We start from the raw sequence: 1,153,433 nt of genomic DNA, 5'->3' as shown, positions 1-1,153,433 counted from the left end.
ATTTGAAATTCAACCATATTGTGATCACTCATCCCAAAAGGATCCCTCACAAGAAGATCTTTAATTCTACCTGTCTCATTACACAGGACCAGATCCAAGATAACTCGCTCCCTCGTAGGTTCAGTAACATACTGTTCGAGGAAAGTATCCCAACAGCATTCTAAGAACTCTTCCTCAAGTCCATCGTGTCCGACTTGAGTCAGTCAATCAATATGCAGGTTAAAATCCCCATGATTATTGCCATTCCGTTTTTGCACGCATCCCTTATTTGCTTATTTATAGCCTGCCCCACCTCAAAGTTATTATTTGGGGGCCTATAGACCACCCCCACCAGTGACTTTATCCCCTTACTATTCCTTATCTCCACCCATAATGATTCCACATTTTGCTCCTTAGAGCCTATATCGTCTCTCACTACTGCCCTGATGTTTTTTTATTAACAGAGCTACCCTGCATCTTTTTCCTTCCTGTCTATCCTTCCCAAATGTCTGATACCCCTGAATATTCAGTTCCCAGTCCTGGTCACCCTGCAACCACGTTTCTGTAATGGCCACTAGATCAAACCCATTTGTGCTGATTTGTGTCATCAACTCATTCACTTTGTTTCGAATGCTTCATGCATTCAGGTAAAGTGTCTTTATGCCAGCCTGTATCTAGACCCGATTTGTTGAAACGCTACTAATCTCTCCTGAGCCCTCTACTCCTTTAACTAGTTGAATATCTTCAACATTAACCTGCACTCGTTCCCTCTCCTTTACCTTTGATTTTGTAATTCCCCACACCCTTGAACCCTCCCCCCCTCCATTATTTAGTTTAAAGCCCTATCTACAGCCCTAGTTATACAATTCGCCAGGACTCTGGTCCCAGCACGATTCAGACGAAGACCATCTCATCTGAACAGGTCCCATCTGCCCCAATACTGGTGCCAATGTCCCATGAATTAAAACCTATTCCTCCCACACCAATCTTTGAGCTACGCATTCACCTCCTTACTCTTACTGACCCTGTGCCAATTTGCTCATGGCTCAGGTAGTAATCCAGAGATTACCACCTTGTTGGTTCTATTTTTTAATTTGGTTCCTAGAGTTCTATGAGGATGTGTCTAGGGCAGTGGATAGAGGAGAGCCGGTGGATGCGGTCTTTCTGGATTTTCAGAAGGCGTTTGACAAGGTACCTCACAAGAGGTTATTGCAGAAGGTCAGGGGACATGGAGTTGGGGGTAGGGTGTTAGCGTGGATAGAGGATTGGTTGTCAAATAGGAGGCAGAGAGTGGGGGTCAATGGGTGCTATTCGGATTGGCGGTTGGTGACTAGTGGGGTGCCCCAGGGGTCGGTGCTGGGGCCTCAGCTATTTACCATTTATATAGATGATCTGGAGGAGGGAACCGAGTGCAGGGTGTCGAAATTTGCTGATGACACCAAGATTGGGGGAAAGGCAAATTGTGCGGAGGGTGTGGAGAGTCTGCAGAAGGATCTAGATAGGCTGGGCGAATGGGCCAGGAAATGGCAAATGGAATTTAATGTTGGCAAGTGTGAGGTGATCCACTTTGGTAGGAAGAATGGTAGGAAGGACTATTACTTACGTGGCGAAAAACTGCAACAGGCGACGGTGCAGAGGGACCTCGGGGTCCTTGTGCATGAGTCGCAAAAACCCAGCTTGCAGGTGCAGCAGGTGGTCAGGAAGGCGAATGGGATGCTGGCCTTCATAGCGAGGGGGATTGAATATAAAAGTAGGGAGGTCTTGCTGCAGCTGTATAGGGCATTGGTGAGGCCGCAGCTGGAGTACTGTGTGCAGTTTTGGGCGCCGCACCTGCGCAAGGATATTTTGGCCCTGGAGGAGTGCAGAGGAGGCTTACTAGGCTGATACCGGAGTTGAGGGGGTTGAGCTATGAGGAGAGGCTGAATAAACTAGGCTTGTACTCGCTAGAGTTTAGAAGAATGAGGGGAGATCTCATTGAGACATATAAGATGATGAATGGGATGGATAGGATAGAGGTGGAGAGACTCTTCCCGCTCAAAAAAGACAGTAGGACTAGGGGGCACAGCCTCAAGATATAGGGGAGGCGATTTAGAACGGAGTTGAGGAGGAACTTCTTCACTCAAAGGGTGGTGAATCTCTGGAATTCTCTGCCCGTTGAAGTGGTGGAGGCTGCCTCGCTAAATATTTTTAAGAAGCGGGTTGATGGGTTCTTGATAAGAGAGGGGATTAAGGGTTATGGGGAGAGGGCGGGAAAGTGGAACTGAGCCACAACAGATCAGCCATGATCTTATTGAATGGCGGGGCAGGCTCAAAGGGCTAGATGGCCTACTCCTGCTCCTATTTCTTATGTTCTTATGTTCTTTTCATACTCCCTCTGCAGATCCTTTATTCCTGTTTTGCCTATGTTGTTGGCACCTACATGGACCACGACAACTGGATTCTTGCCCTCCCACTCCAAGTTCCTTGGAGAATGTAGAATGTTCTTCAAATCTACCCAAAGCAACAGTGTACTCTGATGACATCCTGGTCCCAGGGGCTTCAGAGCAGGAACCACTGGCAAACTTATAAGAGGTCTTGCGAACTTTTCAAGAGTGGGAGTGTGCCTGAAGACGGAGAAATGCATTATCCCAAGCGGCTGAAATAACCTGTTTAGGCTACCAAGAAGATGACAAAGGGTTACATCCAGTAGATGATGAGGTGTAAAAGCCATCAAGGAATGCCAACCCCAAGGAACATGGAATAAAAATCCTTCCTGGGATTAATCAATTATTATGGAAAAATTTTCCCAAATTTGGCTTCCATGCTGGCCCCCTTCCATGCCTTACTATGAAAATACTAGAGATGGTCCTGGGAAGCTCTGCAGGCAGAAGTGTTTAACCAAAGTCAAACGTCAGCTACTGTTATCTAACTTATTGGCTCACTTTGATCCCAAAAAAAACCTTATGCTGGTGTGCAACATTTCCCCATATGGGGTTGGGGTAGTGCTTTCACATTGCTAGAACGACGGGACTGAAGTGTCTATCATGTATGTATCAAAGACCCCTTCAGTTGCAGAAGGAAGGGATTCCCAAATTGAGAACGAAGGGTTGGCTGTGATACTTAATGTGGAAAATGCTCTATCAACGTGTCTATGGCCGATGTTTTATAAAGTTACTGACCATAAACCCTTATTGGGCCTTTTCAAGGAGGACAAGTTAATCCATGCCCGCCCCCCCAATCACCTCTGCTTGGAAACAGTGCTGTGGCCTACAAATATCATTTAGATCACCACCCTGGAACCAGGTGGTCAGTGCTGATGCACTCCATAGCCTCCCATTAACCAGAAGTCTGGCTTCTTTAGCGGCATTAGAAGAGGTTATGATGCTTTAAATTTTTTGGGGGGCTTTACAAGTGTCCACAAGGCAGAATTAGGCCTGCACGCAAAAAGATCCAATCTCATCTAAAATAAGCCATACATAGTGGATTCCAACCCTCAGAAGAAATAAAATGTTACCTAGCTAAAAAGGATGAACTCAGTGTTGAGAATAGGATCATTGTTTGGGGGCCTTGAGTCCAGTATTAACAGAACTACATAATGGCCGCACTGGAGTATCAAAAATTAAAATACTGCCCAAGTGCTATGTCTAGCAGCCCAGCCTCGACTCAGACATCATGGACTTGACTGAAGCGGTGCGCTTGTGCCAAGAAATTCAACAACTCCCTTCCTCGGCCTCCCTGTGCCCATGGCAATGGCCTAGCAGACCATGGGTGCATGTATATGTGGACTTGGTGGGGCTGTTTATAGGTTTCATGTCTTTGATCATGGTGGATGCACACTCCAAGTGATTGAAGTATAGCGCCTAGGTTCCACAACTTCTCAGATTACGATTGAGAAATTACAACAAAGCTTTGTATGCGCAGAATACAGAACTCCTGGTTTTTGATAATGGCATGGCCTTTACCAGCAGTGATTTCCAGACCTTTGTGCTCTCTAATGGTATCCAACACATCCAAACAGCATCTTATCATATCATCAAATGGACTCGCAGAACAGGTGGTACAAACCTTCACAAATGGCATGAAGAAGTAACCTGCAGCATCCATGGAGACCAGATTAGTATGGTATGATTACAGAATCACGCTGCACACAGCAATAAGAATTGTTACATAAGAACATACTGCGGAGTTGTTAATGGGACAGCAACTTTGTACCAGACTAAGCCTGCTGTTCCCAAACTTGGTGAGGAGAGGGGAGTCCCAACAAGAAAGTCAGAAAGTAAATCACGATTCTGCAAGGACAGAAAGAACATAAGGAACTTCAAAGATAGTCCCAGTTGGTTCCAGGGATCATAAAGGAGAAAATGGCCAGTATCTTACAAGGCTATTCTTCTTGTTAAAACCTTAAAGAAGCACTTAGGCCATTTCAGATGTAGGGAGTCTCTGCCTGAGCAGGCCTCACTACTGGCCATGAAGTCAGTCACTTCCAGTGTTAGCTTTCAGCTCAAAGCTAACTCCATGTTGGCCCTTGTGGATGAAGATATGGACTCAGAGTTGGAGGCTGAAGAAGCAGGCCTCCAGGCTGAAGCAGAGCCTGTGGAGGAACCTAATCAGTGACCTTGCGATGCTCCCTCCAGAAACGAAGGTCTCCTGTTGTTTGGCTTGACTCAAATCAACTGCTGAGTGAAATTTATTGCAAGACATAGGGGGCAATTTTACCATTTTGCTTCTAAGTGCTAAATCTGGGAGCAATTCAGATCCGTCTTGGAAAACTGTTCTCAACGAGGGTCTGAATCACGCTGTAGTTGGGGCTTATTGCGCCCAAAACGCTGCTGCTCCAGTCGGAGCCTTTAACTGCGCATGTGCAGTACAAAAAATGGAAAAACGCTCCCCTGCCACCCTGCTCCCAGACCGCAAAAATGGATAAAGCGGCCTGGGAGTTATGGCTCCCTCAGACATTGCCCCATCTCCACAACATAACTGTCCTCCATGTCTCCCCCCTCCCCCACCAAGAACCATTTGGCCTCCAACCCCCTCCCCTCACCAGAGAACGATGAGGCTCTCTCCTTCCCACCCCCCCATCAGAGAATGATAGGACCTCCCTTCCTCCTCCTTCCTCCACACCGCCCCCCCAACACCAGATAATGATCGGGCCTCCTCCGCACCCCCCAAAAACCCAAGAATGATCGGGCCTCCCTTCCCCCCCTCGATCAGAGAATGATGTAGGCTCTCCCCCCACCCCCCGGAACCAGAGAACGATCGGGCCTTCCTCCTCCCCACCCCCCACCACAGAATGATCTGGCCCTCCCTCTCCCTCCACCTTAGAAGCATCTGACCTGCCTCCTCCTCCTCCCCCCACGCCCCTACCAGAGAACAATCTGGCCCTTCCTCCTCCCTTCCCCGACCAGAGAATGATCAGACCCGCTCCTTCTCTCCCCCACCACTGATCTGAGTCAGAGAGCTGTTGGAAGCTCTGAACTTACCTCCTCAGAAGCCGGAGCACCGGAAACAGACCTTGCAGAGTGTGATGGTAAAGGGGGAAATGCAGGTAAGATCGGGCATCTATTTCATTAAGTCAATTTAAATGCATGCAAATGCATTTCTGGACCTTAATAAAGTGGGCATCTGTGCGGGCGTGGATCATGCTAATCACCTCACACCTGACTTTACCAACTGGACATGACACAATAGTAAAATCAGGCCTGTACACAAACGTAGTAGAATACCTAGATGACGTTTTAATAACAGGAATTTTCCTAGAAGAGCATTTGGCAAACCTTGAAGAGGTGTTCAAAAGACTCAAAGAGGCGGGGTGCAACTTAAAAGAGAAAAGTGTACCTTTTCAGAGTGTTGCTCTGCACGGTGAGTCCTGTCTGACTGGGAGGAGTGCTTTTGGAGTTGGATGAACACAGAGTTATAAGGAGGTATGTAGTCAATGAACTTGCTTTCAGGGTGAGCTCAATTAGTTCTTATTTGGAAATTTAAAAGCTGAACTTATTCCTGCAACAGCAATCAGCTGAGTCAACTGTCAACTGAACTTGGCTAGTTATTTGTACAACTAGTTAAAACCAGTTCCAGGGCCTTGCAAGTTCTGCCTATAAAACAGAAACCTCAGAGTGCTACTCTGCCTGCGTGGTGAATACTGTCTGACTGAGAGGAGTGCTTTTGGAGTTGGATGAACACATGGAGTTAGATGAAACCGACAGCAGAGACTACGAGAGAGTGCTGATTGGTGAGTGTTTTTTTCTTTTTGCTCTTGGCATTATAGTTGTTGTACACTATTGTAGTGTTTCTGTGCAGTTTCTGTGGTTTATAGTTTGAAAAGGCTATACTCAGTAGAACAAGGAGCAGAAAGAAGGGTCCTAGAAAATTGTATATATCTGAAACAAAACACCTTTCAAAAGTTTAAAGAGGTAAGACATGACAGGAGAGCTCCAAGCCGTGGTTTTTTCCTCTTGCTGCATTTGGCAAGCTGGAACAGTTCCAGTCCCCTGGGTCAGCATGTGTGCGGGAAGTGTCTCCAGCTACAGTTCCTAGAAGCTTGAGATTCAGACTGTAGCAGCGGCTGGAGACACTGTGGAGCATCTACGAGTAAGAGAGTATCGAGGATAGCATGTATAGAGAGTTGATCACACCACAGGCTCAGACTCCACGGGTAGGAAGGGAATGGGTGACCACCAGACAGCAACAGAGATAGGCAGGTAATGCAGGAATCTCCTGTGACCATTCCCCTGGAGAACAGATATACAACTTTGGTTACTATTGAAGGGGAATAACCTCTCTAGGGAAAGCAGCAGCAGCCGAACTCATTGCACCATGGTTGGTTCTGCTGCAGAGGGGAGGGATAAAATGTATGCAATAGTTATAGGGGATTCAATTGTAAGGGAAATAGGCGTTTCTGTGGCCGCAAACTAGACTCCAGGATGTTATGTTGCCTTCCTGGGGCCAGGGTCAAGGATGTCTCGGAGCGACTGCAAGACATTCTGAAGGGAGAGGGCGAACAGCCAGTGGTCATTGTACATGTTTGGTACAAATGACATAGGTAAAAAAAAGGATGACGTCCTAAAAGCAGAATACAGGGAGCTAGGAAGTTGAGCAATCAGACCTCGAAGATAGTGATCTCAGGATTACTACTGGTGCCACGTGCTAGTCAGAATAGAAATGAGAGGCTATATCGGATATATACATGGCTGAAGAGATGGTGTCAGGGGGAGGGTTTCAGATTCTTGAAGCATTGGGATCAGTTCTGGGGGAGGTGGAACCTGTACAAATTGGACGGGTTACACCTGGGCAGGACTGGGACTGATGTCCAAGGGTGACTGTTTGCTAGAGCAGTTGGGGAGGGTTTAAACTAATGCCAGGGGGATGGGAACCTATGTAAGGAGTCAGAGAAGGAGGGAGCAAGGACAAAATATGGGGAGGAGGTACATCAAAAATCAGGAGAAAAGTTAAAAGGAAGGAGAACTCGGGAGATTTTATTAATGCAAGTGTTAGAATTCAAAATGAAGGTAGAAAAATTACCATAGGGTACTTTATCTGAATGCTCGTAGCATTCAAAACAAGGTAAATGAGTTGACAGCACAAATGATTGCGAACAAGTATGATTTGGTGGCCATTACAGAAACACGGTTACAAGATATTCATGACTGGGAGTTGAATATCCAGGGGTATCAAATTATTCAGAGGGACTGACAGGAAGGTAAGGGAGGTGGTGTAGCTCTGATATTTAGGGCTGATGTCAAGGTGGCAGTGAAAGATGATGTAGGTTCTATGGAGAGAAAAAGGGTTGAATCCATTTGGGTGGAAATTAGAAATAGAAGAAGTCACTGACAGGCAGTCTATAGGCCACCAAATAATGACATTATGGTGGGGTAAGAAATAACTGATGCATGTAAAAATGGTTCAGCAATTATCATGGGGGATTTTAATCTACATATCAATTGGTCAAACCAGGTCGTTCAAGGCAGTCTTGAGGAGGAGTTTATAAAATGTATCCGCGATAGCTTCCTTGAATGTAATGAAACTGACAAAGCAGCAAGCTATCCTAGATCTGGTCCTATGTAATGAGATAGGAATAGTTAATGATCTTGCAGTTAGGGATCCTCTTGGAAGAAGTGATCACAGTACGGTTGAATTTAAAATACAGATGGAGCATGAAAAGGTAAAATCCAATACCAGTATCTTGTGCTTAAACAAAGGAGACTACAAAGGGATGAGAGAGGAGTTAACTAAGGTTGACTGGGAGCAAAAACTTTATGGTGAGATATTTGAGGAACAGTGGAGAACTTTCAAAGCGCTCTTTTACAGTGCTCAGCAAAAGTATATACCAGTGATAAGGAAGGACTATGGAAAAAGAGATGATCAGCCATAGATATCTAAGGAACTGAAGGAGGATATCAAATTGAAAGAAAATGCATATAAAGTGGCAAAGATCAGTGGGAACCTAGAGGATTGGAAATCTTTAAAGGTCAGCAGAAAGCCATGCAAAAAGCTTTAAAGAAAGGTAAGATGGATTATGAGAGTAATCTAGTTCAGAATATAAAAACAGATAGCAAAAGTTTCTACAAATATATAAAACAAAAAAAATGGCAAAAGGATGAGAAGGGGAATGTAATAACTGGAAATGAAAAAAATGGCTGAGGCATTGAATAGGTATTTTGTGTCAGTCTTCACGTGGAAGACACAAATAACGTCAAAAATTGATGACAGGAAGGCTATGGCAGGTGAGAACCTAGAAACTATCATTATAACAAAAGAGTTAGTGTTCGACAAGTTAATAGGATGGGGCTAAAGGCAGACAAATCTCCTGGTCCTGATGGAATGCATCCCAGAGTACTAAAAGAGACGGTGGGAGAAGTAGTAAATGCACTAGTGGTAATTTACCAAAATTCGCTGGACTTTGGGTTGGTTCTCGCAGTTTGGAAAACAGCAAATCTGATGCCACTGTTTACAAAAGGCAGGTAACTATAGGCCTGTTGGCTTAATTTCTGTAGTAGAGAAAGTGTTTGAATCTATCATCAAGGAAGAAATAGTAAGATATTTGGATATAAGTTGTCCCATTGGTAAGATGCAGCATGGGTTCATGAAGGCTAGGTCATGTTTCACTAATTTGGTGGAATTCATTGAGAACATTACATGTGCCATGGACAGTGGAGACCTAAGGATGTGGTGTATCTGGATTTCCAGAAGGCATTTGACAAGGTGCTGTACCAACAACTGCTACATAAGATAAAGGTGCACAGGCAATGTATCAGCATGGATAGAGGATTGGTTAACTAACAGAAAGCAAAGAGTGGGGGTAAATGGGTGTTTTTCTGGTTGGCAATCAGTGACTAGTGGTGTGCCTCGGGATTATTGTTGAAACCACAATTGTTTATGATTTACATTGATGATTTGGAGTTTGGGACCAAGTGTAATGTATCAAAATTTGCAGATGACACCAAGCTGGAAGGAAGAGCAAAGTGTGCAGAGGATGCTGAAAGTCTGCAAAAAAAATAGATAATCTGAGTGGACAAGGGTCTGGCAGATGGAGTACAATGTTGGTAAATGTGAGATCATCCATTTTGGTAGGAATAACAGCAAAATGGCCTGTTATTTAAATGGTAAAAAATTGCAGCATGATACTGTGCAGAGGGACCAAGGTGTCCTTGTGCAGGAATTTCAAGGAGTTGGTTTGCAGGTGCAGCAGATAATTAAGGAGGCAAACGGGATTTTGTCCTCATTGCTAGAGGAATGGAGTTTAAAAACAGTGAGTTTATTTTGCAGCTGTATAAGGTGCTGGTGAGTCCATATCTGGAGTACTGTGTACAGCTTTGGTCTCCTTGAGAAAGGATATACTGGCACTGGAGAGAGTGCGGAGGAGATTCGCTAGGTTGGTTCTTGAGTTGAGAGGGTTGGCTTATGAGGAGAGACTGAGTAGACTGGGGCTGTACTCAATGGAATTCAGAAGAATGAGGAGAGATCTTATAGAGACATTTAAGATTATGAAAGGAATAGATAAGATAGAAGCAGGGATGTTGTTTCCACCACGGATGAAATTAAAACTAGGGGGCATAGCCTCAAAATAAGGGGAAGCAGATTTAGGACTGAGTTGAAGAGAAACTTCTTCACACTAAGGGTTGTGAATCAGTAGAATTCCCTGCCTAGTGATGCAGCTGAGGCTACTTCATTGAATGTTTTTAAGGCAAGGATAGATAAATTTTTGAATAGTAAAGGAATTAAGGGTTACGGTGAGCGGGCGGGTAAGTGGAGCTGAGTCCACAAAAAGATCAGCCATGATCTTATTGAATGACGGAGCAGGCTGAAGGGGCCAGAAGGCCTGCTCCTACTCTTATGTTCTTCCAGGCCCATGAGGTCACTCACCAAGGGGCTACTCACTTTCGGGGGGAAAAAAAGGTAAACGCTATAAAGAGGAACCACCAGCACCAAGGAACGTGTCAGAACTGAAATCTTTTTTGCGCATGATTAATTATTATTGCCGGTATATACCAAATCTATCAACATATTGGCACCATTACATTTGCTTTTAAAATAAATGTTGGTATTGGAGTGATTCACAAAATAAAGCTTTGGAGAAAGTTAGATTTGTTTTACAATCTTCAGATTTGCTATTCCATTTTGACTCAAAGGGAGAGATCATCCTAATGTGCGATGCTGCACCAATTGATATGCGAGCAGTTTCATTTCATAGAATGGAAGATGGCCGAGAACAGCCCATTGCTTTTGCATCAAGAACCTTAACTGATTTGGTGAAAATGCTTCCAAATTTAGAAAGAAGGGCTAGCCATCATTTATGGAGTTTAAAAATTCCACCAGTGTGTTTACGGAAGTCACTTCATGATCATCACCGATCACAAGCCTCTAATAGGATTATTTTGTGGAGACGAACCTATTCCTTCTGTTGCATCAGCCAGAATCCAATGGTGAGCTTTGCTTATAGCAGCATACAATTATGTGCTCCAGTATAAACCAGGTACCCCCAAAATATCAAACCTTGAGTTGCCTTCCATTGCCTCGCGCAATACCACCACCCCTTAGTACTACAAGAAATCGTATTAGCCCTTAACTTCTTAGATACTCTGCTGGTAGTGGCAAAGCAAATCCCGAATTGGATTCAAAGAGACCCAGTCCATCCCAGAGTAAAATTGATGGTTTTCCATGGGTGGAACTTCGACTTGTCGGACCAATTCAAACCTTTCCAGCTTCACAAAGACAAACTGAGCTATGAAGGTGGAATGTTCTGTGGGGGTATAGAGTAGTGATTCCAGGCCCAGCAAGAGGGATGTCACTGCAGGAATTACAAATGCTCACTCAAGTCGGATTAAAATGAAGATGCGCACAAGAAATTACATTTGATGGCCAGGCATTGATAAAGATATTGAGAAACTAGTAAAATGTTGTAATCAAGCTAATCACAACGAACGCCACTTTCTTCAGCTCACTTGCAGCCATGGGAGTGGCCTGGCTGACCTTAGGCTGATATATAAATTTTGTTTCGTCCTTTTTTGGGTGCTTTGTTCCTAATTATCATGCCAAGAGCCTTGATATTCATGTACTGAAAACATCATCCACAATGATTGCAAAACTATGATAAACCTTTGCTACATATCGCCTGCCTTGATGATGGCACTGCCTTCTGAGGAGCGGAATTTCAGCACTTAAAATAATGGAATAAAACATGTGCACAAGGCACCCTATCACCCAGTTCAAATGGCTTAGCATAAAAAGCTGTCCAGACTTTCAAGTAAGCGATGAAGAAACAGCCAGGCTCAAGTTTATGATTGAAGCTTCCTAGATTCCTCTCCACTTACAGGACAACACCATGTCCCAGGTGGTCGATAGTGTAAAGGATAACTAAGCTACAAAATAATATCGATGGGTTTGTGTAGTGAATGGTAAAGTGGCAGATGATTTTAACTTGAAGAAGTGTGAGGTAATCCATTTAGAGAGGTCAACACAATAGGTGGAATGTACTAAGGTAAATGAAGTGAGAGATCTTGGAGTACAAGTACACAGGTCCCTAAAAGTAGAAGTTCAAGTAGAGAAGGTTGTCTAAAAGCGGTTCAAGTAGACAAGGTTGTAAAGGCTCTCCTTCATTGGGAGAGGTTTAGAATGTAAAAGTAAGGTTATAATATTGGAATTGTATAAAACATTGGTGAGGTCGCAACTGGAGAACTGTGTGCAATTCTGGTCACCATATTATAGGAAGGACGCAATTGCTCTGGAAAGAATGCAGAGGAGGTTTTCAAGAATGTTGCTAGGGTTAGGAAAGTGTAGCTATAAGGAGAGATTGGGTAAATTGGGGTTATTTTCCTGCAACAAAGAAGGCTGAGGAAACATGTATTTCACATAAGAAAAGAGAAACTAACATAATACAAATGGAAGGATAATCCAGAAGCAGCTATCAACATTCCTTCAATAGTGCCAATTTCATTTGAACCATGCAGGTGGGACTATTCAGACGTCTGCACCAACACCTCCTGAAACTGCAAACAACTGACTACTATCAAGACAGTGCTACTTCAACTGAGGCAAAGCCAGCCAGAGAGCTGAGACATTTTCAGAGAATTTGGAAAATTCCTGGTTGACTGAAATTATTGTAACTGCATTGTATTACCCAATTTCATTCTTCAATAATTTTGTGTCATAAAATTTGTTTGCAAAGAACTTAAAGGGGAAGGAGAAGTGGTGGTGTGGCGGAGCATGGTGCATGGCAATTTGCTCGTGGGTTCAGGGGCACAGGGCAGCGTTGGCAGGGCCGGAAGCGTGGAGTGGTGGTCGAATGCAAGTCCAAACTTGCATTTTTTTTTGGAGCTGAAGCGTGAGTCCAAGCTTGCATTGCAATGGTTAAACTGTGGCAGTTGGAGATCAGCAGTTGAGCTCTGACGGTTGAACTTCAGGAGTTGAAGAGTGTGGAAGTCTTTGTTGTCCTTCTTTGTATATAGCTTCCTTCAAATAAATTGTTCAGTTACTTTCACATGCCAAATAATTCTGGAGCCTCACAATTATTACACTTATTTCTAGAAATTTAATGAGTGATTGAGATGTTTAAGATTTTGAAAGCACTTGATACAGTGAACAAGACTTTCTCTGCTGGTGGGGGAGAAATGGACAAGGCTACATTAATTCAAGATCAAAGGCAAGATATTCACGAAACAACTTAGGAAACACTTTCTCATGGAAAGGATGGTTAACGTGTGCGACTGTCTCCCATAAAAAGCAGTAGATGTTCAATTGATAATTTTAAAATGGGTTTGATCGATTTTTAACTTGGCAAGGGTATTAGTGGATATGGGTGGGGGGGAGCTGGCTGGTCAGTAAATGAAGTTCGAGTACAGATCCATAACCTAATTGAATGCCAGTAAAGGTTCATGATCCTGACAGACATATTTCTTTCTCAATGTTCCTGTCTCCCTCCCATCCACATATTCTTGTTGTAATAATCTAACCTCAGTACAAAGCAGGACAGACCCACTGGAGTTGGTGGAATCAAGGTATACAATTTGAGAAGAAGTGGCCCTGAGAATCCTCAATGCTAATTCTGGACCCCATGATACTTACCTAGTAGGGGTGAAACCATGATCAGACATGGGAGTGAGGCTAGTTTGCCCAGGCTCGGATCGAGTAAATGATCAGGGTGGCCAATGAAGTTAAACTGAGGTTTTACCTGATGCAATTTTTGAAAGCCATCTCGGCCTTTTGGCTAAGATGAAGCATTTGATCAAGCCCAGGAAGCCCCCCACTCCACCGCCCACACCCATATCCACTAATACCCTTGCCAAGTTAAAAATCAATCAATCCCCCCACCGCCCACACCCATATCCACTAATACCCTTGCCAAGTTAAAAATCGATCAATCCCATTTTAAAATTATTAATTGAACATCTACTGCTTTTTATGGGAGATAGTCGCACACGTTAATCATCCTTTCCATGAGAAAGTGTTTCATGAATACCTTGCCTTTGATTTTGAACTAACATAGCCTTGCCCATTTCTGCCCCACCAGCAGAGAAAGCCTTGTTCTCTGTATCAAGTGCTTTCAAAATCTTAAAAATCTCAATCACTCATTAAATTTCTAGAAATAAGCATAATAATTGTGAGGCTCCAGAATTATTTGGCATATGAAAGTAACTGAAGTAATATAAGAAATACGTCTGTCAATTAGGCTCATCCTGTCAGCTTGGATCTTGCTTGGTAGAGCCCAAGATGGGATGCAATGTCTTGTCAGCTTGGATCTGGATTGCCCTTCATGTGGGGACCATGATTGGACTTGATTTGAATTGTCTTTCTTAATTAGAATTAAAATACCGAAAGTTAAAAAAAATGTCGCTTCAGGGCAAGCATGAGCAAGGAAACCTTGTTGATTACCCCACATGTCATGAAGGCCATCTTGGGGAACGCTTACCTGAAGATCAGAGGCTGAATGCCAGTGACTGCTGAAGTGTTCCCCAACAGGGAACTCTTTCCTAGTGGTTGTCGAGCGGTGTTCATTCATCCATTGTCATAGCGTCTGATGGTCTCCCCAGTGTACCATGCCTTGGGACATCCTTTTCCTGCAGTGTATCAGGTAGACAACGTTGGTCGAGTTGCAGGAGTATGTACTGTGTACCTGGTGGATGGTGTTCTCACATTAGACCATGGCATCCGTGTCGATGATTCGGCATGTCTTGCAGAGGTTGCTGTGGCAAGTTGTGTGGTGTTGTGGTCACTGTTCTCCTGAAGGCTGGATGGTTTGTTGCGAACAGTGGTCTATTTGAAGTTGTGCAGTTGTTTTGAAGGCAAGAAGTGGGGTGTGGGGATGGTGAGATGTTCGTCTTCAATGACATGTTGAAGAGTCTGGAGAAGATGTCATATGCTGTCTGCTTCGGGGGAGCCCTGGATGTCGAAGGGTACTCTGTCCACCGTGTCTTGTATTTTGTCTTCTGAGGAGATCGGCGCGGTTTTTCGCAGTGGCGCATCCCTCTCTCTCTCTCTCTCTCTCTCTCTCTCTCTCTCTCTCCCCCCCCCCCCCCCCCCACGGGGTGCGGTTTTTCACAGTGGTGCATCGGAACTATTGATCGATGAACGAGCACCATATCTTGTTCTTATGAGGGCATCTTTCAGCATCTGAAGGTGTCTGTAGCGATCCTCCTCATCTGAGCAGATCATGTGTCTGTGGAGGGTTTGTCCATAGATGATAGCTTCTTTAACATGTTTAGGGTGGAAGCTGGAGAAGTGGAGCATCGTAAGGTTAACCGTGAGCTTGCGGTATGGTGAAGTGCTGAGGTGACCGTCCTGGATGGAGATCTATGTGTCCAAGAATGCAACCAATTCCAGAGAGTAGTCCATGATGAGTCTGGTAGTGGGTTGGAACTTGTTGATGTCATCATATAGTTGTTTCAATGATTATTCACCATAAGTCTACAAGAAGAAAATGTCATTGGTGTATCTAGTGTATAGCATCGGTTGAAGGTCCTTGGACACGCACATCTCCAACAAGGACGGTCACCTCGCCACTTCACTGTACCGCAAGCCCTCGGATAACCTCATGATGCTCCAGTTCTCCAGCTTCCACCCTACACACATTTAAAGAAGCCATCCCCTATGGACAAGCGCTCCACATACACGGGATCTGCTCAGATGAGGAGGATCACAACTGACACCTCCCAGGTGCTGAAAGATGTCTCAAGAACAGGATATGGCACTCAACTCATCGATCAACAGTTCTGATGCACCATAGCAAAAATCCGCACCGACCTTCTTAAAAGACAAACAAGGGACACGGTGGACAGAGCACCCTTTGTCGTCCAGGACTTCCCCAGAGCGGAGAAGCTATGACATCTTCTCCAGAGCCTTCAACATGCCATTGAAGATGAACATCTTGCCAAGGCCATCCCCACACTAGCACTTCTTGCCTTCAAACAACCGCACAACCTCAAGCAGACTGTTGTCCACAGAAAACTACCCAGCCTTCAGGAGAACAGTGACCACAACACCACACAACCCTGCCACAGCAATCTCTGCAAGACGTGCCGGTTCATCGACATGGATGCCATGATTTCACGTGAGAACACCATCCACCAGGTAGACAGTACATACTCTTGTAATTCGGCCAATGTTGTCTACCTGAATCGCTGCAGGAAAAGATATCCCAAGGCATGGTACGTTGGGGATACCTTGCAGACGCTACAAAAACCACTCGATAATCACCAGGCAAGAGTGTTCTCTTCCTGTTGGAGAACACTTCAGCGGTCATGGGCATTCGGCCTCTGATCTTCAGGTAAGCATTCTCCAAGGCGGCCTTCACAACACGCTACAATGCAGGGTCGCTGAACAGAGATGATAGCCAACTTCCACACACATTAGGACAGCCTCAAACAGAATCTTGGGTTCATGTCACACTACCTGTTATCCCCACAACTTGCCTGGGCTTGCAAAATCTCACTAACTGTCCTGTCTGGAGACAATACACATCTCTTTAACCTGCACTTAATGCCCTCTTCACTCATTGTCTATACCTTTAAGATTTGATTATCTGTAAAGACTTGCATTCCAACCATTATTTTCTAAATTGAGTTTGTGTTTTTGTATGTCCTGTGTGAACAGAACTGCCACTCACCTGATGAAGGAGCAGCGAGTGCTACGAAAGCTAGTGGCTTTTGCTACCAAATAAACCTGCTGGACTTTAACCTGGTGTTGTGAGACTTCTTACTACGTTATCTACTAGGCATAATCTGAAGTGTGATTTTAAAAAAAAAAATTATGGGATGTGGGCATCATTGACTAGGCCAGCATTTATTGCCCAACCCAAATTGCTCTTCAGAAGATGGTGGTGACTTGTTTCTTGAACTGCTGCGGTCCATGTGGTTTGGTATACCTACAGTGCTGTTAAGGAGTTCCAGGATTTTGAACCAGCAATATTGAAAAAGCAATGATAACTCATTTCAGGAAGATGAATCGTTTGTGGAGGGAACTTGCAAGTGGTGGTGTTCTCATGCTACTGCTGCCTTTGCCCTAAATGTGGTGGAATGCTCTGCACTTGTGTGAATAAGTGCAGCTCCAACAATACTCAAGATTTGGAAGTATTGCAATGCTTGTGAAACTGCAAAGCAAGTAACAGAGTAGAAGAGTGCAAAAACGACTGCTGGAACTGATTATGCAGTTAGTGGGAATGTTTCCCATAATGGAATATAGAAAGCATTACCAGGGCAAAATCTGCTTCACCCCAGATAGGACTTGAACCCACAATCCCTGGCTTAGGAGGCTAGTCCCTTATCTGTTAGGCCACTGGGGCTGTCACATTTGGGTTTGCAGCTTGCCCCATATCTGTATTCACTGCTAATTTGAATCTCTATGTGGGCTAACCGTTTTTTTACCCCACATAGTCTCGTGGCTAGGATATTTGGAATTAATACAATGGCCTGACAGATGACTTCTTGTCTATTTGTGGTTGATACAATTCATTACTGGGATAAATGTTTACTGAATGTGAAAAGCAAGTGGCTTTATGGAAATTTCTTTGCTGATCTGGCTCAGACTTTCAGTCATTTACAAGAACCTGATTAAAACTGCTTGACTTGTGTGTTTCATAATGAGGACAAAGATTAAATATTCACAGGATGCAGATTAGTCTCATCTCAAATGGGACTTAACCTCACAGACATCTCTCTCTTGAAGTCAGTGCTTTATCCATTAGACTACATGAACACATCCTGCATGCATGTGATGCTTGCTCTAGATTCCTTCAAAATTCTACTTGTTTCTGCAATTGCTCACATTATTTTCAGCAGCACATTTGTCAATTCTAAATACTTTAACAATGATTTGTAGCGGTTGTTTCCTGAAGTAGTGATAAATTTTATCTTTTTGTGCATGTCACTGTCTCTCATTAGGAAATAATTTACGAAGTTTCTGAATCAGGTTGTCCTTGCTCCACATTGATCAGTTTGATATGTGCTGTCACTATAATGGACTGAAATATTTGGTAACAATTTTTGTTGCATCCAGGACTGCATCAGAGATTTGCAAGCAGTCGAAAAAAATAGCACAGGACAATGAGGTTAATCATGATCAAAAATATCCATTTTGTCACTTCCTTATCCTGAAGGTCAAGCTGAAAGGAATTATCAAGATTGATTGAGAAAGACATCATTGAGAGGGTAGAGAATATTTAGTGGACATTAGGGTCGAGATGGAAATCTATAACGAAGCGAGAAGTGTTGAGCTACTGCAACCAGAGATTCAGAAGCTTGGGAGATAGTAAAGAGCATGATCTCAGATGTAGTCGATTCTGGACTACTTCCAGTGTTGGACAAGACATGTTAACATGTAGTACGCAAAAGAGAGGACTTCAAATTCTCAGACATTGGAACCAATTCTGGGGCAGGAGGGATCTGTTCAGGATGGACTCAACAAAGCTGGGAGCCATGTCTTCACAGGAAGTTTAATAGTATCATTGGTGAAGTTTACACCAATTTGGCTGGTGGTGTTGGCTGAACACTAAACATCAGAGAATGGAAACAAGCTCCAAAGTTTATTAGACAAGAGAATTTGCTCCAGAATAAAGAATATTTCTGAAATGGGAGAATCATAGTGGAAGAAAAAGATAGGTTTGAAGTGAATGTATATAAATAAACTGCGTTAAATAAACTTGGTGATCTACAGTTACAAGTCATAATGGCACTAGGATATAATTCCAATAATAGACCTGGCTCTAAAGAAGAGGACGATTTGGATTATTAATATTCCAGGCTACAAAATATTCTGGAATTATGGGAAGAGGAAAAAGGGAATAATCATTGATCAATTACACACTTGTAGCATTGGAGAGGAATGATATAGTTGAGAAGTCAAAGACAATCTATTTCAGTAGAACTGAGGAATATTAGAGGAGTTATTCTTGCCATTGAGTGTATGCTATAGCCTACCAACTCATGGAAAGAGAGGGGAGTAAATGTGCAGGCAAATAGTTTCCAGGTTAGCAATCCTCAAAGCAGAAATGTTACCTGGTCCTGATGATGATTAGGTTACTGAGGGAAGTAAGGATGAAAACTGTGGAGGATCTGGCCACAACGTTACAATCTTCCTTGGATATGGGACTGATCCTGTGAGAACAGAGGGATCAGGCTATGAGTGAGTTTTGAATAAAATAATTCTGGTCAAAATCAGTTGACCTTTGGGAAAGTATAGGCAAATAGATGAAAAGAGTTTCAATGGGGAAGAACCTGTCAATCAGCATCATCAGGCTGGTGAATGAATTTCGTTCGAATGAAACTATTTTGGGATAAGGAATATAAGTACAATTTAGAGTTCTACGGTTGGTCTCAGGGGTATAATGGTTGAGATGAATCATTTAAATGATTGATAGATGCATATCATTGTGTTGTCTGACGGCTTCTACCATCTTTTGATTTCATTATTCAAAAAGTTACTTCATTGAGCAGAATCTTACCAAAACTTTTAAAAATGTCCAGCTCAGATTGAAAATTGGTGTAAAACTCTCCAGCTACACAGACTATCATCACCAGCATTTCTCTTGATAACCATCTCCAGAATTCCCCCCAACGACCATCACCAGCATTCCCATCCCTACCACAACAATCATTGCCAAGTCTAGTGTGCAGTGATCGCACTGATGTAGCCATCAAAATTCCAGTAAGTAAGCCGGGAGCTTTCATTAGCAGAAAGGTTTCACTCATTGAATCCTCAGATTGTGACCATCAGACACAAATTCTCTAAGTTTGTGCCTGTTACCCTGGAAGCTCGCATGCTTCCTACAGTTTGCAGCATTCACAAGTTCTAAGGATGTTCATGGTTTGTGTACTTTCGGATAAATGACTCTTGGGTGACAAAGAACATCCCTTCAAGAGGTGTCTGTTGTCCCCACTCTGTCACCCAAGAACTGAGGTGAGGAGAGATACAACAGAAACCATGTCTCCACATGAGCAGTGGTAGAAAAGACTATCGGGCTGCTGAAGATGCTTCAAATGCCTGGGCTGTTTGGAGGATATTGCAAAACTCCCCCGTCGTGTGTCTCCTTCATTGTCATTGCATGCTGTGCACTGCACAACCTAGTCTGGCAATGGGTAACTCAGTAGAGGCTGAGTAAAGAAGGATGACTCCAGTGATGGGTTGGAGAAGGAGACTGGGGTTGCACAGGGTGGGAATCTGAGGTGGACAATAGGAAAATGTAGGGACACCAAGGATGCTCTGATCATGCAAACCTTCAGGTAGACATTCAAGACTTTGCAACCAGCTTCAACCAATAGCAAGGTCTCCTTGACAAGACTTCATTAGCCCAACCAGAATGCCAGCATTACACAACACCATGTATTTACAAGCCTGAGTGGTTTCAGGGCTGCAGGCACCCAACTCCACCCATGAATGGAACACAAACCTTGAATACTGTTAACAAGCAAAACAAATCACAACTATAAAACCCTCACAATAAGATCAAAATAAAAGACACAAATGTCACTGTGTCATGCCCCTGTTATGTTTAAGTTGCTGTGTCTTGGTGCTGCCCCCTCATTGGCAGCAGCATTGAAGGCAGCCTGCTGATTTGTCTGTCCTGGTAGCCTTGATCTTGGCAGTTGTCTTCTGGCTGGTAGAGCCCGAGTGTGCTCCATATGGGAGGTTGGCACCAGCCCTATGGCTGGCACTCCTTAGTCGTCATTGGCAACATTAGATGGAGAGACCACTAGCAGAGGAGAGGAGGAGCTGCCATCCTCATCTGGAGCACCCGGGAGGAGCCTGCAGAGATAATAGGCAGCTTGTCCACCAGCATGAGGCACGGTTAGATCTCCCAGTTTACCATTGGCTCGGCACCTAGCAATGAGGCGAGTGGTCTTCAGAGGTCACAGCCAGTATGCTGGCTACAGGTCCAAGAGCAGCCTGAGAAACCTCTGAGGATGTTCCTGAACTTGCTGCTCCGTGGGATTTGCCTTTTTCTCAATGGAGGAGGCTGGGCGCTCAGTGTTAAAGGTCAATGCCCCACATAGACTCTGTGCACTGCATCTGACCTTCCGCTATGAGCCCTGTTCTGCACTGCACTCTTGACTTCAGCTGTGACCCTCACTTCAACCACAACCAGTGGAGTGAGTTAAGCTGTGGAAATCTAGTCACGTACCTTGCTGAAGATGCTTAGATTTGACCCCTCTCCTTCCATCCTTCCCTGCTCTGCTGTTCTGGTTTCTCTTCAAGTGAGAAGCAGATTGCATCATTAGTGTGCCCTCACCCTGAAGATCCATTCATGATGGCAAGCGTCCCACCCCATGCCCCCATTATCCTCCAAAGCACAGAGTTTAAGTGGTCAGATGTCTCAGCCTTGGCTTCAGTTCCAAATGTTGCACACCACCTTACAATTTTACCTGATCTGGGAACCGGCACCCGCAACATGGTTCTGTGGCACCTCTGCACTTATCCTTGCCAACCACAGCAATTTATTGAACCTCTTGTGACACTCCAACCAGATGTGGTGGACCAACCACATCACACCAACTGACCTGGGCAGCAAACATGCTGCAAACCTTCTTGGTCAGGTGGGGCAGCTTTCTCCTGCCATCCCTGGGCATCAGGATGTCCTGCCTGGTTGTCACTTCCTGGACAAGGACACACAGGTTCTAATCCAGTAAGTGGGGCACCGTACGCTCAGTGAACCTCTCCTGCTAACTCTCGTGGCCACATACAAATACCAGTCGATTGTAAAAGCTGCCTCAGCCTCCCAGACATCTGTAGGCAACACTCGTGGAGTTGCCCCTGCACTTTCTAACCATCCTTGCCCCACCACATTGCTGGATCCATTGGACCCAGCACCCAAGTCTTGTCGACCCCCATTCACACAGAGATCCAACAAGGCCTATGTTTAATGCTGGGTGAGCCTTAATTGGACATCCAGCATAATATCCCATTGCAAACATGATGACGGGTGGGAGAGGGTTTCACCTCTGCTTATGGCAGCACCAGAAGTTGTGAACACTGCTTTTTGTGGGTCTTGAATGTGTAAAAATAAACTAACCCTCTAAATTAATCCTAATTCAAATTTGTTACATGATTATCAGTCAGATTAGATCACACATAAACAGAGGGGTTTAGAAGAATTCACCTTCCTGCATTTACAGTATGAGCTTTTATAGAGAACAGAATAAAATAACTTGTATTAATAAAGCACCCAAGGAAGTGTTGTTGAAGCCTCGTTGCTGCTTTAATTGAAAACACCTGATAATAGACAAGGCTGTTTAAACTGATCATCCCCCACTCCTGGCCATAACAAAACATGAAATTGTTGGCAAGATGGATGCCGAAAGGTTTTTTTCTTATGGGAGAGACTATAACTAGGGGCTCTCAATTCAAAAAACAAAGGGATGAGAAAAAATTTCCTCACTGGCCCAGTGAAGGTGGGTCAATGAATATTTTTCAAGCAGAAGTAAACAGATTTTTGACTGACATGGGAAGCTGTGCAAGATAGTGGAGTTGGGACCACAATCAGATCAGCCATGATCTTATTGAATGGCGGGTGGAACAAGCTCAAGGGGCTGACTGGTCTACTGGTGCTCCAAACTCATGTTCATATGTGTTCTGCTTCACCTGGAAAGGATGTGTGTGGCCCTGGAAGGTTTGTAAAAAGCACTGAAATGGATAAAAAAAATCACTGACTCCTAAAGGATTTTTCTACAAGAACTGTCCACTTTCCTCTGATCGCAAACTGCCGTTTCTTTCCAGCCACCAGATGGCAGTGTTCCCCCAGTTTACCAGTTCAATAATTCAGGTACCTTCAATCATAGCAGAAAATTAAACCTCGCACCCTGAAGAGTGAATTCACCTTTTAATACGGGGATTTATTGTTTTGAGATTTTGTTTTGTTCAGCCTTAACCCTGTGCTTTTTCACCCTCCTGCATTTACAGTGCCAGCTTTGATAAAGAGTAAAATAACTTGTGTTTATAAAGCACCTTTAAATTCCTCGGAACATCTTAAAACCTTTATTTTCAACAAGAAGTATCCTTGAAGCCAAGCTGCTGCTTTAAAGTTCGTCAAAGTTGCAATCAACACTTGCACAGCAAGGTGTTCAAACTGCAGGCAAGATTGACAGAGCTGCCTTTGGTGGTGATGGATTAGGGTTGGTCAGGGCACTTGCAGAACTCTCTGTGCAGCTAAATGGGATTTTGAACATGCTCAATGACTGACCCTCCACAGCCATATAAAGTCGAGAATTCCAAAGATTCACCACCCTCAGTGAAGAAATTCCTTCTTATCTCCATCCTAAATGTTTACTTCTTACTCTGAGACAGTCTCTCCTTGTTCCAGACACCCTCCCATGCAGGGGAAACATCTACATATCTTGGGAAACTTAAGGGGCAATTTAGCATAGCCAATCCACCTAACCTGTAAATCTTTAGAATGTGGGAGGAAACTGGAGCACCCAGAGGAAATCCGCTCAAAACCCACGCAAACCCTCCTTAATAGATGGGGAGAGTTACTTAAAGGGATGAAATGGATAGGCAATGGCAAGTATTCAAGTAACGCATGGGGGAATTGCAGCAATTGTTTATTCCTGTCCGGCACAAAAGCAAAATGGGTAAGAGGGCCAATCAATGGCTTATTAAGGAAAGTAGAGTATCCAATCTAAGGAAGAAGTATACAGTTTGGCCAAATCTGAGGATTGGGAACAGTTTAGAATCAGCAAAGAAGGACCAAGGAATTGATTTAAGAAGGGGAAAATACAGTAAGAAAATAAGCTTTCAGGGAACATAAAGACTGACACATAAAGATACATGAAGAAAAAGAGATTGGTGAAGACAAATGTAGGTCCCCTACAGACAGAAACAGGGGAATATATAATAGGAAACAAAGAAATGGGTGAGCAACTGAATACATAGTTTTGGTTTTGTCTTCACAAAAGAGAACACAAATCAAATGCCAGAAATGTTGGAGATTTAGAGAGAGGGAAGAACTCAGGGAGATCAATATTGGTAGAGAAGTGATACTGGGGAAGTTGATGGGATTGAAGGCGGATAAATCCACCAGGCCTGATATTCATTATCCCAGAATACTTAAGGAAGTGGCTCTAGAAATAGTGGATGCATTGTTGGTCATCTTACACCGGTTATAGACTGGAATAATCCCTGCAAATTGGAGGGTAGCGAATGTCACTCCAATATACAAAAAGGGAGCTAGACAGAAAATAAGGAATTGTAGACCAGTAAGCTAAACACTGGTTGTGGGGAAAATTCTCGAATCCATTATCAAGGACTTTATAGCGGAGCATTTAGAAAGCAGTGACAGGATCAGACCGAATCAGCATGGATTTATGACAGGGAAATCATTCTTGATAAATCTGTTGGAATTCTTTGAAGATATAACTAGATGAGTTGACAAGGGGGAACCAGTTGATGTGGTATATTTGGACTTTCAGAAAGCTTTTGACAAAGTCCTGCGTAAGAGATTATCGTGCAAGATTAAAACACGTGGGATTAGGGGAAATGTATTGAGATGGATAGAAAACTGGTTGGCAGAGAGGAATCAAAGAGTAACTATTAATGTGTGCTTTTCAAATTGGCAGACAGTAACTAGTGGGGTGCCACAGGGATCAGTACTGGGACCCCAGCTATTCACAATATATATTAATGATTTGGAAGAGGGAACAAAATGTAACATTTCAAAGTTTGCAAATGATACCAAGTTGGGTGGTAGGCTCAACTGTGACGATGATGCAGAAATCCTTCAGAATGATCTGGGTGCATGGGCAAATAAATGGCAGATGCAGTATAATTTGGATAAGTGTGAGGTTATTCACTTTGGAAGTGAAAACAAGAAGGTAGCTTACTACCTGAATGACTGTAAATTGGGAGAGGGGAGTGTGCAGCAGGTATCCTTGTGCACCAGTCACTGAAGATAAGCATGCAGGTGCAGCAAGCAGTAAAGAAGGCAAATGATATGTTGGCCTTCATTGTGAGAGGTTTCGAGTACAGGAGCAAGGATGTGTTGTTGCAATTATATAGGACCTTGGTGAGGCCACACTTAGAGTATTGTGTGCAGTTTTGGTCTCCTTTTCTGAGGAAGAATGTTCTTGCTCTCAAGGGAGTACAGCGAAGGTTTACCTGGCTGATTCTGGGGATGGCAAGACTGATGTATGAGGAGAGATTGATTAGGTTTGGATTGTTTTCATTAGAGTTCAGACAAGTAAGGGAGGATCTCATAGAGACTTATAAAATTCTAAAAGGGTCGTAAAGAGTGCTTTTGGTACATTGGCCTTTATAAATCGGAGTATCGAGAATAAAAGTTGGAGTGTTATGGTAATGTTGTATTGGTGAGGCCGAATTTAGAGTATTGTGTACAGTTTTGGTCACCTAGTTACAGGAATGATGTAAATAAGGTTAAGAGTGCAGAGAAGGTTCACAAAGATGTTGCTGGGACTTGAGAAGCTGAGTCACAGAGAGACATTGAATAAGTTAGGACTTTATTCCCTGGAGTGTAGAAGAATGAGGGGAGATTTGATAGAAGTGTATAAGATTTTGATGAGTATAGATAGAGTGAATGCAAGCAGGCTTTTTCCACTGAGGCTCAGGGAGAAAAAAAAACCAGAGGGCATGGGTTAAGGGTGAAGGGAGAAAAGTTTAAAGGGAATATTAGGGGGGGGCTTCTTCACGCAGAGAGTGGTGGGAATGTGGAATGAGCTGCCGGATAAAGTGGTAAATGCGGGGTCACTTTTAACATTTAAGAAAAACTTGGATGGGCTTATGGATGAGAGGGGTGTGGAGGGATATGGCCCAAGTGCAGGTCAGTGGGACTAGGCAAAAAATGGTTCGGCACAGACAAGAAGGGCCAAAAGGCCTGTTTCTGAGCTGTAATCTTCGATGGTTTCTATGGACTAGACAGGGTAGATGCAGGGAGGATATTCCCGATGATAGGGGAGTCCAGAACCAGGGGTCCTGTAAGAATTTTATAGGTTTCAGTGAGATCTATCTCACCACCAGCTCTATCAATCTTTCACTGTCTCTGATTTGTCATGCTACTTGTCCCATATCTAGTACTGAATGAACCGAAATTTCGTCCAGAATAAAATATTGGGAAGACCGAAGTCATTGTCTTCAGGCTCTGCTACAAACTGTTCCTTGGTGACTGACAGCATACCTCAGTGTCTGGCTGACCAGACTGTTTGCAGCCTGTGAGAACTAGAGATGAGCTTCTGAATCTGTGTCATTTTTGATATCGTATTGCACTGAGTGATCTTTCTTCAATTACATCTCAGAATTTGTATTGTCTCCTCCCAGTTTGACATGTTGGCGGTCTACGCTGGTATAAAAGTACCATCAAAACCACAGTCACAAAAAACAATACTAGAAACACATAACGTATTCAAAAGTGCAGTTTATTATATTTTATAACAAGCCTTTTGATTATCTCAAATTAAAAATATTAAGATATATTCTGAAAACAACCCCAAATATACAACAGATATTGCTAGGTAACATTGAAAACTCTTCTCAAACAACTTTATACAATGATGAGAATGACATTACACATACTCATTTTCAATAATATTGATGAGGACAAATCTCATAGTAAAAAGATTTTTATGTATAGCAAGTCTGAACAACAGTTGTGTTGCCATCCCTCTCTTTTCCTATTTTAGTCGGGAGCTGCATTTTCCTCGGCTGACCTTCCATCTCAGGCCGGGTGAGAAATGTGCAGTGTAGCGAATTCCGTCGAGGGCTCAGTCAGACGAAAGAAAGCCACGCTCCCTTTCTATGGCACAGGCTACCATAAAGCTGTTAAGTGTACAGGTCTCATTTTGAGAAGCCAGGGAAAAGGCAGGTGTAGAAGGTAAATGTCTGTGATGGATTTGGTGAGGGTGGCTTGGGGTGCTGTGAGAGATCAGTCAAGCAAGCTGGGTGGTGAATGGGGGGAGTTGAGAGGATTGTCAAGGGAGACTAGGGCTTAGAAGGTGGGTGTAGTTAAGGAGTGGGGGACAGATGGGATCTGGGGGGTTGTTGGGGAAATGGGGATGCTACTCGGGGGTTTCCCATTGTGGAGAAGTATCAAAACTGTCGTTATTTAGTAGTTAGAAGTGGCCTTAGTTCTTCCAGGTTTTTCTTGGGTAACTATTCCTGTATGATATTCGGATCCATCTGCACACTGCAGTTCAAATCAGAATATCAGATTGTTCCTAGTGCAGGGTAATTGGCCAACAGAAGTTTGAATTTCCCAGGCAATTGCATTCAGGCCTTGCATGGGGATTTCCAGGGAACCACCCCCCACCCCGTGAATGGAAATTATGGGCCAATATTAATAAAAATACTTTTTGAGTATTGCTGAAAAAAGATATCACGTTGAAGCTTTTCGTCTTGCACTCATCAGGACAGACACAAGAATGCTAAATTTCAAAGGGCGCAACAATATTCACTTCATATAAAAAGGGGTGCAAGTGGGTTGGCAAATCATAGAATCCCTACAGTGCAGAAGGAGGTAATTCAGCCCCTCGAGTCTGCACCGACTCTCCAACAGAGCAGCTCACCCAAGCCCTGTCCCTGTAACCTCACATATCCACTCTGCTAATCCCCTTAACCTGCACATCTTGGGACACCAAAGGGCAATTTAGCATGGCCAATCCACCTAACCTGCACATCTTTGGACTATGGGAGAAAACAGAGCACCTGGAGGAAACCTTCCCTCCTCACCCCCATAAATACACACACACACACATACACAGAATGTGCAAACCTGGGTAAGATATGTCAATGCAGACTTAACAGGTGATTGGTCTTCTTCTGCACTGTAGGGATTCTATGATATTTTGGCTCAGTCAGTGCTGTCTTCATCTTTCAATGATTTCAGGGATAGATCCTTCAAGGAATTATGGAATTAAATTTTTTAGATTGGTTATTAGAACGCTCTCCATCTTCATCCATTGGAGGTGGGAGCTCTACTAAGAATCAGGGACGCCCAGTATACAAGGGAGGAGACCAGGATTAAATCCTGAACCAGAAGCAACTGGAGTTAGGCCAGTTTCAGATTGGAATGCGGTCAGTTTCAGGTATTGGATGTATCTGTTACTTTAAAAGACATACAGAGGCACATGTTAAAGTGCCTGAAACACAATCCATTTCAGTCGATGATTGTGCTTCACAGTCACGCAATTTGTCTTTTGCTCCAAGGGGAAAGGAGTGTTTTGTCTTGTTGCCTAAATCTGCATCTATCACGAGTAAGCTTGTGTTACAACTTCAGTTTAGCTTTGATCCCTAACCTCTTCATCATTTGCAGGACTAGAATTTAAATTTAAAAGCCTCCATTTTTAGGTTGGCTAATTGCCCAGAGCCACAAACCAGTAAGATTGGTAGCAGGGGAAAACCAGCTTAATGTGGATTTTGGTCATCAATTTCAACTGATATCAGAGCTCTCAAAGCCACAACACTGGTAATGTATGGTTTCCCACCCAGTTAAGACTAGTATATGCAAGTAGAGATGGGCTTTAAATCATGGCTTTGGGCGGCACAGTAGCACAGTGGTTAGCACTGCTGCTCCGCAGCTCCAGTGACTGGGGTTCAGTTCCTGGCTTGGGTCACAGTCTGTGTGTGGAGTTTGCACGTTCTCCTCGTGTCTGCGTGGGTTTCCTCCGGGTGCTCCGGTTTCCTCCCACAGTCCAAAGATGTGCAGGTTAGGTTGATTGGTCATGCTAAAATTGCTCCTTAGTGTCCTGAGATGTGTCGGTTTGAGGGATTAGCAGGTAAATGTGCAGCGATATGGGGGTAGGGCCTGGGTGGGATTGTGGTCGATGCAGACTTGATGAACCAGATGGCCTGTTTCTACACTGTAGAATTTCTGTGATTTCTATGAATGCTGTCCTCACTGCTTCATTATGCTGGTCATAAGCGCCTCCTTTTTTTGTTTTTACTTTTTTTTTCTTATTATTTTGTTTCGATTTATTTTGTGTTACATCATTATTTATGATTAGTCAGATTTTAATAGCATGATAATGCTGTTATCAGTGAGTTGAGATTGTCCTGGTTCTGGGGTGCAGGTATTGAGGCAGAGGAGTGCTTTAGGTTTGAAGCATTATCTTTATTAATGAAACAGTGATAGAAGATTCTCAATCATCAGTCTTAACTGACACACATCCATTATTTTCTTATCCTATTTAAGCAATGGAATGATTGAACTCAGAGCCTTGATGGTGTCAGGATTAAGTTGTTCCCTGCTCACTTTCGAGTATTCGGAGTGGGGAAGTGTTAAACCTCAACAATGCACAAGTGACACTTAATTCAATCCATTTTGAATGCTCCCAAGTAACTGGATGCCTCATCAACATCTACTAAAGAGACGTTTGACACACTCACAAAGATTTTATCGCCGCTGAGCAGATTGAAGACCCCCCCTTGATAGACTGAATACAAGTTATGGTTACCTGAGCACCAAGTGCTGGCACCCCTCAGGATCAAAGTTGGCTTTGGGTATTTGGCCATCTTCCTGTAGACGTACTGAATCAGCTGATACTCTCTTGTGCTCATGGGGTGGTCTGCATGATATCGGAATAAAATCTGGGCATAAATATAGTACAGGCCTTGGTGCTTGATTCTCAAGGATCCTTGGTTGTAGCGCATCTCTCTGAGATGTGCCAGTCCCACCTTCTCTTCCCAAGATGTTATCATTGTCCCTTTCAACCCAGGAAAGCTGGTCTGGAGACCTGAATGATAAGACAAGGCAGAAGATTTGAAAGAGACCATTTAACAGGATGGCATGGCCTTATCTGCTTCATTCCCTCCCCAGTCCATTCCACCACCACTTATATTAATCTATTGTTCAAGCAAATTAGAAAGTTTTGTAACAAAACATGATGTGACACTCTCAGTGAGTAAGTGGAGAGAGAATTTATATGAATGTTATTGAGGAAGGGATTGATTGAAAAGGGCATTCCACATTGTGGTTTTATTCTTTAATATGGAAATGTGTGAGAAAGTGAAATTTTAGCAGCAACTTGGTGCTGACTTTGTGATAATTGTAGAACAGAGTGATAGTGAGAATTCAAATAGTGTGTGGCTAGTTATGGAAGTGCTTCTACCAAGCTGGAGATGGAAAAGGTAAGGAGGAATTCAGATGGAGTGTTGTTTCAGATATGGAGAGTGAAGATCCCGGAGGAGAAGTTAATGATGGTTGAGAGGGTTTAGAATAGAGGAAAAAGCAAAGCCTCATTCAGGGCAGGAATTGTCAACTTTACTTCCAATTATTGATACGAAAAGTTTTCCAGCAAATGAGAGATGGCTGAGAGGGGTAGGGGGAGCTATACCAGGAATGCATAAAGTATACAGAAGTGGAAGGCAGCAGTGGCCTGGTGACCAAGGTTTGTGGGGTGGGGTTGTGGGGAAGTCAAAGATTTATAAGGCTTAAACCTTGGGGAGGATAAAGGGTAGCATTAAGAAATAAATGAGTGTCATCTATAGAGAAAGGTGGCCAAGAGGAGGAAATAGCTGCAGTTGATGTTTCCACACCTGTGGAGAACCAGGCTGAATAAAGCAGGTTTGGAGGGGAAGTAAAAAAACAAAGGGCAGGAATTTCTGGGAACCACCTGATGTCAATGCATGTTTGGCTTTACCATCATATTAACTGTCTCACCCACGACGATTTCCACAGTGGGCAGGACCAGAAGATTTAGGCCAGAGTGTGAAATGAGACTAGCAATTTACTAAAAGAGAGTCCCAAAATGTTCTATAGACATATAAATAATAAGTGATAAAAGGAGGGCTGATTAGGGAAAAGGGGGGAATTGTGCACAGAGCTGGGTAAATCTGTCTTCATTAAGGAAGAAGATGCTGCACAGATCATGGTGAAATTCAGACATTTGGAAGATTTAAAATTGATAAGGGGAAAGAATTGGGTAGGCTGTCTATACTTAAGAGTTGATAAGGCACCAGGATCAGATGAGACGCAACCAAGGATATTGAGGGAAGTGAAAGTGGAAATTGCAGAGTAATTGGCTATCATTATCCAGTCTTACTTAGACTCAGGAGGTGATGATGCCAGAGGATTGGAGAATTATACATGTTACACCCATATTCAAAAAGTTGTACAGACAGTCCTTGACTCAACATTTGAGTTGTGACAAACAGCATGGCTCCTTTAAGGGATGAGCCATCGTGGGCCACATGTTCCGGTGGGCCTATTGCAGCAGAGCATGTGCGTGGATTAGGCTGTCCCCCATTTGGAACCTGATGTACTCTATGCCCCATTAATACAGCTTAGGATATTGTGTGCTTTTATCAGCCACTGTCCTGTTCAATGATTTATGCACATATGCACCCAGGTTCTTTTGTCATTTAGAATTGTACCTCCTATTATGTATTGTCTCTGTGTTCTTCCTACCAATATGAATCACTTCACATTTCTCTATGTAAATACCATCTGTCACTTATCCACCCATTCCACTTAATTGTCTATGTCCTTTTGGAGTTCTACATTATCCTTATATATAGTTCACATATTTCTGTGTTTATCTACACATGTTAAAACTGTTCCCTGTACATCAAGGTCTAGATCATTAATATATATCATGAAGAGCAAAGGTCTCAAAGTTAACCACTGGGAAATTCCACTTGAAACTTTCAACGGAGAAGGTATCCATTAATCGTTACTCTGTTTCCTGTCACTCAACCAATGACCTAGACTTTGGCGTCAGAGTCCACTTGGCGTAAAGTTTAAAATGCCTTTATGTAGAGGGACCTCCTGGTTGCTGAATGTAGTTTGAGTTGTGTGAAATTAAGTGATGGTGTTCACTCAAGTGTTGTGGGAAATGATAAATTGATAATGCAATGTGCAGAGAGTTGTATAATCTCACCTAGATAATAACAATGATGTCAATTGGGTTATTTTTCAGTACGATAGACACCTTATTAAAGAACAAAAGATCAAAAGCAGCCCAGGAAACAGGCCCTTCGGCCCAACGAGCCCGTGCCGCCATTTTAACACTACCAGTCCCCCCCTCCACCTGTGACCCTTATCTATTGTTTTGTGGTCATCCACATTGAGGGAAACTAATTTAGGGATAATTTATTACTGTCAATCAGCCTAATAGCACATCTTTGGGGTGTGGGAGGAAACCGGAGAAAACCCACACAAGCACGGGGAGAATGCGCAAACTCCCACAAACACTGGCCCAAATCCATGTGTCTGCACAGCAAACAGTGATAGTCACTGAGCTGTTGTCTTGCCCAGTATTTGGTCCAGTTTAAGCACACACTAACGACATGAAGCACTAGGCCAATCTCAAACAACCAAGAGCAGCCCAAGTACGACCCATCGCGTGTATGCCCCTCGTTGGACAACAAGGCAGACTGACTTAAAACCTGTGAATGAAAAGAGAAAAACATTATTAAATTACCATATCCATTTACCTTACCAGGGACGCCCCAATGCTAATGAGCCTTATTTAAAACAATCTCCTATATCCACCCAACTCCAACCCACTCATGTGCCTGCCTAAGTTACTCTTAAACAACTCTAGCGTGCTTGCCTCCACCACCTTACTTGGCAGAGCATTCCATACCCCCACTACCCTCTGTGTGAAAAACCTCCCTCTAATATCTGTGTTATACCTCTCCCCCCCTCACCTTAAGCCCATGGCCCCTCATACTGTGTGTCTCTAGCATAGGAAATAGCTTACCTCCGTTTACTCTATCTATACCCTTCATAATCCTATATACCTCTATGAGATCCCCCCTCAGTCGCCGTCTTTCAAGGGAAAAGACCCCCAATTTGTTCAATCTTTCCTCATAACCCAGTCCTTCCATACCAGGCAACATCCTGGTAAACCTCCTCTGCACTCTTAATCTGAGGATTATGAGGATTTTAGATCTGAATGCACAAATGACTATCACATCAAAGTTACACATATACTGGCAGATAGGAAGGAAATTTTTTCCCTTGGAGAGACCAGTAACCTGGAGTAAGGTAAGGTAAGGGACAGAAGCATTAGAGGGGATTTGAGGAAAAGCTTTTACACCCAGAGGAGGGTAGGAATCTGGAGTGCACTGTCGGAAAGTGTGGTAGAGGCAGGAACCCTCACGACATTTAAGAGGCGGTTAGATGAGCACTAACAAGACCAAAGACCAAGTGCTGGAAAATGGGATTAAAATAGATAGGTACTTGATGGCTGACACAGACATTGATGGGCCAAAGGGCCTCTTTTTGTGTTGTAAGCCTCTGTAACTCTGTGACCATCTGCCTCATTTGCACACATATGGTGCTCTTCCTAACAGGTCCTCATCAAAAAGGCATTAGATACCATCCATATCAGAACTGTACATGTATGGTGCAGATGACATTTTACATCAAAAACAGCATCTGCAGCATTGAAAAGAGACAACTATAAAGCTAAATTCTGCAACTACAAACTCCACTTGGTACCTCCATGTTATGTGAAGCTCAGATCAGGAAGTGGGCGGAGGGGCAGATGATGGAGGAGGAGACGGCAGAGGAGGTGGGGGTGCCAATCTTCTAAGATTGTCCTGGAGTCTCCAGAAATTAACACTTATGAGTAATCCCTGGAAAATGATTCTCCTAATATTGGAAAGATCTGTCCTTTGAACACTTTGATCCACTCGTTGTAACAATATTGCAGATGAAACAAAATAGACTGTCAGTGACCATGTCTAAATAGGATTGATGAACTCCTGTTCCAGATACCATTGAATGGAAGGACACACAACAAGTTGAATATGTTGGAAGATGTTTCAAGGGAAAATGAAATAGCCCTAGTTTGCACGTAAAAGGGAGGTGGGTTAAATTCCCACTTCAGTTGTAGTGGTAAGGATTGAACAGGATTCTACTTTATTAACACTAAATGGAACTTACCAGAGGGATTTTTAGTTGGTTTCTTTACAGTGAGATGAGCACAGGGAGTCTTCCCTGAATTCTTCCTCATGCGGTTGGACGCTTCCGACAAATCTGAAAAGCAAATGTGCTGCAAGTGAAAACTGCTGACAATAATCTGCTCGCCTGTAGGATCTGAACATGCCAACACTCTCGGTCTAAATTCAGGATTTGATATACAGCAGGAAGGTCCAACTCTATAGCCTTGGGAGGAGACAAATGAGAGGAAATCTTCCAGAGATATCCAAGGTACTGAGGGCAACTGAACAGTCAATCCAGAGCAATGTGCATGAACTCAAGGCAGGAGAACTAGGAGGCCAAGGGCACACAGGTAGAGCTGACTAAAAGGGTTGATATCAGGAAGTTCTTCACACTGGAAGTGTAAAGTATGAAGTGGTCACAAGATACGAATGGAAATGGAAAGTCTGGAGTCTTCTGATAGGTTGTGGAGAATTTGATCTCTTAATTGGGAGAGCCCTTATTTCTCATCTCCACTCCCTGGTTCTAGATTCCCCCATAAGGGGAAACATCTTATTATCTATCCTGTCAAGCCCTCTCTGAATCGATAAGATCATCTCCACTGTATATAAGCCCAATCTGTTCAACCTTTCCACAGAAGACCCCCTTCTCAGTGTAGTGAACATTCTCTGAACTGCCACCAATGCGAAATAAGGTTCACAGGACTCCAGGTGCAATGTCACCAATGTCCTGTGCAGCTCTACCAACATTTCCATCCCCTTTGCCTTCCTAATTAGTTGCTGTAGCTGAATGCAAACTTTTTGAGATTCATGTACAAGGACACTCACATCCCATATACCACAGCATTCCGCAGCCTCTCTCCTCTTAACAGACTCTGCTTTTCCATTCTGCCTGTTATCTATATTTAACCTATCAATATCCCTTTGCAAAGTTTTAGTGTTCTTCTTGCAACTTTTTCTCCTCCTACCTTTGTAATATCAGCAAATTTGCCTACGATACATTCTGATTCTTCATACAAGTCATCACAGAAACCTGCAGTACAGAAGGAGACCATTCAGCCCATCGATTCTAACTACAACAATCCCACCCAGGCCCTATCCCTGCAACCCCCCATATTTACCTCGCTGTTCTTTCTAACCTACACATCTGGATACTATGGGACAATTTAACATGGCCAGTCAACCTAATTAATAGAAACAGTGAATAGTTGAGGCCTCAGCACTGATAACTTGCGGCACTCCATTAGTTACAGGTTACCAACCTGAAAATGACCTATTTATCTGGACTCTCTGTTAGCTAGCTAATCCTCTGTCTCAACGTCAATATATCATTCCCCTATACCATGAGCTCCATGTGTTCTAAAGAAAAATGATATTGGACTTGAATTGTTAACTCTGTTTCTCTCTCCACAGATGCTGCCATACCTGCTAAGATTTTCTCCATCACTTTTTAATTTCAGATACCCAGTATCTGTAGATATTTTGCTTTTATTAACCTGAGCATTTAACTTGGCTGGCATCTTACCAAATGCCTTTTGGAAATCCAAATACACTACCATTGAAATCTTGCTACTGTTCACGCCAGAGGGATCTTACAGTCCTATCAAAACACACCCCCACCCCAGGCGGCAAGGGGTATGTTCAACAGGAAACCCCATTGAGGACAGCGAGTACCATAAGATCCCACTGCTAGTGAGCTGTGTGCACTTCCAATAGTCATGAAACACGGCACAGAGGGGGAAGAAAATCCTGCTCTACATCTACTGATTCCCCTTTATCCAGCCTGGGTTTGTTATTTCCTTAAATAACACTAATAAATTTCTCTTACACAAAACCATATTCACTCTGCCTGATTGAAATATGATTTTCTAACAGTCCTGCTACTACCTCCTTAATAATGTATTCTAACATTTACCCAGTGACAGATGTTGGACTCACTGGCCTATAGTTTACTGCTTTCTGTCTCCCTCCTTTTTTGAAATGTGATATATGAAAAATATGTGGAGTGGACCAGGACTCCTGATATCATTCTAACTTCCAGAATTTTCAGAGAGTTTGAGAGGGAAAGAAAGCAAACAATGGGGAGAAAGAGGGTGTGAGTCTGAGAGTATTGGGGGTGGGGGTTGGATTATAGGAGCAAGAGACAATGAGAGAAAAGTGAGTCAGAGAGTGAGATTGCGTGTAAAGGCAGGTGAGTGTCTAGTTGCAGGGGAGCAAGAGCAACAGGGAGCAAGAAGAGAAAATGAGCTGAAGGCATGGAAGAGATCCAGATCGTGGATAAAGGGTGAAAGAAGTGAAGTGGAACCAATGAGCGTTAGAATGAAAACGGGACCAGGTTTGATTCCTTCAATTACCAATTTACTGGATAATGCTCAATATGCTGACTACATATGGAATGGCCACCTCCAAGCTACTGATCCATTGGAATTATCCCTGAGAGAAGTTCAGATTCTGTGGAGAAACAAACGTCTCACTGAATTAACAAACATTCTTATTCCTAGACCAAAATATGGATACAAAGTCTTACCTCTGTGTTGTTGTTTGCCTGCAGCATTGTGAACTACCTAGAGAAAGAGAAAAAACAGTTGATCTTTCTGTTTGCTTCAAACACAGTCACCTGTTCCAGTGGAATCTGATTCGCTCAGTACACAGACAAAAAGCTGATGCTGTCTGGCGCTTTGTGTCAATCAGAAAAATTAATGCGGATTAAGGGATCATGGGAAATTCTTGCTAAGACTGAGAGTAATTCCCTACCCCATATTTTCTCTAGTGAAAACATCAATGAAAGACTTACAGACTGGAATAGTGAGCATCACAAAACACCTGACACACACTGTTGGAAATGGACTGGCTGGGTATATTCCAAAGTAAGTATAGTGGGGTCACAGTACCAGTACACAGATTACTGAGGCAGAGTGCCACTCGCTTTAAGGTGACAACATTGCAGTGTTAACTTCCCACACAGCAGGAGCCTGATGATGAGCCTTATCAAAATTGTTTGGCACATGCTGTCTCTAACTTGGAGAAACTGGCCTCACAGATATTGTTTATGAAAAGCTTTGGTTGGCTTAGAAAAAGCCGATTTTTGCTTGCATTATACCCTTCAAAAATGCAATCAATTTTCTAGCTAACTCAGCATGCCTTCTGAGTTTTAAAATGTCGTCAAGTTAAAACTAAGTTAGTTAATATTTTAAGCTTAGCAGAGGCAGAAATCTCTTAAAATGAAGTCTTTGCATAAATGATGCAAACCATACACAGGCTCAATACCTTCCGACGGACAAAAAGGGGCGGGAGGCTGTCTCTTCTGAAAATCGACCCCTCAGAGTGTGCAGCACTGCCCCAGAGGGGTCATGAACATTTGAACTCTTGAGTGGTGAGCGCTGCCCAGTGAGCCAGGGCTGACAGAGAGACAATAATCACAAAAACAGGAGCAGATCAAAAAAAAGGGGGCAATTTTCCAGTTCCTCCTGCCAGCAGGATCTTCTGCTGGGTAGGCAAGCCACCCAAAATGCTGTCAACTTTGGCAGGACCAGAAGATTCCATCAGCAGACAATGGCGAACCATCTCCACAGCCAGAAGACCTGCCATGGGGGTGGGGGTTGAAAAATGCTGATCAAAGATTAAACATTAAGGATCAATGAAAGGAATCAATAAACAGTGGGTCAGATTGGAAAGAAGTAAAACATTAAGAAAGTGAATGACAAATATTAAAAATGAATCAGATACGGTGAAGAGAAAACAAGATAGTTACAGATTGAAAAACGAGAATAAGTTCACAGACTGCTGAAATTTCACTCTGAAATTTCATTTCCTGGCTGTGGATGCTCCATTACTGAATATATTTAAGCCTGAGATAGACTGATTTTGGGGCCACATTCTCTGACTTTGTCTGTGGCTGGGATTCTCCAGTCCCACTGCTGTGAACAGAGATTTGCCAAATTCTCCATTCTGGCTGGCAGTGGAGATGTGTGAAACTGGAGAATTCTGGCCTTGCACTCTCAGGGAATTAAGGGGTATGGGGAACAGGTGGAAAAATGGAGTTAAAGCCCAGGATTTGTCATCATATTGAATGGTGGAGCAGGTTCAATGGGCCTTGTGGTCTACTCCTGCATTTATTTCTTATGTTTTGTGCAACACGCAATGAAACTCATTTCTATTTTTGACATGTTTGATGGGACGACAATCACCATCCATTAATGGGTTGGGTAAGCTCATTATAATAAGGAGCGCAAACTTGCTGACTCTCACATTGGTGATCTGTGGTTATCACAGTAGGTGTTCAAGCATGAAATTCTAACCAGAGTGTGAGCAGAAAAGTGACCGTTTGCTGTAAAGTTTGCTGTTAACTTCACTGCCTAATCCACAGCTGTGTGGGTTGGTGCATTCTCATTCTATTGGGCATGTTTAAGTTTTATGTATTAGCTGTACTGAATGGTAGTGAGGTGTAGCAAGTGACCAAGAAGTTAAAACCACACGGTTTAAACTCAGTACAGGCACCATTTAACTCTTTTCACCATCAACCCATATAGAAAGTTCAAATCAGATACTACAGCTGGTTGGATCATAATTGTATAGTTGATTCCTAAGTTTGGCTAGGATTATCCTCAATAAACAATATTTATTAATATTATTTATGTCATTTAATATTATGCTATTCAAATAGAGATGGCACAACTTTTAAGTACAGAGGGATCTTGGAGTCCTGGTACTTAGAATCATAGAGTCCCTACAGTTGATATTGAAAATATCGTGGACTTTAGCAAGGCCTTTGACAATATACCACATGTTAGGTTGTTGCATAAGATTAAATCTCACAGGATCCAGGGTGATCTTTTCCTAAAAGTACAGGAGTCTAAAACTAGAGGGCATAGGTTTAAGATGAGATGGGACAGATACAAAAGTATCCAGAAGAGCAATTTTTTCACACAGAGGATGGTGAGTGTCTGGAACAAGCTGCCAGAGGTAGTAGTAGAGGGGGGTACAATGTTAACTTCTAAAAAGCATTTAGGTAGTTACATGGATAAGATGGGTATAGAGGGATGTGGGCCAAATACGGGCAATTGGGATTAGCTTAGGGGTTTAAAAAAAGCGCAGCATGGACAAGTTGGATCGAAGGACCTGTTTCCATGCTGTAAATCTCTATGACATTTAAGAGGATATTTCAGAATACACAGTATAGATATATTCCAATAAGTAAAGAAACATCCAAAGGACATACAAACCATCAGTGGTTAACTAGAAAGCCTTGAAGATGGTATCAAACTTACAAAGTTCATAATTGTGCAAAGCTGGAAGATCAGCTTTTAATTAAAATATATTTTAAATAGCATTAGCAGGCCCAGGACTGAAATCTGTAGGCCTGCTAGCCTCTTCCCCTCCCCCTGCTTGGTTCACTCCAGCAGTGTTTACTCCAACAGCTCTCCACATGCTGGGAACTGCCAGCCTGACCCTGCTGGAGTGAAGGGGAGGAGGATGCAATCGAGGCCCTTCAGAGGGTTGGCTGCTGATGCAGTTTGGCAATGCCAGCCTGGGCCTCCCTGGCACTGTTGAAGGAGCAAAGTCCCAATACCTGGGGGATCTTGCCACAGCCCATCTGGCATGGGGCAGTGCCAAGGGGAGCAGGCTGTATTGGGGTAATTGGTGGGGGGTCCTGCTGCCACTCTGCACTCAGACTAAGTGACAGGGAGAGAGGCCACCATCAGCGTGGGGGTCGGGGCTGCGGGGGGGGTGGGGGTGGGGGTGGTTGGTGGTGAAGGCTGACCCGGGCTAGTTTGGGGTCCATTGATCAGGCCATGGGGAGGGCAGCGATAGGGAGTCGTGGGATTGACCAGCATTTGTGAGGCCGGTGGAAAGGGGCCTCTGCGCATGGCCAATCTCAGCACTGACAGTTCAGCACATGCGCAGTGGCCTGCTCAGCTTTGTGCTGCCGGCCTCTCCAGCATTTTAACATGATTCATGCTAGGGCACTCTGCAGTGCACAGGGTGTGGGAAATTCATTTTTAAATTCAAAGAACACCACAGCACAAGAAACAGGCCCTTCGGCCCAACAAGCCTGCGCCGCCATTTTAACATTCAGTGAGTGCCTCATTCCAATCCTTCTTCTACCTATGGCTTTTGCCTACGCCTCTTGGACTCCACAATAAAGCTGTGCAAATTTAGAGAATTATATGTGTGCCAGATTAAGGAAGGTCTAATTTAGGGACAATTTGTTAACGCCAATTAGCCTAAAAGCACATTTTTCGGGTGTGGAAGGAAACCAGAGCACCCAGAGAAAACCCACGCAAGCACGGGGGAATGTGCAAACTCCCACAGACACCGACCCAAGTAGGAGATCCTACCCAGGTCCATGTATCTGCACAGCAAACAGTGATAGTCACTGAGCTGTCGTGTTGCCCGTCAGTTGGTCCAGTTTAAGTGTACACTAACGACCTGAAGCACTAGGCAACTCTCGAAGCAACATCCAAGAGCAGCCCACGCACGACCACCGCATGAATGCCCAACAGGATTTACTCCACTTTTTACAGAAATTCAATACTTAGAAATTTTTTGGGAGAATCACCCCTGATATTTTTATCTTGTGTTATACTGCACTTGTTGGATAAATGAATATAAAGTGATGGCACGTGAGGTTGGGTGAAAACAACAACACAGCTTTATTGATAAGTTGTTTACTGAAGCTTGATCTTGACAAGGCAAAAACCCACGAAGCAGTCAATGACATCACAAACTCATACATGTGACAGCACAACAACCTAACAACAGCCCCAACTATACAACAAATGAGAGGCAATCTCATTAAAACCTACAAAATTCTGAAGGGGCTTGGCAGACGCACTCAGAGATTGTTTCTGTTGGTATGAACACGCGAACATATGTTTTACTTCTTTCCAATCTGTTGGTCGGGGAACCTAAAATACAGGGACACAGTCTCAGATAACGGGGTCAATCATTTAGGACTGAGATGAGAAATTACTTCACCTTAAGGATTATGAATGTTTGGAACTCTCTACCCCAGAAGGTCCATTGTCAAATATACTTAAGGCTGAGAAAGACAGATCTTTGGTTTCTCAGGGAACTAAGGGATTTGGGAAGTGGCAGGAAAACGGTGGGTATCAACCACTATTGTTTTGATTGGTGAAGCAGGCTTGATGCACCATGTGGTCTACTCCTGCTCCTATTTCTTGTGTTCTCTCAAAGGACTCAAGGCAGCCAGCCGTTTCTTCATTAGAAGATAAGCTCCAGCCCAACTATTGGACTGCAGTCTGTGAAATATGTCACAGAACAACAACAGAACAAAATATAAGTTGCAGCACTCCTAAACCATTTAAGATTGACCAAGTAGATTGGGAGAATAGTTCAGTTACTTCCAAATCACTTTGGGATTTGGGGATAAATTTCATAGAAATGTTCCTCAGGAAATTGAACAGGGCCACATTTGGGTCAGAACTAGTGATGACTAATAAAAAGCAGAAGTTTCCTCAAAGCTGTTAATGATCCTAGTCAGTGGAAGTACCCCACATGGAGGAGAGATTGTCAGTAGCCACAATGACCTTCTAGCTGCGGAAGGTGAACACCCAGGAACATCCAGTCTGAGTGTCCTGGGTGTTAGTTACAGGTATTGTTAACTATGCAGGATTGATCTGAAATTTCCAGGCATGAAATACGCAAGACACCACTGTGATCATGCCTAGGAAACAACTCCATGGGGGAAATCTAACAAACTGTACCTTGGCTTTGAGCACTTGCAGTTCCTGCTTATATAAATATTGGAGATGAAAAAATGGCTTGTGTGACTGATAACCAACAGTTATCCAGCCAAGTAACAAAGGCTTTGATCTTGACTGAGGTTTTTTTTGTGAGCGGTAGTGAGTGAGAGAACTTAATTTGGGTTTTGACTCCACACAGTATGAGTTTTATTTCGGAACTGGATTCCTGCCCAGAAGTTTGGCTAGCAGATTGACACGTTTGGTTCCGTGCCAGGCACTAGGCAGATTGCCAGCCAGTAAGATAGTGAATGGAATTGGGGGAGGGTGTAGAGTCTCTGTAGGGAGTAGGGCGGTGATCTGATTGCTGATGAAGGGTTAACATTGCTGATTTGGGTGATGGTGTTCCATCCTCCATCTCAATGGGAGTGGGGAAGGAATATGATTCCCATTTCCCTGGAGTTATTTACATTTCAGTAAATGGATAACTGAGGGCAGGGAAGCAGGTTAGTTTGTGGGGGAGGGCTGGAAGGGAAATATTCCTGCTTCTCTTGGCCTGGCAGCAGTGCTGGAAAGGCATTGAGCTCTCCTAGAAAGCAGTCCCCTCCTTCCTTCATCTGCCTGGTTTCCTGAGGGCCAGAAAATGCAACCCGTGTACGATTCAAATGAGACACCCCGCCTTCTGGGAGCAAGTTAGTTTACCAGCTCCCACATCACCCCCATCACGTCTCCTTTCTAAAACTGAAAGTCAGTAGATTAGACGAAGACTTAACATTTTATAAACTATTAACATCCTACTCAATGCCGACCAGGCTTTCTTTGAGGTTAGAACAACCTCCAAAGAGTTTGTTCTCTTTCTAACCTCATTTGGGAAGATGCTGTGTCCTAAAAACATGCTGTGTTGGGGCCAGGTTGGGTGGGGGGAGGTAGCGAGGGGTGTGGAGTTGGGCAATCATGTGATAAATTCCTGAGCTCTAGATACATTTCGCTGTCAGAGCATGAGACATTGTACTAAGAGAGTGAAAAGACAACACACCCATGCTTTATTGTGATTCTCAAAATACTGTTAAACCTCAACTGTGAACCTATGTTTAGTGGAATTTACCCAGGCTATATTGAAGCTGATGGTCAAAGTTTAGCATCAGAGGCATTTGTTAGTCTAAGTGTAAAGCGGATGCTGAGCAGAGATCTGCTGGGAAGATTTGAAGCTTGAACCAAGGTGGTGGAAACCATATTCCATCACGTATGGGTATGAACCATTGCAATCAGTTGTGAAACCATTCAAATTGACCACAATGCTGTTTTCTTTCTTCATTAATCTATCCTTGCTTTTGTTTCAAGCGTCTTTCATTCCCTACTGAAACTAATTTCTTTTTGTGATAGGCACTTAACATTGCTTAGTGGTTATCTCAGTGACCACTGGATGTATGGAGTCACATGCTGTTTCTTTGAATAATTCTATTTTTAAGGCAGAAAGTTTGCAATCAAAATGTTTAACATATTCTTTTTACTGCATAGCTACTTAAGCAGAGAGGTTGATGTCCTGTTTGCACATCAGTATAAATGGTGTAGCACATTAACCAGTTGGTAAAGGAAGAATTCAAAGCCAGCTTTTTATCTGCAATTGATTTATTAATCGAGTGAAGCATTACTGATTAATCTCCTGACTTCACTCTACTCTTAATGTGTGCTCAAGTAGCCATCCAATCAACGCCTGCCATTTGTATGTACTTAATTTCAACTGATAAAATTAATAGATCCCGTCTTCCTCTTATCAAGCGCAGATCAAGCCCAAGATGCCTTATCCTGTCAGCTTGGATCTCTTGCGGGAACCATGAATTGGATTCTATTGGAATCTGAACTTATTTTTTGGAGCAAGGAAGGAATGGATTTGGGTTTGCCTTTCCAAAAAAAATAAACAGTTAACGTACTAAAACAATATTTCAAAATCAAGTCGACCACTGTCCATAGTCCACAAAGGACCACAGGCATGTTTCTCTATTAGAGAGACAAGTAAATTACAGCTCGGGATACACTTGGCATCACCACCAGTATCAAACAAGCCTCTCCCAATACTTCTTACTGTGCGTACCCCCATCCAGCATCGGCAGCTCCACATCATGTCTACCACCGACAGCGCAAACTGCCAGCTCAAAGTGGAGAGGATCTCCAAGAAGATTGCGCATATTAACACAGACATCACGTTTCTACAAAGATACGAGAAAGCAGACAAGATACCAAAAGGGCTACAGATCATGAACCCACTCAGGTCAACTATAACACAGACTACGCTGAGAGACTTTGCCGTCACACATCTCGTACACTTCTCAACCACCTCATACACCAGCTCTGCAGCAGATGCTGCAACCTGGAAACCAAGATAAAATCCATACTCTCAACTTGCGCTCAGGACGCAGACCAGCTGCGAAACACTGCCAAACAGACGAGACAACAGAACTATGCCACCTACATGCACAGCAAGAACAGGAAACTTGACAAACTCAGCATCACCATCAGCATCAACCAAGCCTCCCCCAGTAATTCTTACTGTGCATTTCATATCAAGCAAGGGACATGAGCGACCATAGCAATATGGTTATTGAACTCATGCTGTTGGTGTCTGTACCACAGACTAGCCGTCTGAGCTAACGGATCCCAAATCGTAAAGAAGATTTTTTTTCATATTCTCAGACACCCAACAATTTCTTAATACAAGAGCCTTGTTTCGTGAAAATTGGATAATTGATGACTTGCATCACCTCATTCAATGTTGCAGATTTCCTTTCTCTTCAGCACCATTTTTTTCACTCACTTTTTGCCAACTATTGGGTTTCCCATAAAGAACAATTATCAACACAACTTTCAATAGGAAAATTATCTTCAGTAAAGTCTTTGTGTATTTTACAAATAGAATCACAGATCCATTGCTTTTTGCAGCTAAAGTACATTTAACAACCCTTTTTACTTTCTTAGCTTCCCAAGTTTAATTTCCCATTTCCATTCATTTAAAATACTACGAAATCAGCTTCACTTCGTGGAAATTAACATACGAAGCCTCACTGAAAGCAATTCATGTTCTTTGGGTCACCCAAGGACTGAAACTTAAGTATGTATGTCTCCATATTTTCTTTCAATGTTTTATTTGTCCTTAATACATCCTCAACTTTAAGGTTTCATTGTTGTACTTAATTCTAACACATCAAAGTGAAAATCTGATCTTGTCTGAGCTCAGGACCAATTTAACTGACCAAAAAGTTTTTTGGAATTGCCCTAGGCTGGGATTCTCTGACCTCATCTCTGGCTGGGATTCTGCAGTCCCACTGCTGTGAATGTAGATCTGGCTGAGTGCCAAATTCTCCATTCTCACTAGCAGCGGTGGCAGAGCATACGGCATCAGAGAATGCTAGCCTTAATATTTCAACCAATATATTTAAAAGCCCCTAAATCCTGGCTCCCAATCTGAAATTCCTCTTTAATCCTATTAATAACACATTTCTCAAATTCTGCAAATGATTAGGAATCATCAACATGCATCATAAACCCATAATTTTCTCTATTAATAAAACATTGCAGGATCTGCATTTAGTTGAACACACCATTGAAAAGCATCACACCCTTGAGCCATCATTCAGATCATAAGTGCATTTGTTTAGTTTTCATAATTCCCCATCTACATTGCTTGCCTCTTTAGCTGTTTTAGCAACATTTCTCTGAAATTTTTCAACATGCAGAAATCTAGTTTTCATGTCAATTGACATACACTCCCATAAATATGTGGCCAAAAGAACAAAGGAGATTCTCCCTTTATGTAAACGATTCAAATGTGCAGAAAAAGTGGAACTAAGTGTAGAACTTTCTGGAACAGGAGGATCATCACAGCAATCTGGATTTCTTCCAGTGACCATTTAATAGGAACCACATGCTCCAACCATCTGAAGCAAATTGTGTGTGTGTACTGTCCATGCCAGAGCAGTTGCCACCTTGCAGATTGGTTGCTCTTCTAGGATGTTATGCTGCATTTCATTCATCACCTCATGATTCCTGTCAGAGTTCTGTGCTGAAACGACTTTCAGATGTGATATTCATGACCATAAAGTTCAAGTCTTCCCATGTCTCTAAACTCATCATTAGCAAATTCCCATTCATTATCTTTCAGAATTTTACTCGATGCCCAAAGCCAATTCCATAGCCACAATCACCCCTTTGTCCTTTAATGCCCTGGAAATCTTTCTCAGAGACTCACCTGTCCATGGAATTCTCTTCCCCATTCTCTGGCTCATTGAATACATTCAAGGCTGAATTGGACTAATTTTTAATTGAGAAGAGAGTTAAGGGGACAGACAAGAAGTGGGGTTGAGGCCCCAGTCAGACCAGTCATGACTCTATTGAAAAGTGAAGCAGACTCAAGGGACTGAATGGCCTATGCCTGTTCCTGGTTCTTAGGTATTAACTGTAGAAAAACGAAATCTGGTGTCCATATCTAAAGCATAAAGTCTAAATATTCCTACCTTTATTGCAAATCTTTAGATCTATGGCAATACCATTAAAGCCATGTAGTAATGGAATGTTTACAAGTGGATATGGTGTCCAATACTTTGTACATATTTCACACTTTGCACTAACTTCCTCTCTGAGCCTCATCAATCACACATGCAAGTTGTAGCAGAAATTTTAATCTTTGACAAGAAGGATGAGCTAATGATAACTTTGAAATAATTTGGTTTTTTTTCAGAATCTTGTTACCTTATGTCACTAATGCTTCTCTTACAATCATATTAATAGAACCTTTAGGGGAATGAAATAAACCCCTGATTAAACTGCAGATCTACTGACATTTCAGAATCACAGAATTGCTACGCACAGAAGGAGGCAGTTTGACCTATTGTGTCTGCACTGGCTCTCCAAATGAGCATCATGATTTAGTGCCATTTCCCTGCCTGTTCCCCATACCCCGGAACATTGTTTCTATTTAAATAATCATTTAATCCCCTCATGAATGGCTCAATTGAATCTGCCTCCACCACACTTCCAGACAGTGAATTCCAGACCCAAACAACTTGTGTGAAAAGCATTGTTTCTCACATCACATTTGTTTCTTTTGCAAATCACTTTAAATCTGTGCCCTCTCGTTCGCAACCCTTTTACGAGCAGGAACAGTTTCTCTCTATACTCTGTCCAGCCCCTCCCTGATGATTCTGAACGTTTCTGTCAAATCTCTTCCTAGCTTTCTTCCCTCCAAGGAGAACAGTCCCAACTTCTCCAAATTATCCCCATAACTGAAGTTTCTCATCCCTAGAACCATTCTTGTAAATGACCTTTGCACTCCCTCCAATTTATTCACATCCTTCCCATAATGTGGCACCCAGAACTGTACACATACTTCAGCTAAGGTCTAACTTGTGTCTTGCATAAGTTCAGCATAACTTTCTTGCTCTTGAACTCAATGCCCCTATTAAGGCCATAGAATATAATGAAATAGAGATTACCAAAGGCAAATCTCAGCAAGACTGTGACTAGGCTCTTCAAGACCTGGAAAGGTCCTTAAAAGAATCCTTCTAAACCAGCTCATGTTACAACTTATGCAGGGTCTACTTCGGAGAGCTAGTGTGATTTCAGAAAGGGTAGGGGGACCATCGACATAGTATTTGCTATGCACAAACTGCAGGAGAAGTTGGAGAACAAAATGGTGACCTATACACAACCTTTGTCAATCTAACTAAAGCCTTCAACACTGTCAGCTGTGAAGGGCTCTGGAAGATTATGAGAAAGTTTGGGTGCCCAGATAAATTCATTCAGAAGGTTCAATAGTTCCATAATGACATGCAGGATCGCATCCTAGACAACAACAAGACTTCAGCCCCCACCAATGGAATCAAACAAGCCTGCGTACTGGCACCAATCCTCTTCAGCACCATGTTCTCAGACATGTTCACTGACATCTTCCAGGATGAGGATTCAGACGTTGAATAGATAGCAACCTCTTCAACCTGCAAGTCTTCCAGGCCAAGACCAAGGTCCTCGTTGACAGACTGCGTGACTTTCTATTTGCTGATGACACTGGAAGTGAGGTAAATATGGACCTATTTTCCACAACCTGTGAGAACTTCAGTCTCACCAAAGAAGACAAGTCACGCTCCAACCTGCTCCAGAAAGACTCTGTCAAGAGCTTACAAAGTAAATCACTAAAAAGTTGAACGCTGTGGATAAATGCACACATTCAGGCAGGACACTCTTACTGTGTTCATATTAATGAAGACACCAGTGCCAGAATTGCCAAAGCCATTGTAGGAATGTAGAGGGCGAGCCTAAAAACCAAGCTCAAGGTTTACCAGACAGGCATCTGTCCACTCTTCTCTATGTGAGTGAGACCTGAACTGTCTACCAGTAACACACAGAGGAAACCAATGGTTTCCACTTTTGCTGCCTCTGCAAACTCCTCAACATCAAGTGTTAAGACAAAGTTCCAGACACAGAGGTCTTCAGGAGAGCTGACAAGGTCAGCATCATCACTGTGTTATGATAAAAATTGTTCCAGTGGTCTAGACATGTCACCAGAATGCCTGACAACTGACTCCCTAACAGAATCTTCTATGGAAAACTGCAGAAAGATCCCATGGCTGCCGGAAGAAACACTTCAAGTATATCCTGAAAACCTCCCTCAAAGACTTTTAAATTGACACAGCATCATGGGAGACCCTTGTCCAGGATCACTCAGCTTGGAGGAGTGCAATTGCCAAAGACGGATCAACAAACGAGAAACAATTGATAGTGTCAGCTCAAACCAAAAGACAGGAATGTAAAAACCATGAGAACAGTGCCTCCAGTTACCCACCAGTCTCACTGTTCTGTCCTCACTGCACTAGAACTTTTTTGTGCTAAGATATCACTCATCAGCCACCTTCGCACCCACACAGCCCAACGATGGGATGACAAACGAAGATGATTTTCTTCAATATTGAAGAACAAACAACCATCACCAACCACAACCTTTCCACCATGCAGTGAAGCAGAGTTTCAGCAGAAACATTTAATACAGGGCAATTATTACACTCCTGTGCTTTGAAGTCCAAAAACTGGAGCAAAGTGTGGTTTCTCAGTGAAATCATAGTGACAAATCAAAGAGGCTGACAACAGGTTTTCTGATTTGGTGTTTACCACAATACATCCAAAAAACTTCCTTCAGTTAGAATCAATAAATTTAGCAATGACCTTTTCTGCCAGTCAGTCATTACAGTAGCTAAAAGGAATATTTTAAACTTGTCTCAAGCTGCAAACGCCCACAATAAAACACATCAAAATATCCAAAATGTTGACATTAGAAAGAAATCAAACAGTACAACCTGAGGTGAGTGCCAATCTTCCCAACCCCTGCACCTTTCACTGTCCACGTTCTCTTTAAGTTTGGGAATAACTCACCCACCCATATATGAATAGGCATATTACAATGCCACGCAAATGAAGGAATGCATTTCCTAGCATGTCCAGGACAGGAGGTGGGAATGGGGAGTGGTGGAAGATTAGTCATGATCATATTAAATGATGAAGCAGACGCAAGAGACCAATAGCATACAGCTATGTCTTATGTGCTTGTGTCATCTCTCATGACATAAATAATTTTCCCGAGGAGTTTTCGGTTCTTTCTGTCAGAGTAAAAATTAGTAAAATTACAAACAAATTTCGTTGTTAAACTGAGACTTGAGCACATAATCTAGGTTGATTCATCAGTGGAGTACTGAGTGAGTGCTGCACTCTCAGAGGTGCCAGCTTTCATTTTCAGATGTTAAACCTTAGTCCTATCCAACCTAGAACATAAGAAATAGGAGCAGGAGTAGGCCATCCAGCCCTTTGAGCCTGCCCCGCCATTCAACAAGATCATGGCTGATCTGAAGTGGATCAGCTCCACTTACCCGCCTGTTTCCCATAACCCTTAATTCCCTTATTGATCAGAAATCTATCTACCCATGACTTAAACATATTCAACAAGGTAGCCTCCACCACTTCAATGGGCAGAGAATTCCAGAGATTCACCACCCTCTGAGAGAAGAAGTTCCTCCTCAACTCTGTTCTAAATTGCACTCCCCCCCTTATTTAGAGGCTGTGCCCTCTAGTTCTGGTTTCCTTTCTAAGTGGAAGGAATCTCTCTACCTCTACCCTATCTAGCCCCTTCATTAGAGGGCACAGCCTTTGGGCCGTCCTGAGGTTGTGAAAGGCACTATATAAATACAAGCTCATTCTTTCTAAACAATAACTGGGAAAATGGTGTTTTTTTCCAAAAGGAATAGGTGGAGCCATTGAGCATTGATTAGTATTTCAAAGGAGAAACTTGGGGCATCATCCCCCAATCATCCTCTCCTCAGACTAGATCAGAGGAGGTAGACTGATCATAAAAATGGAATTCTGCTGGTAAAACTTGAGCAAGTATGATATCTTTTAAAAATGCAATCACAAGATTGTAAATGACTCTCAAACTTGAAAAGGTGAGGGTAATCCTCCAGGTATTGATTGATAAACCAGGAGAGATAGGGGATATTTCCCCCAAATGAATTTTCTAATGAGATACGGAAAGAATACAGTTGTAAATAGTTAATGAATGTTTGGAAGTTACTGGATGCCCCATTTTCAATTGTCTCTGGGTCCAGTTCTGACATTGCTTCAAGGTGGTTTCCTATGTCCATCAGAGAATCCCCCTGCAGCTATCTGTGAACATCTCCATATTCACAGGGAACGCCTGGAAGTGGCAAGGATCTTATGCACAGTGTTTTTTGTAGATAACAGTGAGCACTCTCTCAAACATCAACTGTTTCAAATGTGAAGGAGATTTTCTCATTTATACTACAAGCTGGAGATTATATTTAGTGACTTAGGGGAGTTATTCTGTCAAGCTTGCAGGCCAGATGTGTACACGGTGTGGCCAGTGGGGAGGAAATTTCTGCTGTGTTGGGATCACTTTGTTGAACTATCCCTGCAATGACCAAACTCAGATACAGACCAAAACATCACCCTTCACCACCTTTGAATGTTCAGAGCAAGGATCTCAAATTTGGCAGAACAGGTTGGACCCTTAAAAGCATCCCTAACATTGAATCTGTACCTAAACTAGTAAATAGAACACAGTGCAAACAGTTCTTTTTGTCAACCAAATGTCTGGAAAAACTTTGATGTTCAAGAGTTTCGGAAACATGCTATCGAACTTGGTTCTGTGCAGCTTAAGAATTTCTGCTGGAAAAGTATGAATGTCACATTCTACCCAAGTCCAAACTTTTAGCTCCAGTTTAGGTATAGGTGCTGAACCAACAATTCTCATCCTAAGCCAAGCCAACCCACCCACAAATCTCATTCCCACCATCTCACTGTACAAAGGGCTAGCATCAAAGGTTAACTTGGTAAAACCACATCATGTTGAGCATACCGCTGACATTCCCACTGCAGATCCACCTAGAATTCCCCAGACAACACGGTTGCCAAGTGGGGTAGAATCCCAGGTCTCACAACCTAACTGATCTACCCAGTTCCTGCTGGTGTGGCAGGATACTGTCAAAAATACTCATGCAGGGAAGGGCCCTGTCTAACTCAGCTGATTATTGAAGCTGACACAGAGAGTTGAGTTCATAGGTATGTCACTTGAAAGATGTAAAAGAATGAAGTGAACATAATGAGTGCCATGGTCAGATCACTTTTCATTTTCCTATCAGTCGTACAGGATTATATAGAATTTACAGGACAGAAATAGGCCATCCAGCAGAACAGATCTATAGCTCCATATGAACTTCCTGCAAACTTTCTTCATTTAATTTCTTTACTGTAAATTTCCAACTAATAAAACACAATAGTTAATCTTAGCAGGACACAACTCCTATATGTGTCTTCACTCCCTTCTCAACTCTAATCCTTGATGTATGTACACAAAGAACTGAAAAATTTCACATTTTATGGGCTGGATTTTCCCCAAAAAATTCTAAATTCCCAACCTGCTGGAAAATGGGAGTAAATCCCACTGTTTTTTCTTCATGCGTACTTACCAGAGTGAATCTCCAACACTTTGTGCATCACAGAGTGCCCTAGCATGATTCACTCTGGATATGTGAGGACGAGGCTATTCCTGCCCGTGAGGCCAGCAGCATAGCACTGACCAGGCCATTGCACATGCACCAATCTGTCAGCACGATCTCAGGCCTTCCAGATTGCTGGTCAGTCCAGCAACTCCTCATTGCTGGCCTTCTGACTCCACCACCCCACCATGCCCGCCCCCCAAATTGCTGGCCTCTCAGATCTCCCCAGTTCCGCAGGCCAGCCCCCAACCCACCCCCACCGACAATGCAGGCCCAACCTCCCTCCCCCACCAATCACCTGCCTAGGCCACGCCCCCTCTGGCACCACCCCTTAGCAGTGCCCAGTGGGTAGTGCCAATGTGCCCCTTGATCATTTCCAGTTTGCCCCTTGGGCAGTGGCAGGGTGCAGGCTGGCATTGCCCAAAAGACACCTCCCCCTTAACCCTGACCTCCCAGAGGGTTCACAGGCCTTGTCCCCACCAGTGTGGTCAGGACGCTTGTTCCCCAATTAGTGAGGAGCAATAGTAAATGCCCCTGGAGGGGGGAGATGCTAGTGGACCAGGATAATCAATTTGAATAACGTTTCCATATGATAATCAGCTCTGTTCTGATTTCCGGTGCAGAGCTGATGACATCAAGAACGTATGTTTGGAGACGCGTAGAGGCCGTGATATCCAACGCCAATCCCACGGCTGATGTCTCCCAGCCTGCTGCAGTACCCATGATGAAGTGATGCCAGCGTTGGACTGGGGTAAACACAGTAAAAGTCTCACAACACCAAAGTGTTGTGAGTGTAAAGTCCAACAGGTTTATTTGGTAGCAAAAGCCACTCATTTGGTGCTACGCCAGCAGCAGAGTGGGTTGGGAGAATCACCTCCATGGTGTTTCTCATGATCCAAAGCATTTCACAGCCAGTGAAAAACACCATTGGTCACTGCTGTAATGTAGGAAACACAGCAGTCAATTTGTGCATAGCAAGTTCCCACAAACAGCAATTATTAATAGATAACTTGTTTTAGCAATGTTAATTAAGGGATAAATATTGACCCAGGATTTATTTGCTCTCTTACAGCAGCTTTTGCATCAACTTGAGAATACCTCAGCACTTGATGTGTCAGAATGGATGCCTGTGAAGTTATTAAGCTAAAAATACAAAGAGAATCCAGATATGAATCTGAAATCAGAAGATCTCTGATGAAGTAGGGATTAAAAATTAAAAGCAGAGTTCATCTGCTAGACAAAGTTTTAGAAATAACCCTGGGCATATTTATATAGATTAGGATGTGCCCCACATATTCTGATTTTGGGGGGCATGGTGGCACAGTGATTAACACTGCTGCCTCACAGTGCCAGGGACCTGGGTTTAATTCTGGCCTCAGGTGACTGTCTACGTATAGTTTGCACATTCTCCCCGTGTGGGTTTCCTCCGGGCACTCTGGTTTCTGTCCACAGTCCAAAGGTGTGCAGGTTAGGTGGATTGACCATGCTAAATTGCCCTTCAGTGTCCCAAGGTATGTAGGTTAGGGAGATTCACAGTAAGAAGTCTCACAACACCAGGTTAAAGTCCAACCAGTTTATTTGATAGTAAACCCACAAGCTTTCGGAATCACTGTTCCTTTGTCAGGTGTGTGGAAGGTTCTCAGAACTCTTCCTCCCAATCCAAAACAGTGAAGAGATCAGTGGCCCTGCTGCCGGCAGTCTGCAAATGTGATTTTTCACTGAGGCAAATGAACCATTAATCCAGCTATACATGCATGAAGGAGCTCAAACCTGGAGAACCGGTAGAGTTTTTTTTAAGAACATAAGAAATAGGAGCAGGAGTAGGCCATCTAGCCCTTCGAGCCTGCCCCGCCATTCAATAAGATCATGGCTGATCTGTCGTGGCTCAGTTCCACTTTCCCGCCCTCTCCCCATAACCCTTAATCCCCTCTGTTATCAAGAACCCATCAACCCGCTTCTTAAAAATATTTAGCGAGGCAGCCTCCACCACTTCAACGGGCAGAGAATTCCAGAGATTCACCACCCTTTGAGTGAAGAAGTTCCTCCTCAACTCCGTTCTAAACCGCCTCCCCTTTATCTTGAGGCTGTGCCCCCTAGTCCTACTGTCTTTTTTGAGCGGGAAGAGTCTCTCCACCTCTATCCTATCCATCCCACTCATCATCTTATACGTCTCAATGAGATCTCCCCTCATTCTTCTAAACTCTAACGAGTACAAGCCCAGTTTATTCAGCCTCTCCTCATAGCTCAACCCCCTCAACTCCGGTATCAGCCTAGTAAACCTCCTCTGCACTCCCTCCAAGGCCAAAATATCCTTGCGCAGGTGCAGCGCCCAAAACTGCACACAGTACTCCAGCTGCGGCCTCACCAATGCCCTATACAGCTGCAGCAAGACCTCCCTACTTTTATATTCAATCCCCCTCGCGATGAAGGCCAGCATCCCATTCGCCTTCCTGACCACCTGCTGCACCTGCAAGCTGGGTTTTTGCGACTCATGCACAAGGACCCCGAGGTCCCTCTGCACCGTCGCCTGCTGCAGTTTTTCGCCACGTAAGTAATAGTCCTTCCTACCATTCTTCCTACCAAAGTGGACCACCTCACACTTGCCAACATTAAATTCCATTTGCCATTTCCTGGCCCATTCGCCCAGCCTATCTAGATCCTTCTGCAGACTCTCCACACCCTCCGCACAATTTGCCTTTCCCCCAATCTTGGTGTCATCAGCAAATTTCGACACCCTACACTCGGTTCCTTCCTCCAGATCATCTATATAAATGGTAAATAGCTGAGGCCCCAGCACCGACCCCTGGGGCACCCCACTAGTCACCAACCGCCAATCCGAATAGCACCCATTGACCCCCACTCTCTGCCTCCTATTTGACAGCCAATCCTCTATCCACGCTAACACCCTACCCCCAACTCCATGTCCCCTGACCTTCTGCAATAACCTCTTGTGAGGTACCTTGTCAAACGCCTTCTGAAAATCCAGAAAGACCACATCCACCGGCTCTCCTCTATCCACTTTTGATAGGTGAATCTATACTTCACATGGGCAACAACATCTTGAAGCATAGCATATGGTATGTCATTGAACATAAGGCAGTTCTGACAAAACAGGAACTGGCCTCTAACCACCTCAGCAAATTATTGGCAAATTGTACTTACTTTTTCTAAAACTATCAATGTTGCAATTACAATCAAAAGTGAAGAGCATTGTCAGTCCTTTAATTTTTTTGATGTAATTTGGACAATATATTGTCTCATATAACCTTCTGTATCCAAAGTCAAAAAACAATCTCTGTACACTCTGTAGTAGAGAACTACATTGGTGAGGAGAGATGCCTAGATTGTTATTATCTTGCTAAAACTGGTTAGAAAGGCTATCAGGTGGATGGTGATAGTCTCTGTTGGTTTCTTTCCATTAAAAGAGTTGGATCAGTTCTTCAGACCCATTTAAAGGTCTGTGAAGCTTATCTTTCTCAACCTTAAGTGAGAATGATATCTGACGAGAATGCTTGTTGTGGTTTAGTCTCAGAGAAGCTAGGATTATAATCTACTTCATTATCTCCTCCTATATCTGGAACTGGAGAATGTTCCCCACAATATTGTGCCCACAGAGCAACAACTGACACAGCCAGATAAAGAACAAACAATACTCTATTAACTATGTACATATATTCAGTATAGGGTCATTCTCCCATTCCAAAACAATGAGACGATCAATGGCCCTGTTGCCAGCAGTCTACAATTGCATTTTTTTACTGAGGCAAATGAAGCATTAAACCAGCTATACAAGAAGGAGCTCAGAAACTGGGAGCACTGGTAGAATGATAGGCGATCCTACACTTCTCACCTGGTTAAGAGGTTGCTTCAGTCCTATCAGTGGCGGTAAACAAGACTCTGAGATTTTCTGGATTTTCAGCTCTGAACATTCAGGCTTACTAATGTTATCATTGCACAACAGCCTGAGGCACTCCAAGAACTCAGAGATCCCTCCAACATCCTTCTGTAAAGAGGACAGAGAGTGTTAAGCAGTGGTGCGTTACAGATGGAAAACTCAATTCAAACACAGCTTTCAAAGTCAATACCAAACAAATTGACAGATTTTAACAGTGAGAAAGATACACCAGTAGAATGCACAGATCTTCCATGATATTACTTGTAACAAGTTAAAGAAAGCTCCACCTTGATAGTGAAGATATCACAAAAGACAGAAGTTCCAGACAGAAGGATCAACAGAGAAAGCCCAGAATATTCTGGAAGACCTGGTCTTAATTGACCAGGTTATAACCTGGTTATAATTCAGAGTGACAAAAATTCTAAGTTTTGTTAATAAGTTAATTATCAAACATATTCCATCAGATTCGTGTTTTATTGGTTTGTTAATAGTTTAGTTAACTTGTTCACTGTTAGATAAATAAATTGTTACTTGTTGATTTTGGAGAAAGTGTTGAGGAGTTATTTTGATTTAACCACTAAAAGTTGCTGAAACCCAAATTGTACTATTTCACACTCCCTTTAACAGATTATGAGGTGAGGTGTTAGTTCTCGGAGGGTGGGGGCCACCTCCACTTCATAACAAAAGGAACACATGACCCTCGTCTAGAGGGCAATCTGGAACCGGGCAGAGATGTGTGTGGAGGCAAGCATGGAGACAGCACCTAGCTTAGACCCTATACTATGTATATGTACATAGTTACTAGCGGTTAATAAACACTTACAGTCAAACTTTGTGGGACCTAGCCAACTACAACATCTTACAAAATGATGGCAGCTATTGACAGAACCTGGAGAAAGGCAGAAGCTGGAACAGAAATTTAAAGCCTGGAATATTGAAAAGACCGGGATTATAACCTCACAACAAGCACCAGAAACAAAGGAGCAGAAGGCAATCATCAGAGAAAAACTCAAGAACAGAACTGAAAGCTGAAGGCAGGAATAAAATCCCACATTGCAGCAGAAAACTCAATGTATCTGTGGACGTTCAGTTTCAATACTAAGAGAGCACAGAGTTGGAAGATTGAACACCTGTGAACCAAAGGTTCTTAGCCAGAAGGAATTTTTACAAGTTTTAAATTAGCAGCAGACAAAGTTCCCATTTTAATATGCACCACAATCAACCCAAGTTGGCACATAACAGCCAAGCTCTTTCTAATCTAGAAGAAGAATTTATATATAAATTTTAAAAACAATCAACAATTGAAAAACCCAGCAAAAGCCAGGAATTGATTGTTTCATGATCCAAAAATACTTAGTACAGGGAAGAGTCAAAAAAGGTCGATCCAGAGAGTTGGTGCTGAAAATGTTATAACACCCTAGAACAAAGGCTTATGGAGAGGGTGCTCAATGATCACATTGTACAGTCAATGTCTTGCTCATTTTCCACATTCCAGCCAAGAATTTATCAAATGAATACTGATGCTGCCTCATCACATCGGCCTGATATTTTTCTAAGAAATCTCCCTCCATCATCACTGAGCAATCTCATCCTTTCTTTAATATGTTTATAAAGACACATTATGGCAATTGATAATATCACAGAGTTTTTGGTTATTTTCCACTTAGGTCCATCTTACCTTCCTGAATTGCAAGGTAAAAATGGCCTTTTCGATGAGGTGTTAAACTGAGGGCCTGTTTGCTCGCTGAGCTCCCATGACACTATTGTGAAGGTGAGCAATTCTGACCAATATTTATCTCTCAATCTCCATCACATAAATAGATTGGCTGGTCGTATAACGTTGCTGTTTGGGGGAATTTACTCTGCGCGACTCTTACAGCAGGGATTACAATTCAAACGTACTCCACTACACTCTGAGACATACTGAGGTCGTTAAAGGTGCTATATAAATTTGCACCTTTTTTCTCTTCCTCCCCACGGAACTTTCTATGTTCACCATGATCATCTCTAGTATTGTTAACCCTACTTTCCCATATTTCTCCCTTATAAATTCCAATTTAGCTTCAATCTCTTTATTTACCTATTCCACAGAACTCCATCCTTTGACCTTTCCCTGGGTGATATATGTATCTGTCTATCTTGTGTTTTTAAAAATTCCCATTGCTAATCTGTTACTTTCTTTTGCCCCATTAAATTAGGCCAGGTCCCTTCTCCTATACAAACCTTGACCACAGATGGCTACTGTCACCAGCAATCCCCTTAGCAGCAATACCATGTCCACATCAGGAGTCTCTGCTAATCCCCGCCCAAAATTTACATTGCAAATTAGAATAATCCAACAAAACTCCTGGGATGTATCACTTCCGATGTGAATGCTTGAAAAACCCAGCAACAGCCAGGAATTGATTGTTTCATGATCCAAAAATGCTTAGATAGTACAGGGAAGAGTCAAAAAAGGTCGATCCAGGGAGTTGGTGCTGAAAATGTTAGAACACCCAGTTCCACTTCTGTCTGGAGTATCCTATACATTCACATACTGGCCACTCAGTCCAGACTGTGTTTTTTAGTGGGAGGGGGGTTAAATTTGACCCTTTCTCCTTTGCAGGCTTGCTGTATTCGTTTTAGATGTGACTTGATGGATTGCATTTTTCACCTCTGCCAGTAGGTCCATAGAAGACATGTGCACAAAAATCTACAGTGTGTTACTCAGGGAATAATGTAGTACTGATGGTATTGTACATGAAAGAGTAATTCCTCAGTCCAGACGCACTGTTGTTATCATGGCTATAATAATTAATTCATTCTATCTTTATCGACCTTTACAGCTGTCTAGAGCTGTATGATCCTCTTAGTACCAGTCTAGAGTATCATTGATGAAGGTGTCTAGCTGTGGCCCTTCCCAATGGAATTTTGCATTGTTCACTACTGGCTTTCCAATAGGATTGAGTTGTGAACTGTCCCGAACCAGTCCAGATAGATCTCTTTTTGCGTGGGTATTCTATTGCAAAGAGAACCTTTGAGAACCTTTTATCCCTGGGTCTAATGGTACATCACATGCTGCACCAAAGGAAGCAGTTTCCATTCACTAAGTTCACTTGTAAACAAGAAAGCATTCCTTTCCAGAACTCTTCCCAATTCCTTTCATTTCTTTAGGAAAGATCTGAAGGCACTAGAGAGAGTACAGAAAAAAAAATCACAAGAAAGTTTACGGGGATGAGCAACTTCAGATACGAAAATTGGAGAAGTTGGGACTGTTTTGCTTTGAGGAAGACATGGTTGAGGGGAGATTTGATAGAGTAGTTCAAAATCATGAGTGTTCTGGACAAAAGAAAGAGGGAGAAACTTTTCCCATTGGTGGAAGGATCAAGAAGTAGGGAGCACAGATTTAAGCTAACAGCAACATGAGGTAAAACATTTTCACGCAGTGAGTCATTAGGATTGGGAATGTCTGATATATTTTGTTAGCCACTCTCAATATATCCTGCTACCTTCATGTCCTGGCAGATTCTTTAGAAATGTGTCACTATGTTTATTTTGACTCCCTCTATCACGTCTGCCGCAATGTATTGTCTCACACTTCTCTGTATTAAAATAAGCTGATGCTCTTGGAGCACGCAAGATGGAATACTGGCTAGGAACACACAGTTGATACTCAGACTGAAAATGTAGCATTGCCTGAGAGTGTGGTGGAGGCAGGGTTCAATCAAGGCTTTCAAAAGGGAATTGGATCATTATCTAAAAAGGCAGGGTTATTGGGAGAAGATGGGGAGCGGTGCTAGATAAATTGCTCCTTCAGAGGGACAGCACAGATAGGATGGATCAAATAGCTTCCATCTGTACTGTAACTGTTCTGTGACTGATCCTAATCATTAAGCTGACCATGTCCGATGACTTCAAGATTCTTGGGTTTCCTTCTACTGTTTGCATGGAATGGCATGGTGATTGATGAAATCCCTAGTGGTTTTTATATAGTTTCGCTCTGATGCAAGGACAGAATGTCGCGGTTTTCTCATTTCATAGTAAGTACACCCACCTATTTACTCTGCAATATAAGGTGTCAGTTTAACCCACGCCTCATTTCAAACTGACTGCATCAAGTAGAACAGTGCACAAATCCATCAATGTGCAGTTCTGCTTGCAAACCTATCTGCTTCTGAATGTTTTTACAAATAACGTAGCAACCATCATCTAGCTCTTAGAAATAGGACATTGCATGTTCAATGCAAGATTAGTCATTTCTTTAAATTTTGTCCATTCAGACTTCTCTTCCTGCCTTCGCTGAGTGTTCCTGTACACACAGTTTGCAAATAAGCCTCCAATTATCTTTGATCAAGCTGCACTCATCTATATTGCTTTGTGGATACTGAGCACTCTGCTTTCTCTGCTACATTTTCAGGTTGAGTATCGTCTGTGCATTCCTAACCAGTATTCCATCTTGCATCCTCCAAGAACATCAGCTCAGTTTAATACAGAGAAGTGCGAGGCAATATACTTCAGCAGAATAGATAGGGAGAGGCAAAATAGACGTAGTGACATATTTCTAAAGAATGTGCAGGGACAGAGGTGTGGTGTATTCATTAGTCCATGAAGATAGCATGTCGTCATTGGCTACAGGTATAGTGCCGGAAGACTGGAGGATAGCAAATGTTGTCCCCTTGTTCAAGAAGGGGAGTAGAGACCATCCTGGGAATTATAGACCGGTGAGCCTTACTTCTGTTGTGGGCGAAGTTTTGGAAAGAATTATAAGGGATAGGATTTATAATCATCTAGAGAGAAATAAATTGATTAGGGATAATCAACACAGTTTTGTGAAGGGTAGGTCGTACCTCACAAACCTTATCGAGTTTTTTGAAAAGATGACCAGAGAGGTGGATAAGGGCAAGGCAGTTGACGTGGTGTATATGGATTTTAGCAAAGTGTTTGATAAGGTTCCCCATGGTAGGCTACTGCAGAAAATGCAGATGCATGGGATTGAGGGTGATTTAGCAGTTTGGATCAGGAATTGGCTAGCTGATAGAAGACAGAGGGTGGTGGTTGATGGGAAATATTCAACCTGAATTTCAGTTACAAGTGGTGCACCTCAAGGATCTGTTTTGGGGCCACTGCTGTTTGTCATTTTTATAATTGACCTAGATGAGGGTGTAGAAGGATGGATTAGTAAATTTGCTGACGACAGCAAAGTCAGAGGAGTTGTAGACAGTGAGGATGGATGTTACAGTTTGCAGAGGGACATAGATAAGCTGCAGACCTGGGCCAAGAGGTGGCAAATGGAGTTTAATACGGAAAGTGTGAGGTGATTCACTTTGGTAAGAGTAACAGGAGTATAGAATATAGGGCTAATGGAAGGACTCTTAGTAGTGTTGACAAGCAGAGAGATCTTGGAGTACATGTGCATAGCTCCCTGAAAGTTGGCACCCAGGTTGATAAGGTTGTTAAGAAGGCGTACGGTGTGTTAGCTTTTATCGGTAGAGGGAATGAATTTCGGAGCCGTGGGGTCATGTTACAACTGTACAAAACTCTGGTGTCGCCGCACTTGGAGTGTTGCGTACAGTTCTGGTCGCTGCATTATAAGAAAGATGTAGAGGCATTGGAAAGGAGAGGTTTACCAGGATGTTGCCTGGTATGGTGGGAAGGTCTTATGAGGAAAGGCTGAGGGAATTGAGGTTATTTTCATTAGGGAGAAGAAGGTGAAGAGGTAACCTAATTGAGGCATACAAGATGATCAGAGGATTGAATAGGGTGGACAGTGAGAGCCTTTTTCCTCTGATGGTGATGGCTAACACGAGGGGACATAGCTTTAAATTAAGGGGTGGTAATTATAGGACGGATGTCAGAGGTAGGTTCTTTACTCAGAGGGTAGTAAGGTCGTGGAATGCCCTGCCTGCAGCAGTTGTGGACTCGCCAACTTTAAGGGCATTCAAATGGTCAGTGATAGGCATATGGAGAACATTGGATTAGTTTAGGTTAGAGGGTTATTAGATTGGTTCCACTCGTCGGCGCAACATCGAGGGCCGAAGGGCTTGTACTGCGCTATAATGTTCAATGTTCTATAGCAGGATATATTGAGGGAGTGGCTAACAAAGCATATCAGACTTTAAGCTTCATAAATAGAGACATTGGCTGAGATTTTATGACCTCACTCAGGCGAGGCTAGCATAATCCTGCCATGGCCAATAGAGAATTTCATTCTGCAAGCCTCATCTGCCCCAAGTCCAGGATGGACATGGCGATAATATTCCAGCCATTGAGTACAAAAGCAGGGGGAGTTATGCTAAACCTTCATAAAATCCTGGTTAGGTCATGACTAAAATATTGTGTTCAATTCTGGTCAACTCACTTTAGGAAGGATGTGAGGGTCCATGAGAGGGTGTAGAGGAGATTTACCAGAATGGTTCCAGGGTTGAGGGATTTTAACTAAAAGGTTGGGCTGGAGAAGTTGGGATTGTTCTCTTTGAAGCAAAGGAGATCGAGGGGAGATTTAACAGAGGTACAAGATAAGGTAGACAAAGAAAAGCTGTTCCCATTGGCTGACAGCAGGTGGCACAGTGATTTGATTCCTGTCACTGTCTGTGCGGAGTCTGCATGTTCTTCCCATGCCTGCATGGGTTTCCACCGGGTGCTCCAGTTCCTCCCACAGTCTGAAAGATATGCTGGTATATCATAGAATCTTGGAACCTTACAGTACAGAACGAGGCCCTTCAGCCCATCGAGTCTGCACTGACCCCACCCAGGCCCTACCCCCTTTTCCCTACATATTTTACCCACTAATCCCACTAACTTACGCATCTCAGGACACTAAGGACAATTTTAGCATGGCCAATCAATCTAACCCGCATGTCTTTGGACTGTTGAAGGAAACCGGAGCACCTGGAGGAAACCCACGCAGACACGAGGAGAATGTGCAAACTCCACACAGACAGCGACCCAAGCCAGGAATCGAACACAGGTCCCTGGAGCTGTGAAGCAGCAGTGCTACCGTGCCGTCCATGGTACTGCTCACCAGTAGGTGCATTGGTCATGCTAAATTCTCCCTTAGTGTACCCAAACAAGCACCAGAGTGTGGCGACTGGGGGATTTTCACAGTAGCTTCATTGCAGTGTTAATGTAATGACACTAATAAATAAACTTTAAACTTGGAAGGATTGGGGGACATAGATTTAAGATTTTGGATAAGAGATATAGGGGAAAAGTGAGGAAGAACATTTTTATGCAGCAAGTGGTAATGAGTTGGAACTCTGCCCATGAGGATGACAAAAGTGGAAACACTCGAGATTTCAAAGGAAATTGGTTGGCCTCGTGAAAGAGATAAACCTGGAGGGCTATGAGGATGGAGTGTGGAGCATTGGCATTGTCACAAAAAGCTGAATAGCGTCCTTCTGTGTTGTGAATTACTAATTAACTCGATGGTTTATCCAAAACTCTGCCATCCTAATCCTTACCTGTACAAGTCCCATTCATCCGGTTAATCACAGCTTAATTTTAAAATGTTCATCTTTGTTCCCTTCCAATTCAACTTTCAAGTCTGCTGATGACACCACCATTGTGGGTCAAATCTCAAATAATGATGAGACACAGTACAGGAATGAGATAAAGAATGTGGTGGACTGGTGTAGCAATAATAATCTCTCCCTCAATATCAACAAAAGAGATTGTCATCGACTTCAGGAGGTGTAAAGGAGAACATGCCCCTGTCTACATCAACCATAAGCAACCTGTCCTGGTGCCCCATGCCGACACTATAGTTAAGAAAGCCCACAATGCCTCTACTTTCTCAGAAGACTGAGGAAATTTGGCATGTCAGTTACAACTCTCACCAACTTTTAGTGATACACCATAGAAAGCATTCTTTCTGGTTGTATCACAACTTGGTATGGCTCTTGCTTTGCCCAAGACTGAAAGGAATTACAAAAGGTCGTGAATGTAGCCCAATTCATCACTCAAACCAGCCTCCCATCCATTGACTCTGTCTACGCTTCCCTCTGCCTCAGCAAAACAGCCAGCATAATTAGGGACACCACACACCCAGACGTTCTCTCTTCCACCTTCTTCTGTCAGGAAAAAAATAAGGAAGTCTGAGGTCACATACCAACTGACACAAGAACAGCTTCTTCCCTGCTGCTTTCAGATATTTAAATGGATTACCCTGTATTAAGTTGATCTTTCTCTACACCCTAGCTATGACTGTAACACTACATTCTGCACTCTCTTGTTTCCTTCTCCATGAAAGATATGCTTTGCCTGTATAGCGCGCAAGAAACAATACTTTTCACTGTTTGTTAATATATGTGACAATAATAAATCAAATCAAAAATCAAGTTTCTCCATTGCTTCATCCCCTCCCCAACCCCTGAAACCCCCACTCCCACCACTGTATGTCACTAGCCTCCTCTACAACCTTGTTCTCCAATCTGGTTTTCCCCATTCTGGAATGGGCCCTAAACTTAGGTGTTCCATTGCTACACCTCTCCACCTTAAAACATAACTTCTTCACCAAGTCTAATTTGTAACTCAGCATCAGATTCTGCTTGATTTTTGTTTTGTTTGTTCATAGGATGTGGGTGTTGTTGACTGGGCCAACAATTATTGCCCATCCCTAAGGACAGTTAAGAGTCAACCACATTGTTGTGAGTCTGGAGTCACATGGAGGCCAGAGCAGGTAAGGATGACAGGATGATCTAGGATATAGATCAGTTGGAGACTTGGGCGAAGAGATGGCAGATGGAGTTTAATCTGGACAAGTGTGAGGTAATGCATTTTGGAAGGTCTAATACAGATAGGAAATATACAGTAAATGGCAGAACCCTTAGGAGTATTGATAGGCAAAGGGATCTGGGTGTACAGGTACACAGGTCATTGAAAGTGGCAATGCAGGTGCAGAGGTCAGTCATGAAGTCATACGGCATGCTTGTCTTCATTGGCCAGGGTATTAAGTTTAAAAATTGGCAAGTCATGTTGACACTTTATAGAACCTTTGTGAGGCCACACTTGGAATATAGTGCTCAATTCTGTTTGCCACACTACCAAAAGGCTGTAGAGGCTTTGAAGAAGGTACAGAAAATAATTATCAGAATGTGGGTGTACCTACACCACAAAGACTGAAGTGATTCGGGAAAGTAGCTCACCACCACCTTCTCAAGGGCAGGGACCCTTAGGGACAGGCATCCCATTCTGGCCTTGCTTATAACACCCACATTTCATAAAGAATTTAAAAATCCAGATGATGTAGTCATTTTTACATTGCTGTTTGGGGCACCTTGCTATAAGCAAATTCGTTATTGTCTTCCGTTATAACAGCGATTGCATCTCACAATTAAGTGATTGCATCTCATTGTGTTTGGAGGTCATAGAAAGTGCTTGTAAAATGCCACGTCCTTTCTTTATTTTCTTTATTGGTGTTACTGGGGCACAAGTGACAAGAAATCTGTAATGTGCTGCATTTCCCACATTAGTGATTCCTGGCTGATATCTCAGTTGTGAGCCAGTGCTGAAAATTACAAGTTAAACCAAGATCCCATCTGCCTCTTTCAGGTAAAGGCAAATGATCCCATGCTATTATATCAAGAGAAGAGAATCTCCCCTGATGTTCTGACCAAATATCCCAAAAACAGCACCAGCAAAATAAACAAAATCCCTTAATAGATTATAACTTCACAAACTAGGATTATATTCTTAGAAGTGTAGACAGTTAAGAGATGATTGATTCAAAGTTTCCAATATTGTTAAGGGAAACAGATAGACAGAAATAAATTATTTTCCCTAGTTGGGAAGTCTAGGTAGAGGGAGCCTAACCCTAATCTTATCACAGTGAAATTTGGAAACAATCCTGCATACCAAGAGTGGTAGAAATTTGGACCTCTCTTGCAAAAAGCACCTGATGCTAGATTATTTGTTTTGATGATTTGTTAACTTCAAGTTTGAGATTGACAGATTTTTGTTTACCAAAGATGTGAAAGGAAATGGAGCAAAGTTGAAGTTAGGTCAGAAATCAGCAAGAATTTCATTGAATAATGGAACTGGTTTGGAGGGTTGAATGGTTCCTCTGTTCGTGTCAAATAGACTTGAGGGGCTGAACGGCCTCCTCTTGTCCCTCTTTCCCTGTTTCATTGCTGACTGTGGAATTCTTCTGTGCACAATTTGGCCATGCTCTTTTACTATAACAAACAGTGACTACAATTCAAGATAATTCATTAGTAACGAAGGACATTCTGAGGTAACAAATGAATGCAAGTTCTTTCTTGTTTGTGTAATTGCTGTAGTGACATTACATAATTACACAAGATCAGTGTTTGCTGGAGCAGAGATATACACTTAGTTAGATTTCACTTTCTCACCCCTCAGCACATCCTCTCTTATACACCGAGCTGCAACCAATTGAGGAAAGTATTCCATATGTCTTGACTACCTGTCCTGATGTCCTTTAGGGTTCTCAGCAAATATACTCCAAGGTCCGTCTGCTCCTCAGTATCTCACCATTTATTATGTATTCCCTTGACTTGTTTGCCCTTTTCTATCGACCTGACCAATCCATCAATATCTTCCTGTAAACAACAGCTTTCTTCCACATCATTAACCGTGGACAAGTTTTGCATCATCTGTAAAGTTCTTATTCATTTCACTACATTTAAATCCAAGTCATTGATACGAAGGACAAACAGCAGGGAAGTTCTGTGGAACCCTACTAGGAAACAGTCTTCCAGTCACAGAAACACCTGTTGACCAAGACATTCTACTTCCTGTGACTGAGCCACGTTTGAATATAATTTACCACTTTTGACAAGTCTGCCTGCCTGGCAAAAATCCAGGTAGACAACAAATATCCTCATCAACTCTCTTCACCATCTCCTCAATAAATTCAATCAAGGTTATTAGGCATAATTTTCATTTAAAAAATCCATGTTGACAGTCCCTGATTAATCCAATTAATTTTTTAAAAAGCCCAATATCCTTCCTCCACAGGGCCATCTGTTCCTTGTTCTTATGCTCTGCTTTCATAGAGTCTGATCCTTTTCCACTGTTAAAATATTCTGCTATCTGACCTTAATGCCACTATTAGTTCCTCCTTTAGTCTTTAACATTGTAATTAATGCTCCTTCTGCCTTGTGACCATGACATCTTTGCCTAATCCCTCATGAGCTTCCAACAGTAGCACAGTGGTTAGCACTGCTGCTTCACAGCTCCAGGGACCTGGGTTCGATTCCTGGCTCAGGTCACTGGCTGTGTGGAGTTTGCACATCCTCCTCGTGTCTGTGTGTGTTTCCTCTGGGTTCTCCGGTTTCCTCCCACAGTCCAAAGATTGCGAGTTAGGTTGATTGGCCATGCTAAAATTGCCCCTTCGTGTCCTGGGATGCATGGGTTAGTGGGTAAATGTGTAGGGATATGGGGGTAGAGCTGGGGTGGGATTGTAGTCAGTGCGGACTCAATGGGCTGAAGGGCCTCTTTCTGCACTGTAGGGTTCTATGATCTATGCACAACAACTGAACTTCAATTTGCACCACCTATTCCATCCCCTCTCCATTACATTTCTCCAAAGCCTTCCAGCTCCTACCAAGTTCTTCAGTTTTTATTCCCAATTGATCGCCTTTCTAAATGACAATTGACGCTGTAGCTTAGAATTTTTCCAATAATTTGCCCACCACCATGTTCAGGTTGGGTTACTCTTCCTCCTTTTGGGAATAACGTTTTCACACTGCCAATTCTCCAGTCCTCTGGCACCAGCTTTAGATTAGGAAATGATGTCTCACAACATTTAAGGAACACGAGCTTGAAATGCCTTACCATAAAATGCTCTGACTAAATGCTGGAAAATGAAATTAGAATAAATAGATGGCTGGTACAGATGGGCCGAAGGGCCTCTCAACTGTTAAACGCTATGACTTTGAAAAGTTGACTGCACACAGCTACTTGAAGGTAGTTCCATGTCAGGGCAGTTAAGAGGCAGTCAAGGAGGAGATAGAAAGGATTACATTTTTCCCAATCCCTTAATACATTCACAAATATTGTCCCAAAGCAAAAAAATGTGGCTCGCCCAAATTGACTCGCCCTTCCCCCGCTACTGCTGTCTGACAGCGCAAGGAGCAGGAAAGGCAAATGTTCTACAAAAGCAAAATACAGCCAAAGATCTGAAATAAAGCCAGAAGCGCTGGAAAACCTCTGTAAAGAGAGAATTGGAGTTCGGGTTCCCTCTCCAGCTCTGATGGAGGGTCATGTTGGACAGAAATACCATCTCTCTCTCTGTCTCACTACCGGAACGGCTGAGGTTTTTACTTCTCCAGCACTTTCAATTTAGGTAAAACTTCTGTCAAATATTGAGAGCTCAATCTGGCAGAGTCCAGACTGATGAGCAAGACTGTGCAAATTCAAGAGGCAATTAAAGAAATCAAAGAAAGGTCAAGGGAACAACTGTAGCCCCTGCTGCTGTTTGATGTGCCCAAACTATTCCTCTCCACACTACACCGGTGTGCTGGCAAATTGCAGCCAAATTCCTGATATGGGAAACTGTCAGATGTTGGGAAACTCAACTCTCTATGCTGGATCAGACACTTACTTGCAGCCATTGGTTCTGGGCGTAACAGATGAAGCCGATGGTGAGAGCCAGTTGCAGGAAGCTGACACACAGCACAGGAGCCAGCAGGGCGCAGATACGGGGAGCCGGGGAGCCGCGGCTGGCCAGTTCCGGCTCTCTGTCGGGCATTGCTGGACAAGGTATGTGAGTGAGTGTGGGCACAGCCCAAGAGGCAGAGATGACAGGTTGAGCCCTCGCTCCCTCCCTGCAGCTCCGGGGAGGAAAGCGCCTCCCTGTGGCTCTGTGGTGATGCACTGAGCCTCTCGTCTAGCCAGCTCCAGAACTCAGCTTCTGCCTCCCCTGCCCCTCAGCTCTATCGGACCACAGCTGGAAAGATGGGCTGAGAGGTTGAAAACAACAATTTCAGCAGCCAGGGATCTCAGCATCCTGATTCCCCATCAGCCTGCTGACCCCAACAACATCAGAGCCCAGTGCCAAAAAAAACTCTGCAGCTCCAGATCATATTCAAATAAATATAGCTGTGTGGGGGGAGGGAGGGGGGGAATTGTCATAAAGCCATTACAATACAGAATGAGGCTGCCTCTCTGGAAAAATCAGTCAGTGCCTTTCAGCCCCTCTATTCCCAGAGCCCTGCAGCTCCGTTCCCTCCCAAGTGCCTTTTGAAATTAGTGACTATCTCCTCTGTCAGCACCCTGCTGGGCAGTGAGTTCCAGGTTATCACTACTGTGTACAACAACTTCTTCTTCACCTTCCCTCGCATGTCTGAGGTAAAATCTTAACTCTTTGACAATACCTTCCAAACCCACAACCTCTACTACCTAGAAGGACAGGGGCAGCAGATACATGGGAAGACCTTTAAGTTCCATTCCAGACCACACACCATCCTGACTTGGAAATATATCTCCATTCCTTCACTGTCACTAGGTCAAAATCCTTGAACTCTCACCTTAACAGCACTTTGGGTGTATCTGCACCTCATGAATTGCAGCGAAACAAGAAGGCAGTTCATCACACCTTCTGAAGGGCAATTAGGGATGGGCAATAAATGCTGAACTAGCCAGTGGTGTCCATATTCCATAGAAACATAAAAAGGCCTGGTTACCCCCATTCCCTGTGTCCTGACAACACCCAACACTACACCCTGAGGCTCAACCTCACCACCCCACTTCTCTTCCCTACCCTACAGGCCTAATCCAATATCCCCCCACCCCCAAGGCCCAACTGCTCCCTGACACCTCCCACTGCCAAGGCTTACGAGGTCTAAAGTTAAGGAGAGGGTACAGGTAAGGGAAGAGGCCGAGGATGTCCCAATAATAGAGGGAGTAGGGGGCGTGAGTATAGTTGGTGGCGTTACGGCAAATAGGGTCCAGGTGAAGGCTGGGATGAAAGCGCTTTATCTGAATGCACGAAGCATTCGGAATAAAGTGGATGAGCTGGTGGCGCAGATCGACACAAATGGATACGATCTGGTGGCCATTACAGAGACGTGGCTGCAGGGTGACAGGGACTGGGAGCTGAATGTACAGGGCTATCAAGTGTTTAGGAAGGATAGGCAGGAGGGAAAAGTGGGGGGGGGGCAGCTCTGCTGATTAAGGATAGCATCACGGTGGTAGCAAGGGACGATATTGGAGCCAAGGAGCAGAGGGTGGAATCGTTGTGGGTGGAGATTAGGAACAGCAAAGGGAGGAAGACGCTGGTGGGTGTCGTCTATAGGCCCCCGAATAATGATCTGGAGGTGGGGCGGGCTGTTAACACGCAAATAAGTGCGGCGTGCAGGAATGGGACGGCCGTAGTTATGGGGGATTTCAATCTGCATATTGATTGGTCGACCCATGTTGGATGCGGGGGGCTCGAGGAAGAGTTCTTGGAATGCTGCCGGGATAGTTTCCTCGAACAGTGTGTGTTGGAGCCGACGAGGGAGCGAGCTATCTTGGATCTGGTGCTATGTAATGAGGCGGGTAGAATTAGGGACCTTGTGGTGAAGGATCCTCTTGGGGAGAGTGATCATTGTATGGTGGAGTTTCTGGTGCAGATGGAGGAGGAGAAAGTGGGTTCCCGGACACGCGTCCTTTGTTTGAATAGAGGGGAGTACGGTAGGATGAGAGAAGAATTGGCAAATGTGGACTGGGGGAGCGCGTTGGAGGGAGGGTCTGTTGAGGAGCAGTGGAGGATCTTTAAGGAGATCTTTCTTGGTGCTCAGCGGAAATTTATTCCGATGGTCAAAAAGGATAGTAGGAGGAGAGGTAGGTAATAAGCCGTGGATAACGAAGGAGGTGAAGGAAAGTGTTAAACTAAAAGCGGAGGAATTTAGAGTAGCTAAGAGTAGTGGGCGAGAAGAGGATTGGGAGAGGTTTAAATGTCAACAAAGATTGACAAAGAAGTTGATAAAGAAGGGTAGGAGAAACTATGAAGCTGGGCTAGCGCTTAATATAAAAAAGGATAGCAAGAGTTTTTATAAATATATAAAAAGGAAGAGGCTGGCTAGGGTGAATGTTGGTCCTTTAGAGGATGAGAAAGGGGACCTAGTGGTAGGGGATGGGGATATGGCTAAGGTATTGAATAACTTTTTTGTTTCTGTCTTCACGGAGGAGGACATGAATAATTTGCCTGGTGTTAGCGATGGAAAGGTGGTAGGACTGGAGGGTCTTAATGACATTACTGTTACTAGAGAGGCGGTGCTCGACAGACTGGAGGGGCTGATTGTGGACAAGTCCCCAGGACCGGATGGAATGCATCCAAGGGTTCTGAAAGAAATGGCAGAGGTGATAGTGGATGCCTTGGTGGTTATTTTCCAGACGTCGCTGGATTCCGGGGAAGTGCCGGATGATTGGAAAACGGCTAATGTTACGCCGTTGTTTAAGAAGGGTGCCAGGCAAAAGGCGGGGAATTATAGGCCGGTTAGTTTAACGTCTGTGGTAGGTAAAATGTTAGAATCTGTCATTAAGGAGGAAATTGCGAGGCATCTTGAAGGGAATTGCTTGATAGAGCAGGCGCAGCACGGTTTCATTAAAGGGAAGTCGTGTCTGACAAATTTACTGGAGTTCTATGAGGATGTGTCTAGGGCGGTGGATAGAGGAGAGCCGGTGGATGTGGTCTTTCTAGATTTTCAGAAGGCGTTTGACAAAGTACCTCACAAGAGGTTATTGCAGAAGGTCGAGGGACATGGAGTTGGGGGTAGGGTGTTAGCGTGGATAGAGGATTGGTTGTCAAATAGGAGGCAGAGAGTGGGGGTCAACGGGTGCTATTCGGATTGGCGGATGGTGACTAGTGGAGTGTCCCAGGGGTCGGTGCTGGGGCCTCAGCTTTTTACCATTTATATAGATGATCTGGAGGAGGGAACCGAGTGTAGGGTGTCGAAATTTGCTGATGACACCAAGATTGGGGGAACGGCAAATTGTGCAGAGGGTGTGGAGAGTCTACAGAAGGATCTAGATAGGCTGGGCGAATGGGCCAGGAAATGGCAAATGGAATTTAATGTTGGCAAGTGTGAGGTGGTCCACTTTGGTAGGAAGAATGGTAGGAAGGACTATTACTTACGGGGCGAAAAACTGCAGCAGGCGACGGTGCAGAGGGACCTCGGGGTCCTTGTGCATGAGTCGCAAAAACCCCAGCTTGCAGGTGCAGCAGGTGGTCAGGAAGGCGAATGGGATGCTGGCCTTCATAGCGAGGGGGATTGAATATAAAAGTTGGGAGGTCTTGCTGCAGCTGTATAGGGCATTGGTGAGGCCGCAGCTGGAGTACTGTGTGCAGTTTTGGGCGCCGCACCTGCGCAAAGATATTTTGGCCTTGGAGGGAGTGCAGAGGAGGTTTACTAGGCTGATACCGGAGTTGAGGGGGTTGAGCTATGAGGAGAGGCTGAATAAACTGGGCTTGTACTCATTAGAGTTTAGAAGAATGAGGGGAGATCTCATTGAGACGTATAAGATGATGAATGGGATGGATCGGATAGAGGTGGAAAGACTCTTCCCGCTCAAAAAAGACAGTAGGACTAGGGGGCACAGCCTCAAGATAAAAGGGGGGCGGTTTAGAACGGAGTTGAGGAGGAACTTCTTCACTGAAAGGGTGGTGAATCTCTGGAATTCTCTGCCCGCTGAAGTGGTGGAGGCTGCCTCGCTAAATATTTTTAAGACGCGGGTTGATGGGTTTTTGATAAGAGAGGGGATTAAGTGTTATGGGGAGAGGGCGGGAAAGTGGAACTGAGCAGCGACAGATCAGCCATGATCTTATTGAATGGCGGGGCAGGCTCGAAGGGCTAGATGGCCTACTCCTGCTCCTATTTCTTATGTTCTTATGTTCTTGACTTAGCCCGACAACCTCCCAAAATGCCCCACCCAATCCAATCTGTATGGAAACCACAAGTATTTTACCCAGTGTTACGGAACTCAACGCTGTGACCACACGAGATCACCAATGCATCAATCATGGAAAGAGTAAAAAAAACCCAATGAATCAATTCATGTCCCACTGCAGGTATACCTGGAGATTCAATGTGATAGGACATTTCAAAGGTGATGCTTTACTACACCTTGTAGAAGATGCAATTCCACTCATCGACCCTGCTAGAAAGTGCAGTGTACACATACAGAAAAAGTTAAAGAGTGATTCGGATGACATGATACTTAACAACTGTAATGGGCATCAGCACAATGACTGGTACAACTTTCTCAGCCTATACTGAATAATGGATCCAAGTGTGTTTGGACCCAAGACATCCAATCTTGGTCTAAAGAGACGCCCACACAAATTCCCAACATTAGAGGAATTGAATCCTTAAATTAACTTTTATCCAATTGGAAATTGATCCTCCTATTCAATGAGTCTCAATTTTGTTAACTTTTATGTGCTATCTTGTTAAATACTTTCTTAAAATCCATCTAGATAGCATCAACCACATTCTCTTCATCAACCTTCTCTGTTACTTCAACAAAAAAATTGATTAGTCAAGCATGATCTTCCTTTTACAACTTCATGCTGCTTCTCTTTAATTAACTTAACCCTCTCCAAGTGATGGCTATTTATTTCCCTGATTATTAATTTTAAAACTTTAACCCATGACTGATGTAAACCTAATTGTCCTATAGTTACAAGAAATATTCTTTCTTGAACAAGGGTGTCACTTTCCGATTCTCTGGCATACCCTCAACACCACCACCCTCTACTTCCACCAATTCTAGGGAAGATTGAAAGATTATGACAAGCTCATAAAGACCCGGGGTAATGCTCTGGGATCCGGGTTCAACTCCCATCACGGATTTCAAAATAGCTTTCTGGGTTCTCACTGAAGCCTCATTACGTATTCCTGGCTCAGAGCCCAACTATCCCACAGAGCTCTAAAACACCAAAGCCCCAGGGAAACATTGTTTGTTTGACAGCTCTGGCTCTTTGATCTCTGCTGTCAATTTCACAATGTTTATTATACACAATTAAGAGGTTTCAGGTGGCTGCAGATATGATTATTGATACTTTAAAGCATCTGGACGATTGATACTTTTATGTCTGTCTAGTAAATAAGCCCGCTATCACGTGCTGTGTTTGACATCGACAGAAGTCATTGTTGAAAGAACAATGCCTTTAAATATGATAGGCTTTCATCAAGACGCTGCAGACTACTTGAAATATTCTAAAAATATTGTCTGTGGATTGTGAAATTGAATTCAGTACAAATCTGGGATTAAAAAGTCTAATGATGATCATGAAAGCATTGCTGATTGTTGTAAATACCCATCTGGTTTACTAATGTCCATAGGGGAAGGAAATCTGCTGTTCTTATCTGGTCTAGCCAATATATGACTCCAGTCTGGCAACATTGTGGTTTACTCTTAAATGTCCTTTGAACGAGGGCAATCGGGGATGGACAATAAATGCTGCCCTAGCCAATGACACCACATCCTATGAATGAATTTTTAAAAATCAGAATGTCTAAAAAGTGCTTTAAATAAATGGTCATTCATTGTTAATTTTCCATTTTCTGAAAATAAATCTGTTTTACTAGAGAACATTCTTACAGTACAGAAGGAGGCCATTTGACCCATAGAACCATAGAAAATTACAGCTCAGAAACAGGTCTTTTGGCTCTTCTTGTCTGTGCCGAACCTTTTTTTGCCTAATCTCACTGACTTGCAATTGAACCATAACCCTCCACACCCCTCTCCTCCATGAACCTGTCCAAGTTTTTCTTAAATGTTAAAAGTGACCCCGCATTTACCACTTTATCTGGCAGTTCATTCCACATTTCCACCACTCTCTGCGCAAAGAAGCCCCCCCCCAGTATTCCCTTTAAACTTTTCTCCTTTCACCCCTAACCCATGCCCTCTGGTTTTTTTCTCCCCTAGCCTCAGTGGAAAAAGCTTGCTTGCATTCACTCTATACCCATCAAAATCTTATACACTTCTATCAAATCTCCCCTCATTCTTCTACACTCCAGGGAATAAAGTCCTAACCCTATTCAATGTGTCTCTGTAACTCAACTTCTCAAGTCCCGGCAACATCCCCATGAACCTTCTCTGCACTCTTTCAACCTTATTTACATCCTTCCTGTAACTAGGTGACCAAAACTGTACACAGTACTCTAAATTTGGCCTCACCAATGCCTTATATAACCTTACCATAACACTCCAACTTTTATACTCTTTACTCCGATTTATAAAGGCCAATGTACTAAAAGCACTCTTTACGACCCTATCCACCTGTGACGTCACTTTTAGAGAATTCTGTGCGTGTATTCCCAGATCCCTCTGTTCAACTGCACTCTTCAGAGTCCTACCATTTACCCTGTACGTTCTACTTTGGTTTGTCCTTCCAAAGATATGCATGTTATTGACGTTTTTCTCTTTTAATCCACAGGTGCTTCGGTCCGCCTTGTTGTCCAGCAAGGGGCATACATGCGGTGGGTTGTGCGAGGGCTGATCTTGGATGTTTCGAGAGTAGCCTAGTGCTTCACATCATTAGTGAACGCTTAAACTGGACCAGATGCTGGGCAACACGACAGCTCAATGACTATCACTGTTTGCTGTGCAGATACATGGATTTGGGCCAGTCTCTGTGCGCATTCTCCCTGTGCTTGCGTGGGTTTTCTCTGGGTGCTCCGGTTTCCTCCCACACCCCAAAGATGAGCTCTTAGGTTGACTGGTGTAACAAATTGTCCCTAAATTAGTCTCCCCTTAATCTGGTTTCCAATGTGAAGTGCCATAAGCATAGACAAGGGTCATGGGTGGAGAGGGGACTCACAATGTTGAAATGGCGACACGGGCTCATTGGGCCAAAGGGCCTGTTTCCCATGCTGTGTTGTTCTTTGTTCAAAGTGCAATACCCCACACTTGTCTGCGTTAAATTGCATTTGCCATTTTTCAGCCCATTTTTCTAGTTGGTCCAAGTCCCTCTGCAAGCTTTGAAAACCTTCCTCACTGTCCACTACACCTCCAATCTTTGTATCATCAGCAAATTTGCTGATCCAATTTACCACATTATCATCCAGATCATTGATATAGGTGACAAACAATGGACTCAACACCGATCCCTGTGGCACTCCACTAGTCACAGGCCGCCACTCAGAGAAGCAATCCTCCACAACCACTCTCTGGCTTCTTCCTTTGAGCCAGTGACTAATCCAATTTACAGCCTCCCCATGTATACCTAGCGACTGAACCTTCCTAACTAACCTCCCATGAGGTTAGTTGTATGAAATGTACAGACAGCAAGGAACAGATCAGATGCGCCAGGAGTATAAAAAATGCAAGAAGCTACTTAAGAGGGAAATCAGGAGGGCTAAAAGAAGACATGAGGTTGCTTTGGCAGACAGAGTGAAGGAAAATCCAAGAGCTTCTATAGGTATGTAAGGAGCAAAAGAATAGTGAGGGATAAAATTGGTCCTCTTGAAGACCAGAGTGGTAGACTGTGTATGGAACCAGAAGAGATGGGGGAGATACTAAATGGGTTTTTGCATCCGTATTTACTGAGGAAACGGGCATGGAGTCTACGGAAATAGGGCAAACAAGTAGGGAGGTCATGGAACCTTTACAGATTAACGAGGAGGAGGTGCTGGCTGTCTTGAGGCAAATAAGAGTGGATAAATGCCCAGGACCGGACAGGGTATTCCCACAGACCTTGAGGGAGGCCTTGTCAAAGGCCTTGCTGAAATCCAGGTAGACAACAACCACCGCCTTCCCTTCATCCACTTTCCTGGTGACCTCCTCGAAAAACTCTAATAGATTGCTCAAACATGACCTACCACACACGAAGCCATGTTGACTCTCCTTAATAAGTCCCTGCCTATCCAAATATTTGTAGATCCTATCCCTTATCACACCTTCCAATAACTTGCCAACCACCGACATCAAACTTACTGGCCTATAATTTCCCGGATTTCTTTTGGAGCCTTTTTTAAACAACAGAACAATATGAGCCACCCTCCAATCATCCGGCACCTCCTCCGTGAATATTGACATTTTAAATATGTCTGCCAGAGCCCCTGCAAGTTCAACATTAGCCTGGTCTTCAAGGTCCGTGGGAATACCTGTCCGGTCCTGGGCATTTATCCACTCTTATTTGCCTCAAGACAGCCAGCACCTCCTCCTCTTTAATCTGTAAAGGTTCCATGACCTCCCTACTTGTTTGCCCTATTTCCGTAGACTCCATGCCCGTTTCCTCAGTAAATACAGATGCAAAAACCCATTTAATATCTCCCCCATCTCTTTTCGTTCCATACACAGTCTACCACTCTGGTCTTCAAGAGGACCAATTTTATCCCTCACTATTCTTTTGCTCCTTACATACCTATAGAAGCTCTTGGATTTTCCTTCACTCTGTCTGCCAAAGCAACCTCATGTCTTCTTTTAGCCCTCCTGATTTCCCTCTTAAGTAGCTTCTTGCATTTTTTATACTCTTCAAGCATCTGATCTGTTCCTTGCTGCCTGTACATTTCATACAACTCTCTCTTCCTCTTAATCAGTGTTACAATCTCCCTCGAGAACCAAGGTTCCTTATTCCTATTTACTTTGCCTTTAATCCTGACAGGAACATACAAACTCTGCATTCTCAAAATTTCTCCTTTGAAGGTCTCCCATTTTCCATTTACATCCTTACCAGAGAACAATCTGTGCCAATCCACACTTCCCAGATCCTTTCTCATTTCATCAAATTTGGCCTTTTTCCAGTTCAGAACTTCAAGCCCAAGACCAGATCTATCCTTATCCATGATCAGGTTGAAACAAGTGGCATTATGATCACTGTATCCAAAGTGTTCCCTCACACTCACATCCATCACCTGCCCTAACTCATTTCCCTATAAGAGATCCAGTATCGCATCCTCTCTCGTCGGTGCCTCAATATACTGATGTAGAAAATTCTCCTGAACACATTTAAGAAACCCTGTCTAAACCTTTAACAGTATGCGAGTCCTTATCTATATGTGGAAAATTAAAATCCCCTACTATAACAACTTTCTGTTTCTTGCAGTTGTCAGCTATCTCTCTGCTGATTTGCTTGCTGACTATTGGGTGGTCTATAATACAACCCCATTAATGTGGTCATACCTTTCCTGTTTCTCAGCTCCACCCATAGGGCCTCTGTAGACAAGCTCCCCAATCTATCCTGCCTGAGTACCACTGTAACATTTTCCCTGACCAACAATGCCACCTTCCTTCCACCCCCACCCCCCCACCTTTTGTCCCTCCGCCTCTATCACACCTGAAACGTTGGAACCTGGAACAGTGAGCTGCCAGTCCTGCCCATCCTGTAGCCAAGTTTCACTAATGGCTATAATGTCATATTTCCATGTGTCAATCCACGCCTTCAGCTCATCTGCCTTTCCCACAATACTCCTAGCATTGAAGTAGACACACCTCAAAATATTGTTTCCACCACACTCAACCCTTCCATTTGTGATTTTACTTGAACTAACCGGTCTTTTTACCCCCCCGCCACTATCTGTTCTGGCACTCTGGTTCCCATCCCCCTGCAAATCTAGTTTAAACGCTCCCCAACAACAATAGCAAACCTCCCTGCAAGTATATTGGTCCCCTTGCAGTTTAGGTGTAACCTGTCACTCTTGTACAGGTCCCACCTGCCCCAGAAGAGGTCCCAATGATCCAAGAATCGGAAACCCTATCCCTACACCAGTTCCTCAGCCATGTGTTCATCCGCCAAAGCATCCTACTCTTACCCTCACTGACACATGGTAAACGTAGCAATCCTGAGATTATTACCCTCGGAGTCCTGCTTTTTAACTTCCTTCCAAGGTCTCTATACTCTCTCTTTCGGATCTCCTCACTTTTCCTACCTATGTCGTTGGTACCGGTGTATACCACGACATCTGGCTGATCACCTTCCCACTTTAGAACGCTGTGCACACGATCAGAGACATCCCTGACCTTGGCACCCGGGAGGCTACAAACCATGCAGGAGCCTCTGTCCCGACCACAGAACCTCTGGCCGTGCCTCTGACCATTGAGTCCTCTATCACTACCGCTCTCCTCTTCTTCCTCCCACCCTTTTGCACTGCAGAACCAGACTCAGTATCAGAGTTCTGGCTGTCACAGCTTGTCCCAAGTAAAGCATCCCCCACAACAGTATCCAATTCAGTATACCTGTTGTGGAGGGGTAGGGCCACAGGGGAACCCTTCTCTGCCTGTCCTTTCACTTTTCCATTTCCTCTCCTTACAGTGACCCAATTTCCTACGTTCTGCTGCTTAGGTGTAACTGCCTTTCTAAAGCTACTGTCTATATACTTCTCATTCTCCCAAATTAGATGGAGGTCATCAAGCTCCTTCTCCAGTTCCCTAACATGCTTTGTTAGCAGCTGCAGCTAGATGCATCTTTTGCAGGTGTTGTCATCAGGGATGCTGGCGGTCTCCCTGATCTCCCACATCGTGCAAGAGGAGCATTCCAACATCTTGCCTGGCATTTCTTTCTGGGGAAAATCAAGAATAAACTTTCTGAAAAAAAACTAGTCTCACCTCTGCTTGTTCCCACTGAAGCCCGTTTTGAGCCAAAGCCCTTCAGCCTTCACTCTGCTCCCTCTCACTCCGCTGCCTGCTCTTTATACCTCCTGCTCACCGTTGGCTGATGTCAGTCGCCTGCACAGTCTCAAAAGAAAAAAAAAATTAAAGTTTACCTGCTCTCACTCGAAGCCTTTTTTTTAGGTTAGAGGAGGGGTGAGGGGGGGAGACTGTAGAAGTCTAGCGTCTTGGGTTTAAAAGAACAACACAGCACGGGAAACAGGCCCTTCAGCCCAACGAGCCCGTGCCGCCATTTCAACATTGTGAGTCCCCTCTTCCACCCATGACCCTTGTCTACGCGTATGGCACTCCACATTGGAAACCAGATTGAGGGGAGACTAATTTCGGGACAATTTGTTACACCAATCAGCCTAAGAGCACATCTTTGGGGTGTGGGAGGAAACCGGAGCACCCAGAGAAAACCCACGCATGCATACGAAGAATGCACAAACTCCCACAGACACTGGCCCAAATCCATATATCTGCACAGAAAACAGTGATAGTCACTGAGCTGTCATGTTGCCCATCAGCTGGTCCAGTTTAAGCATACACTAACGACGTGAAGCACTAGGCTACTCTCGAAACATCCAAGAGCAGCCCTCGCATGACCAACCACGTGTATGCCCCTTGTTGGACAACAAAGCGGACCAAAGCACCTGTGGATTAAAAGAGAAAAACATCAATAACATGCACATCTTATGCAAACATTCAAGGGAATCCCCAGAAACTCAAAAGTAAAACAAGTGAGCCAGAAAATATGTTGGAAGGTCTGTAGGAATCAGTTGATTCCCAGGGATGTCCCAAGGCTCTTGATCCTTATTTAAAACAATCTCCTATATCCCTCCATCTCCATCCCGCTCATGTGCCTATCTAAGTATCCCTTAAACAACTCCAGTGTGCCTGCCTCCACCACCTTACTTGGCAGTGCATTCCATACCCCCACAACCCTCTGTGTGAAAAACCTCCCTCTAACATCCGAATTATACCTCGCTCCCCTCACCCTAAGCCTGTGGCCCCTCATAATATTTGTTTCCAATCTAGGAAAAAGCTTACCACTGTTTACTCTGTCTATACCCTTCAAAATCTTATTCACCTCTATTAGATCTCCCCTCATTCTCTGTCTTTCTAAGGAAAACAGCCCCAATTTGCCCAATCTTTCCTCATAACCCAGTCCTTCCATACCAGGCAGCATCCTGGTAAACCTCCTCTGCACTCTCTCCAGGGTCTCCACGTCCTTCCGGTAGTAAGGCGACCAGAACTGGACGCAGTACTCCAAATGCGGCCTAACCAACATGCTATACAACTGCAACATTAGATGCCAGTTCTTGTACTCTATACCCCTTCCTATAAATGCTAACATACCATAAGCTTTCTTCACAACCTTCTCCACCTGTACTGCCACCTTCAAAGACTTGTGCACTTGCACTCCCAGGTCCCTCTTAATAGGGCTACCCTTTATCATACAACTCCCCCCTATGTTATTGCTTCCAAAATGCATCACCTCACATTTATCAGGATTAAATTCCATCTGCCATTTATCTGCCCAATATACCAGCTTATCTATATCCTGCTGTGTCACCTGACACTCCTCCTCACTATCCGCCAATCCTGCCATCTTTGTGTCATCTGCAAACTTGCTGATCACACCACGTACTCCCTCTTCTAAGTCATTTATGTACATTACAAATAGGAGGTCCCAGTACTGAGCCCTGCAGCACACCACTAGTGACAGACCTGCAGCTAGAAAAAGACCCTTCCACTACTACTCTCTGTCTCCTATTACCAAGCCAGTTATCAAGCCATTTAGATACCTGTCCTTGTACTCCATGAGCCTTAACCTTTTCAACCAACCTACCATGAGGGACTTCGTCAAACGCCTTACTGAAATCCATATAGACGACAACAACAGCTCGTCCTTCGTCGACCGTTTTTGTCACCTCCTCAAAAAATTCTACCAGATTCGTAAGGCACGACTTCCCCTTAACAAAGCCATGCTGCGTATCCCTAATCAGATCGCAACGCGCTAAATGCGTATACATCCTAAGAATACTCTCCAACAACTTCTCTACCACTGACGTCAAACTCACCGGCCTATAATTACCAGGGTTATTCCTACTACCCTTTTTAAACAACGGTACCATGTTTGCTATCCTCCAGTCCTCTGGGACCTCACCTGTGTCCAAAGAAGAGACAAAGATTTGCGTCAGAGGCCCAGCAATTTCATCTCTCGCCTCCCTAAGCAGCCTAGGATAAATGCCATCCGCGCCCGGAGATTTATCAGTTTTAATGCTACCTAAAAACCCTAACACTTCCTCCCTCGTAATGGATATTTCCTTCAACTGGTTTACAGCTCCCTCCAAGACAGTACCGGACATCAAGCCCCTCTCCTTCGTGAATACTGACGCAAAGCATTCATTCAGGATCTCCCCCATTCCCTCGGACTCTAAGCACAGTTCCCCTCCTCTGTCCCTAAGAGGACTGATTTTTCCTCTAACCACCCTTTTGTTCCTAACATAGGAGTAAAATGTCCTTGGATCTTCCTTAATCCTGTCTGCCAAAGCCATTTCATGCCCCATTCCTCTCCATTCAAATTTATTGGAGAAAAAAAACCCTTCCCGGGGTCACTGGGGCCTACTTCCTGTTGTTACACTCCCAGTTTTAAAGTAAGGTAAAATTCCCTTTTACCTTCAAGCTTTTTGTAATGAGTCTCCACTCCAACTTCTCCTTTGGAAACAATGAGGTCGAACCCTCTAAGGTAAGATCCTTTTAAAGTGAAAAAAAACTTCCCAGGGGTCACTGGGGCCTAATTCCTGTTTTTACACTCCCAGTTTTAAAAAACCTCCAAAAAAAAAAGGTAAAAATCCCTCCACTTCAACTTCTCTGGAAACAACCCATTGAATCTGCACTGACTCTCCAACAGAGGATTTCACTCAGGCTCTTTCCTGTAACTACATGTATTTACCCCACTAATTGCCCTTTCCAACATATCGTGGGACACTCAGAGGAAATTTACCATAGCCGACCCACCTAACCTGCACATCTTTGGACTGTGGGAGGAAACTGGAACACCCAGAGGAAACCCTCACAGGTACAGGGAGAGCATGCAAATTCCAGTCACCCAAGGCTGGAATTGAACCTGGGACCCTAGCACTGTAAGGCAGCAGCGCTAACCACTCTGCCATAAAAAGTATCATCTAGATACTTCAAAGTATCAATAGCTGAAACTGCAGCCACTTGAAATCTCTATTGTGTGTATGCAATCATTGTGAAACTGACAGTAGAGATCAAAGAGCCAGAGCTGTAAATCAAGCAATGTTTTCCCTAAGGTTTTGGTCTTAGAATTCTGAAGGGTGACTGGTCTCTGAGCTAGAAATAGACAGTGTGGCTTGGCTGGGAACCCAGAAATCCAGTACTTTTTGAAACAGTTGGTAATCCAGATTACTTCTCCATGCCACCCGCCACTAAAATTAATTCACCCCCACTGAAATTAGCGCTCCCCAAATTAATTACTTTCATTCTGGGCTGCTGCTTGTCCCTTTGCATTACTATCATCACTGTCACATTAATGTTGCCCTCCTGACACTTGGCCTACCTCATTCCCCAAAATAAGATCCAGCTGAGCCTCCTATGCATTGAAATTTATTGATCTAGAAAATTCTTCCAAACACATTTCAGAACCACTCCTCTCTTCATGTCCCGAACTTTATTAGGATGATTAAAGCCCCCTATCCTGTGCTGTGTTTGGCACTAATGGAAATCATTGTTGAAAGAAAAGTGAATGCTTCAAAAAAAGAGAATCATGCCTTTAAACACGATAGGGTTTCACTGAGAGGTTGCAAGTTTACATGAAATATTCTGAAAGTACTGTCAATAGATGGAAACAGCACTGTTTCCTTCTGAATTGTCTTTTCCTGAGTTGGACATCATGACCTACTTACAAAGGCTGCAAAGGCTGATGAGAACTATCTCTTTTCATAGGGACTGATTATATCTGAACTTGCAACAGGAAACCAACTGATGACCAGAAATGATTGCGCTAGCAATGTATCACAAACTGATCATGCTCTGATGATCCTAACCTATTTATTCCAGATCTTTCCCTCTTAACCGTCATAAGTTTTGCTGTTCAAATGGTCACTTCCATTTGACCTTTGCTCAACTGACAAATTAGTATTTACCACCATATGTAGTAGCTGCCCTGATTCAACATCTTTTAGTTCAAAAGACACATTAGCCCAAGTAAAGCTAGCCAGCTTCTTTCAGCGATAGACATCAGTTTCAATCTACCACTATGGTTAAAAAATGCCCAACATCTCTACTTTCTCAGAAGACTAAGGAAATCTGGCATGTTGCTACAACGGTCACCAATGCACCATAGAAAGCATTCTTTCTGGTTGCATCATAGCTTGGTATGGCTCTCGTTCTGTCCAAGACTGCAAGAAACTGCAAAGGCTTGTGAATGAAGCAAAATCCATCACACAAACCAGCCTCCCATCCATTGACTCTGTCTACACTTCACGCTGCCTCGGAAAAGCAGTCAGCATAATTAAGGGCCCCACACACCCTGGACGTACTTCCATCAAGAAAAAGACACAAAAGTCGGAAATCATGTACCAACTGACACAAGAACAGCTTCTTCCCTGTTGCCATCAGACTTTTGAATGGACCTACCTCATATCAAGTTGATCTTTCTCTACACACTAGCTATGACTGTGACACTATATTCTGCACTCTCTCCTTCTCTATGAACAGTATGCTTTTTCCATATAGTGCACAAGAAGCAATACTTTTCACGATATACTAATACATGTGACAATGATAAACAAAACAAAACGGCAACTTTTGTAATTCAAGCAGAAAAATTTGAAAAAACTCAGCTGGCCTGGCAGCAGTTGTAGAGAGAGAGACAGAGTTAACATTTAAAATTCAATATAACTCCATCAAAAGAGCTTTTTGAGTTCTTTTTTGGGTACCTGTCTACGGGCAACTAGATTTATTGAATTCGTTTCACAAATGGCTTGACGCTGTATGTTGTGAAATTTGTTCTCTGTTTGGACTTGAATTTTCAACTTTCAGATTGCCTGTCCAGGCTCTGTACTGAGCTTTCTTGTGGGAATTGTGGGATCCTCAGTCACACACATTGACAAAAGACTTCTTCAACTGCTGTCTTGCTCCTTGTCCAGCTCAAAGAGGAGCAAAAATCTGTCAGTAATTCTTCAGATAAGTAATACGCAAGACCTCTCTTTCAACATGTATCAGTCATGGGGTCAGTTAGGATATTCAGAAAAGTCTGAAGTGATGCCATTTCTGAAGGCTGAGAGATTCTCTTATTAGTGTTCCTCACGAACTTGATAACTGTTTATCAAGATGCTCACTTAGTGGGGTAGAGCTCCATAGAAACTAACTATTCTCTGAGACCCTATCCAAAGGGCCACTGTCCATGGAGAACCTCAACAAGACAAATATATTCCTGCCAGACAAATGGTTACATACATAAACCAGGATATCTGTTTGAATCATAGCTGTTTGTGGGACCTCATCATGCCATGGTAGTCAACAACTGTTATAAAATCTGCTTAAGTGCTATTCTGAAGCCGTAATAAATAAGGTGCCCTCAAGTAGAGCAACTTGTCGAAGATACAAAACATGGCAAGAAGCTAGCCATCAAGTACCTCCTGCTCTGAGCTCCATCGTAGTGTTGATGATGACCGTAAGTGTGCTTTATTGGAAGAATCAAGATTCACAAGCTGGTCTATCTGTGGACACTGATTCTGGCAAAAACATTCATTGGTCAAGGAACTCACCATGGAAAATGAGGTGGAATTCTAATTGGTTGCTTTGATATTGAAGGAAAGAAGATAGTGCCATTTGTCCACATTGCAACTGTAGCTACAGTTTAAAAGTATTTTGGAAAGTTCTAAAGATTCAGGACGTGTTAAACAATTTATGGGATGTAGACAGAAGCAGTGCTGTCTGACTAAATGCCTTTCTGAGACGAAAGGAACAGCTTTGATCTCAGCCTATAATATGAAACCAGGATATCTGTCTGAATCATAGCTATTCATGGAACCTTGTCATGCCACGGTAGTCAACAGCAGAGCTATAAATTCTGCTTAAATACTATTCTGAAGCAGTACCAAATAAGGTGCCCTCAAGTAAAACTTGTTCAAGATACAAAACATGACAAGAAGCTATTGTTTCCAAAGTTTAACAACTTAGTGCAATAGTTTATTCATTCACTGTGAGCAAATTCCTGATTGAATTCCATTTGACCATCTTGCCCACTCAACCAAACCACTGATATTGTTCTGGAGTTGAAAGCTATCTTTTTCGCTATCAACTACATGGACAATTTTTATGTCATCTACAAATTTCTACAGTGTCTAATAGCTTTTATTCTGATGAGAAATCTCCTACAGATTTTACATTGATTATGAGGGGAAAATTTGATTTGTTTAAAGTTTTTCATTCAAAGTTGCATTTTTCAGGAACATAATTACAACATTAAACAAGGAATTACTATATATAAATACAAACACATTACAAATTGCTAACTTCTTGAATTCAGTGGTGTTGGTCATTCCTGCAAATGGCCAGAGCAACTTTCATGCATTTAACAAATCTAGCTGTACAATAGCAACAACCTGCAACCGGCACAGTGGAAACTCCTGGTGACCTATCTAGCCAGCCGTGTCCTCTACACATATATTTTATGTCATCTACAAATTTCTCATATTTATCTTATTGATATGGAGAAGTGTGATATGTTCTTTATTTTGTATCGTTACATGATTATTAGTTAGATTGCTCAAACTGATTGCCTAGCATATTTCATCTAAATGTGGGATAAAATAATTTATCACTTTAAACCAAGGGTCAGCTTATCGGGTGCTATCTATATGTGCCTTACAACAAAGAAATATATGCACCCTATATATTCAGAAAACATTACTTCTACGTCTCTGAATTTCATAGTGAAAACACTAGCACATGTCCCCCAGGAGTTTAATCCCAATATACAAAACACACATGTAGACACAGTAGATGATCTACAGTTTATTTTTTTTAGTCATTGCTGGAGAAATAAACCAAGACATCAACATAGTGCAACTTGCAGTTTATAATCTGAGAACAGAATGTACACTTGGATTAATAGCTGACACACAAAACTGCTATAAGTTAAATGAACTTAATTGCTCTATTTTTGGCATAATTCATAGAGAGATTACAACCAGACATCACACACTTCATATTTACCCCTAGCATGTGAATTACAATGGAATTAACACTGCACAGTAACAAAATAAGTACTATCAGAATCAAGTTCAATTTTAATGCTTCACATTGTCATCAAAATGGCATCACTAAGTACAACTGAGAATACAGCACAAATAAAGGAACACACACAAAAAATATAAAGTGACTAAGTAAACCAGGAATAAACATTCCACTCAGTTGCATGGTGGTGCAGATATCACTTAGTTAAAAGGTGCTATGTTGAATCAAAGTAGTTGGGGAAAACACATTCCATACTCCTTATCCATATTTTATCCACTACCAGATGGAAAAATAATCAAAGGCAGGAGCTGGGGATTCCAATGTGTATATAATAGGATCTCTGAAGTAGGAAATCTCAGGCAGTATCTTGTGAATTTTATATAAGCAAAGGATTAAATTTAATCTGCAATGAATTTCGTTACTGCTTGCAATAGTGTGATATTCTGGCACCTCATAAGGTTACATGCACGCATGTGTTCACGGGAGTATGAACACTAACAGAACTCACAATGGCTTTCAACATTTTAGCACATGGCAAAAATAAGTCAGCTGGTAAATTACTAAGTAGATGGTGTAGGGAGTTGGTAAAATGATGCAACTAATCCAAACATTAAACGCTGGAAATATAACAAATCAGTGCTGGGGAGCTTTGAAGTGTTGGCAGAAAAACACAAATTATTGTCACAATGGGATCGAGGGTGTTTGCTTTTGTATATCAGACTGACTCAAGTGTAGGAATGTCCATTAAAATTTTCTTGAAAGACTATGCTTTTGTAAGTCACAACTTGAGTCTCACTGTGCAGTTGCTAAACATTACCCCATTCTCACTAGGGGTCTTTGGAATTGGTATTATCCTGACACCTAAATCCTTTTATTCTAAACAGAGCAAAATTTTCAGCTCAGCATATAACATGCAGGCCATTATTTCAAAGCTGTACAGAATCATCCACTCCCTCTAAGAGGTCAGCTTGTGGGAATTTAACCCCTACGTAACACAACTGGCAGTATATAGCGGTAAATATCACCTTCTTAAAGGTCCATCTGCTCCCAGCATAAACCTAATAGTTAAAAAACCAGAGTTATCTGATCTGTGGGCCCATATTAAAATGGTCTGCTACCATTTCCAAATGCATCTTTTTGTAATTTTCTGTTTGTGATCACAATACAAATATATAGCCTCATCTTCCAGAATTTTCTATAGGAGAGATTTGTGTCCCACACTAACAAAAGGCAGTGATCTTCAGAAAAACAAAGTTTCAAAGTTTGTTCATTAGTGAACAAATAAGCTTACATTAACAATGCAGTGAAGTTACTGTGGAAATCCCCTAATCACCATACTCTGGCACCTGTTTGTGTACACTGAGGGAGAATTTTGCATGCACCTAACCAGCATGTCTTTTGGACTGTGGGAGGAAATCGGAGCACCCAGAGGAAACCCACGGAGACACGGGGAAAACACGACGACACCGCACAGACAGTGACCCTAGTCGGGAAATGAATCCAGGTCCCTGGCGCTGTGAGGCAGCAGTGCTAACCACTGTGCCACCATGCCAGCCATTCTGATGGATTGCATGCTGGCCAGTAAAGGAACCCACCTTACTTACTGATATTTGCTAGAATAGACTACAGAAAGTCTGTGCTGTATTTCTCATGGCACTAAATATCAAATTCGTCATGTTAAAATGTTTTAAGCACTAGATCTAGAAGTGGGCAGCTGCACACTGACCATAGAAACAAAGCAGGACTGAGGAAACAGAATACCAAGTTGCAAACCTTGTCCATTTGTGCAAAATTCCACTTTAGTAAATAGGGAGTGTTGTGAATTAGACATGTCGATAGCCGAAGGTGAATATCCCATCCTCTCTCCCGTTACCTTGATGGAATATTGCATAGAATGGAGTGGTAAACTAATGGCAATTATGAGACAGCGGCTAGAGGGGATCTTGCTTGTGACTCATCAGGTCAGTCAGTGGACTGGGATCAGCAGCTGGGGCATTAATAAATCTGCAGAGGCAGCCACATTTGGATAGATACTGGCAAAATGCTTTTTTGTATCCAATTACCACAAGCTGCGCTACACAATAGCAAAGCTAGTTTCCTCTTGGTTCGTAAAGAGTGACAGGTTTCACCACAAAAGTAAGTGTAAGTTAGGAAACACTAACAAAAATAGATAGCAAAGATAGCACTGGTTTATCTTAAGTGATCAGCAAGTCCAGTAAAGTCTCAGGTTTACCTTAGAATGAGCTGTGGTTGTAAAGTGTAGGACCCAAAAGCCACCCAGAGAGCGAAGGATTTCACAAGTTCAGTTCCTCAGCCACAGCTAATGTCACAGTGTTAACATCCAGAACTGAAAAGATGTCAGAACTTCTGGGATTAGACAATAGTACAATGCACCCTGCTATCAACTGAATGATTAGGTGTGGCTTCAAAATGGCAAGTCTTTAGGAAGCTGCAAGAACAACCTTTGAACTGATATGGCTCTAATTAATTCTCATGGGAGGGATCACAAATTCCTTATACTTGAAAACCGAGCAAGGAGGAAATCGGCAGGAATATCCTTGGAACTGCACTGTTAGCCACACTACAGGTACAGTAACAGTGGTTAAGCAAGAGCAGCTTCAAGGAACTTTCCAGCCTAGTACTGTGTTTAATTTGGATCTCAATTTGTCCTCACAACAAAATCTTTTCTAACTTTACAGTACAAGAGAATTTACCATGTTATGCTTTTTGTCATAAAGAACACAAACATTCTGGTTCAGCTCCTTGTTCAGTAGGCTGCACACATAGCAATACTTGTCTGGTGGGTACCTGACAACCCTCTACAAATGGAGTTTCACTGCTCTTTGTAGGTAGTTACACGTTCTATGTATCCTCCAGCAGCCAGTCAAAGAGGGGAATGCGAGTGCAGTGAGCTCCAGCTGAGTCTTGTTCCCTGGTCTCACAGTATTGCAGAACTGCTCGCAGCAGGTCACAGATCTTCCAGCCCCTCGCTTCTGCTCTTTTCACTACTGCAGAAAACTAGAGAGATAACGGCACATCAGCATTAGGGGAGGCAATGGCATAGTGGCATTGTCACTGGAGTGGTAATCCAGAGATCTAGGGCAGGATTTTATGGCTCTGCGTGCCCTGAAACCAGAACATCCTGCCCAAGGTCAACAAACTTTTCCATGTTTCGCCCGTCACCCACTCCAATTCCCATGGCAGGTGGAACCCCCTAGAGTTTCAATACCACTACAGCAGATGGTGAAATTTGAATTCACTAAAAATCTGGAATTAAAAGTCTAATGATGACCATGAAATCATTGTCAATTGTTGATGAATATCCTTCAGGGAAGGATATCTGTTCTTACCCGGTCTGGCCTATATGTTAATACAGACCCACAGCAACGTGATTGACTCTTAAATGCCTTCTGAAATTGCCTTAGGTCAAGGGCATTTAGGGATGGGCCCAGCCAGTAACGGCTGCATCCCATGAATGAATTAAAGCTATGAATTAAAGAATGAGTGAATGCCCAGTTGAGTTCTTTGAAAATGTGACTGAACACATTGACGAAGGAAGAGCGGTGGACGTGGTTTACATGGACTTCAGCAAGGCGTTTGATAAGGTCCCCCATGCAAGACTTCTTGAGAAGGTGAGAGGGCATGGGATCCAAGGGGCTTTGGCCTTGTGGATCCAGAACTGGCTTGCCTGCAGAAGGCAGAGAGTGGTTGTGGATGGGTCTTTTTCTGCATGGAGGTCGGTCACCAGTGGAGTGCCCCAGGGATCTGTTCTAGGACCTTTGCTGTTTGTCATCTTCATAAGTGACCCGGATGAGGAAGTGGAGGGATGGGTTAGTAAGTTCGCCAATGATACGAAGGTTGGTGGTGTTGTGGATAGTCTGGAGGGATGTCAGAAGTTGCAGTGTGACATAGATAGGATGCAAGACTGGGCGGAGAAGTGGCAGGTGGGCTTCAACGCGGATAAATGTGTAGTGGTTCATTTTGGCAGGACCAACGGGATGCAGGAGTACAATATCAAGGGTAGGAGTCTTAGCTGGGTTGAAGAGCAGAAGCATCTTGGGGTCCGGGTCCATAGGACTCTTAAATCAGCCTCGCAGGTGGAGGATGTGGTCAAGAAGGTGTATGGTGTACTGGCCTTCATTAGTCGAGGGATTGAGTTTAGGAGTCGGGAGGTAATGCTGCAACTTTATAAGACCCTTTTCAGACCCCACAGAGTACTGTGCGCAGTTCTGGTCGCCTCACTACAGGGAGGATGTGGAAGCTATTGAGAGGGTGCAGAGGAGATTTACAAGGATGTTGCCTGGATTGGGAGGCATGCCTTATGAAGATAGGTTGAGGGAGCTGGGACTCTTCTCCCTGGAGAGACGAAGGTTGAGAGGCGACCTGATAGAGGTTTATAAGATGTTGAGAGGAATAGATAGGGTGGATTCTCGGAGGCTATTTCCCAGGGCTGAAATGGTCGTTACGAGATGACACGGGTTTAAGGTGCTGGGAAGCAAGTACAGAGGAGATGTTAGGGGAAACTTTTTCACTCAGAGGGTGGTGAGTGGGTAGAATCGGCTGCCGTCAGTGGTGGTAGAGGCGAACTCGCTGGGGTCTTTTAAAAGACTTCTGGATGAGTATATGGGATCTAATGGCATTGGGAGTTACAGATAGTTCCATGGCTTGGTAGGTATTGATGTGATCGGCGCAACTTGTGGGCCGAAGGGCCTGTTTGTGCTGTAGTGTTCTATGTTCTTAAAAAGATAGTGAAACCACAGATTCAAAGCAACACTCTGATGTAAAGTGCTATCAAAAAGTGAAGTGCTTTGTCACGATGTTGCATTTAAGTGCTGAATAATTACTGAACAAATATAATGAGGGTGCACAGACAGAGTTGAAAGGTAGGATTGAGGTTACTAAGCCTCCAAGATTGTTCTGCAGTATCCAAAGAAGAAAATAAATAACTGGAGCATAAAATCAGGGTGTCCTTTTCCCATTTTCTTTATTAATGATAATAATCTAGGAGCTGGGGACAAAAGGTTATGTCGACTGGATGGACTGATTGGTGGCAGACTGTCTATGGTGGAATCTCCAGCACAAATGTCCAACCAGGAAAACTGAAACCTGTGCAGGCCAAAATAGCCCTCCACCTGTACAAAATATCTTCATACTTTTATCAGAATTATATGTGCAAATTAGCATTACAGCAGGCAGCATGGTGGCACAGTGGTTAACACTGCTGTCTCACAGCGCCAGGGATCTGGGTTTAATTCTCGACTTGTGTCACTATCTGTATGGAGTTTGCAAACTCTCCCCATTTCTGCATGGGTTTCCTCTGGGTGCTCCGGTTTCCTCCCACAGTCCAAAGATGTGCAGGTTAGGTGGATTGGCCATGATAAATTCTCTTTCATTGTATCCAAACGGGCACCGGAGTGTAGTGACTAGGGAATTTTCACAGTAACTTCACTGCAGTATGAACGTAAGCCTATTTGTGACTAATAAATAAACTTATTCAGTCAGGAATAAATCCTGAATTCCTCCTCCACTAATCAACACCCCGAGGGGTATTGTTGACCAAAAGCTGAACTGGACTAGCCAGGTAAATACTATGGATAAAAGAGTTGGTCAGAGGCTGGAAATTTTAAGGCGAGTAACTCACCTCCTGATTCCCAAAGCCGATTCACCATCTACAGGCACAAGTTAATAGTGTAATGAGATACTAATCGAAAAACACAATACTGTGGCTGCTGGCAATCTGAAATGAGAGAAAATGCTGGAAATCTCTGCAGGTCAGGCAGCAAGTGGGGAAAGAAACAGGATTGACATTTCAGGTCAATAACCTTTCATCACAGAATTGTTAAGGCACAGCAAGAGGCCATTCAACCCATCTTACCTGTGACTCCTCCCTTTTCAGAGGCAAATGGTGATGACAGAAGGTTGATTTAGTGACTGGAAACACAGTAAAAAGTCTGACAACACCAGGTTTAAGTCCAACCGATTTATTTGATAGTACACTCACTAGCTTTCGGGGTTAGTCCCTTTGTCAGGTGAATGGAGAGTTCTGGCCTCAGACAGAGCATATAAAGCACAGACAGTTTACAGATTACTGATTAGAATGTGAATCTTTACACCTAACCTGCTGTTCAACAGGTTTATCCACATTAGTGACTGGAAGCCAGTGTCCAGCTGCATATCACAGAGATCTGTGCTGGGTCCCCTATGATTCGTTATTTATATAAACGACAAAGATAACTATGTAGGGGGAGGGTTAGTAAACTTGCAGTTGACACAAAGATTGGCCGGGTGCTTAATAGTGAGGTTGAGTATCTTGGTCAATAGAAAAACAGACAGGGGATGGTCAAATAGGCAGGTAAGTAGCAGATGGAATTTAACCCTAAAAAGCGCGAGGTGATACATTTTGGAAGGAGTAATTTGACAAGGAGGTAAAGAGAAAATTAAAACAATATTGAATTCTGCATAAAGCAATTGAACACCTTGTAAGCAAGCAACATTTAAACTCATACTCACAGCTGACAGCTCATCTTCAAAAGTTTCCTTGAAGCAGAGCAAAGACACCTGGAACTGAGAGGCAGCTATCCACTGCAACGCCATTCTCATCTGAGGATCGAGATTACTGGGTTTGAGGTCAACATTTAAAATTAATAATGCTTCTTTCACCTGTATCAGACCTATAAACAGATTAAAAAAAGGAGCAAATGGATGAGTTGATTGTTGAGAGACGAGCACTATTTTAATCAAAAGAAAATGGTGGTTACAATTATGAAAAATCTAAATTACAACTGCTGCTAAGGTTATGAAGAGGAAAAACAGAGTTGAATGTTTCACGCTGTGGTTCCTGCATATTTACAATATTCGCTCATTTATTTCAGATCCCTGCCCCTGTACCATTGTGAGCAGCAATGAAGACTGCAAACATCCTGAAGGTGAATCCTTCCACTGCCAAATAGCCTCATGGGGGTTGGGGAAAGGATGCAGGATGAAGCAACCTGACATAACTGCTACATTGCACCAGCTGGTGAGTTGTGGCATTGCCCCTACTGGAGTTTGCTAAGTCTATCCAGCTCATTTCACTGGAGTACATTGTGGGCAAACTACATGTGCCCAACTGTGGGTTACTGGCATCCCACTAGGAAGACAATACAGCATCATCCTCAATGGACAATTTACATGGCTCCATCTGGTAACCTGATATATCTGGTTTCTTTTTTACTATATCTGGTTTCACCAGCTGATAAGATCCTAAAATCAACAGAAATAGGAATAGGTCATTCAGCCTCTCAAGCCTGTTCCACCATTCAGTAAGATCATGGCAGTGATAGTGGGTTGAACTCCATTTCCTTGCCTGGTCCTGTAGCCCTAGGCTCCCTTATCTACAAAATTCATCCTACTGAATGACCTCACTGGGAAAGAGAATGCCAAAGACTAACGATGTTCAGAGACAAGTAAGTCCTCCTATTTGCCATCTTAAATAGAACAGCCTTTATTTTGAAACTGTGTCCCCAGTTTAAGATTTCATGAGGGGAAATATCCCGTCAGCATCCACCCTATGAAACCCCGAGGATCTTTCAGTAAGATGGGGAGGTAGAGTGGTATTGCCACTGGACTAGTAATCTGGAGACTCAGTGAAAAACTCTGAGGACCCATGTTCAAAATTTGAATTCAATATAAATAGGGACTTAATGCTGGCTGTGAAACCATTGTCGATTGTCATAAAAACCCATCTGGGTTGCTAATGTCCTTTAGCGAAGGAAATCTGCCACCCTTACCTACTCTGACCTACTTGTAGCTCCAGATCCACAGCAATGTGGTTGTCTTTTAAATGCCCTTCGAAATGGTCTAGCAAGCCACTCAACTGGGCAATTAGAGATGGGTAATAAATGCTGGCCCGGCCTGCAATACCCATTTCCCATGAAAGAAGAATTAAAAAAAACACTTCTCATTCTAAACTCCAGTAAGTACAGGCCCCAAACTGCTCAACATTTCCTCATAAGATCCCAGGAATCAGCCTAGTGAACCAGCTATGAACTACTTTCAATGCAACTATGTCCCTCCTTAAATAAGGAGGCCAAAACTGTACTCAGTTTTCTAGGTGTAGTCTTACCAATGCCTTTACAGTTGTAACAAGATTTCCCTATTTTAAATTCCAACCCCTTTGCAATGAAGGCTAACATTTCATTTGTCTTCTTAATTATTTGCTATACCTTCATGTTACACTTTTGTTATTTGTGTAAAAGATGTATGTAAAATCGCTGGCTCTAACTCAAGCCTCCCTGATGAGCTCAATGCATTTTATGCCTGTTTTGAGCAAGAAGTCAGTGAGAGCATGCTGTCCTGGAAGCCCTGGATGAACATGTATTTGGGGTCACCATTGCAGATGTCAGAGCAGTTCTCAAAAGTCAATCCACGGAAAGCAACTGGCCCAAATGGGGTACCGGACGAACGCTCAGATCCTGTGCCCGATCATCTGGTGGTTGATACCAGCCACCAATTCGCAGACATCTTCAACTTCTCTTTACAACAATCTGAGGTCCCTATCTGCTTCAAGAAAACGACCATCATTCCAGTACCTAAGAAAAACCAAGCAGCGTGCCTTAATGCTATTGGCCGGTGACTCTGACATCCATCGTTATGAAGTGCTTCAAAAGGCTAGTCATGGCACATGTTCGGTACAGGCTTGGAAGGCCGAAGGGCCTGTTCCTGTGCTGTAATTTTCTTCGTTCTTTGAATCAATTCCAGCCTCCCGGATCACCACTACAATTTGCCTATCGCCGCAACAGGTCCATAGCAGTAGCCATTTCTCTGACCTGGCACTCAACCCTGGAACACCTAAACAACAAGGCCACCTATGTCAGACTCCTATTTATTGACTACAGCTCAGCCTTCAACATCATTATTCCCACAAAACTCATCTCCAAACTCCATGGCCTGGACCTCGGCACCTCCCTCTGCGACTGGATCTTGAACTTCCTAACTCATAGATCACAATCAGTAGGGAACGGCAACAACATCTCCTCCACGATTATAAGAACATAAGAAATAGGAGCAGGAGTAGGCCATCTAGCCCTTCGAGCCTGCCCCGCCATTCAATAAGATCATGGCTGATCTGTTGTGGCTGAGTTCCACTTTCCCGCCCTCTCCCCATAACCCTTAATCCCCTCTCTTATCAAGAACCCATCAACCCGCTTCTTAAAAATATTTAGCGAGGCAGCCTCCACCACTTCAACGGGCAGAGAATTCCAGAGATTCACCACCCTTTGAGTGAAGAAGTTCCTCCTCAACTCCGTTCTAAACCGCCTCAACACCGGTGCCCCACAAGGTTATGTTCTCAGTCCCCTACTACATTCCTTATAAACCTATGATTGTGTGGCCAAATCCCCCTCCAATTCGATTTTTACATTTGCTGACGACACAACTGTAGTGGGTTGGATCTCAACAATGATGAGACAGAGTACAGGAATGAGATAGAGAATCTGGTGAACTGGTGCAGCAATCAATAATAATCTCTTTCTCAATGTCAATAAAACGAAGGAGATTAAAATCAACTTCAGGAAGCATAAAGGGGAACATGCCCCTGTCTACATCAATGGGAATGAAGTGGAAAGGGTCAAGAGCTTCTGGTTTTTAGGTGTCCACATCACCAATAATGTGTCCTGATCCCCCAAGCCGATCCTTTCGTTCAGAAAGCGCACCAGTACCTCTACTTTCTCAGAAGATTAAGGAAATTTAGCATGTCAGCTACAACTCAACAACTTCTACAGATGCATCATCAAAAGCATTCTTTCTGGTTGTATCACAGCTTGGTATGGTTCCTGCTCTGCCCAAGACTGCAAGGAACTACAGAAAGTTGTGAATGTAGCCCAATCCATCACACAAACCAGCCTCCCATCCGTTGGCTTTGTCTATATTTCCCGCTGCCTCGGCAAAGCAGCCAGCATAATTAAGGATCCCATACCACCCCGGACATTCTCTCTGAGGCTCTCTGAGGTCATATACCAAGAAGAACAGCTTCTTCCCTGCTGCTGTCAGACTTTTGAATGGACTTACCTTGCATTAAGTTGATCTTTCTCTACACCTTAGCTATGACTGCAACACCACATTCTGCACTGTCGAGTTTCCTTCTCTATGTACGGTATGCTTTATATAGCAAGAAATAATACTTTTCACTGTACGCTAATACATGTGACGATAATAAATCAAAGGGCACTCACACCCCTCTATACTGCAGTATTCAGCAATCTCTATTTAAATCATATTCCGCTTTTCTACTCTTCCTATCAAAATGGACAATTTGCATTTTCTCACATTATAATCCATCTGCTAACTTAACCTGTCTATAACCCTTTGCAGACTTTATATCCACCTAACACCTTGCTTTCCTACCTATCTTCATATCATCTTCAAATTTAACTACAATATTGCCAATCCCTTCAACCAAGTCATCAAAAAGATCAGGCTTCAGCACTGATCCCTGTGACATTTTACTAGTTGCAGTTTGCCATATCCCAGCCAGTTACTGAAACCAGCAAGGAACATATATCACCCCAAAAGCACAAGTTCTTATCTTGTGTAGTAAACTTTTATGTGGCACCTTATCGAATGCTTTCTAGAAATACAAATACTGTTTATCCATTCTGCTTGTCACATCCTCAAAGAGTTCTCATAACTTGGTCAAACCTTATTTCCCATTCAGCAAAAACCATGTTATTTCTGCCTGATTGCAATCTTATTTTCAGAATGTCTTGCTACTTTGTCTTTAATAAAGGATTCTAGTATTTCTCCATTGGCACATGTTAGACTAACTGGCCTGTAGTTTCCTACTTTCTGTCTCCCTCCTTTCTTGAACAGAGATGTCATATTTGCTGTTTTCCAATTCTCTGGGATGTTCCTAGAATTCAACGAATTTTAATATGTTCACATCTCAGCAGTCACTGCCTCTAAAATCCTAATATGAAGATTTTTCAGTCTTGCATTCAATTAGTTTGCCCAGTGAAATGTTTCTCTTGCAATAATGATTGTTTTAACTTCTTACTTCCCTTATGTTTCTTGATTTACTACTATTCTTGGGATGTTTATGTCATCTACTATAAAGACAAGATCCAAAGTAATCGTTCAAAATATCATTTCCTCATTTTCCGTTCTCTAGTCTCTCTCTAAGGAACGAATTTCATTTTTGCTATTTTTTTTCTTTATACATACGTGTAAAGCTTTATTTATTTCTTGCTAGTTTCTCTCATACTCCAATTTCTCTATTATTTTTCAGTCATCCCTTGCTGTTTTCTAAAATATTCCCATTGTCTGGCCTACTATTAATCTTCGCAACATTGCACACTCTTTCTTTAAATCTGATACCATCAAAACTTCCTCGTTAGCCACAGATGGCACATTCTTCGCAGAGTCTTTCTTTCTCATGGAATATATCTTTGTTGAGATATGAAATATCCCCTTATGGGCAGCACGGTAGCACAATGGTTAGCACTGCTGCTTCACAACTCCAGGGACCTGGGCTCGATTCCCGGCTTGGGTCACTGTCTGTGTGGAGTTTGCACATTCTCCTCATGTCTGCATGGGTTTCCTCAGGGTGCTCTGGTTTCCTCCCACAGTCCAAAGATGTATGGGTTAGGTTGATTGGCGATGCTAAAAATTGCCTTTAGTGTCCTCAGATGCGTAGGTTAGAGTTATTAGTGAGTAAAATATGTAGGGACATGGGGGTTGGGCCTGGGTGGGATTGTGGTCAGTGTCTCTGAATGGCGTCTTTCTGTACTGTAGGGTTTCTACGATTCTATAATTCTTAAATTTCCCCCACTGATTCTCTGCCATCTGACCTTTTAACCTATCTAGCCAATGCTATTTTCATAATGACACTAGTTATGGACCCATATATCTCACTCTGAAACGGAATGTGAAATTCTATCATGTTATGCTTTTTCTTGCCCATGAGGTATTTGATTAATTCTGTCTCATTGAACGTTAACAGGTTCAAAATAGCTTGGTCTCTGGTAGATTTCAGAACGTACTGTTCTAAGTACGCATCCCTAATAAATTCTATGAACTCATCAACTAGGCTACTTTTGAAAATTTGAATTGTTCAATCAATATGAAGATTACACTCACCCAGGATTATTGCAGTATCTTCCTTGCAAGCCCCAAATATTTTTCCATGACTTACCTGTCCTACTGTGTAGCTACTGTTAGGGAGCCCATGAACAACTCACACAAATGAATCTTATTCTTTGCTATTCCTCATCTCTAACAAATTGATTTTATAAATCATTTCTCACTATTGATTTCATCTATTTTTCCCTTCTGTCCTGAAGTGGCAAATACCCTTAAATATTCAGGTCCTAGCACTGGTCACCTTGCAACCACGCCTTGGTAACGGCTATTATATTCAGTTATTTGTATCTGTGCTATCAATTCATCCATTTTGTCACAAATGCTGTAAGCATTCAGATAAAGTGCCTTTAACTCTTTTAACAGTATTTTTAAAAATTCTGACCTTATTTGCTGCTGCATTCTTATGCTTTGTCACACAGCTGTTATCATTACTCATATCCTGCACCTTGTCCTTTCACTTAAACTTTTCAAATCTCCCCTCGCATGAACCTTCCCCCTCCTCCCTGACCCACTATTTAGCTTAAAGCCAACTCCACAGTCTAAGTTATACAATTTGCCAGGACACACGTGCCAGCACAGTTCAAGTGAAGGCTAGGAATTCTGGGCAAGTAACTCACCTCCTGACTTCCCAAAACTAGTCCACCATCTACATGGCAGAAGTCACAGAAAGGACATAATTGCATTGGAGAGACTGCAAAGGAGAGTTCCAAAAATGTTGCCAAGGCTTGAAAATTGCAGCGAAGAGGAAAGATTGGATAGGCTAGGGTTGTTTTCCTCAGAAGAGGCTAAGGGGTGACCTAATAGAGATGTACAAAATTATGAGGCCTGGATAGGGTAGACATGAAAGACTTGTTTCCCCTAGCTGAAGGGTCAATTACCAGAGAGCAGAGATTTGAGGTAATTGGTAAAAAGATTAAACAGGGCATGAGGAAAAATTTGTTCACCCAGAAGGTGATAGGCAGCTAGAATTCACTGCCTCAGTTGGTGGTTGAGGTTTAAATATCAACTAATTTAAAAGGTACCTGGATCCGCATCAAGTGCTGGAACCTGCAAGACTACAGACTAGGTGTTGAAAAGCGGGATTAAAATAAGTGGCAAGTTTTTTTTTGGCTAGTGCAGATAAGATGGGCTGAATGGCCCTTTCTGCACTGGAGCATTTCTATGATTCTAAGTCTCCCCAAAATCTGTCTACAAATTGCAAGGCACAAGTCAGGGGTATGATGGAATACTCTCCACTTGCCTAGACAAGTGCAGCTCCAGCAATACTCAAGAAGCCTGACATCATCCAGGATAAAGCAGCCCTGCTTGATTGGTGCTTTATCCACCAACTGCAACATACATTTCCTCCACTACTGACAGAGTGGCAGCAGTGTGTACCATCTACAGGATGCACTGCTGCAACTCACCAAGGCCCCTTTGACAGCACTTTCCAAACCTGCAATCTCTACCATCTAGAAGGACAAGAGCAGTAGATACCTGGGAACACCACCACCTGCAGGTTCCTCTCCAAGTCACTCATCCTCCTGACATAGAAATAAATCACCATTCCTTCACAGTTACTGGGTCAAAACCCTGGAGCTCCCTCCCTAACAGCACTGTGGATGTACCTACACAGTAAAAAGTCTGACAACACCAGGTTTAAGTCCAACCGATTTATTTGATAGTAAACTATTTACTATCAAATAAATCGGTTGGACTTAAACCTGGTGTTGTCAGACTTTTTACTGTGTTTACCCCAGTCCAACGCCGGCATACCCACATCACGATGTACCGACACGTCAGGGTGGCAGCAGTTCAAGAAGTCCGCTCAATACCACCACTTAGCCAGCAATGCCCACATTCTATGAAAGAATGTGAATATCCCTCCAAGCTGCACACCAGCCTGGTTTGAAAATATATCACAGTTCTCACAGCTCCCTACCCAAAAGTACTGTGGCAGCAGCTTCACCAAATTGTTCAAAAAGGGAGCTCATGATCGCTTTCTCAAGGACAATTAAAGATGAGTAATACATGCTGGCCTTGCCCATACTTCCAAGGAAAATAGATATGAATTGTCCAGTGAAGATATCCATCTGTACATTGAGATATTATTTCCATTCTATAATCTCTTCACTATTAACAGATTCAAACTCAGAGGGCTGTGGCCTGTGGAGATATGTCCTTGGCTACAACAACAGGAACTAAATGACAATCCATCAATTGGAGTAATCACTGGCCACAAAAGCAAGACAGGCACATCCAATATACTAATCAGAGTGTCAGTGCCAAAGTAGCTACAATTCTTTGGAGATGTACAACCCAGAAAAGAAAACTGAAACAGACAAGTCAGATGGAACTAGGGCAAACTGGGAAAAGGACGGATAAACCTAGTAGAGCTACCTCATACAGGAGAGGCAAATGGACAGATCAGAGAACTGTTTCACACAGAGAGGGGAAAGAATGGACAAATTAGATGTAATTACTAGATGCTGGGTGGTTAAGTGAAAAGACCAGGCTAGGTGACAGATCAGCCACTGAATAAAGCACAATAGCTTTCTTTCTCTTCTTGTGTTTCCAGAACTGTTAAGGGCAGATCAGAAAATTGCTGCATAGAAGGTTGGTAAATGGAGATATCACTTATAACTGCTGTACAGTGTTGGAATGGACTCCCCAGTAGATCATTTGCCCCTCGCAGTGGCCAGTTAATGAAATGAGTATCACGAAGGCTGAGGGATAAGGCAATTGTTTAATTTGTAGGAGGCCTCTCACTAAGCCTGAAATATCTGATGGCCCAGTCGGCAGTTCCATCAGCCCCCCATTCTCTCTCTCTCTTTCCCCCTACCATCTTGAAAGAAAGATAGCTAAGGGGTGACCTAATAAAGGTGTTTAAAATTAAGTAAGCATTTGATAGAGTGGATACAGAGAGAATGTTCCCTCTTCTAGGGAACAGCATAATGAGAAGCCATCAATATAAGATAGTCACTGAGAAATCCATTAGGGAATTCAGAAGAAACTTCTTTACCTTGAGTGTGGTGAGAATGAGGAGTTTGTTACCACAGGTGGGTGGTTGAAGAGAATTGTACAGAAGTATTCAAAGGAAATCCAGACAGGCATGTGAGGGAGAAGGGAAAAGAGGGAACAATGCTGGATTTAGTAGAAAAAAGATGGGAAGAAGCTCGAGTGGAGTGTAAACACTGACATGGAGTGGAGAGTCCAAATGGCCTGTTCCTGTGCTGTCCATCCTATATAAATGCTATGAAACAAGGGCACTGTGTCACGGTGCATGCTTAAATTTGAAAGCCATAACTTTAAAGGGTGTCTGACAGGATGAGGTGTGGCTAGATCAACAGTAAGTAACAAAATATCTGCAAAGAGTCAATCAGTGCATTGTTGAATGGCAACTGAAATTTAAAAATGAAACTAAATATGCAATTGAATGGGTCGCCATAGAGCTAATATTGAGTGCTGGGTAAGAGAACGTTAGTTTCATCTGACAACATGCACTGGCATCAGAGATGTCCCCGAAGAGACACCAATCTTCATGTGGCTTCCTTAGACTGTTATCCACACCTGGTTAAACAGCATTCTGGGATGGACACCAAATCAGGAAGGAAAGATCTGATTAACCAATTCCATCATCTGGGAATTCTGAGTTACTTTTTGAAATCATGACTTTGTTAGTTGTGTTAATAAATCTGGTATTGTCCAATTTGGTAACTGGCTTGCAGCATGCACCTTACTTATGTGAAAAGAATAAATATTTGCAAAGCTATGGAGAAAGAGTGAGATCAATTAGGTAGTTTTTTCAAAGCTGCAGGATGGGCCAAATGACTTCCTTCTGTGCCTGGAGATTGTGTAATAAATAAGTTGCATGCGGTTTACATTGAAGAACTGCTAATGCTAGTTATTTAATCTGTGCCTTCAATCTAGATGAGTGGGCGCCGCAAGGTTTGCACACATCTCAGTCTTGTTAACATTTTCTCTGATGCTTGGCTGATAGCAATACTTTGGGATAAAAACGTAACTTCATACTGTACCTTCAGAATCTTCTTGCACCTCTTCCTCTTTGTCTTCACTATTATCGCTACATTCACAGAGAAGAAATAGGCCATTTAGTGCTCACTCCAATTTAGTGGCTGCTTTGATATAGTTCAAAGTGTTCAGAATTAAAATTAAATGAGAGGTAAAACTAATTGTTTAATATAAAAAAGCAGTGAAAAAGCTAGACACATACATGCATTTCCAACTAGCAAGCAATTAGAATCTGAATACTTCTCACGCTATTCCACAATTAATGGTACCTCATATCTGCAGTTTTTTTTTGTGATCTGTACTTGCTTCTAAGCAAGATAGGTGCCAGGTACAAAGCCTCCCACAATTGCTTTGCAACACTGTGCACGCACAAAGATTCAGTTAAACCCTTCTGGAGCAATTATGTGACTATGCAGTTCTAGAATTACTGTTCATTTCCTCCAACTTGCAAATACTCACTTCTCAAGACTTAATTTTTGTTAAAATGTCTCAAAATATATATATCCAAATAAAAATAAAATTCCAAAGGTCACCAATCTTACCAAGAACATGTTGTCTCTCAGTTAATTCCTTTCTGATGTTATGCTAATCGAGGTGATGGGGAATACCACAGGGATCAGTGCTGAGGCCTCGACTATTTACAATTTATATCAATTACATGGATGAAGGGTCCAAGTATAATCGGTGCTAAATTTGCTGATGACACAAAGATAGCTGGGAAAGTAACTTGCAAAGCGGACATAAGGAGCCTGCAAAGGGATATTGATAGGTTAATATATTAATATATTAAGCAGTCTGTACTGCTGCTGATGAGGTCTACCTACAAAGGTGTGATGATGTGTTCATAAGCTGCACATTCCCTAATTATCAGTGCTCATCCACTGGTTGAACTGTGTCAATTCTCACCAACAGACTCAGCACTGAAATGACTGCAACAATGCCAACTTGCTGCGTTTGCCCACTACTTGCCCACAAAAAACAATGGGTAAAGTTAAAGCTGGCGTATACAGAAATAAATACGCTATTCAGTGTGGTGATTACTGCTGAACATCCTAGGATGTTGTAAGCGCTGAATCCATTTCTTTGGAAGAAACTTACTGTGGGTGATTTGAAAATCTTTTGAAAACTCTGTCTCTGTTATCTCAGACTAAATCCAATTTAGATTTCTTGCTTGAACTCTGCATGGCTCAGTTGAGATTGTTCAATCTGATTGGTTGAACCATCTCATTGTTCCTTGCCCAATTTACAGTCAACACAGATTAGCAACTGAGGCTGTCATACTAAGACAACTTTGAATTAGAGTAAATGTGCTCAGCAAAGCCCAGAGAAACTGTGAGCAGCTGTCAGTGAGGTGAAAGGAATCTGTTGGAATTTCACAGTTAACAGCAAATCATTGCCAACTCTGTGCTAAATTTTGAGTTTTCATGCATTAGATTATATGAATTCACGTAACAGAGCTAGCTGAAAACTTTCAATCAGTTTGACTCGGGCTGCATTCAAAGTATATTCCACAGATACAAGAAACAGTGCTCAAATCCAAAGGGAAACCACCATGTGATTTCCAACTTGGGAATTTTAATAAGTCAATGTTCAGGAAACTGCTGAGGGAGAAAGTGAGATGGGAAATATTCAACTGAGTCAGATAAAACAATGCAGCCACTGTGGATTACAAAGTGCCACCTTGTTTTGAATATGTGGGGCAGCACAGTGGTTAGCATTGCTGCCTCACAGCTCCAGGGACCCGAGTTCGATTCCCAGCTTGGATCACTGTCTGTGTGGGGTTTGCACATTCTCCCTGCGTCTGCATGGGTTTCCTTTGGGAGCTCAAGTTTCCTCCCACAGATGTACGGGTTAAGTTGAGTGCCCATAGTGTCCCAGGATGCATTGCTTAGAAGTATTAGCTGGGTAATTGTATGAGGTTAAAGATAGGGCCTGGGGTGGGATTGTTGTTGGTGCAGACTTGATGGGCTGAATGGCTTCCTTCTGCACTGTAGGGTTTCTATGATTTAGCCTGAAGACATCACAGAAATGAACCATTACTTTTGTAACAAATATTATTGGCTGGATTTCTTAATCAGGGTTGTGCAAAAACCCTGCGCAACTCATGTAAGGAATGACACAAGAACACCTGGGTAAATTCATCTGCCTTGGGCTCTCTATAGGGTCAGAGAGTGGGTTATAATCTAGTCTTAAGTCTCCTGCCCTGGATTCCAAGTCAGAGTACAGGTTTGTTGAATAAGCCCAATGAATATAGTCGTTATTCAAGTAATTATTTGGTAGTATAAATATTAAATATTGCTGAAGAAAGAGACATGCTACCTAAGCTTTTCTTTCTGCACTCTCATCAGGATAGCTCACAAGAACTAGAGGATAGCCATTGCCTAAGCTGGTGTTTTGTTGAAAAGGGTGCAAAATATGGATATGTTCCTTCTATCTGCAAAAGACTGTGCTCTGTGTGTGAATACATGTTGCTTCTAACATGTGTAGGCGAAGCAGATTGTGAGCTCGACTAATAATCTTAAAATGGGTTTTCAGTAGAATTCTTAGCACAAACACAATTGTTAAGGAGGTGTTGAACAATCACAGAATCAAATCTAATATTGGAGACTTGGTTCTGAGTCCATGGCCATGCCTTCATCAATCAGCACTCTCTCCTCCAGTACTTTGGTAATTTCTTGTGAGCTACCCTGGTGAGCGTAAGTTGAAAAGCTTGGATAACATTTCTTTTTCAGCAATATGCAATTATTATTCATGCCTGTCTTATATCATACTGTGCTAATGAAAGGCTGAGCCATTAAATACGAAATACCATGAGAAGTAAGCTAAATGAGAAATCAGATTGTGCAAAACACCACAAGTCTCTTGAAGAATTAAGTAAGCAGAAGCATTGAGAAAGAAAGTAATGATTTATTTGAAGGTGATATCAAAAAATAGTTTTAAGTTTTACCACATTTAGAATTTTATAGACCTGTCTAAAGGCCTTTATTATGTGCACATGCTACTTAAGCGCTTCATGTCCAAAGCCATGCTCTCATGCATCAATTAAACTTCCTAACTCTAACCAATTTTCATAAATCCTAGACTAGACCAACCTGTCTGATGGTGGAAAGGATATATTCTCCTCATATATATCTCCTTCTAACCCCAGACTGCTCCAGCTACTGCTGTTGCCATTACTGCCAGAAAGGGGAAAAAAAGGCAGTGGACATTCAGTAACTGACAATTTCTCATTCCCTCTCCCACCACCATTGCTTGGTCAAACTATGCACATGTAGCAACTCAAGAACAGATATGGCCCTTTTCAGGTTGTTGACCCTGTACTCACATGCAGTTCAGCAGGTTTCTTCCATGTCAAGTATTCAAAGAACAGATACTTGGAATATTTTGTAAGGGCAGACAGGCAGCTCTGGCTATGTTTGCCATCTCAGGGCTAATGAGGAAGAAAATTAAGTTATAACACCCTGGTCCCGATTCACCATCTGCTGATCCTCCTGTGTCAATGGGCCTGGATGCTAAATTTGGTAAACTCCGGATTACCATTTTTTGTATCAATTTTAACTCTTTTCTTTCGATGACCTATTTCTTGCACTACCCCTCGAGTTCCAAAAATAGTATAAGCAATTGGAGCAGAACTGACACGTGTTACTATGTTCAGTCAAAAATAGTAACCACAGATGTAACACTATGCCATTTAGATAAGAAATACTGGCTACTTCTTTTCTTTAGAGGGTGTAAAGATATCAAAACAAAATGAATTTTCCATTCCATTTTAGCACATTGAAAACTTGTACTTGTTACAGTGAAGGCAAGAGACATACACCTTTAACTATGTTGTTTAGAAAATTAATTCCATGAATGCTTTTCAAAATTATTTAGTGAACACATTTTATATATCTAATCCCTTTCATTCTCGGCAATAATATAAAATTAAGTCATAAAATGAAACTGCTTCACAACTTCATGAATAAAAAAAGCAATCTATTTATTCTAGCACAGAAAAAGCCATAATCATGTACAGATATTTCTCTGCACTCTTGGGATTGCCTATCAGTCCTAGCGATCAATGGCAGGCATTCACTTTGTGATTGGGACATTGCCTTACAGCGTCACAAGGTGAATCAGACCTCAAGCATCTACTCCCTGGTCAGGGTTCAACACGTGAACCAAGTTAGGGCTGATAAACACAAGCAGGTTTACAATATCGCTGACTGTCTTAAAACTTTTCGTTAAGAGAAAGTGAGGAACCTTGCAAACTGTGAAAAGTGAACTGCCAGTGAAAGTGAAAATAGAAAATTAAGGGGCGAGGTGTTACGACGATTAAGAAACTGCTGGTTTCTCTCCATCTTCCCTATTTCCTCTGGTGAAAGAGTGTAGGACATGTGACCACAACCTAAAAGTGAGAGCTGGGCCATTCAGAGGTGATGTCAGGAATGCATCCCTTTAGACAAAGGGGAATGAAAATCTGGAACTTGTTCCCAACAAGCTGTCACGGTTCGGGCAACTGAAAATTCCAAACTGAAATTTAAGAGTTTTTAAAACTTAAGAGCATTAAGGGTTATGGAACAAGGTGGATAGATGTGGTTAAGCTGCAGATCAGCTATGGTCTAACCAAATGGCAGAACAGGTGTGAGGGGGCTACATGACCTATTTCTAACGTTCCTACTATCTAAAAATAGTCATCCTCACGCCTACCTCTCTATCCTCAATGTGCATGAATTGTGAAATAAAAAGGTTTTGTTTGAAACCTTTAAATATTTAACCCACATACAGCATGTTAAAACAGATAACTATTCAGTTCATGTGGGAACAAAATGCTGCCCCAAAACACATCAATGACTGTTACAGAGCTCCATCACTCTATGAAAAGAAAAACCATAAAAGTGCTTTGAAAATGATGAAACGAAAGTGCAGTTAACAACTGTTTTACCTGCCCCAGTTTGTATAACATGGGCAAACTGTGACAGATGCAAGGATGTGAAATCAGCTGGTTTTGTTCATCTCCATTTACGTAAATGGACCTGAACAAAGGGTGTTAAAAAGCTCAGCAAGAATGAAACAAAATGGGTTTGAAAGTTGATCAAGGCCTTTTGGATTTCAAATTTCTAAAGTTTTGCCATTTTAATTGTTGCAAACTTTCCAAATCCCACTGAACAAAACTCTTCCTTTGCACAGGTTGCTAAATAAACTGGAAAATGGGAACCGGATTAGGTTGTTTACATATCTGTAACAACACAGTAGGAATCAATGTAGCAATTTTGAACATGTCACCCACATTAACTCTCACAGGATGAATTCAGCAGGTAGGCTACATACTCTCTATGTGCTCTTTATATGAAGCTATACCAATGTCAAATGGTGTCTGTATAAAAACCTTCAAAACACAGAACTTTATAATAAGATTCTCCAATATTGAAGAGCTTGAAATTATGGATAATATGTTAAATTCATCTGGTTTCATGAACCAGATGAACAGCAAACTGTTCAAGCCCCAACTGTTTCAAAATTCCAGACAGCTTGTTAATTACAGGGAAGACAAACAGTATAACATCATTTAAAATGATTTAACTATAATGAAAACCCGAGCTGACATTTACCTGTCACTGAGGTGCAGAAAGCTACTGGTCTCATCTGGATGGTCGTCTTCAAAACTCAGGTTGGACCAGCTGCCAGTACTGTCATCACCTACGCTGAGACTAAGCTGTTGACTTGTGGTAGAATCAGTAGACCGTAACCCATCCTTGAGACTGCCACTACACGCAGAGTGCAAAAGCCTTAGTTTTTGTTTGGAAATAACAATATGAAACACATTGCTGGAACAAACACTTGTACCTACTTTTCAAAGAATCGATTATTTGAATATTTCATTTTGCTGCCAATGCAGGTCTTGACTATTTAGGTTTTACAAAGGCAAAATTAAAAGTTTGCATAAGTATACACTAACTCCTAAAACTAACAGTTTGCTCTTGGCACAATGTCTTTAACCCAATGAGCATCATAAGACACTTTGTAAAGCAGAGTTCAAACGCTGAATTATCAGAGGTAGTCAAGAATATAGAAGATGGCTTTTCAACAGTGCTTATCATCACCTATTCAAGGGCAAGTAGGGATGAGCAACAAATGCTGGCTTCATCACTGAATAAAAAGAAGTGGTTTAATCTAAATTTGAATTGACAGTTCCTCAAAATTAAGAGCTTTCCCTTTTTTAAGAATAAGGATACAAAGTTGCCCATGGCATCCCAACTAACAAATTGTGTATTTAAATATTATTTCCTCCCACTATTAGAAAACCAAACATGAAACAATAAACTTAAGATATCACTAAAAATTCCAAAATTATCACAGTTGAAAAAAAGCAAAAAGCATAACAAAAACTTTTCATTTTATAAAGATGTAAATTGCATCAATAATAGATAGCCAACAGAAGATGGGCTCTCCACGGCATCCAGTGGAAGGTGGGATTAGAACAGGCAATTGGTTTTTCATTTTTTTCAATGTCACAGGCACAATGGGCTGAATGGCCCCTTCCTGTGCCATAATCTTTCTATGGTTCTACATCTGGTAAGAGTCATAGAGTCACAGAGGTTTACAGCATGGAAACAGGCCCTTCGGCCCAACATGTTCATGCTGCCCTTTTTTTTAAACCCCTAAACTAATCCCAATTGCCTGCATTTGGCCTATATCCCTCTATACCCATTGTACCCATGTAACTATCTAAATGCTTTTTAAAAAATAAAATTGTACCTGGCTCTACTACTACCTCTGACAGCTTGTTCCAGACACTCACCACCCTCCGTGTGAAAAAATTGTCCCTCTGGGCACTTTTGTATCTCTCCCCTAGGTATAAGCATGCTGGGTACTTCAAGGTTATTTGCACAGTGAGCTATAATGAATATACTACATTGCAAATTATGTTGGTTTTCTCAGCTGATTATGTTCAGTCATTCTCACCAATGATTGCTCGTCTTCCAGTTTCTTCTGGATGACCCATGCGAGGTGTTCTAAACCCTCTCTGTATTGGGTTGCAGTTTGTGTTTCATTCCATCATTGGGAGATGGCGTTTCTGTTGTTTCTCTCTTTCCTCAGCCTCCCACTCATGACCTGTTGCTTCCCATGAACTCACATTCCCATTGGTGTTGTCATCAAGGGAGGTTTCCTCCTACTCCTTTAGTTCCTTCAGATGCTGTTTTTCCTTTGGTTACATATGCTCAGTGCCCACTTCTGTCTCCACTTTAGGCCAAACTCCCACCTGAAGTGTACTAAATGATTTTCAAACCCTCCTTCTTCTCTGTTGAATATAAGTTTTCCTTGCACTAGCTGGCTTTCCGCTGTGGTGCTCCATGGGTCAGCTTTTTATTTTGTTGGCCAACTTGTAAGCACCCCATCAGATGTGGCTGGAATCAGCCAGCTAACTGAAATCAATTCATATGGTCAGCATTTCATTTCAAAATATCATCTCTTCCTTTCAAAGGTCTCTCAGCCATTCCCAAAAGGGGAATGTAATCCTTACTTCCACGGCAAGCATTTATCAGCACACTCCTTTGAGAAAGTGATAGCTAACTTTCTTCTCAACAACTGAGTGGCTCTCCTTTCAGAGCAGTGTAAACCAACCACACTATGGGTTTGAGATCACATGTAGTACATATCAGTTAAAGATGGTAGATTTCCTTTCCTATAAAACATTAGCAAACCTGTTGGGCTTTTACAACAATCTGACAGCTCCATTGTCGTCATTAATATAACTTTATTTCAGATTCATCAAATTTAAATTCTTCATATGCTGTGGTGGGGTTTAAACTAACATCGCCAGGTTAATGGTCCAATGGATTATCAATCCAGCAGTATGAACCTATCGTATGTTCCAGCTTATATGATCCACTTTTGCAGAATGAGACACTCTGGATTATTGGAGTAAACTGGATACTGGAAATTCTGTGGCCTTTATTCTCAGTAACCTTGACACACGAAGTATGAAAACACAGCTCAGAGTTCTGCATTTCTTGAAATTTTCCATCAACTGGAGTTCAGCAGCCAAACGATCACTTCATTTGAAAATAATTCTGACTTTTTTTGGCGTCAGACTTTGGCGACATCAACATTTTAAAAATATGAATGAAGAGATTGGACAATTGGCCAAAACTCAACAACCCAATTCAAGTAATCGAGAAAACGCAATCACCACCAGTCAGCTCTCCCTCTCTCAAAGAGAAGAGCAGCCTATGATCATCTGGGACTACGGTTTACCTTGACCTTTGACACATATTCTGAACCATATATAACCACACAGATGTTAGCTGTAACAAAAGGATTACAGACATAAAATAATTCTTCCCACTCCATTCTACACAATAACTGTTCGACATTTTAATTTAACATTTGCAGATCTCACAAAGTTACTCGCGAGGGCGTCAGATACGCACAAGGGCTGGTACCTAAAGGATAAGAGGAAGGGTAGTACTTGCACTAAAATTTGAACACACTATGGATCTGATTAGCACTGTCCTCCTAACTACAGCAAGAGGGGCATTAGCACTGTGATGCCATTCACAAATTGCTCAAACCTATTAGTGCACTGGATGAAGACGACAGTGCCCAGGTTGACTTTGAATACATCAGACGTTAGAAGTACAGATGCATCTTAGCTTCACGATCTCCATTTACCAACACTCTCCTCTCTCCATTACACAACCGAACATATTCAATGGGCTGAAAGGATGGTCAAATGACATCCAAGTGGCCTAGAATGCATTGCATTCTCTAAATCAGAATGCCAGTATCACCCATGCAGTGGGATTGCTCAAAGCATGGAGAAAATCAGGAGACTGCAATTGCTGAGGAACCTTCATGAACACCAGCCCTGGCCAGTAAAGCACTGAAAACATTAGCAGCAATTAAATTTATCAAATAATTTAGCAACAGAATTAACTCATCGCTTCAATTTCATTTCAAACTCCAGTTACTGCCATATGCTAAAACTGCTTTATAGCAATGATTGCTTCATGTCACCGATACTGAGATCATTTAATGCTAGCTCATCTTTAAATAAAGAACACAGTGGTCCAAAAGGATGACTGCACATTATATAAATAAACAGGTGGTGTCTTGAAAGGATGCTCAATCTTCAGTTATAAATAGGACACTTTCATCAAGCTATGGGAGAACACCTCTCGGTAAAAATGTTCAACTTCGAAAGTTCAAGCAGTTTGTGATAAGCGCTTACTGTGGTCGTGACCCCCAAATTAGTGAGGGGAAAAGAGCTGGAAGATTTGCCTAATTGGGGGTTAAAGTGAGAAATCTACAGTAACCCTCAGTGAAAGGCAGTTAACCTGGAAACAGACTGGGGCCGAAAGGCCATTAGGAACCAAGGGTATTTCTGGTTTTTAAATCTTGCATCATCATCCCATACATACCCATATCCTAATCACTGTTCACTTAGTTCCCTTTCATTCAATCACCTGTTAAACCTATTCTGGAATGTTGATATGCTCTATTTTCAGTCATTTACTTCAGTACATTATAAGAACATAAGAAATAGGAGCAGGAGTAGGCCATCTAGCTCTTTGAGCCTGCCCCGCCATTCAATAAGATCATGGCTGATCTGAAGTGGATCAGTTCCACTTTCCTGCTTTCTTCCCATAACCCTTAATTCCCGTCTACCAGAAATCTATCTACCCGTGACTTAAATATATTCAACGAGGTGGCCTCCACCGCTCCAATGGCAGAGAAATCCAGAGATTCACCACCCTTTGAGTGAAGAAGTTCCTCCTCAACCCTGTTCTAAACTGCCCCCCCCGCCCTTATTTTGAGGCTGTGCCCTCTAGATCTGTTTTCCTTTCTAAGCAGAAAGAATCTCTCTACCTCTACCCTATCTAGCCCCTTCATTATCTTGTAACTCTCTATAAGATCCCCCCTCAGCCTTCTAAACTCCAACGAGTACAGGCCCAGTCTATTTAATCTCTCCTCATAAGCTAACCCCCTCATCTCCAGTATCAGCCTGGTGAACCTTCTCTATGCTCCCTCCAAGGCCAATATATCCTTACGCAAATAAGGAGATTTTACAGATCTGTAAGTCTGTATAAACATGTGCCTCGCATTCTTTGCTTTAAATCCTGTATCCTCCGGGTCCCTCAACTGCTGGAGATAGCCTGTTTATATCTACCATCCCCTCCTGTTGTTAAACACCTCAATACTTATATTTTAGGCATGGGGGTTAGGTGGCCCAATGGTTAGCACTGCTGCCTCACAGTGCCAGGGACCCGGGTTCAATTCCGGTCTCGGGTGACCATCTATGTGGAGTTTGCGTGTTCTCCCAGTGTCTGTGTGGGTTTCCTCTGGGTGCTCCAGTTTCCTCCCAGTCCAAAGATGTGTGGGTTAGGTTGATTGGCCATGATAAATTGCCCCTTAGTGTAAGGGGAATTAGCAGGGTAAATATGTGGGGTTGGGGGAATAGGGCCTGGGTGGATCGTGGTCGGGCAGACTCAATAGGCCAAATGGCCTCCTTCTGCACTGTAGGGAATCTATGAACATGTCTCTTGGGCCCACAGTTAATGAATTCAAGTTATTTGCCAAATGTCTCTCTGATCAGCAATATAGTACCAGATGTGTTCAACAAAAACTAGCATTTACGTAGCATCTTAACATAGTACATCAGCTCATGTTCCTTCACAGAAACATTTATCAACAAGATTTAACAGAGCCACATACGAAGTATTAAAGCAGCTGATCAAAAGCTTGACAAAGGGAGGTACGGAGGAAAGAAATTCCAGTGTTTACGTCCCAGCAACTCAAGGTACAGACCCTAATGGTGGGGTCCCAAATTGAGATTGTGCAAGCCAGAATTATCATAGATCATAGAAACCCTACAGTACAGAAAGAGGCCATTCGGCCCATCGAGTCTGCACTGACCACAATCCCACCCAGGCCCTACCCTCCATATCCGTACACATTTTACCCACTAATCCTCTAACCTATGCATTTACGATCAATTTAGCATGGCCAATCAACCTAACCTGCACACCTTTGGACTGTGGGAGGAAACCCACACAGACACGAGGAGAATGCGCAAACTCCACACAGTGACCCAAGCCGGAAATTGAACCCAGGTCCCCGGAGCTGTGAGCTGTGAAGCAGCAGTGCTAACCACTGTGTTACCGTGCCGCCCTTGTAGGAGCACACATATTTTGGGAAGGTTGTAGGTTGAGAGAATAAAGAGATAGAGTAAGGTGAGTCCCACAAAGAGATTTCAAAACAAAACTGAGGATCTTAAGTCACAAAAATTGCCAAACTATAAGCTAATATAAGCCAGTGAGCCAAGCTGTAATGGCTGAACCAAGCTTGGCATGAGTTAGGATACTGCAACGTAGTTTTGGACAAGCTTCAAATTTACAGAGGGTACAACAAGGAGAGCATTGGAATTGTAGATTCTGGGGGTAGTAAAATACTGATGTTTTCAGCAGAATGAGCTGAGAACTCAGAACAAACTCAGGGAACACACAATGAGCAGGTAGATTCACCCCAAAAGCTTTGCTGCTGGAGCAAATGATGATTAAAGATACAACGGGGCTAGTGGAAGAATACTTCTTGCATTCTCTCTTTCCTCTGTCCAACCTTCATCAAATGCCTTCTTATCATTCAAGTTTCAGTTCTCATCCAAATTTGACACTCAAACCGAGCATAATGTGCCTTTTTTTCTCCAGTCTTACAACCCTTTACAGACTAATAACATTTAAAAAGAGATGGATTTCCCAGTGACCAATGGAAGACTCATGGGACAAGATTCCATGTTTTTACAACTTTTACTGTATCAAACTAAAAGCAACATAGTCGAAACATTACTTAACTGACAACAAACACAAACCTAAAGATGAGTTACTTCCCTATTAACTAACACGGCCAAAATACTTTACGATCTATTTGTATGACACATTTTCCCAGTAGATATGGAGCCTTCTAAAGTAATTTCCAAACTCCTGGTTTTACTCTTTTCCCTGCTAAGCAATGAGTCTTACAGCGTCCTTTGAAAGTCATTCCACTTAGTCTTCTGAGTATCCCCACACCAGGTTCCAGCAGCAAAGTGCCTTGCTTGGTCTTTAAGTCTCTACAAGTTCCATCTCTTTGATCGGAGAACCCATTCACATTGGCATTCTGCTTGGTGGCTAACACAAAACAGTATTTTCCTCTACTTTTCACAGCAGCAGGTGTTTGTCTCTTTCTCCAGGTCAAAGGATCTCTGTCCAGAAAATCAACTGTCCCTCTTTTATGTCAAAGTGTGAAAATTCACGTCATTTTCTATTACTTCCGGCTTGAGCTCCTTTCCCCACATCAATCAGTTTACATGGATCTGTCCCCAAGCAGCATTTAATACGATCTCAGCAATCTCAGCATCCCCTATTCATGTCATTCTCTCATTTTAAATTCAAGGAAACATTTTAAATCATAACTGTGTTAGAAATGCTCACATTTGCATCACGTGATGGATGCTGACTAACCTGAAATCAGCTGACTGCTATTATTTTTAAGTCCTGGTGTTCCCAGTTAATTTCATCCCAGCAATTGCTCCACCAAAGTTGGCATTTTGAGGGAGCAATGAAAAATCTTCCATTTGAATTAAGGGAAAATATAGGAGACCAACTTTCACTTACCTTACAATTGACTGGCTGGCGCTGATCATAGCTGAAGTCATTATTTCTGCAGCGAGGCTTTCAGTGAAGCTTGTGCCATCCTGTCCAATGCCACTATCTGCTGCCAGGCTGGTATTACTGAGATCGCGCTTAGCTTTCTCAATGGCCACTGACATCAAATCCTCTGGAAAATGTCCCCTCTGTTCCAATTCAATATGTATCCTTGGCACATCTAGCTGACAAGTTCCAAGTGTTCTATGCACACAGCGTTCTGGCTTGGCAAGCGATTTACTGTTATGCCATTGTGCTCTTGTAGTACTTTTGTTGCAAAAACCAGCAGTCTGGGAGCTTAATCTGTTAATGCAACTTCTTGATTCTTTTTCTATTAAAGAGCATTTTAAAACCATTTCTGTCAATTTTTCAGCGTACTCTAAACATTCTTTTTGCTTCCTGTCTTCTGGACAGCAAACACCATCCTCAGTCATGTTCAGCTGGACAGCTTCATCGCTACTTTTCCTGAAGTATTGTTCAAGTGCTAGATTTGTGCTCTCGAGATTATATCTGTGATCATTTAAACTTCCTGTACTGTGGTAGCGTTTGCTCCTCTGAACAACAGGTTGGATTGAACAAGTCCATGTCTTCTTGATGAGCTCCTCCGCCATCTGTTCCAGCTGAGACCTTTCATAAAGACATGAGTCTGTGAGGGATTTGGGTAAGCCATGTGTGCCAGATGCTGTCCTCAATTTCTGTGTCACTTCGTAAGTGATGGTTTGTGCAACCGATTCCGCGAACCTTGTCAAATCTCTGGAATCCTTTCTGATCATTCTTTGATCGTAGCCCCTCCGGCAAGAATCCCCATCTTGGTTGTCTTCCCTAGTCAGAAACCTAAAAAGATCTTTCGCCCCATTGTCACCTCTTGACTGCTGTGAAGAGAGTAGTCTTCTCTTATATTTCTGTTTGATCCTCCTGGCTGCTTGTTCCAGGCCTACTTTCACAGTTCTGAAGGCAAGCTTACTGGCATAATGATCCACAATCACCTCACCATTTCCACCTTCTCTACCAATCATTCTCATAATATATTCTGCATATTCATCAGTCACACTCTCACAACTTGAATGTTTAGATATGAGCCCAGGAGCATTACCTTGTGGTGAATGGAGCACAGAATCTACCAGCTCCCGGGACCACTGATCAGCCACCATATTTAATCCGTCGATTCCAACATTTTCTTGCTCTCCAAAGCTGGATTCGCTGCTTTCAACTTCCTTCTTGAATTTTCTGACCTTGTGCTTCTTTGAGCTGAGAATCTTTTTGGCATCCCGAATGACCTCTCCTGCCACCTTGCCTGCATAGTTCCATAAGGAGCCTACACCTTCTTCTGGAAGTTTCCTTTCAGCAGCAGTAGTCCTAGTGTGCAGTTCACTTCGGCCTGCTGATTTCCACAGGTTGCTGGGGAGCACCTTATAGCATTTCATTTCCCCACTGTCGCACCTATCAGCATCTTCGACACATATTGCTGCAATTTCAGTTGCCATGGAAATGATGCTGGCTGCCAGTTGATTCGCGTAGTGAAGGGCATGCTTCTTAATATCCGTCTTTAACTCTTCTTTTTCCAAAACCTTTGCTTCTCGTCTCAAAATGGGACTGGGCTGCTCCCTCATCTCTGTCTGTCTCTCAGCAAAATCAAAGTTTTCATCATCCTCGTTGTCCAGAACTTCTTCAGACAGTGACCTCATTAGCTTCAGCACAAACTCAGCCTTTTCTTCAGTGTCCTGGGTCATCCCAGCCAGGTTCGGGACAGAGTGATTATGGGGGGTGGACGGTGGGGTTACTGGCATGAACTCTTTAGCCAGCTCTCCTTTAAGCTTCCTATTAAAACTCTTCAGACTCTTTTCATGGAATGATTGCTGTGGCGTTGGGGGTGGTGTCCCAGGAGACCTATTTCCTTCAACGGGGTGAAGATGCTCCTCTGAAAATAACCCATCTTTGTTTAGTCCAATCCTTGACTTCCCAAGCAGCCCGACACGTGGCTCTTGGTTTAGTTCATTTACTTCTGCTGAGGGAGTCTGGAAAGTTGGCGCTAAGACTTGACCTTGAAGATGTTCAGTTAATGACTTAAGGGTATCTGCGAGTTCAGGGCCACCTACACCCTCTGTACTTATGACATCTGAATTTTTGAGACCAACAGTAGGACTAGGTGGTGGAGTACATGGAGGAAACTCTTCAGCTAAGTGACCCTTCAGCTCCTGTGCAAAGTGCTGAGGGATGGTCAAACTTTTGCCAGGAATATATTCAGTGGGCGACACGGGTGGTGTTCGCAGCAGGTCTGGTGACTGAGAGTACACATCTTGATGTTGCCCACCTGAAAAAATGTTCCCAACCGTTAACTGCTCCTGTATCTGGCTCTCTGCAATCTCCGTGAGTCTCTCAGGAGTTTCTTTACTGGTTTCAACAACGCCTGCCTGCAAACCATTGTCAAGTGCCTCTGCGACTTTTATTTTCACTTCATCCACTGAATTCTTCACAATTGTTTCTGCTAACCGTGCAGCAAAGTGGTTCTCGGGAACTTGCTGGCTCTCAGATGCAGGGTCAGAAAGTATTTTTTTACTTAGCTGACAAGCATAATCCTCTACCTTGTACTCAGTCACCAAATCAAAAGCATTATTTACCACAATATCAATCAGTGCTACTGGTGTTTGCCAACTTTTGGCAGCAGCATCATCATTACTGGCCAAGTCTTCACTTTTCTTTAATGTTTCACATTCATCAGTGTCAGTGACCTGAGTACATAGGGGCATGTTGTCACAGGAAACATAACCACTACAGATCACATGACTTACAGGGTCCACTGGATGATTCACACAGCTGGCAGGCATCACCTCATCCGTTGTTCTGCTTCTTGAAGACGATTCAGCAAGACCATTCTTTGCAACTTGCTCTTGTTTTATTTCTGAAGACATAGGATAGTGGCGTGAGTTCAAAGATAAATCCAAAGAATGGCAAGAAAGTGTCCTGACAGCATTAGGAACTGACACACAACTCGCAACACCTGAAACACAAAGTAAAGCTTGTCCTATTGTGTACTTCTCCTCTGTCAAGTACAAATCATCAAGTGCACTGTTTGCCACAGAATTTATAAAGCACCCTTCAGCATCTTGAAGCAGCGTTTTCTCTTTAACATCAGCAGGGATATTAGCAATTTTTAGTGCCTGGGTTACTTCATCACCACCAAAATCTTTTATATTATCCAGGGAAATACTAATTGCTGCTTGTGCTGTGAAAGTCACATCCACTTGAGACAATTCAATAAAGGCTTCCTGGAGGACTGACTCGGACAAATCTCTCGCGTAGGAGCTCACAACCTTCTCTTCATCATCCAGCGACCAGCCTGTGATCGATGTAGGTGTCGGTGGGTGGGAGAATTGACAAACTTCCATGATACCCTCAAAAATGAGTTCCTCAGCAAGGTCAGTTGCAAATCGGCCAACAGCATTGTTAAAAATTTGTTTCTTCACAAACTTCAGCTCTCGCAGGGCTCCAGAGATTGCATCACCAACCAGATAGTCTGCTAAATTATTAATGGCACTCCGCCTCCGTGCAAATGCTTGTTTTGCCCCAATCTCCTGCAGAGCTGTGTGAATCACAGAGGACGTCAGTTTCGCAGCTAGATGGTACAGGGTACTAGTGCATGAAGAAACACCCTTCTGCAAGTCCTTAAAAGCACCACCGAGACTTCTTTCCACTAACTCTGTAGCAATTCGCTGAATGCCATCTTTGAATATGTTTGAACATTTGTGCTGGGCAGGAGTATATGCTGCGGTCTGTTTCACGTTACGGTTTTCAGTGGAATTTGGTTCTTCCAAATGTTTGACTCCATCTGACCAGTGTACATCCTGAGGCTCAAATTCAACAGTCTGCGGGTAGCTGAAAACAGAACCAATAATGCGGTGCGAAATATTGTCTGCATAATTTGAGTAAGTGTTTGAAAGCCCGCTGAGATTTGCTGCATTAATGATTTCAGAGCTGGTGGCCTCTGTTCTCCCAAGACACTCAGAATTACCACAAATCCCAAGGGGGCTGAATGCAGAGGAGTGGACGGGGCTGAAGAGTGAACCGTTCTCTTCACCAGAGGCATTCACTGGTCGTGGTGAATCTGGGACGTCAGTTAGGCTGTTATACGAAGATTCCGCCTTGCGAGCGGTTGGCTTTTTCACATCAGCAGGAAGGACTGGCTGGTCAAACCTCTGCAGATTCATAGCAGCAGCTGCGGTGGTGTGTTGTCCCAGCGAGAAATCTGAAGTCAGCTTTACTGCAGACTTTTTGTTCAGAGATGGACTTTGAGAACTGGCACCGGCCTTCACACTGGCAGCCATGCCCACCAACATTTCATCCAACTCATCAAACTGATCAAAACTGTCAAAGAATTCACTCACTTCAGAGTCTGAGTCCTCAATGTCATCTTTGAGTATTGGGATCTTGGGTATTTCCAGCTTGGCTTTCAAACTCTTCTGGTAGCCTTCTTCATCCAAGAAGATGACTGGGCTTGGGCTTGACCCTTCTGAATCTTCAGACTCAGATGGGGAAACAGAGGGCGCAGACTTCTGCCCAATGTTGGATCTTGACACAGCAACAGTGCATGGTCTGTAAAAACTTCTCTGCTTCCCAGGATCTGCGTTTAATGTGATAACTGAGCTTTTCACAGATGGCCCTTTATACAGCCAATTGCTGAGCAATGATGGAACTGAGTGGCTGGAGCCACTCTGGGAGGAATCAATGGGAATTGGCATCTCAGCGAAGTCAAGTGGAGCTGCTTCTCGCTGACGTTCAGCAGTACCGGGATTATGGCCTATAGTTGACAGATAAAAAAAAATTTGTTTTGTATGACAGAAAACAGTGTGTTTAAAATTGACTGTAACTACTGACAGAAGGTTGGTGCGTTTTGCATCAAAACCACACCATACACAGACAGATGGATGTGGGGGAGAAATCACATCAATCAAAGAAATTTACAGCACAGAAGGAGGCCATGCAACCCAGCAGGTCAAGGAGCCATTCACCCTAATCCCACTTTCCAGCTCTTATACTTTCTAAATATTCTGAGTGTTTTTGCTTCTCCCACTCTTTCAAGCAGCGAGTTCCAGACCCTCAGCGCCTCTGGGTATCATTTCCCCTTCAACTCCCTCTAAACCTCCTCCCTCTTATTCAAAATCAATACCCTCTGGTTATGGGCCATTAGCCAGGGGCAGTCAGGCCTTCCTATCCACCCTATCTGGGCTTCTTATCATTTTACACACTTCACTGAAGTCTCGCCTTAACTTCCTCTGTTCCAAAGAAAACAACCCTCGACTATCCAAACCAAAACAGAAAATTCTGGAAAATCTGACAGAGTGGATAGAGAATAGAGCAAATGTTGAGATCTGGATGACCTTTCTCTTCCTCGTTTATCCAGTCTTTGCTTAGGATTAAAATACAGTCCAGACACCATCCTAGGCAATCTCCTCTGTACTCCCTTTCGTATCATCATATCTTCCCTATACTGCATGAACATTCATTTCAAATTGTCAGTGATTGAAGCTTTAGTGTTTTGCTGAAACAACTTGCCCATTGGTGAATACAGTGAATGCGAGAACAGACAAGTATTAAATACTCAATTTCCCGTTGCATAATCTCTTAATTGTTGCGGGCTTAAGAATTTGTAAACCTACTGTGGTTAAAATAAAACTGCAGGTCAGAATGTAGCTGCCTGCAGTTTAAACACTGCTACATGATGGAAGGATCACTTCTGGTCACAGAATTGTTACGGTGCAGGAGACCACACAGCCTATCGAATCTGCATCTGTTCTCCAAATGCAATTGTAATTCATCTCATGCCATCCCCTGCCTTCACCCAGTAACCCTGCACATTCTTCCTTTCAGATACTAACCCAATTGCCTCTTGAATGCCTCGATCGAATCTGCCTCCACCACGCACTCAGGCAGTGCATTCCAAACCCTGACAACTCGCTGCTCAAGAAGTTTTCTCCTAATATCAATAAATCTGCGCCCTTGCGTTCTCTCCCTTTCCAGAAATGGGAACAGTTTCTCCCTCAACTTTCCCGTATAACCAACACATCACTATACCCACATCAGGACTGTACTGGCACAGTTAGAGCTAATCTTCTCTGAAGATACGAGCATCATCTGTCGTAAGTCAGTCTCATTAGCAATACTTTAACGGGCTGCACTGTTGAAGCTCAAAACACATTTTCTTAAAAAGAGTTAATTGCTTTTAAGTTCAAATTCCAATCTTCTGCCGATCCAAAACTAGAACAAATAATTTCAATAGATCATATAAACTGACTGAGAAACACTGAATTGCCATCATTGTGGAGAAGACAGGAGGGCCAGTAGTGACCTAAACAAACAGTTTCTTTACGAAGTATGTTATTGCTATCATCTGGAATAAACCACCTGAAAAGGGTGGTGGAAGTAGATTCAACACTCAGAAGAGAATTGGATAAATAGTTGAAGGGGAAATATATTAGGTGAAAGCAGGGAACTTGGGATTACTTAGATTACTTTGGCATAGAGCTGAAGAGACCTTCTATGCTGCTTACTTCGTAAATTGCATGGCATGAGATAGCATAAAATTGATAAACTTTATAACACAATTCAACCGAACATAAAGTTTAAAATATCTTGATGATAAAAATTAATGCTGAATTGGCAGAAAAAAATTAACATTTGATAATTTACAAACTGAAAACAAATTGCACTGCAAAAGGAGGAGAGCAGGCATCAGCGAGGGACAAGAGGGCGCCAGCGAGGAGAAGGTGAATGGATGCCAGCAGGGGTGGGGGATGAGCGGAAGCCAGCGAGAGGAGTGGAGAGTGAGCAGGTACCAGCGGGGTGGTAGGGTGTTAGCAATAGGGTTTGCCAATGGGGGATGGCCCACAAAAACAGGGAGCATGCAAAAGAGAGGGGGTGCAATCTTACCTGCCGTTCACACCATGTTCCCGCTGCAGTGAGGTCAGAGAATAAGGCAGGCAGCAGAATCTCCATTCACTGCAGTGGGATGGGGAAAACGCCACCTGCATGAACGGTGATAACATTCAAATGAGAGCGCAGAAGAGAGCGAGCGAGCGGGAGCGCAGAAGAGAGCGAGCGAGCGGGAGCGCAGAAGAGAGCGAGCGAGCCGGAGCGCAGAAGAGAGCGAGCGAGCCGGAGCGCAGAAGAGAGCGAGCGAGCCGGAGCGCAGAAGAGAGCGAGCGAGCCGGAGCGCAGAAGAGAGCGAGCGAGCCGGAGCGCAGAAGAGAGCGAGCGAGCGGGAGCGCAGAAGAGAGCGAGCGAGCCGGAGCGCAAAAGAGAGCGAGCGAGCGGGAGCGCAGAAGAGAGCGAGCGAGCCGGAGCGCAGAAGAGAGCGAGCGAGCCGGAGCGCAGAAGAGAGCAAGCGAGCCGGAGCGCAGAAGAGAGCGAGCGAGCGGGAGCGCAGAAGAGAGCGAGCGAGCGGGAGCGCAAAAGAGAGCGAGCGAGCGGGAGCGCAGAAGAGAGCGAGCGAGCGGGAGCGCAAAAGAGAGCGAGCGAGCGAGAGCGCAAAAGAGAGCGAGCGGGAGCGCAAAAGAGAGCGAGCGAGCGGGAGCGCAGAAGAGAGCGAGCGAGCGGGAGCGCAAAAGAGAGCGAGCGAGAGCGCAAAAGAGAGCGAGCGAGAGCGCAAAAGAGAGCGAGCGAGCGGGAGCGCAAAAGAGAGCGAGCGGGAGCGCAAAAGAGAGCGAGCGGGAGCGCAAAAGAGAGCGAGCGGGAGCGCAAAAGAGAGCGAGCGGGAGCGCAAAAGAGAGCGAGCGGGAGCGCAAAAGAGAGCGAGCGGGAGCGCAAAAGAGAGCGAGCGGGAGCGCAAAAGAGAGCGAGCGGGAGCGCAAAAGAGAGCGAGCGGGAGCGCAAAAGAGAGCGAGCGGGAGCGCAAAAGAGAGCGAGCGGGAGCGCAAAAGAGAGCGAGCGGGAGCGCAAAAGAGAGCGAGCGGGAGCGCAAAAGAGAGCGAGCGGGAGCGCAAAAGAGAGCGAGCGGGAGCGCAAAAGAGAGCGAGCGGGAGCGCAAAAGAGAGCGAGCGGGAGCGCAAAAGAGAGCGAGCGGGAGCGCAAAAGAGAGCGAGCGGGAGCGCAAAAGAGAGCGAGCGGGAGCGCAAAAGAGAGCGAGCGGGAGCGCAAAAGAGAGCGAGCGGGAGCGCAAAAGAGAGCGAGCGGGAGCGCAAAAGAGAGCGAGCGAGCGGGAGCGCAAAAGAGAGCGAGCGAGCGGGAGCGCAAAAGAGAGCGAGCGAGCGGGAGCGCAAAAGAGAGCGAGCGAGCGGGAGCGCAAAAGAGAGCGAGCGAGCGGGAGCGCAAAAGAGAGCGAGCGGGAGCGCAAAAGAGAGCGAGCGAGCGGGAGCGCAAAAGAGAGCGAGCGAGCGAGCGGGAGCGCAAAAGAGAGCGAGCGAGCGAGCGGGAGCGCAAAAGAGAGCGAGCGAGCGAGCGGGAGCGCAAAAGAGAGCGAGCGAGTGGGAGCGCAAAAGAGAGCGAGCGAGCGGGAGCGCAAAAGAGAGCGAGCAAGTGTAAAGGAGGGGGTTCGGGAGCATGCAAGCATGGGTGAATGCAAAAGGGAGGAATCAGGAGTGAGAGCCAGTGAGCACAAAAGGAGAGGGTTGGGAGCGAGCAAGCAACCACGGGTGCAAGCGCGAGAGGATGTTGGGGGAAAGTGAGTGCGGGGGGTGGGGGGGTGTCGGGAGTGAGCAAGCGAGCACAAAAAGGGGAAGGGGTCAGAGTGAGTGAGTGCAAAAAGGGGGAGGTTCAAGAGCGAGCGAGCGCAAAAGGGAGGTGGAAGGGGTTCGCCAGAGACGGAGGGGTCAGCACAGGTGGGGGCAAGAGATGGAGTCGCCAGAGACGAAGGGGGGGGCCACCAGAGGCAGAGGGAGGGGGGTCGCCAGAGGTTGGGGGGGGTGTCCACAAGCGAGAGCGGGAACGCAAAAAGAGTGCAAAAGTGAGACCATGTGAAAGATAGCACAAAAGAGCACATGAAAGACAAAGAGTGTTTTCCATTTTTCACATTCCCACTGCTGCTTGTTGAACACTCTGGGTTTCTGATGTGGCACCATGACCAGCACATTACATTTAACATCAGATACTGTGATATTAATACATAGGTGAACTGGTCCACTGTCTGAGAATTCAGCAAGAATGAGACAGCTCAACCACTCAAATGGGTGTTTAATTATCTTTTTCAATTAAGTTAATGATGGAGCACATATTTACCCGTGGCCTCATGTGCAGTTACTGCTTCTTCTTCTTCCAAGTGTTCAAAAGCAGTCACAAAGTCATCCTCGATGGATGATACAGACTGATTAGTGTCATCCTCCTCCGTGTGGTGTGTGTCAGTTTGATGATTTGGTGCTGATTGGCCATCCAGGGTAAACTGAATTGCTCTTGTATATTTGCTAAGCATGGAGAATACAGAGCTGTCACTGTATTGGAGGGACGCTGGTGGGTGTCTCATCACACAGACCACTGCAGACAAGGAACACTGCAAACAGGTACAAACAAAATGACTTTTTTGAAACTAAGACAAATAAGGAAGACTATCAAGATAAAAGAAATAAAGGATTGTATTTTTTATGCAATCCTGATCTTAATAACATTGCAACAGCATTAAAACCGCTCCTAAAACATGTGCCTAAATAAGCTAACAATATTATAGAATCCCAACAGTGCAGGAGTTCATCATGTGGCCCATTGAGTCTGCAATGACTCTCCAACAGAGCATCTTACCAAGGCTCATCGCCGTCTACTCTGTAATCCCAAACATTTAGCACGGCTAATCCACCTGACCAGTATACCTTTGGACTGTAGGAGGAAACTGGAACCCCCAGAGGAAACACATGCAGACACAGCGAAATTGTGCAAACTCCACACAATCACCCTATTTAAGAAGCTGGCTGCCTGATGCTGTGAAGCTATGGTGTCCCCTGTACTCCATAGTTGATTGTTTTTTATCTTTGAGCAGTCTCTCCAAGCCACACCACTTAGTTAGATTCGAAAATATTTATTACTCTGATTTTAGCAAACATGGCACTGTAATGACCTCAACACTGGCACTAGTAAGGCCACATTTATTATCCATCCCTTGTGGCCTCAAGTAGATTTTTCTCTGAGCCAGTACAATCTGCATTGTAACTTGGAATGGCAGTCCAAGCAATTACTCCACAGGACTGCAGAGGGCCCAGGTGCTGCTTTCTCGCCCACTGAGTATGATACTTGTTTTGGAATCCCTAAAAATTCTTGAGAGAAAGTTTACAATGAGCGTCAATGTCCTTGGAAAGGTTTACTGGCCACATTGCTGAAATTAAGGCCTGCCTTAGTGTCATTCCCACCAGGAAAAGCCACAAGGAAGGGATCCCTTTACAGTGATTCAAGGCCATGATCTCGTAACCTTCTGACCTTTCTTTTTCATTCCCCTATAAAAGGTTTTGTAAACAATTCAAAATCACAAATACAAACGTAATGAAACAAGAATTTTCAGCTGGTTAAGTTAAATGGGACGAATATGCAACACAGGTTCCTAAACTTTTAAATGCTAAACTGTAAAAAATAATTTCAACAGCAACTTTCCTTAAAGATGCTCGAGACAGAAATTCAACATCCCTTGACTCAGTTCACAGGTCAAAGTGGATGGTTGCAGTAGCAGATGGGCTCCCAGTCACTGCAGAGTTTATTATTTTGCCAAATATCAGGCTGATCATAAAAGCTAAAGATCCAACAGATTACATCACAGGGCCAGAAATTCCTATCTCAATTTTTCATCTTGAAGTGCCAAATGTCCAAATTGAGAGCATGTCACAAAGTAACAGCACTGTCGAAAAGATGGGGGAGGAACTGGTTTGCAGCAAACTCCCCTTTTCTGTTTGATTCCTGAACCATTAGCAAAATCTCACAATGTGTGTTATTCCATGTGGGGAAGTATACAAAGGAAGCTGCAATTTCCAGAGGCGGACAGTGGCAAGTGCTGCTGCCTCAGCGCCAGGGACCCGGGTTCGATTCCAGCCTTGGAGTGATAGTCTGTGTGAAGTTTGCATGTTCTCCCCGTGTCTGCATGGGTTTTCTCCAGGTGCGCTGGTTTCCTTCCACACTCCAAAGATGTGCAGGTTAAGGGGTTTAGCCATGACAAACATCATGCTGGAGAGAATCTAGCTGGGATGCTCTTTCAGAGAGTCAGTGCAGACTTGATGGACCGAATGATCTCCTTCTGCACTGTAGGGATTCTATGGTTTTATACTAACTCCTCTTCTGTTAAAACTGTTACAGCTGTTGGCGTTCCTATTAAGACATTTACTTCAAAAATAATGATATCAAACCATTAAATTTAAGATTTGGATGAACAAATGTACTCCATCAGCAAATGTTAGAGGTGGGCTATGAAAGAGATAAACTCTTTCCATAAAAACACGCTACTTTAAACCCCACCACAGTATTCTGTGAAATAAAAGGTTAATCCTTGAGTTGTGTTTTGAAATTGTACAGGCAAAGAACCTGCTGTTTTTGAAACTGATGCTTTTAGGTTTTTTAAAATTTATTTATTAGTGTCACAAATGGGCTTACATTAACATTGCAATGAAGTTACTGTGAAAATCCCCTAGTCGCCACACTCTGGTGCCTGTTTGGGTATACTGGGGGAGAATTTGTCAAGCCACCTAACCTGTACATTTTTGGACTGTGGGAGGAAACCAGAGCACCCAGAGGAAACCCACACAGATACAGGGAGAATGTGCAGAAGAAAATGACCCAAGCCAGGAATTGAACCCAGGTCCCTGCCACAGTGAGGCAGCAGTGCTAACCTACTGTGCCACATCATCACATTAGAAACACCTGAACTCCCACCTAATCCCATCTGACAGCAGTTGGCCCACAGTCCTGAATGTTATGACATGCCAAGTGCTCATCTAAGTACTTTTTAAAGGATGCAAGTAACCTGCCTCCATCACCCTCCCTGTCAGGACTCTCCAGACCACCACCACCCTCTGGGTAAAAAAGATTTCTCTCACATCCCCCTAAACCTCCTGCCCCTCATTTTGAACCTATGTCCCCTCATGACTTACCCTTCAACTAAAGGGAACAGCTGCTCCTTATCCACTCTGTCCCTGTCTCTCATAATCTTGCACACCTTGATCAAGTCGCCCCTCAGTTCTCTCTGCCCAAAGAAATCAACTCAAGACTATGCAACCACTCTTCCTAACTTAGAAGTTCCACCCCAGGCAGCATCCTGGCGAATCTCATCTGCAGCCCTTCCAGTGTTCATCACATCCTTCCAATAATGTGATGGCCAGAACTACACACAGTACTCTAGCTGTGACCTCGCCAAAGTTCTGTACAACTCCAACATGAGATCTGAAGTTATCTGGTTAGGGAAGTGAGCCACTGAGTGCTGAGAATAATTTGAAGTTGATTCCAGGAGGGTAAAAGGGCCCACTTAAAGGTCAGTGTAACTTACACTGGGAGATTTTCAGCTGTGTGAGATGTTAAATAGTTTGTTCAGTAGTTTAAGGCACAAGTTGTTTGAGAAAATAAAATAATGTTTAGTTAAATGCATTTTTAGTCATTTGTTAAAAGTTTTAAAGCTTGAAATCTTAACATATTTTAGCTGCTACCTGGAAAAAGTCTCTTTAAAAAAAGTTATTGGTTTCAATGGAGATTGTAACATTCTGAACTGAGGGACTGAATGGTTGGGTGATGGGTCTTCATAATGTGTACACAACAGAGGCTTGGAAAGCATGGTCAGAGTAACAGCAGTAAGGAGTGTAACCCAATTGAGAAAGTGCACTTCATCAAGCGAAACAGCATCTGGCAGTCATCATCACCGATGCATGATGCTACAGTGAAAATAGTAGAATTGACAGAAGCAAGCCTCTTCCATCAGTCATTAAACACTACCATCCAGAAATGAAAATCTAAGAAGATTACAAGTGGAATCATGGAAGATTTTGAGAAAGGACAGAGGCTCAAAGAAGTTGTAAAACAAAATTATAAAAATCAGAAATGACCTAACTGAAACATGACAATGTTTAACACAATGGCAACAAAACAAGTGTATCAGTTATTAGGTAAACGTTTAAGGCACTGAACAGCATGTAGTAACCGTATGATAGAGTTAAGATATATGCAAGATTAGCTAGTGTAGAGCTAAATGACAACCAATGAATGGTTCACTAAAGGTGAAGACTTGCTGAGGGAGGATGGAGGAAAGTGGAGAAGAAGTGGGAATCAAAAATTCTAGACAGAAGCACAAGGGCCTAATGCTACAATCTACAACTCGGATATGGTTGTCAGTTTGCATCACTCAACAGCTACAGATTTGTATAGTACCAGGTGTTAGTGCTAAGGAGGAACTGAAAAACTAAAAGAATGGGCAGATTTCCAAATGCAACGAAAGTGATCATGCAAAAATTTTATTTGATTTGGCAGGGGGTGACTTCAATTACAAACATCATCACTTATTTCACTAATAGCTTCTAGCGAACCTTGCTCTTCCCCATGAGAATTTAAGTAAGTAGGCTGGACTCCTGACCTCCTAGAGGAAAACAAGTAAGACTAGAGCCAATTATCCCAATGTTGTCACCAGAACAGTGTACTTACTTTTGGAAACCCAGAAACAGGGTGATGCTGAAGCTAGGGAACCGTGATTTAAAATGGAAACTAAAGTCTGCTGGAAAGCATTTTAGTCAAGACATTTCTCCCTTGCTTGGTTTGAAGCCTTCCCTCTTCCCCCAGCCCCACTACCTGGGCCCTGGTTACATCAGGAGGAAGTCAAAACAAATGCTTCTGTATTTACTGTTGGATCCTTGGAAGTGGGCTTTCATCAAATGCTGTGGTTAGTTCTTGGTGCCATGGCAATTAACCTAAAGTGTTAACCTCTGTGTTCTGCCAGCATATTTTACAAATCTCCAGTAGGTAGCCAGCCAAACTGCAGATCAGTTCCTAAGTCTGAAAGGCTAATTCAGAAATCTTAGCTCGAAATCTGAAAAAATGAACAGCAGCCAGCCTATGTACAATGACAAAGCTCAGAAGTATAACACACAAACATCAAAGTAGTCCAAAGAAAAGGAATACTAAGCAAGAATGCAAGGCTAATAGAAGCCCTTTTCACATCCAGGATCTGGTTCACATTCCAGGGAGCAAGCCTGACCAGGGGATCTGATGACAGGATTTCCACATTCAGTCAATGCGCTGCGCAAAGACTCGCCAGGAATTTAGCCATTTTCTCTAACAAAAGATGGTGACGTTGGGGTAATCTCACTGAATTATCCCAATGGCATGGTGGCATGGTAATAGGCACACAGCGAGCTTCTACAAACAGTAATGTGATTATGGCTGATTATCTATGTTCTTGATATTGGCTGAGGGACAAATATTGGCTGGGACACAGGGAAACCCCATTCTTCTTCAAATTAGCATCATGGAATCTTTTATTTCCACCTTACAGGGCAGACGAGGCCTCAAGTTCGCATTTCATCCAAAGGAGAGGACTTCAGACAGTGCAGCATTCCCTCAGCGCTGCATTGGAGGGTCAGCCTAGATTTTTGTGCTCAGGTTTCTGCAGCAGGACTTGAATCCAAAACCTTCCCACTCAGGGTGAAGGTGCTACCGGCTGAACCACTTCTTTATATATAAAGATCAGGAAGGCTGAATCCTTCAAGAATCTACTGATGACCACGAAACCATTGTCAATTGTTGTAAAAACCCATCTAATTCACTAACGCCCTTTAGGGAAGGAAACCTGCTGTCCTTATCTGGTCTGGCCTACACATGACTCTTGAGCTACAGCAATGTGTTTGACTCTCAACTGCCCTCCGAAACAGCCTAGCAAGCCACCCAGTTTCGAAGGCAACACTCAAGGTGTGCAAAGCATATGGGCGGCCATGTTGCTGTTGAACATCAAATAATAAATTCAAAGCATTTGAATAAAGTTTGGAAAGGAGCAGAATCTTCCAATTTCCAATACAGTTATAAGCTAAATGTCATCAATCCAGGGTCAGTGTGCATTCTTATCATAAAGAGCATAACTCTGTGAGCTTATCCTAGCCTCAACTCTGAGGGGATAGCGTATTCCTTATAGAGAGAGCGGTGAATGGGGCCTTTGCATATGGGGAGGTGGTAAGAGGTAAAAGATTGTCTCTAAAGTTCAAAGTAGAAATGTATTACCACATGACAGGTACAGAACAGAAATAATGATTATATATACAGAACTTCTGCAGGAAGATGAACCACAACTAATTCGTACTTGTGAGGCAATTTAATCAGGTTCTTTGTGAAATGCATTCAGAAATAGGATGCAATAAATATAACAAATAGTAAACTCCTAAAAAATATACCACTTCACTTCTGCAGCAAGTCTCAGTATTTTGTTGGCAGTGCAAGTAAATTGCCTGATTATTCACGTGTTTACATAAGGCAGATGATGTAACGACAAATTTCATCACATTGAAAAACATGAAATTGGAAAAATTGAAGCTAATACCATCTTAATGCACCACTTACGACAATGAGCTTAATTGGAGTGGTTCTGAAATTGCAATTATTAGGATCCATCTTCCTCTATAAACACAGCATTATATTTAATTGGTGATTAATCAGATGATTAATCTGTGGGACATGGGCATCACTGGCTGGGCCAGCATTTATAGACCATCCCATGTTGCCTTCGAAACTGGGTGGCTTGCTAGGCTATTTCTGAGGGCAGTTAAGAGTCAAACACATTGCTGTAGCTCAAGAGTCATGTGTAGGCCAGACCAGATAAGGACAGCAGATTTCCTTCCCTAAAGGGCATTAGTGAATTAGATGGGTTTTTACAACAATTGACAATGGTTTCATGGTCATCAGTAGCTTCTTAATTCCAGATATTTTTATTGAATTCAAATTCTACCATTTGCTGTGATGGGATTTGAACCCATCACACCCAACATTAGCTGAGTTTCTGGATTAATTGTCTAGCAATAATACCACTAGGCCATCACCTCCCCTTAGGTAACTGAAGTCTCAGTTTCTTCCCAGTAGGTGTGGTGTTATTACCTGGCTATGGGTGTTCTCCTTTGCCCTGGAGGGTTTTTTCAAATCTGTTAAAAGAGCAATTTCAGTGTTCTTTAGGTTGTAGAGATGTAGTGAATTCAGCAAACCAGGAAGCTCCGGGTCTATAGCAGACAGGGCCTGTAGAAGGGAATCAAAGGGTTCAGAGTGAGTCACACCATCAAAAGGTTTTAAGTAGGTCAGGACAATCAAAAAGCAAAGCACACACTCTCAAGAATGACGAGCACGACTGTTCAGTTGGTAGATCCGCTTTCTTTTATGTATTTTGCTTAACATGTGGATGGCACACAAAAAACCTTGGAGAGATAGAATCATAGAGGTTTACAGCATGGAAACCCCAGGTCCTTCGGCCCAACTTGTCCATGCCATCTTTTTTTTATTTAAACTCCTAAGCTAGTCCCAATTGCCTGCATTTGGCCCATATCCCTCTATACCCCTCTTATCCATCTGTCTAAATACGCGTTAAAAGACAAAATTGTACCCACCTCTACTACTCCTCTGGCAGGTTATTCCAGACGCTCATCACCCTCTGTGTGAAAAAAATTGTCCCTCTTATTACGTTTGTATCTCTTCCCTCTCATCTTAAACCTATGCCCTCTAGTTTTAGATTCCCCTATCTTTGGGAAAAGATATTGACTACCTAACTGATCTACGCCTCTCATTATTTATAGACCTCCATAAGATCACCCCTCAGCCTCCTACACTCCAGGGAAAACAGTCCCAGTCTATCCAGTCTCTCCTTACACCTCAAACCATCAAGTCCCAGAAGCATCCTAGTAATCTTTTCTGCACTCTTTCTAGTTTAATAATATCCTTTCTATAATAGGGTGACCAGAACTGTACAGAATTGTATTCCAAATGTGGCCTTACCAATGTCTTGTACAACTTCAACAAGACGTCCCAACTCCTGTATTCAATGTTCTGACCAATGGAACCAAGCATACTGAATGTCTTCTTCACCACACTGTCCACCTGAGACTCCACTTTCAAGCAACTATGATCCTGTGCCCTGAGATCTCTTTGTTCTGTAACTCTCCCCAACGCCCTACCATTAACTGAGTAAATCCTGCCCCGGATTCAACCTACCAAAATGCATCACCTCGCATTTATCTAAATTAAACTCCATCTGCCATTCGTCAGCCCACTGGCCCAATTGATCAAGATCTCGTTGCAATCACAGATAACCTTCTTCACTGTCCACTAGGCCACCAATCTTGGTGTCATCTATGAACTTATTAACCATGCCTTCTAGATTCTCATCCAAATCACGATCATAAATGGCAAATAACAGTAGTCCTAGCACCAAGCCGAGGCACAGCGCTGGTCACAGGTCTCCAGTTTGAAAAACAACCCTCTAAAACCACCCTCTGGCTTCTGTCATCAAGCCAATTTTGTATCCATTTAGCTACCTTACCCTGGATTCTGTGAGATTTAACCTTATGCATCAACCTTACCATGCAGTACCTTGTCAAAGGCCTTGCTAAAGTCCATGTAGACAACATCAACTGCACTGCCTTCATCTACATTCTTGGTTACCCCTTCAAAAAACTCAATCAAATTTGTGAGAGATGATTTTCCACTCAAAGCCATGCTGACTGTCCCTAATCGGTCCTTGCGTCTCTAAATGCCTGTAGATCCTGTCTCTCAAAATATCTTCCAACAACTTATCCACCACAGATGTGAGGCTCACTGGCCTGTAGTTCCAAGGTTTTTCCCTTCAGCCCCTTTTAAACAAAGGCACAACATTTACCACTCTCCAATCTTCAGGCACCTTACCTGTGACTACTGATGATTCAAATATCTCTGCTAGGGGACCCGCAATTTCCTCCCTAGCCTCTAACAATGTTATGGGATACACTTCATCAGATCCCGGGGATTTATCTACCTTGATGCGTTTTAAGATTTCCAGCACCACTTTCTCTGTACTATGTACACTCCTCAAGGCATCACTTCTTATTTCCCCAAGTTCCCTAACATCCATGCTTTTCTCAACAATAAATACTGATGAGAAATATTCACTTAGGATGTCATTTTGGGCAACACCAGCTTCATGTGCCACAACTCCCTCTCCTCTCACCACCTGTGTCAGAAAAATACCAGAAACACTATTTTAGTGGGACTCTGCAACTTACCAACACAGGTTAATAATGCTCAAAAGCAGAGTACAGATTCACAGAACATAACAGCGCAGTACAGGCCCTTCGGCCCTCGATGTTGCGCCGACCAGTGGAACCAATCTAATGACCCTCTAACCTAAACTATTCCAATGTTATCCGTATGCCTATCCACAGACCATTTGAACGCCCTTAAAGTTGGCAAGTCCACAACTGCTGCAGGCAGGGCATTCCACGACCTTACTACCCTCTGAGTAAAGAACCTACCTCTGACATCCGTCCTATAATTACCACCCCTCAATTTAAAGCTATGTCCCCTTGTGTTAGCCATCACCATCCGAGGTAAAAGGCTCTCACTGTCCACCCTATCCATTCCTTTGATCATCTTGTACGCCTCAATCAGGTCACCTCGTAATCTTCTCTCTGATGAAAATAACCTCAAGTCCCTCAGTCTTTCCTCATAAGACCTTCCCACCATACCAGGCAACATCCTGGTAAACCTCCTCTGCACCCTTTCCAATGCCTCCACATCTTTCTTATAATGCGGCGACCAGAACTGTACACAATACTCCAAGTGCGGCCGCACCAGAGTTTTGTACAATTGTAACATGACCTCACGGTTCCGAAATTCAATCCCTCTACCAATAAAAGCTAACACACCAAACACCTTCTTAACAACCTTATCAACCTGGGTGCCAACTTCCAGGGATCAATGCACATGTACCCCGTGATCTCTCTGTTCATCAACACTACTACGAGTCCTTCCATTAGCCTATATTCTGTACTCCTGTTACTCTTACCAAAGTGAATCACCTCACATTTTTCCGTATTAAACTCCATCTGCCACCTCTCAGCCCAGCTCTGCAGCTTATTTATGTCCCTCTGCAAACTGTAACATCCATCCTCACTGTCTACAACTCCTCCGACTTTGGTGTCGTCAGCAAATTTACTAATCCATCCTTCTACACCCTCATCTAGGTCATTTATAAAAATGACAAACAGCAGTGGCCCCAAAACAGATCCTTGAGGTACACCACTTGTAACTGAACTCCAGGTTGAATATTTCCCATCAACCACCACCCTCTGTCTTCTATCAGCTAGCCAATTCCTGATCCAAACTGCTAAATCACCCTCAATCCCACGCATCTGTGTTTTCTGCGATAGCCTACCATGGGGTACCTTATCAAACACCTTGCTAAAATCCATATACACCACGTCAACTGCCTTACCCTTATCCACCTCTTTGGTCACCTTTTCAAAAAACTCAATGAGGTTTGTGAGGCATGACCTACCCTTCATAAAACCGTGTTGACTATCCCTAATCAATTTATTTCCCTCTAGATGATTATAAATCCTATCCTTTATAATTCTTTCCAAAACTTTGCCCACAACAGAAGTGAGGCTCACCGGTCTATAATTCCCAGGATGGTCTCTACTCCGCTTCTTGGACAATATTTGCTATCCTCCAGTCTTCCGGCACTATACCTGAAGCCAATGATGACATGAAGATCAAAGCCAAAGGCTCTCCAATCTCCTCCCTAGCCTCCCAGAGAATCCTAGGGTAAATCCCATCCAGCCCAGGGGACTTATCTATTTTCACAGTCTCAAGAATTGCCAACACCTCCTCCTTATGTACCTCAATCCCATCTAGTCTACTACCTGGTATCGCAGTATTCTCCTTGACTACACTGACTTTTTCCTGTGTGAATACTGTCAAAAAATACTCATTCAGTGCCTCTCCTATCTCTTCAGGCTCCACGCACAACTTCCCACTGCTGTCTCTGACTGGCCCTAATCTTGCCCTAACCAATCTTTTATTCTTGACATACCTGGAGAAAGCTTTAAGATTTTCCTTGATCCTATCCGCCAAAGTCTTCTCATGTCCTCTTCTAGCTCTTCTTAACTCTCTCTTTTGCTCCTTCCTGGCTAATTTATAACTCTCCAGTGCCCTAACTGAGCCTTCACGTCTCATCCTTACATAAGCCTCTTTCCTCTTCACCAGAGATTCAACTTCCTTAGTACAGCACGGTTCCCTCGTTCGACCACTTCTTCCCTGCCTAACAGGTACATATTTATCAAGGACTTGCAGTAGCTACTCTTTGAATAAGCTCCACATTTCAGATGTTCCCAGCCCCTGCAATTTCCTACTCCACCCTATGTATCCTAAATCTCACCTAATAGCCTCATAATTACCTTTCCCCCAACTATAACTTCTGCCCTTCGGTATATGCCTATCCCTTTCCATCACTAAGGTAAATGTAACCGAATTGTGGTCACTATCACCAAAGTGCTCACCTACCTTCAAGTCTAACACCTGGTCTGGTTCATTACCCAGTACCAAATCCAATGTAGCCTCACCTCTTGTTGGCCTATCTACATATTGTGTCATGAAACCTTCCTGCACACATTGGACAAAAACTGACTCCTCTAACATGCTTGAACTATCGCTTTTCCAATCGATATTTGTAAAGTTAAAGTCCCCCATAACAACTACCCTGTTACTTTCGCACCTATCCAGGATCATCTTTGCAATCCTTTCCTCTACATCTCTGGAACTTCTTGGGAGGCCTATAAAAAACTCCCAACAGTATGATCTCTCCTTTCCTGTTTCTAATCTCAGCCCATGCTACCTCAATAGACAGGTCCACATCAAACGTCCTTTCTGCCACCGTAATACTGTCCTTGACTAACAATGCCACGCCTCCCCCTCTTCTACCATCTTCTCTGCTCTGACTGAAACATCTGAACCCCAGAACCTACAACAACCATTCCTGTCCCTGCTCTATCCATGTCTCTGTAATGGCCACAACATTGAAGTCCCAGGCATCAATCCAGGCTGCAAGTTTGTCCACCTTATTGCGTATGCTCCTTGCATTAAAGTATATGCACTTCAAACCACCCTCCCGCCTGCCAATACACTGCTGTGACCTAGAAACCTTATCCATGACGTCCCTATTCTCATCCTCCTGTACATTGGAGCTACAGTTCAGGTTCCCACCACCCCCCCTCAGAATCAGTTTAAACCCCCCTGAATACCATTGGCAAATTTTCCCCCCAAGATATTAGTTCCCCTCTGGTTCAGGTGCAGACCATCCCTCTTGTAGAGGTCCCACCTATCCCAGAATGAGCCCCAATTGTCCAAGTATCTGAACCCTTCCCTCCTGCACCATCCCCTTAGCCACGAGTTCAAATGTTCTCTCTCTCTATTCTTCTCCATGCTATCCCGCGGGACAAGTAACAAACCAGAGATAACCACTGTTTGTTTTAGCCCTAAGCTTCCACCCTAACTCTCTGAATTTCTGTTTTATATCCCTGTCCCTTTTCCTACCTATGTCATGGGTGCCTACATGAACCACAACTTGGGGCTGGTTCCCCTCCCCCTTAAGGATCTCAAACACTTGCTCAGAGATATCATGGACCCTGGCACCTGGGAGGCAACATACCAACCGCAATTCTCGCTCTTTCCCACAAACTCTCCTATCTATCCCCTTGACTATGGAATCCCCAATCACTAATCCTGTTCTTTTCTTCCCCCTTCCCACCTGAGCATCAGGGACAGGCTCTATCGGGTACTCCATGGCTTACCCCAGTTGAGTCTTCCTCCCCAACAACATCCAAAACAGAGTACTTATTTTGGAGAGGAACAGCCTCGGGGGATCGCTGCTCTGACTGCTTCTTACCCCTTCTAGCAGTCATCCATGCATCACTTTTAGGAGTAACTATCTCCCTGTAACTTTTGTCGATAGCTGCCTCTGCTTCCCGAATAATTCTTAGTTCCTCCAGTTCCAGCTCCAGGTCCCTAACACGGTCCTCAAGGAGCTGCAAATGGATGCACCTCCTGCAGGAGTAATCAGCTGGGACACTACCAGTGTCCCTCACCTCAAACATCCCACAGAAGGAACATCGCACTGCCTGCACTGCCATCCCTATTACTTTCCTCACCAAGAAACAAAAATAAACTTAAACTGACCTGCTCTCACTCCAAGTCACTCTCTTTTTTTTAGGTTAGAGGAGGCGGTAGGATGGGATACTCTACACGTGTAGAGTATCGGGTTTCTTCACCTTTCCAATTTATGGGGGTCCAGAGGAAAAAAAAACTACTTCCTTGACCTCCCTATGACCACTTCCTGTATCCGGTTTAAATTTTAAAAAAAAGCTAGAGACATTAGAGATGGTGTGACGGGCTTCAAGAAAAGCAAAGCACTACATCAGAGGTAATAAATGCCCAATGCTTTAGCCGCTGCGTACAGCAGATTTGCCACAATAATTCACAAAATATGACCCAATTACCTCGATACAACCATAATGAAAAGCATCGACTCCTGCAGAGACTGATCAGCAGCACTTGACAACAGTTGACTGGAGTCCAATGTATTTCTCTCAGCATGAGCCTAAGTGATTAATGTTTGGGCTGAATATCTCAGCCTTCTACTGTTGGCCTTCCAAATGACGAAGGGAAATATAGTCACTAGCCCTATTTACTGAGACACTGTCTGACCCTAGTTTGAGCCTGACCTTTTATTACAAGCATCAACCAAGATCACTTTCTGCTACATGAAGTTAGTAAAAAAAACTTGCATTTTAACAGCACATTCTATAACCTAAGGTTGGCCTACAGCATTTTACAGGCAGTGAAGTGCTTTCAAAGCACAGTGAGTGGTATAATGCAAGAAATATGGCAGCCAACGTGTGTGAAAGTTACAAGGAGTGGAATGTATACACAGTCTGACAATGCCACTTCTGACATACTGGATACTAGATGTAAAACTAAAATTGTAGAGATGTGAACTTCTAACACTGGCTCTGTGAACGTCTACAGAGAAACTGTTATATATTTAAATGGTTTCTTTAAAAGCTGACCGCATGATTTGATAGTGATGTCATTAGTGTGTTTGCAAAGGCTGCTACAGGCCAGAGCTCTTAGAATAAACCTGTTGTTGTTAGTTTGAATCTACGTGTGCACAGTGGAAAACATGGTATCACAGTGGTTAGCACTGCTGCTTCACAGCTTAGAAACCTGGGTTCAATTCCAGCCTTAGGTGACTGTGTGGGAGGTTGCACGTTCTTTGTGCCTGCGTGCTCCAGTTTCTTCCCACAGTTCCAAGGTGTGCAAGTTAGATGGATTAGTCATGGTAAGTGTGTGGGGTAGGGGGACTGGGAAGATGTTTTTTCAGAGAGTGGATGCAGACTTGATGGACCGAATGGCCCATTCTGCACTGTAGCGATTTAGCCACTTTTTTGTGTAAAACCCCCAACTAACACAGTTACAGAAACCTCATCCTTATCCTAGGTAGGTTTTCCTAGGAGGCCTGGAAAATCATAGCTCGTAGCATAACTGTTCCACAAGAAACTGTTGGTTCTGGATGACCTAGTGCAACAGAATCAGCCTGCAAGAATGCAGCAGTATCAAACTCAAACCCTTTTTAAATATGAAGGTGCTACCAAAAAGCTGGCCGCTTATTCGTATCAGGTTTGTGTCTGAACATAACATGAAGGGAAAGCAATTCACAGAGTAGCATTTCTTTTAGGGGAAAGCAGACACTCTGGAAATTACAGCTTTGCAGTTTGAAATGATGAAACAGAAAGAATCCTTTATCCTGATTAGAAGCATGATCAACAAACCAACCTTTGGACAACTCCTATTATGTCGAAGGTATCACACTGGTGGACAGATTAAATGGTTATGTAGCATCAGTGCTCACGGCATTGGCCAGAACACTTGATACTTTAGCAAGGAAGAGGGTGGAATGTGTATACTGGTACTGAAAAAACCCAAGACATATTAACCAATCTTGGTTTTAGAATACACAAGAAAAACATATATTCCACCTTCTATAATACGCTTTGATATTATAGGAAATAGCAGGTTTCCAGTTAGGGCAATCAACCATCTTCACAAAACTTCACTTATAAAAATAATTCTCTGTCCTGACAGTAGCCATCATAATTAAATCCCAAAACCTTTCCAACAGACTCAGAAATACAGAAGTTTGTATATTTAATGCATTCACTTAGGAAGATCTTGGTGTTAATTATTCAACAAATAGAAAGGTTTTGTCTCCACTGAGTTAGTTAGAAGGGCTGGGTATGCAGCTGTGAGCTCATCTTACCGAGTCAAGATGGTGGGTTACTTGGAGGCGAACCACCAGGTGGTGGTGTTCCCATATCTGGAACTATGAAAAATTGCCTAGGTATCTTCTGTTCACAAAAAAGACAAATCCAACCCAGCCACCTAGCAACCAGTCAACTCTTGACCATAAGTTATTCAGCTGATGTACAGAATCCGTCCTGGACATCATTAGCAATACCTCTCCAGGATCTTGAGGTGGCGTCAGTGTGCTGTAACTTTATATTAAGTACAAGCTGGCAACTGTAATGACTCTATTTTCCTGCACCGTCTTCTTGTCCACTTTCAATATACCTTGAATTTTGAAATGATTAACTTTCTCATTTCTGCTAGCTTTTCCCAAACACAAATGTGTGTCCCTAGCTATTTAGGACCGAATAATCCAATGTATGTGGAGAAGTTTGAATCTGGTGCACATTGCCTAAATGGAGGTGGCACTTACCCAAAAACAAGAAACAGCAAAAACAGTTTCACTTGTTGAAGAGACTGACAACACCACACGGTTTTAGTTACAGTGCATGAGTGTTCTTGTTTTTATACACTCTGAGGTGACAATACCTGCTTCTCAATAGAATTGGCATCTTCAGTTGAACTGGAAAACCCCACGAAAACGACCTGTGGAACCACAGAAAGGATTATTTAGGGGGGTTTTCACAGTAACTTCATTGCAGTGTTAATGTAAGCTTACTTCTAACGCTAATAAATAAACTTAAAAACACTATTAATCAGGCTTCAACATAAAATCCAGGCAGTACTGAGTGAGTGCTGCACCACCAGAAGTGCCACCTTTCTTAAACTAAGTATGTCACTTGAAATAAAAGCAAAAAAGAAAGCAGTCAGATTCTCCCAGGGTCCTGACTAACATTTACCCTTCACCCTTTACTATTAACATAGATTATCTTTTCACTTATCCTGATGTTGTTTGGCTGCATGCAAGTTGGCTGTTGTGATTCTTTATCTCACAATTACTTTAAAAGTAGTTCAATAGCTGAAACATCCTGCGACCATAGTATACAGTCACAAACACATTATTTCGTAGGGAAGTCTTGTGGCACTGTGGCTATCAACTCTGCTTCTGAGCCAGAAAGTCTGTGTTTCGAGTCGCAACCCAGGACCTGATGGCCAAAGGAGGTTTGTTTATAATGCGGCCAAATAGGTGGAGTATCAACCTATAAAATTGCTCTAATACATGCCAATGGCAGGCAGTAAGAGTGAGACTCCTGGTTAGCCAAGATTGATGTGGAGTACTATAAGCTTCTGCTGACAGGCTAGCAATCTGTCCCATGAAAACAACTCACTTCAGGAACAGATGAAAGTATGCCTTGTGCACCACTGGGTGTGGGAAGAGAAACAACAACAACAAAATTATTTCCTCATAACTTCAGGCGAACTGGTTCATACAGAACCAATAGGCGTACCTCAAGAAATGCAACATTGACATCAACATCTGGGTAGATTCCCAGCTTGGATCACAGTCTGTTTAGAGTCTACATGTTCACCCGGTCTCTGCATGGGTTTTTTTCAGGTGCTCCGGTTTCCTCCCACAGTCTGAAGGACATGTAGGTTAGGTGCACTGGCCATGCTAAATTCTCCCTCAGTGTACCTGAACAGGTGCCAACGTGTGGCAACTAGGGGAATTTTACAGCAAGTTCATTGCAATGTTAATGGAAGCCTACTTGTGACACTAATAAACTAAAGTGTGATCTTTAGCAGCCTCTGCTGGTGATCCTCTGTCACTGCAAATAAGTGAGATTCAATTGTTCCCTTCATTTTATTAGCAGCCTGGTGGTGACCTCCGTTCTCTCCAATTGTGATTTTTAACAGTAATACCCCAAAGGATTATAACTAGCTAAGAATAAAATTCCTTTGTATAATTAAATATTTTATATAACAACATTCTTTGGCCTTCATTTCTCAATCTTCAATATATCTTCCTGCCTAATAAATCAGTAAGTGTTATAAATCTAATCAATGATCTTCATCTTTTCAAATTCAATCATTCCAGCTGCAAACAAAGTGCACGAGGTCAGGGGTCAAAACAATTCACTTCCAAGGAATTAATTTCAACAATGCACAAGAACATTTGATTTTACAAGTCAGTATTATTCGATTGAATAAAAGCAAAATACTGTGGGTTAGAAAATGCTGGAAAATCTCAGCAAGTCTGACAGTATCTGTGGGGAGACAATAGAGCCAACATTTCAATTCTGGATGACCCTTTGACAAAGATTTGATTGAATTTGTTCCATAGCACAGCTGAGGACAATATATCTTCCCTGAGTTTCGGTGACCAGTAGTGGCTACAGTTCTCCAGAGAGGATCTGATCAAGACTTTCTCTGTACAAAACTTTCTTTCTTCTGAATACGAATAAATGATTTAGCAAAACAAAATGGCCCAAGGCACTTCACAGCAGCATTCTAAAACAAAGTCGAACACTGAGAATCACAAGGAAATTACATTAGACGACAAAAAGCTTAGTTTAAAAGTAGGTGTTGGGAAGCATCTCGAGTAGTGTGCTTTGATCTTATTTAAGGAATTATATAATTGTTTTGGAAGCAGTTCAGAGAAGGTTCACTCGACAGATACTTGGGATGGGGGATAGGAATTATCTTCCAAGGAAAGGTTGGATATGCCAGACCTGCATCCATTGGAGTTTAGAAGATTGAGAGATGATCTTAGTGAAACATACAAGATGTTTTCCCTGTGGGAACTAGGGACTGAGTTTAAAAATAAGAGGTAACCCATTTAAGATAGGGATGCAGATAGTCGGCACTCTTGCTATTGCTGAATAAGCTTCCCACAACGCTGAACTACTGATCAGATTCGGGACATATTTTTTTCCTTAACCCAAGTTAATGCACCACCATATGATACTGTTAGTTCATCGTGTGGATTTAATATTTTTGTTGCTTACAAATTCTCAAAGAATAATCAATTCTTATTTAGTAAATTATTGTCCTGTTCCCTCCCACACTCCAAAGATGTGTAGGTTAGGTGGATTGGCCGTGCTAAATTTACCCTTAGTGTCAGGGGGATTATCAAGGCAAATATGTGGATCATCAGGGTAAATACATGGAGTTATGGGGATAGGGCCTGGGTGGGATTGTTGTCAGTGCAGAATCAATGGGCCAAATGGCCTCCTCCTGCAGTGGAGGAATTCTATGATTCTATGATCTGAGAAGTAAATGGGTTTACACAGTGAGTATGCATTACTTCCTCCATTTATAAAGCATAAACACTCTGCACAAAGTAACACACAATATACTGCAGTTTGTGTGCTTCTAGGTATAACCCCAAAATACACAGACCTGTAAAGCTCAACATACTTGGCACATACCTCCATTGGATTGTCATCTCCATTCCAATGCTGGCTGAGTGTAACATTACACAATTGTCTTGTGCTCTGCAATAAGGTCCTCATTGAAAATTGTTGTTGGCAGCTCAGCATCTAGACAAACAGCAAAGTAACAATCCTCAGTTTCTCTCGAAAATACTAAGAAAAAACGGCATTCAAAGAAATGATTCAGAGATTGCTGCTTCAGAGGAAGGGGAAGAAAACAGAATTAGGAAAGTACTTGAATTTTGCGGGAAGTATTGGTTCCCTTTTTGGGTCACAAGGTTCAGATTGTTCAACACATTTATGACAACAGTTTAACTGCAGATGGGAAAAAGAAACATTGAAAAGGACTGTACAAAGCTGAATTACCTAATGAAATTTTGACTGGTGCTTTTTGACCATCTAATTGAATAGATGCAGCCTATACATTGTGCCAGAAACAAGACCAGGTAACAAGAACCAATCATTAGATTGGTTCCACTGGTCGGCGCAACATCGAGGGCCGAAGGGCCTGTACTGCACTGTAATGTTCTATGTTCTAAGCGTGATTAATGAAATTACATCAAAATTCCTGGCTGAAGCCATGTGATGCTCCTTAAATTGTAACAATTACAAGTCCCCAAGTGCCTTTATTTCTTATCCAAAACAGAGAGAGCAGCAGAGCAGCTCAGCTTGGATCATTTACCAATTTTAAGTAGTATCACATAAGAGCTAAAGGACCTATCTCCCATCTAGGCAGAGAAATCGCTTTTAGCAAACTAAGGAAATTAACACAAGAAGGCTATGGCAGGTGAGGACCTAGAAACTATTATCAATAAAAAAGATAGTGTTGGGCAAGCCAATAGAGCTAAAGGTATATAAGTCTCCTGGCCATGATGGAATGTATCCTAGGATACTAAAAGAGATGGCAGGGGAAAATAGCAAATGCACTAGTGGTAATTTACCAAAATTCGCTGGACTCTGGTGTGGTTCCTGCAGATTGGAAAACAACAAATGTGACGCCACTGTTTAAAAAAAAGGTGGACAAAAGGCAGGTAACTATAGGCCAGTTAGCTTAACTTCTGTAGTAGGGAAAATGCTTGAATCTATCAAAGAAAAAATAGCAAGACATCTGGGTATAATTTGTCCCATTGGGAAGATGCAGCATGGGTTCATGAAGGCAAGGTCACGTTTGACTAATTTGGTGGAATTTTGGAGAACATTATATGCACAGTGGACAATGGGGAACTTGTGGATGTGATGTATCTGGATTTCTAGAAGGCATTTGACAAGGTGCCGGACGAAAGGCTGCTGCATAAGATAAAGGTACACAATGTTACTGGTAATGTATTATCATGGATAGAGGATTGGTTAACAGAAAGCAAAGAGTGGGGGTAAATGGGTGTTTTTCTGGTTGGCGATCAGTAACTAGTGTTGTGCCTCAGGGAAGTGTGGGGACAGCAACTGTTTCCTATTTACATAGATGATTTGGAGTTGGCAACCAAGTGTCATGTGTCAAAATTCACTAAGATGAGTGGTAGAGCAAAGTGTACAGAGGATACCGAAAGTCTGCAAAGGGATATAGATAGTCTAAGTGAGTGGGCAAGGGTCTAGCAGATGGGGTACAATGTTGTTAAATGTGAGGTCATACATTTGGTAGGAATAACAGCAAAATGGTCTATTATTTAAATGGTAAAAAAATTACAACATGCTGTTTTGCAGAGGGACCTGGGTGACCTTGTGCATGAATCACAAAAAATTGGTTTGCAGGTGCAGCAGATAATTAAGAAGGCAAATGGAATGTTGCCCTACATTGTTAGAGGGATGGAGTTTAAATATAGCGAGGTTATGTTACAGCTGTGTAACGTGCTGGTGAGGCCATACCTGGAGTACTGTGTACAGTTTTGGTTTCCTTACTTGAGAAAGATTATATTGACACTAGAGGGGATGCAGGAGAGGTTCACTGGGTTGATGCCAGAGTTGAGAGGGTTGGCTTATGAAGAGAGACTGAGTAGACTGGGACCATGCTCATTGGAATTCAGAAGAATGAAGGGAAATTTTCTAGAAACGTAGAAGATTATGAAGGAAATAGATAAGATAGAAGCAGGGAAGTTGTTTTCACTGGCAGGTGAAACTAGAACGAAGGGGCATGACCTCAAAATAAGGGGGAGCAGATTTAGTTCTGAGTTGAGGAGGAACTTCTTCACCCAAAGGGTTGTGAATCTGTGGAATTCCCTGCCCTGTAAAGCAATTGAACCTATCACAATGCTTTTAAGGCAAGGATAGATAATTCCTTTACTACTCAAAGTTTAAGTGTTATGATGAGCAGGCGGGTAAGTGGAGCTGATTCCACGAGAAGATCAGCCATGATTTTACTGAATGGTGGAGCAGGTTGGAGGGGCCAGAGGCTACTCCTGCTCCTAGTTCTTATGTTCTTAAATCACTGTTCAAAGACGGATTCCAGCTGGAATTCTCAGGCCATTCATACCCCGTCACCACTGCCAGTGAGAACAGAGAATCTGATGCTCAGCCAAAACTCCATTCACTGCAGGAGGACTGGAAAATCCCAGCTGCAGGCAAGGTCAGAGAATCCGGCCCTCCACGTCTCGAAAAATTGAAGTGTGCCGATGTGCTGTTTTTAATATTTATTTTTATTCATTCAAGCGATGCGGCTATCACTGGCTATGCCAACATTTATTGCCCATCTTGCCCTCAAGAAGGTGGTGAGCTGCCTTCCTGAACCACTGCCATCCCTGTAGCGTAGGTACACCCACAGTGCTGCTAGAGAGGGAGCACCAGAATTTTGACCCAGCGACAGTGAAGGGATGGCGATATAATTCCAAGTCAGGATGGTGAGTGACTTGGAGGGGAACCTCAGGTATCTGCTGTTCTTGTCCTTCTAAAAGATTCTAAAAGATGGAGAAAGCTAGCACGAGGGGACATAGCTTTAAATTAAGGGGTGGTAGTTATAGGACGGATGTCAGAGGTAGGTTCTTTACCCAGAGGGTGGTGGGGGAATGGAATGCCCTGCCTGCTGCAGTTGTAGATGCGCCTAGTTTGGGGGCGTTTAAGAGGTCCATGGATAGGTTTATGGATGGAAAGGAATTGGTTTAGGTTAGAGGGTCATTGCTTTTCTCTCAATTGGTCGGTGCAACATCATGGGCCGAAGGGCCTGCTCTATGTTCTAGATTTAGTGGTCATGAGCTTGGAAGATGCTGCTTAAGGACCCATGGTGAGTTCCTGCAGTGCATCTTATAAACAGTACACATGGCTGGCAATGTCTGTTGATGGTGGAGGGAGTGAATGTTTGTGGATGTGGTGCTGATCAAGCAGACTGCTTTGTTCTGGATGGTATTGAGCTTTGAGAGTGTTGGAGCTGCACTCATCCAGGGAAGTGGAGAGTATTTAATCACATTTCTGACTTGTGCCTTGTAGATTGTGAACAGGCTTTGTGGAGTCATTAGGTGATTACTTGTCGCAAGATTCAGAGCCTCTGACCTGCTCTTGCAATTCAGTTTCTGGTCAATGGTAACTCCCAAGATGTTGATAGATTAACAGATCCCCTCTCACTGCCCAGCTATTTGTTAATTAGTGTTTCACTTATGAAATACAATGTATTACAGAAACCACTGATTTTATGTGGCTTCATTTCTATTACTTAGTGCTTTGGATTACAGTCCTTTTTGTGACTTAGATTCTGAAATTCCACTTGTGAAAACTGACACAGATTATTAAAATTTATTTATTGGAGGGTCACATGGTGTAAGTGCGAGGGTGGCTGTGCTTTTGCAAGCTCTGGTATTAATCATCTTTTAATCCTCTTTATACTGATACATAACCCATAATTATTTGATCCTGATGTGTATAATCTGTGCTATCCTTGTTAAAACTTTAGCACTGGGGAGCCGAGTTAAATCAAGAAAATCTTTGTTTGATTGAGGTGCTGGAGATGGCTGGGGTGAAGCCCAGTTCTCAATGGCAGTTTCAATGTTGTGTGGGCCTACACTGTGCAATGCTGCAGATATTAAAATGATGGTTGCCATAATGAGTGAAGTTGTGGATGATGGTCTCAGCTCCCCATATTGGTGCTCACATTGATGAACTGTGAGATCCTAAAGAGAATAAATGGAGCAAAGAAGAGAATCCTGTCCACTGACAGGGCTCAATGGAGGCTCACCTTGAGAACTTGGAACATCCTGGTTGGCTCAGGGAGACAGGTCAGAGAAGGACTATCCATGCATTTGGTCTCCTGAAGGGAGATGGGGATAATTCACAGTGAATTTGAGAACTGGCGGCTATGCTTGCACGATCTCGATTTGAAGGCTGGGTGTCGAGTTTGACGAAGTACATTCTTTGAGGCTAGGGTGTTGGTTGAAGACTCCGACCACTGGTCTTACGCTGTCTTGACTTTGGTGTTTGTTGAGAAGGGATGGAGGCCACCATACACCATGGGTCTTCACTACACACCAGGGCTGATGTTTCTCTTTACCAGGGCTTTGGGGTGACGAGATGGTGCAGATGCTTCAGTGAGACCCTGGATGGACTCTGTTGCTCAATGATCTTGTCATAGCCTTTGTCTTTTCAAACTCCCTGGATATTATTCTGCAGTTCATTACTACTCCTGAACTTTATCCCGTGATCACGCATCTGATTTTGTGTTACTACCATTTATCTTGACGAGGGTATATGATATGTGAGCACAGAGGCATTGGCGGCCTGTTATTCTGTGAAGATCAGGATTGTTCATTTTTCTTTGTGATGGTATTCATCCACTGATGTGCTCTGACAGTGGAATGAAGGAGACCTCAGCTTAATTTTGTGCATTTCCTTCTTTCAATTGGGGAACATGCTGAGTTGGTCATGTGGTATTTATCTGGTGTTAATGAGCGGGACAGCCCCAGTGGTGACAGGCAGGACAGGGGTAATGTTAACAGGTGGAGAAAAGAACCGTGGTCCAGTAAGAATAAAAGAGGATGCAACAATGGAATATGGTCTGATATTCCCCCCACCTTCATATGATAACATGGAAACTACCTTTTCACTTCCTCTGGTTTAGTGGTTAACAAACAATTTCCATTGGTAAAATAGGAACAAAAACACAGACCACAGAAGACGAAGCAAGAACCAAGAGGTATAAAATCTCCAAACTCTATAGTAGGCAAAAACCTGCCCCACAATCCATCCGGTTGCACAGGAGTCTTATTTTGCACATTCCACATCACTGGGGAAGGAAAGGATTACTTCAAGTACTGTACCTTTAAGAAATGTATTGAATGTTATGTTTCAGGTGAAGGTTGTGGTGTTTAGACTTGAGAAGTGTTTAAACAATGCTGAATTGTCTAAAGCTGACAGCCCACCTGCTGATACTGCGGAAGGATAATTGCTCCTAATTATTGGAGTATTTATTTTAATCTGTGCTAATGCATTTTTGTTATTAAGAATTGTCCCTTGGGATTTCAGAGTATGGTTTAATTACATATTCCTATCGCTGTGTTTGCAGGGAGAAAAAGCAGGCAGCTGCTGTTTTAATTTGAAATTTCTTTCCCCCTCTCCCTCTCTCTGGAAATTGAAGTCTGGGGACTTGCTATAAAATAGGTGTCTCTCTCCACAGGTCTACAAAAGACAAGAGATATTTTCCTCCTCTCTCTCACTGGAGTTCTGCTGTGTGAAGACAAATATTCTTCGGGAGGCTGCTGTCTGAGAGTCAGAAAATGGGTCTCTCTCTCTCTCTCTCTGTACCTCTGTCTAGATGGATTAAAAGGCTGGAGGACTGGGAGTACATGTAAGCCTGTGTATCTTGCTAACTAATTCTGAAAAGTAGTTTACGTCTATGTGGATTTTGCTTAAATTGGAACAAATAGAAATAGCTAGCAGTTAAGAACTTTGTCATGTTTAAGTACTTCAATGGATAAAAGTTACACACTACTTAACCGTGTTGTAAAATAAAGTTTGTTTTAATAAAAACTTCCGAGTGGTTCAATAGAATCACAGCAGGAGTGAAACACCTTATGCTCACACTAACGTCCAAATCAAAAATAGTTGAAGTCTAGGCTAATTTCATAAGATATCTTGGAGTTTTTGAACTGAGTTTCCACCCCTTTCAATGTACACCATTCAAGTAATAATCTGCCTTCCTACTATTGCTAATGAAGTAGATAACTTCACATTGATTCACATTATACTGCATATACCCTCCCACTCAGTCTGTCCAAAGCATGCTGAAACATCTCTGCATCCTCCCCACAGCTCACCCTCCCACTCAACTTTGTAACATTGGCAAATTTGGAGATTATATATTTAGTTCCCTCTTCCAAATCATTAATATATAACGTGCACAACTGGGGTCTGAGCACAGATCCTTGTGGTACCCCATTAGTCACTGCCTGTCGATTGGAAAATGATCCATTTATGCCAACTCTTTGTTTCTTATCTGCTAACCAACTTTCTATCCATCTCAAGATGCTACCTGCAATCCCATGCACTTTAACTTTACATAGTAGTCTGCTATTGTGAGACCTTGTTGAAAGGCTTCTCAAAGTCTAAATAAACCACATTCACCACTTCTCCTTGGTCAACTCTACTAGTTACATCCTTAAAGAATTCCAATAGTTTCATTAAGCATGATTTCCCCATTGTAAATCCATGTTGCCTTTGTCTGATTATACCACTGCTTTCCAAATGCTGTGCTATGAAATCCTTGACAATGGACTCTGAAACTTCCCCAGTATTGTGGAGATTTAAAATGGGGCAGCAGCTATAAAAGGTAAATCAATCATCTGACACTATTTTAATATAGTCTGGGAATTGAGGGTTAAAGCTATTGTGAGCAGTGCTAAGCAAACAGTCAAGACAAAGAAATCCTAAAGGGGTCGGTGTAAAATACTGGACAGGGTTCATCACGAAAAGTAGAACGGAAGCTTTGTTTAACAGTGTCATTTGGAAAACCTGGTCTGGATTTTGGAATGCACACTGCCAAAGGGAAGCTTCATTATAGAATCATAGAATCTTACAGTGCACAAGGAGGCCATTCAGCCTATCGAGTCTGCACCAACAACAATCCCAAATTGAACCAAAATCCCATTCTGAAATCTTCCCATCCAGTTCTAACATCAACTGGGCTCATAACACCATTCCTTCACTCTCATTGGATCAAAACACTGGAATTGCCTTCCTAACAGCACTGTTTGGGTACCTACATCACTGGGACTGCAGCAGTTCAAGGCCACGGCTCACCATCACTTTCTCAAGAGTAAGGTGGAATGGGTAATAAATGCTGGCCTGGCCAGTGACACCCACATCCTGTAAATGAGTTTTAAAAACCAAATAAACCCAAAGTAAGATGCTAATACTTGAGAATCAGAAATGACCCACTAGAGTGTGAAATGTTATTGACAGAAAAACACACAGCTCAATGAAAAAAAATTGCATAGTTAACTCTAAACCGCACATGACGCTTGACATTTAATAAACTGCAAATAAGATCCCCATTGCAGCAACAAGGAAAATAACATATCCTTCGGAAGTGTTTACACAGAGGAGGAGGAAAGAGTAATGCTGGCAGCACCACAGTCAAATATTTCTTGAGATTGTCTAAATCAGCACTGTCGGTTATCTAGGACAATCTGAAGGTCACTTTAAGTTTATCACCAATGAGTAACTAATTCCTTGATATTTGTTTGCTTCCAACACCATCACTCAAAAATTCTTTTTTCTGCATTCAGGGATTTGAAGAATATATCAAATCATTCCACCTTTGCCCAGTTGATGTCTGATCTTGCATGTCACCATTATACACAAGGGGGTATGCTGAGGTTTTGCAATAAAGAGATGTGACAAAATAAAATGCAGTCCAAATCTTAAATGGTGCAAACAACCCATCACTTGATACATTATAGTTAAAGCCAATTCTAAAATCAGCAATTGTGTCACCCATATTGTAATTATTGAGTTGGCGTATAATAGTCACCTCTTTCTTCAAAGACAGTCTGGACTTGGAACCGCTACTTCCCAACCTGTTATCCATCATCAGATGACTGATGCGGACCTGACATCAATAATCATAGCAGAGACCACTGCAAACGAAGAACATAAACAAAGGAAAGGGTCATTTTTGGAAGGATGCAGATGTAGAAGAACTGGCAGAAAACAAAAAGGTGAAGTTCATCCCAAAAATGTCCAAGCTGAAAAAGGAACCAACTTTCAGCTGTTTTATTGATTTGGAGTGAGGAGCTGTCTCCATCACATTACACAGGTCTTCCTGGCACCTTTTTTAAGGGACGGTGAAAAAATGATACAAGCTGGGACAAGTCTAAAAATTTACACTTGTGACATATAGATGGCATTTAAAATTCTGAAGCTGTAAACTAGCTTTGGACTATCTTTGCTGCAACAAAAAAGCTAGACATTGATATACCCATTAATTAGAACCTTTAGTTAACCGAGAAGGTTAACTTCTTGCTGCAACTGTACAGGGCACTGGTGAGGCCGCAGCTGGAGTACTGTGTGCAGTTTTGGTCGCCGCACTTGCGCAAGGATATTTTGGCCTTGGAGGGAGTGCAGAGGAGGTTCACTAGGCTGATACCGGAGATAAGGGGGTTGAGCTATGAAGAGAGGCTGAATAGACTGGGCTTGTACTCATTAAGAGTTTAGAAGGATGAGGGGGGGATCTTATTGAGACGTTTAAGATGATGAAAGGGATGGATAGGGTAGAGGTGGAGAGGTTCTTCCCGCTCAGAAAGGACAGCAGGATTAGAGGGCACAGCCTCAAGATAAGGGGGGTCAGTTTAGAACAGAGTTGAGGAGGAACTTCTTCACTCAAAGGGTGGTGAATCTCTGGAATTCTCTGCCCGTTGAAGTGGTGGAGGCTACCTCGCTAAATATATTTAAGACGCAGGTAGATAGGTTTTTGGTAGGCAAGGGGATTAAGGGTTATGGGGAGAAAGCGGGAAAGTGGAACTGAGCCACTTCAGATCAGCCATGATCTTTTTGAATGGCGGGGCAGGTTCGAAGGGCTAGATGGCCTACTCCTGCTCCTATTTCTTATGTTCAGAAATTAAACACTACCGAAATGTAATGAAGATGTTTTATTTTTGGCTTAAGTTTTAAGAAAACTATTTTAAAGAATTGTCTTAAAATATAAACCACACGAAATATACAAGTGCAAGGATCCTTAAACCTCTGGAGCCTGGGTTTGAATCCAACCCAAAACAGTCAAGAACAGTCAAGAGAGGGAGAATGTAAATAAACTTAAGTAATCCCAACCCAGCCCCTCAGTGGTACACTTTCATAGAAGTACCACCTGCAACCTAAAGGGGAATCTCATTCAGTGAGACCTGGGTTGCTTTGGGTAACAGAAATGTTCTGTTATTCATTCATTTTCTGAAGAATTCACGAATGAACACCACTGTTGCAACTGTCCCTACTCTGGATCAGATTAATACAGCCTTGGTGTGTGCTTTTCTGAGCTTAATCCTTCCTTACCAAACTATCTGGGTTCTACACCAGAATAAATCCAACAGATGAAAAAATGTCCTTAATCGCAAGAATTTTTCAAAGTTAAATTGAATATCAGTGGAGCATAAAGAGCACAATACTTTGGATAGAACCTTGAACTGCAACCATTTTATGACTGATGCGCACATGTACAGAAACTACGGAACTGAGAGTGAGAAAAGCAGCTGGGATTCACCTAGCTGAATTTCCACCCACAATAGCCACATGCCAAATAAGGAAATTGTTGACAAATCATAACCAATGTCTGTAAATTAGTCTATAATTCATACGAGGCAAAGAAAATCCCTGTAGTGGACAGCTTTGGAAACTTAATTTCTGAAATCACCTGTTCCTCCTAAGCATGCCAAATTTACCATTATGTTTCAAATTACTTACATACTGTATCCCAGCATTTATGTAATGCCTTTTGGACATTTACATAAAGTTTCCTCAGACACGTTATCAAACAAAATTTGATGCCTAACCACACAAGAACATATAAACAAACAGTTGATCACAAAGGGAGAATTTAAGGAACATATTAATGGGCTTGGATTACGTAAGCTTATTTACATTCTCCCTCTCTTGACTGTTTTGGGTTGGATTCAAACCCAGGATCCAGAGGTTTAAGGATCCTTGCACTTGTATATTTCATGTGGTTCATATTTTAAGACAATTTTTTAAAATAGTTTTCTTAAAACTTAAGCCAAAAATAAAACATCTTCATTACAGTTCGATAGTGTTTAATTTCTGAAGTTAACCTTCTCGGTTAACTAAACATTCTAATTAATGGGTGTATCAGTGTCTAGCTTTTTTGCTGCAGTAAGAAGGTCCAATGTTAGTTTACAGCTTCAGAATTGAAATGCCAATGCTTAGGGCCTTCTGAAAGCACAGTCACCAATAGTGAAACGAGGAAGGTTAGCGAGACACAAGAGACCGGAATTGGAGGAGCAGAGGGGTTGCAGAACTAGCAAAGGTTGGAGATAGGAAAGGTTGACACCACAAAGGATTTGGAAAACAAAAACGAGAATTTCAAAAATTGAAGCATTCCAAATGCTAGTTCGCAGAAAGAGGGACGGATGGGACTTGGTGTGAGTGACGTTAAAGGAAACCGTTTTGGATGAGGAGAAAGTGGAAAGAATTCCAAAATATCTTTTTGTAGGAAACTTAATTTGCATTTGAATGACCCAATACTATAGGGAGCCTCGTTAATAGATTGACCATTCTCTCACTGATATGATTCCACAGATTAGTTTTAGATTTACTGAGGTACTGGGGCCCTTGGAATCCATTGTAATAGACAAAATGAAATAACTTGGCATGTTGCATACTCTAGACCCTTTGAAATCCTGAAAAATATCATATCACCTCAACCTTCTCTTTTCGTAATTCAATCCCACCACCCCCTCAATCATTTGGATAGCTGTCTTTTCATTTCAATAGCTGCAGTATCCTTTTTTTAAACTGTGGGGACCCAAAGGTGTACACAGTGACTTACGAGGTAGCATTATTACCTCGCTATTTCAGCTCCATTTTGACCTGTTAATACATTCCATCAACTGACTTGATCTATTCACTGCCACTGAGCATTGTTGCAATCATTTCAATTTATTGTTTGTCAGAACCATCAAATTTGCCTTTTTTTTAAATGGTTATTGCTGCCATGGACAGATTCTTGTTGAATGGCAGGGCAGGCTCGAAGGGCTAGATGACCTACTCCTGCTCCTATTTCTTGTGTTCTTATGACAGCATTTATTGTCCATTCAATTATAAAACTGAGTGGCTTGCTGTGGATCTGGAGTACATTATAGCCCAGACCAGGTGAACACAGAAGATTTCCTTTCTTTCGTGAAAATAAGGAGTGTAAAAGGATGCAGGAAAATGGGATGACATTTTATCTAAAGAACTGACACAAGCACAGATTTAATGGGCCAAGTATCATCATCTTCTGCAATTTCAGTGAAGCTATCCGGGCACAAGTGAACTAGATGAGTTTTTACAACCTGATCGCCATGATTTATACCAGATTGATCTCATTTATTGAATTTAAATTCCCCAATTTCCACAGTGGGGTTTGGACTTTGGTGTCTAGATCTTTTATTTAGGGTTACTAGTCCAGTAACATCCACAATACTGCTCGTTCTCATAGAATCCCTACAGTGCAGAAGGAGGCCACTCAGTCCATCCAGTCTGTACTAACCATAATGCCACCTAGGCCCTATTCCCATAATCCCACATGTTTACTCCACTAATCCCCCTGATGCTAAGGAGCAACTTAGCATGGCCAATCAACCTAACCCGCACATCTTTGGATTGTGGGAGGAAACTGGAGCACCCGAAGGAAACCCACGCAGACATGAGGAGAATGTGCAAACTCCACACAGACAGTGACTCGAGATCGGAATTGAATCCAGGTCTCCGGCACGGTGAGGCAGCAGTGCTAACAACTGTCCACTGTGCAGTTCTCTCTGTGCCAGCCCAGACTAACACATGAATGATTTGATATTGTTCCAAACTGAACTTCATCAGCTCAATTTATAAGTCTATTTAAATATATGCACACATTTCTCATTGTGAGTTCCCAGCTTATCAATACAGTACTGCAATATTACATGGGGTATCTATCAGGATCTGTAAGAAATAAGATGTGTCTTCAGAATGGGAGCAGAATGGTGAGGTGGTCACAGGTTAAGTCAGTATTTCAATGTATCAGCAACTCTAGTCACAAGTTCTGTATCTTTTCAACGTGGTTACCTGGATAGATCAGGGAGCTTGTTTTGTACTGCCATCACCCCAAGAAACTTCAGGGCAGTTAGTCCAAGAGAGTGGTCACAATTACAGTCGCTGATGCTCAGTGTTGCTGATAGTGAACAAATAGCAATTTATTTTAAAACTAGGAATTAAATCCCATCAAATTTATACCTTGCATTTCCCATTCATTGAGGATATATCATGTACTGAGATCTGTTTGAGATATTTGACATGCCCCTATTGAAAAACTTTATTTCTCTGTGCATTCCTTCTTTACAAAGCTATGTTTCCTACTGCCTTTTGTATCAGTTTTGGAGCAACTTTTTACACAGCATTGTAATTACACTTTTCTGCTGTAATCTTAGTGTCTCAGAACTCTGCAGTAGAGGATTTCCTACGCTCCTACCAATACTCTTTTTCCCTACCCCTTTTTTTTCCCCACGTAGCTCCGCTTTATATGGGTGTTTGCTAACCACATCAAATATTCCATGTTGCAAGTCTATATTCTCACCACATTCTGGATGAAAATGATTCTTTTGAATTTTCTGTTGGATTTATTTGCAATTATCTTATCACTATGGACCCCTTCCTGACTCCCCCTCTCCTCCCCTCTCTCATTATTCGGCCCCTACCCTATCAAACCCCTTCATTGTTCAAATAACTGTATCAGGTCACATCCCAGCCATGATATTTCTAGAGTCTTCTCTTAGACTAGCCCATAAGTTGTTTCACTAAGTTGTTACTTAACTATAAATGAGAATATCATTTTGAAGTATCATAAAAATGGCATAATACACAGAGACTGAGTTCTGGTCTAAATTAGCTACGACGATGAATATCTGTAACATCTGTCATAATACATTACTTAACAGAATTTAGTCCTCAGGCTCAATGAGGACACACAGCTAAAACAACAGGCTCCTTTCATCTCCTCCAAATCCTCAGGAGGATTGTTTTGTTTCAAACAAGGACAGCCCTTCATATCCAAGTACATTATCTTTGGGAGAAAGGAAAAAATTACACCCAACAGGGTCAAGGAAGCAACACCACAATCTGTTTTCAATCGTACTGATTTCTTCACTTTGCCACTACAGTTGCAAACAGCATACAATTATTTCTACAAAGTCCCAACACAAAAGGGATCATTAGAATTACTTCAACCACATGCAATGTGAGATGAGTGAGGGATGCCGACTATGGGAATCAACGGAAGCTCATCTGGATTTGGAGTTTACAGAGAAAAGCTGGACAGATAATGAAACAAAATTTGACAGTGGGTCACATTAGAGCAGATGAAGAAAGCTTGATCAAAGCTGCAGGTTTTAAGAAATGCCTCACTGGAGGAAAGAGGGGGAAGAGGGGTGCAGGGAGGGCATTCCAGAAGTTAGGGCCCAGGCAGCTGGAAGCAAAGACAACATTATAGAGCAACTAAGATCAAAAACGTGAAAGGACCAAATTTGGAGAAGCGTAAATAACTTGTTGGATTGTAGTGTTGCATAACGTTCCAGAGGTAAAGAGGGAGGAAACTATGGAGGGATTTGAAAACAAAAATGAGACTTTAAAAGTTGAGGCTTTATTTAATTAATGCAAGTTTCAGAAAAGAGGATCCATACATTAGGCAATGTGCAACTCAGTTTGCACATTTCATGAAATGGTTTATTTTAGTATCTGAAAAACACACAAGTGTTTCTGCCCCGCAAAATATGACATTCAACTTGAATCATAGAATGGTAACAGCACAAGAAGTCATTCACCTGACATGTCAGTGCTAGCTCTCCAAAAGAGAAATTAATACAGTGCTAAATCCCTCGGCCTTCTCCCCATAACCCTGCACGTTCTTCCTGAAATGTGAAGAAAATCCAATTCCCTGTTAAAATGCTTCAACTGAATCCACCCCCAGCACACACTCAGGCTGTGCATTCGGTGTTATACTCAGAACAATTAAATAATTACAGCTATAATATCAATCAGATGTACAAATTTGATGATGCACCGCTCCATGTCAAATTCACATGGTGGGAGTCACAGTTAATGCCAAAACGAAATGTCTGAACTTTTCTTTCAATCATTTGATTGAACGTCTCTGGCAATAAAACGTCACCCTGAAGCCACAGCTGGAGTTATTTTCCTCTGCACAGTCACACTGTGGACACTGGGCAAAGACCCAAGCCTTCAAATTACAGAAATGTTAGCAAACGGAAATAGAGATGGTCTAATTTGAAATACTAGAGTATTAAATCCAATGAAATTTCCATACAAGGGGTCACTTAGGGTCACACTCAACAACCAATTGAACAATCATTCTCCTTAATACAGCTGCCATTTTATTCTCACAACAGGAACTGAGTCAGTGCCGCACACATTCATGACACGATGAGATTTACTGAACATCATTCTCAGCAAACAAATCATCATTTGCAAAGGATGCAACTTAGATAGTACTGACAGGGTGGAGTGAAGTGGGAGGAGGGAGAGGGGTGCGGGGCTACTCACCAGTTGTAAATAATGTGACGACATGGCTTTAGTTGTGGCTCTCGTCGTAGCACTCTCGTTTCTGAGGAGGTTGTGGGCTCAAGTCCCACTCCTGGGAGCTGAGTATAATTCTCGGCTCTCACTCCCAGTGAGGGAGCTCTGCACTGTCAAAGTCACTGCCTTTCAGGTGAGACATTAAACTGAGACCATGTCCAACCAAGTAAATTATCCTGTGACACTATTCAAAGAGCAGCAGGAGTGATCTCCTCAGTGTCCTGGCCAATATTTCTCTCCCACGTATGACTAAAACAGATTCACGACCAAGCTGTGTGGAGCAGCTTGTTGTAAGGAAACTGACTGCTGTCTTTCCTACATTATAGTGCCTTCAAAAGTACTTCATTGGCTGTAAAGAATACCGAGGTCATGGAAAGACACTGTAAGCCTCTTCTGAAAAGCAAAGTGAAATTGAAGTCTGAATGTAGTTAAAGATTTAATCTGTTCCAACCACGCTCAAACTCTACAGCGTTACTTTTTAAAATTAGATACATTATGATTGAAAAATACTTTTTCTTTCAAAGTAGTAAGTAGCAAATGACCAAGAAAATTTTGAAATCTCAAATCTATATAGAATCATAAAATGTCTACAGCACAGAAAGAGGCCCATTATATCTTTGCTGACTGAAAAACGGGCCACTCAGCCTAATCTCACTTCCCAGCATCTGGTCCATAACTCTGGAGGTTACAGTGCTTGAGGTGAATATCCAGACACCTGAGGTGAGGGTGTCTGCCTTGACTACCCTTTCAGGCAGCGAGTTCCAGATCCTCACAACCCTCTGGCTGAAAAAGAAAAATCCTCATCTCCCCTCTAAACATTCTGCCAATCATTTTAAACCTTTACCCTCGCGTCACTGGCCTTGTGCTGAAGAAAACAGGACCTTTCCTTCCACTCACAATTTTGTGCATCTCAATCAAATCTCCCCTCAGCCTTCTCCTATCCAAGAACAACTCCAGCTTATCCAATCTTGCTTTCCTCATAGCTGCAATTTTTAGTCCCGGCAACATCCACATACATCTTTTGAAAATACATTAAATTTAGATAAATGACTTGGATGAAGGGGTTGATAGCGTCCCTGACGATTGCCAAATTTGCTGATGACATAAAGATAGGTAAGAAAGTAAATTGTGGACAGGACATAAGAACCATAGAAAACAAATCTGGCCTATCAAATCTGCACCGACTCCCCAAAACAGCAATCCATCCAGATCTTCTCCACCGTCCTATCCCTATAACCCCACACATTTATCATGGAAATTCACCTACCTGCGTATCTTTGGACACTAAGGGGCAATTTAGCACAGCCAATCCACCTAACCTGCACATCTTTAGACATGGGAGGAAACCAGAACACCCAGAGACACCCTATGCAGACACAGGGAGAACGTGCAAACTCCGCACAGTCACCCAAGACCACAGTCAAACTCTGTGTCCCTGGCGCTGTGAGGCAGCAGTGCTAATCACTGCACCATCCCATAAGAAGCTACAAAAGGATACCGGTAAATTAGGTAAGTAGGCAAAGATCTAAATGCAGACGTCTGTCACAAAACCTGTATAGAAAACAATGAAAATGACAAATAACTCCATGTCATTGCATTAAAACCCAAAACAACTGACATACATGATAAACTTTAACCAGTAGTTGTGACTGATCCAATGCTTGCAAATATTAAGCAGCAGCAACCATTATTACTATTTTATCAACTATCTCATGGTGCTCTCAACCTGAAATCAGAGACTGGATCATCTATGAATCTGAGCTTCTTACTGGTGTTAATTACAATCCATACGTAGCTGAAAATTTAAATGCCCCTCAGTGGGTTTTACAATGAGACACTGAGGGAAGCAGGATGACAAATACATAGGAGATGGAATCTTCAAGGAGGTAAGTGGGGGGAGAAATGATTATAACCATATTGAATTCATCATAGATATTTTTGAAACACATCCCATTGACACTGCTATCTGGAAAGGAAGAATATGCAGTTATGGAGAGAAGGTGGCAGAATTGTACTAGGTGAGTTGCTCATTCGGAGGGCTGGTGCAGTTACAATGGGTTGAATGGTTTCCTTCTGCAATGTAATAAATCTGCATCTGTGTAGTTTTCAATACTTCCTAAAGAACGAAACAGAAGTGAGGATAACCTCATTTGAAAACTCAGAACAGCTCTCACTGGGATCAGTTTGTATCATCTCATTCCATGTATTTAAATCAACAGTGTCTACATAAGGATCTAGCTGTGAACAATGATGGAGTTCTTCAAAGAACATACAAATTCTAGTTCCAGCTTTCAGTCGTGGCTGATGTGTCAGGTACAAAAGGCCAGAATTGAAAAACTTGTCCTAGACATCCACTTAGCTACCTCACAAACTGATGGCTGGGAAGGTGCTAAAGCAGCACTCACTAATGGTGCAAGCATTACAGACCGATCATCATAAACCATGCAATCTGCTACGTTCCCACTTCATCAGTTCCTCTGATCTTCAATATTCCTATAATCAAGCTCAGGAATAGTATCTCATCTCCTTCCTGAACACACAATTACAGACCCTCAGCTGTCTAATACACCACCCTTTCCATCCATTTAACCTCTAACAACTCCATTTTCTACATAATTTTAACACAGAAGAACATCACACAAACTTTGCAGTGGCGTCATCAGAAATAAATGAATAATAGATACATGGTGAGATGAAGGTAGGAGAAGACTTACATGGAACATAAACACAGGTACAGAGCCTGTTTATATGCGGAATAGGTACACTTAACACTAAGGAAAAGCAATCTGAAATTGTATAAACACTAAAATGCAAGCCATAGAATGCTTACAGTGCAGAGAGGCACCATTCGGCCCATCGAGTCTGCACCAACAACAACCCCACCCAGACCCTATCCCCGTATTTACCCGCTAATCCGTCTAACCAACACATCCCAGGACACTAAGAGACAATTTAGCTTGGCCAATCCACCTAACCCGCACATCTTTGGACTGTGGGAGGAAACCAGAGCACCCAGAGGAAACCCACACAGACACAGGGAGAATGTGCAAATTCTGCACAGACAGTGACCTGAGCCAGGGATTGAACCTGGGTCCCTGGAGCTGTGAAGCAACAGTGCTAACCACTATGCTACCGCGCCACCCAGTCTGACAGACCTTGCAAAGACAGACCTCCATTTCATATGAATATATGAAGTAGGAGAAGGCAGTCACTTGGCCCTTTAATCCAGCCCCACTATTAATCATGGCTATGTTTGTATTTCAAATTCCACATTCATGTCCCTAAATTCTTCCTATTTCAGCATAATCTTGTCCAATGTGGATATCTAATTTCCATTTTGAAGTCATTATTCCCTTATTGTCTCTCAAAGTTTAATTGAGACAATCTTTATGCAGTCATCAGTTTTTGTCTCTTGCCAGCTTGCTAAACTCTCTAAATTGCTATGGAACATATCATCAGAGGGTTTCTGGAAGTCTGTACATATAACGTCCACTAATCCGTCCTCAGGAAGACATGGTCTTACTCGCACCATACGAGCTCTGACACATTGTCGCCATCCAAACCATTCAGCGGTTGACACTGATGGGTCTGCTGAGGAATGCCGACACTCACATTCTCACTTCCCATTTCTAAGCATTTGCACTTGTTGTTTCTATCCCAACTCGAGTCTCTTCTTCACATATTACACAAGCTGCCCAGGTCCAAGCCACATCCTTAAATCAAACTATCTCACAGCAAGCAAAATCTGCGTAAGCACGTCATCTTGGTTTTCTCAGAGTCATCAGCTTACTGCCTGACACTCTGCCCAAGATGAAACACTTTATCTCACAGCAGTTCCACTATTGATCAGTATTTAATAGGCTGGCAGGTGTTAACCAATCAGGATACTTTATACTGATACACTGCAGGAAGCATGTGACGTGTGAGCGTACAATTCATAAAGTACAATTAGCCTCTGATAAAATTTGTCAGAGGCTGATCATAAGAACATAAGAACATAAGAAATAGGAGCAGGAGTAGGCCATCTAGCCCTTCGAGCCTGCCCCGCCATTCAATAAGATCATGGCTGATCTGTCGTGGCTCAGTTCCACTTTCCCGCCCTCTCCCCATAACCCTTAATCCCCTCTCTTATCAAGAACCCATCAACCCGCTTCTTAAAAATATTTAGCGAGGCAGCCTCCACCACTTCAACGGGCAGAGAATTCCAGAGATTCACCACCCTTTGAGTGAAGAAGTTCCTCCTCAACTCCGTTCTAAACCGCCTCCCCTTTATCTTGAGGCTGTGCCCCCTAGTCCTACTGTCTTTTTTGAGCGGGAAGAGTCTCTCCACCTCTATCCTATCCATCCCATTCATCATCTTATACGTCTCAATGAGATCTCCCCTCATTCTTCTAAACTCTAACGAGTACAAGCCTAGTTTATTCAGCCTCTCCTCATAGCTCAACCCCCTCAACTCCGGTATCAGACTAGTAAACCTCCTCTGCACTCCCTCCAAGGCCAAAATATCCTTGCGCAGGTGCGGCGCCCAAAACTGCACACAGTACTCCAGCTGCGGCCTCACCAATGCCCTATACAGCTGCAGCAAGACCTCCCTACTTTTATATTCAATCCCCCTCGCTATGAAGGCCAGCATCCCATTCGCCTTCCTGACCACCTGCTGCACCTGCAAGCTGGGTTTTTGCGACTCATGCACAAGGACCCCGAGGTCCCTCTGCACCGTTGCCTGCTGCAGTTTTTCGCCACGTAAGTAATAGTCCTTCCTACCATTATTCCTACCAAAGTGGACCACCTCACACTTGCCAACATTAAATTCCATTTGCCATTTCCTGGCCCATTCGCCCAGCCTATCTAGATCCTTCTGCAGACTCTCCACACCCCCCGCACAATTTGCCTTTCCCCCAATCTTTTTGTCATCAGCAAATTTCGACACCCTGCACTCAGTTCCCTCCTCCAGATCATCTATATAAATGGTAAATAGCTGAGGCCCCAGCACCGACCCCTGGGGCACCCCACTAGTCACCAACCGCCAATCCGAATAGCACCCATTGACCCCCACTCTCTGCCTCCTATTTGACAACCAATCCTCTATCCACGCTAACACCCTACCCCCAACTCCATGTCCCCTGACCTTCTGCAATAACCTCTTGTGAGGTACCTTGTCAAACGCCTTCTGAAAATCCAGAAAGACCACATCCACCGGCTCTCCTCTATCCACTGCCCTAGACACATCCTCATAGAACTCCAGTAAATTTGTCAGACACGACTTCCCTTTAATGAAACCGTGATGCGTCTGCCCTATCAAGCAATTCCCTTCAAGATGCCTCGCAATTTCCTCCTTAATGACGGATTCTAACATTTTACCTACCACAGACGTTAAACTAACCGGCCTATAATTCCCTGCCTTTTGCCTGGCACCCTTCTTAAACAACGGCGTAACATTAGCCGTTTTCCAATCTTCCGGCACTTCCCCGGAATCCAGCGACGTCTGGAAAATAACCACCAAGGCATCCACTATAACCTCCGCCATTTCTTTCACAACCCTCGGATGCATTCCATCCGGTCCTGGGGACTTGTCCACAATCAGCCCCTCCAGTCTGTCGAGCACCACCTCTCTAGTAACAGTAATGTCATTAAGACCCTCCAGTCCTACCACCTTTCCATCGCTAACACCCAGCAAATTATTCACGTCCTCCTCCGTGAAGACAGAAACAAAAAAGTTATTCAAGACCTTAGCCATATCCCCATCCCCTACCACTAGCTCCCCTTTCTCATCCTCTAAAGGACCAACGTTCACCCTAGCCAGCCTCTTCCTTTTTATATATTTATAAAAACTCTTGCTATCCTTTTTTATATTAAGTGCTAGCCCAGCTTCATAGCTTCTCCTACCCTCCTTTATCAACTTCTTTGTCAATCTTTGTTGACATTTAAACCTTTCCCAATCCTCTTCTCGCCCACTGCTCTTAGCTACTCTAAATTCCTCCGCTTTTAATTTAACACTTTCCTTCACCTCCTTCGTTATCCACGGCTTATTACCTCTCCTCCTACGGTCCTTTGAAGAGTATTTCTGCTGTCACCATTGTTTTTCCATTTTAATTAGTTCCCATTCAGCAACATGCAGCAGCTATTTCTGTCATCACCAAATTTAGCAACCATACATTTGGTCCTTTCATTCATCTCATTGGTACAAATTGCAAATAGTTGAAGCCCCAGCACTGAGCTGTGTGGCACTTCAGTTATCACTTCTTGCAAACCAAAAATGACCCATTTATGCATACTCTGTATTCTGTTAGCTAACCAATCCACCATCTGTGCTAATGTGAGCTTTCATTTTTTGTAGTAACCTTTGATGTGGCACCTTGTGAGATGCCTCTTGAAAATCTTAAGTACACCACATCTGCAGGTTCCCCTTAACCACATGAATAATACTTGCGCAAAGAACACCAATAAATTAGTCAAACATGATTCCCCTTTCACAATTCCATGTAGACTCTGCATAATTGCACTGAGACTTTCTAAGTATCCTGCTATAACCCCAACTTAGCCTGATTTGAGCAAATGAGATATTAAGCTAGCTGGTTTTCTGTCTGCCTCCTTTATAGAATAGAAGAGACACATTTGCTATTTTCCAATCTGATGGGACCTTTCCAGAATGTAGGGAATGTTGGAAAAGTTAAACCAATGCATCTATTATCTCAGCAGCCTTTTCTTTTCAGATCCGAGGACCTGGGGACTTGCTAGCCATGAGTTCTAATAAATTTTTAAGTACCATTTCCCTGATGATTGTAATCTCCCTTTTCACCTCCTGACTCACAATTATTGCTGGAATGTTACTTCTGCCTCTAAGGTGAAGACAAAATATCTGTTAAATTCATCCCCCCTTTCCTTATTTTCATTTCTCCATTCTTACTCTCTCGCGAACCAATGCTCACTTGAGTTACACTTTTCCCTTGTAAATACCTGTAGAAACTTTGGTTTTTATATTTCTGCATATTTTCTCTCTGACTCCCACATTATTCATGGCTTAGTCATTCTTTGCTGCTCATTATTTTAGAAACATAGGAACTAAAAGCAGGAGTAGGCCATTTGGCCCTTTGAGCCTGTTCCGTCATTCATTTTGATCATGGATGATCATCAAGTTCAGCATCCTGGTCCTCCCTTGCCCCCCATGTCCCTTGATACCTTTAGCCCCAAGAGCTATATATAATTTCTTCTTGAAATCAGACAACATTTTGGCCTCAACTGAATTCCACACATCCACCATGGTGAAGACATTTCTCCTCACCTCAGTTCTAAAAAGTTTACCCCCTTATCCTCAAACTATGACCCTGGTTCTGGACACCCCCGCCACTGGGAACATTCTTTCTGAATCTACCCTGTCTAACCCTGTCAGAATTTTATAAGTTTCTATGTTATAAGTTTTGACTTCTAACCAACTTAGTTTCTCCTCATATGATAGACCTGCCACCTCAGGAATCAGCCTGGTAAACCTTCGCTGTACTTCCTCTATAGCAAGGGCATCTTTCCTCATATAAGGAATATGGGCGGCACGATAGCACAATGGTTAGCACTGCTGCTTCACAGTTCCAGAGACCTGGGTTCAATTCCCAGCTTGGGTCACTGTCTGTGTGGAGTTTGCACATTCTCCTCGTGTCTGCATGGGTTTCCTCCAGGTGCTCTGGTTTCCTCCCACAGTCCAAAGATGTGCGGGTTAAGTTGATTAGCCATGCTAAAATTGCCCCTTAGTGTCCTGAGATGCGTAGGTTAGAGGGATTAGCAGGTAAACGTGTAGGGATATGGGGGTAGGGCCTGGGTGAGATTGTGGTCGGTGAAGACTCAATGGGCCGAAGGGCCTCTTTCTGCACTGTACAGTTTCTATGATTCTATGATAAGAACAGCAAAACTGCACACAATATTCCAGGTGTAGCCTCATCAATGCCCTATACAATTGCAGTAAAACATCCCTATCCTTATACTCAAACCCTCTCGCCACGAAGGCCAATGTAACATTTGCAGCCTTTATTGTTTGCTGTACCTGCGCACTTACTTTCAGCGACTGATACATGAGGATTCCAAGGTCTCGTTGAGTATCCATTTCTCTCAATTTCATAAGAGCATAAGAAATAGGAGCAGGAGTAGACCATCTAGCCCTGCGAGCCTGCCCCACCATTCAATAAGATCACGGCTGATCTGAAGTGCATCAGTTCCACTTACCCGCCTGCTCCCCATAACCCTTAATTCCCTTATCAATCAGAAATCTATCTATCCGTGACTTAAACATTTTCAACAAGGTAGCCTCCACCACTTCAATGGGCAGAGAATTCCAGGGATTCACTACCCTCTGACAAAAGAAGTTCCTCCTCAACTCTGTTCTAAACTGCCCTCCCCTTATTTTGAGGCTGTGCCCTCTAGTTCTGGTTTCCTTTCTAAGTGGAAGGAATGTCTCTACTTCTACTCTATCTAGCCCCTTCATTATCTTGTAAGTCTCTTTAAGATCTCCCCCCCTCCCCCCCCTGCAGCCTTCTAAATTCTAATGAGTACAGGCCCCATCTACTCAATCTCTCCTCATAAGCTAACCCCTTCATCTCTGGTATCAGCCTGTACTCCCTCCAAGGCCAATATATCCTTACGCAAAAAAGGGGACGAAAACTGCATACAGTACTCCATATGCAGCCTCACGACTGCCTTGTACAGTTGCAGCAAGACCTCCCTGTTTTCATATTCTACCCCCCTCGCTATGAAGGCCAGCATCCCATTCGCCTTCTTGATCACCTGCTGCACCTGCAGACTGAGTTTTTGTGATTTGTACACAAGGACCCCCAGGTCCCTCTGCACCGTAGCATGCTGCAATTTTTCACAATTTAAATAATATTTCATCCTACTATTATTTCTTCCAAAGCGGATAACCTCACATTTGCCAACGTTATACTCCATCTGCCAGATGCTCACCCACTCACTCAGCCTATCCAAATCTCTGTGCAGACTTTCCGCGTCCTCCACGCAATTCACTTTTCCACTCATCTTCGTGTCATCAGCAAACTTTGTCACCCTACACTCAGCCCTCTCCTCCAGATCGTCTATGTATATGGTAAACAGTTGAGGCCCCAGCACCGATCCCTGCGGCACGCCACTAGTCACCGATTGCCAACCAGGAAAGCACCCATTTATTCCAACACTCTGCTTCCTGTTAGATAGCCAATTCTCAATCCACGCTAACTTACCCCCAACTCTGTGTACCCTAATCTTCTGCAGCAATCTTTTCTGAGGCACCTTATCAAACGCCTTCTGGAAATCTAAAAACACCACATCCACCGGTTCCCCTCTGTCTATCGCACTAGTCACAGCTTCATAAAAATCCAGTAAATTCGTCAAACACGACTTCCCCTTCATGAATCCATGCTGCGCCTGCTTGATTGAACTGTTCTTTTCTAGGTGTCCTGCTATTTCTTCTTTGATGATGGATTCTAGCATTCTCCCAACTACGGACGTTAAGCTAACCAGCCTGTAGTTACCCACCTTTTGTCTGCTACCTTTTTTAAACAGCAGCGTAACAGTAGCTGTTTTCCAATCCGCCGGCACTTCCCCAGAGTCCAGCGAATTTTGATAACTAACTACTAACGCATCTGCTGTTACTTCTGCCATTTCTTTCAGTACCCTGGGATGCATTCCATCCGGTCCCGGGGACTTGTCTACCTTCAGTCCCATTAGTCTACCAAGCACTACCTCTTTAGTAACAGAATTGTATTAAGGACCTCATCTCCTACCAACCCTCTATTTTTAATATTCGGTAAGCTATTTGTGTCCTCCATCGTGAAGACCGACACAAAAAAACTTAGTTAAAGTCTCAGCCATTTCCTCGTTTCTCACCATTAAATCCCCCCTCTCGTCCTCCAAGAGTCCAACATTCACTCTAGCCACTCTCTTCTTCTTTATATATTTGTAAAAACTTCTACTATCATTTCTTATATTTAGAGCTAGTTTAGTTTCATACTCTATCTATCTTTCCTTTCTTTATCGCTTTCTTAGTTGTTCTTTGTTGTTTCTTAAATCTTTCCCAATCTTCTAATTTCCCACTATTTTTAGCTGCTCTGTACGCATTGGTTTTTAATTTAATACTCTCTTTTATTTCCTTCGATATCCACGGCTGGTTATCCCTTTTCTTACAGTCCTTCTTTATCACCGGAATATATTTTTGCTGAGTACTGAAAAAGATCTCCTTAAAAATCCTCCACAGTTCCTCAGCTGTCCTACCAACCAGTCTGCACCCCCAGTTTACATTAGCCAATTCTGCCCTCATCTTATCATACTCCCCTCTGTTCAAGCAGAGGACACTGGTTTGGGACCCTACTTTCTCATCCTCCATCTGTATCAGAAATTCAAATATTGTGATCACATCAGAAATTCAACCATATTGTGATCACCATATTTCCACCCATTCAAGTAATTATCATTGTATTATTGCTACCAAAATAGATAACCTCACATTTATCCACATTATACCGCATCTGCGATGCACATGCCCACACTCTCAGCCTGTCCAAATTATGCTGAAACATCTCGGCATCCTTCTCACAGCTCACCCTCCCATCCAACTTTGTGTCATCTGCAAATCTGGAGATAATACATTCAGTTCCCTCTTCCAAATCATTAATATATAATGTGAACAATTGGAGTCCTAGCACAGATCCCTGCGGAACCCCACTCATTACTGCCAATCAGAAAAAAGACTCATTTATGCCATATTCTGTCTAATACTCTGACCTACCATTCACCTTTGCAGAATTATACACCAAGTTTAAAACACCATTCTTAGGTCCATTCCTGAAACTAAATGTGAAGTTCAATTATATGATGATCACTGTTATCTAGAGGCACCTTCAGTCGGAGGTCATTAATTAATCCTGTCTTATTGCACATTATCAAATCTAGTATAAATATCACAAGTAGGTTTCCATTCACGCTAAAGTTACTGTGAAAATCCCCTAGTCTCCACACTCTGGTGCCTGTTTGGGTACACTGAGGGAAGAATTCAGCATGGTCAATGCACCTGACTAGCATGTCTTTCGGATTGTACAAGGAAATCCACACGGGAAGAACGTGCTGACTCAGACAGACAATGACCCAAGCTGGGAATTGAACCCGGGCCTGGGCACTGTAAAGCAGCAGTGCTAACCACTGTATCTGCTCTCTGTTTGGTTCTGCAATTTGCTGCTCTAATAAACTGTCACAAAAATATTCTACAAACTCATCATCCAGCTACCTTTGTCAAACTGATTCTCCCAATCTATCTGTAGAAATAACCCATGATATCACCATATCTTTCTCACAATCCCACTTTAAGCCTTCTTGTATACTCCATTCCAGAGTGTGGTTATTGTTTAATAAGACCATAAGGAACAGGTGTAGACTATTCAGCTCTTCAAGCCTGTTCCATTACTCAACAGGATGATGGCTGATCCGACATTCTTCATGTCCACTTTCCTGCCCTTTCCCTATAACTCTTGGTTCCCTTACTGATCAAAAATCGATCTATCTCAGCTTTTAAATATACACAAAGACTCTGCTCCCACAGCTCTCTGTGACAAGAAGTTCCGAAGACTCTCAACACTTAGAGAAGAAAATTTGCACTCTTTTATACTGAGACCATGCCCTCTTGTCCTAGATTCTCCCATGAGGGGAAAACATTCTCTCAACATTCACCCTGTCAAGCCCCTTAAAAATCCTATGTTTCAATGAGACTATTACTCATCCTTCTAAATTCCAATGAGTAGAGTCCCAACCTGTTTAACCTTTATTCAGAAGACAATCCCGCTGTGGGGATCATCCTAGTGAACCCTCTCTGAATTGCTACTGGTGAAATAATATCTTTACTTAAACAAGGAGACCAAAAGTGCTCACAGTACACAGGCCTATAAACCATTCCCCACAAGTGATTTTGGTTTACTAGTTCTCATTTCCATCAAAACTGATTCTATGTCTTGCACTCCAGAGCTAAGGTAGGCTCTCAATTATATCAATGTCATCCTTAATTAACAGAGCTACCCCTCTGCCTTTTACTAGTCTCCTGTCCTTCCTAAATGTCATGTACCCTTCAATATTCAGGAGAAAGTCCTTGTCATCTTTCAGTGGCAGAATCACTGGTATGAACACTATCAAAGTTAAAGCAAACTTTACCCCACCCCGAAGCTTCAACACAAGTAAAATTTATTCCCAACAGTGAATCTATGTAAACAGTATAAAAGAATGAAACCAGAGGTCATAGTTAACAATTATTCTGCATCGCTGTCAGCAACGACACTGCCACTGAATAACATGCATTTAAAAAAGCACTGGCAGCACATTATTAAAGTACTGTGATGAAAATGGAGGACTTGTGACATTAGTGTACCTTTAAGTAAGGTTTTTTTAAAATCATAATCTCTGGAACTCTCACAGCTTCAGTGTTTCTCATTGCTGCTGGGCTGTCTATGAGATGTCCTTTTATTACTCCTTAAGTGGCTCAAATGGGGGCCTCAGGTACTTTCTGAGATTAGTTTTATGACCCTGCATTGTTAGGAGGAAAACTGGTTGGCAGGTTAGGTGACAGGAACTCTTTCATTTTCAGTTCTGAGCTGCAGGTTAATTTTTAGAAGGGACAGCAAGAAGTGTTTTTTACTCTCCCCCTGTTTATTTGGAAATTCTGTTGGCTATCTGAAATCAAGGTCTTGAATCTGCTGTTGGTGGCTTGACCTGGGGTTCTGGGAAGCTGTTCTGAGTATATCAAGAAAGTTGCAGCTTTCTTCCAAAGGATTCAATTCCAGTATCACGTGAGCATTAGACTTTGCTATGTTGAACTTTTTTAAAGGGTTTTGTCTATGGAAGGTTTTGGTTTGATTGGAACATCTTAGATATATTTGTTAAAGGTGGTTTTTCGTGGTTGTTTTGTTTTTGTTTGTAATTTGATGAAAGTTATTGCTAATTTTCTTTCCATGCGTTAACAATATTCTTAAGTTTCTTTTGACAAAAGCTCCCCAGTGGGTCATTTGAATCATACCTGAAATGAAACAGTTCATGCTTATCCTAGCTAAATTCAAGATGCAAAACTTATGACCCAGACAGGCTCCATAAAACACTTTGGAGTTTTTGACCTGAACCATAGCAGGCTGAAAACTCAGTGAAAAACCTAGAATAACAGTCAGTCCCATTCTTCCCCTCTATAATCTGCAAATTTATTTCCTTTGCATGCTGGTCCAATCTTCTTTTCAAATTATTGACCTTCTCCACTTGCACCAGCTTCATTGGCAGTCAGTTCCAGATGATAACCACTCATTGCGTTAAAAAAAAGCTCTCCTTTACAGTTCCCAGTCTCTCTCTCACAAAAACTTCAATCTGTGTCTTCCTGTCCTTATTAGAACAGCTAATGGGAACAGATTTTTCTTTGTCTATCTTAACGATACCTGTTATCATTTTGCACTCTATCAAATTTCCCCTCAAACTCTTTTGCTCGAAGGAGAACAACTTCAGCTTCTCCAATCAGTCTTTCCATATGCTTTGCTAACACCCTCAATTCATTCTGCCCCCTTGCACTTGAAACCCTAGAGCCTCCAATCCTACACAGGCTTTACAGCTACAATATGGTCTCCCCTCCCACTTTTGTCAAAATGCATCACCTCACACTCCTCGGTATTAAATTCTGCCACTTGTACAACCTATTACAGTAATTCTACATTTTAAGTTGCCACATTTTTAACATCAGGCAGTTAATGGGGCTGATATTCGATATTGGGAGTTTCATTTTAACATTGTTTCACACAGGGTCCAATGTCAGGCTGTGTGGCCAGATTGGCACCGTTTTGGAGCAGCCTCTCCCTTTTGTTGATCCTCCCATTTGTGGCTTACCTTGACAACTCAATGCTGCTCTAGCTCCAAAGTAATTCTTCTTGCCGCTCGCTCTTCTTCTCCCAACCCTCACTCACAGCAAGGGTCCAAGAGAAGAAAGCAGCATGTGGGAGAGACAGAAGGCTCTATGGCAGGTGGGAGGCTCATAGAAAGAGTCAACGTATTTATTATATAGTTTTTAATTAATTTTAAAAGTTACTTCATTTATTAATATAGGGACTTAGCAATGCAAAGTATTTCTAAGTATACAGTTTAACAATTTGTTCATTTTTCTGATGAAAACGGCTATAATGGGAAAATCTGATTCACTTAAAGTTGCATTCTTTAGGACTGCTACAACAACATTAGCAATTGTATAATTGTATGGTATCGCCTCACTGCTTGTCACACCTTCATTTTTGATATCATCAATAAATTTTGATGTTCCAAACATGATCCTTGGGGAACACCACTGTCCACCATCCTTCTGTCTGAAGAATAACCATCTATCAGAACTTGTTGTTTTGTACCCTTGATCTATTTTTAAATATCCAAACTGACATTAATCTTCCTATTCCACGGCCCTCAATTTTGTTAACCAGTCTTGTATATTATACTCTGTCAAAAGCTTTCTTAAAACCCCTACAGACAACATCCATTGCATTCTCCTCATTAACTTTAGCAGAAAAAATTCAATTTGAATAGTCAAACACAATCTGCCTTTTACAAATCTCTGCTGTCTCACAGCAATTAAAACAAACCTTTCCAAATCTCTGTTGATCCTTCGTCCTGATTGTTTTTAAACCTTTGTCCACCATTGATGTTAAAGTGACAATCCTGTTGTTATTAAGATTGTCCTGACATTCTTTTCTTGATTGAGAGTGTCATGTTTATCATTCTCCAATCCTCTGACACCTCCCCTGAATCTGGGGAAGATTGGAATCCTGCCTCTCAATTTTCATCTCATCTATTACCCCTACCATCTCTGCTTTCAAGAATATTTTGTCAGCATCCTGTTCCTTTGTAAACACCAATACAACATTCTCATTAAGTACTGCAGCCTAGGCCTGTGCTCGTAAGCATATATCACTCTCTGTGTTCCTAATAGAAGCCACTGCACTTCTAACTACCAACTTGTTTTCCCATGCCAGTAGGTGGTTTCTGGGTTCCCATTTTTGTTCACTGCCATTCCGTTCTCACTTTCACTCTTTGCCCACTTTATTTTCCTCTTCACCTCACCCCTCTTGCTGTATCAAAACTGATTTGTCCAGGAATAATTCACCTGATGTGCATCAAAACCCTCTTTTTCAGTTTCATCATGCTCTCTATCATCATCATCTAAGGAGCCCTGGCTTTGGTTCCTTTACCTTTCCCTTTTGTTGAAATGTACCTAGTCTGTACCAAAAACATCTTCTCCTTAAACATCACCCATATTTTCCTTTGTTGCATTTTACTCTGATTGATCCCCTTTCATCCTCTTTCAATTTAAACTTTAGATTGTTCCTGGCTCTCCTCCGTTACTAATCTAAACTTTATATGATGATCACTCTTATCCAAATCCTCCCCCACAGGCCCTCAGTCTACTTGGTCTACCTCATTTCTCAGCATCAGATTCAGCAATGCTTCTTTGTTAATTGGACTGAGGACAAACTGATCAAAGGCGTTCTCTTCATCAGATTTCAGAAATTCTTCCCTTCCCTCTAATATCCTCACAACCAACTTGGGAGTAATTAAAGTTCCTCAGTATCACCACTCAATATTTGTTGCACAGTTCTGTGATTGCCCTGAAAATGTGTTCCTCTATCTCTCACTACTCGGACAACCACCCCTTAGTATTGTGGTTTTACCCTTTTTGCTTTGTAACTCTAACCAAGTGGAACCTGTCCTTGGTCCCTCAAGGGCATCATCTTTTCCCAACATCACAATGTCTTCCCTAATCAGTACTACATCCCCATCTCTCTTGAATCCTTCCACATATTTTCTGAACATTTTATATCTTTCTCTTAAATACCCAATCCTCACCATTTTTCAGCCACATTTCCACTACTGAAATTACATCATATTCCCACACAGTTACTTATAGCCCACCAACCTTATTAACTCACACATTGTGTATTTACACATGCACAATGGATGAGCAATAAATGCTGGTCTGGCTAGTGACGCCTGCATCCTGTGAAATAAATTTAAAAAACATGCTTTCCAAACCCATCTTTTGTACTCCTCATGGTCCTTCTTAGACTGATTCTACTCACATTACTGTCCAACACACTCACTTTATGCACCTTTTTCTTCTCTACTTCTTAATGACCATTCCCCTTTCCCAACCGCGCTAGTTAACTTCCCAGTTCTACTGAGGTGCAACACTCCCTCTTAAATAGGTGACTCCTGCCCCAGCACTAGTCCCAGTGTCCAAGAACTTCTAGTTCCACCTCCAGCACCAAGCTACAAACCACACACTAACACACACCATCTTCCTATTCCTACTTGTTAGAGTATGGCATTGAAAACAATAAAAAAAAGCTACCTTCAGCATCTGACATACCCTTTACCTCTGATTGTGTTGCCTATCCAATAAAGTCTTCACCCTTACAGAAATGTATGTTCATTGATAGTTATGAATTATTCATTTAAATGCTTTTCATTGCTGATCCATCATACCTTTTTTGCTTCATTTCCCAATCCAATTTAGCCAATCTCTTACTGGGGTTGTTTAAAGTTGGGAAAGTGGTTTCAGATTTAACCACATCAATCTCAAACGCAATGTAAAACATTCACTTATGTTATTGCATCTCCCCAAGGACACTTTACAACATTAATAACCTTGTATCATTACACAATCACCAAAATTGCCTAGTCGCTCCCTCAGCATTGATTTCTACAAAACTCTCAAATATCTTGCCATAAATTTGGTTTGCTCAGTCCATATGAAGATGTCCCATAATTATCACATTACCCCCTGTTGCATACTTCATAAGAACATAAGAAATAGGAGCAGGAGTAGGCCATCTAGCCCTTCGAGCCTGCCCCGCCATTCAATAAGATCATGGCTGATCTGTCGTGGCTCAGTTCCACTTTCCCGCCCTCTCCCCATAACCCTTAATCCCCTCTCTTATCAAAAACCCATCAACCCGCTTCTTAAAAATATTTAGCGAGGCAGCCTCCACCACTTCAACGGGCAGAGAATTCCAGAGATTCACCACCCTTTGAGTGAAGAAGTTCCTCCTCAACTCCGTTCTAAACCGCCTCCCCTTTATCTTGAGGCTGTGCCCCCTAGTCCTACTGTCCTTTTTTGAGCGGGAAGAGTCTCTCCACCTCTATCCTATCCATCCCATTCATCATCTTATACGTCTCAATGAGATCTCCCCTCATTCTTCTAAACTCTAACGAGTACAAGCCTAGTTTATTCAGCCTCTCCTCATAGCTCAATCCCCTCAACTCCGGTATCAGCCTAGTAAACCTCCTCTGCACTCCCTCCAGGGCCAAAATATCCTTGCGCAGGTGCGGCGCCCAAAACTGCACACAGTACTCCAGCTGCGGCCTCACCAATGCCCTATACAGCTGCAGCAAGACCTCCCTACTTTTATATTCAATCCCCCTCGCGATGAAGGCCAGCATCCCATTCGCCTTCCTGACCACCTGCTGCACCTGCAAGCTGGGTTTTTGCGACTCATGCACAAGGACCCCGAGGTCCCTCTGCACCGTCGCCTGCTGCAGTTTTTCGCCCCGTAAGTAATAGTCCTTCCTACCATTCTTCCTACCAAAGTGGACCACCTCACACTTGCCAACATTAAATTCCATTTGCCATTTCCTGGCCCATTCGCCCAGCCTATCTAGATCCTTCTGCAGACTCTCCACACCCTCCGCACAATTTGCCTTTCCCCCAATCTTTTTGTCATCAGCAAATTTCGACACCCTGCACTCGGTTCCCTCCTCCAGATCATCTATATAAATGGTAAATAGCTGAGGCCCCAGCACCGACCCCTGGGGCACCCCACTAGTCACCAACCGCCAATCCGAATAGCACCCATTGACCCCCACTCTCTGTCTCCTATTTGACAACCAATCCTCTATCCACGCTAACACCCTACCCCCAACTCCATGTCCCCTGACCTTCTGTAATAACCTCTTGTGAGGTACCTTGTCAAACGCCTTCTGAAAATCCAGAAAGACCACATCCACCGGCTCTCCTCTATCCACTGCCCTAGACACATCCTCATAGAACTCCAGTAAATTTGTCAGACACGACTTCCCTTTAATGAAACCGTGATGCGTCTGCCCTATCAAGCAATTCCCTTCAAGATGCCTCGCAATTTCCTCCTTAATGACGGATTCTAACATTTTACCTACCACAGACGTTAAACTAACCGGCCTATAATTCCCCGCCTTTTGCCTGGCACCCTTCTTAAACAACGGCGTAACATTAGCCGTTTTCCAATCTTCCGGCACTTCCCCGGAATCCAGCGACGTCTGGAAAATAACCACCAAGGCATCCACTATAACCTCCGCCATTTCTTTCACAACCCTCGGATGCATTCCATCCGGTCCTGGGGACTTGTCCACAATCAGCCCCTCCAGTCTGTCGAGCACCACCTCTCTAGTAACAGTAATGTCATTAAGACCCTCCAGTCCTACCACCTTTCCATCGCTAACACCCAGCAAATTATTCACGTCCTCCTCCGTGAAGACAGAAACAAAAAAGTTATTCAAGACCTTAGCCATATCCCCATCCCCTACCACTAGCTCCCCTTTCTCATCCTCTAAAGGACCAACGTTCACCCTAGCCAGCCTCTTCCTTTTTATATATTTATAAAAACTCTTGCTATCCTTTTTTATATTAAGTGCTAGCCCAGCTTCATAGCTTCTCCTACCCTCCTTTATCAACTTCTTTGTCAATCTTTGTTGACACTTAAACCTTTCCCAATCCTCTTCTCGCCCACTGCTCTTAGCTACTCTAAATTCCTCCGCTTTTAATTTAACACTTTCCTTCATTCAACTTTATGATTACATTTATGGGCCCTAGAAATTCTCTCCCAGTATTTTCTGTTCTGTATTGTGGTGTTGCTCCATCCATACTGATTCTATAGATTCTCAGTACTGCCCTGATATCAGAGCTGACCACCCTCCTTTTTCTCTTTGCCTACCTTTTCTAAAACTCAAGCACCTGGGAATATTTACTTCACAACCTCAGTAACCCAACAAACACATCCCTGGAATTAGCCAGATCAAATCCATTTAACTCCATTTCATTGACAAATCATAGAATCCCTACAGTGCAGCAGGAGGCCATTTAGCCCATCCAGCTTGCACTGACAACAATCCCACCCAGACGCTATCCCTGTAACCCCACATATCTACCCTGCTAGTCCCTTGACACTAAGAGGCAATTTATGCCACTGTTTCTGCTAAAATGATCCAAATGTTATCACAGACTTGTTACTTTTTTACTACTTTTCTCTGAGATGCCCTCAGTCACTACTGGCCTGCTACCCTGCCTCTCACTCAACCTCACCCCTATTGTCTGACCTGTCATACCTTTTCACAATATACATTAACGATTTGGAGGAAGGAACTGAAGGCACTATTGCTAAGTTTGCAGATGATACAAAGGTATGTAGAGGGACGGGTAGTATTGAGGAAGCAGAGGGGGCTGCAGAAGGATTTGAACAGGTTAGGGGAGTGGCAAAGAGGTGGCAGATGGAATACAATGTCGAAAAGTGTGAGGTTATGCACTTTGGAAGGAGGAATGGAGGCACAGACTATTTTCTAAATGGGAAAATGCTCAGGGAATCAGATACACAAAGGGACTTGGGAATCATTGTTCAGGATTCTCTTAAGTTAGCTTTCAGGTTCAGGCAGTTAGGAAGGCAAATGCAACTGTTTGCATTCATGTCCAGAGGGCTAGAATACAAGAAAAGCCTGTGTAAGGCTCTCGTCAGATCCCGTTTGGAGAATTGTGAACAGTGTTGGGCCCCATATCTAAGGAGAGATATGCTGGCCTTGGAGTAAGTCAGAGGAGGTTCACAAGAATGATCCTTGGAATGAAGAGCTTGTCATATGAGGAACGGTTGAGGACTCTGGGTCTGTACTCAGAGTTTAGAATGATGAGGGGGGATCTTATTGAAACTTACAGGATACTGCAAGGCCTGGATGGCACGGACGTGGAGAGGATGTTTCCACTAGTAGGAAAAATTAAAACCAGAGGGCACAACCTCAGACTAAAGGGATGATTCTTTAAAACAGAGATGAGGGGGAATTTCTTCAGCCAGAGTGTGGTGAATCTGTGGTGCTCTTTGCTGTAGAAGGCTGTGGAGGCCAGATCATTGAGTGTCTTTAAGACAAAGATAGGTTCTTGATTAATGAGGGGATTGGGGTTATGGGGAAAAGGCAGGGGAATAGGGATGAGAAAAATATCAGTCAAGATTGAATGGCAGAGCGGACTCGATGGGTCAAATGGCCTAATTCTGCCCTTATGTCCTATGGTCTGTCTGCCAGCACCGTCTCCCCAATCCCCACCACCAATGTCACAGTCTCCAGACTCCCCCATATCTGTTTTCCATTCACACTCAACGCCAACTGTCTATCAGTCTGATCCTCATCTCCATGGGGACGTCACCCCCACTCCATCCACTTCAGTCTCCATGTCCGTCTGCCTCTACCCCTCCTTCCCCCCGTAATTCCCCAGGACTCTTCTCCCCCTACCCTTCACTGTCCCCCCACCGACCCCCTCCTCCTCCTCCTCCTCCTACCCCACCAACCCCCTCCTCCCCCCACCCCCTCGCCCCTCCTCCTCTTAACCCCGGCCTCCTCCCTCACTCCCCTCAACAACCCTCCCCCCTTCCCTACCCGCTCCCCCTCCTCCTCCTCCCACCCCCACTGTTATCTTCCCTGCTCCCGAGCCCCCACTCAGGTTCCCGCATTCCCGATCCCGATCCCATTCCCGGTTCCTCACCATTCCCATTCCCGATCCCGATCCCATTCCCGGTGCCGCTCGCTCTCGGTCGGGACTGGATCCGCAGCCAGCACAATCGAGCGCCGAGTCACGATGGCAACCAGGCCGCGGTAATCGAGCGCCGAGCGGCGGCTGTGTTCTCAATCAGCCAGAGGGGGCGCTCTGAGGCAGAGCGAAGGTCACAGGCAAGCAACAAACTCCTGGAGAGACCAACCAGAATGAAGCTGCACCGGCCAATCGAAATGAGGTTTTGGCAGTGGTGGCCAATTAGAGAGGGGCTGAATCAGCCAATCAGGATGAGTCAGTGATTGCATTGACCAATCAGTGCCAGGTTGTATTGGCCAGGTTGAAACTGCATTGGCCAATCAGGGTGAAAATACCAATTCAGTGACCAATCAAGGTGAGGTAGTGTCAGCCCCAGGAAGAAACATCTTCAGAATAATTTAAACATCGATTAAGGAAAAGTAAACTGATTTCTAGGGATAACCATGTCTGTCATTTCTCAACCATGCAGTGGAGATGCTGGCGTTGGACTGGGGTAAAACAGTAAGAAGTCTCACAACACCAGGTTAAAGTCCAACAGGTTTATTTGGTAGCAAAAGCCACTAGCTTTCAGAGCGCTGCCCCTTCGTCAGGTAAGTGGGAGGTCTGTTCACAAGCAGGGCATATAAAGACACAAACTCAATTTACAAAATAATAGTTGGAATGCGAGTCTTTCTAGGTAATCAAGTCTTAAAGGTACAGACAATGTGACGTTGGCAGGTAGGATTAAGGAAAACCCTAAAGCTTTCTATAGGTATGTCAGGAATAAAAGAATGACTAGGGTAAGATTAGGGCCAGTAAGAAGTCTGACAACACCAGGTTTAAGTCCAAGCAATTTATTTGATCTTGCTGCAGCTGTATAGGGCACTGGTGAGGCCGCAGCTGGAGTACTGTGTGCAGTTTTGGTCGCCGCACTTACGCAAGGATATTTTGGCCTTGGAGGGAGTGCAGAGGAGGTTTACTAGGCTGATACCGGAGTTGAGGGGGTTGAGCTATGAGGAGAGGCTGAATAAACTAGGCTTGTACTCGTTAGAGTTTAGAAGAATGAGGGGAGATCTCATTGAGACATATAAGATGATGAATGGGCTGGATAGGATAGAGGTGGAGAGACTCTTCCCGCTCAAAAAAGACAGTAGGACTAGGGGGGCACAGCCTCAAGATAAAGGGGGGGCGGTTTAGAACGGAGTTGAGGAGGAACTTCTTCACTCAAAGGGTGGTGAATCTCTGGAATTCTCTGCCCGTTGAAGTGGTGGAGGCTGCCTCGCTAAATATTTTTAAGACACGGGTTGATGGGTTTTTGATAAGCGAGGGGATTAAGGGTTATGGGGAGAGGGCGGGAAAGTGGAACTGAGCCACGACAGATCAGCCATGATCTTATTGAATGGCGGGGCAGGCTCGAAGGGCTAGATGGCCTACTCCTGCTCCTATTTCTTATGTTCTTATTTCTTATGTTCTTATGATAATAAACCACAAGCTTTCAGGGTTTGCCCTTTGTCAGGTGAATGGAGAGTTCTCAGGTGAATGGAGAGTGAATGAGAACTCTCCATTCACCTGACGAAGGGCAAACCCCGAAAGCTTGCGAGTTTACTATCAAATAAATTGGTTGGACTTAAACCTGGTGTTGTCAGACTTCTTACTGTGTTTACCCCAGTCCAACACCAGCATCTCCACATCAAGATTAGGGCCAATCAAGGTCAGTAGTGGGAAGTTGTGCATGGAGTCCAAAGAGATAAAAGAGCACGAAATGAATATTTTTCATCAGTAGTCACACAGGAAAAAGACAATGTTATCTAGGAGAATACTGAGATACAGGCTATTAGACTAGGCGGAATTGAGGTTCATAAGGGGGGGGGGGTGTTAGTAATTCTGGAAAGTGTGAAAATAGACAAGTCGCCTGGGCCGGATGAGATTTATCCTAGGATTCCCTGGAAAGCTAGGGAGGAGATTGCAGAACCTTTCACTTTGATCTTTATGTCGTCATTGTCCACCAGAATAGTCAGAAGACTGGAGGATAGCAAATGTTGTGAAGGGGAGTAGAGACCACCCTGGTAATTATAGACCAGTGAGCCTTATTTCTTTGTGGGCAAAGTTTTGGAAAGAATTATAACAGATACGATTTATAATCATCTAGCAAGGACCAATTTGATTAGGGATAGTCAATATGGTTTTGTGAAGAGTAGGTCGTGCCTCACAAATCTTATTGAGTTCTTTGAGAAGGTGACCAAAGAGATGGATGACGGTAAAACAGTTGATGTGGTGTATATAGATTTCAGTAAAGTGTTTGATAAGGTTCTCCACGGTAGGCTATTGCAGAAAATACGGAGGCATGGGATTGAGCGTGATTTTGTGGTTTGGATCAAAGATTGGTTAGCTGAAAGAAGACAGAGGGTGGTGATTGATGGGAAATGCTCATCCTGCAGTTCAGTTACTAGTGGTGTACCGCAAGGATCTGTTTTGGGGGCCACTGCTGTTTGTCATTTTTATAAATGATCTGGATGAGGGCATAGAAGGATGGGTTAGTAAATTTGCTGATGACACTAAAGTCGGTGGAATTGTGGATAGTGTGGAAGAATGTTGCAGGTTACAGAGAGACATAGATAAGCTGCAGAGTTGGGCTGAGAAGTGGCAAATGGAGTTTAATGCAGAAAAGTGTGAAGTGATTCACTTTGGAAGGAGTAACAAGAATACGGAGTACTGGGCTAATGGTAAGATACTTGGTAATGTAGATGAGCAGAAAGATCTCGGTGTCCATGCGCATAGATCCCTGAAAGTTGGCACCCAGGTTAATAGGTTGTTGAGAAGGCTACAGTGTGTTAGCTTTTATTGGTAGAGGGATTGAGTTTCAGAGCCATGATATCATGTTGCAGCTGTACAAAACTCTGGTGTGGCCACACTTGGAGTATTGCGTACAATTCTGGTCGCTGCATTACAGGAAGGATATGGAAGCATTGGAAAGGGTGCAGAGGAGGTTTACCAGAATGTTGCCTGGTATGGTGGAAAGGTCTTATGAGGAAAGGCTGAGTGACTTGACGATGTTTTCATTAGAGAGAAGGTTAAGAGGTGACTTAATAGAGGAATACAAGATGACCAGAGGATTAGATAGGATAGACAGTGTGAATCCTTTTCCTCGGATGGTGATGGCTAGTACGAGGGGACATAGCTTTAAATTGAGGGGTGATAGATATAGGACAGATGTCAGAGATAGGTTCTTTACTCAGAGAGGAGTAAGGGCGTGGAATGTCCTTCCTGCAATTGTAGTACGCTCGTCAACATTAAGGGCAATTAAAGAGTCACTGGATAAGCATATGGATGATATTGGAATAGTATAGGTTAGATGGGCTTTAGATTCATTTCACAGGTCGGCGCAACATCGAGGGCCAAAGGACCTAGACTGCGCTGTAATGTTCTATTTTTATTCCAGGCTCATGGAGCAATGAAAATATAACCCCAGCTTCTTCCCCTACAGGTTGTCATCTTAACCCTGTCTCCCCATCCCCACCACTCTTACCTCCAGTAAGTGCAAGAAACTCATGGATTTCTTTGTAATTAAGATAAACACCATTCAATCAGCTGCCTCAGCCCTCACATTCACCCATTGAGCCAAACTGCCCAAGTCTCCGCTGCCCCTGATTTTGTACCTTTTATGTCTTTCTCCAATCTCCCTTCATGCTCTTTCTGGGCCTGCAAGAATGTAAGAATTAGGAGCAGGAGTAGCCTATTCAGTCCCCTGAGCATGCTCCAACATTTAATAAGGTCATGGTTGATCTGATTGTGGCCTCAACACCACATTTCAACTACCTCTATAATCCTTGAACTCCCTTTTTAATCAAAAATCTGTCTAATTCAGCCTTGAATATATTGTTGTTATATTTCCTTGAATATATTGTTATTGTTAATGATCCAGCCCACACATCCATTATCCACATAATGGGTTGGCGCTGAGGAGATTGACATATGGTGGGGAGGTGATATCCATCAAAATACCAATTAGTTCATTGAATTACTTTATTTGAAATCCCATCTTCAAGGGGCTGACAAGTCTGGTAACCATTATCCTTCAAATCTCTCCCATTGAAATGCTGAGGGGAGTCACTTTTTAAAAAATTAACTTAGGAAATGTGGGTGTGGCTGGTCAGGCCAAAATTTATTGCCCATCCCTAGTTTCCCTTTAGAGGGTGGTGGTGAGCTGCCATCTTGAACCACTGCTGCCTCTGAGGTGTAGGTACACCTACAGTGCTGTTAGGGAGTTGGAAATTTGACCCAGCAACAATGAAGCAATGAAGAGGCAGCTCTTCCAATTTTCTTTTCTTGGATGATGTTGAGCTTCTTGTGTGTTGTTGGAGTTGTAGTCATCCAGGGTGTGGTGGACAGTATTCCATCACACTCCTGATTTGTGCTTTGTAGATGTCAGACAGGCTGTGGGGAGTCTGGAGATGAATTATCCCCCACAGGACTCCCAGCATCTGACCTGCTATTCTAGCCACAGTACTTATATGGTTGAATGTGTAGACTCCACACAGACAGTGACCCAAGCCAGGAATCGAATCTGGGTCCTTATGAGGCAGCAGTGCTAACCACTGTGCCATCTAGTTTGATTGCATTGTTGATAACCCCTTCCATTTCCTTTATGGATGATCGAGATTAGACTGATTGGGCAATAATTGGCTGGGTTGGATTTGTCCTGTTTTTTACATACAGGACATACCTGGGCAATTTTCCATGCTGCCGGGTAGATGCCAGTGTTGTAGCTATACAGGAACAGCTTAGCGAAGGGCACGGCAAGTTATGGAGTACAAGTTAGTATTAGTTCTGGAATATTGCCAAGGCCTTTGCAATATCCAGTGCTTTCAGCCATTTCTTGATATCACATGGAGTGAATTGAATTGGCTGAAGACTAGCACTGGTGATGCTGGAGATCTCTGGAGGAGGCCAAGATTACTCATCTATTCAGCCCTGGTCAAAGATTGTTGTGAATGCTTCAGCTTTATCTTTTGCACTGATGCGCTGGACTCCTCCATCATTGAAGATAGGGGTATTTATGGGGTCTCCTTCTCCAGGGCATTGCTTAAATGTCCACCACCATTCACGATGGATGTGGCAGGATTGCAGAGCTTAGAGCTGATCTGTTGGTTGTGAAATGGCATTAGCTCTATTACTTGCTGCTTATGCGGGTTGGCATAGTCTTATTTCATAGCTTCATGAGGTTGCACCTAATTTTTAGGTATGCCTGGTGCTTCTCCTGACATGTCCTCCAGGAATGGTAATGGTGATAAAAGCAAATTACTCTGGATGCTGGAATCTGAAACCAATAGAGAAAATGCTGGAAAATCTCAGCAAGTCTGGCAGCATCTGTAAGGAGAGAAAAGAGCCAATGTTTTGAGTCCAGATGTCCCTTTGTCAAAGCTCAAAGGTAATGCTGACATCTGGGTCATTAGCTGTAAGATATGATTCTGTGAATATGATAATGTCAGGCTGTTGCTTCACTAGTCTGTGAGGCAGCTCTTCCAATTTTGGCAGAAGACCCCATTTGTTAATGAGGAAGACTTCGCAGGGTCGATAGGGCTGGGTTTGCCACTGTCGTTTCCGACACCTGGACAGGTGGTCCGTCCAGTTCCATTCTTTTTTGTTTGTAACAGTTGGCTATGACTGAGTGGCTTGCTAGACCACTTAACAGTCAACCATTTTGCACCTGAAAAACCCACAGTGGCAGAGTGGTTAGTGCTGCTGCCTTACAGTGCCCAGGAACTGGGTTCAATTCCTGGCTTGGGTCACTTTCTGTGCAGGGTCTGCTCGTGTCTGCATGGATTTCAGTTTATGGTTTCTGGGCTGTGAAAGAAAAATTGTCTGGGAAATTTCAAAAGACGCTGGTGGGTGTCGTCTATAGGCCCCCAAATAATGATCTGGAGGTGGGGCGGGCTGTTAACGCGCAAATAAGTGCGGCGTGCAGGAATGGGACGGCAGTAGTTATGGGAGATTTCAATCTGCATATTGATTGGTCGACCCATGTTGGACGAGGTGGGCTCGAGGAGGAGTTCTTGGAATGCTGCCAGGATAATTTCCTTGAACAGTGTGTGTTGGAGCCGACGAGGGAGCGAGCTATCTTGGATCTGGTGCTATGTAATGAGGCGGGTAGAATTAGGGACCTTGCGGTGAAGGATCCTCTTGGAGAGAGTGATCATTGCATGGTGGAGTTTCTGTTGCAGATGGAGAAGGAGAAAGTGGGTTCCCGGACACGCGTCCTTTGTTTGAATAGAGGGGAGTATGGTAGGATGAGAGAAGAATTGGCGAATGTGGACTGGGGGAGTGCGTTGGAAGGTAGGTCTGCTGAGGAGCAGTGGAGGATCTTTAAGGAGATCTTTCTTGGTGCTCAGCAGAAATTTATTCCGATGGTCAAAAAGGACAGTAGGAGGAGAGGTAATAAGCCGTGGATAACAAAGGAGGTGAAGGAAAGTGTTAAATTAAAAGCGGAGGAATTTAGAGTAGCTAAGAGCAGTGGGCGAGAAGAGGATTGGGAAAGGTTTAAATGTCAACAAAGATTGACAAAGAAGTTGATAAAGGAGGGTAGGAGAAGCTATGAAGCTGGGCTAGCGCTTAATATAAAAAAGGATAGCAAGAGTTTTTATAAATATATAAAAAGGAAGAGGCTGGCTAGGGTGAACGTTGGTCCTTTAGAGGATGAGAAAGGGGAGCTAGTGGTAGGGGATGGGGATATGGCTAAGGTATTGAATAACTTTTTTGTTTCTGTCTTCACGGAGGAGGACGTGAATAATTTGCCGGGTGTTAGCGATGGAAAGGTGGTAGGACTGGAGGGTCTTAATGACATTACTGTTACTAGAGAGGTGGTGCTCGACAGACTGGAGGGGCTGATTGTGGACAAGTCCCCAGGACCGGATGGAATGCATCCGAGGGTTCTGAAAGAAATGGCGGAGGTTATAGTGGATGCCTTGGTGGTTATTTTCCAGACGTCGCTGGATTCCGGGGAAGTGCCGGAAGATTGGAAAACGGCTAATGTTACGCCGTTGTTTAAGAAGGGTGCCAGGCAAAAGGCAGGGAATTATAGGCCGGTTAGTTTAACGTCTGTGGTAGGTAAAATGTTGGAATCCGTCATTAAGGAGGAAATTGCGAGGCATCTTGAAGGGAATTGCTTGATAGGGCAGACGCAACACGGTTTCATTAAAGGGAAGTCGTGTCTGACAAATTTACTGGAGTTCTATGAGGATGTGTCTAGGGCAGTGGATAGAGGAGAGCCGGTGGATGTGGTCTTTCTGGATTTTCAGAAGGCGTTTGACAAGGTACCTCACAAGAGGTTATTGCAGAAGGTCAGGGGACATGGAGTTGGGGGTAGGGTGTTAGCGTGGATAGAGGATTGGTTGTCAAATAGGAGGCAGAGAGTGGGGGTCAATGGGTGCTATTCGGATTGGCGGTTGGTGACTAGTGGGGTGCCCCAGGGGTCGGTGCTGGGGCCTCAGCTATTTACCATTTATATAGATGATCTGGAGGAGGGAACCGAGTGCAGGGTGTCGAAATTTGCTGATGACACCAAGATTGGGGGAAAGGCAAATTGTGCGGAGGGTGTGGAGAGTCTGCAGAAGGATCTAGATAGGCTGGGCGAATGGGCCAGGAAATGGCAAATGGAATTTAATGTTGGCAAGTGTGAGGTGGTCCACTTTGGTAGGAAGAATGGTAGGAAGGACTATTACTTACGTGGCGAAAAACTGCAGCAGGCGACGGTGCAGAGGGACCTCGGGGTCCTTGTGCATCAGTCGCAAAAACCCAGCTTGCAGGTGCAGCAGGTGGTCAGGAAGGCGAATGGGATGCTGGCCTTCATAGCGAGGGGGATTGAATATAAAAGTAGGGAGGTCTTGCTGCAGCTGTATAGGGCATTGGTGAGGCCGCAGCTGGAGTACTGTGTGCAGTTTTGGGCACCGCACCTGCGCAAGGATATTTTGGCCTTGGAGGGAGTGCAGAGGAGGTTTACTAGGCTGATACCGGAGTTGAGGGGATTGAGCTATGAGGAGAGGCTGAATAAACTAGGCTTGTACTCGTTAGAGTTTAGAAGAATGAGGGGAGATCTCATTGAGACGTATAAGATGATGAATGGGATGGATAGGATAGAGGTGGAGAGACTCTTCCCACTCAAAAAAGACAGTAGGACTAGGGGGCACAGCCTCAAGATAAAGGGGAGGCGGTTTAGAACGGAGTTGAGGAGGAACTTCTTCACTCAAAGGGTGGTGAATCTCTGGAATTCTCTGCCCGTTGAAGTGGTGGAGGCTGCCTCGCTAAATATTTTTAAGAAGCAGGTTGATGGGTTCTTGATAAGAGAGGGGATTAAGGGTTATGGGGAGAGGGCGGGAAAGTGGAACTGAGCCACGACAGATCAGCCATGATCTTATTGAATGGCGGGGCAGGCTCGAAGGGCTAGATGGCCTACTCCTGCTCCTATTTCTTATGTTCTTATATATTATGTTTATTTATGAGGGTCACAAGTAGGCTTACATTAACATGGCAATGAATTTGGTGTGAAAATCTCCTGGTCGCTACACTCTGGTGCCTGTTTAGGTACACTGAGAATTTAGCGTGGCCAGTGGACCTGACCACCACATCTTTGGATGATGCACATCTCTGCCCTATTCTGTGAGGAAATCAGAGCACCCAGAGGAAACCTACACTGACCCAGGAAGAATATGCAAACTCTAACAGTCACCCAAGCTGGGAATCAAACCTGGGTCCCTGGTGCTGTGAGGCAGCAGTGCTAACCACTATGCCATAGCGTAGCACATAGGATCTTGGGATTCATAGAGATATTTGGGGGAATTTTCCTGACCCACCTGCCACAGGAATCACGGGGGGGGGGCGGGGGGAGGGGATGCGAACCATGCAAAGGCCCATTGATCTTGGGGGGGTGTTTTCACATTTTGGGGTGAGCGGCCCTGGGGTGAATACAAAAGCTGAATCTTTATAAAGCTTGAGCTGGGCCTTGGAACAAAGGCGATTGGGAAGAGGTTTCACTGAGGAATACAAAATTATGATCAATTTAATAAAGTAGACAAAAAAAAATGTTTTCAGTATCTGATGGTGTAAGAATGAAGGGATGCAGGATTAAGGTTTTGGGCAAAACATGCATGGGGGAATGTGAGGTCTAAGGGTGGTGGTTGTAGAGAGGATCAATATTTTCAAAGGGAAATTGGATGGTCACTTAGGAGAAATACATTTATAAGGCTACGTAGATAGAATGGGTAATAGGACTGATTAGATTGCTTTTCAGAGATGGCTTGCACTAAATGGACTGAATGGCCTCCTTCTGTGTTATAATGATACAAAGAGCAAAGGAAGATACAGCACAGGAACAGGCCCTTTGACCTTCCAAGTCCATGCCAATCATGATGCCCTAACTAAACTAAAAAACCTGCCCTCATTCAGTCCATACCCCTATATTCTTCCCTGCCCATCTAGATGACTCTTACATGTTGCTAATGTGTCTGCTTCCACCAATCTTTTGGCAGCGCATTCCAGACACCCACCACTCTCTGCATGAAAAACATCCCCTGCACAGCTCCCTTAAACTTTTCCCCTCTCACCTTGAACCTGTGCCCCCTTGTAATTGACACTTCCAGCCTGGGGAAAAGTCTCTGACTAGCTACCCTGTCTATGTCTCTAATAATTTTGTAGACCTCTATATGGTCTCCCCTCAGTCTCCGTCTTTCTAGTGAAAACAATCCTAGTTTATTCAACCTCTCCTCATAATCAACACTCTCAAAACCAGACAACATCCTGGTGAACCTTCTTTGCACTCTCTCCAAAGCTTCCAAGTTATCTATCTTTCTGAATTTGGTGTCATCTGCCAGTTTACAAATTGTGTTTGATTTGATTCCAAATTCTACATCATGCATGAACTGTGAGCAACAATGGTCTCAGCACTGATCCTTGTGAGACTCTACTTTCCATCTTCAGAACATCCTTAATTCTCTGCCCTATTTTGCCATTTATCTTTGACTTCACATGATCTGCCCATAGTCATTAGTTTATTTTGTGTTTTCTTATTGAAGGCCCTTTGGAAATTTAGATGTACCTTGCCGCTCTCTGTTGCCTCTTCAAAAAATTCAGAGTTTGGTCAAATAAGATTTCCTTTATTGCCCATTCATTTTTATAATTTTATTTCTAAATGTTTTTGATTTTCTCCTTTTGTACAAGTTCTATTATCCTTTTGATTATCGATCTTAAGCTGACTGGTCTATAGTTCCCATAGAATCACAGAATTCCTACAGTGTAAAAGAAGGCATCAACTCTCTGAGAGCAGCCCACCCACATCCTATCCCTGCTAATCCCCTAACTGACATATCCTGGGACACAAAGGGGCAATTTAGTATGGCCAATCCACCTAACTTGCATGTCTTTGGACTGTGAATTATAAAATTCACAGAATGCAAACAGTGCAAAAGGAGGCCATTCAGCTCATCAAGCCTGCACCGACAACAATCCCACCCAGGCCCAAGTCCCTCAACCCTACTTTTTACCCTGCTACCTCCCCTGACACTAAGGGGCAATTTTGCATGGCCAATCAACCTAACCTGCATACCTTTGGACTGTGGGAGGAAACCTATGCAGATACAGGGAGAACATGCACACTCCACAAAATCACCCAAGGCTGAAATTGAACTTGGGTTCCAAGTGCTGTGAGGCAGCAGTGCTAACTTGTGCCACCACACTGTCCTGGACATGTGCCATTTTTGTGCCTGTAGAACATTTTACTGTTTTATTTTTACTCCTTTACTTAATTTCAGAGGACATCTTTACTTCCCTGATTATCTTTTGACTTCTCTCCCAATCTTTTCATATCTTTTGTCATGCTGTCTCTGCAGTCCATGTAATTAGTAATTTTTCTTTTCCTTAACCTCGCTCCTTACTTTGTCTGTATTCACCCATGGTATCTCATTAGTGTTTTGTCTATTTTTGTTTTTTTAATGGGCTCTATCCTCCTGTATTCTGTTTCTTTTCTACATCAATGCCCATTTCATTTTCTCAAGTTGTATTCACAGCTCTCAAAATCAACTGTTCTCCAACATATTATCTGGTCATTGTCATGCTTGTCCCTCTTAATTATTATTTAAATTGTATGCCATCCTCTTGCTAATCCCCATTATTAGATGCTGTAGCAAACCCTCCCTTATTAAGAATTTTACATAGTGAACAACTAAAGAACAAAGTTCTTTATACATAGTAGGGATTTCCCACATTCCATTTTTATAGACCATAGAACACTACAGCACAAACAGGCCCTTCGGCCCACTAGTTGCGCCGATCACATCCATACCTACCAAGCCATAGAACTATCTGTAACTTCCAATCCCATTAAATCCCATATACTCGTCCAGGAGTCATTTAAAAGACCCCAGTGAGTTCGCCTCTACCACCACTGACGGCAGCCGATTCCATTCACTCACCACCCTCTGAGTGAAAAACTTACCCCTAACATCTTCTCTGTACTTGCTTCCCAGCACCTTAAACCTGTGTCCTCTCGTAGTGACCATTTCAGCCCTGGGAAATAGCCTCTGAGAATCCACCCTATCTATTCCTCTCAACATTTTATAAACCTCTATCAGGTCACCTTTCAACCTTTGTCTCTCCAGGGAGGAGACCTAGCTCCCTCAACCTATCTTCATAAGGCATGCCTCCCAATCTAGGCAACATCCTTGTAAATCTCCTCTGCACCCTCTCAATAGCCTCCACATCCTTCCTGTAATGAGGCGACCAGAATTGCACACAGTACTCACAGTTTTATTTATCTCTTGTAGCTAATCAATTTTGAGATAGTTGAAATTCACCATCATTATTAGTCTATGTTTTTTACTCACCTCCCTAATTTGTTTGTATATTTTTCCTTCCTGTCTCTTTCACTATTAGGTGGTCTTGTAAACGACCCCAGTCAGCATCTGCTCTATAGACTTTCTCCTTTTCTCGCTATTATGGGTGGAATTTTCGGGCCACACGTGCCCAAGATGAGAAACTCCTGCCCAAGGTCAACAAACTTTTAAACGATCTGCTGAGTTTTCTGTTCTAGCCACAATGATTCATGTGGTGGAACAGAAAAATTCTGCGCTTATTTGTTGAATAGGATCAGTGTCTGTATGATCTTCTCAACCCTCTCTAAGTTCCTTTTTGGGTTGTGACAATCTCACTTCCACTCGCATTTATTTATTAATGTCACAAGTAGGCTTACATTAACACTGCAATCAAGTTACTGTGAAAATCCCCTAATCCCCATATTCCGGCGCTTGTTCGGGTACATTGAGGGAGAATTTAGCATGGCCAATGCACCTAACCTGCACATATTTCAGACTGTGGGAAGAAACTGGAGCACCTGGAGGAAACTCATGCAAACTCCACAAAGACAGTGACCTAAGCCAGGAATCAAACCTGAGTCCCTGGTGCTGACAGGCACAGTGCTAACCACTGTGCTGCCCACCCATATGTTTTTATTGATAGTCTGAATTAAAATGAGATGAACAGCTTTTGTATTTTTTTAAATAAATTATTTCACATGTACCTACATGATTTACTCATCCAGAGCTTTTTTCTCCTTTCTCATCATGATGTAGATTTTCAATAACTGAGCATCTACAGCTCTCTACCGTAAAGAATTCAAAGATTCACAATCTTTTGTGTGAAGAAATTTCTCTTCATCTCAGTCCTAAATGGCCAACCTCTTATCGTAAGGCTCTGTTTCCTAAATTTCAAATCTCTAGCCAAGTGTTACAACCAGGTGGAATTATATCCTCAAGAAGAACACACTTCAAAGAGGACTATTTTTCAAATTTTACAGAACTGCATTTTCTGTTCATTCCGTATTTTACTGTGACTATTTGCAAAGCGTTGGGTCCGTTCTGACCATTGAGATATGGTGGCACGATAGCACACTGATTAGCACTGCAGCGTTGGGTGAGTACTCGTGTGAAGTTTGCACACTCTTCCTGTGTCTGTGTGGATTTCCTCCGGGTGCTCTGGTTTCCTCCCTCAGCCCAAAAATGAAATGGGTAGGTTAGATGGATTGACCATAGTAAATGTGTGGGTTACGGGAATAGGGCAGGGGGATTGGGCCTGGGTAAGATGTTCTTTCTGAGTCAGCACAAATCCAATGGGTCAAATGGTCTCCTTCTGCACTGTAGAGATTCTGTGGTTCTACTGCAGCATTGAGCCACCAAGAAAATGAACTATTTCTGGGATAAAACTTCCTTGGAGCCTGTGTGTTATGATGACCTTCAGTTTTGCCATAATTTCCCCTGTCAGGAAATGAGGATAACAGGAAAGAAGCAATGATATAAAGTTTCTTCAAACTCAAGTCTTTTACAAATGTAACAAAGAGTATTTGTGGGCACTGTTTGGGTGGCGGGGGAACAGCAGGGTGTGTGCAGTGGTAAACACAAAGAAATAAAAGATCCAGAAAAGAGGGCAGAAAGACAGGGGTGACTCATAGCCTTTGATCAATAGTAGATGAAGGTGTGGCAGGGAGGCCGCCTGGACATCATTGTGGGTTGCAGGTGTAGACATCATGGAGGCAGTGGAGGGGTAAACTAGATTATTGAGAGTGGCCTAAACATTACTGGGTAGGAGATCTAGACATTGGGGGAGGGATTCACTGAGCTCTCACTGGAAAAAAAATCTTGATTGTCCTGGGAGGTACGTTTAAACAGATCCTTTGCAGTAAAACACACACTGCCGTAAAATAGATTTTGTTTTTCCCCACCTCTGACTCATTGATAAATATTGTGTGTCAATACTCTGTAAACTTAGATCAAAAATATCGAGAAGTGAATTGTAAACAAAAGGAAGAGGTGTGTTTGTTTAAGCAAGGCTCCCATGAGAATAAAGAACCTGATGGGCGTGAGAGATTAACATAAATAAATATGCCATCGAACAGTGAATGCATTTGTATTTATTGAGTATTTCAGCATGTTAGGAAGATCTTAACAGTCTGCCTCTCTCTAAGGCAGCTGATAATGTACAACAAAAAGGAGCCACCAAATCCAGCAATATACAAAAATACACATCTGAGTAACTTCCTAAACAATAAATATTCAACCATGCGTTTAAACAGAAAAGGCACAGAAAAACAAATTCCATTCTAGTAGTCATAAAATTACCAACTACATAAATAAATCACCCAAATATCTATAAGTAAATGTAACATTATATTCAAAGGGTGAAAACACATAAAACATCTTTTTTCCCAAACAGTATGCAATAAATACTCCATATCTTGTTTATTAAAAATAAAACTGTGCTGTTGTAAACATTATGTAAACAAACACGTTTCACTTTTGCCTTATCTTTATCAGAGTACATAAAGATAAATCTGTTGCTATGGGTTGATTTTTAAATGACACTGGAAGGGTATGGGCAGTTTAAAGCTATACTCATTTCTGAAGCAAAATTAGTCCTCAAATTTGGTATCACAGACTGATTTTGATATGTAAGGAGGAAACCATCGAGGAAAATCAGAATATCAAAGAGCGGCAAGAAGCTAAGTGTGGCGATCTGGATGTAGATGGTATAACAATTTGTTTCTTGTATCTTGGTCACCCAGGCTTCTGATTCATGTGGAATCCCAACAAAAGGCTTGCAAAGCAGGCTACAAAGCAATTCACACAGGTAGCCTTCTGTTTGTTCAGATATGGTATGTACACTTTCCCCTGGACATTGTAAGGGGCATTGCCAGGTCTGATAGTTGGTGCAGGAAGGTAGCACCAAGGCAAATATGTCACTAAACAAAGCAAAGTAAGGAAATGTTTCATAAATATGATAAAGTGGGAATTATATAAAATTTGCATAAATTTCCCATCAGGTAGTAAACTCAAATGCTCAGGACAATAGGCAGGAATAAAAAGTGCAGGCTAGTCATATTAAGATTACTTTACAACATGTCCAGATTGCTTTTTACATGTTTATTTTCATGTTTCGTGTCAACCTCACGGCCTCACTCTGCTTTGCCTTTTGACATTTAGGATTGTAGAAGTGCCGTTTTAAAAATTCTATTGCCACCATTTCACGCCCGACAAGATAAAAAAACACTTTAGTAATGTACAAAACAGCCTTCTCACAAGGTGAGGCTTGGAAGTGTAGGGCTGCTTTTGCTGCAGAAGTAAGCAATGATTTAGCAAGTAAACACCAAGATAGCTTATAAACTTGATTAAAGGACAACCATAAATAGAACTAGAAAAGTGTTTGTCTTAGAAAATAGCTAAGTCACAATTTGTTACTTTAACTACCACAAATACTAGCACAACTTCAATACATTTACAAATATCAAAGGGAACTGCACAATGGATAATCCAAACTGTATAAAATACATCCCAGGCAGGAGAATAATACTCGAGGTACAATTACAGATATGTGTAGTCATTACAGTGTTAAACTGTATTAGTGCAACGTAGCCCATTAAAGATCATAAGCAAAACTTTGACTTACATGCGCATTTTGCTTGTAAACGCACTGTGAAAAGAAGCTGTGTCAATTATTTGCCACTCAATGTTGCACTTAAGACACAACTCACTGACCACTAGGGAGAAAAAATTATCAAGCTCTTCTGAATATCTACAAACATGTTTATCCCCAGTGAATTATCAACTCCTTATGATAAAGCCTCGTCAGTCATTATTCATACAGCGCAGCATTCTGTTTAGTGTTCCCAGTTCCCAATATTTGCAGCAGTGGTTTGACACCTTACAAAGGGAGTGTGGTTTCTGATTAGTGTAAAAATATTTAAAGGATCACCTGATTGTTGCTGTTTATTTCTCTCTGAAGAAGCAAAAATGTTGCTATTGCGTCCCTTAAGAACCAGGTTAAAAATGGTTTTAGTTATAAGGCTTTATTTTTCAAAGTGACTGCATAGAAGAGTTAAAAAACAATTGCAGTTCATTGGCATGGATAAGTGCAACTTTGACTCAATTTTGATTTAGATACAGTTTCACCACTTGCTGTTCAGTATCAAGATTTAGTGGAGACGTCTGATTCTGCCAAAGTTAAGCTAGGTAGAAAAGCTATTTGTCCTGTTTGCTCTAGGGAACTGGTCTGGAAGGCTCTGGTATCCAGACATTCAAATGCTGTGAAGTCACAATTAGCAACTTAGGATTTGGAGTGAAATTCATTCACCCAGCTCCCATTTTATGATATCGGTGAAGAATGCTGTGTGGGCTACCTAGCTATTGGCCCATGCACTGCCAACCCCTGGTAATGGCATAAGCAGTGCTTTGCAAATTACTCTCTACAGACTTCAACACAATCTCTCAGTGCAGGACTGAGTTAGTACTGTACTGGTTCAAGTGTTGTCTTTCAGATCAGATATTAAATAAAGGTCCTGACTTCTCTCCAGTAGATGCTAAAGATCCCATGGCATTAACAAGCAGGGGACATCTTACCAGTGGCCTGGTGAATATTTAACATTTAAACAACATTACTAAGACAGATTGGCCCCGACCTTCCAGTCTCTGGATAGAAAGAGACTTGACACACTTCAGGAACTCACAGAAGTGCCGATACATTGATAATCCATGGGAATTGCTTGGGAAGCCTGAACTTCCAATGAGCAATTCCCCTGCTTCCAAAGACCCTCTGAAGACTCATTTTTGACAGTTCTGATCTACTTACTGAAATGCTTCCCAAGGAAATGTTCGACAGAAAAATCCTAGTTTAACTCCTAGGTAACAGCACAGTAGTTAGCATTGCTGCCTCACAGTGCCAGGGACCTGGGTTCAATTCCGCCCTCAGGTAATTGTCCGTGTGGAGTATGCACATTCTCCCTGTATCTGTATGGGTTTCCTCTGAGTCCTCTGGTTTCCTCCCATTCTCCAAAAATGTGTAGGATAGGTTGATTGGCCATGCTAAATTGACCCTGAGCATCAGCGGGACTAGCAGAGTAAATACGTGGGGTTACAGGGATAGGGCCTGGGTGGGATTGTTGTTGGCGTGGATGGGTCAAATGGCCTCTTTCTGCATTGCTGAGAGTCTATTCTATTATATTCTAACTACACATCCAATTCCCAACTCACCCTTTGACACTCCCTCGATGACCCCTGATGCAACCTGATTAGCCCATAACACTCAACTCCCACAACTGTCCCCCAACTCAACTTGACTAGCCCACTCCCTGACAACCTCTCCTGACTCAACCCTGACTACTTCCAGATTCACCTACCCACCTGATTCACACACCTTATCCACTCTAGCAACTTACATACATATTTATTCATTTATTCACTTACCCCAACACTCATTGAGTAACACACTGAAAGCTGTTTAAATGTCGCAAAGCTTTTCAGCATGTTGGTGAACACTCACCAAAAACGGCCACTACCACTGTTAAAAGGGGTATGGACTGAAGAAGCAGCATTAAGAGGAAGCATTCAATGGAAGACCATTCTGCATTCCATAAGAAGCCGGGATAAGTAGACCAGGCCAGAAATGTGGTACAGAATTCTGCTGCAGCAAAATAGGAGCGTAATAGAAATCTAATGATGATTACGGCTCCTCTGAAGATTCAGGCCATTATTTGGATATTTTCATATTGCTGTTTGTGAGAGCTTCCTGTGCATAGACTGTCACATTTTCTACATTACAACAGTGACTCCACTTCAAAAACCTCAGATGAAAAGTGACACTAACCCATAACATTAATTTTGTTTTGCTCTTCATAGATGCTGCCAGATTGCTGAGTTTTTCCAGCATTTTCTGTTTTTGTTTCAGATTCCAGCATTCGCAGTGAAGCGCTTTGCAGCTTCCTGGAATCATGAAAAATGCTCTTTTTTTAATAGTTCTTGTACACTCCAAGGTAGAAACCTATGGGCAGGCTTAACTTACAACACTTAACATTCTCATACCAAGTTCCTCCCTGTTGTTGAATAGAGGCATTAACGCATGTCCTTAAGTTGGATGAATAAATCTGTTACAAAAGCAGAGGGCAGTTGGAAGTGAATGTGTAGCATTCACAGGAACTTTCCCACCCTATCTCACGACATCATCCTCCACAACAGTGTAAAAAACTGGAATAACATAAAATACACACGCACATATATACACACAGACACACACATGCACATCTACAAACACATATACATACACACAAGCACACATATAAACACTTACATATACACAGACATGTGTACATTTACACACAGACACACACACAACACACACATGGGGAAAAGCAAAGACCAGCTATTCAGAATCATACAGCACATTCCATTCCTTGTTCTTCCCCACAGTCCTGCAAACAATTCCTTTTCAATGTTTCTACTGAATTGGTTTCCAGCTTTTAATACATTTCAAATCAGAACTACACACCCATTGGAAAAAAAACTAATTTCTCTGCTAGACTTTTTTTCAAATATCTTAAACCTGTGTGCACTGGCTACTGATCCTCCTCTCAGTGGACAGTTTCCTCCAGGTTACTCTCATTTCATTTGTTAAACCTCTTGTAAATCTTTGCTCAAACTAGATTAATATCAGTTTTGCCAATTTCTTTCAGAAATTGAAATCCATCATCCCAGGTACCATCCTAATAAATCTCCTCCCCACTCACTCCTAGGCCTTCTTACCCCCCAAGTGTGTGCTGCACAGACTTGGGCACAATACCCCAGTTAGCGACTAACCATAGATTTATACAGGTTACCTCTTTGCTTTTGTACTCTTAAGGTCCACAATCCTATATGTTTTTTAAAGACTTCTCAACTTGTCCTGTTAACTTCAAAGATTTGTGTACATGAACCTATGTTTCTGCACTCCCTTTAAAATTCTACCATCTAATTTATAATCTTTTCCTCACCTCACACTTTTCTGTATTGAATATCATCTGCCAATTTCATCTATTTATTTGTGTCCTCCTCCAGTCTATTGCTATCATCTCCATTGTTTACTATGGACAGAACCTTGAGAGAGCAATGGGGGAGCGGGGTCTTGGCTGTCGATTAAAGAGCCAATGGGAGTTCTATGTCATTTCTTTTTGGCCACAATGTGGAGATGCCGATGTTAGACTGGGGTGGACAAGATGAGAGGTCACACAACACCAGGTTATAGTCCAACAGGTTTATATGAAATCACAAGCTTTCGGAATGTGTCTAATGAAGGAGCAATGCTCCAAAAGCTTATGATTTCAAATATACTTGTTGGTCCATAACCTGGTATCGTGGGACCTCATTTCTCTTTGTGAAATTCTGCTGCATCATGTGTCAATTAGGCACTTGCTTCCCCTAGGATCACAGTCAATCAGAGGCTGGCATCGCTATTGATTGGGAGGTGCTGCCAGTATACCAGCCTGAGATCGAGGATTGTGACTGGAGCCGAGGCCACAGGTGGTGTCGGGTGGGCATTTGCAAAGGGGGAGGGGGGGGTCAACAGTGAGGAAAAGCGGGAGGGTGGGGTGGCTCTCAGTAGGCCCTCTTCCTTCCCGATGCCAGGTCCCTCTATCGGACACTGAGTGCCTTTGAACAAGAGCCCACTATGCCCCCATCACTTTGTAAACAATCCCACATAGGATTGCCAGTTATGATCTCACATTGTAAGCCGCTCCACCAACTGTTGGGTTAATACTGGCAGTGGCAGATGAGGCTCTTAAATTAGCATTAATTGGCCACTGAAGGGCCTTGACTGGCGGTGGGGCAGAAAGACAGTCCACGGGCCTTCCCTTCCCATCACAGACTTAATTGGGGGACATGACTTGTCATCCTCCCAACTGATCTGATTATCCCCACCACAAAACTCACCATGGGGAAGGGCACAATATTTCACCCTATGTTTCCAACCTTTGAGTCATTTGTAACCTGTGAAGAGTCCAACTCATTAATGAAGAGACTAAACCCAAAACCGATCTCTGAGGGACAAAGCTGTGACCTCTGCTACAGTTTGAAAACCAACACTCACCCTCTACCCTTTGCACTTTATAGCTAATTTGGTGTCTACACTGCCACTACTACATCAATCATATGGGTTTCAATTTCAATAATAAATCCATGTCCTGAATTTTCTGGCTGTGTTCGATGGCAGGATCTTCCAGTTCTGCCAAAGTCAGATTTGGCTGGATGGTCATATTTTCTGGCTCCAGATTCTGCACTATGATGTGGCAATTATTAAAGTCCACTTACACAACAGGAAATGCATGGCCCTCATTAACTCTTTCTGTTTTTTCATTGTTAGGCACTGTTTATCTTTAATAGATCCATTTTAACTGTCACTTACTAACACTTTATTTTCCACTAGCAATGACAATAGGCCTGTAGTTCCTAGTGTTTGAACATTTACAACTCTCCAGTCCTTTGGCACTGCTTCCATATCCAAGGAGGATTGGAATATTGTGGACAAAGCCTCTTTTATTACTATGTTCAATAACCTGGGATGCATCACATCTGTACTTGTGAACTTTTCCACTTCTGAGCTGTTTAAATATCATCTTTAGTGTTTGGGTGTTTAAATATCATCTTTAGTGTCTGGAGCAGGAATTACCATGTTTTCAATTAGTATGGGGAGATATAGAAATTTCCTGAAACCTGGACACAGCCTGAATGATAATTGAACAGTCTTGTTGCTGTCATTGCTTGAACTGTTTTATCTGAATGATCAGGAATCCCTGATTTCTTGATGATTATAAACTAACTGCTTCAATATAATGAAACCTACATAATGGTACGGCACTGTCCTTTGACCACAGAGATTTCATCCTTGGCAGCATTCCCTAGAGCAAAAACATATGGTGTCATGTGAGCTCATTAGCTCTAAAAGTCTGAGTGGCTGATAAAGGGGACATTATACCCCACTGACTGCTCAGTACGATTCTCTTTTCACTTTCATACTTTGGAAGAGTAACCTGTCAGCTCGGAAGCTTTCATAAGACCTTCAGTTGCCAAGTCTCTATCTCTGCAAATCTGCTGTACACTTGTTGCAATTATTGTGCAAGCCAGGAATAGGACTCTTTGAACTGGGCAATTACTGAGGAGAGGGGAGTGAATAGTGCCACTGTATTTTCTATGACAGTTTTACAACCATTTCTTTAGTCACTGAAATTGTCACCAGTGTCTGGTATCAGAGTACCTGGTGCTGTGTATCCCTGCATTCCCCATATTATAAATGGCTGATGAGATTCATTATACGCGTTGGAACTGATCACGGTGCCTATGAAAGGTGAGTCAAAATCTGTCTGATGCCTTTACTTTGGAAGAAATGGCTTTCTTCCAGGAAGCCCCATTTGGTCCAGATATATTCCAGTCTTCACCCTACCCTCCTCACAAAGCTCCTAACGTTCCTTCTCATGAGGATCTCTACAGAAATTTAAATACTTGCAGTTGATTTAGGTAGTTCTGAACTAACTGTATGGTATTAGGTACAGGGTAATAAGTTTAGGTATTCGACCTTATTTCAGAAATACCTTTTTGTAAGTACAGATTGTTGATCTCACAACAGAGATAATTTCACAGATATGTTTGTTGCATTATGTTTTCCCTCTTATCCCTTCTCTCCTGAAGGTAGCAACTCAAACTTGAAAACCTGCTCCAGAAGTGGCTGTGTGGGCCTCCAGAAACTTACACAAGTGGCCATGCGTTTAATGCAATCCAGACTGTTGATGTTGGTAGAGCTTTGAGAACACACATCTACAGCAGCTGACTCCCATCCAACATGGTTTTCACCCCACTCAGGGGCACTGAGGCTTTTTGTAAAAACGGAACCATTCCCCACCCACTTGCCTCTCCAGCTGCACTGAAAAGGGTTGGAACATAGAGTCTCTCCCTGCCTGTAAACTTCTGTACCACACCAACTACAGCTATAACTATTTCATTAGCTATGTGGGAGCAGCTTGGGTTGGATAACCTGACATTATCTTGGCACCTGAATGGACCTGTTAGTGGAAACTAGAATGCAAGGCCCAAGTGGTTCTTTAAGTGGATAGGGGAATTGAAAGGGAGACAGACACATGCCTTCTCAGAACACATTTTAAGAACTGAAAAATAAATCTGGCCGCCTTGTGAAGGAGACCTTACTATAGGATCCAACAGGCAGAGATTTTGCACATGACCTTTAAATGGGGATAAATGACTCAATATTTAGACCAACATTCATCCAGATTCCATTTCTTAATGTTCTTTGTATATAAATTTTCTATCAGTACAACACCAATCCAAAAAAGCAGCACATATATATCATTAAATATAGTGATGCAGGTCAACTGCATATTTTAAAAGTTATAACACAATGCAATCGAGCTTTGTGAAAACATCAGCAAATATCATCACAAGCATTTGTCATTCTTGTTGCAAAGAAGTGTCCACTCTACAGGCAGCTTCACATTGAAGACTCAAAGACAGAAACTGGAACTTGCTCTCATGGCCCATGCAGCGTCTCTGAAAGGCCCAGAACCACGAGACTCAGCTCAAAATGCTGCCCTTATTGAAATTCAATGAAATTTCAAAGCCAGTATTGCAAGATGACCTTACAACAGTGCACATTTGCCAAAATGTGAAAAGCAGTAGCAATAACACTGGTACTATTAACAAAAAAACCAAAGTGCTTTGGAAAGGTGCAAAACAAAAAGCCTAAAGGAGGAAATTTTCAGAGGCATGGCCAATTAACTTGGTCACAGACTTGGATTTTATGGAGAGACTTACAAGAAAACAAATGGAGGCATTTACGGAGGGAAGGTAGGTTGAAGGAACAAATGGAGAGAGGTGATAAGCAAAAGACTGGAATCAGTAGATGTGTGGTGAAGACTGAGGTGGTGATGCTAAAGTGGTGATGAAGAGGAGATGAGGTCAGAAGTGCAGCTCAGGGTCAAACAGAATGCTAAGGTTACAAATTGTCTGATTCTGCCGGAGACAGGGAACGTGGCAGAGAGTTGGAGTTAATGATAAGGGCATGGCAATGGAGACAATGGTTTCAACTGTCCTGACATCTGTCAAAATGCTTGTTCTACACTGAACATTGGACAGATGGAGGGAGTGCAGGCATTGTGAAAGACAATGGTAGCGCTGGATGGCATCAGCACTCTACAGCTGTGTTCAAGGCAGATTTTGGCAAACAGGGTGGCATGGTGCCACAGCAGTTGGCACTGCTGCCTCACAGTGCCAAGGCTTGGGATTGATTTGGTCTTGGGTGAAACTGGCACGTTCTCCGTGTCTACGCGTGTTTCCTCCAGGTGCTGTGGTTTCCTCCTATCATTCCAAGGTGTGCAGCTTGGGTGGATTAGCCATGCTAAGTTGCCCCTTAGTGTCCAAAGATATGCAAGTTAGGTGGATTAGCCAAGGGATATTCCCCAATTGCAAGGAGAGCATAAGGGGTTTGTTGGGCCTGTGTAAGATGTTTTTTCAGAGTATCAGTGCAGACTTGATGGACGGATGGACTCTTTCTGCACTGTAGAGATTCTTTGTGGGTGAAGTTACAAAGATAAAGTAGCTGACAAACACAGTAATAAATTATGAATAATTAATAATCTTTGGAAATAGGTATTTCCAGTGGAATAATCTAACACACAATATTTAAAATAAAAATATTTACAATAATTGGCAAAAAATAATCAAGGGAGTAGTGATGAGATTTTTTTTACACAAAATAGTTGCATTGAAGGTTAAGTGGTGGAAGCAATATAACAGCAACCTTCAAAAGGGAATGCAAGAGATACATAAAAAATAAACTCTTACAGGGCAATGGGAAAGAGCGTAAACTAATTGGATAGCTTTTTCAGTGGGGGCAGGGTGTGGTAGTCCATTTGAACCTAATGCAGAAATCTGCACAGGGAGAATCAGTTTGTTAATTGTATTAATTGAGGTTAAGTAGATAGGGGAGAAGGACACTGATTTGGATGGTTACTTGAGCACATATAAACAGACACTTACTGATGCAGGGTGTGAATCAAATTAGGAGGTGCATATCTGTAATGTTGCACTCTGAATACATCCATTCCAGGTAGTTTCTTCCTTCACCAACCAGCTATCAGGACGAAAACACTCCTTTTTTCTGAAGAACTTATGATTATATTGATTTTTTTTGTGATAATGGCATGTATCAGCTGCTGTGGTCAAACATGCAATAATTGCTTTTCCTGCCCATTAAATTCCAAAATCATGTATTGCCAGCAACTTTGTGTGCATGTGCAACACACACAGAAATGCACAATATGTATTACATAAAAATACATCCATCATGGAGATCTTCATGATGACTGCTGTCCTGTCGTGACCCCCTCCTGTTTCTAAATAACCTAACAGCTATTAAATTGCCCTCAATCGAGCTGGATAGGCTGTACCTCTCTGGACTGGGTGGCACAAATCACTGTCTCCCCTGAATCAGTCCTTGTCAAATAAATGTGCTCATGCAAAATATAACACAGAGGAGCAGAAACAATGTTTCATGAACAAACGCTTCAGCAGTAATAAGTTACCCTCTATTAAACAGATATAAAACTTGTTCAAGTGTTTTTCATTTTTTAAAAAAAGCATTAGGCATAAGTCATGCAATCCTAGAAAGAGTTCAAGCAGGCACACCATGCGGTATAATCTGCATGCATGCTACTCTGCATGTGCTTCCTACATCAGTCTGAATTAGGTTCCTTGGTCACTGAGTGATATGCTCTGCTGACCGTATTCACAGGTCAAGAAACACTGATAAAGGGTCCACTCCCGATATTGTATAGAATACAAATCAATTCCACCTTCTAAAGCATTAAAGGCAATTATCTGCATTAAATTGATATGTAATTGCGATAAAACAAGCCGTTTGTGGATCCACGGCCCTCGCTGAAGAAAGTCCTGAAATATTTTGCACCTGTATTTACCATTTTGCAGCATCCTTGTTTCCAGGAGGGTTACGCAGTTCAATGTAAACCCATGTTTACCGATGCATATTAGGACTTGTCACAAACACAATCTAAAATGGCTGTTGAGGGTTAACTGTGGTTGGCACAAAACCCTCAGTAAAACTCAAGATAGTTTAAGGTTAGAAAAAGAACATTTTAACTGAAGCAAACACCTGAACATTGAACCCTGTGACGGCAGCGAGGTCACAAATCCTACCGAGCGGAAAGCCTGCAGAATGACACCAGACTCCTTGAGGAAGTCTAAACAACGTTCCGCTATTTTCTGAGATAGCACCAGTACAACTACACTTCTGGCATGGAAGTGTTCTTGCCGAGGTCCTTAATTCCCTGGAGAATTCGCTTCATGTGGCCCACTTTCGTTATCCCCAGATCCTGGAGGAAGCAGAGAGAAATAAAGCACAGTTTTGCATCACAGCTTTATTGAAATAGACTCTCCCATCAGAAAGCCAAGAAGTACATTGATGCCATGCAATAACGAGGAAACAGGTCAAAATGTCAGAATTATAAATAACAACAAGGGGCTTTCAGCTGAGGAACAGCATTGACATGACCTGCTATTCTTCAACTCTGTCTCAGCCATGTTCACCTTTGACATGCAAATGGACTGGTCTCCTTCTAAGACTTTTAAATCCTAGATGGTTCAGAATTTTTTTGGAGCCTACAAAATCTTGCTCCTGGAGCCTTTAGTTTCCTGGGTTGGCAGTACTTATTGCATGTTTAGTCCCAGTTCTTTGGCCTGTTAGAAGTTGGAATCTTGAGAGGGTATGAAAGAAAAAAATATCTACAGTCACAACATCTAGCTAGTCCAAAGTGCTTTTGAACAATCAAAGAACACTTTGTCACTACTGTTGCAATTTAGGAAATGCAGTAGTCACTTTGCATACAGCTAAATCCTACAAATAACTTGTTTTTGTGATGTTAATTAAAGGATAAATATTGTTCAGGACATGTTTTTTGTACCGGTGTGTCAGCCTAGTAATATGTACTAAATTGTCAGCAGTGGGACTGGAATGCATTATCTTTGGGTGGCACAGTGGCTACCACTGCTGCCTCACAGCACCAGGGAGCTGAGTTCAACTCCAACCTCAGGTGACTATGTGGAGTTTGCACATTCCCCCATGTGTGTGGGTTTCCTCTGGGTGCTCTGGTTTCCTCTCCGTCAAAAATGCACAGGTTAGGTTGATTGGCCATGTTAAATTAATCCTTAGGATCAAAGGGATTAGCAGAGTAAATGTGTGTGGTTACAGGGACAGGGCCTGGATAGAATTGATGTCAGTGCAGGCTCGATGGGCCAAATGGCCTTCTTCTGCACTGTAGGGATTCTATGATTCTGACTTAGAAGTGAGAATTTGTCACTCAGCAACAATTAACACTGTCATCCAGTCGCTTCACAAGCTAAATACCAAGGTTTTAGCCAAGTCCACATTAGCAGCAGGCAGCCTTGATGAAAGGAGTGTGGCTGGAGAATTGATGCTCATTTGTTGAACCTACCCTGTGCCCCCTTTCGAGTGAAGTTCTTAGTTAGAGTGCAAGATTGGTCTGTTTGTCTGAAAACCATTGGATGGGATCTTCCAAATTAAAAGGCAGTGATGGTGAACGAATGTTGAAGATTCAAGCTGATATCTCTAGAACATTGCTAACCTTCCTTGCCCAGATGTGTTAACAGATTCTTGGGATCCTTTGAGAGGCAATGTATATATCTAAAAGCTCAAATGGGTGCAGTATTTTGAAGCCAAACATCTAGAGAATGTTTTGAAAAATTCCCAGACCCTATTTAACATGTAGCTTCCGAGCAAGTTCAAAGCAGGCAACCCAATCAGGAATTCTGTGCAGTTGTGTGGGAGCTGTGAGTGGGTAGAGGTGCCATCTTCCAAATTAAACCAAAGGTGAGAAGCTTGTTGAGTTGGGTATCAAAGATTCAATGATATAATTTTGAAAAAAGGGCATGGAGTTCCCTAGTGGCTTGGTCAGCTAAAAAACGATTAACTGGTCATTTATCTGATAGTGATTTATAGGCTTTTTGTGCACAAATGGAATTTCTATTCCCGCATTACATATTTTACTCCAATTGTTGTTATAGAAATCTTTATGATGGACACATGAGTATATTGGTTTAAATCTTGCTAGTGGGACACCTTATGGTGTGTTCCATTAACTTCTTCATCTCACCTTTCAGCTTAAAACCTTTTTGTTCTGTTACATGCTGTGCGTGTCAGCTGTTAAGGGCACCATGAGGGAAATGAGGCACCTGGGATTTCAGTGAATAACAGGGCCAATATTGGATCTACACAACCAGGGAGATTTAAGGATTAAGAAATAAACAGGGGAACAGCTGAGGAGGGTGAAATAGAATGAAATTGGGGCAGAAAGAGAAATAAAGAGAGGGAAAAAGAGGTAGACAGGAAAAGTAAGAAAAAAATTGTGGTCATGCCCTGCCATTACTGCAAGTGAGGATAGAGAATTTGGTGCTCAGCCAAACCTCTGTTCACTGTTGTAGGATCAGAAAATCCTGCTGGTGTGAATGGCCAGAAAATTCCATCCTGTGAAGTTGACATTTTTAAAATATCCAAAAGTAATTCAGTCCCTGAAGAAATGAAAATCTAATTGCTCATTTTCTGGACAGGGAACATCTATGAGCAGTTATCACAATGTTAAAAAACCACATATATGTTGTTAATTACAAGACTTACCTTTCTGCGGCAAGCTTAATGGGCAACTAATGTGTGAATGCAGGAACATTATGAAAATCACAGGCAGGTTTCAGGAGGAATTAGATGTCATTTTCACAAAGCTAATGACGAAGCAGCATAAATTGATCAGTAACGTGTCACAGTTTAATTCACTTCCTTGCCACAAGTTGCTAGACAATTTGTGGATAATCAACAGTGCACATTGTTTACTCATAGCAAATTCCAGTTCCATGTCTTTTTTTAATCACTGGCAAGTTTTTCTGCAATTACAATACAAAACCCAATATCCACAGCCAGGTATGTCTCCAATACAAAGATCTTCAATGCACAGGTCTGCAATGCGGTCACAGTCAATTAATTTTTGGCCACTTTCCAAAGTTTCCCATCCTGCCTGTGATGATGCCCGCCGTTGGTAGGACTGGAAAATGCTGCCCCACATTATTTCAAATTGATGGTTTGGCATGAGGTTATACCTCTTCCCTGGGTGAAAAAGCCAGCGTCATTTATAGGATGTGTTACAGAGTATTAATCCCAGCCTGGAGTCTGTGTGAAACAGAGCCAACTTGGAAGTCCATATGAAGTTTTGAGAATCAGGGAGTGTCTGAACAACTGATATACCTACCGAATATAGAACTCTACTCAAATTATGATTTTCATTGATTTAAACTAATCTGTGTGAGGGTAGTCAGAAATACAACTATTTACAAAAATGCCAACTGGGCTTTTGGCTGAGTTTCATTCTCATCTTTTTCCTTGAAGGAGCACTCCTACACTTCCTTCATTTCCTATTCCAAGAAATATGGGACTTATTGGGTCTCGACTTCTTTGGGATGACTTGTCCAGTAAGAAGGGCCAATATTGTCCACAGTACAAATGGAGATTTTGGCTGGCAAACTGGCTTCAGGAAGATGAACACCAGCAGGGACTGTATGGCCTGTTTCCATGTTGTCACCTCTGTGTAATTCTGCATAACCTTGCTATCCAATCAGAATTTAGTAGCTCAAATGCAAAAAGGAATCGATCATTGAATAAAGAACATCGAACATTACAGCGCAGTACAGGCTCTTCGGCCCTCGATGTTGCACTGACCTTGAAACCAATCTAAAGCCCATCTAACCTACCCTATTCCAATATCATCCATATGTTTATCCAATGACCATTTAAATGCCCTTAATGTTGGCAAGTCCACTACTGATGCAGGCAGGGCATTCCACACCCTTACTACTCTGAGTAAAGAACCTACCTCTGACATCTGTTCTATATCTATTACCCTTCAATTTAAAGCTACGTCCCCTTGTGCTAGCCATCACTATCCGAGTAAAAAGGCTCTCACTGTCCTCCCTGTCTAATCTTCTGATCATCTTGTATGCCTCTTTTAAGTCACCTCTTAACCTTCTTATCTCTAATGAAAATAGCCTCAAGTCACTCAGCCTTTCCTCATAAAACCTTCCCACCATATCAGGCAACATCCTGGTAAATCTCCTCTGCACCCTTTCCAATGCTTCCACATCCTTCCTATAAATGTGGCAACCAGAACTATACGCAATACTCCAAGTGTGGCCGCACCAGAATTTTGTACAGCAGCAACATGACCTCATGGCTCCGAAACTCAATCCCTCTACCAAAAGAAGCTAACAGACCATACTGCTTCTTAACAACCCTATCAACCTGGGTGCCAACTTTCAGGGATCTATGCACATGGATACCGAGATCTCTCTACTCATCCACACTGCCAAGTATTTTACCATTAGCCCAGTACGCTGTATTCCTGTTACTCCTTCCAAAGTGAATCATCTCACACTTTTCTGCATTAAACTCCATTTGCCACTTCTCAGCCCAGCTCTGCAGCTTATCTATGTCCCTCTGTAACCTGCAGCATCCTTCTGCACTGAACACCGGCTTTAGTGTCATCCGCAAATTTACTAACCCATCCTTCTACTCCCTCATCCAGGTCATTTATAAAAATGACAAACAGCAGTGGTCCCAAAACAGATCCTTGCAGTACACCACTAGTAACTGAACTGCAGGATGAACATTTCCCATCAACCACCACCCTCTGTCTTCTTACAGCTAGCCAATTTCTGATCCAAACCGCTAAATCACCCTCAATCCCATGCTTCTGTATCTTCTGCAATAGCTTACCATGGGGAACCTCATCAAACGCTTTACTGAAATCCATATACATCACATCAACTGCTTTATCCTCATCTACCTCTTTGGTCACCTTCTCAAAGAATTCAATAAGGTTTGTGAGGCACAACCTACCCTTCACAAAACCGTGTTGACTATCCCTAATCAAATTATTCTTTTCTAGATGATTATAAATCCTCTTATAATCCTTTCCAAAACTTTGCCCACAACAGAAGTAAGGCTCACTGGTCTATAATTACCAGGGCTGTCTCTACTCCCCTTTTTGAACAAGGGGCAACATTTGCTATCCTCCAGTCTTCTGGCACTATTCCTGTAGATAATGATGACCTAAAGATCAAAGCCAAAGGCTCTGCAATCTCCTCCCTAGCCTCCCAGACAATCCTAGGATATATCCCATCTGGCCCAGGGGACTTATCTATTTTCATACTTTCCAGAATCGCAAAAATCTCCTCCTCATGAACCTCAATCCTGTCTAGTCTAATAGCCTATATCTCAGTATTCTCCTTGACAACACTGTCTTTTTCCTGTGTGAATACTGATGAAAAATATTCATTTAGCGCCTCTCCTATCTCTTTGGCCTCCATGCACAACTTCCCACTACTGTCCTTGACTGGCCCTAATCTTACCGTACTCATTCTTTTATTCCTGACATACCTATAGAAAGCTTTAGGGTTTTCCTTGATCCTACCTGCCAAAGACCTCTCACGTCCTCTCCTGACTCTTCTTAGTTCTCTTTTTGGGTCCTTCCTGGCTTACTTTAACTCTCAACCGCCCTAACTGAGCCTTCACGTCTCATCTTGACATAAGACTCCTTCTTCCTCCTCACAAGAGATTCAACTCCTTCAGTAAACCACAGTTCCCTCGCTCGACCACTTCCTCCCTGCCTGACAGGCACATACTTATCAAGTACATGCAGTAGCTGTTCCTTGAATAAGCTCCACATTTCAATTGTGCCCATCCCCTGCAGTTTCCTTCCACATCCTATGCATCCTAAATCTCACCTAATCGCACCAAAATGTCCTTTTCCCCAGCTATATTCTGAGGGTTGAGGTAAAAGGCTAAAGTCAAAGCCTTCCAAGTTACACCTTACCATACACTCTTACAATACTAAGTCCTCACATCAGTGAATCAAGACCAGAATTAAATGACAAACTTCAACAGACTGTGCAGAGTTTACCTGGTAATTACAAAAACAATTGATATCTCCACCAATAACTGTAAGAAGATGAACCTAGGAATATAGGAACAGGAATAGACTTTCATTCCAATGTAAGGTGTACCATCATTAACAAAGCTGTTCCTGTTCTGTTGGAGACTAGATAACATCCATTTTGCCCTGCAGAGAAAGTCAGGGAATTTGTTCCATTTGATTGGAGTTGAGGGTTTCTGAATATTCAGGAAGGTAACACAGAGATCCACGATGCTCTTGAAAATACACCTGGAGTTTATAAGGTGCATCAGAAAACACTTTCCCTTGGGTGCCTGGCAAGGTGCCACAGAGCTCTTTCTGTCTGTAGGACCCTTCAGGAGATGAAGGGAGGGGAGAAGATGAGTTCAGATAATGATTGTTGAGGGACCAATGATTATGCAATACAAAATAGAGGTAGTTCCTCTGTCTTTGTACAAAACAAATCAGCACCAGCTAATATAAACTTTCTACAGAATAGAATCTATAGAGTTGCAGAAGGAGGCCATCGAGTCTGCACCAACTCTCCAAAAAGAGCATCTTACACTGTACCATGCCCCCACGTGAATCCTGTGCATTTACCATCATTAGGTACATAAGGTTAATCCACCTAACCTACACATTCCTGCACACGAAGGGGCAATTTAGCTTGGCCAGTCCACCGAACCTGCACATCTTGGGACTTTACATTTGCTAAGGTGCTAAAAGTGTGAAGCACAATAAATTTCCTGTCATCTCAAACCAATGACAACCACACTCTATTCTGTTATCTGACCTGCTGAGCAGTGTGTTTCGGATTCACAGAGAACATTCCTCACATGTCATCTTGATTACTGTCAGATAGGAAAGGTCATATAATTAATCTGTTTGACCATGGATCACATTTTGAATGTATTAGATAGTTGGTGTTGAAAGGAAATAGTTTTTGTTCATCTTGAGCAACATCTTCCAAGCTCATGGCCACCTAGACGAACAAGGGAAGCAGATAACTGGGACCACCACCTGGAGACGCCTCTCCAATTCACTCACGATCCTGGCTTGGAAATATATTTCTGTTCCTTCAATGTCGCTGAATCAAAATCCTGGAATTCCCTCTTTATCAGCACAGTGGGTATACCGACATTACATGGACTGCAGTGGTTCAATAAGGCAGCCAGTTCACTGTCACCTTCTGCAGGGCAACTGGGGATGGGCAATAAATGCTGGCCTATCTGGTGACATCCAAATTTTGTGAAGGAATGTTAAAAAATGCAAGTGTCGGATCTTAGCAGAGTTTACCTCAACTACAGTCCACAGTATCTGACAAAATAAGAATGCTATAATTATCTACAATCTGAAGTTCTGTAGCAGTAACTGGACATTAATTTGGATGCACTGTTCTGCCTTCCATTACTTTTTCATGTCCCTGTAATCTGGCTTTCACCCATGCTCAGCACCAAGGCTGAACTAATCAAAGTTAAAAATTACATTATTTCTGTTTGTGGGCTTGGCTTCCTGGCTTTACTCAACTTTTTCAACCCCTTTGCTATTTTCACACCATCAGCCACTTCACCCTCCTGCAAAATCTCTGGACGTGGTCGTAAGTGCTGAACAAGTGAGAAAACGAGAGATAATGGCACCGTTTTTTTGGCGGACCATGAGCTCCAATCCTATGGCACTTAATACAAAGAAGAGCCTGGATGCGATCCTCACCAATGAGGGGATGGGGGAAGGGGAGGGGGAGCAGATCCTAAGCTCGCCAGTGAAGCCAGCTGAAGAGTCACTAGGAGCTTTACTGTTAACCTCCCCTCCCCCCACTGCCAATCACTCCTTGTGCCAGTCTGCCGAGTTACCCACCCCATTCCAACACCCCCCCAACTGCAAAGCTTCCCCACTGATCACCACCTCTACAGAAATCCCTCCTCTGCACCCCATCTGCAGAGATCCCCCATCCCGATCACCCCCATCTGCAGAGAAACACCCCCACCCCGATCGCCATCCCTGCAGAACTCCCTCCACCGCTGATCACCACTTCCATCTGCAGAGTTCCCTCCCTGCAGCGTTCTCCCCCGCAAACTGATCACTCCCCCATCTGCAGAGATCTCCCTGTTGATCAACCCCCCTTCCCCCCATTGTCTGCAGAGATCTCCCTACCAATCACTGCTTCGGAGCTCCCCTCCGTCATTGCCCCACCCACACTCAGGCCCCATCCCCTTGGCACTGCCCCAACACAGATACAGTGCCTGATGGGTAGTGCCAGGGTGACGATGCCCCATGGGCACTGTTCAAACATGCCCCAACCACTCGTGGTGGCTTCAATGGCCTTTGATTTCAGACAAGTTCATTACGTCTGGTCTCTGCTGTTGGAGACCAGCTGTGATTCTTGCCGGTATGAAGCTCAACCAGCAAGATGGATAAGGTAAATGGGCCCAGACGATAGTATCCATGATTCACTAATTTAAATCAGCTTCCTGTCTAGATTTCACTTGCAAAACAGGGCAGGCAAGGTTGTGAGAGGTGAGAAAAAAGGCACAAATCTGATTTTTCACCTCATGCAATCTTACCATCTTGCTTCGCTGAACAACGGGCAGGATGAGGTTATAAGATCATGCCCTCTGCCTGTTACCCACTGGATAACAGTTCTCTTTTCACTTGAGGCAGGCATCATGCTGTGGCCAGTGTGACCTCTCCTCCACTTGGGTAGACTGCTCTGGTGGATGCACAGATTCATCTTTGATCCACTTGTCTTTACGATCTATTTGCTATCTTTCAGAGGTCTTCTCTGGCAAAATGTGATCAGTATTCACGTGGGTGTTGATGTAATCTCTGTGCTTTATTTGGTTATTTCCTCCAGGTTATTGCCAAAGTCTCAAAATGTCCGTCAGATATCTGAACCAGAGTCACAAAATTGTTACAGCACAGAAGTGTCTGCACTAGCTCTCTGAGCATTATGACATAGTGCCATTCCCCTGCCTTTTCCCTATACCTCTGCAATTGTTTCTATTCAAATAATCAGATAATGCCCTCAATTGAACCCACCTCCACCACACTTCTAGGCAGTACATTTGAGACCCGAACAACTCATGTGAAAAGCATTGTCTCTCACAACACATTTGTTTCTTTTACAAATCACTTTAAATAAATTTATGCCCTTTCATTCTTGATCCTTTTACAAAGCAAGAAACTTTTACAAAGTTTCTCTTCATCTACTCTGGCTTGACCCCTCATGTTTTTGAACATCTCTGTTCATACTCCAAGGGGAACAATCCCAACCTCTCCAAACTATTCCCATAACCGAAGTTTCTCATTCCTGGAACCAATCTTACAAATCTTCTCTGCATTCTCTCCAATGTGTTTACATCCTTCCTGTAGTGCAGCGCCCAGAACTGTACACAATATTTCAGCTGAGGTCTAACTAGTGTCTTGTATAAGTTCAGCATAACTTATACGCAATGCCCCTATTAATAAATCCATAGAGTATAATGAAATAGAGATTACCCAAGGTAAATCTCAGCGAGGGCTCTTCAAGCTCCGGAAAAGATCAAGCCCTTCAACACCTGGAAGACAGATGCTGCAACACCTCTGGCCTCAATCACATCAACCTCCTTAATTGCCATCTGAAACTTAAGAAGAACCTTGTCACTTTACTCAGCCTTCTCTCCCACATTCAGTTCCTTAACACAACAGCTTTCTTCCACCTCTGCACTATTGCTCACTTTCACACATACCAATCTCCTGTTTATTTGTCAAATTCCAACACCACCTCTTCATGACCTCAAAGCTTGACTTTGCTAATTGCCATCATCACACCACTGCTACACCACCACCCACCCCCTCGCCGCAACTCATGTCCCCATGCTTGCATCACCCTCCCCCTCTTCAAATGCTCCGTGCATGAACAGCTGTAAGACACTGCTAGTTTTCAAATCCCTCCACAGCTTCTCCTTCTTCTTTAGATTAAGGAGTATTCTCTAATTGAGGTGAATAAGATGATTAAATGAGTGACTGGGGGGTAAAGAGAGAAACCTTTTCCTGTGTTGGAAGTTGAGGACAAAGGGACATCATCAGAAAAAACCATTAGGACTGAGAACAAGTTGTATTTCTTCTTAGAGGAAATCTGGGCTCTCTCCTGGGGTCAACTGAAAATCTCAAAACTGAGATTAATTGGTTCTTTGATCATTACGAACAAAAACCTAAGAGGGTGAATTAAATTGGTATTTAAATCAACCATGATCTAATCGAATTTCTGGAACAGCTTGTGGAACGAGTAGCCTCCTCCTGCCCCAGAGGGTAGTGAATCTTTGGAATTCTCTGCCCAATGAAGCAGTGGAGGTTACCTCGTTAAATGTGTTTAAGTCACAGATAGATACATTTTTAACCATAAGGGAATTAAGGGTTATGGGGAGCAGGCGGATAAGTGGAACTGAACCCACTATCAGATCAGCCATGATCTTATTGAATGGCGGAGCAGGCTTGAGAGGCTAGATGGCCTACTCCTGCTCCTATTTCTTGTGTTCTTATATATATATATCATCCGTTCATGACATCCTGCTGTTTGATCCTGACACACCTACTTCTCATTGACTGGACTATTCCTTTCACTTCCTCCAGCCTGCATCTAGTGGCTGCCAGATACTCCTGCCTTCGTGAATGTTTCTTTTTCCAGTTCTTCCTTCTGTTTTGCCATCCTAATGCCTCTTTAAGACTCCTCTTTGGCTTTTCATTCTTCCTCCGAGCCTCTCAAATTCCTCCCTCTTCTCTGTGGTGATGGTATTATTATACTTTGAGACAGTTTCCCATGTACAAGGGGGATTTACTATCATTGTGATAAGTTTGAGCCTGTACCCAACATACCCATGCTTAGCCTGTTCAGCAGAGCCAGATATCACAATCGCATCGTGCTGTTGGAAAGGTGTGATCTCAGTGGAAACGATGGAGACAAAAGACACAGACTGTGTTTGGAGGTAATTGGCTCCTGCGAAGAAAGCTGGGAGCTGGGACTCATACAGGAAGGAACAATTCTAGGAATAAACAGCAAAGGGTATGGTAGGTGCTGTGAAGTGGTGAATTTCTATTTCACCCTTGGAATCTGGAGATTTATACTCTGTCTGCTGGCTGTAAGGAGCCAATATTCAAGCCATTTAGGTGGTGCCAGCCAAGTTTCTATCAGACATCACAGTGTTACCTATTTATTTCAAGCTTTTAATGTGGCGAATGAGGAGAAACAGAGCAGAAACTAAAGGGAGGTGACAAAGTACATAACTAAAAGCTTTCGAGGTTCAGAAAAGTGGGAACAAAGTGAAGACATTTAAAAAAGACTTCCAGAGCATGGAATCAAACTCTTTGGTTCTTAAAAACTCCGATCATAACTCTACAGGGCTATCGCCTCTCCCTTGCCTGCAGTTCACTCATGTTCAAGTGCACAGTGAGCTGCTGTGTGCCCTGTTCAATCCTGAGTTTAGTTTCAAGCCCCAACTCTTGCCCATTGTCACAGTCAATTATTTCTACTTTTTTCCAATCCTCTCCAAAAAGGCAAATGGTAGTACTAAAGACTAGGTAATATTTGTCTGATATGGGAGAGTTGGATAACAGTGACAACTATTCAGCTGTAAGCTGTGGGCAACACTAAGAATCCTTGAAATTTAAACTCAAAAATGTAAAACACTTAAAATGCATTTGTTACGCACAGACAGCCCACACAGATTGGTTAAAAGCAAATCATGTTTGAAGAATGTAAGAGTTCTTTCTGGAGATAAACTTACTGAAATAACTATGCTGATTAATTTTCAGCAGGCATTTGATAAACAAATAGGATGGCTAGAAAGCTTCAGACAAATGACAGAATTGGGAATTTAGCAGTTCAGACAGAAAGTTAGCGATGGACAGGAAATCAAACAGGGCAATTTTTTCCTTGGACAGTGTGAAAGTCCAGGGTTAGATGGTATCAATGGCATCACACTGATTTTGTAAGTTTTGATTTTAACGTCTCCCCCTTAGAGAAGCATGACATACAGTCACTGGTGGGGTCTTTCGATAAATATATCCAAGCTCTGTTGACTTTATTAGGGCCCCATCGCTTTTTTGATCATACTGGAGAAACTGTTGTTTTTTCACCAAGTCAACCTCATGGGAAGAAGAATTGGGACCAAAGGAAATCCAGATGTAAATCATTTATACTTTTACCCACTGCCTTCGCTGTGGGGCCCAGCAGGAACAGGAGCAGTTCCCACTGAGCAAGTTTAAGCCTCCTCAGCCCTGGGATTCTTTCACTTCTAAGTCACAAGGCCCTCCTGAACCTGCAACTTAGCTTTGCACTGGAAACCATTCCTTCAGTCTCATTTGGCCACACTGAGTGCTGCGTAGAGCTCTGGTTTTAACATTACAAAAAGGATATAACAGTTCTGGCAAGAATCTGAAAATATTTACAAGGAAAGCTCTAGAATTGAGAGGCTGTAACTATCAGGAAACCATGATGCCAATGTTGGACTGGGGTAAACACAATAAGAAGTCTCACAATACCAGGTTAAGGTCCAACTGATTTATTTGGTAGCACAAGGTACTAGCTTTTGGAGCGCTGCTCCTTCATCAAATAATTAAGTCTTAATTAAGACTTGATTATCTGTAAAGACTCGCATTCCAACCATTATTTTGTAAATTGAGTTTGTGTCTTTATATGCCCTGTTTGTGAACAGAACTCCCATTTACCTGATGAAGGAGCAGCACTCCAAAAGCTAGTGGCTTGTACTACCAAATAAACCTGTTGGACTTTAACCTGTTGTTGTGAGACTTCTTACTATCAAGAAAGACTGATAGGCTGGGGCTTTTACTCTAGAAAAGGATTCAACATGGATCACTAAAAAGAGAAAGAGATGTAAATGTAGGGAAGATGTTTTTAGACAAATGCAACAACTGGTGATCATAAATGTAAATCGTCACTAATAAATCCAGAAAGAGATTCAAGAGAAACCTATTTACTTAGAGAATGGTGGGAATACGGAACTTGTTGCATGTGGAATGTTGGAATGAATAGTTGACCTATCAAAGAGAAGCTTGAATAACCCTGTGAAGGAGAGAGGAATATAAGGATATGTTAATAGGATGAGATGAAGTGGGGTGGGAAGAGCTTTGTGTGGAGAAATAAATGGCAACATAAACCTAAATGGTCTGTATCTGTGCTGTAAATTCAAAGCAATTTAAATTTACTGGACTTATGAGGGTTGTCAGATAATTCAAGTTAAAGAGCAGTGACCGTAAATCTTTGACCAACAGCAGGAGTAGTAGGCAATAGCATGAGAGGCAATAATAGTTATACTATCTATTCTCACTGTGGGAAATTGTATCCTGATAGCTCAGACCTGGAACTGCACCAACGGCTCCTGACCATTCGTCCAGACACAGCAAGCACCGTGGAGACAGTCAGGAATGGGAAACTATAAGACACGAGGAGAGTAAAAGGTGGGAAAAGTACAGACAACATATAAAACAGAAAGCAGAAATAGATGCACAAATGGAGACATCTTCTCTGAAATCCAGTACTGCCCAATAGCACCACATGGTATTTTGTGCATCTCCTTATACATAGAATGGAGGAGAAAGAAAAACATTTTCAGATATAATATACAAAATGCCTTGTGGAGAGACCATTTTCAACTGCTAAACATGCACACATCCAACAACAATGATGTTTTGACAGATATTAATTAAGCTTCATCACACAATCACATATAGCAAGCCAAGCCAAAGCACAGCGGAAAACAGGATGGGGGAGGAGGTTGTGGGTTAGGGCACAAATGCAAGGAAAAAAAGGTCTTTAAAGGAAGTACCTTAAGATCACGCCTTTCCAGGTGCAATAGCTCAGAGCCTCGGATGTCATGACGGATGAAGCGTTCTTTGTATTCTCCCAAGCTGAGCAGCTCCAGCCAAGAAGCAACTTCATCTGTGCCCCATTTTTGAACTACCAAAGTCAAGAGCAAAAGCCCCTTAATTCCTTCATGCTTCATAAGCAAAGGGTAAGCAAGAGTGGGGAAGAGCAGAGGAGCTAGCAGTGCTGGCAAAGAGGGTGAGGACAATAACAGTTACATTCATCTAGCCCATTACCAGGTAGTTTTTCCATGCAGACAATTGTTATTGTATTAACCCTTTGAGCACTGGACATCCTTGCGCCTCTCAAGGCCTGAAAACGTTTGCTATAACTCACGCCTGTAAAGCTGTGATGTGAAGCTTGTTCTCAGTAGCTCCTCTTGTGCAATGTAGAAGCCAGTTCAATGGGGCACTCACCATGAGAAACAACTTTTAATAGATATTTAGTTAAGTAGGCCTCACTAGATGGTCACAGAGCTAGCCCTGGAATGACGTTAGAATCCAGATCCCTGAACTCTGTTCCTGTGTAACAAGGGTTCCTTGTAGGAGTCTTTTCTTGTAAATTTACTCCACAACAAAGTTGCAGCATGTTAAAAGATTATGGAGGATCTGAAATTGCACCGGTAGTGAAAAACTGTGGATTAGTAAGTGCAGTGACATGTGTGCAGCTGACTCAAACATACTGTGAACGTGAAAGGGTACCTAGGAAAACTGAATTTAAAATAAAATCCAATCGCAGGAAGTGTTAAATGGGCTGTGAGGTGCTTGAAAGTGAAATTCAAAGTTTAAAAACTGAATTAACCCAAACGTCCTGCAGCCTAACAGCCTCAGGAAAATGTCACAAGAGATTGAAACAGAGGAATCATTCATTGACATGACACTGGAGAAGTTGCAAAAATATAAAAAGGAGGCCAGCATCACTGTTAGAGTGAGAAGCTACTGCCTTATTTACAGCTACTATGAGAGAGAAATGGCTGATTGAGGAGATCAGATTTTGGCCCTTTTGTGCAAAACAAATCCTGTTGTTGAGCAGAGAAACCAAAAAGGAACATGATTTGAAAGTTGCAAAAGCACTTTTCTAACTTTGCATGCAGGGAAAGGATGGAAGGTCTGAACCCAGCTCAATGTTACTGCGCAGCTATTGAGTGACTTTTCACTACATCCATCATTTGGATTAAGAAATAACGGGTGGGATTTTCCGTACCACCTGCCTTGACTGTCCTGAATTCAATTCAGACTACATAATAAAGTCTTCAGAAAAATTGGTGGCTATACACTGTTCTGAGCAAAGGCATTTGTAGTGAGGTTTTGCTCAGGAAATTATTACAAAAATAGGAATGCACAAAATTGAGGTAACTTTGGGAAATTGGTCATTATGCTTGGGAGGTAGAAAGCTTAGAGTAGCGATTCAATCTCTGATTGGTAGGTTCTGACAATGGTGCCCCCAGGGACCTATACTGGGGTCTCAACTTTTACTACATTCATCATTTGGATTAATAAATAATGGATAGGATTTTTAACAGATGGGATTTTCCATGCAACCTACTGCCTTTTTCAAGGCAGCCATCGTTGTCAACAGGGTTTCCAGTTGAGTGCATTCCTTGTCGCTGGGAAACCCATGGGTGGGGGTGAGCTGTATGTGGGACCCGAAGATCTTGCTGGCGTGGACAGTGGAAAAATTCTGGTCAGAGATTGTATCTCCAAGTTTTCAGGTGACATTAGATAAGGAGCTGCAGTAAACTATGTAGACGGAGCAGAAAGATAAAAAGGGACAAAGAAGGGCAATTTTAATGGTAAGAAGACAGAGCTGGCTAAAGTGAACCAGATAAATAGTTTATAGGTAAGATGGTGGAGAAGCAGTAGCAGGTATTTAAGGAGATAATTCGTAACTCTCAACAAAGAGAAAGAAAAGCTCTGCGAGAAGGTTGCACCATCTGTGACGAATTAAGGAAGTTAAAGCTGTGATCAAATTGAAAGAAAAAACATCCAGTGCTATGAAGATTAGTGGTAGGCCAAGAGGTTGGGAAGATTTCAGAAAGTTTTAGCAAAAGATAACAAAAAAAAGAGAGAGAAATTGGAATGAGAGAAAACAACAAAAAGTATAAAACAGGAAGTAAAAGATAGGAAAAAGGAAAAGAGTACCTAAAGTGAGCATCAGTCCCCTAGAAGGTGAGACTGGGGAAACGGCAACAACATCATTTTTGTCTTCATAGTAGATGACACAAAAAGCATCCAGGAATAGTGGAAAATTGGGTGCAAAATGAAACTTAAACTAAATGGTATCACTAGAGAGAAAGTAATGAGAATACTAATAGAACTTAAGTCTGACAAGTTCCCTGGACCTGATGGCCTGCATCCTAGTGTCTTAAAAGAAGTGGCTACAGAAAGAGTGGATGCATTAGCTGTTATCTTCAAAGTGTAATCTGGGAATTTGGACTGGAAACTTGCAAATATAATGCCACCATTCAAGACAGAGAGGCAGAAAGCACAAAATTAAAGTAGTTATCCTAACATCTATGTTATGTTTTTAAAGAGTTGTGTCTCTGGAACAAGAACCATCTCCTAAATAAACCTGCATCTTGTTTGATTTAAACCCACAAGTGTGGCCCCTATCACTTTTCACTTTGCTGTAATTCCTGGTCAGTATGTAACCAACTGTCAGTGGGTAATGCTCCAATGTATGACAGAGACGCAGGTGCATGTGCGTGTGTCTCACAATCCGATCTGCCATGATCCTATCGAATGACAGAGCAGGTTTAAGGGGCTGAACGGCCTACTTCTACTCCTGTTTCTTATGATCTTATGAAAATTACTCAGTAACAGAATGCTTTAAATAATACTTAACTCATCAAAGCTACTGCCATCTTTCTTTAATTTGGACGTCATAACTAATATGCCTGGCATTCTGTACCTGTGCTAGCAATCCATGTTGTATGCAGAAGTAAACTCATGATCTATTTCCAATCTTTGTAAACCTGGGAACCCAATGTTGGACTGCACAGCTGCAATTTCCACCATGATGGAGCATAATTTAGATCATGTACTGCCTCCACTGAAGTCAGATTTTAGTTGCCCAGGAGTGAGAAGTTTGCACATTAGACGAGGCAAGAGCAGGTCTGAATTTGTTTCAATTTCTTGATAAGTCAGAGTGCCTTTGGAGAGGTAAGGTGCCCCTTTGTATCTGGTCCCGGGCATACCTTTGAGGGAGGTACATGCTCTTCGGAATTGTTAAAAATCAACATACATGTGTGTAAAAAGCGCATAAACTCATTAACTTATTTGAACTGTCAACAGACCTGTCAATATCAACTGTCAAAAGTGTCAAGAGGAACTATCAAAAGCACTTGCTAAAGGGAGCTGTCAAGCTGTTAAAGCATTTAAAATTCCTATCCTTTAAATCAATGAAAAAATGTCTGGAGTATTAGCAACAATCATTGTTTGCTATTTCACTGTTGATATAAGCGTGAATTACTGCTACATATCTGATTTTACAACCATCTATTAGCACTATAGTGTGTCTTCTATTTCACAATTTGATTGGCAGCTACAAGTGGTCATAGACTCACTGAAGGGAGACTATGAATTCCAACGCTTTTTAAAAGAGATTGTGCTCATAAATGAAATGCTTATTATTATAAGGCTTTATATAGTTGAAGGCATGTAAATGTAGCAATTTTCAATGTAGGGAAATCTGCAATTGGCACTTTGACTTTATATTATAGAACTTTATTTTAACTTATCTCTGCATGGGTCCAGAGGTCTTTGCCTGGTGAATACTGGGCGAGTTGACATCGTAGGTCTAGGGGCAAAGACTGCTGCTTGGGGGCATGTGTTGGCCTGAGTTGACAATCAGTTGGCATAGGGTCTAAAAAGGGCCATGGATGGTGCATACAAGGACATAGGTTGGCATATAGGGTATGAGGTGCCTTGGAGGTGCTTGAGGGGCATAGATTGGCGTGAGTGGTTATGGGATGGGTACAAGGCATGAGGTGGCATAGGTTGGCAGTGATGGAACGTATGTACATGGTGGAGAGGGATTATGTGGGCTTGAAGGATGTTTCATGTCTTATTTTTTTCTCAAAACATATTTGGATGCAGGGCTGAAGACCTGAAGTCTTGAGACAGGCCTCATGATCAGCCTACCTCTGTATCCAGTATCTTCCTTAGTACTTCCAAAGTCACCTTCTCTGATTTCTAACACAGCACCTCCTCCCCCCCAACTGAAAATCCAATATCCAGGGTAGCCATTTTTGAAAGTTGAGTTCACGGACTCAGACAAATGTCCAGGAACAGATCTGAAACAATGCAGGCACCAATGGTGTTAAATTGGGACAAAAACATGACACAAAACAGCATCCATTCACACACTCAACTTCACACTGACACACATGAACGCTCACTGGTACACACACTCGCACACATGCACAGTCACTGATATACACACACTCGCACACATACATGCTCATTGGTACACACATTCACACACATGCATGCTCACTGGTACACACACTTGCACACATGCACGCTCCCCGGTATGCATGCACGCACACACACACACATGCGCACATATGCACACACGCCCCTTCCGGCTCTCCCCTCTCCCCTTCCCCCCCTGCAACAGGTCATTCAGCACTTTGGGTTTCCTCCTCCACTCAATTAGATCATGACCGATTGTAAGAGCTCCATTTACTGTGCCCTGGTTCCACAGGCCATAATACCCTGCTGAACAAAATCTATTAATCTCAGTGTCATTTAAACCACAGGGGCACGATTTTCCTGGCCCATTGTGCTGCTTGAGTAGTGCAGTGGGCCAGGAAATGTCAGTGGGGCACCTGTAGAAGGATTCATGACTAGTGTCCAGCTAATCATGACTTTCGCAGACCCTTTTTTTCAACGTACTCAGCCTCATGCCAGAAATCAGTGGTGGAGGGAATCCCACTGCACCATTTGCATTAGGGATTGGTGGGAGAGGAAATGAGGAAAGTGATTGGGGCTGGCTATGGAGGGTTGGCAATCTCCCATTTTCCCTGTTGGGCACTTAAATTTTTTTTGGAAAATCGCTCCCAGGGAGAATCTATTTTGTGCTTTTTGATATCATCCCCAAATGGTCCATTCTGATTTTAAGGCTATGCTCCTTCATCATGATTCTTCCATCACAGGAAATAGTTTCTATACATTTGTCAATCAATCTATCTATCAGCTCCTTTTACAAAATTCCAACACATTGTGGGTGCTGGAAATCTGAAATGTAAACAGAAAATTCTGGAAACATTGGCTCTCAATTTTTAGCATTTTCTGCATTTGTCAAATACTTTGACCATTTAAATCTCTTCAGGTTACATCTTACTCTTCCACATTAAAGGAAATATGAGTCTAGTCTTTGTATACCATCCTCACAACTGAAATACGTTAGCTCCAATATCATTCTGGTGAATGTGTGCTGCACCCACTTCCAAGGCTAATTCCTGAGGTATAGTACTCAGAACTGAAATCAGTACCTCAGTCTAACCAAGGATCCATATAGCTGGAACATCCTTTCCACCACTTTGAGTCAAAGGTCAATATTCCATTACCTTTTTCATCATTTTGTTCCTATCTATTGGTTTTCGTTGATTTCTGCAAATGGACTTCCAAGTCTCTCTGCTCCTCAATATTCAATGGTTTTTCATTATTTAGAAAATGCTCTGATCTAGTGGTTTTCGGTTCAAAATGGATGACGTCCCTCTCTCCCCAAATTGAACTACATCTCAGAGAAATATGGAACTCACTCCCCCAAAAAACTCTGGGGATGGAGGGAATCGACTGAACATTTTCCTGACTGTCAGGTATTTGTAAGATCAGCTAGGTTATCAGGCACTGTGGAGCAAAGGCGAATAGATAGTTATGATAGAGATATACCATGACTTAACTGAATAGCAGAGCAGATTCATGGGCCTCGACAACCTAAACATGTTCCTATGTTTCTAACACAAGTCATTTTAAGAGGGAGTTACACATATTTAGCAAGAAAATCGACAAGGAAATAGCGACAGTATACTGGCCATTCCTTTTAAAATTTGGCCCAGCTCAGTGAGTTGAAATGGGTTTCTCCATTAATTACATAAGAACATAAGAAATAGGAGCAGGAGTAGGCCATCTAGACCTTCGAGCCTGCCCCGCCATTCAAAAAGATCATGGCTGATCTAAAGTGGATCAGTTCCACTTTCCTGCTTTCTCCCCATAACCCTTAATTCCCTTGTCTATCAGAAATCTATCTACCCATGACTTAAATATATTCAACGAGGTAGCCTCCACCACTTCAATGGGCAGAGAATTCCAGAGACTCACCACCCTTTGAGTGAAGAAGTTCCTCCTCAGCTCTGATCTAAACTGCACCCCCCCCCCCTTATTTTGAGGTTGTGCCCTCTAGTTTTGCTATCCTTTCTAAGTGGGAAGAATCTCTCTACCTCTACCCTATCTTGCCCCTTCATTATCTTGTTAGTCTTTCTTGTAAGTCTTCAATAATGCCCCCTCCCAGCTTTAATGTATAAAAGTAAGTAAGAGTTCTAAATAATTATTCAGTTTATAAAGGTGTCATACATCTGAGTTTAGGATTTGCTCATAAAGAGATGGTGCATTCAGCCTGTCAAAGGTGTTTGTTACCTGAACTCAGAAATGCCGAACCAGGCCTCGGATATAAGTGAAAGCTCTGGAGAAAATAATATGTGCAAGAAATGAGCTCATTCACTTATTAAAAACACGCCTTTTGGGAATTTCTTCTGGCTTTCTGACTTTTTAAAATTAACTTATGGGACATGGGTACCACTGGCAAGGCCAGCATTTAATGCCCAGTCTTAATTGCCTTTAATACAGTGAGCCACCTTCTGAACTGCTGATGTCCACAGTGCTGTTAGGGAGGGAGTTCAAAGATTTTGACCCAGCGACACTGAAGAAACAGCAATATACTTCCAATTCTGTGGGCAAATTGGAGGGGAATGTGCAGGTCGTGGTGCTTTGGATGAGAGGAGGCAGAGGGGAGATTTAATTGAAGAGTATAAAATTATGAGAGGATGAGTTAGGAAAGTTTCATTTCCCCTCAGCAAACAGATCAATAACCAGTGGGTGTAAATTTAAAGTAATTGGATTGGAGAAAGATTAAGGAGAAATTCTTTGGTAGGGATCGCTATCTAAAAGTATGGTAGTGGCAGAAAATCTCAACACGTTAAAAAAAATACTTGGATACAGACTTGAAGATAGGATTATGAGTTGGGAGCTGAAAATGGGAATAAGTCTCTTTTTCAGCATGCACAACCACAAGAAGCAAAATGACTGCCTTCTCCACTGTAAATTTCCTATGTTTCTATGTTAGATTCTTTCTTGCTGGAAATGGTCATTGCTTGATACTTGTGTGGCATATATTTTACATACCACTTATCAGGCCATGCCTGAATGTTGTCCAGGTCTTGCTGCATGTGGACACAGACTATTGCAGTATCTGAAGAGTTGCAAATGGAAATGAGTCCTGTACGATCATCAGCGAATCACCAGCAGAGACTAACATGATGATCTCCCGGAGTGGGGGAGTGCGCGATTGGAGGCCGTTGAAGCTCCTGGGTGGTTGGGGGTAGGGCCAGGCAGTGTCCACCAGGTTGGGACCTGAGTGGGGGCAGAGTCTGTGGAGTGGGACAATTACAGTGGGCGCAAGGAAGGGGAGCTCTGCTGAGGTGGGAGGGAAGGGGGAACTCCTCTGTGGTAGGAGATTGGGATGGGAGAGAGGAAATGCTGCTGGGGAGAGCATTCAACAGGGTGGGGGTTCGAGATCGGGGTGGGAGGGAGGGAACTATGCAGAAGGGGTGACACTTAGTTGGATGGGTGGGAAGGAAACCATGACGATCAGTGGGTTGGGATAGATCTCAATGTGCGTGGGCAGGCCCTGATGTTTGTGGGGGCAGATAGTGGGGAGTTCTGATTTTTTTGGGGAGGGGTGGCGGGGGGACAGGAGGCAGGAAATCTCTCAGGGAAATTGGGCTCTGCATAATAATGCCCCTAGAGCTCAGCAGCTGACTTATCTGGTGAGCTCAGGCGCCACCCCACACCCCCACCTTCTCCACATCTAAGTTGATCCATTGATAGTGTAACAGAAATGTCATTTTTGCAAGCCATTAAACCAGTCCATGGTAACTTGTTCAGGTGGATGTATAAGATCCCAGGGTCTTAAAAGTAGGTAGTTTTCCCAGTGGCCTGGTCAGAATTCCTCCATCAACTAATATAAGTTAACTGGGATCTTACAGTGCAGTCATTAGCTACCAAGGCTGGAAATACAGTACCTCTACTGGAGCACTGTGTGTGTACCTAGATTAAATGGACTGCAGCAGTTCAAGAAGGCAGCATGGACAAGTTAGGCCAAAGGGCCTGTTTCCATGCTGTAAACCTCTATGACTCTAAGGAGGCTCACCACTATGGAATGGCCTTGCCAGCAACACTTACATCCCATAAATAAATGAAAAAAAAGGTTGCCTATAAAGTAACAGCAACTGGACTTCAAAGTAATGTGGAGCATCTGGGACATTATGTGCCTGCAAATGCTGCCATATAAGTTCAAGCTCTTTCTTGTATTCCTCAGGTGTGGATTTAGGAATTGCAAAAAAAAAAGATAGCTTTTCTAAGGCTTAATTGATCCAGAGTCAGGAGCGTTTTGAAGATAAAAAACATGGGATGCGGTTTGAAAAGAAAAACTTGTCTTTATATAGCACATCAAATCTTAAGGATGCCTCAAAGCATTTCACAGATGATGTATTATTGTGGGAGGTGCAGCTAGTGTCACAGAATATTTCATGATTTCCAATTAGCGTGCTCCTACAAACAGCAAAGAAAACTGCATAACCAGTTAAAATTTACTGCTCCTTAAATAGTGTCAGGAGACCTTTAACATTCATTTGAACAAGCAGACTGAATCTGGCTTTAATATGTCACTCAGAGTACCAGATGGAATGTAATGTTGGTGACAGGGGGGAGGAGAAGCACCCACCGGCCTGAAAGCTGATCGGAATCCCTGCATCACTTCTCCCGAGGAGGGCTGGACAGCAGAGGTCTCCCGTGAAATTGAACCCTGAGCAACACGTAATTATTTTTTAATCTTTCATGGAATGTGGGCATTGCTGGCAAGGCTAGCATTTATTGCATCCCTAATTATCCTTGAACTGAGTGGCTTGGTAGGACACTTCCGAAGGGCCATTAAGAATCAACCACATTGCTATGGACTTGAAGTCACATGTAGGTCAGATAAGGACGGCAGATTTCCTTCCCTAAGGAACAGTAGTGACCCAGATGGGTTTTTAATGACAATCGATGACAGTTTCATGGTCAATGTGACTGAGACTAACTTTAGATAATTTAAATTCCATCAGTTGTCATTTGTGGGTTTGCACCCAATCCATTGTTGGCCTCTACAGGACCAGCAGCATCACCTGAGGTTTCCAGACTAGGAAAAGAAAACAACCAATAGTAAAGTCTTGGAGCTAAGAATAAATTTGGATTGATTATGGGAGAATTGAATGTCTAGATAAACCTTGCTAAAAGACACAGGTATATTTAATCAGAATGTGAGGCTAATCTAAGAGATTAGTGAGAACTGCGAAATTTGTACAAAATAATGGTAGACACCACCACCTCCTGTTATAAGCCTTCCATTGGTAAATAACTGTCACAAGGTAGTTACCATGCATCTGACGTGGAAATAATTTGGCATTCCTTCACTGTCGCTGGGTCAAAATCCTGAAATTCCCTCCATAACTACGCCACATAGACTGCAGTGGTTAAATAAGGCAGCTCACCGCCAGCTTCTCAAGGGCAACTAGGGATGGACAATAAATGTTGGCCTGGCCAGCAACACATCCCGTGAAATAATATAACAAGTTTAAAGCTATGTGACCAAAATAAATATTTTCATCCTGTATTTTCTTTTATTGGAATGGGTACTTGGGTGACATTCTAGAAGGGCCAAGTGAATGGAGAAATGTGATGATTGTGTGGCATGTAGAAAAAGTACTGAATGTTCAGGAGTTCAGGATGATGGTCAAGAAATTAACTCTATGGGCTTGCAGAATAGGGGTGAAAGAGTAGAGAGTCAGGAAATGCAGTGCAAGCATTATCGTAGATCCAGAAGTCACTCATGCATCAGAAAATGATCAGGAACTGGAGAAGGAACATCCAACAATGCAAGAGGATGATCTCGTAGCAGTGGTTCGTACAGACATAAAACTTTTAAATACAGCTGTAGCTTGAACAGATTGAACAATAAAATAAATGCCTTGGAGCAGTCTCAGATCTAGGAAAAGTCCTCATGCCTGTGAAGCTTGGCAGCTGTTGATAAACTATTAATAGGCATAAAACAAAAGAAATTAGATAGAGTTTGGAGTTTATTCTGAGGCAACAGAAAGAGGAAAGTAGCTTTGTCACAGAAGACTTGTACTGAAAGAGGACTTGAAGACAAGAGTTAAAAGGTTAAAGCGAGGCTAGCTGCTAGAGGTTTAGTGGAATGACTGGGGACACAGATATTAGAGTGGACTCTCCCATAGCTGAAAAAACAAAATAATCCTGTAAACCATTTCACCATATATTCGTGGAGTGTAGATTATCAACTTTTCTGCAGGGCATCAACATAAAAGTGATATTTCTGCAAGGCAATACTTTTCAGAGGAAAATATTTCTGAACCTGCCCAAAGGGACAGCAGATGCAGAAGAAAATCGATGGCCTGGATGATGCTTTCAAGGTGGAGTATTTTTTTGGTGAAATCTGTCTTGTTCAAAATACATCATGTTCAACTAAAACAGATTCTACAATGTTTCATAAAAGGAAAACATCAGGCAACTTCATGATGAATGTTGATGATCTTGTATGGGTGGTACTGTACAATTTAGGAAATGTATTATTCGTATGATTAGAGCAGAGTTTAAAATTGGGAGTTAGGTTTGTGATGCTTAATTTTTAGAAGTAAATGGCCTGGAATAACTTTAAATCAACAATCCTATTCAAAGAGTGTTACTCCATCCATCCAGGTTAATTGTACAAAAGGTCTTCACAGAAAGTTAATGTTATACCTAAAGAAGAGACAGGATAACTGTGAAGCTTGGTTAGTTAGTTGAACTGTTGTGCAGTCAGACTATAACAGATGATAATTTAGATGTGTTAAAGACTTAAATATTATATAAAGTAGAAAATGATTAAAGGGCAAATAAAACATTAAGAAAACTAAATCTGGGTAAATGCATTACTTAAGTTCTCATGTGATCTGAAGAACATAAAGATGCTTGTTTATAGGGATGTTTTCATATATTAATCTTCCCGATAGGTATTTTAGTACAACTCATTTTTTCTTACGGGTCAGAAAGTGAAATGTTGTCCTGTAGCTTGGAAAAGCTAGGAACATAAAAATGTTTGTTAAAAATATTCTGGCTGTTGAAACACTGGTTCACACGGAGGCAGAGGATATTGGATTCTTTTTGTCAAAATATTTCATGTGCTATTCCATTCAAATGATGTACTAAAAAAAGTATGTAGATAACCACTCATTGTGGGATAACATACTCTCCAAGAAAAGTGTAAGTGAGAAAAGTTTACCAATTGACCTTATTGGCTTGAAACAGATGTTGGAGAAAAACGGAAGTAGTTAAAATTAAATGAGTGGATTCAAGGCATCAACTGCCTGATTGTTTCATAAAAAGAGAAAGTATGATGGAATTGTTATCTGGCCTTGAATAGGGAGGTTTTAAAATGTAATACTTTGTATTAAATTCTTGAGTGAACTGTGGTTGTACACATAAAGCCTAATTTTTATGGAAAAGCAGAGAAGGGAATTGGCTATTTGTATGTTAATTGAGTATTTAACTCTACCAGGCTTGGCAAGGTGGCCATTAACAGGTCCAGACAGCAGCAGCTGAAAGGGTCATTCGGCCTAACTGTTAGCTGCTCTTCCACAGCTAGGGAACATGTGGTGTCGACTGATACACTTGCAGCCTTCTGTGGGTATATCATCAGCCCGGGAAAAAATACATTTTCTTTGAAAGATTTGTTTCTTGGTTAGTGCCCATTTAAGAGGCAGTCAATTTAATTAGTTATGTATATGCAAATTAATTATGTGCTTACTTTACATATAGGAGCATATAGGAGCAGATTGAAGCTTAGTTATTTGCTTTGGAGATGCAAGTTTGTAAAGGGTGTCTCTGTAATAAAGTATGCAAAGATTAGGCTTCGGTTATATTCTTCATCACCAGGCTATCTAAAGCAGAACATTCTGAAGTTAGTTCATATTCCAGAGAAAGTAACAAGTTTGGCAGTTGTGAGAGGTAACTCAATATTTGGCAGCACTATGGAGGAAGAAACTTGGATCTGTCAGAATAATGAGCAATTTTATGGGACCCATGTGGGTAAATTTGCAGGCACTGGGGCCTGTAAATTTTCCTCAGGACCCTTCCTGCCCACTATTGTGCCTGCCACCAACCTGTTTGCAATTTTACGGGACTAGCATATGCTAAGGCAGCGCACTCAACCTTATCCCAAAGTCTCTGAAGTGCAAATTCTGAATTTGCCTCCCACCTCCCCCCAGCACTTAGTGCCACTGCTCCTAATGCTGGAACTGCTAAACTGAAAGCTCTCCAAAGAGGGGCAGAAGTCAGAATGCCAGTCAATGTAGGAATAATAAATGGCTGTGGGGCAGCTGGCATACCAGCATGCTTCTCCACTCTGCCATGGGAAGAATTCTGCCTAATATGTCTTGCAACATGTTTGCAGATAACATCGGGGTGCTGGTCTATGAGAACTTCAGTGAGGCAGATGATTCTAAGCGATCTTTAACTGTTTTAACAAACTTAAGTCACCTAAACAAAAATTATACATATATGCGAAAACCAATACATACGTTCTAAGTCAAAATTATGTTAAATGTTCAAAAGTTCATGCTTTTAATTATTTCCCCGTGAACAGTGGGGCATGGTAGTGGAAGAATTTGAGAAGATGTGCTTATGATCTCTCCCCCAAGGCAGGATGAAGTGCTTTTTTAACAGGCTCTGGGAAAATAAATTCTTAAGTCTATTCACATCCATAATAGATGTATCTTATAAAAACAATTATTCCTTTTGAATTCTCAGCATGAACAAAATAAATCCATATTCTGATCATCAGCCTGTCTCCTCTTAAGTCTGCATTGCTTCTCTGGAATAAAAAAATAAGCATCTGGTGGCAGTTTTCTTTGAAACATCTCACCTAAGATTATTCTAGTTGAAGGGAAAACAGAGTCTGATACTGGACTGGATGATTTTTGTGATTATGTGGTACCTGACAATCTTGCTTGTCTTTAGGCAATGGTTTGCACTGTAGCAGTCAGTTCTGTGTTAAGCATCATCTGGACTTGACAGAGTAGATACTGAAAGGATGTTCCCCTTGGCTGGGAAATCTAAATCTCGGGGACACAGATTCAGGATCAGGGGCCAATTATTTAGGACTGAAATGAGGATAAATTTCTTTAAAGAGTGGTGAATCTTTGAAATTCTCATGGTCATTGAAATGGTCATTGTTGACCATATTTAAGTTTGGGGTAGACAAAGTCTTGGTCTCTCAGGGAATCAAAAGATATGAAAAATGGGTGGAAAAGTGGAGCTGTAGCCAAGATCAGCTACGATCATATAGCATGGCGGAGCAGGCTTCATAGGTTATATGGTATAATACTGTTCCTATTTTTTTGTCTCTCGGGGTCCCATTCTGGTATGGCAGTCTCTGCTGCCTTTGCTGAAGATGAGGATGGGATTGATGATTCTTGACATTGGTCAAACAGCTTCCCATTTCCAATTTATTTTTAAATTTCTGATTTCTTTAAATGCTACCATCTCACAAGTTTTCTCCCTGGGTTGCTGGCTGCAGTTCCTGGAGATTGATCTTCAATTTTGAAAGTTTCTAAGAGAATCCTGGAGGACTGGCAATCTTGTCCAAAACCAAAATTCATGCTGGAACAATTAACAAGACCGATTTATGGGATATTTTAGGGGATATATACTTAAATGATAGTAGTGAAATAATAGAATACAATGTTATTTGAATTGGACAATAGCTTCAAATGGAAGCAATAAATGAATTTCCTCCATAACATCTGCTTGGAAGGTAATAAGTCACGTTAATTGTCTTTGTTACATTGTGAGGTGGCTGTGAAAAACTATTACCTCATTGCCAAAATGGATGGAAGCGATCAATTAGACAGGCTTTTCAAAGGAGGCAAATTCTCTCTTGCAACAGTGTCCTCTACTTCTCTTCAAGTTCAACAAAGATGTTTCATTGACAAGAATTCAAAAGGGTTAGACAATTTTCATGTCACTGTGACAAGTTCAACTCATCCTCTTGTTTCCCAGTGGGATTGCTCAACATTGCTGAGATCTGCCATCCACCTAGAGAGAGTAACTCTTTACCATTCTTGACCCTTACTGACTGAACATCGGGCCCATTTGCAAAGGACTCAAATTTAAAATTCTCACCTTTGTGTTTTAAATCCCCACTACCTCTGTAACCAACTGTGACTCTAGAATCCTCAAGATGTTCTGTCCTCTTGATTAAGGCATCCCCACCCACCCCCTTCACCCCACCATGAAAGATCCTGCTTTCAAGCACTTAGGCTTCACACTTGGGATTTCCTTCGCCAAACTCCTCTGGCTCTCCACCTCCCTCTTGTCCTTTAAGATCTTTTTTTAAAACCAATCACCCTGATTCCACCCCCTTCGATAACCTTTACACAGTAAGGGGTATTCTTCTGTGTAAATGGCACTTCATAAATCCAAGATTTTAGCCTCCCAAGGAGGAATGGCCATTGTTTCTGTTACAAATCATACTCAAACACACAGCCACATAAATCATCACAAAGTTTGGACCTGAGTTTCTGTAACTGCAAACCTACTGGATATGACAACTAATCACTGGACAGATTTCTAAACAAGCTGAAGCTGGAGCCCAGTACTTGTTCACTCACTACTCAAAAAAAGATAGTGAGATCTATTTGGCAAAAACAGAGGGAGTTTAAAGTGGTATGGAGTACTGGAAAACTACTGAAAAGGTAGGACTTAATGAAGTGAACCACATCCTTAGGGAACTGAAGCCAACAAGCTTAAATCATTTAAATGATCTTAAATCATTTTTACATGAACTAATGTCTGCTTTTGAAGAGAGTGCTACTATTGGGTGCGTGAACTGTGCGTTATGCAGTTGACAATGGGTTTGTGTCACTTATCTCTCTTGTTGTATGGTCTTAACTCAATCATGGTTGAAAAGGTTCTGCTAGGCTAGTGCCAATAATTGTCATCTGGTTCTTTTAACAAAGCTCCCTGAGCATTATCTTGGTGTTTGGAGACATCATTATGTCAAATTGCCATTTGACCCAATATGAACAATCTGCATGGAGATTGAAAAAATTGGCAGTGTGTGTGGAGCAGATGGAAGGCCTGAGCGAACCTTTTTGTTGGAAATATGTGGTGTCTGAGCTGCAATGCCTGGATAATGGGGCATTGTGATATAGTGAACAGTAATTGACACAGAAGAAGCTGAAATGATCACCAGAATTACTGAACAACAATCTGTAACCTCCTGTCCTGGAATATTCCTCACTCTATCATTATCATCAAGCTGAAGGATCAACCCTGGTTCAGTGAAGAGTACAGGAAAGCATGCCAAGAACATCACCGGACACATCTAAAAAGATGTCAACTTGGTGAAGCTACCACATAGGACTATTTACGTACCAAAACGCAGAAACAGCACGTGATAGGCAGAGCCAAGTGATCCCACAACCAACGGATCAGATCTAAGCTGTGCAGTTCTGCCATAGCCAGTCTTGAATGGTGTGGACAATTAAACAATCAACTGGAGGAGGAGGCTCTACAAATATCCTCATTCTTTGTGATAGGGGAACCCAGCACATCAGTGCAAAAGATAAGGCTGAAGCATTTGCAGCAATCTTCAGCCAGAAGTGCTGAGTGGATGGTCCATCTCGGCCTCCTCCTGAGCTCCCAGCATATAGATATCAATCTTCAGTCAATTAGATTCATTCCATGTGATATCAAGAAACAGCTTGAGGCACTGGATACTGAAAAGGTGATAGGGGCCTGACAATATTTAATAATACACCATTTATCTACAAGGGACAAGTCAGGAGCGTGCTGGAATATCTTCCAATTTCCTGGATGAGTGCAGCTTCAACAACATTCAAGAAGCTTGACATCATCCAAGACAAAGTAGTCTGCTTTAATCAAACATGGATGAAAGAACTGAATTCCAGAGGTAAGATAAGAATGATAGCCTTTGACATCAAGGTTGTATGCGACTGAGTGTAGCATCAAAGATCCCTTGCAAAACTGGAATCAATAGGTATCAGGGGGTATCTGTGCTGGTTGGAGTCATACCTGGCACATAAAAAGATGGTTCGGGTTGTGCACGGTCAGTCATCTCAGGTCCAGGACACCTCTGCAGGAGTTCTTCAGGATACTGTCCTAGGCCCAACGATCTTCAGCTGCTTCATCATTGACTTTCCCTCCATCATAAAGTCCAAAGTGGGGATGTTTGCTGATGATTGCACAACGTTCAGCACCATTCACGACTCCTCAGATACTGAAGCAGTCTATGTTCAAATGTAACAAAATATGTACAATATCCAGGCTTGGGCTGACAACCGACAAGTTACTTTTGTGCCACACAAATGCCAGACAATGACCATCACCAAAAAGAGACAATCTAACCACCATTCCTTGACATTCAATGCTGTTACCATCACTGAATCCCCTACTGTCAACATCCTTGGGGTTACCATTGACCAGAAACTCAACCGGACTTACTATATAAACATAGTGGCTACATGAGCAGGTCAGAGGCTAGGAATACTGCGGCAAGTAACTCACCTCCTGATTCATAAAATCTGTCCACCATCTACAAATCAGGAGTGTGATGGAATACTCCCCACTTGCCTGGATGTGTGCAGCTCCAACAATACTTCAAAAACTTGATGCCATCCAGGACAAAGCAGCCCACTTGATTGGCACCACATCCATAAACATTCATTCCCTCCACCACTGACGCTGAGTAGCAACAGTGTGTACTATCAACAAGATACACTGCAGAAATTCACCAAAAATCCTTAAAAAGCACCTTCCAAATCCATGACCACTTCCATCTAGAAGGACAATGGTAGCACATGGGAATACCATTGCCTGTAAACTCCCCACCAAGCACTCACCATTCTTACTTGGTATTATGTCACCATCCCTTCAAAATCGCTGGATCAAAAACCTGGAATTCCTTTCCCAACAGCACGTGGACTGCAATGTTTTAAGAAGGCAGCTCACCGCCACCTTCTCAACAGCAACCAGGGATGGGCAGTCAATGCTGGCCAGCCAGTGATGTCCATGTCCCACAAATGAATAAAAAAACACTCCGTTCATCACCTTAAACATGCCCTCTCTCCAAGCTCAATGCACAGTGGCAGCAGTTTGTACAATCTATAAGATGCACTGCAGCAACTTATCAAAATCCTTTAACAGCACCTTCCAAGACTTGCGACCTCTACCACCTGCAGCAAGAATAGCAGATGCATGAGAACACCATGACCTGCAAGTTCAACTCCAAACCACGCACCTTCCTGACTTGGGGCTATATCGCAATATAACTATAATCTCAAGGTAATTGGAAAAAGTCAGCATGGTTTGGTGAAAGGAAAATCATGTTTGATCAATTTATTGGAACTCTTTAAAGGAGTAACATGCTGTATGCAGAGAGAGGAACTTGTAGACATACTGTACTTGGATTTCCAGAATGCATTTGATAAGGTACCACATAAAATGTTAAAGTAATTGCAAATAGAAGCTCATGGTTCAGCGGGGGTGACATATTAGCACCAATAGAAGATTGGCTGGATGCAGGAAACAGAGCATATGCATAAATAGTTGTTTTTCTGATTGGCAGAATGTGACAAGTGGAATCCCACAGAGCTCTGTGCTGGGACCTCAACTTTTCACAATTTATGTCAATGACTTAGATGAGGGAAACAAACGCATGGTAACTAGATTTGTAAATGACACAGATAGGTAGGGATGTGTGTTGTGAAGAGGACAGAAGGAAGTTGCAGACAGATACAGATAGGTTGAGTGAGTGGGCAAAAATCTGGCAGATGGGAGTATAATGTGGGCAAACGTGAAGTTGCTCACTTTAGCCCAAAGAATAAAAAGCAGACTATTACTTAAATGGAGAACGATTGCAGAATTCTGAGGTGCAGAGGGATCGAGATGTTTTGGTACATGAGTCACAAAAAGTTACTATACAGCTAAGCAACTAAGAAGGTTAATGAAATGCTGTCCTTTATTACAAGAGGAATTGAACATTAAAGTAAGGATATTATGCATGGTATTGGTGAGATCAAATCTCGAATACTGTGTGCAGTTTCGGTCTCCTCATTTAAGGAAGGATGTAAGTGCATTGGAGGCGGTTCAGAGGAGGTTTACTAGTTTGATACCTGGAAATGAGGAAAGGTTGGACAGACTGGGCCTGTTTTTACTGGAGTTTAGAAGAGTGATGGGTGATTTGATTGAAATATATAAGATCCTAAACAGTCTTGACTTGGTGGATGCGGAGAGGATGTTTCTCCTACGGGTGAGTCCAGAACTAGTGGGACACTGTGTCTTAAAAGGGCGACCTCTAATTTTAAAGATGAGGAGAAATCTTTTCTTTCTGAGAGTTGTGCAACTTTGGAACTCTCTGTCTCAGAAGGCACTGGAGGCAGGATCATTAAATATTTTTAATGTGGAAGTAGATAGATTCTTGTTAAGCAAGGGAATCAGAAGTGCTCAGGGGTAGATGGGAATGTGGAATTTGAATGGCTTACTTCTGCTCCTATTTTGTTTGTACCCTCTTTCAGTGTCACTGAAATCCTGGAACTCCTTTCCTAACAGCACTCTGGGTACACCTGCACCACATTGTCTGCAAACAGTTCGAGAAGGCAACTCGCCACTACCTTCTTAAGAGCAATTAAAGATGGGCAATAAATGCTGGCCTGGCCAACGACACCCAAATTCTGTGAAAGAATGAAGACAAATCGGAGACTCCTAGTTATTATCTCTCCTAAAAGAGGACCTGGGCCAAGACTACGACTGCCACCCATCCAGTTCAATGCTGCTTAATAAATTGTTTGATTCCATCGTACAGCGCTGTATGGGGTGTGTGCTGCAGGCATTTCTAAAAAGGTTGTGGCACCCATATATTTCGGAAGACTTGTTTGGACCGCACTCAAACAGTATCAGTAGTAAGCTAACCAGTGGAATATGCTGGTTGGTGTGGCCTAACTGCAATATTGCAGGTTTACATCCAAGATCCAGAACCAAGCGAGAAAAGAGATTTTCAGTAAAAGAAACAAGGATCTAAGAAGAGATGGATCCTGCAAATACCAAGCTGCTGTTTAGCAACCTGAAAGGAAAGGCAGCCTTAGAACAAACATACTTCTTTGGCAAAGATCCTTAGCCAAGGTCTAGGTCAAGCAGTTGATGATAAATAAGTCTGATGTATTGCAATAGATCAGGATATTGGAAATCAAGCTGGGTGGCACATTGTGTAGGGCTTTTTGCCACAGTGAGGGCAGGTTGTCAAATATTTGACAAGACAATTCAGATATAAGGTGACAGGTTCCAGCAAGGCAGTACCTGAGAGAAGAATATGTAAACAAGCCCAGAATCTTTCTTCTCTAATTGGAACACATGTGCTGCTGAAACTGTACCAGTAATCAGGCACATTCCTGTATTGGTGAAGAGAATCAGAGCAATGTATTTACATATTTTATAGGTTGGTCTCTGGGAAGAATTGCTGTTGTCTCGGTCATGCCCATGCTTTCAATTGTCCAATGATTAACTGGTGATTATTTTCCATGTTTATGTGTGTGAGGCAATGGAGGAAGGGACAAGTGTAGAGTTGGGACAGAGTTTCTACTTTCCTGTGGAGGATTTGGTAATCCAATGCCTGAACAAGGTCCATTTTACTCCATGGCACTGTTGAACACGTGATAGTCAGTCTTAAGTCATTCATGATATCAAGAGAGTAGATCAATAATTGAAGACTGTAATTCTTACCATTTCACTCCAAGTAACCAGCAAGCCAAATGCTCTGAAATATAGAATGATCTGGTTGTATAAAGCATTGCAAAAGCTTATTAATGCTGAATACTAAGGAGCTGTCAACTTTTAGTTGGTTAAAGGGCAGCAGCACTTTTATACAAAATTAAGGGATCAATGCATCCCTGGTCAGCATGAACTTAAATGAGCTTCAGAAACCGGAGTCTGCTGCTGAGGGGGAAGATCAGCTCTGCTCATGTGGTTATTCTCTGTAGCTTGGAGTCTGTTCCTCATGACATGAGTTCCTCTGTTTCCATCAAAATGTTTCCAGAATCCTTTGGAATTTCTTTTTCCTGTTAATCAGTGTTGATTCAAGATACAAAACTCTCATGTAAATTGCCATGACATGAGAGATCACTCCAAGTCCAATGCAAGCATTCCTTGGTGCTGGTTTATCGTATTCACTGAGAAGGACTTAACTGCAATAACAGTAATTGCAAGTTTATTCAACAGCTTGATTTCACATTCAGATTTCATAAAATCTCAAGCTCCAAACATTTTCTTGCTTGGGGACTCCAGGAGTATATATTCCAAAGTTACTCTTGGTGCAAACCTCATGTGGCAGTAGCATGTACTGAGAATTCTTAATGAATGGAAAGTTATGTGCAAAACACTGACCTTTTGTGTCCAAGTTCAGGAGGTGGCTAATGTTCTGTGCCAGGAACTCTTGATTGGTTAAATATCTATTTTCCCAGTTTAGTCCTTGATTTTCTAACACCTGGAAATGTTCTCCTTCCCAATTACATTCTCCCCTGACTCTAGATAATTCTGGGAAGAGTAGAAATTCCCCTCAGAGAGATCCTGTGACTGCGAAAACACCACCTGTAGTTGAAGAAGCGAGAGGCAATCAGCTTCAATGGACAAGAAAAGCAATGCCTTACCTGGCTGTGGAGCTGCCTTATGCCTTTGGATTTTCTCTTTCTTAAACTTTGGCACAATTCGGAACATAGCACTTCGGCTGTTTCGTTTGGCAAATTCCAATGAATGGTCCTGTTGAAAATTAGGTTGATTTCTTGTCATTTGAATGCTCCATAAGGAGTAAAACTACCTCACCAATCAATCCAGTTTGGTTCATTAAAACCGTTTTTCTACGAATGGTCTCACACTAGCCAGCAGATAGTGTGCAGGAGTCAGTGTACATCACCAAGCACTGACATGTACTCTGTAAACCTAGCAGATGCAGCAGCTGGACATCACAACCACATTCTGAGCAGCTTTCACTCTTCTCAACCCAACATGCTCATGAAAATCGAGGATGGGAAAACACCATTATGGGCAGCATACATTTGCTTCTAAACATTTACACACTCATATCTATAACATAGGGCGCACACTAAATTCACTACTGTGTTCTGGACATTTATACTGTGACATGGATACAACAGTACTAATCTTCTTCTGTATTTTGCCTCGAATTCCACAGGAAAAGGAGGGGGAAAGCCAATCTCCCATTCCTGCGCATTGCCCAGAGATTTCCTGGCAATCCCAGGGAAATTGTAGATGTTGTGGTTATGCCCACAGGAATTACAAACATGGAAAAGCCTTGCAAGTGATATGGATGAGAATGAGGCAGGATACAGCCTGTTCTATGTTGCATACTGGACTCTGAGGCAGATGCATCCTCATTTGGACATTTGCTTGTTGATGGTGGCCTTGTTGTCTTGCACCTTCCCCAGTCAAATTGGAAAATAGACCAGGCCTAAGTGACAGTTGTTGGAACGAGGCAGAGAGCAAGTTCTTTTCTGCTGGAGGTAGCAGCTGCAAGGCTTCAGCCAGTGGTCTCTCTGGACAGGAGCCTGGCCACTATTCAGGACTGCAATAACTCTCCAAACTTTCTCCCAGGCCCAGAGAAACATCTGGGCACCTCAACAACCTATATGTACAGCAATGTTCAAGTCACACAGAGCGTCCAGATGGAGGCAAAGGCGGGGGAGTGTGGTGAATATGGCCCAAACCTATATGTACAGCAATGTTCAAGTCACACAGAGTGTCCAGATGGAGGCAGGGGTGGGGGGGGGGTTGTGTAGTGTGGTGAATATGACCCCAAGATACCAGTTTGTACATGACGTGCTCCAGAACCTTCTCAGGAGCAATTAAAGTTGTTCTTGGATTCTTATTCTCCAATGTAAAATGATCAATACTCTCCTTACAATGCACTGCACTCATACCAGCTTGATGTGGAGATGCCGGCGTTGGACTGCGGTAAACACAGTAAGAAGTCTCACAACACCAGGTTAAAGTGCAACAGATTTATTTGGTAGCAAAAGCCATTAACTATTGGAGCGCTTGCTGCTCCTTCAAGACTTGCATTCCAACCATTATCTTGCAAATTGAGTTTGTGTCTTTATATGCTCTGTTTGTGAACAGAACTCCCACTCACCTGATGAAGGAGCAGCAAGTGCTCCGAAAGATAGTGGCTTTTGCTACCAAATAAACCTGTTGGACTTTAACCTGGTGTTGTGAGACTTTTTACTGTGTCATACCAGCTTGCCAGACAGGTAACCTGCTCCAAGAATTCTATCAAAACTACAGCCTAGGCCCCAAGCTCTGGAATTCCTTCCCTAAATAAATAAATAAATAAAAAATAAATAAATCTGGATAGGTTTATGGACGAAAAGGGATTGTATATAAAATTGTATATAAAATATATTGGTATATATTGGTATAGGCTAGTTCTATGTTCTATGTTTCTATATTTAAACCTTCCATCTCTCCCTTATTTCTCCTCCTTTAAGATGCTCCTTAAAACTTACCTCTTTTACCAAACTTATAGTGACCTGTCCAAATATCTTCAATGTAAAAGTTTGCCTGGTAAAACTTCTGTGAAATGTCTTGGGACGTTTTACATTAAAGGTGTTATATAAATGCAAGTTGTTGTACATTCTGTCAAAGGGGTAGAGATTGGCACCAGAGTGTTGTAGCCCTTTCTTCATCTTTCTTCTTAAGCATGACTCTACGCTAAGAATGTTGGATCGGTGAAGTGACTCCTGGAAGCAGCTGGTGGGAACCTATATGAGACAGCTCTTCCATCCTTTTCCTTGAGGAGAACCAAGTGTCCTGTGCAGTGTAGCAGCCATAACGATTCAAGAAGGGAAGGCTCAAATTTTTAAGTGACATGCTTTAATCAGATTTGTACCTGCCACATCAAGAAAAATAATTTTGAACAACCTCATCTACCACATGCTTACCAGTTTTGTGTACAAACGCAGAGGCATCCTATGTCCATCAGTGACCAACCTACTGTCTCATGACACAAGGCCATGGCAATTAACTCAGCATCATACCTGTTAGATCTGAAGGAAGTGGGACCAGTGGGATTAGCTGTACATTGCAGCAATGCCAAATACATTATAAATGCATATACACCTCTAAAAGGGCATGTGTAATGCGCACACCAGGGTGCTCTGTAGGTTTGGAATTAGACACATTGAAAGTACCAGTCAGCTGCAGCAAACTGAGCCCTTGCCTGTCTTGGAAGTGAATAATGCTAATCAGTCATGTTAAATGATTCCCTTTCCCTATCAGTGTCACCTGAACAAACAGAAAATTTAACAAACCGAAGCCTTGAAATTCATGGGTTGGGTGAGGATGGATGCCTGATTCTTGAATTGGGAGATTGTGTTCAGGGTTACAGTTGGATGAAGATGGGAAAGATATGGAAGACTGGAATTTATATAGAGCCTTTCATAACCCGAGGACATCCCAAATTACTTCACAGCCAATTAACTGCTTTTGAAGTGACCACCAACGTGTGTCCAGCAATCTCCCACAAACACCTAAGTGACTATGGCCAGAAAATCTGATCTTTTTGGTGATATCACTTGAGAGGTAAACATTAGTGCAGGATACAGGGGAGAACACCCTTGCTCTTCTTTGTATAGTGTCATGGGATCTTTTACACCCACCTGAGAAGGTAAATGGGGCTTTGGCTTAATATCTCACCCAAAAGGTGGATATGGTAGTGACTTTTAAGGGCCGTCTTGACAAGTGCATGAATGAGATGGGAATAGAGGGATATGGTCCCCGGAAGTGTAGGTGGTTTTAGTTAAGTTGGGCAGCATGGTCGGTGCAGGCTTGGAGGGCCAGGGCCTGTTCCTGTATTGTAATTTTCTTTGTTCTCTATCTGACAGTGCCATACTCCCTCAGTACTGATGAAAACTGCAGGGCTTGCAACAATGATGTGGAGATGCCGGCGTTGGACTGGGGTAAACACAGTAAGAAATCTGACAACACCAGGTTTAAGTCCAACCAATTTATTTATCAAATTGGTGTTGTCAGCCTTCTTACTGGGCTTGCAACAACCCAGATCTCCCTGTGCAAGTCATGCAGAAATTGGCTCTATTCAGTTGCCACATGTAAAAAGAAAACTAAAGGGGCTGCAGGCTTAAATAAATCATTGACACATTCCAGAAAAAGAGAGGGAATGTTTTTCAGTAAATACATTAGAGTGTTAGCCTGGATTTTATACTCAAGTCTCTCAAAGATGATGTTAACTCATAACTTTCTGATTCAAAGGTGAAGGGGCTTTGCCTGCCACAGGTTGGCCATTTAGGACTGAGTGAAGAGACATTCTTCATTCAGAGGGTTGGGAATCCTTGGAATTGTAGCTGTAAATGTTCAGTCAATGAGTAATTTCAAGAGTGAGGTCAATCGATTCCTGGGCACCAAGGGAATTAAGGGATAAAGGTTATTGACCTGAAACAGTAATTTGGTATTTCCCTCCATCAGTTCTGCTCTGTGATTTCCAGCATCCATTCTATTTTGCTTTTGTAAGGGAATCAAGGAATCTGGGATAGGGTGGGAATTTTCTAAAAAAATTTGTTAATGGGATGTGGGAGTCATTGGCTGGGCCAGCATTTATTGCCCACCCTAAGTGTCCTTGAACTGAGTGGCTTGTTAGGCCATTTCAGAGGGCATTTAAGAGTCAATCACATTGTTGTGTAGAGTCACATGTGGGTCAGACTGGGTAAAGATGGCAGATTTTTTTCCTTAACGGACATTAGTGAAACAAATGGTTTTACAACAATTAACAATGGTTTTATAGTCATTGTTAGACTTTTAATGCCAGATTTTTATTGTAATCTAATTTCATTATCTGTCATGGTGAAATTCGAACCCAGGTACCCAGAACTTTCCCTGGGTCTCTGGATTACTAGTCTAGTGATCATATCACTGCCACATATAGAAATTCAGCCATGATTTTATTGAATAATGGTGCAGAATGCAGAGACTTAGGAACACTCATTTTTATAAAAATGACAGATTATAACCTTGCTGCTCCATACCTCTTCAGCTGTTGGCTGTAGCACATGATAAAGCCATGGGATTTCCGCAAGCTTTCCCAGCTCAACATCCACAAGGTGTAATGCTGTTGACAGCTGCTCTTCCTGAGGCGAGTCTAGTTGCTGTCAGAAATGGAACAAGGTTACTCACTGGATTCACAACAGACACTCTCGGCACAATTCAATTTCCAATTAAATAAACAGATCTACATCTCCATACATTACAGGAGCCTCATGTACCAAGCAGGCAATTGGCACACATTGGGCTTGAGTGGGACAGAGTGGGGAACACACCGGACAGCTTCACTGCACCGGTATGCACCCAGAGATTAAAGCAGATCTATTGGCAATTGTTTTGTCCAAATACTGGTGATGTCACCCAAATCAGTTAATTGCCCAGTCTCTGTATCTCTCCCTGGGCCTCTACCTGACATAGTTGCTCCTTGGTCCCTGACATGCTTTGCACTTGCTTTTTTGTTTTCCTTTCCCTCACCCACCAAAGGTGCTATTAAGATGGTCGTGCCCTTCATTATTGGGCACGATGTTGTGATGCCTACTCCAGCTCAATTGCCTCAGTGCTTCCTACCACAAGCTAGACAAGCTTGCAAGAAGCTTGTCCAGTGATAATAAATCTTGTGCACGTCATTTGAACTGATGGGCTGTTGACAACATATGCTGAGGGGAAGGGCCCTTCGAATGGAAGAACACTTGTTTCTGAAAAATCTGCCCCTTGCTGCAGGGTCACCTTTCTTTGCTGGCCTTCCTTTTGCTTGCAATGGCTGACTATTACAATTTCATTTAACATCAAATAAAAGTTAAGCAAATAGCCTATATTTTCTGCTACAACCAGTCAACCTGTAAAACCATTTGTGAAATGGGAGCTTGGAGAAGTACTATGCATAGCGCCTATGCACATGGCTCTTCATCCCACATGTCCCTTTCACAACCCATTGTTGCACTAGTGGTGCAACAAAACTATTTAAATCAATTAATGTGGTGTTATCTTGCAAGCCAGAGCAATCTACAAATTGTTCTTTACCTGATGAGAAATGGTCTTCAGTTTTGTTATCCGTGTTTGGATGCTGCAAATTTCCAACACTTCTGATCTCAGAATCTTTCTTTCAAGTATAGTTGTGATCAGCTGCCTTAACTATCTGCTTCTTAATCTGTAAGAATTCTCTAGGCCCAATAGCATCTCCCAACCTGCCAGGAGTAATTTACCCTGGCGGGGTTCAGAGTAGCTCCCCACTTTCAGGGAACTAGCGGGACACCCTGCTGGAGTGAGGGGAGCAATCGGAGTCCCCCAGAGGTTTGGGCAGCAGGAGTGGTGCCTCCTGGGCATAGGCGCCCTGGTAGTGCCAGCCTGTGCCCCCGGCACTGCCCAAGGGGCAGAGTGCCCATGCTTAGGGGGCACTTTGGCACTGCCCACTAGACATTAGGCAGTACCAAAGGGGCAGTGCCAAGGGGCAGTGAGAGGGGCAGGGCATATTGTGGGCAGGGTCTAGGGGTGATCGGTGGGGATGGAAAGGGGTCAGCTGTCACTTTGCATTGGGATCAGTCAGTGTTGGAGGGAGGCCAGCGATCAAGGTGAGGAGGGGGAAAGAGGGGGGGGGGGGGTGGGGGTGGGGGAAGGGGTTGTCCCGGGAATGCTTGTGCGGGCAACGACCGGGCTGTGGGCGTGTTGTGAGGGATCCTGGTCTGGCCAGCAATCAGGAGGCTGACAGTTCGGGGCCACTGCACTGTCAGAGTCTGATATGATTAAGCCCTGCCCCCAAGCTTTTAATGACATTCACGACTGTGGCCTCTGCAGTGCACAGAGTGTGGGAGATTCGAGTGTGAACTCCCACTGCAAAAACAATCGTGAATTACACCATTTTTCCCACCAATTCAGCACTTTTTTGGGAGAATCGCCCCCAGTGTGTGTAACTATTTCCCTACATTATTAACAGATGACACCATCTTACCAGAGGAACTCTTCCAACAAGCAAGGATTCCGTTTCATTATGCAGGGCTTTCACATTACTGGCAATCTCAATTGCTGTGTTCCTGGTAAGACTCTAGATAGAGGAAACAAAATATGAGACTAGCCAGCTGAGTGGATATAATTAAAGAGGAGCTTATTCATTTGTACATGTGTTGACAGGAATTAACTGGAGATGATATAACTTGCTACTAACAACCCTGTTTATAAATTCTCCAGTTCCATTAGGAGCCCCTAAATCAAAGGCCACTGGATAATAAGGAATCCAGTAGATCCCCAGGGTAGATTTACCAGAGTCGGACTTGTACGTGCAGCATTGGCTACAATCCTATCATCTATGCACCCAAGGTTTTTTCATGCTTGCTAATTGTAATGTATTAACTGTGCTACAAACCATAGAAAGCATCAATCAATGACCTATCACTGATTCGTGCTCCTCTGAGCATATCTTTCACTCAAAATAATGAGTATAAAAGGCTTGCAACAAGGGAGATACAATGCTGATTAAACACAGCATTGCACAGCTGCCTGTAGTGAATATCTTACCTCAATTCCAATCTACCATGCAAACCAGCCTCCCACCCATTGACTCTGTCTACACTTCCTGCTGCCTCGGCAAAGCAGCCAGCATAATTAAGGACCCCACGCACCCCGGACATTCTCTCTTCTACCTTCTTTCATTGGAAAAAAAGATACAAAAGTCTGAGGTCACGTACCAACCGACTCAAGAACAGCTTCTTCCCTGCTGCTCAGACTTTTGAATGGACATATCTTGCATTAAGTTGATCTTTCTCTATACCCTAGCTGTGACTGTAACACTACATTCTGCACTTTCTCATTTCCTTCTCTATAAACGGTATGCTTTGTCTGTATAGCAAGCAAGAAACAATACTTTTCACTGTATGTCAATACATGTGACAATAATAAATCAAATCAGATCAAAAAGGAACATGGAATAAAAGAGACAGCAGCAACATATAAATTGCTGAGTGACAGGAAACAGAGAGCAATTGGTAAAAATGGCTGGGCAGCACAGTTAATGGTGTTCGTGCAACAAGTTAGAGATAGCTTTGATTTAACAAAGTAGGTTCTGGAGTCAGTTTCAGTAGAGGGGAGGAATAGTATGTGAACTAAATCACTAGTGGTCCCCCTAACAGTAACCATAATATAGGATAAAGTATACAAGAAGAAAAATTGGGGGGTTTGTGATAAAGGGACAGCAAAAATTAGATTGGCAGTGATAGTCTGGATGAGGAATTCTTAGAATGGTTTTGCGATCATTTCTTAGAGCAGCATGTTCTGGAACCATGGATCTTGGAGTAAACGTACCCTTAGGTAGCGGCAAAGATAATATAATTGAATTCTACATCCTGTTTCTAAGTGAGAAGAGTGGGTCCAAGACTAGTATTTTAAACTTAAATAAAGGCAATTATGTGAGCATGAAAGCTGAACTAGATGAATTGAACTGGGATTCTAGGCTAGGGGATGGATCGATAGAGAAACAATGGTAGACATGTAAGGGGATATTCAGAATACTTAGAATAAGAATATTACTAATGTAAAGAAAATTTCTAAAGGGGCAAGACCCAATCCATGGTTAACTGAAGTAGTTAAGGAAAGCATGAAATTTACTCACTATGGAGGATACAAGATATATTCTAGTAATAGCTAAAAGCTGTAAATTAGCAAATCGAGGCAAGAGGGGAACCTGGAGCTAGGGAACCTGTGAGCTGACAAGTCTCTGAGTCTGATGGACTTCATCCTAGGGTCTAAAACGAGGTGGCTAATAAGGTAGTAGAAGTGTCAGTGTTAATGTTCCAAAATTCATTAGACTGGAAAGCAACAAATATAATCCATCTATTCAAAAGTACCTCACTGTCTGTAAAGTGCTTTGAGGTGTTCGTGGTTGTGAAAAGTGCTCTATAAATGCAAACATTTCATTTCTAATTGCAGTACTTCCCAACAAAAGACCACATTTCTTTCAGAACAACCTTTATCAAATCTTGCAGGGTCTCAGAAGTCATCTGACAATTTTGAGGCAGCTATTGAGAAGCATTTAAACAAGTCGAACAACAGCTTATATTTACACTTGGAGTTAGAATAGAAAATTGTTTCTGACTGGTCTAGTGTAGTTCACTTTAAGAAAATATGCAGCCATTCTATAGCCAAGGAACAAAGATATGAAAGGAAACTAGCCATACTTTCACTAACAAACAGATCCTTAACATGTCTTTGAATGTCCATTGTATCACTGATGAAAATAAACACCATAGATACGTCATAGCCTGTCATAGGTTTTTGAAGCAGAATGTTATTGAAGGTTATAAGAGTTTTTATAGACATAAAAGACAGAAGGCTTATCTTCTGTCCAACTATCTTTATTCTTTCATGGGTTGTGGGCATCACTGGCTTGGCCAGGGTTTGTTGCCCATCCATAATTGCCCTTGAACTGAGTGATTTGCTTGGCCATTGCAGAGGGCAGTTAAAAGTTAACAACATTGCTGCGGGTCCTGAGTCCAGGTAAGGACGACAAAATCCCTTACCTAAAGGAAATTAGTGAATTGGATGGATTTTTACAACAACTGATGTTAGCTTCATGGTTACCAATACTGAGAGTAGGCTTTACACTCCAGGTTTTATTCACTGAATTTACTCCAGGTTTTATTCACTGAATTTTCCATCAGCTACCCAGGTGAGATTTGAACCAATGTCCCCAGAGCATTAGTTTGAGCCTCTGGATTACCAGTTCAGTGCCGTTACCACTACAAAACTGGGCAGAAGTGAGATTGTGAAGAAGATGCAAGAAGATGACAAGTTGAGTGACTGAGCAAACACATGGTAGATGCAGTACAATGCAGGTAAGTGTAAAGTTATACACTTTGGTGTGAAAAACAGAACGGAAGGATATTACTTAAATGGTGATACATTGGAAAATGCGGATATACAATGAGATCTGGCTGTCCTTGTGCACCAGTCAGTGAAAGCGGAGAGGTGATGTAGCAAGCAATTAGGAAGGCAGATAGTATGTTGGCCCTCATTGCAAGAGGATTTGAGCTAATAAGTAGAGATGTCTTACAGAAATTATGAAGGGACTTGGTGGGACTACATCTGGAGCATTGCATGCAGCTTTGGTCTCCATACTAAAGAAAGAATATACTTGCCATAGAGGGAGTACAGCCGAGGTTAACTAGGCTGATATCAGGATTGGTGGGACTGTCCTAAGAGCAGAGATTGGTTTGACTGTGCCTGTATTCACCAGACTTTAGAAGGCCGAGAGTGATTGAAATGTATAAAATTCTAACAGGGATGGACAAATTAAATGCAGGGAGGATGTTTATCCTTGCTGGGGAATCTAGAACCAAGGGACACAGGGTATGGGGTACATCATTTGCACCAAGATGAGGAAAAGTTTCTTCACTCAAAGGGTGGTAAACCTGTGGAATTCTCTACCATAGAAGGCTGTGGAGGCCAAGTCATTTAATGTATTTAAGGAAGAGATAAATACATTTTTATATTTTAATACTATCAAGGGGTATGGGGAGAAAGCAGGAATATGGTATTTAGATTGAGGATCAGCCCTGATCATATTTAATGGCGGAGCAGGATTGAAGGGCTGCATGACCTGCTCCTGTTCCGAGTTTCTATGTTTCATCAACTGCTCCCATGAAAACTGAGGAAAAAATCAGACTTTTTATGTGTAGAAAGTTGGTGAAATATATGTGACTCAGATAGGTAGAATAAGAAATGCAAGAGAAAATCAAGGAAAGAGAAATAAGCAATAGAACAAGAGGAAGAGAGGTACAAAATTATTTTTACTTTTATCTCTGAGCATTGTTACTTTTGAAATCTTCTAAATAAAATTAGTTAGCTAGTCCATGATATTTATCAGTCTAATTATGGGAGTCACGAGTTCAGATTTAAGCCATTCAGGTTTTCCAAAGGGTGGGACAATCGCTAATCCAGGTTCAAAAGCATACTACCAAATCACTAAACTGTTTGCGTGGATGAATTCACTGATGCACAATGACAACTGACTGAACCCAACATAACATGATTGTTATTCTGTCATACTCCTTACCTCTGGGAACTTTGGATGGGTTTTGTTTAGTGCATGTGAGCTTGCATTGACAGCGTGAGCCAGTTCCTGCTCCAAAAGGCCATGGGTTTTGGCTGCTTCGCAGATTCTGAAAATCATTACAGAAAAAAGACCTCAATACAGTTACAGTTCATGGAATAATAAAATATGTGCTCATGGAATAATAAAATATGCACTCATCTCCCAGACAGAAATCAAATCCCTGTGACTTTACTGAGCTTTTTATTATTAAAACTTACCTTTCACAGATGCAACATTAAGATTCACAAAGTAGAAGTAGAAGTGGAGACTATTGCTGACTTGTACTGTTTCATTATTTTCCCTCTATTGTAACATGTTAAAAGAACTAACTTTGCAAATCAAGAAAGATGATATTTCCCTGTGTTTAAGATCATGGTTGTTAAGGCCGACTCCAGCTACTTCAGCACATAATCCAGAGGCTGTCACTTCAGTGCAGTACTGAGGGAGTGCTGCATTGTTGACTGTACAATTGTTTGGATGAGACATTAAACTGAAGTTTGATGTGTTTAGATGAATGTATTCAAAGAACAACAGGGATGTCTGCTAGTGCCACTACTCTTTACGCCACGAGAGAGACAACCACATTGCTGAAGGTCTGGAATCAGTTAAAAATGGCAGATTTTCTTGCCTAAGTGAAGTGTTTGGGTCTTTACAACAATTTGATAATTTCGTGGACATTATTGCTGATACCAATTTTTCCTTCCAGGTTAACTTAGTTGACTAAATTCAAATTCCCCAACTGCTATGGAGAGATTTGAGCGCCACTGATAAAACCCAGCATTTGTTGTCCACCTTTGATTGCCTTGAGGGAATGCGCATTTCCTCAAGTATCATTGGCACATTTATCCTTGGACTTGAAATGAAGAATTTATCATTTAGGATGCCAAAGCCCACCCTCCCATTTCACCAGACTTGCCCCTGGGCTTCTTTTAATGGTCCCCTCACACAACCCACACATGACTGCACATACACTGCCACATACAGACATACACAGATGCTCATATACGCACATAGGTCCTGGTGCATACACACCACACACATGCACGCCCATGTGCGTACACACATACATGCATGCACACAGACAGTCATTGGGGTTGTTAGGGTTGAAGACTTCTATAAAAGTCTCTGTTGTATACTGTCTCCCAACATCCCATGTGGACCTACCAATATGAGAAAGTGTGACCCACCTTGTGATTAATTCTTCAGCTGCTTGGGCACAGAGCTGAAGTTGGGTGGCTTCTTCCTCTGTAGCCAGGTCTACTGACTGCTGTGGGTACAAGTGAGGCCGAAGAGCTGGCCTGCAGGAGTCGTATCGGAGTTTGTCTTCCCAGGATTTCAGAGTACTCTCAAATGCCTGTACAAAGAGGTCAGTAATGAAAACTGTAGAACTGATTGTATAAGCCACAATTTTCTGGAGAGGACTTGCTCCATGAGCCAGAATTTCTTCTGTAATTCTTCATAGAACATATAGAACATAGAACATTACAGCGCAGAACAGGCCCTTCGGCCCACGATGTTGCGCCGACCAGTTAAAAAGCAATGACCCTCTAACCTAAACCAAACCCTTTCCATCCATAAACCCATCCACGGATCTCTTAAACGCCCCCAAACTAGTCGCATTTACAACTGCAGCAGGCAGGGCATTCCAATCCCTCACCACCCTCTGGGTAAAGAACCTACCCCTGATATCCGTCCTATAACTACCACCCCTTAATTTAAAGCTATGCCCCCTCGTGCTAGTTTTCTCCATCCAAGGAAAAAGGCTATCAATGTACACCCTATCTAAACCTCTAATCATCTTATATGTTTCAATAAGGTCCCCTCTTAGCCGCCTTCTTTCTAACGAAAACAACCTCAAATCCCTCAGTCTCTCCTCATAGGACCTCCCCTCCATACCAGGCAACATCCTGGTAAACTTCCTCTGCACACTCTCCAAAGCCTTTTGTAAACCTTTCGCCCTGTTGGTTGCTGGGAGTGTTATGAGCCAATTAGATAGGCTGGGCGAATGGGCCAGGAAATGGCAAATGGAATTTAATGTTGGCAAGTGCGAGGTGGTCCACTTTGGGAGGAATAACGGTAGGAAGGATTATTACTTACGTGGAGAAAAACTGCAGCAGGCGACGGTGCAGAGGGACCTCGGGGTCCTTGTGCATGAGTCGCAAAAACCCAGCTTGCAGGTGCAGCAGGTGGTCAGGAAGGCGAATGGGATGCTGGCCTTCATAGCGAGGGGGATTGAATATAAAAGTAGGGAGGTCTTGCTGCGGCTGTATAGGGCATTGGTGAGGCCGCAGCTGGAGTACTGTGTGCAGTTTTGGGCGCGTACTTACGCAAGGATATTTTGGCCTTGGAGGGATTGCAGAGGAGGTTTACTAGGCTGATACCGGAGTTGAGGGGGTTGAGCTATGAGGAGAGGCTGAATAAACTAGGCTTGTACTCGTTAGAGTTTAGAAGAATGAGGGGAGATCTCATTGAGACGTATAAGATGATGAATGGGATGGATAGGATAGAGGTGGAGAGACTCTTCCCGCTCAGAAAGGATAGTAGGACTAGGGGGCACAGCCTCAAGATAAAGGGGGGGTGCGGTTTAGAACGGAGTTGAGGAGGAACTTCTTCACTCAAAGGGTGGTGAATCTCTGGAATTCTCTGCCCGTTGAAGTGGTGGAGGCTGCCTCGCTAAATATTTTTAAGACGCGGGTTGATGGGTTTTTGATAAGAGAGGGGATTAAGGGTTATGGGGAGAGGGCGGGAAAGTGGAACTGAGCCACGACAGATCAGCCATGATCTTATTGAATGGCGGGGCAGGCTCAAAGGGCTAGATGGCCTACTCCTGCTCCTATTTCTTATGTTCTTATGTTCAATTCTTCCCTTTCTGTGCTGCACAGGATGAGTGCTGTTGCAGGAACATAAATCTCTTCATTCAAAAGCATGTGTTTACTGTTCAGTACCAGCCCCAACTTTCTATAGTGGTTTAATGATATACAAATGCAGCAATTTGATAGAATTCATGTGGAGATTGAAGGCGAGTTCCTTTTACTTTAGGTTAATGGTGGAGTGATGTAAACCATCAGCAATTTGCGATAATTTGTAATTCAGGAGGTAACTAGTCTTCCTGACAAATTTCTACACGATTTCTATATTAAAAATAGTGAACCACATGAAACTCAATGATATTTAGGCAGCACACACTGGGCCAACGTCTTTTTAAAGTCAGAGTTTTAAGTTTATTATTTAAGTTTATTTATTTACTAGTCACAAGCAGTCTCACATTAACGTTGCAATGAAGTTACTGTGAAAATCCCCTAGTCGTCACACTCCAGCGCCTGTTCAAGTACACTGGGGGAGAATTTAGCATGGCCATTTCCACCTAACATGCATATCTTTGGACTGTGGGAGAAAACCAGAGCACTCAGAGGAAACCCACACAGACACGGGGAGAATGTGCAGACTCCACACAGACAGTGACCCAAGCCGGGAATTGAACCCAGGTCCTTGGTGCTGTAAGGCACCATTGCTAACCACTGTGTCACCATAAATTTGTATTTTCTTCCTCTTCAGTCTCCCTGCACCATAGCCTTCAACCTTGCAGTCAACCAACATTTCACATCTCGCTTCTAATTTCCTTCCCAACAGCTCGAACAGGACTGTCCTGACTGATCTTTCATTTTAACCTGTTCCTGCCCCATGGACTTGTGTCCTCCCATATAAACTCTATTTTTCTCCCTGGTCCAGTCCCTTCCCACCAACATTCATTATTCTTCTGATGCCCTCTGTCAGTTTAACTTTCCAGTTTCACCACCAATATCTATTAAAAGCCTACTGACTCCCACAGGTACTTTGATTACTCTTTTTAACATCCCACTTCCTGGGGTGTTAAGATTCCCACTTTCTTGGTGTCCTTGCACCAGCTCAGACATTGCAACCTTTCCACATTAATGTTTCTGATATACCTTCTTTTCTCCTCAAATATTTGCTTCCATCATCGTTAACCATATCAGTCCCATTTCTGCTCTCACTTCTTTCTCCCCCTCACATAACCATGGCAGTATTCCCCTTATTCTCATTTTCCACCCCAACCTCCACATTCAACAGATCATATTCCACTATATTTGCCACCTCCAGTGCGATATCACCACCAAAAACATCTTCCCCTCCCCTTCCCGCTCAGTTTTCCGAAGGGACTGTTCCATTCACAACACTCTGGTCCAATCTTCTATCACTTTGAAAACCACCCTTCCCTTCCTAAGGCACCTTTCCACGCAAGTGCAGGAGATGCAACACCAGCCGTTTTATCTCCTCCCTTCCCACTGTCCAGGGCACCAAACTCTTCTTTCATGTGAAGAAGCAGTGATTTACTTATACTTCTTTCAATTTAGTATACTGTTGTCACATGTCAGGTGATCATTTTGGTGAACAGCTCCATTTAGTATCCAAGCATGGCTGTGAGCCCCTTTAATTCTCCATTCTGTTCTTACTCTGGCCTCTCTGTCCTCGGTTGCTACAAGTTCAGACAAAGCTCAAAGAAGGGATGGCGGAGTTGTACTACTGGTTAAGGAGAATATCATAGCTGTACCATGGGAGGACACCTCTGTGGGCTCATACGGTGAGGCAATATGGGTAGAGCTCAGGAATAGGAAAGGTGTAGTCACAATGTTGGGAGTTTACTATAGGCCACTCAACAGCCAGCAAGAGATTGAGGAACAGATATGTAGGCAGAATTTGGCAAGGTGTAAAAGTAACAGGGTTGTTTTGGTGGGAGATTTTAATTTCCCCTATGTTGACTGGTACTCACTTAGTGCTAAGGGTGTGGATGGGGCAAAGCTTGCAAGGAACATCCAGGAGAGCTTCCTGAAACAGTATGTAGATAGTCCAACTCGGGAAGGGGCCATACAGGACCTGGTACTGGGGAATGAACCCAGACAGGTGGTCGATGTCTCAGTAGGGGAGCAGTTTGGGAACAGTGACCACAATTCAGTAAGTTTTAAGGTACTGATAGATAAAGATAAGCATAGTTCTCAAATGAAGATCTAAATTGGGGGAAGGCTAATTACAACAATATCAGGCAGGAGCTTAAGAATGTAGATGTTTGAGGGCAAATCAACATCTGGCATGTGGGAGGCTGTCAACTTGATAGGGATTCAGGACCAGCACATTCCTGTAAGGGTGAAGGATATTTGTCAAGTTTTGGGAACTTTGGATAATGAGAGATATTGTGAGCCCAGTCAATGAGAAAAAGGAAGCATTTGTCAAAGCTAGGAGGCTGGGAACATATGAAGCAAGTGTGGAATATAAGGAAAGTAGAAAGAAACTTAAACAAGGAGTAAGAAGGGCTAAAAGAGGTCACGGAAAAGCACTGGTCAGCAGGATACAGGGAAAATCCCAAGACTTTTTATGCAATATAAAGAGTAAGAGGGTAGTCAGGAAGAGAGTTGGCCCACTCAAGGACAAGGGAGGGAACCTATGCATGGAGCCAAAGGAAATGGGTGGGGTATTAAATGAGTTCTTTGCATCAGTATTCACCAAAGAGAAGGATGTGATGGATGAAGAATCTGGGAAAGGATGTGTAGATAGTTTGAGTCATGTTGAGATCAAAAAGGTGGTGGTATTGGGATTCTTGAGAAACATTAAGGTAGACAAGTCCCCAGGGCCTGATGGGATATATTCCAGAATACTGAGAAAGGCAAGGGAGGAAATTGCCAGGGCCTTGAGAGAAATCTTTGTATCCTCACTGGCTACAGGGGAGGTCCCAGAGGATTGGAGAATAACCAATGTTGTTTCTTTGTTTAAGAAGGGTAGCAAGAATAATCCAGGTAATTACAGGCCGGTCAGCCTTACATCAGTGGTAGAGAAATTATTGGAGACGATTCTTCGAGAGAGGATTTAGTCCCTCGTGGAAATAAGTTCCCGGAGCCAGATGGGATCTATCCCAGGTTGCTGTGGGAAGCAAGGGGAAAAATAGTCGGGGCTTTATCTTCACATCCTCTTTGACCAGAGGCAAGGTTCCAAAGGATTGGAGAATCCTTGGCACTTCCAGCAATTCCACCAGTCTTCTTGTCATCAGTAAACTTACTGATCAGACCAACATTTTCCTCCAGATCAGAAATGTCAGATGAGTTTAATCCAGACAAATGCAAGCTGATGCATTTTGAAGGATCAACTTTAGGTGTGAATTATACTGTAAATGACGATAAATTAGGAATATTAGCTTCAGAGGGTTTTGGGTCTGCAGGTCCACGGTTCCCTAAAAGTGGCAACTCAGGTGGCCAAGGTGATTAAGAAGGCATTTGGCATGCTTGCCTTCATCAGCCAAGGCACTAGGTACAGGAGTTAGGAAACCATGTTGCAGCTATGTAAACTTTGGTTTGGACGCATTTGGAGTATTGCGTGCAATTCTGGTCACCACATTATCAGAAGGACATGGAAGCTTCACAGAGAGTGCAAAGGAAGTTCACCAGGATGTTGCCTGGTATTGATGGCGTTGACATTGAGGAGAGGTTAAATAAACTAAGATTGCTTTCGCTGAAAAGATGGAGACAGGGTGGATCTTCAGAGGCTTTTTCCAAGGGTGGAAGTGTCAATTATAAGGGAACACAGGTTCAAGGTGAGAGGGGGAAAGTTTAAGGGAGATGTATGGGGAAGTTTTTCATCCAGAGAGTAGTGGTTGCCTGGCTGCTGTGAAAGGATGTGGTGGAAGCAGTCACATCAGCAACATTTAAGAGGCATCTGGATGGGGACATGAATAGGGAGGAAATAGAGTGATATGTAAGGGCAGGAGGTTTTTTTTTGGTTAGGCCATCTAAGCACAGGCTTGGAGGGCTGAGAGGCCTATTCCTTTGCTGTACTGTTCTACGTTCTATCCCTGTATCTTCTCTAAGGTCTTTGTGCTCTTCTAATTCGGGTCTCTTGTGCATTTCCCATTTTAATTGCTCTACTATTGGGAAGCACACCTTTATTTCTCCAGGCACCAAGCTCTGCAATACCCTCCCTACATCTGTTTGCCTCACTATTTTCCTTCAGGACACTCCTTAAAACCAACGGAAAGCTTTTGGTCTAATCAGAAGTAATGATCACCCACTGTAACTCAGTATACTACTTTGGCCAGGATTTACTCTACTTGTTCTTGGACGCTATGCCTCTATTGTTAAGCCTAAAATACTGTCAGCTTTATTAACTGCTCTTTCAATCTAATCGTCACCTCCAATGATTTGTGCACAGATACACCCAAGTTCTTCAATTCCTACACCCACTTTAGAATTGTGCCCTATATTTTATATTGTCTCTCATTCTTCCTATTAAAATGAAACACTGCACACATATCTGCACTAAATTTGTGAACTGTGAAGAGGATAGAGTAGAAATTCAAAAGGACATTGACTGGTTGGTAGAATGGACACACAAGTGACAGATGAAATTTAATGCAGAGAAGTGTGAAGTGATTCATACACATATACTAACTGTCTACAAATTCTTATTTCCTCTCATCAGTCTAGAATCGAATTGTATAACGCAAAGGGAAGCTACTAGACCTACTTTTCTGAGGCACCTCTTTGAAAGAACTACCCAGTTTGCCTCACCCGCCTCTCTTTCCCCATAGCCCTGCAAATTTTAAATTATCAATTAGTTATCAAATTCCCTTTCAAAAGGTACAATGCATCTGTTTCTGCTTACCTTTCGTGCCATGCATTCCAGGTTGTAACAACCTGTGGCATAAAAACAATTCTCAAGCCCCTTCTGTTTTTTCTTCAATCTGTTTTTTCTTAAATCTGCGCCCTTCAATTAGAGACTGTTCTGTCAGTGAAATATGTTTCTCCTCATGTATCGCAAAGCACTCCCTAACATTGGATATCTCTATTGAATCTCCCCTTAACCATTTAAGCCCTAATGATAACAACTCCAACTTCTCCAGTCTGTCCAGATAACTGAAGTTCCTCACCCCTGTGATGATTAATGGGTTAATGATACTCAGTATACTTTCGTGTACGCTGCTCATTTATAAACTCAAATGTCCAAATTAAATTGCAAACTACCTGTGTAAACTTGTCATGCTTAATTACACCCTCCTGCCATTGGTGGATGCTGCAAAGCCTCAATTTTGTACTTTGCAGTTTTCCAGCCTATCCTGCAGACTAACTCAGTGCACATCCAAATCTGTTCCTTTGCTTCTGTAAATTTCTGTACATTGTATTTCTACTTACTCTTAATTATGCAAAATCAAATTTTATTTGAAGGTGGGGGCAGAATGTATGACTTAAAATGGGAATAAAATTATCTTTGTGCGCCCTGTCCATCATCTCTAAACCCTCTTCGCCCCCAAAATTGGATATTGGACTTTATTCTCCATGCAATATTACAATGACTCAAGTTGTAAACTTGTAAAAAAGTTCTTCAATGTTGTACGCTGGCAATATTATTAGAAAATATACAATGCCTTCAGAAGAAATATATTCCCTCCACATACTTACACGATCTCTGGTCAGCATTTGTGCTCTGTTTTTGTGCACAATTTTGATAACTCCAGGTGGTTGGATCCATGCCTCTCCATCGACCTGTATTGGGACGCCCTCATCTCCCAAAATGGTGATTTTCACAGACCGACACTGCAGAATATCAGGTCATTTTAATCTTGGTTTTTACACATAATCAGACTGTGAAAATTGAGTAATCAGTATTAAGGATTTTAATCAAAAGTTCTTGTAACTGTATCCTTTTCGATGTTTGGTTAACAAAAATATAATACACTTAAAACTAGTTTATCTTTTTTAAAATTCATTTATAGGATGTGGGAGTCACTGGTTATGCCAGCATTTAATATGCATCTCAAATTGCCCCTGAAAACGTATTGGTGAACTGTCTTCTTGAGCTGCTGTAGTCCATGTGGAGTAGTTACATCCACGATACTGTTAATGAGATCTAGGATTTTAACCCAGAGACAGTGAAGGAACAGTGACATATTTCCAAATCAGGATGGCGGGTGGCTTGGAGGCGAACTTTTAGATGATAATGGTCATGAATTTGGAAGGTGCTGTCCAAGGAGAATGGATAAGTTCCTTCAGTGCATCTTGTAGATGGTACACGCTACTGTTACTGTGGGTCAATGGTGGAGCTCAATCCACTAGTGCAAATGAAGTGCCGAGTGGATGATCTATCCCAGCCTTCTCTGGAGGTCCCCAGCATCAGAGATGCCAGTCTTCAGCCAATTTAGTTCCCTCCACGCGGGATCAAGGAATGGCTGAAGGCACTGGATATTGCATAGACAATGGGCCCTGACAATATTCCAGCAACAGTCCTGACGACATGTGCTCCAGAACTTGCCATGCCTCTAGCCAAGTTGCTCCAGTACAACAACAACACTAGCATTTAGCAGGCATTGTGAAAAATTGCTTAGGTATGTCCTCTACCCAGAAAACAGGATAAGTCCAACCCAGTCAATTACCACCCCAACGTATACTCTCGATCATCAGTAAAGGGGAAAGGGTTATCAATGCTATCAAATGGCATTCGCTCAGCAATAGCCTGATCACTGACGCTCATCTTGGGTTCCATCAGAGTCACTCTGCATTTGACCTCATTATAGCCTTCCTTCAAACATGAACAAAAGAGCTGAACTCCAGAGGTGAGGCAAGAGTATCTCTGTTGACATCAAGGGAGCATTTGATCAAATGTGGCATCAAGGAGCCATAGCAAAACTGGAGTCAATAGGAATTAGGGGAAACGTTCCATTAGTTGGAAGTCAATCACCTCACTTTCAGGACAGGACTATCAGTGCAGGAGTTCCTCAGGGTAGTGTCTTAGGCCCAACCTTCAGCTACTTCATCAATGACCCTCCTTCCATCTTAAGATCAGACGTGGAGATTTTTGCTGATGATTGCACAACGATCAGCACCATTCGTGACATTCAAATACTAAAGCAGTCCACATTCAAATACAGCAAACCTGGACAATATCCAGGCTTAGGGATACAAGTGGCATGTCACATTCATGCCACACAAATACCAGGCAATGACCATCGCCAATAGGAGAGAATCTAACCATCACTCTTCACATTGCTATTGCTGAATCCACCTCCCCCCCCTACTCCCACAATGACATCCTAGGGCTTACCATTGACAAGAAACTGATTTAAACTAATTGTACAAATACCATGGCTACAAGAGCAGAGCAGAGACTAGAAATCCTGTGGACAGTAACTACCTCCTACCTGAGACCCACCACAATCTACGAAACACAAGTCAGGAGTGTGATGGAATAGTCTTCTGGATGAATGTAATTCCAACCTACCACCAATTATCATTATCAGAAGAGAGTTCTAAACTTCTGCCACCCTTTGCATGTAGAAAAATGTCCCAATTTCAATACTTAATGGTTGGCTCTAATTTTTAGACAGTATCCCCTCTCCTTAGAAGACCCTACCAGGAAAGATGGAATAGATAAACTGTCTAATCCCGTTAGCAGATTGAAAACTTTGATTACATCATCCCTTAACTGTCTAAATTCCAGGGAATACAGTCAATATATCCTTCCGAAGGTGTGATGTCCAGAACTGCTCACAGTAACATCAGGTGTGGTCTAACCACATAACTGAAACTTGATTTTTATTTGCTTGTGCTCCAGAACTCTGGATACAAGGGCCAGCATTCCATTGGGTTTTGGTTATTTTCTGTATTGTTCATGGTATTTTAATGATCTGTATTTCTAGCAATAGCCTGTTCTATTCTTTTTAAGTCCAAGGTCGATAGCCTTGTATTTACATACATTGAAATCCATTTGCCAGTTTTGCCTATTTGTTTAATCTATTAATATAGTTGTAATTTTATGCTTCTATCTATACTGCTTACAGTGCCGTCTATCTTTATGTCAGCAGCAAATCTGGCTATGTGGCTTTCTATCTCATTATCTAAACATTTACTAAACATGGTGATTTTTGTTGAGGCCCTGACACAGATTCTTGCAGAACACTGCTCACAGTCCATTATCTCATCTTGCTGTCTCTTACCAATCAAAAATTTCCCACAAAATCCACAGTTCACCAGAGTTGGTTGGTATTAAAATTCCCAAATCATTACAAACAGATGGCAATAAAAATCCTTGTCTGCTTCTCAATACCTAACTGGGGATTTTTTAAAAAAAGACAGAAATAGACAAAATGCACTAGATTCCTGAAACTTGTTAAAGGCAGACTCTAATACCCAAAGAAATTCCATTACACTGTATCTCATTCAAAGGATAATGAGAAACTTAGAAACTTGCCATATTTTTTCGAAGTGTCAGGCTCAGACTGAAAACTACCATGTAGCTTTCCAGCTGCATAAAGCAGTTTTACTTCAAATCTTGAGCCTGTGACACCCAATGAATTAAAAAAAGGATTTTAGCTTAAGGAGCCAAGTACGTCAGAAGACACAGTGTTGGAGAGGAACGTTAGGTACGCTGGTCCCACAATCCTTATTGCTCCTGTTATGCACATGGTTTTGTTGTGTGAGAAGTGCAGAAACATACTTTGGGGGAGGGGGGAGGGGGAGTGCGGATTCTGCACTGAATAATGGACTGCAAGCCCAGTGTTTCTTATTGCCTGCATGTTGGCTGTATTGATTGAACTGGCCACTCTGCTGATTGAGTTGCTTCTTGTCTTTATACTCAGTGAATTCTTAGAATCATAGAATCCCTACAGTGCAGGAGGCCATTTGGCCCATCAAACCCACATCGACGACAATCCCACCCAGACCTTAACCCTGCACCCCTTGTATTTATCCTGTTTAACCCCCGACACTAAGGGGCAATTTAGCATGGTCAATCCACCTAAGCTGGACATCTGAGTAAAGGTGTTCCTTGCAAGTCAATGTAATATTCTGATGCAAAGCTTTGGATGATATCCATTCAACAAGATGCAGAGCTGTTGTTGTGTTTTGTGTTTTAACCAACAGGATACTGCCATTTTAGCACTTGGTTTAAGTTTCTACCTTTTGCAATAATGGGTCATCTGTCTGGTGAGATGTGGTAATCTGGGCCCTTTTGTCCTTAAAGGGACAATCACCACATTCTCCCACATCAGCAGTCAGCATTACTGCCAGCTGGAATCCTGGCAGCAGCTACAATATTATAAGAAGTGGAATGTCTGGGAATTGCTACAAACAATGGGGATAACTGATTAATGTTTGCCACAATGCTGTAAATGTGCCCAAGGGTAATGTATTGACAACTTCATTGTATATAAGTGACCAAAGCAATTCAACTTAAATTGAAGATCAATTTATTAACCACATTTACAACGCTCCAATAAAAATCAGACAAAGCAGAGAAAAATGTTCTAAAATAACCTAACAGGAATATATTGCTTAAGATGCCTCAGTTTAGGGAAAATCAAAGAAAAGTGAGGGTAAATTGAATAAGCAGTTTCCAAAATAAATAAACAAGTCAATTTATTTGGGAATTAAATAAAAAAAAAATCAAATGATAAAAACCCCGGAGCGACAAGGAGGTGAGAAGTCTGGGAACCACAGAGACATTTGTTAGAATAGCTTTAAAGAGATATTGACAGTGATGTTAAATGTCAGAGATGATCTCCAATTATATCAAAAAAGTGAGAAAGGATCCATTACACTGAGGACAGCTTTCAGAAAAGAGCGCAAAGAAAAATATGTATTTGGAATATTTGTCAATCAGTAATATGTGTGGAGATGTCGGCGTTGGACTGGGTGAGCACAATAAGTCTCACAACACCAGGTTAAAGTCCAACAGATTTATTGGAATTATGAGCTTTTGGAGCACTGCTCCTTCATCAGGTAAGTGTCGGAGTAGCTGATGAAGGAATAGCACTCCAAAGCTCATGATTTTAAATAACCTGTTGGACTTTAACCTGGTGTTGTGAGACTTGTTACTGCAATCAATAATAGAATGATAAGAATTTCCACAGACTTAGATCATAGCACAGCCCATGTTTTTTAATGGGCAAAATGGCCATTTCCAAATCCTGATACTCTCATGATCAATTGCTCTAAACAGCAGATATGCAAATCAGCCAGACCCTTTTTTAAAATTCATTTACGCGATGTGCACTTCATTTCAAAGAATCAACCACATTGCTGTGGATCTGGAGTCACATGTGGGCAGATTTCCTTCCTTAAAAGGGACGACAATAGTTTTGTGGTCTTCTTTAGACCTTCTTTAATTGATCTGCCCTGAGATTTGAACACAGGTCCTCGGTCTCTGGATTAATAGTCCATTGGCAATACCAGTGCACCACTGCCTTTCTTGTGCTGCATGTTCTTTAGTTTAAAACTATGATCAGAGAATAATATAAAGGCAGACAGAAATAACTATATGACACTTTTTTAAAAATATGAATTAATTTTATAGAATAGCAGATAAGGATAGCATTTATTGCCAGTTTTATTGGCTCTTGTATGACTTTAGTTTAGGTCAGAGGAGACAGAAATAGGGAAGGTTGAAGGCTTGATGTTGATATTCACCTCTGGCTCTGTATGAAATCAGCTTCAGTTACTGTCACACTGATCACTGTATGTTCATCAACGGTCAAGGTGTCTGAACCTGACATTAACATTATGATGACCCATTCGCTGGGAAAAAGCCAGTAATATCCTTTGTGAGACATTTCTTTTAAAGACCAAAGTGGACTGGGATATATTCTAAAAAAGGGTTAATTGGCTTCCTGGTTGTGACATCATAAGGTTCCAAGAAATGACCATGTGACAAATGAAAGAGAGAGACTATAATTCCAAAGGAGGTACAGGAGCAGAGGGACCTGGATGTAAAAGTGTTATCAGTCTCTACAGGGATCATATGCTCATTTAATACAATATGCTCATCTAACCAAACACCATTAAAGCAGTGTGGTGTCCAGAGCTGGATGCAATCATAGAATCCCTACAGTGCAGGAGGTCATTCAGCCCATCAAGCCCACAGTGACAACAATCTATCCCTGTAACCCTATGTATTTACCTCACTAATCCCTCTTGTCACTAAGGGGCAATTTGGCATGGCCAATCCACCTAACTTGCACATCTTTGAACTGTGGGAGGAAACCGGAGCTCCCAGAGGAAACCCACGCAGACATGGGGAGAATGTGCAAACTCCACACAGACAGTTACCCAAGGCTAGAATTGAACCCAGGTCCCTGGTGCTGTGAGGCAGCAGTGCTAACCACTGTGCTGCTCCTTATTTGAGTTTAGCGTGAACCAATGCCTTATAAAAGTTCAACAGTGATTTACCAAGCATTGGAAGCCCACTAGATAGGTATGTACATGCTGTGGCCTTTATGATGTTATATAATGTTCAGAAGCAAAGCAGGTTCTGGTCAGACACTCCACTGTTGGCAGGATGTACAGGTCTTTTCTGTCCTAATAATGACTGTGGCTGATAATGAATCATTTCAGCAGACATAGTTACTAACACAGAATGGAACGCAAAACAAAAATGCAATCCCAATTCGTCAATGCAACTTATTATTTTGGGCAATAAAACAAAAACAAAACTTGTATAAAACTTTGAACAGAATTAACTTAGAAAAACACTGATGTTGACTATGGGATAACAAGAATGGAGATGCGAATTGCAGAAAAATATTGAGAAGTCACAAAGAAGTCTACAAAGCTATGTGCAAAAACACAAAACTTTGGAACAGTCTCCACCTAGTAGAACAGCAGTGAAAGCATTTCATCTGGAGATTATCATCTGGATATAATAATCATTTCAAATATCAAAGCAGTTTAGGAACAACATACCCACCTGGGCTATTCTGTGATGTTGCAGCTTGATGACTCTTGATACTGCCATCTGCATGCTTCCAAATACAGCCACCACTTCCAAGATCTTATCATCAAATGAGGGTGCACCAAAGATCTAAAAGTACACAAAATGCACAATTCTGGAAAGAACAGAATAGCTGCATGGCAAAACACATTGGCACTTGCAGTTTAAATCCTTTCCTAGTCTGATGGAGCAGGCATTTTCTTGGAAAAGCATTGTCAGAGATAACTTTACAAATTTGCTCTCCTATTGTAGCAGCACATTCAGGGATGCGATCTTGCCAGGTTTCAGCTTAAACCATTTCTCATTCATTTAAATTAAGCTCTGAAAGGAAGAGCAAAGTCATAAAACTACCCCTTACAAACAAATATTAATGGGTATACATTACTGGGTGGAATTGATGGAAACGCTATTTTTCCACTTCCCATTTATTTTGTTCAGCTGCTTAGAATCACACCAGAAACTTAAAATCTTAAAGCTTTCCTACTAACTGACTAAGATTTCAAACCGTGGGCAATAAACTTAAAAGAAATCTCAACAGTTTTGAAAATCATGTATCATAATTTTACAAGCACAATAAGTGTGTGGGTGAGGAATAACTAAAGCTGATTTTATAGGACTATATCCGTCATGGGTAGTCTGATGCCTGATGTGAAGTTTCTTATTTACACAGTGGTTCTGATATAAGTAATAGTTTGTCGGACTTGGGTTAGGGGAGGAAAAAAGTTGAGACGAATGGTGCAAAGACTGACTGGCTCCTTTATTGAAGTCTAATCTCTCTCAAACCATCTGGTTCTGCTCAGCCTTCAGAAGCAATACCGGGGAAGCTCCAGAACATACAACCAAATGTAGAAGGTGCGAAGAATGTAGGGGGTGATCCCCCCAGCTTGCTGCGTTGCTTGAAAATTGGCACAGAGCTGATTTGAGTATTAAAATTCTGATTTTAGTATCATTAGTAGGTCTGGGACTGAAGTCTCCTGGTCTGCTAGCCTCTCACCACTGCCAGGAGGGTTCATTCCAGCGGGGTTTACAACAACTCCCCATTAACAGGGAGCTGGCAGCCCGACCCGACTGGAGTGAAGGGAGGCCATGGAGGCATCCAGCAGGTTGACAGGAAGCAGGAGGGGGGTGGGGGGGTGGTGTCTCTGGACATTGCCAGCCTGGTAATGCTACCTTGGCCCCCTGGCACTGCTGAAGGGGCAAAGTGGAAATGCCAAGGGGGAACCTTAACACTGCCCAGCAGGCATCAGGCAGTGCCAAAGGTGCAGGGAATCAGTGGGGTGGGGGGGTGTCCCGCTGCCACTCTGCACTTGGGATCAGTGTCAAAAGGAAGGTGGACAACGAACGGGCCTGGCCAGCGGGGGTGGGTGGTCAGCTTGCCGTGGGAGTTGGGGGGTGCAGATTGGACTGCCAGGATTGAGGGGAGGTCAGGGCTGGCCCTGAGATGTCCGGAAGGCCAGCGATCAGGGGTGGGGTGAATCGGAGGGGCAGCCTTGGGGGTCATGGGACTGAGCAGCAATCAAGCTGGCCAGCGATCAAGAAGATGGCAGGGTGGGGTTACTGCGCCTACACTGATATTCACTATGACAGATCAGCGCACGAGCAGAGGCTCACTCAGCATTATACTGCTGGCCTCTCCAGTGGGAATAGGCCCCACCCACTGATTTTTATCATGATTCACACAAGGGCACTCTGATGCACAAAGTGTGGGGGATTCATTTTGAAAATCCTGCCGAAAAGAAAACAAGCGGGAGTTGCTCCAGTTTTTAACGCAAATTTGGCATTGAGAATTTTTTGGGAGAATCCCAGCTGTAGTTTCATTGAAGTTGACTTGTGATGTTCAAGGTAGACAACAGCAGCAGTCAAGAAGCAAATGAAATTGGTGGTGAGGAAACAGAGGCCAGCAAGATTTGGGGAGGCCAACATCAAGTGTGGGGGAGAAGAAATGAGGTAAATCCAACTTTTTCCACTATAAAGAATGTCAGAAACCTGGATAGCGGACTTTTTAAACCTTCATACTTCTCAAAGGAATGTTAAATGAAAGCATATCTAGTTGGCTGGAGTTGTTTTGTTGGAGGTGCAGTTGGGTAGCTATTATTTTAGTGATTATGAAAAAAACAGAAATATGCTAGATATGATTGACAGATAATTATGATACAGAGGGAAATAGTACTTGAGCCAGACATTTAAATGGTCATCTGTTTCCGGTGTTTTGGCTTCTCTCTAAAAGTTGTTGTTCCAATACCTTTTAAAATAATTTATATTATCCTGCATAAGAATATTTATTAACATAGAACTTGGCAATAGCAAAAGTATGGCATGCAAGTGAAGTTCAGTATATATCTCTAAGTGTTCATGCAAGTACTGTACGCTACTTTGGAAACCTGATGGGCTATGACATTGTTTAGATTGTGCTTGCACTTGTGTAATATTCCAGGCTCAATACGGACTACAATATCATCCCAAGTATTTAATAGAAGGGCTTACAACGGTGGCAGCAGATCCTGAAGAATATTATAGCATTGAATGCCTGAATTCTGCTGTTGCTGAAGCATTTTGGTAATTTTCCAACCAATGATGTATGTGGCTATTTTAAATGGAGGGTAGGAATGCTTCAAGATCAACAATCAATTGTTTTATGATTGACAAAAGAGTCTATAATCTTCCACATGCAACTTACATCATCTTCTTTCGTACCGCCCCAAAAGTTAGTTCCTCCGGCATAGCTGGGAATGTTTAGTACAGCAATGCCTTGGAGACTTGGAAGGGGAATGTATTGCCCATCGCACTGGAACACACAAAATGAATGTGGTGAGAAAAGCAAATCTTTATTTCAGTGATTAAATAACGCACATCCATTCATTGTTGATGCCTTTCCGAAACACATGCAAACATATTAAACAATATGGAGGGCAGTCATGGAGCTCAAGAGGAAAGAATCAAATTGATGAATTGGTCAGGCACATATCGGTTGAAATTTATTACAGAGAAATAGGAAACTATACATTTTGGGGAAAGAAGAAAGAGGAGAGATAATATAAACAAAATGGAACATTGTTGAAAGGGTGTTGAAACAGAGAGATCTGGAGCTGTGCAAACACAAGCTTGTAAAGGTGGCGAAACAAATTGAAAGGTGTGCTAGAAAAGCATAAAGGATGTTTGACTTTATTAATAGAGAGTTAGAGAACAAAAGTGAGGAAGTCATGATAAATTTTTATAGAACAGTCTTAGACCTCAGCTAGAGTACTGCTTTCAATTCTGGGAATCAGACTTTAGAAAGAATTTCAAGACTTTAGAGAGGAGAGGTAGTGGAAGCAGATACGGTAGTGACTCTAAGGAATGTCTTGACAAGTACACGAGTGAGAAGGGAATAGAGGCATATGGTCCCCGGAAGCGTAGGGGGTTTTAGTTACGTTGGGCAGCATGGTCGTGCAGGCTTGGAGGGCCGAAGGGCCTGTTCCTGTGCTGTAATTTTCTTTGTTCTTTGTCATGTGGGCAAAGTAGAGAAGCTGGGCTTATTCTCCTTAGAGCACATAAGATAAATAGGGGGCTAGAATTTCACAATGATAGAAGCTGTGTCATAAAGGACTTAATGAAAATGGCATTGGAGCCCCAGTTTCGGAAGTCCCATCCCTGAAGCTGCATCCACCATTTTAATTGGGGCAAGGGGGCGAGAGTGGGGGTAGGTGGTAGTTTGCAAATCCGAAGTTTGTGCAGGCAGCTTCACACATAAAAGCTGCTTTCAAACAAATATCACTTTCATTAGTGGGATGTCCAAAACATGACCCATTTGCTTTAGACATTTGAGCAAAATGTTTAAAACTGCCAAAGTTATTTACAGAGATAGGGTACACCTTTGGAAAGCTTCAGGTATCCTGTTAGATTGTTAAAGATGGACATGAATGTGCGTAAAAGTGGACCCAAAAGAACTGTTGAGCTGTTAAGGCATTTAAATCCCCAAACTCTTTAAATTTTGAGTAGCAAATACTCTGAAATTGAAAATGATCAGTGTTGCAATTTCACTTGCTATTCATTGATGTAAGCATGAGGGCTAACATATAGGATTAGTGCCGCATCACTGATTTCACATCCTATCACGAGCACACTGGAGAGCTTATAATTCCACAGCTTTTTGACAGTTCCAAGTCTGATGTGGGGCTATGAATACAAAATGTGTGTTTTCATAAGTAATTGAATGAAATGTTTTGCTTGCTTGTACGATTGCACTTGAAGGCATTTGAATGGGCTTTTATCAGTAGGAGTGTGTTTTTTTAATAAAGGCTGCAATAAATACTTAGAACATTGTTTTATATTATTAGGGGCCTGGATCAGAAGAATCCCAAATTACATAAGGGAGTCAGACTAGACCCCAACAATTTTTCAATTTTGGCATAGATGTGAGGCTAGCATGCTTCACATTCTAGGAATTTTTTTCCTCAACAGAGAGTGATGGAGGCAAGGTCAATTTTTAAGACAGAGGTAGATAGGTTCTTGAATAACAAAGATACTGGAATGTGGAGATCAGGCCACAAACAGATTAACCATGATCTTACTGAAAGGCTGAGCAGGTGCGAAGGGCTGAATGGCCTGGTCCTAATCTGTACGTTCATATGAATCCACAACCTTCGACACTGGTGATAATGCTGCCAGAGCCAGGGATATACCAGTAATTCCATTGACAAGATGTCAGTCCAAACTAAACCTGTTAAGTTGTAAAACTTTTAACCAATTGGTAAAACCTCAGTTAAGCCCTTTTCAGATCATTAACACAATTTCCCTGTTTCCTCACCCCAACTCTTAATCATGAATACCTTCGTCTTTTCATCACAAGTATATTGTTTGTTTTACAGATATTTCGCACACATTCCACACATCTCAGATTATTGGTGAAAAACCTTAACCCAACCTTCGTTCTTGCTCCACATCCACAACTAACTGAACCTTCACCTAACTGAATCAGGTGTTTTGGTCTCATTTTTCAGTATTCTTTATAACTTTGCAATCTTCAATTAAACCACAACAAAGTGTCTCATTTCCAAAAACGTCTAAAACTCAAGTTCCTCTTGAGGACAATAAGATCCTTCATATGAATAAGTGACTTGAATTGCACACTCTACATATGTCAGCCTAATGTAACGCCCAATACATCCATTTGTTTTCTCTGCCGATGCTGTATTTACAACTCTTGTAATAGCTCCATACTGTGCAGACTATTTCACAGATATTCAGCGAGCACTTGGTGTCCTCATGCGTCAGTCGCTGAAATTAAGGCACGTGTACAACAGGCAGTGAAGACGACAAACGGCATGTTGGCTTTCATAGCGAGAGGATTTGAGTATAGGGATAGGGATGTTTTACTGCAATTGTATAGGGTGTTGGTGAGGCCACACCCAGAATTTTGTGTGCCACTTTGGTGTCCTTATCTGAGGAAGGATGTCCTTGCTATGGAGCGATGAAGCAAACATTTATCATGCTGATTCCTGGGATGGCAGGTCAGTCATATAAGGAGAGACCAAGTCAGGAGGATTATATTCATTGGAGTTTGGAAAAGTGAGAGGGGATCTCATAGAATCTAATAAATTCCAATGGGATTAGAAAGAATGTTCCCAATGGTGGGGGGAGTCCAGAACGCAGGGTCATTGTCTGAGGATAAATCTTCTAGGACTGAGGTGAGGAGAAATTTCTTCACCCAGAGAGTGGGGAATGTGTGGAATTCACTACCACAGCAAGGAGCTGAGGCCAAAACATTATGTGATTTCAAGAAAAAATTAGATATAGCTCTTGGGCCTAAAGGAATCAAGGGATCTGGGGGAAGGCAGGATCAGGATATTGAATTTGATGATGAGTCACAATCAAACTGAATGGTGGAGCAGGCTCAAAGGGCCAAATGACCTACTCCTGCTTCTATTTTCTACGTTTCTATTTTCTATTTCACCTGACGATGGGATCAGGGCTCCTAATCAAAAACTTTAGCTCTACATATTTTGAAGAGAGTTGTATCTATTCAACATTGCCCCAAATATGGCAGGGGATTTTATTCAGATCATTCATTTCATATCCTAGAACAGAAGGTAGGTGGAGGCGCTCAGTGAGTAACTCAATCCTTTCAGAAAGCAGGTTCAAATTCCTGGTCTGTTCCAAGTCAGTAGCTGTGACATTTATATCCATTACTCTGAGAAACCAAATAGCAGGATGGATGAAAAACTGATTCTACTCTGAGGATTTTATTCCTCAATCCCATCCATCCACCTGTGTTAGAAATATATCTGAGGGGATGCTGGGTGAGAACAGGAAGGTGTTTCATTCTAGTGATTTTCAGTGGTCAAAGTGCCTGCCATCAATCTGCCTCTTGACTCGTACATTAAAAATGAACATTTCAAGATCACTGAACTGTAACCCAGCAACTCGAAATGGGCAATAAATTCAACCTTACCAATGTTGACTGTGTCCTGAGATCACTTTTTTTAAAAGCCTCAAAGACAGCAACCAGCTGGTCAGCGAAGATAAAATTGAAGGACGAAGGGAGGATGGATGCTCATGAAATAATTAGATATGTCTAATTAACCTCTGTGGAAGGAATTATTGTAGCTGGTACAAATCTTGTTGGAATCAACCTGTATTTACATAGCATCTTATCACACTTCACAGAAACATGTTAAATCACATCCTGCACTATCTCTTACTTTACAGCGTTGTCAATTTTCACACAGAAAGATTCCAAAAACAGCAATTATACGGCATGGCTTTTGCCAGTGGAGAAAGGAAAGAAATGTTGGCTCAGACACCAGGAAACTTGAGCATTTGGGAAGAAGGGTGGGGTGGGAGGGTGGCATTGGTAAGGAACGGTTTAATCATGATATTTCACCAAGGGTGGCATGATGGCACAGTGGTTAGATTTGTTGCCTCACAGCGCCAGGGACCCCGGGTTTAATTCCAGCCTCGGGTGACTTATGCTTTTCCTCTGGATGCTACGGTTTCCTTCCATACTCCAAAGATGTGCAGGCTAGGTGGATTGGCCATGCAAAATTGCCCCTTAGTGTCACAGAGATCCACAGGGTAAATACATGGGGTTATAGGGATAGGGTCTGGGAGGGATTGTTGTCAGTGCAGGCTTGGTGGGCCAAGTGGTCCATCCAGATTCAATGGGCCGAAGGGTCATCCAGACTCAAAACGTTGGCTCTATTCTCGCTCCACAGGTGCTGTCAGACCTGCTGAGATTTTCCAGGATTTTCTGTTTTTGTTTCAGATTCTAGCATCCGCGGTATTTTGCTTTTATCTTGTTGTGGTTTGACTGGTTTAACACAGTGGGAGAATCAAAGCATTACCTCAAGTTGCACCTTTTGTTCTAAGTTCTTATAAGTTCGTTGAAGTAACTCTTTGGTGCCCAACACACCATACCACATCATATTCTTGGTCCGGCTTCTAAACAAAAAAAGTTGAGAGGAAATTCAGAAAGACACAAGCGTGCTTCACTTACTATTTTATACTTTATTTTTCTGGCCACATATGAAACAAAATGGGATTTTATCATTGACTGACAATTAATTTCACAACAAAAGCACTACTGATTTCTCTGCATCAATACAAAATTTGGTTAAGGTTAGTATTTTGGCTATTTTGAGTTCTGCCGTTGGTACTTCTTTTGGTGAGTGTGTTAGACATTATTCGTAGTTTGGAAAAGGTCTGGTGGTTTTGTAATTTTTCCTCACTGTGTAAAGACTCTCTTCATTTTGAACACATTGCTGAAAGCTTTTCATTGAGACACTCTGGTATTGAGATCTATTTGTAGAGTATTTTTGCGAGACTCTGCTCCCTAAGACTACACCTCCCCAAATGTGAGAATGGCAGCAAAGATCAGGCTATAGAATTCTAGCCCCAGTTACATGACGCACATGCACAACTAGCAAGGTTCTGGGCATGCAGTGGAGTCAGAACCCTCACCTTAAATAGCAATAGACCTATCCTTCGTAAGCCAATAGTCATGAGGCTAGGTCAGTTGAAAATGTAAAAGATGGGTTGACTGATATTTGGTAGATGAGAGTATCAACAGATACAGAATCAAAGTAGGTAACTGGAGATAAGATAAAGATTAACCTGATGTAGAAACACAGAAACATAGAAAAACTGCAGCACAAACAGGCCCTTTGGCCCACAAGTTGTGCCGAACATGTCCCTACCTACTAGGCTTACCTATAACCCTCTAAGTCCCATCTACTTATCCAAAAGTCTCTTAAAAGACCCTATCGAGTCCACCTCCACCACCACTGCCATCAGCCGATTCCACACGCCCATCACCCTCTGAGTGAAAAACCTACCCCTGACATCTCCTCTGTACCAACTTCCCAGCACCCTAAACCTATGTCCTCTTGTGGCAACCATTTCAGCCCTGGGAAAAAGCCTCTGAGAATCCACTCAATCAATACCTCTCATCATCTTATACACCTCTATCAGGTCACCCCTCATCCTTTGTCTCTCCAAGGAGCAAAGACCAAGCTGTCTCAACCTATCCTCATAAGGCATGCCACCCAATTCAGGCAACATCCTTGTAAATCTCCTCTGCACCCTTTCTATGGCTTCCACATCCTTTGTGGCACGGTAGCACAGTGGTTAGCACTGCTGCTTCCCATCGCCAGGGTCCTGGGTTCGATTCCCGACTCGGATCACTGTCTGTGTGGAGTTTGCACATTCTCCTCATGTCTGCGTGGGTTTCCTCCAGGTACTCCGGTTTCCTCCCACAGTCCAAAGATGTGTGGGTTAGGTTGATTGGACATGCTAAGAAATTGCCCCTTAATATCCAGGGATGTGTAGGTTACAGGGATTAGTGGGTATAATATGTAGGAATGTGGGGGTACGGCCTGGGTGGGATTGTGTTCGGTGCAGACTCGATGGGCCGAAGGGCCTCTTTCTGCACTGTAGGGTTCTATGATTCTTTCTGTAATGAGGCGACCAGAACTGAGCACAATAGTCCAACTGGGGTCTGACCAGGGTCTTATACAGCTGCAGTATTATCTCCCGACTCCTAAACTTAATTTCTCGATTGATGAATGCCAGTACACCATACGCCTTCTTAACCACAGCCTCTACCTGCGAAGCTGTTTTGGGCATCCTATGAACCCAGACCCCAAGGTCCTTCTGATCTTCCACACTGCCAAGTGTCTTACCCTTAATATTATATTCTGTCATCCTATTTGACCTGCCAAAATGAATCACCACGCATTTATCTGGGTTGAAGTTCATCTGCCACTTCTCCGCCCAGTCTTGCAGCCTATCAATGTCTCGTTGAAACTTCTGACATCCCTCCACACTATCCACAACACCTCCAACCTTTGTGTCATCAGCAAACTTACCAACCCATCCCTCCACTTCCTCATCCAGGTCATTTATTGAAATCACAAAGCGCAACAGTCCCAGGACAGATCCCTGGGGCACTCCACTGGTGACCGACCTCCATGTGGAAAAAGACCCATCTACAACCACGCTTTGCCTTCTGTGGGCAAGCCAGTTCTGAATCCACAAAGCAATGTCCCCTTGGATCCCATGCCCCCTCACTTTCTCAATAAGCCTTGCATGGGGCACTTTATCAAATGCCTTGCTGAAGTCCAGATAAACTATATCTACTGCTCTTCCTTTGTTCAAACCACTCCTGATCTGTTGGATTATAAGAATATCACTTAGCATGGAAATCAGGTGACTTCACTGTTCGTTTTGGTTTGCTGCTGTTGAAAGGTATGTTTTGATGCCTTGCTCAATGGAATCATAGATTGGTGAATTTGGTGCGAAGTTCAACACTGGGCTTGCAGTGTTTATTTGAATCCTCTTTCCATCCTCTTCTATCACTTTTCAATAATCTCTAACTGAGAAGCTAAAGATACACTGGCTCACTTCCTTCTTGGACTTTGATTTTGATAGTCTTGGTAACAAGCTTCCCTCCCCTACTGCGTCATTTGCTTTTGACCGCTACGACTATTCTCATCCATATTGGCAAATCCTCTAATCTCTAGGTTTCACAACATTTGCCTCCTATTGTCCCCCATAGGTGCCTTTGAACCGACATCATCTTTTCAACCTCTGAAACACAGTCAATTTTTCCCTCTCCTAAATCTCTCTGAGAATTCTCTCCTTTTAAATCACTGCCTCTAATCTGATATTTATTTCAAATATTGTCCTTACATTGCTGTTTCCTATTGTTTAATTTTCTTCTTGCTTTTTCAATAAAGTTATTTCAGAACTGGCTCCTTGGTCCTGGCTGCTCATGCCTATCGTTTTATGGTGTGGGCAGTGGAAATAGAGGCCAACTAACTTGATAACAAGCTAAATTGCCTGTTAATTATTTATTTAAAAATAAGGGTGGGCTTCTGATTTCAGTTCCCAATGTAGGGCGGGTAGGAAGGTGATGGGTTTGCCATTCCTCTAATTTTAAGTGCCTGCCCTGGTCAGAAGCACACATGATGGGGGAGAGGGAGACAAAATGCAGCGTTGATCTTGAAATCCTTATTTCCCCTATCTCAGGGTGGAAGGACCGCTGCAGTCTCGGAAACAAAATCTTTAGTAGATCCTCAAAACTCTGGAACTCCTTTGGTCATTTAGTTTTTCCATCCTCCAGCAGTCCAGCTGACATCTGAGCACAATAACCTGATTCTGCTCTGTGGTATAGTCTGCTGCATTTCAAACCACAACTTTCCACCTCGATTTCTCAGTGTAAAAAAAATTGAAAGCTATGTGGATACCTGCATTTCTCAGGATGCTCCTCACGCTTGTTGTTGAATTCCAAAGAGATTTTTGCATCTAATCCAATTCCAAAATAATTGTTCATAACACACTTTTCAGTATAACCTTCTCTGTAATTCAAAAATATGTTTGTTATTCTTATGATATGCTACCATATACTCAGTCATATCAATACCCTTCTAAGAGATTTGAAAGCAATAATCTAATCAGTTGGTGGAGAAAAATTAGTAACTGTTAAGACTGGTATAACAGAGAACATTTCTTACAGTGAGTCTGGGTCAGGATCAATGAATGGGGTTGCTCCGAAAGGATCGATGTTCGCTAATAACATTTTGCTGATGATTGAACTTCCAGCAATCGAGGCAGCAAGTCCAGCTCGTAAACCTGCATTAATACACAATTATATCATTGCATACAAGCAAGAAACTTACACCAGCAAATCAGGTTCCTGACACAGAACCTAGCACAGATCAAAGAACTGGATGCAGAAGTCAACAAGCCTAATGTGCTTTAAAATTGGGCTGCATGAGGTGTCCTGGCATAATTGACAGGAAAACACCCAATCATCTCCCTTCTAGCTGGGAAAAGCAACATGTAGCCACTCATGATGCACGTTTGAGGTTTAGCTTCCGATTAAAAAGACCATAAACCACAGAATCTGAACTTCTGCACCATGGGAGCCAATCACTTAACCACCCAATACAGGAAGATATCCCTCATTCTGATACCACCAGTTTAATAAATTTACAGAACCATTCTTTCCAGTTTATGAAATCTCTGTCTTGTGCCAGGTTGCTGGGTACCTGGGCAGATGATTCTAGTGTTCAGAACTGGGAGATTTTCTTTGCTAGTGGTCAGCGGTGAGGTTGTGAACGGACCAGTATAGGAAGTGGTGGTGCGATGCATTCGTCTCTCTGGAGGGGATCTTTGACCAGGTCGAAGAGCTGAAACAATCAAAAAGAATACTGGATCTTTAGGTATTATTCATAGGCATAGCCAAATATTACAAACTAATAAAAACAACAAAATAAATCAAAAGGCAGTAACTGATTCAATCATACTCTTCATAATTATTGTTCTTTATTATTGTTAATTAATAAGTACCAGCAAGTGTTCATGATCTCTGTATCCTGCTTTCAGCCAATTTTGGTGTTTCCAGGAAAATTATCTCTAGCGCAAAGCATTTTTTGTGCATGCTGAGTAAGTGAATGTCTCAAATCCAAGACTTAATTGGAATGTGCTCAATAAGATCCAGCTATAATCTAATGCATCAGTAAAAACATTCAACATATTTCAATAACACTCAGGGGTCTGTTAAAAAGAGTGAAATAGTGCTTCCCAACAACAGGCAGTCAGTGCAAAGGGAGCCAATTCACATGTTTAACATGAACACCAGGGGAAGGAAGTACAAAATATTTTTTGAAAACTTTGCAGAAATAGAATGAAAAGCAGAGCAAGTTATGTTAAACTTATACAGAACCTTGTTTGGTTAGACCACACTTAGAACTGTACATAGTTCTGGTCTCAATATTATAAAATTGATCCAAAGGCTGACGAGGGCCATGAACCCCAAATAAAGGAGTCGGAGAAGCCCTTCCCTAGCCAGCTGAGTATAAATGGATAAGGAAAATAACTCTAGCCTATTCAATCTTTCCTCATAGCTTCAATTTTCAAGCCCTGGCACCATTCTTGTAAATCTCCTGCGTTCTCTCCCCAAAGCATTAATGTCCTTCCTGTAATGTAGTAACTACAACTGTACATAAAACTCCAGCTGTGGCCTAACCAGAGTTTTATACAGTTCCATCACTAAATCCCCGCTTTTGTATTCAATACCTCATCTAATAAAGGAAAATATTCCATATGCTTTCTTTGCCACCTTATCCACCTGTCAGTCCTGCCAACTTTAGGACCTGCAGATATGCACTTGAAGGATTCTCACTTCCTCAGCCCCTCTCAGTACATTCCCATTTATTGAGTATTCCATTGCTTTGCTTTCCCTCTCCAAATGCATTACTTCACACTTTTGGGGATTGAATTCCATTTGCCACTTTTCTGCCCACTTAACCAAACTATTGATAAAATTCTGGAGACAACAGGTATACTCCTCACTATCAAGCACATGGCTCATTCTTGGTCATTTGAAAATTTCTCAATCATGTCATCCATATTTAAATCTAAATCTTTAATATATACAACAAACAGCAAGGACCCTAACACGAGCCCTGTGGACCACCACTGGAAACCGCTTTCCATTTGTAAAAACATCCATTTATCATTTCCCTATGTTTCCTGTTGCTGAGAAAGATGACAACCAATAAGGTGGCATCAGTACTTTTCATGATTACAGTACAATTAATAATGCACAGTAATGAGGCAGTAAGGACAAAAGATGAATACTACCCAAACCTTTAGGGAACAAGTGATTGACTGTGTGTTGAAAATGTGAGCCTTTGCTTCTGTTCTGACCTTACCATTTCAATTGGCTCTTTCTACACCCATAGTCCCATGCAGTGTCCACATGAGCATGACATTCATTCTCAGCCAGTGACATTGTAGCCCCTTTGTAATGTACACATTTCCATTTGTTTCTCCTGGACTCTTTGCGGCCATTTTTCAGCAGACAGTTTAGGGTTGCAGCTGTCAAATGTCAGGCTGCGATAGTTTTTCATTAAAGTCAATACCTCCACACAGGGAAACACTATCAGAAGCCAGTGCGTTCTTCTGTTAAGATGTGTCTGTGTGAAAGTGATTAATAGAATAATAGGAAGCGGCAACACCAACTCATTTCATTTGGCGTAACTTTGGCTGTAAAAGTTTTGGTTTGATCAGTGTTCACCCATCATAGACAGCAAACTGTCACTGTACTTACAAAGATATTACATAAACTTTGTGGAGATATAATGAATAATTTTAAATCTGTGAGATTTTGCCTGCAATTAGCCTGCAAGACAAAAAGAAAGCTCGGAACACCTGTGATAATAAACTCAAAGCAGGTGGACTCACTCCTCATTTTCGGAAGAGTCTGGAAAATAATGAACAAATCATATTTTGGGAAAAAGCAGGGGAATGGCATTGAGAAACTCACTGGCTATGAGTGAATGGTGGAGCAAACTCAATGGATTAAATGGTCTGATTCTGTTTCTATATCTTATGGTCTTACTTGGCTGGATATCAGATTCCTTTATTTCATCCTCCTCCTTCTCATCCTCCTCCTTCTCTTCCTCTTCTTCCTCCTTCAAGTGCTCCTCAATGTCCTTTTTCAGTTCCACTTCAGCCTGTTCTTGAGTGTGTGCATTTTGTTCATCCACAACTAGAGAAAAAAATCATAAAAATAGGAGGGGAGTACTGACAGAAAGTTGCTAATGTGAACATCAGATCAGAGTGGAGCAACAAACTACATGTCCAAGGATGCTTTCTATTTTCATAGAGTCGACAGCACAGAAACAGGCTTTTGTTGGAATTTATGTTCCATATGAGGAGCTTCCCATGTTGCTTCATCTCGTCTTAACATCCTAAATCTTTCTATTCCTTTTCTTCCATTGTACTTCTCCACCTTCAGCTTGACAACATATATGCTCTTTGCCTCACCCACTCCTGAAGATATCAAGTACTTCATTCTAATGTAAAGTTCTTCCTGAACATCCTACTGCATTTATCAGCAACCTTATGTTTATGGACCCTAGTTTTGCACTTTTTCCACAAATGGAAGCATCTTCTCCAAGACTACTTTATCAAACTCTTTTAATAATTTTAAAAGCCTCTATCTATTAAAGAACAAAGAACAAAGAAAATTACAACACAGGAACAGGCCCTTCGGCCCTCCAAGCCTGCAACGACCATGCTGTCTGACTTAACTAAAACCCCCGATCCTTTCGAGGACCATATGCCTTTATTCCCATCCTATTCATGAATAATAGATAGGCTGTATTCTATTTTCAGTCATTATAATGTGGTTATACCTCCAGGTTCTAACGAACAGAGAGCTTGAGAATGGAGTAAAATCTACAGAATGGTAACAGGTGAGTAATAAATCAGACTTGCAATTATCACAGCTCAATATAACAAACTGGCAAATCAGGAGTCTCCTCACGGAAGTCCGTGCCTCTGCCTGCATGAGTCTGTGGCCTGACACGCACAGGGAACAATTCGTGTTATCATTTACAATAGGACAAAATGTGGTTATGAACAGCCCAACAATTCAGGGACCATGGCAGGTATTATTTCAAATAAAAAACCCTTGTACCTATGTAACTCACAAAATCTTTCAAAAGACTGCAATTATCAAAGAATGTGAAATAAATGCATCATTTAGAAACAACAGTTATATTTCAATGACTGGTAATTATAAAGTCAAAATATGGGGGGTGGTAATTCTCATTAAAAAAAATTAATGGTTTGGTACAGTGCGCTCTCAGAATGATCTTGGTGTTGTGTGGGAAGGAAGGAAAAGAATGGAGAGTCTCAAAGCTCCATCACAAGATAAATCTAGATAAGAAAGGCAACTTGGCAAACATCAGTTTAGCACCCTCTTTAAACCCACAAGCTTTACTGCTGTATTTGGTTCGACATGAAAAATGTATATATAGGGCAAAACCTAATACAGATTGAAGCAGAGAAAATTACTCTGCCTGTTTTGTGCCCCATGCGATTTTCTACCAGCAGTTCACTCTGGTGCCTATCATTTCATAATTTCAAAATGTATTGATGTCCTTCACCCAGCTTCCCAATCGAGTTATCCCTATAATTAATTTCCTTACTGATAATTTCCTTACCGTACATTAGTTTCCTTACTGATTAAACATCTGTCCATCTAAGCATTAAACATATTTAATAATCCAGTCTCCACAGCCCTGTGTGGTAGGGAATTCCACAGATTCACTACTCTCTGAGAGGTGAAATTCCTCCTCATCTCTGTTTTAAATGAGCAACCCCTTACTCTGAAATTAAGCCCTCTGATCCTTATCTCTCCTACAAGGGGAAACAACCTCGTAGCATAGACCCTCTCAAGATCCCTGAGAATCCTGTTGTCGGAGTTTTACTGCCTTGCCCACCTGAGACTTGTAAGATCCTGCCTGAGGCCAATGGAGAAAGCTGTTCTGTGAGCCTCGGTAAAAAACTGTGAGACAGTAAAATTCCGGCCAACATGCCTCAGTAAGGTCATCTGTTATTCTTTAAACTCCAATGAGTACAGACCCAACCTATTAAACTAAGAAAATCTCTCCACTCCCGGAGTCAACTGAGTGGACCTTCTCTCGTCAGCCTCCAATGCTGGTATAACTTTCCTTAGATAAAGGGACCAAAACTGTTCATAGTATTCCATGTGTAGTTTAACTAGTGCCTTGTATAGTTCTAGGAAGACTTTCCTATTTTCATATTCCATTCCCTTCGTTATCACCTACTGAAGTTGCATGCTAGTTTTTGATGATTTGTGCACAAAGATCCCCACCTCCCTCTATGCTGCAGCTTTCTGCACTCTTTTTCCATGTAACTAATATTCAGCTCATTTCTACCTGCGTGCATAATTTCACATTTTCCAACATTATATTCCATCTGCTAAGTTTTGGTCCATCCACTCAACCTGTCCATGTCATTTTGTAGACTCTTTGGTCATCCTCATCACTTGACTTCCCACCTATTTTTGTGTCACCTGCAAACTTAATAATAGTACATTCATTTCCCTCATCCAAGTCATTAATATATGTTGTAAAATGGGCAAGATACGCTTTTGCACAGATCCAATGGGCTGAATGGCCTCCTTTTGCACTCCTTTTGACATAGGGATCCTCAGTTATTTTAAGGAGTCCATTAACTCAATATTTATCATGTTGTTCAGTTTAACAGCTCCTGGATGGTGACAACACACAAACACACACACCCACATTCACTCCCCACATAGACAGACAGACAGACACATAGACAGACAGACAGACACACACACACACACACACACACACACACACACACACACATATCCAGAGTGAGGAAGCTAAATGGATACAAAATTGGCTTGATGACAGAAGACAGAGTGGTTATAGAGGGTTGTTTTTCAAATTGGAGCCCTGTGACCAGCGGAGTGCCTCAGGGATCGGTGCTGGGTCCACTATTATTTATCATTTATATTAATGATTTGGATGAGAATATAGGACGCATGGTTAGTAAGTTTGCAGATGACACCAAGATTGGTGGCATAATGGATAGTGAAGCAAGTTATCTCCAATTGCAACGGGGCCAGTGGGCTGACGAATGGCAAATGAGTTTAATTTAGGTAAATGCGAGGTGATGCATTTTGGTAGATCAAACCAGGGCAGGACATACTCAGTTAACATTAGGGTGTTGGGAAGTGATACAGAACAAAGAGGTCTAGGGATACAGGTTCATAGTTCCTTGAAAGTGGAGTTATAGGTGGACAGAGTGGTGAAGAACGCATTCAGCATGCTTAGTTTCATTGGTCAGAACACTGAATACAGGAGTTGGGATAACTTGTTGAAGTTGTATAAGACATTGGTAAGGCCACACTTGGAATCTTGTGTACATTTCTGGTCACCCTTCTAAAAAAAGGGTATTATTAAACTAGAAAGAGTGCAGAAAAGATTTACTATGATGCTACCGGGACTTGATGGTTTGAGTTATAAGGAGAGGCTGGATAAACTGGGACTTTTTTCTCTGGCGCATAGAATGCTGAGGGGTGATATTATAGAAGTCAATAAAATAATGAGGGGCACAGGTCAGCTAGGTAGTCAATATCTTTTCCCAAAGATAGGGGAGTCTAAAACTAGATAGCATAGGTTTAAGGTGAGAGGGAGATACACAAAAGGGTCCAGAGGGGCAATTGTTTCACACAGAGCGTGGTGAATGTCTGGAACAAGCTGCCAGAGTAGTAGAAGAGGCAGGTACAATTTTGTCTTTTAAAAAAGGGCGGCACGGTGCCACAGTGTTTAGTACTGTTGCCTCACAGTGCCATGGTCCCAGGTTCAATTCTGGCCTCGGGTTAATGTCTGTGTGGAGTTTGAATTTTCTCCCTGTGTCTGCGTGGGTTTCCTCCAGGTGCTCTGATTTCCTCCCACCATCCAAAGATGTGTGGGTTAGGTTGATTGGCCACGCTAAATTGACCTAGTGTCAGAGGGATTAGCAGGGTAAATACGTGGGGCTACAGGAATAAGGCCTAGGTAGGATTATGGTCGGTACAGACTTGACAGGCCAAATGGCCTCCTTCTGTACTGTAGGGATTCTACAGATTCTATAATAGTTACATGGATAACATGGGTATAGAGGGCTATGGACCAGATCCGGGCAATTGGGACTAGCTTAGGGGTTTAAAAAAAAAAGGGTGGCATGGACAAGTTGGGCTGAAAGGCCTGTTTCCATGCTGTAAACCTCTATGAGTAAGTGGATAACAATTACTCCAGATACAGTTACACTCTTTTGTTTCTTTCCTTCTTAGAAGCTCCTCCTCCTACTCCAAACCTGGGCCTGCCAAAGAATGGCCTGAGGTATTCTTAAACTAAATAATTGAAATGACAGCTGGAAATAAATTGTTATGGGAAAAGGATCGGGACAAAACAATGTTTACAAAGAACTTACAGCACAAAAATTGGCAACTAGCCCTTCTGGTCTATGCCCATTGTTTATACAAGAACACACAAGGTTTAGGATCTAGAGTGGCCACTCTTGCATTCAAACACATCTCGCCATTCAGTAATTCAATTGTGGTCTCAACTCCAATTTCCTGTCCGCTCTCCCATAACCCTTAATTTTTTTGTCAATCAAAAGTTGTCTAACTCAGCCTTGGATATGTTCAATGACCCTGGTTTCACTCCTCTCTGGGGAAGAACATTTCATAGACCCGCAGAGAAAATAATTCTCCTCATCCGTGCCTTAAATGAGAGACCCTTCATTTTTTTTGCACCACTAGTGAACTCATTGTGGAGAATCACCTTCGGTGAGACTGGAAGATCCTATTGGCAGGAAAGGCTAGAAAATCGCAATCCTCATCTCAGCATCCCCTCAAGATCTTACATGTTTTAATCAGATCTCCTTTCATTCTTATGAACTCCAGTGGATGTGGGTCTGACTTGCCAAATCTTTCTTTGTCAGCTGACCCCTTCATCACAGGAATTAGTTAAGCAAACCTTCAGCTTCTAAAGTAATATTACCCTTTCTTGAAGGTAGAAAATTTGTATTACATGCAGCTTTTAAAAATCCGTTGTTGGGGGTCGATGGACAATAAACAAGTAACTGGAAAATACGCTGGGGTTTCAATGAGCTGTACCTTTCTCTGCTTGTTCAATGATTTGCCTCACTGCTTTTTTCAGACTATTTGCCCGAAGCATAAGTTGTTCCCTTGGTTTGAAGAATTTTTGGGTGGAAGACCTAGCTGGGATCATTTCCAGTGCCTGTTCTTTGCCCTCAGATAAGGACTCCTCAATAAACTCTTCTTCTTCTCCTTCCTCCTCCACAATGGGTGGTGTTGAGCAGTGATGGCCTGTCACAGCCTGCGATTCATCATTTAGAGCCTGCAGTAGTGAGTCGAGTTTCTCATTCAGCGCCGAACACTGACAAGGGAATACAATAAATGGCATCAGACCATAATGAGAAATATAACAGTTCAGGTGACTTTTATAACAGTTAATTTCATTTTTAAAGGCAGTAGCTACAAACAACAACAACAATTTGAATTCGTACAGTACTTTTAATGCAGTGAAGCATCCCAAGGTATTTCAATGTAGCACCCCACCAGTACTGCAGTGAAACATCAGCCTAGTACTGAAATCCTGGGACTTCAAGATACTAATTTTTCCAATTGATCCTGGTTTTTATGGCTGTTTCCAGGAGATTAGAACAAAGAACGATGTACAAAGAAAAGTACAGCACAGGAATAGACCCTTCAGCCTTCCAAATCCATGCTGATCATGATGCCCTAACTAAATTAAAAAAAAACTTCTGCCCTTAATCGGTCTGTATCCCTCTATTCCCTCCCTATTCATGTACCCATCCAGATGCCTCTTAAACGTTGCTAATGTGCCTGCTTCCACCAGCTCCTCTGGCAGTGCGTTTCAGGCACTCGCCACTCTCTGAGTGAAAACTCCCCCCACACATCCCTCTTAAACTTTCCCTATCTCACCTTGAACCTGTGCCCCCTTGCAATTGACACTTATACCTTGAGAAAAAGCATCTGACTATCCACTCCGTCTAATAATAATAATTTTCTCATAATTTTGAAGCCCTCCATCAGGTTTTCCTCAGCCTCCATCTTTCCAGTGAAAACAATCCTAGTTTATTGAATCTCTCTTCATAATCAACACCCTCGAGACCAGGCAACATCCTGGTGAACCTTCTTTGCACTTTCTGCAAAGCTTTCACATCCTTCTAATAGTGTGGTGATCAGAATGCACACAAGACTCCAAATGCGGCCAAGCTAAAGGTTTTATATAGCTATGACATGATTTCCCAATTCTTGTACTCAATGCCTTGGCTGATGAAGGCAAGCACGCCATATGACTTCTTAGTCACCTTGGTCACCTGTGTTGCTACTTTTGGGGAACTGTGGACCTGCACGCTAGATCTTTCTGTATATTAATGTTCCGAAGGGTTCTGCTATTTACAGTATAATTTACACCTAAATTTGAACTGCCAAAATGCATCCCGATTAAACTCCATCTGCCATTTCTATGCCCAAGTCTCCAATCTATCTATATATATATATATATATATATATACAGAGGAGATGTCAGGGGTAAGTTTTTCACTCAGAGGATGGTGAGTGAGTAGAATTGGCTGCCGTTGATGGTGGTAGAGGTGAACTCGCTGGGGTCTTTTAAGAGACTTCTGGATGAGTACATGGGATTTAATGGGATTGAGAGTTATAGATAGGCCTGGTAGGTATGAATATGATCGGTGCAACTTGTGGGCCGAAGGGCCTGTTTGTGCTGTAGTGTTCTATGTTCTATATCCTGTTGTTTGCTCTGATGATATCAGCAATTCCACCAATCTTTGTGGTATCCGCAAACTTACTAATGAGACCACATTTGCCTCCAGATCATTTATATACATTATAAACAGAGGTCCCAACACTGATCCCTGCGGAACACCACAAACTAAGGATCTCCGTTCTGTAAAACATCCTTCCAACCACTACTTTCTGGCTTCTATGACCAAGTCAGTTCTATATCCACCAAGCCAGCCCACCCCAAATCCCATGGATTTTAGTTTTTATACCAGTTTGCCATGTGGGACCTTGTCAAACGCCTTGCTAAAATCCACACAGAGTGCATACACAGCCCTTCTCTCAACAATTTTCTTTGTCACCTTTCAAAAATCTCAATCAGTTTGGTGAGACATGACTTCCCCATACAAAACCATACTGCCTGTCACTAACTAGTCCATTTTCTTCCAAACATATCCTGTCTCTCAGTATCTTTACCAAAAGCTTCCCCACCACTGACATCAGACACACCGGCCTATAATTTTATGGATTATCCCTGCTTCCTTTCTTAAACAAGGGAACAACATTGGTATTCTCCAGTCCTCTGGAACCTTGCCTGTGGTAAAGAGGATGTGAAGATATCCGTTAAGGACCTAGCTGTTTTTTCCCTTGTCTCTCACAGTAACCTGGGATAGATCTCATCTGGCCTAAGGTCTACCTTAATGCAATTTAGGATATCCAAAACTTCCTCCTTCAATATATTGACATTCTCTAGACCATTCACACACCTATCCCTGATCTCAATATCTGTCATGTCCTTCTCTTTGGTGAATACCACCACAAAGTACTGGATGGGGCAGAGTTTGTCAGGAGCATCCAGGAGGGCTTCTTGAAACAGTATGCAGATAGTTCAACTCGGGAAGGAACCAGACTGGGCCTGGTATTGGGGAATGAGCCTGGCTAGGTCAACGTTTCAGTCAGGGAGCAGTTCAGGAACAGTGACCACAATTCAGTAAGACTATGAGAGACACGGCCTGGCTGGATAACCAGAAGCTTTTTCCAAGGGCAGAACAGTCGATTACTAGGGGGCATAGGTTTAAAGTGCGAGGGGCAAGGTTTAAAGGAAATGTACGATGCAAGTTTTTTTACACAGAGGGTGGTGGGTGCCTGGACCTCACTGTCGGGGAACATAGTGGAAGCGGATAGGATGGTGAGGTTTAAGCGGCGTCTGGACAAATAATGAGTAGGACTGGAATAGAGGGATATGGTCCCCAGAAGGGTAGAGGCTTTTAGTTCAGTTGGCAGCATGGTCACTGCAGGGTTGGAGGGCTGAAGGGCCTGTTTCTGTGCTGTAATGTTCTTTGTTCTACTCGTTAAGGATCTCATCCACTTCCAGTGGCTTCATGCAGAACTTCTCTCCATTGTCCTTGAGTGGGTCTATTCTTTCTCTTGCTACCCTCTCGCTCCGAATATATGCATAAAAAGCCTGGGGATTCTCCTTGTTTGCTAGAGACATGGCCCTTTTTAGCCCTCTTAATTCCACGTTTAAGTTCCTTCCTACTTTCTCTATACTCCTCAAGGGCTTTGTCAGTTTTTAGTTGCCTAGACTTATCGTATGCTTCCGTCCTATTATATGGGAGGAAGAATGGAGGAAATGTTTAGTTGTGATGCGTGTATGAAGAAGTAGCTGGTCTTTTCCTACCCTTTCAGCTGCACTGGACTCAGCTACTCCACAGGGACAGGAAATCAAGTAAAGGATGCTGACAATGGAGCCCAAACCCCAGCCGGGGGGCCATCCGGAAACTCGGGCTGAAGGGGTCCCGAGTCGGTGAATTATAGAATCCTACAATGCAGAAGGAGGCAATTCAGCCCATCGAGTCTGCACTGATCCCATCCAGGCCCTATCCCCATAACCCCGTGCATTTATTCTGCTAATCCCCCTGACACTAAGAGGCAATTTAGCATGGCCAATTAACCTAACCCATACATCTTTGGACTGTGGAAGGAAACTGGCGCATTTGGAGGAAACCTATGCAGACATGGTGGGGAATGTGCAAACTCCACGCAGACAGCGACCTAAGGTGGGAATCAAACCCAGGTCCCTGACGCTGAGAGGCCACAGTGCTAACCACTGTGCCATTCAACAGGATCAGCTGGGAGACCTTGATTGATTGGATTACAGTGGCTCATTAACAAGGCAGTAGACAAACTCCCTGCCCAAAACACAAGAGGCTTCCTGGCTTAGACAGCGGTTTGCGTGGTAGAAACAGCAGTGAGAAAATAGCCTTTTCGACCCCTGGATTCATGTCCATTAAATTTATGTCATTCTACCCTGTTGTGGGGAAGTGGGGGGAATGGGGCCCTCTATTAGCATTGCAGTTGGGGTTTAATGGTGCCAGTAGAATCCAATCTGCCAATTTAAAGAAGCATTTAAAGAATGGCTTCCAGCTTTGGTGGCTGACCTCAGGGCCTGCAATGTAAATTTTGTTTTCCTCACTTTTTAAGTAATACCAGGATGCAGAACAAGCAAGGGCTTGCCAATGATCCCACTGATACATCAGAGAGGGCTGAGGGCTAAGATGACTTGATAACCATGAACATGTGTTTCACAAAACATGACAGATAACATAAATGAGACTGACTGGGTCAGAATTCTTCTGGCTCTTTTCTCTCTTCCCTTACCATTAGAAGGTTTTGACGTTCCTCAGGAAGACACTTTATTTAGAGACTTACAGAGACTGATCAACGGTATAAAAGCAGAGGGACGTGCATCTGGCTTTTTCTTCAAAAAATGGTAAAGTAGTATTTTAGCTGCATTTATGTACTAAATAATTAATTGCTGAAACAAAAATCAAATTCTCATGCTGTGGGTCCCAGCTGTTTGTACCGAAGTCTGAGCCTTCAAACTGCATCACACTTCAAACTGATTAACCTGCCTTGTGCCTTGCTCTGGGCTATGACAATACATTTAACCCATTGCTACCAAACCTGAATCAAATGCTTTCTGTCACTAACGCTTATAGGGTGAGTTTTGGAGATCTCGAAATGCACAGTGGGCAAGACAGAAACTGAAAGTGTTCATGGAGTCCAATCTGCCAATTTAAATAAACGTTAAACAATGGCCTACTCAGCTTTGGGTGGCTGCCCTCTTACTCGCACACCCAATTCTCCGATTTACCTTCCTATCAAGTGACACCCTGCTTCAGTCACCTGTGGCTCAAGGTAAGTTGCATTCTTGCCTCAAGAGTCAGAAAAAGTAATGGGTTCAATCCCCTACCACTCCCCTTTCAGGATTCAACAACACAATCTGAGCTATCCCTTCAGTGAAGTACTGATAAAATGCTACAGTGGTGGAGGTGCTTGCTTTACAACAATATACTAAACTAAGTCCTAATCTGTTCATTTGACGGGAAGGTCTAAAGGGACTATTAAAAGCAAGATTTTTTTCCTGGTGTCCTGCTACTTCTGAACCAACAAAACAGATTCTTTCTCTCACTTAGCTCTGAAGAAGAGTCGTACAGACTCAAAATGTTTACTCTGTTTCTCTCCACCAATACAGCCAGACCCACTGAAGTTTCCAGCATTTGCTATTGCAGTATTTTCCTTTGTCTCACTATTTGTGAGACATTGCTGTGTGCAAATTTACTGCCAATTCTGGGACCAAAAATAACACTGACTGGGAAGTGCTTTTGGTCAACCTTTTCAAAGACAAGTTGTGCTCTGGATGTGGCTAGTGTTGGCCAAGTTTATTTCTATTCCTAAGTGATGGTGGTCTTTAATTAGTGTTGTTTTCATGAATGTGGTGCACCCACAATGGGGTAAAATAGTCTGACTGACCCAATGATGAAGGAACTTTGGTATGTAAATGCAACTTCTTCCTTCTATGAAATGTGTCTTTGAGTTTCTTTCACCATTATTTAAGATGGCAAATCCCAATTTGTCTAGGCTGAAGATTAACAGGAAAATGAGAGTTAAAGCCAGCTATCTTTTCGAGCTTCAATCTCTTGCAATATCTCACAGTTGAGCAGCAACAGGTTGCTAAAATAACTGCAGGCTAATTCAGTCTCTCAGTCTGTCTGGAATTACACCATTTGGTCCTTCAAGCTTGTTCTGACATTCAATAAGATCATGGATGATCAGTGGCTTAACTCCATGTACCCATCTTTGTCTCATATCCCTTAATACTTCTGAGTTTTTGTTTACTCCTCACAGGACTCAGACATTATTACTAAGACCAGCACTAATCGCCCATCCCTAACTGCCCTTGAAGGGGTGGTGAGCCATCTTTTTGAACAGCTGTAGTCTATATGATACATCCATGGTACTGTTAGGGAGGGAGTTCCAGGATTCTGATCTAGTGACAGTAAAGGAATTATGATATAGTGGCTTGGGGAGGAACTTGCAAGTGGTGGTGTTCCTATGCCCTTGCTCTTCTAAGTGGCAGAGGTCATGAGTTTGGAAGATGATGTCAAAGGAACCTTGTTGAGCTGCTGCAGTGTTTTTTGTAAATGGTATACACTACTGCCACTGTGCATTGGTCATGGAGGAAGTAAATGTTGAAGATAATGGATGGGGTGAAAATCAAGTGGGCTGCTTTGCTCTGGATATTGACAAGCTTCTTGAGTGCTGTTGGAGCTGCACTCATCTAGGCAAGTAGAGTGCATTCCATCACACTCCTGACTTGTGCCTTGTAGATGATGGACAGCCTTTGGAGAGTCAGGTGGTGAGTTGTTCACTGCATAATTCTTAGCCTTTGACCTGTTCTTTAGCTACAGCATTTATATCGTTGATCAAGGTCAGTTAGGGGCGGCACAGCATCACAGTGGTTAGCACTGCTGCCTTGCAGTGCTAGAGACCTGGATTTGATTCTGCCCTTGGTGACTATGTGGAGTTTGCACATTCTCCCTGTGTCAGTGTGAATTTTCTCTGGGTGCTCTGGTTTCCTCCCACAATCCAAAAGGTGTGCAAGTTAGGTGGATTGGCGATTGGCCATGATCAATGCACAGGGTTATGGCAATAGGGCGGACAGGAGGGCCAGGGTGGGATGTTCTTTTGGAGAGTCGGTGCAGACTCAATGGGTCAAATGGCCTCTTTCTGCACTGTAGGGATTCTATGGTTCAATTACCCATTGACTGGCTGCAGTGATTAATACTTCTGTTAAACAGTACGAGTGCAGCCAGTGGAGGAAAACAGATCCTCTACTCTATAGCCAAGCCTGGCTTCTTTATCCCCCAGCGTTATCACAGGACCATGAAAATTGTTAAGATATGGAAGTCAGTTTTCACAGCATGGCTACAGGGAATTCAGTCCTAAGAATGCGCAGACAAAGCAATCAATTCCAAAATTCTCATCTTTGTTTTCAAATCCCTCCATGGCCTTTCGACCTCTGCAACCTCCTCTAGCTCTAGCTCTCTTTTAGGCTTTTAGTAAGCAGTGAAAGGAGGGCAGAAGTACTAAATTGTGAATTGCACAAATAGATGCGCATAAATTTAGAATTATATAGAAATCGCAGCTGTGAAATAAGCTTTTTGGTCTATGTTGGCGTTTATTCTCCACGTGAATCATATCCTCAATCTATATCATCTGAATACTGTGAGCAGTTTTGGTCCCCTTATTTACAGAAAGATATTGGGTGGGATTCTCCAGCCGTTCACGTCAACAGAATCCTCTACTTCCGCTGCAGTGAACGGAGATTTGGCCGAGTGCCAAATTCTCTGTCTTGACTGGCAGTGGCCTTAGGGTGTGAATGGCCAGAGAATTCAAGCCATTATTTCATAGGAGACAGTTCATAGAAGGTTCACTAGGATGATATCCAGTATGGGGGGATTATCTTATCAGGAAAAGCTAAACAGATTGAGACTCTACTCATGGGAATTTAGACGAATGAGAGGTGATTTCATTGAAACATATTTGATACTTAAGGGGCTTGACAGGGTAAATGCTGAGAGGATGTTTCCCCCTCATGGGAGGGTGTAGGATCAGAGGACATAGTCTCAGAATAAAGGGGTGCCATTTAAGACTGGGATGAGGAGGAATTTCTTCTCTTGGAGAGTTGCGAGTCTTAGGAACTCTTGGACACAGAGAGTTATGGGAGAAGAGTCCTTTAAGGCTGAGATAGATAGATTTTTGATCAGTAAGAGAATCAGGGGTTAGGAGAAAGGGCAGGAAAGTGGACATGAGGAATGTTGGATCAGGCATGATCCTATTGAATGGTGCAGCAAGCTCAAAGGGCCAAATGGCCTACTCCTGTTCCTATTTCTTATGGTCTTATCCTTATATCAGCCTTTCTCATTGAGCTACCCAAACTATTCTTAAGCATTAACATGCTCTCTGCTTCAAACACTAAGCTAGCTGTTCATTGAACCCCGTGTATGAAGTTTATGTTGTTATTGTTCCTACACCTCATAAATAGTATAATGTTCATGTCACTTCAATAAGGCTCATGCCCAAAATATTAACATTTCTTGGCATTTGAGCTGATGATTGACTCAATATCATCACTGCCTTTTCCACTTTGACCAGTTAGGATTAAATATTGTCTTCAATGTGTAGCTCTTGATTTTAACATAGGAATAGAAGTAGGCCATTCAGTTCTTCAAGCCTGTTCTGCCATTCAATAAGATTGTGGCTGATCTGTCCTCAACTCCAATTTGCTGTCTGCCCCTAAAACTGCCTAACTCTGCAGAATAACAATGATTTGGAGATGCTGGCATTGGACTGGGGTGGGCACAGTAAGACTCACCTGATGAAGGAGCAGCGCTTCAAAAACTCATGATTCCACGAAACCTGTTGGACTTTAACCTGGTGTTATAAGACTTCTTACTCTGCTGGATAAATTCAATGACCCAGTCTTCACTGCTTCCTGATGATCATAATTCCACATATTAATAATCCTTTGAGAGAAACAATTTCTCATCTTCTTATTCTTAAACTGTGTCCCCTATGCCTAGTTTCTCCTACAAATGGAAACATCCTCCTCAGTATCTGCCGTATCATATATCCTCAGGACATCGTATGTTCAATAAGGTCATGTCTCATTTTTCTGAATTCCACCTGCTCACTCTTTCATAAGCAACTCATCCCAAGAATGAGTCAAATTAATGACTTCCGACGCAGTTATGTAGTTTTTTTTCAAATAAGGAGACCAAAATTATGCAGAGTATTCTGGATGTGGTCTTGTCGAGGCCTTGCACAGCTGCAGTAAAACTTCTCTGCTTTTATATTCCATTTCTCTTGCAGTAAATACCAACATACCATTTGCTTTCCTAATCACTTACTCCATCTGCTTACAAACTTTTTGAATTCACCTAATTCCTTCAACAGCACCTTCCAAACCCACAAGCTCCACAACTAGAAGGACAAGGGAAACAGATGCATGGGAACACCACCACCTGCAAGTTTTCCCTCAGACCACACACCATCCTGACTTGGAAATATAATTGCCGTTCATTAACCTGTAAAGTGAATGGGTTAATAGCTACCACACTGAGGGATACAGTATGACTGAGTTAAGCATTCAAACCGAAAGTACAATTATAAGGGAGCCCTTATAGCCTCAAGATGTTCCAAAGTACTTTACAAACAACAAAACATTTCTGAAGTGTAGTCACCAATATAATGTAGGGATTAAAGCAGCCAATTTGTGCTCAGCACAATCCCACAAATAGCAATGTGATAAATGACCAGGTCATTGCTTTTTAACTGGTCGGCGCAACATCGTGGGCCGAAGGGCCTGTTCTGCGCTGTAATGTTCTATGTTCTATAATCTGTTTGTGGGTTGGGGGATAAATGTTGACCAGGGCAAACTCTGTTAGTCTTCTTTGAAATAATGATCTTTGAACAGCCAGTTCACGCAGTGGATGGAACCTCATTTTAACATCACATATAAAAGACAATACTCTCTCACTACTGCACTATGGTTTCAAGTCTTCCTGCACAATCTTCTGACACAGTGCTGAAGTCTGTCGATCAGGGTTATACTTGTGCTGATTTAGAATGTGCTCTAGCAATGCAAATTAACCACCGTGCCTCAAAATAATACATGTCGAGACTCTTACTTTGTTGGCCAGTGTTTCACTCTCTTCTGTATTTTCGTTGGTCTTTTCGTATGATTTGCCAACTTTGGCAACAAAGTCCTTCACAGTCTCACACAGGATTCTAGTAGACAAAAACGTGAAAATTACTCTGGTTTCCAAATCTGGTTGAAAATATGTCTGGAGGTGTCACCAATTGACTTCTCGCCCCCAACTATTCTCCCATATCCCTGCCCCTAGTCATCCAACACACCCATCGTTATAGTATACCACCTTCCAAAGGTCAATTAGAATGTGAATAGACTTTTCATTATCCAACTGACAGTTCTTTACCCCATGTCCAACATTTCTGTAACTAATAAACAATATGAGCCAAAATAAATTATTTACAATAACACTTCTGAATATTGCCCAATTGATTTTCCTACCAGGTTTCCTGGCAGCAGTGTCCTGGAAATTAGTCCTTAATTCCAAAATGCCCCATCACAATCACGAAGCATTCAGCAACACTATTCCAGAAATTTGGTTTGCACTGTGCCAATGATCAAGAATCACAGCAAAGGACTACAGTACCAAAAGATGCTTCATACTGCACACAGTTCACTCAGCCATTTACTGCACCTTGATAGCTGTTGTACTGATTTGGGAACCAGGGTCTTTTGTTTGATAATTGATAATAAATACAACACTCATCACCTGCACCTTGGAACAACACATCATTTAAAATTCATTATGCAAATCCAAGAACATTAAATGGAGCTTAATTGAGATACACCAGCATGAAATGGCCCAGCAATTTGTTCCTGATCTTCTCACTACAGCAGTGCCCTAGACCTAGTCACATTAATTATGTTGAACTCTCGCCAATGTGCTTAAGTGGATCATTAGCTTCATTCATTCAGCAAAAGCATGAATTGCTTCATATTTTCATGCCAATGTATTATTGTTTGAAGTAACTTTCTGAATGCACACAGTTAACTTCTTCACTCGAGGAGTGACAAAAATGTTTTACAACAGCATAAATCTTCCTATTACAGGTCTGCGGGGGTCGCTTAACTTCTCTGATCAGTGACTTGCTTTTGGACCATGTCCATTGCGTCTTTGTATCTCTGAGGCCTTCCAGTGCCTTCATTGTTGAAGGAAATTATATATTGCTTTAGTTAAATTATTTTGTTCAAGCCAGAGAAGCAAGCTCAGCAGAACTGAAGAAAGTGTGGAATTTTGCCAGTTTATTTCCCATTATTGGATGTATTGACTGAAACCTTGCAATGTCAGATCACAGCGCACAAGTTATGAAATCTCTGTTTGTGTAAATATACTTTGGTGACACAATGTTTTCATTTGCAAGCAGGTGCTCAAATGTATTTGGCTTGACTTTTTTAAAGCCTGTTTTCAGACCCCTGCCAATTATGTCTTTGTTTGCCGAACTCACCAGAATGACATCATAGTTAAAAGAACTAAATTATGAGGACAGATTGCATAGACTTGGCTTGTATTCACTTGCATATAGAAGATTGAAGGATGATATAATTGAGGTGTTTAGGGTGATCAAAGAATTTGAAAGGGTAGAGAGAAAGATATTTCCTCTTCTGGGAGAGTCAGGGCAAGGGAACCTTAAAATTAGAGCTAGGAAATTCAAATGTGAATCATAGAATTCCTATACTGCAGAAGGAGGCCATTCAGCCTATCGAGCTTGCACCAACAACAATCCCACCTCGGCCCTTATCCCCGGAACCCCAGGTATTTATCCTGCCAATCCCCTGACACTAAAGGTCAATTTAGCATGGCCAATCCACCTAGTCTGCACATCTTTGGAGAGTGGGAGGAAATTGGAGCATTCGGAGGAAACCCATGCAGACACGGAGAGAATGTGCAAACTCCACACAGTCAATCACCCAAGGCCGGAATTGGACCCAGGTTCCTGGCACTGTGAAGCAGCAGTGCTAACTACTGTGCCACTGTGCCGCCCGTGTAATGTCAGGAAACATATCTTTTCACACAAACGGTAGCTGAGATTTCAAATTCTTCACCACAAAGGCTTGGAGGCATCTACTGGAATTTTCAAAATTGAGATTAATAAATTAGGAACGATAACAAGAATTATGGAACCAATGCAAATAAACAAATGAAGCCAAAATCAAGGCCAATATGATCTAACGCAGGGTTTTCCAAACTTCAAGCTGAAATCCCAAGCATTCTCAAAATGTCAATGCCCCTTTCTTTGACACAAAATAGGTGCGAACACAGAAATCAGATGTAAACAAGTCTTTTCTAGCTATACCTATGCATACCTTAGTAATTAGGAAGAGACACACAGTCACAAATACATTCACAGATATATGGTGCCCTCATATTAAGCTCTGACCAAGCCACCTTCCCATGGCATCTTAACATTAACTCCTGGAAGTAGTACCCACTTAAGGAGAGGGTACTCTGGTATTCATTAAAATGTAATAATTTAAAATACATAGGTTTTAACTTTTGTCATTTTTAATAGGAGAAATTATGCTGGAAAGCTGATTTTCATATCAGACACACGCACCTTTCTCTCCCTCACACACATATACCCACCCTCCACATACACACGCACTCACCCCCCTCACACTCACACCCCACTCTACACGTTTCTCACCACCTGTTTTTTCTGCTGCCTTCATTCTCAGAATCGCTGTTGGCCTTGAGCTTTTCAGCAACAGCAAGGTTAACAAAATAAAATCGGCAATCAGAAAAAAGCTTTTCAGATCATTGGGTCCAGTGCTCCAAGAGGCCTTGCCCTGAATGGCCTATTTCAAGGTGTAATTACTTTTAAAATTGGTCAGTTGCTCCTTTCGAATTTGTCACATGGTGGCCACCAGCACTTTAGACCCGCCCAAGTCAAACTGTTCCAGTACAGCTACAACACTGGTATCTATTCGGCAATGTGGAAAATTGACCAGTTACGTCCTTTATGGACCTCTTGGAATCCATGGATCCCAGTTTGGAAACCCCTCATCTAACAGATAAACAGAATCAATCTGAGGGACCAAACTGCCCTTTCCTGCTCCTGTGCTTTCCTTCTCTTCTGTACACTGTTGAAATTAGAGACTTGCCAACCAACCATTGACCTAACTGAACACACGAACCTTAACTTGTTCACATGTGGAATGAAGGACCCAAAGGGCAGGATTTTCAGGCGACACTCGCCCCAAGGTCAGAAAACCCCACCCAAGGTCAACGGACCTTTCATATCCATGTCCCACCCGCTACGATTCCTGTGGCGGGCAGGACAGGGAAATTCTGCCCTAAGAGTCCCAGGGAGTTAAGATAAACAACAGAAACACAAAAGATGAATGTTGTGACTGTCTGTCCCACTCCCACTTCAAACAAAGAAGCATCACGTAGTAATAGTATTGCATCACTTCCTTCAGATCCAATATGCAGATCATTTTTGAACCTTTCCCTAGAATTATCTATAAAGTTTGGTCATAATTAAAATGTAATAATTTAAAATACATAAATCTCTACTTTTGTCATTTTTATTGAGAGAAATTATGCTGGAAAGCTGATATTCATATCGGATACACGCACCTTTCTGTTCCTCACACACATACACCCACCCCCCACACACACATGTACTCACCCCCCTCACACTCACACACACACTCACACACATTCACTCCCCTCTCATACAGAGACCCACACCCACTCTCTCTCTCTCTCACCCCCACTCACTTGCACACACGCACCATATGCACAGATATTTCATGCATCAATTGACTCACTTGGCAGAAGATATTACAACAGAGTGTTGGTCAGAGTTGAGGATCTTGGTGAGGTGAGCAGCAACCGAATCCTCATAGGCTGATATCTGAAACTGAGGAGGAAAGGTTAGACATCTAAGGCGCAGTGGATCGCTTAAAGATCTAGGACACCCAATGGCATTTACCTTTAATTACATTGCATTATTATTAAATAAAAACACAACTGATGTCTCCTATCTCTTCTCACATCCACAATACTTTGTAGGCAATGACTCAATCATCTACTGTGCTCAGAACTTATATAAAAACAGAAAATGCTGGAAATACTCAGCAGGTCAGGCAGTATCTGTGGAGAGAGAGTTAACATTTCGGTCAAGAGTCTTTTTCAGAACTGAAGGGAGATAGAAACAAAATGAATTTTTAGCCAATGGGAGGGGGCAGTGGAAGAACAACAGAGAAAGTCTGTGATATGGTAGACAGCAAGAGAGATTAAACAACAAAAGATTTCATGGTACAAGCATCAGAGTGATAATGGGACAGGTACAGAAACAAAAGAGGTGTCCAGGTGAGATGTGAATGGCAAGATGGGTGAAGTGTGACGTCAAGTGTGAAGTCTTCTGTGGCACTACCATTATGCTAAATGGGATAGATTTCAAACAGACCCATCAACAAATGACTGGGCATCCATGAGGCTCAATAAGGCATCAGCAGTAGCAGAACTGTACTCAACCACAATCTGTAACCTCACGGCCCTGCATATTCCCCACTCTATCATTACCACCAAGCTAGAGGATCAACCCTGGTTCAATGAATAGTGCAGGGGTGAACACCAGGAGCAACACCAAGCACACCTGAAAATGAAGCGTCAATCTGTGTGCCAAACATCACAAGCAAGTAAAAGACAGAACTAAGCAATTCCACAACCAACAGATCAGATCTAACCTCTGCAGTCCTGCCATACCCACTTGTGAATGGTGATGGATAATTAAACTATTCACTGGAGGCTCCACAAATATCCCTATCCTCAATGATGGAGGAACCCACTCCATTAGTGCATAAAGCAAAGCTGAAATATTTGCAACAATCTTCAGCCGGAAGTGCCAAGTGGATGATTCATCTCTGCCTCCTCCAGAGGTCCCAGCTTTACAGATATCGGTCTTCAGCCAATTTGGTTCCTTCCATCCGATATCAAAAAAAGCTTGAATGCACTAGATACTGAAAAGGCTAAGGGCCCTGACAGCATTCTGGCAAAAGTACTGAAGACGTGTGCTCCAGAACTTACTCCTGCCCCAAGTCAAACTGTTCCAGTACAGCTACAACAATGGTATCTATTCGGTAATGTGGAAAATTGCCCAGTTATGTCCTGTACGCAAAAAAAAGGACAAATCCAATCTGGTCAAATACTACCACTAACAAGCAGCTGAAGACGATTGAGGCTAGGATACTACCTTGAGGAATTCCTGCAGTGATGTCCTGGAACTTCCTTTATGCTGGGTATGATTTCAACCAGCAGAGAGGTTTCCTCTTGATTCATAAGAAATAGGAGCAAGAGTAGGCCATCTAGCCCTTTGAGCCCGCCCCGCCATTCAATAAGATCATGGCTGATCTAAAGTGGATCAGTTCCACTTACCCGCATGCTCCCCATAACCCTTAATTCCCTTATTGATCAGAAATCTATCTACCTGTAACTTAAACATATTCAACAAGGTAGCCTCCGTCACTTCAATGGGAAGAGAATTCTCGAGATTCACCACCCTCTGAGAGAAGAAGTTCCTCCTCAACTCTGTTCTAAACTGCTCCCTCCCCCCTTATTTTGAGGCTGTGGCCTCTCGTTCCCATTGACTCCAATTTTGCTAGAGCTCCTTGATGCCACACTGAATCAAATATGGGCTTGATGTCAAGGGCAGGCACCTCCAGTTCACCTCTAGAATTCAGCTCTTCAGTCCATTTTTGGACAAAAGCTGTAATGAGATCAGGAGCTGAGTACTCTCGGCACAACCCAACTAGGTGTCAGTAAGCATGTTATTGCCAAGCAAGTGCTGCTTGGTAGCACTATTGATGACCACTTCCATCACTTTATGGATGACCGAGAGTAGACTGAACAATTATGTCCTTCCTGTAATATGGTGACCAGAACTGTACACAGGATTCCATCAGTTCCAGCATTACGTCCCTGCTTTTGTATTCAGTACCTCGTTCAATAAAGGAAAATATTCCACATGCTTTTTTTTTCACCTGTCCTGACACGTTCAGGGATCTATGGACATGGATAATATTCTGCATTTCTATTTTTCCTGCCAAAGTGGACACATTCACATTTTCCCTCATTACGCTCCATTTGCCTAATTTTTGCTCACTCTCTTAACCTATCCAGATTCCATGAACAATTCTTTGTATTCTTCTTATCATAAGTTGCTTTCCTATATATCTTTGTATCATTACCAATTCTGAATACACTATAGTCTGAGTTCATCCAATAATTAATGTAGATTATAAATTGTGGAGGCCACAGCGTGAATTCCTGCAGCACTGCACTTTTTACAGTTTGCCTAAACAGAAAATGACCTCTCCTGTTTCCTGTTAATAAACCAATCCTCTATTCATGCTAATATATCACACCAAATACCATGAACTCTTTCCGAGAATTGTAATATTTTATGTGTTATCTTATCAAATACCGTTTGGAAATCCAAAAACGCTACATCTACTGGTTCCCCTTTATCAATCCTACTTGTTACATCCTCAAAGAATTTCATTAAATTTGTCAAACATAATTCCACTTTCACATGACCATTTTGACTCGGATTGCATTATGATTTTCTAACTGTGCTGCTACTACCTCCTTCATAATGGATTCCAGTATGTTTCAAGTAACAGGCTTTAGACTAACTGACTTTCAATTTCCTGCTTCCTGACTCCCTCTTTTCTTTAACAGAGGTATTATACTTGAGTTTTCCAATTTGCTGGGACCTTTCTACCAGCTAAGGATTTTTGCAATATTACAACCAATATATGCACCATCTCTGCAAATCAATTCTTTTAAGACTCTTGGATGCAGACAGCAGGTCTTGGGCACTTGTAAATCTTCAGTCACATCAGTTTTCAAATATTTTTTCCTCTAGTGATCAGAATTATTTTAAGCTGATTTTCAACTATTCTCAGGATGTTTTTGTGTCTTTTACTGTGAAGAAACAAATACTTGAGTCCCTGCCATTTTCTTGTTTCCCATTATTAGCTTTGCAGTCTCACCGTATATGGGACCACTGCTCAATTTTGCTACTCTTTTCTTTTTTACATACTTAGAGAAGCTTTTACTGTCTATTTTTATATTTGATGCCAGTTTTCTCTCATACTCCAATATCTAGAACATAGAACATTACAGCGCAGTACAGGCCCTTCGGCCCTCGATGTTGCGCCGACCAGTGGAACCAATCTAATGGCCCTCTAGACTAAACTATTCCAATGTTATCCATATGCCTATTCACTGACCATTTGAACACCCTTAAAGTTGGCGAGTCCACAACTGCTGCAGGCAGGGCATTCCACATCTTTACTACCCTCTGAGTAAAGGACCTACCTCTGACATCCGTCCTATAACTACCACCCCTTAATTTAAAGCTATGTCCCGTCATGTTAGCCATCACCATCCGAGGGAAAAGGCTCTCACTGTCCACCCTATCCAATCCTTTGATCATCCTGTATGCCTCAATTAGGTCACCTCGTAACTTTCTTCTCTCTAATGAAAATAACCTCAAGTCCCTCAGCCTTTCCTCATAAGACCTTCCCACCATACCAGGCAACATCCTGGTAAACCTCCTCTGCACCCTTTCCAATGCCTCCACATCTTTCTTATAATGCGGCGACCAGAACTGTACGCAATACTCCAAGTGCGGCCGCACTAGAGTTTCGTACAGTTGTAACATGGATCTCTCTACTCTTTTCAATCATCCTTGGCTGTTTTCTAAATTTTTCTACTAATCTTGGCACATTTGTACATCTTTTCGTTCAATTTGACACCATCATTAACTTCCTTGATTAGCAATGGGATGGTGCATCCTTTTTGTAGTGTGTTTCTTTCTCAATTAAATGTATCTTTGTTGAGAATTAAGAATGATATTAAACATCTGCCACTACTTCTCTCCTATCTTATCTTTATCTTATTTTTCCATCTCACTTTTCCAATTCTGCCTCTTGCTTTTGTAATTACCTTCATTTAAGTTGAAAACTCTAGTTTAAGACACACATTTCTCAGCTTCAAACTGAATGTGAACTTCCATTATGTTATGATCATTCTTAGCTAAACCATTACTTACTATCAATTAATCCTGTCTCACTATAAATTACCAGGTGCAAAGTAGCCTGTTCTTATTTGGTTCCAGACCTTATTGTTTTATGAAACTATCCCAAATATATTATGAATTCATCCACCAGGTACCTTTACCAATTGTATCCTTGCAATGTAGATGACGATTAAAATATATTTTGATTATTTCTTTCTCACAATTGCCCATTATTTCTTTATTAATACTTTGTCCTGCAATGTAGCTGTAGTTCGGGGGCCTGTAGCCTACTCTTAACAGTAACTCCTTTCCTTGGCTATTTTTTAATCCACCCAAACAGATTCTACATATTGATCCTTGGAACCAAGATCATTCCTCACCACTATACTGATTTCATCTTTTATTAAAGAGTTATCCCAATTCCTTTTTCATTCTTCTTGTCTTTCAGCGTAGGCCATCCCAATGGTTTGGTTCCCTCTTTCCCCAATCCTGGTTTCAGTGCCTTGTTAACTGGAATTCATTTTTCCCACATCAATCTTTGGGCCATGCATTCAACTTTTTGATCTTATTTATCCTATGCCAATTTGCCCATGGCTCGAGTAATAATCCATAAATTATTACCTTTGTGGTTTCTGTTTTTCAGTTAGTTCCAATCTGCTCAGCTTCCCACAGTACAACCTCTTTCTTAGTCCTGACTATGTCATTGCTAACTACTTGGACAATGACAGTTGGATCCTTTCCCTCCTACCCAAGTTCCTCTCCTGCCCACAGGAGATGTTCTTAACACCGGCACTGAGCAGGCAGTAGACTTTGGGACTCTCAGTCTTAGTTGTAGATAACAGAACCTATTCCCCCCCCCACCTATGCTGGCCCCACCACAAATGCACTCCTTTTCGTTTTACCCACTTGAATGGTTCCCTGCACGAAGATGCTGTAGTCAGTTTGCTCATTCCGCTGCAGTCCCTACTCTTGTCCACCAGGCTGCAGGAACATCAAATATACTGAACAACTGCAAGACTGAGGACTCTCCATGCTGCCTTCTGGATCTCAATACCTGCCTCTCTTACAGTCACACCCTTCTGTTCCTGATCACAGACCAAATCTGAAGTAACTAGCCTAGGCTGTGACTGCCTGCTGGAACAAAGTGTCCAAGTAACTTTGCCACTCCTCCTGACAGATTGCAGAGTCCAAAGTTTGGACTCCAGCTCATTAATTTCAAGCCAAACTTCCTGGAGCTGCAGCACTTACTGCAGATGTGGTTGCTGTGGAGCAAAGAGGGGCTCACAATGTGCTACAGCTGCAACACATCATCTGCCCTGCTAATTTTTTTGTGTTTTATTCACTATCTAGTTTTCAAGTTTTGAAATATTAGTCAATGGTTAGCCGTAGTTGTGTTGTGGAGTTTAACTAGTTACAATATAATATTTATATTTCCTTAATATCAGATTAAAACAGCTCCAGTTTAGAAAGAGAGAAAAAATTCACTAGTCGTCTCTAGTTTCTTTCTCATCTCTTTATTCCTTGACGTCGAATTTGGATGGTTGCTATTCAGTCAATCATACCTTGTCTGAGACATTTTTTGTTTCTTTACTATAACATTCCCTTTGGCTATTTAACCTCTCTGATCTCACAACCTAACAATGCATGGCCTACAGGGTGGTCCTCACCTATTGGGTATACCCATTTTTCTCCACCCTTTGTCATATTTCAAAGCTTCCATCCCACAATTATGCTGTGATCCTTTACAGCTCCCACCTTTTGATTTTAATTATCTCATTACCATTCACTCATCCCTTCCATTGCATGATCCACTTTGTCACTTTGATCCACTTATACTCCACCATGTCACAGGCCTCGCCTTTTATTCTTTCCTTTGCGCCCCTTTCCATCTTTCATATTTACTTAAAAGCTGTTAAACCCTCTGGCTAAACTTCCTCCATTTCTGACGAAAAGTCCAACATACCAACTTTGTTTTTCTCTCCATATTTTGATTTGAGTTTTCTAAAATTTATAGTATGTAGTTTTAGTCATGAATGTATTAAACATAGTCCCCTTGCAATCTAACCTCCACACATGAAGGTAACTTCATCTGGGGACAAAAGAATAACCAATGTGGTTGATTGTAACAACTATTTGCAGAAGCTGACAAGTGGGTTAAATGACCCTCCTGTCCCTCCAGGAAATAGCACCTCAATATAAGTAACCTTCTGTATCCATGCACTGACCATTCTATTACGGTCAGTGAAATAGGGAGGGCATTGCTTTTAAAACATATTGATTACTAGAAAATGCACAAGATCAGCTGAAGTTTATGGTCAGACAGTGCTGCAATGCTCTGCAAATTCATCAGCAATGTTTAACCAGAAGTAATCACTACAGGACAGTCCGTCAGATTAATACTTGCACATCATACAGCACCAAGCTAGTGTCCAAAATGTCTGTAATAGAATGCACATACCAAATGCATCAACATTATTATTCTTCACTAGAAAATATATCTGCACTTTGCAATGCTATCCATAAAAATTTTAAACGTTTTAAAAAAAATACTTAGGCCACATTTTCCTAAGCTACATTCCCCTTGTGGGTCTGTATGATTCATAGTGCTCCTGATTTTTGTAACAGTGAGTTATAGTGGCTGACTTCCTGGTCTCCCTTTCCATGGAGTGAGGCTTGAGGATGGAAATCCAGCCTCAGCAGATTCACTCTTTCACATTCTGGCTGGGAACAAAATGATGTTCTGTAACTCCGAGTTTGTGTGCACTTCACAATGCTAAACACTCACTTGGGATTCCTCAGCATCCTCCTCTGGAGTCACTGCCAGGGCATGTTTTGGTGGTATTTTTATTTCATACGTCATAATGCTCCATCTGTGCAAAAACAAAAGCAGTTTTTATTTAATAACCATCTGCCGACCAATATAACAGAACAGGCACAATAATATACAAACCATCAGCTGGTCGAACATTCAGTTCTGCAATCTTTACTTGCCAAGGAACAGTATAAACAAATTACATTTTGACTTAAGCAGCTTCAAATATTGTACAACATATATTAACCATTACTAAGCAAGAATATGTTTGTAGCAGTCATCTTCCATGCCATTTCTCCCACTGAGTTTGACAATTGGCAGGTCTATGGAGTGCTATGCCATATAGAAATACTTAGAATTTACAATAAGGAAACATGCCACATTCATTACATGCCCATCCTTTCCCCATTATCCCTTCATCCACCTATCCAATCCCATCTTGAATTTTGAGATAATGTGCTTCGCAACTCTACGTGAGAAGATATTTCTCTAGTCTCTGTTGTAAATCTTACTCTTCTCTCTATGATTCCTGATGCTCGATTCTTAGCTACTTCAAACTGTCCGCTGCAGTTTACTCTGCCCCATCTTTCGTTAACACTTTTAGGACATTGCCATCATTTAAATTGTCCTAACAAGAACCTCTCAATTCTTTATTCTGCATTCCTGTTTCCTCATACCAAGTAGCTTCCCAATGAATCTGCACTGTAACCTCTCTACAGCCTCAATATTTTTCGTATAATGTGGTACCCAACACAGCAGACAGAATTCCTATTAAGGCTATAGAGATTCAGTATTACTTATTGACTTTCATATTTTGTACTTAGCGATTAATTTTTGCTATTGAGGGTATCCAGCAAAGGTTCACCAAACTGATTCCCAGACTGATACATGAAGAGACACTGGATTGACTGGGCTTGTACTCATTGGAATTTAAAGGAATGAGAGGGGATCTCACTGAAATATATAAAATCCTGATGGGACTGGACAGGCTAGATGCGGGAAGAATGTTCCCGATGTTGGAGAAGTTCAGAATTGGGGATCACAGTCTAAGAATAAGGGGTAAGCCATTCAGGACTGAGATAAGGAAGAACTTCTTCACTCAGAGTTGTGAACCTATGGAATTCTCTACCATAGAGAGCTGTTGAGGCTAGTTTGTTATATGTTCAAGAGGGAGATGGGCATGCCCCTTTTGGCTAAAGGGATCAAGGGATATGGGGAGAAAGCAGGAATGGGACACTCAAAGTGCATGATCAGCCATGATCATACTGAATGATGGTGCAGGCTCAAAGGGCCGAATGATCCACTCCTGCACCTATTTTCTATGTTTCTAAATCTACAACTCGATTTGATGCCCCCATGCACAGAAACTGCTGCCTAATCAGGCCCTTGCCTTATAGGAAATAAAGACCAGCTGATTTTAATAAACACAGCCTGAGGTCACTCACAGTTCAACTGCCATCTGTTGCAGGAACCTTGAAGATTGAAAGATGGTTTATATTTTTAAAAACGTGTCAAAACACAATATCACTTTGTTGTTGTGACACTAAAGTGCACCAGACATCAAGTGAAATGCAAAACTTTGATACAGTCCTGATCTTCTGGCCAGCATTGGAAACTCTATTTCAAACTCTGATCAGATAAAGACACCGCTTGGATGAATGTGTAGGTGTGTAAGGGGGTAGGGTGGGTGAGGTAAATGGCAAAAAGATGTAAGAGAAGGGGTCAGGATGGCAGTTGAGTCAGGTGTGAGATGGGGGGAAGTTAGGGATTAAGTCGTGTGGTGTGGTCTAGTCAGGTCAGATGAGGGGGGCGGGGTCGATGACTTGAGGAATTGGGAAATCAGGTGATTGGGCAGGTTGGGTCAGAAAAAAGGTCAGGGTGGAGGGGTAGTGTGGTCAGGGAGAGGGGATTCAATTCTGTAGTTACCCCTGGAATTAAGTTTATTTATTAGTGTTGCAAGTAGGCTTACTTGACTAGAAAAGAATAATTCTGTCCAACAGTTCCTGGGTAACTATTCAGGCAAATTGGAACTGTCTGAACTCTTACACTCAAATGGAGAGTTGGAGACTTATTCAGAGGGTCACAGTAGGCAGGGAATTGCCCACTGGAAGTTCAAACTTCCTGGGCAATTCCTACAGAGTCAGTGTGTTGGGATCTCTGAGGAATCCCATAGCACAGCTTCTGGGGTAAGTCATGTCTCTTACGATCTAGAAACCAGAGGATCTGGACCAGTATATCTAGGTTTATATCTTTTACATACTCCCATGACTAGAGATATTCCAATTCTATCATGACTGTGGAATTATTGAAGAATTAAAAATAGATATGCATTTAAAAAGCACCTTTCACAACTTCAGTACATTCCAACAAGCTTTATTTCCACAGAAGTATTCTGGAAGTGAGGTAATGTAGAAACATGGCAAGCAATTTGCTCACAGCAAGCTCCCACAAATAGCAACAAGAACATTTGTTTCAGCGATTTTGGCTGAGGGATAGATACTTGCCAGAACATCCTTGCTTGACAAATATTCCAAGTCCATGTTCCCAAACATTGCCATTTTGTACCTTTTGATTTTCTGATCAGATACTTGCAAGGAGCACAGCGTACATGTGAAAACCGACACTATGCTTCTGGGTGATGTTGCCAAGGACAGCATGCAGATGAGAAATAGGAGGGGGGCCATGGATAGATCCTTGGGGACTCCAAAGATAATGGTGTGAGAATGGGAAAATAAGCCATTGCAGATGATTGCCTGGTTACAATTTGACAGAACCTGGTGACAGCAGTCCCACCCAGCTGGACAACAGTGGACAGGTGCAAGAAAAGGATTGTGTGGTCAACTGTGTGAAAGGCTAGACAGCTCAAGAAAGCCTGTACCTTTGATACAGTCACATAGGAAGTCAAATGTGAGTTTGATAAAAGCCATAACTTCAGGAGTAATTTCTTCACCTTAAGTGTGGTAGGAATATAAAACTCACTACCACATGGAGTGGTTGAGGACTATAGAACAGATGGATGTTAGGGGAGAAAGCAATAGAAGGTTATGCTGAGAGGTTTTGATGATGTTTAATGTAAAGAGGTTCATCTGGAGCATAAACAACTGGCAAAGGATCTAAAATCTGCTGTAAGTTCTATGTATTTCAGTGTAAGCTGCCTTCCCGTTAAAGCCAGTTTAGATGGAATCCATCTCTTATATTAACCAAGTTTACCCCAAGATATTGGGCAGAATTCTCCCAAAGAAATTCTAACCATTGAATTCGCAGGAAAACTGGAGTAATTCACACTTTTTTTTCAGTGGGAGTTCACACTAGAATCTCCCACACTCTGTGCAGTGCAGAGGCCACCAGAGTGAATATCATTAGATTTCAGGTGGCAAGGTGTATTCCCACCTTGGAGAAACCAGAAGTCTCTGTCAGAGACCACGAACCGTCAGCCTCCCATTTGTGACCAGCACAATCGCTGGCAAGCCTAGGAACCCCCCGCAGTGAGCAAACTCAACACACAGAGTGACCCAAGCCTGGAATCAAATCTGGGTCCCTGGCACTGTGAGGCAGCAGTGCTAACCATTATGCCACCGTGCTGCCTACCATATTTAACCTGACATAATCTTATACACCTCTTTCAAATCTCCTTTCTTTCCAGGAGAATAATCCCAGCTTCTCCAGCCTAAATTTGCAACTGAAATCCCTCATCCCTGGAACCATTCTGGTAAATTTACTTCTCCCTCATCCTTCCTGAAGTAGGATGACCACCGTTGTTGGTACAAAAGATTGACAACACAATAGATTTTGTAATTAAATGATCTGAACTGAAAAAGCAACCCTTGTGCACTTATTGTTAAAATAAACCTCCTGCTGTGCACCACTGCGAGCTGCTGTCACTTTCAGATAGCAAAAGAGAACACCACAACATTTGAATTGAGCTGATTTATTGTCACATGTATTGGTATACAGTGAAAAGAATTATTTCTTGCGCTTACAGATAAAGCATACCGTTCATAGAAAAGGAAAGGAGAGAGTGCAGAATGTAGTGTTACAGTCATAGCTAGGGTATAGAGAAAAATCAACTTAATGTAAAGTAGGTCCATTCAAAAGTCTGATGGCAGCAGGGAAGAAGCTGTTCTTGAGTCAGTTGGCACGTGGCCTCAGAATTTGTGTCTTTTTCCTGAAGGAAGAAGGTGGAAGAGAGAATGTCCAGGGTGCACGGGGTCCTTAATTATGCTGGCTGATTTATTAAGGCAGCGGGAAGTGTAGACAGAGTCAATGGATGGGATGCTGATTTGTGTGATGGATTAGGCGACATTCATGACCTTTTGTAGATTCTTGCGGTCTTGGGCAGAGCAAGCCATGCCAAGCTGCAATACAATCAGAAAAAATGGTTTCTATGGTGCACCTGTAAAAGTTGGTGAGAGTCGTAGCTGACATGCCAAATTTCCTTAGTCTTCTGAGAAAATAAAGGCGTTGGTGGGCTTTTTTAACAATAGTGTTGGCATGGGGGAGACCAGGACAAGTTGTTGGTGAGCTGAGCACCTAAAAACTTGAAGAACTCAGCCCTTTCTACTTCATCCCATTGATGTAGACAGAGGTATGTTCTCCTTTACGCTTCCTGAAGTTGATGACAATCTCCTTTGTTTTAATGACATTGAGGGAGAGATTATTGTCGCTGCATCAGTTCACCAAATTCTCTCTCTTATTCTTGTACTCTGTCTCGTCATTGTTCGAGATCTGTCCCACTATGGTGGTGTTGTCAGCCAACTTGAAAATCAAATTGGAGGGTATTTGGCCACACAATTATGGGTGTGTAAGGAGTATATTAGGGGGCTGAGAACACAACCTTGTGGGGCACCGGTGTTGAAGATGGCCGTGGAGGAGGTATTGTTGCCTATTTTACTCATTGTGGTCTGTGTGTTAGGAACTTCAGAATCCAGTCACAGACAGAAGAGTTGAGACCCAGGCTGCAGATTTGGAGATGAGTTTCATAGGAATAGTGGTGTTGAAGGCTGAGCTGTAGTCAATAAATAGGAGTCTGACATGATGTCTTTGTTATCTAGGTGTTCCAGGGTTGAGTGCAAGGCCAGGGAGATGGTGTCTGCTGTGAATCTGTTGTAGCAGTAGGCAAACTGTAATGAATGTAGGTAGTCCGGGAGGCTGGAATTGATTCATGCCATGACGAGCCTTTCAAAGCACTTTGAAATGATGGATGTCAGAGCCACCAAATGATAGTCATTGTGGCACGTTGCTTGGTTTTTCTTAGGTACCGGAATAATGGTCTTCTTTTTAAAGCAGATAGGGACCTCAGTTTGTTGTAAAGTGAGGTTGAAGATGTCTGCGAATATCCACGCCAGGCTGATCCGCGCAGGATCTGAGAGCTCATCCGGGTACCCCATCTGGGCCAGTTGCTTTCTGTGGGTTGACCCTTGAGAAAGATGCTCTGACATCTGCAGTGGTGACCCTAGATACAGGTTCGTCCAGGGTTTCCAGGGTGGAGGGCATGCTCTCACTGACCTCTTGCTCAAAATGGACAAATTGAGCTCATCAAGGAGTGGTGTGTTGGAGCCAGCCATTTTACATGCCTTCATCTTATAGCCTGGTATGTCTTGCAGACCTTGCCATAGTTAGTGGGGGTCTGTGTGGCTAGCCTGGGACTCTAGCTTTGTCTGGTACTGTCTTTTGGCATCTTTGATGGATCTCCTTAGATCATATCTGATCTTCTTGTATAGGTCTGACTTGAACACGTCAGACCTGGACTTCAGCAAGAAGTGGGTATCCCTGTTCATCCATGGTTTCCATTGGGGAACATGCGGATTTGCTTCTGTCGGTTCCCCCTAACATGTGCGGACGGTTGTTGAAGATGAACAAAGAACAAAAACAGCCCGGGAAACAGGCCCTTCAGCCCAACGAGCCCGCGCCGCCATTTTAACATTACCAGTCCCTCCCTCCACCCATGACCCTTATCTATTGTTTTATGGCAATCTACATTGAGGGAAACTAATTTAGGGACAATTTATTACTTCCAATCAGCCGAATAGCACACCTTTGGGATGTGGGAGGAAACCGGAGCACCCGGAGAAAACCCACACAAACACAGGGAGAATGCGCAAACTCCCACAGACACTGGCCCAAATCCATGTGTCTGCACAGCAAACAGTGATAGTCACTGAGCTGTCGTGTTGCCCAGCATCTGGTCCAGTTTAAGAGCACACTAACGACATGAAGCACTAGGCCACTCTTGAACATTCAAGAGCAGCCCAAGCACAACCCATCGCGTGTATGCCCCTTGTTGGACAAGGCGGACCGACTTAAAACCTGTGAATTAAAAGAGAAAAAACATTATTATCATACCACATCCTTTTACATTACCAGGGACGTCCCAATGCTAATGAACCTTATTTAAAACAATCTCCTATATCCTCCCATGTCCAACCCACTCATGTGCCTGACAAAGTTACTCTTAAACAACTCCAGCGTGCCTGCCTTCACCACCTTACTTGGCAGAGCATTCCATACCCCCACTACCCTCTGTGTGAAAACCCTGCCTCTAATGTCTGTGTTATACCTCTCCCCCCTCACCCTCGTACTGTGTGTCTCTAACATAGGAAATAGCTTACCTCAGTTTACTCTATATATACCCTTCATAATCTTATATACCTCTATTAGATCCCCCCTCAGTCGCCGTCTTTCAAGGGGAAACAGCCCCAATTTGCTCAATCTTTCCTCATAACCCAGCCCTTCCATACCAGGCAACATCCTGGTAAACCTCCTCTGCACTCTCTCCAGAGTCTCCATGTCCTTCCGGTAGTAAAAAGTGAGCCATAAAATCTCAATACTTGCCTTCTCTCAATGCCATTGGTACCAATGTGTCCATAACTTCTATCTCATTTCCACCCTTCTGCTGAATGTTTTGCATATTTTCTGTTTTGTGTTTGACACTTAGAGTGGGAATACACTATGCAGGATTCATGGTGATGTTTTTAGAAATGTCTGTCTGTTCTTCCTAACTATGGATTCTCCTATCATTTCTTCTTGTTGCTGTTCTCTCCTGTGCTATCTCTTGCCGATTAGCACCAGGAAATGCACTCCTTCAAGGTGTCATCCTTCTCAGCAGTCTCCAGTTTTAAAGTGCTTCACACACTGAAAACTCCGATGTTTCCTGCCTCTTACTACTTCTGCAAAAGAAAGTGGGAAGATTTCCCCTTGGCACTCAGAGAAGCCAAAAACCCAGTCTTTATAAACATGTTTACAATTTCACTGCATCTCATGTGAACCAAAACTATCTGGCTTTTCCTTAAATTAAATGAGGCTAGATAGAGGTTCATTGCACACATGTATATCAGTGTGCGGCTTTTCGTGTGATACTCAAAACATCAACCTCACTCCACAGACGCTGTCAGACATGCCGGAGTATTTCTAGTGTTGTTTCAGTATATCAGCATCATTCAACCAAGTGACTGTGTCCATCATTACAATGAATCGATTTACATCAGTACAGTGGCATCTTGCCTTTGTCATGAATTTTCTTCTGAAAACTGGGTAAATTGATTCAGAATAACACTTTGTACAAAATAGCTGCTGGGAATCAACTCTACAGAGATGCTCATCAGCGCCAGACATCAAACAGAGCTCTCAGCAATTCAAACTTTCATGTTAAAATGAGTTTGCAAACTTGCCATTATTAATTTATCAAAAGTTATAGATTTTAATTAGATATGAGGCAATACATTTTTCTGAGAAGTAACAGAATTGCATCATGGGAAATGCAGGTTTAAAACACTCATCTTTCCAATTTCAATTTATTTTAACTTATTTCAAATTTGCAAAATGACTACCATATTTTAGTCTGGTGTCTGTAAATTTAAATAACCAATAGGAGAGACAGTGGTATAATGGTAATACCACGAGATGAGTAATCAAATTGCCCAAGCTATTCCTCTGTGGGGCATGGATTCAAATCCCACCATGGCAGCTGGTGGAATTTAAGTTCATAGAAGCATAGAACCCTTACAGCGCAGTAGGAGCCATTCGGCTCATCGAGTCTGCACTGATTCTCCTGACAAAGCATTTTACCCAGCTCCCCCCCCACCCATTTACCTCATTAACCCCCCTAACCTACACAAGTTGGGGCAATTTAGCATGGCCAATTCATCTAACCTGCACATCTTGACACTGTGGGAGGAAACTGGAACACCCGGAGAAAACTCAAACAGATATGCGGAAAATGTGCAAACTCCACACAGACAGTCACCCAAGACTGGAATTGAACCGAGGTCCTTGGTGCTGTGAGACAGCAGTGCTAACCACTGTTCAAATTCAAATAATTAAGAAATCAGGAATATAAAGTTAGCCTCAGTAATGGTGACCATGTACTGCTGATAGTCATTAAACCCATCTGGTTCACTAATGTCCTTTAGGGAAGGAAATCTGCCATCTGTAACTGATCTGGCCTGTATGTGACTCCAGACCCACAGCAATGTGGTTGACACTAACCGCCCTGTAAAACAGTCTCGCAAGCCACTCAGTTTAAGAACCTCTCTGGCTATAAGAACATAAGAACATAAGAAATAGGAGCAGGAGTAGGCCATCTAGCCCTTCGAGCCTGCCCCGCCATTCAATAAGATCATGGCTGATCTGTCGTGGCTCAGTTCCACTTTCCCGCCCTCTCCCCATAACCCTTAATCCCCTCTCTTATCAAAAACCCATCAACCCGCGTCTTAAAAATATTTAGCGAGGCAGCCTCCACCACTTCAACGGGCAGAGAATTCCAGAGATTCACCACCCTTTGAGTGAAGAAGTTCCTCCTCAACTCCGAGGGCATTGTATAAAAAACCCCTAGCTTCTGTCGCGACGCTATGGACTTCTTACAGAAACACAGCACTCATGGAGAGTTGAACCAAGAACACTCCTTGTCACAATGGATCTCTTGGCACTCTACACCAGCATCCCCCACAACAATGGCATTGCTGCAACTGCCTCAGTACCCAACACTGACAACTGCCAATCTCCAGATGCAATTCTGCAACTCATCCACGTCATCCTGGATGACAATGTCTGCACCTTCAGCAACCAGTTCTTCACCCAGACACGTGGAACAAACATGGGGACCAAATTCACACCTCAATATGCCAACATCTTCGTGCACAGGTTCGAATAAGACTTCTTCACCTTACAGAACCTTGAACCGATGCAAAACACTAGATATGTTGATGACATTTTCTTCCTTTGGACTCAAGGCGAACCACTGAAACAACATGATGGCATGATGACATCAATATGTTCCATCCCATCAGACTCACCTCAGACTACTCTCTGGAATCGGTTACATTCTTGGACACATGCATCTCCAAGGACAGTCACCTCAGCCCTTCACTGTACCGCAAGCCCGTGGATAACCTCACGATGCTCCACTTCTCCAGCTTTCACTCTAAACACATTACGTAGGGAATGGCTTCTTTATACACAGGATCTGCTCATAGGAGAATCGCAACAGATTCCTACAGATGCTGAAAGACAGCTTGCAAGATGTTGGCACTCAACCCATCGATTGACAGTTCTCTCACGCCACGGTGAAAAACTGCACGGACCTCCTCAAAGACAAACAATGGACATGGCATCCTTCGTCGTTCAGTACTTCCCCAGAGCAAAGAAGCTATGACATCTTCTCTAGAGGCTTCAACATGTCACCACTGAAGACGAACATCTCACCAAGACCATCCACGCACCCTCACTACTTGCTTTCAAACAACTGTGCAACCCCAAACAGACCATTGTACGCAACAAACTACCCAGCCTCAGGAGAATAGTGACCACGATACCACACAACCCTGCCACAACAACCTCTTCAAGACATGCCATCATCTCACATGAGAACACCATCTACCAGGTCCACGGTACATACTTTTGCGACTTGGCCAACATTGTCTACCTGATACGCTACAGGAAAGGATGTCCCGAGGCATGGTACATTGGGGAGACCACGCAGACACGACAATGGATGAATGGACACCGCTCCACAATCACCAGGCAGGAGTGTTCCCTTCCTGTTGGGGAACACTTCAGCAGTCAAGGCATTCAGCCTCTGATTTTCCGATAAGTACTCTCCTTTACAACACATGACAACACAGAATCGCTGAGCAGAAACTGATAGCCAAGTTCCAAATACATGAGGGTGGCCTCAACCGGGATCTTGGGTTCATGTCACACTATCTGTAACATCCACGTCTTGCCTGGGCTTGCAAAATCTCACTAACTGTCCTGGCTAGAGACAATTCACAACTTTTACCTGTGCTTAACCCTCTCTCCACTCACATTGTCTGCACCTGTAAGGACTTGATTGCTTGTTAAGACTCACATTCCACCCATTATCTTGTAATTGAGTTTATGTCTATATATGCCCTGTTTGTGAAACAAATCTTGTACTCACCTGATGAAGGGTCAGCGCTCCAAAAGCTCGTGCCACCAAATAAACCTGTTAGACTTTAACCTGGTGTTGTAAGACTACTTACAGTTTAAGAGTAGTTAGGGATGAGCAATAAACATGCATGGAAAAGTTGACCCTAAGATGTTGAGCCTAAAAAACTGAACTTTTGATGCACAATGTGTGAAAATAAACTCCAAGTTTCCAGTGTTAAACTACATTGTGATTATTTATTACATAATGGCAATTACTATGGTTCATTAATTTAAATGTACAAATAAGGAACCTTTAGATTTTCCCTCTGCCAAATAGCAAGACCAATGCAGACCACATGATCTACCAAGGTGCCTTCACGAAAGAATAACATGTATGTAACTCAATTTAAACAGAAAGTTACAACATTTACTGAGAAGTTCAAGAGTTTAGTGTCTCCCAAAAATAAATAGACTGGGACTTGGCACAAGATCATTTCTAAAATGTGGAATATCCAACACAGTATCCAACAATACCAAAGATGATTATTTGTGCAAGAATGATGATGAAGATACCTACCAAAGAATAATGAAGATGAGGAAGATCCAGATGATGATATTATACAACCAGGCTATCGGGATGAATTGTTTGATAGTCAAAGTCATTTCAAGAATTTCAATGTGAAATGTTGTAGTTAATTCATTATAGTCTATAGGTTTAATGTATTGGATGAAATATACATTGTTTTTAATGTCAAAAATAAATATTTCTGAAAAGAGAGACATGTTTCTGAAGCTTTTCACTTTAGGATCATCAGGACAAGCTCAAAAACTAAATAGGGGAGAGGGGATTCACATGGGAGAAGATCTAGAAAATTAAAGGAAAAGTACAAGGCAATAATGCAGGTAATAATGATCAAATTAGGATGAATTTTCCTCCTGTTCCTGCCAGAGGAATCTTCTGGTCCCACTTATGGCGACGGGTTCCTCAGCAGCAGGGGTGCAAACAACAAGAACCCTGTTGATAGCGATGGGACCTACCACTGGCCAATGGTGACCACGTCTGCCACTGCTAAACACACCAGCTTGACTATTCCAAAACAGTAACAGCAGGTTAATAATAGCTCTTTCACTTCCCATTCCCTGCTCATTTGTTGCTAGAGTGCTTGAGAGGAACATAGAATCTATTTAGCTCAGCAGACCTATTTCACCACTAGATAATTTATTATGAATTGATAACCCTTCACCACTAATTCTCAAACCAGAGGAAATTTCTTCACTCAATGGCTAATGAACTTGTGGAAATCTCTATCACAGAAGACTGTGAAGGCTAAGTCACTGAATATATTCAATAAAAAGATAGTTTTTTAGATTTTAATGGCATCAACGGGTATAGGGAGCAAGCAGGAATATGGCAGATCGAGGATCAGCCATATTGAATGATAGAACAGGCTCAAATAGCCTATTCCTGCTTCTAGTTTCTATATTTATCCACCTTCATCCCATAATACTGCACAAAACTCCATCAGTACCAGTTCTGAAATTTGCAAACATTTCTCAGTCTCAACAATTCTATGGAGAGAGGGTTTAAGATTTCCACTCCCCTTTGAGTGGCAAAGTGCTTCCTGACATCATCGCCAAGCTGAAAGCATGCAGGCAAAGCGGTGGAGGTTTTAAATGTAGCAATACATTTGACAGTTTGAATGGGGAACAGACAATTTCCTCCGGTTTGAGAATTAGTAGTGAAGGGTTATCAATTCGTAATAGATTATCTAGTCATGATTTCATTGCTGGAAATGGGACCTTATTGTGTGGAAATTTGTTGCAGCATTTCCTGGACAGCACAACATTAACACATACTTTAGAAGTACTTCGCTGATTGTAAAGTGCTTTGAGACATCTCAAGGTTATGAAACTATCCAGATGGAAGTCTTTTTTTGCCTTTCTAATGGATTGCTAGAAATAACAAAAAGAGCTTGATAGATCTGACTTGAAGCCACATATTACAAAGATTGCACCTGACAAGTTTGAACTGTCATCTTAAATAAATCAATAAAAGACCCACTTCCTACTTGTGAACTCCGTCATTTGTGCTCAGTTCCTCAGATGCACTCTTGCCAGAAAATACAGAGCACTCAGTTGTCAAGTTTATCCTATTTTCATCTGATTATTTGGCAACCTCAGCATTATGTGCTCACTGTAAAAATCAGCACCTCTCATTGCACTCAAGTCTTCTTCAATGTCCTACTCAAAAGTATATATTTAACTTGTGACACAAACTCTGGTTCTGAGGAGTTCATTATGTTTGATTCTGTAATTATCACTCTACGCAGAAAAATGCTGAACTCGAACATGAAGTGCACCCAAAACACAGATAATAAAGATGAGGCAGTTATTATAGACTGAGAGGTTCAAACACAATCATAAACAACAGGCTCAAAGGCCAAGATTAACTTGAAGATAGTTCCATTTAAAAATACCAAGTTTCAATTTACCCTCTGGATTTGGTGAGCAATAGATACTGCATTTATAAACACATGCATCTCTAAATCTTGCCATTTAGCAGCATCGCAATCAAATACTGCCATCTGCTCATTAGATACCACCCCTACATACCCTGATAGATTCCCACCACTAATCTCTTTTCAGATCCTGAGCACCACATCTTGCACTGAGATCCTAGCACCACACCCTTTCTTGCTTTGTTCTTGAGGTCCTTATCACCAATCACACCTGAACTTACCTGTCCAACATTTTGGTACTGGCCCGTTCCAATTTTTCCAGAATCTGCGGAAGTTGCGTATCATCATCACATGAGCCACCCCAGCCGAGGACGCGTGCCAGGTCATTTCCTGTTCCCAGTGGCAGGACTCCAAGCTGGCACTGTAAAGTAGCATGATCTGGACATTAGCAGCTATGACAACTAATTCCCTGAACAACTGCATACATTTTCTTTTAAAAAATCTCTTTTCAATTTGCTCTTCTTTTGCAGACAAAACCTTGGTTATATATTTTCTTCTCTATCTTTCTTGGATTGTCCCATGCATATCGTATCTAGCCAAGAAAACGTCCTCTCAAGCACTCACCAACGTTACTCTGAAAATGATTGCTAAACTGCAACGCTTGCAGCAGTGTGCAAAAAGTACAGCAAGATGAAATGCTGGATTTTAAAAGACCAACAATGAGGAAGAATTCAATTGCTTTCAAATAGATTAACTGGAGTACTAGCATTATGAAAAATAATGGACATTAAGGAATTATGGCTGAGGCTGCAATCAAAATTAATTTATTCAAGTCATTTAACAGGTCTAAAGAGGTTAAGATTATTAAGTAGGGACATAAAGATGGATGTTAGGAAGAGGCAGTAGAAGGAATTCAATAAATAGGAGGATTAGGTCACATATAAAGTCAAGCCTTTGAAATCAAAAACAAAGCCAAGTAAAACATTGGAGTTAAGGCTGCTCATAGCACAGAAGGTTTGTCAAAGCTTTGTGCAGAAAAAGGATAGAGATATTTTACGTTCATTTTCAGATGAAAAGCTGGAATTATTAAGTGCTCATTTATGTCTACATTATCCCAGGAAGAGGAAAATAACAAACAAGTAAAATAACATTTCTATCAATGGTGGCAGAAGAGCTGAAGAATACAAGTAAGCAAATAACAAAGGATGGTATGGTTATAAACAGCTCTTAAATTTGGCTAAGTGCCTCCTCTGAGAGCTTGCATTTTAAACTAAATGAAGACCAAAGCAGGTTCAAGTGACATTCCTGTAAATTTACGAAATTCAAATGAGATTGGACGTGGCCAATATAAACACACAATTTAACAAAATGATCGAGAGATATATCTGCAGTCTTTGATCAGTTAAATATTTCTTGGGAAATATTTCAGATTACTTTTGTGAAATCTAATAGATGAAGATTTGGTGAGGCTACCTTGATAAAACATAGTATAATTTCAGGAAAGATAACTCGCATTTAACCAACCTTGAGTGAATTTTTTTGAATGAGTTTTAAAATTTCTCAAATCGAGTGAGTAACCATATTGCATATTTTATCTTTTTGGCAGGTCCAATGGCATGAAGGAGTACAATATCAAGGGTAGGACTCTTAGCAGTGTTGAGGAGCAGAAGGACCTTGGGGTCTGGATCCATAGGACTCTTAAATCGGCCTCGCAGGTGGAGGATGTGGTCAAGAAGGGGTATGGTGTACTAGCCTTCATTAATCGAGGGATTGAGTTTCTGAGTCAGGAGGTAATGCTGCAACTTTATAAGACCCTTGTCAGACTCCACTTGGAGTACTGTGCGCAGATCTGGTCGCCTCACTACAAGAAGGATGTGGAAGCTATTGAGAGGGTGCAGAGGAGATTTACAAGGATGTAGAGATAGTCAGCATGGTTTTGTAGCGGGAAGGTCGTGCCTTACTAACCTTATTGAGTTCTTTGAGAAGGTGACCAAAGAGGTGGATAGGGGTAAGGCAGTAGATGTGGTATATATGGATTTTAGTAAGGCGTTTGATAAGGTTCACCATGGTATGCTTCTGCAGAAAATGCAGATGTATGGGATTGGTGGTAATTTAGGTACTTGGATCAGGAATTGGTTAGCAGATAGGAGACAGAGGGTGGTGGTTGATGGTAATTATTCATCATGGAGTTCGGTTACGAGTGGTGTGCCTCAGGGATCTGTTTTGGGGCCACTGCTGTTTGTAATCTTTATTAATGATCTGGATGAGGGTATAGTTGGGTGGATTAGTAAGTTTGCTGATGACACCAAAGTCGGAGGTGTGGTAGATTGTGAGGAAGGGTGTCGAAGTTTGCAGGGTGACTTGGACAGGTTGCAGAGCTGGGCCGCGAGGTGGCGGATGGAGTTTAATGCGGAGAAGTGTGAGGTAATCCATTTCGGTAGGAATAACAGATGTGTTGAGTATAGGGCTAACGGGAGGACTTTGAATAGAGTGGAGGAGCAGAGGGATCTAGGTGTATGTGTACATAGATCCCTGAAAGTTGGGAATCAAGTAGATAAGGTTGTTAAGAAGGCGTACGGTGTCTTGGCGTTTATTGGTAGGGGGATTGAATTTAGGAGTCGCAGCGTCATGTTGCAACTGTACACAACTCTGGTGCGGCCGCACTTGGAGTACTGTGTGCAGTTCTGGTCCCCACATTACAGGAAGGATGTGGAGGCTTTGGAGAGGGTGCAGAGGAGGTTTACCAGGATGTTGCCTGGTATGCAGGGGAGGTCCTATGAGGAGAGACTGAGGGATTTGGGGTTGTTTTCACTGGAAAGAAGGCAGCTAAGAGGGGATCTTATAGAAACATATAAGATGATTAGAGGTTTAGATAGGGTGGATGGTGATAGCCTGTTTCCTCGGATGGAGAAATCTAGCACGAGGGGGCATGGCTTTAAATTAAGGGGGGGTAGTTATAGGACGGATGTCAGGGGCAGGTTCTTTACCCAGAGGGTGGTGAGGGACTGGAATGCCCTGCCTGCTGCAGTTGTAAATGCGCCTAGTTTGGGGGCGTTTAAGGGATTGGTGGATGGGTTTATGGACGAAAAGGGATTGGTTTAGATTAGTGGGTCAATGTTTTTTTTTAAAAATAAGACTGGTCGGCGCAACATTGTGGGCCGAAGGGCCTGTTCCACGCTGTAATGTTCTATGTTCATCCCTAGAACTATTCTCAAATCTTTCTGTTTCCTGGATTGGGTGGCATGTCTTATGAGGATAGGTTGAGGGAGCTAGGTCTTTTCTCCCTGGAAAGACGAAGGTTGAGAGGCGACCTGATAGAGGTTTATAAAATGTTGAGAGGAATAGATAGGGTGGATTCTCAAAGGCTATTTCCCAGGGCTGAAATGGTCGCTATGAGAGAACACAGGTTTAAGGTGCTGGGGAGCAGGTACAGAGGGGATGTCAGGGGTAAGTTTTTCACTCAGAGGGTGGTGAGTGAGTGGAATCGGCTGCCATCGGTGGTGGTAGAGGCGAACTCGTTGGGGTCTTTTAAGAGACTTCTGGATGAGTACGTGGGATTTAATGGGATTGAGAATTATAGATAGGCCTGGTAGGCATGGATATGATCGGCGCAACTTGTGGGCCAAAGGGCCTGTTTGTGCTGTAGTGTTCTATGTTCTATGACATTGTTGATACTGGAACAGGAGAAATACAATTAATGTATATTTTAATTTTTTGTATGATTCCACATTGGCTAAAATATGAAATCCCAGGATCAGAGCTAAGGTATTTAATTGAATCGAAAACTGCCTTAAAGAGAGTTCTCAGAGATTCGGGATCAATGGAATATTTTTTGGAACTGGAAGGAGGCTATACCTGTATACACATAGATATATGTGTGGATCTATTTATTTGTTTATTTAATTTATTTGTTCATAGGATGTAGCACTCACTGGCAAGGCCAGCATTTGCTGTCCATTCCTGATTACCTTTGAGAAGGTGGTAATGTGCTGTAGTCCAACGACAGTGAAGGAACAGTGACATAGTTGCAAGTCAGGATGGTACACGTAAGGGGAGCTTGCAGATGGTGGTACTCCTGGGAGTCTGCTGCCTTTCTTCTTATAGCTGGTAAAGATTGTGGGTTTGGAAGGTGCTGTTATTTGCTTCCTCGTATTCTTTGGCAAGAAGCTTTGCCAAATTGCTGCAGTGCATTTCATGTATAGTATACACTAAACATGGTGCATTAGTGGTGGAGAGAGTAAACTTTAAGATGGTGGATGAGGTTTCAATCAAGCGGGCTGCTTTGTCCAGGATGGCACTAAATTTCTTGAGTGTTGACGGAGCTGCACTCATCCAGGCAAGTGGGGAGTATTTGATCACACTCCTGACTTGTGCCTGCAGATGGTGGACAAATATTGGGGAGACAGGAGGCGAGTTACTCTCCACAGAATTCCCGGCTTCTGACCTGCTCTTGTAGCCACAATATTTATGTGGTAGGTGCAGTTCAATTTCTGGTAACCCTAAGGGTGTTGATGGAAGATTTAGTGACAAAATGCCATTGAATATCAAGTGGAGGTGGTTGGACTCTCTTTAGTTCATTGCGTGCATTTGAGTTGAGAGGAGATGCAGAGAACACATTCTGAACCATTTGTTGGGGCTCTAGTATCAAAAGTAGCAAGTTCCTTACAGCGAAGCCTGTTTACCACCATACCATGATGTGTCCATCAGATTGATTTGATATGTCTATTGTATGGGTGAAGAGAGTTAGCACGCTTTCTGCTTTTGTGTGCTCGTTTGCTTTTCATTTTCAGCCCACACTGCTGGCTTGCAGCAATGCGAAAAAGAGAGGTAAATGTGGAGGTTTCTCCCTGTCAGTATACAGCCTCTCCATTGGCAACCTCAACTGTGTTGCCTTCTGCTGACACATGAAAACTGTATCCCTCAAAGCCCAGGATAAAGCCTCAGAGGAATGTGGAACAGGTTTGGCTCCCAGACATGCAATGTGCCCCCAGTGGCATGTGGACACACCCTGACAGTCAAGAATCAAACTCCCAGCAATGAGTGAATAGCTCCACTGCCTTGTGGATATCTCACGAGAGTTGAAGGCTAAAGGAGTAAACCCTAACAAAAATCTGGAGTGCAGCCCAAAAGCAGACTGAAGTCTAAATGTGTCATCTTTCTGGCAAATCTTGGAATGCTAATGCATTTCTTTGGACTCAACTGGTGTTGGGGGGGTGGGGGTGTTGAGAGGGAGACCCCGATGTTGGGCAGCTCAGGATCTTCTTAAGTCTTGCCCATGTCTGTGCCTTGGAGAAGACACTACAGTTTTGCTTCAGAACATTAACACAACATGGGAATCAGCAGTTACTCATGATAAACATTACACTTTCATCTGGCAGGGTAAGAGTTCAGAGTATACATGTGAGCAATATTCAGGCTTTGCAGAATATTGCTACTTTTGATGCTGGAGCCCCAAATGGTTCAGAATGTGTTCTCTGCATCGCCTTTCAATTTAAACAGGACCAATTAAGCTGATGAGTATCTCTACTCCGATGATGTGTTCCACTACAAAGATGAAAGGCCAGTTCAATGAGGGGATTGGTACTTTCAGTAGCAGAAGACTTAACATCTTTGTCTACTGCGGGATTTCAAAGTGGGATTGGGCACAGTCCAGGAGGCATAGTCCTGTTGCCTTGGGTATCATGATCTGGGAAAAATAAATGAGACTGGATGGAGATGAGACTTGAACTTTGCTGCTAACACGGGGTTTGTGTAACTCACATCTTACAGACAAAGCCATGCCACAGGGTGCCCTGGGGACATCCAAGATAAGATCAGATCAGATAGATCTGATCACCACCAGACACTTCTCCCTGAACAGCATTCTCAACACATGCAATGCTCACTGTGATACAAATTGCTACCTGGAGTCCACCTCGATTGGGATGTAAACCTGTTATTCTTTTCATTCAAAGCATAAGGCTTTTAAAAAAGTATCTGCTAGCTGCGATTCAAATGACCAATTCAGAAGAGTCCAAGAAAAATATACACAATAAATGTTATCAAACAGTATTCAGGCCAAGCTTTCTGGAACAGTTTGTGTACTCAGTTTGCCTGACAGCTCCTCACCTGCTTGTGTAGGTTTAGTTTATCAATCTCAGATAAAACCCATCCAACACTTCCATCTCCTCCACAAACCAGAATGCGGAAATTGTCAAATTTTTGAAATAATCGTAAACTGAAAGAAGAAGAAAAACAACTGATCATAAAAGACCAAAACAGAAAATGACAGAAATACTCAGCAGGTCTGGCAACATCAATGGAGAGAGGAACAGAGTCAACAGGCACAAATCTCCCATTTTGAGATGAAGTGCAGTGGCGAGCAGCTCCAGCTGACCAGAATGGTGGAATCCCATGTCAGATTCAGAGCTTGGTACCTCATTAATTATGCACAGATGAGTTCCTCTCCGCCTCTCCAAGTGGGCAGGCACCTGATTCGAATACCTGCCCTCAGCTGGTGGGTTTCAAGGTCCCAACGCCATATTTAAACACCACTGCAGCACACTCATACCATTCTATTCAGCCCACCTGTCTTCACCAGCCCATGTAGGATGCCTAGAACCCAGAGGAAAATTCAAGAAGGCAGCAGCACCAGTGCTCTTGAGACCCTTATTCAGTGAGTGGGAACTTCTTTACTTCAGAGTCTGTCAAAGAAGCACACTAACCTCACCTCTCCAGCCTGCAAAGCCACTGCCCAAGAGGTCAATGTGGCTGCCACCCACCAGCGAAGGATCGTGTTTCCTCTGTGATTTTCTCCTCTGTGTACTTGGGCTGTCTGCATCTGCATCTCTCACATTTCGTTACACTTGAAATTGGCATCTCCCCACCTTCATTGATTTGATTTTATTCGGTCGTGGGACATGGTCTTCACTGGTTGGCCAGCATTTATTGCCCATCCCTAGTTGCCCTTGAGAAGGTGATGGTGAGTTGCCTTCTTGAAACACTGCAGGCCATGTGTTGTTTGGCAGAGAAATCCAGGATTTTGACCCAGCGACTACAAAGGAAAGATGACATATTTCCAAGTCAAGATGATGAATGACTTGGCGGGGAACTTGCAGACGGTGGTGCTCCAATGTGCCTGCTGCCCTTGTCCTGATTGTGGACAAATCCCCAGGACCGGATGGAATGCATCCGAGGGTTCTGAAAGAAATGGCGGAGGTGATAGTGGATGCCTTGGTGGTTATTTTCCAGACGTCGCTGGATTCCGGGGAAGTGCCGGAAGATTGGAAAATGGCTAATGTTACGCCGTTGTTTAAGAAGGGTGCCAGGCAGAAGGCGGGGAATTATAGGCCGGTTAGTTTAACGTCTGCTGTGGGTAAGATGTTAGAATCCATCATCAAGGAGGAAATAGCGAGGCATCTTCAGGGGAATTGCTTGATAGAGCGGACACAGCACGGTTTCGTTAAGGGGAAGTCGTGTCTGACGAATTTACTGGAGTTCTATGAGGATGTGTCTAGGGCGGTGGATAGAGGAGAGCCGGTGGATGTGGTCTTTCTTGATTTTCAGAAGGCGTTTGACAAGGTGCCTCACAAGAGGTTATTGCAGAAGGTCAGGGGGCATGGAATTGGGGGTAGGGTGTTAGCATGAATAGAGGATTGGTTGTCAAATAGGAGGCAGAGAGTGGGGGGTCAATGGGTGCTATTCGGATTGGCGGTTGGTGACCAGTGGAGTGCCCCAGGGGTCGGTGCTGGGGCCTCAGCTATTTACCATTTATATAGATGATCTGGAGGAGGGAACCGAGTGTATGGTGTCAAAATTTGCTGATGACACCAAGATTGGTGGAACGGCAACTTGCGCGGAGGGTGTGGAGAGTCTGCAGAAGGATCTAGATAGGCTGGGCGAATGGGCCAGGAAATGGCAGATGGAATTTAATGTTGGCAAGTGCGAGGTGGTCCACTTTGGTAGGAATAATGGTAGGAAGGATTATTACTTACGTGGAGAAAAACTGCAGCAGGCGACGGTGCAGAGGGACCTCGGGGTCCTTGTGCATGAGTCGCAAAAACCCAGCTTGCAGGTGCAGCAGGTGGTCAGGAAGGCGAATGGGATGCTGGCCTTCATAGCGAGGGGGATTGAATATAAAAGTAGGGAGGTTTTGCTGCGGCTGTATAGGGCATTGGTGAGGCTGCAGCTGGAGTACTATGTGCAGTTTTGGGCGCCGTACTTACGCAAGGATATTTTGGCCTTGGAGGGAGTGCAGAGGAGGTTTACTAGGCTGATGCCGGAGTTGAGGGGGTTGAGCTATGAGGAGAGGCTGAATAAATTAGGCTTGTACTCGTTAGAGTTTAGAAGAATGAGGGGAGATCTCATTGAGACGTATAAGATGATGAATGGGATGGATAGGATAGAGGTGGAGAGACTCTTCCTGCTCAGAAAGGATAGTAGGACTAGGGGGCACAGCCTCAAGATAAAGGGGGGGCGGTTTAGAACGGAGTTGAGGAGGAACTTCTCACTCAAAGGGTGGTGAATCTCTGGAATTCTCTGCCCATTGAAGTGGTGGAGGCTACCTCGCTAAATATTTTTAAGACGCGGGTTGATGGGTTTTTGATAAGGGAGGGGATTAAGGATTATGGGGAGAGGGCGGGAATGTGGAACTGAGCCAAGATAGATCAGCCATGATCTTATTGAATGGCGGGGCAGGCTCGAGGGGCTGGTTGGCCTGCTCCTGCTCCTATTTCTTATGTTCTTATGTTTTGTTCTTATGCTTGTTCTCCCTTATCTGTGCGGGTTTCCTCTGGGTGATCCATTTCCTTCCATACTGTAAAGATATGTAAAGTTAGGTGGAATAGTTATGGTAAATGCACTGTGTTACAGGGATAGGGCAGAGGGGAGGGCCTGAATGGGATCCTCTTTTGGGGAGTTGATGCAGACTCAATGGGCCGATTCACCTTTTTCAGCATAGTAGGGATTCCTCTATGAATGCTTGCAATTGCTGTCACTAAACAGATCCATGGCAGCATGGCATCATGTACTCAAACCACTACTCCCTTCATGGATCTCACACATTCAGTTGAGGGAAACACATAGCAACATTTACTCTTGCAACAAAACTTTGACAACACCATCATCCCATCTGTCTTGTTGCTCGAACTCCAATCTCTATCTCTTCTGAGAAGGGTTCACACACACAGGGGATATGCACTTTGCATTACCTCTGCTCCATTCCCTCTGATCACATCTCTTTTTTTTGTCTCCATATCGGCCAAACTTGTGGACAACAAGCCTGAATGAGCCCAGACATATGGAGAGACAACAAAGATATCAGCCACACTGAGTTTGAAGGGGCTGCTGTAGAATTCAATGGTGAGGACTGGGATTGCTCCTGCGGCAATGCCGAACTTGGCACCCCACAACAACCTAATATGGACCTCAGCTCCATCACTTCACAGAATCCAGCGATTCACAGTGAGTGCCACTAAAACAGCTTCAGCTCATCCACTAAAATTGTCTAATGCGGGTACAAACTGGCCGGCTAACCAGGCCAGCAGCGCTCCGAGCCCTGAGGCACGTGTCAGGATGAGAGGGCTCAGGAATAACCATCACAGTGTTCACCACAGCTGCAGAGAACACCTCACAGACATCTTCGCAATAATCAGGGGTCAGGACATCCTGGATCTCTGGCACTCAGAGTGCTGCCAGAGAACAGTCACCTGCTCAGTTCCAGTCAGATGTTTAGCCTCTGGAAGCAGCTGTCAGGTCACTGACGGATATGCAAAGGGACGCACTGGACAGAGCTTTGATAGTCATTAATCAAACTAGAGCGTATGATGGAAGGGTCCATCTGCATTCTGCCTAAAGTCATGTCAGTGCCTTGAGGCCACAATGGGAAGGTTGGTGATACCATGGTGACCTTGGTCCAGTACGTCCTGCCTGATTTGTGCTCAGCCTTGCACTCACTACATAGCCAAACAGTGCCGGGGGGCTCCCATTCAGGCCACTTCAGCTGTTCAGGCTATGTGCCTACACTAACTTCAGCAGCACAAGTCACCAACGTGCTTCTGTCCCTGAGCAAGAAACCCTCAAGAGGCTGGTCTTTCAGGGCTCAAGCCACCAGAGGACATCCTTCAAGGTCATCACAGGCATCTGGGCGTAGCAATCAGTAGGCTGCCTCCATCCCCGCTGCGAATTATGTTGGGACTGCACAAAGGCGTAGTGATAGAATTAGGAAACTTAAAACATTCTGATGTTGTCTCGGGATCACAGGTACTCTATTACTGTGAATAAATTGCACCTTTTGTAAATCATTTTATGGGTATTTGAATATAATGGTCAGATGAAATCATTTTGGTTTAGATCTTTGCAATCCTCTTAAATAGAGCCATTTTTTATTCAGAGTGTATGATGGGTGAGTTCTATCGTTAGTCCTCAAGGGGTAGCAATAGCTGATGTTAGCTCTTCAGAATTTTCTAACCGATAAGTTTCTCAAATCAAGGCATGCACTTTCTGACGTGAACCCCTCACTGGTCTGCATTTCCTACAAGGCAGCGTTTGTATTCTTACATGGCAGGGGAAGCATCCAACCTCAACTCACCCCTTTGTTCTCCTTGCTAGACTTTAAGTTAACAGAGTGAGCATATCAGGCAGCATGGTAGCACAGTGGTTAGCACTGATGCCTCACAGTGCCAGGGACCCAGGTTCAATTCCTGGCTTGGGTCACTATGCGGAGTCTGCACGTTCTCCCCTAGTCTGCGCAGATTTCCTCCGGGTGCTCCAATTTCCTCCCACAGTCTGAAAGACTGTTTGTTAGCTGTATTGGCCATGCCAAATTCTCCTCAGTATGCCTGAATAGGTGCTGGAGTGTGGTAACTTTCACAGTAACTTCATTATACTGATAATGTAAACCTACTTGTGACACTAATAAACTTTAAAACTTTTAAAAAAATTATCCGTACACTGATAAACACAGCTAAGATCTAACCCTAGTGAGTCATCAATACTTAAGGCCCAAGCGCGAATGTAGGACCTGTCCTCTCAGTGATAGTTCCTATTCCTTCAGAAGTTAAAAAATGGCATGAAGGGCGAGATGAGATGTTGCCTAATGATCTGACCTATTATTACTCTTGGAACCTATCAGCTATGATGGTAACATGGTCATGCCTCCCAACTCTCCTCTCTTCCATGATATCAGGGTTGTCATGTTGTCCCTCAGCAACTCCCTTGATGTTCTGCCTCTCCTCATCTTCAGCTACCAAGAAGGACTCCTCCTCCAGTTCGCCCTCTGGCAGGGCCTCTCCTCTTTTCTACATAGCCAGGTTGTGAGGGACAGAGCAAACTGTCATCACGCAGCAAACTCTCTCCAGTGCATATTGCAGAGAGCCACTCAAGCAGTCCAGGCATTTGAATCACATTTTCATAGTTTCTATTTTCTGCTCTGTGAGGGAGCGTATGGTGGCGTGAGCAGCTTTGTACTTTTCTTTGACTGGAATCTGAGGATGACACCTCAGGGTCATGAGCCACTGTTTCCCTTATCCCCCAACAATCTCTGCAGACTTTCTGGCCCCACAAAGATCCCAGTCACCTGGAAGTGACTGAGGATACAGGAGACATGGCAACTCCCAGGGAATGTGCAGGATGTACTTTCAGTTGGTGGCACACCAACTGCACATTGACGGAATGGAATCTCTTGCAATTGATGAACATCAAGGGCTGTTGCCAAGGAGCCAGTGTAGCCACATGGGTGCAATCTATTGCTCCATGCACTCTTAGGAATGACTTCAATGAATTGAAACAATGATTCTGATTTCCATTCATGACATAACTATGAGCATTCATTCGCTCAGGGTGAATGAAATCTTTTTGGCCACTGATGAGTGACATTAATTGTTAAGCCGTGACTACTCTTTGTGGGACAGCACAATTGATGTAGCTGTGCCACCTTCACTATAGCCTTCGCTCTGCAAGGCTACATTCCTGTCTTACTTGGTGTAGCTTTGCCAATTTTGCCATGAGGCTATTTAGTTCTGCCTTTCCCTTTAAAAGTACAAATTTAGAAAGGTGGCTTGTTGTTGCTTCCTGGGCAATGGGCTCTGAATTCTGTTTAATTGACCTGGACCCTGTCCACTGTAGCAGCACCAACGAGTGAGTGTGCATTCCAAGGAGCCCCAGAACCTAGCTTGGTGGTCCCCCATGCTTCTGACTGTGAGGTTCACATAATCTCTGAACTTGCCAGCACCTATGACTCCTTTCCATTTCACACCAGAAATGTCTGCACTCTGTAACTTTTGTCTGCCAGCCTCTGAACTTAAACAGGAATCTTGACATAGTTCCAATTTACAAAGACTATGGTTAAAAGTAAGCTTCACAATGCACTGCAGCCCTGTTGTTTGTGCAAACCTACCTTAATGTGCCACACCAACAAGTCCCCAATCCATAATCTACAGTCTGTGTATATCCCCTTCAAATTGTACATGTACTTTCCCTTAAACCACCTGTTTGACTACACTTCATGAACCTTGTCAGGGCCCAGCCTCTCTCCCATAGTCTTCCCTTTGTCTTCCACTGTCCGACCTCTTGATCCACCTTCTTGCCTCTCTGCCTGCTATTGTGAGCTCTCACCCTTTCCCCCACATCCCTTCCTTCCAACTTACCCTTAATCTTCATCATGCCAAAATCTCCCCCACCTTGCACTACAGCCCTAGTCAAGCTTCAGTGCTTTGTTGTGGGGGCTACATGAGACCCATAGTTCAGTGCTGTCCAGTTAGACACTGGTGTGTGGCACCAAGGAGAAAGAGACCTCTGTACTCCCCAACCTCAAGCACAGTACTGATTCAAGTTGGTGACACAGGAGAATCCATGGGTCCAGCAGCATGGTGCTGTCCATAAGGACTAGCTCATCAATGAGATGGAGAGCGGGGACCAGTCTGCCTGGCAGGGTGGAGCAGCACAGCACTATGGTAGATAAGCTTCAATGCACTCACCTTGAAGTCTCTGACGAACTGAGGCCGCCTTGCATGCACCACTCTATTATTAATGGGGTTTGAGGTTGACGTGATTTCTTACTGGTGTGACGCAAGATTGAAAGGCCTGTTTGCGATGCCATTGGATATCTGTTTTAATGAGCATTCATGAGATGCAAATTGCATTTACTCCACCTGCCAGCAGGAACTGTAACCCACCATTATCCCGCCATTGGGAGACTTGCAACAGGATTTTATGCGGTGGGTTTCCAACTTTATGGCTCCAGCCAGATTCTCCACGCCCATCCACACCAAACTCTCCATGGGCAGGATGGGAGAATTTCAGCCAACGTTTCAGATCAATGATGAACGGTCATCTGATATGACCTGAAACAGTAAGTCTCTCCACAGACGCTGCCAGACCTTGGTGAGTATTTGCTGCATTTCTTTTTATTCCCAGCAGCACAGTATTTTGCTTAATGAAGGAACAACACTTACCATCCTACACCATTGCAAAGATTCAATTAAAACCTGCTCAAAGTGAAGTAAAGGTTTTCACAATTAATGCTATTCTGAGAATTAAGGCTCTTCAGGAAGCACCTGGGGCTTGCTTAGTGTAAGCTTATTCCGAAACACATCATGGAAGTAATCATTGTGTACAGGATAGTTCCAGTGACTGGAGCAGCCCAGCCTCAGAGAAAATCCCAAACAGCACATGACTGAAACCCTTTGTTCAAAATCTATATTCAACTAATGTTGCCAATTTCACAAGTCAGTGACCTTGTAAGGTATAGACCTACACATATAAAGACTCATTTAATCCTTTTGAACACTTTCTCAGAATCCTTTCTGACACTGTCACTAAAGCTGGGGTCCTGCAGAAATTCTGCCTGGATATGGAAGAATATATCCTGCTTTTAAGTACCTTTATAATAAATCAAATATCCCAGGGGAAATCCCGAACTGTCAGACAGACAGATAAACAGCTGTGCAACAGGTTTTACATTAGTTCATCTGAAAATATTTTTTAACTCATGCTTACCCAAGATGAGGTCCTCCATTCATGAGATCGAAGACTTGAGCTGGATTTAATAACTGCTTGAACCGTCGGAGGAACTTGACTCCCTGATTGTCTCCACTCTTAGAATTGACAAAGACTAAAAGTGGGCTGGCGCAAGATGGTGGGCAACTGGCTTTCCAGAAACCTGCACAGAAAAGAGTCAGCAACACATCAAGTTCAATCTGTCCTACATCCAACAGATCAGCACTGTACCATGAAACAGGAAGACCAGCAACAAATCTGTATATTTGGATGAGCTTTTTACTACAAGAGCGTAGCGTCTATTATTTCACCATGTTGGCCAATTTACAGAAATATTTATCTGTCATTCTTATGATGCCTTACCACATCTGCTTTCCAACCAAATTAGTACTTAGAAGTGTAGACACTTACTATTTAGGCAAATAGAGCAGCCAATTTGTGTAAAATAAGGTTTGCAATGAATAAACTACATAGATGACCAGCTAATCTATATTTGGAGATGTTGGCTGAAGGAGGAAACATAACACTGATCTTTTTCTTGTTTGTAGGTTTATTCACAGGATGCAGCAAAACAGATCTCTGCCTCCAAAGACCATCCCAGTAACTGACTCTCTTTATACTCATTAAGGTACAGTATCCCTTCAACGGCTTGTTTATTTGTTTAATTCTTAATTCGGTTAGTTTATTGGGTTCATAAAAGATTATAAAGACAAAACTTAAAATGTCGTTTCCAAGGCTTATGATGCACTGCAGCCCCCTGCAACGCCCAAAATCACAGAACACCCCACGCTCCTTCTCTGGCACACCTGAATGTGATCATAGCTATAGAATAGAGGCAGGTAGTCGGGACTAACAAGCCCCTCCACAGCATGCGAATAGGACCGGTTAATGGCCAACTTAGCCAGGATGTGGAGATGCCGGCGTTGGACTGAGGTAAGCACAGTAAGAAGTCTCAACACCAAGTTAAAGTCCAACAGATTTATGTGGCAGCACAAGCTTTTGGAGTCTTGCTCCTTCATCAGGTGAGTGAGGACTTGTGTTCACAAACAGGCTTGCATTCCAACCATTATCTTGTAAATTGAGTTTGTATCTGTATATGTCCTGTTTGTGAACACAAGTTCTCATTCACCTGATGAAGGGGTGAGACTCCGACAGCTTGACTACCAGATAAACCTGTTGGACTTTAATCTGGTGTTGAGAGACTTCTTACCCAACTTAGCCAGGCCCAGGAATAGACCCATGAGGAAGTCTTCTGATCTGCCCACACACCCTCTTCCCCCTCCCCCCACACTGTATGGACCAACAGTTCGATGCATGTGGCTGAAGTGCAGTCAAAGTTCGAGTAGTAGCCACTTCAAATAGCCAAAAAGGGGCTGCAACCTCACACAATCTATATAAACATAAAACACATTCTCTCCAAAGCTGCAGAAAATACAAGCGGCCTGGCAGTTCATGAATGATCTTAACCTATAGTCGTATGGGATTGCTGCATGTGACAAACTCCATGCCAAAGACAAAAGGATGAGGACTCCCACATAGACAGCCTGCCATTAGGGGGCCCACAACATCTCCAGATGCCATGGTGTGTCTGGAAGTCGCCACCGGGAGAAGTAGTGGAAGCAGATACGATAGTGACTTTTAAGGGGCATTTAGACAAATACATGAATAGGATGGGAATAAAGAGATATGGCCCCCAGAAGGATAGAGGATTCTAGTTGAGTCGAGCAGCATGGTCAGTGCAGGCTTGGAGGGCCAAAGGGCCTGTTTCTGTACTGTAAATTTCTTTGTTCTTTTTGTTTGTGGTACTAGAGAGATTGGAATCCCCTATAAACAAAGGGAACACTCAGCACTCGGCCTTTGTTCAATGATGATCAGTAGCTCAAAACTCCCCGAGTGAAGACTGAGAAATGCCTTTTAGATGTGTTAGTCCAGGCCATTGTAAAGAGTAGAATCATGCCCCAGAAGGTAGTCACAAATCCTCAAACTGGCCTCAAAAATCCTCAATAGAAATCATTCACTTAATTTGCAAAGCTTCATTGTGTGTTGTTTCCCATTGCTTAATTTGAACTGAAAAGGCTGCAAGGATATCTAGACATATTTCACCAGAATCTGACACACAGCCACACTGTGCAACTGTTTACATCTGGAAGCTCACTTCAGCCTCTTGACTTTGAAAGAATGTTTGAGTGCAATGGGACTTGACTGTTAAAAATAAAACAGCACACAATGGGGTCATTACAAATAGGAAAACTGTATCGTTCACATTGAAGTACATTGAAACATGTTACAAAGGGAAACAATCATTTAAAATTTGACAACAACATAAGGAGATAGATGACCAAAGAGGTGACAAAAAGGTAGCTTTTGATGACCATCATAAAAGGAGGAGCAAGAGGTGGTCAGTTCTGTGCTTCACCCAGCTCAAAATTTACTGAAACTTTCATTCCTGCCTTTGTAACCTTTAGATTTGACTATTCCTTCAAACTCCTATGCCGTCTCCCATGTTCTATCCTCCGCATACATGAAGTCAGTGTTTGGCAGTAAAGAAATTGAGAATTGCTGAAAAAAGACCTTTGGTTGAAGCTTTTTGTGTTGCTTTAGGGCAATCACAAGAATATCAATGTCAAGGGAAACAACAGCTTTATACTGCACGAGAGGAGAGTGATGATTGGTTGGCAAGTGGGCTATGATTGGTAGAGGTGCAAAATCACTTGTTGAGGTGATTGCAAGGTGTTACCAAGGAAAATACACCAGTTAATGGTAACTAACAGCGAATTGCCAAGCGTTGTTTGAAAATTTAAACCAGGCATTTTGACTCTGATTAATCAAGCGTTGCTCCGATGACATGTAAAAACATTACACCTCTTTCAACTAAACAAAAAAATGTGATAGCCATTCGCTGGTTCATTCCACAGGACAATACATTCACCAATCAGAGCCAAGCTACCTTGTTTAAATTTTCAAATAATATTTGGCAATTAACCATCGGTGATCACTAACTGGTGCACTCTCCTGGACAACAACTCCACCAATCATAATCCACATGCCAACCGATCTGCACTCTTTTATAGTATAAAGTTGTTCCTCCTGACATTGATAGTCTTGCAATTGTCTAAGAATGGTTCTAGGGATGAGAAACTTCAGTTTCGAGGATAGGTTGGAGAGGTTGGAACTCCTTGGAGAGGAGACAGCTCAGAGGAGATTTGCAAAATATGATGGCCCTCTTCTGCATCATAATAATTCTGATAGGGAGTATCTGATCCTGATTTTGAAAGGATTGAGAACAAGAGCGTGCAAAGCTACAGTGTTTTTCAAAAAAAGCTAATGTGAGGCAAGAAAAACTTTTCTCCACTGGTGATTTGGGAATGGAATGCACTGCCCAGAAGTGTGGTGGGGAAGTGTTCAATCAAGGCATTCATGAGGGCATTAAATTATTATTTGAATAGAAACAATGTGCAGGGGTATGGGGAAAAGGCAGGGGAACAGCTCTAATGGGGATGGGACAGCATGGTGGCACAGCGGTTTGCACTACTGCCTCACAGCGCCAGGGATCCAGGTTCAATTCCTGGCTTGGGTCACCGTCTGTGTAGAGTTCTTCCCGTGTCTGCATGGGTTTCCCCTGGGTGTTCCGGTTTCCTCCCACAGTCCAAAGATGTGCCGGTTAGGTGAACTGGCCATGATAAATTGCCCTTTAGTGTCGGGGGACTAGCTAGGGTAAATGCATGGCCTGCTTTCTGAACAAAGAACAAAGAAAATTACAGCAAGGGACAGGCCCTTCGGCCCTCAAAGCTTGCACTGATCATCTTGCTTGTCTGAACTAAAATCCCCTACCCTTCCGAGGACCATATCCCTCAATTCCCATCCTAATCATGTATTTATCCAGACACCCCTTAAAAGTCACTGTCATATTTGCTTCCACTACCTCCCCCAGCAGCAAGTTCTCGGCACTCACCACCCTCTGTGTAAAAAATTTGCCTCATACGTTTCCTTTAAATCTTGCCCCACGCACCTTAAACCTATGCGCCCTAGTAATGATCCTTCCACCCTGGGAAAAAACTTCTAACTATCCACTCTGTCCATGCCTCTCATAACCTTGGAGACTTCTATCAGGTTGCCCCATGACCTTTGTCATTCCAGTGAGAACAAACCAAGTTTCTCCAACTTCTCCTCATAGCTATTACCCTCCATACCAAGCAACATCCTGGTAAATCTTTTCTGTACACTCTCCAAAACCTCCACATCCTTCTGGTAGTGCGGTGACCAGAATTGAACACTATATTCCAAGTGTGGCTTAAGGTTCTATAAAGCTGCAACATGATTTGCCAATTTTTAAACTCAATACCCTGGCCAAAGGAGGTAAGCATGCCATATGCCTTCTTGACTACCTTCTCCACCTGCGTTGCCTCTGCCTATCAATACTCTTAAGGGTTCTGTCATTTACTGTATATTTCTCATCTCTATTAGATCTTCCAAAATGCATTACCTCACATTTGTCTGGATTAAACTCCATCAGCTATCTCTCCCCCAAGCCTCCAACTGATCTATATCCTGCTGTATTCTGACAGTCCTCATCATTTTCGGCAATTCCATCAACATTTCTGTCGTTTGCAAACTTACTAATCAAACCAGTTACATTTACAAACAGCAAAGGTCCCAGCACTGATCTCTGAGGAATGCCACTTGTCACAGCCTGCCATTCAGAAATGCACTCTTCCGCTGCTACCCTCTGTCTTCTATGACCGAGCCAATTCTGTACCCATCTTGCCAGCTGATCTTTGGTCCTTTACAACTTCATCTTCTGTACCAATCTGCCATGAGAGACCTTGTCAAAGGCCTGACTGAAGTCCATGTAGACAACATCTACTGCCCTACCCTTATCAATCACCTTCATCACTTCCTCGAAAAGCTCCATCAAGTTAATGAAACACAATCTCCCCTTCACAAAACCATGTTGCCTCTCGGTAATATGTCCACTTACTTCCAAGTAGGAGTAAATCCTGTCTCAAAGAATCCTCTCCAATAATTTCCCTATCACTGATATAAGGCTTTCCGGTCTGTAATTACCTGGATTATCCTTGCTACCCTTCTCAAACAAAGGAACAATATTGTCTATTCTCCAGTCTTTGGGGACCTCCTCTGTAGCCAGTAAGATACAAAGATTTCTCTCAAGGCCCCAGCAATTTCTTCCCTTGCCTCTCTCTGTATTCAGGGGTATATCCCATCAGGTGCTGGGGACTTGTCTACCTTAATATTTTTCAAGACCCCCAACACCTCCTCCTTATTGATCTCAACATGACTCAAACCATCTACACACCACTTCCCAGACTCATCATCCACCAAGTCCTTCTCTTTGGTGAATACTGGCGCAACATACTCATCTAATGCCTCGCCCATTTCCTCTGGCTCCAAGCATAAGATTTTCTCCCTTGTCCTTGAGTGGGCCAACCTTCTCCCTGGCTACTCTCTTGGTCTTCATATATGTATAAAAAGCTTAGGGCCTGACTAGATAACATTCAGAGGTGGACAATAGGCTTGAATGAGGGATTTTGGAGCAGGTGCAGGACTGGAGAAAGCTACAGAGATAAGGAAGGATGAAAGCAGGGGAAATAAAGATGAAAATGTAAAGTCAATGAATTTATTCTATGAATACAATCACTGAAATATCTCTGTATTCACCAAGGAATGGGCTAAATCTAATTTCACATTATGCCTCTCTTTAGGACTTGCACAAACTAGTTTTTATCTAGCCCATTAAATCTTTTCTTCATCTTTAACTGACGAGACAGAGAACAGAAAAGACATAGAGAATCTGGTGAACTGGTGCAACAATAATAATATCTCCCTCAATGTCAACAAAACTAAGGAAATAGTCATCGACTTCAGGAAGCACAGTGGGGGACATCCCCTGTATACATCAATGGGGATGAAGTCAAAATGGTCGAGAGCATCAAGTTTTCAGGTGTCCAGATCACCAACGACCTGTCCTGGTCCCTCCATGCCGATGCTTAAGAAAGCTTACCAATGCCTCTACTTTCTCAGAAGATGAAGGAAATGTGGCATGTCCACTACGACTTTCACAGATGCACCACAAAAAGCATTCTTTCAGCTTGGTATGGCTCCTGCTCTGTCCAAGACCACAGGAAACTACAATGGGTCGTGAAGGAAGCCCAATCCATCATGCAAACTAGCCTCTCATCCACTGACACTGTCTACACTTCCTGCTGCCTCGGCAAAGCTGCCAACATATTAAGGACCCCATGCACCACAGACATACTCTCTCCCATCACCTTCTGTCAGGAAAAAGACACAAAAGTCTGAGGACACATACCAGCCGACTCAAGAACAGCTTCTTCCCTGCTGCCATTAGACTTTTGAATGGACCTCCCTCGACTTAGGTTGATCTTTCTCTACACCTTAGCTATGACTCTAATACTACATTTTGCACTGCCTACTTTCCTTCTCTATGAACAGTATGCTTTGTCTGTATAGCATGCAAGAAATAATACTTTTCACGATAATATTATATGTGACAGTAATAAATCAAATCAATTGCAGTATTATTAAACCAAATCCTTGGAGATGTGATTCAAATTCACAGGTTTTAAACATAAATCTCAGTAAAATAAGAACATAAGAACATAAGAAATAGGAGCAGGAGTAGGCCATCTAGCCCTTTGAGCCTGCCCCGCCATTCAATAAGATCATGGCTGATCTGTTGTGGCTCAGTTCCACTTTCCCGCCCTCTCCCCATAACCCTTAATCCCCTCTCTTATCAAAAACCCATCAACCCGCTTCTTAAAAATATTTAGCGAGGCAGCCTCCACCACTTCAACGGGCAGAGAATTCCAGAGATTCGCCACCCTTTGAGTGAAGAAGTTCCTCCTCAACTCCGTTCTAAACCGCCTCCCCTTTATCTTGAGGCTGTGCCCCCTAGTCCTACTGTCTTTTTTGAGCGGGAAGAGTCTCTCCACCTCTATCCTATCCATCCCATTCATCATCTTATACGTCTCAATGAGATCTCCCCTCATTCTTCTAAACTCCAACGAGTACAAGCCTAGTTTATTCAGCCTCTCCTCATAGCTCAACCCCCTCAACTCCGGTATCAGCCTAGTAAACCTCCTCTGCACTCCCTCCAGGGCCAAAATATCCTTGCGCAGGTGCGGCGCCCAAAACTGCACACAGTACTCCAGCTGCGGCCTCACCAATGCCCTATACAGCTGCAGCAAGACCTCCCTACTTTTATATTCAATCCCCCTCGCTATGAAGGCCAGCATCCCATTCGCCTTCCTGACCACCTGCTGCACCTGCAAGCTGGGTTTTTGCGACTCATGCACAAGGACCCCGAGGTCCCTCTGCACCGTCGCCTGCTGCAGTTTTTCGCCACGTAAGTAATAGTCCTTCCTACCATTCTTCCTACCAAAGTGGACCACCTCACACTTGCCAACATTAAATTCCATTTGCCATTTCCTGGCCCATTCGCCCAGCCTATCTAGATCCTTCTGCAGACTCTCCACACCCTCCGCACAATTTGCCTTTCCCCCAATCTTGGTGTCATCAGCAAATTTCGACACCCTGCACTCGGTTCCCTCCTCCAGATCATCTATATAAATGGTAAATAGCTGAGGCCCCAGCACCGACCCCTGGGGCACCCCACTAGTCACCAACCGCCAATCCGAATAGCACCCATTGACCCCCACTCTCTGCCTCCTATTTGACAACCAATCCTCTATCCACGCTAACACCCTACCCCCAACTCCATGTCCCCTGACCTTCTGCAATAACCTCTTGTGAGGTACCTTGTCAAACGCCTTCTGAAAATCCAGAAAGACCACATCCACCGGCTCTCCTCTATCCACTGCCCTAGACACATCCTCATAGAACTCCAGTAAATTTGTCAGACACGACTTCCCTTTAATGAAACCGTGTTGCGTCCGCCCTATCAAGCAATTCCCTTCAAGATGCCTCGCAATTTCCTGCTTAATGACGGATTCTAACATTTTACCTACCACAGACGTTAAACTAACCGGCCTATAATTCCCCGCCTTTTGCCTGGCACCCTTCTTAAACAACGGCATAACATTAGCCGTTTTCCAATCTTCCGGCACTTCCCCGGAATCCAGCGACGTCTGGAAAATAACCACCAAGGCATCCACTATAACCTCCGCCATTTCTTTCAGAACCCTCGGATGCATTCCATCCGGTCCTGGGGACTTGTCCACAATCAGCCCCTCCAGTCTGTCGAGCACCACCTCTCTAGTAACAGTAATGTCATTAAGACCCTCCATTCCTACCACCTTTCCATCGCTAACACCCGGCAAATTATTCACGTCCTCTTCCGTGAAGACAGAAACAAAAAAGTTATTCAAGACCTTAGCCATATCCCCATCCCCTACCACTAGCTCCCCTTTCTCATTCTCTAAAGGACCAACGTTCACCCTAGCCAGCCTCTTCCTTTTTATATATTTATAAAAACTCTTGCTATCCTTTTTTATATTAAGTGCTAGCCCAGCCTCATAGCTTCTCCTACCCTCCTTTATCAACTTCTTTGTCAATCTTTGTTGACATTTAAACCTTTCCCAATCCTCTTCTCGCCCACTGCTCTTAGCTACTCTAAATTCCTCCGCTTTTAATTTAACACTTTCCTTCACCTCCTTCGTTATCCACGGCTTATTACCTCTCTTCCTACTGTCCTTTTTAACCATCGGAATAAATTTCTGCTGAGCACCAAGAAAGATCTCCTTAAAGATCCTCCACTGCTCCTCAGCAGACCTACCTTCCAACGCACTCCCCCAGTCCACATTCGCCAATTCTTCTCTCATCCTACCATACTCCCCTCTATTCAAACAAAGGACGCGTGTCCGGGAACCCACTTTCTCCTCCTCCATCTGCAACAGAAACTCCACCATACAATGATCACTCTCTCCAAGAGGATCCTTCACCGCAAGGTCCCTAATTCTACCCGCCTCATTACATAGCACCAGATCCAAGATAGCTCGCTCCCTCGTCGGCTCCAACACACACTGTTCAAGGAAATTATCCCGGCAGCATTCCAAGAACTCCTCCTCGAGCCCACCTCGTCCAACATGGGTCGACCAATCAATATGCAGATTGAAATCTCCCATAACTACTGCCGTCCCATTCCTGCACGCCGCACTTATTTGCGCGTTAACAGCCCGCCCCACCTCCAGATCATTATTCGGGGGCCTATAGACGACACCCACCAGCGTCTTCCTCCCTTTGCTGTTCCTAATCTCCACCCACAACGATTCCACGTTCTGCTCCTTGGCTCCGATATCATCCCTTGCTACCACCTTGATACTATCCTTAATCAGCAGAGCTACGCCACCCCCTCTTTCCTCCTGCCTATCCTTCCTAAACACTTGATAGCCCTGTACATTCATCTCCCAGTCCCTGTCACCTTGTAGCCACGTCTCTGTAATGGCCACCAGATCGTATCCATTTGTGTCGATCTGCGCCACCAGCTCATCCACTTTATTCCGAATGCTTCGTGCATTCAGATAAAGCGCTTTCATCCCAGCCTTCACCTGGACCCTATTTGCCGTAACGCCACCAATTGGGACATCCTTGGCCTCTTCCCTTACCTGTACCCTATCCTTAACTTTAGACCTCGTAGCGTCACCTACCCTCGCACCCTCCCCCCCCCTAATTAGTTTAAAGCCCTGTCTACAGTCCTCTTTACTCGATTCGCCAACACTCTGGTCCCAGCACGATTCAGACCAACCCCATCCCTCACAACACCAGGTTAAAGTCCAACAGATTTATTTGGAATCACAAGCTTTCGGAGCACTTCCTCAGGTAAAATGGTGCGACGGATCAACACTGAGTGAGGAACAAAATCAAGAAGTGAGAGCTGGAGAGCATCCCCTTAACAAGGTTCATCCCATGTTATGATGCTAATTGACAGAAGCTTAGTAATGGTTCTTTGTTAGTATCATTACTTACCATCAGAATCAATGCTATTCAGTGCAGTGGGAGGAATGATGGACACCTTGCACTGGCCCAGAGGACATTTTCGGGGATACATTTCCTTGCAAGCAGTGTGTACCTAACAGAGTGAGAGAATGCGTCCATGAGTTACAAGAGTTGACAAGCATGCACTAATTTTTTCATCTGGCATTAGACAGCCTGAAGAATATTTCAGAAATGCATTAATAACATATCAAGAGCTTTAAAATGCTTGAACAGGAGATTTTAAATGGGTTAAAATATTGATAATGATAAAGAATATTAATGTAACTGTAATGTCACAAATTAGAATTTACATAGAGTTGTAATGTTGCTGGAAACATCCAAACCTGTGACAAACTGTAATGAGCTGTGTTTCTCTACTATGGTGTAAGATGTCAATGCTTGGGAATGGAATTTGTCCACTATCTGGGACCCAGAAAATATCAAACACTCCCATGTCAGGTGCGGCACAGCCAGATGCCAAGAAGCATCTTTTACTGTGCCCCCAACATGGTACCTCAGACAAAACCCAGGGGAGCACTTGACCACTGCATCAATATCAGCTTGTCTGAGTAAATTTCTGTTTCATTTAGTGCAGGTTTTAGCTTTTAGATTGCTAATTTTCCAGCTCCCAGGTTAATCTGCAAGACATTGCTGTGAGAAACACAGAGCAAAACATGGCATGCTAAAACATCTGAATTATTGTTTATTTCTTTATTTATAAAAATATTGGTTGTGAGATTAAAAAGAGTGTTTGATGGACATCTGAGCATCATCCAATTGGATGATTAAGAGAGAATTAGGAGACACTGGTGGGGAGAGACCCTGCACTCCAGTGGATGTCAGACAACCGATGACAGGAGATGCCTGACATCACCCTTTAGGGTCTAGCCGGAATTTTAATGTTCCAGCCTATTGTTCTGGATTTTTCCTTTAGAGGAAACAGTTTCTTTTTATCTATTTCATAAAGCATCTTAAACACCTCAATTGCATCACATTTGTACTCAAGAGACATGTCACATTACTGCTCAGTCACATCAGTTCAATTGCATTATCCTCGCTGGGGATTACCATTGACCAGAAACTGAACTGGACTGGCCATATAAATGTTGTGGGAATTCTGCAAAGAATAACTCACCTCCTGTCTCCCCAAAACCTGCCCACCATCTACAAGGCACAAATCAGGAATGTGATGGAATACTTTCCATTTGCCTGGATGAGTGAAGCTGCAACTACACTTAAGAAGTTTGACACCATCCAAGATAAAGTAGCTACTTGATTGGTACCCCATCCACAAACATTCACTCCCTGCACTACTAATGCACAGTGCCAACAGTATGTGCTATTTACAAGATGCGCTGCAGGAACTCACGAAAACTCCTCAGACACCACCTTCCAAACACGTAAGCTCTGAAAGGATAAGTGCAACAGATACATGGGAACGCAAACATCTGAAAATTCCCCTCCAAGTCACAAACCATCCTGACTTTGAAATATCACCATTCTTTCACCATTGTTGGTCAAAGCGCTGGAGCTCCCTTCCCAATAGCACAATGGGTGTGGACTTTGGTAATTCACAAAGGCAGCTCATCCTAACCTGTTCCCCTAAAATTTCCCATTTTCCCCAGAAATCCATCTAGGCATTTTAGCCTCTCCTTAAGCTCACTAATCAGTTGATTGCCCTTTTCCACACTCCCACTAATGCCTAAATCATCTTGCTGTTGGACAGTGAGGAGATCTGAACACAGCACTCCAGATATCGCTGTACCAGGGCCAGATTCATTCCCATCTCCTGGAATTTATATTCCATCCCACATCCCAAGATATAGTTAGCTTCCTTATACTGCTTCTTTACAAAGCGTAGTTAGTTATTTCCAGTCACCAAGCCCCCATCTACTGAAAAGATGACCATTAAATAAAATTTACAGTGCACTGAACATGCAGCGGTTCTTTTCTTCCTGAATGTGTTCTTTAAAATTAAGAAATAATTCAACAGAGTAGAAATGGAAAAGATGCTTCTACCTGTGCAGAAACCCAATACTAGGAGGCCATCAACAAAAAAATCATCGTTAATAAATCCAATAGGGAGCTCAAGAGAAATGTCTTTACTCAGAGAATGGTGAGAATGTGAAATGCACTACCAGATAGGTTCACTGAGACAAATAGCAAAGATACTTCAACAGGGAACTAGGCACATGATCAGGGCATACTGATAAGGTGAGATAAAGAGGACTGGGAAGAGGTTCATGTCCAGCACAAGGACCAGCTGGCTTAACCTACTAGCTTGAATGATCTGTTGAATGTACTGTGACTTCTACATAATTCAAGATATATCTAGCAGAACAATTGAAGAATGTGCTTTTGAATGGTTTCCCTTCATTATTAAATCTTACCTGCCATATTTGGAGTAGCAAGAATTCATACCACTTACCATGGCTTTGCACCAGAGACATCTCCAGTCTTGCAGGCGGAGAACACTCCCGCATGTCTTGTCACACACAGCACATTTGGCACTAACGGGCAGATTACCTTCGAGCCACTGATGAGGCATTGCAATCTAAACACATGAAACAAAGCATCACTCACTATTGTATATATTGTTCTGAACCCCCAAAAAATATACTTTTAGCACAAAACCTTAACCCCTTCTTGCTTTCATATGATTTAGGCCCTATTGAGAAGGTTCCATTTTTTCTACTCTCTCCCACAACTGGCCTCCACCCCACTTATCCCTAAGCTGCAATGGCATGAGCCTGACCTTATGTTCTTCTTCACTGGTGGATTCTCATCACTTCACTGGCTGCAAGTGACAGCTGAATTTACAGATTTACATAAATGTTCACTGCCACATGGCTGACCACATCTAAAGCAACTGAAGCCCTTAGTGCATTAACAAATTTATTCAAAGATTGTAGTAGGGTACATTATGCAGGGGGCTCAATGCAAGTAAGACTATTTCCACCGTGTTGCAGCCCCGTTTTTACCTTCCGCTTGTGTCGAGCAAGGGATTGAAGGGGGCACCAGGTTCATAATAAAGTACACAACAAATCTTTATTCTTTTGTTCACAAGCTCACAACACATTCACAGAACTGACATTGAAAAGTGTTACTGTGTGATCTGCTACTACACATGATATTTCAGCCAGTGCTACAGTTACATTCAACCCAGCACTGAGAGGTTCTCGTAGTAAGTGACAAGCCACAGCCAAACAATGATTCTTTCTGTTTCTTAAAAGACAGAGCTTGTTAAAGCAATGTTTTTTGATATATTATAGGAAAGCGGTGGAGGTAATACTCAATTCTGAAATGGATTACCTAATTGGGTGCTGTGCGTATGAATTGACCAAAGTTCTTCAAAAACATGAAGCTAGTTAGAAAATCAATATCTAATCACTTGAGTGAGTCATGGAAATTTGCGTTACCACCTTATTCAAACAAATTACTCAATAAAGTTACATTAAATAAATTGCACACTTAAAAACATATATTTGAACAGTTACTTTTCCTGACTCCGCTGCTTGATGGTGATATGGGGACAATCAATGACCCCTTGCACCCTGGGCAAACCAGTCATGGATGCAGTCTCAGGCTCTTTCCAGTTGATGAGTGTTGTTGAATTGTTGGGCACGGCAGAACATGATACCTGTGAAAACCATTATGCAGTGATGTGCTGCAGACTGGTTGATCCCACTCAAGTCTTTACAGGCGGCCTGAAATGACCCCGAGGTGAAAGTTTAGCGCCACTATGACTTTTCATGCCACAGGCATCATACAGCCACCCATGCATTTGGATCCTACCGCAGGCCCAAGCATGTCAGATCTGGATGTGACAGTGACTCACAGAAGCCAAAGTCTACATAGTCACTGACAGCCTGTCATTTGCAGATATATCATAAGTACCCTATAAACACAATTGGCCTCTGCCTGCAGCTGTGTGCCTGCTACAGTTCCTTGCTGCTCAGCAGTCTAGCCTCTTCCTTCAAACCCTGCACTCCTGCCTCTTTAGTCAGCTGGCATGCTCCTTCTCCTCACTGGAGGAAGGATTGCCCAAAGAATGTACTCTATCCAAAGGGACATCGTTTCTCAGCACTAATGGCGCAACAATGAAAGACTACAGTTATCAATAAGTTTGCAGGTAGTGTAAGAAGGTTCAGCCCTAATTATGTTCAGAAATTCATGCACAGCAAAGATTTCCGAATGAAGTGCATGTCAGCAGCTATTAAAAATCTGGCACGCACCCATCTCCACTCTTTCAGGAGATTCAGAAAAACAAACGTGCTTCCCTCTAGGTGTGATTCACATACACACAACATTTTATCACTTTGAAGACATATTGTTGCAGTCAATGGACTTCTAAAAAACTAAAATTGGGCAGCAATTAGATATTTTACATGGGAAGCTGGCTGTCTATTTTAGAGTCCATATTATTCAGTGCTGGTATAATGATGCAGGTTCATGACCCAGCATCATCACACCAGATATTACACTTCAGTGTGACTGATGCAATCCCATTTCAGCATGTAAAATTCACTCTGTATTTCTGTTTCTGTCTCTAACACTTCCAGCAGCACAACCTTGCAATATGAACCCCATTGCCATTTCCTTCCAGTGGAAGAATTTCTGGAGAAGCAATTCAATGTGCGTGCATTGTGCTACACCATTATAAGGGAACATCTGAAGAACTGCTAATCTCCCAGCTCCAGTTCCATATGCTTTATTTCTACACATTTGGTCTCTACAACATTTTGACAGATATCTAAATCAGTCACCTACATTGCGACAATCTCATGGTGCTGAGCTGAGGTAAGACAGAGTTGTGTCTCTTCCACTTCTGGGGAAAGGGAAGGTGGTTATTCAAGGCAAAATGCTCTGTGAGGAGGAAGGAGAAAGGGAGAGGCAGGTGGTGCACATGGAAGTTACAACACAAAAGTGGGCTGTTCAGCCTATCCTGTCCATGTTGGATTTCACCCTTCATGCGGGCAGATAATTTTAATCACATTTATTTAGCATCTTGCCTTCATTCAGTTAGCTAATCTAATCTTAAATGTTGACATTGTTACTGTCTCAACCTTGGAACCCACAACCTCAACTTCTGTTGAAGAAATTTTTCCTGCCATGCATTCTTGATCTTGCATTTATGGTCTCTCAACTACTGGAAATTCCCAGGATTGGTCATATATTCAGACCGTAAGAAATAGGAGCAGGAGTGGGCCATTCAATCTTTCAAATCTGTTCCGCCATTTAATAAGATCCTGGCTCATCTAACACTCACCAAGTCCACTTTCCTGCCTTTTCTCCATAACCCTCTGTTCCCCTCCTGATTAAAAATCTACTGATCTCAGCTTGAAAATGTTCAAGAAGTCAGCCTTCACAGCCTCCTCGGGTAAAGAATTCTAAAGGTTCACCACTCTTTGAGAGAAAAAATTCTTCCTCAAATCCATCTTAAATAAGCACCTCCTTATTCTACAACTATGCCTTTTGGTCCTACACTCTCCCATGAGTGAAAACATCCTCCCAATATTTACCCTGTGTAATCCCCCCCCCACTAAGAATGTTAGATGCATTCTTCTGAACTCCAAGGAGTACAGAGCCAACCTGTTTACGCTTCCCACACCCCTTCTCCAGTACCACAATCAAAATGGCATTAGTTTTCTCCCCAACACTACTGTACCCCTGACCCATTTCTACCTCAAAAGCAAGGTGCAACAAGTACACATAAAAATGTTTGAGGTTTTGTTTGACTATAAAGTGATGAATATTTGTTATCAGCTGATAATGTGAGTCACCACAATATGATGTTTTACTGTTTATTTCAGCAGTAGGACTATGAAAAGCTACTGGGATGAAGGCAAAATCAACATGGTGCAAACAAATTATATTAAGGAATTTTCCCTTCTGCTTTTCCAACGAAATAGGGCCAAATATTCATGGAGTCAGGCCAAATTGGAAGACTTTCAAAAATGGCAAGTGGAACCCAATTCTGGCATTTCCACACCCCCATTCTCATTTCCACCACTCTTCATCAGTGTGGTAGGCAAGCCTGCACACTCACGCCCCTGACAGTACATTACAGAGGTAGACATCTCAGACCCTGCCAGGATTTTGATGGGAGTCAGGCCAATTTTGTTAGAAGATGTGGTTCACAGCTTCTGAGAGTCCTTGTGGACAACAGGGGAAACGTTTTTCCTCTTACATTCACATAACGCTTTAAATCACCCACAGCTATTCATGGGATCAATGACAAAAATCTATTATTGACTTCATACCTCTTAATCATGTGAATGAACACACAAGCATTGAAAAATTGTGAAGAGAAAATAACTTATTAGAAAGCAGTGAAAAATGGCAATCAACAAAAGCTTGCACTTCCCTCTGCAAGTTGTGTCAATGTTGCACGCTGAATAACTGGGTTAGTTACTCTTAGAACTTAGCTAAACATGTACAATGAAGCCAATTGAATCCACAAAAGCAGTTAGAACATATGACCATGTTTCCCCAGATTGCAGAGGGGAGTGCGTGCTTTGTTTGACTGACATCATTACTACCTTTTAATAAGTTATTCCTTCTTTGATGCAGCTGTTAATGCTTATCTAATTATGCAAGATTAAGAAGTGGGTAATATTATGGCTGTGGTTGATTGAAACAGTTTGAAACTGCAGGATGAGCAGCTTTTTCACAGTCAAAGCCCCTTTGCTTTTAAATTTATTTTATGAGCATTACAAAGACATTGCAAACTTGCCAGTGGCTCACTGGTTCTGTGCATAGTGGAATGGAGGGTACAGGGGAGATGCAATGGGATGGAAGGAGCAGGAGAGCATGGGATATATGAGAGAGTATGGAAGGTATCTTGTGGGAGCATGGGTTTGCACGCAGGAATGAGGCCTTGAGGGTGTAACAACATTGAATTAGAGACAAGCGTTCTAGCCTGACAGTTTCACTATCAGCCTGCCTCCACTGTCATCTCAAGGCTGTCACCAGAAGCAGCTAGCCTAATGCCATCCTGCATCCACTTCCCTGGATTGAAAGCATGGCAGGTTTGCCTTTACAAAAAAGAAGATAAAGTTAACATTGTAGTAGAGGCAGATGGGGAGTAGAGAAATTGTATAGGAGAAAATATATAGAGAGAAAAATGGTGCTAAATAGGTTAGTATCACTCAAAGTGAACAAGTCATCCAGTCTAGCTGGACTGCTTCTTTGGTTCTTAAAGGAAGTAACACAATCTCTAATCATAATCTTCATTCCTCCTTGGATAAAGCAGTGGTGCCAGAGGATGGGAGAGTTGCAAATGTTACGCATCTATTCAAAGCAGAGGACAGAAATACACCTGGTAACAGATCAAATCAGCCTAGCATCAGTAATGGGAAAATTACTGGAGACCATTGTTAAGGACAAAACTAAATCCTACTTGGAGAAATATAAGGTATAAAGATCAATAACAGGCATAACCAGGATTTATTAAAGACAAGTCATGTGTGACTAACCTGATTGAGATCTTTGATGAAGCGACAGAGAGTGCTGATGAAGGTAGTGCAGAAGATATATGGACTTTCAGAAGGCATTTGATAATGTAACTCAAAATTATGAAAATGTTAAAAGGATGGTAGTAACTTGGTTACAGAATTGGTTTATGGATTAGAGGCAGAGGGGTGGCAAACAGATGTTTTCTGAATGAAGATGTATACCACAGTGGTTAACATTAGGACCATCATTTTTCCTGTAACAAATTTATAGGGAATACAATTTTGAAGTTTGTAGATAATAAAAAAAATTGGAATCACAGAATCCCAACAGTGCAGAAGAGGTCATTCATCCCATCAAATCTGCACTGACTCTCTGACAGAACATCTTACCCAGGCTCTTTTCCGCCACCCTATCCCAATAACCCAAAACATTTCTTAAGGCAACATCTTGGGACACTAAAGGGCAAATTAGCCTAACCTGCACATTTTTGAACTGTGGAAGGAAACCCACGCACACACAGTGAGAATGTTCAAAAGCCACACACACTCACCAAAGGCCAAAATCGAACCTGGATCCATGGAGCTATGGAGGCAGCAGCGCTAACCACTATGCTGCAAATATAACGCAGTAAAATAATGAACATGATAAAAGACTTCATGACGACATAGAGAGTGGTGGAATAGGCAAATGCAATTTAATGCAGAAAGTTATGAAGTGATTCACTTTGGAGAGGTGGTATAAAATTACCTTCAGGGGACACAAGAACAGGGCAGCGTGGTGGCACAGTGGTTAGCACTGCTGCCTCACAGCGCCAGGGATCCGGGTTCGATTCCCGGCTTGGGTCACTGGCTGTGTGGAGTTTGCATGTTCTACCTGTGTCTGCGTGGGTTTCCTCCAGGTTCTCCAGTTTCCTCCCGCAGTCCAAAGATGTGCAGGTTAGGTAGATTGGCCATGATAAATTGTCCATTAGCGTTAGGAGATTAGCATAGTAAATATATGGAGTTACAGGGATAGGGCCTGGCTGGGATCGTTGTCAGTGCAGGTTCGATGGGCCAAATGGCCTCCTTCTGCACTGTAGGGATTCCATGATTCTATGAAGAAGAGGGACCTGAAGGTGCATAATTCCCAGGTCATGATAGCTGCAAAAACAGATTATGATTTTCAGAAATTGCCTACAATCAGGATCAATCCAAGTGCATTGCAAGTTAGCAAATGTAAGATCACTCTTTGAGAAAGGAAGGAGAGAGAAAACAGGAAACTACATACCAGTTAACCTGACATCATTCATCAGGAAAATGCTGGAATCTATCATTAAGAATGCACTTCGAAAATCATAGTACTATCAGGCAAACTGAACATGATTTTATGAAAACGAAATCACGTTTGACAAATTTATTGAGTTTTTTGAGGATGTAATAGGAGGGTAAATAAACGGGAACCAATAGATGTTGCATATTTAGATTTCTAAAAAACAAACAGAGATTTTCTGATTGAAGATGTGTACCACAGTAGCTGGCATTAGGACCATTGTTTTTCCTGTAAAAAATTCATAGGGAATATAATTTTGTAGTCTGTGGATAATAAAAAAAAATTGATAAGGTGCCATACAGAAGAGTAATACACAAGATAAGAGCTCATGCAATTGGGACTGGTGTATTAGCCTGAATAGAGGAATGGTTAGTGGACAGGAGACAGACTGCAAGGATAAACAAGGCATTTTCAAGTTGACAGGCAGTGAATAGTGGAATGTTGCAAGTGTAAGTGCAGGGGCCTCATCAATTCATCATCAAAATTAATGACTTAGACAAAAAGTCTAAGGACAGGATTTTCCTGTTGCGCTCACCCCAAGGCCAGAATTCCTGCCCTAGGTCAATGGACCTTTGCATGGTCCACCCCACCCGCTACAATTCCCATGGTGGACAGGATGGGAAAATTCCATCCTAAGAGTATTGTATCAACGTTTTTTGATAAAAGCCAAAAGAGAAATGTGACCAATGAGAAGAGCACTTTCCAGCCCTTCTGGCTGGCTGGATCTTCTGGTGTCATGAGGTTGACCCCTCCTCCCGCCCCCGAAAGATCCCGCCGGTGGCCAATGGTGAGTCGCCTGTGCTGTGAAAAACTCACTGTGCAGGGGCTGGAAAATTCTGGCCAAAGAAATTACAGTGACATTGACAGGTTAAATAAATGGGCAAGTTGGTAGATAGAATATGTGGAAACATGTGAAATAATTCACTTTGGATCAAGAACAGTAAAGCAGAATATTTTTTAAAGGCGTAACATTTCTAAATGTTGAAGTTCAACGACAACATAAGCATTAGGGCAGGAGTAGGCTCTGCCATTCAATAAGATCTTGACTGATCTGAATGTAGCCTTATTTCCACTTTGAGCAAGACACGACCAGACAAAGTCCCCCGAAAAGCAACAAAGTAATCTGTTTATAAGTGATGTTGGTTGAGGGCTACATTTGTCTGAGGGGTCTGGAAGAACTCTGCTTTCTATCAAAAGATTCAAAGAGTCTTTCTTGGCTACCTAAGGGGTGAGCCAATCTCCCCCTTAAGATTTCTGGTGAATGAGTTAGATTCAAATAACATTCCCAATTTCTCATGATTACCTTATTTATTTTGTGTTGCCTGCTCAATTTATTTTATTTCCTCTTTTTTTTAAACCGCTCCTTTTTCTACCTTCCTTCGGTTGATTTAGCTTCTGTTTCTAATATTTGAGCACAGGAAATATATATAACCCTCTTAAGGCCTAGTATGAATCACACATTGCATTTTTAAGGACATACAGTAAATGTCACCTGTTTATGACAAATAGCCAATTTTTGAAAATCAAGGGATCCCTTCATTTACAAATATGTCTGTGGTCAGAACTGTCAGCCTTTCATTAGGAATTCTTGGGTCAATGGGTGGGGAGACAAAGATTAAATCCTGGACTTCCAGCAAATACCTGGGCTGGAGAATCAATGGTACAGTATTGTAAAGAAAGAAAAAGAAACCATTGCACTTTCAGAGCCTCAGGATGTTTCAAAGAACTTCAACAATCAAAGAAGTACTTTTGAAGCATAGTCATGGTTGGAATGTAGGAAATGTGGCAGCCAATTTATGTACAGCAAGCTCCCTGAACAATAATGTAATGACAGCCAGATAACCTGCTTCATGGGTTAGTTGAACATTTGTCAGGACTTCTCCTTTTGTTGAGAATGTACCACAAGAGGCACTGAATTCATCCTCCAAGCTCTAACCAAAAGTACCTCTGCGTACAAGACAGTGAAAGCAGGATTATCCACAGAAATAGATATTCTTAAACTCTTCATACCTACCCCATCCTCATCCTCGATGATATCTTTTCCTATTGATGCCAGGGTTGTCCATTTGCAGTTATTGATTGCCCTCACAGCACACCTCTTATGGGCTTTGAACTTACAAACTGCAAAAGAAATGAAGACGCACACCTGAGTTCTGAAAATGGCATTGCAGAACATTTCACCAATTAATCCATGCAAAAATGTGATAAGGTTAATAGCAAGTAAAACAAAAAATATTTACATTGATTATAAACAAGACCCTAGAATGGTTACAGTACAGAGGCCAAACAGCCTGTCTCCTTTGTGCTGGGTTTCCAAAAGAGCAAACTAATTTTGTGTCAATTCCCCCATCTTCCCATAGCTTTGCCACATTCATCCTTTTCTTGAATGCCTCAATTGAATCTAACTCCACCATATTCCCAGGCAGTGCATTCCAGATCCTAACCACTCACTGTTTAAAAAAGCTTGTCATATCTCTATTGCTTCTTCTGCCAATTACCTTAAATCTGTGCCCTCTAGCTCTCAATCCTTCCACCGTTGGGAAAAGTTCCTCCCTATCTGCTCTATCCAGACATACATAATTTTGAACACTCATATCAAATCTCCTTTCAATCTTCTTTTCTCCAAGGAAAACAGTCCAAATTTTCCAATCTATCTCCATAAATGAAGTTCCTCAGCCCTGGAACCATCCTTGCATATCTTTTCTGCATCCTTTCCAATGCTTTCACATCCTTCCTAAAGTGTGGTGCCCAGAATTTGGTGTACTACTCCAGCTGAGAACGAGCTACACTGTTTCCTGCAAGTTTAATGTAACTGCTTTGTTCTTGTGTTCTATGTGCCTATTAATAAATCCTAGGATGCTGTAGGTTTTATTAACCATTTCCTCAATCCATCCATCACCTATACACCTAGGTCCTTCTGCCCCTGCACCCATTATAGAATTGTATCCATTATTTTATGTTCTCTCACCATGTTCTTCCTATTAAAATGAATCACTTCACATTAAATTTCATCTGCCATGAGTCCACCTGTTTTTCAAATTTGTCTGAATCCTTTGGTAGTTCTGCACTATTCTCTTCACAAGGTTCTCAGTATTTCCAAGTTCTCTACTGGCTACAAAGTTTGAAACTAATTGTGTCTTGTACACCAGGACTAGGTCATTAATGGGGGTCTTTAACGCCAATCCTTGGGGAATTTCACTCCCTAATAGCCCTGGGGCGGCATGGTGGCACAGCAGCTAGCACTGCTGCCTCACAGTGCCAGGGACCCAGGTTCAATCCAGCCTCAGGTCACTACCTGTGCGGAATTTGCACATAATGCCTACAGTGCAGAAGGAGGTCATTCAGCCAATTGAGTCTGCACCGACCACAACCCCACCCAGGCCTTATTCCCATAACTCCACATATTTATCGTGCTAAACCTCCGACGCTAGAGTCAATTAACATGGCCAATCAACCTAACCTGTACATCCTTGGACAATGGGAGGAAATCACAGCACCTGGAGGAAACCCACAGAGAAACAGGAGAATGAGATAACCCCACACAGTCAGTGACCCAAGACAGGAATTGAACCCAGGTTCCTGGCGCTGTGAGGCAGCTGTGATAAGCACTCTGCCACCGTCCACCTCAATTCTCCCCACCTGCATGGGTTTTCTCCAATGCTCCAGTTTCCTCCCAATCCAAAGATACGCAGGTTAGGTGGATTGGCCATGCAAAGTTGCCCTTCAGTGTCAGGGGGTAGCAGGGTAAATATGTGGGGTTATGTGGATAGGGCTCATGTAGGATTGTGGTCGGTGCAGGCTCAATGGACCTAATGGCCTCCTTCTGCACTGCAGGGATTCTATGAGTCAGACACTCCCTCAGTTCGAAAAACACCCATTAACCACTACTCCCAGTTTTGTGTCACTCTGCTAATTTCATATCCATGTTGCTATTTTCTCTTTAATTCCATGAGCTACATTTGCTCACATGTCCATTGCACAGCACTATATCAAATGCTTTTTGGATATCCATGTACATCACATCAACAGAATTACCCTCATCAACCTTCTCTGTTATTTCATTCGAACACTTCAGCAAGTTAGTTAAAATTGATTTTCCCTTGACAAATCCATGCTGGCTTTTCTTAATTGGGCATTTGTCCAAGTGACTATTAATTTTGTCACAAATATTTGTTCTAGAAGCTTCCCCACTACCAAAGTTAAACTTATGGTTACTGGGCTTTCTGAATAAGGGTGTACCATGTGCAATTCTCCAGTACTCTGGCACTATTCTCAAGTATAAGGATAATTGGAAAGTTATAACCAGTGCCTCTGCAATTTTCACTCTCACTTCCTTCAGTATCCTTGCATACAGCCCACCCTGTCCTGGTGCCTTATCAACTCCAGTAACAGTCTATGCAATTCCTCCTCGTCATCATCTTTAAAGCCTCCAAGTGTCTGAATTATACCCATGACCTGAATAGCATCTTCTTCCTTGGTAAAGACAGATGCAATGTATTAATTTAATACCTCAGCCATGTTCCTTGCCTTCATGTATAAATCTCCTTTTTGGTCCAAATAGAGTCAACTCATCCTCTTATCAACTTTTTACTCTTTATATGCTTATAATTTCTTTTTTGGATTTCCTTTTATGTTAACTGCCAGTCTCTTTTCCTACCACCTTCTTGCATCTCTTACTTGACTTTTCAATTCCACTCCAAACTTTCTCCACTCAGCCTAATTCTCGATTGTGTTTCCCATCTGTCATTAGCACACTTTATCTTAATTTCTATCTCGTCATCCATGAAACTCGGAATTTGTTTCCTTAGCTTTCCTTTTTGTAGGAATATACCTCGACTGTATCTGAACTATCTGGTCTTTAAAGTACATTACAATTTTGCCTGCCAGACTTCTTTCCAATTTATCTGGATCAGATCCATATACCCATGGACGGTGCAAACGTTCATTTAGGGCAGGAGCAAATTATTTCCATCAGTCAAAATATTGATAATTTAACAAGTAGAAAGAGTTTTGCTTTTATCTTTGTACAACATGTTTTTGCCCATTTCTCTTTCATGCAATATGGGTGATGCTGGCTAGACAGCATCTGTTGCTCATCCTTAATTATCCTTAAAGTGGTGGTGAGCTGCTTCCTTGAACTGCTATGTGGTGTAGATATACCAATAGTGCTGTTTGGAAGGGAGTTTATGATTTTGACCTGGCAACAGTGAAAGAATGACGATATAGTCCCAAGTTGTGTAGTCTGTGGCTTGGAGGGGAACTTAGTAGTGTTACCATGTGTCTGCTGCCCTTGTCCTTCTAGGTGGTAGTAGTTGCAGATTTGGAAGGCACTGGTGAAGAAGCCTTGGTGAGTCGCTGTAGTGCATCTTGTAAATGGTAGACACTACAACCACAGTGCATGTTGAAGGTGGTGGGAGCGGATGTTGAAGGTGGTGGGAGCGGATGTTGAAGGTGGTGGGAGCGGATGTTGAAGGTGGTGGGAGCGGATGTTGAAGGTGGTGAATGGAGTGACATTCAATTTGGTCTGCTTTGTCCTGGATCTTCAGGTGTTGTTGGAGCTGAGCTCATTCAGGGAAGTGGAGAGTATTCCATCTCACTCCTGACTTATTTGTTGTAGAGGGTGAACAGGCTTTGGGGAGTCAGGTGATGAGTTACACTTAATCATGTGCAATGGACATTGAAGGTACTGACAAAATATGGTGTATATGAGTGACATTTGTGAAATGCATAGCTCATTTATGCCAGTGCTATTTATAGATTTTGTTATTTTTGACGCTTGTTATTTTATATTTACATAGAGCCTTATACGCAGTAAAATATGCCATGGTGCTTCATCAAAACCTCAGACAAGAGACGATACCAAACCGCAAGAGATATTTGACCAGTTAACCAAAAGCTTGATCAAACTGGTAGACTTTGAAGAGCTTCTTAAACGAAGAGAGCAGTAGAGAAGTTTAGGGAGGGAATTAACAGGGCTGAAATAATGACTTGCTATGGTGAAATGATTAAAATTAAGGATGTGCAACAGGCCATAATTGGAGAGTACAGCAATTTTGTCTATTTGTTGGGTTTGAGGAGGTCACGGAGATAGGGAGGAGTAAAATTGTGGAGGAATTTGAAAACTAGGATGAGAATTTTAAAACTGTGATGTTATCAGACTGGGGGCCAATGTACATCAAGTGGTGATATGTGAATGATATGTGAATGAATCTTGGTGTAAGTCAGGATATAGGAATTCCATAGACATATTGCAACCTTTATAAGGAACATACAAACCTTCAAGTAGTCCAGTCTTTTAAGACAAATTTAAATTTATACCAGTTTAAAAGTTATGATAACAGCTTTCTGCAGTAATACAAAATGTTCACATCTGTTTCTTAAACATACAAACTGACTCAATTACAGGAGCGAATAATGAGAAATTATGCCTAACTGATGGTGAATCATGATCTAGAGGGTATATGTTTCAGACTAGCACTAGAACCACAGGATGAGATTTTCTGGCTCCCTGCAGTGAGTTATCCAGTGGTGAAGGTGGCTCACCAGCGGTTGCTAGCAAGATCTTTTGGTCCTGCCAGACTCAATGGCAATTCTGTTGCTTACCGACCGTGCCACTAGGGAACCAGGACACGGGGTGGGGGTGTCACTTTCAGCAGGACCAGCATGGGAAGGGTTGGTAAACTCTGCCCTAGAGAAAATGAGGAAAATTGAAAAACTATATCCTCATCAGCCTCCTAATCCGTTCACCACTCACTTCAAATCTACACCCTCTAATCACTGATTTTTCTGCTCAGGTAAATATGCTTTTCTTACCCATTCTATCCAATCCCCTCACAATGATGTACATCTCAATCAGATCTCCCCTCAGCCTCTGTTCTTCCAAGGAGAACAACCCCAGCCAGTCCAATCTTTCCTCATAGCTGCAATTTTCCAGTCCTGGCAACATCCTCATAATTGTCTGTACCATTTTGAATGATGAGGTAAACCGATCTGAACTCAAAACTCAGCTGTGGTGTAACTGATGTTTTATGTAGTTCCAGTATAAACATTCCACTGTTCTCTTAATCTACCTCCTCTGGTTACTGAGCCTCCTGCCTGAAAAAACAGATTCGCCCTAAATCCTCATTCAAAATCCTTCATAATTTGAACACTTCTGTGAGATGTTCTCTTTGCTTCTGCTCTAAAGCTTCTCAAGTCATCACACAACTGATATCACTCATTCCTGGTAAATCCTCTCAAAGCACTGACATCCTTCCTGAAGTGTGATGCTCAGAACTAGGCACAATACTCGAGCCAAGGCCTAATCAGTGATTGTTTGAAGGTTTATCATAACTTGTGAGCTTTTTCACTCTATGCCTCAGCCTATAAACCCACATCAATGATACTCTTTCAACAATTTTATCAATTGTTCTGCCACCTTCAAAGATTTGTGTATTTGATCCTCCACATCTCTCCATTTCTTCACCTTGTCCAATGTCTTCTCACATTCATTTTTTTAAAAGTCAGAAAACAACTTACCTCAAAACTATCTCAATACTTTGCAAGATGTCAATGCACCCACTAGATGGGGCACTTGGCAACGCAGCAGTGTAGTTCTGACAAGACATGCAGACTTTAAAAGTCAACTTTGCTCTTTACATACCCTGACTAACCCTACTGTGTGTTGCTCGCATTTTCTAACTATTTTCAGCGTCAAATTGCACCTGGCAAATCTCTGGCTTAAAAATAATTGGTGTGATGCTAGTGATGGATTATAAAACTATAGGTTTAAAAGGACAAATTGAAAATATGATACAACATGATTCGAAAGTACGAAGCCTTAACTACTGGCGGCCTACACCAGCAGATGGAGGGTTGTTTGCTAGGCATTTCAATGAATGGATATAAAATAACAGTAACCGCATTCAATCCAGATCTGTGTCAAAACACAGTGGGATTGGTATTGGAAATTGAATAAAGCTCCATGAAAAAGATTCTCAGCCAAAGCTTACTGAATCAGTGTCTTTTACTGTCTGGTTTTCCAGGGGCGTTTCCACAATGTTACCCTCACGATCCAGCTGACAGCTTTCTCTACTTACTTATAGGAGCCATTCTTTCTGGATGGACCATGTCTTTGATGATGAGCAGCAGCACCAGGAGTGACCATACATCTGCAGCTTCATCTTTCAGTTGGTCATAAGAATTTTCTCCTGAGCACCACTGTGCATGTACCTACACCACAAGTGGTTCAAGAAGGCAGCTTACCACCACCAACTTCTCCAAGGCAATTGGGGCTGGGCAATAAATGTTGGCCTAGCCAGTGAAACTTTCATCCCATGAATGAGTATAAAATAAAGCAGGATCTACAGGACAGGACTGAATTTCTCTGATCTCTTTGTGGAGCAATGCAGGAGGAAGCTGTGCAGCCTGTCAAGGAATCTGCAGCTTGGCTGAATAGGACTTGTTGGACCAGAGAGATCCATGTCTGCCCGTGGTCATCAAGGTCACAAAACTCTCAGTTTCCTCAGCACCATATCGAAAACATTAGCCACATCTTACAGTGCAGGACACAGCTATGTTACAGTTGACTGATTCCCTCTTCACCAGTCAGGGAAATAACTTTGCCAATTGATCTCAACAACCAACAAGACACAGCTCAGGCTTTGCACTAATACTTGACTTCCCTCCTGTGTAGGGATTGATTGTTGTGGACGTCAGGGCACTGGGACACCAGTTAGGAAATTCGTCAGTAGGAAATAGCATCACTAAAGTTCATGTCCAGATAGTGGTTAATCACAGGAACACTATTCTTAAGCTGTTTTTCTACGTACAACTGTTGACTGAGCTGCTGTATTTCTAGGACTTCGTTCTTTAGAAAAATACTATTTGTGACTTCAGTCTTTCAACATTTTAACTTCTAACTGCACTTCAAAGTGATGATGTGGATATGCCGGCGTTGGACTGGGATAAACACAGTAAAAAGTCTGACAACACCAGGTTTTAGTCCAACCGATTTATTTGATAGTAAACTCACTAGCTTTCGAGGGGATTCCCTCTTCTTCAGGTGAATGGAGAGTTCTGGCCTTGGACAGAGCATATAAAGCACAGATAGTTTAGAGATTACTGAAGAGGGAATCCCCTCGAAAGCTAGTGAGTTTACTATCAAATAAATCGGTTGGACTAAAACCTGGTGTTGTCAGACTTTTTACCATACTTCAAAGTGGCTATACTTACATTAAGCCACTCAAATTATTAATTCCTTCGTCCAAATCATTCATGTATATTATGAATACCTGGGGTCTCATCACTGAACACTGTGATATCCCACTAGTCACTGCCTGCCACTCTGGAAAGGAGCAATTTATTCCCACTCTGCTTTCTGTCTGCCAACCAGTTCTCTTTCCACATCAATTCTTTACCCCGAGTACCATGACCTTTACTTTTGCTCACTAATCTCTTGTGTAGGATCTTGTCAAAAGCCTTTTGAAAGTCCAAATATACAACACCCACTGGTTCATCCCTTGTCCACTCTACTGGTCACATCCTCAAAAAATCCCAGAAGATTTGTCTAGAAATGAAGCTCACTCCCAGATGGTAGTTATTGTGCCAAAATAGCCAAGGCCAATTAGATGCCAAGATTGTCCAAAATTCCTCAGGTTAAATTATAAAGGCACAGACTAGAAACTGTTGGAAAAACTCAGCAGATCTGGTAATATCTGTGAGGGAGAGAAACAGAGTTAACATTTCAAGTCTGTGTATGAATCTTCTTCAGAGATTAGACTTGTATTCCTTGAATATCGAAGTTGAAGAGGTGATAGAGTTGTAGTTGTTAAGATGATTACAGGAGTAGACAGTATAGTGAGAAATAAACTATTTCCTCCAGTGTTGGAACAATGTACATAATATGAAAAGTAGAGTTTGGTTAGTTAGTAATGATGGCAGGAAGGATTTCTTCTTGCAAAGAGTAATGCAAATATGTTGAGGCCAGGGGTCAATAGGGACAAGAGGTTTAAAAGACACAATAGTTAGTTTTACAGGGGTAATGGAAATGGTGAAGGGGCCGGAATAGAAACAAAAGATGTACCTGGAGCAGTTGTGCTGCTGTCTGAAAGTTAGAATAAAGAAAGGGAAAAGCCAAAGCATGCAAAATAAAATGGGAGACAGAGAAAGCGGTCTGAAATTGTTGAATTCAGGAGGTTGTGAAAGCACTATTCCTCAAGTTTACATTGAGCTTCACTGGAATAGTGCAGCAGGCCAAGGACAGAGATGTCAATGTGGGAGCAAAGTGGATAATTTGAAGCTCAGGGACATGCTTGAGGACTGAATGGAAGCTCAGGGACATGCTTGAGGACTGAATGGAAATGATCCAGATAGTCAACAAATCTGAGTTTAGTCCCTCCAATATAGAGCAGACCACCACAAAGAGCAGTGAACAAAGTACACAAACTTGAAAGAAGTACCATTAAATTGCAACTTGTTCTGGAAGGGGCGTTTGTGGCCTTGGACGGTGAGGAGGGAGAAGGCAAAAGAGCAGATGTTACATTTACCAGTTCTGAGGAAAGGTCATTGGTATGAAATGTTAACTCTAGTTCTCTGTCCTCAGATGCTCCCAGACCTGCTGAGTACTTCCAGGATTTTCTGTTTTTATTTCAGATTTCCATTAGTTGGAATATTCTGCTTTTTGATCATTTCAGAAATTTAGTTTCAAATACAATATGCTATGACAGCCATTTGAGACTATAAATGACTGAGATATCAAATGGAAAGAACAGAGAGATTTTGATTTCCAGAATTAAAACATACACAAGGTTAAAATGTTTAAACATAAAATATCACATTCTGAATTGCAAAGTGGTGATACAATTCTTAACGTATGTGACAAGAACACCAAGTTCCCTTCCAAGCCACAGACAATACTGACTGGAACGATATTGCTATTCCTTCACTATCTGTGGATCAAAATTCTGAACTCCCTTCCTAACAGCGCTATGAGGTGTACTTACACCACATGAGCTGCAGCAATTCAAAAATGCAGTTCATCACCAACTTCTTAAGAGGCAATTAGGGTGGGCAATAAATTCAGCCTAACCAGCAATGCCCATGCCCATGAAAGAATGAATTTTAAAAATTGGATGCATCAATTCTTTAAAAGAATATAATGAGACCAGTGTATTCAAAGTAATGAGTTGGAATGTATCAGATCAGCAGCAACTCCCCATTAGCACATCAATTGCCGTAAGGTTTTTAAAAAATTGTTCTGAGCTAATGCTATGAATTTTCATCTTACCTTCAATGCATATGTTGTCATATCTGTCAGCCAAGACCATACAGAAATTAGGCGTTTTGACATTTAATTATCTCTATCCAATCCTCCTTCCAGTTTAGGGAATAAAATGGTCAACTTCCTGTCACACTAAGTCTTGTCACTGTGTGTAGAGAGCTGACTATATAATACAGGTCTTTCATAATCACAGTATAGATGACTGGGTCAATTAAAATTTAAACTCTGGTTTTGAAAACAAATTAAATGCTTCAATATAATTGAAGTGAAAAAAAAAATTCCATCAGAGTGCGATGGAATAATTCTGATGGACCTGTCTGAGCAAACTTCTGAATATACATAGCATGTTAGAAGGTAGCGCAATACCAAGCCTTTTGTGGGATAGATTGGAAGTGTCTCAAGTATAGCAGAACTCATATGTAAATAGTCATTTGGTAACATAAAACTTTAGTACTGTTGAAATTAAAATACATGTCAAAGCTTTTTATCCGGCATTCATCAGGACACACTGTAAGTAAACCAATAAAAGGGGAAAACAACAATTTATGCTCTATGAGAGGAGAGTACTGATTGATTGGTAAGAGACATTGTCATGGTGAATACACCAGTTGAGGGAGATTGACAGTTACCTGCCAAGTATTAAGCTTAAACTAGGCATTGCCCAGCAGGAATAAGTCAACAGATGGCTGTCACTTATTTTGTTTAAATAAAACAGGCACAATGCATTGCTACGAAACCAAAGGTAGTTTTAAGCAATTTATATTTGGATGGATAAATGTTAGAGATAAGGTATAGTTTTAGGTTGAAAGTAATGTTTCCGTGTCAGGAAAGAATCCCATAGTTCATGCTGAACAAAAGTGTTTGCCTATGTGGGGGTTAGTTTCAGTTCCAGGTGAGATCCTATTGTGATAGAGAGAGCTTTGGTGTGAAAGGCAAATATTGTTGCTTGGCAACTAAAGAGGTTTTCTGGGGTGGTAAGCAGCTTTATTTTTATTTTCAACTGAAAACAATTTTAAGCAGTTGATACAGATCATACCTTTCAGCTCTGCTAAGAGAAGCTAAACTACACTTTTAGCTTTGCCATAAGAAAGAAAACCTATAATAGAGTAATGGTTCAGATAGCCAATGCCAAAAATCTAAAGAGCAACTAGTTTCCAGGGAACAAAGAAGAAACTGGGAAATAGAATAGAATAATTTTCAGGGACACCAGGCAAGGCTGAGCAGAGATTGATTGGTGAGGATACTAGAGAAATATTTTCTAAAAGTAATCCTGAAATTTTAAATGTCTATCATCTACAAATAAAATACAAAGTATTGATTGTATATCAGAATTAGTGTAACTGTGAAAACCTGAAAGGGTAATTCTGAAATCTTGGCATGGACTTACTGCTAAAAGTGGAGTGGAAGACATGATCTGGATTTTGCAATGTGGATCGCTAAGTAAACGTATTAGCATTCGAGAAGATTTTAAAGTGCATTTTGGGAGTGGCATTTAGACCGTCCGAATCGTTTGACATTGTGCAGCTTCAAGGAAGGGACGGACACTCACATATATAAAATTTATATATATGGGTTCAACCTGTGTGGGCGTGAATTCCCATATTCTCCAGATCACTAACACCAACATAATATGGTCTCCATATTATAAAGAGGATCTGGAGACAAATGGAGAAAATGTAAAACTGATTCCCAAGGATGATATCAGCACCAAGAGGTTGCTGTTATCGGCAAAGTCAGAATTAGATTGGGACTCTTCCCTCCAGAAAGGAAAAACTAATAAAGGTCTTTAAAATGATGAAGGAGTTAATAGGGGTCAACTTGGAAAAGCTTGATTCACTCGTGGGGAGCTCAAGTTCAGATTAATAAGAGTAATACATTTAATAAGGAATTGAGGAGAAAATTCTTTACCCAGAGATTGGTGAGAATGAGTGTTTGAGATGAGTTGCACAGATGCACTTAAGGGGAAGTTAGCTAAACACAAGGGAGAAAGGAGTATGCATTGACAAGGTGTGAAGGATGTGAGGAGTCTTGTATCTTGCAGTAACACAGATATAAGCTGTTAAACCATATATTTTTTAAAATACGGAAGGACTGTGTATTGCCGGAAGCTGAACTGGGTTTTTCCCTTTAAAAAGGATCTGAAGTTCACCTTTAGAATGGTAGCAAGGAAATTACGTGAGCAGCATGGTACTTGATGGGGGACAGCAGTTTGCTTTGCACAGCAATTATTTCAAATGATGCGGGAAAAAAATGGTTTAAAAGGCAAAGGTACACTCCTCCCATCCCAGTCCTAACAATGCCTGATGGGCTAAATGATGGGTTTCCTTTCTGTAATTTATATATCACAAACCTTGAAATTCAGATTTATGCACAAATAAAGCATCAGCCCAATAATAGCCCAAACCAGGATACTGAAAAAGGACAGAGCAGTTAAATGCTTAGATTGAATTGGCCTAGGTTCTGGCCTGAATTGGTCAGGGGCACAGAATGAACAGCTACAAATCGTCAGTAACAAGCTACAAATTGTACTTTTCACTGAAGTCCTGTTAGGTATGAGGTCTTTACCTTCACAGGATAGTCCATGAGAGGTAACACCAGAAAGACTTTCACGGCAGACATTGCAGAATGTAGGTCGGGCGTGGGAGCAGGCGTACCAGTTATGCATCCCTGAGAAATGCTCCACGTTAAACTGTGCGGTCTGGCAAAGGAGAAAGCAGATAAAAGCAAATTACTGCAGACGCTGGAATTGGAAACAAAAACAGGAAATGCTGGAAAATCTCAGCGAGTCTGACAGCTATTGTGAGAAGAGAGCAGAGATAACGTTTCAAGTCTGGATGATCCTTTGTCAGGGGAAAGTTTATCATGCAAAGTTCACAAAACGTACAAAATGCTGATTCAGCTCTTTTAGTTCATTTGTTTAATGAACACAGTATCACTTAGCCCTTCCATCTTCGTCAACAGAAACCCATGAGTTCCAAATGGATCAGTACGATATTCTTACCTCTTCCTACAACGCAATGAAAACTTCATCTCACACAGCTAACATTACAATTTTATGCTCTGCTGCAGAGTTTTCTGTTGACACAAACATGTACAAGAAATTCTGGGTGGCTGGATAAGAACATAAGTAGTCAATTTTTAAAAAAACCTTCTATGAGATCACCATCCACAGCTCTCTGAGCCACCATGCCACCCTTTCAGTTCTCAATCAATCAAATCAGTCTCAATTAGTAGACTAGGAGATGTTTGGAGATTTCCTGCAAGGAGGCTGACCTGCAATTCCTTCAATGTTCTACCTGTGAAGTTGTTTGCTCTCAATTTGCACTTATTATGGGAGAGAATATCACAGAACGTATGAAGAGTTCATTGTAGGTGGAAGCTTACTTCATAGTGCTCTCGACTCTGGACAGATTTTAATGAAGAGATCCAGTCCTCCATTTCCTTTCTGTTCTCTGCACAAAGTATTAGTCTTCTGAATGGTGTAATTACCTGAAACACAAATTTCCAAATGAGTAAACTAATTATATAAAAATAAAACATGTTTGAAAGGTAAACAGTTCTACCAAGTTATTTATAAAATATAGCTGCATTGTGCTTTGAAGTAAGAAGTCTTGTCCTTTGAAGTGAGGATTGTTACCTAAAATAAATTCTTTGTTCTTTTTGACGAGGCAGTCTTCCCAGCTTCTGCAGCAGTACATGAGATGAAGCAGGCAATGTGCATAACAGCTGAGAAAACGCAACAACTGTCCAATAAAAAAGATAAGTCGCCATAGTCCCAGACGACCATAGGTTTCTCTCCCCTTTGAGCTGGAGAGTTGACTCGTAATTTATCCTGAGGATCACTGCGCCTCAAGCTGGGGGGGGGGGGGGGGGGGGGGGGCAAGGTTGAGAAGGCGGGCCTTTATGAATAACCTCAGACTTTACAGGAACTGAACCTGCGCTGTTAGCATCACTCTACATTACTAACCAGCTGTCTAGCCGACTGAGTTAAATAGCACACCAACCCAGCTCCAATATGACTCTTCTTTGGAACTCCAGGCAGTTCTAGTAGCTGCCAGACCAGCTGAGTTTTCCCAGCACTTTCAGTTTTTATTTCAGATCTCCAGTATCCACGATATTTTGCTTCAATTTAACTGATATTTTTTGCTGATTTTCTCATTCATTTCCAACAAAGTTTTACTTTGAAATGAATGGTGATCATACCAAGGCATTGTGGATTATATGAATCACAGCATAACAAAGAATAAGGGGCTATGAGACTAACACTTGAATCAAATACAGCTTGGGGCACCAATAGTCAGCTTTATACCAAGATTGGAAGCAATCTCCACATCAGAAAACTAACTACTGCCATCACTTCCAGAAGTCAATTCTCTTATTGGGTGAAACCTTTAATTAAGCTGCAGAGAATATTTAGGTTATTCTGATTTTGTTTTCAAGAGGGAGTCATATTCAGCCTCATGAATTGTTTTGGTTAAAATACTTCAGTGACATTTTAGAAGAAAAATATCATTCTATTAAATGCACTAAATGATCTACTGCATTGTTACGCATGATGGGGCAGATGACAAGTCCCTTGTTTTATGGCAGTGTGCAAGTAATGTGGCATTAATGAATATGTTACAGGATGCAAATGTGATGCTAATAGGAGGGGTGTATAACATGCTTGATTTTTCATCCATCACTAGGAGATCACCTATGCCATTGCTCAGAGTTCGACAATACACCAAAGTGAACAGTGAGATTTTAACTCATTCAACCGACTGGCTGAGAGTTAAAATTGAACTGAAAAATATCTAATGTGTGACATTTGGAGTGTGACAGTTCGAGTGCAACAGGTAGTAAATGTGATACAGAGAGAAAATGCAGGATTATGTACAAGTCTGCCGTGGTGCTCATGGTGAATTGAAGGGTTTTTAAGAACATAGGTGGCAGAAAGAAAGACTTCTGTTCACTGTCAGTAAATCTCTGTGTTTTGCAGCCTAATCAAGTGCTTTAGAAATGCAATCCCTGTTGTAATGTACGAAATGTCGTAAGCAATTTGTACTCAGCAAGCTCTCAAAAACAGCAACACAATAATGGTCAGATTATGTTTTAGTGATGTTGGTTGAAAGGTAAGTACTAGCCAGGCTATTGGGTTAGTACTTCTGTATTCATCTGAAACACTGGGATTTTTTTGTCTACCTGAGTGTGGACAATTTAAAGTCTCACACAGAAGGTGATATCTCTGGCTGTGCAGCGCAACTTCGGTACTGTAATGGAATGTCAGCCTGAATTCAGTGATGGAGTCTCTGGAATGCGACTTCAACCCCACAACCTTCTGACGGAAAGGCAAGAGTGCTATCCACTCCCACTGTTGATACCATGTAGTATTAAAATGGGCACTGCTTTATCAGCAATGAGGGTGGGCTGAGACCTGACAGCATTGAGAAAGGAACAGGATTTTGCTGTAGTTTGGTGTTTCCTGGGCTTGGAAGGCCAAAGTGAGGATGTCAGGATTTATGAAATACTTGACAAGATGGTCACAAAAGCAAGTGCAGGGATCTGGGAGTCTGGATCTGGGGTCAAGGGGAACAGGAAATATGGTCCAGTGATTTGTGAGCACATTGAGGGGCCCTGGAAATTTGACTGGGAGCTAGAATGTTCTAGGGTACAGCAGACCTGAGAATGGGTTTTTGGAGCAATGTTGGTGAGGTGAAGGGGGTTGGGTGTTGATCTCAAGTGTTGAGAGTTTCTGGGCTCTGTCAAACCCGAATCTAACATCCTTCAGAGAGTAAATGAACCAAGAGAATGAGATCCTTTTGAACCAAAGGTGCCAACTACTAACATACCCAACCTGAAAGCTTCCTTAACCATCCCAGCTACAGCCTCTTTTAAACTCGCAGGTAACTCTCATTGTCAGCTAGTTTGCCTTTATATTCCTACCGTAAAGCATTCAGATGTGAATTATCTGATGCTTAAAAGTCAGAAGGCAGAAATACACCTTTGGCATGTGCCAGGAATGGAAAATGCCACTTTTGTACATTCAGAGATTAAAAAAAAGAAGTGATAACTCAATCCATAAACTTAAACAGTGACTTTCAACATCTTGGGTTGTACCTCCTGGTTCCCCAAAGCCTGTCCACCATCTACAAGTCACAAGTTGGGAGTATGATAGAATACTCCACTTGTCCAAGTGAATGCAGCTCCAACAACACTCAAGAAGCTCAACACCATCCAGGACAAAGCATCCCCTTTGATTGGCACCCTGCCCACCACTTTTTACATTCACTCGCAAGACTTCTGAGATAGCATCTTCCAAACCCACGACCTCTATCACCTTGAAAGATAAGGACAGCAGAAACAAGGAAAGACCACCCCTACAAGTTGCCCTCCAAGTCACACACCATTCTGACTTGGAAAGAGTTCAACATTTTAAGTTTAAGAATAATGGTGGAGAGATATTGGGAGAGAGTGATGAGATCAACAATGTCAAAGGCAACAGACAGACTCAGAAGGAAGGACAGTTGACCATGGTCACACCTCACATCATCCACAAGTTTAGACATTCCATTTCATATAATTTATTTGTACTGATTAATAATTACTAGGGATAGCAGAGACAGAATCCTGGAATGAGCTGATCTGTGTTGGCGATAGTAATTATTAATGGTCTTTATAAAGTGGAACGTTGTTTAGCAAATGCTCCTAATGAGAACTGTGACCACAAGTATCCGCATTTCCCCTGATTAGCCAATTAAATATCTAATGTGACTTTCTTTTGGATCCAATGAAGTTTTGCTTCAAATCTCCCATGGGCCATTTTAGCAAATTTGTGCGACAAATTTGAGCTATTCACAAATGCATCCCCAACAAACTGTTGTTAAGTTTGTGAGGCATAACCTTAACTTTATCAAGTCATGTTATCCTCCATTTATAGCATTGAATTGCTGTTGTTACATTTTGCACTTGTACTTTTCCTACCACGTGTCAATCTAACAGAACTGATGGGACCTCTTCTAGTTTTTTAGTCACATAGTATTTCCTGGAGAGCAGCTGCATTCTCTACTTGCTCCTGCTTCTCAGTTCAATATTACATACATTTTTAATCTCTAAGAATATGTAACCTACATATTTTTGATTATAACTTCCACTTCCTGAAATAAGAAGTGAATATACTTCATTTGCACAATGAGAAATTATGTGGATGGAACCCTATCCCCAAGAAAATTCTTCCAATTTGGATTCATCGTGAACATTACCACCTCATAGGGGAGAATGAAGAACCAATTTGTATTTCCCAATCTGAAAGACCCTCCATTGTGTTGATTGTCAGAGGATCAGATGTTAATCCGGAGCCCTGTCGGCTCTCTTAGAACAATCCTACAGTTTTATTTCAAAGGGCAACTGGGAACTTCTTCCTGGTATCCTGATCAACACTTATTTCTCAACATAACTAAAACAGGCAGTCTGGTGATTATCATCTTGCTGTTTCTGGGGCCCTGGCTTGTGCAAATTGGCTGCCACGTTTTTCACATCACGACAACGACTGCACTTTCAAAAGTACTCAACCAGGTTGTGTAGTATATTGGAACACTGAAGTTCCAATATACTACACATATCAATGTAAGATCTTTCTTAAGTTCTTTTCACAACCAATGGTGTAGCCCTGTGGCATTGTTTTGAAATGAGCGAATACAACATTCAATTAGCACATGGAAAGATTCTACAAGCAGCAATGATCTGTACTAATGAAAAATTCTGTGTTAAGGGAGAGCTTAGAGAGATCTGGTTTGCATCCATCTGTTGGAGCTTTCATTAATGGTTGCAATCTTTGAGTACCACATTGAACTGCCAACCTAGACCATGAATTAAAATCCTCGCAATGATGCTTAAACGCACATCCTTCCAATTTGGAGACAGGAATACTTAACCAAAATGACAGCTGACACTTCTGAAAGTCAAAAGCTAAAATATTGCAGATACTGGAATTCTGAGTATCTTCCAAACTCACAACCACTACTGCCTAGAAGGACAAGGGCAGCAGGTACCTGGAAAACCACCACTTGCAATTTCCCTTCCAAGTCATTCATCACCCTGACTTGGAAATATATCGTAGAATCATACAGTGTAGAAGAGATCCTTTGGTCCATTGAGTCCACAGCAACACATTAGAAACACCTGAACTCTCACCTAATCCCATTTACCAGCACTTGGCCCATAGTTCTGAATGTTATGGAATGCCTAGTGCTCATCCAATTACGTTTTAAAGGATATGAGGCAACCTGCCTTTACCACCCTTCCAAGCAGCAGATTCCAGATTGTTACCAACCTCTGGGTAAAAAAGTTTTTTCCTCACATTCCCCCTAAGACATGTGCCCCTCACCTTGAACCTATGTCCTCTCATGACTGACCCTTCAACTAAGGGGAATATCTGCTCCTAATCCGATCTATTCATGTCTCTCATAATTTTGTACATCTTGATCAGGTCACCCCTCAGTCTTCTCTGCTCCAACGAAAACAAGATGTGGATATGCCAGCGTTGGACTGGGGTAAACACAGTAAAAAGTCTGGCAACACCAGGTTTAAGTCCATCCGATTTATTTGATAGTAAACTCACTAAACTAGTAATAGTGAGCTTACTATCAAATAAATTGGTTGGACTTAAACCTGGTGTTGTCCAATGAAAACAACTCAAACCTATCCAACCTCTTTTCATAACTTAAATGTTCCATCCCAGGCAACATCCTGGTGAGTTTCCTTTGCACCCCTCCAATGCAATCACATACTTCCTATAATGTGGTGATGAGAACTGCACAGTACTTCAGCTGTGGCCTCACCAAAGGTCTATACGACTCTAACATGATTTCCCTACTTTTGTAACCTATGCCTCAATTGATAAAAGCAAGTGTCCCATATGCCTTTTTCACCATCATACCAACACATCTTCCGCCTTCAGAGCTCTGTGGATAAACACACCAAGGTTCCTTTGTTCCACAGAACTTCCTAGTGTCCTACATTCATTGAGTACTTCCTGGTCAAATTATTCCTTCCAAAGTTCATTACCTTAGGATTTTCAGGGTTAAATTCCATCTGTCACTTATTTGCCCATTTGACCATGCCGTCCATATCTTCTTGTAGTCCAAGACACTCCGCCTCACTGTTAACCACCCGGCCAATCTTTATGTCATCCCGCAAACTTAGTAATCCTGCCTCCCACATAGTCATCTATGTAATTTATATAAATGATGAATAATAGGGGGCCCAACACAGATACCTGTGGTTTACATTGGGTTCCAGTCACTAAAGCAGCCTTCTGTCATCACCCTCTGTCTTCTGCCAATGTTAAATCCACTTTATCAAATTACCCTGTATCCCATATGCACTTATCTCCTTTACAAGTCTTCCATGTGGGACCTTGTCAAAGGCTCTGCTGAAATCTATATAAAATATATCAACTACACTACCTCATCGACACACCTGGTCACCTCCTCGTTTTTATTCCTAAGCTCCAGCCACAAAGCTTCATTTGATGCACTCTGCAAGATATCATCTTTTCTGACTGCAGGTACATAGTCTTTAACTTATAGAATAGAATCCTGTAGTGCACAGAGAAGTCATTCGGCCCATCGAGTTTGCACCAACCACAATCCCACCCAGGACCCATCCCCACAATCCCCTACATTTACCCCAGCTAGTCCCCCTGGCACCTGGGGCAATTTAGCATGGCCAATTCACCTAACCCGCACATCTTTGGACTTATCACTGTTCCTTCACTATTGCTGGGTCAAAATCTTGGAAATCCCTCCCTAACAGCACTGTGAGTGCATCTATACCTCAGGAGTTGCAGTGATTCAAGAAGGTAGCTCACCACCACCTTCTTCAGGGCACTTAAGTGATAGCCAATAAATACTGGCTTAGCTAGCAATGCCCTCATCCTATAGATTAATAAAGAAAATAACAAAAAAAAAATGCTGGAAATATCAGCAGGTCTGACAGAATCTGTGGAAAGAACAGCCATTCTAATGAAAGGTCAGAAGATTTAGGTATTAACTTTATTTCTTTCTCCACAGATGCTGTCAGACTGCTGTGTATTTTCCAACATTTTATGATTTTACGTGTAATAACTATAATAACTTCGGTGCACTCAAATAAACAAAATAGCTGAAAGAAAGAGATTACAATGTACTGTCCAAAATATATAGGCCTGATATTGGAAAGACAGAACAAGAAGTTTAGGATTCAAAAATGTTTAGGAAATTTCTGAAAGAAAGAGAAAATCATGCATAAGTTTACTGAAAAAAAATGGAAAATTAGGGTGGGCGTTATGATGGCTACAAAAGACCTGGGGGATTATTGATAGATCTTCCTGTGGGCTTTCTGGAATATGAGCTTCCTTATTGAGCAAGTGAGGGCTCGCCTAAAGACAAGTTGATGGCAGGGGCTTATAAATCTGCTGCTCAACCTGGACTGGCATTGTATGTCCTGAGGCGTCGATTCTAGATGTGAGTCACAGATGCTGACTTTCTCTTTGGTACACAATAAAGGGTCTTTGTCGACAGGAAACTGGCGTCCAGCTGTATTACTGCAGTGAGATACAGCTGCTACTGAAATGCCAGGGTGTGTAACGAACTCCTCCTGGCTCCAGGCTGTAACGATGAAGTGTTCCCACGCTTAAGATAAATTTCTAAAATAAAAGAATGGTCAATTTACATGTCGGAACGTGCCCTTCTTCCCTCAACGTTCAGCAGATATATTGAAGAACTGGCGAATATTTAATAGAACGAAAATTCTCAGGTGTGAGCAAATCTCATGGAATGCACTATCCTTCTCATTTTACAGTGCAAACATTGAAAATCACTCTGCCACCCTAGGAGAAGTAAAATACAAATAGTATTGAAGGCCTGGTTAGGGTTGGTAATAGATCGTGGTGGTTTGTATACTTTAAATGTAGGGCATGCAAAATATCATTTCAGAACAAACAAGTTGGAACAGCAGCTTGTTCCTTTTGTGTACCCATTTTTGACTCAGAATGAGCAGGTCGAACAAGTTAAGATCTGGTGAGGGTCAGTGTTGGGACCACAACTATTTCCAATATATACATATCAATGACCTGGACAAGGAAAATGAATGTTCTGTTGCTAAGTTTGTAGATGACCCAAAAATAGGTGGGAAGGCAAGTGGGTGAGGGTGACACAAAAGGGCAGAATTTTACCAGCACATCTGCCCGAGGTTTGTACAATCCCACCCGAGGCTAATGGAGAATGCCTCGTCTGCTCCCGGAATTTGGGCTGGCATGTCGGTAAAATTCCGAACAAAGAGTCTACAGAGGGGTATAGACAGGTTAAGTGAGTGGACAAAAAAGGTGGAATATAATGCCAGAAAACGTAAAGTTATGCACTCTGGTAGGAAGAATAAAGGAGTTGAATTTTATTTTAATGAAGAAAGACTGCAGGAAGTTTCAGCACAGAGGAATTTGGGGGTCCTCGTGCATAAATCACAAAAAGCTAGCTCCCTTAATAGGGAAGACAAATGGAATGTTGCCCTTTATTTCAAAGGGAATGGAGTATAAAAATAGGGAAGTCATGCTAAAATGATACAAGACACTTGTTAGATAACACCTGGAATGCTGTGAACAGTTTTGGTCCCCTTATCGAAAGAAAGATATACTGGCATTGGAGACAGTCCAAAGAAGGTTCACTAAGTTAATCCTGGGTATGGAGGGATCTTCCCATGAGGCATGTGTTTCCTTCACGTGTTCTGGTTTTTCCCACAGCCCAGGTTAAGTGAACTGGCCATCTAAATTACCTCTTTCGATAAGGTCTCACATAACAGACTATGTAAAGGATAGTGTCTTGCGATGGTTGAAAGCTGGTTGGCAGATAGGAAGCAAAGAATTGGTATAAATGGGTCTTTTTCCATTGGCAAGCAGTGACTAATGGGGTACTGCAGCGATTTGTGCTAGGAACCCAACTATTGACATTATGTATTAATGATTTGGAAGAGGGAACTGAATGTATTATCTCCAAATTCGCAGCTAAGAAAGCCAGAGGTATTGTTTTTGTAGTGGACAGTGTGTCATTTCAAAAAGAAGTGAAGGATGTAAGCTGTGAGGAGGTTGTAGAGATGCTTCAGAGTGATTTGGACAGGCTGAGTGTGTGTGCATATGCATGGCAGATGCAGTATAATGTGGACAAATGAGAGGTTATCCACTTCAGTACCAATAATAGGAAGGCAGATTATGATCTGAACAGGTGTAAATTGAGAGACTTTGGTATCCTCATGCATTAGTCACTGAAAGTAAAGAAGGCAAATGGTATGTTGGCCTTCATAGTGGAGGATTTGAGTATAAGAATAGAGATGTTTGTACAGGGAATTAGTGAGGCCATAACTGGAGTACTGTGTGCAATTTGGGTGTCCTTATCTGAGGAAGGATGACCTTGCTATAGAGGGAGTGCAGTGAAGGTTTACCAGGCTGATCCCTGGGATGGCAGAACTGTCACGAGGAGAGGCTAAGTCAGTTAGGATTATATTCTTTGGAATTTAGAAGAGTGAGAGGGAATCTCAGAGAAACTTATAAAATTCTAACAGGATTAGAAAGAGTAGATTCAGAAAGGATATTCCCAATGGCAGGGGAGTCCAGAACTAGGGGTCACAGTTGAGGCTAAGGTGTAAACCTTTTAAGACTGAGGAGAGGAGATATTTCTTCACCCAAAGTGTGGTGAATTCACTACCACAGAAAAAATGTGTGATTTCAAGAAGAAATTAGATATAGCTCTTAGGGCTTAAGGGATCAAGAGATGTGGGGAAATACAGGATCAGGATATTGAATTTGATGATCAGCCATGATTAAAACGAATGGTGCAGCAGGCCTGAAGGGCTGAATGGCCTATTTTTCCTTCTATTTTCTATATTTCTAAGTTTCATTTTCACAGGAACATGCCTGTTCTGCACTCTAATCAACTGGTCTTTAAAAGACTCCCACATGTCAGATGTGGATTTACCCTCAAACAGCCACTCCCAATCCACATTCTCCAATTCTTGCCTAATTTGGCTATAGATGGCTGTTCCCCACCTTCACCTGAGGACCATTCTTGTTCTTGTCCAAAAGTGTCCAAAAACTTACAGAATTATGGTCACTATTCCCAAAATGTTCCCCCACTGACACTTTGTCACCTGGCCAGGCTCATTTCCCAAAACCAGGTCCAGTATCGGCCCCGCCCTCAATGAACTGTCCACATATTGTTTCAAAACCCTTCCTGGACACACCCAACAAATAGCTTTCCATCCAAACCCCGGCACTAAGGGAGACTCAGTTAATATGGGGAGAGTTAAAATCACCCACCAAAACAACCCTGTTATTTTCACATCTTTCCAGGATCTGACTACATATCTGTTCCTCTATTTCCCACTGGCAGCTGGGAGATATTACAATTCCAGCATTGTGACTGCACCCTTCCTAATCCTGAGCTCTATCCATAATGCTTCACTGCAAGATCCTTCCAAAGTGTCCTTCCTGAACATAGTAATACGCTCCCAAGACAGTAACACAGCTCCCCCACCTCTTTTCTTTCCAGCTTTGTCTTGTCTAAGTGAGGGATGGTGGTGAGGGATTGGAATGCCCTGCCTGCTGCGGTTGTAAATGCGTCTAGTTTGGGGGCGTTTAAGAGATCTCTGGATAGGTTTATGGACGAAAAGGGATTGGTTTAGGCTAGTGGGTCATTGTTTTTGTAACTGGTCGGCGCAACATCGTGGGCCGAAGGGCCTGTTCTGCGCTGTAATGTTCTATGTTCTATGTTCTAAAACATCAATATTCTGGAATGTTAAGCTGCCAATCCTGTCTCTCTTTCAACCATGACTCTGTGACAGCAACATCAGCATAATTCCACACATTAATCCAGATTCTAAGTTCATCTGTTTTACCTGTTACGCCTCTTGAATTTAAATAAATACAGTTCCAGCGTCCAGTCCTGCTGAGCTCAGCGACTTCTCCCTGACTGCTCTTCCCCTTAGCTATATTTGCCTTAGTTTCAAGTTCTTCACCAGTCTCTGTACTTACTCACCGGTTCCCACTCCACAATGCCACTAGTTTAAACCCTTCCGAGCAAGACTAGCAAATCTCCTTGCCAGGATATTGGTACCCCTCCAGTTTATGTGCAACCCATCCTTCTTGTGCAGGTCCCATGTTCCCTGGAAGACATCCCAATCAATCACATGTCTGAAGCCCTCCCAGTACACCAACTCTTTAGCCATGTTTCAACTGTAATGTCTCTTTGTCCTAGCCTCACAAGCACGTGACACAGGGAGTAATCCTCGGCTGGGCTGGTATACCTTGGGAGTAGAAGAGGGCACTGGGAAGAAAACAGCACATCATTAATGAGAGAGTTGATGAGAAAGAGGAAGCAAGCATATTCCTGACACCATGCCAACTGTAACAGCCAATATTTTATATTCCATTGTGCTGCACACCAGAAGCATTCCTGAGTTAAAGCATTGAGTGTACATGAGCGAGGTTTATTTTCAGAAGTGTATTTTTAGACATTATGTATCTACAATCACATCAATAAGTACTAGAACGCCAATAGTTTAGAACACTGCTTCTGAATTTGTTCACTTCAGATCTACCGCAAGCTCAAATCACTAACTAACATTATAGTCTTTTCTGTTAGCTAGTAGATGATAATGGTTAAGATGAAGCTCTGAATAGTAATGGGACAGTGCCAGGCTGAACTCAAGAACTGCAGCTAAACAGACAGGCAGGAAGACTGTTTAATTTAATTTAATTTAATCATTTAATTAAAGATTGCACAAGTGTGTGTTTTGTCTGAATTGAATTCAGAAAGAACACACACGTACATTCCAAGTGCAGATTCTTGTCCACCATGGGTTGCAAGTTGTTAAATTACGTATCAGCAACTCAATCTTCCATCCAACAGACAATCTTCCCCAATCGGGATTCCCATTGGGCAAGGTTCTGCATCCGGAAAACACAAGTGGAAAATTGATCCCAATGTTGGTGTCCAGCCACCTGGAGCAGCTGTGTGTGTGTGTGTGTGTGTGTGTGTGTGCGCGCGCGCCTCAGGTGGAGCTCAAAGGCAGATGATTAGCTTCTTGAAGGTGGAGCTCAGGGGCTGGTTGGGCTTTGAGGAGCTGGAGGAAGGAGAGGCCGTAGGAAGTGCAGTACGCCGGCCTCTGTGCTGCTGTGTGAACCTGAGCATAAACCTTTAGTATATAACACCATCATCATTAATATATAAAAAGTGGTGGCCTGTCACCATGGAAATCAACATGCAGAAATGGAATAAGAACAGTAGCTATAATAATAATAATTCAAAATAACACAGCAGAAGAGAATAACCAGTACAGCCTCTCTCTGCTCCAGCTCCTCAGAACCTGGTCACAATAACAGCCCAAGCCTCTGCCTTCGGAAGCTCATTGCCTCACAACAACTGTCCTCAAGCTCCAAATGAGGCATTAAAGCCCACGCAAACACTGCACAAAATGGTGCTGCCCCTAGTCTGCCAAAGACATCACAAATTAAACAATGGGCAGAATTTTCCATATTGTTTCAAAACGTCAATTTCAGCCAGAAAACCAGGCAGAATGCTGCTGGTGAGAAATATTGCCATATCTTCAGCCAGCCTGAAACATTTTTTTTCCATGAGTTTCATGCCACACTTGTGGTGGCCTGCCTGTGATTTTTCTTACTCTGGTATCACTTCATCTCAGCAAACGGCGGTGGAACTCCTTTAAAATGTCTCCTCAGCACTTGTCCCAAGTCTAAGCGGGAGGATGGCACCCAGGAAGACAGTATCGGGAGCCCTGAACAAGATGCTGGATGAGGTGGAGCAGAGGTGTGACATTTTGTGCCCATGCACAGGCAGAAGGCCAACCAGCAAGACTAACCCAACCTGCATGGTGGTGGCGGCGATAGTGAGTGCCAGCTCATGACATAACAGGACAGGAACGTAGGAAGATGAAGAATATGCAGCCAGAGTAAGTCACCTTTCTCATGTGTCAATCACACCCCTTAATGCACCCACCACACTTCCATGCTGATCCCATTCCCAGTCACCTCACGAAGTTCCATCACTTGCCCTGCTATTCCCCCCTCCATTGCCTGAGTGGATCCTCTTCTCCTCACATCCCTGCTCCCACTCACCTGCACACATGCCAGGCATCATTACTATCTGACCTGGCACAAGTCCTGCTGGCACTCTCCCATCTGTCTCATTGCAGGACAAACCTGAGCACAAATGGCGCGCGCAGCCACAGCTGGCCTGATGTGATGCCTAGCACTGTGGTACAGTGGTTAGCATTGCTGCTTCACAGCATCAGGGACCTGGGTTCAATTTCCAGCCTTGGGTCACTGTCTGTGTGGAGTTTGCACTTCCTGCGTGGGTTTCCTCCGGATGCTCCAGTTTCCTCCCAAACTCCAAAGATGTGCGGGTTAGGTGGACTGGCCATCCTACAGTGGCTCTTTGTCTCCAAAGATATTCAGGTTAAGGGGATAAGTAGGGAAAGTACACAGGGTTGCGGGGATAGGGTGGGGAGCCTGGATAAGATGCTTGGTCAGGGGAGAATCGGTGCAGACTTGATGGGCCGAATGGCCTTCTTCCGATTGTCGGGAAAAGACCCTAACTCCATATGAGGAAAGAACCCTTGTGCTGGCAGAGGAGAAGCAGGACTGTACCTGTGCTGAGGGCGAGGTGGGGGCAAGGGAACCCTCAACACATCCAAAAAATGTCTCACATTGAGCCATGGTGCCATCCTCAATTGAATTCAGTTTCTTTTATCCTTATGCCCTTGCCACAAAATAATGCCATTTCACTCCCCTGTCATGCACTACAAAGAACAAAGAAAATTACAGCACAGGAATAGGCTCTTCAACCCTCCATGCCTGCACTGACAATGCTGCCCAACAGAACTAAAACCCTTACCCTTCCAGGGATCATATCCCTCTATTCCCATCCTGTTCATGTATTTGTCAAGACGCCCCTTAAAAGTCACTACCGTATCCGCTTTCACTACCTCCTCTGGCAACGAGTTCCAGGCACCCACCACTCTACGTAAAAAAATCTGCCTCGTACATCTCCTTTAAACCTTGCTCCTCGCACCTTAAACCTGTGCCTCCTAGTAATTGACTCTTCCACCCTGGGGAAAAGCTTCTGACTATCCACTCTGTCCATGCCTCTCAATCTTGTAGACTTCTATCAGGTTGCCCCTCAACTTCCATCGTTCCAAGTTTCTCCAACTTCTCCTCATAGCTAATGCCCTCCATACCAGGCAACATCCTGGTAAATCTTTTCTGTACCCTCTCCAAAACCTCCACATCCTTCTGGTAGCGTGGCGACCAGAATTGAACACTATATTCCAAGTGCAGCCTAACTAAGGTTCTGTAAAGCTGCAACATGACTTGCCAATTTTTAAACTCAGTACCCTGGCCAATGAAGGCAAGCATGCCATATGCCTTCTTGACTACCTTCTCCACCTGCATTGTCACTTTCAGTGACCTGTATACTTATTCACCAGATCCCTTTGCCTATCAATACTCCTAAGGGTTCTGCTATTTACTGTATATTTCCTATCTATATTAGATCTTCCAAAATGCACTCTCTCACATTTGTCCAGATTAAACTCCATCTGGCATCTCTCTGCCCAACTCTCCAACTGATCTATATCCTGTTGTATCCTCTGATAGTCCTCATTGCTATCTGCAAATCCACCAACCTTTGTGTCGTCTGCAAACTTATTAATCTTACCAGTTATATTTTCCTCTAAATCATTTATGTATATTACAAACAGCAAAAGTTCCAGTACTGATCCCTGAGGAATGCCACTTGTCACATGCCACTTGTCCTCCATTCAGAAACGCACCCTTCCACTGCTACTCTCTGTCTTCTATGACCACGTAAGAAGTCTCACAACACCAGGTTAAAGTTCAACCAGTTTATTTGTTAGTAAACCCACAAGCTTTCAGAAACACTATTCCTTCATCAAGTGTCTGGAAAGTTCTGCACACCTGACACACACCTGACGAAGGAACAGCGTTTCCGAAAGATTGTGGGTTTACTATCAAATAAACTGGTTGGACTTTAACCTGGTGTTGTGAGACTTCTCACTGCGTTTACCCTAGTCCAACGCCGGCGTCTCCACTTCTATGACCAAGCCAGTTTTGTATGCAGCTTGCCAGCTCACTAATTTCATCTTGTTACCCTTGCAGACCAATCGACCAGCCCGGTCCATCCTTTTGCTTTCTGGATACCACAGACCTGAGCAGCTCTGAGAGAAATAGTTCAGACAGCAGCATAGAAGTGGCATCACAGCTATCACCCGCATCCTCCACCAGTGCAGATATTCGCACCTCAGTGGGAATAACCAGTAAGCAGGCTGGTGAGTACCTCACGGATGGTGATCCACAGCAGGCAGAGACGTCCCAGGGAAGCAGCACATGGAGGTAACCTGAAGCCCAGGATTCCACTTGTCGATGATGTGTCCCCGGTTGTTCCACAGCTGTTGGAACTACAAAGGCAGATTTGGAAATATCAGCAAGTCAGCATTCGTCCTCAGACTGCAAGGCCCCATCACCTTCTATCCAAGGAGATGGTGCCAGCACTCCGAGGCAACCAGGTCAACACTGTGAAGGTGGTGTCCACAGTGGAGGCCTTGGTGAAAGATGTACATTCCATGGCGGAGGATGTCTACTCCATGGTGCAGAGTTTCAACTGCATGGTAAAGACACTGGTTGGAATCCACAAGTGTCAGTGCAGAGGACAGTGGGACTTCTGGAACTCACTCCAGCTGCTCCTCCATCCCACAAAGGAATACTGGGGCCCCTATGCACCCACAGGGAAGAAGATTGTCTGGTACAAAGCCCAGGGCCTCCAAAACAGGGAACCCTGGGGGGAGTCCAGCCCATCTGATTCATTCCTTCCTGTGACCAACATATCTCCAGCCTTACACACTGCAACATCTATGCTGCCTGAAAGCAGGCCCGGACCCTCAATGTCCCCACCCTCCAGGGGATGTCTACTAAAGTCACCTCAAGCAACAGAGCATGGCAGTCAGGAGGCCATCTCATCCTCAGCTGTGGATCTTAGGGGTATGTCTAGACATGTTGGCAGGCTAACAAAGATTAAGATTAAGAGATTACAGTCATAGCACGAGCACAGGTGAGTTTTAGCACTAGTAGAGACTAATGACCAATGTTAGCACCATCTAATTTATTAAAATTCATGTTCTACACCCTTAAAGTGTCTCCCCGCTCTCACTTCATTGAAAAATCCATAACCAACCCCAACATTTAGCTTGGAAACATAATGCCAATGCATCTTCCATTTCTTCAGAGGATGGCAGCTCAAGGGCTGTCCGACCCTGCTCCCACCACCAACACCACCATCACCACCACCAACCACCACGCCCCTCACCCTCCCATTGTAACAACACAGTCATACTGATGTAATTCTGGATACAAGCACCATTCTGTTTCATCTATGCAGGCTTTCTTTCAGCATGGGGGAGCTATCAGCTGGAAGCTGGTGAGAGTCTGTCCACCTGCACAATGGGTACAGATCCACACTGGTACCCCTAACCTCAGAGGAGGCAGCAGGAGCTGAGATGTGTCATTCAGCCTCTCATCGTCCACTGATCACGCTGTTCAGTGGCGGGTTACACGCAGGTTTGTGTCAGGCAGGAGTCAGACATCAGCAGCAGATCTGCGGAGCATCGCTCTGTCTTCACTGCAAGTCATCAGTTTCCTACCACATCATATGTTCGTTGGGCTTTCGCGATCTGCCCATGACAAGAGCACTCACCAAGAAAGCATCCCACTGGTAGTCCATAAATGAGAGGGTCTCAGGCCCCATGGAGGGGCATATGTGCATATCTGCCTCCGTTAGCCTGGTCCTCTCCAAAGAGAGAAGCAAATAGAGCTTCCCGAATCCTGCACCCCATTTGGGCCCTGACTATTGCCGAGGTCCTTCTTCCACTTCCTCCGAGGGCTGCCATTTGCCACCTTCTTTGACAATGGCAGTTATTCATCTCCTCCTCATTAATCTCCTTGCCCCACTGGTGTGCCAGATCATGAAGTGCGCAGTACACCACGATGGGGGCAGTACGGGAGGGTTCCCCCTGAGGAGCCATACTTCCAGCCACTGCTCTCCCTCAAAGGCGGCCGTGATCTGAGAGCATCTGAGAACATTGCTACTGTGGACACTTCACATTGTCACAGACAATTCGCATGGAGCAGAATCCTTTGTGGTTCACGAGGGGTGCCCCATGACACCATGGGAAACACAGAGCCACATACATGTAGTCAATGATACCATGCACTTGGGGTAGGCTAGCTCTGTGTGCGAAGCCCACGGCTCTGGTATCCTGGCTAGCCTGGTCCTGGTCACAGTTACATAGTTGCAAGCTCTCATGCATAGTGCATCAGTCATCTCCCTTATACATGTGTGACAGACTGGAAAATGTTGTGGCGGTCCCCCAAGCATCCCCGAAATGAGCCACTGGCATAAACGTTCAGCGTAGCTGTAAACTTCAGGGCTATAAGGAATGGGTGACCTCCCAGCCCATGTGGCGTCAATGCCTGTTTGATCTGGCACAGGGGATTTGGGGCAGGCACAGTCATCTCTGGCACTGGATCTCTGTCATTGGAAGATATGTCTGTCTCCCCGGTACACCTGTACCAGTAGTGTCTCCTTCAAACTACCTAATGTGTGGTTCTGCCCTCTGCAAGGTGCTGGTCTTGTTCCCAGCAGCTCAGTGGGCACTGCCACTCCCTCCTTGGCAAGGCACAGCTCCTAACCACATGCAGCTGCACATTGACATCCTCCCTCCTGTTCTACAGAAATGAAAAGCTCAGCCAATCCACTGGCTCCATCATCCTCAAACTCCAAGGACTGTAAAGGAGGAAAGTGATCTGTGAGCAATGAGTCCTGTCAATGTCCTGACACAAATGGACAGGTCAACATGGACTAAACCAGGCATTTTATTACCAGGAATTCAGCAAATTGCAGGGATTATTGACCTACACAGTGCATCATATGTAAAGTCCTGGTTTTGTTCAGTGACACAACAGTTTCCGTTCTGTTCCACAGCCAGCAGTTACCAGAAGGGAATTTGTCCTTCAAACACTTGTCTCTGAACAGCTGTTACCATGTCAAGCAGTATCTAAAAACAATATATAGCACATGTGCTTTTCAGTTGCTACCTCACCTGTTGCATCAGATGTCAGCAGCCATCAACTGAAAGGATTGTCAATTGGGTGAAATGAAAATAACTCCTGTACCTCTCTGGGTATGAGAAGAATCCTGGTGAATCCAAACCCTATATTCAGTACTCTTTGGCCAACATGACTTCTCCCCTGTCCGACCCACAGCTTGTTGAGAGCAAATCTACGCTCACTCTCCTTAATTACACTCCCTCTTATTAATTTTATGTTGGCACATTCTTGCTCTGAAGTCATCTTCCAGCTCTCACCCCATTAATGCCACTGCCATTCTTTGCCTTATTGCTCATATTATCTTAAGCAGCTGAATGCCACTGCACATTGCGATTGAGTATCCACATATAAGGAGGGATTTTACGGCCTCACCCAGGCGAGACCGGAAATTCCCACCCGAGGTCAACTGACATTTCTGTTGTCTGCCCATCACCCATTCCGATTCCACAGCAACATTAACCATTTAATCATTTGATACAGCAGCAACAACATGCAGGAACCATCAGCAGCACTGATCGCGACTGTCTCAGTTCACATTTCTGTTGTACCAACATTCTTTTTTTTAATCCAATCTAGATAGATGCATCAAGCCTGAAGTATTTTTTTATTCATGTGGGCATTGCTGGCTAGGCCAGCACTTATTGCCAACCCCTGATTTCCCTGGATCTGGAGTCACATGTAGGTCAGACCAGGTAAAGTACTTTAGTGAACCAGATGGATTTTTACGACAATTGACAATGGTTTCACAGTCATCATTTGACTATTAATTCCGATTTTGTTTTATTGAATTCAAATTTCACCATCTGCCGTGGTGAGATTTGAATCCAGGTCCACAGAGCATTACCCTGGGTCTCTGAATTATTAATCCAGTGACGATATCACTATGCCACCGCCTCCCTTGGTTAAGTACTTTGAGATCTTGTTGGGCTAGTTTAAACAGGTCCAGATCAGAAATCCTGCTCTTTAGCTACTTAATGTCTCCTGCCAATAATAAGGAAGTGCATTCTCTTCTATTGATGGCATCTTTCCTTCTCAAACTGAAAGTGGGCACTGTCCAATTAAATTGAATAACAATAATTTGTACATCTATAGCAATCTTCAGATGATGGAAAATTCACTTTCAGAGGGAATAAACAATGGATGTTGAACAGGAAGAGAAAAGGAAAGGGATGGGGATAGAACTAAGCTCTGCAACAGAAGTTAACCTATCAGGCAGGCATAGAGTTAAGGCAGCTCACCTCTCGAGGGGAAGGTAACCCCATGGCCCTTCACAAATCTTACCATCTGTCTCAGTCACAACAGCAATGGGTGTTTGTCTGGGAAAATTAATTAGCATGTGTAAAGACAGATGCTTCAAAGTCACATTCTGCTCTTGCCGCTTTTGGGAACATTGAAAAACGCTGAAAAATTGTCCCAGAAGTCTCCCATACATTGACATATTGTGTTCATCGCAGCTAAGGATGGATATGAAGTCAATGAGGCTGAGAAAAAGTCACTGTTACATTACCCACGTACAAATCAGCAACACATTGGTTTTAGTTCAAATATTAGAATTATTCATCTTGAACGAAACTCAATAAAACCACTTGATTAAAAAATACTTTCAGAACTAGCTCAAGGCATTCATGAGAACAAGGGTTTATACATTATTTCCCACTACATTTCTTTTCATTCCAGTATCAGGATAATCCAATCCTCAGGCACACCCACTGATCAACTCATAGCACTGAATTCAAATACCAAAAAAACTTACATTTACACATATACATCTTGATCAGCCTACACAATCACCTCTACCCCAATCACTGTACATCTTTTAAAGATAAACCTTCAGAGATTCTGCTCCTGACTCAAAATCTCCCTTCGAGCAGAGGTTGAAGAAATGGGAGATTTACAGGTTTTTTTTACAAAAGAGGCTGAGTTTAACATTGTAAACTACAAACCATTCTGGTATTGAACATTCTGATTTGTTTATTCCTGTCTCCATGATTTTATTTCTGTTTTGTCCTTTTTTTCTTGTATTGCTTCTTATCTCTCCACAGTGCACCTGGGCGTAGGGCTATGTCTTTCTGTGCTTGGAGATTGAGAAAGCAGGAAAATAGGATTGAGGGACTCAGTAAATGAAAGGGTATGCAGACCAGGTGAGATGAGGCAAAGTGGCAGGAGACTCATGTGGAGCACAGGCACATTGGGGTTGGAAGCCTGCAGATGTCCTGTGAAATTCTGTGAAAAATACAGTGGAACTGCAACTCTACTGGAATTCATAGTAGTAGCAAAAGTTCTTAAAATTATTTGATTTATGAGCAAGAAAGCTACCAGATCATGTGATTAAAAAAGATACTGGTCAGTAATAAGCCAAGAAGTTCCTCTATCGAGCCTCTTTGGGATTGAATATCTTGAATGTCTTAGTTCAGAGTAGGAGAGCTATTTCCTACAGAATGCCACAAATTAGCCCTGAGGGCTTAAATGTTGGTTCGTTTTCTTTTGCCTTTTTTAATGTATTTTCAGGTGTTGTAGGTGCTGTAAATATTGGTTTACTCTCAATTCCACATCTGGTTCAACTCCTGATAAACTGCTGCACCATTCTGAATTCAGGACATGTGAAGACCCTGGATGTTGTTTTGCTGTCTGCTGAGCTATGTAACGAACAAAGTAGCCTTATCCTGAGGCTGTCAGCTAGAGCACTGCACCCTTTTTCACAAACGGTCCACCATCAACCTCTCATATTATGCTTGATTCAGAAGTAATCATTCAAAATGGCCTCCAGACAACTGTTCTCATGTTTGGTTTGCTCATGCAGATAGTGTCCAGAACTGTAAAGGAAAGAGGTTCAAAGGTGATTCGGCAGCTTGAACTTCCTCCAAATCATGTGGCTCCTACCTCTGGTCAGCTGACCTCCTCCTCTTCACTGGAGGAAGTATCTCCCAAAGGAAACACTGTGTCCATAGGGACCCCATTTCTCAGATTCGATCAATGAAAGATAACCGTATCAACAAGTTCCAGACACTGCACTGAGCAGTAGCACTGATTATGATTTGAGGTTCACCTATGGCAAAGATTTCCAAATGAAATGCCTGTCAGCGGCCTTCAACTGATTGATTTATTTTGATTGAATGTTGATTTGAAATTGTTGTATAAGGCTCTGGCAACAAGCCTGGAAAAAATCCTTCCTATGCTTATTCAGGGTGATCAGACTGGATTTATTATGGATCAGAACTCATATAATTAGAGATTGCTGAATATTATCCAACTCTTCCAAAAGCGTGTTTTAGATGCGTTAGTGATCTCCTTGGGTCTTTTAAGAGGGACTAAGCAGGGATCTTCCTTGTCTCCTTTTTGTTTGATCTAGCTGTTGAATCTTTGGCAGAGGCCATTAGTTGTGGCCCTCAGGTTTATGGGTTGTCTAGTTAGGCAGCATAAAATTTCACTTATATGGATGACGTGTTGCTATTTGTTTCCAAGATTAATGTCTCTGTTCCTGCAATTACTGATGTGGGAGCTAGATTTAGGGTTACAAGATTTAGATTTAGGGTTACAAGATTAACTTTGCAAAATTGGTGGCTATGCCTCTGGGCAGGTTAAAGGGTAGACCCCCTCCTTGTTCTCCCTTCAGATGGTCCCTGTTGGGGTTTAACTATTTGGATATTTGTATTGCCCCTTGTTTTCGGCATCTGCATAACATAAATTTTCCTTCACTATTGGCTTCTATTAATTGGTATCTACACTGTTAGCCATCTTTACCAATTTCCTGGTTGGATAGAATTGCCTTAAGATAAATGTGTTTGTTAGACTACTTTATCCTTTGTAAATAGTTATCCTGTTTTCTGCTAAGGTCCTTAAAGAAATTTATAGGCCATTTAGTTCTTTTGTTTGGAGCAAGAACAAGAACGTTTAAAATTGGCAAAGTTGCAATTGCCTGGTTCTAAAAGAGGACCAGGGTTTCCAAATATTATGATACATTAGTTAACTTCCCATCTTGGATTTATATGTAAATGAGTTACGTGAGACTCTTTTTCCATATGGCGTGATGTCGAAGCTGATCAGTCCTTGTACTCTTTACAGTCATTCTTATTTCTTAGGGATCCTGAAGTGGTCATACAGTCATAGAGGTTTGCAGCATGGAAAGTGGTGTTAGATAAGTGTGATAATCCTATTGTTATTAACACTCTAAAGGCTTGGGAATTGACTGTGAGTCAGAGGGGAGATCTCATTTAACATCCCCTCTTCCCCAAATCAGGGTAATCTGGGTTTCCCGCCAAGACTTATGAACTATGATTTCAATATCTGGAGAGTTAGAAGTCTCTATAGAGTAAGAGATGTATTTGATGGCTTTACCCTTTTATCTTTGGAGAAGTTTTTCAACCGTTTGATATTCTGAAACATTCCTTTGTTAGCTACTGGCAACTTGGGGACTTTATCCTTAATAAGGCAATTCTTCTCTTTGATGCTAAGATTTCCCCGGTGGAAAAAAAATCCTTCTATCTGTGGAGCCCAGGCCTCTAGTTAGTAAATTTAATGATATTATGCTCTAGATCTTGTGTTAACACACTGGACATGCTGCGACCCCATGGTAAATATTGATGAAGAGACATGGGGTGATATTTGGGAATGTGCTAATAAAATTTCAGTTTGTAATAGAACAAAGGAAACTCATCTTAAGATAGTGCATCTCTGCATATTATTCCAAGTTTGTGGCACAGGTTTGACCTCCCCATATCCTCACTGTGTCAGAAGTACAAGGTGGACATGGAGGATTACCTGCATTGTTTATGTCCAGTGTCATTATTAAAGTCTATTTGTTTAATGTTCTTAAAGAGCTTGAGAGGATCTTTTATATGGCCTTAGATTTTGAACCCTTGCACTTGTTACGGAGTCTCCCAGACAAAAAGATCAGCAATGCGAATGGGATCAGGTTGTACGATCTCCTAACATTTGCAGCTTGGAGGAATATTCTTTGGTTATGAATTGGTAATAAGCCCGCTTCAATTTGGAATTGACATAAAATCATTCTGGAATGTAGATCAATGGAATTCTTGACTTGTTCACATACATTCTGTAAAGTAGGGGACCCATATGTTAAAGTTCTGGGCTCCTCAGTGTCTAGTTTATTCCTGCAAGGTTTTTCATAAGTTCTGTGGCTGTGTCACCATTATCCTGAGAGCACTGAGTCAACTGTGGCTGTGTCCTGTTATTCTGATATACCCCCATTCTTTGATATATCCTTTTATTACTTGTGTGGAATTAATAATCCAAACCAACTATGTTGGTAATTTTATCTTTTCTTTTTATTCCTACATGTACTTGTTTGAAAATGATTTTGTTGTAGTGCCAATTGTTGTTGTATTTGTATAAAATGAAAAAAAAACTTCAATAAAAATGTCAAAAAGTCAGCACAGACATGAATGGCCGGATGGCGACCTTCTGTACTACCCAATGTAGATTCTATGATGCACTTCTCCATGCTGAGAAGCATCTAAATACATTGATATTGTTGTACTGGGAGTCTACATCTTCATGGCAAGTAACATGAAAAGAAGCATAACAGAGAAGTATACTGGACGAAAAAGGAAACAAAGCAGACAGAATTCAGAAAACAGAAGTGACATAATACAACCGTAGAAAATAAGGAAGAAGCAAAAACCTTTACTGTCAATCAAAGGCACACAGAAAAATCAGATGGCTGGAAAAGAAACTAAATATGTGGAATTATTCTAAATTTGGTTTTAACCTTCAACCACAGATACTGTACACCTTACAAAATATCTCCATTTGTTTTCTTTTCAATGCAACAAGATTCCTGAGTGCAAAAGAGGAGTGACTTGCCACAATTGTCTTGATGTCATGCAATCATTTTTTTATATAATCCTTTGCCTAAACACCAAGACACTGAAGTCTTTGCTCAGTTATTATCGCCCCTGCCTCAGAGTCAGAGAATTGTGTGGGTTTAAATCTCACTCCAGAGCTTTAAGCACCAAATTAACTAGTGATGCTCAACATTTGTGTGATCATACTGTGGGTGAAGTGGCTTCTGCATTTCTTACATTACACCAATGACAACACTTCAATGGCCAAAAAACACTTTGGGACAACCTTAGGTTGTGAAAGGTGAACATCTCACCTTCTGACATGCAACAGCATTACCATCAAGAAGTCTCCCATCATTGGGATCAAAGCTGGCTCTTAGGAACTTCCAATCCAGTCTGTGGCTGTAGCTCCCACAAGTACAATGTGGACCATGTACGCACCCGCTCCTGGCTGAGTCAGGAATAGTAAAAATAAAATGCAGGTTCCAGACAGCTTCAAAGAAAGTACTTCCAGGAAAATTGGAATTAGCCAATGATTAGAGACCTGCGGCAGGCTTTTATCAGGGAGTGTAGGCCCCACATGAAGAAGTGATGAGAGCAGCACAAGGGAAATGCACATGTAAAACTATCCACTGCATTACTGCAGTTTAGATTTGCATTTCAGTTTTTTGAACATCCAATTTGTAATTTCAAAACTTCAATTTATTTTACATTTAGATTTTAGTATGATCCATGAAAAATCAATAACTCTTACATAGTTGTGTTTCCCCATTTTTCTCATTCCCTCACTGAAGATCCACTGAATCCCTACAGTGCAGAAAGAGGCCATTCAGCCCCTCAGGTCTGCACTGCCTCTCCGAAAGAGCATCTTACCCACCGCATCCTTTCTCTGTAACCCTGCTGACTCTTACTCAAGTCTATACTCTGGTTCCTGAAAATTGAGGATTTGAACCTGCATTCACAAAGTAACACACTTCACTGCCTTTGCCCCCTGGAATGGTCATCTATAATCTGTTTTAAAAGTTTGCATCCAAGTCTACATGCTATCAACTTTTCGCACTACAAATTCCTATCATTTAATTTATAAAAGGCATCTGCAGTGTGGAGTTTTAGTAAAATGGAGGGGGGGGAATATGAAAAGTTGGGGTTGTAGAGAAAGTTAAGGGTGGCTTGAATAGGTGTCCAAAATCACAAGGTATTCTGCTTATGTAGATAAGGCCCACTGCTTTTGGTGGCAGAAATCTGGGGGGAGACTATGGTGTAGTGATAATGTCACTGGACTAGTAATCCAGAGGACTGGGCTAATGTCCTGGGTAATGGTGACCATGAAACAGTCATTGATTAAAATAAAACCTCACCTGGTTCACTATTGTCTTTTAGGGAAGGGCATATGCCATCCTTATTTGGTCTGGCATGAGATTCCAAATCCATAGTAAACTAGCTGTCTCTTAACTGCCCTCTGAGTAAGTGTATTTGATTTGATTTATTATTGTCACATGTATTAACATACAGAGAAAAGTATTTTCTCATGCGCACTGTCCAGACAAAACATACCATTCATAGAGAAGGAAACGAGAGAGTGCAGAATGTAGTGTTACAGTCAGAGCTAGGGTGTAGAGAAAGATCAACTTAATGCAAGGCAAATCCATTCAAAGGTCTGACAGCAACAGGGAAGAAGCTGTTCTTGAGTCGGTTGGTACGTGATCTCAGATTTTTGTAGCTTTTTCCCAAAGGAAGAAAGTGGAAGAGAGAATGTCTGAGGTGTGTAGGGTCCTTAATTATGCTGGCTGCTTTGCTGAGGCAGCAGGAAGTGTAGACAGAATCAATGGATGGGAGGCTGGTTTGTGTGATGGATGGGGCTACATTCATGACCTTTTGGAGTTCCTTGCGGTCTTGGGCACAACAGGAGCCATACCAAGCTGTGATACAACCAGAAAGAATGTTTTGTATGGTGCATTTGTAAAAGTTGGTGAGAGTTGCAGCTGACATGCCAAATTTCCTAGTCTTCCGAGAAAGTAAAGGCATTGGTGAGTTTTCTTAACTGTAGTCTCAGCATGGGGGTATCAGGACAGGTAGTTGCTGATTTGGGCACCTAAAAACTTAAAGCTCTTGAGCTTTTCTACTTCGCCCCCATTGATGTAGACAGGGGCACGTTCTCCACTACCTACGTTCTTCCTGAAGGCGATGACAATCTCCTTTGTTTTGTTGACATTGAGTGAGAGATTATTGTTGTTGCACCAGTTCACCTCGTTTTCCATCTCATTCTTGTACTCTGTCTCGTCATTGTTTGAGATCTGACCCACTATGGTGGTGTCATCAGCAAATTTGAAAATCAAACTGGGGGGAAATTTGGCCACACAGTCATCAATGTATAAGGAGTGCAGTAGGAGGTTGAGAACACAACTTTGTGGGGCGCTGGCATTGAGGATGATCATGGAGGAGACGTTGTTGCCTATCCTTCCTGATTGTGGTCTGTGAGTTAGGAAGTTCAGGATCCAGTCGCAGAGGGAGGTGCCAAGGCCCAGGCCATGGAGTTTGGAGATGAGTTTTGTGGGAATAATAGTGACGAAGGCTGAACTGTAGTCAATAAATGGGAGTCTGGCAAAGATGTCCTTGTTATCTAGGTGTTCCAGGGTTGAGTGCAAGGCCAGGAAAGTGGTGAGTGCTGTGGACCTGTTGCGGTGGTAGGCAAACTGTAGTGGATCCAAGTATGATTGAAGGACTCCACCAGCAACCGTGGTTTAACATTTTGAGATAGGTATTTCAATGATTAATTGTTTTGCACACAAAAATAAGAGCTGAAAAATCATCTTCTATCTTTACCAGTGGTGCAACTAAGATTTGGGTGTTTAGAGGAAGGATGAAGGAAGTGTAATTTTAGATTAGGGTTTTTTGTTTTGAGAAAATTGGAAATTAGGAACATGTTTCCTAACAGGTGTGGAACAGATTGCTGTTACACTTGGAAGCACCTCATTTAAAATGTGCATTGAAGTTATTAACTCCTAGCTCGTGGGATGAGAGATGGAGAGAGGATACAGATCACTGCACTCCCCTCAAGATGTGACTGCTTTAGAAATGCATTTTGGTCTCTCCACAATTGTTATTTTTTACTGATTTTCTTTGGTGGTTTTTGCGATATCATATGCAGAGCACAGTAAAGCAGCATTTATACTGGAAAGGCAAAAACAAAATACTGGCAATACTGGAAGTATAAAATGAAAACAGAAAATTCTGGAAGTACTCAGCAGGTCAGGCAGCATTTGTGGAGAGAGAAACAGATTTGCACAGGAATTTGATGCCATTGTAAGGGGGTAGGAGTGCGTGGTGATCAACTGCACAATTCACATTAAGGGGACATGATAAAGAATTAGATTTTGTTATTTTATAAAATGCATCATTATGAAGGTATAATCAGCATAACATATTATGTTATGTTTACGTATCAAAATTTGTCTTGATTGTAATTGTTCGTTCCGTGAGCATTTATGGTCAGCATCCACCCGACAATTTCCAGTCCCTGATGTGGTCCCCTACGTGAAAAGTTTGCCTCCCCTGCACTAGAGGTTGCTATTAATCAGAAACTGAATTGTATCAGCCGTAAAAATACTGCGGCTACAGGAGCAGGACAGAGGCTGGGAATTCTGTGATGAATTAGAGCTGGGCAATAATGCTGACCATTCACATCCCATGAAAGAATAAATTAAAAGGTTGGTAATCAGAGGATACAGATTTAAGGTAATTGGCAAAGAACCAAATGGTAGTAGATCTACAAAAACTTGATCTGCAATTCTGCTGGTGGATTATAGATTGAAATATTGAACCATAAATACTGCTACCTGCAGCACAGTCCAGGAGTGTATGGCAGAAGGTCTCCACAAGCAATCTTGGTTTCACTTTTTAAGATAGGTGCTTCAGTGATTAATTGTTTTGCATACTCAAAACAAGAGTTGAAAAACCATCTTCAGTTCCTGCCAGTGGTGCAATGGTTTAAATATTTAGAAGGATGATGAATGTAATACAACGCAAAGAGTATGTGATTTTAGATTACGGTTTTGAGTTTTGAGAAATTTCTTGCCTATCCTGAATTCTGTCACATTCTGATTCCTCAAAGCCTGTCCACTATCTATAACACTCGAGTTAGGAATGTGACGTAATAGACTTCGCTTGCCTGGATGAGTGCAGCTCGAACAACATTCAAGAAGCTGAACACCATCCAAGACAAAGCAGCCCAAAGGAATCCAGTCCACTAATCTTCATACTCACTCTCTCCACCACTGATGCACAAGGGCAAAAAATGTGTATTATCTACAAGATGCAATCACCAAGGCCACCTCGCCCTTGGAAGAAAAAGGGAAGAACAGACAGATAGGGACACCACTACCTCCAAGTCACACAGAATCCTGTTGAATTGTAACATTGTCACTTTTTTATTGACACTAGTTCAAAATCCTGGAACTCCTCATCCAGCAGCCCTTTTGGAGCACCCCTCAAGCATGCACTGCAGTGGTTCAAGAAAGTGGCTCATCACCATCTTCTCATGAGTATTTAGGGATGGCCAATAAATGTTGGCCAAGTTAGCAACACCCACATCTCATGAAAGAATAGAAATGTTTTCCTTTCTATTCTTTCCATATTTCAATATGCATATGGATTAACTAATATGATGGTAGTGTACAAGATTAATGAATATGATTGGTTGGGTGTATAACTAGTGCCCTTCAATGGGATATTTATCAGAGCAGCTGGAATGAGATTGTTTACACACTTGTTGAATAGCCCCGTTACAGAACCACAGAGTACTTGGAGTACGCTATGGAGAAAGGCAGCATTAAACTTTCTCCCAAGGTGAGGTAAGACCACAATAATACCGAATTACCAATGTAAAGAACCTGAAATCAATTTATCTTACTTCAATCAAGGAATCGATCCATCAATAACTACACAACCAATAACTGTGTACCAAACAGTAACCAGATGTATCAGCAAAACTACATATCAATCAATAATCCAGCATGAGTGAGCAAACCAAAACTACAACAGGTATAAATCAACAACCCCACATCAATAAAATACTAATCAAAATTAATGAAATATCAAAGAATAAATAACTTCTACCATTCCACTGTAGATAATGCTAATCAATATCTTTGAACAGCTTGGCCCAATATGTTAGCTACCATCCAAAAAATTAACTGAGAATCCTGATGTAGAGAATTACAGTATTGATTTGTACATAAAAGAATACGTGATAGACACTGAGTAGGATTTACCATGCAACCTGCTGCATGTTTTGTGGTGGCAGGAGGCGGAATTGGCCAGCGGCAGGCAGGACCTTCTGGTCCCACCTTCGTTAACAGGGCTTCCTGTTGTATGCACCCCTCACCATCATGAAACCTGTGGCGGGACCGGAAGTTCATGCCAGTGTGAAGGGCTGGCAAGTTCTGGCCACTACTGGCTACGTGGTCTCAATACTTGTTCAAACGCATGTTAACTTCATCCTTTTTGTGGGTTTGTTGGTAAAATGGGGAGACAAAAAGCAGTGCGTGCGTGTGAATGCATTTTGACCATTGTATGGTTTACGTCTCATGGATATCTGCTAAATATGTGTGTGGCATGGGTTAAAACACCAGTCAGTCATTTCTGCTGCCAAACACTGTCTCAGAAAGTAAACATGCAAAGAGATATAGCTAATTTGTTCAGTCACAAAGCATTCTTGATCACTGATGTCTGTAAAGCTTTGGGTGTCCTCCCCAATTCTCATCATTAATCACATTATGTGATGTTGAAAATTAATAGGAGCACAGAATGTTTATCCAAACTGTTGTATAAAAGTCCTTTTTTGTCAGGGTGATTCCAAAGCTCCAGAATCAAACAGTAGAAAAAAAACAAAATGATCCAGAACGCAGATTTGATGAGGTCCAAATACAGCTGTAAAGAGCCTCTGATTGCAGAGAAACTCCACGATGAAATTGGCCCCCAGTTTAATTTTAGGACTGTTTTTACAGCAGTGCAGTTTGGATCAGTTCATGATTTGCCATGGCATATAGCCCACACTGACCAGTGTTCATTTCTACCTACTTTACACTGATGCACAAAACAACAAAGATTTGACATAAATCTCACACAAAATCCACCTTGAAATCTGCATCAGATAAAGTGGAAAATTATACACAAACTGGTATTCAATACAAGAAACAGCTTCAAATCTCAGGATAAATTTAGCATTAATAATCTCTACCCGGCAGAGGAAAGAAGCATGTGGATGTCCATTCCATTGACATCCTGATGTAATAGTCCTACAACAACCACAACTTGCATTCATATAGCTCCTAACATAGAAAAACAAAACATCAAAAGTGTTATTATAAAAAAAGAGACCAATGACAGAAGGCGATATCAGGATGAATGACAAAATGGATCAAATAAGTCAGTTTTAAAGGTCGTCTTACAAGGCAGCACATGGAGGGAGAAAATTCTCAAACTTAAAATCTAGGTGAAGGCATGTTCACCAATGAGGGAGTAAAATAAATTGGGGATGTACAGGAAGCTAAAATTCGAGGAACATGAAGATCAGTAAGGAACATGAAGATCACATTACCAGAACTAGAGGGCACAGCCTCAAAGTAAGGGGGGGCAGTTTAGAACAGAGTTGAGGAGGAACTTCTTCACTCAGAGGGTGGTGAATCTCTGGAATTCTCTGCCCATTGAAGTGGTGGAGGCTACCTCGTTGAATATATTGAAGTCACAGGTAGATAGATTTCTGATAGACAAGGGAATTAAGGGTTATGGGGAGAAGGCGGGAAGAGGAACTGATCCACTTTAGATCAGCCATGATCTTATTGAATGGCAGGGCAGGCTCAAAGGGCTGGATGGCCTACTCCTGCTCCTGTTTCTTATGTTCTTATCAGTGGGGCCAGAGGAGGTTACAGAGGGGCAAAGCCATGGAAAGATTTGAAGATGAGGAGGAGAATTTTAGAATGAAGGTGTTACCACATTAGGGACAAGGTGGGTATTAATATTTCAGACTTAATATCATGACAGAGCAAAGAAGGCTGTGTATTTTAAAATGTTAATTTGAAGGCATTAGTTTCATAATGGTGTGCCAAAAGCTTCTCTTGTAGCAGATGTAGTGAACCACAGTACAGAACACAGAGACAAGCTGTCCTTATCACACGAAGACAAGAAAAATTACTTGCTTTTATAATAGGATCCTGCACATCCTCAGGACATTGCAAAGCACTTCATGTCAAGTTCATGTACTTTTGGTGTAGTCACTGTTTTAATTTAGAAAAACACAATCAGTATGTGCATAACAAGATCCCCAAAAAAAGCAATGAAAATAAATGAGAGAATCATGTTGACAGGTAGTGCTTGAAGGATAATAACTGTCCAAAACCCTGGGAGTGAATAGTTCCAAGTCCATCTGAGGTCGGTAAACAATCTTGTACAGAATCCAACTCCTGTTGCCTCGTCTCTTCTTTCTGATCTGTGTTTTTGTGATATTTTGGTCAGATTCTCAGCATCTACAGTTATTTACTAAGTACAATTCTAAAGCGAATGCTGGGACTGAGACCACAAATCATTGAAGGTGACAGGACAGGTTGAGAAAGCAGTTAAAAGGTATACGAAAATAAGAGTACAAAAAGCAAGGAAGTTACAATAAACAGGTACAATTTCACACTTAGCAAGTGCAACTGGCGGACAGAGCCAGCTGTGAATCCCAGGTTGGAGCAGAGATTAGCATCCATGAGCTTGTCTGGAGGCCTGATTCCAGTACTGGAAAAGGTTCAATGGTCTTCTGTGCTCAGCAAGGCTAAGTACTGAGTGGGCATTGTACTGAAAGGGGCACTGAGGAGGGTGCTTGCAACCAAGTCAGTGGGTCTCAGAAAGTCTCAGAGTATTCATGTACTGGTGCATCCCAAGGCAGGAGAGATAAATCTTTGAGAGATTAATCAGGAGAGATAAATCTTTGAGATCGGGAGAGATAAGCCTTTGATCCAGCAAAAAAGTTTATAGTGTCCAAAGGGGTGGGTAATGTCCTCAAATCATTCATGGGTGTTCTGAGCTGGGGAGCAGCATGGTATGGCAATGGAGGTGAAGATTTCAGTCCTGGCTTGCAGGAGAAATGGGAGTGATCCGCCACTGTTGGTGGGGTGCCAAACCTGACAATCGGCACCAGCATGAAATGGGAGACCTGCAGCTCAAAAGGTAAGTGAGAAAGCAGATCATTAGGTCACGAATAGGCAGGTGTCTTCAATGATGGTAAGGTGTAGTGGGCTGAAGTGTGACAGAATCGGGCTGAAAGTGATGAATGCATGTTTCGTCCATCAGAACGACTTCATTTTGCATCTGTCACTGAGAAACCTCAATGTGATTGAGACCAATCATGATGATCAGCCTGTGCTGAGAATTTAATATTTGATACGAGTTATGAATCTTAACCTTTGTTTTCATCCCTCAGAACAGCTATCCACCAAAGCCAGCCAATAGGTCAATGACCCTCCCTTGACACCCGAGACATCGAGATATGCACGTGCAGAATACTACATCTCTGCACCCAGTACTGGCATGTCGGTGGCCGTAACCATATCAGATGAATTGTTAGGGCACAGCAGCGAGGGCACATCACACCCGTTGGGGCTGATGGCGTACGCAAGGGAGTGTCCTATGCACCAGCAATTGGTGGACTGTTGAAGACCAGGACCATGCTGAGTCCGATGTCAGCTGAATGCGTGTTGGAAATCTGGTGGAGATCCCTGAGCAGCTGTGTGCCATGCTCTCTGTCATGGAGGAGTCCTTGTGGATCACGAGTGCTGTGGTGACCCTGAGCTATGAATGCATAGCTCAGAGAAATTAGTGACTCCTATAGAAAGGCAGGAGTGCAATGATACACTACCGGAATTGTGCTTGGAACTGCAAACACTCTCACAGGTACCGACCTCAGGAGGTCATTAGTACTGACTTCATTAATAAGTGAAGAATAAGTTCTTCATTAATAAGAAGACTGTGTGCCAAAGAAGCAAATCCATGTGTTTCCCAACCAGAAACCATGATGGACAGGGATATCCACTGCTTGTTGAAGTCCAAGTCAGGTGACCATGACCTATACAAAAAATCCCGATGGAAATCCATTAAAGATGCCAAAAGACAGTACTGGACCAAGCTGGAGGTCCAGGCTAGCCACGCGGACTATGATTATGGCAAGGTCTGCAAGAAAAACCGGCTACAAGATAAAAGCATGTAGAATCACCAGCACCAATGCACCCCTTCCCAAAGAGTTCAATGCAGTCTATGCCCGTTCTGAGCAAGAGGCCAGAGGCCAGTGAGAGAACCGCCCCCCGCCCCCACCGAAAACCTCAGCCAAACCAAGGTCACCATTGCTGACATCAGATCAGTCTTCTCGAAAGTCAACCCACAGAAAGCAACTGGCCAGGATGGGGTACCTGGACAAGCATTTAGTTCCTGCGCGGACCAGCTGGCAGGAGTACTCGCAGACATATTTAACCTCTCTTTACACCAATCTGAGCTTCCTATCTGTTTCAAGAAGACGGCCATCATCCCAGTACCAAAGAAAAGCCAAGCAGTGGGCCTTAATGACTATTGTCCAGTGGCTCTGACATCCATCATTATGAAGTGCTTCAAAAGGCTAGTCATGGTATGAATCAATTCCAGTCTCCCAGATTGCCTGGATCCACTATAATTCATTTATCGCCAGAATGGTTCTGCAGCAGGCGCCAACTCCCTGGCCCGACACTCAACCCTGGATAACAAAGACACCTATGTTAGATTCCTATTTGTTGGCTACAGCTCAGCCGTAAACACCATTATTCCTACAAAACTCATCTCCAAACACCTTGGACTGGAAGTCAGCTCCTCCCTCTGCAACTGGATTCTAGACTGCCTTAAGCACAGACAGCAATCAGTAAGGATAGGCAACAACACCTTTTTCACAATCATCCTCAACGCCGGTGCACCACAAGGCTGTGTCCTCAGTCCCTTCCTATACTCCTTATACCCCTGTGACTGTGTGGCCAAATACTAATACATATGACAATAATAATTCAAATCAATATGTGCCTGTGAGAAGGAGATGCCAACCAATGTCAGCAATGGTTGCCATCCTTCATTGGTGAGCAGGGAGGTAAGGACTCAAGCCAGTATGATGGACAAGGTGGCTGTCATCTCTGTGGACTTTTCTCTTGGAACCTAGGAAGAAGCACCAGCTCCTTCGTCTCTCTGCCAGCCCCTGCTTACCGAGGGTTGCCAGAAATGTTGCTCCTGGGTTACACCTGCTCAGGTTCCACCGCCCAGATTATGACGACCAAGGTCATCTGCATCAATTGGGCAACATCATCATCAACCTACCTCCAAGTGGCGAAAAAGTATGAATCATGGGAGCTGCTCAGGTACCTTGCAAACACCTGCAGAATCTGGGTCCTATACCATAGGATCACTACAGTGGAGAAGAAGGACATTTGGCCCATCAGGTCTGCACCAACTCTCCAACAGAGCATCTTACTCAGGCCCTATCCCCGTAACGCCAAGTATTTATCTCATGAACCCTCCCCCCCTCTTAACTTACACATCTGTGGACACTAATTTACCATGGTCAATCCACCTAACCTCCACTACTTTGAACATATGTAGTTACACACAATCTGAACATTTATAGAGTGAACCTCCTTTCTGTTCACAAAAGCTCCCAGCTGGCAAGCTGGTGTCTTGGTGGCACATGGGTTCAATCAATGGCACTGAATGCAGGGGAACCCTGAAATAGCAATGAATCTTCTTACCCACTTAGCTTGATTGACTTGGTCTGTCCTGAAACAAATGAATCTTCTCACCTTCCTGTACAGAGGGTCAGTGGCTAGCTTGACACAGCTGTATGCAATTGACTGCGAAATTCCACAAAACACTGGAAGACTCCGGAAGCAGAGACCTTCAGAACAACAGCCATTGGGTGTTCAACCACACAATTGGAGGCTATCTTTCCACCAATCCCTTTGCAACTTCCTTTGAAAGCCAGAGTCTCTAGTGGCACTGGGCCTGGGTCATGTCCAGGTATTCTGATTTCTGTCTGTACACCCTGGTACCTGGATAGTGGCATCTTCCGCGGGAGCGATCTCCTTGCCTTCTCTGATGGCCCTGATCATCCTGTATCTGCACCTCTGTCCAAAGAGGATGTCTGCAACCACCAGGTTTTTTCATTCTTTGTCCTTGCCTCATTAGGAGGAGAAGATGCTCCCTGCTGAGTAGAAAATACCCACGGCAGGTTGCCAAATGGGGCTCACTTGCTCAAAAGGGTGACAGAGGAACCCAAACCTCCAGTGCCAGAACACAGAAGACAAAGGTGGATGTGGTCTTTCTGGATTTTCAGAAGGCGTTTGACAAGGTACCTCACAAGAGGTTATTGCAGAAGGTCAGGGGACATGGAGTTGGGGGTAGGGTGTTAGCGTGGATAGAGGATTGGTTGTCAAATAGGAGGCAGAGAGTGGGGGTCAATGGGTGCTATTCGGATTGGCGGTTGGTGACTAGTGGGGTGCCCCAGGGGTCGGTGCTGGGGCCTCAGCTATTTACCATTTATATAGATGATCTGGAGGAGGGAACCGAGTGCAGGGTGTCGAAATTTGCTGATGACACCAAGATTGGGGGAAAGGCAAATTGTGCGGAGGGTGTGGAGAGTCTGCAGAAGGATCTAGATAGGCTGGGTGAATGGGCCAGGAAATGGCAAATGGAATTTAATGTTGGCAAGTGTGAGGTGGTCCACTTTGGTAGGAAGAATGGTAGGAAGGACTACTACTTACGTGGCGAAAAACTGCAGCAGGCGACGGTGCAGAGGGACCTCGGGGTCCTTGTGCATGAGTCGCAAAAACCCAGCTTGCAGGTGCAGCAGGTGGTCAGGAAGGCGAATGGGATGCTGGCCTTCATAGCGAGGGGGATTGAATATAAAAGTAGGGAGGTCTTGCTGCAGCTGTATAGGGCATTGGTGAGGCCGCAGCTGGAGTACTGTGTGCAGTTTTGGGCGCCGCACCTGCGCAAGGATATTTTGGCCCTGGAGGGAGTGCAGAGGAGGTTTACTAGGCTGATACCGGAGTTGAGGGGATTGAGCTATGAGGAGAGGCTGAATAAACTAGGCTTGTACTCGTTAGAGTTTAGAAGAATGAGGGGAGATCTCATTGAGACGTATAAGATGATGAATGGGATGGATAGGATAGAGGTGGAGAGACTCTTCCCGCTCAAAAAAGACAGTAGGACTAGGGGGCACAGCCTCAAGATAAAGGGGAGGCGGTTTAGAACGGAGTTGAGGAGGAACTTCTTCACTCAAAGGGTGGTGAATCTCTGGAATTCTCTGCCCGTTGAAGTGGTGGAGGCTGCCTCGCTAAATATTTTTAAGAAGCGGGTTGATGGGTTCTTGATAAGAGAGGGGATTAAGGGTTATGGGGAGAGGGCGGGAAAGTGGAACTGAGCCACAACAGATCAGCCATGATCTTATTGAATGGCGGGGCAGGCTCGAAGGGCTAGGTGGCCTACTCCTGCTCCTATTTCTTATGTTCTTATGTCCACACTATGGTGGACCCAGTACAGAAAACACTAATGCTCCAGAACATTAACTCACTTCACCTCTAGCATTACCTAACTCCTTAAAGTTTATTTATTAGTATCACAAGTAGCTCACATTAACATTGCAAGAAATTACTGTGAAACCCCTCAGGCAGCATGTGCAGCAGGAACATTTGAGTCCACCCTAGCAAGATTAAATACGATTGATCATGTTGCCTGTGTGGCGAGTGAAAATTGTACGGGCAATGTTAAATTGTGGTGAATTGCATCCCAGTGGTTAGCATTGCTGCCTCATAGCGCCAAGGATCTGGGTTCGGTTCCCGATTTGGATCACTGTCAGTGCGGAGTTTGCACATTTTCCGTGTTTGCATGGGTTTCCTCCGGGTGCTCCAGCTTCCTCCCACAGTCCAAAGATGTGCAGGTTAGGTGGATTGGCCATGCTAAATTCTCCTTCAGTGTACCCAAACAGGCACCAGAGCATGGAGACTAGGGGATTGACACAGCAACTTCATTGCAATGTTAAAGTACATTTACTTGCGACACTAATGAATAAACTTTTAAGAACATAAGAAATAGGAGCAGGAGTAGGCCATCTAGCCCTTCGAGCCTGCCCCGCCATTCAATAAGATCATGGCTGATCTGTCGTGGCTCAGTTCCACTTTCCCGCCCTCTCCCCATAACCCTTAATCCCTTCTCTTATCAAAAACCCATCAACCCGCTTCTTAAAAATATTTAGCGAGGCAGCCTCCACCACTTCAACGGGCAGAGAATTCCAGAGATTCACCACCCTTTGAGTGAAGAAGTTCCTCCTCAACTCCGTTCTAAACCGCCTCCCCTTTATCTTGAGGCTGTGCCCCCTAGTCCTACTGTCTTTTTTGAGCGGGAAGAGTCTCTCCACCTCTATCCTATCCATCCCATTCATCATCTTATACGTCTCAATGAGATCTCCCCTCATTCTTCTAAACTCTAACGAGTACAAGCCTAGTTTATTCAGCCTCTCCTCATAGCTCAATCCCCTCAACTCCAGTATCAGCCTAGTAAACCTCCTCTGCACTCCCTCCAGGGCCAAAATATCCTTGCGCAGGTGCGGCGCCCAAAACTGCACACAGTACTCCAGCTGCGGCCTCACCAATGCCCTATACAGCTGCAGCAAGACCTCCCTACTTTTATATTCAATCCCCCTCGCTATGAAGGCCAGCATCCCATTCGCCTTCCTGACCACCTGCTGCACCTGCAAGCTGGGTTTTTGCGATTCATGCACAAGGACCCCGAGGTCCCTCTGCACCGTCGCCTGCTGCAGTTTTTCGCCACGTAAGTAATAGTCCTTCCTACCATTCTTCCTACCAAAGTGGACCACCTCACACTTGCCAACATTAAATTCCATTTATATACCTCAATTATTATCGGTAGGCATAATGCCGATCTGCACCTGCAGCTACCAACCTGGACACTGCACGAGCGCATGATGACATCAGGAAGCGCAGGCATACGCCTGCCCAGTCAACTTAAACGCTTCCAAAGTGATAAACAATGATAAGAATTTAGAAGAATGGGGGTGAGGGAGAGAGATCTCATAGAAACCTGTAAAATTCTAACAGGATAGCTGCAAGAAGGATGTTCCCAATGGTGGGAGAGTCGAGAACCAGGGGTTAAATTTAATGATATGGGGTAAACCATTCAGGACTAAGTTGAGGAGAAATTTCTTCATCCAGAGAGTGGTGAGCTTCTGGAATTTGCTACCACAGAAAGCAGATGAGGCCAAAACGTTCTTTCTTGAAAATGTACAGTTAGATATAGCTTTTGGGGTTAAAGAGATCAAAGGATATAGAAGGTAGGAACAAGTTACTGAGTTGAAGAGTCAGCCATGATCATAATGAATGGTGGAGCAGTCTTGAAGGGCTGAATGACCTACTCCTGCTCTTATTTTCCATATTTCTTTAGAGGAGTTTCACCTATACTAGAAGTGATAACCCCCACAAAGTGCATGGGGAATTACTGATTGATCCCCTGGTGCAGCTTTTGAATATGAGTTCCCCGGTAACAGGTAAGAAGTGGTTTGCCCAGCTGGAACTCATTACCTGAGCCTTTTATAAAGCAGGCCCAGGACTGGACCTGCTGAACTGTCGTCCAGTGTTTGTGTACAGCACGGTTATTAGTGGTTTTACTTTGCATTCTGCAATAAACTATGTTCCTTTTCAGCGGGGCTTCCTGAGTCATTATACTAGAATATTGCACTGTTCTGGGACCACAATTTAGGAAGGCTTTAGAAAGGGTAAAGAAAAGATTTATGAGAATGGTTTTAGGGACAAAGAACTTCAGTTACTTAAATAGATGGGAAAAGCTGGGATTGTTCTCCTTAAAGAAAAGAGATTTGATAAAGATGTTCAAAATCACGAGCATCTACAAAGAGTAGGTGGACAGAAAATGTTCTCATTGGCGAAAAGATCAAGGGCCAGAGGACACCAATTTATGGTGAATGGCAAAATAACTACAGGCAACATGAAGAGAAACCTCTTTGTGAACCTTGGGATATTGTAGAGGCAGATACAATCAGGCCTTTCAAAAGGAGAATTGGATAAAACCTAAAAATTAAAAAATATGCAGCAATATGTGAAAAGGGCAAGGGACCAAGAGCATTGTTCTTGCAGACAGTAGATGGGCCAAATGACCTCCTTCAGTTTTGTAATTATTCTGTGATTCTAAGAACATTCTTTCCAGTCTCCCTTAAGATTACTTTCAGTCATTTTGAGAGTTATCATAGAATCCTTACAGTGCAGAAGGAGACTATTGGGCCCATCAAACATGAACCGACAACAATCCCACCTCGGCTCTATCCCTGTAACCCCATGTATTGACCCTGCTAATTCCCTGACACCCAATGCACAATTTAGCATGGCCATTTCACCTAACCAACACATCTTTGGACTTGGGAGAAAACCAGAGCACCTGGAGGAAACCACACAGACATGGGGAGAACATGCAAATGCCATACAGAGACTCAAGGCTGGAATTGAACCCAAATCGCTGGTACTGTGCGGCAGCAGTGTTAACCACTGTGCCATCCCAAAGGACTTGCATGCCAGATATAGTATAATTTGCACTTGATGTTCGCAGCATTTGCTGGCTACCTGTTTCTCTGTGGTTGGCCAGGTTTGCTGGGAGTTGCTTCAGAAGACCATCCAATCACTTTAATTCAGCCTTATAAGTCTGGGAAGGTAGCATCAATCCTCCTCCAACTTTCAGAGGAAGTTTAAAACATCTTACCATAGGATGCACTTAGTGGGGGAGATCCCAGAACGCTCTGCTGGCAAGAGAGAAATAAAACCAAAACAGAAAATGCTGAAAAATCTCAGCAGGTCTGACAGCGTCCGTGGAGAGAATAGAGCTAATGTTTCAAGCCTGGATAACTTTGTCAGATGAATCTCTATATGTGTTCACATCATCCCTGAAGTTCGTGATGGTTTTCAGTTTTAATGGCTTCTGGTAGTCTCATCTTCAGAAAGAAGTCTCAACACCAGCTTAAAGTCCAACAGGTTTATTTGTGGCAAACGCCACAAGCTTTCGGAACAGGCTGTCCCTTCGTCAGATGGGTGAGAGTTCTGATCACAAACAGGGCTCAAAGACACAAACTCAATTTACATGAATAATGGTCGGAATGTGAGTCTTTACAGCTAATCAATTCTTAAAAAGGTACAGACAATGTGAGTGGAGAGAGCATTAAGCACAGGTTAAAAGGATGTGTATTGTTACCCGACAGGAAAGTTAGTGAGATTTTGCAAGCCCAGGCAAGTTATGGGGGTTACAGATAGTGTGACAGGAACCCAAGATCCCGGTTGAGGCTGTCCTCATGACCGCACCAACCTCCTCAGAAGACAAACACGGGACACGGTGGACAGAGTACCCTTCGTCATCCAGTACTTCCATGGAGTGGAGAGGCTATGACATCTGCTCCGGAGCCTTCAACATGTCATTGATGAAGACGTACATCCCGCCAAGGCGATCCCCACACCCCCACTTCTTGCCTTCAAACAACTGCACAACCTCAGACAGACCATTGTCCGCAGCAAACCACTCAGCCTTCAGGAGAACAGTGACCATGACAGCACACAACCCTGCCACAGCAGCCTCTGTAAGATGTGCTGGATCATCGATACAGATGCCATCATCTCACGTGAGAACACCATCTACCAGGTATGGTACATACACTTGCAACTCAGCCAACTGTGTCTACCTGATATGCTGCAGAAAAGGATGTCCCAAGGCTTGGTACATTGGGGAGACCATGCAGACGCTACAACAACGGATGAATGAACACTGCTTGACAATCACCAGGCAGGACAGTTCCCTTCCTGTTGGGGAACACTTCGGCGGTCACAGGATTCGCCCTCTGATCTTCGGGTAAGCATTCTCCAAGGCAACCTTCGTGACACACGACAGCGCAGAGTCACTGAGCAGACTGATAGCCAAGTTAGCCAAGATAGCCATGAATCGGGATCTTGGGTTCATGTCACACTATCTGTAACGCCCACAACTTGCCTGGATTTGCAAAATCTCACTAACTTTCCTGTCAGGAAACAATACACATCCTTTTAACCTGTGCTTAATGCTCTCTCCACTCACTTTAAAACTTGATTAGCTGTAAAGACTCACATTCCAATCATTATTCATGTAAATTGAGTTTGTGTCTTTGTGCCCTGTTTGTGATCAGAACTCCCACCCACCTGACGAAGGGACAGCCTGTTCTGAAAGCATGTGGCGTTTGCCACAAATAAACCTTTTGGACTTTAAGCTGGTGTTGTGAGGCTTCTTTCTGTTTTTACCCCAGTCCAACGCCGGCATCACCACATCAGTCTGATCTTCACCAGGGCCTGATATGCTGCTAATTTATTATTTCTCATGACACCCTATCATCTTGTGACCAATTGCAGTCTCTCCATTATCCGACTGGATGATTCTTTCTGAATCATTAGTCAAACAGACACCATTATCAATATTTTAATAGAGATGTTCAAAGGAAGTGCAATCAAACACAATTTATTTTAATATCCCAATGCTTTTCCTCTTGGTCTTCTCCCGGCTGTGTCCTAGAGATGAAGCCTTATTTGCTGGAAATTCCAGGACAATCCTCGAGGATTGCTAACCCTAATTGATATCCCAATGCTCAATCTGATCCAGAGTCCCTGCAGTGCAGAAGGATGCCACCTGACCGATTGACTCTGCAAAGGCTGTAATCTGCAGAAGTTCTTAAGTCCTGGACCCTTGGGAAAACCTGTAAAGCTCTGGGTGCAGCTTCTTAGCTGAAATGTATAAATTCACAGTGACAGGCAGATAGCAGGAAGCCAAATCAAATGCCCTAGTCTTTTGGAAGTGGGTGGAGGGGGCTGCATTTCAACACAAAATGAAGCAAAAGCTGAATCCACAAGAGACACAGGCAATGCTTGGAATTCAGTGAACTGCAAACGACTAAGAAGCTGAGTTCTGCCTTTGTGCCACACTTTGGAAGTTTTAAAATGGAATTCAAAAGCACCAGAAACTTACACTTAAACAACATCTTAGACAAAACATAGTAGAAACTCCCAAATGCTTAACAGAAACATTATTAGACAAAGTTTGGCACAGAGCACTATACAGCGAGATTAAGATATGACCAAAGCAGCATCTTCAAAAGGAGGAGACACTGGTAGAGAGGAATTCCATAGCTGAGACAATAGCCATGAAATGAGAAAACTAGCAGGGAAAAAAGGATGGTTTCTCTAAACTAGAATGCCAGCAGTTTTAATTGCAGGTCAAGTGTGATGTAACGAAACAATCCCTTCTTTTACTGAACAAAACAGGCAGCAAAACCTCTGGTGCTGCAACCCCTGCTGCAGTTTGCCAGTGGTGTGGAGTGGCTTCGACTGAAATTCCCATGACAGCAGTGGGACCAGAAAATCTTGCCACCAGTAAACAGCGCCTCCTGCCACCAAGAGAGGAAGCCAGAGAATCTCACCCAGCATCTCAATCATTCACCATCTTTTACAGATGCTGCCTGACTGATCTGGGCAGTTACCAGCATTCTATATTTCTATCCCATACCTGCAATATTGCCAGTATAGTCTTTTTCTAAAATAATTAATAGTCAGCAATGGAGAAATTCAGGAAAAGAAACAAAAATGTTAGAATAGTTTCAGCTGAAGAAAAACAAAGTAAAATAGAAAAGAGTGGGGCAAACCACCACACTGATACAATCCCCGATTGACATTCGAATGGGCTGCCACATGGAGGATGGATGAGTGGGTAGTGGTAGCCGTAACCACTCCATTCTTAGCCGTAGGTCAATTGGGAGACAGAAGATACTGGGTTCAAGTCTCACTTCAGGGTTGAAGCACAAAACTCAAAGTTAACACTCTACTGCAATTCTGATGGAGTGCTGCACTATTAAAAGTTGCCATCTTGCAGATGGGTGTTAAGTTGATCTGCCTACTGGGACAAATATAAAAGATGTCACCAAAAGCTGGCACGTTATTCTCCAATGTCCTGACCAATATTTAACCCTCAAGCAACATCACAGAAACAGTTAACTTGGTCATCATCACATCGCTGTTTGGGGGGAGCTTGATGTGTAAAAATTGGTTGCTGAGTTTCTACACGGCAACAGTGCCACCCTTCAAACGTATTTGATTGTATGTGCTTCAAGATGGCTAGCGGTTGTGCAAAGAATGATATGAATTCAAATCTTTGTAACTCATATTTGTGCAAATGATAAAATCACAAAGCATTCTTTGGGCAGAAATGCACTGGGAAATACTCAGCCTTTAAAATAGCCCTTATTAGAAGGCCAGGCAAATGCTCAAAGAGCAATTTAAGTCCAACTGCAATATCATACTGGCTGCTAAACCACCTCTGATCAGACTGAAGAGATAGCAGTGACGCAGTAACATTTTGGACTCGAAAACCCATTGAGTGTACACTTCTAAACCAATTTAATGAGTGCCATCAGATATTAGTGTCAATCAGAGATGGTCAAGATGCTGGGGGCCCTTGGGATTTCAAAGAGACAGACTTGCTCAACAATTTTTGCTTTCCAGTTATGAATTTCAGACATGTTCATTCAATTTGGAAACTCAAGCATTTCCTATAGCTTGATATGCTAAATAATTAATCTGTTGTACTGCTACAGCAGGTACACTCACAGCTTCCTTCGCCATTGCAGTTTGTGCATTTCTTGCTGGCGTCTAAAACACACACATCTTTCAGTGTATGATTAATATAAAAAAGTAAGCAAGCAAAGCTTGACACTGTAAAGCCGCAGAATATAGACTATAATGAGAAATGTTGTGCATTGATTCTGCATGTTTCGCAAGTTTTGACAGTATCATAGAGAAGACAGATACTTGGCCAAACCTGTCATGGCAATCAACTATCCAATTAATCTCATTCCCCTGCTTTTATCCCCAGCCCTGTAAATTTCCCCCCTCTTATTATTCAATCTGTTTCCACAAGCCTTTGAGATAAGCTATCTGAATACAATAAAAATCACTGGGACAGATTTTCAGGACAACATCACAATAAATTAAAAACAGGACCTATGTGGTAGAAAGATCTTGTTTTCTCATGTCAAGTTCCAGTCAGAAAGCTTCAGTCCACACTCAGGGTAGGGAATAAGTCCCAAGATATTACAGCCGCAAACTGCGCCTCCCTTGTGAGCACAGCTGTAAAATGCAAGTAAAACAAAATATTCTGATCCACTCCCATGGTATATAGCGATACATATTTGGGCTGAACATTTCTCCTGTGCCTTTGCGTTTAATCCACACCTGAAGCTGTTTACAGGTTAAACTGCACCAGTCATGCATCAGACTCTAAACATTACATAACATTGCCACAGTGACTACACTTAATACTGTAAAAGTCTCTGGGACGTCCTGAGATTATAAAAGGCATAATCTAAATTTTCAATTAACCAAAAACAAAGTTGTATCCTCCACAACCAACTGGTTCAAGCTCCAACTTCCTTGCAACACGATAAATAAACAGATAGCCAAGAGGAAAAGAAATATATTTGCTCACCCCACTCTCTGAGCTCCTGTGTTGGCTTCTGGCAGCAGCTCTCTTCCTAGCTTCGACACTGGTTTACACATTCCATGTAAATCTTACAGCTCCGAGTTGAACTGGGAACTGCAGAGAGAAGCTGCTTTCCTCCCTCTCCCCTCCCTGATGAGTTACAAAAAGCTGGCAGCTTCCCCGACTGACTAATCAGATGATTTATGTGAAGAGCAACACTTTGCCCTTTATTTTGAAGCTGAATGCACGCTTGGTTTACCTGGAAATATATTTCCCTCGGGGATAGAGGGGGAAGCTTAGCCACTGATGCAGACAGGAAGGCTGACAGTACGTTGTGAGGCTGTACAGCAATTGCACTCAGTTCAACAAAACACCAGCCCCAACTAACAGAGGGATGTCACGAACACAACGACACCACTCAGATGGAGTAGCTGCAAGAGTTCAGAAAGAATCTCCTTCAAACTTAACCCACAGAGACCTGGATGTGGGGAATAATAGGGGCAGCTTAGTCTCTTTTGGGGTTTAATTTTCCCATGGGCTTCAGGACCTTGGTGACCCACAGTACCGTTTGGGAGGAAGTCCCAGGATTTTGACCGAGCAACACTAAAAGGGCAATTATAGTTCGAAGTCCAGATGGAGTGTGACTTAGACAGGAACTTGCGGTTACTGCCTTTGTCCTTCCAGATGGTAGAGATCATGGGTTTGGAAGATGCTGTTGAAGGAACGTTGGCAAATTGCAGTGCATCTTGCAGATGGCACACTCTGCAGCTACCGTGTGCCAGTGGTAAAGGAAGTAAATGGTGGAGGTGGTGACAAAAAAGTGTACAACAAATTAGGGGTCACAAAAGGGATTTACTCATGGGGGTAAAAGGGCATAGCTGAGATATTAAAAGAATACTTTAAATCTGTCTTTGCCAAGGAACATGCCGCCGCATAGGTCATGGTGAAAGAGAAGGTAATTCATTCAGATACCAAAAAAGTTTAAAATTCAGAATGAGGAGGTATTAGATAGGCTGGCTATACTTAAAGCAGATAAAGCACCAGGGCTGGATGAGATGCATCCAAGGATACTGAGGAAAGTGAGAGTGGAAATTATGGAAATACTGGCCACATTTCCCATAAGACCATAAGAATTAGGAAAAGGAGCAGGCTGTCCAGCCCCTCAAACCTGATCCACCATTCAACAAGATAGTGGTTGATCGAGTTGTAACCTCAATTCCACATTCCTACCTGCTCCCAATAACCTTTCACAACCCACCAGCACCCTCCCCTGCCATTTCCTGCCCCACCCGCTTTATGAAAAATATTCAAAGGCTCTGCTTCCACCACCTTTTAAGGAAGAGCATTCCAAAAACTCTCATCCCTTAAGCAAAAAAGATTCTCATCTGCCTTAAATGGGTGACCCTTTATTTTTAAACAGTGACCCTTAATTCTAGATTCTCCCAAAAGAGGGAACATCAAGTCACCTCTTACTCATCTAAACTCCAACAGACATAAGCCTAGTCTGTCTAACGTCTCCTCAACTGTCATTCCTCCCATTCCAGTATTAGTCTATGGACTGCTTCCAACACATTTACATCCTTCCTTAAGTAAGGAGAATAATACTATACACAGTACTCCAGGTAAGGTCACACTATTGCCCTGTATAACTGAAGCATAGCCTGTTTACTTTTGAATTCAATTTCCTTTGCAATAAATGATAACATTCTAATAGCTTTCCTAGTTATTTGCTGTACCTGTATGCTAACGTTTGCGATTCATGTACAAGGACACCCAGATCTCTTTGCATCTCAGAAGTCTGCAATCTCTCACCATTTAGATTACATACTTTTTAATTTTTCCTGCCAAACTGGAATTTCAAATGTTACATCCTGGTTCAAATAAGTGTGTAAAGGTAAGTCCAGCAGCTACAGGGCAGTCAGCTAACTTCAGTGGTGAGGAAGCTTGCAGAAGCAAAAATAGAGAAACATAAGTCACTGATTTATTAAGGGCAAATCTTAATTAATTAATGTTGATGTGACATTTGATACACTGGCACACAAGACTTGTGAGCAAAGTTAGAACTCATGGAATAACATTCGCAACATGGATACAGAATTAGCTGAGTGATAGAGAACAAATAAGTGCTTTCTGGCTAGAGGAAGGTTTGCAGCACAGTTTTCCAGGAGACAGCATTGGGAACTTTGCCCTTCCTGAGTACATATCAATGACCTAGGTCTTGGTGAACAAGGCACGGTTTCAAACTTTACAGATGACATGAAACTTGGAAGCATTGTGGAGGTAGTTTGGAACTTCAGATGATATAGGCAAGTTGGTGGAATGGGTGAACAAGAGGCAGATGAAATTTAATGCAAGAAGTGTGAAGTTTTGGAAGGAACAGCATGGACAGACAATATAAAATCAAGGGTCCAAGACTAAAGCAGGTGTCAGAGCACAGAGAGAACTAGTTGTATATCTGCATTAGTCATTAACAGTGACAGGACAGGTTGCAAGAACAGTTAATAAAGTGTTCAGTATCCTGGGTTTCATTAATAGGGACATACAGTATAAAGCAAGGGAGTTAGGTTAAAAACTTCTACAGAACATTTGTTTGGCCTTGGTTGAATACTGTTCTGGGTGCCACACTTTAGGAAGGATGTGAAGGCATTGGTGAAAGTGCAGAAAGGATTCACAGGGATGGTTCGAGGAATGAGCAGCTTCACTTACATAGGTTGGACAAGCTGGGACTCCTTTCCTTGGAGAAGAGAAGGCTGAAGAGATACTGAAGTCATGAGGGGTCTGCACAGAGGAAATAGTGAGAAACTGTTCCTATTGGTGGAGGGTGGAGAATAAGAGTACAGATTTAAGGTAAGCAGTAAAAGAAGCAATGGAGAAAATGATGAAAAACATGTTAGTGTTAGAAGTGGTTAGCATCTGGAATTCACTGCCTGAGTGTGGGGTGGAGGCAGGTAGAATCGAGGCTTTCGAGAGGGAATTGGATTATGATCTGAATGTGCAGGGATACAGGGAAAGGTGGAGGCATGACAGTAGGTAAATTCTTCCTGTTGAGACAAGACAGGCCACATTGCCTCCTGATGTGCCTTAACAATTTTATCAGAACCAAATACCTGCAATATGTCCACCAACACAATCTTGTTGGAGGCAGCCTCCTGATTGGCCACCTCCAGGCTCACCAGGTTATTAAGGATGGGGAGTGGGCTCCTGATGCTGCCTGTGCAATCAGAGGGTTAGCAGCTCCAGAGCCTCAGCAGCCCCATTAGCTGAGCTGAGTACTGCTGAAATAGGTCAGGGAATAAAAGAGTGGCTTCACATCCTCAAGAGGGATGGACTTAAAGGTAAAATATTTTAGGGCCAAAGCCATTGAGGCCCATTGAATCAAATGGAAATTCCATCAGGTGGATCATTTGGCCCTCAGTTGAAGCCATACCTGTCTGTAGCCTCATCTAATTCCAAAGGCACCCATTATGCCACAGGTCTCTATTGTTGGGATGGTGGCCTCCATATGCGACAGGCAGCTGCTCTGTTGTAACAAAACATCGTCACCCCTGCAAAATCAAACCTAATTTGGTCTGCAATTGGAGGCCCGTCTTCCTTGGAAAACATTCCCAGTGACAGGAATGCATCAGGGAGCTGTTATAAGCTGATTCTCCCCTATCTTCCCCACCTTCAAACGCAGCACTAATGGACTGGGAAAACCCAGTCTTGGAAATCTTCTCACCCAACCGGTCTGCTATTTTCAAACAAGCTTTTGCTGGTGGCAGAAACAAAATGAATCAGAGGGAAAGTGTGCTGCAAGCAGGAAATTAGGTGGCGATCTGGACCCTATACACAAACCTGGGAGGCATCAGTCTCTGGAGTTTAATCAAACATTCTCCACATCTCTTGAACTTTCAATGGTACATTTCTGTTCAGTAAAAAGGAACTGAGAGCAGCAAATGAACACCATGAGTAAACATGCACTTGCTGCAAATCAGTTACGTCTTCTCTCTGAAGTGTCAGCCTTAGCTCAATCTTTTGCCTGAAGGCCCTCAGTGAAGAGACTTGAGGGCAAGACATAGGCTGACACTCCCATTCTATTAGTGAGACAGAGTGCATTCAATTGGAGATTCCACATTTCAAATAAGATGTTAAACAAAGCCCATGTCTGCCCTTTCATATGCAGACAAAAGATCACATAGTACTTTTTAAAAATATATTTTTATCACACAATTGTTACAAGGACATGGACATTGCTGGCTAGGAGAGCATTATTGTTCATCCCCAATTGTCCTTCAGAAGGTGATGAGCAACCTTCTTGGACCACTGTAGTCCATGTGTTATCAGTACATCTGCAGTGCTGTTAGAGAGGGAGTTCCAGGATCTTGACCCAGATACAGCGAAGGAACTGTAACATCTTTTGAAGTCAGAATGGTGAGTGGCTTGAGGAGGGAGCTTACAAGTGTTGCTGGTCCGTGACTTTCTAGGTGGTAGGGGTCATGGGTTTGGAAAGTGGTGTCAAAAGAAGATCAAATCAAAATTTGTCCCTTAACCAACAGTTGCCAGCAGGTTGTTGTTTATGGGAGCTTGCTGTGTGCAAACTGGATGCCATGTTTCCTACATTACAACTTCAAAAAAGTACTGCATTGGCTTTGCGATGTCCTTGGGCCATCTCTTAACCTCCAGCTCCTCTGCAACTTTGAACCACATTCTGTCAGTCATATCAGGGAAGAGGCAGAAATTTTATTTTTGTGACTCAACTTGTTTCCTGACCTTAAGGGGAGACAATAAAATTAGAAATGTGGAATCACAGACAGTGCTTTGGCCCAATCATTGCCTACCATAGCATGAAGAAAACTGCTGCTTTTATGAAAAACAAAACTTACAAGAGTGCTTCTATTTCCTGCAGTTTCAGCTGGATGAGAAGAGTCATTGAGGTTTACAGCATGGAAACAGGCCCTTTGGCCCAACTTGTCCATGCCGCCCTTTTTTGTTAAAACCCCTGAGCTAATCCCACTTGCCAAATTGTCAAGATTTAACTTGAAGTTGTAGTGATCCAAACTGCCCTGTCAAAACAGCTGACAGTTACTTATTGCATTCACAAACAATGCCTGCTGTTGCTCAGGGCTCAACAGGAAGGATTTATATTGGACAGCTGCATCTGGTCAGCCATTGTGCTCTTTGTATTTCTGATCATGGCCAGTTGCCCAATATCTTTACCCTACATAATCCAGCTCCTTTATTCTGATGGATGATCTGTCCATCCATTAATGCAGGCAATTGGCATGAGGAACTTGATCGTTTTGTCTCTACTACAGAAGCATTAAACTCAACAGTACTTTATTTCAACATCTCACGTTATTAGATAAATCAGGAATTAGCTCTGTATACACGGTCTTGGGGGTAGTCATGAATATAAAGCTGACAGAATTCATTATTTCATTCCTACTTTAGCGGAGGGGTCCTATAATGAGTAGTGCAGACTGTATAGCCCAAGGACCATAGGTAACTTCTAAGGATGCCAAAGTAATGCTGCCAGTCCAATCACAGGGCTAATAGCTCTCCAGCGTCAGCAGCAACCACTGTGGAGTTTGATCTCCTTATTTAAGGAAGGAAGTAAGGAGGTGGTTCACCAGAGGTCTACAAGATAGATACCCAGAATAAGCAGGTTGTTTTATGAGGATAGGCTGGCATTTCAGAAGAGTGAGAGATGACTCTGCATGGTATTGACTAGATAGATGCAGAAATTATGTTCTCTCTTGTGGATGACTCCAAAACTAGGAGGCGTAGTTTTAAAATTAGGGGTCACCCCTATAGGGGGGAGATGAAGAGAACTTTTTTCTAGGACCCCTGCCCTAAAGTAGGAATGAAATAATGAATTCTGTCACTAGATGCAACTTCCTGGGTCAGCAAGGGGGTGGGAGATGTAAGATGCCCCCCAGCATCAAAGCTGTCCCCGTGACTTTGGAGCTCTTGTCTCAGAGGGGATTGAAAGAAGGGTCACAGAATATTTTTAAAACAGTTAGGTTGTATGTTGGACAAGCGAATCAAAAGTTATCAGGGTTTGATAGAGGATGTGGAACTCAACATAACACATCAGTCACGATCTGATGGAATGGCAAAACAGACTCGAGGGGCAAAGTAGCCTACTTCTGCTCTTACTACATACAAGATTGAAAGTAGAACAAGAAGGTACCTTCATTTTGAGACATCCTCATGGGGCAGGCAGAGAATTCTTCTCTCTGCCCGGGCCAAGCAGGTAGGCTGCAATAATCAGAGAAGCAACCACACCAGTGTTGGTGTTGGGGTCACGGGGACAGCTTTGATGCTGGGGGGCATCTTACATCTCCCATCCCTTTGCTGACCTAGGAAGTTGCATCTAGTGACAGAATTCATTATTTCATTCCTACTTTAGGGCAGGGGTCCTTTAATGAGTAATGCAGCTTGTATAGCCCAAGGACCATAGGTGACTCCCATGGCCTTTATGGAGCCCTTAATTTAAATTGTTGCCTGCCTCTGCTCAGTAAGAAGTCTCACACACCAGGTTAAAGTCCAAAAGGTTTATTTGGTAGCATGAGTTTTTGGAGCGCTGCTCCTTCATCGGTATTGTTCAAATAGCCTAATGGAGAGATTTGCACCCCCCCAGTTCCTGGGGATCATGTAGTGAATATCATCCTGTGGATTTTCAAGTTTGAAAAGGGCTGTTTTTAAGTGTTGTTGCCTCATTGGGTTCAATCGTAAATCAGAACAACTTGATCTGCATCAGCAGTGACACTGTAACCCCATTTTCCCATTTATACTTCCACCAATCCCAGAATTTCCTGACCATGTATTAGATCCAAGGTAATACAGCAAATTACATTCATACAGCGTCCTCAATTTGGTAAAATGTCTCAAGGCACTTAACAGGTACGTTAGCCAGAAATATATTGATACTAAACCACGTAATGAGATATTAGGACAGGAAGCCAAAAGTTGCAGACTGAGAGACTCAGGGAAGGAATTGCAGAGCTCTGAGCCTCTACAGCTCAATGATGAGTGATGAATATGGGTGTACAGAAGAGACAAGAATTGGAAGAGACCTAGGAAGGTTGCAGGGTGCTAAGAAGATACAGAGACCATGTAGGGATTCAAATACATGGAGAATTTTTAAAGTCAGGACATTGCCGAACCAGGACCCAATGTCATGAGAATTGAGGTGATAGCTAAACAGGACTTTTTGCAAGGTTGGATATGGGCAGTAGATTTTAGAGTGTGCTAAAGTTTCTGAAGATATGCAGTACAAAAGAAGTACGCTTGGAAACCTTTCCTTTAAAGAATATAATAGCTTTGCAATCCGAGTCCAAATAGAATAGCCTCAGCTGTATAAACAATTCAATTCTTTCAATACCCTCAGACCATGCAGTGACACTCAGGGTTTCAGGTGATTACACTTTTCTGAAAGTGCTTTCCAAAATCTCATGATTGAAAAAGAAAAGCTGAAGGAAACTCAATTCTTTGGCTGCTTAAAAGGAAGAGCTCAAAATAATTACTTTTCAAAGTACTTTGCAAAATTTCTTCAACTACAATTGTACAGTGAGGACCAAGCAGCAGAATTAATCCTGCTTTGAGTAGACAGCATTCTGGAGAGACAGCCCAAAATCAGTGCACTCTCAAGATAAACAACCAAAAACAGCAAACATTTATATATCACTTTTAACATTGTGAATCATTGCAAGATCTCCAGGATTATCTTCGAGTGGCCCAGAATTAAAAATTAATTTCCTGCTGCGATCAATCCTAGAGAGAAAACTAGAAGTGCGTAAGTAATGGTGGGTTTTCTTTAAATTTTTTGCTGTGTTTTCTTTCAATTTTTTAAAATCAGTTATTAAAATATTTTAAATGAGGAAAAAAGCCTGGGGTAATTGGAGGCAAGAAGGCAAATGAAGAAATCTCCTAGAATATGTCCAACAAGGATGAACAGAAGTAATTCACAGGAGCAGGAACAAGAACAAAAGAACAAAGAACAAAAGAACAAAGAACAAAAGAACAAAGAACAAAAGAAAATTACAGCACAGGAACAAGCCCTTTGGCCCTCCAAGCCTACATCGACTATGCTGCCTGACTGAACTAACACTCCCGACACTTCTGGGGACCTTATCCCTCTATTCCCATTTCATTCATGTACTTTTCAAGACGCCCCTCAAAAGTCACTACTGTATCTGTTTTCACTACCTCCCTTGGTAACAAGTTATAGGCACCCACTACTCTCTGTGTAAAAAATCTGCCTTATACTTCTCCTTTAAAACTTGCCCCTCGCACGTTAAACCTATGCCCCCTAGTTATTGACACTTCTACCCTGGGAAAAAGCTTCTGACTATCCACTCTGTCCATGCCTCTCATAATCTCATAGACTTCTATCAGGTCTCCCCTCAACCTCTGTTGCTCCAGTGAGAACAAACCAAGTTTCTCCAACCTCTTCTCATAGCAAATGCCCTCCATACCAGGCAACATCCTGGTAAATCTTTTCTGTACCCTTTCCAAAGCCTCCACATCCTTCTGGTAGTGTGGTGACCAGAATTGAACACTATATTCCAAGTGCGGGCTAACTAAGGTTCCATAAAGCATCAATGTGACTTGCCAACTTTTAAACTCAGTACCCCGGCCGATGAAGGTGAGCATGCCGTATGCCTTCTTGACTACCTTCTCCACCTGCATTGCCACTTTCAGTGACCTGTGTACCTGTACACCCAGATCCTTTTGCCTATCAATACTCCTAAGGGTTCTTCTTCCATTTACTGTATATTTCCTATCTGTATTAGACCTTCCAAAATGCATTACCTCACATTTGTCTGGATTAAACTCCATTTGCCATCTCTCCGCCCAAGTCTCCAACTGATCTATATCAACATTTGATAATAAGCCATATAAGGAAATAGAACAGGTGAGCCAAAGCTTGGTCAAAGAGGTAGGCTTTAAGGGATAACTTAAAGGAGGAGAGACAGAGGGAGAGAAGGAGCAGGGGGGAGAGGGTTAGCAAGGGAATTCCTGAGGTCAAGGCCTAGGCAGCTGAAAGCACGGCCACCAATGGCTAAACAATTAAAATCAGGGTTACGCAAGAGGCAGAATTGAAGCAATGCAGAGATCTTAGAAGGCTGGAAAAGCACACAGACCTTTGGGGATTGTAGGGCTGCAGAGGTAAGACAGGTGGAAAGTGCCATGGTGTCCAAGATCATAGAAGCGCCAAAGCTGGAAAAACATTGTGAGCAGCTGATCAGGTTCAACTCACTATGGTTTGTGAACGCAATTTGTTTCAACCAGCACAGAAGATGGAATATTCACATTGGACCTAACTGGCAAACATGTGCAATCATGTATGTCTGCATGTTTGTGTGAATGTGTATGGGTGTGCATGCACATACGCATGTGTGCATGCTTGCAACTGCATACAGGCAAAAGGTTTGCTATTGCCACTGTTGCTGTGATTTCTGGAGAGAACTACAGCTCGGGAACATCTGTTAGAATATACCCAGTGATAATTTTGTATTGGATGTAATGTGACCAATGGGAACAAGATGTAAGGGTCAGTTGACCCAGTAACTGATGGAACGAATAACAGAGTGATATATAGTCAGCTCATGAGTTGACTCATTATAAATAAGAAACTGTGCAGAATTATGTGGAGTTTGAGTGGACACAGTAAGAAGCCTCATAACACCACGTTAAAGTCCAACGGGTTTATTTGTTAGCAAACACCACTAGCTTTCGAAGCGCTGTTCCTTCGCCAGGTGAGTGGGAGTCCTGTCACGAACAGGGCATATAAAGACACAAACTCAATTTACAGAGTAATGATTGGAATGCGAGTCTTTACAGCTAATCAAGTCTTAAAGGTACAGTCAATGTGAGTGGAGAGAGCATTAAGCACAGGTTAAAGAGATGTGTACCATCTCCAGACAGGACAGTTACTGAGATTTTGCAAGTCCAGGCAAATTGTGGGGGTTACAGATAGTGTGACACGAACCTAAGATCCCGGTTGAGGCCATCCTCATGTGTGCCGAACTTGGCTATCAGTCTCTGCTCAGTGACTCTGCACAGTGGTATGTCGTGAATGCCGCCTTGGAGAACACTTACCGTAAGATCAGAGGCTGATTGCCCGTGACCGCTGAAGTGTTCCCTAACAGGAAGAGAACAGTGTTGCCTGGTGATTGTTGATCAGTGTTCATTCATCCGTTGTTGTAGCGTCTGCATGGTCTCCCCAATGTACCATGCCTCGGGACATCCTTTCCTGCAGCGTATCAAGTAGACAATGTTGGCCGAGTTGCAAGAGTATATACTGTGTACCTGGTGGATGGTGTTCTCACATGAGATGATGGCATCCATGTCGATGATCCGGCATGTCTGGCAGAGGTTGCTGTGGCAGGGTTGTGTGGTGTTGTGGTCACTGTTCTCCTGAAGGCTGGGTGGTTTGCTGCAGACAAAAGCCTGTTTCAGGTTGTGCACTCCTTCTCACAATGGATGTCTCGGCACTACACTAGCATCCCCCATGACGATGGCATTGCTGCAACTGCCTCGGACTCAACGCCAACAACTGTCAGTGTCCGGATGCAATTTTACAACTCATCCGCTTCGTCCTGGACCTTCAACAACCAGTTCTTCATCCAGACACACAGAACAGCTATGGGGACCAAATTCGCACCTCAATATACCAACATCTTCATGCACAGGTTTGAACAAGATTTCTTTGCCGTACGGGACCTTCAACTGATGCTATACAAAGATACATTGATGACATTGAGTCCTTTGGACTCATGGTGAACAATCATTGAAACAAATATATGATGACATCAACAAGTTCCATCCCACCATCAGACTCACTATGGATTACTTCTCAGAATCGGTTGCATTCTTGGACACACACATTTCCAGTAAGGATGGTCACCTCAGCACTTCACTGTACCGCAAGCCCACGGATAACATCACAATGCTCCACTTCTCCAGTATCCACCCTAAACACGTTAAAGAAGCCATCCCTTATGGACAAGCCTCCATATACACTGGATCTGCTCGGTTAGGAGGATCGTAACAGACATCTCCAGACGCTGAAAGATGCGTTCATAAGAACAGGATATGTTGCTCGACTCATCGATCGACGGTTCCGACGCGCCACAGCGAAGAACTGCACCAATCTCCTCAGAAGACAAACATAGGACACAATGGACAGAGTACCCTTCGTCGTCCAGTACTTTCCCGGAGCGGCAAAGCTATGACATCTCCCTCCAGAGCCTTCAACATGTCATTGATGAAGATGAACATCTTGCAAGGGCCATCCCCACACCCTCACTTCTTGCCTTCAAACAACCGCACAACCTCAAACAGACCATTGTCCGCAGCAAACTACCTAGCCTTCGGGAGAACAGTGACCACAACGCCACACAACCCTGCCACAGCAACCTCTGCAAGACATGCCAGGTCATCAACACAGATGCTATTATCTCATGTGAGAACACCATCCACCAGGTACACGGTACAATCTCTTGCAACTCAGCCAACGTTGTCTGTCTAATACGCTGCAGGAAAGGATGTCCCATGGCATGGTACATTGGGGAGACCATGCAGACGCCATGACAACAGACACTGCTCGACAATCACCAGGCAAGATTGTTCTCTTCCTGTTGGGGAACACTTAAGTGGTCACGGGCATTTGGCCTCTGAACTTCGGGTAAGCGTTCTCCAAAGTGGCCTTCACGACACACAACAGCGCAGAATCATTGAGCAGAGACTGATGGCCAAGTTCCTCACAAATAAGGACGGCCTCAACTGGGATCTTGGGTTCATGTCACACTATTTGTAACCCCAACGACTTGCAAAGTCTCACTAATTGTCCTGTCCGGAGACGATACACATCTCTTTAACCTGTGCTTAATACTCTCTCCACTCACATTAGCTGTAAAGACTCGCATTACAATCATTATTCTGTAAACTGAGTTTGTGTCTTTATATGCCCTGTTAGTGAACAGAACTCCCATTCACCTGACGAAGGAACTGCGCTCCGAAAGCTTGTGGTGTTTGCTACCAAATAAACCTGTTGGACTTTAACCTGGTGTTGTGAGACTTTTTACTGTGTTTACCCCAGTCCAACAATGGCCTCTCCACATCATGAGCTTGAGTGGCCCAGAGCGAGGCCCCAACTTTGGAGTAATGATATTTCTTTATTAAACCCCTTTTTTGATTTATAAATTGGAGTAAGTTTTGTTGTATTTTCATTATCTGCATTTTGAAGAGTTCCTTCTGAAGAAACAACATCCATTATTTGATTAATTGACTCCACATAAGTCCGAGGCCTATCTTATGACACTTCCATCTCGTGAGGCTCCACACTAGGTACTTGCAGAGTGGCTCCAAGAACAACTTGTTCTAATTATTTTTAACAGACTTCACTTCTACTCCTGATCTCTTACTCACTGCATTGCCATTTAAAGCAAATTTGACTATGTCCTCTGAATAGTGGAAGCAGCAAAATGACAACAAAAATATTTCAACAGTGCTTCACTGGCTGCAAAGGGCTGTGCTTTAGAATATGAATGCATGTCTTTTTCTTTTCAACATGCTTCTCACACTCAGGCTGGTGTTAAAAGATTATGACCAGAATTCTCTGGCTGCTCATGCTGACAGGATTCTCCAGTCCCACTGGCAGCACACCCCCATCCATGGATTTCCCACTGGCGTGGGGCAACATCAACAGGAATTCCCATTGACAGTAGCGGGACCAAAGAATCCCACCACTAGCAAACAACATGCCGCTGTCCGCCAGCAGGAAACATGCGGTTGGGAGGCTAGAAAATCTCACCCTGGATTTTCTTCAATAGTGTCTGCTCTAAGGGAACTAGCTTGCAGGAATTACCAAGCAAGGCACCCAAATTAACATTAAGCATTAGAGTGAGAATTTCAAAACCTCTATCTCACTCTGCCGTTGATCTCTGTTTGTGGGGCTTCCCATCTGTGATGCGGTGCTGTGACCAACTGGTTAGCAGGTCTCCTCCAAACCAGCTCATCTGTGGTTTGTTTGTGGTAGTACAAGGGTCCTGTTTGTGCAACAATGGTAGCCGGTATCCACTTCTCCCAGAAATATAATTCCTGGCCAGAACAAACTCCCCCCTTTTTGAAAAGTCCTCAACTTTGCACTTCCTGCTCTTCTGGCCATCTGTCCCTCTTGGTTCCGCACAACCACCTCTCGGGTCTCCTCTGACCGCAACAGGCCAAATATGGTTCTCAATTTCTGGTTGAACATCAACAAGGCCAGCGAGCACTGGGATATCACATGTGGCACACTATGGTACATGGTACATTCTCAGAAATGTATTTATTCACTGCCCTAACAATCCCTCCCCTTGTGACAATTTCAGAGACTGTCTCAAGGTCTGAATAAATTGTTCTGCCAGATCATTCATTGCCAGGTGATACTATGCTGACCACATGTCTGATTCTGTGGTGCTCTATGGACTCAGCATTCTTGTGTTACAAACTGGGATCTACTGTCACTACCCACTTGTTCTGGATTGCCAAACTGGGCAAGTATTTACTTGAGTTTGTCTATCATTGACACCATGGACATGGACCTCATAGCCACAATTTCCACTTGCAGTGGGCATTCACTACCGCCGAGTCAAGTGAGTAGACATGGGCAAATGGAACACAATGTTGGTAAATGTGAGGTCATCCATTTTGGTAGGAACAACAACAAAACGGGCAATTACTTAAATGGTAAGAAAAGTTGCAACATGCTGCTGTGCAGAGGGACTTGGGTGTTCTTGCGCATGAATCACAAAAAGTTGTTTTGCAGGTAATTAAGAAGGCAAATGGAATGTTCTCCTTCATTGCTAGATGGAGTTTAAAAACACGAGGTTATGTTGCAGCTTTATAAGGTGCTGGTGAGACTACACCTGGAGTACTGTGTACAGTTTTGGTTTCCTTATTTGTGAAAGGATATACCGCCACTGGAGCGGATGCAGAGGAGATTCACTAGGTTGATTCCAGAGTTGAGAGGCTTGGCTTATGAGGAGAGACTGAGTAGACTGGGACTGTACTCATTGGAATTCAGAAGAGTGAGGGGAGATCTTATAGAAACATATAAGATTATGAAAGGAATAGATAAGATAGAAGCAGGGAAGTTGTTTCCACTGGCAGGTGAAACTAGAACTAGGGGGCATGGTCTTAAAGTAAGGAGGAGCAGATTTAGGACTGAGTTGAGGAGGAACTTCTTCACACAAAGGGTTGTGAATATGTGGAATTCCCTGCCCAGTAAAGCAGTTGAGGCTACCTCATTGAAGGTTTTTAAGGCAAAGGTAGATAAATTTTTGAACAGTAAAGGAATCAAGGGTTACGGTGAGTGAGCGGGCAGCTGTGGAATTGGACCAAGGAATGCGAGGAGGCCTGCCTGGTGGTGATGCAGAGAAAAACCATGAAAATGTAAATTGAAAATGGGACGATGGTGTCCTTGATACCCAAATCAGTATACAGGGAAAAGTTAAAAGCCCTGCCATTAAAGTTTGCCACAGTCACATTGTGAACATGCAGAACCCCTCAAGGGTTATGTACTCATGTTGAGGGACTGATGTGCAGGATTACCATAACATGTGTTTTTCCCTTCCAGGTCAGGAAGAACCCAGAAATGATCAGCCTCATCCTCCACTGACAGAATGCTCAGCCTGAACTCTTATTTCTCTGGACTGGCTGCTTCCCCTGCAGATCAACCTGACTCCCCATCTTCTCCATGGCTGGCAACATGGACCTTTTGTTTTGCCTTTCTAAAAGCTCCTCTCTCTGGGCTTAGTTGCACTTGGCACTTCTGGGCAATGTGACCAACTCACTTGCACTTATGACATTGGGCCTCTCAGGTCCAGCAATTCGACTCCCTGCAGCAGTAGCATTCAACTGGCAGCGCCTAACTCTGCACGGCTTCTGCTCCCTTGTGCTCCCAGGCGCCATCACCCAACTGTGCTGCTTCTCTCGCGGCTAACTTCATGGACGTTACAATCTCCCAATGTGGACTTCAACTATAAATTCTTCTCAGCCAATACCTTCTGTTGGATGGCTTCACACTGGAGGCCACAAACAAGTTGGTCCTATTAGGCATCCTAGAGTACATTTCTGAACTTGGAAGGCTCTGCCAATCTCTTCAGAGTTGCCACAATTTAGTCTCACTTAAAAAATCTAAAGTGCTCTGCAATTATCAATGGCTTAGTAGCAAACTGATCTTTTAACGCATTGCACAATTCTTGTTAGTCTTCTCAGCTAGTTTTTCTTAAAGCAGCAAAGGTAACTTCAGAAAACTGGTACAACCAGGTCATCGCCCACATTATTGGCGGTCAGATAAGCACTGAAGCACTCTTTATAAGGTAACCAGCTCTCTGAGTCTTTGTCAAAGGAGCCTACAGGTGCCATTTTATTATGCTGGCAGTGGGACATTTTCCTGCCAAATAAGTTTAGGCTGAAAGCCACCTCCCACTATCACCGGTAGCCGCCTACAGCCCAAGTCCCCTCTGTGGTCGTATCCTGTGATGTTTTCAGCCTGCTCCCAGGCAAATACTACCTTCTCCCTGAACAGACTGTTCAAACAAAGCAATGATCGTTCTTTGCAGGATTGCCAGGTTTCAGTTCCTTTCTTTACCAGGTCCCACATTGGGAGGAGCTAATCCCCCCAGGGTTACCTGACCCATGGTCTGAAAAAGGGGCAGTATGCACCCCAAATCCCAACATACATTATATACATGTATTACATGTACAACAGCCAGCCTTCCAGAAACAACTTTCATTCTGCACTGTTTCAGCAGTCCAATCTCATACTTTTGAGTAATGTCGTTGGATCTCATTTTAATCTCTGCTGTTCAAGCCAAAAATCGGTCTAGTTTCTCTAATCTTTCCACAAAGCAAAAACATCTCAATATCAATTTGGTGAATCTCCTTGGGAATGTCATAAAGAGGGTGAAATTCTTTTTAACACTCGGTATAATATTCATAGGAACATGGGAAATAGGTGCAGGAACAGGCCATCTGGCCTATCATGCCTGCTGCACCATCAATCAGATCATGGCTGATCTTCTACTTCAAATATCATTTTCTACACTATCCCGTATCCCTTGATCTATTTAATATGGCAAAATCTGTCCGTCCGCCCTGAATGTACTCAATAACTGAACTTCCAGTCCTTGGGTAAATAATTCAGAAGATTCACCACCTGTTGAGTGAAGAAATTCTTCTTCATCTCAGCCCTAAATGGCCTACCCTTTATTCTGACACTATGTGCCTTCCCCAACCAAGGGAATCATCTTTCCTGCATCTACCTTGTCAAGTCCTGTTAAAATTTTACATGTTTCAATAAGATCACCCCTCATTCTTCTAAAATCTAAATATAGGTTCTTTCTCCTCAGTTGCTAATTATAGGACAACCTCCCCATCCTAGGAATCAGTCTGATAAACCTTCGTTGGACTCCCTCAATGACAAGAATATTCTACTTCAAGTAAAGGGTAAACTGTACATACTCCAGATGTAGTCTCACTAAGACTCTATATAACTGCAGCAAGGCATCTTTAATCCTCAAATCCTCTTGCAAACAAAGGGCAAATTCACACTTGCCATCCTAATTGTTAGCTGCACCTTCAGCCTGCTTTCAGTGAATCTTGAAAAGGATACCCTGGTCCTTTTGGACTTCAACACTTCCCAATATCACCCCATTTAAGAAATATTCTTGCATTTTCATTTTTCCTACCATAGTGGATATCTTCACTATTTCATCTGGCATGTTCTTACCCATTTAATAGTCTAAATCTCCTTGAAGCCTCTTAACATCTTCCTCACAACTCACATTCCCATCTAGTCCTAGATCATCAGCAAACTTGGAAATATTACAATTGGTTTACAATTTGAGAGTAACTGAGGGTCTCTTTAAAAAATATATGTTAATAAATGTGTAGTTGTTTTCCCTTCAGAATAACCTTCCTGAAAAACCAAGAAAGGGCCACTGAACAGGTGAGAAGTAAACCTTCCATATGCATTCTAAATAGATGCATTTTAATCCAATACCCTATTACTCAATACATCAAAAGCCTTGAGTACAGTCTATTGTACTTTAAATATGTCTGTGGTGCGAGAAAGGTTTTTACACTGGGAGGGTGTTTCCTCTTGTGCGGTGAGATAATGACTAGAGGACACAGTTATAACAATACAAAGTCTCACTTTTAAGACAGAAATGAGGAGAATTTTCTCTGAGTCATTATTCAGTGGAATTCTCTTCCCCAGAAAGCAGCAGAGGCTGGGGTTTGAATTTATTCAAAGCTGGGTTAGATAGATTCACTGCCTACCAATCTGAGAATAATCCATTCAGTCCACACTGTTTTCTGTCCTTTAACCCATTTTCAACCCATGCCAGTATATTACCACCAATCTTCAATTTGTTCACTAACCTCTTATATGGGACCTTGTCAAAAGCCTACTGAAAATCCAAATACTCCCCCTCATCTATTCTGCTAATACTCAACAAACTCCAACAGGCTCTTAAACATGGTTTCCTTTTCATAAATCCATGCCAATCTGCTCAGAATGTCAAGGGTTCGGTTATCACATCCTTTATAATATAGCAGTGTTGGGTTTTTGTGCCTCAAAAGAATATATATTTGTTGCAAGCTGTGTATAAATTCTTTAAATGTAATTTCTTCAAACATAATGCAACAAAAGAGAAAAGGCTGGAAACTCTCAGCAGGTCTGATAGTGTCTGTAAGGAGAGAAAAGATCTGCGTTTCAAGTCCAGAAGTCCCTTTGTCAAAGCTAAAAGGCATAGAAAGTGGGAGATATTTATACTATAGAAAGAGAGAATGAGGGAAGTTAGAACCACAAAAGCAAGAGGAAAGGTTAATAGGTGCTAATGGCAATCCATAGAGAGAAAGAAGGTGTGAATGGCCAAGCAGCAGAGAAGCAGAAATCAGAGGGTAAGGTGTGACAGATGAAGATGAGGGTGGGAGGGAGATGAGTGGGAGAGAGATAAAACTGGGGAAAAAGGGGAGCAAAGGAGGAGAAAACATAAGAAAGGGGGGATAAAATGGGGGGAAAGAGTAGGGGGAAGAAGAAAGACAATAAAGAAATAAAAGGTGGAGAACATCTAAAATTAAATAAAATGAAAACAAAGGGATTGTTGTGGGGTAGAGCTAACCATCTGAAGCTGTTGAATTTGATATTGAGACCGGAAGGCTGTAACGTGCCAAATCGGAAGATAAGATGGAGTTTTTCAAGTTTGCGTTGAGCTTCACTAGAACATTGCAGCAGGCCAAGGATGGATATGCAGGCGTAGGAGCAGGATCATGTGTTAAAATGGCAAGCACCAGGAAAGTCAGGGTCCTGATTGCGTACAGACCGAAGGTGCCTTAGTTAGGCTGCACTCGGAATATAGTATTTAATTCTGGTCAGCACACACTACCAGAAGGGTGTGGAGGCTTTCGAGAAGATACAGAAAAGATTTATCAGGATGTTGCCTGGTATGGAGGGCATTAGCTGCGAGGAGAGATTGGAGAAACTTGGTTTGTTCTCACTGGAACAACGGAGGTCAAGGGGTGACCTGATAGAAGTCTACAAGATTATAAGGGGCATGGGCAGAGTGGATAGTTAGAAGCTTTCTCCCCAGAGTGAAAGAGTCAATTACTCGAGGGCATTAGTTTAAGGTGTGAGGGGCAAGGTTTAAAAGATGTATACGGCAAGTTTTTTTTTACACAGAACTCACTGCTGGGGGAGGAAGTGGTAGCAGATACAATAGTGACTTTTAAGGGAATAGAGAGATATGGGCTCCAGAAGGGTAAGGGATTTTAGTTCAGTTGAGCAGCATGTTTGGTGCAGGCTTGGAGGGCCAAAGGGCCTGTTCCTGTGCTGTAATTTTCTTTGTTCTTTGTTCAGCAAAGCAATCAACCAGTCTACATTTGGTCTCTCCGATGTGTAGTTTCCCAATCTACCACAGCCAACTTGCCATTCACACCTTTGCAGTTTCTTTCGTTTAGAATGGAGACACTGGTTCTGGATTGAACTATATCACTTTCAAACCCAATGTTAAGTTCCATCACATTTTGGTCATTCTTCCCACAGGCTCCTTTACAGAGAAATTATTAATTAGCCCTTTCTCATTGCTTAATACTTGATCTAAAATAGCTCCTTCCCTAGTGGGTTCCTCAACATACTGTTTCAGAAAATTACGTTGTGTACATTTTAGGAATCTGTCTTCTACAGCAGTACCGTTAATTAGGTTTACTTAGTCTACATGTAGATTGAAGTCCCCCATGGTTACTACTAGCCTTGATGCATACATCTTTATTTTCCTGATTTACACTGTGCCCTAAATTATTACTGTTTGGTGGCCTATATATAACTCCCACCAATATTTGCTGCCCCTTACTTTTTCTTACCTCCTCACAAATGGATTCTACATCTTAGTCTATTGATCTGAAATCTTCTCCCGCTAAAGTGCTGGTCTCATCCTTTGTTAAGTGTTATCTCACCTCATATTTTTTGCTGTCTATCCTTTCTAACTGCCAAATACCCTTAAGTATTTGGTTCCCGGTATTGGTCATCCTGCAGCCAAGTCTCCAAATCATATTTATTTTTATTTGCGTCATCAATTCATCTACTCTGTTGCAAATGCAGTTCAGATAGACTGCCTTCAATTTTGATTTTTTAAACATTTTGAAACCATTTGACGCTGACCTTTGTTTCCACCACCTTCTAATTCCACTTTCTAAATTTCTTCTTACCACTAACCTTGTTTCTCCCGTTCAGGTTCCATCGGATGGAGAAAGCTAGCACGAGGGGGCATGGCTTTAAATTAAGGGGGGGTAGTTATAGGACGGATGTCAGGGGTAGGTTCTTTACCCAGAGGGTGGTGAGGGATTGGAATGCCCTGCCTGCTGCAGTTGTAAATGCGCCTAGTTTGGGGGCGTTTAAGAGATCCGTGGATAGGTTTATGGATGAAAAGGGATTGGTTTAGGTTAGAGGATCATTGTTTTTTAACTGGTCGGCGCAACATCGTGGGCCGAAGGGCCTCTTCTGCGCTGTAATGTTCTATGTTCTATTTGCCAAGCAGGTTTCAACCCTTCCCAACAACCCAACAAGCCAGTGCCAACTGCCATTACATCAGGGATTTACCCAGCAACGTGTTCAATCACAACCACAAAAGGGGAACTTTAAGTAACAGGGACTGGTTTATAGCCATGTCCTTTTTGATGCATCGATTCTTTCTTCTCAACAAATGGTTTTGAGAAATGCATCTTGTGTTGCCAACTTCAGGGATGAATTTGTGTTTCAGACAGTTAATGGATCTAAAATCAAATATGGCAGCAGAACACGATTTAAATGATCAGATGTAATGGAGTAGTGCTAATAATAAACTGGCCAATTTCAACTAACAGACAATTGGAGAATTCTAGCGGAAAGGCATTTGTCATTCCTGCAGTTAATGTTGAAAGAAAAAATGCTTTCAAAAATAACACATTTATCCTGAAAGCCCAAACTTAATAAAAGGAACGAAAAGCATTTCACAAATTGTAGTCCAGGGAGCAACGGAGATTATCAGTAAGCACATAGCATGCTTTGGGAGATTTGAAATGCTATTCACTTTAACAAGTGACTGTTCAATATGGTTTAATACAATGTTCTAATCATTCCTTACAATAAAAAAACCTTCAAACCTTTGACAGAAATTGCAGGGATTTTTGATAATAGATTTTGTTCTACAGATTATATAGAATTTACAGCATAAAACAGGAACTTCAACAGATCTGTGCTGGTGTTTACACCCTACACAAGCCTCCCCTGCAACCCCATGCAAATTCATTATATGTCATCAATATATTCTTTTATTCCATTTCCCCCCCATGTATGAGCAAACTTCCCTTAAATATTTGAATAGAAAGTTGATTGTGAAAAGCAAGTGTCTTTCCAAAAGTTTCCTTTTCCTGCTCTGGTTGTACCTTTCAGCAATTTGCAAAATGCACCCTATATAAACATATTGATCTCCATACCTTTCGAAATGAGGACAAGTATGATTTCTATAATGTTCCTTCTGAAAATTTTTCCAATATCCAATCATTCCTTTTTTTTAGGAAAATTAACATTATTGCTCAAAATAAGGCTAGATGGATTACAATTTTTGTTAATTTGTTCATGGGATGCATTTATTGCTCATCCTTAATTGACCTCAAGAAGGTGAGCTGCCTTCTTGAACCACTGCTGTCCATGTGGTGTACGTTACACACACAATGCTGTCAGGGAGGGAGTTCCAGGATTTTGGCCCAGTGACAGTGAACGAACGGAGACTGATTTCCAAATCTGTGGCTTGGAGGACAACTTCTATGTCGTGGTTTTCCTATACATTGGCTGCCCTTGTCCTTTCCAACGGTAAAAATTATGGTTTGGAAGGCGCAGTCTAAGGAGCCTTGGTGAGTTCCTGTAGTGCATCTTGTAGGCATTGTAGTTCAGAGGGAGTGAATATTTGTGTTGGGGTGCAATCAAATAGACTGCTTTGTCCTGGATGACATCAAGCTCTTAAAGTGTTGTTGGAGCTGCACTCATCCAGACAAGGAAAGGGTATTCAATCACACTCCTGACATGTGTCTTGTAGATAATGGACAAACTCTGAGGGGTCAAGTGGGGAGTTACTTGCTGCAGAACTCCAAACCTCAAACTTGCTATTGTAGCCACAGTATTAACATGGCTAGTCCAGTTCAGTTTCTGGTAAATGGTAACTTCCAGGACGTTGATATAGAGGATTCGACAATGGCAATGCCATGTATGTCAAGGAGTGATGGCTAGATTTGCTCTTGTTGAAGATGGTCATTGCCTGGCATTTGTGTGGCACAAATGTCACTCTTCAGCCCTGGCCTGGATATTGTCCAAGTCTTGTACCTGGACTTGGACTGCTACAGTATTGGATGAGTTGTGATGGTGCCAAACATTATGCAAAGAACTTTTACCCAGTGTAGGGGAGTCCAAATCTTGAGAGTATAGGTTTAAAAAGTGAGAGGTGAAAGATTGAAAAGGGGCAACTTTTTCCACACAGTGGGTGGTTCTTACATGGAATGAGCTGCCAGAGGAGGCAATAGGGACGGGTACAATTCCAACATTTAAAGAGACATTGGACAGGTACACGGATTGGAAAAGTTTAGAGGGGTATGGGCCAAACACAGGTATATGGGACTAGTTCAGTTTAGGAAACCTGGTCAGCATGAATGAGTTGGGCCAAAGACCCCGTTTCAGTGCTGGAAATCTCTATGCCTGGTATTCAACATGGAGAAGTAATGATTTATCAGCTGAAGGAGTGAGGGCAGTTGCTGGTAACCATGGGTTTCTTTGCCCATGTTTGACTGGATGCCGTAAGACAGGGCATATCCAGGTATGAAATTCCAGGATTTTGATTTTCCAAGGATGGCTACACTTTATTAATGTGTAGGGATGTCCTCCTACTTTTGGTACAATCTCCAAATGTTCCTGAGGAATTTGCAGTGTTGACTGGGCTGGGTGTACCTATATTCTGCCCAATGACTAAGTTGGCATCTGGCGATGTGTTTGGTTTTATGATTACCCTCTTTCCATGGCAATTTGATAGAATTAACTGGTTTGCTCAGGCATTTCAGAAGACAGTTAAGAGAAAAAAAAACACATTGTTGCGACACACATGTAGGCCTGACAGCGCAAGTACAGCAGATTGCCTTCCAAAAAGGACATAGTCACACAATCTGGCAGTCTTATGATCACCATAATTGATACTAACTTTTTAATTCCAGTTTTACTTCATTAATTGAATTTAAATTGCTCAGCTGATGTTGTGGGAACTAACTCATGCATTTGCTTTATTAGGTTAGGCCTAATACTGGTTCAGCAACATTACACTCTCAACAGGTCAATATTTTGGGTGGGATTTTCCCAAAAAAATTCCAAGTGTTGAACTGGCATAGAAACTGGAGTAAATCCCATTTTTCTTCCCAGCAGGAATTTCAAAATAAATCTCCCATACACTGTGCACTGCAGAATGCACTAGCATGGCCTATTCCTGCCAGAGAGGCCGGCAGCATAGTGCTGAGCAGGCTACTGTGCATGCACTGTTCTGTCAGCATCGAGATGAGTACATGTGCAGTAGTCCTACACTGCCAGTCTCCCAATTACTAGCCAGCCCCATGACCCGGCATTGTTGGCCATGTGATCCCCCACCCTGCCACTTTGGGCCAACTTCGACCCCACCCTCCACCCCAACACCCCCCCAAGCCAACCTTGATCTATCCCAGCCCAGCTGTCACGATTCCCCACCATTACCTCAATGGCCATCTCCAGTCGCTGGCTTCCCTGCCTGCTAAGAGTAGCAATGGGGACCTCCCAGCCCCGCTCATCTCCCCCACCAGAGGCACTGCCCCATTAGGCCATGGCCCCTCTGAGCCCACTACCCTGGCAGTGCCCAGTGCCAAAGGCAACCACCCTAGCAGGGGAGAGTTCAGTCCTGGACCTGCTAATCAGATGCAAATCTTCATTCTAAAGTCATCCCATGGAAAGCGACTGGCCTGGATGAGGTAACCAGATGAGCACTCAGATCGTGTGTGGATCAGCTGGTGGGAGTATTCACAGACACCTTCAACCTCTCTTTACAACAATCTGTGGTCCCTACCTGCTTCAGGAAGATGACCATCACCCCAGTACCTAAGAAAAGCCGTGCCTTAATGACTACCGGCCGGTGGGTCTGACATCTATTGTTACGAAATGCTTCGAAAGGCTAGTCATGGCACAAATGAATTCCAGCCTCCCGGTGTTGACGCGATGTGATTTCTGCCCAGTGCTCTGAATGTCAAAGTGAAGAAATTCAATGAAGCGCGGGTAAACGGGGGAAGTAACTATGACTCTTTAACTCTCGGGAGGGAGAGTCATGGTTACAGTAGCTGTGTGAATATTCTCGCTTCTATAACACAGTGAGTCGCGCCTCCCCGATAGTCCCGCCGGGCAACATCGCTGCTACTCCGAGTGAGCGGCGATGGCTAAAGCGACTGGCCGAGGAGTGAACGCGGATGTAATTGTATGTCTGGGCCCAGTCAGACTGCAGTTGCATACAGGTGGGTTGAGTTTGGCTTTTCACTCCATTCATGCGCAAAGGCCCCATCTTGAATTGCCAATCTCTTGTAGCTGTGCGAATCTTCTGGTTTCTATAGCACAGCAAGTCAAGCCGTTCCGCAGGAACCACCTGGTATCGTCTCTGAGGGCACAGGAGATGGTATTTGTTGACTGGTCAAGAAACAAATAGCGGGAGCAATTCATGCCACCCTATGACCACTATCACCCAACTACCAGCTTGATACGGGTGGTATTGCTGGAGTAGTACGTGGCTGAATGTGCGTAACTGTGGTTATCTTGGCGTTCTAAACCGCAGTGAGTTGAAACCTAGCCGATGGTCCCGCAGGGTATGTAGAACCTTAGCCTGGCAGAAGATTGTTCTGCAGGGAATTCAACTAGCAGAGAATTGCCAAACACACTTCTGTACCTGTAAACCCAGCAACCCTCAAGAAACTTTGACTTAAGCAGGTTCCGGCCTGTCCCGGGGATAGTTGGTGATGTGCATTCGACCCGAAGGATGCGATCGCGCCTATCAAGGTAGCAGAAGCCTTACCGAGACCTCCAGCCCAGGCGATCGGCTACGAGGAAAGACGAATTGACCTGTACCTGGTGTGGGGCAGTGAATGGTCGTTGGTGCCCCGGCTTGTTCGTGATGATCACTTGCCCAGATGATGACAAAACGGAGAAGGTTCGCGGGAACCTCGAAAAACTGCCTAAAAATACACTAGTCTTCCATGCCCTGAGGGGTTGGGTGTGGTTAGACTGCGGTCGGTTTACAGCTCCCGGGTTGTGCGAGCGTGTTTCATGTTACGGTTGCGTTGTCTGATTCATTGTGTGTTGCTCGTTGTACTGACGTTTGTGTTACTTAATAAATGATTCTTTTGTAACTCAAATGATGACTTATGGGTAAAAAGCTCCGAATAAGCGAGCACAAACTAACCTTGATGACAAACGCTCCCGGTGGTGTGACTCAATCTGCTTGTGTGCAATTATGGTGGTTGTGGCCGTATCATACCGAGATCAATTTCCCGTTTCTGCCAATCGCCTAAGGGCTGTGGTAACATCCGGTGGACGACGCTCTGATTCCTTTCAGAAGTGCACGTCACTGTCGACAAGCGACAATAAAACTCGGATAAGACGCTCTCCAGAGTGTCTCTCGAAAATAGCCAAATGCCTCGTCATCTACTTAGATCCACTACAGTTTGCCTATCGCCGCAACAGGTCCACAGCAACGCCATCTCCCTTGCCCCACACTCAACACTGGAACACCTAGATAACAAGGATACCTACGTCAGACTCCTATTTATAGACTACAGCTCAACCTTCAACACCATTATTCCCATCTCCAAGCTCTGTGGCCTTGGCTTCAGCACCTCCCTCTGACTGGATCCTGAACCTCCTAACTCACAGACCACAATCAGTAAGGATAGGCAACAACACCTCCTCCACGATCATCCTCAACACCGATGCCCCACAAGGCTATGTTCTCAGCCCCCTACTGTACTCCTTATACACCTATGACTGGCCAAATTCCCCTCCAACTCGATTTTCAAGTTTGCTGATGACACCACTGTAGTGGTTTGGATCTCAAACACTGGCAAGACAGAGTACAGGAATGAGTTAGAGAGTTTGGTGAACTGGTGTGGCAACAATAATCTCTCCCTCAATGTCAACAAAATGAAGGAAACGGTCATCAACTTCAGGAAGCGTAAAGGAGAACATGCCCCTGACTACATCAATGGGGATGATGCAGAAACGATCAAGAGCCTCAAGTTTTCAGGTGTCCGGATCACCAACCACATGTCCTGGTCCCCCCATGCTGACACTATAGTTGAAGCCCACCAACGCCTCTACTTTCTCAGAAGACCAAGGAAACTTGGCATGTCAGCTACGACTCTCAGCAACTTTTACAGATGAACGATAGAAAGCATTCTTTCTGGTTGTATCACTTGGTACGGCTCCTGCTCTGCCCGAGACCACAAGGAACTACAAAAGGTCATGAATGTAGCCCAATCCATCATGCAAAGCAGCCTCCCATTCACTGACTTTGTCTACACTTCCTGCTGCCTCGGCAAAGTAGCCAGCAAAATTAAAGACCCACACATCCCGGACATTCTCTCCTCCACTTTCCAAAAGATACAAAAGTCTGAGGTCACATACCAACCAACTCAAGAATAGCTTTTGCCCTGCTGCTGCCAGGCTTTTGAATGGTCTTACCTTGCATTAAGTTGATCTTTCTCTACACCCTAGCTATGACTGTACCTCTACATTCTGCACTCTCTCGTTTCCTTCTCAATGAACGGTATGCTTTGTCTGCATAGTGCACAAGAAACAATACTTTTCACTGTATGTCAATACATTTCAATAATAAATCAAATCAAATAGGGTCTTCCCAGGTACGCATACCAAAATAAACATCAACTGGAGGATGCTGGAGGAGCATCAAATCAGGAAAAGACTTTCTTTAATCTGGCCAAAACTTTTTGATCCTCCAGTGTAAAGATTGTCCTTGACTGGGTGTTTCAAATTGGCACATTCCAAGGCCAAGGACAATGTGCTGGGGGAGACACTAATATTTGGAGTAGCCACTGCAAAAGATTAATGAACAAAGACCACTGTCTAACGCTTTTCCACTATTGGATACCAAGGGGCTGGAACCTCAGAGTGCACGCACCAGAGAATGCCGGACATGAAATGCATATTTCAAAGATAATCTGAACCACAGGAGGTGCTACATACTGTATTAAAATTCAGTTGAATTTCTTTCACAACACATTTCAACTGTTCTCTATGTTAGAAAACTCTAAATTACATATTTTGTGTGTAAAGATTCCTACATAATGTCCTGTCTCCAACTTTCCCACCCACTCTTCCCATTAATCAACAGCATACTTATCCTCAAAGTATCACTTTCCTATAGCCAATTGGATGATTCTTGACTGCCAAATAGACATGCTTTTCCCCATGCAGGCCGTTTACACTTCATTCTCTGAGTCTATTACCATGTGTCTCTACACATTGTACCAAGTCCAAAGTTAACCTTTGATCTGTGAGCACCTAATCATTATAACGATATACAGGTTCCTATACAACATTTGAGTAGCTTGTTTGGCTATACAGAGGACAGTTAAGAGTCAACCGTGTTGTGGATCTAGAGTCAAATTTGGACCAGAACAGGTAAGGAAAGACCATTTCTGAACTCGATAAAGGCAAAATACTACTGGAATCTAAAACAAAACAGAAAAATGCTGGAAAGTCTCAGCAGATGTCAGACCTGTGGAAAATTTCCAGCATTTTTCTGTTTTTGTTAGTGAACTAAATGTGCTTTTACAACGATCTATGATGATTGTCATGGTCACTATTAGGGAGACTAGTTTCAATTCCAAATTTGTTAATTCAGTTTAAAGACCATTAGCTGCCGTAATGGCATATGCGCAAGTTCATAATGGCATATGAACCCATGTTCCCAGACCATTTGTCTGGGACTCTGAATTATTAGTCCATTGAGATTGTCACTGTTTCCCTCCCAAGTACACAATCTGGGAAGAAACAACATGAAAGAGTTATTTGCTGATGTGCTAATATTTAACAGTTCTATAGAATTACAGAATCCATACAGTGTAGAAGAAGGAGGTCATTTGGCCCATGAAGTCTGCACCGACCGCAATCCCATCCAGGCCCTATATCCGTAACCCCACTTATTTACCCTGCTAACCCCCAACACTAAGGGGCAATCTAGCATGGCCAATCAACTTAACCCATACATCTTTGGAGTGTGGGAGGAAACCAGAGTGCACAGAAGAAACCCATGCATACAGGGGGAGAATGTGCAAGCTCCACAGTGACAGTGACCCAAGGCCAGGATTGAATGCAGGTCCCTGGCCCTGTGAGGCAGCAGTGCTAACCACTGTGCCATCGTGTCACCCATCAGTTCATTAGGGTCTTCTGCTTGTACACCTACTATCTCAGTGGATAACTGCATCCATCATGCCTTACAAACAGGAAGAGCCAGATTCAATTTCTAGTTTGTAGCAGATTTCAACAGGAGGTGCGACAATAGATTGTGTCCTCAGGGTAATAAAGAGGAAAAATGATCAAACATGTTTTCTTTCCTTGATGATTGTCCAGTGTTACAAATACATAACTTTAGGATTAATATATTTTAGGACTGTAACATTTTGTTGATAAGATATTACTCTATTTCAGGAGACCGTAACTTTAATGTGGTATTGATGAAGGAAATCTTGGTCTGGACAACTTTTCAGATAGGCTGAGAGTTACAGATCAAAAGGGGAAATCTTATTGTGTTACAGGGATGTTGGCATTCACTCCTAGAACTATAAATCATGGTTCTGGCAATTACATTATTCATGCAATTTAACAAAAGAAGGGTTTAAAAGTATCCATTTACTATTTTCAAGTAAAAACTAACAAATTTATATTTCTACCTGGGAACAGGCCTGGATGTCACATTGTCACTGGAAACGCACTGTGGGGATTAAGACATTTCTTTGTTTCTATACATCTCTGCTGCATTTGTCAGTCTGTGTCCAGGCTGGCTTGGAAAAGGCACAGACTCTTCCAGCAGCCTGAACAAGGAACCAGAAGGAATTCCGGAACCAGAGGTGTTCTAATTGAGATCACTATGCAAGCATGTGAATGTGGCCCATACTCAAGGTGGGGTAATCAAAATCATAAGGTGCTGAAGTAGGGCTGGAGGATTTACTTAGCTGGACTCTACTGGGAAAATCCCCAAACCCATCACTTCAGAAGATAACTTAGAAATAAGGAGAATTGACACGAATCCCTGGGAGCTTTGGTTTGGTTCCAGGAAAATTGAATGAATCTTCACGAATCTGCAATTTAAAAAGAGATTCATGGTGTAATAATCTTACCGAGGCCAGTTTTCCATCACCAATCACCCATTTATTTACAGCAACAGTCAAGTGCCATTCAATAACTCAGAGTGCAGTTAAGCCCCAAGTCTATCAGCTGCTGGCCTCAGTGGAGCCAGCTGGTTTTAAACCCCACGGTGTTCCTTCCCTACTGGACGAGCCTCCACTTGCCTAATAAGGGAGCTCATACAAATGAGGTCCACAGGAAGATCGATTGCTGATCCCCCAGGGCCATCATAACACATAGTAGAAATTGAAAGCAAAATGAGAAATGTCCTGTTCAGGATTTTGGTTGAAAGTATAAGTTCTTATGAGTATGGTGTTAAGTTAATAGTACTCGATGTTTTTAATTCTGTCAGTAAACGCTTTCCCTAACAAACAAGATATCTTGTGTGTGCTCTTCTCAATTAATGACTGGGAATTTAAATTTCTATTTAAAAGTTGATGGTCTCTACATGGATTATAACACCAGTGACTCCTGCTAAGGCTTTCTGAGTCTATATAGGTCAGTGCCACACCAAAAAGACAATAGTTTTTTCATCTGAAATGACAATACATTGAAAATGTCAGAAACATTGTTATTGTAGCGTGAGGGGCCAGTGGATTTGTATGGATTGACCTTTAAAGGTGGTAGGACATATTGAGAGAATACTTAGCAAAGCAAATGGGATTTTGAGCTTGATACACCAAGGTATTGAGAACAAAAACAGAAAGGTTATGTTTACTTTTTAGAAAGCTCTGGTTAGGCCCCAAATGGAGTTATAGAATCCCTACAGTGCAGAAGGAGGCCATTCACCCCATCGAGCCTGCACCAATCCCTCCCAAGCCCTATCCCGTAAATACATGTATTTACCCTGCCAATCCCCTGACACCAAGGAGCAATTTGGCATGGCCAATCCACCCAACCTTCACAACTCTGGACTGTGGGAGGAAACTAGAGCACCCAGAGGAAACCCACACAGACACTGGGAGAATGTTTGTGTGGAGTTTGCACAGTCATTCAAGGTTGGAATTGAACCCAGGTCCCTGATGCTGTGAGGCAGCAGTGCGAACCACTGTGCCACCCATTCACCACACTTCAGGAACATTGACAGGATCCTTTACAAGGTTTACCAAAATGGTTCCAGGGATGCAAAATTTTATCCACAAGGTTAGGTTGAAGACAAAGGGTCTGATGAAGCATCATCCAGACTTGAAACGTTGGCTCTATTCTCTCTCTTTCAGATCTGCTGAGATTTTCCAAAATTTACTTTTTTTGTTGTGTTAGGTTGGAGAAGCTAGGTCTGTTCTCCTTGGAGCAAAAGGAGATTGAGCAGAGATGTGATTGAAATGTACAAGAAGGGGGTCAGTTTAGCTCAGTTGGCTGTTTGGCTGGTTAATGATGCAGAGTGATGCCAACCGCACAGATTTAATTCTGGTATCAGCATGAGGTTATTCTTTTCAATCTTGCCCCTTGCCTGAGGTGTGGTCATCCTCAGGTTAAATCACACCAGTCAGCTCTGTCCCTCAAAGGGGAATGATGCCTAGGGTCATCTGGGACTGTGGTGACTTTACCTTTACAAGAAGAAAATAGGTCTGGATAGGATAGACAAAGAAAAGCTGATCGAACAGAACAAGGGGGCCTGTGTTTAAGGTTTTGGGCAAGAGAGACAGGGAGAAGGCGTGGAAAAACTTTATCTTTGCAGCGAGTGGTAATAACCTGGAACTCACCAATTTGGGATTATAGAAGCGGACATGATTAATTATTTTAAAAGGAAACTGGAAGAGCACTGGAGGGAAATAAATTTTCAGGGGAATGGATAAAATTTCCACCAGCAGGAGATTGGAAATTACCATAAATCTTGCCAAAGAGCTAGAGAAGAGATGGGCGGGGGGAAGAAAATCATGCAGCGAGTTTGAATGATCTGGAATGCACTGGCTGAAAAGGGCGGTGGGAGCAGATTCAGTACAAGCTTTCCAAAGGTAATTTGATCAATACCTAAAATGGACAACTTGGGTGACAGAGAAACAGCAGGCAAGTGGGAGTAATTAACCTTTCAGAGAGACGGCACTAACATGATAGACTGAAAGACCTCCTTCCTACTTCTGAAATTATTTTCTGATAAATTAGAAAATGGGGAATGCCATAAAACAAGCTACTGACCTCCTTTTGTCCAAGCAACAGCTGATGATCAGCCAATGTCTTTGCAGAATACAAGTGATGCATGAAACAAATCATAAAGCCAAATCTTCAGTCCTGCAGTGTTTTGACTTTTTTACTGAATGTCCAAAATGGTAACTTGCCACATACAAACACTCATGACTCTTACTTTTTTCCTGTGTTTGTTTATTGAAATTATTTTAAAATTTAAAGTAACTATGAATTAATTAGTAAATTAAAACAAAATAAAGATGGTTGGCAGGTAACGTGTTGCAACTGCAGTACTTCAAATCTGGTGGACATCAGTGTAATGCACGGTAAACATCAGCAGCTGAGTATCTGTGGTTTGAGGAGCTTCGATTCAGAGTCAATAAGTTGGGCATTTTGTAAATGGGAGTACAGAAGGGTGTGTTGTCTACCAGATTCGGCACGTCTGCTGGGGCAGGAGAGGAACTTGCAGTGGGCAGGAGAAGGTCCAGTTTTCATGTTTGATGTTTGTACCAACAAACAACATAGATAGAAATAGGAAAGGGGTTCTACATTAGGGGCTAAATTGAAAATCAGAACCTCAAGAGGTTCTGTAGATTACTACTCGAGCTAAGATCATAGGGTAATTAAGATTAGGGAGTTGACTGCATGGCTCAAAGATTTGTGTCAGACAAATGGATTTAAATTCAAAGGGCACAGCACTAATATGGAGGAAAGTGGGAGTTGTGTCATTGGGATGCTTTTCACCTGAATCATACCAGGACCCATGTTCTGGTGAGTTGTATAATTAGGGCAGTCAAGAAGAATTTTAACTAGATTAGCGAATACATGTCATTAAATTATGGAAGATGAGGTAAATTAAAAGAAAAGGCTAAGGAAAGAGAGTAAAATAACAATAAGGGTAACAGTAAACAGAATGTGCCAGGAGGGGACAGAGCATACAAACTTATGAAACAGCAGATAATGCCAGAGCTGACAAAAATAATAAAAAGACAGAACTAAAGGTTCTGTATCTGAATGCCAATAGCATTCATAACTAAAGGGATGAATTGTCAGCTCGAAGCAAAATAAGCAAGTATGATGGATTTGGGCCAGTGTCTGTGGGAGTTTGCGCATTCTCCCTGTGCTTGCGTGGGTTTTCTCCGGGTGCTCCGGTTTCCTCCCACACCCCAAAGATGTGCTCTTAGGCTGATTGGTGTAACAAATTGTCCCTAAATTAGTCTCCCCTCAATCTGGTTTCCAACGTGGAGTGCCATAAGCGTAGACAAGGGTCATGAGTGGAAGAGGGGACTCACAATGTTGAAATGGCGGTGCAAGCTCGTTGGGCTGAAGGGCCTGTTTCCCATGCAGTGTTGTTCTTTGTTCTTTTTTATAATCTAATAGCCATTATGGAGACATGGTTGCAAGATGACCATTGCTGGGGCCTGAAGATTCAAGAGTATTTGACATTTCAGAAGGACAGGAAGCTAGGAAAAGAAAAGAGTTGCTTTGTTACTTAAGCATGACATTTGTACAATAGTAATGGATGACCTTGGCTCTAATATCAGGATGTAAGCTGGAGTGATTTTCTCATTCCGCTGCAGTGCACGGAGATTTGGCTGGACACCAAGTACTCTGGTCTTGCTGCAACAGGGTGTGGCATGAATAGCTGGTAAGATCGCACCAATAGAATCAGTTTGAGTAAAGATAAGAAACTGCAATCGTAAGAATTCAATTGTGGGAGTAATTTATAGATCACCCAACAGTATCAAATCTGTTGGAAGGGATATAAAGGAAGAAGTAATGAGGGTTTGAGAAAGACACTGCAATAATCACATGTAAATTTATTCTATATATAGATTAGACGTGGTCTACAAAGGTATCCTGGAAGAAGAGTTACAAAGAACAAAGAACAACCCAGCACAGGAAACAGGCCCTTCGGCCCAACAAGCCCGCGCCGCCGCATCACCCTACACCTATTCTACCCTGCGTGTCTACGAATAGAACCCCTGACTTAGCCAGATTCAGGGGAGTTCCTAGAACGTGTTCAAGACAATTTCTTAACAGCAGTATATTCTCAAGCCAACTACAGATCAGGCTATTTTAGACATGATAGTGTCCAATAAAGCAGGATTAATTAATGACTCCATAGTAAAAGTGCCTCTAGATAACAGCAATCATAATTGTAATCAGTTTGAGAAGGAACACAATGTGTCTAAGACAGTATTTTAAACTGGCAATTACAAGGGTATGAAGACGGAGTGGGTTCAAGTGAACTGGGAAATTAGGTTAAAGGGTAGGTCAGTCGAGATACAGTGACAGATATTTAAGAAGATATTTCAAAACTATCAGCAAAGATGTATTCCAGTAAGAAAGAAAGATTCAAAAGAGACAAGTGCACCATCTGTGGAAATCTAGTTCCACAGATGGAAAGATAGTGGGCCAGGTCTTCCGAACTCCAGGTAATCAGAGACCAGACATATCTTTGGAGATGTGTGAAATTTGGAAAGGTCCCATCAAATAGGAAAATAGCTAAATTAACTCCTCGATTCAAAAAGGAGGGAGACAGAAAGCAGATAATTTTCAGGCCAATTAGCCAAACATCTGTTATAAGGAAATGTTGGAATTTATTATTCAGGAGGTTATACCAGGACACTTAGAAAATTTTGATGCAATCAGGCAGAGTCAATGTGGTTTTGTAGCAGGAAAATTGCATTTGATTAATTTATTAGAGTTCTTTGAGGAAGTAACATGGATGAAGGGAAACTTGCAAGTGTGGTGTACTAGCATTTCCAGATGGCATTTGATAAGGTGCCACATCAACATTTATGAAGCAAAATAAGATCTCATGGTGTAGGGGGCAACATATTAGCATAGATAGAAGATTGGTTAGCCAATATAAAGCAGGGAGTAGGGATAAGAGTCTTATTTTGGATTTACAAGCTGTAACAAGTGGAGTGCCACAAGGATCAGTACTGTCGCCATAATGAATTTCAATTTATAGCAATAATTTGGATGAAAGGACTGAATGTATGATTACTAAATTTGCTAATGACACAAAAATGAGTAGTGAGGAGGATGTAAAAGAGTCTGCATAGAGGTTTAAGTAGGTTGAGCGGAAAATATAAACTGGTCCACTTTTGACAAGAAATGTATATTGTTTAAATGGGGAGAGGTTGCAGAACACGGAGGTACAGAGAAACACGAATCAGGAAAAGTTAGCATGCAGGTACAGTAAGTGATTAGGAAGTTAAATGGGATGCTGTTGTTTATTACAAAGGGAATATGGTAAGACAATGGCTGAATACTATGTATTGTATTGGTCTCCTTCCCCAAAAAAAAGTGTCAGAAACAATTCAGAGAAGATTTACTTGCCTGATTCCTGGGATGTAGGGGTTATCTTCTGAGGCAAAGTTATACAGGTTGGGCCTATATCCATTGGAGTTTAGAAGACAAAGAAGTGATCTCAGTGAAACACAAAATCCTGAAGGGAGTTGACGGGTGGTTGCTGAGAAGGTGTTTCCCCTTGTGGGAAAGACTAGAACTAATGGGACACGATCTCCCATTTAAGACAGAGATGAGATAATATTTGTCTCTCAAGGGGGTGGTTAGTCAGTGGAATTCTCTTCCCAGAGAGTGGTGGAAGCTGGATCGTTGATTTTTTTATGGCTCAGTTAGACAGATTCTTAATTAAGTTAAAAGTCACAGGAAAGTGAAGTTGAGGCCACAATCAGATCAAACACAATCCAATGAAACAATGGAGTTTGCCCAAGGGGCTGAATGGTCTACTTCTGCACATCATTCATTTCTGTATTAATGCATGTGTGTGTTCAGGAACATCAACTGAACAGAATGATGCCAACAAATACAGCTGTGATCAACATCTAAAAACAAGTCAGTTTACATTCAGAGCAAAATGATTATTTGATCAAGGAATTCCAAGAAATGAAACTATATTGACATGAAGCAATTCAAATAAAGACACATTTCCACAACCTGTGCAAATAAAAGATGAAAATGTAAAAAAATTTAAAATTTAAAAATTTGTACCTGTATAGCACCTTGAAATGTGCAGGTAACCCAAAGCATGGTTATGTGATGTCTTAAAGGAGGAGAGATAAACAAGCAAAGAGGTTCAGGGAGAGAATTTTAGAGTTTAGGACCAAAGCAGTTGAAGGCAGCGTGGGTGTGATCCAAGAGCCCAGAATTGGAGGAATGCAGAAATCTGGAAGTTTTCGTGCTGAAGGAGGTTACAAAAAAAAGGAAAGATCATACTATAAGGATTTGAGCGCAAGATGAGTTTTAAATTTGAAGTAACAAGGAACTGGAAGCCATTATAGGTCAGTGGATTCAGTCTGGACAAAGATTGATAATACTATGAAGATCTAAGTAGGGAGATTTTGATGCCAAAGACATGAGATCAGTCTCAGGCTGAGAATAATAGGATGACAAGTCTGTGAGAAAGCCAATGGAAGTATTTGCTGGCTACAACTGGACAGAAAATGGAATTGGAATTGGGTGAGATAGCAGCAAAGGTAGGCTGGCCCTCAGCAGACTCCTACCTCATTATCCGGTTCCTCAATCAGGTACCAAATATCTTTGAATAAAGCTTCCCTCAAGAAACCTATACACAGGTGGTTTGCTTGTTGTACTCCCCGCACAGCTGTCCCTCGCCACTGGGTTAATACCAGCCTTTATGTGAGCATTAATTGTCCACTTAAAGATTTCAATTGGTGGCAGGGCAGGAAGGCTGTCCACGAGCTATCCTGCCAAGAACTTAATCAGGGTGGAGGCAGAAAGGTGATATGGTCCTCACCCATAATGCTCCTGTCTGTCCGATCAAATGCCTTGCCACCTCCAAATTCGCCACAACGGAGGACTCAAGATACCACCTATCTTCTCAACATGTATCTTACAGTAAATCATAGACAGTAATTACAGCACAGGAGACAGCCATTTAATTCATCTAGTCCATGCTGGCCAGTTGGCTCCCTGTCGAGGATCTAATAAGTCTTATTCGCCTGCATTATCCCGGCGCTCCTATAAGTTTATTTCTCTCAAATGTCCATCCAATTTTCTTTCAAAATTATTCATTATCTCTGCTTCTACTACTCTTTTAGTCAACGAGTTCAAACACCTTCATATTTTAAAAGATTCCTGTTCTTGCAGTATCAATGAGGTTTAACTGAGGCACAATTATTGCTTATTGAAACTAATTGACATCAGACTGCAGAAAAGAAAACACAAGAGCAGAAGCCAGTCCTCAGCATAATAATTGCTAGTTTTGTTTCACATCTGTTACAGTAGGTGAGCAATTGTCGACGCAATTTAAAACTTATGAACAGGTCCTATGGATTTAGGGTATCCATGGCATTGCAGCAATGCAAACACGAATTTAATCTGCAGTACACAAGCTACAGATGCAGAACGAATCAATATCTAATGCACAATGACCACAAATAAAATGTGTGCTCTGCTTGTGATTGGAACACTGGAAGGAAAATACAGGGATAGTGCAGAACACAAAAATAAATGGAAAAATAAAATTAAATCCAGGTGAAATGGAACTTTCAATTAAATCACCAGGCCAGGAGATCAAGTACTCTCAAAGCCTTGCTGCCATTTACAAGGTCAAAAGCCACAAATGTGATGACACATTTGCCAAAAGTGTGTAGAGATAACAGCATAGTAGAATCATGATGCTATTAAAGGCAAAGATGTCTATTTGGCAACCGTACATCCCAACTCAATATCCATTCTTTCCATGTTGTGACTGCAGTGTGTACAGTCTAGAGGATACATTGCCAGGCTGTCAACAGTATTTCTTCTCTTGTGACCTCCACCAATGAGAAGGATAAGATAAACCAATGGTGTGGGAATGTTACCAGCTCTGTGTTATATTCCAAGTCTCACATTATCATGAACCAGACAACCTTCACTGTTCCTTCATCAGGTTGGCTCACGATCCTGAGAATTCCCACCTTGGAAGACTTCATGGCAGAGACCCCGGCTGCTTCAGAGGCAGGGCTAATCACCTGCTTGGAGCAGAATTGTTAGGCATTTGAAAACATGATCTTCAGAGCCAAGAATGCTCAAACTGAGCTAAGGCTTGTATGTTACATTACTGTTCAATTGATCTTTCACTGTTATTTTCAAACAGAAAAACATTGTTCCCTGCCCTTCAGAAATGGGAGCCAGTGGATATGGATGAAGCAGCTGCTTTCTTCTCCGATGTTTCAGGCCAACAGTTGCAACATAACTATCAGATGGACACAGTACCAAATTCAGAACATGGATAGTTTTCTGAAAACTAAAAGGCTATCGATACATAAAATGAATATCTACATAAACTAAATAGTCCAAAGCTCTACAGTTCATTTTGAATTACAAACGCTGCTTTAAACATTAATAAAAATGTTAACATTTACCATTACTTTGTCTTTATTTCATTTTTCATAGGATATATTCATTACATAAAATATAACAATTTGAGCCAAATAATGCAATTACATTTACTTTCAAAAGCTTTGTGAGACAGAGTGCAGCATGGTAAGGTCACAGTCCCTATTGACTGCTGTATAAAGTGTGGAGCTTGGCAATCAGCAAAATAAAATCATACAGGGGCTAACAAAAAAAAAGACGCAAGGTAACAGGTGTTCCCAGATAACATTACATTATGCTACATTTTATTCTAATAATATGCTAACATGGAGGCTGTCATTTCTGCCTATTCCACTGCCTTCAGACACTCTCTACAAACTCCCATATCCTCACCATTTCCCTCAATAGTATTAGGTTATAGAAACTTAGCACATATTCTGAGCTCCTGATCCCATATCCTCCACATCACAAAGACTGCCTACATCATTGCATGCTTCTATTCCTGACTCAACTCACCTATCACAGAATCATCATTCATGTCAACATCACCTCACCAATCAATAACTCCATAATGCTAGCCTCAGAACCTCCATCTTCCAGGGATTTGAGCTCATCCCAAAATTGGGATGTCTTGAACTCCATTCTTCCCCATGTCTTGTTTGCTTATGCATCTGGCCACTACTGGCTCCTGGTTCCCTAAGAAGTGAAATTTGACATTTCCAGCTTTGTGCTTAAATCCTCTTGTTACTCCCCACCTTATCCATTATCAAACATGGCTAGCTCCACCACTGCACCTCCCTCCCCAGCCCCAAACTCTCTCATCCTCCAGTCCATTCTCCTTTCCATCACCACGTCAGTGGCATCTGGACCATTCTAGAACTTCTTCCACCTCTTTTTCCCTGCTCACCTTTCCCAATATTTTTGCCTTTCCCTCAGAATCAATTTTCCATATACTTTGCTGCAGTCAGTTTGAGTGATTTTCTACATTAAAAGACAGTGCATGTGTAGGTTGTGATTATTATTTTGATATTTTCCTACACTGGACTCCCGAAGCAACTGTTCTACTCAGTTTTTAGTTATGGCAGGAGACTTCCAGGAGGACAGCAGAAAAAAGTTAGGGATGATCAGAAAGCATTCCAGAAGTCAAACATTGTCAATTCATGGGAGATCCTTGCTTTGTGACTGACTAAAACGAGGAAGCCTCTGAAGACATGGACAGACTTTGTCAGGAATGTGCAGAGAAGAAGTCGAGGGTTCTGAGGATGGGCAGGAGATAACCAGTGTTGATGAGGGTAATGCATTTGATGTGGACTTTTACAAGGCTTTTGATAAGATTCCTCATGGCAGACTGGTCAAGAAAAAAATGGCCCTTGGGGTCCAAGGCACATTGCTTCCCACGTCTCAGCCAAATTTAATCCAGAGGATGATGGCAGAGGGATGTTTCTGTGGCTAGAAGTCTGCTTCTAGGGGGATTTTGCACAGCTCAATGCTGAGGCCCTTGCTATTTGTGGTGTGCTTTAATGATTTGGACTTGTAGCAGGGTATGATCAAGAGGTTTGCAGATGACAAAAATTGGTAGAGTGCTAAATAGTGAGGAAGATGGCCATAGACTACAGGAGGATATCAATGGCTGGTCAGGTGGCCAGAGCAAATGGAATTCAACCTGGAAAAGAGAGGAGTATTGCACTTGGGGGGGGAAGGCTAATAAGGCTGAGTATTACACTACGAATGGTAAGACCCTGGAAAGTACTGAAGGTCAGAGGGACCTTGCAGGCATACACATAGATTCCTGAGGATGGCAGAGAAGATAGATAAAATGGTGAAGAATGCATATAGGATGCCCTTTATTAGCTGAGGCACAAAATAAAAGAACAGGGAAGTCATGCTGGAACTGAATAAAACACTGGATCAGCCACAACTGAAGTATTGCATGTAGTTTTGGTCACCACATTATAGGAAGGATGTGATTGCATTGGAGGGGTGCGCAGGAGATTTACCAAGATGTTCCCGGGCTGGAGGGTCTGAACTATGAGGAATGGACTGGAGATTCAATCTCAATGAAGGTTGAGAGGGGCCCTGATAGAAATGCATAAGATTATGAGGACCATTGATAAAGGTGGATAGAAGACATGTTTTCCATTAGTAGAAGGGCACATAAACAAGGGGCACTGATTTAAAGTAAGAGGCAGAGGGCCAAGAGGAGAAATTTCTTCAGTCAGAAGGTGGAGAGAGTCTGGAACTCACTGCCTAAAAGGACTGTTGAATTAGAAATAGTTCTCTGCTTTCAGAATATCCCAATGTGCATTTGAACTAAGTGTTTGAAATGTAGTTATTTGTGGTAATGCAAGAAATGTAGCAGCCAATTTGTACACATCAGGATCCCACATGCAGCAACATAACAATAGCCAGAGAATGGGTTAAATCTTCAGGCTCTTCACTCCCGTGGGATCTGTGGTCCCTCTGATGGTGTGTGTGTCCCCCCCCGCCCCCAACGCCACATATTTTCCATTGGTGAGGGGTGGAATCAATGGGAAATTCCACTGATAGCGGCGGGACCGGAAGATCTTGCCAATTGCATGCAGCCTCCTGCCTTCAAGAAAAACATGACGGGGAGGCCAGAGAATCCCAGCAAAAGTCTTTTAAATGATACTGATTGGAGGTACGCTCAGGAAAAAACAGCTCCGTTCTTCTTCAAAACGGTGCCAAACCATAGAAATGATACAGCACAGAAAGAGGCATTTAACTCTTATCTTGTCCATGCCAACCCTTGGGCACCCAGGTGCCCTTTCTAATCCCATATTCCTGCACACAGCCCACAGTCCTGCAACTTACAGCACATAGGGTGCAGATCTAAAATGTTATTTGTCGACCCAGGGAGTCAAATGGGGACTCAAGTTCAATGTCTCAACTGAAATACAGTGGCTGGGATTGTCAAGTCCCACCCATTGCCAGGATCTTCCTAATGTCAATGGACTTTCCACACCCTCCACAGTGGGTCTGGAAAATTCCAGCCAGATTCACTGACAATGTAGCACTCCCTCAGCTGAGGTGTTAGCTTAAGTTATGCACTCAAGAATATGGAGTCAGTTTTGAACCTCAAGCGAAAAGCTTTGGGGGCAAATCAACTTCCAGAATTTATTTCAAAGTGTGTGAAATTGCCAGCTATAAAATTAATTCTCACAAAAGTCAATTAGGTATGCTTTTAAATTTTGAGCTGTATGTTTTTGTTCATCAAAAGCCAGCTGATGGCTGAGCAATATAAATCTGTTTCTATAAAGTAGATTGTCAATGTCAACAACATGTGATTTAAGCATTGGAACAAAGTTCTTCCATCCACATAATATTTTGATATGCAAGTTGGAAACTTAAGCTTTATTTCAATCTTGAGAAAGTGTGGATTGAAACAAGTACAGACTGTGCACGTATTAGTCATTTGCCAATTTGGTTAAGTTCATGAGCCCCTCAGTCCTTTAAATGCTAGCTACAACTTGTAGTTTTACAGCACCTTAACATGGTAAAACATCCCAAGGGACTGTACAGAAACAATATCAAACAGAACACAACACCACGCCGGGTAGTAGGGTATCCGGGAGGCCAAAATTGAAGGAGTACAAAGAAGCTGTAAGTTGTAGGGCCGCAGATTACAGTGAAAGGAGAGGTAAAGCCATGGAAGGACTCGAAAACAAGGTTGAGGGCTTTTTAAATTGAGGCATTATTTGGAGCCGAATCACAATTTTACAATTACAGGATGATGGGCATTTAGGACTTAGCATAAGTTTTGGATGAAGATTTAGTAGATGTCGCATCAACACAGAAATTGTGCATACACAAGCTAGAGCCATCCTGTATTCTATCTGAGCTATATTCTCTATAAAGGTAAAATCCCAGACAATTTAAAGTTACTGAAATCTCACCTCCATGCCTGCTTCCTGCAGACAAAAGTAAAGCAACAACAGAGAACAGCCATTTAAAATGGGGAACAATACCTACCAATGTTTCTAAAACAGATGTATCAGATTTAAAGGTCTTTGAAGTATTTTTCTCTTTCAATCTACTATAACAATCTGAAGAAGGGCCAGAAACCAATTAAACAGACAGACCAGGGCTCAATCTTTAAAATAAACAGGTTTATTTACTCACAGCAGTGATGATTCAAACAGCACATAAATTATTTTTCCACATACCTCTTCTCACTCGTAGCTCCTTTCTCTTTAAACTCCTCTTCTCAACTGAACAATTTGTCTGCCTGTTATCCTTTTAGATTTGGAGGCGTTCTTGATTAAAGGCAATTAAGGTCAAGGATTTCTTAAAGCTAGACAGTCTTGCCTTAGTCATTCTGACGTTTTGCTAAACTTCTTAAAGCCTACTGAGGATTTCAAAGTGGGCGGGATTTTCCAGCCACACTCACCCCAAGGCCAGAAAATCCCACCCAAGGTCAATGGACCTTTGCTAAAAATCCCGTGGCAGGCAGGATGGTATGGGATTTTCCTCTCTCTCTGCACCTGTTTTGTGGCCATGGACAGCAGCGCTGGTTGGCAGGATCTTATAGTCCCACCGTTGCCAGCGGGGTTACTCATTGAATACACCCCTCATTGCCAGGAAAAACATGGCGGGGGTGCGCTGTCAGTAGGACCATAACATTCCACCGCTGTATATGACAGCGAGATTTTGCTGTATGATTCACATACATATTGTTACTCTCTCAATCTGTTATATTACAAAAATCCTGTAAAATTACTTTAACTGAGATGGAGAGCAGCATGGCTGCACAATGGTTAACACTGCTGCCTCATTGCTCCAGGAACCCGGATTCAATTCCAGCTTTAGGTGACTGTGTGGAATTTGCACATTCTTCCCATGTCGGAGTGGGTTTCCTCCAGGTGCTCCAGTTTCCTCCCACACGCCAAAGATGTGCAGGGTATGGGGAATTGGCTATGCTAAATCTGTCGGGTTATAGGAATAGGGCTGGGAAGAGGGCCTGGGTAGAATACTTTAGTCAGAGAGTTGGTGCAGACCTGATGGACTAAATGGTCTCTTCTGCACTGTAGGAATTCTATGATTTTATGCATCACTTATATTTTTTACTATGAAAAATAAGTTGATGGTGTTGCTATTGCTTTCAAGAATTATAATCTCTATTAAACCATTCTTGAGTTGCAAAGTTAAAATTCCCACTGTCGCAGTGTTGCGTGAATCAGGAATATTTTTCTTGCCGTTCACCCATTTTTCAACTGTAATTGTTTGTTCCATAGGGACAATTAACAAACATATCAACAATTACATCAGTTAAATGGCTTGTTATCTGTGTGTCCAGCATTAAAAAGTCATTATTGTAAGTGCATGATAATTGGCTACTGCTTCTTCATTTCCACAAACAAGATTGCTTCCACTAAAATGTATAATATTGCGATTTTATCAGCAGTTCATTCTTTCAAAAAAGGCACCCTTGCCAAATTTTATAAGAAGAGGAATACACGTTGTATTTTAAGGAAACAAACCAACATACTTATACGTGAGAGTTATTGTCCTTGACAGCAGCATCTGATCAAGTGTGTCATCAAAGAACCCTGACAAAACTGGAGTCAATGGAAATCAGAGGGAAACTCTTTACTGGTTAGAGTCATACTGTGGTGTTAGAGATCAATTATTTTGGTTTCAGGAGTTCATTAAGGTGGCCCCATCATCTTCAGATGCTTCATCAGTGACGTCGCTACATCATAATGCCAGAAGTGGGGATCTTCACTGATAATTGCACAGTGTAATTGCATATTTGCGATTCCTCAGATACTGAAGCTGACTGTGTCCGTATACAGGAAAAGATTGACAATATTCAGGCCTGGGATGATAAATGACCAAGTAACACTCGCACCACAGAAGTGCCAGGCAATGACCATCTCTAACATGAGAACACCTAACCATCGCCCCTTAACATTCAATGGCATTACCATCACCAAATCCCCTACCATCAACATCCTGGGGATTACCATTCACTAGAAACTGAACTGGACCAGCTATATATGAACAGCGACCACAAGAGCAGGTCAGAAACTGGAATTCTGTGGAAAGTAACTTACCTCCTAACTCCACAAAGTCTGTCCACCATCTACAAAGCCCAAGTCAGGAGAATGAGGAAAATTCTCCACTTGCCTATGTAGATAGGCCAACAAGAGGTGAGGCTGCATTGGATTTGGTACTGGGTAATGAACCAGACCAGGTGTTAGACTTGGAGGTAGGTGAGCACTTTGGTGATAGTGACCACAATTTGGTTACATTTACCTTAGTGATGGAAAGGGATAGGCATATACCGAAGGGCAGAAGTTATAGCTGGGGGAAAGGTAATTATGAGGCTATAAGGAGAGATTTAGGATACATAGGTTGGAGTAGGAAATTGCAGGGGCTGGGAACATCTGAAATGTGGAGCTTATTCAAGGAGTAGCTACTGCGAGTCCTTGATAAATATGTACCTGTTAGGCAGGGAGGAAGTGGTCGAGCAAGGGAACCGTGCTGTACTAAGGAAGTTGAATCTCTGGTGAAAAGGAAGAAGGAGGCTTATGTAAAGATGAGACATGAAGGCTCAGTTAGGGCACTGGAGAGTTATAAATTAGCCAGGAAGAAGCTAAAGAGAGAGTTAAGAAGAGCTAGAAGAGGACATGAGAAGACTTTGGCGGATAGGATCAAGGAAAATCCTAAAGCTTTCTACAGGTATGTCAAGAATAAAAGATTGGTTAGGGCAAGATTAGGGCCAGCAGTGCCAAGATTAGGGCCAAGATTAGACACAGCAGTGGGAAGTTGTGCGTGGAGCCTGAAGAGATAGGAGAGACACTGAATGAGTATTTTTCGTCAGTGTTCATGCAGGAAAAAGTCAGTGTACTCAAGGAGAATACTGCGATACCAGGTAGTGGACTAGACGGGATTGAGGTACGTAAGGAGGAGGTGTTAGCAATTCTTGAGAGTATGAAAATAGATAAGTCCCCTGGGCTGGATGGGATTTACCCTAGGATTCTCTGGGAGGCTAGGGAGGAGATTGCAGAGCCTTTGGCTTTGATCTTCATGTCGTCATTGGCTACAGGTATAGTGCCAGAAGACTGGAGGATAGCAAATGTTGTCCCCTTGTTCAAGAAGGGGAGTAGAGACCATCCTGGGAATTATAGACCGGTGAGCCTTACTGTTGTGGACAAAGTTTTGAAAAGAATTATAAGGGATAGGATTTATAATCATCTAGAGGGAAATAAATTGATTAGGGATAGTCAACACGGTTTTGTGAAGGGTAGGTCGTGCCTCACAAACCTCATTGAGTTTTTTGAAAAGGTGACCAAAGAGGTGGATAAGGGTAAGGCAGTTGACGTGGTGTATATGGATTTTAGCAAAGCGTTTGATAAGGTTCCCCATGGTAGGCTACTGCAGAAAATGCAGATGCATGGGACTGAGGGTGATTTAGCAGTTTGAATCAGGAATTGGCTAGCTGATAGAAGACAGAGGGTGGTGGTTGATGGGAAATATTCAACCTGGAGTTCAGTTACAAGTGGTGTACCTCAAGGATCTGTTTTGGGGCCACCGCTGTTTGTCATTTTTATAAATGACCTAGATGAGGGTGTAGAAGGACGGATGAGTAAATTTGCTGACGACACCAAAGTTGGAGGAGTTGTAGACAGTGAGGATGGATGTTACAGTTTGCAGAGGGACATAGATAAGCTGCAGACCTGGGCCGAGAGGTGGCAAATGGAGTTTAATACGGAAAAGTGTGAGGTGGTTCACTTTGGTAAGAGTAACAGGAGTTCAGAATATAGGGCTAATGGAAGGACTCTTAGTAACGTTGACGAGCAGAGAGATCTCGGGGTACACGTGCATAGCTCCCTGAAAGTTGGCACCCAGGTTGATAAGGTTGTTAAGAAGGCGTATGGTGTGTTAGCTTTTATTGGTAGAGGGATTGAATTTCGGAGCCGTGGGGTCATGTTACAATTGTACAAAACTCTGGTGCGGCCGCACTTGGAGTATTGTGTACAGTTCTGGTCGCCGCATTATAAGAAAGATGTGGAGGCATTGGAAAGGGTGCAGAGGAGGTTTACCAGGATGTTGCCTGGTATGGTGGGAAGGTCTTATGAGGAAAGGCTGAGGGACTTGAGGTTATTTTCATTAGAGAGAAGAAGGTTACGAGGTGACCTAATTGAGGCATACAAGATGATCAACGGATTGGATAGGGTGGACAGTGAGAGCCTTTTTCCTCGGATGGTGATGGCTAACACGAGGGTACATAGCTTTAAATTAAGGGGTGATAGTTATAGGACGGATGTCAGAGGTAGGTTCTTTACTCAGAGGGTAATAAGGGCGTGGAATGCCCTGCCTGCAGCGGTTGTGGACTCGCCAACTTTAAGGACGTTCAAATGGTCAGTGGATAGGCATATGGATAACATTGGAATAGTTTAGGTTAGAGGGTCATTAGATTGGTTCCACTGGTCGGCGCAACATCGAGGGCCAAAGGGCCGGTACTGTGCTGTAATGTTCTATGTTCTTGCCTGGCTGAGTGCGGCTTCAACAACACAGGAAACTGAACACCATCCAGGACAAAGAAGTCCACTTGATTGGCGCCACTTCCACCACCTTCAACATTCACTCCCTCCATCTCCAATGCACAGTGGCAGCAGCGTATACCGTCTACAAGATGCACTGCAGCAACTCAACAAGATTCATTTGACAGCACCTTCTAAACCCATGACTTCTGCCACCCAAAAGAACAAGGGCAGCAGATGCATGAAAAAGCCATCACCATCAAGTTCCCCTCCTAGCCAATCACCATCCTGACTTGGAACTAAATCATCTTTCCTTCACTATCACTGGGTCAAAATCCTGGAACTTACTCCCTGGTGTAGCAACACTACATGGACTGCAGCTGTTCAAGAAGGCGGTTCACCACCACCTTCTCAAGGGCAATTAGAGTTGCGCAATAAATGTTAGTTGTGTCAGTGACACACATCCTGGGAAAGAATAAAAGGAGGAGGATACTCTCCTTACTCTATTCAGTTCACATGCTTTCACATGCTTTTCCTCATCTTCACAAACTGACAAACACTTTATTGGACAGTGACTTAGACTCCAAGCTGCCATGCAGTTTTATTAAACACTATATATAGAAAAAAGATATAATGACACATGATGAATTCATAAAAGCTGCATATTAATTACTCTTTCTCAACTGATTCATCTGTTCCACTAAACTGTCAATGTAGACAGGATACAAAAGTTCCTGAATTTGCAATTTGTTGAGCCGTGCAAGCAGTTTCTAATAGTTTCGGACAAACTGCCCAATTTGAAGTAGACAAGGTAAAAATAAATTCTTAAAAAAAACCAAGATAAAGTAAACGTACCAATGTCCTCCAAATTCAGAGAGGGTTACCATACAAACATATTTGTGAACAAAACAGAGATGATGATGGTGTCAGAATTGAATGGCTGATCCTTTTTTCCTGATACATAACAAGCCACATGTGAAAAATCTCAGGAGAAAAACAATGGTGTATTAGATGCAAACCATTATGAATGCCCGAAGTAGCCACTTTATTCAGAGGGGTAGTGATACATTATGAGTTGTGAATCTCAAGAAGTTACTGCTTGATTAATGCTCCTTGCCATTTGCTTCATGCAAAAACAGCTTGCTCTCCGCTCACAGTTAGGCCGGGAGCAGGAGGGGAGGGGAGATGGACCGGGAGGGGACGGGAGGTGGAGGGGACGGGAGGTGGAGCAGGAGGGGAGTTCAATTTTTTTCTCACTCAAGGGGAAGATGAGCAAATATCAGAAATATAATTAGCACAGCATTAAACATAATTTTTTAAAATAAAGCTGAGGTGTGAAGAAAAGAAACATCTTTCTCAGCAAAATAAAATATCAAAGCAAGAAAATAATAAGTTTAAAAGTGAGTAATTAATAAAAATGACCATTAGACTGTGAGTGAGTATGTGTGTGTGTGTGTGTGTGTGGATGTCAGTCAGGTTGCTCATTCATTCACCCTTACTCACTGTGTGAGTGGGTGTGAGTGTGTGTTGGTGTGTCGGGGTGAGGGTGATGGAAATTTTTTTTAAGTTCATTTGTGGAACATGGGTGTCGCTGGCTGGCCAGCATTTATTGTAAGAAGTCTCACAACACCAGGTTAAAGTCTAACAGGTTTATTTGGTCGCAAAAGCCACTCGCTTTCGGAACGCTTCCCCTTCCAAAGCAGTGCTCCAAAATGTTTTGTTAAATGTTTTTTCTTATTTTTTTCTTTCTGCCTCACTTCCCTCTCTCTTATAAAATTATATAGTAATGGAACACAGAATTCAGCCCATCAGTGTGGGCCATCTCTATCTTAGAGAATCTAAGTGATCTTAGTTAGTAATCTAGTTCATACCACTTGTCTGCTCTTTCCCGATAACCCAGCAATTTTGTTTCTCTTCCAGTGTTTATCCAAATTAATTTTTAAGATTACCACTGAATGTGTTTCCACCACCTTCTGAGGCACTGCATTCCCAATTCTAGCCACTCAGTGATGTGATGTCCTTGAACTGGAATCACGGAATTGTTATGATACAGAAGGAGACAATTCAGCTCATTGCGTCTGCACCAGCTCTCCAAATGAACATCATGATTTGGTTCCATTCTCCTGCCTTTTCTTTGTACTCCTGCGCATTGTTTCTATTCAATAATCATCCAACGCTCTCTTGAATGCCTTGTTTGAAACTGCCTCCACCACATTTCCAGGCAATGCATTCCAAACCTGAACCACTTATTGTATGAAAAGGTTTTTCTCACACCACGTTTGTTTCTTTTGCAAATCACTTTAAATCTGTGGCCTCTTATTCTCAATCTTTTTACGAGCAGGAACAGTAACTCTCTATCTACTCTATCCAGCCCGTTCATGATTTTGGACATTGCCATCAATTTCTTCTTAGCTTCTTTCTCTCCAAGGAGAACAGTCCCAACTTCTCCAATCTATCCTCATAATTGAAGTTTCTCATCCCTGAAACCATTCTTGTAAACCTCTTCTGCACTGACCCCAACACATTCACAGTTTTCCTATAGTGTGACATCCAGAACCGTACACAATACCCAGCTGAGGTTCGACAAGTGTCTTGTATGAGTTCAGCATAACCTCCTTGCTGGTACTCCATGCCCCTACTAATAAAGCTCATGATACTGTAAGGTAGAACAGATTTATAATTTCTTTAAAATGCTTGTTAAATCTCTAATTGTGTTTAGGAATGTTTGAAAGAACTTTTAAGAGTCTGCATCAATTGTAAAGGGATCAATTGCAACATTTTGGATAATAAAAAATGCTAGTCCATGTGACCTAGCAACCTTTTACCCGACAGTAGTACTTACTGGAAGGAAGTTCAGATAGAAGCCGTGTGGGCAGACACAAAGGAGGGCTGCAAGCAGACAGTGAAGGTGATCAATGTATAGATGCAGACACAAAGAAAAAACAATGACAGAAAGAGGAACACGGGAAATTCTTGTGAGGAGAAGAAGTAAATTATTCTAAAGAAATGATCAGTTTTCCTGTTTGGCAGAAAAGGAGAAAGGAGTTCTTGGGGGTATTGTATGAGCTGGCTAAAAAGGTCTAAAACCTGGAAAGTTGTGTCAATAGATTGGTGTTACCAGAGAGCTGGGTGTTTTCCCAAAAGTGACCAAACCATCAATCGGCCTGTTATTGGCTGGTTGATTGAAAAGGAACACTGGAAAGTTAAGTGATCAATACTGTACTAACTCGAGGGGGAGAGAGAGAGAGAGAGAGTTCATAGAAGTTTGTCTAGCTGATGATACTCACATCCATGAAACTCAAAGGTGGAAGTTGTTGTCAGATAGGGTTCCTAACCTATCTTGGGTGAATAAATAACAACACATAGTTATGTAGCATTGCATATCTGCTTCTGACTGTGTGAGATGTATCTTAGTGAAATTTACCTTTTTATCTGAAGTATCATTGGTCTGTTAATTCATGTTTAATTGCATCAATACTAACTTATTTTACCATTGTCTTGTTGGTAATTTCTTCATTTAAGGGTTATTTGGGTTGCAATTTTCCCATGGGCATCATGACATTCCAAAATAAGTTTTTCCTCATGTTGCCTCTGCCATTTTTACCAAACACCTTAAATCTATGGCATCTGGTTATCAGCTCTTCAGTATTGTAAATAGTTTCTCTAACAAATCTTCCCTGGTCTTTTCTGCTCTGAAGAGAACAGCCCTATGTCATCTAAGTCTACGTGGGTAATTATTTGCCTCAACTGTGGAATCATTCTTAGTAATCTCCTTTTGTACCCTTTCCAAAGCCTTCACATCGTTCTTTAAACGTGGTACTCTTAATTGGACACAATGCTCTAACCAGGGCTGAACTGCCTTTTCATTCTGTGCCACTGTCTTTAAAGCCCAAGATCCCATATCCTTGGGCTTTATAAATAAGAAACCAGTCGTGCTGTCTTCAAAGATATTTGCACAAATGTACCCAATCTTTAATATTTTTGTACCTCCTTTAATCCAATCTTTCTTTCTCTCTTTGTGTTTCTTTACCCTACCTGATTTGACTTTAATTGTCAATCATTCCTTTGTTTCTTTATCAATCTTTAATCTCCTTTGTTGTTCCTTTTATTCATTGAGGTTCCAGATACCACATTGCTCCCACTGCATCGTTATTAGCTTACACTTGCAGCAAGTTAAGATTTTTCAAGCTTAAGCTCCTCAGCCTTTTGGCTAAGATCAAGTGTAATAACGACATGCTGTGCTTGGTTGAAGTCATTAGGTTACATTTTAGCTTCATTTGAAGCAATTTTTAAAAGTGGCATCGAGGCCTTTTGGCTAAGACGCAAATGAAATCAAAGCTTGGAGAGGAGCTATGCCTACTCCAATCAGCTTGGATCATGTAGATGAAGCCCAAGACAGGAGGTGAGAGCCCTGTCTTGTCAGCTTGAGTTGGGAATGTCTCAACTTATTGAGACTCTGAATTGGGATTGATTGAATTGGAATAAAAACAAAAAAAAAGTAAAGGGAGAAAGTCTAACTAATGGTATGTGAGCTGCCCTGCCCCAGCAAGATTTGAATTAACATCTAATATTTAGGATTTTATGCATTTAGACGGCTAGCTGTGGGTGAGCTTGATTTTCAAACAGGTAAATAACATCACAGAAAATGATCATTCATGACCTTATTTAGGGCCTTGTTGATCCCAATAATGGTAAACAAAGTGAATGACTTATTAATTTGTTTTTTTCAGTGGTATATTTTAGTTGAGGCAGTAATGTTGGTCATGGTATTGGAAAAGCCCCAACTTCATCAAATTGTTGCAAGGGACCTTTTAAGTCTATCTAAATCGGCAGGCAAAGTCTCCCTTTATTGACTCATCCAAAGTGTGACTCCTCCGAGAATATTTGCCTCAAAACCACACTGATGTACTGTTTGAGACCAAGTGCTCAATGCTGCCTGGCTTAACAATGTCTGACTCTGCTTACCAGCTGAGTCAAGCTAACAAAGTTGAGAAGACTTTCAAAGATGGCTGCTAGTGAATGGCACCAGTAATTATAACAAAACTGCATTCCTAGTAATTCCATCTAGGAATTTCAGTATTCAGTCGTACGAGAAAGAATATGGTCATAGGGTTTGTACACAATATAAACACTGAAGGCAACAGAAACTGATAGAGATCTCCATTACTGTTTGATAATAACCTTAGTAGTCAGACCAATCACCCAATACTTTGATAAAGGAATGATGACAACAAAGACATACCGTGAAGCTGTTATTGACGTTTTTTGTGCTTGATTCAGCGACACTTGCATCCGATAGGTCAACTTCATCAAAAATAAGGGACTGTAAAATGTAAAGCGAAAACAGAACTGTGAAAATCAAAGTGATAACTCAGCCTCTGTTCACCTTTTTGTAGGTGATCAGATATCTGACACAAGTCTTTACTGCTATGTTTTAAAAGATACAAACCAAGTTGTTGCACAATCCACAGCCATCTGTCAAATTTCTAGTTACCCAGTGTGGACATTCACGCCTGCTAAACTAAAATCAGAATGACAAGGGCAAGCCTTAGGGATCATAAGTAGGATTGCCAACTCGAGTTGGACATATTCCTAGAGGTCTAATCACATGCCCTTTCACCTATGCTTACTCAAACAAACTTTCTTCCCCATTTCCAATAATTTTATAACAAATAAATGGAAGTGTTCAAAGAAAATAATTTGAAAGAAAATGAACAGATGCTTGATTACCATCCCATCCCCCACCTTAAACATGCACAGTAGCAACAATGTGTACTATCTGCAAGGTGCACGAGAGCAACTCACCTCAGCCTTTAATGACAACAACACCTTCAAAACCTGAGACCTCTACAACTTAGAAGAACAAGGGAAGCAGATATAAAGGAACAACACTGCCTGCAAGTTCCCTTCAAGCACTATCTTGACTTGGAACAATACTACCATTCCTTCACTGTTGCTGGATAAATCATAGAATCTCTGCGGTATAGAAAGATGCCATTCAGCCAATTGAGCCTGCACCAACAACAATCTCACCCAGGCCCTATCCCTGTAACCCCACGCATTTACTCTGCTAATCCCCCTGACACTAAGGAGAAATTTAGCATGGCCAATCAACCGAACCTTCACATCTTTGGCAATCCTGACAATCCCTTCCCAGCAGTACTGTAGGTGTACTAACAGCATCTCAAAAAAGACAGTAGGACTAGGGGGCACAGCCTCAAGATAAAGGGGAGGCGGTTTAGAACGGAGTTGAGGAGGAACTTCTTCACTCAAAGGGTGGTGAATCTCTGGAATTCTCTGCCCGTTGAAGTGGTGGAGGCTGCCTCGCTAAATATTTTTAAGAAGCGGGTTGATGGGTTCTTGATAAGAGAGGGGATTAAGGGTTATGGGGAGAGGGCGGGAAAGTGGAACTGAGCCACAACAGATCAGCCATGATCTTATTGAATGGCGGGGCAGGCTCGAAGGGCTAGATGGCCTACTCCTGCTCCTATTTCTTAAGTTCTTATGTTCTTATCTGCAGGGGTTTAAGAGGCAACTAATGAAACTTTCTCAAGGGCAATTAGGATGGGCAATAAATGCTGGTCTAGCCTGCGATGCCCATATTCTATGAATGAATAAAAACAATGGATCTAATTGGTTGCAAGCTTCCATCTCCAAAAGTTTCACAATGTATAAATCATATACATGCAATAAAATCAATGGATGAGCCAGGGTTTATTTGAGGGGTTGTACGGGTAGGTCAGACAGTTAGCCTTAATACTTCCTGCTGATTAAAGGTGTGAAGTATGGCAGAACAAACAAATACTTTCCTCACCTTTTGTACTCAGCCTCAAACACTTCAAAGTTAAAAATGACACAGTTCAGAACTCCATCTTTATTTCACCTGAGCTGAAATGTGTCTTAATCTAGACTTCAAAAGAGAAACAATTCAATTTCCCAATCTAAAAGCAAAATATGGCAAAATGCTGGAAATCTGAAATAAAATCAGAATGTGCTGAAATACTCAGCAGGTCTGGCAGCATCTGTGGAGAGAGAAACAGAGAAGGACAGAAAAGTATACATGGAGATAGAAGAATACTGATTTGAACTGGTCTTGTATGTCTTAAAATGGAGCATCGGTACAAACAGGGAAATAAAAATACTGGTCCAAATTGTTGTCCCCAATTGGGGATGTTTGAAGTTCAATGTGTCTCTTCATTACTGAAGAAGTCATATTTGACTCAAAACCTTAACTCTGTTTCTCGATGCTGTCAGGACCTGCTGAGAATTTCCATCCTGATTTGAATTCCATTTCCTAAACCAATTGTCCCAATGACCTTTCTGAAGAAGATTGCCAATTCAATGCTAAAATTGCAGCCAATTTTCTAACTCAGACACCCACTCAGTTGGAGTTCAGATAACTGCTTGCTCCGGTTAGAATGTGCGCAGCAAATGGAAGTAAAAGCACTTCATCTAATCAATCTGGCCACAGATTCAAACCCAGCTTCCTGATATAAGCACCAAATGACGATGGGAATCATAACCATTTTGTTGCTTTAATTAATTAAAGCTGAAAGAATCTGAGTGCTCGGCATTGAACATGATGTCTGCTTATATATTTCCTCAGATGGCTTTTGACATCTGACAACACCCAAAAGGGGTTTGGAATAAATTGATGTTTTATTAAAGTTTAGAACAGCCAACAATTAAGTTGAAGTTCTGACCAAATCCTTGAGAGAACAACGCATTGAAACCAAAATGACGTAAAAGTATGATACATCAGAGTTCTGTCCAAAAAATGAAGCTGACTTTGAGGATAAAAAGCCAAACATGTCGATTATTTTCTTCTTAGTACATTAGCAAGCTGCTGAAAACTCTCAACTTTCACGCTAAAATCTTGTCTTAGTTTTAAAAGGATGACGTGTTCAGTGGCAGCAGATCAAAAAAAATTCATTTCCAATCGTCTTCTGTCCCATATTTATCACAATTGTTTATAAAGACAGATAAATTAAATTATTGTACATTACCATGGGATTCTTAGTGTGACCTCCAGTAATGACTGCCTGACTGCCAACAGGGAGAAAACACTGTTTCTATTCACATAAATCTTCCAATGTAAACCATAAGACACAATTGCCTTCCACAAGGCAAGCTGCAGAGCAGAGACATCATTTGATAACTGGTAAGATGTTGGCTATTTGATAAACCTCTCATCATCATATTGGAGTATTGTGTCCAGTATTGGACACCACACTTTAAGAAGGATGTGAAGGCATTAGAGAGAGCACAGAAAAGAGTCACAAAAATGGTTACAGGACTGAGGAACTGCAATTATGTAGAAAGATTGGAGAAAGTGGGACCGCCCTCCTTGACGAGATGGTCAAGAGGAGATTTGATGGTAGTAATCAAAATCATGAGAGACCTGGACAGAATGGATAGGGGGAAACTGTTTCCCCTTGTGTGAGAATCGAGAATGAGAGGGCACAGATTTAAGGTAATTGGCAAAGAAAGGCAATGGAGAACATAAGGAAAAACATTTTCATGAAGCCAGTGATTAGCATTTGGAAGAAATTAGATATAGCTCATGGCGCTAAAGGGATCAAGGGATATGGGGGAAGGGGTGATCAGGATATTGAATTTGATGATCAGTCATGATCAAAATGAATGACGGAGCAGATTCGAAGGGCCAGATGTCCTATTCCTGTTTCTTGTTCCTAGGCACTGCCTGAGAGCGTGGCAAGGCAGTTTCAATACAGGCTTTCAAAAGGACATTGAATTATTATCTGAAAAGGAATAATTGCAGGGCTGCAGGGAAAAGGTAGGAGAATGGCACTAGATAAATTACTCCTTTGGAGTGGCAGTGTATGATGGGCCGAGTGGCTTCCTGTGTTGTAACAATTCTGCAATAACATTTTGTTATGATATGGAATCCACTGCCTTAAGGGGATTCAAGAGTAACTTGCAAAAGGGATTTTGATAAATATAAATAAGAGGAAAAGAGACAATCAGGTTTGGAGAGGGATGTGTGAGGGGTGGTGAGGGTTGGCCCAATCCCAGTACAGGACCTGCACCGGGAAGGATAAGTTAGATGGGAAGCCCCCGACTTGAGCACTGGGTAGGAAAAGAAGGCAAGAGAATAGTTGGGGTTACTGCTTGTCTTAAAACAATGTTGAATGTCTCAAGGGTTCTTCAGAAGATGCCATGAGGTGCGTGGAGGAAGATATAGACTTATCCAGGATGAAATCCATTTAGTCTGGGAAAGTGGCCCAAGAGTGCTGAAGGGTTGGATTTGGAATTTGGGACAGCAGAGTAACCGAGAGGACAGAAATGAAGGAAGACATGGCCAAAGGATAGAGGAGTCAGAAAGAGTGTTAATGAGAAAAGTGGGAAAGAGAAAGTGGAAGTAGCAGTGACAGACTTAGGTCCAAAGCAGCAGCTAAAACACACATGTTGGTTTCTGGAGAAAATGTTGCAGTGATCAAACCATTCAGTCAATCAGAACTGACTTCTTACTCAGAAATTTGTTCACTGTTTATCTGCAGCTAATATGTTGTTGAGAACTGTTCTGATCCAATCTATTACACACTGGGGCTGTTCAGGTCACTTTTCTTTAAGCAACCTTATTTCCCAATAACAACTATGTGACAAGTCTGTCAGCATTGTCATTCTAAAAAAAATACTTTGGCTGGTAAGCATATGGGTTAACTATCCCACATTTAATTGCTAGTGTTCTAGACCAATGCCAGGAAGGGCAACAATTTACATTAAAGAGAAATATGCAATATTTATAGCAAAGGAACTGGGTTTGTGCTCCCCAGGAGCTCCTCACTCTCTACTTCATCTCATTTTAACAAGCATAAGCTTGCATCACTTTCACCCTCATGTACCACTTATCTCGCGTTACTTTAAGTGTATCTGTTCTGTTTGCCTCAACTGCTCTTCATGATAGTAAGTTTCAAGCTAACTCCTGATTTCCCCTCAAGTCATGTAATTAATGAGCAGGTTTAATTAATTTCTTTTACAAACATACATCCCTTCAGTAATAATAATTACATGGTATATAAAATTGGTGGGTTTGTTCAACATTATTTATTTTGAAATAAATACAGATGTAAATATTGTACATGTAGAAATTGTGGAAATAGAAAAATTATTTATACATATATATATCTATATGAATAAAGAAGTTGCATTACTATAACCCCTTCATCTCCTCAGTATAACCCAAGTACAGGAAAAGCATGAAGTGCAGTCACTGTTATGCAGTGAATGTGGCATCCCAATCTCTGTGTAGTGATCACTTACAGGCAGTAAATAGAAAAGCTGCTAAAACTGTTACAAATGGTGTTACAAGAGCTGTGGTCTCCAAATAGTTTATTGCAATCAACAGGTCGATCCCTGAGTGTCAAAAAGTCAGCTGTTGGCACAAAAACCAATCAGCATATTATCTGCCAAATTGCGTCAAAAAAATCTGTGAGATTCGGATATCAAGATTCTCGCCAGCACCAAAATCTGGAATAAGCTGGGTTTGAAACAAAATGGTGAGCAAGGAGCCAAGGATGTCCAAGAGGGCAAAAACTTACTATTTCCACTAAGAACAGAGAAGTAAGTTTATTTTTACGAATGTAAAAATTTTACGATGATTTATCTCATTTCTCATCAGAGTGTAGCCCTGAGTAAAAGAAGTAATTTGCATCACGAGATAATACACATAAAATTTCAAGAAAATTTCCAGACAAAGAAAGTTGGGGAGTTAAAGGGAATTTTTAAAGCTCAACAGTCACTTTTTTCAAAACCTGTAGCTAAAGGCAAGGCTAGCAAAGGGGTGTCTTTTTGCATTAGCCATCTGCTGGCAAAACATAAGAAGCCACTCACTGATAGCAAAGTTATCAAGGAAGCTATAGCGACTCGTTGTTCAAAGACTTTAAAAAAATGATGAAATTCTGACAGCCATCAACAGCATGCCTCTTGGCACTTTAACACTAGCCAGGAGGGTTGAATTGTTGTCCGAGGACATGTCTCAGTCAAGAGACCAAGACTTGTCAGGTTGTGAGTGTTTCTCACTGCAGTTTGATGAGTCAGTAAACTGACATGCAGCCCAGCTGATTGAAAGCCATGTGAATGAAAACAAAAATGCAACAACAAAGGATTAGGTTTGTCACTCAAAGAGAGGATAAGGGGCAAGGATGTCTACAATTAATTTAAAAGGGATGAGAAAAACATTCCAATCAAGAAAATGGCTTTGATGTGCCATCAATGCTGGGTATCATTGCAATTGCAGAAATGTCCCTGAATTCCTCTCCTTTGTCAAAAACCACTGTGTTATCCACCGACAAGCACTAGTGAGCAAGAGCACTTTTCCCATTTAATGACAGTTATTGCCAAGATCATCAACTCAATTTATGCTAGAACTCTGCTTGTTCAAACTGTAACTCGATGAGCTTGATGACACCTGTGGTGGGCTAATACTTCATGCAGAAGTGAGGTGGTTAAGTCGAGGAAAAGTCCTCCAGACATTTTTTGAGGTAAAGTTTATTTATTAATGTCACAAGTACGTTTACATTAACACTGCAATGAAGGTGCTGTGAAAATCCGCTAGTCGCCACATTCCGGCACCTGTTCAAGTACACTGAGGGGGAATTTAGCATGGCCAATGCACCTAACCAGCACATCGTTTGACTGTGGGAGGAAACTGAAGCACCTGGAGGAAACACACACAGACACAGGGAGAACGTACAGACTCTGCACAGACAGTGACCCAAGTCGGAATTGTACCCAGGTCTCTGGTGCTGTGAGGCAGCAGTGCTAACCACTGTGCCACCTATCTGCTCCCTGCACATTTCTTAAATCAAGAAATGAGATGTACAGCAGGCTGTCAGATTATACGCGGTTATTAGACTTGGCGTTTCTTAATGACATAAGAGCAAAATCGAACAAGCTGAATCACAAACATCAGGGGAGAGACAGAGACTTGTCACGCATGATCTGTGCAATGAACATGTTCAAGTTGAAACTGGTCCTATTGTCCTCCCAGTTAAACAGCGAAATTACTGAACACTTCCCAGATCTGGAGAAAATCCAACAACAGCTCAAACAGAAGAGGTTCCATCTGAACAAATTCTATGACCGCCTGTATAAATTGGAAAAGGATGATTTCAAGAGGTTGACAAGATAGAATAAGTCATTATATTCATCTCAAATCCTTTTCTTCAAGCAAACATTGGAAAGCTGACCGCAAAATATCTTCCGGTGTTTGAACGAAGCAGTGAACTTGACAGTGGAATAATAATGCAAAATGGCATAAAGTTGAAAGCTGGGTCACAGGGTAAAGAATTTTGAGAGTAGTAATCAGAGAGAAGTACCCATTTCTGACATCCTGTGCATTCAAGGTGAAGGCATACTTTGGTTCCACATATCTCTGTGAGAGGCTTTTTTCCAGATGGAAATCATCAACTAAGTCCAAGTATCACATTCACAGATGCCCATTTAATGGACTGCATGAGACTGGTTATCACAAATCACAACCTAAACATCACAGCACTCACAGACTGTGTGCAAGCACAGGTGTCACACTAAGAATAGATCAATGTTATGCACAGCATACATTTTTGGGAGTTTTAGTAAAGCATAATTTTTAAGAGTAGATTTTGTGCTGCATTTAGATTCTAAAAGGGACCTTGTGCTTAAAAGGTTTGGAGACCACTGTACTAAAGGAAGGATTACTGACCAAGTTACTGGGAGGATCCATACTCTAATTCAAATAGTTTCCTGGGATATTTTACCTCCAACAGGCAAATGGGTCTCAGTTTTGCAACAACAATGGAGGGTGAATTCAGAACAATTTATCCTCACATCAATATATAAAGCAGATGGAATAAATTCAACTGTGGAATAGTTGCCTTCATAATTATATATTGAGACTATTTCAGATTGATATGCTAAATGTTAACTTGCTATTAGCTTACTTAAATAAATGAATAAGTGTCTCTGCTAAAACCTAGAGACTACAGTACATTAAGTATTTGTGTACAAGTCTCCCACAGCATAGTTTTAGGCCACTGTGATTCAACTGTCATGCGGCCTATAAATTTACTTTCAATTTAAGTTCTTATTTCATCTGACAGATGTCAAGGGATTTCTTTAAAAATACTAATCTCAGAGGATTTTCACATTCCATTTGAGTATTTATAGCAACTGGGTTACTTCAAAAAGATCAGAAATTAAAGGCATGACTTTTATGAAAAATGTTTCTATCGGTTTCCATCTTCTAATTACAAAACCTTCTGTTTTTCCACTGTGTCTTTCAGAGGAAGGAAGAGATGCTATTCGAGTTTATTCTTACCAAGGAGACCATTCAAAATTCAGTGAGAATTGATGAGACAGCCATTGTTTAATCAGTGTTTTCCATTCCAACTCCCTCAAACTGCCTATATTCTCTACCTATTGCTACAAGCCCCCGATTCATAATCCACCTCCCCACGATTTCATTTCCCAAACCCAGCCTTTCCATTTCCTATGTTCTATGTCGACCTCCACCGATTCTGTGACACCTACACGCACGAGGAACACTTAAACAAAACTGTCATTAGTAAATACTTTAATTCATAGTCTAATACATTTTCTGAGCAAATTATAATTTTAAGCTTAATAACCAGAGATGAGAGGGGCAAAAATTAATGCTCACTGAAGATGATCCCTCCCTGACCCTCAAATCTCCAAGCAATAATTGTAATTTGAATTACCCTAGTCTTTTGGCCCTCTTGTCTAGTCAGGCAGATCATTCTGAATGGCTATCACTCATTGAGTAACAAATTTTCTCTCCAACTGGTCTTCAAAACTTGTTTTTTTACTGACTTCAATTTAAATTCCATTACAATACTTAGAACGCATTAAGAAAACAATCCAGGTTTGCCTCATGTTTAACATATATTTTAAAGAGTATTACGGTCAATCGTTCCCCCCACCCCTCCCCCCAACCTTAAGGATTACATTTTGTCCCTCCCACACCTTAAACACTTGGAACAGGTCTCATTTCTTTTATTTTGTTGCATCATGAGCAAAACTGCACACTGTATGCTCTACTGGATGACCAGTGCATTGTAAACAGAGGAGCAGGAAAAGACCATATGGCCCCTTGAATCTGTTCTGTGCCATACAATAAGATCATGGTCGATAGGAGTAGGAGTAGGAGTAGGCCATTCGCCCTTTTGAGTCTGCTCCACCATCCTTTATGATCATGGATGATCATCCAACTCAACAACCTGTTCCCACTTTCCCCCCAAACCCTTAGATTATAGTTCTTGGGACTTAAGGGATCAAACTCCTTCTTGAAAACATATAACGGTTTGGTCTCAACTGTTTTCTGTGGCAGTGAATTCCATAAGCTCACCACTCTCTGGGTGAAGAAATTTCTTCTATCTCAGTCTTAAATGGTTTACTCCGTATCCTTAGATTGTGATCCCTGGTTCTCCCCCACCATTGGGAACATCCTTCCTGCAGCCATTCTGTCTAATCCTGTTAGAATTTTATAGGTTTTCATGAGATCCCTTCTCATTTTTCTAAACTCTAGCAAATATAATCCTAACTGACTCAATCTCTCCGCATACATCAGTTCCGCCATCCAGAGGCATCAGTCTGGTAAATCTTTGCCACATTCCCTCTATAGCAAGAACTTCTTTCCTCTTTGGGTCACGATACCAAAACTGCACACAATATTCTCGGCGTGGTCTCTCCAAAGTCCTGTACAATTGCAACAACAGTAAAAGTCTGACAACACCAGGTTTTAAAACATCCTTGCTCCTGCACTTGAATCCTCGTGCTACGAAGGCTAATATACCATTTGCCTTCTACACTTCCTGCTACAACTGCATGCTTACTTTCAGTGACTAGTGTACAACGATATCCAGGTTTCATTACACATTCCCCTCTCCTAATCTATGGCCATTCAGATAATAATCTGCCTTCCTGATTTTGCTACCAAAGTGAATAACCTCACCTTCATCCACATCATACTACATTTGCCAAGCATTTACCCGCTCACTCAACTTGTCCAAATTACACTGAAGCATCTTTGCATCCTCTTCACAGCTCACCCTTCCATCCAGCTTTGTGTCATCTGCAAATTTGGAGATATCACATTTAGTTGCCTCATCTAAATCATTAATATACATTGTGAATAGTTGGGATCCTAGCACCAATGCCTGCAGTGCCCCATGCTGGCACAGTGGTTCACACTGCTGCCTCCTAGTGCCAGGGACAAGTGTTCAATTCCCGGCTTGGGTCACTGTCTGTGCTGAGTTTGCAGGTTCTCCCTGTGTCTATGTGATTTTTCTCTGGAAGCTCTGATTTCTTCCCACAGTCCAAAAGACGTGCTGGTTAGGAGGATTGGCCACACTAAATTCTCCCTCAGTGTACCCAAACAGGCACTGGAGTGTGGCAACTAGAAGATATTCACCGTAACTTAATTGCAGTGTTGGTGTAAATCTACTTGTGACAGTAATAAATAATTACTGCCAGCCACTTGGAAAAAGAACTGTTTATGTCTATTTTTTTTTCTATCCATCTCAGTACAATACCCCTAATCCCATGCACTTCAATTTTACAAGCTAATTTCTTGTTGAAAGCCTTCTGGAAGACCAAATAAACCACATCCACTGGTTCCCCCTCATCAGCATCACTTAATACATCCTTGAAGAATTCTAGTAGACTTGTCAGCATGATTTGCCTTTTGTGAATGCATGCTGACTCTGTCCAATCCATGAGTAAGTTCCACATACCTACCATTGCCCTATTTCCAGAATATTTTTGAATTGTAAAAATCAATAAAACCAGATTTAATATTTAGAATTGACCTAGCACTAACTGCTGTTTGCAGAAGTCCTAAACCTCTACCACCCTTCTGTGTCAAACTGGTTTCTAACTTCACTTCTGAAAGATTGGCATTTGCCTGATTCCCTTTTGTTACAGAATCATAGAATCCCTACAGTGTAGAAGGAGGCCTCTCGGCCCATTGAGTCCATTCTGACCAAAATCCCACCCAGGTCTCATTCCCATAACCCCCATATTCACCCTGCAAATTCCCCCTTACACTCGGGTTAATTTAGCATGGCCAATCAACCTGACCCACATATCTTCCAACTAATAACTCCGGCCTTCCACACCATCACATTTCCCTTTTTCATTTTCATCTCTCCACCTCTGACCTCTAACGTACAAAGATGTATGTTAGCTCTGTCCTCCCTCCACAGGTGCTGTCAGACCTGCTGAGATTTTGCAGCATTTTCTGTTTTGCTTTCTGATTTTGAATTTTTCCAGGAACACCAGTGGATTGTATTCTATATAGACCAACAACATCCTCAAGTACTGATCACATTACCTCACTAAACATTCAGTTTAACACTATCATGTTTAACCTCTACCACCTTTGCATCAACCCCACATGACAATTAAGATTTTAAGTCCAGCTTGCATGTGTTTACTTAAGAGTCTCAATCGTCTTACGAACTAGTGTCTTTTAGTACTCGTCAATTGAGTATTTTTTCCAATTCTGCAAAAGACATCTTTTTAAAATTTTACGTAGTATATACAGCTTGATTTTGATTTGATTTGATTTGTTGTCAGATATATTAACATACAGTGAAAAGTATTGTTTCTTGCATGCTATGCAGACAGCACATATCGTTCATAGAGAAGGAAATGAAAGAGTGCAGAATGTAGTGTTACAATCATAGCTAGGGTGTAGAGAAAGATCAATTTAATACTAGGTAAGTCCATTCAAAAGTCTGACAGCAGCAGGGAAGAAGCTGTTCTTGAGTCGGTTGGTACATGACCTCAGACTTCAGTATCTTTTTCCCAAAGGAAGAAGGTGGAAGCGAGAATGTCCGGGGTGCGTGGGGTCCTTAATTATGTTGGCTGCTTTGCCGAAGCAGCTGGAAGTGTAGACAGAGTCAATGGATGGGAGGCTGGTTTGCATGATGGATTGGGCTACATTCACAACTTTTTGGAGTTCCTTGGGCAGAACAGGAGACATACCAAACCGTGATACAACCAACAAGAATGCTTTCTATGGTGCATCTGTAAAAGTTGGTGAGAGTCATAGACGACATGCCAAATTTCCTTAGAGTCTTCTGAGAAAGTAAAGGTTGGTGGGCTTTCTTAACTATAGTGTCGACATGGGGAGACAGGACAGGTTGATGGTGATCTAGACATCAAAAAACTTGAAGCTCTCGGCCCTTTCTACTTCATCCCCATTGATGCAGTCAGGGGCATGTTCTCCTTTACACCTTCTGAAGTTGATGACAATCTCTTTTGAGATTGAGAGAGAGATTATTGTTGCCACACCAGTTCACCAGATTTTCTATCTCATTCCCGTATTCTGTCTCGTCGTTGTTTGAGATCTGACTCACTATGGTGGTGTCGTCAGCAAACTTGAAAATCGAAATGGAGAATTTGGCCACAGTCATAGGTGTATAAGGAGTATAGTAGGGGGCTGAGAACACAGCCTTAGCCTTGTGGGGCACTAGTGTTGACGATGATTGTGGAGGAGGTGCTGTTGCCTATCCTTACTGATTGTGGTCTGTGAGTAGGAAGTTCAGGATCCAGTTGCAGAGGGAGGTACCAAGGCCAGGCCACAGAGTTTGGAGATGAGTTTTGTGGGAACAATAGTGTTGAAGGCTGAGCTGTAGTCAATAAATAGGAGTCTCACATAGGTGTCCTTGTTATCTAGGTGTTCCAGGGTTGAGTGCAGGGCCAGGGAAATGACGTCTGCTGTGGATCTGTTGCGATGGTGGGCAAACTAGTGGATCCAGGTAGTCCGGGAGGCTGGAACTGATTTGTGCCATGACTTACCTTTCGAAGCACTTCATGATGATGGATGTCAGAGCCACCTGCTGATAGTCATTAAGGTATGCTGCTTGGTTTTTCTTAGATACTAGGATGATGGTCGTCTTCTTGAAGCAGGTAGAGACCTCAGATTGTTGTATCCATACCTTGGATACCAAGGTCCATATCTTGGTTTTGGATGCTTCATGTTTTTTTTAAATTGGTATTGGATTATGTTTAACTTGGGCCCTGGAATAGTATTTGTGATGGGCCCAAAAGTTTTATAATTTGTTTGGTTTGGTTAACTTTGTCAAAAGCAACATTACTGATTGCTGGTAAACCATCTGGCTTCTGCACACTGGTGACTATGATCTGGAATCCAAGGATAAATCCCTTCACTTCTGGAAGGGGCTATTTCCTTTGCCCTTCTTGAAAGCGAGGGCACTAAATTGTCACCAGGGTTTTCACTTTTAAAACAGTTTCCGTTCAGGTTCTTACTCCTGATCTCCATGTCTCTGTATATTTTTTATCTCCAAGTCTTTGAAAAAAGTTTTGACCGACCAAATATCTCTCTCCGTAACAAGTGAATTTACCTAACATTGCTTCAATTCAGAATCATTTTTCACTTTAAGTTCTTCTCCATGATTTAACTTTTTGGGTTTCTTTTCTGCAACATACAAGTTTAACAAATTCTTCTTTTCTACGAGCAGTCTGTTTTTCTGCTGAGTAAAATCTTCTTTAGTTGACTTGAGAGCTCAGAAAATTTGATTATCCTTTTTATTTAGTTCACACATTTTCTTAATTTTTTTGTTTTTCTTTCTCTCACTGGATTCAAGCAGTGTTTAATTCTATTCTAGGAAGAATTCTTAGCTCTTTGTTTTGAAGTTTTAATTTATATTCACAAATACATACTCATTCTCCCAGCTCAACAGAGTCAGTAATGGACTCAACTTTTCTGTGCTCCTTCAAAGCATTCCTTTCCTTTGCTCTGACATTAGTTTTGCTATCTGCCTTGCCACGCCTTGCTCATGTTTTTTCTGCATTTTTAATTCAGAAGACTTTAATTCACCTCCAACTGCTGTTAACTCTTTCTTTTCAGTCGGATAATCCTTTTAAATATGAGATATCGATGGAAACTGTTTACCTGTTTCTTTGTGTATGATTTACTTAGAAATGTGCCTTAGGAATGAGTCTTATAATTGTTGGTGTTGTTCCTAATTTGCCTATTGATGGTGTGGATATCTCATTCGGAAATAAGGCTTTGCCTTTTCTTAAACTGTTGCAGTCCATGAGGTGTAGGTACACACTGCTATAACTGTGCATTGGTAGTTTAGGGATTGGATGTTGAAAGTGGTGGATAGGGTGCCAATCTAGCGGGCTGCTTTGTCTTGGAGGGTGTCAAGTTTCTTGAATGTTCACGGAGCGGCACTCATCCAGGCAACAGGAGTGTATTCCATTATACTCCTGACTTGTGCCTTGTAGATGGTGGACAGGCTTTGGGGAGTCAGGAGGTGAGTTAGTCGCTGTAGAGTTCCCAGCATCTGACCTGCACTTGTAGCCACAGTATTCATATGGCTAGCCCAGTTCAATTTCTGGTCAATGTTAACCTCCAGGATGTTGATAGTGGGGAATTCAGAAAAGATGTACCATTGAATATCAAGGGAAGATGATTGGATTCTCTCTTGTTGGAGATGGTCATTGCCTGGCACTTGTGACGCGTGAATATTGCTTGTCATTTATCAACCCAAACCAGAATATTGTCACAGTCTTGCTGCATAGGGGCACAGACTGTTTTAGCATCTGAAGAGCTGTGAATGGTGCTGAACATTCTATAATGATCAGTAAACATTCCCACTTTTATCTTTCTAATGGAGGGAAGGTAACTGATGAAGTAGATGAAGTTGTTGGGGCCTAGGACATTACCCTGAGCAATTCTTGCAGTGATGTCCTAGCCTGAAATGATTGACCTCCAACAACCACAACCATCCTCCTTTGTACCAGGTATGACTCCAACCAGTAGAGAGTTTTCTCTCGATTCCCAGTGACCCCAGTTTGGCTAGGACTCCTAGCTCTCAAATGTGGCCATGATGTTAAGGGCAGTTACTGTCTCCTCACCACTGGAGTTCAGCTCATTGGTCCATGTTTGGACTAAGGCTGTAATGTGATCAGGAGCTGAATGAACCTGGTGAAAATGAAAGAATGAACAGTGACTTGAGGAAAACATATTTATGTATTGAGTTGTTACAATCTGGAATGCAGTGCCTAAGTGTGTGGTGGTGGTAGATGCAATCATGGTTTTCAGAGAAATGGATACTCCAGAACGGCACAGTGACACAATGGTTAGTACTGCTGCCTCACAGCACCAGGGACCCAGGTTCAATTCCAGTCTTGGGTGACTGCCTGTGCGGAGTTTGCACGTTCTCCCCATGTCTGGTGGGTTTTCTCCAGGTGCTCCAGTTTCCTCCCACAGTCCAAAGATGTGTAGATTAGGTTGGATTGACCACGCTAAATTTTCCCTCAGTGTCAGGGTAAATAGAGGGGTTACAGGCATAGGGCCTGAAGGGAATTGTTGTCAGTGCAGCCGAACGGCCTCCTTCTACACTGAAGGAATTCTATGATTAGTAGCTAAGGCAAAAAAGAATTACAGGGCTATGGGGGCAGAACAGGGGTTGGGACTAGCATCTTGCTTGTGCAGAGACCTTGCACAAGCATGATAGGCCAAATGGCCTCCTTCTGTAAACATTCTAATGTACCAGCCAGATGAATTACTAAAGTTCCCACCATGTATACGAAAGCTCTGAGAACACATGCAATAGAAAAAGCAGCCAGAAGAGGTAATCCAACAAGTAACCTGTAAATTTATGATCCCTTAAAAAAACTCTTGGGGTTGGGAGGATGGTCAATTTAACTTCATGTTCAGCTGTGAGAGGTTAACTCAAGTGTTTTGTCAGGAGTAGGCAGTTTGAGAGTGGTAATGCTGCCCTGAAATCAGCACTAGCTGACACCGATGCACTGCATGTTGGCGATGGCTGTCTGTTATGAAGGTGCAAGCCTCTCTATCAAAATCGCTTCTTGTTTACATCCTATCATTTGTGCATGCACATATCAGGCACCACGCAGCCTTATATGCTCCTAAAACAGGAGTTATGCAGCTTAGTTTAACTTTCTGAAAGTATTGTTCTTGTTGAGAGTTTTTACATTCGCAACTGGTGAGGTGATTTGAAGATAGTAGGGTAAATACTGTTACACAGACTATACTTCTGCTGTAAACACACAAAACATCTTGTCAAAGGCTCACAGTTATTAAAAAAATGTAACGTGGAAAACACAGAAGTCAATTTCTCCCCAAAAGAATCCCAATGACCAGATAGCCTATTTGCAGTCTTAACGATGTATTAATTACATGTTACTTCCTAATTATTCAGCAATTTAGCTGCAACAGATATGGATACAAATCCTAAAATAAGCAAAATACTGTGCATGCTGGAATCTGAAACAAGAGCAGACGAAGCTGAAATAACTGTGGTTAACTCTGTTTCTTTTCTGATAGGCATTGCCACACCTGCTGAGTTTTTTCAGCTTCCTCTTTTCTTGAAACAAATCCTCTCTGCTTTCCACTTACATTTATGCTTCAGTTTTCATCCTGATCAATTTGTCTTTTACAAAAAAGATCCCTCACTCTTCCTGCTTCTGATCACAATAAAGACCATCATATCCCACAAGGTGACCATCCGTTTAAGTTTTGAATCAGTACAGTCCTGTTTGGAAGTTTTGTGGTGTACAGGGTAGCACGCTGCCTCTGACCCAGAAGCTTCGAGCTCAAGTCCCACCCCAGGACTTGATTGCCAAAAGAAAGTGCATTCTTCATAAGGTCAATTAGCCTGAGTATCTATCTGCAAGACCTTTCCAATACATGCCAATGGCAAATGGTAAGAGTGGGAGAGATTCCTGGTTAGCCATGCTTGATGTGGAGTGGGCCTCTTCAAGCTATAAGTTTCTGGTGATAAGCTAGCAGCCTCTTCCAGGAAAAACTCAACATAGAATCAGATGAAGGTATGCCATGTGCACCATTGGGATGGGAACAGGAAGAAAAAACAGTCCTGTTTTCTGAATGGTAATTCTGATAATTGAAAATTGGACCAAAAATAAAAATCTAGTTTGCAATTACAGCAATTAAGAGGCGCACATGTGTGCAGTTGGGAATTACTCGCGAGACTGGTCCTGTCTGATATTGAGTAGGGTAACAGTTGTCAGCCTAATAACCTTTATATTAGTTCACCATGTCCAGTGTACACATATCCTGGTAAAATTCAATTAAATCCAATAAAATATGTCCTCATTTCTTTACTTGGGAGGATATCCTACAAATCTGCAACTCTAGGGAATGTTTCTCCTAATTTCAAGGTAATTTTAGTTTCTATCTTCTGAACATGTAGTTTGGGTCAAAGGGTCAGCTAATATCAGCTGCATCTTTCAATTTTAACAGCCTTGATCACTCCTCCCTTCATCATTAAGTGCTAGTTTGGATTCATGCAAAGATCTAGGATACCATTTCAGTGCACCATCAGAAGTGCATTCTTCTGAAAGCGATGTTTACAGTGAGGGTAGGTTGGCAATCATGGTCTTCCCTCAACCCACCAAGCTGACAAAATTCATCTGAAGGACAATAAACATAGATATGGGGTCAGTTTTCATTGATTGCTGTGGATCTGGAGTCACAAGTACCCATACCGCACTTGCAGAAGGATATATTGGCCTTGGAGGGAGTGCAGAGGAGGTTCACGAGGCTGATACCGGAGATGAGGGGGTTGGACTATGAAGAGAGACTAAATAGACTGGGTCTGTACTCATTGGAGTTTAGAAGGATAAGGGAGGATCTTATAGAGATGTATAAGATAATGAAGGGGATGGATGAGGTAGAGAGATTCTTCCCGCTCAGAAAGGATAGCAGGACTAGAGGGCACAGCCTCAAGATGGGGGGGGCAGTTTAGATCAGAGTTGAGGAGGAACTTCTTCACTCAAAGGGTGGTGAATCTCTGGAATTCTCTGCCCATTGAAGTGGTGGAGGCTGCCTCGCTAAATATATTGAACACACGGGTAGATAGGTTTTTGATAGACAAGGGAATTAAGGGTTATGGGGAGAAAGCGGGAAAGTGGAACTGATCCACTTCAGATCAGCCATGATCTTATTGAATGGCAGGGCAGGCTCGAAGGGCTAGATGGCCTAGTCCTGCTCCTATTTCTTACGTTCATACCAGTTGAGGACAACAGGTTTCCTTCCCTGAAGGATATTACTGATCCAGATGAGTTTTTACGGCAATCAACAACGTTTACGTGATCACGATTAGGCTTTTAATACACCATATATCATGGTGGGATTCACACCCAGGTCCCCCTTCCCCTGAGCATTACTCTGGGTCTCAAGATTACTAGTCCAGTGACCGTATCACTAAATTTTAAATTTTATTTGTCAGTCGCAAGTAGGCTTACATTAACACTGCAATGACTCCAATGCCACCATCTCCACAATTTCACCAGTCCTCACCCATTTACTGCTGAAACCCTTATCCATGCCTTTGTCACATTAAGTGCCTATTCTGATGCTCTCTTGACTGGACTGCCATCAGCCATCCTGCATAAACTTCAGAAAATTAAAAGCAAATTATTGCGGATGCAGATCAGGTGACAGGTGGGAAAGACGGGTTGCGGGGAGAGTTTGCCCTTGGATAAAAATATTTTTTGTGAATTAAACGAAGTGGTCAAGATGTAGGTGAATGTAAGCCAACATGTGCCACTAATAAGTAAACTTTAAAAACTTTTAACTATCGGCATCTTCTTTTTCAGTCCTTAACACTGCCATTAACACTTGGTTTGTCGTGAGTGCTAAACACCTTCTTCTGATCTCTCCTAGCTCCCACCTATCCCTGACCTTCTAGTTTGCTCCACCTGCTGCAGCTCCTCTTAAACAGCGTAAAAATCTATCACGTTTCTCCCTCTTTTTAGCTCTGAAGTCAAACAGTCAAAACACTAAATCTTGTTTTTTTCTCTCCACAGATGCTGTCAGACCTGATGATTTTTCCAGCATTTTCTGTTTTTAACTGTGCCTGTATCCTGTCCCACTCCCCATCATTTCAGTGGTTGATGACTCAAGTTAGCTTCCTGTCCTTATGCACTTCATATTTAACATTCTTATCCTATCAATAGTACAAAATGAGCCTGCACTTAGGTATAACTCCAATGCACTATCATTTCAATCATTGGTTATTTTATAAAGCCCACAAAGCTGTAGCTTTGTACCTATTCGCTGGCTCGCATCTGAATTATGGGGTATTTGGAGCAGCTATTATCTGTGCGTTTAATAAATACTCTGTTCTGTTAGCATTTTGTTATGTAACAGTCAGGTCATTATATGCCCTATTATGTAGCTGTAAACCTCCATCTGTTCTATAAAAGTTTCCACTAAAAATTTCAGAAGAAAATACTTATTTAGTTTTACAAAAATGAGGAGGATAATGAAAAATAAAGCAAATATTTAACCCAAACAAAGCATCATGACATTGAAACCTAGATGGTCAGCTCATTCATGGAAGTAGATAATTTGATGTCTTTATTTACTGAATAAGTTTTCATGTCATTCAGTAATTTTCTCAATATGCAATAGGTTTTGTGAACAGCAGGTGTCAAACACTAAACAAAGGCTCACAAACAAGCAGAATGGAAAGCTGCAAGTCAGTATGAAGTACCAAAGATGTTGACTGCGCAGTCTTACAGGCTAATGTGAAACTACTTTAAGAGGTTCTCATTTGGTCACACAAGACTAGCACTTGGGGAACCCGAAAGCATAACTGGAACATAAATGCACCAAATATTATCTGGTCAACTGTTGCACCGAGGCCATTAAGTCAAGGTTTAAAAAAAGCAACTTGCACAGGTTCTTTGCGCCTATCCCCTCTGGTGAACATGAAAAATCACAATGATCACCTACATTCTGCCTGAAAGCAATATTGCTGATAGAGGTTATATGATCATTATCACATTGCCCTTCTGTGGATATCGTTGTGTATAAATTAACTGCTGCAGTTTTACAATTGAACAGTGACTACACTTTGGAGGTATTTAGTTGGCTAAGATGTGAACTGGGATGAAAGGTGCTGAATAAACACAAGGATTGCTGAGCAGCTGGTCAATTGATTTTCTAAATTTATGATCAAAACAATCAGCAAGATGGCAATGGCTTGAATATTTTTGAGCGTTTTCTTCCTTACCTTTGAATCCTTGGCATAATAAAGAGTCCTCCCCCGTAACTTGAAGTATCTTCTTTTCCAACGTTGAAATGAGCTGGTTTGCTTCAGTAGAAAACCTTCTTTTATACTTGTCTGCAAATAAATTGAAACAAAGCAGTGAAAGCAACTGAGCAAATAGAAATTCTCAAAATAAATATTGGCCAGTTTCTGCAGCCTCTCTCACCAGCCAGAAAGTTCTAGGGTAACCCTGCCTCCACTAAGCTGTGGGAGCCACATCAGATTTTACAATACTCAGGCAGTTAATTGCGGAAAGTTGTGCTTTCTGCCCCTCTAAGGCAGTATGTCCCGCCTCTCCAAAGCTGGCGACCAACCAGATGGCCGGTGAGACTGCAGCAAGCCCCAGAGCAGCAGACATTGAGATGAATTACAGGTAAGTGGGGTCAGGGATAGCCACTGTCAATCAGAAGTGAGTTGGGGGGGTTGGTTCTTCCACTGGGGTCATATCTGCAGCTGGAGGGTACTCGATGGGCCACAGGGTGCTGATTAGGGGGAACATGCCCATCCCCAAGCCTGCAAGGAGGCCACCAGGTTTACTGAATAACCTTGCCATCTGACAGGATGCCAATCAGTCACCTGTAACAAAGGGGATGATGGGCTACCAACCACTTATTCCACCACTGGTAAAACTCCAGTGACAACGGGAAGGCAGCAAACAGGCAAGGCATTCCCCACCACCTCACTTAATTTTAAACACCCGACCACCCCCACCCTACAAAACAAGCCTATTTCTGTGGTGGGAGGAAGGTAGGGAGTAAAATTATGGCTAATATTTCTCTGATATAAAGCGATGTCTGGAAGTACTGCAGTTGTATAAGCAGTATGCAAATATCGACACAATTCTGCGAGTTCACAACAAATGATATTTGCATTCTCCCTTCTGTCATGGGTTAAAGTCCCACCCCAGAGACTTCAGCACATAATCCAGGCTGACACTCTAGTGAAGTACTAAGGAGATACTGCACTGTTGGAACTGTCATTTTTTTTTGGATGAGATAATCCAAGTTCCCACCTCCCCTCTTGGATGAATGGAAAAAATTTCACAGTGTTTCGAGAGAGAGCAGAAGAATTCACCAAGTGCCTTAGCCAGTTTTTATCCCCAAATCAACATCATAAAGAAGATTTTCTATTATGGACTACCATAACACCATAAGAAATAGAAACAGCAGTAGCCATTTGGCCCCTCAAGCTTTCTCCACCATTCAAAAGGATTATGGCTGATCCAACATTTCTCATGTCCACTTTCCTGCTCTTTCACCGTAACCATTGATTCCCTTACTGATCAAAAATCTATCTCAGCCTTAAATACACACAAGGACTCTGTCCCCACAGTTAGTGGTAATTTGTTCTTTTTAATCTTTTTGTTTGCTTCTTAATGTGGCTATTGGATGATAATTAACTGTATTGTCTGAATTATCACTCCAGTTCTTATACTGTTCAAAGAGGTACCATTATCCCTGATGTCTATGTGTTGTATATTGATTGCTAAACATTTTCATACAAGCAAAAATTAAAGCGGGGCCCTCCAATCATTGTCTATTTTAAAGAATCCAGTTTTTGTTTAAGAGTCTAGTTTTTTTCAGAATCATAGGCATGACTTATTTTCCATCAGCATCAGCTTAGCTGGCAGTTCACCTTCTGAGCAAGCAGGGTAAGGCTTCAAGCCCCGTTTAAGGACATGAACACAATTTAGGTTTACACTGAGGGATGAAGCTGCTGTATCACTGGACACCTTTCGGATGCAACATTAGAACATTTGCCTTGCTCAAATGGATATAGAAGGTGCCATGTTACTGTTTTAACAGCAGGGAGATTCTATGCTGCCATCAACACTATCTGTCCTCAATCAGTTGCTCCCCCAAAAAATAACTGGTCATTCAACAGGTCGCAAAAATAAATAGAACATGGACAGAGCCTTAGGCAAAGAGGTAAGTTTCTAAGCAAAAGAGAAGTAGAATCAGTAAGGGAATTAGGGAAGGAATTCCATCGGAGCTGTTCGTATCAACTAGGTTCTGTTGATGGATTTGTTTTGGAATTTGATGGATGTTAAACACCAAGTAGTTTTCGGTAATCAGGTTAACAAGTGTTGGGTACTGATTTGCCAATTGTGCTTAGATGTGTATATAAAGCCTCAGTGATATGAAGGCTCAGCTATAATGACAGAGGCTGTGTTAGAGTGAAAAAATAAGCTCTGCAATAAACAGTCTCCACCAAAAGCACCCTAGTCTCTGTCGTTGTCACAACCAGGCTTGGGAATTTCTCTAACAGCAGCCAGACAACTGAAAGCAAGGCCACCAATAGTGGATCAAAGGAAATCACGGATGCTCAAGGTGGGAAAACTGGATGAGTGCAAAGTTCTCACAGGATTGTAGGGCTGATAAGTGTTGCAAAATGACAAAGGATGAATGAAATAAAACTGACGCAACAGTTCCTGCAATTATGAAAAACAGGCACTGATAGCACACGTGAGGCAGATTACTCTCATTTCCTTTTCCAAAGCAATACTTTGCTGGGAACGTCAAGTGCAAATTATACTGATTCTGACATTAAGTCCCTTGGGGCAGCACAGTGGCACAGTGGTTAGCATTCCTCACAGCTCCAGGAACCTGGGTTCGATTCCTGGCTTGGGTCATTGCCTGTGCAGAGTTTGAATGTTCTCCCTGTGTCTGCGTGGGTTTCCTCTGGGTGCCCTAGTTTCCTCCCACACTCCAAAGATGCGCAGGTTAGGCTGATTGGTCATGCTAAATTGCCCCTTCGTGTCCCAGGATGCATAAGTTTGAGGCATTAGCAAGGTAAATATGTGGAGTGACAGGAATAGGGACTGGGTGGAATTGTTGTCAGTGCAGACCCAATAGGCTGAATGGCCTCCTTCTACACTAGAATTTTGATGTTTGGTAATACTGCCTGGGTACACAGTGACTAGAAAAGACTGCCCTTAATCAGTCTCTGGCAATCACAGTTTTCCAGCTCCCCTCACAAACTATGAACACAGAGAGAAATGTGCATCCCAAGAAATGACTATTTTCAGTCAGTTGCTTTCAAGTTTGAGTATGTAAGACTGTTTCCAATCGCAATCTGCTAAATTTTAAGCTCCCAAATATCTGTGTCATAGAAAGTTCAGCTATAACAATCTTCCAAAGAAAGGGTGCTCAATCCAAAATATTAAATCTAATTTCCTTTTATCACAGATGCTGCCTGACCTGCCCAGTGTTTTCAGCATTTTCTCTTTCTATTACTTGGTTATTGAAAAGGAAATGAGTTAAATTTGTTGCAGTCTGTTCTTTCACATCTCCCAAAGATTGTAGCCAACAATTCAATTCAATGATTCTACCCAAGCCAGCTGATATTTTTCAAGGTGATTTACACCTCTGCACCATGGCTCACAACTACACCTCTCTTAGCCTCCTGCTATCCAAACCACATTATCACATTCTTTCTCGGGAACACCAGTGTCCTCCTAGCAGACTGCTCATCCTCCACTTTTCCTTGATCAAAGGCAGCTAAATGGTGTTGAGGCACAAGTCAGCCACAATTCCAGCAGAAGTATTTTGTGGAGCGTTTTCTTCTTTTGCTTCAGCTGTGGTCACACTCTCGCCTCTGAGTCACAAAGTTCTCGGTTCAAGACCCACGCCATGGCTTGAGTAGCAGAAATTAAAGGCTAACATTCCACTGCAGTACTGAGGGAGTGCTGCTTTGTTGCAGGAGCCATTTTTCAGACAAGGCAATAGATCAAGACTGCAGTTGTCCTCTTGGTGGAATGTATAAGACTTCAGGGTGCTATTATGAAGAAGAACAAGGGAGTTCTGCCTGGTCAACATTTATCCCTCAATCAACATCGTAACAACAGATTACCTGGTCATTAACACAAAGCAAGATCTGACAAACTAGCCGTTGTAATTACTACATTAAAACAGTGTTACACTTCAAAACAGTAATTACACTTCAAGAATTATTTAACTGGCGTTGAGCATTTTGAAGGCCCATTTGTCTAAATAGGTGCTACACAAATGCAAATGTTTCTTTCCCCTTTCTTCTTATTATATAACAAATTTCATAATTTCATTCCTTTGTGTGACATACATGTAGAGTCACACACAAGCACACACGCATATAATTGTATGATGCCAAACGTACTAGGAAATCTGGTGGTGTTGACAATTACCTGTAGGATCTTTACTGCACATGAAGAAACTTGCCCTGGCATTTCACTTGAACATCTATGTGTAAGTGAGTTAGTTCTAAGGATCATAAGCCTAAATCACTGTTTTATACAAGCTGGGAGTCCGCAATATCTCTGAGAACTGACAGTTTGCTTGTGTTGGTGAAGGACATGGGGACAGGACATAGAAATGTAATTGCATAGAAGCCTTCAGTGAAAGGGATATATATATATATTTCAATGTGCACCACAGGGTCTCAGATCTCCAAAAATCCTGTCCCTATACTCCAGCAAAATGTCCAACTTGGCATGCCCTAACCTCTCACACCAACTGGAAAGCAAGCAGATTTTCACTGCCTAGTTGGATAGTTCTTGGCTATTTGTCAAACTGCCTGGTTCCCATGCTTGATATTTTTATAATTAGTAAGAAAAGCAGACAAAGAATACTTTTTTGAAATGTGTCTTGAGTGGCCCTATTATTTTTCTCCTGGGCTGCTTGCAGCGGTGTCCTGGAGATTAATCCTTAACTCCTGGTGATTCCAGGGAAATTCTGAGGGAATGGCAAACCTGCAAAGAACTATTCCCAACCCTGGTCCAATGATCTAATTGGCTTCTTTTAGTCCTGTAATTTGTTTGATTCTCATGTCTATGTGTTACAATTAAGAACAGATAAAAACATAACTTCCTGTTCATCATTTATAAATTTGCTTTGCCTTGAGATTTTCTTTTGAAGTATCCCTTTACTGTAGGTAGGTCTAATCTGCTCTGACTTATCACAGTGCCAACCTTGTAGCACAATCCTCCTAACTTTGGAGAACAATGAATCTCTCTCAGTCCAGGACTTTATATGGGCAACTGAGACTGGCAAAATCTTCAACAGGTTCATGCTGACATTATTTCTTGTAGCACAGGTGGTAATGGTACAGTCTGCAGCAGAAGAAGACAGCTGAGTGCATCCACATTCATTGTTTGTGTCCATGGACTATGTTGGAAGGAGTAGCTGTATGCAGCCAATAACTAAGCTCAGCTTTGAACCCTCAGAGGCAATTGGTGGCACAGGCTTATCCTCTCAAAACAATCCAAACAGATGTCTATGATCAGGTACAATGGTGAAGTGCTTTCCAATATAGATGAAATATATATATGGAAAGCAATATATAGCTGGAATTGAATCTGCGTCCTTGGTGCTGTGAGGCAGCAGTGCTAGCCACCAGGCTGCCAGACTATTATGGAGGTGTTTGTGTTATAGTGCCACCCCAGGGGCAACAGCTTCTTCGTGGCATAGATTACCACAAGATGCTCCTTGTTAATTTGAGAATATTTTTTCTCAGCATTGGAAAAGGTTCTTGATGCAAATACAATTGGCCACTCTGTTCTGTCTGACATCCTATGGGAGACGACTTCTCCCACTCCATATGGTGATACATCACAGGTAATTACAACAGTTTGGTTGGATCACATTGTATGAGTAGGTTAATGACTACAAAGCTTGCTTTACTTTAATGAATGCTTCTTGTGAGCCTCTCACCATTTCCATTGTTGATGCTTCTTCAGTAGCTGGTGTAATGGAGATAGAGTCATGAATACATTCTGCAGGAATCTTCCATAATAGTTTACTACCTCTAATTTAACTCCATCACATTCTTAGCCTGTGGTATTTATTTGATGGTTTTCACCTTATCCTCAAGGGGATGTAAACCCTTGGCATCTACTTTGAAGCCAAGGTCCATAACCCCAACACGTGGAAGGTGCATAACTCTCATTGTAAGTGGATGCCCACTTCATCAAATCTTTTTAGGACCTCTTCTACATTTGCCCTGTATTCCTCAGGAGATGCTCAGTTATTAGGACATCATCCAAGTACACCATCACTTTGCAGGATCCCTGTAACAAGCTTTCCATAGTACACTGGAAAATGGCACAAGCTAATGAGATCCCAAATGGCAGACAAGTGCATTGATATAACCCTTTGGTTGTTAATGGTAACCAACGTTTGGGAGTCTTCATCCAGCTCTAACTGCTGGTATGCATGGCTGAGATCTAACTTGGTGTGCTTAAGACCCCCAACTGATTTTGCATCAAGATCCTCAATCCTCAGAATGGGGAATTGATCTGTATGGGTTTCTCGGTTCGCAGTTAACATATAGTTTCCACAGATCCTTGTAGTATAATCAAAAGAGGGATTATGAGCACAGCCCATTCAGAAAACTGTATTGGTTTTATGACATACAAGTCTTCCAATCTTTTTAACTTAACTCCCACTGTGTGATGAAGGTTCAAAGGAATTTTGGTGTAGGTCTGGTGGGATCCATGGAAGTTTTCGCTTTAGCCCCTTTAATTCAGCCCAGTTCCTTCTGGAAAACTTGTAAGTAACTGCACAGAAGCTCTTGAAAATCTTCACTCCAAACATTAAAATATTGCCATTAGTCTAATTTTATCTGTTTCAGACAGTCTCGACACATGAGGCGAGATCTGTGACCCTCAATCACCGGAGCTGGTAACTGTGCTGTCTGGTTTCTGCAGGATATCACTACTGCAACTGACCCTACATTTTCAACATCTCTCCCATATAGGTTGATAAAATAGCTTCTGAACGACTCAACCTCAAAAGTTGCAGATCTTTCTGGAAGCATTTGAATGCTTGTTCACACATAACTGTGGTCTTGGCTCCAGTGTCAACCTCCATCTTCAGAGACATGCCACTGACCAACAGGAATATCTTAATAGGTGGCACCTTTTGGGTGGCACAGTAACACAGTGGTTAGTGCTGCTGCCTCACAGCACCAGGGATTCGGGTTCAATTCCTGTCTTGGGTGATTACCTGTCTGGAGTTTGCACATTCTCCCTGGGTCTGCGTGGGTTTCCTCCCACAATCCAAAGATGTGCGGGTTAGGTTGATTGGCCATGGTACATCACACATTAGTGTCAGGGGGATTAGCAGGGTAAATATGTGGGGTTACAGTGATAGGGCCTGGGTGGGATTGTTTCAGTGTAGAGTCAATGGGCCATATGGTCTTCTTCTGTAATGTAGGGATTCGATGATAACCTTGTTGAGTTGAACCTGGTTTAAAGTGTAAGTTTGGGTTCCTCAACCAGTTAGTTTAACAGTGCTGTCTTAAACTGTAATTTTCTTTTGAGCGTTTTGTCCTGTCTGCTTTACTCTGCACCAAGCCTGCAAATGACCTTTCTTCTTGCTGCAAAAACATGTGTAACTTTTGCACTGGCATATTTCCTGGGAGTACTCGCCCGAACCAAAACCATGCAGTATAATCAGGCCCCTGTTGCTGAAATACCCTCCTGGGCTCTGTGGCACCCTCACTTGAGCTGTTCCTCACAGTAGCCTTTTCCTGCCACAAATGGTTCACCTCCTTGAGCATGCCTCGTAAATCACTTATGCCTTGCGCAACGCATTCAGCAACCAAAGCAATCTCTACTATTTTTTCCAAAGAGATTTTAGACTCAGTCAGCAGCTTTTTTTGTATTGTGAGACTGTTAATCCCACAGGTCTCTTAACATCTCCCCAGTGTGGGCCAAATTCATAGTGCTCTGCTAAATGTCGTAGTCTGATCACAAACTCAGAGACAGTCTCCCTTGGTTCTCTCAAAGACAAATGAAACTTATACCTCAACATGATGACTGGACATCAGGAGTTAAAATGGTCTTGGACCAGTCCCAGTATCAGGTGACATTAGGCTCCTCAGTTTGTGGGCCACAGACTGTGAGTAGCATCACCTTTTGTTTTCCCTCTGTGGTGATCTCATTAGCCATGAAGAAATAACACACCCTTTCGATATACTGCCCCCAGCTCTCAACTTCTGAGTCAAATGACTCTTATCTTCCCAATTAAAAGATCTTAAAAGGGCCTCTGTATCTGTTTCTTCTAAGCTCCAATGACCACATTCCTCCCCTTCTATCTGTGCAATGTAATCTCCTGATGACTTACTCAGTTTTTTCTCATCGCCAGTCTAAAAACTGGAGGCTCCAACAATGTGGCTCCAACAACAAAGCGTTTAATAAATTAATATAATTAAATGCAAGAAAAGGGTCCAATAGAATACATGCACAGGTCGATGCTCTTCTCCTTCCTGACTCTAACTGGAGATATTCCTCATCGCAAGATGCATGCCCTTGATCCCGATTGGCCCAGCTTTCCATGCAGCTGCTCCATTGGATCTGGCCTAATCACATAGCCCGCAAAGGATCACGCCTTAGAAGGGCCACATTACCACAGGGTTAAATTAAGAGGATAGCTTGTATAAACAAGCCTAATATTCCCTTGAGTATAGAAAATTAAGAGGTAGTCAAATTGAGATGCTTAAGGCAATGAAAAGACTTGAAAGGGTTGATAGGGATAAACTACCTCCTCTGGTGGAGCATTTAAAAACAAGGCAACTGAACCTTAACGAGAGCTAGGCTGTCAGGGGTGATGTTACGAAGCTCAGTTTCAGGAAAGTGAAAATCTGGAACGCTTTCCTTACCAAAACTTGTTAAGGCTGGGTGTCAATTGTAAATTGAAGCATATTAAAGGCTATGGAACCAAGATGTGTAAATGGAGTTAAAATACATATTGAACTAGATCTAATTGAATTATGTAAAAAGCTCAAGGGGCTGAATGTCCTACATCTGTTTCTATGATCCTTCCTATCTTTAGATGATCCTGTACACAGCAAGATCCCTCAGCCATCGAACTGACCGAGGAAAATATGCTGGTTTTTGGTGATAGAGGAGCACTATCCTTAGACACTGGCAGCAATCTTTATTCTTCTCTAAATAGTGAAACTAGGTTGCTTATAATCAACTAAACAGAGAGACTAAGTTCAATTACTTACCTAAAATATAGTATTTCTGTCTCCCAAAAGTGAATGTGAATGTGCTACCACTAGGCCAAGGAGGCAATTATTAAAAATATTGTCAAATCTATTGCAAGAATGACCCTGTACTAAGCGATTCTCTCATATCTCCCGGTGATGCAGATTGAACCAAGTGTCAGTTTCAGTACATTGTTTGTTATGTATACTTGTATCGGTACTCCATTTTACTCAAGTGATCTCTATCCTATTCCACCTAAAGTTCCATTCACAGACTAATCTTGGTCAATCACCATTGGGTCTCTGTTCCCTTGTGTATCTATTTCAAATTTCTCACTGTTTATAAATTTTTCCATAGCCTTTCCTCACTCTACATTTGATCCCTTCTCTCTCAGAGCTCCTTCCCACTGTCCTTGCAGCCAGTTTGCTCCGAGTTCTGACACTTTCTCACTGAAGTTCTTCACCTTGTGTAATAACTGTAACATCAAGATCCTCCTCAAAAACAATCTCTTCCAATGATTCTCTGGTCACATAATCCTTTGAACTTCTGCCCCTTGCCCTTGTAAAGCACCATCACTAAGCTCTCAAACAATGGCTATCATTCTGGCCATTTCATTAGTCTAAGTACCAGCAACTTTAGATAGAGAATGCCTTGGTCAATTTGTACAATCCAACACTACACATGTTTCAAAGAACACGTCTGAAATCATTCCTTGAATAGAACCTTGGTTTGACCATACTGCCTAGTTCAGTCCCCAAATTACAAAAAGTGTACGGAGACAGTCGAAAAAAAATGCAAAAACTGATTGGCAAGGAATATGCCAGCCTTTAGGAATTGGAACTATAACGAAGACTGAACAGGAACTCTTTTTCAACAGCGCAAAAAAAGGTTAGGTTTATCTGATAAGGTAGTTAAAATTTACTGGGGTCCTGCTGGCAGATAGTGGGGGTGGTGGGGCATAAAATTCCCCAGACGGCTTTTTCACTGCCTTCCCTTCCATTTCTGATCTGTCCCCAATTTTAGAGGGTGGCCATGGCCTTGAGCAGCCTGCCCACCTGTCACTATATTGCTTTTCCCTCCCTCAAACTTTGCCTCCTTGGATGCTCTCTCCTCCTCCAGCCTCTCCACCAAGTCCTCCATCTCAGACCAGCAGCTCCCTGAGGCAGAACCCACAGTCCAAATGATTTGCTGGTTAGGTGCACTGGCCATACTATATTCTCCCTCAGTGTACCCAAACAAGCGTCAAGTGTGATGACTAGGGGATTTTCACAGTAACTTCATTGCAGTGTTAATATAAGTCTACTTGTGACACTAAAAATAAAGTTTAAAAAAAACTAAAAACAAGTTAGTATTTTCACATATCATACTCCATCTGCCACTGAGCCTGTCTATATCGCTTTCCAGGCTCTCCACCTCATCTTGGCAACTTACTTTCCTACCTATCTTGGAGTCATCAGCAAATTTAGCCACCATACAACCAGATCCTTCATTAAAATAATTGAGGTAAATTATAAATAGTGAGACATCAAAGAAGAAGAGTACAGCACACAAGCAGGCCCTTCGGCCCTCCAAGCCTACATCGATCATGATGCCTGCCTAAACTAAAACCAAATGCACTTATGGAGTCTATATCCTTCCATTCCCAACCTATTCATGTACTCATCTAGTTGCTCCTCAAATGCCACTGTCAGACCTGTTCCCATCAACTCCCCGGGCAGCACAGTCCAGACATTCATCACCCTCTGTGTAAAAAAACTTGCCTTGCACATCTCCTCTAAACTTTTCCCCACGCATCTTAAAACCATGTCCCCTAGTACTTGCCAGCTGAGGTTATTCATGAAGGCCCATCTACTCAACTTGTTCTTTGCTTGAGGTGCGGTGATTCCCAGGTTAAATCACCACCAGTCAGCTCTTCCCCTCAAAGGGGAGAATAGCCTATGGTCACCTGGGATCACGGTAACTTTACCTTTACAAATGACATCCTTAATAAACAGAGCTATCCCACCACCTTTTCCTAGCTTCCTGTCTTTTCAAAATTTTAAATATCCTTCCACATTCAAGTACTTGCCTTGGTCACCTTGAGACCAAATCTCTATAATGACTGTCAGATTATACATATTAATTTCTATCTGTGCTAACAATTCATCAATTTTGTTATAAATGCTGATCACATTCAGATACAGAGCCTTTAGTTCTGTAATTTTACCCATCACTGACCTTATCTGTAGGTGCACTCTTAAGTTTGTATGTTCTAACTCTTTCTGACACAGTCTAGTCATTACCCAAATTGCTAGTCTGTTGTCTTACTTTAGTGTTTCCCTTTAATTTATCACATCATCTCTCATGTGGTTCTATCCCTGCCATTATTTAGTATAAAGCTCTCTCTTAGTTATACACCTTGCCAGAATATTGGTCCCCAAATGATTAAGGTGAAGACCATCCCATCAATATAGTTCCCAGTTTCCCCAGTATTGGTTCCAGTGCCTCGTGAATCAAAACCTATGTATTCATCTCTCTAATCCCATTTACCATACACGAATTTGCTCCTGGCTCAGATAATAATTCAGAGATTACCTTTGAGGTTCTGCTTTTTGATTTAGCTCCTAGCTGCTCACATTCCCCATGCAGAACCTCTTTCCTCATCCTAGCTACCACGTCATTAACTACCCTAGCCAAATTTAAATTACAAAACTTACGATCCAGGCAAACTTCATAAAACACTTTGGAATTTCTGACCTGAATTATAACATTATTCAGTTACCTACTGTGTGTGTTGAAATTGTTTTCAGTTTAAATTATATGCTTTTGTATAAACTGCTGAAACTCATCCAGTCCAGGCACTGAATGCTACCATTGAACAGTCAACAGCTGTATTGGTTTCAGGTCAGTGACCTACTATTTTTAGCAGTGGGCCAACAGAGAGTCATCCTTATATGTCTGTGCTATCAGTAACTGCACAAGAGAAGACACAGAACAGGGAACTAACAAAGTCTGGTCCAATTTTTTAAAAAATATGATGACAGCAACTATTGGCCATATGCAACAGGATGAGGAAAAGGAGACAAGGAATTGAATATTTAAACAGTTCAGGATCTAAATGGTTGGGAGGGGAAAGAGAAGGAGATCAAATGGAAATCAAGATAGAAATAATTAATCCAAACAAGCAAACTGAAAACAAAGCTGAAGTAACTTTTAAGCTGAAGTAACTTGCTTAGAAACTTAGGATGAGAAATTTCCTGAGAAAAACGTGCAATCAAGCTAATTAGTAGTGACCTCAGATCATGTTTCTGGTTTTAAATTTATTATCTGAAGCATATAATCCCTAATTACCTAGTTGTGAATTGTGAATCAAGCCCTTTTCAAGAAAAAGATTATTACTGAAAGCTAAGGATGAAATGTCTCTGCAGAGATTAAAAATTCAAGCCTGTAATACACATTCTTCTCTGATATATTACAATTCCTAAGAATTCCTATCTGTCTCACCTATTACAGCGCCTCTCCAGATTTACAAGTTACAGTGAGGGCTGCCTCCAGTGTATTTCATTGTACATAAAATTGCCTATTATTCAATCCTCCTACCACTGGGAGCGCTATTGAGCTGGGCCCATTTCCTCCCCATTTTTCCATGCATTGTAATTTCTCCACAAGTCTTCAATTTAACCTCTTTTTTACTTTGACCTTCAATCTCTGCTGCTGTTGCCCCCTACTGTAGTTTCAGCCTCTCTATTTCCTCTTTCAGCTTTCCTCATTGCTTCAGTCCCTGATCTCTGGGATCAATTACCTCTCACAGCCTTCCTTACTTCTTACTCAAGCTCCTTCCCATCTGCTGCCACCTAATCTGCTCCATTTCAAGCCTACCCCATTATCTTCAGCCCCTTACACGCTTTCTCTAATCTCTCTCTTGGCTGTTTCATGGGTCTTGCTTCCCTCACAGAAACATTGTCTCCTCTTCTTTCTCTTGTCAACAGATTAACTGCTCAAGCAGCAAAGCTCAATATATATCAACAACACTCATAGCACAGCTCCAGAATGAAAAAAAAGTCCCATTAATAGGGCACCATTCATAATCTCGGGATGAACCAAAGTAATTTACAACCAATGGAGTATTTTTGAAGTGGGGTCCACTACTACTATGTGGGAAACATTGCTGCACATTTGAACAGAGCAAGATTCTACAAGCAGCAATGTGATCATGACCACATCTTTTGTTTTTCCACAATGTTGGTGAAGAGTTAAATATTGGCCAGGGCTTAATACCCCTGTTCTTCTTCAAAGGAATGCTGTTTTCCTAGCATCCTGGCCAAAATGTATCCCAGAACAAATTAAAAGTAGATTCACTGGTCATAGATTATGATGACTTCAGCCAGGTTAATGAGGTTGGCTTGCTAGAGTATGAACTACCTGATGAGTCCTCCTGGGCCTAGCAAGACACGCCATCAATAGGTCCAGGCAGTGGGCGATCGGCAGGGTCGTCCACTCTAACTGTCTGCCTCTCTATCACGGCTATATTTGCAGCCAGGTGTCCCTGGGAAGGGAGCATGCAGTGTCCAGGGACGCAGTAGATGCCTTCCATGCCCACTGGGCACCCAGGGACTGGGATGTATTATAGACTCCTCTAACCACATTTTAATTTGATGTTTTAAGTTTCTTTTCTGCTTTGTCTTTTATTTCAGGTGGTTCCCCCTCCTTTTAGGGAGCTGGCCTTTTTGAGTTGTCCCTGAGTTAACTTGATTTTGTTTATTTGGTTAGTAAACCAAAAAAAACCTGATGAGTCCTAAATGATGGTTAAATCAGGGATCCTCATGCTCCCTATTTAAAGCAGATGTGTCAGACTCACAGCCTGCATTCAGCAGGGAGCAACTGGAGAGTTGGCTGTGTACAGATGTATGGTGCAAATAAAGTAACTTGGTGAGGGGACTTTCACCTCAGTGAAGTTATTGCAGTGGCTATGAAGAAAAAGGAGTGACCTGAAGGAACTTGCTGGACCACTGCACGTATTGAGGGTAAGCCATTGTTGAGAAAACATGCTGCTGTTTGGGAGATTGGATTCTTTTGACCCTGCAGTGGAGGACCAGGCCCAAAATGTGGAAAGGATGAAGTATTTCTTCAGGACAAATAACATAACCTCAGATGAGGAGCAAAGAGTTATCCTGCTGACTGTGTGTGGACCAGCAGCTTTTGCATTTATGTGCAGTTTAACTTTCCCAGCGGTATCTGACACAAAGTCCTTCCAAGAGTTGTCAAACTTTGTTCAAGGATATTATGACCCTAAGCCACCATTGATCCTGCGGAGGTACCATTTGACTCCCCCTTTTCTCAATGTGGAGTAAAATCACCAGTTTCCTAACAAGTCTAAGATGGCTGGTCTGAGACTTGTGAATTCAAAGGGACACTAAATGAGATGCTCCAAGACCAGCTGGTGTGTGGAATTAACAATATAACTATCCAGAAATGTCTGCTGGCAGAGGCCCAGCTGGACTATAAATAGCATTACAGCTGGCCTTGTTGTTAGATAAAGTGCATGTGCTCCAAGGTATCCTAATGGGGGTAGAGGCCAACATCAGGGAGACTGGGTTAGGTTAGACTATCACTATGGGGCAGGTCACTACGTAGAAGTCATCCAGAAGGATTCTGATATGAGGAAGCCCAAGTCCGCCAATAGAACTGCACCTAGACAAGGTCAGGTTAAGCCCAGAATGACAGCAGTTCCTGTAGAGCCCTGCCTGACACAACATTGCCATGGTTGCCAGTGTCAGGATGCATAGAGGAAAAGCGAGTCTCCTAAACCAACACAGCTGAAAGGAACATGTAGGCCAAGGGACAGGAGAATACACAACCTGCAAACTCCCCTACCTCTGATGAGGAACAGTTACTGGGCATTGTGTTGACAAAATCAGAACCCATCAAATTGTCAGTGAGACTGGATGTCCAATTTTAATGGAGGTTGACACAGGTGCAGCTGTATCAGTCACAGGAGACCCAGCGTTTAATAAGATTTGCACTGAACTCCAACACTTAGCCCTGACCAAAACTTCAGCAAGGCTGAGTACCTATACAGGGGAATCACAAAGTGATGGATACAACCCATGTGCCTGTTACTTATGGAAACATTTAGTGAGGCTTCCACTAATGGTAGTGGAAGGTTCGGGATAAAACCTAATAGGGTGAAATTGACTAAAAGAGATCTGCTAGATTGGACAAATCTTCCAGCTGGAAAATGCCCCTCTACTGTGGTTATGTTCGCGGCCGGGTGTCCCTGGAGGGGGAGCATGTGGTGTCTGCGGGCACAGTCGAGGCCTTCTGTGCCCGTTGGGCACCACAGCGGCTGAGGTGCCTTATAGACCCCGACAATCACATTTTGATTTGATGTGTCTTAAGTTTCCTTTGTACTTTTTGTTTCTGTTTGGGCCGTTCCCCCTCCTTTTGGGGAGCTGCCCCCTTTTTCTTTGTCCGAATGTAATTTAAGTTTGTTTACTTGGTTTGACCCGAAAGACCGAGTAAGGCCCTGAGCAAATATCCAGAGGTTTTTTTGGGTAGGCCTAGGGACAATCAAAGGAGTCAAGACAAAATTGCTCATTGACCCAGAAGCTGTCCCAAAGTTTTGCAAAGCCCAACCTATATCATTTGTGTTAAGGGAAAAGGTCAATGTGGAATTTAAAAGATTACTGTATGAAGGAATAATAAAACCAGTCCAGTTCGCAGAATGGGCAGCACCCGTGGTTCTCATCTTAAAGCCAGATGGCTCAGTGAGCCTTTTGTGGTGATTTCAAACAGACGACAAATGGTTACACTCACCTAGACAAATATCCAGTTCCCAGGATTGATGACCTGTATACAAAGTTGGCAGAAGGATTCCTATTCACAAAACTGGATATGAGCCACATATACCTTCAACCACGGCTGGACAAGGCAGAAATTTGCCACAATAAATCTGCTGAAAGGTCTCTTCCAGTAGAAAAGGTTTGGGGTTTTGCCAGCTTGTGCCATATTCCAAAGGACCATGAAGAGCATCCTACAGGGGTCACCACAGGTTGCTATTTACCTAAATGATGTCCTCATTATGGATAAAACAAGGGCAGAACATCTGGAGGAAGTTCTCAGGAGATTTACAGCAGCAGGAGTGCATTTGAAAAGGGAAGGAATGCATCTTTTTAGCACCACCAATAACTTTGGGCTAACATCGTCTGAGGATCAGCTGCAAGCACTAAAAGATGCCCCAGCATCTAGGAACTAGGGTCATTTTTAGGACTGGTAACATACTACGGGAAGTTCACACAGAATAGGGCCTCCATTCTGAATCCCCTCCAACAGTTGCTTAAAGGGACAAATTTGGGAATGATTGGCCCACCAGCACAGGTCCATCATGAAAATTAAACAGCAGCTCTCATCTGAAAATGTATTGGTACATTTATGACCCCAAGAAGGAATTGGTACTCACCTGTGACGTGTCCCTAATATGGAGTGGATGCAGTCCTGGCACACAGGTGGCAGAACGAACAAGAGTGACCAATAGTGTATGCTCCCAGGACCCTGGCAATGACAAAGCGAAGATATGCCCAGATTGAAAAGGACTGGCAGTAATCTTCACAGTCAAAAAATTTCACCAGTATTTACATGGGTGAAAATTTACGATCGTAACAGATCATAAACCCTTGTTGAGCCTACCGAAGGATGACAAAGCAGATCCAGCATTAGCCATTATTGCTGGCGGCACATCAGTGTTGATTGAAGCACCAACTAAGAACTAGTGTCAAATGCCGATGCCTGAAGGTGGCTACCATTACCGGACATCCCACTATTGGTACTCAGAATGGAGGAGACCATGATGACATCAAACTTTATGGATACCCTCCCGATGGAGGCGCACAACATACACCAGTGGACACAGACCCTGTACGGTGAAGGTAAAGCACCTGGTGCTAACAAGGCAGCTGAAAAGACAGGTCCATCCACAGTTTCACTCTTGCAGGAGCAGATCACAGAAGTTGGGATAGTGTTGTGGGGCGTACAGGTCATCATCCCAAGGCAGGGCCGTAGGGACATACTGGCTGAACTACACCATGGGCATCCTGGAGTATCAAAAATGAAGTTGCTGGCCAGGAGCTACATCGGGTGGCCAGGTCTGGACAAAGAGAAATTGGTAGGATAGTGCCAACAGGGGCAGAAGGCACCACCTGCAGCCCTGCTGCACCCTTGGGAATGGCCAGACAGACCACGGTTGTGAAATACATGTTGATTTTGCAGGCCAGCTTATGGGGTACATGTTTCTGGTGATAATAGATGCCTATTCCAAGTGGTTTGACATCTATAAACTTGGCAAACACGACAGCAACCGTTGAGAAACTGCGCACCTCGTTTGCAACGCACAGGATCCCAGAGGTATTAGTTTCCGATAATGGTTCCGTGTTCACCAGCCTGGAGTTCACAATTTATGAAATCAAACTGGATCCAGCACACCAAGATGGCACCTCACTACCCAGCATCAAATGAGCTAGTAGAGACAGCAGTCCAGACGTTAGAGGCCGGGTTGAAAAAACAGCCAGCGGCCTCATTAAAGACAAATCTCAAGGTGGTTATTTGATTATAGGACCACTCCACAAGCACCATGGGAACTACGCCAGCAGAGTTACTAATGGGCAGATGGCCCTGCACCAGACCGAGCCTGTTGTTGCCAAACCTGGGAGGAAAGGTGGAAAGACACCAGAAAGCCCTATGCAGGGGTCATAACACTTGCTGAGAGAGGCACTTTGAAGTGGGAGAGAGTGAGTGTTTGGGTCAAAAATTATGCAAATAGACCCACTTAAGTAACCAGAACAGTTGAGTCCAGGACCAGACCGGTATCCTACTGAATATGTGTAGGTGAGGCAGTGGTAAGGAAACACCTGGACCAGGTCCAGGCCTCAAGCTCCAACCGTTCCAGAGCCGAGTCCACCTTGCAACCCTAGAGACAAACAGAGTCCCTCTTGACAAGCCAGTACTGCCTCTCCAGCACCCTTGATCGGGACCTTTAGGATCCGAAATAGACAAAGAAACAAAGCTGCAGCGATTACCCTAATACCTGAAGTGGACGAGGAAACAGACCTCTGGTGTTTCCTGTGAAGGAGACAGGAGCCCAACCATTAAACACAGCCAGCATCAGAGGCCAAGTTGGAGGATCCTGACTTGGCATTCAAGCAGAGGAAAAGACCCCTGAGGGAGGCAAACCAAGGGGATTCCTCAGATTTTGAGGAGGAGGATTGTGATGACTTTAGCCAGGCTAACAAGGTTGGCTTGCTAGAGTATGAACTACCTGATAAGCCCTGTGTAAAAAGACATATCCTGAGTCCTAATTGATTAAATCAGGGAGCATCATGCTCCCTATTTAAAGCAGGTCTGTCAGGCTCCTAGCTTGCATTCAGCAGGGAGCAACAGTGTAGAGATGTATGGTGTAAATAAAGTAACCTGGTGACGGGACTTTTGCCTTCGTGGAGTTATTACATGGGTTAGATTCTTGTTTGTGGAACTTTCCTCTGAGAGCTGTCTGCTGCATTTCCCCACATTAAAACCGTCTTCTTTGACTGAGCTGCTCTTGGTACATGCTAAGGTCCTTTTGGAAATCTTTTCTGACATAAAATATGGGGACAAATGCCACAATTTTATATAGCAAGTGTTTAAAAGTGAATTTAACAATTGAACTAACCATAACCAGGTTTTCTTGCAGAGAGCTATACTTCACTCAGTTTCCAAAAATGTATGTTGGCATAAAATAATAAACATCAGAGCAACAGTGTCTCAACACACAATGATTGTCTTGAAGTGCGGCATTCACAAGTGTCAATTTGGCACGAAGCTGTGCGAACAACTGAGTGGGGGAAAAGAAAAGGCTCAATGGCGATTTAACAGGAGTTCCTTTGAACACAGTGTGATTGTGATATAATTACACTAAGGATACCAGATGGCTGTCAGTGAAAACTCATGGCTGTGATCAATCACTCAAGGTGATATCAGGAATTGCAATGGCAAAAGCTCAAGTGTTTCACTTTTATACCTGGCTTTCATTCACCATTGAACATCTTGCTCTTATGTACTGCAAGGTGATTTATCCCAAGCTCCAGCCAAAATTGGGGGGAAAAAAAAACAATGTTGGAGAATGTATTTTGGAAGGTCCAATGCATGTAGGAGTTATACAGTAAATGGTAGAACCCTTAGGAGTACTGACAGAGATCTGGGCACCAATCACAAAGTGGCAACGCAAATGGATAAGGTAGTCAAGAGGGTGTACGACATGATGGCCTTCATTGGTTGGGGCATTGAGTATAAAAATTGACAGCCCATGCTGTAGCTGTACAGACCTTTTTAATTAGGCCTCATTTAGAATATTGTGTACAATTCTGGTTGCCACCTTACCAGAAGGATGTGGATAATTAGGGGATGGTACAGAAGAGGTTTACCAGAACGTTGCCTGGTCTGGAGGATATTAGCTATGAGGAGAGGTTGGATAAACTCGGTTTGTCATCACTGGGACGATGGAGGTTGGGGGTGACCTGATAGAGGTTTAGAAGACTGAGAGGCATGGACAGAGTGGATAGTCAAATGCTCTTTCCCAAGGTAGAAAAGTCAAATACTAGGGGACACAGGTTTAAGATATGTGGGGAAAAGTTTAGAAGAGATGTGTGAGGAAATGTTTTTTTGCAAAAGGGCAATGAACGTCTGGGGAAGTGGTGGGAGCAGGTATGATAGTGGCATTTAAGGGGCAACTAGACAAATACATGAATGGGATGGAAATGGAAGGATACCGACTCCGTAAGTGCCTTCGGTTTTAGTTTAGGCAGACATCATTATCAGTGCAGACTTGGAGGGCCGGAGGATCTGTTCCTGTGCTGTATTTTTCTTTGCTCTTTGGTGCCTCACTATTTTTAATTTACCTCAATGATTTGGATGAAGGATCTGATTATATGGTGGCTAAATTTGCTGATGATTCCAAAAAAGGAAAGTACGTTGCCAAGATGAAGTAGGGAGCCTGGAAAGTGATTTATAGACAGGTTCAGTGGCAGATGGAATGAGATGTGTGAAAATATGAACTTGTCCACTTTGAAAAGAGTAGAAAAGCAGCATATTATTTAAATGGACAGCAACTATAGAACTGAGGTACAGAGAAATCAAGTGTACATGAATCACAAAAATGCAGGTACAACAAGTGCACAGTTTTGGTCTTGTTGTTTTGAAAAAAAAAAGTGGCTGCATTAGAAGCAGTTCAGAGAAGGTTTACCAACTTATTCATGGAATGGGGGCTTATCATAGGCTGAACAGGTTAAGCCTGTTTCCACTGGCGTTTGGAAGAATGAGAGAAGATCTTACTGAGACTATAATTGATAGGGCAAGAAGTAGATGGATGTCCCCTCCTGGGGGGAGACAAGAACTACGGGCACAGTTTAACAGTAAGAAGTCTTTTAGAACAGACTTGAGGAGAAATTGTTTCTCTCAAGGGATCATTAGTCTGTGGAATTCTTTTCCTCAGAGGCTAAATTATTGAACTTATTCAAGGCTGAGTTGTTAAATTTTTGACAGACAAGTGAACCATGGGTTAGATGGAAAGTGGAATCAACCAGAATCATATCGGCTATGATCTAATGGAGTGGTGGAACAGCCTCAAAGGGTTGAATGGCCTACTCCTGCTTCTATATCCTGTGTTCCACTGCTTTGCAGAGGATTAATTAGCTGGAGGCAAAACTTCAGGAGGAAGCTCTGCATCAGGGAAGTGCTGGCCTGAAATGGAGGACTTGGTGGAGAGGCTGGAGGAGGAGAGAGCATCCAAGGAGGCAAAGTTTGAGGGAGAGAAAAGCAATTTGGTGACAGGTAGACAGGCTGCTCCAGCCCATGCCCACAGAAGACAGTGAAAAGGCCACCTGGGAAATTGTATGCCCTCCTCTCCCCCACTTGCTGCCAACAGATCAGGCTGCATCTGCAGAGAAAAAACTGATGTTTCAGGCCAGTGATCTATCAAATGAGATTCCTGGCTGTAATGTGCCCATGGATATCTTGTTACACATTGTAAGGTCAATTCACCAATCTGATGTTTCCAGTGGAGAGCAGTGATTGAAAGAACACTGCTCCATCCTAGTGTGATAGCCTCATTGTTGACCTGCATATCCATTAAGTACAGCTCAAAGGGAGCAAGAATAATGAATGTAGTTTACTGTATTTTATCCAACTGTGTGCAAAATCCTTGTTATTAATTATAAAACTGTACAAACTATACACAAAATCAATCAAACAAATAGACAACTTCTGAATCTGAACAGGAAACAGCCAAACTTGAAATAATTAACAATGACAATTATCAAGATAACCTATGAAATCTAGACTACTATAAAGAATACTCTGCAGTTTTGACTGATTAAAATATTATTCAGTGTTTTATTGATCTTTAAGTTTCACTGCAAACACTATTAATAAATTCTCTGCCTCAAGCTAGATTTTTTAAAAAATCCTCCAAATAACTTAAACGGACCATGTTTCAATGCTTGATACATCTTCACAAAAAAATCTGAAATTATGAATAAGTGTTGCCAGCCACAAATTTAAAGAGATGTGACCACTTAAACTGTCTGCATAGGGAGTCAAAATATGATTTTCCGAAAAGTTTTAAAATGAATTTAAAATATTTGCTGGCTTTAGAAGCTGTGAGAAGCAGTGGTGGAGGGGAGGTGGGGGTAGGGGAAGAGCTGAAAGCAAACAGTAAGACAGATGTGAAACCAAGTCTCTGAACAAGGGCTCAAGGTTCTCTGAGTAGTGCCTTCCTACTGGTACTGTTCCACATATCCCAGGAAGTGGACAGCTCTGTTCACAGCTTGTCTTTCCACCAAGATCATCCCAGCTAAAACCTGCACAAAATGATGCTGCTAGGCTGATCTGCATTAGTCTAGTCTAAAGGTGCAAACCTCTATTAGAATACACTTTTCAAGTCCTGAATAGCAGGACAAGCAAATGAATGAGGCACATGCAGACAGACTGAAATTTGGCTGTGCTGCCAACACTTGCTGAGATACAAATAGATTGTCCAACAGATAAAGGATAAGGCATGTGGTCCAAACAACATCCCTGAGGAGATCGATACACTCAAACTCTCAGAAATTTTTACAAAAAACTGAAGTACTACCTCCCATCTTCCGTATTGACATAATTATTTCATTTTTCAAGAAGGATGATAAATCAATTTGTGGGAATCACAGTGGTATATCCCTTCTGCCCACTGTAGGGAAGATTCTCACATAAAACCTCTTAAACTACTCATCAGCAAAGACACATTTCCAGAAACCTAATGTGGTTTCCAGACTCTCAGGGGCAGACCAGACAAGCTCTTCAGAACTCTGCAAATCCAAAAGAAGTGTTTGGAACAACACCAACAGTTCTACATTGCATTTCTTAATCTGTCAAATATATTTGATTCAATCAATCATAAGACCCTTTGTCAAGTTCTCCAATGACTTGAATGTCCAGCAAAATTTGTTACTATCCTGCCATTTCTGAATGGTGAGATGACAGTAACCGTGATTCGCAATGGATTGGAAGCCGAGCACTATCATATGCAGACAGCAAAAAGCAAGTTTGTGATTTTTGCAAATTCACTTCACCATCTATCTCAGCCTGATCACAGAATATATTCATGGCCAACTTCCACAAGGGAGTCATGATTGAATTTCAACTCGGCAAGAAACTTCAGCAGGCTAAGAGTCAACATAAGGGGAGATCTTCCCAGCCCTCTGGGAGACATAAGGGGAGGCTGTTTAGAGGGCTCCCACTGGGCACCATGGTCTCTACGTGTCTCTGGCAGCCAAAATTCCAGCGTCATCATCTCCGTGCCAGAAACTGGCATGAAACTGATTTAAAATATGTAAATTCAATTTTACATCCCATTAGCAGGCCCGGGACTGAAGTCCTGCTAGCCTCTCCCACTCCCCTGTCAGGAGTGTGTCACTCCAGTGGGGTTTACAACAGCTCCCCACTAACAGGGAGCTGGTGGCCTAACCCCACTGGAATGAAGGGGAGTCCTGGAGACCCCCCAGGAGGTTGGGGGTAAGGGGTGCCCACTGGGTGGCTTCTGGTAGGCACTGCCTGGCACCTTGGCACTGCCCACTGGGCATCAGGCAGTGGGGGGGGGTGCGGAATCGATGGGGAATCCCACTGCCACTCTGCATTTGGGAGCAGTGACAGGTGGAGGGAAGGGCTGATAGGTGCTAACCATCAGGGGATGGGGATGGGGGTGGAGACTGCAGAAGAATGCAGAATTTTTATACAAATTCAGCAATTGGAGATATTTTGGGAGATTCCCAGCCATAGCCTTTTAAGGTGACCCTCCAGCATATCCACAATTTACAATATACCAATGAGTGCGCAGTTGTGGCCTACACTACAAGTGACATTCGGACCACCCACAGCTTCTTCAGCAGTGCATACAAACAGGTTGGACTCTTGCTCAAAATTCTTCACCAGCCGTCCCCCAAAGCAGCACTTACAACTTCAACTGTTGTTATTGATGGGAAGATTCTAGAGCTCTGCAAATACCTTTCTTAAAAGCTCATCCACGAAGAGGAATTAACTGCCCAGCACAGCCTTCCAAAAACTGTGCAACTAGGTCTTCAACAATATGGATCTCCATAATAGGCTTTAGTTTATAATGTTGTTGGCCCCACCATTCTGTTTGGCAGTGAGGCTTGAGATGCCTACTAATGGCTCCTCTGGACACTAGAGAATTTGCACCAGTGATGTATCTACAGGATACACAATGTGGAAAGGCAGGTGAAAAGCTCAAACAACCTCACTAATAACAACTGCTCCAGCATCACAACCATAATCATGTGAAATTGGTCTGCACACTGCATCCCCGTGCCAAATAAGCAGCTTCCGAAAAAGACCCTTTTTTCACAGCTTAAGGATGTCACCTGATCTCAAGGAGGACAGAAAAAAAGGTTTTAAGGAGAGTCTGAAGGCATGATTGACATATTGACATCAGTGTGTGGGACGAACCTGCCACTAACCGTGTCATGTGGCAACACCTCAGCCACAACAAAGTTAGCAACCGACTGTGTAAACTCTGCTGCAGAGAAGTGACAAAAGTGGGAGGTGGGAAAGCAGAACCATAGCTTGAGAATTCCCCCTTCTTCTTGTCCATTCTGCTCGAAGACCTGGTTTTAGGATTGGCCTTCTGAGTCACCACAGCACACACAAACCATGAAGCCTGGTAGAAATCATCCTTTTTTTTGAGAAACTGACAATGATGAAACCCTAGAAGCATGTGCCATTTTAGCTGCTTTTGCACATAAATCGTAATTTGGCAGCCAACAAAAATAATGAGGATTGAGATGTCACCATGGCATTGAGTTGCAGAGGTAGTTTAAGTCAAGACAACGAGTAATACTGTTTATGCAGCACTTCTAATGGGGAAAGTATTCTTAATTTTCCTGTCTGCATACCTCCATGTGAAGCTTCTACAAATAAACGTCAGGTTTACTCAATATCTGATGGGTGATAAAAGCAAATTACTGCAGATGCTGAAATCTGAAACCAAAAGATAAAATGTTGGAAAATCTCAACCGGTCTGGCAGCATCTGTAAGGAGAGAAAAGAGCTAACGTTTCAAGCTTTGACAAAGGGTCATCTGAACTCGAAACGTCAACTCTTTTCTCTCCTTACAGATGCTGCCAGAGCTGTTGAGATTTTCCAGCATTTTCTCTTTTGGCATCTAATGGGTTATAAAATTTTCCAGTAATAATCTTTCTGATTAAACCTTCAGTAAAAGTGCCGTTCTTTCCCATCCTCTTGTGTTAATGCCAACATCAATAATGCTACCAAAAGAGCTTTAACTTAATCTCTGTTTATTTGACAGTTAGAAATTCTTACCGTTGAGGTCTTAAGACCTTCAAAGTGAAGCCTGAAAACTGCCTCATAAGGAAAGGAGTTCAGACTGTCCTGCTGTCGAGGATGATGGATTCAAAAGATGCTGTTCATCAAACATCCAGTAGAGAAAAGATTTCTCCTTAAAGTTAAATGTTTCCATTTCCTTAACTACTGCGCAACTGTGGTGAAAGATAGCAACAGGAATAGGAAATCAACCCCACAAACCTGTTCAACCGTTCAATTAGATCATGATTAATGTATATTCTAACTCCATTGATTCATCTTAGTTTTTAAATCTATTTATAAACATGCTCACAAAAACCTATCAACCTCAGTTTTAAAACTGTCAGCTGATTCTCACGGCAGCTTCATGGGAGAGAGAATTCCAGATTTCCCATACTCTTTTTGTGAAGAAATGCTTCCTGACAACACCCCTTAATGGCTGAATTCTGTAGTGAAAATCATATCACTTGTTTTGTATAGTGTGGGAGCACAGAGTGTGAAGAGGCTGAATGAGGTACGAGTGCGAACTTGGGAATTTGGTGCAGGTGGGAATCTCTCTGCTAATTTTTTCTCAAGCTATAATTTAGGCATCAAAGGGACTATTTTATCCAGAGGGTGGTGGGGGCCTGGAATGCACTGCCAAGCAGGGTGGTGGAGGTGGACACGCTGGGATCGTTTAGGACTATCTGGATAGTCACATGAGCAAACTGAGAATGGAGGGATACAAAAGAATGGTCTAGTTGGACCAATGAGCAGCACAGGCTTGGAGGGCCGAAGGGCCTGTTCTGAGCTGTATTGTTCTTTGTAGATTAGCAGTCAGTCTCTGACAGAACTTTACATCTGCAAGCTAGTTGAGTGAGGAGCCTTGTTAACAGGCACTGCCTGGAAGTGGCAGGTACTTATCAATCAACAAAGTGAATGGACATTCCTGTTTCAGAAAGCTGATTTACCAGTTGTAACTTGAGTCTGAGTCGTCAATACTCGATAAAATTAAACATGTTTTACAGATGCAAAGTGTGTTGAGGCCTGAGTACAATATGAAATAAATGCTAATTTGAAAATTTGATGCATAGAGTTACGGACATCTCCTTGGGCTGGAGTGGGAGAGGAATGATCCTTTTGTCATGGTCCATGTGAATTCCATTGACATAGCTAGGACTAAGACAGATGTTCTGATGCGGGACTGAGAGTAGTTAGAGACTAAACTAGGAAGCAGGACCATAAAGGTAACAATTTATATGTAACCTAAGCCATGAGCAAATTGGCCTTTGGTAAATGAGATTAAAGAGTTGAATGCATAGCTCATGGTATGACAGAAATGGGTTTTGATTAACAGGGCACTGGCATCAGTAGTGGGGAAAGAGGGAGCAATGACAATATGAAGATCTTCATCTGAATGCCGTTTGGACTTGTGCCCTGGTGTGAAAGATTTAAACTAATTGCTGGAAGGTAGGATTCATGTGAGGGGAAATTTGGAAAGTTAAAGAGGAAGGACAAGGCAACAGTGCAGAATAGGGGCGTTGATGGTAACCAGAGGATGACAGAAAAAGACAGGGCAGACAAACATAAGAGTGCACCAGCAAATAAGCTCAGAACAGGGAAAAATGGTGTGAAAAACAGAATTAAGACTCTACCTCTACGTAAGCAGCACTTGTAAAAAGATGGATGACATAGAGCTGTAGAATTATGGGGTCCCTATAGTGCAGAGAGGCCCATCGATTCTGCATCCCACCCATGCCCTTGCCTCCGCCCCAGCCCCATAATTCTGTGCATCCACCAAGGCTAATCCACCTAAGCTACACATCTTTGGACACAAATGGGCTATTTAGCATGGCTAATCCATCTAATCTATAAATCTTTAGACTGTGGGAGGAAACAAGATCACCCGAGGAAACCCAAGAAGACATGGAGAGAACATGCAAACTTCACACAGTCACCTAAGGAATTAAACCATGGTCCCTGGCACTATAAGGCAGTAGTGCTAACCAGTGTACCACCCATCTCGAAACACAAATAAAAAAAAATGAGTATGATATAGTAGCCATCACAGAGGCATGGTTGCAAAGTGACCACAACTATGCCTTGAATATATTTAACTCTTCAATGGCCAGAAATGAAAAGGAGTGAGTTAGCTCTGTTAATACACTGAGATCAGTGCAGGATCGAGAAATGATCTTGGTTGAGAGGATGAAAATATAAAATCAGTTTGTGAAGATAATAGCAAAGGAAAGAAGTAACTAGTGTAAGTGGTTTATAGGCTGCTGACAGAAGGTGTCATGTCAGGCAGATTATACAGCAAGAAATAATGGAAGCTTGCAAGAAAAATACTATAATAATCATAGGCAATTTTGAGCTTCAAAGAGATTGGACAGACAAAAACCTGAAGAACGAGTTCATAAAGTGTATTCTATACATTTTCTTAAAACAATACTTTCTGGAAGTAACTATGAAACAGGCTATTGTAGATCTGGTAATGTAATGAAGTAGGATTAATTAATGAGCTCATAATAAATGATCCTTTAAGTAAGATTGATCATAACATGATAGAATTGTACGTTTAGTTTAAGGTTGAGAAATTTGGGTTTGAAACCAGTGTCTTAAATTTTAAGAAAAACAATTACAAGGCTATGAAGACAGAAGAATGGTGAGCGAAGGAAGGTAAGGATGGTATCAAGTGGAAAGAAAAGATGTACAATGCTACAAAGATTAGTGGTAACTCAGAGCTTCGCAAAATGTTAGAAATCAGGCAAAGCACTGAAGAAAAAAGAGACAGAAATTGCAGCATGAGAGAAAACTAGCAAGAAAATTAAAAGAAGCCAAGATAGTTTTGAGCATGTGGGGATAGCTTTGAGCAGGCCAGGAGAGAGCTCGTTGGAATAGCTTTCAGCATGCCGGGGTCGCTTTGAGCATATTGGGATAACTTTAGCCAAACCGGGATAGCTTTCAGCATGTTAGGATGGGATAGCTTTGAGCATGCCGGGGGGTGGGTGGGTGGGTGGTGGTGGTGGAATAGCTTTGAGCATGTTCTCAAGTTTGATATTAACTCATTTCCAAATTGTAGTATGGGTGCCACATTGTAATTGAGAACTTTGGGCACACATGACAGCAAAGATGGTGTCAAAATTTTGGGATAGCAAAATGTGGTGATTGTGATGAGGGTCCCCTGACCTGATGGACTAATTAGAATTGAGAGTGGATAATCACCACAGGAGCTGGAGTCCTCACTTGGGCAGAAGTTACTACTTTTAACAGACATGAAGACATATGGGGATTGGGGCAACTTGCGGGCTGCTCCAGAGCAGTTCCACCACAATTGAGAACTGCCGACCTCTGCACAGTTTTTCCCTGGTAATAAATATCTTTTGTGTTTGTGATGAAGTTTTTGAGCGTATATCATTACATTGGTGACGAGGGTGGGATGGATTATGAGAACACTACCTGTGGCCTGGATTGGCTTGCATCCAGTCAAGAAACAAAAATGAAAAGAAAAAACCCTCAGAAGCAAGAGTTGTGATTTTGTGTTTAAGGAAAAATGGAACTTAAGAAAGAAAAGGCAGTTGCTGCAGAGGATTTATTTTGAAGGGAGAAAGAGAAGAGAATACAAAGCACTGCTTTGGGTGAAAAGGGAAAGGTGCCACAAGGAGCTGCAGGACCTGTCCCAGAAGCATGGTAAAATGAAGAGGCTGAGAGTGCCGCACTCTCAATCTGAGCAGAGCTTGAAGGGGGTCTGGGCAGTGGTCCCTGCACAGAGGAACTGCAGGCAGTGAGATTTAAGTTTTAAAAAATCCTCAACTTTAAAAGACAAGTTTAAAAAATGGCCCCTTGGATCTTGAGAACATGGGGTCTTCCTGTGAAATCAACAAAAGAAACGGGCACATCAAAAGCAGGGGGGACCCAAACGGCCAGAGGTAAAAAAACTATCAGAGATCGCTGAGAGTTTTCCAGTAGCAAAAAGGAGAGGTTTTGGAGGTTTGGAATAAAAGAACAGTAAGGTTTGTACTAAAACTTCAAAAGCACAGGAAAAACACAGATAACCAGCTGCTACTAACAGCAATAAAAAAAAGACAGTCTTAAAGCAGTAATGCATTTAAAGCAGTAATACATTTAAAAGAGCAATGTACTTAAAGTGGCAACTACAAGAAGAACCAAATGGCAATGAACAGGAAAATTGGATAATACCCTAGATAGAGGGCAACTCTCAAAAAAGATCCATAAGCAATGAAAACCTCAAGGAAGAGGAAATGCAAGACCTCAGAAGAGTCAATGAAGACCTCAAAGAAGAGGCAATAGAAAGACCCCAGAAGAGGTCACAAAAAGACCCCAGAGGGCGGGCATCAAACAACCATAGAAGAGAGCTCAAAAGACCCCAGAAGGAGGGCACAAAAAACTTCAAAACGAGGACAACAAAAGACCCCAGAAGGAGGGCAACAAAAGACTTCAGTAGAAGAGCACTGAAAGAGCCTAAAACGATGGCAATGAAAGAGCCCAAAAAAAGACAATGGAAGACATCAAAACAAGATGAAATGACTGACAGCAACTTTGGAAAAATAATGTTGAAAACAAAATTTACAAACTGAAGTTAGGAAGGAAAAATTAATGAAACAATTTTGAATAAGCAGAACTCCATGAAAAAGTAACCCCAAAAAAAAGCAAGTTCTAGTGAAGAATTAAATCAGGAGAATAAGAGCGTATGCTCAATGAGGAATTAACTGAAGAGATAAAAACATTGAAATTGGCAGCAGAATTAGCAATTCAGGCAGAGGAAGAAGCTGAGGCTACATGTCAAAACAAGATTGCTGAATGGTCACATGAATGGAAAAGCAGCAAGCCCATATAGAGGAGTTCCACGCAAGACCATACTTGGAACTGTACATAGTTAAAGATGCAGATAAAGGTGTTATTGTTTGGATACACAAACCTCAAGATCTCATCAATGAACCATAAATATTGCAACATTAAAAAAACATATAGTACATAATATGGTACATTAAGGGTTTAATTGTTTGCGAAACACTTTGGGACACTGAGGTGGTAAAAGGTGCCATATAAATGCAAGAGCATCCAGGATCTCAATGAATGATGTAGCAACGCTGGTGAGGCTTCTTCGTATCTCAATAATGACAGGACTCAACAGACTATCTCCTTAACCAGTGAGAATCAAGGATTGAAAAAGATGGCACTACAGCAACAGAATCTCAAAATTAAAAAGGTAGCAGACTAAGCTTTCTACAGCAAATTTAACTACTGAATTTAGCAATTTCACTGGGGGCTCAGATTTGTCGTTAACGTTGGTTAGCAGCAATTCACATTACCTCCTTTGTCCCACAAAAACTGAGCACTTTGCACATTTATAATGGCAAATGTCTTTAAACACTTAAATTCTGGTCTCTGCTTACACTAAATTTCTGCTGCTCAAAGAAAAGACAAACCAAGAAGTAACTATCATTTAGAAAAAGGCAGTCCACATTACTCATCCCTCCGCAGACTGATAGAATGGCTGCACCAGGAGACTGTAAGTTACAAATGAATTTAGGGCCTTTTGTTCTAGACATAATCATCAACTCAATTTCAAATGGATGACTAAATTACCTTAGACTCCACTGAGTCTCTTTCAAGCTAAGTGCAGCCATTGTGCAGAGGAAACATTCATGCAACTTTGCTTTACTTTGATGCAGGATGTAACAGCTATCATAAACAGATACTGGTAACATTCCCAAATTGAATGCAAAGAGACTAATTATCTGACAGTTGAGCGTTTCATGTTTGACTTGTATTTGTGTATACGATAGGTCAGTTGGTGCTGATGCACCAACATCTGACCCTGGATTCACACACACCAGGAGGGACTGAAAATTAGTATTCTTTGAAAAGTTGCCATATAGTAAAGTTTAGTGAGTAATGGCTTAATTTGAATCTCTTTTTACTGCATTGCACTTAAACTACTCTAAAGTAATACTTAATGTGTATAAACGTCTACAACACTTCTAAGAACAAATTTCACATATTAAGGATTTGGAATTAATGCCAAGCCTACAAACTAGTGTTTAAAAAATGGGTTGGAAAGCCTGGCTGCAGAGATGGATTTTAACGAGACAGTTGAAAGGCAGAAAGAGAAGTACAAAGACGAAGGAGATGAAGAAATGTGCAGCGCAGCAAGCAGATTACTTAAGGTTCTACCACTTGTCATACAGTGAACACAGAAGATGAATGAAAACGAATGGTCCAAATTTCCAATCGGTAAAGTCATAGTAACTTTGTTTTGTTTCTGCTGTGTCTAACTCATACTAAGTCCTTGTGTTTGCTGCCTGGCATTAACTCGGTCTAGCAACACAATTTTAAAATTCTCATCCTTTTGCTCAAGTTCCTCCACAACTTTGCCCCTTCCTATTTTGATGATCTTCTCAAGCCTTCAAACCTTCTGAGACTCTTCGCTCTCCCCGAAAATCTTTCATGCCCTGATTTCCTTCTCCCTTCCAATGGCCCTAAATGCCTCAATTTCATTCTGATACTTCTCAGTCTCTATTTCCTTTTAAGATGCTGTTTAAATCTTCCTCCTAGGCCAAGCTTTTTGTTAACTGCCCTAATACCTCTACACTTGGTCACTGTTGTTTTATAAATGTCCTGAAACTCCTTGGGGTAATTTATTATGTTAAAGGTGTTTATATAAATGAAATTATTGTTGTATTCATTCAGCCAGGGAACGATAGAAGGAAAAGCTTTTATTCGCAGGAGGCTTGTTGGAACAAAAATGTATTTGCCTTGCAAAGTAGCAGAGGCAGAAACCACTGCGAAATTTACAGGAAAAGCGGATTAACATCTTATAACAGAGGAGGATATGTGGTTATTTGGAGGATACAAGGGTATTTGGGTCGGGGAGGGGGGTGTGGTGTGGGGTGGGGTGCAAGGGTACCAAAGAGAAAGAGAACAGGGCAGACAAAGCCTTGGCAATATTCTGAAGAAGAGAATTTTTTAAGATGTTCTGGCAAATTGCTTATTCCCCAACCAACTGCACAAATAGACGATTATCTGTTCATTATCACTTAGCAATTTGTGCGAGATAGGCTGTGTGCAAATTGGTTGCTAATAGCAGAGATTGTTGTGACGGGTGAGGATGATTTCATTACATATGGAGATCTATCAAAGCTCAAGAGAGAAAAGCAAAGTAAGAAGTCTCAGAACAATAGGTTAAAGTCCAGCAGGTTTATTTAAGTAACATGAGCTTTTTGGAACGCTGCTCCTTCATCAGGTGAGTGAAAAACAGAGCAGTAGTGGGGAAAATATAAAAACCAACTGTATGTCTGTGTTGAGTCTGTTGGTAAAGAATGAGCACAGGTGTCAAACTCATGCTTCACCAAGGCTATGTATGCTCAGGCATAAAGTATCGGATGTAAAGTCAAAGTTGGATCTTATCAGTATTACTTCCTTAAAAGCATTTTTTTTTAAATGTTATGAGTATAGTTAGGTAAATAGGACATGGAAAAGTGGAAGGAGAAAGTGACAACATTGAGAGAGACTCCATATGATGCAAGAGCCAAAGCAGGCTATTTGTACTTCATTTTAGTTCTACCATGCATCTAAAATAGAATACGGAACATAAGAAATGGGAACTAGAGTAGGCCATTTGGCTCTTCATATCTGGTCCGCGATTCAACACGATCATGGCTGATCTTTTGCCCCCTCAGTTGATAACAATGATGAAAAAGAGACAAGCTTTTAAATAATAAATTGAAGCTTGAACTTTTGCATAGATAGACTTGCTTTCTGAGCGATTACATGCTCCCAATTTTAAAGAACAAAACCAATACAATTCTTCAATGATGGACACATACTTGCAGTGAAGGATCTGACACGAGAAATTATCTTTACTGACACCTTGTATTCCTTGTATACCAGAGCAAATGCCTTGAAAATCTGCAGCTTTGATCAGAAATTATTAGCAGTGTTCCCAGCAGGGATTAATATCACTACGATCGCAGACTCTACCACAGTCTGGTCACCAAACTGGTGAAAGAACTAGAAATGTAGTGCAGGCTTATTTTGAAACCAAATTATTCATTCAACTGAAATGTTTGCAATAACATAAACCTTTTTTTTTTGGATCACCACAAATCAGTAGGATTGGGGACTGCCAACTATGTCTTTTATCATAGTGCAGTTTTTCTGGTGTGCCAATTCCATGTCACCATGTTTAACTACTAGCAATAAATTCCTCAAAGGCCACAATCTTAGCCATTTCCCCTCAGCCACAGAGGTAATCACAATGAGTAGCGAGTGTTCACCTACTACCACACTGTTGCCAACCATCAAGTCAGCCAGTCTCAATGGAGCAGCTGACCAGCAAAAGCACTCCTGTCTAAGGATGTACTTCACCCTCAAAGGCTCTGTACTGGTTTTGAAGTTTCAGATTGTCATACTGCCATCAAGATGTCAGCTATGCCTCAGTAGTAGTACTCTTGCCTCTGAGTCGAAAGGTTATGGGGCAAGTCTGACTCCAGAGACTTCAGCACAAAATCTAGACTGATGTTGCAGTTCAGAACCAAGGGAGTGCTGTACAGGCAGAGGAGCCATATTTAGTATAAGACATTAAACTGAAGGCCTATTTACCCACAACAGATGTAAATGATCCCACTGGTATTATGTGAAGAAGAGCAGGCAGTTCTTCCTAGTCTCCTGGCTAAAAAATAGATTATCTAATCATTGTTCACAATGCTGTTTGAGGAACCTTGTTGTGTGCAAATTGGCTGATGTGTTTCCTACAACAGTGACTTGTATGTCAAATGTATCTCATATGTTGTTCATACAACATAAGAACTCGCAACACCATAGGCGGGATTTTCCAATCTCATCCATGGCCACCCTACTGCCAATGAGAATGGAGAATGTGGTACTCAGCCGAAGCTCCATTTACTCCAGCGGTACCAGAGAAATCCAGCTGTGGATGAGATCAGAGGTTTTTGGCATATTTGTTCAAAATTTTATCCTGATTGCTATTTTTTTAGAAATTGATTTCCTGCGCAACCAAAAAGGTGTCTGCTACAGGTCACATGACCACAGGGTCAGCCTTTGTCTGGGAGCTATCCCCAGGAGTTACAAGAGCAAAAGGATTGTTTTCTCAGCTGAGGAATCTCTCACTTCATTGTTCAGACTTCTCGTAATCCAGGAGGACCATAACTCGAAACTCATGATGACTGCAAAGTTACAGACTCATATCATACCTGGGACTGTCCAGGCCCATTTCAAAAGAGAAGCAAAGAAATCTTTTTTTTGCATCTGACCAGCTGAATTTGTAGCAGAGTCAGTGGGTCTGCTGAGACAATAGTTTCCCACCATCAGCCCCTTTAGCAGCAAATGACTAGAACATTATCTGTCCTGAAATCAAAGCCAATTCCAGATACTGAATAAACATACCTCTTGGAGTCATTATGGAGAGGGAAGGCCACGTGAGTCCTGACCATTTTGAAATCTCTGTATACCTTTGGCAACTGAGAAATGGTCAGTCTGCTGTAACACCTAGTCAGGGAATCACCAACAAAGAAGCTGACCCCTCCAGGCAGAACAACAGCCTGCAATTTGAAACCTGTTTCTCCTGGAAGATTTTGTACCATCACCTACAGAACCAACCCAGTTTCTACGTACCCATGTGCAATGTCAGTTGAACATGAATGTCAGAGTGTAAGAATTCTCAATTGAATTCTGACTTTGGACTCTGGAAATCATGTGAACTAATATTAATTCCTATGGTTCTTGTAAAATTCAATTTTTCCTATACCCCCCTTTACTGTTTGTGGGTGTATGCGTGTGGGTATGTATGTGGGTTTTTGTGGCCGCAGAGGTGTGGAGTCAGAAGTTGCTAATATTCCTCCCTGTGTTTTGAACATAAGAACATAAGAAATAGGAGCAGGAGTAGGCCATCTAGCCCTTCGAGCCTGCCCCGCCATTCAATAAGATCATGGCTGATCTGTCGTGGCTCAGTTCCACATTCCCGCCCTCTCCCCATAACCCTTAATCCCCTCGCTTATCAAAAACCCATCAACCCGCGTCTTAATATGAAATAAACTTAATCCTCTGAGTTAATCTGAATTCAAGTTTGCTGCGGATTATTAATACATTGGATCATAAAAACCGAGTAATAGGGAAAACATGCCACTGCATATTTTAGTAGAAATAATTCAAAACATCTTCTGCCTACAGACAATTGGTAAAAGGAAATAGGTACAATTTTCCTGTGTCTCTCTGATCCATAATACTTGGCTGTGAAACATTGAGATGTCCTAAGGTCATGAAAGCGGTTGAAGTTTTTATTTTCATTCAAAGAACACCTCAAAATCTGCCTTTTTGACTGATATTTCAATCACCCATCAAATTGCTCGTTCCTCGGTCCACTGCCTATAATTCTTTCATTCCTTTTAAAGTGATTTGACCTATTTCTTGACCCCAAAGGTTCTACATGCACACAACTTCTTCTAGTAAGATAGTTTCATAAATGGACATCCACCTACACCTTTCAAAGGAGCACACCATATGCAAGATTTTGTGATAAAATGCATATGGAATAGATCTCTTGTCATGTTGTGACACAGCACCCTTGTTCCCCTAATGGAGCATCCAAAGGCACAGGCTCGACATTTTTCAGTGGTTATAACTATTTTGCATATTTTCTGCATGATGCAGACTAGTTGACCTGAAACTACCAGTACTCCTGGATCTCAAACAGAAACCAGTCCTGTGAGAAATACTGGTCAACTGTTAAAGACAGTAAGAAGTCTCACCACACCAGGTTATAGTCCAACAGGTTTATTTGGCAGCACTTGCTTTCGGAGTCTCAAGCTCCTTCATCAGGTGAGTGAGAATTGTGTTCTGTTTGACTTCTTTCTGTGCTTAGCCCAGTCCAATGCCAGCATCTCCTCATCACAACTGATAAAGGACAAACTAAATTCATAGAATCACAGAAACCCTACAGTGCAGAAAGAGGCCATTTGGCCCATCAAGTCTGCACTGACCACAATCCCATTTAGGCCCATCCCCATATCCTTACACAATTACCCGCTAATCCCTCCTAACCTATGCATCTCAGGACACTAGGGGGCAATTTCAACATGGCCAATCAACATAACATGCACATCTTTGGACTGTGGGAGAAAACCGGAGCACCCAGAGAAACCCAGGCAGACACGAGGAGAATGTGCAAGCTCCACACAGAGAGTGACCCAAGCTGGGAATTGAACTCAGGTCCCTGGAGCTGTGAAGCAGCAGTGCTAACCACTGTGCTACTGTGCCACCCGGTAATTAGAGACCTATTAGAGGTTAATAAAGGAGGCAACAAAGTTGAATTTAAGAACATAAGAACATAAGAACATAAGAAATAGGAGCAGGAGTAGGCCATCTAGCCCTTCGAGCCTGCCCCGCCATTCAATAAGATCATGGCTGATCTGTTGTGGCTCAGTTCCACTTTCCCGCCCTCTCCCCATAACCCTTAATCCCCTCTCTTATCAAGAACCCATCAACCCGCTTCTTAAAAATATTTAGCGAGGCAGCCTCCACCACTTCAACGGGCAGAGAATTCCAGAGATTCACCACCCTTTGAGTGAAGAAGTTCCTCCTCAACTCCGTTCTAAACCGCCTCCCCTTTATCTTGAGGCTGTGCCCCCTAGTCCTACTGTCTTTTTTGAGCGGGAAGAGTCTCTCCACCTCTATCCTATCCATCCCATTCATCATCTTATACGTCTCAATGAGATCTCCCCTCATTCTTCTAAACTCTAACGAGTACAAGCCTAGTTTATTCAGCCTCTCCTCATAGCTCAATCCCCAGTTTCTCAAATATGTGGCCCATTTTCATAACTCCATGTTTGAATCACCCCAATCAGCTTTCTATGCTTGCCACAACATTGAAACGATCTTAGTCAAAGTAACAACTAATATCATATGTAGCAGTGATCACTGCTCTTTCTCAACCAATCTGCAGTCTTAGACATGGTTGGCCACACTACATCCTTCAACATCTTTCTTCCATTGTTCAGTTGGCTGGGACCCACTCACCTGGTGCTATTCCTATCTTTCCAACTGCACTCAGAGAATCTCCTGTAATGGCTTCACTTCCCGCCTCCATTGCCTCTGGAGTTTCCCAAAGAACTCACTTGGTCCCATTCCCCTGGCTTTTCACCTGACGTTTTCAAGTTTTCTTTCTCCAATATTTATTCACTGTCATTTGAAAAACTATTATGGATTCTGCAACTACCAGCTGCCCATGGACATTGCATGTCCAAACAACCTGCCACATGAAGAAAACATTCTTCTAACTTCTCCCTTTGTCTTTTTGTGATAACTGAAAATATATGCACTTTGTCACTACATCAGTCAGATTTAAGTATGTGTCAACAGTATTTCTTTTTATTTCTGGCTGTTGTTGGAAGTTGGTTATTTATTGTTGCCCCTATGTTTAGCAGTTCTTAAAGTGAAATCTGTAGAGACTTTCTGGGAGGATTACCAAAATAAGTGCTTGCTAAGCAATGAAGGTGCAACTGGAAGTGGGCTTGTTGCAATCTAGGAAGCAGGAGTGGAGTGCAGCTGTTACACATACAGGACAGAGTGGGTTCACCAAGGATACATTGAAGAATGGACAGACTGCAGTGAAAAGTTTCTGTCAGTAAACACCTTATTTCTAAAAGTATTAAAACCCTTGTTACGTGCAGCATTTTCAGACCATTTGTTTCATATTGTGTTGGAAATTGGATAGAGGCCCATAATTACTAATCTATTTCAAAAGAGGTTGTTCAACCAAAAGAAGTTTGAGAATCACTGTCCCTAGATGCCCTGAGGACAATAGCAGTAAAGCACATAGCATGAAATTATGACTAATGGAACAAATTAATCCCTGGCCCACAAATTCCGGTCTCCGGATAGTCAGAAACTCAACACGTATCCCGGAAAATGTGCGATAGAATCCCTTGGAAGTCCCACTAAAAGACTTTATGGGAATTGCCCAGTAAATGTGACTTCCAAAAGGTAATTCCCCAGCTCCCAGAAACTTTCTAAGAAAGGTCTCCTAAGTTAAGGGTTTGAAGCATTGGACGGTACCAATTTACACAGAATCCTAGAATCCCTACAATGCAAAAGGAGACCATTCAGTCCATCAAGCCTACAGCAACAACAATCCTCACCCATTACTATCTCCGTAACCTCTGCTTAATCCCCCAACACTAAGGGGCAATTTAGCATAGCCAATCAACCTAGCCCGCACATCTTTGGCGTGTGGGAAGAAACCAGAGCACCTGGAAGAAACCCACACAGACAGACAGAGAACATGCAAACTCCACACAGGCAGTCACCCAAGGCCAGAACTGAATCCGAGTCTCTGGCACTGTGAGGCAGCAGTGCTAACCACTATGCCACCATGCTGCCTCTACTTACCTGGATTGTTACCCAGGAAATGTTAACCCAGTCTAACCAATGGACCTCCCAATCACACACTGACCACCCCACACCACTGACTCCTCTCAAAGTGACTAGCACCAACCTGACTTCCACTCAACCCAATCTGACTAGCCCTATTACGCAACTGTACAACCCCAACCCTTTGGACCTGACCAATTTAGACTTCACTTGACTCCAAACCTCCCTCCTGACCTGTTCTAACTAGCCCCCGACCCAACTGGACTCCCCTCCCAATTTGACCCATCTACCACATCATCCACCATGTCCACTTCATCTACCTAGCACCCTACCCACCGTGCACACCAGGCCTTCCTCCCTACTCACGGCCACCCATCCTTTTACCCACTTATCTTAGCCACTCTACCACTTTACCCACACGCTGTACACACCTATCTTCCCTCTGTTGTTATTTTGAAAGTAGCTTGGGACATGTAAACTCTTTACTCACTGGAATATATGAACATATAAATTAGGAGCATGTCCATTTGGCCCCTTGAGCCTGCTCCGCCATTCATAAATATCATGGCAGATCTGATTGTGGCTTCAAATCCACATCTCCACTTGTTAGTCAAGGATCTACCTACCTCTATCTTAAAAATATTAAATGACCCTGCCTCCATCGTTCTCTGGGCAAGAGCTTTCCAAAGATTCATGACCTTGAGAGAAAAGAATTCTTCTCATTTCTGTCTTGAATGGGAGACCTCTTATTTTTAAATTGTTTGCCATTGTTCTAGTCTCTCCCATAGGGGAAACATTCTTTCAGCATCCACTACGTCAAGTTCCGTCAGGATCTTATATGTTTCAGTGAGATACAAAGAACAAAGAACAAAAACAGCCCAGGAAACAGGCCCTTTGGCCCAACGAGCCCACGCCGCCATTTTAACATTACCAGTCCCCCCTCCACCCATGACCCTTATCTATGATTATGGCATTCCACATTGAGGGAAACTAATTTAGGGACAATTTATTACCTCCAAACAGCCTAACAGCACATCCTTGGGATGTGGGAGGAAACCGGAGCACTCGGGGAAAACCCACGCAAGCACGGGGAGAATGCGCAAACTCCCACAGACACTGGCCCAAATCCATGTGTCTGCACAGCAAACAGTGATAGTCACTGAGCTGTCGTGTTGCCCAGCATCTGGTCCAGTTTAAGTACACACTAACGACATGAAGCACTAGGCTACTCTCGAACATTCAAGAGCAGCCCAAGTACGACCCATCACATGTATGCCTCTCGTTGGACAACAAGGCGGACCGACTTAAAACCTGTGAATTAAAAGAGATCACCTCTCATTCTCCCAAACTTCAATGGATTGCGGCCCGTCCTATCCAACCTTTCCTCATAAGATAACTCCCACCCTGCCCATCCCAGGTATCAATTGCATGAACCTTCTCCAAACTGCTTCAAACGCATTTGTATCTTTTCTTAAATAAAAAGTACTCTAGATGTGGCCTCACTAACTCCCTGAACAACTGTAGCAAAACACCTTTTACATTCCATTCCCTTCGTAACAAACAACAATATTCCATTTTTTCTCACACCCCCACACACTTTACAAGACCACTCATACCCTCCATGCCCTGTACCCACCCCCATAGCCCTTGATGATGCCTATGCCAACCCACAAGCCTCGACACACTCCCTATGGCTCTTTATAGTCCCAATGGCAACTTATGTCCCTTTACCGACACTCATGATCCTTTATAGCCCCTATGCTAACAATGCCCCTTTTACACCCTCCATGCCAACTCACTTAATATCTACCATGGGCAGAGCTCAGGATCCAGGAGACAAAATAAAGTTGTATAAAATTAAACTCTTGGTGTCTACCCCAAACCTCATTCTATTGAAAAAAACACTCTCATTCATAAAAACTCATTTATTACCTTTATTTCTTCAACTAAATAAAACATTATAACAACAAACATTTAATTCAAATGCACAATCCTAAATAACAGAAAGCATCAGAATTTATAGTTCCATATCAAAAAGTCTATAATCACTTGTAGCTGTTAATCAGACTGTAAAATGGAAGGCACCCTACTGTGATAATGCATGATTGTGAAATCAGTCATGCATATGACCAAAGACAGTGAAATAACAAGCAATCGTTTTTCAAAAAAATACTTCAGCCATTTTTTTCAAAGATTTGAAGGGCTGATCTTCTAAATGCCTTGACACCGTGACAGCTATCTCTGACAATTTTGGTGATTGATTTTGACTGGTCTGTTGATCGTCCAATGAGCTTGACAATAATGAGTTTCTAGTGTATATTTATGTCTATTTTTAACAACTGCAAAGGGCACCTGACCTACCTAAAAGGACATCTACCCTCCCTCAAAGGTGTCCCGGGACCAAATCCAAAGGGTATCTTACCTCTCCAAAGTTTTACCCTAGCTTTCCAAATTAATACATCGAGTTCAGACTTGGTTTTACTGGTTCCAATCTGCACACAGTGGATTTCGTACTCCTAGATTACCAAAATCCCACTTAAATGGAGGCAGTTGATAAATGAAATAACTAGCTGCCTCCATTGATCACTTATTCTCGCTGCCACAAAAATGTTTGGAAGAGGACTTCCCATTTTCGTCCATTTCAACCTTTTTCACTATGACGGTGAGTCTCTTCATTGTGGCACAAATCTAGACCCGAGTCTACTTATTGTGCACTCAGAGATTGCACGCTCAAGGCACCAACACACCCATTCAATCTGGCTGATGTAAGCCAACACCTTCTGAAGCTTACAAGTCTGTCAGCAGCCACATAATTGGTTTGAACAGTAAGCATGCCAGAAGATTCTGGAATCCAATTCTTTTTAAAAACAGCATAAATATGGTTGTAATCCATGCAACACGACTATTAACCAGTTCATTTTATTTCTGTGATCTCCGCCAACATTCCATCATAACCTCTGAATGCCCCACTTTGACGTTTTTTGCATCACTCCATCCTTCGCTCTATTATTAGTGGTGGAACAATCAACTGCACTTGACCTTCCTTTTCAACTTCTTCTCTCAACCTTTCTACCTCTATCTCCAGTGGTTATCTGAAAAAGAATGATCTATGCGAAGGTTTATTAACTGAGTTTTGACATTCTTCTCCAAGGTCTCTTCCATGGTCAACATCCATTCATAGAACATAGAACACTACAGCACAAACAGGCCCTTCGGCCCACAAGTTGCGCCGATCACATCTATACCTACTAAGCCATAGACCTACCTATAACCCCCAATCCCATTAGATCCCATATACTTATCCAGAAGTCTTTTAAAAGACGCCAGCGAGTTCGCCTCCACCACCACCAACGGCAGCCGATTCTACTCACTCACCACCCTCTGAGTGAAAAACTTACCCCTAACATGTCCTCTGTACTTGCTTCCCTGCACCTTAAATCTGTGTCCTCTCGTAGTGACCATTTCAGCCTGGGGAAATAGCCTCTGAGAATCCACCCTATCTATTCCTCTCAACATCTTATAAACCTCTATCAGGTCGCCTCTCAACCTTTGTCTCTCCAGGGAGAAGAGTCCCAGCTCCCTCAACCTATCTTCATAAGGCATGCCTCCCAATCCAGGCAACATCCTTGTAAATCTCCTCTGCACCCTTTCAATAGCTTCCACCTCCTTCCTATAGTGAGGCAACCAGAACGGCGCACAGAACTCCAAGTGGGGTCTGACAAAGGTCTTATAAAGTTGCAGCATTACGTCCCGATTCCTAAACTCAATCCCTCGATTAATGAAGGCCAGTACACCATATGCCTTCTTGACCACATCTTCCACCTGCGAGGCCGATTTAAGAGTCCTATGGACCCAGACCCCAAGATCCTTCTGCTCTTCAACACAGCTGAGACTCCTACCCTTGATATTGTATTCCTTCATCCCATTGATCCTGCCAAAATGGACCAATACACATTTATCTGCATTGAAGTCCATCTGCCACTTCTCCGCCCAGTCTTGCATCCTTTCTATGTCCCGCTGCAACTTCTGACATCCCTCCAGACCATGCACAACACCACCAACCTTCGTATCATCGGCAAACTTACTAACCCATCCCTCCACTTCCTCATCCAGGTCATTTATGAAAATGACAAACAGCAAGGGTCCTAGAACAGATCCCTGGGGCACTCCACTGGTGACTGACCTCCATGCAGAAAAAGACCCATCCACAACCACTCTCTGCCCTCTGCAGGCAAGCCAGTTCTGGATCCACAAGGCCAAAGCCCCTTGGATCCCATGCCCTCTCACCTTCTCAAGAAGCCTTGCATGAGGGACCTTATCAAACGCCTTGCTGAAGTCCATGTAAACCACGTCCACCACTCTTCCTTCGTCAATGCGTTCAGTCACATTCTCAAAGAACTCAACTAGGCTCGTAAGGCACGACCCGCCCTTGACAAAACCATGTTGACTATTTCTGATCATTCTAAACTTCTCCAAATGCTCATAAATCTTGTCCCTCAGAAGCCTCTCCATCAGCTTACCAACCACTGAGGTCAGACTCACCAGTTGGTAATTTCCTGGGCTATCCCTGTTCCCTTTCTTGAAAATAGGAACCACATCCGCAATCCTCCAATCCTCCGGAACTTCTCCCATCTCCATTGACGATGCAAAGATCATCGCCAGGGGCTCTGCAATCACTTCCCTCACCTCCCATAGTAACCTGGGGTACATCCCATCCGGTCCCGGTGACTTGTCTATCTTGATAGAGTTTAAAAGTTCTAACACATCCTCTTCCTTAACATCCACATACTCAATCTTTTCAGGCTGCCGCAAACCTGTAGTACAACCTCCCAGATCACTTTCCACCATGAATACCGAGGCAAACTACTCATTAAGCACCTCTGCCATTTCTTCCAGTTCCACACAGACGTTTCCGCCTTCACCTTTTATAGGTCCTATCCCTTCTCTTCTCATCCTTTTACTTTTCACATGTTTGTAGAAGGCCTTGGGATTCTCCTTAATCTTACCTGCCAAGGCCTTCTCATGGCCCCTTCTGGCTCTCCTAATTCCTCTCTCTTTCCTATAAAAGCTGAACAGGTTGGGACTCTTTTTTTCTTGAAAAGGCTAAGAAGTAAACTAATTGAGGGCTTTAAAATTTTGAAGTGATTTTGATTGGATAGACGTAGTGAAAATGTGTAAAAGCAAAAGTAGGGTCCATAAGTATAAGATAATCACTAATAAATCCAATCAGAACCTCAGGAGAAGCTTTTTAACCAAGGGTGTAATTAGAATGATGCACAATGTGGTTGAAACAAATAGAACAAATGCCGCAATGAGCAAGAGAGGGATAGATGGATGTGTTGATAGCAGAAGATAAAGACGAGTGAGAAAAAAGCTTACATAGAGCATAAATAAATGCTGGCATAGACCTGTTGGGCTGAATGGTCTGTTTTTGTGCTGTACTTTAAATTTAATACACAAGTGCAAACTGCCACTATTCAGCAACCATTAAATGTAGGTTTAGATATTTACTAGCATTAAACCTCAAATAAACCTTTCTGGCAGATTAACAGATCAAGGAGCAGAATACAAGGGCCCAGATCTTTCAGTCTCCAGATTGTCATATCCTGGAGATACCCCAGAAGATATGTTGGGGGACCCCTCGCAAGTCCCAAAGTAAGGACTCTGCGGAAATTGTTGGGGAAACTTAATCTTTCATTGGGAAAATACCTTGCATTTGGAATCCTCCAGAACTCTGATTTAAAATCGGAGACTATAGGTGGTTCCAACTAACTTAGCATAATTGCTACCCAGGAAATGTTAGAAGGATTAAAGTCAGTTTTAACTCCTGGATAACTAGGACCTGACCACAACAACCACTCCCATCGAAGAAGCTACAGGAATTCCATCTGCATTTGATGGACAAAGCTTGCTAGCGGAGTCTGTGGATCTTTAAGTTAGTGGATTCCCAAACATCTTTCTACCCATAATGGCTGAGATGTTATCAGTCCTAAGAACAAAGCCAAATTCCAGAAGCTGAATAAACATCCTTTGTTGCAGTCACTGTGGAGAAGAAAGGCTACATGACCCAAGACTCTGGCCCTTTTGAGCAGTTTAAGATTAGTTTTTTGAGCTTTGCAGACAGTCTGCTGTTTAGCATCCAACTGGCAGGCCACAGAAAAGTAAGCTCTGTCCAGGTTGCAGCCATGATGTGGAGGTGCCGATGTTGGACTGGGTAAACACAGTAAGAAGTCTCACAACACCAGGTTAAAGTCCAATAGATTTATTTGGTAGCACAAGCCACTATCTTTATGAGCGCTATTCCTTGCTCACCTGATGAAGGAGCAGTGCTCCGAAAGCTAGTGGCTTGTACTACCAAATAAGCCTGTTGGACTTTAACCTGGTGTTGTGAGGCTTCTTACGAGGTTGGAGCATCAGCCATCTAACCTGATTCTACCAGAAGATTTTATATCATGGCCTACAGAATTGATACTATCTGTGTGTGGCTACTTCATATTATGGCACCAACACCATCTTTCCTTTTTCTTTATTCTTCATGAGATGTGAGCATCACTGGGAAGGCCAGTGATGTTGTTGCCCATCCCTAATCACCCATTCCCAATTGGGTCTGGAGTCATCTATTTCCAGACCAGGTTTCCTTCTCTAAATGACATTTGTGGACCGAATGGGTTTGTACAACAATTGACAACAATTTCATGGTCGTCATTAGCTTTCAGTTCCAAATTTATTAATTGAATTGAAATTCTACCAGCTGTCATGGTAGGATTTGAGCCCATGTTCCCAGAGTATTAGCCTGGGTCTCTGGATTGCGCGTCCATTGACATTGCCACTGTGCCACTGTCTCTCCTGAAAAAGCAAATCTTACTGCACTGGTCTCCAGACAGCTGTCTATCGAGTGCCAGTGTGAATGAGTTCATCATTGCCTTTAACTTTGGGAATATGGAGCTCACATGGACTAATGTCCAATTTTTCTGTGATCCTCAATCTCTTTACTGTGTGAAAAGAACATAGACTATAGACCCTTACAGTGCAGTACAGGCCTTTTCGCCCACGATGGCTTCACAGGTCAGCGCAACAATCTAAAGCCCATCAAACCTACATGATTCTAACATCATCCATATGTTTCTCCAATGACCATTTAAATGCCCTTAATGTTGGTGGATCCACTACTGTTGCAGGCAGGGCAATCCATGCTCTTACTACTCTCTGAGTAAAGAACCTACCTCTGACATCTGTCCTATATCTATCACCCCTCAATTTAAAGCTATGTCTCCTCGTACTAGCTATCTCCATCTGAGGAAAAAGGTTCATACAGTCCACCCTATCTATGCAGAGTGGGAAGTTGCAAATACTCCTTCTGAACATGTAAAAAATAAACTAACCTTCGAGGTAATCCTAACTCAAGATTGCTGTGAGATTATTAGTGAAATTGGATCATACAAAAACTAAGGGGTTTAGAAAATGTCACTGCTTGTTTATTTACTTTATTAGTGTCACAAGTAGGCTTATATTAACACTGCAATGAAGTTACTGTCACACTCCAGCATCTGTTCGGGTACACTGAGGGAGGATTTAGCGTGGCCAATGCACAGCTCTGATATTTAAGGATGACATCAGGTTGGTAGTGAGAGAAGATGTAAGTTCTGTGGAAAAAAAGGTTGAATCCATTTGGGTGGAAATTGAAAACAGTAATGAGAAAAGGTCACTGACAGGCGTAGCGTATAGGCCACCAAATAATGACATCGTGGTGGGGCGAGAAATAAACAAATAAATAATTGACGCATATAAAAATGGTACAGCAATTATCATGGGGGATTTTAATCTACATATCAATTGGTCAATCCAGGTCAGTCAAGGCAGCGTTGAGGAGGAGTTCATAGAATGTATCTGCAATAGCTTCCTTGAACAGTCTGTAATGGAACCTACAAGGGAGCAAGCTATCCTCGACCTGGTCCTGTGTAATGAGTTATGGGAATAATTAATGATCTTGCAGTTAAGGGATCCTCTCGGAAGAAGCACTCACAGTATGGTTGAATTTAAAATATAGATGGAGCATGAGAAGGTAAAATCCAATACCAGTGTCTTGTGCTTAAACAAAGGAGACTACAAAGAGATGAGGGAGGAGTTGGCTAAGGTAGACTGGGAGCAAAAACTTTATGGTGGGACAACTGAGGAACAGTGGAGGAATTTCAAAGTGATCTTTCACAGTGCTCAGCAAAAGTATATACCAGTGATAAGAAAGGACTTTAGAAAAAGAGATAATCAGCCATGGATATCTCAGGAAATAAAGGAGGGTATCAAATTGAAAGAAAATGTGCACAAAGAGGCAAAGATTAGTGGAAACCTAGAGAATTGGGAAATCTTTAAAGGTCAGCAGAGAGTCATGATAAAAGCTATAAAGAAAAGCAAGATGGATGATGAGAGTAAACTAGCTCAGAATATAGAAATACATAGCAAAAGTTTCTACAAATGTATAAAAAAAAGAGGCTAAAGTAAACATTGGTCTTTTAGAAGATGAGAAGGGGAATGCAATAACTGAAAATGAGAAAATGGCTGAGGTATTTTGTGTCAGTCTTCACAGTGCAAGATACAAATAACTTGCTAAAAATTGATGACAGGAAGGTTATGGCAGCTGAGGACTTAAAAACTATCATTATCATGAAAGAGGTAGTGTTGGCAAGTTAATGGAGCTAAAGGTAGACAAGTCTCCTGGTCCTGATGGAATGCATCCCAGGCAGGAGAAATAGCAAATGCACTAGTGGTAATTTACCAAAATTTGCTGGACTCTGGGGTGGTTCCTGCATATTGGAAAACAGCAAATGTGACGCCACAGTTAAAAAAGGAGGTAGACAAAAGGCAGGTAACTATAGGCCAGTTAGCTTAATTTCCGTAGTAGGGAAAATGCTTGAATGTATCATCAAGGATGAAATAGCAAGAAATCTAGATATAAATTGTCCCACTGGTAAGACACAGCATGGGTTCATGAAGGGAAGATCATGTTTGACAAATTTGGTGGAATTGTTTGAGAACATTACATGCACAGTGAACAATGGGGAGCCTGAGGTGTATCTGGATTTCAGAAGGCATTTGACAAGGTGCCCCACCAAAGACTGCTGATTAAGGTGCATAGTGTTATGGGTAATGTATTAGCATGGATAGAGGATTGGTTAACAAACAAAAAGCAAAGAGTGGGGGCAAATGGGTGTTTTTCTGGTTAGCGATTAGTGACTAGTGGTTTGCCTCAGGGATCGGTGTTGGAACCGCAATTGTTTACAATTTATATAGATGATTTGGAGTTAGGGACCAAGTGTAGTGTGTCAAAATTCGCAGATGACACTAAAATGAGTAGCAGAGCAAAGTGTGCAGAGGATGCTGAAAGTCTGCAAAGGGATATAGATAGGGGAGATGGAGTACAATGTTGGTAAATGTGAGGTCATCCATTTTGGTAGGAATAACAGCAAAATGGACTATTGTTTAAATAGTAAAAAATTGCAGTATGTTGCTGTGGGAAGAACCTGGGTGTCCTTGTGCAGGAATCTCAAGGAGTCGATTTGCAGGTGCAGCAGGTAATTAAGAAGGCAAATGGAATTTCGTCCTTTATTGCTAGAAGGATGGAGTTTAAAAACAGTGAGATTATGTTGCAGCTTATAAGGTGCTGTTCAGGCCACATCTGGAGTACTGTTACAGTTTTGGTCTCCTTATTTGAGAAAGGATATATTGGCACTTGAGGGGGTGCAGAGGAGATTCACTAGGTTGATTCCAGAGTTGAGAGGGTTGGCTTATGACAAGAGACTGAGTAGATTGGGGCTATACTCAACGGAATTCAGAAGAATGAGGGGAGATATTATAGAAACATAAGATTATGAAGGGAATAGAAAAGCTCAAAGCAAGGAAGTTGTTTCCACTGGCGGGTGAAACTAGAACTAGAGGGCATAGCCTCAAAATAAGGAGAAGCAGATTTAGGACTGAATTGAGGAGGAACTTCTTCACACAAAGGGCTGTGAATCTGTGGAATTCCCTATGAATGTTTTCAAGGCAAGGATAAATTTTTGAACAGGAAAGGAATTAAGGGTTATGATGAGTGGGCGGGTAAGTGGATCTGAGTCCACGAAAAGATCAGCCATGATCTTATTGAACGGCGGAGCAGGCTGAAGGGGCCAGATGGCCTACTCCTGCTTCTAGTTCTTATGTTCTAACCATTACGTCTTTTGGACTATGGGATGAAACCACACAGACACGGAGAGAGTGTACAGACTCTGCATAGACAGTGACCCAAGCTGGGAATCAAACCCAGGTCCTTGGTGTTCTGAGGCAGCAGTGCTAACCACTGTGTCACTATGCCTCCCCATGCAAGGTGGCAAGAGGGAAATACTGCTGTTTGAACTGACCCTCTCCTCTCTGTAACAATCCCTTAAGCAACATTATAAAAGAAAGATTACTTTGTCATTGTTACTTTGCGGTTTGTGAGAGCTTGCTGTGTAAATTTAGGCTGTCGGCCTCAAAATGTGTGCTCCAATTGCTATTAAGTGCCTTGGGACACACCGAGGATACAAAAGGCATTCTATAAATTTTTTCTTTTTTAATCTATGGAAGCTTTCTTCAGTGATCAGCATACTTGAAGTATTAGTGCAACTCAGTGTTCCAATATGAACATGGACATTTCCCTGAATGACTCATAGTGCTGGTTTGGTAATCATTTTGTGGACAGTCGACCACCTGGTCACTTCTCTGGTAGTGTTAGACCATAGCCATTCACCCCACTGCTTCATCTTCTTAATACAATAGCTGTTTCCATGTTGTGCCAGTGCCACTTGGTTCCACCAGCAGTGGCTCATGTTCTGTCAGTTGCAAGTTGAATATACAGCAGCTGAGGACACACCTTTGAGGCAATGGTCTCAAACATTCCCTGTGGTTTTACCTTCATCTCCCAATACCTTGCTTTGGAAATTCAGTGGCAATAGACACTGTGGTATAAAAACAGCTTGTAGTAACAGGAACGGTAGAAAGTATGCACCTTACTACCAATACATATTACACAGAATCAACACACAAGATCTTTGTCTTCTCATTCTCCAAATGTCTTTTTATTACAGAAAACAAACTTCTCAAATGCACTCAAGTCGAGCACATCTGAGTTAAGTTTCTCTGACAGCTCAGGACTAAAGGCACTACCTGGTGCAGCACTAAGTCACCCAGATCACAAATTTCTACATCTGACTATCAGCCTGTGCTGAATGTCGATCAGGATAGTCAACACAGCTTGCTAACTAAGGGTTAGTATAATTAGCCTCAGGACTCCGCGGGTTAGGGAGAATGTTCTTTTCAGATGTTTGTGGTACAGAGAGAATGCTACGAATGAACTTATGCTGGAAACTGTTCATGTCTCGGTTAACTCTACACTTGACTTTTCCAATTATCTTCGGGGAGGCCTCCAAACTCAGACCCACTTGTAATGCGAGGTAATCAAAACTTGACTGCCCATAACCTAATGTGCATCAACATCCCTTCAATCACCATCCCAGTACTCATTGACCTACACTGGTCACGGCTCGGCAACACCTTAATTTTAAAAGCCTCATCCTCGTTTTCAAATCCCTTGCTATTCCTGCAATCTCTTCCAACTCGACAGCCCTCCAAGGCATTTGCACACCTCCACTTCTGGCTCAAGTCTAGCACGTCACTGATTTTCATCACTCCACTACTGGTGGTCATGCCCTCATCTGTCTAAGCTGAGGAATTCCCTCCCCAAACCTCTCCACCTGTCTGTTTCTCTCTTCCTTTGAGCTTCTGGTCACCTGTCCAAACTTGTACTTTGAACTGCAAAAGTGGTAAGATCAAAGTTTTCAGTGAAATGCACAATGGTTACTAGGGCAAAAGTAAAGTTGTACAGTCTTATTGTAAAAAGTGTCAGTATTCATTATGTCTTTGTGCCGATGTTGTCTAGCACATGCATGTTGTAACAGCTGCCTGGTGAGGCGCAATAAATACACATTCCAATCTAACATCTGGTTTAGAACTCAAGCACTAATTCTGCCCGATGACTTTGATTTGCATATCAGAAATGCTGTTCCACTTTAAGGAATTAGCACTAACTTTGCTACATTTGACAAAAGTTGCCCAAATATCCCTAAATGAAGCTTCTGGTCATCAAGGACCGGATTGTTCAGACTTCGGTCCAGTATATATTGCCTCTGTTATGTGTCCTACTGGCTGGTGTAGCTCTGGTTGGACCAGATGTATAGAGTTTTGGTTAGACCACATATGGAATACTTGATTCAATTCTGAGCAACACAACTCCAGAAATGAATATTGGCCTCAGAGGGGGTTGTAGCTTAGATTCTCCAGAAACGATAGCAGGGTTAAATGCGTTAAATGATGAAGAAAAATTGTGTAGACTAGACATGTATTCCTTTCGATATAGTTGAAGGGGTTATCTAAATGAGGTGTATATAATAATTAAAGAAATTGAAAGAGTGGGGGATAGAAATAAACTATTTTATCCAGTGGGAGTGGAGGGAGGGGAAGTCACAGAACAAGAAGGCATAATCTTCAAATAGAGATTGGCTATTTGAGGGCAGTGTCAAGAAACCCTTCTTCACACAAAGGATAATGGAAATCAGCCCTCAAAATTCTTTTGAGACAAAGTCAATTGAAAATTTCCAAACAGCAAATGGTAGGTTTTGATTTGGTAAAAGAACTGATGGTTAGAGCAAGATAGATAAAATTAAGATCCAGATCAGTCAAAATTCAAGTGAATGGTGGAAAAGCAGAAGGGGTTGTTTCTATGTTCTAAAGACATTTTTTTTTGAAAGCGTGCCACTTACCAGATGTCCCTTTGCTTTCCCATAGACTCCCCCAATTAACTTTTGAAAGTTCCTGTCTGATACCATTAAAATTAGCCTTAGCCCAGTTTAGAACTTTAACTTTTGGGCCAGACCTATCCTTCTCCATAGCTATTTTAAAACCAATAGAATTATGGAAATAGATATGGAAATAGATCACTGTTGCTGGGTCAAAATCCTGGAACTCCCGCCCTAGCAGCACAATGGGTGTAGCTAAACCCCAGGGGCCACAGTAGCTCAAAAAAGACATCTGACAGTTACCCTCTAAGGGAAATTAGGGATGGGCAATAAATCCCACATCCCGTGAACAAATATTAAAAAAAGTTTTAAAATTTTGTTTTATAAAAAGGTTATGTATGGGTCACGATGACTGGGCTTCAACTATCTGATACTGCTATCATGATTACACTTCTCTCTTGGGATAGGGGCATCATCAGCAAAGCAAGGCTAGCATTAGTCACCCATTCTTCATTGCCCTTAAATGATGATGGTGGGCCTTCTTCTTGAACCTCTGTGGCATTCCTTATCAGGGTTTTGACATAATAACTGGCTAACTAGTCCATGTCAGAGGTAACCATGCTGGTATGGAATTGGAGTCAAATATAGGTGAGGTGGACTAAGGCTGATGCATTTCCATTCTGTAGGAGATTAATGTACCAGATGGTTTACATAACAGTCCAACAGCTTCATGGTCACTTATACCAGATTTTTAAAAAACTGAACTTAAATGCAAACTGCCATGTTGGGATATGAATTCACTGTAATCTTAGCCCTGGGCTCTGGACTACTATTCCAGTGACATCACCACAACACCATCGCATCCACGGCTGCATTGGCTGAGTTACAGTTTTTTGGATGAAATGTTGAGCATAAAAATCCCACTGTGCAGAGAACTCTCCTGAAGTTTTAGCCAACATTCATCATTGACTCAACATCATCCAAATTGATTAACTGGTCAGATCTAATTTGCTTATTTTGGATTTCACTGTGTGGAAATTAGTGCCACATTTGTGTACATAACACTAATGACTGCAATTGAAAAGTAAACTATTGGCCATTAAGCACTTTGCGATGCCCTAAGGTTGTGAAGAATGCTATACGAATGCAAGTTTTCGAATCGTTCTGAACTATAAATAATTCCACATTAATCACTAATAAGGGCTCAGCTGAAGTATCTTGCCCAATCCTGGGCATTACATTTTACAAAGGATGTCAAGGTCTTGGAGAGGGTGTAGGGAAGATGCAATATTTCTAAAAGATAGGCAGGCAGACCATGAAGCCTAACAAGAATTTTATTGGAAAGATGTTTACAGGATCGGACAGACTGAGCAAGTGGCCACTGACATTATCAATATGTCACATGATCGGACTCTTAACGGTACCCTGTTCCAATTAGGAACAAACATAAATACACAACACTTTCCTCCCCCTTTATATTAGACGTTCATGCAATGGAACACAATACAATATTAACAACCAAAATTTGCAATATGAACAATTAATAAACACAACAGTCAATGGTAAGAACATTTGATCCCAAAAACAATGGTTCATTCCTGCTTCGTTGAAGGATCTTGATGCAAATACTATTGTCTTCTCTTCGCCATTGGGCATCGTGAGAAACCACCACTCCCATTTTGTACGCTGATGCGTCACATGCCAGTTTCAACGGTAACATCGGATCAAAGTGTGTCAGTACTTCTGACTTCAATAACGCCTCCTTAGCTTGTATGATGGCCTTCTCGCACTGATCCAATTATTTCTATTTCCTGTTTTGACACAATATGCTGCGTAAAGGCTTGAGAATAGTTGCTAGGGTAGGGACAAATCTTCCATAATAGTTTAATAAGCCCAAAATGATCAAAGTTGACTTATGTTTTGAGGTGCAGATGCCTCAGTTATGGATTTTACCTTTGAAGGCAATTTGTGCAATCCCTTTTCATCTATATATGCCCCAAGAATTCAATAAAGATCTCAAGTTTTCATGTCTATCCTTCCATATTCGTTGTCCATAATATTCTAGTTTCTCAAGTGTAGCATCTAAATTTTTAAGGTGCTCTTCTTCACTCTTTCCAGATATTGTCTAAGCACTGGACTCCTTCTGGACTCCTCTAGCCTACTTAAGATTTGATCCATGGTATGTGGGAACACAGGTGTAGACATAATGCCAAATGAAAGCCGTTCACATCCGAACAGCCCTTTGTGTGCCACAATTGTCAAATATTGTGAATTTAGATCCACATTTATCTGCAGGTAAACTTAACTAAAGTTAGCTTTATTGAAATGCTGACCATCCAGCCAACCCTGCAAATAAATGATCGATTAAAGGCAGGCAATACTGCTCAGCACATAGTCCTAAATTGTTAGTGACTTTAAAATCGCCATATATGCATACAGAACCACCTTTCTTCATTGTGGGTAATATCAGTCCAATCACTTACATTAAAGGGTTCCAGAGCCCTCATCTTAACTAGCCTCTCTAATTCTGCCTTGACTGTAGACCTGATTATGTATGGAAATGACTTAACCCTTAAGCATCTTGTTTAGCTTTAGTCCTAAATCTTAAGCTTGACTGAGGTTTCTTTCATGCTTCCTAGCTCTCCATTAAAGACAATGGTATATTGCTTTAAAATCTTGGGTAGACCTGCATTGGAATCCAACATGAGATTCACCTCGAACCAGTCTAGCTTGATTCTCTCCAGTCAGGTTCTCCCCACTAGGACTGGATGGTTGCCTTTAACAATGTGCAGGGACAAGTCTGCAGTCTGTTGTTTAGCTGCATATTTACATCCATACAGCCCCTCAAAGGAACCACTTCCCCAGTAGGTTTTGTAGTTTAAATTTGAGGGTTTTAAGATGGTATCTTGATACATAATCCAGCTCCATTTTCACTGGACGTTTGTCCAGAAAAGGAGTGATCCAGTAACGGTTGTTGCACCTACACTCACAGACCGCAAAGACCAATACCTTCAACAACAGTTCATCATCTGACTGTGACTCTAGGCCGTTTGGTATCCAATGGATTCTTTCCACTCTATTCAGTTTTCCAGTTGGTACATTGGTTCATGCCTTTTATAACTGTTTGGAACTTATTGTTTCTTTCTCCATAATGCATATTCTATGTGCCCCTTTTTACTATAATTTTGCATCTTTGCACCAGCAGTCAGTTACTGTGTGCTCAATTTTTGCATATTGGCGGCAATTTCAAACCTGTGTCTATGTTCAGCTTTCAGCCAATATCTTATGGACTTTAGTGCTCAAGCTTAATTACTGGGTTTCCTTAGCTGCTAATTCCATTGAGGTCGCAATTTCTAAAGCCTTCTTTAGGTTAAGATGCTGTGAACTGCCTTTTCTGAATAGCTTTGCTTCTTAACCCACACATCAGTCTGTTTCTAATGGTGTCATTCAAGACATCTTCAAATTCACAGTATTCAGCTAATTTTTTTAAAGTAACTCAAACTGTGTGACTGATTCACCTTCTTGTTGCTTACTCTAATGGAACCTGAACTTCTCAGCTATAACCAAGAGTTGAGATGAGAAGTGGTCCTACAATATCTCCACAATGTCATCATAGATTTTCAAACCTAGTCTTCTGGCTGCACCACGCTTCGCAACCCCTCCCGCATGATACTCAAGAAAGTTGGGACTATATTCACTGCAATTTTGTTTGTTTGGATAAATTATTCAATTCTTTCAGTGGATGAGCTTGACTGCTCAGTGTTCTCATCATGTGGTCCCACAGTGCCAAAACCTCTTGCCATTTTTGCATTAGCACAGTGTGCCATAAGATTTTTAGCACTACTCCCCTTTTTTTCTTTCAAACAAGATAACCCAGAGCTCAGACTGTTTCCATCCAAATTCTGCAACACCACCCACCCCCCCAGCTCTAAATTATTTTTTTAATTCACAACTGTTACAATGCAGTTGTCCTCTTTTTGACATGTAACGCCAAATTCCCTAAAGAGGAATACCTCGCCTCACAATCTGTTAAAAGTGTGTGGGAAGGTGAACTGTCTTCAATAACATTTAGTGGTTATCTAAGAGAAATATCTTACACTCATTTTAAAATGAACACTTAACAGTTTATTTATTTAACTAACAGGGAACTTTGATTAAATAAGTACCATACTGAACAAGATTCTAATGAAATGCTGTTCAAATACAATATCTATTCATTAACAAAAAATATAACAATAAAATTCAGTCACTCTCAAAAAAAAACATAACCAGGTTTTGTGGCTTTCGGAAACTTTTGGAATTCCTCTGCTGTTTCCTCTGTCTGTAAGTTCTTTCTGATTTGGTACAATTCACTAGTTAGATGGTGCGTTCTCTTAAGAGATTTCTGAAGCTGGCAGAGTTGAGAGCTGCTCCCCTTGAAGCTTGAGAGGTAACAGTACTTCTGTTGCTCTCTTGTTCCCCGCCACCCCCACCCCCACTCTCTTTCATACCTATAATGATCTATCAAATTTTCCTACAATCAGATTAGTCTGATGTTGTCAACACCATCAAATTCAAATTTTATAGGTTCCTGGTAGCAGAGCCTGCTTTAAATTGATTGGACACGGTATGTAATTTGCATTTTAAACCTCCAAGTGCTGAAACAAAATACCAGCTTTCAAAGGGACACCGTTGTCTTTTTTTTATAACTTTTATATTTTTAACTAACATCAAATTCCAATTTCACAAACTCAACTTCGCAACTCAATGTTTCCTGTACTTCTTTTCAATGTTGTTTTCTCTGAAATCTTTGCTTGCTTTTTAGTTCCTTTGCTGGCTGCTATCGGTAATTAGAACCCTTCTGTTGCCAGTTTTGATATAAGTTTTTATCTTCTTAATCCTTTTTGCAGATTGGGGCAATGATTTTTCTATTTTTTTATTTCTCAGGATGCTGCCAGTGTGGTTCCCGACCACCTCATCGCCAGTTTTCTTTGGAGTATTTTTAAAAGATAGGCTTACAGACCACAAACGTACAAACAAACAAGAGCTTTATTGGATAGGTGTTTACTGTACAGGCTGTTAGGATAAACTGAGCAAATGGCTGATGATGTCATCAATACATCACATGATGGGATTCTTAAAGTGACCTTGTTCCAATTAGGAAACAAACATGAATATACAACAGAAGATTCATTGGAAAGGTATCAGAGGTATGTGGAGAAACTGGAGAAGCTGGGATCTCTTTACAACTGAAAAAGTTTAGGACAGATATAACAGAGATGTTCAATGTCATAAAGGGTCTAGGTGTGGGGGGGGGGGGCGGTGTGTGGATTGTGGAAGGGGTGGTAAATGAAGCTGAGTTGGTCAAAGAACAAAGAAAATTACAGCAGAGGAACAGGTCCTTCAGACCTCCAAGCCTGCACCAACCATGCTGCCCAACTTAACTAAAACCCCCCATCCTTCTGGGGACCATATCCCTCTATTCCCATCTTATTCATGTACTTGTCAAGACACCCCTTAAAAGTCACTACCGTATCCATTTTCACTACCTTCCCCCAGCAACAAGTTCCAGACACCCACTACTCTCTGTGTAAAAAATCTGCATCATACATTTCCTTTAAACCTTGCCCCGGCACCTTTAACCTGTGCCCCCTAATAATTGACTCTTCCACCCTGGGAAAAAACTTCTGTCGTTGTGACCTGGAACGTATACTGATAGAGCAGTAGAAGTATATTCACTAATTTCAAAAGTCAATTACTTACTTTTGCAGGGCTATAGTTAAACGACAGGGAATGGGACTATTGGCTATCAGAATGCCAACAAAGGCACAATGAGCCCAGTGATCTGTTACAGTGAGGTGTAGTATGATTATCTGAAAATTCTTCCATTATTTTAACCAACACTCTGCGGATTAGTGAGGTTTGACATCAAACTATGCTTCATGCACAAAGACTGAATCAACACTGCACCAGTACTGCCTCTTTCATTTATTTTAAAATGACTGAAGATCACAGCGTAAGTCAACCTGGCATATAAGATGACCCTATTTTTCCAGCCCCAAAAGTTATGGTTTTATATATACCCAGTCACCTTCCCTGCTATGACATGCTGTACTCGCATTGGAGGTCAGCTTTAATTTATCATCCTATAATTGGTATTTTACTTCTTCATGCCTTATAAAGAGGCATAACGGATCAAGCAAACGATATGGGCTATGTCATGAGTATATGTAAGAGTTTAAAACAAGTCCATTCTTTGCCTCAGATGCTGATGACATTTCAAAATGGCAGGCATACGACCCAAGCCAGTGGTTAGCTTTTCTAATCAGTGTATAAGTCAACACCCATTTTTGGGAGGATTCTTTAAGGTTTCCAAGGTTGTCATATAAATAGACATCTATGGTCATCTGTTAACTTGGGTTCCACAGTCCAGTGTCTCCAAATTTGTTCCAGTATTTTATGCTTCTTATTTCTGTCACTGCAGACGGCAGCACACACACACAGAGGAACTGGTGTTATCTTACTCTGAGTCAATATAAATACCAGGGGCTATCTCAAAGGTACTGGACTCCTGGGATCTGAATTAAACATAGAGAAAAAAAGGCCAATCCACAATTTACTTATGAGGAAATGCATTGTTCAGGCCAGTTCTGCTTAAGTGTTGATAAGGCTAATTTTCTTTATCGCATATAAATTATACAATCTGGCAGTCTGCCAAGTGGTTCTGCATTTCTCAAAACAATTCAACAAATAAAGAATGAAAGAAATTGCATTTATATAGAGTTCTTTATATCATAAAGACAACAAATACCTGTAAATGAATAGCCAGATCATCTATTTTTAGCGGATATGTCAAAAAGGATTATCGATTAGAACACACTCCGCCATTCTTTGAATTTGAACATGGAATTGTTTACAACACCTGAACATGCCAGCTTCAGTTTTACATCTCATCTGAACAACAACACAGCCTCCGTACTGCGCTCGAGTATCATCTGACATTATGTACTCAAGTCTATGCTGGGGAAATATGTCTGTAGAAAAAATACCTAGAGATGATCAATAAATGGGGTCCAAAGTCAATGTTCAGGATTCCAAGGGCAACTGCTTTCCAACTGTAAACGACTGTGCCACCACCTCTGCTCAGTATGTCCTGTCCTACCCACAGAAATGGTGATGGTGTTGCCTGGGACATTATCAATCAGGTATAATTTCATAAGCATGATTATGTCAGACTGTTGCTTGACTGGACTGTGAGACAGTTCTCCCAATTTCAGGAAAAGCCTCCAGATGCTAGGAAGCAGACACTGCAGGGTCGACAGGACTAGATTTGGCATTGTCGCTTCTGGTGCCTCAATTGATGTAGGTTGGTCTGTCCGTTTCTTTGAAGCAGCTGAGTACTACTCAGTGGTTTGCTCAGTCATTTCAGAATCAACCAAGTTGCTGTGAGCCTGGAGTCACAGCAGGTTTCAGTGCCTAAAGGAACATCAGCGAATCAGATGGGTTTTTACAACAATCATTTTTTAATTGCAAAAGTTTTCTATAACTGAATTTTTAAGTTCCACCATCTGCCATGGTGAGATTTGAACTTTGGTCCCCAGAGCATTACCCTGGATTATTAATCCAGTGATGATAGCCTTGTGCCACTGTACCAACACCTCCCCGGCACGGAAAGTTTTCTAAGTGTAAAATAGAGGAATAGAGAAAAAGGTGCAGTGAATTAAGATTAATTAAGTGGAGCTTGTGTAATGGCTTTTGGCGTCTCCCTTCACCATATCTTTTCATAAAGGCCAAGAAAACAAAATATATGATGAGAATTCACAAAAACTAACAGATATTTAGTCAAAACACAGTTGATATGTAGAGGACTTCAGTTATCTAGCCAGTTCCAGTAATATCCAGAGAGGCACAGATAAAAAGTTCAATGTAAGAACAGCATAAACAGTTATCATTTGAAAAAGATTCGGAATAGTTCACAAAAGCTGAGTTAGGTTCTACAGTCCAAATGTAGTCTTTGTTCTCCTATATGGTTGTGAAATGTGGAGCCTGAAAACTTGCCAAGAAAGGAAATTGGATGCCTTTGACACTAGAAATCTTCGAACAATTCTAGGTATATGATGGACGGGACCTATGCCCAACAGTCAAGTAAGAAAAAGCTCAGAACAGCTTCCAATTTCATTCATCATCTGTAAAAGAAGGCACAATAAGAAGTCTCACAATACCAGGTTAAAGTCCAACAGGTTTATCTGGTAACAAGAGCTTTCGGAGCATTGCTCATTCATCAGGTGAATGGGAGTTAGGTTCACAAACAGTGTATATGGAGGCGCAAACGCAGTTACAAGATAAACTTGATATCTGTGTCAATATGAGTGACCTTCTTGGAGATCCTCAGCACTTTGAGCTGGCAGTTTGTGGTGTCGGTGGTAGCTATGATGTGGAGATGTTGGCATTGTACTGGTGTAGGCACAGTAAGAAGTCTCACAATACTGGGTTAAAGGTTTATTTGGTAGCACAAGCTTTCGGAGTACAAGAAGGTAAAAGAAGGTTCAGCTGGCTTGGTCTTGCCATCCAACTTCCATCATCTCACACAGTGGACTCGTACTAGATATAGAAGAAGAGAGTGACCCAGAATAAACTGGCATAGCTGGTCAGTACAGATCCCCAGCTGGTCAACAGATCAGCTGGAGTGATGTGAAATCGTGGCCGTGGACAGGAGAGAATGAAGAGTTTTGCCTGCCTCATGCATCACCAGAGCTACTAAGTGTTTGGTAAACATCAGTGAAACATAAATATTGGCATAGATCAATTGGGTCAAATGGTCAGTTTCTATGCTGTAAAGTAGGTGTTTTATGTTATTCAAAGATGAATGTCCAACTGAGTTAAGCTGCCAGTTTACGATTAGGGTTCAAAGTTTCACCTTGTTTTACCACACATTTTCGTAAAAAGGCCAAGGAATAAACTCTGGATAATGACTTTAGTATGGGCACTTTTTAGTTTCCTTCAACAAGGCAAACCTGCAGTTACTGATCTGTTATCTAATGAGCTCTCAGTTCTGTTCTCCAGCACTGAATTATTGACACCAATTTTAACAGAGGCAGCATTTCAGGAATGCAGTGGGGAGAAGCTGTTTTTGGGAAACCCATAAGTCCAGGCTCTCCCTCCATGCACAGTCGCATGCTGTGGAGTTTTAACTTTTCAATGTGCACCTTTCTTTTCCCCAGCAGTAGCATGCCTGGAAGACAGGCTAAGATAAAATTTCCCATTGATACAGCAGCAAATCTGCACTTCCAAATGAATATATGAATTTCAAATTCAGATTTTATTTGGTTGGCATAGATGTTATGATCCAGCAAGTGGTAATTGCTGTGCAAACAAATCCCAAAGGGAAATGTGGCAAACTTATCACAACTCTTTTGTTTTTGCATTTTGATCACAAGAAGATACATGTACTTAAGTTAGAAACTTAAGTTCCAGTAACACATGTGGGGCTTTTAAATATTAAATTAAAACATTTAACAAGCGAAAACAAAAATTAAACATACAAGAATACATTTACACCGTTAAAGTTAATCTTATGGGACATTTTCCCAAAAAGATTCCCTACTTGGTTAGACACACAAATAGACACCACTTTAGCCAACAATCCCTTTTAGATACTTAATTTATAAAATCCAGCAATATTATAAAAAGGCAAACCCACTGTTGCTGTAGAGAAGATATGTCACATGGCTCCTGTCTCCCACTCTGCTGCGGAAATTCTAGAAACTTTGAAACAAAACCCTGTTTTCAGAAAATCAGACACTTTTTCTGGTTGGCTGGAAAGTTTCCCTCTTCACAATTCTTTTCCCAGCACAGGGCTGCACTCCAAGAGGTTTTATCTGACCACACCCAACACAGCTCTCACATCTCTCCTTAAGTAGAAATTTTTCTCTTTCATCTTGACTCCACTGTTCTTCCTCATCTTTGAAACTTATGTTCCGAGAATACAAAAATTTTTCATGTTTTCCTTATTGCCCCTACTTTCAGGCAGGTCAAATAAACTTTAATAACATTGCCACATTTATTTTATAATCTTTTCCAAGTTGTAAACTCTTTTTACTTCCCTTTGAAATTAAATAACTAACACAAGAAACTTTCTTTATCATGTAATGCAAATTTCTATCCATGGTTTACTTACTGATAGAAATTTCAATTTGGCCATTTTTATCTCTAGTACATGTCTTTCACACCTAAACCCCTTTGATGTCCTAAACCTTGCAGTCCAATTGTCTTCAGTTTAATTAAATTAGTCACACACATAAGCCTCTTCACAGAAAAACACAACAAACCCAAAAATATTAAAATAATACCACCTTTCTTTACACAGATATTTGTATAAATCAGAAGTTATTCACCATAAGCAGTAGAAAAAATGTTTTGTTCACCTGACTGAACATCTCTTTATATGGTTCAGTGTATCTTATTTTGTTCCCGTCAAGTCCCTTGGGATTTTAGACTACGTTAGAGATGCTATTTAAATGCAAGTTCTCAACATTTCTTACTATGATCCAGAATTGATGTCATGTACAAGCTGTAGCCTTAGAACCTCCTGCCAACAGATCCCAGCTCCTTCAACTTTGTTTACTTTTGTGGATTACATTCCTAAATTCCCTGGACAAGTTTCAGAATTTATTTTCAGAGAATTTGTTGATAAAGCTGCAACATTGGTATCACAAACCTGAAAACCTGTTTCATTGTATACTAGAGAGCTTTGAGCTCACAGTCAGTGATTGCCAACACACAAATAAATGTTCTTGCCAAAATGAAACAGCAAGTAAAGGAGGCTCAGATGCTGTAAGACTAGGATTGAGCTGACCAGTCTTCTAACCTATAGAGAAGCCCTGTCATCACTCATTTGAACAATGCTAGTTTACACGCTCACAAGTGACTTCCAGCTCCTTGTGTTATTGTTTGGCATAGATATACATTGAATAATAGGTTCCTATCTAATGCTCTGGTAATACTTCAGATTCTACAACCATAACTAATGTTCTCTGAGGTTGCGTATTGTACAAAATTCCATTAACACCAATGACTTAGTGCACCAAGTCCCACTAATTCATTTATTCCAGTGCTCACTGACTGACTTAGTCAAATCCTCCTATGTTAGATCCCCGCTCAACCTGACAGATTATTTCCTACCTTGCAGCGTATTGGTATTCATTGCCTTCAAAAACCAGGCTACTTCACATTTCTCAGTACCTTCCACTACATGAATATTATTTTAGGTGCTGATTGTGGCTCAGTGAATAGCACTCCTACCTCTGAGCCAGAAGCTTATGGGTGGTGAAATATTTCAGTGCAGTACTGAGGGAGTGCTGAACTGTTGAGGTGCCTTTCAGATGTGATGTTGAAATAAGGCCTCATCTGCCCACTAATAAGCCTATGGCTTATCTCAAAGAGAAAGTGGAAGTTCTCCATGATGCCCTGATCAATATTCATATTTCAACGAACATCACTAAACTAGATTATCTGGTTATTCATCACATCAGTTTGTCAGTTCTTGCTGTGCACAAATTGGCTCTCATTTCCTGCACTAAAACAGTACTACACTTCAAATAATATCTCATTGGCTGTTTTCACCAAAACATCTTAAAGTCATGAAAGTTGCCAAAGAAATGGTCTTTTGCTTTAGTGATTGTTAACCTTCCGGCACCTTTTAGGATCACCACCCCTCCAGGATTTCCCTGGAGCCTCCAGAATTAAAGATTAACCTCCATGACAATGCTGTGAACAATCTGGGAGAAATAAAGATCACAATGCCATTAAAAATGTGTTTTTTTCATATTTTATTTGACAGCCTGGTTTTAAGTTATAAAAGTTTTGGAGATGGAGAAGACTGTTTGGCTGAATAGGTTGGTTGACAACTGTGATAACCCGCAGGATTGACCTCCCAGAAGGACTTGTAGAATACAAGCCCCCGGGTGATTGGCAGAGCTCGTATCCCGAGCCCTTTATAAAGCAGTACCCTGAGTGGGTCCATTGTTGTATTGTCCCACTTGGGACCTTGTATGTGTTCACCACAGACTTGTGGTTTTGCTTTAATTTTACATTGTGCGATAAAGCACCATTTCTTTCCAGCTGACTGCTGAGCAACCATTATGCTGCAGCCTCTGGAATTCCCTGTTAATCACAGTATGACCCTGTTAAGGGAATTGGTCATTTGCGAGTCAAACATGTGACACTGATTGTCCTACAGATAGGATAATAGAGATAGCTGGAGCACGTTGGGTGGAGAGTTTCTTGTAAACTAATAGCACTGAGTCTTACAATAAACCTACTCGAAACTCAAAACGAATCTGATTGATTCTTCCACCACAGCCACTTATTATGAGTACTTACCCTGCTCAGATTCCTCTACCTTGTCAACTCACTGCCAACTTATCAAACACTCCTCAAAATTCTTTCTAATTGTGTCTTCAGCTTGCTTTCCATTTTTCTTTCTGTCTCAAATGTGCACTCTCCCACCATCCAAATACTAAGTTCTGAGATAGCTTCCAGCATAGCAATTTCACTGGCCTGCTGGCAGTGCAGGGGTTACATTTCAATTCAAGAGAGAGACAAGTGAATAAAATTAGAGTGTCCTCCTTTTAACTTCCCAAAATGGCATCTACCTAAAGGATACAATTATCCGTGGATATTTTTAGAAAATGCCCGACAGTCTAAAACCCCAGGAGATCAAGTTGGGTCTATCGTGACAAAATGATGAAATGCCATGCTCAAACCACAAGAGAGGACAGCAAGACCAATAAATTTTATGAAACTGGGAAGAGATGGAAGCAAACATAAAACAGTCGGCCTGTTAATAAAATGTTCCACTTAACGCCCAAGATGTAAGAAACTACGCAAATCACTGACAGTCATCTTGGATTCCAGGGAAGCAAAAATACGACAAACATGAAACATTTTTCAAAATCACTGTCATGTTCTTTTAAATGTCAGCCTTGTGGCAAGCACAGATCCTCAGTAGCAAAAGCACAGGGTCGGATAATTGCAGAAAAAGTGTTACAGCTTTACTTCTGCCCAAATCCTTAAAAAGCTCCACAACAAGCATGAAACCTCACATAATCCCCTCTTCAATTTGTATCAAATCATCCGCTGGTGAAAGCAATAATTACTACATCTTCAACTATTTTACGCAAAAATACTTAGAACTGTTTTGTGATTTATCCTTGGAAAAAGTGCTATCCTGTAATGTTCTGTAGTATCTTTCATAAATTCCGCACTTCCCAAAACAACTTACTAAAAATGTAGCTATTGTCTGGTGTAGATAAATCTGGCAAGAAATTTGTAGAGGTAGATCTCACATAACCAGATTACCCAATTTTAGTAATATTGGCTGAGGATTAGATATTAGCGAGCTCATCACAACCCTCCAACTTGCCTTCAAAGAGTATCATCGGATCATTTACATCCACCTGAAGTTTAATGTCTTGTCCAAAGGTAGTACCTCTGACATTGAAGCTCTCCCTAGGTACTGCCCTGAAGCACCAGCCTAGATTCAATGTCCAAGTCCCTGAATGTGCTTGAATCTAGAACCTTCTGACTCAGGCTGCGTCACAGTTGGCAAACATCTATCAAACTCGATTCTTGAAAGTTTCATTTCATCTGACGTCCCTATTTTGGCAGAGAGTTCAAGATTTACTATGCCCTTTGTGTTAAAACAAAACTTTCTTGAGTTCACTCCTAAATGTGTCACTCCTATCAGCTGTGGCTCAATGAGTAGACTCTTACCTGGGTTGGAAGTTTGCGGATTCAAGTCCCACTCCAGGTCTTAGGCAAAAAAATCTAAGCTGACACTCCAGTGATAGCATCTCTGACAATGCAGCACTCTATCTTTGGAAAGAGATTGTAAGCTGAGGCTTTAATGTGGATGTAAAAATTCTCGTGGCATCATTTGAAGAAGACCAAGGGAATAGTCTCTCTCCATCTACTCTATCCAGACTCCTCGTGATTTGAACATCTTTGTCAATTCTCCTCTTCGTAAGTCCCAGTTTTTCCAACTTATGTACATAACTGAAATTCCTCATCCCGGGAATCATTCTCACTAATCTTTTTTGAACTCCATCACTCCTTATGCATTCATATCCTTCCTAAAGTGCATTGCCCAGTACTAGATCCAGTACTCCAGTTCAGGCTGAACCAGTGTGTTATATAGCGTTATCATAACTTCCTTGCTTTTGTACGCATTCCCCATATTTATGAAAGTACATGCTTTATTAATCACCTTAGAACATAGAACATTACAGCGCAGTACAGGCCCTTCGGCCCTCAATGTTGCGTCGATCAGAGGAACCACTGGTGGAACCAACAAAAACCTTCTCAAACTGCCTGAACCTTCAATAAAGGCAAAATACCATGGATGCTGGAAATTTGACATAAAAACAGAAATTGCTGAAAACATTCAGCAGGTCGGGCAGTATATATGGAGACAGAAACAGAGTTATCATTTCACAGAATCTTTAAATTGCAGAAGGAGGCCATCTGGCCGATCAGGTCTGCATTGGATCATTGAAAGAGCATTCTATCTAATCCCACTTCCCTGCCCTATACCCATAATTTTGCACATTCTTTTTTTTCAGATACCAATTCTTCGGATACTGATCCTTGGGAATGCATCAAGGATGATATGTCCAGCATATTTTTGAATAAAGGCTTTGCTCACTGGAACTCTCAGATTACCTTTTACCACAACAAACGCAAGAAAATCAAGTCAGGGGAAACAACAATGTTATACTATGTGAAAAGAGGATGCTGACTGGTTGGCAAGCGGACTCTGATTGGTAGAGCCATTGCCATGGAGAATACACCAGTTGATAGTGACTGACAGCGAACTGCCAAGAATTATTTGAAATTTAAAACAGGTAGCTTGATTCTAGTTGGTCAAACGGAGTAAAATAGAGTGGAGTGGAATGAACCAGTGAATGGTCGTCACTTATTTTGCTTAGCTGAAATAGGCACAATGTGTGGACATGTCGTTTCTGTCTGTAAAGAGCAGGGCCCTGTGTATTAACGTATGTAGCTTCCAGAACACACACATGCTTCAACAAAATATCATTCTTTAGCAACTTCCCAGTGGAGTTGACTTTCACGATGAGATAAGCACACTGAAATAAATCAGTTTTTTAGGCAGTAGTACAGAAGTTCTATTGTAGTGTAGATAGGGCCAGGTATTTTCCTGGCCAAAGCCTCTTTTCTCTATTGTTGCTAGGTAGATGGAAAATATGGTAGACTGAGGTTCTCAGGGCAATATTATTGGCACCAGCTAAGCGTTCAGGCCACATGACTCTCACCTCTCCACTCTAGCTTTGACAAAGAGTGTCCACTTCATTGTCTGGGTCCCCAAGATTGTTATATGTTCTAACCATTCAGTCTTAAAGGGAGATTGCAGGGTCCTTTGTCTGAGGAGATAAATTAGCTCCTGTTGGCCAGATCTAGTTTATGAAATGTAGATGGGCCTGTTTAAATTTAGTCTCTACAATCCACAGGTAATCATTAGAATCTCCTCTGAGAAACAAGGGACAGTATGATACGATCATATTAACGCTATTGTCTGAGTGTCATAGACAGACACAGCTTCAGTCATTTTACAAGGGTCTTTTTTCCAGCTTTTTTAAAACTTTAGAAATTAGCCACAAGGATATCTATGCATATTTTATAAAGACATAGTGTGTGAGGACTTATTCCCTGACAAAGGTGAGAGGCTGAAAGCTCTGGGGATGGGGGTACTCAAAGAAGTTTAGGTCTCCACTAAAAGCAAGTGGGCAGACGCCGCAAAGAATCTAAAAGAGTACTGGTCTAGATCTAAACAATTGGAGTATGAAGGGGATGAAATTTGTTCATCGTACAAAGTTATGGTCAGACCCTATGTACTAAGTTCAAATCTGGGCACTGCATCAGATAAATTAGCCTTGGAACGTGATTCAGCAGAATGATACAACAGCTAAAGGGATTAAATTATTAGGGTGAGTCACATAAACTTGCTTTGCATTTGCTTCAGTTTAGAAGGGTGAGGTGATTTAATTAAGGTTTTTAAAATAATAAAGGGGTAGATAAAAATGAAATTATTTCATCTGGTAGGACAATCCAGAACAAAGAGATATGATCTTAAAATGTGAGTTAAGTACGAAATGAGGAAGCACCTTTTCACACAAAGGCAAGGAAAATCTGGAACTTTCACCCCAAATGGCTGGCGGTCAAATTTAATTTTCAAGTCTGAGATGAATAGAGTTTTGTGAGGTAAGGGTATAATTTTATATGTAGCAAAGTCAGGTAAATCGATCTGTGATACAAATCAGCCATGATGTCATAGAATAGAACAGATTGGAGTGGCAAAATGATCTCCCTTCTGTTCCTAGGTTCTGGAGACATAGCTGATAGAAGTTAATAATTGCTTTAAATATTGTAACTTAGGAGTATATTGTTGAAAAATAGTAAAAGATATAAAGTCAAGTTAATGCAGGACTGAGGTGAAAGAAAGGAGAACAGTCATAAAATAGCCAAGATGAATAGTACAGACATGAACAGACAACTGGAAGAGACACTGCAAGATCAGTCAGAACATAGATTTGGAAATATGAGCCCTGAATGAAAGGAAAATAAATGACAATATTGATTCACAGGGATCCCGTTTTGGTCACGTTGCACAAGAGTATTATGTTGGTTGCAATGCTGGAAGAGCACTGTGGTCTTCTTCAAATTGTGTCACCTAAACCAGAACAGATTCCGGGTTTAACAGCTTGCCTGAAAGACATCACTTTGTACATACTCCCTCATAATGCTACACTGGTGTGTCAGCTTCAAATAGAATCCTTCCAGACTCAATCTGCTTACATTTCCATGGGCCCAGAACTTAAACATTTATTTTTAATTACACAATATCCACTTTAATGGACAATTTCAAATCTTCTGTTGTTTTTAAAAGTAATCCCAGTTATCAACTATTCTGACCTATACAAATAGCTGGACTTGTGGTTACATTCATTTTTTAAGTTGGTTCTCAAATGACCCATTATAAGAAAGGTATACCATATGTGTTCACTGTGACCCAACATAGTCAAAATACTAATCCTTGATTATTTACTGCTAAACATAATTTCTTATTATTGCCAAATACAATTTATATTAAGTTTTTGAATGGTGAAACCTGACAGTGAAGTAACAATTAACTGCATGTGATTTAATCATTAGCTTAAGTTCACTGGTATTCTTTCAACACTTGAATCCTGAACACTGAAGATAAATGTATCCATTGCTTTCCCTTTTGGTCTCAACTGTTACACAGAAATGGGCAGATTATTTTCACTGCTTGGAGGAAGAATAATTTACCTGTTTAAGAAGTAAAACAGCCCCAAATCAGTGCATTGCCTAAAATAAGTCAGAGAAACTAAACAGATTATCTCAATGGTAACTGCTCTTTCAAACAACATGTCATGGATTTAGAAGCTCCTCATAATTCAATTCCTATATTTCAAGCACTGATAGTAGCATGAATGTGACACAATGTTCCTTGAGAGTCATCTACACACCTAACCTGCAATTTTGCTGCTACTGATTTAGCTCCATTACAGCTCCTTGCTGGAATACCTTCCCATACACTACCAGTGGTCCTTCATCCCTGTGGGCTGAACTCAACTGTAAATGGAAAATAAAAATGGAAAAGGGACATGTGCACAAGAGAGAAAGAAACAGATACAAACCCAAACAGATATGCGCACGGCTAAATAAATGGAGAGACACACGAACAGAGCAAGGAATAAAGGGAGGATGATGTAGAAGAAAGCCCCATGCACATGGAAAGAGGAGACTAGCCATGAAGAAACACCACCAGTACAGAATGGCAGGTTAAATAGCTGTCTTCTATCCTGTAAAATTCCATAATTCTATCTAATCAAATCACAGAAGTCAGCCAAGTATGGTTAAAAGCAATTTCCAATGACATTGTTGTTTTTTCCCAAATCAGTCATTGAACAGAACTGTCAGAAAATAAAACAGTATTTTGTTCAGCAAGCCATGACATATTAAATAACGTGCTTTATAGACCTGCACATTAATCAACAAAAAGCCACTGCCATCAAATTAGTCCCAACTAGAGCGGCCGACTGGCTATACTACATTCTAATAAATAAACTCTAAACATTCACAATCAACCCCTTGGGTTAGAAACTACCATATATAATGTACCAACATGGAACATCTGCAATTCCAACAAGTTGCACATAATAGTTTTGGACTTGTTGCATTAAGTATTCAAATTATTTTATAGGAATTGCTAAATGATCTGGTTGTCAAGTCCAGGCACGACATGGTATCAATACACACTCATACCCACGCCGGCACATTTGATATGGAAAACTCCTGGCAGCTTTTTCTTAAAAATACAAACACAAAAATGTATTTTTAGTCACTAGCTATTTGCCAGATAAGTGATGTATGAATTGGCTACAAAAATGTAATCCAAATAAGATGGAGCCTGCTTGTTGAAATACACACACGTGACTTTGCAAAATGCAACCAATTCAATTAACCAGAAGGTGGTTTTGTCCTACTGACAGTTTAATGTTCTTGAAATTTTAGTTACTGCATAAACAGAACATATAAAAAGGAAAACAGCAGCTTGTGGAAAATAAATGGTGAAGCATCAGAGCTGGAGAATTATCCCCTGTTTGACATCAACCCATGGTTCAGTGTTTCAGAGGTCAACAATTCCTCACTTACAAAATAGCATTCTAACCTGAGTCAAAGGAATAGCTCAGAGTAAAGCTTATCCACGTTGGTAAAATAACAGAATGGGGCAGCATGGTAGTACAGTGGTTAGCACTGCTGCCTCAGCGCCAGGGACCTAGGTTCAATTCTGGCCTTGGGTCACTGTCTGTGTGGAGTTTGAATGTTCTCCCCGTGTCTGCATGGGTTTCCTCTCACAGTCCAAAGATGTGCGGGTTAGGTTCACTGGCCATGTTCAATTGCCCCACACTGTCAGGAGAGCAGCAGGGTAAATACATGGGGTTATTGGGATAGTACCTGGGTGGGATTGTGGTTGGTGTTTGCTCGATGGGCCGAATGGCCTCCTTCTGCATTGAAGTGATTCTCTGACTCTGCGAACAATCCTGGTACATCCAGAAATGTAATGCACAGATATGAATTCTTCTATTGTTTACTTTATGATTTAGCCTATTCAAACCCTCTGGACAAAGTTTCACACCAGCAGATCGGCAGTTTGGATGCAGAGTTTAACATTCCCCACACAATCTAAATCACAACAGATTTTCTCAACAATGCACTGAAAAAAATTCTCTACCAGGGTAGTACTCAAGGCTGTGAAATCTGGTTATACATTTCTTGAGGCTTTCATCATACAACGTCCCATTCTCTAGCCAATATGCCTACTCTCATGGTGCAATGCCTTCCTGATACATTGCTAATTGGAAATCAAACATTTGACTGAATGATTCTCAGCTTCAGTCAGACAGACTAAATAGAAGTTCCAAAACACAATTTTCTCACAAACATAGTGCCGGCATAGCGCTAGGGACCCGAGTTCAATTCTGGCCTTGGGTGACAGACTGTGTGCAGCTTGCATGTTCTTCCCATGTCTACATGGGTTTCTTCTGGGTGGTTCAGTTTCCTCCTACTGTCCAATGATGAGCAGGTTAGGTGGATTAGCCATGCTAAAACTGTCTGAGTGTCCCAAGATGTATAATTTACGGGGATTGGCGGAGTAAATATGTGGTGTTACAGGGATAGGGCAGGGGACGAGCTTGGGTTTTATTCTCTGTCAGAGAGTTGGGGGAAACTCCTTCTGCATTGCAGGGATTCTGCACTGTAGGGATTCTATGATTCTACCATAAGCAGGAGTCAGCCACTTGACCCCTCAAGCCTGCTCCACCATTCAGTAAGATCATGGGTGATCTGATTGCAACAACAATTCCACAGTCCTATGACCCATGGATAAAGGAGGAACTAACAATTTAGGGTGCATCAAGAGCAACACACAGCACTCCCACATTTAAGGGGTCCTGTAGCACAGTGGTTAAGTATGCTAAATAAGTTAAAGGGAGCAGATACATGGGAACACCATTTGAAGTTCCTCTTCAAACCACTCACTGTCCTGACTTGGAAATATATTGTCGTTCCTTTGCAGTCACCGGGTCAAAATCTTGGAATTCCCTCCCTAATGGCATTGTGCCTCAACTCACAAAACATGGACTGCAGCGATTCAAGAAGGCAACTCACCTTCTCAGAAGTAACTAGGGATGGGCAATAAATGCTGGCCAGCCAATGATGCCCATGTCCCACAAATGAATTTTTAAAAATTGTCAAGTCCAAATGCTTGGTCTAATGAGTTGGAGCATTAAGTTAAATCTCCCCATCATAGCTGGAGGATTTCAATTCAATGAAATAAAGAAATCTCAAATCAGAAATCAGAAGTCTCAGTAATGATGACCATGAAACTACTGGATTGCAGTGAAAACCCATCTGGTTCACCAATACCCTTTAGGAAGGAAATCTGCCATCCTTATCCAGCCTAGCCCATAAAGGTAACTGCAGATCCACAGTGATGTGTCTGGCTAGAATTAGCTGCCCTCTAAAATGACTTTGCAATCCATTCAGTTGTAACAAATCACTACATAGAACAATGTTAACTAAAACCAATGGGAGGCCACCTAGAATTGTCCTGGGTACTGTACATGACAAAGGCACACCCAATCCAGTCAACCCTTTAATAAAATCTTGGAACTTGTTATCAAAATTGGAAGACCAGTCAAACAACAGACTGACATAGTCATACTCGCATTTTCATATACAGCCAAAGTCCCAGACCACTACCGTCCCTGGGTGGGTCCTGTCCCACTACCAGAGACAGCAGGTGGCACACTGGTATACAGTTGTAAGGAAGCAGCTCTTTGAGTTCTCACACTGACTCTGGACTCCATGAAGCCTCACAGCATCAGGTCAAATACAAGCAAAGAAATCCTCCTATGTACAGGCACGCCTTCCACATGCCAGCTGTTGAACACCACTTGGAAAGAAAAAATGAAGGTGACAAAGGCACAGAAGGTACTTTAAATGGGGAGATAAAATGTCCATCAAGAATTGCTTTGTAACACCACACTACTGACAGAGCTCTGCTGAAGGACATAGCTACCAAACTGGGTCTGCATGTGACGGTGAAAGAACTGATGAGAGGAAAAAACTAATTTCATCTCATCTCACCAATCTACATACTGCAGAAACATCTACCCATGATGGTATTGGTAGCCATGATGGTATTGGTAGGAGTTACTATCACACAACTTTTCTGGTGACTAAGCCCCGTTTCACACTGTAGACACATACCATTGCTCCGTGCAGCACCATTATTCTTCTAATTCAGAACAGATCCAGCATCTCAAATTGCCCAGTTATGTCCTGTTCACAAAAGACCAGGACAAATTCAGTCTGGCCAATTAATGCCCCATTAGTCTTCTCTCAATCAAACGTAAACTGATCAAAAGTTTTGTGACAGTGCTATAAAGCAGTCCTACTCACCAATGCTCCATTTGGGTTCCTTCAGGACCACTCAGCACCAGACCTCATTACAGCCATGATCCAAACGTGGATGAAAGAGCTGTACTCCAGAGGTGAGGGGAAAGTGCCTGACCTTGACATCAAGGCAACATTTGACAGAATGTGCTGCAGTAAAATTTAAGAGAATGGGAATTAGGAAGGAAACACTCCACAGGCTGGTTTCATACCTTTTTTTATATATTCATGGGATTTAGGTGTCGTGGCTAGACCAACATTTATTGCTTATTCCTAATTGCCCTCGAGAAGATGGTGGTGAACTGCCTTCTTGAACTGCTACAGTCCACGTGGTATTGACACACCAGAGGGAGGGAGTTCAAGGATTTTGTTCCATCAACAATGAAGGAAAGGCAATATATTTCCAAGTCAGGATGGTGATGGGAACTTCCAGGTGATGATGTTCCCACATATATGCTGACCTTGACTTTCCAAATGGTAGCGGTCATGGGTTTGGAAGGCCCTATCTCAAAAGCCCTGTTGAGTTCCTGCAGTGCATCTTGTAGATGGTACACAATGCTGCCACTGTGCATCAGTGGTGGAGAAAGTGAATGTTTGTGGATGGGTTGCCAACAAGCCTGTCCACCATCTACAAGGCACATGTCAGGAGTGTCATGGAATACTCTCCATTTGCGCGGGTGAGTGCAGCTCCAACAACACTCAAGAAGCTCAATATCATTCAAGACAAAGCAGTTTTGTTAATTTATTTGCCATTAATCACCTAAAACATTCACTTCCTCCACCACTTGCAAATTGTCGTCATCATATTTAGGATGCATTGCCAACAAACTGCCAAGTTTCCTGTGACAATGCTTTCCAAACTCTCAACTTTTTTCTCTCTAGAAAGACAATGGCAGCTGACACGTAGGAATATCGTCACCTGGAAGTTGCTGCTGATGGGAATCCCAACATCCCACAACGTTTATAGGAAAGGGGAAATAAAACCACTGAGCTGCTTTGAGGTTGCCTACAGCTGTCAGGTAGAACTAAAATGTTTATAAACATTGTGATTAGCAACAAGGGAGAGGCTAGTACTTCAGATGAATTCAATTGTGAAGGAAAAATAAATAAAGTTTTAGCATGCTGTGCGTGTAAAAGGTATTAAGCTGTCAATCGAAGGCTAGTTAAAGGTTTGGAAGGTGAAGTTGAATGAGAGCAAGGTTTTCAAATGTATGCAATGGATTTACAAAGACATCAAAGGCTGGCAATGGATTTCAAAGGCCGCAAAGATTTTAAGCTTTCTAGGAAGGCTCAGAGACGTGAAAAAATTGCAGTGATAAAAGAATGGGTCTGAGTGAGCAGGTGTGGGGAAAGTAAGCCCCTTAGTGATAGTGGCTTCTCCTGTAAGTCAGAGGATTTCAAAGGGTCTTCTGACACCCATAGCTTCTTAGAGAGAGAAATGCAGAATGGAGCGATTGGACTGACAAGGGATGGGAACTAGGGAAGGCGGGGGAGCGGGGAGGGTGAGTGTTGGGAATACTGGGAAGTCCTAGAGGAACTTCAGGGGGCGGAGCCAGAGGAGACCTTATATCGGCATCTTTGTCTGTTAGGGAGTGGGGTCACCTTTTCCATTGTTGGGGGTGAGAAGGCGCCTGTGTCTGAACGCTGAGATTGGGGCACCCTTTAAAAACAACACCCCAATCTCAGAAAAGCCTGGCTAGCCATTGTGTTTCCCGCACTGCATAAATGTGCATCAATCAGGCGGGTGAATCCCACCTGACATAGGCACTTAGAACCAATTTAGGTGAATTATGCCCTGTATCTCATTCCTTCATTGTTGCTCAGTCAAAATCCTGGAACTCTCTTCCTATGGATATACTTTCATCCCACAGACTGCAGATATTCAAGAATCTAGCTCATTACCACCTTGCAAAGACAATTTCGGAGGGGCCCACATTCTGCAAATGAATAGAATAAAATTCGAGCTCAAATTTAGCCCGGGTACTGTTAAGTCTGCTTTACTTAACCATCTCTAACTTGCAAAAGTGGTGACTTACCCCTTAAACTGCTTGTACTGATGGTATTTCTGTATTGGTGTGGCACTGATGTTTCTGGGATAGAGACCCAGCCTCGAAAAGGAATGATGAAACATGTCCAAATCAGTATGGTGCATGATTTGGAAGGAGGACACGACAATAGAAATGAAACAATTCCCAAACACATAATCCAAGAGTGGAGTTAAGGAATGTTACTTGGACAGATTACAAGTTGCTTTGCAGCATATCCGCCTTTACCACGCAGTTCTTTGTTCTGGTCTGGTACATAATACTGGATAATAGAGTATCTGATCACCCAGGACAGAGGCACCTGGCCTCAAAAAGGAAAGAATTAAAAACTTGAGAAATCTATTAGTGCCAGTTATTGGTTTGTGAAATACTGCAAGTAGTGATAAATCTCAGTCATAAATCTCAACATATATTCCCTAGGTCATTTGGAGAAATCATAAGTACTGACTTTTGAATTCCGCACAAGGCATTTCTCCCAAGCCTGGCTCAAATGTTAAAAAAACAATTTTTAAGAAGCACGCCAGAATCTAAACTGATTATAATGCAAAGACTCAGCATCTGCTTAACGTGTTGTGATTGATAATTCTAAATTCTAGCCTCAAATATGACAATTAAATACATCATGGGAAAGTGCTCTCTGCTGCTGGAAATCAAGTTGAAAGCACAGTTCCTGATTATCACCTCCTGATCACTCAGTTAACTTGTCATCATTTATCCAGTGTACTTTTCAGAAGGGAAAATGAAACTGAGGGATCAAATTACAGAAATGCCACTGCAATCAGTTCCTGACTCTTGTGTTTAATCTGTCAAAATGCTTCAGTGATATAAGGAGCACTTAGATTATTTTGATCTCAAAGACTGATATCAACTGGCTCTTATCTTCTGGGAGAACAGGCAGCTGGACCAGAAAGGGGCACATCAACTGGGAAAATGGGCTGAGTTTGAAAAGCAATCAGGAGTGATGTCACAAGAAAACAGTAATTTCATTGGTTGTAAGTAACTATTAATTTGAACCTATTCTAAGATGCTTTCAGATTAAAGTAATAAGGAGAAATATTTTATGGATCGAGAAGCTAAAAACCAGTTGAAAATTTAAAAAGCCTAATTAAAAACTAATTAAATAAAATAGGGATGGAGGGCCAGGTGATGTGTTGTACCTGCATGTTGTGGGAACTGATGGACCCCATTGTGGTTCTTCATAAACACCTTAGTAAGTGTTGGTTGCTCAAGGAACTCTGGGTCAAAGTTGATGAGGTGGAGTCTGAGCTGCAGACATTACAACACATCAGAGAAGGGGAGAGGTACCTGGACAATGTGTTTCAGGAGGCAGTCACACCCCTTAGATTAATTACCTTTAATTTGGCCAGTGGTCAGGGACAGGAGGGCATGACTGTGAGGGACACAGGTAGGAGTATCCAGCAGGTAAGGTTGCAGGAGTCTCAGTCCTTGTCCAGTAGGTTCAAGATTCTTGTTCCCTGTGTGAACAAGAGTGGGGGCTGTAGAGATGATGAGCAAACTGACCAGAACACAGTGGTAGAGTGAGCCATTCAAATGGGGCAGAGAAGGAAAATGTAGTTTTAATTGGGGATTGTATAGTTAGTGGCATAGACACTGTTTTCTGTGTTCAGAATCGAGAGTCCCATAGGTTTTGCTTCCTACCTGGTGCCAGGGTTCTATCTCACTAGGCTAGAGGAAAGTTCCAATTGTTGTGATCCACATAGGTACCAATGACATAGGCAGAACAAGGATAGAGGCTCTGCTGAGGGAATTTGAGCAACTAGATGCCAAATTAAAAAATAGAACCAAAAAGGTAATAATCTCCGGATTACTACCTGAGCCACAAGCTAATTGGCACAGGGTCAACAAGATTAAAGAGGTAAAATGCATGACTCAAAGGTTGATGTGAAAGAACTGGGTTCAAATTTATGGGACATTGGCACCCCAGTACTGGGGAAGGAGGGAGCTGTTCTGAAGGGATGGTCTTTATCTGAATCATGCTGGGACCAGAGTTCTGGCTAATTACATAACTAGGCCTGTAGCTAGGACTTTAACGAGGCGGGGGGGCGTTTGGTTGGTTGGTTGGGGGTTCAGTTGCATGGAAAATTTAAAACATCAAAATTGAAAGGACAAGATAGAACATGTCAATGTCATCTTGCAACAAAGAATTATTTAAAAATAGGGAAATGTGATAATAGAACAAGAAGGATGTGGAAGCTATTGAGAGGGTGCAGAGGAGAATTACATGGATGTTGCCTGGATTGGGTGGCATGCCTTATGAGGGTAGGTTGAGGGAGCTAGGTCTTTTCTCCCTGGAGAGACGAAGGATGAATGGTGACCTGATAGAGGTTTATAAGATGTTGAGAGGTATAGATAGGGTGGATTCTCGGAGGCTATTTCCCAGGGCTGAAATGGTCGCTACGAGAAGACACAGGTTTAAGGTGCTGGGGAATAGGTACAGAGGAGATGTCAGGGGTAAGTTTTTCACTCAGAGGGTGGTGAGTGAGTGGAATCGGCTTGTCACTGATTGCCAGCCTGAAAAGGACCCCCTTACCCCACTCTCAGTCTGTCAGCCAATATTCTATCCATGCCAGCACCTTGCCTCTAACATCATTGGCTCTTAGCTTATTTAGCATCCTCCTGTAAGGCACCTTGTCAAAAGGCTTTCTGGAAATCGAAATTAATCGCGTCCACTGGCTGTCCTTTGTCTACCGTCTTCGTTACCAACAGATTTGTCAGGCATGCCCTCCCTTTGACAAAGCCATGCTGACTCAGCCTTATCTTACCATGCATTTCCAAGTACTGCGATTTCATCCTCAATAATGGACTACAAGATCTTACCCACAACGAGGTCAGGCTAACTAGTCTATAATTTCCCATCTCCCTTCTTAAACAGGGATGTTGGAATAGCCTTTTTCCAGTCCTCTGGGACCTTTCCTGACTTCAGTGACTCCTGAAAGATAACCACCAAAGCCTCCACAACTCTTCAGCTATCTCTTTCAGAACGCTGGGGTGTAGTCCATCTGGTCCAGGTGATTAATCCACTTTCAGGCTTTCAGCTTCCCTAGCACCTTTTCCTTAGTGATGGCCACTACATTTACCTCTGCCCTTTGACTCTCTTGAAGTTCTGGCATGTTACTGGTGTTTTCCACTGTAAAGACTGATACAAAGTACCCATGCAGTTCCTCTGCTATTTCTTTGTCCCCATTACTACTTCTCCAGCCTCATTTTCCAGCAGTCCAATGTCCATTCTTGCCTCTCTTACCTTTTATATATCTAAAAAAACTCTTGCAATCTTCTTTTATATTATGAGCTAGCTTACCCTCATATTTCATCTTTTCCACCCTTACTTTTTTTTTTAGTTATCCTCTGCTTGCTTTCAAAGGTTTCCCAGTCCTCTAGCTTCCCACTATTCCTCACCTCACTCCTTCCATTGCTTTTATGCTATCCCTGGCTTCCCTTGTCAGCCCTGGTGGCCTCGCCCTCCCCTTAATATGCTGCCTCTTCTTTGGAATGAACTAATGTTGTGCCTTCTAAATTATCCTCAAAGTCTCTTGCCACTGTTGTTCCAGTTTTTCCTGCTAGGCTCCCTTTCCAATCAAATCTGGCCAGCTCCTCCTTCATGGTCTTGTAGTTTTCTTTACTCAATTATAGCACCGTTATATCCGATTCCAACCTCTTCTCAAACTGCAAGGTGAATCCTATCATATAGTGGTCACTGTCCTCTAAGTTCCCTGATCAAATCTGCCTAATTACACATTACCAGATATAGAAGAGCCAGTTCCCTGGTGGGCTCGAGCACAAGCTGTTCCAAAAAACCATCCCATAGATATTCCACAAATTCTTTACCTTGGGATTTGCTACCAACTTGATTTTCCCAGTCCACCTACATATTGTAATGCCCCAGGATTACTGTAATATTGCTTTTCTTACAGGCCTTTTCTATCTCCTGATTTATTACTGCTAGGGGCCTGCATGTAACTTCCATCAGGGTTTTTTTTCCCTTTGTGATTCATCAACTCTACCCACACATATTCTATGCTGTACAATCCTATATCACTTCTTGCTAATGATTTAATTTTGTTTCTTACCAACAAGGCAACCCCGCTTCCTCTACCCATCTGCCTGGACTTTTAATAGAACACATATCCTTGGATATTCAGATCTTATCTCTGATCCCCTTGCAGCCACATCTCTGTGATGCCCACAATATTGTACCTCCAATTACAGTGTATGCTTCTAGCTCATTTGCCTTGTTCCATATATTGCGTACATTTAGGTACAGCACCCTCAGTGCTGTGTTGACTGCCCCCCCTTCCCAAATTTGTCTCTTTATATGCTGTGCCTGAACTTTTATTCCTGCTAATTTCCATATTCTCTACTCAATGATTAGTTCTGGAAACTTTGCTTGCTTCTACTGAGCTTTCCCCCCCCATGAACTAGTTTAAAGTCCTTGTATCCAAAGATGTGCGGGTTAGGTTGATTGGCCGTGCTAAAATTGCCCTTAGTATCCTGAGGTGCATGGTTAGAGGGATTAGTGAGTAAATATGTAAGGATATGGGGGTGGGGCCTGGGTGGGATTGTGGTCGGTGCAGACTTAATGGGCCAAATGGCCTCTTTCTGTACTGTAGCGTTTCTGTGTTTCTATGTGATTTCCTTTCAACTAGGGTCCTAGTCCCAGTTCAGGTTTAGGTGGAGTCAGTCCTGCTGGTACAGTTTTCTCCTGTTCCAATACTGATGCCACAGTCCCATGAAATGGAACCCCTCTTTCCCACACCACTCCTTTACCTCCCTAATCTTTTTATCCCTTTGCCAACTCACACGTGGCTCGGGTAATAATCCAGAGATTATAACCCTTGAGGGTTCTTTAATTTGGTCCCTAGTTCCTGATATTCCTCAATCAGGTCTTCCTGCCTATGTTGTTTGTCCAAGGTGGACTACAACAACTGGATCCTCTCTTTCTCACTTCCAACATCCTTTCAAGCCTGGCATCGGGTAGGCAACATACCACCACTACTTTCCACCAAACCCATTACACCAAGGGTACATATGCCACCTGTGGTGACTTCAAGAGAATGGGTAAAACTGTGGAAATGGATTCAAATGTGGGCAAATGTTAAGTCAATCAGTTTGAACCAATAAAGGATAGAGAAGAGTACCTACAAAATGGTGAAAAGGTAGAAACAGTAGATGTTCAAAGAGACTTGATGGTGGGGGGTGGCCGAGATACATTGATCACTAAAAGGTCATGGACAATATAGAATATATCCGAAAAAGCTTTTTTAATCATAGGGCTAGGATACAGGGAGGGCCTTCTTCATCATGTATATAACATCTTGCAATTTATTAAGTTTAAATCCAGGTTGGGACAGCCAAGTCACAGCACCGTCTGTTATTAGATAAAGTGTCTTGAACTCTGCAGCAAATTTTCATATGTCACATTCATTCACAACATAGTGGACAACTTGATCTGGATGATAATAGTCACAAGTTGGGCTGTCCTTGAAATTCCATATGTGGAGCAAGCGTGATGTCTTCGTATGCAGAGTGCAAACTGCTGAAAATGGACCACTGAGAGCTTGAAATCTGGAGACTTTACTCACCAGGTCATTGTTGACAATATACAGCCCAGAGGTTGTACCATCTGTCCTTTTTGCCAAAAACTGCAATGCTCAAAACATTTAGAAAGCTGCAGAAAAGTTTGCATGATGCGTTGCATCTTTGATAGGTTCTGAAGGTGTGTGTGGATTGACAGTGCTCAGTTAGCTACAATGCAGTCAGTGGTTTTCCCTTCTGATGCAAGCTGGGAGGTGATTATTAGACTGGACTGCAAACCACTGTACTATTGTTGATTTCAGTGTTCCACTGATTGCCAGTTTGATTGTTGAGGGCAGAGTCCTAGCATTTTGTGTGGTTGTTGTCTGGCTACACATCAGAGCAATTTTCTGCAGAAGAGAAGAGAATACCAAGATGAGCAGTATGAAGAGCGTATGCATTGGATCACCAGCTGATGCCTATTAGTTTCTGAATGATGCTCATTCCAATCTTGGTCCTTTGCCTGATCCTTTTCAAGTATCTGTGGACTGTAAGGCTCTGGGTCAGGGTAATTCCAAAGTACTTGGAGTATGCTTTTTCTCTTGACCAGTTTGCTGCAAAATGTGACCTGGAGTTCGCTGTGCATTGCTTGTGTAAGGGTTCTGGACCGAAACCCCAAGGTAACCCCTAACTTGCTCAAGTTTTCTGAGGAAGTGATGAAGATGATTGATGAGAGTGGGGCAGTGGATGTTGTCTACATGAACTTCAGTAAGGCCTTTGAAAAGATCCCTCATGGCACACTGGTACAGAAGGTGAAGTCGCATGGGATCAGAGGTGAGCTGGCAAGATGGATACAGAACTGACTCAGTCATAGAGGACAGAGGGTAGCAGCGGAAGGGTGAACGAATGAAGGGATGTAACTAGTGGCGTTCCTCAGGGTTCAGTGCTGGGGCCGTTGCTGTTTGTAATACATATAAATGATTTGGAGGAAAACATAACTGGCTTGATTAGTAATTTTCTGGATGACACAAAGATTTGTGGATAGCAATGAGGACTGTCAGAGGATACAGCAGGATATAGGTCAGTTGGAGACTTGGGCGCAGAGATGGCAGCTGGAGTTTAATCTGAACAAAATGTGAGATAATGCATTTTGGAAGGTCCAATACAGTTAGGAAATATACAGTAAATGGTTGAACGCTTAGGAGTATTAATAGGCAGAGAGATTTGAGTGTACAGGTACACAGGTACCGAAAGTGGCAATGCAATAGAGAAGATAGTCAAGGAGACATATGGCATGCTTGCCTTCATCAGCCGAGGCATTTAAAAATTGGCAAATCATGTTGCAGCTTTATAGAACATTAGTTAAGCTGCACTTGGAATACAGTGTTCAATTCTGGTCACCACATTACTGGAAGGATGTGGAGGCTTTTGGAGAGGGTACAGAAAAGATCTGGTATGGAGGGCATTAACTATGAGGAGAGGTTGGAGAAACTTGGTTTATTCTCACTGGAATGACGAAGGTTGAGGGGTGACCTGATAGAAGTCTACAAGATTATCAGGGGCATGGATAGAGTGGATAGTCAGGAGCTTTTTTCCCCAGGGTGGAAGAGTCAATTACTAGGGACATAAGTTTATGGTGTGACGGGCAAGGTTTAAAGGAGATGTACGAGGCAAGTTTTTTAGATGCTGGTGGGTGCCTGGAACTTTCTACCGGATGGAAGCGAATACGATAGTGACTTTTAAGGGGTGTCTGGTCAAATACATGAATAGGATGGAATAGAGGGACATAGTTCCCAGAAGGGTAGGGGGTTTTAGTTCAGTTGGGTAGCATGGTCAGTGCAGGCTTGGAGGGCTGAAGGGCCTGTTCCTGTGCTGTAATTTTCTTTGTATGGTATGAAGCCAAACTAGACTCCCAACAATTTTTCTATTTTGGTATAAATGTGAGGATAGGATGCTTCGCTCCAAGACTAATTCTCCCGACAAGGTAGGGATCATTTATCAAAAGTTTTATTCATCACAGTTTGAATATAACTAACAAAATGAAGTAGCTTAACTTTTAATAGTTCAACAATAGTTAAAAAACAAAAGCAAACAACTCCAATTTCTAACTTATCACTATCTCAGTTCCAAATGAACAACATTTCTACCATTTTTTTGGAAATAAGAGTCCATCAACTCTCTTCGAGGTAAACCCTACGTGGCTAAAATGAGAAATTATCCTGCTTTCCCAGCATCTGAGCTGTATTCCTACCAGATATACCACTCCTTGTAGAAAAATCTGAATTTTAAAACAGTCCCTTTAAACATAAAATACAACAACAGAACAGTATTGTCACACTTGCTGAGGTGGAAAGCAGTGACAATGGTCTTAATTGGCTTTGATCTGAGACACAAGCAACTGAAATATTGTTCCATCACTTGTAAGTCCTCGGACAAGGGTGTGCTGTGGAGATGATAACTTTCATATGGTCACAAGGGAATAGAAGTCAAGGTTCAGCTCTACAAAGCTCTGGTTAGACCACACCTGGGGCACTCCTTAAGAATAAATTGGTCTTGAAGGGAACGCAACATAGATTTGCCAAAGGATATCATTTACCAGAATGATACCTAGTCCAACGATTATTTATATATGAGTAGGGAAAGTTGTATTCCCCAAAACTTAAGAACGGTTAAAGGTGATTTGATTGAAGATTTCAAGCCATCAAGGAGAACAAGCAGGGTAGATGGAGAGAAACTATTTCCTCTCGTTGAAGCGTCTAGAGGGTATGATCTAAAAATTAAAGCCTTTAAAATTAAACTTTAAGAGTGAAATTAGCAAAGCATAGAAGAAATTTGGAATTCTCTTCCATAAGCAGTTACTGTTGCTGGATCAAATCTTAATTTTAAAATTGAGACTGATAAATTTTGTTAGCCAAAGGTATTAAGGGATATCAGGCAAAAAGCAACTGAATGAATTAGATTACCAATTTACAATAATTTCATTGCACAGCAGTAGAATAGGCTCAAGAACTAAATGGCTACTCTTGTTTCAACATTTTGCAAGGAAGTGATTAGTGTCCTACAAGCAGAGGCCTCAAGGATTCACTATATTGATGACTTAGTTAACACAGTAGAGTCATATATTCAAGCTTTCTAATGACACAAAGATTAATGATATAGGAAACAGTTTACACAGGAGCACAAAATTCTAACAAAATACTGAGATTAAATGAATGGGTGAAACTGTGACATTGCATTTCACAAATAAGTATAAAGTCATATGTTTCGAATCAAAAAAGTATAGATCCAGGTATTAGTTAAATGGCAAAGCTTGGAATGCGGAAGTCCGAAGAGATTCAAAGGTCTCTGTACACAGGTCATTAAAATATAACAGGGAGTAGAAGAAGTGTAAGAGAGCCAGTTGTCAAGAATCAGCACCAACTAAAAGTTTCATATAGCCATATCAAACATACATATGCTTCCTGTGAACTCTGCTACGACACACACCTTTGTTAAATTTTAGCATGTTTGTCCTTCATTTTTTAATCTTACTTCACCCCAAAAACGCAACAAAGAAACTGCCAGCAAGTTATTGTACAAAGTATTGCACAGACAAATCATGAAACCGTTCAAACGGCACAAGCTTTCTTAGCTGCTGCAGGAGTTCATTTCGAAGCATGCTAATTCCATAAGAATGTTCTTATCCTGCGCTTTAATCAGGTAGCTGTCCTCAATTCCAGAAAGAAAACCCATTGGAACATTCATAACCACAAAGGAGATCTTAACTACCTATCATTCATATAGAGCATGTGATTTTACTCAGTGCTGGCCTCTTTGAGAAGAATGTAACATAGCTTTATTTCTTCCCAGAGATTGGAGATGCTATTACATGGATATTACAGCTCAGCAACAGGCTATTTAGCCCAACTTTTCTATGTCAATGTTTGTGTTGCAACTCACCTAACAAAGGATCAGAGGTCCTAAAGCTAGTGGCTTTTGCTACCAAATAAATCTGTCGGACTTTAACCTGGTGTTGTGAGGCTTCTTACTGTGTTTACCCCAGTCCAATGCCGGCATCTCCACATAATGATTGTGTTCCACATAAACCTCCTCCCACTCTACTTCATTTCACTTTATCAATATTAAGTTTTATTCCTTTCTCCTTCATGTACTTATCTAGCTTCTCTTAATTGCATCTCTACTATTCATCACTATTGCTTCCGGTGGTAACAGAGACAAAGAAGTTTCACAGAATTAATGAATTGTGCAGAATAGGAGGAAGGTAGTTGGCTCATTATGCCTGTGCCAGCATTTCGAAACAAACAACCTCATTTCCTCCTCCTTTGCCCACAGCCCTAGAAATTTCTCATACAAATTATACATCCAAATTCCTCTTGATAATTACCACTGAATCTGTTTCCATCATCCTTTCAAGCGACAGATTTCTGATCAGAACAACAAGCTGTGCAAAAAAAAAATCAAATTCTCCATGCCCTCCCCCTCAAGATTTTTGGCTAATGATTTTAACTCTGTATACTTTGTTTCCCAACTCTGTTCCCACTGGAAACAGTTCCTTGCCATATAGTCCATCAAAACTCTTTAGAATTTTGAGCACCTCGATTAAATTTCCCCTTGACCTTCTCTGCTCTAACAAGAATAATTCCAGATTATCCAAATAGTCCACATAACTGTACTTCCTGAACCTTGATACCACTCATGTGGTGCCCAGTTCCCCAGCTGAGGCCTAATGACTTGTTTGCCATAAATTCATTAATTTTTTGCATCTCTATGTCTTTATTCATAAACGAAGGATTCTGTATGCTTTTTCTACAACCTATTGATTTGATGTGCTACTTTTGAAGACTTGTGCATGTGAATCCTCAGAGCTCTCTATTCCTGCATTCATTTTAAAATTGTGTCATTCATTTTATATTTCCTCTCATTTTTCCTTCCAAAGTTCATAACTTCACACTTCTCTGCAATAAATTTAATCTGTCTTGTATTTACCAGTCATGGGGCGGTACAGTGATTAGCACGGCTGCCTCACAACATGTGGGACCCGGGTTCAAATCTCAGTTTGGGTGACTGTCTGTGTGGAGCTTGCATATTCTACCCGTATGTGTGGGTTTCCTTCCGGTGCTCCGGTTTCCTCCCACAGTCCAAAGACATGCAGGTTAGGTGGATTGGCCATGCTAAATTGCCCTTAGTGTCAGGGGCACTAGGGTAAATCCATGGGGTTATGGGGATACGGCCTGGGTGGGATTGTGGTCAGTGTAGACTCGATGGGGCAAATGGCCTCCTTCTGCACTGGGATTCTATGATTCAGTCTATGTTTTCCTGAAGTCTGTTCAATCCTTCTCACCGTTGACTACATTCCTAAGCCTTATTTAAACAGCAAGTTTTGAAATTATGCTATGCTGAAGTTCAGTTCATATACATATGTATATAGTATCAAAGGAATACAGGTCCTAATATCGGCTCCTGAGGAACACCTCCATTCTTCCCTCGAGTCTGATAAACAACTGCTCGCCCTCATCTTTCTGTCTTTTGTCCAATATTATATCTACACAATGCCTAATGCAATAATCCCATGGGTTTCAAGTTGACTCTAAATTCCTTACAGTATTTATTTGTGACTAGGTTATATTTATAGTCTTTAGTTTTGGACTCAGCCACAGGTGCTACATCAAACTTTTTGAACTCCTTCAAAATTTTAAAGGCTGTTTTCTCTTTCCTCGAGTAAAGGGTTCGAGCTTGTTAAGTTTTTCTGTACAGTTGTACTCTCTTAGTTCTGGTATCATCGTTGTAATCTTGTTTGCATGTTTTCCAGTGATCCCATATCCTTGATTTAATATAGAGAGCTGAAATATGCACACTACCAAAGCTCTACACCTGATTTCAAACTCGACATGATGGTACAGTTGTTAGCACTGCTACCTCACAGTACCAGGGACCCGGGTTTGATTGCAGCCTTGGGTGACTGTCTGTGTGAGTTTGCACCTTCTCCCCAGATCTGCATGGGTTTCTTCCATGGGCTCTGGTTTCTTCACACAGTCCAAAAATGTGCAGGTTAGGTGGATTGACCATGCTAAATTACCCCTTAGAATCTCAAGTAGGTTATGAGGAATCAGTAGGGTAAATGCATTGGGTTGTGGGGTTAGGGCGGTGGATAGCCCTGTGTTAGCTACTCTGTCAGAGTGAGTTCAGACCTGATGGACCAAATGGCTTCATTCTGTACTATAGAGATTCTATGATAATTTTATGATGATTCTATTCTTCTAGAAATTAACCCACATGCTTTCTTTGCATTTTTTTAATGCCTTGATTAATCTGCATTGCTATTTGATATGACATGTGAATCCATACCCTTAAATTCCTTTGCTCTTCTAACTCATTTAGACTTACTTTCTAAAGAATGAACAATCTTCTGATTCCTCCTACCAAAATGTGCAACCGAACACTCATCTATCTTGAAATGAACGTGCTTATCCTGTATGTCTTCTATTTGTCACAGTCCTCAATCTTACTGAGGCTTCCAATTTAGTGCCATGGGCAAATTTTATACTATACCTCTGATTCCCAAATTCAAATAATTAACATAGTGAGCACCAGTGCCCCCGTATTAACATCTGCCTACATTGAATGTTTTGACCCAATAACAGTTAGCAGCAATGCTATAATTAAAATGAATTAAAATTAGATATACCTGATCCAGGATGGCGGCAATAAGAAAGAGTCTCTGATGAATTCAGATGGCGTCAAAAGTCAGAATGTCAAAGCTTGAACAATTTGTAATACTAATGTGAATTCCTTTTGTGATTATTCTGCCAATTGTCACTGCAATATGCATGGCAGCATTTCCTTGACGAAGACAGATTTTTGATGTTTCTTTTTCTAATAATGTACCTGATTTACACAGCACCTTCCTCACTCAAAGATCAAAATAGGTGAACCTTGACAACGTTACTGAGATTTAACCTGTGGTCCACTGGACACTTAAAATGGTAGCAACAGTAAATGCTGGTGATTGTATCTTAACTGCTGCCAACTAATGCATTCAATTTCTGCAACATTGCACATACATTTATATTGATGAAGCCCATATACTGCTACCCTAAGCAAAACAATTGCACATCTGTCTGCAAATTCAATGCAAAATTTCAACAGTTCAAGAAGTTCACCGACAACTCCTTCTTAAAGGCAATTAGGAATGAGTAATAAATCCTGTCCTTGGCAGTGATGCACCCCATGGATGAATAAAGAAAAAGCCAAAGAATAACAACATATCTGAATGAACCCAGTATTGCACACTCTGGTCTACAGAATTCAATATTAATTCATCACTAAGAGAAATACTTTCACAAAAAATCCAAGCACTTCTACAAGTTTCATTTTTAGATTGTAAAAACTTCACCAGCCCAACTCTAATTAGTGCAGTATTTCCATGTCTGCTCATGATCTCATGCTTTGAGCATAAAGTTAGTGGAGCAGAACCAATTGTACATTGGAATTGTCAAGTTCTGAAGTAAAAAGGCATGGGTGAAGTTTTCAGGAGTAGATGAGCTATGATAGAGGTAAAGTTTTGTTCTTTATAATCATACCTATTATTCTCGTATTATTTGTATGTATTACAATGATACTTTACATTACTTGTTCTGTAATTTCACTGTTACACGTATGTTTGATTTTACTACATTATGTTCACTATGGTATTTGCTACAAAAATCAAGAATTACTTGTAATTTGTATTCACATGTCACACTTGTCATGCATGTCATACATAAAGGACATCTCAGAGTTGTCAGCTTTTTGTATTCAGTTTTGACTACTTTCCTAGTCTGACATGAATGTGACCAAGAAACATAAGCTTAAATCTTAGCCAGGAACGAGGACAGGACTATGTATTTTGTTACCTGTTTGGTCTAATTCAAGGACCCAATACATCAGAACTTGATCATAGCTTGTTAGAACAATGGTGAATATTTGAAGGCCTTCACAAAGTGTATAATCAGCAGAGCAAACAGGATCTTCTATTTATAAACACAATATGCAATTTTCAATGTTCAGAATGTTAAAGCTGAGGAAGTAAATGTTTTCTAGAGACTCTCCTAATTGCTCAGCAAGTGTACCAATGAATAGTTCAAGCATTTTGATCAGGAAATTCCTAGGAAGGATTCCTATGCTGTGCAGAGCGAAGCAACCAGTCAAGCCGTGAACTGAGAGCATGGCCTTTGAACTGTACAGAATCAGCTGTGACTCAAAGGGTAGCACTCTCACCCTGAATCAGAAGGTTGTAGGTTTCAGTCCCACTCAAAACCTTCAGCTAAAATCTAAGCTCACACTGAAATGTAGTATTTCAAGGATGCCATCATTTGAGCTCTCAGTTGAGCACTGAAGCTCCCATGGCTCTATTTCAACAATGAGCTAAGGGTTTTTGCCAGATGTCATGATCAATATTTATCCCTCAGCTAAACATCATTGTTTATTTGTGTTATTGTGTATAAAAATGTCTGCCACATTCAAGCAGACTGTTGAAGCTCATGGATGGTACACAAGAGTTGTAATTATAAGGTTCCATTGCCAACTCAGAACCTTGCTACAAGTGAGCACAGGTTTGAGAATCAGAGTTTCAACTTTTGGCCCAATGCTGATGTCCAGTGAGGTTACATGTCAAAAGTGGAACTTTGTCATTTTGAGCTGACACATCCATTGACAAACAAAGTCAAGGATCTGATGAGATTGGACACTCAGACTGAACAAAATACAGATGAGTGTTACGACCTAATAGTTTGAGATAGAAGCTTGTGGCAGGGGAGTAATGTTTTCACTCTTCTATTAGTAAGTTGAGGAATAGTCCTATTTTTGTAAATGATGGAGGCACAACTGTTGTCCCACAAGACATGATTTATTAGATTAACTAATTAGATTAATTTGTAAAGACATGGGGAAATTAGAAAGTACACGTTTCCATTTAGCTCAATGGCAAACCTATCTTTATAAAACTCAAACTATAATCATCAAGATATTCAGGATAGGGCATCAATGCATTGTGCAATCTAAGTGTAATGTGAACCTGAAAATCCTGTTAGCATGCAAAGTTAACTTTCTTACAATTCAAACTGCCAAAGGGCTAGAATTAAGATAAAAATTACAATCAACACTTTGCTGAGTAGTTTTCAGCTCTGATGAAGGTTATGCATCCTACTTATTAATCTGTTGTTTCCTTTTACGATGCTTAAAAGCCTGATGTATGTTCTTTACAGTAGAGCATCCTGAAGGAAGCCAGTGTGTATACCCAAACTTAGTAAATTTATTATGAGCAATTTACCCTGTCAGAAAGCGAATAGTATAGCTCAATTTAATGTATGGATATGAGGCAAATAAAGCAATGCTTTCAAGCATAATCACTTTAAAAGTCTCTGATCAAGTATGGTATTAATCCAAGTCTATATTATAACAGCTCCAAGTGTTATGTGATTGATGGTAGGTCAAGAAAAACAACCCAAGAAGGATTAAGCCAAAATTGTTTCTTTCTGAAAACACATGTTTTCATTCACCCCCTACTCATAAGAAACTAAACTGCTGATTCAAATTTTATTTGAATTTCAGTACCACTATTAAAAATCAAACAGTAACCAGATATTGTGCTTCTGCCCTCATATTGGGCAACTAACACACTAAGATTTTGTGTTTTATGATGCATAAACTTTTTTTCACAATATCCCACCAGTCAGCTTATCCAATGAGTCCATCTTTTAAAAATCAGGAAGCTTTCAATCACTCAGCACAAACCAATCTTTTGATGGGCTGCCTCTTCGGAATACATCCTTGCCTGAATGCTTCTGAACAATAGTACTGCCTTAGAGCAGCTGTGACTGTGTTTCTTAATCCATTAGTAAAAACCCTTTGATTTTAATTTGATCTGTTATTGTCACATGTATTAGTATACAGTGAAAAGCATTGTTTCTTGCACACTTACAAACAGCAAGGGAAGGAGAGTACAGAATGTAGTGTTACACCCTAGTTATAGCTAGGGTTTAGAGAAAGATCAACTTAATGCAAGGTACATCCATTCAAAAGTCTAACAGCAGCAGGGAAGAAGCTGTTCTTGAGTTGGTAGTTCTGTGATCTGATTTTGTCTCTTTTTCCCGGAAGAAGGTGAAGTGAGTATGCCCAGAGTGCACGGGATCCTTCATTATGCTGGCTGCTTTTCTGAGGCAGCGGGTAGTATAGACAGTGTCAATGGACAGTAGGCTGCTTTGAGTGATGGACTGGGGATTCATTCACGACTTTTTGTAGTTCTGTGTGGTCTTGGAAAGTGCAGGAGCCAAGGTGTGATACAACCGGAAAGAATGCTTTCTGTGGTATAAGTTAGTGGGAGTTGTAGCAGACATGCTAAATTTCCTAAGTCTTCTGAGAAAGTAGAGTTGATGAGCTTTCTTCACTATAGCAACCACATGGAGGGGCCAGGATAGGTTATTGGTGATCTGAACACTTAAAAACTTGGAAGCTGCCAACCATTTCTACTTTGTCCCTATTGATTAGGCAGGTGCATGCCCTCCACTACACTTCCTGCACTCAATGGCTATCGCCTTCTTTTTACTTGAGGGAGAGGTTATTGTCATCGTACCAGTTCATAGAATCATAGAAACCCTACACCGCAGAAAGAGGCCATCCAGCCCATCGAGTCTGCACCAACCACAATCCCACCCAGGCCCTACCCCCATATCCCTACACATTTAACCTCTGATCCCTCTAACCTATGCATCTCAGGACACTAAAGGGCAATTTTAGCATGGCCAATCAACCTAACCCGCACATCTCTGGGTTTACCAGATTCACTACCAGTTCACCAAATTCTCTATCTCTTTCCTTTACTGTGTCTCATCAGTGTTTGAGATCCAACCCACAATAGTGGTGTCATCAGCAAAGTTGAAAATTGAGTTGGAGAGGAATTTGGTCATACAATCAAAGGTGTATAAGGAGTATCGTAAGGGGCTGAGGACACAGCCTTGTGGAGCACAGGTGTTGAGGATGATCATGGAGAGGTGTTGTTGCCTATCCATACTGACTGCAGTCTGTGGGTTAGGAATCTAGGATCCAGTTGCAGAGGGAGGAGCCGAGCTCCAGGCCACAAAATTTTGGAACCGAGTCTCTTAAGAATAATGGTGTTAAAGGCTGAGCTGTAGTCTATGAATAGGAGTCTGATATAGGTGTCTTTGTTACCTTGTTCCAAGGTTGAGTTTAATGTCTGGCTGGTATTTAGCACAATTTAGTTGTGTAAATGCAACTGGAAGAAGAGATTTCATACAACTAAATTAACTCAGGACAGCTTAATCCTAGTCATCAAGCTACAGGCCCTTGTCATTGACTACCTTAGGCAATCAAATTCTCCTCATTGCTGATCTTTACTTGGAAATTAACAAATGAAGCCAAATACTAAAGTGAGCTCAGGAGTCTCAGCTGGGTCTTTGAACTCAGTATGCCCTGCAGAAAGGAAGCTTTTGCTGTTGAAATGTTCTTCTGTTGGGTGGAGGGGGCTGTCTGGAGGGTATCCTTCCTGCTGCAGCTATGTAAAGCTTCTGACGATATTGGCCATGCAGTAGCTCAAACACTCTCAGAATCTTGCAGCACAGAAGGCGGCTATTTGGCCCATCATGTTTGTGCTGGCTCTTTTGAAGAGCTATCCAATTAGTCCTCATTCCTGACAATTTCTCCTTTCTACGTATATATTCAACTCAACGAGTTATGGCTCAGTTGGTAGCACTCTGACCTCCGAATGCCAAAATTCTGGATTCAAGTCCACTCCAGGGCATAAGTACAAATATCAAAGCTGATACTCCAGCGTAGTACTCACAATTTTTTTTAAAATTCATTCATGGGATATGGGTGCTGCTGGCTGGGCCAACATTGCCCATCCGTAATTGTCCTTGAATTGAATGGCTTGCTAGGCCATTCCAGATGGAATTTAAAAGTCAACCACATTGCTGTGGCTCTGGAATCACATGTAGGCCAGACCAGGTAAGGATAGCAGATTTCCTTCCCTAAAGGACCTTAGTGAACCAGTTGGGTTTTTACAGCAATTGACAAATTAGCTGTGGTGCTTCCTACATCACACAGTGATTACACTTCAAGAAGTACTTCATGGTTCTAAAGTGCTTCGAGTTCCCCAGTAGTCACAAGAAGTGCAAATTTTTTTTTCAAAGTTCTAGCCAGTCTCGCTGTCATACTGCCAGCAACAGTAGGCCCTAAAGTCATTCTTTCAAACTTACAGCAGGCTCCAAGTATTACGAGATTAAACTTTGAAAGCCAACAGATTCTAAAGTAAAATATCCAACACCATTATGCCTCAAGGTTAAAGGTCAAATCTCCCACTGATCCGAGTAAGAAGTTCCCAGCGCCAAAAATGTCTCCAAGTCAAATAATCAGGTAGGTTTGCCCAGGCTTTCTTTCTGTAACATTAGGTATCTTGCAATAACATTGACAAGAAACTGATAACACCAATGATGGAGTCCAAACCATCACTGAATGATTCACATATTGCTAATAATATGTTCAGGTCTCTTTCAAAGAGCTCATATAGAATGAATGGGCTAATGGCCTCCTACCTGATTCTTTGATTTGGTATTTATAAGAATATGGAGCCTTGGCGAAGATGCAAAGGGGATTTACCATAATGCTCCCTGAGAATCGTAGAATACCTACAGTGCAGGAAGAGGCCATTTGGCCCATTGAGCCTGCATGACAACAATCCCACTCAGCTTGATTCCCATAATCCAACATTATTACCATGCTAATCTCCCTTGCACTAGGGTGCAATTTAGCATGGCCAATCCAACTAACTCACACATCTTTGGACTATGGGAGAAAACCAGAGTAGCCAGAGGGAACCCATGCAGACACAGGTGAATGTGCAAAATCCACACAGACAGGTGCCTGAGGCCAGAATTGAGCCAAGGTCTCTCGCGCTGTGAGGCAGCAGTGCTAATAACTGTGCCACTTTTGATGAAGGATTTCAACTCGTGGAGAAGCAAGGTTTGTTCTTCTTAGAGCAGGGAAGGTTCAGGAGGTGCTCAAAATTATGAGAATTTGCACAGTAAATAAACAGAAATGGTTTCCAAAGGGAGAAGGATTATTAACCTGAAGTAACAGATGCAAATAATTGACAAAAGAAACAAAGGGAAAATGAAGATAAATCCTTTTATGCCACAAGTTAATAACAGAATCATATAACCCCTTAATACAAAAGGAAGCCATTTGGCCCATCGAGCCTGTACCAACAACAATCCCACCCAGGCCCTGTCTCCGTATCCCCGCCTTTTTACCTTTCTCAACCCCCTGATGCTAAGGTGGGAGTTTTACTGGCATGCCCGCCTGAGGCTTGTAACATGGTGCCTGCAGTCAACAAAGAATGCTATTTTGTGAGCCTCGCCTACCCCAATTTCGGGGTGGGTTTGCTGGTAAAATCAGAACCTAAGGGTCAACTTAGCATGGCCAATTAACCTAACCCACACATCTTTGGAGTCTGGGAAGAAACTGAGCACCTGGAGGAAACCTGAGCAGGCACGGGGAGAATGTGCAGACTCCACAGCGACAGTCACCCAAGACCGGAATTGAACCTGGGTCCCTCGTGCTCTGAGGCAGCAATGTTAACCACTGTGCCACCCTAATAGGATTTGGAATGTACAGTCTGAGTGGGTGGAAGCAGACTAATTAAAATAATATTTAAAAAGAGACTGAGTACAAACTTGAAAAGGGAAAAACGCAGGGGTGTATAGTACTACGCTCTATATGAATAATGAGTCACCACTGATTTTGTTAAATTAAAGCAGGCTGCAAACTGACATTTAAATACCCATTTAATACTATTTGCCCTTTTGTCATTACAACCTTCACATAGCAGTTTGAGAACATAATCTAAGAGCAACCGTCTTTATTGAAAATCTTTTGTGTGTACTGTGCTAATGGATATTACAATCACCTAAAAAGTACATCAGAGCAATAATGCACCCCTTTCAAAGCTATAGCTGAATCAGAAGGAAAGCTGCATGTAATGAAAACATTTTCAATTTGAAATCCAGAGTTTCACCGGAACTTTCTCAAACAAGCTCCAAGACCTAGCTTGGTTAATGGTGAGAAAAGCCCTCCCTGACCGACCCTTCCTATACACCCAGCATCTCATCCCATCTGCATGTTGCCCTTAAGGTGACTGTGGTGGGGAGAAGACCACTGTCCACCTCCTTGTGGAATGTACCTTTGCAAAGAAGGTCTGGAGAGAGAGATGAGGCAGTTTTTGTTGATGTTCATCCCTAGCATCTCCGTCACGCAGGACTGTGCTCTATGGGGCTTTTTCCAGGGATGAACTCAGACACAAACATCAGATGTTGCTGGAGAATCATCAACTCGATGAAAGGTGCTCTTTGGTTTGCCTGATACGTCTTCATCTTGTCCCTGACAAAGTGTTACAAACTGGCACATTCCAAAGCCCAGGATTATGTGTTGGGGCACTTAGCATTCAGTCAGAGGGTGGTGAGTGAATGGAATCGGCTGCCGTCAGTAGTGGTGGAGGCGAACTCACTGGGGTCTTTTAAAAGACTTCTGGATGAGTATATGGGATTTAATGGGATTGGGGGTTATAGATAGGTCTATGGATTGGTAGGTATTGGTGTGATCGGCGCAACTTGTGGGCCGAAGGGCCTGTTTGTGCTGTAGTGTTCAATGTTCTATGTTCTAAAGCTTGGGGCAGCTACCACAGAGGTGCAATGCGGAAGGTCACTATCTAAGACCTTTCAACCACAGTGAACTAAGGGGAGCAGAATCCCCTTAGGCTGAATGCATACAGTGAACATTACATCAATCTCAGTTGTACTGAAGCACCTCAGAGTGAAACTTGTTCAATGTTGACAACCTTTGCTCCATTTGTAAGTACCATTGTAAAATCTGTGTTGTTTCCTTGGCTGCATTAGAGCATCTCAGTGTTATTTAATGTATGTAAAGAACTTGAATATTATCGTACTTTGTGTGATGGCCATTTTGGAATGTTTGTAATGTTCTTGAATAAAGTATATTTTTGAAAAAAAAATCCAGAGCTTCAAGTCTGAGTGATTGTATGTTTTTACATGCCCTAATGACAACTTCCGAAGGAAGGTGTGGTTCCCCCATTAATGTCCACTCACCTTCCTCCACGTCATGAGGGGGTATATTCACTCCTTACGCACAGATTGCAAAATTGAAATTAAAATAACAAGATGAAAAAGGGCCACTGCTTAAATGGAGGAAAGGAAGTTCGACCAAGGACTGTAAACTGTAGAGGCCAGAGGTTAGGTTTGTCACATGAACGTCACCGGAGGAAGGTGATTTGACCTGTCTGGTTTCACCCTTCCATGGACAGCCATAAATTCTGAAGGTGTGAACGTTGCTGAGTCATGTTACTTTTGATTATAATCAGTGTCTGGCAGGCAGCCACCTTTGAAGTTAAGTAGACATTTAAATACATTCAAGGCTCACCTCCAAACACCATGCAGGTATTGAAATGTGTGAAAACACTCATCACTCTCTCCTAACATCCTAGAAAGTGTTCCTGGGCAGTAATGGCAAAGGAATGTTCTACATTATGTCACTGCCCAGTGATATATCATCATGGAAATAGCAGCAGGAGCAAGCCATTCGGCCCCTTGAACCGACTCCACCATTCAATAAGATCTTGGTTTTATTTTTACTCATTGGCAAGATGTGGGAGTCTCTGGTGAGACCAACATTCATTACCCATCCCCAAAAGACCTCAGGAAGGCTTGTTTTCTTAACTCCACTTTATCTGGCTGCTCGCCATAACCCCCTTGATCATAAAAAATCTGTCTAACTCATCCTTGAATATATTCCACGACCCAGACTCCACTGCTTTCTGAGGTAGAGAATTCTTATAAAGTTATAAAGGAGGCAGTCACTATTTTATTTCAATTTTTATAATTCCAGAATTTAATTTTTTTTTTACACAAGCTCGCTGCTCACCAAATCATACAGCACAGGAGGCCATTCAGCCCATCATTCCTGGGCCAGATATTTGACATAGTTATCTAGTTAGTCTTCACTCTTTCCCCACAGTCCTGCAAAATGTCAATTTCTCTTTACATATCAAATTTGCTTTTTTAATGGGAACAAATGCCAAAAAGTTATCCCATTTGAAGTTAAGGAACAGTAGACTTCTTTCAATTGCAAGTATTAAAGAATCAAGAGCCTGGTCACATACAATGGACTTCTGACAAGATTTAAATTACAACCTCTAACAGCATAGCACAGTTTCAATAAGATCCGCTGTAATTTCAATGACATACATCTCTGAGAATGATGGAAGGGTTTTAAAATATCAAAGTGATTTCATGCAGCAGCATTTGTATTTTGATACTTAGTAGAATAATAACACATTGAGCTATTGAATAAGGTGTCATATCTTGAAAGGAAACGGAAGTGGCACTGTTAAGCCGTTTTTCATAGATCGAATTATCATTAGGGAAATCAGAAAGACTAGCCAGGAGTATAAACATATCTGCCCAAGTTTTCATTTCTGCATATCACACTTGTAGTCTACAGGAACTGTATAAACATACACACACGTCCAAGCTTAATTTCTGTCTATGCAAACTACTTTTGCAAACAGATATTATACCAAATTAACAGAACAGAAGCAGACCATTTGGCCCTTATGATTCATGCTGGTGTTTGTGTCCTTTCACTTTACTTCATCTCAACATAACCTTCTGTATCTGTTCCTTCATGTAATTATTTAGCTTCCCTTCAACTGCATTTATACTATTCATCTCAATCACTCCCTATGATAGCAAATTCCACATATTCACCAATATATGTGTAGAAGTACCTCCTGATTTAGAAGGAAAACGCAGTATTAAGGGGGAAATATGAATACTGGACTTTTTCCCATTGGGTACTTACTGGATTTAATAGTGACTATCTTATACTTGTGGTCCCTTGTTTTGGAGTCCCCTACAAGATCTGAGGTAATGACATTAAACACGGCCCTTTCCAAACATTCAGGTTCACAAAGTTTGAGCAACTATTAAGGCAATAAATGTAAATCAAATAAATCGGTTTCATCCAATTGTAGAATTCCAACAGTGCAGAAGAAAGCCATTTGGTCCAGTGAATCTACACTGACTCTCTGACAGAGCATCCCACCCAGGCCCTATTCCCATAACCCATGTACTTACCTTGCTAATCCCCCTAACCAATGATCTTGGGACACTGAGGGGCAATTTAGTATGGCCAATGTACCTAAACTGCACATCTTTGGACTGTAGGAGGAAACCAGAGCACCCACTGGAAACCCATGCTGACATGGGGAGGACATGCAAAGGTAGCAGTTCCAACAACTGTACTACCCAGCAACACCCAGTGCTGTATTACCATGTGTGAGTAGCTGTGAAACTGGCACGAAGAACTTTTTGTTCACCAGGATAGACCGTGTGTTATATTTTTACCTGCCTTTTAGGGACAGTGTGGGAGACAGGGAGGCCGTAAAATGAAATGCCCTTCACCTTGCCATCACCATGGCATATTACAAGCGGTAGTGAAATTGTGGACCAGCCTTCCTGTACACAGGCTAATTGAGTCAATTTAGTGGCTATTTAAGAACTGCTTCATGCCATCGCTGGGATTTTATCAGTGTCAGGTGTAGGCTCCATTTCATGGGCAGGCCAGCTGGTGGATCTCATTCCCCTGTGGGGCCAGGGTCAAGGCTTCCTATTTGGGACACAGTGTGCCCTTGGCAACAGCTATTCTCCAGCAATACCTTCTCCTGCTGCTAGGATAAATTGAGCTCAGGAAGATCATGAGGGAACTTAGAACAGAAAACAGAGAAAGTTGTGGGTGCTGTCCTAGGAGCCTGGCGAAGTGTGGTTTGTTGAGCAAGGGGAATGAAGCAGCAGAATCAGCTCAATAGATAGTCTCAATTTTATGAACAGAAGGAGTCTGTGAGCTTCTTGTACTTGTTTAAAGGGGAGGGTGAAGAAGGCAGGGTAGAAGGATGAAAGGTAACAGAAAAGAAATTAGAGGTTATCTTTGCTCTCAGGGTAACTCTGACTAGTAAAGTGATTTAGCAGGGAAAGTGTAACAGGTAATTAGATTAGCAGGGTATGGTGATAGATGGCTAAAACAGCTGCGGACGGGGTATATTCAAGCTTTTATACTTTGGCTCATTCACCACCCAGGTTGCTGCAGTTTCCTCTCCGACGACGTCCTGGAGCAGTTTTCTTCTCCACCATCCTCCATACGTCACAGCCCCTTCTTCCACCCCACAACTGGGACCAATTTTCTTATGCTTCCAAACCTCTCATTACCTCCACCCCCTCAGACTGCAGCAGTTTTTTCCCCCCATTCCCTCACCTCTCTTTTTCATTGTGCCACTGCATTCCTAGAGTCATAGAATCATAGAGGTTTACAGCATGGAAACAGGCCCTGTGGCCCAACTTGTCCATGCTGCCCTTTATTTTTAAACCCCTAAGTTGGTCCCAATTGCCTGCATTTGGCCCATATCCCTCTATACCCATCTTACCCATATCATTGTCTGAACACTTTTTAAAAGACAAAATTGTACCCGCCTCTACTACTACCTCTGGCAGCTTTTTCCAGATACTCACCACTCTCTGGGTGAAAAAATTGCCCCTCTGGCCCCTTTCGTATCTCTCCTCTCTCATCTTAAACCTACGCCCTCAAGTTTTAGACACCTCTACCTTTGGGAAAAGATATTGACTATCTATCTGATCTATGCCCCTCATTATTTTATAGACCTCTACAAGATCGCCCCTCAGTCTCCTACGCTCCAGAGAAAAAAGTCCCTGTTTATCCAGCCTCTCCTTATAACTCAAATCATCAAGTCCTAGTGGCATCCTAGTAAATCTTTTCTGCACTCTTTCTAGTTTAATAATATCCTTTCTATAATAGAGTGATCAGAATTGCAGACAGAATTCCAAATGTGGCCGTACCAATGTCTTGTACAACTTCAACATGACATCCGAACTCCTGTATTCAATGTTCTGACCGATGAAACCAAGCATGCTGAATGCCTTTTTCACCACTCTATCCACCTGTGACTCCACTCTCAAGGAGCTATGAACATGTACCCCTAGATCTCTTTGTTCTGTAATTCTCCCCAATGCCCTACCATTAACTGAGTAAGTCCTGCCCTGGTTCAATCTACCAAAACGCATCACCTCGCATTTATATAAATTAAACTCCATCTGCCATTCGTCAGCCCACTGGCCCAATTGACTAAGATCCCATTGCAACTGGGGATAACCTTCTTCACTGTCCACCCTGCCACCAATCTTAGTGTCATCTGCGAACTTACTAACCATGCCTCCTATATTATTACCCAAAGCATTAATATAAATGATAAATAACAGTGAACCCAGCATCGATCCCTGAGGCACACCATTGGTCACAGGTCTCCAGTTTGAAAAACAGCCCTCTACAAACACTCTCTGACATCTGTCATCAAGCCACTTTTTTATCCATTTTGCTACCTCACCCTGGATCCTGTGAGATTTAACCTTATGCAACAACCTACCATGTGGTACCTTGTTAAAGGCCTTGCTAAGGTCCATGTAGGTAACATTAACTGCACTGCCCTCATTTACCTTCTTGGTTACCCCTTCACAAAACTCAATCATATTTGTGAGACATGGATTTCCACTCACCAAGCCATGCTGACTGTCCCTAATCAGTCCGTGTGTCTCTAAATACCTGTAGATCCTGTCTCTCAAAATATCTTCCAATAGCTTACCCACCACAGATATGAAGCTCATCGGTCTGTAGTTCCCATGCTTCCCCCTGCAGCCCTTTTCAAACAAAGGCGCTACATTTGCCACCCTCCAATCTTCAGGCAATTCACCTGTGACCATCAATGATTCAAATATCTCTGCTAGGGGACCCACAATTTTCTCCTTAGCCTCCTACAATGTCCTGGGATTCACCTCATCAGGTCCCGGGGATTTATCTACCTTGACACGCTTTAAGACTTCTAGCACGTCTTTTTCTATAATATGTACACTCCCCAAGACATCACTATTTATGTCCCCACGTTCCCTAACATCCATGCTTTTCTTAACAGTAAATACTGTTGAGAAATATTCATTTAGGATCTCACCCAACTCTTGTGGATCCGCATATAGATGACCTCTTTGATCCTTAAGAGCACTACTTTCTCCCTAGTTACTCTTTTGGCCTTTTTGTATTTGTAGAAGCTCTTTGGATTCTCCTTTGCCTTATCTACCAAAACAATCTTGCGTCCCCTTTCTGCCCCCCCGATTTCTCTCTTAACCCTACTCCTACACCCCCTATAGTCTTCAAGGGATTCACTTGATCCCAGCTGCCTATGCATGTCATGTGCCTCCTTCTTCTTCTTGGCAAGGGCCTCAAGATCCCAAGTCACCAGGGTTCCCTATTTCTATCAGCCTTGCCCTTCACTCTAAGAGGAATGTGCTTAACCCAAACCCTGGTTAACACACTTTTGAAAGCCTCCCATTTACCAGATGTCCCTTTGCCTTTCCACAGACTCCACCAATTAACTTTTGAAAGTTCCTGCCTGATACCATCAAATTTGGTCTTGCTCCAACTTAGAATTTTAACTTTTGGACCAGACCTCTCATTCTCCATAGCTTCTTAAAACTAATGGAATTATGGTCACCAGTCCCAAAGTGATGCCTCACTAAGACTTTTGTCATCTGTCCTTCCTTATTTCCCAAAAGGAGATCAAGTTTTGCCCCCTCTCTAGTCAGGCCATCCACATAGTGAATGAGAAATTCCTTCTGAACACACTCAACAAACTTTTCTAATACTATGGCTGTCCCAGTCAATGTTGGGAAAGTTAAAACCCCCACTATTACCACTCTATTTTTCTTGGGAGCTACCTGTAATCTCTTTACAAAGTTGCTACTCAATTTCCTGCTGACTACTGGGGTGCCTATAGGACAACCTATCAAAGTGATTTCCCCCTTCTTATTTCTCAGTTCTACCCATATAGACTCAGTGGTCGAACCCTCAGATATATTCCCTCTCAGTACTGCTGTGATGTTTTTCCTAATCAAAAGTGTAACTGCCCCTCCTCTCCTACCTCCTGTTATATCTTTCCTATGTCATCTGTACCCTAGAACTGCTAGTCCTGTCCCTGCCTTAGCCATGACGCAAATAGTTTGCCGGGTATTAAAGATAGAAGGATGGTAGGAGTTGAGGGCCTGAATACGATCACTGTCACTAGACAGGTAGTGCTCAATCGACTAGCAGGACTGATGGTGGACAAGTCCCCAGGACCGGGTGGAATGCATCCCAGGGTCCTGAAGGAAATGGCAGAGATGATAGTGGATGCCTTGGTGATTATTTTCCAAACCTCGCTGGATTCCGGGGAAATGCTGGAAGATTGGAAAATGGCCAATGTTACCCTGCTGTTTAAAAAGGGTAGCAGGCAAAAGGCAGGGAATTATAGGCCGGTTAGTTTAACGTATGTTGTAGGAAAAACGCTTGAATCCGTCATCAAAGAAGAAACAGCGAGGCACCTTGAGAAGAATTGTTTGATAGAGCAGACGCAGCACAGATTCGTTAAGGAGAAGTCGTGTCTGACGAATTTATTGGAATTCTATGAGGATGTGACCAGTGCGGTGGACGGAGGGGAACCGGTGGATGTGGTGTTTCTCGATTTTCAGGAGGCGTTTGATAAGGTGCCGCACAAAAGGTTGCTACAGAAGGTTAGGGGGCATGGAGTTGGGGGTAAGGTGTTAGCATGGATAGAGGATTGGCTGTCTAATAGGAGGCAGAGAGTAGGTATCAATGGGCGCTATTCGGATTGGCGGTTGGTGACTAGTGGAGTGCCCCAGGGATCGGTGCTGGGGCCTCAGCTATTTACCATTTATATAGATGATCTGGAGGAGGGGGCTGAGTGTAGGGTGTCGAAATTTGCTGATGACATAAAGACAAGTGGAAAAGCAAATTGTGCGGAGGGTGTGGAAAGTCTGCAGAGGGATCTAGATAGGCTAAGCGAGTGGGTGAGGACCTGGCAGATGGAGTACAATGTTAGCAAGTGTGAGGTTATCCACTTTGGCAGGAATAATAGTAGGAGGGATTACTATTTAAAGGGCGAAAAGCTGCAGCATGCTATGGTGCAGAGGGACCTGGGGGTCCTTGTGCATGAGTCGCAAAAACCCAGCCTACAGGTGCAGCAGGTGATCAGAAAGGCAAATGGGATGCTAGCCTTCATAGCGAGGGAGATTGAATATAAAAGCAAGGAGGTCTTGCTGCAACTGTACAAGGCACTGGTGAGGCTGCAGCTGGAGTACTGTGTGCAGTTTTGGTCGCCGTACTTGCGCAAGGATATTTTGGCCTTGGAGGGAGTGCAGAAGAGGTTCACTAGGCTGATACCGGAGTTGAGGGGGTTGAACTATGAAAAGAGGCTGAATAGACTGGGCTTGTACTCGTTGGAGTTTAGAAGGATGAGGGGGGATCTTATAGAGACGTATAAGATAATGTCAGTAAGGCGTTTGACAAAGTCCCTCATGGTAGGTTGGTAGAGAAGATTAAACCTAATGGGATATGTGGCCAGATATCTAGATGGGTAGAGAACTGGCTTGCAAAGAGGAGTCAGAGAGTAGTAGTGGAGGCATCCTTTTCTAGCTGGAGGTCTGTCACTACTGGTGTGCCGCAGGGCTCAGTACTGGGACCTCTTCTCTTTGTAGTGTATATAAATGATTTGGAAGAGGGAGTAGGTGGTGTGATCAGCAAATTTGCTGATGACACCAAGATGGCTGGATTGGCGGGCAATGAGGAGCAGCGTCTGGCAATACAACGGGATATTGAAAGGCTGGTATATTGGGCAGATACATGGCAAATGGAGTTTAATCCGGATAAATGTGAGGTGATACATTTTGGCCAGAATAATGTAGGGGGGAGTTATATGATAAAGGGTAAGCCCATAAGGAGTATAGAATTGCAGCGAGACCTGGGGGTGCAAGTGCACAAGTCTTTGAAGGTGGCAGTGCAAGTGGAGAGTGTGGTGAAGAAAGCCTGTGGTATGTTAGCCTTTATAGGAAGGGGTATAGAATATAAGAGCTGGAGTCTAATGTTGCAGTTGTATAGAACGTTGGTTAGGCCGCATTTAGAGTACTGCGTCCAGTTCTGGTCGCCTTACTACCGGAAGGATGTGGAGACTCTGGAGAGAGTGCAGAGGAGGTTTACCAGGATGTTGCCTGGTATGGAAGGACTGGGGTATGAGGAAAGATTGAATAACTTGGGGCTCTTTTCCCTTGAAAGACGGCGACTGAGGGGGGAATCTAATAGAGGTATATAAGATTATGAAGGGTATAGATAGAGTAAACAGAGGTAAGCTATTTCCTATGATAGAGACACACAGGACAAGGGGCCATGGGCTTAAGGTGAGGGGGGAGAGGTACAACACAGATATTAGAGGGAGGTTTTTCACACAGAGGGTAGTGGGGGTATGGAATGCTCTGCCAAGTAAGGTGGTAGAGACAAACACGCTAGAGTTGTTTAAGAGTAACTTAGGCAGGCACTTAAGTGGGTTGGAGATGGGTGGATATAGGAGATTGTTTTAAATAAGGGTCATTAGCATTGGAAGTCCCTGGTAAGGTAAATGGATATGGTACGATAATAATTTTTTTTTCCTCTTTTTCATTCACAGGTTTTAAGTCGGTCCGCCCTGTGTCCAACAAGGGGCATACGCGCGATGGGTTGTACTTGGGCTGCTCTTGGTTGTTCGAGATTGGCCTAGTGCTTCATGTCGTTAGTGCGTGCTTAAACTGGACCAGATACTGGGCAAGACAACAGCTCAGTGACTATCACTGTTTGCTGTGCAGACACATGGATTTGGGCCGGTGTCTGTGGGAGTTTGCGCATTCTCCCCGTGCTTGCGTGGGTTTTCTCTGGGTGCTCCGGTTTCCTCCCACACCCCAAAGATGTGCTATTAGGCTGATTGGCAGTAATAAATTGTCCCTAAATTAGTTTCCCTCAATGTGGATGGCCATAAAACATTAGATAAGGGTCATGGGTGGAGGGGGGGGGTTGGTGGTGTTAAGATGGCGGTGCAGGCTCGTTGGGCCAAAGGGCCTGTTTCCCGGGCTGTTTTTTGCTCTTTGTTCTAAGGGGATGGAGAGGGTAGAGGTAGAGAGATTCTTCCCACTCAGAAAGGACAGCAGGACTAGAGGGCACAGCCTCAAGATGGGGGGGCGGGGGGCAGTTTAGAACAGAGTTGAGGAGGAACTTCTTCACTCAAAGAGTGGTGAACCTCTGGAATTCTCTGCCCATTGAAGTGGTGGAGGCTACCTTGCTAAATATATTTAAGACACGGGTAGATAGGTTTTTGGTAGGCAAGGGGATTAAGGGTTATGGGGAGAAAGCGGGAAAGTGGAACTGAGATACTTCAGATCAGCCATGATCTTACTGAATGGCGGGGCAGGCTTGAGGGGCTAGATGGTCTACTCCTGCTCCTATTTCTCATGTTCTTATGTTTCAGGAATTGCTACGATATCCCAGTCCCATATATCATCCATGCCCTGAGTTCATACGCCTTGCCTGTCAAGCTTCTTGCATCAAAATAAATGCAATTTAATCTTGACTTTCCTTGCTCTGTGCTCTGCTTTTCCCTGATCTTCTGATACTAGGATTACTCACACTGCCTTTACTTCTTAATGTGCTCTCTTTAACTTCTGTGCTGTCTTCAACTCTCTCTTCTGTCTCCCTACTGCTTTGGGTCCCACCCCCCCGCCAAACTAGATTAAACACTCCATGAGTGGCTCTAGCAAATCTCCCCACCAGCATATTAGTCCCCCTCCAGTTCAGGTGTAACCTATCCCTCTTGAACAGGTCATCCCTTCCCCTGAAGAGATCCCAATGATCCAAAAATCTAAATCCCTGCCCCCTGCACCAGCTGTCAAGCCACGTATTCAACTGCCTAATCCTCCTACTCCTACTCTCATTAGCACATGGGACCAGTAGTAGTCCAGAAATGACTCACGCTTTAGCCTTCTGCCTAACTCTCTATATAACACTTCAGGACCTCACCTCTTTTCCTACCTATGTCGTTGGTACCAATATATACAGCGACCTCTGGCTGCTTAAGAATGTCCTGCAACCACTCAGAGACATCCTTGACCCATGACACTCTACCCCTAATCCTCTCTCTTCCCCATCCTCCCCACTGTCTGTCCTCCATCATCTCTTCTTCTATTCTCTCTTTGTTCACCCTGGTGCACCTTCTCCTTCTTCTCCCCCTCCCATTTCTCCCATCCCCTCGCTCTCTCCTCTTCCTTCTTCTCCCACCCCCCTCCCCATTCCCTTTTCTCCCCTACCTGTCTCTCCCTCGTTCACCTCATACCCACTTCTCTTTTTCCTTACCCAAACAAACTCTATCTCTCCCTCTCTATCCCTCTTCCCCCACTCTCTCTCTCATCCCTCTATCTCTTCCCCTCCCACCTCTCCATTTCTTTCTCTCCCCCCACCTCTGTAATTTTTTTCTCTCTCTCTCCTTGCTCTCTCCCCCTCCTCCCCCCACTCAAAGCTTGCAGCAGCAATGGCATCAGCAACAAGGTGAGTACTCGGGAGAATCATGAGTGTGTGTTGAGGAGCGGCGATGTTGGGAATGGTCCAGGTCCTCTGGTTTGACAGGGCCTTGAGTTTGGTGAAGATGGGGCCAGAGAGAGTTTGGAGACTGGAGGGAGACAGGAGGTAGAGAGTTTGGAGATGGAGAGCGGGGCAGAGAATTTGGAGACTGGAGAAAGGAAGAGATAGGAAAGAATTTGGAGACCAGAGGTGAAAGGAGAGAGTTTGGAGACTAGAAGGAGAGAGGGACAGTTTAGATCCTGAGACTAAAGAAAACTACTTTTGACCTAAGACTGAGTTGGGGCTAGTTTGAATCTCGAGACTGAGCAACGTGATGGTTTAGACCCTTAGACTAGGGTGGGGGGCTGGGGTTAGAAAGTTTAGACCCTAAGACTTGCAGGGAGGTGGGTGCAGGTGGTGGGAAGTACAGATCCTGAGGTTAAAATGAATGAAGAACTGATGCATATCTGGGAGGGTGTTTTCAAACATGTACTGTATACTGGAAAGATTTTATGGTGTAAAGGAAAATACTGAATATATTCAGATATTATTGAACTAATTAATTTCCTCGTAGCTTTCAACGCCGTTTGTCAAGTTCATTGTTCGAGTAGGTTTTGCCATTTGATGTCAAAGATGGTAAAACATTGCTGATCTGTGATCAAACTCATTCCAGATTAGAACACGTGATATCAAATGACTTCTGATTGTTTGAGTGGATTGAACAGGAATAGTTTTAATAGGGAATTTTTCAAAATAGCTTTAGGTCCTCTAATATCACAATTCCAGTAGCCAGTTCCTGGTGACATCCTTCCACCTAAGTGGCAGGGGAGTTGTTAGCTCAGTTAGCTGGACGGCTGGTTTGTAATGCAGAGCAATGTCAACAGCTGAGGCTATTCATGCTTCTCAACCTTGCTCCTTACCTGAGGTGTGGTGACCCTCCGGTTAAATCACTACCAGTCAACTTTCCCCCTAAAGGGAGAGAGCAGCCTGTGGTCACCTAGGATTATAGCAACTTTATCTTTTACTTACACTTAAATGACTTTGTACATTAACTTAAATAACTTTGTACATCAACTTCACAATAGCTCGAGGGTCGAGCTATTCCTTATAAGAGAGACAATTAACATCAATGAGTTGGACTCAGTCATATTCATATGGCTGAAATCTTCAACAAGATGAGCCCTATCACAACCATAGGCCTCATCTTGTTGCAACACACACGGCAATAAGTCATTCACCAACTGGCCCCCTTATATGAATGGCAGTAACTGTCACTGGCTAGATTGTCCATAATCAAAGTTTCTGTTCTGAGTGTCACATGCAACATTCCTGGCTTCCATAGAGCTCTGCTTACCACACATAATATATCCTGAGACCCTGGAACGCAAATGCAGCCACGGTAGTGGATAAAAGAATGACCAATATTACCTGCATGATACATGGCCTCTCAAACTATAAAACACTACAATGCAGATGAATGTTTTGCATTCAGCACTCGTGCTTGACATTCACTTGCTGCCCAGCATCTGTTTGTGGAGTCTGATCACTGAGGTTCCCTTAAAGTCAAGCTTGGATGGGCAATGAAAGATGAAAGGAGCAGCTTAGTGCTTGAGCCTTTGAATACTGGAATCTTACCTGATAAATCAGAGAAGGAAAAAGCTCTCCAATGCATCACAAGTCAGCTAACAACATTGCTTCTGTTGACAGCATGTCGAGATGGACCACATTATTCCTGGTAAGAACTGCCTTCATAATTCCTCCACCTCCCCACCATATTGTCTCATAAGAGGCTGCTCACATTTCTGTCAAACTCGATAATGTGGAGTTTTGTGGCCTGCCTCATCATGCAGGTACCGATTGCAGCCTTTGCATTTCTTGGTGGGTAGCCATGGTCACATGACGTGTGCAGCAAATTTGATTTGATTTAATTTAGTATTGTCACGTGTATTGGGTATACAGTGGAAAGTTTTGTTTCTTACACACCCTACAGACAGAGCATACTGCTCATAGAGGAGAGAGTGCAGAATGTAGCGTTACAGTCATAGTTAAGGTGTAGAGAAAGATCAACTTAATGCAAAGTAGATCTGTTCTAAAGTCTGACGGCAGCAGGGCTTGAATCAGTTGGTATTTGTCCTCAGTCTTTTGTATCTTCTTCCTGACGAAAGAAGATGGAAGAGAGAATGTCCAGGATGTGAGAGGTCCTTAAATATGCTGGATGAAAGCAAATCTGAAACCAAAAGAGAAAATGCTGGAAAATCTCAGTTTGGCAGCATCTGTAAGGCCAGAAAAGAGCTGACGTTTTGAGTCCAGATGACCTTTTGTCAAAGCTTTGACAAAGAGTCATCTGGACTCGAAACATCAGCTCTTTTCTCTTTGTCAAAGCTTTGACAAAGGATCATCTGGACTTGAAACGTCAGTCTTTTCTCTCCTTACAGATGCTGCCACACCTGCTGAGATTTTTCCAGTATTTTTTCTTTTGTTCCTTAATTATACTGGCTGCTTTTCTGAGGCAGCGGGAAGGGTAGACAATGTCAACCGGTGGAAGGCTGGTTTGAGTGATGGACTGGGCTTTGTTACCAACCCTTTGTAATTTTTTTGCAGTCTTGGATAGAACGGGAACCATACCAAGCTGTGATACAACCATAAAGAATGCTTTCTATGATGCATCTATAAACATTAGTGGGAGTTGTAGTGGGCATGCCAAATTTCCTTAGTGTTCTGAGAAAGTTGAGGCATTGGTGAGCTTTTTTAACTATAGTGTCGACATGGGGGGACCAGGACAGGTTGTTGGTGATCTGAACGCCTAAAAACTTGAAGCTGTCAACCATTTCTACTTCTTCCCCATTGAGGTATACAGGGGCACGTTCTCCATTACACTTCCTGAAATCAATGAATATCTGCTTCGTTTTATTGAAATTGAGGACGAGATTATTGTCATCGCCTTCATAATTCTCCCCACAGTTTCTTTATCTCTTTCCTGTTCACAAGAATGAAGAGCTTGTTGTATGAGAACAGTTGAGGACTCTGTACTTGTTGGAGTTTAGAAGGATGAGAGGGAATCTTATTGAAACTTACTGGATACTGCAAGACCTGGACAGAGCGGACATCCACTAGTAGGAAAAACAAGAACCAGAGGGCACAATCTCAGGCTAAAGGGACGATCCTCTAAAACAGAGATGAAGCATTTCTTCAGCCAGAGACCGTGAATCTGTGGAACTCTTTGCCGCAGAAGGCTGTGGAGGCCAGGTCATTGAGTTTCTATAAGACAGAGATAGATAGGTTCTTGATGAATAAGGGGGTCATAGGTTATGGGGAAAAGGCAGAAGAACGGGGATAAGAAAAAACATCAGCCATGATTGAAGGAGAAGACCCGATAGGCCGAGTGGCCTAATTCTGCTCCTATGTCAAATGGTCTTATGATCTATTCCGTCTCATCATTGTTTGAGATCCGACCCACTATGTGCTGTCATCAACAAACTTGAAAATTGAGTTAGAGGGGAATTTGGCCACACAGGCTCTGTGTGAATGGCTGAGAAGGTGGAAGGGAATAAGAATGTTGAAGAGCTCATGTACCTTCTCCCTCCTCAATGAGCTGCAAAACTCAGGGCTGTGATTCCAAGGTAGCATGCTGTGATCCCTGATCACTAACAGGACTATGGGTTTACTTCTTCTTAGTCACACTGTTATGCCGAGACAGTGTGCAGCTGGGTGTCAAGGGTCAACAGTGTGGATGTATCCTTATAGATTGGTGCCAACAGGAAATGTGGATGGGATAATGAGCATGGCAGAGTTTTTCATTCCTCCACCTGATGAGTCTTGACAGCTAACAACACGAGTGTATAATATCTGAACCAGATAATGGTGGCAACATGAAACCATCACCTTGAATGTGCCTTGAGAATCCACTCCATACTTTCAGATGTACATTTAAATAGGCAATAACAAACGACAATTCTTCCCATAAGAAAATCCCATGTTGGGCCAACCATTCCAAGATCAGCTAACAACTGAGAGATTATTGCTGTTGCACCATTTCACCAGATTCTCTATCTCTTTCCTGTATCCCGTCTCGTCATTGTTTAAGATGCGACCCACTATGGTGGTGTCCTCAGCAAACTTGAAAATTGAGTTGAAGTGGAATTTGGCCATACAGTCAAAAGTGTATAAGCACCATGCAAGGGGCTGAAGGCACTGGTGTTGAGGATAATTGTGAAGGAGGTGCCGTTGCCTATTCTTACTGACTGCGATCTGTTGGTTAGGAAGTCTAGGATCTAGTCGCTGAGTGGTGAACTGTGCCCTAGACCATAGAGTTTGGAGATGTGTTTTCTTGGGATAATGGTATTGAAGGCTGAGCTGTAGTCAATAAATAGGAGTCTGACATAAGTGTCCTTAAAGGACAATTATCAATGTAGGAAGGCAGGGAATCACAAAGTTGGATGTGTTGGCTGACTAATAGCTGGAACACAGTAAAAAGTCTGACAACACCAGGTTTTAGTCCAACCTATTTATTTGATAATATACTCACAAGCTTTCAGGGTTAGCCCCTTCGTCAGGTGAATGGAGAGTTCTGGCCTCAGACAGAGCATAAGCTTGTGAGTATATTATCAAATAAATAGGTTGGACTAAAACCTGGTGTTGTCAGACTTTTTACTGTGTTTACGCCAGTCCAACGCTGGCATACCCACAACATAATGGCTGGAATACAGGGACAAGGTATGTGATGAAACTTTCAGGAATACATTCAATTACAAATTGGCAAAGTGACCGATCACTGATATTGCCCATCACCGGTACTGAAAGGTACAGGAGGGCAGTAAGCCAGGTGACCACGCTGGAGGAGATTCCCCAGACAGCAAGGCAACACAGGGGCCTGTAAATCAGGATAAGGGTGATGAAGGTTTGGGGATGCTGGGAATTTGGAAACAGGCAGCATGATGGCACAATGGTTAGCACTGCTGCTTCACAGTGCCAGGGACCCGTGTTTAATTCCAGCCTCATGTGACTGTCTATGTGGAGTTTGCATGTTCTTCCCATGTTTACATGGGTTTCCTCTGGGTGTTCCGGTTTCCTCCCACAGGCCAGAGATGTAAGGTGCATTTGCCATGTTAAATTGCCCCTTAGTGTCGGGAGGGATTAGCAGGATAAATACATGGAGTTAAGGGGTTAGGGGCTGGGTGGAATTGTGGTCGGTGCCGGCTTGATGCGCTGAATAGCCTCCTTTTGCACTGTAGGAATTCTATGATTCTATGACCTACCTCTCAGATTATCTTTCTAAGGCCCACTCTTAATCTGCACCTGAGTTGCCTAATCAGCACCAGTGCCGAGGGGAATTTCACAGTAACTTAACTGCAGCGTTAATGTAAGCCTTACTTGTGACTAATAAATAAGTTTTAAAAACTTTAGGTCCTTCTCTGACCTTTCACAGCTTCCAAATTTGCCTAACCCAATTCTATACTAGAATACACCCCCAGACCAAAAATTGGATGCTTGGGCAGCTATTTTTAAAAGTTGGGTTCACGGAATTCTCTATGTACCTGACTTGGGAGTAAAATTCGAGGCCCTTTTATTTGAGAAAGTGAAGATGTGTGACCAAAAGGGGGAATCAACCGTGATGAGGGGCAAAAATAATAGGAGGTCCAAGGGCGCTGTTGATCAGATATTAATAGGTACAACAGTATTGTGGTAAATATTTAGTTGAATAGCAGTTTAAAAACTGTTCCAGTCATGTGACCTTGCTGTATTGACCTTAAACTCTACTATTTCAGCCTGCTTTCTTTCCAGCTTATGCTCTATCTTTTTATCACCCCAAAAACACCAGGTGCTATATCTGTTAGAGATAAACATCAATATTAACTGCCCTGGTAGGACGTCTACCATCTCAATTACACAAGCTTCCACTTGCCACTGAGATGGAACAGGAGCTACTATTTTGAGTGACCTCAAAAAAATGGCTAGAGCAGATTGACAATCTACTGTGAGTTTCGGTGTCCCAATTTCAGATCCAATGTCATTAGTGCACAAAAGTCTATAAATCCTTTCCTGCTCCCTTGTGTTTGTATGTCTATCTCAACTGACACCCTCTCATGTGTTAAATATAGGGCAGCACTGCAGAAAGTTGCGGCTGAGATGAAAAATTCTCTGAGCCGAATAAGGCTGAATTAAGGGAATTAAAACTATAAATATATTTTTAAGAACACACTGAAAAAATACTACTGTAAAGATTTCTAGCCTCAGAACAACAACAGTGTATTCAGTTATACATTTCACTCTCTGCCCTATCACAAAAAGTGCTTAAGATTTTTTAAAATCTTCTTTAAGTGCACAAGTGCGTTCTACTGAGCTCTTAGGGTCACATACCAAATTTGACTCATCTTTTTATTAATGTTCTTGCACTGAAGATTGCTGTTACTAATAAGTTTTGCAGTTTTGATTTAGGTTAGGCCGTGCATTTTGATTCAGAGGAAAGAGTGCTACCATTGAGCTATGGTTGAAACCTTATTAAATAGCACAAAATTATTTGGGAATATCAGGGGTTTTTTTCTGTTAAATGGAAGCTCAAAATATGACAGATTCTACTCATGCAATGCAATTCTTAGTACAACTGTTGTGGGTATTTCGGCCCCGGACATAATGAACTCACAAAAAGAGTCCAATTGAACTCTTCTGTGCTGGAGTTTAGTGCAAATTAAGGCAGTGATTGTCTTGTGATATGTACGACCTTGAAGAACAAGATACATGGAAATTTCTAAACCTGACTCCAAGTCACATTTCAACTTGGACATAAACTGTCATTCCTTCGATTAGATGAGTGGTTATGATTTTACTATTTATTTTAGAAAAACTGATCTGAAAGGTCACATTTCAAGATTGTTATCAAAACGCCTCCCGGCTACCAGGTAGAATTGTAAATTGTAAATTTTTCTCTTAACTCCCTAGGAAACAAGACTGCATTCCTCAGGCTTATATATTTAAAATTCAATGAGTGTTCCAAAAGACTAAATATAAATTCATCAACTTTTACTCCAGACGCAACTGTTAAGCCACTATAAGATGGGAACACCATTGAACTGCTTGATCACTCCAGGTGGTAAAGAGACTTCTGATAATTGCAATGGAATTGCTTTTTGCCCTATATGCAAAATGGCTCGACATTGTTGGTCAGGTGACATGATGATCGTGGCCATCTTGCCCTACCTTCAAAAAACAATGAAAAAAGCAGGAGAAAGGCAGACCTACAGAGGACCAACCTGAAATGTCTTCAGAGAAGAAGACAAGAGCTTCAGCCCAGGGAGAGACATCCAGAAGCAGCTGGTGATTTGTTGCAAGTGACTGGGCAATCGTGAATATGGAAACAGGGAAGAAAGAAACCTTCGCTCCTCCTTGTAAACCTGATTATACCTACCAAGTTTACCTGTTAAAGCAAATTTGGACTTCAAAAACTACAGGATCCGCATCGAACAATACAGACTAAACCTGATTCACATTTATAAGTGTCCTTTTCATTTTCATCTGTAACTAATCTGTGTGTATAGTAGTTTTATCTTTTGTTAGTAACTTAATTTTTACTTAAGTAATTCGAGAGTAATAGTTTGAAATAAACTACTCTTTTTTTTTCCTTTTTAAGTAAAAAGACTTTGCTGATGGGATATTTTAAATTGAATTCTTCAGTCCAAGGACGCACACACACACATAAGCATTCGTGTTAATTCCCAGTGACTTTGGGGAAACGTCTTTTAAAGTGGTTGTAGCAGCACCTTCACCACACGGACTGCAGCAGTTCAAGAAGGTGGCTCAGCAAGGGCAATGAGGCAAGGGCAATAAATGCCAGTAATGTCCATCTTACAAGAATTCCTTTTCTAAAAAAATGTTTGTGTACAATTCTACAAGCCAATTCTGGGAATATTTCACTTGTGTGTGGAGAGAAAATATTCTATTTCCCAACAATCAGAAATCCCCTTCAGCCATACAAGTTCACACTAGGAAAAACAGAATTCCCTTCCTCCTCCTTTCCCAACCCGCCCACCCCTATCCCCATCCATTTTAGCAGCTGCCTCCCTTCAGGATGAATCTATATTTAAACCTCACTCCCAGATTTCCTGTCCTCTAGCTGCACAGTGAATGGATTTGTCTTTGCTACTGTTTCACAGAAGGTTTGCAGGAAATGGAAGTCACCAAACACTTAGTGAAGAGTAAAGATAGTAAAACTTATAGCAATCATTTCATAACCGATTAGTTACTTACAATAAAATCAAATCTGAACCAAATGTGTGTATTCCTCCTACAGTTTTAGACAATAACTAACAGCACTTTTTCCAGTCTCTGTTTCCTCTGGGCATTTTGCTGCATACTCAAATCTGCAGACTTAGCTATTCTATCGGCATTTTGATTAAAACCTTCTCAACAGAGAATTAAGTTGGAATGAAATTAATGAGCCGCTTATGCCGATGATGTATTATTATATATCTTATAGTGTTATCACCACTTTGGGGAGACAGGCACTTTTTCCCCCAAAGTGCAGCAGAATGCAACGATGAGTGTATTAAATGATAGCACCTTTATTATCATGAAATATCCCGTGATGATTCACAGGAGCACTATCAAATGAAGCTTACACGGAGCCACATAAAAAGTTATTAGGACAGGAAACAAAAGTTTAGTCAAAGGAGTAGGTTTTAAGTAGTATATCAAAGGAGGAGAGGTTCAGGGAGGAAATCCTGGAATTTTGGGCTGAGTCAAAGCTGCCAAAGGTGGAGCGATTAAAAATCACTTCACAAGGTGATTCATACATCTCACCACTCCTACACTGCTACTCATTCCCCAGGTTGAAGCCCCTCGAGTAGTCAGCAGACAGAAGTAGCAGTAACCAATAAAGACCCAGGCCAGAATTTACCAATGTCGTATCCCTCGCCACTGCTACCAGCAGGATTGAAGAACTTGGCGCTCAGCCAAATCTGTATTCACTGCAACAAGACCAGTGAATCCCAGCCATAGGTGAGGTGGCAGAATTCCAGACCAAATGTATCAACTTTGAATTAGGTAGATCCTGGCCAGCATCATGATACCTGCAGTACAATCTATCTCAGTGCCCTTGGTTAACAAGGACAAGGGGAAAAAATAATATGTTAGGACTTATGATTCCAATTGCAGCCCAATGATGAATTTTGGGTGAAAGTGGGATCTGGCTTGACTGTGAGGCCAATAGTAGTACAGAAACCAATCAGTATCTGACCATTCTGTTTTGACACACTGGCCTGAATTTTGCAGTCAGCACTGAAGCATGGGCACTTGTCAGTGACCTCGAAGAAAGCTTTGCTAACACTCTCCACTGGGAGTCACGACACAGAGCTGCAGTCATCAAAGCGTCTGAGCAGCCAATCATATTAAAGAATTTTCACACACAACTGACAAGAAAATGAAATGCACTAACATTAAATCACATTTTCAAAATAAAAATTGGGATATGGACATGGGGTGAAAATAAAAGTTGAAAGATCATGAAAAATTATTTTATAATCAAAACTATTTGAAAAGAAAGTTGAAAATAATCTTAATAACGCTCCATTAGTATAAAATTATTTTTTCAGAGTTAGATCTATTGTTCAACAATAGCTTTCACTCTGATTGCCCCTAGAAACCTAATTATACCTGAATGAACAAGGTGCAACATATTATTGGATTTTGAAGAGAGAAGAAGGAAATGCAGAAAAGGTGAATTTCTCACCATGTCAACGAAGTTCCAAGGAACAGGGCCCATAGAACACCCTGCAACAGAGCTGTGAATTACAAACCGCAACTTCAGGATTTCTGTTACATTATGGTAAGAGTGACAATGGTCTGCTGTCAAAAACCTTCGCAACATCCAGGCCATGGAAACTGACTACTCCATCAAAGCACCAGAAGGTTGCCAGTCCCTGTGGAATTCTAACTTAGCAAGAGTGAGAGACTGCTGGTGAGGAAATTGGCTACAAAAAAACACTATAGTCAATTTTCTATCAAATCGCCTTGGACAAAGATGTATCTATGTGGTCTCTATCTATTTATAGCAGCTAATGAACTTTACACTGATGTATTTTCGAAATGCTTTAAATCAATTTTCCACTATTAATCCAAGCATGCACTCACACAAACAGTCTCACAGAAAGAGCAGTTCAATTCATGTGCAGTGTTTACACATGAATAATGGCAACTTCCATTTTTACTGTCCCTTGAAGTCATGATTGAATCATAACATGCTTGTTTCCAAGTCAGAAAGTTGTGGGATCAAGCCGCTTCAGAGATTTTAGCTCATATTCTAGAATACCACACAGTGCAGTACCAAAGAAGTGCTGCTCCATTGAGTGTGCCACTTGTCCAAACCAAGCCTCCATCTATCTTCTCATACACATCTAAACAATCCTGTGGTACAATGTTTACAAACATCAGGGGATTTCTTCCTGGTATCCTGGCCAAGTCTCATCCATTAACCAACATCACAAGAACATAATATCTGGTCATTTTCACATCATCACTTGTGGGATCATTTTGTGCACAAATCGGTTGCTATGTTCCTTCTTACATCAGTGACTACACTTCAAAAAGTATATTACTGGTTGTAAAGTGCTTATCAATGACTTGAAGTTATGGAAGGCACTAGGTAAAAATAATTTCTTCCTTTAATACAGAGAAACTTCCCAAACCACTTGACAAATCAAAATATGGAATTTGGACAACAATCCAGAAAGGAACAGATTAGATGGACTGACTAGAAGCTTAATTGATGAGATAATTCTGTGAAGAATTTTAAAGAAGGAGATAGAGATGGTGAAAAGATTAGGAGTGGGGTTAGGGGGGAAGGTGAAGGGGGATTCCAAAGAAAGGATCAAGGAAGGGCGGCACAGTAGCAAAATGGGGCGGCATGGTAGCACAGTGGGACGGCACAGTAACAATGGGGGCGGCAAGTAGCACAGTGGTTAGCACTGCCGCTTCACAGCTCCAGGGACCTGGGTTCGATTCCCGGTTTGCGTCACTGTGTGTGGAGTTTGCACATTCTCGCCGTGTCTGCGTGGGTTTCCTCTGGGTGCTCTGGTTTCATCCCACAGTCCAAAGATGTGCGGGTTAGGTTGATTGGCAATGCTTAAATTGCTCCTTACTGTCCTGAGATGTGCAGGTTACAGGGATTAGTGGGTAAAATATGTAAGGATAACATGACTATTGGGTCTGGAAAATGTTACAGGGATTAGTGGGTAAAATATGTAAGGATACGGGGGTAGGGCCTGGTTGGGATTGTGGTCGGTGCAGACTTGATGGGCCAAATGGCCTCTCTCTGTAGTGTAGGATTTCTATGGTTTCTAAGCTCTTGTGGGATAACTATGGGCAAACAGAGGACTGGATTGCAAAACAAGCCACTTCAGAGGAATGGAGAAGTTTGGAAGCTTGAGAATAGGGAAAGAAAGATGATTCTTTGCAGTTTGGTGAAGAAAAAGTGGGGCTACAGGCAGTGGGAGCAAGAAGTCGATTTAGGCTGACATAGCATTCCAGTGGCTGGTGTATGTAACTCTTGTCATGATGATGGATAAAATCCACAAAATTATACACAGAAGTACTGAACTTTAAGAAGAGCTGAGATTTATATTTTAAAATGGACACCAACCCCGAAGATGGTCAAGAATGTGCAATTAGCCACCGACAAGAATGGCTGCAGGATGTTTCTCTAGGTGACAGTGAAACCACTCCCTGTGCTTCCAAGAAGGTACTTCTAAAAGCATCCAAAGGCTGATTACAATCTCTAGTAAAGATAAAGGAACATAATTGCCATTCCATCTCGAAGACTTTGGGTATAATTGCGTAGACATGACTAGTGTATTCTGGTCCTTTTGAAATGTACATAGGAGGGGTTTAAAAGCCTGCTTGCTATTTCTGCAGGAAAATATTTTAAAAAACTCTCTCTCTGACTGTGGACATCAATCAACTAATGAAAGGATTGCAGCTAGAATAATAACTAAAATCTCTCTCACAAGCTACAAAACACCTGAATCAAAGAATCAATTATTCACCTGCAGAAGTCAGCCATACTGGGATTAATCCGTAATGCTCATCATTTACTCCTCGCACCTCAAGGGCTGTTCCATATAACTTCTAATTTATATTTAGAACATTACAGTGCAGTACAGGCCCTTCAGCCCTCGACTTAATGACTACTGGACTCAGTTCTTAATTCTAAACTGTTGGAATGTAGTTTCATGTATTTTACCATTTCTCCTCACCTTTTTAATAGTTAATGAACTTGCTCTAACTTAATTCAAAAAAGCCTGGTTAAATTGTCTCTGTTTTAAACATGACTATTGGGTCTGGAAAATGTATCCAAGAGAAAGGTAACCTTTTAAAATTAAACCATTGTTGTTACTAGCAGAGCGTAGGTTGAATAAAGATACAGAACCAGTCATCACTCCTCAGCAAGGTTGGTAACAATTTTTGGGTTCTCTCCCAGATAAACAACCTTGGGGAACCTCACTTGGAGCTGGTCGTGACACTATTTACAGGACAAAACTTTTAACTGTGGTAAAAAAATTTGTATAAGGTTATCGTTCCTGTCATTCTGGATACTGTAACATTTTGCTGGTCGTTCCAAAGCCAACTGCTGTGATTAACCAAACTTTATTTGAAGAAGTAGTTGTTGCTACCAACTAGATGACATAATTTAGCACTTATTCGCAAACAAGCCACCAGCAATAAAAACAGCCTTTGCAAACTTTCAAACTCACAACAATTCTTTCAGGCAAGACAACAAATAGGAAATATAAGCACCGACAGAGTAGCCTTACTCTTTGGAAGTCATATTGTCAGAAGGTTCCATGTACTTCTAGAGTTGCAGGTTCGATTTCTGCATTCAAAGTCCATTTTTCAGTGATTTTCATTATGTTGGCTGAGGAGACAGCAAAACTTTTACCTCTGTGCACGTGTATATACACGTGATTTGTGTATATACACGTACCAGTAGAACACCTTCAACTTGCTCACTCTTGTCCCTTTCGTTTTCTGGCACTTTCTCTTCGAGACTCGATTCCTCAGATGAGCACTCCATATCTGAACTCTCCAGTCCAAAACACATTCAAATTCTTCTCCATTTTTTTTTACTTTATTAAAACTGACACCACTGGCAGTTCCTTTCAATCTTATGCAACTGTCAGGATTGGTTAAGATAGTATACGCTGCTTAAAGAAATTTCAGTGCCTTGCTATATTTGAATATCTTGAAGAATATCCCAGCACGGAGAGCAAGATCCAGTCAGAACAGGATCATTTGTTGTGCATCTAAAACTACTTGAACATCTCTAGTTTAAGAGAGGGCTAGGAGCGAGACAAACTCGGGACGTGCACAGCACCAAATATTTATGTTTTTGTACAGAATGTAATCTATTTTGGGTATTTTAAAGTTAATCCAATAATGCTCCTGCTTTTATCTCACTACAATGATGTTATCAGTCTAACTTCATTTGGAAATGGCTGGTAGTTGAACACCTGCTCTGCATTTCTGGACCATGTAAGTCTAATGAGGTTAGACAAGAGCCTTGCATTTTGTCTCTCATGCTAATCTTTCTGCTTGCATCCCACTTCAGCACTAGTGAGAACTGTGCTCAGCAAGGCATTGTCATTTACAGTAATATTGTTAAGTATTACCAAACTAACTTTAAAAACTCATGGTGCAAATGCAACACAATAAAAGTGGCAAGACATTATACTGTACAGCAAGAACTACTGTGTGTCATGCTGTACTTCAAATGACATTTTTAATTCCTCCATGCCTCCAGGAAAACCTCTAATTCACAATGATCACTTTCGCCTGTTGAGAAAGATTCTTTGCTCATTGTGAGTCTTAAGTTTCATTGCCTTTTATCAATCTGAAAGACAATTTACAGACCTGTACGTGAACCGCCACCACCTTTTCTTCCATTAGTGAACGGATACTGCATTCATATGCCCTCTCTCTCTCTGTCTCTCAGAATCTGGGAAGAGAAACCCTTGTAACAGATGCTGTTGCAGGGTGTGAATTTGGTAGAATTTAATCTTTCCCTCACTTGTATGAAAGTTGGGGACCTATTTATGAGCAACATAATGTTCAAAGGCTTTGGAGAGGAAAGGGAGATGGAGTGGTCACGTTCATGAATCGTGGGATCTAGGGTGCACGATAACAATGATTTTGCTGAGGAGAAGTGCAGGTCCCTGAGGCGAGGCACTCATTTCCATTGGCCATGGTGGACAAAGGAAAGCTGGAAGCAGCTCAGCAGACAATCTCAATCTTAGTCACAAAGAGTTCCATGAGCACCTTGCACTTATTAGTGTCACAGAGGTTTACAGTCTGGAAACAGGCCCTTCAGCCCAATTTGTCCACGCCACCCTTTTTTCACCATAAGCTAGTCCCAATTACCTGCATTTGGCCCATATCCCTCTATACTCACTTTACCCATGTAACTGTCCGAATGCTTTTTAAAAGATAAAATTGTACCTGCCTCTACTACTACCTCTGGCAGCTCATTCCAGACACTCGCCACCCTCTGCGTGAAAAAATTGCCCCTCTGGACCCTATTGTATCACTCCCTTGTCACATTAATCCGATGTCCTCTAGTTTTAGACTCCCCTACCTTTGGGAAAAGATGTTGACTATCTAGCTAATCTACGCCCTTCATTACTTTATAGGCCTCTATAAGATCACCCCTAGGCCTCCTATGCTGCAAGTTAAAAAGTCCCAGTCTATTTCACCTTTTCCTTATAACTCAAACTCAGTCCTGGTAGCATCCTAGTAAATCTTTTCTGCACACTTTCTAGTTTAATAATACCCTTTCCATTGTATTGTTACCAGAACTATACATAGTATTCCAAGTGTGGCCTTACCAATGTCTTATACAACTTCAATAAGACATCCCAACTCCTACATTCAATGTTCTGACCAATGAAAACAAGCATGCTGAATGCTTTCTTCACACTCTGTCCACCTGTGACTCCACTTTCAAGGAGCTATGAATGCGTACTTCTAGATCCCTTCATTCTGTAACTCTCCCCAGTGCCCTACTATTAACTGAGTTAAGTCCTGCCCTGGTTCAATCTACCAAAATGCATCACTTCGCATTTTTTTGAATTGATTTGATTTGCTTTAATTTATTATTGTCACATGTATTAGCATACAATGAAAAATATTGTTTCTTGCGCGCTATACAGATAAAACATACTGTTCATAAAGAAGGAAATGAGACAGTGCAGATTGTAGTGTTATATTCATAGCTAGGGTGTAGAGAAAGATCAAATTAATGCAACGTAAGTCCATTCAAAAGTCTGACAACACCAGGGAAGATGCTGTTCTCGAGTCAGTTGGTACATGACCTCAGACTTTTGTATCTTTTTCCTGAAGGAAGATGGTGGAAGAGAGAATTTATCTAAATTAAACTCCATCTGCCATTTGTCAGCTGACTGCCCAACTGACCAAGATCCCACTGCAATCCTAGATAACCTTCTTCACTGTGCACTATGCCACCAATCTTGGTGTCATCTTCAAACTTACTAACCATGCCTCCTAAATTCTCATCCAAATCATGAATATAAATGACAAGTAACAAATAACAGTGGGCCCAGCACAGATCCCTGAGGCACACCTCTGGTCACAGGTCTCCAATTTGAAAAACAACATCTGCAACCACCCTCTGTCTTCAGTCATCAAGATGCGGAGATGACGGCGTTGGACTGGGGTAAACACAGCAAGAAGTCTGACAACACCAGGTTTTAAGTCCAACCGATTTATTTGATAGTAAGCTCACAAGTTTTCCAAGTACTATCAAATAAATTGGTGGGACTTAAACCTGGTGTTGTCAGACTTCAGTCATCAAGCCAATTGTGTCTCCAATTGGCTATCTCACTCTGGATCCAGTAAGATTTAACCTCTTGCAACAACCCCTTGTTGGTGACAAAGTCCAGGAGGCAAGGGAAAGGAGTTAAAGTAGGCAATTAGCATTGGAGTCGACAAGTCAATGAATATATTTGCTGTCAAGGATGATCCTTGGATTGTAGACTAGACCCGCTGTAAACCTTATGTACTCTAAAGTTAAACTAAATGTTATTTATTCGTCACAAGTAGGCTTACATTCACATTGCAATGAAGTTACTGTGAAAATCCCCTAGTCCCTACATTCTGGCACCTGTTCAGGTACACTGAGAGAGAATTTAGCATGGCCAATTCACCTAACCAGCACATCTTTTGGACTGTGGGAGGAACCAGAGCACCCAGAGGAAACGCAAGCAGACATGGGGAGAATATGCAAACTCCACAGACAGTGATCCAAGCTGGGAAACAAACCTGGATCTCTGGCATGAGGCAGCAGTACTAACCACTGTGTCACCATATCACCCAGGTCTACTCCCTTGAACTTGAAGGAGTTAAAGTAGAAAAAAACTAGGATGCGAGCCAGGTACAGATTTTGATGAAAACAAGGGCATTAAAGGTAGAGAGGAAAGAGCATTTTAGAAGTAGATTTGCTCCAGGTATAGTGTAAATAGAAGAGCAAAGGCCAAGCACTTGGGAACTTAAAAGTTAACTGCAATTAACTTGGAGGAGAAGTTAATTCCTCTAATTAACTTTGAGGGGAAGATGAAAAAGTGGATTTGGAAAGTGGAATGGAAATAAGTGATGATGGATAAAAGGAAGTAGTTGCAGATGACTTTGTCTGTGATTATAACCAAGAAAGTAGAGGCTACATGGGTGGTATTATTGAGGAGTGGCTGAAAATACAGATAGTAAGGCACATGGAGGATAGGAGTGGAGTGAAATCAATGCAAAGTAGGGTGAGATAAAAACTGAAATCACCAAGCGTAAGAGGCCGCTCAACCTGAAAACTAAAGGATAATAACGTGAAGAGAAACACAGGAGAGTTTGGGGAGGTACTAGGTAACACAAATTTTAAAGGCGACAAGAGTGATGTAAAAAGCCAAACTTTGAGACAAGAAAATGAAGTGTCAGAGGAGTTGGGGAAGGCGGTAAGCTGTGACTTGGTGGTAAGGACAGCATGCCATCATGCAAGTTCAGGGACAGATGGTGGAAAATATAACTGGGAAGAAACTTCATTTATGGACAATTGCCACAAACCAGTCAATCAAAGTCCAGTCAAAGCATGATGCCAATGCAGTCAAGCAGAATAAGGTCAGGAATGGCCTAAGGGCAGCAACAGATGAACAGCTACAGTTTTAATTCCTGGTGCCTGATTAAGGTCAGAGAGTTTAGCTCTACCCTGCCATCACAACAAGAAAAATGACTATCTCCAATGACAATCTGGACCTGTATGTGCTGAGCTCATGACCTGTACCAACATATTTGTGTGGTTCCTTAAATACAATAAAATTTCCCAATGTATTCAATATAAGAATGAGAAAGGTCTAATCGTAAAGGATTTCCAAAATATGAGAACAGAGGACTTAGGAGCAGGAGTAAGCCAGTCAGCCCTTTGGACCTGCTAATCCATTCCATAGGATCATGGTTGATCTCATTGTGGTCTAAACTTGCAATGACCCAGCCTCCAGGCTTACTGTAAAGAGAATTTCACATACTAATGATCCTCTGAGAAAAAATATTTCTCCTCATTCCCACCTTAAAGGTGGGACCTCTTATTCTGAAACTGTGTCTCCTACTTCTATTCTCCCCCACAACAGGAAACATCCTCCTGGTGTAAAACCTTTTTGCACCGCAAACATGTTTAAAGTACTATAAAGACTTTACTCAAGGCTTTTAGTATACTAAGTACAAGATGCATATTAATCAAATACCCTATTTAAGATGCAGATGGAAGTTTTACTTCTAAAATGTTATACAGACCACACAGTGGCTCAAATGGACTGTTGTTTTCTGGATGATGTTGAATTTCTTGTTGGTTGCAGTTGCACTCAAGGCAAGTAAACAGTATTCCATTGCAGTCCTGACTTGTGCCCTGTAGATAGTGGAGGGGCTTTGGAAAATTGTAACATGAACCACTCACCACAAAAGATTCAGCCACCTGCTCTAATTTGATAAGCCTGAACAGAATCAATCTAGAAGGTTTGCATATGACTTGGGGTATGGAGGGACTGTGGAGTTCTTTCATGGCGGCGATTTTGAACTTAACAAGGAACCTTGCAAAGAAAAGGTGTCAAACACTTAGACGGTTAGGTGTCTCTGGAACTTTCTTCCTCAAAACGCGGTGAAAGCAAAGTCTTTGAATATTTTTAAGGCAGAGATAAGTAGATTCCTGATGAGCAAAAGGGTGAAAGGTTATTGAGGCTAGGTGGGAATGTGGAGTTGAGGTTACAAGCAGATAAGCAATGATCTTATTGAATGATGGAGCAGGCTCATAGGACAGAGTTGCCTACTCCTGTTCCCAATCCATAAGTTTGCAAAGGCACCCCTGCTTCATGGACTGGGATTACCAAGTCACTCAAAGAAAAGAAGCATTGAAGGCCAAGAAAGAAAATGGCACAGAATTAAGACCAAAGGGCAAAGAAATTTTTAATTGAAGATAGGCAGAGAAATGAAGGATAATATTGGGCTTTTTAAAATTATATTAAGAAAAATTTTAAAAATTAGGGATGGAGTGGAACCACTGAAAATGGGATCATTTGACGCTACGAAAACCAGTGTTACACAAACTGAATAAGTGCTAAATCAACTTTTTTTGCACAGATTTTGCCCAGGAGACAGATAATTTATTTATCTGGAAAGGGAACTGGAGGGTGTTGTAGAGAAAAGTTGTGACACAATTCATTACGGTAACCTTAACAGTTATTGAATGTATCTGAAGATTCTTCAAGAAATGAGGGAAGAAACCGCGGCACTTCTGTTACAAATTTTCCAGTTAACATTAAATATCGTAAAGGTACATATCAACCTGGAGAAAGGCTAATTTTACCCCACTTTTAAAAAGGTAGACATAGTGTACCAGGAAATTATAGACAATGACTTTGAAGTACATTGTGGGTAAAGTTATGGAAATGCTTATTTTAGAACACATTGTATTCCTGAAAGGGGGGGGTCTTGTCAATCTAATTTGCTTGATTTGTTTGAGGAAGTGACAAAGGATCTTGATTATGCAATCAATATGGTGTATTTAAAATACAGTAAGGCCTTTGGCACAGTTTCTTCCGAAAAGCTGATACTGAAAATACAGGAAGAAGGAATAAGTGGAAAAACTTTACAACAGATTTATAATTTTTGGGTATGGTAGAGGAATTATCAACTTGGGAGAATGTTGCCAACACAGTCAAATTGGTGCTTTGGGGCCACTTTTATTAAATATCTTTAAAATTATACGCAGTTAAAAGTCACAAGCACAGTGGCTATATTTGCAAATGAATAAAATTTAATGAATATGGCATTCTACAAAGCTGTGGGAGAATTTAAATAGACTTGGGAATTGGGCAGACAGGTGACAGACAAAAATCAAAAAGGAAATGCAAAGTTCTTCACATGGCGCCATAAAATCCAAGAAGGGGGAAGATCATTTAAATGTAAAAAAAAGTGCACAGAAAATGAAAGAGATCTTATTGACAATGGATTAAAGCTATAACAACAATGAATGTTCTGTGGCCCGAAATAAGCTAATCAGATACTGGGCCATTTTAACATAGTGAAGTAATCTGGTCAATTTATAAATCAGAGGTGCAACCACACATTGAATACTAGTTTCAGTGCCCACAGTACACATAGGACATAGAACATAGAACATAGAACATTACAGCGCAGAACAGGCCCTTTGGCCCACGATGTTGCGCCGACCAGTTACAAAACAATGACCCACTAACCTAAACCAATCCCTTCTCGTCCATAAACCTATCCACGGATCTCTTAAACGCCCCCAAACTAGGCGCATTTACAACTGCAGCAGGCAGGGCATTCCAATCCCTCACCACCCTCTGGGTAAAGAACCTATCCCTGACATCCGTCCTATAACTACCACCCCTTAATTTAAAGCCATGCCCCCTCGTGCTAGATTTCTCCATCAGAGGAAAAAGGCTATTACTATCCACCCTATCTAAACCTCTAATCATCTTATATGTTTCAATAAGATCCCCTCTTAGCCGCCTTCTTTCCAGCGAAAACAACCCCAAATCCCTCAGCCTCTCCTCATAGGACCTCCCCTCCATACCAGGCAACATCCTGGTAAACCTCCTCTGCACCCTCTCCAAAGCCTCCACATCCTTCCTGTAATGTGGGGACCAGAACTGCACACAGTACTCCAAGTGCGGCCGCACCAGAGTTGTGTACAGTTGCAACATGACGCTGCGACTCCTAAATTCATTGTCAAATTTCCAGGGCTCCATACATGTTGCACATCTGCAGACATTGACCTAGTAACTAACAAATAGATCATTAGTTGTTAGTACAGCAAGTTAAAAGTACAATTCTTCAAGAATCAAAGTAGTGTGGATGAAATTCCACTCATTTGGTTTATCACAGCAATAGTACCCCGAGGCCTGTGTGGAATTGAAACTATGAGGTAAGTCATTAATGCTTTCAAAATCTATTTTACCCATTTTATCTGTGTGCCTAATGCAGTTACATCTACGTTTCCAACCAAGACTTCCAGTTATCTACAAAACAGTGAAACATATTACAAGCTAATGAGTCAAATTATGAATTTATTTAATTGCTTACTTTTCATCTACTGTAATTATTTAAAAAGGGCTGTAATTACATTTCAGTAATGAAACAGAGTGCAATAATTATTGGAAAACATGTGCTATGAGATTGTATTTTACCAACAGGTACTCCCAAGAATAGAAGCAAGTTGTTGATAAAAGCTTTGGCAGATGATTCCCTTCGTGTTGCTTGTCATTCCTGTCACATTTGCAAATGAGAAAAGGCATTGGCTCCTGTCTATAATCCAGACACTGAGATCTGGTTCATTAAAATCACATTATTAAGGACACTTGGCTAAAACAAAAACACCATTAGACAAGTGACAAATTTATGATTACACACTATTGTTATTAACCAGATTACTTCTTGAAAGCACTTAAGCAGGTGACTGCGTGCATTGATGCCTTTTGCATATCTGTGTAGAACATGAGGTGCTTGAATTTAATAAAAAGTTGTGGTGAATCAGAATAAAAGGGCAAACATTAAATTGGAATAAAAACTAAAAGATGGAGAGTTCTGCACATTTCTTAATAAATGTCTGCTTTTGAAGGGACAACTTACAGTGCTGTTGACTTAATTAATAAGCATAGTTCAACTTCTATTACATTCATTGTCAGGAGTGCTTTGTAGTGCATTGAAAAGGAGTCCTTGGTTAGATCTCAGCAGTGCCCTACCCTGCCCTGCCTCCCTTCTCTCCACATAAACATTCTGAAAACTCACACATATTTGGGTGCCAAAAGAATTTTAAGATCTTGATCAAAACTGCTAAAAATCCAGTGAAAGATTCTTTCCAGCAGTTGGTGGCTGAAATAATAGTGTTCAGGAGTGAAGTCGCTCTAAATCAGAAGGCTCACTTTGGTAAGTAAGATGTACTTGGTGGCCAAGAAAATAGATGAAGGCAGTGAGGTAGATATTGTCTACATGGACTTTAGTAAGGCCTTCGAAAAGATACCGCATGGTAGATTGATCAGTAAAGGTAGATCACATAGGATCCAGGGATAACTAGCCAATTGGATACAAAATTGGTTTGCCAGTAGAAGACAGAGGGTGGTGGTAGATGGTTGTTTTTCAGACTGGAGGCCTTTGACCAGCGGTGTGCCGCAGGGTTCGGTGCTGGATCCATTGTTGTGGTCTTTTATATAAACAATTTGGATGAGCATCTTGGAGGCATGATTAATAAATTTGCAGACGACACCAAAATTGGTGATGTAGTGGATAGTGAAGAAAGTTATCTAAGTCTACAATAAGATCTTGATCAGTGGGCCAAGGAATGGCAGATGGTGTTTAATTCAGATAAATGCGAGGTATTGCATTTTGCTAAGACAAATCAAGGCAAGACTTGCACAGTTAATCATAATGCCCTGGAGAGTGTTGTCGAACAGAGATCAAGGGCTGCAGGTACATAGTTCAAGGTACAAAAGTCTGAGAACATGCACTAACCGACACAAGAACAGCTTCTTCGCTGCTGCCATCAAACTTTTGAATGGACCTAGATGTTAAGCTGATCTTTCTCTTCTCCCCATCTGCAACTACAACACTATATTATGTACCCTCACCTTTCCTTCTCCCCTACGTACTCTATAAACAGTATGTTTCTGTCTATATAGTGTATAAGAAGCAATACTTTTCATTGTATATATGTGACAAAAATACATCAAATCAAAAACCAAACTGTACACAACATTGGTAAGGCCATATTTGGAGTAGTGTGCATAATTCTAGTCATCCTGCTTTATGAAGGTTTCTATTAAACTGGAAAGGGAGCAAAAAAGACTTACAAGAATGTTACTTGGACTGGAACGTTTGAATTACAAGAAGAGGCTGGATAGGCTGGGGTATTTTTCCCTGGACCGTAATGAGGGGTGACCTTATAGATGTTTATAAAATCACGAGTGGCACAGATTAGGTGAATAGCCAAGATCTTTCCCCACCGTAGGGGAGTCCAAAACTAGAGGGCGTAAGTTTAAGGTGACAGGGGAAAGATTTAAAAGGAACCTGAGGGGCAATTTTTTCCACACTGAGGGTTATGCGTATATTGAATGAGATACCAGAGGGGGTGGTAGAGGTGGGTATTACAACATTTACATGGATGGGAACGGTTTAGAGGGATATGGGCTGAATGCAGGCAAATGGGATCAGTTCAGTTTAAGAAACTTGGTTGGCATGGATGAGTTGAGCCAAAGGGCCTGTTTCTGTGCTGTATATCACTATGACTCTATGGTGATACCCTGCTCATGTGTTTGTCAAAGATAGCTTAACAGAATTATCGCTCACACCAGCAAAAATTTTCACATTCAGCAAATCAAATATAATGAGAATGAATATATGTTTAATTACTGTATCAAAAATAGGGGCACCATAGATTTCTTACAACAGTGGAGGGGACCGCAGAAGCTAAAAGGTAAAGTCCCTGGCTTAAATGAGCAACATTTAACATCTACATAGGAGTTAAGAAAAAGTCTGCATATATATTTGTATATTAATCATGCACACCACCCCAGGACTTAGCATTTCATAACCAATTATGATTGAAGTATGGATGCTGTTATTTAAGTAAATGTCGCTCATAATTTGGACACAGTAAAGTCCTACAAACCGCAACTAAGAGGATTAGACAGTTAGCCCATGGTGTGATGACAATTGAGAAATAGATGTTCACCAGGACTTCAGAAAAATATAACCCCCACCTGTCTTCCCTTCCTTGTAAAGTGCATGACATCTTTCATGTCCACCCAAAAGCCTCAGTTTAGCAACCTCGATAAAGTTCCCTCTATTTTACGTGCAATTAAAAGAATGTATTTTCTGAGCTTTCCTAAAATTTCCTTCCAGCTCAGTCTTTTGAATTTGTAGATTAGCCTCATGGCCTCTTCCTTCACTGTAGGACTTATGTTTCCATATATGAACAGATCTAAAAGTAGTTCTGGCAGAGTGTTACACTACACAGCTTCAGCTTTGGATTCCATTGGTTTGACAATATTGGCCCATCAATCTCTTTGTAGATCACTGCTTTACAATGATTGGAAATGAGCCATGTTGACTCTACAATCATTCTGACATCTTTCAGTCATTTCCCCAGCCAATTTGACACTGTATGTTAACTATGTGTCCTCTTTGATCTTTCATCTTAAACTTACCTGTATCCAATTTTTGCTAATTTAAACATGCTTTTCCAAAATCCAAATTGTAATTTTGATCATTTCTTTCCTTTTTTTAAATTATTTTACTACATTGCAAGTACATTTATTTGTTTCTGTTTTCAATACGTACAAAGGGACTTGAACTGTTTTATTGTTAGAAAAATCACTAACAAATGTAAAAAAAAATTATTTGTAATTTCACTACAAACTTCTTATTTTGTTCCACAGCTGTAACTTGGGAGACGTAGGATATAAAATTCAGGCTGTGTGCATGCCAACTGCAAAGCATTTTAAAAGATAATAACCGAAATCATTTGTTTCCAAGATCTTGCCAACATGATCAGTTTAGGTAAGAATGTTTGAACTAAGGAAAATCTGTTCTAACTACAAACAGCTGATTCAAGACAGCAATGAGAATTCAAACTGTGACCACCCGTTCAAGAAGACAATATTAAGCCCTGATTTCATGTGTTTAGTAGACATTAGACCATTTCAATCATCTAATTTCTTACTGAATAAGCTATTAAAGAGACCAGTAGTGACTAAAATAGGATTTTGTAACAGTGATTGCATTAAAATTTCTGCAAAGCTAATGGTGGGTTCCACCCAAAGCTGCCAATGTTTCACTGAAAACTCTTTCACGTGCAACAGTCACAAAACATTGTTAAACTGGACTGGGAAATTTTCACTGTGACCAAACATTGGATCACCTGGGGTTGTTCTCTTCACAGCAGAGACTGAGTGGAGGTTTAATTGAAGTGCATATTATAAGGGGTCTAGATAGGGTAGATGATAAGGACATATTTCCTTTAGCAGAAAGATCAATAAAAAGTGACAGAAGGATTAGGAGACAGTTGAGGAGAAAGCCCTCTATTGTGAAGATGGCAAGGATTGGGAACATATTGTCTGAAATGGTGGTGGAGGCAGAAGCCCTTATTGCATTTAAAAAGCAAGGCCAAGTTAAGAGAACAAAGTAGCAATATGTATAATAATAATGTGTGGCAGGAAGGGACACAGCATACAAGCTTAAGAGTGTGCCAGCAGATAAGGCAGAGTTGGAAAAAGTAGTAAAAAGGTAGAACCAGACGCTCTGTACTTGAATGCACATAGCACTTACAAGTAAACAGATGAATTGACAGTTCAAATGGAAATAAATATGTATGAATTGATAGCCATTACAGTGCAGAACCAAGGCTGGACCTGTATATTCAAAAGAAGGGCAGAAAGCTAGGAAAAGGAAATGGGATAGCTCTGTCAATTAAGCATGCAATTAGCACAATACTGTGAGATGACCTTAGTTCTAAAAGTCAAGATGTAGAATCATTTTGAATAGAGGTTAAAAAAAGCAAAGGTAAGAAGGCATCACATGGAGGTAACTAAATGAATAAATTGAAGAGCTAAATTAAAATGTTTTATGACAACATGAAAATGTATCCCACAGAAAAGAAGACAAATCAACATGCATAACCACTACCAATAATAATGAAACAACATTGATAAATGTTATAGCAGAACTAAGCAGGAAACAGCAAATTAATCAATTGGAGCAACAGATACCAGAGTCAATAAATTCATACAGCAGCAAGCACCTACAAATGAACATATTAATGCAGCAGTGAGCACAAGCAAAATTGAATAGATATCAAGTTAATGAAGTGATAGATCAGCAGGTACACTAACAAGTCAATAAACTGAAAGCAGCAGGTATCAGCAAATGAATAAAAAGCATCACTGATTTAATAAATTCATAAAGCACTAGTACTCCAGTAGGTCAATAATTAATGGGAGCAGTGGACACACAAATTACTAAGGGCTACATCAAAATTCAATGGTGCAGCAGGAGGCAGTGAATTTGTATACTTTTCCTAACTTGTCAAAAACACTGTGAGCACTTCTAATGGGTTGTTAATCATGAAGATATATCAGAGAAACTGAAAGCCTCCAATCTTTCACAAAGTTTGTGAGACATTGAAACACACATACATATAGGGAAGGTAAGAAGGCAATGTAAGCATATGGTTCAGGGACAGGTGAAACTACCATGAAGGTAATCACTAATCACCAGAGAAAACAAAGATTTTGAATCTGAAGTTTGGGTGTTCAGCTACAAAACCTCCAGGGAACCGAGTGAGAAAAAGGTGCTTAACTCCATACTTTCATATACAAAATGGCTTCATGTACTTATTTAATGGTTGAAAACTACTGATGGAGTTTTAAAAGACTAAAACAGTAAAAGTCAAATGATACATCAAGTTTTATTTTGAAACAGATTCAAATTACAAAGTTCTTAATTAAATGACCATAGATGGATGCTGTCCCTTGAATGCACATGCTAGAGACACAATGCTTTTTACGACTTTATGAATTTGCATTAAAAGACCATTTGATTGTGTTCTGCTCATCGATTGTGTATATTTGTATCATACAAGACTTCCCAGCAGTACTTGGTCATTTCTCAAAATCTGTCCCCTTCAAAAAATCAAAGTTGTTCTTACATTCACACTGAAAAAGAGAGAAGAAGTTTTTTTAAAAAAGCATGGCTAAAAATTATATTCAATCAAAAGGAGTTCACTGGATCATTTGAAATCAGGCAAGGCAGGTCCTTTAACATTTCAGATCCAAAACAATCACATTTCAGCTTATGTTAGCCATTGTAAAGCAGCAGGCTTTGGAGATAGTGTTATAATTGAGGTCTATAAAATTGTTACATTTTGTGTCTTTCATTTAAGGAAAAATGAAGGGGGTCAGTTCTGAGATTAAAGGTTCCCAGCCTGAGAAAGGAATAGAACAGAAGTCAACACTCGGGAGCTAAAAATCAGCTTGGACTGTTTCAGGGAGAATTGAATGACTACTTAAAAGTAAAGTTTATTTATTTGTCACAAGTATTCTTACGTTAAAACTGCAATGAAGTTACTGTGAAAATGCCCTAGTCTCCACACTGCGGCGCCTGTTTGGGTACACCGAGACAGAATTTAGCATGGCCAATCCACCTAACCAGCACTTCTTTTGGACTATGGGAGGAAACCGGAGCACCTGAAGGAAACCCACACAGAAAGACAGCGACTGTGCAAACTCCACACAGACAGCGATGCAAACTGGAAATCGAACCCAGGTCCCTGGCACTGTGAGGCAGCAGTACTAACCACTGCGCTGCCGCAAGCAAATCAGAAAAGTGTGTTCTCAATTGTGATAAAAGCAATGATGGAATATTCTGCTTAGTAGTTCCAAGTATAAGTTGCAATGAAGTGTTGAGTCAATAGAGTATTAGTTCTTGCTACAGTAAAAGTCAGACAACATTTTGTGTCACCCTCTCAGCTATAACCAGAAGTTCAAACTTCTTTTTAAAAATTCTCAGTCTCTAAGATTCTGACAATAGATTCTGAGTAACAAATGATTGACACAGCATCATTATTCCTGGTGTTGCTACTTCACAATCCTTAATTTAAAGTCTAGCCCTGCTCTCTCTTTTGGTAAATGATGTAGATTAAGAATGCTCAGCGTTTTGGCTAAGATCAACTGTAGTATCGATATGCTGTACTTGGTTGAAGTCATTAGGTTACATTTTAGCTTTATTTGGGACAATTTTTAAAAGCAGCATCTCGGCCTTTTAGCTAAGATGCAAATGAGATCAAGGCTTGGAGGAGGAGCTATGCCTACTTCAATCAGCTTGGATCATGTAGATCAAGCCCAAGATGAGTGGTAAGAGTCCTGCCTTGTCATCTTGGATCGGGAATGTCTCAACTTGTTGAGACTCTGAATAGGACTTGATTTGATTGAATCAAAATAAAAACAAAAATAAAAAAAGACTTTGATTCTGACTGTCTTGTTTTGAATTTGTTGATCTCAATTAGTTGAATATCTTGCTCACAACCATGAAGCTCATATACAAAAAATAGTAGGACAGCAGAGGACATAGAACTATACTTCAATATGAATCAGCATTGGAAAGAAAACCAAGCCTACTGTTTTGTCATTACAGGTCAACTTCAGATCAAACCGCACAGACAAAAATCTGACATATGTAATCAAAATAATTTCTTACTAAATGGGTTTTCAACTTGAGGCCAATGATCACATACAGATTCCAAACCCTGGTATCTGAATACTATTTGCATTTTTTTTTGCTATTTTGTCCTGATGAATACTGTGTGCCTTGAAGATTTGGAAAGGGCCATTCTTAGCATTATGTTCCTATTGATCAATTATATACTAAGTAACATGAGTACATGGCAGCAACTTGTATTTATATAACACTGGTAGCGGAGTAAAATATCCTAGGACCCCGCACAAAGATAATCTGACACCCAGCCACAGAAGTAGACATCAAGACAGATAGACTTTAAAGACCATTTTAAAAGAGGGGAGGTAAAGAGATGGAAAGATTTAAGGAAGAAATTCAGAAGCATAAGGCCATCCATTGAATGAAATTCCTCAAGGGCGTGTTTGGTTCAGTTGAGAATACTCTCATTTGATTCAGAGCTTTTTGCGTTGTGGATCCAAGCTTGCCTCCAGGTTTCAGGCACATAATCTTGGCTGTCACTTCTTTCCAATATTCAGAAGATGCTGCAAGCACTATATAAATCTAAGTCACTCTGCCATTGTTCAGGGTGCTGACACCCAGATGAGATGTTAATCTGAGATCTCACCTATCTGGACATAAAAGATCCCAATGACACCATTCAAAGAGGAGCAGGAAGTTCTCTAAGGCTCTAAGCCAATAATAGTTCTTCCACCAATGCCACAAAAGGATTACCAGTTGTTCATCTCAGGTTTGTGGGACCTTGATCTGTACCGAGCCAGCTGCCACATTTGTCTACGTAACAAATGACTGCAAGGCAAGAGTGATTTATTGATTGTGAAGCACCGTGAAGGTTTGATGAATTTTATATACTAAGGTTAAGTCAGAATACACAAAAAAGTACACAGTCTCGGAATCATAAGAGATGAAAACAAGTACCAAGCCCAACAAATCTAATCAAATAAGTAACAAAAGCAGCATACAGGATGGAGTGAAGGGGCTCTACTTGTGCTGTAACTATGAATATAGTCCAAACACTTGAGGGTGCGCTGCCGGCAGGACCAGAGAATCCCACTGGTGTGAATGACTGGAAATTTCAGACCCATACACTGATCCTTCACTGTCAAAATCCTGCAACTGCTTTGCACGCAGCAATGTGGGGATACCAACACTACATGGACTGTAGCAATTCAAGGCAGCGGCTCACCATCACCTCCTAAAGGACAATAAGGAATAGGCAATAAATGCTGACTTTGCCAGTAACGCCTATAACCCATGAAAGGAGCAAAATGATTGAATTTGCTGTTGGGCTTTAGAAGAAGAAGCAAGAATTCCAAAACAACATTTTCAATTTAAGGCAAATTTCTAAGCTATGCAAAATAAACTGACTACAATAAACTGAGCCGTTGATAGGTAAAAGTACATTTACAATACATTTAGGACATGATGAACACATGAATTATATTTATACCATTTAGTCAAGAAATAACCAAATATTATAATGCAGGAGGTAGGTGTAGGATTTTATTTGTGGTTGAGCCTCCAATTGGCCTTTCTCATTATATCCTGCGATATTGTTAAAAATATACCAACTAAATCCAAGATGCAGTTTAATGGATCTGTTCTTTAAGAAAGTGTCATTTTCAGGAGAGCAAGTTCAATTAGAATGGTAAACCTGTAATCACTTGTCGGAGAAATAAGGCAAGATATTCCTGGGGGTTACCATGGGAACAACTGATATGAGAAATGTCACTGCTGATCAACACACAGTGTGATGATTTGGTCATCCCTGGAGAAAATCATAAGCGCTTGGTCGCCCACACATTAACAGTAGGCTGCATTAACTCAGCATGAAATTCCTTCCCAGCAATAGGTCATCTCTGCTAATCTGATCCTCTGCACAGACCAAATACAGGGTGTTGACAGTATTCCCTAATGAAGCATTAAATAGTGCTTTGATTACAATAGGTGTAACTGAGCCTGTTCTACTGACATGAAAAACTTGAAATGCCATCTGCAAACTGCATTCTATCTTCAGCTGATATATATTTAAATAATTCAAATACAAACATAGGAACATATGAATTAGGCCTACAGTGCAGAAGGAGACCGTTTGGCCCATCGAGTCCGCATCAACAAAAATTCCATCCCAGCCCAATCCCCGCCACCCCACATACTTAGCCCCCTAATCTTTCTAACCTACACATCCCGGGACACTAAAGAACAATGTAGCATGGCCAATCGACCTAATCCACACACATCTTTGGAATGTGGGAGGAAACCCACGCAGACATCAGGAGAACATGCAAACTTGGCACAGAAAGTGACCCGAGCCAGGAATCGAACCCAGGTCCCCTGTGCTCTGAAGCAGTAGTGCTAACCATTGTGTCACCGTACCGCCCCTATGCCACCCTCAATACCACATTCCTGCTGACTCCCTACATCCTTTGACTCTGTTGGTAGTCAAGAATATATTTCCCTCTGTTTTAAAAATATTTAATGGCCATGCCTCCACTGCTGTTGACAGGACATTGTTCCACAAACTCTCGATCCTCAGAGAAAAAAATCCTTCCTCGTTTCTGTTGTTTCAAACTGAGTCCCCCAGTTCTAGTCTCTGCCACTAGGGGAAACAGTTTGTCAACATACCTTGAGGGTGTGAGGGGGGCTTGGAATGGTAGTGGGGCTCAAAAACCAGCGAAACCCAGAAGTCGTGAATCTCACTGGCGATGTATTCAGGTTCACTCCCACAACAAGCATGAACCTAATTTAAAAACATTTACAGACTATCAAGGTCCCTTTCGCCATATATTGAGCCCAAGATGTATTTTCAATCTGTGCCAATGTGACATCACATCAGGTGGTTTACAACAAGTTCACCCATTTGTGAACTTGTCGAGGGGATCTTCTTGGGGACGTGAGTACAGTCCCTGGGTGAGAGAGAGATGGCCAGGCAGTGGCCTGGCAATGCCCACTGGCACAGATTGGCACTGTCATGTTGGCATGGTGCCAAACTTTGCCAGGGGCAGTGCCAAGGGGTAGACTCCAGTGGGAACCTCATTGGGGGTGAGAGGGTGATTCATTTATTTGTAATGCTGGGGGGGTTTGTGGGAGCTGGGGATGCCAACTATGACAGATTGGGGTGAGTGGGTGTTGGCATTAACTGTGAGTGGGGGAGGTCAGGGGGAAGGATCCGATGTTTTGGGAGGTAGGGGCTCAGCATGAGGTAGGGAGGGCCCCCCCGATCCCTCCATGAGGGGGTGGGCGTCTACTCTGGTCTGATCAGGCCATACTTTGAACATGGCATCCCAATTTCAGTGCAGCCAAGCTTTGCCGGTGTGCTGACACCTTGCCCCTCTACATGATGGCGTGAAACACTCCCAGCTGTTTTTTGTGACAGCGTATGGTATTATCTGAAGAGAAAACTGGTGTGTTGTTTTCTTGCCAGACCCAACACTCAGCCATTATGATAAGTCCTCTTAGGGTCTTATATATTTCACTAAGATCACCTCTCATTCTTCTAAACTCCACACGATACAGGGTCAACCCACCCAACCTTTCCTCATAAGATAAGCTTTCCATTCCTGGAATCAATCAAGTGAACCTTCTATGAACTGCTTCAAATGCAAATGTCCCTTCTTAAAGAAAGAGACCAAACTGAACACAGTATTCTAGATGTGGTCTCACCAACTATCCAACTGTAGCAAAGCAACTATAATTTTTGTATTCCATCTCCCTTACAATAAAGACAATGTTTCATTTAACTTCCTAATCAGTTGCTGTACCTGCATACTAACTTTTTATGTTTTATGTACCAGAAAACCCAGATCCCTCTATGTCTCAGATTTCTATAATCTTTCTTCATTTAGATAATATTCTTCTCTTCAATTCTTCCTGCCAAAGTAGGCAAGTTTCCTTCATTACACAACATTTGGCAAATTTTTGCCCACTCATCTTTGAAGACTCCTTGTGTCCTCTTCACAATTTACTTTCACAGCTATCTTTGTATCATCAGCAAATTTAGCAACTATACATTCAGTCCCTTCGTCCAAATCACTAATATAGATAGTAAAAAGTTGAGGCCGAAGCACAGATCCCTGTGGCACTCCACTTGTTACATTCTGCCATCCTGAAAATTACCTATTCACGCCTACTGTAGTTCCAATCCTCTACCCGTACTAATATGTTATCCCCTACACAACTAGCTTTTCTTTTGCATAATAATCTTTGATTTGGCACCCTGTCAAATCTCTTCTTGAAATATAAGTAGATCACCACATCCACAGGTTCCCCTTTATCTAGGTTGCTTGTTACTTTCTTAAAAGAACTTTAATAAATTAATCAAACAGAATTTCTCTTTCACAAAGCCATGTTGACTCTGCCTGATTGCACTGATATTTTCCACATACCCTCCTATAACCTCCTTAACAAGAGGTTCCAGTATTTTCCCTGACAATTAAGCAAACTGGTCTATAATTTCCTGCTTTCTGTCTTCCTCTCTCAAATAGAGGAGTTATTCACTCTTTCCCAACTGATGAGACTTCTTCACAATCAAGGACATCTTGGAAAATTATAAACAATGCATCAGCTGTCTCAGCAACTGCTTTTCTTAAGACGCAAGATGAAGCTGATCAAGACTTGGGGATTTGTCAGTTCTAATAATTTTCACTGTACCCTCTCCCTTGGTAATTGTATTTGTTTCAAGTTCCTCTCTCCCTTTCAACTCTTGATTCACAATTATTTCTCAGATGTGATTTGTACTCTACAAAGTGAGCAGACAAAACAGTATCAGTTCAACTCACCCACAATTTTCTTATTTTCTAGACTAATTTTCTAGACGATCAATGCTCACCTTTTCTTTTTTAAATACTTTAGTACATTTTTATATTTTTGCCGGTGTTGTCTTATAATATAATTTCTCCCTCCTTGTTTTTTTTGTCATATTTTTATATTCTGTCCAACCTTTTAACCCTCTATTAATCCTTGCGTAATTGTACACTTCCTCTTTCAATTTGATACTATCATTATCCTTCTTAGGTAGTCATGGATGACATGTACTTCTCAGAGAATCTTTCTTTCTCACTGGAATGTATCTTTGGTAAGTATGAAATATCTCCTTAAATGTCTATGACTGCATACCTACTGAGCTACCCCTGAAAAGGTGGATGGGTGGGGGGAGGGGGGTGCTCTAATTGTCCCAGAAACACTCTATGGATCATCTTTCAGGCTCTCTTTGACAATCTGATCTGTCCAATCTATATATAGATTACAATTACTCACGACTATCTTTCACACAAGCCCCCCCCATTAATTCATCCTACTACAGGAGGCCTATAAACCACACCCATAAGTGACTACTGTGTATCTCTACCAAACAAGTTCTACAACTTAACCTTTAAAAATAAGGTCATATCTCTCTAAAGTACTAGTACTATTCTTAATTAACAAAGCTATCCTCTCACCTTTTTCTAGTTTTCTGCCTTTCCAAAATGTCATACAGTCCCAGCCATTTTCATCTTGCAGCCATGTCCCTGTAATGCTGTCAAACTTGTTTTTATTATTATTTCTTCATGGAGTGCGAGCATTGCTGGCTCAGCCTATTTGCTCTTGAAAAGGTCATGATACGCTGCATTCTTGAACTGCAGCAGTCCATGTGATAATGCTGTTAGGGAGGGAGTTCCAGGATTTTGATCTAGTGACAGTGAAGGAACAGCGATATATTTCCAAGTCAGGACAGTGTATGACTTGGAGAGGAACTTGCAGGTGGTGGTTCCCATTCGTCTGCTGCAAAAGACGATACTGGGCTGAGAAGGTGTGGAGTTCAATGGCTTCTCCTCTATCTAGGTCCTCTTCTTGGCTGCCAAGCTTTCTGTTTTCCCTCGCCTCCAGTTAGTCTCCAAAGGTCACTGCTATCGTCGACTGTCTCCTTGTTGTTGATGTCCACCATCTGATCTCTCGATTACATGCATCCTCATAGCAGATTAATGTACATGCAGCAGTTCATGACTCATTGGCCAGTTCACAGCAAAGAAGGTCTTTGGTTATGTGGGCATCTACCACCCTATGAACATGCCTAGCCAGCTCACTAGCTCAGTAATGAATGCATTGTGATGGAATTAGCATGCTTAGGATCTCTGAGTTGAGGACCTTAACTTGTCAAAAGCTGCCACGGATGCATTGAGACAGTGAAAATGGAAACTAGTCAGCTTTTTCTCCTGTCTAACATAGGTTGATATGAAGGTGCTGGCATTGGACTGGGGTAAACACAGTAAGAAGTCTCACAACATCAGGTTAAAGTCCAACAGGTTTATCTGGTAACAAACGCCACTAGCTTTTGGAGCGCTGCTCTTTCGTCACGTGAATGGGAGTTCTGTTCACAAACACGGCATGTAAAGACACAAACTCAATTTACAGAATAATGATTGGAATGTGAGTCTTTATAGGTAATTAAGTGTTATAGGTACAGACAATGTGAGTGGAGAGAGCATTATGCACAAGATTAAGAGATATGTATTGTCTCCATACAGGACAGTTAGTGAGATTTTGCAAGTCCAGGCAAGTTGTGGGGTTCACAAATAGTGTGACATGAACTTAAGATCCCGGTTGAGGCCGTTCTCACGCGTGCGGAACTTAGCTATCAGGCTCTGCTCAGCAACTCTGCGCTGTCGTGTGTCGTGAAGGCCGCCTTGCAGAATGCTTACCCGAAGATCAGAAGCCGAATGCTCGTGAGTGCTGAAGTGTTCCCTAACAGGGAAAGAACAGTCATGCCTGGTGATTGTTGATCAGTGTTCATTCATCCGTTGTCGTAGCATCTGCATGGTCTCCCCAATGTACCATGCCTCGGGACGTCCTTTCCTGCAGCGTATCAGGTAGACAACATTGGCTGAGTTGCAAGAGTATATACAGTGTGGATGGTGCTGTCACATGAGACCATGGCTTCTGTGTCAATGATCCGGCATGTCTTGCAGAGGCTGCTGTGGCAGGGTTGTGTGGTGTCATGGTCACTGTTCTCCTGAAGGCTGGGTAGTTTGTTGCGGACAATGGTATCTTTGAGATTGTGCGGTTGTTTGAAGGCAAGAAGTGGAGGTGTGGGATAGCCTTTGTGAGGTGTACATCTTCATCAATGACATATTGAAGGCTCTGGAGAAGATGTTGTAGCTTCTTCGCTCCAAGGAAGTACCGGACGGCGAAGGGTACTCTGTCCACCGTGTCCCATGTTTGTCTTCTGAGGAAGTCAGTTCCTCGATGTGGCGCGTCGGAACTGTCGATCGATGAGTTGAGCGCTATATCCTGTTCTTGTGAGGGCATCTTTCAGCATCTGGAGGTGTCTGTTGCGATCCTCTTCATCTGAGCTGATCCTGTATATACGGAGGGCTTGTCTGTAGGGGATGGCTTCTTTAACGTGTTTAGGGTGGAAGCTGGAGAAGTGGACCATCTTTAGATTATCTGTGGGCTTGCGGTACAGTGAGGTGCCGAGGTGATCATCCTTAATGGAGGAGATGTGTGTGTCCAAGAATGCAACCAATTCCGGAGAGTAATCCACGGTGAGTCTGATGGTGAGATGAAACTTGTTGATGTCATCGTATAGATGTTTCAGTGATTGTTCATCATGAGTCCAAAGGAAAAAAATGTCATTTATGTATCTAGTATATAGCATTGGTTGAAGGTCCTGTAGGGTGAATAAGTCTTGTTCGAACCTGTGTATGAAGATGTTGGCGTATTGAGGTGCGAATTTGGTCCTGATGGCTGTTCTGTGTGCCTGGATGAAGAACTGGTCGTTGAACTTGAAGACATTGTGGTCCAGGATGAAGCAGATGAGTTGTAAAATTGCGTCTGGAAACTGGCAGTTATCGACGTTGAGTACCGAGGCAGTTGCAGCAATGCTAGCGTCGTGGGGGATGCTGGTATAGAGTGCCAAGGCATCCATTGTGACAAGGAGTGCTCCTGGTTCAACTGCTCCATGTGTGCTGATTTTCTGTAGGAAGTCTATAGTGTTGTGACAAAAGCTGGGGAGTCTTTGTACAATGGGTTTCAGGATGCCCTTGACGTAGCCAGAGAGGTTCTCGCACAGGATCCCACTGCCCGATACGATGGGATGGCCTGATGTGTTTGCCTTGTGTACCTTCAGGAGGCAGTATAGAGATCTCCAACATGGAATGACAGCACGGAGGGTAACCAGCAGGCAAAGGAGGGGCCATCATCATACTGAACAGAATGGATTACCGCAAAGAAGGTACCGACAACTGAACAACGGATGGTTACCTGCAGATCCAACCAAAAACCACACCCGTCAACTCAACACATTTGATCCAGACCTTCAGAGCACCCTCCATGCTCTTATCCCACGTACTCCCCACATTGGAGGTCTCTACTGCCTCCCGAAGATACACAAGGCAAAGATACCCAGGGGACATATCGGGCAATGGGACCTTGTGCGAGAACCTCTCTGGCTACGTTGAGGGCATCCTGAAACCCATTGTACAGAGAACCCCCAGCTTTTGTCGTGACACTACAGACTTCCTACAGAAACTCAGCACACATGGAGCAGTTGAACCAGGAACACTCCTTGTCACGATGGGTGTCTCAGCACTTTACACCAGCATCCCCCACGACGATGGCATTGCTGCAACTGCCTCAGTACTCAATGCCAACTGCCAGTTTCCAGATGCAATTTTACAACTCATTCTGGACCACAATGTCTTCACCTTCAACAACCAGTTCTTCATCCAGGCACACGGAACAGTCATCAGGACCAAATTTGCACCTCAATATGCCAACATCTTCATGCACAGGTTGAACAAGACTTCTTCAGCGCACAGGACCTTCAACCGACGCTATATACTAGATACATCAATGACATTTTCTTCCTTTGGACTCATGATGAACAATCACTGAAACAACTGTATGATGACTTCAACAAGTTCCATCCCACCAGACTCACCATGGACTACGCTCTGGAATCAATTGCATTCTTGGACACATGCATCTCCATTAAGGATGGTCACCTCAGCACCTCACTGTACCGCAAGCCCACGGATAACCTCACAATGCTCCACTTCTCCAGCTTCCACCCTAAACACGTTAAAGAAGCCATCCCCTATGGACAAGCCCTCCGAATACACAGGATCAGCTCAGATGAGGAGGATCGCAACAGACACCTCCAGACACTGAAAGATGCCCTCTTAAGAACAAGGTATGGCACTCGACTCATCAATCGACAATTCTGACACTCCACAGCGAAAAACCGTACCGACCTCCTCAGAAGACAAACACGGGACACAGTGGACAGAGTACCCTTCGTCGTCCAGTACTTCCCTGGAGTGGAGAAGCTATGACATCTTCTCCGGAGCCTTCAACATGATGAAGATGAACATTTTGCAATGACCATCCCCACACCCTCACTTCTTGCCTTCAAACAACTGCACAACCTCAAACAGACCACTGTCCGCAGCAAACTACCCAGCCTTCAGGAAAACAATGACCACGACACCACACAACCCTGCCTCAGCAACCTCTGCAAGACATGCCGGATCACTGACACGGATGTCATCATCTCATGTGAGAACATCATCCACCAGGTACACAGTACATACTCTCGCAACTCGGCCAATGTTGTCTACCTGATACGCTGCAGGAAAGGACGTCCCAAGGCATGGTACATTGGGGAGACTATGCAGACGCTACAACAACAGATGAATGAACACCGCTCAACAATCACCAGGCAAGACTGTTCTTTCCCTGTTAGGGAACACTTCAGCGGTCACGGGCATTTGGCCTCTGATCTTCAGGTAAGCGTTCTCCAAGGCGGCCTTCATGACACATGACAGTGCAGAGTTGCTCACCAGAGACTAATAGCCAAGTTCCACACAGATGAAGACAGCCTCAACCAGGATTTTAGGTTCATGTCACACTATCTGTAACCCCCACAACTTGCCTGGACTTGCAAAATCTCACTTACTGTCCTGTCTGGAGACAATACACATCTCTTTAACCTGTGCTTAACGCTCTCTTTACTCACATTGTCTGTATCTTTAAGACTTGATTAGCTGTAAAGGCTCGCATTCTAATCAGTATTCTGTAAACTGTGTATGCCTTTATATTGTTTGTGATCAGAACTCTCACTCACCTGACAAAGGAGCAGCACTCCGAAAGCTAGTGGTGTTTGCTACCAAATAAACCTGTTGGACTTTAACCTGGTGTTGTGAGACTTCTCACTGTGTAATGTAGGTTGTTCACGTCTCACCTTTGCAAAGGAGTGCACTGAGGTTGTAGGTTTGGTAGATTCACAGTTTTGTGTTCTCAGTCGGGTTCCTACTGCTCTCTTACTCAACTTGCACATAAGAGCTACAGCTTTTGTAATGTGCATGTTCGTTTCAGCATCAAAAGACAGATTGCTGGTGATTGTGGAGCTCGGATATCTGAAGCTATCAACAATCCCCAATGTCACATTGTCAACATCCTTGGCCAAGACATTTGTCTTCCTGTTGCTGGAGGCCAAACCAAACCCTTTATAGACATGAGAGAGTCTGTCCTTTTGCTGCTGAAGGTGTTCTTTGGCATAGAACGTTAGTGCAGCATCATCAGTGCAGAGCAACTCTCTGACGGGGATTCGTCACACTTCAGCCTTAAATCTCAGGCAGGCAAGGTTGTACAGCTTTTCATCAGTTCAGTTATTAGTAGATCCATCTATGGATGAGCTGAAGGCAAAGATGGCAGCAAAGTGAAGAATATGCCAAAGAGTATCAGTCCACAATGGGCCCCCTTCTTCTTGATGCTGCATCCCTCAATCAGTCACTGCGTTGCCTGACAACAAGGGACCCCAAAGAGTGCCTGTGTCATAACACAACCCTGTCTGACTGCACTATGGATCTCAAAGGGTTCCAATGTTATCCTGTCCCAGCTGACTTTATCCATCATGTTGTCATGGAAAGAGATCACATTGAGCAGCTTTAGGAATAGAGGGTGGGGGGAACTAACATATATATTTTACATGCTGTTTGATATACCCTAGTGTTGCTCATCATCAGCCAAATGTATTTTAAATAAGGATGTGTTCAGTTTACTATGGATGCCAATGTCATAGATGCTGATTTATCAATAATTATCTGAAGAAACCAGTGTTGAGAAATAAGACTTGGTTGATGAGAGTTGCTGACTCAAAACAGTATTTTTTTTATTGGCCCTTTTCAAATAACACAGGAAGTGAGAAAATTCAGAGGAAGAATAATGGTGATTTTTAAAAAACATACACAAATGTCACTAGAATAGAATTTTTAGATCCATGTTGTGCACAAACCAAGCCTCCAGCTCACCCAAAAGTGGCTACACTTCAAAAATACTTCATTGGCTCTAGGGCTTTTTAGAATATCTTGCGATCATAAATGGTGCTATAAAATGTCAAGCTCTTCCCTTTGAAATAAATGTAATGAGTTATGAAGTTCATTATCCCAATTTAGGATGTCATCTTGATTTCCAATTTTGCCTTGTAATTTACTGAGGGGATACAAAGACTTTTCCGTCAATCTCTGTTAGCGTAATATATATATATGAACCTCCTGTGGTTTGTTCTTGCTAATTAGGGTCAAAAGTTCCTTTGTAAGAAGTGCTAAATGAGATACTACACAATGTATTAAAATGCTGCCATGGTACAGTACTATTTCTATTAATATAAGGTAAACATGGTAAAAACAAGCCTAGGTTCAATCAGAGCTTAAACTGTTGCTTGGTCAGTAAGCTTTACAGATTTAAAATATTTCATTTTTCAGACCAAGTGCACCCAGCATCACTCAAAAACATACTACTGCTATTATTGGAAGAGTTTAATTTCAATAAATTCATCGGGAAGCAGGCTGATGTCACACACACCCCTTTCTCTTAGGAGACTCATCAACAACAATTAGAGGACACTGACATTCTGAGTTATGAACCACAAAGGTATTCTTCTCACTACTGTTCTCCCTTCAAATTTAATTTTTGAAATGCAACACTTTAAATAAATTTCTATTTAGATTTGAGTGAGACAAAATGCACACTGGGCACACAGATTTTTTTTGCAGTAAAATAAAGTACTCAATGCACCCAGATCCTCAGTTTCCAGCTTCATTCTCAACTATGTTGCAACATCTCCCTTCAAAGGTGTGAACAATAGCACCTTTCAGTCCTGGGGTGATGTTTAATGTCCCCCCACTGTGGTGTGGAGCATTTAATCACATTGCAGGGGGTACTATTGGGAAACCCACCATCTTTCTACTACTGCCTCAGTTAAGACTGTAGGTGGAAGGCCTATAGATGTACTTCCCACTCTGCCACCAACTGAGGTCCTTAAATGGGAAATAAAAGCTTGCTTAAGGCCCTTGTTCTGTCTCTGCTACTATTCACTCATCACAGGCAGTAGACTCACTATATGAGAAGGTTGGGAGAGGGTTGAGGTGGGAACCTGTGTGTTGCCAGGCACTTAGTGCCTGATTGAGGGATCTGACATTGAAAGGGGGCCCATCAACTGCCTTTGCTGCTGACATTCCTCTTCACAACCATTAGCTGTGGCCCAGATCCTTTGGTGATCCCAAGCCTTGTGGATGCAGTGCCAATAGTGGTGCTGCAGAGCAACGAAGAATGGCTGACTGGCCAGCAGTTTACGTCAGGTACGACTTCTGCTATCACCCTTCCCCAAATGGCATTTAATGTGATAGGCCTTCCCATAGACAGGGAAAGTGGGTACTCACTGGATCTCCAACCACCAGGTGAGATCCCTGTCATTTTCAGTAAATATCACCCATAATGTTGCACATACAGTTCCCACTCCAATGACTTGGCACATATTCTGGGTTGACTCAATGCATTATTGGGAGATCACTGCCGATGGGAGATGTTATTTTCACATGACCTTTCACATGGACAGAGCTTCCACCTCAGCAATGTGATGGCACTTGAAAGATCAACAAGCATTCAATGCTGCAAACACTAGGTCATGTTGTCATTTAACTCAATAACAGGCAGTAAAGGTGTGCCTTAATCATCGGGAATCAAAACCCATTTATGAGAGTAACAAGTTACAAGAGTGTGGTGTGTAAAATCAGTGCATGTTGTAACAAGACAAAATGCGCACAAAGCTGAATGGAAACTCAAGAATGGACAAAGGTACAACAACAGCTCACATTGATACAGCCCCATTAAAACAGTAAAACCTCCCAAGATTCTCCACAGGAGCATTATCAAATAAAATGTGGCATTGAACCACACATGGAGATATTAGGACAGCTGACCACATGATTAGTTAAAAAAAAAGATTTTAAAGGACATAATAGAAGCAGCAGAAAACCATACAGTTCCTCGAGCCTACTCTGCCATTTAATACAATTCATGGCTAATCCTCTGCCACAATTCCATTCTCTTGCCTTCTCTCCTTATCCCTTAATTCCCTGAAATATCAAAAATTGGCTAATGTAGCCCTCAGTGATGCACCATTAATAACCCACACTAGATTGGAGAATTCACTGAGTGCAGAAATTTCTTCTCATCACAGTGCTAAATGATTGGATCCTTATCCTGAGATTAGAACAACATAGAACACAGAACATAGAACATTACAGCGCAGAACAGGCCCTTTGGCCCACGATGTTGCGCCGACCAGCTTTTAAAAAAAAACAACACTAACCCACTAATCTAAACCAATCCCATTTCGTCCATAAACCTATCCACAGATCTCTTAAACGCCCCCAAACTAGGCGCATTTACAACTGCAGCTGGCAGGGCATTCCAGTCCCTCACCACCCTCTGGGTAAAGAACCTACCCCTGACATCAGTCCTATAACTACCCCCCCTTAATTTAAAGTCGTGCCCCCTCGTGCTAGCTTTCTCCATCCTAGGAAAAAGGCTATCACTATCTACCCTATCTAAACCTCTAATCATCTTATATGTTTCAATAAGGTCCCCTCTTAGCCGCCTTCTTTCCAGCGAAAACAACCCCAAATCTCTCAGTCTCTCCTCATAGGATCTCCCCTCCACACCAGGCAACATCCTGGTAAACCTCCTCTGCACCCTCTCCAAAGCCTCTACATCCTTCCTGTAATGTGGGGACCAGAACTGCACACAATACTCCAAGTGCGGCCGCACCAGAGTTGTGTACAGTTGCACCATGACGCTGCGACTCCTAAATTCAATCCCCCTACCAATAAACGCCAAGACACCGTATGCCTTCTTAACAACCTTATCTACTTGATTCCCAACTTTCAGGGATCTATGTACACATACACCTAGATCCCTCTGCTCCTCCACACTATTCAAAGTCCTCCCGTTAGCCCTATACTCAACACATCTGTTATTCCTACCGAAATGAATTACCTCACACTTCTCCACATTAAACTCCATCTGCCACCTCGCGGCCCAGCTCTGCAACCTTTCTAAGTCACCCTGCAAACTATGACACCCTTCCTCACAATCTACCACACCTCCAACTTTGGTGTCATCAGCAAACTTACTAATCCACCCAACTATACCCTCATCCAGATCATTAATAAAAATTACAAACAACAGTGGCCCCAAAACAGATCCCTGAGGCACACCACTCGTAACCGAACTCCATGACGAATATTTACCATCAACCACCACCCTCTGTCTCCTATCTGCTAGCCAATTCCTGATCCAATTACCTAGATCACCCCCAATCCCATACATCTGCATTTTCTGCAGAAGCCTACCATGGTGAACCTTATCAAACGCCTTACTAAAATCCATATACACCACGTCAACTGCCTTACCCCTATCCACCTCTTTGGTCACTTTCTCAAAGAACTCGATAAGGTTAGTAAGGCACGACCTACCCGCTACAAAACCATGCTGACTGTCTCTAATCAATTCATTACTCTCCAAATAACTATAAATCCTGTCTCTAGTAATCCTTTCCAAAACCTTACCCACCACAGAAGTAAGACTCACCGGTCTATAATTCCCAGGGAAGTCTCTTCTCCCCTTCTTAAACAATGGGACAACATTTGCTGTCCTCCAATCTTCCGGTACTATACCAGAGACCAACGACGACCTGAAGATCAGAGCCAGAGGCTCCGCAATCACCTCTCTTGCCTCCCAGAGAATCCTAGGGTAAATCCCATCCGGACCAGGGGACTTATCTATTTTCAAACCCTCTAAAATATCCAGCACATCCCCCGTATCAACTGCAATACTATCTATTTTACACCCCTGCACCCCAGTGTCCTCCTCAGCTACATTCATGTCCCCTTGTGTGAACACCGAAGAGAAATATTGGTTCAACGCCTCTCCAATCTCCTCCGGTTCCACACACAACTTCCCTCTACTGTCTGTAACTGGCCCTAATCTTGCCCTAACCAACCTTCTGTTCTTGACATACCTGTAAAACGCCTTAGGGTTCTCCTTAATCCTATCAGCCAAAGTCATCTCATGTCCTCTTTTAGCCCTTCTTAACTCCCTCTTCAATTCCCTCCTCGCCAATCTAAAACTTTCTAATGCACTACCTGAGCCCTCAAGCCTCATCCAAACATAAGCCTCCTTTTTCTTCCTAACCAACGAATCAACTTTTTTAGTGCACCACGGTTCTCTGGGCCTACCAAATCCTCCTTGCCTGACAGGGATATACCTATCACAGACCCGCAGTAGCTGCTCCTTGAAAAATCTCCACATCTCGGACGTTCCCAGTCCCTGTAAGCTCCTAGTCCAACCTTGTGCCCTTATGTTCTAGATTCTGCAGCCTGTAGAAACAGCCACTGTGTCTACCTTGTCAAGTCCTTCACAATCTTTAATAGAAACAGAAAATGCTGGAATTGACAGCACTTGTAGAGAAGAGAAAAAAGAGCTATGTTTCAAGTCTACGTGACTCTTCTTCAGAGTGAAAAGATATATAAATGATTTCTTTTAGAATCTTACATGTTTCAATGAGATCAGCGGCTATTTTCATTCCCTCAGAGTCACTGCCGTTTACAGCATAGAAACAGGCCCTTTGACCCAATTTGTCCATGCTGCCCTTTCTTTTAAACCCCTAAACTAATCCCAATTGCCCGCATTTGGCCATCATACCCATGTAACTATCTAAATGTTTTTAAAAAAGATAAAATTGTGCCTGCCTCTACTACTACCTCTGGCAGCTTGTTCCAGACACTCACCACCCTCTGTGAAAAAACTGCCTGTTCTCATATTAAGATTATCAAAGAAATTTATGACATCAAAGCTCATCCATCTGAACCCTTCACTTCAGCTTTCCAACACTAATCCTTGCTGTCCCTTGATCCCCCATTGTCCTTCTGCTTCTTTTCAGGGAAGTTTGGGTAAAGCTTTGAAGCAATAGTCTGTGGCCTCTACCTCAGTCATTTCCTGTGCAAAGTATTCAATGCTCTTGCAGCCATATGTTTAGAGAAATGTCTCCTAATTTCCCTCCTGATGTAATCAGCATATATGAAAAGTATTCTGTCAAAAAATACTCTATCAAAACAATTTACAATCACAACATCCTCTTACTAACTTTCATCTCTGCCTTCTTTATCACAGTGGAAATAGTATTTCTTGTTTCCCTCATTCCCATGCTAGCATCATTCACAAGAGTACTCAAAACTTATTCAACAAATGATCTTATGGCTGCTTATCCACACCATCATCCAGGCTTCCATCATCATAACACTGTTTGATTCCAAACTTGCTTCAGGTCATCGGCTGTTGAAACCTTCTTTCATATCTTTAAGAAAGTAGAATATAAATAAAGGGTTAACTCAAAATATGGGTTAGCAAGACTTGACATAGGTTAGAGAGGATAACATGACTCAAATAAAATGAAGGCATACAAAGAATGGAATGCTCTAGGAAGAAAGCTAAAACCACATAAGTGATTTAATTATGGGTGTAATTATCTTCTGGTAAAGGCCTATTGGGTAAATAAGGTAGGAAATCTATTGCATTGAGGAATGCAATTAGAACTGAACAGAATTGAATATACTTGTTTGATTAGATCTGTATAAAAGATGGCTGTAACAGAACATTGGGAGCAGATCCTTCTGGTCACTCCCAATTGCCATTGCAAGCACAAAATAAAGTAATATGGTGTGAATTTGCCACGATGTAGGTTGTTCTTTAATTTTTTCTTTAACACCTTTGTTACTATTCCAATGCTCTCCTTGACAGCTTTCATGTCTTGACACACTCAAAATCCCAATCACCCATAACCTCCGTACTCAATAACCTACACTTGTGCCCAACCCTGCAATGTCTCAGTTTTACAATTCTTACCCTGTTTTCATATCCTATCATGGCCTCACTATAGCCCTCTCAGCCTTTCAGATCTTTGTGCCCCTCCAATTATGTGATCTTGTATAATCCCTATTGTAATTCTATCGCCATTCTTTCAGCTGCCATGGTCCAAAGCTTTGGAATACCCTCCCTGAAATACTCTGCTTTTCCACCATTCTCTCGCCTTTTGAGATGTTCATAAAGTCCCAGCTCACTGAGCAAGCTTTGGGATGTCTGCCTTGATATCGGGGGCTTCTGTGGCTTAGTATCAGATTTTGATTGACAATGCTATTGTGAAGTTTTGCTACATTAAGAGTGCCAAATAAATCTAAATTATTGTTTTAAATATTTCCTTACTTTTGTGTTAAATATCACTGTTTGCAAAATATTTTTATCTATCTATATTTTCAAAGTATTGGAATCCTGAAGTTCAGAAACATTTTTTTCTCCCATTCCTTGATTTTGTTGTTCTAAAATACCACCTCACACTAATATCAAATTGCATTTCCCACCTGTCAGTCCACTGCAGTAATCTGTCATTACAGAACAAAAAGCACAGATGCAGGTCATTCAGCCCATCACACCAGCTCCTTGAAAGAGATTTCCACATTTTATTATCAACAGCCAAACCATCAGGTATGGCTTTTGTGCCCATCACTGGTGTTATTAGTTTCCCGTTTCCATGGTGGTATAAACATTGCATAAAACCTACTAATTAGCAGCCTGACATCCTTGTGTGAAAGAGTGGGCATTGTGATATTGTCAGTGAAATAAATTGCATTTTACATGAATGTTCATGTAGTGTGTTACAGATCATAACTCAGTGTGTAAAGGAGCTTTTCCTCCTCTCCCCACACTTTTTTTGGCACTTAAGTCTGTGTTCTCTGGTTACTGACCTTCCTGTCACTGGAAACATTCTCTATTTACTCTGTCTGCTCTTATCAAAATTCCCCAAAATTTTGAACACCTGTATTAAATTCCCCATTTAACCTTCTCTGCTCCAAGAACAACTGTAACCTTTCTAGAAAATACTGGAAAATCTCAGTAGGTCTGACATGTGTGGAGAGAGATGAGTTAAAGTTTTGGGGCTGGATGACCCTCTATTGTCTTTCCACAGATGCTGTCACATCTGCTGAGATTTTCCAGCATTTTCTGTTTCTGTTTCAGATTTTAGCATCTGCAGTAATTTGCTTTTATCTCATGTAACATTTCTAGTCTGTCTACATAACCAAGGTCCCTTATCCCTGGTACCATTCTAGTAAATTTCCTTTTCATCCTCTCCAAGGTTATAACATCCTTCCTAAAGTAAAGTGCCCAGAATTGGATACAATACTCCAGTTGGGACCTAACCACTGATAAATAATTACCAGAACTTCCTTGCTTTTGTACTCCAAGCCTCTATTTTTACAGCAAAGGACCCCAAGTTATTTTTAAACAATCCTTTCAACGTTTCCTGCCACTTTCAAAGATTCCTATCCACTGCTTCCAAAAATCTTTATAGCCCTTCAAACTGTCAGCCTAAGAGCAAATCAGCAAATATCAACATTGTATTTCCCACAGCTGAGTCCAAATCCTCCATAGAAAAATATATACGTATCAATAACAGGATGACCAAGTAGACCCCTTGGTACAATACTCCAAACTTTTCACCAGTTCAGACAACACCGGTATGCCCAATTCTTTGTTCCTTATCATTGAACTATTCTCATTCCAAATGGCACATGTCCTCATACAAGTTTCTTTGAACACCTTATCAAATACTGTTTGAAACATCCCTATAATTTGCATTCAAAATAAATGTTTCAAACATGCCATATTCAATAAATTTGTGCTGTTTAACTCTTTGGTCGATCTATGTATTTCTAAATACTCACTAATTTTATCTTGAATTACAAATTTTAAGAGTTTGTCCTCAATTGGAATTCTATCCAATGTTTCCACCTTGTATAATTATTTCATTTCCATTTTCATTTATAAAAGGCACGTGATCTTCTTAATTACTCTCCCATGTCTTATTTTTGTACAATTAAACTCTCCTTTTCATCTAGAGTGTTCTTGACTTCTCTTAAATTCTCCTTTCATTATAAAAGCTCTTCCTATTTTCTCTTTCTGCTAGCTTTTTCTCCATATTCCTTTTTAGGTTACTCATCTCTTTTTTTTGCCTCCTGGCAACACAAGCTGTATTCCTTGTGATTAACTTTACATTCATTGCTTGATAGAGCAGACGCAGCACGGTTTCATTAAAGGGAAGTCGTGTCTGACAAATTTACTGGAGTTCTATGAGGATGTGTCTAGGGCGGTGGATAGAGGAGAGCCGGTGGATGTGGTCTTTCTAGATTTTCAGAAGGCGTTTGACAAAGTACCTCACAAGAGGTTATTGCAGAAGGTCGAGGGACATGGAGTTGGGGGTAGGGTGTTAGCGTGGATAGAGGATTGGTTGTCAAATAGGAGGCAGAGAGTGGGGGTCAACGGGTGCTATTCAGATTGGCGGATGGTAACTAGTGGAGTGCCCCAGGGGTCGGTGCTGGGGCCTCAGCTTTTTACCATTTATATAGATGATCTGGAGGAGGGAACCGAGTGTAGGGTGTCGAAATTTGCTGAGGACACCAAGATTGGGGGAACGGCAAATTGTGCGGAGGGTGTGGAGAGTCTGCAGAAGGATCTAGATAGGCTGGGCGAATGGGCCAGGAAATGGCAAATGGAATTTAATGTTGGCAAGTGTGAGGTGGTCCACTTTGGTAGGAATAATGGTAGGAAGGATTATTACTTACGTGGCGAAAAACTGCAGCAGACGATGGTGCAGAGGGACCTCGGGGTCCTTGCGCATGAGTCGCAAAAACCCAGCTTGCAGGTGCAGCAGGTGGTCAGGAAGGCTAATGGGATGCTGGCCTTCATAGCGAGGGGGATTGAATATAAAAGTAGGGAGGTCTTGCTGCAGCTGTATAGGGCATTGGTGAGGCCGCAGCTGGAGTACTGTGTGCAGTTTTGGGCGCCGCACCTGCGCAAAGATATTTTGGCCTTGGAGGGAGTGCAGAGGAGGTTTACTAGGCTGATACCGGAGTTGAGGGGGTTGAGCTATGAGGAGAGGCTGAATAAACTAGGCTTGTACTCGTTAGAGTTTAGAAGAATGAGGGGAGATCTCATTGAGACACATAAGATGATGACTGGGATGGATAGGATAGAGGTGGAGAGACTCTTCCCGCTCAAAAATGATAGTAGGACTAGGGGGCACAGCCTCAAGATAAAGGGGGGGCGGTTTAGAACGGAGTTGAGGAGGAACTTCTTCACTCAAAGGGTGGTGAATCTCTGGAATTCTCTGCCCGTTGAAGTGGTGGAGGCTGCCTCGCTAAATATTTTTAAGACGCGGGTTGATGGGTTTTTGGTAAGAGAGGGGATTAAGGGTTACGGGGAGAGGGCGGGAAAGTGGAACTGAGCCACGACAGATCAGCCATGATCTTATTGAGTGGCGGGGCAGGCTCGGAGGGCTAGATGGCCTACTCCTGCTCCTATTTCTTATGTTCTTATGTTCTTACGTTATGCAGTTTGTTGCTCTAATGTCAAAAATATTCAAGGGTTGAATCGCTCCAGATCCTCCTGTAAGGGGGAGCTTTCTCATCAACTACCACTTGTTCATTCCATCTTCTTATCCTAACATAAAACACCACATGTATCAGAGTGAGTTCTGGCCTGGGCAGGAACTCGAGCAGAAACTTTTCATAATTTCACAATCTCTCTCTGCTTTTAACCAAATAAAAAATGTTAGTGCAGTAACTCCCCAATCTAAATATTGTCTTAAATAGAAAGCACTGTCCCAGATTTATCCAAAGGAGGGCATCTCATGGCATGTTCCATTAGTTACACTATTCCTTGACTCTTCAGTTTAAAAAATCTTGCACTTGTTATGATTCCAGACCAAAGCCCTCAAATTCTGCTCCTATTCTGGACAAGATCCCCAAATTCATTACAATCCAGAAAGGGACAAATAACTAATTTTTAAATAGATAAAATTTGAAATCTAAGAGAATAAAGTCACAAAATGCCATGCTTTTAAACAAACAGAAGAACTTTTACTCTGCAAAAGTCAACAAAGCAGAGTCAGCACCATCGATCTTATATTCTAACATCCATAACTAACATGAAATAAATAGAAATTAAGAGGCAAACCATGATGTACACATCATAAACTGCACATTAAATGGTGGACACAATCAAGACCCCAAATTTTCTCAGCATTGCACTCAGACATCAGTGAGTCAAAAAAATTCTTTAAAAATCTATCTTCCTCTTTAGGAATTTCAATTCCTCTTTTTTGAAGATCTATAGCCTCTGATTTTCCTCAGAAGCTTCTCCAAGCTGCCCCATGGCTCACTATCCAATCTCTTTCCCCGAGACAGTGCACCGTTGGATTCATAAGGCTTCACCCCAGCATCTAATTACTGGCGCAATTTTGGCTCTCGAGCTTCGATGAGCAGAACCCTCCTACTTATGGCCTTTCCTTTGCCCCAACTCACAGCTTCATGAAGTAATTGGCTAGTGTTCACTTCAGCTTCACTGGGCAGACTACTGCCCTGGCCTTCTCTTGGCTTCACTCACCCCAGCAACCTTCTGTCTCATCCAGCTCCAGATTCATCTGAGCAATCCTTCTCTCTGCTCCTTGAACTGGTTTCAGTGATCTGTTAATACCTACCAACAGGGTTCTGCCTCTACCCTGAGGTAAGATCTGATATATCCACTCTGTATCTCAAATGTTTCGTCAATAATTGTCAGAGCCCCCACCCCAACCCTCCCAACCATAGGTGCTAATTTAAAAAACTCAGGCAAAATCCAAAAATATAGATTCCCTCACAACTGTAAGGAGCTGGAAGCGCAAGCTAATAACAGCACAGCAAGGAAATAGGGCATCTGAGACCCTGTGAATAATACAGCCAACAATCTATCTCCTTAATAGCAAGATTTAGGATTGAAAAAGAAACAGTGAAGTAAAGAGTGTAAATTTGAGTCAGATTAGGCACACAGAGGGAAATAAATAAAGGGATAGAATGCTAGGATTAAGAGAGAAATAAAAATGTGACAGTGAAAAGTCAAAAATATCAAAATTTTTAATTCTGCAAACCTTTAACAACAATTTACTATATGTATCCATGTCTCCATTTAAATGATTCCCTTTCTGGACTAAAAAGATATTAATAGGCATATTAAGCAGATAATACTAATTGAAAAGACACTTATGCTGTTAATTACCACTCCCAATTTTCTATGACAAGCTTAATTCAAGATTAATGTGAAAATCCAGCAATTTCATGTAATTTACTGGAATGTTGCCATTCTTACAAGGTTAACAATGAAACAGTGCAAATCGTCCAGCAGGTTGCATTGATTTATTATGCATGGGCATCTTTTCCTTGCCACAAATTGTTGGTCAATTTATACACCAATAATGGCAAGCTCCATTAAACTCACCATTGTCTTACCAGCTCATTTTTAATTAATGTTCCTCATAGTTTTCTTACTTAATACAACAGCATATTTGGAATTATTGAAGTGCTTTTCAGCCATGAAATCTACAAATGGATTAAAATCTACAAAGAACATCTTCTTCACTTCACTTTCTGTGAAGCAGGTAGGTATATCTGTCACCAGAAGAGTCAAACAGCTGTCCACACTGGTGCTTGAATGAGAACCATACAGGTGAGTTCAGGCTTATTGGGTGAAGGAGCAAACACTGATTAAGCTTTGTGCTTCTCAGATTAATACCTAACCCCTCACTCAGGTGATATTAATTTTCTGCTGGATTAGATAGCCACAGTTATTACATTTGTGTTTCATTGCATTTTGCATTTCATTGCATTTTGCATTTCCACTAAACAAATTGCTGATAGTTATTGGATTCTGTTGAGTGCTTTTATTGAAAATAGAACAGAATGTTCAATGACTTGCTGAATATATTAATTTTGTGCTTAGGTCCACTGATAAATCTTAGCAGAAGAAGATAATTGTTGGTTATTAATAATCATAATTAGAATCATACCATGGCTTACCTTTAACCTGAATATGTTATCCTGCAATGATTTGAATTTCACTCAACAGTCAATAACCTACATGGGTACATGTTAAATTCAAATAACAGTGCTGAGAAATTTGTGTTAAAATGTATGGTTGAAGCACCACAATGCTGCAGCTTTGCTCCATTACATTATGAAGAAAAACTAACATTTCTTCTTTGTCTATGCTCGTTTGTTTACTTGCATTATTGACTTGAGGAAATTCACTGGTCTTGGTTTTCCACACTAATGAACTTCTTTCCATCAGACAGGTTCCAATTGATTAACTTACAAAAATCCTTTGCTTCCACTGTTTCCATCACCAATTCTATCCTATCTTCTAGAGGATCTAGAACACAATGGCACAATCTCAGGATAAGGATTCATTCATTTTGGATTAGATTATGGGAAATTTCTTCATCCAGAGTACTGTGAACCTTTGAAATTGTCTACTCCAGGCAGCTTTGGATGTTCCCACATTAAATATGTTTGTGGCCGAGATAGGTCAGCCATGATTGTATTAAATGGCAAAGCTGACTCAAGGGGCCATACGTTCTACTCCGACTCCCATTCTTAAGTTCTTTAGTTTGTAAATCTGCTGTCATGTGGTGGTTCTATGGACATTGGCAACCCCATGGGCATCTTGCTCAAGTGGCCAATGCAATAAATATCAGATCATTCTACTGCAGAATGCAATCCAGCTAAGCCCAATCCTATGGTAATCTAACAGCCACATGTGAGCATTCACTACATCTTGGTCAGCCATGTTTGAAAAGTCGTTCTGATTTCTTTCCCTTCCTGAGCCTCAAGGACAAGGCAGCACCCCAAACTGAAACAAGGAACCAGAAATCCAGATGGTGCTCCCCTGATCTGTATCTCTTCTACTGCACCAGGTGGAGGCTTAATTCACCAAGGAGATTTCTAGGTATGTCAGCAGATTGCAGATAAACATTTTCCTTGCCAATCAAGTTAATCCAACCAAGTATTCAAATGTTTTGAGATAAAATAATTACAGGAAAGACATTGTTAAACTGAAGAATACAATGAAGATTTACAAGGATTTTGCCAGGACTACTGAGCCTTAGCTTAACAGGGAGGGGTTGGTTAGGCTAGGACTTTATTCCTTGGAACATAGGAGAAGGGGTGGCCTTATTGAGGTGTGTAAAATCAAGAGACGCAAAGATAGTATGAATTCATGTAGTCTTTTTCTTGGGGAAGGGGAATTGAAAACTACAGGGCATAGGTTTAAGGTGACGGGGGAAAGATTTAAAAGGGACCTAAGGAGCAACTTCTTCAAATGGAGGGTGGTGCATATATGGAATGAGCTACCAGAGAAAGTAGTTGATGCAGGTATAAAAACAACATTTAAAAAGCATTTGGATAAGTACATGGATGTGAAAAAGCTTCAAGGGATATGAGCCAAACGCAGGCTCATATCCCTTGGGACTAGCTGGGAGGCCACCATGGTTGACATGGACCGGTTGGTCCAAAGGGTTTGTTTCCATATTGTATTGTTCCATGACTCTATCACTCTGTCAACTAACAACAGATTTTAACCAAAATTAAGAACATGTCAATTTGTATACTGGAGCTCTCAGACGTGAAGGGAGTTGTGCAATTTTATCACAGAAACAGCTGAACAGACAGACTCAAATCTTAAGGACAAAAGGAGTCCATGAGTTCTTTGCATTTGTCATTGGATACGACAACGGAAAGGTCAAGGACTTGATTGTGGAGAAAAGAAACCAGAAGCTACATTTGCTCTCCAGAATGATTTGGAGTAATGGATTGTTTTGGCAAAGCAAGAGCCACAGTAGCATTTGACATGGTTCTGCTCGCTGAATAGTACTTATGCTCAATCTATTCTGATACACACTGGACCTTCAGAAATAAAGATGGAAATGAGAAAAAGGATATTCTGGAGACAATAGCATTCAAAGCAGGAAAGGAAAGAGAAGAATGCACCTCATTTGTTTCGCTGTTTCTGAAGCCAACATGACATTGAAAAACAAGCAAGTTGAACACAAGTTGTGTTTTCACAATTTCAAAGAGATCATGGAAGCTGTCAGATAAAAATGTGCATGAGATATGCGTAAATGAACTGTAGTCAGTAACTGGCAAGTTTCACAAAAAAATTGCCAACTTAATGGAACATTAAATCTAATTAATTGTTTCAACAACATGAAAGAAGTACTGTCAGCATAAATACTGTCTCATCATTAGAACTGATTGAATTTTAAAATTTGCTAAGTTTAAAGTTTGATTTTAAGAGTTCAATGCAACATTACACCTTGAATTTCTGTAAAATGCTATGTGCAGGCAGGCAGTTCATTGGCATTAAATCTCACACTCAAGGTTTGAGATTTATGTATATTTAGATAGGCAGTCAACTGGGATCATATTGAATGGTGGAGGAGACTCAAAAGGGCTAGATGGTTTACTCCTGCTCCTATTTCATGTGTTCTTATTTGGGCACTAAAGATCGATGCAGATCACTGTTTTTTTTTTCCAGAGTTTCCATTTCCAACTTGACTGCCATCATAGATAAATTGGTTGAATGCGCATCATATTTCAAATCATTTCATTTATAATTGGTCACTCCAAAACTGCAATCAGGATTTGGTGTTGTCATTTATCTCAAATAGTTCCCCAGCAGTATAAAATGTTGACCGGGATCACTACATTAAGTAGTGTTCAAGTATTTGCTTCAACTCTTCGCTTTCACATCTACGGTTGTTTTTCAACTTCCACTAGGTCATAGTGTCAGCAATTTTTGCCATCCCAGTTTTCACTCGATTGACAGTACACCAGTGTTCTGTTTTGAGAACTGAACTTGGAGGGAGTTATTCTGAAAGAACCAAGTTTTCTGAGGTTACCAGCATTTCCTACCATTTTGTTGCTCAGTAGCTTCCCACTGTGATATTTTAGGCCAAGAAATTTTCAATGGCAAAGCTCTTTCTGGATTTTCCAAGTGGGGAGAGTGATACATGCAGTAGGCGCCTAGATCAAGAGCCTGTTATAATCTATCACTTTTACTAAAGGTCTCCCCACTCATTGATGGTGGTGAATCCCTCCTCGACAGTATAATGGCAGTGTGAAAGTAAGGATCAAAGTCCCCATTTTAATTGTAGAGAATTGATTGAATTGCCATATGTTATTGTTGTGTCGTTAGTTCAAGAACATGCATACCCATCACAGTACCCAATAATCTCCCTCACTAACAGCACTGTGGGTGTAACTACATTTCTGGGATTGCTGTGGTTCAAGAAGGTAGCTCAGCTCATTTTCTCAAGGGCAACTAGGGATGGGCAATAAATGCTTTTCTAGCCAGAAACATCCACATCCTGTAAATTAGTTTTTAAAAGGTGAGTAACAGTGGACACAACTGATTGGTTAAATAATTCTAGGGTCAATTTCTCTTTTGCATGGAGTGTGTAAATCCTGAAAAATCACCTTGTCTCTCAGCATGCTACTGTGCTCTGTGAAGGTCAACTTTCAATCTATATGGCCCCGTAGTGATGGTACTGGTCTATACTACAATCTTAGATGGTTACCCCATCACCTTCCTTCCCAAGTTACCAGCACATTGTATTCTTGTTCCATTGTGGCTTTAGAAGGCACATTTATCCTGGGGTTCCAGACTAAAATAAAGCTCTCCAATACCACCCACTTGTAACTTTGTCATTGTTGCAGTGTCATGGCTACAATGTTTGGATTTTCAGGATGGAGATGATCAGCTGGCAAAAATTGGTAATATGTAAACAGAAATCACTGCTACTTAGTCCATTTCAACTACATTAAATGCAATTGTATCTGCAGTTGCAGCATTTTTCTCTAGTCTCATCATGTATAAGTATCATGTTAAGATAAATAATCATTATTATTCAAAGTAATAAAATACCAGGAATGTTTGACATTGTTATCTCACGATGCAAACACATGATATTTTCTTTTATACCAGGCAGAATGTCAGTCTTCTCTGATGACAACTGTTATAAGCACGTAAGTTATAGTACAGATCTACATTGACTCTTGATTCAAAGTAAACATGTATTGACATGGCGCCTTTCAGGATATCACAACTTAGATTTAGAGCCAATTACATACTTTTAAACTGTAACATAGGAATTGTAGCAACAATGGTAAGTTGAACCAAGAGTCAATATAGATCTGCACCATAACCTATGCCCCACAAACAACAAGGAAATAAATGGCCAGAAAATCTGTTAACCATAACTCTGTGGCTCTTCTACAAATAATGTCATGGATTTTTAAAGTTAATTTGAAAGGGAAAGTGAACTCTTGGTTTACCCAAAGACAATTACCATTAAAGAGAGAGCAGGATAGTTTGCTGTCAAAGCTGAAGTGGTTAGTTCTGGGGAACAAATACTTACTCCTCCATCAAAATGCACACAGAATTTTGCTGCCTTAAAATTACCGGCTGCTGATTTTGAAACTAAACTCAATGATTCAACCTGGTCCAGGACACACTGTTTCAGGCTGCTAATGGAGAATTCACAACACAGCTGCAAAACAGCTGTATGTGTATTCACACATACAAGAACAAAAATAAGGAACAAGCAGAGGCATTGGCTCCTTGAGCCTCCTCTGCCATTTAGTAAGATCAAGGCTGATTTGACTGTGGCCTCAACTCCACTTTCCGGCCTACCCCTTTGACAGCCTTATTCGTCAAAAATCTATACATCTCTACCTTAAAAATGATCAATGACCCTGCCTCTATCATCATTTGGGAAAGAGAATGTCACTGACGAATGACCCTCAGTAAAATTTTCCCCTCATCGCCATCTTAAATGGAACAGCCCTTATTTTTGAACTGTGTCATCCAGTTCTAGTCTCTCCCACAAGGGGTAACATTTCAGCATTCACCCTTAGGAACTCTTCAGGATCTTATGTTTCAATAAGATTGCCTCTCATTCTTCGAAACTCCAATGGATGCAAGCTCAGCTGATTAAACTTTTCCTCATAAGATATCCACATTTTCTACCTATTTGTCATGAGCAAATTTAGCAATTGTACATCTGGTCCTTTCATCAAAATCACTAATACAGACTATAAATAGTTGAGACATCAGCATGGTCCCTGTTGCACTCTACTTGTTACAATTTGCCAAACTATAAATGACCCCTTTGTGCCTACTCTCCATTTCCTGTTAGCTAATCAATCTGTTATCCATGCTAACATGTTACCCTTAAACGGTACCTCTTATTTTGTGTAGCTGACTTTGATGTGGGACTTGTCAAATGCCATTTGGAAATCTAAGTATGCCACATTCACAGGTTCCCCTTTATCCACCTTGCTTGTTCCTTCCTCAGTGAATTCCAATACATCAATCAAACATAATTTCTCTCTCACAAAACCACATTGACTCTGCCCGATTGCACTAAGATCTTCTAAATGCCTTAAAAATAGATTCCACCTTACTCCTTATGACAGATGTAAAGCCAAACGGCAACAACTTCCTGCTTTCTGTCTCACTCCTTTTGTGAATAGAAGATACATATTCTTAATGCTTTGCAGTGTCTATAGCTTGGCCACCAGCCTAACAACCCTGAACGGATGCTCCTTGAGTTGTGGCTGAGTTTGTCCTGAGTCACACTGATGTCCAGGAGCACCCACCCAGATTCTGCATTAGTCCTGTATGTGTTTATATTCTTATTGATTCAATAAGAATATAAGCACTCCACTTATCTGTGATAAATCCATGGAGTCGAAAGTCCCATCACCAAGTTACTTTATTTACGTCATTACTTTATTTACACAGCCAGCTCTCCAGTTGCTCCCTGCTGAATGCAGCCTGGGAGTCTGACAGACCTGCTTTAAATAGGAAGAATGAGGCTCCCTGATTTAACCATCAATTAGGACTCAAAGATATTTCTTTTGAATACCAAACAAATAAACTAAATCAAATTAACATAGGGGTAATATTTCCACCCGCTCTTGAACTGGGAAACATGTGTTTCGTGTGTTAGGTGAATGTGACAATCACAATACTACAGAAGCGATGCTTATTCATACTCTAGCAAGCCAACCTCATTAGCCTGACTAAAGTCATCTCACTCCTCTTCTCCAAAGTCTGATGAATCCCCTCCGTTTACTTCCCTCAGGGGCCTTTTCCTCTGCTCGAGTGCCAGGTCAGGATCCTCCAACTTGGCCTCTGATGTCAGCGGTGCGCAACAGTTGGGCACCCATCTTTTCCGTGGAGGTCTGGTTCCTCATCCACTTTAGGTGGTAGAAGAATCGCTGCAGCTTCATTTCCTACGTCCATTCCGGAGCTGAGGTCCCCATCAAGGGTGCAGGAGAGGCGGTACTGGCTTGTCGAGGAGGACTCTGCTCGTCCCTAATTCTACAGGATGAACCTGACTCCGGAACGAGTGGAGAGCTTGAGGTCCTGGACCTGGTCCAGGTGTTTCCTGATCACTGCCTCGCCTACACATACTCAGTAGGATACCGGTCCAGTCCTGGACTCAAGTGTTTTGGTTACCTGGCAGGTCCATTTGCATAATTTCTGACCCAAACGCTCTCCCCACTTCAAAATGCCTCTCTCAGCAAGTGTTATTATGGCCCCTGCATTGAGCTTCCTGTTGTCTTTCCACCTTTCCTTCCAGGTTTGGCAACAACAGGTTCAGTCTGATGCGGGGCTGTCAATAATTCTGCTGGCACAGTTTCCGTGGTGGCGTGTGGAGTGGTCAAATAACCACCCAAAGTGCTTAATCTCTAATGAGGCCACTGGCTGTTTTTTCAACCCAGCCTTTAACATCTGGACTGCTCTCTCCGCTAGCCCATTTGATGCCGGGTGGCAAGGTGTTATCTTGATGTGCCAGATCCCATTTGATTTCATAAATTTTGTGAACTCCAGGCTGGTGAACACTGAACCATTATCGGAAACTAATATCTCTGCGAATCCACACATTGCGAACAAGGTGTGCAGTTTTTCAACGGTTACTGTCATGTTTGCCGAGTTTAGTTTGTAGATGTCTAACCACTTGGAATGGGCATCTATTATCACCATAAACTGACCTGCAAGATCAACATGTAGTCGAAACCATGGTATATCTAGCCATTCCCATGGGGTGGAGATACTGGCATTGGACTGGGGTAAACACAGTAAGAAGTCTCACAACACCAGGTTGAAGTCCAACAGGTTTATTTGGTAGCAAACGCCACATGCGCTACCAATTAAACCTGTTGGACTTTAACCTGGTGTTGTGAGACTTCTTAATGTGCATTCCCATGGGTGCAGCAGGGCTGCCGGAAGTGCCTTCTGCCCGTGTGGCACTTCTGGCACTGCCCTACCAGTTTCGCTATGTCGTTGTCCAGACCTGGCCATTATCTTCATTTTTGATACTCCAGGGTTCCCATGTGTAGTTCAGCCAGTGTGGCCCAACAGCCCTGCCTTGGGACGATGACTCGAGCTTCCCACAGTAATATCCTATCTTCCACCGTGATCTGTTCCCTCATGCTCCAGCATGGGTGGAACTGAGAATGGACCGGTCTTTCCAGGTGTCCTGTTAGCACCAGGTGCTTTATCTTCGTCAGCATAGGGTCTTTCTCTGTCCACTGGGATATACTGTGTGCATCCACTGGGAGGGTATCCATAAAGTTTAATGTCTCCTCCATTCTGGGTACCAACGTTGGGGTGTTCAGTAATGGAAGCCAGCTTAAGGCGTCAGTATTTGCCACTCTAGTCCCTGGTCAGTGCTCCAATTGATACTGATATGCCACCAGAGACAATGCCCAACACTGCATCCAGGCTGACGCTATCATTAGCGCTGCTTTGTCTTCCTCAGTAGGCCCGGCAAGGGTTATAATTTGTTACGATCCCATATAAATACTGGTGAAATATTTAGACTGCGAAAACTACTGCCAGTCCTGGGTATCTGACATACCTGCTTTAAATAGGGAGCATGAACTAACCATCTATTCGGACTCAGATAGCTCTTTTGCATAGTAAACAAATAAACTAACTTAAAGTAACTTAAGGACAAATTAAAAGGGGCAACTCCCCAAAAAGAAGGGATAACAGCCCGAACAAAGTACTCATCAGGTATTTCAGACTCTAGCAAGCCAACCTCATTAGCCTGGCTGAAGTCATCACATTATCCCGATTGAAATTCTCTAGTTAAGGTAAATAAGAAATACTCATCAGTCAATCCCTTACTTGTTTCCTACGTGTCACATCACGATTTTTCTTACCAAAGGTGGGTCTGATTTTCTCCTGTTTATAGGCAGTGGCAGAGGCTAGCCCCACTGGTTTTGCCAATTCTTGGAAGGTAAGGAATGTCCACTCTGTCTTGCTGCACTTTAAACTCTGCTTGTCTCACCAGTTCACAGAAGTGAAATCATGCACTCTGTCACTGTGCTTCAAGCCCTGCTGGTCTCACTGATTCTGGGAAGGTGAGAGAAGTCCAACTCTCTCTCTTGCCTCTCTTTAAGCCCAATTATCTCTTCTGCCCTCACAGAATCATGGAATCTCTACAGTGCAGAAGGAGGCCATTCAGCCCATCGAGTGCACCAACCATAATCCCACCCAGGCCCTATTCCTGTAACTCCACACGTCTACCTTGCTAATCCCCTGACACTGGAGTCAATTTAGCCAATCAACCTAATCCGCACATCTCACGGAGCTTTGTTCCTCATTGGTCTCATCGATTCTTGGAAGGGGAGGAAATTCCAGGTTCTCTCTCTCACCGTGCTTTATGCCCCACAAGTCTAGCCAATTCTTGGCAGGGAAAGGAAGTTGCACTCTTTCTCTTGTCAAGCTTTAAGCCTCACTGGTATTGCTGATTCTTGAAAAGGAAGTACCTGTACAGTACACATGTAAATGAATCAAACATCTGACATGAGCTGAATGGGAGCCCCTTGAACAAGGAGGAAAAGCGTAAAATGTTGTCTCTGGAGTGGGAAATGAACCCATGACTTTATGACACAGGAACAAGAGTGTTACCAGCTGAACTATCTCTAGCACAGTAGTTTAATTTAATGGGGCCAATAAAAAAAAATGCTCACTGGTAAAATAGTATTCCTGGGATTCAGTGGTATGTACCGTAACTGATTATACATGACCCATGCTGTGCAACCTGGAATTCTTACACAATCCACAAACCAAAACTACTTTGTACTGACACTAAGCTTGGAATGTGAATTGGTTTCAAAGGCCCTGACTGACTGCCAGATGAAGTAGACTTCTTCCTTCAGGGGCTCCCATTTGTGTCAGATGCTTGAATCATTTACAAAGTACTGCACAGATACGAAATCAATTTTCACCAACACTGCGGCTGGAGGGTTACTTTTTGTTCATTCTTGTGATGTGACTATCATTGCCAAGGCCAATATTTGATGCACATCTCTAAATGCACTCAATCTGGTGGTGGTGAGCCAGCTTCCTAAACTGCTGCAGTCCTTGTGGTACAGGTACACCCACCGTGCTATTAAGAGTGGAGTTCCAGGACTTTGACCCAGTGACAATGAAAGATATTTTGGCCTTGGAGGGAGTGCAGAGGAGGTTTACTAGGCTGATACCGGAGTTGAGGGGGTTGAGCTATGAGGAGAGGCTGAATAAACTGGGCTTGTACTCGTTAGAGTTTAGAAGAATGAGAGGAGATCTCATTGAGACGTATAAGATGATGAATGGGATGGATAGGATAGAGGTGGAAAGACTCTTCCCGCTCAAAAAAGACAATAGGACTAGGGGGCACAGCCTCAAGATAAAAGGGGGGCGGTTTAGAACGGAGTTGAGGAGGAACTTCTTCACTCAAAGGGTGGTGAATCTCTGGAATTCTCTGCCCGTTGAAGTGGTGGAGGCTGCCTCGCTAAATATTTTTAAGACGCGGGTTGATGGGTTTTTGATAGGAGAGGGGATTAAGGGTTATGGGGAGAGGGCGGGAAAGTGGAACTGAGCCACGACAGATCAGCCATGATCTTATTGAATGGCGGGGCAGGCTCGAAGGGCTGGATGGCCTACTCCTGCTCCTATTTCTTATGTTCTTATGTTCTTATGAAAGAACAATAACACAGCTCAAAGTCAAGATGGTGTGCAGCTTGAAGGGGAACTTGAAAAAGGTGGTATTCCCATTTATTTTTTTGCCCTTGTCCTTCCTGCTAGGTGGAAGAAATTGTTGTTTCAAAGATGCAGTTGACAGAGCCTTGGTGAATTGTAGAAGTCACTGTGCATCAGTGGTGGACAGATTGAATGTTTAAGGTGTTGGATGGGGTGTCCATCAAGCAGCTTGCTTTGTCTTAGATGGTACTGAGCTTCTTGAATGTTGTTGGAGCTGTACTCATCCAGTCAAGAGGACAGCATTTTATCGCACTCCTGGATTGTACTTTGCAGATGATGGCCAGACTCTGGGGAGCCAGGAGGTGAGTTACTCTCTACAGAATTCCTAGTCTCTGACCTGGACTTGCAGCCAGAGTAATTATATGGCTGGTCCAGTTAAGTTTCTGTTCTACAGTAATCCCCAAGATGTTGATTGTGGGGATTCAGCAATGGAAATGCTATTGAAAATCAAGAGAAGATGATTAGATTCTCTCCTGTTGGAGATGATTATTGACTGGCAGTTGTGTGGCGCAAATCTTACTTGCCACTTATCATCCCAAGCCTATTATCCAGGTCTTGCTACATGTGCTTAGTATCTGAGGAGTTAAGAACACTGTGTAATCATCAGTGAGTATCCTCACATCTGGTCCAATAATGGAGGGAAAGTATCCTCACATCTGGTTCAATAATGGAGGGAAAGTCGCTTAGAAAGCAACCATGATTGAACCTGGGACGTTACCCTGAGGAACTCTTGCAATGATGTCTTGGAACTGAGATGAATGGTGCCCTACAACTACAACCACCTTTCTTTCTACAACCAATGGAGAGCTTGCAGCCAATTTCCATTGACATCAACCTTGCCAGGGCTATTTGATGCCATACTCAGTCAAAATGCTGCCCTGCTGTCAAGGGAAGTCACTTTCAACTCCTCTCTAGAATTCAGCTCTCCTGTCTATGTTTGGCTCAAGGCTGGAATGAAATCTGGACTGAGTAACTGTGCAAAAATGAGTAGGTTATTTCTGAGTAAATGTCATGTGATAGCACTGTCAATGAGACCTTCCATCACTTAGCTTATAATTGAGAGTAGATTTGATAGGGCGGTAATTGGTTGGATTGGATTTATTCTTTTTGTAGACAGGATGTACACGGGCAATTTTCCACATTGTCCAGTAGATGCTAGTCTTGTCGCCGTACTGAAATAGCTTGGCTAGAGGAGCAGCTAGTTCTGGAGTACGAGTCAAAGACTGAAGATCCATACCCTTTTCTGTATTCGGTGCCTTTAGTCATTTCTTGATATCAGATGGAGTGATTCAAATAATGTGGACGAACATAAGAAATAGGAACCTGAGTAGACTATAATGCCGTCGAGCATGCTCAGCCATTCAATATGATCATCGCACAAAAAAACTCCAGGTGTAGTATCACCAAAGTCTTGTACAATTGTAGCAAGAGCTCACCAGACGCTGCCGGAACCACGACACTTTCCAGGGCACGGGCCCCTATCTCGGGATGAATCCATTCCAGTATACCCTGCGCTTCGCAAAGAAAGAAGAAATCTTTTCAGGGCTCCCGCCGGCTTCTCCGGGATCGTTTGCGTTACTGCACTGAGGTGCCTGTCTCCGCCACTCTGGATTTGAGGATCTGAACCCAACTCCCTTTCAATCGGCTGAGGGCAACAGAGGCCCTTGCCCTTCCCTTCGGAACGGCACAGAATCAGCTCCCTATGGATAAACGAGTACACTGCAAAGCCAGTGGCTTCATTTGTTCTCCAACGCCAACTTCATATGTAATATCTACAATCAGATCTGCAAATCAAGATTTGGATGAACATTCCGTATGAGATCACACCATCCTAGACAATAAGAAACTAGTGTCCTTACTGAATGCTCATCCATTGAGGTGGTGGAGGAATTGATCACTGCAAAGAACATATTCCCCACAAGAGTGAAAGTTTGATTATTGCGTTGTTCAGGTCTGCTCACTGTAAGAGGAAGGACAGGATAGCCTGCAGCAACACCTGAAGTGAGTGGTTTGGGGGGAAACAAATATTTGCTGCTGTGTAATGTGCGCAAGGGTGATGCTGCAATTACTCAAAATTACCAGTTTGCCAATCTTGAAATTAGATCCCCAAGTTCTACCGAAGGCCCTCAAGTCTTTGCCCACTGCAGGTTGCTGATGGAGCAAATGTAAGTGGAAGTGCAAGCTGTGAGGAGGACACGGGCTGCAAAGAGATATCGACAAGTTAAGCAACTGGGCATCAAGATGGCAGTTGGAGTAAAATGTAGGGAAGTATGAGGTTATTCACCTTGGTCATAATCACAGAAAAGCAAAATAATATTTTAAAGGCCTGTAACGGTTGATGTTTAGAGGGACTTGGGTGTGTTCATACAAAGTTAGGATGCAGGTACAACAAGCAACTAGGAAGGCATGTTTGGGGATTGAAGTACAATCTGTGATTGTTTGATGACAGTGACGCCTCTAGTGTGATGTCTCCAGAACTGTGTTTATTTTCTCTATATGGTGGGGTCCAACCTACAGGCTCTAAGATTGGCTCTCAGAATGTCTTCTGCATTTAAATTTGGGATGTCCCAAGTGGAGGTGCCTATACTTCAGGGAAGGTGATGGCCTAGTGGTATTATCACTTGAAACTCAGCTAATATTCTGGGGATCTGGTTTCGAATCCCGCCATGGCAGCTGGTGGAATTTGAATTCAATAAGAATATCTGGAATTAAAAATCTACTGATGACCATGAAAACATTGTCAATTGTCAGAAAAACCCAGCTGGTTCACTAATGCCCTTTAGAGAAGAAGATCTACTGTTCTTTCCTGGTCTGGCCTACATGTGGCTCCAGAATCACAACCCTCAACTGTCTTCTGAAATGGCCCAGCAAGCCAATCAGTACAAGGGCAACTAGGGATGGGCAATAAATGCTGGCCAGCCAGTGACACCCAAGTCCCATGAATGAAAATATTTTTTAAAAACCCAGTTAGTTGTAGAATAGTGCGTTTCTATTCCAGGAATCCTCCAAACAAACCACATGGCCAACCCAGAGAAAGTGCTCTGACCAATATGTTAACAATGTTGAGTATGTGATAGCTTGCAAGAAATTTGGTGTTAGCAGTTTTGTCACATCACTTGATGTTTCAGATAGATCTTAAGAAGCAATGGTTAAATGTGTTTAGTTGCTTTATGAGGCACTGGTAAGTCATCCAAAGAACCAGGTGGTAGACTTTGATCTCTATTTTGGGACAAACTCCATGATCTCTATGCTCACTTTGTAAGCCTGTGGATCAGCCTGCTGAATGTGGAACTTACTTTTGCCAAACAACAGGCGATTTTATCAGCCAAGGTGGTGTTGTTGAAGTGGAATGCTTTAAGATAGTGGAATTTCTGAGCTGGGTGGCATAGTGGAACAGTGGTTATCACTGCTATCTCACAGCTTCAGGGACCTGGGTTCAATTCTGGCCTTTGGTGACTGTGGAGTTTGCATATTCTGCTCAACTGTGTGGGTTTCCTCCCAATGTCTAAAGATGTGCAGGTCAGGTGGATTGGCCATGCTAAATTGTCTCTTAGTGACTCGAGATGTGTAAGTCAGATGAATTAGCTAAGGTAAATGTGAAGGGCTACAGGGGGAGAGGACCTGGGTAAGAAATTCGGTGCAGTTTTGATGGGCCAAATGGCCTCTTCTGCATGGTAGGGATTCTGTGATTCTGAGTTGAAGGGTATATTGTTGTTTGTGACTATTACGTTTATGGTGATGGCTAATTTGGTGTAAGAGCACTATCTTTTTCAGGCTTACTGTAAGGCTGAAGCATCCTGAGGTATGGGCAAAGTGGCCAGTAAGCAGTTGAATGTTCTCCTGAGTTTGTGTTGAGACTTCAGTCACTGGCAAACAGGAGTTCACTTAATAACTGACCTGTGAACTTTGTGGGAGTCTTGAGCAGATTCAAAAGGTTACCATGCGTCCTAACCTGAGTTGATACTCCAATGTTGAAATCTTTGAGTGTATACTGTTATGAAATTTACATTTATTTGAGCAGAGGTTGGGAACTTCAATTCCCAACACACCTCAAACTTTCTGCACATGCAGAGACCAGAGCAGGCAAAACATGCAATGATTTGCATTCTTACGTTCTTTGGGACCAGAGCACATGTGCATAAAGAAAATGTCTTGATAAACCCAAGTCATCGGACCAGGAGCGGAGGGTCATCGGACCCGGAGTGGGAGACCATTGAAAATATAAGTGTTCCAGGCAGGGGACAGGGAGAGGTCCCAAAAATAAATTCCAGGTAGCCGACAGGGACAGGTTTTCTGTTCAGCTCAAAACAGAAGGACACAGAAAGAGGCCCCAAATAGGAAACGGGTAACAGCTTGCACGTACTGCATATTAACCCTGAATATTAGCGTATAAGATGGATGTTAGAAATAGTTTCATCTTTCTGACTTGATATAGTAAAGGTTATTTATGTTTGTTCAAAACCCATGAAATCTTGTGCTTTATTCTCTTTAGTAAGTATCTTGAATCTCAAACTTTGTCTCCTTCAAACATTATTGATCCCTAACTGAATTAGCCAAAAACCTAGAGGTTTGCTCACAACAATACAAAAATACGGCCAAAAAGTCGATGGCAAACAGAACTGGAGTCATTAGTCAAGCTTGCTTGGTGTTACTGTTGCTAGAAAAGGCATCTGATATTGCACTATTCTGCATCACACTGGCGATTGTGCTATCATAAAATGGGCAGATGACACTGATCGCCTTTTCAGGGCAGCCATATTTGCACAACACCTCCCACAGACCTTCACAGTTACTGAGTCAAAGGTCTTAGGCTAATAAATACCACACAGTGGTCCATGGGACTTTTCTTAACTTTGTTGTGCTGCAAAGATCAAATCAACCATTCCTTGTCCTGCATGAAAGCCACATTGATTCTGGGTATGCAGAAACTGTAAGATATGTGAAAATCCTGTTAATAATAACTCTTGCAATATTTCCAGCTGTGGAGATAAGTGGAATATCACCATAATTGCCACAAGTGGACTTCCCCTCATTTGTACAGGTGAATTATGGAAGTATCCTTTAAACTGTGATTAAGTGGAAAGGTTGGTAAGTTTCCTCACCATGTGATCTCCTCTGTACTTGAATATTTTGGGTGCATGTCATTGGTTCCTAGAGACTTACCCATAATTACTTGGTGACTATGATTTGAGATAGATCTAGGATAATCTCATCCAGAGCCCGATGTTGGACAAGTAATTCATGTTATTGTCATACACTGGATTTTTGGCTCAAAAGATTATTAAATGCTCTGCCCAATGAGAGAAGAGTTTCGTGCCTGTTCCTTCAGCGCTGATTGCTGTCTGCTGAGAGAATAGTTTGAGTATACAGTTGGTTTTGGGGCCATGGACTGGTAAGCTTTGCAGAGAGCCTACAGTTCATGCTTATTGGCAACTTCTTGAAGCTGTGCAGCCTCGTTCTCCATTATCAGTTCTTCATCTTAGTTTGGCCCACAGCATGTGGGTTTTCTTGCTACTTTTCTTCTGTCAAGATTATAAAATTGTGCACAACTGTGACAATTGAGGCTAGTATTCGGAGGCACAGTTTAAAAATAATGTCTCATTTAGTATGGCGATGAGAAGTATTTTTTCTCTCAGAGGGTTGGTAGTCTGTGGAATTACATTCTCGAGAGAGCAGTGGAGGCAGATTCACTGAATATTTGTAAAGGCTGAGTTAGATAACCTCTTGACTGAAAAGGGAGTCAAAGGGTATATAAAAGTTTAGACAGGAAAGCAGAGGCCATAATCAGACCATCCGTGACTATCAAAAGCAAGGGCAGGCTCGAGGAGCTGACTGGCCTACTCCAACTCATAACGTGCATTTTCATATCTAGGAGACTGGCAATACCTTGGTCATTCTTGTCAAACCAATCTTGGTGCTTCTGCTTCATAAATCCAAAGACTTCAGATGCCATGTTATGTATGAATGATATCCTTTAATTCTCTGCAATAAAAATACGCTTTCCTGATGTGATCACATACAATTAAATTCTGTTCCTGTGAAGCAAATGGATGCTTTACCATGGTAAGGTACTATATCAGTGCAAGTTATTGTTGATGTGCACTATGATGTCAATCCATTCGAAGTGTGGGTCTTTTTAACTCCTTTGAAGCCAGTTGTGACCAGGGCCAACAGATAATAGAGTTTTCAGAAGTAAGCCACAACAAGACAGATGGTTGAGAGAAAGTAATTAGATTCTGGTGAGGGATTTGAAAAGCTGCAAATAATTACCTCAATAGAATCTTTAACAAGTAAATAATGACAGAAAATCGTGCCTTTTAACATAACATTACAAAATCTTACTTTTAAAGCCCTAAGACACCTTCAAAAATATTAAACACAGACACATTCCTTGAACTTTAGTCAAAACCATGTGACAAGGTACACCACTTGCGAGAGGCTACTCAGTTGAATAAATAGGTTAGTCAACAATCTCTCATTTTGTTCATGTGAGGACAAAGACATACTTCCTGCGTGCTCAAACTCCCTCGCCCCAAAGTCCACTTTTGATCCAAAATGGGATCTTTTTAATAATTTATTTCAATGCTAGTCCAAATATCTATCTCAGGCACATTAAAGCTGTAAATAAATTAAAGCGGACAGCTTGGGGATTAACTGGAGCAAGGAAGGAGTTCCCACGATTGGCAACTAAAGCAGAAAGTAAATGTCAAAACTATAAAATGGTATTTATATTCTTAATATTTTCATAGTGTTAAATAACAGGAAGTTTGAAATTTAAACTGGCTGCACTGCAAATTATTACAACACATGATTGTTTGGGTTGTACCTGACCATAACTTCTAAAATAGATACAATCTTCTGGAGAGAAGAGAAAGACATTTTATGTAGATACTGGAGCCATGAACATGCTTCAGCATTTACACCATTCTAATATAAGACTAAAGGAAATACATTTTTGATATGTTATAAAACACACAGACAGAATACAGCACCAATACAGAATTTATTCCAGTCCAGCATGACTCACAACACTAACATCTGTAGCACTTTCAAATTACTGCTTGCAAGATGAACCCCACGTTTGATATCTTGCCATTAGCGATCTTGCAAGTACCTCACAGAAGTTAAAATGATTCCCTCCACTGACTCCAACAATAACCAAGGCCAAAATAACAGTGCTCATAGAAACTAATACACATTATAAGATTGATGTTAAAGGTTGTAATATCACCATTGTATTAAATGACCCGCTAACATGTTTCTGCCTTCACAAAGGAGGACACAAGTAACATACCAGAAATGTTGGGGAAGACAGGGTTTAGCGAGAGGGAGGAACAAATGGAATTGAGGGCGACACAGTAGTTAGCACTGCTGCCTCACAGCACTAGGGAACCAGGTTCAATTTCAGCTTGGGTGACTGTCTGTGTGCAGTTTGCATGTTCTTCCTGTGTCTGCGTGGGTTTCCTCCGGGAGCTCCGGTTTCCTCCCACAGTCCAGGGATGTGCACATTAGACAGACTGGCCATGCAAAATTGCCACTTAGTGTATCAAGGAGTCGGCCATGATAAATGTGTGTAGGATTACAGGGATAGGGTGGGACAGGGGGCCTGAGTAAGATACTCTGTCATGGATTCTGTTTCAATCTCTGTGGGCTCAATGGCCTCCTTCTGCACTGTAAGGATTCTATAAAATCTGTAGTAGTAGGGAAATGGTGTTGGAAAAATTTATGCAACTAAAGGGTGATAAATCCCCAGAGCCTGATAGTCTACATCTCAGAGTACTCAGGGAAGTTAGCCCCGAGATAGTGGATGCATTGGTGGTCATCTTTCAAGAGTTGTATGAACTCAGGAACAGTGCAGCAAAGGTTTACCAGACTGATTCCTGGTATGGTGGCACTGATGTAAGAGAAGAGAATGTGTCAGCCAGGATTATATTCGCTGTAGTTTAGAAGGATGAGGGGGGAAATCTCACAGCAACCAATGAAAATCTGTATGCAGTTTGCACATTCTCACTGTGTCTGCATGGGTTTCCTCCAGGTGCTCCAGTTTCCTCCCACAGAAGACATTTACCAGAGTAAATGCAAGAAGGATGGCCTGTGGAATTTACTACCTCAAAAATCAGTTGAGGCTAAAACATTGCATGTTTTCAAGAAGGAGTTAGATATAACTCTTGGGGCGAAGGGGATCTAAGGATAGGGGAGGAAAGTGGGAACAGGTTACTGGATTAGATGATCAGCCATGATCATAATGAATAGCGAAACAGGCTCGAAGAGCCAAATGGCCTACTCTTGCTCCTATTTTCTATGTCTACGTCTATCATGAGTTATTTTGTCATGTGCAAGCTTTTAATTAATGTTTGCAGGTCTGTATTTGTCAGGTGATTCAGACAAAACATTTATTAAAAGATGGTGCTGCTAACCCAACCAACCTGCTTCACTCAGACGGTCACACTCTAGGGTCTTTCTCCTTTTCCTTCTTCCCCAATATCTGTGCTTTATATTCTTGTTCATTGTTTATCTATCAGGGCAGAATATAAGTAAAATTGGTACTGCCAAATTTCCAGGTTGTTGTGAGCTCAATTGCCCAGAGTAGACAAAAGATTATTTATTTTGACAAAAAAAGTGGTACACAGGACAAATCCATGCTATTTTGTATTGTATCAGCTAATACTGCTCCAGCCAAATTGCTGGGTTTCTACATTTTCTTTCTTATTACTGTGTTAAATCCAGTTTTGCAATGTTTTCGCTCTCATTTCTGTACTCTTACTGTGACTTCCATATTTTGCTTTCCTCTTTCACTCTTTTTTGTACTGTTTTATTCCCATTTCTCAGCTTGTCTTCTGTGTTTATGTCTCTTTCTGCTGTTGTTCTGGATTCTCCCTCACTCTCCCTGCTACAACCTCTCATTCGCTACAACCTCTGGTATTTTCTCCCACCACCCCCATCCCCAGTTTTGTTTTACTTCAATACTTTAATATATTTATTCCCAGTGTTCATAGCTTTCCCTGCGATTGTTATTCTATTTTCTCCTCTCGCTCTCTCTCTCTTTTTCATTCCAGTTTCCTTAATGTTTTCCCTCTCTGGATGTGCAGGTACAGTTTATCTGCTACTCTGTCATCTCCTTGCTGCTCTCACAAGTTCAAGAAAATTACCTTACTCAGTGCTTAGAATGTGGAACTTGTTACCACATGGAGTAATTGAGATACATGTAATACGTACATTTAAGGAAAAGCTGGATTAGCATATGAAGGAAAAGGGAATATTAGAATATGTTGATGGGGTCAGAGAATTGGAAAGAAGTTTGTGTGCACCATAACCACTGACATCCTTTAAACTTGATCTCTGTCTCTCCTTATCTCTACGTGGAGATGCCAGCGTTGGACTGGGGTAAACACAGTAAGAAGTCTCACAACAACAGGTTAAAGTGTCTGTAAAGACTCGCATTCTAATTAGTATTCTGTAAACCGTGTGCGCCTTTATATTCCCTGTTAGGTGATCAGAACTCACCACTCACCTGCCGAAGGAAGCTAGTGGTGTTTACTACCAAATAAACTTGTTGGATTTTAACCTGGTGTTGTGAGACTTCTTACTCTCATTATCTCCACAGCCTTTGCTTGTCTTTTTATATTGCTGTCTCTCACTCTCTCTCAGATACTCTTACTGACTCCAACAGGCAAGTGCAATTACATTCACAAATGGTCCATCAATCAATTTCTTCATGTTTACCAGGCTGATTCTGGAGATGGCAGATTAATGTGTGAGGAGAGATTGACTAGGTTAGGATTGTTTTTACTGGAGTTCAGATGAATGGGTGGGTGGTGGTGGTGGTGGTGGTGGGAGAGAGAGAGAGAGAGAGGTGGCAATCACATAGACACTTGGGGCAGTCCAGAATCAGGGGTCACAGTCTGAGGATTCAGGGTAGACCAATTAGGATGGACGTGAGGAGACATTTCTTCACCCAAAGGGTGATGAACCTGTAGAATTCCTTACCGCAGGAAGTGGTTGATGCCAAAACATTGAAAGTATTTAAGAGGCGGCTGGATATAGCACTTGGGGCAAGTGGGACCAAAGGTTATGGGAGAAAAAAATAAGACTAGACCATGATTGTAATGAATGGCAGAGTGGACTCAAAGAGCCAAGTGGCCTCCTCCTGCTCCCATCTTCTATGTTTTGCTGATTTTCAGTCAATTACTTCTGCACCTCTGCCTAAAATAAAGAGTTTGGAGTTTGCTGATTGAAAAATGGGATCCTGTACAGCTCAATGCTTCTAACAGTGGCTCTGAAACCTGCTTGGCCAAGGTTGCATTGTTTCCACTTAATTTAGGCAGGACTTATCCAAAACAGGTCTTAGAGTCTTTCACTCCCTTCTGTCAAAGTGTAAAGGCCCTGGTTCACCTGTAAACAATGTTTCCTAATGTCTCTTCTTCATTTTTATTGCTTCCACTATCTCACTCCTCATAACATCAGTTTCTCTCATCATTCTTAATCCCATTTCTCTCTCTCTCTCTCCTGCTCCTCTGTATTTCTCTTGTCTGTTTCCTTTGCTTTTCTCTTTCTCATCACTTTCCTACTGTTTCATTCTCTGCAGTGGAGCTTATTTCCCCTTTAAATCTCCTCACTTCTTATTCTTCCCTATAAATTCTGTCCAAGTTCTTTTCCCTTCCCCAGCAAGCAGCCACTGAACAGCAAGAGGCTACTAACGTGCTCTAGATAGAGACTGTGAAGTATGCTCTAGATAGAGACTGTGAAGTATTTGGATGAGAAGGTGAGGATAGAGTTCAAGATGTTGCTAACCTCAGCAGATGATGTTTTCATGCTTGTGTACGAGGTGGAAAATGCTGTTGGAGAACCTTTCTTACATGGTTGTAATATCTGGTGCATTTTTTAAATTAAGTTTTACTTCAAGGAACATTTAGGAGTTTGTGAACAATTGCCAAGACAGCTAAGAACATAAGAAATAGGAGCAGGAGTAGGCCATCTAGCCCTTCGAGCCTGCCCCGCCATTCAATAAGATCATGGCTGATCTGAAGTGGATCAGTTCCACTTTCCCACTTTCTCCCAATAACCCTTAATTCCCCTGTCTATCAGAAACCTATCTACCCATGACTTAAATACACTTAGCGAGGTAGCCACTTCAACGGGCAGAGAATTCCAGAGATTCACCACCCTTTGAGTGAAGAAGTTCCTTCTCAACTCTGATCTAAACTGCCCCCCCCCCTTATCTTGAGGCTGTGCCCTCTAGTCCTGCTATCCTTTCTAAGCGGGAAGAATCTCTCTACCTCTACCCTATTCATCCCCTTCATTTATCTTATACGTCTCTATAAGATCCCCCCTCATCCTTCTAAACTCCAACAAGTTCAGACCCAGTCTATTTAGTCTCTCTTCATAGTTCAACCCCCTCATCTCCGGTATCAGCCTAGTGAACCTCCTCTGCACTCCCTCCAAGGCCAATATATCCTTCCGCAAGTGCGGCGACCAAAACTGCACACAGTACTCCAGCTGCGGCCTCACCAGTACCCTGTACAGTTGCAGCAAGACCTCCCTACTTTTATATTCTATCCCCCTCGCTATAAAGGCCAACATTCCATTCACCTTCTTGATCACCTGCTGCACCTGCAGACTGGGTTTTTGCGACTTCTGCACAAGGACCCCCAGGTCCCTGTGCACCATAGCATGCTGCAGCTGTATTCTTCCTAATTCATTCAGAGGATGTGTTATAACAAAATACAAAATGACCACAGTAGCTAAATAGAAAAGGGGGAGGAAAACAGACTTAACCAAAGGAAGATCGACCCACACATAACAATCATGAGGCGTTTTATTATAAAGATCTATACTTAATTTAATATTTCAGTTCCTACAGTGTTTTGCTGAAGGATGTGGGTGTCTTCTAGGATTTAGAGGGAACAGCTTTAGTTGAAGCTGGTTCCAGCTAACTGAAGCATGTGCAGAAATGCTGAAGCTTCGCAAATAAAGGGCCATAAATAGAACAATAGCATTTTATGAATAAGCACACAACCATTCGTAAGCATATGATGGAAAACACAGAACCCGCGCATAAACACTCATTATACAACCTCGTGGTGGCACTTCATAGAAATAGATGAAGATAGAAATGAAGAGATGACATTCAACAAACCTCTATATTAGGAAAGGGTCAACAGATCTTCCTAATACAAGGATCAGCTAGCAACTGCAAGCTGGCAAGCCCATGATTTTTATTTTTAAATCTGTGCGCTCAGAGCTGAGGGATCTTGGCATTTAACAATGGTAAAAATCACTGTCAGGCTTGATCCTGTCCTCATCCAACTTTAGTACAAGTAGAGTCCGGGCTAATTGTCACCCTCTCTTACCAAGAGAACTAAGGCCCATAAAATGAGGCTCATTGAAATCACCAAATTCAACACAGATGAAAACAGTATCAGTCATGTTTCTAAACATTGTGAATTTAGATTCTTGGCTGACAAGGGAGTCAAAGGTTATATGGGGGTAGGCCACAGTCAGATCAGCTGTGATCTTATTAAATGTTTGAACAGGTTCGAGGGACCAAATTCTAATTCGTACGTACGTATGTTTATCTGCAGGTCAAATCATACCATTAGATGCAGAATAAAGCTCCCGCTAAACCTGTTTTGAGAATAAGTCACTAAACCAGAGCCCCACCTATGTCCTTAAGTGGACTGCAAAGATCCCACAAGATTCAATGAATAGCAGGCATGAATCACAGGATCCTAGTCAACATTCCTCCCTCAATTGCAATGTAGGAATGCAGGGTGGCACAGTGGTTAGCACTGCCACCTCACAGCATCAGAGATCTGGGTTTGATTCCAGCCTTGGGCGATTGTGTGGAGTTTTCATATTTTCCCCACATCCGTGTGGGCTTCCTCTAAGTGCTCCGGTTTCCTCCCACAATCCAAAAATGTGCAGATTAGGTGGACTGGCGATGCTAAATTGCCCCTTAGTACCCAAAATGTGCAAGTTAGGGGGAATTAGCAGGGTAAGTGCATGGGGTTACGTGGATGGGGCGGGAGATGGACAGGTGGGATGCTCTTTTGGAGAGTCGGTGCACACTTGATGGGTCAAAATGTCTCCTTTTGCGCTTTAGTGATTCTATGATTACCATTGCAACATAACCATGAACTGTTTAAATGGTGATATATCTTTTTTGTTGTTTGTCAGGTTATTTGTGTGTAAATAGGCAACTAAATTTGCCTCAGTGACAGGTATCTGCAGTTATTTTATACAAAGGTAGTCAATGGTTTGAGATACTACTGGACATCCTTTAGATACTACAGTTGCTGTATAAAAATCCTAACCCACAGAAGAACAATCCTTCTGAATCAGTGTTACATTTTCTACTTCCTAGGCCAGATATGCTACTGGTTCTTCAAATGCAATTGTTGATAAGTGTGAAAGTAGGGATAAGTTTGTGCAATGGGTCTATGTTCACCAGGAACTGAACTGAAACTGCTCAAATCCAAGTCCTCACAGTTAATTATAACTAACAAACAAAAGTGACTTTCATCCAAGTAGTATGAACTGCATTTTAATTTCCACAGCATGCTTTCAATGAAATATAGGGGAAATTTCTTGAGCAACCCTCACCATCAACCCCACCCCTGTGGTGGACTTTCCTGCAGCAGAGGTGGGTCAGCAACAGTAGGCCCTTCCAGTCCTGGTGAAGTTGATGATGATTTATATTCCTCGCAGTAAGGATCGACTTCGAATAGATCAGAAGATCCCACCGACAGGAAGGGCTGGAGAATTCTGTCCATAGTCTACTCTGGATTCAAAAATTCACAAGAGAGTTGGTGGAGTGGGGAACGGGTGATATATCCGCATTTGCAGAAAATGCAAAGAGAAACAGCGAATTGTTGAGATTGCTAAAATTACACATTTAACAAAGTGGGAAAACTATGGTACATGCAGATCAACATAAAAAGTGAATTAGTGCACTTGAACACAAAACAGCAGATAAGTATATTTTCTAAAAGGGGAAGCACTTAAGATGTAATTAAAATGAAGGAATATGGTGTTCACAAGACATAAATCATTAAAAATTAGTGCACGGTGCAAAAAGGTTACATGTATATTTGCCTTCATCACACAAGAATTGGAAAGAAAGAAAGTTTACCACAGCTGTACACATGTAATAACTCAGAATAAAGAACAGTTCAGCACAGGAACAATACAGACAAGGAACAGGCCCTTCGGCCCACCAAGCCTGCACTGATCACATTGTCCTATTCAGGCCAACTGCCAGTATCTCTCTATTCCCCGCCTGTTCATGTGACTATCCAGATAAGTCTTAATGTCGTTAACATGTCTGCCTCAACCATCTCATCTGGCAGTGCATTCCAGGCCCCCACCACACTGAATCTTTCCCCCTTTAGCTTGGACTTGTAACGCCTTGTACTTGTCATTTCTACCCAGGAAAAAGCTTCTAATTGTTCACCCTATCTATACCACTCATAATTTTATAATCATCAACCAGGTCGCCCTTCAGCTGCCTCCTCTCCAGGGAGAAAAATCCCAGTTTATTCAATATCTCCTCATAGCTAATACCCTCCATACCAGACAACAGCCTGGTAAATCTTTTCTATATTTCCTCCATAGCCTCCGTATCTTTCTCGTAGTGCAATGACAAGAATTGGACGCAGTATTCCAAATGTGGCCTAACAAACATTTTATACAACTGTATCATAATTTGCCAATTTTTATACTCGATGCCTTGTCTGATGAAGGTAAGCATGCCATATGCTTTCTTCATCCCTTTTTCCACATGTGCTGCCACTTTTAAGGATCTGAGGATCTGTATTCCCAGATCTCTGTGTGGCTATGCTCCTGATGGTTCTGCCATTTATTTTACTATCTCATCTGAATTGGATCTACTAAAATACATCACTTTGCATTTGTCTGAATTAAATTCCATCTGCCATTTCTTCGCTCAATTTTCCAGCCTATCTATATCCTGCTGTATTCCCTGACTATCTTCATCACTATCTGCAACTTCAGCGATCTTGGTATCATCCGCAAACTTGCTAATCAGGCCAGATATTTCTTCAAATCATCTATATATATTACAAACAACAGAGGTCCCAGCATTCATTCCTGCGGAACACAACCAGTTAAACACCTCCATTCAGAAAAACACCCTTCTACCGCCACCCTCTCTCTTCTATGGCCAAGCCAGTTCTGAATCCATCTAGCTAGTTCACCCTTGATCTCGTGTGAGTTAATCTTTCACACAAGCCTGTCAGGAGGGACCTTGCCAAATGCTTTACTGAAGTCTTCATGTCCTTTATGAACTTAGATTCATAAAGCACCGTTAACATGCCAAGATGCATCAAGGAGCAATAAAACAGTTGATCAAAGCTTGATCAAGAGCTAGGATTAAGCAGTGTATTAAAGAGAAAAATGAATTTGAAAGGCAGAGAGGGAATGCCACTGCTTTGGGCCAGGGATTTGAAAACAAAGATGAGAGTTTTAAAATCAAGATGTTGTTCTACCGGAAACCAACACAGATCAACAAGCACTGGGGTGGTAGGGAATTAAGACACATGACATTATGAAATCTCTATGACCTATGAAAGAGAGATAGGAGAAGGCTATGTGGCTCATCGATCCTCTCCCACATTTCAGTAAGTTCATAGCTGATCGAATTGTGATCTTAAATCCGGTTTCCTGCATGCCTCCAGAACACTTAACTCTGTCTAACTCAGCCTTAAATGCATTCAGTGACCCAATTTCCACTCCAATCTGGGAGCAAAGACAAACAACTTTGACAGAAAAAGTCCTCATCTTCCTTTTAAAGGAAAGTTCCTTATTTTTTAAACTGGGTCCCCCTCTTTCTAGCTCTGTCTACGAGTGGAAACTTCTGCTCAGCATTTCAGCCCCCTCAAACCCTTATATGTTCCATTAAGATCAGCTCTCATTCTTCTAAACTCCAATGAGTATAGGCATAATCCTCATCATAAGACAATCCCTTCACCTCAGGAATCAGGCTAGTGAACATTCTGTGAATTCATTCCACTGCATGTTTCTCTTCTGAATAAGGAGACGAAAACTATAGACAGAACTCCAGGTGCAGTTTCACCATTGCCTTGAATAGCTGTAGCAAGTCTTCCCTACTTTTATACTCCATTCCCCTCTCTATAAAGAGAGACATTCCATTTCCTTCCTAATTACCTAACGACCATCATCCTGGTACCTAAGAAAAACCAAGTAGCGTGCCTTAATGACTATTGGCCTGTGGCTCTGATATCCATCATTATGAAGTGCTTCGAAAGGCTGCTCATGGCACAAATCAGTTCCAGCCTCCCAGACTACCTGGGTCCACTACAGTTTGCCTGTCACCGCAACAGGTCCACAGCAGATGTCATCTCCCTGGCCCTGCACTCAACCCTAGATAACAAGGATAGCCAGCTCAGACTCCTATTTATTGACTACAGCTCAGCCTTCAACACCATTATTCCCACGAAACGCATCTCCAAATTCCATGGTCTGGGATTCGGCACTTCCCTGTGACTGGATCCTGAATTTCCTAACTCGCAGACCACAATCAGTAAGGATAGGCAAAAACACCTCCTCCACGATCATCCTCCACACTGGTGTCTCACAAGACTGTGTACTCAGCCCCCTACTATACTTCTTATACATCTATGACTATGTGATCAAATTCCCCTCCATTCAATTTTCAAGTTTGCTGACAACACCACTGTTGTGAGTTGGATCTCAAACAATGACGAGACAGAGTACAGGAATGAGATAGAGAATCTGGTGAACTGTTACAGCAACAATAATCTCTCCCAAAATGAGGACAAAATACAGGAGATGGCCATTGACTTCAGGAAGCGTAAAGGAGAACATGCCCCTGACTACATCAACAGGGATGAAGTAGAAAGGGACGAGAGCTTCAAGTTTTTAGGTGTCCAGATCACCAACAACCTGTCCCGGTCCCCCATGCCAATGGTTATGAAAGCCCACCAATGCCTCTACTTTATCAGGAGGCTAAGGAAATTTGGCACGTCAGCTGCAACTCTCACCAACTTTTACAGATGCACCATACAAAGCATTCTTTCTGGTTGTATCACAGCTTTGCATGGCTCCTGCTCTGCCCAAGACCGCAAGGAACTACAAAAGGTCGTGAATGTAGCCTAATCCATCACGCAAACCAGTCTCCCATCATTGATTCTGTCCACACTTCCCGTTGCCTTGGTAAAGCTGCCAGCATAATTAAGGACCCCACACACCCCGGATATTCTCTGTTCCGCCTTCTTCTGTCGGGAAAAGGATACAAAAGTTTGAGGTCATCTATCAACTGACTCAAAAACAGCTTCTTCCCTGCTGCTGTCAGACTTTCAAATGGACCTAGCTTGCATTAAGCTGATCTTTCTTTACACCCTAACTATGACTGTAACACTACATTCTGCACTCTTGTTTCCTTCTCTATGAACGGTATGCTTTTCTGCATAGTGCGCAAGAAATAACACTTTTCATTGTATGTTAATACATGTGACAATAATAAATCAAATCAACTACTTGCTGCACCTGCTAATTTTTTTATGATTCATGGACAAGGACACCCACATCCCACTCTACCGCAGTACTTAGCAGTTTTTCTTAATTTTAAAAAATATTCTGCTTTTGTATTCTTCCTACCAAAGTAAACATATCTCATATCTTTTCCATATTATACTCCAGCCGTCAATTTTCTGTCCAATCACATAACCTATGTATCTTTGCAGACACTTCGTATTCTCCTCACAATTTTGTTCTCCTAAATATTTTTACATCAAATATGATGTGAGGAAAAGCCGTTTTCACATAATGACTGGTTTGCATTACTTGGAAGTGTATTGGAGACAGGTTCAATCGAGACATTCAAGAAGGTATTAGATAATTATTTGAATCAAAATAACACGCAGAGATATGGGGAAATGGCACTAAATCACGATGTTCATCTAGAAAGGTGGTGCAGACATAATAGGTCAGATGGCCTGTTTCTGAGCTGTAACAATTCTGTAACATCAGCAAATTTGTCTACAATACAGATGACTATTTATACAAGGGGAGCACTGTGGTCAGCACTGCTGCCTCACAGCGCCAGGGACTCCGGTTCAATTCTGACCTTGGGTCACTGTCTATGTGGAGTTTGCACTTTCTCCCTGTGTTTGTGTGGGTTTCCTCCAGGTGCTCCCACAGTTCAAGGATGAGAGGGTTAGGTTGATTGGCCGTGCTAAGTTGATCCTAGTGTCAGGGGGATCAGCAGGGTAAATGTGTGGAGTTACAGGAATAGGGCCTGGATGAGATTGTGGTTGGTACACACTCAATGGGCCGAATGGCCTCCTTCTGCACTGTAGAGATCTATGAGGTCATTAATATAGTTTGTAAACAGTTCAGGCCTCAACATTGATCTCTGTGACACTCCACTAGCTAGTTTGCCAACCTGAAAATGGCCAACTGGCTCTGGCTCTCTGTTTTTTGTTAGCTCACCAATCTTCCATCCCCATGCTAATGTTGTTCGTCCAGCAGCGTTTTGAAGTTGGATGGGTTGTGTCCGAATATGACTGACTGGGCCAATTCAGGCACGGAATGTCCTGGCACATATTGGACAGACTTGTATAGACACTGTAGTTGTTGCGCTGGTGGCTCTGGACTTGCGCAGCTCGTGCTTAAGTTGTGCTTCAGCAATACACCTTGCTTTGTAAGCTTGACAGCCTTTGTGGATGAAGCAGCACCATGTAGGGCGGTTTTGTGCCAGCGTTTCCCAGGTGGTTGTGTCTAGGTCAAGCGAAGCTTTGAGTGTGTCTTTGAAACGTTTCTTCTGCCCTCCATGCAAGCGCCTTCCAGCAGAGAGTTCCCCAAAAAGGAGCTGCTTGGGTATGCGCTCGTCTAACATACGGATGACATGACCCGCCCACCGGGTCTGCGCTCTCATCAGTAGTGTGTGGACTGATGGTAGACTTGCTCTAGAGAGAACTTCATGTCTGGTACTTTGTCTTGTCATCTGATGTGTGGTATTTTGTAAAGACAAGTCATATGGAAATGATTGAGCTGTCTTGCATGCCTTTGATACACAGTCCATGTTTCACAGGCATACAGGAGGGTAGTGAGTACCACAGCACTGTAGACCTTCAGTTTTGTTGCTGGGCTGATTCCTTGACGTTCCCATACAGTGGAATGCAGTCTACCGAAAGCAGAACTTGCCTTTGTTATTCTGCAGTTAACTTCTGTATCAATAGTCACTGCTTGGGAGAGGGTGCTGCCAAGATAAATGAATTGGTCCACTGCCTGTAGTTTCTGCCCTTTGATTGTAATTATGGGTTCTGTATAGGTGCACGAGGAGCAGACTGGTGCACGACTTTGGTCTTTTTAGTGTTGATGGTGAGTCCAAAGTTGTTACAAGCCCTGGAAAATTTGTCCATACTGTCTTGCATCTCTGGCTCTGAGCCAGTATACAGGGCGCAGACATTGGCAAACAGGAAGTCTCTCGGAACAGTCTCCTTCACTTTGGTAATAGCTTGAAGTCTCTTCAGGCTGAAGAGCTTCCCATCCACTCTGTATTTGAATCCAGCAACACTATTTTCAAGTTTGCTGATGACACCACCACAGTGGGTCAGATCTCAAACAATGATGAGACAGAATACAGGGATAAGACAGAAAATCTGGTGAACTGGTGCGGCAACAATAATCTCTCCCTCAACGTCAACAAAACAAAGGAGATTGTCATTGACTTCAGGAAGCGTAAAGGAGAACGTGCCCCTGACTACATCAATGGGGACGAAGTAGAAATGGTCGAGAGCTTCAAGTCTTTAGGTGTCCATATCCCAGAGGTACACAATCAATTAAAATAAGGAAACAAAGATTTACATCTTTCACAACCTTAGGACTTTCCAAAACACTTCACAGTGAGCGAAGTGAATTTGCAGCTGCATTCACTGTTGCAATGTAGGAAATACAGCAGCCAATATGTGCACAGCAAGCTCCCACAAACAGCAATAAGGAAAAATATTGGCCAGGAATTATTTTCATCATAGCTAATTACATAAGGAATGATTAGTATTTTCAGGGCCTGATGAGGCTGGGTAACAGAAAACAGTCTGGATTAATTTCTGGTCTATAAATAATTCCATAGGTTTTCCTGCATTTAGCCATGACAAGGGAATGATGAAGTGTAGTTATACTCAATTGTTTTCAGATTCAAATACATTCAGAACAGTTAAAGTTCATCACAGTAGTGTGTCTGTCCCTTACGAATGTGGGTATCAAATTAACCTTGCTATATCATGTTTAATGCGTACTGGTGCATTTTAATTGGAGGAATAAGGAGAACTCTTAAGTATTGGGAAATAAGAATTAAAATTGGGTTAAATGCACAAATAGTTCTAGGGGTGCATATTCACAAATTGAGGCCATGAAAATGGCCATCGTCCATTTTGTTTTGTTGAAACAGACATCATGTGAGTGAAAGAAAATGGTTCATTCCCAAGGGCAATGCAAGGACCTATAAGAATCAACCTGCCTAGTTTGAATTTAAACAAAGCTTGGCAATTAGACATTCATCAGTAAGTTGGTGCATTCTCCACAGCAATGCCTCTACGAATCGAAATTCATTTGCCAACCAAGCCGCGTACACTTCTCAAAAAAATATAAATTGTTGTTCCCTTGGTATTCTTATAAATTGCTCTGATGAATGCAAGATGAAAAGCCTTTTTCAGTTATACTCAAGTTCTGTACCAATAAAGGACTACTTATTTGTATTTAATTTGTTGTCAGGATTTCCACTGATATGATGGACTGTGAATAAACTCAAACGAATTGGGTTCAAGAAAGGCCATCGGGAAGATTGAAGTTGGTACACAATAAAACCTGACAGGATGACACATTCCCAAGGAAATAATCCTTCAATTCATTTTTTAACCACCAAGTCTCACATTATCACATCTGATGCAATGCCAATCAGAGAACAGAATTGCTTCTCTATGAAAGGTATGCTTTGGCTGTATAACATGCAAGAAACAAAACTTTTCACTATATACTAATAAATGTGACGATAATAAATCAAATCAAAAGCATTGTGCAAGGGAAAAACACTCTCAACAACTACATTCAGTTTCAGATGCCTTCCAGTTACTTCAGCTCTGTGATGTGGTTTCTTGGTGACTTCATCTTCACCCTGACAACTTATGTCACCATCTATCAGAGAAACATAGAATCCCTACATTCTACTCTTCCAGATACCTGACCCACTAAGTATCTTACCCAGGCCCTCTTCCCCACCCTATCACCATCACTGGAGGGTCCCAGAGGATTGGAAAGTAGCTAATGTAACACTGCTGTTTAAGGAGGAAGGGAGACAACAGATGGGAAATTATAGGCCAGTTAGCCTGACTTCGTCATTGCTAAGATTTTAGAGTCCATTATTAAAGATGAGATTGCGGAATACTTGGAACTGCATGATAAAGTAGGTCTGAGTCAGCACGGCTTCATCAAGGGGAAGTCATGTCTGATAAATCTATTAGAGTTCTTTGAGGAGGTAACAAGGAAGTTAGATAAAGGAGAACCAGTGAAACATAATTGATTTAGATTTCCAGAAGGCCTTGTCAGAGACTGTTAAATAAGTGCCCATGGTGTTAAGGATAAGATCCTGGCATGGATAGAGGATTGGCCGACTGGCAGAAGGCAGAGAACGGGGATAAAGGGTTTTTTTCAGGATGGCAGACGTGACCAGTGATGTGCCTCAGGGGTTGGTGCTGGGACCACAACTTTTCAAAATATACATTAATGATTTCGAAGAAGGAACTGAAGGCACTGTTGCTAAATTTGCAGATGATACAAAGATATATAGAGGGACAGGTAGTATTGAGGAAGCAGGGGGGTTGCAGAAGGACTTGGACAGTTAGGAGAGTGGACAAAGTGACAGATGGGATACAATGTGGAAAAGTGTGAGGTTATGCTCTTTGAAAGGAGGAATGGAGGCATACACTATTTTCTAAAAGGGAAAGTGCTTAGGAAATCAGAAGTGCAAAGGGACTTGGGAGTCATTGTTCAAGATTCTCCGCAACATGAAAGGCAAATGCAATGTTAGCTTTCATGTCAAGAGGGCTAGAACACAACAGGTGGGATGTACTTCTGAGGCTGTATAACGTTCTGGTCAGACCTCATTTGGAGTACTGTGAGCAATTTTGGGCTCCATATCTGAGGAGGATGTGCTGGCCTTGGAAAGGGTCCAGAGGAGGTTCACAAGAATGATCCCTGGAATGAAGAGCTTGTCATATGAAGAACCATTGGGGACTCTGGGTCTGTACTCACTGGAGTTTAGAAGGATGAGGGGGGGATCTTATTGAAACTTATAGGCTACTGTGAGGTCTGGATAGCGTGGACAAAGACAGAATGTTTCTACTAGTAGGAAATCTAGAACCAGAGGGCACAACCTCAGACTAAAGGGATGATTCTTTAAAACAGAGATGAGGAGGAATTTCTTCAGCCAGAGAGTGGTGAATCTGTGGAACTCTTTGCTGCAGGAGGCTGTGGAGGCTAAGTCATTGAGTGTCTTTAAGACAGAGATAGAAAAGTTCTCGATTAATAAGGGGATTGGGGTTATGGGGAAAGGCAGGAGAATGGAGATGAGGAAAATATCAGCCATGATTGACTGGTGGAGAAAACTTGTTGGGCCAAGTGGCCAAATTCTGCTTCTATGTCTTATGGTCTTATGACCCCACTCATTTACTATGTTTTTTCCCCCCACTGAAGTCCTATCTTTCTGTTACCTGAACTTCTCACCTTTCCTGGAAAGTAAACCTTCGAATTAGAAGCAAGAGTTGACCATTCAGCCATTAAGCCTGCGCAACAATCTTAAATAAGATTGTGGCTGATCTGACTGTGTCCTCAACACCACATTTTTCTCACCCTAGATAACCTTTGACCTTTGTTAGTTAAGAACCTATTACCTTAAAATATCCATTGACCCTGCCTTCACTGTTGTCTGGAGAAGTGAGTTCCAAAGATGAACCATCCTCAGAAAGAAAACAACTTATTATCGTTGATGCCTTAAATGAGAGTCTGGAATCCTGCTTAACCCCAACAGCAGCAGAATCTGTTAAGTCTCTTGGGTCTCTCAAATTATCCATCTGAGCTGCTTCATTTCTCACTCTCAACATTAACCTTTACTCATCAAACGTCCAATAATCACATCAAACAAACTTCCTTCCATGCTAGTCTTCATTTTCCTCATTAGTCTCTAATCCTCTTCTGAATCATGCCCCCCTAAACCTTTGATTCCCACAGCACTTCTTTCATCTCTTTTCATCTGTAATTATATCTATCAACATCAACGACCTTGGTATGGTGCACTGGCCTTGCTAAACTCTCCCTCCATGTACCTGAACAGGCACTGAAGTGTGGCAACTAGATTTTTCAGTGACTTCATTGCAGTGTTAATGTAAGCCTACTTGTGACACTAATAAATAAAATTAACTTGTGACTAATATTTTGTTGACTCACCAATAAAAGTCCCTCACTGATTTACCCATCTATTTGTGTTCTGCCATCCGCCAGTCCAAATCATGGGTTCAAATCTATTTACTTGTTACATATCTGTTACATGCGTTGATGTTTTTCTCTTTTACTCCGCAGGTGCTTCGGTCCACCTTGTTGTCTAACGAGGGGCAAACACACAGTGGGTCGTATGTGGGCTGCTCTTGGATGTTTTGAGAGTAGCCGAGTACTTTGCATCATTTGTGTGCACTTAAAACTGGACCAGCAGATGGGCACCACGACAGCTCAGTGACTATCACTGTTTGCTGTGCTGATACGTGGATTTGGGCCAGTGTCTGTGGGAGTTTGTGCATTCTCCCTGTGGTTGCGTGGGTTTCCTCCGGGTGCTCCGGTTTCCTCCCACACCCCAAAGATGTGCTCTTAGGCTGATTGGGTGTAACAAATTGTCCCTAAATTATTCTCCCCTTAACCTGGTTTCTAATGGGGGTACCATAAGCATAGACATGGGTCAAGGGTGGAGGAGGAAAAACACATTGTTAAGATGGCGGCATGGGCTCGTTGGGCCGAAGGGTCTGTTTCCCGTGCTGTGTTGTTCTTTGTTCTTTATTTCTGGGAATTGTTCATTTTTCCTTTATTCTTTCATGGGATGTGGGCAGCGCTGGCAAGATCAGCATTTGTTGCCCATCCCAAATTTCCTTTGAAATGAATGGGTTATTAAGCCATGTTTTTTTCATTCAAGGGATGTGAACTTTGCTGGATGAGCCAGCATGCATTGTCCATTCCTAACTGCCTTCGAATCGCTTCAGTCAATGTGGTATAGGTACACACAAAATGCTGTTAGGGATGGAGTTATAGGATTTTGGCCCACAGTCAGTGAAGGAATGGCAATATATTTCCAGATATTTTGTGAATGGGTCAGGAGATGGGCTCATTCACATTCCTCTAGGGGATAATCTTTGATGGGCTTTTCCAGACAACTTGTCTCCATTTTAATGGCTAAGAAATAAGTAAAGCTCAATAATGCAAATATTCAGCCATCTTAGGAGCTGCTGTTTTGAGTCATGGAAATGCTGTTGAGAGGCCTTTTAAATTTCAACTAGTATTTTCAACCCAGTAAATAAATAAGTAATTTTTTGATATAAATCATGACTTTTTAACAACTAAATAGTATCCAATGAAGAGCTAGCACCAAAGGAATTAATTAACTTTTTCAATTCTATTGCTCTGGAAATAAAGTTTGGTTTCCCTTTTTTAAAGCCTTGCTGAACTGCGATGCAACTTTTAGTTACAAATGTAGTTGTACTCCTTTGGCTTCTTCAGTCCACCAAGACGTGTAACTTCCAAGTAATGAACTGACCTCCTTATTCTTCCTAAAAATATACAACCTCACACTTATCTGTGTTGAACTTCAGTTGACAATTATTTACTCCTTCTCCAAGTTTATTACTTTCCTCAGCATTGATTAACTACCCCTCAATGGTCCTATTCCCAGGACCTTCCATATTTTATTGGTGTAAAACAGAATCATAGGATCATACAGCGCAAAAGAAGCCTTTCAGCCCATTGAGTCTACACCAACACATTCGAAATACGGGAACTCCCTCCTAAGCCCATTTGCCAGCACTTGGCCCACAGCCCTGAATATTTTACAATTTTATTTTCTTGGTGGTCTTCATGCCGATCGCTGTGATAAGACCACCTCACAACTCAAGTCAGTGGCGCAGAGAGAAGCAGGATACGCAGATGCAAGGAGACATATCCTGGGGAGTGCAAGTCCCAAAGAAGATAAAGCTAATACAGCTTTATAGTCTTGTTTTGCTTTCCTAATTGTTTTTTTGCCTTCTCTCCTAATTTCTTAGTATTCCCCTTTAAAATGCACTCCTCAGCATGGAGTTCCTATGCTATTTTAAGGTTGGAAAACTTAACCAAATGTTTTGGTCATTATTTTATTAATCATGTTTAAATTTATGGGTTTTTTTTAAAAGACATTTCTGTTATGACAGCTTTGTAAATGCTTTCCCATGTAATTCATTTATCTGCTCTAAATACTTTCCTGTTCACCTACCATTCCAGAACCCATGCATTTTTCAGCTATTTAGAATGAGAAATTAACGTAGAAGGCGCATCAAGAGCACAGCAGCTAAACATCAATAAATAAAAACATTCACCAGAGATGATGGGCACTTGGACTTACTATGACATGAAAAATCAGCAAAATACAACCTTGCTGCAAATCATCTGCCATTTTAAAATGCCAAGAAAAATGGTGAGAACATTGCCATTAAGAGATCAGTTTCTGAAAAAACTGCCTTGTTTGCAATTTCACTCCTCTTCATCAACCCCAATACAAAACCTTTGCTCAGAAAGATAGACAAGTCCCCAGGGCCTGATGGGATATAACCCCAGAATACTGAGACAGGCAAGGGAGGAAATTGCTGGAGCCTTGAGAGAAATCTTTGTATTCGCACTGGCTACAGGAGAGATACAGTAAGAAGTCTCACAACACCAGATTAAAGTCCAACAGGTTTATTTGGTAGCAGAAGCCACAAGCTTTCGGAACACTGACCCTTCATCAGGTGAGTGGGCGTTCGGTTCGCAAACAGGGTATGTATAGACACAAACTCAATTTACAAGATCTATATATGTGTTTATGAAGGGAAGTCATGTCTCACTAACTTGATTGTGTTTTTTGAAGAAGTGACAAAGATGATTGATGAGGGTAGAGTAGTGAATGTTGCCAACAGAGGATGTTGTGCAGAGAAGGTTCACCAGGTTGATTCCGGAGATGAGGTGGGTTAGCTTATGAGGAGAGATTTAGTAGACTAGACCTATGCTCGTTGGAGTTTAGAAGGCTGAGGGGAGATCTTATAGAGACATAAGATAGTGAAGGGGCTAGACAAGATAGAAGCAGAGAGATTATTTCCACTTAGAACGGAAACAAGAACTAGAGGGCGCAGCCTCAAAATAAGGGGGAGTCAATTTAGAACAGAGTTGAGGAGGAACTTCTTCTCCTAAAGCGTAGTGAATCTTTGGAATTTTCAGCCCATTGAAGCAGTGGAGGCAACCTCGTTAAATGTGTTTAAGTCAGAGATAGATAGATTTTTGACCAATAAGGGAATTAAGGGTTATGGGGAGCAGGCAGTTAAGTGGAACTGAACCACTATCAGATCAGCCACGATCTTATTGAATGGCGGGGCAGGCTCGAGGGGCTAGATGGCCTACTCCCGCTCCTATTTCTTATGTTCTTATGTACATGGACTTCAGTAAGGCCTTTGACAAGGTCCCTCATGGCAGATTGGTGCAGAATGTAAAGTTGCATGGGATCAGAGGTGAGCTGACAAGTTGGACACAAAAATGGCTCAGTCGAAGAAGACAGAGGGTTGCAGTGGAAGCATGTTTCTGAATGGAGGGCTGTGACAAGTGGTGTTCCTCAGGGATCAGTGCTGGGACCTTTGCTATTCAAAATATATATAAATGATTTGGAGGGAAATGTAGCTGGTCTGATTAGTAAGTTTGCAGATGACACTAAATTTCATGGATTTGCAAATAGTGATGAGGACCATCAGAGAACGCAGCAGGATATAGATCAGTTGGAGACTTGGGCAGAGAGATGGCAGATGGAGTTTAATCCAAACAAATGTGAGGTAATGCATTTTAGAAGGTCTAATACAGATAGGAAATATACAGTAAATGACAGAACCCTTAAGAGTATTGATAGGCAGAGGGATCTGGGTGTACAGGTACACAGGTCACTCAAAGTGGCAATGCAGGTGGAGAAGGTAGTCAAGAAGGCACATGCTGGGGCACTGAGTTTAAAACTTGGCAAGTCATGTTGCAGCTTTATAGAACCTTAGTTAGGCCACACTTGGAATACAGTGTTCAATTCTGGTCGCCACACTACCAGAAGAATGTGGAGGTTTTGGAGAGGGTACAGAAAAGATTTCACCAGGATGTTGCCTGGTATGGAGGGTATTAGCTATAAGGAGAGGTTGGAGAAACTTGGTTTGTTCTCACTGAAGCGACAGAAGTTGAGTGGCCACCTGATAGAAGTCTACAAGATTATGAGGGGCATGGACAGAGTGGATAGTCAGAAGCTTTTTCCCAGGGTGGAAGAGTCAACTACAGGTTTAAAATGCAAAAGACAAGATTCAAAGGAGATGTACGAGGCAGATCTTTTACACAGAGGGTGGTGGTTGCCTGGAACTCACTGCCATGGGAGGTAGTGGAAGCGGATACAATAATGACTTTTAAGGAGTGTCTTGACAAATACATGAATAGGATGGCAATGGAGGGATATGGTCCCCGGAAGTAAGGGGGTTTTAGTTAAATCGGTGCAGGTTTTAAGGGCTGAAGAAGCTGTTCCTGTGCTGTAATTTTCTTTGTTCTTTGATGGAACAGGACAATATGGAGGGCTGAGGGGCAAGAAGTTGATGTATGCAGCAATTTACTGTTCAGTGATTAGATAATTCAAGGAACTGGAACACAGCACACATCGTGGTGCAAAGCAGCTCTCTGTATCGAAGAAACTGAGTGAGTACATGAACGAGAATGAAATAGAAGTATCTCATGATAGGGTGCAGTGAAGTAAGGTTGAGAAGTAGTTTGTGTGGAGAATAAACAGACACTAATCTGTTTGACCAGATGATTTGGTATATTCAAGATGGCGTCAGAGCGAGGCATTGTCTTGTGAACTGTCCCCAGCATACCCTCTAGTAGTTAGCACTGCTGCCTCACAACGCCAGCAACCCAATTCAATTCCCGGCTTGGGGCACTGTCTGTGCGGTGTTTGCATATTCTCCCCCTGTCTACGTGGGTTTCTTCTGGGTGCTCCGGTTTCCTCTCACAAATCAGAAAGATGTGATGATTAGGTGCACTGGCTATGCTAAATTCTCCCTCAGTGTACCCGAACAGGTGCCAGACTGGCAACTAGGAAATTTTCACAGTAACTCATTGCAGTGTTAATGTAAGCCTACTTGTGACACAAATGACTAGACTTAAACTTAAAAACTTAAACCAAACTCTTAAAATATTTTACATATTTGACAATCCTCCAGACTCCGATGACATCTGACCTGGAAGTGACCTGGAAAAGTCGACCAGGTCCCTTCTCTCACCAGCCCGCATCAACCAGCACAATAATCCTGAAGCCAGGCCTTCACTCCAGCTGCCCCCACATCAACTTCAGCAAGTGTAGTGGAAGACATGCCCCTGTCTACACCTACAGTGATGAAGTGAAAATGGTCAAGAGCTTCAAGTTTCTAGGTATCCAGATCACCAACAACCTATCCCGGTCCCTCCACGCCAACACTGTGGTTAAGAAAGAACACCATGCTTCTATTTTGTCAGGAGGCTAAGGAAATTCAGCATGCCTGTTACGAGTCTCACCAATTTTTACAGCTGCACCATAAAACACTTTTTATCCAGATGTATCACAGCTTGGTATGGCTCCTGCTCTGATCAATGCTGCAAGGCAGTACAAAGAGTTGTGAATGTATCCCAGTCCGTCACACAAACCAGCCTCCCATCGACTGACTCCATTTATAGGTCCTGCTACCTCAGAAAAGCAGCCAGCATAATCAAGGACCCCACACACCCCGGACATATTCTCTTCCACCTTCTTACATCTGGAAAAAGATATAAAAGTCTGAGCACACATACCAACCGACTCAAGAACAGCTTCTTCCCTGCTGCCATCAAACTTTTGAATGGACTGACCGTATATTAAGCTGATCTTTCTCTTCACCCTAGCTATGACTGTAACACTGTATTCTGCATCCTCTCCTTTCCTTCTCCCTTATGTACTTAATGAATGGTATGTTTTGCCTGTAGAGCATGCAAAAGAAAAATACTTTTCACTGTATCCCAATACATGTGACAATAATAAATCAAAAGTCTTGTGCTGCAAATTCTATGTAATCCTAATTCCCTGAGTTTGGGATGTGGTTGAGGTGGAAATACCAATGGGGAGGAGGAAACAGACAATATTGGTGAAAAATTGGGTATGTGATTGATATGAGTGGCCTTTATGACACCAACAGGACTATAGTAAATCACGATAAAGACCTTAGCTAACAACTATCTGATCTGAAACTTTTCATAAATACATGTTAGCAATTGCCAATGAACTTCAACTTTGAAGTATCTGATTACCTGTATCACTTAAATAAACCGCAATATTGAGGAGGGAGTGAATTTGATTGAGTTAATCACGATTTTTTTTGAGCTAATCATGCCGTTTCAATTTAATATTGAACCAGAAGAAACTGTTGGATTATACTGCCAGAAAGATGAGGATAAGTGACCTGTTATTGGGATATAATTGATTGTTTTAATTAATTATAAATATATTCTCTAGATTGCCTGTACTCATTTTTACACAGAATTTCAGTTTGGATCAGAAATTACACAGTGCACGCACTCTCTTTCCTATATGATCTACAAATACAGTACATTGCACAATATAATTGCATGTCCACGCATTGCAACTTTTTCAACCGGGAGATAGCCGTTCCCTGGTTTGTTCACCCATAGTAAGAAGTCTCACAGCACCAGGTTAAAGTCTAACAGGTTTATTTGGTAGCACAAGCCACAAGCTTTCAGAGCATTGCCCCTTCATCAGATGAGTCTCCACATCATTCACCCATGACAATGCCTTGACCAGAGTGAACCTGCATGGTGTGAATCTGATCAATAGCTTAGCAGTTGCAGCATGCTTCATGGTAATGTCTCTACCAATCTGACGCAAGCCAATTGCCAACTAGTCAGCACTCTCTTCTCATGCAGTAAAAACTGTGTTCCCTTCACTGTCGGTATTCTTGTGATCTGTCCTGATGAGGGCAAGACGAAAAAACCTAGACAGCATGTCTCTCTGTTCCTCGCATTAAGTTGATCTTTCTCTGCACCCCAGCTATGGCTGTAACACTACATTCTGCACTCTCTCCTTTCCTTCTCTACGAATGGTACGTTTTGTCTGTGTAGCACTCAAGAAATAATACTTATTACTGTATATTAATACCAGTGACAATAATAAATCTAATCAAATTCAGCAATACTCAAGTTTTGTACAAGCAAAGTACAATTTAAGGAAAGTATACTGTTCTTGCTCTCTCCTGCTTATTGATCCATCTGCCTCCCTTCACCTTTTCCCCCTATTTCGTCACCGGTTCTATGCCTCTCTTTTCCACTCTCCCAATCCCCATTCTCTTCTTTGCTTGAGTGGACCCAGAGCAGGAAGGAGAGGCGAAGGTAGTGGATAGCGGGAGGTTGCAGGCAGCTGTAGGTGTAAGGAATCAACGACAAACAGCAGGTGCACAATAGTGAAGTAAGCAGCTAGAGAAACTGCACATGTTCCATCAAACAGAGTGGGAGCCAATTTCCCAATAGATGCTGGCAGACCTGCTTAGTTTTTACAGCTTCTGTATTTTTGTCTGTGGCCTTACAATTTTCGCCTTCAAGTAGTTATCCAATTCCCTTTCGAAAATGACTTTTGAATCTGTCTCAATGTCCTTTCAAACAGTGCATACCAGTTCACAACAACTTGCCAACTTAAAATACACCTCTATTTCTCCCTTGGTGTTATTCTCAATTAGCTTAAATCTACATATTTGCTTTCTAGCCCTCCTGCTAGCGGAAACAATTTCTTCCTATGTGTATCTATTAGACCCTGAACATCAGTTTTGAACATCTACATTTCTCCTTTGCACCAAGGAGAAAAAAAGGTTTTTTTTCAGTTTATCCACATAACTGAAGCCTTTATGCCTGATAACATTCTTGTAAATCTCATCGGAACACTCTTCAAAGCATTGACATCCATCCTAAGTGTGGTACACAGAATTAGACACAATACTCCAATTAAGGCGCAACCAGTGTTTTATAAAGATTTAAGACAACTTATTCCTCTAAACAACTACTTAAAAGTCCAGGATCCCCATGTGATTTTTTTCAGAGCAGCCCTATCAACCCTGTCCTACCACCTTCAAATATTTGGCTAGGTATACCTCCAGTCTCGACAAGTTTCTGCCTCGTAGTTAATGCTGTACCAATTAGTCTTACATTATCTCCCCCCATAATGCAAAATTTTTCAGTGGATTCATTTCCCTGAATTCTAGGCAGATGTATGTTGTCTAACTGAAATGTTTTACTCTTTTAACAGGTTTTAGTTTCCATAGCAATGATTACTCTTTGGTGCTCCTTGCCAACAGCTGCATACTTTAAAACTGCAAAAAAAAACCCATCATTGTGTCAATATTCCAAGTAAGTGTTCATTATAGCAATGGGTCTCAAGAAATATTATGTTACACATCAGATTTTAAATAATGAAACACATAACTGCAATTGAAATCCAAAAAAATTACATAAATAGAATAAATAGATAGAATTGATAAGGTGGAACTGTCCACATTGGCATTTACTATCCACACAAATAGTTACAATGACATTTACCCACTCTGTTGCCATATTGTCTCAAACTCTTCTCCTTCATCCACCACCTTCATTTAGAAGCCAAAACCACAGGATGCCATAATATGATGTGAACATTGTCACAACTTGATATTAATCAATTAATTGACCTTTACATTTTCTTTTAGCACTAGATCAGATGAAATAACTCAAGTGTCTACTGTATTTTAACTTTATTTAAATCCAGCACAGCAGGTTAATATGATTAATCTTGTGATCCTGAGCTCCAAGTAATGCAGTCCTCAAACTGCAGGCAAGTAAAGACTACTTGTGAGTAGCTTTCTAAATCTCAGTGTCCTATAAGCATGGAAGTTTGAAAAGGATGGTTCTAAGTGCTGTTGACTTATTGGTGTTGCTCAGTAAGGAATTCAGGAGAAACTTCTCTACTCAGAGAGGTGGGAATGTGGATCTTATTAGCACGCAGATAAGGCAAGTGAAAGCAAGGAATAGAAGGATGAGCTGATATCAGGCCCCCTCAAGGCACAGGACATTCCTGGCTGACGTGCAACTGTCCAACTTATAGGAACATTGCTGTCAGAAGGGTTTCCTGCCACCGTATGTAGATAGGCCAACAAGAGGCAAAGACACATTGGATTTGGTACTGGGAAATGAATCAGGCCAGGTGTTAGAACATAAGAACATAAGAACATAAGAAATAGGAGCAGGAGTAGGCCATCTGGCCCTTCGAGCCTGCCCCGCCATTCAACAAGATCATGGCTGATCTGTCGTGGCTCAGTTCCACTTTCCCGCCCTCTCCCCATAACCCTTAATCCCCTCTCTTATCAAAAACCCATCAACCCGCTTCTTGAAAATATTTAGCGAGGCAGCCTCTACCACTTCAACGGGTAGAGAATTCCAGAGATTCACCACCCTTTGAGTGAAGAAGTTCCTCCTCAACTCCGTTCTAAAACGCCCCCCCTTTATCTTGAGGCTGTGCCCCCTAGTCCTACTGTCTTTTTTGAGCGGGAAGAGTCTTTCCACCTCTATCCTATCCATCCCATTCATCATCTTATACGTCTCAATGAGATCTCCCCTCATTCTTCTAAACTCCAACAAGTACAAGCCTTGTTTATTCAGCCTCTCCTCATAGCTCAACCCCCTCAACTCCGGTATCAGCCTAGTAAACCTCCTCTGCACTCCCTCCAAGGCCAAAATATCTTTGCGCAGGTGCGGCGCCCAAAACTGCACACAGTACTCCAGCTGCGGCCTCACCAATGCCCTATACAGCTGCAGCAAGACCTCCCTACTTTTATATTCAATCCCCTTCGCTATGAAGGCCAGCATCCCATTCGCCTTCCTGACCACCTGCTGCACCTGCAAGCTGGGTTTTGCGACTCATGCACAAGGACCCCGAGGTCCCTCTGCACCGTCGCCTGCTGCAGTTTTTCGCCCCGTAAGTAATAGTCCTTCCTACCATTCTTCCTACCAAAGTGGACCACCTCACACTTGCCAACATTAAATTCCATTTGCCATTTCCTGGCCCATTCGCCCAGCATATCTAGGTCCTTCTGCAGACTCTCCGCACAATTTGCCGTTCCCCCAATCTTGGTGTCATCCGCAAATTTCGACACCCTGCACTCGGTTCCCTCCTCCAGATCATCTATATAAATGGTAAAAAGCTGAGGCCCCAGCACCGACCCCTGGGGCACTCCACTAGTCACCATCCGCCAATCCGAATAGCACCCGTTGACCCCCACTCTCTGCCTCCTATTTGACAACCAATCCTCTATCCATGCTAACACCCTACCCCCAACTCCAAGTCCCCTGACCTTCTGCAATAACCTCTTATGAGGTACTTTGTCAAATGCCTTCTGAAAATCCAGAAAGACCACAGCCACCGGCTCTCCTCTATCCACCGCCCTAGACACATCCTCATAGAACTCCAGTAAATTTGTCAGACACGACTTCCCTTTAATGAAACCGTGCTGCGTCTGCTTTATCAAGCAATTCCCTTCAAGATGCCTCGCAATTTCCTCCTTAATGACGGATTCTAACATTTTACCTACCACAGACATTAAACTAACTGGCCTATAATTCCCTGCCTTTTGCCTGGATTTGGAGGGAGGTGAACACTTTGGGGATAGTGACCACAATTCAGTTACATTTACATTAGCGATGGAAAGGGATAGGTATATAACGCAGGGCAAGAGTTATAGCTGGGGGAAATGAAATTATGATGCAATTAGGAGAGGTTTAGGATGCATAGGATGTGGAAGGAAACTGTAGGGGATGGGCACAATTGAAATATGGAGCTTGTCTTGATAAGTATGTACCTGTACATACAGGGAGGAAGTGGTTGAGCGTGGGAACCATAGTTTACTAAAGAAATTGAATCTCGTGAAGAGGAAGAAAGAGACTTATGTCAAGATGAGACGTGAAGGCTCAGTTACGGCACGTGAGAGTTTCAAGTTAGCCAAGAAGGACCTAAAGAGAGTGCTAAGAAGATCCAGGAGGAGACATGAGAAGTCTTTGGCAGGTAGGATCAAGGAAAACCCTAAAGCTTTCCATAGGTATGGCAGGAATAAAAGAATGACTAGGGTAAGATTAGGACCAGTCAAGAACAGTAGTGAGAAGTTGTGCGTGGAGTCCGAAGAGATAGGAGAGGCGCTAAATGAATATTTTTTGTCAGTTTTCACACAGGAAAAAGACAATGTTGTCGAGGAAATTACTGAGATACAGGCTATTGGACTAGACAGGATTGAAGTTCATAAGGAGGAGGTGTTGGCAATTCTGGGAAGAACGAAAATAGATAAGTCCCCTGGGCCAGATGGGATTTATCCTAGGATTCTCTGGGAGGCTTTGCAGAGACTTTCGCTTTGACCTTTAGGTCATCATTGTCTACAGGGATAGTGCCAGAAGACTGGAGGATAGCAAATGTTGTCCCCTTGAGCCTTATTTCTGTTGTGGGCAAAGTTTTGGAAAGGATTATAAGAGATAGGATTCATAATCATCTAGTAAGGAATAACTTGATTAGGGATAGTCAACACGGTTTTGTAAAGGATAGGTCGTGCCTCACAAACCATACTGAGTTCTTTGAGAAGGTGACCAAAGAGGTGGATGAGGGTAAAGCAGTTGATGTGGTGTATATGGATTTCAGTAAAACATTTGATAAAGTTCCCCACGGTAAGCTACGGCAGAAGATACAAAGGCATGGAATTGAGGGTGATTTAACAGTTTGGATCAGAAGTTGGCTAGCTGTAAAGACAGAGGGTGGTGGTTGATGGGAAATGTTCATCCTGAAGTTCAGTTACTAGTGGTGTATCGCAAGGATCTGTTTGGGCCCACTGCTGTTTGTCATTTTTATAAATGACCTGGATGAGGGCGTAGAAGGACGGATTAGTAAATTTGCAGATGACACTGAAGTCGGTAGAGTTGTGGACGGTGCGGAAGGATGTTGCAGGTTATAGAAGGACATTTAAAAAGTGAAGTGATTCACTTTGAAAGGAGTAACAGGAATAGAGAGTATTGGGCTAATGGTCAGTTACTTGGTAGTGTGAATGAGCAGAGAAATCTCGGTGTCCATGTGCATAGATCCCTGAAAGTTGGCACCCAGGTTGATAGGGTTGTTAAGAAGGCATACGGTGTGTTAGCTTTTATTGGTAGAGGGACTGAGTTTCGGAGCCATGAGGTCATGTTGCAGCTGTATAAAACTCTGGTGCGGCAGCACTTGGAATATTGCGTACAGTGCTGGTCGCCGCATTATAAGAAGGATGTGGAACCACTGGAAAGAGTGCAGAGGAGATTTACCAGGATGTTGCTTGGTATGGTGGGAAGGTCTTATGAGGAAAGGCTGTTTTTGTTAGCGGGAAGAAGGTTAAGAGGTGACTTAATAGCGATATAAGATGATCAGAGGATTATTTAGAGTGGACAGTGAGAGCCTTTTTCCTCGGATGGAGACGGCTAGCACGAGGGGACATAGCTTTAAATTAAGGGGTGATGGATATAGGACAGATGTCAGAGGTAAGTTCTTTATTCAGACAGTAGTAACAGTGTGGAATGCCCTGCCTGCGGCAGAAGTGGACTCGCCAACATTAAGGGCACTTAGATGGTCATTGGATAAACATATGGATGATATTGGAATAGTGTAGGTTAGATGGGCTTTAGATTGGTCTCACAGGTTGGCACAACATGGAGAGCCGAAGGGCCTATACTGTGGTGTAATGTTCTATGTTCTATGATAGGATTCAATGAAATAAGATGGATGGACGCCCATAGAGAGAATAAACAGCAGTATAGGCCTGCTGGACAGACAGGTCTGGTTCTGTGCTGTAAATGCTTTGTAACTGAGGGAATAAATCCTAAATCAGAACGCCAAGATCTGTTACAATCAGTAGTTCAAGGTAGGCAGGAACTAATGTGGGTGCTGATTTAAAATGTCCATATATTCTCTAGGCAGCACACATTGAGAGAATCCCCACCAATACTCTGCAACAAATTCCAAAAATGGATTGTTATTGCAAATTACTTTCACTTTTTTCCTCATTAAAAACAATGAGTTTAATGTCAACATCCCCAGATTAAGTAATACACTAGAATACTTAAGACAAGCTAATAGATAACAAAATTTTCAAACATCACTTTATTCTAACATATTTTTCTAGGTCTAAATGTGTTCAGCAGACCAAAGGAATACAGGATTTAGGCCATTTAGCCCTTTGAGCCTGCCCTGCCATTCAATAAGATCATGACTGTTCTGACTGTGGCCTGAATTCCACTTTCCTGTCTGTCTCCCATTAATCCCTGACTCCCTCATCTATAAAAAAAGTATCTAATTCAAGCCTTGAATAAATTCAATGACCTAGCTTCCAGTACTTGCTGGGGAAGAAAATTTCACATTCTAATAACCCTCTAAAATAAAACATTTCTCTTCAAAGTGAGACCTCTAATTCTTAAACTGTGTCCCTTAGACCTAGTCTCCCCCACAAGACGAAACATCCTGCTGGTGTAAAATGTTTTTGCACCACAAACATGTTTAAAGTACAGTACAGACTTTATTCATGGCTTTTAGTGTATTAAGTATAAGATGCATATCGATCAAATACCTTATTAAAAGAGCAAATGTAAGGTTTAATTCTAGCATGGTTTACACACTACACAGTGCTCTTTCCTAGCTTATCATGAAAGTTATTCTGAGAAAACATTTACTAATGTATATCTTTTGAAGAAATCCTTATTCAGTGGCTCATAGGTTACAGCCAGTTAATCACATAAAATTCAAAATTACATATGCTTTAAAATAGGTACAATGATTTTATGAACGGGATACAGCTATAACTTAGATACAAATGTCTCTGCTTCAGCTAATGCAGTTGGACCACAGTTGTGTTTTGAACTAGAACACAAATCAAAGTTAATTAAGAAACTAGAATTCTGAGATAAAATAGAAAATGCTGGAAAAACTCAGCCATATGGCAGCATCTGTGGAGAGAAAGTAAGTTAGTGTTGCAGCTTAATCTTTCATCAGAACCGTTTGTTTTTGGGTTCAAATAGAATCCTGCTCTTCTATTTCATTTTCCAATTTGATTCAACAACCCAATCTAAATGTGTTGTCACCAACACTGTAAATACCAGAAAGCACAAGAGTAAAACGATCTGAAATTTCTCACTCATTACTTAACATCTTTACACCCAAGCATTTCAAGTATTCTATCTAACCTAAGGGAGATATTATCTATGTCAAATTTTTGCTGCTAACTCACATGCTTTATGCTTTTGAAACATTTTGTCAAAGTTGGCATCATAGTCTGACATATAATCATTAAACAACTAATCACAACCAAATAGGTCAAATGTTTTCGGCTGAAAGACCCCTTTTCCTGATCAGTAATCATGAACCCCACACCTATTTAAATTATATTACTATGAATACTTGTAACAAAAAAGTTCTGCAAGCAAAGAACGTCTTAATAACTCTTTGAAGGAAATGAAGATTTATTTAAAAATACCAGTAAAATTGATATGTTGTGTCTCATTGTATCATTTATCCACATTTGATAGCTGACTGTAGTCAGGAATCTGGGGCTGAAAGCAGTTGGGGGTCCGGGGATAACCGCAATCAGGGGCCGACGGAGGTCCGGGGACAACTGCAGTCAGGGGCGGCCGAGGGTCCGCGGACAGACCACAGTCAGTGGACGATGGCAGTCGGGGACAAAGGCAGTCCAAGGTCAATGGAAGTCAGGCGAAACCATTGAAATCATTCTAAACGTTTTTCAAAATCTCATGATCATCTTAATTATCCAGTAACTGGAGGCCGAATACAACAACGCAAGTCTCCAGTGCATCCTTAATATGATAAAGTGTCCCAAGGTGCTTTGCAGGAGCATTTTCAAACAAAATATCATACCAAGCCACAAAAAGAGATATTTGGTCATGTAGTAGTAATTCAGCCACACTACTTCTCATCACCAACACCCTTGACTGTGCACCAAAGGAAAAGGCCACTCCCATGGCTTACAGGCAGGTAGCCTTCATCATCGGTCCAGGTAAAGCTACAGGCTTAAATACCACTGGCTGCTTCCCATTGGGCGAGCCTCTGATTGAGCTGCCTTATCGAACATACACCACAAAGCCCACAGGTAGAACGATTAATGATTCTCTGTGGCCTTCATGATCATCATAACATGTCACATGATCAAAAGCTTGGTCAGATGGTGTGTTTTAAGGAGTCTCTTAAAGAAGGACAGCAACACTCAAGAGAGAAAGGGAAGGGAAATTCCAGACCTTTGGGCTTAGGCAACTGAGGGCAGGGCCATCAACAGAGGAGCAATTAAAAACGGGGATCTGCAAGAGGCCAGAATTCAATTTGTCCAGATATTTGACAGAGTTGCAGGAGTGGCAGCGATTTCAGAATTGGGGAACAGCAAAGCATGGGGCAATTTTTAAAGAAGGATGAAATTTTAAAATCAAGACACTGTTTAATCGGAAGCCTAATGTAGGTAAGTATACAGGGGATCGGTGACTAGGTACTCAAATTCTGGAGGGGCCTGAACCCAAAGCCTTCAGATTAAAAACTGACTATCGATGGTAAAGGTCTGACATCACTTAAACCCAAAGAAATCTTAATTATGACAATGGACAAACACACAGAAGAAGCCTAATGTAGGTAAGTATACAGGGGATTGGTGACTAGGTACTCAAATTCTGGAGGGGCCTGAACCTAAAGCCTTCAGATTAAAAACTGACTATCGATGGTAAAGGTCTGACATCACTTAAACCCAAAGAAATCTTAATTATGACAATGGACAAACACACAAAAGAAGCCTAATGTAGGTAAGTATACAGGGGATTGGTGACTAGGTACTCAAATTCTGGAGGGGCCTGAACCCAAAGCCTTCAGATTAAAAACTGACCATCGATGGTAAAGGTCTGACATCACTTAAACCCAAAAGAAATCTTAATTATGACAATGGACAAACACACAAAAGAAACTGCAGCCGGAATTTTACTGGCACACCTATATCAATTCCGGAGCCGGACAAGGTTTGAAGAACAGCATTTTCCATTGGCCTTGGGTGGGATCATATGAACCTCTAGCAGACATGCCAGTAAAATTCTGCCCTGTGACTTTTTTTCTGAACTGTATCAGACGTAGCTTTGTGACTTTAAAGCCTGCCTTTTTAACCAAATGTATTCGGTCATTCATCCTGATTTGAGGGATGCATTCTTTATTTCAATATGGATCTGATTTACTTTTGATTTGGTCTTTGTCCTTTATTATGCCTCCAATCCACTGAGGATATTTTTCCACGTCAAAGGCACTATATAATTGCAAGCTGTTGTTGACAGGAAAACGACCTCCGTCCCACAAACTCTCTGCTACAGGAACACTTGTATCTGCCTCTGGTCCCAGGTTATTATACACCCAAATAACAAGAAATTAACCCACTCCATCCCTAATTAACTTGTGCTCTAGCCTCCAAGTTGTAAATAATTACTCCAATCATCTGTCCTTTGTCTATTCCCAATCCTATTCTCCATATCTCAGAACATTCCAGAACTCCTTGTCTGCATCACCAGAGGATTTCTATTAAAGTAAAATACTGTTGGTTCCAGAGCTAATAGACTGTACTTTTTAAAAGCAATTCAAAAGAAAGCAAAATCTTAGACAAATAAGAATTTTGAGCCAATCCTAATAAAGAAGCCCTGTGAAATTTAACTGAACAGTTTATATTAATACATACCACACTACAGTCATTGTGGTTTGAATTACATTAAAAAGTACAATGTCTTACTCAAAGAAAACACAAGGCTCTTTTTATTTGGAGAGGAAGGGCTATTCTTCATTTTCTTCACATGAATGCAATGTGCAAGTAGTACAATAACATCCATGAAGTTATTTACATTATGTTTATAAACAAATGAAAAAGCTTTGCCAAACTGATATACCTAAAAATTTAATTCAACTAAATGTCACATACTAAACCTTCAAATTTAATATGGATATACTCCTCTGACCATATTTATAAAGAGAACCTTCTCATACTTATCACAACCCCCACTTGCACCCTGCTACTCCCATTGAAAACACTGCAGTACCACCATTGTTGGGAGAGTTTAATTACATTATAGCAAGTTTACACAGTGAGTTCCGTTATCAATGTTGACGGAAGAATCAGTAATAGAAATAAAAAAAACGCTAGAAATTACTTGAACACAAGGACTGAATATATCTGTACTTTGGTCAAATTAATTCTCAGTATCTAAGCCCACTTCACATGCAGACCACTTTGAGAAGATTGACAAAAATGAGATTCATTAAAATATGCATCAACTTGGTCAGCACAAAAGCCTCTGACATATCTGGCATTCACAATTAAAATGAAACTAATATATGTTGCACAGCAAACACACACACACCTGTGGTACAGGGCAGGCAACACCTTGAACTTATTTTTGAATTTTTTCCAAAGGAACTGAATTTACAGCTCGGACTTTCCTTTGACGGCACCCAACTTTACCCAAACGGCAGTCCAAACAAAACAAAAGGGGATGTCCACCATGGATAAACCAGCCAGGAATTGCTGACTGACCTGGTGTGTATACTTGGACCATCTTTAGATTACCAACTTTCTTCAAAATGATTATGTGGAAGATGAGAACCTTCCCCTTTATGTGATGCTTTGTCAGGTTAAGGTATATTTTCTTTGAAGTTGTCTGGCTGGCTACTTGCCAGTGGCCCAGTAGCTGGACCTTTGCCTCTGGCCTGACTCCCGCTGCCATGGGGACGGCCGGCTTCCATCGGGGCCGCTCCCTAGCAACCGAGCCTAGCAACGGGCAGCCGAGCTGCGGCCTGGCTCCTCACTACCACCTCCACAGCCTGAACCTTACCTTGCTCCTAATCTGCCCGGAGGTGGACACTTTCCTGATGAGTTTCTGCGGCCCTTCGTGCTCCCCATCGCTATCCGAGGACTCATCCCCGGCGGCTCCGACCGCCTGCTGTTGTGCGGCCCCGGGCCCCAGCCCCGCCATCGCTCCGGCCGCCGACGCTGCCTTCTCGGATTCCTGCAAGTAGAGGAAAGACCTGGCGTGAGATTGAGCCGCTTTCCTGTCAGCCCCAGCCCAGCGCGGAGCGGCGCCTCCGGGCTTAGCCGCCATGTTCCTGCCGGACTCTGTTCAAGGGTGAGAGAGAAAGTTCAGTGAAAGAGATAAACAGAGATAAAGAGAGGGAATGAAACACAGACAATTCAGAGCGAAAAAGGAGAGAAAAACTGAGATAAATAAAGAGGAAAAAGTGTACAGAGTAACATAAACAGAGACAGATAAATATAAACAAATAGAGAGAAAAACAAGAGAAAGAAACAGGCAGATAAATACAGCAAAAGAAACAGAAAAAATACAATGATAGAGATAAACACACAGAAATAATTCCAAGGGAAATAGAGAAAAACAGATAATACAGAGATAGAAAGTGAGGAACACAGGGGAGGGATGGGGAGAGGAGAACACAGGGAGGGATAGAAAGTGAGGGACATGGAAAGAAACAAGGAGAGATATTGAGAAACACAGGGAGAGTTGGAGAGAAATACAGAGAAATGGTGAGACAGGGAGAGATGGAGAGGAACACGGAGAAAGAGAAACACAAAGAGAGAGAAACTTGGGAGATAGAGGGAAGAAAGAGAAACACGGACTGAGAGAAAACACTGGGAGAGCAAGAGAGAAACAGGAAGAGAAGGAAACAGAGAAGAGAGGAGAAAACATGGAGAAAGAGAGAAACACGGTGAGATGGAGAAAGAAAAACACAAATGAGAGATGGATAAACGCAGTGAGATAGATAAACACAGACACAGAGAAAGATTAAACAGAGATAAAGAGAAACAGAGAGCAAGATAAACAGAAATAAAGCGAGAAAAACGGAGAGAAAAACTCAGAAACGGAGAGATAAAAACAATGAGAAACAGAGAAAAATAAACATGGTGAGAAACAGAGAGAGATAAACACAAAGATGGAAAGCAAAAGAAAGTCCAATGAGCTTTGCACATGAGCAGTAGGAAATAGCACAGCCAGAGTGAGTATGTGTGTTCTTGGGAATTTGGAGCACAGTGGGAATTTGGTGCTGAGGGATAAGAGGTGCTTCTTTGGCTTTCTAATTTTTTAATCTTAAGAGAATGGTCTTGCTTGGCTGCAGGAGTACAGGCTACAAGGGAGAGAACTGATTGATAAATAGTGGGTAAGGTCAGGTAAGTATTTATAACTTTAATCGTGTATAATTTATAAGGTCTTTTGTGGTTCATGGTTTAAAAGGGTTATATTCTGTAGTAACAAGGACCTAGAGTAATTGATATTATTTGATGTTAAGCATTTCCAAAAGGTTTAATTTAATAGTGGAAGTCATAGCAGGAGAGCTCAGCTGGGGTGTGCTCCTCACGTTCAATGTGAGAAATTGGAAACATTTTCCAGTGCTCGGGGCCAGGAAGTGTCCCCAGATGGAGCTCCTGGAAACCTGAGTTTCAGAGCTAGAGCATTGGCCGGGGACATTGTGGAGCATCTGCAAGGCATCTACAGAGAATATCATGGATAGCATGTATATAGAGGTGATCAGACTGCAGGCTCAGAATCCATAGGCAACAAGAGAATGGATGTCCACCAGGCAGAGCAAGAGGACCAGGCAGGCAGTACAAGAATCTCCTGTGGCTACTCCCCTGCAAAACAGATATACCACTTTGGATACTATTGAGGGGAATATTCACTGAGGGGAAAGCAGCAACAGCCAAAGTTGTTGCACCACAATTGGCTCTGCTGCACAGGGGAGGAATAAAAAGTGGGAATGCAATTGTTACAGGGTATTCACTTGTAAGGGGAATAGATAGGCATTTTATTGGCTGCAAATGAAGCTCCAGGATAGCACATTGCCTCCCTGGTATTAGGATGTCTTGGAGCAGTTACAGGATATTCTGAAGGGGGGACAGTGGACAGCCAGTCCTTGAGATACACTATAGTACAAATGACATTGGTAAGAAAAGGATGAGGTCCTATAAACAGAATATAGGGAGTTAGGAAGTAAGTTGAAAAATAGGACTTCAAAGATAGTAAGCTAAAATTTATTATTAGTGCTACATGCTAGTTAGAGTAAAATAGCATGATACAGTGGATGAATACATGGCTAAACAGATGTTGTGAGGGGGAACATTTCAGATTCCTGGGACACTGGAACCAGTTCTGGGGAGGTGGGACCAGGACAAACTGGATGGGTTATACCTGGACAGAGGCAAGACTGATTTCTAATGGGAATATTTGCTAGAATGGTTGAGGAGGTTTTAAACTAATATGGCACAGAGGGCAGAAACCTAGGCAAGGGGTCAGAGGAGGGGAAAATCAAGGACAATAACAAAAGGCAGGGATAATAAACAAGGAATAAGAACAGACAGAGAAATCAAGGGCCAGAAACAAATAGGGCCACAGTGAAAAATGGTGAGAATGGGACCAGTAATTTTAAAAAGACAGGTTTTGTGCCTTAATGCACAGTTCATTCACAATAGAGTGGATGAATTAATCTGGCACATAGATGGAAACACGTAGTTGGCATTATAGAGACAGGGTTGCAGAGTGACCAGGGATGGGAACTGAACATCCAGAGTATTCAAACTTTAGGAAGGGCAGACAAAAAGGAAAAAGCGGTGGGGTTGTGTTGCTGATTGAAGAGGAAATTAATGCAATAGTGAGGAAAGATATTTGCTCCGACTATGTAGAATCTGTCTGAGTAGAGCTGAGAAACACTAAGAGGCAAAAATGTTAGTGGAAGTTGTATGTAGACCCCTAAACTGTTGTGGCGATGTTAGTAATGACATTAAATAGGAAATCAGAGATGCACGTGATAAAGGAACATCTGTAATTATTGGTAACTTTAATCTGCATGTATATTGGGCAAGTTAAATTAGTCACATTACCATAGAGGAAGAATTCCTGGCAAGTATCCAGGATAGTTTTTGGATGAATACATTGAGGAACCAACTAGAGAACAGACTATCCTGGACTGGGTATCGTGTAAAAAGAAAAGAATAATTGGCAGTCTAGTTGTGCAAGACCTCTTGGGGATGATTAACGATAATATGATAGAATTCTTCTTTAAGGTGGAGAGTGACATAGTTGACTCTGAAACTAGGGCCCTGCATCTTAATAAAGGAAAGTACAATAGCATGAGGTGCAAGTTAGCTATGATGGATTGAGAAACGTTACTTAAGGGATAATGTTGAATAGGCAATGACAAACATTCAAAGAGCAAATAGCTGAACTGCAACAATTATTTATGCCTATCTGGTGCAAAAGTAAAACAGGAATGGTGGCCAAACCACTGGCTACAAGAGAAATTAGAGATAAATTTAAATCCAAGGAAGAGGCATAAAAATTGGCCAGAAAAAAACAACAGACCTAAGGACTGGGAGCAGTTTAGAATTAAGTAAAGGAGGACAAAGGAATTGATAAGAATGGGAAAATAAAGTACAAGTGTAAGCTTGCAGGGAATATAAAACCTGACTAAAAATTCCTATAGGTATGTGAAGAGAAAACAGTTGATGAAGACAAATACAGTTCCTTACAGTCAAAAACAGAGGAATTTATAATGGAGAACAAAGAATTGGCTGACCAACTAAATACATACTTTGGTTCTATCTTCACATAGGAGGACACAAATAATGTACCAGAAACATTGAGGAATACAGGGTTTAATGAGAGAGAGGAACTGAAGGAAATCAACCTAAAGTAGAGAAATGGTGTTAGGGAAATTGATGGGAATAAAGGCTGATAAATCCCCAGTATCTTATAATCTACATCCCAGAGTACTAAGGAAGTGGTCCTAGAACTTGTGGATGCATTGGTGGTCGTTTTTCAAGATTCTATAGAGTCTGGAACAGTTCTTGCAGATTGGAAGATAGCTAATGTAACCCCATTATTTAAAAAGCAAAAAGGGAGGTAGTGAGAAAACAGGGAATAGATGGATAGAAGACTGGTTGGCAGACAGAAAACAAGAAGTAGGAATAAACAGGTCTTTTTCCAAATGGCCAGCAATGACTATTGGGATACCAAGGGATTGGTGCTAGGACCCGAGCTGTTAACAATACATATTAATGATTTAGATGGGAGAACAAAATGTAATACCTCCACATTTGCAGATGAAACAAAGTTGAGTGGGAGAGGGAGTTGTGAGGAGGATACAGAGATCCTTCAGTGTGATTTGGACAAGTGAGCAAATGCAGGACAGTTGCAGTATGATGTAAATAAATGTGAGGTTATCCACTTGGGTAACAAAAATAGGAAGACATTATTATCTGAATGGCAAGAAATGGAGGGGAGGAATGTACGAGACCTGGGTGTCTTTGTACACCACTCACTCAATGAAGGTAAGCATGGGGATGCAACAGGTGATAAAGAAGTCAAATGGTATGTTGGTGCTCATAGCAGCAGAGATTTGAGTACAGGAGCAGGGATGTCTTGCTGCAATTATATAGGGTCTTGGTGAAACCACAGCTTTCATTGTGTGCAGTTTTGGTCTCCTCATCTGAGGAAGGATGTTGTTGCTATGGAGAAAGTACAGTGAATGTTTACCAGACTGATTCCTGGGATGACAAGACTTGACATATGAGGAGAAATTGAATTGGTTAGGATTATATTCGCTGAAGTTCATAAGAATGGGGGGGGGGGGGGGGGGGGGGTGGTGGTGGGAGAACTCATAGAAACCTATAAAATTCTAACACAATGAGACAGGGTAGATACAGGAAGGATATTTCTGGTGGTGAGGGTGCCCAGAACCAGGGGCCATCATCGAAAGATACGGGGTAAACCTTTTAGGACTGAGATGAAGATAAATGTCTTTACCTAGCGAGTGGTCAGCCTGTGGAGTTATCTACCACAGAAAGCAGTTGATGCCAAAACATTGAATATTTTCAAGAAGGAGTTTAATATATCTCTTGGAGCGAAGGGGATTAAAGGATGTGGGGGAAAAGCTGGAACAGGCTACTCAGTTGGATGATCAGCCATGATCGTAATAAATGGTGGAGAAGGCTCGAAAGGTCAAATGGCTACTCACTCTTGTATTCTATGTTTCTATGTACTTTAAGCAAAAGATGAGAAACTTTGGCAGATTGCTATGTTATCTGGTGGCTCTGGCATATGTTATCATGGGTGACAGTAACTGGAAGCTGAATTTGTACCCTAAGATTTTATTTTCTTGAAAACATGCCAGTACCTTTATTGTGTTCCTTTCCGAGGCAAAGTTTATTCTGTCTTTCCATTTTTTACACTGCTGCCTGCAATCCTTTTCCTGTGCTGTCCTGTTCTTCCTTTCCTCAAGCTCCACATTTAAACCTCATGCATCTGATAACTTTAATGCTTTTCTTTATGGTATCAGTCACAGCTTGTTAGTAGCACTCCAGCCCTTAAATCAGAAGGCAGTGGTTTCAAGACAAGGGAATGCTGTGCTATCAGAGGTGCTTTCGTTTGGATATTACATTAATCTGAGGCTCCTTCTGCCCGCACAGGTGGATGTGAAAGAGCCAATGGCCGTATTTCAGAGAAAAACAATGGGGTTCTCCCTGGTGTCCTGGCCAAGAATTATCCCTCAATTAACATCACAAAAACAGATTACCTGATCATTGTCACATTGCTGTTTTGCGACACATTACTTCAAAAAGCACTTAATTGACTTGTAAACACTTTAGGATGGATTTTGAAACATGTGATATAAATGTAAGTCTTTTCTTTCTATATTCTATATATCAATCTCTCTCGACTGTTTTGTTGCCCCCCCCCAGCTCCTATTGTTGCATGAGATGTGGACTCATTAATTAGGGAGGACAGCAGGAACTGTGATATGGATATGTAGGTCAATAATACTGTCAGAAACAAATCATTCAGTATTACTTTCATGACTAGACCTATTTACTTGAAATATTACAGTTGAATTGACAGACAAGTGAAATAGCTCTTTCTGAATACTGATCCAATTTCAACCATCATATATTATTCACATAGGCACCTGGTTCACAGACCATCTAAAGATAGGAAGGATCATAGAAACAGATATAGGACATTCAGTCCCTTGAGCCTTTTACACAATTCAATTAGATCAAGTTCAATATGTATCTTAACTCAATTTACACGTCTTGGTTCCATAGCCTTGAATATGTTTCAATCTTCAATTGACACCCAGCCTTAGCAACTTTTGGTAGGAACCAAGTTCCAGATTTTCACTCTACTTTGTGTGAAGCAATGCTTCATAACATCATCCCTGAACTGTCTAGCTCTCAATAAGGTTCAGTTGCCTCGTTTTTGACTCCTCCACCAGAGGAGGCAGTTTCTCCCTGTCAACCCTTCAAGTCTTCTAATCATCTTAAAGATCTCTTAATTTTCTATACTCAAGGGAATATTATGCTTGTTTATACAACTTGTCCTCATAGCTTAACCCTGTGGTAAGGTGGCCCCTTTAAGGGGCGATCCTTTGCAGGCCTATGGAGCGGCTGAATAAAAAGCCAAGCCAATTGGAGGTAAGGGCGTGCATCCTGGGATGAGGAGGACCTCCAGTTAGAGCCGAGGAGGAGGAAAGAGTAGGCCTGTGCATGTATTTTGTTGGACTCTTATCTTGTATTTAGTTATGCTAGTTTATTAAACTCTTTGTTGTTGGAGCCACATTGAGTTGACTCCAATTGTTACACTGGTGACAACTGGTAGATTGCAGTACACAGATATTTTCTATGTTTCTAAATGGAGAGAGAGAAACAGAGGTAGGCATAAACAGTGAGTAAGAGATAAAGAAAGAGAAACAGACTCACAGATACAACAGAGGAAAAGGAGAAAAACACAAAGACCAAGATACAAAAACTGCAATTGGCAGTGTGCATCAGACGCAAATATATATGTGCAGAGGTAATTACAGATACACTGCTGAGGGGAAAAAGAGAGCATAAGTGGTGCAAAAAAGTGAGAGGCAGAAAGATTAATACAGAACCTGAATGGGATATTGAGAGACAGACAACAGACACCAAAGGAAAAACAGATAGTAAAAATAGGAGACATACGTGTGCAAAGTGAGAACATGACTAATGATCACATTCTTAGAGAGGAATGCACTGAGTGAGGGAGAAGCACATAAAACAGACATATGCACAAGAAAAAAAACTACAGAAGCACAAAAAAGATGAAGTGAGACTCAAACACATGCAAGGCGCGAACTTACTGGAACTCTGGGGCAGTTGATCAGCATGGCGAGGCTGAAAAAAAAATCATATCCTCCCGACCCTGTTTTGCTGGTGCAAACAGCTTCACTCCCAGAAAAGGCATGAAGCCTACTTAAATAGAATTAACTATATTTACATCTAGATAGTGAGTCCAGGATAGCTGCTTCCAGGCAAGACATCACATCAGCGAGAATTACTACTGCTCTACAATAGCAGAGATCAGAGGCTCAAGTGGTTGGGGCCATGGCCACCAGGCAGCGTCAGCAAAGTGCCCACTTGGTACTCTGGCAGTGCCCAGTTGGACACTGTAAATGTGCCACGGGCAGTGTCAAGGGGACCTAAATGGGGGTGCAGCTTTGACAGGGGCGTATGTGCAGTGATGGGGGTGGGCTTATGCAGGGAGGTAGCACTGTAAGGGGGCCATGTTCAGGAGGTGGAGGTTATGCAAGGGGGGATGGTCTGGTGCAGGAGTGGATCATGGGGAGGGTCCTGATGGGGGCATGTCGGGGTCTGCCAGGGGATTCATCCTGTTTCCCCGATGTCAGCGATCTATTGATGTTTGGGGAGCGGGGATAGCAATACTGCTAATGATTGGCATGGGGGTGTCCGGTTACCATGTTGGAGGGGTGGGGATGGAAGGAGGTCTCCTGGTTCACTAGGAGGTTGGGGGTGCCCTGCACAAGAGCGCCTGAGCGCTCTGAAGCTCACTTCACCACAAACTTAGGGTCTGCCCTCCCCACACTCCATCCCCAGCTGGCATTAATCTCCTAACAGTCAAAGAAACTGACAAGGGTGTGGGAATATTTTCGATGAATTCATCGAAAAGACCAGTATGGAACACTCCTGTTTTCACAGGAGTTTTTGGGGAAAATTCTACCCACACTAATTCACTCACACACCTTCATTCACTTGTGCACACATACCTGCGTACTCATGCACACACATTCACTTGCACGCACGCGTGCACACACTGACACACACTTGTGCACTCATGCACATACTCATTTACTCGCAGAAACACATCCTCACACACACTCATTCACTTGCATACACATGAACCTCTGTGCACATACTTGCACACACATTCATTCGTATACACACACAAAGGCACATGCAGAGACAAAAAAAAAAGAGACCCAAAGAAGATTGGAGACACAGTCTGAAAGAGGCATAGACAGTGAAATAGAGACAGAAGCAGACATGCAATAGAGAATATTATGCTGAGCAGCAGTGTGATAAACACAAAATAGGATGTGCTAAAATAAAAACACAGGTTAATAAGATATACAAATTGCACAAAGAAGGACTTCCAAAGACAGAAAAACTCTCACAAACACACTTAAGAGGTGTGTATGGAATGAGAACTATTCAGACACATACATACAAGAGAGACATATGCACAGGCATTTATTTTTATATGATTCTTTCAATATGAGAAAATATCCCAAACTGAGCCAAGCCAGGAAATATTAGATGTGGGTTATAAAGAAGTTCTTAAATAAAATAAATGTAGAAGTTGATAAAATACATGGAAGGCAGGTAACGGAAATTGTGAAAACTAATGGCACTGGATGGTGCATAAGAGACTGGAGTCAGAGGTACAGATAATTTGGGAGTGGGGGCAGTGCTGGAGAGAAACGGAATGTGGCAATGCAGCTGTTAAAAAGATCAGTACGATAGAGGCAATTTAAACATGAGAATGAGAATTTTAACTTTGAAGTGCAGGAGACTGGAAGTCAGTGTAGATCAGAAAGGAGGGAATAATGAGCAGGCAAGGGAGAACCTGAATAAAAGGACTTTGCGTAAGTTGAAGTTTGGGGGGGAGATGATGAACAGCTGGTCAAGAGAACTTTGGAATGGTTACTTCTCTAGGTGATAAAATCATGGATGAGGCTTTCACAGCAGATGCAGTGCAGCGAGGCAATGTTATTACAAGTAAGTTGTTTTCTAAGGTTATGGAGTTGGAGTTTCAGTATAGGTTCGAATAGGATGTTGAAGTTTCAGATAATCTAATTGAACAGACAATCTAATGGAGCTTGAAATGTGAATGGGGAGAGCATACTGTTGATGGCAACTGTATACATTTCTGACAGAGTCTAAAGACATCAGCTTCAGTTTCCCAATGAATTATTGGAGGAAACTGCAGCTCATTCAAGTCTGGAGATCTTACGATAGAGATTATGGAGCGATCAAGTGAGGAGGTGGAGATCTGATAGAAGGTCAGGAACTTGAAATGTTAACTCTTGTTTCTTTCTCCAAAGATGCTTCCTAACTGCTGAATATTTCCAGCATTTTCATTCTGGAGAGGCTAATTTATTAGCATGTAGAACCTGCAGGTCTAGCTAAGGAGCACCATATGATTGAGGATAAGGAGCCCAGGAATGGATCCTTAGTTGGTAGAGGTAGAAAGCAAAGCCATTGATGGAGATCCTTTGGCTATAATCTGATGCTTGGGTGGAACCAAGCAAAAAGAAATCCATAGGGTTAGACATTAATGGAGAGCTATTCAAGGAGGATTTAGTAAATAATATCTTGCCAGTCCTCATAAAATGGCCGATTCCAAATAGTTTGTAAAGAATCACCACTCTTTTTAGTCACTTCAAGTCAAACTTTAATTTTGAGAATGACAAGGATCCTGGAGAAAGACCATGAAACAGACACAGCCAGTGAATGAAATGCATGTCCATGGTACCAACCTGTGACCCTTGCCAAGCAGATGTTTAGGAATGCACCACTTGCAAGTTCCCCCGCAAGTCATACACCATCCAAACTTGCAAATATATCATTGTTGCTGGGTCAAAATCCTGGAACTCCCTTTCAAACAACTCCATGGTTGTACCCACACCCAATGCACTGCAGTTCAAAAAGGTGGCTCACCACCACCTCAAGGGCAGTTAGGAATCAGAAGCAAATTCTGGCCTAGCCAGCAATGTCCTCATCCCATTTAAAAAAAAGAAGACATGGAGAAATACATGTGCGAGACACAGATTTTGACATGGAAAAAGAGAAATAGATTAAAGATCACAGTGTTATTTGAATGATAGACCAGAAGAGTGTGAGACACAACATCAAGAGACAAGCGTTGGTGAGCATTCGCACCTTACACAACTGTGAAACACCCACATAGTTATTTTGTTTTTATTTAATTGCATGTTTGATGCATATTGAAATCTATCTGCAAATTGAACAGTTTCTAAACTAAGCTGCTAAGTAATCTGCTGTTTGCCTAACGTACAATGCACACTGGTCCATTAGCAACACATCCCACATCCACAGATCTTGGGAGTAGTTTGGCCACAACCAAGATCAAGATTCTGCACGTGTCATTTATCCAGTGAAGCCCACAAAACATGCCACACTCTACTTGTCCCATCAAGACAATTCCAACCATCAAGCAGTGGCTGGCAGCTTTATCTGGAGCATAGCAAACAGTTTCAGGGTCCGGTGGCAAGCCTATTGCTCACAATCTAGTTAATGAGTTGAACTGATTCCCAAAAGTTGTTGGTCTTCCAGTGCACACCTGTCCATAATTGAATACTGCAGACTGGCACATTCCAGTACTAAGTGCTGAGAGACATACAAAAGCTTGGACCAGCCACAGAAAAGGGTCAATGGAAGGAGTCCCATGGGGGGATAATGGCACTTTACAATAGTTACCCAGAAGTTAGAAGTTTAATTCTTCAAACTTTTTCTGGGTAACTATTTGTATAACACAGCCAAAATCATCCAAAGTTTGTGAATTAAATCACATTTTTGGATGGTTCTTCGCTTTGTTCAATTGCCCAGTGAACTTTCATTCCAGGACAGTCCAAGAAAGAGATTCATTCCCCCACCCACCCACTCGACCTGCCAAATCAGATTCTGGGAACTTGGACATTATAGCCCACACTATTGTGATGCAACAAGTGTGACGCAAAGATTTTAGTGAGTGATAAGGATAAGAATGAGAAATTGAATATGCATGCAAAATAGTTCTAACTTTGCATGAGGCTAAGACTAAGCAGGACAAATCTACAGATGCCTTCACGGAAGACACACCACTGAGTGGTGCACAAAACAGAAAATGCTCATGACTTCCCACATTCTATACATTAACATATTGTAGAAATTGGAAAATTCCACTCTGAGTGCTCACAGAGGCAAGGAAAACAGCAAGCAACTCACAAGCTTCTCAGCTTGGTTTTCCCTCCAATTAATCCAGCACTGTGCAGGAGAAATGTGAAGGCATGACCCCCATTTGAAGGGCGGGGCAAGAAAAAGCCACAGCCAGAAGCCCCTGCTACCACAACATACAGAGATCCCCCTTCTGCAGACATAGGGTACCCCCACACACACAGGAAGAACCGCAATGCCAGGGACTTTGCCAGGATACTGCATTGGCATGTCTCTCTTTCCCTGGGGATATAATTACTTGTGTGCCCACAGTGGCTTCACTTTGCCCGTCTGCAATTTTTGAAAAACAGTTGTTAACTTCGTTAAATGTACAATGGCTCAGTAGTTAGTACTGCTGGCTCACAGCACCAGGCACCTGGGTTTGATTCCCGGCTTGGCTCACTGCACGTTCTCAGTGTTTGTGTAGGTTTCCTCTGAATACTCCGGTTTCCTCCCACTATCCAGAAGACGTGCTGGTTAGGTGCAATGGCCGTGCTAACTTCTCCCTCAGTGTATCCGAACAGGTGCCGGAGTGTGGCGGCTGGGGGATTTTCACATACCTTCATTGCAGTGTTAATGTAAGCCTACTTGTGACGCTAATAAATAAACATAATCATCCCCCAACATTTTTTAAGTTTATGGTGGGGAAGCCCAGTCATTATATTAAAATTTATTGAAATTAGGATCCAACCTTCCAGTACAGAAACCTTGTTATGTCAAGGATGAGAGGTGGAAAAAATTGGAAAACAAGGTCATAGTGGTGACATTTTTGTTTTCTGAGTCTCACGAGTTTTGTGCCCACGTTGCCATTTACAATCATGGCAAACACAGGCAGCATATTATATCAATATGCAGACAAGTAACTGTCACCTTATAAAGTAAATTTATTTAAGTGCAATGACATAAAGAGAAAAATGGCACCACGCAGTGAACCTCAATCATAGAGGAATGGCAACACACACAGTCTCAGTGTGGGGTCATCACAAACACATGGTGACAGTCTCAGTGTGAAATCGTCATAAACACACATACTGTCTCCATGTGCAATCATCACTAACAGATATTAGAACCATAGAATCCCTACAGCATTGAAGGAGGCCATTTGGCCCATCCAGCCTGCAGCGACAACAGTCCCTCCCAACCCCGTAACCCCACGCATTTACCCTGCTAATCCCCCTGACACTAAGAGGCAATTTAGCATAGCCAATCCACCTAACCTGCACATCTTTGGACTGGGAGAAAATTGGAGGAAACCCACACAGACACGGGGAGAACTCCACTCACACAGTCACCCGAAGTCGGAAACAAAACTGGGTGCCTGGCACTATGAGTTAGCAGTGCAAGCCACTGTACCACCGTACTTCCTACAGTGGCAAAACTGGGTGGGATTTTCTGGCTGCGTTTGCCCTGAAACTGGAAAATCCAGCCAAAGATCAATAGACATTTTCATGGTCTGCCCTTTGTCCACTACGATTCACGTGGCAGATGGAATGGAAAAATTCGCCCCACTATCTCTGCGAAATCATTACAAAGTAAGAAGTCTCACAAAACCAGGTTAAAGTCCAACAAGTTTATTTGATAGTAAATCCACTAGCTTTTGGGGTTTACCCCTTCGTCAGGTGAGTGGGACCCACCTGACGAAGGGGCAAACCCCAAAAGCTAGTGGGTTTACTAACAAATAAACTTGTTGGACTTTAACCTGGTGTTGAGACTTCTTACTGTGTTTACCCCAATCCAATGCCAGCATCTCCACATCATGAAATTACAAACACATACTGTCTCACTGTGATGATAGCATACTAATGATATACTATGTTTAAGAGGAATTTTAAAATTTAGCTTTTTTACAGACAGTATGTCTGGAAGTAATGCAGCTCTGATGCTGGAAGAGCAGGATAACTACTCTTTTTAGCCATGTAGTGTTTACTAAGATAAAGCTGATGAACATTTGTTCACAAAAAAAGGTCTCCTGGGGTTTTTTGATTTAAGAAATGGATTTAATTAGGTTGATTGACAGGGTCATGTGATAATGTGGTTAATGGGGGACAGGTTTGTAGCACAGACACAGCTTTTAGTTCTGGTTAGGGTTTTTTTAAAGACAGGTCTGCAAGCTGCTATGAAAATCAAAATCTCAAGAAGTTTTGACACTGTGTACACTCCTTATTGCAAGTGGACTTTTGAGTCTAAGAAAATGTTGCTTATCTGGAACTGAAACAGTGATAAGTTAGAAATTATAGTTACTTCCTTTCATTTTTAAATATTGTTCAACAGTTTGTGGTTAAGCTGTTTCCTTTGTTAGTGATATTTAAATTGTGTTATGAATAAAGTTTGTTTTATTATAAAAGATCCCTAAATTGTCAGCAAAATTACTCCTGGAGCAAAGCATTCTATCTTCACGTTTATGCCAAAAGTAGAAGAATGTTGGGGTCTAGCCTGGCTTCATAATATATCTTGGGGTTCGTGTCGAGGACCCCATTGCTCAGTGTGAAATCCTCACAAACACGCAGTGAACAAAGTCACAGTTTTGGATCATCACAAACTCATGATACACTAACTGTCTCAGTGTAAAATAGCACAAACACACATGCACTGGGGGCAACCTTACCAGAATTTGGCAGAGTTTTGGTTCCATTGAGAAAAACGAAATGTTACGATTTGGTTTTCTCTCCAGATCTTACCACACTGTCAGAAAAAAAACAGCTGGGCAAGTCTCATGCCATCATGCAGGGGGGTGGGGACTGAACATGCAAGCAAAGCTCAGCTGCAGAGATCGTGGCACCATGTTGAAAGGGCACCCTGATTGGAACATGAGTGATTGGTACTATCCCCCAGCCATGGAGGTCTCGGGGCTCACCACACCCGCTAATCAAAGTTGGTATTCACCATCCACCCCCATGATTGAAGTTGGCATTACCCATCCCCCACCAACAATCACTGTCATTCCCCCTGTCCCCCGATCATTGGGGCCCTTCCTCCCACCACCACCCCCCCCCCCCCCCCACCCCAATCGACACAGTCCATTCCAGCAGCCTCCCAACAGACATTGCTGGCACTCCCAGTTCCCATGTCCACTACCAGTCACAATGACACAAAATGAATTCCACTTCTCCCCCACCCCATGGGGCTACCACTGGGGTCTGCCCCTGGCACTGCCCCTTGGCATAGATTGGTGCTACATGATTTCATGGGCATGCCAACCTGTGCAAAGCAGCATTGCAGGGCCCTATCCATCCATGTTCCTTTTTCCCTTGCGGCTATACTCACCTTTACGCTTCCAGGGATGTACCTGTTGTAAATGTTGGTGGGGTGGGGGCGGCGGTGGTGGATTAAACAAAGTATGTAAATCAGGTCCCCGTACATTGTGGGCATGAACCTGATCACGTCACCAGTGAGGGGCGGTGAAAATTAGAAGTCACGATCTCACTGACAAGATCCATGACTTCCACATTTCACGCTTCTTGAGCCCAAGCCGACAATTTTGCAGAGGGTGAGAGAGTGGGCACAAGATTCCACCCACTGTCACCACGTGCAATCACCACAAACACACAAAGACAATCTCATTGTGAAATCACCACAAACGCACACTGACTGGCTCTGTGAAATCATCGCAAACACAGTGAATGTCTTAGTGTGAAATCCTCACAAGCACACACTGTCTCAGTTTGAAATCATCACAAAGGCTGAAGGCGCAATCTTATCGGCCGTTCATGCTACGCTCCCACTGTAGCGAGGTCAGAGAATTTGGCACCAAGCTAAATCTCTGTTCACTGCAGTGAAATGAGAAAATCCTGCCAGCATGAACGGCCATAACATTCCAGCCTGAATGTCTCAATGTATAGTCACCACAAATGCAGACTGTCACAGTGTGAAATCGTCACTAACATACATTGACTGTCTCAGTGTTACGTTACCAAAAACAGACACTAAATGTCTCCAGATGAATTAATCACAAACACACAAACTGTATCTGTGTGAAATTATCACAAAAATACACTGGCAGTCTCAGTAAAATGAAGGAGATAGTCATCGACTTGAGGAAGCATAGTGGAGGAAATAGCCCTGTCTATATCAATGGGGATGAAATGGAAATAGTCAAGAGCTTAAAGTTTCTAGGTGTCTAGATCACCAAACTGTCCCGGTCCCTCCACACCGATGCTGTAGTTAAGAAAGCCCTACTTTCTCAGGAGCCTAATGAAATTTGACATGTCTGCTATGACGCTTAGTAACTTTTACAGATGCACATTAGGAAGCATCCTTTCTGGTTGTATCACAGCTTGATATGGCTCCTGCTCTGTCCAAGTCTGCAAGAAACTACAAAGGGTCATGAATGAAGCCCAATCCATCACACAAACCAGCCTCCCATCCATTGGCACTGTCTTCACTTCCTGCTACCTCGGAAAAGCAACCAGCATAACCAAGGACCCATGCATCCCGGACATACTTTCTTCCACCTTCTTCCTGCAGGAAAAAGGTATAAAAGTCTGAGGTCACATACCAGCTGACTCAAGAACAGCTGCCATCAGATGTTTGAATGGACCTTCCTCATATTAAGCTGATCTTTCTCTTCGCCCTAGTGATGACTGTAACACTATATTCTGCACTCTTGCCTTTCCTTCTCTATGTACAGAATACCTTGTACGGAAGAAACAATACTTCTCTATGTACAGAATAATACGCAAGAAACAATACTTTCCACTGTATACTAATATATGTGACAATAATAAATCAACTCTGTGAAATCATCTTAATGCACACTCAGGGTGCAATCTTACCAGCCGTTCACATCACAGCTGCAATGAGGTCAGAGAATTTGGTGCCTAGCCAAATCTCTATTCACATGGGAAAATCCCACCAACATGAACGGCCATAACATTTCCACTCTGAATGTCTCAAAATGTGTAATCACCACAAATGCAGACTGTCATAGTGTGAAATCATCACATACTACACATTTAATACTGAGATAGTCAACCATCAAAAACAGACATTGAATGGCTCCAGGTGAATTGATCACAAACACACATGAACAGTATCCGTGTGAAATTATTACAAATGCACAGACTATCTCGGTGTAAAATCACCACAAACACACACTGTGGGCAGGATTTAATGGCCTTGCTCGGACGTTTGTCTCTTCTGGTTGCTGTCGTTGTGGCCTCTGCATTGGACTTCTTACTGCCTCTCCACCTTCCCTCCAGGATTGGGAAGATCAAACTCAATCTACTGCAGAATTGTCTGCCCATGAGCAATTCTGCGGGCGCTACTCCCGTGGTGGCATGGGGGTTGCTGAATCCTGTAATCAAATAACCAACAGGAGAGCTTGGTGCCTTTTGAGGCTGTCGGCTTTTTTTTTCAACCAGCTGTTAAAATCTGGACCTCTCCGCAAAACCGTTCGATGATGGATGGTATGGTATCATCCTGACATGTTGAATCCCATTCGACTTCATGAACCTGGTGAACTCCTGGCTGGCAAAAGACAGTCCATTGTCAGGATCCCATGTGTCAAAAGCAGGTGCAAAGTTTCTCTACCATTATTGTTGTGGTCACTGAAAACATCCTATGGACGTTCATCCACTTGGAGTGGGCATCCACTATACCCAGAAACATAGTGCAGCTGAATCCATGGTCTACCGAGCCAGGGAAGCTGCTGGTAACAATTTTTGTTTTACTGGCATTTCTGGCACCGACCCATGTCTGCATCCACTCTGAGCCACCAAACATAGCTTCTTGCCAACATCTTCATTTTGGATATTTCTGGCTGCCCATTATGTCATTCAGCAGGCCTGACACAGAACAACCATTCGTGCCCCCAATAGCAGTGTACCATCTTCTACTTCATGAAGGGTGGAGTTGGGATAGTACTAGTCTTTCTAATTGTTAGCACTAATTGTTTAATATTTGTGAGGACTAGGTACTTTTGCATCCAAAGATGTATATTATGTGCAGCCACTGGAAGAGTATCAGAAAACTCATGGTCATTACCATCTCTTCTACTTGTGATACATCAGTCGGGTATCTGCTAAAGGCAGCCTACCTCATGCGTCGGCAATTCAGCCTCCTGGCCAGTGTTCCAACTGATAGTTGTAGGCAGCCAATAATAACACCCAGTGCTGGATACAAGCCAATATTATCAATGGCACTGCCTCGTCACTCTTAGTAGCCCCAGTAGCAGCTTGTGATCGATGACAATCACAAATTTCTGCCCATAAAAGGTACTGATAGAATTTTTTCATTACAAATATTATCATCTTTTATCTTTTTTAATTATCTTCTTTTTAATGTGGGCACACTTTCTTTCGACTGTAGCCAAGGTCTTGGGAAGCATATGATCTTGTGCATTCCTGTCCATTGTGCTACCTATGTGCTAATACGGTCCCGATATCGTACAGAAATGCATCTCAGGTCATCACTAACTTTTCTCTAGGATCGTGTGTGCTGAGACATTCAACGATGAAAGCTGTTGCTTTATTCTCTTAAAAGCCAGATCTTAACCATTGCCAAACTTGATCCTTTTTTAACAGTTGATGTAGCAGAACCAAGCTGGAGGCATGGTTTGGCATATATTTTCCGTAGTACAGCACCAGTCTTACAATAGACCGTATCTCCTGGATGGAGGTGGGAGCCTCTTATTGCCCACACCAGGTCCTCGAAAAGATGGACACTTGACATGTCCACTTTATAGTCTAGATAGTTCACTTAAGGTACCAGGAAGATGCATTCCTCCCTTCTTAGGTACTTTAAAAATGACTAAGAACTTCCTCCAGGTTCTGTAGTTATTGCATCTTTGTTTTACCTGTAACGAGAAATAGATAAATGGCCACCTGGGGTAAACCTTGTAACATATTCTCCACTGTTCTCTGGAAGCTTGAGCAGCTAATGATACCCCAAAGGTAACCTTATATATTGATAGATGCCCTTAAGAGTATTGATTGTGGAATATTTCTGTGAATCCTCATCCAGCTACAAACAGCATGACTCATATCTAGTTTTGAGTGTAAGAATTCCCCTGCCAACTTTGCATATAAATTCTCGATCTGGTGAATTGGGTATTTGTTCAGCTGTGAAAAATGGTTTGTTATTTGTTTAAAATCCCCTCAAAGGCAGACTGAACCACATGGTTTCAAAATAGGCACCACCGGTGTTCCCCGTTCACAAACTGGACAGGTGTTATGATACTTCCTGTTCCAGTCTTCAGATTTCTGTTTTCGTTTTTTCCCTTAAAGTAAATGGCACTGGGTGGGCCTTGCAAAATTACAGGACTGCTTCCTGATTGACATGCAAGTCCTTGGCTCCTTTTATAGTTCCTCGACGTTCCTGGAAAACTTCAGGGTATCTGAATGGGACTTCAATCAAGCGGCCATTTTTTAACTGGAAAATGTTTACCCAATCCAAGTGGATTTCTCTCAACCAGTTTCATCGCATGAGGCTTGGACCAAGTCCTCCCCTATCATTAATGGTAACCAAACCAGTTGCCTTTCTTAAGAGACAGGAACAAATGTTGTCCCCACAATTCTCAGAGATTCCCCTGTATAAGTCTTGCTGATTTCTTGATTAGAATTGGAGTTCAGTGCGAATTTTACTGAACACTGATTCGTTGACCACCAATACGGCCGCACATGTACAGACCTCCATTAATACTGGATGTCCATTTAACCTTACAGTTTTCTTAATTGGGTCCAATTTGGACATTGCTATGTAGTTTAATTGTTCCACTTCGGATGTCAGTGGATCTTCCAGGGTGTGCACTAGACACAGCTTAAATATCTTTTTCAAAATCTACGTCTTGAAAGCTTGCTTTGCTGTTCTGATTCCACATACCGGCAACAGTTACAATATCTTGCTCGACGGGATTCTGAAGGAACTGTTGACTTTTTGGCAAAACTCAGCTCTGCTTTGGGGCTCTACTGGGGGCAGACCTGGGTTTACTGTATCCAAATACAGGGAGGCTGTGCAATCGCCTGTCCTCAAACTCAGTCGAACTAGCATGGGCGTCCACTTCCATCAGGATACTTTGCAACTCATATACTCCACTTAGAGCATTTTCCAACAATAAGGCCAGCTGTAGCGCCTGTTTGAAGTCCAGTTGGGCTTCAGCCAATAGGCATTTTTAGATAGTTACATTATTTATCACACATACCAAACGGCTTCTATGCATCACATTAAGCATCAATCTGAATTCACATGCTTCCGCCAGTCATTTCAACCTTGTTAGGAAATCTGTAATGAATTCCCCTCTCTCCTGGAGTGCTGAATAAAACCGGTATCTTCTCAGGATCAGAAGTGGCGCAGGGTCATAATATTCCCTCACTAGTTCTGCCAATTCCTGGAAGGTTTTGGTATTTGGTGCCTCCAAGAAAATTAAGCTGCAAATAACAGCAAATGGTGACAGTTGACAAGCGATCAGAAGAATGACCTATTGCTTTCCATCTGCTACAATGTCATTAGCACTTATAAAGTCATGCGTGCATTCCACATATTGGGCCCAGTCCTAAGCAGCAGGGTCAGAAGAGTCACAGTTTCCTGAACAGAGGAATGATGCCTAAAAATGGCTTGCCCAAAGTGAAGCCAGCTGTTAATCAACAAGTTCCTTAGGGTCATCCTTTTGCCTTGTTGACACTGAAATAACTCCTCAGAGCTCCTTTACCAGATTCCTTTTATTTACAAACTTATCTCCACTCTTAAGAGTGCTTCAGGTACAAAATCACAGTCAGGTATGCCAGGAGAACTAACATTCTTCATTATATATACAGCTGAGACTTCCTGACTGGGCAGGCAATCATTACCTCAATCAGGGAGCTTATACTCCCAGAGGCCCACCTTATGGGCCTTGTTGAGGTCATTACAACACACTGACTGCCTCAGTGTGAAATTATCGCAAATACTGTCTCAATGTGAATTTACCACAGGCACTGAATGACTCAACGTGAAATCACCACAAACACACGTTGACTGTCTCAGTGTGAAATCACCAAAAACAGACGCTGAGGCCGAAACTCTACCACCTCACCCACCACAGAATCAACTTGGGTGAGGGTCCAACAACGGAAATCTCTGTTGACCTCGGGTGAGATGTCTCGTCCAAGTGAGGCCACAAAATCCCGCTACAAATGTCTGAATATGAAATCACCACAACACAGACAGACACACCGTGAAATCATGACAAAGACATACAGGCTGTCTCCATGAGAAATCATCACATACATACTGACAGTCACAGTATGAAATACACCAGACACTGAATGACACAGTTTAAAATTATCACAAATGCACACTGACAATCTCATAGAATCATACAGTGCAAAAGAGGTCTTTCAGCCCATTGAGTCTGCACCAACACATGTGAAACACCTGACCTCCCACCTAATCCCATTACCAGCACTTGGTCCATAGCTTTGAATGATGTGCCAAGTGTTCATCCAGATACTTTTTAAAAGTTGTGAGGCAACTTGCCTCTACCAACCTCCGAGGCAGCGCATTCCACACTGTCACTGTCCTCTGGGTAAAAAGGTTTTTCCTTACATCCACCCTAAACCTCTTGCCCCTCACCTTGAGCTAGTGCCCCCTTGTGACTGATCCTCCAACTAAGGAAAAAACTATGTCCATGCCCCTCATAATTTTGTACACTTCGATCAGGTCATCCTTCAGTCTTCTCTAGCCAATGAAAATGACCCAAGACTATCCCACCTCTCTTCATACTTAAATGTTCTATCCCAGATAACATCCTAGTGAATCTCCTCTGCACCCTCTCCAGTGCAATCATATCCTTCCTATAATGTGCACAGTACTCTTGCTGTGGCCTCACCAAAGTTCTCTCCAACGCCAACATGACTCCCCTGCTTCTGTAATCTATGCCTCAATTGATAAAGACAAGTGTTCCATATGCCCTTTTTTACCACCCCACTAACATGCCCTTCTGCTTTCAGAGGTCGATGGATAAACGTGCCAAGGTCCCTTTGTTCCACAGAACTTTGTCATGTTGTGCTATTCATTGAGTACTTCCTTGTCAAATTATTCTTTCCACGTGTATCATTTCACACTTTTCAGGGTTAAATTCCATCTGCCACTTATCTGCCCATTTGATCAACCATCTATTTCTTCTTATAGGCAAGACACTCTGCCTCACTGTTAAGCACTCATAAGAACATAAGAGCATAAGAAATAGGAGCAGGAGTAGGCCATCTAACCCTTCGAGCCTGCCCCGCCATTCAATAAGATCATGGCTGATCTGAAGTGGATCAGTTCCACTTTCCCGCTTTCTCCCCATAACCCTTAATTCCCTTGTCTATCAAAAACCTATCTACCCGTGATTTAAATATATTTAGCGAAGTAGCCTCCAGCACTTCAACGGGCAGAGAATCCAGAGATTCACCACCCTTTGAGTGAAGAAGTTCCTCCTCAACTCTGATCTAAACTGCTCCCCCCTTATCTTGAGGCTGTGCCCTCTAGCCCTGCTATCCTTTCTAAGCGGGAAGAATCTCTCTACCTCTACCCTATCCATCCCCTTCATTATCTTGTACGTCTCTATAAGATCCCCCCTCAGCCTTCTAAACGCCAACGAGTACAGACCCAGTCTATTTAGTCTCTTTTCATAGTTCAACCCCCTCATCTCCAGTATTAGCCTAGTGAACCTCCTCTGCACTCCCTCCAAGGCCAATATATCCTTCCGCAAGTGCAGCGACCAAAACTGCACACAGTACTCCAGCTGCAGCCTCACCAGTACCCTGTACAGTTGCAGCAAGACCTCCCTGCTTTTATATTCTATCCCCTTCGCTATAAAGGCCAACATTCCATTCACCTTCTTGATCACCTGCTGCACCTGCAGACTGGGTTTTTGTGACTTGTGCACAAGGACCCCCAGGTCCCTCTGCACCATAGCATGCTGCAGCTTTTTGCCTTTTAAATAATAATCCCTCCTACTATTATTTCTGCCAAAGTGGATAACCTCACACTTGCTAACATTATACTCCATCTGCCAGGTCCTCGCCCACTCACTTAGCCTATCCAGATCCCTCTGCAGACTTTCCACACCCTCCACACAATTTGCTTTTTCACTCATCTTCGTGTCATCAGCAAATTTCGTCACCCTACACTCAGCCCCCTCCTCCAGATCATCTACATAAATGGTAAACAGTTGAGGCCCCAGCACTGATCCCTGCGGCACTCCAGTAGTCACCAACCACCAACCAGAATGGCACCCATTGATACAAACTCTCTGCTTCCTATTAGACAGCCAATCCTTTATCCACGCTAACACCTAACCCCCAACTCCATGCACCCTAACCTTCTGTAACAACCTTTTATGAGGGACCTTATCAAACGCTTTTAGAAATCTAAAAACACCACATCCACTGTCTACCGCACTAGTCATATCCTCATAGAAATCCAATAAATTCGTCAAACACAACTTGCCCTTAACGAATCCGTGCTGCGTCTGCTCGATCAAACCATTCTTTTCTAGGTGCCTTGCTATTTCTTCTTTGATGACGGATTCTAGCATTTTTCCAACTACAGGCGTTAAACTAACCGGCCTATAATTCCCTGCCTTTTGTCTGCTACCTTTTTTAAACAGCGGCGTAACATTAGCTGTTTTCCAATCTTCCGGCACTTCCCCGGAATCCAGCGAATTTTGGTAAATAATTACTAAGGCATCCACTATCACCTCTGCCATTTCTTTCAGAATCCTGGGATGCATTCCATCCGGTCCCAGGGACTTGTCCACCTTCAGTCCCATTAGTCTATCAAGTGACAGTAATCGCATTCAGGCCCTCAACTCCTACCATCCTTCTGTCTTTAAGATCCGGCAAACTATTTGTGTCCTCCTCCACTTGGCCGAGGGAGTCTAGAACTGGGGGTCATAGTTTGAGGTTAAGGGGTAAATCTTTTAGAACTGAGGTGAGGAGAAATTTCTTCATCCTGAGTGTGGAAAAGTGTGGAATTCATTATCATAGAATGTAGCTGAGGCCAAAACTTTGTCTGATTTCAGGAAGAAGTTAGATATAGCTCTTGGGGCTAAAGGGATCAAGTGATAGTGGGGAAGGGCGATCAGGATATTGAATTTGATGATCAGCCACGATCAAAATGAATGGCAGAGTTGCCTTCAGCAGGCTGAATGGCCTACTCTTGCTTCCAGTTCCTATGTTTCTATGGTATTAGTCTCTGCAAACTTATTAATCTTACCACCCTCACATCTATGTCATTTATATAAATGACGAATAATAGGGCACCCAGCACAAATCCCTGTGGAACATCAAGTAGCCTTCTGTCATCACCCTTTGTTTCCCACAACAGATCCAATTTTGAATCCACTTTATCAAAGTACTCTGTATTCCATGTGCATTTATCTTCTTTGGGTAATGCAGATGGGAAGCAAAGATTGGCATAAATGGATCATTTTCTGAATGGCAGCGATGAGTGGGGTTCTGCAGGACCCCAACTGTTCACATTATATATTAATGATTTGGAAGAGGGGTATTATCTCCAAATTTGCAGATGATACAAAGTTGGGTGGGAGGGTGAGCTGTGAGGAGGATGCAGAGATGCTTCAGAGTGATTTGGACGAGCTGAGTGTGTGGGCATATGCAAAGCAGATGCAGTATAATGTGGCTAAATGTGAGGTTATCCACTTTGGTAGCAATAATAGGAAGACAGATTATTACTTGTGTGGTGTAAATTGAGAGAGGTGGATATTCAGTGAGATCTGGTGTCCTCCTGCACCAGTTACTGAGAGTAAGCACGCAAGTACAGCAGGCAGTAAAGAAGATAAATGGTGTGTTAGCCTTCATAGCAAGAGGATTTGAGCATATGGATAGGGATGTTTTGCTGCAGTTGTATAGGGTGTTGGTGACACCTGCAGTATTGTGTACAGTTTTGGTGTCCTTATCTGAGGAAAGATGTCCTTGCTATAAAGGAAGTACAGCAAAGGTTTACCAGGCTGATTCCCAGCATGACAGGATTGTCATATGAGAAGAGACAAAGTCAGTTAGGATTATATTCACTGGAGTTTAGAAGAGTGAGAGGGTACCTCATAGAAGCTTATAAAATTCTAACAGGGTTAGACAAGGTGGATTAGGAAAGAATGTTCCCAATGGTGGGGGAGTCCAGAACTCGGGATCATAGTCTGAGGTGAGGAAAAATTTCTTCACTCAGAGGGTGGTGAATTCATTACCACAGAATGTAGTTGAGGCCAAAAACTTTGTCTGATTTCAAGAAGTAATTAGATATAGCTCTTGGGGCTAAAGGGATCAAGGGATATGGGGGGAAGAGGGGATCAGGATATTGAATTTGATGATTAGCCATGATGAAAATGAATGGCAGAGCAGGCTTCAGCAGGGTGAATGGCCTACTCCTGCTTCTTGTTCCTATATTTCTATATTAGTCTCCCATGTGGGACTTTGTCAAAAACTTTGCTGAAATCTATATAAACTACATCAACTGCACTACCCTCATCTACACACAGGTCACCTCCTCAAAAAATTCAATCAAATTGTGAGGCATGACCTCCCTCTGACAAAACCATGCTGACTATCCCTGATCAGCCTTGACTCTCTAAGTGGAGATGGATGCTCTCCTTCAGAATTTTCACCAATAATTTCCCTACCACTGATGCAAGACTCACTGATCTGTAGTTACCTGCCTTATCTCGACAACTCTTCTCAAATAGCGGACCCACATAAGCAGTTCTCCAGACCTCCAGCACCAGTCCCCTGGCCAAACAAGAATTAAAAATTTGGGTCAGAACCATTGCAATCTCCTCCCTTGCCTCCCACAGCAGCCTGGAACACAATTCATCTGGACCTGGAGATTTGTTCACTTTTAAGCCTGCCTACATCATGAATATCTTTTTGTTCCCTATGTCACCATGAAATTATCACAAACGCTCACTGAGGCTGAAATTTTCTGGCCATTCACTCCCTGCTGTTGCTGGTGAGGACAGAGAATGTGGTGCTCAGCTAAATCTCTGTTCATTGCAGTGGGACCGGAGAATCCAGCAAGCATGAATAGCTGGAAAATTCCCGCGCAAATGTCTCAATGTGACTTCACCACAAACATATGGTGGCTGAGTCGATGTGAAATGATCGCAAACTCACACTGACTGCCTCAGTGTGGAATTATCGCAGACACACACTCACTGTCAGTGTGAAATCTTCCACACACTGACTGTCTAGGTGTGAAATCCTCATAGACACATACTGACTGTCTCAGTCAGAAAACATCACAATCACACACTGTCTCAATGTGAAATCATCACACACACTGACTGTCTCAGTGTGAAATCCTCACAAATATAGACTATCTCAGTGTGAATCCTTCTCAACATTGACTGTCTCAATGTGAAATCCTCACAGACACTGACTGTCACATTGTGAAATCACCACAAACACCCACTGACTGCCTCAACAGGAAATCTTCACAGACACACTGAAATGCTCAGAATGAAACACACCGAATGTCTCATGAATTACTGGACTCTTTCTTACAGAGAGTATTAAAGCGCCTAGGCAGCACTCAATCACAGCAGCACTCTGTCAAATCATTAAAATGCCGCTCGAGTACATTCAGTAGAAGTGTTCAGCCAGATGTTTACAGAGGGAATTGTCGAAACCACATCTAAGGAGAAATTACTGAAAGATGATACTGATTCGCAGAGAGGGAAATCCCTGACCGTCACAGCTGAGAGAGCGAGCAGTAAGCTGACAGATTCTCTTTGTCAAACCGCAGTTGGCAATAACGGGTCTGTTACTCGAAAGATTCACTGAATTACCCTGAATGAAAGAGAAACAATTATTACTGAACCTTCATTTTATTAAATAATATCTTTTTTACCTGTCAAAATCTCCACATTGTTTATTTAAGGTTCGTGGGGCGGGAGGCAATTTCCATTGAGCTTCATATCTCAGAGATCGCGTGTTGGTTCAGCCTCATCTCTTACAGGAGATTGTAAACTCGAATTAATTCCCCAGCTATATCTACAATTTGTATTTTTGACTTGAATACATATGTTTTTCTGTCATGAATCTTGCCTCGAGAACATCTGCAATGCAGCTTTGAAGGTAAAGAAATATTGAGGTCAACATACACCGAGGAAGATACATTCCCCTGTCATCCAAGTCCCTCAGTGAGTTTTAGGGGCACGTTTCAGAGAATTGAGCCGGCAAAGAGGGCAAGAGGAGTTAACAGGCGCTTCTGGGCCGTATCCACCTGCTCTGGTGTGTATGATACCGAACTGAAAAGTCAAATATTGAAAAATCAACAACACTGTTGAGAAAAATCCACTCTGACAATTGGAGTCGTCCACTTGTTCTGACAGCCTAGACAGTGATCCATGTGTGGACTTTGCTTCTCACTAGAGCATTTCTGCACCATTTGAACATGTAAAACGGAAACCGAATTAAATTACGTCGTGCTGCCCACATTACTTGGTGTTGTCAGACTTCTTACTGCACATAACCATAGCCAGATCTAAGAAAGGACTTGTGCCCCCGAGATTGGATTCTCGGACTAGACTGGTCATTTAAATTAAAACTGTGAATATTGGAGCTGGCTTTGAAAATAAGATACGGGTCTAAAACTGGTTGTAAAGTCTCGCCTCTGTGCAGAACAGATTGAGCGAAATGAGAATGGGATTACATCTGTTGGTCGGCGAATTGTCCAGCTTCACTCTGATTCCGAAATTAAACTGGAATCCAGATTACTGCCTCTCTCACATGAGCACACGCTGCCTCACATACTCTCACACTATGTCTCTCACACGTAAACACACACTTACACACTCTCAAACACACATATAAACACACACAAATGTCTCAGTTTTTCTCTCTCACACAAAGTCTCTCAGACAAACACACACGCAAATACAGTTTCTCACTCTCTCTCACACACACACACACTCACAAACACGGTCTCTCACATATATATTTTCACAAACACGCACACTCACACTCTCACACACTAACCCGGGATATAACTGGCAGCCTTTAACGCCCCTGTATTTTTGAAGTTTAACAGTTTGATGACTTTAAAAACGAACTTTAATCTCTAGGGCAACAACAAAAAAAAGTCACAGCAAAAATATTTCCTTCCTCTCAAATCCATGCAGATTTTTAACAGATGCTAACTTATTGGATGGGCCGCCAGTCTCTGCGAGCGAGCAGCCTTAGGGGGAGGGGCTAAAGAGAGTCCAATCTTTTATGTTCTTACATTAAGGACGAGTGAAACAATCATTGAATAAAGCAATTGCGAAATGATTTCGCTCTTGTGTCTGAGACTCCTAGATTGTTCCCATCCCATTTGATCTGTCGGAATGTTATTACTTAGGCCCCAATTTCAGCAATATCATTCCGGCTGCAGCCTGGGTTTAACTTTCAGCCTCCCTGTTGTTATTTTTTGCCTGGCCCCGGACCTTAACAATCTTGCATCGTTTGCTGGGTGACGTTATTCCACTGTCACAAGTCCGACCCAACTTCCCAATCATTGGGAGGATGATTTAAATCTCGGGACGGACACTATTTAATAACCTCAGATAAACAGTGAAATGCTTGAGCACTTCCCTCCCCTTTCCGCCCAATGCAGTGACTACTTACTGGATGCAGATTCGTCCTGTGGCTAAAATTGCAAACCGAGGAAGGATATTACAGCCTTCGCCAATGAAAACACAAGGCAGGATAGAAAGAGATTCAAAGTGTGTGGGAGCGCTGCACTGCAAACAAACAGAAGTACCCACCATCTCTTCCCAGACAGGACTCCGGCTGCAGTAAGAATGATACAATTCCTCCATCGTGGCTCAAACACCCCCGGCGAGGCTTCTCTCAAGCGCGCTGTATGCTTGCAGTTCGTTTGCCGGCGATCCGGTCCCCACCGATCTCCACCCCCGGCCCCTTCCAATTCAGTCACTTTGCCTTATCTCCTCCCCCCGCCCCCCCTTATCTGCTGTGCGAAAGGGAATTAGTTTGCCTGTGTCGCCTCCACGTGATTCACTGTCACTCCTAATAAGGAGCTGGACTTTTCCAGCGTTGTCAGTGACGCTGCTCAATCTTGGAGCCGGGCTTTTTTCTGAGCCGAAATTACCCACGAAGCTACATTTGTATAGCGTCTTTAAACCCTCCCCCACCCCCAGCCCTTAGGAAAGACGAAAAGGTTAAAAAAAATTAGGGAATGTGACTAAAACCTTTGTTAAAGATATAGGTTTTAAGGGGGGAAAGTGAGCTTGGAGAGGCAGAGAGAATTCCGGAGGAAATTTGATATGATTTATTGTCACATGTATTAGTATGCAGTGAAAAGTATTGTTTCTTGAAGTACATAGGGAAGGAAAGGAGAGAGTGCCGAATGTGGTGTTACAATCATTGTTAGGCTGCAGAGAAAGATCAATTCAATGCGAGGTAGGTCCTTTCAAAAGTCTGATGACAGCAGGGAAGAAGCTGTTCTTGAGTCCATTGATACATGTCCTCAGACTTTGCTATCTTTTTCTGATGGAAGAAAGGGGAAGAGAGTATGTCCAGGGTGCATGGGGTTCTTAATTATGCTGGCTCCTTTTCTGAGGCAACCAGAAGGATAGACAGTGTCAATGGATGGGAGGCTGGTCTGAGTGATGCACTGAGTTGGTTTGCCTGATGGATTGGGCTACATTCATGACCTTTTGTAATTTCTTGTGTTTTTGGGCAGAGTAGGAGCCATACCAAGCTGCGATACAACAAGAAAGAATGCTTTCTATGGTGCATCTTTAAAAGTTGGTGAGAGTTGTAGCAGACATGCCAAATTTCCTTAGAGAAAGTGGAGGTGTTGGTGGGCTTTCTTAACTATACTGTTGGTATGGAGAGTCCAGGACAGGTTGTTGGTGATCTGGACATGGGCATCATCAAATCACTACATTGCAGGAGGCCATTCAGCTCATCTAGTCTGCACTGACTCGCCAACAGAGCATTTTACCCAGGCCCTATTCCCATAACCCCACATATTTACTCCACTAATCCCCCTAACCTACACATCTTGGGACTCTGAGGGACAATTTGGCAAGGCCAATATACCAAATGTGCACATCTTCGGATGTGGGCAGCAACGGAAGTAAGATCCAGCAATGGTGAAGCAAGGGTAATCCAGGCTTTCAAAAGATCAGAATTGAGACAGCACAGATATCCCTGAGGGCTGTGGGGCTGCAAGAGATTACAGAGACAGGGAGGAATTGAAGCTATGAAGGCATTGAAAACAAGGATGAGTATTTTGAAACCCAGAGAGAGAGATTTACTAGGACACTACCGGGACTTAATGGATTGACTTATAAGGAGAGGCTGGATAGACTGGGACTTTTCTCTCTGGAGTGTAGGAAACTGAGGGGTGATCTTACAGAGGTCTGTAAAAAAATGAGGGGCATAGATCAGCTAGATAGTCAATATCTTTTCCCAAAGGTAGGGGAGTCTAAAACTAGGGGGCATAGGTTTAAGGTGAGAGGGGAGAGATACAAAAGGGTCCAGAGGGCAATTTTTTCACACAGAGGGTGCTGGGTATCTGGAACAAGCTGCCAGAGGCAGTAGTAGAGGCGGGAACAATTTTATCTTCTAAAAAGCATTTAGATAGTTACATGGGTACGATGGGTATAGAGGACTTTGGGCCAAATGTGGGCAATTGGGATTAGCTTAGGGGTTTTTAAAAAAAGGCAGCATGGACAAGTTGGGCCGAAGGGCCTGTTTCCATGCTGTAAACCTCTATGACTCTATGAGTTGAACTGAAGATCAACCCTAAAAGTGTGCAAACTTCCCAATCATTCAAAAATTATCTTCTGCAGATTATTATTTTTATTTTTGAATTATGAAATGAACAGTGTATTATGCAGTAAGCCTTCATAAAACAAACTGGGGAATAAGACTCATCTCCTCACTAATCCCATCTCTCTTTGAATCTAGTTTTTTTATGAGTTTCAACTATTCTCCTGCTTTTCACATTTTGGGGTGGCATGGTAGCACAGTAGTTAGCAATACTGCCTCACAGCGTTAGGGACCCAGGTTCCATTCCTGGCTTGGGTCACTTTGTCTGTGTGGAGTTTGCACATTCTCCCCATGTCTGTGTGGGTTTCCTCCAGGTGCTCCAATTTCTTCCCACATTCTGAAAGATGTGCTAGTTAGGTGCATCGACCCGAACAGGCGCCGGACTGTGGCGACTAGGGGAATTTCTCAGTAACTTCATTGCAGTGTTAATGTGAGATTTAATTGTGACTAATAAATAAACTTTTTTTTAAAATCTTCTATACACCTCTGACAAATCTGTCTCCAAATTTTGTGCTTGACTCCTGTACCATATTGCAGCATCAGTCAAGTTGGATCCATCTTTCATATTCTTGCTCTCACGCTCACATTTGTCTTCAGCCTGCTACGATGTTCCAGTGAAGCCCAATGCAAACTGGAGGAACAGCACCTCAACTTCCCCTTAGGCACTTCACAGCCTTCTGGACTTAACATTGAGTTCAACAACTTTAGACTATGAATTCTGTCCTCCATTTAGATGTTTTCTCCCTTCCCTCCAAGGACCAATCTGTAATTTGTTCTCATGTGTTGTGTTCAGAGAGTATTGACCCTTGTCCTGCTCTTAACACATTCTGCCATCTGACCTTTGTGCCCTACTAACTCCTTCTTTACTCTTTTGTCATTACCGCTCTTTTTGTCTTGTGTCAATGACATCTTTGTCACTTTATCTGTCCTGGCCTCCAACCTATCCCTGACCTTCTATTTTGCTCCACCCTCCCCACCTTTGTCAACAATATAAAATCTATTACATTTCTACCTCTCAGGAAAAGTCACACAAATTTGAAATGTTAGCTCGTTTCTCTCCAGGTGAGTGCTGCCAAACCTGCTGAGTTTTTCCAGCACTTTCTCTTTATACTTCAGATTCTGTGTATGACTCTGTTTTCTGCACAACCACTGAGGCAGATTTACAACTTCACAAGTTTTCCCTTTTGGGTTGGGCATACTCCTGGATGTGTTATCATGTAACCTCCTTGCTTCTAACCACTTAGTTCAACATGTCTACACTTGCAATATGCTACCTTCATACACCAACAGGGAAACACATAAAAACATTATTAAATAATTGGATATGATTCAGGAAAAAACAAAATACTGCGAATGCTGGAATCTGAAACAAAAACAGGAATGCTGAGATTTTCCATGGCTGGGGCATTTCAGTTTTTTTTTTCTCTTTATCCAATAATTTTACAACTGATAAACAGAAATATATAAAGCATTTTATAAAATAGTTATGATTCTTCTCCAGGGTTGTCAACTCCTTCCTTTACACAGTTTGACCAGCTCAAATTTAATTGCTCTACAAAATATTTTCCATTTTCTCCACCTCACCCTCTGGGACCAGTTCCAGTTTATTTGATTTACACTGAATATCCACTGTTTAATTCTGTTGAACCATTGTCTAATCAGTGGTGATGATAAAGCTGTCCCCGAAACAGAACCATTGCACAGTGTCTACAAGGTAAATGTTGCCCTAAACTCCAGTGTATCTTTATTTGTAACTCATGTTCTCCAATTTATTCTTCAAGTCTATATTCCTTAAAATTCACTGAGTTGGGTTATTCCCCAGCCTCCAGCTTTAAATCTTATAGACTGTGTTCCAGTAAATGTTTTACCAAAAGTATACTTAATTCAGGCTATCCCAAACTGTGATCCATGGAACCTTAGGTTCGCTGGATACATCCAGGTGTTCTGCAGTAGGCCAGGCTGATGTACAACTTTTGAAACATTTCAAAAAATGCTAATCACAGGCTAGCTTTTCTTCTTCTGTGAGTCTATAGTCAGTCAATGCAGTGAGAATTTAGCCTCTGACTGGACAAGCTGGAAATAGTTGGAAAGCAAGTCTTCAAAGTTCTAGGTCAGGGTAAGGAAGAGAAAAAAGATGGCAGAGTGAGGTAGGCAGTGGTCATGGGGCAGGACAGGATAGCGCCATGGAGCATGACAGGGGTGACCATGGGGCATCATGGGAAATGGCAAAGAAGCAGGAGGGGAGGTGGCCATGGGGCATAATGGGAAATGTGCATGGTGCAAGAAGGGAAATGGTCACGGAGCATCATGAGAAATGGCCAAGGGGCAGGAGGGGAGGTGGCCATGGGCAGGAGAGGAGGCAGTCATAGCGTGGGAGGGGAGGTGGCCCTGGGGCACTGGGGGAAATGGCCAAGGGATGGGAGGGGAGGTGGCCAAGAGGTAGGAGGGGAAGGGGCCAAGGGACAGGAGGGGAAGTCTTCAAGGGAAACACCTGGAGGCTTCAGGGGAAATAGCCATGGGACGCGAGGGGAAATGGCCATGGGGGCAAACGGGGAAGAAATTATGCAGCAAGAGAAAGAGCAGGCGTTGGAGCAGGAGTGAGACAGAAAATGGGCCATGGAGTGAAAACAGAGATGAGAACGGGCCACAGAATGGGAGTGAGTGTAAGGCAAAGGGGAGAACGGAGCAAGGGTTGGAGGTGAGAGGGCAGGGACCACTGACATGTGAGAGAGAGGGCGGAGGATGTTTATGATTAAGTGTGTATGTAAGTGTAAGAATGTCAATGTGCATACTGACCAATGAAGGCAGGCTTGTGGTAGAGCATGGTAATAAATCCCTGGCAGACTAATCAACTGGTAAATCAAGGAAAGGGAGTCAATTTGACTGCTCCATTTCAAAGGTTAATTTGAGTGCAGGATGGAGCTCATTAAGACATGTGAGGAAATTATTACATGCAGCTTTGGATTTAAATATCGCAAACATATTAACCACATATTGAAAATATGTAAGGGGTAGGAGGTTAGGTGCCATTCCATCAACGATCAAAGGCACATTTCTCATGAAACCTAACAAATATGTTTGTGGACGTAAAGGAGATCACATGGCAACACCATCTATTGGAGCACATTCCAATTTGATTTTCAAGTTTGCTGATGACACTACTATAGTGGGTCGGAACTCAGACAACGACGAGATAGAGTACAGGAATGAGATAGAGAATCTGGTGAACTGGTGTGACGACAATAATCTTGCCCTCAATACCAACAAAACAAAGGAGATTGCATCGACTTCAGGGAGTATAGTGGAGAATATGCCCCAGTCTACATCAATGGGGATGAAGTAAAAGTGGTTGAGAGTTCAACTTTTTAGATGTTCAGGTCACCAACAATCTGTCCTGGTCCCCCTATGCCAACACTATAATTAAGAAAACCCACCAACACCTCTACTTTCTTAGAAGACTAAGGAAATTTGGCATGTCAGCTATGACTCTCACCAACTTTTACAGATGCACCATACAAAGCATTCTTTCTGGTTGTATCACAGCTTGGTATGGTGCCTGCTCCGCCCAAGACCGCAAGAAACTTTAAAAAAAATTGTGAATGTAGCCCAATGCATCACACAAACCAGCCTCCCATCCATTGATTCTGTCTACACTTACCGCTGCCTCGGAAAAGCAGCCAGCATAATTAAGGACCCCCATGCACTCCAAATGTACTCTCTTCCACCTTCTTCCATTGGGAAAAAGATAGAAAAGTCTGAGGACATGTACCAATTGACTCAAGAATAGCTTCTTCCCTGCTGCCAACAGACTTTTGAATGGGCCTACCTTGCATTAAGTTGATCTTTCTCTATACCCTAGCTATGACTGTAACACTACATTCTGCACTCTCTCGTTTCCTTCTCTATGAACAGTATGCTTTGTCTATATAATGTGCAAGAAACAATACTTTTCACTGTATGCCAATACATGTGACAATAACAAATCAAATCAAATCATACATGGTGTAGATAAAGCTTAAATCAACTGTGCAAGCTGGTGAATTCATAAGCTCATTTAATACTGATTCACGCAATGGTGGTGGGTCTCGATCACAATGATAGTTTGCTGCAGTGCAAATAGCTGTGGTTTCCTTCAGTGGAAGATTGGTGATAGGCTCGTAATGTCTGGATACAGCTTTTCTTTAGATATGCAAGTCCTGCATGTTCTTTGCAAATGTGAAGGAATCCTTCACTATGTATGTCGAAAACTTGCTCAAAGCTGGTTGTAACAATTCGCCTAACCATTTGGCTAACTCATAGTGTGCAAAACCAGTCATAGGTAAGATAGGGCATAAAGGGATATCACTTCTGTGTGCCTAGGGCTGCCCACACATGCGTGGATGCAGTGAGCCATGACAGCGAATCCTGTCAAATGCATCATATGACAACTCATCACTCAACACACATCTAGCAAGGGTTTCTGTAGCTTACTTTTGAGCAAGGATGTCCAGTCATATTGAGCAGCAGATCCAATGGGAACGAATTTGAACCTGTCATTTAAAATACTGTGTATTTTAGTGATATTGTCATGCTTGTTAAGGATAACTATTTGCATTCTTTTGTCAAGTTTACCTATATGTATGTTTGGGTTACTCTTAAGGTCTCGCAATACTGTTCATGTTGCATGTGAAAATCAGGCAGTTTGTTTGGAATCCCACAATATGCACACAATATTACGAGCGGAGGAGTTCGTACTCAGTAGCAAATACCTCTTCCTGTTTGATTTGGGGTGAAAGCGTACCAAATTGAAATCACGTGCAAAAAAAAACTCCTCACTTTCTGAGAGTACATGGTCAGAGAGATCTGTCATGTGTTTAATGGTATCATTAATTGCATTGCTAAACTGTTACTGCTTTATTTAGTTTGTGGTGCAGTCACCTATTTGAAGGAATATACCAGCATTAATGGATCAAATAAAAAAAGAAAGAAATTTGCACACCTCAGGCCAAGTGCAGTCAGTGTGGGGCATGACATAAATTAGTAACCGTATTGTCCAGATGAGTGCAAGACAAAAAGCTTTGATTAAATGTCTCTTTTTTTCAGCAGTGTGATAGTCAATGATCCACTGGAAATAATGATCATAACAAAATTGAATTTCACATTTTAAGTTTTAAATTTATATGGTAACAAAGAATAGTAGTCAGTTTAAGCATTGGGACTGTTTCAGAATAAGAAGTCTGACAACACCAGGTTTAAGTCCAACCGAATTATTTGATAGTAAACTTGCAAGCTTTCGGGATTTGCCCCTTCGTCAGGCTATGCATCGAGTCTGAGGGAATGGGGGAGATCCTGAATGAATAATTTGCATCGGTATTCACGAAGGAGAGGGGTTTGGTGTCGTGTAATGTCTTGGAGGGAGCTGTAGATCAGTGGAAGGAAATATCCATTACGAGGGAGGAAGTGCTAGGGTTTTTAGGTAGCATAAAAACGAATAAAGCTCCGGGGCCTGATGGTATTTATCCCAGGCTGCTTAGGGAGGTGAAAGATGAAATTGCTGTGCCTCTGATGCAAATCTTCGTCTCTTCCTTGGACACAGATGAGGTCCCAGAGGACTGGAGGGTAGCTAATGTGGTAGCGCTGTTTAAAAAGGGTAGTAGGGATAACCCTGGAAATTATAGACCAGTGAGTTTGACATCGGTGGTAGGAAAATTATTGGAAAAAATTCTTAGGGATAGGATGTATGAGCATTGCGATCTGATTAGGGATACGAAACATGGCTTTGTTCAGGGGAGGGCTTGCCTTACGAATCTGGTAGAATTTTTTGAGGAGGTGACAAAAATGGTTGACGATGGGCGAGGCGTTGATGTCATCTGTATGGATTTTAGTAAGGCGTTTGACAAAGTCCCTCACAGTAGGCTGGTAGAAAAGGTTAAGGCACATGGGATACAAGGATAGGTAGCTAGATGGATTGAAAACTGGCTGGGCAATAGGAGATAGAGAGTAGTAGTGGAAGGATCCTTTTCTGGCTGGAGGTCAGTCACCAGTGGTGTGCTGCAGGGCTCAGTACTGGGACCTCTCCTCTTTGTAGTATATATGAACGACTTGGAAGAGGGCGTACGTGGTGTGATCAGCAAGTTTGCAGATGACACCAAGATGGCAGGATTGGCAGATACTGAGGAAGACTTTCAGGTGACACAGCAGGATATAGATAGGTTGATATATTGGGCAGATAGATGGCAGATGGAATTTAATCCTGACAAATGCGAGGTAATGCATTTTGGAAAGAATAATGCAGGGAGGAGTTACATGATAAAAGGTAGACCGATTAAGAGTATAGAAATACAGAGGGACCTGGGAGTGCAGGTGCACAAGTCTCTGAAGGTGTCAACACAGGTAGAGAAGGTTGTGAAGAAAGCTTACAGAATGCTAGCCTTTATAGGAAGGGGTATAGAGTATAAGAGCTGTCGTCTAATGCTTCAGTTGTACAGAACGTTGGTTAGGCCGCACTTGGAGTACTGCGTCCAGTTCTGGTCACCTTACTACCGGAAGGACGTGGAGACCCTGGAGACGGTGCAGAGGAGGTTTACCAGGATGTTGCCTGGCATGGAAGGACTGAGTTATGAGGAAAGGTTGGAAAAACTGGGGCTCTTCTCCTTAGAAAGACGGAGATTAAAGGGGGATCTGATAGAGGTGTATAAAATAATGAAGGGAATAGATAGAGTCAACAGTGGTAGGCTTTTCCCTAGACTGGGGACAACTATTACGAGAGGTCACGATCTAAGGGTGAGGGGGGAGAAGTATAATTTGGATACTAGAGGAAGGTTTTTCACGCAGAGGGTCGTGGGGGTATGGAATGCGCTACCAAGTAAGGTGGTGGAGGCAGGCACGTTGGACTTGTTTAAGGTTTACTTAGATAGACACATGTGCAAAACAGGGATGGAGGGTTATAGTCGACGGTATTAAAAAGGGTCAGAGCCTCGGGACGACACTGGAAATGTAGTATTACATGTTAATGTTTTGTCTCTCTTAATCCACAGGTGTCGATCCACCTTGTTGTCAAATGAGGGGCATGCACACGGTGGGTCGTGCGTGGGCTGCTCTTGGAGGTTTCGAGAGTGGCCTAGTACTTCATGTCGTTCTGTGTGCTTAATCCTGGACCAGCAGGCGGGCACCACAACAGCTCAGTGACTATCACTGCTAGCTGTGCAAATGCATGGATTTGGGCCTGTGTCTGTGGGAGTTTGCGCATTCTCCCTGTGGTTGCGTGGGTTTCCTCCCACACCCCAAAGATGTGCTCTTAGGCTGATTGGTGTACCAAATTGACCCTACACCATTCTCCCCTGAATCTGGCTACATTAGAGGTACCTTTCACATACACACGGGGCAGAGTAGGTGTAGGAAAATGCTTTGTTGAAATGGCGGCGTGGGCTCGTTGGGCCGAAGGGCCTGTTTCCCGTGCTGGGTTGTTTTTTGTTCTTTTGTTCTTTGAATGGAAAGTTCTGGCCTCAGACAGAGCATATAACAGCACAGACAGTTTATAGATTACTCATTAGAATGCGAGTCTTTACACCTGACCTGCTATTCAAGTCTTAAAGTGGCCAACAAATGTGAGTGGAAGGAGCATTAAGCCCAGCTTAAAGAGTATTAGAACATAGAACATAGAACATTACAGCGCAGTACAGGCCCTTCGGCCCTTGATGTTGCGCCGACCAGTGGAACCAATCTAATGACCCTCGAACCTAAACTATTCCAATGTTATCCATATGCCTATTCACTGACCATTTGAACGCCCTTAAAGTTGGCGAGTCCACAACTGCTGCAGGCAGGGCATTCCACGACCTTACTACCCTCTGAGTAAAGGACCTACCTCTGACATCCGTCCTATAATTACCACCCCTTAATTCAAAGCTAAGTCTCCTTGTGTTAGCCATCACCATCCGAGGTAAAAGGCTCTCACTGTCCACCCTATCCAATCCTTTGATCATCTTGTATGCCTCAATCAGGTCACCTCGTAACCTTCTTCTCTCCAATGAAAATAACCTCAAGTCCCTCAGCCTTTCCTCATAAGACCTTCCCACCATACCTGGCAACATCCTGGTATACCTCCTCTGCACCCTTTCCAATGCCTCCACATCTTTCTTATAATGCGGCGACCAGAACTGTACGCAATACTCCAAGTGCGGCCGCACCAGAGTTTTGTACAGTTGTAACATGACCTCACGGCTCCGAAATTCAATCTCTCTACCAATAAAAGCTAACACACCGTACGCCTTCTTAACAACCTTATCAACCTGGGTGCCAATTTTCAGGGAGCTATGCACATGTACACCGAGATCTCTCTGCTCGTCAACACTACTAAGAGTCCTTCCATTAGCCGTATATTCTGTACTCCTGTTATTCTTACCAAAGTGAATCATTTCACACTTTTCTGTATTAAACTCCATCTGCCACCTCTCGGCCCAGGTCTGCAGCTTATCTATGTCCCTCTGCAAACTGTAACATCCATCCTCACTGTCTACAACTCCTCCAACTTTGCTGTCGTCAGCAAGTTTAGTCATCCATCCTTCTACACCCTCATCTAGGTCATTTATAAAAATGACAAACAGCAGTGGCCCCAAAACAGATCCTTGAGGTACACCACTTGTAACTGCACTCCAGGTTGAATATTTCCCATCAACTACCACCCTCTGTTTTCTATCAGCTAGCCAATTCCTGATCCAAACTGCTAAATCACCCTCAATCCCATGCATCTGCATTTTCTGCAATAGCCTACCATGGGGAACCTTATCAAACGCTTTGCTAAAATCCATATACACCACATCAACTGCCTTACCCTTATCCACCTCTTTGGTCACCTTTTCAAAAAACTTGATAAGGTTTGTGAGGCACGACCTACCCTTCACAAAACCGTATTGTCTCCAGACAGTACAGTAAGTGAGGATTAGCAAACTCAGGCAAGTCATGGGGGTCACAGATAGTGTGACATGAACCCAAGATCCCTGTTGAGACTGTCCTCATGTGTGCGGAACTTGGCTATCAGTCTCTGCTCAGTGACTCTGCGCTGTCGTGTGTCGTGAAGACCGCCTTGGAGAATGCTTACCCGAAGGTCAGAGGCCGAATGCCCGTGACCACTGAAGTATTTGCCAACAGGAAGGGAACAGTCTTGCCTGGTGATTCATTCATCCGTTATCGTAGCGTCTGCATGGTCTCCCCAATGTACCATGCTTCGGGACATCCTTTCATGCAGCCTATTAGGTAGACAACATTGGCCGAGTTGCAAGAGTATGTACCGTGTACCTGGTGGATGGTATTCTCACGTGTGATGATGTCATCCATGTCGATGATCCGGCGTGTCTTGCAGAGGTTGTTGTGGCAGGGTTGTGTGGTGTTGTGGTCACTGTTCTCCTGAAGGCTGGGTAGTTTGCTGCAGACAATGGTCTGTTTGACGTTGTGCGGTTGTCTGAAGGCAAGAAGTGGGGGTGTGGGGATGGCCCTGGTGAGATGTTCGTCTTCATCAATGATATGTTGAAGACTCCAGAGAAGATGTCATAGCTTCTCCGCTCCGGGGAAATACTGGACGACAAAGAGTACTTTGTCTGTCTTCACAGTAAAAGTTGTGTTTCAGAAACAGACGGTAATTTCAGGGCTAATAGGAATGAGGAAATTAAGGAAAATCATATTAGCAAGAAAAAGTACTGAAGAAACTCAAGAGAATTCAACAATTCCCTAGGGACCTGATAGTCTATGCCCAAGGGTTCTAAAAGAAATAGTTTCAGAGAAAGCGGATGCCTTGACTATAGTTTTACAAAATTCCCTAGATTCTGGAATGATCCCAGAAGATTGGAAGTGAACAAATGTAACACCGCTATTCAAGAAATGAGGGAGAGATTTAGTAGGGACCTGCAGGTGTGTTACCCTAATATCAATCATCAGAGAAAGTGCTGGAATCTGTTGTTTAGGCAGTCTTACCATGCACTAAGAGAAGCATTGTATGATTAGAACAAGTCAACATGACTCTACAAAACATAAGAACATAAGAAATAGGAGCAGGAGTAGGCCATCTAGCCCAGAGCCTGCCCCGCCATTCAATAAGATCATGGCTGATCTGTCGTGGCTCAGTTCCACTTTCCCGCCTTCTCCCCATAACCCTTAATCCCCTTGCCTATCAAAAACCTATCTACCCACGTCTTAAATATATTTAGCAAGGCAGCCTCCACCACTTCAACGGGCAGAGAATTCTAGAGATTCACCACCCTTTGAGTGAAGAAGTTCCTCCTCAACTCCGTTCTAAACTGCACCCCCCCCCTTATCTTGAGGCTGTGCCCTCTAGTCCTACTGTCCTTTCTGAGCGGGAAGAGCCTCTCCACCTCTATCCTATCCATCCCATTCATCATCTTATACGTCTCAATGCGATCTCCCCTCATTCTTCTAAACACTAACAAGTACAAGCCTAGTTTATTCAGCCTCTCCTCATAGTTCAACCCCCTCAACTCCGATATCAGCCTAGTAAACCTCCTCTGCACTCCCTCCAAGGCCAAAATATCCTTGCATAAGTGCGGCGACCAAAACTGCACACAGTCCTCCAGCTGTGGCCTCACCAGTGCCCTGTACAGCTGCAGCAAGACCGCCCTACTTTTATATTCAATCCCCCTCGCTATGAAGGCCAGCATCCCATTCGCCTTCCTGACCACCTGCTGCACCTGCAGGCTGGGTTTTTGCGACTCATGCACAAGGACCCCGAGGTCCTCTGCACCGTAGCATGCTGCAGTTTTTCGCCATGTAAGTAATAGTCCTTCCTACCATTATTCCTACCAAAGTGGACAACTTCACACTTGCCAACATTAAATTCCATTTGCCAGTTCCTGGCCCATTCGCCCAGCCTATCTAGATCCCTCTGCAGAATTTCCACACCCTCCGCACAATTTGCCGTTCCACCAATCTTGGTGTCATCAGCAAATTTCGACACCATACACTCGGTTCCCTCCTCCAGATCATCTATATAAATGGTAAATAGCTGAGGCCCCAGCACCGATCCCTGGGGCACTCCACTAGTCACCAACCGCCAATCCGAATGGCACCCATTGACCCCCACTTGCTGCCTCAAAAGGAAAATTATGTTTGACAAATTCATTTAGACTGATGATTAAAGGTTTTTGAGGATGTAACTAGTAGGTTAGACAAAGGGTTCATATAGTTCATATAGAGTATTTGAATTTCCAAAAGATATTTGTTAAAGTGTCACGCAAAAAATTAATGGGCAAAGTAAGGGCTAAGGAATTGGCTGGGATAGAGGTGGATGTGGTGGGGGAGGGATGTATTAGGATGGATGGATTGTTAATGAATAGGAAGCAGAGAATATGGATAAATAGGATGTTTACAAATGTCAGGCTGTATCTAGTGGAGTGTTGGAAGAGTAAGAGCTGGAGCCTCAGCTATTCACAATCAATATTAATGAGTTATACAAAGAGAAAGAAAGTAACATAACTAAATTTGCCGATGATATAAGGCTAAGAGGGAATACAAGTGGTGAGGAGGATACAAAGATGCAAGAAGCTACAGACAGTTAGATGAATGTACAAAAAAGTGGAAGATGGAGTACAATATGGGAAAGCGTAACATTATAAGAATTATTAGGAGATCCAAACTTATCTTGTCATCGGGTGGAGGCTGGGAACTACAAATCCTGACATGCTTCAGATGTTTCTTCACGTGTGTGAAGTGAAGGAGTGAGCTGCATATGGACAGTCTAGTGTTTTACAGACCTTCAGGCTGGGAACAAATGGGACAAAACCCTAATCATAAGATCCAGGAGTGGAGCAGCATACCAGAGAGGATTCCCTTGGCAGGAAATGGGCAAGTCCCAAAGAGGGACCCTAGAAAGGGAATCTGGGGAAAGGGGACAGGGAGAGATCCCAAAGAGTGGAAGACTATGTGTGAGAGAGACAGAGAGAGAGAGAGAGAAAACAGGGGCAGAGTCACCACATGGCGGAGACCCACCAGTAGGAATTACCAGGAATGGAGCAAAGAAAGTAAAAGTGCTGAATTCACAAGGCTCCAACTTGTGAGGGACACACTGCATGCCACTGGGTTAAAGATAACCTTTTGGAGCTGTGGTGATCTGCTTGTTGGGCTGAAGAGCTTGAATTATGTTTGTGTGTTGAAGAGCAGACTTGGGAATCCAGGGGAATAGAGTCTTGGGAGATGAGTTTGAAACCCCGCAAGGTGAGAAGTTATTGCAGCAGGCCAAGTGGGAGTGACTTTTGGAGCAAATTCTGAAGCTAGATCTTCAAAAGTGAAGAGTGAAGACTTGCAATCCCTCATATGGAAAACAGAGTTTAAACAGAATTAATTGAATTATAGAATACAGTACAGAAGGAGGTTACCTAGTCCATCTAGTCTGCACCAACTCTCCGACAGAGCTACTTACCTAGGCTCACCCCCCACCCTATCCCTGCAACCCCATGCATTTACTGTGGCCAATCCACCTAACCTGCACATCTTTGGGCTGTGATGAAACCAGAGTGCCTGGAGGAAACCCATGCAGAGTGTGAAAGTGCAAACTCCACGCAGTCACCCAAGGCTGGAATCAAACCGGGTCCCTGACACAGTGGGCATCAGCACTGTGTCACACTGTTGCCTTTCGATTGCGTGCCACCAAGATTGTGTAACTACAGCGGAAAATTATATCTGAGTGGGATTTGTCATGGTCTCATCTGCCATTTATTGCAGTGTGGTATGTTTGACAACAGTTTGCCTGTTAATTCACATGTATCTCATGTTAATACTCAATGTTACAGTATTGGATAATAGTGTACACTGTTTACTTTCCTCACTGTGTATAATAAAGTTTATTTTGTTTGTTCAAAAACCGTGGAACTGTAGTTGCTTGTACCAGTATAATAGAAAGTAAAACTTTCAATTTTGTCTGGTGCTTGGTTCACCTAGGAACCAAAATTACGATGACTTAACAAAGACCCTTGAAGAGCATTATTCTTCAAAGCCTTGATCATTGCTGAACAGTTCAAATTCCATCAAAGGAATCAAGTGGAAGACAAAAGCATTGCTCTTGGGAGATGCTTTTAAAACCTTATAAAGGCAGGCACCACACTGTGAGTTTGATGAGTCATTAGAAGATAGTGTTTGAGATCATTTCATTTGTGGTCTCCAAAATGAGGCTTTCCAAAGAGGATTGCTTACTGAACATGCTTTGACTTTAAATACAGCAGTAGAAATTAGTGTCAAATTGCAGGAATGAAGCTCCACAAGTTGGGAACTGCCCATAGAAAGCTAAAACAGCAACAAGCATGTCACAAATGTGCCAAAATGGGCCATTTAGCAAGTGAATGTTGGAGCAAGAATGCAAGAATTGTTGTAAAATGGGTCACATTGCAAAAGCCTGACGGGGTGGACCAGTTTCTCCTGAGAAGAATATTCAGAAGAAGAATCTGGGTACTTTCAAGAAGAAGAACAAGTTGTACTCTACAAAAATAATTGATATCATGGAAGCGTTATGACTGTAAAGAAGAGAATGTCCAGAAATGTGGTGAAGAGTTCATACTAAATGGCTCATTCACAGAGAGTGAATCACATCGATTCTGGGTGTTTCTGAAAGTAAGTGGACACTGTATTAGAGTGGGAGTTGATACTGGTGTATCTTTAATTCCTGAGGCTACATACCAATAAAAGCTGAAGCATCTTCCTTTAAAACCAGCTGATGTGATCTGAAGGACATATACAGAAGAGATTGTTCCATTAAAAGACTACATCATTGTCAACAAAGAGTTGCGTGGACAAACTGTGAAGTTGTCTCTCCATGTGGACCATGGTAATTTTCCAACTCTATTTGGCCAATCATGGTTAGAAAAGATAAAGCTAATTGGAGGGCTGTCAACACAAAAACAGACCTATAGCACCTTCTGGGTAAATGAAAGAGGGTATTCAAAGAAACATTTTGCTTAATGAAGGCAGATCAAGTGAAACTCAAGGTAAAGTATAATAGTCAACCAAAAAGTCTCAAAGCAAGAGCAGTGCTTTATGCAATTCATCCCAAGTTGAAGAAGAATTAGTACGGCTTGTTAATATTGCTGTGTTAGAGTCAATTGTAACGAATGACTGGACTACCCCCATTGTACCTGTCACATGGGCCAGCATGGCAGCACAGTGGTTAAGACTGCTATTTCACATTACCAGGGGCTGGGTTTGAATCCCAGGCTTGGGTCACCCATGTCTGCGTGGGTTTCCTCAGGTGCTCTGTCTTCCTCCCACAGTCCAAAAGACATGCATGTAGGTACATTGGCCATACTAAATTCTCCTTCAGTGTACCCGGACAGGTGCTCGAGTGTGGCAACCAGGGGATTTTCACATTAACTTCATTGCAGTGTTAATATAAGAAAGCATACAGGATGTCAAAGATGTTTCACAGAAATCTGAAGTATTGGTTCATTTTAATCCAAAGCTACAAATACTGCTTGCTTGTGATGCCCCATCTTATGGAACAGGAGAAGTCGCTTCACATGTTATGCCTCTGGGAGAAGAATGGCCAATAACCTTTGTTTTGGGTACTCAGACCAGTACTGAATCTAACTATGCTTAGCTAGAAAAAGAAGTGTTGAGTATAATTTATGGCATATCAAAGTTTTATCATCATTTATATAGTCATGATTTCACATTATTGACTGATTATTAACCCTTAATGACAATGTTTGGGATAATATAAAGGCATAAGAGCATAATAAGAACATAAGAAGTAGGAGCAGCAGTAGGCTATCTGGCCCTTCGAGTCTGCTCCGCCATTCAATGTGATCATGGCTGATCTTTTCATAAACTCAGCTCCACTTACCTGCCCACTCACCATAATCCTTAATTCCTTTACAGTTAAAAAAATTACTTATCCTTGCTTAACAAGATTGAATGAGGTAGCCTCCACTGCTTCACTGGGCAGGGTATTTCACAGATTTACTACCCTTTGGGTGAAGGAGTTCCTCCTCAACTCAGTCTTAAATCTGCTCCCCTTTATTTTGAGGCCATGCCTCTAGTTCTAGTTTCACCTGCCAGTGGAAACAACCTCCCTACTTCTATCTTGTCTATTCCCTTCATAATCTTATATGTTTCTATAAGATATAAGATTATACCTTATACTTTCATTAGGTTCTAGCTGATTGCAAAGGTGGTCACTGATCTTACTTGCACATTCATACAATATAAAGTGTTGTCAATCAAAGTGCTATGCCAAAATTGATGAATTACATAAGAACATAAGAAATAGGAGCAGCAGTAGGCCATCTAGCCCCTCAAGCCTGCCTCGCCATGCAATAAGATCATGGCTGATCTGATAATGGTTCAGTTCCACTTGTCTGCCTGCTCCCCATAAGCCTTAATTCCCTTATTGGTTAAAAATCTATCTATCTGTGACTTGAACACATTTAACGAGGTAGCCTCCACTGCTTCAATGGGGAGAGAATTCCAAAGATTCACTACCCTCTGGGAGAAGAAATTCCTCCTCAACTCTGATCTAAATTGACTCCCCCGTATTTTGAGGCTGTGCCCTCTAGTTCTTGTTTCCATTTTAAGTGGAAATAATCTTGCTGCTTCTACCCTGTCTAGCCCTTTACCTTATATGTCTTTATAAGATCTCCCCTCAACCTTCTAAACTCCAATGAGTACAGGCCCAGTCTACTCAATCTCTCCTCATAAGCTAACCTCTTCATCTCCGGAATCAACCTGGTGAACCTTCCCTGCACCCGCTCCAAAGCTAATATATCCTTTCTTAAATAAGGGGACCAAAATTGTATACAGTAGTCTCGGTGCAGCCTCACTAGTACCTTGTACAATTGCAGCAAGACCTACCTGCTTTTATATTCTATCCACCTCGCTATAAAGGCCAACATTCCTTTTGCCTTCTTGATCACCTGCTGCACCTGCAGACTGAGTTTTTGTGATTCATGCACAAGGACCCCCAGGTCCCTCTGCACTGTAGCATGTTGCAGCTTTTCACCCTTTAAATAATAATCCCTCCGACTATTATTTCTACCAAAGTGGATAACCTCACATTTGCTAATGTTATATTCCATCTGCCAGGTCCTCGCCCACTCAGCCTATCCAAATCTCTCTGCAGACTTTCTGTGCCCTCCATGCCATTTACTTTTCCACTCATCTTTGTGTCAGCAAATTTTGTTACCCTACACTCAGCCTTTTCCTCCAGATCGTCTATGTAAATGGTAAACAGTTGAGGCCCCAGCACCGATCCCTGCAGCACGCCACTAGTCACCAACTGCCAACCAGAAAAGCACCCATTGATTCCAACTCTCTGCTTCCTGTTAGATAACCAATCCTCAATCTACGCTAATCCTTTACCCCCAATTCCGTTTACCCTAACCTTCTGCAGCAACCTTTTGTGAGACACCTTATCAAACGCCTTCTGGAAATCTAAAAACACCACATCCACCAGTTCCCCGCTGTCTACTGCACTAGTCACATCCTCATAGAAATCCAATAAATTCGTTAAACACGACTTCCCCTTCACAAATCCGTGCTGCGTCTGCTTGATCAAACCTTCTAGGTGTCTTGATATTTCTTCTTTGATGATGGATTCCAGCATTTTTCCAACTATGGACGTTAAGCTAACTGGCCTATAATTCCCTGCCTTTTGTCTATTACTTTTTTTAAACAGCGGCGTAACATTAGCCGTTTTCCAATCTTCCGGCATTTCCCCAGAGTCCAGCGAATTTTGATAAATAATTACTGATGCATCCGCTATTACTACTGCGATTTCTTTCAGAACCCTGGGATGCATTCCATCTGGTCCCGGGGACTTGTCTACCTCAGTCCCGTTAGTCTACCAAGCACTACCTCTCTAGTGACAGTAACTGCATTAAGGACCTCATTTCCTACCATCCCTCTATCTTTAATGGTACATAGTATTGCATCTGAAGTATTATTGATCCTATGCATAACATTGTATTAATTTGTTGTCATCACCATTGCAGTAAAAGCGCAGGGATGTTACATATTTAAGTGATTGTATAATTTTTAACAGCCAGTCACATGATTTGGTGGTGATGTCACTGGGGTGTTTCACAGGCTCCTATTTACTATCATTTTATACTCTATACAGGCAACAGTTCCTGCAATAAAACTTGTTGTTAATTTGAGTTTACATGTACAAATCACATCTTTTTGTTTTTGATTAAAAACCTCAAATGGTAACATAGTTAGGACATTGCGAATGGCACAGTCCAACTGACTGGAGCATTCCAGGCTAATATGGCCAGACCCATTCTTCACAACACCAGGGATAAACAGAACCTTCATGTCTTGATGAAGTTGTACAAGATATTGGTAAGGCCACATTGGAATACTGTGTGCAATTCTGGTCACCCTATAATAGAAAGGGTATTATTAAACTAGAAAGAATGCAGAAAAGATTTACTAGGATGCTACCGGGACGTGATGGATTGAGTCAAAACAAGAGGCTGGGAAACGGGGACTTTTTTCTCTGGAGCGTAGAAGGCTGAGGGGTGATCTTACAGAGGTCTATAAAATAATAAGGGGCATAGGTCAGCTAGATAGTCAATATCTTTTCCCAAAGGTAGGGGAGTCTAAAACTAGAGGGCATAGGTTTGAGGTGAGAAGGGAGATACAAAAGTGTCCAAAGGGGCAATCTTTTCACACAGCGGTTGGTGAGTGTCTGGAACAAGCTGCCAGAGGTAGTAGTAGAGGTGGGTATAATTTTGTCTTTTAAAAAGCATTTAGATAGCTACATGGGTACGATGGGTATAAAGGGATATGCACCAAATGCAGGCAATTGGGATTAGCTTAGGGGTTTTAAAAAGGGAGGCAGGGACAAGTTGGGCCGAAGTGCCTGTTTCCATGCTGTAAACCTTTATGACTCTATAACTTCAGCATGTAGTGATACTCGGTGGTTGTGTTCTAAAGGTCTATAAACAGCTTGATGCAGCTGCACAAAAAGGTGGCCATTAAGATGAGGGCAATGTTATGTATGTTTTCCCTCCTTTATTCAGATGTTTGTAAATTGTGTTCCTGATCTCTAAAGTCGTGATTGCTTGGGTAATGCCATGGTGCAGGAGTGGGATTTATGTAAAACTTGCACTAGGTAGAGCAGCACTGAGAGCACCATGTACTTAATGACCAGATTCATACTCAAAATGGAGAGGATATGTTATTCTCACATGCCCAGCTTTGACTTCACGATGTCTCAGCCCCTCTGAATCACATTCACAGCAAACTTAGGCAATTTGACCTGATGGCAAAGGAGTCAAAGAATCAATTGGCCTGGCTTCCATAGGTCATGGCCTAACTCCTGCTGCAATTTCCTTTGGCCCCTGAGCCTTTTTAAACTGATCACAGACGCTCATCAATCTGAACACTGACAACAGATCCAAGCAGAACACGGTGACTTTGTCCATGTGCAGAGAGGCTTTGACGTGTCCATGGGATTGTTGCCTGGGATTGTCAGCACTCTTATTCCTGATTCCTTCCTGATGGACTTGGCAAAAGGTTCAATGCATCACACTAACATGACATGGGCAAGAGGGCAACCTTGCCTGACTCCAAATTTGATTCTCACCCATTGATTGAAATTGCATTCCTGATAATTATGTAGAGCAGTTGGATTGCAGATTTGCACCCAGCACACCATTTTAGAGAACACATCCATGATATGGTGCGCTATATTCTGTGTTCAGGCCTTTTTCTGCTACAAGCTGATGAGGCAGGGGTCCATTCCTCTTCCTGCACGTAGGCAATCATATCTCTGAGTAACATAATACTACTGGCGATCTTCTGACATGGTCAGAAGATCTCCAGTACAGGTCTGGTCAGGGTGGATCACCATCTCTAGTGGAGATTTGTTCTAATTGAGATGACTTTGTATAAAACCATATGGTTAAGCAATAAGATTTGTAGCCAATTTCTGATTTCCTCACTCTCTCTATCTTCCTCTTGGTCTTAACTCTCGTTTCCTGCCTGTCCCCCATAACCTTTGACCCTCCCTTGTTAATCCAAATTCTGTGTAACTCAGCCTTAAATATATTCAATGTCCACTGCTCTCTGTGGAAGAGAATTCCAAAGACTAACAACCCTTGAGAGTTGAACCTCCTCTTCATCTCTGTCATAAATGTTTATTTTAAATCTCTGCCTTTTTTTTTAGATTCTCCCAAAGGGAAAACAGTTGTCTCCATTTAAATAATATTCTGTGTTTCTATTCTTCCTGCCAAAGTGGACAAACTCACATTTTCCCTAATTTTACTCCATCTGCCAAATTCTTGCCCACTTCATTACCCATCTTCCTCATATTTCAGATGCTTTGTATCCACCTCATAACTTCTTTCCTATCTATCTTTGTATCATTGGCAGATTTGGCTACAATATAGTTGGTCCCTTTAAAGAAGTCATCAATATAGATCATCAATAGTTGAGGTCTGGAAATTGATTCCCGCAGAACTCCAATAGTTATGCCAAACTGAAAATGATCAATTTATTCCAATTCTCTGTTAGTTAGCAATGCTCTATCCATACTAATATATCACACTGAACATCAGGTGCTCTCCTTTTATGTAGACCATTTCATCATCTCCTCCCACATTTTTACTTCCTTCTCTCTATACCAGAGTTGGTGTTGATATGAGAAAACTGTTTAACCATACTCCAGTTTCTGAAATTCATTTTTGTGGATTTCACTTCTCACTAATTTCGCTGAACCATCCTCCAGTCGTCGTTTTCAATGTATTGAGAAGAAATGCTTCAACTTACTTCACATAAATGATATAATGTGGCTATTGCAGGTCCTCTGTCAAAACCTCCAGGAATAGGCAGCAAATTGATGAAAAAGGTTGGTGGAAATTTTCCACAAGGCATTGTTAATCCTCAAATGTACCAGAAGGTTAACTGCCAGCAAGCAGTCCGAGCAAAGAGGTTTTATATTAAACTATTCTACAGATTGATTCTGTAATGCTAATCTCACTTAAATGCAACTCCCAAGACAGAGAAATTTACTTGAATGATGTCCCAAAGGGCTCCATCATCTGTGCATTGTAGCTGAAGTGTATTAAATTAAATGTTGGGAAGACTGAAGCCACTGTTTTCAGAACACATTCAAAACTCCATTGCCAAGCTACTGACTCCATCCCTCTCCTTGGCAACAGTCTGAGATTAAGCCAGTTTGTTCGCAACCTTGGATATCACATTTGAGGTGACCTTATAACATCATTTTTGTGCCATCACTAAGACTACCTTGTTCTATCTTTGTAACATTTCTCGACTTTGCCCCGTCTCAGCTCATCTCCCGCTGAAACGCCAATTCATGCCTTTATTATCTTTAGACTTGGGGATTCCAACACACTGCTGGCTGGTCTCACACATTCGATGTGGAACTTGAGGTCATCCAAAACTTTGCTAGATTAACTTGTAACTTGTGCCCTTTCATCCCTGTTCTTGCTGACTTACATTGGTTTCCAGTGAAGCAACATCTGAATTTTAAAAATTCTCACCCTTGTTTTCAATAGTTTTGCCCTTCTGTATCTCTGCAATGTCCACCAGCCTTACACCTTTCAAGATATCTGCGCTCCTTCTATACTGGCTTTTTATATATTCCCAATTTTAATTGTTCCCTCGTAGATGTTTGTGCCTTCGGTTGCCTGGGTTTGAGGTTCCAGAATTCCCTCCCTATTTACATCTTTCCACTTCTCTATCTCATTTTCCTGTTTAAAACACTTTCTAAAACCCCTACCTCTTTCACTATATGTCATCAGATCCAATATCTCCTATGTGTCTCCGTGACTTTATTCAGTTTTATAATATTCCAATGAAGAACTTGGGAAATTTCATTAGTTGAAAGATGCTATATAAATTGTTTTTGTTGATCTCCAGGATTGACTGCAGCGAGCACACTTTAACAGCACATTCCTCTCCCACAATCTGAGAAGAAAAGCAATAATGTCATGGGAATGCCATCACCACCAAATTCTTGTCAAAATCACAAACCAGCTTGCCTTGTGGGTGCAAACCATTCCTCCATTGATACTGGGTCAGTATACTGGAGTTCCCTAACACCATTGCAGGAACACCATCGCCACTTGCACCTTCAACCAAACATCAGCATCTCCACTGAATTGCTGCATAGACTCAGGACCCTTTCCCAGACTTCCAAACTTTGGGGTGACCACCTTAATTGCATACTAACTCATGTCCTGTAGTGTTGCTCGTGGTGAGATTTAGACTTCTTTAACAAATAATCACAATGGCTTTAGATAGTTCAGTGTAACTTGAATAATCTGAGCCACCAACTGACAGTCCAAGAACAGGTCAAACTTTCTTTATACAAGATGGCACTGTGATGTTTTTATTGGCATTTTGGGATAAATTCTGTAAATGTTTATTTTTCTGTGACAACTGTAAATCTATGTCTACGTTTGATAAGGTTCACCATGGTAGGCTTCTGCAGAAAATGCAGATGTATGGGATTAAGGGTAATCTAGGAAATTGGATCAGGAATTGGCTAGCAGATAGGAGACAGAGGATGGTGGTTGATGGTAAATATTCGTCATGGAGTTCAGTTACGAGTGGTGTGCCTCAGGGATCTGTTTTGGGGCCACTGCTGTTTGTAATTTTTATTAATGATCTGGATGAGGGTATAGCTGGGTGGATTAGTAAATTTGCTGATGACACCAAAGTCGGAGGTGTGGTAGATTGTGAGGAAGGGTGTCATAGTTTGCAGAGAGACTTAGACAGGTTGCAGAGCTGGGCCGAGAGGTGGCGGATGGAGTTTAATGCAGAGAAGTGTGAGGTAATTCACTTTGGTAGGAATAACAGACGTGTAGAGTACAGGGCTAACGGGAGGACTCTGAATAGTGTGGATAAACAGAGGGATCTAGGTGTATGTGTACATAGATCCCTGAAAGTAGGGAATCAAGTAGATAAGGTTGTTAAGAAGGCATACGGTGTCTTGGCGTTTATTGGTAGGGGGATTGAATTTAGGAGTCGCAGCGTCATGTTGCAACTGTACACAACTCTGGTGCGTCCGCACTTGGAGTATTGTGTGCAGTTCTGGTCCCCACATTATAGGAAGGATGTGGAGGCTTTGGAGAGGGTGCAGAGGAGGTTTACCAGGATGTTGCCTGGTATGGAGGGGAGGTCCTATGAGGAGAGACTGAGGGATTTGGGATTGTTTTCGCTAGAAAGAAGGCGGCTAAGAGGGGATCTTATTGAAACATATAAGATGATTAGAGGTTTAGATAGGGTGGACAGTGATAGCCTTTTTCCTCGGATGGAGAAAGCTAGCGCGAGGGGGCATGGCTTTAAATTAAGGGGAGGTAGTTATAGGACGGATGTCAGGGGTAGGTTCTTTACCCAGAGGGTGGTGAGGGATTGGAATGCCCTGCCTGCTGCAGTTGTAAATGCGCCTAGTTTGGGGGCGTTTAAGAGATCCGTGGATAGGTTTATGGATGAAAAGGGATTGGTTTAGGTTAGAGGGTCATTGTTTTTTAACTGGTCGGCGCAACATCGTGGGCCGAAGGGCCTGTTCTGCGCTGTAATGTTCTATGTTCTTGCAATTTTGCATTTTCGCAATGATTTGTTAAGTATTCTATACATTGATCTATAGATTTGATTTTCACCCCTTCAAAACCTAAAATACACAGCCAAACAATGATAGTTTGCAAAATGTACCATTATCATTAGGTAGGTTAGGTACCTGGTGTTTAGGTACTAGGTGCTGTCAAAGCTTAGTTCGTTCCCAGTCCTCCTAAACATCAGGTATCTAACCTACCTTTGTCATCGTACATTTTGCAAACTATCACCATCTGGCTGTGTATTCTAGGCTTTGAAGGGGTGAAAATCAAATGGCACAGTGGTTAGCACTGCAGCCTCACAGCGCCAGGGACCTGGTTCAATTCCAGCCTCGGATCATTTCCGTGTGGAAATTGCACATTCTCCCCATGTCTGTTTGGGTTTCCTCTGGGTGCTTCGATTTCCTCCCACAGTCCAAAGTTGTGCAGGTCAGTTGATTAGCCATGCAAAATTGGCCCTTGTGTCAGGGGGATTAGCAGGGTAAATATGTGAGGTTCCGGAATAGGGCCTGGGTGGAATTGTGGTCGGGGCAAACTCAGTGGGCTGAATGAACTCCTTCAGCACTGTAGGATTCTATGATTCTATGACACAGATTTACAGTTGTCACAGAAAATTGAACATTTGCAGAATCATCTCAAAATGCCAATAAAATGACCACAGTGCCATATTCTACAAAGAGAGTTTGACCTCTTCTCAGTCTGTCAGTTGGTGGCCCAGATAATTTAATGTGATTTCAACAATCTAAAGCCTTCACTATTATTTGTCAAAAAATCTCAACATTACAGGACATCAGCTAGTATGAATTAATAGGAAAAAAACCAGAGTTAATATACAGAGATCCATTACAAGCCATTAGCATCTAATAATGGCACTGATCAAAGTTTCTTCCACCTGGCAAATGAGGAAAGTGATTTATCTGAAGTAAATCATTATTGTTGACAGCTGTCATTATCCCTCCAACCTGGTTCACCAGCTCACATCAATTTTGATGAAATACAAATATAGCTGGCATCAGGCAGGGACCAAATAATAAATAATGGTCCAAGTGAACCAAATAATCGCGACTTTAGAAGAGGTCAACACTGTTGCAGCATCATAGGATATAAACAGAGTTGATTAAAGAAGAAATCACATGGGCTAATGAGGCATTGAGGGATGGACAGATAAACCCAATAGCTCCAATAGACAGAGATAAAGACTCTGAAATAAGCAGATTTTTAAAAATAATTACTCCCTTTTAGTTTTTTGCTTCTCTACATTGGAGTAGTTTTATGTTATGAAATAGAGATTGTTTCAATTAATTTGTATTATTTTAGAAATACGATATAAATCTGTGTTTCTGTATTTTTGTGCTAAGGATTAAACTTCACTTTAGGTTCATGGTAAACATAGGTGCCTACATGTCTATAGTTCATTTTCAGTTTAAACTTTGCTTGCATTATAATTGAGGTTTTACAAAGTAAAACTAGTTACAGATTTTTTTTTAAAAAACTAGACTATTGCTTAGCAATGAGAGGCTTACACAGAAAAGCATAAGCAGTTAGAGTTCAATTTAAACCAGGTAACATTAATATCTAATGTCGCCCCGGCAAAGGCCAACAATCCCCATGTAAGATTATATGTTTTAAGTTAGACAGGTCAGGGTCCTTTTGCGCCCAGACCTTGATTTGCCTTGCAGACACAAGCAAGGTGTCCAAAAAAATTGAAGGTCTTCATGATCCCTTCCACAGCAGGTAGCAAAGCCGGGCTTATGGGCAATGGCAGACAACTGAGTGCACCAGTGTTAGCTATCCAAGTCCCTGGGTCGTGCTTTAGGAGGTATTCATACGCTGCCAGTAACAAGGGCCCAATGCTGTATCTGAGTGGAGGCATTGGGGGATATTGTCTTGTCTTCTTTAATAAGTCCCAGCATTGGTTTATGATCAGTTACGATGATGAAGTGTCTACCAAAAGTGTATTGATGGAATTTTCTAATGCCAAAGACAACAGCCAGTCCTTCATTCATAATTTGGGAATACCTCCGCTGAACATCTGACAGGATCCTAGATGCATACGCAATAGGATTCTCTGTCCCATTTCTCCAGCGATGTGCCTGTACCACCCCAACCCCATATAGGGGTGGCATCGCATGTCAAGTTAAGGTCATTTTTAGGGTCAAAAGGGGCCGATAAATTAGAGGACAAAAGTTACTCTTTCACGTTGTTGAAAGCCTCCAGCTGTGGAACCTCCCCCTCCCATGTTTCCAAAGAAGGGTATGCAAGGGGATCAGTAAAGGAGCTAAATTCAGAATAAACTTCCTGTAATAATTCGTTAAGTCCAGGAGGGATTTCTTAGAATTGGTCCCTTCTTAATGGCCCTCACCTTGTCCTCCACCAGATGAAGGCCCTTGCCGTCCATCCAATAGCTGAATTAGGTCACTGCACTTGCTTGGGAGACACAGTAAAAAGTCTGACAACACCAGGTTTTAGTCCAACCTATTTATTTGATAATATACTCACAAGCTTTCGGGGTTAGCCCCTTCGTGAATTCACCTGACGAAGGGGCTAACCCCGAAAGCTTGTGAGTATATTATCAAATAAATAGGTTGGACTAAAACCTGGTGTTGTCAGACTTTTTACTGTGTTTACGCCAGTCCAACGCCGGCATACCCACATCATGACTTGCTTGGGAGACACAGTTTTCCCCTTTCAGGCATATCCCTAACTCCGAGAATCACCCAGCTTTTCCAGGTGCTCCAGCTCCGACTCTACTTTTTTCAATAGGGAATATTGAACTGGTCTCACTGTAAAATTCCCCATGAAGATCTCCAGCCAGTTCAGCCTGATGTGTTGGTTAGATAGGTCCTTGTCCCTGTTCAATGATGAGTGGCTGTCAAGCTGACTGCTGCCTATAAGTCATTAGGCTTGCCATGATGCCTTTTATCTGGAATGGTTCATCCGTGTAGGTGGCCAGCCTAGCCTTTGTGTTTTCTAAGTTCAGGATCAGAAGTCTGCTCTCCAATAAAGGAGACTGCTGCTTCTGTATCCAGTTCCATTTTTAATGGGTAGCCATTTACTAATAACTCCACCATTATGTGGGCAACATTTGTTGTGGAGATGCAATTTAATTGCATTGCCCCTGTCCTGGTTATGGGCCTACCTGCAAGGTAACGTCCAGTACTGGGTTTGGCTCTTTCTTGAAATAGCATGTATTTTGACTGTTCCTAAATCTTTGCCTCGGTTGTGCTCTGCAGCAATTGCAATAGTCCCCTGCCTCGCATCAATCTTTGAAACATGCTCTGTAGCAATCTGAAGGCTGTCCCTGACCTTACTTGACTACCTGGTGATGCAAGTTGGGCTGCACTGCTGTGAGGGATTCTGGGATATTTTACTGATACCATCATTCTCAGTTGAGGGTTGGACATTGCATGAGGCTCCTCCCCCAATCTGAGGGCACTGGTGTCTGATGTTTCCTGTAGTTCCCGAGCTCCTTTCTCTGCATTCTCCAATGATAGAGCTAACTCAATAGCCTTCTTGATCTCTTGAGATCCAAACTGCGTTTTGCCAATAATTGCTTTTGGTCTGTCACATTGTTAATTACAGTCTATTTTGCAAAGGCCTTCAAGAGTGGCCTGAATTCACAGTGCTCTGTCAATTTTCATAACATGGTCAGAACCCCTGGTCAGATCCCCCAGGAGTTTGCCCAGCTGTGTTGAAGTGGTATTGCTGGAAAATAAGGTGGGTTTCAAAGGCTACTCAGGCCTTTGCAGATAAAAGGCACCATGACAACCCTAGTGACGTACAGGTGGGTTTCAGGTCATAATAACCTTTTGAACAAGTCCATCAGTTTATTAAAGGTTTTGGAGTCAGGGGAATTGAGACAGGCTTTTTATTACACTGAAGGTCAAGACTCTGCATGCCATCAACAGGACCATTTTCTGCTTCTTGTCCCCTCAATATTGTTGGCTCGAAAAAGTAATGCGTGCGCAATGCGTATTTGGCCCAGTTTTCTATGACTGCATCATAGGCTTCAAGTTTACCAAAAAGAGCCAATTTTCTTATTGGAGGATTACTTATCTCGAGAGTAAAGATGGATGGTCCGGAGGGAAGAAAAATATTGCTTTATTCCTCATCATCAATGTAATAATTTTACCGAAGCCAGTCTTCCCTCACCATCACCCTTTAGTTATAAGGGCTCAAAATGTCATTCAATGTCATTGTACACTGTGGCCACAGTATACAAATCAGTCCCAAGGTTTCTTGAATGCCAGCATTTCCCTATTGGGTGAGCCTCACCTTGCCTAATAGGGGAATTGTATTTATGAAGGCCCATGGGGAGATCTTTTGACTATCCCCCGTGGTCATCATAATAGACATCCGATGTGCCAGTCAGTGTCCAGTGAGACCAGTTAGTTCACAGTGTAACAAGCACCTGAGGGGTTTTGATAAGAAATCCACAGAAATTGTTTTGGGTGGCATCTGTCACTTGGTTTCAGAGTGTGGTGTGTCTAATCACATTTCGCCCATTGGTTTACACAGGCTGTGCACTTATTGAGAACTTATCCTTAGAGTATTAGATAAATTGTGTAGCTTAAGTTATCCTTACAAATTTGTATATATCTGCATAGGTATAGCTGGGGTGAAGTAGTGTACTATAACTATTTTCTTGTTTAATATATGTTTTATTCTTTTGTTAAAAGTTAATTGGCAGTCCTATGACTCAGTTCACCCACATATCAGAACAAAAATTAAAAATGATAATCTATTGTTCTGGGATTTGGCTCTAGAACCTGACTGTCCAATAATAACATCAGCTGGAATCGGGACATCTGAAAGATCCTTACATCAGTGGTATTTTAGCTGTAATTTAACAAAGATCTATCCCTCAGGAGGAAACATAAATAAAGAACACAAATCTAAAAGTAGTATGACCACTTAATTCTCTCACTCATTCACATTGATTCTTCTTTTTTCTCTTTAATCTTTCATCTTATATATAGATTAGATCTCTGCTACAGACTTAGCTCCTCCCATTAACCACATTAATACATAACTCTGTATACCTAAACCCACATTCCATTCCTTTAACCAAAAACTCCAGGAAAGATCTCCATCTATAAACAAAAGTCCTTCAGTTTAAAACGAGTAATTATCCTGCTTTCTCAGTATCTGATCTGCATTCCTTCCAGACATGCCCAGTAGAAAAGAATGAACTTTAACACATGCTACAGAAACAAGCACAGGTCATATACTGGAACCTGTGCCTGTAGGCTTCTTGCTGCTGAGTCAGAAAGTTGTTTTCGAGTGCTATTCCTCGCTGACACTCCAGTACACTAGTGAGGGAGGGCAGCACAGCTGGACATGCTGTCTTTTAGATAAGACCTTACATCAAGACCCCGTCTGTCCTTACGGGTGAGCATAAAATATCCCATCATATTATTTGAAATAAAGGTGGTGACTTCTCCCCCAGGCCCTAGCTATTATCATTTATCCTTTATTCAAACAGCAGCCTATAAGATGCACCGGACCATAAAGTGTACAAGGAAGAAAAACAGGAAAAATATATATTTTGTGCATATAGATACTTGAAAATGACATTTACCACCATAAAACACAAAGGATAATCAAAACACTTGGGCAAGTAAATTGAAGGGGTGAGAAAACATATCCATTCCAGATTTTAAAAGGCAGCATTTTCCCAACTACTCGCACATTTTCCATTAGCTTTGACAGAAAAATAGACAGCATTCTCCAAGGCTAATCCTAATTGTGATGATACTGAGCTTTTGATCTATTTCATGTTTCTGTAGCATGTTTTAAAGTTCTTTTTTTTCTATTGGGCATGTCTGGAAGGAATGCAGCTCAGATACTGGGAAAGCAGGATAATTACTCATTTTAAACTGATGGACTTTTGTTTGTAGATGGAGATCTTTCCTGGGGATTTTGGTTAAAGGAATGGAACGTGGGTTTAGGTATACAGACTTATACCGGTTTAGGTATAATATTAGGTATTAATGTGGTTAATGGGAGGAGCTAAGTCTGTAACAGAGAGAGAAAAAGCTTTCTGTTCAGTATTCTGGGTAAAGTTGTTTAAAGATAGAAGTCTGCAAGCTGCACTGAAAATCAAAACCTCTCTGAAAGCTTCAAGGCTGTTAACAATTTATAACAAGTATGCTTGAGTTTGCTAACTGCATTTAAAGTGGAATTTGAGTAGAAGAGGGATGTTGCTTTTTTGGAAATGAAATAGTGATCAGTTAGAAATTAAAGGTGTTGCCTTTCATTTTTAAATATCGTTCAACTGCTAAGAGTTAAGGTGTTTCATTTTGTTAGAATTATATGTAAACAGTGTCATGAATTAAGCTTGATTTGATAAAATATCCCTAATTTGTTAGTAGAATTATTCCTGGAGCAAAGCTTTCTTTCCTCCTATTTATGCCAAAACAGAAAAATTGTTGAGGTTTAGCCTGGCTTCCTAACTTGGGGTTCTGGTCTGGGATACTAAAATAACTGAAACCTGGCAGGAGACAGAGGTGCTGAAAAACATTATTCTCAATTTGAACTCTTCCTCCCTGTGTAAGGCCTTCCAGTTTTTGTTCAGAAAAGCTGAGAAGAGTTTGGTTCATGGATGATCTGACAAACCAACCCAGACCCAAATGCTCCACAATGTGCCACTCTTGATTCTTTATTATGCCAAATACCTTGCTTTTCATCCTCAATTTCCTTATGGAACTGATTTTTATTGGAGTATATTCAGATGGGTGCTGACAACCCTCCTCTTTGTGACCGTCCTTTATAGAATCCCTGCAGTGCTGGAAGAGGGGATTAAACTCATCGAGCACTTATTGACATCCATCAGTGCCAATGCCAGAGGACAGCAGGAATTCTCAAGCTCACTCTAGCTGCCTCTCTCTCTCAAGGAGAAGATAGAATATGCAATTCCATCAATCGACCCTCCTAGAAAGTGCCGTGTCACATACAGAAGAAGCTAAAGAGTGATTTGGGTGACGTGGTGCTTAACAATGTTACTAGTGAAGTTCTATCAACGTATACCGAATAAAGATGGCACAATCCAGACATATTTAGAACTAAATCATCCAAATATTGGCCTAAAGTGGTGTCCGCACAAGTTACCTACATAAGAGGAATTGGGCCCCAAATTCACAGGAGCAAAATATTTCTCCAAGTTGGATGAAACATGGGTCTTAGTGGGTTCATTTAACGGATGGATCTCAGGAATTCATTACTCTCCGGGCTCCACTCGGAAGGTCATGCTTCAAAGATTACATTTTGGCTTATCCATCAGTCAGAGTCTGTTCCTGAGCATTTAGAAAAAATTACAAAAAATGTTATGGGTGCATACGGTGATGATATTGTTGTAATGGATAAACCCAGGAAGAGGATGACTGATACTCATTGATAGCAGCAGCTTGACTTAAACAGCAAGAAATTCCAGGTGAATGTTGGTCAGAATAACTTTTTCGGCTCTATTTGAGTTCTGACCCTGGCAAACACAAAAATGTACAACAATGTCTACTCCCTAGAACAAAGGGATGCTTCAGGTTCTTAGTGCCATACATACCCAATGTCACCAATAGAGCATCATCACTTAGAAAGCTGTTCTATATGTCCAGCACAAAGAGTATCAACATGTGCTCAAGTCATTTAAACAAACATTGCCAGAAGAGATATGTGTTATACAATACTATGACGCAAAAAAAGAGCTGGTCTTAGAAGTAGACACATCTCAAAAAGGGTTAAGAGCGCATATATATAATGGAAAATCAATTGAATTTGTCTCCAAAGGTCTATCATAAGTGCAATCTAATTATTTGTACAGAGTGTGAGACACCCGTTCTGGTATTCAATATCACAAGATTCCACATGTATCTATTTGATCAAAGATTCATTGTGGAAGCTGATCACACACCATTCTAAATGATTGGATACTAGTCCCTGATGAATGCACCATCCAGATTATGATGGCTTCTAATAAGAATACAGAGATACAACTTCAAAATCCATGACAAACTGGGTAGCAAACTGGTCACCTTCACTCTCTGAGCAGGCTAACAAATCTGAAACAAAATATGGATGTTTTGCTATAGGTAGATGACATAAACATTGAAGTAGAAAATATACTCAATGTCGATTTGATAGAGTTTGGTCAACTCAAGTGCAGCCAACTTCAAGAGGAAACAACAAACATTCTATGACTGAAGACATTTTGGGAAGTCATTGTTACAGGTTGGCTTGATATGGCACAAGAAATGCTAGACACCTTCTAGATGTTTTTGGCTGTACAGAAATGAATTAGGGATTCCAAGAAGTGTGATTTTCAAAAGGAAAACAGTTGCTTTTACCTGAAGCTTTTAGCAGGGTTATATTGTCACTGTTAGGTATTATGGGCCTAAAGCGAACGAGGCACTTCGCAAATTGTGTATTGGTCAGGGAACAACAAAATGGTGAAGGTGGAGAGAATGTGTGAAACATGCTCGAATCACCAACTATATCAACACATGAGTCAATGACATTGTCCTGATGAGACAGATGAGCTCAGAATACGCTCATTGCCGCTAGATTTATGGAGGCAGATAAGGAAATCCAGTGAGGACATCCCATTATCTTCACATGGCTTCTGTGAGCATTGTTGTGCCATCTGACTAATGGTAATGCACACTCATATCATGGAGTTGCAATTGAAACTCGTGATCCCTACATTCCAAAAGGATGATGATGACTTGTAGTGGGGACTGTCCATAGATCCTCACAGAGCTTCTGTGAATGTCTGAATCATAAGAACATAAGAAATAGGAGCAGGAGTAGGCCATCTAGCCCTTCGAGCCTGCCCCGCCATTCAATAAGATCATGGCTGATCTGTCGTGGCTCAGTTCCACATTCCCGCCCTCTCCCCATAACCCTTAATTCCCTCTCTTATCAAAAACCCATCAACCCGCGTCTTAAAAATATTTAGCGAGGTAGTCTCCACCACTTCAACGGGCAGAGAATTCCAGAGATTCACCACCCTTTGAGTGAAGAAGTTCCTCCTCAACTCCGTTCTAAACCGCCCCCCCTTTATCTTGAGGCTGTGCCCCCTAGTCCTATTATCCTTTCTGAGCAGGAAGAGTCTCTCCACCTCTATCCTATCCATCCCATTCATCAACTTATACGTCTCAATGAGATCTCCCCTCATTCTTCTAAACTCTAACGAGTACAAGCCTAGTTTATTCAGCCTCTCCTCATAGCTCAACCCCCTCAACTCCGGCATCAGCCTAGTAAACCTCCTCTGCACTCCCTCCAAGGCCAAAATATCCTTGCATAAGTACGGCGCCCAAAACTGCACACAGTACTCCAGCTGCGGCCTCACCAATGCCCTATACAGCCGCAGCAAGACCTCCCTACTTTTATATTCAATCCTCCTCGCTATGAAGGCCAGCATCCCATTCGCCTTCCTGATCACCTGCTGCACCTGCAAGCTGGGTTTTTGCGACTCATGCACAAGGACCCCTAGGTCCCTCTGCACCGTCGCCTGCTGCAGTTTTTCGCCACGTAAGTGATAATCCTTCCTACCATTATTCCTACCAAAATGGACCACCTCGCACTTGCCAACATTAAATTCCATTTGCCATTTCCTGGCCCATTCGCCCAGCCTATCTAGATCCTTCTGTAGACTCTCCACACCCTCCGCACAATTTGCCTTTCCTCCAATCTTGGTGTCATCAGCAAATTTCGACACCCTACACTCGGTTCCCTCCCCTGTCTGGCTGATGGCAGTTTGTTTGCTGTCAGTTGCTAGGATCATATCATGGTGTGCAACAAGGAAAGGTTTATCTCCCTGATCCTGTGGCATCCTTTGTGAGCTGAATCCTTGAGGTTCAATGGCACCAGAGGCAGATGGGATGAGGCGGAGGGCCAGAGAACAACTGGACTCTGTGATGTCAGTCTGTATATTGTGGCAGACATCCTAATTCCCATCGAAATGCAAGCATGACCGATGTGTTGTCACTGTGACTAAATGCAATTAATGTGCTGGAGGGTTGTTTAAAGCACAGCGAAGTAGCCAGGACTGAGCACCCTCCCTTTGTCTTGTTCGGGAATCACTTCTGACTGACAGGAATACAGCTCATCATAAGAAACCATAGAAAGGGTGAAATCTTCTATGAAGTGTAGTATAGTATCACCTCTGAAATTTCCTATCATGTGGAATTTTTAGGTATATCTGCTTTGGATCATGGACTTGACTCAATGTGATTATTTTTTACCTCTTTTTTTTCCATGATTGGTGCATTGGTGACCTTGTGTGTGGTCACAACATTGAGTTCTGTACATGTTGGTAACCCTGCTACTGTGGTCCGCTCTTGTCCAGCAGGTAAAATACTTGTGGTTTCCGTGCAAAGTTACCATAACTGGAATTCAATACAATGAAGGGGTGATCCATTGTACGCAATTAGTTTGCTGTCATAGATTGTATCATTAATTCCCAATCGTCCGGATACATATCCTTCAGGATTCTGACTGCTAAGATGTTCATGCTTGCTCCTGTGTTGATTTTGGCTGTGAGTGTGTGTTTGCCACTTTTCACTGGGAATATGTTACTGATATTAGCCAAGGACTGTAGCTAACTTCATCCACACATCAGTTTGGATCATCAACTTTGAATTGCAAAATGACAATCAATTGCGACTTTGCTCAAGGTTCTTCACATCTCAACACTGCTCTGCATTTCTTGCCAGATCATCTGAGTCTGGTTTCTCCAGAAATGCAGAATGCAGCATGCCAAGGAGAGCTCCTTTACAGTGCTATGGTCTGGGGGGTGAGGGTGTGGATACATTGCGAATGTTAGTAAACAGGTGAATAGATGAAAATTCAAAATGGTGAGTGGATGAATGTGTGAATGGGTCAGGTGGTAAGGTTGCATGGAACAGGGTGAAGTAAGTGGGTAGGATGGTGAAATCAATAGGTAAAGTGACAGCTGAATGAGATGGTAAATGGGTGGGAAGGATGGCAGGTGTGTGCAATGGTTGGTAGGCAAGGTGCTAGGTGGGTGAGGTGATAGGTTGGTAAGGTGGGTTGAAGAAGTTGGGTTGGTTCAGGATGGGCTAATCAGGTCAGCTGGTAGTCACGTAGTGGGGTTAGTCAAATGCAGTCCAGGGACAGTTTATGGGTCAGCAAGGTAATGGGGGGGGGGAGGTTTAGAAGGATAGTTGGATATCGGAAGGGTAGTTGGGGGTTGAGAAAGAGTGTTGGGGGGGTTCTGAGTGCGTGATTTGGGGATCAGTTTTATAATTACCGAGGAGTTAAACTTTTGTCTACCCTTTCTTAGGTAAAAATTTAGTTGAGTCCCACAGAACATTCAAAGTTTCAGTGAAATTCAAGAGTAACATGTGCAGAGTCCCAGAAAGCAAGTGAAGTTCAAGCTTCCTGGACAACTCCCACAGAAGTCAAAACGTCAGGACTTCCAAAGGGTCCTGAAGCACAACTGGGGTCATATGTCCGGTCTCTGACAATCTGCAGACTGGACGTTCTGGGCCATAGTATCACATTCATAATGTGAAAAGCACATTCATTTTCTGCTTGAAGATTTTTCTACCCTGAACATTCACCCTGGTCTGTCTTTTGCTAACTCACATATGTGCTTGCCTTGAGTCTCTGGCGCACTCCCTGTGTTGTGCTAGTCTTGGTTTGTATATTTATTGTAACCTCTGATTTCATGTCCAAAAACCAGATTTCCTACATTGGTGAGTTTGATGTCCTCTTACACTGCATAACTTATAAAGGCTTAGATTGCAGAGAGCTGTATGCTGGGTGCAGGAGACCACATGGTTTTCTTGCTCTCTGCATCCTGGCTGCCACATCAATACTGGCAGTTACCAATGCTTGCAGGTGTAGTCACACACAATGGCTTCATATTTTCTGCCATATTTTAGCAATGTGTCAATATTGAGAACTTTTTCTTTCTCCAAAAGGCCTCTTTCAAAGGCTTCAATGAGTATTAAAGCTATAACCAGCTCCCTTGTCCATTCAGGCAATTCAGCTCCTGACATATTACAATCCTCGCTCTTATCACAATACCTGCTGATAAACTCATCAGACTGATTCTTGCAGCTGTTGTGTGTTGGCCATCACACCAATTGGCGATTTAAAAAAAAACTCTTTTGTGGGACATGGGCATCGCTGGCTGACCAGCATTTATTGCCCATCCCTAGTTTCCCTTGAGAAGGTGCTGGTGAGCTGCCTTCTTGAATCACTGCAGTCCACATTCTGTGGGTTGACCCACAATCCTGTTAAGGGGGGAATTCCAGGATTTTGACCCGGCGACTGCAAAAGTATGGCAATATATTTCCAAGTCAGGATGGTGAGTGGCTTGGAAAGGAACTTGCAGATAGTGGTGTTCCCATTTATCTGCTGCCCTTGTCCCTCTAGATGGAAGTGGTCATGAGTTTGAAAGGTACTGTCTAAGGATCTTTGGTGAATTGCTGCAGTGCATCTTGTACATACTGCTGCTACTCAGCATCGATGGTGGAGGGACAGGATGTTTGTAGATATGGTGCCAATCAAGCGGGCTGCTTTGTCCTGGATGGTATCAAGCTTCGAGTGTTTTTGGAGCTACACCCATCCAGGCAAGTGGGAAGTATTCCATCACACTCCTGACTTGTGCCTTGTCGATGATGGACAGGCTTTGGGGAGTCAGAAGATGACTTACTCGTAGCAGTATTCCTAACCTCTGACCTGTTCTTGTAGTCACTGTGTTTACATGGCGAGTCCAGTTGAGTTTCTGGTCAACGGTAACACCAAGGATGCTGACAGTCGGGGATTCAGTGATGGTTACACAATTGAATGTCAAGGGGTGGTGATTAGAGTGCCTCTTTGGTGATGGCATTTGTGTGGTGCAAATGTTACTTGCCACTTGTCAGCCCAAGCCTGGATATTGCTTCAGTATCTGATGTTCACTTATACAAAGCTGCTCCTCCAGCATATTCCACATTTAACAGGATTCTTCTGATCCTCAGACAGGCATAAATTATTGACCCTATGCAACCATTCTTTTCCAGTGGATATTTTTTATTTTCATTGCTTGCTTATCTAGTTCTTTGATTGATTAATCAAAAAGCATAATTCCACAATGTTTAAAAAATTTGCATCAGACATTGGGTTGACTCCTTGAAGAATTTATTAATAATCTTCCCCGTTTTTCACAGATGCTCCTGACTTACAGAGGATTTGTATCACTCCACTCATGGAAAAATTCAGTGATGCAGCTGCTGTTCTTTTAAATTCTGCGCCCACTTTTGGCAGATTCATCCGAGGGACGCTGTTTCTCTGATTTAAGTGTCTTTTTATCTTCCGTGCAGGAATGGCATCTGCAGCTTTTCTGCCCAATTCGCAACTGACTGCTCAGTGCGACTCTGAACCACCTCACTGCCCCCATTCATCGCTGATCATCTATTCCACAATCACCATTGTCACAGATAAAAGTTATAGTTCCTGTGATCAGGAAGTTTATATCAAAGGAGTGTGTGTTTTCTTGCCCTCAGACCAGATGGAATTATTTAAAATAATTCCAACAGCAAAATTTTTGTGAATTTAAAAATAAGGAATGCTATTTATTAGCACACACTTGCCCCACAGGTTAAAAAATACAAAGTTTCACTCACTTGACTCAGCTCACAAAATGAATAGACAGGGAGGAGGAAAAACAGTACAATTATTATTTGATTGACTTGGTTTGTAATTTCTTAGTTGATTGATGCTTTGGTTGAATTATAGAATCCAGACAGTACAGAAGGAGGCCATTTGGCCCATTGAGGCCAGCACAAATAACAAACCCACCCAGGCCTTATCTCTGTAACCCTACATATTTACCCGCTAATTGCCCTGCTACTAAGGGGCAATTTTGCATGGCCAATCCACCGAACTTGCACATCTTTGGACTATGGGAGAAAACCCACACAGACTCAGGGAGAGCATGCAAGTTAAAATTTGGTGCTTCTAAAATTGTAAAAGGCCAGGGGGGAAAGCATTGAATGGTCCCATTAATGTGGATAAAAGCAAATTACTGTGGATACTGGAATCTGAAACCAAGAAAAAATTCTGGAAAATCTTAGCAGGTCTGGCAGCATCCATAGGGAGAGAAAAGGGCTGACATATTGAGTCCAGATGAATCTTTGTCAAAGCTCGCTTTTAGATCTTTCCTCTACCTACAGATGCTGCCAGACCTGCTGAGATCTTCCACATTTTCTCTTTTGATCCCATTAAGGTATTTTTTCTGTGCTTAAAGATTTAAAATACGAGTACATAGAGAACCCAAACTGAAACATTAGTATCGAACGACCAAATAGTAGTTTTACCAAGACAACAGACTTTTGCATGCCGCTAATTAATTTGAATCAGGCACTTAGATATCAAAAAACCTATTAAATTTAAATCTGATGGCTTTGACAACCTAGAACCAATCCTATTGTGGAAAATATTGATATGTCATCGTGGTATAAAAGAAGGGGGCAGTGGGACAAAAAGGGAGAGCAACAGTCACCTGTCAGAACCAATAGCTCTCAGGTCTCTCGAAAGAGAATTGCTGGCTCTCAAAGCTTCATCTATATCTTAGAGAAAGCACGATCTAGATGGCAAAGGTACCAAAGATGAAAGAAGTTCCAGAAAGAATCGACAGAGAAGGCCCAAAATATTCCAGAAGACACAAAACCTGACTACAACTTAGAGAGTGACTAAATTTTATTTTGTTAATGAGTAGGAGTTGTATTTATTTGAACAGCATACCATTTGAATCTTGTTTTATTCGGGAATAGTTAATAGTTAGAAGGAATTTATTTGGTTTGTTAATTATTTAGTTAATTTGCTCACTGTTAGTTAGATAAAATAAATTGTTACATGTTGATTTTAGAGAGCGTGTCAGGGATTTATTTTTATTCAACCACTAGAAGTTACAGAAGAGCAGGTTGCACCACTTCACACACACCTTTTACAGATTATAGGGTGAGGTACTCCCCTTTGGGTGTTTTGGTGTTAGTTCTCAGAGGGAGGAATCCATTTCCGCTTTATAACAATATGCTCCCCATAGTCTTTCTCCATTGTTAAATAATCTTGTTCCTGCATATCAGCATTTGAAATGAACTTTCTGCTTCTGGTGGAAAATCAAATGTGTTTTTCCCTTTTGGATCATGCTGAAATAAAAACTTCAGCATTAATATATTTACTGTCTTATAAAGTATTCAATAAACATGCATTTTCATAAACAAAAATACCTAGAAGATGCTGAAAATTCATTTTTGTGCATTCTTAAAGCTTTAGCTTTGAAAATGGTTCAAAATTGAATCAATCCATTCATGATAAAGAATCTCTTTGGTTTCCTGTTGTGCTCATAAAAACACCACGATCACTGCGGTTGACACGTGGGTGTAAACAGTTAAACATTTTAACAAATGTCAGTTTTGTCCAAAATAATGTTTTGCGAGTCACCAACAGATTTATTCCATTATTTTATATTCAGCAAGGTTTTAACCCATGCAGGTTAGAGACGGGGGAGAAATGCAACCATTTATTCTTCAACAACAAAAACAGAAAATGCTGGAAAATCTCAGCAGGTCTGACAGCATCTAAGGGAAGAGAATAGAGCAAACGTTTCAAGTCTAGATGACCCTTTGTCAAATCCCACTAACGCAGAGATTGCAGACTGGGAAATTCTACAAACTACACATGTCTAGAACGCACAAATGTGATGGAAAACTCTTGGAGCTGTTCTGAGGTAGAAATCTTCAGCTGAACACAACCAACTGAGACAGACTAGGGCTATGAATGAGGAAGTTTAAGGCAAGCATCAAAAGACACAAACACAATTCAATGGCTCAATTTATCATGGTATTGTAATTACTTTTTATCCAGTTTGGATTATAACATTGTGGACATATCAATCACAGCTTTGAAATTTTCATTTCCCCAGCCTCAACAGCTTTTTGGGGACAGTTTCAGAACTCCACTACCAAGTCTATGAAGAAATGCTTTCTGACATCACCCCCTAAATGGCCTTTAATGACACACTAGTTCTGGGCTCCCTCTATCAGATTAAACATGTTCTCTACATCTACCAACCAAGTCAAACCCTCTAATCATTTTATGCTGTGCTGAAAATGATGGCAGGTCCCATCCAGTGAGGAAATAACCGTAGGGGTGATACTGTAATCTTGGTACAGTAATTGAATTCCTATCCAGCAGCCTCCGCAGAGTAACATACATGGTATGTTCATCTGTAATCGTTTCTTGATTTAAGAAAAAAAAATGCTCTGCCTGAACTCAAAAGACTACTGACCTGAACTTGGTCTTGGAGGCCAAGTGTTTGGCTATATTATGTCAAGTCAGGTCTCACCATGTATGGAGACATAAAGCCTGAGTTTATAGGAATGCAATGGAATAGTGCAGGACTTGTACCTCCTGTTTGATGGATGCTGCTGTCTGAGCAGGTCCAATAACAAGGGAGATAATTTGGGAAAAAGAAGAGCAAGAAGATGGAGGGCAGGAACCTTGCACAGGAATGCCAACATAAGAAAGAGACGGGGCCAGAACAATACAAATAATTTTAAAACAAGGTAACAGTCAGGAGAAAGCAATCACCTTTGTTACATCTCTGCTCAATAAGAGAGTGTAAGAATGGGCCCATGTCCCAGTGAAATGGACACATTGCTGAAATCACATTTTTGTATTGAAATATATGTCTCTGTGCCTTGTGCTGAAAGCAGAGGCACTCAGAGCCATGTATCTGATCACTAAGATGACAGCAGACATCTGAAAAAGGATTAGGAAAGAACAGCTGGTTCATCTAGCCTGCCCTGTTCACACCAGTGAGCTTAATTCAGTCATCCCCATTGCCATGCAATCTCCTGAGACAGGAAAAAAGAAAACAATTACAGGCCAATTAACAGAAAATAAATCATCAGCAAATTTCTCTCAAATTCCCACAGGTAAACAGGCAGATTCCTGGAGATCCACTTGCTTACTAGAAAATAAAGTGTCTTTTGCCCTCTCGAATGGATGCAAAAGATCCCACGTCATTATTTTGAAGAACAGTAGTCGAGTTTCCCTGGCCAATATTCATATCTCAAGCCACAACTAAACACAGATAATCTGATCATTAATTTATTGCTGTTAGTGGGATCTTACTGTGTGCAGACTGACCTATCGACATTACAACAAAAAGTACTTCATTACCTGTCAACGGTGCTTTTGAAAAGCCAGTTCTTTTTTTTCCACTTGCTGGAATTGGGGTCATTTCCCTTTTGAATTATTTGGAATGAATCTACACCACTTTTAGAATCTGAATATAATTAAGAAGGAAATAGAAAATTTTGAGTAAGTAAGGCTGTCAAAGGGTATGGGGAGAGCATGGGAGTGTGATGTTGAAATAGAGGATCAGCCATGAACATAGTGAATAGTACAGCAGGCTTGAAAGGCCAAATGCCTACTGCTCCTATTTTTTATATAATCTTCACAATGTCTGTCGAAGCATCCAAGTTGTATAGGACTTGTATAGGGTCTTCCCAACTGCGGCAAATTGCACAGAAGCCTAATTTTTGGATTAACTTTTATTAACTAGCATGGATTGGGTCTGGTACGCCTGAAGCTTTTAAAGGACTACAACAAACATTTAACAAGATGTGGCTACTTAAAGGTATATGGCTGCTGCATGTGAATTCAGAATAGGGAAAGGGTGACACAAGGCTCTAATGGACAAGAAATGTGAAGGCTGCTTAAAAGTCATTGGGTTGATAAAGTAGCTGATGAAAATCAGATGACAACATAGGAACATAACAGAAGGACATTTAGCGCCTCAAGACTTTCACATCAGACAGTATCTCACTCCTCATCATAGTATTATACCAAAGTGTCAGGCTAAATTATGCAAAGTCAAGGAAAGTACAGATGGAATGATGCAGGGCTCATACCTCCTGTCTGATGGATGTCAAAGGGAGGGCGCTGCTGTTTGAATTGGTCTGAAAGGGAGGGAAATCATTTGGGGGAAAGCAGAAGAGCAAGGAGATGGAGATGGAGAGCAGGAACTTTGAGAAGGATGCAAACATAAGAGATGGGGCCAGAGCAGTACAAACCATTTGAAAACAAGGTAACAGTCTATTTCAGTGACATAAATTCACATAAATAGAATATTCATCTTAATTCTATCATTTTTGTTTTTGAAGAAATGTTAATTTATCCAGTGGAGTGAATGAAGGATTATTAATGGCAAAATACTGCAAACCATTTAAAAAAACTGCAACTGAAATTCAGTTGAATAAACTTGAAAAGTGTACAAATGATGCAATGCAAAATTGAGTTACTTTTAGTTTTTGTTTCTTTCCCAGTGTACAGGTTCCACTGACACAATCAAGAAGGAATTGGATTATTATCTGAAAAGGAAGAACGTGCAGGGTTACAGGGAGAAGGCAGGAAATTGACACTGGCTCATTCAGACAGCCAGTGCAGAATGGCTTTCTTTTGTAATAATTCTGTGAAAACATCAAAGCCATGACTGAAATTCACTTGAATAAAATGTGAAAACCGTACAAACGACACAACGCAAAGTCACGTTACTTTGTAAACTTCTCTACACTTCATTGTTGCATCTTCCCCATTGCACATTTCTCCACAAAGGTCTCAATTTGATTCAGTGCAGAGAAAAATTGCCAGCCACTTCCACAGCAACTGCACTGAATGAGATGCAATGGCTAAGGTGGGGGTGTGAGTGGCTGCCAGAACTTGCTCACTATATCCAGTGGCTTTGGTTTCTTGCTCGTTCTTAGTCCTGGCAGCATCAACACCCAATGCAGCAACAGTAGCAATTTTAGCATCTCCTGACAAAGCGACCCCGCTGACTTCCTTACCGCCACAGGATCCTCGTTCACCCCACCAGACCTGGCCATAATTGCATACCACGTTTTGAAGTGGTTGACCCACGATGTTGAAACAGGGTCATTGCCAAATTCTTTGGCCAACTCGTTTGCCTTCTCCAGCAGCATGGGATCAGAAGGAGTAGGGTGAGGCACTCTGACCTGCTTGAACCAGCCCAGCAAAGCTGATTCAATATTGGGCAGGCCGAAGTCCGCATTCGCTTTCTCCTGCTTGAAAGGTTCTCCTGGTGAGTCAGCAGCAATTCTCTCCTTGTTCTTCAGATAGGTCGAGAGGGTGGCAGGAGGGATGTTAAATTTTTGTGCCACTGCTTTCTTCATCTTTTCAGGGTGCTCCTCCACATATTTGATAATCTTGTATTTTTCCTGGATTGTAAGGGTCTTGTATTTCTGGCCAGTCATGCTTGCAAAGCTACTCAGTCTCCACTCGGGTGGGTGAGGGGGAAACAGTGCTTCTGCGAGGACTTGATATTGAGCAGGAAGCCATTTGAATTAAGTAGTACACATATCATTGGTCAGGAGCCATTCGTGACAGGAATTCAAATGAATAATTCTAATTAAGCAACTCATCAGATTTTGATTTGAAAAAGCAAACAATTTAAATTCAGGGAACTGGACCACAGCTGCAATGTTTCCAAAAAAAAAGGAAATGTTGTCCAAAATTTCACTATAAGAAGGCAGAACGTGATTTCCTTCCACATCCCAACCCTACTGTTCCCCTCAATGACTCCAGCCCCAACCCTATTGCCTCCTCAGTGATTCCAGCCCCAACATTATTGCCCCTTCAGTACCCCAGGCCAAACTCAATTCTCGCCCCAGTGACCCCAGGCCTGACCCCACTACATTTTCAGTTGCCCCAGTCCCAAACCGAGTACCCTCAGCAACCCCTAGCCCTATCTCCAATGCATCCTTAGTGACCCCAGCCCAAACCCTCCTGTACTCTCTCTGACCACTGCTCCTAGCCTATGCACCCTCAGTGATCCCTGGCCCTGGCCCCACTGCCCTTCAGTGACCCCTACACCTGATCCCACTGTGATGCTAGTCTTAATCTGTCACCTCAATGACCTTGACTTTTTGGCACCGTGACCCAAGCCCTGACCCTACTGCACTCTCTTTAACCCCAGCCCTGACTGTACTACACCCTGTGACCCCAGGTCTGACTCCACCCAACCTTCCTTCCCCTCAGTAACCCAGACTTGACCCCACTGTGGCTCTAGTGACTCTAGCCTCAACTTTACTATCTCCTCAGTGACTTCAAAACACTCTTTGTTTTGGCGAAAACGCTATCAATGAAAGTCTACTATAAGCACATGACTCCCACAATTAGTTGACTATATTGTCTTCCGCTTCCTATTAGGGTCCGATTCAATTGTCCCAGTTTCTCCTAATTCTTTCTGTTCTGTTGATCCAAACTTCATACCAGCATTGCTGATATGCTTTTCTTCTCAACCATGGATTTCCCCCATTCCTTCCCATTGTGGCTGACAATGACCTTGTTCCTCTCCTGGTTTATCCCTTCCCCTCTCTCCTAGAACCACAGTAGGGCACCTCTGGTTCTCTCTTTCTACCCCCCCACTCTCAACGAATCATTCATTGCTATTTCCATCATCTCCAGCACGATGCCACTGCCGAATAGCTTCCTCTCCTGTTTTCAGCATTCTGAAGTCCACTCCTCAACCACGCCAATACCCCAGTCATTCCCTTTCCTAAGGCCTCTTCCTATGCAAGTGCAGATGATGCAAAGATGCCCTTTCACTTTCTGAGGCCTCAAACACACCCTCCTGCTATGAAACAGCGATTAGTGTCCACTTCTTGCAACTTTACATGACGTTGTTACTGAGCTGGGGAGACTAAATGAAGACTAGGTGATCGGCCACGTTGTGGAAAACCACTGTCGATTCTGCAAGGGTGCCCCAGGATGGGTGGCCTGCAATTATAATTCTCATGAAGTGGAGATGCCAGCATTGGACTGGGTTAAGAAGTCTCACAACACCAGGTTAAAATCCAACAGGTTTATTTGGAATCACGAGTTTTCGGAGCGTTGCTCCTTCTTCAGGTGAGTGAAGATACCTGATGAAGGGGCAGTGCTCTGAATGCTCGTGATTCCAAATAAACCTGTTAGTCTTTAACCTGGTGTTGTGAGACTTATTGTATTTCTCCACCTTGCTGTTGATGACCTCCTGCAGTTTTCCAATGAACCTCAGCATAAGCTCTAGAGGCAGCAACTTACAGCCTCCTGGACCCAATACTGAGGACAACAAGTTTGGATCTTAGCCAGCAGCAACTAATGATTATTTCAGTCCCACTGACTGACCCTCTCTTGTCCATTCGCACCTCCCTCTGCATCAGGTTGTCATTTACTCACCCTGTCAGATATCTCTCCTCCTCACCTGTCTCCCTAAACCTCGCTCATCTTTCCTCAGAGCTGACGAAGCCTCTTTCACCCCAAACACTCACAGCTTTCCTCTCTCCAAACTCACTGACGGTGGAGGCCTGGCTCCACAGTCCAGAGGATCTGCCTCGGGCCGCAGGGGCGAACCCGCCTTTTCACCTCCACCGGAACTGATTGAGGGACGGACCGGTTGCCTGGGTCCGTCAGCCAGATCTCCCCCTCCCCTCCCCTCCCCCATTCCGGCAGCGGGAGGCAGGGAGTGGAGCGAAGCGGCCGCCACTCAACCACCCTCGGCTCCCCGGGATGCAGTCCCGGTTGTTGCTGCTGCCGAGAGGCGGTGGCGGAGCCGCGTCCCTGCGGAGATTCGTCAACATCGTGCTGAAGCCGCTGAGCGGAGCCGGGCCCGCGGCCTCCCCCCGGATCAGGCGGCTGGAGACGGCGGCAGGTGCGGCGGCTTCGTTCCCGTCCGTGTCTTAGAGCGAGGTGGCGACCCCCAGCCTGTATCCCACAGACACCCGCCTCTTCCCCCCCCCCCCCTCCGAGACAACCCGCAGAGACACTCCTCCCGGAGAGAGAGAGAGATAGATCGCCCCTCCAACCCCCCGAGATACCCCTCTCAGTGATGCACCCCTCACGTAGGTCTCCCTTCAATGACCCCCCCCCCTTTCACTGATACCCTGTTCAGAGATATGCCCCTCACTCCTCAGAGACTACCCCCCCCGCCTCAGAGAGACTCCCCCGCCCACAGAGAGATTTCACCCCTCAGAAAAACTTTGATACATGAGGCTGCAAGTTAAGAAGGCTCTTACACTGATCCCTTTGACAACTTCCCAAGTGTGTCTATGCCTGTGTAATACTTCGAACTGTCTTAATGATGTTGATTACTGTATAAAAAAATACAAATTCCTTTCAGTGTCTATATCTTTTCTGTCTCATTCCATCCTCCATTTATTTTGGTGAAGTATTTATTTATCCATAGGGTGAGAAAGGAATTTTCTCAGTAATTTCACTGCAGTGTTAATTCAAGCCTGCTTGTGACATTAATAAATAAACTTTAAGAAGGAGTTGACACATGGTTATCAGGAAAGATGAACTCAATACGTGATCTTGAATTATAAAATTAAAAATAACGTTCTCCCTGAATGTGTGTTTGCTGAAAATACAGATGTCAGGAATTGAAGCATCAATTCAGCCCATCAAATTTGCACTGACTCTCTGAATGAGCATCTTACTCCTCTCACTGACATCCCCGTAACCCCACTCATTTACCATGGCTAATCCACCTATCCTACACATCCCTGGACGCTAAGGGGCAACTTGCCATGGCCAATCCACCTAACCTGCATGTTTTAGATTTTGAGCTTGTCAAATGTTGTGCTGCTGTTTTGGATTCTGGTACTGGTACCTATGAATAATTGAAAGCAGTTGTGACCCATTGGAAATCATCCGCTAAAAAATTAAGACAGTATGAAGGTTTCAGAAAAGTCATCTGCAGTGCGTAAAGACAGCAACCTTAAAGGTGGCATTTTGCTATTGTACGTTGTATCTGTATTACTGTGACTGGTTGAGGATGTTTTTCAATTCACAATGCAGTTAACTGAAATGGCAAATCTTTTCAAAATGTAAAGATTTACCCTGCCTATTTTCAAATTTGTAGGTGACATAATTACCATTGGAGATGTTCAGTTTAAGCTGAAACACCCTAAAAACCCTGAACTGGTGCCCTTGAAACACAGTGAGTAAAATTGATATTTTTCCTTTTCATTATAAATATTTTTCTGCTTTGTATGCTAGTGACTGTGGTTGGGACTGTGTAAGTAGACAAGGCTTTACAGAAAACTGGTTTCAATTAGTAATAATATTAATTGTTAAAGATTTTATAAACATGGTTCTCAGTACACTTGGAATGAGCATTAAATATTGGCATGATCCCAGCTGATGTTATTACTGGACAAATCAGATCCTTGGGAATCCAGCTTGATAGATCCTAACTGTTACTTTTTGTTTAAAGATGAGGATGAACAGTGTCACAGGACTGCCAATGAAAATTTAATTAGAAAACAAAGCATTTATTAAATAAGAAAAGGTCAGTTATAATACTCCCCAGCTATACCTTTATATACAGATATATACAGATTTGTAAGATTAACACACAAGTTATACTATTGAACTTATACTCAAATGCTCTAGGTAATTACACAGTCCATGTAAGCCAATAGCCAAATTGTAGTCAGGCACGCCACACTCTAAAACCAAATAAGGCCTTTGACAAGGTCCCTCATAGCAGACTAGTACAGAAGGTGAAGTCGCATGGGATCAGAGATGAGCTGGCAAGGTGGATACAGAACTAGCTCGGTCAAAGAAGACAGAGAGTAGCATTTCTGAATGGAGGGCTGTAACAAATGGCGTTCCTCAAGGATCAGTGCTGGGACCTTTGCTGTTTGTAATATACAAAAAATGATTTGGAGGAAAATGTAACTGGTTTGATTAGTAAGTTTGCAGACAACACAAAGGTTGGTGGATTTGAGGATAGCGATGAGAGCCATCAGAGGATACAGCAGGATATATACCGGTTGGAGCTTTGGGCAGAGAGATGGCCGATGGAGTTTAATCTGGACAAATGTGAGGTAATGCATTTTGGAAGGTAAAAAATACAGGTAGGAAATATTTAGTAAATGGCAGAACCTTTAAGAGTATTGATAGGCAGAGGGATCTGGGTGTACAGGTACACAGGTTACTGAAAGTGGCAATGCAGGTGGAGAAGGTAGTCAAGAAGGCATATGGCATGCTTGCCTTCATCGGCCAAGCTTTGAGTTTAAAAACTGGTCAGTCATGCTGCAGCTTTATAGATCCTTAGTTAGGCCGCAGTTGGAATAAAGTGTTCAGTTTTGGTCACCACAGTACCAGAAAGATGTGGAGGCTTTGGAGAGGATACAGAAAAGAATTATTAGGATGTTGCCTGGTATAGAGGGCATTAGCTATGAGGAGAGGTCGGAGAAACTTGGTTTGTTCTTACTGGAACGACGGAGGTTGAGGGAGCGACCTGATAGAAGGTATACAAGATTATGAGGGGCATGGACAAAGTTGATAGAAGCTTTTTCCAGGGGTGGAAGAGCCAATTACTAAGGGGCAAGGTTTAAGGGAGGCAAGGTTTTTTTTTTACACAGAGGGTGGTGAGTGCCTGGGAGTCGCTGCTGAGGGAGGTAGTGGAAGCAGATGCGATAGTGAATGTCAAGGGGTGTCTTGACAAATACTTGAATAGGATGGGAATAGAGGGATATGGTCCCTGAAGGATAGGGGGCTTTAATTCAGTCAGGCAGCATGGTCGGTGCAGCCTTAGAAGGTCGAAGGGCCTGTTCCTGAGCTGTAATTTTCAAGTGACAGTTGTCACCCAATACAGCTTCTGTGGCTTTCTCATCAAATCCTCCCAGATGGCCTCACTGGAACACTGGCTTTTATACAAAGGTTTGCAAAACTCCTGTCTCAAAAAAGACACTTTGGAATCTTCTTCTACACAAAGCTCTCTCTCAGATACCTTCACCAAGGATCCACATTAAGGGTTTTAAGCTTTCCTTTCGGTATTCTTCTGCCCTGAATCACCCTCTGCGTTCAAGCTTCCATACAATCTCTCAGATAACCAGCCACACCAATGGGGGCACCACTGCTTCACAGGCTGTACTAGGGCATCATCAACCTTTTCATCTCTGATGACTGGCTTCTTGCTTGCCAACACCTCGAAGTTTGCACTTTGTAGCCCTGTCATTAACTGTCTCTCTGCCCCTTTAATTCAGTGAATGTTACCTTGTTTAGATTCCAGTTGTTTGTCCCTTTGACTTCAGTCTTCCAGGGACTTTCTTCTTTTTTATTCCCTGGTTTCTGGGACTTTCTGCTTTTGTTTCTGGGGCTTGTTTTCTGTCCCTCTGTAATGTCCTGCCTGTACTGACAGTCTGGAATGCTTCTTGGCCCTGGATTATCTGGTTCCAGACTGAAACTCTAGTGCTTCGGTGTGAGCATCTGGTTGGTGAGCAACAGGTTAGTTTTTTTAAACCCTATAATTGCTTTTATGTCATAAAACCTTCATAACAATGCAGGCAAACAAGTGAAACCAAATCTGCAGACTTCTAGACATCTTTGTTAAACATGAAGCTAAACTGAATTTTTAGTCCTTTCTTTGCATACACATAAAGAAAAATAAATTAACTTAAACATTAAGCTATGTCTCATTTCAAACACACACACTACAAATATAGACTAATTAAACTATCTCTCTCTCCTAACAATACAAACCTTCTTCTTAGCCCTTGAGAAGTTTGTGCTGAGCTGCTGCCTTGAACCACTGCAGTCCATTTGGTGCGGTGGATCCCACGATGTTGCTGGGCAGGGGGATCCATGAGCTTGATCCAGTGATGACTAAGTAATTGTGATACATGCCCAAGTGTGTGGCTTGGAAGGCAACTTGGATGTGTAATTTTTCCATAGATCTGCAATCTGCAACCTGCACCCTTTGCAGAGGTGGAAATCTGAGAACTCGACTTTTGTCAGGCCATTGCTTGAGTGGTCTGTGATACTTAACTCCTAACTTTGCCAACAGTTGTTATGTATTTGCGTGAGAGCTTTTGTTTCACAATTGTGATCAGGTGCCTTTATATCCTGTTGCTCCAGCAAGTAAAGCATTTTCTGTGTCCATTAAGTACCTCTTTAAACTAACTCCACTCCCTGATGTTTCTTTGGGGATTAAATGCTTCATTTATCAAATTCATCCTCAAACTCTTTCCTCTATGGTTCGTCCTTGTTGCTCTCCTTCATGACTGGATGGTCTCACACCCTATGGTAATAGTGCCCCAAGAACACAGTTTCAGCCTAGTCTATAATGGCCTTTGACCATTAGCTTCATTCCAAGATAATAATCCACTGATTTAATGTCTGTACTGCTGAAAATATTAAAGTGCCTGCTCATTGGTAAAATAAATACTGGGTGTACCTTTATCATGTCCTAATAAGATGCTTTGTCAATCCAGTCTGATTCTTGCTTCTCTTCCTTATGGTTTGGTGCAGCTAAATGGCTTGTTGGGTCACCTCGAAGGTTAGTTAAAAGTCAACCACATTGACATGGGACTTGTGTCACATATAGGCCAGACAGTAAGGGTGGCAGCTTCCTCAAGAACGTTGAATGAATCAGTTGGGAGTTTAAAATAGTCTGACCGCTTCATGGCTGCTTCTACTGATTTTGCAAGTTTTATAAAAGCTGAGTTCAAATTCTGAAACTACCCTGTTTGCACTTGAACTTGTATCTTCTGGATTCTTTTTCTGGGTCTCTGCATAACCACTAGGCTTGTGAACCTGTATCTATTCTTGCAAAATAGGTCCCAATTTGGGAGGGTAAGGATTTTATATTCTTCTCTGAAATACATTGTTCCCCACAAACAAATTTGTAGTGTTATGATTCTCTTAGAGATTGACAAACCAAAGAACCAAATTTACTGAATAACCCCAATGAAAAAAAACCAATGGACATAATTTTCACCTTTGATGACTTCTCCTTAATCATAAATTACACATGAATCAACTGGCTAATCACAGCTAATATAAATGATAAATTAGAAATTAAATCGCAGAAACAACCTTTCAAATTAGCTCGGTCAGCCCACTTGGCATATACCGCACCAGTTTCAGCACAAAGTCCTTCAGAGCTTGAGTTTTCCTTGTTTAGAATTACAGCTGCTTTTCAAGGATTAAGTTTCTGATACTTAACTGGTTGGAGCTCCATTCAATCTGGGTTCCACAGGTACAATCTTCAACAAAATGATGCACTTCTCCAGAATCTTCTGAGCTCTGCTGTCTTTGGTTTTGGTAGCATGGATCCACTGAATAACCTTTAACAGAACCATCAGCAATGACCTTCTGCACTCTATGGCTAATTCTGGTAATTCAATTGCTCCAAAGTAACAGAAATAGTGGCAACGACTGTGTATTTGCTGTTTGTCTGCTCCCACATCCAGCCTATGGGTTTCCCTTTTCCAGCTGTACCACTACCTTGTTCTCCCTCTCACTCTTCCCAGGAATCTGGTCGCGTAGGTCTATTTCTTGTCCCATCCCCAGGTGGGTTTTTGTAGCGGGTGCACAAGTAAGGACCTGTGAATATTTCCAATACTGTCCTCCAGGAGAAGTCCAAACAGTCTGCTCCAAAATTATTTTACATGGTGGAATCCCCAGCTCTGTCCCTGGAGCCACTCCTCACTCTCATCAACACATATGCCGTTAACCTTGTTCTGCAATTAACAGAATGTTTATTCCGCTTCTACATGTTGGCTTTATTGGTGACAGGCTGTTGCTTTGCACACTAAAGATAGTGCTGCTACCATCTGCTCCCACGGTTATGAGCAACAGTGAGGTCCGCTTCAAGACCTGGATGTTGCATATGATCTCTCCCTGCTTCATTACTGCCAATTCCATCACAGTATTCTATTAAATGTATTGCTTCACATCTTTTATCTGTCTTGTTGCTCTACATTAGCTTCCATTTACTCTCTCATCTGAACATATATAGTCAACAGCAGTAAAAGAGCGGTTGAAAAGTGAAACTTTGGGATTAAGGGACCCAATCCTTAAAGTATGAAAGATAAATTAATTAGACTGTTTAAATGAAAGCATCTGAGATTTTTGATTTCATCAGGAGGGGCATTGAATCCAAAAGAAAAGAAAGAGTTCCAACTCTATACAAATCATTATTTTGGTAGCAACTAAATTATTGTGTCCAGTTTTGGATGATTTGTTATGGGAAGGATGTTAAAACCAAGGAGAATGTGCAGAAGTGATGACATGAACAGCATTAGTCAAAAGGGCAGAGCAAAGAAACTTTTGATTTTCATGAACAATTAGAAGTTTCACCTGATCTCGTATCAGTGTTCAAAATTATGAAGATGTTTTTCATGCAATTGGAGATTGTGATAGTCTAGCATGTTTAACATAAATGCCTCAAACAAAACCTGACACTGAGAAAATAAACCAGATGACCAAAAGAGGCCGATCTTGAGGAGGAGAGGTAGAGAGAGAATTCCAAAGCTTAGAGCCTTTGCAGCTGAGGGCATAACCACCAATGTTGGTGTGGTTAATATGGGGAATTCTCAAGATGCCAGAATCAGTGAAGCATTGTGGCATGGTAGTGGGGGTGGCAATAATGATAGCTTTAAGGCTCGAGTAGATTACAGAGATAGGAAGGCTCAAGTCATTTGAAACAAGGATGAGAATTTAAAAACTGAGGCATTGCTTAAATGGAAGCTAATGTAGGTCAGCAAGTATGGGGTGATCTGTGAGTACACTTAGGATGGAAGCAGCAGAGTTTTGAGTGAACTCAGGTTTAGAGAGAGTAGAACGTAGGAGACCAGCCAGGCATCCTTTTGGCCAACCAAATAAACTAAATCAAACAAACTGAGGGATGAACTCAAAAGGACGGCCTCTTAAATAGAAGGGGCACCACCTAAAGCAAAATAAACCAAAATGTAAAGAAAACTTAAAGCATCAAATCAAAATGTGGTTGACAAGGTCAGTAATACACTCCAGCCCATGTGGAGCCCAACAGATATGGAAGACCTCGATGGTGCGAGTGACCAGCTTGGAGTGCAAAAATCACATAATAATAAAGTTGTTAGGGTTAATCAAATTATTTTCATTATTGTCTAAGTCAGTAATGAGAAGGCATCAATTAAGAGCAAAAAGAATGCTTAGTAATTGTTTAAATTAAAGTTTATTTTGTGATTAGAGAATGTTGCTTTCAAATTTAACGTGGAATTCAATTGTATAATGAACACTATTTCCCAGATCTTTTACTAAGAGATAACTAACTATCCCACCTCATTATACAATACTAGATTTAAGATAGCTTTATCCTATTTGTTCCACAACATATTGCTCCAGCAAAGTATCATTCTGCAAATTCACCTGTCAGACCACCTTTGCCAACTTGATTTGCCAGTCTGTATGAAGATTCAAGGTTGCAATAATTATTACATTGCTTTTATTACGTGCTCCAAAAATTTATTCTTTAATGCTGTGTCCAACTGTCTAATTACTGTTAGGAGGCCTATAAATTAGTCCCGGCAGCCTTTTCTGACTTTTGCCATTCCTAATCTCCATACTTATTCTGCATGATGATCATCTAAGCCAAGATCCTTTCTCACTCATGTCCTTATGTCAACCTTTATTATCGGACTATGTCTCCTCCTTGGCCATTCTGTCTTTCTTTCCAAAATGTTGGGTATCCTGGAATGCATATTTTTCAGTTTTGATCAGCTTGTAACCATGTTTGCTAATGGCCATTGGATCAAACCATTTATCTCTATCGTATCACAAGTTTACCGATCTTATTGTGGATGCTTCGTGCATACAGAAAAATAGCTTTTCATTTAATTTTGATTGTGACTGGGGTGAGTTGGGATTGTGATTGTGAACAGAAAGAGGGATGAATTGGAATGATCAGGCTGCTAAGCAGTGAATAGAGACTGGACCTGGGAAGTTCCCTGTACATAAACTTTTTTGCTATTTCATTCACCATGCTCCCAGGGAAGCAGTCTTTTAATTTTTACTGTTTCCTCCCACATGCATTTTTCAATTTGGAGATGGGATTTCTGTCATAATACTGTCAATTCAATAACAAGTGGACAAACTTCATAAACACATACCTCATCGGTAGCTGAGTTATGTTTAGAAAACAAACGCTCCTTATCTCTTCAGCTAGAAGTCCAAAGTTTAACCAAAGTCCAAAGTGATTTGTCGAGTTCCTTGCAACATTGTTCGTGTTGCATAAATACTGATTTAATCAGTATTTTTGTTGGGGAATGCATGATTTGTTCTTTTTGCCATTGGCTGCAAAGAAATATAAACAAGTTAAATGAGTATTCAACAGCAGTTGGAATATATTGTGGGCAAGTGTGAAGTTATTCACTTTGGTGGTAAGAATGACATGGACATAGTACAGCAGATACCTTAAATCCTTGATGAAATATCACCAGCAATGCCTCTGCAAAATGCTGCAAATTGAATGGCAAGAAAGGCACTCCAACATAAGTGTCCCTTCTCAGACCAATATCTCTAGTATCAAGGCACTGGTTATGATTAATCAGCTGCATTGGGCAGGCCACGTTGTCCACGTGCCTGATATAAGATGTCCAAAACAAGCTTTTTACTCTGAGCTCTATCATGGCAAGCAGATACCAGGAGGGCAGAGGAAATGTCTCAGGACTTCTGCACAGCCTTCCTGAAAAGATGCAACATTCCTTCCAATTTTGTGAGAAACTCTTGCTGTAGACTGCTCAAACTAGCGAAGAAGCGCCCGTGAAGGTGCCAACTATTTTGAATGTCTCTGACAGGTCCAGGTGGAAGCCATGCTCAAATAGTGGAAGGAGTGTACCAAAACCTGAGAAAAATGCATGAAACTTGCAGTTGTTGATCCCCGGAGACTTCATTTCACTTGTACATGGAACACAAAAAGTTAGCGTGCAGGTCTAGCAAACAATTAGAAAGCAAATGACATGTTGCTCTTTATTGCAAGGGGATTGAAATATAGGAATAAATAAGCCTTGCTACAATTGTACATGTCTTTGGTGAGACCAGATCTGGTATACAGTGCAGTTTTGGCATCCATATTTAAGGAAGAATGTACTTGCATTGGAGGAGTGAAAATCTACTGGATTCGTTCCAGGGGGAGAGGATTGTCCTATGAGCAAATTAGGCCTGTATTGTTGGAATTAAGAAGAATGAGAGGTGATCTTAGTGATATACAGAAGATCCTCAAGTGATTTGACTGAGAGGTTGTTTCCATTGGCTGGGGAATCTAGAACTGTATAATAGATAGACTTGCCCACTGTGCATATATTAGAGGCAGTTTTGCTCATTCAAAAATATAACTGTAAATATCACAAGAATATGTATTCTTACATATTTATTACAGAACTTATCAAATACCTTCCATTGTTGCGTTATCTCAAGGTTGTTTCCCCAAGTTGTCTGTTACCGACGATTAATTAAGCCTTGATAGGCACCAAATTGAGAAATTGAGTGCAAATGCGCACTCTGCAATGGGATTGGACCTGGCCATCGGGGGGAAGCTGTGTTGGGGCTGGCCATGGGGGAGGGTGGGTCGGGGCTGGTCATGTGGGGACGGGGGAGGGAAGACCAGGGTAGGTCATAGGGAGCTGGCGGTTGAGACTGCCCCGGGGTTGGAATTGGAGGGGAGCCAGTAGGCAGCGATTGGAGGGGGAGGGGGCCGGGTAGGACAGTAATCAGGGGGCCGGCAGGCTGGAGGTTTTGGGGAGACTGCAAAAGAAGTCGGGAAACCAGCAATCAGGAAGCTGGCAAAGTGTGGAAATGGGTTGAGGGGGGACCCAACGTGCATGCATCAATCTTCCCACTGACAGATCGGTGCATGTGGTCTTGCCCGCTCAGCATGCTGATGTTGGCCTCTCTGTTGGATGTAGCCCCACCCTTTACTTACTAGTGTGAATCTCTCTGAGGCGCTCTGATGCACAGACTGCCGGAGATTCATTAAAATATGTATGTCCAAAAAACAGGTGGGAAAATCTCCTGTTTTCCCACCCGTTGGGCACTTAGCTTTTTTTGGGAGAGAATCCTGGATTATATTGTTTTAGTAAAGTTAGTTGGCTTTATAATTCATTGCTGTTGCAAAGTTCAGTTTGTGAAATTGGAATTTGATGTTGGTAAAGATTTAAAAATTGTAAAAACCTGGAGGAAAATAAATTGCCATGTCCCCTTAAAAGCTGGTGTTTTGTTTCAGCACGTGGAGGTTTAAAATACAAACTACATACCGAATCTAAGCTGAAACATTTGTATTGAAAAGTAAAACAGTAGCCTTGACAAGCCAACCTGGCTTTGTTTAATTTAGCCCAAGCGATTTAAAGCAGACTCAGCTATCGGGAACTTCTAAAATTTGAATTTGATGGTGTTGACAACATCAGACTAATCCTATTGTAGGAAAATTGATAGGTCATCACAGGTATAAAAGAGAGTGCAGGGTGCAAAAACAGGAGACCAACAGAAGAACTGTCGTCAAGCCTCAAGCCTCAAGAGGGAGAGAGCAGCTCTCAACTTTACCAGCTTCAGATATGTCTTCAGAGAACGTACCATCTAGGTATCAAATCAGAAAGAACTTACAGACAGAGGAAGCAACAGAGGAATTCCAGAAGTTTCCAAAAGCCACAGAATCTGGTTGTGTATTTTGAGAATTATTGAATTTTTTTTTGTTAATGAATGAGTATTATATTTATTTGAACAGCATTCCAATAGAATCTTATTTTATTTTAACTAACCCAGTTAGTTAAATAAATTGTTGAGTGTTCATCTTAAAGTGAGTGTCAGATATTTCTGTTAGTTAGTCACGAAACGTGGCTGAGGAATAGTTCACACCTTCCCACATACTTTTAACAGGTTACGAGGTGAGGTATTCCTCTTTGGGGGATTCAGCATTAGCTGTCAAAAGGGGGTCAACCTTCGCATCGTAACAAAGCCAAAATTAGTAGAACCAGCATCTAGCTATCAAATTTAACCATGGTTAGCCATCCACTAGAGGATTTCGGATAATCTCAAGTATGACAGTTTCAATGGCTTAATGTGTATTTTGTGTGATAGGGTGACTCTATAGATTCCAAGAGTAGTGTAGTCTATTCTCATGTCAAAACTGCTTGATTTGATTTTTGCTTAATTTGAATTTAACTCACAAATGAAAAAAAAAATCCTGCCAGCTATTTTAATCTAATGTTTAACTGAACAACCACATTTGTTTCCATTATTTTATGAACAGTGTATTCTGTGCAGGATGTTCTCAGTTGACTTTCAGTTCTTGTTTAACTTTCCCCAGAGCAACTTTTTATTAAAAATTGTAAATTCATATAAACTCATAAATGCTGAAGATTAGGCTGTTTCAAAATATCTGTCTCTCACCCTTGGAGAGTTCTTTATCACTCTTGTGTATTTTTCCTCAACTTGAAATTCTATATACACTATCTGCACTAAGCATGTTGAGTCACTTGTCAGGAATAAGCAGTCTGTGGTTGGAAGCTGCACCAATTTGAATAATGAGCAACCATTGCACATTCTAAAGATTTAGTGGTGTTCTCAATTGTGATATGCTTATTACCAGATGGCTCCTCACAACTGCTCACCAGATTGGCAGCTCACCCATCAAAAAGGCAAACTCTTACTGTCAACTAGAAAACCTGTTGTGGAATTTTCTGTCTGAATCTCAATATTAAGATCACATCTACAAACTCATCTTTGAGAGCATTGACCAGTAAATGCCCAGCTTTCAACCCTAGAGAGACCTGACTGCATGTAATGACAGCACAAATCCCAGCCAGAATGGAGATGATTGGGTAATTCCCCTGGTCAATCACATTTGGAGACCACATTGGGATTCATTTAAAACACATTATTTGTACAGTATAACTATCCTCCATTCATTTTGCTGAGGGATCGCCCTACCCTTATGAGATAATGTGGCTGTAGTGTTGGTCATGAGTTCTGTTTGTTGTAGTTGATAGAAACTGGGGGTAAAAATGGGTCAATTACATCATTTGAAGTTGGCCCCAAGCAAATTGGCAGGCAGTTTTTCACCTCATCTGATCTTCTTTCCACTGAAGTTCACAAAATGATAGTTTAATTTCTTTGTGGAGAATTGTTCCCTAATCTCACTGCATCCTTTGAAGTTAAAAGTATTGACAATATTTTCCAAGCCATAGTGCAAAAGGAGGCCATTTGGCCCATTGAGTCTGCGGTGGCTGTCTGCAGGAGCATCCTACCTAGTCTCATTCCCCTGTTTTATCCCCTAACAATGAAAAATTAAAGTTAACATTGTGAAAGGTTGGCTACTGCTTTGCTACGAACCTGTTTAGCACTATCGGCAGAAACCGATTTTAACTCCATTTGAATAGAATCCGTTTGCTGAGTAAATGGACTGTTCTTGCTATAAGTCTCCCCCTGCCGCCTACTCATTGTCTTGACACCATTGTGTTAGCCATTATCACAGTCTCTAGATGCACACAACATTCAACTGACTGAAGTCTTCCTCCTTCTACTTCTTTGCAAAAGTGTCATTCTTGTGTAATTCTCATTCAAAAGTCTTCCCCCTTTCATTTGTGCAACATTTTTCTAACAAAGTTATTTGTATTCTGGGCATACTATTCACGTTGCACGCAATTTAAAATGACAAGACTGCACAACGCTTTCCTGTGGATGAAGTCAAAGAGTACTTCAACATTTGCCCAACCTTGTGCTCTTTTTTCTCAAAATATGGTATGTAAATTTCCCTGTTAATATATAATGCCAGGGATAGGAGACAAGTTATAAGTAGAGATTTGAAATACTTTTTTATTATTTGCATGAGAGCAGGGAAGACTAGAAGATTTTAAAGTTATGAATGGTTCTGATAAGAGTGAATTTCCTCTTTGGGAAGTTAGTGACGGACATGAAGCTTATGAAATATTCCATGCAGCTGGATGCAATCTAGACCATTCATGTTTGCATTTTTCAATCAAATAAATATTTTACTGCTCCTAGAATTAAAAATTACCAGCGCTCTGTGGTAATTCAGTGTTGGATGTATTTTCAGAGATGTTTGGTTTTGCATTAGGTATTTTGTGCAATGTTCCCTTCTGAAAGTTTTTATAAATGTTTCTTTGTTGCAATGGCTTTTCTTCAGCTAAGTTTTCCTTTGGCTTCATTGGTGTGAAGAGCACTTGCTGCAATTCTAATGAGTGAAGTACTGAGATTGTGGTTCTGCCTCTGAACATGAGATTGGCCTTGGGGAGATTTCCTTTCTTAATTGATTCTCCCCATGGCCGATTTGGCTGAATAGGCCAGATTTACTTTCAGCTTGCTGGCAGGTGTGTGATCCCCATGAGTTAGTGAGCATTCCTCTAAGGCCAATGGAAATGTAGGGAACTTGTATTATCTCAAGCTGTGTAAATGTACTGATTTTTCAGCTGACTTACACCGTTTATTTTTGTGAGTTTTTTTTTCCCTGAAATTTATATTTTAAGAAGAACTGTTGAAAAATGAGTTTTTATTTAAGCAAATTGAACGACGAAACATTTTGGCCCAGAGCTTCTGATCTCTGGTCATACTCCAGTGTTACACTCCAAAATGTGCTGAGGTCCCCAGGTGCTGACTACATGAGAATTGTCCGAGAAGATTGGACTTCCAATGAAAAATTACCATCGGAAACCATCAAAACTTTGAGTTAGAATTAGGGACTTTGAATGGTTCCTAGTCACTATTCTACTGACCCCAACCCCTTCATTGCTCTTCAGCTCCCAGCCTGACTATTTTTTGAGCCCTAGACTACTCCTCTTACCATCCTACGCTATGAGGAAGGCAAGTGTGCTGCACATTTCCCAGGAAGTTTGGTTTGAAAGTCCAAGGGGGAAAGGTGGATCTCCAGCACAGGGTAAGTAAATAGGAACAAAGTGGCAATCCAATAGTCACTGTCACCCCTTGGAAGATTTGGCCAAATGATGATTGAAACTATAGTGATGAGAATTATTTTTATTTTGAAAAAATGCCAGAATATTCAAAGATGTGCGGGTTAGGTTGATTGTCCATCCTAAGTTGATCCTAGTGTCCGGGGGATTAGCAGGGTAAATGCGTGAGGTTACAGGAATAGGGCCTGGGTGGGATTGTGGTCAGTACAGACTTGATGGGCTGAATGGCCTCCTTCTGTACTGTCAGGATCCTATTATTCTAAGTTCCACAGCCATTAAAAACTGAGAGCAAAAGTATGATGGGTGTGTTATGTGGAGTCTTTACTATTTTCAAAATTTGTGAAACTGGACAAGATACAAAATTTCATGGTATCGAATGCACAGAATCAGACTGTTCAGGCCTATGTTGGTGTTCATGCTACACTTCTTATTCTATCAACATTTCTTTCACCCTTGGACTGGTTTAGTTGCTCCTTAAATGCATCTGTGCTATTTGCCACTCTCCACGTGGTATTCGTGTCACTCTGAGGAAATAAACTTCTGAATTTCTAATTGAATTTATATTACCTGATATTTATCCCCCTTAGTTTTGGTCTTTCCATAAAAGCCAAAACTATTTCATCCATGGCATCTGCCCTATTAATCATCTCTCCCTCCTTCATGATCTCACAGTCTCCAGGGAGTGACACTGAGAGGTTGCTTCTCCTGGCTGGGAAATCTAGAACTGTGGAGTACAGTTTCAGGATGAGTGGCTGATCATTTGTGAGATGAGGAAAATTTCTTCATCCAAAAAGATTTGGTATCTCCAGAATTCTCTGCCCTCCAGGTTCCATGTTGAATATACTTAAGGCTGGCAAAGATCTCCCAGGGCCTCTCAGGGAATCAAGTGATTTGAAGAATGGACGGGACTGTATAATTGAAGCCATGATAGTATTAGCATAACTGACTCAATAGGCCATTTGATCTACTCTGCTTATTTTTCTTAAAATCTTTTGCTGATAAGAACATATTAGCTGAGATGAAAAAAACAGTCTTGTGAAATTCTTCTCCAACCTCAGACAATCGGACAAGCTCTGGAACATTTGTTGCTACCCCATCAAATCACCTACTCTCTAACTAAAGCACAGGAACATTTTCTTATGATAATAATGCACCATCCAAGATAGTTTTAATGTGTGTTTAATTTTTCTACAGGGCTGTGTTATTTTTGGTGCAATTTTCACTATGAACATTACAAGTTCTGAGATCCTGCTGCTTTTTTGCTCTGCTGTGTTGCGAGGATGAGGACGATAATTAAATCAGTTTTTATTCTCATCAGTGTTGGAACCCATACCTCAGGCACTCGCACAGCACCTTCGATGGATCATGCAGAAAGATCTGCTGGGGCAAGATGTGTTCCTTATTGGACCTCCCGGTCCTTTACGGCGCTCTGTTGCTATGCAGTATTTGGTAAGTCATTTTTTAAAAAAATTTTCGTATGCTAATATTGTACCATCATTCCTGTTTGTTAACTCTCTTCATGGAGAATAATTTGCTAGTGGTAAAGAAACCAGTTTGCAGTTTACCAATATGTGGAAATGAGTAACAATGATATGCTGGAAATTAAATCAATATGAGTACCTTCTGAAAAAGTAAAGAGTAGTGAACCAGTAAAAATTGCACATATTAGCTCTGTACCTGCATTTTGCAGATTAAGTTATTTAACTGAACTTTGGGCCATGTGCGAATTCATTTTGGTTTTCACTATTTTGTTGTTTGGCCAGGATATCTATCAGCATATTTTAAAGTTCTCTTTTACCAGTGGTCCTCAATCCACATTCCTAAATCCATCATAACTCAAAAACTCAACATGTCTGTAGGACAGTAAGAACCCAATTGCTTTAGGGTTAATTGTGCTAATAAGCCCAAGAATCTGACTAAATGTGAATGTGGCAGTGCCTCAGACAAGTAGGAAAAGCTATCGGTCTGTAATCTGTTCTTAGGTCCTTCTGTATATCCACCGAGAAAGAATAAAATTAATAGCATGACAAGCACTTTTAATACTGAAATACTAATTCACAAAGATGCTTCTAACTTGAACATAAAGTTGACTATTTTAGTTTGGAAATTCATTCAGTAGGCTCCTTTAGGAATCTGTGTCTGGATGACTGAGATTGCACATTTTTGATACCTACCCTGTTGGCAGCCTTTTGGTTTGTTCCAGGTTCAGGGAGGATGCTGCATAGTACCTGATTGCCTTTTGCATGCGTGACAGAAATTGTTTCTGCTTTGCTTTCCCTAGTGGCCACTTCAACTGGCAGACCACATGCCTTAATCAATCAGTCCAAGGTACCACACTGAACTACATTTGGGCCTCAGGATTCAGAGAAGTACAGGCTGATAGAAGGAACACAAGAACAGCAGTTATCCAGTTAGTCAGGAGGCAGAGAGCTTGTGAGAAATACAATGAGACAAGTGACAGGCAAAAGAGATTTCAGTGAAAATGAATGAGACATATGGAAATAGAAATGAACAGATGGTGTGAAAGGCAAAGCAAAACAGATAGCCAGAAGGGTATAAAATGACAATATTTTTAACAGTCATGACAACTTTGTGGAGGCTTACTGGAAGAAATGTATAATTTACAGTGCATGAAGTTTATGAAAAACTTAGGCAACTTCCATAACTTTGAATGTACCTGTGATAAACACTTTTTTCATTCAATTGAGTTTCTAAGTTTTGTACTTTTCCTATAATAAGCAATTATTTTCTTCATAGCTGTTATGGACTTCAGCTTTGCTGGCCTGAAAGTTTGTATACGCTTTTACTGCTGAAAATATTAACACCAAGATTAACATTAATAAAAACTGGTGGGATAATTTATAGCTTTTAATGTATGTAAACTTATCCAGATTTAACATTACACATGAAAGCCCCTGTTGTATTTGCTTTTTTTTAACACAATATTTTAAGGAACTCTGTTGTGGTAGTAGTTTAAATTTTATAATTTCGTATTAGGCATGAGGATAGGGAGAAAAAAGTTCCACTCCAAAAGGCAGCTGAAATTAATCTCTGTCCACTTTTATTCTTTATACTGTAGCTTTTGATAGTATTGCATTAACAAATTGTGTATTGCTTAACACTGGAATGTGAAATACTTTCCCATCTGTGCACTTTTCACATTTTTGTAGTGGTAATTTTTCCCCCCTATCCTCATATCTAATATGAAAATATAAAATTTCCCATACAAATTACCTGAAATGACTCTGATTCCAATGAAAGATGGTTGCACTAGTGGGACCAAAATGCTAAGAGGTGGTAGGGAAGGAAGTTGATTGAACCCTTCTGTAACTTTGGAGGCTTAAGTAATTAAGACAGTACAAAAACAGCTGGATCATCTCACTCATTTAGGACTCAATTCATCCTGTCTTACTCTTGTTCCATACCAGCTCCAGTGCTCCTTTCCTTCCTGCTCCATCTGTTCTTGTGCTGTGGTTTGCACTTGTTCTTTTCTCTGTTGTCCCTTCTTAACCTGTATTCCCCTTCAGTCACCCATGACTGTTCTTACTGCACCAATCATACTCTTATGTTTCTCCAATTTGGCCACCTCTCAGCATCTTCCATTGGAAATATAGGGTGGAATTTCACTCCAATTTGTTACGAGTGTCAGGCTCTGACTGAACGACGGCGTGTATCTCTCCAGATGCTCAGCCGCGTTTACAACAACATAGGTGGATTGGTTAGATGGATCAGCCACACTAAAGTGCATGTTAGTGTCGGGGGGCTAGCTAGGATAAATGCATTGGGTTATGGGAATAGGGCCTGGGTGGATTGTAGATGGTGCAGACTTGATGGGCTGAATGGCCCCCTTCTGCACTGTAGGATTCTATGATTCTAACCTGCTTTTAGCAGAGTAAAATGTCCCAAGATACTTGATAAGAACTTTATCAGATAAAATTTGACAATATGAAGCATAAGAGATATTATGACTGGTAGGCAAAAGCTTGGTGTTAAGGCATGACTTGAAGCTGAAGAAGTTCAGGGAGGGAATTCTAGAGCTTAGTGCCAAGGCAGCTGGAAGCATTGCTGCTCGTAGTGAAACAACTGTAATTAGGGACGTGCAAAAACCTAGAATTAGAGGAACTCAGGAGATCTTTGAGGGTGGAGGAGATTACAGTGATAAATAGGGGTGAGGCTATGGTAATATTTGAAAACAAAGCTGGACAGGTAACCTAAGTCAACAACACAAGAGTATTGTGTGAACAGGACATGGGCAAGTTGAAGTTTACAAAGCGTGGTAGATGGGTGCCTCCCATAATTGTGTTGCACAAAGGCAAGCAACTGCTATTGAATCTCAATTGTTCCAACTCTCTGAACCAATGTTGAATGGATGTCGTGTGAATTTATGATATGGTTAAGAGGGTGATGGCTATGTCCTCATACATTTTACAATGACTTGTGAAGATCATCACAACACTTCTGCGGAGTTTCTGTTACCAACTTACTACAGTGGCAACTGTAAAATGGCCAATGTGTGGTTAATTTTGAATCAGAGAGTAGAATTATAGAATCTCAACAGTGCAGAAGAGGCCATTCAGCCGATCGAGTCTTTACCGACTCTTACCCAGGCTCTAACCCAGCCCTATCGCTACACATCTTGGGACACTAAGGGGCGCGGCTAATCCACCTAACCTGCACATCTTTGAACTGTGGGAGGAAACCAGAGCACCCGGAGGATACCCACGCAGACACGGGGAGAACGTGCAAACTCCACACAGTCACCCAAAGCTGACCTCAGTCCTTGGTAGTGTGAGGCAGCAGTGCTAACTACTGTGCCACCTTTTTTCAGTAGACGTGAATGTGGAGAGTTGGGATCAAATTAACTCAGAAATGGTAATGCATAACGCATGAATGATATTTGATCAACAAATTGTAATTGTGTGATTATTGTGTGCCAGGCTTTGTAATTCAATCTTTGTGTAGTCCAGTACCCAAATGATCGTGTGAAACAAAATTCCATTTGCTACAAATGGGTGATCCTGGTAACTTACTCCATATGTCTACCCTGATTTCTTAGCAACAAAAATCCGCTTTATTTACTAAGTAAAACATGGCCTCGCCCAACCTGTAAGTGCCCTATGATGCTCCAACCCTCATTCCTCTCTATCTTCTCTTCCTGCCGTTCCTTAATTGACTGACCTCACCTCAAACTTGAGGCATCCCTCCCTAATCATTGTGCCTTGCTACTTCCCTCAGTATCTTTAAAACCCTATTTTTTTGGCTCTGTCTTTGATCTATTTTTTGAATTCATTTGGTCCACACCTGCTAAAGGTTAGGTGCATTGGCTTTGTTAAATTCTCCCTCAGTGTACCCGAACAGGTGCTGGAGTGTGACGACTAGGGGATTTTCACAGTACCTTAATTTGCAGTATTAATGTAAGCCTATACTAAAAAATAAATAAATGTGCATTGCCTGTTCTATTTCCTTCCCAAATGTCCCACAATTGAAACTATATTTTAGCTGAATCCTAGTTTTCTGCTAAATAATGAACTCGTTAATAAATTCACTATTGTTTTATTCAGCTTCTCTCAAATTCCCTCCCTCTAGGCTTCTCCTTTCTTTATGTAGGCAGGTCTCTGCCTCTCCTACTTGAAATGTCTTGTGATGTGTTACTTGAATAAAGGCACTGTAAAGGCACAAGTTCTTTTTGTTCAGCTGAAATGACCTATTAATTTATTTTCAAATTTTAACCCCCAGTCTTGGAACTTTCTGATGTGAACGGCTTGTATGGAGCAATTGTATGGACTCCTATCAAAAAATGTTAAAGTTGGTTAAGCCATCTGGGAGGTTCTTGTTTTGCATCTTTCCCGATAATTTAATTCCAGAGATGAGCAGACAATTAAAATTGAGGGATCAGTGTCCTGTTATTTATAATTATACTTTTTGCCATTTATTTTAGTACCAACTCTGTTGCTAGTGGAAGCAATTTCTCCTATAAAAAATCCTCAGAATTTACCATGCCTATTAAATCTCCATTAATCTTCTCTGCACAAATCTTCTCCAATAACCGAGACTTCTCATCCCTGCTACCATTTTAGCATGACAAGGACTTCCCCTTCCGCGCTCTCAAATTGCTGTTAGAAATCTCATAAAAATTATAACCTGGTTCAATGAGATGCAACTGGGTTTTTAAGGGCAATTGAGTTAATAATTAGCTCAGCAACTGATCTGGTTCTGGCAAAGTATATGGAAAGTTGCAAAATGACTCCATTATGACTAATTATTAAATGTCTTAAATAATTTAAAAAGCTTTTCATGACATTTGGCTTTTATTGTGTAGGCCTCAATCTTTATTTCACTCCCTGTAAAAATTTTTATGTGATTTAATTATGGATGCTTTTCAGTTCCTGGCTGGCTGTCTGTGAGAACTTTTCAGTGTGATTCCTTGCTTGCCCAGTTTGATGATGTCAGCTTGATGTTGGGAATCTTCATCAGATTGTGCTATATTCAGTTCCATGGTATGAGAGGTAATGTTCTTGTCAGAGAGATCACTGGATTACTTGATGAGGTTTTCTTTCAAGGTCAGCGATCAGTTCTCTTGCTTCACTATCAACTGCAAAATCCAGGCCATTATTTTGAGGTTTGATTTCTATTGCAGTCTTCTTGTTGATATCCCCGCTTCCAACCTCCACCATCCATAAATTGCACAGCCTGGGTCACTACCCCAGCTGAGCAATGTACAGTGATTGGAAGTGAGGTCTATGTATGCCACCTGGGTTCTCATCTTCAAATAAATAAAACACTTCATGTATCTAATTTTCAATTTGATTAAGTGCCATATTATAAAGTTAGAACAGAGAAAGGTGTTGAAAGGTAAGAAGTGTTTTGATAGACTGGATGAAGAGAAACTGTTCTTAGTGGAAGGAAGATTAGTAATGAGAGGACACAGGTTTGAGTTAATTCACAAAAATGCTAGATGGATGATGAGAATCCCTCTTATGCAGTGTGTTATAACCTAGAATTCTGTCTAAAAGGCCTGTGTAAGCAGATTCAGTTGTATAGTTCTTTCAAATGAAGCAGATGCTGATGGCCTGAATTATTAAAAATTCATTTGTGAAATGTTACCTTCACTGGTAAGACCAGATCGATCCCTAATTGCTGTTGAGAATGGTTTTGGTGCTGTGTGATTCAATCATGCAACAGTAGTGACTATACTTCGAAGTTATCGTCTCAAGCATGTTTTGGTTACTTTCTATCTCTCTCTAACTCTAAAGACAAAGTAAATCAGAACAGTGTGTATAATCTTTGTTTGGGCACTCTGTTCGTTCTTGGGTAATAGTGTATTGAGATAATGTGAAAATCATCAGCTCATTTCAGGGGAGCTACCCACCAATTTGAAAAAGATATATATTTGGTGGCACGGCTAACCTGACCTGTGTTGTGATGACTACCTGCAGCTGGGAAGGTGTATCTGCCCTGGATAGAATGAATGCAAGTTTTGTGGGGAATAGAAATGTCATTACTTCTTTGAACTGATAGAATCATAGAGGTTTACAGCATGGAAACAGGCCCTTCAGTCTAACTTGTCCATGCTGCCTTTTTCTTAAAACCCCTAAGCTCATCCCAATTGCCCGCATTTGGCCCATATCCCTCTATACTCATCATACCCATGTAAGTGTCTAAATGCTTTTTAAAAGACAAAATTGTATCTGCCTCTACTGCTACCCCTGGCAGCTTGTTCCAGACACTCACCACCCTCTGTGTGAGAAAATTGGACACATTTGTATCTCTCTCCTCTCACCTTAAATCAATGCCCTCTAGTTTTAGACTCCCCAACCTTCGGGAAAATATAGTGACTATCTATCTGATCTATGCCGTCATTATGTTATAGACCTCTATGAGATCACTTCTCAGCCTCCTATGTTCCAGAGAAAAAAGTCCCAGTCTATCCAACCTCTCTTTATAACTCAATCCCTCAAGTCCTGGTAGCATCTTAGTAAATCTTTTCTGCACTCTTTTTAGTCGAATAATATCTTTTCTATAATAGAGTGACCAGAATTGCATACATTATTCCAAGTGTGGCCTTACCAATGTCTTGTACAACTTCAACAAGACGCCCCAACTCCTATATTCAGTGTTCTCACCAATGGAACTAAGTATGCCAAATGCCTCCTTCACCACTCTGTCCACCAGTGACTCCACTTTCAAGGAGCTATGAACATGTATCCTGAGATCTCTTTGTTCTGTAACTCTCCCCAACGCCCTACCATTAACTGAGTAAGTCCTGCCCTGGTTCAATCTACCAAATGATGTCTTAATGCTCAACAGGTTGACTTAATTCTCTCTCATTTATGCACTACACATGGTGAAGTCATGGAGTGAATGCCAAACCTGTGTTATGGGCTTCTGTCTAGCCCTGTAGAGGTGGAACAATTGCAACTTGTATTTACAGGACACATTTGAAGCAAAAACAGTCTGTTTCATGGAGGCATCGAGGAAAAATAAGAATCATGAGTCTTAAGGCTGATGACAAAATCAAAAAGATGGGTTTTAAGGAGGGTCTTGAAGGAGGAGAGAGTGGGAAGAGATTTTCCTGGAACAATTTCTACAATTCTATGAAATTCCAGAAGGTGTTCAACTTTAGTTGATTGAAAACGTGGTCTTAACTAGTAGGGCACAAGGTGGAAGTGGTGCTCATGAAATGAGGTTATGACAGGGCAGGCAAGATTGCTGGGGATAGATCTCGGAGCAGTGGGACTTGCATGGTTGGACGAGGTAACAATGATAAGAAGGGATGATGCCATCAACGAATTTTAAAAAGATCAGAATTTTAAATTTGTGGCCAGAGTTTGAGACAATGAAGACTGGAGTAATGAGTTAATCCTTTATCCTTAGGATACAGGTTGGGGTAAGGGCAGCAGAGCTTTGGTCAAACTGGGGAAGGAGGAGAGGAGGCTAATTGTGGTCAGTACAAACTCGATGGGCTGAATGATTCCATAATAAACAGGAAGTATTGAAATGCATTGGGAACCTGCTGCAACATGGTCTATTATAATGTGTGTATTGGTAGAGACACAGGTCTTTCAGAGACCACAACATTTTCATGTAAATTTATCATTTCAGAACATATTTCAGAATGTTGTTCAAACAGAAATGCTTCATAAATGATTTAGACAAGATGGTAGCCTCTTGTCTAATTGAAGTGCCAAGTTCCTCTGTGTATTGACATCAAAGAAGCCACCAACGAGGCAATGACAAATGATCAAATATAAGCCGGTATAATAAAGCCAAATCCTCAAGATGTCCAGCAAGTTGAAGATAACAATGATGGTGACAATGGGAACAAGCCACTGCCATTATCCATGGTACAGTCATCCATGATCCAGAAGAACTGCTGAAATGGTTGGACTTCAATAAAGGAATCAATGGCTGCAGATGTGACATAAATTCAGCACATCCTACATCTCGCAGAGCTGGTGAGGGGTAAATGTGAACAGTAAAAATTCCAATTCGTGCATTTGACAAAGAGGGAGGCAATGGCCTAGTAGTGTAATTTAGACTATTAATCCTGAAACTCAGCAAATGTTCTGGGGACCTGGGTTGGAATCCTGCCATGGCAGCTGGTGGAATTTGGGTTCAATAAAAACTATCTGAAATTAAGAATCTACTGATGACTGTGAAAACGTTGTCAATCGTCGGAAAAACCCATCTGGCTCACTTATGCCCTTTAGGGAAGGAAATGCCCTCACTCTACAAATGGTGTGCTTAACCTGAACCCTGGTTAACATGCTTTTGAAAGCCTCCTATTTACTAGCTGTCCCTTTGCCTGCCAACAGGCTCTCCTAATCAACTTTTGAAAGTTCCTGTCTCGTACCATTAAAGTTGGCCTTGCCCCAATTTAGAATTTTAACTTTGGGCCAGACCTAACATTCTCCATAGCTATCTTTAAACAAATGAAATTATGGTCACTGATCCAAAAGTGATCCCTCACTAACATTTCTATCACCTGCCCTTCCTTATTTCCCTAGAGGAGATTAAGTTTTGCCTCTTCTCTAGCCGGCCATCCACATACTGAATGAGAAATTCCTCCTGAATACACTGAACAAATTTCTCTCCATTCAAGCTCTAATACTATGGCTGTTCCAGTCAATGTTGGGAAAGTCCCCTACTATTGCAACCATATTTTTCTTGGAGCTACCTGTAATCTCCTTACATATTTGCTCTTCAATTTCCCTCTGACTATTTGAGGGTTGATAGTATAATCCTATCAAATTGATCACCCTCTAATTATTTTTCAGTTTTACTGATTTAGATTCAGTGGGTGAACCGTCAGAAATATCCTCTCTCAGTACTGCCGTGATGTTCTCCCTGATTAAAAACGCAATTCCCTCTCCTCTCTTACTTCCTGTTCTATCCTTTCTATAGCATCTGTGCTGTGGAATATTGAGCTGCCAGTCCTGTCCCTGCTTTAGCCATGTTTCAGTAATAGTACCCCAGCACCATGTACCCATCCATGCCCTGAATTCATCTGCCTTGCCTGTCAGGCCTCTTGCATTGAAAAAAATGAAGTTTAGTCTAGACTTCCCTCGCTCTCTGCCCTGCTCTTGCCTAACCTGAAGACATTGCCTTCACTATTTAATGTGCTCTCTTTAATTTCCGTGCAGTCTTCAACCTTCTCTTTTGTATTCACTGTCAAATGACAACTCAAGATGCCATTCCAAAATCTGAAATTGACAAGCCAGAAAGACACTGTGTCCTCCAAGGCTACCCCACACCATGAAGGAATTGAGTATTATGGCTGGGAATGATTACCTGCTGAAAGGGATTAAAAACAAAGACAAATCTAGCACAGTTGCAGGAAAAATTTCTGTCTGATTTCCACAGGCAAGGATTTATCAAGATGCTTTTTGAGTTGAGCTTGAGTGAAGTCATTCACACATGTTGATGTCCTGCTGCTCATCCTTGTCCCATTTCCAGTTTCTGTACAGCGATATCGAATCAGACTTCAATGAAGTTGATGCACAAATCAAATTGTACTTCAAGCTGAAGTAGACAAGCAGACTGCATAAGGGAAGGTCATTGTCTTCACTTGGACCAGGAGTGATCTGTTGTGCCACTGGAACTTGGGCTTTTGGCTTCCACCCCTCTACTAAAGGACTCAATTGCTACAGATATCAACAGTCTCTGACCACCATTTTAACAATTTGCATTAATACATTGCCTTTAATGCAAGATATCTGCGCATGACAGAAGAAAAGAATTATCTCCCACCCCTTATGAGGGAGTTAGGAAAAGTGACTGAAGACTCAATCCAACTGGTGACCTTTGACTGATGTTTTAAATGGATAGATAGGAATAATGACAGAAGTGAATAAGTTCCACAAAGCAGCTTTAACTGAGACTGTTGAAGACTTTGCAACCAATAATGGAGCAGAGAAAATGGGGATGTATAGGAGATCAGAGGAGGACAGGGAGGAAACTGCAGTTGAAGAATGTTGCAGAGGTAGCATGGGTTGAATCTGTGAAAGGATTTGACGATGAAGATGAGCAACTTAAAATTTTTGCCTAACTGGGCAAGTGGCTAGCCCGTGTCAGGCAGAGAAGAAGGATGCAGTGAACAATACTTAGTATTAAATAGGATGTAGGAGGCACATTTTATTCAAGTCCAAACTTCAGTGTAGGAGTTTGAGGGTAACTGATGAATTGGCTTAACATCATTAAGATCAGCCAAATGTAAAAAGTCATAGCCCTGAAATACTAACTCTGTCTCTCCAAAGATGCTGTCAGACTTGCCAAGTATTTCCAGTATTTTTGTTTTGGTTCAGCCTTCCTCACTGTTTGAATGTGTTTGCCTCTTGTTCAATGCGATTGTAGTACACTAGCCCACAATAATGTCCATGAAAATTTTTGAACAGAGATGAATCAAAATTATATCTTATGAAAGACCTGGAATTTATCACCACCTTCTCTTTGTTTTATCAGTAGTGTCAGATATATCAGATATCTAAGGGACAGTTGTGTAACAACAACATCTTGCTGCTTGATTGTTCTTTCTATGGAGCACCAAACTAAAATAGCACATTATTTGATTTATGCGAACAGTTCTAAGAGCACATGGGCTGACAAAACTACTTGGTTCATTGAATCTGCCCCTATAAACGTACTGTATCCAAATCCATTCTCACAAGTCTACATCCTGGTTGCTGTCATTGTTGAGATTTTTTTCCCCAGACTCAAACTTCATGACTGTCATGAAAGTGGTGGTTTTGATCGGGAAATCAATTGTTAAATATTATTGCACAATATTCGTCCAGCTGGAACCAGCATGGATCAATCTGTAGAATTGCTCAATTTATAAAAAAGGATTTAGTTATTCTGTAAACCTGAAATGTTGGAATGCTTATGAGCTGCAGATTTCTGTAATTTTCGTAACTTGAAGTTGTCATGAATGATGGTGATTATTTTAAAAATCGTTTTCTCTGCATAATTTTAATAATTTTGACAAATGATTTCTAGAACTGGAGTTAGGAAACCTGTTACAAAATGTTTGTCAGGATTTAGCACAGATGATCACTGAATAAAGATGAGTGTTAATTAGCTTCCGCTGTTTTATCTTCCTGTGTCTTTCACCTTGTGAGCCAATTTACATCTCTTGCATTTTATTATTCTGGTTCAAAATTGCTGTGTACTGGCTTTGATCCCAAGTTAATATTTCTTCCCTCTCTTTATATCACCGTCTCTCTACCTCTCCTTTCTCCTTTAAGATGCTCCTTAAAACCTAACCCTTGGTTATTTGTTCTAATATCTCCTTACAAATCTCAGGGTCAGAGTTTGCTTAACAAGAACTCAGATGTCGGAGTAGGCAGACCAGCCCCTCGAACCTGCTCCATCATTCAATACAAACATGGCTGATCAGATCCCAGCTTTATCTCCAGCTTCCTGCTCCCTCCACATAACTTCATCCCGCTACTCATTAAAAACTTATCTATCTCCTCAAATTTGTTTAGTGTTCGGGCTTCCACTGCACTCTGGAGTAGAGGATTCCGCAGAATCATCACCCTTTGAGTGAAGTAATTCCTCTTTTCTTAGGTCCACCTCTAAGCCTAAAGCTATGGCCTCTTGTTCCAGGATGTCCAACAAGGGGAAATATCCCCTTTAGCCTCTTATATATTTCAATTAGATCTTCTCACATTATTCTAAACTCCAGCGAGTATAGGCCTAAACTGCTCAATCTCTCTTCATGAGACCAATTCTTCATCCCTGCAATCAATCTAGTGAACCTTTTCTGACTGCGTTTAATGCATTTCCCTCCTTCCTCAAGACCAAGGACCAAAACTGTACCCAGTACTCCAGATGTTGTCTCACCAATACCTTCACTTCTTTTAAACTCTATTCTATTAACAATGAATGATAAAATTCCATTTGCTTTCCTTTTTACTTAGTGCACCTGCAAACTATCTGTGATTTATGCACAAGGACACCCAGATCCACCAAAGCATTTTGAAGTTGCTCTCCATTTAGATAATTTGCCTTTATATTCCTCTGACCAAAATGGATAACCTCATACTTATCCATGTTAAATTTCATCTGCCAAATTTTGGCCCACTCACCTAACCTGCTCATATCCATTTGTAAGTTTCTTATTTCCTCATTGCCACTTGCTTTCCCAACAATTTTAATGTCATGTGCAAATTTGGCTGTAGTATAGTCTATCCTTGCATCTAAGTTGTTAACACTGAATGTAAATAGTTGGAGATTGAGGACCGAACCCTGTGGCACACAATGAGTTACAGCTTGCCAGCTGCCCAAACATCCATTCATACCACTCTCTGTTTTCTATTGTGTAGCCAATCCTCTATCCAAGCTAACATATTACCCCCAATTCTGTGGGACCTTACCTTGATTATTAATCTTTTGTGCAGCACCTTATCAAATGCCTTCTGGAAGTCCAGGTACACAATATATACCGGACTCCCATTATCTACTAGCAAATTAATCAAATATGAGTTACCCTTCATAAAACCATGCTGGCTCTGCTAGATTGCATTTTGACTTGTAAATGGCTCGTTACTACTTGCTCAATAATGGATTCCAACGATTCCAAAGGGCAGATGATAAACTAAATGGTCTATAATTTCCTACTTTCTGCCTTTCTCCTTTTTTTGGACAGAACTGTTACATTAGCCATTTTCCAATCCACTGGAACCTTTCAGAAGCCAGAGAAGTTTGCAATATTATAACCACTGTCTCTGCTGCCACTTCCTTCAAGACTCTAGGATGTAGGCCATCAGGCCTTGGGTACTTGTCCGCTTTTAATCCCAGTAGTTTACTCAATACTTTTTCCCTACTGACACTCTTGTGAAGTGCCTTACTCAAGATTTTCGAAATTATGAAAGGCTGTGATAGAGTAGACACAGAGAGAGCCTTGTGGGGAAGAGCAAAACTAGAAGTAATAAATTTATAAATAGTCACCAAGAAATCCAATAGGAGCTCAGAGGAAGCTTCTTTGTGTAGAGAGTGCTAACGATGTGATATTTGTTACACAGGGTGTAGTTCAGACAAATAGTTTAGCTGCATTGAAGGGAAAAATGGAGAAGAATATGAGGGAGGATTGAATAGAGGGTAGTGCTGATCGAGTTGGATGAGAGGAACTTTGAGCAGAGCGGAAATGACATGGATTGGTTGGGCCAAATGGCCTGTTTCTGTGTTGTACTTCTATGTAGTTGTGGGTTTGTTATGCTATTAAACATGTGCTGACTAATTTAATTCCCACAGGAGCTGACTAAGCGAGAGGTGGAGTACATGGCATTATCCAGGGATACCACTGAGACAGACCTTAAACAGCGTAGGGAGATCCGAGCAGGAACAGCCTTTTACGTTGATCAGGTAATTTATATTGTGCCTGATAGATTCATCACTTGATTCATTGGCATGACTTAAGTTTTCACTTTGAAATATAGATAAATGAAACAAAATGCTTTTGGGATGAAGCCCAAAGATAGAAGAATGAAAGCAGCACTGAGCCAGAAAAAGTCAGAACAAATTGGCATTTCATAGTTGAGACATATGAGGTGAACGATCAGAGGAAGGATTCGTAAGGTGGAACTCTACCTATCTTGAGCCTTGACATACTTTCTGTTGGATAAGACCAGTTACAAAGGAAATGCTTAGTTCCAGCATTGGCAATTCATTTCAATACTAGTTTTGAGATTATGATCATTACATTTTTCAGGCAACCAAATGTCATTTTGATCTGTGTGAAGCAGTCAGTCTTGTGTTGCAACGTGACAGAAGTGTACTGAGAAATTGGAAACAGTACAGCACTAGAGAAAAGCAATCTCAGAACAGTTTTCTCTCTTGTTTTTATTCTTTTCCCGTTAATAGTTAATTAATTTAATAATTCTCATGAGTCTTTGTATCAATTATTGCAATTTATGTTTCGTCAATGGATTTCCTCATGGGAATCTCCCTGTTTGGCATTCTAGAAAGAGGAGACGTCAGGCAGATCAGATGACGCACAAGACACTCTGGTGTCCACATCTGCAGGCAGAGCTGAGTAGATCTTGCTTTCATGTGCCATTAGTGCAGGTTAAGGCTCATGTTCCAGAAACAGCTGGATTGACAGACTTAGCGATGTCATTACATGATGTGAATACTTGACTGACTTTAATAGTTCATGTTTCCTCTGCAACACCTTAATTACAGCATTTCACAAATTCATTGCCACCATGTGTAATGAGGCATTCCAGAGAGTTCAGAGGTCAATGGAACCAGTTTGCCTGTACTTGCAAATAAATCCATAATTCTTGCTGGACCTGGTTAGCTGAGAGCTGAATACAACACGATGTCATTCATGGCAATGGCATCTACTGATAAAGTGCGAGATCAGCACATTCACTGTCCCAAATGCTTTGGCTCCATCTCCTTGCAGACATTCTGCAACACAAGCAATATTAGATTTTAGCTGTGTGGAATGATACTGATGGAGAGGTTCACCCTTCTCAATCACTTTGTGCAGCCCTACCTTCAGCGGGTATAAAAGATTAGATGTGTATTCAGCTTCAGTTCCTGAAGTTTGGCCTATCTTTTCCTGTTTTGTAGTCCCTTGCACCTTCAGCTTTGGTTGTGTGGGTGGAGATACCCGCTGACTTTTTCCAAAGGTTTTCAGAAATGTATTTGCCCTATTGTGACACTTCCCTTGAACTCAAATGTAACTTCTTGCAGTTATTTTACTACGAATCTGCACCCTTGACACGTCCAAATTTATACATAAAGATAAAAGCAAATTACTGCAGATGCTAGAATCTGAAACCAAAGGAGAAAATGCTGGAAAATCTCAGCAGGTCTGGCAGCATCTGTAAGGAGAGACAGATTCTCTCTCCAGTGTAAAGTTGACAATTCCTCTAGTTTACTCAATGCAAACTGGAAGGACAGCGTCTCATCTTCCGGCTAGGCACTTTATAGCCTTCTGGTCTCAACGTCAAATTCAACAACTTCAGATGATTTGCTCGGCCCCCTTTGTTTTCATTCTATTTTGTTTGTTTTTTTTACTGTTCTCTACCTTTTATTTCTTTATGGTTGTTCTTTACATTTTCTTCCCACTACTCCCGCTCAACTCCTTCCTTCCTTCTCCCCTACTTCATCCCCCTTCCTTTATCTTTTCTCCCCCCTTCCCTTACCCTTTCTCCCCCCCACATACCCTTTTCTACATTCTACCTCAATCTCATTTCTCCCCCCGCTCCTCCAACATTTCCATCTGTCATAGCTTACAGCTTCTCTGCTGGTTGGCCATTCACCCTTTTATTCTCTCTATGGACAGCCATTAGCAGCCTTTTCCCCTGGTTTCTGTGGCTATGATTCATCTTTCATTCCCTCCCCCTGCACTATAAATATCTCCCATTTTCTATGCTTTTTAGCTTTGACAAAGTGTCACTTGGACTCATCAGTTCTTTTCTCTCCTTATTGATGCTACCAGACCTGCTGAGATTTTCCAACATTTTCTCTTTTGATTTCTATACATAAAGAGCTTGATATTAACTTCCTGCAGAAAACAGTTAAATTGATACACCTGTGGCAGAATGAGGCCTCCAGCACTTGAACCATTGGTTTGGAAGTCTGGTGTTCTTGGGACTGTTTTGTAGAAGGGAGTTTGGGGAGGGGGGGGCTAGTGGTTGGAATTTGGGGAAATGGGACCCAAACTCCTTAAAATGATTACATTGTGTGTGGCTTCTTCTGGCAGGCTTTAATCTTGTAGGAAAGAAGTGATTGCTTTCCTATTCACTCCAGAGTTAGAATTGCATTTGGGTCATGTCTCATCATCAGACCTTGATCTGCATATTTAAAGGAAGATCCTATTGGTTTTGTTCGGAAATGCCAGTAAAAGTCAGAAAGAACAGAATCGAAGTGGGAAGTTGGTGGGTAAACTATCTGATGGATTGTAACTCCTCACTCATCTGCACCCAAAAATTTGTCAATAACCTCACTTGGAAAATTGAGTGCCAGCAGCATTTCATCTGGGTCTGTCTAAACTTAGTAATTACATTTACATTTGGGTGTAAATGAAAAGTTGACCCATTTAGCATTGTATCTCTAGAGTCAAGGCCAACAGTGCTATTTCAGAAGATTCAACTGTCCAAGTAATGTGTGTACCTACACCACAGGAACTGCAGCAGTTCAAGGGTAATTAGGGATGAGCAGTAAATCCTGACTAAGCCATCAAAGCTCATATCCTGTGAATGAATAAAAACTACATGATCAACAGCTCTACCCTTATCAATGCATCCTGTCGCTTCATCAAAGAACTCAGTCCCATTGGTCAAGTGCAATTTTTCTTGAACAAGTCCATGCTGATTTTTGTTTATTAACCTATACGTTTCTCATTACAAATGAATTTTATTCTGAAAGTTTCCTCATCACTGATGTTAGGCTTACTGCCTGCAGTTGCCAGGTCTCCCCTCATCTGAAACAGGCTGTAACATTTGCAGTCCCCCGATCCACTGGCAGCACCCCTATATTGAAGGAGAACTGGGGGTTTTGGTAGGTCGCGGGAACCGTGGTGCACAAAGGCTGTGTTGAACCTAGTCAGGAAGAAAGGGAAGGTGTATAAGAGGTTCAGGGAATTAGGAGAGGTTAAAGATCTTGAGGAGTATAAGGACTGTAGGAAGGAACTTAAAAGGGAAATTAGGAGAGCCAGGAGGGGTCATGAGAAGACCTTGGCGGGTAAGATTAAGGAGAATCCCAAGGCCTTCTATAAATATGTGAAAGGTAAAAGGATAAGAAGAGAAGGGATAGGACCTATAAAAGGTGAGGGGGAAAGGTTTGTGTGGAACCAGAAGAAATGGCAGAGGTGCTTAACGAGTACTTCGCCTCAGTATTCACAGTGGAAGCTGATCTGGGAGATTTTGTTATGGATTTGCAGCAGATGGAAAAGATTGAGTACGTGAATATTAAGGAGGAGGATGTGTTGGAACTTTTGAATTCTATCAAGGTAGATAAGTCACCTGGACCAGATGGGATGTACCCCAGGATACTGTGGGAGGCGAGGGAAGAGATTGCAGAGCCCCTGGCGATGATCTTTGCGTCGTCAATGGAGATGGGAGAGGTTCCGGCGGATTGGAGGATTGCGGATGTAGTTCCTATTTTCAAGAAAGGGAACAGAGATAGCCCGGGAAATTACCGACCGGTGAGTCTGACCTCAGTAGTTGGTAAGCTGATGGAGAGGCTTCTGAGGGACAAGATTTACGAACATTTGGAGAGGTTTGACATGATCAGGAATAGTCAGCATGGATTTGTCAAGGGCAGGTTGTGCCTTACAAGCCTAGTTGAGTTCTTCGATAATGTGCCTGAACACATTGACGAAGGAAGTGCCGTGGACGTAGTGTACATGGACTTCAGCAAGGCGTTTGATAAGGTCCCCCATGCAAGACTTCTTGAGAAGGTGAGAGGGCATGGGATCCAAGGGCCTTTGGCCTTGTGGATCCAGAATTGGCTTGCCTGCAGAAGGCAGAGAGTGGTTGTGGATGGGGCTTTTTCTGAATGGAGGTCAGTCACCAGCGGAGTGCCTCAAGGATCTGTTCTGGGACCCTTGTTGTTTGTCATTTTCATAAATGACCTGGATGAGGAAGTGGAGGGATGGGTAAGTAAGTTCGCTGATGACACTAAGGTCGGTGGTGTTGTGGATGGTCTGGAAGGATGGAAAAAGTTGCAGCAGGACATAGATAGGATGCAGGACTGGGCGGAGAAGTGGCAGATGGACTTCAACGCGGATAAATGTGTAGTCGTCCATTTTGGCAGAACCAACGGGATGAATGAGTACACTATCAAGGGCAGAAGTCTGAGTAGTGTTGAAGAGCAGAAGGATCTAGGGGTCCGGGTCCACAGGACTCTTAAATCGGCCTCGCAGGAGGAGGTGGTCAAGAAGGCATATGGTGTACTGGCCTTCATTAATCAAGGGATTGAGTTTAGGAGTCGGGAGGTAATGCTGCAACTTTATAAGACCCTTGTCAGGCCTCATTTAGAGTATTGTGCGCAGTTCTGGTCGCCTCACTATAGGAAAGATGTAGAAGCTATTGAGAGGGTACAGAGGAGATTTACAAGGATGTTGCCTGGACTGGGAGGCATGCCTTATGAAGTTAGGTTGAGGGAGCTGGGACTCTTTTCCCTGGAGAGACGAAGGTTGAGAGGGGACCTGATAGAAGTTTACAAAATGTTGAGAGGAATAGATAGGGTGGACTCTCAGAGGCTATTTCCCCGGGTTGAAATGGTTGCTACGAGAGGACACAGATTTAAGGTGCAAGGAGGGAAGTTCAGAAGTGATGTTAGGGGTAAGTTTTTCACTCAGAGGGTGGTGAGTGAATGGAATCGGCTGCCGTCAGTGGTGGTGGAGGCGAACTCGCTGGGGTCTTTTAAAAGACTTCTGGATGAGTATATGGGGTTTAATGAGATTGAGGGTTATAGATAGGTCTGTAGGTTGGTAGGTGTTGATGTGATCGGCGCAACTCGTGGGCCGAAGGGCCTGTTTGTGCTGTGGTGTTCTATGTTCTATGTAACTGGAGAATTGTGGCCAGAGCCTCTACAATTCTCATCCTTAATTCACTCAATTGGCTACTTGTCATCAACAAGTGCCTTTTACTTTGAGGGCTGTCGACCTTTCAAACACCTTTTTATCTGCATTATAGCAAAGAAGGAGGCCTTTTGTTTTGTCTATGCTGGCTCTCTGAAAGAACAACTCGGCTAGTTCCATTGTCCCACTGCCTTTTCTCTGAAGCCCTTCCAAAACCCTTGACTTACTGTCTTTCAAAAATCCATTTAACTTGGTCTCAAATATATTCAGTGACCCAGCATTCACTGCTCTCTGCAAAAGAATTCCAAAGTCTGGTGACCCTCTGAAAGAGAAAATTCTTTTTCATCACTGCCTTAAATGGGACATCCCTTCATTTTAAACTGTGCTCCTGACTTCTGGATTTCCTCACAAGAGGAAACATCCTTTTTGCATCAATCCTATCATATTTCCTCAGAATCTTTTATTTTTCATTAAAATCGCCTCATATTTTTCTGAACTTCATTGATTATGGGCCAAAGCTGCTCAATCTTTCCTTATAAGACAACCCCTTCATCCCTGGGATTAGACAAATGAATCTCTACTGAATTGCTTCCAATGCAAATATATTCTTAAAACTGTACACCATACCCCAGATGCAGTCTCCCTGAGGCCCGTTATAGTTGGAGCAAGACTTCCCTACTTTTACATTCCTATTGCAGTGCTGCTTGTAGCTACTTGCAGTAGCTGGCCCTTTTAAGGATAGTACAGCAGGAGGGTCACGTGACCTGATTGTCTAATGGCGAACGAGCACAGGGATCTCGGTGAAGAGGATAAGCTTTTGCAGCCAGAGTAGATTGTAGAGCTGGAAAGTGTTAACATCGTGAAAGTACTCTGTATATTTATTTGTTTGTAAATAAAGTGTTATAGTTTGTTCTATACTAACTCGTGGTTGCCAATCCTTGCAAATACGAAATACTATGGATGCTGGAATCTGAAACAAAAACAGAAAAATGCTGAAAAATCTCAGCAAGTCTGACAGCACTTATGGAGAGAGGATAGAGCCAATGTTTTGCGACTGGATGACCCTTTGTCAGAGCAATCATTTTGAATCTGGTTGACCTTTCGTCAGTTCTAACGAAGGATCATCCAGACTCAAAACATTGACTCTATTCTCTCTCCACAAATGCTGTCAGACCTGCTGAGATTTTGTAGCATTTTCTGTTTTTGGTTTTGCAAATATTACCAGTAGATCTGCTGTCATGGTGCGTCATGCTCGTCTATCTTGCACCATTCTCAACCATCTGCTGTAGCCTGACTTCCTCCTTATTTCAAAGATCTTTATTTTCTTTCACACGTATTTATTTATTATCCAGGTTTCTGAGACATACAGGAAAGTGGATAGAATGTGAAATCTTATTAATTTATTCCTTGTTACAAGGTCAAGTTTTTTTGTTAACATATCCTTCATCTTCAAAAAGCTACTTCAGGTTAGTTTTATCATTCTAACTTTGGCATTACATCTGCCCATTTTTGCTATCATTTATTGTAAATAATCAAACTTTTCGACTTGTTCCAGTGTGACGCCTTTTCCTTCAATCTTCAGTGTAATTTCTTCTAGTGCGTTCCTTCTAACTAGTATCATTTTGGTCCTTTTGGTGTTTGTATTCAATACATATTCTAAACTTTGGGTTCACTTAACCTACAATATTTTGCTTCTAATTCTGCATGTAGCACTGTGTCATCAATGTGCTTATGTTCTTACCTTCAATTTTAATCCCTGCAAGTACATTTAAACTCTATTTGTTCTGTGTACAGATTGAATAATTTTGGAAACATTGCTCAGCCTTGTTGTACTCCTCTCTTCACTTGAAACAGACTGCCTTGCAATAGTGGCCAGCATTCCATTTGCTTTAAACACTTAGCATATGTGCTTGCAAGTTCTTAGTGATTCATATACCAGGATACCCATATCCCTCTGTACTGCTAGTTCTTCCATCTCTCTCACTTAAGTAATATTCTATTGTCCTATTATTGCCAAAGTGGAAAAGTTCACATTCTCCAATATTGTACTCCCATCTGCCAAATTTCTACCCACTCTCTCAGCCTGTCTGTATCACTTCGCAAGTTTTTGGTGTCCTCTTCACAAATGGCTTTGAATCATCAGAAAATTTAGTTACCATATACTTGATCCTTTCATCCAAGTCATTGATTGATATAGATTGTAAATTGTAGAGGCTGATCCCTGTTGCACTGTGGTTACAATTTGTCAACCTGAAAAATGACCCCTTTATCACAACTGTCTGACTACTGTGAACTAATCAGTTCTCTATCCATGCTAATGTAAACATACGTATGAATATCGGAATTAGGAGTAGGCCACATAGCCCTTCGAGCCTGCTCTGCCATTCAATAAAATTATAGCTGATCTGATTTTAACCTTGTCTCCACATTTCTGCCTACCCTTGATAACCTTTCACCCCTCCCCCCTTATCTAGAATCTGTCAAGCTCTGCCTTAAAAGTATTCAAATAATCTGCTTCCACTGCCATTTGAGGAAGAGAGTTCAAAAGATGCACAACCCTGTGAGAGAAAAAAAATGCTCCTCATCTCTGACCTAAATGGGTGACCCCTTATTTTAAACAGTGACCCCCAGTCCTTGACTCTGCAGCACAAGGAAACAGCATCTCTGCATCAACCCTTTCCAGACTCCTTAGGATCTTGTATATTTAAATCAAGTTAAGTTATATTACCCCCCCCAACCATGGAATACTCCCTATTTGCCTGGATGGGTACAGCTCCAGCAACACTCAAGAAGCTTGACACCATCCAGGACAAAGTAACCTGCTTGATTAGCACTGCATTCACTCCCTCCATCATTGTTGCTCAGTAGCAGCAGTGTATACTATCTGTAAGATGCGCTGCAGCATTTCACAAAAAATCCTCAGACAGCACCTTTCAAACATATGACTGCTTCCATCTAGAAGAACAAGGGCAGCGGATACATGGAACATCACCACATGCAAGTTCCCCTCCAATCCACTCACCATCCTGATTTGGAAATATATTGCTGTTCCTTTGTAGCCGCAGGTCAAAATCCTGGACTTCCATCTCTAACATCATTGTGGGTCAACCCACAACATGTGGACTGCTGTGTTTCAAGAAGGCAGCTCACCACCACCTTCTCGAGGGCAACTAGGAGTGGTCAATTAATGCTGGTCAGCCAGCGACACCCATCTTCCATGAATGAACAAAAGAAATTAAGAGCTCTTATCTTTTGTAGTAACGTGGCCTCTTATCAGATGCCCTTTTTGAATCCTATGTTCCAATCCTGACTGATGGTGGTTTCTCTGATGGAAGGGTGGAGATGGGCTTCAGAAATGGAACAGAGGAGGAAAACCCCTAGTTCATGCTTATTTTAACTGAAAGGCACTAGAGTTGACCTCAATAGTTGGAGTTAAGGAAGAGAAGAATGCAACAGAGTTCCCCTGATTATTGCTGTAAATAAGAGTATGCAACTATCTGGTGAGGACCTATTTGGACTCACCTGCATTGACCTTCTGCAATCATGGAGCCCCTGACCCTCGGGGCCTTTTTGCCCAACCATTGGAGGGCTTTCAGCTGCTGTGGAACCAAAATCCATGAGCAGTTAATTCCTTTAGGAAAAACAGAGGTGGGAACCTATTTCTCCTGCACCAGTCCAAAATTCATTGACTCCAATTGTACCGTGGAAGCTAAATTTCTTGCCTTCAACATTATCACCATTTGTTTGAAATGCACACAGATCCAGTTTGGTTGCTGAATGTTGGATGTATTCATAATGCAAAGGAAAATTGTAGAAGATGTAAATGAATAAGTAAATGTCGTTACTTTTACACAAGTACTCAGATTTATGTAAAACTACTGCAGATGATTTTGATTTGAGTAATGTGCCACAAATTGGTGTTTTTGTAAATGCTTTTTAATGACCGGGAGCTTGTTATAAATTGAGGAGACTGAAACCAACGGAACAGAATGTGATTGTGTCATTAGGTAAATTGCAAATTGCTCAGTTTCCTCAAGCTGTCATAGGAGAGTGTGAACCTGATCCTCAGTATGACTCAGAGATAATAATTACTATCGCTCTTGATGTGAAGGGCAACCTTTTCTGTAAAAATGCTGTAATTATATTTCTGTCTTCAAGTGGACAAGCAGTTACAGTCTCCATATAAATATGAGATCATTTCTGTGGAAATAATTAGTAGTGTTCTTGTATTTTTCTAGGTAATGCTAGTTACATAGTTGACACATCTTCTGCACACTGTCATCTGCAGCCTTTGAAGGTAGTGTTTTTGTGTTTTTGCACCAAAAAAACAGTTTCAACTGGTCATGTTCTGCGGTAGAAACTTTTGATTATGCACCTATACTCTGGTGTGAATTGGATTTTAATTTCTATTTTAGAAAATTCATTTTTTAAACTTTTGGCAGCTGTTTAATTTAAAGTTAGCAAACAGATTTTGCCTTAATGAGGTTCTATATCTGTTGTCAGTGATGTGGCATTTTAAATGCGCTACCTTGAGACTTATGTACTCAGTAGTTCCCAGATTTATTACCTGGGATTATGTAGGTTATACAGCAAAGAAACAGGCAATGGGCAGCATGATGGCACAGTGATTAGCACTGCTGCCTCACAGTGCCAGATACCTGGGTTCAATTCTGGACTTGGGTGACTGTGTGGTGTTTGAATGTTCTCCCTGTGCCTATGTGGGCTTCCTCCGGGTGCTCCAGTTTGCTCCAACAGTCCAAAGATGTGCAAGTTAGGTTGATTGACCATGCTAAATTGCCCCTTGGTCAGGGGGATTAGCAAACTAAATAAATGGGATTATGGGGATAGGGCTGTGGTGGGATTGTTGTTGTTGTTGCAGGCTTGATGGGCTGAATGGCCTTTTTCTGCACTGAGGATTCTATGACTATTCAGCCCAAACAATCCATTTCAGTCTTTATGTTCTACTTGAGCCTACTTTTATCATCTAAATCCATCATTGTAACCCTTAATTTCCTTCATCCTGATGTGCTTCTCCAGCTTCCTTTTGAATCCTTCAAAACCATTTGCTTCAATCGTTCTCTCTGGCAGCAAAGTCCAACTGCCAGTTTCCAGATGCAATTTTACAACTCATCCACTTCATCCTGGATCACAATGTTTTCACCTTCAACAACCAGTTCTTCATCCAAACACATGGAACAGCCATGGGGACCAAATTCACACCTCAATATGCCAACATCTTCATGCACAGGTTCGAACAAGACTTCTTCACCACCCAGGACCTTCAACCAATGCTATACACTAGATACATTGATGACATTTTTTTCCTTTGGACTCATGATGAACAATCACTGAAACAACTGTATAATGATATCAACAAGTTCGATCCCACCATCAGACTCACCATGGACTGTTCTCCGGAATTGGTTGCATTCTTGGACATACGCATCTCCATTAAGACAGTCACCCCAGCACCTCACTGCAAGCCCACAGGTAACCTCACGATGCTCCACTTCTCCAGCTTCCAATCTAAACACGTTAAAGAAGCCGTCCCCTACGGATAAGCCCTCCGTGTACACAGGATCTGCTCAGATGAGGAGAATCGCAACAGACACCTCCACACGCTGAAAGATGCCCTCATAAGAACAGGATATGATGCTCAACTCATCGATCAACAGTTCCGACGCGCCACAGCGAAAACCCGCACTGACCTTTTCAGAGGACAAACATGGGACACGGTGGTCAGAGTACCCTTTGTCGTCCAGTACTTTCCCCGGAGCGGTGAAGCTACGGCATCTTCTCCAGAGTCTTCAACATGTCATTGATGAAGACGAGCATCTCGCCAAGGCCATCCTCACGCCCCCACTTCTTACCTTCAAACAACTGCACAAACTCAAACAGACCATTGTCTGCAGCAAACTACCCAGGAGAACAGTGACCACGACACCACACACCCCTGCCACAGCAACCTCTGCAAGACATTCCAGATCATTGACATGGATGCCATCATCTCACGTGAGAACACCATCCACCAAGTACACGGTACGTATTCTTGCAACTCGGCCAACATTGTCTACCTGATACACTGCAGGAAAGGACGTCGTGAGGCATGGTACATTAGAGAGACCATGCAGACGCTACGACAACGGATGAATGAACATCGCTCGACAATCACCAGGCAAGACTGTTCTCTTCCTGTTGGTGAACACTTCAGTGGTCACGGGCATTCGGCCTCTGATCTTCGGGTAAGCGTTCTCCAAGGCGGCCTTCACAACACACGACAGCACAGAGTCGCTGAGCAGAGTCTGATAGCCAAGTTCTGCACACATGGGAACGGCCTCAACCGGGATCCTGAGTTCATGTCGCACTATCTGTAACCCCCATAACTTGGCGGGGCTTGCAAAATCTCACTTACTGTACTGTCTGGAGACAACATGCATCTCTTTAACCTGTAATTAATGCTATCTCCACTCACACTATTTGCACCTTTAAGACTTGATTAGCTGTAAGGACTCGCATTCTAATCAGTATTCTGTAAATTGAGTGTGTCCCTTTATATGCTCTGTCATCAGAACTCCCCACTTACCTGATGAAGGAGCAGCACTCCAAAAGCTAGTGGCGTTTGCCACCAAATAAACCTGTTGGACTTTAACCTGGTGTTGTAAGACTTCTTACTGATAAACACCCCAGACCATCTGACTATCATCCCAACCCCCCGACTAACTGTGACCAAACCTGATTACCCTTCATCCATCCAACTACCACTGATCATTGGACCACTAGCCCTGACTGTTGGACTATTCCTGACCAGACCTGACCAACACACTCAGCAACCAGATCTGACTAACCCTCCCAATTCAACTATCTTCCAGCTCAACTACCCACTTACCCACCTTGCACCTCAAACATCTACTGATTACCAGCCCACTTACCCATCTAACCCAGCTTATTCACCTATCTATCTATCCACTTATTTACCCGCCTAACCCACTTACTCGCCAACCGACTAACCCATTTACCCACCAACCCACTTATTTACTCATGTACTCCGCTACTCATGAACTCACATATGATTCACTCTCCTTTAAAAGCTTGGACCTTTAAACTTACCATGCAGCAGGTGGTGCGATAAAAAGATCTATCTTTCCTCTACCCCTCTTTAACCGAGTTCCAGAATTTATAAGCGCATTGCCACTGCTCAGAAGATCCCATTGTGTTTCTGATGTCAAAGCCCAAATTGTAAATTGTGACCATTAGTGATTGTAGAGTCGTTTAAGAGTACCTTAGACAGGCACGTGAGTGGGTTGGAGATGGGTGGATATAGGAGATTGTTTTAAATAAGGGTCATTAGCATTGGGGCATCCCTGGTAAGGTAAATGGATATGGTACAATAATAATGTTTTTTTTCCCTTTTCATTCACAGGTTTTAAGTCGGTCCACCTTGTGTCCAACGAGGGGCATACACGCGATGGTCGTACTTGGGCTGTTCTTGGTTGTTCGAGATTGGCCTAGTGCTTCATGTCGTTAATGTGTGCCTAAACTGGACCAGATACTGGGCAAGATGACAGCTCAGTGACTATCACTGATTGCTGTGCAGACACGTGGATTTGGGCCGGTGTCTGTGGGAGTTTGCGCACTCTCCCCGTACTTGCGTGGGTTTTCTCCGGGTGCTCCGGTTTCCTCCCACACCCCAAAGATGTGCTGTTAGGCTTATTGGAAGTAATAAATTGTCCCTAAATCAGTTTCCCTCAATGTGGATGGCCATAAAACATTACACAAGGGTCGTGGGTGGAGAGGTGGACTGGTGGTGTTGAGACGGCGGCGCGGGCTCGTTGGGCCGAAGGGCCTGTTTCCCAGGCTGTTTTTGTTCTTTGTTCTTTGACTGAACTTTATGGAACACCACCTACCACCTTCTGCCACTCTGAATTTACTCCCACTCTCTGCTCTCTGTCTTGAATCAGCTAGCAGTCTGACTCCATATTCTCTTATCTTATTAGTACGTTAGATGGCACCTTATTGAAGGTCTTTTGAGTCCAGATAAATTACAACTATTATCAATGCTGTCAGTGTAAATCACTTCCAGGGCTACCATATCCTTATCCATATCTGCGTATCCTTACCAATTTACAGTTTGATATTTTAACACCTTTAACAATTATAATACCATTCCAACAATAATTGATTATAAATGTGAGATATGAGGTTATTTCATAGAATCCTGTAGTGCAGAAGGAGGCCGTTTGGCCCATCGAGTCTTCACCAACCACAATCCTACCACAATCCCCATAACCCCATGCATTTACCCTAGCTAATCCCCCTGACACTAAGGGGCAATTTAGCATGGCCAGTCAACCTAACGAACACGTCTTTGGACTGTTGGAGGAAACAGGAGCACCTGGAGGAAACCCATGCAGACATGGGGATAATCTGCAAACTCCATACAGACAGTGACCCAAGCCTGGAATCAAACCCAGATCCCTGGTACTGTGATGCAGCAGTGCTAACACTGTGCCATCATGCTCACCCCATATGCATCTGGCGTTTACGTCATAGATGATGGTTTGAGTTGTAAGTTGTTTTCTACGCAGAGCTGCTGCCAATTTCATTCCATTGAGTGATGAAAATTCACTTTCACTCAGGGAAGCTGAAGCAATCATAACAAAAATCTGTCTGATAATTCAAGGAACACTGCTCATATTTGGCCACAATACATAGCCAACTACTTTTGTTGGAGCTAATATTTTTGCTGAGCTGTATGAAGCCACATAACAGCCAGGAAGGTACGAATGTTCCATTGAAATTTTGTGTATGAGGTTCAAATTTAAAAAGGCTACCTATTGCACTGTGTAGTAGTAAAACCCAGAAGGGAACATTGATTAGAACTCCATTTTGAACCTGCCATCAGTTGAGAAGTCCAGGGCAAGGCTTGAGGCATGGATATTGCAGAAAAGTCTGTGGAAGGTTACCAGCCTCTGCTTGCGTTTCTCTTGGGAGAGAATAGATCTCTACTCGATCAATGACTAATAATGAATTCATCACTCTGCTTTCGGTCATTTGCAATTTCACAATAACCTTTTCAGGAACTGCAGAGTTCAAGACTGTGGAGGGTGAGTTTCCCCAGAAACAAACTAGTCTTAGTAAATTTCATTCTCAGCACTGCGTGTCATTTGGTCTTGTACCCCCTGTGCCTGCAAACTACAACACGTCTGCTTTTTAAGTGAACTTTTCTCTTCCTCCAGATGCATTATTCTGAATGCGTCCTATTATACATAACATCAACCACATCTAAAAATAAGATCGCTTGCGCAGTTACTTTGAATATTTTGTTTCTTCTAAATAAAACATTTCACATTTTAATGATGCTAGTTTCTTCGTCAAGTTTTGCATTTCAGATTTAAATTGTGATCAGCGCATCACTAATTTTACAAAGATCCCGAATATCTGTCAATCTGTGAAATTGGTTAAAAATAAGTCATGGTTTTGTCAATACAATGACTGTATTCAAAAAATGCAATGATTTGAATTCTTCCCAAAAACTATTAAAGAAGTCAAAACCAGTACCTTGAAAGATAGCAGAAAACTTGGGCAATAACAAGCATTAGTTCGACATTGTTACATCCCAGCTGATGTTAATACTGGACAAGTCAGATCACTGGACGAAACCTGATCCTAATTTTTTTTTAGGAGTTTTCTCCCTGTAATTGTTCAGTCTCAAACTGTCAGCCCATCTCTGTTGTCCTTCAACAAGATGCTCACCATCCACAACCTTGATCCTGGATAATCTTGAAGGATATTTCACCAAATAATCTATTCTGCACCAAGGATATCCTACCCTGGTTATACAAAGAACAAAGAAAATTACAGCACAGAAACAGGCCCTTCAGCCCTCCAAGCCTGCACCAACCATGCTGCCCAACTTAACTAAAACCCCCTAATAAATTGTCCCTAAATTAGTTTCCCTCAATGTGGATTACCATAAAACAATAGAAAAGGGTCATGGGTGGAGGGGGGAACTGGTAATGTTAAAATGGCGGCGTGGGCTCATTGGGCCGAAGGGCCCTGTTTTCCGGGCTGTTTTTGTTTTTTTTTTGTTCTTTGTATTTTTTGGCAAATGTACAATGGCAAGCAAGCATCAGCCAAGATTATGTATTCAGTGTCTATAATGAGATTGACTATGATTCATAATGACAAGGTTTGTGGGCAAGAACTTGTATATTGTACAAAACTTTATGTTCACATATTTAGGTTTCCGATCCACACTTCTTTCACGTGGAAATGTAAACTAAAGACCTGTTTAAAAAAAATTAGCTCAAATGTAAAAAGGTGAGAATGATTGTGCATTCTATTGTGTTGTCTTTGGGCTACTGAGCATCTATCTGCCATTATTTACAGAATAATGAATATTTCAGTCATCTTAGACTCATCAGAACAAACACAAGAATGACAAATTTCAAACAATCACAGTAATTTATACTACAGGAGGAAAGGGTACTTATTGGTTGACTTAGCATTGCTGTGGCAAAGTCAATGGGGAACTGCAAGTTCTCCAAACTTGTGGGTAATTGAAAAAGCACGAGTTATAAGTAGAACAGATCAAAGCTATCCTGATCAGATTGTTCTTCACTGTGTAAAAAGATAAGGGAGTGCTCAGTGAATGGCAGGACACCAGGAAGCTCACAGGGATTTTTGGGTACTTATTCACAGATCCCTGAAGGCAGCAGGACAGGTTAGTAAGGTAAGAAAGAAGGCAGATGGGACACTTCCATTTCACAGCTGTGGCATTGATCATCAGTCGTGGCATAGATTATAATGCAGTAAGATGTTCACAATACCAGGTTAAAGTCCTCCAGGTTTATTTGGTAACACAAGCCACTAGCTTTTGGAGCGCTGCTCCTTCATCAGGTAAGTGAGAGTTCTGTTCACAAACAGGGCATATAAAGACTCAAACTCAAATTACAAAATAATGGTTGGAATGTGAGTCTTTACCGGTCCTCAAATCTTAAAGATACAGACAATGTGAATGAAGAAAGGGTTAAGCACAGATTAAAGAGATGTGTATTGTCTCCAGCCAGGACAGTTAGGGAGATTTTGCAAACCCAGGCAAGTTGTGGGGGTTACAGATAGTGTGAAATGAACCCAAGATCCTGGTCCTCGTGTGCAGAACTTGGTTATCAGTCTCTGCTCAGCAACTCTGTTGTTGTGCGTCATGAAGGCCGCCTTGGGCAAGGCTTACCTGAAGATCAGAGGCCGAATGCCCATGACCACTGAAGTATTCCCCAACAGGAAGAGAACATTGTTGCCTGATGATTGTTGAGCAGTGTTCATTCATCTATTGTCATAGTGTCTGCGTGGCCTCCCCAATGTACCATGCCTCAGGACACCCTTTCCTGCAGCGTGTCAGATAGACAACGTTGGCCGTGTTGCAAGTGTACGTACTGTACCTGGTAGATGGTGTTCTCACGTGAGATTATGGCATCCGTGTCGATGATCTGGCAAACATTGCAGAGTTTGCCGTGCAGGATTGTGTGATGTCGTTGTCACTGTTCTCTCGAAGGCTGGGTAGTTTGCTGCGGACAATGGTATATTTGAGATTGTGCGGTTGTTTGAAGGCAAGAAGTGGGGGTGTGGGGATAGCCTTTGCGAGATGTTCAAGGTCAGTACCACCAAATTTTTATTAGATTACTGATCCATGGTCACATTCAGCTTCCATTGGATGTCAGCAGCCTCCTGATATCTTGCTCAACAGCTCATTTTTTTCAGATGGCAGGTGAGAATACATTGGACAGGGCATTACAGCAAAAATGTTCACTTTGTTCAAGTCACTGGATAGCATTCAGGAGTGAAAACGTTTTTTTTTGGCTTGGGTGTGTCAGAGACTAGCTGTAATTCTTAAGCCATCAACCACCAAAATCAGCAAACACAGCTCAAGTCAGGTTTGAAACTAGAAGCTTTTTGCTCTGTGTGGATTAGAAAAATTAACATCTTCACATCGAAACACATGTGTCAAAGTGAACTAACAGATTATCTTTTCATTAGAACCAATTTAAAATATGTTTTCATGTCAAACTCCTGCAGTTATCCGATTTGACATCTCTGATAACCTAAATAAAAGCTGGTGCTCTTTGAATCACTAGCCCCATCTTATGGATAAAGTTGCATTTTTATGTTGGAATAGTTGACAAGTTTTGCCCTGGAAAATGAGAAATGATCAATTATTCAAACTTTAACAAAAACTAATAATGGAATTCCTCATTCCTCATTCTTTCAATCCTCTCGCACATTACTCACTGTTCAAGAAAAGCTCTTTGGAAAAAATAGAGTCAAAGAATCACTAAGACACAAAGGGGGCCATTCAGCCAGCAACCTCATGCTGGCTGTCTAGAGCAATCTAATCAATTCTATTTCCCCATTCTGTCCGCATTGCCCAACAAGTTTATTTTTTTCATGTGCCCTCTAATTTTGCTTTGAAATCATTCATCATCTCCATTCCATCACCACCATGAACAAGTTTCAGGACATTACCACTCGCTGCATAAATAAGTTCTTCCTCCTGTATTTCTTACCCAGAATCTTAAATCTGCATCCCTTCATCATTAATGGGAATAACTTTTCTTTGTCTATCTTATCTAAATCTGTCATCATCTTATACATCCTACTCCTCAATCTCCTTTGCTTTGAGGAGAACAAACCTAGGTTTTCCAATCTCACTTTGCAGTTAAAATTCCTCATCCCTGGAGCCATTCTGGTAAATCTCCTCCACACTGTCTCATGGACCCTCACCCTTCCGAAAGCGTGGTGTTCAGAACTAGATGCAGCGCTCTAATTGCAGCCAACTCAGAGCTTTATAAAGGTTCAGCATAACTTTGCTGTTTTTGTATACAATATGTCTATTTATGAAGCCCATATTCCCACATTCTTTGTCATCTATTCCCTCAATATGTCCTGCCTGATTTTGTGTGGTATTTTGTCAAACGTTCCCTTAAAATCCAAACAGACAACAACCATTCCTTCCTGTTCATCAATCTTGCCGTGTTGGAGCCTCCCTAGTTAGGTATTTTTCCTAGGGTTGCTGTATATTCTGTGTTTGTTTTGAACTAGATTTTAGTTTAATTTCTCTGATCTGGGCTGTAGTGGCAAATTGGAAAGGAAGCTAAAATGTACTGTTAGAAAAAGAGAAAATTAAAAGTGTTTACTTCTTGGGAATTCTGCAAGACCTAAGCAACTTACTGACGCAAAAGCAAAGTAAACTGAAATAAAAACAGAGGATGCTGGAAATATTCAACAGGAGGCGTAGCATCAGTGGAGAGAGGAACAAAGTTAACATTTCAGGTCTATGATCTTTCACCAGAACTGGAAAGAGTTGCAGGTGTAAAAGTCTTTAAGCAAGTGAAAGGGCAGTGCCTAGTAAAAGAATAAGAGGGAAAATCTGGGAGGAGAGATTACATGACAAAAGAGTTGGTTGTGTAGGGTCAAGAAAAGACCCTGTGTCTAGAGAAGGTGTGAATGGCAGAATGATGAAAAACTGCTGCCTGAAAGCAAAGATGAGGAAATCAAGGATAAAACCAAAACCAGAATAGGAAATGGGGGCAGAGATCACAGAATTTTTCTGCTGCAGAATGAGGCCATTTGGTTCATCAGTTCTCTGAATGAGCAGCTCACCTCATTCCCCTCCCCACCTTCTTCATATAACACTCCCATTCTTCCTTTTCACATAACAGTCTAATTCCCTTTGCTATGCTTTAATTAAACTGCCTGCACCAAACTCTCAGGTAGAGCATTCCAGACTCTAGTCACTCACTGCATGAAATAGATTTTCTTCATATCACCATTGCTTCTTTTACTATTAACTTTAATTCTGTGCCCATTCTTAATCATGTCATGAGTTGGTACAGTTTCTCTCTATCCACTCTGCCCACAATGCATCCACAATGCCTCATAATTTTGAATACTTCTATCAAATCTCTTCTCAGCTTTCTTTTCTTTAAGGAAAACAGTCCTAACTTCTCCATTCTCATGAATCTTTCCTGCAGACTATCCAATACCTTCACATCCTTCCTGAAATGTGGTGCCCAGAACTGGACTCAATACTCCAGTTGAGGCTGAACTAGTGACTTCCTTGCTCTGGTACTCTATGCCCCTGTTAATAAAGCCCAGGATACCCTGTGTTTTACTAACTGCTGTCTTTCAACCTGCCTTGCCACCGTCAATGATTTATGCAAATATACACCCAGATCCCACTGCTCCTGCATCTACTTTAGAGTTGTACCCCCTATTTTATTGTGTCTCTCCCGTGTTGTTTCCACCAAAATAAATTACTTCGCATTTCTCTGCATTGAACTTTAACTGTCACCTATCTGCCCATTCCGTAAACATGTCTGTGTCCTTTTGAAGTTCTCAGTTCTGGTCTGAAATTAGTGAACTCAATGTGAGTGAGTCCAGAAGGCTGTAAAGTGTCTAAATGAAAGATGAGGTTCTATTCCTTGAGCTTACATTGAGTTTTATTCAAATACTTCCGCTGGGCGAGGTCAAAGTGGGAGAAAGGTTGAGAATTATGATGAGAGGCAGCCAGAAACTCGGGCTCATGTATGTGGGCTGAATGGAGGTGGTTGGCAAAGTGATCACCCAATTTATGTTTGGTCTTCCAGTGTCAAGAACATTGCACAGTGAGCAGTGAATACAGTAATTTCATTAAAGTACAAATTTATTGCTGTTTCACTTAGAAGGAGCGTTTCGGTCCCTCGCTGGTGAGGAGGGGGTGAAAGGGCAGGTGTTGCATCTCCTGTACTTGCATAGAAAGGTGCTATGGGAAGGAGGCTGCTAGGGCTGACCTCTCCTGCCCTTTGTAAGATTACAGACCTTCCAAAGAACAAAGAACAGTACAGCACAGGAACAGGCCCTTTGGCCCTCCAAGCCTGTGCCGCTCATGAGCCCAACTAGACCAATTGTTTGTATCCCTCTATTCCCAGTCTGTTCGTGTGGCTATCTAGATAAGTCTTAAACAATCCCAGCGTGTCTGCCTCAGCCACCTTGCTTCCCTTTTGTTCTTATTCCCACTCTCTCCTTTCAAATGCTTAAGACCCATTACATCTCTAACTTTTCCCAGTTCTGATGAAAGGCCATCAACCTGAATCATCAACTCTGTTTCTTTCTCCACCATGCTCTCAGACCAGCATTTCTGGTTTTACTGGCCCATTGGCCTTGGAATCAATAATGAATAAAATAATGGAATCTGTACTTCAGAACTAAGGTTGATAATTACCTTTACTATAATATCATCGTAACATCCCTATTACCCATTTAAACTTCCATTGTTGCTATGTTGATGTTTCTTTACCTGTCATTTCTTGTTAGCATTGAAGGAGTTAAAAATCACTGAGAGCAGCAGAATTTCCTTGGGAATTGAGTGCATCACAGCTCCCTTGGGAAGCTGTTGTGAAGATGTTTCAGTGCAGTTCCTACATTTATAAATGGGCAGCACAAGCAAGTTGACAAGAGAATGGAAAGTCTGGTAACACTAAGGTGGTAGCCAAAACAGCAGGTTTGAATGTTTGGATGGTGTTACCATGTAAGTGTAATTAGTAATTTTAATTAGACAAGCATGTAGAAGCTGTAACTAGTAACTATTTTCACCTGACAAAAATGAAATCATCAGGACTATTCACTGTAATTGGATATCAGTAACTTCAGAACAAATGTATACTTGCGATTGATATATGCAAATTATGTGTAAGATAATCAAAGGTATCACTGCCCCTGTATTCCTGTGTTCTAGGAGCAGGCAAGCCACATAGTGGATGACTAGCTTCCATACTATAGCTTGAAATGAAGACCGTTTTTAAAACTCCACAAGCTTTGTGGTCACTCAATGGGAATAAGAGTCTGGATAAGTGGGTTGCTCTTGCCTGCCCCCAAACTCCCCTAGCAAGCATTAAAACCAGCTTGAAGTTGTCAGAAAACTAAAACCACTGGCACCACTACTATTGAAATTCAATTTCAGGAATACAACTGTTTGGACTAGTACAAATCATTTCCACGTTTTCCTGGTTTTTCCCTCTTGGTGTGCAGCAGGCCCTGAATGTGTGGCTTAGACTGCAATTTTATTGCAGCGCTGGAGCATCTAGTGTGCCCATATGTCTGATTGTGAATCTGGATGCATTAGATCTTGTTTGGAGGTATAGAGTGGCTATCGTGCATCAGAGGTTGCAGGAAGAAAAATTGGTTTGAAGGTTTTATGTTCATCACAATTATGTATCTGACGATTGCCAGCTTAGAAAGAAAGGCTTGCCTTTCTGTACAGGTAGTGCCTTTCTTGAATACTGGATATCCCAAAGGAACTCTACAGCCACTGAAGTAGATTTGAAGTATAATCATGGTTGCAATGTGGGAAGCATAGCGTCCAATTTGTACCAGGCAAGCTCTCACAGGAAATAACCGATGATATGTTTTTGAGATGTTGATTAAGGGATAAACTTTGGCGACACTACCTCTGCTCTTCTTTGAAATAATCCCATTAATTGTAATGGGATCTTTTGTATCACCTGAGAGGACAGTCAGGCTTTTGGTTTAACAGCTTATCCAAAAATCAGTACCTGTGACAGTGCTGCATTCCTCACTATTGCAGTAGAGTGCCAGTCTCGATATGGTTTGTGTTCAGGTTTTGCAGTGGGACTTGAATTTACAACCTTCTGGCCCAGAGATGAGAGTATTATATACAAATTTGCTGAGGGCTTTGGATGATGCGCCTTTGGTTCTGTCTGAATAACGATGGAAAGACTTGCCTTTATACAGTATCTTTCACAATCACAGGATGCCCCAATGCATCTTACTGTCACTTAAGTCTTTTTGATGTCTTCACTCTCGTAGCATAGAAAATACAACATCCAGTTTCCTCATAGCAAACTTCCTCAAATAACAATACAATAATGACCAGATAATCTATGTCCAATGCTGGTGATTGAAGGGTATGTACCAGCCAGGAAATCAGGGAGAAATATCCTTCCCTCCTTCAAAACACTGCCTTGGAACTTTCTTAATACCACATCCGTAAAACAGCTTCTCTGGCTGTGCAGACCTGGAAAGTTTGACTAAATGTTGTGTTCAAGTTTTCTATGTAGGCAAGAATAAACAGGGAATGAGAAAGCAACCTATAAAAAGGGGTATTTTAATACTTTTTTAGTAATTGGGCAGCGGAGGGTGCTTTTGAGTATTTTAATCAAATGATGCCTCTCACTTTGAGCACAATGAGGGCATATGACCAATAGAGAATGGAGAACTAATAGATACATTCAGTTGAAAAACTGCAGGATTAGTGTGGAGAACATATTTGAACCATTCCATCTTGTTAAATTCCTTCATATTATCACAAAGTTCTTTATGAAGAGGTCAAGGCAATATGCTACAAACTGCAAAGATTATGGACCAACTTTTCCTGTCCTGTCCCACCTGCCACAGGAATCGTTGTGGATGAGACACAGACCATGCAAAGGTCCATTGACCTTGGGTAGGATTTTATGACCTTGGGGTGAGCACAGCCAGACAATTCTGCCCAATCATCTTTAATCCTATGAGTTTGAGTCCAAAGATGTGTGGGTTAAGTTGATTAGCCATGCTAAATTGCCCTTAGCGTCAATACAATATGGGGATAGGGCTGTATAGGATTGTTGCCAGTGCAGGGTTTATGGGCTGAATGGCCTCTTTCTACACTATAAGGATTCTATGATTCTAGATCCTTGTCCAGCTGGACTTACTGTCTCTGGTGAACTAGGAGCTTCACTGAAATTGTAAGAATCACAGAAGCATTACTGTGGCAAAAATCAGAATTTATTTAAACAAGTTATCTTTTACAAGGACCCAGATAGGATCAGTACATTCATGGAATAATGTTGGAGAACATATCGTGTGGCAGTATGTGACAGATTAGCTCAAACAATATCTTGGATGAGTGCAAAAACAAGCATCCTCATGTAAGCTACCAGTGGATTCTCCTTGACAGCTTGCACTGTGTACTCAATTTTGACTTTCATTTCAATTGTTTAATGCTAACACCATATTAGTAGTTACATGACTTTGTTTGACACGTAAGCATTAAGACATTTAAGCAGTAATTTATGAAGTAGAGTTGATAGTTATATAACCCCTTGCCCTTTAGGTGGAAGCTGTGATTCTGTTCTCACTTTCTTCTACTCCTCTTGTTCACCCACCTAGTGCTGTCCCTTCAATCATCGACAAACGTTTCTTCTCATTCGCTCCCTTAACGTGCACTTGCGTTTCCCTTCCTCCTCCACCTTTTCAGCCAATCTCCACCAGTCACCAACTTTCCCTTTGTTTCCAGAATATCCATACAAGTATTTTACATGTTTTGTACCATGTTAAGCAGTGAGCCAGTCTGTGCTTGCAGCAATTATTAAAATTCTTCTAAAGGGGTTTAGGTTCATTAACTCTTTCAATGCCTAGACACTCTTAGTATCCCGCTAAACGTATATTTTATCTGTACTGCTTGTAGGCTATATAGGGTTGACTTTTTTTTGAAAAAATATACTTTGTTTATATAAAATCTGAGGCACATTACAAAACATTTCAAATTGTTACAGCAGTAAAGTACAGTGATATTCACATTTTCTCCAGAGATCGAGATGCAATCTGAATTGTTGTGTATCAGTATTTTAGCACTTAACACCTCTATAGAGTGTTGACCATTGTGTGTCAGACAGTATGATAGCACTTACATGTTTCAGTCAGAAGGTTATGGGTTCAAGTCCCACACTAGAGACTTGAGCACAAAATCTGGGCTAAACCTTTAGCCCTGTATTGAGGGAGTGCTATTGAAAAAGTTCTGCACTGTCACAGGTGTTGTCTTTCAGATGAGCTATTAGTCCAGATCCTGTCTGCCCTCCGAAGGATGCCCATATCACTATTTTGAATAAAAGCAAAGAAGTTCTGCCTGATATCATTGATGAAGGCGAACATCTTGCCAAGGACAACCCCACACCCCCATTTCTTGCGCTCAAACAACCGCACAACCTCAAACAGACCATTGTCTACAGCGAACTATCCAGTCTTCAAGAGAAAAGTGGCCACGACACCACACAACCCTGCCACAGCAACCTGTGCAAGATGTGCCGGATCATCGACACGGATGCCATCCTCTCACGTGAGAACACCATCCACCAGATACATGGTACATAGTCTTGTGACTCAGGTTGTCTACCTGATATGCTGCAGGAAAGGATGTCCTGAGGCACGGTACATTGGGGAGACCATACAGATACTACGACAATGGATGAATGAACACCGCTTGACAGTCACCAGGCAGGAAGTATTCTCTTCCTGTTGGGGAACACTTCAGCATTCAGCCTCTGATCTTCGGGTAAATGTTCCCAAGGAGGCCTTCACGGCACATGACAACGCAGAACTTCTGAGCAGAAACTGATAGCCAAGGTCCGCACACATGAGGACTCAATCAGGATCAAGGGTTCATGTCACACCATCTGTAGCCCCCACGACTTGCCTGGGCTTGTAAAATCTTGCTAACTGTCCTGGCTTTAGACAATACACACCTCTGTAATCTATGCTTAACCCTCTCTCCACTCACATTGTCTGTACCTTGAAGACTTGATTACCTGTAAAGACTCGCATTCCAACCATTGTCTTGTAAATTGAGTTTATGTCTATATATGCCCTGTTTGTGAACACAACTCCTCGCTCACCTGAAGAAGGCGCGAGACCCCGAAAGTTAGTGCCACCATATAAACCTGTTGGACTTTAACCTGGTGTTGCGAGACTTATTGTGATATCCTGATTAACATTTATCTTTTTCATTCATGTCTCTCTCTCTCTCTTTCTCTCTCTGAAGCAGTTGGTTAATTGTTCTAAAATTAGTTTGGAATTTGGAAAAATTAATTCATAGGTAATTTTGAAGCTTGGACAGAGGCCTCCTTTAAATTTGGCAGGAGGGAAAACAAATAAACAGGAATTCCTTTGGAATTTATAGTATAATCTGAAACTCCAGCCTAGGAGGTTGGTAGAATCAATTATATAAATTTATTTATTAGTTTCACAAGTAGGCTTACATTAACACTGCAATGAAGTTACTGTGAAAATCCCTTAGTTGCCATACTCCAGCGCCTATTTGGGTACACTATGGGAGAATTTAGCACGGCCAGTGCACTTAACCAACAAGTATTTTGGACTGTGGTGGAAAAGGAGCCCTGGAAGAAGCCCGTGCAGACATGGGGGGAACATGCAGACTCTGCACAGACAGTGACCTAAGCCAGGAATTGAACCAGGGTCCCTGGCACTGTGAGGCAGCAGTGCTAAGCACTGTGCCACTGTGCCGCACTGATGACGAGATTGAGGGAAATGGTAGATTGGGGAAATAGGACTGACTAGATTGTTCAGAGGAGAGCTGGAATGGAATTGATGGTGCAAGTAGCTTCCTGTCCCATAGACTCATAGTTAAAACACAGAGTACAAGTGATCTATTCACTCCGTATTCTGTCCCTATTTCTGTCAAGTCAAGTGTAAGACCTTGAAAATAATTTTCTGTAACTATTTTACTTGAAAAATAATTTTAACATTCTTCCTGTAACTTGGTTTAAAATTGAAATGTCAAAATCCCATTGTAGCTGCGGAAAGGCATGTCTAATTGAGAAAATCATCTTATTTTTTGCTCAGTTTTACACACAGGACATGCTTAGATTATGATAGCTGTGAATTCAGACACAAATTTAATTGGTAATTGCCTCCAGCTAACATTATGACAGCTTTGAAAAACTATCAACTCCAATGCAAGGCTCTTGAGAGGGGCTTTATTTTAAAGGCACTGAAGGGGGCCATTTGGCCTGTTGCGCACTGGCTCTCCAAACGAGCATCATGACTTAGTACCAATCCCCTGCCCTCTACCCATACCCCTGCACATTGTTTCTGCTTAAGTAATCATCTAATGCCCTCCACCCCACTTCCAGACAATGCATTCCAGATATGAACCACTCACTGTGAAAAAGCTGTCGCTCACATCACATTTCCTTCTTTTGCAAATTTATGCCCTCAGCGTGATTCTTTAATAAATGGGAACAATTTCTCCATGTCTATTCTGTTCTGCCCCCTCATGATTTTGAACATCTGTCATTTCTCTTTTCAGCCTTCTTATCTCCAAGGAGAACGGTCATAACCTCTCCTATCTATCCCCAGAACTGAAGTTTCTCATCTCTGGAAGCATTCTCCAATACTTGCACATCTTCCTATAGTTTGATGCCCAGAACTGTACACAATATTCCAGCTTTCTCTTGTATGCTATGCCACTTTTAATAAAGCCTGAATGCTTTAAGCTTTATTAACTGCTCTCTCCACTAGCCCTGCCACTTTCAATGATCTATGCACACATGTACCCTCTGCCTCTGCACCCCTTTAGCATTTTATCCCTTATTTAATATTGTCTCTTCATGTTCTTTCTACCAAAATGCATTATTTGAGACTTGAGTCTCCATGTAAAAATAAAATACTATCATGAAATATGTCTTATCAAAATAATTTTTCTATGTTTCTCACCTTATTTTGAGAATATTTGAGGAGGTAAGTAAGCAAAGAGTTCTTGGGAAGTATCTTGAGCAGTTTGATTTTATCGGTGGCTTCTTGTGACTGACCACTCTGGGTTTGGTCTCCTCTATAATCCAAATAGTTTCTCATTCGTAACATTGCTAGCCATTTTCCTCACTTTTGATTTGTGTGGTTTCTTGTCAATTATGAGTTGTTATGTGTGTTCAAGCTGGTCATCAAACTGTGACACTAGAAACATGACAGACTGGGTGTACTTGCAGCTGAATATGGAACTGATACAAAGAGAATGAACTTTTTGTGGCAAAAGAAGTCAATAGATGTCCAAAAAACCTGTAGGCTACTCTGATCTAGGAGTTGAAAACAAACAACTAAAATATGTTAAAAGTTTGTGTAGCCAAGACATCCAAGCATATGATCAATTTTCTACCTCATGGGACCACTTATAAAGAAAGACAGGCTTGGATTTATGTAGCACCTTGATTGGATGCCCCCCAATCACTTGACAGCCAGTCAAATAGTATCGAAATGTTGTCGCTGAAAATGTGGCATCCAATTTCTGTACAGCAATGTCCTACAAAGTGTAATGTGATAATGACTGGATTATTATTTTTCGTAATGTTGAATGGGAGATAAATACTGATTGGGACACCATTGAAAACTTAACAGATCTCCTTAAAACAGTGCCATTGATACTTTCATATCCACCCAAGAGTGATGGCAGACCTTGGTTGAACAAATCATCCAAAAGACTACACCTTAAACAGTGCAGCATTCCCACTCTACTGCAATGGAATGTCACTTAGAAATTGTACTCCTGTCTCTGGAGGTGTACACAACCTGCCTTCATATAGAAATGAAACAAAAAATACTCTGAAAATGCAGCAGGTCTGGCAGCATCTGTGGGGAGAGAAACACAGTTATCATTTTGCATCCTTAGAGCTAAAGAGAGAGAGAAAAGTGATGGATTTTAGACTGTATGAGGGGGTGGAACAGATGGAACAGGACAGGAGGTCAGGTAGGTGGGAACTAGGAATGATTTGACATAGATGTTATGGACAAAGGAATGTTAGTGATGGTGTTAAAGATGAAAGTAGTTACTGACAGTGACATGAAGATAAGGCAACAGAATGTTTTGGTAGCAAAACAAACAACAGCTCTGTTAAAGCAAAACCGAAGAATAGTAGCAGGTGGCCCTGTGGCATGAGGAGCTCATTCGGACAAAAATATTGTGATTAAAATAGGGGATCAAGATGTAATAAGGAAACCAAAACTATACACAGTACTGCAGGTGTTGCCTCACCAGCACCTTATACAGCTGCAACAAAATCTTTCTGTTTTTAAACTTCATCCCTCTAGCAATGAAGGACAAAATTCCAGATTTCCAGAAGGGTAAGCCACCAGTCAATTCTATGATGAGTAACTTGGAGGGGAATATCTCGGGCTGGTGTTTCCAGGTATCTACTGCCCTTATCCTTCTAGGTGATAGCAGTTGTGAATTTGAAAAGTGCTTTCAAAGGAGTCTCAGAGAGTTCTTGCAGTATTGCCCCAGGTGTTGCTTTAGGCTGACTATCTTGAGTTATTGCCAATGTCTTTGATTTAGCTCCAGGTTCCTCTGCAATAGGGAGAGGGTTTAGAATTGTCTGCGAGCCTTCAGCGAAATGTGCCACACAAACTGCATTGTCAGCAAATGTGTGTTTCTGTACCTAGAACATTTTTGAATTTCATCTTCACTCTCAATCTGGACATTGCAACCTTCTGTCTAATTTCATGCTCCTTCTTAGAATCCTTATCGTGGAAAATATATGAAAGGAGGCAGGACAAGAAGGTGACAAACAGCACTGGTGCAAGAATACAACCCTGGTTCACTCCACATTAGGACAGTGACTGATGTCATTCCATTGTAGACAATCTTTCATTTCACAGTGGGAAGAATTTTGTGATCAGGACGAACTATGGTGAATACAGGAGAACAGACCATATCTGCTAACAACATGAGATGGTATTTATACTTCCCACCGTATCTCATCCCACCCTAAAAAAAGAACAATACAGGATAGCACAGGAATAGAGCTATCAGCCCATCAACGCTGCGCCGATACATGATGCCTTTCTAAACTAAAGACTTTTTGCCTCTAAGCAGTCCGTATCTGTCTATTTCCTGCCTATTCATGTTTCTTGTCAAGATGGCTCTTAAACGTTGCTTCTACCACCACCTCTGGCAGTGCCTTCTAATCACTTACTATCCTCCATGTAAAAAAAACTTTAAACTTTCTCCCTTTTACCTTAAATCTATACAATAATTGGCAATTCTACCCTGGGAAAAAGACTCTGACTATCCATTCTATCCACGCCTCTCATAATTTTGTTAACTTCTACAGGGGGCCCCTCAACCTCCAACATTCAAATGAACACAAACCAAGTTTGTTCTGTGTCTCCTGATAGTTAATATCCTCCAAACCTGCCAACATCCTAGTAAATCTTTTCTCTCTCTAAAGTCTCCATATCCTTCTGATGGTGTGGCGACGAGAATTGTACTCAATATTCCAAATGTGGCTGAACTAAAGTTCTGTACAGCTGCAGCACGACTTGCCAATTTTTATACTCTATGCCCTGACCAGTGAAGGCAAGCATGCCTCCTTGACCACCTTATCCACTTGTGTTGTCATTTTCAGGAAACTGTGGACTTGTAGACCTAGATCCCTCTTTTTGTTAATGCTTCTAAGGATTCTACCAGCTACTGTCTACTTTCCTCCTGCATTAGACCTTCCAAAATGCGTCACCACGCATTTGTTTGGATTAAATTCCATCTGCCATTTCTCCACCCAAGTTTCCAGCCTACCTATATCTTGCTGTATCCTCTGGCAATCCTCATTGTCTGAGCTTCCTCAATCTTTGTCTGCAAACTTAGTAATCAGACCATCTGCATTCTCCTCCAAATCATTTATATATATATAACAAACAGCATGAGTCCCAACACTGATTCCTGCGGAACACCACTGGTCACAAATCTCCACAGTAAGAAGTCTCACAACACCAGGTTAAAGTCCAACCAGTTTATTTGATAGTAAACCCACAAGCTTTCGGAAATGCTGTTCCTTCGTCAGGTGTGTGGAAGGTTCTGATCAGAGAAGGGCATATAAAGGCACACACAGTTTACAGAATACTGATTAGAATGCAAGTCTTTACAGCTAACCTGCTATTCAAGTCTTAAAGATGCAGACAATGTGAGTGGAGATAGCATTAGACATAGGTTAAAGAGATGTGTATTGTCTCCAGACAGGACAGTAAGAGAGATTTTGCAAGCCCAGGCAAGTCATGGGGGTTATAGATAGTGCGACATGAACCCAAGATCCTGGTTGAGGCTGTCCTCATGTGTGCGGAACTTGGCTATCAGCCTCTGCTTAACAACTCTGCGCTGTTGTGTGTCATGAAGGCTGCCTTGGAGAACACTTACCCGAAGATCAGAGGCCGAATGCCAGTGACCGCTGAAGTGTTCGCCAACAGGAAGGGAACAGTCTTGCCTGATGATTGTCGAGCGATGTTCATTCATCCATTGTCGTAGCGTCTGCATAGTCTCCCCAATGTACCATGCTTCAGGACATCCTTTCCTGCAGCGTATTAGGTAGACAACGTTGACTGACTCTTGCAACTCGGCCAACATTGTCTATCTAATATGCTGCAAGACTGTTCCCTTCCTGTTGGCGAACACTTCAGTGGTCACGGGATTCGGCCTCTGATCTTTGGGTAAATGTTCTCCAAGGCAGCCTTCACGACACACAACAGCGCAGAGTCGCTGAGCAGAGACTGATAGCTAAGTCCTGCACACATGAGGACGGCCTCAACCAGGATCTTGGGTTCATGCCGTACCATCTGTAACCCCCTGGACTTGCAAAATCTCACTTACTGTCCTGACTGGAGACAGTACACATCTCTTTAACCTATGTCTAATGCTATCTCCAATCACATTGTCTGCATCTTTAAGGCTTGAATAGCAGATTAGCTGTAAAGACTTGCATTCTAATCAGTATTCTGTAAACTGTGTGTGCCTTTATATGCCCTTCTCTGATCAGAACCTTCCGCACACCTGACGAAGGAACAGCATTTCCGAAAGCTTGTGGGTTTACTATCAAGTAAACTAGGTGGACTTAAACCTGGTGTTGTGGGACTTCTTACTGTATTTACCCCAGTCCAACGCTGGCATCTCCACATCACGAATCTCCAGTCAGAGAAACATCTTTCCACCGCTACTCTCATGTCTTCTATGACTAAGCCAGCTCTGTATCCATCTTACCAGCACACTACAGTTCCCATGTGATGGGAATGGTAAGATGGATCCATATCAGTCTGCCATGAGGGATCTTGTTTAAGGCCTTGCTAAAGTCCATGTAGACCACATCCACTGCCCCCCTGCCCTCATTAAACATTTTTGTCGCTTCCTCAAAAAACTCAATTAAGTCTGTGAGTCATGACCTTCCTGCACTCAGTCAGGCTGCCTATTGCTCATAAGATCATGTTTTCCCAAATGTGAGTAAATCCTGTCCCTAATAATTTCCCTACCACTGATGTAATTTCCTGAATTATCCCTGTCACCCTTCTTAAACAAAGGAACAACACTGGCTATTCTCCAGTCCTCTGGGAACACTCCTGTAACTAAAGAGGATACGAAGATTGTGTACAAGGCTCAAGCAATTTCCCCTCTCAGATCCCATCAGGTCCCTGGGACCTGTCTACCTTAATGCTTTTCAAAGCACCCAACACTTCCTTTTATATTGACATTTACTAGAATATCATCATACTCCTGTCTAGACTCACCATCCACCATGTCCTTCTTTGTGATTACTGATGCAAAGTATTCGTTAATGACCTCATACACTTGCTCTGGCTCCACGTATAAATCCCCTCCTTTGTCCTTAAGTGGACCTACCCTTTCCTAGCTATCCTCTTGCTTATGCCTTCTATATATTCATCCCTATCTGCACCTATGTAGCTGCCCCTTAAATGGATCTAAGCTATTTCCCTCAAATACCCCCGTGTGGTAATGCATTGGACGTTCCTATCATTCAAATATTTAGTGTTTTTTAAGAAGATAATTTCCTTTGTCAAATGAAGCTGAAGGTTGTAGGCTACTTAAAGTTTGTATAGGCATGGTCATCAGAAAGCATAACTATATACTTTTGCTTGGCATATTATTGTTAGCGTCCTCCTGTGTGACTGATAGCATATTTTGGGTCCAATGCCTGTGTTTTATCTCTGGTTGGTTGTATTACATTAAGAGTGTTGGTCGCTTTTTGTGACTTTGTCCCTGTGTTAAAGTGCTTTGTTTTGTTTTACTCACGGAAAGTGTGCTGTTCGAGCTGCGACTGAAGGCAGGATATTAGTGCTAGAAGGACTGGAAAAAGCTGAACGCAATGTGTTACCCGTTTTAAACAACTTGCTGGAAAACCGGGAAATGCAACTGGAAGATGGGCGTTTCCTTATGTCTGCAGATCGCTATGACAAACTGCTGAAGGTAAAGGGGACTTGTTTCAGATAATCCTAAAATATTGAGTCCTTTAGATTCTATTTTCCATTTTGCTTTGTCGCACTGTTAACTCGCATTTTTCTTTCCAGTAACTTTTTACAGAATGACTTTGGACTTAAAGTGCTTTCCAGCACTTTAAAGTCTCTCTAATATTTCAAATGCCTTTTGAGCAACAATGCAACATATCTCTCTGCTTGACCTTCCCCTCTTGGCCTGCGATCCCTTTCTTTCTCATCAGTTCCATAAGGTGAGTTGTTTCCGTCCCAATGGTAGCTCCGATGACAGGTCCAACTCGGCAGCTTGGATTAAAATGACACATTGAATGTTGAGTGTTTTCCCAAAGTGGTGTGAATAAAGTAATCAGTTGGTCAAAGAGGGAGGAACTAGATGGGACAATCAGCTAAACGAAGAGGTGATTTTAAATAATGGTCTTTTACGATGAGAGAGAGTTGAAGACACAGACGGCTAAGACTGGTTTTGTGTAGTGCCTCCTGGGAAGACAGCGGTTGTCATGGTAATGCCATTGGACTAGTAGTGTAGAGGCCCAGGCAAGTGCTTTGAGACAAGGGGCCAAATCCCCACATGGCAGCTGGGAAGAAAGGAAACATGTTTTCCTTATCTGATCTGGCCGACATGTGACTCCAAACTCAGAGCAAGGTGAATAACTCTTAACTGCCCTGTGAAATGGTTGAGCATGCCACTCAGTTCAAAGGGCAATTAGATATGGGCAACAAAAGCTGACTTTACCATTGACATTTGTACCCTATTACAGAATGAAAAGATGTTGGTACATGATGCACTTAAAGTTTAACGTTTATTTATTAATGTCATAAGTAGGCTTACATTAACACTGCAATAAAGTTACTGTAAAAATCCCCTAGTTGTCACACTCTGGCACCTGAGGGAGAATTTATCATGGTCAAAGCACCTAACCAGCACATTTTTCGGACTGTGGGAGGAAACTGGAGCATTTGGAGGAAACCCATGCAGACACGGGGAGAACATGCAGATTCCACACAGACAGTGACATGAGCTGGGATTGAACCCTGATCTGTGAAGCAGCAGTGCTAACTGCCATTTTGGTACATAATGCATCACTTCAAGGTGCAGACAATGTAGACAAATATATGAACCATTTTACAGGCATCACAATTAGTGACGTAAACTACCAGCTTAATTCATGGGGAGTTAGAACGATTCATGTTGGTTGAGGAGTGAATATTGGCTAGGACACTGTGGGACTTCCCTGTGCTTTCAATTGTGCTGTAGGATCATTGGTGCTATCTGATGTTCGAAATGGGATCTCATTTTAACATATCATTCAAAGGATGGCCTATGTGACGATGCAGTACTCCCTCATTACTGCACTGATATGCTAGTGCATAGTATCTGTTCCTGTGTAAGAATGGACTGTGATTCGACAACTTTCTGGCTCATGCCACTGCCAAGTTGCAGTTACACCCTCTTTATTTAAGTAGCTAACTGACTTACTTTGAATCTCTAGCAAAGTTGCTCACATTGAAAGGTTTATTGTACAGTGCTGTTTTGACCTGTTGTTAATATGCTGCTCTTCATATAGGAACATACAAGGGAGGAGCTGGAAGCATGGAAGATTGTGCGTGTTAGTGAGAACTTCAGAGTTATAGCCCTAGGTCTGCCAGTCCCAAAGTATCCCGGAAATCCTCTGGATCCTCCGCTTCGTTCAAGATTTCAGGCCAGAGACATTTATTGTCTACCCTTTAAGGTAATCCAGCCTTCCTATGCAGTGGTAGTTTCAGTGGCTAGCTTACTCTAAATGTACTGTGATTTCTCCATCATGCACAATTAAAAATGATACCACAGTTATTTTGATCTTACTTTTGTGTGTAATGGATTCTTGTATTGCAATTAATGTTTCATAATCTCCATAACTAATTGTACTTCTGTATGAAAAGAAGCTTTAAATAGCTAATCTGCAGCTTCAAAACTTCCAGGGCATTGAGAACGACAAAACCCTGTTCTCTGCTTGATGGACTTTGATCAATTCAGGAGCAGCCTATTTGTAACTATTAGTCCTTCCACCTGGGGAAAGACTGAAGCTAAATTCTTATCACTTGTTTTAGGGCTGGACAAGCTGGGTGGTGAGCATAGGAGGAATAATGGTGAAACTGAGCCTGGAGAAGAGAGCTGAGGTTAGAGGGTGAGAAAAGGATGGGAATGATGATGGGGTGAGAAAGATGGAAATAAGAATGGGATCAAGCGCAATAGGGAAAGAAAAATGAAAGTGGAGATGGACAGCGGTATGGAAGTTTTGGAAATAAAAACAGGGCAAGTTTTGTGTCTTGCTTTTTGCTGCTATTGATGTGACAATACTATGCCTTTAGGAAATGTATTTTCGTTATATTTATGTGCTTTACTGGTCCCTTCAATATTATTAGAGCCCTTTTGTCTCGATTCAGCAGCACTGTATTGTTTCTGCAACTGTGTAATTGATCTTAATGGTTACAATGTTTGATTTAATCTGAACTAATGTAAAGTTCCGTTATTTTGTGTTTTTCCCTGGGATATTTCGGTGTGGGGCTTAATTAGGTTGATTGACAGATAAAGTCATATGATTTGATTTGAAATATCACTGTCACGTATTAGCCTACAGTGAAAAATATTGTTTCTTGCATGCTGTACAGACAAAGCATATCATTCATAGAGAAGGAAACAAGAAAGTGCAGAATTTAGTGTTACAGTCATAATAGCTAGGGTATAGAGAAAGATCATCTTAAGACAAAAGAAAAATATGACTCGGTGCAGCTAGGCTTTCACAGAGAACTCAAGGTAGTCTGCTTTTGGGATTTTTAGAGGGTTTGCTTTCCCTGTATCTCTTGCTCTGTCTGATGTGGAGACTGGAATCTGCCAATAAATAAGCCTTTTTTCTGAGATCCTGCTGTCCAGGTGGAACTTTCTCTGGAAGTTACTGCATGAGAATTAGAATTCAGTTGTCTGGAAATCTGGTACCTACATAAGCATCTTTTGTGTTAATTGGTTCGAAAGAAGGGATTCGTTTCAGTAGGGGATACTGCTGAATTGAAGCAACAGAGATAGCTAGCTGTTAAAAATTATATTTTGTCATGTTTAAGTATTTTAGTTGGGAAAGGTTATGCTTTTTTTTGGTTATATTCTAACTGTATTCTTAAATAAAGTTTGTTTTGATAAAAGCTTCCTCATGGGCCCCTTGAATGGTATCTGGACTGACACACCTTATGCTCACTCTAATGCCAATATTAAATGTAAAAGTTAGGGTTCAGGCTAACTTCACAAAATACTTTGGAGCTCCTGATCTGGTCATTATCATTAGATATCTGTAGTTTCTTTTGATGCATTACTTATGGGGTCTGGCCCCTTTTCACATAAAATGGAACCTGGATATTTGTAGTAAGATGGGGTTGGGAGGCAGAGGGCAGTCTCAATTCATGTTCATAGACCCTCTAATATATGGGGATATGTAGAAGATATTTGTGTCAGGGGTTGAGTTCTTGGGGAGGTTGAATTCTCGTATATTGGCCTAACATTTCTGCACAACCTTTTAAGATTCACTTGCACATTTTGAAATGTATATGCAGCTCCCAGTCCAAGTTATTGGACAACCTTGCAGTAGACCATGCCCCAGCATGAGTTTAGGAGCAGGTGGATTTCAAAGGAGAAAATAGCAGGATTGGATTTATTGCTCAAAAGAATTCTGAGTCAGCCAGCAATGTGCTTCTGTTCTTCACTCCTTTTCACTTTTTTGACAATGTTAATTTTCATTATTTTGCCAGGACCAGTTGGCAGTCTTATATGCTATTGGACCAAATGTATCCTCTGAAAGGTATGGTTGTTTAATGATATCTGTAAAGCAAGCACAGAGTCACAAACCAGCTGGTCAACCAGTTAGGCAGCTGTGTGTATATCCATTATCTCCTCTCAGTATCTGTCTCTGTTTGTGTGCCTGTTATTGTTCCTGTCTCCCCAATTTTATTCCCTCAGTATTTCACTGTCTGTTTGCTTTTTAATCCTCCTTTGGAGTTGTAATGGATACATTCCCACATTCACTCACTGTGTACAAAGGTCCCAGCATTGATTCTCCCAGACAACCAAATAATCACTTCCTGTCTGAGCTCCATGCACGATCATCCAGTCTTTCTGCGTGCAGCTAATCGCCTTCATTAACTGCCTACTTCATACATTTAATTCTACCTAATGGATGAACCTCCAATGGAGAATTGCCCAGGTTGAGATGTACAGGATCCATGGAATTAACTTTAAAAATCAGGGTTAAGTTATGAGGACAGATTGCTTTTAGCTGGACTGCAGCCCCTCGAATTTAGAACGTTGAGGGATGCCTTACTCAAAATGTTAAAAATGATCATTTTGATAATGATAAATGATGATTCATAGAACATTACAGTGCAGAACAGGCCCTTCAGCCCACGATGTTGCACCGACCAGTTAAAAAACAATGACCCACTAATCTAAACCAATCCCTTTTCGTCCATAAACCTATCCACGGATCTCTTAAACGCCCCCAAACTAGGCGCATTTACAACTGCAGCAGGCAGGGCATTCCAATCCCTCACCACCCTCTGGGTAAAGAACCTGCCCCTGACATCCGTCCTATAACTACCCCCCCTTAATTTAAAGCCATGCCCCCTCGTGCTAGCTTTCTCCATCCGAGGAAAAAGGCTATCACTATCCACCCTATCTAAACCTCTAATCATCTTATATGTTTCAATAAGATCCCCTCTTAGCCGCCTTCTTTCTAGCGAAAACAACCCCAAATCCCTCAGTCTCTCCTCATAGGACCTCCCCTCCATACCAGGCAACATCCTGGTAAACCTCCTCTGCACCCTCTCCAAAGCCTCCACATCCTTCCTGTAATGTGGGGACCAGAACTGCACACAGTACTCCAAGTGCGGACGCACCAGAGTTGTGTACAGTTGCAACATGACGCTGCGACTCCTAAATTCAATCCCCCTACCAATAAACGCCAAGGAGATAGATTCAAAGAAAGTATTTCCCTCGTGAGAGAGTCCAGAACAATGAGACAGAACTTCAAATTTAGACTGACGCTGACAGGCATGAAATCAGAAATTGCTTTCCATGTGCAGGTTAATGGAAATTTAGAACACAGCATCTCCGCCCCCTAAAAACTTTTAGATCCTAGGGACATTGGCATTTTCAGGACTGAGGTTGATAGAGTTTTAAGAGCGAAAGTAATAGGAGCAGGAGGAGGCCATACAGCCCATAAAGCCTGCTGCAGCTTTTAATTAAGTCATGGCTGATCTGATTTTGATATTATTCAATTTTCCTATCTGCTCTCCAGTGACCCTTAGCCCTCTTTGACAGTTCAAGGCTTGAATGTATTCAGTGACCCAGCCTCCACTGCTCTGTGGTAGAGAATTCCAATGACCTGAGAGATTAAATTTCCGCTTATCTCAGTCTTAAGTGGGCAATCCCTTATTCTGCAGCTGCATTCCTTATTTCTAAGTTCCCCCACAAGAGGAAACAACTTCTTAGCATTTATCTATTCTGTCAAGCCACTTCAGAATTTTATGTTTCAATAAGATTACCTCTCATTATTTTAAACTCTAATAGGCCTAACCTGCTCAACCTTTCTTCAAAGGACAGCCCCTTCACCCCAGGAACCAGCTGAGTAAACCCCTGAACTACATCCAATGCAAGTATGTCCCTCCTTAAGAAGACCAGAACTGTACCCTGTACTGCAGGTGTGGTCTCACCAGTGCCCTGCAACAAGACTTCACTCTTTTTATACTCAATTTTCCTTGTAATAAAGACCAACATTCAATTTGCTTTCTTATTTACTTGCTGTACCTGCATGCTAACTTCATGTACAAGGATGCACAGCTGCATCTATCCTGCAGCATTCTGTCTCACCTTGTTTCAATAATATTGTTTTTCAATTCTTCTTAGCAAAATAGATAACCTCACATTTTCCCATATTATACGCCATCTGCCAAATGTCTACCCATTCATTTAAACTATCTATCTATATTCCTTTGCATCTTCCGTTGTATCTTCCTTTTCTACTTGCTTTTCTACCCACCTTTGGCTACAATGCACTCTGACCCTTCATCCAGCTCATAAATATAGATTGTAAATAGTTGAGGTGCCAGAAGTGATCTGTAGTGAAGTGAAGTTTAGCACTCCACAAGTGGCCTAATGGATAAAGACTGATCTTCAGAGCCAGGAATTGTGGGTTCAAGCCCTCTATGGGGTGTGGATTTGGAGATGTAGCTCAGTGGTAGAGGCACCCTTCACATGTATGAGGACCTGTGTTCAATCCCTGGCGTCTCAAGAAAGCTTACTGCAGGTAACTGCATTGTTGGTGGCACAGTGGTTAGCACTGCTACTTCACAGCGCCAGGGACCTAGGTTCAATTCTGGCCTCGGGTAACCATCTGTATGGAGTTTGCATGTTCTCATGTTTGCGTGGGTTTCCTCTGGATGCTCTGGTTACCTCCTACAGTCCACAGATGTGCAGGTTAGGTTGATTGGCCATGGTGAGTTGCCCCATAGTGTCAAGAAGACTAGCAGGGTAGATACATGGGGTTATGGGGATAGAGCCAGGTGGGGTTATGGTCAGTGCAGACTTGATGGGGTGAATGGCCTCTTTCTGCACTGTAGGGATTCTATGATTCTAAGAAGTTACATTTTGCCAACCTGAAAATGATGCATTTATCCTCACTTTTTGTTTCCTGCTAGTTAGCCAATCCTCTGATTGTACTAATACATTACCCTCAGTCTCATGAGCTCTTAGCTGGTAACGTAATCTTTTAAGTGACACCGAACGAACATAATGACATAAGAAATAGGAGCAAGGTTTACCGAGCCATCATGTTCATGGCTAATATTTGGCTTCACTCCACTTTCCTGCCTGCTCCCCATATCTCTTGATTCCTGGAGAGACCAAAAAATTAGTTTAACTCAGACTTAAATATAATCCCTATCTCTTGATAAATGGTTGTTCCAACTGTTGTGCTTGAAGTTCATCCAACCACACGAGGGACAACAGTTCTGCTTGGATAAGGTCTTATTAATCCTCCAAATTATGTGGATCCTCTGAATACTGCAATCCTCACATGTCAATTCATGCAGGCCCTGATTCTGGCGGTTGGTATTGCATGGTTAATTAGTTTCAGCGTTCCTGAAGCATGCTGGGAGCATTGACTTCCAACCTGAAATCCCAATATCTGCACCCCGGCAGAACATTCTGTGCCCAGAGGGTTTGAAATTTACCCTCACTTCAGAAGACAAATAAGAAAATTTCTACAAATTGCAGTGTTGTGCTATTTCAGCAGAATAAGGTTTAGTTTTTAAAACTTTACTGAAAATTAAAATCAACAATCAGCTGTCTAATTAAATGAAAATCTACATTTTGTTGGGAACCTGAAGCTTAATAACTAAAGCATTTATTCTGTTTTACCAGAGTATCTCAGATGTTATCTTTCGCAACGACCCTCTGCTCTCAAGAGTCCACAACCCTTGGTCTGCCTGAGTTCCCCATTGATAACTTAGCAGCCGTGGTTAAAATCATGGTACGTACTACTGAAAGTAGAGTAGTCGAGTTTTAATTCTTCAGACGGTCTAATTAATGTGCTGCTCTCTGACCAGGATGCATTTCCCACGCTGTCTGCCCAGCAACTGCTCCACAGACTTTATCCATATGATTTAATGCTTGGAAAAGAAGGTAGAACTGGAGTGGAGGATGTAATGAAGGTAGGAACCATTGCGAAAATGAAGCCTTTGTTATTGTGAGCAGTGTACTGAACAATTGTTCTCTGATTGCCCATTTAGATCAGTTCTCCACGGGAATGGCCCTTAAGGGGACAGACCAGGTTAGGTGCTCAATATTGTAGCTGAATATGTTCCACACTGCAAATGTGTCAAAGAACAACAAAGAACAACACAGCACGGGAAACAGGCCCTTCGGCCCAATAAGCCTGCGCCACCATCGTAACAAAGCATTTTTCTACACCTACCTTGACCCGTGTGTATGCATATGGTACCCCCATTGGAAACCAGATTCAGGGGAGAATAATTTAGGGACAATTTGTTCCACCAATCAGCCTAAGAGCACATCTTTGGGGTGTGGGAGGAAACCGGAGGAAACCCACGCAAGCACAGGGAGAATGCGCAAACTCCCACAGACACTGGGCCCAAATCCATCTACCTGCACAGCTAGCAGTGATAGTCACTGAGCTGTTGTGGTGCCCATCTGCTGGTCCAGTTTTAAGCACACACACGACGCGAAGTACTAGGCCACTCTCGAAACATCCAAGAGCAACCCACGCACGACCCACTGTGTGCATGCCCCTTGTTAGATAACAAGGTGGACTGACGCACCTGCGGAGTAAAAGAGACAAAACATCAACACATATAGCATTAGATTTCCAGTAACGTCCCGAGGCTCTGACCCTTATTTAAAACCGTCTCCTATAACCCTCCATCCCTGTTTCACTCATGTGCCTATCTAAGTAAACCTTAAACAAGTCCAGCGTCCTGCCTCCACCACCTTACTTGGTAGTGCATTCCATACCCCCACGACCCTCTGTGTGAAAAACCTCCCTCTCGTATCCAAATTATACTTCTCCCCCCTCACCTTAGCTCGTGTCATGGGAGGACACCTCTGATTTAAGAAAAAATAACTTTTACTGCTACTTAAATGTAACTGGTAACATAATACAAGTGCAAATATTTAAATTAAAAATAAATATTTCCAATGTTAAGATAAAGAAGTGGTGCTGCAATGTGCTCTGTCACATTGCTGTACAATATGAGTTGTATCTATTATTTGCCAGGCAGGGAACTCTCAACCAGATGACTATTCTACTGGAATTGAGTCAGCCTCTGTATTAATTGCAAATGCCCCTGTGAATAGCATCATCAAAATTTAGAGGGGTAGAGAAAAACAGAGCAAAGTATTCTGAGAAAGCAGAAATACCCAAAGTAATCCCAAGAAAGAAGATATCTTGATAGCTGTAGGTAGTTTAGAGTAACTATTGGAATCAGCTTATTTCTTTCTGTTTTTCTCATAAGGAGTAATTGCATTTGGGTACAGAGGAGGATTACAGGGATGTTGCCAGCTGGAAATTTGCAACTATGAGGAAAGATTGGATAGATTGGGGTTGTTCTCCTTGGAACAGAGGGGAGATTTTACTGAGATGTACAAAATAATGAGGGGCTTGGATAGAGAGGATGGGAAGGGCATATTTAGCAGAGAGGTTAGTGAGTCGGGGTCATAGATTTGAAGTGATTGGTCAAAAGATTAGAGGGGAGAGTAGGAAACACTTTCTCACAAAGGGTTGTAAGGGTCTGGAGCTTACTACCTGAAAGAGTAGTAGAGGCAAACTTATTTGATAAGTGTCTGGATTTGCACATGAAGTGCTGTAACCTGCAAGGCTATGGACCAAATGCTGAAAAGCAGGATTAAACTCGTGGCTCGTCATTTGATGGATGCAGGCACACTGGGCCGAGTGGTCTCTTTCTGTGCTGTAAACATTCAATGATAAAGCCTCTCGGGTGGATGTAAAACAAAATCACATGACGCTTACTTACTTGGAGAAGAGCAGAAAGGTTCTCCCTGATTTCCTTCTCCCTCAATTAGTATCACAAAGGCAAATCACATGATTATGATTGCATTGTCAGTGGGATCATGTTGTGTGTAAGTTTAGTTGTAAATTTCCCCATATCAGAATCAAAGCTACAGTTCAAAATATTTCATTGACCGTGCAGCATTTTGACTGAAGTAATGAGAAGTCCTCAAAGTGCAATCTGTTTCTATATTTCTTTTCTCCAGGTATGTTTGTACTCTGTCTTGATAGAACCAGAAAACTGAAAATCACGGTGCACTGCGACATGTGTTCAAATCCTACCACAGCTGCTGGGGAATTTAAATTCAATTAATTAATAAAAGTCTGGAATAAAATGCTGGCCCCAATAATGATGAACATGAAACCCTCATATTATTGTAAAAACATAGTTGATTCGCTGATTTATTTGAAGCACACAAAAATAAGCAGTGCTTGATTCCCAGCTGCTGCTCCCAGTTATGTGTGTACTGTATACCATAACTATCTCCTTCAATTAAAGAATTAGCAGTAGGTAATTAATAATCACAATGTTGTGTGATCTTTAAAAACTGGGATCAACTTTGAGGCTAAAAGCCATGAGGTGACTTTTATACAAGGTCAACTTTTCCATGCTTATTTATGGTACGTTGACTGCACAATTGTCTGAAGATTATAGCAGTCTACTTAGAGGATGTGTGCATGTTTTGACATCTATCTCCCTGTTTCTCTATCATAGTCTGCAAGGATTCATATCCATGGTGTTAGAATCATAGAAGGTTTATAGTACAGAAAGAGGCCGCTTAGCCCATTGTGCTGCACCACCTGAAAGTTGAGCCTAATCCCACTTTCCAACATTGGTGTAAAGTCCTGCTGGTTACAGCATTTAAGGCAGACATCCCGCACTGTTTAAATGAGCTGAGGGTTTTTGCCTCTACTAACCTTTCAGACAGAGAGTTCCAGATCCCCAGAACCCTCTGGGTGGAAAATCAATCACTTTAAATTAATGCCCCCTAATCACTCATCTCTTTGCTAAAGTAAATATACCCTTCCCATCCACTCGATCCATTCCCCTCCAATTTTGTACATCTCAATCAAATCTCCCCTCAGTTCCAAGGAGAACAACCCCAGCATATCCAATCTTTCCTCAGAGCTGCAATTTTCCAGTCCTGGCAACATCCACATAACTCTCCTTTGGACACTCTGTAATGCAATTGCATCCTTTCTGTACTGTAGTGAACAGATCTTCACAGAGCACTCAACTGTGGCCGAACTAATCTTTTATATATTTCCAGCCTAACCTCCCTGCCGCTATATTCCATGTCTCGGCTAATAAACTAAAGGATTCCAGATGCCGTATTAACCACCTAACCACCCTGTCCTACATTGAGGGATCTGTGGACATTCACTCCAAGGGTTTTATTTCCTCCACTCCTCTCAGTATCCTCCCAGTTATAGTGTAATCTTTTGACTTGTTTAACCTTCCCAAATGCATATCCTCACACTTCTCTGTGTTGAATTCCATTTGCCACTTTTCTGCGCACCTGACCAGTCTATTGATATTTTCCTGCACTCTGCAGCAATCCTCCTCGCCATCGCCTAGCTCCCAAACTTTGCTAGTGGGCTCCTTTAGCTGATGAGGTGTCGCTGAGCTCATGGAACTCTTGTTTGATTTTCTTTCACTCCTTATGTGATGCTGCTGCAGTTTCATCTGGAGGCTGTCTGCTCAGCCTAGCCCTGCACTCTGTGAACTGTCTCTATGGGACCAGACTCGAAGAACAACTGTAATTTACAATCGCATGACACCAATGTGATCTTCCCGAGCTGGGAATCTTGAGCACCTTACAGGATTACTGCCCTGTTAGTGTTTCATATTTTGGCCTTTTCTTGAGACGTATTATTTGATCAGCATAGCAGAAATGCTCTGAGAAGGAGAATGCCATTTGCATTGTGAATTTTATTGATGTTATCATGACGAATCACTTCCATTGGAATCACTAAGTTGAAAATCTGTTTGTTTCAGACATTTGAGTTGCTGGGCTCTTCAAGTTCCTCGACCCCAAAGGCAGTGACTGATATAAAAGAAATCGATGGACAGACTCCACAAGCCATAGCCACTGTTCAAATTGGTGACCAAGAAGTAGAATTTCAGGTAATAAAGTAATGGTAAAATGGATGGGAATACATATTGCATTTTATCATTTGCCCAGTTCCATTTTCTAAAATTCAGTTCAGTGCCTCTTATAGGACTTTCTAAGCGCTGGCATAAAAAGTTCTCCTGGATGCACCTTAAGAATTCTCCCGTTCTAAACCTTTCATACTTTGCCTATCCCAATTAAGCTGAAATCCTCTACTATTATTACTGTATAATTTTTACATTTCTCTAGATTTGCCTGCACAGCTACTCTTCTATCTCTGACTGCAAAATAATTGCCTGTTTTTGTTTTTAATTTCTACCCATTTGGCCTCAATTGATGAGCTTGCTAAGATATTATCCCTCCTTATTGCAGTGATTGACTCTTTGATTGATAATGTAACACCCACCTGTTCTTTTACACCCCTCCCTTTCTCGCCTGAAGATTTTATACCCTGGAATGATAAACTGCCAGTCCTGCCCCTCCCTCAAGCATGTCTTGGTGATAGTTATAATATCATACTCCCATGTGTTAATCACACCCTCAATTCATCTGTCTTAACTGTAAGATGCCTTGCATTAAAGTATATGCCATCCAGCTTTGCCACGTTCCTTTGTGTCTTAATTTGTCTATCTTTGCCCTGCCTTCCAGACTGACTTGGTTTTTCTTCTATATTTAGCTGCGCATCACCCCCACTAAACCTCCACTCTGTATTCTATCCCCCTGCCAAATTAGCTTTCATTTCTCCAATTTTTTTGTATTTGGGTCCTGTTTTGTGTCATGATATTTTTGATGATAGCAATTGTACTTTAGCTTTACTGAACAGCCTGTTTTTTCAACTTAGAATCTCGAACAGATATTATAACACTTTACAGATATTATAATAACATACCAGATCATAGACAAATAAATATATATTTGAGTACTTCTAGGAATATTCTGTTTGATTTGTCTGTGTAGCTTTATATTGATATAAAGGTCAGGCTTCTAATCAGGCAGAGTGATTGTATGGCAACTTTTTTTATGTAAATAAATTGGGAGTTACTGTTAATTGGCCTCTCTCAGTTGTTGCTGCCTGATTTGACTTTAATTTGTAGATCTGTGAAATTGATCTGTTAATAGATCGATGGCATGAATGTAATCGTATGCAGCACCATCCTTTAAATTGTCCATGGTGAAATGACTGTGGGGATTAATCCAGTGATTGTGTACACCCAGTAGAAGATTGCATGTACAGGGTTTTTTTTTGAGAATCAGGTTACCATATTACAATACTGACTTTAGCCCATACTCTCTGTAAAGGCACCATCTGACTGAGTGAAGGGAATTTGCCCTAATTTTTGCACAGCATTAATAGTAATCTTAATTCAGTGAAATTTGCTTTGATATGAATAAATAAAGTGGACTACTTTAATTCAATTTTCTGTTAGGTCCAGTAACACAAGCCACATCCTTGATTAACAGTGTCTCATGAATGACCAACAATTTAAATTAAAGTTTGTTCCATACTTGTCTGACATTGACAATTATTTTAGCCACTGGAGCCATTTGGAAATCATCAGTCATGGAAGCTGGAATACATATTCCAGTTTGATTTGCATATTCCATTCCTATTTGGATTCTATTTTACTGTCCTGTAATGAAGAACCCTCTGATTCGCATGACTATGAATTAAAAGCGATCAGTTTATCTGCTGTGTTTCTTAAAGCCTTTTCTGAGCGAATCGCACCAACACGCATACACAAAGTTATAGCGAAATGGAGCACAGAGTTGCATGAACAATGTTATAAGATAATCAAATGACTTAAAATCTTGCAAATCTAATATTAAAGTGTGAAGTAGGTTTTGAAAGTAAGGATCTGTTTTTAATCTATGAATTTTATAGATTCCAATAGGAACAAGATCTTTAAAGTTTCACACAAGTACACCGAATTTCATCAGGACATCCAGTCATGACAGGCTCCTGGCAGAGATGATGCAGTCCCACATGGTAAAGGACATGTGTCTAATTGGTGGAAAGGTAATACGAAAGTGGATTATGTTATGCATTGCAACGCTTCTAATGGCATCAATTTTAATTGTTATATGATTCATTTAGAAATTTTATTAATTCTATTATATAGGGCTGTGGCAAAACTGTGATCGCTAAGGAATTCGCTGACCTGCTGGCTTATAGAATTGAACCCATCACACTATATCAGGTACTGTTGTGTGTGCAGTAAACTATTTGTTTGTTTTGGTAATATTAAATAACAAAAACAAGAAATGAAAAACTAAAAGATAATGCTTGACAAACCAGAAGAACAGTAAATTTGAGAAATGATATTGGCCAAAAATATAAGGAGCATAGAACATTTAAAGTTTAGGGTTGCTGACGAAGCATTTGTTCTGCATCGCTAATTGCACTTGAGAAAGTGGGTGAGGTACTGTTTTGAGCTACAGGGTGTCAAAAGCAGAAATGTGGAAAGCCCTGCACCAGTACTTAGCAGGTCAGAGAAAGAGAACCTTGCAATGACCTCAAATGGCAATAACTCAGATGAAAACAGTAAGAGGTTCACTTAATGAAGAAAAGAAAAAGACAGCCTGGACATCTTGTAACTTCAGGATGTCCCAAATTGCTTTTATAACAATGAGGTAACAAAGTACTGATACGAATTTGAACCTATCAAGGTCTCACACATGGCAGTATAATAATGAGCAGATCATCTGTCTGCTCATGTTGAATGAGGAATAAATATTGACCAGGATACTGAAGCAAAGACCCTGGCTTTTCCTTGAAATAACACCATAGAATTGTTTACATTCACCTGCGAGAGCAGATGGGCCTTATCTTAATATGTTAGTTGAAAGATGCCACCATTGACATGGCAGCACTCACTCAGTACTGCATGAGAGTGTCAGCTTGGGATATGTACACCAGTTTCTGGAGGTGGGAGTGGTGCTTGAATTAATTACTTAGAACTCACAGGTAAGAATGGCTGCACTGAGCGACAGCTGGGCCAGAATGGAAAGGATCAATAGTCAAAATAGAAAAGGGAAAGTGAATGATATTGCACTGTGGCTAAGACTGGTACAACATGGGAAGGTAGTTCATAATTATGAGTCATTGTAGTAGGAATATTTTTCCCCAGTGTTATGAAGATGTGCATAAAGTGTGCACATCCAAGATGATGCTAATGAGCCTGAAGGTGAGAATGAGTATGAAATAGTTAGCCCATTAGTACTTCCAGCTTTTCGCTTGTGAAGACAGGAACAGAAGACTCAATGCTCTGCATACTTATGAGGGGATAGAGAAACAAAAGGAATTTAAGGCAAATACATTTGGTGTTTATGCTATGGTACTGAGACAGAGGGGAGTATGTTTTTGAGGTGCTGATGACTGGTCAATGTAAGATAGAGCACTTCCATCAGATGGGAAACGGACTGTCATAGTATTGACATTCAAAAGGGTGATAGTGAGACATATGTGGCGTAAAATAAGGAAGTCAATTGAGTCCCTATAAAAGGATTCTTGTAGGGACTCAACAACTTTATTAAAAAGTTCTAACTTCCAGTTAATATCTGAAAGAATGGCATGGCATTACCCGTTTAAAAAGTTTTACAATAATAAATGACTAATAAAAAGCACTATTGACTTAATTTTTTTTGTACACAATTTATACTTTAAACTACAGAAAATAATGTCCCTTCCTTATTTTTAACCCAACTGAAATCAATCCGAAGTGATTCTTAAACTGAGAGTTTATTCCTTTTGTTTTCTCAACCTGGTAATTTGGTATCTTAGAACTAACTCTCTTTCAACAGTGAGGTTTTCTTTTCCAAGAGGCACCTCCTCTAGTCCTAGTTACTGATTCTTCTAATCTCATTCTAACTCCCCATGAATTTGGTCTTTCCAATCAGAGCACAAGCTTCAACCTGTGTGGTGAACTGTAGAGATTTTTTTGGCCTCAAGCTACTTCCTCTCTCTTGGATCCAGGCAGGCACCCCAAAAAACTCTGTGATATTCAGTGATAACCTAAAGAAGGACCTTTACAATGGCTTCATCTGCATCTTCTCCCATGGCAATGTGTATCTAGTTAGAAGTGCTAAATAGCTATCCTTGAGAGTCCAATTATCTCTTATCAGAGAAACAAATGGACAGCTTAAAGCACAGCTGTTTACAGTCCAACAATTCTCCACGGTTTTCTGAAACTTTGGAACTCTCAGTCTCCATTGCTAGCACACAGGCTGTTGCCATTGACTCCTGTGTAAATATCTTGCATCTTCTTTGCAGTAAAACAAGCCAGCCTCCCTTTGACCCCTCACAGTCAACCCACCCGGCTTATCATTAGGCAGATTTTAGAACAATTACCCCTTTTCGCCTGACCATAAATTTAAAGAAACACTCCTGAAATATAACGATCTTATGGATCCCATGATTGTAACAGTTCAAGTGTGTGATGATAATCTAGCAGCCAGCAGAAATGTAGAAGGGGAAAGACATGCCTAACTAATCTGCTTAGTTAGTTTTGAGTGGACAGTAACTTCTTGTGCAGTGGTATTTATTCAGAAAATATTGCCATGTAAACCTTAGGTTGGTGTGGACTCAGTGTAGGACCTGGGAATGGTTAAGAAATATGCTGAAAAGAAGTAACCGTTGGAATTTGTTTGTGGAATAATATTGGGTCATGATAAGAGTTCTGTAACTCGGCTGTCCACACAGGAAAATCTCTGGTTTGGTTGCTGAGCTAAGCTGTGTTAACTGTTAATTAATTGAATTAACAAAAGAGGGAGAATTCAGGCAGCATTTTCATTTCTGTTTGTCATTCAGTCATTCCAGTGCAAAACAGGTGAACACTGAGGGGAGAACAAGTTGAGATACTGCTTTGAATCCATCTGGAATCAAATAGAATCATGTAGAATCCCTGCAGTGTGGAAGGAGGCCATTCAGCCTCTTGCGTTTGCACCAACTCTCTGACAGAGTATCTTACCAATGCCTTTTCCCCTGCCCTAACCACATAATCTAACACATTTACCATAGCTAATCCATCTAACCTATACATCCGGGGACACCAAGGGGCAATTTACCATTGTCAATGCAACTAACCTGAACATTTTTGGACTGTGGGAAGAAACTGGAGCATCAGAGGAAACCAGAGCCTGGAGAAAACCCATACAGATGTGAGAAGAATGTGCAGACGCCACCCACTGCCAGAATTGAACCCAGGTCCCTGGTGTTGTGAGGCACCAGTGCTAATGACTGTGCCACTCATATCTGTGGTTGGTTGAGTCAATATGTGGGCTCAGAGATGAAGAAGGGCAATTTGTGTGAGGTACTGATGGACACCAGCTTGTTAATTATATTACTTGAAGTTAAGGGCATTGATACGTGGTTACTTAAGTACATATGTTATAAGGAGACACTTGCTGACAAGAATTGAGTGGAATCAGGACATGAGCAATTGCCCTTTTATCAGGTGAGTGAACAGTTCAGTTCACAAACAGGGTATATGTAGTCACAAACTCAATTACAAGATAATGGTTGGAATGCAAGTCATAACAGATAATCAAGTCTTTACAAGTGCAGACTGTGTAAGTGGAGAGAGGAATAATCAGATTAAAGAGGTGTGAATTGTTTCCAGCCAGGACAATTAGTGAGGTTTTGCAGACCCAGGTAAGTCGTGGGGATTTCAGATCGTGTGACATAAACCCAAGATCCCGGTTGAGGCCATCCTCAAACTTGGCTATCAGTTTTTGCTCAGTGGTTCTGCCGTGAAGGTCGCCTTGGAGAACGCTTACCCGAAGATCAGAGGCTGAATGCCTTTGACTGCTGAAGTGTTCCCCAATAGGAAGGGAATACCACTCCTGCCTGATGTTGTTCATTCTTCCGTTGTCATAACATCTGCATGCTCTTCCCAATGTACTATGCCTCGGGACATCCTTTCCTGCGTATCAGGTAGACAATGTTGGATGAGTCACAAGATTATGTACCGTGTACCTGGTGGATGGTGTACTCATGTGAGATGTTGGCATCCATGTCAGTGAAAGGGTATGTCTTGCCATGGTACTCTGTCCGCCATGTCTCGCATTTGTCTTCTGAGGAGATCTGTGACACTGAAAGACGTCCTCACAAGAACAGGATACGGAGCTCAATTCATTGATCTTCTGACGTGCCACAGTGAAAAACCGCACAGACTCCTCAGAAGACAAGCAGAGGACACGGCGGACAGAGTACCCTTCGTTGTCCAGTATTTCCCTGGAGCATAGAAGCTACAACATCTTCTCTGGAACCTTTAACCTGTCATCAATGAAGACGAACATCTTGCCAAGGCCATCACCACACTTGCCTTCGAACAACCGCGCAACCTCATACAGACCATTGTCAGCAGCAAACTACCCAGCCTTCAGGAGAACAGTGACCACGGCACCACACAATCTCCACAGCAACCTGTGCAAGACATGCCAGATCATCAACATGGATGCCATCATCTCACATGAGTACACATCCACCAGGTACACAATACGTGCTCTTGTGACTTGACCAACATTGTCTACTTGATATGTTGCAGGAAAGAATGCCCTGAGGTATGGTACATTAACAAAACCATGCAGACGCCATGACAACGAATGAATGGACACCGCTCAACAACCACCAGGCAGGAATGTTCCTTTCCTGTCAGGGAACACTTCAGCAGTCAAGGGTATTCTACCTGTTATCTTTGGGTAAGCGTTCTCCAAGGTGGCCTTCATGACACACAGCAACGCAGAATCGCTGAGCAGAACTGATAGCCAAGTTCCACACAATAGGTGGATTGGCCATGCTAAATTGTCCCTTAGTATTAGGAGGATTAGCAGGGTAAATGCTTGAGATTGTGGGGATGGAACCTGGATGGGATTGTTGTTGGTGCAGATTTAATGGGCAGAATGGTCTCTTTCTGCACTGTAGAGAATTCTATGATTCATGAGGGCGGCCTCAACCGGGATCTTGGGTTCATCTCACACTATCTGTAACCCCCACAACTTGCCTTGGTTTGCAAAATCTCACTAACTGTCCTGGCTGGAGACAATTCACACTCTTTAACCTCTGATTATCCTTCTCTCCACTCTCACTGTCTGCACCTGTGAAGACTTGATTACCTGTTAAGATTCGCATTCCAACCATTATCTTGTAATTGACATTGTCTCTATGTATATCCTGTTTCTGAAACAAATCCTGCACTCACCTGATGAAGGGGCAACGCTCCAAAAGCTCAAGCTACCAAATGAACTTATTGGACTTTAACCTGGTGTTATGAGACTACTTACTGTGCAAACCACAATCCAACACCGGCAACTCCACATCAATTGTATTCCAGTAGCAAGCAGTGCCCTCGGGGAACGAGACAGGAGGTAGCAAAATATTGATAAACAGGAATTGAGAAAATATGTGGAACTGCAGAGTTCTGAACAGTCATGGTTTGAGCAATTGAATCTTTAGCAAAGCTTTCAATCAATTTATAATCCAACAGTAATTTAAAGCTAGGCAGACTCATTGTACTGAAACAATAGATATTGTTTATTCTATGTACAAATAGCTAAAGTAAAAAGGCCCAGATTTGTCTGTCAGCAGTAAAGCTGTGACTTACACTGTTGACTGAACAGAAAAATCCAAATTTAACATGTTTGTAATATACATGGAAAACTTTGAATTATGAGTCCCTGCCACTTTAAAAATAATAATTTATTTTAATTTAATTGAACAATAGGATAAGTGAGCTCAGTGGAAGATGTGGTGCTGTTGTGTCCCTCAATAGTAGCAGAGTCCTCAGCATTTTCCCTTAATAGGAGCGCAAGATTCTAGCCACTAAGTTTAAGGAAAGTAGTGTGAAAATGTCAGAAATCACCATTTGTGACATCAACAGAAGTATGTTTTGCTTCCGATTTAACATTGGGTTAATGCCAGTAATGAAGTTGCAAACAATTAATGTTACAACATATTAAAGCTTTCTCCACCACCAGTGGCAGTTCCTGTCTTCGATGTTTAAAATATCTGGAAAGTAACTTTTTCCTAGGAATGACTGCCAACTTAAACAAAGCTTGCTGTGCAAAATATAAGTTGAGAAATTATTTAGTGTTGGTATGTTTCAGTAGAAAGTTCATGAATACATTAATAGGTTAATAGATTGATGCAACTAAATAGAAATGAATGGATGATCTGTCCCACATCCTGGCAAAATATGAACATGGAATTTTAATAATTTTGTTCAGTTAGGCTACTTTAACATTGCCCATGAAGGAAATCAGTGAGGTATGATGACATTGGATTGATTTCTGCTCTGGGATACTGGTGCTGAATTCGTTTTGAAGTTGTTGTGACGTAAAATCCATCGTTCTTTCTATATTTGCACTGCAGGTTGTTTGTTTCCTTGGTAACAATCTTGAATATCATTTTATCGTAGTGATGCCGCAGATTGTACTTACGGACACTAACATCGGGTATATATTCAGCTTGATATCGTAATTGAACTAAATGAGTTTACATGTGCATTTGTTGATGGTGGAGAAGTCACGTATTATATCAATTTAGGGTGATCATTTTGTTAAAGCTGTGGAGGGAAAATGTGTTTTTAATGTTTTCTTATAGCTTGCTCATATAATATCATTGACAATAAACACAAGCAAACCAGTATTTCACAAAACTTTTTACTGCAGTTCTGTCAGACGATTATTGACCCTTTGTTCATTTATGACTAGCGATACAGGCACTTTACTTAAAAAGTTCACATTTAAAACGGGTCATCTCTTACTTCAGCTAAAAAGAGAAGCCCGTTTTCTATTTGCATTAACACAAACTCCAAATTTGCTGGTAAGTGTCTGAAGTATTCCTTTTGGGGAAAAAAGAGCTGTGCACTGGAGATCCTCCATTAATCTGTTTGCCAAAAATAGCGATGATCTCCAGGAACAGAATTAATGGAAGTGAGAAATTCAGCAAGTAAAACTCAAAGTTAAAGAAGGAAGAGTTCTCAGTTCATATATATAGTAAATGTCAAAAACATCTGTAATGTCCTAACCAAGTCAGAGGTTAAACAAAAAGAAAATGATATGGCTTGCGCACTTAGGCCCTAATTTTTATTGGCATGGCCACTCTGAAATCGGGGCAGGTGAGGCTCGCAGAATGGCATTCCCCGTTCACCTCGGGCGCAATCTTACAGCCTCGGGTGGCCATGCCGGGAAAATCAGGGCCTTAGTTTCAAAATAACAACAATAGATTTATTGTTGGAGCTGTTGCCTGTATATAGTAGAAAATGAAATTAAAGCAGGAGCTTGTGAAACACCCCAATGACATCACAGCAATCATACAACCAATTAAATAAATAACAACCCTCCCTGTTTCTCTGGTCATGAGAACAAATTACTGCAATGCTACAAATAGGATTAAGAAAACAGTACTTTGCACCATTAACCATTACACACAGTCAAAAAGAAAGTTAATTAGGAGGACGTCTATTCCTCTTTGGTTCTATATGATGTTCTGAAATTTGGCTGTCCTCTACCTTGGAAATATGATTTGGAACTTCAGTAGATATCTCTTGGAACTAATTCTACATCATTCTCACATGGTGTAGTAGCAAAGACACGATCATCAGGCAACTCAGATTCAACTAAGTCTTGCATAGTAGTATTCGTAATGCTCGGGACTAAAGAAATTGATGCTTCTGGAGATGGTTCAAAGAAATGATTTTGAGATGACAACAATTTGTCAGCACAGTGTCGCCAAAATTGTTCATTTTCGGTTGAACCATGTAAGAAATTGGACCTATTTTTGCTAAGCTATGGCTGGTACCCATTTCTCACTTGTGGCACAATTATGCACTAACACTCAATTTGCTTATTCAAATGAGTGCTATTTTGCCTTCACTTCTCGATTAGCAACTTGAGATTATTGTTGACGCTCTACTCTCAAGTTGCTGGAAGTAATAATAAATCAAACGTAATTCTCAACTTTCTCTTTAAGAGTATAATGCAAGTGAACTTTCAGTAGTCGCATGAGTAGTGTTTCTATGAGATGTCAGAAAGGTATTCACATGATGTGATCATTTCTCTTTCAAAACATTTAAAGGATGTTTCAAGTATTGTACGAATCTTTCAGCTAATCCACTGGTTGATGGATGATAAAGTGTGGATTTTGTATACTGACTATCATTTACTTTGAGATAATCCTCAAACTCTTGTGAAATAAAGTGAGAGTTAATATTGCTAATGGTTTGTTCCAATGTGGTAGATCTCATGCAAACAACTTCTGGCCACTTTGAGCGTGTATCCTTAAAAAGACCAACAAAATCTACATGCAATTGTTGCCATGGCATTTTGAGATACTCCCATGGGTGTAAAAGAGACAGTGGTGGTGTATTTCTTATTCATGCACAGGATTGACAATGCCTTACTTTTTCTTCAACATGAGCATCCAGACCTTGCCACCAAAATGTGTTAATTCCTTCATCCAGACTACACCAGTATGTCCTTCACGTAGTTGTTAAAGAACTTTGCCATGTGTACTAGGAGGAATGATCACTTGGATTCTCCACAATAGATACACACTTTGGGTGGTCATCTCAAGTTCTCTTGACGCATATGGTTTCAAATCAGGATGCGTATGATGTGTTTCAGCTGTTGTTCATTTCAATATCATATGCATCATCTTCCCCACCACAGGATCATTTCTGCTTTGTCTCTGCACTCAAGAAGCTGTCACAGGCAAATGATCTATTCATGGAAAATAAAGAATATTAGCAAAATTGGTTGGTGCATCTGCTCAATCAATAAAAGTAAGCTGATAAAGCAACAACATTGGTATAGCATTCAACTGCCTATTTTGGCACATCTGTGACATCCTTGCTGCTGTTTTGATGTCTTATGAGCAGTCCCCAAATTCTTCATCCTGAAATCTTCATTCTTGCACCAAATTGCAAAACCTCTTTGGCAGCCAGTTCCACCGACTCTGCGATTCCTACTGCTGTCTTTAAAGTCAAAGCATATTCCGTCAGCAATCTTCTTTGGATAGCCTCATTTTGGAGACGAAACTGGGCGATCTCCAAGACGATCTTTTAATGATTCACCAAACTCACATTGTCATACCAGCCTTAGAACATAGAGCAGGCACAAACAGGCCCTTCGGCCCACAAGTTGTGCTGATGATATCCCTACCTACTAGGCTTACCTATAACCCTCAATTCTATTAAGTCCCATGTACTCATCAGCCTTATTAAGCTTGCCACGGACTGAGCAATACTTTCAACTTCCACTTAATTCCTCACATTATCAATGGCTTTAGAGAGTAATGCCCTTCAGGAATCTGTCAAGGCATCATAAGTTATGGTTCCCGACTTTGCTGGATGGATCATGCTCCACAGCAAATTAAAGGTTTTCTTCTTGTTGTACTGAGAAAAGCTGGCACAAGCAACTACTTTTCAATTTTATTTGCTTGCACAAAGAACTAAAGATTTTCCACATAGGAACTCCATGATTAATTTTCTTCATTGAAAGGACCCATGAATCTAACTGACCTGATATCTCTCTTGTGACTCTGGCGGTGACTCAGGGCCAAAGGCCCTGATTCCATGCTGTAAACCACTATGATTCTGTGACTCAAGACTGCTTAGTATTTTTTATGGTCTTCCCAGTACTCCTTTCTTTACACTGGTGACCGTAGACTTGATGCATTTATTATTTTTTCAAACAACCTCAAGTGTACAGCAAAGCATCCTTTCTTTTCAAATGTGCCAGTTACCCTTCTCTGATTGGAAAATCCCCTACTTAAAATTATACAGAGAGCGACCACCGTTTTTCAACTGTGTTGTGAGTCTCCTGCTCTGCTGCTGCACACTGCAATGTGCACAGGCACAGAAGCTTAGCGAGGTCTACCTAATTTTTTATAGAGTCACAGAAACCCCACAATGCAGAAAGAGGCCAGTTGGCCCATCAAGTCTGCACCGACCACAATCCCACCCATTCTGTACTCCCATATCCCTATATATTTACCCACTAATCCATCTAACCTACACATCTCAGAACATTAAGGGGCAATTTTAGCATGGCCAATCAACCTTACCCACACATCTTTGGACTGTGGGAGGAAACCGGAGCACCCGGAGTAAACCCACACAGACACAAGGAGAATGTGCAAACTCCATACAGACAGTGACCCAAGCTGGGAATCGAACCCAGGTCCCTGGAGCTGTGAAGCAGCAGTGCTAACTGCTGCGCTACTGTGCCACCCTATATTTATTTTTGGTAAGAAACACTATTTATTTGTCTGTTTTTCCTTCACTGACACTTCAGTCTTTAATCCTGTTGTTGATTTTCCCCAGCCTTCTAGTAAGTGTGAGGGCCCACAACGTTTTTTTTCTATTTGGCATATTTTCTTGATGTATTCAACGAAACATGATGCTGACTCATTGCCAGTTTACTCTTTGTAATGTCCTAACTATATTAGGGATTGTGGGTTTTAAGCGTGAAGACACACATAACGACAATAGATTGAATGGAGGAGTTGTTGCCTGTACAGAGCAGAAAATGACATTAAAGCAGGAGCTTATGAAACATCTCAGTGACAACATCGTCAAATCATGTGACCAGATCTTAAAGCAATCATGTAAGTACTTAAATATATAACAACATTGGACCCTCTGATAATTTTGATATCCAACAGAATTTTGATACACACTTCAATTGCAGTTTTTAAAAGGGGAAAATACTTAATGACCTTGTACTTTTATGTTTATTAAATGGTTCACTGAAATTGTGCAACACACTGAACTAATATCTCTACTAATCCATGATTTTTATAAAATGCTGAACAGCCATCCTGGTTGTAGTAACGTCTGGGAGTGTAGCCTAGTGCTCTTTCTATCCAGTGCACACTTAAAACCCTAAGGGTACACAGTAAATAGTATTTTGTCGGTATTGCCTAAATCCCAATAAATAAATCAGATCATAAGAAGTAGGAGAAGGCCAAATGGCCCATCAAGGCTTCTCCATCAATCAGTAAGATCATGGCTGATTTGATTATGGCCTTAACTCCACTCTCCTGCCTTTCCCCCATAACCTTTAACTCGCTTGTCAATCAAAATCTGTCCAACTCTGCATCACATATGTTCAATGATCCAATAACTACTGCAGCCGGTGGAAGAGAATTCCAAAAAATAATAACACTGTCAAAAGAAATTCCTCCTCATCTCTGTCATAACGGGGAAATTCCTTATTTTTAGACTGATTTTTAGTTCTAGATTCCCCCATGAGGGGAAAGTCCCCTCAGCATTCACCCTGTCAAGCCCCTGAGATTCTTAGTTTTTCATTCTTCTAAAGTCCAGTGAGTATAGGACCAACCTTTCCTCAGAAGACATTCCTTTCATTTCAGGAATCAACCTGAATATTCTCTGAACTGCTTTCAATGTACACATGTCTCTTAAGTAAGAAGGCCAGAACTGTAAACAGTACTCCACATGTGGTGTCTCCAGTGCCCTGTACAATGTTATAATTCAGGTTAGAGACTCCAAAGTGTTTTATGAAGTCTGCCTGGATCATGAGTTTTGCACTTTGAATTTGGCTAGGACGAACCTGAAATGCTACACTTCAGGTGTGATTCAACTGACCCACTAAGGAGCTTTTATCAAACAAAATTTATTCAAGTATACAGATCACATGTATAGAAAGAAAATTACCAATAACTTTTAACAACAAATAAGAAAAAAAATCATGATATTGTATAACTTTTAACAGCTGAACACCATTCCAACCAAACAAATACCATAAACAAAACCCTTGTCTCAGGTTTAACACAGTAACTATGAATACTCACGTGATGCAGGAGCTTAGCCCTTTGGGTGGAGATTTGAAACTCTGACTCCCAGTCTGGTAACTTCTAGCGGCTCTGGATAGAAAACCAGAACAGCTTGGAGTCAGAACAGCTTCCCAAAACACCTTGGGGGGAGAGAGAGAGACTCTTGACAAGCCAACTGCCAACAGCAAATTTTCCATTCCAGGAAGGCCAGGAGACCAGCTTCCAGCTAACCAGCAAACTCTATAATACCAAGGAGACAGAGAGAAACACTGCTTTTCAATCTGATATCTGCCACCTTCTAAATTAAAACTGCTGCCAGAAGCCAAATTAAAAATTAAACCTTGAATTGACTATGAAAAAAGAACTGTCCAAAACTCATGACCTGCCAACTAATCTTCCCACTAACATTGCAGGGCCATAAAACAAATCCCAGAAAGTACCTCGGGCCCAGAGTAAAAATGAACAAAACCCCATTTAAGCCGGTGCCACAATGAAACCAAAAGACCAGCTTACAAAGTGCAGAGAACATGACTTTTTAAAAAATTCTTAAAAGTACACTAACATCACAACAGTTGCAGCCAAGACCTTCCTACTTTTATACTCCATTGCCCTCACAATAAAGGTCAACAGTCATTTGCTTTCCTAATTACTTGCTGTAACTGTATGTTAACTTTTTATGATTCATGTACAAGGATACCAGATCCCAAAGTACTGCAACATTTTGTCTCTCTCCAGTTAAATACTATGCTGTTTTTCAATTTTTCCTGCCAAAGTAGACAACCTCTCATTTTCCCACATTATATGTGCCAAATTTTTGCCCACTCACTTCACCTATCTATATCCCCTGCAGACTCTTTGTCGCCTCCTCAAAACTTGCTTTCTTTCTTTGTATCATCAGTAAATTGTCTACAATCCAGTCATTAATTCACATCATTAACATAGCTGAGACCCTAACTCTAATGTCTGTGGCATTCCACTAGTTACAGTTTGCCAACCCTGAAAATGACTGATTTATGCTGGTTCTCTGTTTCCTGTTGATTAGCCAATCCACTATCCATGCTAATATTATCATTGCCAAAACCATGAGCTCTTTCTTATCTTGTGGTGTAATCTTTTATGTGACACTTCATTACACGTACTCTTAGAAACCCAAGTACACTACTGGTTGCCCTTAATCCACCCTGCTGGTCAGATTGTCAAAGAATTCCTATAAATTTGAAGAATACAATTTTCCTTTCACAAAACCATGTTGACTTTGCCTGATAGTATTGTGATTTTTTAAATGACCTGCTATTAATCCTTTAATAATGTATTTTAGCATTTTCCCCATTAAGGGATGCTAGAATAACTGTCCTATAGTTCCTGCTTTCTGTCTTCTTCTTTGTTGAATAGTAGCGTTTCCTATGTGTTGAAACCTATACGGAATCTAGAGAAGTTTGGAATGTTGCAATCAGTGCAGCTTTATCTTTGCAGTCACTTCCTTTAAGATTCTAGGAAGATTTGCGGCACGGTGGCAGAGTGGTTAGCAGTGCTGCCTCACAGCGCCAGGGATCTGAGTTCAGTTCCGGCCTCGAGCAACAGTCTGTACGGAGTTTGCACGTTCTTGCGTGTCCGTGTGCGTTTCCTCTGGGTGCTTTGGTTTCCTCCTACAGTCCAAAGATGTGCAAGTTAAGTTAATTGGTCATGCAGAATTGACCCTTAGTGTCAGGGGGATTGGTAGGGTAAATATGTGGAATTGTGGGGTAAGGAATTTTTGTCAGTGCAAACGCGATGGGCCAAATGACCACTTTCTGCACTGTAGGGATTCTATTCTATGATTCTATGATGCAGGCTACCTAGTGCTAGAGACTTGTCAGCTTTTAGTTCCATTACTTTTCCTAATAAAATGTTCCGCGCTGTAATGTTCTATGTTCTATGTTCTAATAGTTTATCCTGAATGATTGTGATTGTTCCATGCCCCTTTTTGCCCTCTGCTTTTCTGATATTCTTGGAGTGCCCAGGTTGTCACCTGCAGTAAAGTTTTATTTTTCTTTATTGTCTACTTTGTGGAGTTTCTTCTGAAGAAAGATTGGTAGCAAAGGAAAACGCAAAGAAAAATTGGCAGCAAAGGAAAAATTTGGTGTTTGTTTTTTTTATGAAATGCTACAACCATGGCAGAAAGTAGAAATAAACCAGTGGGATTTGATTATTCCCCTGTCTTTTCAGATGCTGAACCATATCGGCAATGGAAGGCAGAGGTGGAAATGTGGACCCTTGTCACCACAATACTGAAAAAAAAGCAAGATATGGCATTAGCTTTGTCGCTTCCAATTAGGAGCAAGATAAGAACAAAGCAGATGCCCTAAATAAAAAGCTATGGTTCCTGCTACAATACTTAGATAAGTTTTACAAAAAAGATGAGTTTTTGGAGAATTATGAAGGATGGGTGATGTTTGACAGGACTAGGAGACAAGATACCCAATCCGTGGAAGAGTATACCATGGATTTTGACAGGGGCTGTAACAGGCTAATGAAATTTAATTTGGAGATTCCAGATGCATTATTGGCCTTTAAGCTGTTGGACTGTGCATGTCTGTCGCAAATTTTATTAATGACTGGAATACAATTAAGGGGAACACAGCCCTTCTTTGATCAAATGTCAGCATCATTAAAAAAGTTTTTCCCATCACCATTGTTCAATCCAGATCATAGCACCCGGAACGGAGAATGGTGACTCAGCCGTGTGCCAGACCAAATGGTACACAAAGGCCCTTAATCAGAGACAGTTGCATTAATTACAGACTTGGTGTTGAAAACGGTTATAACAGTTATTCAAAATGGGGAAAGAAGATGCACAAGGGAAACTGATAGACAATATTTAAATCAAAGGCATGCTAGAGGGATTGTGAATCGCTGTTTCATTATAAACTACCCGAAAAGAAGAAATTGAAGAAACCACAGGTGACACAATATGTGGAAACTGATAGTGATGAGGATAAAGACCAGGAAGGTATTGTTTTGGTGGCAGATAGGTTAAGTTCCATAGTTGATAATTAGTCTCATAAAGATAATTGAGAAGCTAAAAACAGAATTTAAAGTAGGGAGTCAAGCAGCTGGTGCTTTTCGATATCTTGGTCTTGATATCTGACAAAGTACATCTGGTGTAACGATGAGTCAACAGGGATATCTAAACAGTATTGATCTCATTCCCATCGCGAGAAAAAAGTCAAAAAAAAAAGAGGAACGGCCAATGAAGAAGAAACAGAATTGTTGAGGAGTATGATAGGACAGCTAAATTGGCTATGCACGCAGACAAGACCAGATGGGAGCTATAATGTCCTGGAGCTCAGTAATATATTGAGGCACACAACAGTCAGACAGATCTTGCAAGCTAATAAACATTTAAAAAGTTTAAACAAGGAGGAGTGTGTAATTAAATTCCCAGCACTAGGAGAAGCGGAAAATATGAACTCGGTTGTGCCTCACATGCCAATCTGCCAGATAGACATTCAAGTGATGCTGGATTTGTGATATTCCTGGTCAGTAAGGAAGAAAAATATTGCCCCCTTGGCCTGGGAAGCAAAGGAAATAAAAAGAGTACGTTAGTGGAGGCGTTGGATATGGGGATATATTTGTCTGACATATTAACAATTTTTTTTTATGGGCACATCAGGTAAGAAAGTACCAATTGAGTGTTAAGTGGGCAATTGGTCTTTAAGGGACAATGTTTTCATTGAACAAAAAATGTAACAGAGAAATGACTAAGAATTAATTTGGCCAGCATTAAACAAATGCTGGAAAACAAGGAAGTTTCCAAACTTAATTGGATTGGTACAAATCTGAAGATATCCAACTGCTTTACAAAAAGGGGCACAGGTACTGAAAAGTTAAGAATACTTGAGGATTTTGTCTATAATTATTTTGAAAAAAAATTAAAAATAAAGGAAATCTGTTAGAATGTAACTGGTGACAACTTTGTATTGGATATAATATGACCAATGGTAACAAACTGTAAGGGTCAGCTAACCCAGTAAACCATGGAAGCAATTACAGATGATGTGATGGTCAACTGACTCACTATAAATAAGAAACTGTTGGGAATTGTGGAGAACTTGGATTGGCTCAGGGTGAGGCCCCAAGTTTGGAGTAATGAAGTTTCTTTATTAAACCCTTTGTTTGATTTATAAGTTGGTGTAAGTTTTGTTATGTTTTTATTGTCTGTATTTGAAGAGTTCCTTCTGAAGAACCTTCTGAAGAAACATTATAAACTTAAATATCTGCCATTCCTTCTCCACCATCTTAACTTTTAACCCATTTTCCCTGTTTATTTATGTTTAAGACATTAGTCTCAGGCTAAAATATCTTGCCCTCCAATTGAATGTGAAATTTCATTGTGTTGTGATCATCTTTGTTGCAAAGATCCCTTATCATAAAGTCATCCCACTAAACTGTAGACTGCCCAACTTGACCCCCATGTCCCCACCATCTTATTTGGTAATGTTAATGGTTCTCTCTCCCTGGTGTTGCCTTTTCTTTAAATCTGCTGCCATCACGCTCTCCTCAAAAAACAAACCCTGGACCCCACTGTTCTTGTATGTCACTGTTGTGTCTCTAATTTCCCTGTCATCCCCAGTGTCCTTGAATATGTTATGGCTACCCACATTTATGTTCATCCTTCTTAAAACACCATAATTGAGTCCCTCCTATCAGAACATTGAAATGTCTCCTATTAAAGTCACAATGAGATCCTATGTGACTCTGACAAAGATAAACTTTGCCTCCTTGTCCATATTGATCTGTCTGCAGCCTTTGAAATGATTAATCATCTGGTTCCAGTCTTATCTAAATCAGCATAGACAGAATATCAATCGCAATGGCATCTCTCCCTACTACTGCACCTATCGATTTATCCTTGGCCCCTCATATTTCTTATCCTTATGACAACATCTAAAGGCACATCAATAATCTTCATATGCACACCAACAACATCCATCTCTATCTCACCACCACTTCACTCAACTCCATTATCGTTGCTAAATTTTCAGATTAATTATTTGATATGCAGAGGAAAAGAAATTTCATGCAATTAAAATTTGGGAAGACTGAAGCCATTGTTTTTGATCCCCGCTCCAAGACTCGTTCTCTAGCAACTGGGTCCATCTCTCACCCTGATAACAGTATTGGTGCACAGTTGGCCCTGAGATAAACATGCGACCACAACTTCATGGCATCACTCAGAGACTGCCTATTTCCACCTTTTTTTTCATTTACGGATGTGGGCATTGGTGGCTAGACCAACATCATCCCTAATTGCTCTGCAGAAGGTGATGAGATGTCTTTGTGAACTGCTGCCACAGTGCTGTTTGGGAGGGGTGTTCCAGGATTTTAACCTAGCACCAGTGAAGGGACAGTGATATATTTCCAAGACCCAGTGGTGAGTAGCTTGGAAGGGAACTTCCAGGTGGTGATATTCTCATGTGTTTTCTACCTTGCCCTTCTAGATAATAATGGGTTGTGGGTTTGGAAGCTGCTGTCTGAGGAGTCTTGGTGAGTTCCTGCAGTGCATCTTGTAAATGGTAAACACTGAGGCCATTGTTGTTCGCTGATGGAGGGAGTCAGTGTTTATGGATCGGATGTCAATCAAGTGGACTATTTGTCCTGAATAGTGTTGAGCTTCTTGAATGTTGTTGGAACGGCGCTCATCCAGGCAAGTATTCCATCACAGTCCTGACTTGTGCCTTGTCGATGGCTGACAGGCCAAGGGGAGTCAGGAGCTAAGTTACTAGCCACAGGGTTCTGAGCTTCTGACCTGCTCTGGTAGTCACAGTGTTTATGTGATTAGTCCTGCTCAGTTTTTCATCGATGATAACCTCCAGGATGTTGATCATGAGAAGTTCAGCATTGGTAATGCCAGTGAATGTCAAGAGCGCCAATGGTTAGATTCTCTCCCGTTGGAGATGGTCATTGCATGACACTTGTGTGATACGATTATTTCTTGCCACTTGTCAGCCCAAGCCTGGGTATTATTATAGTCTTGCTGCATTTGGGCATGGACTGCTTCAGCATATGAGCATGAATGGTGCTGAAAATTATGTAATGATCAGCGAATGTCCCCACTACCTACCTTTTGAGGGAAAGGAGGTCATTGATAAAGCTGCAGAGGATAGTTGGGCCAAGGATGCTAACCTGAGGAACTCCTGCAATATTGTCTGACTTCGCCTCTGAATGATCAGGCCTGCTGCTGAACCCCCTTTTTTTTTAAATCCGTTCAGGGAATGTGGGTGTCGCTGGTTGGACCAGCATTCATGCCCATCCCTAATTGCCTTGAACTGAGAGTTAGGCCATTTCAGAAGGTATTTAACAGTCAATCATATCACTGTGGGTCAGGAGTCACATGTATGCAAGAACAGGTAAAGATGGCTGATTTGCTTTCCTGAAGGACATCAGTGAACCAGATAGATTTTTAACAACACTTGGGTGGCATGGTGATACAGTGGTTAGTACTACAGCCTCATAGTGCCAGGGACCCAGGTTTAATTCTGGCCTCAGGTAACTGTGTGGAGTTTGCACATTCTCCCCATGTCTGCATGGGTTTCCTCTGGGTGCCCCTCCCACACTCCAAAGGTATGCGGGCTGTGTTGTTCAGCCATACTCAATTGCCCCTTAGTGTTGGAGGGAATGAGCACGGTAACTATATCGGGTTATGGGGATAAGGCTTGGGTGGGCTTGTTGTCGGTGCAGGCTTAATGGGCTGAATGGCGTCCTTCTACACTGTAGGGATTCTGTGATTCTGTGAACACTTGACAATGGCTTCCAGATTTTTATTGAATTCAAATTTCACTATCTGCTGTTGTGGGCTTTGAACCCAGGTCCCCAGAGTATTACCCTAGGTCTCTGGATTACCAGTCCAGTGACAATACCACTATGCCACTGCCATCTTGAAATCTGACTATCCTAACACATTGCTGGCTGATCTTCTGCATTCTATACTCCACAAAACTGGGATTACCCAAAACGCTGCTGTTTGTATCTTAACTGGCATCAAATTCTATTGATGTGGAGATGCCAGTGTTGGACTAGGGTAAACACAGTAAGAAGTCTCACAACACCAGGTTAAAGTCCAACAGGTTTATTTGGTAGCAAAAGCCACTCGCATTTGGAGTGCTGGCTGCCCCTTTGTCAGATGAGTAGGAGTTCAAATCACAAACAGGCCATATAAAGACCCCTATATTCTCATCCAAATCATTAATATAAATGACAAATAACAGTGGGCCCAGCACTGATCCCTGAGGCACAGGCCTCCAGTTTGAAAAACAACTCTCTACAATCACCCTCTGACTTCTGTCAGAGCCAATTTTGTATCCACTTAGACACCTCACCCTGGATCCCATGAGATTTAACCTTATGCAACAACCTACCTTGCATCCCTAAATGCCTGTAGATCCTGGCTCTCAAAATACCTTCCAATAATTTAGCCACCACAGATGTGAGGCTCACTGGCTTGTAGGCCCTACAAACCTCCAGTATATCACCTCCAAGTTTGCTTCTTGAATATCTCTGATTTATTTGCCCTCCCATTGGTGGCAATGCCTTTAGCTGCCTAGGTCCTAACCCCTGGAATTCCCTCCTTCCACCTCTCCACCCCTCTCCCTTAGTTTCCTCTTTTAAGAAACTGCACATCTCTATCTCTAGCAAACTTTTGACCATCTCTGACTGAATATCCCTGAATGTGGCTCTGCATCATATTTTGTTTTATAATGCTGTTGCGAAAAGCTTTGGGATTATTTATTGAGTTAAATGCATTGTAAAAATGTAAGTTGTTGATTCATAAGTACATAGAACATTCCATTCTTCATTTATATGGTGAGGTCCACTGATAATTCTGCAAAAGGTCAAAAACTTTTATCAGTGCTCCACTAGCAGGATTGAGCAAAATAAATGTGGTGTCATAAGTTACTTGGAACTTAGGAGACGTGCTAGTAAATCTGTGTGCACATTTTGGAAAGAGATAAGGATAATCCTGAATGTCAAGGGATATCGAGGGTTTGGTTAAGAGTAAAAAGGAAACATATGGTAGGTATAGAGCACTAAAAATGGGGGAAGTCCTTAAGGAGTATAGAGAGTATAGAGTGTTGCTTAAAAAGAAATTAGGAGGGCAAAGAGGTGCCACGAAATATCATTGACAGAAAAGAATAAGGAAAACCCCAAGGCATTTTATAAGTATATTAAGAGCAAGAGATTGACCAGGGAAAGAGTGGGGCCCATTTGAGACCAAAGAGCAATCTGTGTCTCGAGTATGGGGATGTGCGTGAGGTCCTAAGTGAATATTTTTCATCTGTATTCACTAAGGAAAAAGACATTGTAGCTGGAGATTTCATTTGGGATGGTGAAGTTCAAGAGCATATTAAGATTGCTAAGGAGGATGAACATAAGAACATAAGAAATAGGAGCAGGAGTAGGCCATCTAGCCCTTCGAGCCTGCCCCGCCATTCAATAAGATCTTGGCTGATCTGTCGTGGCTCAGTTCCACATTCCCGCCCTCTCCCCATAACCCTTAATCCCCCTGCCTATCAAAAACCTATCAACCCGTGTCTTAAAAATATTGAGCGAGGCAGCCTCCACCACTTCAACGGGCAGAGAATTCCAGAGATTCACTACCCTTTGAGTGAAGAAGTTCCTCCTCAACTCCGTTCTAAACCGCCCCCCCCTTTATCCTGAGGCTGTGCCCCCTAGTCCTACTGTCCTTTCTGAGCGGGAAGAGCCTCTCCACTTCTATCCTATCCATCCCATTCAACATTTTATATGTCTCAATAAGATCTCCCCTCATTCTTCTAAACTCTAACGAGTACAAGCCTAGTTTATTCAGCCTCTCCTCATAGTTCAACGCCCTCAACTCCGGAATCAGACTAGTAAACCTCCTCTGCACTCCCTCCAAGGCCAAAATATCCTTGCGTAAGTGCGGTGACCAAAACTACACACAGTACTCCAGCTGCGGCCTCACCAATGCCCTATACAGCTGCAGCAAGACCTCCCTACTTTTATATTCAATCTCCCTCGCTATGAAGGCCAGCATCCCATTCGCCTTCCTGACCACCTACTGCACCTGCAGGCTGGGTTTTTGCGACTCATGCACAAGGACCCTGAGGTCCCTCTGCACCGTCGCATGCTGCAGTTTTTTGCCACGTAAGTAATAGTCCTTCCTACCATTATTCCTACCAAAGTGGACAACCTCACGTTTGCCAACATTAAATTCCATTTGCCAGTTCCTGGCCCATTCGCCCAGCCTATCTAGATCCTTCTGCAGACTCTCCACACCCTCCGCGCAATTTGCCGTTCCACCAATCTTGGTGTCATCAGCAAATTTCGACACCATACACTCGGTTCCCTCCTCCAGATCATCTATATAAATGGTGAATAGCTGAGGCCCCAGCACCGACCCCTGGGGCACTCCACTAGTCACCAACCGCCAATCCAAATAGCACCCATTGACCCCCACACTCTGCCTCCTATTTAACAGCCAATCCTCTATCCACGCTAACACCCTACCCTCAACTCCATGCCCCCTGACCTTCTGCAGTAACCTCTTGTGAGGCACCTTGTCAAACGCCTTCTGAAAATCAAGAAAGACCACATCCACCGGCTCTCCTCTATCCACCGCCCTAGACACATCCTCATAGAATTCCAATAAATTCATCAGACACGACTTCCCTTTAACGAAACCGTGCTGCGTCTGCTCTACCAAACAATTCTCCTCAAGATGCCTCGCTATTTTCTGCTTGATCACGGATTCTAACATTTTTCCTACAACAGACGTTAAACTAACCGGCCTATAATTCCCCGCCTTTTGCCTGGCACCCTTCTTAAACAACGGCGTAACATTAGCCGTTTTCCAATCTTCCGGCACTTCCCCGGAATCCAGCGACGTTTGGAAAGTAAATGCTATGGCCACGGGGGATCTTCAATAGATGCCGCCATGGACCTTGTTGAGAATGAGCTCCCCTAGTAGACGAGTGAAAGCTTGCCTGTAGGGAAGGAGCAGTGGGGGTTTAAAACCAGCTGGCTCCACCTTGGCTGGCAATCAATTATCCACATGATATAGCTATTGAATGGCACTCGACTACCACTGTAAATAAACCGGCCTTGGTGAGATTGTTGCAGAGGAATATTAGGTGTTTTAGCAGGCTTAAAAGTACATAAATCCCTTGGACCTGATGAGATGTACTCCAAGCTGTTATGGCAGGCAAGGGAGGAAATTGCATGGAGATGTAGATATTTAAATCGTCCTGGCCACAGGTGAAGTGCCAAATGACTGGATGATAGCTAATGTGGCACCTTTATTCAAGAAGGGCAACAGGGATAAGCCAGGTAATTATAGGCCAGTTAGTCTGACATCATTAGAGAAATTATTTGAAAATACTCTGAGGGACAGGCTTAATCTTGAAAAGGCAGGGGTTGATCAAGGATGGTCAGCACAGATTTGTTGGTGGGAGATCCAGTCTCACTAATTTAGTGGAATTTTTGAAAAGGTAACTAAATATATTGATGAGGGTAGAGTAGTTGGTGTGGTTTACATGGACTTTATATTTATATTTATGTTAGCCTTTATAGGAAGGGGTATAGAATATAAGAGCTGGAGTCTAATGTTGCAGTTGTACAGAACGTTGGTTCGGCCGCATTTGGAGTACTGCATACAGTTCTGGTCACCTTACTACCGGAAGGACGTGGAGACTCTGGAGAGAGTGCAGAGGAGGTTTACCAGGATGTTGCCTGGTATGGAAGGACTGGGGTATGAGGAAAGATTGAAGAAATTGGGGCTCTTTTCCCTTGAAGGACGTCGACTGAGGGAGGATCTAATAGAGGTATATAAGATTATGAAGGGTATAGATAGAGTAAACAGAGGTAAGCTATTTCCTATAATAGAGACACGTAGGACAAGGGGCCATGGACTTAAGGTGAGGGGGGAGTGGTACAACACAGATATTAGTGGGGGTATGGAATGCTCTGCCAAGTAAGGTGGTGGAGGCAAACATGCTAGAGTCCTTTAAGAGTAACTTAGACAGGCACATGACTGAGTTGGAGATGGGTGGATATGGGAGAACCTTTTAAATAAGGGTCATTAGCATTGGGGCATCCCTGGTAATGTAAATGGATATAGTATGATAATAATGTTTTTTTTTTCTCTTTCATTCACAGGTTTTAAGTCGGTCCACCTCGTGTCCAACGAGGGGCATACAGGCGATGGGTAGTACTGGGGCTGCTCTTGGTTGTTCGAGATTGGCCTAGTGCTTCATGTCGTCAGTGTGTGCCTAAACTGGACAAGATACTAGGCAAGACGACAGCTCAGTGACTATCGCTGATTGCTGTGCAGACACATGGATTTGGGCCGGTGTCTGTGGGAGTTTGTGCATTCTCCCCGTGCTTGCGTGGGTTTTCTCCGGGTGCTCCGGTTTCCTCCCACATCCCAAAGATGTGCCGTTAGGCTGATTGGCAGGAATAAATTGTCCCTAAATCAGTTTCCCTGGACGGCCATAAAACATTAGATAGGGGTCATGGGTAGAGAGGTGGACCGGTGGTTTTGAGATGGCAGCGCGGGCTCGTTGGGCCGAAGGGCCTCTTTCCCGGGCTGATTTTGTTCTTTGTTCTTTGACTTCAGTAAGGCCTTTGTCAAAGTACTACTTGGAAGGCTAGTCCAAAAGGCCCAGGGAGTCTGGGGAAAGTTGGCAAATTGGATCCAAAACTGACTTGTCAACCGGAGGCAAAGAATAATGGTGGAGGGCTACCTTTGTGATTGGAAGACTGTGACCAGTGGTGTACAGATTGGTTGTGAAACCCTTGCTGTTTGCTGATTGGAAGCCTGTGACCAGTGGTGTACAGACCAGTGGTGTACAAGGATTAGTGGTGAAACCCTTGCTGTTTGTTATATATGTCGATGACATGGATATGAATGTAGTAGGTATAATTAGCAAGTTTGCAGATGACATGAAAATTGGTGGTGTTGTTGATAATGAGGAGGGTAGTCTGAGGCTATAGACAGATATTGATCAGCTGGTAAGTTGAACAGAGCAATGGCAGATGGAATTTAATCCTGATTAATTGTGAGATGATGCATTTGGGGAGGACAGATATGGGTCAGAGATACACACAGAACTATAATGATCCTTGGGAGTGTCAGTGTACATGTCCATAGATTCCTGAAGGTGGCAGCACAGGTGGTGAAGAAGGCATACAGGATGCTTGCCTTCATTATTCGGGGCATGAAATGTAAGAGCAGGAAGGCCTAAAACTTTGGTTAGGTCACCAATGGAATATTGTGTTTGTTTGCTTGCCACACTATCAGACTGATGTGATTGCACTGGAGAGGTGCAGAGGAAATTCACCAGGATGGTGCTTGGTATGGAAAGCCTCAGCTATGAGGAGAGACTGGATAGGCTGAGTTTGTTTTCCCTGGAGCAGAGGAGGCTGAGGACAATCTGATAGAGGTACGAAAAATTATGAGAGGCGTAGATCATAATGAACTTTTCCCAATGGAAGAGGTGTCTAAGACCAGAGGTTTAAGGTGAGGAGCAAGTGGTTTAGAGGGGATCTGAGGAAAGATTTCTTCACCCAGAGGTTGCTGCCTGAGAGGGTGGTGGAGTCGGTACTCTCACAGCATTTAACAAGCAACTGGGCAAGCACTTAAATCGCCGAAGCATTGTAGGCTATGGTCCACAGCTTGGTATGGCTCATGCTCTGCCCAAAACTGCAAGGAACTACAAAAGGTCGTGAATGTAGCCCAATCCATCATGCAAACCAGACTCCATCCATTGACTCTGTCTACACTTCCCACTGCCTCGGCAAAGCAGCCAGCATAATTAAGGACCCCACGCGCCCCAGAAATTCTCTCTCCCACCTTGGGAAGAAGATACAAAAGCCTGAGGTCACGTACCAACCAACTCAAAAACAGCTTCTTTCCTCCTGCTGTCAGACTTTTGAATGGACTTACCTTACATTAAGTTGATCTTTCTCTACACCCTAGCTATGACTGTAACACCACATTCTGCACTCTCTCGTTTCTTTCTCTATGAACTTGTTTTGTCTGTATAGCATGCAGGAAACAATACTTTTCACTGTATGTTAATATGTGACAATAATAAATTAAATCAAATCAAAGTGTTGGTAAATGGAATTAGATATTTGACAGTCAGCTTAGAAATGGTGGGTCAAAGGGCCTGTTTCTGTGCTATTTGACTACGATATTAACACAAAATCTTTCTCAGTGTTTTGCCAGTTAATTGATGCATTTGCAATGGTTCATTTTACTCATGGGTACCTATTTGAAAGTTTCAGTATGCAGCAACCTGCAGAACCAAAGTTATTTCTGTTGTTTTGGAAATTGATGGATGAAAAAACTTTTTAGTTCCTGTACTGGGGTGTTATTCCTTGCCTATGTTATTTACTTAGCACAGACTCAACTTATGGTTCTAGCCATTTTAGAGTATTGACATCCTCAGCGTGCACAGTGCTTAACTGTGAGGTAAATGTGACAATTTTTTAAAAACTCAGTCGGTTGGTGCTTGCTGTTCCCCCTCTCTGCTCTCGGCCATTGCCTCTCTCTCTGTCCCCTTCCCGCTCGCTCACGCCTTTACAGGTATTCAAGTCCTAAAGGTACAGACAATGTGAGTGGAGAGACTGTTAAGTACAGATTAAAGAGATGTGTATTGTATCCAGACAGATGAGATGTGTATCTGGAGACAATACACATCTCTTTAACCTGTGCTTAACGCTCTTTCTGCTCACATTGCCTGTACCTTTAAGACTTGATTACCTGTAAAGACTTGCATTCCAACCATTATTTTGTTAATTGAATTTGTGTCCTTATATGTCCTGTCTGTGAACAGAACTCCCACTTACCTGACGAAGGAGCAGCGCTCCGAAAGCTAGTGGCTTTTGCTACCAAATAAACCTGTTGGACTTTAACCTGGTGTTCTGAGACTTCTTACAAGAAACAAGAACCAGAGGATAGCAATTTAAAGTGAGAGGCAAAAGAGGAACAGGCGGAAAATCAGCCTTACTAAGAGAGTGGCTGGGATCTAGGATCCACTGTCTGAGAGTCTGATGGAAGCAGATATAGCTGTGGCTTTCAGAAGGGTTAACAGCTGACGAGAAAGCAGTTGCTGAGCTATGAGAAAAAACGGGATTCTGGGACTGGCTGCATTAGTCTTACTGCCAGAAACAGCGGCCTCCTGTTCTGGAATCATTCTGTAATGTGAGTGCAGTATTGTGAAACTGAACAGCAGAGTGTAAGATTGGATGTGCATATACAAGAAGCATCTGTGCTCCCTTGTGGAGCTGGCAAATTTGACAATGGTATTATCTAGAGTATCACTTATTCGACAGAGTTCAGTTAGGTGGCTTACGTAGATTACTTATCAGTGAATGAATGATTGAGAAGCAGAGGTTGTACATTAAGGAAGTTGACTTTTTAGGATAATGGTAACTTCAAGGAGGCATAGTGTCACAGTGGTTAGCACTGCTGCCTCACAGCGCCAGGAACTTGGATTCGATTCCTAGCATGGATCACTGTCTGTGCAGAGTTTGCACCTTCTCACTGCGTATGCATATGTTTGCTCCGGTTTCCTTCCACAATCCAAGACGCAGCCAAAGAATCCCACCCTGTGTACTGCCATTGTCTTAGTTAAGGGGACTTTGAGCTTATTTATTGCTGAATAAACAGTATTTTATTAAAGGTCATCACCAAACATCTGGGACATCAATATATGTGGAAAAGCTGATTAACTCTATGGGTAGGTGCTTCCTGCAAAATAAGACCAGTTGCTTCTTGTTGACCAAGTGGTTTTTAACCCTGTCTTCACATTATGTCAAATTGCAAAATATGGCTGAAAGCAGTTGTTTCAAGTTTACTTTACCTTTACTTCACAACTTCCAGAGCTAATTCTATCTGAGCGTTCCATAACATCTTACTGACTTAAAAACTATTTTAAAAATCGAGTAACATTTATCACATCGGGCAGTTACATCTCTTTGGGGTTTGCTTCTGAGGTAAAATAAACAACCGGCTTTTCAAGACCAATTCTCTTCACAAGAGTTAAACAGCTATCCCTGCTATGACTCAGGTCAGAAGCTACTATTCTTGTATAGGCTTAATCATCTCCTGATATACCGTCTTTCCCTTTTGATCTTCCCTAATCTGAACCAACCTCTTCACAATTCAAAGTTAATTACTTTAATTTTGTGAGTCTACTTTTTAGAGTCTAAATGCAAAATTGAAATCTCATTTCCTCCTTTGAACCTCTAAACAACGTATTCAAAACCCTTATATTCTGTCCGCCATTGTTATCTATTTGCAATATTGCGAAACTCATCAACGTATCAAAAACATTAGTTCAATTAGCATAACTGAACTGTCCCTGCCTTAAGCAGCTTACATTTTCCATAGTTTGTAAAGGTAAATATCTAGCAGAAAATATTCCTATTTATTAGATTTCCCTGATATTTTCACATCTCCCCTATTTTTCCTGGCAATTGTCTTTGCCAATACTTATTCCTTAACAAACATCATGAAAATGGTTGTTATCTTATTTATGATTTTGCTGGGTGCAGATTGGTTGCCATGTTTCTTACATTACAATGGAACGTATACTTCAAAAAGGTATTTAATTGGCTGTAAAGAACTTTGGGACATCCTGAGCTTGGGAAAGACACTGTAAATGAAAACCTCTTTCTTTTTACTATATGGCCCCACTAGTTTGAGTAACAAAGGCATTGTTATCAGCAGAGATGAATTTCCGCAATCTGATGCAAGTTGTCTTGTTGGGTTTGAATCAATGTATAAAATGCACTCACGTTGCATTTCTGGTCCCTAGGAGCAGATTCAGCAATTATTCATTTTTTGTCCAATGTGAGGTACTCAGGACATGATCCTGGGCTGTCCATAAATTCCAAGTGAATGCATAAAGGGATGTCCAAGCCCTATGCCTCATCATCATTCAGTATATTGGGCAAACTGAGCTTATCTCAGGGCCACAGAGTTGCAGGGACCATAGATTGCACTGAAAGGATGTCTGCAGTGCTTTTGATTTTATGCTCGGTGAAGAGAGTTCACAACATCAGAACAGTTACTTCTGTTGTGCGCAAGAACGTTGGGGGCAACTTGGTGGCTCAGCAGTAGATAGCAATAGTCAGCCAATTGTATTCCTCACTGATACCATCTGGAAGATAGGAATCCCTTGGTTTCCATTGGGTGGAACGGTGGCACAGTGGCTAGTATTGGTGCCTCACAGTGCCGGGGACCCAGGTTCAATTCCGGCCTTGGGTAATTGTGTGAAATTTGCACATTCTCCTTGTGTCTGGGTGGGTTTCCTCCAGTTTCTTCCCACAGTCCAAAGATATGGAGGTTAGATTGATTGCCATGTTAAATTGCCCCGAGTGTCGGGGGATTATCAGGGTATATGTGGGGGGAAATGGGAATAGGATTTGGATGGGATTGTGGTTGGGACAGACTTGATAGGTTGAATGGCCTCCTTCTGTACTATAGGAATTCTGTGATTCTGTGATTGTGTCCGGTAAAGCAAAAGGCATTGTTGTTTATATTTATTAGTAATGCTAATAAACATTTTTTGACAATTCCGTTTGTGAAGCATCTCAGTTAAGAACACGAGCTCATAAGTCATAGGAGCAGAAGTAGGCCATTTGGCCATCAAATCTGCTCCGCCATTCAATGAGATCATGACTGATCTGAAATGATAACCCTCAATTCTGTTTTCCCACCTTATTCCGATAATCCTTGATTCCTTTATTGATTAAAAATCTGTCTACCTCAGCCTTGAACATACCTAGCAACCCAGCCTCCGTAGCTCTCTACAATACAGAACTCCATGGATTCACTACCCTCAGAGAGGAGAAATTAGCCTCATCTGTGTCTTAAATAGGCGACCCCCAACTCTCAGGTTATGTATGCCCTCTGGTCCTAGATTCTCACACGAGGGAAACAACTTCTCAACGTCTATCCTGTCAAGTCCTCTGAGAATCCTATATGTCTCAATATGTTTGTCTCTCATTCTTCTTAACTTCAATGAGTACAGTCTCAAAATACTGAACCTCTTATAAGAAAATCCTTCCATACCTGGGGTCAACCTCATGAACCTTCTCTGGATTGCCTCCAATGCCGGTATATCTTTCCTTAGATAAGGAGACTAAAATGTTCAGTGTTCCAGATGTTGTCTAACAAGTGCCATGTATAAGTTTAGCAAAACTTCCCTATTTTTATACTCCATTCCTTTTGAAATGAGGCCAACATTCTACTACCTCTAAACTTGCATGCTAGATTTTTAAGGTTTGTGCACAAGGACCCCCGAATCCTTCTGAGCTGCAGCTTTTTGCAGTCTTTCTCCATTTAAATAATATTCAGTTCCTTTATTCCTCTTTCCACAGTGTATAAATACACCTTTTCCTGCATTATATTCCCTCTGCCAAGTTTTTGGCCAAACATAAATTAAGGCTTCCTTTCATCTATATTTGTATTAATTAGCATAGTGTATAAAGTGTATGAAAACTGTGATAATGAACTAGATGGATTAACTGCCCTAGGGAATCTCCTCATCCCTCAAGTAACAGATAAACTTTAATAGCAGACAAGTTTCCCTTCCTCCATTCTCCCCCCACCATTCCCTCAAACCTGCAATCTTTGATTTGTTTTGGTTAAAATTAAACAAACTTCTACAAGCTGGAAACCAGAGTCAATGTGTATCACATCCCACCATAATGTTACATTGTATGCTATTTCCATACAACCTTTTTGTATGGATATTTAGCTTTTGATCTGCTTAGTCAAACTTGGCTAAATTCCATAGAAACCCTACAGTGCAGAAAGAGGCCGTTCGTCCCATCAAATCTGCACTGACAACAATCCCACCCAGGCCCTATCCTCATATTTACCCACTAATCCCCCTAGCCTACGCATCCCGGGATACTAAGGGACAATTTAGCATGGCCAATCCACCTAACCGCACATCTTTGGACTGTGCGAGGAAACTGGAGCACCCAGAGGAAACCCACGCAGACACGGGGAGAATGTGCAAACTCCGCACAGACGGTGACCCGAGCCAGGAATCAAACCCAGGTCACTGGAGCTGTGAAGCAACAGTGCTAACCACTGTGCTACCGTGCCGCCCAAACCTATCGTGTGGTGAATGTGTATTCAAGGAAGGTGTGGTTAGTTAATCCATCTGAAACTTTGCCATCATTGTACGCATAGCTATATGCCATGGTGCCTTGGAACCCTATTGGAAGGTTAATCCATTTGTTGTTACCTGGTGTATAATCACAGGTTATTAGGTCCTGGTGTTCTGATTTATCCTTTTCTTCTTGAGCAGTTCCTTGGCTCTGTGTGGGCAATGCTGATCCATCAACCCAAGCTCAAACTGGCCAGCAAGGTTTGACACTGATTTTTCTCACTATAATAGGACATGACTGCCAGAGATTTACTTCAGCAGAGATACACTCTTCCTGATGGTGACACAGCTTGGCGACCCGCACCGTTGATTACTGCTGCCTTAGAAGGAAAGCTTGTTGTCCTGGATGGCATTCATCGCGTCAACCCTGGAACACTGGCGATTCTTCAGAGGTAAAGTCACTTATGAATGTTTCTTTTCCTCCTTCAGCATTATTTGAAATTGAATAATTACTCACTGGGGGCAACAATTCTTCCTAAAGTTGTTAAATTCCAGGCTGGTTCAAGAAACTAAACCATGTTCTTATCTGGGAACACCAATATTATGATTTTTGATCCAAATGTTTTGCTATTAAATCATAATTTGAGGTATTGAAAGATGTTCAACAAATCCATTGTGCCTTTACCCCCAGTAGATCTAACCAATCTAATCCATTCTCCCAGTATATTCTGAGGCAAAATGGTGATTGTCTTGAAAATTTATTAAATACTTAACATTAATATTATTCGAAGGTTGTGTGTTTTGACTGTTAGCAGAAATTAAGAACAGATTTTTCCCAAATGTTTACGTTGGAATTACGTTGCATTTTACAGCAAAGAAACTTTCAGCCTAATGGACCTGTGCTGGGATTTATGCTCCACATGAACCTCCTCTCCACTTCATTTAACCCTGTCAACATAATCACGGATATCTGATCAGCATAAAGTGCATCCACATCCCCACAGTCAATGTAAACCCTAGGTTGTAGCAATCAAATTGGCAGGAAGCCCAGATTATCACCAGAATCAACTAATCAAGCAGTTAACTCTAGCTGTGAATTTTGAGGCTTTTAATGATTTTCAATTTATTTTTTTCAAGTGTATTTTCAATTTCATACAGTGTCTCAGTGTCACCTTGTTAGTTCAAATGACTGATAAACTCAGGCCTTGTGAATGCCAAACAACAGAAAGCAAAGGGTAGCAGATTTCAGCAAACGAGAATGGGAGGATTTCAATTCTCAGCAAATCAGAAGTGAGATGATTCTGAGCAAGGTGTGTCAAGAAGTGAGATTCCACACAGAGAGATTCTGGGCAGTGTGTGTCGGGGAGTGAGATTCTGGGAGTTAGATTTATTTTTGGTCTGTTGAAGAGTAGACTCTGAACATATAAGAAGTCAAATTTGTTGTGCCTTATTACTTGTGGTAGCAGATTTCTCCTGTTCCACTGCAGTGGAAATGAAATTAATGCCCTGAGCAAAATCCTGGTTGGTTTCTCAATTAGAGAGGTAAAGGTCAACCTGTATTCTTTGTGTCCTGATGGTTTTTAGACAGAATCATGTTCCTTTCTGGTCCAGATCCTTTTCCTTTTGCTGCTCTAAAGATGTGCCATATTACATTCCCTTATCTGAAGCCTATCACTGCAACCAGTGCTTCCGCCATTGTCGTCTTAAAAGATTTTTGAGAGTTTGGATAGCTCTACCCATTCATTCGCATACTATTGTGATTGAATTGGATTTTTTTCACACCCGTTCTTTGAAGTTCAGCTCTGAAGCCAAAACATTTGCAAGCTCTACGTGAAAACAGTTTTGTTAATTATTTGGAGAAGGGAAGCCATTAATTACAGGGAAGGTATGTTGCATTTTAGTGACTTCTCAAAGGTATAGCCCAAAAGTTGGTTTTCATTTTAATGGTTTGTCCAGCCACGAAGATTAGCCCAAGGACCTTGTGGAGTTCCATGCATATTGACCAGAAAGAAAAGGTCACCTGAACTCTCAACTCCATTTTGTTTTAAAGTGTCCATTTCAGATATATACTTCATAAACCCATAAATCTGTCTTGCATGAGTGAAACAGCAGTCTGGCTTATTTTTCATCTGGAGTGAATGGTGAGTGATTAAGATCTTTGAAATGAGTGTTTTGATAGGTTAGATGTAGAAAATGGGTGGCATGGTGGCACAGTAGTTAGCACTGTTGCCTCACAGCGCCAGGGACCCCGGTTCGATTCCTGGCTTGGGTCATTGTCTGTATGGAGTTTGCACATTCTCTCTGTGTCTGTGTGGGTTTCCTCCCGGTGCTCCGGTTTTCTCCCTCAGTCTAAAGATGTGCAGGTTAGGTGCATTGACCATGCCGAATTCTCCTTCAGTGTACCCGAACAGGTGCCGGAGTGTGGCAACTAGGGGATTTTCACAGTAACTTCATTACACTGTGAATGTATGTCTACTTGTGACTAATAAATAAACTTTTGAAAAAAAGATATTTTCATTTGGCAGCAGGTCCAAAACTCAGTGCAATCAATACTTACATATCCACTAAAAAAAATCCAATAATGACTACAAGAGAGGATGTGGAACTTGCAATGACATAGAATGGTTAAATGAAGTTAAAGGAAAGCTAGAAATGTACATGAGGCTACTGGAAATAAAGTGATACATTGATGGGATAACATGAAGTAGAAGTGGAGGAGGTTTGTGTTGGTCATAAACTCTGGCATAGTCCTGTTTACATTCTGTACCTACTCTGTAATATAACATGTGAAGCTATAAGATGAATAATTCAGATTATACTGACAGAATTTTATATAAGTACTGATTGGTTTCACATCAAAAAGTAAATCAAAGCAGGAAATTAGAAAATAATTTGAACACACGACTCTTATTTAGACTGCTGCATATTTATGGTTCTTTATGGAATGACCAGAACAAAATAAATTCAGTGTTTTTCTTTCAAAATCATGCCATGGCTGCAGTTTACTTCACCAGTTTGAAAGGGATGTCTGTTTTATGTGGTTCATAGAGTAATCTCACAGCTACTTTGTCAACCTCAAACATTCAAGTGATTAATTGGAGAAGTGTTGCATTATAGAGCAAGCAATGTGAAAGGGCCCAATTGTCACTGTTCATATTTAATGATCTTAAATTATATTCATGCAACATTCAAGGAGGCACTCCCATTGTATCTGCTGGCTTTCCAAAAGCGAGTCCAAAATAATTAATTCCATTTGCTTGTAATTTTTCATAACCATGCAAATCTAGTCAGAATGCTTTGCTAATGATTCTGTGTGTAATTAAGTTCAAAACAATCACTACACCATTTAACATCAAATTTGGAACAAACATTCATGTAGAATTAGTGCTCATTTGACTTCAAAAGTGCTCAATTTTAACATCATGACCTTCCTACTTCAGGAGTCATCTCAGTGTTCAAAAACCATCACAGTTTACGAAATTTGTGGAAGTGATCATTGGCGTTCAAAATCTGATATCTAATTAGATATCAGGTGTGATTGTTAGGCATCAAAAGCAATCAGTGCAGCCTCCTTTGTTTAATAATGGGAAAAATAAACAACAAACCTCACTGTTTATTTACAATTTTTTCCCAAGAAGTTCCCTCACCACTTCTATTTCACCTGGCATTTTACCCTTTCCTTCTGAACATCTTGACTCTCTCCTCACTGCCTGTTGATACCTTTTCTGTCACCGCTGCCTCAGCTACCACCTCTGTTTCTTTCTCCTCTGCTGTTGTTTCCACTGCCCCCATTGTTATTGATGACTCAGGCACATCTTCCATCAACACGTTTGTTATTGTTGCCAAGTCTGCCAGGCTGACCAATTCTGGGGGCGACAAAAGGACACTTCAGGATGGAGGTTTTGCCGGCAAGACCAGTGGACTAGACTACAGTTCACCTCCCTCCCCCCGTCACTTCCAATTCTCCCCCAACCCATGAGGCAGGACTACCCAACCCTCAGACTGGTGTGGATGTTTCCTTCCCCCTTGAGCTCACTGGAAACATACCTGCTGCAACATAACTGCCAGTAACTTACCTGTTGGAACCTGTGTGCCTGAATTTACCTCTCAATTCTCAGACCTATGCAGTCTGGTGGGGAGTGGGGAGGTAAGGGGAGGATTGAGTGTTAAAGAAAACTACATAGGAGTGGGGGGATAAAATCGGTCAGGAAGAGGGAGTCAGCGGGACGTGAGTGGGAAAACCACACCACTTGGGAGTGGTTAAGTGGGGGGGGAGGGGAAGCACTGCTCTGGGTGGGGGATGGGGGAACACTGCTCTGGCTAGGGGGAGGGGGTAAACTGCTGCAGGGGCACTGGGGAGGATAGAAGAAACAGCTCTGGAGGAGATGGAGGGGAAAGAAAACTTCTCTAGTGGGTTTGGAGGGAAAAGTGTTCCAGGGGATTGTGGATGGAGGGTTGGGTGGAGGAAAACTGCTCCAAGGATGAGGAGGAGAACATTGCTCCAAGGGGTGGGAGAGTGGAGAAAACTGCTGCAATCTAGAAGTATGTAGGAGGCTGGATGAGGATTGTGCTGTACTCAGTCGGGTTTTTTGGAGTGAATAGGTGCTGCAGTCTAGGTTATAGTGGGGTAATTGCTGCAGTTATGGGGATGATGGGAGTTGGTGTATCTGGTTGGACAGCTCAGAGAAATATGTAAAATGCCTGCTGGATAGAAGGTAAATAATAATGAAATATATTAAAGAAAACAAAGTCCAAGATTGGGATCTTTAATAATTTTTAAATTGTATTTATGATCTGGAATATTGCAAATGTATTAGTTCACATAAATAAAGTTTATTCTCAAGAGCCAATCAGGATCCTGTATACATTTTAACGTATGAATCTCCATTGAAATGATCTGTTAAGGAAACATAGAAAATAGGTGCTGGAGTAGGTCATTCGGCCCTTTGAGCCTGCACCACCATTCAATATGATCGTGCACTTTCAGCATCCCACTCCGGCTTTCTCTCCGTACCCTTTGATCCCATTAGCCGCAAGGGCCACATCCAGCTCCCTCTTGAACATATCTAACATATCTTATGTAATTCCTGGAACTTTCTGCATGGAAGAAAATTTAAAATCTGAGAAATTGAACATGCTCCGAAAATGGATTTTCATTAAGAGAATATGTCCAATCACGGAACTACACAGTATTGAATAAATATTAGGGGATGACTGAGGATGAAAGTCCGCTGATAATTCTAAGATGTAACTTGAATCAATGCCTATGTGCAAACATTAAGGGACCACCTTAAACTATTTTAAAATTTGCTCAAATTTGTTGAGAGCACTGTTCCTTCAGATCTTTGCAGTCCCACTATAATAATCAATATAGTGATTTATGCTTGACCCTGTGTTAAACAGAGTGCACACTGCATGCGTATATTGCATCAGCTGCAACTTACAAAAGTTCTGCATTTTCTGTTTTTGTTTCAAATGACAGCATCTGCAGTATTTTGCTTTTATCTTTGAAAAATATATGCCTGACACTTCGACAGTTTTGCCATGTTTGCTTGATCTTAGTAAAAAGTCTGACAACACCAGGTTTTAGTCCAACCTATTTATTTGATAATATACTCACAAGCTTTCGAGGGGACTGCCTCTTCGTCAGGTGAATGGAGAGTTCTGGCCTCAGACAGAGCATATAAAGCACAGACAGTTTAGAGATTACTGATTAGAATGCGAATCCTTACACCTAACCTGCTGTTCAAGACCTGAAGTGGCTGATAATGTGAGTGGAAGGAGCACTGATCACAGTTTAAAGAGATGTGTATTGTCTCCAGACAGTACAGTAAGTGAGGTTTTGCAAACCCAGGCAAGTCACGGGGGTTACAGATAGTGCGACATGAACCCAAGATCCCTGTTGAGACCGTCCTCATGTGTGCAGAACTTGGCTACCAGTCTCTGTTCAGCGACTCTGCGCTGTCGTGTGTCGTGAAGGCCGCCTTGGAGAATGCTTACCCGAAGGTCAGAGGCTGAATGCCCGCGACCACTGAAGTGTTCGCCAACAGGAAGGGAACAGTCTTGCCTGGTGACTGTCGAGCGATGTTCATTCATCCGTTGTCGTAGCGTCTGCATGGTCTCCCCAACGTACCATGCTTCGGGACATCCTTTCTTGCAACGTATCAGGTAGACAATGTTGGCCGAGTTGCAAGAGTATTTACCATGTACCTGGTGGATGGTATTCTCACGTGTGATGATGGTATCCATGTTGATGATCGGCATGTCTTGCAGAGGTTGCTGTGACAGGGTTGTGTGGTATTGTGGTCACTGTTCTCCTGAAGGCTGGGTAGTTTGCTGCGAACAATGGTCTGTTTGAGGTTGTGTGGTTGTCTGAAAGCAAGAAGTGGGGGTGTGGGGATAGCCCTGGCGAGATGTTCGTCTTCATCAATGATATGTTGAAGACTCCGGAGAAGATGTCGTAGCTTCTCCGCTCCGGGGAAGTACTGGACGACGAAGGGTACTCTGTCCACTGTGTCCTGTGTTTGCCTTCTGAGGAGATCGGTGCGGTTTTTCGCTGTGGCGCATCGGAACTGCCGATCTATGAGTTGAGCACCATATCCTGTTCTTATGAGGGCATCTTTCAGGGTCTGGAGGTGTCTGTCACGATCCTCCTCATCTGAGCAAATCCTGTGTATACGGAGGGCTTGTCCATAGGGAATAGCTTCTTTAACATGTTTAGGGTGGAAACTGGAGAAGTGGAGCATTGTGAGATTGTCTGTGGGCTTGCGGTACAGTGAGGTGCTGAGGTGACCGTCCTTAATGGAGATGCGTGTGTCCAAGAATGCAACTGATTCTGGGGAATAGTCCATGGTGAGTCTGATGGTGGGGTGGAATTTGTTGATATCATCATATAGTTGTTTCAGTGATTGTTCACCATGAGGCCAAAGGAAGAAAATGTCATCGATGTATCTAGTGTACAGCATCGGTTGAAGATTCTGTGCAGTGAAGAAGTCTTATTCGAACCTGTGCATGATGAATGAACATCGCTCGACAGTCACCAGGCAAGACTGTTCCCTTCCTGTTGGCGAACACTTCAGTGGTCACGGGCATTCAGCCTCTGACCTTCGGGTAAGCATTCTCCAAGGCGGCCTTCACGACACACGACAGCGCAGAGTCGCTGAACAGAGACTGATAGCCAAGTTCCGCACACATGAGGACGGTCTCAACAGGGATCTTGGGTTCATGTCGCACTATCTGTAACCCCCGTGACTTGCCTGGGTTTGCAAAACCTCACTTACTGTACTGTCTGGAGACAATACACATCTCTTTAAACTGTGATCAGTGCTCCTTCCACTCACATTATCAGCCACTTCAGGTCTTGAACAGCAGGTTAGGTGTAAGGATTCGCATTCTAATCAGTAATCTCTAAACTGTCTGTGCTTTATATGCTCTGTCTGAGGCCAGAACTCTCCATTCACCTGACAAAGAGGCAGTCCCCTCGAAAGCTTGTGAGTATATTATCAAATAAATAGGTTGGACTAAAACCTGGTGTTGTCAGACTTTTTACTGTGTTTACGCCAGTCCAACGTCGGCATACCCACATCATGCTTGATCTTAGACAGCTGAATGGCTTCTGAGCACTTAAATGATGCTGGGTCATCACAACTGATGTTGTTTGAGCATTGTATGATTTTATTTTGTGTCAGTTGATCACTAGTGATGTCATTTCATCACTAGAATCTTACCTTAATACGTGGTCGCTTTTGAATTTACATGTCATAAATGAGTGCGTATGAATGCTGTTGAATGAAGAATTAGGTCAAAATTTTCTGGAAGGGAGTGTTTCCTTCTCAAGTAGTTACCCAGTTCCTTTTCTAAGGTTGCGATTGAATCTGCTTCCACTGCTTCATTAATATCAGGCTATGAGGTCACCCCATTAAAATAGAGATGAGGGGGAATGCCTTCTCTCAGAGGGTAGTGAATCCATAGAATTCTGTACTGGAGACGGCTGTAGAGGCTGCATCAAGTTGAAATAAACATTTTTAATCAGTAAGGGAATCAAAGATTATGGGGATAAGGCAGTAAAATGGAGTTGAAGAATTTCAGATTAGTCATGATCTCATTGAATGATATAACATACTTTATGGGCCAAATGGCCTGCTTCTGCTCCTGTGTTTTGTGATTATACCCTTCAGACAGTGCATTCCAGGTAATAATTTATTCTCTTCATCGCCCTCCTGCTTCTTTTGCCATTTGTATTAAAGCCGATTGTCACCCTCCTGCCATTGGAAACCAATTCTCCTGCATGACTATTATAGATGATAATGTAAAGCAGACCCTTTTTTTAAATTATTGTCTGTTGCTGGTGCTGCAGATTGATTTATTGACTTGATTTTCTTTAATAGGCTTATTCATGACCGGGAATTGACGCTTTATAATGGCTCCCGCTTACTCAGGGCAGATCGATATCAAGAACTGAAAAAGATGCTTTCTCTTTCCGATGAAGATCTTCAACAGAGGTATTGGCACAGGTTATAACACAAGGTTGAGCATGAATTTAAGCACTTTTCACTTATGCCATAAATTATTTTTGTGTAGCAGGATTTTCCAAAGGTTAAAAACATTTTTAAAAGTTTATTTTTTATGATTATTGTAATCAAATTATTTCAAGTAGGAACAGGTTGTCATGCCTGTGATAATGATTGTTGGAATACAAATTTAGGATGGATGGTTGGGTCTTCCAAATCAGAAAAATGAACCATTTCCTTATGATGTCACTTATCATAGATGTACTCTGAGGTAAGATATTCTAGGTTTATTAAGAGCTTTACAGGTCAGAATAGCATTTTCACTATTATTATGATCCAGCATCATCTGAGGCCGAAGAGTTGTTGTCAAAATTAAAAAAGTCAAGTGAAATGATCGTGGTGGAAAGGAAGTGAAGGAAAACCTGGTCTCTTAATTGGTTGTGAAAGAAACTCACCTGGTAGCCCATGGGTTTGCCAGACTTACTGGGTTGGAACTACACAGGCTTAGCTTCGTTGGATTGGATCATCTTACATAGAAACATAGAACATTACAGCACAGTACAGGCCCTTCAGCCCTCAATGTTGTGCCAAGCTATGTCCAATTCCAAGATCAAGCTACCCCTTCCATATAATTCTGGAGTGCTTCATGTGCCTATCCAATAACCGCTTGAAAGTTTCTAAAGTGTCCAACTCCACTATCACAGCAGTCTGTTCCACACCCCAACCACTCTCTGAGTAAAGAATCTACCTCGGACATCCCTCCTATATCTCCTACCATGAACCTTATAGTTATGTCCCCTAGTAACAGCTACATCCGCCCGAGGAAATAGTCTCTGCACGTCCACTCTGTCAATCCCTGTCATCATCTTATAAACCTTTATTAAGTTGCCTCTCATCCTCCTCTGCTCCAAAGAGAAAAGCCCCAGCTCCCTCAACCTTTCCTCATAAGACCTACCCTCCAAACCAGGCAGCATCCTGGTAAATCTCCTCTGCACTCTCTCCAATGCTTCCACATCCTTCTCATAATGAGGTCACCAGAACTGAACACAGTAATCCAAATGTGGTCTCACCAATGTCCGGTATACTTGCAGCATAACCCCAGGGCTCTTAACCTCAAACCCCTTGTTAATAAACGCTAACACACTATAAGCCTTCTTCACAGCTCTATCCACTTGAGTGGCAACCTTCAAAGATCTGAACCCCAAGATCTCTCTGTTCCTCCACGTTCCTTAGAACCCTGCAGTTGACCCTGTAATCTGCATTCAAGTTTGTCCTACCAAAATGAATCACCTCACACTTATCTGGGCTAAACTCCATCTGCCGCTTTTCGGCCCAGCTCTGCATCCTATCAGTGCCTCTTTGCAGCCTGCAAGAGTCCTCCACCTCATCCACTACTCCACCAATCTTGGTGTTGTCAGCAAATTTACTAATCCACCCTTCAGCCCCTTCTTCCAAGTCATTGATAAAAATCATAAAAAGCAGAGGACCCAGCACTGCTCGTAACTGCTAACTCTTGTAGTGTACTTGGTTAGTTAGACTGTTACTCCCCATCTTTCATCTTTGAATATATGTGCAGCAATAGCTGCTGCAAGTTTAAGGATGGCAAGACATCTGGGACCTGTGATGAACTTTGGGACTGTCCCCATTTTCTGACCCCATTCACCATAGACACAAATCCAATAATGGCCAGAAACTCGAGTGAGAAGGCCTTAATGGGATTTGCACCGGGAAGAAAACAGAATGAGATCTCCATCCCACCTGCCGGTGATGTAATCGGGTTAATGACTAGTGAGGACATGAACCTGATTACCATTAATTTAAATGGATTTAAATAAGCCTAAGCGGCATAATGTCCTACCTTCTGTGTTTGCTGCATGTCCCCCCCCCCCGCCCATCCCCCCTGCCCCCGCCCCCAAGCCAGCGTGACATCATTCCTGCAGAAATTGCTACAGGTTTCCAAAAACGGAAATCAGTCGTGATGACCATGTTGGGGTGGGGTCTCTAGTGTACCCAATTGAGGGCTTCCCATTATGTAGAAGAGGGAATGGGGTGATTAATGCCTGCATTGTAATGGGGGAGGGGGCTCTTCGGAAAGCAGTGCCCCAATCTCTGTGGAGCCAGCCTTGCCAGTGTCTTTAGGTCCTGCCCTTCAGGAGCGAAACAAGCCCTGCTGCTTTTTTGACAAAGTGTCAGAAAATCTGGAGTGAAACTTTCAGTCAGAACTTGACACTTGGCCATGTTTTGGAAAATTTCACCCACAGCGCAGTCTGCTGAATGAAAAGAGGGAAAGAGAAAGTATGAAGTAATCCACTTTGGTAGCAAAGCAGGAAATTTTGTGAAAGAGAGACTTGAAAATGCTGGTATTCAGAGGGACATGGGTGTCAATGTATACAAATCATAGAAAGTTAACGTGCAAAGTACAGCAAATTGTTTGGAACGTAAATGGTATTTTAGCACTGATTAAAAAGGGGTTGGAGTACAAGAGGGAAGAAATCTTACTGCAATTGTACAAGGCCTTGCTGAGACTGCACACGGAATACTGTGATCTCCTTATTGAAGATAGATTACTTGTTTTGAGGGAATGAACAAAGTTTCAGTGGACAAATTCATGGGATGAGGACTGTTTAATGTGGACAGATTGAGTAGACTAGGCTTATATGGACCTGAGAGGTGCACCTAATTGAAGCATTTAACTTTTTTAAAGAACTTGATAGGATAGAGGCTGCGATGATGTTTCTTCTGGTTGGTGAGCCTACATCTTAGAATGCAGTTTCAGAAAAAGGGGTCGGCCATTGAATACTGAGATGAGGAGAAATTTCTTCACTCAAAGGGTTATGAATCTTTGGATCATAAAATCATAGAATCCTTAGAGTGCAGAAGGAGGCCTTTAGCCCATCGAGTCTGCACTGACCACAATCCCAGACCTATTCCTGTAACTCCACATATTTACCTTGCTAGTCCCCCTGACACAAGGATCAATTTAGAATGGCCAATCAACCTAACCTGCAAATCTTTGTAATGTGGGAGGAAAACTAGAAGACCTGGAGGAAACCCACACAGGTGCAGGGAGAATGTGCAAACTCCACGCAGACCCAAGGCCGGAATTGAATCCGGGTCCCTGGGCTGTGAGACAGTAGTGGTAACCACTATGCCTGTTCAGCTGTTGAGCTGTTCAGTTTGTTCCAGCCACAGATCAATTAATACTAACAGGTTTAAGATGTGAGGACAGTGCAAGAAGACAAAATTAAGATGGAAGATCAGTCATGACCATATTCAAAGGGCCAAATGACCTAATCTTTATGAAGCTTATGCACTAGACTGAGATCAGTTCCCAAGAAACCATACACCAAATACCAGTTCACAGGAACATGCACTCTGCCCATGAAAACTCTACATTAGGAAGAGATGAATGTTTTCAGAAAACTCGTGACAAGAGAAAACGGTTAAGGGGAGGGACAAATAATGCCTTTGAAATTCTTTCAAACACTTCATAAAAAACTTTTGTTCAATTCCCTCTCGATTACAGCGTAATGCATTTGGCTTCAGATTTTTGCAAGAACTAATGAGTTCCATTTTTATCCCCATCATATGTTGAATGAAAAAATCCTGACACATTGCCTAAAAATAGCAAGGAATTGCTATATTGAGCATGATAAACAAAGTTATTTTTGTTTTAAACATAGTAGCTGGGTTACTTATGAGTTCAATGTTAAATCACATATTCTGTGCAAGAAAACATGTCAGGTTGGGACATGTATATTTTTAGAGATGTGAGCCTGTTATTTCATTGAGCCACTCATCAACGGATATATTTTTATCATCCCACCAAGCATTAATCCTAGTCTGGTTCTTTGTCTATCAAGCCATTAAAAATCATAAATTCAACCAAAGAAAATGCACAGACCAATTTAAGTCACAAAGTTAGTACAGCAGAAAATTAAACTCTTGGTGTAATCCTCCTCTTTTCCTTAGTCATCATTCAGGAGCTCTAAAGCATAGCAGTTCAGAGTCAGTGGTTTGAAGATATTGTTTGCTTTGTAAATCAATCTGAAATTAGAAGCAGATGTTCCCTGAGGTCAAAGTTTCTTATCAAATGCCAGAATAACAGTGAATTTAATGGTTTAAGAGTAAGTATAGCCGGTTGACAAGCCATGTACTTCTTGAATATAAGATATATAATCACGGATTATATATCGTTCTGCATTGGCTATGCAAGGCCAGGCTTTGAACTAGTGGTAACATTACCTTATTAACTGTCCACGGGAAAGTACCAGTCAAATATCAGGAGATGATGCGGAATGAATAGGTTTGTGCTGTTAGCATGCTGGATTTGATTTGATTTGATTTATTATTGTCACATGTATTAGTATACAGTAAAAAGTATTGTTTCTTGCACGTTATACAGACAAAGCATACCGTCCATAGAGAAGGAAACAAGAGAGTACAGAATGTAGTGTTACAGTCATAGCTAGGGTGTAGAGATAGATCAACTTAGTGCAAGGTAGGTCCACACCAAAGTCTGATGGCAGTAGGGAAGAAGCTGCTCTTGAGTGGGTCAGTCCATGTCCTCAAACTTTTGTATTTTTTCCCATCCTAAGCCACTATCAGGAGATGAAGTGCAAGAGCATACTTGGCCTTTTGGCTAAGATCAAGTGTAGTATTGACATGCTATGCTTGGTTGAAGTCATTAGGTTACATTATAGCTTCATCTGAAGCAATTTTAAAAAGCGGAATCTCGGCCTTTTGGCTAAGATGCAAATGAGATCAAGCCTTGGAGGAGGAGCCATGCCGACTCCAATCAGCTTGGATCATGTAGATCAAACCCAAGACAGGAGGTGAGAGCCATGCCTTGTCAGCTTAGATCGAGAATGTCTCAACTTGTTGAGGTTCTGAATTGGAGTTGATTTGATTGAATTGGAATAAAAACAAGCAAAAAAAGAAAACCATGGTTTCTCACTGATTTAACAGGAAGATCTCATTGCATAGACATGCTCAAGTTCCCTACATTGATGTAATGGCATTATTTCAGGATTTGATCACACGTTTAAAAAGTACAAACACGTGAGCTCGTGAAAGGATTCTTACAGCTTTACTGAGACCATCTTAAGCAATGTAATAATGTGGTTTTGACTTAATGAAAGGAAGCCCTGGTGTGAGGTATAATACCTATTCCTGATATTACAAGAGAAGCTGAATATTGTCCCTTAAAAACGTTAAATGTTTCAATCAGATCACCTCTCAGTCTTTTAAATTCTTGGGAACATCAGCCTAGTCCATTAACCTATCCTCATGAGACACTCCTCAACCAAGGAATCAGTTCAGTGAACCTTTGCTGAGCTCCCTCTGAGGCAAGTACAGTATATCTTTCCTTCAGTAAGGAGATCACAATACTCCAGATGTGGTGTCAGCAATTGCAGTGAGATTTATTCATTCTTGTATTTCAATCCCTTTGTAACTATTTGCTGTACTTTGCACTTTAATTTGTATGACTTGTCTTTAGTGATACCCTCTGCATTACCAGCATTTCCCAGTCTCATGTTTTCTACAAAGTATCCTGTTTTTCTCCTAAAGAGGATTACTTCACACTGCTCCTCATTATATTTCTTCTGCCATGATTGTGCCTGCTCACTTAACTGTCCACGTGCCTCCTCCTCACAGCTTCTTTTCTGACCTAACTCTGTATTGTCAGCAAACCCAGATATATTGCACTCTGTCTCCTTACCTAAGTTATTAATTTAGATTGTAAATAGCTGAAAGCCAAGCACTGATATCCCATTAGTTAGAGACAGCCAGCCCAAAGTGATCCATTCTCTCCTCTTTTCTATACTTAAATCAATTCTCAATCCATATTAATCAATGACCCCAATTTCACTCTGAAAGCTTTCAGAGTGCACCACATCCACTGATTGCCCTTCGCTACATTGCTAATTACAACCTCAAAATTTAGCAGATCTATCAAGTACTACTTTCCTTTCATAAAGCAATTTTGGCTCTGTTTTAGTCAGATCCTAGTTCTCTAAGTGTGCTGTATTTTGTCCTGAAGAATAGCTCATTGTATTTTCACAGCTACTAATGTCAGACTGGCCTATCCTACCTGGAAATTTCAGTATTAGCAGCATGGTGATGCAGTGGTTAGCCCTGCTGCCTCACAGTGCCAAGAACCCAGATTCAATTCCAACCTTGGGTTACGATCTGTGTGGAGTTCGCACATTCTGTCCATGTCTGCACGGGTTTCCTCCGGGTGCTCCGGTTTCCTCCCACAGTTGTTAGTTGGATTGGCCATAGTAAATTGCCCCTTATTGTCAGAGTATTTAGCAGGGTAAGTACATGGGGTTAGAGTGATAGGGCCCAGGTAGAATCGTTGTTGGTGCAGCCTCGATGGGCTGAATGGCCTCTTTATGCTCAGTAGGGATTCTATGAATTTTGCATTCTAATGAACTCAGAAATGATAGTCATCACCTGATATCAAATATTCTAACTTGGAATAAGTTTTGCGTGCTGTTAGCTATTTGATAACAAATACTTTTGGAGCTATCAAATATTCTCAAGGCGACATGTGCTTAGCAACGTGCATTGAAAAATAAAAAGGAAATTAATTACTTAAATAATATCTGAATTCATTCATTATCTTAATTAATTTAGACAAAAATATTTTCACTTTGAAGAACTTGCTTGAGAGCACCACCAGATCCCCATCAGTTCTTAATTGGTTTTGGTCTTGACAGCTATACAGTCAGACTGTGAGCTAGTCACTTCCAACTGCCAAATTCCTCAATATAGTTGCAGCATGATGCATTGTTTTTAATTAGAACTGTAGAACCTCTATAGTGCAGAAAGGGACCATTTGGCCCATCCAGTCTGTACGACTCTCTGAAAGAGCATCTTAACCATGCCTTCCTTTCTGCCCTATCCTCATAACCCTGTACATTTAACATGGCTAATCCACCTAACTGACACAACTTTGGACACTAAAGGGCAATTTACCATGGCCAATCCATCTAACCTGCACATCTTTGGAGTGGGAGGAAACTGGAGCACCCGGATGAAAAAATGCAGACATGGAGAGAATGAGCAAACTGCACAGAGTCACCGAATGCCAGAATCGAATCCAGGTCCCTGGCACTGGGAGGCAGCTGTGTTAACCACTGTGTTACCATGAATGTTAAGATCAAAACATAGTAAATAATGATGAAGGTCTTTCATTTATTGTGTAATTTTATGAGTGAGAAACTCTAAATTCCATGCAATAAAAATTGCAGTGTGCCTTACTCAGTCCCTGTAAATCAGTGGCTCTGATTAAACTATGTGGCATAGCACCCCTGTTGTTACAAAACATTGTAACCTTCAGTGTGTTATGAACAACTTCACAGGACATCTGGTGTGCGTAGATATTATAAGAAAAATTATAGTAACTTTTGGTAGTGTTTGAATATTAATGAGCAGGACTGGTTATGTGTGAAGATAAGGATGCACATGATCCTTGGCTGGTGGAACAGGGGCTGATGTAGTAATTGTTCTAGAAGTGCAGTTGCCATGGAAAAAATGCTGAGCTAAGAAAAAATAAATCTGAAGTATTTATTAATAGATTTTAGAGGAGAAGGATAATGTAGAGTGTGTCAAAGTAATTTACACTTTCCTAACAGTTGGTAAAAAAAAAAATCATTTTCTGTATTATTTCATAGAAACATACAAAACAGAAGCAGGAGGAGGCCATTGAGCCCTTCACGCCTGCTCGGCCATTCATTTTGATCATTGCTGATCATCCAACTCATTAGCCTGTCCCCACCTTCCCCCCTCAAGGACACACCTGGAGTGTTGGTCCAAGGCCCTGTATAATTGTAGCAAGATGTCCCTGCTCCTGCACTCGAATCCTCTTGGAATGAAGGTCAGCATACATAAGAACATAAGAACATAAGAAATAGGAGCAGGAGTAGGCCATCTAGCCCTTCGAGCCTGCCCCGCCATTCAATAAGATCATGGCTGATCTGTCGTGGCTCAGTTCCACTTTCCCGCCCTCTCCCCATAACCCTTAATCCCCTCTTTTATCAAGAACCCATCAACCCGCTTCTTAAAAATATTTAGCCTTTGCCTTTTTTTGCTGCGTGCTGTATCTGCATACTTTCCTTCAGTGACTGGTGAATGGGAATATCCAGGACTCGTTGCACATTTCCCTATCCTAATTTTTGGCCATTCAGATAGTAAACTGCCTTTCCATGCTATCAAAGTGGATTACCTAAATTATACCGCATCAGCCATTCATTTATCCATTCACCTAACTTGTCCAAATCACACTGAAAGATCTCTGCATCCTCCTCACAGCTCACTCTCGCACCCAACTTTGTGTCATCTGCAAATTTAGAGATATCACATTTAGTTCCCTCATCTAAATCATTAAGATAGATCGTGAATAGCTGGTGTCCCAGCGTTGATCCCTGCAGTGCCCAATAGTCACTGTCTGCCATTTGGAAAAAATCATTTACTCCTACTTTTTGTTTCCTATCTGCCAAACAGTTTTCTATCCATCTCAATACACTGTCCCCAGTCCCATATGCTTTAATTTTACACGCGAACCTCTTACATGAGACTTTGTCGAAAGCCTTCTGAAAATTCAAATACACCACGTCCACTGGCTCCCCTCGTCAACTCCACTGGTTACATCCTTAGTCTTTCTCTGCAGTCCTGCCTCACTGTTTTGCCTTCCTGATTTTTGAGATGATTAATGTGCTTTCACCAGCTGACACCATAAACAAAAAAAAGTCATTTGATATACAGAATTTGAGTACTGCTGAATAAGACATTTTGTCGAAGTTCTTTGTCTTGTGCTCATCAGGTCAATTTGCAAGAATACCAATTTATATTTGATATGAAGACAGTGCTGATTTGTTGGCAAGTGAACTCTGATTGATAGCTACATTGTCACAGAGGATGAACCAGTTAACAGATGGCAGACAGTTAATTACCAAGCCTTGTTTTATTGAAACCAAGCAGATTGACTCTGATTTGTCAAGGTATTGTTCGAGGGAATGCATCCAAGAATGGGTGTTGACTATTGTGTTTAGTTGAAGCAGGTGGAATTTGTGTACAAGTGGACAGAATTTTGAGACTGAGTCTCTTGTGAGTGTAAGTGGTGATGTGGGTGCAAAATCTCAAAAGAGTTGGGAAACAAGATTCTCACTGGGAAGGTCTTGTCTCCTGGTTTGCTGTGCACATTGCCAGTGACATGACGGGGATCCCGCCTTTCATTTCAATATTATTAATGGCCCTCCCTGCCACATGATCGCCCCTCACTGAATATTTACACCTTGCCAACATGATGTCATGTCGGCAACGTTTGCAACAGCGTTATAAGAATGGGTTTCAGCCAAAGGAACCGCTGGGCATGCCAAGGAAAGTATAGTCCCTGGAGAGAGGGAGTGATGTGCCCAGGCACTGCTCCCAGCACAGCTTGGAAGAAGGCAGGAGGAAGGGCCGGGGATAGAGTCCCTGATACATTCCTGGTGTGGAGGTAGGCTGATTCTTGTGGGGAGGGGGTGGTCCTCTGTGTCCATGGCGGGATTTTAATTCCTGTCCTGGTTCTATCAGGCCCGCCCCACCAGAATGAGGTCCTAAACCATGCCCCAGGTTATTTTTGCATGAAGTACCAGAAAATCTGGTCTGAAAACTTGGCCATGCACCTGAAGGTACATACGCACAGGTTTTCAATAAAAACCTGACTGTCTGAAAATTTTGGTAAAATTCTGCACATTCTTTCTGTCTGCAAACCTGGGGACCTGTGCATTAATGTATGTTGCTTCTAGCAAGTGTATGTGAGCCACACTGCAAGCCAGATTAATAATCTTAAATTGGTTGTCAGTGTAATTCTTAACACACTCAGGATTGTTTTACGAATGTTGTTCAGTCACAGAATCGTATCTAATGCTGGACACTGTGTTTCGAAGTTTTGCAAGCATAGGCTAGTTGTATATGGTTGGTGCCTTATCTATTGTGAACCATTGAAAGGACTGGCTATTTCATACAATCTGCCAGTCTTTGGAATATGTGCTCTGCATACCTGCACACTGGCACTGAAATTCATATACCACATTATTCATTTGTGTGATCAGCAGAATGTCTTGTTGGCTTGATGGCAACATCCTGTTCATGATGGACACCACTCGTGTTGCTACTGTACTGTACTATTGTGAAATGGCTAACTTTACCTATTGCTCAGATGTTTGAAATTTTGAGTGCAGGATAAAAAGCTCCAACTGTATGTTTTTTTCAGCAAAAATCAAATGTAAAAAAGGAAGCTTGCTTTTACTTCATCCCTCCAGAAGGACCTGACCTTCTCCTTCACTGTGCTAGCCAACTGTATCTGAAATAATTCTTGGGCTTTCTTCCTCATTACTTTATCTCAGAGCCCATTCCATGAAGGAGAAGTTTGTGATAGTAGCCTTAAATTAGCCTTTTTGCTAATTTGAAACTGCATCTCTTTGCCCTGCTGTCTTGATTTAGGTTGAGATAATTCACAGAATTTACCATTCCCATGTTGTTTGTTGTCTTGTACACCTCTAAGATTACTTCAGATGCCTTGTTTCAAGGCCAAACATCCCAATGTATGCAACCTTTCCGAATCCCTCAGTCCTCTAGTGACATAGTTTGCCCCACTGCTATCAGTGCTTAAGCTGGATAAACTACCAGAGGCATGGTGCACCCAGAATGCTACTGTACTCTGTTCGTGATGTAATGCAACATTCTGTTGGCTTTCTTGATATGGTTGGACATGTTGGATATTGATTCCTCTTCCAACATCATCCTTTGCTATTTCTGCTGCATTCATGCAGTGTGTGCAGCGGCCTCCCTCCCATGTGCTGTGCTTCACAATTGCCTGCATTCAACTTAATCTGCCATTGTCCTGTCCACTCTTTGGAATTTTGGAGCTGCCTTCTTCCACTCCATAAATATTGTATCCTCTGTAAATTTGACCAGTCTGCATGGGATTTCTGAATCCCAGTAATTTGTATAAAATTATAATGTTCCAAAACAAATTCCTGGGGTAGCCCACTCAGTTGTCCCTCCCCATCACCCTGACATAACTCCTTCGACAATTACCTGCTGTTTTCTACCCTTCAACCAGCTCCTTTATAAACTTGTTTCAGTGTGCTTGAACTAAAGAGTATATTTTCAAGGTCTGACCTACTCCTCCATCTCATTGCGCTACTCTTTTAATCGTCAATTCCCAGTTCCATATGTGTCCTGTTGTTTTTTTCCTTTTCCTGTTTTCCAATTTTATTGGCTGTTCTGAAGAAACATTAACAAAAATGAGCAGCTGCATTTTTTCCTTTTATTTAAGATTTTTCAAGTTAATGTGTTTATTTTTATACTGTCATTTTAAAACAATACTGAATGTTGTTTTTAGCTACAAAAATACAGGCTGACTTATTTTTGTATTCAGTACTCCCCAGTGTTTTACATACATGTAACACTTGTCATATAAAGAGGAAACTGGGGCACTTTGGTGGAGCTAGTGGATATTTCAGGAATCATATTGATCATACAATGGTCTGTGTAACCATACTGTTCATACACGTATATTGCAGAAGTGTAAAAATATATGTTACTGTTGTGCCATGACGGCACACTGGTTGAGTGTAAGAAGAGGCAGCTCAATATTGGGCAGCTAAGTGTCTGACCTTGTCATGCTCAGGTGCTCTACCACCATATCAGGGTTAGGAAAAATGCAGACCAGGATCCCTAACTTAAAATGCCGAATGTCAGTGTTATTTGGGAACACGTACCACAGCCAACTGAGTGATCACTGAGTGATCATTAAGTGCATTTACAGCAGCAGTATTTAATTTGCTTCATTGTACCAAGTGCCATGTTTCTGTTTTACTGTCAAGGTTATGCATTGTGTGTGGCTGTGTTGGATCCCCTTGTGGGTTTCCTCCGGGTGCCTTGTCAAATTGAAGGCATATAGTCGCTACCCCACTGAGAATCATGCAAGTGCTCTGCATCTTGTAGGGTGCTGTTGCGACTGGGATGCTGGATAGCTGTTTGAAGGGGCAGCATTTTCTGATGTCTGATGCTGGAATATCTTCCTCCAGGTAGCACCTCACCTGCCTTCATAATTGTGCTGTGCAATGATGCACTGTCAGAGAATCACAAAAAACTTATAGCGCAGAAGGAGGCCATTTGACTCATCAAGTCTATACCAGTTCTCTGAAAGAACATTCTCCTTAGATGTGCTCCACTTTCTTATCTCCGTAACCTCTTTCTTTTCAGAAAGCAATCCCATTCCATTTTGAATACCTCAGCTGTCTCCACTTCCCTCTCGGGAAGTTCGTTCCAGACTCCAAGCAACCTATGGGTGAACACTTTTTCCCCCATATCACTTTTAAACTTTTTGCCAATTATTATTAGTTCTTGATGCTCTGTTGAGTGGAAACAGTTTCTCACTATTTATCCCGACCGTACTTCAGTACCTTGAATACCCTATTCAGAGCTCTGAAGAAGAGTCATATGAACTTGAAATGTTAACTTTATTTCTCTTTCCACAGATACTTCCAGACCAGCTGACTTTTTCCGGCACTTGGGAAATAAGGAAGGGCAGGTGACCGAAGTATTAGTGAGGGATCACTTTGGGACCAGTGACCATAATTAGTTTTAAGGTAGCAATGGAGAATGATAGGTAGAATCCCTACAGGGCAGAAGGAGGCTATTCAGCCCATCAAGTCAGCACCACCCACAATCCCATCCACGCTCTATTCCGTAACCTCTCATATTCACCCTGCTAATCCCCAACACTATGGGTCAATTTAACATGGCCAGTCAACATAACCCGCACATCTTTGGACTGTGGATGGAAACCAGAGTACCTGGAGGAAACCCACACAGACAGGGGAGAATGTGCAAAATCCACACAGACAGTGACCCAAGGCTGGAATTGAAACTGAGTCCCTAGTTCCCTGCTTTTACCAGCTTTGCCCAGGCCTGCGTATTGTCCATTTCCTCCTCCCATGTGCTGTACTTCGCAATTGGCTGCATTTAAGTTAACCTGCCATTGTTCTGTTCGCTTTTTGGAATTTCGGGGGTGCCTTCTTTCACTCCATAAATATTGTATCGTCCGTAAATTTGACCAGTCTGCATGGGATTCCTGAATCCCAGTCATTTGTGTAAAATTATAATGCTTCAACGCTAATTTTTGGGCAGTCCACTCAGTAACTCCCCCTGCATCCCCCAATCACCCTGACATAACTCCTTCAGCAATTACCTACTGTCTTCTACCCGTCAGCCAGTTCCTTTGTGAGCTTGTTTCAGTGCGCCTGCACTAACAAGATTATATTTTCAACGCCTGACCTTGCACAGGTCTGGTCCAAAAGTTAAAATGCTAAATTGGGACAAGACCAATTTTGATGTTATCAGGAGGAACTCTCAAAAGTTAATTGGGGGAGTTTGTGAGAAGGCAAAGGGATGTCTGGACAAGTTAAGCTGAAGGGTATGTTTCCATGCTGTAAACTTCCATGACTCTATTTTCTGTTTTTATTTCAGATTTCCAGCATCCGCAGTGTTTTACTTTTATACTAAATTGTTTCACTACTTTTTTTTGGGATTATATGTGCAATTCGTATGTGCAAAGTTGAAACCAATTTTTTCCACTGGATTGAATCTGATATTACTTTGTTGACTGTTATCTTTGTTTATTCCAGATTGATTTACCCCATCCATCCATCCTTCAGGATTCTAGCCTTGGCTGAGCCTCCAGTGGTGGGCAGTAGCACTCAGCAATGGCTGAGCTCCGAGCTACTGACTATGTTCCTCTTTCACAGCGTAGGATCACTTGCTTTGAAAGAAGAAATGAACATTCTTACAAAAATGGTAAGCATGCTAGGGTTCGGACCCTGGTTGCTTCTGTCGGTTCAGGGTGTTGCAACTTCATAGTATACTTTGTGTTTTATAATTCATGCTTTTCTTGGGTTGAAATAGCCATGCTACAAGAAATGAGTCATGCCAAATTGTCCAAACATGTGTAGGTAGCAATATCAATTAGAATCTGCTTTCTTAATATTTCCAAATCCTAGATCACTAGGTTTCCACGTTTCATAACCCTTCTAACGCATTATACTTTTTTAAAAGCATTGTCATTTAAACCTTGTCAAAGTGGATATACTCGCTGATGATTGCACAATGTTTATTACCATCCAGAACACCAGAGATGCTGAATCAGTCTGTGTCCACATACAATAAGACCTGGACAGCATTCAGACCTAGACAGATAAGTGGCAAATGACATTTGTGCCACACAAGTGCTAGACAATAGCCATCTCCAACAAGAGAGAATCTAACTATTACCTTTTGACATTCAATGACATTACCATCGTTGAATCCTCCACTATCGACATCGTAGGATAATGATTGACCAGAAATGGAACTGGTCTAGCCATATAAATACTGTGGCTGCAAGTGCAGGTCAGAGGCTAGGAATCATGCAGCAAGTAACTCATTTAATGACTCCCAAAGCTTAAAGGCACGCGGGAAGACAGCAACCTAAAGTCACGAGGGAATTTTGAAAGCTAACAAATTCATCCATTATCTGTACAACCACTCATTTCGGGAGATTACTCTTTTCCTAACTGTTATAATTCCTGGCCCAAAAATTAAAGGAGTTGATGGCGTTGATTTTCTTTTCAACCTAACAGCACGGCAAAATTATACATAAAGGGCGGGATTTTCCGGCCACTCACTCCCCAAGATCAGAAAATCCTACCTGAGGTCAATGGGTCTTTGCATGATTCCCGTGGCGGACGGGACAGGAAAATTCCACCCAAAGTGTTTCTGATCTTTTTAAAAACCTGAAATGTGTTTAATAACAACATCAGGGAACCAAAAGACAACAAGAACACATGCAGCCACCACCCTTATTAAACAACATATCCTCCAATTCAACGTGAGCTACACCATGGGTGATTTGCTTGATCTCCTTGGCCATTGCTCTGAATGAAGGCCATGTGAAGATGTTGGCCCTGCCCACTGCCTGGAAATAGTCGTCATGATGTGGATATGCTGGCGTTGGACAGTAAAAAGTCTGACAACGCCAGGTTTAAGTCCAACCAAACTCTCCATTCACCCGACGAAGGGACAAACCCCGAAAGCTAGTGAGTTTACTATCAAATAAATCGGTTGGACTTAAACCTGGTGTTGTCAGACTTTTCAGTGCCTGGAAAGTCATTGGGAAAGTTGCCTCCACCAGTCCTAGTTGCATTTTATATGGCTCAGACGAGTAGTTGGTTGAACATGACAAGATTTACCGCCTCCAAGAGCTAGCGGGCGATCAGAAAATTGGCAGGCTTCAGTTCCAGCAGCAGAGCGCCATGAATGGTGACCACTTTTGGTACTGCAGCAGCCCCTGGAGCAACAACTAAGGTAGGTGGGGTCAGGGCTTGCTTGGTTAATCAGGCACGGGATGGGAGAAGGGGTGATGTTCCGGCAATCCCTAACATTGGGATCTCTGTCTCGCTCGCACGTAATTTTTAGGTCCAATAGGATAGACAGCAGGTAATAGTTGGGCCAATGACTTCTGGTGTAATTTGGACCCTGTTTTGAAATCATGCACACCTTTTCCATATTTTAATATAATACCTGACAGAACTTACACAATTTTGAATGCAATGCAAGTAATAGAAGCAAAATTTAAATGGGATATAAAAGCATAGCTTATAAAATATTGACAAAATTCTGTTCAAATTTCTAGATTTCAGCATAACTGCTATCTTTTGTAATGATGTTATACTTGCCTTTATTTGTCAAGGCATAGAGTTTAAGAGTAGGGAGGTTATGACCAAATTATACAACTGTATAAAATGCTTATTAGGCTACAGCTGGAGTATTGTGTGCAATTCTGGAATCCACATTATCGGAGGGATGTGATAGCACCGGAAAGGGTGCAGAGGAGATTTACCAGGAGGTTGCCAGTGCTGGAAAGTTTTAGTTACGAGCAGCAACTGGATAGACTCGGGTTGCTTTCCTTGGTATGGTCGAGATTGAGGGGAGACATGATTTGAGATGTATAAAATTCTGAGGGGCTAGATAGAAAGGAAGAAACGTTTTCCCTTGGTGGAGGAATCAATGACTTGGGGACATAGATTTAAAGTAATGGGCAGGAGGTTTAAGCGGGATGTGAGGAAACACTTTTTCACCCTAAGGGTGGTGGGAGTCAGGAACTCACTGCCTGAAAGGGTGATTAAGGCAGTGACCCTCTAAACATTTAGTAAGTATTTAGATGGGCACTTGTGATGCCAAGGCATACAAGGCTATAGACCAAATGCTGGAAAATGGGATTAGAATAGTCAGTGCAGACTAATAGAATAGTCAGTGCAGGGCTGAAGGGCCTTTTTCGGTGCTGTAAAACTCTATGACTCTATAATGTCATGAATCGATCTGTTTTTCCAGCGGTTCACCTGATCTTCTATTGCCATTATTTTCAATCAGTTTCAGTATTATTAATACAGCATTACCAATATTTATGCTTTCATAGGCTATTTACATCTTGTATTTATCATATGCATATCCAAAATTAGTGAATTCTGAAGTTGCACAATGCGACCATAAGACATAGGAGCAGAATTAGGCCACTCGGCCCATTGAGTCTGCTCCACCATTCAATCACGGTTTTCTCATCCCCATTCTCCTGACTTTTCCCCATAACCCCTGATCCCCTTATTAATTAAGAACTTATCTATCTCTGTCTTAAAGCCACTCAATGAACTGGCCTCCACAGCCTTCTATGGCAAAGAGTTCCACAGATTCCCCACTTTCTGGATGAAGAAATTCCTCCTCATCTCTGTTTTAAAGGATCATCCCTTCAGTCTGAGGTTGTGCCCTCTGGTTCTAGTTTTTCTTACTCATGGAAACATCCTCTCCAAGTCTGCTGTTTCCAGGCCTCTGTAAGTTTCAATAAGAACTCTACCCCTCATCCTTCTAAACTCCAACGAGTATAGACCCAGAGTCTCTGCCTTCTGCCAGTCAGCCAATCCTCTATCCATGTCAGGATCTTACCCTTAGCACCATGTGCTCTTAACTTATTTAACAGTCTCCTATGCAGTACCTTGTCAAAGGCCTTCTGGAAATCTAAAGAAATCATGAACACTGGCTGTTCTTTATCTAACTTCCTTGTTACCTCTTCAAAGAACTCTAACAGATTTGTCAGACATGACCTCCCCTTGACGAAGCTGTCCTATTTTATCATGTACTTCCCACCTCAGTTATGAAGATAGATTGGAGAAGTTGTGACTATTTTCCCTTAAGGAGATGAGAGGAGATTTGATGACATTATTTGAAATCATGAGGGGTCTGAATAGAGAGAAATTGTTCCCAGTCATGAAAGGATTGAGAGCAAGCGGGCACAGATTTAAAGTAATTAATAAAAGAAGCAATAGTTAAACAAAGGGAAATGTTTTTATGCAACAAGTTATTAGGGTTTGGAATACATTGCTTGAGAATGTAGTGGAGGCAACTAGGTTCAATTGAAGCATTCAGAAGGGAGTTAGACTGTTATCTGAAAAGGAAAAATGTACACACTACATGGAGAAAGTGCGAATGGGTACACGATGAGTTGCTTATTTGAAGTGCCAGTATAGAAGAGTCATAACAATTCTGTGATTCTGTGAAGGACTGGGATTTCTCCTCTGAGTCCTGATCAATATTTGTGCCATAAACTTATCTAAGAACAGGCTATCTGAACCAAACCTTATTGCTGTTTATGGGATCTTGATGCATGCGACTGCCACACTTCGGCATTGCAACAGTGACTACCTTTGAAAAGTGCCTGTAAAGTGGTTTGGACATCCTGAGGTTGTGAAAGCTACTGAATCAAAGAATCTCTACAATGCAGAAGGAAGCTATTTGACCCATCGAGTCTGCACCAACTCTGTAACAGAGCATCTTACCCAAGCCCTATCCCTATAACCCACATATTTATTATCCCTAATCTACACATTTTAGGATACTAAGAGGCAATTTAGCATGGCTAATCCATCTAACCTGGATATCTTTGGACAAATCAAGTTCTTTTGACACGCTTAGAAAATTGTTGGTTATGTGTTGTCATGTTTTGTCCCTGCAGGTTCCACGTGTCCCAAAAGAGGCCGTTGACCAATTATTGCATTTTACTCACAAGCTTCGGCAAACCAGTGACCCTACAGTAAGTTCAACTTAGCCAGAAAACTATTCTACTTCTTGCTAGAGCATTTGAATACCGGAGTAAGGAAGCCTTGCTGGAATTGTATGTAGCCTTGGTGAAACTGCACTTGGATCTTGGTGAGACTGGAACTGGATCATGTGCAGTTTTGGTCTCCTTACCTAAAGAAAGGTATACTTGCCATAGAGGGAATGCAATGAAGATTCATCAAGCAAACTCCTAGGATGGCAGGGTTGTCCTATGAAGAGAGCTTGAGGAGACTGGACCTGTATTTTCTAGAGTTTGGAACAGTGAGAGGTGATCTCATTGAAGCATACAAAATTCTTACAGAGCTCGACAGATCAATGTAGAAATAATGTTCCCCCCGGCTGGTGAGGGTGTGGGTGTAGAACCAAGGGGCACAGTCTCAGAGTAAGAGATAGACCATTTAAGACTGAGTTGAGGAGGAATTTCTTCAGTCAAAGAGTGGTTTATCTTTAGAATTCTCTAGCTCTGATGGCTGTAGAGGCTCAGTCATTGAGTATGTCCAAAGCTGTGATCGATAGATTTCCAGATACCAGTGATGTAAAGGGATATGGAGATAGTGCAGGAAAATGGCATTGAGGTAGATCGAGGGGCCAAAGGGCCTACTTCCGCTCCTACATTTCCATCTCCTAAAGTATCCCTGCCTGAAGGAGTTCTTTGTCTCACTGGAGCAAGTTGATCATTTTTCAGATGGACTGCTTTCCAGAGGAATTTGATCACAGAAATTAAAAGATCAGGATGGGAAGAAGTCTTAGAAAATAAGAAAATATTGTGTTTCAGAACAGGGATAAAACAAATCTAATATTTACAACACAAATATCAAGTCAGCCAGTCACTCTTGTTAGAAGGTGGGCTTGAGTTCCACTCCAGAGACATGAACACAAAATTCTGAACTAAAACTTCAATGCAGTACTGTCGGAGATGCTTTCTTTCCAATGAGATGTTAGCTAAGACCTGTAAACTTTCTCAAATGGCTTTCAAACCCACAGCACTATTTCAAAAAATAGTAGCAGGGTTCCTGCTCGTATATTTAATAGTCTTTTATCACTTGATTAACATCACTAAAAACAGATGAGTGGATCTGATTGCTGTTTGTGGGAGCTTGCTCTGTGCACGGTGGCTGATATTATTCCATCATTATAGCAGTGACTGTGCATCAAAGAATTGGCTGTAAAATGCTTTGGGATATCTTGAGACCATGAAAGAAATTGTGGGTTTGTCCCAAAACTGTAAAATCCCACCTGAGGTCAATGGACCTTTCTACGGTCTGCCCCTCACCCACTCCAATTCCTGTGTCTGGCAGGGTGGTAAAATTCCAGCCTATATAAATGCAAGTCTTTGGCTGAAATCTTGCTACCATTTACGCTGGTGGGATTTTATGGTCCTGCTGATGGTGCACCCTGCCTGGGATTTCCCGGCAGCAAGGGGTCTGTTCAATAGGAAAGCTCATTGACCACAGTGACACTATAACATCTTGCTGCCAGTAAAACACGCCACAGATGTGGAGGAAAATCCCGCTCTTTGTTTATGTCCTGAGAACATTCCAAGGTTCTTTTCATTTGAATTATAGTCTCTATTTTATGGGAGTATCATTGCAGAGTAATCTCAGATCAGAATTCTTCTTCAATATTATTTTTGCAGCCTTCAATTCTAAAGTAATCCTGAAGGATTTGATAAGAGAGATCGCTGCTAACGTTGGATCATTTGTTTTCTTTGATCTTTCAGGCACAGTCTCTGGCTTCATCACTTTCCACACGGCAGTTACTCCGAATCTGCAACCGACTCTCACACTATCCAGAGGAAAGCCTGTACCATGCTGTAAATAAAGCCTGTCTCTCCAGGTAGCATGGCGTTTTGTTCTTGACCCTTGTTAACAAGTGCTCACACATTTTGGAGGTCATTATTGAGCTGTTCTCAGTGTTTCCCACATTCAGCTTCACTTAAGCGATGATGGGGAGAAGCTTTGTTTGCACAGTCTGGCAAAACACAGGGAGAAATATTGAACTGGGGGAGGGAGATGCATGCAAGAGGCTGGAATGGAGGCTGTCTAATTTTTCTTCCATTAATTTAAATGGGCAGAATGTGAGTGGAATCTGAGTATGCAGTGTTGCCCACTCTGCACAATGCCAAGGAGGGCAGGCAATAATCTACTGAGAGTTTTAATGATTAAGCTATTATTTTGAAAGTGATGTAATGTTAGTTTAAAAATTAATTCCTACAAATTAGATAGAAACATTCCTTCTAGTTACTGTATGAATTTTAATCAAGTTGAGGATTAAAGTAAAATATTTCATTCTGGGTGCAGAATCAGGAAACTGTGATGATTTGGTTGGGGGAAGATAAAGGGTTAATGAAGTTGGTCTTGTTTCTCTAAAATGAAGTGCGTCTTGTTTTTCTAAAATGAAGTGAAGTACATGAAAGGGTTTCCTTGATAGCTGATTAGGTGAGGGTCGGTTGGCATTGAACTGATAGTTTTCTTGCCCAAGGAGGTATACATTTGCCTTGGAGGCATTGAATGAAGTTCATCAGACCGACCCCTGCGATTGTGAAGGCCCTTCTTTTAAGTTCAAGTACACAGTGAACCAAATGATCGTAGCCAGAGTTGTGCTGATAGTCCTTACTGTCACTTTCAGGGTCAGATTGGGGAGAGAAGCCTGCAAGTGCTCAAGCAGGTATCTCCTGATATGAAGTTGAACTGACTACAGTTGTATTGTCCATCTAGGTGCACGTGTGAATAATGCAGGAGACTGAAGGGTCTCTTGGGGAATTGTTGAACTGTGATTCTGCACCTTTAAGAGAGGAAGGGATAAAAGTTTAAGAAAAAATGGTTTCACCCACATTCTAAAGAACTGGCACTGTATCAAACTTGCAAACACATCACTGTAAAAGATATGAATATAATTATCATGGACATGAGATGACAATATGAGCCACCGACAATCCAGGAATCTGTATAAATTATTTCTATTTTGTGGCAGATATTACCATAGGGGATTTTCAGTATTAGACTGGTGGAACCCTCCTATTAAACAATAGTTTAAACTTGCCATTGATATATTTTCCCTTGAAAATCTACTAATTTTCTGCTAAAGATAAACCAATTGCATTTTTGTAGCATTTATAAATTAGTGAAACACCTAAAGGTGCTTCACAGAAGAGTTATTGAACAAAATGTGACACTGAGTTACATAAGTGGGTATCAGGTTAGGAGACACAAATCTTGGTCATAGATACTAGAAGCAGGAGTCGATCGTTCAACCCTTCAAGCCTTCTCTGCCATTCATTTTAGTTATGGTTGATCATTGAATTCAAAGAGGTCAAAGAGAGAAATTTTAAGGCGTGGCTCAGCAAAGAGATGAAGTTTTAGTAGTTTGGTAGAGAGTTGCAGACTTTAAGCCAAACCAACTGAAAGTGCAGCCATAGTGATGGACATTGTGAATGATAGGCCAGAATCAGGTGACACAGATATCTCAGAGGTTTTAGAGCTAGAGGAGGTACAGAGATAGGCCATGGAGGGATTTGAAAAAATAATGCAATTTTTAAAATTGAGGCTTTGTCCGACCAGAAGCTGGTATATGTTAATGAGCACAGGGCTGATGGGTGAAAGGGTGTTGTGTAAGTTAGGGTATGGGTGGCAGAGCATTCAATGAGGTGAACACAATAAAAGTGAAAGCTTTTATCAAATTACCTCTCTTTGGGATTATAGTCTGGAATGCTCCTTTGGAGGAGTAGAATCACTGTCAGCAACTTTGGGATTTCCACATTATTCTGCGCATGGACAGACTTGTAAAGTTGCTGTCAGTTTTAGTGGAATATTGAGTTTCACCATCATTACAACTACAAAATGAGGCTTAATAATCTTATGCAGTGAGTTTTTATGATCTGGTCTGTGCAACCTAAAAGAGTGATGGAAGCAGATTCAGTAATAACTTTCAAATTATGGATAATTACTTAGTAAGGAGAAACTTTCAGAGCAATGGGACAAGAACAGGGGAATGCAATTAATTGGCTACCATTTCCAAAGTGCCAGTCCTGACATAATAGGTTACATGCCTCCCTTTGGCGCTGTATGATCTGTGAAAAAAAATTGTGTGTTTTATATCTGGAACCTCATACAGAAACTTGGATCAATTTCACAAATACATGCAGGTATTGAGAAGTCATGCCCCTCATCCAATTGGATTGGGAGTTGTATGCAATATGCCTGTAATGTCCAGATACATATTGTTTGCAGACAGGAGTTCATGTCTTTGCTCCGAATTGTTAATTAGAGCTTTATAAAAGTATTGTAAAACCTCTCATGTGGTTCAAACAAGATTTCATGTCAGGTATTAACCTTGCAACTACTTGTCCATCAGAGTCCCAATTTATAAGGTTTCCTCAATGGACAGTTGTTTAAAAGAAAGTAACATGATTTCATTACAAGTAGTGTGGCTGACACAGCAGGCGTCAGAGTAAAACAAATATAAACCTGTGTTTGTTTCTCCAGATTTTTGCCAACCCTCGCCCGATCAGCTTTGCAGAAGAACCTGAAAGATTCAGGAATTGAGGCAACATCTGATGATGTGAAGGAGCAGGAAGGGGCCAGCATTAGATGTAAGTTCAAGTTCACTCAGTTCTTTTTTGTAATCTTGTTGAATTGTGATTTGTAGAATATCGCAAATGTTAAATGTCTGCAATTCCAGGTGAAATCAAGTCTGGGATCCTTACAATTGGGAAGGTTTCTGTTCCGTTGTATAAGCCAGATGAAAAGATGAAAGTACCAGATGTTCTCTTTTATGAAAATGCTCAGGTAGGTAATTATTGATTTTCAGATTTTTAGTTGCCATAATGAAGGCAAAAGAAGGACTTGAGCCTTTCATGTTCCAAAGTGCTTTTCAACAAGGCAGTATTTTTTGAAGTGTGGTCACTGTTTGAACGTATGAAACATGACAGCCACAAGGCAAGACAAACACCACAAACAGCAATATGATAATGACCGTAGTATCTGCTGTGGGCATGACACCGACCTGATGCCTGGGATTATCAGGCTGGAGGTGAATGATGCTGGAATAGAGTGAGGGGAGGGGGTGTTCGGCAGCAAGGGCAGGGATTTGACTCTGATTGGGCCCCCAATCCTCTTTCCAATGCTGGGTCCCTCAATCAGGCACTGAGTTCCTTTGAATGAAGACTTTCCCCAGGAGCCTGCAAACAATGATAAAGCAACAATGGAAATTGTCTCTGTGTGGAAAATGCTGGAATTACTCAGCAACATTTGTGGAGAGAAGAAAGTGTGGTAACGATTTCAGGTCTTACGACTTTTTAACAGTTAGATATCAGTAATAAATTTTATCACCCATTCGATCTTTTTATTATGTTCGTGCATATAGCACCTGGAATGTCTGACTACCTTCTAAGTGCTGTATGAATGCAGGTTGTTACTGTGTGAATGTTTGTAGCTGGTGTAGATGCAGGCTCAATCAAAGCATTCAAGAGGGAATTGGATTATGATCTGTAAAAGAAAAGTATGCCAGGTTATAGGGAGGAGGGGCAGAGGAGTAACATTAAATGAAATACTCCATTGGAAAGTCAGCAGTGACACAGCAAGCCAAATAGCCTCCTGTGCATTAATCATTCTATGATTCTGTCGGCAAAAGGCACAGATATAAAGCTTGGAAAACTCCAGTGCTAAAGAAAATTTTTGGTTGATAGGTTATCTGTTCGTCCCAAGTACACACACCACACATCATGACTCCAGTCACTCATATAGTGCATCCTGAAATGTTATTTCTGGAAAGAAATCTATCTACTTTGTATTTGAATGTATCAGTGATTGCTTCCACCATCAAAGGGAGTCTATTCTATAGATGGATAGTCTCATAACAAATAAAATTAACACTGCCCATTGCTTTACAGGATGAGAATTCCTGTTTGTGCTAAATTAGATTGTCAGTGCAGTTCAGGCTGATCCAGTGTTCAAATTACTTCAAATGTGCGTATCATTTCAACCCATGCTGACTCGGAAACTCATTTCCAACTTTATGCACTCTGAATGTTTCCTGCTGAAAACAGCACAAAACTATTTTCCCCTCTTTTATTCCACAAAAAGTTATAGTTTGAGGGAAGACCATAGGTGCAACTACATTGCAATGTGGCCTAATGTTGTATGTGTCATATTTTTCAACTATTCATTCTCGGAATGAGAGTGCTGATGGTTAGGCCAACATTTATTGCTCAATCTTAATTGCCCTTCCAAAAGTGGGGTGAGTTGCCCTCTTGAACTGCTGCAGTCCATGTGGTGTAGGTGTATCCACGGTGCTGTTCCGGAATGGGTTTCAGGATTTTGACCCAGTGACAGTGAAGGAATGGAGATATAGTTCCAAGTCAGGATGGTGAGGAACTTGGAGAGGAGCTTCCAAGTGGTGGTGGTGTTCCCAGGTGTCTGTTCCACCTGTCATTCTAGATGGTAGTAATTATGGAATTGGAAAGTGCTGCCTCTGTATTCTTAGTGAGTTCTTACAGTGCATCTTATAGGTGGTACACACAGGTGTCACTGTACATCAGTGGTGGAAGGAATGAATGTTTGTGGATGGGGTGCCAATCAAGTGGGCTCCTTTGTCTTGGATAGTTTCAAGCTTCTTGAGTGTTGTTGAAGCTGCACAGACAAGTGGAGAGTGTTCCATCACACTCTTGACTTGTGTCTTCTAGATGGTGGACAGACTTTGGGGAGTCAGGAAGTGGCTTACCCGCTGCAGGATTCCTGGCCTCTGACCTGATGTTATAGCCACAGTATTTATTTAGGTAGTGCAGCTACGTTTCTGGTCAATAATAATCCCCAGTATGTTGATAAGGGGGATTCAGTGATGATAGTGCCATTGAATGTCAAGGAACAATGGTTAGATTCTATCTTGTTGGAGAAGTATATTGCCTGGCATTGTGTGGAGCAACTGTTATTTGCAACATGTCAACTCAAGCCTGGATATTGCCCAGATCTTGTTGCATTTGGTTTACAAGGAGTCACGAATGGTGCTGAACATTGTGGAATCATTAGCAAACATCTGACTTTATGATGGAATTAGAGTCATTGATGAAGGAGCTGAAGTTAGTTAAGCCGAGGACACTACTCCGAAGAACTCTTGCAGTTATATCCTGAAGTTGAGATGATTGGCCTCCAGTCACCACAACCATCTTCCTTGTGCCAGGTATGACTCCAACCAGTGAAGAGTCTCCCCCCGATTCCCATTGCCTCTTGTTTTACTGAGGCCCCTTGATGCCATACTTGATCACATGCTGCCTTGATGTCAAAGGCAGTCATTCTGCCCTCCCCTCTGGATTTCATATTGTTAGAAGTCTCATAACACCAGGTTAAAGTCCAACAGGTTTATTTGGTAGCGCAAGCCACTAGCTTTCGGAGCGCTGCCCTTCATCAGGTGAATGGGAGTTCTTTTCACAAACAGGGCATATAAAGACACAAACTCAATTTACAAAGTAACGGTTGGAATGCAAGTCTTTACTGGTAATCAAGTCTTAAAGGTACAGACAATGTGAGTGGATCAAAATCCACTTACATTGCCTGTATCTTTTAAGACTTGATTACCTGTAAAGAGTCGCATTCCAACCATTATTTTGTAAATTGAGTTTGTGTCTTTATATGCCCTGTTTGTGAACAGAGCTCCTACTTACCTGATGAAGGGGCATCACTCCGAAAGCTAGTGGCCTGTGCTACCAAATGAACGTGTTGGACTTTAACATGGTGTCATGAGACTTCTGTGTTTACCCCAGTTCAAATCTGGCATCTCCACATCATGTTCATATTGTTAACAGAGCGACTGCTGTTACAAGTCAGTATGACTATCGCAGGTAAAGCAGGTATATGGTTATTGCAGGTGGAAGAGCAGTAGGAGGGAGATATTGTTTTGGCAGCACAGTTGTGATGTACAGTTGATGGGAGAAACCTGGTAGTTAGCAGCTCCAGAGCTTTTGGGCAAATGACTAGAGTATTGTTGGCAAATTTTGCTCGTCAGGAGGAATCCTTAATAACCAGAGCACAAAGAATTGTGTGGATAAGTTCAGTCACTTGAAATTTAATTTGCCTGAACTGGTTTATTTTCGCTGAACAGCTTTTGCTAAGAAAATCAATTGATCAAATACTGACAAACAGTTAAAATGCCCTGCATTATTTGACCTGATTAATACTAACCTAGATTTTCTGGCAGTCATTCCAGATGGCCCCTCTGTTCATGAGACACTTGCCAATGGCATTAAATATGTGTTATTCTGGCCTGGATTGCCACCTATATTATCACCAATGTCACATCTCTCTGGAGTCTTGTGATTCCCCAACTCTTCACTGTTACTGATCTAATTCTTTTACATTTCACAAGGTCACAAATGCTTATTATGAGAAGAATTATTTGACACAGCTTGATTCATCAAACCAGAATGACCCCAGTGTGGCTTCTAATCTCTTCTCTCCTTTCTCAGGAGTCCATTCTTCACTCCACATGAAGAAGAATGAGAGAATGGGGAATAGAATATCATTGCCCACTCTGCCCTTGAAAATTGATCCTCGGGCTCCACGTGCAAATGCACAGGTTCTCCCATCTCGAGCAGACATCAAATTAAAAATTAATTAAAAGAAATAGGAGCGCGATTAGGCCATTCAGCCCCCCGATTGAGCCTGCTGCACCATTCTACAGATCATGGCTGGTCTGATTCATAGAAAGAAGTCTCACAACCTCAGGTTAAAATCCAATAGGTTTATTTGGCAGCACAAGCTTTCAGAGTCTCGCCCCTTCATTAGGTGAGTGAGAAGTTGTGTTCACAAACAGGGCATATACAGACACAAACTCAATTTACGAGATATGGTTGGAATGTGGGTCTTTACATAATAAAGTCTTAAACGTACAGACAATATGAGTGAAGAGAGACAAGACAGCCCAAATGTCACCCAAGCACAACGCAATGCCATCCACGCTCTCAAGACCAACTGCAACATTGTCATCAAACCAGCAGACATACTGAACAGAACGGATTACTGCAAAGAAATGTACGGACAACTGAACAGCAAGGAACACTGCAGACAGTTATCCGCAGATCAGACCAAAGAACACACCCGTCAATTCAACAGACTGATTAAGACCTTTGATCCGGACCTTCAGAGCACCCTCCATGCTCTCATCCCACGTACTCCCCGCGTTGGAGATCTCTACTGTCTCCCAAAGATACACAAGGCTAACATACCCGGCTGTCCCATCGTATCGGGCAGTGGGACCCTGTGTGAGAACCTCTCCGGATATGTTGAGGGCATCCTGAAATCCAGCGTACAAAGAATCCCCAGCTTCTGTTGCGACACTGTGGACTTCCTACAGAAACTCAGCACATGTGGAGCAGTTGAATCAGGAGCACTCCTCATCACAATGGATGTCTCAGCACTCTACACCAGCATCCCCCGCGACCACGGAATTGCTGCAACTACCTCAGTACTCAATCCTGACAACTGCCAATCTCCAGATGCAATTCTACAACTCATCTACTTCATCTAGAACATAACGTCTTCACCTTCAACAGCCAGTTCTTCATGCAGACGCACGGAACGGTCATGGAGACCAAATTTGCACCTCAATATGCCAATATCTTTATGCACAGGTTTGAACAAGATCTCTTCACCGCACTGGACTTTCATCCAACGCTATACACCAGATATGTCTAGATACATCAGACATTTTCTTCCTTTGGACCCATGGCGAACAATCATTGAAACAACTATCTGATGACATCAGTAAGTTCCATCCCATCATCAGACCCACCATGGGCTACTTTCTGGAATCGGTTGCATTCTTGGACGCACGCATGTCCATCAAGGATGGTCACCTCAGCACTTCACTGTACCGCAAGCCCGTGGATAACCTCATGATGCTCCAGTTCTCCAGTTTCCACCCAAGACACATTAAAGAAGCCACCCCCTACAGACAGGCCTTCCAAGATCTGCTCAGATGACAGACACCTACAGATGCTGAAAAACACCCTCCTAAGAACAGGGTATGGTGCTCGATTCATTGGTCGACAGTCCCATTGTGTCACAGCAAAAAACCTCAGCGACCTCCTCAGAAGACAAACATGGGACACGGCAGATAGAGTACCCTTTGTGGTCCAGTACTTTCCCGGAGCAGAGAAGCTACAACATCTTCTCCGGAGCCTTCAACGTGTCATTGATGAGAATGAATATCTCGCCAAGGCCACCCCCACACCCCACCCTTCAAACAACCGCACAACCTCAAACAGACCATTGTCCGCAGCAAACTACCCAGCCTTCAGGAGAACAGTGACCGTGATACCACACAACCCTGCCACAGCAACCTCTCCAAGGCATGCTGGATCTTCAACACAGATGCCATCATCTCACGTGAGAACACCATCTACCAGATACATGGTACGTACACTGGCAACTCAGCCAACATTGTTGACCTGATATGCTGCAAGAAAGGATGTCCTGAGGCATGGTAGGTTGGGGAGACCGTGCAGACACGATGACAACAGATGAATGGACACCACTCAGCAATCAGCAGGCAGGAGTGTTCCCCTCCAGTTGGGGAACACTTCAGCAGTCACGGGCATTCAGCCTCTGATCTTCGGATAAGTGTTCTCCAAGGCTGTCTCCACAACACACGGCAACGCAGAATAGCTGAACAGAAACTGATAGCCAAGCTCTGCACACATGACAGCCTCAACCGGGATCTTAGTTCATAACTATCCGTTATCCTCACGACTTGCCTGGGCTTGCAAAATCTCACTAACTGTCCTGGCTGGAGACGATACACATTGTTTTAACCTGTGCTTAACCTTCTCTCCACTCACATTGTTTGTACCTTTAAGACTTGATTACCTGTAAAGTCTTGCATTCCAACCATTATCTTATAAGTTCAGTTTGTGTCTGTATATGCCATGTGTCTGTTTATGCTCTCGTTCACCTGAAGAAGGAGCGAGACTCCGAAAGCTTGTGCTGCCAAATAAATCTGTTGGACTTTAACCTGGTGTTGTGAGATTCTTACTGTGCTTACTCCAGTCCAATGCCAGCATCTCCGCATCCTGATTCATAGAATTATAGATAGTGCAGAAGCAGGCCATTTGGCCCATCGAGTCTGCACCGACCACAATCCCAAACAGGCCTGATCCCCATAACCCCATGTATTTACCCTCACTAATCGCCCTGACAATGAGGGACAATTTAGCATGGCCAATCCACCTAACCCGCACATCTTTGGACTCTGGGAGGCAACCAGAGCACCCAGAGGAAACCTACACAGACACAGGAGAATGTGCAAATTCCACACAAATGGTAACCCAAGCAATGAATTGAACCCAAGACCCCGGTGATGTGACACAGCAGTGCTAACCACTGTGCCACCCCATTTTGGAGTGTTACTCCACTTTGCTGTCTGCCACTCCTAACCCTTGACAAACTATCAGTCAAAAATTAACTCAGTCATGAACATATTCAGTAACCCAGCCTCCATTGCTTGCTGGGGAAGGGAATCCCAAGGACTAAGCTCTCTCAACCTATCCTCATAAGGCATGCCACCCAATCCAGGCAACATCTTTGTAAATCTCCTCTGCACCCTTTCAATGGCTTCCACATCCTTTCTATAATGAGGCGACCAGAACTGAGCACAGTACTCCAAGTGGGGTCTGACCAGGGTCTTAAACAGCTGCAGCATTATCTCCCGACTCCTAAACTCAATCCCAAAGACAAATGATATTCCGAGAGAAAAATTCCTTCTCACCTCCATTTTAAATGGGAGATGCTTTATTTTCAGCTATGCCACCTTGTTCTAGACCCCTTCAGAAGGGAAAAAGTCCTCCCAGCATCCACCCTGTCAGGTTCCTTTTAACCATATGTGTTTCAGTAAGATCACCTCTCAGTTTAAAACGCCAATGGATTTAGGCCTAATTTGTTCAACCTTTCTTCTTAAGATAACCTCTTCAACTCAGGGCTCAGTTTGATGAACCTTCTCTGAACTGCTTCTAATACCGTTATATTCCGCCTTCAGCATGGAAACAAAATGTGGTCTCACTAAGGCACTCTACAGTTGTAGTGACACTGCCCTACTTTTATATTCCATCCCCCATATAATACAGACAACCAATAGGTGTATAGTGGTTCATTTTGGCAGGTCAAATGGGATGAAGGAATATATTATTAAGGGTAAGACTCTTAGCAGTGTGGAAGATCAGAAGGATCTTGGGGTTGGGGTTCTTAGGACTCTCAAATTAGCTTCGCAGGTAGAGGATGTGATTAAGAAGGCGTATGGTGTACTGGCCTTCATCAATCGAGGAATTGAGTTTAGGAGTTGGGAGATAATGCTGCAGCTGTTTAAGACCCTGGTCAGACCCCACTTGGAGTACTGTGCTCCGTTCTGGTCGCCTCATTACAGAAAGGATGTGGAAGCCATTGAAAGGGTGCAGAGGAGATTTACAAAGATGTTGCTTGGATTGGGTGGCATGCCTTATGAGGATAGGTTGAGAGAGCTCAGCCTTTTCTCCTTGGAGAGAAGTGACCTGATAGAAGTGTATAAGATGTTGAGAGGTATTGATTGGGTGGATTCTCAGAGGCTTTTTCCCAGGGCTGAGTTGGCTGCCACAGTAGGACACAGGTTTAGGGTGCTGGGGAGTAGGTACAGAGGGGATGTCGGGGTAAGTTTTTCACTCAAAGGGTGGTGGGTGTGTGGAATCGGCTGCCGGCGGTGGTGGTGGAGGCGGATTCGATAGGGTCTTTTAAGAGACTTCTGGATGAGTACATGGGACTTAGTAGGATTGAGCGTTATAGGTAAGCCTTGTAGGTAAAGATGTTCGGCGCAACTTGTTGACCAAAAGGCCTGTTTGTGCTGCAGTTTTTCTATGTTCTTTGTTCTATTTCATTTGCCTTTCTAATTTCTTGCTTTACTTCATGTTAGCTTTTTGTGATCCATAGATCTCTCTGAACTGCAGCATTCTGCAATCTCTTCAAATAATTTAAATTATTTTATTTCAATAATCTTCTGCTTTTCTATTCTTCCTGTCAAAGTGGACAAGGTCACATTTGTCCATATTATGTTCAATCTGCCACATTTTCGTTCAACCCACCTATCTTGATCTGTTTGCAGACACTTTGTGTCCTTGTGCTTTCCTACCTTTGTGTTATCAACAAATTTAGCTACCATACACTCGACCCTTCCATCCATGTTATTGATTTGCATATTAATCCAAGTTTTTCATAGATTGTAAATGTTGAGGTCCTAGCACTGATCCTTGCAGCACTCGGTGTAATTCACTAGCCCAAAAACGACCAATTTATTCTGATTCTCGACCAACCAGTCCTATCTCCATGCTATTATGTTACCTCCAACACCATGAGCTCTGAACTTCTGTAAAAATCTTTTTATATGGTACTTTAACAAATGCGTGGAAATCCAAAGGCACCAGATCTACTTGTTCTTTTTTATTCTCCCTGCTTCTTGATTTCTCAAATAACTCTAATAAATTTGCCAACAATGATTTCCTTTTCACAAAACCATGTTGACTCTGCCTGATTGGATTGTGATGTTCCAAAGGTCTTGCTGTTGCCTTCTGACAAAAATGTTAGACTAACCAACCCTATAGTTTTCAGCTTTCCGTCTCCCATTCTTCTTGAATAGAAATGTTATATTTGCAATTTCGAAAGCTGCTGGGACCCTTCCAGAATCCAGGAAGAATTTTGGAGGAATGCAACCAAAGCATCCACTATCACTGCAGCCACTTTCTTTAAGACCTTAGAATACCGGTAATTAGGTCCAGGGGACTTGTACTCCCAATAGTTTTCCCAGTAACTAGGGTACAGGATGCTCCTACATCACATGGACAATTGTGGTTCAAGAAGGCGGTTTACCACATCTTCACAAGGGCAGTTAGGGATGTCAGTAAATGCTGGCCTGGTTAGTGATGCCAACATCCCGTGAAATATTAGGGCAGGAAACACATCTTCCCCTCTGCTCCAGCTGTCAGCATTCTAAACGGATGTTCCCTCCATGACACCCAAGCCCACTCCTCAATCAACACCCACACACCCACACCCACCCCCCCCCACACACACACACACACACACCCCCCCCCAATCATCCCTCAACACTTCATCCCCTTCCCATGCAGTCACAGCCCATTGACCTTATCTGTCCTCTCCAGTTAAGGCCCCAAACACTGCTTCCGGGTGAAACAACGATTTATTTGTACTTCTTTCAATTAGTATTCTGTATGCGCCCTCCTCTACATAAGGAAGACCAGACAAGCACTTCATGGAACACCTCCACTCACTTTTCAAGCATGACCCCGAGTTTCAACATTGAGTTCAACAATTCCAGATCATGAACTCTGTCCTCTGTTTGAATTCTAATTTTTTTTTGCCACACTGCTGGTCTGAACCTTGTTATTCAAGTTTTTGCTTTTGGACAGAATTGTTCATTATTCTGCTTTTCAGCACTGGGGACTCCCTTTGCATTTTGTTCCATGACATCTTTGTCATTTAATCTCTCCTGTCCTCAACCCTGTTCCAAACTTTCCCTTTTATTCTTCCTCCCCATGCCCCCTTTCACAGCATATTTCTACTCTTTTGTAGGAAGAAGATTCATACTTGATTCAATACTTTAATTGTTTCTCTCTCCACAGATTCTGCCAGACATATTGAAACCAGTGCTTTCTGGTTTTTTTTTTGGTTTCCAGCATCAGCAGTATTTTTGCTTTTATTTTAGTAAATTGGAGTGTTTGTGGTGACCCAATCCTCAGTGCTTTTTCACACGTCGTTCTACCTCAAGATAATCCAGTTGCAAAGGTTATGGCCCATTTTGGTTTGGCAAAATAACTGTTCTTTTGCAGGTGTTTTCCTTCTTGGAAGCAGCTTGATAAAAGCAAAGCAGCTTAAAAATTAAATCTCCATTAATAAACCGAGGCTCTTGAAAAATTCAGTTTTCATTTCTGACTTTCCCATTTACATAATTGCTAATTTTCAAATATCCCTCAGCAGCAGCAGTCAATCTATTATTGAGTTGCCTATTTATCATTCATCCTTATTACTTTAAATTGAAAAGCCTGACCCTGAATGTACATAGTTGCATTCAGAAATTCCACTCAACATAACAACAAGAGTAAACCATTCACCCTCTTAAGCTTGTTCCTCCATTTAACCAGAACATAGTTGAGTTTTATCTTTGTCTTAGATCCATAACCCTTAATACTCTTAACAGTGTATTATCCAACTTGCCTTGATTGATGTGACAGGATACTCAAGGGATCTTCTTTCTGTTAGTTGGAACATTTCTTGTTTCAAACCAAAAGATTCACTTAAGATATCTGGTCTCCCTTTAGCACATGGAAGTAATGGAGGACATGCTCAAGGACTTTCTGCTTGGAGAACACCTTCTGTTGGTTGGAAATCAGGTGAGCCCTCATTATTGACGGAGTGAATTTGTAGTTAATTACACAACATACCCATACCTCAATCAGTCATTGCACCTCTGTTCAACCCTGGGAAAAAATCCTCAGGGCCATGGAATGTAAAATGTGACCTTTGAATAGGTGATAAGCTACAGTATCAAATTAACAGCAGGTTAGATTGATTGGCCACGTTAAATTGCTCCTTAGTATCAGGGAGATTAGCAGACTAAATACATGGGGTTGCAGAGATGGGGTCTGGATGGGATTGTTGTCAGTGTAGGCCCAATGGGCTGAATAGCCTCGTTCTAAACTGTAGGGAGTCTATTTAACTTGTTAGTTTCCCAGTGTCAGATTTGGGGGCGCTCTGAAGGTTACTCTGAAAGAATTTGAAGGAAGAAAACCACTTCTAACTTCAGCGTAACCATTTCAAACACCCAGACTGAGCCCTGCACAGGACACCCCATCACCCGTGCTCTAACTCATCAACTAAAGGCTAGTCATGGCACAAATCAATTCCAGTGTCCTGGACTACCTGACCCACAACAATTTGCCTACCACCGCAACAGGTCCACAGCAGACACCATCTCCTTGGCCCTGCTGTTAACCCTGGAACACCTAGACAACAAGGACACCTATATTAGACTTCTATTTATTGACTACAGCTCAGCCTTCAACACCTTTGTTCCCATGAAACTCATCTCTAAACTCCATCGCCTGGGCCTCGGCACCTCCCTCTGCAACTTGATCCTGAACTTCCTAACCCACATACCACAATCAGTAAGGATAGGCAACAACACCTCCTCTATGATCCTCCTCAACACCAGTGCATCACAAGGCTGTGTTCTCAGTCCCCTTTTATACTCTTTATACACCTATGACTGTGTGGCCAAATTTGCCTCGAACTTGATGTTCACGTTTGCTGATGACACCATCGTAATGGGTCGGATCTCAAACAATGACAAGACAGAGTACAGAAATGAGATAGAGAATCTGGTGAATTGGTGCAGCAACAATAATCCCTCCCTCAATGTCAACAAAACGAAAGAGATTGTCATTGACTTCAGGAAGCGTAAAGCAAAACATACCCCTGACTACATCAACGGGGACAATAGTCCAGTACTCCCCCAGAGTGGAGAACCTACGACATCTTCTCCAGAGCTTTCAACATGTCATTGATGAAGACGAACATCTCACTAAGGCCACCCCCACACCCCCAGTTCTTGCCTTCAAACAACTGCACAACCTCAAACAGACCATTGTCCGCAGCAAACTACTCAGCCTTCAGGAGAACAGTGAAGACAGCATCTCACAACCCTGCCATAGCAACCTCTGCATGACGTGCTGGATCATCGACACGGATGCCATCATCTCACATGAGAACACCATCCACCAGGTACACGGTACATACACTTGCAACTCAGCCAACGTTGTCTACCTCATACGCTGTGGGAAAGGATGTCCTAAGGCATGGTACATTGGGGAGACCATGCAGATGCAACAGATGAATGAACACTGCTCGACAATCACCAGGCAAGAGTGTTCTCTTCTTGATGGGGAATACTTAAGCGGTCACGGGCATTCGGTCTCTGATCTTTGGGTAAGCTTTCATGACACACGACAATGCAGAGTCACTGAACAGAGACTGATAGCCAAGTTCCGCATGCATGAGGACGGCATCATCCGGGATCTTGGGTTCATGTCACACTGTCTGTAACCCCAATGACTTGCCTGGGCTTGCAAAATCTCACTAACTGTCCCGGCTGGAGACAATACGCATCTCTTTAACTTGTATTTAATCCTCCACTCACATTGTCTGTACCCTTAAGACTTGATTATCTGTAAAGACTTGCATTCCAACCATTATTTTGTAAATTGAGTTTGTGTCTTTATATGCCCTGTTTGTGAATTGAAATCCCACTCACGTGACAAAGGAGCAGTGAGCACTCTGAAAGCTAGTGGCTTTTGCTATCAAATAAACCTGTTGGACTTTAACCTGATGTTGTGAGACTTCTTACTATGTTTACCCCAGTCCATCTCCATATCTTGGTTATAGAAGACAGAGAGTAGTGGTGGAAGGGTATTTTCAGATTGGAAATCCTTAGTTTGTGGTGTTCCGCAGGGATCAGTGGTTTACAGCATGGAAACAGGCTTTTCGGTTCAACTTGTCCAAGTGCTGTGACCTTTGTTGTTTGTGGTGCATATGTAAATGATCTGGAGGAAAATGTGGGTGGTCTGATTAGTAAATTTGCGGATGACACGAAGGTTGCTGGAGTTGCTAACAGTGCCGGGGATTATCAGAGGATACAACAGGATATTGATAGATTGGAGACTTGGGCACAGAAATGGCAGATGGAGTTTAATCCAGACAAATGTGAGTTGATGCGTTTTGGTGGAACTAATTTAAGAGTGAATTATACTGTAAATGGCAGAACCTTTAAGAACATTAACATATAGAGATATCTGGGTGAGAAGGTCCACACTCCCTTCACACAGGTAGCCAAGGTGATTACAAAGCTATATGGCATGCTTGCCTTCTTCAGCTGGGGCATTGAGTACAAGATGGGTACATGAGTAGGGAGGGAATAAGGGACGCGGACCGAATATGGGCAGAAGGTTTTTTTTTAGTTAAGTGATCATGATCATGATCGGCACAGGCTTGGAGGGCCAAATGGCCTATTCCTGTTCTGTACTTGCCTTTGTTCTTTGTTCAGTTGTTTTTTTATTTTACCATGCGCACTTCATGCCAATCCATTTTGACTCCTCTCCCTAATTGTCATTATATTTAGCTCGTACTTCAGTTCATGAATCACTGGCGAATACATATGATATCGAATCATTGAAATTCCAGCATAGGAGATTATTTGATTTTTCAGATTTCTGCTGATCTTCAACTTGAGTATTTCCTCAAATTCTATTATCCTTCTTCTCCATTTCCTCCTTTTCTCCTTATCTTTTTGTTTTCTACCTTTAAAAATTCTGTCTAGCAGGACAAGAGGGCACAGCCTCAAGATAAGGGGGGGGGATGCAGTTTAGATCAGAGTTGAGGAGGAACTTCTTCACTCAAAGGGTGGTGAATCTCTGGAATTCTCTGCCCGTTGAAGCGGTGGAGGCTACCTCGCTAAATATATTTAAGTCACGGGTAGATAGGTTTTTGACAGACAAGGGAATTAAGGGTTATGGGGAGAGAGCGGGAAAGTGGAACTGATCCACTTCAGATCAGCCATGAAGTATATAATGGCGGGGCAGGCTCGAGGAGCTAGATGGCCTACTCCTGCTCCTTTTTCTTATGTTCTTAAAATTCCTTCACAAATGTTTTTCAATGATCCACTTTCTGCCTCAATTGCCCTTTGAAGAAGTGCATTCCATTCCTCTGTAAAATCTGAATTTCACCTTTATTCTTCAAGTAAAAATTTTGGAGCTATGCCTTCTTCTTACTGATTCAGCAACTGGTGGATATAATCTAGCATTATTTACTCTCTCTTAACCTCACAACATGTTGAACACTTCAAAGAGATTCTCCCTCAACCTTCGCTGCAAAAATCTTTTCCGACACACAACCGTGGCTACACGCCGAAGCTAACCATTGGCTGTAACATAATGTTGTCTTCCTTTCTTTTTGCATAACGTTTGTCCCTGCTGCTCCTATGAGTGCCAGTTCTCTTTCTCTAAAGTGATGCCCAGAGTCGAACTCGTTCAAAAACGACTGCAAATGCCAAAGCGTGGTGGTTTGGCTTTGGTTGGGTCATTGACGCAAGATAGCGAAAAGAAGTTCACTGGCTTTTTATTCTGACGAGATTTGTGCTGCACTAAGCATTAAAGATCAAAGCACAAAGCAATGTGTGCTTGAGAAGATCCATTAATTTTTAATGATGATTTTTTAAAAAATCATTATACGTTTTAGATCTGGCTGTGATACAGGAGAATTTCTCCAAAGCTATTTTCGACTTCATTTGAAGTTATTTTTCTATAAATTTGCATACATTTGCACATCAGAGAATTTCAATGAAAGCTATTTATGGCTTGTAATTAATTTAAAATGATATTTGATGATGGAAAGGCTAGCTACAGTAATCAAATGAAAACACGCATTTCTTCAATTGTAAATGTTTATTTTAAAGAATATTTTCTAGGAAACAGCATCAGCAATTAAGGTTAATTTGCATGTTCAACTCACTTACATTAGAATAGCACAAATTGATATTAATAATGAAGTGTGTGCCAGTGAAATTAGTGGCTAAATTTGCAAATAGGTCAGTAGTAGCATAAAGGATGCTTTCCAGTTAGAAGTTTTGAAAAAATCATATAGCTGTATAGATGAGTGAAAACTATCATTGTATTTTCGTTACTTTTATGTTATACAGTTCAAAGTGAGAAGGATAATCTTGTTTTATTTTGAAATTCAGAATTCATGTACAGAAAAACCATTATTCTTCAGTTATAAATGACTTTGGATTAAGCCCGAAGACTAATCGTGATAAGTCAAATGGTGTGTGAGCCCTCTAAGTCAGGAGGTTCCAAATTCATTTGTTTGCCCCATAAATGCATAATTTTGGATTTTTGAACACTTGTGTTAGTCAGATTATCAGTACAAGGGCTACATTTAGAGTTTTAGGGCCTCATTACAGAAAGGCAATTAAAACCATAGAAAGCATTGGTTTTCTAGGATGATATCAGGGATGAAAGCTATTGTTATCAGGTGAAATCTAGGACCATTTCCATTGGAGCAGGGAAGGTTAAGAGGAGATTTAATAAACGTTTTAAAATGAAGAGCTTTGATGGAATGAATATGGAAAGACTATTTCCCCTGGTAAGAGGGTTAGTGGTGAGGGATTATCAGTTGCAGTCTGAAGGAGAGAGGTGTGGAGAATTTTCTTCACATAGGGGGCTATTAAAAATGGAATGCTTTGCTACCAGGAGTAGTTGAGGCAGAGGTGACTACATCTTTTGCACACGGTGGCACAGTGGTTAGCACTGCTGCCTCTCAGTGCCAGGGACCCAGGTTTGATTCCCGGCTTTGGTCGCTGCCTGTGCAAGGTCTGCACATAGATCCCTGAAAGTTGGGAATCAAGTAGATAAGGTAGTTAGGAAGGCATACGGTGTCTTGGTGTTTATTGGTAGGGGGATTGAATTTAGGAGCCGCAACGTCATGTTGCAACTGTACAAAACTCTGGTGTGTCCGCACTTGGAGTACTGTGTGCAGTTCTGGTCCCCACATTATAGGAAGGATGTGGAGTCATTGGAGAGGGTGCAGAGGAGGTTTACCAGGATGTTGCCTGGTATGGAGGGAAGGTCCTATGAGGAGAGACTGAGGGATTTGGGGTTGTTTTCACTAGAAAGAAGGCGGCTAAGAGGGGACCTTATTGAAACATATAAGATGATTAGAGGTTTAGATAGGGTGGACAGTGATAGCCTTTTTCCTCGGATGGAGAAAGCTAGCACGAGGGGGCATAGCTTTAAATTAAGGGGTGGTAGATATAGGACGGATGTCAGAGGTAGGTTCTTTACCCAGAGGGTGGTGAGGGATTGGAATGCCCTGCCTGCTGCAGTTGTAGATGCACCTAGTTTGGGGGCGTTTAAGAGATCCGTGGATAGGTTTATGGACGGAACGGGATTGGTTTAGGTTAGAGGGTCATTGCTTTTTAAATTGGTCGGCGCAACATCATGGGCCGAAGGGCCTGTTCTGCGCTGTAATGTTCTATGTACGTTTTCCCCGTGTCTGCATGAGTTTCCTCCCACAGCCCAAAAGACGTGCTGGTTAGTTGGATTGGCCATGCTAAAATTTTCCCTCAGTGTACCTGAACAGGCACCGAAGGATGGTGACTAGGGGTTTTTCACAGTCACTTCATTGCAGTGTTAATGCAAACCTACTAGTGACACCAATAAAATAAACTCTTCAGAAAAAATGTACAACATCTTTGTGGCCTTGTTTCTCTTGATTTAAAAAGCTGATTGAAGGACAGAAATTCGAGTTTTAGGGGCAAAAGAGATTTTGTTGAATGAAAAGCTATGCGAAGTGATATCCTACAGGAATTATCTCAATGGTAGGGTTAAGGGGGCACCGTCAGAATTTGGCAATACCAGCCAGGACTTGCTAGTATGACCCAGGTAAGATCCCCAAACCCCTACCAAGATCGAACCCAGCACGCAATGACTTCTCAAGCCACGAGTGCAGCACAGGGAGTGGCCGCAGCTCCCAATGGTACTGCTGGCACTGAAGAACTGCTGGCCCCGATAGACGGTATCTCTCAGAGTGGGACTTGAGTGGGGACAGGTAATATTGAAAAATGTTGGACCTTCGGCATCATTGATTAGGAGATATGAGGGGTAGAGTAGAAATGGGTATGCATCCCATTTGATCAAATGTGATCTTTGTTTGAGCTTGGCTTTTCATCAACAAAGGATTAATCATAAAATCCCTATAATGCAGAAAGAGGCCATCTGGCCCATTGAGTCTGCGCCGACTCTCCGAAAGAAAAGCATCCCCGGCCCTAACCCCACACATTTGCCATGACAAATCTGCCTAACATACACATCTTTGGACTCTGGGAGGAAACTGGAGCACCGGAGGAAACCCACGCATATATGGGCAGAGCGTGCAAACTCCACGCAGAGAGTCACCCAAGGTTGGAATTGAACCCGGGTCCCTGGTGCTGTGAGGCAGCAATGCTAGCCACTGTGCCACCCCTAATGATAGATAAAGGAATAACAGACTGTGATGTATTCAAGTTTGCTGACAATATTCAATTTGGTGTCAGAGTAAGTGGGCGGCATGTTGGGACAGTGGTTCGTACTGCTGCCTCACAGTGCCAGGAACCCGAGTTCAATTCCCGGCTTGGATTACTGTCTGTGTGAAATTTGCAGATTCTCCCCGTGTCTGCAAGAGTTTCCTCCAGGTGCTCTGGTTTCCTCCCACAATCAAAAGATGTGCTGGTTAGTTGGATTGGCCGTGCTCAATTGCCCCTTAGTGTCAGGGGGACGAGCTAAGGTAAGTGCATAGGGTTATGGGGACAGGGCCTGGGTGGGATTGTCAGTGCAGACTTTATGGGCCAAACTGCCTCCTGGATTCTGTAATTCTATTCTATAATATAATTGCAAAGATGTATAGCTTGATTAAATGAGTGGTGAAAACTGTGACAGATTTTTTGGTGTGCAGCAGATTCTTCGAACCTAAGAAAGATGGATCAGAGCATTTTCTAAATGGTAAGAAGCTTGGAACTGTTAAGTCCAATGAGATTTAGGAATCCTTGCTCCTGGTTATCAAAATCCACAGAGAGGCATTGGATAATAGCATTGTTTGCTGGAGCAGACGAGTGAAGGAGCAGAGAGAGAGCTAAGATTTTACCTGTTAAAAACCTGTTTAAAATAAGTTTAAAGCACTTTGTTCTTTGTAGAACTGTTTAAAGCATTTATTGTATTTACTGCTTTAAGAATTCTGAGGGAGTGGTTAGAAGGGAGTTGTGGGCCAGACAGCTTTAAATCAGCGCCAGGTTTAAAAGGAGGCCTGGTGTAGACAGCGGGCAGCGGAGTGAGAGGGAAGCAGAGTGAGCTAATAGGGCTTAATATCAAAAAGGGCTTGAGGGAAAAAAGGCCAGGTGAGTTTGTCTGAAAAAACAAGGAAAAAAAAATAATTTTTTTCCAAAACTACTACAGTGAATAATGGAGGGGCATGTGATGTGTGGTTTCTGTATGATGTGGGAACTGGTGGACCCCAGGGTCCATCCCAGTGACCATGTCTGTAGTAAGTGCAGGTTGCTGGAGGAGCTCCAGCTCAAGGTGGATGAGCTGGCCTCTGAGCTACAGATGCTGAGGCTCATCAGGGGGAGAGAGGGTGCCATTGTCAATGGGGTGCAAGTGACATCCACCCCCCCTAGACTGGCTAACTCTAAGGGTCAGGGACAAGAGGGGGCTGCTAGGAGGAGGAAGGGGGGTGAGGAGCAGAGGCCTCAGCCTCTTAATCTGCATAACAGGTTTGAGGCTCTTGCTTCCAGTCTGGAAGAGGACGAGGCAGGTGAGGTTGGTGAGCAAACTGCACACGGTACAGTGATGCAGCAGGACATAGGCAAAGAGAAGGGGAAAAGGAACGTAGTTGTAATTGGGGATAGTGGGGTGAAGGGGATTGACACTGTCCTTTGTCACAATGACAAAGTGCACAGAAGGGTGTGATGTCTGCCTGGTGCTCGGGTACGGGATGTCACAGCTGGGCTGCAGAGGAACCTGGGGTGGGAGGGTGAGAATCCGGTCGTTGTGGTACACGTGGGTGCCGGCGACATAAGCAAAATGCAAACTGAGGATCTGGGGAGGGAGTATGAAAAGCTGGGAATGGAATTAAAAAGTAGAACCGACAAGGTGGTTATCTCTGGGCAACTGCCTGAACCGAGTGCAGACGGGCGTAAGGTTGACAGGATTAAGGAAGTGAATGGGTGGCTCAGGGATTGGTGTGGGAGGAATGGGTTTGAATTTATGGGGCATTGGCACCAGTATTGGGGTAGGTGGGACCTGTTCGGGCGGGATGGGGTTGGTCTGAACCGTGCTGGGACCAGAGTGCTGGCGAATCGAGTAAAGAGGACTGTAGACAGGGCTTTAAACTAATTGGGGGGGGAGGGTGCGAGGGTAGGTGACGTTACGAGGCCTAAAGTTAAGGATAGGGTACAGGTAAGGGAAGAGGCTGAGGATGTCCCAATAATAGAGGGAGTAGGGGGCGTGAGTATGGTTGGTGGCGTTACGGCAAATAGGGTCCAGGTGAAGGCTGGGATGAAAGCGCTTTATCTGAATGCACGAAGCATTCGGAATAAAGTGGATGAGCTGGTGGCGCAGATCAGCACAAATGGATATGATCTGGTGGCCATTACAGAGACGTGGCTGCAAGGTGACAGGGACTGGGAGCTGAATGTACAGGGGTATCAAGTGTTTAGGAAGGATAGGCAGGAGGGAAAAGGGGGGCGCGTAGCTCTGCTGATTAAGGATAGCATCAAGGTGGTGGCAAGGGATGATATTGGAGCCAAGGAGCAGAACGTGGAATCGTTGTGGGTGGAGATTAGGAACAGCAAAGGGAGGAAGACGCTGGTGGGTGTCGTCTATAGGCCCCCGAATAATGATCTGGAGGTGGGGCGGGCTGTTAACGCGCAAATAAGTGCGGCATGCAGGAATGGGACGGCCGTAGTTATGGGAGATTTCAATCTGCATATTGATTGGTCGACCCATGTTGGACGCGGTGGGCTCGAGGAAGAGTTCTTGGAATGCTGCCGGGATAGTTTCCTGGAACAGTGTGTGTTGGAGCCGACGAGGGAGCGAGCTATCTTGGATCTGGTGCTATGTAATGAGGCAGGTAGAATTAGGGACCTTGCGGTGAAGGATCCTCTTGGAGAGAGTGATCATTGTATGGTGGAGTTTCTGGTGCAGATGGAGGAGGAGAAAGTGGGTTCCCGGACACGCGTACTTTGTTTGGGTAGAGGGGAGTATGGTAGGATGAGAGAAGAATTGGCGAATGTGGACTGGGGGAGCGCGTTGGAGGGAGGGTCTGCTGAGGAGCAGTGGAGGATCTTTAAGGAGATCTTTCTTGGTGCTCAGCGGAAATTTATTCCGATGGTCAAAAAGGACCATAGGAGGAGAGGTAATAAGCCGTGGATAACGAAGGAGGTGAAGGAAAGTGTTAAATTAAAAGCGGAGGAATTTAGAGTAGCTAAGAGTAGTGGGCAAGAAGAGGATTGGGAGAGGTTTAAATGTCAACAAAGATTGACAAAGACGTTGATAAAGAAGGGTAGGAGAAACTATGAAGCTGGGCTAGCGCTTAATATAAAAAAGGATAGCAAGAGTTTTTATAAATATATAAAAAGGAAGAGGCTGGCTAGGGTGAACGTTGGTCCTTAAGAGGATGAGAAAGGGGACCTAGTGGTAGGGGATGGGGATATGGCTAAGGTATTGAATAACTTTTTTGTTTCTGTCTTCACGGAGGAGGACGTGAATAATTTGCCGGGTGTTAGCCATGGAAAGGTGGTAGGACTGGAGGGTCTTAATGACATTACTGTTACTAGAGAGGCGGTGCTCGACAGACTGGAGGGGCTGATTGTGGACAAGTCCCCAGGACCGGATGGAATGCATCCGAGGGTTCTGAAAGAAATGGCGGAGGTGATAGTGGATGCCTTGGTGGTTATTTTCCAGACGTCGCTGGATTCCGGGGAAGTGCCGGAAGATTGGAAAACGGCTAATGTTACGCCGTTGTTTAAGAAGGGTGCCAGGCAAAAGGCAGCGAATTATAGGCCTGTTAGTTTAACGTCTGTGGTAGGTAAAATGTTAGAATCCGTCATTAAGGAGGAAATTGCGAGGCATCTTGAAGGGAATTGCTTGATAGAGCAGACGCAGCACGGTTTCATTAAAGGGAAGTCGTGTCTGACAAATTTACTGGAGTTCTATGAGGATGTGAATAGGGCAGTGGATAGAGGAGAGCCGGTGGATGTGGTCTTTCTGGATTTTCAGAAGGCGTTTGACAAAGTACCTCACAGGAGATTATTGCAGAAGGTCGGGGGACATGGAGTTGGGGGTAGGGTGTTAGCGTGGATAGAGGATTGGTTGTCAAATAGGAGGCAGAGAGTGGGGGTCAACGGGTGCTATTCGGATTGGCGGATGGTGACTAGTGGAGTGCCCCAGGGGTCGGTGCTGGGGCCTCAGCTTTTTACCATTTATATAGATGATCTGGAGGAGGGAACCGAGTGTAGGGTGTCGAAATTTGCGGATGACACCAAGATTGGGGGAACGGCAAATTGTGCGGAGGGTGTGGAGAGTCTGCAGAAGGATCTAGATAGGATGGGCGAATGGGCCAGGAAATGGCAAATGGAATTTAATGTTGGCAAGTGTGAGGTGGTCCACTTTGGTAGGAAGAATGGTAGGACGGACTATTACTTACGGGGTGAAAAACTGCAGCAGGCGACGGTGCAGAGGGACCTCGGGGTCCTTGTGCATGAGTCGCAAAAACCCAGCTTGCAGTTGCAGCAGGTGGTCAGGAAGGCGAATGGGTTGCTGGCCTTCATAGCGAGGGGGATTGAATATAAAAGTAGGGAGGTCTTGCTGCAGCTGTATAGGGCATTGGTGAGGCCGCACCTGGGGTACCGTGTGCAGTTTTGGGCGCCGCACCTGTGCAAAGATATTTTGGCCTTGGAGGGAGTGCAGAGGAGGTTTACTAGGCTGATACCGGAGTTGAGGGGGTTGAGCTATGAGGAGAGGCTGAATAAACTAGGCTTGCACTCGTTAGAGTTTAGAAGAATGAGGGGAGATCTCATTGAGACGTATAAGATGATGAAGGGGATGGATAGGATAGAGGTGGAGAGACTCTTCCCGCTCAAAAAAGACAGTAGGACTAGGGGGCACAGCCTCAAGATAAAGAACGGAGTTGAGGAGGAACTTCTTCACTCAAAGGGTGGTGAATCTCTGGAATTCTCTGCCCGTTGAAGTGGTGGAGGCTGCCTCGCTAAATATTATTAAGACGCGAGTTGATGGGTTTTTGATAAGAGAGGGGATTAAGGGTTATGGGGAGAGGGCGGGAAAGTGGAACTGAGCCACGACAGATCAGCCATGATCTTATTGAATGGCGGGGCAGGCTCGAAGGGCTAGATGGCCTACTCCTGCTCCCATTTCTTATGTTCTTATAACGTGGGCCACTTTTCGTACCTTGGGAGCCTTAGGTCAGTGAGGCCAAACATTGATAATGAGGTCCAATGCCGCCTTCAATGTGCCAGTGTAGACTTTGGTCACATGAGGAAGAGAGTATTTGAAGACCAGGACTTCAGACCCAGCACCAAGCTCATTGTCCATGGAGCAGTAATGATACCCATCCTCCAAAATGGTTCAGAGATGTGGATAGTGTACAGCAGGCATCTCTAAACCTGGGAAAGTACCACCAGTGCTGCCTCGTAAGATCCTGTAAATCCACTGACAGGATAGGTACATCAACATCAGTGTTATTGCTCAGGCCAACATCAAAGTATTGACCAGCTCCGCTGGGCAGAACCACATCATCCGCATGCCTGACACGAGACTTCTGAAACAATCTACTCAGAGCTTCAACATGGCAAGTGAGCCCCAGAAGAGCACAAGAAATGCTTCAAGGGAATGCTCAAAGTCTTCTCAATAAAGTGCAACATCCCCACAGGCACCTGAGAATCCCTGGCTCAAGATCGCCCAAAGTGAAGGAAAAGCATTTGTGAAGGAGCTGAACATCGGCAAGAGCAAGCTGAAGCCAAATGTTGATAGTGAAAGGAGGGTGCAGTGACCTGGGCACCCCACCTACCTACTCCTCCAACCGCCATCTGTCCCACTTGGGACAGAGACTGCAGGTCACACATTGGACTCTTCAGTCAACTGAGAACTCATTTTTAGTGTTGAAGCAAATCATCCTCGACTCTGACGGTGAGAAGAAGCCATGTCAGCAAGGATATTTTAGCTCAGGATGGAATGCAGGGCAAATTTACTTGATTAATACTTGGAAATGACAGGGGTAGAATTATGAGAATGAATTGAATAGACTAGATTTGTATTGCTTTAGTGTTACAGAATATGGATGATCTAATTTAGCTTTTTAAGATGATTAAAAGAACTAGGAATTCATCTTGAAGCCTTGATGAGGCAAGCAGGTGTGAGTGGGAATGGAAATTCACACTGCCAGCTGGCATGTTGGTTTGCCTGCTCCATCCTGCCCCTGAGCAGTTTTCCTGGCAGCCGAATATGTGGGTGCCAGAGCTACCTGCCAGTAAGTGATGGGTAGCCAGTGAAGAATCCTTGAAAGTTTATTAAGGTCTGTTGTTCTGGCCCTCCAGGGATTAGTCACGCAAGCTGCCTGGAGGCCTGAATTCCTTGATTCAGCTTCAGCTGTTGGCCCGTCCTGTGTAGGGGCTCCCCTCCTAATGAAGGCCTGGCTGCTGAGGACCTTTTTTTAAAGTTTAAAACATGGGAGATAAGGAATCTCCATCCTGAAGTACCTGCTCGCCTACTTGAAAAGGCAGCCTGAAAAGTGATCAAGGTCCTAGAAGACTCCCTCTTATATCACAGTGGTTAGCACAGCTGTCTCACAGCTCCAAAGACCCTGGTTCAATTCCAGCCTTGAGTCACTGTCTGTGTGGAGTTTGCACATTCACCCCATGTCTGCATGGGTTTGCACTGGGTGAACCAGTTTCCTCCCACAGTCCAAAGGGGGATTAGCAGAGAAAATATGAGGGCTGGCAGGAGTAGGGTCTTGATGGACCAAATGCCCTCCTGCACTGTAGGGATTCTTTGATTCTATTGTGCTGTAGTGATCTCTCAAGAATGCTCCAATTCCAACACATTGTGACCATACAGTGAATTGCTGTAGCTGTGGGATTTTGTGACAGTGGGTGCTGCTGGTTCATAGAATGTTATTTTCACTCTTCTGGCGTATCTGTATCTGAGTATGTATGGAAGCTCTTCTGATGCTGGTTTTCCATAATTGCATGTACTTCAGTATTGCAGAACATTCCTTATTCTGCATCCAGCAAAAAAATACAAGTTCTGATCGATCAAGCACACATGCAGTTCATGCATTTGTGGTTTACTATTGTGTATTCCACTTCTACACAGGACTCAGCCATTAAAAGCGACCTATTTCAAAATAGTACATAAAGCAATGTATTTGTATAGCAGTCTCTCAGATTGGAAATGGAATTCTTGTAGGAAACTGCATGTTAAGCACTTGCACAGATGTATTTTGGAGGGGCAGTGTTGGAAGTAGTTTCCTACTCTCAGACCTGAGGACCTATGTCATTGTATTGGTTCGATTTTCCCATCTCAAGGCTCTTTGTTCATCGCATTGAGTTTCTTGTTGTTAAATGTTTGGAACTAAGTCTTCAGCTTCTCTTTAAGAATAACTTGGATCAAACAACATCAGAGCCCAGACATTGTGCTAATTAATGAGGCCTGTCTGGGTATTTCTGCTCCTTTATCCAACAGCTTAGTGTGTAGGCTTTAACCTTGTAGCACCAATCCCCTGCCCTTTAGACAGTCATTTGGAGAGCCACCAAAGCAGGCAAAATGAAACTGGGACATCGACATGCAAAGGGCTAAAACAGAAACTGGTATCCTACCCTGAGCTATGCCTTCTACACTGACCAATTTAATAGTGTTTAAAGCGCCTCAGTATCTCCACATTTGATTTGATTTATTATTGTCACATGTATTAACATGCAATGAAAAGTATTGTTTCTTACATGCTATAACAGATAAAACATACGATTCATAGAGAAGGAAACAAAAGAGTGCAGAATGTAGAGATACAGTCATAGCTAGGGTGTAGAGAAAGATCAATTTAATGCAAGGTAAGTCCATTCAAAAGTCTGACAGTAGCAAAGAAGAAGTTGTTCTTGAGTCAGTTGGTACGTGACCTCAGACTTTCGTATATCTTTCCCGAAAGAAGAAGGTGGAAAAGAGAATGTCCGGTGTGCGTGGGGTCCTTAATTATGCTGGCTGCTTCGCTGAGGCAGCGGGAAGTGTAGACAAAGATGCAGTTCAGTAACTCACTATGGCTTCTGTGATAACTCTGAAACCAGCTGGATTGACAAAGACACCATCAACTCCAAGATGTACAGCATTCAGATTTGGAAATAAATTGCTACTCTGCCATTGTCGCCAGGTGCAATCCTGGAACTCACAACTGAAATAATCCTGAGAGGCTGGTGTCCCTTCACCAGCTTCCTTTTATTTGCAGACTTATTTCCACTTCCTGAAAGTGCTTCAGTTACAAACTCAGAATCCGGAGTGTCAGTAGACCTGACACTCCTCGTAATATATCATTACAATGACTGAACATCATCTTGGGAAAACCCTCATCATATATGGTCTAAGATATTGGCCGTCATCAATATCCTAAGGGCACTTTCTCTGCACCCTAGCTATGACTGTAACACGACATTCTGCACTCTTTCACTTTGTTCTCTATGAATGGTATGCTTTGCCTGTATAGCGCTCAAGAAACAATACTTTTTACTGTATGTTAATACATGTGACAACAATAAATCAAATCAAATCAAAAACTAGGCATGAGCAAAAACTTTCAGCTCTGACCGTGATGTTCACATGTTGAGCACTAAAATTTAAACATGTTCCTATTAGAAGCCTGGCAGCTCCAACATTGCATGAGAGTACAATTCAGAAGAGTATTTAAATGGATTCACTTTTGTTGATGGGAGGCTGAAATTTTATACTTGTGTGTTAAACACTTCTCAACCATTGCCCTTATTAAGTAATTTCACAGCAGATGTAGCATGCTCTGAAAACAGTTTCCTGTGCTTTACATCAGTAAGATTCATTCTTCACACCAGCCATCTCAGGCTCTCTTGATTGAGCTTGCTGATTTGTGGGGCTATGTTGCCTAGGAACAATATTGAGATTGATTTACCTATTTGACCTGCAAATCTTACAGGCACACAAACTGTAATTCCCACAAAACTCAAAAACTTAGATGATTGAAATTGTTCATTGGTCACTTATTTTTAATAATGCAAAAGTCTTGATAATAACCGTTGAATTCCAATTAGATGGAGTGTCTCTATCATCCCCAGGTGGAGAGGTGCTCTGGAGTCTCTTCCAGTGCAGCTGCACAATGCATCACCAAGGAACATGATTTTGCCTCTCTGCTGGTTCCTGATCTTTAGTGAAGCTCCATGTTTCTGCTCTACACACGCCTTCAATAGATGCATGTAGCTTTTTCGATGTACTAACCCATAGGACCATAGGGTGATCTCAAAACTGAGTTGCACTACCCAGATGGTTAAATGTATGTTACTGCTTCCACTACTGTGCCTGCACTGCTTGTTAAGTATTAGTCTTACTTAAATTTTATGCCCAATAATAGATCAGATATTTGACTGTTGTTTCTTTGAATTATTATTTGTTAATGGTCACTGTTTATCATTTATATAGGGTGTGGGCAAAAACAAGATTGTTGACCATTTCCTACATTTATTGAACAGACCCAGGGAATATTTACAGCTTCACAGGTAAGTGTTGACTGTTCAAATTATAAGTAGTGGGCATTATTCTTGACATGCCTAATTTGCTGAGGGCCCAACATTTGTTAACAACTGCCCTAGCACAGCAACTCTTTCCCTAGAGCTGGGCATTACCATCGGTAGCAATTTATAAGAAGAAAGAGCCCAACTTTTACCTTGTAATTTTAATGGGGATACAAGGAGAAAGAGACATTGGACACAAACTTTTGAAGGTAACAGGTTAATAAAGCTCACGGAATCCTAGGCACAAAAGTCAGGAAGTTATGATAATTTTACCAGCCTGTTCATGTTCTGATCATAGAATCCCTACAGTGCAGAAGGAGGCTATTTGGCCCATCAAATCTGCACCAACTCTCTGACAGAGCATCTTACCCAGGCCCCTTCCCCCACCCTACCCCTGTAGATCCGCACATTTATAATAGTTAATCCATCTGGCCTACCCATCTTTGGACACAAAGGGGCAATCAACCTGACCTGCACATCTTTGGAGTGTGGGAAGAAACCGGAACACCCGGAGGAAATCCATACAGACACGTGGAGAACGTGCAAACCCCACACACACAGTCATCCGAGCTGGAATTGAACCTGGGTCGCTGGAGCTGTGAGGCAGCAGTGCTAATCACTGTGCCACTGTGTTGCCCCACTGCTTAAAATTCAGTAATCTGAATAACCTGGTTAGTCATGTTACAAAGTATTTTATCTCTAAGTATTCTCTTGATGTGTAAGAATACAACATGCCATGTATGAAGTATTGGCATTCTGTACTCAATGTAGGTTGTGCTGCACATTTTAAATGAAGATAATGGTCAGTAAGATCTTTGAAGGCCACAAGTTTTAGTTCTTTAGATTAGCAGTTTTTTTTAAGCCACGCTGTCCATGAAATAAACCTTCTGGCCGAACTGAAGGTTGAACAGTACATTTCAGTAACAAACGAAACTGGGACACCTGCAGTGCAGCTGTGTTTCTAAAAATATTCAGGGTCATTATCTGCATTCCCAGTGAAATTAGTTGTGAAATTCTTGCTGATTTTTGTCCAGCTTGCCTACCTCCCAGTGGGTGAAGAATCACGAGACTGTTTTCTCTTGTTCAGTCAGTAACAATCTACAATAGCTGCCTGCTCCTACTTTTGGAATGGTAATGTTGGAAAAAGTGCATTTTATATCATGCCTGTCACAACCTCAATTTGTCACAAAGCTTTCCTACCAAGGGTAGTCATATTATCAGTTGTGGACCATTTATCCCCTTGAGTTTGCTGTTCATACAGCTGCCTTTGCTCTGTATGATAACTTTGTTTCATTGAAATCATATCAGGTTTGCAATTAAAGTTAGTAATTGCTCTAACATCAGTTACCATAAACATAAGAGAGTTCCACTGCCCTTTATGTAAAAATGTTACATGATGTCAGTCCTGAATGACATCGATCTAATTTGTAGGCTCTGTCCTTTTTGTTCCTAGACTTCTCAATCAGCAGAAATAGGCTGGAATTTTCCAGCCCACTCCCTGCAGCGGGTTTTCCTGCAGCAAAGGGGGATCTTCTTTGATTACCGGCAGGACCATCTGGTCCCACCAAAATCTACAGCCTTTTGCATGGCTTGCCCACCTCACCACTGGGAAACCTGTGGTAAGGGTCGATTTCAGTGGGACAAGAAGACCCTGCTGGTGGGAAGGGAGGAAATATCGCACCTGTAGTTTCTCATTGTCCACTCTGTCACTTGGAGCAATAAAACTTTTATCAGGAGCCTCCTGAGGATATGAGAAGATGCTAAATCAATGCAAGTTTATTTTTCTATAATTCATCGATAGAAGCTTAGAATCAAGCAATTGAGCCCACCATGCCTATGGCTCCTTGAAAACTTATCCAATCATTCCCATTGCCCTTCTATTTCCCCATTACCCTGCATTTTCCCCCTTTTAAGTATATATCCAGTTTCCTGATGGAAGACGCCGTGGTATAACAAATAGTCACTGTTTCTAATTGTGTATCTTTTCTGTGTTTAGCTTTATCACGATCAGCCATGTTTCTACTGTATTTGATTAATTTATGATAAAAGTCTGTTGCCTGTAAATCACATTTTTCGTTCGTTGTCAACTGATTTTGTGACGTGTTGTTTTACTTTATTTCAGAGACACCACCGTGCAGAGTCTCACTCTACAGCCATCAGTTCAACATGGAGTTATCACATATGAAGATTCTCCTCTGGTTTGTTTTAACATATTTCAAATTAATTAAACATATAATAACCAGACGCATCTCTTTCTGATTTAAGGTAAAATGGATTAAAGTAGCAAAAAGCATTTGTGTTTCTAATGCTTTGAACACAGTAGTGTAATCAGACAGAATTTGATATCATCACCCAGAAAGGGATATTAGGATGGATAACTAAACACTTGGTCAAAGAGGTGGGTTTTAAGGAACAACCACAGACAGAAATTTTCAGTCGGAATTGAAAGAACTTGAGGCTTAGGCATCTGAAGGGCTGGTTGTCAATGGAAGAGTGATCAAAATCTGGGTTGGGCAAGAGGCCAGAAGGAATACAGGTATCCTGCAGGATGTAGGGCTGGGCGAGGAAATACTATAGGGAGGAGCAAGGCTACGGAGAGATCTGTATGATAGGTAGCACTCATTGTGCTTCAATGATGTTGTTTTTGGATGATTCTATTTGACTCTAATGTCAGCTGTGCTTCTGTCAGTAGCACCCTGAGTCACAAGGTTCAGGGTTCAAGTTTTATTTCAGGACCAAAGCACAAAACTCAAAGCTGACATTCAACGTGCATTTGTGAGGGAATGGTGCAGTGTGGGGTTTTTTCGTTCATTTATGAGATGTAAGGATCACTGGCTAGGCCATCATTTATTGCGCATCCCTATTTGCCCTTGAGAAGATGGTGGTGAGCTGCCTTCTTGAACCGTTGTTGTCCCTGAAGTGTAGGTATACCAGCTGTGTTATTAGGGAGAATGTTCCAGGATTTTAACCCAATAACAGTGAAGGAATGGCAATATCTTTCCAAGTCAGGATAGTGATTGACCAGGTGGTGTTGTTCCCAGGTATCTGCTGCCTTTTTCCAAGGAACTCCTGCTGTGCATCCTGTAAATGATGCGCACAGCTGCCACAGTTCATTGGTGCAGGGATTGAATGTTTGACGGTGGGGTGCCAAGCAAGCGGGATGCTTTGTCCTGGATGGTATCAAGCTCTTTGAGTGTTGTTGGATCTGCAATCATCTAGGCATGTGGAGAGTATTCCATTACACATGCTTTTTAGATGGTTCACAGGCTTTGGGGAGTCAGGAGATGATTTACTTGTTGTAGGATTCCTAGCCTTTGACTACAAAGTCTTTCTGAGGCTCTATCTGCTTCGACTACCCCAAAGGGTAAATGTGAAAGATCCCATGGCACTGTTTTAAAGGAGTGCAGGGCAGCTATTCCCAGTGTCCTGACTAGTTTATCTTCAGTCAAGATCATAAAAAGAGATCTTTACCTTCCTGTTTCTGGGAGCTTGCAGTATGCTAATTGAATGCTGTATTTCTTACATTGCCGCAACGAGTACTATTCAGAGGTACTCATTGGCTACAAAGCATGGGATGTTCTGTATTCATGCAATATGAATGCATGTCTTGCTTTTTTTCTCATGGATTTTACCTCTGAGCATTTTGAGATGTTTGTCAATATTGAAAGTGTTATAAACAGTTTGTTGTGAGCTACATACTGGAGGATATAAAGCCAGTCTTTTAGGCACAGTTGTAGCATGTAATCAAATCAACACACAACTTTACTTAGAACCCCATAAGATTGTAGCTGGTGGGCGTATGACAGCCTATCCTAAATCAGTGTAATTTCTGAACCTAGCCAAAACGACTGATGCATAGAAATGAATTATTTGGAGGGATGAAACTTTTCCTTTAATACTTTTTCCCTCTTGCCGCCAGTAAATAACCAGTTGTTCTTAGCGAGTGTGAGAATCTCCATTCTTCCAATTTGCAGACAGTAAATTGTAGGGACTCTTTTTATCCAGGCTTGTGCACACAAAATGAACAAACTAAAAATGATGCCTTTCTGGAAAGCCCCACAATTGACTCCTTAAGAAGGAACTAAGCAGGAGTTACTATTTTCCTTTATCAGCCATGAAAATGCACCCCTGTAACTAACGAACACATGTTAGCTGAGGGGGAGTGTGACACATCTTTACTGGAAAATGATCATGGGAGTTGGGATAATTTGCTTGTTTTTTGCAAAGAGCCAGCACAGAGGCAATGGGTTGAATGCCGTTCTTCTGTGCTGCACAATTGTTTGCTGATGTCCTCCTTTCTGTAACCCACCCACCACATGCCTCCCCAGCAGCTTCCAGGCCGTTAAATTATTTGCTCAGTAATCAGCCTCCAAGTTGAGTTACAGCAAAATAGAGAACATGACTTTTAGGTACAATGTTTGCCAACCCCTAGTAGAAAAACCCTCCCTACCCTTCATTCCCAGATCATAAGCTATCTAAAACAGACAGCTTATCCATTTGGCCATTGGGGAGATCATGAACCACACTCATCTACAGCTCCTAGCTTTGGTCTCCCGGTAAGTAACCTCATTGAACCCCTCATAATTTAAAAGAAACCTTGATCAGGCCACCCTCATTCTTTTTCCTCGAAAGAAGAGCCTATAACTTCTTTTCCAGTAATTATAATCACTCAGTTCTGATACATCCCAGATCATGTTGAATCTTCTCCAGTGCCTCTATATTGACACACCAGAATATTATTACTTGTTGAGAAATTCTCTGGGAGTAGTGCTTTCTTTCTAAAAAAAAAGTTTGTATCCCCTATTCCCAGGTGAGAGCTGTCAAATCGGGTCACATTCTGGTCATTGATGAGGCTGACAAGGCTCCAACCAATGTCACCTGCATTCTAAAAACATTAGTGGAAAGTGGTGAGATGATTTTATCTGATGGAAGACGCATCGTTGTTGGTAAGCATCAGAGCTTCTTTGAAAAGGCATGCAGCCAAAAATAACAAATAGTGAATAATTTAAAACTGCCAATTGTGTATATTTTATTAATTCACTGTAAACTGCATTTAATTTCTTCAGATTAACTCTTATCTCGAAATCAGACCTTGATCTGTCCCTCTAGTCCTCTGGCAACTTATCTTCCTTTGAGCATCTCACTCTTCCGTCCCTCAGCCTTTCATTCAAAATTCCTGCTCTTACAGCCAAATATCACTTAAAATTTCTCACTGCGATACCTTCTCTGACTCTGCTCTAATTGACTTCCCATTTTTGGTGATTTTACCCCACATCTCAATTCTTTTCTCTCTCCTCTGAATTTATTGCCTTTGCTCCCCCCATATTTCTCCATTCATGTAACCCTCCACCACCCATAAAACAGTTCGCTCCATCAATCCCATCATCTCACATGGCCTTGCTATTTCTATCATAATCTATCACTAATCAATGCAGCATTCTCTGATCGCTTGTATTGCTTTTATTCCCCTCCCCTCTCCCAAGGTCCCTTCACTGTGTGGAGTCTGCGCATTCTCCCTGTTCCGTGTGGGTTACCTCCAGATGCTCTGGTTTCAAAGAACTAAGAACAAAGAAAATTACAGCACAGGAACAGGCCTGCACCGACCATGCTGCCCGACTGAAGTAAAAACCCCTACCTTTCCGGGGACTGTATCCCTCTATTCCCATCCTGTTCATGTATTTGTCAAGATGCCCCTTAAATGTCACTCTCATATCTGCTTCCACTATCTCCATGACAGTTAGTTCCAGGCACCCACCACCCTCTGTGTAAAAAAAAAACTTGCCTTGTACATCTCCTTTAAACTTTGCCCCTCGCACCTTAAACCTTTGCCCCCTAGTAATTCCATCCTGGGAAAAGGCTTTTGACTGTCCACTTTGTCCATGCCCCTCATAATCTTGTGGACGTCTACCAGGTCACCCCTCAACCTCCATCATTCCAATGAGAACAAATCAAGTTTCTCCAACCTCTCCTCAAAGCTAATGCCCACCATACCAGGCAACATCCTGGTAAATCCTTTTTGTATCCTCTCCAAAGCCTCCACATCCCTCTGGTAGTGTGGCAACCAGAATTGAACAATATATTCCAAGTGCAGTCTAAGATTCTATAAAGCTGCAACATGACTTGCCAATTTTTAAACTCAGTACCCCTGCCAGTGAAGGCAAGCATGCTATACGCCGCCTTGACTACATTCTCCACCTGCGTTGCCACTTTCAGTGACCTGTATATCTATACACCCAGATCCCTCTGCCTATCAATATTCTCAAGGGTTCTGCTATTTACTGTATATTTCCTATTTGTATTAAACCTTCCAAAATTCATTACCTCACATTTGTCCAGATTAAACTCCATCCGCCATCTCTCCGCCCAAGTCTCCAACCGATCTATGTCTTGCTGTATCCTTTGACAGTCCTCATCACTATCTGCAAATCCACCAATCTTTGTGTCGTCTGCAAACTTACTGATCAAACCAGTTATATTTTTCTCCAAATCATTTATATATATTACAAACAACAAAGGTCCCAGCATTGACCCCTGAGGAACACCACTTATCACAGCCTTCCATTCAGAAACACACCCTTCCACTGTACCCTCTATCTTCTACGATCAAGCCAGTTTTGTGTCCTTCTTGCCAACTCACTTCTTATCCCATGTGACTTCACCTTCTGCACCAATCTGTCATGAGGGAACTTGTCAAAGGCCTTATTGAAGTCCATGTAGACAAATCCACTGCCCTACCCTCATCAATCATCTTCCTCGAAAAAATCGATCAAGTTAGTGAGACATGACCTCCCCTTCACAAAACCATGTTGCCTCTCACTAATGTACCCACTTATTTCTAAGTGGGAGTAAATCCTGTTTTGATGAATCCCTCCAATAATTTCCCTACCACTGATGTCAGGCTCACCAGCCTGTAATTACCTGAATTATTCTTGCTACCCTTCTTAAACAAAGGAACAACACTGGCTATTCTCCATTCCTCTGGGACCTCCTCTGTAGCCAGTGAGGATATAAAGATTCCTCTCAAGGCCCCAGCAATTTCCTCCCTTGTTTCTTTCAGTATTCTGGGATATATCCCATCAGGCCCTGGGGACTTGTCTACCCCAATACCACCTCCTTTTTGATCTCAACATGACTCAAACTATCTACACATGCTTTCTCAGACTCATCATCCACCAGGTCCTTCTCTTTGGTGAATACTGACGCAAAGTATTCCCCCCATAATCGAAAGATGTGAAGGGTTAGGTTGATTAGCCATGCTAAATTGTCCTTTAGTCTCTCAAGATACGTACGTTAGAGGGATTAGCAGGGTAAATACTTTGAGTTATGGGGTATGCCTGGGTTAAGTGTTGGTGCACACACAATGGGCTGAATGGTCTCCTTCTGCACTGTAGGGATTCTATGAAGTCACTTACCTCAGCATCTCAAACTACCAACTATTTATTCTTTCACCTATAAGTCATTGTAGTATCACAACAGCCATTAATTCACAAAATCACATCCTCTCCTCTACCTGGTACTCAGTGGAACTATTGCTCTTTTTCACTTAAATCATTTCAATATTTTGAATCGCTCATAACCCTCCCCATCTGGATGGAGCACTCTGAACATTATTACGCTTTCCATCATTAAAGCAGCCCACTATTAAAAGATGGATAGGATAGAGGTGGAGAGACTCTTCCCGCTCAAAAAAGACAGTAGGACTAGGGGGCACAGCCTCAAGATAAAGGGGAGGCGGTTTAGAACGGAGTTGAGGAGGAACTTCTTCACTCAAAGGGTGGTGAATCTCTGGAATTCTCTGCCCGTTGAAGTGGTGGAGGCTGCCTCGCTAAATATTTTTAAGAAGCGGGTTGATGGGTTTTTGATAGGAGAAGGGATTAAGGGTTATGGGGAGAGGGCGGGAAAGTGGAACTGAGCCACGACAGATCAGCCATGATCTTATTGAATGGCGGGGCAGGCTCGAAGGGCTAGATGGCCTACTCCTGCTCCTATTTCTTATGTTCTTATGTTCTTATCATCAAGGGAGACCAAGGTGACACTTAGCTTTTCTTCTTCACCATTAGCCATTTTCTTAAATCATTTTTCCCTCCAACCTCACCTCTTAACAGAAAAGATGATGAGCTCATGTATTACTTTGTTAAAAAGATAAAGACCATTTGATCAGTTGCCTCTGTTGCTCCTCTCCCTTCCCCTTGCCAAACTGGCTCAACTTTCCTTAACCCTGAGTTTATATGTTTCTGGAGCTTCTCTCCTATCTCCCCTCATTTCCTTTTCAAATTCATCTTGTCAATGCGATCCACCTCTTGCCCTTGAAACCTTATTCCCTCTAAACGGCTACCATGCCATTTGACTTCCTGACTCCCATTTTAGCTGACATCATTACCACTTCTCTCTCCTTAGATACCATCCCACTCTCTTTCAAACATACCGTTGTCATCAGCCCTCTCCTCAAAACCCATCTTTAATCCCTCCATCTTTGAAAAATACCACCCCTATCTTGAACCTTTGGTCACGCTGTGTTAATAGCTCCCAGATTCACCATCTTTTTGGAGCTCCCTGTTTAAATCTCTCCAAACAGGGTTCCATTCTTGTCAAGCCACAAGTGGCATCCTAGTTGACTGTTCATGGAAAAACTACCTCTCCCAGCCCTCTTTGACCTTTTTACAGCCCTTGACATGTTTGACCTTGAAATTCTTCTCCAATGTCTTGACAGTGCTGTTGGGTTTCATTCATATCTATCCTGCCATAGCAGCACAATCACCTACAACGCCTCCTCTTCTCTGTCCCCCACCATTACATCTAGTGTCCTCTGTAATGTCCTAACTACATTAGGGGTCATGCGTTTCACACAGAAAGAAAAGATTTGGTTTGCACACACAAATTCAAGCTAAAACATAGCATAATTTATTGAAAAAAATGTTCTCTTCACTGCAGCAAGTACAAACTGAAAGTAAAACAGCAGCCTGTGGCAACAGCCTAATGACGTCATCATCACATCATGTAATCAGTCTTAAAGTAACTTGAAGCCCTTTCAAATATAAAGCATTCTCCAAGGATCTGCCCTTGCCATCTCCTGTTTATCATCTATAATACTGCGTTTGGCAAAATCTTCCAAAAACACACTGTCACTTCCATGCACCTGCTGTCAACTCTGAGTCTATACCTCAGTTATCTCTCATGTCCCTTTGTCTGTCTCTAACCTGTTTTTCTGACATCCAGCAATGGATAAACAGAAATTTCCTCCAATTAAATATTGGGAAGACAGAAGCTATTGTCTTTAGTGCCCGTCACAAACTCTGCTCCTCCGCCATTAATTCTGTTTCTTCTGTTGCAGCTGTCTGAACCTGAACCGGACTATTCACAACTTTTGTTTTAATTCATAGAAACCCTACAGTGCAGAAAGAGGCCATTTGGCCCGTCAAGTCTGCACTGACCACAATCCCACCCAGGCCCTACCCTCCATACCCCTCCATATTTACCTGCTAATCCCTTTAATCTACACATCTCAGGACACTAAGGGGCAATTTTAGCATGGCCATTCAACCTAACCCGCACATGTTTGGACTGTGGGAGGAAACCAGAGCACCTGGAGAAAATCCATGCAGACATGAGGAGAATGTGCAAACTCCACACAGACAGTGACCCAAGCCAGGAATCGAACCCAGGTCCCTGGAGCTGTGAAGCAGCAGTCTAACCATTGTGCTACTGTACCGCCCTAAAATTGACCCCTAAAATGAACTCCCAGTACCATATCACCAAAACTAACTCTTTCACACTGTAAAATTGCCTGACTTTTACCTTGCCTGAACTTATCTGTTGCTGCAACCCTCATTCATTCCTTTACTATCTTTATTCCCATTCCCTCCCAGGTCTATCTCCAACATTATACCCTCCACAAATATAGCAATGTAGACAGGTCTACAGCACCAAAAGAGATCGTTCAGCCCACCATGTGGTGATATCCAATCTAATCTCACCTTCAAATTCTTGATCCATAACCCTCTAGGATGCAGCACTTCAAGTGCATATTGAAGTACATTTAAATGCAATGAGAATTTCTGTCTCTATTGCCTTTTCAGGCAGTGAGTTCCAGATCCCCATTAACCTCAGGGTGAAAAGAATTACTTCACAACTCATTTCTTATCACCTTTAAATCTATACTCCCAGTTATTGACCCTATTGTTACAGAAATAGATTTTTTCTATCCTATCTGTCTATGCCCAAATACAAAAAACTCAATAAAGAAAGTGAAGCTGACACCAGTCGCCATTGATGTATGAAATATGCATAGCCTCATGGACAGTACCACAACTGACAAGTCTGAGACAAGACCTCTTTCTGCACAGCAACCGCCATGAGATAGAGAATCTGGTGAACTGGTGTTGCAACAATAATCTCTCACTCAATGTCAACAAAACGAAGGAGATTGTCATCAACTTCAGGAAGCATAAAGGAGAACATGCCCCTGTCTACATCAATGGAGACAAAGTAGAAAGGGTCGAGAACTCCAAGTTTTCAGGTGTCCAGATCACCACCAACCTGTCCTGGTTCCCATGCCGACACTATAGTTGAGAAAGTCCATCAACGTCTCTACTTTCTCAGAAAACTAAGGAAATTTGGCATCTCAGCTACGACTCTCACCAACTTTTACAGATGCACCTTAGAAAGCATTCTTTCTGGTTGTATCACAGCTTGGTATGGCCCCTGCTCTGCCCAAGACAGTAAGGAACTACAAAAGGTTGTGAATGTAGCCCAATCCATCATGCAATCCCTCCCATCCATTGAATCTGTCTACACTTCCCGCTGCCTTGGTAAAGCAGCCAGCATAATTAAGGACCCAACACACCCCAGACAGTCTCTCTTCCACCTTCTTCCGTCAAGAAAAAGTTACAAAAGTCTGAGGTCATGTACCAACTGACTCAAGAACAGCTTCTTCCCTGTTGCTGTCAGACTTTTGAATGAACTTATCTTGCATTAAGCTGATATTTCTCTGTACCCTACCTATGACCACAACACTACATTCTGCACTCTCCTTCGGTACGTTTTGTCTGATATAGTGCGCAAGAAGCAATACTTTCATTGTATGTTAATACATGTTACAATAATAAATCAAATCAAATCAAATCCAGTGTGTATGCCCCTACCATGACCAACCCTGATCAAGGATAAAACCTATGACGACCTCCACTCCTTTACTGCTGCTCTGCCAGAATTAGACAAGCTACTCATTCTGGATTACTTTGTTGGAAGAGTTGGTGTAGATCACCAGCAGTGGGAAGGGATCATCAGAAAAAATCAGGACGAGCAGTTGTAGGAGAAATGGTCTCATCTTACTGAAGACATGTATTGAGCATGAGCTCTTAATGACTGTTTTTGCCACCCTAATAGTAACAAGACGTCTTGAATGCACCCTTATTCCACTAATTGACTATGTCATTACCAGGCAAAGGTACAGGTAGGATTTGCACGTAGCAAAAGCCACATGAGGCATTGACTGTTGGGCTGACCACTGTTTTATCATTTCAAAGTTAAACATCAAGATCTATCCTGGTTGGTCCTGCAGGGCATGAAAGTCTAAAAGTGTCTCAGTGTCTCAAAGCTCAAACAAGCAGTATTGAAGGAATCTCATGAGACAAACCCAGGAATCGTCTTTGAAAATGGACACTGGCCACATTGAGGATATATTGTACTCCACTGTAAAGAGGCCCTTGGCCTCGTGTGCATCAAGTTGGATCCATTGAAAACAATGTGATAATTCAGAAACTAAAGGAGAAGAAATATTGCCTCTACAGGGAGAAGTCATCACTGTCTAAGAATGTCCAGTTCGTAGGACTGTCCAGTGCAACTCAGAGAGATCAAAGAACTTGGCTGAATAAGGAAGCAGACAAACTTTAGTCATATACAGGCCACAAAGACTGGAAGAAATTCTCCGATGCTCTGAAATCTGACTATGGCCTATTGGTTCATCACTAATCCACAGTGCCAACAGGTCAACACTTTACACAGAAAAGCTCAAATTCTAGAAAGATGGGCAGCGCATTTTAACCACATCCTCAATCTGCCTTCATCCATCCATGACGAAGCAATCAACAGACTGCGATAAGTTTCCATCAACTGCTCTCTTGATGACTCTCTCGCACTGTTAGAAATGACAAATGCAATCAAACTCCAGGAGCTGTTGCTAGATTTACAAAGTCAATGCCTGGTGAAGAAACTCATTGAACTCCTTCATTGCCATATGGGAGCAAGGAACCATCCTTAAGAAGACAAAATTGCCCCTATCCTCCTGTACTCTCCAGAAAGTAACTCCCCAGTCTTGAGACAATCATTGAGAAATCTCTCTGCTTTCCATTGCCAGCAAAACTTTTGCCAGAATACATCTGAACCAGTTAGTGCCACATCTCAACCCAGAAATCCACACCGTTTAGTGATCCCATGAAAGTTCAATATTTGCAGAAAATACTAGTTTTTTAAAGATGCCAATTCCCTTCCCACCCTGCCGCACTTACCCCCCCCACCCTGCCGCACTTACCCCCCCCACCCTGCCGCACTTACCCCCCCCACCCTGCCGCACTTACCCCCCCCACCCTGCCGCACTTACCCCCCCCACCCTGCCGCACTTACCCCCCCCACCCTGCCGCACTTACCCCCCCCACCCTGCCGCACTTACCCCCCCCACCCTGTCGCACTTACCCCCCCCACCCTGTCGCACTTACCCCCCCCCACCCTGTCGCACTTACCCCCCCCACCCTGTCGCACTTACCCCCCCCACCCTGTCGCACTTACCCCCCCACCCTGTCGCACTTACCCCCCCCACCCTGTCGCACTTACCCCCCCCCACCCTGTCGCACTTACCCCCCCCACCCTGTCGCACTTACCCCCCCCACCCTGTCGCACTTACCCCCCCCACCCTGTCGCACTTACCCCCCCACCCTGTCGCACTTACCCCCCCCACCCTGTCGCACTTACCCCCCCCACCCTGTCGCACTTACCCCCCCCACCCTGTCGCACTTACCCCCCCCACCCTGTCGCACTTACCCCCCCCACCCTGTCGCACTTACCCCCCCCCCACCCTGTCGCACTTACCCCCCCCACCCTGTCGCACTTACCCCCCCCACCCTGTCGCACTTACCCCCCCCACCCTGTCGCACTTACCCCCCCCCACCCTGTCGCACTTACCCCCCCCCCACCCTGTCGCACTTACCCCCTCCCCACCCTGTCGCACTTACCCCCCCCCACCCTGTCGCACTTACCCCCCCCACCCTGTCGCACTTAACCCCCACCCTGTCACACTTACCCCCCCCTTACCCTGCCGCACTTAGCCCCCACCACCCTGCCACACTAACCTCCGCCGCTGCCTACATCCCTCCCCCCACCCCCACCCCGTACTTACCCCTTCCTCCCGGCTGCACTTACCGTCCACCCTGCAGCACTTGGCCCCGAAAATTCCAATAGTGTGGGGTTGAGTGGGCAGCTGGACACTTGCTCTTGTTCTGTTTCCTTCTTTCCTTGAGTTATAATGGGCAAAACTCCAGCAGAAAGTTTAGACTTCTGCTACTTCATTGAATAAAAATTGTGTTTAAAAAACAGTAGAATGGATGTTGTGTGAAAGACAGTTCCACTGAGTTATGCTGTACTGTGTTGAGCAATGTGACAGATTAATTGCTGATATTTCAGATCCCACCAGTGCAGCAGGAAGACCTGACGTGATTGTCGTTCATCCAGATTTCCGAATGATTGTGCTGGCTAACAGGCCAGGATTTCCCTTTTTGGGGAATGATTTCTTTGGTGCTCTAGGTAAGTGATATGATTCACCCTTTTATTTAGAGTTTCGTTAGTGTTTTGATATTACAGAAAGAGCCATGCTTTTGTTTTGTCAAAGAATGAAATCACTCAGATAACAGGATCAGTTCCGGAAGCAGTAACTATTTATTTTGTTTCAATTCATGTAACTTATAAAGCAATTTCTGTGTTTTTCAGTTTTTTTTTGTTCTGAACTCATGACATCTCAAAGGAGTCGCCCTTTACAAATGCAGTCTCGGTGTGAAATGTGGGATGTTTTATGAGGTGACCTTGTCAAGTAATACTGAATCTGCTTCCTCCATCTTCTCAAGCTGTGCATTCCAGATTAGAGTAACTTGCTGTGCAAATTATTTCTCCCTGTTACCCTGCTGGTTCTATTGTCAATTCTCTTAGATCTATTTCCTGTGGTTATTGATCCTCCCAGCAGCAGAAACAGTTTTTCTCTTTCTGCTCCATCAGTGCGCTTCATTATTTTTTAACGGTTCAATTAAATTCTGTCTTTAAACTTTTTGTTTTAAATGGGTCAATTCCAGCCTCCCCAGTCTCTCCACATAGCTGTATTCCCACACCCATAGTATCATTCTCCTCTGTGCGCTCTTGAGGAGGTGACTGTGGTGCCCAATACTCCTGCTGGAGCACAAGCAGTGTCTTATAAAAATTTTAACATAATTTCCTTGCTTTTTAATGCCTTAAAATCAAGGATACCAAGGACAGGAATCTCCAATTTCATCCATTCCTGCCCTGCTACCTGCGAGAACAGATAATTTGGGACTCAGCCAAAACTCCATTCACTGCAGTGGCACCAGAGAATCCCAGTCATGGACAAGGCTGGAGGTTTTTGGCACAAATATCTCATGGGGCAATATGGTGGCACAGGGGTTAGCACTGCTGCCTCACGGGAACCTGCGTTCAATTCCAGCTTTGGGTGACAGTCAATGTGGAGATTGTATGTTCTCCCCATACCTGTGTGGGTTTCCTTCTATAGTTCAAAGATGTGCAGATAAGTGGATTGGCCATGCTAAATTGTTCCTTAACGTCCCAAGATTTCCAAGACACTTCTCTATATTGTTTCATCTGCCCAATTTGTCAGTACGTCCTCTTGAAGTCTGTTACTACCCTCACTATTTAGTAACTGAGTTTGATGCCATTTGCAAACTGTTAAATTATTCCTCTATGTCCATGTTAACGTCATTACTATATATCAAAAAAGCAGTGGTTCTAATTCAGATTCTTGAGAATACCATTGTATACTTCCATCCAGTCTGAAAAGCAACCATGCACTGCTACAATAAAAGCAAATTGCAGGAATTCTGAAATAAAAACTGAAAATGCTGGAAAAGCCCAGCAGGTCAGACAGCATCTATGGAGAGAGAAGCAGAATTAACACTTTGACTCCAATACGAATCATCTTTGTGGCATCAACGTTTCACAATCTCTCATGCTTTTCTGCATTTCTGTTTTCTACCAAAGTAGATAATTTCACATTGTTCCACGTTATATTCCATCCCCCTTAAAACTTCTTTGCATCCTCCTCACAACTTACGTTCGCATGTTTTGTGTCATCAGCAACCTTAGGAATATTACATTTGGTATTCATATCCAAATTATTGGATGTAGATTATGAATAGCTGGGGCCCCAAGCACTGACACCCAGTCATAGCCTGCCAAACAGGGAATGATCTATTTATTCTTTCTGTTTGATAACCAATTCTGAATCCATGACAACATATTACCCACAATCCCATGCACTCTAATTTTGTTTACTAATTTGGAATCTTACATGGGCGGCACAGTGGTTAGCACTGTTGCCTCACAGTGCCAGGGGTCCGGGTTCGATTCCCGGCTTGGGTCACTGTCTGTGCAGAATCTGCATGTTCTCACCGGTCAGTGTGGTTTCCTCCCACAGTCTGAGAGACGTGTTGGTTAGGTGCCTTGGCCATGCTAAATTCTCCCTCAGTGTACCCGAACAAGCTCCAGAGTGTTGTGACCACGGGATTTTCATAGTAACTTCATTGTGCTGTTGATGTAAGTCTACTTGAGACACCAATAAATAAAGTTTAAAACTTTAATCATATTGAAAGCATTCTGTAACTCTTTGTACAGCACATGGTTCTCTCTTATCTATTCTGCTAGTAATATATTCAGAAAACCTGACAGCTTTGACTACATAATTTCCCTTTCTTGAATCCATGTTGATTCTATCCAATCAGATCATTGTTTTCTAAATGTCCAGTTATCACATCTTTTAAAATTGATTCTTGTATTTTCCCTACTACTGCTGTCAGGCTAATGGATCAAAACTTTCCCATTTTCTTTCTCCCTCCTTTCGTAAAAAGTGAGCTTCCATTTACTACCCAGGATGTTTTTTAAAATGGCTGCAAGGACAGTTTTAATCTATGCATATTCTCTAGATTTTTGAACAGTTTCTATGCATTGGCACATAACAATTCTAACCCTGCTGTTGAAGAAAGGGGGAAGCGAGCAAAGTGGCATCTATTTTGAAGGCAAGGGGAGGTGGTGATCTACTGGTATTGTTACTGGGCTAGTGACCCAGGGACTCTGGGAACAAAGGTTCAAATCTAATCATTGCCCTTTGACATTCAATGACATTACCATTGCTGAATCCTTCAATGACAAAGTACTACTGCCCACTTTCACTCACACTGAGCATTGACCTTTGTTCTCCTATTAACACGTTCTCTATCCCATCTTTGCCACTATTAACACTAATGGCACCATTAGCAGTCCCTTTGTCTTACGCCAGTGACATCTTTGTCAATCTCTCTTCAGTTCCAACCAATCACTGACTTTCCATTCTGCCCCATCCCTTCCTTCAAGTATATAATTCATCACATTTCTATCACTTTTCCGTTTTGGAGAAAGGTCATATGGACTTGAAACATTAACTCTGTTTCTCTCTCCACAGATGCTGCCAGACCCGTTGAATTTATCTGCCATTTTCTGTTTTTATTTCAGATTTCCAGCATCTGATTTAATGGGTATTTTGCTTATTTTTGAGAGTTTGAGGAAAGTGAGGCTGTCTTCTCTAGAATGTTGAAGAATGAGAGGTGATCTTACTGAAAACTTACAAAAGTTACAGGGTGTAAATAGGGTAGATGTGGATAGAATGTTTCCTCTGGCTGGAGAGCCTAAACCCGGGGGACATAATCTTAGAATAAGAGGTAGGCCATTTAGGACCAAGATGAAGTGGAATATCTTCATTCAGAGGGTGTGAATCATTAAAAAAATCTACCCAAAAGTCAAGTCAAAACTCAGTCATTCAGCATGTTCAAAACCAAATTCAATAGATTTTTGGAGACTAATGACATCAAGCGATATAGAAATAGCTCAGAAGGTAGCGTTGAGGTAGCTGATGATCGGCCGTAGCCTAATTGAATGGCAGAACAGACTCAATTGGCTAAATGGTCTACTCCTATTCCTCATAAGTGGATTGCTGCAAGGATCAATGCTTGGGCCTCAGCCATTTAATGCGCAGAGAGTCAGCATTAATGGGTATTTCTCAGATGAGAAGATGTGATGACTGATGTGACATAGGGATCAGTGCTAGACTCTCAACTTCTTGTGCAATTTATATAAATGACTGGGATAGTTGCCAGATTTGTTGGTGACATTAAGATAGGTAGGAAAGAGGTTGTGAAGAGATCATAAGGCTACAAAAAGAAATAGGTTAAGTGAATGGGCAAAGATCTAGCAAATGGAGTATAATGTGAAATTGTCCATTTTGACAGGAAGAATAAATGGTAAGAAATTGTGGAACTCTAAGAGGGACTTGGGCATCTTAGTGCATGAATTACAGAAGCTAAAATGCAGGCACAGCAAGTAATTAGGAAAGCTAATAGAATGTTACAATTTATTGAAAGGAGAATTGAATGTAACAGTTGGGACGTTATGCTTCAATTATTAAGGACAGGGGTCACAGTCTGAGGATTTTGGGGTAGAGCATTTAGGGCAGAAATGAGGACACATTTCTTCATCCAAAAAGTGGTGAGCCTGTGGAATTCATTACCACAGGAAGTAGGTGATGCCAAAACATTGAATGTATCCAAGAGGCAGCTAAGTATTGGACTCGGGGGGGAAATGGGATCAAAAGTATGGGGTGAATGCAGGATTGGGCTATTGAGTTGGACAATCGACCATGATTGTGCTGAATGGCAGAGCAGGCTCAAAGGGCCAAAAGGCCTCCTCCTGCTCCTATCTCCTATTGAGTGAGACCACATCTGGAGTACTGTGTACAGTATTGGTCACCTCACTTAAGGAAGCGGTTCAGAGAAGTTTTACCAAACTAATATGAGGCTCTGACTAAGAGTCATCCAGAATTAAAATGATTGCTCTGTTCTCTCTCCACAGATGCTCTTAAACCTGCTGAGATTTTCCAGCATTGCCTGCTTTTGTTTACAAGACTAACACCTGGAATGGGCGGGTTGTTTTATGAGGGGAGGTTGGACAGGCTAGGCTTGTATCCGCTGCATTTTAAAAGAATAAGAGGTGACTTAATTGAAACATACAAGATCCTGAGGATATTGACTGAATGGATATGGGGAGGATGTTTCCTCTTGTGGGAGAATCTAGAACTGGGGCAGTGTTCAAAGATAAAGGGTCCCTCAAGAGATGAGGCAAATATTTTTATCTCAGTGGGTTGAGTGTCTTTGAAATCTTTCTGAAAAGATAGTGGAAGCGAAGTCTTTGAATATTGTAAAGGCCAAGGTGGGTAGATTCTTGGTAAGTGAGGTAGTGATGATTATCGGAGGTAGACAGAATGCAAATTTAAGGTTTCTATCAGATAAGCCAAAATGTTATTAAATGACAGCAGGCTCGAGGGGCTGAATGGCCTACTGCTGCTCTTTGTTCATGAGTTTAACCTAGATCAATTACTTAGATAGGGCAGGGTAGTATAATATATCCATGTTTACTGCAGGACACAAAGATGTTGCAAAGAGATGTTGACAGATTAGATGATTGGGCAAGGACATGGTAGAATGAGTTTTATGTGGAGAAATGAGAAAACTTAGGTAGAAAGAACAGAAAAACAAAACACGCGCTTAAGACTTCACTCGCCTGGGATTCCATCACCCTCACAAGTATTCAGCACCGAAAACCAGATTATGAGTACCACACTCCCAGAGGATTTCAGACCTGCTGCCTCCTCCTCTTTGTTACTGTTCCATAAACAAACTTAACTGACTATCTGAAACCCATCATTAACCAGCATTATTTAAAGTTAGATGGTTGCAATAAAATACTATTCTCTTCCTATCCATTTCTGTTGACTTGTTGAATTCTTCAGTTTAAGTATTATGCGCTGTTGACATTCGGAAAGTATTTGATGACAGTTACTATGTGGCAGTGCAAGGGAACTGATTTAATAACAGGAAGGCCCCGTTGTAAATTCAGGATGCTTCAGTGGTTGTTCTTATATATACACCTAATATGGTTATGTTCAGTAACATCACCTTAACTAGGACACCTCAGAGCGCAACGGTAGCACCCCCCACCACTGGACCAGAAGCTCTGAGTTCGAGTCCAACACCAGGACTTGTTGGCCACAGAAGGAGCGTTGAGTGCAGTTCAATGGGCTGATAATCAGCTCAGAGGGTTAAAAAAAAGTATGGGTGCCCCACCCCCCACTCTCCGCCTCTCTCTCTCTCACACACACACACACACACACACACACAGCACACACAGCTTCTCAAGGGCAGTTAGGGATAGGCAATGAATGCTGGCCTTGCCAGTGAAGCCCACAGCCCTTAAACGAGTTAAATAAAAGTCTTCTCAATTGTCTGAACTTTGGAATTCTGAAGAATAATCATTTTCCATTTTATTTAAATTATTTTGAAGTATGGTCGGTCATTGTTGTAATTTTGGAGACACAACAAACTTCCCAATTGGCAACTTGGTAATGACCAAATCATCTGTTTTTCTGATGTTGATTGAGGAACAAATTGATTGGCCAGCACAGCTGTGACAACATCCTACTCTTCTTCAAAATAGTGGGCATGGTATCTTTTCCATAATGTCTTATCTGAAAAATGGGACCTCTGACAGTCCCACACTCCCTCAGTGCTGCACTGGGAGTGTCAGCCTTAATTTCTGTGCTCAAGCCCTGAAGTGAGACTTGAACCCAGAACCTGATGACTCAGTCGTGAGAGTGAGGAGCTGAGCCACAGCTGACATGTGGGCTTTATTGCCCACCTTGCAGGGATTGAATTTTTTACAAGGGAAGAAATACCCTGGCATGTTGGAGGCTGTGTCGACTGCAAATTGGTCCTCCATCAGATCCAGCAATTTTCTCACTAGCTGCTTACTACTTGTTGCTCTATACATGAAAAGAACAGTGCTGCATATGTGCCTACTGAGATAAAGGTGCAGTAGGTTTTTTAGTCATTGGTTGGACCTTCATTGCTGCTTTTATATATGTTGTTACCTGCATTTTTCTTTGGTTAATTGACTTGTTGTGGTTGGGCTTGATTCTTTTCCTGGGGTTACAAATTTTTATTTTGAATTAAAAAGCTTACCTCTTATTGTGTGTTGTGCCTCTTGCCATAGAAGACCTTTGGCCTCACCAGCCTGCCCTTCAATTTACTTATCTGACTGTATCCATGTACCGTGGTACTTGTTCAATACAGGGAACCCATCTCCATTGACGCTAACTGCAGTGATTGTCCCTTTAAGGGCAACACAGCAGTATAAGTGTCTATGTGACCAATCAGGACTCGAGTATGAAATCACGCCCATGGAGCAAGAGACATTTTGCAAGCTAGCTACAACCATGAGGCTGCTGTAGAATTCTTAATAATGTGTTCGCACTTGAAGTCTGTGAAAGTGCATCTTTACACTAGCAGATGATGGTGCTGCACCACTGCACTATTACAAATTCAATACAACTAATACTTGCATTGCAGTGTTCCAAAGATGTTTAGCCAATTTGCAAAGTCACAAGATTGTGAGGGAGTGATTATCAGGCAGTTGTGGCCCATCAGCTTTAATTATCAAGTGTCCACACGGTGAAGCCTTACATTGTTTGCTGGAGCAGACGAGGAAGGAGCATCAGAGAGAAAGCTAAGACTTTACCTGTTAAAAACCTGTTTAAAATAAGTTTAAAGCACTTTGTTCTTTGTAGAACTGTTTAAAGCATTTACTTATTGTATTTACTGCTTTAAGAATTGTGAGGGAGTGATTATCAGGCAGTTGTGGCCCATCAGCTTTAAATCAGCGCCAAGTTTAAAAGGAGGCCTGGTGTAGATAGCGGGCAGCGTCGGAGCGGGCAGCGGAGTGAGAGGGCAGCAGAGTGAGCTATTAGGGCTTAATATCAAAAAGGGCTGGAAGGTAAAAAGGCCAGGTGGAAAGAACAAGGAAAAAAAAAAATTTTTTTTTTCAAAACTACTACAGCAAAAAACAAGGAAAATATTTTTTCCCACAACAAATTATATTGAATAATGGAGGGGCATGTGATGTGCGGTTCCTGTATGATGTGGGAACTGGTGGACCCCAGGGTCCTTCCCAGTGGCCATGTCTGCAGTAAGTGCAGGTTGCTGGAGGAGCTCCAGCTCAAGGTGGATGAGCTGGCCTCTGAGCTACAGACACTGAGGCTCATCAGGGGGAGAGAGGGTGTCATTGTCAATGGGGTGCAAGTGACATCCACCCCCCCTAGACTGTCTAAATCTAAGGGTCAGGGACAAAAGGGGGCTGCTGGGAGGAGGAAGGGGGGTGAGGAGCGGAGGCCTCAGCCTCTTAATCTGCATAACAGGTTTGAGGTTCTTGCTTCCAGTCTGGAAGAGGACGAGGCAGGTGAGGTTGGTGAGCAAACTGCACACGGTACAGTGATGCAGCAGGACATAGGCAAAGAGAAGGGGAAAAGGAACGTAGTAGTGATTGGAGATAGTGGGGTGAAGGGTATTGACACTGTCCTTTGTCACAATGACAAAGTGCACAGAAGGGTGTGTTGTCTGCCTGGTGCTCGGGTACAGGATGTCGCAGCTGGGCTGCAGAGGAATCTGGAGTGGGAGGGTGAGAACCCAGTTGTGGTGGTACATGTGGGTGCCAGCGACGTAGGCAAAGTGCGGACTGAGGATCTGGGGAGGGAGTATGAGAAGCTGGGAATGGAATTAAAAAGTAGAACCGACAAGGTGGTCTTCTCTGGGCTACTGCCTGAACCGAGTGCAGACGGGCGTAGGGTTGACAGGATAAAGGAAGTGAATGGGTGGCTCAGAGATTGGTGTGGGAGGAATGGGATCGAATTTATGGGGCATTGGCACCAGTATTGGGGTAGGTGGGACTTGTTCGGGCAGGATGGGGTTGGTCTGAATCGTGCTGGGACCAGAGTGCTGGCGAATCGAGTAAAGAGAACTGTAGACAGGGCTTTAAACTAATTAGGGGGGGGGAGGGTGCAAGGGTAGGTGATGTTAGGAGGTCTACAGTTAAGGATAGGGTACAGGTAAGGGAAGAGGCTGAGGATGTCCCAAGTGGTGGCGTTACGGCAAATAGGGTCCAGAAGAAGGCTGGGATGAAAGCGCTTTATCTGAATGCACGAAGCATTCGGAATAAAGTGGATGAGCTGGTGGCGCAGATCGACACAAATGGATACGATCTGGTGGCCATTACAGAGACGTGGCTGCAAGGTGACAGGGACTGGGAGATGAATGTACAGGGCTATCAAGTGTTTAGGAAGGATAGGCAGGAGGAAAGAGGGGGTGGCGTAGCTCTGCTGATTAAGGACAGCATCAAGGTGGTAGCAAGGGATGATATCGGAGCCAAAGAGCAGAAAGTGGAATCGTTGTGGGTGGAGATTAGGAACAGCAAAGGGAGGAAGACGCTGGTGGGTGTCGTCTATAGGCCCCCGAATAATGATCTGGAGGTGGGGCGGGCTGTTAACGCGCAAATAAGTGCGGCGTGCAGGAATGGGACGGCAGTAGTTATGGGAGATTTCAATCTGCATATTGATTGGTCGACCCATGTTGGACGAGGTGGGCTCGAGGAGGAGTTCTTGGAATGCTGCCGGGATAGTTTCCTGGAACAGTGTGTGTTGGAGCCGACGAGGGAGCGAGCTATCTTGGATCTGGTGCTATGTAATGAGGCGGGTAGAATTAGGGACCTTGAGGTGAAGGATCCTCTTGGAGAGAGTGATCATTGTATGGTGGAGTTTCTGTTGCAGATGGAGGAGGAGAAAGTGGGTTCCCGGACACGTGTCCTTTGTTTGAATAGAGGGGAGTATGGTAGGATGAGAGAAGAATTGGCGAATGTGGACTGGGGGAGTGCGTTGGAAGGTAGGTCTGCTGAGGAGCAGTGGAGGGTCTTTAAGGAGATCTTTCTTGGTGCTCAGCAGAAATTTATTCCGATGGTCAAAAAGGACAGTAGGAAGAGAGGTAATAAGCCGTGGATAACGAAGGAGGTGAAGGAAAGTGTTAAATTAAAAGCGGAGGAATTTAGAGTAGCTAAGAGCAGTGGGCGAGAAGAGGATTGGGAAAGGTTTAAATGTCAACAAAGATTGACAAAAAAGTTGATAAAGGAGGGTAGAAGAAGCTATGAAGCTGGGCTAGCACTTAATATAAAAAAGGATAGCAAGAGTTTTTATAAATATATAAAAAGGAAGAGGCTGGCTAGGGTGAACGTTGGTCCCTTAGCGGATGAGAAAGGGGACCTAGTGGTAGGGGATGGGGATATGGCTAAGGTCTTGAATAACTTTTTTGTTTCTGTCTTCACGGAGGAGGACGTGAATAATTTGCCGGGTGTTAGCGATGGAAAGGTGGTAGGACTGGAGGGTCTTAATGACATTACTGTTACTAGAGAGGTGGTGCGCGACAGACTGGAGGGGCTGATTGTGGACAAGTCCCCAGGACCGGATGGAATGCATCCGAGGGTTCTGAAAGAAATGGCGGAGGTGATAGTGGATGCCTTGGTGGTTATTTTCCAGACGTCGCTGGATTCCGGGGAAGTGCCGGAGGATTGGAAAACGGCTAATGTTACGCTGTTGTTTAAGAAGGGTGCCAGGCAAAAGGCGGGGAATTACAGGCCGGTTAGTTTAACGTCTGTGGTAGGTAAAATGTTAGAATCCGTCATTAAGGAGGAAATTGCGAGGCATCTTGAAGGGAATTGCTTGATAGAGCAGACGCAACACGGTTTCATTAAAGGGAAGTCGTGTCTGACAAATTTACTGGAGTTCTATGAGGATGTGTCTAGGGCGGTGGATAGAGGAGAGCCGGTGGATGTGGTCTTTCTGGATTTTCAGAAGGCGTTTGATAAGGTACCTCACAAGAGGTTACTGCAGAAGGTCAGAGGACATGGAGTTGGGGGTAGGGTGTTAGCGTGGATAGAGGATTGGTTGTCAAATAGGAGGCAGAGAGTGGGGGTCAATGGGTGCTATTCGGATTGGCGGTTGGTGACTAGTGGAGTGCCCCAGGGGTCGGTGCTGGGGCCTCAGCTATTTACCATTTATATAGATGATCTGGAGGAGGGAACCGAGTGTAGGGTGTCGAAATTTGCTGATGACACCAAGATTGGGGGAAAGGCAAATTGTGCGGAGGGTGTGGAGAGTCTGCAGAAGGATCTAGATAGGCTGGGCGAATGGGCCAGGAAATGGCAAATGGAATTTAATGTTGGCAAGTGTGAGGTGGTCCACTTTGGTAGGAAGAATGGTAGGAAGGACTATTACTTACGTGGCGAAAAACTGCAGCAGGCGACGGTGCAGAGGGACCTCGGGGTCCTTGTGCATGAGTCGCAAAAACCCAGCCTGCAGGTGCAGCAGGTGGTCAGGAAGGCGAATGGGATGCTGGCCTTCATAGCGAGGGGGATTGAATATAAAAGTAGGGAGGTCTTGCTGCAGCTGTATAGGGCATTGGTGAGGCCGCAGCTGGAGTACTGTGTGCAGTTTTGGGCGCCGCACCTGCGCAAGGATATTTTGGCCTTGGAGGGAGTGCAGAGGAGGTTTACTAGGCTGATACCGGAGTTGAGGGGGTTGAGCTACGAGGAGAGGCTGAATAAACTAGGCTTGTACTCGTTAGAGTTTAGAAGAATGAGGGGAGATCTCATTGAGACGTATAAGATGATGAATGGGATGGATAGGATAGAGGTGGAAAGACTCTTCCCGCTCAAAAAAGACAGTAGGACTAGGGGGCACAGCCTCAAGATAAAGGGGGGGCAGTTCAGAACGGAGTTGAGGAGGAACTTCTTCACTCAAAGGGTGGTGAATCTCTGGAATTCTCTGCCCGTTGAAGTGGTGGAGGCTGCCTCGCTAAATATTTTTAAGAAGCGGGTTGATGGGTTTTTGATAAGAGAGGGGATTAAGGGTTATGGGGAGAGGGCGGGAAAGTGGAACTGAGCCACGACAGATCAGCCATGATCTTATTGAATGGCGGGGCAGGCTCGAAGGGCCAGATGGCCTACTCCTGCTCCTATTTCTTATGTTCTTATATTTCCATTATAGGGATTTGACATTATAAAATAATGTTTTTGCTGCAATGGATGCAGTAGAGTTATTCTTGCCTGCAATCCCATGGGAATTTCTATTCATATAATCATCGAATGCCCTCTTGAATGCCTCGATTGAACCTGTCTCCACTGCATTCCAGACCCTATAACTCATTGTGTAAAAAAGTGAACAGAATAGCCATATTATAAGATTAATGACAATTTGAAACATCAGTCTTTTAAGGGACATTTTGTGAGGTCGCTATCCTGGAGGGGAGCATCAGTCAAAGGCAGGTGATATATTGCAGCAACTCAATGAGCCACAGTCCCAACAAGCGAGACTTCGCAGTGGGAGTGGAACCCTGTAAAATGATGCCACAGATATGAGGTTTGGACCAGCAGTTGTTATCTTTCAAACAATCTGATGCAATAAGTTTTTTTCTTCCTTTTTCAACAGGTGATATTTTTAGCTGCAATGCAGTTGATAATCCCAAGCCCCGATCTGAACTGGCCATGCTTCAACAGTATGGTCCTGATGTTCCAGAATCAGTTCTACAAAAGCTTGTGTCTGCCTTTGGCGAGTTGAGAAACATGGCTGATCAAGGAACCATAGCCTACCCTTATTCAACAAGGGAGGTTGTTAATATTGTAAAACATCTACAGGTATGTGAGCTTAGGTAGGCATCAGTTTATCCCTAGGAACAACCTGCCTGGTTTTAAATACTCTTTTCATTTATCCAACCCTGAGACCTTCAGAACTGTGTGTAATCTACAGCCATTGTTTTATAATCCCATTGCTCCTCAGACTAGAAGGAAGACCATTGAGCCCATGAATTCTCATCTTTCATGTACTTTAACAATGCAAAAGACCTGAGCTGATGCTCCATTACAGTATCGAGGGAGAGCTGTATTGTTAAATGTGCCATTTTTTGGCGGAAACATCAAACTGTCCTCCCAGGTGGATATAAAAGATCCCATGGCGCTGTTGCAAGAAAATACATGGGACTTATCCCCAGTGTACTGGCCAGTATTTACCCCTCAGTTAAGATCACAGGAGATATTCTGGTCATTATCACATTGCTGTGGGAGTTTGCTGTGTGCAAATTGACTGCTGTGTTTCCAATGTTACAATAGTGACTTCAAATCAAAAGTCCTACGTTGGCTGAAAAACGTATTGAGATGCCTGGCAATTGAGCAAACCATTCCACTCCCTCCCTTCACTGTTTTTCTTCCACCTCATGAACACTCCCTCCCTCCTCCCTCCCCCTCCCCTCCCCGTCCCCCTCCCCTCCCCTCCCCACCCTCCCCCACCCTCCCCTCCCCTCCCTCCCCTCCGCACCCCACCCCCCTCCCTCCCCTCCGCACCCCACCCCCCCCTCCCTCCCCTCCGCACCCCACCCCCCCTCCCTCCCCTCCGCACCCCACCCCCCACCCTCCCCTCCCTCCCCTCCGCACCCCACCCCCCCACCCTCCCCTCCGCACCCCACCCCCCCACCCTCCCCTCCGCACCCCACCCCCCCATCCTCCCCTCCCTCCCCTCTGCACCCCTCCCCCCCACCCTCCCCTCCGCACCCCTCCCTCCCCACCCTCCCCTCCGCACCCCTCCCTCCCCTCCGCACCCCTCCCTCCCCACCCTCCCCTCCGCACCCCACCCTCCGCTCCGCACCCCACCCTCCACACCCTCCCCTCCCTCCCCTCCGCACCCCACCCTCCCCTCCGCACCCCACCCTCCCCTCCCTCCCCTCCGCACCCCACCCTCCCCTCCGCACCCCACCCTCCCCTCCCTCCCCTCCGCACCCCACCCTCCCCTCCCCACCCCACCCTCCACTCCCCTCCCTCCCCTCCTCTCCCCTCCCTCCCCCACCACCCTCCCCTCCCCACACTCCCCTCCCCACACTCCCCTCCCCACACTCCCCTCCCCCCTTCCCTCCCCTCCCCTCTCCCTCCCCTCCCCCCTCCCTCCCCTCCCCCCCCTCCCCTCCCCTCCCCACCCTCCCCTCCCCACCTCCCCCCTTCCCTCCCCTCCCCTCCCCTCCCCTCCCCACCCTCCCCTCCCCACCCTCTCCCCCCAACCTCTAACAGCCCCTGTGGATGCACCTGCACCTCAGGGACTGCAGCAGTTCAAGAAGGCAACTCACCCATTACCTTCTTAAGAGTAATTAGGGATGGAAAATAAATACTGGTCTTCGAAGCAGCATTTGCATCCTACGAACGAACATAAAATACATCTTTAGTATAGAAGAGCATTACAGTGGTCAGTCAAAGTTGTAGGTTTTAAGGAATCTTTCATGCCACCTAATGTCTACTGAGGTACAAATCAGGGCTCGGAGGGCTCATTTTTAATCAGAAGGCCATGGGATGAAGCTCAAGCTGGAGATTTGAGAACATAATGTAGGTTGACATTTTAGTGCAGTGCAGAGCAAATGTTGGAAGAGCAGACTTCTGGATGAGATGTTTAGCTATCACAGGTGGATTCAAGGATCCTTTGGCGTTGTTTTGTGAAGAGCAGGAAATTTTCTGTTCTAAATGTAATGCAATGGGACATAGAAGCTTGGAAAATAGAAGCAGGATTAGGTCATTTGGCCCTTCGAGCCAGCTGTGGCATTAATTTTGATCATGACTAATCATCAAATTCAATATCCTGATCCTGCCTTTCCTTCATATCTCTTTAGCGCTTTCGCCCATTGGTGAGATGTTTTGAGATGTGTCTTTTTTTTAAATCATAGAATCCCTGCATTGTAGAAGGAGGCCATTTGGCCCACCAAGTCTGTACCAGTTCTCCAACAGAATATCTTATGCTGGTCCACCTCCCCCTCTACAACTACTCCTGTAAGCCCATTACCATGGCCAATCCACCTAACCTACACCTCTTTGATTTTGGGAGGAAACTGTAGGAAACGCATGCAGACACATCGATATTGTTGTTTAGTAATTCACATTTCCAGCAATTTGTGGTGCGATTATAGTGCAACATTGATACAAGTTATTGTTGTTTTGTGTCACTTCTCCTAGCTGAAACAATGATCACAGTTTCGAACAATAAGTTTCAGCAGAATCAAACAAATGCTCAGCACGTGAGGATCCTTTGTAATTTCAAGCACAGAAGTTAAGTTTTATTCTGAGTGGAAATGTTAAGAGTGATGTTTGTGTGTCTTCATCTGCAATCTAAATACTAAGCAAGAAAGAACTTGCATTAATACAGTGCCTCAATATATTCCTGGGCATCCCCCAGAACTTCCTAGAAATGAACAGATTTTTTGAAATGCCACCACTTTGTTATGTGGCAGGCAAGGCCGTGAGTTAGCATGCAAGTTCTTTGAATGACAACTTAGTTTTGGTGTTGCTGTTGGAGGGAGGAATATTCACCAGGTCATCAGGAATTCCCTTCTGCATCTTTGCAGGATGCTGTGAATCTTCCTGAGGGCGACAAGTTCTGGTTTAATGTCTTACCCAAAGTCAGCACATCTGACAATGCAGCGCTCCTTGAGCACTGCACTAATTTGGCAGTCTAGATTATATGCTGAAATCCTGGATTGGATTCTTCAGATGCATGATCTTCAGATTCAGCAGTGACATTGTTATCAACAAACAAAACCAATTGCCTATCTGGACCATGTTGAAAATTAGTGTGGTTGGCACATGTCGTGTTCAATATGCAGTGACGTTTCGTATGATGTAGGACATAAACTGAACTCTTTCTCTCATTCTTTCGGTCCACTATAATTGTGCCATAAGTTGCTGGGCATACAAATTAATAATAAGGCAACAATAATTATGTCTTATGAATGTTGTGCTTGATAATCTATCTCTACCCAATGATAAGAAAAGATAGAGAAAGAAACAGACAATGACAGAGACAAAAAAAAGTTAAAGAGTCAGAGTAGATGAAATAGATGAGAATTATAAAGAGATTGATGAAAAGAGAGAGGGAAAAAAGAGACTGAAAAGAAAGGTGAGAAAAAAAAAGCAACCAGAAGAGGACATTTAACCCAGTTGTGTTGAGAAATTGGTTCTTCGTAAGTTAATGAGTGAATGTCAGGATAAGTGTGTGATACATATAAACATTCTTGCTCGTATACTCTTCCCCAAAATTGTTTTATGGAAGAAGCCTTTCCAGCAATTCTGAGTTGTGATGACTGTTAATTTGTCATTCTCATAGCAATTTTAAGGCGGTTATTTAATCGGACCAGATCTGAATATGCTCTACATCTCAGCAGAGTCCCTTTTGGCAGAGATACTATTGACCCAGTTTGTACTAAGCACTATTTTCTCACACAGAACACTTAAGATTGCAATAGGTAGTAAATGCTTCTAACTTTAAGCATAGTACTGATTGTTTCACCAAAAAAAGCAATGAGCAGTTAATTAAAACTTGCATCCAGTTTCCAGAAATAATACACTCTGTGTCTCAGGAAATAATTGAAGTGGCCATATAAACTGGATTAAAGTTCAGAGCTCACACAGGATGATGTATGAATGCGTCAATGGAAATTTTTACATTACTCTATTTTTGTGCTTTGTCTGTCTCTACAGAAATTCCCTACTGAGGGACTCGCAAATGTGGTTCGGAACGTGTTTGACTTTGATTCCTACAATAGTGAAATGCGTGAAATCCTGATTAACACACTGCACAAGCATGGGATCCCAATAGGAGCCAAGCCCACTAATGTCCAGTTGGCCAAGGAGTAAGCTCAATATGTTAACTTCTAAATGAACTGAAAATGCCACATTGCGTTATTCACTGATACTTACTGTATCAATAGGTACCAAAGAGTGAGCTTCAGATCTTGTGATAAAATGTCTTAGTTCATGTAGCAAAATGTTTAGTAACTAATTTAACTTGAGTATATTGAAAATCATCTACAATAAAGGGAAATATTTGTTTCTTCACTGGGTTTTCTGTGTCTGTACTTGTTTTAGAAGCATCATAAACCATCACACATTGCAATTTTTGGACATTTTGTCTATCATCTCACACAACTAGAAAAATGGGAGAAATGCTGACATTTGTGATGCACAGCACTATCTGGAGCCTAATTAACATTTTCTACTCTCATGCAGAAATTCTGCAATCCACAAAGGGTTGATTGTCCCACCAGTTGGTATCCGATAATAGTATTAATCTTTCTAACTGAATGTCTTACATATGTGATCCAGAATTTTACTTAAAATATTGCTATAATTAAAAAGAGAAGAAACAAGTATTTTTCTTGGAATGGATGACAGTGAATTGTATTTATTTTCCTTTGGTAAATTTTCATGTAGGATATTTTCCTATTGTTGCCAACTGCCAAAATTTCCACTGAGGCTAGTAAAGTTGAATATCCAGGGTCCTGACACTTGAAGCTCTTGAGTGGTGAATTGAGTGGAGGCGGATAAGCTGGATTCTGCTGCATTTGGTGTTGATGAACTCTGTGAGGTGATAATGTGATGGGACAACAATACACTATTTCCTTGTGTTATTGACAGCGGAGACCTGAGGCCCTGAGACACTGGCACAAGGATTCGGTGGCACAATGATTAGATCTGCTGCCTCACAGTACCAAGAACCCAGGTTCGATTCCCAGCTTGGGTCACTGTCTGTGCAGAATCTGCACGGGTTTCCTCCTGGTGCTCCAGTTTCCTCCCATGTGTGAGCCTGCTTGTGACCACAGATAAATAAATCCATGACTAATGAGTTTGATGCAGGCTACTGTGATGAAATTCAGAAGGTGCTAGAGCTTTTATGCAAACTACCCGTACTGTTAAATTGGGAAGATGGGGCGGCCACGGTGCTGCACATCATTGCAATAGGTATAACTGAGGAGTGTCCCCTTTTTTAAATAGATGCGAAAGGGAAAGCAGAAGAATAATAAGCCAGAATTTAACACTGCCCCCTTTCCCCGTCAGGTTCTGAATCAGTAGGAGGATTGCGAAACTTCACAAATAGGATTCCCTCCAGATTCTCACCTGTTCCAACCGCACAACAATTTTAAAAAGAAGTTTATTTATAGTCACAAGTAAGGCTTACATTAACACTGCAACCTAATGACGTTACGCTGGGGTGGACAAGATTTCAATGAATGGCCGTTTCCCACCCAGCCTCAATTTTTAAGCGGGCGTGGGTGAGAAGTTTGGAGGCTGAGTGCAGGGGAGGGGAGGCTCCATTAAAGTCTGAATGGGAGCACACTCCCCTTAAGGCCGAGCGACCTCCAGACTGCCTTCTGCACAAGATCCCAATTGCTCCCCCCACCCTGCCAACCAACTTCCGGGCTTTTTTACGCTCCCCAACCGGACCCTTGACACTTGCCTTTTTCTCCTGTTCCCAGATTTAGACACAAGAAGCTTCGCACAGTGCCTCTTTCAGTCACCTGGCATCTCAGGGCTTTTTGTTTATTATGCTATGGGATGTGGGCATCATTGGTAAGGCCAGCATTTGTTGCCCATCCCTAACTGCCCTTGAGAATGTGGCGGTGAGCTGCTTTCTTGAACTGCTGAGTCCGTGATGTGTAACTACACCCAGAGTGCTGTTAGAGAGGGAGTTCCAGGATTTTGACCCAGTGTCGTTGAAGCAACAGTGATATATTTCCAAGTCAGAAATGCAAATGACTTGAGGGGTAACTTGCAGATGGTGATGTTTTCATGCATCTGTTGCCTTCGCGAGGTTGCAGGTTTGGAAAGTGCTGTCAAAGGAACCTTTGGGGGAAGGCGGGATCTGGCTATTGAGTTGGATGATCAACCAATGAACATCAGAGCAGGCACAAAGGGCCAAATGGCCTCCTGCGTTTTCTATGTTTCCGTGATGGCGAGATGCTGCAGCGTATCTTATATATGGTGCAGACTGCTGTCACTGTGTGCTGGTGTCAGAGGGAATGAATGTGAACTGACTTTTATAATTCTAGCTTATCTGTCCAGTACGATTTCAGTATTAAAATCACAAAACTGAACATTAATGTACATACAATTAATAGTACAGAGAAAGGCCATTCAGCCCTTCCAGGTATTTGTTCACACCAGTTTCCTCCCATCTTACTTCACCTTACCTTATCAGTAATTTCTTCAATTCCTATCTCTCACATGTTACTACCTAACCTCCTCCCCATTGCCTCCCTTCTCGGAAACATCTATACTAATCATCCCAGCCACTCCATGTAGTTGTAAGTTCCATGCCCTACGGTTGTTGTGTTGTGATATCCAAGGCTATGGATGCTCTTGCTTCATTGAGCAATCTGCCTGTGTCATATACATTTGGCAAAACAAGCTGTCACAGGGAAGAAAAAACTTATATTTATAAAGTATTTCCACTTCTCACAATGTTTCAAAATGCTTTACATTCAGTTCAAGTGAGGCAGCAGGAGAACTTACCTACAAAATAGTGTCATGAGATCTTTTACATCCACTTTAGGAGACAGACTGGAGTTTGGTTTATTATTCGAATGGTGACAGTGCTATATTCCCTCAGTATTGCATTCCAAGTCGAAAATCCTGCAGTGGAGTTTGAACCCTCAATCTTCAGACTTGAAGTCGCACCCACTGAACCAGTGTTTTGGTGCAGGTTATTGTAAAATCAGCTTTAATGGTATGAGGCAGCACTGAGAGAAGCTTTACTTGTATAATTCCCAGAGGCCATGTGTATATGGTTTTCGCTTGCTGACTAACCAAAAACCTTGGCAAACAGGCAGTGTCAAAGAATTCTTCATTACGTTGAGATATTTAATCAATAGTGGAATTATAATAGATAATTCATTATAATTAACAGCAAAATATGACTTGTGGAAAGATCCCAGTGTAAGTACAATGGAGCAAGCACTTGGACACCACCTGTGCATGAATGGGGATGGGAGAACATTGCACAGACTCTTGGAGACTTTTGTTTTAAGAGAGTCTGGAAAACAAGAACTTTATCAACAAGTTATCATTTGAACTTCTCCCCACATAAATTCCTGTTTCTCTCACATAAACAAGCACATCAGCACAACTGAGCACACTTGTACGCAAACCAGCGTAAGCGCACAGTTTCAAACCTGCCAAACCTCACACTGCCAGCTTGCTAACTTGGAGGACAATCCTATTCTGGTAGAAATTACTTCCATAAATTGCTTAACTTGTTCAGCTACCTCTAACTTTTGATGGCATCAGCACAACATACTTTACCTCACCCACTTGCTGTACCAAAAGTAAGAATTTAAATTGGTTTGACCATTCTACCCAGTTCTGCACATGGCAGATGTGGAATGATCTTAACTATATGCAAGGATATTTGGATATAATGAACATATTCCAGTCTAGTTCATGCTTAGTAAACCAATCATGGCCATGAATGGTATTTTACCAAGTGGCAGCAAGAGAATTACCCTGCCAGAGTTAGAGGGCTTTCAACCAGAACTGTAGCCAGTAGAAGTTAGTTTTAGTGTGCAGCTTGAGAGCATGTCTTAAAAGCAATTTTGTGCAGTAATTATTATGTCAAGTGTTTGACGTCTGGCAGAGTTAGTTAGCCTCTGTTCCAACTCCTAATCTGATCGTAAATGTACTTTGGGAAGATTGCCCAGTGCTCTTTCGAATGGAATGGTGCATCATTTATGAGCAATGCTAAAGACAGCTCAATTGCCCACACCAAATTTCTCAGTTTCTTTCCCTTAATCCTGAATGAACAGTAAGTAGATTTTCGACTTGTGTTTTGAAGAACAGTTGGTGTACTGACTAAAATTTCGAAAGAACAGCAGTATACAAGGCAAAAAGATTGAGCTTGTTAGTCCTGTGTTTAAGTCAGTGAACATAAGAAATAGGAGCAGGAGTAAGCCATCTAGCCCTTCGAGCCTGCCCCACCATTCAATAAGATCATGGCTGATCTGAAGTGGATAAGTTCCACTTTCCCACTTTCTCCCCATAACCCTTAATTCCCCTGTCTATCAGAAACCTATCTACCCGTGACTTAAATATATTCAGCGAGGTAGCCTCCACCACTTCAACGGGCAGAGAATTCCAGAGATTCAACACCCTTTGAGTGAAGAAGTTCCTCCTCAACTCCGATCTAAACTGTCCCCCACCTTATCTTGAGGCTGTGCCCTCTACTCCTGCTATCCTTTCTAAGCGGGAAGAATCTCTCTACTTCTACCCTATCTATCCCCTTCATTATCTTATACGTCTCTATAAGATCCCCCCTCAGCCTTCTAAACTCCAACGAGTACAGACCCAGTCTATTTAGTCTCTCTTCATAGGCCAACCCCCTCATCTCAGCCTAGTGAACCTTCTCTGCACTCCCTCCAAGGCCAATATATCCTCCCGCAAGTGCGGCGACCAAAACTGCATACAGTACTCCAGCTGCGGCCTCACCAGTACCCTGCACAGTTGCAGCAAGACCTCCCTACTTTTATATTCTATCCCCCTCGCGATAAAGGCCAACATTCCATTCGCCGCCTTGATCACCTGCTGCACCTGCAGACTGGGTTTTTGCGATTCGTGCACAAGGACCCCCAGGTCCCTCTGCACCGTAGCATGCTGCAACTTTTCACCTTTTAAATAATAATCCCTCCTTCTATTATTTCTACCAAAGTGGATAACCTCGCACTTGCTAACATTATACTCCATCTGCCAGGTCCTCAGCCACTCGCTCAGCCTATCCAGGCTAAGAGATGGGTGATGGGAAAAAAGTGCATTCATTTAAACCGTGCCAAGCAAATACATTTTTTTGAGAGGAGCTGATGAAAGACCACATTCTTTACACTGACAGGTTTGTTAACCTGCTGGGCACAGCCCTGAGCAGAGTTGAGCTGGGGGCCAGCACTCTGTTTGAAAGGGTTAAGAACATAAGAACATAAGAAATAGGAGCAGGAGTAGGCCATCTAGCCCTTCGAGCCTGCCCCGCCATTCAATAAGATCATGGCTGATCTGTCGTGGCTCAGTTCCACATTCCCGCCCTCTCCCCATAACCCTTAATCCCCTCTCTTATCAAAAACCCATCAACCCGCGTCTTAAAAATATTTAGCGAGGTAGCCTCCACCACTTCAACGGGCAGAGAATTCCAGAGATTCACCACCCTTTGAGCGAAGAAGTTCTTCCTCAACTCCGTTCTAAACAGCCCCCCCTTTATCTTGAGGCTGTGCCCCCTAGTCCTACTGTCCTTTCTGAGCGGGAAGAGTCTCTCCACCTCTATCCTATCCATCCCATTCATCATCTTATACGTCTCAATGAGATCTCCCTTCATTCTTCTAAACTCTAACGAGTACAAGCCTAGTCTATTCAGCCTCTCCTCATAGCTCAATCCCCTCAACTCCGGTATCAGCCTAGTAAACCTCCTCTGCACTCCCTCCAAGGCCAAAATATCCTTGCGTAAGTACGGCGCCCAAAACTGCACACAGTACTCCAGCTGCGGCCTCACCAATGCCCTATACAGCTGCAGCAAGACCTCCCTACTTTTATATTCAATCCCCCTCACTATGAAGGCCAGCATCCCATTCGCCTTCCTGACCACCTGCTGCACCTGCAAGCTGGGTTTTTGCGACTCATGCACAAGGACCCCGAGGTCCCTCTGCACCGTCGCCTGCTGCAGTTGTTTGCCACGTAAGTATTAATCCTTCCTACCATTATTCCTACCAAAGTGGACCACCTCGCACTTGCCAACATTAAATTCCATTTGCCATTTCCTGGCCCATTCGCCCAGCCTATCTAGATCCTTCTGTAGACTCTCCACACCCTCCGCACAATTTGCCGTTCCACTAATCTTGGTGTCATCAGCAAATTTCGACACCATACACTCGGTTCCCTCCTCCAGATCATCTATATAAATGGTAAATAGCTGAGGCCCCAGCACCGACCCCTGGGGCACTCCACTAGTCACCAACCGCCAATCCGAATAGCACCCATTGACCCCCACTCTCTGCCTCCTATTTGACAACCAATCCTCTATCCACGCTAACACCCTACCCCCAACTCCATGTCCCCTGACCTTCTGCAATAACCTCTTGTGAGGTACCTTGTCAAACGCCTTCTGAAAATCAAGAAAGACCACATCCACCAGCTCTCCTCTATCCACCGCCCTAGACACATCATCATAGAACTCCAGTAAATTCATCAGACACGACTTCCCTTTAACGAAACCGTGCTGCGTCTGCTCTATCAAGCAATTCCCCTCAAGATGCCTCGCTATTTCCTCCTTGATGACGGATTCTAACATTTTACCTACAACAGACGTTAAACTAACCGGCCTGTAATTCCCTGCCTTTTGCCTGGCACCCTTCTTAAACAACGGCGTAACATTTGCCGTTTTCCAATCTTCCGGCACTTCCCCGGAATCCAGCGACGTCTGGAAAATAACCACCAAGGCATCCACTGACCCCTTTGTCCGTGTGGAATGACGGGCAGTTTCCATCTGTAGTTTAAGTGAAAGTAGCCAGGATGTTAATTTCTGAATCAGTATGTGTCGCTGTGTGAGGAAAAGCTGTGCATTTATCTTGCACAAGATGCTGCGAGGAAGAGATTGTGCAAGTTTCTGCCCCGGGTATAGACTCTTGGTTAACTGGACACATGAGTTGGCCCCATAGAGCCAAATTCTGATTTCCAACCTGTGCTTCACCAATACTGGGGGCTGACTTTGACCCATTGTGTAAGGAAGAATGCCTCTCTTAAAGAGACAAAGTTTGTAGCTGGCACCAGTTGTAATTGGCCCTGTAATTTGATGGGAAATTTCACTCAAACGCTGTGTAGAGTTCTGTGTTTGTCATTTTTCATTGTAAATAAAGTAAACTAAAGTTTAAAGTATGGCTTAAAAAGAGATATAAATCTAAGCAAAACACACCAGGATTACTGTGTTTCCTGCCTCCTCAATTGGATATCAAGTTGAAGTTGTTTCTGGATTTAGCTGCAAGTTATCAACAGCACATACAAACAGCAATACTTAATCATTACAGCACAGGAGGCCGTCTTTCAGCCCATTAAGTTCATGCTCATTGCCAATCCAGTCTTTTGTTGCATTAATTTGTAAATAAGGAATTTCAAACTAAAAGTGATCACATTTCCAACTTGATTTAGACTCGGGTTGGGGGGGATGGGGTGGCTGGTGAATATCCAGGCCCTCAGCAAGAATGAACAGGATTGTAGAGTCGGGCCACAGACTCCTGACTAACTGAGGAGGAAAGTGGCAGGGCTGTTGAAAGAAGTTTTGAGCAATGGGTTCTTGATTGGGGTTTATCCAAAACAGCAAAAGAGGCAGATGTACAGTCCGGCAATGTGCCCAGGCTGGAGAACTGCATCCCTGATGTTGAGTCGAGCAGAATGATGAGATTGTCCACTGCAGGTTTAGTCGGTGAATGGATTGAGAAAGAGAGCCTTGGTTTGAATACAAGGTAAGACCTACATATACACTGTCAAGGGCAAGAGTTTTTACATAAATTACAGACCATTACATATTGACAAAAAAAGAATTGAGATTTAGCACAAAACAATGAGGCAGACTGGGAGTGATATGAAGAAAAGTAGTAAGATTTGCAGAAGAGGAATATGAGAAAAAACCGATCAATGGTAATAATTAAAGCTTTTACGGCCATATTGAGAAAAAGATGGCAGCCGGATTAAAATGAATCCCTGAAAGACAAATATGGGTGATACTGTAATTGAAAATCATTCAGTGGCAAACTTGTTAATACTTGTATTCATTCTTCGCTGCAGAGAAAGAGAATAAATGACCTGAAATAACAAAGAAAATTAGAAATAGATCTCGAGGGGAAACATCGTAGATTGACGAAAGAATTAAAAAATGCATCGAAGAGGTAGTGTCACTGAGTGGCAACTTCACAGAGCCAATCAACCTAACCCGCACATCTTTCAGACTATGGGAAGAAATCGGAGCACCCAGAGGAAACCCACGCAGACACGGGGTGAATGTGCAAACTCTACACAGACAGTGACCCAAGCCAGAAATTGAATCCGGGTCCCTGGCGCTCTGAGACAGCAATGCTAGCCACCGTGCCCCCCCTAAATACTTTAACCACATCGCAGTAAAGGCCTTTTTTAAACCCCTACGTTAGCCCCAATTGCCTGCATTTGGCCCATATTCCTCTTTACCCATCTTATCCATTTAACTGTCTAAACGCTTTTTAAAAGACAAAATTTTACCTGCCTCTACTACTACCTCTGGCAACTTGTTCCAGATGCCACCCTCTGTGAAAAAATTGCCCCTTTGGGCACTTTTGTATCTCTCCCCTCTGACCCTAAATCAAGCCCTCTAGTTTTAGACTCCCCTACCTTTAGGAAAATATGCCCCTCATTATTTTAAAGTCCTCTGCAAGATCGTCTCTCAGCCTCCTGTGCTCCAGAGAAAAAAGTCACAGTCTATCCAGCCTCTTCTTATAACTCAAACCATCAAGTTCTGGGTCGCATTCTAAATTTTTTCTGCACTCTTTCTAGTTTGATAATATCCTTTCTATAATAGAGCGACCAGAACTGTACACTGTACACTGCCTACTGAGGTAATATGGGCTGAACTTAGAAATAGGAAAGGATTGGTCACACTGTTAGGCGTTTTCTATAGGCCCCCAAATAGTAATAGAGATGTGGAGGAGGAAATGGCAAAGTAGATTATAGATAGGTGTGGAGGTCACAGGGTAGATACCATGGGCGACTTTAACTTTCCAAATATTGATTGGAACCTTTATAGCTCGAATAGTTCAGATGGGACACTTTTTGTACAGTGTGTGCAGGAGAGTTTCCTGACACAATATGTGAGTAAGCCGACAAGAGGTGGGGCCACATTGGACTTGGTACTGGGTAATGAACTGGACCAAGTGTTAGATTTGTTTGTGGGAGAGCACTTTGGAGATAGTGACCACAATTCGGTGTCCTTCATTATTGCAATGGAGAAGGATAGGGTCACACGACAAGGCAAGGTTTATAATTGGAGCAGGGGTAATTATGATGCAATTAGGCAAGAATTAGGGAGCATAAGATGGGAGCAGAGACTGTCAGGTATGGGCACAAATGAAAAGTAGAGCTTTTTTAAGGAACAAATACCGCATGTCCTCGATAGATATGTCCCTGGCAGGCAGGGAGGAAATGGCCGAGTGAGGGAACCATGGTTCACAAAGGTGGTTGAATGTCTTGTCAAGAAGAAAAAGGAAGCATATGTAAGGATGAAAAAAACAAGGTTCAGTTGGGTCGCTTGAGTGTTACAAGTGGCTAGAAATGAGTTAAAGAAAGGGCTTAGGAGAGCTCGGAGAGGGCATGAGAAGTCCTTAGCAGTCAGATAAAAGAAAACCCCAAGGCTTTTTACTCTTATGTGAGAAATAAAAGAATGACCAGGGTGAGGTTAGGGCCAGTCAAGCATAGTAGTGGAAACTTGTGCATGGAGTCAGAAGCGATAGGTGAGGCACTGAATGAATAGTTTTCTTCAGTGTTCACTATGGAGAGAGGCCATGTTTTTGAGGAGGAGTGCATGATACAGGCTGATAGGATGGAGGAGGTAGATGTCCTGAGGGAAGGTGAATTAGCAATTTTGAAAAACCTGAGGGTGGGTAAGTTGCCTAGGCCAGATGGGATACATCCTAGGATACTTTGGGAGGCAAGGGATGAGATTGCAGAGCTTTTAGCTTTGAACTTTGGGTCTTCACTGTGCACAGGGATAGTGCCAGAGGACTGGAGAGTGGCAAATGTTGTTCCTCTTTTCAAGAAAGGAAATAGGAATGACCCTGGTAATTATAGGCCAGTTAGTCTTACTTTGGTGGTCGGTAAGTTAATGGAAAGGGTCCTGAGAAATAGGGTTTGTGGCCATTTGGAAAGATTCAGTTTAATGCAGGATAGTCAGCACGGTTTTGTGAGGGGTAAGTCCTGCTTCACAAATTTGATTGAATTCTTTGAGGAGGTATCTAAGTGTGTTAATGAAGGTAGAGCAGTTGATGTCGTATACCTGGATTTTAGTAAGGCGTTTGATAAGGTTCCCCATGGTAGGCTGATGAAGAAGATACGGAGGTGTGGGATAGAAGGAAATTTGGCCAATTGGATAAGTAACTGGCTGTATCATAGAAGACAGAGGGTGGTGCTGGAGGGAAAATTTTCAGACTGGAGGCCAGTTACCAGCGGTGTAACACAGGGGTCAGTGCTGGGTCCTCTGCTATTTGTGATTTTTATCAATGATTTGGAAGAAGGGGCTGAAGGGTGAATTAGTAAATTTGCTGACGACACTAAGATTGGTGGAGTAGTGAATGAGGTGGAGGGCTCTTGCAGGCTGCAAACAGACATTGATAGGATGCAGAGCTGGGCCGAAAAGTGGCAGATGGAGTTTAACCCTGATAAGCATGAGGTGATTCATTTTGGTAGGACAAACTTGAGTGCAGATTACAGGGTCAACGGCATGGTTCTAAGGAACATGAAGGAACAGAGAGATCTTGGGGTTCATATCCACAGATCTCTGAAGGTTGCCACTCAAGTGGATAGAGCTGTGAAGAAGGCTTATAGTGTGTTAGCATTTATTAACAGGGGTTTGAGTTTAAGAGCCGTGGGGTTATGCTGCAACTATACTGGACATTGGTGAGATCACGTCTGGAATATTGTGTTCAGTTCAGGTCACCTCATTATAAGAAGGGTGTGGAAGCATTAGAGAGAGTGCAGTGGAGATTTACCAGGATGCTGCCTGCTTTGGAGGGTAGGTCTTATGAGGAAAGATTGAGAGAGCTGGGGCTTTTCTCTTTAGAAAGGAGGAGGATGAGAGGCGACTTATTAGAGGTTTATAAGATGATGAGAGGGATTGATAGAGTGGACGTGCAGAGACTGTTTCCTTGGGTGGATGTAGCTCTTACTAGGGGCATAACTATAAGGCTCATGGTGGGAGATATAGGAGGGATGTCCGAGGTAGATTCTTGGTGGTTGGGGTATGGAATAGACTGCCTGCTGTGATAGTGGAGTCGGACACTTTAGGAACTTTCAAGCAGTTATTGGATAGGCACATGGAGCACTCCAGAATTATAGGGAGGTGATAGCTTGATCTTGGGATTGGACATAGCATGGCACAACATTGAGGGCCAAAGGGCCTGTACTGTGCTGTAATGTTCTATGTTTTTATGTTGTACACAGCATTCCGAGTGTGGCCTTGCTAATGTCTTCTCCAACTTCAACATGACACCCCAACTCCTGTTTTCTGACCAGTGAAATCAAGCGTGCTGAATGCCTTCTTCACTGCACCATCCACCTGTGACTCCACTTTCAAGGAGCTATGAACTTGTACCCCTCGATCCTTTGTTCTGTAACCCTTTCCAATGCCCTGCCATTAACTGAATGAGTCCTGCCCTGGTTCAGTCTCCCAAAATGCATTACCTCACATTTATTTAAATTAAACTCCATCTGCCATCCGTCAGCCCACTGGCCCATTGATCAAGACCCCGCTACAATTCCAGATAACCTTCTTTATTGTACACTATGCGCCAATCTTTGTGTCATCTGCAAACCTACTAACCATGCCTCCTATATTCTCATCCAAATCATTAATATAAATGATAAATGACAAATAACAATAGATCCAGCATTGATTCCTGAAGCACACTGCTGGTCACAGGCCCCCAGTTTGAAAAACAACCCTCTACAATCACTCTCTGGCTTCTGTCATCAAGCCAATTTTGTATCCATTTAGCTATCTCACCCTGGATCCCATGAGATTTAACTTATGCAACAACCTACCATGTGGTGCCTTGTCAAAGGCCTTGCTAAAGTCCATGTAGACAACATCAACTGCACTGCCCTCATCTACCTTCTCAGTTACCCCTTCAAAGAACTCAATCAAATTTGTGAGGTGTGATTTTCCACTCACAAAGCCATGCTGACTGTCCCTAATCAGTCCTTGTGTCTCTAAATGCCTGTAATCCCATCTCTCAAAATACCTTCCAATAATTTACCCACCACAAATGTGAGGTTCACTGAGCTATAGTTCCAAGGTTTTCCCTGCAGCCCTTATTAAACAAAGGCACAAGATTTGCCACTCTCCAATCTTCAGGCACCTCACCTATGACTGTCGATGATTCAAATATCTCTGCTAGAGGATCCGCAATTTCCTCCAATGCCTCCCACAATGTCCTGGGATACACTTCATCAGGTCCTGGGAATTTATCTACCTTGATGTGCTTTAAGACTTCAAGCATCTCCTTCCCTGTAATATGTACAATCCTCAAGACATCACTATTTATGTCCTCAAGTTCCCTAATATCCATGCTTTTCTCAACAGTAAATACTGATGAGAAGTATTCATTTAGGATCTCACCAATCTCTTGTGGGTGACACATAGATGACTTTGTTGATCCTTAAGCGGTCCTACTCTCTCCCTAGTCACTCTTTTGCCCTTACGTATTTGTAGAACTTTGGATTTCCTTTGCTTTATCTGCCAAAGCAATCTTCTGCCTCTTTTTGCCTCCCTGATTTCTCTCTCAACTCTAGTCCTACACCCCCTTTATTGCCACATTTTATTCCATCTGCCAGCCTCCTATCCGCTTACCTAATTTATCTATACCCTTTTGAGCCTGTTTGCACCTGCTCGGAGCTTGATTTCCTACCTATCTCTGTATCATCAGCAAAGTTGAGTTGATTACACTCGTACCCCCTCAGCTAAGTCACTCATAGATAATAAATAAGTGGGAAACAAGCACAGATCCTTGCAATTTCAACCCAGAGTTTTAAAAGAATAGGTGACAAAATTGCAGGTACAAAAAGAATGTTGTTCTTACAAAATGTTCATAATTTGGAAATTATTCCTCAAATTGAAAAATTGCCAAGATTATGCCATTATTAAGATGCGAGAGAATTAAACATGGCCTCCTGCCCGGCAGCATTTCACCAAAATAAATGGCATATTAAATGGCCTTCCTTTTCTGCCAACGGGAGCCTGTAACACCCTGCCTAAGAAATTAGTCTCATGAGATTATCAGGTGATGGCCAATTAATGAACATAGTCAGGTCCAACAGAGGAGCCATCCATCCATCAGTCTTAGACTGGTTTTAAACTCTTTTACAGAGGGGCAATGCAAATATCTAATCCAATGTCCTGTCCAGCTCCCTATTTATGTTTCTTTTACAAATGTGATCAAATGTTAATAGTGGAGAAGAAAACAACCAAAAATAAATTTGAGGAAAGTGGAAAGGGTTGTTTCTGTTGTCCTGTATGTCTAACAGAAATGCATGGCAATAAATGATGCATCTGCAGCCCCAAAGCCTGTCACACTGATGTGAAGCACTGACTGCCTGGGACTGTCCAGGATGGCAAAAATCAAATGCCTAAAATTTATTTTGTTTATCACAGATGATTAGTTTTCTTTATTATGTAGCGCCAGGGACCAGAGTCGATTCTAGCCTCGGATAACCATCTATGTGGAGTTTGTATGTACTCCCTGTGTCTGTGTAGGTCTCCTCCAGGTGCTCTGGTCTCCTCTCACCATCCAAAGTTGTGTTGGTTAGGTGGATTGGCCATGTTAAATTTTCCCTTAGTGTCATAAGATAGGCAGATTAAGGGCATTAGAGGGCAAATACATTTGATTTGAGTTATTATTATCACGTGTTTTAACATACAGTGAAAAGTATTGTTTCTTGCACGCTATACGGACAAAACATACCATTCATAGAGAAGGAAACGAGAGAGTGCAGAATGTAGTGTTACAGTCATAGCTAGGGTGTAGACAAAGATCAACTTAATGCAAGGTAAGTCCGTTCAAAAGTCTGACAGCAGTAGGGAATTGGTACGTGACCTTGAACTTTTATCTTTTTCCAGAAGTGCGAAGATGGAAAAGAGAATGTCCAGGGTGCATGGAGCCCGTAATTATGTGGCCTGCTTTGCCGAGGCAGCGGGAAGTGTAGACAGAGTCAATGGATAGGAGGCTGGTTTGCATGATGGATTGGTCTATATTCACAACCTTTTGTAGTTCCTTGTGGTGTTGGGCAGAGCAGGAGCCAAACGAAGATGTGAAACAACCAGAAAGAATGCTTTCTATCATGCATTTGTAAAAGTTGGTGAGAGTTGTAGCTGATATGCCAAATTTCCTTATTCTTCTGAGAAAGTAGAGGCATTGGTGAGCATTTCTTAACTATAGTGTCGGCATGGGGGGACCAGGACAGGTTGTTAGTGATCTGGATACCTAAAAACTTGAAGCTGTCGACCCTTTTTGTCTCGTCCCCATTGATGTAGACAGGGGCATATTCTCCTTTACGCTTCCTGAAGTCGATACTCCATTGTTTTGTTGACATTGAGGGAGAGATTATTGTTGCCACATCAGTTCATCAGAATCTCTGTCTCATTCCTGTTCTCTAACTCATCATTGTTTGAGAAAAGACCCACTACTGTGGTGTTGTCAGCAAACTTGAAAATCGAATTGGAGGGGAATTTGGCCATACAGTCATAAGCGTATAAAGAGTATAGTAGGGGGCTGAGAACAGCCTTGTGGGGCACCAGTGTTGAAGATGATTGTGGAGGAGGTGTTGTTACCTATCCTTACCGATTGTGGTCTGTGAGTTAGGAAGTTCAGGATCCAGTTGCAGAGGGAGGTGCCAAGGCCCAGGCTATGGAGTTTGGAGATGAGTTTTGTAGGAATAATAGTGTTGAAGGCTGAACTGTAGTCAATAAATAGGAGTGTGGCATAGGTGTCCTTGTTATCTCGGTGTTCCAGGGTTAAGTGCAAGGCCAGGGAAATGGCATCCGCTGTGGACCTGTTGTGGCGGTAGGCAAACTGTTCCAGGTTGTCTGAGAGGCTGGAATTGATTCGTGCCATGACTAACCTTTTGAAGCATTTCATAATGATGGATGTCAGAGTCACCGACTGATAGTCAATAAGGCACGCTGCTTGGTTTTTCTTAGGTACTAGGATGATGGTCATCTTTTCAAAGCAGATAGGGACCTCAGATTGTTGTAAAGAGAGATTGAAGATGTCTGTGAATACCTCTGCCAGCTGATCCTCGCAGGATCTGAGTGCACATCCGGGTACCCCATCGGGCCAGTTGTTTGAAGGGTTGACCTTCAAGAAAGCTGCTCTGACATCTGCAGTGGTGACCCTGGATATAGGTTCATCGAGGGCTTCCAGGTGGAGGGCATGCTCTCGCTGACCGCTTGCTCAAAATGCATTGAGCTCATCAGGGAGGGTTGTGTCGGAGCGGCAATTTTACATGCCTCCATCTTGTAGCCTGGGTTACAGGGATAGGGCCTGGGTAATATGCTCTGTTAGAAAGTCACTGTAGACTCAATGGGCTGAATGGCCTACTTCTGCACTGTAGGGATTCTATTCTATGATTCTAAGTTAAAAATTGCTATCTAGTATTCCAATAAAAATGTTTAACCTGCACCTTGATGGAGATTTTAATCTGGCTGTTTAAATAGCAGAGAGATGTATTTTGCTGTGAATGTATTCACATGGCCTGAAATCATTTCCACCTGGCAGTTTTACATCATAGATTTACAGTTATGTTCAACCTTGCTTATGTTTCAAAAAGTTCTACCATCAATATTTCCTGCAGTCTAATCCCACTCACCTGCTTGTTCCCCTTCAATATGCAACTAATTCCCTTTTAAAGGAATTTATGCACTGGAGCTTTACTGCATCTGTGTTCACTCCCACTAACTGGGAGGAGCGGTGTGTAATCGAGCAGGGATGTGGAAGATTCCACCACTGAGGCAATGAATTCCACAATCTAGACGTGTTAAGGCATTTTCTGGTCTCCGTTATGATTCTTTTTGAGATCACCTGAAACCTGTTCCCTTCTGTTACTGCTATTTTTCTATCCAAAGGAAAATTTACCTATTCACAGTTGATGTTTATAGTGGAGAGGGAGCTGTCACAGGTTTCAGTTTTCAGATGAGAGGTTAAACATCCCGGGGTGATGAAAAGCCCTGTGGCAATCTTTAAAGGAGAATGGGGGCGTCATTCCCAGTTCATGGCCAATATTTATCTCTCAACAAATGCAACCAAAAACTGGTTTTTTGGTCACTTGTCACATTCTGCTGGTGCGGGGTCTTGCTATATGTAAACCATTTTTCTACATTGTAACAGTTAGAACATTTTAAAAGCATTTCATTGACTTTGAAGTGCTTTGGTCCTCCCTGAAGTGGTTGAAGGTGCTCTTAATTCAAATTCTTTACTTTCCTCCCTCCCTCCCTTGCCCCTTGATACCCACCCTCCTTCACACCTTCGTCCTCCCTCTCTCCATCTCCTTTCTCCCTCCCTCCCCATCCTACTGCCGTCCCACCATCTGCTCTCCCTCTTTCTACCCCTCCCTCCCTCCATCCAACCCTCCCACCCTCCTCCTTATCTCCGTACTATATCCTTCCATCCTCCTCCCCACCTTTTCTCGTCCCTCCCTTCCATCATTTCTCCTAGCCTTCCTATCTCATTCCCAGTCTATCCTCCCTTCTATTTCCCTCCTACCTCTTCACTCCCTCCTACCCTCTTCTTCCCTTTACCCGCTCTCTTCTCTCCCTCCTTCCCCCCTCCCTCATACTTCGCTTCTATCCTCCCTCCTTCCTAACATAAAAGCAAAATATTGCGGATGCTAGAATCTGAAACGAAAACAGAAAATGCTGGAAAATCATAGCAGGTCTGACATCATAAAATATAGAGCCAACGTTTTGAGCCTGGAAGGGTCATCCAGACTCAAAGCGTAGGCTCTATTCTCTCTCCATGGATGCTGTCAGACCTGCTGAAATTTTCCAGCATTTTCTGTTTTTGCTCTCTTCTTCCTATCCTTCCTCCTACCCTTGCTCCCATCGTTCCCAATCTCCTCGCCCCCTTTCTCCCACCTTATTATTATTTGTCGTCATGTTGTATTTGGTGCCAGTCCAACAGTAGAACTGCCTGTGGTATCAGCGTTGAATTCTTCACTTTGTTGAACTTCTGAAGGTATGTATGGCAATGTTGTGAAGTTACAATGCTCTAACTTGTAAACATTTGACAGGTTACCTTTGCCAGAGTGTAAATTAACCAGCCACTGGACTTTCAACCAACCAGAAAGCCGGAAGCTTCTTTGCCCTACAAAGTCTCAGCAGCCAAACATAAAGGTTCGATCTCCTGTATAATTTGTACATTTAGTATCTGTTTACAAGATTATTCTCCCATTACAGAACTGTTTTATTCTAGCAGGGTGGTTAAAAGCCAAGGGGTGTAGATTTAAAGTAATTGGTTGAAGGAATAAAGGGGAGAAAGAGAAACATTGTTTTCACCCAGAGGGCACGAGGGACCTAAGCCTCATTGTCTTAACGGGGTGTAGTGGCAGAAACATTCACCACATTTAAAAAGCACTTGGGTGTCTACTTGAAGGGCCGTGACCTGCAGGACTAGGGATCAAATGGGGGAAGGTAGGATTGGGCTGCGTGACTCCTACTGGACTAACATGTAATAGGCTGAATACCCTCCATCAGTATCATAAATATTCTGTCATCTCTATGAAACTGAAATCCTATCTTTGCCAAATTTTGTCAAAGTGTGACCTGAGCAAGATTGACAAATTTTCCCTGCTTTTTAATTCTGATCCTTTAGAATTGAACCTGTATTTAATTTGCATTTTTAAACCTTATCAACCTGTGTTTTTGCTTTCAAACTTGGTGTTTTGTTTCATATTTGAACAGCTTATTTTTTGAAGGACTAGAGCAATTTGAAATAGAAGTGAATTACTCTTTTTCTAGGACAGTTGTTTCTGTACATAAATAATCTTTCAAGTTACGGCACAAGGTGAAGATCTTTCAAACTCATGAGTCTGATTCTGTACTAGTTTTTGGCCTGGAGTCATTGAGGTTGATTTTCTCGAACAGGCTGGACCTGTGGGGAAACATGATCCTATCCCATAGCCCAGTCACATTCCCTGTGCAAGTCGTCCTGTAACCTAACAACCAGGGAGAAACCGGAAATCAGCGCTGGTCCAAAAGGGCTCCCAAGAGCACCAGTTACTCTGCATAGGAACCTGGAGAGCAAAAGGCAGCATGTCTGAAGATCATCCAGAGAGGATTTCATTAACTCTCCTCGTTAAAATACAATTTCCTGGCCCAAATCTACACGAATGAGGAAAAAGAAGTAGGCCACTTAAGCCTCCTCTGCCTCTCAGGACCTTGCATATTTCACTCAAGCCTCTAATTCTTCTAAACGTCAGTGGATACACAAATTTGATTGAGTTTTTTGAAGGAGTAACCAAGAAGGTAGATGAGGACAGCGCAGTCAATGTTGTCTACATGAACTTTAGCAAGGCCTTTGACAGGGTAACACATGGTAGGTTGTTGCGTAAGGTTAAATCTCACAGGATCCAGGGTGAGGTAACCAATTGGATACAAAATTGGCTTGTGACAGGAGACAGAGGGTGGCTGTAGAGAGGTGTTTTTCAAATAGGAGGCCTGTGACCAGCAATGTGCTTCGGGGATCAGTGTCGCGTCCACTGTTATTTGTCATTTGTATCAATGATTTGGATGAGAATTTAGGAGGCATGGTTAGTAAGTTTGCAGATGACACCAAGATTGGTGGCATAGTGGACAGTGAAGAAAATTATCTAGAATTGCAACGGGATCTTCGTCAATTGGGCCAGAGAGTTGATGAAGTTTAATTTAGATAAATGTAAGATGATGCATTTTGGTAGATTGAACCAGGGCAGGACTTACTCAGTTAATAGTAGGGTGTTGGGGAGAACTATAGAACAAAGAGATCTAGGGGAACAGGTTGAAAGTGAAGTCACAGGTGGATAGAGTGATAAAGAAGTCATTCAGCATGCCTGGTTTCATTGGCCAGAACATTGAATACAGGAATTGGCACGTCTTGTTGAAGTTGTACAAAACATTGGTAAGGCCACACTTGGAATACAGTGGACAATTCTGGTCACCCTATTGTAGAAAGGATATTACTAAACTAGAAAGAGTGCAGAAAAGATTTACTAGCATGCTACCGGAACTTGATGGTTTGAGTTATAAGGAGAGGCTGGACAGACTAGGACTTTTTTCCCTGGAGCGTAGGAGGCTTAGGGGTAATGTTATAGATGTATGTAAAATAAAGAGGGGCATAGATCAACTAGATAGTCAACGTATTTTCCCAAAGGTAGGGGAGGAGATAGGTTTAAGGTGAAAGGGAAGAGATACAAAAGAGTCCAGAGAGGCAATTTTTCACACAGAGGGTAGTGAGTGTCTGGAACGAGCTGCCAGAGGCAGTAGTAGAGGCGGGTACAATTTTGTCTTTTAAAAAGCGGTTAGCCAGTTACATGGGTAAGATGAGTATAGAAACATAGAAAAACTACAGCACAGTACAGGCCCTTCAGCCCACAAAGTTGTGCCAAACATGTCCCTACCTTAGAAATTACTAGGCTTACCTATAACCTCTAACTTACTGAGTTCCATGTACTTATCTAAAATTCTCTTAAAAAACCCTATCGAATCCACCTCCACCACCATTGCCAGCAGCCCATTCCGTGCACCCACCACTCTCTGAGTGAAAAACTTACCCCTGACGTCTCCTCTGTACCTACTCCCCAGCACCTTAAACCTGTGTCCTCTTGTGGCAACCATTTCAGCCGTGGGAAAAAACCTCTGACAATCCACTCAATCAATATGTCTCAATATCTTATACACCTCTATCAGGTCACCCCTCATCCTTTGTCTCTCCAAGGAGAAAAGACCGAGCTCCCTCCACCAATCCTCATAAGGTATGCTCCCCAATCCAGGCAACATCCTTGTAAATCTCCTCTGTGCCCTTTCTATGGCTTCCATATCCTTCCTATAATGAGGTGACCAGAACTGAGCACAGTACTCCAAGTGGGGTCTGACCAGGGTCCTATATAGCTGCAACATTATCTATTGACTTCTAAACTCAATTCCGCGATTGATGAAGGCCAGTACACCATACGCCTTCTTAACCACAACTTCAACCTGCGCAGCTGCTTTGAGCGTCCTATGAACTTGGACCCCAGGATCCTTCTGATCTTCCACACTGCCAAGAGTCCTACTGTTAATGTTATATTCTGTCATCCTATTTGACCTGCCAAAATGAATCACTTCACACTTATCTGGGTTGAACTCCATCTGCCACTTCTCCACACAGTCTTGCATCCTATCAATGTCTCACTGCAACTTCTGACATCCTTCCACACTATCCACAACACCTCCAACCTTTGCGTCATCAGCAAACTTATCAACCCATCCCTCCACTTCCTCATCCAGGTCATTTATAAAAATCACAAAGAATAAGGGTCCCAGAAGAGATCCCTGGGGCACTCCACTGGTGACCAACCTCCATGCAGAATCTGACCCATCTGTAACCACTCTTTGCCTTCTGTGGGCAAGCCAGTTCTGGATCCATAAAGCAATGTCCCCTTGGATCCCATGCCCCCTCACTTTCTCAATAAGCCTTGCATGGGGCACCTTATCAAACGCCTTGCTGAAGTCCATATATACTACATCTACTGCTCTTCCTTCATCAATGTTTATAGTCACAGCTTCAAAAAATTCAATCAGGCTCGTAAGACATGATCTGCCTTTGACAAAGCCATGCTGACTGTTCTTAATCATATTATACCTCTCCAAATGTTCATAAATCCTGCCTCTCAGGATCTTCTCCATCTACTTACCAACCACTGAGGTTAGACTCACTGGTCTGTATTTTCCAGGGCTATCTTTACTCCCTTTCTTGAATAAAGGAACAACATCCGCAATCCTCCGGAACCTCTCCTGTCTCCATTGATGATGCAAAGATCATCGCCAGAGGCTCAGCAATCTCCTCCCTTGCCTCCCACAGTAGCCTGGGGTACATCCCATCCGGTCCTGGTGACTTATCTAACTTGATGCTTTTCAAAACCTCTTTCTTAATATCTACATGCTCAAGCTTTTCAGTCCGCTGCAAGTCTGCACTACAACCACCAAACTCCTTTTCCATAGTGAATACTGAAGTAAGGTATTCATTAAGTACCTCTGCTATTTCTTCCGGTTCCATACAAACTTTCCCACTGTCACACTTGATAGTCCTTTTCTCTCACGTCTCATCCTCTTGCTCTTCACATACTTGTAGAATGCCTTGGGGTTTTCCTTAATCGTGCCTGCCAAGGCCTTCTCATAACCCCTTCCGGCTCCCCTAATTTCCTTCTTAAGATCCTTCCTATTAGCTGTATACTCTTCTGATCTCTAACATTACCTAGCTCTCTGAACCTTTTGTAAGCTTTTCATTTCTTCTTGACTAGATTTATTGTAGCCTTTGTACACCACGGTTCCTGTAACCTACCATAACTTCCCTATCTCGCTGGAATGTTGCTATGCAGAACTCCAGACAAATATTCCCTGAAAATTTGCACATTTCTTCTGTACATTTCCCTGAGAAAACCTCTTTCCAATTTAAGCCTCCAATTTCCTGCCTGATAGCCTCATAATTCCCCTTATTCCAATTAAACACTTTTCTAACTTGTCTGATTCTATCTCTCTCCAATGCTATTGTAAAGGAGTTAGAATTATGATCACTATCTCCAAAATGCTCTCCCACTGAGATCTGACACCTGACCAGGTTCATTTCCCAATACCAAATCAAGTACAGCCTCTCCTCTTGTAGGCTTATCCAAATATTGTGTCAAGAAACCCTCCTGAACACATCTAACAAACTCCTCCCCATCTAAACCTCTTACCCTAGGGAGATTCCAATCAATATTTGGGAAATTAAAATCTCCCATCACGACAGCTCATTATTATACCTTTCCAGGATCTGCTTCCCAATCTGCTTCTCAACATCCCTGTTACTATTGGGCGGCCTATAGAAAACACCCAGTAAAGTTACTGACCCCTTTCTGTTCCTAACCTTCACCCACAGAGACTCCGCAGACAATCCCTCCACGGTGTCCATCTTTTCTGCAGCCGTGACACTATCTCTGATCAACAGTGCCACTCCCCCACTTCTTTTGCCTCCCTCCCTGTCCCTTCTGAAACATCTGAAACTCGGCACTTGAAGTAACCAGTCCTGTCTCTGAGTCATCCAAGTCTCTGTAATGGCCACCACATCACATTTCCAAGTAGTGATCCACGCTCTAAGCTCAACCACTTTGTTCACAACACTCCTTGCGTTAAAATAGACACATCTCAAACCTTCGGTCTGAGCACTCCCCTTCTCTATCACCTGCCTACCCTCCCTCTCACACTGTCGACAAGCTTTCTCTGTTTGTGAGCTAACCTCCTGTCTCCCAGTCACTTCAATTTGATTCCCACTGCCCAACCTTTCTAATTTAAAGTATGGAGAGATACACAGGCAATTGGGACTAACTTCATGGTAAAAACTGGGTGGCATGGACAAGTTGGGCCAAAGTGCCTGTTTCCATGCTGTAAACCTCTACGACTCTATGACAAGCCTAGCCTAGCCAATCTTTCATCATAAGGCAACCCACCCATTCTATTAACACCAATCAAAAACTATAGAAACTATCAAATTCATTGCCTTTGACATCCAAACATGAAAGGTTTGTGAAATTCACTCCGAGTCACTTTGGCTACGACATCAGAGTGGATCACACTCTGGCTCAGATGTTGGAGCTTTTTGTTTCAGAATCATCCCACTACAACAAATCATCATCATCATCATCTCCATTCGTGGAATTTGATGTTCTGCATTTTTTGAATGATCTGGGGTGGAATGCATCCAGAAAAAATTCTACGTGCCGAATTTGCATAGAAACTGGAGTAATTGCTGCTGCTTTTTTTCAGTGGGGTTTTCAAAACGAATCTCCCACACTCTGTGCATCACAGAGTGCTTCAGTGTGAATCGCGCAGAAGCACCAATGTTCAGTGGGCTGTGCCAAAGCCCCCCCCCCCCCCGCCCCACCCCGGGCATTGTCACTTTGCCCCTTGAGAAGTGCGAGGGGGTCAGACTTTCATTCCAGAAAGCAGCTACACCAACTAGCTATTGCTGTGAAATCTTTGCTGGACTTCAGTAAGGGGTGTTTTTTCTTGCTCACTTCACTGCCTATATGGGCATTGTATTTCTAGTGACAATGTAACTATTTGGACTATCTTCATTTCCCAATGTGATGAATGCTTCTCAAGATCAAGTTTGTAGCAGAACCTTATTCTCATAGTGGATTTGGTCTTGACCATCTTCAAGGCAAGTTCCTTTTTCCAATTTTGAACTAGTTTATAACTAACATCAAATTCCCTTGGTTATTTAACGAAAGAGAAAATGTGATAGTTTTTAACTGAACATGGCTTCATACTTCACTCTTTTTGCTGGAGGGTCCATATGTATCTGTTCACCATGTGCACTCTGCTCTGAGTGGGCATGTCTTAAACTCTCACATATCTTCTTTGATCCCATGCACTGCCTTATAAGCTGAGCAAACATGCAATTCTGAGGTGAAAGACTGAGGCTGATAATGCAAGTATAAATTTAATATAGGCAAGGTTATCTTCTATGCTGGGCTGATTTGTACGCCACGGTCCACAGTAATCAAAAAGAGCATTGTAATGATACTAACAGCTGGGGAATGCCACTGTATACATTCAGCCATTTGAATAAACAACTATTCATCATTGCCCTCTGTTTTCTGTCTCTTAGCCAATTATGTTTTGAAAACTACCAGATATAGAAATAACTTGTCAGTCGATCAAATGCAGCTGGTATTTTCAATGTGCTCATAAAGGAGAGGGACATCTATTTAATGTTTTATTAATAAACGTTAAATCAAATTATAAGTGTTATTTAGCTTTAAATGGCATTTAACCACTTTTCTCCTATTAATAGGGTCCTGTGTACCTGAAGGTTCAGGAATATCCTCTAGAACGGCATGAGTCAAGGGGGTTCAGCTTCACAGAAGAACAAGCCAGTTGGAGAATTCCCCTACATGAAGTTAATATTGTTTGTGACATTGCCACAGCCAAAGGTAAATTTTTAAATTCATTCATAGGATGAGCACATTGCCGACTAGACCTGCATTTATTGCCTGGCGCTAATTGCCCCTTGAACTTGAGTGGCTTGCTTGGCCATTTTAAAGAGCAGTTGAGAGTTAATCACATTGCATTGTAATGCTTCCTCAACATGAGGCATTTCCTCATTGGAGGAATACCAGCTTCTCTCAGCCAGCACTAATTGTCATTAGCTTACAGATTTCTTTGTGAATTTTGAGGCTGCAAGTGCTTTTCCTTTTCCTTCAGTCTTCCATTTTGATGCATTTTTGAGGTTTTGCTCGTTGTTCCCTAGCAAACACACATTATAATTAACAAGTTAGGAATAAGAATAGAAGAGCAACACAACTAGGATGTTAAGAATCCAAGGCTTGTCCATCTGGCAGGAAGAACAAAAAAAAGCTGTCTGAATGGTGAGAGGTTGCAAAGCTCTAGGATGCAGAGTGATGTTAGCCAAGGGTTAAGTATTATCCAGGACAACGTAGCGAACTCTCCTACCTTTCTTCAAAGTAACACTGTGGGATCATTTATGTCCACCTGAGAGGGGTGACACTGCCTTTGGTTTGTGAATCATCCAAAAGACACAGCCTCAAACAGTGCAGAACCTCTACAGTACCGCACTGGACTGTCAGCCTGGAATATTTGCTCAAAAATTTGGAGTAGGACTTCAACCTTCAACCATCTAACTTACAGTCAGGTGTATACAACTTGGAAAGGTGGATTGGTGGGGCTAAGACCAGCGTCAAAGAACCAAACATTTCCATTGGGAAACATAGGAACAGGATTAGGCCATTCAGCCCATTGAACCTACTCCACCATTTAATGTGATCATGGCTGATTGAACACTTCAATGCATTTTCCACCCATTAACTCCATAACCCTTTGCTTTATTGTTAATCAGAAATCAATCAATCCCTGATTTAAACATACTCAATAACTGAGCTTCCAAAGCCCTCTGGGGTAGAGAATTCCAAAGATTCACAACCTCTGACTAAAGATGTTTTTCCTCATCTTGGCTCTAAGTGGCCTCCCTCTAATTTTAAAATTGTCCCCCAGTTCTAAACTCCCCAACTAATCGAAACAGCTTACCTGCATCTGCCCTATCTTTTTCTTTAACTATTTTGATCACCTCTCATTCTTCAAAGCTCTAGAGAATACAGGCCCAGTTTTCCCAATCTCTCTTTAAAAGACAGTCCTACCGTCCCTGAAAAAGAATGATAAACCTTTGTTGCACTCCCTCCATGGCAACAATATACTTTTTGAGGTAAGGGGACTAAAACTGCATACAGCACTCCAGGTACAGTCTAACCAAGCTTCTATATAATTGAAATATGACTTCACTCCTCCTGTACTCAAATCCTCTTGTGATAAAGACTAGCATTTCTGCTTAAGAGCTTGCTGCACCTGCATGTTAGTGACTTATGGACAAGGACACTCAGGTCCCTTTGTATATCTATACTTTCCAATTTATTACCATTTGGGAAATACTCTGTCAATCTGTTGCTTCTACCAAAGTAGATTACTTCACATTTTCTCACATTATATTCCATCTGCCATGTTCTTGCCCACTCACTAAGTCTGTCTAAATCCTCTTGTAACTGCTGTACGTCTTCCCCACAACACATTCCCAGCTCGCTTTGTATAATCCACCAATTTGGAAATATCACATTTGGTCTCAACATCCAAATCATTGATATATATTGTGAACAGCTGGGGTATCCCACGAGTCACAGTCTGCCAATGCGGGAATGAGCTGTTTAGTGCTCCTCTTTATTTTTTGCCTGTTAGCCAATCCTGAATACATGCCAATATTTTGCCTCCTATCCCATGTGCTTTTATTTTGCTAATCAACCTCCTGCGGGGGTCTTCATCAAAAGCCTTCTAAAAGTACAAACATATGATGTCCATCAACTCTCCTTTGTCAATTTTGTTAGTAACTTCTTCAAGAAACTCCAACAAGTATGTCAAACATACTTTCCCATTCGTAAATCCATAATCAGATCATTGTCTATTTATCACATCCTTTATAATCAATTCTTGCATTTACCCTATAGAATCCTTTCTCTCTTCTGCCATTGTAAATGGACAGTTTTTCTCAGACCCAGCTGAATCCAACCTTCATTGGAACAGGATCACGAAATGTGTCTAGGTGAACTTAATTCAGTAAAGTTTTCAAAAGTTGAGAGGGGAAATGAGATTTCTGCCATTTCTTTTTCAGCTTTTGTCATATTTCTGGCACGAATAGTGACAGAACACAGCTGGTCACTCACTGAATGTTTCAGTCTGTTGGCTAACGTCAGCAGTGGAAAATATGTTGAGCTGTGGATCACTGCCAACAGTGACTTGTCAACATAGCCAAAACTGGGCTAAAAAGGAGAACTGTCCGCCTCCTCAGTGAATAAATGCACTGCCTAGTGTGGGCCACAAAGTACAGGATTGTCAGAGGGGCTTCATTCCTGATCTGTACATGTAGCTGTTATGTCCTCCCTTGACCTCAGTACTGGTGAGAAGTATGCTGTCAGGTAGGGACAGAGTGACATCTGACAACAACACATGGTCAACTACCTTTCTGCCATCCACAGTTTGGACTCACCTGGGGAAAGCGGGCAATACAGTAGAAGACATCAGGTCAGACATCAGAAGGTATACAAAGCCAAAGCACTAGTTACAGCATCCAGGAGAACAAAGTTTGTGAGACCCCAAAATAATGACAAGTATTAAAGCAAAAACTTGCACTTGTGTAATGCCTTTCATACTCTCAGGCCATTCCAAAACTACTTTGCAACTAATTAAATCATTCTGAATTGTAGTCACTGTTGTAATGTAGGAAACGCAGCAAGCTCCTGCATGCCACAGTGTGATAAATGACCAAATAATCTGCTGTTTTGCGATATTCGTTGAGGAATAACTATCATCCAGGACACTGGGGTGAACTCCCTGCTCTTCCATGAATCATGCCATTGGCTCTTTTATGTTCACTAAGAGAACATGCAGAGTTCGGTTTAATTTCTCATCCGAAGACAGCCCCTCAGACAGTGCAGCTCTCCCTCAATACTGTACTGGCAGATCAGATAGATTTTTATGTTCAAGTCTCTGGCGTGGGCCTTGAACTCACAACCTTTTTGTTCAGAGATGAGGATGCTACCACCTGAACCACAGCTGACACCAAACTCTCATTTCATAGAGTCAATAACCGTTCTGCTTCATCCTGGAACAGTCAGTTCACCAGTACTGGGGTTCTGGCACCAGCTATCTCCGTGTGAAATAACTAGCAGAAAGAATACATTTCGTGTGGAAGAGTCCAGTTACTCCTCCAACCTGGCTGCTTAAGACATTCAGCTGGGCTGGGAAAGGGTCTCAAATCACCTATACTGCACGTAGCCCAGAGATTCAAGACATGGAGATATAACAGGGCGAAAGGAGGTAGGGCATCATAGAAGTCAGAATGTGAAATCCATTTCTTTATTTTCAGCAGTATGAAGAAAGGAAACCTGATATGCGCAGTGAGAAATAAAGCTTGCAGCTGCTCAGGTTAATGAATTTGGGATCTGCTTGTCTGAATTTTCACAAACATATGAATTAGGAGCAAGAGTAGGCCACCTGGCCTCTCAACCCTTTCCACCATTCAATAAGATCATGGCTGATCTGATTGTAATCGCAACCGCACATTCCTGCCTACCCTTGATAATCTCTCACCCCCTTGTTAACCAAGAATCTAACTAACTCTGCTTTAAAAGTATTCAAAGACTCTGCTTCCTCTGCCTTTTGAGAAAGAGAGTTCCAAAGACTCTGACAGAAAAACATTCTTCTCATCTCTGTCTTAAACAAGTGACCCCTGATTTTTAAATAGTGACCCCTAGTTTGAGATTCTGCCAGAAGAGAAAACATCCTCTCCACATCCTGTAAATACCCCTCTGGATCTTAAAGGTTTTGATCAAGTTGCCTCTTACTATTTTAAACACTAGTGGATACAAATCTAACCTTTCCTCAGAAGACAACCCGCCCATTCATGGTATTAATCTTTGCAGATTACGTTCATTGTTTTACACAACCATGATCTCATGTAGGTGAAGCCAACGACTCCATGTATGTGGCAACGTGCAATCCGGTCTCTGTCTACTCGATGAGCGTGACTAGCAATACCATACACCATGTGGATTTGTATGACATCTTCCCCAGGAATTCTGGTGGGATCTGGCAGCCATTTGTGACAGTGGCTCCACTGAGTGAACCACTACATAACCAAGTCGTGCTTCATGAAGAGAAGGTATTTGAAGTTCTTGGGCGACTTTTAACAGCCCATTTCTGTAATACATTGATCTGGTCTGTGATTTTCCAGTGAGAATGTTAGAAGTTCACCACCTAAACTAGTGAGAAAACCTTGTTTCCTGAAGTAACCTATAGCCTGCACTAACATGCTCAGTAATTCCCCATTGTATGGATTTAGAAATACAAAATGTTACAAGAAGATCATTTGGCCCAACCAGTCCATCTCAGTGTTTGCCCTCCATTTATCTAAATACAGCCTCACATTTCGGTGTGAAGATGTTTCTCCTGCTCTCTGTTGCCTATGGCCCTTTGTTTTTAATCTATCAACTATCAACCCTGCCATATCCTTTCATACTTGTAAAATAGTGGCACAGTGGTTAGCACTGCTGCCTCACAGTACTAATGGACTCAAGTTTAATTCCAGCCTTGGGTGACTGTGTGGAGTTTGCACATTCTCCCAGTTAGGCTTCCTCCAGATGCTCCAGTTTCCTCCCACAGTCCAAAGATGTTCAGGTTAGGTAAATTGGCCGTGCTAAATTGTCCCTTAGTGTCCAAAGATGTGCAGGTTAAGTAGATTGGCCATGCTAAATTGCCCCTTAGTAGCCAAAGATCTGTAGGTTAGGTGGATTGGCCCTATGGGGACAGGGCAGGGTGGTGGGTTTGGATGGGATGCTCTGTCTGAGAGTTGGTGCAGACTCAATGGGCTGAGTGGCCTCCTGCGCTATAGGGATTCTATGAACCTATAGTGGGGGCATGTTGGGGGATCCATCAGGAGGACCCTGATTCTGACAATCCATGGCAGGGAAGGGGATGGGAGGATATGCCACTGGTGAGGGGTAAATCCCAATGTCTGTGGGGGGAGGTGCGGGGGAATCTCCCAGTGCAGTGAGATCACAGTCCTGTAGTGCCATTTCCCAACATTTTCCCCATACCACTGCCCATTGTTTCTATTCAAATAGTTGTCTAAAGCCACATTTCCAGTAGTGCATTCCTTATACGAGTCATTCGTTGTGTGAAAAAGTTTTTTCTCACATCACATTTGTTTTCAAATCACTTTAAATCTGTGCCCTCTATGAGTGGGAACAGTTTCTCTCTATCTACTCTGTGTAGCCACCTCATAATCTTGAACATCTCTGTCAAATCTCCTCTAAGTTTTCTTCTCTCCAAAGAGAGACCATTGCTGTTGCTGTCCTTCATTTTTTTTTGTTTCTCTGCTGCTTCCTTTTAGTGAAATTAAACAAAGAAAAGGACTTGACCTCCCACCCCCTTCTCTACCGTGGATTGTCAGAATTGGGGTCCTCCCAATGGATCCCCCTACCTGACCCCCAACATGCCCACATTATAGGTTCGTTGAATCCCTATAGTGCAGGAGGCCATTCAGCCCATCGAGTCTGCACCAACTCTCAGAGCATCACACCCAAACCCACCATCCTGCCCTGTCTCCATAGGGTCCACATATTTACCTGTTTAATCCCCTAACCTACACATCTTGGGATACGAAGGGACAATTTAGCATGGTCAATCCCAAAGTGCTACACAAGTAATGAAGTTCGCTCTTGTGAAGTGCAGTCTCGGTTGTAGCGTAGCAAGTATTTCCTGATAACTAATGTGACACATCCTCAGAAAGTAACCCCAGTGAGAGGAGCGGCTGGCAATTGGTTATGCCTGAGGTTTCTGAGGGCTTTTCTTTTGGCAAAGTCATCAACAAGCTCCTGAAGGCTTATCATTGCTTGGAAATTTGAGGGTAAGGTAAAGGGACCCCTTAAGTTTTCATGTCTCTTTTGTCACCGTGTTCTTCACCCGCCGATGAGAGGACAGGGATAGGTGGACAGAGGTCACTTCGGGCTGGGCAACTGAGATACTCAGCTTCCCAGGCCAGGCTGAAAGAACTACTCAATCATTCATAGAAATTCATAGAATTCATAGAAACCCTACAGTACAGAAAGCGGCCATTCAGCCCATTGAGTCTGCACCGAACACAATCCCACCCAAGCCCTATTCCCATATCTCTACATATTTACCGACTAATCCCTCTAACCTACGCATCTCAGGACACTAAGGGCAATTATACCATGGCCAATCAACCTAACCTGCACATCTTTCGACTGTGGGAGGAAACCGGAATACCTGGAGGAAACCCACACAGATATGAGGAGAATGTGCAAACTCCATACAGCCAGTGACCCAAGCCAGGAATCGATCCCAGGTCACTGGAGCTGTGAAGCAGCAGTGCTAACCACTGTGCTACCGTGCCGCCCAAGAACAAACAGGACAGGCTGTAAGGGGCGAATTGCCTACTCCTGCCCCTATGTTCCTGTGTTCTTGCAGAATCACTGGTGTTTATTTTATGTATTAAGGTTAACTGTATACAGGTAGGGGAGTGGGATGGGAGAAGCACTGAAAAACTACTTGTGTAGATACAAAGAAATACTTACGTTCAAGGTTGGATATCCCTGGAGAGAGATTGTGCTGTGCCCACTAGTATGCTTGAGGCCTTCCGTGACCAGTGGGCACCATGGGAACTGGAGTGCATCATCAGTTCTGGGAACACCATTTTAATTTAATTCACTAAGTTTCCTTTTGAAGTTTTATTTTTATTTTTGCTGCAGTGCCCCATAGTATATTTTATTGAATTATATTCTTTCAAAAAAGCATATAAAGAGACACTAACTTGTCAGGATAGCCAAGTGGTCTAAGGCGCCAGACTCAAGGACATAATCATTTTCCAGTGTGAGGTGGCTGTTTTTTCTCTGTTTGGTGATGTGGGTTCAAATTCCACTTCTAATATGTGCTTTCAGTGATGAAGCAGGGTGACGAATTGGGGTGTCCTCACTGTTGTATGTGCCACAGATCTGCTTATTGTTCCGTCCTGTGCTCTGATGGTCATTTGAACCATTTTCTGATTTATCTGGCAGTCAAACCACCAAGTGCCAGGGGGCAGGGGTAGGGGTGAATGGCAGGGCGGAGACTTCCTTGTAGCCTGCTCCTGAGCCTGGCCAACATGGCCACCAACAGATCCAGGCAATGGACAGCTGAGGGCAGTCATTCAGCCTGACTATTTTTTTGTGGAGCAATTCATCTTGCCCATCCCTTTCCATTTCCTGCCTCCACATTTTTCTTAGCTGACATGATTCTTGAAAAGGCCACAAAGATATACACACACATGCACACGTACATTCACAGCCAAGCAACCTTAAGTAGCTACTTCCGTCTGAAGTCTTAGGCCAGGCCTTTAACAGCTACAGCAGAACACTACACTCCACTTCCCCCTCTCCCTTGTGTGGTTACTTCTATGCCTGGTTACTCTCGGAGAGAAGTATGCTGTGTCCACCAAAGCTTGAAGCTTTTTATGATTGGTGAGCACTACAGCCTCTGGAGGACATCATCAGCCCCAGGAATGTTAATTTAGTTTAATTTGGATAAATTCCCTTCAATTTTTTTACAGCCCCTTTAAGGAGTGTTAATTAGTTTATTCATTTAATTAGCTATTTATTATGCTCAAATGAGTACAGAAGGTCATTCAAATGTTATTTTAATTTAATTTGACATATTTCTGTTCACATTTTTGTTTCACTGCTGCTTTGAGAGATTAATTAATTTGTTTAATTGATATACTCAAGAAGTATAAAGAGACAGTTATTGTTACTGTTGTTGGGTTGTGGAGTTTAGAACTATACATTTGTACTGTTTTACTTTGTGAAATATCTAAAATTGAGTGAACACCTGGCCTCCCAATTCACCGTAAACGTTTAAGAAGCAAAGGGTGTGTAAGGATGAAAAATCACTGCACGTGAATCAACAGCCAGTGAAGATGAAAGTATATCAGCTCTGAATCTGCGTAGGTTCAGTTCCCAAACTGGCTGAGGTTATTCATGAAGCCTCGCCTTCTGAACCTTGTCCCCCACCTGAGATGTGGTGAGCCTCAGGTTAAATCACCACTAGTCACTGCCTGTAGTCATCTGGGACTATGGCGACTTTATTTTTAAGTGGCATCAGATATTGACAATGCAATCCATTCCACGCACAGATCAGCAGTGAAATTGGACTTCCTCATTTAGGACATTGTCTTATTGAACCTCAGAGGCCGCAGGTGCCTGCTCCACAATCTCTTCCTGTACAACCGTTATTTCTGAGGAGGTAGCCCCTCATATTTCTCACCAAAAGGAATTGCCCACTTGCACCAATTTTGTATGCCATTCCAAACCCAACCTGTTCCTGCCCTACGAGAAGCATGGCGGCAGGTCGCTGAATCTGCACCAAGTTTGCTTCAAGGACTCTCCTGCCCAACCTCTGCCCTTCCAGCGAGCCAGATAAAGTGCACTGAGGGTCCAGCTGATGACGGGACCTGTAATGGCATCAACTGATTAGTAATGGAGAGCGACACCAACAGCATAGGTTCAGTTCTCATACCAGCTGAGGTTGTTCATGAAGCCTGCCTTTTCAACCTTGCCCCTTACCTGGGGTGTGGTGATCCTCAGGTTAAATCGCCACTAGTCACTACCTGTGCCTACGGCGACTTTACTTTTAAGTGGCATTAGATATTGGAGTACATGTCAGAGACCTCAAGCTTTCAGCGGCTCAGCAGGCAGAGTGTAGCAGATTGGCAGGTAGAGCTTTGCAGCATGTTAGACCTGAGCAGTACTGCTATGTCACATGTACTTTGGTAGCTTTCTCCAGGTGGACAATTGTCTGGTTTTGTTCCATCTTGCAGATAAGGTACACAGCAGGAAGGTTGGCCATCAGCTAATGGCTGCATTGCTGATCCCGAGGGAAAGGGAGGACTGCTGAAATAGGTGGCCCCCTTTGCACCTACCCATGGAGCAATTCATCTTACCCATCCCTTCCCATTTTCTGCCTCCACATTTTTCTTGGCTGACATGATTTGTGAAAAGGCCACCAAGCTACACACACACACAGACACACACACACATGCAGACAGACAGCCAAGCAACTTTAAATCGCTGCTTCCATCTAAAGCCTTAGGCCAGCCTTTAACAGCTACAGTGGAACATTATATTCCATTCCCCCTCTGCCCCATCTTTGGCATGAGCCATATCCTAGTCAAGCACTCACTCTGCACACTTAATTGGAGCTTCTTCTGAAGGTAATATTGGGCCGTTCCTGCTCCTGTGAGTGCAATTCTGAAGCTTAAACCTGGCCAGAAAATTTACCCTTCTAGTTAAAGTAACCAGATGCTGGTGAGTGATTTCAAGGCAGGAGTTGATAGCATTGAATGTTTCAGGTGGTTTGGAGGCAAATATATCCCTGAACCAAGAGATTATTCCATCAGGAACAATTGAACATGCTGAACAAGAAACATGGAACTCGCTACCACAGAGAATTGTTGACACAATTAGTATTGATGAATTTAAGGGAAGGTTGGTTAAGTACCTCAGGGAGAAAAGAATAGGACATGTTATATAGATGATCTGGAGAAGGGAACCGAGTGTATGGTGTCGAAATTTGCTGATGGCACCAAGATTGGGGGAACGGCAAATTGCGCGGAGGGTGTGGAGAGTCTGCAGAAGGATCTAGATAGGCTGGGCGAATGGGCCAGGAAATGGCAAATAGAATTTAATGTTGGCAAGTGCGAGGTGGTCCACTTTGGGAGGAATAATGGTAGGAAGGACTATTTCTTACGTGGCGAAAAACTGCAGCATGCGACAATGCAGAGGGACCTCGGGGTCCTTGTGCATGAGTCACAAAAACCCAGCCAGCAGGTGGTCAGGAAGGCTAATGGGATGCTGGCCTTCATAGCGAGGGGGATTGAATATAAAAGTAGGGAGGTCTTGCTGCGGCTGTATAGGGCATTGGTGAGGCCGCAGCTGGAGTACTGTGTGCAGTTTTGGGCGCCGTACTTACGCAAGGATATTTTGGCCTTGGAGGGAGTGCAGAGGAGGTTTACTAGGCTGATACCGGAGTTGAGGGGGTTGAGCTATGAGGAGAGGCTGAATAAACTAGGCTTGTACTCGTTAGAGTTTAGAAGAATGAGGGGAGATCTCATTGAGACGTATAAGATGATGAATGGGATGGATAGGATCGAGGCGGAGAGACTCTTCCCGCTTAGAAAGGACAGTAGGACTAGGGGGCACAGCCTCAAGATAAAAGGTGTGCGGTTTAGAACGGAGTTGAGGAGGAACTTCTTCACTCAAAGGGTGGTGAATCTCTGGAATTCTCTGCCCGTTGAGGTGGTGGAGGCTGCCTCGCTAAATATTTTTAAGACGCAGGTTGATGGGTTTTTGATAAGCGAGGGGATTAAGGGTTATGGGGAGAGGGCGGGAATGTGGAACTGAGACACGACAGATCAGCCATGATCTTATTGAATGGCGGGGCAGGCTCGAAGGGCTAGATGGCCTACTCCTGCTCCTATTTCTTATGTTCTTATGTTATGTTGATGGGATGAAATAAGGTGTGTGGAGCATAAACACAAATATATATGTGTTGGGCTGAATAGCCTGATCCTGGGCTGTAAATTCAATGTGATTTGTGCTGTTATTTCTCTTTCACAGAGTAACGTGATCTTACTGTTGAATATGAGCAATGGCGCAGTCAGTCGTATCATCTCTGGAAAAGAACAGCAATCTCCCAAGAAAGCACACTGGTGGGCGAATAAAGAAGCTCAGGTCAGAAGCTTAGCATGTATAGCACATGAATTTGCATCTTTCTGTGGTTTCTCTACGCTTGATCTACAGATTGAAGGAATCAGATTTTCAAACTTCGTTATGTAATAAATACACTTTCCTCAGGATATTGTAATGTGAATAAATGCAGCAATACCAACCCCCTCTTGACAATCACAGACAGGGCTATATCTGATCATTTCCTTGGATCATTCCCTGCCCATGTTCCCCTCTGAACCCTACTTGTTTCAGTTCTGCCCCTGAAAGAAAACTATTCTGCAATCTACTACAATGCATTTTCAAAATATCAACTTTCCAGCCACAGATTCGGTTCAGTGCTGCCATTTCTGCATCTACTGATCTTTTCACACATACCCTCACCTCCATCTTCAATGCCTAGTCACAAGTCTCACCATGAGCCCTCTCCTGATATGGCCTCATCACTACTCCCTTAACTCACAGGGATGTAGACTGGAAAAGATGTTTTTCTTTTGATTCATTCATGGGATGTGGGCATAGCTGACACGGCTAGAAAGTGTATTGCCCTTCCCTAATTCCCTTGAGAGGGTGGTAGTAAGCTGCCTTCATGAACCACTGCAGTCTGTGTGCTGATAGTCCTAGTAGCTTGCTCCTAGTGAGTAGCTTGCTAAGTAATTTAAGAGGGGAGGTTGGAGACGAGAGCCGGGGTTGCTCTGGATCTTTAGCTGTGAAAAGGCCGGTCTGTGAAAGGAAGCCAGATTTCCTTCCTAAGTGAACCAGATGGATTTTTAATGACAATCCAGCTGCTCATGGTGAGCAGCTATGTTATTTCACATTTATTTAATTAAGTAACAATGTTTTAATTTCCCAGTTGCTGTGCTGGGATTTGAACTTGTATCTCTGGATCATTAGGCCTTTGGATTACTTGTCCAATAACAACATTGTGTTACCATACACCAGGTAAGCCTAGTTAAGCCGTTCACCACAAGATCTGGCTAAAGAATCCCTCTAATCTACCAAAACTGCTCACTATTCTAGGGTCATCCAGGACTGCAAAGATAACTCCCAGCTTTATTTCCATACCACTAAGTGTCTTCTTAAACCCATTTCCGCTCTATCCTCACCTCCAACAAAAAGCATGAGGAGCTCATGGCTTGAGACTATCTGATCAGCCATCTGTTCCCTCCCTTCCCCTCACCCACTGAACCAAACTGCCTGTAATGCTCCTCACTTGTCCTAACTTGGAAGTTTCTCTAGTTTCTCATACCTTTTCCTGTCCTGTTTGAGCTCATCATGAAATTCACTTCCTGCTCACTTGGCCTTATTCCCACCAAAATGCTGACCAACTTTCCTTCCCTATCTGCTTATTAGACAATATTATGAACAATATTCTCTCCAGGCACTCTTGCCCTCCCCTTCAAATTTTCCTTCAATATTCCTCTCCTCAAAACCAATCAATTCTTGTCCCTTCCATCCTTCTCGACTGCACCCACCCTCCCTGTTGTTATAATGGCCATGAAGGCCATAGGGAATCATCGAAAGATCTCCCTGTGGGCTTTGTGAAGTAAGAGCTGCCTTTTGAATGGGCAGAGGCTTGTCCAATGAGCAGTGTGTTTGGGGCGGGGGGGGGGGAGGATTAAACCAGTTAGTCTACCCAGGCCGTTGCTGTAAGTCTTGGGGTGAAGATCGCCTGACTATAAGCAAAAGGCGCGACCCATTCCTTTGGTGCACAATAAAGGGTATTGGTGATGGGAAACTGGCGTTTGGCTGAATTACTACACATGCTAACCCCCGACCTCCCTGCCTCCATCTCTAAACTCCCCCCACCCCCATCTCCAACCTCTCTGTTCCCACTTCCTCACTCCCATCTCCAGTCTCTCGCCACCTCCCTCTCCAACCACCCCCATCTCCTACCTCCTCCATCTCCCACTTCACCCCACCCCCATCTTCCACCCCCAAGCCCTCATCTTCCACCCCCAAGCCCTCGTCTTCCGCCCCCCAAGCCCTCGTCTTCCGCTCCCCAAGCCCCCGCCTCCCGCCCCCCAAGCCCCTGCCTCCCGTCCGCCAGCTCCCACCTCCCGCCCGCCAGCCTCTCCCGCCCGCCAGCCCCCGTCTCCCGCCCGCCTGCCCCCGTCTCCCACCCCCCCAGACCCCGTCTCCCAACCCCCCAGACCCCGTCTCCCACCCCCCCCAGACCCCGTCTCCCACCCCCCCCAGACCCCGTCTCCCACCCCCCCAGACCCCGTCTCCCACCCCCCCCAGACCCCGTCTCCCACCCCCCCCCCAGACCCCGTCTCCCACCCCCCCCAGACCCCGTCTCCCACCCCCCCCAGACCCCGTCTCCCACCCCCCCCAGACCCCGTCTCCCACCCCCCCCAGACCCCGTCTCCCAACCTTCTACCCCCGTCTCCCAAACCCCTGCCCCCACCTCCCACCCCTCCCCCCATTTCCAACCCCCTGCTCCCACCCCCTTCCACCCCTGCCCCCACCTTCCACCCCCTGCCCCCACCTCCCACCCCCTGCCCCCACCTTCCACCCTCTGCCCCCACCTCCCACCCCCTGCCCCCACCTTCCACCCTTTCCCCCCACCTCCCACCCCTTCCCCCATTTCCAACCCCCTGTCCTCACCTCCCACCCCTGCCCCCATCTCCAACACCCCTGCCCCCATCTCCAACACCCCTGCCCCCATCTCCAACACCCCTGCCCCCATCTCCAACACCCCTGCCCCCATCTCCAACACCCCTGCCCCCATCTCCAACACCCCTGCCCCCATCTCCAACGCACCACCCCACCCCCATCTCCAACACCCCGCACCCACCTCCAACCCCCCGCCACCACCTCCAATTCCCCTTCCCCACCTATAACCCCCCGCCTCCATCTCCAACCTCCTTTTCCTTTTCACCAGTTTTGCTTGGATCACTAAGGGTGATCCTTATGTGAGTGAGAGAGTAAATCTTGAACAAAAACACGATGGATATATTTTGTGTAAGAGATGAATGTAAGGCCATTATTATGTTTACTGTTAACTGAACCATCTATATGACAGCTTCTCAGTATTCATTGCCAATATGTTATTGGTGTAGAAATCGCCTAAAAGGTTTGCAAATTTGACTACAAGACAAGCTTCCATCCACATAAATATACCATCACTAGGGCCCCCTACTTCCAGCATTGTAACATTACCCAACCTTTAACTCATCTACTGAAGCTCCCAGTAAATAGTCGTTACCTCTAAGCTTGATTATTTGAACATACTCTCACATTCTAACTTCTATAAACTTATTTCTTGTGTCCCAACTCATCACATCCCATGTCCCTCTCACCCCCATGCTCACTGATCTACATTGGCTTCCAGTTAAGCAACAACTTGATTTAAAAATTCTCAACCTTGTTTTCAAATCCCACCATTGTCTTCCCCATCCCTGTATCAGTAATGTCCTCCAGTCCCAAAACCTTCATTGAGCTTTTGTTGTCTGAGTCTCTCCTTTTTGTGAATTGATGTCAAGTTTTGTTTAGTAACAGTCCTGCAAAGCGCTTTGTGACATTTTGCTATATTAGAGGCGCTAAATAAGTACAAGTTATTATTGTTGAGTATGACCAGCAGAATCGATGCAATAACGTGAAGTTACCTCTCCGCAACCAAGGCTCTGAGTTAAAAGTACAACATCACTGTTTACTATGTAAAGAGTAATGGTTGGGGTTGTGATGAAGAGGTGGAACTCATGAGCAATGTGAATATAAACCACAGTGCCACTGTGCATTTGTATAGCGTTGGTAACATATGTCCCAAGGTGTTCCACTAGCACTAGCTTCCACCACCAGACAGAATTGTGCACTGAACCAAGTCAAGAGATAATTGGACATACGACCAAAAACAAGATTAAAGAGGTAGCAAGATGTGGAAGGGTGGTAGGGAGGTTTAGGGAGGAAATTCCAGAACAGAGCTCAGGGCTCAGGCAGTTGTAGGCTGAAATAGTGTGGAGTGGAGGAGGGGGTGTGGTTACAGCAGGGCTTGGCAGGGGAGAGATAATTGGGAATGCACCTTAGACCGAAGAGGAAGAGTTTGAGCAGGTCACAAGTTGATCAAAGCACAAAAACCTTGTGACCTTAAACAAATGTAAAAATGTTAATTCTATTATCCTTTAAAGAAGTAATACTATCAGCCATCACCCAGTCTCCCAACACTGAAAAGTTTCCTTTCTCAAATATCATTTCCTTTTTACAAGACTTTGTTACTGATTAGGCATTCCAGGTCTTAACAATCTCTGGGTCAAACTGTTTTTCCAAACATCCTTTATTTTTAATTTCAAATTAATTATCAACTCACTGACAGAGAGCTCTCCCCCCCCCCCCCCCTGCCCTTCAGGGTGAGACAGCTGGAAAATGTGGGCTTTGCAAAGCAATAGTATTTTGTGTGTAAATAATATTTTTAAACAAGGCATTAATATGATTTGCTAATTTTTCACTTGCAGGATATTTATAAAATGTGCAAGGAATTTTCACACAAAAACTGGCTTGTGTTCTACAAGAAGCAAGGGTAAGAATTATCCTTTTTCTTCAGTAAGGTTAATTCTTTCTTTAAAGGTTGCATTCATGTGTGTTTCTTAGCTTGCATTGCGAGTGGGAAATTTTGCTGGCCAGTCATTTATATCAGGTGACTGTGGGCTAGTCCTCCTCCCATAGATGCCATGAAAACTAGGCTTGCTATGTAAGTACGCTTTATTTTTATTCTTTCAAGGGATGTGGGCTTTGCTGGCTAGGCCAGCATTTATTACCCATCCCTAATTGCCTTTGAGAAGGTGGTGGAGAGCTACCTTCTTGAACCGCCGCAGTACATGTGGTGTAGGTATACACACAGTGCTGTTAGGGAGGGAGTTCCAGCCAGAATGCTAAGTAGCTAGGAGGGGAACTTGTAGGTGGTGCTGGTGTTCTCTGCTGCCCTCATGCTTCTAGATGGTAGTGGCCATGGGTTTGGACGGTGCTGACTGAGGAACCATGGTGACATTCTGCACTGCATCTTGTATATATACTCAGTCCTGCTATGGTGCATCAGTGGTGGAAGGAGTGAGTGCTTGTGGATGGTATACTAATCAAACGGGCTGTTTTGTTCTGGATTTTGTTGAGCTTCTTGAGTGTTGATGGAGCTGTACTCAGCCAGACAAGTGGAGAGTATTCCATCACTGGCCTGACTTGTGCCTTATAGGTTCTGGACAGGCTTTGGGCAGTCAGGAGGTGAGTTACTCACTGCAAGATTCCTAGTCTCTTGTAGCCACAGTATTTCTATAACTGGAACAGTTAAGTTTCTGGTCAGTGGTAATCCCCAGGATCTTTATAGTGGGGATTCAGTGATGGTAATGTCATTGAATATCAGGGGGCGATGGTTAGATTCTCTCTTGTTGGAGTTGGTTACTTTCTGGCATTTACGTGGTTACTTACTGCTTGTCAGCCCAAGCCTAAATAGTGTCTCTAAATCTTGGACGTGGACTGCTTCAGTATCTGAGGAATCATTTATGGTGCTAAACAATGTGTAATTATCTGTGAATGTCCCCACTTCTGACCTTATGATAGAAGAAAGATCATTGATGAAATATCTGAAGATAGTTGGGCCTAGGACACTCTAGGACATTACCCAGAGGAATCTTGCAGTGATATCCTGGAACTGAGATGACTGAGCTCCAATAACCACAACTGTCTTTCTTTGTGCTAGGCATGACTCCAGCCAGCGGAGAATTTTCCCCCAGATTCTCTTGATTCCAGTTTTGCCAGAGCTCCTTGTTGCGACACTGGGTCTTATATGATGTTGAACTATATAGACTAGGATAGGTCCAGGTTCAGTCTCTGCATAGTTACCAAGTAATTAGACTTAGCTAGGATGACAACACTGGGACTTAATTTTCCATGTGGGGATGGGGAAATCACCAATGTTTATGGTACCCCTGTAATCAAATAGCCAACAGACATGTGGCAAAAAAAGCAAACAAATTATTACCTTCCCCCTTTTTCTCTGTATAAGCAACATTTCTCAAAGATTAATGGATGGAATTCAACAAAATCTGGTACACATTGAGACGTATAAGATGATGAATGGGATGGATAGGATAGAGGTGGAGAGACTCTTCCCGCTCAAAAAAGACAGTAGGACTAGGGGGCACAGCCTCAAGATAAAGGGGAGGCGGTTTAGAACGGAGTTGAGGAGGAACTTCTTCACTCAAAGGGTGGTGAATCTCTGGAATTCTCTGCCCGTTGAAGTGGTGGAGGCTACCTCACTAAATATTTTTAAGAAGCAGGTTGATGGGTTCTTGATAAGAGAGGGGATTAAGGGTTATGGGGAGAGGGCGGGAAAGTGGAACTGAGCCACAACAGATCAGCCATGATCTTATTGAATGGCGGGGCAGGCTCGAAGGGCTAGATGGCCTACTCCTGCTCCTATTTCTTATGTTCTTATGTATGGCCCGTGGAAAAACAGATTCGTTTTTGGTGAGGATATGACTTAGATGAGGGGAGCAAAGGCATGGTAACTAAATTTGTAGATGACACAAAGATCGGTAGGAAAATATGTTGTGAAGAAGACAAAAGGAATTTATAGACGGATATGGATAGGTGAAGTGGGTGGGCAAAAATCTAGCAGATTAAATATTTTGTGGAAAAATGTAAAGTTGTTCACTTTGATAGCAAGAATGAAAAAAACAGAGTGGCTGCAGAATTCTGAGGTACAGAAGAATCTAGGTATCCTACTGCATGAGTCGAAAACATAGTATGCATGTATAGCACATACTTAAAAAGACTGTGGAATACCATCTTTTATTAAAAGAGAAATGGAACATAAAACTAAGGATGTTATGCTTCAGTTATACAGGGCATTGGTGAGGCTACATTGTGAATATTATGCAGTTTTGGACTCCTTATTTAAGGAAGAATGTAAATGAAGGCAGTTCAGAAGAGATTTACTAAATTGGCAAAGAGTCATCTGGACTGAAAACATCAGCTCTTTTCTTTCCTTACAGATGTTGCCAACGTGCCGAAATGTTCCAACATTTTCTCATTTGGTTTCAAATCCACAGTAATTTGCTTCTATTTTTTACTAAATTGATAACCTGGAATGAGTGAGTTATCTTATGAGGAAAGGTTAGACAGGTGAGCTTGTTTCCACTGAAGTTTAGAAGAGTGGGTGAATGATTTGATTGAAGTATAAGTATATAAGATTCTGAACAGTCTCAACAAGGTGGGTGGAAAAGATGTTTTCTCTCATGAGTGGGTCCAGAACAGAAGGCACTGTTTTAAAATTAAGGACAGTAAAAAGTCTGACAACACCAGGTTTTAGTCCAACCGATTTATTTGATAATAGACTCACAAGCTTTCGAGGTTTCCCTCTTCGTCAGGTGAATGGAGAGTTCTGGCCTCAGACAGAGCATATAAAGCACGGACAGAATTAAGGGCCACCCTTATAGGACAGAGACAAGGACTTTTTTTTATCTTTGAGGGTTGTTTGAGTTTGGAATTTTTTGACTCAGAAGGTGGTGGAGATGGGGTCATTGAATATTTTTAAGGCAGAGGAAGATAGATTCATGTTGGACAAGAGGATCAAAGGTTGCCAGGGATAGATTGGAAAATGGAACTTGAAACACAAACAGATTAACCATAATCTGATTGAATAGTAGAGCAGGATCAAGAAGCCAAATGGTCTATTCCTGCTCCTATTTTGTATAGGAGCAAATTGACCTTTTCTTTTATAAGTTGTGACTTGTCTCAGCTGCTGCATTGGAATTTGTCACAAATGACAAAATGCGAGCATAGTTTTCAAAGCAGATTGTTGGTTTAACATGAAGCCTCCTCGCAGAGTCATAGAGCAATACAGCATGAAAACAGGCCCTTCAGCCCAACCAGTCTCTGTCAATCATGATGCCCTCCCTTCTGGTCGCAATTGCCTGCGTTTGGCCTATATCCCTCTAACCCCTTCCCAACCATGTATTTATCCAAATGCTTTATAAATATTGCTATTGAACCTGCCTCAACCACTTTCTCTGGCAGCTCATTCCATATACACATCATCTTTTGCGTGAAGAAGTTGCCCCTCAGGTCACTTTTAAATTTTTTCCCTCTCACCATAAACCTATGTCCTCTAGTTTCCAATTCCCCTGCTCTGGTAAAAAGACAATGTGTATTCATTCTATCTATGCCCCTCAAGATGTTATGGACCGCAATAAGGTCACCCCTCATTCTCTTATGTTCCAGGAATAAAGCCCTAGCCTGGCCAGCCTCTCCCTATAACTCAGGCCCATTAGTCCTGGCAACATCCCCGTAAATCCCCTTTGCGTTCTTTCTAGTTTATCAATGTCCTTCCTATAACAGCAAGGTGGAAGCTCTGAATAAAATATACATTTTTTTCAGCTTTGTAATTACAGAACATCAAGGAAGAGCTGTGTAATTGTAATAACGTTGCATTAATACAGTGTGGCAGAGGAATACACTCTGGAGTGAATTCTTTACTTATATATACATATATTTTTATATGTATCCTTTTACAACTTTGAAACATCCCAGAGAACCTTGCAGTGAGTTAAATACTTCTGAAGTGTGGCCACTGTTGCAATGTAAGAAACACAGCAGCCAATTTGCACACAGCAACGTGATAATTAATTGGTTGTAAGATAAATACTGGCCAGAACTCCTCTTCTCTTTGAAATAGAGCTACGCAGTGTTTATCAGCCTTCTCCAATATCAATTCCTGTGGATATTGTTAATAATGAAATTGCATCGTGCCTACTGGTAATAATTTCAGCATGGCAAATTTAAACTATTTCCATTGTAAATGGCAGTGTAGAAATTGGGATAGTATGAGTGATTTATAAATGGGAGGACCATTATGCCTGTCTGTCCATTTTCATTGATCCTCTGAATCTCCTCAGATGACATTTATAGCAGACTGAAAACACTGAGAAGTGCAGTGTTTCGATACTACAATGCACAGATGCAGCTGCATGTCCCACACTTTCAGAAATCTACACTGCATTTTCTCCATTGTTCTGAAACTGAGAAGTGGAGAAGACAGTCTGTTTGCAGTAGATAAAAGCATGTTAGAACAGGATGCTTGGTGACAGATTCTTGTATTTTGCAGGAATTTCTTGGATGTATTGGATGTTCTGGAGGGCCGTGCCCATTCCATATCCCTGCCAATCAAAGTGAGTTCTGTTCATTTGGTGGCTGAAGACAGATGGCTGCTGGTGGAGAATAAAACCAATAAGTGAGTACGGCACATCTCCACTTTGCAGTCCTGTAACTTATCAATCAGATATGACACTTGCTGGGTCTGTTGTGGGGAAGGTGTTAGAAACAATCATTAAGGAAGGGATAGCTGGGCACTTAGAGAAACTGAAGGTAATTGGGAAGAGTCAGAAATCATGCATCACCTCGCAAGGGGAGCTTGTAGACACACTGTACTTGGATTTCCAGAAGACATTTGATAAGGTGCCGCATTAAAGGTTATTGTGGAAAATGAAAGTTAATGGTGCAGAGAATAACATGTTGGCATGGATTGGCTAGCTGGGAGAAAACAGAGAGTATACGATGAGTGATCCACAGATGTCTGTGCTGGGTCTTCAACCTTTCATAATTTGTATCATTGACTTAGATGAGGGGAGTGAAAACAGCAGATGACACAAAGATAGGTAGGAAAGTATATTGTAAAGAGGGTGTAAGGAGGTTGCAGATTTTTAAAATTCACTTACAGGAAAGGCACCGCTGGCTAGGCCAGCATTTATTGTCCATTCCTATTTGCCACTGAGAAAGTGCTGGTGAACTGTCTTTTAAACCACTGCAGTCTCTGAGGTGTAGGTATACCCACATACTGTTAGGGAGGAAATTGCAGGATTTTGACAGATGACGGTGAAGGAATGGTAATATATTTCTAAGTCAAGAGGTGAGTGACTTGGAACCTGCAGGTGGAGATGTTGCCAGGACTCTGCAAACTTGTCCTTCTAGATGGTAGTGTTTGTGGGTTTGGAAGGCATGGTGGCACAGTGATTAGCACTGCACCTTCACAGTGCCAGGGACCCAGGCTCAATTCAGGCTTTGGGTGACAGTATGGAGTTTGCGTATACTCTCCATGTGTGTATGGGTTTCCTCCCTCAGTCCAAAGATGTGTAGGTTAGAGCGATTAGCCATGGGAAATGTGTGGGGTTACGGGGATAGGGTGGGGCGAGAGGGCTTGTTTAAGATACCCTGTCAGAGAGTCGAACAGATCTCAAAACTGGGCATCCATGAAGCGCTGTGGGCCATTAGAAGCAGCAGAATTATACTCACCCACAACCTAGTGGCCTGTCATATATCCATTCGACTGCACCATCAAGCCGGGAGATTGACCCTAGTTCAATTAAGAGTGCAGGAGGACGTGCCAGAAGCAGCACCAGACATACCTAAAAATTAGATGTCAACCTGGTGACGCTACAACACAGGACTACTTGCTTGCCAAACCGCATAAGCAGCAAGTAACAGACAGAGATAAATGATCCCACAGCCAACTGTCCAGTCTAAACTCTGCAGTCCTGCCACATACAGTTATGAATGGTGATGGACAATTAAACAACTCACTGGAGGAGGAGGCCTCACAAATGTCCCCATCCTTAATAATGGAGGAGCCCAGCACATCAGTGTAAAAGATAAGGCCGAAGTATTTGCAACCCTCTTCAGCCAGAAGTGCTGAGTGGATCCAACTCAACTTCCTCTGGAGATCCTCAGTATCACAGATAGCTGCACCCCTAACCAAGCTGATTCAGTACAGGTTAAAAATGGGCAAGGGAACCTCTTACTGGTTACCACGAACCGTACCCTTCAGCTGAGGAATCAGCAGTCCTCCATGTTGAACAACACTTGGAGGAAGCACTGATGGTGGCAAGGGCTCAAAGTGTACTCTGGATAGGGGATTTCAGTGTCCACCGCAAAGATTAGCTCGGCAGCAGCACTCCAAATCGAGCTGGTTGGGTCCTAAAGGATATAACTGTTACACTGGGTCTACAGGAAGGTGGTGAGGGAACCAACAAGAGGGAAAAACAAACTTGACCTCATCCTTACCAATTTGCCAGCTGCAAATGCATCTGCCCATGACAGTATCGGTAAGAGTGACCACCGCACAGTCCTTGTGGATACAAAGCGCCACCTTCATATTGAGAATAACCTCCATTGTGTTGTGTGGCACTATCACTGTGCTAAATGGGACAGACTTCAAACAGATCTAGCAACTCAAGGCTGGGCATCAGCCCAGGTGTTGTGGGCCATCAACAGTAGTAGAAGTATATTCCAGCACAATCTGCAACCTGGGTGGCAGGGTAGCACAATGGTTAGCACTGCTGCTTCACAGCTCCAGGGTCCTGGATTCGATTCTCGGCTCTGGTCACTGTCTGTGTGGAGTTTGCACATTCTCCTCGTGTCTGTGTGGGTTTCCTCCGGGTACTCCAGTTTCCTCCCACATTCCAAAGATGTGCGGGTTAGGTTGATTGGCCATGCTAAGAAATTGCCCCTTAGTGTCCAGGGATGCGTAGGTTGGAGGGATTAGTGGATAAAATATGTAGGGATATGGGGGTAGGGCCTGGGTGGGATTGTTTTTGGTGCAGACTCGATGGGCCGAAGGACCTCTTTCTGTACTGTAGGGTTCAACGGTTCTCATGGCCTGGCATATCTCATTACCGTTAAACCAGGGGGTCAACTTTGGTCCAATGGAGAGTGCAGGTGGGCATGTCAGGAGCAGCACCGGCATACTTAAAAATGAGGTGTCAACCTGGTGAAGCTACCAAACAGCACTAATTGCATACCAAACAACATAAACAGCAAGTGATAGACAGAGCTAAGCAATCCCATGATGAATAGATGAGATCTAAGCTCTGCAGTCCTGCCACATTCAGTCATGAATCGTGGTGGACAATTAAACAACCATTCATTTCCCCTACATTGGGGGGCAATTGTCCAAGTGCAGTTTGAGACTTTATTCAGTTCATGTGATGTTTGGTGGCATTTAAGATTTTTGTAGTTGTCTTCCCATCACTTCTCATCTTCCTGGTTTTCTGATATTTATTTCTTCAAACTTTCAAGCCCTGTGCTCCCCAGTTTGAAATCTGGCCAAATTGTATAAACCCTGGGCACTTTGCATAAACTGTCTTGATTAAAGAAGTTTGTTATTTTCTTTAACCTTTGCGCCTTGTTAATTCACTACTGTCAAAGAAAGAGTTGGCTCAAATTGTTTCAAACAGAAGCTTGGCACCTTACACCTTTGTGCACTCCTGCTACAGAGAGGTCAATTGGACAGGTAAACCCACTGAGCCAAGTCTGATTCACAAATCAGATTTTGCATCTGTCTCCGGTATCTCTTCTCTCACTCTCTCTCTCTAGATGTGTCCAGACACACCTAAAGGAATAAGGATGATGAATACCAGGCAGGATAGCTGGATTAAGTATGGGAGTGAAAAGTCATAAATCTGTGTTGCTAACAGTGGCTCTGATCTTCTGGTCTCTGGATCATCAGAGACTGGATCTACCTCCCAAGGTATCCCTCAAAAGAGAAGTTTGTACTGTTGATACCCCTCGCTCCACAGGACCCTGCAAGAAGATCTGTGCCTCTAACTTAAAGTCAGGTATATCGGACAGTCCTGATTTACTTAGTCCAATAATTACCCAGGACACGTGAGACTCAAAAATCCTACTCTAACTTCTGCATTACTGAACAATTGAGACCTCAACAACCGCCGCCGCCCCCCCACACCCCATCCCACATTTACATCCCCCTTTGGACAGGTTTAAATGTCCCAAAGCTTTGGGACACTTAAAATCTATTTACCAGAATTCGATGGCAAGCACCTTAACAAAGGCGCATTGTCTCTATGCGGAATTCCTTACTGATGGTTCCAGGGTTTCCTGCACTGAGTGAGTTATGCATGATCCTCTATCAGATAATTGCCTGGAAAATTCAGAGGAAGCCAACTGGATATTTTTTAATCTAATCAGAAAATTTGGGCCAAAAATTCCAACCTGAACAAAACCTTCCAGAGACCAGAAGATCTGAATTCCAACCTGAATTGTGGTTCCAAATGCTTTCCATATTTAAGGAGGCTCCTATCCCTATAAAGGTCGTTTTTATCGTCAATGAACTTGAAGTATCATGGGGTTCACCCCCAACTCACCAGTCTAATTTAATCTTGCTGAAATCACTTTCCCACACAATTAGCAAATGAGCTGTTTTTACATCTTACAGGAAGTTTCTCCTGACGAAGCCGATGCACATTGAATCTGACTTGTCTGGAGTTTGTCAGCTACACGTGATTGATGAGGATCCAGTCAGCACAGGCTTTGGGTTCACAACAGGTAAGTGACCTGCTCAGGAATGAAAAAAGATATCTTCATTTTCTGTTTGTAATCTCAAGAAGCTGTAGGCAGCTTTAGACCACTTGTGTGTGAAATACACATGGTATAAGAAAGGTGAAGTCTTTGCTTTGCTGAGTATCCCATGTATTAAATTTTGAAGGGCATGGGGAAATGGGGTGAGAGGGGCCACAGCACTTGATGCCAACCAAAGCCAAGGACCAGAAAGGAAGAATGAGAATTGCAAAGGATAAGTCACACCTTGAAACTTGTTGCAGGTACCTCAGTCCACATTCAATGAGGGCAGTCACGAAGGAAGTCTCATTCACTTGCTGCAGAGTAGCAAGAGGGGAAGGTACTACATGTCACTGCTCCCTCTGGTCTTCACAATACCTATATTGTTTTTGAATGGGCCTTGTCTGCTTTCAGCTTCACTGCATTTAGTTGGACAACCCTCCAGAACTGGTCATGGATCTCCATGAATCACAGATTAAATCTCCAGGGCAATGCAGCAAATAAATCCAAGAGAAAATTCATGGTGCCAACATCGAGAATTCTATCAACACTTTTTTTGTTCATTAGTTATAAAAATGTTGGAGATGTAAATAAGATTATTTGATTGAAGGTAAAATATGATTCTTTGTGATATAAAGTATAAAGTTGCAGCGTGACATAGATAGGATGCAAGACTGGGCGGAGAAGTGGCAGATGGACTTCAACGCAGATAAATGTGTAGTGGTCCATTTTGGCAGGACCAACAGGATGCAGGAGTACAATATCAAGGGTAGGAGTCTTAGCTGGGTTGAAGAGCAGAAGGATCTTGGGGTCCGGGTCCATAGGACTCTTAAATCGGCCTCGCAGGTGGAGGATGTGGTCAAGAAGGCGTATGGTGTACTGGCCTTCATTAATCGAGGGATTGAGTTTAGGAGTCGGGTGGTAATGCTGCAACTTTATAGGACCCTTGTCAGACCCCACTTGGAGTACTGTGCACAGTTCTGGTCGCCTCACTACAGGAAGGATGTGGAAGCTATTGAGAGGGTGCAGAGGAGATTTACAAGGATGTTGCCTGGATTGGGAGGCATGCCTTATGAAGATAGGTTGAGGGAGCTAGGTCTCTTCACCCTGGAGAGACGAAGGTTGAGAGGCGACCTGATAGAGGTTTATAAAATGTTGAGAGGAGTAGATAGGGTGGATTCTCAGAGGCCATTTCCCAGGGCTGAAATGGTCGCTACGAGACGACACAAGTTTAAGGTGCAGGGAAGCAAGTACAGAGGACATGTTAGGGGTAAGTTTTTCACTCAGAGGGTGGTGAGTGAGTGGAATCGGCTGCCGTCGGTGATGGTAGAGGCAAACTCGCTGGGGTCTTTTAAAAGTCTTCTGGATGAGTATATGGGATCTAATGGCATTGGGAGTTACATATAGTTCTATGGCTTGGTAGGTATAGATGTGATCGGTGCAACTTGTGGGCCGAAGGGCCTGTTTGTGCTGTAGTGTTTTATGTTCTATGATTCAGTCAGATAATGAAGCATCAGTTCAATTTCCATTTGATTGGGAGGGTTTGGAATCAGATAACTGTGGTGATGGGTGGAGGATGCAGAGGTGGCTAAAGGGAGAATGTGATAATCCTTTAGGAATATGGTTCAGCCAAAGTTGGAACCATAGACTGCATGTTGGATCTGGTGAACTTTGGGTCCGGGGAGAATTTTCTCTCACTTCTTGCAGACCATTGTGCAGTATTAGCTGAGCTGTGGCCAGGGATGATAAATTTTATTGAGGCACCTGTTTAATTCACCTGTCACTAGTTAAAAGAGGGTTATGGAATTAAGGCGAGTAAATGGAGACAGTTGACAAAAAGAACAGCCAGAATCAAATTGAATGGCAGAACAAGTTTGAGGGGCTGAATGGCCTCTTCCAGTTCCTATGTTCCTAAATCGGGCACTTGTAATTCACAATGAAGTGGGCAGTGATGTGTTGCTATATTATCATAGTGTCCATGGCAATGGCCTGATGGATTATTAGATTCTGTGGAGCCGTAGGTTGATTTGGAATAGTAGTCAATGTCTTTCACTGGTAAGGTGGATTTGAGTCAGCCAAAATATTGATCTGTGCAAAAGGTAAGAAATAAATTTGTTGCAGTCTCTCTCAAATGCCACAAAGCTGAAATCTCCAGCTGAGGATGTGCTGAGGGACAATGTAAACGTAGCAGAGCGTTCAGACTGCAAAGCGCAATTGTTTTAAGATTCTTAAGAATGAGAGTGCTTTTATTGCCCATCTCTAATTGCCCTTGAGAAGGTGATGGTGAGCAGTTTTCTGGAACACTGCAGTCTGTGGTGAAGGTACACCCACAGTGCTGTTAGGAAGAGAGTTACAGGATTCCCATCCAAAGAACCTCAGAGAAGTTGTGGCACAGGAGAAGCCATTCAGCCCATCAATTCTGATAAGAGTTAAAAACAGAAAATGCTGCGAATATTCCACAGGTCAGGCAGCATCTGTGGACAGAGAAACAGAGTTAACATTTCAGGTCAATGACCTTTCACTAGAACTCAGGTAAGTGGGAAATGAAATAGGTTTTGCAATTGAAAGCGGGGTGGCTGGGAGGAAGAACAAAATGGAGTGTCTGTGGCAGGGTGGAGGGCAGGGGTACAACTCTGGTACAAAAACCAAAGAGTGGTAATGGATACAGTAAAGAAACAAAAGAGGAGGTGTGAATGGCAGAGTAGCAGCCATCCAACACAAATTAAGTAAAAAAAAACAGCCAAAAAAAACTGAAAACGAAATGTGGGCGGAAGTCAGGGTTACTGAATTCAGTGCTGACTCCAGAAGGCTATAGGGTGCTGAGTACAAAGATGAGCATGCAGTTCCTCAAGCTTGCATTGTGTTTCATTGGAATGCTGCAGCAGGTCAAGGACAGAAAGGCCAGAGTGGAAGCAAGGTGTGTCATTTTAATTTTCAACTGAATTTCAGATTTCCACCATCCGCAGTATTTTGCCTTTGGTATTCGTGTGGTAACTGTAGCAACCAGTTGACATGCAGCAAGATCTCACCTGAAGCAAAAGGGATAATCTGCTTTGATGGTGTTGATTGAAATGCTGGACAGGACAGAGTCAGTACTCCAGTCATCCTTTGGAGGGAGCTCTGATGCTGTTAAACTCCTGTACAATGTCAAAGGAAAAGTTCCCTTTCGGCAAAAGAGACCTTGGATTCATTTTAAATAGAGAAGATCACCTTTAATGATGGAACACTCCCTCATGACTGAACCCAAATTTGAGCCTACGTATGTCATTGAGTTTGAGCCCTAACTCGAAAGTTGTGAGGGTACGACTGTCTGAGTATTATTCTGTTTATTGATTCTAAACCCGTTGTTCATGAGTCAAGACTGATAGTTTTTCCCTTCATTGATTTTAGCCCTGGAGCTTTCAAGTCCCTATACAGTGTCAAAAGAAGAACTATCCCCAGAAAATCTGAGTGTAGCCCTTGGCCAGAAGATTGTGTCTCCAAACCGGATTCTATCTGATGAAAACAACTACGCAACAATTGTTGTTGGGTTTCCAGATCTCATGGTAAGGGAACGGATTTCAGTTCAGTAAGAAGTTTTCAGTTGCCTGTATAATTTAATACCTGGTAAGTGAATGGGGCTGATTTTTAACTCACTGAGTTTAATGTTGGCAATGTGGATTGATCACCAGCTTTTTGAAAATGCCCACTTTCAATTTCCACTTTGATTGATTTCAAAGTAGAGGAACACAAGTGATTTAGATAATGGAACAAACAGTCAGCCAGGTTGAAAATCTATCTCACTAGCTCTTTCTAAATGATTAGGAATTTGACTTTTATCTTCCTTGTTCTTTTACTGAATTGTTGAAGTGATGCTGTTTGCTCAGAGACTGCACATTTAATCATTGCTGTGTTATAGAGTCATAGAGGTTTACAGCATGGAAACAGGCCTTTTGGCCCAACTTGTCCATGCCGCCCTTTTTTAACCACTAAGCTGGTCTCGATTGCCAGCATTTGGCCTGTATCCCTCTATATCCATCTTAGCCATGTTACTGTCTAAATGCTTTTTAAAATACAAAATTGTTCCCACCTCTATATCCTTTGGCAGCTCGCTCCAGACACTCACCACCCTCTGTGTGAAAAAATTGCCCCGCTGGATCCTATTGTATCTCTCCCCTCTCACTTTAAAACTATGCCCTCTAATTTTAGACTTCCCTACCTTTGGGAAAAGATGTTGACTATCTACCTAGGCCCCTCAGTATTTTATAGACCTCTATAATATCACCCCTAAGCGTCCTACGCTTCAGGGAAAAAAAGTCCCAGTCTATCCAGCCCCTCCTCATAACTCAAACCATCAAGTCCCAGTAGCATCCTAGTAAATCTTTTCTGTGTTTCTAGTTTAATAATATCCTTTCTATGATGGGGTGAGCAGAATTATACACAGAGTCATTCCATCTATTAGGGTAAGGTAAGCATACCCATAGCAAGACGATCACTCTAAATACTTAAGATGCACATAAGATGGGTGAAATGGTGAGGCTACACTCTAGCATAGAGCATCTCATCATTATTTACAGGTTTAAGACACTAGTGTTAATGTGCTATCTTCTACTCACCACCAGCCAAATCCTCCTACACAATTTGAACCTTGATATTTTGTTCATGAACATTTAATGTTCGCTCACTATACTCGGGGAAAGGAAAGCCCATGCAGCCCATCCTACCCCACCACTCAGCCCATCCAACATATCCTATCCCAACACTCAGCTCATCCAACCCATCCTACACCAACCCCTCATCCCATCTGAAACTACTAACTGTAAAGCCCATTCATCCTAACACGTTCAAACATCGATTGTACATTTTACTGATGTTCAGTCCTTAGATAGGAATTTATTACCTGGTAGTGCAGTCTGAGAGCACACAAACTTCAAAGTGCACAGTTTGGAACTTTGGGAACAAGTTGGAAAACCAAGTGTTGGTGTTTCCATGATTTGCAGTTGTGCTGTTCCCCTGCTGAGGTCCATGAAACAGGTGTATCACCTGCCCTATTCCTCCTTTCTGCAAATCCATCCATTTACTTTTCCTGCTTGTGTTCATTATTTCTTATCAGTTGAAAGAAATTGCAGCAAATACATGTTTTGACAATTGTACAGGCAGAATGAATCTCTTGACCAACAGTTTTGATTTGCATTAGCTCTTTTGTGGATTAAATGCTGGATTACCGAATGCTGAAATGTGCCCCTACAGTCTCCCAATGAGGTGTACACGTGGAAACGAAGGACTCCATCGGACAGCTCTGCCGCTGACTCCACAAGAGATGAGTTCTTCAGCAGGAGCTATCAGTCTGGGAATGTGAAACAAGCCAACTGCATAACTCTGACAGGAGCAAACCAGGTGATTCGTGCTGTTGGTGCTGGAGAAGTGCCTGTTAGCGAAATCTACCCAAAAGGTGAGTGTGGTACTGAAGTTGTGCATTCTGTCCCTTCAAATTGAGGGATTATCATGTCAGACACTGAGTCAAATAAATGGATCATCTAAGAACAGAACCACATTCATAGCTTTCAACATGAACCCTGGAATCTGCCTTCCACTCTCTCTATCCATTTACCATCCAACCTCCTTTCCTGGCCTTTCTCCTTTTTAAATTTGCTAACCTTTATCAAAATAACCCAATATCAGTCCTCTGCCTTTGCAAACGAGTGTCCCCAATGCAACTTCCTTACCTAATGTGCTTCAGGGAAGGAAATCTGTCATCCTTACCTGGTCTGATCTACAGTTGACTAACTGCCGTCTGAAAAGCCTGAGAAGCCACTCTGTTCAAGAGCAGTTTGGGATGGGCAACAAATGCTGGCCTTGCCACTGACACCCACATCCCATGAAAGAATAAAGATTTCAACACAGGTGACCATTTTTCTCCAAAGCCTCCCTTCCAGTTGTAGAGACCATAAGACTTAGGAGCAGAATTAGGCCACTCGCCCATCAAGTCCGCTCTACCATTCAATCATGGCTGATGTTTTTCTCATCCCCATTCTCCTGCCTTTTCCCCATAACCCCTGATCCCCTTATTAATCAAGAACCTATCTATCTCTGTCTTAAAGACACTCAATGACCTGGCCTCCACAGTCTTCTGCGGTAAAGAGTTCCACAGATTGAGCACAGTATCTGCAGCAAATCTTTTCATTCCATACTGCACTAGTGCGTTGTGAGTTCTCCATGGCCCTTTCCTGTTCCTTGAGCACACAATGTCCATTAGTAACATTATACACTTACATGGGGTCAGCTCCCAAATGGAGACTGATGACACCTAACTCCATCTTTTGTTGCACCTCCACTGACTTCAGTATAACACCCTTAATGGGCTGTGTTATTCTTCAGCTGAAGAATTGACAAAACAAAAGCCAATGGGTTTTTCCCATCCAGCCCACCACGGAAATCATAGCGGACAGGACACTGACCATGCGAAGGTCAGTTCACCTCAGGCAGGATTTTCCAGGCAAGCACGTCCGGAAAATCCTGTCTGATGTCAATGACTCATTCCAAACATTTACCGCGAGTGTGATCCCATTGTATTTAACTGTGGATTCTTTAGAATGACAGTAGCAGTTCAGTTTCCTCCAGAACCAGTTTACTTTTAAAATAAAAAATAGCTGCACAAATGAATCCTGCAGCTGAACATGAAAAACAGATTTCATTTATATAGCACCTTTACGTGGTCATGGCTCCCACAGTGCTTACCAGCCAATTAAATAATCTTGACGTGTAGTCACTGTTAAAAAACAGAACATTTTCAAAGGCAGTAATGAGACAATAACCACATTATCTGGGTCAGTGGTTGGGAGAGGGATATATAAATTCACGTGGTTGGATGTGAACCAGAGAGGAGCTGCTTGTTCTTTTTTGAAGAGTGGGATCTCGTAGAATCATCATCATTGAATCCCTACAGTGCAGAAGGTGGCCATTCAGCTCATCAAGCCTGCACCAACTCTCCAACAGAGCATCTTCACCCAGGCCCACTCCCCACCCTATTTACCCTTCTAAGCTCCGTAGCCTACACATATTTGGACTCTAAGGGGCAATTTACCATGCCAATCCACCTAACCTGCACATCTTTGGAGTATGGGAGGAAACCAGAGAACCCAGAGGAAACTCATACAGACAAGGGGAGAACATGCAAACTCCACACATACAGTCTCCCGAGGCTGGAATTGAACATAGGTCGTTGGAGCTGTGAGGCAGCAGTGCTAATCGCTGCGTCATCCTGCTGTCCCTCTCTAGAGTTTCAAAGTATGCTCCCTTGGACAGTGCTTTCTATACTATCGTACAAAGTCAACCTGGATTCACTCTGTTTATGTGGAACTTGAACTTGAGTTTCTGCCTCAGAGGAGAGGCTAACACTTGAGAAATAGAAATACTTTGAAAGATTGCAGATACAGTTCAGTCAGAAATGTGCACTTAAAAAAATGGGTAAAACATTAATCTGCCCTCTACTTGGAGATCTGCTCAAGGACACCTGACCTCCGTTTGACTCAGGTAAGCGCAGTATTGACATCTGGCAACCTTCAAGGTGAACACTCACTAAATTACCCAGTTACACTTCAGCAGCCGATAATGCAGTTAATAGTGGAATATTTATAATGCAGTAAAAAAGGTATTGTAATGTTGTTGCTCTTTTACTTTCAACAAAAGAAGCTTTGGTCCTGCTCTAATCATTGTTTCCTTTTCCCATAGATGTAAAGCCTCCAAAGAATGCAGGATTCTTGGAAGTGACTGATCTGAACACCAAAAAGATTAAATATATCCCCATTCCAAGGTGAGCAAAGTCCAGAAACACAGGAACAGGAGGAGAACCTACAGCCTCTCGACCTGGGTTCCCCCAAATCTGTCTGATTTGCCTGATTTATATCTAAATGCCATTCACCTACCCTGGTTCCTTACCTATCAAGAATCTAGCATTCAACACTTTGTCCAAAGATGTGTGGGTTAAGTTGATTGGCCATGATAAATTCACTTTAGTGTCAGCGGGATTAGCAGGGTAAATATGTGGGGTTACAGGAATAGGGCCTGAGTGGGATTCTGGTCAGTGCAGACTTGATGGGCTGAATGGCCTCCTTTTGCAGTATAGGGATTCTGTGATTTTGACATTTTAATTGATTCTCAGTAGCTTTCTGCAGGAGAAAGTTATAAATTTTTACTTTCGTATGAAGGTGTATCCCTAGCTTAGTTCCTAAATAGCTCGGCCCTAACTTCAAGTGATGTAATTTATATTTATTTCAGGTACAACCTACAACCCATGGATTGAAAACTGTGAGGAGCACATCCACTGAATTTCTACTTCTGGGGGAGAAGAAAGAACAAAACTGGGGATTAGAATCATAGAATCCTACAGTGCAGAAGGAGGCCATTTGGCCCATCAAGTCTGCACCAACCCACAATCCAACCCAGGCCCTGTCCACTCATGCATTTACGCTAGCTAGTCCCCTTGGCACTAAGGGGCAATTTAGTGTGGCCAATCCACCTAACCGACACATCTTTAAACTGTGGGAGAAAACCAGCGCACCCGGAGGAAACTACGCAGACACAGGGAGAATTCGCAAACTCCACACAGTGACCCAAGCTGGGAATTGAACCTGGGTCCCTGGTGCTGTGAGGCAGCAGTGTTAACTACTGTGCCACCGTTAAGCCCTGTGATTATTAATATAAAACCGTCACCAGTAAATCCAATTGGGAATCTAGTGGAACATCTTTGTAGCCAACAAGTGAGGAGAATGTGAAGCTCATTATCACATGGAGAGGTTGAGATTAACTTAAAGGGGCATTTAAGAGGAAACTTAGTAAGTACAGGAGGGAGACAAGAATAGGTTTTTTAAATAGGGTTAGATGAAGAAAGGTGGGAGAAGACTCATTTCATACATAAGTACCAACATAGACCAGTTTCTGTGCTGTATGTGCTCTGTAACTTTTTCTATCAGCATCCTGAGGGTTACCGTGTATCAGAAACTGAATTGGGACTATCCAGATAAATACTGTAGCTACCAGAGCAGGTCAAAGATTAAGAATCCTGCAGCAAAGTAACTCATTTCCTGACTCCCCAAAGCCTGTCCACTATCTACAAGGCACAAGTCAGGAGTGTGATGGAATCCTTGCCTGGATGAGTGCAGCTTCAACAACATTCAAGAAGTTCAACACCATTCAGGACAAAGCAGCCTGTTTGATTGACACTCTTTCCACAGCATTCAATCTTTCCACCAGTGATGAACAATGAGAGTTGTGTATACCCATCTACTTGATACACTGCAGGAACTCACCAAGGTTCCTTTGACAGTACCATCCACATCCACGATTTCTACCATCTAGAAGGACAAGAACAGCAGATTCCTGGGAACACCACCACTGTTCCTTCACTGTTGCTGAGTCAAAATCCTGTAACTCTGGAGTTCTATGAGGATGTGTCTAGGGCAGTGGATAGAGGAGAGCCGGTGGATGTGGTCTTTCTGGATTTTCAGAAGGCGTTTGACAAGGTACCTCACAAGAGGTTATTGCAGAAGGTCAGGGGACATGGAGTTGGGGGTAGGGTGTTAGCGTGGATAGAGGATTGGTTGTCAAATAGGAGGCAGAGAGTGGGGGTCAATGGGTGCTATTCGGATTGGCGGTTGGTGACTAGTGGGGTGCCCCAGGGGTCGGTGCTGGGGCCTCAGCTATTTACCATTTATATAGATGATCTGGAGGAGGGAACCGAGTGCAGGGTGTCGAAATTTGCTGATGACACCAAGATTGGGGGAACGGCAAATTGTGCGGAGAGTGTGGAGAGTCTGCAGAAGGATCTAGATAGGCTGGGCGAATGGGCCAGGAACTGGCAAATGGAATTTAATGTTGGCAAGTGTGAGGTGGTCCACTTTGGTAGGAAGAATGGTAGGAAGGACTATTACTTACGTGGCGAAAAACTGCAGCAGGCGACGGTGCAGAGGGACCTCGGGGTCCTTGTGCATGAGTCGCAAAAACCCAGCTTGCAGGTGCAGCAGGTGGTCAGGAAGGCGAATGGGATGCTGGCCTTCATAGCGAGGGGGATTGAATATAAAAGTAGGGAGGTCTTGCTGCAGCTGTATAGGGCATTGGTGAGGCCGCAGCTGGAGTACTGTGTGCAGTTTTGGGCGCCGCACCTGCGCAAGGATATTTTGGCCCTGGAGGGAGTGGAGAGGAGGTTTACTAGGCTGATACCGGAGTTGAGGGGATTGAGCTATGAGGAGAGGCTGAATAAACTAGGCTTGTACTCGTTAGAGTTTAGAAGAATGAGGGGAGATCTCATTGAGACGTATAAGATGATGAATGGGATGGATAGGATAGAGGTGGAGAGACTCTTCCCGCTCAAAAAAGACAGTAGGACTAGGGGGCACAGCCTCAAGATAAAGGGGAGGCGGTTTAGAACGGAGTTGAGGAGGAACTTCTTCACTCAAAGGGTGGTGAATCTCTGGAATTCTCTGCCCGTTGAAGTGGTGGAGGCTGCCTCGCTAAATATTTTTAAGAAGCGGGTTGATGGGTTCTTGATAAGAGAGGGGATTAAGGGTTATGGGGAGAGGGCGGGAAAGTGGAACTGAGCCACAACAGATCAGCCATGATCTTATTGAATGGCGGGGCAGGCTCGAAGGGCTAGATGGCCTACTCCTGCTCCTATTTCTTATGTTCTTATGTTCTTATGTAACTCCCTCCCTAACAGCACTGTGGGTGTACCTATACTACATGGACTGCAGTGGTTCAAGGAAGCTTCTCAAGGATAATTAAGGATGGGCAACAAGTACTGGTCAAGCCAGCAACGCCCACATCCTACAAGTATTTATTTTAATTCACTGCTGGCAAAGGAAACTCTGTGCATGGATCACCCATTTAGAAATGTGTTCCGCCAGTATTAGCTTGAGTGTTTAACTCACTTTAGACCATAAAGTATAGGAGCAGAAGTAGGCCATTTGACCCATTGTGTCTACTCCGCCATTCAGTGATAACATGACTGATCTGCACGATAATCCTGAACTCCATTTCCCTGTCTTATCCCCAAAATCCTTGAATCCCTTACTGATTAAAAATCTATCTCAGTCCTGAGAATACCAAGTGATCCGGCCTCTGCAGTAAAAAATCTCACAGATTCACTACCCTCAGACCCTATGGCTCAGAACTGGCCAATTGAATCATAAAATCATAGAATGATTATTGCCTGCAGTGCAGAAGGAGACCATTTGGTGCGTCGAGTCTGCATCGACCACAATCCACCCAGGCTTCAAACCTCACATATTTACTCTGCTAGCCCACTGACACTAAGGGTCAATTTAGCATGGTCAATCAACCTAACCTGCACATCTTTGGACTGTGGGAGGAAACCAGAGAACCCAGAGAAAACCAATTCAGACAGAGGAGAAACATACAAACGTGAAACTCCAGTCTTTTCATAGTGGACTGGCTGTGCTGATATTGTTCTTCTTCTTTCTTGCAGTGTGCTGTCCATCTCTCCATACACTCAGTGGTTGTATAAAATCTCAAACACAGATGTTCTGATAGCACCCATGGGAGCTGGAGGAGTGGTGACGGTGGATCTGGGAGGGCATGTGCGAATTTGGGAAACCGGATTTGATCATTTACAGCGCTCCCTGCTGGAATGGAGAAACATGATTGGACAGGAGGATGGACGACCCCTACAGGTTGGGAATCGTTTACAGTAAACTTAATGGTTGACAAGTTGAAAATAAACTTGTGTTGTTCCTGAAAGAAAGGTGTATTTATAAAGCACCATATGTGACCTCAGGAAATCTTACAACATATGCAGCAATTAAGTAATTTTTGCAGTGTACTTACAGATGAGGTGTATGAAATGCGGTAACCATTTTTGCACAGCAAGATCCAACAAACAGCAATGTGCTAACAACGAAATCACTTGCTATAAAGATAGAAACTTACAGCACAGAAGGCAAATGTTCACCCTGTCATAACTGTGCGAGCTCCTTGAAAGGACAGGTGTTCTTAGTCGCAAATTCCCACTGATCCAGCTGGATTTTACTCAGGATTGGGAACAAAGAACAGTACAGCACAGGAACAGACCCTTCAGCCCTCCAAGCTTGTGCCGATCATGATGCCTGCCTAAACTAAAACCATATCCTTCCATTTCCGTCTTATTCATGTATTCATCTAGTTGCCCCTTAAATGCTGCTTTCGTACCAACTCCCACCATCGCCCCAGGCAGCGCGTTCCAGACATTCGCCACCCTCTGTGTAAGGGAACTTGCCTCACACATCTCCTCTAAACTTTCCCCCACACATCTTAAACCTATGTCCTCCAGTACTTGACTTTTCAACCCTAGGAAAGAACATCTGACTATCCATTCTGTCCATGACAATAAAAATCTTGTAAACATCTATCAGAAATCCTCAGAACCTTGGTGACTTTTCACTTTCCAGATCAGTGTTGCTAAGACTAACTACCCTTGCCCAAGTCAAAACTAGAAACCTGCTACAGACTGGGACATGTTGACCACCTAGTCTGTTTTCCTGGGCTAGTCATTCATATTTTAAACCCACTGAACTATCATGGGAGCTTTGACATCTTTCACAGTGCTGTACAGTGAGATGCTGCATTGCCAGAGATTGCAGTCTTTTAAATAAAAGGTTAAACTGAGGCCTTGTATGCCTTCTCAGGTGTTCACAAAAGATCCATGGAACAATTTTGGATAAGTGCAGGAGTGTTTCTGCCTGCTGTCTGAACCAATATTTATCCCTTACCAAATATTGCTAAAGTAGATTATCTGGTCGTTAACACATTGTTGTTTGTTGCTGTGTACAAAATTCGCTACATTACAACATTGACTACACTTTAGAAATGCTGACAAGCTGGGATATCCTAAAATCATGAAAGGTGCCATATGAATGCAAGTCTTTTTGTACAGGAAAACAGACAGGATAAAACTCAAAATAACTGCTTGTGTTTTTAGATTGGGAGGCTGAAAATCACCAGTAGGTGGCGGACAAATCCATAGTATGCTGAAGTGCAGACTTACTCATTTTCCATTGGAATTGTTGCTCTGTGCAAGCAGCCTGGCATTTGATTGGAATTCAGTACACTGCTGACTGAGTTACAAATGTCTAATTAGAGGGAGTTTACTTACAAATATAGAATACAGGGGATCAACAACATGGAGATGTTCACTTATTCTCCATGTCAGTCAGTGGTCAGCATTTCCAATGAAATGTGCTCAAAAATAAAAGCAATGAAATAAAAAGAAACAGCAGCATGTTGCTTCTCAAGAAGTTTAACAGAGGGTCCATTAGCCCCCCTCAGATGAAGGTAAAAGATCCCAGGGCACTATTTTGCAGATGAACGGGAGAGTTCTCCCCCATGTTGAAGGTAGCAGTAGAGGGGTGCTTTCCTGAGTGGAAGGCTGTGTCAACCGGTGTTCCACAGAGATCAGTTCTGGGACCTTTGTTGTGCATTGTATGCATAGGTGATTTGGAGGAAAATGCAGCTTCAAGGAATGTTGGGGGGGAGGGTGGCTATGAGTTACTCTGCCTATAAGAGGCAGCACTCCAGATTGAACATGGGGAAAGGCAAGGGCAGCCCTCCAGGCAGTGTAGGGATTGAGCCTTTAGCCATTTTTTAAGTCAACTTAGCTAACCAGCACTAAATAGCCAAAGTTTACTCTTCAACTCATATCACAATAACAGACAGTCTGGTCAGTAAGACATTACTTTTGCGGCACCTGCAATTGCAAATAGCTTTTTGGAGCCGACAAGGGAGCAAGCTATCTTGGATCTGGTGTTATGTAACGAGGCAGGTAGAATTAGGGACCTTGTGGTGAAGGATCCTCTTGGGGAGAGTGATCATTGTATGGTGGATTTTCTGGTGCAGATGGAGGAGGAGAAAGTGGGTTCCCGGACACGCGTCCTTTGTTTGAACAGAGGGGAGTACGGTAGGATGAGAGGAGAATTGGCAAATGTGGACCGGGGGAGCGCATTGGAAGGTAGGTCTGCTGAGGAACAGTGGAGAATCTTTAAGGAGATCTTTCTTGGTGCTCAGCAGAAATTTATTCCGATGGTTAAAAAGGACCGTAGGAGGAGAGGTAATAAGCCGTGGGTAACGAAGGAGGTGAAGGAAAGTGTTAAATTAAAAGCGGAGGCGTTTAGAGTAGCTAAGAGTAGTGGGCGAGAAGAGGATTGGGAGAGGTTTAAAAGTCAACAAAGATTGACAAAGAAGTTGATAAAGAAGGGTAGGAGAAACTATGAAGCTGGGCTAGCGCTTAATATAAAAAAGGATAGCAAAAGTTTTTATAAATATATAAAAAGGAAGAGGCTGGCTAGGGTGAACGTTGGACCCTTAGAGGATGAGAGGGGGGACTTAGTGGTAGGGGATGGGGAAATGGCTGAGGCCTTGAATAACTTTTTTGTTTTGGTCTTCACGGAGGAGGAGGATAGAGGATTGGTTGTCAAATAGGAGGCAGAGAGTGGGGGTCAATGGGTGCTATTCGGATTGGCGGTTGGTGACTAGTGGGGTGCCCCAGGGGTCGGTGCTGGGGCCTCAGCTATTTACCATTTATATAGATGATCTGGAGGAGGGAACCGAGTGCAGGGTGTCGAAATTTGCTGATGACACCAAGATTGGGGGAAAGGCAAATTGTGCGGAGGGTGTGGAGAGTCTGCAGAAGGATCTAGATAGGCTGGGCGAATGGGCCAGGAAATGGCAAATGGAATTTAATGTTGGCAAGTGTGAGGTGGTCCACTTTGGTAGGAAGAATGGTAGGAAGGACTATTACTTACGTGGCGAAAAACTGCAGCAGGCGACGGTGCAGAGGGACCTCGGGGTCCTTGTGCATGAGTCGCAAAAACCCAGCTTGCAGGTGCAGCAGGTGGTCAGGAAGGCGAATGGGATGCTGGCCTTCATAGCGAGGGGGATTGAATATAAAAGTAGGGAGGTCTTGCTGCAGCTGTATAGGGCATTGGTGAGGCCGCAGCTGGAGTACTGTGTGCAGTTTTGGGCGTCGCACCTGCGCAAGGATATTTTGGCCCTGGAGGGAGTGCAGAGGAGGTTTACTAGGCTGATACCGGAGTTGAGGGGGTTGAGCTATGAGGAGAGGCTGAATAAACTAGGCTTGTACTCGCTAGAGTTTAGAAGAATGAGGGGAGATCTCATTGAGACGTATAAGATGATGAATGGGATGGATAGGATAGAGGTGGAGAGACTCTTCCCGCTCAAAAAAGACAGTAGGACTAGGGGGCACAGCCTCAAGATAAAGGGGAGGCAGTTTAGAACGGAGTTGAGGAGGAACTTCTTCACTCAAAGGGTGGTGAATCTCTGGAATTCTCTGCCCGTTGAAGTGGTGGAGGCTGCCTCGCTAAATATTTTTAAGAAGCGGGTTGATGGGTTTTTGATAAGAGAGGGGATTAAGGGTTATGGGGAGAGGGCGGGAAAGTGGAACTGAGCCACAACAGATCAGCCATGATCTTATTGAATGGCGGGGCAGGCTCGAAGGGCTAGATGGCCTACTCCTGCTCCTATTTCTTATGTTCTTATGTTCTTATTAGGACGTGAATAATTTGCCGGGTGTTAGCGATGGAAAGATGGTAGGACAGGAGGGTCTCAATGACATTATTGTTACTAGAGAGGTGGTGCTCGACAGACTGGAGGGACTGATTGTGGACAAGTCCCCAGGACCGGATGGAATGCATCCGAGGGTTCTGAAAGAAATGGCGGAGGTGATAGTGGATGCCTTGGTGGTTATTTTCCAAACGTCGCTGGATTCCGGGGAAGTGCCGGAAGATTGGAAAACGGCTAATGTTACGCTGTTGTTTAATAAGGGTGGCAGGCAAAAGGCAGGGAATTATAGGCCGGTTAGTTTAACATCTGTTGTAGGTAAAATGTTAGAATCCGTCATCAAGGAGGAAATAGCGAGGCATCTTGAGGGGAATTGCTTGATAGAGCAGACGCAGCACGGTTTCATTAAGGGGAAGTCGTGTCTGACAAATTTATTGGAGTTCTATGAGGATGTGTCTAGGATGGTGGATAGAGGAGAGCCGGTGGATGTGGTCTTTCTGGATTTTCAGAAGGCGTTTGACAAGGTACCTCACAAGAGGTTATTGCAGAAGGTAAGGGGGCATGGAGTTGGGGGTAGGGTGTTAGCGTGGATAGAGGATTGGTTGTCAAATAGGAGGCAGAGAGTGGGGGTCAATGGGTGCTATTCGGATTGGCGGTTGGTGACTAGTGGAGTGCCCCAGGGGTCGGTGCTGGGGCTTCAGCTATTTACCATTTATATAGATGATCTGGAGGAGGGAACCAAGTGTATGGTGTCGAAATTTGCTGATGACACCAAGATTGGTGGAACGGCAAATTGTGCGGAGGGTGTGGAGAGTCTGCAGAAGGATCTAGATAGGCTGGGCGAATGGGCCAGGAACTGGCAAATGGAATTTAATGTTGGCAAGTGCGAGGTGGTCCACTTTGGTAGGAATAATGGTAGGAAGGACTATTACTTACGTGGCGAAAAACTGCAGCAGGCGACGGTGCAGAGGGACCTCGGGGTCCTTGTGCACGAGTCGCAAAAACCCAGCCTGCAGGTGCAGCAGGTGGTCAGGAAGGCTAATGGGATGCTGGCCTTCATAGCGAGGGGGATTGAATATAAAAGTAGGGAGGTCTTGCTGCAGCTGTATAGGGCATTGGTGAGGCCGCAGCTGGAGTACTGTGTGCAGGTTTGGTCGCCGCACTTACGCAAGGATATTTTGGCCTTAGAGGGAGTGCAGAGGAGGTTTACTAGGCTGATGCCAGAGTTGAGGGGGTTGAGCTATGAGGAGAGGCTGAATAAACTAGGCTTGTACTCGTTAGAGTTTAGAAGAATGAGGGGAGATCTCATTGAGACGTATAAGATGATGAATGGGATGGATAGGATAGAGGTGGAGATACTCTTCCCGCTCAGAAAGGACAGTAGGATTAGGGGGCACAGCCTCAAGATAAAGGGGGTGCGGTTTAGAACGGAGTTGAGGAGGAACTTCTTCACTCAAAGGGTGGTGAATCCCTGGAATTCTCTGCCCGTTGAAGTGGTGGAGGCTGCCTCGCTAAATATTTTTAAGATGCAGGTTGGTGGGTTTTTGATAAGCGAGGGGATTAAGGGTTATGGGGAGAAAGTGGAACTGAGCCACGACAGATCAGCCATGATCTTATTGAATGGCGGGGCAGGCTCGAAAGGCTAGATGGCCTACTCCTACTCCTATTTCTTATGTTCTTATGTTCCATGATTCCTAATTACCACAGTGACTACACTAAAGTAGTTTAGTAGTTGTAAAGAGCTTTGGGACACACCCTAAATTCATATAAGGCACTATCTCAACAATAATTGTTTCTTTTTTCTGGAATGTGGGTTCCAGTCTGCTTGAGGCTGCACAAACAAGGCCTCCTCCCTTTTGTGTTTATCTGTAATTCTCAGTGTGAAGTGACCTCCCTTTTGAGAGATCTGATTACAAAGTTGTGCAAACAGAGAGGAGTAAGAATTAATAAAGTCTGTAGATCTTCTGTGGTGCTGCTCATAGTGTCAGGTGATATAGTGGTACAGAATACAGTGGAGATACAACACACAATGATGGCCACAATATATATTCACAGATGCACAGTCTATTTAATTATATTGATACTGTTCAATACTAAGTGTGTTTAATAGAAAGGAACAATGCAATTTAGTAAGATTTTTAATGGTATAAGTAGTGTCCTCAATCAAGATTGAGACCAGTGACATTTTATTAAACGCAAAGAAAATTTGAAATCTCAGTTATTGAATAAGAGAATAAAACCATGAGATTCTACTGTTTTAAACACAGATTTTTGTGATACAAACTAAATTTTGTAAACTGGTTTTCGATGTGAATGCTTTGTCGAATGCTTTCTTAAAATCCATATGGACAACATCCACTGCATTCCCTTTATCAACATTCTCTGCAGTCTGCTGCAGACTGTCAGACTTTCATAGAAGTGGCAATCAGCCAGTCAAATGCCATAGCTGCCATTTCAAAGAATCCAAGTGTATATCATGTGCTAAGGCCCAAACACAACACCACCGCCACGACTGTTTACAGTGTGAACGTGACCCTGTACAGCGTGAACATGACCCTGTACAGCGTGAACGTGACCCTGTATGCTGTGAACATAAGCCTTTGCCGTACTACTATGGGCAGGAGGGGGATTAATTTAAACAGCACTAAATTCTGCTTTCATTACCCATCTGTAAACAGAAAGGTGTTTTGATTACTTTCACTTTATACATGGTGACATAGATCCCAACTCCCTGGTTTTGGTGTGATCCAATTATCTGTTGATAATATCACAGCAAATTCAAGATAGGATGAATCCAAAATATGTTGTCTACTCCACTATGGACATTGTCCACTCCATTATGGACATTGTTCACTCCACTATGGATATTGTCCACTCCTCTGTCGACCATATGTATATTGTATATGGATTTCAGTAAAGCATTTGATAAGGTTCCCCACAGTAGGCTTTTGCAGAAAATATGGAGACATGAGATTGAGTGTGATTTTGCGATTTGGATTAGAAACTGGTTAGCTGAAAGAAGACAGAGGGTGGTGGTTGATGGGAAATGTTCAACCTGGAGTTCAGTTACTAGTGGTGTACCTCAAGGATCTGTTTTGGGGCCACTGATGTTCATCATTTTTATAAATGACCTGGATGAGGACATAGAAGTCGGTAGAGTTGTGGACAGTGTGGAAGGATGTTGCAGGTTACAGAAGGACATAGATAAACTGCAGAGCTGGGCTGAGAGGTGGCAGATGGAGTTTAATGCAGGAAAGTATGAGGTGATTCACTTTGGAAGGAGTAATGGGAATACAGAGTACTGGACTAATGGTAAAATACTTGGTAGTGTAGATGAGCAGAGAGATCTCGGTGTCCACGTGCGTAGATCCCTGAAAGTTGGCACCCAAGTTGATAGGGTTATTAAGAAGGCGTACGGTGTATTAGCTTTTATTGGTAGAGGGATTGAGTTTCGGAGCCACGAGGTCATGTTGCAACTGTATAAAACTCTGGTGCGGCCGTACTTGGCGTATTGCGTACAGTTCTGGTCGCCGCATTATAGGAAGGATGTGAAAGCGTTGGAAAGGCTGCAGAGGAGATTTACCAGGATGTTGCTTGGTATGGTGGGAAGGCCTTATGAGGAAAGGCTGAATGACTTGAGGCTGTTTTTGTTAGAGAGAAGAAGGTTAAGAGGTGACTTAATAGAGGCATACAAGATGATCAGAGGATTAGATAGGGTGGACAGTGTGAACCTTTTTCCTCGGATGGTGATGGCTAGCACGAGGGAACATAGCTTTAAACTGAGGATGGTAGATATAGGACAGATGTCAGAAGTAGGTTCTTTATTCAGAGAATAGTAAGGCAATGGAATGCCCTTCCTGCAATAGTATTGGACTCGTCAACATTAAGGGCATTTAAAGGGTCATTGGATAAGCGTATGAATGATATTGGAATAGGGTAGGTTAGATGGGCATTAGATTCGCTTTACAGGTTGGCGCAACATCAAAGGCCGAAGGGCCTGTACTGCGCTGTAATGTTCTATGTTCTGTATGGCAAGATCCCATCAAGAACAAGTGAGATCAGTGAGCAACTAATCTACTTTGATGGCACAAATCTTACCCAGGACTTTGTGAAAATTCTCCACTGTTACAGGGGAATATGATGTGGAGATGCCGGCGTTGGACTGGGGTAAACACAGTAAAAAGTCTGACAACACCAGGTTTCAGTCCAACCGATTTATTTGATAGTAAACTCACTAGCTTTCGGGTTAGCCCTTTCGTCAGGTGAATGGAGAGTTCTGGCCTCAGACAGAGCATATAAAGCACAGACAGTTTACAGATTACTGATTAGAATGCGAAACTTTCCACCTAACCTGCTGTTCAAGTCTTAAAGTGGCCGACAATGTGAGTGGAAGGAGCACTGATCATAGGTTAAAGAGATGTGTATTGTGTCCAGACAGTACAGTAAGTGAGGTTTTGCAAACCCAGGCAAGTCACGGGGGTTACAGACAGTGCGACATGAACCCAAGATCCCTGTTGAGACCGTCCTCATGTGTGCGGAACTTGGCTATCAGTCAATATGTCGCATATAGTCATATGGCTATATGTTGCACTATCTGTAACCCCCGTGACTTGCCTGGGTTTGCAAAACCTCACTTACTGTACTGTGTGGAGACAATACACATCTCTTTAACCTGTGATCAGTGCTCCTTCCACTCACATTGTTAGCCACTTTAAGACTTGAACAGCAGCTTAGGTGGAAAGATTGGCATTCTAATCAGTAATCTGTAAACTGTCTGTGCTTTATATGCCCTGTCTGAGGCCATAACTCTCCATTCACCTGACGAAGGGGCTAACCTGAAAGCTAGTGAGTTTACTATCAAATAAATCGGTTGGACTGAAACCTGGTGTTGTCAGACTTTTTACGGGGGGATATGCCAGTGGATCGTTCACATCTGTCAGAACAGGTAAAAGCAAATTACTGCAGATGCTGGAATCTGAAACCAAAGAGAAAACGCTGGAAAATCTCAGCAGGTCTGGCAGCCTCTGCAAGGAGAGAAAAGAGCTGGCATTTCGAGTCCAGGTGACCTTTATAAAGCTAAAAGGCATAGAAAATGGGAGATATTTGTATTGCAGCGTGAGGGAATGATAGATGAGTCATAGCCACAGAAATAAGAGGAAAAGACTGCCAACAGCTGTCCATAGAGAGAATAAAAGGTGTGAATGGCCAAACAGCAGAGAAGCTGTAAGCTGTGACAGATGAAAATGTTGGAGGGTGTTGGGGGAGGTGTGGTGGAGTGGAGGTGGAGGAATGGGACAGAGATAGAATGTAGAAAAGTGAAGCGGGAGGGTGAGGGAGAAATAGTAAAGGAAGGGTGATGAGGTAGGAGGAAGGAAAGAGTGGGGGGGGGGTAGAAAATGAAGAAATAAAAGGTAGAGAACAGTAAAAAATTAAATAAAGTAGAACGAAAACCAAGGTGGAGTAGAGCAAAGTATCTGAAGAAAGGAATCTTCAGACGATTTGCTCTACCCGCCCTCGGCCCCCTTTGTTTTCATTCTACTTTATTTAATTTTTTACTGTTCTCTACCTTTTATTTCTTTATGGTCTTTCTTCATTCTTCTTCCCCTCCCCCCACTCTTTCCTTACTGTTTCTCCCCCCTTCCCCTTTTATACATTCTACCTCTGTCCCATCCGCCGCCCCCCCCCCCCCCCCCCCCCCCCCCCCAACATCTCCATTTGTCACAGCTTACAGCTTCTCTGCCATTTGGCCATTCACACTCTTCATTCTGTCTGTAGGGGTCTATGGTTCTCTGTGGACAGTTATTAGCAGTCTTTTCCCCTGGTTTCTATGGTTATGACTCATCTTTCATTCGCTCTCCCTGCAGTGTCTCCCGCTTTGACAAAGGGTCATCTGGACTTGAAATGCCAGCTCTTTTCTCTCCTTACAGATGCTGCCAGATTTGCTGAGATTTTCCAGCGTTTTCTCTGTCAGAACAGCTGTCTGGCCTTGATTTAATACCACAAAGAGAAGTGGTAGCAGTAGAGTGGAAAAAAAAGGAGAAATGGGTCAGATAGTGAGGGACGAATTGATGTCAGTCTGTGCCCACCCATGTTCCCCTAATCCCAAACCACCTTTTTCCTGAAACTTGGAAGAAACAACAGCTGGTTTTGCAAGGACACAGATAGTCACAGGCCTTCTCCACCTTGATCTAATACAAGTGTTTAAGAAAGGACTTAGGTATGGGTCAGAACGTAGACAGTACTTATTTTTCCAGAAAGTTCTGCTTATAGCTGCAGTACTCACATTTCCCCTGTTTCTTCAATTAAAAAAACATACTGACACAGACCTAAGCTGTTGCTATCCTCAGCTGTTCCCCAATCCAGCAGAGCAGCTGCACAAAATAAACTTGCAAACCTACAATGGCCTCAGGAGCTCCTTTCCTGGCCAGGACTCAGGCCACACATCAAGGCCAGCTCCTCAGGAACACACAGCCAAGGGTGGGTCTATGGAATGTCACCAACTAGGCCCAAGACTCCTTCCAATTAGCAGCTAAGTGAATTATGATGCCCTTGCTTTCTGACAAAGTGTGATTTATTCCAGACATAATAAACTCCCGTCAAGATATTTTTAACCAATGGAATCTGGCTTGGTCTTTGGAGGAATGCGGGACACTACAAAGTCTCCAAGCCACACAATCAGTGAAAGCTATTTTAAGGGAATATGGAACTAAAGCATCCTCTGATTTGACCATTTCAGATCACTCATCTTTCATCACTGACAGGGCAATCCCACCGTAATTCATGAAGTACCTTGGAATGTTTCAGAATCACTTTTACCCTTGCCCTCTTTCATTCATCTTTCACCATCACTAAAACAGCTTGAGTACTAATTGTTACATTTCTGCTTTTGGGACCTTGCTGTGCACAAATAGACAGCCACATTTATTACAGAGATTATATTTAAAAAGTCATTCGTTGACGGCAACGCACTTGGGAGCATCCCAAGGTCACAGAGGGTTCTAGATAAATGTATTAGTGAATCAATCATCAGCCAATGCAAGGGCAAACAGTCTCTTAGCATTTTTTCCAAATGTTATACATCACCATGACCTACCACAAAATCCTAGAAAATATCCAATCCCAGGGTATATCCAACGCAATGCCAGGATATATCCATCAGAACCCCAGCAAATATCCGACACAACGCCAGGATATGTCCCACACAACGCCAGCTATTAGCAGTCTTTTCCCCTAGTTTCTATGGTAATGACTCATCTTTCATTCGCCCTCCCTGCAGTGTCTCCCGCTTTGACAAAGGATCATCTGGACTCGAAATGCCAGCTCTTTTCTCTCCTCACAGATGCTGCCAGATTTGCTGAGATTTTCCAGCGTTTTCTCTGTCAGAACAGCTGTCTGGCCTTGATTTAATACCACAAAGAAAAGTGGTAGCAGTACAGTGGAAAAAAAAGGAGAAATGGGTCAGATAGTGAGGGACAAATTGATGTCAGTCTGTGCCCACCCACGTTCCCCTAATCCCAGGATATGTCCCACACAACGCCAGGATATGTCCCACACAACCCCAGGGTTTTGCAGAATCCGGTAGGAAAACATTGCTAGAGGGGATACAAGTAAATCCTGGAAGCAGCTATAAATCAGGAAATGAAAAGGAGGAATGAACTCAGAAAAATTGCTGTCATCAGGCCAGTGGTACTGAGTAAATTGTTGGAGCTGCAGACTGACGAGTACCCAGTTCCTGATGGACTTCATCCTTGGGTCTGAAAGGAAGTGAAATAGTTGATGTATTGTTTTTAATTTTCCAACTTTTCCGAAAGTTCCACCAGATTGGAAGATGGCAAATGTAACCCTTATTCAAAAAGGGAGACAGAAAGTGGGAAACAACAAGACAGTTAACCTAACATCTATCATTGGGGTAATATTTGAAGCTACTTTTGAAGTTGGAGCAGGGCATTTGGATAAGTTCAAGGTAAACGGTATGGACAGAGTGGATAGTCGTAAGCTTTTTCCCGGGGTGGAAGAGTCAATTACTAGGGGCATAGGTTTAAGGTGCAAGGGGCAAGGTTTAAAGGAGATGTAAGAGGCAGATTTTTTTACACAGAGTAGTGGGTGCATGGAACTTGTTGCTGGGGAAGGTAGTGGAAGTGGATACGGTGGTGACTTTTAAGGGGCGTCTTGACAAGTACATAAATAGGATGGAAATAGAGAGATATGGTCCCTGGAAGGGTAGGGGGTTTTAGTTAAGTCGGGCAGCATGGTCAGCGCAGGCTTGGAGGGCTGAAGGGCCTGTTCTTGTGCTGTAATTTTCTTTGTTCTTTGTAATCAGGCAGAGTCAATATGGTTTTGTGAAAGGGAAATCATGTTTAACTAATTTATTGGAACTCTTTGAGGAAGGGCAGCACGATGGCACACTGGTTAACACTACTGCCTCACAACGCCAGGGACCCTGGTTCAATTCCAGCCTCGTGTCACTGTGTGGAGTTTGCACATTCTCCTCCTGTCTGCATGGGTTTCACGCGGGTGCTCCAGTTTCCTCCAAAGATGTGTGGTCAGGTTGATTGGCCATGCTAAATTGACCCTTAGTGTCAGTGGGATTTGTGGGGTTAATATATGAGGTTACCGGGATCAGGCCCATGTGGGATTGTGGTCTGTGTAAGCCTGATGAGCTGAATGGTCTCATTCTATCGAGATTCAACGATTCTAAGTTATGGATCAAGGAGAACCGGTGGATCTACTGTACTTAGATTTGATAAAGTGCCATGTCAAAGGATAATGCAGGAAATAAAAACTTATGGTAAAGGGGATATCATATTGACATGGATTGAAACTGGTTGGCTAACAGGAAGCAGAGGGTAAGTGTAGATGGGAGTTTTTCAGGTTGGCATGATGTAATGAGCTATGTGCCATAGGGATTGGTGCTCGGACCTCAACTGTTTACATTTACGTAAATGAAAGGATGGATGGGGTGGTTGCCAAGTCTGCTGATGACATAAAGATAGCTAGGAAAGTAAGTTGAAGAGGACATAAGGAAGTTACAGAAAGAAATACATAGGTTAAGTGAGTGGGCAAAGTTCTGGCAAATGGATTATAATGTGGAAAAATAAGAAATTGTCCATCTTGACAGAAAGAATGAAAGAGAAACTTATTACCTAAGTGGTGAGAATTTTTAGCGTTCTGAGGTACAGAGGAATCTGGGTTCTGAGATACAGAGGAATCTTAAAACGCTACTGTGCAGGTGTAGCAAGTAATCAGAAAAGGTGATGGAATGTTATAATTTGTGAGACAAATTGAATACAAAAGTAGGGAGGCTAGTGAGACCTCATATGGAGTATTAGAACATAGAACATTACAGCGCAGAACAGGCCCTTCGGCCCACGATGTTGCGCCGACCAATTAAGAAAAAAGCAATGACTCTCTAACCTAAACCAATCCCTTTCCATCCATAAACCTATCCACAGACCTCTTAAACGCCCCCAAACTAGGCTCATCTACAACTGCAGCAGGCAGGGCATTCCATTCCCCCACCACCCTCTGGGTAAAGAACCTACCTCTGACATCCGTCCTATAACTACCACCCCTTAATTTACAGCTATGTCCCCTCGTGCTAGCTTTCTCTATCCGAGGAAAAAGGCTATCACTGTCCACCCTATCTAAACCTCTAATCATCTTGTATGTTTCAATAAGGTCTCCTCTTAGCTGCCTTCTTTCTAACGAAAACAACCTCAAATCCCTCAGTCTCCCCTCATAGGACCTTCCCTCCATACCAGGCAACATCCTGGTAAACCTCCTCTGCACCCCCTCACCTTATTTATGGTTGGATGTCAAGGAGTTGGAAGCAGCTCAGAGAAGGTTTACCAGGCTGTCTGCAATGGGTGGGTTGTCTTATGAGGAAAGTTTGGACAGGCTAGTCTGTATTCGCTGGAGTTTAGAAGAGAAAGAAGCGACTTGATTGAAACATATAAGATAGAAGGGTCTTGACAGGATGGATGTGGGAAACATGTTTCCTCTTGTGGGAGAATCCAAAACTAAGGGTCATTGTTTAAAAATAAGGGGTCACTCATTCAAAATGGAGATGAGGTAAATCTTTGGAACTCCTGAAAAGGCGGTGTAAGGCAGAAGTTGATAGATTCTTGGTGATATGCTATTGGAGGAAGATGAAATGCAGATTTGGGCTTACCATCAGATCTTATTAAATAGCGGAGGAGGTTCACCGGGTCAACTCTTGATCTTTGTTTGTCTTGTGAAAGGCATACTTGTGGGTCCTCAGTTTTGGGCAATACGATACTGTAGAAAATAGTTCTAATAATGCTGTCTTCCACAAGTTGATACTGAGCATGAAGCTTACTATCAAAATGAGCAATAAGCACCTTGGCTAAAATGCTGCATTAGTCCAGTTGTGAATTAGATGCCCCAAGCAATTTACTCTGGCTCAGATTTTCGTAGTCGGACCCCAGATCCATAAATCCCATTCCCATTTCCAACACGTCCCTGTTCTAATTTTAAGGTTCTGCATCTTTGTTCTCAAGCATCCCACCAGCAGAAATAGTTTCTCTTTATCAATCTGAAACTCCTTTAATTGTCTTAATCATCTCAATTGTATTATCCCTGGATTGTCTGCACTTGAGGGAACATAAGCCATTTGGCAGTCTCTATGTTGGCCAGCAATATTGAGTCTTCCCATATCTAAGAATCAAATTGGAAGAGAAAGTCACCAAGATGCAGCTTGACAGAGGCACTTGGAAGTGTCACAAGGGTTTCGTTAAGGGGAAGTCGTGTCTGACAAATTTACTGGAGTTCAATGAGGATGTGTCAAGGGTGGTGGATAGAGGAGAGCCGGTGGATGTGGTCTTTCTTGATTTTCAGAAGGCGTTTGACAAGGTACCTCACAAGAGGTTATTGCAGAAGGTCAGGGGACATAGAGTTGGGGGTAGGGTGTTAGCGTGGATAGAGGACTGGTTGTCAAATAGAAGGCAGAGAGTGGGGGTCAATGGGTGCTATTCGGATTGGCGGTTGGTGACTAGTGGAGTGCCCCAGGGGTCGGTGCTGGGGTCTCAGGTATTTACCATTTATATAAATGATCTGGAGGAGGGAACCGAGTGTATGGTGTCGAAATTTGCTGATGACACCAAGATTGGTGGAACGGCAAATTGCGCGGAGGGTGTGGAGAGTCTACAGAAGGATCTAGATAGGCTGGGCAAATGGGCCAGGAACTGGCAAATGGAATTTAATGTTGGCAAGTGCGAGGTGGTCCACTTTGGTAGGAATAATGGTAGGAAGGGTTATTACTTAAGTGGCGAAAAACTGCAGCAGGCGACGGTGCAGAGGGACCTCGGGGTCCTTGTGCATGAGTCGCAAAAACCCAGCTTGCAGGTGCAGCAGGTGGTCAGGAAGGCGAATGGGATGCTGGCCTTCATAGCGAGGGGGATTGAATATAAAAGCAGGGAGGCCTTGCTGCGGCTATATAGGGCATTGGTGAGGCCGCAGCTGGAGTACTGTGTGCAGTTTTGGGCGCCGTACTTACGCAAGGATATTTTGGCCTTGGAGGGAGTGCAGAGGAGGTTTACTAGGCTGATGCCGGAGTTGAGGGGGTTGAGCTATGAGGAGAGGCTGAATAAACTAGGCTTGTTGATAAGAGAGGGGATTAAGGGTTATGGGGAGAGGGTGGGAATGTGGAACTGAGCCACGACAGATCAACCATGATCTTATTGAATGGCGGGGCAGGCTCGAAGGGCTAGATGGCCTACTCCTGCTCCTATTTCTTATGTTCTTATATTTATGTCTAATATACCTTAATAATAAACATGGCAGCTAAATAAGACTGACCCCCAGTCTGCCACAAACTGAGCGTCGGTGAGCAGCTTTTTCTAAATTTATGCCCTTAATAGCACTGCTGGTACTTCACTGACAATTGAGAATGAGATAGACAAGATGGTAATTGGCCAGATTAGATTTGTCCTGCTTTCTGGGCAATACTCCAGATTGCTGGGTAAATGCCAATGCGGCTGGATGGAACAGCTCGGGTCAGAGTGCAGCTTGTTCTAAAACACAAGTCTTCAGTACGATTGCTGGGATGTTGTCAGGGCCCACAGTCTTTGCTATGCCAGGGCACTCAGCTGTTTCTAGGTATCATGTGGAGTGAATCAAATTGGCTGAAGACCAGTGTCTGTGATGTAGGGATGTCAGGAGGAGAGTGAGATGGATCATCAACTCAGCACTTCTGGCTGAAGACGGTTACAAATGTTTTAGCCTTGTCTTTGGACTCATGTGGTGAGATCCCCTGCCATTGAGGTTGGGGATATTTGAGAAGCCTCATTTTCCAGTGAGTTGTTTAATTGTCCACCACCATTCACAACTGGATTTGGCTGAACTATAGAACTTTGATCTGAACCAGTGGTTGCAGGATCGCTTGGCTCTGTCGCATGTTGCTTCTGCTGTTTGACACACAAGTAATCCTGAGTTGTAGCTTCACTCGGTTGACACCTCATTTTTAAATATGCCTAGTGCTGCTCCTGTCATGCCTGCCTGCACTCTTTATTGAACTAGGGTTGTTCCCCTTGCTTGATGGTAATGGTACAGTGAGGATATGTTAGACAGATGCCCCTGTTCAAATAGATTGATGGGGATGAGGTCATGTAGGCTTTTTCTTCGTGGTTCTTACATCATTTACCACAGACTTAGTTTAGCAGCTGTGAGCTTCAACTCAGTCACCAGAAGTGTTACTGATCCACTTGTGGTGATAGATGTTGAAATCCTCTACATGAAGTACAATCTGTGCCCTTGCCACCCTCAGTGCATCCTCTGAGTGGTCAACATGGAGTAAGACTGATTAATCAGCTGAGGTAAGCAGTTAATCCTCAAGGTTTCCTTGCCCATGTTTAACCTGATTGACCTGTGGTATGAAATATCCTATACAGACACTTTGATCAGTTTATCACTCATTTACACAAGCATTCTTAACTTATGAGACAAAAGACTGTGATTCAAACTTGGCTTCATTAAAACACTGAGGTTAAATAAGCAATTCTCACACAACAAATTAAGTTAACTTTTCCCCAAAGTAGACTAATTGCCTGAGACAGATATTACCCAGTCTGGTGAAATCGATTGGAATCTTGGGGACAAATTTTCCCATTCCACCTGCCGGGAGAATTAAAGCAGACGAGGGATGGACCATAGAAAAGTCCATTGACCTCAGGCAGGATATCAGGTGAACTCAGGGTCCTCTGGACACAAACATGGATCTTGCATTCCCTCATGTGTCATCCCAACCACAATAGGTTGGTTGAGTCTTCACTGGATTTTGTCTTGAAAATGGTTTAGTTTGGGGAAAAATTAACTTAATTTGTTGTGTAAGAATTGCTTATTTAACCTCTGAGTATTTTTAAAGAACCACAGTCCTTTGTCTCATAAAGTAAGAGCACCTGTGTAAACTAGTGATAAACTGGTCAAAGTGTCTGCATAGGGTCATACCAATTCAATATGGACAAGGAAACCGCCTGTTTTTTATTACTTACCTCAATTGGTCAATCAGTCTTCCTTGGATTCAATTCACTGAGCTCGCGTCAGCAGGTGAACTCAAGGTCCTCTTGACACAAAGATGGATCTTGCACTCCCTTTTGTGTCATCCCAGGCCACAGTAGGTTGGTTAAGTCGTCACTGGAGGTTGGCTTAAAAATGGCTGTTTTATTCCTCGCTTCTTTGAGCCTTTCCGGAATGTTCTCTGGCTTTCAGCCAATGGGATGACAAGGCAGGGGTCACAGCAACCAATGAGGTTAGGCCAGGTCATCCTAGTTATGCATATCTCCTTTCAGGATATGTCTAATAACAAGGAGTCTTCTGGCTGAGTACTCCTAGAATCCGACAGGGCAGGAGGCCATTTAGCCCATCGAGTCTGCACCGACATAATCCCACCCAGGCCCTATCCCCATAATCTCATGCATTTATCCTAGTTAGTCCCCCTGACACTATGGGGCAATTTAGCGTGGCCAATCAACTTAACCCACGCATCTTTGGACCGTGACAGGAAATGAGAGCACCCAGAGGAAACCCACGCAGACACGGGAAGAACATGCAGACTCCACACAGACTGTTACCCAAGCCAGGAATCATCCTGGGTCCCTGGCGCTGTGAGGCAGCAGTGTTAACCATTGTGCCACTGTGCTGCCATGATGGGTTTTGAGCTATAATGACTCTTCCATTGCCAAGTTTGAGCCTCTCTGTTCAGTATGTAAGAGGTCTGGATTCTGGGTTATATTAGTGACACAAGTAGACTTACATTAACACTGCAATGAAGTTACTGTAAAGATCCCCATTATTAAGGTCAATTACTGTGTTCAATATACGAGATAGCTCTGGTATGTGTTGGCTTTTAACCCAGTGTGTCTTATTCGCACAGCACCTATTCAGCACCCATTTTCACTCTTTGCATTTCCCTTGAAGTCTCCCACCTGAAGCTGTCATCATCATCATTGTTTTCTGTGCAGTTTTGAAATGTATCATAGTGTATGGCAGTACTTGAAAAATATGTTCTGGCAACTGTACAGTTCTAAAAGTGAGTTACGCTCTTAACTGGTCATTTTGCCACCTTGCACTAGTTCTGAAGAGGTTTTTGAGTTGGAAAAAGTGGAGAATTTTGTTCACAATGAATAACACTGGATCGGCTCAATATCCTTTATAAAAAGCAGCTGCTGTAGATCCATCGCCATCGAGCAGTGAGGCAAAGACTTTGAGAAAAGCTGAGAGCAAAATTGAACAGACGGTGCTTGAGACATGATGATCTGTACTGATCTTTTCATGAAGCCAGTTTATTTACCGGCAATGTCCCTGGGAGCTGCTGTTTGTTGTCCTGGAAATACAAATAGTCTTGATCTTTACAATTGGTTCATAGGTCTGTATATGTACTTTGTGTGGTAAATAGCACTTGGCACAGAGTTTTCATCGCAAACTTGTCTTCAGCTCTTTGAAGCTGTAACTTGGCATTCCTTTCCTAAACCTCTCCACTTGGACAAACGTATGAACATCCGAATTAGGAGCAGGAGTAGGCCATTCAGCCCCTCGAGCCTGCACCACCATTCAATAAAATCCCGGCTAATCTGCTTGTAACCTCAACCCACATTCCTGCCTACCTCCGGCAACCTTTCACACCCACCCCCCCACCCCACCCTCCTTGTTAATCAGAAATCTATTTAGCTCTGCCTTAAAAATATTCAGCTGTTTGTTGTTAGTGGAGGGTTGAAGTATGGTATTACAATACCAGAATGTGGTATTATGGGCGGCATGGTAGCACATTGGTTAGCACTGCTGCTTCACAGCTCCAGGGACCTGGGTTCAATTCGTGGCTTGGGTCACTGTCTGTGTGGAGTTTGCACATTCTCCTCTGCATGAGTTTCCTCCGGGTGCTCCGGTTTCCTCCCACAGTCCAAAGATGTGCAGGTTAGGTTGATTGGCCATGCTAAAATTGCCCCTTAGTGTCCCAGGATACGTAGGTTAGAGGGATTAGTCGGTATAATATGTAGGTAAATGGGGGTAGGGCCTCGGTGGGATTGTGGTCGGTGCAGACTCCCACAGTCCAAAGATGTGCAGGTTAGGTTGATTGGCCATGCTAAAATTGCCCCTTAGTGTCCCGGGATACATAGGTTAGAGGGATTAGTGGGTATAATATGTAGGTAAATGGGGGTAGGGCCTGGGTGGGATTGTGGTCGGTGCAGACTCGATGGGCCAAAGGGCCTCTTTCTGCATTGTAGGGTTCTATGATTCTATGATACAGTCAGAGTTAAGATGTTGAGAAAGATCAACTTAATGTGAGATAGGTCCATTCAAAAGATCTGATGGAAGCAGGGAAGAAGCTGTTCTTGAATTGGTTGGTACGTGACCTCGGACTTTTGTTTCTTTTTCACAATGGAAGAAGGTGGAAGAGAGTATATCTGCTGGCTGCTTTTCCAAGGCAGTGGGAAGTGTAGAGACAGTCAATGGATGGGAGGCTGGTTGGCATGATGGGCTAGGTTTTGTTAATGACCCTTTGTAGTTTCTTCAAGCCATACCAAGCTGTGATACAAGCACAAAGAATACTTTATATGGTGCATCTGTAAAAATTGGAGAGAATCATAGCAGACATGCCAAATTTCCTTAGCCTCCTGAGAAAGTAGAGGCATTGGTGGGTGTTCTTAACTATAGCATTGGCATGAAGAAACCAGGATGGATTGTTGATGATTTGGACATCTAGAAACCTGTAACTCTCAACGATTTCCACTTTGCCCCCATTGATGTAGACAGAGGCATGTCCTCCACTACGCTTCCTGAAGTCAATTACCATCTCCTTTGTTTTGCTGATATTGAGGGATTTTTCCTTAAATAAGAAGAGCAATACTGCATGCAATACTCCAGATGTGGTTTCACCAATGCCCTGTACTACTGAAACATACCTCCCCATTTTTGTATTCAATTCTCCTTTGTGATAAGCAATGACATTCTATTAACTTTGCTAATTACTCGTTGTACCTGTGTGATTCTTCTGTGATTCATGCACCTAAACCTCTCTGAATTTCAGATCTCTGCGATCTCTACTCTTTCATGTCGACCAATCAAACCTCTTTCTTTGACTATGCTCACCTGTGCTAATATCCTCTTTTGTAGTTCAGGAACAAATTTTTTTCAGATTTTGTGAAGCATCTTGGGATGTACTGAACCTTAGTTAGGCCTGATTTGGAATATTGTGTGCAATTCTGGTCATCACACTATTAGAAGGATGTAGATACTTTGGAGAGGGTACAGAAGAAGTTTATCAGGATGTTGCCTGGTCTGGAGGATATTAGCTATGAGGAGACATTAGATAAACTCAGTTTGTTCTCACTGGAACGATAGAGATTGAGGAGCGCCCTGAAAAAGGTTTACAGGATTATGAGTGACATGGACAGAGTGGATAGTCAGATGCTCTTTCCTTGGATAGAAAAGTCAAATACTAAAGGACATAAGTTTAAGGTGCATGGGGCAAAGTTTAGAGGAGATGTGTGAGGCAAGTTTTTTACACAGACGGTGGTGAATGTCTGGAGCATGCTGCCCAGGAAGTGGTGGGAGTAAGTACGATAGCGGCATTTAAGGGGTAATTAGACAAATACATGAATAGGATGGGAATGGAAGGATACAGACTCCATAAGTGCATACTGTTTTAGTTTAGGCAGGCATCATAATCGGCGCATCATTGGAGGGCTGAAGGGCCTATTCCTATGTTGTACTGTTCTTTGTTCTTTATATGTGCTCCATGAAAGGTGTTATATAAATGAAAGTTGTATATGTATTTTGGTGCATTATTCTGTTTACAGAGTCAATGTGCTTGATGCAGTTCATTGGCTTCCCTCCAGATTTCCCATTTGTACAGCTGTTTATTTGTATTCCAAAAATGTTATATAATGGCTCAGTTCCTTCAAGTTGGAGAAAGCAGGATACAAAAGGAAGACAATAACTAATGAAAGGCTCTCATCACACAGGTACCTGAAATCATTCATAGTATTATTTCAAAGGCTTTTTTTTCTCATCCAGAAAGCAGGTTTCAATCTATTTGAGGGCAGATTTTCCAATTTCATGTCCCTCACACACTTCACCTGCTGTTCACACATGTTTGGCAACCATATACACAGCCTATAAACTGTGGATCATTGGATTTGGATAAAAGGTTCACATCTCAGCTTAGTTGAAGGTGGAGTGCAACCTTTAATCTGAGGCAAAAGCAGTAGTTAGGAAAACAATTTCTTTTTCATGTAGCTCATTTCATTCCTACTTTGAGTGATGCAGGGAATGTAAGCACAATTTGCCTCATTCAATTCAGAGTGTGATAAGAGAATATAATTATTGTTTTCCTTCCCAGGCTAGGTGCTATTTGAAATTGTGCAAAAGATTTAGTAATCTTTTTCTATATCAGGAAGGCCACTATATGAGAAGATTGAAACTCAATTAGTTACACAGTAAAATGTAACATCCCTGTTAATTTTGCACAGCCTTGCACACCCCCATCTTTAGGGTTGTAGTTGGATTGATTTAACTGTAAGAAATTACTTTAATTTTTTTTCTGGAGCAAGATATTCTCAACATTATTGATCTGGTATGAAGTGCTGCTAGAACCAATGAGATTGCAGATGATTGGACAGATGTTTATGATTGTGTGTTTCTTGGGCTTTACGTTTTGGACAAGGAGACACAATGAATTTAAATTGATTTAGGGCTAAAAGCAGAATTTACACAAATAGCATGAGGTTAGGTAGCACACTATCAGAATTAGTAATTGACCACATCATTATTTAAGATGAACCTTGGCAGAAGGAAAAAGGATTAATGACATCTGGGAACAGGGCAAGTACAAGCGGACTAGAATTCTGAGAGGAATTAAACATAGCATCATTGATGGAGCCAAATGTCCTGGTTCCCTATTGTATTTTACGTAACAGTTCCTGATTGATGGCTTGAATATCACGAGGAATTCTACAACCTGAGAAAGTCTACCAGCCACAACGAAGGTGCTTCAAGCACTCGGAATATGGGAACAGGAACAATCCATTCTGTCATTCAGTTAGGTCACGGTTTCCAAACTCCATGCACCAGCCTTATTTTTGTATCCATTAATGCTTTTACCTCTCAAAAACCTGTCACCCAGCCTTGAAATTTTCAGCTGACCCAGCCTCAGCAGCTTTTGGGAGAGAGTTCCAGCTTTCCACTCCCGTTTGTGTGATGAAGTGTTTCCGTATGTCACCCCTTGAGTGGCCCCTTACTAAAGTTTAATAGTTACGCTCCCTTGTCCTAACTCCCCCAACAGAGGAAATAGTTTATCTCTATTTTACCTACTCTTTTAGTCATTGTAAACAACGTGATCAGATCACATCCTAACCTTCTGCACTCGAGAATAGTTAATACGACATTTTCTCATAGTTTAATGCTTTAAGCCTCTCACTGGGAAGAGCATAATATAATCAAACTGAAGTGAGTAAAAGCTAGCCCACTGCTGCAGGAAGCATACTCCAGCCAGTCCAAAGAGCAATAGAGCAATATGGAGCCTAATGGGGTGGAATATGTGTAGATGATGGTTGGGGGCAGGAGGGAAATGAGGGAAGAAATCAGATGACCTGATTGAGGTTCAGCACTCTTTGTACTGCAGCCGTGGGGAATCACCAGTCAGAGCAGGCAGAAGAGCTCTTGGGAACTCCTGGACCAAGCTAGAGATCCCCTGTGAGCTGCATTCTCTGAATGAGGAGGAACAGTGACACAGGGTTTACCCAGGATTAAATCACTTCATCAGCACCCAGTGGCATCAATCTCTTCCTCCCCACCCCCCTCCCTGTTACTGATGGACCAACACAGATACAGTGCGCTGGTTTATTGCTGAGAGACCAGCACTGACCATACAGTGCACTGGGGTATTACTGACGGACCAGCACTGACTATACAGTGCGCTGGGCTATTAATGATAGACCAGCACTGACCATAGTGTGCTGGGTTGTTATTGATGGACCAACACAGATACAGTGTGCTGGGTTACTACTGAGGGACCAACATGGATACAGTTGCTGGGTTACTATGGATGGACCAGCACAGATACAGTGCACTGGGTTATTGTTCACAAATGTGTTTGTGAACACAACTCCCACTCACCTGATGAAGAGTCAATGCTCCGAAAGCTTGTGGCTTGTGCTATCAAGTAAACCTGTTGGACTTCAACCTGGTGTTGTGAGGCTTCTTATGATTGCTTATCCCAGTCCAATGTCGGCATCTCCACATCATTGTTACTGATACAGCAACATGGATACAATGTGCTGGCTATTACTGATGGACCAGCATGGACATAGTGTGCTGAGTTATTACTGATGGACCAACATGGATACTGTGTGCTGGGTTGTTATTGATTGCCCAGCACTGACTGTACAGTGCACTGGGTTATTACTGATGGACAAGCACTGACCACACAGTGTGCTGGGTTATTACAGATGGAACAGCTCAAGTCTTGGTGTATCCGCCTCGGTTTAGCACTTCATTTGAAAGACTATTCCTCCAACACTCTTGCAATACTTCACCAGAGTGTCAGCCTGGTCTCTGGGGGATTCCTATGATGTGGATGTGCTGGCATTGGACTGGGGTAAACACAGTAAAAAGTCTGACAACACCAGGTTTTAGTCCAACCGATTTATTTGATAGTAAACGCACAAGCTTTCGAGGTTTCCCTCTTCGTCAGGTGAATGGAGAGTTCTGGCCTCGGACAGAGCATATAAAGCACAGACAGTTTAGAGATTACTGATTAGAATGCGAATCTTTACACCTAACCTGCTGTTCAAGTCCTAAAGTGGCTGACAATGTGTGTGGAAGGAGCACTGATCACAGGTTAAAGAGATGTGTATTGTCTCCAGACAGCATAGTGAGTGAGGTTTTGCAAACCCAGGCAAGTCACGGGGGTTACAGATAGTGTGACATGAGCCCAAGATCCCTGTTGAGACCGTCATGTGTGTGGAACTTGGCTATCAGTGCTCCTTCCACACACATTGTCAGCCACTTTAGGACTTGAACAGCAGGTTAGGTGTAAAGATTCGCATTCTAATCAGTAATCGCTAAACTGTCTGTGCTTTATATGCTCTGTCCGAGGCCAGAACTCTCCATTCACCTGACGAAGAGGGAAACCTCGAAAGCTTGTGCGTTTACTATCAAATAAATCGGTTGGACTAAAACCTGGTGTTGTCAGACTTTTTACTGGATTCCTATGAACCCACAACCTTTTGCCTCTGAGGCGAGCATGCTACCCTCTGAGGGATGAAAAGGTGTGATCCTGCACAATAAAACCGATCTCCTCCAAAGGAGTGGCTTTGTTCGATCCTATCAGCTGTTCTCAAAACTGCTTCTACTCTCATTCTTCAAGGTCTAACCGTGGGACAATAAATAATCAAAATGTTTTGTCTTTCCCTACTTAGATTACAGTTGAGAGGTACAGTGGATTGGATGTGACTGCCCCAAAACATGGAAGAGTTGATTTGAACAACATCCCTCACGTTGGGGGCAACACATGGGCAGGAGGAACTGGTAAGTAGGGATGAAGGAATTTGTTTCTAAACAACACAAAGAAACAGCTTGCAATGATATTCTATTTATTGCAGTAACAATGTAAAATAGAGGCAGATTAATGTAGTATAAGGGTCTGGCATCTAAAGGGTTGTCATGATGTGGAGATGCCGGTGTTGGACTGCGGTAAACACAGTAAGAAGTCTCACAACACCAGGTTAAAGTCCAACAAGTTTATTTGGTAGCAAAAGCCACTAGCCTACGGAGCGCTCGCTACTCCTTCCTCACGTAAGTGGGAACTAGTGGCTTTTGCTACCACATAAACCTGTTGGACTTTAATCTGGTGTTGTGAAACCTCTTACTACCTGAAGGGTTAACATGGGACTGAGCACAGCGCTACCTACACAGTGATGTAGGAGAACACATGCTCCACACCCCTTGGGTAAGTTGGACAGAGTTGTGCGCACAAGTAAGCATGGAGACAGCTCCTAGCTTGGACTTCTACTGTACATACGTATGTAGATTTTTAGTGGTTAATAAACACTATACTGTTGAACTACCTAAGACCAGGAATACCTTATTAAGACCTACCAAGCTATGCCCAACACCTTACGAAAGCTAAAAGCTTTATCCTAAATTAGACCAGAATTTTGTGAGCATTCACTGGCACAGTGAGCTGGTGGGTGTATTTATTTGTAAAATCAGTGTGTGTAAAAGCACTGGCTAGAGTCCCTCACATTTACCAATGGCACCAGCTGATGCATTGGTCTCCATGTATTCCTGCCTGGCTCATAGGAACAAGAACAGACTATTCAGTCACATGAGCTTGTTTCGCTATTTATTCAGTTAGATTATTAGAATCTTAACTCCTTTATATGCTTAGTATACTGTCAGTAATAGACTCACTTTGTGTGCAAGCTATTTGGTCAGCTTCGTCAGAGCTTTTTGCAAGGAATACGTATTGTGAAATGATCTCCTTGTTGACCTGGCACCATGACTTGCAAGATGCAGGTGAACAGTTGAGGATTTGCAGCCACATCTGGTCTTCCTGTTTTGAATGGCAGAGTTTTAAAACACTGGAATTGTAACCCTCAGGCATTCTTTTGCACATTTCCTTTCCTTTGGAGACACATTTATGTCATGTCGGTGTCCATGCCTGGTGTATTTTACATGGATTGGACAGTACTGGTCGAGGCTGCACTGCCCTCAACTTCCCCTCGTCATGGGATTTTCACCTCTGTGTGACTCAAGGGCCTCTCCTCCCACACAAACAACTCACAATTAACTTTGAGCTTCACACACTGGGTGTGAGCCTACCTAGAATTGCAGAGCCACCAGATATGTCAAAGAATGATGTGGAAAAGTGTGAGGTTATGCACTTTGGAAAGAGGAATGAAGGCATAGGCAATATTTTTTAAATGGGAAAATGCATAGGAAATCAGAAACACAAAGGAACTTGAGAGTCATTGCTCAAGGTTAACGTGCAGGTTCATTCAACAGTTAGGAAGGCAAATGCAATGTCAGCATTCATGTCAAGAGGGTTAGAATACAAGAGCAGGGATGTACTTCTGAGGCTGTATGAGGCTCTGGTCAGACCCCATTTGGAGTATTGTGAGCAGTTTTGGGCGCCATATCGAAGGAAGGATGTGTTGGCTTTGGAAAGGGTCCAGAGGAGGTTCATAAGAATGCTCCCTGGAATAAAGAGCTTGTCGTATAAGGACTCTGGGTCTGTACTTGTTGGAGTTTAGAAGGATGAGGGGGAATCTTATTGAAACTTACAGGATAGAGTGGACATGGAGCGGATATTTCCAAAAGTAGGAAAAACTAGGACCAAAGGGCACAACCTCAGGCTAAAGAGCCGATCCTTTAGAACAGAGATGAGGAGGAATTTTTTCAACCAGGGAGTGGTGAATCTGTGAAACTCTTTGTCGCAGAAGGTTGTGGAGACCAGGTCATTCAGTGTCTTTAAAACAAAGTTAGATAGGTTCTTGATTAATAAGGGGATTAGGGGTTATGAGGAAAAGGCAGGAAAATGGGATGAGAAAAATGTCAGCCACATTTGAATAGTGGAGCAGACTCAATGGACTGTGTGGCCTAATTCTGCTCCTATGTCTTATGGAATCCATTAGACCATAAAGTGTAGGAGCAAAAGTAGGCCATTCAACCCATTGAGTCTGCTCTGCCATTCAACCTATTGAGTCTGCTCCGCCATTCAACCCATTGAGTCTGCTCCGCCATTCAACCCATTGAGTCTGCTCCACCATTCACTGAGATCATGACTGATCTGATGTGATAATCCTCAACTCCACCTTCCCACCTTAGTCCCGTAACCCATGATTCCCTTACTGATTAAAAATCAGTCTGTCTCAACCTTGAACATACTTAATCCAGCCTCCACAGTTCTCTGCAGTAAAGAATTCCTCAGATTCACTATCCTCTGAGAGAATAAATTCCTTCTCATTTCTGCATGAGATGGGTGACCTCTTACTCTGAAATTATGCCCTTTGGCCCTAGACTTTCTCACAAGAGGAAACAATCTTTCAACATTACCCTGAAAACCCTCTTGAATCATTAATCTTAAAACATAACATAGGAGATTTTGATTTGATTTATTATTGTCACATGTATTAATATACAGTTGAAAGGTATTGTTTCATATGCCCTATACAGACAAAACATACCATTCATAGAGAAGGAAATGAGAGAATGCAGAATGTAGTGTTACAGTCATAGCCAGGGGTATAGAGAAAGATCTACTTAGTGCAAGTAAATCCAGTCAGAAGTCTGACAGCAGCAGGGAAGAAGTCGTTCTTGAGTCGGTTGGTACATGACCTCACAGACCTTTGTATCTTTTTCCCGATAGAAGATGGTGGAAGAGAGAATGTCCAGTGTGCGTGGAGTCTTTAATTATGCTGGCTGCTTTGCCGAGGCAGCGGGAAATGTAGACACAGTCAATGGCTAGGAGGCTGGTTTGTGTGATGGATTGGGCTACATTCACGATCTTTTGTAGTTTCTTGCGGTCTTGGCAGAGCAGGAGCCATGAAGATAACCATTTAAAAATCTTACCTTGACTCTGGTTGGCATTTATTTTCATACATCCTCACTTGCTGAATGCAGTGAAATGCTGTCAATGCAATTGTATTCTCTTCAAAGCAGCAACAGATTTGTTCCGTTAAATAGCCCTGTGTTTCCCTGCAAACCTTTTCTAATAGGAAGGTAATGAATACTTTGCATCTTATCAGGCCAGGATGACAGAGGAGGAAACTCTGTCACTAGAAGGGTTCAGAATGAGTAAGTAGGAAGTGTTGGACAGACTGTCTGTACTGAAAGTTGACGGGACCAGATAAGATACCTGAAAGGAAATGAAAGTTGAAATTACAGGGGTGTTTCCACAATCTTCCTCAGACTTGAGGAGGTGCCAGAGGACTGGAGAATTGCTAACATTATGTTGTTGTTCAAAAAAGATTGTAAGAATAAGCCCAGCAATTGCCAACCAGTCAATTTAACTTCGGTGATGGGAAAGTTTCTAGAAACAATTACTTGGGATAGAATCAGCCATCACAGGGAAAAATGTGATTAGGAAGAGCCAGCATGGATTTCTCAAGGACAAAACTTGTTTAACTAACTTGCTGGAGGTTTTTGAAGAGGTAACAGAAAAAGTTGATGAGGGTAATGTTGTTGATGCTGGGTATATGGTCTTTCAGAATGCGTTCAATACTGTGCCACACAAGAGACTTGTAAGAAAAGTTATAGCTCATGGAGCAAAAGGAACAAGAGTAATGTGGATAGAAAATTTACTGAGTAATATGAAGCAGAGAGCAATGGATATTTTTTGAGCTACAGGAAGGTTTGTGGTGGAGCTTCCCAGGGGTCAATGTTAGAATCCTTGCTTTTCCTGGTTACCTCCATGATCTAGATCTTGGTGCACCAGGGACAATCTCAATGATTGCAGACAGTACAAAACTTAGAAACATTATAAACTGTGACGAGAAGAGCATAGAACTTCAAAAGGACATAGACAAGGTTTTGAAGTGGAAAGAGAGGTGGCAGATGAAGTTCAACGTGGAGAAATTTATTGATTAGTGTCACAAGTAAGCTTACATTAACACTGCAATGAAGTTACTGTGAAAATCCCCTAGTCGCCATATTCCAGTGCCTGTTTGGGTACACTGAGGGAGAATTTGACATGGCTAATGCACGTAATGAGCACATCTTTTGGAATGTGAGAGAGAACTGGAGCACCCGGGGGAAACCCACACAGACACAGGGAGAATGTGCAAACTCCACACAGGCAGTGACCCAAGCCGGGAATCAAACCCAGGTCCCTGGCACTGTAGGCAGTAGTGCCAACCACTGTGCCACCCCTACCACAGTGCTGCCCTGTAAGAACTGTGAGATGATGCATTTCAGTAGGAAAAACATGGAGAGGCAATATAATATAAGAGGTACAATTCTGAGGGGGTGCAGGAGCAGAGGGACCTGGGTGTACATGTACATAGATCATTGAAGATGACAGAAAAGGTGGAGTGAGCAGTTAATAAAGCTTATAATATCTTGGGATTTATTAATGGAGCATAGAGTACAAGAGCAAGGAGGTTATACTGAACTTATACAAGACAATAGTCAGACTTCAGCTGAAATATTTTGTACAATTCTGCATTCCATACACTGCTTTGGAGAGAGTGAAAAAGTTATGAGAATAGAGTAATGAGGTTGGGACTGTTCTCCTTGGAGAGAAGAAGGCTAAAAGGAGATTTGGTAATGGTGCTCCAAATCATGAGGGGGCTGGACAGAGAAGATAGAGAGAAATTGTTGACACTCTTGAAAGTGCTTTGCAAATGAAACAAATGTGACGGGAGAATAAACTGCACACAGTAAATGGTTCATGTCTAGAATTCACTGCCTGGAAGTGTGGTGGAGGCGGGTTCAATTGAGGCATTTAAGAAGACAAACAACAAAGAAAATTGCAGCACAGGAACAGGCCCTTCAGCCCTCCAAACCTGCACAACAATGCTGACCGACTTAACTAAAACCCCCTACCCTTCCAAGGACCATATCCTTCTATTCCCATTGTATTCATATATTTGTCAAGACGCCCCTTAAAAGTCACTACCGTATCCGCTTCCACTACCTCCCCCAGTAACAAGTTCCAGGGACCCACCGCCCTCTGTGCAAAAAAACCTGCCTCGTACATCTTTAATAGCAATAATACCACTAGGCCATTGCCTTCCTGTTTGCCATCGAGTCCCTTCACCTTTAAAAGTTTATTTATTCATCACAAGTAGGCTTTACGTTAACACTGCAATGAAGTTACTGTGAAATTCCCCTTGTCGCCACACTACAGTGCCTGTTCGAGGCAATGCACCGATAACCAGCACGTCTTTCAGACGGTGGGGGGAAACTCAAGCACATGGAGGAAACCCACACAGACACGGGGAGAAAGTGCAAACTCCACACAGGTAGTGACTCAAGCCAGGAATCGAACCCGAGTCCCTAGCCTTGTGAGGCAGTAGTGCTAATCACTGTGCCACCATGCCACCCCTTAAAGACATTAGATGATTATTTGAATAGAAATAATGTGCAGGAGTTTGGCAGTAGTCATGATGCTCATTTAGAGAGCCAGTGCAGATGCAATAGGCTGAATGGCTTCACTCTTCTCCATTGCAGAATTGTCAGGCAGAGGAACAACATCAAGCTATGATGCTCACTTGGAGATCCAATGCAGACACAATGGGCTGAATGGCTTTGTTCTGCTCTGTAATAATTCTGATACTGTTTCTTAAACCAGTAACAGTTAATGCAAGGTTAACATTAAGCCACACATTATCCAAGTAATTTATTAACTGCTCCTGCGTTGAACACCTTAGCCTCCCACTAGTGATTGATGAAGTGTTTGATACCAAAAGATGACCAAGTGTTTTGGATTTATTTGTATTGTTAACAAGACCTCAGGGTTAATATGAATGGTGCACAAAAAATTGCTGAAGTGAATTGAAATGACAGTAGATATGTCTAGTAACCTGACAGAAGCAGTAATAAGCATGTGCTGTCACGTTTCTTTATGGTGATGTTGTCCATCTGCTGTGCTTCCCAGACAGATCATTATTACTGACGCATGATTATGATGAGTCTCAGTGCTGTGCGGTTTTTGATTAAAATCACTTCAGTAAACGGTTAAATGAGCAGCTAACTGCATCTCAGGCATTTGAAACTAACCTCTGGACACATTCCATGGGTTTATGGCTTAATTACCCTCTTATTTCCCACAAAATTATTATTGAAGGGCCTTCTTCATCTGCTTGACAAAGAAGTAAAGTGATCGCACTGATATTAGCTAAGCTGCTTCTTACAGATAATGTGCCTAGTCCAGTTTTGTTAGGAGTTGGACTGTTTCCACACATTCTGTTTTCTGATCTTCCTTCTCTGCCATGTTTTAGCTGATTGACACTTGGCTCAGACTCCCATTCCTGAGCTCAAAGTCAGGCATTACAGTCCTGCATAATATACTTATAGAATCATGTAGTGGAAGGAGGCCATTCAGTCCATAGCTTCTGTACTAGTTCATTGAAAGAGCTTTTCTATTAATCTCAATCCTGACTCTTTCCCAATTGCTCTGCAATTTTCTTTCTTTTCCAAGTATAGATCCAAATCTATTTTTAGAAACATTGAATCTGTTTTCACCACCATTGAATTCTAGATAACTCACTGAGTAAAAAGATTTCTCCTTTCCCCGACCCATTGGTTTCTTTGCCAATTGTTTTAAGCTCCCTGTGTCTGGTTACTGACTCTCCTTCCAGTGGAAACAGCTTCTTATTAATTTTATATGGGAAACTTTTTTGAGACACTTACCGTGAAGCACCATCTGTGGTGCTGTGGTCATGTCATTAATTTCTAAGGAACAGAAGCTGCCCAGAAATTGTCATGGTGAGGGTTATATAGTTACCTCTAAGATCTGGCCTCAAATCATTTTAAGACTGCTGGATGAAAGATCTGTCTCTCAGTCAGCTAAAGTACCTTTAACCTTAGTCTTAACATGGATCTATCAAGCCAAAGAGTGAAATCTCAATTTGTACATAGTCACAGATTGAATTCTATCATCCCCAATATAGATACAATAAGGCCATATTGACTGTCCAGAACAGGTTCACGACAAGCTGGTTATAAGGAGATGATTATGATATTGGAACTATTTGTATTGAAGCAGAGAAGGCAAAGAACACATGAAGGTATTCTGAAGCAAAATGGATTTGGGTCTGCTAAAGAGCCCTGAGAAGCGTCAGTGGCGACATCACTGCTTTAAGCAGTTTGAGCACCTTATGACATGGGAACTGGCTCACATTCCTCTTTATCTTCTTGCATTTTACACAGCGGATTTTCACAGAACAGAAACAGTTGTGCAGAGCAACAATGTTCAAGAATAGAAGTAACCTATATTGGTCATTAACTGTGAAAAGCTTTATTCTGTTTTTGTAGTATATTTTCTCTCTCCCTGTTCCAACACGGTCTGTCTCCAAGCCTCAAGACAGGCCCTGCCAATTTTGGTCCTGTGGTAACAATGTGCTGGCACGGGAAAGTTTGTTTTGAAAGGCAGCTACATTTTCCAACCCTGCAAAAATAAACGTGAATCATACAAGTAAATGCTTTTAGTTTTTAATGTATCTGAAGAGGAGGAAAAAGAGAGCAGTCATGTACCAAAGAAAGGAAACTGAATCAACAGAGTTAGGACATGTGTGAAAACAAATTGTGGATTCCATGTGATTGGAACCTTGTTTGGAACGAGACCTTCATCAAAAACTGGAGAGGTTGAAATAGAATTCTTCCTCTCCGCTTGGATCCAGGCTCTCACTGTAGCAATCTGCAATAATATCTAACAGAGGAAAGAATATGAACATTAATGTTAAATATGTTTTTGCAGCGGCCCCTTCTCCACATTCTTCACCCCAGCCTCGGCTTCATTTAGATAGCAACTGATAAATTGTGAATGAAAGCAAATGATAGTGGATGCTGGAATCTGACACCAAAAGAGAAAATGCTGGAAGATCTCAACAGGCCTGGCAGCATCTGTAAGGAGAGAAAAGAGTTGATATTTCGAGTCTAAATGATCCTTTGACATAGGGTTTGAGCTTTGACAAAGACTTTGAGTCCAGATGACCCTTTGAGACAACGGGTCACTACCACAAAGAGTCATCTGGACTTGAAATGTCAGCTCTTTTCTCTCCTTATAGATGCTGCCAGACTGCTGAGATTTTCCATGATTTTCTCTTTTGGGAACTGATGAATTGTTCCTACTCTGTGGAGTGTTGTTGATGTTGCTAACCTTTCAGAAGAAGAAATGCAGCCAGATACTTGCTTGTGTTGCAGGACAAACTCATATTAAATCTGTCAGTTTGAAAGTGTGTATCTTAAGAATTTGAGCTAGGCCATTCAAAAAGTGCCTTGATTGCATTCATTACAAGGAATCCAGTCTTCATTGCTCCCGGACACACGTGTTGCTAGTTATTGTGCAGGAGGTATAATCATTATCATTTCATAGTTTACACTGTAGGAATTATCCTTAACCAACTCCATACCACTGGTGAATGTGGAAGGCATTTTTACAGGAAAGTTGTTTTTGGGCCAGGTTTTTCTGTAACATGGTATATAATGCCATCTGCATCTGCACCCTTCAACTCAAACACTTTCTAAGCATAAAACTGCTGGAAGTATGAAGCTGGTAATATCACAGTGTGATACAGGGTATCTCCCTAACAAATCAGATTGAAAGAATGTGAGATAAACACGGCAGGGACTGAGAAGGAAATGTAAATTGGAGTGTGGATGAATTCATATCAAACAAGAAAGGTAATTAGAGGGGGAAAAATTGGATTAAGAAAAAGGAGACAGAAAGGAAAAGAAAAAATAAATTAAAATTTGGCATTTTACTATCTCCATGAAAAAATTCAAAACCTGAAGGTGAAACTGCAAACTTACAACAGTAAATTTTCAGTGCCAGCGAGGTTGATTGGCAGTCATTAACAACGGTCACGTTTAATGACTTAACTTTCTGCAGTGCATTTCATGAGTAAATATAGCAAGTTTCTCAAAGTATAGCAGAGGGACTAAGGATGCAATGCCACTTTTATGAAATTAATCATGGAGTAGAGCAACTCAAGACAGCAACTTGTGAATAACTCTGTTTACTGTGCTGCTGTACCATTTTTCCATAAATAACTGCACTATTATTTTTACAACAAATTCTGGCCCAACACTCAGACACCAACCCTGGCTCTCCCTTGATAGTCGCCTTCTTCTGAGTCTGGAATTTGTGGTTTCCATTTCAGAGATTGGAGCACATAATCTAGACCAATACTACAGTGCAGTATTCCAGGACTGCTGCAATGTTGGAGGAGCCATCTTTCAGAGATGTCAAATCAGTGCTTCATCTGCTCTCTTAGATGGTCCTACAAGATCCTACAAGATATTTGAAGATGATTTTCTGGCGCCTTGGTCATGTGATGTGACCCATTACTGAGTTAATTGCAGTCTCGCAAGCAATTTTTGTGCTTGTAGCCAAAATTTATTGTTCCAGTTAAGAGGAAATGGTGACTATTAACACATAGTCATACAGCACAGCGAAGGCCCACGGCCCATCAAGTCTGCACTGCCAACAGCTACCACTAAAGGTGCACTAATCCCATTTTCCTGCACTTCTCTCATATCTTTGAATATTATAAAATTTCAAGTGCTCATCCAAATATTTTTTTAAAGGTTGTAAGGTTTCCAGCCTTGACTACCTTCCCAGGCAGCGCATTCCAGATTCCCACAGCCCTCTAAGTGATTTTTTTTCTCCAATTCCCTCTGAATCTCCTGCCCCTTACTCTAAAACTACTTTCCTTCAGAAGTACCCCAAATCCCTTTGTGTTGCAGCTTTCTGCAGTTTTTCTCCATTTAAATAATGCTCTGTTCTTTTGTTCTCCCTTCCAAAATGAACAACTTCACATTTTCCCACATTATACTCCCATTTGTCAAATTTTTGCCCACTTACTTAACCTATCAATATCCCTTTGCAGCATAGTTAATGCGAGGCTTACTGAGCTAGCTGAGTTTTCTTCTGTCCACCTCATTTTGTACCTGGTTTTGTGTGACTGGACAATATGTGTCACACAAACAGGAGAAACATTCAGCTGTTCGAGCCTGATCCACAAGCAATTTGATTAGAGAAAGCATCAAAGCACAATCCAATCCAATCATCACCAAACATTCAGCCTTGGCTGAATTTTACTTTATAATGATTGTATCCCCATCACCTACCAAGACAACATAAAGCAGGAAGCTGGCAAAGCTGGATGGCAAGTCCTCACTTTTGCTTTTATAATCAATATCTGTGTTTTTTCCAGGTGGAAGAGATACTGCCGGACTAGGTGGGAAAGGTGGTCCCTATCGTTTGGATGCAGGGCACAAGGTATATCAGGTGTCTCAGGCTGAAAAGGATGCAGTGCCAGAGGAAGTGAGAAGAGCTGCAAGAGAGATGGCTGAGAAAGCATTCAAGGAAAGGTGCGTGCACTGAACTTACTGTCATAACTGCACTGCAGGTTTTTATTCTTCCATCCACTAAACATGGAGGTGATTAATGCATCAAATGCACATCTTCAGCCAAACAACAGCTGCAATTTCAAGGAAAGTTGTCCTGTTGAATAGCAAATCCAGCATAAGGCCACAGGACACAGCTGTTTCCATTTGCCTGTCAGAACAATTTGTGGGACCATTGGGAATGAACGGGAGTGAGGGGGAACAAAGAAGGCAGTGAACACAGAGGGGAGGAAGGAAGAAGGAGGCAGAGAGGAAGAGAAAAGGATAAGGGAGGGAAAAGGAGGAATTTTGTGAGCTAAAAATGAGTTCTTCCGCTGAAGTTTTCCATGCCTGTTAATAAAATGTAGATAAACCCATACTAGGAGTCATAAATATAAGATTGTCCCTAATACATCCAGTTGGAACTAAAGGAGAAAAGTTCTTTACCCAGGGGGTGGTGCGAATATGGAACTTGCTGCTAGAGGGAGTCATTGGATTGATTAGTATTTAAGGGGAAGCTAGATAAACACATTGATGAAGTAAAGTGAGAAGAGTTAATGTGGATCATAAGCACCAACATGGACTGTCGAGCTAACTGGCCTGTTTCTGTGTTGGAAAGTTGATAGAATATGTAATAATCCTCTAACAAACACCCCTTTATTTCAAATACCTTTCAGTTTCTCATATTTTTGCACAACTCTTTTGGCTAAGCGTTCGATAAAGAATAAAGGATGGCAACCTCTCCCGTTTGGTATTCTCAAGATGACTGCTTGGAGGCCCAGTCTGATATGACTACCAGCAACCCCCATGCCTTTGTGATGGTGTGACCAGACTGAGATATTTCCATAAAGAATGAACGGCACAGTGGCACAGTGGTTAGCTCTATTGCCTCACAGCACCATGGACCTGGATCCGATTCCTGGCTTGGGTGACTGTCTGTGTGGAGTTTGCACATTCTCCCTGTGCCTGCGTGGGTTTCCTCCTGTTCTCTCCCACAGTCCAAAGATGTGCAGGTTAGGTGGATTGGTCACGATAAATTGCCTGTTGGTGTCAGGGGCTCTAGCTAGGGTAAATGCATGGTGTTATGGGAATACGGCCTAGGTGGGATTGTGGTCAGCGCAGAATCGATGGGTCGAATGGCCTTGTTCTGCACTGTAGGATTCTGTGAATTCTCAAAAGGAGTACTTACATGTTGTCTTACTTTGTCCTCTGAAGGAGCTCATTTGAATCCAATTCTAAACGAAGCAAGAAAGAACTTGCATTTGAATAATACCTCTCAAAAATTCAGGATGTCCCACAGTGCTTTACAGCCAATGGAGTATGTTGACAGTGAAAAGTAACCTCTCCCTTAGGGGGAGAGAGAGAGAGAGAATTGATTAAATACAACTTGAGAGGAGGGGGCACTCTGCAAAAGTGGGGCAAGATGAGGAGGCAGATCTCCAGGAACTGTCACAGCTGGAACAGAGATTGATGTCATTTTCATCATGCACTAGCCATCTTGCCAACTGGGTTAACCCCACCACTTTTTATTGTAATATGGGAAACAGTGTCATTGACAGACAGCACAAACTGCGATGTGATAATGAAAAGGATTCCTATTTTTAAGCGATGTCAGTTGAGCGATAGACATGGACCTGTGTACAGGTTAAAAGGACTCCCTTGCCCTTCTCTGAACTAATGTTCTGGGATCTTTGATGTCCATCTGAGAAGGTAGATGGGGTCTAGTTGTTGTGTCTCTTCTGAAAGAGTGCATATCAGACCCTCGGCACTGCACTGGGAGGTTTTCCTCAGGTTTCCAGAATTGTACCTGACCCCACAACTTCTGACTGAGGAGAGATTGCCATCTACGTGGCAGTCACAACAAAATGAAGAATGATGGAACAACCTTCACACATTTCAGAAATTCTATGTTATTCATGGCGTGCGGAACAGGTCAGTGTTGCCTTTTGATACAACACTGCAAGGTACAAAGAACCATCTATTTTCATTCTCCACCCTGCCTCATCAAGTTTTACTCTTGCACTATCTGCCACCAAGGGTTTCAGTCCTTTATATTGCCAATGTGTGATCTCTTAAACAGCTGCTAGACCCACTCACTGTTAAAGCCAATGAACACAAGATTGTCACCATTCCAAACTGACTCGAACCCTATCGATCAGCAGCTTTGTCTGCCAGAGACTTACTGTCTGCCCCCTATTCTCCTTGTCCAACCAGGATAAATCTACCCCCAATACGAAAGCAAAATGCTGCAAGCACTGGAATTCTGAAATAAAAACAGAAGTTACTGGAAATACTCAGGCAGCACCTGTGGAGATAGTTAACAGTTTAAGTCAATGAACTTGCATCAGAAGTGGATAGAATGTAGGAAAAACACCAAGCAAAATGAAAAGACAAGTAAGCTCCTTTCTGGCACAAACAACCCTGGGTACAGGATTTCCGAAAGTATTTGGTCACAAATAGTTCCCGTTGGAAATGGCCAATTTCAAAAGCATGAACAAACCATTCTTTGTCATTGCATAAAATTCATCCAATTTCTTGTCAACATCAACACATCACTTCTTTTGGGATTTTCTGTTAATTGTTCGACTGCCTGAAGGGAGCCATTTACAAAATGTTCACTGAATCATGAACAAGGAAAGCCTCCATTTAAAACACTCAAAAAGTATTGATTACTATTCAACATCTGACAAGCTGTAAGACAAAAGGAATGAACATTGAACAGTCCGAGAAATGTAGGCAGAGTCTATTCTGAGTGTGAGTTTTGAAAAGACCATTTAGACTTTGTTCATTGTGTTGAAATCAAAGCAGCTTCTGTTTCATTTTCCAGAACTGATAGTAATTCAAGTCGGTGAATGCTGTCAGCTGCAGGATAATTCTCACTTTATCACGGAAACTCTTCACAACTGTCCAATCTTTGCAGTGAGAATGATGGACTAATGGTCAACTTGACATGCTGTAACCTTGCACATTATTGTCTGATTCAACATCACTAACGTTGTTTCAATTATACTAATTACAAGCTGGTTCTTTTCCCAGATTCTGGGAGACACTATGAGTGCACCCGTTCAACACTTAAACACACTACATCCTTTTAATACTCAAACATGCTGTACCCCTTTTGAATTCAAACACGCTACACGCCTTTTATACTCAAACGCACTACACCCCTTTTATATTCAAACACGCTGCGAGCCTTTAATACTGAAACACCGTACACTTCTTTACTAATCAAACATGCTACAACCTTTAATAATCAAATAGATTACACCCCTTTTATAATCAGACACTACACCGCTTTAATACTCAAACACGCTACACCCCTTTAGTACTCAAACTCGCTACACCCGTTTAATGCTCAAACACGCTAACCCCTTTAATAATCAAAGACACTACACCGCTTTAATATTCAAACACACTATTCCCCTTTAATACTCAGGTACACTACACCTCTTTAATACTCAAACCTGCTACATCTCCTTAATACTCAAACACACCACACCCCTTTAATACTCAAACCCAATATATCTTTTTAATACTCAAACTTGCTACACCCTTTTATACTCAAACACACTATACCTCTTTAATACTCAAACATGCTACACCCCTTCAATTCTCAAATACATTTCTGGTACATTCATTGTACCTCTTCAATCTGTCAGATACACTGTGTGTACCTCTTCAGTGATCACACTGCTATTCGCGGTTAACATCATTTCAGCTCCGGACACCTGATCTCGGACTAATATCGAAAATGGATCATTCAGTAAAAAGTGATTATAACGGTAACGTAAATCCCTCAGTTGAGCTTTGAATTGAAAAGGGGTTGGTTCTATGGCACAGCAATGTGTTGAGTTTGAGAGCAAATGCTTCAGAGTGATCTGGCCACAGTTATGGAAGTTAAAATACACATTTTTTCTCCTTTGGGCAATAGTGAGGAACATGTTGGATTAACATGTTGAACCTGTTAACCAATGTCACAAACACTCCTTCCATGGCCAACATGTCCTGGAGTGGGACTTGAATCTGGAGCAACCGGCTCAGAAGCAGAGGCATTTGACTCAGTCTCTGTATGAGTCATTGAATTCTTTACAACTCCCAGCAGCACTACTTTTCCAACTCCAAATTGCAATTTCATTGAGATTGGTAGATTTCATGAGGCAAGAATGTTGAAAGATATGGAGCAAAGCTGGATAAATGGAATTGACCGCTGAAGACCTCTGTTCTCATTCGTGGCTGTGATTCTCCAGTGCTACTGAAAGTGAATGGAATTTTGGCTGAAACGTTGTTGTTTTCCCTTGCAGCGGGGTGGGCACAGGTATGATCAGGGAATCCTACCAGAGGTGCAAATGATCTGTGACCTACAGGGATAGCAGAACAGGCTCAAGGGGCTGAATGGCATACATCTATGTTACACATAGATGTTGACAACTCATAAATGCAGAATTGAGCCAGCATCTGCTTAGAATTAGGTGTGCTTCTGCCTCCATGATTAGATGGCAACTTAACTCATGTCATTCTTTAGTAAGGGTCAAATATCGAGTCAGTTACCAGAATCAGAATTTTTATACAGTAATTAATTGAAACAGGCTCAAAGTTTTACCAAACTTTACATCTCCTTTCTGTTTCTTCAGTACTTAAGACAAATTTGTACCTGAGAACCCCCAGCCAATGTTCTCCCTTGTTTCGACTGCAGGTTAAAGGAAATTCACATGAGTGAATATGATGCTGCGACATACGAGAGGTTTTCAGGGGCCATACGGAGACAGGTCCAATCAATACGAGTTATTCTCGACAGCTTGCAGGTAAAACCAAACTTAGCGTTTCACATAACATGGAATAGACTTGATAGGATATTAAAGTTTGTGGGGAGCGGGGGGAGAGAGGGCTAAGATATGTAAGGGGTTGAGGAGAGGGGGATTAGACTGGATGGAATATTAAAGAATGCGGAGAGTGTGGGATTAATTGAATGGGATAATGAAGTGTAGAGGGAGTGAAGGGAGAGGAGGATTTGACTGGGAGGGATATTAAAGAGCACGGGGAATGAGGGAAGTCAGTCTTTTCCTGGTGCCTGTATGGGTTTCCTCTGGTGCTTTGGTTTCCTCCCACAGTCCAAAGATGTGTAGCTTACATGGAATGGCCATGCTAAATTGACCCTCAAGTATCCAAAGGCGTGTAGGTTAGGTAGATTAGCTATGGTAAATGATAGGGTGGACAGGGAGGCCTCTCCTCTTTTGGAGAATCAGTGCAGACTCAATGCACCGAATGGCCTCTTTTTGCACAGTAGGGGTTCTATAGCTCTATGGTTCTCAGAGAGACAGCGTTTGTCTCCAAAGCACCTTCGCCCATTCCAACTTCACTTTCAATAAACTTGGCACCAGCCTTCAAGTGAAAACATCTTCCCTGCTGCTTGGGAATGGGTCATCGATCTGCCTAGTGTGCAGCTGCACATTGCTCGAAGGGGCAGTCCTCACTCTCCATGCACAATCTGGTGTGGGAGAAATCAGTTGTCATGGTAAATTGCTCCTTAGTGTCCCGAGATGTTTAGGTAAGGGGGATTAGCAGGATAAATATATGGAGTTATGGAGATAGAGCCTTGGTAAGATGCTTTGTCAGAGAGTCAGTGTCGACTCGGTGAGCTGACTGGCCTCCTTCTGCACCGTAAGGATTCTATTGGGAAAGGGAAATCAGTACAAAGCCTAGAGCAGATGGACAGGCATCAAGTCCCCGAACATATGCTTTTCCTACCATTATTTGCATGCTTCATGCTTGCGGAATCTGTGGGCTCATATTCCAAGTCTCCTCTTGTTTCAGTGGTTGTTTTTCAGTCCCTGGAGAGCATGAGGAGCTAAAGGGTTCAAGCTGTGATGTTTTACACCAGTGCCTTGTTTAAAAAAATGCACAGCACACTTTCAAAGTGTTCTCATCATTGAATAAAAGCACAGAAGTTGTCAGATCAAACAGGCAGCTGAATGTCTATACATTATTAGCGTGCAGAAAAATATATAGGATGGGTAATTGTACTGAAGTCAGCATTAATGATGAGTGTTTTGAAGGTGAGAAGGTAAATGGTAGGACGAAACTTAATGTTCATACAGTCAGGTGATGAAAAGTAATTATTGAACAGAAAGTGCTTTGAGGCTGGAGGGACCACCAGTTCTGGAGTGAGGGTAATGTGCAGCTGGCAAATAATCACCAACCAGGACTCCAGTTAATAGTGTATCTGTCATCTCTTGTAACGCTTGCCAACCCACCCTACCTGCCTCACAACATTATGGCACTCAGCAACTTCCAACATGAGGAGCGAGCTCATACGTCATGGTTTTAACTTAAAGCAGTGACTCGGATTGTTAAAGTTTGTGAGAGTGCTACTTGTCACAATTCTTTGCCACCTCTTTGCAATTCTTTCTTCTCCTCCTCCTACTCCACTCGATGTAATCCTGAGTACAGTCAGCTGCAAACAATTTCCATTAAGGATAATAGCTCACGAGAGGTTACTCTGGGTTACAAGTCTGTGACTGCTATGTCTCTGTTTAAATTGTTTCCATAGCACTGTTGATCACTGGAGCAACGATAATGACTGACAACAAATTACAAATTCTGAGCGAGATGAGTAAACCATCAGCAGACAATCCCGTTTTATATCCAGTGTCATTAGCAAGTTATATCCTAATACATGTAGCCAATCCAGTTAAGCCGAAAAATGATAGCTCACAGATCCTTCTAACCCTTCATATCCGGCCTTAATATGATGAACCTCTAAATCCTTTGTTCCGCCATAGAATTTGCAGCAAAAGAGTAGGCCACAAAGCCATCAAGCCCGTAGCAGGACTGGCTCATTAATTGAAATTATGCTCCAATTGGAGTCTGTGTGGAGTTTGCACATTCCCCTTGTGTCTGCGTGGGTTTCCGCCGGCTGCTCTGGTTTCCTCCCACCATCCAAAGCTGTGCAGGTTAGGTTGATTGGCCATGCTAAAATTGCCCCTCAGTGTCCTGAAATGTGTAGGTTAGAGGGATTAGCGAATATAGGGATATGGGGTAGGGCCTGGGTGGGATTGTGGTCGGTGCAAACTCGTTAGGCCAAATAGCTTCTTTGTGCACTGTAGGATTTCTATGATTTCTATCCTATACAGCCCTGTTCCAGTTCCCACCCTTTCTTCATGTCCTTTTATATTCTTACTTTACAAGTACTTATCCAATTCACTTCACGTCCCTGGTTCCCATTTTGCTGTTGGATGACTCTGCTGGTGAACCTCCTTTACCTCTTCTCAAGGAGTCTCTAATTGTCGTGCAGCAAACTAAATGTAAATATTAAATGGTTACAGGTCAGAAGTGAGGCAACCACTATCGAAATCAGCCTTTAAACCCATGTTTGGATATTGTCAAGAAGGAAAGGGTGGAGTTTTCAGGCCATGCATGCCCGAAGACTGGAAAATTCCCACCCAAGGTCAAAGGATCTTTAAATAGTCTTCAAAATTTTCTTTCTTCTCCGCTACAGTTCCTGTGGGAGGCATGGCAGGAAAATTCCACCCAAAACTGGACTTGCAATATTGTCTTGATCTTAAATCAAGACAATAATCTTTTGAAGATGGAGAAGTTTAGGGAGGTCCCAGCCTGTTGAGGACCCAGCTGCCAACAGCAGAGCAATAAAAGTCAGATTGCGTAAAATGCCAGAATTGGAGGAACGCAGGAATCTCAGAGGGTTGTGGGATTAGAGGAAATTACAGAGCTAGGGGAAGGGGTGAGACAATGGAGAGATTTGAAAACAAGGATGAGAATTTTAAAATCAAGGCAATGCCAGGCCGGGTGTCAGTGTCAATCAGTGAGCACCAGGGAGAATGAGACTTGCTGCAAATGATTGTGTATTATTTCTGAAAATGACAGGCAGTTAAAAACCAGGGAGTGGCAAGTCATGAATACTTTTTTGAGGCATCCTTGATGCAATTTGTTCCGAGGGTGAGCTGTGGATTGTTAATCAGAAGACCCATCTGAAACTGATGTGTAATACTGTTACAAGAATCAAATGTTTTAAATATGTTGGAATTATCACCAATCTCACTGCAAAATAATTGCAGTTGAAACAGCATTTTGTGGTGTTGTGTTACCTAGTTCTTGGGTGCCTATTTTTTCCATCCCAGTGAAACTTCCTTGAGACATAGAATGCTGCAGCACTGAAGAAGGCCATTCAACCCATGACAGCTGTGCAGATTCTTTGAAAGATTTCTCTAGTTATGCCATTCACCCACTCTTTCCCCTTCCGGTGTTTCTCTGATTTCGTCTTTATGATAGGTATTGTTGAAGCTGCTGCCACCATCTTTTCAGACAGTACATTCCCCCTTTACAGGGGGGTTACAATAGTTCCATGACTAACGTCAGCCTTCCCAATGGAGAGCAAAGGTCTGAGTGAGCATTGGGTTGCAGGAATGATTGCTGCCTTACTTGTTGCTTTGCTGTACTACCCAGTACATCTCCATGACCTGCCTTTGCTCAGTCTTGATTTGCTCAATGGAAATAGGCAGCTCCTTGTGCACTTCACTTGTAGGTATTCAAACATTGGTTGAACATTTGCAGCATCTAATTTGTTAACATTTGTGGGGGAATCCAAAACTAGGAACCAGAAGTAACAGAGACACTCTAGAGAATTCAGAAAAAACTTCATTGTACAGGGAATGATGAAAACATGGAATTCACCACTCTAGGGAGTAGTGGAGGCAGATAAGGTAGAGTAAGATGAAGCTTGACAAGTACATTAGGGTGGCACAGTGGTTAGCACTGCTGCCTCACAGTTCGAGGGACCCCAGGTTCAATTCCTGGCTTGGTTCACTGTCTGTGTAGAGTTTGCACATTCTTCCTGTGTCTGCATGGGTTTCCTCCGGGTGCTCCAGTTTCCTTCCACAGTCCAAAGATGTGCAGGTTAGGTGCATTGGCCATTCTAAATTGCCCCCTTAGTGTCCTGGAATGCATAAGTTAGAGGAATTAGCAGGGAAGTATGTGGGATTACGGGACAAGGCCTAGGTAGGATTGTTGTCGGTGCAGACTCGATGGGCCGATTGGCCTCCTTCTGCACTGTAGGGTTACTAAGTTACACGAGTAAGAAAGGAATAGAAGAATACAGTGATATAGTGAGATAAAGTAAGATTGGAAGAAGCTTGATTACAGCATAGATATCTGAGTTGTCTGGTTGAATGCTGCACTTTTTATGTGATTAGTGCTTATATAGACACTGCAAACATTACCACAGGAAAATGTATTTTGGAATGCCTTGACTTATTTCAAACACTTCTGTGGCTGGATTCTGTGCTTTTAATAATTAACACCTTTTGTAAAATATTTCAAATTGAAACTCTTGACCGTGTTGCTAATGAGAAACTTCACCAAATGACATTCATTCCTCATGTCTTTAACAGGCTAAAGGCAAAGAGAGGCAATGGCTACGGCACCAGCCTATTGGAGAACTTGATGACACCAAAATAATTGATGGCTTGACAGGAGAGAAGGCAATTTATAAGCGCAGAGGAGAAGTGGAGCCTGAAGTGAGTCTGAGCAGAAAGAAACCAATTTTCATTAGTGTGGTTAGGAACAGGCTGTCATTTCCTGTGGGGCATGGAACCAGTTACTGATCTCATGCACCAGTAGTACAAAGGCGGTTTTCATCTGCTGTAGACAGCATCCATGGAAACATATTAATAAGACACACAGTGCTGGGTGTGACAGTTGGAATCATTATCTCAGAGGAAACTCCTTTTACTTGTAACTAAGTGATAAAATAGATAAAGCTTCATTCCTCCACAAGCTATCCCTCTACCACCTGTCCCTCCTCCATCTGACTCTCCACCACGTGTCCCCCTATTGCCTGTCCCTCCATTGCCTTTCTCTCTGTTGTGGGAAATTCACCACTTCGGAGTCAGACTTGGAGGTTCAACAGTTTTATTCGGACAAAGCTTTGGGAGAAGCGCTGGCACTCCTCAATACAGGCAATCACCTTCTTAGCTACACAGTGGTAGTTGAGCATCTTTTATACTTTTTAGATAATAGACAGTACGGACATTAGCCGTTAGCACATCATTACAAGTTGAGTAGACAGTACGGACATCAACAGTTAACACATCGTTATACACAGACAAGTACGGACATTGATGGTTATCACGTCATTGTACATAGAGTAGATACATTTATGCAGTTATATCCTCTATCAATGGCTGATCTTGTTATATACATTTATGTCCCCATCAGTGGCTGATCTCGTTATCAAACTCATTGTTCTGGGTTTGCTTTTATTTCAAGTTTAAGATGCCTCAAGGTCTGACCTGTTTCCTGCAGTAATTTAAACACTACAAGTTTTAACTCTTTGTGTAATGCCTGTGCCCAAAGTCAGTGCCTCTTAATGTCCCTTCCCAGAGTCTATTTTGTGCCCTTTACTTTGATTTCACTCCAACATCTCTAATGCCTGTCCCTCTATTACCTGTCTGTTGGAAAACATTTCAAGCTGATAGTGCAGGAAAAAAGCCTATTGATTGGTCAGGTCAGGAGTTGCCGTGTTCCAGCATGGTTTTGGGCTACAAACATAGACCCTAAAGTTAACTGGCAGAACAATTCAATTCCCATTGAGAAACAACAGGTGTTGTTCTAGGCTGAACAATATTTCAGATGTGACGAGTACACCTGGAAGGGCTTCAGTATCAAACTGTCTTGAAAGCTGGAGTTTCGTGTCGAGGACTCTCTCAAAACATGACAAGTAATTCAGAAAGGCTATTTAATTCCTTGGTATTTGCTTCAGGTTAAAGAGGCTCAAGATCTAATGAAACATTTGAGTAATTGGTCCATTTAACAGAGTGCTTCCTATTATGTTACCAATAATTGGAAAATGTACTACATTTTTGTTAGGCATCTTAAAATTGTAACTGGTATGATTTAATGTTTCTAGTTGCATTCCTTGGCTATGAATTAGTGTCTAAACTTTTTTCTTTTCCTCTGAAGTCGATTTATTGTCTGCCTTTAGTTTGTTCGACACAGTGCTCACTCTAGTGTGAGCCCCTTCAGAGCCAAAGCTGCTGATTCTCATTGAAGCTGACCTCCAGTGTCACATTGAGCAGACAGAACAGTTTCACTCCTTTTGTCAAGATTTCAACTTTGAAGTTTTGTCTCTAAAGGAGTTCATCACATTGCCAGTGCCATGTCAGCTAAAATCAGCACGCTTTAAACAACATTACAAAGCAGCTCAGAAGGGTACGCCTAGGGCATTCCCACAGGGAGGAAGAGCATGCCTGCAACCAAGTGCGTCCTCTGCTTGATCCACAAGTGTCTGCGTGCAGACAAACTTAGACATTGTCATTGTGAATTGCATGATGCAGAGCACCTGGAACTCAAACCGGACAGCTTCTCATTATCCCCCCCTCAATCTGAAGGAACGAATGAGAAGTTAAAGGCAAAATTATGGACGGAGCTACAAGACCTGTTGCACCCTAATACAGAAGACACTACACTCCCAATCTTTTATTCTATTTAGAGGCGCCTGGAGCCTGTGAGCCAGTTCCTTAGGTCCAATTTTACCAGCAGAAATTGATGATGTGAAAGCTAGGAACAGACTCTCACTGGCTTACTCCTTCAAGCAGTTTGCGCATCTGGTTGAAGTGTGTACTCCTTCAGTCCAGCTCACACATTTATTCTGACTCACATATTCAGTGGCTTACACAATCACACTTACAAACACACACCTGTGGCTTGAACACTCACTCTGGTTTCCTGTCTAAATGGTACCTTGGAATCTGTATGAGAAAATCTTTAAGAGGAGATTTCTCTCTGTCTCCAGCCGTTTGTACTGTAGTGCCAGAGCATGGAAAAATCAAAGTTTGGGGGAGTCAGTGCCCTACTAGTAAAGGAACCTTCCTGGCTTTCCAATACTTGTAAAGCTGGTTTGCTTGTGATTTCCTTGAACGATGCTTGTTCAAGATCGGCGTGCTCTAGTACGGGGGTTGGGGGGGGGGGGGCGTCAGAGTTGGCCAGGGAATGGACAAGGGGCCACAATTGGGCCGTGGGGGAGCATGAGGAAGGTTTGATGGAGTGGCAGCACTGTAAGGGTCCTGGGCTGGCCAGTAAACTGCAAGCTGACAGTTTGAGGCCCGGAACTGTCTGACTCCAGCATGGATTGGCCCTGCTCCCTGAGCTTTTAATGATATTCCCGATTGTGATCTCTGCATTGCATAGAGTGTGGGAGATCCTTGTATGAAGTTGCACTGAAAAAAACAGTGTGATTGACACCAGTTTTCCCATGAATTCAACACTTAGAACCTTTTTGGGAGAATCGTGGCCAGATTCTCTCCTTCAGAATTTTCTCGAATTGTTTTCCTATCACTGACATAAGGCTCACTGATCTGTAGCTCCCTGGTTTATCTCTACAATGCTTCTTAAATAGTGGGACCACATTAGCTGTTCTCTGGCACCTCCCCCTGACCAGAGAAGAATTGAAAATCTGGATGAGGGCCCATGCAGTCTCCTTCATTGCCTCCCATAGCAGCCTGGGACACAATTCATCCAGACCTAGAGATTTGTCCACTCTTAAGCCTGCCAACAGCTCCAAAAACTTGTCATTCCTTATGTCAATTTGCTGAAGAACCTCACAGTTTCTCTGCCTGAGTTCCATACATTCATCCTCGTTCCCTTCAGTGAAGACAGATGTGAAGTATTTGTTCAGCACTCTACTGATGTCCTCTGACTTCACCATGGATTTCCTCCTACTCTTTCCCTGGTTAGCCTCTTCCCATTGATACGCTTAAAGAATATCTTGGGATTTTCCCTATTTTTACCAGCCAGAGCTTTCTCATATCCCCTCTTTGCTTTCCTGATTGCTTTCTTAAGCTCCATCCTGCATTTTCAATGCTTCCATTGGTTTGCTCGTCTTGTACCTGCTAAAACCTTATTTTTTCCTTATCATCATACCTTGAGTACCTCTCGTTATCCATGGTTCTCTGGGCTTGTTACTTCTATCACACAAGAAGGAACATGTTGGGCCTATACCCACCCCATTTCCCTATTGAACCCTTCCACAACCCCCATCCCCCCCGCCACACACACAAACTGCTCTGCTGTAGATTTCCCCACAAGTAGCTGTTCCTAATTTATTTTGCCAGATCCTGCCTTATTTTACTAAAATCTGTTTTCCCCCAATCCAAAAGTAGTTTTACAATTTGTCTACTTCATTGTCCTTAACAAACTTTACCATGTTGTGGGCCCTATCACTAAAATGCTCCACCATCTCAGGCACTTGTCCAGCTTTATTCCCCAGAATTAGGTCCAAGACTATGCTATCCTTTGTTGGAACCTTTACAGTTCCCCTGTATACATTTCAAGAAATCCACTCCTTCCAAGCCGTTAACGCTATGTCTATCCCAGTTAATGTTGGGAAAGTTGAAATCATCTAAAATTGTTATTGTTTTTACACACCTCTGTGAATTGTGTATATATTTGCACATCAATTTCCCACTGACTATCTGGGGTTTATGATAGACGCCTAGCTATGTGGTTGACACTTTTTTATTTCTAAACTCTACCTATGAAGCTTTATTCAATGCCTCCCCCAGGACATCATCTCTCTTTACTGCAATAACTGACTCCTTAACTAATAATGCAATGCCTCCTCTTCTTTTGCCCCCTCCCCTGCCTCATCTGAAAATTCCATATGTCAGAATGTTGAGTTGCCAATCCTGCCTTTCCCTCAATCACTTCTCTGTGATGACCACTATATCACAATCCCACATATCAAACCTCACCCTTAACTCATCCGTTTTACCTCAATACTCTTGACATTAAAGTAGAGGCTATTTAGCCTTGCCTTACTCCGTTGAAACTTAATGCAGTAGCACTCCCTCTGACTTGATTGTACTACTGTATTATGCTGTGTCCCTATTCTGCTAACAATCTGTGTCCCCTCCCCCTGCTGAATTAGTTTAAACTCTTCCCAACAGCACTAGCGAACCTGCCCACAAGGATGTTGGTCCTGCTGTGGTTCGGGTGTAGATTGTCTTGCTTATACAGGTCCCACTTTCCTCACAAATGGTTGCAGTGATCCAGAACCTGGCTTACTAAATAAGTTGAATCCCTCGTGAAGAGGAAGAAGGCGTGAAGGCTCAGTTAGGACACTTAAGAATTACAAGTTAGTCAGGAAGGACATAGAGAGCTAAGAAGAGCCAGGAGGGGACATGAGAAGTCTTAGGCAGGTAGAATCAAGGAAAACCCTAAAGCTTTCTATAGGTATATCAGGAATAAAGGAATGACTCGGATCAGATTAGGGCCAGTCAAGGACAGCAGTGGGAAGTTGTGCGTAGAGTCCGAAGAGATAAAAGAGGCACTAAATGAATATTTTTCACCAGTATTCACTCAGGAAAAAGACAATGTTGTCAAGGAGAATACTGAGATACAGGCTACTGGACTAGACAGGATTGAGGTTCATAAGGAGGAGGTGTTAGCAATTCTGGAAAGTATGAAAATAGATAAGTCCCTTGGGCCAGATGGGATTTATCCTAGGATTTTCTGGGAAGCTAGAGAGGAGATTGCAGAGACTTTGGCTTTGATCTTTATGTCGTCGTTGTCTACAGGAATAGTGCCAGAAGACTGGAGAATGTTGTCTCCTTGTTCAAGAAGAGGAATAGAGACAACCCTGGTAATTATGGACCAGTGAGTCTTACTTTGCTCACAACAGAAGTTTTGGAAAGGATTATAAGAGACAGGATTTATAATCATCTAGAAAGGAATAATTTGATTAGGGATAGTCAACACGGTTTTGTGAAGGGTAGGTCATGCCTCACAAACCTTATTGAGTTAGAACATAGAACACTACAGCACAAACAGGCCCTTTGGCCCACAAGTTGAGCCAATCACATCTATTCCTACCAAGCCATAGAACTATCTGTAACTCCCAATCCCATTAGATCCCATATACTCATCCAGATGTCTTAAAAGACCCCAGCGAGTTCGCCTCTACCATCACCAACGGCAGCTGATTCCACTCACTCACCACCCTCTGAGTGAAAAACTTACCCCTAACATCTCCTCTGTACTTGCTTCCCAGCACCTTAAACCTGTGTCCTCTCGTAGCGACCATTTCAGCCCTGGGAAATAGCTTCCGAGAATCCACCCTATCTATTCCTCTCAACATTTTATAAACTTCTATCACGTCGCCTCTCAACCTTCGTCTCTCCAGGGAGAAGAGACCTAGCTCCCTCAGCCTATCATCATAAGGCATGCCTCCTGTTCTTTGAGAAGGTGACCAAAGAGGGTAAAGCAGTTGATGTGTGTATATGGATTTCAGTAAAGCGTTTGATAAAGTTCCCCACGGTAAGCTATTGCAGGAAATACAGAGGCATGGAATTGAGTGTGATTTAGTGGTTTGGATCAGAAATTGGCTAGCTGTAAGAGAAGACAGAGGGTGGTAGTTGATGGGAAATGTTCATCGTGCAGTTCAGTTACTAGTGGTGTACCGCAAGGATCTGTTTTGGGGCCACTACTGTTTGTCATTTTTATAAATGACCTGGATGAGGGCGTAGAAGGATGGGTTAGTAAATTTGCAGATGACACAAAAGTCGGTGGAGTTGTGGACAGTGCGGAAGAATGTTGCAGGTTATAGAGGTACATAGATAAGCTGCAGAGCTGGACTAAGAGGTGGCAAATGGAGTTTAATGCAGGAAAGTAAGAGGTGATTCACTTTGGAAGGAGTAACAGGAATGCAGAGTATTGGGCTAATGGTAAGCTACTTGGCAGTGTGGATGAGCAGAGAGAATCTCGGAGTCCATGTGCATAGATCCCTGAAAGTTGGCACCCAGGTTGTTGGGTTGTTAAGAAGGCATATGGTGTGTTAGCTTTTATTGGTAGAGGGATTGCATTTTGGAGCCATGAGGCCATGCTGCAACTGTACAAGTGCGGCCGCACTTGGAGTATTGGGTACAGTTCTGGTCGCCGCATTATAGGAAGGATGTGGAAGCATTGGAAAGGGTGCAGAGGAGATTTACCAGGATGTTGCCAGATATGGTGGGAAGGCCTTATAAGGAAAGGCTCAGGGACTTGAGGCTGTTTTCGTTAGAGAGAAGAAGGTTAAGAGGTGACTTATTAGAGGTATACAAGATGATCAGAGGATTAGATAGGGTGGACAATGAGAGTGTTTTTCCTCAGATGGTGATGGCTAACACGAGGGGATGTAGCTTTGAATTGAGGGGTAATAGATATAGGACAGATGGCAGAGGTAGGTTCTTTACTCAGAGGGTAGTAAGGGCATGGGATGTTCAGCCTGCAACGGTAGTGGACTTGCCAACATTAAGGGCATTTAAATGGATAAACATATGGATGATATTGGAATAGAGAAGATTAGGTGGGCTTTAGATTGGTTTCACGGGTCGGCACAACATCGGGAGCCAAAGGGCCTGTACTGCGTTGTAATGTTCTATGTTCTAAAACCCTTCCTCCTGCACCAACTCTTGAGCCATGTATTCACTTCTGCTATTCTCCTATTTCTGTGCTCACGAGCACGTGACACTGGAAGTAATCTAGAGATTACAACCCGAGGGATACTGCTTTTAGTCTACTAGCTCCCTGAATTCTTGATGCAAGACCTCATCCCTCTTTCTACCTATGTTATTGCTACCAATAGCTTTTACAAATTTTACAAATGTAAAGTTGAAATGACACAAAAGTTGCTGACAGTCTGGTCTGCCTGAGGCTGTAGCCACAGGGTGAGGACGGAGATTGGGATGGAATCAGGAGCAAAGGTCTGAAGATGTGGTGGGTTTGAGTTGATCGCTTCACTCTCCCCAGTGATTGTACAACAGCAAATTCGAATTGACTAGCCATTTGTCAATAATTGTCTCCCAAGTCTTTAGGTGGAAAGCCCTTTCATTAAATTTTCATTCAGTTCTGAAACTGAACCTCACAGTTCCAACATCCACAAGTCTAGACACATCAGGTAACTGAACCAATCTTGTCAGAGTACTTGCTCACTACAGAGTAATGGATTGCACCTAGATGACCCTGAACAGTGTGATCTCTGGGTGTTCCTCGAATGCAGCATGGTGGCACAGTAGTTAGCACTGCTTCCTCACAGCACCAGGGACCTGGGTTCAATTCCAGGCTCGGGTCACTGTCTGTGTAGAGTTCACACATTCTCCCCATGTCTGTATGAGTTTCTTCAAAGTGCTCCAGTTTCCTCCCACACTCCAAAGATGTGCAAGTGAGGTGGATTGGCCATGCTAAATTGCCCCTTACTGTCCTAAATTGTGTAGGTTAGGGGGATTATTAGGGTAAATACTTGAGGTTACGGGCAATAGGTGTGGGTGGGATTTTCCCTTCGTGTCAGGGGGATTACATGAGGTTACAAGGATAGGGCTTGGGTGGGATTGTTGTCGGTGCAGACTTGATGGGCCGAATGGTCTCCTTCTGCACTGTAGGGATTCTCTGCTTAGCATAACCTCAGGGCACCATATGAATTTAATTTCTAATTACCTCAGACCTCATAGTTGTAACTTGATTTTTTTGTTTTAAATATTACATTTGGTGGTAATGTTGTAATCTAAGTGGTTTTAAACCCTTTAAGAGGAAATGCTAATCTCCACTGGGGCTCACATTCCAAACCGGTCAATTTAAAACAGAATTCCTTCCATCTGTTTTCTGGTCACCTGTGAACGTTTGCAGAAAGTGGAGGCCTAGTTTGCAAATACATTTCTTCTCTTTTACATCTTGTCTGTTTTAAAGGAAATGCCCTTTGCTGTGGGGATTGTTTTGGATTCAATCAATTTGAACACGCTTTGCTTACCTCTCCAGCTCGGTAGCCCCCAGCAGAAACCCAAGCGCTTGCGGCTGCTAGTGGATGTCTCTGGCAGCATGTACCGCTTCGATGGATTTGATGGCAGACTGGAACGCTCCATGGAGGCTGTCTGCATGGTTTTGGAAGCCTTTGAACATTATGAGCATAAATTTAAGGTAAAGGTCACTCTTAAACACAACCAGCTGATTTAGTGTTTTTGGAAAATTGATGCTAACAGGGGAGAAACTTTGAATCAAACAGTGCGGGAGGAGAGCATTCAGTTCTTCATGCCTGTGTCAGCTCTTTGAAAAACTTTCCAATTAGCCCCACCACCCAGCTCTTTTCCTAGCCCCGAAAGTGTTTGTCCTTTCCGAATGGGGCACAGTGGTTAGCACTACTGCCTCACGGCACCAGGACTTGGGTCCAATTCCAGCCTCAGACCATTGTGTGTGCAGAGTCTGCACCTTCTCCCCGTGTCTGTGTGAGTTTCCCCCAGGTGCTCCGGTTTCCTCCCACAGTCCAAAGATGCACAGGTTAGGTTGATTGGCCATGCTAAATTGCCCCTTGTTGGGTGTTGGTGGGGTAAATGTGTGGGGTAACCGGGATAGGGCCTGGGTGGTATTGTGGTTGATGCAGATTTGATGGGCCAAATAGCGTCCTTCTGCACTGTAGGGATTCTATGAATGATACTAATGGATGTACTTCCTCCGCCCTTTCATTGAACTAAAGCAGAAAATGAAGTTAAGATGCATTTGAGCAGAATGTAATTGAATAATGGAATAGGTTCGAAGGACTGAATAGCCTCCTCTCCTTCTTATGAATAATTTGGGGAAAAAGAGACATGTCAAAGCTTATCATCTTGCACTCATCAGGACCAAGAATACCAATATCAGAGGAAAACAGCAATTTACACTGTACAAAAAGAATGTGCTGATTGGTTGGCAAGTAGAATCTGGTAGAGGTGTTATCATGGAGAATGCACCAGGTGACTGGCAGTTAATTGCCAACCATTGTTTGAAATTTAAACCAGGCAGTTTCACCCTGATTGGTTGAGGCAACTGCCTTATCTGTTGTGAACAGCGGCTGTGACATGTTAGTTGATGCAACCCCTCGCCCCCCAGTCTTTGGGACATATGATCTTCATATTCAGCATCGCACTGGCATTGGCACGCTGCAGACATGCAGTAGTGACAGGACTGGTATTCAACACATTGCTGCCATCAATCCAAAAGCCTATCACACAAATGAATGATGTGGTGCACGAACTTCAGTGTTAATACGATGCATGGTATGTATGTTGAACATCCCAAAGATTGGCAAATTGTATCAAGCAACATATCTCTTCCACAGTTAAAGGGACGAGGTACAGATTGTAGCCAACCAGCCCATGCTCGCAAAGCTCGAAACACAGTGTTCAGTAGTAGATGTAATTCCACGATTGGACAACATTTGCTAAATATCCCTCAGTATGATAAGAATTTCACTGACAATCAATTTAAGACTGTCAGTTGGCTCACAGTATGGTGTATTTGCATGTAGTGGAAGCTACAAATATTAATACACAGGACTCTGTTCTTTGCAGACAGAAAGGGTGGCATGGTGGCGCAGTGGTTAGCACTGCTGCCTCACGCACCAGGAACCCAGTTTCAATTCTGACTGTGTGGAGTTTGCACATTCTCCCCATGTTTACTTGGTTTTTTTCCGGGTCCTCCAGTTTCCTTCCACAGTCCAAAAATGGGGTTGATTGGCCATGTTAATTTGCCCCTCAGAATACAAAAAGATATTAACAGGGTAAATACACAAGGTTACAGGGATAGGACCTGGGTGGGATTGTTGTCATGCAGGTTCGATGAGCTGAATGTCCTCCTTCTGTACTGTAGGGATTTTATGATTCTATGATTCTTTTTATGAAAGAACTTGTACACACATTGTGCCGATTTTAGTTAAACAAAGTGACAACAATTTGTTGACTTATTCCTCAGGGCAATACCTTAATCAGTCAGGGTCGAACTGTCTAGTTTAAATTTCAACCAATGCTTGGCAGTTAACTGTCAGTCACCTGCTACTTTCTTCATTGGCAACACCTCTACCAACCAACTTGCCAACCAATCGACCCTTGCTTCTCATACACGATAAATTGTTGTTTTCCTCTTACATCGGTATTCTTGCAAAGTGGTTCTGGGAAGTACAAAATGAAAAGCTTCGACACGTCTTCTTTTTCAGCAGCACGGTACTATCAAATGACAATTTCGCAAAAAGCAAAACTTAAATTGTAACAAGCGACCGGTTCAAATGACTTGATGTTTTAGATTGTTGGAGAAGTGCGAATGACTGTTCTCACCACTCATCACATATCGCATTCCTTTCGTCCAATAGTGGCGATGATGTTATGTCTTTCAGATCAGATGTTAAACAGATGCTGGCCTTGCTTGCCAGAGTGTACCATTGAAGAAAAACAGGGATCTTGTTAACCAACATTCATGCCGCAACTCACACCACCAAAACAAACTCACTGCTTTTCCACCTCATTGCTGTTTGTGGGAGGTGGCTTTGCACAAATTGACTGTCATGTTTACCTCTAAAACAGCAATGAATGCACATCAAAAGTGATGTTCTTGCTGTGAAGCATCTGGGAATCTCAGCCTTAAGGATTATGGAATTCTGTCAGATGTTCCCTCAGGGTCCTTAATGCACAAGTTCATACAAGTTCCTATTATCTGAATGAACTTGTTGTCCTCTGCAGCTGTGTGTCAATGATGTCTGCCGAGTGCAGATCCAAAGAATGATCAATTAGGTTTTAAATGATTTTAATCACACAACCCCTGCGAATAAATTTCAAATGATGTTTTTTCTTTATAAGGATTACTATATTCAAAAACCTTTAATGGTGGCAGGACTGGTTTAGAAGGCAATTCACTAAGTGTACGGGATACTTGGAGGAGCAATGTATGCAAAAAACAGAAAATTATGTTAAACCTGCACACATCACCAGCTGAGCCTCAGCCAGAGTATTGTATACTAATCTGGGTATCAAGATGCCAAGGCCTTAGAGAGGGTGCGGAGGAGCTTCACCAAAATGATACCAGAGATGTGGGACGTCAGTTAATTTGGGGAGACTGGAGAAGGTGGAACTGTCCTCCTTAGTGCAGAGAAGATCAAAGGAGACACCTCATAGAGGTATCAAAAATTAACGAAGGTTTTGTTTGAGCAGTTCAGGAGAAACAATTCACTTTGGTGAATGAGTCGAAAACTGAAGGTCATAGATTTAAACTGAGAAGCAGAAAAATTCAGAGGGGAAATGAGAAAAGCCTTTCACAGAGGGTGGCTATGATATGGTGCATGTTAGCCAAGGGGCTGGTGGCATCAAATTCCATTAGAAATTTGTACATGAAGAGACCTAATCTGCGGAAGGATGGGGAAAAAAGCTGGAGCTAAACCACTTTCAACACCAATAGAGTCACATCTGGCCAAAAACACAATCCTGTGTGAAATTCTGTGGAAGAGGCCAATCTCAGTTATGATTTTGTGACTCTGTGATGTGTGCACATTGAAATTTGGACCTCTACCTCTCCCAAATTACAGCGGGTGCAGGCTTCGATTTCCATCAACCTTATTGGGTGAAAAGTGAATGTCAGACTCAGGCATTTCCTGCTAGTGAATCCCAGCTGCCAGGGTCCCAGCCAAGGAGCACAGGACTTGGAAATGTTTAGTTCCTAAAATGACTGGGAGTGTAGCAGCAACGATAAGGAGTCTATAAGTTAACATATCCCAACATTCAAATCAGGCAGGTAATCTTCCTCTTGGTCAACTGATTGGAATTGTTTGGAGGCATCACAGTGCCAGCTTGCCATGTCCAGCTCAGTTGGCATCAGGCCTTTAATTTCACTCAAGCAGTCTGTCAGGATAAATGAATTGAAGGTGGCAAGCTGCCAGGAGGAGAGAGATTCCGTTCTGTGGCCCTGGGGTATATTCCCATCAGTTTGCTTCATTCCAATCTGTGTGGATGTGTTGGCATTTGCCACTGGTGAGAAACAAAAGCTACTCCATTCCCCAGAACTGTCAATCCTTTTTTCTCTTACCTGCAAAAGGGAGTGAAGTGGCCCCCTTGCAATCTGGTCAGAGATGGGTGCTGTGGCAAATGAACAGTGGCCTGTGTGCGCACATTGTACTGGATAGCAATTGAGCAGAACTATCTGCAGCTTTTAGCATTGACACAGAACTTTTGCTCGGGGTTGTATTTGGCATGCATTCTGTCAGATTCCATTAAAGAACTGGCAACAAGCTAGAACTGAATTGAAAAGAAACCTGGGACCCAGGGCACTTTGAAAGGAAGCTATTAACTCGCTTCATCAAGCTAAATCTTCTCAATCTGCAATCCTTCTTGGTCTGTATTTTATCTCAACCTATCCATCTAACCACCAGTAAGAAGCCTCACAACACCATGTTAAAGTTCAACCAGTGTGGAAGGTTCCACATACCTGAAGAAGGAACACTGTTTCTGAAAGCTTGTGGGATTACTATCAAATAAACTGGTTGGACTTTAACCTGGTGTTGTGAGACTTCTTGCTGTGTTTACCTCAATCCAACGCCGTCATCTCTACATCGCATCCAACCACCACACAGACATGTACACAAATACACCAGTGAGCGCACACACTCTCCAACCCACACACACTCTCTCCAACACACACACACGTATATTACAACACACACGCACATTTAAACACACATACACACACCAACACACACACACCTACACGCACACCCTCCAATCCCCAAGCACACAACTTCAACCCATATTTACACAGAATCCAACACACATTCACACACACACTCCAACAGACACGTGCACACAGGTATACACACCTAAACCCCCCCACACACACCGACCCCACATGCACATGCATTCCAATCCACACTGGATCGAAGACAGAAGGATCTAACTGGACAGTTCATGTAGGCACAATCCAGCATATAGTTTACTGAGATGAATAGTCTGTTTCTGAGCTGCAACACTCTAATTTTGTTGAAGCTGTTTGAATGGCAACTGATGCAGCCAGAACACCCAGATTGAATGACTCCGAACAAGACCCACCTTTAAATGAATTTGGTCTATTGTGTACAGACTGCACTGTGAAATGCTCAATGTGGTTCAGCCGCACAATTTATTGGCACATTTTGGTATGTTGGCTCAGCAAGTGTGCAGATGATAAATGATTTACCCTATGAGATCTCTGAAGGAAGGTCATGTGATAGTAGTTCACTGTTTATGCTGGAGCTTCCTCCACGTGTAATTACTGCATAGCTGGGGGCTGTTGAAGTGATTACAGTCGGGACAGAGAGTTTTAAAAATTCTTTCTCAGAAAATGGAAGTTGCTGGAGAGGCCAGTATTCATTAACCATAAAAACATAAAAATTAGAAGCAAGAGTAGGCCATTCAGCCCTTCGAGCCTGCTTTGCCATTCATTTTGATCATGGCTGATCATTGAATCCAATATCCTGATCCCCTCCTTCCTCCCATATTCCTTGATTCCTTTAGTCCCTAGACACCATTTTGGCCTCAACTACATTCTGTGGTAGTGAATTCCACACATTCACCACCCTCTGGGTAAAAAATTTCTCCTCACTTAGGTTCTAAAAGGTTTACCCCACATCCTCAAACCGTAACCCCTAATTTTGGACTCCCCCACCATTGAGAATATTCTTTCTGAATCTACACTGGTCTAACCTTGTTAGAATTTTATAAGTTTCTATGAGATCCCATCTCACTCTGTTAAATTCCAGTGACTTAGTCTCTCCTCATATGACAGACTTGCCATCCCAGGAATCAGCCTGGTAAACCTTCACTGTACTCCTTCTATAGCAAAGACACCCTTCCTTAGATAAGGACACCAAAACTGCACACAATACTCCAGGTGTGGCCTCACCAACACTTTATACAATTACAGCAAAACATCCCTATTCCTATACTCCAATCCTTTTGCTATGAAGGCCAACATACCATTTGTCTTCTTTTCTACCTGTTGGACCTGCGCGCTTACTTCCAGGGACTGATGCACAAGGACCCCAAGGTTTCACTGAATATTCACCTCTCTCAATTTACACCCATTCAAGTAATAATCTGTCTTCCTATTATTGCTACCAAAGTGGATAACCTCACATTTATCCACATTATATTGCAACTGTCAATCAGATGCCCCCGCACTCAGCCTGTCCAAACCACACTGAAGCATCTCTGCATCCTCCTCACAGCTTTCCCTCCCATCCAACTTTGTAACATCTGCAAATTTGGAGGTGATATGTTCAGTTCCCTCTTCCAAATCACTAATATATAATGTGAACAGTTGGGGTCGTGGCACAGATCCCAATGGAACCCCATTAGTCACTTACTGCCAATCAGCAAAAGACCCATTTAGGCCAATTCTTTGCTTCCTATTCGCTAACCAGCTTTCTATCCATATCAATTCATTACCTGTAACCCCATGTGCTTTAACTTTGCACAGTCGTCTGTTATGTGAGACCTTGTTGAAAGCCTTCTGAAAGTGTAAATAAACTACATTCACTGGTCCCTAACTGCCATTGAGAAGATAATGGTGGCCACCATTCTGAATACCACTGAGTGGTTTGTTAGGCTATTTCAGAGGGCAGTTAAGCATCAACCACATTGTTGTGGGTCTGGAGTCATGGGTAGGCCAGACCAAGTAAGGAAGGCAGATTTCCTTTCCTAAATTGGTGAACCAGGTGAGTTTTTAAATCAATCTGGTAATTTGAATGGTTGTCATTACTCATACAAACTTTTTATTCTTGATTTATTTCTTTAACTTCAAATTTAAATTGCCTACTACCCTGGTAAGATTTGAACTTAAGTCTCCCATACATTAGTGCAGCCTCTTAGTTACTAGTCCAGTAACAATCACTGTGCCACTGTATCCCTTTTGATGGACTCTGGTTAGACAAGGCCGTTCTTCACTCAGGGTATAGAACAACAAGTATAATTTTACATCAAGATAGTCAAGCCAGAATATTACATCAGGGGTGTAACAATGTATTCCTGTAACACCCCCTTCATATGTATGAGTCAAGAACTGAGTTATGTTCTCCATTGTCTGTCCTGAGTAATCACAGTTGCACACAGGAGAGTTTTTCATTTGTGCATCGGGTATCCACTCCTGCTGTGGTTTGTACGGATACGGTTTAGAGATGCCCAGGACTATGTCTATTAAAGGTTATGAATGGAGTTAAGGTGCAAAACAGCAGCGATCTAGTTGAAAGAGGGCACAGGATCACCGGGCCAAATGTGGCAATCTCAAAGCAATCGCCTCAGTGGAGATGAGAAGAGGAATGATGGATAGAGAAGCTTAGTTGCAGAAGGTGCCCAGGACGAATATGTTCAGGCAGTAACACAGAAATTAATAACTGGAGCAAAGTTGGACGACAGTTGTAGGGAGGGTTTGCGATAAGGTAACATTCGCAACAGGGCAACGAGGGAAAGTGAATAAAGGGCTTATGACAACATAGTCATTTAACGTAATGAAATTGAGTCTATCTGAATGCACTTTAGTAACAAAAGTGAATGAAAGTGTGCCATTTGGAGATCCCAATTTCATTTTTTTTTAATGAAAGAATTTTCAATGCTATAACACCTTGCATAACTGCAGGACATCCCAAAGCACTTCAGAGCCAATAAGCTACTTCAGAAGTGTAGCCACTGATACAATATAGCGAATTAAAACAAGCTCCCTCAAACAGCAATGTGATAAATAATCTGTTTGCTGATGTTGATTCAGGGGCACTTTTGTCAAATAGCAGCCATGGGATCTTTTGCATATCCCCAAAGGCCCAAATGCCTTTGGGCAGTTGGGCCTCAGTTGAACATTTCATCCAAAAGCCGAGATCTCCAACAGTACAGCACTCCTTGGTACTGAACTGGTGCTTTTGGCTCATCGTCTCAAACTTCTGTCCTCACAGCTGAAGTTTTAATTGAATCCGAACCAAGCTGTGACAGCAAATGTATTTTTAAAGTAAGTGCTTGCTTTGGGAGCATTGTCCTAAATCTCCAGAGTTTAACAGTGTTGGTTTGGTTTGATTTATTATGTACTCTGATACAGTGAAATTAAGCGCACAACAGGCAGGAAGACGGCAGATTTTCCCCATTTTTGGGATACTTAGTTTTACAAACCTCCAGCAGTCTGTACTCCACAGAGTGCCTCAGGGGGATTCACGCCAGTAAATGGAGGAGGGCATGAGGTGGGAGTGGGGTGTGCCTTGAGGCCTCATCCTGCAGAATCAGCATGCTGAGTGGGCACTGTGCATGTGCCCATCTGTCAGACAGTCAGAGTATCTTTTTGTCAGGGGTTTATACTAAATGCTGATTGCTGATGAACATTCAATGGCACCATTACCTGGTAGTGTATTCAACGTTTACTCTATCTGATTTGATGGTCTGTTTTACTTTTTCAGTATGACATTGTTGGTCACTCAGGAGATGGATTCAACATCGAGTTAGTCAGGAGTGATAAACTTCCAAAAAACAACAAGGAGAGACTGCAGATTATGAAGGTAATCTGGTTTGTTACTTGATAATCATTGAAGTAGGTTTCTTTTTTGAAGAATCACGTTGTTGGTCACTGGACCAGCACCACAAAAACCATCATGAGCTGGCTCAATGAATCAGTTTCGAACTGAAATAAATTAACTTTCTTTTTGCTTGATTGCAGTGTTAATGTAAGCCTTACCTGTGACTAATAAATAAACTTTAAAAATAAGGGCATGAAAGGCTATTGAGCGAAGGCAGGTGATTGGAGTTAAGATACAGGTAGGTCATGATCTTATTGAAGTGTAGAACTGCATGACTCAAGTGGAAGAATGGCCTCCTCTTGTTCCTCTGTGTACCAAGGTGCTATACCCAGCAAAGAGGAGGGTGTAACTTATGAGGTACAGAATTAGATGTAGGCCGTTGAGTGCCTGGAGCCTGACTTTGATATTCATTTTTACAAATGAAAGTTCATATGACAGTCTTGTCTTAAAATCTTTCCTTCAGTTTAAGATGAAATAGATTGCCCTGGATTGGAGAAATGATGAGATCATACTACACTGTGTCTGGAGAGAAACCCATATGATTTGGTTGTCATGGGGAAAGCAGCCCAGGCTGAAACCTATAGAAAATCAAGTGCCAGTTTTCACAGCCTGACACTAAAAAAGGGCAGCTTGACTTTCAGGATAGAGACAGTCAGACTTAGAAGGCTGTGTAAGAGAAATTAGAAGGTGAGCATAATTGCTAAAGAGGCAGAATTGTTGAAGAGCGCTTGAAACTTGAGGAGGAGAAGGTTGATCCTGATGGCACGAAGGTTGACATAACTAGTATTCAATTACAAATGAAGCAACTTGAATTGGAGACAGAAATTTAAAAACTTAATACTTGAATTTCAGAGATAAAAAGAAAGAGGAAACCTTGAATTTCAAAACGAGAGAGGAGCGAAGACATTTAAACTCAATAGAGAAAGGCTTAGTACACAAAAAGTTTGGCACTATATGTTGAGGATGACTCAGACTTAACTCCTGTTTTTCATTTGGCGAGGGTTTCCACTAAGTGCCTCAATTCAGTGCGAAAAGGTATTCTCTATCTTTTGAGAAAATTGCTGTAAAGTGCAACGTAAATTAAAGTTGAACTATTAGATTACAGAATTTTTTGGTGACTGATATAATGAAAAATGTTCTCAATAGTTATCGTGTCGGAGACTAACGGACAGAAATTTAAGAAAGAAACAGAGTCCAAATTTTGTGAAATCAATAATCTCCATTGATTTCACTCTGATTCCAATCACTAATCTTTGCCAATCTTTCTCTATGTTTCCCGATCAACTGCCCACCAACCGGTGTCTCTGATTTCTGATCAGTGCTCATTGATAGTGCGGATCAGGATTTACTGCAAAAGACTGACAGCATTTATTCAGTCACAGTTAATCAAAATTAGCATTTACGACATAAATATTTTTAGAAATTAGCCATCACCCAAGATGCCTTTTTTTTGATTGCACTGGCTTTCTCTGGTGGAATATGAAATCTGGACTACATTTACAAAACCAGGGTATTTGTGAACATGGTTCAGGGCTGCTTGTTGTTTTTGCCGACAATCTGATATTGATAAATGTAACATATTCCTTCTTTAGACAATGCATGCCCATGCCCAGTTTTGTATGAGTGGCGACCATACCCTTGAAGGAACAGAACACGCAGTCCAGGCCATTGCCCAGGAAGAGGCAGATGAACGTTTTGTCATTGTTCTGAGTGACGCTAACCTGGAGCGATACGGCATAAACCCGGCAAGGTTCGCCCAAGCCTTGACTTGCAACCCTCAGGTTAATGCTTACGCCATTTTCATTGGATCCCTGGGTGACCAAGCAGAAAGGTATTTACACACAAAAAATGTATATTGTATATTGTTATTCAGCATATTTCGCATACAAAAATTACAGGGATCATCAATTTCCATCACCAACAGTGACCCAATAACACCACTCTGGCTAGGTGCTAAAAACACATCTTTCAGACTGAGCCTAAGGCAGATGGTGAGATTATTGGCACGAGGAAAACACTAACCTGACCTTATCCTCACTAATCTACCACTCGCACATGCAGTTATCTGTGACAGTATTGGTAAGAGTGGCCAACCACACAATTCTTGTGGAGAAGAAGTCCTGTCTTCACACTTAGGAGCCCTCCATCATATTGTGTGGCACCATCACATTCCCAAATTGGGTAGATGCAAAGCAGCAACTGAGAATGATTAACCATGGGGCAGAGTGGGTCATCATCAGCAGCAGACTGTACACAACCACCGTCTTTAACCTCACGGTCCAACATATCCCCTAATCTACCATTATCACTAAGCTTGTTCGGCGAGTGATGTGGGAGCACATGCCTGGAGCAGCACCAGGCATATTTAAAACTGAAGTCACAACTTGGTAAAGCTGCAAGCAGGCTAAACAACAGAAGCTGTATGCAACAGAGACGAAGGAATCCCATAATCAATGGATCAGGTCAAAACTCTCCATTCTAACCATATACTTTCTTGTCAGTGGTGGACATTTAAACAACTAACCTGAACATCTCCATCCTCCATGTTGGCAGAGTCCAACACATCAATGCAAAGACAAGGTCAATACATTTTCTACCATCTTCAGCCCAAAGTATTCAGTCAGCACTTTGCAGGGTGGTATTGTGGTACTGTTACTGGACTAGTAACCGAGATGCCCAGACTAATGCGCCAGAGAATTAAGGTCAAATTTCACCATGGCTGAGGGGGAAGTTTAAATTTAATTAATAAATTTAGAATAAAAAGCTAATCATGTTAATAATCAAGTGTGGTATCAATGAGCCCTGGCAATATTCAAGTCAATGGGGATCAGAGGGAAATTGCTCCACTAGTTGGAGTTATGTGTAGCACAGAGATAAATGTTTGCAGTTGTTGAAGGCTAATCATCTCAGCTCTTCAATATCATTTGTGACGAATCAGACAGTGAAGCAGTCACTCTCCATATGCAGAAATATCTGGACAGCTTTCAGACTTAGGTTGATAAGTGGCAATTAAAATTCACACAACACGAGTATCAGGAAAAGACCATCACAAACAAGAGTGAGTTTAACCACCTCCTCTGAACAGTCAATGGCCATCACTGAATCTCACGGGCATCCATTGACCAAAAACTTAAAAATTCTGCAGCACATAGGTCACTTCCTGATGCGTTACAGTATTGATCAAGCTGCTGCTTTGTCCTAGTTGAGCTTCTTGAGTGCTGTTGGAGCTGCACGCACCCAAGCAAGAGGAGAGTATTACATCTCACTTCTGACTTGTGCCTTGTAGATAGTTTTGGAACCACCCTCTGACCTGATCTTGCAGCCACAGTATTTATATGTCAGTTCAGTTTTGTTTCCGGTCAATGGTGACCTCCAGGATGTTGAAACGTTTGGTCTGCATGTTCTCCCCATGTCTGCGTGAGTTTCCTTCGGGTGCTGCAGTTTCCTCCCACAGTCTGAAAGACATGCTGGTTAGGTGCATTGACCATGCTAAGTTCTCCTTCAATGTACCCAAACAGGCGCCAGAGTGTGGTGACTAGGGGATTTTCACAGTGACTTCATTGCAGTGATAATGTAAGCTACTTGTGACTAATGAATAAGCTTTTTTAAAAACTTTTTTGTTATTATCATTGAATGTCAAGGGAAGATGGTTAGATTCTCTCTTATTGGAGATGGGAATTGCCTGGCATTTGTGTAGCATGAATGTCACTTTCTACCTGTTAGCTGAAGCCTGAATGGTGTCCAGGTCTTGCTGCATATGGGCAAGGTCTGCTTCAGTATCTGAAGACATTGTTTTATTGACGTGGTTTTATCTTCACTTCTGACATTATGATTTGATTTATCATTGTCACACATATTGAGATACAGTGAAAAGTATTTTTTTTGCGCACTATACAGACAAAGCATACCATTCATAGAGCACATAGGGGATAAAGAAAGGAAGAGTGGAGAAAGTGATGTTACAGTCATAGCTAGAGTGTAGAGAAAGATCAACTTAATATAAGGTATGTCCATTCAACAGTCTGACGGCAGCAAGAAAGAAGCTGTTCTTAATTCGGTTGTTACGTGATCTCAGAATTTTGTGTCTTTTTCCCAACAGAAGAAGGCGGAAGAGAGAATGCCTTGGATGCGTAGGGTACTTGATTATGCTGGTTCCTTTTTAAAGTAAGCAGAAAGTGTAGACAAAGCCAGTGGATGCGAGGCTGGTTTGTGCAATGGACTAGGTTACATTCACAACCCTTTGTAGTTTCTTGCAGTTGTCAGAGCAGGAATCATAGAAAGTTATGATGCATCTGGAAATAGCGCATCCATAAAAATTGAAGAGTGTTGTAGCAAATATGCCAAATTTCCTTAACCTCCTGGGAAAGTAGAAATGTTGGTGGTCTTTCCTATTTATAGCAGTGTGGAAGGACCAGGACAGGTTGTTGGTGATCTGGATACCTGGAAACTTGGAGCTTTTGCCAATTTCCACTTCACTCCCGTTGATGTAGACAGGGACATGTCCTCCATTATGCTTCCGGAAGTTGATGACTATCTCCATCCTTTTTACTGACATTGAGGGAGAGATTATTGTCATCGCACCAGTTCACCACATTCTCTATCTCTTTCCTGCATTCCATCTTATCGTTGTTTGAGATCTGACCAACTATGGTGGTATTATTAACAGACTTGAAAATGGAGTCGGAGCAGAATTTGGCCAGTCATAAGTGTACAAGAAATATAGTAAGGGGCTGAGGACAAAGCCTTATAGGGCACCGATGTTGAGGATAATCATGGAGGAGGTGTCATTGCCTATCCTTACTGATTGGGGCCTGTGGGTTAGGAAGTCTAGGATCCAGTCGCAGAGGGAGGAGCCAAGCCCTAAGTCAAGATGGTTAGACCTAGGACATTAGGTCTCCTGTGGCAATATCCTGGGACTGAGATAATTAACTTCAAACAATTACAACCATCTTCTACCAGGTATGATCCCAATCAATGGAGAAATTTCCCCCTGATTTCCAATGACTCCACCTTTGCTACTGCTCCTTGATGCCACATTCGGTCAAATGCAGCTGGAGAATCAAGCAAGTAGGGAGAATTAATGTACAGGTCAGCCATGGTCAAATTGAAGGTGGTGCAGGCTTGAGGGGCTGAATGGTCTTTGCCTGTCCCTATGTTTTGAACTTACCAAGTACAGAATCCAGCTTATCCATTCCTGTGCACCCTACTGGTACATTCTGAGAGGCTTAGGTAAGAAATTGGGTGCAAATTGCAAGTCAGTGTAACTGCTGGTCAGAGCGTTGTATGAGCTTTTGTGGGTTTTTTTGCAGAATGAATATGTTTTCATTTGTATCAAATGGTGGGGTGGCACAGTGGTTGGTACTGCTGCCTCACAATTCCAGGAAGCTGGGTTTGATTCCAGACTTTGTTCACTGTCTGTGAGGAGTTTGCATGTTCTCCCCATGTCTGCATGGGTTTCCTTCAGGTGCTACGGTTTCCTCTCTCAGTAAGAAGTCTCACAACACCAGGTTAAAGTCCAACAGGGTTATTTGGTAGCACAATCTTTCGGAATGTTGCTCCTTCTTCAGGTGAGTGAAGAGCTGTGTTCACAAACATACATAGACACAGACTCAAATTTACAAGATTAATGGTTGGAATGCAATACTTTACAGGTAATCAAGTCTTTATATGTATAGACCAATGTGAGTGGAGAGAGGGTTAAAGTGGTGTGAATTGTCTCCAGCCTAGACAAATAGTGAGATTTTGCAAGCCCAGGCAAGTCATGGGGGATACAGATAGTGTGACATGAGCCGAAGATCCTGGTTGAGGCCATGCTCATGTGTGCGGAACTTGGCTATCAGTCTCTGCTCGGCGACTCTGCATTGTCATGTGTCGTGAAGGCCACCTTGGCTTACTCGAAGATCAGAGGCAGAATGCCCGTGACTGCTGAAGTGTTCTCCTGCCAGGTGATTGTTGAGTGGTGTTCATTCACCTGTTGTCGTGGCGGTCTGCATGGTCTCCCCAACATACGTCTGCTGTAGGTAAAATGTTAGAATCCGTGATCAAGGAGAAAATAGCGAGGCATCTTGAGGAGAATTGTTTGATAGAGCAGACGCAGCTCGGTTTCGTTAAGGGGAAGTCGTGTCTGACGAATTTATTGGAGTTCTATGAGGATGTGTCTAGGGCGGTGGATAGAGGAGAGCCGGTGGATGTGGTGTTTCTTGATTTTCAGAAGGCGTTTGACAAGGTGCCTCACAAGAGGTTATTACAGAAGGTCAGGGGGCATGGAGTTGGGGGTAGGGTGTTAGCATGGATAGAGGATTGGCTGTCAAATAGGAGGCAGAGAGTGGGGGTCAATGAGTGCTATTCGGATTGGCAGTTGGTGACTAGTGGAGTGCGCCAGGGGTCGGTGCTGGGGCCTCAGCTATTTACCATTTATATAGATGATCTGGAAGAGGGAACCAAGTGTATGGTGTTGAAATTTGCTGATGACACCAAGATCGGTGGAACGGCAAATTCTGCGGAGGGTGTGGAGAGTCTGCAGAAGGATCTAGATAGGCTGGGCGAATGGGCCAGGAACTGGCAAATGGAATTTAATGTTGGCAAATGTGAGGCTGTCCACTTTGGTAGGAATAATGGTAGGAAGGACTATTACTTACATGGCGAAAAACTACAGCATGCGACGGTGCAGAGGGACCTCGGGGTCCTTGTGCATGAGTCACAAAAACCCAGCCTGCAGGTGCAGCAGGTGGTCAGGAAGGCGAATGGGATGCTGGCCTTCATAGCGAGGGGGGATTGAATATAAAAGTAGGGCGGTCTTGCTGCAGCTGTATAGGGCACTGGTGAGGCTGCAGCTGGAGTACTGTGTGCAGTTTTGGTCGCCGCACTTACGCAAGGATATTTTGGCCTTGGAGGGAGTGCAGAGGAGGATAACTAGGCTGATACTGGAGTTGAGGGGGTTGAACTATGAGGAGAGGCTGAATAAACTAGGCTTGTACTCGTTAGAGTTTAGAAGAATGAGGGGAGATCTCATTGAGACATATAAGATGATGAATGAGATGGATAGGATAGAGGTGGAGAGACTCTTCCCACTCAGAAAGGACAGTAGGACTAGAGGGCACAGTCTCAAGATAAAGGGGAGGCGGTTTAGAACGGAGTTGAGGAGGAACTTCTTCACTCAAAGGGTGGCGAATCTCTGGAATTCTCTGCCCGTTGAAGTGGTGGAGGCTGCCTCGCTAAATATTTTTAAGACACGGGTTGATAGGTTTTTGATAGGCGAGGGGATTAAGGGTTATGGGGAGAGGGCGGGAATGTGGAACTGAGACACGACAGATCAGCCATGATCTTATTGAATGACGGGGCAGGCTCGAGGGCTAGATGGCCTACTCCTGCTCCTATTTCTTATGTTCTTATGCCTCAGGACTACCTTTCCTGCAGCTTATCAGGTAGACAATGTTGGCTGAGTTGCAAGAGTATGTACCATGTACCTAGTGGATGGTGTTCTCATGTGAGATCATGGCATCCATTTTGATGATCTGGCACATCTTGCAGAGGTTGCTGTGGCAGGGTTGTGTGATGTCATGGTCACTGCTCTCCTGAATGCTGGGTAATTTGCTGTGGACAGTGGTCTGTTTGAGTTTGTTTGAAGGCAAGAAATAGCGGTGGGGGGATGGCCTTGGCGAGATGTTCGTCTTCATCAATGACATGTTGAAAGCTCTGGAGAAGATGTTGTAACTTCTCCGCTCCACGGAAGTACTGGATGATGAAGGATTCTCTGTTTGCTGTGTCCTATGTTTGTCTTCTGAGGAGGTCGGTGTGTATTTCGCCGTGGCACATCGGAACTGTGAATTGATGACAGTTCGATATCCTGTTCTTATGGAGGGCATCTTTCAGCATCTGTAGGTGTCTGTCGCAATCCTCCTCATCTAAGCAGATCCCGTGTATACGGAGAGCATGTCCGTAGGGGATGGCTTCTTTAACATGTTTAGGGTGGAAGTTGGAGAAGTGGAGCATCGTGAGGTTATCCATGGGCTTGTGATACTCACAACACCAGGTTAAAGTCCAACAGGGTTATGTGGTAGCACAATCTTTCGGAATGTTGCTCCTCCTTCAGGTGAGTGAAGAGTTGTGTTTACAAACAGGGCGTACATAGACACAGACACAGTGAAGTGTTGAGGTGACCATCCTTGATGGAGATGCATGTATCCAAGAATGCAACCAATTCCAGAGGGTAGTCCATGGTGAGTCTGATGGTGGGATGGAACTTGTTGATGTCATTATATAGTTGTTTCAGTGATTGTTCGCCATGAGTCCATAGGAGGAAAATGTCATTGATGTATCTAGTGTATAACGTTGGTTGAAGGTCCTGTGCGGTGAAGAGGTCTTGTTCGAACCTGTGCGTGAAGATGTTGGCATATTGAGGTGCAAATTTAGTCCCCGTGGCTGTTCTGTGTGGCTGGATGAAGAACTGATTGTTGAAGGTGAAGGTGTTATGGTCCAGGATGGAGCGGATGAGTTGCAGAATTGCATCTGGAGATTGGCAGTTGTCGGCATTGAGTACTGAGGCAGTTGCAGCAATGCGTTCGTCGTGGGGATGCTGGTGTTGAATGCCGAGACATCTGTTCTGACAAGGAGTGCAATGCAAGCCACCCACGCTCTCAAGACCAACCACAACATTGTCATCAAACCAGCAGACAAAAGGAGGGGCCATCGTCATACTGAACAGAACGGATTACTGCAAAGAAGCATACTGACAATTGAATAACAAGGGACACCACAGGCAGTTACCTGCAGATCCAACGAAAGAACACACCCATCAACCCTACAGACTGATCAAAACCTTTGATCCAGGCCTTCAGAGCACCCTCCGTGCTGTCATCCCACGTATGCCCTGTGCTGGAGGTCTCAAATGCCTCCCGATGATATACAAGGCCAACACAGCCAGCTGTCCCATCATATTAGGCAAATTTTGGTAAATTACTACCAGCGCATTTGCTATTTTCCCTACCATCTTTTTTAGTATCCTGGGATGCATTCCATCAGGGCCAGGAGATTCGTCTACCTTTAGAACCATTAGTTTGCCCAGCACTATCTTTCACCTGCCTTTAGCCTTCCTGTCATCATTTTTTGGTATGTTATTTGTGCCTTCCACTGTGAAGACCAAGACAAAATACCTGTTCAAGGCCTCAGCCTTGTGAGAACCTGTTTGGGACCCTTTGTGAGAACCTGTTTGGCTACATTGAGAGCGTCCTGAAACCCACTGTACAAAGAACCCCAGCTTCTGTCGCGACAGTACGGACTTGATACTGAAACTCAGCACATGTGGAGCAATTAAACTAGGGGCACTCCTTGTCACAATGGATGCTACGGCACTGTACACCAGCATCCCCCATGACAACAGCATTGCTGCAACTGCCTCAGTACTCAATGCCGACAACTGCCAATCTCCAAGTGCAGTTCTACAACTTATCTGTTTCATCCTGGACCATAACGTCTTCACCTTCAACAACCAGTTCTTCATCCAGACACGGGGACCAAATTTGAACCTCAGTATGCCAACATCTTAAAGCACAAGTTCGAACAAGACCTTTTCATTGCACAGGACCTTCAACCGACACTATACACTAGATACATCGATGACATTTTCTTCCTTTGGACTCATGGCGAACAATCACTGAAACAACTATATGATGACATCAACAAATTCCATTCACTATCAGATTCACCATGGACTACTCTCCGGAATTGGTTGCATTCTTGGACACACGCATCTCCATCAAGGTCGGTCACCTCAGCACTTCACTGAACCGCAAGCTCACAAATAATCTCACGATGCTTCACTTCTCCAGCTTCCACCCTTAAAGAAGCTACCCCCTACGGACAAGCCTGTATGCACAGGATCTGCTCAGATGAGGAGAATTGCAACAGAGACTTACAGACCTGAAAGATGCCCTCATAAGAACAGGATATGGCACTTGACTCATCGATCAACAGTTCCGACGTGCCACAGCGCAAAATCGCACTGACCTCCTCAGAAGACAAACACAGGACACGGTGGACAGAGTACCCTTCGTCATCCAGTACTTCCCCAGAGCAGAGAAGCTACAACATAAGAACATAAGAAATAGGAGCAGGGGTAGGCCATCTAGCCCTTCGAGCCTGCCCCGCCATTCAGTAAGATCATGGCTGATCTGTCGTGGCTCAGTTCCACATTCCCACCCTCTCGCCATAACCCTTAACCCCCTCGCTTATCAAAAACCCATCAACCCGCATCTTAAAAATATTTAGCGAGGCAGCCTCCACCACTTCAACGGGCAGAGAATTCCAGAGATTCACCACCCTTTGAGTGAAGAAGTTCCTCCTCAACTCCGTTCTAAACCGCCCTCCCTTTATCTTGAGGCTGTGGCCCCTAGTCCTACTGTCCTTCCTGAGCGGGAAGAGTCTCTCCACCTCTATCCTATCCATCCCATTCATCATCTTATACGTCTCAATGAGATCTCCCCTCATTCTTCTAAACTCTAACGAGTACAAGCCTAGTCTATTCAGCCTCTCCTCATAGTTCAACCCCCTCAACTCCGGTATCAGCCTAGTAAACCTCCTCTGCACTCCCTCCAAGGCCAAAATATCCTTGCGTAAGTACGGCGACCAAAACTGCACATCTTCCCCAGAGCCTTCAACATGTCATTGACGAAGACTTATTGAGTTTTTTGAGAAAGTGACCAAAGAGGTGGATGGGGGTAAGGCAGTTGACGTGGTATATATAGACTTTAGTAAGGCATTTGATGAAGGTTCACCATGGAAGGATTCTGCAAAAATTGCAGATGTATGGGATTGAGGGTGATCTAGGAAATTGGATTAGGAATTGGCTGGCGGATAGGAGACAGAGGGTAAGTATTCGACATGGAGTTCAGTTACGAGTGGTGTGCCTCAGGGATCTGTTTTGGGGCCACTGCTGTTTGTAATTTTTATAAATGATCTGGATGAGGGTATAGTTGGGTGGATTAGTAAATTTGCTGATGACACCAAAGTCGGAGGTGTGGTAGATAGTGAGGAAGGGTGTCTTAGTCTACAGGGAGACTTGGACAAGTTGCAGAGCTGGGCCGAGAGGTGGAGGATGGAGTTTAATGCGGAAAAGTGTGAGGTAATTCACTTTGGCAGGAATAACAGAGGTGTAGAGTACAGGGCTAACGGTAGGACTCTGAATAGTGTGGATGAACAGAGGGACCTAGGTGTATGTGTACATAGATCCCTGAAAGTTGGGAATCAAGTAGATAGGGTTGTTAGGAAGGCATACGGTGTCTTGACATTTATTGGTAGGGGGATTGAATTTAGGAGCTGCAGCGTCATGTTGCAACTGTACAAAACTCTGGTGCGGCCTCACTTGGAGTATTGTGTACAGTTCTGGTCCCCACATTATAGGAACGATGTGGAGGCTTTGGAGAGGGTGCAGAGGAGGTTTACCAAGATGTTGCCTGGTATGGAGGGGAGGTCCTATGAGGAGAGACTGAGGGATTTGAGGTTGTTTTCGTTAGAAAGAAGGCGGCTACGAGGGGACCTTATTGAAACATATAAGATGATTAGAGGTTTAGATAGGGTGGACAGTGATAGCCTTTTTCCTCGGATGGAGAAAGCTAGCACGAGGGGGCATAGCTTTAAATTAAGGGGGGGTAGTTATAGGACGGATGTCAGGGGTAGGTTCTTTATCCAGAGGGTGGAGAGGGATTGGAATGGCCTGCCTGCTGCAGTTGTAAATGCGCCTAGTTTGGGGGCGTTTAAGAGATCCGTGGATAGGTTTATGGATGGTAAGGGTTTGGTTTAGGTTAGAGGGTCATTGTTTTTCAACTGGTCGGCGCAACATCGTGGGCCGAAGGGCCTGTTCTGCGCTGTAATGTTCTATGTTCTAAGACGAACGTCTTACCAAAGCCATCCCCACATCTTGCCTTCAAACAACCACACAACCTCAAATAGACCATTGTCCACAGCAAATTACCCAGCCTTCAGGAGAACAGTGACCATGACACCACACAACCCTACCACAGCATCCTGTGCTAAACGTGCCGGATCACTGATACAGATGCCATCATCTCACATGAGAGCACCATCCACCAGGTATACGGTACATACTCTTGCAACTCAGCCAATGTTGTCTACCTGATACACTGCGGGAAAGGATGCCCCAAAGCATGGTACATTGGGGAGACCATGCAGACGCAACAACATGGGATGAATGAACACTGCTCGACAATCACCAGGCAGGAGTGTTCTCTTCCTGTCGGGAAATGCTTCAGCAGTCATTGGCATTCAGCTTCTGATCTTTGGGTAAGCATTCTCCAAGGTGGTCTTCACAACACGTGACAACGCAGAATCGCCAAGCAAAAACTGATAGTCAAGTTCCGCACACGTGAGGACAGCCTCAACTGGGATCTTGAGTTCATGTCACACTTTCTGCAACCCCCACAACTTGGCTGGGCTTGCAAAATCTCACTAATTGTCCTGACTGGAGACAATTCACACCTCTTTAACCTGTGCTTAACCTTCTCTCCATTCACTCCATATCTGTAAAGACTTGATTACCTGTAAAGAATCGCATTCCAGCCATTATCTTGTAAATTGAGTCTGTGTCTATGTATGCCCTGTTTGTGAACATAACTCTTCACTCACCTGAAGAAGGAGCAACAGTCCAAAAGCTTGTACTAGCAAATAAACCTGTTTGACTTTAACCTGGTGTTGTGAGACTTCTTACTGGGCTTACCCCGGTCCAACGCCGGCATCTCCACATCATTCCTCCCACAGTCCGAAGATGTGTGGGTTAGGTTGATTGGCCATGCTAAATTGTCCCTTAGTGTCCTGGGGTGTGTTGATTGGAGGGATTAGCGGGGTAAGTATATGGGGTCACGGTTGTCGGTGCAGACTCAATGGGCCCAATGGCTCCATCTGCACCGTGGGGATTCTATGTTGCACCTTGTCGAGTAAAGAAATCAGAGCCCTAACCTAGAAAATTATTGGATAAGAAAAGGTCAGCCTTTTTTGGCATTCTAGGTAGTTTTGTTTTGGTTCCTAGATCTGGTTAAAAATATTGGGTTTTATAATATATAATCATTTGAAATAACCAATATAGTATTCCTGGATTCAATCATAGTTGAACAGTACTTAGCTTCTCTTGTCAGAAGCTGCCATTGGCCCTTTGTGAACTGAACCACGTTGAGTGATTTCTAAAGAGGCAGAGTTGTTTGACAGGAATTTGCCATTCAGTACTCGAGTGCTTCCCCTCACTGCTGCTTATCACTGCCAGAATCACACGTGAAATAATGGCATGTATTGTAAGTTATACAACAACCCCAAATAAAAACTTCCTTTTTCAAGAACAAATCTTTCAAAGCTTTTTTACTTTCTTGCGATCTGTGTAATTTGCAATGTTAATTTGTCTTGAATCCTAGGCTGCAGCAGACCCTGCCAGCTGGGAGGTCCTTTGTTGCCATGGATGCAAAGCAAATCCCACAGATTCTACAACAGATCTTCACATCCACAATGCTGACAACGGCCTAAGGATTTGTCCCAGCAGGAGTGATGTGGACTAGGAGATGGTGGGAAAAAATACTTTCAGGATTGATTTATCTGCGTTTGTAGGCATTTATACAATGAGTGCAATGACCTCTTGGTCACGTTTAGTTGGCAGGAATCTCTGGGGGCGTCGGGACAATGATAGGAAGATTCTCCGTGACTAAACATGCTTTACAGAAGTGAGGACTTGCGGGCCCCGAGCAAAACTTCTCCTAAATCTGATTTTTATAACCTTCCCAACAGATTGTTAAATTAAAGAGCACCCGTGCAATAAATAGATTCATGTAGAATAATCCCTGCTAGTCATTATGAAAATATAGTCTTACTTTTAAACGCCTTTTAGTAAACCTCTCCAATCTCCTGGAGAAAGAGTATTAAATCCTTTTGATGAATTGAAAAGCAAAGTGAAGTTCATAATTTCAGAATATGATGCATCCCTGTAACTTGAAATTGATGTTGGAAAAACATTTGGGAGACTTGATCGCTCTGACCTTTCAATAAAAGCCATCCCATTTCCAAGCCACTGAAGGACAGGAAAAATTTCTCTGCTCAAAATGAAATCTGGCAAAAATGTACATAATGCTAAGCGGGAAAGATCTGATGTCGTAAAGCACACTGGCAGCAAGGGTTGGGGTCACTGAAAGGGGCAGACTTTGAGGACCACACAAGTAACTCTAAAATAGGAATGGTATCAAAGCAAAATGAATATGAAAAGAAATGTCTGAGGTCCACCTAGACACTCTTTCTCTGTATGGCTCTTCCTTCACCAGCTGTGCTGGATAACTCTCTACTGCTAAAGTAGCTATCTACTGATAGATAGGCTCTCCACACTTCCCTTCTGCCTCTTCCCTTTCAAATGTTATTCTCACAATATGTGCATGCTCCTGAAGAGCTCTGGCAGGATATTCTAGAGAGTCGATGCTGGCGAGATCCTTTCCACTGATTATCACAGGTCTGCAGTGAGTTAGATCCCCGTATTAAATCCAAGAGAGACTCAGGAATTAATTTGGAAAAAACATTAGGATCTCATTTTGCACACAAGATTGCTTGGAATATCAGGAAGGTAAATAGAAATGATATATATTGGTCAAAAGATGAATGAGTTTGTAATATATATATATACATACAAAATAAAGTTCAATATGTTAATAATCTCAAGTACATTATCACAATCAATTATTATTCCCCAAGGCTTATTGATGTGTAAATATCAATGCTTGTGGCCAGGTTTGACTGTGTATCATTGCACAAATCTAAAGGTAGAGTGGACATACTTAGGTGTTTATAGATTTATAGAATTTATAGCACAGGGAAAGCCAGTTAGTCAGTTGTACTTGTGCCTGTTCAGAGAATCATTGATTCATAGAATCACACAGTTCAGAACAGGCACTTTGGCCCATCGAGTCTGCACTGACACATGAGAAACATCTGACCCCGTATCTAATCCCATTTTCCAGCGCTTGGTCCATAGCCTTAAATGTTATGACGTGCCAAGTACTTTTTAAAGGATGTGAGGCAACCCACTTCTTCCACCCTCCCAGACAGCACATTCCACACCACTATCATCCTCTGGGTAAAAATTTCAGGCTCAGAGTCCTCATGTAACCTACGTTTCCTACCCATTTCACATCTTTTATATCCTTTATTTGCAAACAGTTCAACAGCTCCCTTTTAAGGATTGTAGTCTTTGCCATTATGTCACATGGATATGAAGTAAAAAAATCTTTCCAGTTTTGAGCCATGGCTCAGCATGCATGTTTGAGGCTTCAATTCCCACTCCAGTGCGTCCTGAGGAGGTGCTGCCATTTCTCAATGAGATGCTGGCTGCTCGAAGGTAGATGGGAAATTGTGAAGAAGAAAGAAGCACTCCACAGTGTGTGGATCGAGGTTTAACCTTCCAACAACATCAGAAATCCTGCTCTTGTCTCATTGCTGTTTATATATGGAAAATGCAGTACGGAAATTGATTGTCGCCCTTCCCACATTACAACAATGACTACAATTCAACAAGTATCTCAATGGGCTCTGGGTCATCCTGAACTCATCAGCAATTCTTTATGTCTGGAATCAATTGCCCCTTATTACCAAAGAAGTGTTTGCCCTCTGATAAGTGCAAGGTGATGCATTTTGATAGATCGAACCAGGGCAGGACTTAATCAGTTAATGATAGGGCACTGGGGAGAGTTATAGAACAAAGTGATCTAGGGGTACAGGTTCAAAGCTCCTTGAAAGTGGAGTCACAGGTGGATAGAGTGGTGAAGAAGATATTTGGCATGCTTGGTATCATTGTTCAGAACATTGAATTCAGGAGTTAGGACATATTCCTCTTTCCTAATATTGACCTGAGTTCAACTGAAGCAATCAAATTCCTTCCGATTGAATCTATTTTCTGCCATCTGGTCATTTTTTTTGTCCCTTGCTTCTTCTGTGTCCTTTTTCCAACCTTCCTGGCACTCCCATCAGCAGTGAGGACTTCCCATGCACCAACTCCAAAGCTGGTTATTCTGAGGCCTCATTCGCAGATGTCCTTGCATTGTAGACATGGGCAACCTGTTAGTCTTTTGCTGATAGCAAGCTTGCTGTTGAACATGTCTTTGGGGATGCAGCCATCATCCATTCAGCTCACATGACCCAGAGTTTCAACTGACTTGAGGTAGCAAACATGCTGGATATCTCTGCACACCGGTGTACTCTCATATTCAGCACTCTGTCTTTCTGGGAGATTTCTCAATATTCATTTCAGGTAGTGGAGGTGGAAGCTGTCCAGTTGCTTTTTTGGCTTGTGTAAGTTGTCAGTGCTTTGCTTCTGGAAAGGAGAGTGGTGAGAACACAAGCCTGGTACAGATAGAGCTTTGTATTTTCAGTTAGTTTGCTGTTAATCTACTCCCAATCTCTCAACTTTGACCCAGCAACTGCAAACTTAATGATCGTGGTGCTAATTTTTGGCAACAAGGGACAGGATGCTGAGAATTGTTGATCCAAAGTATGTGAAACTGTTGACAATTTTCAGAGTGAGGTTGCCAAAGCTGATGGAAGGAGAAATCTCTGTATCCTGGCCCGTAACTTTAGTCTTCCTGGCACTGATTATCAGTCCAAACTCCTCGCAGGTCCAAGAAAACCAATGTATAAGCTGCTGAAAGTGAGTTTCAGTGTGGGATAGTAGCTCAGTGTCATCAGCAAACAGCAAGTCAAAGACTAGGACATTACACACTTTAGTCTTGCTATGTTGAACAAGTTGAGTTCTCAAGATAACTGCCTCAACCATATGATCTGAACACTCAGATAGCACAATTCCTTTGAGATGAAACAATCTTCCAGTGTTACTCTTGAATGGAGTCTAAAGTAACCTACCACGTTTCCTCGCCAAAAAACGATTAAACTCTGAATGACCAGATAGCCACCTTCTTACAATTAGGCTGTCTGGTCTTAAATGATAAACTGCTGATCGGAAGAGTAATATTGTTGTTTCTGTCAAACAGTCTATTGTCCATCATGTGATCAGCTCTCCTAGAAGGTAGAGATGCCCAAAGATCAAATCCATATCGTTAGAGGTAAGCAATAGGAACGTAAATGGTATCATTCACAATGCCAGCCTGACTAGTGATGTCTACATACCATTAAAAAAGAATTTTAAAAATTACAATGGCATTACTGGCAATTAGAAGGTAATGAGAATGAGTGAGAGACATGCAAACAGTTCAGGGAGCTACAAAAAAAGACTTGCATTTACATAGCAGCCGTGCTAACCTTAGGTCATCCCAAAGTGCTTTAAGACCATTGAAGTGCAGAATGTTATAGTTTGGTAGGTCTGAAGAGTCTTTGTAGTCATATGTAGATTAATTGTGAGACTTTACTGATTTGTAGAACTATTTACAAATATACAATAAGGGGGACAAGCCAAGAGTTGTCTCTATGCTTGATGATACCCACTGTTCAGTGCAACATTCGATGAGTTCATGGTGTAGGTCATCAGCCTCTTACATTACCACGTGAGCGACACTGTACACGTTAACCCTATATGTGTCAGACCTTTATACTACATAAAGTACTTTTGTAGTCCCTGTTTTAAGCTAGAAAACATGATAGCCCTACCTCCGTAATCTCTTCCAAACATCCGACCTTGCAAGATCTCTGCACTGTTCCAATCTTGGCTGATTTTCATTTGTTCCTCCCTCCATCGGTGGTTATGCCTTCAGTTGGCCAGGCCTAAGTCTCTGGAAATCGCTCCCAAAACATCTCTTTCTTCCTTTAAGATTAAAACTATCCAATGTAAGGTTTAAGCTTTTGGTTACTTATCCTAACGTGGCTCAGTATGAAAACCCTGTCTGATGATCCTCATGTGAAGCATGATGGGAGGTCAGATTACATTAGAGGTGCTATGTAAATGCAAGCTGTTGTTGCCTACTTCCCACACTACTCCCGAAGATTGCCAAGGGTATTGTCACCATCAATACGAAGTGTTGGGAATTGGAGTTATGAATAGTGCTGGCAGATTAAACATTATGTGACATCCCTCCCAAATTAAAAATAACCAATTGAAAAGTTTCCGTCTGTGATCAGATGGGCTTGTTCGGGTCATGACAGCAAATGAACATCAGCCTTGCCCCAAATCTGATTCCAAAACTAACCCTAGCAACTCTTAAGAAATGTGATATTTTTCAAGAAAGTAAGTAATGCTTCTTTCTCGTTGTTGATAGTAATTATTTTTCAGGATTGCCATGTAAGTGATGGACCAGCCCACACACCCCCCAGCAATGTCCTGATTGGTCACCAGTACAACAACAACAGTCTTACATTTACGCAGTGCCTTTGAGAATCATCCTAAAGCCTTCCCAGGAACATTATTGGGCAACATATGACACTGACGAAATATTACAACCAAAATCTTGGTTAAAGAGGTAGGTTTTATAGAAGACAGGAGAGAGTTTTTAAGTTTGAAGCCCAAGGAGCTGAAAGCATGGCTGCCAATGGTGGGTACTGGAGATCAGGGTTGCACAAGAGGCCAAAATTGGATTGGCCAAGAGATCTCCGGCATTTTACTGCTGCAGAGATAGGGAGGGTTGAGGCTTTGGAGGGAAAGATGGGAATTTTAAAATCAAGGAGCCTCCCCAATCATGAGTAAATATAGGTCAGATGGTGATGGGTGAATGGGACTTGGTGTGAATTAGGATAGAAGCAAGAGTTTTGAATAAGCTCAGAGTCAACAGAATGAAGAAACCCAGGATAGAAGAATTTGATTCTGTTCCCAGCGTGTAGTTGGAAAGTCTCATTCTGTCTCGGAGCTTTTACAGAAGACAGTTCTGCCAGTTTGGGTTGAATATTGGGAACTTGTTGCTCAGGCGAATCCACCACAAAGAAACAAGAACATCAAACAGCAGCAAATGAACCAGGAGTATAAATGTTATAACAGTATCTAACCAGTTGGATAAATGTAACTGATATCTTAACAGTACCATACCAACCATTTTCACTGTCATCAATCAATACTATAAATATTCTCCATCAGATCAGTAGTACTTCCTGAACTGCTGCCTTTCTTTGCAGGATGCATTGTCAGTTAGTACTGCTGCCTCACAGCGCCAGGGGACCCGCGTTCAATTCCAGCCTCAGGTCACTGTCTGTGTGGAATTTGCACATTCCATGTCTGTGTGGGTTTCCTCCGGATGCTCCGATTTCCTCCCACACTCCGAGGATGTGCAGGTTAGGTTGACTGCCCGTGGTAAATTGCCTCTTAGTGTCAGCAGAGTTAGCGTGAGGTTATGGGGATCGGGCCTGGGTAAGATTGCAATTGGTGTAGGCTTGATGAGCCAAATGGCTTCCTTCAGCACTGTAGGGATTCTATGAAACTTCTACGAAATATGCATGAAGGATTTTGATAAAGTATTTTGACTGGAAGGAGGATCAGTAATCAGAAGAGAGAGAATATTAAAATGATTGACATATCTTACAGATAATAACAGTGAGTTGTTAGGACCAGGAATGCATGGCCTGAAAAGATGATGGAAACATATTCAACAGTGACTTTCAAAAGGAAATTGGATAAATATTTCCAAAGAGAAGTCATCAGGGTCTTGTGAAAAGAGACCAGGGAAGGGAATTAACTGAATAGCCCTTATCAGAAAGCCGACAGCAGTTTGATGGGCCAAGCGGCCCTCGGCTGTGCTGTGTGATTCCCATGATTCTATTTACTGGATTGCTAATAGGTGTGGTCATTATGTCCATGCGGAAATAGATTCTACGGCGCGGGGGGAGGGGGAGGATTTTGTTGTATCCCCAAATAGGATATCCTTATCCTTGACTCAGTCCATATGGAATGTGTGTCAGTTCCACAAACACTGACGTTGATTTGTTTTCAGTGAGTTAGGATATTTTTGGTTGAGCCCAGAGAATGATACACCATACTGCGTCCTGAGCGTAAATAGATAAAATATCACTTTATGAGCAGCTCATTCCTTCTATGCACTAACAATAGAACGTCTGGTGGAGGGAGCTGAGGAGAGTTTTCTTTAGGCAGTGAGTTGTTATGATCTAGAATGCACAATCTGAAAAGGAAGCAAATTTGATGGTGGTTTCAAAAGAAAACTGGATAAATATTTGAAAAGGAAAGATTTGAAAGAGGGTAAGGGGGTAAGCTACCAATGAGCACAGACAGAATGGGCCAAACAGTTTGCTGCGCTGTAAAATTGTACAAATGATAGATCTGGAACAGAATTTCACATGTGAAAGGCTGGACTTTTAGTGAATTGGGACAATTTTAAAAAACAGGCCAGTCCCGATTCTGGGATTCCTGACCCCATTCCTAGGCTTTTCAGCAATGTCTTTAAAGGTTACAAGATGTATGTCTGGGCTCTCAGCCAAGCATACATGATGAGGCTTGGCCCAGAGCCCGGAAGTCCATCACCCTTATTGAAACAACTGTGGGGCCTGAACAAAATGTTACTTGATTGACAGTTCTGGCCTTCTGATCTCTGCTGTCAATTTCACAGTTATTACTTATGCAGAGTCAGATGGTTTTAAGGCCTTGCCATTTCTATTATTGATACTTAGCAGTGTCTTAATGACTGACAATTTTATTATCTGCGGTGAAATTACTTCTTAAAAAATAGTGAAAAAAATTCATTGGTTTATTTTTTTCATGTGTTTTTACACGTTACTATAGGCTCCACCTATTAGTGTATCACTGGACATGGAGGTGCCAGTAGGCTGGCCTAGAGGGTATGAGAGCTCATTGGATGGTGGGTGGATTCCCATGGCTTGGCATAGAGGGCATGAGGTGGTGTGGGTGGAGAATGTCTGCAGGAAATGGGATGGGGGAATGAGAGTTTGGGGATCTTTCTATTTTTATTTTAACTCAGACAAAATCCCACAACACTGAGGTGGGCTGTCACCTCTATTCCTATGACTGTTTCCTCAGGTCAGCTGGCTTAACTCCAGGCTACACCCACCCTCTCCCAATACCCAACCTTTCCCCACCCTCAGCAATGAACATCCTGCCTTTGTGAGCACTTTCTCCCAAAACAGGTAGGCAGAGCTGGGAATTTTCTGACTTCTGCTGCCTGCCTCAGAGATGAAAATCCAGGCCAATCTCTACTGCTGGGAAGCCTGGACTTCTTGGGACCCCTGAGCAGAGGACATGACAGGCAAGAGGGCAGTCCCTGACAGGGAGCCCACTTCATCTGCCTTCCATTGATCTAAGATTGTCTGTGGGCGTGCGGTACAGTGAGGTGCTGAGGTGACTGTCCTTGATGGAGATGCGTGTGTCCAAGAATGCAACTGATTCTGGGGAATAGTCCATGGTGAGTCTGATGTTGGGGTGGAATTTGTTGATATCATCATATAGTTGTTTCAGTGATTGTTCACCATGAGGCCAAAGGAAGAAAATGTCATTGTGTCATCGCATGGTACATTGGGGAGACCATGCAGACGCTACGACAACGATGAATGAACATCGCTCGACAATCACCAGGCAAGACTGTTCCCTTCCTGTTGGCGAACACTTCAGTGGTCATGGGCATTCAGCCTCTGACCTTCGGGTAAGCATTCTCCAAGGCGGCCTTCACGACACACGACAGCGCAGAGTCGCTGAGCAGAGACTGATATCCAAGTTCCGCACACATGAGGACGGTCTCAACAGGGATCTTGGGTTCCTGTTGCACTATCTGTAACCCCCGTGACTTGCCTGGGTTTGCAAAACCTCACTCACTGTACTGTCTGGAGACAATACACATCTCTTTAACCTGTGATCAGTGCTTCTTCCACACACATTGTTAGCCACTTTAAGACTTGAACAGCAGGTTAGGTGTAAAGATTCGCATTCTAATCAGTAATCTGTAAATTGTCTGTGCTTTGTATGCTCTGTCTGAGGCCAGAAATCTCCATTCACCTGATGAAGGGGCTAACCCAAAAGCTAGTGAATTTACTATCAAATAAATCGGTTGGACTGAAACCTGGCGTTGTCAGACTTTTTACTGTTGCTAGTTTGGTACCATAGCCACAAGGTTACCATAGAATCCTACAGTGCAGAAAAACATAATTCGGCCCATCAAGTCTGCACCAACCACAATCCCACCCAAGCCTTATTCCCATCCCCGTAACCTCGTGCATTTACCCTAACTCGTCTCCCTGTCAATAAGAGGCAATTTATCATTTATCAACCTAACCCCCACATCTTTGGACTGTGGGAGGAAACCGGAACACCCGGAGGAAACCCACGCAGACATTAGGAGAACGTGCAAACTCCACACAGACAGTGACCCAAGCCGGAAATTGAACCCGGATCCCTGGCACTGTGAGGAAGCAGTGCTAACCGCTGTGCTACCGTGCCATCCGTTGTGCCATCGTGCCACTCATAGCATGGCACAGCCCTTGCCACAGGATTTCAGTTCGAGGAATCATTGCAAAACAAGCGACTATGGCCATACAATACACTCCCGGGCATACATCTGTCAAGCTTCTTTTAAAGATTTTTAAAAATCGATGCAGTCACCCTCACCTTTCACATAATCTAACTGGGACAGAAATGACCCATTAGGTTGTAGAAAAATGATGCCAGAAAGTTTTTAAATAAGTCTGCTATTTAATACCTCACACTTGTTCTCATTGCAGTAAAACTAAGACTCGTGATGCAAAGTCTCCTCTGCTGTGTAACCGATATGTTTCTGTCTCTCATGCTGGAAATAAAAGGGTGACTCATTTTGCATTTTCCTCCTGCTCCCTCCTGAATTTTAGAGCACAGTATTAAACCAATAGTTCCTAAGAACGTGAAGAAATAGATTTGCCCAGAAAGATAGGAGTGTGATTAGACACAGCCACATTAACAAAATGATCATATACAAAGACGGGCAAGGTACGAACAAAAATTCATCTTAATATCTGCAGTATTAATTACTGGAAAGAGCTAAAGAAATTTAAGAACACTGTTAAATCAGTTAACTGATCATGGGATAGAGAATTGCAAACTATTGTGGTAGTAAATGGAAAAGCTTCTTCAGTTCCAGAATTGACTAAGACTGTTTTGGGCCACTGAAGATTCTCAAGGGCAGGTTACTAAGGAGGCAGAAACATTAAACTAAAACTTTGCACCTTTTAAAGATGATGCTTGACTGTTAGAATTTAAAGTTAATAATAAAACTGTTAATATTGACACAAATGAATATATTGTTTCAGATAGAATTAGACATCTGAGGATGTCCAAAGGTGTGCAGGTTAGGTTTATTGGCCATGCTAAGAAATAGCCCCTTAGTGTCCAGGAATGTGTAGGTTAGAGGGATTACTGGGTATAATATGTAGGGAAATGAGGGTAGGGCCTGGGTGGGATTGTGTTCAGTGCAGACTCGATGGGCCAAAGGGCCTCTTTCTGCACTGTAGGGTTCTATGATTCTATGATTCAATTAATAATGGAGCTTGGACAGATAATATCCATCCAGAGGCCTTCAGGGGGATGGGATAAATGTTTTAGTTCACTGCGCACTGAGACAATTACATTACTCAAAGTAAACTAGGTTAGTCATCACCTTTAAACTAAAGAGGAAAGACAAAAATGGCTAACGATAGGCCCATTAATTTGACGTGGACAAGAGAACAGATTTCAAAAAGGAATGCCACATCTTACATTTTTTAATTAAGTCACTAGGGTGGTGGATGAGGCAAGCCCGGTAGATTTTGTCCTCTTAGAATTTCAAAATGCTTTTGCCAAAGTGCCACACAAGAGGCTTCACTACGAGACCAAAGCTCCTGGTTATTTGTGATAATATGAAAACGTAGATTGAGAACTGGTTGGAAGGACTGAGGCATAAAATAGTTGATGATGGATTTGGATCGGAGTGGAGACTTGTCACCAGAGGTGTCCCACATGGATCAGGATTGAGACCATTACTCTAATATTTCTGTTAGAGATTTGGTTATGTCAAGGACACAATTTGAATTTGCAGATGATAATAAGATCTATGTAAGTGTCAGAACTGTAAATGATGATCATGGATCTCACTGTGTTGGAAGATAGGGCTTGAGTCTGGAAAATGATGTTAAACTTGAAAAAGTTAAAAATACAATAACAAAATAAAAAGTTAGAAGTTTTTTGCACATAACATATGGACACCCTTCAGGAAAACATAGAACCTAGGAGTAAGAGTAGGCTAGTCAGCCATTTGAGCCTGCTCCACCATTTGTAGCTGATTCTCAATCTCAATGCCATATTCCCACTGTCTCCCCGTACCCCTTGATGCCATTAAAATATTTTTTAAAATTCTTTCTTGAGTACGTTTAGAGATCCACAGCCTTCTGTAGTATAGAATTCCACAAGTTCACCACTCTGAGTGAAGAATTCTCTACTCATCTCAGTCCTAAATGGTCTCCTCCATATTCTGAAACCCTGTCCCCTGGTTCTAGATTCCCCATGATGTGGAGATGCCGGCATTGGACTGGGGTAAATACAGTAAGAAGTCTCACAACACCAGGTTAAAGTCTAACAGGTTTATTTGGTAGTAAATACCACTAGCTTTCGGGGTTTGCCCCTTCATCAGGTGAGTGGGAGTCCTGATCACAAACAGAGCATATAAAGGCACACAGAGTTTACAGACTACTGATTAGAATGTGAGTCTTTACAGCTAATCAAGTCTTAAAGGTGTAGACAATGTGAGTGGAGATAGCATTGAACATAGGTTAAAGAGATATGTATTGTCTCCAGACAGGACAGTAAGTGAGATGTTGCAAGCCCAGGCAAGTCATGGGGGTTACAAATAATGTGACATGAATCCAAGATCCCGGTTGAGGCCGTCCTCATGTGCACAGAGCTTGGCTATCAGTCTCTGTTCAGCAACTCTGCGCTGTTGTTCTTCAAGGCGGCCTTAACGACACACGACAGCGCAGAGTCGCTGAGCTTTTCCTCCCTACTCCAATATTTTCATAACCATTGACTGAAAATGAAAAGCACTATTTTCTCAATGTTTTATTTTCAATTTTGGGGTTTTTGCCAGCACTGTCTTGGAGATTAATTTTCAATTTCTAGAGATGTCAGGTGCAATCCTGGATAGTTCCAGCTTCCAGTGACGGGCCTACTCTTCCCATTATTTAATGAACCGGGTCTATCCAATCATCAGTTCCCTGGAATACTGCAAACGTGCTCAATCTTAGGCATTGTATTGCCGTGTCTTTTACAAAGGACTGCCTTTGTCATCATCTGCCATTTATCTTAAGCCTAACTGTAGCAGAAATTGGCCAGGTTGAAGCTGTTGATAATATAAACACAGTAGGTAAGGTCGGTAAAGAAGTATTCATTCAGTCCTACTCTCTGATACATCTCAATACTTGCTTTGCAACATGGATCGAAGTTGCCTATCGAGGAACAATTCCAATGTGGGATTTTCAATCCACTTTTCATTAAAATTTGCTACGTCTCAAGGCAATCGGCCACATTCCAATGAGATTGCAGCAAAACCACTACTGCCTTTGGAACTAATCCTGTTCAGACTCATTTATTTGTTTCAAAGTTTCATCAGTCAACTCTAGAGACCTGTGCCCAAGGCCCAGGAGAGGCGGCTACACACAGTGCTATTCACTGAAGTCCATGCCTTTGGGAGGCCCAGGCTCAGGCAGCGCTGTCTCTCGCTCAAATGGCTGCCTCACGCCTTAATGCGTGTGTGTGTGCGCGAGTGTGATGGGTGCTCCGCTCCAGGACGACGTTCTGTAGTGTAACAGATTAATTGACTGGGAGCATGTGGCCATTTGCTTAGACAGTCAGAGTGCATTCTGGGTGATGTAGTCCACCCTTGGTGCCACACTCACCCTCCCATGCAAGTGTCAATCCACTAAGGGACTACAGGAATCAAGATAATGGAGCCAGCTAGGGAGACCAGAAGATCCAAAACCCGAGGCTGCTGGAGTGTCAAACGGGGCCAAGAGGAAATGTCTCTTGCCAATTTCACAAACTCCTCAGTGAGAAAATCTCTGAACCTGCCAGGCCCTTAAGTGAGTGAGTAAGTATTGGCTGTGAAAGATGTAGCCAGACATAGACTGGGTAATTTGCAATACCCTCAAATAGAAAGGATACCAAAGTAACAGAAAATGAGCTTTGTGGATTCACCAGGATATCATGAACGACGAGGAAAAGAAGTTAGGAAGAGAAACCTGAGAAATTTGGGTTCTCTCACTAAAGCTGCAAAGAGTGAGGGAGTATGTGTGAGGGAGACAGAACCCTGAGGCCAGGAGTGAGTGGATACACACACACCCTCCATCTCCTCATTCCTGTGTAAAAACCTATCTACACACTCACCCAGGTAAGGAGGAAAACCCAGGCTGAAAGGTAACCTTCTTCCAACCCCCACTGTCACTTAGGCCAGCTCACCAGGCACCACCAGAAGTAAAGGTAAGCACAAACCCAGTCCCTTTCCCTGACGATCAGGGCTTGGCCAGGACTCGGGGCCCTGTCTGCCTGTCTGTCTGTCTAGCTCTGCTTCTTAAGTGAAAATGCATAAAAAGTTTTATTCGTTAGCTCTGCTGTTTGGCACTTTTTAATAATCAGTTTTATTAATCGCCACTTTTTAAAATAAATTATCAATATGGGCAGCACGGTGGTTAGCACTGCTGCCTCACAGTGCCAGGGGCTCAGGTTCAATTTGAGTCACTGCCTGTGCGGAGTCTGCACATTCTCCCTGTGTCTGCATGGGTTTTCTCTCGGTGCTCCAGTTTCCCCACCCTGCCACAGTCCAAAAATGTACAGGTTAGGTGTATTGAGCATGCTAATTTGACCCTTAGTGTCAGGGGGCTAGCTAGGGTAAATGTGTGGGGTTATGGGGATAGGGCCTGGGTGAGATTGTGGTTGGTGCAGACTTGATGGAATGAATGGCCTCCTTCTGCACTGTAGAATTCCATGATTTATTGCTTTGAGATTGATGTTGTTTAGGCTTTGTTCGTACATTAACTTTTTTTTAAAAATAAATGGTGAGGGATTGGAATGCCCTGCCTGCTGCAGTTGTAGATGCGTCTAGTTTGGGGGCGTTTAAGAGATCTCTGGATAGGTTTATGGACGAAAAGGGATTGGTATAGGCTAGTGGGTCATTGTTTTTGTAACTGGCCGAAGGGCCTGTTCTGCGCTGTAATGTTCTATGTTCTATGTTCTATTATTCCAGACCAAACCTCAGACAGCTGCTGCTGAAGGAGAATGGGGGATTCACGAGAATCTGATTGGTTTTTGGATGACTGGAAAGAGGGGGTTAATTTTGCTCTGATAGAAACAGGAAATGTTGGAAATGCTCAGCCTGACAAACCAAGATCAGCTGGAACTAATTAAGCAGAACTCCTGCAGATTATGGACCTGAAGTGTTCCATCTGTTTTTCTCTCCACAGACTCTGCCAGGTCTGTTGAGTATTTCCATCATTTTCTGTTGATATTTCAAAATTCTCAGTGTTGGCAGTACTTTGCTCTCTATTATGTGTTGCAGGCTGAGTATTTGTAAATGAGTTTTGTCTCAATTTAAAATGAGAAAATATTTTATTACACAATGCAAAATGAAATTTTCCTGTTCACAAAGCTCACTTGTATAGATGCAAATCATCCATTATTTATTGCTGTTGAATTGGTTGGTGCTAATTAATTGGAAAGTTTGTGCCATTTTTAAATGGGGGATCATGTACGAATCAAATATGTCACTGTTGGTTCAAGATACTCTCATTTATATATGGGATTGTTGTTTGTGAGGTTCCAGTCTTTTGGATGTTTGTTTCCAGATACTGCATAAGGTCAAGTTCAAAGAAGCAGAGCTGATAACGTAATATGAACATCTAGGTTGTGTGTAATAGCCTGAAATAGCCGTGGTTGTAAAGTGTCCCATACGGAAACCAGCACTTTTGATGGGCTTGATACATGAAGGCATAAAGTACAAAAATGGATTAAAGAGGAGGTGGGATAAGGGGCCCAGGTACAGGAAAAGCACTAAGGCCCATGATTTATTTCACTGTTCCTGCCTATATGCATAAGCTAGGCTGATACTCTGGTACAGTACTGAGGGAGTACTGAACACTTGAAGGAGCTGTTTTTCAAATGAGAAATTAAACTGAGACCCTGTCCAACCTTTCAGCTGGATAGAAAAGATCCCCCAGTCCAAAGATGTGTGGGTTAGGTTGATTGGCTGTGCTAAAATTGCCCCTTAGTGTCCAGAGATGTGTAGGTTAGAGGGATTAGTGGGTAAGTGTGTAGGGGTATGGGGGTAGGGCCTGGGTGAGATTGTGGTCAGTGCACACTCGATGGGCCCAATGTCCTCTTTCTGCACTGTAGGATTCTATGATTCTATATTATCTAAAAGAGATGGGGAGTTCCCCTTGGTATCCTGCCCAATATTTATCCCATAACCAGCATTACAGGAAGAGATGATCAGGTCATTACTGTTTATGGGAACAGACTGTGTGCAAAGTGACTGTCACGTTCCCCACACCACAACAGTGACTTCAATCCACAAGAGTCTTTTCAACAAATGATTCTCTCTCAGCCGCTGGAGTGGATTTGGGGATTTTAACCAATTTGCCAATTTCAACAAAAGGTTTGAAAAGCTGGGCAGAATTTTAAAAGACCAATGACAGTTGCAATGGAAATGGACAATCCTACACTTTCCCACCAGTGGCCAGAATTTCTGTTCATCAGCTTTTTCCCACCTCCCAGTTCTCCCCCTACAGTTGTTAATGGAAACATAGAACATTACAGTACAGTACAGGCCCTTCAGCCCTCAATGTTGTGCTGAGCTATGTCCAATCCCAAGATCAAGCTATCCCCTCCCTATAATTCTGGAGTGCTCCATGTGTCTATCCAATGACCTCTTGAAAGTTCCTAAAGTGTCCGACTCCACTATCACAGCAGGCAGTCTATTCCACTCCCCAACCACTCTCCGAGTAAAGAATCTATCTCGGACATCCCTCCTATATCTCCTACCATGAACCTTATAGTTATGTTCTTCTCTGGCTGTGACCAGTTTTAATATCAGAGCTTATGAACAGTTTTGAGAATTGTTTTTATCTTAAGGCACCCTCTCTTTCTCTCTTCACCTCTTAACCCTGGGACTGTGACTCTATCAGTGTCGGTGAGCCTCCTTTTGGCCCTTTTAGCATCAGGAGCCCATTCACTACCTGTAATTAGACTGCGAGTGCGACCTCTGGCCGTTCATTAGTGCAGCAGTCAAAAATTGCTATCAAGTTGTTCAGGATCCCGGTCCCAGAACAAATATCTCTCTCTTTCTCTCCACAAGTTGCTGCCTGAGCTGTATTTTCTGTTTTTATTCATAATTCTGGTCAAATGCACAAATTCAATTTGAAAAGACAATGAAAGAAAGGTTTTTTTTTCCATAGATTAAACCCCCTCACAGCCCTTATGTCAAGTTACGCAGACAGACCATTCAGCCCAATAGGTTAGTGTTGGTGTTTATACTTCACATTAGCCTCTTCCCACCTGATTTCATTTCATCCTATCAGCCTCGCCTATTCCTTCCTTGTGTGTATATTTAGTTATCCCCTCAACATGCTGATACTCAATCACTCCATGTAGTGAGTTCAGATTCACAGTGAACGGGGGAAAGTTCCTTCCGAATTCATTACCAGATTTATTGGTGTCTATTTTATGCCGATGACTCTGCCCCATTCCTGCACAAATAGAAATATCTCCTGGACATAACCCGATTGAAACCTTTCATAATTTTCAACAATTCTTACCAGGTCAACTCTCGCTTTCTCTTTGTTTATTGGCTTCTGATTTAGTGAGAAGATCAGAGAGTTGATGTTCATTTCTGTTCGTTTTGTTAATAAACCCAGAAGACCAATGCAGGCGAGTTCCCATTGAACTTCAGATGGAATTGAACAGACACTTACCCCAGTTTGTGACTGAGACTCCTGCCATTATTTCCAAAATCACCTCTCTCTCATTCCATTTTGCACGATGGACGCTGCAAGTTGAGGCACAGTTTGAACTCAGATGATGTGTGAAATACCTTTTTAGAAAGAATTTGCATTTGTGTAGCACCTTTATCTGCGCTCCTCAAATTTGAGCTTTTTGAAACCCCTGATTTCCATCACTCTGCCTTCAGCTGCCTTGACCCCAAGCTCTGGAATTCCCTCCCTGCACCTCAGTTTGGTCACCTGACCCATTATCTCCTTATATGTCTGTGTCAGATGAGTTGAGTTTGGTGCAGGGCATTTAGTCAGGCTAAAGGGTGGTAAATGGGGAGGGATTGTACTTGTCTGGTGGATACCATTCCCATCTTGCTGCCAATTAAGGCTGTTGAGTGGGTATTTAATGCCCACTTAATCAACCAGGGTGAGATGAGGCAGCTATCACACAAAAAGCCCAAAAAGGAACACCCTGCCTTTGTAAGGTTCCTTTTGGGGGGGAGCAGTCAATGCCTGACTGAGAGGCCCAGCAGGTGGGTCACATTGAGGGCCACATCCTTCTCTTTCATGACTCCAAAGCCAGCAGTTTTCTGCCCCTGACCTCCATCCCACCCACCCTCGCTCACTAATGGCCTCTGAGCGGGTGCATTACCAGTAGCTACCACTGCTCCCAGTGGCACTGTCTGCACTGGAGAGCTGTCAAGTTCTGATTGACCAGATCGGAGGCATTTAGCAGGCCATCCTCAAAGGAGGCGACACAGTGCTCCCGTCAGCTCTCAACCAGCGGGCAAACCACCCCCCTCTCCCCCCACCTACCCACCCAAGTCACATGGATTAAATTCTGCCTATTGTATTTGATCTCTATAGATAGTGTACAGCAATTGATCAACTTTCTGTAGAACCTGTGCTGTATTTGATCAGTATTTGTAGGAAGTACGCAGTATTACAGCAGTCATCACTGTCTAATTACAATGCTCTGTCACTCTGAGACACCACTGGAGTTCAAGGGAAATGTGCAAGTAACATTCAGTAGAATTAATACCCTGTTCCTGTGTTCTGAGGGGTGCCTCCTGCTTCTCACCTGCAGATGGTACAATCTCACTCCCTTGATCATCTTTCTTGGAGTTAATAACCAACTAAATAAGTGGGAAAAGCAGGTGATAAATGTAACTACAAGGCAAAAAGCCCAGCAGGATGCTGTGAATGATTCCTCTGTCTGATTGTAAAACAAAGGCTGCTGATCTTATTCTTTTGTAGATTGGGTGTTTATCATGTTCAATGTATTTTAAACCTAAATAATAATTAAGAGTCATTTTCACTCACATATGGATATCAGAAACACTGCAACCTTTTAATTAACTCATGGGTGGGGCATTTCTGCTTCTAATTACCAAATGCTTAGGAGATATCACTGATCCTCAGTACCTGCTGAGAGTTCCCTTTGTATTGTTCCATCTCCCTTCACAAATATGCTGGAAATCTTAGATCAGATACTTCCAACGTGAAATATTTCAGAATTGGAAGCAGGGAAGGCAATGAAATTTAGCTGAACACACCTCTCATCCCAGCATAGAATTCCTGTAAACCATTCCTTCATCATATAATATCTGATCCAGTTACATTGTTTAATTCCTTACTGCTGTCTATGTGGAATTTACATGTTCTCCCCATGTCTGCATGGTTTCCTCCTACAGTCCAGAGATTAGCCATGCTAAGTTGCCCCTTATTGTCCAAAGATGTGTAGGTTCAGGAGATTATCCATGGTAAATATATGGGGTTACAGGAAACATGATGTGGGTATGTTGGACTGGCGTAAACACAGTAAAAAGTCTGACAACACCAGGTTTTAGGCCAACCGATTTATTTGATAATACTCACAAGCTTTCGAGGTTTCCCTCTTCGTCAGGTGACGAAGAGGGAAACCTCGAAAGCTTGTGAGTATTATCAAATAAATCGGTTGGCCTAAAACCTGGTGTTGTCAGACTTTTTACTGTGGTTACAGGAAACAGCAGGGATAGTCCTGTATAAGATGCTCTGAAGGTGAGTTGGTGCAGATTTGATGGGCCGAATGGCCTCCTTCTACATTGTAGGGATTCTATGAACACTCAGGAGAAAATCACAGGAGCATGGGAAATGCAGGGTTTTATTTTCATTTTCTTGGAGCGCTTTTATTTATTAGACGTTGAGTATCAGGGAGAAATCTTTTGAATGACAGTCGTGAATCCTCCAATTGGATAACGAAGACTATCTACATTTCTCAAGGGAAAGCAAGGAGTTAGGAGGATGAATGCATCTGATGGGGGCAGGGGTTGCAGGTGGGATGGAGGGGCGCAGGACATTATGCAATAAAGCCACCAGAAATAGATCCAACCAGATCTAGCAAGCCAAAGTAGAAAGGTTACAATGAGCCCACCTGGATCCCCACAAAAGCAGATAGTTTGTCTGAGATTAACTGAAGGCTGAGGGACAGATGGTCAGATTTCCGTTCTGTGCCACCATTCCTCCTAAATCCCCATGAATGTTTTTAAAGTGCTCCATCGCTGACGACGGAAACGCACCAAGACCTCTTCAAATAGCACCTTCCCAAAATCCATGCCATCAGCCAAGAAAGACTTGAATTTTTCTACTGTCTGTTGTGACCCTTGGATGTCCCAATGCACATTACAGCCAGTGAAGTATTTTGAAGTATGGTCAATGTTGCAGAGAAGGTCTTGTGGCACAGTGGGTATTGTCCCTACCTCTGGTTAAGAAGCACCAGGTTTAAGTCCCACCTCAGGACTTGATGGCCAGGGACGTACATAATGTGGCCAAACAAGCTGATCATCAATTCATCCAATACGCCTGATGACAAGTGATAAGCATGGGAGAGTTTCCTGATCTGCCAAACTACAGGAGGCAGTGGCAAACCCACTGCAGCACTTTGCCAAATCATGGACCAATCCAATGGAATCCATGGTTGGCAACACCCTTAAGGCTTTGTACCTGGAGGAGGAGGATTAACTCGTCTAATGCAGGAAAAGCAACAGCCAAATTGTGTACAGCAAACTCCTACAAACACCATTGCAGTAACCACCAGATAATCTGCTTTTTGTGACGATTGAGAGAGAAATATTGGCCACATCACATGGGAGAATTGCCCAAGCTCCTCTGTCAACTAATGCCATTACTGTCACTAGAGAGGTAGTGCTTGATAGACTAACGGGTCTGAAGGTAGACAAGTCCCCAGGACCGGATGGAATGCATCCCAGGGTTCTGAAAGAAATGGCAGAGGTGATAGCAGATACCTTAGTAATTATTTGTCAAAATTCGCTGGACTCTGGGGAAGTGCCAGAAGATTGGAAAATGGCTAATGTTAAACCGCTATTTAAAAAAGGTAGCAGACAAAAGGCAGGGAATTATAGGCTGGTTAGTTTAATGTCCGTAGTTGGAAAAATGCTAGAATCTGTCATCATAGAAGAAATAGCAAGACTCTTAGAAAAGAACGGTTTGATCAAGCAGACGCAACATGGATTCATGAAGGGGAAATTGTGTTTAACGAATTTATTGGATTTCTATGAGGATGTGACTAGTGTGGTGGACGGAGGGAACCGGTGGATGTGGTGTTTTTGGATTTCCAGAAGGCGTTTGATAAGGTGCCTCACAACAGGTTGCTGCAAAAGGTTAGGTTGCACAGAGTTGGGGGTAAGGTGTTAGCGTGGATAGAGGATTGGTTGTCTAAAAGGTAGCAGAGAGTTTGTATCAATGGATGCTATTCTGGTTGGCAGTTGGTGACTAGTGGAGTGCCGCAGGGGTCGGTGCTGGGGCCTCAACTGTTTACCATTTACTTAGACAATCTGGAGGAGGGGGCTGAGTGTAGGGTAACCAAATTTGCTGATGACATGAAGATGAGTGGGAAAGCAAATTGCGTGGAAGGCGCGGAAAGTCTGCAGAGAGATCTGGATAGGCAGAGTGAGTGGATGAGGACCTGGCAGATGGAGTATAATGTTAGCAAATGTGAGGTTATCCACTTCGGCAGAAATAATAGTAGGAGGGATTACTATTTAAAGGGCGAAAAGTTGCAGCATGCTACAGTGCAGTGGAACCTGGGGGTCTTTGTGCATGAATTGCAAAAACCCAGTCTGCAGGTGCAGCAGGTGATCAAGAAGGCAAATGGAATGTTGGCCTTTATAGCGAGGGGGATAGAATATAAAAGAAAGGAGGTCTTGCTGCAGCTGTACGGGGCACTGGTGAGGCCGCAACTGGAGTACTGTGTGCAGTTTTGGGTCGCCGCATTTGCGAAAGGATATATTGGCCTTGGAGGGAGTACAGAGAAGGTTCACCAGGCTGATACCGGAGATGAGGGGGTTGGCCTATGAGGAGAAATTGAATAGACTGGGTCTGTACTCGTTGGAGTTTCGAAGGCTGAGGGGAGATCTTATAGAGACATATAAGATAATGAAGGGGCTAGATAGGGCAGAGGTCGAGAGATTCTTCCTGCTTAGAAAGGGTAGCAGAACTAGAGGGCACAGCCTCAAAATAAGGGGGGGGGGGGAAATCATAGAACATAGAACATAGAACATTACAGCGCGGAACAGGCCCTTCGGCCCACAATGTTGCGCCGACCAGTCTTATTTTTTAAAAAAAAACATTGACCCACTAATCTAAACCAATCCCTTTTCGTCCATAAACCTATCCACCAATCTCTTAAACGCCCCCAAACTAGGCGCATTTACAACTGCAGCAGGCAGGGCATTCCAGTCCCTCACCACCCTCTGGGTAAAGAACCTGCCCCTGACATCCGTCCTATAACTACCCCCCCTTAATTTAAAGCCATGCCCCCTCGTGCTAGATTTCTCCATCCGAGGAAACAGGCTATCACCATCCACCCTATCTAAACCTCTAATCATCTTATATGTTTCTATAAGATCCCCTCTTAGCCGCCTTCTTTCCAGTGAAAACAACCCCAAATCCCTCAGTCTCTCCTCATAGGACCTCCCCTGCATACCAGGCAACATCCTGGTAAACCTCCTCTGCACCCTCTCCAAAGCCTCCACGTCCTTCCTGTAATGTGGGGACCAGAACTGCACACAGTACTCCAAGTGCGGCCGCACCAGAGTTGTGTACAGTTGCAACATGACGCTGCGACTCCTAAATTCAATCCCCCTACCAATAAACGCCAAGACACCGTACGCCTTCTTAACAACCTTATCTACTTGATTCCCAACTTTCAGGGATCTATGTACACATACACCTAGATCCCTCTGCTCCTCCACTCTATTCAAAGTCCTCCCATTAGCCCTATACTCAACACATCTGTTATTCCTACCGAAATGGATTACCTCACACTTCTCCGCATTAAACTCCATCCGCCACCTCGCGGCCCAGCTCTGCAACCTGTCCAAGTCACCCTGCAAACTTCGACACCCTTCCTCACAATCTACCACACCTCCGACTTTGGTGTCATCAGCAAACTTACTAATCCACCCAACTATACCCTCATCCAGATCATTAATAAAGATTACAAACAGCAGTGGCCCCAAAACAGATCCCTGAGGCACACCACTCGTAACCAAACTCCAAGATGAATAATTACCATCAACCACCACCCTCTGCCTCCTATCTGCTAACCAATTCCTGATCCAAGTACCTAAATTACCACCAATCCCATACATCTGCATTTTCTGCAGAAGCATACCATGGTGAACCTTATCAAACGCCTTACTAAAATCCATATATACCACATCTACTGCCTTACCCCTATCCACCTTTTTGGTCACCTTCTCAAAGAACTCAATAAGGTTAGTAAGGCACGACCTTCCCACTACAAAACCATGCTGACTATCTCTAATCAATTCATTACTCTCCAAATAACTATAAATCCTATCCCTAATAATTCTTTCTAAAACCTTGCCCACTACAGAAGTAAGACTCACAGGTCTGTAATTCCCAGGGAAGTCTCTGCTCCCCTTCTTAAACAATGGGACAACATTCGCTGTCCTCCAATCTTCCGGTACTATACCAGAGACCAACGACGACCTGAAGATCAGAGCCAGTGGCTCTGCAATCACCTCTCTTGCCTCCCATAGAATCCTAGGGTAAATCCCGTCCGGACCAGGGGACTTATCTATTTTCAACCCATCTAGAATATCCAACACATCCTCTGTATCAACTACAATACTTTCTATTTTACACCCCTTCACCCCAGTGACCTCCTCAGCTACATTCATATCGTCCTGCGTGAACACCGAAGAGAAATAATGGTTCAATGCCTCTCCAATCTCTTCCGGTTCCACACACAACTTCCCCCTACTGTCTGTAACTGGCCCTAATCTTGCCCTAACCAATCAGTTTAGATCGGAGTTGAGGAGGAACTTCTTCATTCAAAGGGTGGTGAGTCTCTGGAATTCTCTGCCCATTGAAGTGGTGGAGGCTACCTCGCTAAATATATTTAACTCACGAGTAAATAGGTTTCTGATAGACAAGGGAATTAAGGGTTATGGGGAGAAAGCGGGAAAATGGAACTGATCCACTTCAGATCAGCCATGATCCTGTTGAATGGTGGGGCGGGCTCGAGGAGCTAGATGGCCTACTCCTGCTCCTATTTCTTATGTTCTTATGTTTCTTATGTTCTTAAGGGACCTTTTACATCCATTGGCCAGAGCAGGCAGGGCTTCAGTTTAACATCTCAACCAAAGGAGGCCACTTCTGACAGTGCAGCGCTCCCTCAGTGCTGACCCCCTGAGGGTGCAGCGCTCCCTCGGTGCTGACCCCCTGAGGGTGCAGCGCTCCCTCGGTGCTGACCCCCTGAGGGTGCAGCGCTCCCTCGGTGCTGACCCCCTGAGGGTGCAGCGCTCCCTCGGTGCTGACCCCCTGAGGGTGCAGCGCTCCCTCGGTGCTGACCCCCTGAGGGTGCAGCGCTCCCTCGGTGCTGACCCCCTGAGGGTGCAGCGCTCCCTCGGTGCTGACCCCCTGAGGGTGCAGCGCTCCCTCGGTGCTGACCCCCTGAGGGTGCAGCGCTCCCTCGGTGCTGACCCCCTGAGGGTGCAGCGCTCCCTCGGTGCTGACCCCCTGAGGGTGCAGCGCTCCCTCGGTGCTGACCCCCTGAGGGTGCAGCGCTCCCTCGGTGCTGACCCCCTGAGGGTGCAGCGCTCCCTCGGTGCTGACCCCCTGAGGGTGCAGCGCTCCCTCGGTGCTGACCCCCTGAGGGTGCAGCGCTCCCTCGGTGCTGACCCCCTGAGGGTGCAGCGCTCCCTCGGTGCTGACCCCCTGAGGGTGCAGCGCTCCCTCGGTGCTGACCCCCTGAGGGTGCAGCGCTCCCTCGGTGCTGACCCCCTGAGGGTGCAGCGCTCCCTCGGTGCTGACCCCCTGAGGGTGCAGCGCTCCCTCGGTGCTGACCCCCTGAGGGTGCAGCGCTCCCTCGGTGCTGACCCCCTGAGGGTGCAGCGCTCCCTCGGTGCTGACCCCCTGAGGGTGCAGCGCTCCCTCGGTGCTGACCCCCTGAGGGTGCAGCGCTCCCTCGGTGCTGACCCCCTGAGGGTGCAGCGCTCCCTCGGTGCTGACCCCCTGAGGGTGCAGCGCTCCCTCGGTGCTGACCCCCTGAGGTTGCAGCGCTCCCTCGGTGCTGACCCCCTGAGGGTGCAGCGCTCCCTCGGTGCTGACCCCCTGAGGGTGCAGCGCTCCCTCGGTGCTGACCCCCTGAGGGTGCCGCACTCCCTCAGTGCTGACCCCTTGACAGTGCAGCGCTCCCTCGGTGCTGACCCCCTGACAGTGGGGCGCTGACCCTCTGAGAGTGCGGCGCTCCCTCGGCGCTGACCCTCTGAGAGTGCGGCGCTCCATCGGCGCCGAGCCCCTGGCAGTGCGGCGCTCCCTCGGCGCCGAGCCCCTGGCAGTGCGGCGCTCCCTCAGCGCTGACTCTGTAGTATTAGCCTCAAGTCTTGGAGTGGGACTCTATGGAGACAATGTCATAGCCTGAAACACAATTCCTAAAAAAACTCTCTTATGATCTACAAACAAAAGGATATTAAGTGTTGGTTCATTGTTTCACGCTTCTGAGTTAAAAGGTCGTATATTCAAATCCCACTTCGTGATGTGCACAAAATGGGATATTATCATGTTGTTGTGAGAGCTCGCTATGTGTAAGATTGCTGCTGTGTTGTCTTCATTACAACAATGACTACTGATGGCAAAGAATTTTGGGCTGTCCTGCGGTTGCAAGAGGTGCTATTGAAATGCAAATTCTGTCTTTACATATGGTGCTGCTGGAGACAAATCTGTCTTGGTTTGCTGGGCCAGAGTAAACTAATTCAATATCCAGCACTAATGGAGTCCAATCAGCTTCAAGTCTCCACATCTGCCTTGGATAGAAGTTCCCCTTCTATCATTAAATTGCATGCAGATGGTATGGAGGCCGAGAAATGGCTGTGTTTTATCAATTTACATGCAGCCTTTCCCAATTAATCCCAGTATTTTCCCAGCCTGCGAACTGATGATGGGATACAGTCCGACATCCGATATGCTGCTTTAATAAGATCGGCAGCTCTCTCTGGTCAGGCAATGAGCTGTGAATTTCTTATCAGAGGCCAAGGATAGGTCAGCTGGCGGGTGGCTCATGTCCTGACCCTTCTCTACAATAGTTAGTGTTAGCAAGTCATGGGAGGTCATTTTGTGATCTATTTGTGTGCGAATATCTGCCCTCAGCATACACTGAGACTTTGTGTTCAATGTGTAGAATCTAGAAAACAAGCTCAGAAAGTGTGTGGGGAGGGGTTGGTGTGAGGGGGGCGTGGGTGGCAGGTTGGCAGAATCATTTGAGGCCAATCTCAGGCATTTCTCAGATTATTAGCAAATTTGGGAACTGGATTATCCTCTCACGAGAGTGAGAGTTATTAGGGAGGGACAGATTGAGAGTGACAAAGCACAATAATGGAACAAAAACATTATTTTACGTACCCACCTTTCCACAAATTTTTGAATGCTTGGAAGAGCATTCACCACTGAAATGTTGACTAATCATTACAATTAAATCAAAATCATGAAAGAAAGATCCTCCACTCTGATATTGCAAAATATTCCAAAAGTTTATAATAAATAAACCTTTTGAAATAATCCTTTTGCATGTAATTACTATTGTTACATATGAAACATGGCTGCCAACTTGCAGTCAGCAAGATCCCACAAACAGCAATGTGATCAGATCATCTGCTTTTGTGGTGTTGATTGAGGGATAAATATTGGCCAGGACACTGGGAGAAGTCACCTGCTCTTCTTCGAAATTGTGCAATGGGATCTTGTACAACCGCTTGAGAATGAGCAAAGAAAAGCCTAAATTGGCATCTCATCCAAAAAGGCAGCACCTCCAACCATGCACTCGAGTACTGCAATGGAGTATCAGCCAAGATGATGCGTTCTTAGGAAGGATATATTGACATGGAGGGAATGCAGTGTAGGTTACAAGAGTGATACCTGGACCTCAGGGGTTTAATTACAAGGCGAGATTATACAAATTAGCATTGTTATCCCTAGAATTTGTAAGGTTAAGGGGTGATATGGTTGAAGCCTTCAAGATACTAACAGGAAAAGGCAGGGTAGATAAACTATTTACACTGGTTGAAGATTCTAGAACTAGGGGCCATAGTCTGAAAATTAGGACCAAATTTTTCAGGAGAGATGTTAGGGAGAACTTCTACACATAAAGGGTTGTTGAAGTTTGGAATGCTCTTCCACAAACAGCATTTGATGCTAAATCTGTTGTTATTCTTAAATCTGAGATCATTAAACTTTTGTGGCACAAACGTATTTGGGGATACGGATTAAGCCACAGCCACGCTTTCACTGAATGGTGGGCGGAATAGGGTCGATGGGCTGAATGGCCTACCCTGTGGCTATGTCCAAAGTGCTAAAGAGGGACTTGGACTTGACTCAGGTGAGAGGCCTTCCCCCTGAGCCACAGCAGCTAGACAACAATTCATATCCCATCTTTGAACTTTAGTGAATGTGGTTCCATTCAGACCCAGTGGGAGAGGCTCTGGGATATTTTTGGCACATTTGGGCTCTGATTACAGTTTCCCATTGACAGAGATGATTGACTTAACCTCGTGGTTGAGAGACATTTCGAACGGGTGACTAACACGGATGTAGATTACAAGATGCTGAGATCTCGGGAATGCCAATTCGGCGCCTCCTCAGTGGGTATGTGATTTATTGGGAGGATGATATTCCTTTCACATGAATCTTGCAAAGAGAAACATTCTTGAGTAAAGAGTTGCAAAAAGCTGGAAAGCTCCTGCTTCATGTTTAACTGAGCAACTATATTCCTGAAAAGTGGAAGTGACCCAGCCAAATGTTTTGTTTTACCGAAGAGACAATTAACAAAAGTATTTTGCTGTGTTTCCTATTAAATGTCTGGAAAACAAAAATGAAAAGAACAGTCTGAATTGGGGTTGGTCTGGGTTGGAGGGAGGCCAGAGATCGGGATGGGTTGGGTTGGGGGGGGGTGGGGGGGGAACAGGGCTGTGGGCTCTGACCCCGGGGGTGGGGGGGAATCGCCACTGTTGGGAGGGGTGGGCTGAACATCTGGGTACTTCAGGATAGAGGGTAGGGTCAGGGCTGGCCCAGGAATTGTTGTGCAGGCTCTGATAAGGCCATGGGAGGGGCTGGAGACGCAGCACTGTGATGGACCTAGGCTGGCCAGCAAATGGGGAAACTAACAGAGCGGGACCTATTAAATGTCTGGAAAATAAAAAGTCCATCTAGAGCACCTATAATTCATTAAAACATCCAAAGGCATTTCACAGAAGCATTGTCAGGCAAAATCTGACACACAAGAAGTAGAAACAGGAGTTGGCCACCAAGTCCACCATTCAATACGATCATGGCTGATCTATGCTGGCCTCAACTCCTTTTCTGTCCCATTTCCCCAACAAGGATATAATAAATAGATAAAAGAAAGATATTCGGACAGGTGGCCATAGCTTGGTTTAAGAGGTAGATTTTAAAGAACCCTTTCTAGTCGGACAATCTTATGCAGTTAGCTGAAGGCAGGGCTGCCTTGCTGAAGTGATGTAAATTGGAACTGTGAAAGACACCAGACATTCACAAGGGAGTTTTTTGACTGGATCTTCTGCCCAGGGAGGTGAGCGGGAGGAAAGAGAGAAGTTGCAAGTAGAAATTTGCATTTATATAGCACCTTTGAACATCGCAAAGCACCTTATGAAGTTCGTACGAAGTTACTGTTGGGTGAATTTGCAGGAGCCAAGTGTTCACATATCCCATGAATTAGATACTATAGATTCAGGCAGATATAAATAAAAATCAATAAAATGTAAAAAAATAAATGTTTAAGAAACCTTTTAAAAAGTTGAAGCTTCGAAAAGTCCTTCCAAAAATAGAGTCAATTTATACAGTGAGTATAAAATGTGAATGCTTGGGTTGGTGATGGAGGGCCCATTACCGTTCTTCAGTCACCAAGCAGAATCTGCTCTATGTGGGCATGCCTTAAACTCCCACACAGCATCTTAGCAACGTTATTGCGTGCTAGATTCCAAATGCCAGCTTTTATAAGGGGACTATAGCCCTAGATAGGTATCTTGGAGCTGAAACATTGAAATCAGCTCCTAAGTATAGTTCTAAACATAAGAATATAAGAACTAGGAGCAGGAGCTGGCCATCATTAATTAATTAACACTTCATTAACGGAAAAATGGGGCATTGACATGTATGCCAGGTTGCAAACTACGGTAAATAATTTTGAAACAAACATAGAAAATGCTTGGAAATCTCAACAGGTCTGACAGCATCTGTGAGGAGATAATAGAGCTATTGTTTCAGACCTGCTGAGAGTTTCTGAGATTCTATGTTTTTGATTCAGATTCTAGCATCCGCAGTAATTTGTTTTTATCTTAATAAATAATTTTGATGTTGATAAGGGATAAATATGGGCTGGCACCAGGGAGACCTTCCCTGTTTATTCTTCAAATAATAATAGCATGGGATCTTTTAAGCTCACCTAAGAGGGCAGACAGTGCACAGTGGGCACAGGGTGTCTTCAGTTTCTGCATTTATCATACATGCTGATGTAGAAATCAGTCTAATATAAAGTTGACCCTATGACTTCTGGCTTAACAAAACAGAATTTTTCATAAAACTTCGATAAAAGCAGACCCTGGATTCTCAGGGATCGAATCACATTGGGATTATTCGTCATTTACCTATAATTACTATGGTTCATTAATTTAAAAGTACACACAGAAATCTTCATATTTTCCATAGAACCCTACAGTGCAGAAAGAGGCCCTTCAGCCCATCGAGTCTGCACTGAACACAATCCCACCCAGCCCTTACCCCCATATCTCCACATATTATACCCCACTAATCCCTCTAACCTACGCATCCCTGGACACTAAGGGGCAATTTCTTAGCACGGCCAATCAACCTAACCTGCACATCTTTGGACTGTGGGAGGAAACCGGAGTACCAGGAGGAAACCCACGTAGACATGAGGAGAATGTACAAACTCCACACAGACAGTGACCCGAGCCAGGAATCGAACCCAGGACCTTACAGCTGTGTAGCAGCAGTGCTAACCACTGTGCTACCATGCCGCCCACCATCAATTCCCTCCATCAATTCTAGCCGTTATCTCCCAGACTCTCAGCAAGACTAGTGTGGACCACATGATCTTTCAGGATGCCATCCTGAATAATAAATGTGCAACTCAATTTAAACTGCAAGTTGTAGCATTCACCAAGAAGACTAATAATTGTCCAGCTTCAAGAGAGTTCAATATTTCTGAGAAAATAATTAGAGACCAGAGAAAGATATCTAGAAAACTAGAAAATATGCTGGGGGAAAAAAAAGTCAGTGAAAGTGGCAACAAAAATGGATGAGGGAGTCAAGAAAGCATACAGTATGATTACCTTCGTTGGTTGGGGCATTGAGTATAAAAATTGGCAGGTCATGCTACAGCTGTACAGAATCTTAGTTAGGCCTCCTTTCAAATATTGTGTATAATTCTGGTTGCCACACTATCAGAAGGATGTGGATGCTTTGGAGAGGGTACAGAAGTGGCTTACTAGGATGTTGCTTGGTCTGAAGGTTGGATAAACTCAGTTTGTTCTCACTGGAACAACGGAGATTGAAGGGCAACTTGATAGAGGTTTACAAGATTGAGTGACGTGGACAGAGTGCATAGTCAGATGTTCTTTCCTAGGGTAGAAAAGTCAAGTACTAGGGGACATAAATTTAACGTGCGTGGGGAACAGTTTAAAGGAGACATGCAAGGCAAGTTTTCTACACAGAGGGTGATGTATGTCTGGAATGTGCTGCCCAGGGAGGTGGTGGGAGTAGGTATGATAGCGGCATTTAACTGGCGAATATATGAATAGGATGGCAGAGGAAGGATTTGAATTGGGTTCAGGAAAATTGAATGAATACTTAAGGGAATATGCAAAGTGTAAGTGCAGTGGGATTTTTAGCCCTTTTAAAAGTGAAAGGGGAAAGTTCTGTTCATATGTTGCCTACACCACTAGTCTTTAGTCAATAGTGTGATTAATCTGTTTGTTACAATAGAAGTTGTCAAATGTGAAATCCGGCCTAAAGAATTGACTTCAAACATGTGACTTTTACATGAGGACACTCAAGTATGTTACTTCTACAAGTTTGTGCTTGTGATTTCTAGATTGTATGAGGAATATAGCTGACCCACATATGACTGCAGAAAGGATGGTATTGGCGGCTATTGTACACAATTCTGATGTAAATTTAATTCTTGGCTAATGGCCATACATGTTGTAGAGCTGGTAAAATGAGCCCTTCCTTTCTGTGGCAAATTGTGGCACATTGCAAACTGAATCATTTTCTTTCAGGCACTTGGACTGTGCAGCTGTAGATTTCCAATCTGGGCTGCCAGGGAGGTTTTCCCACACAACTGTTTAACTGGCACTAATGTGAATCACATGATCGAAATCAAGGGCACTTCATCTTTTCAACACACCCGCGATTCGGTGACTAATGAAAATTTCATTGCTTTGTGAGAGAATTTGTGTTGCTTATCCGACATTGTGAGATCTGCTCCTCCTAATGCATTGCTCCTCCCTCATGCCCCCATGAAATTGACCTTATTGCTTCAGACTCACTCCTGGGGACCTCTACTGTAGTAAGCCTTGGAGTCACACAGCACCATTAGCCAATCATCCCAACATAATTCTCAGAGACCTTCACAGCACAAAAACGACATTTGGCGCGATCTTACCAACTTCTGTGGTGAGTTGGTAAGCTAGGCGAGAGACAAAAAATTGGGTTTGCCCCCATTTTCTTGCCTTTCCTGATTACACCTGATTACAAATATTAATTTAAATATTCATGACATTTAAATGTCATATCTGAGTCCCAGACACTATCGTCCAGACTTACTAAACCTTACCTGCTCATCAATCAACGTCGTCACTTGTGAGAATTACATTAGTCCCCACCAATGGGGCCCAGAAGTGATGGCCTCACCAGGGACATTGGAGGCCATTGCAGTTTCCGGGTGGTCAGAGGTAGGGCAGAACAATGCCAGCCAGGTCTTGTCCAGTAGGCACCCTGACAATGCCAAGGTGGCAGAGGTGTGGCCTGAGGGGATGGGGTGATGGTATGGAGGAAGGTTGTGGCCAGCTCAACAGTGCTGGGAAGGGATAGGAGGAACTTTGCAGGGGTGAGGGAGCTCTGCAAAAGGAATGATCGAAAAGGGCGGAGGGAACTCTGCAAAGTGGATGATCAGCGGGATTGTGGGTCCTGATGTTCATGTGGTAATGGAGACTGACAAGGTGTAATCAGCTGGTGGGGGGGGGGAGGTGGTGGGAGTGGCAGGAGGACTCCCATACGGTGGGAGATTAAGGAGTCTGCAAAATGTACCCCAAGAGCTCAACGGCTGGCTTTAGTGGTGAGATTAGTCTCCACCCATCCTCCTGCTGGGGAGAATTGCATCTTGACACTTTTCTTGCAATAAGAGCCATAAGATGAACCAACATGATTTCACACCGCACCGCCCCGCCCCCAAATTTTCTTGCTTGTTTGGCACTTTTGGCATTTTTTCATAAAATTCCACCCGTTGAGTTTTGAGAGGGTTTTAAAGAAACAGATGGATCTATAAAAACAGATGTTTATGAGGGGAATTCCAGAACTTGGACAATGGCTTAAATAATATCCTTGATACTGTTCAAATAACATGGAATATTTAATGAGTCTTCTTCAAAGGTATCTAAAACACAAGCTTCAGTCAAACACATCTTACTCTTCTAGCTACATTTTCCCTAAGGCTGAACAAGAGACCAAATCATCACTTCCTGTGATGATGTACTCTGTATCAGAATAGCATATTAAACAATTTGAATTAACCCCATTATACTACATTTCCTCCCAAAGTCCCTGATTCTTATTTATATGTTGTGAAGATTAATCAAACCACACCTTTAAGTATGGGTTTGCTGTGGCCTTAATCTTGTTTTCATCTCTTGGATTCCCTACTTTCCTCCCCCCTTCTTACAAGGACAATCATTGTGGTAGTTTCAGGAATCTACCAAAGGGGTCTTCTCCTTTGGAAGAAACTGGGGGTTTGAGTCCTGCAGGTGGTCCCTCAGACTCTGTTGAGCTGGAGGGGAACTGGTAGATGGCTTGATTTCATCAGCCTGGTTGTCATCTGGATTGGTAGAAGAGTGAAGCATCCGTGATCAGTTCAGTTGGGTAGATAACTGCTTCCACGTGGCAGATGGCTGCATCTGCATGACAACCAGTCGACAACTATTCCATTTCACCATACTATGTCTTGTACGGATGAGGAGGGGCCATGGATGTGGTAGCATCAACCACCTGTTCAGAGTAACATTTGTCTCGGTCCAAACTGGCTGTCCTTTCTCCATATTAGAAGGTCTGGCAGGTTGTGTGTTTTGTGATGTTAATCCTGGGTCCACATCTGTCTGAAATAATACTTCTCCTTCTCTCTCACTTTGTCCAGGTCCAAGCTTTTACTAGTGACACAAATGTGTATAGGTGATAGTGTGATGGCCATGGGGAATCATCAATAGATAAACTCATGGGCTTTGTGGAATACGATCTGCCTTATTGAGTGAGTAGAGGCTTACCCAATGGGAAGCAGCCAGCAGAGGTTTTTAAGTTTGTAACTTTACCCAGACCGGTGTTGTAGGTCCCGAGGTGAAGACCACCTGATTATAAGCCACCAAAACGGTCTTTTCTTTTGGTGCACAATAAAGGGGATGGGTGATGGGAAACTGGTGTCTGGCAGAACACCTCAAAATGTCAAGAATTTCTCTGGTAAGAAAAAGCCATTGTACCTCTTTTCAGGAAACCCGAGCCCCATGTGGAAGACCGAGCCCAGTACACTGAGCACATGCGTTATTTCTTCCGTGCTAACAACACTGAAGGAGACGCAAAGCAACAAGTGATATTGTTAACAGCAACTTTGTGTGACAAGTCTGACCTACCTGGATGCCCCGACTCAAAAACTTTTATTGAACCGGTAGACCTGATTAAAAAACACTCTGACCAGAAGTCCCCAGTAATTCTCCAGCGATATTGCTTTGACATAGCTGGTAGAGCTGGGGAACTTGTCAATGGGTTCTTAGCTATGTTGTGGAAATTAGCTGTGAATTTGGATCATAACAAGAGGTTGGGGGACAGATCGGTGGGTAGCATAAATGCCCTCACTACCCAAAAGAGCCATCTCCCCCCACCCCCGCTCCCCCATACTCTTTTCAGAGAAAAGAGCCACAGCCAGTTCAATCTTTCCAATTTAAACTCTTTCAAATTTTAAAGTTTATTTGTTAGTGTCACAAGTCAACTTATATTAACATTGCAATGCAGTTACTCTGAAAATCCCCTAGTTGCCACACTCCAGTGCCTTTTTGGGTACACTGAGGGTACATCTAGCCAGCACACCTTTCGAACTGTGGAGGAAACGGGAGCACCCAGAGGAAACCCATGCAGAAAGGATATTATTAAACTAGAAAGAGTGCAGGAAAGATTTACTAGGATGCTATCGGGACTTGATGGTTTGAGTTATAAGGAGAGGCTGGATAGACTGGGACTTTTTTCTCTGGAGCGTAGGAGGCTGAGGGGTGACCTTATAGAGGTCTATAAAATAATGAGGGGCACAGATCAGCTATATAGTCAATACCTTTTCCCAAAGGTAGGGGAGTCTAAAACTAGAGGGCATAGGTTTAGGGTGAGAGGGGAGAGATACAAAAGGGTCCAGAGGGGCAACTTTTTCACAAAGAGGGTGGTGAGTGTCTGGAAGAAGCTGGCAGAGGTAGTAGTAGAGGTGGATACAATTTTAAAAAATATTTAGAAGTCGTATGGGTATGATGGATACAGAGGGATATGGGCCAAATGCAGGCAATTGGGATTAGCTTAGGGATTTAAAAAAAAAAGGGCGGCATGGACAAATTGGGCCAAAGGGCCTGTTTCCATGCTGTAAATCTCTATGAAGCTATTGGTAGAACACAACTTGGACTTTTAAAAAAAAGCCATTGAATTAGTCTTGTCACTTGAAAATGCAGAGACAGATGGCTCAGGATCTACAAGGTGGTGTCAAGCAGAAATGTCTTCCAACTAGGGGGAAAGCACCTAGTCCTAAATGGAGTGCTTTTGTCAGTTGTATTAAAGGGCCCCATTCGATTTAGGAACTGTAATGTCACCACCAGACAGTTAGGGAATGGCAGTGTGAACTCCAAGAGTATGAAATAACATTCTCCAGAGAGGTGAAGCTGCCAGATTACAGATTATTACAAGTACCATCAAAGGACACGACTGATTGTCACTTTGAGGAAGTTATGGCCCAATGAGGCTGCAGGGGTAAATCAAACAAAAGCTTCATTGGAACACATTTCACAGCTCTGGCATACACATAACATAAAACTATACAAGAGATGAAATTATATGATGTTACATCATTTCCTGTGATAATGTACACGGTATTGAATTAGCATTTTAAACAAGTTAGAGTGAACCCATGATTTTACAGGTCGTTAGGATCTGGAATTGTCTGCTTGAAATGGTGGTGGAAGCAGAACAATGGTTAGCTTTCAAATGGCTGGTAACAGAGTGTGGCCTCCTCCTGTGCTGTCTGATTCTATAATGCTGATGACATTTGATAGGACAGGGCCCAACGTTGGGGGAAAGGAGGGTGCGCAAGAAGCCAGTGACAACTGGAGAGTTCTGGAGGAGGTTGAAGAGAAGCTAAGACCATGAAGGTTTGATATAAGAATTTTAAATTTGAAACACTGGCAGTTTGGGAGTCTGTGGAGCTCTGCGACTACTCTGATCACCTGCTGGAGAGGAGTTTCCAGATAATTCCCCTCCAAGTTACTTTTATTTGGATTTGATCTTTCTCAAGAGATTACATGGATTCAGATGCAGTTGGATATAATATATATACTATTCCATGGTGGTAGGATATATTGTAGTGACAGTGGGATTTACATATATGATGTGTACATAATATAGTGATTGTGGAATGTCTGTGTGTATATAGTGAAAATGGAATATATATTGTACTGTGACAATGGGAAGATATATGTATAGTGATGTGAAATATGTAGATTACATAGTGACAGTGGAATATATATTACATTTTTTGACAAGTGATATTCCTCAGGGATCAGTGCTGGGACCTTTGATGATTGTAATATATATAAATGATTTGAAGGAAAATGTAACTGGATTGATTAGTAAGTTTGCAGACGACACAAAGGTTGGTGGATTTGCAAATATCAATGAGGACCATCAGAGGATACAGCAGGATATAGATCAATTGGAGGCTTGGGCGGAGAGATGGCAGATGGAGTTTAATCCAGACAAATGTGAGGTAATGCATTTTGGAAAGTCTAATACGGATAGGAAATATACTGTAAATGGCAGAACCCTTAAAAGTATTGATAGGCAAAGGGATCTAGGTGTACAGGTACACAGGTCACTGAAAGTAGCAATGCACATGGAGAAGATAGTCAAGAAGGCATTTGGCATGCTTTCCTTCATCGGCCAGGACATTGAGTTTAAAAATTGGCAAGTCATGTTGCAGCTTTACAGAACCTTAGTGAGGCTGCACTTGGAATATAGTGTTCACTTCTGGTTGCCAGACTACCAGAAGGATGTGGAGGCTTTGAGAGGGTACAGAAAAGTTTTACCAGGATGTTGCCTGGTATGGAGGGCATTAGCTATGAGGAGACATTGGAAAAACTTGGTTTGTTCTTACTGGAGCGACGGAGGTTGAGGGACAACCTGATAGAAGTCTATAAGATTATGAGAAGCATGGACGGAGTGGATAATCAGAAGCTTTTTCCCAGGGTGGAAGTCAATTACTAGGGGGCATAGGCTTAAGCTGTGAGGGGCAAAGTTTAAAGAAGATATACGAGGTAGATTTTTTTACACAGAGAGTAGTAGGTGCCTAGAACTCGTTACTGGGGGAGGTAGTGGAAGCGGACACAATAGTGACTTTTAAGGGGCATCTTGACAAGTACATGAATGAGATGGAAATAGAGGGATATGGTCCCCGGGAAGGGTAGGGGGTTTTAGTTAAGTCTGGCAGCACGATTGGTGCAGGCTTGGAGGGCCGAAGGGCCTGTTCCTGTGCTGTAATTTTCTTTGTTCTTTGTTCTTATATATATATGTGTGTGTGTGTGTATTATGGAGTGATGCTGGGGTATATTATGTAGTGACAGTGGGATATATATATATAGTGATGGTGAGATATATACATTATATGCTGATAGTAATATGTATATATATTATATAGTGACGGTGGGATGTATATTACATAGGGACAGTAGGATGTATATGATATATTATACAGTGACGATGGGATATACATAATAGCGATGGTGGAATATATACATTGTATAGTGATATTGATATGTATATATGTTATATAGTGATGGTGGATATGTTGTATAGTGATGGTGGAATGTATATAAAATATTATACGATGATGGTGGGGTATAATATATAGGAATTAGGAACAGAAGTCGACAATTCACCCCTTCGAGCCTGCTCCACCATTCAGTCAGATCATGGCTGATCTCCTCCTAGTCTCAAATCCACCTCCCCACCTGTTCCCCATATCCTTTAACCAATGTTTTATTAAAAATATATCTATCTCTTTCTTGGAGCCGTTTAATGATTCAGACTCCACCGTGATATGGGGCAGCAAGTTCCACAAATTCACCACCCCCTGTGAGAAGTAGTTCCTCCTCATCTCGGTTTTAAATCTACCATCTCACAACCTATACCTGTGACCTCTTGTTCTAGATTGCCCCAGAAGGGAAACATTTGGTCTATGTTTACTTTATCAATCCATTTTAGTAGTTCATATACCTCAGTCAGATCCTCTCTCATCCTTCTGAACTCCAGCAAGTACAAGCCCAAACCATTTAATCTCTCTTCATGCATCAACCCTTTCATCTCTAGAATCAATCGGGTGAACCTCGTCTGAACTGCCTCCAATGCCACCGCATCCTTCCTCAAATAAGGAACCCAAACTTGGACACAATATTCCATATGTGGTCTCACCAACAATTGCAGCAACACTTCTCAACTTTTGTACTCCAGTCCTTTTACAATAAATGCTAACATTCTATTTCCTTTTCTTATTACCTGCTTCAGCTGCATACCAACTTTCTGCAATTCATGAACATAGACACCCAGATCCCTCTGCCCGGATGCATTTGCCTTTCTATTTTCCAGCCAAAGTGGATAACCTCACACTTATCCACATTGAAGTCCATTTGCCAAATAGGCTCATTCTCCGAATCTATCTATATCTGTCTGTAAATCTTTTACTCCTCTTCACTATCTGCTTTCCCACCTATTTTAATATCATCCACAAATTTTGCTATTTTACAATCAGCCCCTGCTTGCAGATCATTTATATCGATTGTAAACAGTTGAAGTCTGAGGACTGACCCCTGGGGCCTCCCGCTAGTTACATTTCACCAGCCAGAGAAGGACCCATTTATCCCAATCTTCTATTTTCTGTAGGTCAGCCAACCCTCAATCAAATCTAATACTCTACCCCAATCCCCTGCAATCTCACCTGCTAGATCAGTCTTTTATGTGGCCCTTCTCAAAAGCCTTCTGGAAGTCTAGATATACCACATCCATAGGTTCCTCATTATCCACCTTGCTATTATGTCCTCAAAGAACTCAAGCAAGTTTGTCAAGCATGACTTACCCTTCATAAAACCATGTTGACAATGATGGATTTAGTTACGTCTTTCCAAATATTCAGTTATCTCCTCCTTAATGTTGTTCCCAGCAATTTCCCTACCACAGAGGTCAAGCTAACTAGCCTAGTAGTCAGTGAAAGTAGGATGTATATAATATTACATGGTGACAGTGGAATTATACAATATAGTGATGGTGGGGTATATATTCAATAGCAACAGTGAGATATATAATAAAGCAATGATGGTGGTATATGATGTATATATTTTTTATAGTGATGTTGGGATATATTATATAGTGATGCAAAAGCTATTACAATTGTATGATACAGGCTGAATAGATCAGGAGATCTTTTCCTGTTTGTCATTGTTGATATGCTCACAAGGACAAGGGTGATCGGTGAGTGAGAATTGGTGCAGGAGAGGGTACGAGCAGTAGTGGAGATCAAGAAGTCGGACTGGAATAGTGATATCTGGAGATGGGAAAGGGCTGGGGAAGGGTCAGGGGAGCAGTGCAATGAAGTAGTAGTAGACTGGCATTATGCTGGATTTCAGCCTTGCTCTTCAATTTCTTCCACCTCCCTGTGGAAGATACCTGGCTTTCATCTGGTATCTCCCCATGTAGCATGACTGAAACTGAAAATTCAGTGAACTGATCTGAAAGATCTGAGCTGAACCCTTCCAGGGTATACAGCAAGCCAAAAGTACACTCAGTTTTTTAAAAGAAAGCTTTCTGTAATGTTCATTTCTCCCAATGTGATCATTGAAAATGTTCCCTTTCTTCAAGCTCTTAAACAATGGAAGGATCAGATGTGATGGTGGGATGGACCTTTGATTGGGACGTGGGCCAATTTGGAAAGGCTTGGATTGGTGGTGAAGACTTTCAGATAATGGGAATTTATCCATTCGGTCAGCATAAATTTACAACTGCCCTAAAGAAACTGTGTTATCAGCTATTTATGGGGGAATAGATTGTGAGGAAGGGTGTCATAGTTTGCAGGGTGACTTGGAAAGGTTGCAGAGCTGGGCCGCGAGGTGGCGGATGGAGTTTAATGTGGAGAAGTGTGAGGTAATTCATTTTGGTAGGAATAACAGATGTGTTGAGTATAGGGCTAACGGGAGGACTTTGAATAGTGTGGACGAGCAGAGGGATCTAGGTGTATGTGTACATAGATCCCTGAAAGTTGGGAATCAAGTAGATAAGGTTGTTAAGAAGGCATACGGTGTCTTGGCATTTATTGGTAGGGGGATTGAATTTAGGAGTCGCAGCGTCATGATGCAACTGTACACAACTCTGGTGCGGCCGCACTTGGAGTATTGTGTGCAGTTCTGGTCCCCACATTACAGGAAGGATATAGAGGCTTTGGAGAGGGTGCAGAGGAGGTTTACCAGGATGTTGCCTGGTATGGAGGGGAGATCCTATGAGGAGAGACTGAGAGATTTGGGGTTGTTTTCGCTGGAAAGAAGGCGGCTAAGAGGGGACCTTATTGAAACATATAAGATGATTAGAGGTTTAGACAGGGTAGATGGTGATAGCCTTTTTCCTAGGATGGAGAAAGCTAGCACGAGGGGGCACGACTTTAAATTAAGGGGGGGTAGTTATAGGACTGATGTCAGGGGTAGGTTCTTTACCCAGAGGGTGGTGAGGGACTGGAATGCCCTGCCAGCTGCAGCTGTAAATGCGCCTAGTTTGGGGGCATTTAAGAGATCTGTGGATAGGTTTATGGACGAAATGGGATTGGTTTAGATTAGTGGGTTAGTGTTTTTCTTTTAAAAAGCTGGTCAGCGCAACATCGTGGGCCGAAGGGCCTATTCTGCGCTGTTATGTTCTATGAATCTCCATAACTATTCTCTCACATGCTGCCACCATATAATATTCTTGGTGTTGTTAGGCTAATACAAAATACTTAATGAGAGGTAAATGGACCAGGACCTTTACTGGAACAAGTCATACTGCTCTGAGTTGCATCTCCCCCGAGGCTGTACAAGAAATAAAATTGGATGTAACACTGGTAATGATGCACACTGCAGGGAATTAGCATATTAATCAGTTAGAATTAATCCATTATACAATCTTTTAGGCTCTGGAATCATCTGCTTGAAATGGCAGTGGAAACAGATTCAATGAGTTCCGAGGTGCAGTCACAGAGATTTGACTCCAGTGTCTGATCTATTTGATTGTGATCCACAGTGCCACACTTTCTTTGGGAGTTCCTCAAGATTGACAATTTCCTTAACTTTTCACTTTTAAACACCAACCATTTTTGGGAACTTCATGATCCCCAGAGGCAGAGGAGCACCATCCCTAACGTTGTTTCTTTTTAAATCAAACTTACACCTCTGAAAATTAGTCAAGCACTAGGGACTTAGTTTCCATTATCTCCTTTAATAGGAGCCCTCTGGGCTCTTGCAGGTAGATCTGGAATTCAGCAGGGCATTGTGGATCACTGCCCTCCATAATTGTGTGACAGTTCCAATTACTGAGAATGTTATCCTGTTTACTATATGTTCTAACATTGTGTACTTCAACTAGTTAACAGTAAGGTTAGCACAAAGATAACTCAATCCAGGTTTAGGGAGCAGTACTCTGCTTGATCATACTGCATGCTCCGATTAGCCTGGTAAATCATTAGGGGATCCCTGCTGGGCACTTTTGGGATAGATTTCCTCCAGCGCATGTGTAATTGGGGTTTGGGACAAGTTACCCTTGGAGAGTTGGAACAGCTGCAAGGAAATTCTGAGCCTTTATAGTAGAGGCAGGAAGATTGGATCAGACCTGGGAGCAGCATACTCACCTTTGCTCTTTCTGTAGTAGAATGGGGCTTTGCTTGAGAAGAAGAGAGGCTCACAATGGCTGAGGAAGATAGCACCACAGAGAAAGAAGGTCTCAAGTTTACCTTGTAGTCTCTACTGAGTTAGTTGCACTCAGCCAGTCTACATTAAGGGCTGCATTGAGATCTGGCAAGGTCCAGTAAAGGTTTGAGTGGGGTAGGAGACAGGGATTGATAGTCTAAGAGGCTGGTAAAGGGGAGGGCATTCCAATGGGCCTAAGAGAGCCAGAAATGAGCAGCCCCCCCCTCCCCATCCTGGACTCATCCTGCCAACCTATGGGGTTCAAGCTGCCAGGCAAGCCTCTCATCAAAAATTCAATTCCTCCACCACCAACACACTGTGTGTACCAGCTATAAGATGCACTTTAGAAACACACCAAAATTCCTTACAGAGCACCTTTACAAACCCACGACCACGACCATCTAGAAGAACAAGAACAGCAGATACCTGGAAACACCACCACCTGCAAGCTCCCCTGCAAGCCACTCACCATTCTGACTTGGAAACATATCACCATTCCTTCACTGTTACTGGGTCAAAATCCTCTCTCTCTAACAGCACTACGGGTGTACCTACACCACGGGGATTGATTTACATGTCAAAATTTATTTCCCTGATTAAGGACACCACCCGGTTTCCCAGCCTATCTCCCAAAAGAGAACTAAATTCCTCCCTCATTATTTAAAGTACTTCTGTTCCAAATGCTCTCTGTGGAAACGTGATCAAAATATCCCAAAGCAACATGGAAGGAGGGAATAGGAAAGAAGAGATGTTGAAGAAAGAGGGGGAAAAAAAGGAGAATGGGCAGCGGGGACGTGGAGAGGAAAAAGGACAATAGGGATGAGAGGGAAAAAAGAGCAGAGAAAAGAAAAATGAAAGAGATGTACGAGGCAAGTTTATTACACAGAGGGTGTTGGGTGCCTGGAACACGCTGCCAGGGGATGTAGTGGAAGCAGATGCGATAGTGACTTTTAAGGGGCGTCTGGACAAACACATGAATAAGATGGGAATGGAGGGATATGGTCCCCCATAAGGGTAGGGAGTTTTAGTTCAGACAGCTAGCACGGTCGGTGCAGGCTTGGAGGGCCGAATGGCCTGTTCCTGTGCTGTAATTTTCTTTGTTTTTTAAAAGAAAGGATGGGAATGAGGAGAAAAAGGATAGGGAAAGGAGGTGTAGAAAAGGGAAAGAAAAGCAGAGAAAAAGATGAAAGAATTAAAAGAAGATGCAGCAGTGCCAAGAGTTAAGTGACAATAATTTGATGGAATAAAATGCTGCGTAAGTATTGCAGCATCTGTGGCGCGAAACAGAGTTAACATTTCAGGTTGGTGACACTTCATCAGAAGGTTTCCTAGCCTGCTGAGTATTTCCGGTATTTTCTGTTTTTATTTTGGATTTGCAGCAAATACAGTATTCTGCTTTTCAGTTAACAATTTAAAGGATTTCTTTATTGGAGTGAAAATGGGTAACCTGGTTCATCCAATGGAAAACAGTGAAGCATTATTTGGAAACAAAGGGTGGACCCTCTCGGAACAGTGACACTGGCAAAAATCCGTGAGAAAATGTCCAGCTCTAAAGCAAGTGGAATGAGGGCCTCGGGAAAGTGATTGGCAGCACCAGAGGCTGGAGCTGTCAGTGACATTAGAATGAAAGGCAGTCATTTAGGAGATAACAATATTAGGGCAATTACCTTTACAGCTATAACCTAGCCCTGACCCCAGCTAACAAAAGGTCTGCTGCATTAGTCAATGAATGCGGACCTTCTTCACACAGATTGTGGAGGAGGTGGTGGTTAGGAAACAGGAGCCTTAACAAACATCGCTCTCCAGCTCACAATCCCTGCATCTAACCTTAGCCTCTGTTCAATATCAATAAATGCTTGTATTTATATAGCACCTTTATCTTTCATAAAACATTCCATTTCACAAGGAGAGTTCGCAAACAACATTTGACATTGAGAGATGTAAGGAATATTAGGAGAAGTGACCAAAATATTCGTCCACAATAAATGTTAAGGAGGCTATTAAAGGAGGAGAGGAAGTAGGACAGATAGACGAAAGGAATTCTCGGGCCTTACTTCGGCCTAGGCAGCTGAAAGAACAGCCACCAACACTAGAGCAAATGAAATGTTTAAGAGGTCGGAATTGGAAGCGTGCAGAGATCTCGGCAGGTCGTAGGTTTGGAGGATATTAGATAGGGAGGAGCCAGATCATTCAAAGGATATTTGAAAACAAGCATGATGTTAAAGTTGTGGAACCAATGTAGATCAGTGAACATTGAGATGGAGCTGAACAGGCTCTGTATGAATTTTGGTTGAACTGAAGTTTAGGAGGGTAACTTGTGAATGAGTGGGCATCATGTAGCACAAAGACAAGCACGGGCTGTGGTAACGTCACACTTTCAATGGGCCCAGTAAATCAATCAATCATGCAGTGCAGAAAAGGCCCTTTGGCCCATCATGTCTGCACACATGAGAAAGATTGACCTCCTACCTAATCCAATTTACCTGCACTTGGCCCATAGTCTTTTTGATTTGATTTGATCTGATTTGATTTATTATTTTTTTCACATGTATTAACATGCAATGAAAAGTATTCTCTCTTGCGCTGTACAGACAAAACATACCGTTCATGGAGAAGGAAACGAGAGTGCAGAATGTAGTGTTACAGTCATAGTTAGGGTGTAGAGAACGATCAACCTAATGCAAAGTAAATCCATTCAAAAGTCTGACAGCAGCAGGGAAGAAGCTGTTCTTGAGCCAATTGTTAATTGATCTCAGACTTGTATCTTTTTCCCAAAGGAAGAAGGTGGAAGAGAGAATGTCTGGGTGCATAGAGTCCTAATTATGCTGGCTGCTTTGCCGAGGTAGCGGAAAGTGTAGACAGAGTCAATGGATTGGAGGCTGGTTTGTATGATGGATTGGGCTACATTCACGACCTTTTGTAGTTCCTTGCATTCTTGAGCAGAGCAGGAGTCATATCAAGCTGTGATACAACCAGAAAGAATGCTTTCTATGGTGCATCTGTAAAAGTTGGTGAGAGTCGCAGCTGATATGCCAAATTTCCTTAGTCTTCTGAGAAAGCAGAGGCATTGGTGGGCTTTCTTAACTATAGTGTTGGCATGGGGAGACCAGGACAGGTTTTTGGTGATCTGGACACTAGTCTTGAAAGTTATTGCGTATCAAGTGCTCATCCAGCTACTTTTTAAAGGATGTGAGGCAATCTGTCTCTATCACCCTCCCAGGCAACACATTGTCATCACCTTCTGGGTAAAAATATTTTTCCTCACATCCCTCCTAAATCTCCTGCCCCTCACCTTGAACCTATGTGCCCTCATGACTGACCCTTCAACAAAGGGAAACAGCTGTTCCCTCTCCACTCTGTCCTTGTCCTACATAATCTTGTACATCTCAATCAGGTCACCCCTCAGTCTTCTCTGCTGCAAAGAAAACAACACAAACCTGTCCAACTTCTCTTCATAACTGAATGCACAACACGGGAGAATTCAATCCTTTGCAAGCTGCAATATGAACTTTTTAGACTATTGTGTCCATTACACTTTTGTTTTGATCAATGCAGGAGAGAGAGAGAGATATTAAAATGCCAAAATTTGTGTGAGTAAAGAGTTTTATACATAGAAATTTCTGGAAATAATAGAATTTAACAGATGACTGATATTAATTTGGATGGCACAATATCAACAGCCACAGGATATTGAATGTGTACTAAATTTCAATTAATTCAGTCTGGCTATTACACAACTACGGACGGTAGGAAGATTGAAGGCAGGAGTTTAAAGAATGCTGAAATTTCAAATGGGTGAAGAAATCAAAAATTTACTTGCCTTGAGATTTGAGTTGGTTGAGATTAACTTTTAGAGCAAGATAGAGTTAGAAATGAAAGAAATGCAACAGAGGCACCAACTGATTGAGTTGAACATATCATTAGAGTCATAGCGGTTTATAGAGTGAAAACAGACCCTTCGATCCAATTTGTCCATGCAGCCCTTATTTTTTTTTAAACCCCTAAGCTAATCCCAATTGCTGCATCTTGGCCCCTAACCGTCTATACCCATTGTACCCATGTAACTATCTAAGTGTTTTTTTAAAAGATAAAATTGTACCTGTCTCTATTACTACCTCTGGCAGTTTGTTCCAGATACTCACCACCCTCTGTGTGAAAAAATTGTCCCTCTGGACCTTTTTGTATCTCTCCCTTTTCACCTTAAACCTATGCCCTTTAGTTTTAGACTCCCCTACCTTTGGGAAAAGATATTGACTATCTACCTTGCCCCTCGTTATTTTATAGACCTCTATAAGGTTACCCATCAGCCTTCTATGCTTTAGAGGAAAAAGTCCCAGTCTATTCAGCCTCTCCTTATAACTCAATCCATCAAGTCCTTGTAGCATCCTAGTAAATCTTTTCTGCACTCTCATTTAATAATATCCTTTCTATAATAGGGTGACCAGAATTGCACACAGTGAAATTGGCCTTACCAATGTCCTGTACAACTTCAGCAAGATGTCCCAACTCCTATATTCAATGTTCTGACTGATGAAACCAAGCATGCCGCATTCTCAGAAGCCTCTCTGGTGTCGCCCATTGTCAAGCCAACAGCAACGAACACAAAGACTCTTAAAAACATCTAGAAGGACAAGAGCAGCAGACACATGGGTATACCACCATCTGGAGATTCCCCTCCAAGTCACTCAAGATCCTGACTTGGAAATATATTGCCATTCCTTCATTGTTGCTGGATCAAAATACTGGAATTCCTCCCTTAATGGCACTATGGGTGTATCTACACCACATGGACTGCAGCAGTTCAAAAAGGCAGCTCATCACCATCTTTTCAAGGGCAACTAACGATGGGCAATAAATGCTGGCTTATGCTATTCCATAAATTCATTTTAAAAATACTTGTCTTTAATAACTGAGGTACAGAATATAAGAGCTGAGAAATTGTTGGAACTTTATAAATCACAAATTAGCCCACTACTAGAGTATTATGTGTAGTTTAGGAAAGATATGATGAGACTAGAGGGAGTACAGAGGAGATTCCCAAAAATGTTGCCTGGACTGGAGAATTTTTATATCTGAGCAAAGATTGGGTAAACTAAGAAGAGAAAGGTCATTGAGACTCGAAAGGTTATCTGTATTCTCTCTCCTCAGATGCCGTCAGAGCAGCTGAGATTGCCGGCATTTTCTGTTTTTGGTATGAAAAGTCTAGGAATGTTACTCTTGGAACAGAAGAATTTGAGGGAAGACCTCATTGAAGTGTGTAAAATGATGAGGGGTCCAGATAGGGTGGATAGGAAGGCCTGACCACCCCTGGCTAATGGTCCATAATGTGGAGATGCCGGCGTTGGACTGGGGTAAACACAGTAAGAAGTCTCACAACACGAAGTTGAAGTCCAACAGGTTTATTTGTAGCAAACACCACTAGCTTTCGGAACTGGCTGCCCACCTGACAAAGGAACAGCCAGTTCTGAAAGCTAGTGGTGTTTGCTACAAATAAACCTGTTGGACTTTAACTTGCTGTTGTGAGACTTCTTACTAATGGTCCATAACCAGGGGACATTGATGTACGATAAGAGACAGGAGGTTTAGAGGGAATTCAAGGGGAAACGTCACCCAGAGGATGGTGAAAATCTGGAACTCACCTGAAAGAGTGGGAGAAACAAAAACCTTCAGAATATTTAGAAAGTATTTGGATACGCACTTGAAGTTCCATAACCTACAAGGTGATGGACCAAAAGCTGGAAAGTGGGATTAGGGTGGAGGTTTCTGGAATGGACACAATGGGCTGAATGGCCTACTTTGTGCTGTACATTTCTATCATTCTATGATCCCCTTGCTTGAATTTTTCCATCTACATACACCCAAGGTCAGTACTGCCAGAAGTGATGGTGAAACCCACTCCCGCCCGAGACTGTGTTATCAATGTGATGTTATACTGGATACCGCCCAAGTAAAACCCATCCAGCATGAAACATATCCCTGGTTGGGTCTCTGTGGTATCTATTTGGGTGGGGTTGGGAATGCCTCAGGTTTTGTGTCTAATGGGGTCCCAGCAATGTGGGTGGGTAGGCAGTATGAGAGGGTTTAGAAAGTGTGGGGGCAGCTCCATGAATGTTGTCTGCAGGGTCTGGGAAGCTGAGGGAGCTTTTACAAATGAGTGCTGCAACCAGACACGGGAGATGGCAGGAGAGGTTCGCTGAGCATACGATACCCCACTTGTCAGCTTAGAACCTGTGTGTCCTTGTCCAGGAAGTGACAGCCAGGCAGGACATCCTGATGCCCAGGGATGGCAGGAGAAAGCTGCCCCACCTGACCAAGAAGGTTTGCAGCACGTTTGCTGCCCAGGCCAGTTGGTGCAATATGGTCCACTATATCTGGGTGCAGTGCCAAAAGAGGTTCAGTGATCTGCTTGGTCGGCAAGGGTAAGTGCTAGATGCCGTGGAACTATGTTGAGAAATATAGTAGGGTGCCTATTCCCAGATCAGGTAAGGCGGGGTGTGACACCTGGAATTGAAGCCAAAGCTGGGATATATGACCACTTGGTGCATTGGAGGGTGATAGGGGTGTGGAGCGGGGGTGGCTTGCCATCATGAACGGACCTTCAGTGTGAGGCACACTAATGATGCTTTCAGAAGTGAAACCAGAACAGAGCAGCGATGGACCAGAGATGACCTCTTTCTGCAGTGTAGGGTTTCTATGCTTCTATGGGTGGCACGATAGCATAGTGGTTAGCACTGCTGCTTCACAGCTCCAGGGACCTGGGTTCAATTCCCGGTTCAGGTCACTGTCTATGCGGAGTTTGCATATTCTTCCCATGTCTGTGTGGGTTTCCTCTGGGTGCTCCAGTTTCCTCCCACAGTCCAAAGATGTGCAGGTTAGGTGGATTGGCCAAGCTAAATTGCCCCTTAGTGTCTCAGGATGCATAGGTTAGAGGGATTAGTGGGCAAATAGTAGGGATATGGGAATAGGGCCTGGGTGGGATTGTTGTCGGTGCAGACTCAATGGACCAAGTGGCCTCTTTCTGCACTGTAGGGTTTCTATAGTTCAATGAGAGGTCAAATCTAAGCATCCTCATCAGGCTCAAGAGCAAGGTACTCGAGTTAGATTTCCACAGCTTAACTCACTCCACTGGTTATGGTTGAAGTGAGGGTCACAGCTGAAGTCAAGAGTGCAGTGCAGAGCAGGGCTCATAGCGGAAGGTCAGATGCAGTGCACAGAGTCTATGTGGGGCATTGACCTTTAACACTGAGCGCCCAGCCCCCTCCATTGAGAGAAAGGCAAATCCCACGGAGCAGCAAGTTCAGGAACATCCTCAGAGGTTCCTCAGGCTACTCTTGGACCTGTAGCCAGCATACTGGCTGTGACCTCTGGAGATCACTCACCTCATTGCTAGGTGCCAAGCCATCAATGGTGAACTGGAGGGTCTAACTGTGCCTCATGCAGATGGACACGCTGCCTATGGCTCTGTGGGTTCCTCTCGGGTGCTTGAGAGGAGGATGGCAGCTCCTCCAGCCCTCTCCATCTAATGTTGCCATGATGACTAAGGAGTGCCAGCCGTGGGGATGGTGCCAACCTCCCATATGGAGCACACTCGGGCTCCACCGGCCAGAAGACAACTGCCAAGATCATCAAGGCCACCAGGACAGACAAGTCAGCAGGCTGCCTTCAATGCCGCTGCCAGTGAGGGGGCAGCACCAAGACACAACAACTTAAACATAACAGGGGCATGTCACAGTGACATTTGTGTCTTTTAATTTGATCTTATTGTGAGGGTTTTATAGTTGTGATTTGATTGTTAACAGTATTCAAGGTTTGTGTTCCATTGATGGGTGGAGTTGGGTGCCTGCATCCCTGAAACCACTCAGGCTTGTAAATACATGGTGTTGTGTAATGCTGGCATTCTGGTTGGGCTCTTACATAATGACATCTTGCCACTGGCTGAAGCTGGTTGCAAAGCCTTGAATGCATACCTGAAGGTTTGCATGATCAGAGCATCCTTGGTGTCCCTACATCTTCCTGTTGTCCACCTGCACATTCCCACTCTGTGCAACCCCAGCATCCTCCTCCAACCCATCACTGGAGTCCTTAGCCCCTGGAGGTACATCACTTTCTTCAGCCTCTACTGGGTCACCCTTTGCCAGACCAGGTTGTGCAGGGTGCAGCATGCAATGACACTGAAGGAGACACACTCTGGAGGATATTACAAAGCTCCTCTGATCAACTCAGGCATCTGAAGCATCTTCAGCATCCTGATAGTGCTTTCCACCACTGCACCACTGAGGTCAACAGACACCTCCTGAGGGGATGGTCTTTGTCATCCAGGAGCCATCCATCCAAAAGTACAAGAACCATGAACAGCCTTAGAATCTGTGAGTGCTGCAATGTGTAGGAACCATGTGATCTTCCAGGGTAACAGGCACAAACTTGGAGAATCTGTGTCTGGTGGTCGCAGACAATTTGAAGATTCAATGAGTGGAATCCTTTCTGTTAATGAAACCTCGATGGCTACGTCAGTGCAATCACTGCACACTGGACTTGGGGAAACCCTGTCATAGCAGTGAAGCCTCATGCTGTCTTCACCTCACTGCCCTCATCTGTCCAGTCGTTGATGGACATAAGGATGTGTTTAAGATGGCATCAGTCACCAGCTTGACAGAACTGGGAGATGCTGCACCAATACCCCCCTGAGCCCCAAAAAGAACCAGAGGTGTAAAAGTTGAAGGCCACTGTCACCTTCAAAACCATTAGCATGAGGTGTCTGCCTACACAGCTGGAGGAGATCTGACAGATCAGGTCGCATATTACTGTCACAGAGTAGGAGACGGAGCCGCCTGCAGATTGGAGCATGGAGTTTGGAACGCTGTTTGTAGACTCTGTCTGCTGGGTAATGGTGTCTGCGGTCTATCCTCCTGCCTTGTCCTCTCTGCTGGTTCTGCATCAGCTGAGCTTATTCCTCACCAAGGTCTCTCCCTGGGATACTGCCTGCACAGTAAAAAGTCTGACAACACCAGGTTTTAGTCCAACTGATTTATTTGATAGTAAACTCACAAGCTTTCGAAAGCTTGTGCGTTTACTATCAAATAAATCGGCTGGACTAAAGCCTGGTGTTGTCAGACTTTTTACTATGTTTACCCCAGTCCAACGCCGGCACATCCACATCATGAATACTGCCTGCACCCATCTGACCTCCTCTCCCCGCTTTTCCTCTCATCCTTAAGTCCCACCTGGAGAATATCCTATCCTCATTAGAAACGATGCAGATTACTAGAGCCTTGCAGATGAGGAATCACCGATACACTCTTCAGGGAAGCCTGTAAGGGAAAATGAGGTTACAAAATGCAAAAAGGCAGGTTTGAGAAGCTGAATAGTTGATGGGAAACTCAGGGTGAACTCTGTACTCGCACAGCAATGAACTGATACTGGCAAAGAAAGTGCTACTACTCCTAGGGCCATTTATCCCACCTTCGGATGAGGAGAAGATGTACAAACAGTGCTTAGTTCCCACCCAATCTGCCGAGCTGAAAGTGCCATGGGCAGCGTAAAATAGCTGACAATTACCTTATCAATGGCCTTAATTTTCCCTTTAATGTTCAGTCTGTGCGGAGCTCGCTCCCGCCGACCAAAATATCATGCAAGTGTAATCTCGCACTTATCTGGGTCAGATGGGCATCCACCTAATGGACTTAACCTCTGGCCCATACTTCAATTAAAATGCCAAGTGTAAGTGAAGTCAAATAGAAAAGTTCCAAGTAAGATATGACATGAAAATAGGTCAAGGGGAGGAAATTGGATCCAATGGCCAAGGAGCCAGATTCTTCATCACACAGAGAGATTGACACTATATGGAATAATAAGGTGGCTATTCTGCCCATCATGTCTGTGCTGGCCATTTGAAAGATTGATCCAATTCGCCTTATTGCACCTACTTTTTCCCCATAATCCTGCATTTTTTTTGCTTTTTCATTTTATCTTGGGAAATTTATTGTTAAATCTGCTTCCACCATCCTTTTGACCATCAGGGACAGTGTAGAAATATCTGGGAAGTCATTTGGAGTAGTGAATGTGTCTGAGATTCAAAGTGAAGGAGTCAGTTTGACGCTGGGCTGATCCAAATAATTTTCTTGGTTTGAGGGACAGACTGGCCTTTTTCCCTCTGCGGCCACTTTGTGAAGAGTGGAAACATGAAGATCAGAAATAAGTTTTCAAGATGAACTTCTTGTTTGGAAAGTTTCTATGAAGGAATTTTGCACAACATGAGAAAAGACTGAATGAAAGCCTCATTGTAAAGTCCACACACAAAAGGACGCCTGTTCACATTCCTGTTTACCCACAGCTCCACTCACTCACCCCATCAAAAAAAAGTGCAATATTCAGAAGTTCCACTTACTTAAAATCCCTTCCCAAGAGGTAACCAAGGAACACGTTGTATTTAAACTGAGCCAAGCATCTGGCAATAGACTTTAAACAGCCCAGTGTTGATCCGGAATATTCTGCATCAGGCTTGCCCGGAATCTGTGCCATAAACAGTGTGCAGTGGAAAACAAGTTTATTATTTTTAACCTATTAAAAGTCTTCTATTATGTAAAGCTATCTGATCTGATCTGTCAGCTGATCCCATACAAATGCCAGTTTGCGGGTACCTGATCTCAGCTTACTGGGATGAGCTCCAAACAGCTGATGTCAGCGTGTAAAAGATTGCACAAGTCACCAGTTTGGGATGTGGACCCTCCCCATCAAGGGTTTGTTTTCAGTGATTGACGTACATTTATAGTGCCAATAGGCTCCACAAGTCTCAGCTCTAACATTAACAGTTACTTGCTGTCAGCGTGACTCAGTACTGGTGAGTCTTATCTCAGTGTCAGATAGATTCTGCTTGACCACGCTGATTTTAGAGAGCTGGGGAAGTATAATACCCACAAACCTCACAGCTTGTTTGGGTTCAATTCTAGCCTTAGGTGACTGTACAGAGTCTGCATGTTCTTCCTGTATCTGCGTGGGTTTCTTCCGGGTGCTTCAGTTTCCTCCCACAGTCTAAAGATGTGCTGATTAAGTTGGTTGACCATGCTAAATTGTTTCTTAGTGTCCCAAGATGTGTACATTACATGGATTGGCCATGGGAAATGTGTGGGGTTACGGAATAGGGTGGGAGAGAGGGCCTGGGTAAAATACTCTGTCAGAGAGTTGGCGCAAGCTGAATGGGTCAAATAGCCTCTTCTGCACTGTAGGGATTCTGTGATCCTCAGAGGAGTCTGCCCTAACTTATCACCTATAGTAGTGACCTATATCATCGTGACTATACCCTTAAAGAATTCCATGCAAATGACGCAAGAAATACCAGATGTTTGTACACAGACTAATAGCAGCTGTACTGTGAGCACTTAGACATTGCTTTATATATTGTTAATTTCATGGCCATGCTTCTCTTCATGGAAGGCAGCGAAGCATAGAGCAGAAAAGACAGACTTCATCCTCCTTTCTGCCTTCCAGCAAGGAGATGGTGATGGTGTAACTCACACACACATCACAAAAAGTACAGACCCTGTATTTCAAGGCCCCTGTTCCAAGTGGCCTTGCTGGGAATCACTAGCGTGGACAGTATAATCAGAACACAAAAACATAAGAATAGGAGCCGGAATAGGCCGTTCAGCCCCTCCAATATGTCATGCTATTCAGTATGATCATAACTGGTCCCTGACCTCAACTCCATTTTCTGGCCCTTTCCCCAATCCCTTGATACCCATAATGTCCAAAACAGTATTGATTTCAGCCTTGAATCTACCCATTGACTGAATCCCCTGTGGTGGAGAACGCCAAGGATTCACAACATACTGAGTGATGAAATTTCTCCTCACCTCAGTCCTAAATGATCAATCCCTTATCCTCTTGGGGCATAAAGAAAAGGCAGCAATCTTCAGCCAGAAGGGCCGAGTGGATGATCCATCTCGGGCTCCTTCAGTGATTCCCAGCATCTCAGATGCCAGTCTCCAGCTAATTTGATTCACTCCATGTGATATCAACAAACGGTTGGAGATAACATTCTGGCAATAGCACTGAAAACTCGTGCTCCAGAACTTGCTGCTCCCCTAGTCAAGCTCTTCCAGTACAGTTACAACACTGACACTTACCCAACAATGTGGAAAATTGTTCAGGTATGTCCTGTACACAAAAAGCAGGACAAATCCAACCCGGCCAATTACCACCCAATCAGTCTACTCTTGACCATCAGTAAAGTGATGGAAGAGGTTATCAACAGTGCTATCAAGCAGCTCTTGCTCAGTAACAACCTCCTCAGTGACACCCAGTTTGGGTTTCATCAGGGTCACTCAGCTCCTGACATCATTACAGCTTTGGTTCAAACATGGACAAAAGAGCTGAACTCCATAGGTGAGGTGAGAGTGACAGCCCTTGACATCAAGGCGGCATTCAATTGACTGTGGCATCAGGGAGCCCTAGCTGGAATCAATGGGTATCGGGGGAAACTCTCCGCTGGTTGGAAACATACCTGGTACATTAGAAGGTGGTTGTGATTGTGGAGGGTCAGTCATCTCAGCTCCAGAACATCGCTACAGGAGTCCCTTCAGGTGGTAACCTAGGCCGAACAATCTTCAGCAATGACTTTCCTCCTGTCGTAAGTTCAGAAGTTGGGGATGTTCGTCAAAGAATGTTCGCGACTCCTCAGATACTGAAGCCGTCAATGTTCAAATGTAACAAGATCTGGACTATTTCCAGGCTTGGGCTGACAAGTGGCAAATGACATTCATGCCACACAAATGCCAGGCAATGACCATCACCAATAAGAATCACTCTAACCACTGCCCCTTGACTTTCTGTGGTGTAACCATCACTGAATATCCCACTGTCAACAACCTTGGGGTTACCATTGACCAGAAACTCAACTGGACTCACCACATAAACACAGTGACTACAAGAGCAGATCAGAGGCTAGGAGTACTGTGACAAGTAACTCGCATCCTGACTTGCCATGGCCTATCCACCATCTCCAAGGCATAAGTTAAGAATGTGATGGAATACTTCCCACTTGCCTGGATGGGTGCAGTTCCAACAGCACTCAAGAAGCTTGACACCAGGACAAAGCAGCCCGCTTAATTGGCACCACATCTACAAATATTCAATCCCTCCACCACTGATGCTCAGTAGCAGCAGTGTGTACTATCAACTAGATGCACTGCAACAATTCATCAAAGATCCTGAGGCAGCATCTTCCAAACTCATGATCACTTCCATCTAGAAAGACAAGAGCAACAGATAAATGGGAACATCACTACCTGCAAGTTCCCCTCCAAGTCACTCATTATCCTGACTTGGAAATATATCACCATTCCTTCAGAATCGCTGCATCAAAATCCTGGAATTCCCTCCCTAATGGCATGGTGGGTCAACTCACAGAACAGGGACGGCAACGATTCAAGAAGGCAGCTCACCACCACCTTCTCAAGGGCAGCTAGGGATGGGCAATAAATGCTGGCCAGCCAGTGATGCCCATGTCCCATGAATGAATTAAAAAAAACAGTAAAAAATATAAGGGCTGGAATATTCCTTCCCACCCCGTGCGCTGAGTTTTCATAATGGAAGTGATGCACCATTGGCCAGTGGAGGGGAATCTGCTGGTCTTGCTGAAGTCTGTGGCTTTTTTGCATGGCTTACCCAACCTGCCACTGGAACACCCATGGCAGGAGTCAACTTTGGCAGGATTGGAAGATTCTGCCGAGGGAGGTAGGGGTGCTGAAAATCTCGCTGTTTCAAGATGGTCCTTGGTTTTGTCTCAAGCTGCCTTTTTTGTATGATTCTTAAAGGTGAGTTAAGGTGGCCACTGTACCATATGACCTGCTCAAAATTGCTAAGTCACTTGGCAAAAAGGCAGTAGGGATGGGAAGATAGTAATTAGAGACCTGAAGTCAAATCCAACCTGCAGTATTTGAAGTAACCAATCTTTGTTCTTGCCAAGAAATTTAGATTCCCAAAAGTTGACATTGGGACTTGGTTATTGGATGAGATTGGAGTTAGTTTTAATTAAACTAAAAATTGTCTGTTCTATCAGAAGAATTCCACAATTCTGGGTTCCTGTTCTGAGAGCATTTTTGAATCGGTCACTTTTTTAAAATGTAACTTCAAGGATCCAATTTCAAAAAATTTATAACACTGTCACTTTGGATGGTATGGTGGTTAGCACTGCTGCCTCAATGCCAGGGACGTGGGTTCAATTCCAGCCTCGGGTCACTGTCTGTGTGGAGTTTGCACATTCTCCCATGTCGACATGGGTTTCCTCTGGTGCTCCGATTTCCTCCCGTAGTCCAAAGATGTGCTGGCTAGGTTGATTGACCATGATAAATTGACTCTAGTGTCAGGGGATAAGCAGGGTAAATCTACGGGAATAGGATCTGGGTGGGATTCTAGCTCTTGTAGACTTGATAGGCCAAATGGCCTCCTTCTGCATTGTGGGGATTCTATGATTTTTATGTAAACATATTGTGATGCTGTGAGCTTCTGAACCCCGTTGCCCTTGTGCCACCCTGCTGGTTAGGTGCATTGACCCGAACAGGAGCCGGACTGTAGCGATTAGGGGAATTTCACAGTAACTTCATTGCAGTGTTAATGTAAGCATTACTTGTGACTAATAAATAAACTCTAACTTCAACTTGAGAAGCTGGCAGTGAGCTGTTGTCTCGAACTGCTGCAGTCCATGTTGTGTACTGCTATTAGGGAGAGATTTCTAGGATTTTGACCCAGCGACCATGAAGAAATGTCAATATATTTCCAAATCTGGATAGTGTGTGGCTTGGTGGGGAATTTCCGGGTGGTGGTATTTCCAAGTATCTGCTGCTCTTGTCCTTTTAGATGGTAGTGATCATGCATTTGGAAGATGCTGTCTCAGGAGCCTTGGTAAGTTCCTGCAGTGCATCTAGTAGATTGTACATATTGCTGCCACTGTGATGGAGGTATTGAATGTTTGTGGAGGGGATCCTAATCAAGTGGGGCTACTTTGTCCAGGATTATGTTGAGCTTCTTGAATGTTGTCACAACTGCACTCATCCAGGCAAATAGAGAGTATTCCATCACACTCCTGACTTCTACGTTGTAGATTGTGGATAGACTTTAGGGAGACAGGAGGTGAGTTACTCACTGCAGGATTCCTAGCCTTTGTTCTGCTGTTGTAGCCACAGTATTTATATGGCTAGCCCAGTTCAATTTCTGGTCAACGGAACCCCGAGGATATTGATAGCAGGGAATTCAGCGATGATAATGCCATTGAATGTCAAAGGACAATGATTTGATTCTCTCTTGTTGGAGATAGTCATTGCCTGGCAATTTTGTGGTACAAATGTTACCTACAACTGGTGGGCTATTAGTAGGAATCAATCTGTCAGAAGTTTTTCAAATTTGAAATATTCTTTCCAACCTGACCACCATATTGAGGGGGAGGTAAGTTCCTCAGCAAGGTGGCTTGTGGCTGCTGCAGCACTCAGACAGATGGAGAGGGATTGTAAGCCTGCCTGGAACACCAAGCCCCCTCCACTGCATCCCACTTGTCCCACTCCACCACTATCACTCGGAGGCTACCTCCAGGTAACTAAACTGACCCCCGCTGTCTCTGGGAACCTGGAATATTCCAGGCCTCTTTCAGATCACTTTTAGTGGTTGATTAATTAGTTACCCACCACAAGAGAGTGTGTGGCCCTACTGCATCCCTCCCCCACCCTGCCACCTCCCCCAATCCTGACCACAGGAAAATAGTCCTGGATTGGACTTGCCTTGCAGTACTCATTTTAGGCACCCCAATTTGGGTTTCTGGACAGCAGGAACTAAAAATTCATCTTTTGTGTCCTTCTTGTTTATTTGCCCCACCAAACTTTGTACTGTCATAAATCTTTGCCACATTACATTCGATCTCTATGTCAAAGTTGGTAATATAGATTGTAAATGGTTGAGGTTCCAGCAGTAATCCTTGTAAGTATCTCACTTGTAGCAGTCAATTTGGAAATAATTTGTTTGTTCCTAATCTCTAACCAGTTAACCAATCTTCTCTCAATGGCACTCATCAAATACCTTTTGAAATCCAAACACCCACTGGTTCCGCTTCATCTATCCTGGTATAAGAACATAAGAAATAGGAGCAGGAGTAGGCCATCTAGCCCTTCGAGCCTGCCCCGCCATTCAATGAGATCATGGCTGATCTGAAGTGGCTCAGTTCCACTTTCCCGCTTTCTCCCCATAACCCTTAATTCCCTTGTCTGTCAAAAACCTATCTACCCGTGACTTAAATACATTTAGCGAGGTAGCCTCCACCACTTCAACGGGCAGAGAATTCCAGAGATTCACCACCCTTTGAGTGAAGAAGTTCCTCCTCAACTCCAATCTAAACTGCCCCCCCCCTTATCTTGAGGCTGTGCCCTCTAGACCTGCTATCCTTTCTAAGCAGGAAGTATCTCTCTACCTCTACCCTATCCATCCCTTTCATTATCTTATACGTCTCTATAAGATCCCCCCTCATCCTTCTAAACTCCAACGAGTACAGACCCAGTCTATTCAGTCTCTCTTCATAATCCAACCCCCTCATCTCCGGTATCAGCATAGTGAACCTCCTCTGCACTCCCTCTAAGGCCAAGATATCCTTCTGCAAGTGCGGCGACCAAAACTGCACACAGTACTCCAGCTGCGGCCTCACCAGTACCCTGTACAGTTGCAGCAAGAGCTGTACAGTTGGTAGCTCTTCAGTTCCATGCCTAAAGGACAATCCTACCCACCACAGGCAGTGTTGGAGGCTAGTCCCAAATCTATCCCCACAGGAACCGGGAATCAAACCCTTTGCTGTTGGCACCAATCTGGTCCATGCTGGCCATCCAGTCAACTGAGCTAATTAGTTCCCTGAGAAGTCTGAGTTGCTGTTGGCAACATGTATTTTTACATGCATGTTGTAGCCTTTACCTAAGGTGAAGGAAGAGGCTCCAATCTTCTTTCCATAGCATGGCTGATCATGAGACTTTCCCATTGGTGTATGCTGAAATGAATGGATAATCAACCTGTTTGACCACGTTATCAACACATATTCCTTGGCCATCAGGTCCTTGGAAACAAATCCAGAGCTCCTGGCTCAGAGGCAGGGATGCTACTCACTACACCACAAAACTTGCCTCAGGGCCCAATTACCACATCTTTAATAATGGATTCCTGCCCTTTTCCAATAAGCGATGTCAGGCTAACCGGTCTGTGGTTCTCAATTCTCCAACCACTGCACATCCCCCCCCCGCCTCTCCTGCCTCTCTCTCCCTCCTTCTCAGTGTTACATTTGCTATCTTGTCATTTACAGGGACCATTTAGAGAATTCTGCAAGATCACAACAAGTGCATTGACTATCTTTGCTGCCAATTTTTTTAGAATCCCAGGGTTGAGGGGATGTGTGGGATTTTGGTCCCATTAATATCACAATTATTTTTTCTTTACTAATATTATTAAATATTTTAAGTTCCACATTTTCATAAGACCCTTGGTTCTCCACTGTTTCTGATATGTTCTTTGTCTTTTTCTGTGAGACAGACATCCAAAATGTTTGATAACTTTGCCGTTCTCCATTATAACTTCTACTTTAACCTGTAAGGGAACCACATTTACTTTTACCCTTCTTCCTTTTTACATACATGTAGAAGCTCTCATGATTATTTTCTTTTGTTTAATCTCACTCTGTTTCTCTGTTACTGATTTCTAAAACTAATACAATCCTCAGGCTTACATTTTAAGCTTCTGTTACAAACCTCACCCACCTGAGGTAGCCACAGCTTGATCACTTTTCCTATGGAGTTTTTATTTCTCAATGCAATATTCAAGTTATTGCTTCCTGAAAATGTTCACGTTGCTCATCTACCATTTTAATCTCATTTGACCACCCCGTAGGTCAATGCAGATGGTTTTTAATAGTCGAACTATGAGCTTGCATATGGCACTCTTGAACTGAATGTGAAATCTTCATATCACTGTCACTTTTCCCCAAAGGATCCCTTACCAATTGGTTATTAATTAATTCTGCCCCTTTACACAAAATGAGATCTAGAATAGTCTTTTCCCTGTTTGGTTGTATGACGTATGTTCTAGGAACTATCTTGAATGCATTCCATAAACTTATCATAGAATCCTTACAGTGCTGAAGGAGGCCATTTGGTAAATTGAGTCTGCACTGATCACAATCCCATTCAGCTCCTATCCCTGTTGCCCCACATTACCATGCTAGTCCCCATGACACTAAGTGGCAATTTAGCACAGCCAATCAACCTGACCTGCACATCTTTGGACTGTGGGAGAAAAATCAGAGCACCCAGACTCCACATAGACTGTAACCCAAGGGTCCCTGGCACTGTGAGGAACCATTGTGCCACAGTGCTGCCTTCAACCTACTTCTGCCAATTTAATTTAGCCAAATAAAGATTAAAATCTCCTACAATTTCCTTTGGTACAAAGCTTCTCATATTTTTTGATTAATATTCTACCTAGCAGTATGGCTACCTGTAGGGGGCCTAAAGAGAACTACTCTGGAGAGCAAGTGAGGATGATGCTGGAGGCCTTCCCCAACCTCAAGGTGTTTCCTTCCTGCTCACATACTGCAGCACAACCAGTACAATGTTATCTTGTCCAATTTAAACATGTTGATGAAAATTACGTGGAGAGATGTCTCTTTGAGACTTCACAATCCTTCTTATTTAGTATGAAGACTAGTTTCATCCAGGAGCTGAGCTCAAGAAAGCTGCTGCCTCTCAGAATGAAAATCACATCTACTTAAAATGGATTAACCAAAATCGGTGAAAATTGGAGACAAACCCACATTTACTTTACCGTCAACTTAGCACAGAATGGAAAACAAATTCTGCTTTTCCTGGTCCTTACAGTTCAGCTACTCAGTACATCCTCCAGCCATAAAACTCTGAGCATCTCTAATCCTGGCCTCTTGTAGGCGTCTGATCTTCAGCACTCCACTATCTGCAGCTGAGGCCAAAACATTGTATATTTTCAAGAGGGAGTTAGATTTAGTTCTTGGGGCTAAAGAGATCAAAGAGTTTGGAGGGAAGATGGGAACAGGTTATTGAACTGGATAATCAGCTATGATCATAATGAATGGCAGTCACCTCCTGCTTCTATGTAATGACATAATGACTATGATGTCAAGTAAGCCAGAAAATGTGTGTTCAAATTTGAGAACTTGTATTCATTTAAAATTAAAATACGGCCAACTTTCAGGGAGCTGTTGGATTGACATAAAAACTCAGCTGGGTCAAAAGAAGTCCTTGCTCAGTCCAGCTAATGCGTGACACCAGTCACAGGTGGACAGCATTATCGGAGGTGCTGTCTATTGGGTCAGTGATGGAATACTTTCCACTTGTCTGGATGAGTGCAGCTCTCACACTCTAGAAGCTCCAGGACAAAGCAGTCCATTTGATTGGCACCACATCCACAAACACCCACTCCCATGTGGGCAGCTTAGTAGTAGAGTGGTTAGCACTGCTGTCTCACAGCGCCAGGGACCTGGGTTCAATTCTGGTCCTGGATCATTGTCTGTATGGAGTTTGCATGTTCTCCCCATGTCTGTGTATGTTTTGTCTGGGTACAACCGGTTTCCTCCCACACTCCAAAGATGTGCAGGTTAGGTTGATTGGTCATGCTAAATTGCCCCTTATTATTAAGGGGACAAGCAGGGTAAATGGATGAGCTTAAGGGGATAGGGCCTGAGTGCGATTGTGGGTCAATGCAGACTTGATGGGCCAAATGGCCTTCTGCACTATAGGGATTCTATGATGATTTTGTGATTCCTCCACCACTTAGTACACACTGCTGCTACTATCTACAAGATGCACTGCAGAAATTCACCAAAGATCCTTAGACAGCATCTTCCAAACTCACAGCCACTTCCATCGAGAAGGACAAGGGCAGCAGATACATGGGAACACCAGCACCTGCAAGTTCCCTTTCAAGCCAATCACTGTCCTAACATGGAAATATATCACCGTTCCTTCACAGTCACTGGGTCAAAATCCTGGAATTCCCTCCCTAACGTCATTGTGGATTGCAGTGTTTCAAGAAGGCAGCTCACCACCTTTTCAAGGGCAACTAGGGATGTGCAATAAATGCTGGCCACCAGCAAAGCCCATGTCCCATGGATAAATAAAATAAAAGTTTGAGTCAGCTCGCTGAGGTGACGCAGAAAGATCCCATGGCGCTATTTGGAAGAGAAACTGCAGAATATCTCTCCCTGGTATGCTGGCCAACATTTATCCTTCAAATCAATATTGTTTTTGCATGGAGGTCAGACACCAGTGGAGTGCCCCAGGGATCTGTTCTAGGACCCTTGCTGTTTGTAATTTTCATAAATGACCTGGATGAGGAAGTGGAGGGATGGGTTGGTAAGTTTGCTGACAACACGAAGGTTGGTAGTGTTGTGGATAGTCTGGAGGGATGTCAGAAGTTGCAGTGTGACATAGATAGGATGCAAGACTGGGCAGAGAAGTGGCAAATAGACTTCAACCCAGATAAATGTGTAGTGGTCCATTTTGGCAGGTTCAATGGGATGAAGGAGTATAATATCAAGGCTAAGACTCTTAGCAGGGTAGAAGATCAGAAGGACCTTGGGGTCCAGGTCCATAGGACTCTTAAATCGGCCTCATAGGTGGAGGATGTTCTGGCCTTCAATAATTGAGGGATTGAGTTTAGGAGTCGGGAGATAATGCTGCAGCTTTATAAGACCCTAGTCAGACCCCACTTGGAGTACTGTGTGCAGTTCTGGTTGCCTCATTACAAGAAGGATGTGGAAGCTATTGAGAGGGTGCAGAGGAGATTTACAAGGATGTTGCCTGGATTGGGTGGTATGCCTTATGAGGATTGGTTGAGGGAGCTAGGTCTTTTCTCCCTGGAGAGACAAAGGATGAGAGTTGACCTGATAAAGGTTTAAAAGATATTGAGAGGTATAGATCAGGTGGATTTTCAGAGGCTATTCCCGGCTGAAATGGTCACTACGAGAGGACACAGGTTTAAGGTGCTGGGGAGTAGGTACAGAGGAGATGTCAGGGGTAAGTTTTTCATTCAGAGGGTGGTGAGTGAGTGGAATCGGCTGCTGTCGGTGGTGGAGGCGAACTCGGGGTCTTTTAAGAGTTGAGTACATGGGATTTAATGGGATTGAGGGTTATAGGTAGGCCTAGTAGGTAGGGATATGATCAGCGCAACTTGTGGGCCGAAGGGCCTATTTGTGTTGTGGTTTTTCTGTGTCCTATATCCACATTCTGGGATCTTACTGTGAACAAATTGGCTGCCATGTTTTCAACATCGTAGTGATGACTACTTTACAGATGGACTTCATTGGTTCTGAAGCATTTTGGAAAAAGCTAAACATGATTGAAATTCAAGTCTTGCTTTATAATGAGGCACTGAAATGTGCATGCAGCATTCCAACCGTGATTTTAAAAAATAGCAACTATGCTTAAAATCCAGCACAGTTAAGAAAATATTATTTTGGCAGCAATTTGATATATTTTGGTATCTAAAAATAGTTTGAATGTAATGATTTTCTTATTCCTACATCGTTCCTTCCTTTGCCACACAAAGCAGGCAGTTATGTCTGATGTTAGGAATGTTGATAACAGACAGGCTTTGACTGGCAGGAAGTACTACTAACTGCGAATTTGAAAAATTGAAAATAACTCAACGCAGGAACACATGACAGTATTGACAGATCATAAAGCCCCCTTCAGTGCTGCAGGAACCCGATACTTGGCACACCACTGTAGCAGTTTAACCACAGATTTCAAGCCCGATAACAAACTGCTCACTCAACTGACAGACATTTTATGCGGCACTCAGTGGAAAACATATAGAATCAAAAAATTTTCATCAAACAAAAAAAATAGAAGTTTATTTAATGTTCAGTGCAGGAAATCAAAGTGAGAAAGCAAAATGCAGATAAAAGTTGATAAACAGAATGTATTTCATTTTGCAACAGTTGGCACTGGACATACCAGTCTAGTTTATGAACACATACAAGACGTCCAAATCCTGTAAATGTTTCAAATTACAAAAAATATATTTCAATGTGAAACAATCATTTGTCACAAAAGTTGTAATTTATGACAAAAATGGCACATTTTGATTCTGTTGCGCTATCACAGAAACAAGCCCCGAAACTGGTTCATGTTGCACCCATTCCCAAGGCATTATTCAGTATAAAGCCCCGGTACAATGGCGGGAAGAATGCACGTCCATTTCCATCTGCCAAACTGAGTAAGGACAAACAAGAAACATGCCTTTATCCACACCAATGGAATCAGGCCTCTACATATATAAAAAAAATCAAAGATCTGGGGAGGCCTGCTCTCCAAGATTAGCTTTCCCTGAGACAGCTGATGCCATCACAGTCTGAATTCAGGATCAGGCCTGAGAATTTCCCACAACTAAAGTGGTGAGTAGCTAACTGAATTAAAGCAGTCCTACTTCCAACCCCAAATTTACCTTCCATTCTGATGGCTGCTGCACCCCAAACATCGTCTAACCCCCATCCTTTCCCTGCCACACAGCTTCTCCAAACCCATGGCAAAACCCCCTCCTGATTGCCACTGTTCCCAACCCACAAATTAAGCCCCAAACCTACAATTTTCCCCATACACTAACATCCCTACCCCCATAAATGCATACCATACAATATATTTCTATACTGTTCAAATTAGATTATTCTAAACTTTGTTTTAATAAAAATTTATAGCATGCAAATATTAAACTGGATTTGAAATACAAGTTGTTCTGAAATGCATTTACTGATGTAAAGACCTGTCCCAAGCTTCAACGTGAAGATATGATCATTTAGTAATGGCGGCAGACTGGTGTGTTTTCTTCATGTGGTTGAACAAGGCCATGGTCCATACTTTCTCCCTTTCTCTCACATATCTGTGAGTCAAAGTGATACAAAACAGCTCAATTAACTTCACAACATGATATACAGATTTGCCAGTATATTTAGGAGGTGACAGTATCAACCAACCTGCCTAAAGCAACAACCTCCAGCCACTTTTATGATTCTGGTAGCTGGCTTCTGGCCTTTGTGTTGTTAAATCCCTTTGCATAGCCTGACAGTTTGGATGCATCATTACCCAAGTACACAAATTTGCCACTGGAAACTGCCTCACAGAGATGAATCCAGAAGCCAAAAGAAGGAAAGTAGCTGTCATGAAACCATGATTACCAGCATATTTTCTGTACATATACCTCATAACATGCTGAATTAATAAATCAGTTTGTCATTAGGTTACATAATGATGCAACACATCCAGCAAAATTTCTCCCATGACTGGCCACACCTATCACAATACTTTGCCCTAATGTTCCAAAGCTCCAGACACAACCAAGTTGATGGTTCAATCTAGGATTGTACTGATGAGTCTTTCCCAGAACTCTAGAGGACATAAGAATATTATCTCTTTGCATCAAGTGGTTTATAATTTGATTCACATGGTAAACAAGAACACTTTTCTCCCCAGTGCAAAGGTTGAAGTATTAAGTTTTCAAATTTTTTAATAAATTGTTACATGGTGGTATTATTGTCCATCCAGCCTATTGTCTACAGGTACTGTGTTAATGTTGTATTGTCAAGTATGGTTATGAAAGGGATTAATGTATCACTCTGCTCCACAAATTCACTGCATATGTGAGTTGCTACTGGAAGTGGCTGAGTAGTTATCATGGATCTGACAGACAATGAGAATGAGCTAATGTGTGAGCATCCTGCTGAAGGGAGATCTTCATCTCACCAGAGGGCAATTCCATGCAAACTGTCGCCATTAATAAAACAGAAAATGGGACAAGCATCAAGAA

At 42.6% G+C, this 1,153,433-nt stretch overlaps 5 protein-coding genes and 1 long non-coding RNA gene across 9 annotated transcripts in view; 1 reads left to right on the top strand and 5 right to left on the bottom strand.

Annotated features, from left to right (window-relative positions):
- Positions 1-26,327: 26,327 nt before the first annotated feature.
- Positions 26,328-68,152, bottom strand: tnfsf11 (TNF superfamily member 11). Its single transcript, XM_080203316.1, has 5 exons — positions 67,960-68,152; positions 55,371-55,523; positions 36,296-36,332; positions 33,773-33,865; positions 26,328-29,612 (listed from the first exon to the last, which is right to left on the bottom strand). Exons 1-5 carry the CDS (start codon positions 68,104-68,106, stop codon positions 29,191-29,193), a joined length of 852 nt encoding a protein of 283 aa, XP_080059442.1. The 5' UTR covers positions 68,107-68,152; the 3' UTR covers positions 26,328-29,190.
- Positions 68,153-85,998: 17,846 nt separating this feature from the next.
- Positions 85,999-150,651, bottom strand: akap11 (A kinase (PRKA) anchor protein 11). Its single transcript, XM_080204141.1, is given in 12 exon segments — positions 85,999-89,228; positions 92,721-92,881; positions 102,344-102,390; positions 105,431-105,514; positions 107,933-108,088; positions 114,977-119,801; positions 124,214-124,481; positions 131,018-131,152; positions 139,832-139,888; positions 142,612-142,722; positions 150,557-150,630; positions 150,633-150,651. Coding segments are annotated over 12 exon segments (6,093 nt in total). The 3' UTR covers positions 85,999-89,072.
- A 41,466-nt stretch (positions 150,652-192,117) lies between these two features.
- On the bottom strand, positions 192,118-714,783 carry dgkh (diacylglycerol kinase, eta). 4 transcript variants are annotated; one of them, XM_080204138.1, is made up of 31 exons: positions 714,603-714,783; positions 686,394-686,567; positions 478,187-478,297; positions 458,365-458,445; positions 362,928-363,032; positions 362,109-362,241; positions 350,298-350,404; positions 341,946-342,071; positions 339,509-339,611; positions 329,546-329,708; positions 321,680-321,788; positions 315,853-315,992; positions 302,700-302,784; positions 295,656-295,747; positions 291,919-292,018; positions 282,209-282,491; positions 277,100-277,249; positions 274,743-274,883; positions 274,206-274,323; positions 273,939-274,049; positions 270,537-270,633; positions 265,892-265,999; positions 263,191-263,304; positions 256,914-257,048; positions 249,642-249,808; positions 248,416-248,521; positions 244,321-244,413; positions 242,360-242,479; positions 237,956-238,064; positions 216,881-217,011; positions 192,118-203,423 (listed from the first exon to the last, which is right to left on the bottom strand). In XM_080204138.1, the coding sequence occupies exons 1-31, from the start codon at positions 714,654-714,656 to the stop codon at positions 203,334-203,336; spliced, it is 3,756 nt and encodes a 1,251-aa protein (XP_080060264.1). In that variant the 5' UTR covers positions 714,657-714,783; the 3' UTR covers positions 192,118-203,333. The 4 variants fall into 4 exon arrangements, with proteins under 4 accessions (XP_080060264.1, XP_080060263.1, XP_080060265.1 ...); XM_080204137.1 differs by lacking the exon at positions 714,603-714,783 and having other exon boundaries at positions 686,394-686,758; XM_080204139.1 differs by lacking the exons at positions 216,881-217,011; positions 714,603-714,783 and having other exon boundaries at positions 686,394-686,758.
- A 40,997-nt stretch (positions 714,784-755,780) lies between these two features.
- On the bottom strand, positions 755,781-760,587 carry LOC145353400 (uncharacterized). The gene is made up of 3 exons (XR_013888694.1): positions 760,449-760,587; positions 757,517-757,585; positions 755,781-756,498 (listed from the first exon to the last, which is right to left on the bottom strand). It is a non-coding gene; the product is annotated as an uncharacterized LOC145353400 (long non-coding RNA).
- A 129-nt stretch (positions 760,588-760,716) lies between these two features.
- vwa8 (von Willebrand factor A domain containing 8) lies at positions 760,717-1,090,332 on the top strand. Its single transcript, XM_080204136.1, has 45 exons — positions 760,717-760,920; positions 762,133-762,210; positions 776,283-776,413; positions 789,719-789,829; positions 821,899-822,066; positions 823,658-823,822; positions 825,867-825,916; positions 829,534-829,642; positions 829,719-829,823; positions 833,697-833,825; positions 835,694-835,828; positions 835,932-836,009; positions 866,047-866,207; positions 874,143-874,256; positions 887,954-888,122; positions 892,366-892,443; positions 894,190-894,305; positions 896,954-897,060; positions 897,150-897,256; positions 907,816-907,887; positions 923,806-923,882; positions 926,020-926,095; positions 928,708-928,843; positions 937,572-937,691; positions 949,576-949,781; positions 953,652-953,803; positions 970,998-971,100; positions 977,777-977,915; positions 982,005-982,204; positions 988,716-988,829; positions 993,278-993,342; positions 997,921-998,046; positions 1,002,043-1,002,152; positions 1,005,555-1,005,709; positions 1,007,394-1,007,595; positions 1,009,875-1,009,956; positions 1,013,626-1,013,830; positions 1,038,641-1,038,749; positions 1,049,105-1,049,261; positions 1,053,970-1,054,078; positions 1,058,681-1,058,806; positions 1,067,076-1,067,234; positions 1,075,519-1,075,617; positions 1,077,228-1,077,466; positions 1,089,051-1,090,332. Exons 1-45 carry the CDS (start codon positions 760,779-760,781, stop codon positions 1,089,157-1,089,159), a joined length of 5,700 nt encoding a protein of 1,899 aa, XP_080060262.1. The 5' UTR covers positions 760,717-760,778; the 3' UTR covers positions 1,089,160-1,090,332.
- A 61,130-nt stretch (positions 1,090,333-1,151,462) lies between these two features.
- rgcc (regulator of cell cycle) overlaps positions 1,151,463-1,153,433 on the bottom strand; it is a 7,740-nt gene continuing 5,769 nt past the window's right edge. Inside the window, exon 5 of the mRNA XM_080203315.1 lies at positions 1,151,463-1,152,509. Coding sequence (XP_080059441.1) covers positions 1,152,502-1,152,509 — 8 coding nt within the window. The 3' untranslated portion in view covers positions 1,151,463-1,152,501. The remainder of the gene's footprint in view (positions 1,152,510-1,153,433) is intronic.

Source organism: Carcharhinus amblyrhynchos, chromosome 15 (genome assembly GCF_965287045.1).
Source record: "Carcharhinus amblyrhynchos chromosome 15, sCarAmb.v2.hapA, whole genome shotgun sequence".
Taxonomy (NCBI): domain Eukaryota; kingdom Metazoa; phylum Chordata; class Chondrichthyes; order Carcharhiniformes; family Carcharhinidae; genus Carcharhinus; species Carcharhinus amblyrhynchos.
The sequence above is the reverse complement of the archived record's forward strand: the minus strand, read 5'-3'. Positions and strand labels throughout refer to the sequence as shown.

Excerpts from the sequence above, each read along its gene's own strand:
- tnfsf11 (XM_080203316.1), bottom strand. The coding sequence starts at position 68,106 with ATGCCCGACAGAGAGCCGGAACTGGCCAGCCGCGGCTCCCCGGCTCCC. Across the intron at positions 55,524-67,959 it reads CCCAGAACCAATGGCTGCAA|AAGGATGTTGGAGGGATCTC; the intron begins GTAAGTGTCTGA and ends TCCTCTTTACAG. Across the intron at positions 36,333-55,370 it reads TGAAGCAACCTCTTAACCAG|GTAGTTCACAATGCTGCAGG; the intron begins GTGAGAAGTGTA and ends CTCTTTCTCTAG.
- dgkh (XM_080204137.1), bottom strand. The coding sequence starts at position 686,660 with ATGGCGGCTAAGCCCGGAGGCGCCGCTCCGCGCTGGGCTGGGGCTGAC. Across the intron at positions 270,634-273,938 it reads GAGCATCCTGAGAAATGCAG|AAGCCGGACCAAGAATATGA; the intron begins GTATCCACATAG and ends TTTTTTGTTTAG. Across the intron at positions 242,480-244,320 it reads TTGTTGGAAGAGTTCCTCTG|CAACTAGACTCGCCTCAGGA; the intron begins GTAAGATGGTGT and ends CATTTCTGACAG.
- vwa8 (XM_080204136.1), top strand. The coding sequence starts at position 760,779 with ATGCAGTCCCGGTTGTTGCTGCTGCCGAGAGGCGGTGGCGGAGCCGCG. Across the intron at positions 866,208-874,142 it reads ACACTGGCGATTCTTCAGAG|GCTTATTCATGACCGGGAAT; the intron begins GTAAAGTCACTT and ends TTTCTTTAATAG. Across the intron at positions 1,038,750-1,049,104 it reads CACATGGGCAGGAGGAACTG|GTGGAAGAGATACTGCCGGA; the intron begins GTAAGTAGGGAT and ends TGTTTTTTCCAG.